The 968,577-nt window shown below is 38.6% G+C and overlaps 3 protein-coding genes, 2 long non-coding RNA genes, 1 other non-coding gene and 4 pseudogenes across 10 annotated transcripts; 6 read left to right on the top strand and 4 right to left on the bottom strand.

Annotated features, from left to right (window-relative positions):
* The first annotated feature begins 1,790 nt into the window (after positions 1 to 1,790).
* Positions 1,791 to 1,979, top strand: LOC114508290. The gene has a single exon (XR_003685531.1). It is a non-coding gene; the product is annotated as a U2 spliceosomal RNA (small nuclear RNA).
* A 24,675-nt stretch (positions 1,980 to 26,654) lies between these two features.
* On the bottom strand, positions 26,655 to 31,693 carry LOC114508008 (annotated as a pseudogene).
* Positions 31,694 to 110,359: 78,666 nt separating this feature from the next.
* LHFPL3 (LHFPL tetraspan subfamily member 3) lies at positions 110,360 to 717,293 on the bottom strand. Of its 2 annotated transcripts, XM_028525374.2 has the most exons (4): positions 716,515 to 717,293; positions 328,151 to 328,387; positions 182,278 to 182,324; positions 110,360 to 112,824 (listed from the first exon to the last, which is right to left on the bottom strand). In XM_028525374.2, exons 1-3 carry the CDS (start codon positions 716,936 to 716,938, stop codon positions 182,308 to 182,310), a joined length of 678 nt encoding a protein of 225 aa, XP_028381175.1. In that variant the 5' UTR covers positions 716,939 to 717,293; the 3' UTR covers positions 110,360 to 112,824; positions 182,278 to 182,307. The 2 variants fall into 2 exon arrangements, with proteins under 2 accessions (XP_028381175.1, XP_028381174.1); XM_028525373.2 differs by lacking the exon at positions 182,278 to 182,324 and having other exon boundaries at positions 716,515 to 717,291.
* Positions 155,260 to 176,190, top strand: LOC118497098. The gene is made up of 4 exons (XR_004899650.1): positions 155,260 to 155,698; positions 162,926 to 162,935; positions 169,062 to 169,065; positions 176,180 to 176,190. It is a non-coding gene; the product is annotated as an uncharacterized LOC118497098 (long non-coding RNA).
* LOC114507545 lies at positions 243,111 to 243,594 on the top strand (annotated as a pseudogene).
* On the bottom strand, positions 462,169 to 463,028 carry LOC114507543 (annotated as a pseudogene).
* Positions 566,328 to 567,893, bottom strand: LOC114507542 (F-actin-capping protein subunit beta-like). Its single transcript, XM_036010737.1, is given in 3 exon segments — positions 566,328 to 567,182; positions 567,184 to 567,292; positions 567,295 to 567,893. Coding segments are annotated over 3 exon segments (810 nt in total). The 5' UTR covers positions 567,839 to 567,893; the 3' UTR covers positions 566,328 to 567,025.
* On the top strand, positions 607,302 to 607,729 carry LOC114507897 (annotated as a pseudogene).
* Positions 717,294 to 858,981: 141,688 nt separating the features above from the next.
* Positions 858,982 to 955,304, top strand: ORC5 (origin recognition complex subunit 5). 4 transcript variants are annotated; one of them, XM_028525630.2, is made up of 14 exons: positions 858,982 to 859,160; positions 863,265 to 863,357; positions 866,272 to 866,472; positions 880,307 to 880,381; positions 883,667 to 883,778; positions 889,911 to 890,041; positions 899,193 to 899,241; positions 899,323 to 899,413; positions 910,062 to 910,114; positions 911,469 to 911,581; positions 912,529 to 912,576; positions 921,294 to 921,404; positions 946,103 to 946,215; positions 954,584 to 955,304. In XM_028525630.2, the coding sequence occupies exons 1-14, from the start codon at positions 859,089 to 859,091 to the stop codon at positions 954,627 to 954,629; spliced, it is 1,308 nt and encodes a 435-aa protein (XP_028381431.1). In that variant the 5' UTR covers positions 858,982 to 859,088; the 3' UTR covers positions 954,630 to 955,304. The 4 variants fall into 4 exon arrangements, with proteins under 4 accessions (XP_028381431.1, XP_035866628.1, XP_035866627.1 ...); XM_036010733.1 differs by lacking the exon at positions 858,982 to 859,160 and adding an exon at positions 861,501 to 861,533; XM_036010735.1 differs by lacking the exon at positions 921,294 to 921,404 and having other exon boundaries at positions 858,992 to 859,160.
* On the top strand, positions 904,310 to 904,961 carry LOC118497097. Its single transcript, XR_004899649.1, has 2 exons — positions 904,310 to 904,672; positions 904,710 to 904,961. It is a non-coding gene; the product is annotated as an uncharacterized LOC118497097 (long non-coding RNA).
* Positions 955,305 to 968,577: the final 13,273 nt, after the last annotated feature.

Genomic DNA, 968,577 nt, shown 5'->3' with positions numbered 1-968,577 from the left:
AAGTGACAAGAAACCGTGGAATTATATCATCGGTATTGGGAGGGCCCTTTTCAAACTTTCTGTACCTCCCATCCGTACTTTATTCGCGTATCTTTCCTATCTGTATATTCTGTAACAATGTGCAATCTTACCAATGTATTTGCTTTTCTGTTTAAGTTTAGGCATCATTAGTAATACACAATAAAAACTGCTAGTGTAATCTGAAGTTTTAAAGCTGTTTTCGATACTTTTATGTTGTTATTCTGTCGCCCTCTTAACTAGTTTTCTTGAAGTTAAAATCACTAAATTTTAAGATTCCTGCACCATTATGAACGTTAAAACCTACTACTTTAAATCACTTTTGTCGAAGTGTGAGCTTCAGTTTTAGTTTTTGAAACCTTGCTAAGTGAAGATCTCCAGCAGTTCACGATTTCCTAAGGGCTAACTTGGCATATGCACTAAGAGACACTCATTTTGATTATTCCCACTTGGCTAAGCTAGTATAGTAGCCATCAACTGAAAGAGTGAAGATTTAAAATAATTCTCCAGTGTCTGCGAGAATTGGGAATTTTTCAGCTAGGACGTTTGCATCTGAAGCCTGGCTTGTTTTTTTTGACAGTGCCTCTCCTATTTGATGCCAGGAGATGTTTACTGGACCTGAAAAGATAAGTTTAACTTAGGGTTAAGGTTGCGCTGGTTCCTTTAGTGTTAGTTGTGGGCTTGGTAGGTTAAAAACAAGATTGATATTTTTAATTAATTCATGTATACTTAAGTCTTTACTCATTTTTGTGGCTTTTTTTTTAGTGAAGTTAACAATGGGAATGAACTGAAAAGCCAGTGATTAATCTATTTTTGTTCATTCCGAATATAAATGGGTGTTTTGCCTATAAGGACTTGTGAATAGCTTCAGTGGTCTATTGTTTGTAAGTTGTCTGAACTACCATCGCAGCAACTTTTACTCTTGCTTAGAGAAGAGGGAGTAAATATGATGTCAGATTTTTTAATGTAATTTTTAGACAGTTCCTAGTTTTTGTGTGCCTTTATAAGGAAAAGAGGCAGCTTATGAAAATAACTGTTTGCAATTACTAACTTTCTTTGACTACCTTACTGCTTTTTATGTTTGGCGGCAATTTCATTGGTGCCTGTTCCTGGATAATTCCTACATTTTCATCTCAGAGCTTCAGATGGAATGTGCAGGGGCCACAGGTTTCCTAAACTGTAAAAAACATTAAGCTTAGTACTTGATTCCTAAGAACTTTCTTCACCTATTCTCTCAATAAATAACAATTTATTTCACTTCTCATATTTCATTATCTTAGGAAATCATGCCCCAACCTTCCTTTCCCTATTACTCTTCAAATCGAACCCTGATGGGCTAAACTGAATACCATCTCTAAATAGTGTGCTATTTCATATCTTCAGTGCCTGTGTTCACAACTGTCTGAAGTGCTTCTTCCTGCTTTTAGTTAATACAGCTTGAGCCTTTGTCTCTGAAACTCTTCTGAATCACTATTTCCAAGTAAAATAAGCCAGTCTTTATATTGGTGACCTAACCCAATGCTTGACACTTTGTTGACATTCAGGAGTACACACTTCTTTAGAGATTGATAACACTTTACTATTGTACCATACAGTCCAAACTGTAAAATAATTTCATTTAAAAAAAATGTTTGACCATCAGAGTTTAGAGAAGAAATGAAAGATTAGGGAGGCCAGGGGCAAGGTCTTCTCTTAAAAGATGGAAATTGGACCCAGCTGATGGGACAGATAATTCTGCCCCCAAAAAGATGGAAAGAAAAAAAACTGGCCTTTTTGCTTCTCAGCCTTTTGGCTAAGATCAAGTGTCATATCTGTTCTTATCAGTTTCATATCTGACCTTTTCTATCCAAGGAGAGTATATTAAATATATTTCTGGAGCAGGGAGATGGAATAGGGACTTGCTCTGTCCATTCTGCGTATCAACAGGGTATTGCAGTACTTATGGGAATGGAGTACCAAGGAAAAAAAAAACTGGCCTTACTTTTAGTTGACATCCATATTTCTCAAATTGAGAGGACATTTTAACCTACAGAATTCCAACAGTATGTAAAACCAGAGATTTTTGTAGGTTGTATAATTCCTCGATGCATTTAGGGTTTATCCAGGTGTGTAGCACTGCTTGCTCTGATGTTGGAGGACTCAAGTTGTTATGCCCTTGAGTTTAATTATTTTCATCACTTTTCTTGTCATTGATTAGTGCCAAGTTCAAAGTAAAAATAGTCTGAATCATCTGTGACTTAATTGGATTTTGTTTCTGCATGAAATTTTCCTCTGCTCCACCCCCAGCCGACTTCAGTGTCCTCTAAATGTAGAATGAAAAGATTTATATCTGAGAATAGTTTGAACTTAAGTCACTAAATACACCTTAAAATGTTAGGGTTAAACAATGTATACAGCCTGATAAGTTTAACTTCCTTAAAAGTGAGTGAAATGCTATCTTTTCCTCAGCAAGGGGTTACTTACATGAACACTAAACCTGAAATCCATATTTATAAATAGTATTGAAAACTTTCAAGGGTTGTGGATACCTTGAATCAACTCAAATTATTTTTCTTAAGAGAGAAGTAATACATTTATTCCTAAGTATTCAAAAAACATTTTCAAAGTTACCTGCCTTCTGCTATCCAAAAAGATTAGGCCCATAGTCTCCCTATTGACTGTTTATGTTTAGTTCAAGTTTAAAACATCTTCAAGTATGGAATTTCATCTGGAAACTGGAGACACTAATAGTATTGTTTCCACCTAAATGAAGCAAATAAGCTAGCAAAAAAAAAAAAAAGGCTTATAGAGCCCACCATTCTCTGGACTGATTTAACAGTAGATTTAGTAAAAAGGGTCTTTTACTGTGTAACGCAGTGTCAAATCTAAAAGCAAGAGCCAGTGTAGAAGAGCTGTAAAATCTACCAGTGGTCCTTCATTTGCTTGGAGAAGTGAGTGGTGGTTTAAACAGAACAAAATTTTGAAGGTAACTAGTTTATTCCTATTTTGAGCTCATGCGGTTTTTTTTTCTTGTTTTGTTAAAAAAAAGTATTTGGCTGATGTGGCTCAGTGGATTGAGCGCCGGCCTGTGAACCAAAGGGATCTCTGGTTCGATTCCCAGTCAGGGCACATGCCTGGGTTGTGGTCCAGGTCCCCAATAGGGGGCACGCAAGAGGCAACCACACATTGATGTTTCTCTCCCTCTTTCTCCTCCTCTTCCCTTCCTCTCTCAAAAAATAAATAAAATATTTTTTTTAAAAAAAGTATTTTATGGCCTTTTTCTTCAATGAATATATTTGCCATAAGCATTGAAGTATGCAGCATTTATCTTGCATTGGACCTTTTATTAAAAAAATTTGGTTTGGGTTTTTTGTTTGATCCTTTTTTGTAAGCACACTGCAAAACAGTGGCAGTCAGCATTGTCTGAGGTATGGGATATATCTTAAATAAACAAATTTTGATGTGGTACTGGTCCAAAATAATTGTATATCAACCTAGTTAATAAACAGTGATTCATATAACTGAAAAGTGCCCTTCAAAGTATACTGATACTTGTGTCTCAAATTTAAAACTATAATGTTTTTCTCCTCCAGTTGCTGGTTGAACCTCCAGCTCTAATTTCAGTCATAATTTGCGCCCCTACGATGTCTAAAACACACAAAACAATTCCTAGCCCCTTACATTTTCAGTTAGGTTTTGACAGGATAAACTCAGTAATTAGAACCTTTGAAGATTTTATATTTATTAAATATTTACTTGCTAATTTCTCCCAGCCTTTTATTTTACCTTTTAAACCTAGCTTAAATTTTAATGCCACTTCGATTTTTTGCTGACCGTTAACATCAAAGAAAGGAAAGATAACTAGGTAATAAGTGAGGGTTATAACAGCTGGAATTCCAAGGACTGAGGAATAACAAGTTTTGGGTTTGGGTGTGTGTGTGTTTTAATTAGCAGGGTATGCCACACTGGGTCAGTTCATACTAGTTTACTGAGAATGGAGGGGAATTATTGGGAAGTTTGATTTAAGGACAGACTAGAAATTGTTAACTGCTAGTGACTCTCCTCACCCCCCACAAAGAGTGCTTTCTGCCCAGAAACATGTTTGATACTATTACATATACTCTATCACAGTTAAATGATAATTTAACCCAAGGTTGCACAGCAGTGATTTTAACAGCTGACTCCCTGACTTCACCAAAGTTCGTATTTCTTGCCCTGCTTATAGTGTTTGAATGGAGACAACAGGACAGTGAAGTGTGTTAGAACTTGTTCTAAATCTTACCTACATTTCTCCTGAGGGAAATGTAGATAAAGTAAGAAGAGCCTGAATGAGAGAATAGGAATAATAGATTTTAAGGAGGTACACAAGACATTGCAGAAACATTCATGCTGCTTGCCTAGAGATGAGAAAAGACTGACTTTCAAGAAAAATAATTATTTCAGATTTGGTAGTTTTCAAAGATGAAAGTCAAAGCTGAGTAGATTTAATGGACAAATCCATCAAGAAAGCTGGCATGTCCACATTGTAGACCTAAGAAAAGGAAGGGACTCTTTCTTTTTGGTGTTGTTTTTTTTTTTTTTTTTTTTAAATAACTAAATTACATGCTGGTACATATTTAACTGTGTCTGGTTAGCCATAGTAAGAATAGTAGTATTTTATTCATGACTATTCTAAGAAATACCTTTCACTAGATGATTCTATAAAGCACAAAAAATGATAGGTAGCATGTTTAAGTCTTTTTTAAAATTAAAAAATTCTATAAGGAGTAGAAATTTTTTGAGACAAGTTTTCTGCTTTATTGTAGGATTCTCTACCTAAGGAAGTTTTCCTCCTCCATAGAAAGTAAAATAGTGTAAATCAATTTGAAAAATTGTGAAAACCGTATACTTGTTTAACCCTCAAACTAGGTTGCTTCTATCACCAGTGACTTGATTCCTAAGGGCAAAGTTACATAAATGCTTTGTGAGCACATGAGGTGGTTTAACTCTAAATTTGGGGAAATTGCTACTTTTTTGTTAAATGCTTAAATTATTATAGCAGGGTCAGAATTTGGCAGCTCCTAGCAGGAAATTCTAAACTTCTTTATCATATACTTTCAATACATTATGTCCAGTGCCTGGTTCCAAATGTCTTTCTGATAAACTTTAGTGTCTTTAGGAAAAGAGGGGATCTTTTCCTCCAGTTTAGTTTAATCCCTAGTATTTAAATGTTTAATGAAAGAAGGCTATCCTAAGGTGACAGCTCATTCCTGAAGAAACTTGTAGGTAAGAAAGAAATGCCAAATTACTATTTATCATTCTGTACAAGAGTGGAAACTGAAAACGCACAAAAATACTTTTTTCAGGTTCATATGATAACAATAATGTGGTAGTTTAGACATCTCAGTGTCCTAAACACACTTACCTAACCACATTGTGCAAGACATTCTGTGGCTACTTTCTGTCTTTATTCTCATGTTCTCACTTTATGGCCAGTTAAAGGGCAAATGGGAGTTAAAAAGATAAAGAGGATATGTAAAGTGAGGGATTGAAAAATACTTTAGAAAATTAAATGGCTGGGAGAAGAGATATTCTAACAATGACATTTGAAGTCAAGGGTTCACTTGTGCCACCTTTGGGTTTTTTAACTAAAAGTGAACTAGTTTCCCCCCCCCCTATTATCCCCCCTACAAATTCAGCCTTCTGTGTAAATTTTGGTATTCCTGGGAAATAATGAAAGATTATATGTAATAACCATATTTTGCTGAATAAAATGTGTACTTTTTTGCCTAAATGTTTGAGGGAAAATAAGGATGTGCATTTGCATGGGTATAATGATTACATACCATAGGTATAATAATCCCATGTATGATGTGCACAAAAATGTGGGTGTGCATATACATGGGAGCACATTATACACAGCAAAATACAGTATTTACCTTTTTAACATTTTGTGAAAGTTCTATATTTTAATGTGCTCCAGATGTGGGTGGCCTTATATAACCTATAACATTTAATTAGACTATACCTTATTAAAGCTTTTTGGTTTATATACTAATATCCTTTGCTACTTGCTACTTCTGTCCTTCCTGTTTTCATTACAGTGGTACCTTGGTACTCGTAGTTAATTCATTCCAGAACTCGTGACAAGTGCCAAAAACCAAAACTGATGAGTACTGAACAATGGAGCACTTTGTCTTGCCAGGCACTTTTCTCTTGTGGGGCAGCATCCTGACTCATACAAGTTCTAACAAGTGCAACAAGTCCCCAGCAAACGCCAAGTGCTGAAACATTTTTTTCTCATCAAAATGCAACTGAGTACAGGGTGTGCTGAGTTTTGAAGCTGATGGGTACCGAGGTGTGACTGTAGTTGCTTTCTTCTGCTTCTTAATTTTTGTAGTTCCTAGTGTTATGTCCCCAGCCACTTTTTCATCAATTATGTTAATCAGTTCCCACACCTTTACCTATTGATGACTTCAGAATTTATAATCTCTGTACTCAGATAGAACTACTAAATATAGATACTTAAAACTAAACAAATTCAAAACAACTTCTTTTCTCTCTCAACTTTTCTCCTTATGCAGTCATACCTCGGTACTAGTCGGCTTCAGAACTCGTCAAACCCTGTACTCGTTGCATTTTGACGAGAAAAAAAATGTTTCGGGACTCAGCACACTTGCTAAAACTTGTATGAGTTACAACACTGCCCTGCAAGAGAAAATGTTTCATCACTCATCGCTTGCTTGTCACTTGGCACCCCTCTCTGGATGAAACAGAAGTCGACCCATCAATCTCATGGTAGCTCACCAACAGTACAGAACCCCCACGTATTCGTCATTACTGTCTTGTACTTTTGTGCGCTTTAGTGCTAATCATGGGTTGCAAAAAGGTTAAGGGTGATACCACTAAGCCTAAAAGGCAGTTAATAAGAACCACAATCGAAAGGAAAAAAGAGATCATAGCTAAGTATGAGAGTGGTATAGGTGTGACTGACATTGCTCTAATGTTCAAGATGCCGAGAACGACGATCTCTACAATAGTGAGAAATAAGGAAGCAATTAAAGCAGCTAGTGTTGCCAAAGGTGTAAAGTCTGTGAGTAAGCAACGTTCACAGACATTGGAAGAAGTTGAAAAATTGCTTTATATCTGGATTAATGAAAAACAATCAGCAGGTGACAGCATTTCTGAAGCAATAATTTGTGAGAAAGCTAGGCAGTTGCATGCTGATCTATTAAAAGACAAGCCTGGAACAAGTGGTGCGAGCACTGAAGTGTTTAAAGCCAGTCGTGGATGGTTCGATAAATTTAAAAAGAGAATTGGCATTCATAATATGTCAAGGTGTGGAGAGGTCAATGGTGAAGATGTTAAAGTGTTAGCGCAGGAGCACAGAGCAGAGCTCAGCACTAAGGAGCTACAGGAACTTCAAAAGAAGCAGCAACAGATAGTGGCTGAGGAAATTTCTTCAGATGAGGAGGAGGGAAGGGAGGAAGCATCTACTGCATTGATAAAAGAAATGTGCAGTAAATGGATTGAAGTTCAAAACTTTGTGGAAAAGTATCACCCAGACAAAGCCCTAGCAAGCCGAAATGTGGACCTGTTTAATGAACAGACAATGTCACACTTTAGAAACATTTTGAAACATAGACAAAAACAAGTTTCTCTTGATAGGTTTTAAGTGAAACTCCCTAAATCCGAATCTCCAACAGTGTTCAGTGAAGCCAAGAGACAGAAAACAGAAGAAATCCCTGAGAGAGCATCTGAAATTATCTTGGAAGAGGACTCCTCTTCCAACAATTAACTCCTCACCTCCTCCTCCTCCTCCACCTCACCATCATCCCATTATTCCAGGAACTCTCAGTACAGGTAAAGTGAAGTTAAGTTTTATTTATATGTAATTCATTGCTTTGCTTTTTTTTTAAAATCCATGTCTATTTAGTTTTAGGGTTCTGTATTACAGAACAACCTCATTACTTAGTCCATTAAAAATGTGAATGTTCTGGGGAACTTTCATGAATTATTTTTAATTATTTCTGGGGGTGGGGGGGATTTGTTGTTTACTCAATTAGTTTCAGCACTTATCACAAGTTCTGGAACGAATTAACAAGTGCCAAGGTACCATTCACTATATTTCCTTTGTTGGTTAATAGTTCTACCCTTTTGGCTTAATTCATGTAATTAAACATCTTTTCAAAACAATTGTTTGTGCTTAAAACACTTAATTCGCCAACAATTTGAAGATCAAGTCCAAATACCCTATGACAAGCAAGATCCTTGCTCTTCCTTATGAGCCTCATGGACACCACTGAAGTTAAAATGGCCCAAGTTTGAATATTTGCTCTTCCTCTTTAAGAAGTTAGGTAGTTTGTTTTCTGGGCCTCAGTTTAATAATCCATAGAATAGGTAAAATTTTAATTGCTTCATCGCAATGCTTAGAGATTAAATAAGATATAAAAGATCCAGGACTAATCACTGATTTGTAGTAAACTCTTAATTATCTTTATCACCAGAAAATGAGACATCCCCTTTTTCTTTGTTATTTCTGCACCTATCACAGTCATGTTATTGTTGCTTCTTTCTGTTAGTCTGTGAGAGTTGGATAGGTGGTGTCATCTTTGTAGCGAATATGCAAAGTTCCTGGTGTACAATAGGCACTTAGTTTTTGTTCCTATTTTATCAAATATGTGTCTTTTTTTTAAAGATTTTTATTTATTTTTAGGCAGAGGGAAAGGGAGGGAGAGACAGAGAAACATCAATGTGTGGTTGCCTCTTATGCACCCCACACCAGGAAACCTGGCCTGCAACCAAAGCATGTGCCCTGACTGGGAATCAAACCAGTGACCCTGTGGTTTGCAGGCCAGTGCTCAATCCACTAAGCCACACCAGCCAGGGCATATATGTGTCTGTTTTATCAAAACATAATTTTATTTGATGCCAAGTGTCTGAAAATTTTGCTCTAGCATTAGTTTATGGTAATATTAGCAAGTCAGTTGGATGCATAAATTGATGGCAGAATATTTCAGTTGATTCTATCATAAAACTTTAGGGTTTTCTTTTTTTTTTTTTAACACATTTTGCCAGTATTGTTTTTCTTGTTTTGTTTTTAAGATTTTATTTATTTATTTTTAGAGAGAGGAAAGGAAGGAGAAAGAGAGGGAGAGAAGCATCAATGTGTGGCTGCCTCTCCCGTGTCCCCTGCAGGGGACCTGGCTTGCAACCCAGGCATGTGCCCTGATTGGAAATCAGACTGGTAACCCTTTGGTTCACAGGCCAGTAATCCACTGAGCCACACTAGCCAGGGTTTGCCAGTATTGTTAAGCCCTCAAATTTAGTTTCTGTCCATCATGTTCCTCTTCCCTCAAATATGTGTGCCTTTCATTGTGCAAGCTAAGACTAGTCCCTACTCTATTTATAACATGGTTTGGGGTTAAGCCATGTGAATATAATTATTTAGCCAGAGAGTTCCTGCCTGTCACAGAGCAATAGAATTTTTAGACTAGGAGGCAAGATATTTGTGGATTTCAGTAGCAAAGTGGGTAGGGGCAGTGAGGCACAAAGTATTTGCACTTAGCATGGCTTAATGTGCAAAGGTATAGAACAGTAATAGAACGTGTTTTAAATAAACCAGTTTGACTAGGCATGCGTGAGTATATTGATGAAGCTAGAAAAAGAGTGGATTGGACCCAAATGGTCTCATTATTTTTAAAAATTTCAGGTCCTTTTTCCAGTGAAGCTCAAGCCATTTCTTTTTATTCTGCTTCTGTGTGTGTGTGTGTGTGTGTGTGTAAATAGTCTCAGAGTAGCCTAGAATCCAGATACTGCTCGCTAATTACCAATTTAAAATTGGATAATTAAGTAAGAGTTTGTTGAGTACTGGGTTACTTGTCTCATTCCTAGCCTTTCTTGTTTCAACTTTAGGTGGGATTAGTGTTAGGAAGAAAAATACTTGATTTCTTCCCACATTTTTTTCTTGGCTGTACATAAAAAATGGAAATGAAAGCAAGCATCACCTTTAATGTCAGACTGTTCTTTTCCTGGTTATGCTCACTTGTTATGGTATGTATAATCTTGATTGCCTTCTGTTTGCTCATCTGTAAATAGTTGAATGATCTGCAAGTGTGTAGCTTTCTGCCTAACAGCATTAGATGATGAGTAATTGATAGCCATTGCTGTTAATAAACATGAATTTAAGGGAAGTCTGACATTTCAAGTTTTATGCTGAGAACCCATGTAGCACAGGCAACCTATGTTTATACCTATTTATAGCAAAAGCCAGAACTTGTATTTTGCTGCATCAGGAAGTGTATCCTGACACCTTATCAAAATTCTAGGCCCCAAAAAATCTATTAAAATACTTCACATTTCAGGTTATCATTTTTGTTCATCTTAAATTCATTATGCCTGTGTAAAATGTATTTTTATGGCTTTAAGGACAGCTTATGCACATTTTGGCAATCAGCAGAAATAACAATCAGACTGTGTAACGTGTGTGTTACTCTTTTATGACCAAGATGTTAGTGTTAAACAGAACACTATCTGACCACATAAAACTACTGCTATAAAAAAGTAGTAGTGATTGTGCCCTGGCTGGTGTGGCTCAGTGGATTGAGCAAGGGCCTGCAAAGAAAGGGTCACTGATTCAATTCCCAGTTGGGGCACATGCCTTGGTTGCCAGCCAGGTCCCCAGTGGGGGGGCACATGAGAGGCAATCACACATTGATGTTTCTCTCTCTCCTCCTCTTCCCCTCTCTGTAAAAATAAATCTTTAAAATGACAAAAAGAGAAAGTTATAGTAATTGACTTGAAAATAGTCATGCGTAGACAGTGCTGATTGGAATTCCCAGGTGACTTGATGTTCTCTGCATTTATAGTGTGTATTTTAAAAGAACTTGATATTCATATCTCATCCCTTTATAGATTTGGGAGTATACCTTATTAAAAGAAGTAACGTATATAGTAAGAGCCAATGAAATTACTGAATTTGAAGAGGAAAGATGATAGTATGGTATCATTTTTTTTTCTTTATATAAAGTTCTGTAAATGGCTAATTTATTTTGGAATTATTTCTTGCCTGGGAAATTTCCGTGTTATACATTTTGACCACTTAGTTTCCATCAACCTTGAGATACATTGAAAATAAATGTTTGATTTAGTGCTTTCAAGTTACAAAATATCTGTACCCTCCCATGTTGTTTTATCAACTTCATTGGTTCTTAACTTGGTAGTTTTTCTACTTTACAGAAGAAGCCCGTCTAAAATATAAGACCTGTTTGAAACTAAACACAGGTTTCACGTTGAATTTTTAAGGTTTTCTTCTAATAAATACCTAAGTCCTTGTTTCAGCATGTGTGGTATCATTAAATATGGTACAACAAGTGTCTGGTTTGTATATATTTGTATTATGTGCTTAAAACTGTTTTGGGTTTTTTTGGTTTTCTTTTTTAGGAATATAACACTTTAGACATCAAATTCATAATTTTCAAACATCTACAGATAGGTAAAGATCAGAACTAGCTAAAAATGAATGCCACTGATATTTAATGTATGTCTGCTAAACTTGCATTATCTTTGCCTTTTTAGTGATAGAAGAGACTTTTGATCTGGTCCTCTTTTTGTAAATGAGGAAATTGATAACCATTGAGATAATAAGATTTAAGTACTTGATTTTCCTAGGTGTGATCAAATTTTTTTTCCATTCTTATATGAATCCAGTCACTTAATAAATGCTTAATGTTAAATAAGTCATTCATTTTTGTTCTCAGTATACTGTCTTGCTCCCCTGAGGGATCATTAACATGGAATAGACCTCTAATTTTTGGTTCCCCTTCTTACTGCTCTCTCCTTCTTTTCTACCTCTATACTCTGTAGGCTTCCCTCTTTTTTTTTTCTCTCTCTTACAGTTGATAGTCAATATTTTACATTAGTTCAGGTATTCAGCAGAGTGGTTAGACCAGGGGTGTCAAACGCATTTTCACTGGGGGCCACATCGGTCTCGCAGTTGCCTTTAAAGGCCTGAATGTAATTTAAGGACTGTATAAGTGTAACTACTCCTTAACTGTTAAGGAGTTGAAATTACATTTGACCCTTTGAAGGCAACCATGAGGCCAGTGTGGCTCCCTGGTGAAAATGCATTTGACACCCCTGGGTTAGACAGTTAACATAATTTACAAAGCAGTCCTGCCCTCCAGCCCTCCCCACCTGGGTACAATTTATGCAGCTAATGCAACAATGTATATACCCTTCTACAAACAGATGTGTATCAAAGTGTTATGAAAGCCCTCAGTCTCCATAAAGTTGGCCAGCAGTTAGAATAAATTGAGAGGAAAATTAAGATCTAAACTTACCTCATATTGAGCTACAAAGTAAACTGGCCTTAAATGGCACTTGGGTAGATAACTTCCTAATTCATAGCTTTAGGTCCAAATAGTTTTTCTTAAATTAAAAACAAAACATTGGGAGTAATAGAGTGAGGTTTCTGTCACGAAAATCAAAATGATTGTAATACCTTAAGAGCTATGACATACAGCTATTTTTGTGTATCTCTGCTTTTTTCCTCTGTCAGCTATGTAGGAGTTACCACAGGACTAAATTATGAGAGTAGTTTCATTGAAGGCCTAGATCAAAGTGTAATAAGTTTTTTTAAAAGGTTAAATTTCTTTAAACACATGTTCAGGTTTTCTGCACAGGTGCTTGGTATAATCAGTTAATTGCAGAAAAGAAGCAACTGCTTGATTTTCTATGCATAAACTTAATTTTTTCCCCTGCCAGCCCTTGTCATCATATGTTCCCCCAAAATATCCATATTTAGGTTACGTCTTTCATTTTTAAAACAGTGAAAGAGGTCATATGTCCCCTGGAATAAATATCTTTAAAATAAAAATTAGCCAAATAAAATGAAGGAAACAGATTACAAAATCAAGTTATGGAGTAAGGCTTTAGAGAGATCAGAAGAGAACAGCTAAGCATTCATTTGTGTTTTTAATTCAGTTCTTTGAAAAGGAATTCTAGTTGTAAAGGGTTTCTTCATAACAGTCCTAAAACTTGGTATTTTACAACTCAATAATTACTGCCAGCCCAGAGAACTTGGTGCTCTGGGATGTTCAGATGAAGGTAAATGTATAAAGTATGGATTCCTTTTGACTGAGGGAGTAGAAAGAGTTTTGACATCACCAACTATTTGAATGTAGTTTCATCCTTTAGTTTGATTTTTCATGTCCTTTGGAATGAAAGGGCTTAACCACCACACGTAACCTCCATAATTACTATAACAGCAATGAGCAGAGATCATCCAGTAATCCCTCTCCATTTCGCTAGTAGAATTTACTTCCTTGCTTGCTCTTTCTGTTGTTACCACACATTAAGGAGACATTGTATACCAGAAGGCTTTGCGTGTTTGGAAGAAAGGTACTAATAAGAACAGGGTAATTATTAATTGTAATAAACAGTCTTTGTCAAAATGTATGGGTAACTACTCCCTTATATATTAGTAGCAGTCAGCAACTAGATAGCTTCACAACAAGAAGTTTAGATTTGTTGTTCCTAAATCAAGATTTGCTTCATAAATTAGGTCTGTTGTCTTAAAGGTGTCTTAAAGGAGTCTTTGTAAGAAAATGATTAAGGTGGAGGGTGAGGATGGGGAGCTCACATGCTATATCCCTGTCTAAACAAAGTTGCTTTCAACAAAGCAAAATAATTATGAAATTCTTATGGGTCTTTTGATAAGAACGTAGCAATCCAGTATATATGAGAAGCAAACTACAATGAAAGAGTTGGCAAGGCTTTAGAGAGAATCAAATCCATTGGTTTCCAGACTCTTGGAGTTCTTGAGTGAATCAAATGATAAGAAATTTGGAAACCAATGTAGTTGCCAGTTTTAGTTCTCTAAATAGCAACACCATACTAACAGTTGGTTTTGAAACTGTTATTAACAGCAAATAAAGACATAAGTCCATAAATAGTCATTAAAATTATTTTCAAATAACTATTTCAAAGCATTACATACTACAAAAAATGGTAAAAATATGAGAACAATTAAAATTTTGTGGGGCTTTTGTATATTGTGTTTCATAGAAATGGGTCAAGGAAATAAAGTAGAATGCTTTCAGTGGTTCTCATAGTTCGTATGTAGGCTTACAGGTGGATTTTTTACAATAAGCATGTGTTACCAGAAAACACTTTCTTCAAAGATGGTCTAGTTTGTAGTGGTATGAGAAAATGCTTGTAAATTAACTAAAAATGGAATACAAACTATCCTTTAACACCCCGTGCCCATTATGTCCCTAAGTAATGTGCATTCTAACTTTGTTTCTTGGTCAGCCTCCCTGTCTTCACAGATGCCTCTACATTAGTTGAGGCACTTGCCCAAATAATTGCCAAATAAATGAGGTGTTGCTGTGTGTGTGTGTATGTGTGTGTGGTGACCTGGCCTACTCCAGCATTAATCTTAGTCCTTCTAATCCATCTGTCATCCTTCAAGGTGATTTTATTAAAATGTGAATCTGGTCTCGAAATGCTGATTGGAGTCCTTGCTCCTTAGGATGGCATACCAGGCCTCCTGTAATCTGGTTCCTGCCTGTTTCCAATAAAATTTCCAGTGCTCCTTCTTTTTGCTTCCACCCATACTATTACTGCTTTCAGTTCCATCTTTCAGTTCCACAAACTTACCTCGTGGTCTCTGACCTCTTTTCTTTTATATACACTATCATCTCTCCATGGAATATCGCCCTCTGCCTTGTGAATGCATCCTTCAGTTCAAGTGTCTTCCTCTATGAAGTTTTCCCTGGTACTTTTTCAAGAAGTCCATTGTTCTTCATAATTCCCTGTACCTTTTCCCCAGCTCTATTAATAGCACTTATTGCAGTTTGTTTATAACTATATATAGAATTTCCTCACCCTAATAAAATGTGAGCCCCTAAAGTACAGTATTTAACTTAACAGTGTGTCTCCTCCCTCAGATGAATGCATAGTACTTACATTAACACCTAGGACATGGTAAATACTCAAGTAAATGTTTAAAATAATTAATTAGGTCTCTTCTCTCGGTGTAAGTTTAAGTCTGCAAAATAGGTACTAAACTTAAATTGTGAAGAGAAAGAAAGGGTTGGAGATGTATTTTTGTAGTTACAAGTTAGGAAACTTAAAATTGTTAATGATTTGTACATAAGAGCAAAGCCATCCTTATTCTAGGGGAAAAATCAGGAACATAATTGGACATCTGTTCTTAGGTTCCATCCCTCATAATTATATTGAGGGACTAACAATGCTCAGTGAAACATATACTGGTACTTCATCCATTGCAGATAAAAACCTCGTCTCAAAAAGTGTCAAATTATTTTGGGCAAATTGAAGATTCTTATCTGTCTTTTGATGTTTGGTTATAAGTTCTTATTTTTTCAAGTTTAACATGTTTTACCAATGTATAATAATAACATAACTGTAAAGGTACTTTAACATAGTTACATTAGAGGAGAGAACTTTCCTATGGCTAATTTAACAGGATAGATGGCTTATCTCTGCATGGAAAGTTATTTAGCTTCAATTCTGAATTGTTTATAATCAATAGATTATTTTGTTAATGCCCATTTTTATATAAAGTCGAGTATCCCCCCCCCCCCCACACACACACACAGACAAACACAAGCCAGTCTGTATTCTTTGGGAAGGTTTGGCACTAAGTTAAAAGTTACTTCTAAGATATGCAACATTAAATGAGTTGATATATTCTGTTACACAAATAACAAATTTCTTGGATTTCTAAGTGTTAGTTGAAGGTACTTACATAAAGAACTAGTAGAGCCTTCCCTGGTGTGGCTCAGCTGGTTGGAGTGTCATCCCATAAACCAAATGGGTGGCGAGTTTGATTCCTCATCAGGACACATGCCCAGATTGTGGGTTCATTTACTGGTCAGGGCATATATGAGAAGGCAAGCAATCAATGTTCCTCACTAACATCAATGTATTTTCCTTTCCTCTCTAAAGGCAATTTTTCAAAAAATATCCTCAGGTGAGGATGGAAAAATAGACTGGTTATATAATGTATTTATTTACTTCCAGAACTTGGCTGGGCATCCATATCTAACAAATTTTCACTGGAGGCAAATTCTTATACTTAGGGTTATAGGTCATGGCTACCGAGGGTTTTTTGTATTTTTTTAAAAATTAATTTTCCTGCTATGGGTATGTTAAAATACTTCATGCCAGTTGGTCACCATAATTATCTGGGAAGCTTATTAAACTATACATTCCTGGGCTCCACACCCAGTGTTCCCCAAAATAAAATGGTAGGTATCATCATTCATAATTTTAGAATGTAGCAATTCCTGAAGAGCCATATACTGAACTACTTAGTGTGATGCAGGAATCTGCATTTTTGACAAGCCTCTCATCCTCAGGTACTTTTCATGAAAACGCTACTTTGAAAAACATGGAATGAGGCTTTCCACTAAAATGCCTATATAGAGCTATAGTGCAAGGACAGTATTTTTTTTTTTTTTCATTTCTTTTGGAGGGAGTATTATTGTAATATTTACCTCTCCAACCTGAGAATCTTGAAGATAACAATCCTGAACCATTTCTTACATTTCTTCTTGGAAATTTCATCAGAACAGCAAAATCAATTGTTCTTTAAAAATTTGGAGCCCTGACTGGTGTGCCTCAATAGGTTGGTCATCATCCTGCAAACTGAAATGTTCCAGTTCGATTCCCAGTTGGGACACATGCTTGGGTTGCAGGTCAGGTCCCCTGTTGGGGGCATGCAAGAGGCAACCAACTGTTGTTTCCCTTCTCTTTCTCCCTCCCTTCCCATCTCTCTAAAAAAAAATAATAATTTTTTTAAGAATATTCTGATGGACTGACCATTTTTCTATAGAAAATATGGGTCAAGTCTTGTTAGCCTAGGAACCTCTGTCTGTTTGTAGGAATGTCTAAGTTTGTTGTGAAAAAGAAGCCTTATTTCTAAGTTCCTCCCCACTTTTAATATATATATGAACATCCTTAAAGGGGAGGAACTAGCTATCAGCATATTTTAAACATAGTGACATTTCATCCCACTACTTTTACAACTAATTATTGTAAGATGTTTAGCCAATGTGTTCTTTTTTAAGGTTACTGTTTTCCCTTAAAGGTAAAATCAGTGACTTTAATCTCCAGAAGTGTAACTCAGAGTAGAAAGCAGCATCACTTCAGTTAATACTAGTAGTGTAAGAGTAGTAGATCTTAAGAATTTAGGTGTCATGAGCTAGGACTTTTTAAAGAATCCACTTCAATATAAAACATTCCAGTCCAATGCTAATAAATATAGTATTGTCATAATTTCACATGTATATTTTGATATCATGTTCACCAGGTAATTCTATGAATGTAATAAAACTTATATGTGGTCAGCCTCTTTGAAGGTAATGAACTGGCCAAGGAGATATGTGTCGTGTCTTCATAATTGAATGACTTTTTTTTTTAAAAAACATACCGTGTTTCAACTTGGCTACTGTGCCTTTAGCCTGAGAGACATCTGCTTGCTTATTAACAAAGTTAGGTATCTTCTTGTTGGGGTATTACTTCATAAGTTATACAAATGTCTAACCACTCTGTTGGACACCTGAAACTAATATAATACTGAGTACCAGCTATAGTTGAAAGAAATTAAAAATGTTTCAAATAAAAATACGTAATTCAGCAAGACATTTTTTTTAAAATTGGGTGTCTTGATCCATATATTTGAAGTCCCCACCTTTGATTAGTAAATAATCATTTTGATTTTTAAATTACTTATATAAAAGCTAAATATAAACAACTAAAAATTAGTGCAGCAAGTCACTAATATAGACAAAGTATGTGGAGATACATATGAAAAAATATAGTAAACTCAGCACAAAAAACTCACTCTTTCATCAAGATGGTGACAAACTGATTTTGTGCATGTCTGTGATTGTTTCTGAGAATACTAACAGGTATCTTTTAGTCTTGAATAACTCCCACCATGGTCACTATATTATCCAGAAGATATTAACCAGTAGTAGAAAATGTACAATTTAATTTCCCCGAGATCAAAGTTAATGCTCAACCAAGTCTTCCCCTGCTGATACTGCTAAGGCCTAGTGCCTTGGCTGTGTTTCACTGGATACAAGATAGGAACTACAGAAATCTCATTCATAGAAAACCAAGGTATTGTGCTAGCTTTGCCTTTAGCTATGGGATTCTATAATCTGAAAGGCACAAAGACAACACAGTTGCATTTAAGAGGTGGGCAAAAGTAAGTATACAGCCCTGGCTGGTGTGGCTTCGTGGATTGAGCACAGGTCTGTGAACCAAAAGGTCGCCTGCTAGATTCCCAGTCAGGGCACATGCCTCGGTTATGGACCAGGTCCCCAGTTGGAGGTATGCAAGGCAACTGATGGATGTTTCTCTCCCTCTCTTTCACCCTAAAAAATAAATTAAAAAACAAGTACAGTTGTGAGTATGCAGAAGTTTATCCTTTTATTATTTTTTTGAAGACTATTTTAGAAGGGGGAGAGAGAGAGACATCTTCAATGTGCAAGCGATGCATAGATCAGTTGCCTCACGCACCCTCAGCTGGGGACCTAGCCCGCAACCTAGGCATGTGCCCTAAGTGGGAATTGAACCAATGACCTCTGGTTCACAGTCCAGCATTCACCCCACCGAACCACACCAGTCAGGACTATTGTATTAATTTTATTATTTGTCTTATTGTTATTTTGTATCCTTATGATTATCTTTTAGGTTATGATGGCTGGTAATTTAACCAACGAACAACGCAAGTGGATACTTAAACAATACTGGAAGACAGAGAACGCTGAAAAGGTTAGACAGAAGTGGGCTGAAGAATTTGATACACCTTCACCAAGTAGACAAACAATTTACAGAATACGTGATAAATTTGATAAAACTGGGTCCATCTGTAATGCTCCAAAAAGTGGTCGGCCAGTCAGTATCACCACCCAGGAAAATGAAATGTTAGTAAGTCAGGCATTTACGGAGAGTCCCAAAAAATCAAAACAAAGAGCTTCTATTGAGTTAGGCATTTCCTGTAGATCTTTGAGTCGTATTATGCAACGTTTAGGTTTGAAAATGTATCGACCAAGATTGCTTCATGGGTTACTAGAGGATGATACAGATCGCCGTTTACAATTCTGTGAAGTGGTTCTCAATGAAGAAAGACAAGGCAATAGCATCATTGATAAAATTACATGGTCCGATGAAGCTCATTTTAAACTTTCAGGTGCTGTATGTCGACACAACTGTGTCTACTATTCAAGAGAAAATCCCCACGTAATGATAGAAGGACAGGTAAATGAGCCAGGGATTACAGTTTGGGCTGGATTTTCATGTAAAGGGGTACTTGGACCTATTTTTTTTCATACAACTGTTACCCATGATCTCTACCTTAACATGCTAAGGGACACTGTTTTACCACAGTTACAGAGACAACATGATAATGATGACTACTTCTTTCAACAAGATGAAGCTCATCCACACTGTGCCATAACAGTGCATGAGTTTCTTGATGAACAATTACCCAACAGGTGGATAGGTCAACGAGGGCCAGTGGAATGGCCACCACGATCACCAGACCTCACCCCAATGGACTTCTTCTTTTGGGGTGTTGTCAAAGATAAAGTCTTTTCACGAAAACCACGTACTATAGATGATATGATTTGCTGCATAAGAGAAGCATGTCAAGAAATTGATGACAATAAAGAACTCTGTGCCAAAGTGTGCTCAAATATAGCAAGTAGACTACAAGAATGTGTAAATAATGAAGGCCGGCAATTAGAGCAGTCATGAGATTGTACCTAAGTGTGTTGTGACGTTTCTTTTGCGTTAATAAAGCTACTGTAATAATCATAACCTGCATGCCTTTTTTCCATTTGAACAATTGTAACTCTATTGCCTTCTATAAAGATAACAAAGAATTGTGAGGTGGGAAGAAATTTTATTCATGACTGTAGGGACAAAAGAGGTATGGCATTTAGTCCCAACATTCTACTGTGTTCATCATTCTTACTCTTCAAAGAGGCAGTGAGTGGTAATTTACAAGTGGCTACAGTGATAAATAAGATTATATATAAGCACCCAAAGGCAGAAATAAGGATGGAATAATAGCCTTTCTTTGTTATTTATCATTTGATTTTCTTTTGCCCTTAGAGACTCAATTTAAGTATAAGTATCACTGTTCCTAGAACCATAATTTACACAAGCGCAAAATAGCAGCATCCCGTTAAAATGCCTTCCAAACACTGTAAATCTTTAGAGTAGATATATCTGTATAAGCTATCAAAATCATCAGTCTTGCTCCATTCAACCTAAGTTTAACAAATATTAATGGAGATTAATAGAATTTAGAATTTGCCTAAAACCCAAGGTGTCCCTCTGTATGCACACATTAGTTTGCCCAACAAGTGATTTGACCTCTGTTTAAGTAGCCAGAGTCATACTGGGGCAGTTTATTTGTACTTTTGGACAGCTTTTTTTCTCCTGGATGCATAGAACTGATTATAACATCATCAATTAAGTCTGTCCCACAAAACAAGTAAACTGAGGAACTGGGTAGATAGGTGACCAACAGCATAGATTATTTGGAATTGTAGCTCATTCCATAAACAGATTAACCAAGTAAACAAACAAAGGCTGTTAAACTTATATGGTAACTAGTAAGTGAGAGAGCCTGTAGGTCATCAAGGGATCAGTCAGCCAGATCACAATACAAATATTAACATGCAAATAACTAAATATACCATATCACAGCTAGTAGGTGGAGCAGTGCCATCATTAAGATAAACTTACACCATTTAAAATATAAGAAGGACTTTTGATATATTTAAACTTTCAATATTAATATAGGGCTTTATACCCCACAACTTAGTGGCATGTATATAGGAAGAAAATGTCATTGAAGATACAGCACAGCAACTAGCAGATAAAAGCTTGATTTAGTACATATCTAGTAGTTGTTGTTTTTAATCCCTTACCTACTGAGTTCTAGGTACTTGTCCAACATTCTCTGAAGTATATTGGCAATACCCTTAAAACTAGTAGGTTAAATTGTGAGCCAAACCCTGTATCATGCTCAGTATTCAAAAAGTGTAATGGGATAAGTGACATTAATAAATGCAAAGAATTATTTGCTTCATTGGTGAACTTCAAAAATGGCAGTACTAAATTAAACATTTTAATGCAATGGTTTTTTCCATGTGTCCTTTTTAGTAGTCCCTGAAAACCCATGGACAAAACCAAGGGGTAGAGTGGAAGCAAGGGAGGGAGGTGGGTTTGGCTGGGGTGGGGTGGAGTGGTAGGGAGAAAATGCAGACAACTGTAATTCAACAACAATAAAGTAATTTTGTAAAGTTTTAATGCAGTGGAATGACAAGTTATAAATACTTTTTATTATTTGACAGACTAATAAGGTTGATCAGACATAATATACAAGATTTAAGATGATGGACTCTTCAGTGAGGTGTTAGCTTTACTTTATAAAGTAATTATCAAAGCTATATTAGATTTAAAAATTGGTCATCAGTGCATGTATATCCCATGGGCAAAACGCCAAATTTTAAAACAAGGCTATGTACTCCGTCATGTTTCCTAAAATGAGAATTCATGGGTCTTTAGTAAGTAGGTCTACATATTTTACTGGCAGTTTCACAGCAGAGACTGAATAGAGAGTTTACATAGCAAAATACCTATTTTCACAAAATCCCATGCGGTTAATCTTTTAAATTTTAAAGTGTACAGTACATACTGTTCCTCATAAGCTTTTGTATCTCATTTTCAACTGGCCAGTCTAAAAATTTTCTCCTTTAAGTCCCTTAGGCGGAACAATTCAGCAGTCGTGGGCAGAACACAAAATTAGCACATATATTTTATTGATTTTAGAGGAAGGGGGAGAACATCAATTTGTTCATTATTAAGCATTCATTGGTTGCTTCTTGTATGTGCCCTGACCTGAGATTGAACCACAACCCTGGTGTATAGGATGACACTCTTAACCAACTGAGGTACCTGGCCAGGGCAAGTACTGTATTTTGCCAGGTATAATGTGCAATTTTTGCCCAAATTTTTGAGGGAAAAATAAGGATGTGCATTATATGTGGATATAATGATTATGTACCATGAATCTAATCCTGTGTATAATGCACACAGAACATGGGTGTGCATTATACACAGCAGAATACTGTATATTTTTATACTTTTTAGGGAGTGGCAAATAGATCCTGTGTCCTACCATATGGCACTGATTGTTGGTGGAAGGTCCCACTTAGTATGATAGTAACAGGAACTCTGTAGCTCCCTGTCAACAGGGGCACAAAGCTATAGGCAGCTTCTAACATCTTTGGGGAGCATCTCGATTTAGTTAATAAATTTGACCACCAGGTATTTGGCAAGGTGTAACTGCAGTACTGGATTTTGTTTTTGTTTTTAACCATTCAATTTAGGTCCTGCACCTGCAAAGGCTCTATATGCCAACTTCAGTATTTTTCCCTCAGCCTAGGTTCTTAGTCAACATTAAACAAGGTAATAGAGAATTTAAGTTTTAATCATAAACATGGAGAGAACTTTAAACTTGTTTAATAAGTTCAGACTATTATCTGAGCCTGAACACCTTTACTAACATAAAGCATTTGTAAAACAGTTTTCTCCACTCTGCACATTTCATTTGGTTATGTTGCTTCTTTTTAATACAAGAGAACTTCAAGAATTCCAAAGCAAATTGTGCTTTGGCTCGAATTAGTTTGGTGGCTGTTAACGCCTCCATAGATATTTTCCATCTGATGCTACTAAGTCTACAAGTTGCCAGGATAACCTGGGACCAACCAGAGAAAGCTTGATGTATTTGTCTCAGGCAGTGGTTCTTAAAATACGGGTCCTGGGTCAAAGTGCATTAGAATTACTTATGGTGCCTGTTTAGAGTGCAGATTCTTGACAAACCTCCCAAGTCAAAATTCAGTCCTATATGAGTTTTTGAGAAAATTATCAAATTTTTGTTTTTTAAGATACTGAAACTGCAGTGAAGACACCGTCTCAGCATTTAAAATATTAGGAGACATGATACCATAATAGTAGACTCCTTATTTAAAGGATATTTTATGAAATCCAGATCAGTATTTTTAAATTGATTTTAGAGGGGGATGAGGAGAGAGAAATATCAATTTCTTGTTTCACCTACTTATGCATTCTTTGTTTGATCTTGTATGTACCCTGACCAGGGATGGAACCTGCAACCTTGAAGTATTGGGAGAGAATTTGAATCTGTTTTTTGTTTTTTTTTTTTAAGGGAGCTATGAATTTACAAGGCAATCCTACAAGGAAAGGAAGAGAAGAAAACTATTTTGGGTTGCATACAAAATTGCATCACACCTGAGATTTGATAGTCACTTTATTTCTTTTGAACAGGAAAATTACATGATTAAAGGCAACCATATAAGAAAAATATTTAATTGTAGGGGGTCAGAGAAGAATGCCATTTTCAAAGATTAGTTTTGTGGGGAGGGGACTCACCTGGGAATAACAAAGGGAATAACAAAATTTTTACCCAAGTTACCTATCTGTGTAATGGTAACAAAAACTAATAATGCTACCCAAATGACCATTTTTTGATAGGCTTTAAAAAAATTTTAAGTTACATTAGTATCCTGTGAACCCAGCCAGCCAACCCCCTTGATTAGGCGGTTCTTTTGTACAAAAGGAATACACCTTTAAAACACCAAAATGTGATCAAGATAGTGACTGATCAGAATCCTCCTTTTTCTGATGGTTAATGGAACCAAATTATTTGCAATAAAGAACCAATATCTGATTCCCAATAGAAGATGGAAAATGTGGATAGACAACATGACAGCCTAATTTCTGGAGTAGACCTTTGAAATAGGACTGCTTATGAAAATGAGTTCCTTTTCCCAAGACACATTTTATTGGCCAAGATAAACTGGTTGTTTAAAGCTCCCAGAAAATAAGTTTAAATTACCTTAATATGACTGACTTACAGAGATGTTTCTCTCACCCCTAAAAACACAGATGCTTTATTAGTAGTAGTGGTATTAGTATTACTATTGATTTTAGGGGAGAGAGAAACATTGATTTGTTGTTCCACTTATGTATGCATTCATTGGGTGCTTCTTGTATGTGCCCTAATAGGGATGGAACCGCTCAGCTCTAGCCAACTGAGCAACCTAGCCAGTGCTATGGCAGACATTCTTAACTACCTTTTGGCAGCCCCAGGGCATAAAGCTTGCAAATCTGTCAGGATATTTTAAATATGTATTTTATAGTATACACACAAGTGAATTCTATCAATGGACTGCTAGTTAGAAATCCCTTGCCAGGTGTTAAAAGTTTTAAGAGAAGGCTCAGTGATGAGGCCTGTAACTAATGACGCCCTGTGCAGCTTGGGGTTACGTCGTTCTAGCTTCAATTAGAATGACCCCTGTGTCAACTGACCTAGGAGAAACTTGATCCCTTAAAACTGACTGCGGTGGGAAGCCACACCGAGTAATCTTAACCTAGTAAGAAACATTAAGAGTTCAGTCCTCTTCAAGCAGTCCGATCAATTCAGAGGAGAGTTTTAACCTTTGGTGGAAATGGGCACTTTTATTGTCTATGATATGTCAAAACCATGGTCACAACCAAGAACCCATTAAGAGCCCACCAACCATTTCACACTTTAGAAGAAACCTGCTTGTTGCGATCTCTCCCACACTCTCATGGTGCAATGGTGCATGGTGCAGTATTTTGCCCTGGTGAACTCTACCAAACTGTCCAAACATTCGCTCCCGGTCTGGAAAGGTGCGCCGTGGAGGCTGCGCAGCAGATGCAAACTTACGGCTTGGCGAGTGAAGGTCTGGTGCTTCCCCATCAGAGCAGCCGGCTGGCTTGCGCCGGGAAGGGCGTAGCCCAGGCCGCTTCCGGCGTCACAAAGGGTGCCCGCACTCCCTGTTGGGTGGGGCAGGCGGACTCAGTCCGGCCGAAGCTGAAGCAAGAAAGCAGCACGGTACTCCAGAAGCTGGGAGACCCTAAGGCCGATCTTGCTGGGCTGTCTGCGGCTAGGAATACAGTGGGGTCAGAAGAGGGCAAAGACGGGCCGGAAAGACACGCCAGCTGCAGCATCTCTGGAGGAGCCCCAGAAACGCACTTCCGCGGCGGCGCGCCAGGATGGCGCAGGACATCCTCTGCCGGGCCCACTTCCTCCCAGCAGCACTTCCTCGGCCCCAAGGCCCAGGGCTTTAGCATTTTCGGTATTTGGGGTCTTACATAACTCCATTTCATCCCACCGCTCCTTGTTTCCTCGCAAAACAGTACGCCACTTCCAACTTCCTTCTGCCGAGAGGCACTGTGCGCAGACTCGGATCCTGACGCAACCGCCATCTTCACGAATTGCTGGAAGCGGCCGGTGTATCAATGTCCTGTGTGCACGGAGAAAATGATTGCATGATTGTTCGGTATTCATGACTGTCTGCTAGAAGAGGCAGGAACAATGATGGCCTGCCATGAGACTGACCTGTGTTTCAGTTCTGACTCCTCCACCCCTGTAAATTGAAAAAGTTCATCTCTGTTGAGCCTCTTAGTTTGTTAATGGATCGAATGACTGGTATGCATGCAAATCCCTTAGAAAAAAATACTTGGTGTAGAGTAGTGTCTGGCATAAAGGTTGAATAAAAGTGAAAGAAACGCTATGTGGATTTATCGAGCACCTGTGTGTTCAATGCCATGCTGTCTGTTGGGTATATAAAGTGTTTTTGATTCTGTCCCCATGGAAATGGCCTCTTTCCTTAAGTGAGCTGGTGTTTATTTGATGTGTCTTGAGCAAATTTACCATTTCCCAGGCTCTAGTTTCTAAGGAATTTTATGCTTTTATTGAACTTGACTCACCCGTTTTTTGCATAGCTTTGTACTGGATGAGTACTCTGGTGGGATGGTGGGAAACTCTTAACTTTCCTGCGATTTTATTTCACAGGGAGTGAAGAGGTAGACTAGCCTCTTCCCAGGTTCATTTTAGGTTGGTGTCTGACAAGAGACCATAATGCTTGCTAAATACTTGCCCCGTACAGTTTGGAATCAAGTAAAGGGGCAGAGACAGATCTTACAAGAGTGCATGGGAGTGGTGCTAGATTTTTAAAAAAAATTTATTTATTTATGGAGAGGGAGGAAGAGAGGGAGAAAGAGCTGGAGAGAAAAAGCATGCCTCAGAGAAACATCCGTGGGTTGCCTCTCCCACCTACAACAATTGGGAACGTACAACCCAGGTATGTGCCTTCACAGGACATCTAACCTGTGACCCCTCACTTTGGTGAACACTGCCCAACCAACTGAGCCACACCCATGAGGGCTGGGTTTTTTATTTTAGTTGTACCAGTGACTGTAGTTCTTGTCAGTGCTTCTTGTGATAATTTATAAGGGAATGATAAACATACCACAAAAGAGATTATCTTCTACCCCAAAATGGACAAATTCCCAACTCAGGACAAACTCATTCATGACCCACTGAGTTTTGTGATGTTGAAGAATAATTAGAACTTTTCCTTTCCAGACTGAGTTGTTATCCTAAATTAGTTGGTTTGTGCAATCTCTGCAGGACTTCTTGCTCCTTCAGACATTAACTGAAACTGAATGATACCATCAAACACAATTCCCACTGTGCAGTGAAATCTGATCCCAACATCTGTTGGAGATCTGGAGTTCCCTTATAAAATCTAAAGTTACCTATAAAAGTTGTTGCCTCTTGAATATAAGGTTGAGAATGGGGTCTTAATTCCTTTTCATTTTAAACTCTTTGATGTGGTTTTTTCTTTTTAAAATATATGTATATTTTATTTTGTAAATGAATTTTAAAAGATGAACTATATCTCCATGCAATTTTTTAAAATTTATTTTTATCCAGGTTATCCTACCCTTAACAGATTACGCTACCCTGTCCCTTTGCCACTCAGCAGGCAGAGCAAGAGAAATCAAACACCTACCTGAAAGTTTCTTTGAATAACACTCAGTATCAAGTAGAGACTAATTATGAATTGCTCAATATAAAGCATGAGGTTCTCTTTTTTTAATTGAGGGGGTAGAAATACAGCCTCTTAATTATAAACTGCATCATAGTATTTTTGGGAGGGCCCTTTGGCTTGAATCCATTACTGATTATATGTCATATCACTGTGGGAACTGCCTTATGAAAAGTTTTAAAGTCACAGGTTGTGTATTTGGCGTCCCCTAGTGTACTGTTTTTAAATGACAAGCATACTTGATCTTGGAACTATTAAGAGGATAAAATGTAAATTTCAGTCCACCTTCCCAGTGAGATTGATCTTGCTTCTTTTCCTGACACCCAAAGAGACTGTTCTCTGCACCTGCCCATGAGAGTGTCAACTTAAACTAGTTCCTAAATCTCTAAGCTTTGGTTTCCTCATGTGTAAAATGAGAATAAATATGTGAACTGTATAGGGCTCCTCTTAGGACTAAGCTAATTAATACATATAATGTGGATGCCCTGAACATAGTAGGAGCTCAATAATTGCTAACTCTTTTGTGCATATATATAGATACAGTAAATACTAACCATGGTTGAAGACAGTAACAATCTTGAGTGGCATACTCTGCTATTTGGGGAATGTGAAGAATGTTAAAAAGTAGCTGAAAAAAATAAATAAAAGCCTTGGTATGATTCTAGTCTGGTTCCATTTTACTGAGTCAACTCATGCCATTTCTGAAGTCTAGAAGCATGTTAAATTTCTTCGCATTCTTCATAGTGTCTAGAATTGCACGTCCTTAAGAACTACTTGTCTTATTTTTTCATGGATAATGTCTTTATTACATTGTCAGTTGGATTTTTGTTTGAAATCTGCTACCTGAGATCTTCCAAGACCGCTTTAACCACCTCTCAGTGTCTCAGCTAGGAATTCTTGCCTCAGCTCTGCCTTGAAGTTCACTACAGTTAGTTGCTGCTGCTGAGACCACCTAGGGTACAGCTGATACTTTGTTGCTCAGGAAGGCTGTCCTACATTTGACCTCAACTTTCACCTCTGGTACCTGCTGTTCTGTAATCCATCTCAAGTTTAAGGGGTCCCTGGACTGCTGTATTGCTCTGCTGGTCACTCCTCAAACCACCTCAGGTGTCCCCAGCAGCTGCACCACTCTGCTTAATTTTAATGTTCAAGGTAAATGGTTATATGGTAAGTTTCAGAAAATATAAAAGAAGCAAGATTCTAGAAAGGGAAAATAATCTAAAAATTTGAAGACTTGGGTTCAAACTTATGTGTTTTAAGCCTGAGGCTCCACATTCTTTTTTCTGAATTAGTATAGTTGCTCCACAAGTGTGGATAGTATTTGTCTTACCAGTGTACAGTGTGAAAGCAGTATGATTGGCCCTGTGGAGACCAAGTGAGTCAGAATTTACAGATCAATGAGATCAGTAAATTTCTTTTTTTTTTAATATATTTTATTGATTATGCTATTACATTTGTCCCATTTCCCCCCTTCTCTCCCCTCCACCCTGTACCCCCCTCCCACCCACATTTCCCCCTTTAGTTCATGTCCATGTGTCATACTTATGAGTTCTTTAGTTTCTACATTTCCCGTACTATTCTTGCCCTCCCCCTATCTATTTTCAACCTACATTCTATGCTACTTATTCTCTATACCTTTTCCCCCTCTCTCCTCCTCCCACCCCCCTGCTGCTAACCCTCCATGTGCCCTCCATTTCTGTGGTTCTGTTCCTGTTCTAATTGTTTACTTAGTTTCTTTTGGTTTTGCTTTAGGTGTGGTTGTTAATATTTGTGAGTTTGCTGTCCTTTTACTATACATGTCTTTTCTTTATCTTCTTTTCTTAGATAAGTCCCTTTAGCATTTCATAAAATAAGGGCTTGGTGATGATGAACTCCTTTAACTTGACCTTATCTGAGAAGCACTTTATCTGCCCTTCCATTCTAAATGAGAGCTTTGCTGGATAGAGCAATCTGGGATGTAGGTCCTTGTCTTTCATGACTTGGAATATTTCTTTCCAGCCCCTTCTTGCCTGTAAGGTCTCTTTTGAGAAATCAGCTGACAGTCTGATGGGAACTCCTTTGTAGGTTACTGTCCCCTTACCTCTTGCTGCTTCTAGGATTCTCTCCTTCGTTTTTACCTTGGCTAATGTAATTATGATGTGCCTTGGTGTGTTTCTTCTTGGGTCCAACTTCTTTGGGGCTCTCTGAGCTTCTTGGATTTCTTGGAAGACTGTTCCCTTTGCCAGATTGGGGAAGTTCTCCTTTATTATTTGTTCAAATACGTGCTCAATCTGTTGCTTTTCCCCTTCCGATTCTGGTACCCCTATAATTCAGATATTGGAACGTTTAAAGGTGTCTTGGATGCTCTTAATCTTTTCCTCAATTTTTTGAATTCTTATTTCATCATGCTTTCCTGCTTGGTTGATTCTATCTTCCTTCTGGTCCACTATATTGTTTTGAGACTCATATTCCTTCCTTTCACTATTGGCTCTCCTCCGCGTGTCTTCCTGCATCTGTTTTATGGTAATCTGCATTCTTTCATCTAAATTTCATCCAGAATCAACCAGTTCCGTGAGCTTTCTGATCACCAGTGTTTTGAACTGCGCATCTGATAGACTGGCTAATTCTTGGTCGCTCAAAAGGATGAGTCCTGGGGGACTGATCTGCTCTGTTGAAAACATGGGTTTTTTTCCCCCACTGTCTCTCCTTTTTTTTTTTTTCCGGTCTGGTTGCTCTTGTTATGGTGGGGGGCGGAGCCTTAGGTGTTCACCGGGGCTGGGCACCCCAGTCGCTAGATTGTGAGGTTATATGTGGGGGTGGGGCGGGAGCGGGAGCGGGGCGGGAGGGAACAATGGCGGTAGTTCCGTTCCCCTGGGCTCAGACCCTTGTCTGGGCTTCTGGGCCGCGAGTTCTGCCCTGGCCCACAATCGCTGCCCCTCTGGGTCTGCCAGCCACAGCTTGCGTACTCAGGGATCACTGCTGCCTTCTTGCGCGCCAATTTCGAGCCAAACCTTCCCCCAACCTCTGTGCGCCGCGGACCCGAACCAGCCCCGTGCCTGCCCGGCTTGTCTTTTCCTACCAGTCCGGATGAACGCGTCTACCTCAGCTTCTTGGCTGCCCGACTTCCATTCAGATAAATCGTCTGCCGGATCTGGGTGTTATTCTGATAGTAAATTATTGTTGTAAATTATTGGTTTTCTAATCTTGGTTGCACGAGGAGGTACGGTACGTCCACCTATTCCTCCATCTTGCCGGAAGAGAGATCAGTAAATTTCAGAGTTCTCAACCATTCTCACCTAACTCCAGCATTGTTTAGGCTATATAGGTAAAATTTATTTTATATCTTTTAAAGAGATATCTTCTCATCTAGATATTCTAAAAGAACATCCTGCATTGACAGACATGGACTTTGCTGTTTAACATCGCTAGGTCCTGGGCTCCCCAAGAACACAATTTCTTGAAGAAAGCATTGGGTACTTCTGACCCCTGAGTCTCTCTGGAGTCTTTGGTCGGTCCTGTAAATAAAAATCTCCCTGTGCTTATTTTTCCTGTGTGTCATATATTAAGGATCTCAATATATCTATTTCCCTTCCACTTCCTCAGTGCTAAACCAGATTAATTTTCTCATAAACAGCTACCATATAACCATTTATTGAGCTGCTATTATATGCTTAGACACTATGCTAAGTATTTTACAAACATTATTTCTGAAAGCATTATGCTAAGCGAAACAACCCAGGCAGTGAAAGACAAATACCATATGATCTCACCTTTAACAGGAACCTAAACAACAAAACAAAGAAACAAGCAAAATATAACCAAAGACACTGAAATAGAGGACAGGCTGACAGTGACCACAAGGGAGAGAAGAGGGAATTTCAGGGGACAATGGGAAGGGTTTACAGGAACAAATTTAAAGGACACATGGACAAAAACTAGGGGGAGAGTGGTAATGGGAGGGAAGTAGGGAGGGTTGGGAGGGTGGGCTGGATTGGGAGTAAAAGGGAGAAAACTGTACTTGAACAATGATTAAAATAAAATTTAAAAAAACATTATTTCTAACTCTCATAATCACAGCCCAGTAAGAGAGAGGATATCATCCCCTTTTTCCAGAGGAGAAAATTGCAGTAGGTAACCAGGCAAGTATCAGAGCTAGACTTCTAACCTGAGGCATCCTCTAGAGCCCATGGCCTCAAGAGCATCAGAAACACTTGCCAAAGAGAATTTTGAGCTATGTAGTTTCAGAAATGCAAGAAGAATCTTGCTACTCCCTTCAGGAGCTAAGCCAGCAGTTCTGAGGCTTTCTCCTTTGCAAGAAAGCCCACCTACCTAGCCCTCTCACATTATCTTGGCACCTTGCAGTTATCAAAGGCTGGCCTGTAGGACATCTCATTTTCTCTCCCCAAAATATTTCTGCACTCATCATCCACTGAACCTCCCAGCTGGGGCAGCAAGTTCTTTTCTGGCAGAAGATTGCAGCTGTTATTTACTCCTTAGGGGATACACTGCAAAGCCCAAGCCTTACTTCTGGGAACACTGAGATATGTCTCTGTAAGCATGTAAAAGAAATCTTGATGGGGGAGGGTGTTCACATGCTGGCCATCCTGGTCATAGTGCACTCACTGGTCAGTGAGCTCTCCCACTGGAAGCTGTGCCACAGAACCAAAGGCACAGTCTTGGCCACCAGAACTACATTCAGCAGTCCTTCCATCTGCTCGCCATTCCAAGCACGTGCTCATTCACTATGCCAACCATGGGATCTTTAAATGCTTTTCCCCTCTTTAAATGCCTCCCATCCCAAACTCAATTTTGTCCTTAAAAGCTTCTTTCAAGTTTATACCTTAACTTCATTGCAGGATCTCAGTGAATCCTACAATGTGTGGGTGGAAGATTATAAATCAGAGCTGAAGACATGGGCAATAGGGGAGGAGCCACCCAGAAGACAGAAGGGCCACAACTTGGAAACAAATGAAACTCTTTCATCCCAGTGGGATTTTTCTCATTTTTCTAAAGCTTGCTGTTTCAGCAGAGCACTTGACCAGGAGCTATGGTTCCTGAAACTTTTAGAAAGAATAAGCACTAACAACAGAGTTGCCCACATGTATGTCTTCTGTGTTTTAGCAAAATTTGGGGACCTGGAGAAGTTCTGTTATTTCAATGAACCTCAGTTTCTCCCCTTTGCAAAATAGGTTTCACATTTGAAAAGCACCGTAATGCATAGAATCAACCATCATTTTCTTCATAATTGAGAAGTTTCACAAAATGACAGAAGGGTTCAGTTTGAAAGATCTGACTATAAGAAAAATTAAACCTTATCAGTTCTCAATTGTCTGAATAAGCGGAGGTGATCAAGAGAGAGAATTCCAGTGGGACTTCAGTTTACTGGTCATTTACATTTGGTTTTATGAGGCATTTCTAGTAATTAACATTTTTATATGGGTGTGTCTGGAGTTCTGGGAATTTACAACTGCTTACAGCAAATAACAAAGCTACACAAAGATGAAGCTGACTGGGCTGGCATGCTGTCAAGTGACTTCAACCCCTGGACCAACTCTGCTCACTGACACAGGAAACATAAAGGGCTTGGGCCTCAGTGGAAGGTTTAAATCCTGATGCTGTTGTATGACTTCAGATTCCTCATTTGAAAAATGGGGAAATAAAGCAGTATAAAGTACCTTGACTGTGGTAATAGAAAATTGTGAGGGAATTCTCAGACAAAACCATGAAATATATCCAGCATTCAATCAGGTATTATTTTAATCTGGGAGGAGCATGTTTGTGTTACAAATTTCCATGAGCAGATCAGAGCTGCTAATTAACTTGGGTTAGGTGGGTTTCACCAACCTCTCTTTAAATGATGACATTCTGGTTATAGATTATAAAGGGGCTTAGCATGAACCAGCAAGGTCATAGACTAGAGTCTCTGGCAGGAATCTAGCCAATGAGCAACTTGGTTCAGAAGGTAAACATATTTTGTGTTCCTAAGAGTCATCCAAAAACTCCATAATTTCTATTAAGAAATGGCTACTCCTTGGTTTATTCCTAATCATCTTAAGATGTCCTTTATGTTAATACATGAATATTTACAATTCTCAATAATCTGTTTGAATTTGTACTAAGTGCCAGATATGACCTGCAATTAACCACATTGCCTGAGAGGTTAGATGGCCAAGAAGCCTCTTTTGAGCATCCCTCCTACACAAAACCCTTGGCACAAGATGCATACATTCTGAATTTGGTCTTAGGAAGGGGAGTATGGAGGGGTTGGTCAGTGTCAAACAGAAAGAGCTCGCATATAGCCCTGGCTGGTGTAGCTCAGTGGCTTGAGCATGGGCCTGTGAACCAAAAGGTCACCAGTTTGATTCCCAGTCAGGGCACATGCCTGGGTTGCAGGCCAGGTCCCCAGTAGGGGCATTGAAGAGGCAACTGCACATTGATCTTTCTCTCCCTCTTTTTCCCCTTCCCTTCCTCTCTCTCTAAAAATAAATAAAATATTTGTTTTTAAAAAGGAAAGAGCTCAAGTATAATCTGAAAAATACTACATTAATTTCTGCAGTTTCTTCACCATCCCTATTACATAACATGTCCTAATTAAAGACTCACTCTTGACCACTGAAATCGAATTGGGTCCTTGTGCCCATAAAGAAAAGAAAGCTTGACTAACTAAACTGTATGTTTTTTCCGAAGAGCACATTTGTTTTCAAGGTCAGGAAGTTGGACTGCTGTTCTACTAAATGTTTAGATTTGATATTACTTAGGATATGGCTTCAACAACTACAAAAAGATGCCAGAAATACAGTGGCAGTCTAGCAGTCTCAGGGGCCCAGTTTCTTATTCTTGTGCTGTTACCTTTAATATATTACTTCCATTTTATAGTCCAAGATAACTGCTCCAGCTCCAACCCTCACACCCACATTCCAGCAGGAAGGAAGAAAGTGAAGACATTTTCTTTTAGGGCAACAATCCAGATATTGTATACATCAATTCTACTCCCAAATAGGCTATATCTAGCTGCTAGGGAGGCTAGGAAACTGGATGAATGTGTGTCCAGCTAGAAATTCTATTATATAAGAAGACAGCCAACTGGAGGACAGCTAGAAGTTTCCACCACGATTCCCTTCCTATTGTTTTCCACTCCAAACCTACTTAATACTTCAAAGTGCTGACTTTGAAGCCCACTGAATTCCTCATGTACAGAAAATGTTTAAAACTAGAGGCATATTTACCCCCTCCATTATTTGGATAGCAGAAAATACAAATCAATAAGAACTTAAGAATTTGTATAGTGAGACTCTATTCCCCAGTGATAATGATGTTAGGATTTTGATATTTTTCCTTATAAACTTATCTAATAAAATTGCAGACATAACATGTAATTCTGAGATGGTAATTTATATTACATGATGGTGGTGATGATATATAGTGTGGGGTGAGGTGGAAAGAGGATTTTAAAGCTAACCTATCATGTAGTTGAAAGAAAATCAAAATCAATAGATTTGGATTTGGGTTCCACTTTTTTTTTTACAATGTTACAATTGAAAATAAAAAAATATTAATTTTGTTATTGTTGGCACTATTACAGATGTCCCACTCCACCCAGTACCACCTGCCTTCCCCACCTTAACTACATTGTTGTCTGTGTTCATGGACTATGCATGTATGCATATATATTCTTTGGCTAATCTCTTCCAGTCCCCCCACTGCTGTCCCCTCTGAGATCTGTCAGTCTGTTACATGTATCCATGTCTCTGGTTTTACTTTGTTTGTGAGTTTATTTTGTTCATTAAATTCCACATATGAGTGAGATCACATGGTTTTGTCAAAAGACTGGCTTATTTCACTTAGCATAATGTTCTCCAAGTTCTAGTTCCACATCTTAATTGACCCCTGTGTTACCCCAGCATGTAACAGATTCTTAGTGTATCCATTTGTCCACCCTAAAATGGCAATTAATTACATTCTATTTTCTCAATCCTCATGATAAGACAGTTATGAAAGTCAAGTATTCCTTCTTGTATTCCTTCAAGTACTCTTGGGTGTCCTCTATATGGTAGGCATTAAAAACAACACAGACCTATTTCCTGGTTCCATGGAGTGGAATCTAATGGGTAATACATATCAAAACGTTTTGAGGAATATCAGCTAGGATACACCTGTCAAGGGTTACTATCATAAAGTTCTTGGCCCTCTACACCTCTTTGCCAAGGCCAGAGTGGGAGAGGAGGTAGGAGATAACATGGTCAGATGGGAGGATGTGGTCTGGCCTGGTCAGGCTGCCATTTTACACTCCCCGCCTCCCCTCCAAACTGAATCAGCCCTAACTCTACTACTATACTAATCAGCATGTTCTGGTTTCATCTAGTCTCTTCTATTTGCCCCACCCTGTGACAGGGAAGTGGGAAAATAGAGATTTGTAGAAGCTGGTGAAGATGAATGTCAGAAGGTAGAGTTCCATTTCTAAATCCAAGAAAAACTTCCTGTTTTGTTAAGACTGTTCTTAGGAGTGGAAACTAGCTTACTCAAATGAAAACCACAGTGAATAATTTCACTAATTTGTACTGTACATTTAGCAAGCCTAAAATCCCAAGAGAAGGTTGGTGAATAAGGAAAGAAACCATCAGGAGGGAACTGTCATGTATCAAAACCCAACTGCCCAGTGCTCTTCATCACTACCTCAGTCACCACACCCTGAAGGAACAGTGGCAACTGGTAGAGCGAGTTGCATAATTTTGGTGGCACATGACACAGAGGCAACCAGGCAAAGCCTCAGTGGCTTGTGTATTCAAGGACTGTATAACTCAGATTGCTCATCTTTTTTCTAGATGGTGTTTCCTTTTTTATGAAAAGAAAAAAAAATCTGGAAAAGTAGTTGTATTAGCCTAGACTATGCTGTAGTAACAAATTAAAACTAGAATCTTGGCTTAACACAAAGTTTATTCTTGCTTCCATTATGTGACCACTGCAGGTTGGTGGTGGAGTAGGAGGTGGAGATAAGGGAATCCTGCTCAAGAACCCTGCTTATTAGAGGCTCTGACATCCTGACATCTTAGGCCTCCACCATCCTGGCAGTAAAGGAAGAGAATGCATGGAAAATTCACACCTGCTCATCTACACATCAGCTTGGAAGTGACCATGTTCTCTTCTTTCAGTGGTTGGACAGAAAAAGCTACAGAGAGCCTGGGAGTAATGGAGAAGTATATAAATATTTGGTGAGCAATAAATGCCTCAGCTATAGCAGCACTTTAATGCTAAGTGTATATTATGACAGGTAACAGCAGCTCAGAATCCCAGACCATGAAAAGATCATTTGAATTCAGATCTGAAATGTTCCATCTAAGCGTCTTTCTTACTGATTTCCTGAGTGTCTAATAGGCAGCAGCTCTCAGGTCAAAAATGGTCCACCCCATTTAAGGTGGATTCTACATAAGGGTTTTCCCAACCCCATAATTTACTTATTTACCTAATGAGGTAGTTCACAGAAACTGGCCTCTCAACATGGCCTCAAAATATGTTGCTGGGGAACTGACATATCTTAGTGTTCCTGGAAGCAAATCAGTCAGTCACTGGAATCAAAGCTCAGTTCTTAAAAATCATAGAATTTTAAGAACTGTTCACATTTAATTCTATATAAATGACAACATAAAACTGGAGGATTGTTCTCTGAAGGACTGTTGACCAAAAGTGTTCAAAATATGATTCATGTCTCCTCTTGCAAATGACTCATGTCCAGTGTGTTTCTGCCAAGGGAGGATGCTCTTTATTCACCATCATTAGTAAATATACATACAGCCCATGCAGGGAAGATGCAGTTGTAATAAACTTGTAAACCCTTGCCAGGAGGCAAGAAAGGGTCACTTTCAAAGTGACAGTTTTTCTGGACTTGATACTCTCTGCCTTCCCCCTTGTTCCAGGACATTGTACCATCAAAAAAGGCAAGAGAAGCAAGAGAAATACAGCTCAGTTCAGGCAGACTGACTTCACAGGGCGGCTTCTCAGTCATTTTGTTTTACTTGGCCTGCTTTGGAGCTGTTTGGGGACATATGAGGTTCTCTAACCATGAGGCCCTTTCCAGACCTGATTTCCCCTTGGAATGACACAGTATCCTCCCTCCAAATGTAGCAATTGTAAATTCCTGCCTGGGGAGCAGCAATTGCTTTGAATTACACACTATCTGAATAAACCAGTGTGAGATTAACAAAGCCTTATTGTTCTGCAATCCTTTACTGAAACTTACTATAGTAATTCCTACTGACATTATATTTCTCTGCCTAGCATTTGACTATGCAAAGGAACACTTTTTCTACACTTTAATTGGTCATTTTTAGCTGTATGTTATAAAAACAACTTTTTACCATTTTACCAACACTGAGCAGGAAGAAATGCTATCAGGTTTTTTCAATTCACTTTTTTTCAGTTTACTTTTTTCTCTTCCTTCCTGCTTTTTGATATGTCTCCAATAATTCCACATCTTAAAAATGTCTCCAATTGTAGTACCCAAAATATTACTTCATGACTGCTCAATACACATGCAAGTACACACAATTTAGGATTTTCTCCTTTATAATATTTTATATTCTATTTTAAAAAATGGACCTCAAGAGCACAGAATAAAATCAGTTATCATCCCTAGGTTGTGCCATAACTTTCATCATTGGTTTGGAAATGCTATTTTAAACATGTTTTTATGACAATGCAAGGAAATAATTTAAATTTATTCAGTTTTTTTAAAAAAATTCTTTCTCATTCATTTTTTAATCATTTGCAAGTAAAATTAAAATCCAAGAATAAATCTACCAATATTTATTTCCTAACCAAAATTATTTCTAATTGAATCAAGAGGGAATCTCTTTATAATGACAAAGTCTAAAGGTAACACTAATAAAAGCCTTGAGAGCAAGGCATTGTTTACCAATTGAATAGGCCTTTATAAAAGCTTCTGATTCAGTGCACCTGCACAGTGATTTTCTTTTCCTTTGTGCCATCTGCGGTGTGACTGCCAAGACGCTGATTTTCGTGAAAACCCTTACACGGGGAAGACCATCACTCTTGAGGCTGAACCCTAGGATACAATAGAAAATGTACAGGCTAAGGTCTAGGATAGGGGAGGAATTTCTTCTGATCAGCAAAGACTAATCTTTGCTAGTAAGCAACTGGAAGATGGATGTACTTTGTCTGATTATAACATTCAAAAGGAGTTTACTTGTTATCTTGTCTTAATCTTCATGGTGGTGGGAAGAAAAGGAGGAAACCTTATTGTAATGGAGAATGAACACACTATAACTACCCATACAAATCTTAGTAAATGTTAAATTCGAACCTGATTTTTTTCTCTCAAAACTAAAACTTCCATGTTAAAAGTTTTTCTTAGTATACTTTACTAGAATTAGCAGTTTCAGTTCCTGTGTGAACCTAAGGAACAGCCTGACCTCAAGGCCCCCAATCACAGGAATTCAACCAGATAGCCAACTCAAGGACGCTGATCATGAAAATCCATTTCGGGACCAGCAAAGACACTGCCAGTGTGTCCACAGCCCCTCTCCCGATCTCTTTGTTCTGCTTCCCCTCTCCCTCCTTATAAAAGCCTCTACCTACACTGAGATGTTAATATGGGCCTTGAGACAAGAGTCCTTCACCCCATCTTCTTAGGTGGCTGGCACTTGAGTAAACCTCTTTTCTTATCACTATCACCTGTCTCACAAGTTTGGCTTTTGTTGTGGCAGGAAACTGAACCTGGGTTCAGTTACTTTATACCACTCCCAAGAAGAATAAGCATAAGAGTGGCTGTCCTGAAATACTACAAAGTGGATAAGAATGGCAAAGTCAGTTGCCTTTGTTGGGAATGCCCTTCAGATGAACCTGGTGCTGGAGTTTTTATGGACAGCCACTTTGACAGAAATTATTGCATTACTGTGGCAAATGTTGTCTGACCTATGGCTTCATCAAACCAGAAGACCAGTAATCATAGGTGGGTTAATAAAAGATATGGACCAGCAGGGATTGAGTCTGAGAGAGAGGAAGGCCTCCTGGAATCCCAGGCAGGTCTGCTTAAAGGGCCCACCCACAGACTTATTCAAACTCCCTCTGAGCACCAGCACTGAGGAAGCAGATTGAAAGGTACATAGAGAGGAACTGGATTATCTGACATCAAGGTGAGTGCTGGGAGTGGGGGACAGCTTTCTCCCAGACAGAAGTCCTGACAGGCCATTGTTCCTTTAATAAGCCCTCCTCCAAAAACGACTGCAGGTGGGCGCCATATCTGAGACTCCATTGACTTGGCTCACACTGTCTGCCCTACCCTGGTGATTCACTGAGGCCCTACCCCAACCAATTTCAGGTCCAGCCAAACTGTTTCCAGTGGCTTTTCCATATGAATAGCATGTCTTGCCTCATGTTTCAGATATTCCTAGAATGTCTCAAACAAGCAGCATCTGGTCTCAGCATGCCCCATACCTCTTGCTAAGTTGCCTTAGGCCCAGCAATAGTAGCATCTGGCCTTGGTTCACAGCTTGGCCTTACCTGGGCACCTCAAAGCCTAGCAAAAGTAGCAGTCATCTGCAGATCACTCTGTAGCTCCTGCCTAGTGGCCCTGGGCAGAACACAAGTGGCAGCTGACCTTAGCATACATGTCCCAGGAGGCCCCAGAGCTAACACACCCAGTGGACATCTTCACATTGTGTTGAAGCATCACCACCCAACCATGTCCACAAGTGATACACTCAAGGGGTGAACTCAGTGGGTATCAGAGCCCCACTGATGTAAGCCCTGCCCTGTGGTGTGGGCCCCTGCATAGCTGATCCTCCACAATGGTTGCAGCCAGTCCTTGCAGCAGATTGGCCTAGGGGGTAAATCCCTCCCATTGATGTGTCAACAGCAATAAAAGTTCAACTACAAAAGGAGGGTGTACACAGTATATACATGGGTGGAAGGGGTGCATCATGAGTGCCTGGATTGGGTGATCGAAGATGCTGTTCCACTGAACCCTACAGAACACCTACTTCATTAGGCCACTCTACCAAGCCCATGAGATATGACAGCTCTATCTAATACATACAAACAAACACAGGGAGGCTATCAAAATGAGGAGTCCAAGAAACATGAAAGAACACATCAAAACTCCAGAAAAAGAACTAAACAAAATGGAGACATGTAATCTACTAGATTAAAAGTTCAAAATACTCATTATGGTCCTGGCTTGTGTAGCTCAGTGGACAGAGTGCCAGCCTGCAAACCAAAGGGTGACAGGTTCAATTCCTAGTCAGGGCATATGCCCGGGTTGTGGGCCAGGTCCTCAGTTGTGGGAGTATGAGAGGCAACTACACATTGATGTTTCTCTCCTTTCTCTAAAAATAAATAAATAAATATATTTGTAAAAATTCAAAAAAACCCCACTAGTTATAAAGATGCTCAATGAATTTAGTAAGTGTGCTCAGTAAATTTAGTGAGGACATAGCATACAATCTCAACAACATAAAAAAGAATCCATCAAAAATAAAAAAGCCCTGGCTGGCGTAGCTCAGTGGATTGAGCGTGGGCTGGGAACCAAAGTGTCCCAGGTTCAATTCCCAGCCAGGGTACATTCCTGGGTTGCAGGCCATAACCCCCAGCAACCGCACATTGATGTTTCTCTCTCTCTCTCTCTCCCTTCCCTCTCTAAAAATAAATAAATAAATAAAAAATAAGGAATACACTAACTGAAATGAAGAATAATTTATAGGGAATCAACAGTAGAGTAGATGAAGCCAAGAATCAAATCAGCAGCCCTGGCTGGTATGGCTCAGTGGATTGTGTGCCAGCCCATGAATCACCAAAGGGTTTCTGGTTCGATTCCCAGTCAGGGCCCATGCCTAGGTTGTGGGCCAGGTCCCCAGTAGGGCATGCTCCAGAGACAACCATACATTGAGGTTTCTCTCCCTCTTTCTCCTTCCCCTGTGTCTAAAGTAAATACAATATTTTTAAAAAATTAAATCAACAATTTGGAATATAAGAAAGCAGAAAACACCCAAAAGAACAGTAAAAAGAACATACAATCCCCCAAAATGAAGATACTGTAAGGAGAAAGGAACCTCTGTGACAATTTTAAGCATACCAACATTCACATCATGGGGATGCCAGAAGAGGGAAAGAGACAGCAAGAAATTAAAAACCTATTTCAAAAAATAATGGGAGAAACTTCCCTCACCTGGTGAAGTAAATAGACATACAAGTCCAGGAAATGTAGAAAAATCCAGACAAGATGAACCCAAAGAGGCCCACACCAAGACACATCGCAATTAAAATGCAAAAGGTTAAAGACAAAGAGAGAATCTTAAAAGCAGCAAGAAAAAAGCAGTTAGTTACCTACAAGAGAGCTCCCATAAGACTATAAGCTAATTTCTCAAAAGAAACTTTGAAGGCTAGAAGGGATTGGCAAGAAATATTCAGTCATGAAAAGCAAGGATGTCCAACCAAGATTGTTCTACCCAGCAAAGCTATCATTTAGAATTGAAGGACAGATAAAGAACTTCTCAGACAAGAAAAAGCTAAGGGAGTTCATCACCACCAAACCAGTATTATATGAAATGTTAAAGGGTCTTCTTTAAGAAAGGAAAAAAAAGATTAAAAATGAATAAAATGGCAATAAATACATATCTATCAACAATTGAATCTAAAAAAAAAAACAAATGAACAAGCAGAATCAGAAAAGACTCACATACAGAGAACATTTTGATAGTTGCCAGGTGAGAAAGGGGTTTGGGGAATGGGTGATAAAGATAAATGGATTAAGAAATACAAATTGGTTGCTTAGAATATTCATGGGGATGTAGAGTCCAGCATGGGGAATATAGTCATTAATATTCTAATAACTTTACATAGTGTTAGATGGGTGCAAGATTAACAGGATGATCACTTACTAAGTTATGTAATGTGTAATCACTGGTGTGTACACCTGAAACTAATATAAAGTATGTCAACTATAATTGAAAAATAAAAATGATTTTAAATTGGAAAAAATAACAATAAAAATAAAAAATATTGCTCTGGCTGGTATTGCTCAGTGGTTGAATGCAGCCCTGTGTATCAAAGGATAGCTGGTTCGATTCTCAGTCTAGGGCACATGCCTGGGTTGCAGCCCAGGTCCCCAATAGGAGGTGTGTGAGAGGCAACCACACATTGATGTTTCTTGTCCTCTCTTTCTCCTTCCCTTCCCCTCTCTAAAAAATAAATAAATAAAATCTTTAAAAAATCTTTAAAAACTGGAAAATATTTTAAAAATAAAGTAAATTAAAATCTTATAGGCAGGTAAAAATACTAAGACATTTAGAAAAATTACCATTTGTCCCAGATATTGATCCCCCCCACTCCATATGAGTAGTACATGACTACAAGCAAATGAGTAGAGGAAAAATGACAGGAAATTTGAAGTATAAACTTCCAGATTTCTGGTAATACAGCTCATAACTGGGTCCAAAATGTATTCAGTGTTACTTCTAAATTAAAAAGAAAAAAATTCCAACTTGAGCCTAAAATATTTCATATTTGGTAAACTATTTGGGGAAATTCCACTAAGTCTGCAGGCCAAATAATTTTATTTATTCTTACACTCCAACCTTTCCATTTTATTTTGCTTCAGCAGTTGTTTAAAAATTGGGTAGAGAGGTGGGATAGACCTAGAAACTCTCTTTTCCAAGCATAAACTACACATACATCCTAGGCAGATAAGAAATGTCTTTTTCTTCCAAGCTCAGGCCCTTCTCACTGTTAAGAAATGTCTTTCTTGCTCCTATCTTCCTCAGATTGCTGTATAGTGACCCCTCACCTTCCTGGACACCAAATGATTGCGTTGCTAAGAACTCTGCTCTGAGTCCTGGAGTCATTGGTGGCCACGATTAGTTAGTCCCACAAGGTCTTCCACATCACAGCTTTTCTTACCCTTCTTTCCTCTATTTGATATCCATCCTGCAGTGACCTAGATTCATTACCCTGCTCTTGTGCCTCAGTTTTCCTCATTAGGACTGAAAAGCTGCCTTGTAGTTAGCTGAGGTTCATTTACCCTGTCTTGCTCCTTGCCAGCTATATGCCTTCCTATCCACCCTTTCTCTGCACCCTCTGGCTGGGATTCTGCTGGAGATAAGTCAATTTAAGAGTAATGACTCCTTCAAGACTTTAGTCACCAGCTAGACACAGTCATTCCCTTGGCTTACTTCCCTCCCAGAAGATCTAATAGTTGCTTAAGCCAAATCCTAGCTTGCCTTATCTACTGAGCCCACCTGATTACCTTTTCCAGAGCCAGCCTGGCTGGCCAAGTTAGTCCCCCTGTTTCCCTCTTTCCACTAGCTGACACTGCTAAAATGTTGATGATGGTAACAGTAAGTTAAGAGCTTAGTCTATCTCAGACTCCAATGAAGTGTCCTACAATTCAACTCAATTTTGACACTATATACAAGAGATAGCATCATATTCCACAGGTTAAGGGCTCAGTCCTACAAGAATGCCCACCCCTGCCCCTCAGCTTCAGGTGCCATCTCAGATACAGGTTGTCACTTGTGATTCTGACCAACTGGCAATAGATTGGAGGTTTCAACAACCATTTTCCTTGGGTTTCATTGATTTGCTAGAGCAGCTCACAGAACTCAGAAAAACATTTTACCTACCAGATTATGTAACTCAGGAACAGCCAGCTGGAAGAGTTGCATAGGGCAAGGTATGGGTAAAGGCTGTGAAGCTTCTGTACTGTCTCTGAGGATGCCATGCTCCTCCCATCCCTACCTGTTCACCAATCTGGAAGCTCTCCAAACCCTATCCCTTTGATGGAGGCTTCAATAATTAAGCATGATTGATTAAATCATTGGCCATTGGTGATTGTACTCAATCTCCAGCACCTTTTCCCTCCCCTTATGTCAGGGGGTTGGGACTGAAATTCCAACCCTCTAAACCACTTGATTGGTTCCCCTGGCAACCAGCACCCATTATTAACATAACAAAAGACACCTTTATCAATCTCATCACTTAGGAAATTCCTAGGGTTTTTTTTAGCTCCATGTCAGGACTGGGGACAAAGACCAAATATATGTTTCTTATTATAGATCACAAATATCACACCAGGTAAATACTCTTAACCACAGGCTTGGGGTTCTCAAAATTCACTTAGCCTCTACATCATTCTGATTCAAGGTACAGTTGTTGCATGGAGCACTCTCTGGCTTTGCAGAATCTCAGGTGTGCTGTCACCCAATAGGCCTTGTACACCATCCTTTGAAAATTGCCTCTTCTATTTATGCTTCCACTAATTCAGCTGGTTTCACAGTCAGTAGACACGGGTTGTTGGCAATGATCAAACTTGTCACCAGAGTGCAGTCTTCCATCAGCCAAGGCCTGTGCAGGTTTTCCTGGGATCTAGGAAGTCCCACATCTTACGGTTCTGAGCCAAGTCTTTTTTTTTTTTAGCTGAAGTTCAAAGAATTTGTCACAGGTGGGCACAGGTAACCAGGTTCTTAGTGATCGGGACAAAGAATTGAACCGAACACCCAGAGTTCATAGAAGAGAACACGGGAGCAGGCCAACTCCAAGCAGAGATTGACCTCATGGGCTGGAGGGACTTTATGCTTATAGAGCAGATTCTTCCTGGCTAGTTGTGGTGGGCTTTTACTGAGTATATACAAGTAGTTGCATTAAAGCTACTGCGCATGTGGTTTCCCATGATTCTCCCCTATTAGCCACCAGGGAAGAGGGTCCCACAATGCTAGGGAATTAATCCCCGTTTCTCCTGGGGTCCCCCTGTACTAGGTTCACCTTTCTCTAAGCCAGAGAATTATAGCTCTCCGTGCTAGAGATTGGTGAAAAAGAAAAGAGTTATTTATTTAAGTTATACAAACTAAAAGTAATGACTTAATGTCTTTGTTAAAATCCCAAAGTCCCTTGAAACAGTCCTTCCTTCCCCCCTTTGCCCAGTCTGGGGTACCGTATCTCAGGAGAAGAAATAGAAGTCCGTGGCTTAGGCAGCTCCTGGTTTTTCCTAGTAATTTGTGCTCAGCTGGCAGTCCTTCCTTAGTTCCCAGTACCACTGGTTGTGTTGCCAGGATCGCCAACTAAAGCCGCGTGGTGATTCTTCCATGGCTGCGGGGGGTGGGGGGGGGTGATCCCCCTTTCTGGGAGAGTGACGGCAGCGGCGGTAGCAGCAGCACCGAGAGGGCTAGCGCGGAGCTCATTGTGTCTTGGCCAGAGCAGGTGGCTGCAAGGTTAGCTGAGCCTGAGAGCGGTGAGAGCGCGGGCGCAGCTTGCGGAGGCCTGGTGGTGGCTGCGGCGGCTGGGCAGTGATCCGGTGCTCCCGACTCACTTACTGGTGGCCCCTTCTCTCGGCCTCGGCTGCAGAGCCGGCTGGGGCTTGGAGCCGGGTGGTAGAGGAGCTGCAGGCGGCTGCATCCCCGACGGTGTCTGCCGGCTGCGGGAGTCCCACTCTGCTGAAGCCGCATGGTTCTCCCTCCTCAGTGGCTGCTGTCCTCCCTGCACTGCCACAGCCGCATGGTTCTCTCTTCAATGGCTGCCAAGTCTCGGTTTTTAAATCCCGCGCCAATCTTCTTCTGCAGCCCCATTTCTGACTCCTCCCACACTCGGCCTCACATGCCAGAACTCTCAAAGCCTTCCAGCTTTACTGGACTGCCATTGTGGGTCTGGGCAGGTGTGGCCCCATGTTATGGAACCAATGCAGGTACAGGCGCAGTAACCAGGGGGAGTTGCCTCCCAGGCTCCGTAACTAGGGAAAGTTACTTCCATTTCCCTGGCTTAGAGCTTGGCCAGAGCTATTTAACATATCCATGCAACCAGCCAAAGGCCATAGATATGTTAAAAGACCACGCCAGAGGGTAGCTGCAAGGTTTGTTGCTATGGGAAACAGCTCTCAATGGCCCTGCTCCATTTGTCCCTTCCCCTGGGGTGGAGGGTGAGGACATTCTATATATTTTTCTAATATTTCCTGGACACCTTGAGTTCTGAACCCCATTCCAAATCTCTATTTGGGGACCCTTTGGCTGCACCCTCCTACAAATTGAACTAACTTGTCCCATGTCACAAAGCTAGTTAATGGCAGGTTGAGGGCTTAGACTTCACAGCTTCCAGGCCACACTGAGTAGGCTAGAATTAAGAAAGTCCACATTTTTGCAGCAGGGCTTTTGATGACAAGCTACGTTGTTTGAAGCTGTGACTTTTGCCTCTGTATTTTAATCTCTGACAAGGAGCAACAGCAAAGAGGACTAATAAAGGATGACAAGTGTTGCTTACAAAGAGCATATTGTTTAAGAGGAACTGCTGCTACCACCTATCTTTGGCAAGGACCAGGATTTCTGAGCCCATTACCAGTCTAGAAAGATGTTATAGATGTAGTCTCATATCATAATCTAATTTACACCACAAGGCAAGAGCAAGTTCATGTTAAGAATAGTAACTTTAACTGAGCATTTACTATACACCAAAGCCTGCTCTAAGCAAGCACTTCATGTGTATTAACTTAATCCACACAATAACCGTATTAAATAGGTGCTTTACCATCTCATTTCATTCATAAGGAGGCTGAATCACAGAGAGGTCAAGTGCTGTGTCTAAGATACCACAGCTAAGAAGAGGCAGAACTAGGGTCTGGATAAGGCCATCTACTTCTAGCATCCAAACTCCTAACCCCTTGCACCAGCTTGGCTTTCATGGGAAATGGGGAATGAACATTTTTGAGGGACACTTAGAAAGACACAGGATCTGAAATATTTTGTTCAGTAAGAAGAGCATGGATTGTTTAGTAGAGATATGCATATTCCTGGATTCAAGGGTTACCTACACCTCCCCAACCCCCCCACCTGCAATTAACTTTTCAGAGCTTTTCACTTTGCTCTAAGAGACTGTTTATCCCACCCCACGTGGTTCCTGGCCTACTCTCAGAGTGCTTGATAGTCACTCAGTCCCTGAGTTTAAAGTCAAAGCAGATAATAAAAGTGCACAGAAATGTACAAAAGAACCAAATAAAAACTACCAGTAAAATCGAAGTTTGGCAACTTCCAAATCTTGTTGTATAACTCCTTGCTAGGGAAGAAATGCTCAAAAGTCAACAAAAGGGGAAAAAAACAAAATGTGAAAAAGTACTTTTATTATGTTTTTAGGTGTATACTGCCAAGATAAGACTATTTCTGCCAAAAACAACATGCCTCGTCCGTATAACCTGCAGGATTTTGGGTTTGCTGGAAATTTTGTGGGATTTTTTGGGGGGTGAAACTATATTCCCCCAACTATATTTACAAAAAGTATGTCCCAGAAATGAACACATACAGAGCAGGAGAGCCTCCTGGGTGGAAACGATGGCACTGCAGCCCCTACAGGGGTGATGTGCCCTGTGAAGCTTTGGCCCTAGAGACTGACACCTACCTTGTGTCTCTTCAGGTACCTGTGGTCTTGTGGGTTTTCCTTTTTGAAGGTCTCTGTCCTATGGGCTGGGGTGCAAAATGACAAAAGATCATTAAGATGTGGAAGGACTTACCCCCTTCTATACTCTTAAGATATATTTGGTAGGGGCAGATGGAAGATTCAAGGGGAAAAGGGAAAAATTATTTTGCACCATCTAACAGAAAGGTTTTTCAAGTACTTAAACACACCCTTTCAAACATTAAGAGCATTACAAAGGGGTTACATTATTATTACTGAGTGGTGAGATTTTTGATGTTTTGAAACATTTATGTTTTTTGTCTCCCAGATTTCTTTTTCCCCTTTGCTGCATCTTCCCATCTGAACAGATAAGCCATTATTTGCTCATACCTGAGGGATGGCACTTGAGAGTGGAAAGCACAGAATTTGGAAGTACTAAAAGCTTCACCAGTGGTTCTCAAAGTGCATCCCTCACATCAGCAGCATCAGCATCACCTGCACCCCAGACCTACTGCATCAGCAATTCTAAGTATAAGGCCCAGCAGTGTGCCTTATCAAGCCTTCAGGTGATTCAGATACAGGCAACATTTGAAAACCATTGGTCTAGTGGACTGGAAAAGACAGATAGGCAACATATTTCAGAGGAAACATCAGAAGTAAAAGCAAAGCTTACCAAGATTGAGAAAGTATTCCCCTGGCTGAGGGATGATGGAAGTAGAACAGAAGTGATGAGAGGGAGTTGGTGGGGCCAGGAGGAGAAAATGGGTTTTGAGTGCCAACCTGCATCTAAGTAGTCCGTATATTTTGCCTGTGCTGGAGGGCTATGCTAGTTGCCTTCTAGCAGGCATCTTGTGAGGACTTGACAGCAACCAGGCACTCTCTACTCCCTGACAGGCAAGAGAAATTGTTGGGTCTCTGTCTTCTCTGTTCTATAAGGACAGTCCCTCCTTCCAACATCCTGAAATGCTCATCAGCCTTTGAGAACGAAGGTGGGGCCCTGGGAGATGGCATGGTGGGTAGGAAAGGGAGAGTAAGCCTTGTACTTGATCTTGGGTGGAGTTAAACAGGCCCAGGACAAGATCACCCTAAGACAGGAAAAGGATAACACCTTAGTTATAAGCTTGTGTTGAAGTTGATTGGCACTGAGTATGAGGGAGACCCCCCCAAACCCATGGAATTATCTTCTGGAGCGGGGGGCCCTTCTAGTACAGGCTTCCTCTGCTGCATGAGTGTTCTAGAAACCCATCTGTATCAGTGTACCAACTGGCATTGTTGTGAGAGACTGCATTCAGCTTCAGTAAATTTTTTTTTTGAAGACTCTTGTAGTGAGTTTGCCCATTTCATGATGGGTGATTTGCAAGTGCACCTGCCCACACTGCACTGAGTATTCAGCAGTTTTTTGACCACAAACGACATGATCCACATCCCCCACCCTCCCTATTCACACAATCTTGCCCCAAGCAATGTTATTTTCCCCCCAGATGAAAAAAGTCCTCAAAGGGAAACGTTTGGCTGATGTGGAAGAGGTGAAACAAAAAAGGGCAGAAGCACTAAAAGGCATCAAAATCAACGAGTTCAAAAACTGTTTTGAGCAGTAGAAAAACCATCTCAGTAGGTGTATTGCATCAAATGGAGAGTACATTGAAGGTGACTGAAGTTTAAACATGGAAGAATAAACATAATTTTTACAAATAAATTCCGGGGTTTTTTGGGTCTCCCCTCGTATCCATTCCTACATGTTCCTGGGTGCCTTTCTGTGTTTCAGAGCCTGGAAGCTTCAGACTATGTCTCCCAGACTCCCTTGTAGTTGTGGATGTGCAACTCACTAACTGTGTGAGTTTCAGAAGGTTGAAGTAAGGTGGAAGCCATGGGTCATCTTTTCTTGGCTGCTTGGTCAAACTCCAAATTAGCAGTGGTTCCTGAGCCCAACTTCCACATTTCTTGAGTACAGCAACTGCAGTGTGTTCATGAGGCCCTGTGAACCCCACACCCTCCTAATTTGTGCAGAAGTAGTAGCTTCTCGGTTGGGGAAGGCAGGGGTCTGTGGTTTTTAGGTAGTCATTCCAGAAGGCCCCAGTCTAGATGCCTGTTTCTTCAGTACTTTCAATTATTTCATAAGCACTGACTCCAATGTATTAATTTCTTTGGGCTTAAAACCTAGTCTAGTTCATATTTCTTACACTAAGAAATGTCTAGTTCATATTTCTTACACTAAGGATATGTCATTAAAAAATGTCTGCCTTTAAATTTAACTGGAGAGTCCAGATAGTTGTACAGAAATGCTTGTGATTTCAGAAAACTGTGCCATGTGCCAAAGATACAGGGTGGACAATGCATATTGCAGAGGCTCGGAGATGAGACAACTCACCATCCAGCTTTGGTCAGGCTCTGGGGCAAGATGGAAATTGAAGGAAATGTCCTCAAAGACAGAGCAATATGCTTTCTGGCTTATTTTCCTATTTCAGTTGACCTTGGCCTTTGCCTTGCCCCCCCCGCTTCCTCATTTCCTTCTTCATACCTTCTCTTGTGTAACTCTTCACACAGGGAGCTCCTGTCCTTTTCTCCTAAATATCAAGCCCATTTTCTCCTTCATCTTTTTACCAATGTGACTACTGTTTCAGAGAATGCATGTGCCTGCATGTTTCACAGAATTTTATAGTTTGTAGTAAGTGTGACCATGAGGATATTATTTATTCATTTATTTCAGAATGTGAGAGTCTGTTGATTGCCAAGTATTATTCCATGTGTATGAAGGCTCTTAAGAATTACTTTTTGTTTTTGTTATGGGAACTGCAAGGATCAGCTTCCATGCTGCTCAAGAAGCTGAATGTGGAGTTGTGTGTTGCTGCCCTGCCTAAGGAGTATGTGATTAGCTTTGTCCACAAAGAACAGAAATTTGAAATAACCCCTCCCAAACCTGGAGAGCCCACCAGGGCCTGGCCTTCTCTACATGAAGCACTTTCTACATGAAGACTCTGACTTGGCTGGCATGAATTGCTTAAGTAATTTAGTGAACCCATGTTTCTCCAAGTTATACCAGCCCTAACACCTCCGAATCCCTCTTTGTAAGTCAAAGTCCTCATTTTCTCCCGTGACTCTCCACCAACTGTGCTTACTAAGTTGTTGCACCAAGGCCTCAGCTCCTGGCCCTGGTTTGCTGCCTTCTAGTCTCCTTTTGGTGAGACTGGAGCTGTACTTCCTTCCGTCTGCTCCAAGTGTCATCCTTGGAGAGGGAGAAGTGAAGTGTGGGCCTGTATTAGGCAGGGTACCCCAGAGAAACAGAAACTAATAAAATGTGTATATGTAGTAAAAGAGGTTTGTTTTAAGGAATTGGCTCATGCCATTTTGGAGACTTGGCAGATCCAAAATCTGATGGCGGGGGGCGGCTGGCAGACTGGAGAATCAGGAAACAGTTGCAGTCTGGGTCCACAGGTTCTGCTAGCAGCCAGGAGGAGCTGACGTTTGCAGATTGAAGTCCAAAGGTCATCTGTTGGCAGAATTCCCTCTTGCTTTGGGTAAGTCTTTTGTTTTATTCAGGCCTTCAGCTGATTGGGTAGGCTTACCCACATTACGGAGGACAATCTGCTTTATTCAAAATCCCTGATTTAATGTAAATCTTATCCCAAACACCCTACAGAAACATCCAGGATAATATTTGACTATATATCTGGATGCCATGGTCCAGCCAACTTGATACATAGAATTAAACCCTTACAGAACCTTGTTACTAAAGGACAATGGAGATTGTCTCATATTCTTATTCTTGTGCTGCATCCTGCATCCAATGCAGTCACTTCATCACAGGTTCCCCTAACTTTCCTGTCCCTCTGCCTGCCCCCTGACCTGGTATTGTTTCCCTTGGAGGGTTACTGATGGCAGAGGGTGAGGAAGAAGAGGGATTAGGGGTAGAAATTAATTAGGGAAATGTCGAACTCAAAATCTGTCTCATGAATTCCAAGACTGTCATGTCCAGGCCAACCCAGAGAACTCTATTTCCCTTCAGGGTTTCTTCCACCCCCAGTTCAGGTGAAGACATTTTCCTAGCCTTCATCAACATCTTGGCCCTAGAGCCCAAGTTTAGCCAACCACTGTCTCCCCAAGGAGCCAAATATCTAGCTGGTCAGCCCCAAGCACATGTCTAAAACTTCCTGAATCCGTGTGTGGTTGAGTTGAGCCATGGTGACATTAGTCATGTTTGTTGTTGATTGAAAACAAGGGTAAGCCTGTAACCAAGGCCTTGCTGTTGCTCATTAACTATAACAAGACTATCAAAAGGCTCTCCAAAGAAACTGTATATAGCAAGGGTAGACAGGGTAAGAGACCAGACACTCTCACTTCAGTGACAGAAGGTGGTTTGTTTTCCTTCACTGGAACAAATTCATGTACATACCCTCCTCAGATTGGCTGTGCATTTTCTGACTTTTTGAAAAATAATAGCTTCATTGAAATGTAATTCACATTCCATACAATTCACCCATTTAAAACGTACAACTCAATAGTTTTAGCATATTCACAGAGTGATGTAACCATCACCACAAACAATTTTAGAATATTTTCATCACCCCTGGAAGAAACCCCCATACCTGCAAAAAGCCACTCCAATTCCTACTCCCCCTGTGCAGTTAGGTTCCCCAAACTCCACAGACCCTAGGCAACCACCAATCTACTTTCTGTCTCTAGGGATTTACCAGTACCTATTCTTCACATTTCATGGAAATGTAATCATACAATTGATTACACAATTTGTAATCATACATGATTTTGTACATACATGATTTTGACCGATTTTTTAAGGTAAAATAAGTTTAAATCTTGTCAGGACAACAAGGATAACCAGACCAAGCATTCACTTCCCAAAGATACTGGTCACACCACTCATCTTAGTGAAACAGGAAAAAAAAACCCCCAAACATCTAAGCAGTAAGGAACTCAGAAACCCTGAATTTCTAGCAGAACTAAATAAATAGAACTCCTAGGTTCATAAAAATTTGACTTACAATCAAAAGAGGTCCCAAGAGACACTTAGTGGACAAGGCACATGTAATCACATGAAGAACGCATTGAACAGCTCTGTCTGGCAGGCTAGGTGGCAAATTTTCTGGAGTCCAGCTGTACCCTTTCAGATGTGTTTCTTGGGAAATTAATCTGCTTACTATTTGTAATTCTCTTCCCAAGAGGAAATTCAGTAAGTATGAAATAGTTATTTTACTTTATTTCTATGTCTTGATTGAATAAGAGAAGGGTACAGAGGGTATTAAAATGAAATGTATACTTTGGGGGAGTCATAGACTCAGAGCCAGACCACAGGACCAAGGATACAGAACTTGCTGTCCTATGAAGTTGTAACATTTAGCAGATTGTAAGAAAAAAATTGCTGAGCATTAAAGAAAGTGCTTTGAAGTGGTGGGACAAGCTAGCTATTTAAAACAAACAAAAACCTAATTAGCCAGCTGTCATATGGCCTCTCTCTGGGCCCTGGGGTATGGTTTGGCTTTCTTAGAGTCTGAAAAATTACAAAATATTGCTTTAAAGGCATGTACATAAGAATAAGGATCCTTTGGCCAGAACATGAGGTGAATCATGAACCTGCATTTGTGACAAAGCTCACCGTAGACTTTACAATGTAGAGGTAATAGAAGGCTGGCCCACTGGAAAGAGGTACTGCCCAGATAAGCAAACTTGAGCTTGAAGGGAAAAAGTGACTGAGCTTACATAACACCAATGACTGAAGTGAGAGAGAAGGGAGGAGGGTGGAGAATTTCCCTGACAGCAGCTTGTTCCAAGTACTGCTTGGCAGGCAAATCCTCTCTCAGTCAAGTGCTCCAGTGATGCCTAAGCTTTGAGCAGAAGATACAGTGATACAGACCATGGCTATTCCTTTATCTTTTCTGAAAATGTATACAAAGCTCAGGTTATTCATATGCCCCTGAGAAAATGCCAGATTGCCTTCTCTGATAGCCCACACTTGGCCAAAGAGGAATAAAGACGACAAATTACTCTGTTTAGTCAGTTAAGCTGGCAGACTAACATAGGTTTGAATAAAAGGGAAGCTTGGAACATGGTCATTGCTGTAGATACAAAAACTTGGAACATGCTCAAAACTTAAACTGTTTTATAACCTTGTAATTTATCTCCCCATCTGCATTTTAATCTTGAAGGTAGAGAATGTACATTTCCTTTTATGCTGTCATTCACTGTGCCTGGCACACAGGGGACAGGACACTTAGTCATTTCAGCTGGTGGTTGGAAGCAGGGAAGCCACACATGCTGCAGGCAACAGCAAGATAGGGGGAAGAGGCAAATGTCAACAACCTTAAAAAGTAGCTTACAGGTAATTGATAATTAATTGTAGAATCTTGAATGAAGCCCACTCCAAGACTCAGAAGTATTTTAAAAATTAATCACAGCCCTGGCTGGCGTAGCTCAGTGGATGGAGCGCGGGCTGGGAACCAAAGTGTCCCAGGTTCAATTCCCAGCCAGGGTACATGCCTGGGTTGCAGGCCATAACCCCCAGCAACCGCACATTGATGTTTCTCTCTCTCTCTCTATCTCTCTCCCTTCCCTCTCTAAAAATAAATAAATAAAATCTTTAAAAAAAAATTAATCACATAAAATGTGTTGCACATTTTAGTGAATTAAAGCAAAGCCACAATTTAATAGGAATTTATATTCTAATAAACCATGTAGGTAATTCCTTGAAACAGTCTAAAAAATTATGTTTTTCTTGGATTGGTGCAAAGGTGTTAAATGAAGTTATAAGACCAGGAAAGAAAATACAAAAGTCCGTGTTAAGGAGAGTTTTCCCATTCTGGAAAGAAACAAAATTAAAACACCAGAACTTCATGCTGCTTTCTAAAGTGCTTCAGCCAAAGAACATAATGCACGTCTAAGCTGGATTAAGTCAGGTGACTACAAAATAGTGAATATGTTCAGACATGGGAGATTACAATAAGTGGAAGAATTAGTATCTGGTCAAGGGCAGACGCTTGGTGTCATGACCCAGAGTGAAGTGTGTGTCTGTCAGTGATCAGTCTTTGAACTACAAAACAGAAGAAATGCAAATAAATTCAAAATCCAAAGTAGAAAGTAGAAACTAGAGGATGAAAATGTCTTGTGAAATTTAATGTTTAAGTTGACCCTTCCCCAAGTGTGGCCACCCTTAATGGACTGGACATTTCTCACTCAGTGGTTCTCACCTGTAATGCTCAAGAGAATGACCAGGGAGATATTTAAAAAGTCGGAAGCCAGGGCCCAGCTCAAACCTACTGAGTCTGGGGCAAGATTTCTGATATTGAATTATTTTTAAAAGTTCAACAATGGATTTTGATGCAGTTGGGTCTGTGTCCCATACCTTGAAGACTCACTGAAGTAAGACTATTGCTGTGGAATGATTGTGACAACCCAAAATCCATAGGTTAAAGCCCTAAGCCTCAATGTGAAGATATTTGGAGATAGAACTTTTAGGAGATAATTAGGGTTAGGTGAGATCACAAGGATGGGGCCCTCATGTGGGATTAGAGAAGAGACACCAAGGTACTCGCTCCATGTGAGGGACACAGCCAGAAGGCTGCTATCTAGGAGCAAGGAAGAGGGCTGTCTAGGAACTAAATCAGCTGACGCCTTGATCTTGGACTTTCCATCCTCCAGAGCTGTGAGAAACAAATACCTGTTTAAGGCACCCAGCCTATGGTATTTTTTTATGGCAGCCGGAGCTGACAAGACATAAAGTAGATTCATGAAGTCGACCCCCCCTCTGTAATGTTGAGAAGTTGCAGCCATCATAACACATAGAGTTTTTCAAATACTTGAGGTCATATTTTGTGCATAAGTTCAAACCTATATTATGCTAAGCCCTGTGAGGCTGAGGGTTACATATCCAGTAAAGCATGTAAGTCATTGTCAGGTGGCAATGGATTCTGCAAAGATAACTCTTGGTTGAAACTTTGTCCTAGACAGACAGCCTATTCCTTTTTTGTGTTACTTGACATTTGTTTCTTCTTCTACTTAATTTTTGTACATGCTTTCTTTGCCACTAGACCATGAACTTCAAGGACGCAGTACCATGACAGATCCATTTCTGTAGCCTTATGATTATTCTGGAAAAAAATCTATATAGTACAACATTTCATCTATATCCTTCAGCAGCTATATCTTTCACATATAACCACAATGACATTATCAAACTTAAAAGGATTAACCATAATTTTTTAAAAGATTTTGTTTATTTATTTTTAGAGAGTGGGGAAGGGAGGGAGAAAGAGAGGGAAAGAAACATCAATGTGTGAGAGATACATCGCTTGATTGCCTCTCACATGCCACCAACCGGGTACCCGGCCAGCAACCCAGGCATGTGTCCTGATGGGAATCGAACTGGCAACCTTCCTGTTTACAGGCTGCAACTCAATCTCCTGAGCCACACCAGCTGGGGCGGATTAACCATAATTTTAATACCATCAAATATGAAATTAGGATCCCAATTTGTCCAGTTGTACCATAAACAATATTTTTGTTTTGATTCATCTAAATCAGGATCCAAACAAAGCTCACATGTCAGGTTTGCATGGTTGATCTGTCTTACAAATCTTTTAACCTACAAATTCCACGGCCCCCCTTTTTTTCTTCTTGCAACCTTTTGTTTTTATTGTTGAAAAAGCCATTTGTCCTGCAGAGATTTCTACATTCTGGATTTTCCTGATTATATTTTGTGGCATTATGTTCCCATAACATGTTCTTTAATCCTGCAAACTGGTAGGTAGAATTATACATCTAGAGGTTTGATAAGATTTAGTCCCCACCCCCCTTTTTGGAAGGGGGACACAAAATGCTTCTCTGTCTCATTATTATTGTTGCATAACAAATTATCACCTAACTCAGCAGCTTAAAGAGCTTTTAATTTTGCTCATGATTTTATAGGTCAGGAATTTGGGAAGGGAAACAAGTATGGCTTATCTTTGCTTCATGGTGTCTGGGCCTTGGCTGCAGATAAACCTCACACACACACACACACACACACACACAAGTATGTGTGCCTCAATATCAATATTACTACTGCAGCATGGGAATAGTTTTAAATTTCTTTACACTTTGTTATGGGCTACCATGTCCCCCTCAAGTTAATATGTTGAAGTACCTCAGAATGTGACTGTATTTGGAGACAGTCTTCAAAGAGGTAATTAAGGCTAAGTGAGATCCTTAGGGTGGGTCCTAATCCTTTATGACCAGCGTCCTTATCAGAAGATACAATTGGGACTTGTGCTTGCACAGAGAAAAGACAGCCTGGAGACACAGGGAGAGAGGTCTTGACCAATCCTGCCAACTCTGTGATTTTAGGCTTCTAGCTTCCAGAGCTGTGAGGCAATGAATTTCTGTTGTGTAAGCCAGTCAGTCTGTGGTGCTTTGTTATAGCATCCCTGACACACTAATACACATTTCCTTTTTCTTTTTAGGTTATATCATAGTAGGAATATAGTCAGTGTTCTAGATTTTAAAATTATTAGAAATAATTCCTCTCTGTATAGTTGTCACTAATTCAATACACAATTAGATTCATTTGTTTTATTTGCTTTCAATTTTAGGGGTTTCTTTTTTAACCTACCTTTATTAAATTTTGTTTTATAACTATTTAAAACATATGAATGGTTCCAAAGTCAAATTTACAAAATGAAGAACACATGGAGAAAAGTCAAGTCTAGCTTCCATTTATCTCCCCTTCACTCTATCCTCCCATCTTATAACCATTTTTACTAATGCTTGGTTTATATTTCCATTTTTTCAAAAGGGCAATATGTATACTTAGTTGTGTTTCCTCTTCTTAGATAATAATAGCATACTCTACACACGTCTGCACTTTGCTTTTTTCACTTACAATACTCCATTGTGTATGTGCTCCCTATAGGTGAGCATTTGCGTTGTTTCCAGTCTTTTGCTATTACATAAAGTGTGCTTGTAGCTTCCTTGGGTGTCTGAGGCTTTAGGATGAAATGTGATTAAGTCTGCCAGGGTCCTACATCCATCCCTGTCTCAAAGTGGGCTATTTCTATAGTTTAACCTAATTGCTAAGACATTACATCTTTCACTCTCATCTCACTTTGCATAGGGAATCTGTATCATGAATATCTCAAGCTCCTATATTCAAAATGACACTCACTGGGCTTTTGAAGAAAAAAAAAGACAATCTATATTTCTGTGGGTTACTTTGTCATCCCTCCTGCCTTTCCTAAGCAAGAGCAAAGCCAGAGCTTATATAGATTCTCTGGTTCAGCATGATTTAGATCTAGAAAAGGAATCAGACCATGTCCATTTAGACCTCATCTCCCCATTGCTGGTATGGAGAGCAACCTGCTCCATTCACTTATTCAGCAACATTTAATAAACATGTGCTATGTGCCAGACACCATGGGTAGGTGCTAAAGACAAAGCAGTGAGGCAGGTAACCTGTTATCTATCTTCCTGGAGCTCAGACAATGACACTTAGGTTGTGTGACTGGCTCAAGCCATTTTGGTTCACACATTAAACAGCACTTAGTTATCTTTTCCCAAGGAACTTGCAGTCTCAAGAATGTCATCATCTTCCCATGGGGAACACCAAACGGGGACTTTCTCCTTATTTTATTTACAATAAGGGGGAAAGGCATCTAAATTGTGGATCCAATGGAAGCCATTGCTCTAATTTTAATGGCATGCAAAGCCTTTCTTTTACATGCCTCTTCTAAATCAATTATGTCTCCATTTTAATTTTTCATTTATTTTGCTCCGAGTCCAAACTTTTTTTTATAAGTGTCACAGGTGGGCACAGGTAACCAGGTTCTTAGTGATCGGGACAAAGAATTGAACCAAACATCCAGAGTTATAGCAGAGAACATGGAAGCAGGCCAACTTCAAGCAGAGATTGACCTCATGGGCTGGAGGGACTCTATTCTTATAGAGCGGATCCTTCCAGGCTAGTTTTGGTGGCTTTTACTGAGCATGTACAAGTAGTTGTATTACTTTAAAGCTACTGCACATGTGGTCTCCCATGACTTTCCCTGATTGGCCACCAGGGAAGAGGGTCCCACAATGCTACCAAATTGACCCCTGTATCTCCTGGGGTCTCCCTGTAGTAGGTTCACCTTTCCCTTCACCAGAGAATTATATCTCTCCATGTTAGAGATTGGTGAAAAGGAAAGGAATTATTTATTCAAGTTATACAGACTTAAGAGTAATGACTTAATGTCTTCATCAAAACCCCAAAGTCCCTTAAAAACACCCACAAACACACACAGTCCTTCCTTTCCCCCTTTGCCCAGTCTGGGGTATCATATCTCAGGAAAAGAAATAGAAATCTGTGGCTCAGGCAGCCCCTGGTTCTTCCCAGTAATCCGTGCTTGGCTGGTGGGCCTCCCTTGGTTCTCAGCACCATCGGCTGTGTTGCCCGGATCTCCAGCTAAAGCTGTGTGGTGATTCTTCTCATGGCTGCGGGGGATGGGGGGGGTCTTCCTGTGCCAAAAGTACGTGGTTCTCCTTACATGGCTGCAGGCACGTGGTCTTTTCTCCACTGCCACAGGCATGTGGCTCCCTCCTTACATGGCTGCAGAAGTCTCCACTCAGCCAAAACACATGGTTCCCTCCTCAATGGCCACCAAGTCTGGGTTTAAATATCCTTCAGCTTTACTGGGCTCCATCATGAGTCTGCACAGGGGTGGCCCCATGTCATGGAGCCAATCATCTCCAAGCACTCACGCAGGTGCTGTAACTAGGGGGAGTTGCCTCCCAGTTACATCTTGCGGGGAAGTTCCTTCTGTAGGAGGTGCAGCCAGAGGGTCCCCAAAAGAAGGATTTGTAATGGGGTTCAGAACTCAAGGTGTCCAGGAAATATTAGAAAGATACAGAGGATGTCCTCACCCTTCACCACAGGTGTGAGTTGGGGAAGGGATACATGGAGCAGGGCCATTCAGAACTGTTTTGCATAGCAACTAACCTTTGCAGCTAACCTCTGGCATGGTCATTTACACATCTATAACCTTTAAACTGGTTGCATAGGTATGTTAAATAGCTGTGGCCATGCTCTGAGCCAGGGGGATGGAAGAAATTTCCCCCCAAGATGTAACTGGGAGGCAACTCCCCCTAGTTACAGTGCCCTGCGTGATAGCTTGGAGACGATTGGCTTCACGACTTGGGGCCACCCCTTGCGCAGACTCATGATGGAGCCCAGTAAAGCTGGAAGGATATTTAAATCCAGACTCAGCAGCCATTGAAGAGAAGCACGCGGCTTCAGCCATGTAAGGAGAACCACGTACTTTTGGCACAGCCCCCACCACCCCCCCTGCAGCCATGAGAAGAACCACCACACAGCTTTAGCTGGAGATCCGGGCAACACAGCCGATGGTGCTGAGAACTGAGGAAGGCCTGCCAGCTGAGCACAGATTACTGAGAGAACCGGGAGCTGCCTGAGCCCTGGACTTCTATTTCTTTTCCTGAGATACAGTACCCCAGACTGGGCAAAGGGGGGAAGGAAGGACTGTGTGTGTTTGTGGGTGTTTTAAGGGACTTTGGGATTTTGATGAAGACATTAAGTCATTTCTCTTAAGTCTGTATAACTCGAATAAATAATTCCTTTCCTTTCACCATGTCTAACATGGAGAGCTACAATTCTCTGGGGGAAGAGAAAGATGAACCTAGTACAGGGAGAACCCCAGGAGAAAGGAGTTGTAGCTTTAAAGTAATACAACTACTTGTATATGCTCAGTAAAACCTACTAAACTAGCCTGGAAGGATCTGCCCTATAGAATAAAGTCCCTCAGCCCATGAGGTCATCTCTGCTTGGAGTTGGCCTGCTCCCATGTTCTCTGCTACAAACTCTGGGTGTTTGGTTCAATTCTTTGTCCCGATCACTAAGAACCTGGTTACCTGTGCCCACCTGTGACACTTCCATCTCCCTGGCTCAGAGCATGGCCACAGCTATTTGACATATCTATGCAACCAGTTAAAGGTTATAGATGTGTTAAATGACCATGCCAGAGGTTAGCTGCAAAGGTTAGTTGCTATGCAAAACAGCTCTGAATGGCCCTGCTCCATGTATCCTTTCCCCCAACTCACACCTGTGGTGGAGGACGAGGACATCCTCTGTATCTTTCTAATATTTCCTGGACACCTTGAGTTCTGAACCCCATTACAATCCTTCTTTTGGGGACCCTCTGGCTGTACCCTTCTACAATAGCAATAGTCATCATTCATTGAATATTTACTATGTACTAGGCATCATGCTAAGCTCTTTACACTTAAATCATGTAGTCCTTCCAGTTACAGGGTAGGTACTATTATTAGTACCGAGAGGACACCGAGGCTTAGTGAGCTTAAATAGCATGCTGAGATCACATATCTGATGAGGGCAAACACATTAGAGAGTCACACTGATGAAGGTGAAGAAGTCTCTAGTGTCATTAATAGACTATAGCTAGAATTGTATAGAACAGCTAATTTTCACTGAGCACTTATTATTGTACCACATGCTAAGTGCTTATAGATATTTATTAGGGTGAAACAAATTCTTCATCACCCCTGATGTTTTCTTCCATGTGGAAGATATCTAATATCTCTCCTTCCTTCATGACTTACTCCTCCCAGGAGAGGGGAATAAGGAGCATCTCAGTGGTGAGTATGGGGTAGAAACCCAAATGCTTTTGCTCAACCCCTCTTTTTTCTCTTCTTGGCAGCCAAGCATGCTATTGGCTTTGTTTCCCCACAATGCATGGCCCCAGGGACAGCTTCCAACTGGAAGTCCTGCCCTACCTGTGTAGCTGACCTTTCTAATTTTGGGGGTTCACTTACCCACAGATATAAACCACTGATTCTGTCACAGGTGGGCACAGGTAACCAGGTTCTTAGTGATTGGGACAAAGAATTGAACCGAACACCCAGAGTTCCTAGAAGAGAACATGGGAGCAGGCCAACTCCAAGCAGAGATTGACCTCATGGCTGGAGGGACTCTATTCTTATAGGGAGGATCCTGCACCCTCCTACAATTCCAATATAAAATTTATAAGTGATAAAATTGATATTCTGATCCCATTTGTTGCCCATCCTTAATTAATCAGAAACTCTGGCAGGGGTGTCCAACATGTGGCCTGGGGGTGGCTATGAATTCGCCCAACACAAAATTGTACATTTACTTAAGACCTTTGCCTTTGTTCATCAGTTTTCGTTAGTGCTTGTGTATTTAATGTGTAGCCCAAGACACATTTCTTCTTTTCCAGTGTGGCCCAGGGATGCCAAAAGGTTGGCCACCCCTACTTGAGGGATGCCCTTTATTATATCCACTTGAATCCACAAACTATTAACTCACTGACCGCTAATAAGAATTCCATTAGGAAAGTACCCTCTGTGGGAGGCTGCTCTGTGTGGCATGGGCCCAGCTCCCACTTGGAGATGCACAGGACCCACGCCCACAGATAGGTTTGCCAGTGGGGAATCAGGCCTGCAATGTACCTAGGCCTCTATGAGTCTTGCTTTTTGCTAAAACTTTCTCACCTGAATTGAGGACATTTACTGCAAAGCAACTTCCTAAAATCCATGCTAAACCTTCCAAGGATGAGTGTAACTGGTTCAACTACTTTCGTTTTTTCATTTGCAAATAACCCTCTTCTGTGATGTGATTATCAGCATGCTCTCCTTTGTTTTCTGTATAAGGTAACCACCTAAACCGAGCCTGTGCATAGTTAATGAGGACCTTCTTGTAATGTGCCCAGTAAGACAATAAAAGCTCACTGGAGTGAGGGCTGAGGCTTTTGTTCCCCTTGAGAGAAAAGCCACCCCACCCTGTCCCTTTTCCTCCACAGGACTCAGTAGTCCATGTGAATTTGTCTCATATTTCATCCATAATGACGCAGACCCCACAAGCCCGGGTCCACATCAATCCTCCTCCCAGATGAGAAAACTGGCAGTCCTTATTTGGCCACTCCGTTGAAGAAGGATAAATATTTGTTTTTGGTTCAGGGTCAGATGGAATTAAAGCCCATAAGAGTGTTTGCAAATGTAAAGCTGTACCAGCAAACATAAGGCCATAGGGTGGTGGATGAGGCTCTGACGCTCACTAGCAGCAGAACCTGATCAAGTACCTTCTGATCCTACCTTTCTCAGTAAAGTGAGGACTGGCAGCTCTCCACAACTCATTCCTATTCTAACGTTCTGTGACTGTGAACCAATGATGACTAGCCATTGACTGTTTCCCCCTGGCTTCCTCTACGTCAGTGAGGGGTTTTGGATGCTGACTTTTCCCTAATTGAGCTAGGCCCAGTCCCTGGGGGAACCCAGAGTGCTTGAAACTCCCTCTTGTTTAATGAGATCTGCTTTTCTGAGGTTTTGCAGCTCTTTTGCCTTTGGTTCCACAGCAACATAACACGCCCACGCTTCCTTTTCTGAGAGTGATAACAGCTGATCTACTTGTCAGACTGTTTGTCCACTGGGGTTCTCCCAGTCCCAGCCACTTGACAGCTTTTCCTGCTTCCTTACAAGGGCCGGCTGACAGGGAAGAACCCCGTAGTCATTCCTAGGAAGTTGTGGGGCTGAAGTAAAATCCAGAAGACACTTTCCCAGGAAAAAAATGCACAGGTCAGCATTAGGAAGAGAGATCTCAAGAGATTCAGGTTCAATAGCAAAGGCCTAATATAGAACAGTGAGTTTGGTCATTGCAAAGACTGTCTTTTGACTGATATCATGAAATCTAGTTTAGTCACCCAGTTATGGGATTGATGGAGACCTTATAGCAGGCCTTCATTATGAGAAGTTTCATCTGATTCTGAAACTCCGTGGTTTAACACCAGAACAAAGCAAAATAGAGAAGAACAGGAAGTGGAAAAAACAGTTTGCGTAGTGGGAAACTCCCTTGCGTTCACCTGCAATCTTCTAAAACAGCAGCTTATGAGCCTAGACACCTACCTTTCTGGAGTGGTGGGGGTATCCCAGATGGTGCACTCCCCCAAAAGGACACTGTCAATAAATTTGATATGCTGATTCTTCTGAAGAACGCCCTCAAGGCATCATTTGGAGAAGGAACTTGAAGTTGTGTCTCCCCACCCCCATGATATGATTCTCTCTCTTTTGTATTTTCTGAAAACAGAAACTACCATGGGGCCAGAAAATGACAGAACAGGGCCACAATATGAATTAGTGCTAGGGACAGCTCCTCTGTAAGAAGGAACTGAGATGGGTGTTGGCTTTGGAAAAGGACAAGAGGGGCAAAACAAGTACAGATGTTGAAAGAGAGAGGGTGGGCATGTCAGTGTGTACCAGAGGGAAAAGGGCCCATAGACAGGATGAGAAAGACTCCTGTCCTTCTGACCCTTGTCCTCACAAGTCCTGCCTCCACCCACAACCAGCAGATACTTCCTCTCTTAGGTGGGGGAGGGTAGCTGTGGTCCTGGTGGCATTGTTCCCAGAATGAAAAATGTGAGTGTTGGCAATCATATCAAAGGCCTTGGATTGTTCAGAAACTCTTATACCTCTGATCACCAGACCAGAGACCAAGGGCCTTTCAAGGCCTTTGAAAACTTTAGAACAATAGACTTGGCCTCTTGCCTACCTGTTTGCATAGCTTTCTGAAATAAGTAAAAGGGCCCGCAGCTAGCTGTTCTCCAGATCAATCACCATCTTACCAACCTCCTAAAGTTGATTCTCACAAATTAAAGTCAGTGCTGAAGCCAGCACCCGTTAGAGATTGATCTGAAATTAGAAACTCCTATTCTTGGGAAATTGAGATTACAATTGAGTGAGGTACTTTCTCAGCCTAACATTTAAAGTAGTGCCAAAAGAAAAACCCCTCAGTAAACAAGACAAATAATATCTTAATGCAACCTTTAAACTTTTTTGATATGTTGTTCATCTTAGATTATTTTGCACAAATTTTTAGTTTTAAAATTATTTCATCAAAATATTGTTTATGTTGACTACTGAGTTTTTGGTGCCTCCTTAAAGTGCACCAAAAGCACTTTGCACCTGAGCTGAATGCCCCACTGGCCGCACTCTAGTCCCAGTGTTACAGAACAAACAAGGGGGGGGGCCTGGGACGATAAACTATTACTGAAAGAAGCCCCCAGGTCCGTTATGTCCGCCGCCAGAGGAGAGACGTCTCTCAATGCCAGAGTTTTGTGAAAAGGAAAGGAAATATTTATTTAATGCTATACAAACTTAAAGTAGTGACCTAATGTCTTTACCAAAATCCCAAAGTCCCTTAAAACACCCACAAACAGACACAGTCCTTCCTTCTCCCTTTGCCCAGTCCAGAGTACTGTATCTCTTAAAGCTTCGGGGGTCCCCACTCTGGCAAAGACACGTGGTCCTCTCTCCCTGGGCCACGGGAGTCCCCACTCTGCCAGAGCCACATGGTTCTCCCTCTCAGGGCTGCGGGAGTCTCCACTCTGTCAGGGCTGTGTGGTTCTCTCCCTCAGGCCTCGGGAATCTTCACTCTGCTAAAGCTGTGTGGTTCTCTCCCTCCAATGGCTGCTGCAATCTCGGTTTGAATCCCCGAGCCCATCTTCCTCTGCAGCCCCATTTCCGACTCCTCCCACACTTGGCTTCACATGCCAGAACTCATATCCTTCCAGCTTTACTGGACTGCCACCATGAGTCTGGGCAGGTGTGGCCCCATGTCCTGGAGCCAATCTTCTCCAAGCTCCCACTCAGGCGCTGTAACTCGGGGGACCTGCCCCCAGTCACATCTTGGTGGGGAAGTTACTTCCATTCCCTTGGCTGGGCCACAGCTATTTAACATATCTAAGTGATCAGCCAAAGGCTATAGATATGTTAAATGACCACACCAGAGGTTAGCTGCAAGGCTGTTGCTATGCAAAACAGCTCTCAAAGGCCCTGTTCCATTTGTCCCTTGCCCCAACCCACACCTGGGGAGTGGGAGTGAGGACATCCAAAAATCTCCTGGATACCTTAAGTCTGGACCCCATTTTCAAATGCCTATTTGGGGTCCCCCCTCCTGGCTGCACTCTGTAACACCAGCCCTGCTGAGAAATGATGTTGTTCACAACATTCAGAAATAGGAGACATGGAAAAGGCCCATGAGGATTAATCAGGAGGTGAGGGTCCTCTGGTGGGGTGGGGAGGATAACCCAGGCCATGTTTCTTAAGGCCTAGATATTGAAATTTAGGGTGGAGATGTGAGGAAAGTCAGCCTTGTCATAGTCTCCAGATGTGTGACAATTCTGCCAGGGAATGCAACTGGAAAAATCCACCTCCAAGAGCCTTAGTCTGTCCACCTGAAATGTTGCACGCAGAGGCTGGAGTAAGTGTGAGCAGTAGGGCATTGTTTATGTGGCATTCTCTTACAAGAATTGAAAAGACTCTTTTTCCTAAGGTTTACAACTGGGTATGACATCAGTAGAATGATAAATCCTTTGGTTGAAGTCTTTTTTTAAAATAACATTTTATTTATTTACTTTTAGAGTTACGGGAAGGAAGGAAGAAAGAGAGGGAGAGAAACATCAGTGTATGAGAGACACATCGATTGGTTGCCTCCCACATGCCCTCAACTAGGGGCCTGACCTACAACCCAGGCATGTGCCCTGACAAGGAATCAAACCAGTGACCTTTCGTTTTGCAGGCCGGCGCTCAATCCACTGAGCCACAACCAGCCAGGGCTTGAAGTCATTTTTATTTTAAAGAAGCTTCCATTAAATACAACCATCTCTGTGGGAAACCATTTTCAGTAAAGATCTTAGCAGAGACCTACCTATTCATTCATTCATTCATTCATTCACTCATTCAGACATTTACTGATCACCACACACAAGTTAAGAATGACAGATAGAAACACCAACTTAGTGTACTAAGGTAAGGATAGAGGCCAGGGCAGAATGGTGGAAGGGATCCTCATTCAATTCAGATCTCCTTCCCAGTGGAACTGCAACTGAAGATTAGGATTCAGGGTAGGTTTCTGCCTGGAATTACTAGAAAGAGAGGAAGAAAGGGACAGAGGGAGCTCTCAAAACACTCCTCACCCATATCTCATGTTTGCCTGGGCCAATGTAGGACTGGAGGAGGAAGGGAGAAATCCGCTTTGACTCAAGGACACCCTGGGCACAACACCAGGCATACCATTCTCATGGAATATAATGCAGGGCTTAGTGGCACTGGACAGGGTTTGGTGGGTTCTGTTCTGGCACAGTGAAGGTCATCTCTGGGAGAGGAGTGAGTTTGTCCCTGAAGGTCTGTTTCTGTGCATCTTGGGGGCCTGTGCACATGAAATCCTGACCCTAGTGGGGTAGGGTGGGAAGAGGAGCCCAAATGGCCCTCACCTCTAGGATTTCTGCCCAGGCTGGCATAACACTGTGGGAATCTATTTGGTTTTGTGGCTCTGGCTTAGCTTTTCCTGGTGAGAAAGGGGCTGTGACCCCAGGGAGGCAGCCTCTCTGGGAGAGCAAAGCCACTTTTGCTGTCTTTGATGTTCTTCCCAGGGGAGGTGTCCCGTGGACTAATCATTGAAGTAGCAGCTGGGAAATGACAAGAAAGGGGAGGAGAGGCATATTTCTGGACCTTAAAACCTCTCATTCTCTTTTCAATGATTAACACACAAACATTTATTTAGCACTTTCAATACATCATCCTATTTCCTTCTCATGACAACTCTGTTATGAAAGGTTCTATTATTATCAATTTCCATTTGAGGAAATCGAGCCCTTTAATATTTTAAAAGTATTAATGAGATATTTTTTATTTCTTCTTTAATACTAAGTCTTTGAAGTCCACTGTGTAATTTACACTTAATACCTATCTCAGTTTGGAGTAGCACATTTCATGTGGCCAAGTGGCTGCAGTCCTGAGCTGTGTTAGGTTTACAGTGCTCTCACCAAGTGTTTACTATTATAGTGGTGGTTGTTCCATAGCCTTGGGTCCCAGATTCACTGCTCAGTCACACCCTCATGCTTTCCTCTTGCTTTTCCCTGCCTACTGCCTTCACCACAGGAGGTTTTGGTGCTGACTCCAGGGAGGCAGAAGTTCTGGCTTCTTTCCCACCAGCAGCCAGCCTTCATGTGAAGCTCCTCATGCCTTAGTTCTCCTGTCTGCTAATGGTGAGGCCTTACACTTAGCTAACCTAATTATATGGAATTAATCTTAATATAATTAGTATGTCTGTTGGGTCTCCCCAGAGGTGGGAGGACATACTTTGGGTAAGGAAGGTTTAGAAAACACCCCTTTGAGTCAGGAGGAGAAGTATTTCCACATCCCCGGCTCTCCTGCTGAGGAGGAGGGAGGCACCAGGAGCCACAGTGGAAGGTGGTAATTAGGGAGGTGTCTCCAGGACAGAGCAAGGCATCTCCAAAGAGCTTATGAGGTCCTTCCTTCCCTTTTTTTTTTAGTTTCAAGAGTTTTGCTAGGATTACCTAGAGCCTGAAGGATGGTCTGCCCTTTGGTGGGAGTTTCCTGTCCCCCCCCACCTCCTCACTCTCACCCTCAACCCTGCTGCCACCTTTCCCTGCCCAGATCCAGAATCAAAACACTCTCTTTAGACAGCTTTGTCAGGAGGGCCAAATGCTGGTCCTCACCCTGGGCAGGGGTGCTGGCAACAAGCCATTTCTGCTTAGCTTGCTGGCTTGGGCTAATTGCTGCTCTGTCCAGAGCACTTTAAGACTTGGCTTTGCCCTCCCCATGTTTTTCAGGGACCCAGCTGTATTGCTAGGGCTTCCCTAACAAAGCATCACAAACTGTATAGCTTAGAACAACAGAGATTTATTGTCTCATAGTCTATAGGCTGGAAGTCAGAAATCAAGATGTCAGTGGGTTGGTTTTTCCTAAGAGCTGTGAGGGAAAGATCTATTCCAGGCCTCTCTCCGAGCTTCTGGCAGCCTCTGCAGTTCCCTGGCTTGTAAATCATGTACTTCCTATGTCTTCACATTTGCACACTATGCATTTCTGTCTCTGGGTCCACATGTCCCTTTTTATAAGGATCACAATCAAATTGGATTAGGGTTCACCCTAATGACCACATTTAACTTGATTACCTTGCTAAAGACCTTATGTGCACATACGGTCACATGCAGAGGAACTGGGATTTAGGATTTAAACATGTGAATTTTGGAGGGACACTATTAACCCATCACACCAGCCTAAGCTCCCTTGGCAAGCTGTAGGCATTTGCTCTATGCCTGGTAATCCAGGAGCTGGGCAAGGCTCAGAGCCTTCCAGGGCCAGTGAGCATGTCTTCAAGTGTGTCCTATAAGCGATGGTGCTGCTGGCATGATTGCCGGTACTGACCAAGCCAGCTCACGTAAACTCAGAATTTCCTGGGGCTGTGGGAAACACAATGACCAGCAGAAGTCAGCTTCCACCCTTCAGGAAATGTAACCCAATAGGAGAGATAAAATATTGACCAGATAAAATACAGAGCAGTGAAATATATGAAGAATAAAGCCATAGAAAAAGAACTCTTTCTTATGACTGAGAGATAAGAGAAAGATTTGTGCAGATTCACTTTGAATGGTCATTCTGATTTGATTCCAGAGGTAAAGATGAGAAAGACTAGGCATTTCTGGGGGTGAGGGTCAGGGTTAGGGTTAGGGATAGGGAAAGGTGAGCATTCCAGGGAAGGCTGGATCGCTTGGCATATTTAGGAGGCAGATGGAAGCAGTCAGGTGAGAAAAGAGTGGGCGAATGGGACAGAGCCTAATTCTGGTGGGTTTTTCTTGGCAGGCCATGGGGTCATCCTGAGAATTTTCTAGCAGGAGGGCAACATAATGCAAATCATTAGGGACACTGATTTTGTCAGTAAGAATGGGCTGGGAGGAGTTAAGGAGCTGAGTGTGGAAGATGAGGACAAATAGGCTTTGGTAGTTCAAATGTGAGGAAAAGATCTGTGTTAGGGCGGCTGCTATTATAATGGAAAGGAAGGAATAGGTATGGGAAAGTGTTTGGGAAGAAAGAGCTTACAGAACTTGACAACAGCCTAGGTGTGAAAGGAGAGGAAAGAGGAGACAAACAAGGTTTCAGGTTTTCAAGTCTGGGCAATTTGGAGAGGGTGGATTCAATTAAGAGAAGGGAACCGGGAAGTCCAGGGTGTGGCTGTTCCGTACTAGCTCTCTCTGCACAAAGAAGAGACTGGCTCCTCCGCTTCCTCCCACCTCCCTTTAATTGCCTAGAGCAGGAGCGGCCTCCCTTGGTCCCTACCTTGCTTCTTTTTTCCTCAGAAGTTGTTTCTAAATCATATAAGGCACCTGGTTGTTTCAAGGGTGTTCTTGATGTCACAATGATGAATTGAGAATAGGGAAAGACCTTAAAGCAATATCATGGACACCAGAAAAAATGAAGACTGCAATGGTGTAAAATATGTTTCTGAAAACATAATCTCAGCCCAAAGCTGGCTTTATACACCCAGGACACCTCTGACAATAGTATCCCTCCTTTTGGGGTAAAATAGATGCCTGTATTTAGTCCTTGGTTCTCTCTGTCTGATATACATAAGATACAACTTTTGTCTCCTTGTGAAAGTTCCTCATGCCTAAGTGCAAAACTCTGGAGCATGTGTGTTTGTTCCCTACTTGGCATCTTTTCCTATCCTGTCTCAGGCCTCTCTCACTGCAGGAGCATTTTAACCCTCTGCCAGCCAGTTCCCGGGCCTCTTGTCTAAACAGGCAGAAACTCGAAGGTGGGTGGAGGGATTTCACCAGTACAACTGGGAAGTCACCACTAATAAAACACAATATGTTGGAAACAAGATTTAGCTGAAGCTACCTTCTTTGTGATCTGTTATGTCCGAAGGCTAGGTAGGCAGAGGAAGCCCTGGTAAAAGATGATGCTTTGACCCCCACAACACATGTTTCTGGACAGGGCTGACCCAGGAAAACCTCTGGAAATGCCCTGAGGGGAGTGTGAGGGAACACAAGGTAGAAATGCAAAGAGCCAGGCTGGAATGTGATGGTGGGTGATGGGGATGATGAGGTTGAAACTATATAAGGCTGCTACATCACCTTCTCTAGTCTCATCATCTTCCACTTCATAAAATAATTTAAATTTCATCAGAAATAATCCAAATTTGCAACACTGGGGAATTGGCTTAAATCATTATCTTTTATCCATATAATGAAACACACTGCAGCGATGAAAATGTAGTGGTAGAAATGGCTCTACTGATGTGGATAGGTACTCACAATCTGTTGTTGAGGATATATATAGTAGTATCTAGTTTTTTGTGTGTGAAAAGCACATATATATATACTAAATGTTGAAAGTGCTTCTGTCCTAGTTATATTATGGGCAACTTTCCTATATTCTTTTTATTTTTCTGTTTTTTCTTCAATAAAATATATTACTTGTGAAATTTTTTAATTAGTATTTTTTATTTTTAAAAACTGAGGTGACATTGGTTCATAACATTATGTGAGTTTCAGGTGTACTACCTTACAATTCGATATCTATATACACTTCAGCATGCTCACCACTGAATGTTCAGTTTCCAACCCCGGCCATAAATGATTTAGGGACATGCAAATCAAAACCACAATGAGCTATCACCTCAAACCTGTTGGAATGGCTATTTTCAAAAAGACATGAAGTATATATCTGCCACTAATATAATATTGAATATCAACTCTAATTGAACATGTTTTAAAAAGACAAAAATCGCAAGTGAATAAAATTGTTTAATAATAACACATGCCCTCAGAAATACTTCTTTGGTGTTTAACTGGAGAGTGGCATTAGGATGACAGCCAAAGCCACTGTGATCCTGCCCATCCCCTCTCTTGACTGCTTTCCATCTCAAAGCTCTGGCCAGTGGGATTGCACTTGGGAGCCCTGCTGGGGCTGTGATAAGCATCACTGCCTTCACTAGGACAGGGTGGGGATCTTCAGCAGGTTGAGTTGCTCTTGCTCTGAAATTTCCAGTCCTGTGGGGGATAGAAACTGGTCTTCCTTTCTCCTATTTTCCAGCTGCCTGCTGCTCCTTTCCTGAGTAGGTTTCCTCTGGTTTCAGTCGCATGACTTTGCTTTCCCAGTGCTATTGTGCCCAGGCCACCTGGTCAGCAGGACCAATTTTTAGGGTTATAAAGTCTTCAGGTCACACAGGAGTCAAACACCATGGGAAAGGTAAAAACAAAGTGAAAAGGTCACCAGGAAATCAGGGAGGATGGAGGTGGACCTCCGTGTACTGCAAGGTCAGTAACACCAGGCGCCAGTAAGTGGGCAGGATGCTATTTGGAATTTAAATGCAATATTCCTGCAGCAAGGCTCTCAGGGCCAAAAAAATTGTCCAGGTGTTCCTCAGACAGCTATGCAATCTTTTGCCACTACTTTAAATGGTTAAAATGGGTCACCCCTACCTGCTTAGCCCTGTATTGCCCTTCAAAGGGTACCATGGCTGTAGGTGAGGAGTCCTCTTAAGTTTCCGCACTGAGTGCCCAGAACCATCGTGCAGCCTTAAAAAGTTGTTTGTTTTCAGGACTGCTTGTACTTGTGAAGTGTTTTCATATGGGGAGATGTTACCAGAAAAAAAGAGAGCTCTGAGAACGCCCACGCTCCCCAGAACCTGGGGCTGCAACCTCCGAATTATTCTGGCTCCTCTGCTCTTTCCTCCTCTAAGGAGAAAAGAAGTCTGACATACCAATTCCAGGGGGTACAGACAGAAAATATGGAGCAGTGGTTATAAACTCTGCCCATGACCTTGAGCTAACTACTTAATTTCTCTGAGCCTCAGTTTCTTTCTATATAAAAGGAAGTACTCATTGTATATGCTGCAGGGTTATGAATATAACTCCAAATAATATAAGAGATTTAGAGGATGGTGCTGGGATCATAGTAAGCAGGGATGAACTTGACAAGCGTGCAACAACAAGTATGGGTGGGGACAGCATACTTCTTACAGGAATGGAGGGCAGCCTGTGCTGGAGCTGGTTCTGGAGGGCCTTGGATGCCAGGCATTAACTCATTAGCTGCTGGAAGATGGGGAGTTTTTAGAGAGGGGTGGAAGTGATGGAGAAGGGTACTGCTATTTATCAGCAAGGATGAAGTTACTTAAATGTTTAACAATCAATATGGTAGCATATTGTTAAATATTAATTCTTATTAGTATAAATGAAATGTTAGCTACAGGACTTTTATTGCTAGAGTCTTTCTTCCCCAACACACAAGTACATACATTCACATGTACACACACACACCCCTTCTTAATTTTTAAGAGAAAAACCAGAAAGCACTTAGGAAAGGTAAAGGGCCAGCATGGGTCAGACTTGGGTTGCAGCTGTTCGAATGCACAGTCTCTGGGACCCGGCAGAGTATGTGCCCACACCCTGTTCAGGGCATCGGCCTTCTGATGAGACAAAGGTCTTTGCTATGTTGACTGGGCCTTGTCATGCTCTGCCTGGTGTGGCTTCTGCAGTTCCCAGACTGCAGTGCCAAGGTACAGGGCTGGGGTGGGGATATGGGAAAAGACCCCTGGGCTTTGGTGGCAAATCAACAAGTTCTGTATTAGTTTTCTGAGGTTGCCTTATCAAAGAACAGCATACTGGGTTGTTTAAATAACAGAAATGTATTGTTCTCAGCTTCTTCTGGAGGTTAGAAGTTCAAGATCAAGCTGTCTGTCAACAAGTTTGGTTCCTTCTGAGGGCCTCTCTAGTTTGTAGATGGCTGCTGTCTTATCCCTGTGTCTTCATATCATCTACTTGGGTGTGTCTGTGTCCACATTTCCTCTTCTTATAAGGATGCCAGTCAGACTGGATTAGGGCCAGCCTAATGACCTCATTTTAGACCTTATCTCCAAATATGGTCTTATTATAAGGTACTGAGGGTTAAGACTTCCTTATATGAATTTTTGGGCAGACGTAATTCAGTCGATAACAAGTTCGTTCCTCTCAGCCTGGTGTGCTCAGTGTAGACTGCAGGCTTTTCTCCCTGGCACATGTAGGGTGCATGATCCTCTGAGATATTCCTTTTTGTCTTCCTTTCCTTACTTCTTATTTTAAAAATATTCAAACATGTAGTAGAATCTATACCAGCTCATGTATCCCTCATCTAACTTCAATACTGCTTAGCATTTTGTCAAATGTAATTCACATCTGTGTATATATATATATATACACCATTCAAAGTTACCTTTAAATACTTCAGGGTACTTCTTCAAAAATAAATTAAGAAATAAAAGAACTCTTTTTGTTTTTTACTCAGCCCAGTACCATTATCATATGTAACAATAATCACTCCATGTCCAAATTTCTTAGGCTATAACCAAAATGTCTTATAATGTTTTTCTTCACTAACCAAAAATATTCCTGCCTAACCATATTCCTGCATTGAATATGGTTATGTCTCTTAAGCATCTAGTATTTTTTATCTTAAATATTTTTCCCCTACCTTTAATTCTCATGGTAATGACTTTTTGAAGACACTAAGGAAACATGTATGCTATCTTAGCCAAGGAATGAGATAAGAGCGTGGGGACTCAGAAAGGAGGAAAGTAATTCACAGGACAATAAGAAGAGCAGATGTTTGGTAATTAGATATTTGCCCTGCCATACAGAGAAGTCATAAAACATTATTTCTGGTAATAACTCTCACTGAAATTCTTTAAAAGGAAGAAGTAAAAGTTTCTCTTGAGCTTGTAGGGTCTTTGTTGCCTTCAGTTCAAAACAATCCACATGCCAAAGTGGCACATCTTGGGGAGGCCTGTTCTGAACCCCTTCGCTGATCATCTCCCTTGAGGTGGTGTTTTATTTCAGGTTATTATAACACAGAGCTACCTGAAAACCATTTATTTACTATAAAACAGTACCTGGCATGTCTCCACTTCCTTTTGGTCATTCCATATGAGAAATTTTCACCAAAATTTAGTGTCAGGAAGGAGTTCTCACTTTCCTTACAATTGACATGTGTTTTTTGTTTTTGTTTTTGTTTTCTGATGACAGCTATGAAACCTACTGTCTTTCTATTCAAGAAGTGTAGATTGAAATTTACAACTGCAGCACATTTTAGTGTTATCATATCTGCTTCTCCTCAGTCCTAGGTTCTATTTTGTCATTGTAAATTTTCAAATTCTTTTCTGTGTGTTTGCTTTGAAGATGCAGGATGTATATAAATCCAGTGATTTCTCCAAGGCCTTTCCTCATCTCTAAGCCGAGAGATGAAGATATTACCCAAAGGTTCTTTAAAGCTGGCTTTTTTCAGAGAACCAAAGGATTACAGAACACCCAAAGACCAAGCCTGTCCCCTGCACAGAGTACTCTGTAAGGAAGTTATGATCTAACATTGTTTCTGTCTTAAGGATATCCTGGATTTCCCAGAATACCTCTGTCCCATGCATACCTGCCAACATTCAGTTGTTCACCAAGCTCTGTACCAGCAATGGTGAGAAATCTAAGGAAGCAGTAACGGCTTCTGACTAGAGGGTTTAGGATTAATGAATCTTTTATGTATCCCTGAGATCACAATGGGTCTTAATATTCAAGGACTTAAATGTACCACCGATCTATGGGAGTTACTAATCTCAGTGGAAATTTGATAGCCAGAAACACCATGAAGTCTGGTTTTAGTGACTGCTTCTTAAGTACTTATTATATTCCAGGAACTTAAGTGTATTGTCATATTTAATACTCACTATTCTGCAATATAAACATTAGTGTTCATACTTTATAGAATAGAAGTCAGAGGTTCAGAGATGCTAAGTAAGTTGCCTGAGTAAGTGGTGAAGCTAGGATTTGAACCTGTGTCTGTCTCCTAAACTCATGCTTTAATATTGTGCCATATTTTCTGTATTTTGTTCCTTTCATAGAAGAAAATTAGAGAGGAGAAAAACACTACTGCTAAAGCTAGAATGAGGGGAGAAAAACTATTTATTATGCTTTTGATCTGCCCAGTACACATGGGGCAGGACTGCTTGAGGGTGGGACCAGAGTTAGGTTAATTCTGTTTTCATCTTGACCCCTGCACTGGAAATGGGTTCTCACTACTCCAGGCCAGAGGCACCTGACAGTACGGAGGGTGGTAGCAGCACTTCCTGGTCACACAGTCTTCTTCCCAAAAAGCCCCACCCAGAGGCTGCTCCCTGCACATTGGCAGCAAGAAAGCATCAGCATTCCTAGACCAGGTGGTTCATTAAAAACTCAGATGTGTACACGGCTGAAGAGAAAGTTTGTGATTTGAATATATGTACAAGCAGAACAGCTCCCTGCCCCAGCACCCTGGATTGCCTGTGCTAATGGAGTGACATTGGGACCAGGCGAGATCCTCAGACCATTGCACTTGGAGGGGAGATTTATTTGGCTTGGAAAGTTGTGAGATAAAGGGGTGTCAGCTTAGGGCCCCTCCCTGGGCATCAGGGACTCCGTGAAATTCTATGTACATTTTATATTTGTGTGTATGGACATCATTCTGGAAGAGCGCACATAATTGTCTGAATTTCAGAGGAGTCTCTGACCCCTAAAGGTTAAGAATCATTACTTTGGGACTATTCCAGATATTTTTGTTGATTTAATATTAACTTCAGCTAATTTAAAATTAGTTTACCTTTCCTACAAGATTTCTGTTTGGTGTCTTGGGATTTGGCTAGGTGGTGGGAAAATGTTAAGTAGAGTGAGAAATGTATAGATGATGAACCAGAGGAAGTTTAATATAGAAGTTAAGAGCTCAGAGTCTGGAGCCAAACTGCTGGGGTCCAAGGTCCAGCTTTGCTGATCACTAGCTGCATAATCTTGTACAAGTTATTTAAGGTCTCTGAGATTCTGTTTCTTCTTTGTAGAATGGGTCAGTCACCATGGAACTATGTCATAGTGTTGTTAGGATTAATTGAACTAATAAATGTGAGGTCTTTAGTGTTACATAAGGTTTTTTTTTATTTTTAAAATTTGTTCATTTTTATTAGGTTATCCAAGAGAAAAATGTAATTCCTTAGTACTTGCTGTATAGTAAGTACTCCCTAAATGTTACCTACCATCATCATCATTTTGCTCTTTCCCCTTTCCCACTTAGTCCATTTTTTTTAATATATTTTATTGATGATGCTATTACAGTTGTCCCATTTCCCCCCTTCTCTCCCCTCCACCCTGTACCCCCCTCCCACCCACATTCCCCCCCTTTAGTTCATGTCCATGTGTCATACTTATGAGTTCTTTAGCTTCTACATTTCCCATACTATTCTTGCCCTCCCCCTATCTATTTTCAACCTACATTCTATGCTACTTATTCTCTATACCTTTTCCCCCTCTCTCCTCCTCCCACCCCCCTGCTGCTAACCCTCCATGTGCCTTCCATTTCTGTGGTTCTGTTCCTGTTCTAGTTGTTTACTTAGTTTCTTTTGGTTTTGCTTTAGGTGTGGTTGTTAATAATTGTGAGTTTGCTGTCCTTTTACTATACATGTCTTTTCTTTATCTTCTTTTCTTAGATAAGTCCCTTTAGCATTTCATAAAATAAGGGCTTGGTGATGATGAACTCCTTTAGCTTGACCTTATCTGGAAAGCACTTTATCTTCCCTTCCATTCTAAATGAGAGCTTTGCTGGATAGAGCAATCTGGGATGTAGGTCCTTGTCTTTCATGACTTGGAATATTTCTTTCCAACCCCTTCTTGCCTGTAAGGTCTCTTTTGAGAAATCAGCTGACAGTTTGATGGGAACTCCTTTGTAGGTGACTGTCCCCTTATCTCTTGCTGCTTCTAGGATTCTCTCCTTCGTTTTTACCTTGGCTAATGTAATTATGATGTGCCTTGGTGTGTTTCTTCTTGGGTCCAACTTCTTTGGGGCTCTCTGAGCTTCTTGGATTTCTTGGAAGACTGTTCCCTTTGCCAGATTGGGGAAGTTCTCCTTTATTATTTGTTCAAATACGTGCTCAATTTGTTGCTTTTCCCCTTCCCTTCTGGTACCCCTGTAATTCGGATGTTGGAATGTTTAAAGGTGTCCTGGATGCTCTTAAGCTTTTCCTCGTTTTTTTGAATTCTTATTTCATCATGCTTTTCTGCTTAGTTGATTCTATCTTCCTTCTGGTCCACTGTATTGTTTTGAGACTCAGATTCCTTCCTTTCACTATTGGCTCTCCTCCGTATATCTTCCTGCATCTCTTTTATGGTAACCTGCATCCTTTTATCTAATTTGCGCCCAAAATCAACCAGTTCCGTGAGCTTTCTGATCACCAGTGTTTTGAACTGTGCATCTGATAGATTGGCTATTTCTTGGTCGCTCAAAAGGATGAGTCCTAGGGGACTGATCTGTTCTGCTGGAAACATATCTTTCCCTGTCTCTCCTTTTTTTTTTCCCGGTCTGGTCACTCTTGTTACAGTGGGGGGCGGAGCCTTAGGTGTTCACCGGGGCTGGGCACCCCAGTCGCTAGATTGTGACATTATATGTGGGGGCGGGGGTGGGGGTGGGAGCGGGGACGGGAGGGAACAATGGTGGTAGTTCTGTTCTCCTGGGCTCAGACCCCTCTGTGGGATCCTGGGCTGTGAGCTCTGCCCTGGTCCACAATTGCTGCCTCACTGGGTCTGCCAGCCGCAGCTTGTGTACTCAGGGATCACTGCTGCGTTCTTGCGTGCCGGACGGCTGTTGCGCCGATTTCGCGCCAAATTTTCCCCAACCTCCACATGCTGCCGACCCGCCCCAGCCCTGTGCCCGCCCGGCTCGTCTTCTCCTACTAGTCTGGATGTACGGGTCTACTTCAACTTCTTGGCTGTCCGACTTCCATTCAGATAAATCCTCTATCAGTTCTGGGTGTTATTCTATCTGTAAATTATTGTTGTTTTAATCTTGGTTGTGTGAGGAGATACGGTGTGTCCACCTATTCCTCCATCTTGCCGGAAGTCCTAGTGTTACATAAGGTTTTACCATTATTAGGATTTGTTCTGGTATTTGAGATTTAGCAGAGTGAAATCATTATTGGTGACAGTGTCTTGGTGGCAGGAAGATGTCAAGGCTGTTCTAATTCCCCCATAGGGTCCTTCCATCTCATCCTGATTTTCTCCTTGCACATTTAAAGCTGGCCTGGTCTTCGGGCAAATTTAAGAACCATTTCTCAATATCTCCTAGAACATTCCATATTCCAGTCTGGTTTATCGCTTTCTTTTTAATAGCTTGTAACCTCCACATAAATACCTGCACATATTATACATATTAAAAATGGAGCGTTCCTTCTATATAAGGCTCACTCTCTTTCTCTCTCTGTCTGTCTCCTAATTTGGTGATTATAACAACCCTAAGAGTCATACAATTCACTTGTATCTGATTAGCACAATTTTATAGATGAAGAAAGAAATTGAGATTTTGCCTAACTCCACAAAGCTACTAAACAGTATATCTAAGATTAAGGTCCAGATATGTATATCTTCATTATCAATCTAGTTTGCTGTGTTATTTACTCATTTACCTCCTTGCAACTTCACTCACATATTTGGGTTTTTGTGTTATTTTATCTTAAAAAGTTTAAAAATTCCTCAAAGTCAGAGATGATTCCTTAGGCTATTTGTCATACCTCATGGTACCTAGGACAATATCTTGGCTAAAACTGATACCTGAAAAATGCTTGTCTGTGGATTATTCAATGATTATTTGAATAGGAAGCAGCTAAACTATGTTCAGTGTGCCTTGTTTAATAATTACTTTCTTGTACTATAAACAGACAGGGTTTTTAAAAAAGGATTTTATTTGTTTATTTTTAGAGAGAGTGGAAGGGAGAGAGAAGAAGAGGGACGGAAACATCGATGTGTGGAAGAACATTGATTGAGCGCCTCTCCCACACATCAGGACTGAGACTGAATCTGCAATCTAGGCATGTGCCCTTACCAGGAATGTAATTGGTGACCTTCTGCTTTGTGGAATGATACCCAACCAACTAAGCCACACTAGTGAGGACACAGAGGGGTTTTAAAATATGATGTCTGTAAAACAAAATTTGAACATATATATGTTACTCTTAATACTACAATCTTTCAAATGTATCTGTAGAAAGAGTAAAAACATAGCTGAAGTGATAGTATCTGAGATTTGTACCTGAAATTTAAGTTCTTGGAACCTTCATTGTCTGGCATGAAATAAGCGATTATTATTATTGTCATACAATGCTGGTTGTACAATTATCGCCTGTTACTATCACAGAGAAAGTTGCTCTGAGGAAATTCTTAACTTTGGCTTAAACTATTAAGAAGGAAGAAGCAGAATATTCCCTCTGTTAACTTCTTTTTTTTTTTTATTGCTACTCAGCCTTTGGAGTGTCATCCTCATTTCTGCTCAGGAGAAACCTGAGGCTCACAGAGATCCTGCTATTTACCCAGGGAGTGGTAGAACCAGAATTTAAAAGCAGGTGTTTGTCTCCAAAGCTCTCACTCTTCAACTGTAGTGATACTATTACTATGTAACAAATGAGCCCTAAAAGTAGCAGTTTAATGCTGTAAGCATTTGTTATCTTCAGTGGTTTCTGAGAGTCAGGAATCCAGAAGTGACTTGGTTGTTCCCTGGGGCTGCCATCATCTCAAGGTTTGACTATGGCTGGAGAAGCTGCTTCTAAATTCACTCAGATTGGTGGCAGTTTTCAATTCCTTGTTGGCATTTGACTAGAGGTCTCTGTTCCTTGCTGTGTTGACTTTCCATAGCCTATCTGAATGTCCTCACAAAATGGCAGCTGGCTTTTTTCTGTGAGTAATCAAAGAAAAGCCCAATAAAGAAGTCCCAGTATTTTATTTTTATCTTTTTAAAAATTTTACTTATTCATTTTTAGAGAGAGGGGAAGTGAGGGAGAAAGAAAGGAAGAGAAACATTGATCAGTTGCTTCTTGCTCGCCCCCTACTGGGGACTTGACCTGCAACCCAGGCATGTGCCCTGACTGGGAATCAGACAGGCAAACTTTTGGTTCACAGGCTGGCACTTAACCCACTGAGCCACACTAGCCAGGGCAAGAAGTCACAGTATTTTAAAATCAAATGTTGGATGTGACACATCATCACTTCTAACATATGCTCTTGGTCACACAGACTAACCCTGGTAGAGTGTGGGAGGAGATTACACAAGGTGTGAATACCAGGAGCTGGGAATCATTGGGGGCCATCTTGGAGGTTGGCTACCTCAGATACTTGGGCTTATTCTTTGGGGGCCCATGAAGCCCATTCATGTCTACTCTGCACTGCCTGTGTACTTTGTACTATCTAACCAGATATAATATTTCTCTACAGCCTGCTTCTGAAGCTCTATCCTGAGTATAGAAAGAGCAAAGGACCTAATCTTCCTATAGTAATAAATCATTTTTCCTCTAAGAACTTGTTCATATTCATAATTAGACCTGAAATATGAACTTCTAGTATATATATACTTGTCAATAAGGCAATATAACCTTAAGCAGGAAGGGCAGTTTGGGGTTAAGAGATTGGACACAGGGGTCAGTCCCTTGCTGCCACTTACTAGGTGTCTGACATTGGAAACCTACTTCTCTGAGACTTTTCTGAGCCTGTACTATTAAAAAATGGCTAATAATATCTACCTCATAGGTTTTAAAAAATGATAAACACAGATAAAGCGCAATGTGCAAAATTGTGCTTTCTGAAGATGTGACACCAACTTGTATGGACACATATCACTTCCTAAGTACTCTTCCACCGGGATAGGTGGGGTCTGTGTTCCTTTCTCTTGGATGAAATTTTGGCAGATATGCACCCATCAATGGAAGGTAGTCAAAGTGATGCTGCAGTGATTTATTCTAGGGCTAGATCATAAAGGCAGTAAGGTTTTCACTGGTTCTCTGTCTTGGGATGCTTGCCGTTCAATCCTAGCCCAGGTTACATAGCAAGACCACATACAAGTATTTGAGCTTGCCCTTAGTCAGCAGCCAGCATCTACCACCAGACATGAGAATGAAGAGTCTTGAAATGATTTCAGCCTCCAGCCTTCCAATGTTTCAGTTGAGGTCACAAGCAGCCTGGAACAGAGATAAGCCATTCCTACTGTGCCCTCTGAATTCCTGGTCCACAGAAAATGTGACAAATAATACACAATTATTGGTGTTCTAAGCCACAAAGTTTTGGGAGTAACTCGTTATGCAGCACAAGATAATATCCATAAAAATTGTCCCAGTACAGTATCTGAAAATAGGTGATCAATAAATTCTGGGTTAGACATTTTTTAAGATGTGCCTCATTGCAAGATATTTTCAAAAAGCTGGGCCAATGCAAAGGCATTTCAGACTAGAGTGTTAAACACTAAAGTGCAGCAGAAAGTAAAGAGAAAGAAAAATTTAAGATAACTATAGCTATTTCAATTTGGTAACAAATCTAAAGAGGAATAATTTCTGACAACTAATATGTAAAAGAGGAGAAGGAAAAGGATGGAACCTATACAGACAAATAAAGATAAGATGCTATCAGCAGAAAAAAAGGACTATTTTATCTATGAGACATTTTACATAAACTACATGGTAACCACAAAATAAAAATGTAGAGCAGAGATACAAAACATAAGAAGAGAGAAAACTGAGAAAAATGTCATAGAAAACCATCAAACTAAAATAACAAACACCAGGGAAACACCAGGGAAAAGAAATAATGAGATAGAGAACAAACAGAAAACAAAAGATAAAGTGGCAGTAGTAAGCCCTCACATATCAATAATTACCCTAAATGTAATAGGATGAACTCATCAATCAAAAAGCAATCCAATTCAGAATGGCTGAATGGATTAGAAAACAAGATCCAACTATATACTGCCTGCAAGAGACTCATGTCAGCTCTAGACAAACATATGCTCAAAGTAAAGGGGTGAAAGATGATACTCCAAGCAAATGGTAACCAAAACAAACACGGTATAGCTATACTTATTTCAGACCAAATAAATTGCAAGCCAAAGAAAAAGGGTCAGATGAGACAAATGTGAGCATTATATAATAATAAGGGGGACAATCCATCAAGAAGATGTAACATTTATTAATATATATGCACCCAACATAAGAAAACCAAACTGTGTAAAGCAACTATTAACAAACCTAAAGGGAGAAATTGACAGCAACATAACAATAGTGGGAGACTTTAATATCCTACTTATAGCAATGTATAGATCATCTATGCAGAAAGTCAACAAGGAAACAGCAGCCTTAAATGACATACTAGACCAGATGTAATTTATACACACACACACATGTATATAATACCCATTATATATATGACTTTTTATCCAAAACAACAGAATATACATTCTTCTCAAGTGCACATGAAACATTCTCAAGAGTAGACCATATATTGGGACACAAAACAAGTCTCAATAAATTAATGAAAACTGAAATCATATCAAGAATCTTTTCCCACCACAACAGCGAGAAACTAGAAAGCAACTATAAGAAGAAAACTGGAAAAAATCACAAATATGTGGAGATTAAACAGCATGCTCATGAACAACTATTGGGTCAACAAGGAAATCAAAGGAAAGATAAAAGAATACATGGAGACAAATGAAAATGAAAATACAACATACCAAAATCTGTGGGACAGCTAAAGCAGTTGTAAGAGGGAAGTTTGTAGCAATACAGGATTACCCAAGAAACAGAAGGAATATCAGATTAATAATCTAACCTATACCTAAAATGAACTAGAAAAAGAAGAACAAATGAAGCCCAAAGTCAGTAGAAGGAAAGAAATAATAAAAATCAGAGTGAAAGTAAATGAAATAAGGACTAAAAGGATAGTAGAAAAGATCAATAAAACTAAAAATTGGTTCTTCAAATGGAGAAACAAAATTGACAAATCTTTATCTAGACTTGCAAGAGAGGGCTCTTGCCCAAAAGAGAGGGTTCAAATAATTAAAATTAGAAATGAAAGAGAAGTTATAATGAATATCACAGAAATACAAAGGATAACAAAAGGCAATGATAAACAGCTATATGCTAACAAATTAGAAAAGCTAGTGAAAATGAGTAAATTTTTAGAATCATACCACTTTCCAAGATTGATCATGAAGAAATAGAAAATCTGAATAGACCAATAACTAATAGTAATCAAATGAAACAGTAATCAAAACCTCCCAAAGAAACAAAAGTCCAGGACCAAACAGCTTCACTGGTAAATTCTACCATATATTCAAAGAAGATTTAATGCCTCTCCTTCTCAAAGCCTTCCAAAAACCCAAAGAGTTGGGAACACTTCCTAATTAATTTTATGAGGCTACTATTATCTAATTATCAAAATCAGACAAGGACAACTCACACTAAAAAGAAAATTATAGGCCAATATAACCGATGAACATAGACTAAAAATTCTCAACAAAATACTAGCAAACCAGCCCTGGCTGGCATAGCTCAGTGGATTGAGCGTGGACTGGGAACCAAAGTGTCCCAGGTTTGATTCCCAGCCAGGGTACATGCCTGGGTTGCAGGTCATAACCCCCAGCAACTGCACATTGATGTTTCTCTCTCTCTGTCTATCTACCACCCTTCCCCTCTAAAAATAAACAAATAAAATCTTTAAAAAAATACTAGCAAACCTAATACAACCATACATTAAAGGATCATACACCATAAGGGATTTATTTCAAGGATGAAGGATGATTCAACACTCACAGATCAATCAGTGTGGTATATCACAGTAACAAATTGAAGAATAAAAATAATATAATCATCTCCATAGATGTAGGAAAAGTATTTGACAAGATTCAAATTCCTTTATGATAAAAATTGTAAATATAATGGGTATAGAAGGAGTGTACCTCAGCATAATAAAAACCATATAGGATAAACCCACAGCTAATACCATAGTCAATGGTGAAAAAATAAAAGCTTTTCCTCTAAGATCAGGAACTATACAAGGATGCCCACTGTAACCATTAATATTTAACAAAGTATTAGAAGTCCTAGCTAGAACAATAAGGCAAGAAAAAGAAGTAGAAGACATCCAAATTATAAAGGAAGAAGTAAAGCCATCACCAATTGTGGATGGCATGATTTTATATATAGAAAACCTAAAGACTCCATCAAAAAACTATTTGAAATAATAAACAAATATAATAAAAGTGTTGGGTACAAAATCAATACACAAAAATCTGTTGCATTTCTAGACACCAGCAATGAAAAATGAGAAAAAGAAATTAAGAAAACAATTCCATTTATAATTAAAACAAAAAATAAAATATACCTAGGAATAAATTTAAACAAGGAGATGCAAGGCCTGAACATTGAAAACTGTAAGACAGTGTTGAAAGAAATTGAAGAAGACTAAGAAATGGAAAGACATTCCATGTTCAGGTATTAGAAAAATTAACATTGTTAAAATTTCCATATCACCTAAAGCAAACTACAGGTTCGATGCAATTCCTGTCAAATCCTCATTATTTTTCACAGAAGTAAAACGAAAAATCCTAAACTGTGTATGGAACTTTAAAAGACTCCAAACAGCCAAAGCAATCCTGAGGAGGGGGGGGAACAAAGCCAGAGTTATCACACTCCCTGATATCAAACTATACTACAAAGCAGTATGGTACAGGCAGAAACGTAGATACACAGATCAAGGGAGCAAAACTGAGAGCTCAGAAATAAACCCACATCTATGTGGATAACAAGTTTATGACAAAGGAGTCAAAGCAAATGCCATATGATTTTACTCATATGTTGAATGTAAAAACAGAAACAAAACAAAACAAAAGCAAACTGAGAGAGCCATATAGCAGATTGGTGATTACCAGTGGGGAGTGGGAGGTAGAGGGAGGATGAAACAAGTAAAGGAGCTCAACTGTATGGTAACGAATGGAAACTAGACTTTTGGTGGCGAGCATGATGTAGCACATACAGATGTAATTTATAATGTTGTACACCTTAAACTTATACAGTATTATGAACCAATGTTACCTCAACAAAAAGTAAGATAAAAAAAAGCTGGGAGAAATTTCTGTTTTTTTCCAAGCCAACTGTTTCTTGGTAGAGTTTTGGGGAAGGGACTGTTTGATTTTGTTCTCTCTGCTTTCTTTTACAGGTAAGATTACTTATTCTTGTAACTGTGAAAAGACCCATACCGAGGTCCAGGCTACCTGTCATTGTGAAAGCCAAATTCATGACACAGGTGCTGAGGAGAAGGAAAGTGGTTTATTTGAGTTGCTGGCAATTCATGAAGATTGTGGGAATTTTTGTTCTCAAAAACCATCTTTCCAAACTCACTGGATGCAGAGGCTTTTATAAGGATGGAGAGAGAAAGCAGATCAAAGAGATCAGGGGGAGGGGAATGTGAAGAGCTGCTTTTCCTGAGAAGAGAGCACAGGAAAGGCAGGGGCCTGAGGGAGTATGACTCTGCTGCTTCTTGAGCTTCCTCCCCTTCTTTTGGTGCTCTCTCTCTCTTCAAACAGGAATTTGTGGATTTACTGCTGACATCTGTGGATCCTCCTGGCTGGCACCAAGCAGCCTTTTCTCCCTAGATAGACTTCTTTAAATTGTGAAAAAAAGGCTAGATTAGAAACGAAAACACAGGGCTTTATTTACATACTATAACATGATTTCACTTATATTTGGAATCTAATGAACAAACTGAACTAACAAGAAAAATAGAGGCAGTCTCATAGAGAACAGACTAACAGCTCTGGCAGGGAGATTATGGGGTGGAGGGATCAAGCACAAAGGAAAAAGGATGCATGGACATGGACAGCAGTATGGTGACTTTGGGGTGGTGGTGTGGGGGGGGGGTTGGGGAGTGGAGTATAAGAGGAATAAATGGTAATGGAAAAATACAATAAAAAATAAATTTAAAAGATAAAAAAAGAAAACAGAGGGTTGGCTGCAGCCTTAAGAAAAAGCAGAATACACACCCTTTATCACTTAATTGAAATGTTAAGTCCTGGGGGAGGGAAGATGGCAGCGTGGTAGGAGGGAGCAGATCCCACTTCTCACTACACATGGGAGAAAAACCTAGCCACAGAGGAAAAGAGCAAACAAGCCAACAGTACCACAGCATATATGAAAATAGGAGATAAAAAATTGCAGTGGACATTGAAAAACCAGATGGTAAGGAGAGTGCTTCAGGACAATAAGGGCCCCGGGGATCAGTACAGGGACCAGGGAGGCTGCAGCCCCAGGCCCAGCACTCCCTGCTCCCTGGGTCTGACACAGGACTCTTGCGAGAGAGCTGGATCAACCTCTCCCTCCCTGGCCAACAAGGTTTGAGCAGCACTGTGAAAGACCTGGTTGCATGAAGTCACAGAGAGGGGAGTAAGGACTAAGTGGCAAACACACAGGGGCTGTGAACACCCACACATAACCCTGGGGAGAGTGCATGCGTGAACCTGTGTGACCAAAGGCAGCCTGGCCGTGAGCCTGCGTGGCCATGGGTAAACTGGGGAGGGTGTGCTTTGTGGAAGACCCGGAGCCCACACCTGTAAACCGGGGGAGAGCACACCCACTGCAGGTGGCCCAGAGCCCAGGGCTGTTAACCCAGGGAGAGCACTCACTTAGGAAGGCCCAGATCACACACCCAAGGTCCTGACTAGCTCTAGGGAGAATGCATGGCCAGCCCTGGGGAGAGTGACTTGAGGCTGACTGAGTGCTGAATAGGAAGGGAGAAAAGCGAAATGAGGTGCCCTTCAGCCTGCTGCAGCCAGCAAGACTAGAAAAACCGGTTTGGCCAGTTTGAAACCAGCAAGAGGTTTTTTTATTTGTTTGTTTGATTTTTTTTAAGTAATTTTTTATTTTTTTCTTTTAATCATTGTTCAACTACAGTTTTCTCCCCTTTACTCCCAACTCAGCTCACCCACCCAACTTCCATCCCCATTTCCCTCCCATTACCACCCTCCCCCTAGTTTTTGTCCATGTGTCCTTTAAATTTGTTCTTGTAAACCCTTCCCATTCTCCCCTGAAATTCCCTCTTCTCTCACCTCTGGTCACTGTCAACCTGTTCTCCATCTCAGTGCCTTTGACTATATTTTGCTTGTTTCTTTGTTTTGTTGTTTAGGTTCCTGTTAAAGGTGAGATCATATGGTTTTTATCTTTCACTGCCTAGCTTATTTCACTTAGCATAATGCTTTCCAGCTCCATCCAAGCTGTTGCAAAGGGTAGGACTCCTTTCTTTCTGCTGCATAGAATTCCACTGTGTAAATGTACCATAGTTTTTTGATCCATTCACTTACTGATGGGCATCTAGGTTGCTTCCAGCACCTAGCTATTGTAAATTGTGCTGCTATTAATATTGGGGTGCATAGGTTCTTTTGGATTGGTGTTTTAGTGTTCTTAGGATATAGTCCCAGCAGTGGAATTGCTGGGTCAAAACGCAGATCCATTTTTAGTTTTCTGAGGAAGTTCCATACTGCTTTCCACAGTGGTCATACCAGTCTGCAGTCCCACCAACAGTGCACTAGGGTTCCCTTTTCTCCACAACCTCTCCAACACTTGTTTGTTGCTTTGTTTATGATGGCCATTCTGTCTGGTGTGAGGTGGTATCTCATTGTGGTTTTAATTTGCATCTCTCTGATAGCTAGCGATACTGAACATCGTTTCATGTGTCTTTGGATTTTCTGTATGTACTCCTTGGAGAAGTGTCTGTTCAAGTCCTTTGCCCATTTTTTAATTGGGTTGCTTGTCTTCTTAGAGTGTACTCATGTAAGTTCTTTATATATTTTGGAGATTAAACCCTTGTCTGAGGTATCATTGGGAAATATGTTTTCCCATACAATTGGTTCTCTTTTTATTTGATACTGTTTTCTTTAGCTGTGCAGAGCTCTTTATTTTGAGGACAGTATTAAAACAAAAAGAGAACAGATACTTCTCCAAGGAGTACATACAGAGGATCCAGAGACACATGAAAAGATGCTCAATATCACTAGCTATCAGACAGATGCAAATTAAAACCACAATAAGATACTACGTTACACCAATTAGAATAGCCATCATAAACAAAGCAACAAACAACAAGTGTTGGAGAGGTTGTGGAGAAAAGGGGACCCTAGTGCACTGTTGGTGGGATTGCAGACTGGTACAACCACTATGGAAAGCAGTATGGAATTTTTTCAGAAAACTGAAAATGGATCTGCCTTTTGACCCAGCAATTCCACTGCTGGATTATATCCTAAGAACCCTGAAACACCAATCCAAAAGAACCTATGCACCCCAATGTACATAGTAGCACAATTTACAATAGCCAAGTGCTGGAAGCAACCTAGATGCCCATCAATAAATGAATGGATCCAAAAACTACGGTACATTTACACAATGGAATTCTATGCAGCAGAAAGAAAGAAGGAGTCCTACCCTTTGTGACAGCATGGATGAAACTGGAGAGCTTTATGCTAAGCTAAATAAACCAGGTGGTGAAAGACAAATACCATATGATCTCACCTTTAACAGGAACCTAATCAACAAAACAAAGAAACAAGCAAAATATAACCAAAGACACTGAAATAGAGAACAGGCTGACAGCGATCAGAGGGAGAGGGGAGGGAATTTCAGGGGAAAAGGGGAAGGATTTACAGAAGCAAATATAAAGGACACATGGACAAAAAGTAGGGAGGTGGAAATGGGAGAGAGGTGGGGAGGGCTGGGTGGGTGGTCTGGGATGGGAGTAAAAGACAGAAAACTGTACTTGAACAACAATTAAAATAAAGTTAAAAAAAAGAAATGTTAAGTCCTGCTTACATTCTGAGTATAAAGCATAAAAGAGCAGTTTTTAGTTCTCAGTCTGCTGAGTGGTGTCATGGATTTCCAGTCCCCGGCAGAGGTTAGATCCACAGCTGTTTCTGGATCTGGCTTATTTTTTTGCTTCACTGGTTCATTTAAACTGTATCTCAGTGTTAATCAATAGACACTGAAGTTATTCACATTACTCCTTGGTCTATCCACAAATGAAAATTAGAATCATGTGCACTTTTTTGATATTTCCCTTCTTTTAAAAGTATAACCATGACTTCCCAGGCCCAGATAGGCCTAGAAGAAAAGAAGGGCCTAGGTTGGAGTTGAAGAGCCATTGTACACAAGCCCTGGTATCTCTTCCAGACTGTGTCTTTGTCTGCCCTCCAACTGTCAGAAGGTAACACAAAAAGGTGCCCTGCGTGTGTGTGTGGTGATGGGGGGGAGGGTGACACAGAGGCTCTGGGGCCTCCTTTAAGTCCTGTGCACCTGGATAGGGTCCCTGGCCCCTGGCGTTGCCCCATGGTTGCTCAGCCAGCATGTAATGAAGGTAGAGAGTGGGGAAGCGAAATGTGCAACCAGGGCTCTGGCCCTATCTGTTTTCTTTTATTGTGGTAAAACACATATAACTTAAAATTTACCATTGTAATAACTTTAAGTGAACAATTCAGTGGCATTAAGTACATTCACATTGTTGTGCAATTATCACCACTGTTTCATACATAGAACTTTTTTATCATGACAAACTGAAGCTCTGTGTCCATTAAACAATAACTCCTTATTCCCCCAGCCCTACCATTCCACTTTCTGTCTCTATGAACTTGACCACTCTAGATACATCATATAATTGGAGTCATACAGTATTTTTATTATTAGCTTATTTCACTTAGCATAATGTCTTCAACATTCATCTGTGTGTCAAAACTTCCTTTATTTTTAAAGCTGAATAATATTCCATTTTATGTACCTTTCTCATTTTGTTTATTCGTTTATCTGCAGATGGATATTTGGGTTGTTTGTATCTTTTAGCTATTGCGAATAATAGTTTGGTGAGTGTTGGTGTATAAACATTTGTTTGATTCTCTGTTTTCAGTTCTTTTAGGTAATTATCCAGAATTACTAAATCATTAGATAATTCTGGTGTCCAGAGACCTAACCTTGAGTCTTCATTGTGTCTAAGGACATATTTGCTAATGGAGTGGGACAGGGGTCTGTTCTTGTAGTTCAGCATCCTGAGGGGCTATGCAAATTGAACTCACTGTGATCTACCAGTATAAAGGTACTTTGTGTTTCCATTGAGAATTTACTTTGTGCCAGTTTCTGTACTGAGTGTAGTATCTCTTACATTACTCTGTCAGGTACATTTGATTATTAACCCTATTTTACAGATTAGGAAACTGAAGCATGGAGGTGTTTCATAAGTAGTTCAAGAGCACACATTGCTAGTTCTGAGCTAAAATTTGAACCCAGACAGCCAAACAGAGTGACCATTACATTGGTTGGCCGGGATTGTATTTATTTATCCAGGATAAATAAATAGCTTATGTGGAGTAATTATGGTAAGAATTCGAAGATGTAAGTTTAAAAGTTACTGTAAGAAGCCTCTGTGGTTTAAGAGGATTTCTGTTGAGATCCGCCTTCCACATTTAAGTTAAATTTTTTTTTCTTAGCCTGTAAGTAGTATGGGAGGTCCTTGTATGTTGCATTCTACAAAGCTTTTTGTTTTTGTTTTTTAAATTCTCACTCTAGGATATGTTCATTGATTTCAGAGAGAGGAAGAGAGAGAAAAACATCCCTGCCCAGGGATGGAACCTGCAACCTTTTGGTGTATGGGAGAATGCTCCTGCAAACTAAGCACTTGAGCCACCTGGTGTTTTTACAATGTTTTTAAGGGTAACCCTCTGGACCTAACAAATGTATTGTAGGACATTGAAATTTGCAACAAAATGTACCACAAGATGGCAGTAAAACTCAAATTTTGATTATCTAACTGCTTTCTAAATCTGTACACAGGTATCTCTTGCTTTTCCAAAGTTCATATTAAGCCACTTCACTTTTACAAAGCACCTATATTAGTACCTGCTTTTGCTAACTGAAAGATATCAAAGAGGATTTTTGCTTTAGTGAAAAAGGGCAAAAAGTGAAAACAGCATTCAGCATTTGTTTCACAGCAAACCCTCATGGAAGCAACATGCATCCAGAGCAGTGAGAGTGGTACCACCAAGCTCCTTCCCAGGGAGCCACACTCAGCATCTCAGTGCCAAGCCCCATATTTTTGACCTGTGTCTGTGAGCTTCTGTGCTTTACTTAACTCAATTTATTTTGTGCATCCATTAGCAAGATGTATCCCAAGGTAACTTCTTCTTTGTTTCATGCCAGGACTGTTCAGTCTTCCGGCATCTCTGGCCAAACACTGGAAGAACACAGGAAATACACAAACACTAACGAAAACTGATGAACAAAAAAAAGCTCTGTGCATAACTTTCATAATATCTGTCACAATAAACAAAAAAGTCCTCACATAATAACTCTAATTATGCAGTGGCCCTTTCGATAATCTTTTAAAATTATTGAGCATGTTCCAAGTTTGTGATCACTAATATGGAAAATGTACATATCTAAGTAATAAAATATCATGGATTTTTAAATATATTTTTATTATAAAAGTAAAATAAAGAGGGCAACATAAAACTAGTGGGATGTTTGACATTATATTTGAGGAGCTACTGCATGAATATCTGGTTTGATAGAAGTAGTTGTGATTCTCAGTGAGTTCTTAAGGTGCCCATTAGATATTTTGGTTCTAATTTTACTCTTAATGTGTTTCACTCTTGAAAACAGTTGCTTGCAAATGTAGGTGCTGGCAAATAATGATGACACGAATAAGGTGTGATTGTGAGGCAAGGGAAAGGTGTCTATGGGAAAATAGGGCCTATAAAAGTCCAGTAAGGAGACATGAAAAAATCTTTCCTTTTTTAAAGTATACATATATGATTGATTATGCTATCATGGTTGTCCCATTTTCTTTCTTCTTTTTATTCCTCTCCACTCTACACCAGCCTTCCCTCCAGCATTCCACTCCCCCTCCCTTAGTTCATGTCCATGGGTCATACATATAAGTTCTTTGGCTTCTCCATTTCCTATACTATTCTTAACCTCCTCCTGTTATTTTGTACCTACCATTTACACTTCTTATTATCTGTACCTTTTCCCCTATAACCCCTCCCCCTCCTCACTGATAACCTTCCATGTGATCTCCATTTCTGTGGTTCTGTTCCTGTTCTACTTGTTTGCTCAGTATGTTTTCCTTCCTGTTTATTTTTTTAGGTACAGTTGTTGATAGTTGTGACTTTTTGTCATTTTACTATTCATAGTTTTGATCAAATTCTTTTTTTAGATAAGTCCCTTTAACATTTCATATAATAAGGGCTTGGTGATGATGAATTCCTTTAACTTGACCTTATCTGGGAAGCACTTTAATGCCCTTCCATTCTAAATGATAGCTTTCTTGGATAGAGTCATCTTGGATGTAAGTCCTTGCCTTTCATGACTTTGAATACTTCTTTCCAGCCCCTTCTTACCTGCAAGGTCTCTTTGGAGAAATCAGTTGATAGTCTTATGGGCACTCCTTAGTAGGTAACTGTGTCCTTTTCTCTTGCTGCTTTTAAGATTCTCTCCTTACCTTTAAACTTGGGTAATGTAATTATGATGTGCCTTGGTGTGTGTTTCCTTGGGTCCAACTTCTTTGGCACTCTCTGAGCTTCCTGGACTTCCTGGAAGTCTATTTCCTTTGCCAGATTGGGGGAGCTCTCCTTCATTATGTTTTCAAATAAGTTTTCAGTTTCTTGCTCTTCCTCTTCTCTTTCTGGTACCCCTATTATTTGGATATTAGAGCACTTAAAGTTGTCCCAGAGGTTCCTAAGCTTTTACTCATATTTTTTGAATTCTTATTTCTTCATTCTGTTCCTGTTGAATGTTTATTTCTTTTTTCTGCTCCAAATCGCTGACTTGAGTCCTGGTTTCCTTCTCTTCGGTGTTGGCTCTGTGTATATTTTCTTTTATTTCACTTTGCATAGCTTTCACTTCTTCTACTTGCAACCATCCCCAGCTATTTCTGTGAGCCAGAAACCATTCCTGATTACCAGTGTTTTGAACTCTGCATCTGAAAGGTTAGCTGTCTCTTCATTGATTAGTTCTATTTTTGGAGCTTTGATCTGTTCTTTCATTTGAGCCAGATTTCTGTTATGTGGTAAGGGGTAGAACCTTAGGTATTCACCAGGGCAGGTCAACTCACATTGCTGCATTGTGGTGCTGTATGTGGGGGAATGGTCGGAGAGGGAACAATGCTGCTTGTCTGACTCTGGGCCAGCTTTCAGTCACTTCCCTTGATACCCACAAGCAAATTGGGCCCCTCTGGTATTGACTCCCAGGTGGGTGGGTTTGTGTATGTTCCAGTATCCGGTGGGTCTCTCCAATGAGCTCTCCTGTGAGGCTGGGAGTTACTCTTACCTCCACAAGCCCCACAGGTTTTTACAGCTGGAGGTTTTGAGGCTTTATTTTCCACATTGGAACCCTGGGTTGCACAGTCTGCCTGAACAACTGTGTGACGCTCCACAGTTGTTCCTCCTGGTTTATCCACATGTAAATGTGGGACCTCCAGCTGCTGTCTTGCCAGCCTAGTCCTCCATCCACCACCTTGCCACTCATCCTCTCTGCCCTGGCTACCTGTCTCCACCCCTCCTGCCAGCTTGGATGAATGTTTCTTCTCTAACACCTTGATTTTTGGACATCCATACAGTTTGATTTTCTGGCAGATCTGTGTTTTTTGTTTTTAAATTTGTTGTTGTCTGTCTTTTGGTTATGCAAGGAGGCAAAGTGTATCTACTTATGCCCCTATCTTCTGAAATTTTTCTTTAAGTTGAATGCAGATTGCAGCACCAAGCATTCCATTTGAAAATTGACAGGTAAGATATTTATATCAACTAAAAATGGAGTCACAAATATAGCAAAATATTGATTCTTTTCTCAGAAATATTGAAATCTGTTTTCAAATTCTTTATCAAATTGAAAAGCAAGGCTGCATATTTTTCACTGCTTTCTCTAACGTGTGGAAATGCATAAAATTGTTTGCCTAATTTGAGCTTGCTATAATTTCAGTTTCATTTGGATCACTGTTATGGTTTAAAATATGGTTGGTTTTAAAATATATGGTTTAAAATAAGTTGGTTTTCATCTTGAAGACACATGTTTAACTCATTTAAATGAGCAATTAAATCTACTAAAACGCTAAGTCTGTAAGCCAGTTTTCATTATCAAGTTTGGGCACAAATTTGTTTTTCTGATACCATAAATGACTCGATAAGATTGCAAATCATAAAGTCTTTTCAGCATTTGGCCTCAACTTAGCCACCTTCTTCTGAAAAGTAAATGATGTTGCCATAGTCAGCATCAATACTTTTAAGGAATTCCGGGAATTGGCAATGATTCAGTCCCTTAGCTGTTATGAAATTCACAGTCTCGATGATGATTTGCATGACGTTATCCATTTTTAAAGCTTTCATGCATAAATTTTCTTGATGTACTATGTAATGATACTTCATCAAACATGAGTTTTGGGTGGCAATTGCATTGTCTTCTATTAATTTTACAAGCCCCTCTCTTTCACCTGCCATCACTGGGGCACCATCAATAGCTATACCAGATGTGTTGACAACGGACGAAGAAAACTGCCTTAACATATTTTTTACTGCTTGTATAAATCTCTTGATTTAGTTGTGTCTTTTAATGGCACTAAAAAAGTCATTTCTTCAGTAATGTTATATTTGTTGTCAAAATAATAAAAATGGCAAGTTGAGTTATATCTGTAGCATCAGTGCTATTGCCAAAGCATAAATTTAAAATTAGCAGCTTTACTCTCCAAACTTCTTTCGATAGATTTTATAGTTTCTACAATTCACCTGGCAATAGTCTAGTGAAATGAACAGATTTTAGAAATATCCCCTTTTTTCAGGGCAAATTTTATCTGCCACTCTTTCTATACGTTGTTTAATAAACTTACCATCAATAAATGGTGTTGATATTTTTGCTATTAAATATGCTACCACATAAGTAGCTTTTACAATGGAATCCACCCAAGTTGTAACTTTTTTGAAAATACTTTTGTTGAGAAGACAGACTTTTTTAATTTCCACTATTTTGTCCTTACAACACAATCCTTCATACACATTGAGTTTGGCAGCATGTTTTTGCGTGTAATGCCCTTTCAAATTATAGTCTTTGAAAATTTGCACAAATTCTCTACAAATTAATTAAGCAGAGAGCCTTACTGTTTGCCTCAACAAAAAAGGAGTCATCTGTCTACTTTTCACTGAACAATCTTCTTTTATCCATAATTTTACTTTTGGGCGGTTCTTTTTTCTTTTGAGACATTGTAGAAGCCATGCTGGGATTAAAAAATAATAATAATATATAAGAGATTTTGTTTACTTTTATTATGAAAATTAATTGACAAGAAAATAGAAAGTAAGATTTGGATCCTTCCACAGCCCTCTTGGCTGCTGATGCAGGGTGAGGGTGAGGGCTGATTGTGAAGTATAGCAGACAGTGTGTGAGGCACCACTGAGGTGTGGAAACACCTTCAATAATTAAATAAGAATGCTTACCTGATTTCTAAATAACATTAAATGCCTAACATTGCAATGGTAGGTTGAAATATTATTGATAATTTCTGCCTTGCTAAGTCACCACAAGCACATGCAACATCTGGCCGTGTCAGTTCTACTGTCTGTACTTGGAAGATAACACATTGGGAGCGGCACATCACCTTAAAACTGAAGCCACATATGCCTACACATAGTGAGAGTGTATGTATGTTTATTTTATGTGGCACTGAGACACATAATCACAAAAAAATCTCACAATGTTTTTAAGTAAATTTATGATTTTGTGTTGAGCTCCATTCATAGCCATCCTGGGCCACATATGGCCACAGGTTGAACACTCCTGTTTTATGCCATTTTTGCTCATGAAAGTTTTCATAGGAAGGCTCTACTTTCTGATAGCAAGGGAAAATCTGTAGTAAATAAAACTCTAGAAAGCACTTTTATCATTTGTCATCACTTCATTACATGATCAGGGTAGCTGTTAATTTAACTCAAAATGAGTTTCAATCCCTTAGAATTCACAAGCTTTTCAAAATCAAAAGACCTGAAAAGTATAAAGATTTCTTATAAGTAAAGCTGCTTCCAAAATTTTAGAAATTCCTGTTTAGGAGGAAGCCAAAGGTTTAAGTAAATGTTTAGATTTGGTAAACTGCATCAGCAAGATAACATCATACCCACATACTTCGTGGATTCTTTTGGTTTACCATTTTGGTTTGGCTAAGAGTCAGCTTTTGTTTCATTAATTACAAATATAGCTGCCAGTTTAGTTCTTGGGGAAGTTTCTTTCAGTTAATGCTAGAGAAAAAGCCATATTTAAGTCATCTGGGAAAGTGGGATCACCCCACACATTGGTTCCACAACTGAGACCCTGGGCGTATCAACTTGGGGTTGAGATAATGAAAAAGATCTTATTGAGAGAATTAATGTTCTATTTTAGAGAGGCTGTACATGTGTACCTGGATGCTAAATGTTCTTCAAATAGAAAACTGAGTTAGAAATAGAGTCTTTTTTTAACTCTAGCTATCATATGCAAATTATTAGCCTCATAGAAGGATCACAGGGAACCAACCAGCATCAAAGAAATGGAATCCAGCTAATCCCTCTAAGAAACAGAAGTTTCAGAGCATGACTTTTGAAAGGCAAACACAGACTGACTTCTGCCCACAGACCATCAAGAACCCAAAAGTATCTGAAAGCCATTGCCAAACTTCAGAGTGAAGACATCTGTGGCAGAGATCATCCTCTGTCACCTTGTGGGCAAATCTTTCAGCCTCTCTGAGTCTCTGATTTCCCATTTCTTAAATGTGCATAATGCCTCATGGGGCAAATGAGATAATGAACATGAAAGCACTTGTAAGCTATTTGGTGCTATCCAAATTATTGGCTATCTTATCATGTTAGCCCACCTAACCTCCTTGTCACCTCCCCCTTTGACACCTGACCCCACCCCCCCCACAACCTTCAAATAATGTAGACTGGAAGCCTGACCATTATTGTTCTCTCTCTCATGTCCCACACCCAGTCAGTCTTTATCTCCTAGTGTCTAACTAGAAGTCTCTAAGTGGCTCTCCTGCTTCTAAAGTAGCCTGGCTTGACTCTGTCCAGTTCACAGTTGAAGAAATAATCTTGTTAAAATCTACTTGGATTATATCTTTCTCTTGTTCAAAGACTTTCACTGATTTCCCATTGCCTGCAGAATAAAATTCTAATTTCAAAGAAGCTAGAATAAAAGCCTTTAACAGCCTGGCACTTCTACCTAAATAACATCAATGAGCCCTGGCTGGTGTGGCTCAGTGGATTGAATGCTGGCCTGTGAACCAAAAGGTTGCTGGTTCAATTACCTGCCAGGGCACATGCCTGGGTGCAGGCCTGGTCATGTGAGAGGCAATAGGTTGATGTTTCTCTCCCTCTTTTTCTCTCTCCCTTCCCTTCTATCTGAAAATAAATAAATAAAATATTAAACAACAGAAATTTAAAAAAATAACATTCATGAGAGGGCCACACAGCAATCAAAAGGTGTTGGTGTTAGTGTTGATCAGTGCCAGATTGGAGGATAGGCTATATGGCCCCAGGGTTTGCAAAAAAAATTTGTTTCCCACTTCCCCAATCTTGACCTTGAGAAAGTCCTCTCTGTGGTCATTTTAAGTGGCTCTTCCTCAACTTTTTACCCATTCCAGCCTTCCCAAGTATCCCTGCACTCACTCTCCTGCCTTGTAGCATGTTCTTCCATGACACTTAGTTACTTTTTAGGAGCATGTCCTCTCAATGGCAGTGGGATACTTAAAACCCAATGGCTGAACTTGACTCCTAAATGTGTTTTTGACACTCTTAGTGTTGGTCTGCACTCTTTAACAATGTACCAACTCATCAGACAATTAATATTATAAAAAATTCTGTTGTCTTGAGAAACTAGAAAAGCTAGCAACCCTAGCTTCTCAGATTCAAATGGCTGCAATTGACTTCTGGCAAAAATTGTACTCCTTCCTGTACCTCCTCAGTTTCAACTCTTTTTCCCAATTCACTGCTTATATTTCTACTACTTCACAAATACTGTTCCTGTCAACATTACCAGTATCCTCCATAACTGCCTAATCCAGTGCTCTTCTTTGCTTTGTCTTACTTGAGATTTCAATAGCATCTGTCACTTGATCACTGTTTCTTTTTTAAGTATATTTATTGATTATGCTATTACAGTTTTTCCAGTTTTTTTCTCCCCTTTATCCCCTCTCTGCCCAGCAACCCCTAACCCTCTAATATTCCCCCCCACTCCGTTAGTCCATGGGTCATACATATAAGTTCTTTGTTTTTTCTGTTTCCTATAGTATTCTTAACCTCCTCTGTCTATTTTATGCCTACCATTTATGCTTCTTATTCCTTGTACTTTTCTCCCCCATTCTTCCCCTCCCCCTCCCCACTGAAAACCCTTGATATAATCTCCATTTCTCTAGTTCTGTTCCTGTTCTAGTTGTTTGCTTAGTTTTTTTTTTTTTTTAGGTTCAGTTGTTGGTAGTTATGCATTTGTTGTCATTTTACTGTTCGTATTTTTGATCTTCTTTTTCTTAGATGAGTTTCTTTAACGTTTCATATAATAAGGGCTTGATAATAATGAACTCCTTTAACTTGACCTTATCTGGGAAGCACTTTATATGCCCTTCCATTCTAAATGACAGCTTTGCTAGATAGAGCAATCTTGGATGTAGATCCTTGCCTTTCATGATTTGGAATACTTCTTTCGAGCCCCTTCTTACCTATAAGGTCTCTTTTGAGAAATCAGCTGACAGTCTTATGGGCAATCCTTAGTAGGTTACTGTCTCCTTTCTTCTTGCTGCTTCTAGGATTATCTCTTTAATTTTAATCTTGGGTAATATAATTACGATGTGCCTTGGTGTGTTCCTCCTTGGGTCCAACTTCTTTGGGACTCTCTGAGTTTCCTTGACTTCCTGGAAGTCTATTTCCTTTGCCAGATTGGGGAAGTTTTCCTTCATTATTTTTTCAAATAAGTTTCTAATTTCTTGCTCTTCTTCTTCTCCTTCTGGCACCCCTATGATTCAGATGTCGGAACACTTAAAGTTGTCCTGGAGGTTCCTAAGCCTCTCCTTATTTTTTTTTGAAGTCTTGTTTCTTCATTCTGTTCCAGTTGGATGTTTCTTTTTAAAAAATATATATTTTATTGATTATGCTATTATGGTTGTCCCATTACCCCCCCTTCATTCTCCTCCACCCTGCACACCCTCTCCTACCCACATTCCCCCACTTCAGTTCATGTCCATGTGTCATAAGTTCTTTAGCTTCTACATTTCCCATACTATTCTTGCCCTCTCCCTATTTTCTACCCACCATCTATGCTACTTATTTTCTGTACCTTTTCATCCTCTCTCCTCCTCCCACTCCCCTGTTGATAACCCTCCATGTGATCTCCATTTCTGTGGCTTTGTTCCTGTTCTAGTTGTTTGCTTAGTTTCTTTTGTTTTTGTTTTAGTTGTGGTTGCTAATAATTGTGAGTTTGCTATCATTTTACTCTACATGTTTTTTTTATCTTCTTTTTCTTAGATAAGTCCCTTTACCATTTCATATAATAAGGGCTTGGTGATGATGAACTCCTTTAACTTGACCTTATCTGAAAAGCACTATATCTGCCCTTCCATGCTAAATGAAAGCTTTGCTGGATAGAGCAATCTGGGATGTAGGTCCTTGCCTTTCATGACCTGGAATACTTCTCTCCAGCTTCTTCTTGCCTGTAAGGTCTCTTTTGAGAAATCAGCTGACAGTCTGATGGGAACTCCTTTGTAGGTTACTGTCTCCTTATCTCTTGCTGCTTCTAGGATTATCTCCTTCATTTTTATCTTGGCTAATGTAATTATGATGTGCCTTGGTGTGTTCCTCCTTCGGTCCAACTTCTTTGGGACTGTCTGAGCTTCCTGGATTTCTTGGAAGTCTATTTCCTTTGCCAGATTGGGGAAGTTCTCCTTTATTATTTGTTCAAATAAGTTTCCAATTTCTTGCTCATCCTCCTCTCCTTCTGCCTCCTCCTACCCCTATAATTTGGATGTTGGATCATTTAAAGATGTCCTGGAGGTTCCTAAGCCTCTCCTTATTTTTTTGAATTCTTGCTTCTTCATTCTTTTCTGATTGTATATTTCTTTCTTCCTTCTGGTCCACTCCATTGTTGTGAGACCCAGCTTTCATTCCATCACTATTGGTTCCCTGTGCATTTTTCTTCATTTCACTTATTGTAGCCTGCATTTTTTCATCTAGTTTGCGACCAAAATCAACCAATTCTGTGAGTATCCTGATCGGCAGTGCTTTGAACTGTGCATCTGATAGGTTGGCTATCTCTCGGTTGCTTAAAAGTATTGGCTCTGGGGCTTTTAATTCCATTTGAGCCATCTTCCCCCCCTCCCCCTTTGGTCTGGTCACCCCTGTTATGTATGAGGGGTGGAACCTTAGGTGTTCACCAGGGTGGGGCACCCCAGTCGCTGGGTTGTGATGTTGATGGGGGCGGGGTCCTAGAGGGGACAATAGCACTTGCTCTGCTCTCCCTCAGACCTCAGTCCCTTCCACTGCTTCCCCCAAGCAAACTGGGACCCTCTGGTGCCAATTCCCATGTGGATGGGCTTGTGCATCCTGTGGGAGTTTCCAATGACCTCTCCTGTGAGGCTGGGAATCTCTCCCTGTGCCTCAATCCCCACAGGTGTTTTTAATCAGTGTCCCAAGGCTCTATTTCCCAGTGCTGTGATCCTGGGTTACACCCAGTGCCTTGCTTCACAATCTCGGACTCGCTGGGTCTGCCGGTTGCCACCCCTTAGCCGAGGTCTGCCAGCTGCCGCTTGAGTGCTCAGGGTGCACTTGCTGTGGTCTTGTGTGCCCCAGATGCCTTACACGCCTGGTGCCAACACTCTCTGCTCTCTGCACTGTGACCCACACCTGGCTGCCTGACTCTGCCCCTCCAACTAGTCTGGGTGAACAGGTCTATTTTAACTTCTTGGTTGTCTGATTTCCATACAGTTCAATTTTCTGTCAGTTCTGGTTGTTATGTTGTTTCTAAATTATTGTTGTCCCTATCTTGGTTGTGCGAGGAGGCACACTGTGTCTACCTATGCCTCCATCTTGGCCAGAGGTTGGATGTTTATTTCTTCATTTTGTTCCAAATCATTGATTTGAGTCCTGGTTTCCTTCTTTTCACTGTTGGTTCCCTGTATATTTTGCTTTATTTCACTATGGGTAGACTTTATTTCTTCCTTCATTTTGTGACCAAGCTCAATCAATTCTGTGAACATACTGATTACCAGTGTTTTGAACTCCACATCTGATAGGTTGTCTAGCTCCTTGTCGCTTAGCTCTTTTTCTGGAGTTTCGATCTGTTCTTTCATTTGGGCCAGATTTCTTTGTCTTGGCCCACCTGTTATGTTGTAAGGGGTGGAGCCTTAGGTATTCGTCAGGGTGGGGCAACCCTCTTGACTGCGTTGTGGTGCTGTCTATGGCAGAGGGGTCTGAGAGGAAACAATGTCACTAGCTTGCTCCACTCTAGCCCCACTTTCCAACATACTTTCCTGTGAGACTAGGAGTTTCTCCTGCTGTTGCAGTCCCCAAAGTATTTTAGAGCTAGTTTTGAGTCTTTAGTTTCTCCTTCAGCTAGCCCTGCCTTGCCTGTGCCATCTGCCACCTTGCTGTGCATCCTATCTGTTTGGGTGCCCATCTCCCATCTCTGCACCTCCTACCAGTCTGGGTGAATGTTTCTTTAACTCTGGTTGTCGCAGTTCCATGGAGTTCAATTTTCTGGTATTTCTGGTTGTTTATTGTTTTAAAATTGGTTGTTATCCTTTTTGTTGTGCGAGGAAGCTAAGTGTTTCTACCTATGCCTCCCTCTTGGCTGGGCAGAAAATAAATTTCACTCCCTGTTTCTTGAAACACTTCCCCCCTGGCTTCCACAAAACCCCATTTCCGAGGTTCCTCTGAATCTACTTTGCTGGCTTTTGTCCTTTACTCTACTTCTAAAGTCAGAGTGGTCTAGGTTTGGCCTGTGGTCCTCTTTTATGTTTATACATTTCTCCTAAATGATCACATCCAGTCTCAGAACTTTAAAGAGCTATCTGTTTGCCATGTCTGTTAAATTTGGGTTTCTAGTCTGGACTTCTCCTTAGAACTCTGCAAATATACATCTGACTGCTTGTGTAACTTGATATCTCCACTTGAATTTCTAATAAACAACTTGAATCTACACTTCACAGAAAATATTTTTTGGATTTTTGTTTCCCAAACCTCCTCCTCCTCTTCTTTCTATCTCAGTCCCCATCCACTCTCATAGCAAAAATTAGTAGCTCTCTTTCCTCATCTTTCACATTCAATCCATGAAGAAGTGTCACATTGCAAAAATGGATATCTGTAGTTGATGCTGCAAGCTGTCCTTTAGAGCCCTCTTTAGGACAAGAGGAGTTCTTCCCCAGCTGCTGGATGTGCTGCCACATCTTAGCCCTCTGTTCTCTCTGGAAATTGCCCTCAGCTGAAGAGAGCCACTGCACCCACGGTCACACCCCATATACGAAGCCTGACACCCTTATGTAATGCAGGATGACTCTGAAAAGTTATCCCAGGTGCTGTGCTCCCTGGAGTTGGCCAAGGCCTTCACTGAGACTGCGTCACAGCCCACCTTCTCCTTCTGCCATGCTGTTTCCTTCCTTTCCCCTTACTTCCCTTTCATAGGTGTTGATTTTGTGAGCCCTGCATAATGAACTTACTTCAGCCTGACCTTTCTCAGAGTCAACTTCCCAGGAAAGTCATTTTGCCACTCTCTCCCAAATATATCTCCTTCTTTCCATCCCCACTCTGAGGGTTACAGTTTGATCCACCACCTTCTCTCACCTTGACTACTGCAGTACACTTTCCCCAGTCTCTGTGCTTCTTCTCTTGACCTCACATCCCTTTCCCTCATAATTGTCAGTTTTCTTTCTTTAAAAAAGATTTTATTTATTTATTTTTTAAAATTTTATTTTAATTATGGTTCAAGTACAATTTTCTATCTTTTACTCCCATCCCAGCCCACACACCCAGCCCTTCCCACCTTCCTCCCATTTGCACCCGCCTCTAGTTTTTGTCCATGTGTCCTTTATACTTGTTCCTGTAAACCCTTCCCCTTTTCCCCTGAAATTCCCCTGAAATTCTCTCCCCTCTCCTCTCTGGTCACTGTCAGCCTGTTCTCTATTTCAGTGTCTTTAGTTGTATTTTGCTTGTTTCTTTGTTTTGTTGATTAGGTTCCTATTAAAAGTGAGATCATATGGTATTTGTCTTTCACCACCTGGCTTATTTAGTTTAGCATAAAGCTCTCCAGTTTCATCCATGCTGTCACAAAGGGTAGGACTCCTTCTTTCTTTCTGCTGTATAGAATTTCATTGTGTAAATGTACATAGTTTCTTGATCCATTCATTTACTGATGGGCATCTAGGTTGCTTCCAGCACTTGGCTATTGTAAATTGTGCTGCTGTGAACATCGGGGTGCATAGGTTCTTTTGGATTGGTGTTTCAGCATTCTTAGGATATACTCCTACCAGTGGAATTGCTGGGTCAAAAGGCAGATCCATTTTTAGTTTTCTGAGGAAGTTCCATACTGCTTTCCATAGTGGTTGTACCAATCTGCAATCCCACCAACAGTGCACTAGGGTCCCCTTTTCTCCACAACCTCTCCAACACTTGTTGTTTGTTGCTTTGTTTATGATGGCCATTCTGTCTGGTGTGAAGTGGTATCTCATTGTGGTTTTAATTTGCATCTGTCTGATAGCTAGTGATATTGAGCATCTTTTCACGTGTCTCTGGATCTTCTGTATGTACTCCTTGGAGAAGTGTCTGTTCAAGTCCTTTTCCCAGTTTTTAATTGGGTTGCTTGTCTTCTTAGAGTGGAGTCATATAAGTTCTTTACATGTTTTAGAGATTAAATATGTCTGAGGTATCATTGGCAAATATGTTTTCCCATACAGTTGGTTCTCTTTCTATTTTAATATTGTTTTCTTTAGCTATTTATTTATTTTTAATAGAGAGGGGAAGGGATGGAGAAAGAGAGGAAGAGAAACATCAATGTGTGGTTACCTCTCTTGTGCTCCCTACTGGGGACCTAGCCCACAACCCGGGCATGTGTCTTAAACAGGAAATTGAACTGGCGACTGTTTGGTGTTCAGGGTGGTGCTCCATCCACTTTTTCTGGAATCACACCAGCAAGGGCGTCAGTTTTCTTTTTAACTACTCAGTTCATTGTATCTTATTTCATTGGACCATATTTGATATATGTATACAATTTAGGAAGCAATAATCAAATGAACCTATGAACCTTCCACTCAAGAAAGATCTGGAACTATTGAAGTTGCCTATATACTTTTTCTTTTTTAAAATTTTATCTTCAGCTGAGGATACGTTTATTGATTCTTAGAGAAAGAGGAATGGAGGGAGAGAGAAATAGAAACATCAGTTGGTTGCCTCCTGTACATGCTCTGAAAGGGGTTCAAGCCCACAAGCTAGGTATGTGCCCTGAATGGGAATCGAACCACAACATTTTCTGTACTGAATAATGCTCCAACCAAATTAGCCACCCAGTCAGCACTGTATACTTCCTGATTGCAATCCCTCCCTACTCCCTAGAAGTAGCCACAATCTTGAGATTTATTTTTATAACTCCTTTGCTTCTATCTTTATAGTATTACCATGTAAATATTTATCACTAAACAAATTATAGTTTAAAAAATGGAGCCATAGTGAATCTGCTGCAACTTGTTTATTTCCTACTCAACATTATATATCTAATATAATATAATCATTTATGTCAGTGTTTATAAATTATTCATGTTCATGCTTACAGTAGTAGTAAATTAATTAACTGAAAAATAAATTGTGCATAATCCATAATTTATTTATCTATTCTCTGTTGATGAATGTTAAAGTTTTCCATTTTTGTACATGTATTTTGGTCCTTATGTGCAAGAGTTTCTGCAGCATATATACCTAGGAATAGAATTGATGAATTTAGTGTATGAAATGTTCAGTTTTACTAGATAATGCCAAATTGTTTTTTAATGTGATTATACCAAATTTTACTCTTACCAATAGTAATAAGAATTTCCAGTACTGTACTAATGCTTAATATTTTAGACTTTTATTCATGTCAGTATAATGTATAATATCACTGTGCAATTAATTGATATTTTTTGATTGCTAATGAAATTGAATATCTTTTCATGTTTGTCATTTGTATTTTCTGATAAATTCTTGTACATATTTTTTGCTCATTTTTCCTTTTTTTTGGTTGTTAAGAAATTGATTTTTAGTCCTGGCTGGGGTGGCTCAGTGGATTGAGCACCAGGCCTGCAAACCAAAGGGTTGCTGGTTTGATTCCCATTGAGGGCACATGCCTGAGTTGCAGGCTAGGTCCTCAGTAGGGCATGTGTGAGAGGTAACCACACATTGATGTTTCTCTTCCTCTCTTCCCACTCCCTTCCCTGCTCTCTAAAAGTAAAATCTTAAAAAAAAAGCATGTGTCTATTGTTAAAAAAAAGAAATTGCTTTTTAAGACTTCTCTATGTACTCTGCATTGTTATCCTCTCCCAGTAATATATTTCATATATACCTTCTTCCAATTCGTGAGTTTTAGTAATTTTTAAAAAGATTTTATTTATTTATTTTTAGAGAGGGAAGAGAGGAAGAAAGAGAGAGAGAGAGAGAGAAACATCAATGTGTGGTTGCTAGGGGTCATGGCCTGCAACCCAGGCATGTGCCATTACTGGGAATCGAACCTGCTACACTTAGGTTCAAAGCCCGTGCTCAATTCACTGAGCTATGCCAGCCAGGGCAGTTTTAGTAATTTTTTTCATGGAATATTTTGGCAAACAAAAGTCTTTTATTTTAATATAGTCGAATTTATCAGTTATTTCCTTTATGATATTGTTTTGTTCAATAAATCCTTTTCTGAGATTATGTTTTCTTCTAAAAGTTAAAATTCTGCCATTCACAATTAACTTCTTAATTCACTTGGAGTAGGTTTTTGTGCACAATATGAGTTAGATATCTAATTTTCTTTTCTTCCAAGTAGATAACCATAAAGAGCTGTGAAGAGTCTGAGATTTTATCCTACTTGTAAACTAGGAAGCTAAGCTGCCAGTCTCATGGATGCTGGCGGAATACAAGACTCCTGGGTCAGCACAGCAAGCAGCGAGCTGGTGTTGGTTTCCCCTGCCACATTCCCAGAGCAGTAGGAGAAGAGGGCTGGGTGATGCCTGCATCACACTGGGTTGCTTTACAGAAGAGAAACGCTGAGCTTAGGGACCATGACTCTTTCATAATGAGCAATGAGCCAGCCTGACCTTTGCCCCAGAAGGACACATTATCTTTATTACAGAACAATGAACAAACCTATTCTTTTCTGTGGAGGGAGAGCTTCCCTCTGTCTTTCCAGGCTGCTGGCCATCCAGAGCCTTGAAAACATAGCCTGGAATAGAGGCAGTCAGTATCTCGGCTTGCAAGATGTTCAGCAACAGAAGAGGCTCATACTTTGTTGACCTTAATTGGTGAGATCCATGTTAGAGATGCTTTCTCTAACATGGATCTGGCCCAGCCAAGAGATGTGCTTGTATCTGTCAGCTACAGGGCTCTAGCAGGCTCTTTAATTTCTTGGTTTGTAATTTCTTTGACCATATGGAGTATGTAAGATTAAATTGCAGGCTTGAGGGGGCCAGATTCATGGGTTAAAAATTTCAGAGGTGGCTATTCCTCTTTTTCTTTGTTTTTGTTTTTTTGTTTTTTTCCCCTCCATCGAGAGCCAGTGTAGAGAGAGAGTTCTTGATAGGCTTCTTTTGTTGCCTAGCATGAATATTTCTCCTGGGCCACCCTTGTCTAAGGTTGTAGTCACCTTCAGGTGTCCTGTTTTAGAGTGGGATTCTCAAATTTAGCTCATTCAGTTCCATTGCCCAAGGCTTTGTCTCTCATTCCCTACTCTGATATATGGAGCTGCCTCAGGCAGTCCCAATTTTTGCATTTTCTTACACTTCACACTCAGTCTTCAGTTTACTATTCTATTTCTTCTGTTTTTACACCTTTGGGATTTCACTTACTTTCTCACAAACTAAGCTGTGTATTAAAAAATAAACTCACTGTAGGACTTCTGGCCAAGATGGAGGCATTGGTAGATATACTTTGCTTCCATGCACAAGCAAAAGAAGGACAACAACAAATTTAACCACAAAAATAACCAGAACTGCCAGAAAATTGAACTATATGGAAATCCAACAACCAAGGAGTTAAAGAAGAAACATTTATCCAGACTGACAGGAGGGGCAGAGATGGGTAGTCAGGGCAGAGAGGACAGGTGGCAAGGTGGTGATTGGAGGACTGGGTGGGCAAGATGGCAGCTGGTGATTCCACATTTGTGTTTGGATAAACTGGGAGGAACAACTGGGGAGTGAGGCAGACCATACAACCCAGGGTTCCAGCCTGAGGAAATAGAGCCTCAAAACCTCTGACTGTAAAAACCTGTGAGGGTTGACATCACAGGAGAAACTCCCAGCCTCACAGGAGAGTTTGTTGGAGAGAACCACAGGGTCCAAGAACATACACAAGCCCACCCACTCAGGAATCAGCACCAGAAAGGCCCAATTTGCTTGTGGGTATCGGAGGAAGTGACTGAAAGCTGGCCCAGAGCCAAGCAAGCAGCATTGTCCCCTCTCGGACCCCTAGCCCACACCACATACAGTGCCACAATGCAGCAATGTGGGTTGCCCCACACTGGTGAATACCTAAGGCTCTGCCCCTTACAACTTAACAGGTGTGCCAAGACAAAGAAATCTGGCCCAAATGAAATAACAGATCAAAGCTCCAAAAGTAGAACTAATCAATGAAGAGATAGCCAACCTTTCAGATACAGAATTCAAAACACTGGTAATCAGGATGCTCGCAGAAATGGTTGAGTATGGTTGCAAAATAGAGGAAAAAGTAAAGGCTATGAAAAGTAAAATAAAGAAAAAAACACAGAGAACCAACAGTGAAGAGAAGGAAACCAGGACTTAAATCAATGAATTGGAGCAGAAGACAGAAATAAACATTCAACCAGAACAGAATGAAGAAACAAGAATTCAAAAAAAAAAAAAGAGTAGAAACTTAGGAACATCCAGAACAACTTGAAACATTCCAACATCTGAGTCTTGGGGGTGCCAGAAGGAGAAGAGGGAGAGCAAGAAATTGAAAACTTATTTGAAAACATAATGAAGGAGAACTTCCCCAATCTGGCAAAGGAAATAGACTTCCAGGAAGTCCATTTAAAAAAATATGTTATTTATTTATTTTTAGAGAGAAGGTAAGGGAGGGAGAAAGAGAGGGAAAGAAATACCAGTGTGTGGTTGTCTCCCTCACACTCCCAACTGGGTACCTGGCCTGTAACCCATTCATGTGCCCTGGTTGGGAATTGAACCAGTGATGCTTTGGTTTGCAGGCCAGCACTTCATCCAGCCACACCAGCCAGGGCCTGGATCATTATCATTCTCATTTAAAGGTCACCTTTTCATAGCAGCCTTTCTTGATTAGCCTCCCCATTATCACAGGTTTTGTTTTTTACTTTTTATTGTTATTCTATACAGTTTTCCCAATTTTCCCCCCTTTGCCTTCTTTTGCCAAACCCACTCCCCACTCCCACAGTTAATCCTCATATTGTTGTCCCTGTCCATGGGTTATTCATGCATGTTCTTTGACTAGTCCCTTCCCCTTCTTTCCACTACTATTCTCCTTCCCCCTCTCTTCAGGCTGCTGTCAGTCTGTTCCATGTTTCCATGTCTTTGTCTCTGGTTCTATTTTGCTCATTAGTTCATTTTGTTCATTAGATTCCTCTTTTCAAAAAAGATTTTATTTATTTATTTTTAGTGAGAGGGGAAGGGAGAGAGAAAGAGGAGAGAAACATCAATGTGTGGTTGTCCCTCATGCGCCCCCTACTGGAGACCTGGCTGGTAACCCAGGCATGTGCCCTGACTGGGAATCGAACTGGCAACCTTTTGCTTCGCAGTCCGGCACTCAATCCACTGAGCCACACCAGCCAGGGCTAGATCCCTCTTATAAGTGAGATCATATGGTATTTGTCTCCTTGCCTTTTATGACAGTATGGATGGAAGTGGAGAATATTATAAGTGAAATAAGATAGTCAAAGAAAGACAAATATCACCATGTTTTAATTCTCTCTAAGGTAACTATTGTCAGCTGACATTTTCTTGTTTTTCATCTCTTTTTCTACTAGACCTTGAAGAGCAAGGGATCTTGCTAGTCTGGTTTACCACTATCTTCTCAGGGTTTAGAACAATACCTGGCACACAGTAGGAACTCCATACTTATTTGTTGAGTGACTAGATCTGAACATTGACTACTTATTCTCTTTAGACAGGACCTATGTTCTCCAGTGCCCACTACTTCCTGTTATGTCCCCAACCAAGACTACTTTGCTTTTTTATTTACCTACCTGGCCTCATGGCATTTGAACTTTTCAATCCCTGATCAAAAATGTTACTCTAATTGTCTTCAGCATTTTGAAAGCAGAGGCTGTGCTTTCTATTTTTTTCTTCCTTCAGTGACTTGCATATAGTAGAAAGGAAAGGAATTAACCGTCATTGATTATCTCCTACCTGTCGTGCATAGTAACACCATTGTAATTTATATTTTCATACACTACTATGGGGCCAAGGATTATTATTTATATCCACCTTATAGATGAGGACACTGAGATTTAGAGTTGTTCAGACTCATATAGTAAATGAAGAATCTGACACTGTAATCCACCTAGGCAACACATGTTGAGTATGAACTATTGTGTAAGCAAAAGTGTTGCTTATGTCTGAGGAACAGGTGGCTGTTTTCAATTTGCAAAGTAAATACTGAACAATTAATTCAATATTTAAGGTCAAGTTTTACTTGAATAGTCAGACTTTTCACTTATCAATTTTATTCTGATGAGTATATGAAGATTTAGTCTGAGGTATGTTTATTTTTGGCTAAAAGAGGCTTTGGAGATATTAATAATACCTTCTACATGAAGGTCCTTTTTATCTAATAAATGTCTGCTGGTGACACATATTATGGCATGTGATAGCAAGGAGATGTTTTGAGTATAGTTATTTCAGTCAAATCATCACCTGTGGGTGCTTACTTTGTTAAGTTATATAAATGTCTAATGATGGGGTTATACACTTGAAACTAATATAATATTGTACATCGACTGTAATTGAATGAGAAAAAGAAAAAAATAAATGACAAATTCAATGAAAAAAAAGAAAAATCATCACCTGTCCCTGCATCACTGGACAAAGACAGACACCGAATGCACTGAATGTGTACCACACAACCAAGCAATCTTTAAAATAACAAAATCTTATTTTTATTTTTTTACAGAAATTCAGGTATTCCAACAAATTTTTAAATATTTTTTGGACCTTAAAAAATTACGCACAACTTTTGGACACAATACAACATAACAGAATGAGAAAGGGAGTCACTTAATTTTTTTTAAAGATAAAAACATGTTTCTTATACTTCACATTTAGTGATTTATATGTGTATTACCTATGTACAAATGGTATATCATCAATGATTCATCTTCAGAGCACTGTGGTATGCTAAATTACACTTAGGTTTTATGGAAAAAACTTTTAAAAAACATTTGTATATGGTTAGAAAACACTTCTTCAATTTTGTAAACACCACTATTAGTGATGTAAAACTACCAATGGAATCTGTAATTTATATGGGTTAGAGAAACCCAATGCCTTCTATTTTTATTGCAGATAGAGAGTAACTCCCTTTAAATAAAAGATTAATTTTTGAAAAGTTGTGTGTAATTAAATTTAATAAGTAGGGTTATTTGAATGCAGTGGGAGAGCTAACATTTAATGCAAAAAAATAACTCCTAGAATGGCTACACTAGAGATAATTATTCCCTAATTTAGTTCTTTAGAAAATCCATGTCTTCGTGAATTGGATTTCACTGATTTGAGCATACTTGTAACATACTTTTAGCCATTTGAAAAATAATCTCATTTTTGGTGAAAAGATGGTTATTGTCAGAAATACTGGGGTCCGGCACAAATAATGCCCCCCTTTTATTACAAAATCATAAGTATGTAATTCTTTAACATAATAATATCACACTCAAAGCATACCATATGATATTTTCGGTGCAATGTTCAAATTGCTGTCCATCTCATGAAAGACATTCACATACTCTACTAACCATACTCAAGCAGGAGTTACTTCTGCCAGACCCTGTATTTGGCAAAAATAGGAGCATGGCCCTAACAGTGAGGAGTTAGGAGAGATCAGCTGTGATCTTTATTACATCTTGTACTATCTTATCTTAATTTTGAGTTGCAAAATGAAGGCATGTTTTCTGCTCAGGTATGGGACATGGTTTGGCTTACATTGATTATTCCTGTATGTACCTTTTAGCTTGTGATCATTCTCAAGCAATTGGTTACTTCAATACTAAATATTTTTTTCTGTTGTGGCATATTGGCAGAATTTGTGGTGAGGATGGTGGTGGATGGGGGGAAACCTGGGAGCAAGATCGTTGAAGACAACTAACCAGTTGTAGCTACCTTCAGATGTCAACCAACTAGAAATAATTGAACATTTTTGAAACCAATGTTAGTAAACAAAAGGCAATTTATTTCTACCAAGTTTCTTTGACCTGTATAAGTATATATTCATTTATTTCTAAGGCTAATAAATTATTATTTATTTATTTAGTACCACTTACTATCATTTAGAAATAGGTTTAATGAAATGATTTTTTTAAAAAACAAAAATGAGTGCCTGTCAGTAAAGGAAAGAAAGAATATGATTTCTCATGATATGTATGTCAAAGAAATGATATGGAAGGAAAAGAAGAGATATTTCATATGCCTATTTATAAAGTATATTAAATTCCTATGCATATACTAGGGAGAATTAGAAAAAGTATTTATTTGATAGCAGCCTATGTATTACATGTGAGCATCAGAGGTGAATATGAACTTTCTATATTTTCAAAATTCCTTGATGCTATTTCCTGAAAGATAGGGAAATCTATGCTGCTCGGGAACCTATGATATAAAGATGTACTTCCTGTAATATACAGCTTGATGGAGTAACAGTATACCTCAGAAACACTTTCTCAGTGATAACTTGTATAGACTTTAAACTGAATACACACTTGGTAAAAACTTTGAAGTGTTACATCTCTTAACTGAGTGATTGTAACTAATTACACATGAAAAAAAACAGAACAGCAGAGATGGGAGAACCAAAGATCATGGCTCCTATAAAGGTATTCAGAGGCATTTTCTAAGACACTTCCTCAATAAATGATGCTTGACTAGCTTTTTGGCTACTGAGATAAAAATGTTAGGATTGACTGCCTTTTTTAAAATAATGTTGAAAAATTAAAGCTTTTTGTTTTCAGTTTGATTAAAAAAAGGACAGTTTACAAACCTCAGTACATATATATTTTACATGTTAATGCTAGCACATTTACATTCCTCTTCCTTGAAATATTTCCTGAATGTGATTTCTTATGAATGCAATTTCTTGTGAATGTTATCTGATCTTGTACAATGATAGTTTCCAGTGAGCTGGTGTTTAATCCATAATCACATTTCTTTCTAGAAAATCACTCCCATCTCTGCCAATCTAGATTTGACAAGTGGATGTTTCACTCTTGTTCATATTCATCGCTGTACTCTTGTCTCTCCCAAGTGTCTTCCTTCTTGATGTTGATGTACGAAAGCTGTTAATTCGATTTGTTTAGCTTGTGCTCATTCTAGAGAATATTGGCTTAGCAGAACTGCAGAAAGGGGAAGGGGAGAGGTGGGGAAGAAAAAAGAGAAATGAAAGAGAAAATGCATCATATTTTAGCAAGGTTTTTGTGCATGTTTATCACAGAAAACCCATATCAACAAATGATTCAAATGCTCTTGTCATCAAAGAAGCTAGAAGGGTTTCTGTTCCCTTAAACAAACAGCACAGTCTTCTGTCAAGGCCCAACCCCCTGCCCCGGCCCACCAACCCAGACATACATATTCCCCATATCCGGGTAAAAGTTAGAGGCTGCTTTGAAGGAGCAAGGAAGAATGCAAAACTATCCTAAGCATCATCAATATTTTTTGGCCTGATACAGAAAATATCTCACTTAAGTGTTTTCCTTTCTCCTCTGTTTTATTTATTTATTATATAATAAACCTTATAACAGCTAGGAAAAAAAATGATTATAAAGATGAATCATTTACAGTCTAATCACCTTAAGAAAATAGCTCTTTTCTTTCCATTACTTATCTAAATATGCTCTTATTTTATGTAGTTGGAGTCATAGTATAGATGCCACTTTTAACATTATATTGGAAACAATTTTCTATATTTCCACTCTCAGCATCACCAGTATCAATTTTTAATGGCTGCATAATATTCCATTCCATTCTCATTCCATGCTCAATATTCCATTCTCCACTATTTTACCATGATCAGATATATAGGTAAGTTTCATTTTTATTATTGTCAATAATAAATATCTTTGCATATAAAGCTCTATTCTTTTACATTATTTAAGACAATTCTCAGGGGCTGGTTGCCCTTTCTTTTCTTCAACATATTAGGGACTATGCCTGTATTGATATAACTAGACTGACTCTATTCTCTGGATAATTTTCATAGACTTTGGCATTACTTACCAGGGCTTAAGGGTACCCTTAAATATTGTGAAGATGGGTGAATGCACCCAGCTGGCCAGATTTGGGCTGAAAGAAAATGGCTTATTGGGTTTTGCATCACAGAAAACTTAGAAGCACAAATTATACTAAAATAATTGGCCCATTATTCAGTTACAGTCCTCATTCCATATCACAAGACAAGATTATGGTGTCTGAATGAATGTTAGAGAATTCTCTGCAAGATTCTGTTGTTCCCAGTATTTATGCCCTTGTTTTTCAACACACTTTAAAAAATCTTATGCACATTATGATTATAATGAACTCTTAGTGAGAGAACTCAGTTACTTTAATGTATCCAGACCACACAGGGGATAATTGTAATATGATCATGTCATAATGATGATTATTCTGTAATGATTTTCTGAGGTTGAGTCATGCCAGCAGAAGCCCTAGGGAATGGAATGTTTCTTCAGATCTTGTTAAAAGCAATGTAAGCCATCCACAGATTTTACACAGTGCTATGGGAACTTCTTAACCTTGATTGGTTTCTGCTCTGGTGCCATCAAGGTGCTCTTGCTAGATGGAATTCAAAGTTGAGTTTGTGGGCCCAGAATTTCACTATTCTAGCATTCTTCACTCTGGATATCTTTAAATTTAAAATCCACAAAGCTGAATGTCTGTTTTTTCCACCTAGACCCATGAAAGATGCCAGCTGGGGTGGAGAGAGAAGGGAATGGGGTTGCAAATACATCAAGGAGAATAGGGAAATGGGTGTTGAAAAGTGGCTGTGCATATGGAAGAGAAGGTAGCATATGGAAGTTCCCAGGGCTATATGTGTGTGATACCAGGGAAGAGGGATGTGAGGAGGTAGTTCCCATTTTCTTGAGTTCTCAAATAAATATACTGATTTCATGATAGAAAAGCCTTCTTTGGTGTAAACCATTTGTTGGTATCTAGGACCAGACTCCCTCTTTCTCTTTCTCCAGCTCTAAGCCCCCTGATTTGGCTTTATGATATTCCATTGGGCTGGAAAGAGAGCAAATAGGGGTGGAAGGCTTTTAGAACAGCACCCAGAGCAATAACACCCAAGCTTAGGGGGAGGAGAAGGGAGTTTCCTGCAGTGTAGGCATCTCCCTTGTAAGAAAGGAACATCTGTGACCAGTCTCACAAAGGTTCCTGTTTACACACCACCATTTGGGTTCACAGCCCGGGCACTGACCAAGACAGGTCATTTATCACCAATCCTTCTTGGATCTTCTCTAGTCTTGGGTCACCTGTAGCCTCTATGTGGTTAAATCCCTTAGTGGATCCCCCACTGTAATCTCACCATTGATTACTCAATATTTTTTACCAAAAAATTTTAAATCATTTTTATCTTACAATTATAGTTCACATATTATACAGTTATTATATTAGTTTCAGGTGTACACCCAGTGATTAGACATTATATAACTTACTAAGTGATCATCTTGATAAATCTAGTACCCATCTGACACCATACATAGTTATCAGAATATTATTGACTATATTCCCTATGCTGTACTTTACATTCCCATGACTGTTCTGCAACAACCAAAGTGTACTTATTTTTTTAAAAGACTTTATTTATTTATTTATTTATTTATTTATTTTTTAGAGAGGGAAGGGAGAGAGAAAGAGAGAGAAACATCAATGTGCAGTTGCTGGGGGCCATGGCCTGCAACCTAGGCATGTGCCCTGACTGGGAATCCAACCTGCAATGCCTGGTTCGAAGCCCACGCTCAATCCACTGAGCTACGCCAGCCAGGGCCAAAGTGTGCTTCTTAATCCCCTCACCTTTTCACCCATCCCCTCAGTCTTCCTCCCATTTGGCAACTGTCAAAATGTTCTCTATAGCAATGGGTCTGTTTCTGCTCTGCGTGTTTGTTTACTTTGTTTTTTTTTTTTAAAGATTTGTTTGCTGATGGATTTGTATTTATTGACATTTTGTTGTTCATATTTATCTTTTTTCCTTCTTCATAAAGAAAATCCTTTAACATTTCATGTAATACTGGTTTGGTGGTGATGAACTCCTTTAGCTTTTTCTTGTCTGGGAAGCTATCTGTCCTTTGATTCTAAATGATAGCTTTGCTGGATAGAGTAATCTTGGTCCTTGCTTTTCATGACTTTGAATATTTCTTGCCAGTTCCTTCTGGCCTGAAAAGTTTCTTATGAGAAATTGGGTGACTGTCTTATGGGAGTTCCCTTGTAGGTAACTAACTGCTTTTCTCTTGCTGCTTTTAAAATTCTCTCTTTGTCTTTAACCTTTTACATTTTAATTGTGATGTACCTTGGTGTGAGTCTCTTTGGGTTCATCTTGTTTGAGTCTTTCTATGCTTCCTAGACCTGTATGTGAATTTATTTCACCAAATTAGGGAAGTTTTCTGTGATTATTTTTTTCAAGTAGGTTTTGAAATTTTTGCTTTCTATCCTCTCCTTCCAGCACCCCCATTATGTGAATGTTGGTATGTGTAAAGTTGATTCAGAGTCTCCTTAACACTACATTTCTTTTTGGATTCTTTTTTCTTTTTGCTGTGCTGATTGAGTGTTTTTTTTTGCTTCCTTATATTTTAAATCACTGATTTTATTCTTGGCTTTATCTACTCTGTTGATTCCCTGTAAATTATTCTTTATTTTAGTTAGTGTATCCTTCATTTCTGACTGGTTCTTCTTTATTGTTTCCATATCCTTTTTAAAAAATCCTCACCCAAGGGTATGTTTATTGATTCTAGAGAGAGAGGAAGGGATTGAGAGAGAGAGACATCGATGTCAGAAAGAAACATCAATCAGTTGCCTCCCATATGCACCCTGACTGGGAATCTAACCTGTAGCATAGGTATGTGTCTTGATTGGGGATTGAGCCCAAAGTCTTTTGGAGTATTAGATGATACTCCAACCAACTGGACCACCCAGACAGGGCTACATCTCCTTTTTTATGCAGTTGAAATTCTAAGTTCAACTACTCTTTCTCAAAGTTCATTGAGTATCTTTATAACAAGTGTTTTGACCTCTGCATCTAGTAGACTGCTTGTTTCTGTTTGTTTAGTTTTTTTTCTGGAATTTTGTTCTGTTCTTTCATTTGGGATATGCTTCTTTGTATCCTCATTTTGGAAGCCTCTCTGTGTTTGTTTCTAGGTATTAGGTAGGGCTGCTATGTGTCATGAGTGTGGTAGAGTGGCCTAATGTAGTAGATGTCCTGTATGGTCTAGTGGCACAGCCTCCCGAACCACCCAAGCTGGGCATTACAGTTGTGCCCTCCACCTCCCCCACCCTGAAGGCTGTGTACACCCTCCCCTTGTAGTTGAACCTTGATTGCTGTTGGTATCTCAATAGGTGGGATTTACCCCAGGCCAATCTACCACAAGGACGGGCTGTAACCATTGACCACCATAAAGTATTGCTTGTTCAGGGCCTGCTCCACAAAGCAGGACTTAACTTCAGTGGGGCCTGGTGCCTGCTTAGTTTGCTCCTTGAGTGTGCTCTTGTGGAGGTGGTTGGATGGTGTTTTGACACGGTCTGAAGCTGTCCACCTGGTCCACTGGCTCTGGAGCCTCCTGGGAGGTGCAGGTTAAAGTCAGCCATGGCTTGTGTTCTGTCCAGGGCCACCCAGCTTGAGCTACCAAGCTATCTATAGCTGGCTGCAACTTGTGCTGGACTTGGAGCTGCATAGTGAGGGATATGGGGCATGCTGAGGCCAACTGTTGCTTGTTTGAGAGATTTTAGGAAAGCCTGAAGCATGAACCAAGACACCATTCATATGGAAAAGGCACTAGAAACAGCTTGGGTGGACCTAAAATTTTCGTGGGGTAGGTTCTCAGGAACTCTCCAGGGCAGGCCAAACAATGTGAGCCAGGTTGATGGAGATTCAGATAGCTGCCTGCTGGCCCCCGAGAGAGGAAGATGGCTCATAAAAAGAACAATGGCCTCTGCCAGCACTTTTGTCTGGAACAAAGCTGCTCCCCCCCGCCCCCTAGCACTCCGCCTGATGCCAGACACTTTAGTCCCGCCCCCCCCACCCCCCATGTATGTCCTTGGTGCCTTTCAAGCTGCTGCCTCTGCTCAGAGGGAGTACATCTGAGTAAGTCTATGCATGGGCCCCTTAAGAATAACTGCCTGGGACTCTGGAAGCCCTCTCTCTCACTCAGCCTCAATTCCTGCTGGTTTTTATAGCCAGAAGATGTAGGGACCTCTCTTCACAGCTCTGAAATTTTGGGCTTGGGGGTTTGGTGTGGGTTCCAGACTCCTTGCTCCTCAGGGAGGACCTTGGCAGCTGACATATCCCTCCCAATTTTTATCTGCCACATGTGGGTGTGGGATCAGCTTGTCCCAAATCTCCTCCCCTCCTTCTAGTCTCAACGTGGCTTCTTCTTTAAATCTCTAATTGTAAGATTTTTATTCAGGTGATTCTGATGATGGTTGTTTTGGGGTTTAGTTGTAATTTTGATATGGTAGTGGGAGGATATGCATACCATGTTTATCTATACTGCCATCTTTACTGGAAGTCCTCAGTCCTTCTCTCTGAAAGCTCTTTTCTTTGTTCAATTGTTAAAATTGGGACTACACTGCTTATCCCTTATATCATTGTTGGGTAGGGAGTTTAGGAGTGAATTAAAAATAACAGAGTGGGCTTTCAGTCAAGGTGGTGATGTTGGTAAGACATGGGTTGCCTCTTCACATAATCACATCAAAATTACAACTAAAATATAGAACAACCATCACTCAGAAGTGTCAGAAATTGAGTAGATTGGAAGTTTGACAACTACAGAACTAAAGAAACCACACCCACCCAGACTGGTAGGAGGAGCACGGGTGTGAAATAGGCTGGCCCCACACCCATGTGGATAAAATTCAGGAGGGCTATCTTGGGAGCTAGGGGTTCCAGACTCACACTTGGCCACCCAAGCCCAGGATTCCAGTACCAGGAATATAAGTCCACCTAACTTCTGGCTGTGAAAACTAGCAAGGATTAAGTAGGTGGAGGAGGCTGCTGGAGCTCTAAGCAATTCCTCCTGGGGAACCCACACATGGAGTCAGCTATTCAGACTTGCTCCCTCTGAGCTCCAAAACTGGGATGGCAGCTTAAAGGGCACCAGTGGTACACAGGGAGAGACTTAAGTGTCTGGTATCAGGGTGAGCAGAAGCCACTGTCCCTTTGCTAAGCCCTCCCTCCACAAAGATGATAGGCTGGTGCCATATCTGAGACTCCATCAACCTGGCTAACACTGTGCAACCCACCATGGAGATGCACAAAGGCTCTGTCCTACCCAGTGTATGGACCCACGCAAGCTGCTTTTCTACAAGGTTGGCTGGTCTTGGCTCCTAAGTCCTATCAGTCAAGCTACAACTGGCTTCAGTGAGCCTTTGCAGATTATAGTCATATCTCTGCTTCATCTAGTAATCTCCAAGCCCAGCAGAAGTAGTAGCTATCTCAGACTGCTTTATAGCTTAGGCAGGGTGCCCCAGGTAAAACACAGGTGGGGACTGAACTTGGCCGTTCAAGTCCCTGGGAAAACACACCCAATCTGGGAAACCCCAGGGCCAACACACCCACCAGACAGCTACAAAACATGTCAGAGTGCCACCATCCTGCCCTTCCATAGCTGATCCTCCACAGAGGGCAGAGGTTGGTGGTAGGTGGTCAGTGGTCACAGCTAGTCCTTGCAGCTAATTGGCCTGGGTAAATCCCTTCCACTGATCTGCCAACAGCAACCAAGACTCAACTACAAGAGGAGGGTGTACTGAGCCCATACAAAGGACACACCTTGAGTACCCAGCTTGAGTGATAGGGGAGGCTGTGCCACTGAACCCTACAGGACACCTATGACATTAGGCCACACTACCAAGATAGGGAGTCAAAGTAGTTCTACCTAATACATAGAAACAAACACAGGGAGGCTGCCAAAATGAGGTAGATAAAGAAATATGGACCACATGAAAGAATAGATCAAAACTCCAGAAAAAGAGCTAAGTGAAATAGAGATAAGCAATCTATCAGATGCAGAATTCAAAACACTGTTTATAAGGATGCTCAAGGAACTTAGTGAGGACCTCAGCAGCATAAAAAAGATCCATTCAGAAAAGAAGAACTTCTGGCCAAGATGGAGGTGTAGGTAGACAAACTGTGCCTCCTCACACAACCAAAATAAGGACAACAAGCATTTAGAAATAAAATAACAACCAGAACTGACAGAAAATTGAACTGTATGGAAGTCTGACAGTCAAGGAGTTAAAGTAGACACATTCATCCAGACCTGTAGGAGGGGCAGAGTTGGGCACCAGGTGGAGAGGGGTTGCTGCAAAAAAAGTGGCAACTGGCAGACCCCAGGCATGCAGGTGGTGGCTGGCAGGCCCAGTGAAGTGGTGGATTGTGGAGGGGAGTGGTGCACAAGGTGGCTGTCAGACCAGGTGGTCCCACATTCGTGCACAGATAAATCAGGAAAAACTGGGGAGCAAGACAGACCCAGGGCTCCAGAGTGGGGAAGTAAAGCCTCAAAACACCAACTGAAAACACCTGTGGGGGGTTGAAGTACTGGGAGAGACTCCCAGCCTCACAGGAGAGTTTGTTGGAAAGACCCACAGGGCCCGAGAATGTACACAAGCCCACCCACACAGGAATCAGCACCAGAAGAGCCCAGTGCTTGGGGAAGTGGTGGAAGTGACTGAAATCCAGCAGAGAGTGGAGCAAGTGCTATTGTTCCCTCTTGGACCCCTCTCCCATATACAACATCATAACCCAGCGACTGGGTTGCCCTGCCCTGGTGAACACCTAAGGCTGTGCCCTTCACTATGTCACAGGCATGTCAGGACAAAGAAAAGTGGCCAAAATGAAAGAACAGATCAAAGCTCTAGAACAAATACAACTAAACAATGAAGAGATAGCCAGCATATCAGCTGCACAGTTTACAGCACTGGTAATCAGGATGCTCACAGAATTGGTTGAATTTGGTAGTAAATTAGATGAGAAAAATGAAGGCTACACTAAGCGAAATAGAGGAAAATGTAGAGGGAACCAATAGTGATGGGAAGGAAACTGGAACTCAAATCAATAGAGTGGACCAGAAGGAAGAAAGAAACAATCAAACAGAAAAGAATGAAGAAACAAGAATTCACAAAAAAATGAGAAAAGGCTCAGGAACCTTCATAACATCTTTAAACATTCCAATATCTGAATTATAGGGGTACCAGAAGGGGAAGAGGAAGAGCAACAAGTGGAAAAGTTATTTGAACAAAGAATAAAGGAGAACTTTTCCAATCTGGCAAAGGAAATAGACTTCCAGGAAGTCCAGGAAGCTCAGAGAGTCCCAAAGAAGTTGGACCCAAGGAGGAACACATCAAGGCACTTCGTAGGCACATTACCCAAGATAAAAATGAAGGAACAAATCCTAGAAGCAGCAAGAGATAAGGAGACAGTAACCTACAAAGAAGTTCCCATCAGACTGTCAGCTGATTTCTCAAAAGAGACCTTATAGGCAAGAAGGGGCTGGAAAGAAGTACTCCAAGTCATGAAAGGCAAGGACTACATCCAAGATTGCTTTATCCAGCAAAGCTTTCATTAAGAATGGAAGGGCAGATAAAGTGCTTCTCAGATAAGGTCAAGTTAAAGGAGCTCATCATCACCAAGCCCTTATTATATGAAATGTTAAAGGGACTTATCTATGAAAAAGAAGATAAAAAAAACATGTACAGTAAAATGACAGCAAACTAACAATTATTAACAACCACACCTAAAACAAAAACAAAAAGAAACTAAGCGAACAACTAGAACAGGAACAGAACCACAGAAATGGAGATCACATGGAGGATTAGCAACAGGGGAGTGGGAGGAGGAGAGATGGGGAAAAGATACAAAGAATAAGTAGCATAGATGGTAGGTAGAAAATAGGGGGAAGATAAGAATAGTATGGGAAATGTAGAAGCTAAAGAACTTATAAGTATGACCTATGGACATGAACTAAAGTGGAGGAATGTGGGTGGAAGAGGGTATGCAGGGTGAAGGGTAGTGAAGGGGGGAAATGGGACAACTGTAATAGCATAATCAATAAAATATATTAAAAAAGAAGGATACTCTAATTGAAATAAAGAACAATTTACAGGGAAACAACAGTAGAATACATGAAGCCAAGAATCAAATCAATGATTTGGAACATAAGGAACCAAAAAACAACCAAGCAGAACAACAAGAAGAAAAAAGAACTCAAGAAAATGAAGATTGTATAAACAGCCTTCGGATCAACTTTAAGAGGTCCATCACTTGCCTTGTAAGGGTACCAGAAGGAGAAGAGAAAGAGCAAGAAATTGGAAATCTATCTGAAAAAGAGTGAAAGAAAACTTTCCTAATTTGGTGAGGGAAATAGACATGTAAATCCAGGAAACACAGAAAGTCCCATTTATGATGGAGGCAGAGGTCCACTCCAAGACACATCATTACTGAAAGGCCAAACATTAAAGATAAAGAAAGACTCTTAAAAGCAAGAGAAAAGAAGTTATTTACTGGAAGGTTGCTAGATGGGAGGGGGAAGGAGAGAATGGGTGAAGAGGTGAGGAGATTAAGAAGTACAAAAAGGTAGTTCCACAATAGCCATGAGGATGTAAAGTACAGTATAGGAAATGGAATAGCCAAAGAGCTTATATGCATGACCCATGAACATGAATAATGGTAGAGAGATTGCCTGAGGGTGTGGGGGGTGCTGGGTAGAAGGGGACAAAGGGGAAAAATGAGGACAACTGTAGTAGCATAATCAATGAAATGTAATTTTAAAAAATTACAACAACAAAAAATAAAGAGAATAAAGTCAGTGAACCAGCCCTGCACTAGGGTGAGGCCAGTGAGGCTCCAGGGTACAATATTCAAAAAGGTGCTAACTCTCAGAGTTGTGCAAATGTAGAGTGATTTCCTCCTCAAATTTTGTACAATAGGTACCTCATTGACCTCATCTTAGTCCCAGTCCTACTGGTGAACACCAGCTGTCATCACAAAGCCTCTTAGGAATGTTAGGTTGAGCTTGCGTTACTTAGGCACTGCCACCATTGCTTATTTTTTCTTCCTAGTGTGTGACAGCACCATGCAATGTGAACCCTAGGGTTATGTGAGAATTCTGCAGACCATGCCAGGCTAAAAATAACCAACACACATTTGTTTCAGTAGGATCACAACACAAAACTCCCTACACAATATCAGAAAACACTTTATTGTGGGGAATAAAATTAGAATGCTATTGCAATGATTTAAATGGCATGCAAAACAAAGAATTTTCCACCTGAAGTCTTGGGAAGGGCTATCCCTCCAAACAAACCAGTAGGTAAAAAAGATAAAAGGCAGGATTTTCCTCTGCAGATGCCACCATCACTCCTTCAGTCTAATGACTGAGACATAAAGCAGTGTGCAGAATTTAGTGGAAACATTAGTGTGGTTACACTGTGATCTTTGCTTTGTAAAATATTCTACTTTTTTCAAAACTTTGCTTAAACATTTCCTACACATCATGGATGTTGAATAGCTCTGGGGGAGACAATTTAAAGATGTTATTCTCTCAGGTTTCTATAGAGCAGAACTGAATAAAAGTTGTTCAATAATGCTATGAATCTTTGTTCAGTCAGGTTTTTTGTCCTTGTGACATGTCATGGGATCTGACTTGCCTATGTTCCATTTCATGGGGATCTTTGCAAATCCTTTTTGAAGCTGTCATTTGAACCACTGCCCATGAGAACAGAATTTGTAATAGCCACATTGTTCTATCTAAATGGTTTGTTGGTGAACTTCCTATTTGTTTGTGGACTTTGAAGGTCTTCTGTGTCAACTTCTGCTGATTGTTTCTATCTGACCTATCCAGTTAGGGCCCAGAGCCCCACTGTCAGGATAGCTGGGAAGCAGGTACTGTTGAGTGAAAAAAATGTTTGATGGGAGCATCAGGCTGTTTAGGCAGAATGGCTTACAGAATCTTTGTTATGAAAGTGAAATAAGTCAGTCAAAGACAAATGCCATATGATTTCACTTATACGTGGAATCTAAAGAACAAAACAAACAAATGAACAAACAAACAAACAGAAATAGACTCATGGATATAGAGAACAGACTGAAGTTTGCCAATGGGCAGAGGGGTTTGAGAGACTGGATAAAAAAGGAGGAAAGATTGACAAGTACAGTTTGGTAGTTACAAAATGGTCATGGGATATAAATAGGACAGCATAGGGGAATACAGTCAATAATATTATAATAATCATATATGGTGTCAGGTGGGTACTGCAATTATTGGAGGGAACACTTTGTAAAGTATTTGATTGTCTAACCACTATGATGTACACCTGAAACTAATATAATATAATACTGAATGTAAACTGAAATTGGAAAAATATATTAAAAATAAACATGTACAGGAGGAATTCCAGGCCACTTTTTTCTCGTGGCTATATAGACTTAGTTATTTCATCCCATTCTATTGTTTCAGACTGCACCCACCTTTAACAGGGCCTTCTGGAACTGCATATCTCTGGGAAATTGAATACAGTGCCTTGGAAACAATACCCCCCACCTGTGTCCTCAGGTGCTTTAGACAAGATGTGCCCCACGGTGGGCATGGCAGGTTAAAGGTGGCTACAGATTCTTTTCCATTCTTCCCATTGAGAGGTGGGGTATTTGTTCCCCTCCCCTTGAATCTGAGTGGTGAGAAGAGTAAGAGTAAGAGTGGTGGTATAATAGAGAGGTCTGGTCAGACCACTTGATAGAGGAGAGAGATGCCCAAGAGGGGTCAGGAAGTGCCCAATGCGGGAGATGAATTCAGAACTGAAACTGCTTGACTGACTCCATAGCCCCAGGGAATGGTAAAGAACTAACATGGCTTATGACATAGCTTGCATAGAGCCTACACAGGCTGAAAAGATCACAACACACATGTAACAAGGTGACACCCCACTCCAGGCAGAGCCACTGTGCCCATGCAACTGGCTAACAAAATGTTTTGACAATGAAATGTGGGGGTAAATGGAAGCAGTCTGGCTTCCTCACCCAGATGTCTGGGTAACTAAGGGAAGCAGTTTCCCATAATCTTGAGAATGGCTTGATAAATAGTATTCTCAAAGCCTTGAGACTGGGTCTGATAAATTGTCCCCATAGCCTTAAGTGGGCTTGTATGCACAGTATGAAGTTCTGGTGCATATCTGCTGGCACCTTGCCAGTTTTGTTTGTATTCAGTATTTAAGGGGTAGGGGCTCCTGCTGGGTGCTACGCAGGGAGACAGGTGACATGCAATGTAACACACAGCTTGCAGTGTGCATGGATTGCTCACCCGTATAAAGGCATGTCAGGACATCCCAAGGGCTCCAGAATATTCTTCTGTCTGCCTGAATCTAGAGTGGACTTGCCAGGCCTTGCTAGGCTGCAACACAGGAAAAGACCCTCCTTGTTTCCACCGTATGTTGAGATTTTGGGCCAGGACTTTAAAAGTGGCAATTCAGCAGAAACTCTATCTCTTTCCTTCACCCTCACTACCCCTGGTTAGGGATAGGGGGCCTGGGTATTCCAATGCTGAGGGGGCCCTGGAGAATCCATCGCTAGGCTACAAGCCTCATGTCCCTTCCTGTGTAAAAAGCAGTGGCAGCAGCACTGGTGACTGGCACAAACAAAAGCAGACTGTGCTGAGAACCTGCCAGGCTGCCTGGATAATCCTGCTGCAGCCACTTGCATGTTGTATTTTTAAATGGGAGAAGGGAATTCCAAGTGTGTCCTTGAACTGAGCTGACAAGAGGTGAAGGGGTTATTTTCTTTTGGGTGTTTAAAGGAATAAACTTTGAGGCAGAAGCCCGTTATTCTTCTAAATTGTATAGCTTTTAATAAACAGCCCTTTTCTTTTTTACCAGATCTCTCTGCCTCTGGAATTTATGGGGTGGTGGGCTGTTTATTTGGATGTATAACACAGGAAGTTTATTTTTTTATTGTGGTAAAATCAAATAAAATAAGATTTACCATCTTAACCACTTTAAAGAAAACATTAGCAGCCCTGGCAGGTATAACTCACTGATTGAGTGTGGGCTGTGAACCAAAGGTGCGCTGGTTCAATTCCCATTCAGGGGACATGCCTGGGTTGCAGGCCAGGGCCCCAGTGGGGGGCACACAAGAGGTAACTACACATTGATATTTCTCTCCCTGTCTTTCTCCTTCCCTTCTCCTCTCTGTAAAAATAAATAAAATAAAAAAAAGAAAATATTAGCAAACTGAATACAGTAATACATCAAAAAGATCATACACCATGATCAAGTGGGATGTATTCTGAGAATGCAAGGTTGGTATAACATTCACAAATCATTAAATGCAATATATGACATAAGCAAAATGAAGGATAAAAACCACATGATCATATCAATAGATGAAGAAAAATCATTTGATAAAATCCAGCATCTACTTATGATAAAAACTTGCAGCAAAGTGGAAATAGTGGGAACATACCTAAGCATAATAAAGGCCATGTATGACAACACCACTGCCAGCATCATATTCAATGGGCTGAGTACCCCACAAGAATCTCCCTTAAGATCAGGAACAAGATAGGAATGTATGCTTTTACCTCTCTTATTCAACATGGTACTGGATATCCTAGCCAAGCAATCACATAAGAGAAATAAAAGGCAACCAAATTGGAAAGGAAGAAATAAAATGGTCTTTATTTACAGATGACATGATACCATGCGTAGAGAATCCTAAAGATTCCACCAAGATACTACTAGAACTGATACATAAATTCAGTAAAAGAGCAGATACAAAATTAATATCCAGAAATCAGTTTTGTATTTTTATATGCCAATAATGACCTATTAGAAAGGGAAATTTAGAAAACAACCTCATTAATGATTGTTTCAAAAAGATTAAAATACCTAGGCATAAATCTAACCAAGGATGTAAAAGATCTGTTCTTGGGAATTATAAGACACTGAGGAAAGGAAGTGAAGAAGATACAAATAAGTGGAAGTACATATTGTGTTCATGGATAGGAAATTTAACACTATTAAAATGTCCATACTACCCAAAGCAATCTATAAAATCAAGACAATTTCTAATCAAGATCCAATGACATATTTCACAGAACTAGAACAAATAGTTCAAAAATTTATATGGAACCAAAAAATGCCCTGCATAGCAAGAGTGATTCTGAGAAAGAAGAACAGAATTGGAGGACTCACACTACCTAATATCAAACTATACTAAAAGGTTGTTGTTAAAAACATTCCTGCTTTTTCTTTTAGATAAAGAGGCAGGAGAGGTTGTATAGGGATAAGGGACAATCGTGTTGTCTTAAGGCTACTTTCCTGCTGAGTAGAAAGCGTAGCAAGGGGACCACCTCTTCTTGTGCTGGATTATGGTGTAGAGCCTGTCAGACCAGTTAAAGAGAGGTGGTAAAGAGCTGGTTTAAGATTTCAAGGGGAGGGAATGGATTTGAAGCATGGAGAGGGTTTATGGGGTTGGAGGAATATACCATCAGTTGGCATAGAACTAGGGATGGCTACTGCTGCCAGAGCCTGCAGGCAAGCCAGCCATCTTAGGAGTGAAATAAGCTATGGACTTAGATTGGGCCTGTAGTGTTGTTAGGGTGTTGGGGAATTAGGGTGGCTTCCTAAGGTTAGTAGCAGAACTGTTGTGGGTTTAGAGCATGTGTTACTCTCTGTAATGATTAGAAGGGAGGCTTATAGCTTGGCTGAAACGTTCATCCCTATTAGTGGGACAGGCAGGTAGGTGTACCTAAGAAAGAGTGAGAGCAAAGGTGTGTCCCCCTATATGGCAGAAGAGCTGAGGAGTGGCCCATGGTTTTGTTAGTTTTTCATCTATTTTATAACAGAGACTGACGAGGGGTTAAAGGCCTGGATATTCTGGCAGAACTGAGAACATGGCTCCCATATCTAGGGTAAAAGGAGATAGACTTACCTGACACTCCTAGGGTTACCCTGGGTTCAGTGGGGTGATGGTAATGGTCAGGGTTTTTGAAGCTGGGCCTTCTCAGTCTTTTGTGGCTAGACGGAGTAGGTCAGGGACTGTGAACTCAGGGTTGCTTCTCCTGCAGAAGAAGGAAGTCTATTCCCTCCGCTGGGGCTGACAGCCAGTCAACCTTCCAATGCCCTGTCTTCTTGCAGAGTGGACAGGGTCCGGGAGGTGGCTGTGCGTTTGGTCAGAGCCTCACCCAATGTCCCTTTTTTCCACACCTGAAACAAGGGCCCCAGGGAGCCTCTGCCTGATTTCCTTTCCTGAGACCCCTAGGGATTTGTCCCTGGAGGGCAGCAGCAAGCATTAGGTATCTCTCCTTCTCTCTTTCCTGCCTTTCCTTACCCCTGGCTCCTTTTCTGTTCTAGTTTTTTTTCCCTCCTCCTCTCTGTTGCTGAATACCCAGAAAGCCATCTTAATGAGGTCCTCTAGTTTTTGGAGCTTTTCCCAAATATCGAGGAAACAACTGTCTGCAGAGCCTGGGTCCAGGCTTGTGTGTGTGAGAACTTCCTCACTGCGGCAGCTCATGAAGGCCGCAGGATTTTTATCTGGGCCCTGGGTAATTTGTACTCCCTAACATAGTTTGTGGGGTCCCCAGAAAAAGAGCCGAGCTTGTGCTCTATTTGTGCTAAGTCTGAGAGTGAAAAAGGAACATGAGCCGGTACTACTCCCTCTCCTCCTGCTGCTTGCCTAAGTGGAAACATCCCCGAGGAGGCCTCAGTGAGGGCCAACACTGAGGGATTTGAGACAGACCTTCAAGCAGGAGTGTGAGGTGGAGAGATAACAGGCAGGTGTATGAGGGCTTTGTCCCGGGTAGGAGAGTCGGAGTCGGGGCTGGGAGGCTGTGAGTCTCCTAAAGACCTAAAGAGATGAGTCGTCTAAGAGCGGGAGGGGCGGGAGTGGGCGGGGGGTGGGGGGGTGGGGGGGGGGGGGAGGCGCCTGCAGAGGGTAGTCAGCCAGATCAAAGGAGGTGGCTATGGAGGAGTCGGGAGGGAAGGAGGAGCGGGAAGGGTAGGGAGGTCAAACTGCTTGCCAGTGAACCACGGGGAACTGTCAAGATCCGTGAGGATTTTGGAATCGAAAAAGTGCGGTTCTCTGGCTGTCGCTACAGTGCTATTTCCTGGCTATGTTCTTAAGGCTGCGAACCAGGCAGCTAAGAGGAGTGTCCCGAGCGGGAGGAGACCCAGATGTCCCCATAATTATGCTGATAATGAGAGCGGTAATGAGTGAGATTGCTAGGAGGGTGAGTCCAAGTCCTACGACTTAAGTGCTGACTCCCGGAGTCAGAGATGGGGCCAGAGCGGCCCTGGATGGAACCCCCCAATTTGAAGTGCTAACTCCTAGAGTTAGAAGTGAGGCCAGTGCGGCCTAGATGGAACCCCCAGAGTCCTTGGAGTCAAAGGTCAAGGACTCACCCGAGAGAATGGTGACCAGTGTGGACTAGAAAGGTCCGGTGCCTTGGCAAGGGTCCTCCTGAATGAAGAGTGAAATAGGATGGAAGAGCCAAAGGGGAAGCTTGATCCGCTGTCCCCTAGGGTTTCTGAATGACTCCGTGGTCTGGGAATTGGGGCGAGCGTGGGCCTTCGGCTGGGTGCCCCATCCCGGGTTTTGGCACCAAATGTTAGGCTGGAGTCCCTCAAGAAGCCGGAGGGATGCAGGAGCTAAGGAGAGCAGGGTTTATTAGTGGAGAATAAGAGAGAAAGTGGAGCCAACCTAGGGAGGTTGGGGAGCCAACCAAGGGAGGTTAGGACTCAATGGTGGGGGGAAGTGGAGCCAACCAGCGGAAGCTGGGACTCACTCGGTTGTTCTTAGATCAGGGTTTTAAATGCACAAACCTGCAGTTGGGTATCAGAGTCTGATTGGCTAGAGCAGTTGCTGGGTGAAAGTTGCATCCTATTATGCCTGGTAGGCCGACCCCAGACCCTAATCTTCCTGGGTAGGGTTTGCAGGCAGCTTCCCACCGTGCCATTTTCTTGCCTGTTAATTTTCATTCCTCCTAGGCCAGCCTAGATCTAACAGTGATAATCAAAACAGCATGGAACTGGCATAAAAACAGACACATAGATCAATGGGACAGAATAAACAGCTCAGAATAAACACACACCTTTATAGTCAATCATATTTTTAAAAGATTTTATTTATTTATTTTTAGAGATGGGAAGGGAGGGAGAGAAACATCAGTGTGTGGTTGCCTCTTGTATACCCACAACCAGGGTCCCAGCCCACAACCCAGGTATGTGCCTTGACTGGCAATTGAACCAGTGACCCTTTGGTTCACAGGCCAGTGCCCAATCCATTGAGCCACACCAGCCAGAATCAATTATGCTTCTTAAACCCTGCACCTTTCCGCCTATTATCCCATTCCCCTTCCCTGCTGATCTCCAAATGATCTCCATATCTATGATTTTGTTCCTGTTCTAGTTTGCTAAGTTTTTTTTTTTTTAGGTTCAGCTGTTGATAGTTGTATTTGTTGTCATTTTACTGTTGATAGTTTTGATCTTCTTTTTCTTAAATAAGATCTTTTAACATTTCATATAATAATAGCTTGGTGATGATGAACTCCTTTAGCTTTACCTTTTCTGGGAAGCACTTTATCATTCTAAATGATAGCTTTGTTGGACAAAGAAATCTTGGATGTAGGTCCTTCCCTTTTATGACTTCAAACAGTTCTTTCCAGCCCTTTCTTGCCTGCAAGTTCTCTTTTTAGAAACCAGCTGATAATCTTATGAAAACTCCTTTTAAGGTAACTTTTCTTTTCTCTTGCTGCATTTAAGATCTCTGTTTATCTTTGGCATTGTAATTATGATGCATCTTGGTATGGCCCTCTTTGGGCCCAACTTGTTTGGGACTCTCTGTGCTTCTTGGACTTGTATGTTTATTTCCTTTACTAAATTAGGGAAGTTGCCTTTCATTGTTTTTTTTTCAAATAAGTTTTTGATTTCTTGTTCTTCCTCTTCTCCTTCTGGCATCCCTATGATTCTGATTTTGGTACTTTTGGAGATGTCCCAGAGTCTTATTCTCTTTTTTTTTTTTAATTCTTGTTTCTTCATTCTGTTCTGGTTGACTGTTTATTTTTTCCTTATGTTCCAAATCAATGACTTAAACCCTGGCTTCATTTTCTTCACTGTTGGATCCCTGTGGAATTTTCTTTATTTCTCTTAGTGTAGCCTTCATTTCTTCCCTTATGCTTTTGCTATACTTGCTGAGTTCCTGGGCATCTTATCAGCAGCGTTTTGAACTCTGCATCTGATAAATTGGCTATTTCCATTTTGTTTAGTTCTTTTTCTGGGGGTTTGTTCTGTACTTTCATTTGCATCTTATTTCTTTGTCTCCTTAATTTGGTAGCCTCCCTGTGTTTGTGTCTGTGTATTACATACAGCTGCTTTGACTCCCTGTGTTAGCACACCTGTTAAGTTGTATTGGGTGGAGCCTTAGGTATCTCCGGGGTGGGGCAACCTGCTTCACCTCTTTGTGTCTCTGCGTGTGTGGGGGTGGGGTTGGAGATGGAACAATGCGGCTGCTGGAGGCTTGCTCAGCACACACCCCACTTCTAGCCACTTCACTCACTCCCCATATGCAACTGGCAGCCCTCTAGCTGTTACTCTGGTGTTGGTTTCCAGATGGGTGGGTTTGCATATGTTCTAGGATTGTGTGGGACCTTTAAACAGACTCTCCTGAGAGACTAGCAATTTCTTCAGCTGCCCCAACCCAACTGGTTTCTACAGCCAGAAGTTATGAGGCTTTATTTTCCCAATGCTGGAACCCTGGGCTGTGTGGTCTGGCCTCTGGCTGGGATCTCTCACTCCCTAGGTATCCTTTACAATTTTTATCCACCACACATGAACGTGGGACCACCCATTCTGCTGGTCACTGCCACCTTGCTGTGGCCACACCACATCCTCTCCTCCCTGGCTCCCCATCTCTACCCCTCCTACCTGTCTGGATGAATATGGCTTTTTTAAATTCTTGGTTTTGGACTTCCTACAGTTCAATTTTCTAGGAGTTCTGGGTGTTTTTTGTTTTGAGGTTAGTTGTGATCCTTCTTATGGTTGTGCAAGGAGGTGAAGTGTGTCTACTTATGCCTCCATCTTGACCAGAAGTCCCTTGTCTGGAAAGCTCTTTATTTTTCTCCAATTTTAAATGATAACCTTGCTGTGTAAAGTAGCCTTGGTTCTTGCTTTTCATCACCTTGAATATTTCATGCCAGTTCCTTCTGGGAAGAAATGTTTCTGTTGAGAAACCAGATGACAGTCTAATTGGAGCTCCCTTGTAGGTAACTACCTGCTTTTCTCTTGCAGGTTTTAGGATTCTTTCCTTGTATTTAAGCTTTGCCATCTCAATAATGATGTGTCTTTTTGTAGGCTTCTCTGGGTTCCTGTTGTTTGGACTGCCTGTACTTCTTAGACTTGTGTGTCTTTTCACCAGATTAGGAAAATTTTTGGTCATTATTTCTTCAAATAGGTTTCTGATCCCTTGCTTACTCTCTTCTCTTTCTGGTATTGCCATGATGTGAATGTTGTTACATGCCAGGTAATCCCAAAGGTTTCTAAGCTTTCCTCATTTTTAAAAATTCTTTTTTTCCTTTTTGCTGTTCTGCTTAGGTGGTTTTTTTTTTCTGCCTTGTCTTCCAAATTACTGATTTGATCCTCTACTTTATCTAACCTGCTATTATTGCTTTCATTGTATTATTTATTTCAGATATTGTATTTTTTAATTTCTGACTTTTTATGGTTTCTATATCTTTTTTCATGCTGTTGAGTATCTTTATAATCATTACTTTGAACTCTATATCTGATAAATTGCTTGCCTCCATTTCATTTAGTTCTTCTTCTGGAGAATTATAGTGTTCTTTAATTTGGGGACTGTTTTCTGTCTTCCCATTTTGGCTGCTGGTTTGTATTTGTTTCTATGTATTAGGTAAATCTGCACAAACTGGCTTGGCCTTATGTCAAATGCTGCATGTGACCAGCCTCGGGCAACCTGTTTGGAGCTATCAGTGATCTACAGCTCATGGCTCCCTCTGCTGGGCCTGAGTATGTACAGAAAAAACCAGGCTAGGCACCAAGGCTGGCTTTTACCAGCACTGAGCTTGGGGATATGGTCAGTTGGTCTCAGCCCTACAGAGGTCTGCTTTTGCTGTTACATCTAATCACTGAAATAGCCTCTAGCCTGACTTAAGCTCCACAGGATATAACTAGATAGATTCCTGTGGGCAGAGCTCTTGATTCCCCCCAGGTTGATACCACTCGATAGGAATGCTGTGCTCAAGAAAGATGGCTTCTGCAGTGTGGGGAATGATTCAGCACAGGGATCCTGATGACTAACCCTTCAGCTCTCTCCCCAGAGCCACCAACCCCATTCTGTCCTCTCATATCTCCAGTCCACTCTCCCCTCCTTCTGTTGGAGCCCAGGGTAAATGGCTGCAAATGAAATTTTGTGCATTGGCCCTTTAAGAATCTCTCAGTGTCTCCAGTCATCTCTCCCTGACAGATAGAAACCCTGCTGCTCTTCATAGCTGGATGTTATTGGGTTCCTTTCCCGGTTCTGATACACTAGGCTGGGGAGCCCAGCTTGGGGTTTAGACCCCACACTTCTTAGGGGGGGAACCCTTTGGCCACTGAAATATTCCTCAGGAACTTCAGCTGCTGCCTGTGGCAGCCCTCTTGCACCTTTTCACTTTCTACCAGTCACATTGTAGTGAAGTGGTTTCTTCTATCTGTCCTTGGTTGTAAAGCTTCTTGCCAGCTAGTGTTCAGTTGGTTATTCATGATGATTTTTCTTTAGCGGTAATTCCATTTTGGTCCTGAGAGGAAGTTATTGTAGCTTCCACTTATTCTTTGCCGTCTTGGGTCTGTCCTCTTTTGTTTTTCAGGTTAAATAATATTCCATTGAATGAATGTAACACAGTTTATTTATCCAGTCATCCATCAATGGACATTTGGGTTGCTTCTGCCTCTTAGTTGTGAATAGTGCTACTATAAATATGGGTGTTCAAATATCTGTTCAAGACCCTGCTTTCAGTTCTTTTTGGATAGATACCCAGAAGTGGAATTGCTGGATCATATAGTAGTTCTATATTTATTTTTTTGAGGAATCTCTATAATATTTTCTGTTGCACCATTTTTATAATTATATTCACAGTGCATAAGGGTTCCAAGTTTTTCATATCTCTCTACCACTCATTATTTTCTGGGTTTTTTTTTAAATAGTAGTCATCCTAATTGGTATGAGATTTTTTAAATATAACTTTACAAAGTTATAAGTCATTAAGTTTTAGGATAGCAATAGATAACTGGAGCAGAGTGCAAATGCCCTTTCTCCTAGTGTGGTTTAGAATCATTGTATTAAATATGCTGTAATGACATGTGTGGCTGGACAATAGGCACACGGCTCACAGATCAGAAAGTGAGCCTCCATCTTTTCCTTCCTGACACACCTGAACCTCCAAACTTCACTTATTGGTCTAAACATATTCTCTCTTTGGGCAACTGTTGGTTTGTCCCTCATGTGGTTTAACTGCTGGAAGTTTGGATTTGTGCTGAAATAAATGCATGCTCAAATGTACTTTTGGGCTGAATTAAGGTCTGACACTGATTTTTGGCTGCAGGTTGATTAACATGAGCTTTATAGGTCATTCAAGGTTCTGAGTTGTTTGTTGTGTGACTGACCAGTGGGCTGAGTGAAAACTATTCCCATTGTTCATCTTTACTTGCATGGCACCCTCCCACTCATCACTCTTGCCAGCACACTCTTGGCTGGACCATGGTGCTGCAGGAAGACTACTCTGTATGAAGCTATGCCTGCTGTCTGTCCTTCTATATTCTCTAATACATTCTTACCTTGACCAGGAAAGCAACATTAGTACTTCTTTTTTTAAATTTTGTTTTTATTTATTATTTTTAGAGAGAGGGGGAGGGAAAGAGAAAGTGAGGGAGAGAACATCATTGTGCAAGAGAAAAATGTGTTAGTTGCCTCTTGCACACCCCTGAACTGGGGACATGAGACCCAAACCAGTCATGTTTCCTGACTGGGAATTGAACTAGTGACCTTTCAGTTTGTGGGACAATGTTCAACTCACTGAGTCACACCAGTTAGGACAACACCTGTATTTCTTTCTGAGTGTTATAAGTTAGTTTGAATCCATGTACTTAGTTGGACCTGAACTAATGCATGTGACTACCTGCTTGGTGGCATATATAGTTCAGTGTCAGCTGGTGAGGTAGAGGGATGGGGAGTTGGGAGAAAAGAAAGAAGGATCAAGTATTATAATCATAGGCTCTTTTCAGGTAAAATCAGTGTCTGGGTTTACATTTTTAGAACAGAAAGCAAGATACAAAATAGAAATAAATTACTCCCAAAGACTTCTACCACCCTACCTGTCACATTTAATTTTGGCCTCTTTCAATCACATAAAAGTTTATTTGCTTCATAACACTACTCACAATCTGCAACTATCTCATATATTTTCTTGTTTTCTGTTCCTATCCCCATTAAGAATGTGAGTTCCAGGCTATTAGGACCTCCTCTGCTTTGCTCACAGTGCACCCCCAGCTCCTAGCTCAGAGCCTGATCTATGACAGGTGATCAGGAAGTACTTGCTGAACAAATGGAAGAGTTGGTAAATAGAGGTGATCTCCCTTTTTCAGTACTCCACTAAGCCAGTGCTTCTTGAACTTCAATGTATTTAAGAATCACCTGGGGATCTTGTTTAAAATGAATATTTTGATTCAGTAGGTCTGGGGTGAAGCCTGAGAACTTGCATTTCTAACAACATCCCAGGTGCTACTGCTAGTCCTGCTGTTACCACACTCTGAGAAGCAAGGCACTGGACTGAACTTCCTGAGGCAGAGAGTTCTGCTTTGTATTCCCAACTTAATGAAGTGCTTGTATATAATAGGTGCTCAAAAGTTCCTTGTTGAATACATGAAACAAAACCAGGTACAAGAATCTATGAAAAACCTGGCAAAGCAAATCTCAAGAGTCTGGTAGAGGTACTTAATGACCTGCAAGCTCAGTGTGGACTTCTGGGGACTTTCAAGTCCTTCCATTACCATTAGGGAGCTAGGCAGAGGGAGCAGAGATGGGGCTTGTGTTGTCTCATCCTGGTTCCATAGATAGAGATTTTATCCCTTGGTTGTAACAATAATTTTGGGGGGAGTATAAATACATAGAGAGGGCCCTGGCTGGTGTGGCTCAGTAGATTGAGTTCCAGTCAGCAAACCAAAAAGTTGCCAGTTCAATTCTTGGTCAGGGCACATGATGGGTTGCAGGCCAGGTCCCCAGTGAGGGGCATGTGAGAGGCAACTGCACATTGATGTTTCTCTCTCTCTTTCTCTATCCCTTCCCCTCTCTAAAAATAAATAAAATCTTAAAAAATACATAGAGAGGTATCTGGGAAATAAAAAAATGTACAACCTGAGATAATCATAGTGTATTTCTTTTCTCCTTCCACTAGATTCTTTTTCTTTTTCAAAAGAAAACAACAACAACAAACCTTTGGACTTCCAGCCAAGAGGGAGGTGCAGTTAGATACACTTTGCCTCCCCACACAACCAAAAGAAGGACAATAACAAATTTAAAAACAAAAAATAACCAAAATTGCCAGAAAATCAAACTGTATGGAATGCTGACAACCAAGAAGTGAAAGAAGAAACATTCATTCAGACTGGTAGGAGGAGTGGAGACAAGCAGCCAGGGTGGAGAGGATGCATGGCAAGGCAACAGTTGGAGGACCAGGCGGTACCACATTTGTGTGCAAATAAACTGGGAGGGACAACTGGGGAGTGAGACAGACTAGGTAACCCAGGGTTCCAGCACAGGAAAATAAAGCCTCAAAATCTCTGGATGTAAAAACCTATGGGGGTTCCAGCCTCACAGAAGAGTTTGTTGGAGAGACCCACGGGGTTCTAGAATGTACACAAACCCACTCACTCAGGAATCAGCACCAGAAGGGCCCAATTTACTTGTGGGTAGTGGAGGAAGTGACTGAAAGCCAACTGAGAGCCAATCAGGCTGCATTGTTTCTTCTTTGACCCCTCTGCAACATACAGCACCACAATTCAGCAACGTGGGTCCCCCCCCCCCGATGAGTACCTAAGACTCTGCCCCTTAGAACATAACAGGTGGTCTGTGACAAAAAAAATCTGGCCCAAATGAAGGAACAGATCAAATTTCTAAAAATAGAACTAATCAATGAAGAGATAGGCAACCTATCAGAAGCAGAGTTCAAAACACTGGTAATCAGAATGCTCACAGAAATGGTTGAGTATGATCACAAAATAGATGAAAAAGTGAAGGCTATGAGGAGTGAAATAAAGGAAAATATATAGGGAACCAGCAGTGATGGGAAAGAAACCAGGACTCAAATCAACAAATTGGAGTAGAAGGAATAAACAAACATTCAACAGGAACAGAATGAAGGAACAAAAATTAAAAAAAAAAAAAGGAGGAGAGGCTTAGGAACATATGGGATAACTTTAAGTGTTCTAACACCTGAATCATAGAGGTGCCAGAAGGAGAAGAAGAGCAAGAAACTGAAAACTTATCTGAAAACATAATGAAGGAGAACTCCCCCAATCTGGCAAAGGAAATACACTTCCAGAAAGTCCAGGAAGCTCAGAGGACCCCAAAGACCCAAGGAAGCACACACCAAGGCACATCATAATTACATTATCCAAGTTTAAAGGTAAAGAGAGAATCTTAAAAGCAGCAAGAGAAAAGGACACAGTTACCTATTAAGGAGTTCCCATAAGACTATCAGCTGCTTTCTCAAAGAAACCTTGCAGGAAAGACGGGGCTGGAAAGAAGTATTCCAAGTCGTGAAAGGTAAGGACCTATACCCAAGATTGCTCTATCCAGCAAAGCTTTCATTTAGAATGGAAGGGCAGGTAAAGTGCTCCCCAGACAAGGTAAAATTAAAGAAATTCATCATCACAAAGCCCTTATTATATGAAATGTTAAAGGAACTTATCTAAGAAAAAATGATGATGAAAAATATGAAGAGTAAAATGAAAACAATGACCAACAACTGAACCTAGAAACAAAAACAAAAACAAACTAAAGAACTAAATAGGAACAAAATCACAGAAATGGAGATCATATGGAGTGTTATCAGTGGGGAGGAGAGAGAATGGGGGAAAAGGTCCATGGAATAGAAGCATGAATGGCAGGTATAAAATAGACAGGGGGAAGTTAAGAATAATATAGGAAATGTAGAAGCCAAAGAACAGATATGTATTACCCGTGGATATGAACTAAAGGGGGGAATGCTGGTGAGAGTGGGGTGCAGGGTGGAGGGGAATAAGAGTGAGGAAAAAATTGGGACAACTGTAATAGTATAATCAATAAAATACATTAAAAATAAAGTATATTACAACCATCACAAAAAATTTAAAAAAATGAAGAACCAAACCTTTGTATTCGCTTCCCTTCTCCCTCCCCCTCCCCCTGCCTCTCTCCTCCTACTGATGGGGGAACTCATGAATGGAAAATTTTAGTTTTAGGTAATAATCAATAATCTTAGTAATGAATGTATGTAAAAAACTACTGTTCCAGGAACTAAAGATATGGCCCACCCTGACTCTAGGAGACCACAAGCAATTCCACCTTTGTGTCCCAGGAGGACTGCAAGCAATCAAGATGGTATCTGAACCACTGAATTCCAGGGAGAGAAACCCTGCCCAGGACACAGATAAAGAATCACTGGTCAACAGATGAAAGGATGCTAGGGTTTTTGCCGGACTGCAGCTTTTATCTGACTAACTTGTTTCCTGAATTCCAAACCCTTTACTTACACTTTTTTTTCCTTTATAAAAAAGTGTGGCTTGAAATTAAATGTAAGAGTCTTTTAATGTACATAATGTACTGTCTTCTCAGATCACCGGCCATCTGGATAAAGAACCCATAAAGGTTTGATCCATGTCTCTACTTACTGGTTCTGGTGGTGATAGGCAGAATGAATGTTGTCTTTTCCTATTTCATATTCTGGTGACTCCAGTGGGACAGACTTTAGCACTTGTAGTAAGTCAGAGTATTTGGCGAGACATCCTGTTGGTTGTCTGGACATACCATTGTCTGCCCTGGGGTGCGAATGTGAAGACTGTCTAGCAGCTGTCAAGGGATTTTGCTTTGAGGCTCTCCTCTGACTCTTGGCACTCCGTCACCTTCATTTTTTAAATTTTTTATTTTTATTTTATTTTATTTTTTTATTTTAATCATTGTTCAAGTACAGTTTTCTCCCCCCTACTCCCATTCCAGCCCACCCACCCAACCCTCCCCCCTTCCCCCCATTACCCCCCACCCCTAGTTTTTGCCCATGTGTCCTCCAAATTTGTTCCTGTAAACCCTACCCATTCCCCCCTGAAATTCCCTCTTCTCTCCCCTCTGGCCACTGTCAGACTATCCCCTATTTCAGTGTCTTTGGTTATATTTTGCTATTTTTTTTTGTTTTGTTGTTTAGATTCCTGTTAAAGGTGATATCATGTGGTATTTGTCTTTCACTGCCTGGCTTGTTTCGCTTAGCATAATGCTTTCCAGCTCCTTTGACCCAGCAATTCCATTGCTTGGACTCTATCCTAAGAACACTAAAACACCAATACAAAAGAACCTTTGCACCCCGATGTTCATAGCAGCACAATTTACAATAGCTAGGTGCTGGAAGCAACCTAGATGCCCATCAGTAAATGAATGGATCAAAAAACTATGGTACATTTTTTTTATTGAATTGTTGAACTTTTTGGTTTAGGGTTACAGCCCTGGGTCATGACTTAGATAGGTTGTCAGGAATTAAGGTACTTTCTTGTTTGGTTTGTGTGATCTTACAGAGTTCTGTCTGGTAGAATGGGGAAAAAGCCTCCATACTGGGAAACAGCCCTTTGGGATGAGTTTTGTTTGATTGGTCAACCTATGCTTATAAACTTATGACTAGAAAAGAATTTTTTTTATTGCAGTACCCATTTGGCTTATGTATAATCTGGACTCAAGAGAGCGCTGTCCACTGAACAGGTCTTTAAATTACTATACTATACTGCAATTAGAATTGTTTTGCCAAAGATCAGAGAATAGGGTTGAAATTACATACATGCTCTTATGAGTTTACATAATAAAGATGAAGGATTAAAAGGAAATAGATTAATGGTCCAGAGAAAGGGGAATTTACCTGTGGTGGACAGCAGAAGCTCAGAGGAGAGGACCAGGAAGATCTAGATATTATGGATGCTAGATATTATGAGCATGGTCAAGGTTCCCACAGCCCCTCCAGCCCTGGGGGATCTTCATCCTTACTCTTCTGAGGGAGCTGGGGGAATGAGACTGAATTCATCTCTCCATCCCAAACTCATCAGGGAACCAAATTTGGTAGAGGACAAGCCCTTATCACGGTATTGCAATACACTTTGCCAAGACTTCCAGTGGGAGTAGGGCCAGAGGGCCAGACTGCTGGATATTATTGGGCACATATTTTATTTTCTATATCGCATGTGTTAAACTGAAAAAGCTCAAATCCTTCTTATAGGGATGGCCCTACTAAACTTACAGATTTAGTTGCATCAATTTTTGCCATCCACCATCCCAACTGGGCAGACATACAAAATTTACTAGATATTTTGCTTACAGGGGATAAGCAGAGGCTGGTATTAGATAAGGCAAATGAAGAGGCTCTGAGACTGCACCATCCCTGGGTCTTCCAAACCTATGAAAGCCCTTTCAATTATATGTTCATGAAAGGCAGGTGTTGCCCTAGGGGTCCTCACCCAAATGCATACTGACATTTCACAACCCATGGCATACTTGTCAAAGAAACTAGATCATACTTCCCATGGGTGGTCAGTCTACTTGAGAGCTGTGGTAGACACCTTCAAGCTTTTACAGGAAGCTGAAAAGTTTTCCTTGGGATAGCCTATCATCATTTATGTACCCCATCAAGTGCTAAGCCTGCTGGAGCAAAAACGAAATTTGTGGCACACTGCTGGAAGAATGGGCAGGTACAAAGATATTCTTCTCAACAATCCCAACACCAGAGATAGGCTGAACAAGAATTCTAGGGATTTTTAAAATGCAGAAGGGTATAGTTTGTTCTTTGGCTTAAAACTGTTTAGAAGTAACTCTCTGCCAAATAAGTCCAGTTGCACAGCAGCACCTACAAGGCCTTCTGTGGCCTTCTTGCTTCACCACTCCAGCTTCTCCTCAGGGGTGCCCTGCTCCAGACTGTGCTCTGGCCTCCTGAATGAGACCTGCTGGTCTTTCAGTGAACCTCCCAGGACTGTTCCCCTTCTGCAGGAAATGCCCTTCCTCCAGTTTTCTAGCTGCATATTTCAAATCTCATCCAAGTCACTTCCCTGGGAGGAATTTCCAGAATGTTTCCTTCTCTTTTGGGTCCCCATTTGCCCCAGTCATCCCTTATTGGAGCCTGCCTATTCCTTTTAGGTAATGAACTCCTGGAGAGAAAAGGCCACTTCTGATAAACCTCTGTGTCCCAAGCACCTGAAGCAGGGCCCAGTACATAGTAGATGCTTAACAAACCTCTGATGTTTCTTGAAACTTAGACATTGTTATGGATTGAATCATATCCCCCAAAATTTACATTCGACTGCATTTGGAGGTAGGGACTTTGAAAAGGTAATTAGGGTTAAATGAAGTCATAAGGGTAGGGCCCTAATCTAACAGGACTAGTGTCCTTATAAGAAGAGAAAGTGACCCCAGGGACATGCAGACATAGAAAAAAGGCCATGTAAGGACACAATAAGATGATGGCCATCTGTAAGCCGAGGAGATCTTGGACCTCAGTCTCTAGAACTGTGAGTAAATATATTTGTCTTATTTAAGTCACCTAGTCTGTGGTATTTTGTTATGGCAACCCTAGTAGATGAAGACAGGTATCAACAAAACCAACCTTTTTTTCCTTATGTTTTTCTGCAAGCCATGCAGCTGGTTAGCTGAAGACATAGAACACTTCAGACTTACACTGATGTCTCCATTGGTTTTTCAGTTTTATTTTCCAGTGAAAAACTTTCTTCAAGTGAATCTTTAAGGGATTTCATTTCTACATATGAAACAGAATTGAGGTAGAACCCCACCCTGCCCTAGCTTTCCTCCCTTCCCCCACCCTCCTCTATACTGCACCTCTGCAGCTCTCTAGGCCCCCATGGAACCTAGTTTGAAAACTACTGCCACATTGAGGCTGCCTTCTCTATGCAATATCAGAAATCTTCCATTTATCATGTCCCTCACCCTGAAGGAAAGCATTAGAAACTGATGTTAAGGTAGGAAAGGCAACAGGGTCCTAGAGGATAAGATAAGATGGTCTAGAAAGGATAGATTATGAGGGTTTCAGAGAAGGAAAGATCGCTGCAATGATTTGACTCTTTTCTGGGGAGATGCTAAAAAAGATTTCAATAGATAAAGAAAATTACCCCAAAACCAGCTGTATCCCAACTGTGGTCTGAGACCCCTGTTGTAAGTCAGCAAATATCCAAAATATAATATATACATGGCTCCACCCAAGGTGACTGAAGTTTTAGTAAAGCTATTTATTTATGACTAGGAGAAGAAACTCCTATGGCCCCAGAGAAGCCTGCCTCTGAAAATGCCATATGGTCAAGGACTGTGCTTCTCCAGTTGTGGACCCTGAATCTTCTTGCATCTCAACCACCAGGGTATGTGTGAATGTGTAGAACCCAAGATTCCAGCTTGGACTTAGTGAACCAGTATCAAGCTCCCCAGGTAATTCTTGTTTATATTCAAGTTTAAGATTGTTAGCACCCGGGCTTTGGAATCAGAGGAAAGCATCAATCCTAGGCCAGCTACTTTCTAGATGTGGCCAAGTCATTTTACTTACCATAGCCTTGGATTTCTTGCCTGCAAGATGGATATAAAACCTATTTTATAAGGTTGGGGGAGGAATCAAGGTTAGTGTATAACACTCTTCTTCCCCAGGGGGAGACACATAGGAGATGAAAGAGAGTAGAATCGAGAAAAGCAGTTTCTGAAATCTCCCTGTGAAGTTTCTCCCATTTTGACAAAGAAGATAAGAAATCCATATAGTTTCTTATTGCTTATTGGAATTAAGCATTTTAAATAACTCTCAAGGGTTTTGTAGGCACAAAGGATAACATCCGAGTGCTGGAAATACAGCTCCATTTGAGGAAAGTCTTTGGCTGGAAGGACGAGGGAAGGTGCTGACAGACTTAACCCTGGGGGAGGATTGTTGGTTGTTTTATGGATATGGTCATACCCTCAGTCAAATCAAGGATATTTCCCTAAAATGTTGAAATCACCTGGGATCTTGTTCCCCATAAGCCTATTGGCAGAGATTTAAGGTTTCTCTATGGTTATAACAGTAACCTTTTCTCAGCACTAACTGCATGGCAGTGATTATGCCAAGTACTACACATACCTTACATTGTTCAATCCCCACAAACACCCCTATGTGGCAGGTAATATCATTAATTCCATTTTACCAACAAGGAAATGAATTCAAGGATTATGAGAAGTAGTATTTGTAAGGACAACAAATTTTAAAGACAAACAAGATGTTGCTCTACTATTTCCTTGAACACGCTACTCCCCCAGACAAATCTGAGTCTTGAGGTATAGTTTTACTTATCACTCTATTCCCTTCTATACTCTATACCTGGATATGAGCTTGAGCTTGAAGTGCATTGAATGGCATTCAATCAATGTTTGTAAAGATGCTCTGAATATATTGATATCAATAGAAAAAAGTTATACAAATAAGATTTTTTATCATATCAAAAAGCTAAAAGTAAACTTAACACCTCTAGTACAAAATTGAATAAAGAAATTGTGGTACTTTCATAAAGCTACTTAAATAACTGTGGATCTATATTAAATGAGTGACATTCATGTCATATTAAATGAAGAAAGCAGGTCATTAAATAGCATGTAGGGTGTGATCCTATTTTTGAAAATGAAGTATAGAAAGGACATGGAAGGATCCACCCCATAATAAACTAACTAAACTTTGAATGATAGATTTAGGATGTTTGTCACTTTCTGCTTTACCTGGTTTTCCCTCCCTTCCTTTCCTTTCCTTTCCTTCCTTCCTTCCTTCCTTCCTTCCTTCCTTCCTTCCTTCCTTCCTTCCTTCCTTCCTCCCTCCCTCCCTCCCTCCCTCCCTTCCTTCCTTCCTTCCCTTTCTTCCTTCCTTCCTCCCTTCCCTTCTTCTTCCTCCCTTCCTTCCTTCCTTCCTTCCTTCCCTTCTTTCTTCCTTCCTTCCTCCCTTCCCTTCTTCCTTCCCCCCCTCCCTCCCTCCCTCCCTCTCTCTCTCTCTCTCTCTCTCTCTCTCTCTTTCTTTCTTTCTTTCTTTCTTTCTTTCTTTCTTTCTTTCTTTCTTTCTTTCTTTCTTTCTTTCTTTCTTCTTTCTTCTTTCACAGTGAAATGGGCATGCAGTAGTTTAATAATTAGAAGAAATGTGTTATCATCATTTTGAATATTAAATGCCTTGGGAAGAAAGTGAAATTAAACATTCTACCATCTTCAATGTCTTCATGGACTTATGTTTGTATCTCCAAGGTGGTGACTAGGAGATGGTCTGAAGACAGAGCACACCAAAGCAATAGCCCTGTGGGTATTTGTAAGCATCCCTTTTGCCACCTCCCCATATACTCAATGCACTCCTTAATATTTCACTCAATACATTCTAGTTGATTGAATAAACACTTAAAAGTGAGATGATATGCAAAATATTGCAAAAGATGAGCACTCTCATAAGGACTGGAAGAAATCACAACAATGGAAAAGAATAACTTCCAATTCTTTTTCCTTACATTCTTGGTAGCAGGGTTAACTTGTGTTCAAGGTGATGATTCAGTGGGTCCAGTTGGTCCTAGAATCAAGGCAGAGCAGGGCAGGAGCTAAGTTGCTGTGAGAACTGCCTCCAACAGATGCATCCAGTCAACCTGTCTATACCATGTCTTTTTTCTTCATCATTGTTGCCTTTGGTGGCTGTCTCAGGTAGGAGGTCTGAATGATGCTTCCCCAGAGCACATGCCATTTCTTCCTTTTCCATTGCTTGTTCACTGTAATAGGACATTCTTCCACAGATGGGGAACAGATTTCTGGTTTTTAGAAAGTCTCCCCAACCTCCCACCTGGTTTTGATGTGTGGTTTTTTTTTTTCATCATTCAGGGAAATGGCTCTTGGGCAATACAAGACAATGCCAATTCAGGGACCACTCAAAACAGACTGTTTTTGGCAACTGGATGTCTCTGATATGGGAGAAAGTTGGGGTGCAAGTAGACAAGGCACCCAGATTAGCAGGAACTCTGAATAGATTTGTCCTGGCAGCTGCATAGGTGCTTCAGTAGCCATGGTAGAAATAGAAATGATCTACTTGGACATTAAAAGAAAATTAAACAAACATTCAATGATCACTTACTCTGGTCCTCAGCAGATAGTGTGAGGCAAACTGGCACTGCTGGCAACCTTTCTGGCACCATATCCCCTCTGCTCTCATCTACCAAAAGGCAGGGAAGCACCAGCAGCACCCCAGAGGCCTTCCAGGGAGCTGCACTCAATCTTTGTTGCAGGTAAACAAAAAGACAAAAGACCACCAAGTGTGAAGGTGGTCCGCAACCTAGACCTGAGTGGCTGCTGAAGGTGGTTTTGGCAGAGACTAGCTTCCATTCTGTTCCTTCAGTGGCCTCTGGCTTGAAATTTTCTCCTTCCTGCTAACAGTTTATTTCGGCTCTGGGCATGGAGATTTTCTCCAGGCAAGTGTTCAGATCCCACTGAGGGGAAGGGACTGTCACTTCTAAGAGGACAAATATACTCAATTTATGGGCTTAATTTCAGCCCCTATGTGTGAACATCAAGCGAGGATCTCTGGGCAGAGCTGTTGGAACATTTTTTCTGAGCTCCATAGGGAACTGAAATGTGGGGAAGGGAGGGATGGAGCACAAATTTAAAAAGATGAACATGTCTAGTGACCTGGTGACTACTTAGCACTTTCCTTAGTGTCTTGGTCTGCTCCGCAGGGGTGGGTCAGAGGAAAGTTTTCAGCACTATTCTGCTGATCTGTAAAATATCTTCTTAGATGTTTCCTGATCCCAAGGACTGAATGAGAGAAGAGAGAATGAAGGAACACCTCTATGAAATATTATTAGAGTTGCTCCTTAGTAGGAAAAACTGATTGAACTTACAGTGTAGAATATAGTAGCTTGAATTTTAAATTTTTTATTTTATGAATGCAATATGTGCATATTGGTAAAAAAAAGTCAAACCATAGTCCTGGCCAGGTAGTTCAGTTGGTTAGAGTAGCATCCCAATATGCCAAGGTGGTGGGTTTGATTCCTGGCCAGAGGACATGCAAGAATCAATCAATGAATTCATGACTAGGTGGAACAACATATTGATCTCTTTCTCTCTCTTTCCCTCTTCCTCTTTCTTTCTAAAAATTAATAAGATTTTTGTTTCAAAATAAAAAAAACAGGTGATCTTGTGATGAAAAGCGCCACCTTACTTTATCGCTTCTCATACCCAGTTTTACTCCCTGGAAATAACCTCTATTAATAGTTTCCAGTTTTATTACAGTAGCTACTTTAATGGTCAAAATAATATGGAACTATTCCCCTATTTATTTATTAGGTTTAGATACTATCTATAGAGTTTCCTCTAGAAAAGTGAGGATTTGCCTTCATTACTCATCTTCTTTTCCTCCCAGTTTTGAGTTGGTTGCCTTTGTGACTTTAAATAATATGAATACATTTGCCTCTTTTTGTTGTTCCCTTTCTGACTTTATTCAGACTCAAGTCACTTCTATTTGAGGTGAAGCTGTCATGTAACTCTTCTTTTTCCTCCTTCCTTTTTATTTGACTTTCTGACATGAACTTGACTTTCAAAAGTCAACATGGTGATTTTCAGCAGATTAATTAGTGAAAACAATTTAGAGCAGAACCTACCCTCTTCCTTCTCCAAGAAAATATAGACTTATCCTAAATATCCAAATGTCCTTTGAAAGTACATTTTAAACATTATCCAGGGTAGTTTAAGGCTTCTGTGTTCTACATTCCTACACATGACTGTTCATGCTTTGTTCACACATATAGCTATGATGGCACTGGAGTATCATATATCTATTTACCAGGGCATCTTCCCTACTAATATTGTGTGAGCATCAATGATAAGAACCAGGTGTTTCATCTCTGGATCCCCATGACCCAGAAGAATGATGGGTCAAGGTAGGCCCTCAGTGTCTCTTGGCTGTGACATTTGGCCACTCTGGCTCTGTGAAGAAGGGCACACCACAGCAGGTGGCTGCTTTTCTGATGGCACCCCAGGGGGGCGCCAGCTTCCCAAGGGAAATCCAAGGCTGCTTTCTCCAGTTAGCTTAACCAGATCCTCTCTTCTTTGTAACTTGTTCTGACTCCCAGGCTGTTGAGAGTTGTCACAAACAAAACCCAAACCCACCCAGGAAGCCCCACCCATAGATCCAGTTCACTCCATCTGAGCCAAGATGACCTACCTGCTTTCAAACACCTCTCCAAGATTTCAGTCCTCATTGAAAACTCTCCAGAGTTGTCCTGCTAAGTTTTATTCATATCGAAGATGATATGGGAGAACACCCATTTTTTAGGAATGCTTTTTGGAAAAAGTCAATACTCATAGCAGAGGTTGTTGGTTCTCTGCCATTTTCCCTTGGGCTTTAGCAATTCAGCCCCTGCATTTTATTTTATTTTTTTTGTCAGAGGACTTTCTCTGGACACCAGAGCCCTCTCTACTTACCTGCAGGGCAGACTGGAAGTGGCAGGGAATTAATGGCCCTTATCCCCAGCAGTTCTCAGTCCATGACTGATGAAAATGGATGCATAAATATCACCTCCCTTATTCCTGGACTCCCAGGTTTCTCAGGCAGGACTGGGCTCCAGTTACCCAGGTAGTGATTGCTTGGTCACACATACTTTACGGCTGCCCTCCCTCTCCTGTCTCACTTTCTCATCCTCTACCAGTGTTTCCTAGGATCTCTTCCTAAACAAACTACTTACGCTTGATTCCTTGTTTCAGGATCTGCCTATGGGAGACCCTAAGCTAAGCTAATATCCTTATAGAATAAGTCAGATGATCACCTTCTTTTCACTTCAGCTATTTCCTACAAAAGAATAAATTTTGCTTTTTGCTGTGCTCTGTGGAGCTGATGCTGATGTGCCACTGGTGGAAGTTGATGCCCATCTTTGTGTGTGCCATTTATGGGGAAATGGCTGTCAGTATAACACACTGTGAAAAGAGAAAACCTTATGGATTTCTTTAAGACACAGGAAGAAAGTCACAAAGCAGATTCCCAGGTTCATAGTTAAATGCTGAGAGCCATAAGCTGCTCTGTGAAGCTGCATGTCAGGTTTTCCTTCCCCTGACCCCTGAGACCAGAGAGGCCTGAAAGGGTTTTAATGTGATTTCTGGAATGTGCTTAACTTTCAGAGAGAAATCAGCTTAGACCCTGGGAGAATTCCATTAGTATAATTTTGCAATAGAAAAGCTTCCCTATTGCCTAATCTCATTAGCTTTGTTTTATGTATAGTGAGTAAAAGTTGAGTTTGTGATTTGGTAATTATGAATATATAATTTTTGAGGGCTTAGAATGTAGAATAAAGAAGAGATTTTATATGTGTGCAAAGAGGAGGTCCAGAGCTACAGAAATGAACCTTTATTGAAATAGGGAATGAAATAAGAACATGCCGTATCTTTGAGTAGCCACCATAAAATAACACAAGGGAGGGGAAAAAGAGGAACCAGTTACTCCATTCTTTGCTCCAACTCTCCTAATAAATAAGACCTTTGATGTTATCTTGAAACCATCTGTCAGTAGTCATCCTTATTTACATTCCTACTTCTGCTTAGTTTTGCTTCAATTCAACAAATAACAATCGTGCATACCTGATGTAACAGGCCCTGTTCTAGGCACTAGGGATAAAAGTGGTGGACAAAAGACAGTAAGTCCAAGCTCCCACAGAGCTGACATTCAAATGAGGTGATAGACAATAAACAAATAGTTTTTTTTAAGTTTTAAGTGCTTTAAAAAATTGGGGTAAGAAGAGAGTTGCTAATTTGGGCCAGGGGGCCAGGGATGGTTTCTGTGCATAAAGTGAGGGAACATGGTATCTGGGATCTCCATCCTCCAGGTGGAGGCATCAGCAGAGGCAAAGACAGAAGAAACAGCAGGGAAACCAGGGTATCTGGAGGCAGGAGATAGGGCAGCAAGTCCTGTAAGGCCATTAGACCAAAAAAAGGCATTTTGATTTTATTTTTAATGCAGTAAGAAGTCATTGAAGGGGAGGGAGGTGATGAGAATCATGTAATAAAAGGTTTGGCTATGTTGTATATGTAGAATGAGATTGTAGGGGTAAGAGTAGAAGCAGGGGCTACTGTTAGGAGACAATGAAGGGGTCTGGCTGAAAGGTGATGCTGTCTCGTACAAGGCTGGTAGTGGTGGAGGTGGTGACAGGCAGTTAGATTCAAGATGCATTCTTAAGGTAGAGCCAGCAGGATTTGGTGATAGGTTGGATGAAGTGTGTGTGTGTGTGTGTGTGTGTGAGAGAGAGAGAGAGAGAGAGAGAGAGAGAGAGAGAGAGAGAGAGAGAGAGAGACTCATGGATGACTCTGCAGTTTTTGATCCATTTGGGTGAGTGGGGTGCTATTTACTTGGATGGGAAACACTGGCGGGGGGAGAGATTATTTTGGAGGAAAATCAGTTTAGTTTTGTACATGCTAAAATTTGAGCTGCCTGTTAGACATCTAGGAGGTGAGAGAGCATAGACATTAGACATAAGGGTCTTCAGTGCAAGGGAGAGGATGGAGCTGGATCCATCAGTTGTACAGCTGACATTTAAAATGGTGAGACTGAAAGAATTTACTTGGGGCTGTAAGAGGGAAGCCCAAGGGCTGGTCCTATGCCCTACTTACCTTTAGCAGAGGGAGAAGTGGTCTGGGAGCAGCAAAGAGAAACTACCTCCCCCTTGCAGCTTCATATGAAAGAATTAAACTGCATTGCAAATAAAATAGAAGTTCTCATTGTGTTGGTCTCTGGGATAGTGAAAAAAAAAATAGCAGCTGGGCCCTTTTTCCATCAGTTTATTCTGCACTTGGACAAGCTTGGAGCACTGAATGCTGTGGAGGTGGGGATATTTGAGAGGTTTCTCCTTCCTTCCCCACCCTTTCCCCCTGCCTCACTCCTCTGTTAACCTGTTCTCAATTTCCCATTTTTCTTCCCTTGCCTTCAACTTGTCTCCCTCCTCTTCCCTCCTCTCCACCAGTCAGCAGGCTTGGGCTGAATTTCAGGTGGCTGGGGAAGGAGGGACCAGCTGCTAAGTCACACACTCTTCCTTTGATGTGCATATAAAGGCTTCCCGGAGGCACTGGTCATAGGCAAGGTTAGTTTTTCTTTAAACATCCATCCCACACACTTCACTAATTGGAAATTCATTAAGGCTTGCAAAATGTCAGAATGCAAATTCTCCTAAAAGGGGAGTTTATTTGTTCTTCACAGTTCAGTGTGAATTACTTTAATCAGATAATCATGTAATTTCCCTCCTTAACAGCTGGTTGAGATCAATTTGTGTACATTTTTTCTCCATTAAAAAACCTCACTTAAATTTGGCAGATATTCTCAAGCTTTATCATGCATAAGTTTCACATAAGAAACTCATTAAGGTGCATATTTCCAGATTCCATTCCCAGAACTTCCAACTTCATAGGTCCAGATCATTCTGATACAGGTGCCTCATGAACCACACTGGGAGAATACTAGGGTACAGAGGACTGACCAGAACTTTGGGTTCACAGGGCATTTCTGTGGAGACTATGCTTGGCAAGCAGCCAGAATGAAGACCCTTGAACAGACAGTGAATGAAGGAGTTCTCACATGTCCCCAAGAAAGGAGAGAGGATGGGGAAGAGATTGTAGAATAGAAGGGAATGGAAGAAAGCTCATGCCTTCTCTGTGATGTTGTTAGCACCTGAACCCACACTACCACTTCCAGGGTGCACTGAGAAACTGAGCACTGGGGCATTATGTCATTGAATTCTTACCACCTGCCTCTGATGGAGGTAATTTATTATTGTATAATCCCTGTTTGTGGTTGAAAGTGGGAGAGTCAGATCTGGATCCCTTGTCTGGGATACTCCAAGTCTAACATGGCTTGGAGTTGAACTTGGTAGTGTATGACTGCAAGGCACAGTCTAGGAATAGCAGCTCAAAGGGAAGGCTGTGATGATCACCAAGATAGGTGCTTAGGAGTGTCAATAACTCAAGTGACCAGCACCACACATTCCTCTGGAACAGTCTGAGTTGATGCTTCCCAGTAGCCACTAACCTGCCATGCTTGAGAAACCACAGGGAGAACAAGCAATGAGCTGAGTCATAGCTTCTGAGGGCAGATACATTTTCAAATGATTCTTAAAACTAATCAAACACTTCTCTGATCAAACACCCAAATCTTTAACTCCCAGTATGGAAGCCTTTCCAGGGAACTCACTTTAGAGCTATGTCCCTGATCTTCTGCCTCAGTGATACATGACACACTAATTTCCAAATTACAAACCAGAGGCTTTTAACCTGATCATAGCTGCACCCACCTTCCCTCCAATCATTTAGGCTCAGAGAACCAGCTTCATTTTCAGTCACCAGTAAGGAAAAGCTCCCTGCTTCTGTACTCTACTAGGTCTGCTTCTATTTTTAACAGCCTGTCTGCCAAAGCACTAGTGGGCTAAAAATAGACTTATAATACAATTAATCATGCACTCAGCTGCTAGTAGGAAGCTTAATTTAAGATTCATCCAAGATGAAATAGTTTAAGAAAACACAATATTTCATGTAACCATTTGTGAAAATTATTTTTTGTTAGTTATTTATTTTTTTAAAATCTATTTTACTGATTATGCTATTACAGTTGTCCCATTTCACCCCCTTTATTCCCCTCTGTACTGCACACCTCCTTCCACCTGCATTCCCACCCACCTTAGTTCATGTCCATGGGTCGTACATATAAGTTCTTTTGCTTCTCCATTTCCTATACTATTATTAACCTTCCCCTGTCTATTTTGTACCTACAATTATGCTACTTATTCCCTGCATCTTTTCCCCCCTCCCCTCCAGACTGATAACCCTCCATGTGATCTCCATTTCTGTGGTTCTGTTCCTATCCTAGTTGTTTGCTTAGTATGTTTAAGTTTTTGTTTTTGTTTTTAGGTTCAGTTGTTGATAGTTGTGAGTTTGTTGTCATTTTGCTGTTCATAGTTTTGATCTTCTTTAAGTCCCTTTAACATTTTATATAATAAGGGCTTAGTGATGATGAACTCCTTTAACTTGACCTTATCTGGGAAGCACTTTAATGCCCTTCTATTCTAAATGATAACTTTGCTGCATAGCATAATCTTGGATGTAGGTTCTTGCCTTTCATGACTTGGAATACTTCTTTCCAGCCCCTTCTTGCCTGTAAGGTCCCTTTGGAGAAATCAGTTGATAGTCTTATGGGAGCTCTTTAGTAGGTAACTGTCTTCTTTTCTCTTCCAGCTTTTAAGATTCTCTCCTTATCCTCAATCTTGGGTAATGTAATTACAATGTGCTTTGGTGTGTGATTCCCTGGGTCCAACTTCTTTGGGACTCTGGTCTTCCTGGACTTCCTGGAAGTCTGTATCCTTTGCCAAATTGGGGAAGTTCCCCATAATTTGTTCAAATAAGTCTCCAATTTTTTGCTCTTCCTCTTTTCTTTCTGGCACCCCTATGATTTCAATGATGGAATGTTTAAAGTTGTCTTGGAGGTTCCTAAGCCTCTCCTCATTTTTTTGAATTCTTGTTTCTTCATTCTGTTCTGGTTGAATGTTTTTTTTTCTTCCTTTTGCTCCAAACCACTGATTTGAGTCCCGGTTTCCTTCCCATCACTGTCGGTTCCCTGTACATTTTCCTTTATTTCACTAAGCATAGCCTTCACTTCTTCCTATATTTTTCAACCATAGTCAGCCATTTCTGTGAGCATCCTGATTACCAGTGTTCGAACTGTGCATCTGACATGTTGGCTATCTCCTCATCGCTTAGTTATATTTTTTCTGGAGCTTTCATCTGTTCTTTTTTTTTTTTTTTTTGTCTCAGCACACCTATTACATAGTAAGGGGTGGAACCTTAGGTACTCATTGGGGCGGGGCAACCCATGTTGCTGCATTGTGGTGCTGTGTGTGGGGAAGGGGCTGAGAAGGAACAATGCCGCTTACGCAGCTCTCAGCCGGCTTTCAGTCACTTCCTCCACTACCCACAAGTAAATTGGACCCTTCTGGTGCTGATTCCCAAGTGGGTAGGTTTGTGTACATTCCAGGACCCTGAGGATCTCTCCAAGGGACTCTCCTGTGAGGCTGGGAGTTTCTCCCACCACCTCAACCCCTACAGGTTTTTTTAATCAGAGGCTTTGAGTCTTTATTTCCCCATGCTGGGACCCTGGGTTTTGAGGTCTGTCTCACTCCACAGTTGTTCCTCCCAGCTTATTTGCACACAAATGTGGGACCACCTGCTCCACCAGCCACCACCTCACCTGCTCCAGTCCTCGCCACCTTGCTGGGAATCCTCCCCACCTAGGCTGCTTGTCTCCATCCTTCCTACTGGTCTGGATGAATGTTTCTTCTTTAACTCCTTGGCTGCTGGACTTCTATACAGTTCAACTTCTGGAAGTTCTGGGTTTTTTTTTTTTTTTGCTTTTAAATTTGTTGTTGTTCTCCTTTTGGTTGTGTGAGGAGGCACAGTGTATCTATCTACACTTGCATTTTGGTCAGAAGTCTGTGAAAATCATTTTTAAGAGTGCTGGAAATGAACCTTTTGCTATAGATGTGGGGATTGAGAGAACTTCGATCAGAAGGTTGTGAAAAGAGGTTTCTACAAAACCATTTTGACATAGTCTTGGCCATGGTTTTAAAATGCTTTAGGAGCTGGTTTACTTAATTTAAAACTTCTTTGGTTCCTTTTTTTCTTTTTAATCTTAATTCTTTGCATCAACTTGATTTAGGTGAACTTGATCATCTTGTGAAACTACAATTGCCAGATTTAGCAAATAAAAATACAGCATGCCTAGTTAAATTATAGATAAACACTGAACAGTTTATTTGTAGTAAGTCCCCAATATTGTACTGATTGCCTAGGACTTTCCTGGTTTTACCACTGAGAGTTGTGTATTCAGGAATGTCCTCAGTCCCAGGCAAGTGAGGACAGTTAGTTACCCTAAATTACAACATAAACCATACTCCCATCTTGAAGATTTACCACTCACTATCGTATGGGAGAGGAACATTTAAAAAATATAATAGTTTTATTGAGATGTAATTCACATACTGTAAAATACCTCTTAAAATGTACAACTCATTGATTTTCATTGTATTAACAGAGTTGTGCTACTAGAATATTTTAATCGCCATGAAAATCTGTACCTCTCTATTTCCCCCTCCCTACATTCACTGGAAATACTAATTTATGTTCTGTTTCTCTGAATTGCCCATTCTTGACATTTCATATAAATGAAGTCATGCAAGATGAGGTCCTTTGTGACTGGCTTCTTTTAGCTGGCCTAATATCTTCAAGGTTCATCCATGCTATAACATGAATTAGTGCTTCACTCCTTTTTATTGACAAATAGTATTCTGTTGTATGACTATACCACATTTTGTTTATTCACTCTTTAGCTGCTAGTTATTTGAGCTGTTTCCACCTTTTGGTTATTTTGAATAATGTTGCTGTAAACATTCTTGTGCAAGATTTTTGTGGACATATATTTTAATTTTTTTTAGTGTATACCTAGGAATAGATTTGATGCATTATATGGTTACTATCTTTTTGAAGAATTTCCAAGCTGTTTTCCAAAGCACCTGCACCGTTTTACATTCCCATCAGGAATATGTGAGGGTTTCAATTTCTCTGTATCTTCACCAACATTTGCTATTTTCTATCTTTTTGATCATAGCCATCCTAATGGATGTGAAGCAGTATCCCATTGTGGTTTTGATTTGTATTACCCTAATGATTAAAGATGTTAAGAATCTCCCATATGTTTAATGACCATGTGAAGAAATAGCAATTTAAATTTTTGGTTTGAAACTGAGAGCTGCCCTTGCCATCCCCAATAAGGAGAATTTGTACCGAGTCCCATTCTTAGTGCTCAACTGCTCCAACTTAAAGCTGAAGAAGCGGCCCTCAGTGTCCATGCTCTTGGCCATGATGGTGTATGTTCTGGTGGTGGTGTCTTACTTCCTCACCCAGAGGAATAATTTAGATGTTATTGTTGAAACTCCAAGTGTTGACTGTATGACTGATGAACATGGGCATCAGAGACCAGTAGCCTTCTTGGCCTACAGAGTAAATGGACAATATATTACGGAAGGACTTGCATCTAGCTTCCTGTTTACAAAGGGAGGTTTAGGTTTCATAATCTGAGATGGATCCAATGCATCAAACATTCCAAAACTCAACAGATCTTCTCTTCTATTCATTGCATTCATATGTGTCCTATTGAGATTTTTCATGGCTAGAGTATTCACTACTCTAGAGAATGAAACTACTGGCTATCTGATGGGTTAGAGTGCTTTTTGAGAAGGAATCAATGGGTACTGACTGGATTTGTTCTTGTTAATGAAGTTTTAAAGGCTGTATCAATCCTCTGACATGAAATATGGAAAAGGATAAGAAGCAGTAGAAAAGAAGCATCTAGTAGAAAACATGGGAAGCATATTAAAGCTCGGACTAGAATATCTTCTTGATATCAAAAAGATAAGTTTATCACAGTATATTATCCTGCTGACCTATACTGACATACCAGTGATATTAAGTGGCATTTTCTTTTCAGATTTTGATTTCTTAAAGAAAATACACTCCATTTCTATAAGCATAATATTGAATAGAGTGATTACTTTTTATAATGCTCTTAACATTTTTTGGGGGGGAGGTGACATTTCCAACTTTTAGAAATTAATGTTAAATCAGGAAGCAAGATCCCATAAGCTGAGAACTCTGGACAACTGATCAGCCTTACTTATGGTGCTTTGTCTTTAAACAGAGTATGTGATAGTACATTATTTCAGATTTGTGTGTAAGACTGTTTCCTGAATAATAAAGTATATGAGCAGAAATAATTTTTCTAATTAAAAAAAATCCCAGTTTTTAATTGGGTCACTTGTCTCCCCCTCCCCCCAGAGATTTTATTTATTTATCTTAGAGAAGGGAAGGGAGGGACAAAGAAAGGGAGAGAAACATCTATGTGTGGTTGCCTCCTAAGAGTCCCCCATGGGGGATCTGGCCTGCAATCCAGGCACATCCCCCCACTGAGAACCAAACCAGTGACCCCCTGATTCATAGCCTGGCACCCATTCCACTGACCCACACCAGTCAGGGTAGGTCACTTGTCTTTTTATTGTTGAGTTTTAAGAGTACTTTATATGATTATATTTTTAAGATTTTATTTTTATTTATTTTAGAGAGAGGGGAGAGGAGGGAGAAAGAGAGAAATATTGATGTACAAGAGAAATATCGATCAGCTGCCTCTTGCACATCCCCAACTGGGGACCTAGCCCACAACCCTGCCATGTGCTCTGACTGGGAATCCAACTGACAACATTTTAGTTTGCAGGATGATGCCAGTCCACTCAGCCACACAAATGAGGGCCTTTATATATTTTGATATAAATCCCTTATTGGGTATATAACTTGCAAATATTTTTTCCCATTCTGTAGATTGTCTAACAAACCTCTTTTTAATCCTGTGTTCCCCAAAGTTAAAACAAATAATTCTAGAAAGAGTGGAAAGGGAAAAGTTTTGTAAATATAGAGGGTCTTCCTCTACCTCTAGCCTTTGCTGCAATGTGGGACACACAGTGGTGATTGATAAATATTTAAAATACAGGTTGAATCAGTAGTTGACTAAACTGGGGATCCTTCTGTCTCTATTGTGGGTGTAGAGTTGAGATGTTTTTGTTTGTTAATCTAAAGGGCTTTTTGAGATCTGAAAAATCTCCTTTTTCTACTACTAATAAGCAAGATTTCCATCACCATTAAACATGCCTAAGGCTTTGAAGTTTTTGGTTACAAAGGGCTATACTATATGTGATTATCTGAGAGCTATTATCAGTCAGGTGATATATTACTGTGAATCAATTCACTCCCACCCCTCCTTCCCCAGGGCTTGCCAGAACTCAGGCCAGAGAACTCAGAGCTGGCTTAGGTCTGGTGGGCTACAGGGAGGGAGGCCAAAGGTGTGGATCTGGGGGTGGGCTTACAGGGAGGCACTGACAAGGGAGTCAAAGAAAGGACCATGGGAGAGCATCAGAGACAAATTTTGATTTCACAATTGTGCCCAGGCCTGCCCTGTATATGAAGAATAAGTATTTCACCTTATAAAGGGAGACAATAATTTAAGAGCCGCCAAACTATAGAGTTTTAATGCAGGATTAGGGGTAACCAATGGGCCTGAATTAACCTGTGTGTATTGTTATTCTGAGAGCTCCTTGAAACCCAACTCATTTGAATTTAAGAAAGAATTACCTTAGTGTAAAAAGTCTTCCTTTTAGGCACTAAAACACTGTTAGCAGAAAGACACTCCTGAACAATTTCTCCCATCTCTTTTTATATAAGTCAAATATTAATTAAAGCAAATAAATTAGGTTGCAATTATGTGCAATTGTGTATTGTAGTATTAAGAGGAAATACTCATATAGTTAATTGGCAACAATTGTGATTTGTCCAAATTAATTTAATATCCAGAGTGAGGTTAATGTTTCCATTCTAATAACAAAGAGAATTAGAGAAATGAGATTAGAGCTGCTGGCAGCCACATGTGGACAGTACTTCTTGGGAGTCCTCTCACATTTCCTGGCTCACCTGCTCATCCAGCATCAGTGCTCATGGCAGTGAGGGATCCCCAAATGAGGGCTTAACTGCTCACCCATCCTCCTCCCTGGCATTGTCCCCACAAAACACTGTTAGATGTTACATACTGAGGACTGCCAGGAGTAGGTTTGTAAAATAGGTGCAACTGAACATCTTGCCAGGGTCCTTGCATCCCATTCTGAGAACTACTCAGTGAAGGCGAATGGTGATCAAAGGCAGTTTGCTGTCAGTACCCGAAATCCCTTTGGAAATATACAGAACAGTAAATAAAATGTGTGTGTGGGAGAGTATGAGCACATTCGTATATTGTTAATAATCAGAATTTTAAAAATTAACATACTGGTTTCAGTTCTTTTTTTCCTTAATAGGGTTGTCTGTCACTATTTTTCTTTTAAAATAATCTTAATAACAACACATTTTATACATTTCTTTCAGGAAGATTAGTTGATGAACAAGTAAACTGGACAAACATTTATATACACACACATACCTACTTTGTCTTCTTTTGAAAAGTTTAAGCAGCCCAATGCTTCAACCTACACTGTCTAATAAAGGGATTAAAACACACTTGTGAAGTGTTTGAGGCCAAGTAGGCTGACTCTCAGTCAAGTGCTCTTATTGGCTCCAGTACCACATTGAACTGTCTATTGGGTGCCTGCCCCTTTACTTAGCTGAGGAAAAGATGTCACATTTGAGATCTTTTCTTTCCCTTTAGAATGTATTTGAGGATGCTATACATCTTTCACACATGTACAGTTTGGGTTCTCTAGACACCCAGGTCCTACATGGCAGTTTGTTTGATCTGTCTCAAGTGAGCATCCTGGGGGATGGCTGAGTCCATGAGAAAACTGCCCAGAGTGTCTTTCCTCAATACATAAACTGAGCATTCAGTTTTCAGTGAAGTTCTTGCTATCACAAGCCTCCCCACTTTGGGAGTGGTAGAGTTTGCTTTTCTACCTGGCTGAAGCTCCATGGAGTCAGTTTCTTAGGCCTGCAACTGTGCCTGCCATCAGTTCCTAAAAGGCAGCAGGAACTAATGTAGCAGTTACATTAGCATTGTCGTGTATTCTGCCCCTCACCATGTGTAAGACAGGCTCAGGGCTAAGAGTCTCCTATTATTTTTCACCTGTAATCATTGTACTGTGAGACAGATATTACTATTCCCATTTTACATAAGTGCAAGTCGGCTTGGAGAGTATAAGTAGCTTGCTTGTGGTCACAAGGGTAGTCGTGGAATTTGTACTTGACACTAAACTCCATGCCATTAGCTGTTAGCCTATGGTGCTTCTTGGTATTCAGTGCTGTCTCCTGCATGGAACTTTTATATGGAAGGGGCTCCATAAATGTTTGTTACTGAGTGAAGAAGGATAACAGCTAACAGTTATATAGTGCTAACTTTGTGCCAGGCAATGCTCTAGGCACTTTATGAACAACCCAAGAGGTAGGCATTATTATTATTATCCCCATTTTACAGATAGAGAAGGAGTGGTGTGGAGAGGTCTTATAGCTTGCAGATGGTGGACATGGGTTTTTTATTGTAGGCAGTTTGGTAGCTTCAGAGTTTGAGATCTTGAACACTACACATGCTACTGCTGTTGAATGAATGTAAGAATATCCAAAGAGTAATGGTGAGACTTCTGTTCTGTTTGTAAAGGATTCTGTTGGTGTCAGGGTGGGTTATCCTGGATGAGGAAACTATTTTTGGAAGCTCTCCTGACCCCTGCAACGCTGCTCAACTACTTCTTCCTCTGTGTTCCAGGAGCAACCAGTCCTTTACGGTTGCTTTTCTTCTCTGTCTCTCATTGGCAGGTAGTATGTGATTCAATATATGTTAGGTGAATGATTAGCTGAACAAAGCCATTCCTTGACTTGGCAAGAAATCAGCAAAGAGGAAAAAAGGAAAATTGAGAAATGATTTGGGAGGTGAGAAAAAGAATGATAAAGGCTGGGAAGAAAGATGAAAATGGGACTGTAGGAGAAAGAATCAGACTAAAATTAAGAATAACACTAAGTTAAAAAAAGAAGATTTATTTTTCCCTCCAGAGAAATGCATCTGTTTGCATCAGGATGAGACCTGCTCAGCAAAATATGAGAGCTTTTCTCTCCAGGGCTGCTTGTCTATCATGAATGACTGATTTATGGAGTTCACTGCCCAATTCTCCCAGGGGTGAAATGGAGAGAGGAACATGGCTGAAGAGGAAAATGGGCTTTGTAATCAGAGAGAATATGGGTTCAAATCCTGACCCAGCCAGTGACTCACTGTGTAAGTCTGTATTGTCATCTCTCCATGAGGACAGTAAATCCTACCCCTTAGCATTGTGTTAGAACTAAATGATGACTGAAGGAAAGTGCCTGGCGTGCAGTAAGCATTCTGTAAATGTCAGTTGTTTTTCTGGCTGTGCCCTGCCATCTTGACCACAAGCTGCCTGAGGCAACTCAGGACTTCTGCCAAGCAGATCCCAACAGAAGAGGAGCTAATATAAGACCCTGAAAACATAGTGCTTGTATTTTGGGTAGCCCTTGATGTCACTGAAACAAATAGAAGTTTTAACTGTGCTGGCTTATTTGTAATAGGTCAGCAATCACAGGTGTTGGCAGAGGCTCTTTAAAAATGGAGGCAGTTGAGCCAATTATGGTTTGCCAGAATGAAATTCAGTATATCCATAAGAATAAATCAAAATGTTTCTAACCAGAAGATCAACCCTTACCCATCATTTCTGCATTGTTCACTTTATAGGATTTTGAGATGAAGAGAGTAAGTCAAATGAAGGTCAAGGAAAACAACACAAAATATAATATGGAATCAACAACACAGAGCCATTTCTATTGTTAATTTCTTTTGAGGGGCAAGGGTGTAGGGGTAGGGGTATGTGGGTTATGGGCTCTAATTAGGAAAAACCCACTAACCCAGATATGCAGGGCACTCAGCAGAGCATCACTCCAGCTCTGTGTCCTAGAGCTACGCTGTCTACATCTGAGAGAGCATATGGGATTTGACAGACACCCAGGTTCTCAGCTACACATCTTCCCACACATGTTCTTCTGGGACTGGGTACTGCAAGCAGCTGGGCTCTTCCCCCATCTCTGATCTGGGCAGCTGGGGGAGGTTGTGTGTGTATGCACATGTGTGTGTATGCACATGTGTGTGTGAGGCAGGTTTACCTTTTTGATTCTTCTGTAATGAGTTTCATCTATCTGGTTCTATCAATTTCCAGATTGATAGGCCAGATAGGCCAGATAGGCCAGATAGGCCATTGTGAAGGCCAATGAGATGTGGATAAATCTGGGAAAGCTGGCCCCAGGATGTGGCAGGTCAAGATCTGTCCAGTTTTGAGCTCTGCAGGGGCAAGGGCAGTTGTATCCAGTACCCAGCGAGGGACCTGAGACTCAGGCAAGACAAGCTGCTCATACATAGGCAGCCAGGGAGCCCAGAAACACCCTTCCCCAAATGACAGAAGCCAAAGCATCGAGCCTTCTGCTACTTTGAGGGAACTGGCAGTGTGAGCCCTGCATGAGTCAGAGAAAACTGGGATCAAATGCAGCTCTATCAACGTGTAACCCTGGCCAATAGCTTATCATCTCAGAACATCTTTTTCTAATCCAAGAAATGAAATGGAGGTAATACCACCTACCTGAATGGTAAGTAGGGAAGATTAGAGGTTATATTTTAATGTGCTTGGTGCCTGGAGGTGGCAATAGGTGGTAACTCCTATGTCAGTTCCTTTCCAGTCTACCCCTCAAGTTCATTTTCATTTCATTTCACCTGTGTTAAAGTTCAGAGATAAGAATTCCAACTAACCCTGTTCTGTAACTTCCCACAAGAGGTGAGGGGCAGATTCTTATTGCTGGCAGACTATATGGCATTTTGGGGAAGTTGTATTTGAGGCTTAAGCTTGAATGAGGTGAATCTGGGAGATTCTATTCTTTTTCTTTTTTATCCTTATGGAGTGTCCCTTTACTCCTTGATAGTTGAAAACACATTGCTGGAGGATGGTGGGAGAAGCAGTGTGTGCATCACTTGCCTCAGTGAGTTCTAACCTGCTGCCTTTCAGGAACTGACAGATCCATGAATGAGAAGTCACAATGCTGTCATTGTAGATCTTCAGCCCAGCCCTACTGCCTCCTGATCTGTTCCCCAAAGCCCAAGAATTCCCTCAGTCAGCAGGGTCCAACCCTAGCACTCACTGCTGACCCTGATGGAGAGAACAACCTCCAGATATCTGCCATTCAAAAGCCTGCCTGACAGAAGTGCTACTTGGGGAAATGGTCTCAAAGGGAAGGACACTCCTTTTTCCTCAGGGTCTCTGAGGACCACCAGCAACACTGTTAGAACACCAAGAAACTTTATGCCTGGACCATTACCTTAACTTCTCCCAGAATCACTTTCACTGAGATGCACTTTAATGTTATGCCCTCATTTCAAGAAACAGCCATGGAAAATGCTCATTTTTATTAGTTATGAAACTGTTGTCAAAGACACTGTCCATTATGTCACTCAGCTTCTTACATAAAAGGAAGGTTTCTCCACAAGAAATATACAGTTTTTTTTTCCCTAGGAACATTTCCCTTTTTCCTCTCTGAGAAAATAGTGTATTGCTTCTTTTCCAATAATGAGAATTGTATAACTTACTGATGTCAAGGATCTCAGAATCCAATCTGATGCTCACCCACAGCCACTAGAGTAACTTTTATAATTAGCATATTTGAATTAGGCTCCTTTAATTTGTTCTAATTTTCTCTTTTATTAATAATATATTTAGTTATATATATATTCTTTATTATAAATTATATATATTCTTTGTTATGAGTAGAGTCAAATCATTGTTTGGAGATGCAACTTTCTGTCTAATGAAAGTAGCTGGATGATGATAATGTTTAATATCATTTAGTTTACTCAAAGGTTTCCCCTTCAAATAATATTTTTAGCATTTGTATACCTGGGATATCTTACAAATCTAATGAATCTGGGTTATAGCCTTGAACCCTCTATGATCTTCAGAAGGTCATTTAATCTCTTAAGCCTCAGTATTATACCACTTACCCAATCTACCTAATAAAGTGCAAAGGGAATCAAATAAAACAATGAATGCTCTTTGAATTGAGACTCTTTGAAAATGTATAAGAGTGGCTAAAAAAAAATCTAACTTACTTGATGAGAAAAATGCAGCTGGGAAGATTGAGGAAAAAGACTAAAGTTTATGAAGCACCTTAGTTGGTATTTTCCTATTGCCCCTCCAGACCCATTCTCCACCCAGGTCTATGCCCCAAGGGGGCAGGCCTCTTAGACTGCACCAAGTAGGATCTTTTGCTCTCTGACCTTAGCTGATAAGAGACACAGGCAGAAGATTGGCAGATAGAAGGAGAGAAATATTGGGGTATTTTTTTTCGTTAAAGGCCACAAGTTGGATGGCAGTATTCTTCTACTGAAAGCCACAGGTCCTGAGAAACCACAGGTGGCTTCTCCCACAGGCAGTTACAGAGAGACAGCTCCCGCTCCATTTCTCTCCTGCTTTTGGTAATTGCTCCCTTAGGTAATAGCTCCCTCTGCTGCTGATCTGGGGAGGTTTCATCATCCCCCAGGTCTTCGTAGTCCTGCCCACAACTTTGTACATAGTTGCTTCACTAAACTCTCCTAAATTATTCTTATTGAGGCATATCTCTCACAAAAACTCCTTGAGGCACATAAGATTGCTCATTTTATAGATGCGAATAATATATGATTAAATAATTACCCAAGGTCATATAAATTGTAAGCTATAGAGCTGGGTATCAAACCCAGATCAGTATCACACCCTTTCTGCCTTATGTTCTCTTAGGTAGGTGAAACATTTTTGATACTTCATTAGGACCTCCAGCAAATTGCTTAATGGTACTGGTGGTGGAGGCATCTATCTTCTCCTGTTTCTGACCTTAAAGAGAGGACTTCCAGTGTTTCACAACCAAGAATGATACTAGTTAGCCCTTGTTTTTTCATGGATACCCTCTGATGGGTCAAGGAAGTTCTCCTGTATTACAAGTTTTCTGAATTAAAAATTTTCTTAAATTACTAAATGCTTTTTTCCCCTCCTATGGCTATAAGGATGAACATTGGCTTTTTAACTTTACTATCTTACATGGCAATTCAATTATAGGCAGGTACATATAATCAAGGATCCTGGTGGTGCTGAAAATTTGAAGACATGATGCTGGAATTTCCATCTGCATATTCACTGAATTTGAAAACGTTCCCTAGTTGCCTACTACTCCACAAAAGTTCTTTCCCTGATCTGCAGCTCAGAGTTGGAGAGTTCCTCATTGGCCTGGGTTGAATCAGTGTCCTGTAGTGCCTCCTAATGGTGCTGTACACTATGGAGCTACAAAGACCTTGTCTAATGTGTCTTCTTCTGGATGGACTTGAGGACATGGCCATATGACCCAGTTTAGATACTTTCATGGTCCCAGTTGCTCCAGTCTCAATGCCCATGAAGTTTCCTGTAGCCTTGCTTTGAATCAGCACTGTAGGCCTCAAACATTGGTAAAGAGGACACTTCTTCCTTGCTCTAGATATTTTATCTTTTACAGCCTCAGATTCCATTAGCTTTTTTCACAGTTGCTGCCCAGTACCCTTGCCACTTAATGAAATCCCTTGTGCTTTTCTTCTCAATAGCTTCTGATCTATGACCTCTCCAATTATGTGGTTGGGTGCTTAGAACTATGGTCAGGTCCTTACATTGACCTTTGTTAAATTTTCTCCTATTGTATTCTACATAAGTCTTTTGATTTCATATTGTTTTCCAGTTATACAATGCCCCACAATTTTATAGGTTTATACATTCCCATCTGAGTCATTGTTGAGAATGTCAAACTGGGCAGGATTGAGGATAAAGCCCTGAGGTTTGCTGACTTGAGGTGTTATTAGGACAGTCTAGTTATGTCTATCGTGCAAATAGAAATTTGGAAATGAAACATGTGCAACAAATATAGACTGAAGATTTTGATTAGGAAGTCATTGAGATTTGATAGTCAATGAGAGACGAAATAATTGAAATGGGTAACATAGAGAAGAGAGATTATAGGGAGAGGAGTAGATGACAAATGTCTGAACCTTGGAAGGGGAAGAGGACCTACAGAAAGCAGAGAAGAGCCCAGGCCAGGTGCCTCAGCTGGTTGGAGCATTTTCCTGTGCACCAAAGGGTTGTGGGTTTGATCCCCTATCAGGACACACACCTAGGTTGTGGTTTTGATCCCTGGTTGAGGCAACCAATTGATGTTTTTCTCTCACACTGATGTTCCTCTCTCCCCTCCACCCTCCCTAAAAAAAGGGTAGAGAAAGGGGATCAAAGACATAGGCTGGGAATCAGGACAGCCTGGCATCATGGTAGCCAAGAGGAGATAGTGTCAGGGAGAAAGATTGACTAAGTTTGCAGAGAAGGCATGAGAAAAAAGGTCATTTGGGGTGTGTGTGTGTGTGTCTGGGGGATGGTGGTAGAAGGATTAGGAGTAAGATTAAACCCCAATGTAGCTCTGAATGGGGATATCAGTAATTTTTTTCTTAGCCCATGTGTTGAGTAAACAGGTGTTTATCACATCATTATTTATACTTTTTTGAATGCAGGAAATATTTATACTATTTTTTTTTAAAGCGAATAGGTAGTGTTGAAGTAGAAATGTGGGGAATAGATTATTTTAAAAAGTGAAATTGTAGTAGTAAAAAGACAAGAGAAAGAGTAAAACCCAAGATGTAGAGGATGGATTTCACCATCCTGAACATCTGTATAGGATAACGGGAAGACATCAATGGAGAGAATTCACTTCAATGTGGGAAAAAAGAAGTAACTGATAGACTTGAGACTCTGGAGGAGCTAAAGGGGAGAGTATGAAAAATTCAGGAAGCATAGCTAAAATGTGGAAGGACCTTAAGTGCTGATTGATGGATAAATAGATAAACAAAATGTATATACAGACAATGGAATATTCAGCCTTAAAAAAGGAGGACATTCTGACACATACTCCAACATGGATAAACCTTGAGTACATTATGCTAAGTAAAATAAACTAGTTAAAAAAAGACAAATACTGTATAGATTCCACTTATATAAGGTATCTGGAGTAGTCAAACTCACAGAAACAGAACATAGAATGGTATTTCTAGGGACTGGGGTTGGGCAGGATGGGCATTTATTTTTAAAACATGACTCAAAAGTCTTGGCTGGTGTGGCTCAGTGGATTGAGCACAGGCTGCGGACCAAAGGGCTGCCAGTTTGATTCCCAGTCAGGGCACATACCTGGGTTGTGGGCCAGGTCTCCAGTGGGGGCCACATGAGAGGCAACCACACATTGATGTTTCTCTCCCTCTCTTTCTCCCTCCCTTCCCCTCTCTCTAAAAATAAATAAATAAAATCTTTAAAAAATGACTCAAGAGGAAAAGTAGGCTCTGGGACAGGAACAGAAATGAGGTGAGGGAATAAAAAAGTGAAAATAAAGGAAAGATTTGAGGTGGACAAAAAGGAACTTGAAGTGGTCATTGGATGAGCTTCATCTCAGCAGAGGGTCTTGTGGGGCCCATGGAGGGTGGAGGTGTGTTGCAGACTTGAGCAAAGAGAAGGAGGTTTGGAGCCACTTCTGGAAGGGGTGTGTGAAGAGCAACAGGAAATGAATGAAGCAGATGCCAGGTGTCAAGGTGTGCTCACTGGAGGTTAGTTGTATGAGGGTGTAGTAGATGCATCATCATGTTTGGGTCTTTATCCAGCTATCTAGAAATATAAGTGGAAAAAGCAGACTGGGTGTCGGTGGTGATCTGGTCTGAGGGTTCTCAAGGTGATGGTGGGGGGAACCAGCTTGGGAAGTTGACAAAGTCTGAGCAGGGTAGGGTGGGACACATTTTCTGTCTATATTTATGTTTGGAAGGGGTTCTCTGGTAGCTTTGCTTTGGGAGACCAAATTGTGAGGTGGCAGGGAGGCCTGTGGTTGTCATTTGCTGTAAGATCTGAGCCTGCCCCACATCCCAAGTCTGAAACTGAGCCTTAAGGGCTATCTTGCCCCTAGGAAGCCTCTGTCAGTACTGGAACACCTGTAATGTAAAAGCACGGAGGAAAATTCTTACCTATTGATTGGTTTGGGGTGAACGAAATCTGCAATGCTAGCTTTCAGGGCAAATCTAAAGGGTCTTCAAGACATTTTTACATAGTTTTCATATTTACAGTGAGATATTCTGGTTTGCATTCAGCCTTCATAGCAGGAAGTTGCCTGGGACACAGCTAAGATCTACTAACTTATTCTAACTAGACTAACTGCCGCAGAAACTTCTATGTAGTAATGATTGCAAACCACATGTCCTATTTCTCTCCTGCAGAACCTTTAGCTGTAAACCTCCTGGTTGTTCTTGTGCATAGCTTTGTTCTTTATTGTTAGGGATTATATCAAGGGGGCAAGTTTTGAGAGCCCAGGAAATTTTACCAGCATTTAGGAAGGAAGAAAAACACTGATGTTAATACACTGAAAGGTATTAAAATATTATAATTTCCCAGACTGTATGGCAAAAAGGATTTGGTTCCAAATTTATAGCCCCCAGGCGTGGTTGTGCTTTAATAAGAACAAATGAACTGGCAGTTATTTGGATATCTCAGTAATGCAAGGCAGTTGTAAACTACTCCTGAGGGAATCTTAGAAAGGCAGACCAGGCAGTACAATGGCCTTGAGATTGCCAAGGAAGTTGGGAGTTCTCAGTTTTAACTCTGGACTTTCTATATGACTGAATATCTTAGTAATGGGAAGCTTCTTCTTTTTTATTTATTGATTTTAGAGAGAGTGGGGGGAGGGAGAGAGAGATAGAGAGAGAGGGAGAGGGGGAGGGAGAGAGAGAGTGAGAGAGCAAGAGAGAAATATCAATTAGTTGTTCCACTCATTGGTTGCTTTTTATATGTGCCCTGACCAGAGATCAAATCCACAACCTTGGCCTATTGAGATGATGCTCTAACCAAATGAGCTACCTGCTTAGGGCAGTAATCAAGAGATTCTTGAGTCACACATTTATTCACTTTGTATCCCCACAGCCTGGTATATATGTGTGCTTCATGGATTTATATAAAATAAGTCACCATTGGAATAGGAATTAGGTGAGGATGAGAGAGTACAAAATATTCACATTTGATAGCCTCACCTCCCCAAAGGGAAAACTACTGTGATGGTTGGAATAGTTTTGATTAAGAGCCTGCATTCTGGGAGCACACTGCTGGGAGTGAGTCCTTGCTCCACTGCTTCCAAGTTGAATAGCCTCTCTGAGCTACAGTGTTCTCCTCTGTAAAATAGGGACAATATGAGTATACTCATTTCTACTTCATAGATTATTGTGTAGGTGGAATGAGATTACATGGGCAGAGCCCCAGCATATAGAAAAATTATAATAATACAAGGGAGTGGGGAGTCTTTTAGTTGTTATGATTACTTTTTGCCTTAATTCTTTGATTCACTTCTCAGCCTTCCCTGAAGTCTGTGTCTTTCTAAGTATACCAAATATGCAGGTGTTACTGTGCACAGAGAGGCTGTGAAGATTAGTTAACTTATAGAAGTGAGCACAGTGCCCAGGTCTTGTACGGCCTCTGTACATGCTTACTGAAAGAATGATTATTGAAAGAAACTTACAGAAACTTTGGGAATTACAAAACATACCACTAAGCAAGTGGCTTAAATATTCTCACATGTGTAATACAACATGTTGGATCCTTAAATTTTGAAAAAATAATGAGTCACTGAAATTAATGAAAATATCTGGAGGTCAGGGGTTTTCAAATTTTACTATGTTAAAAGCCTCCTAGTTACCTCAAAAATTCCCAAAGACTCAGAATTGATAGATCTGGAAAGTGTACAGACAACAGCATTAAATTTTTTTTTCTTTAGCTGATTCTAGAGAGAGGGAAAGGAAGGGAAAAAGAGAGGGAGAGAAACACATCAACGGGTTATTTGACTGGGAATCGAACCAGCAATCTTTCAGTTTCTGGGATGAAGCCCAACCAACTGAGCCACACTGGTCAGGGTCAGGTGACAGAATTTTAAGCCCATCTCCAGATGGTTCTAAGGCAACACTTTAGGGTAGCCTAAAGGCTTCTATTGAGAAACTAGGGGTTACTTAAAAATGTGATGGATACCCATCTAAATGCAAGAATACTGTCCCCCCACCAACTGTTTTTTACTTTTAGGTTTCCTTCTTTTCTCTCCAGTGGGTTAAAGAATGATAATAGGATTGAAATTACCTTCAGTCATAGACTGAGCTGGCTCTGTAAGTTCTGGTGTTGTATGATCATGCATATGCTTAAAGGATTTGCCATAAAGATCTAGAATTATTCAGACACACTACATGCCTGCAAATCATCCAGAAGGACCGTTCTTTTTGTTAGTTAAGCGAAGAGCCTGTTTCTCAGTCTGACAGTCCAGGAGGATTGTGTATTTACCTTTAGGACTAAAGGAAGAAATATTCTGCAGTGTCACTATAAAGAATTCAAAATCTAAGGTTTCATGTGAACCACAAGAATATGACTTGTAGTAACATTTCAAGTAGAAGAGGGATGTGTTTGGATCAGCACTAAAAGTATATTAATAGGAAATAAATGCTAGGTCCTTCAGTATGTGGGGCAGAAGTCTCTGTGTATTTCTACTTTTTTTTTAAAGAAATTAAACTCTCCTGGAATTTGGCCTCTGCATTTAACCTCCAGGTAAGGTAAGCAGTCTGTTCCATCAGGAACACAGTGCCACACAGTACCACTATCCCTTCTTCACTAATTTGTTGTTGTAAGTGTTGCCTTGAAAAGGTCTTATGATTCAATTATAAATCAGAACCAATTTAACAGGCTGTTGATGCCAGGAATGAAAAATTTTCAATTTGCAAAGCTGGGATAAGCCGATCAAGAGAATGGTACTATTTCACAAGAAATACATTAAGCTTCCCACTCATTCCTAAAGAGCTTACTGAGGTTGACAAAGGTGCAGAGAAGGGTGTGTTTGGGTGACTACATCAAGAGTCCATGAAGAGTAATTTTGAGGAAGTTATAAACCATAGCAGCCTCAATTTAGATAAAGTTTCTCTCACCTAGAAGGGCCGGGTTGCTATCCTCTCTTTTTAAAATCTCATTTATAATGTAGCCCTACAAATTTTACTTAGATAAACAGTGCTACAGAAACATTTTCTGCACTTAAATCTGCTATATTCCTTCTTTTCATTCAAAAGTTATGAAAAACTAGAAGCTTATTAAGTGTCAGACTTCACACAGGAGGGTGATAAATGACCTAAGTCATTTACAATATGCTGGAAATATAGACAATCTGTGCTGAGTGTGAGAAGCTGTGTTCTTTTTTAAAATTGAATTTACTGGGATGACATTGGTTAATAAAATTAAATGTTTCAGGTGTACAATTCTCTAAAATATCATCTGTATAATTGCATTGTGTGTTCATCAGACCCCTTCTATCATCATTTATCCCCCCTTTACCCTGTCCTACCTCCCCTGACCCCTTTCCCTTTGGTAATCACCATACTGTTGTCTGTGTCTATGAGTTTTTTTTCCTTTGCTTCATCCCTTCATCTTTTTCACCCAGCCCCACAACACCCCTCCCCACTGACAGCTGTCACTCTGTTCTCTGTATCTATGAGTCTGTTTCCATTTTGTTAGTTAATTTTGTTCATTAGATTCCACATATAAGTGAAATCATATGGTACTTGTCTTTCCCTGACTGGCTTATTTCAATTGACATAACACTCTCCAGATTCATCCATGCTGTTGCAAAGCGATTTTTTTATTTTTTATGGCCATTGTGTAAATGTACCACAGCTTTCTTATCCACTTATGTACTGGTGGGCACTTGGGCCACATCCAATCTTGGCTATTGGAACTAATGCTGCAATGAACACAGGGGTGCATATGTTCTTTCAAACTAGTATTTTGGGTTTCTTCAGATATATTCCCAGAAGTGGAATTGCTGGATCATAAGACAGTTTCATTTTTAATTTTTTGAGTTATCTCTGTAGTGCTTTCCACAGTGGCTGCACCAGTCTGCATTCCTACCAACAGTGCATGCGGATTCCCTTTTCTCCACATCCTCTTCAACATTTGTTGTTTGTTAGCCATTCTGACAGGCGTGAGGTGATATCTCGTTGTGGTTTTAATTTGCATTTCTCTGATGATTAGTGATGTTGAGCATTTTTTCATATGTCTATTTGCCATCTGTATATGCTCTTTGAAGAAATGTTTATTCAGGTCCTTTGCAGATTTTTAAATTGAATTGTTTGTATCTTTTTGGTATTGAGTTATATATGTTTATAAATTTTGGATATTAGCCCTTATCAGATGTATTAGCGAATGTGTCCTCCCATACAGGGGGTTGTCTTTTCATTTTGTTGATGATTTCCTTTGCAGTGCAAAGCATTTTAACTTGATGTCCCATGTGCTAATTTTTTCTTGCCTGAGGAGATATATCAGAAAAACTATTGCTATGAGAAATGTCTAAGATTTTACTGCCTTGTTTCTTCTAGGATTTTTATGGTTTGGTGTCTAACACTTAAGTCTTTAATCCATTTTGAGTTTATTCTTGTGTATGGTGTAAGAAGGTGGTATAGTTTCATTTTTAATGTATCTGTCCAATTTTCCAAATACTATGAACAGATGGTCTTTACCTAATTGTGTGTTTTCTCTTCCTTTATCAGACATTGACTTTAAAGGCATGGGTTTATTCTGGGCTCTCTATTCTGTTCCATTGATCTGTCTGTTTTTATGCCAGTACCAAGCTGTTGTGATTACTGTGGCCTGATAGTATAGTTTGATATTATGTAGCATGATTTCTCCAACTTTGTTCTTCTTTCTCAACATTGCTGTGGCTTGTCGAGGTCTTTTGTGGTTCCATATAGATTTTTGGAATATTTTTTCTACTTCTGTGAAATATGCCATTGGTACAATATTTTGATAGGCATTGCATTGAATGTATAGATTGCCTTGAGTGGTATAGACCTTCTAATGATGTGAATTATTCCCACCCAGGAACACGATATATGCTTACCCTTATTTGTGTCCTCTTTGGTTTCTTTCTTCAGTGTCTTATAATTTTCTGAGTATAGGTCTTTTATGTCCTTGGTTAAATTTATTTCTAGGTATTTTATTTTATTTTTGATACAGTTGTAAGTGGAACTGTTTTCTTAGTTTCCCTTTCTGATAGTTCATTACAAGTGTATAAAATGCAACTAATTTTTGGATATTTATTTTGTACTCTGCTACTTTGCTGAATTCATTTATCAGTTCTATTAGTTTTTTTTTTGTGTGTGGAATATTTAGGGTTTTCTACAGATAGTATTATATCATCTGGAAATAATGACAGATTTACTTCTTCCTTTCCAATTTGGGTGCTTTTTATTTCTTTTTTTCTGATTGCTGGGGCTAGGACTTGTAGTCCTGTGTTGAATATGAGTAGTGAAAAGTGGACATCTCTGTCTTGTTCCCAATCTTAAGGTAAACATTTTTAGTTTTTGCCCATTGAATATGATGTTGGCTGTGGGTTTGTCACTTACAGTTTTTACTATTTTGAGGTATGTTCTCTCTATTCTCACCTCATTATTATCACAAATGGGTGCTGGGTTTTATCAAATGCTTTTCTGCATCTATTGATACCATTATGTGATTTTTATCCTTCATTTTATTTATGGGGTGTATCACATTTATTGATGTGCAGATATTGTAACAAACCTCACATCCCTGGAACCAATCCAGCTTGATCATGGTGTGTGATCTGTTTAATGTGTTGCTGGATTTGGTTTGCTAACATTTTGTTGAGGATTTTAGCATCTATTTTTATCAGGGATATTGGCCCTTGTAGGTAACTAACTTTTTCCTTTGCTGCTTTCAAGATTCTCTCTTTGTCTTTAACTGTTGTCATTTTAACCATGATGTGTCTTAGTGTGGACCTCTTTGGGTTCATCTTGTTTAAGACTCTCTGGATTTCCTGGACTTTTGTGTCTTTTTCCTTCACCAGGCTGGGAAAGTTTTCAATCGTTATTTCTTCAAATAGTTTGTTGATTCCTTGTTCTCTCAATTCTTCCTGATACCTTTATGGTGTGGATGTCATTGTACTTTGTGTTGTCCCAGAGATCTCTTAAACTGTTCTCATTGATTTTTTTTTTTCTTTTTGCTGCTCTGGTTGGGTGTTATCTTACACCTTGTGTTCCAAATCACTGATTGGATCCTTTGCTTCATCCAACCAATCTGCTGTTTATTCCTTCTAGTATATTGTTCTTTTCAGATATTCTTCATTTTTAACTGGTTCTTTTTTATGGTTTCTATTACCTTTTTCATGCTGTTGTAGTTCTCATTAAGTTTCTTGAGCATCCTTATAACCATTTTTTGAACTTTATATCTATTTCATTTAGCTCTCTTTTTTGAGATTTCTCCTGTTTTATTTGGGGCATGTTTCCTTGCCTCCCCATTTGGCTGCCTTTTTGTGTTTGTTTCTATTTATTAGGTAGATCTGCTATGGCTCTCAGTCATGTCCTGTGTGACCCAGTGGCACAATTGCCCTGATCACCTGAGCTGGGGGCTCCAGGAATGTCCCTTGGGTGGATTATGTAAGCACTTTTTGTTGAGTCTTGGTTGTTGTTGGCCTGTTTGTGCAGGTGGTTGAGCCTTAGGCTGGTTGACTATGAGGATCAACCCTGTCCACAGTGTATAAGCTGTTGTGCAGGTGCTGACTACATGGAGCAGAATTTGCCTCAGCAGAATTTGGTGTCTGCTGAGGTCTCCCTTTGGATATGCTACTTGTGAAGCTAATTGGATCCTGCTGTGATGTTGTCTGAAGCCGGCCACTGGGTGTTGTGGGTCTGGGGCCTTTTGGGAGGGGCTTTGGTACATCCCAATGTCAGAAGCTGTCTGTGACTGGCCCTGGGCAACCTGTTTGGAGCAACGAAGTGACCCATAGTCTGTGGCTGCCTCTGCTGGGATTGGGTGTGCATGGGAAGGGTCAAGCTGCTCACCAAGCCTGGTTTTTTTTTTATCAGCACCAATCCAAGAGCAGGTCAGCAAAAATCTTAAGGCACCCTGAAATCTGCCTCAATCTGCTTCCATCTGTTGGCTGAATATTAGGCTGTCACTGAAAGAGCCTCTGGTGGTACTCAAGTTGCATGGTTTAGGTTCTCAGTGAGTCACCAGTTAGGGGCGAGTAATGTTCACCAGATTGATACACGTTCAAACTTGGTGACAGTGCTGGGTACTTAGCAAATGTCCTAGGGTATACCAAGACTAATTGCCATGCACTGGGTGCTTGCACACCTTTGTGATGGGGCAGGGTCTCATAAATCATTACAGTAAAGACAACAGTTTATCAGGCCCAAACAAACCAAGATTTGGCTGTGTGAAGGGAGGACTTTGCACCAGTTGTCCATGTTGAGGGAAAGATAGGCCCTGTCATAGAGCCACACAACTTGGCCTGTGCCAGATTCTTCCAGGAGCCTGATCTCAGTATGGTGGGGACACTGGAAGTCAGGAAGATAGGGCTAGGGGATCTCTGGTGAGGGGGAGGTGCTGGTTAGGCTTGGGGTAAGGTGAGTGGAATAGCCCTTGCCCCAGAGCCATACAACTTAGTATGTCCTGGAGTCTGCCCAGACCTCAGCAGGGCAGAGTCACCAGGAATTTAGGGTGGGTTGGTGGGTTGAGCAGAGTGCTAGGAGCCCTGAGAGTGGAGCTAGTAGATCTCCCATGAGGGGGAGGCACCAGTCAGGTTCACCAGGTTCACAGGAAAGTGGGGGAATGGCCTCTACCCCAAAGCCACACAACTTAGTCATCACACCTTTGAGTCAGTCCAGAACTCTACAGCCTGGGCCAGGCAGCTGACTCCTCATCTGGGTGTGAAGTCCACATGGTGGGGCTATGCAGAGTCCAGAGAGTGGGGCTATTGCTTTCCCGCCAGGCTGATGCCATTAAGAGGGGAGTCTTCACCCAAGAAAGATGGCATCTGTGGTGTGGGAGAATGACTTAGCATAGGTATCCTAATGGCTGTCTCCTCAGCTTTCTCTCCAGAGCTGAAAACACCAGTCTTGCCTCACACAACTTGAATTTCCTTCACTCTCTCTCTGCTGGAGCCCAGGATGAATGGCTATTAATGAGGTTTTGTGTATTGGTCCTTCAGGAGGGCTCCTGTGTCTCTAGCAGACTCCTGTTTCTTGCTGGCAGACAGAATCTCCCCTGATTATCACAGCCAGATGTTATATGGCTGCCTCTTCCTAGCTCTGGTGCTCTGGGCTGGGGAGCCCAGTTTGGGGTTGAGACTCCATGTTCCTCATTGGGAACCCCTGCAGCTGAGATATACCTCCAGAATCTCAGCAGCTGCCCATGGGAGTGGTGCCAGTCATTTTTGCATCTTTCCCCTTCCTACCATTCTGGATGTCATTTCTTCTGTAAATTCTTGGTTTAAGATTTCTGTTCAGCTAGTCTCCATTTGGTTATTCAGGTTGATTGTTCTATAATTTAGTTGTAATTCAAGTTTGGTCTTGGGAGGAGGTGAGCGTAGCTTTCTTTCACTCCATTTTGGATCTCTGAGCAGCTGTGCTCTTGGGGAAGTTCTTTTGACTAACAAACTAACCACATCATGGAACTCTCACTCTGCCCTGTGCCTGTTTGAGGGCTCCTAGAAATGTGATGGATGCTCATGTAAATGCAGGAATCTCTTTGTGTTTTTATGTTTAGGTATTTTTTTCTCCCTGTGGATGAATGGGTTCTAAGATTGAAAGTAGCTTCAGCCATAGATTGGGAATACCACCCCCTTACAAGATTAGAACCCCCCCCCCCCAGGACTGTGTAAGAATTAACGTAATCATCTCCATGGTAGAGGTGACTGTGTGGTGCCAGCAGAACCAGTGTATAATTTGCAGGCCCACTGCTAGGTGCAAAGTGTCCAAAAAGCAGGAAAAAGAGCCATTAAAGGTATTAAAATACAAAGCTTTCCCCTTTTAATGTAGTCTCTCCCGTGCCTTGTCATGGCATTTGTTTGTTTTTATTTATTTCTTTCCAAATCCTTATTGTGGTAAAATACATATAACAGAAAATTGCTATCTTAACCTTTTTACATGTTCACATTACAGGTACATCTTGTACATTTTTAAGTGTGTGGTTCAGCTATATTAAATGCATTCACATTGTTGTGCAACCACCACCAGTCATGGTGTCTTTTATTTGATATTTAATGCCATATTAAGTAAAAAAATTTAAATTATTAGCATGAATTTTGCTGTTCATTACACGTCAGTGTTAAATGCGAAGGTCAGAGCATTTAACTCATTTGTGCAGTCATCGAAATCAAACTTTATGTTTTGTCCCTGGAGGATGCTTCAAGCTGGCTAGAAAAGAAACATGGACATTCTCAGGAAAGTTGGAAGGACTAGAGGGTTCCACAGGCACAGAAGGAGGGAGTTGGCTGAGTGCTCCATCTGGCACAGGGTTATTCAGGGCCTTCACAGGTGCTAAGGAGCCCCACCTGTGTATCAGGCTTGCTGGCTGCTGGGATGCTGGGATCCCCCCACCCCCAGGTCCTAGATTGACATGTTTTTCCCTAGCTTGGGGCAGGCCCTGGGGAATCTCCCTTTCCCTTGTGGTTTCCCCAAACCCATGGAGAGCAGATGCCTCCCCCTACCACCCAGGGACGACTAATGCCAGGTTATTTCAGACTCTGTATCTAGATCAGGAGAGACGTTGAAGCCTTTTTGCCTGATGTTTGCCAGGCATGCTGCAGCGCTGCCAGTCCTGGGTGGGAGGGCAATGGCTATGCTGTGTCCCAAGAGGCTGCAGGATAGGTGCAGCCAGCTGTGACCTTCCCCACCTGCACCCAGGCCCTTGTTTGGGGCAGTGGTCACGATGGGTATAGGGAAGGGAGACCAGGCAGGACTCAGGTTCTAGAGGGGAGGAGAGTGAGGTGAGAATCCACCCCTCCAGGGAGCTGGGGACATGGGATGGGGTTGGGCCAGGGAGGAGGGAGAGGGATGCGGCAGGAAGCAGGGCACCCTGTGCTCCCCAACACTCCACTGTCCCATCAGACTTCAGTTACAACATACAGTGTCAAGTCTGGGGCTGCATAACATTAGGCCCCACACAGGGGCTCTACTGAGCACAGAACCCAGTGGGACTACACTGGCCCTGGGTGCAGGAGCCAAGAACAAGTAGGTGAAGGGAGAAGGGAGCCAATACTTCCTGGGAATGAGCCCAGACCTGCCCATCCCTGGCTCCCAAAGAGGGTCTCTCCTTCCCGGAAACATTTTGGTGTGAAGAGACAAGTGTCTTTTCAGTAGTGCCCCTAGTTCTTCCTCCCTCTCTTTCCTGCCCACTCAGGATTTTAAGTAGTATGGACCTTCCTTTGATGCTCTTCCCTTCCTTGCTTCCCTTCTCTCTCCCCCACCTGCATGTCTCTTAATTATGCTTTACAGTAAATTAAGTTGGCATTCCTTGCCTTGCAGGATGCGTGTGGCTTCAGCAGTGAATGCTTGTGACACCCTTGGAAGTCATGAGGTGGGGGTGCCTTTCAGGATTGCTTTTCAGGATTGTGGGGGGCCCAAAAAGAAGAAAGGAGAAGGAAGGAAAAGAGCTGGAGAAAATCACAGCTTAGGAAGTATGAGAAAGGGAGCATGGGAAAACGGTTAGGGGAATAAGAATGGAAGGCAGGGGGGTAAAGAAGAAAAAAGGGAAGGAAGAAAGGGAGACAGATTTTTGCCTCTTTTATTCCCATGAATTGAAAGAATAGAGGCTTCACCTGTTAGAGCTACTGCTCCAAGCAGACAATGTCTGTGCATGCTGGTCCTAAACAATGACTGAGGATCCTAGGTGGCAGCAAGAAGTATCAGTACCAAATCTTCTGCTCTGCTCCTGTCAGATCATTTAAAATGAGACTCATCATTTCTGTCTTCTCAGAGCAATACTAATGAACTGGGGCCCTACCAAGGGGTGATGCTCTGGAGAGAACTGGAGGGGTGGGGTGGAGTTGATGGGAAAGTTAAATGGGCCAGAAAAGCAATGGAAAATCCCTTCTGGAGCTCCCAGTAGGGTCCAGAGTTGCACCGAGGAGAGTTGGAATTTCTCATTCACAAAAACGGACTCTATTTTTCCAGGGTGATCAAAGCAGAGGCATTATGAACCAAATGCATTCATAACCTTAAGCTTCAAAAACCCTTTCCTCCTAGTAGTGCAATGTTATCATGAATTAGCCTCTTGGGCTCTATGGGGAAGCCTCCACTAAATCTCTGCTCGAGAAGGGAGAAGAAAGGGCAATGCTGTCTGATGGACTCACAGCCTAATGCTGTCTGATGGACTCACAGCCCATGGCTGTTGACCGAGCTTGGCATGGCACCCCACACATCTAGTTTCTCTGCAGCCCCAGGTTTTCTGTATTTTCTGCTCCCTCAGTAATTAACATCTCTTTCCAGAAGAAGATTTCCCTTTAGGATCATGATATAGACTTCACTGAGATTTTCCTCACAGTGGTAGCAAAAACTATGTCAGAGGAACAATATGACACTCCCTAAAGACCTGGCATGCCATGATATACTCCTGAGACCTCCTTCATGACCGGTGAGCTATGGGAACAATATTTACATCTAATTCAAGAGAATTTGTGGAGCAGAATTTCTCAAAATGGTGATCTGTGGCTCTCCCACATCATAATAACATGGAACGATGGCTTAAAATTCAGATTTCTTCATCCTGATGGCAGAACTACTAAATCTCTGTGGGTGAGGGGTCAGTACCTACATTTTAAAGAAGCTAAGAGTCTGTAGCCCTCTGTGCACTGACAGGTGCAAATCTGTGCTTGGAGACATGGTTCTCAAACTTGAACAGGCCTCAGAGGCATCTGGAGGATCTGGGAAACACAGATGGCTGGGCCCCACTTTTGGAGCTTATGAGTCAGTGGGTCTAGAGTGAGGCCTGAGGATCTGCATTTCCAACAGGCTCCTGGGTGATATTCATACTTATGGTCTGGGGAGCACACATTGAGAAGCACTGGGTTAAAGCAGTGATAATGCTTTAGTCTTGTGTCAGTCAGATGTAACCTGTTTACTGAGGGTCAGCGTGTAGGAGGCAGTGGTGGTGGAGGGCTTGCTTTCTCCTTGTCCAGGAGGTGAATGTCTAGGAGAGCAGTGCAGTCCACCAGCCCCAGGAACCAGGCCCCTACACAGGGACCTCAGGGAGCAAATAGTGCCAGAATTTGTCAGGCAACCCAGCTTCTGGTGGCTGGAGCTTCAGACTTTCAGGAGCTCAGTTTGGTTTCATATAAAAATGGGGTTATAGGTCTGTTCTAGGGCAAGACAAGAAGGACTGGCTAAATCTAGCACTTCCAGAAAGTCCCAGAATTAAGATGGAATAACTTGGAAAACAAAGGAAGGCAGAGTTCTCATTACCATGGCTAACCAGGCAGAACTCATCAGTAAAAAGCCAGGCTTTTAGGGCGTGGGGAGTTGAGGGGTTCAATATTCACATACAAGAAGTCACCAGGCCTCTGGGCCTCAGGGGTCTCAGGACACAGATGCTTCCTTTTTTCTATCTAGAAAGTACAATAGTTCAGGCTGAGGCCCCCACCGACTGCGGTGGTGTGCTGGTTGTGGTTCAGGGGCAGCTCACATTACCTTTGGCTCCTCTCCTTGGTCCTCAGACATCTGCAGTTACCGAAATGGCCACCAGAGGTCACAGCAGGACAATGATGATCCCAGCGAGGGGAAGGCAAGGACCTGGAAGAAGCTTTGAAGTCCCTCCCCTCTCAGACTTGTTTAAGTTTAAGGGGGCTCACCAAGAAAGGGAAAAATAAGGTGAGGAGCGCATGACCTCTGCCTCACTGGTATTGTGTGGCTGCCCTAGGATGTTATTTTTCCTCTTCAAACAGCACTACGGTTGTCACAGGAGAAAGAATCATAACACCAGGGCAAGCAATGACGGTTGCCAAGAAGGGGAATTGTGGGCCCTTACCATAATTTCCAGAAGCGGCTCCCTCCAAATGACATGTTCAATTGAAAATTTTTAATCTTATGTGAAGTGCCATTGAAATGCGTCTGTGAGTATCCTCTAGTACAACTTTTCTAGCCAGATTTGCTGCCTCAAAAGCCCCTTCTCCACCAAAATTCTGAAGCTGAAATTCTTCACCACTAGTACTTTCTGAGGTCACAGCTCTTTGCTGTGCTGTTTCATGCAGTAGCATTAACCTCAGATGTGCACAGGAAGTCAACAACCTCTGTAATTTTCCCCACCCCACCATACCCTGTCCTATTCTTTTCATCCAACTTTCAATCAGCATCAGATTCAGGGAATGTTACTATAGGCCAGTTGGAAAAAGTTGCATGTTAAGCCAAACTTGGAAACCAAAATGGGCCAAAATATTAAGACAAGTGATGGTAAAAGGTGTTATCATAGCCCTGGCCGGTGTGGTTCAGTTGGTGGGGGTGGTGTCCTGTAAACCAAAAGGTCACCAGTTCAATTGTGGTCAAAGCACATGCCTGGGCTGTGGGTTTGGTCCCCAGTTGGGGCATGTATGAAAGGAAGCCAACTTATGTTACTCTCTCACATTGATGTATTTCTCCCTCCCTTTCTCCTTCCCTTCTCTTTTTTCTCTAAAAAAAAGAAAAAGAAAAAAAAAGGAAAAAAAAGGTGCATTATAAAAGTACCATAATGCACCTTTAGTACCATAATACCATACCTTTAGTACATTTAGTACCATAATGGGCTTACCATAGAAGAAGAAAGCTCTGTTAAAATGACACTGCCTGTTTGGTTAATACCTGTATTTCTATAATTTTATGTAAGCAAGGTGTGTATCTCAAAACTATGCTGGGAGCTGGCATGTGTGGGTCTCTACTCTTGCCTTATTGTCTTTCAAATTATTCTCTTACTGTCTCAGAGACTTCCCTGGCCCTGTTAACTTGGTAAGCCATACACTGAAAGGAGGAAATATAATCTTGTTCACCTACTGGGTCTCCTTCAGTTCCAGAGCTCTAATCAATGGTGTCTTGGAAAGGAGAGAAGTAGATACCTGCCAGAAAACCCCAAAGTACAGAAACCAGCATAACTGAGATAGCCAAGTCAGATGTTTGCCATGTCTACCTCAGTTTCATAGGTCCATATAAGGGGGGCCAATATTCACTTCTTATCTGTACCCTCTTCATCCTGCTTCAGGTAAAAACAGAGACTCACAGGGCCCTTGTTTCTGTGGGTCATCCCCCTTTGTACAGCCTGACTATGACTTTTTCCTTAACCCTATAGTGGGAAATGAATGCTGCTGGGAAGAAACTGTATGAAAAAACAGCCTGAGGTTAGAAGCAAACTTAGCATGGTGTAAATTTTGAAAATACTGCTCTTAAACTCTTATGACAGATGAAGAGCCAGAGGTCCAGAAGGCATAATAATTTTCCAAGCTCTTCCAGATATTTGGTGATAGAGCCAGGACTGGGACTTGAATCCTTTTTTGGGATGTAAGCTCCTTCACTTTTATTCACTTAAAACAAACAAGCAAAGCTTTCCTGGCTGTGTAGGAGGGTTTTCAACCAGAGAGAAAGGAGCTGGGACAATACACTGATGATATGCTTTGATGGAAAGAGGACTGAGTTTCAATCCAGGCTCTGCCCCATCTTGGGCAAATTAATTTCTCTCTCAAGACCTCAGTCATTGTTTATGAGCTAAGGGGTTTGGAGTGAAGCATCTCTAAAGATGCTTCAGCTCCAGGATTCCAGGATTCCAGGGTTCCTGGTGCAGGGTGCAGGGCTCAACACTGCAGGGGACTGAGTAGTGCTCAGTCACATCTTGTGAGATCCCCTTCAGTTTTTAAATTCTTATCATTTCTGACAACTTGAGAAGTTTCCTCCTAATTCCCATTTAACACACACATGAAACTTTGAGATTGAAAGAAAATGAGGCAGTTACCACTCTGAAATCATAGTCATGTGGGGCCTTATTTTAAATGTTCCAGGTATACTCTTTATCAGGCACAAATTTCTCTTCCCAGTTTATCTATAAATCTAGTTTTGCACATATTGATCCACTTAAAGTGGAAATATAGTTTATATAGATTCAAGGAACACCAAAAGAGATTGTGATTGTGTGTGTCTGCATATGTGTATACAATGAAGGGCCAATATATCCCATACCTGCCTTAATAATCCTTTATAACCACAGGTTTGTTCAATGTATGTATGTCCATAATCTAGCAATATACAGTTACAGAGAAAATAATAAATGAGAAGATTACCATGTCTCTAATTTAGCCCCATTACTTGGCACAGTGGTATTTGTTTTCATGTAGCATCTACTCCTATAAAGACTCATAGAGCAATAGTCTGTGTAGGCTGGTGGCCCCCAAAGAGCACTGTCTAATTAAGGCTCACCAGGGGTGACCTTGGCCCATAGGGAGAGTCCTACATGCATTTCCACTCTGTGGATTAGGATTCTGCAGTGAGAATGTAGACACATGATTAGAATCCTAAAAGCTGACAATGTGAGGGCTCATTTTCAGAGAACAATATCCACACACATTCCCCCGGGGTGCTCCCAGCTGCTTCCCGGGGAGGTGCCAGGCTGACAGCTGCAAGTGCTATGGCTCCTACCCATGAGCACAATGATAAAATCAGGAACAAAGACATAAGATCTATGGCTTAAAAGTGAGGGTTCATGCGGCCCAAGCACCAAGCGGCAAAAGCAGGAATCGAACAGCGAAGAGAACATGCGGGAATGATAGGCAGAAGCGCACAAAACACAGCTGGACCCACAGGAGCCATGCTCACACTTACATGGTGTGGTCTCACACTACCTTATTTGCTTTAAGCATTTCCATCATCTGAGAGTTTGGGAGGGAAAAACAGAACAGTTATAGGTAAAATACAATAAGAGCTCACACTTTATTTTTAAAAGTTAAAAATAACGATGTTTTTCTTGGCCATGCCATTCATAGTGTGCAGAGATTCACACATGATGATTCACTGTGATGAATGGCACACTTCTGGGATTCAGACTGTGGTTTCATTTGTTGGCTCTGCCAATTGCTAGCTGTGTGACTCTGGACAAGTGTCTTCTCTTTCTGTGTCCCCATCTCCTCATCTGTTAAATGGGTCTAATAGTATCACTACATAAGATTGTGATGAGGATGAAATGAATTAATACTATATTTGAAATAGTTGGAACAGTCCAAGTATTATCTATTGTATACCAAGCAGTATTTAATGTCATTGTTACTTTATCTTCGGCTTCCTCAGGCAACACCCATTTAACACACATCCCAGAGAGCAGTCCACCAAGAACAAACGATCAAAAGTTTTCTACAAAGCCAAGCCTCAGAGAGAATTTTAGGTACTTAATAAGAAAAACAATAGAAGAAATGAAAATGTTTGGGAGAAAAGAAAAAAGTTAAAACTGCTGGGTGAGCAATAGTTCCATTTGTTGTTATAATTCTTGAGGACATCATTTCAAATACCAAAGCAATCTGGAGTAGCTTTTTAAGAAAGATGAATACAGTTGGCCTTCCATATCCACAGTTTTGCATCTGCAGATTCAGCCAATCATGGATCAAAAATATTTTTTAAAAAATCCCAGAAATTTCCAAAGAAATATCAATTACACAGATTAATTAGAACCTTGAGGACTGGCTTGTGTTGGACAATTCAAGGCTGTGTACAAATCATCAGGTATGACCCTTTGGATTGATGGCACCTTACATTTTCTAACTGGCTTCCATCCAGGGCCTCACACAGAGAATTGCTAAAAGGTGCTGGTGCAAGGATGGGTTGGGTCATAACTACCAAGTGGTTTACTAAGTCATGCAGGAGGACAAACTTCTCTCTCCCATTCCTTCCCTGAAGCATTTCATCAGCTCTGACATCACTTGGCAGGATATTACAATCAAGCTCAAAAGAATGGGACCTTAGCCTAAGAGGAACCTGTAAGTAAAGATGACCTGGGCTGAGTCTGCCTTTGCTAATGACTCTGTGCCCCTGGCTTGCCAGTACCAGTGCCCACATAGTTCTTCAGTTTCCCTCAGAGTAATTCTGCCCCTCACCTTGTCATAGTACATTCGCACATGTGGACAGGCCACCCTAGACAGGCCTTATTTAAACAAGTGAAGCTTTCCAGAAACCCCAGATTAGGGTCAGAGGAGAGGAGGGCTGTCCTCTCCTCTGACCCAGGGCCACTTAGTTCCTTCCCTCTAACAACGCAAATCTGATGTTATAGCCTCTTGATTCCTGCTTCCCATTTGGACCTCTTCTTACTTCTCTCCTTTGGTTGTTACCTGCCAGTGTCTCTTATTTGTCACTGGCCCTGAAAGTTCTAGGATAGAAGAAGCTCAAGGCCTCTCCTCTGTCACTCTGTCATCTCAAGCCCTTTTTCACTTTCTCAAAGGCTTGGGGGGCGCTGTTGGGCCTCTCTGGGATGTGAACATTTGGATGAAGCAATTTTCTTATTAAAGTTGGAAAGTCAGGTGCTAAAAGCATCATTTCACATGAAAAACATAAGGGAAGAATGGCAAGGAACATGTCAGCATCTGTTTAGTAGCCTAGCCTACTCCCACAATGGTGCTCAGCTTCCAGCTAGGTGCAGTCTCCCAGCAGGCAGGGCACGTGCTTGTGTGTCTGTACCTCTGTGGTGCCCAACCACAGGTGTTGTGCTTGGAGAAGGCCTCTGCCTAGAGCAGAGTTTAACCTGGATAATATTCTCATATGTGAGTGTACCCTAGAGTTGAACTCTTCAGCTGCCAGTTAGGCTAAAGGCTTCTAAAGGCTGGGTCTGGGATTTTCTTTCTTGGGTAGCTTCTCACTAAGTCAAGTACAGCAGGAGTGGGTCAGGGTTGCCAGAGATTGCAGCTTCATTTGTTTGGCTGGGAAGCAGGCTTTTTAAAAACACAGTCTTATGTCTTAGCTTCCAATCACAGGTACTATTTCAAGGATGTAGATTACAGTGGTTGGGCTCTGGAGCACAGAGGGACACCTTGATATGTTCAACACCTCTTTGAAGGGATGCTATTTATGGCATCAGAATGTTGCTCAGGCAAAAATGAAAATGGGAGAAAGGGTACAAGAGACTTAGAGAAGCAAAGGGATTTCCAACCAGAAAAAGTAGCCTAGTGAAATGATGTTTGTGGAAATAAAGACATTTAAACAGAATTATTAAGCAATTAGCCAAATTATAACTAGGATGGGAAATACAGGGTGATTTCAAATAAGTCATTCTCTTGCTTTGGAGGGCTTTCATTCTACACTGCCCAGAAGGTCATTAGTTGAACAGAAGTGATAGAGGCAGCCACATTTTTCTCATTGATGGGACAAGCAATGCCATTGTCTCCTGGAGGGTCAGTGAGTCCATCAGGCCATATGACCACATTTGGAGGGTTGCAGTCCTTGGTGCATGAAAACAGCTGTGGCATCATCATCCAGGACATTGTGAGTTTTACTAAAGAGTTTGGTGGCAGTAGCTTCTAAGTTCTGCTCTGGGTTCCAGGACCCAATTCTCTTCCAAGGCACAACAGATACTCCCAGGTGTAAGTGGTCAGGCCAAGTTCCAGTGGGTATCCCATGTAGGCAAAAGGGCAAAAGAATAAGTTCTATTACTAGACAAGGGGCTGATGCTTGAGCATCATTTGAATGTTTTGATGCTTTTAGCTGCATAGTCGGGTTTTAAAGCAAACCTCTTCTGGAACCCTCCGACCACAGGTATCATATTGCAATCAAGGCTGAGGCAACGGGACATACTATGTCCATCTTTCCATAGAGTGGGAGGGGATTTCTTAGAGAAAAGGAATAGCCTTATTCCCATGGAAAAGCAGTTGTGGCATGGTGGTTCCATGCACATGTGCGCAAACACTTCTGTCTTTGCTACAGACACAGATAGGTCTTGTTCTATGTCCCTTTGTACTGGCACCTTTGTTCAGAGGATTCACTAAATATAAGTCCCTCTTAGTGCCAAATCAAATAACAAGCTGAGATTCTACTCATTAAATAATTTTATCTATAAGAACAGACATAGCCTTTATGTTTCCATTTGATCTATTCACGATAGAGAGAACAGCTGTCTCATTCATTTAAAACTATAAAAAGCACACAAAATGTCTAGTAAGTATTTCTTCACTGTGTGATTTGCACTAAGCCCTGGGAGTCTGGGTTCTGTAGTGCAATTTCCCACTTCCTCAATGGTAGTAGACAACAGGTGGAATGCTGAATGTTGACTGATTTTTCCTTTAAATGCGTCATCACCTCCTGGACCTTCAGTGCTCAGTGGTGGAGGGTAGCAATGAAAAGGTCATAAATGAAATAAAATCCTAGTAAAAAAGATTTTTAGTTGAGAGGCCTTTCAAAGAAGATATATAAGATGGTACTATAATTTATTGTTAGAATCAGGTAAATCAAGGCTGGACGTGACCTTGGTAATTAATTATCTAGTCCACTGCTTCATTTTACAGGTAAGGACACGAAGGCTCTGAGAGGACAAGTGACACATGGTCTGTGGGAGATGGTCAGGGTTAGTGGTAGATCTCCTGACTCATGATCCAGCACTATCCCACCATGCTGCTTCCATTTTCAATACAAGAATTAAGTTTTCTAAGCAATGACACTCATTAAAAATATGAGGAATATGCCCAGCCTGCCTTCTGAGTTTAGAAAGGTTTAATCTCTTCATAAGTAAGCTAAAGGCAAGTTAGGAAACTGATTTAACCCCTCAATAAGATAAAAATCAAAGGATGTGTGTGGTCTGCCTCTAGGCTGCTGATTCCCAAATCTGAATAAACTATAGAAAACCTTAAAGGAAAATAATCCTCTAGATCCCACGATGAATTTTGTTAACCAGCATTTGAGAAACACTTATTTAAGAGAGCTAAAATGTCCTTCATTGCACATGATTTTTAATTGAGAATTCTCACTGAAAAAAGGCAAGTTTTATCTTTAGAACTGGCAAAAAGAAAGCACAGGTCTTGAATGTTCTTGTTAAACCCAAAGACCTCCATCTTCCCTCATGAATATACCCTTGAAATCCAGCTTGAGAAACACTGTCCTAGCTCAGAATGACTCTCCGCTTTCTTCTCTGGGCCCATCAAGGAACTTCTTCAGTTTATATCCCCTTCTACCTTTGCTCCTTTAGTAGTTATGTCATCTGTTTTGAATGGATTTTTTTAGTTCATTTACATTTTTATGACCAAAGCTGTGTGTCCTGTATTCCCGTTACCTCATCACCTTACTTCTCTCTGAATCCTGGCTCACTCTGTGATTTTCCTAATATTTGCTTTAGATGAAAATTCAGCATAATGCTAGTTCCCTAGAATAAAAGAGATAGAGGTTTCCAATCTGTCATCTAGGTGCATCAGCCACTGTCTAGATTTCAGGAATGAAGTTGTATCAGGTGAAATGCACTTTACACATCTCAGCTGGCCTGTGCGGCAGTTAAGTTCCCTGTTTCACAGTCTTATGAATTGAACGTTGCCATCTTGTCCTCTGGGGTGACAGGTGGCCAAAAACACATTAGATTTTCCTCTGAGGGGGAATTTCTCTCTCTTTGACAGTCTTTCACCATGCTGTGTCTCATAGCCCACGAGGAATTTGCCAGGGAGCCCCCCTTAGGAATGTCTTTTTCCTGTCTAACTTGCTTTCTTCTCCTCTTGGGTCAGAATTTTCTTTTTTGTTAAGAATTCTATCCCCAGTGGAAATGCAAGTATGTTAGAATTTCTGTTTGGCTCTCAGTGTTGTTGTTTATGTTTTGGATTTTATGAAAAGTGATTTTTTAAAAGACTGTAATGGATTCTATTTCTACATAATTTTGGTTAAAAAAATGAAAGGCTGCCCTGGCTGGTGTGGCTCAGTGGTTGAGTGCTGGCCTGAGAATCAAAAGGTTGTAGGTTCTGATTCCTAGTCAGGGCACATGCCTGGGTTGCAGGCGAGGTCCCCAGTAGAGAGTGCATGAGAGGCAACCACACGTGGTGTTTCTCTCTCTCTTTCTCCCTCCCTTCCCCTCTCTAAAAAATAAATATATGAAATCTTTTTTTTTTTTTAAACGAAAGGCTGTTTCTCTATACTTACACATTCCATTGTGGTAGGGCTAGCCACATATAGCTCTTTAAAATTATTTATTTTTCAATGCTACTGATAACAGTTCATTTTATTGCATTTTTCTTGATTTCTTTCTTTTTAAAAAATATACTTTATTGATTATGCTATTACAGTGGTCCCATTTCCCCCCCTTTATTCCCCTCTGCCCTGCACACCCCTCCATCAACATTCCCCCCCTCCCAACCCTTTAGTTCACGTCCATGGGTCGTACATATAAATTCTTTGGCTTCTACATTTCCTATATTATTTTTAACCTCCCCCTGTCTATTTTTTACCTACCATTTATGCTACCCATTCCTTGTACTTATTCCTCCTCTCTTCCCTTTCCCCTCCCCTGCTAATAACCCCCCCCTGTGATCTCCATTTCTGTGATTCTGTTCCTGTTCCAGTTGTTTGTTCTTGTTTTTTTTTTTTTTTTAGTTCAGTTGTTGGTAGTTGTGAGTTTGTTGTCATTTTACTATTTATAGTTTTGATCTTCTTTTTCTTAGATAAGTCCCTTTAACATTTAATATAATAAGGGCTTAGTGATGATGAACTCTTTTAACTTGACCTTATCTGGGAAGTCCTTTATCTGCCTTTCCATTCTAAATGACAGCTTCTCTGGATAGAGTAATCTTGAATGTAGGTCCTTGCCTTCCATGACTTGGGATACTTCTTTCCAGCCTCTTCTTGCCTGCAAGGTTGTTTTAGAGAAAGAAGCTGATAGTCTTATGGGAACTCCCTTGTAGGTAACTGTCTCCTTTTCTCTTGCTGCTTTTAAGATGCTCTCCTTATCTTTAACCTTGGGTAATGTAATTACGATGTACCTTGGTGTGTTCCTCCTTGGGTTCAACTTCTTTGGGACTCAGCTTCCTGGACTTCCTGGAAGTCTATTTCCTTTGCCAGATTGGGGAAGTTCTCCTTCATCATGTTTTCAAATAAGTTTTCAGTTTCTTGCTCTTCCTCTTCTCTTTCTGGCACCCGTATGATTCAGATGTTGGAATGTTTAAAATTGTCCAGAGGTTCCTAAGCTTTTCCTCATTTTTAAAAATTCTTGTTTCTTCATTCTGTTCTGGTTGAATGTTTATTTCTTCCTTCTGGTCCACTCTATTGATTTGAGCCCCAGTTTTCCTCCCATCACTATTGGTTCCCTCTACATTTTCCTTTATTTCACTTTTCATAGCCTTCACTTTTTCATCTATTTTGCAACCATAGTCAGCCATTTCTGTGAGCATCCTGATTACCAGCGTTTTGAACTTTGCATCTGATAGGTTGCTTATCTCTTCATCGTTTAGTTCTATTTTTTCTAGAGCTTTGATCTGTTCTTTCATTTGGGCCATTTCCGTTTTGTCTTGGTATGCCTGTTATATAGTAAGGGACAGAGCCTTAGGGATTCACCAGGGTAGGGCAACCCATGTTGCTGTATTGTGGCACTGTATGTGGGGGAGTGCTCGGAGAGGGAATAGTGCTGCTCATTCAACTCTTGGCTGGCTTTCAGCCACTTCCTCTGCTACCCACAAGAAAATTGGGCCCTTCTGGTGCTGATTCCTGTGTGGGTGGGTTTCTGTACATTCTAGGACCCTGTGGGTGTCTTCAACAAACTCTCCTGTGAAGCTGAGAGTTTCTCCTCCCACTTCAACCCCCATAGGTTTTTCCAGTCAGAGGTTTTGAAGTTTTATTTCCCAGCACTAGAACCCTGGGTTGCGTGGTTTGTATCACTCCCCAGTTGTTCCTCCACATTTGTCTACATGCAAATGTGGGACTTCTCACTCCACCAGGCTGCCTGTCTCCACCCCTCCTACTAGTCTGGATGAACGTTTCTTCTTTAACTCCTTGGTTAAAGGAACTGGTTAAATTGAACTGCAGACTTTACTGCAGTCCGATTTTCTGGCAGTTCTGGTTGTTTTTTGTTTAAACTTCTTGTTATCATTCTTTTGGTTGTGTGAGGAAGCACAGTGTGCCTACCCATGCCTCTGTCTTGGCCAGAAGTCTGACTTTATTGTATTTCTTTCTATTACCATGTCTCCCCTTTCTGCTCCCCTCCCCACCCCTAGAGCTCTTTAAATTTAAAATAGGTAAAATGAAGTAGAATAAACAATTTAGTTTCTCAGTCTCATTAGCCACATTTCAAGTCCTCAAAAGCTACATGTGTCTGGGACATTGTATTAAAATGAGCAGATAGCGAACATTTCCATCATTGTTCTGTGGGACAGTGCTGCTCTATAACATGTATTATGCCTTAATAAAATTCAAATACAAGCTGTGTACTATACTTTATAAGTCAAATTTAGATACACTGAAACATAAATATGTAAGTCATTGTCAGTCAAAACTCATCTGGAAAGTGCTGAGTGTAACTATTTAATAAACAACACAGTTGGAAGTCTGGGTGTCTTTATGTTCAAGATAGAGACACATAGCCTCATCATTTAATTTAGATTATAAGAAGATCAGCTTTATTTAAAAGACAAGATAGAATGGGCTTTCATTAAAGTGATGGTTCTTCTCCATGGAGCTGTGATTGTGGGGTTGGGAGAGGTAGAAGTGTATGGGCAACCATATTAGAAACACCTAGGAACATGTGTCAAACTAGACATTTGCTCCTGTACTCAGATAGGATTAGAATCCACTGGGGGAAGGGAAACACTTCAGATACTGTAACTTGAAAATCTCCTCTAGTGGTTCTCATCTATCTTCTTCATCTCCATCCCTATATGTGGAAACCATTGCTTCAAAAATGGCTAAATTGGTTGGAAGATGTGCTCAGCTGCAGAATGTCAGGGACCATTTATGTAGGCTAAGTATATAAGTGTTTACATAGGTTGTATTAGGAAGCTCTAGAGAGGCAGAATTAACAGGATGTATAGATATAAAAGTTAGTGACTATTACATATACATATGATTTATTATAAGAATTGGTTCACATAATTATGGAGGCTGAGAAGTCCTATGATATGCCATCTGTAAGCTAGAGAGGCAGGAAAGTAAGTGGTGTAATTCAGTCTAAGACCAGAAGCCTGAGAACCAGGGGAACTGATGGCATAAGTTCCAGCCTGAGTCCAAAGACCCTCAAATCTGGGGGCTGATGGTGTAAGTTACAGTCTGAGTCCTAAGGTTTAAGAACCAGAAGCTCCAATGGCCAAGGGCAAGAGGAGATGAATGTCCTAGCTCAAGCAAGACAGCAACTTCACCCTGACCAGTGTATCTTAGTTAGTTGGGTATCATCCTGCAAAGTTAAAGGTAGTTAGTTTGAATCCCAATTGGTATTTCTCACATCAATGGATGTTCCTCTTTCTCTTTCTCTGCCCCTTCCCCTGTTTCTTAAAAAAAAAAAGAACAAATTGACCCTTTCTTCAACTTTGTATACTATTCAGGCCCCCACTGATCGGACGATGCCCACCTGCATTAGTAAGTGTGATTTTCTTCACTCAGTCTACTGATTCAAATGCTAATCTCTTCCATAAATGCCCTCACATACACACTTACACCAGGAATAATGTTTTACCAGCTATCCTGGTATCCCTTAGCCCAGTCAAGTTGATTTATAAAATTAATCATCACATAGGTTAAGTTGGGCTTACTGGTGCTGGTCTCATGGACAATCCCCACAGTCTAAGTAGCATGAGTAAGCCTTCTGATTAGCAAGGCTATATTGCTTCTCCAAAGCAGTATGAGTAAGTATCGAAGGCAAGTTAGCAGAGCATTAAACATTTATTCATTCAAGAATCACTTATTGAGTACCTAATAATATCTGTCAAACACCTTGATATGTATTTGAAATATGGTGAAGTCAGTAAGTGATGGCACTGGAGTGTGGCATCTGACTTCCTGCATGGGCCCTGAAGTCAATGTGGGTTCAAACCTTGTATGCTCTAGCTGTGTCCTCAGATAAGTAACTTCTCTAAGGTTCAGCTTCCTGTATTAAATTGGAGAGAATGCTAGTATTTACTTTATGAAGTTATTATGAGGATTGAATGATGAAGACACATAGTAAACATTCAGTAAAATTTAATGACTATAGCATTATTAAAGGGCATATAGTTTAGTGAGGAAGATAGACTCACTTAAGCTGTACTTTTCCTCACTTAATCTGTACTTTTCCTCACTGCTAATTTAACTGATAATGAAATGATGTTAAAGATGTCACAGCTATAGGTTCAATCCCTGTATGGCTCAATCAACTGTGGGGTAGAATAGATGCCTCTGCCTTAGTCCTGCTAGCTGACAAATGGGGACCACTGAAAAAATCAGGATGGTGGTATAAGGGCAATCAAATATGAGAGCTGAGAATGATCCCAGGTGAAGTCAGTCCAATTTCCTTTCTTCAGAGATGAGCAGAGTAAACTTGAGTGAAAGTACTTTGCCAAACTTTAAACACAACAGATTGGTGGCAGAGATGTGGCCAGAACCTGGGTTCCTGATTTCCTGCCCAGTGTTTGTTATACACACACTGATAGTTTCCTAATGGAACAAAAATCTTCATCAATATAAAATACAAGGAAAGATGCTTATTTTACTGTCATTGGGACTATTTCCAAATATATTTGCATGACTTGTGGAACTCAGACACCACACTGTGTGCAATTTTCATTTTCCTCCGAGATAAATTGATATCCTATGAGACATAGCTCCCAGAAGGGACTCTATGCAGATTCATAATCTGTAACAGCCCAGAAAGTGTTCTTGGGATCTACTTTGTGGCATACCCCAAGAGTTAACCTGGCTCAAAGGAAAGGGTTAGGGGTATATGGAGGTGGGCAAAGCAGGGAAAATGGGGATGAAAAGAGACTTTGCTTGGAGTGATGGGTGCAGATGATGTTTTGTTGAGTTGTGCACTTGAAACTAGTATGATTTTGTGAACCAATATCACTCCAGCAGTGGTAAACTTTCAGTTATTTCTAGTATATCAGAGTGACTAGAAGAGCACAGTGAACTCATGAAGAACAGGTGCTGGAAGGTAGGACCCAATGTGCATGTTCACCACAGTCTTGATACTGTTTTTCTTAGTCTTTAATTCTTAGGGCAAATGGTCAACTTCTTGCTTCAACCACTGCTTTTCTCTTGTATCCTCCTAAAAGTGCAAATAGTGAATGAACCAGGGGCTTTTCAGATCAGAATGTAATGGCCTCTTGGTCTTCTGAGCACTTCTTCCTGTGTGGCTATGTGGGATAGCTTCTTCCAGATGATACATTCCTCAGCGTACAGGACCAGCTATGCCCACTGACAGCAAGGAAAGGGGCAAGACAGCTGGGAAGTACCTTTAAAAATTTCAGATTGTATTGCTCCCTGTCCACAGCCATACAATGGCTCCCATCACAGTTGGAATAAAATCCAAGCTCCTTTCTCTGGCTTGCAAAGCCTATAGGGTCCTGTCCTTGCTTACCTTCCAGATTCATTTCACACTCTCCCTCTTACTTACTACTGCACAATCACACTGGCTTTCTTTCTGATCTTCATTCCTATCTTCGATCTCTGCACTTGCCCTTTCCACTGACTGGAATTCTTTCTCAGTGGTTGTTCTCGTATTGTCTCTCCATATATCACTTAAATGCCACATCCTCAGAGACCTTCCCTGAACATCCAACCTGAGGGAGGTACTCGTTCACTGCCTATCATATTACCTGGTTTAAATTCTCTGCATGGCACTTTACAGTCTTGATATTTTCTTGCCTTATGAATTTGTTTATTGTTTGCATTTCCCATTAAAAAAAAACTAAGAGAAGTAGGATTTTGTCTACTTGGTTCACTACTTTGTCTCCTCCTCCTAGAACTAGGCTTAGTGCATAGTAGGTGTTCGATAAGTATTTACAGACAGAAATGAATTAATGAACTAGTGAGTGCCCAATGCTCAAGAATCATAGCTCATCTAAGACAATTATTTTCAGGTGCTATTTGTGCTTATAGCAAATCTCCTAGGCTCTGGATGTTGCCTGCCTAAATGCAAAGTGTGGAGCACCATGGAAAGCAAATTTAACAATCACTCTTACTAACAAAACACAAAGCCACTGTTGGTTGATTAAATAATATTTAATGAGTGCTTATTCTGTCTGATACTAAGGTCTTTATCAGAATTAACTCAATTAATCTCAGTCAGTCAATTGGGTAGGCACTATTGTCATTTGCATTAGAGAGTATCAGCAATTTGAAGTCCTAACAGTTAAATGTATCACCCATGACCATATAAATAGTAAATTAAAGGGCCGATATTTGAACCCAGGGCATCTGACTTCAGAGGCCACACTGTTAAGAGCTACAGAAAATTTGTAGTGAAACCCATACCAGTGTAAACAATGTAAGGATGGCATAAATGGCAAAAATAAAATGTCAGAAAACATGAATTTATATTTGTTTAATAAGTACAAATATGGCTGACAATTGTCCCCTACCTGCATCAAAATAAAAGGTATCTCTATCTCTTCAAGGCTACATTGGCCTTCAGTGATCTAAGAATGTCAATTGAGATGAACAAGATTCTCAGCACTATAGAGATCTAATAAAGGAATTCCATGAGCGTGTACCATAGCCGCCATAACGAAACTGAAGGTTCCTTCTTTGCCTCCTGGACCTGAGAAGACCACGCTGAATGGATTATGCACATGTGGTGTGTTGGTTAACCAGTCAGTGGAATGTTGGAAGCCCATCAGCTGACATTTGACCCTGAGTCTTCCTTCTATTCCACTATCATTTGTGCAAATGTTTGTCTCTACTGGACAATGGCAAGCTGCCCCTTATCTGGCATCTAGACTTGCCATCTTGGTCCCTTTCACTCAGTCCACTGAAGTCTAATAGGTCTAAACAGGTGATTTTAGGAAACAAAGGATACTATAAAATATTTAAGGTCAGGAGGCACAAGTACTGGTGACCTAGGTGCAAGAGCATCCAGGAAAGAGAGAGAGAGAGAGAGAGAGAGAGAGAGAGAGGTTTCAGAAGGAGCTTGTGGCTGGACTCTGATGGAATCCAGAGCAGGAGAGTCCTCCTGAAGATTTAGTTATTCTAACCATCTGGTCTGAGTATTGCATCAAACAGAAATACTGAGAGGAAAGATCCTAAGACAAGGTGATGAGCCATGACAGGGAAAGAGCTTTTGGAGGCAGATGAAAGAGTACTCTAAATGAGGAATAACAGAGTAAAAGAAATGTTTTAGGACTCAATTTGCTAAGTTAAATATGTTTTCCAGGACTATTATTCCATGACACATTTGGACAGAATGAACATTGGTTATGAAGAAAATTCTCTCAGATGTGTACATTCAAGCCCAATGAATGAGTCATTGAATGTCTAACTGGGAGAAAACTTGGGTCCTTCACAATTACCCATTTTCTTTGTGTTCAATGGGGGATGTAATGCTGTGGGTACCAATATTGCCAATAGAATGATGGATAATACAACCAATTTTAAATTTTCTACCATAAAGCACCAATGACAGCTGTCTGCATCCAAATCCCCAGACATTCTAGTCTATCTTCTGTGCCAAGCTCTTTTACTGGAGCAGAAAATAACAAAGGACAAGGTTTATTTCTGTAAGTTTCATTTCATTTCAAGGTTTTCTCACTGTTCCTGCTTGACTTTCACCAATATACATGGAAATGACAAAAGACAGGAAAATAAAAGAAGGGGGTTGAATAATTTTACATAGTGCACACATCCTTAATTCCCAAATAATTGAAGGGCTAATCAGGGAGAGGGACTGAGAGTGTCTACTGTACGACAGGTATTTCCTATGCCTCTGTTAATTTGCACGACATCCTTGAAGGCAGGTATTACTAATCTTCCTTTACAGAGCAGGACAGTGAGTCCAAGTGAGTCTCTTCCACAAAGTCACATAACTAGTCAGCAGTAGTGCAGATTCAGTGGGGACTCAAACACAGGTCTAGCTGCTCATTCTACCTAATATACTACATGAGTTGTACAGCATTCTGAAGCATCTGTTTCTGATGTAAGATGTTCTATGAGATGTTGCTTCATTAATCTTCACAATCTCTTTGTGCTGTGGGGAAATCCCTGCTATCTCTTTATTTTTCAAATGATAAAACTGCTGAGGAGAGGCTCTCAGAGAATTTGGAAATCTTATTGTGGTGTCTGGTGGTTTGATGTAAGTAGGGTACATGTGGGGACTGGGAGTGAGAATGGGGTGCGGGAGGGGAAGTTGCAGACCACCTTCCCGTTGTGGAAGTGCTTATGCATAGGTTGACATATAGCTCTAGGCTCTGAATGTTGCTACTTTCTTGGTCTTCTAAATTTTTGTTTCCTTCAAAAGTAACAAACCCAGTACAGGAAAGTTTTGAGAGCATGACTACTCTCTCACCAAAGCTCTCTTTCCATAAGTTGGAAATGCCTGCATTGAATTTTCTAGCAATCAGGGGAACAAAAAACTGCATCGACTTCACTTTCGTCAAAACTCTTTCTGGTTAATTTCAGTATCACCATTATTCATGGACAATATTTTTTAAAAATTATGAATAAGAGTGCAGCTTGATGACATACTAATTTGATTAAGATTATTTACTTTGGATAAGAGTATAATTATAGTTAATATGGTGAAATGGCCAATTTCTAGTTATAAATATAAGTTATGGGAAAAAAGTTACCAAAAGAATAATTTTTATACTTTCTAGTCCCTCTCCAATGTAAAGTCACCAAGTCATTTGTTATCCAATCAGGTCACTTCTGAAAGAGCAAGTGGGTGCTATTAATAATGACGTCAGGTCAGCAGGTGTAAACTGGGACTGTCCTAGGCAAACTAGGATGGATACCCATTGTATCCAAAGGGAAGCCACTTTTTCTGTGTAGATTTCATGAGCAGCCCACCAATCCATGACTTAAAAGGTACCCGTGACTTCTCCCTACTTCAGGAGTGCGAATTTTTAATTATTTTGGCTCTCTTCCTCTATTTTCCCCCAATTCTGCTTGCCTTTGATAGTGGGCAAGCCAGGTTGTGGACCCCTGGTCAGTGAAAATGGCACCTGTCAGGGAGCTCTCCATGGGGTTTACTTGTCTCCTCTGGAAGGGAGGGCTGGGACTAAGTCCTGGGTCATCAGCTTGGGCCAAACCACAGCCTGGGCCAAACCACAGCCTGGGCCTCCTAACTATGGGATTTGGATGTCAGTATGTTTATGGATGATTTTTTTCTTTTACCTTCCTACGTATGTCATCTGTTTAACCTATTCAGCTTCCCTGGCCTGGGGAGCCTTCACTCAACACCCCTGTGTTTGGAGAACAAGAGGACAGCTGGCTGCCTCACCCCCTGGAAAGTGCTGTTAGGCCTGTACCCTTGGGACACTGTTCCTTTGCTGGAAGGTACTTGGCAGCTAGGTCTCTTGGTTTTAGACAAGGGACAAGAGGAAGGGATTGGGTTTGAGTTACTGAGTTCTCTTTTTGCTGGGGCAGGGGCTCTTACCTGGCTATCCTCTAAGATTCTCCCCTTGACTTTTTGCCTGCTAATTCAGTGAGCAGACAGCACCATCTGCTTGTCTGGGAGTTTGAGGGTGGTGGGGACAGAGACTCAGGGGCCCTGCATCTCTGCTCTGAGGGCACCAGAGCTCAGGAGGGTTGACTGTGTTTCTTAGACTGTCCTATAGAAAGTGGCCTGGGGCTGTCTCAGAGCTGCTGCTGAGAGAGTCTTGTATGGCAGGAGTGAGATGTAAGGACCATGACTATGACTAGGGAACTGACAGGCCTTCTCTGTTTCCCCCTGGGTTGCCCATACATGATTATATTCTGCTGTGGGAGCCCCAGCTAAAAACAGATTAGTTCAGAGAAGAAGGTTCAGGACTTCTAACAATATTTTCTGACTGGAAGTACCTTGTGGACAGTCTCTGGGGCTAAAGTGATTCAATGAGCACAGGACAGCTACTTCCCAAAATATAAAGGTCTGTGGTCTGTAAGAGGGTCTGTCTCCTTTGTGAGGTCCCCAAAGGGTGGGAGGCCTAGGAGAGATAGACTTTGACCCAAAGATGGGAAAGGCCTTCTGAGGGAGTCAGCATGGTGAGATGGGCCAAGCATTTCCAAAATAGCTTTAAGACTATATTGAATAATAACAGTTATTATTCATTAAGTAACTTCCATTTGCCAAGTGCTTTATATACTATGAGAGAGATTACTAATTAAGGACTGCTGGGTGGGGCAGAGTGATTCCTGCGGGTGGAGCTATTGCTTCCCCACAGGCTGATGCCACTTGCAGAGGAGTGCTCTGAGAAAGACGACTCCTGCAGTATGGGCAATGACTCAGCACAAGGATCCTGGAGGCTGTCCTTCATTTCTCTCCCCAGAGCCACCAACCCCAGACTCTCCTCAAGTGTCTCTAGTCCACTCTGTCCTTTCTCTATAGGGTAAGTTGCTGCAAACAAAATTTTGTGCATTGGCCTTCTGTGTCTCTAGCCATCTCTCCCTGGCAGACAGAAACCCTGCTGTTTTGCACAGCTGGGTCCCTTTCCAGCCCTGGTGCTGTAGGCTGGGGAGCCCAGCTTGGGGTTTAGACCTCACACTTCTCAGGGGTAACCCAGACCCCTGGCTGCTGAAATATCCCACTGGAACTTCAACTGCTGCCTGTGGGAGCCCAGCTAGCATGCTCATGCCTCCTCTGCACTCCCTACCAGTCTCATTGTGGTGAAGTGGTCTCTTCTGTCTGTCCTTGGTTATAAATCTTCTCTCCAGCTAGTGTTCAGTTGATTATTCAGGATGATTTCTCTATAATTTAGTTGCAATTCCAAATTGGTACTGGGAGGAGGTTAGTATGGATTCTACTTACTCCTCCACCATTTTGGGTCTAATTATCCACTATCCACACTCCCCCTTTGCCTTAATCTTCTATATACTATTGGGTTAATGTATTCAACTAAAATCCTAACTTTTCCAGTCTCCCTTGAAGATAGGTACGATTATGGAATTATAAATAAAAGTTGTTTGGTGGGGCATCTAGAAAAATTCTTTAAAGACTCAGCTGGGAGGCAGGCTTCTTTTTGTCCTTATTCTTTCTTTCTGTCTGAAGGGCAAATGCGATGGTTGGAACTGCAACAAACATCTTATGATTGATTACAAGGTGATCTTGAAGATGGAAGCCACATGCTAAAGATACTACAGCAAAACAAAGAATGAAATTCTTGATGTGATGGAGTCCTCTTGCTAGCTCTAAACCACTGCCATTAGACTTCATATTATATGAAGGAAAATAACCCTCTACCATGTTTAAAGAACTATGATTTGGGTTTTCTGTTATATATTTTCTGACTTAGTCCTGAAGCACACATTATTTCATTTAATTCTTTCATGGGTAATAGGCCTTATCACATCCATTTTATAGATAGAAAAATTGAGCCTAACTTGTTCAAGGACACACAAGTGGAAAGTGGTAAGAGAGCTAAGATTTAATTCTGGGTCAATCTGACCCCAAGTCCATTATACCTCCATGTTGCCTCTCTTCTCACAAAGCGGTTAATGTGTGATAGCAAGTTCTGAACCAATTCATTGCACAGACGTCTCTTGCTGTCTAAATATATCCAGTCCATCAGGCTTACTGTTGCAATGCTTGATTTATGCTGACCCATTAGTGGGGAGGTGAAGCTGTCATTTGTATCCTTCTGACCTCACTTCCAGTTCCTTCTTAAAGCCCTCTAATGTTAACACATATTCCTTCTCTCTTTCTCCCACTCGCATGCCAGCTTGAAATGGATAATCTGAATGCTGTTATGTCTTGACTTATTGGATCCACTGCTTCCAAATGGCTGTTGGGTGTTTACACGACCTGAGCCACACGAGGAAGAGTAATTCAAAGAAGGCAGGTCACAAGCTGGGGCCCTGTGCCTCTCAAGCTCCTAAATCTTGTTTGAATAGTTTATTAGCCATATTTCTTTTTCTTTTTTCCAAGCTTAGTGGTCATATTAGTAAGTGTGGAGGTTGATTTACAGTTTGTACTTTGTGCACTCTCTGAAGCGGAGCAAAAAATTGAAAGGCTTATGTCAAGCTCATTCATTCACAGACACATTTAAGATCAAATTAATTTTAAAGCACTTATAGGCTATTTAATGTTTCCAAATCTTGCTCTACAAATCTATAGTGATCTTTATGGCATAGTATGTATTTCAAGCTAAAGCAATTGCAGACTTGGAAACACAATTTTTTTTTTAATATAAAACATTCTGGGATGAACTATATCACTAAATGAGAAATTAATCTTAAAAAACCCAGAACTGCTTAATAAGTACAATGACCTGGGGACAATCAACTAAAAGGGTTCACAGTCAAGGAATGTTGTAGCTGGAACAGCCTTAGAGATCATCTGGTCCAGTCTGCTCACTTTAGAGATGGGAAAACTGAGACCTAGTGCAGTTAAGTGGCTGTCATGTGTCATACAGCTGGTTAGGGCAGAACTAGGCCAAGAACCCAGGTCTTCCAAACTCTTAATTCAGATGCAAGATACTTATATTATTAATTTTTTTTTTGCAATAGAAAATTTTTAAAAAATTTTATTTATTTTATTATATTTTTCCATTACCATTTATCCCCAATATACCCGTTCTCTGTGCAATCACTACACTGTTGTCCCTGTCCATGAGTCCTTTTTCCTTGATCCCCCCTTCTTCTTCCCCCTCCCCACCTGCCACTGCAGATCTGTCAGACTGCTCTCTCTCTCTAAGTGTATCTCTGTTTTTGCTTGTTAGTTCAGTTTGTTCATTAGATTCCACATATGAGTGATATCGTATGGTGTTTGTCTTTCTCTCACTGGCTTATTTAACTGAGCATAATGTTCTCCAGGTCCATTCACATTGTTACAAAGGATAAACTTTTCTTCTCTTTTAGGGCCAAGTATTATTTCATTGGGTAAATGTCCCATAGTTCTTTTATCCTCTCATCTATTGATAGACAGTTGGGCTGCTTCCATATCTTGGCAATTGCAAATAAAACTACAATTTCCACGCTGCTTTCCACAGTGGCTACACCAATGTTCATTCTCACCAACAGTGCAAAAGAGTTCCCCTTTCTCCACATCCTCACTAGCACTTGTTGATTTATTCATGACAACCATTCTGACTGGTGTGAGGTGATATCTCATTGTGGTGTTAATGTGCATCTCTCTGACAATCAGTGAGGTTGAACATCTTTTCATATGTCTATTGGCCATCTGTATGTCTTCTTTGGAGAAGTGTTCTGTTCAGGTCCTTTGCCCATTTTTAAATTGAACGATATGATTTTTTGGTGTTGAGTTTTATATACAACATAATTATTTTTTTAATGTTGTTCAAGTACAGTTGTCTCCATTTTACCCCAGCCACTTGCTCCCACCTCAGCCATCCCCACCTCCCACCCTCAATCCTACCCACCTTTGTTTTTGGCCATGTGTTCTTTATACAAGTTCCTGACAACTTTCCCCCTTTCCACCCATTATCCTCTCCTTCCTCCCCTCTGGTTACTTTCAGTTTGCTCTTTATTTCAATGTCTCTGGTTATATTTTGCTTGCTTGTTTGTTTTGTTGATTAGGTTCCACTTAAAGGTGAGATCATGTGGTATTTGTCTTTCAGTGACTGGCTTATTTCACTTATCGTAACGCTCTCTAGATCCACCCACATTGGTGCAAAGGGTAGGAGCTCTTTCTTTCTTTCTGCTGCATAGTATTCCATCATGTAAGTGTACCATAATTTTTTGCTCCACTCATTCACTGATGGGCACTTAGGTTGCTTCCAGGACTTGGCTACTGTAAATTGTGCTGCTATGAACACTGGGGGTGCATAGGTTCTTTTGAACTGGTGTTTTAGGATTCTTACAGATTAGTCCCAGAAGTGGAATTTCTGGGTCATAAGCCAGTTCCATTTTTAGTTTTCTGAAGAAATTCCATACTGTTTTCCACAGTGGTTGCACCAGTCTGTATTCCCACCAACAGTGTACTAGGGTTTCTTTTCTCTATAACCTCGCCAATGCTTGTTGTTTGTTGATTTGTTTATGATGGCCATTCTATCTGGTGTCAGGTGGTATCTCATGGTGGTTTTAATTTGCATCTCTCTGATGGCTGGTGATACTGAGCATCCTTTCATGTGTCTCTGTATCCTCTGTATGTACTCCTTGGAGAAGTGTCTGTTCAGGTCCTTTGCCCATTTTTAATTGGGTTGTTTGTCTTCCTGGAGTGAAGTATCAGTTCTTTTTGTATTTTGGAGATCAAACCCCTGTCTGAGGTATCATTTACAAATATATTTTCCCATATTATTGGTTCTCTTTTCATTTTGCTGGAATTTTCTTTAGCCATGAAGAAACTTTTTATTTTGATGAAGTCCCATTTGTTTATTCTTTCCTTTATGTCCCTTGCTCTAGGGGACATATCAGTGAAAATATTGATGCCTGGAATATCTGGGATTTTCCTTTCTATGTTCCCTTCTAGGACTTTTATGGTGTTGCAACTTATAAGTCTTTTATCCATCTTGAGTTTATTTTTGTATCCATCTTGAGTTTATTTTTGATGGCCAAGTTTCTTTTTTTTAACATATTCAACTAGTTGTATCTTTTTCAAAACATATTTTTTGTTGATTATGCTATTACAGTTTTCCCAATTTTTTTCCCTCTATCCCCTTCTACCCTGCCCCCTCCAAACATCCAGCATTCCCCTCTTTAGTCCACATCCATGGGTCATACATATAATTGTTTTGAGTCCTCTGTTTCCCATACCATTTTTTATCTCTCCCTGTCTACCTTATACCTACTAACCATGCTTCTTCTTCCCTATACTTTCCCCCTTTATTCCTCCCTTCCCCCTCCCCACAGAAATCCCTTTGTGTGATGTCCATTCTTTTGATTCTGTTCCTGTTCTGGTTGTTTGCTTAGTTTTTGTTTCTGTTGTTTTTCTTTTCTTTTAGGTTCATTTGTTGATAGTTGTGAGTTTGTTGTCATTTTACTGTTCATATTTTGATCACCTTTTTCTTAGATAAGTCCCTGTAATATTTCAGATAATAAGGGCTTGGTAATGATGAACTCCTTTAACTTGACCTTATCTGGGAAGCACTTTATTTGCCCTTCCATTCCAAATGAAAGCTTTGCTGAATAGAGTAATCATGAATGTAGGTCCTTGCCTTTCATGACTTGGAATACTTCTTTCCAATCCCTTCTTGCCTACAGGGTTTCTTTTGAGAAATCAACTGATAGTCTAATGGGAACTCCTCTGTAGGTAACTCTTTTCTTTTCTCTTGCAGCTTTTAAGATTCTCTACTTATCTTTAACCTTGGGTAATGTAATTATAATGTGCCTTCGTGTGTTCCTCCTTGGGTCCAACTTCCTTGGGACTCTCTGAGCTTCCTGGACTTCCTGGAAGCCTATTTCCTTCACCAGGTTGGGGAAGTTTTCCTTCATTATTTGTCCAAATAAATTTTCAATTTCTTGCTGTTGTTCTTCTCCTTCTGGCACCCCTATAGTTCAGATATTGGAATGTGTTAGGTTGTCCCAGATGTTTGTAAGAGTCTTTTCACTTTTTTGAGTTCTTGTTTCTTCATTTTGCTCTGGATGGATGTTTATTTTTAACTTTTGTTCCAAACAGCTGCCTTGAGTTCAGGTTTCCTTCCCATCACTATTGGTTCCCTGAACATTCTGCTTTACTTCACTTTGGGTATCCTTCAATTTTTTTTTCCATTTTTTGACCAAGCTCAATTAGATCTGTGAGCATTTTGATGACCAGGGCTTTAAATTCTTCATCAGATAGGTTGGCATTCTCCTCCTCACTTAGGTCTCTTTCTGAGGCTCTACTCTGTTCTTTCATTTGGGCCATATTTCTTTGTCTTGGTGCAGCTGATAGGTTGTAAGGGGGTGGGGCCTTAGGTATTCACCAGGGAAGGGCAACCCTTTTAGCTGTGCAGAGGCACTGCCTGTGAGGGACGGGGCCAGAGAGGGAATGGTGTGGCTTCCCTACTTGTCTCCAGTGCACTTGTTGATGGACTCTTAGCCTCTCCTGTGAGACTGGGAGCTTCTCCTACCATGGCAACCCCAGTGTAGCCCACAGCCACCTCTGAGTCTGCTTAAGTCAGCCCCTCTCACACAGGCCCCTGAGCTGGGCAGCCAGCTCCACCCCCAATGTCCATGAGTCACCTCAGTTTTTCTGAGTCAGCTGGCCTGGTCCGCTACCTTACTGGTCTGGTTGTTCTGGTTGATTTTTTCTTTAATTCCTTGGTTGTTGGAGTTACATACAGTTTGATTTTCTGGTGCTTTTTTTTATTGATTTCAGATTGGTTTTTGTCCTCCTTTTGGTTGTGTGAGGAAGCAAAGGGTCTATATGTACACTTCCATCTTGGCTGGAACTTGAGTTTCAATTTTTTTGCATGTAGCTGTCCAGATCTCCAAATACCATTTGTCAAAGAGGCAATTTTTACTCCATTTCATGCTTTTACCCCTTTTGCAACAGATTTTTTAAAATAAACCCATCTTCTTTCTCTGAATTTGCTTATTAATCTGGGGAGCTGTTGATAATATTCTCCACATCCTTTGCTGCAGGACTCTCCCATGTCCTACAATATCTACTGTCTTACCTCACTATTTTTGTGCACCACATATTGTTTTGGACTGCAATTTTGCTGGCAGATATGTCTATGATTATTTCCCCATGCAGACTGTAAAGTTCTGGAAGCCTGGGTCTCTGTGTTACTTTGGTTTTGTATTCCTTGCAGGGTATATGCCCAAGCAAGTCATACAGTAGACAATCAACAAGCACTTGTTGGTAGAATGCACAATGAAATTCAACAGTGCAATCTATGGGTATCACCCCATAAGCCTTCAAAACTCTATTTTACTTTTAGTCTCCCATCAATGTCCTTTCTCTCTGAAAACACAGTTATTTTCAACCTCTGTTTCATCTGGAGTTCTTCCAAGCTGATATAGCTCACCTGGTTTTAGTGATGGACACATAGGAGTTTGCTAACAGGCAACTGCCAGCTCATAGAGTGCCTTTGTATGAATTAGAAAAAAGTCACTACTTCCTCTAGTTCGGTGCTTATCAACCAGGGGAAATTTTGGATCCTAGGGAATGTCTGACAATAACTAGAGAAATTTTTGTTTATTACAACTGAGGGGTGCTACTGGCTAGAGTGGGTAGAGGCCAGGGATGCAGCTAAATATCCCCCAATGCACAGAATAGCACCTAACCTCACATAGAATTAGCTGGTCCAAAATGTCAATAATGGCGAGACTGAGAAACCCTGCAGTAGAAAGGAAACTTTCAGAATTAGATTGGGATAAAATTTCAGGAACTTTCTTTTTACATGATAAATGAGTTTTATTTTTAAGAATTTAGAATTTCTTGCATCTAATGTGTACTTATAACAAGTCTAACTCCTCCTAGAAATTTGTATTTAGAAACATTGTGACTGCAGCAGAGCTGCATTTAGGCTTTAAGTTTTTCCACCTTTGAGAAAGATCCTTCAAAGTTCACTTCTGGAACACAGTACGAGCCTTGAGCCACTGCAGCCCCATCACAGTCTCACAAACACCTTCTTAAAGGGATAAAGCTCCCTTTATAGTCATTGTGTGTGAATCCTTGAATCCTTGTGTGATGCTCCCCCCTTACTCCTCCAGCTGATATTGTCAACAGGCTCTAAGTTACAGCCCCTCATTTTTCAACAAATAGGCCCTTTCTCTCCCTGATGTTGACCTGTCTTCATATATGCAGGCTTTTATCACCTCCACCCTACAATTCAAGGGAGCTAAGTAGCTCTCTAAAACATTTGGTAAATTTACTAGCCTTTGATTTCAGTACTTAACCTGTATTTGCCAAGTGCTTCACCTATATTCCTTTTGTGTCATTTACTATATCTAAATGAGGTTTCACTTGGACTTGGGTGAGTTGATAATTCTTTGTGAATGCTCCCTTTTGCAACTCCAGAAGCTCAGTTACTTTAGGCCTTGAAAGATGGCAAAAACAAGGTTATACAGCAGTGTAGTAGGTGGTTACACTGTAGGTTAAATCAGATTTTCCAAATTCCATGTCCCACCTCATTCACATCACATGGAATGCCTTTAAATGAGTCCAGTCTTTGTCTTTCAGAACCTTTAGGCTGGGTATTGCCCCAAACACAAAAATTAGGCTGTATTTGAGGAGCAGGGACAGGTAAATGTACTTAGGGGATAACTCAGGATTTCATTTCACAACCAAGAGAATATTTCCCACCTCAGTCCTCACTTCAGAGTGAATCTGCATCAAACTACCTCTTGTCCATAGCTGCAAGTGCTTCTGAGTCAGAACTCTTCATTGCTGTGACTCTTCTTATGCACTGGCAGCCCTACCACATGACAGGGCTGATGTTCTTAGCAGTGGCCTGTGCTGTTCAGGAGTGATCCACAGATGCTTCAAGAAGGAGGCAGGGAGAAGCTTGCCAAGCTTCACTTTCCTTGTGTTATCATCATTAAGGACACTGTTAAAACCCACAAAATGGATTTTCTCTGGCAAGTACATTTATTAAAAAGTTCAACACACATAACTGTATTTTTTCAGAGGTAGGAAACATGCTATAGGGACTATATATGTAGGAGGAGTGATGTCAGCAAGATAGCTGAAATGACATCCATCATTTGGACTTCCGGCCAAGATGGAGGCATAGGTAGAAACACTGTGCCTCCTCCCACAACTAAGATAGAGATGACAACAATTTATAAACAGAATAACAACCAAAACTGACAGAAAATTGATCTGAATGGAAGTTGGACAACCAAGAAAATAGACCCGTTCATCCAGACTGGTAGGAGGGGCGGAGTCGGGCAGCTGGGCACCAGTCACGGTACAGAAGGCAGAGAGCATTGGGACTGGCCTGTGAGGCATCTGGGGTGCGCAGGACCGCAGCAAGTGGACCCTGAGCACACAAGCAGCAGCTGGCAGGCCCTGGCTGAGGGGTGACAAACTGCAGAGCCAGCGAGGCAGTGATTGTGAAGCAAGGCACTGGGTGTAACCCAGGATTACAGCACTGGGAACTAGAGCCTTGGGGCACTGTGAGGATACTTCTGGGGACTGAGGTGCAGGGAGGGACTCCCAGCCTCACAGGAGAGGTCCTTGGAGAGTCCCACAGCATGCACAAGCCCACCCACATGGAAATTGGCACCAGAGGGGCCCAGTTTGCTTGGGGGAAGCAGCAGAAGGGACTGAGGTCCCATGGAGAGTGGAGCAAGCACAATTGTTCCCTCTCAGACCCCGCCCCCACAAACAACATCACTACCCCGCTACTGGGGTGCCCCGCTCTGGTGAACACCTAAAACTCCACCCCTCATATATAACAGGAGCAACCAGCCCCCCCCCCCCCCAAAAGATGGCTCAAACAGAATCGAAGGCCCCACAAACAGTTTTTTAAATGACCAAGAGATAACCAACCTATCAGATGCACAGTTCAAAGCACTGGTGATCAGGATGGTCACAGAATTGGTTGATTTTGGTCACAAATTAGATGAACAAATGCAGGCTACAATAAGTGAAATGAAGAAAAATGCACAGGGAACCAATAGTGATTGAATGAAAGCTGGGTTTCACATCAATGGAGTGGACCAGAAGGAAGGAAAAAACAAACAACCAGAAAACAATGAAGAAATGAAAATTCAAAAAAATAAGGAGAGGCTTAAGAACCTCCAGGACATCTTTAAACTATCCAACATCCAAGTTATAGGGGTACCAGAAGGGGAAGAGGAAGAGCAACAAGTGGAAAACTTATTGGAACAAATAATAAAGGACAAGTTTCCCAATCTGGCAAAGGAAATAGACTTCCAAAAAGTCCAGGAAGCTCAGACAGTCCCAAAGCAGTTGGACCCAAGGAGGAACACACCAAGGCACATCATAATTACATTAGCCAGGATAAAAATGAAGGAGAGAATCCTAGAAGCAGCAAGAGATAAGGAGACAGTAACCTACAAAGGAGTTTCCATCAGACTGTCAGCTGATTTCTCAAAAGAGACCTTACAGGCAAGAAGAAGCTGGAAAGAAGTATTTCAAGTCATGAAAGGCAAGGACCTACATCCCAGATTGCTCTATGCAGCAAAGCTTTCATTTAGCATGGAAGGGCAGATATAGTGCTCTTCAGATAAGGTCAAGTTAAAGGAGTTCATCATCACCAAGCCCTTATTATATGAAATGGTAAAGGGACTTATCTAAGAAAAAGAAGATAAAAAAACATGTAGAGTAAAATGATAGCAAACTCACAATTATTAGCAACCACAACTAAAACAAAAACAAAAAGAAACTAAGCAAACAACTAGAACAGGAACAAAGCCACAGAAATGGAGATCACATGGAGGGTTATCAACAGGGGAGTGGGAGGAGGAGAGAGGATGAAAAGGTACAGAAAATAAGTAGCATAGATGGTGGGTAGAAAATAGGGAGAGGGCAAGAATAGTATGGGAAATGTAGAAGCTAAAGAACTTATGACACATGGACATGAACTGAAGTGGGGGAATGTGGGTAGGAGAGGGTGTGCAGGGTGGAGGGGAATGAAGGGAAGAAATGAGACAACTGTAATAGCATAATCAATAAAATATATTTAAAAAATAAAAATAAATAAATAATAAATTAATAAATAAATAAAGGACCAAAAAAAAAAAAAAAGAATTGAGAGCCCAGAAATAAACCCTTCCATATATGACTGACGAATATTTGACAAGAGAGTCAAGAATACTGAATGGGGAAAATATACTTTCCTTAGTAAATGGTGGTGGAAAAGTTGGATAATCACAAGCAGAAGAATGAAATTGGACCCCTATTTTACACCACTCAAAAAAAGCTTGAAATGGATCAAAGGCTCAGATACAAGATGTGAAACCATGAAACTCCTAGAAGAAAACACAGGGAAAAATCTCCTTGACATTGATCTTGGCAATTTTTTTTTTGGATATGACACCAAAAGCACAAGCAACAAAAGCAAAAATAAATAAATAGAAATAAAATAAAACAAATGAAAACTGCACAGCAAAAGACACAATCAAGACAATGAAAATGTTGGGAAGAAGGCACCTGGGAGGTGTTTGAAGTTCCCAGGGGAAGAGAAAAATGCAGTCTGTGTTTAAGTGTGGAAACTCTGGGGAGTCTCTTTAGGCTTCTGTCTGGGATCAGGTCATGAAATATTTAAAATCAATGTCAGGACAAACTGATTGAGAATCTAATTGTGTTTGCTTTCCTTAGTAATGGGCTTATTGCAAAGGAATGACAGGCATTTCCCTTACAGCATAAAGGTGTCTACCTGGTGAGGAGGTGACATGTCTTCCCATGTTGGTACTCACTGAGGCAGTAAGGGTCAGAATGATGAGAATGAGGAGAGCTGCTGATTGAAGGGAGAAATGGGTTCTGTGTGATACTGGGAGGATGCTGGTGATACAGGTTCTACGTGTGTCCTGCTAGTGAACTGAAGAAAGCTGGGCATGAGGTGGACTGATTGGGAGCCTTGAGAAAGACTCCTGGAAACACCAATTGATCTGTCTCCTGATTTTGCTAAGGGCTTCAGCCTGGCATGCATCTCTTACTGGTTTGACATGAGGTTGACTTCTGAGAATGTATCATGGGCATGCAGCTCACATCTCTTTAAGTATCTTCCTTTCCTAATCAAAAACCAGAGAAGCATTTCAGCTGCTCAGATGCTGAGCAGAAGCACTGACACTTTAATCTGGATACATGGTACATTATTAGCACTTGGCTCACCCTTTCATTCATTTGCTTCTCTTGCAGGAGGAGCCACCTCTACAATTTTCCCCCCAAGAATGATAAATGAACTTGGCATTTCCCACTCTCATTTTTGCATGGTCTGTGAATGCACTTGCATTTTCCAATTTTCAGATATAACATGTCCAGATGTGTATGAGTGAGAAGGTGTAAATGTCCCAATGAGCCCAATTTTCCTGGAGAAAATCCTGCAATAATACAAATATGGAACTCAAGTTGTTAAAAACATGAGACAATAGAGCAGAGATAGAGCTTTCTTTCTCATTAAAAAAGTCACAGTCAGCTCCTGTGCATTGGTTTGATCCTAGTTCCCCTTCTATCAGAGGCCTGGTGACAGTGGGGGCTGCTGTGGCAACTGAAGCTTCCCTATAGCCATGTGTGTTTCTTTGTAATTTGAAAAACTTACTGTTCCTTGCCAAGTGGCCCATGTATCTTCAAAAATACAGTCTGCAGTGGTGGATTTGTTAAAGATGGTGTGGAATCCCCATTAATGTATGCAAATACCAATGAGCTCTGATATGAAACAACTGAAATACTGAATGGTCATGATTACTTTTGAGCAGAGGGCTTCCTTATGAACAGCATTTAAAGTAAATTCATTTGGCTGCAATGACATGGGGTATTAGTACTGAAGGACATATACTTCATGTTACAGGAGTAATACAACCACTGCTTTTTATGAGAGGAGAAAAAAGGCACAGGTTTCCTACTGCAAAACATTTTTCTGCTGGGATATTGAGAAATCATCCAGGAGTGAGGATTAGAGTTTTGTGTGTGTGTGTGTTTGTGTGTAATCTCATGGAGGCTCCATGCAAGGCTAAGTGTAAATATTTGAGAGAGCAGGGTCCCCCCACCCAAGATCCAAATGGACAAGAGGAATATATTCTTTACATACAGATGAAGGGCAGCAGAAGATGTTTGCATAAAACTGAATTATGGTGAGCCATGGTGGATTTCTAGTGGTATGTTAATTGTGATGGTTGCAAATAGGAGCCATTTGTTTTGGAATTATTATGAGAAATGCAAGCATATTTTGTATCATTCATATGATTTACTTCTTTCTTAGCAGGATCAAGATGAAAAATTCTCAGTTGCTTTTACAGGGATCAAATTAAGCTAATATTAAATTTCTTCAGTAATGCTTGGAATGGTTTGGGGCTTTGCCTCATGCTTGAAAGCATGTAAAAGAAACATTATGAACACCACCAGGGGGCCAGGAAATATATTCTCAAAAAGTTCTATGTAACTATGAATTATTCAGGCAGTTTCTTCTATGTAGCAGATGTATGATGAGAGAAGAAAATCTCAATGTCAGTGATGGCAGTACCAGAGATGAAAAAAAGAGTAAGAAGAGTTGGAGAGAGAGAGAGAGAGAGAGAGAGAGAGAGAGAGAGAGAGAGAGCACACTTAATAAAGCCAACAAATTCCCAAACCCAACCCGTATAAAGGTGGGAAAGGTGAAAGGGAAAGGTGAAAATGTCTTGTCTGTTTTTCTGGCTTTGCTCCATTTTTCCCTCTCCAAATACTTCTGAAGATCTGAAATTTAGGTTACTAATTATTTTACTTATAAACTTGGGTCTGTAATCATATGCTTACCCCAGGATCAAGTACTATAAAGACTCTCAGTGGAGAGTCTTTCAGTAGAGAGACTCTCTCAGTAGAGAGACTCTCAGTAGAGAGTCTGCATAAAACTGAAAATTCAGTGAATGGTGTTAACAAAATGAAGAAAATAGATATTTAAAGATGCACATATATTGGACTGCCCAGGTCAGATGCCTTAGGCAGGCAAGGGATTCCACAAACAAGGTTAGACTTCAGGGAGAACTTTCTGGCCATGTTGATTGTGACAGGTTTAATAGGCTACCCAGAAGGTTATGAAAAGACTCTCCTCAAAATTGATAGAAAATAAAACAGAATGGGAAAATGAACTACCATATTCCTCAGAGGAGTTTAGACACACAGGTCTCTAAGAACTCTGAAATGAACTAGATGACCCCTGTTGGCTTAATAAATCCTTCTTTCTCCTGTTGTCTCATTGCTTCTCTTGCTTGCTCTAAGTGCACTGTCCAATAGAACTGTCTGTGATGTTCAAAATATTCTATATCTGTACTGCTCAATATAGTAGCCACATGTGGCTATTGTGAAATGTAGCTAGTGTGACTGAGAAAATAAAATGTTTTGAATTCTCATTAATTTAAATTTAAATAGACATCATGGGTCTAGTGCTTGGTATTGGAATAATTTTTTTTAAAGTATATTTTATTGATTATTACAGTTGTCCCTATTTTCCCCCTTTGCTCCTCTCTACCCAGCACCCTCTTCCCTCCAATAATTTGCTCCTTAGTTTATGTTCATGGGTTGTGCATATAAATTCTTTGGCTCCTCCATTTCTTATACTATTCTAAACATTCCCCTGTCTGTTCTGTAGCTACCAATTTATGCTTCTTGATCCCCCAACTCCCCCTTCTCCCTCCCCACTGATAACCCTCCAAATGATCTCCATACTTATGATTCTATTCCTGTTCTAGTTGTTTGCTTAGTTGGTTTTTGTTTTGTTTTGTTTTTTAGATTCAGTTGTGAGTTGATAGTTGTGAGTTGGTTGTCATTTTAATGTTCATAATTTTGATCTTTTTCTTAGGATTCTTTAACATTTCATATAATAAGGGCTTGGTGATAATGAACTCCTTTAGCTTTACATTGTCTGGGAAGCACATATCTGTCCTTTAATTCTAAATGGTAGGTTTGTTAGATAGAGTAATCTTGGTTGTTGGCCCTTGCTTTTCATAATTTTGTACAGTTCTTGTTTCTTCTTGCCTGCAAAGCTTCTTTTGAGAAATCAGCTGATAGTCTCATGGGAACTCCGTTGTAGGGAACTCACTGCCTTTCTCTTGCTGCTTTTAAGATTCTCTCTTTTCTTTAACCTTTGGCATTTCAATTATGATGTGTCTTCATGTGGACCTCCTTGGGTCCAACTTGTTTATGACTCTCTGTGCTTCCTGGACTTCTATGTCTATTTCCTTCACCAAATTAGGGAAGTTCTCTTTCATTATTTTTTCAAATAAGTCTTCGATTTCTTGCTCTTTCTCTTCTCCTTCTGGCATTCCTGTGATTTGAATGTTGGCTCTTTTGGAGATGTCTCAGAGTCTGCCTAAACTTGCCTCATTTTTTTTTGAATTCTTGTTTCTCAATTTTGTTCTGCTTAATGGCTTATTTCTTCCTAATGTTTCAAATCATTGATTTGATGACCAGCTTCCTTCCCTTCACTGTTGGTTTCCTGTGGATTTTTCTTTTATTTCCTTTAGTATAGCCTTCATTTCTTTCCTTATGCTTTTGCCATATTCACTGAGATCTTTGAGGTGAAGTGTGTCTACCTACACCTCCATCTTTGAGCATTCTGACCACCAGTGTTTTGAACTCTGTGTCTGATAGGTTGGCTATATCCTTATCACCTAGTTGTTTTTCTGGGGTTCTGTTCTGTTCCTTCATTTGGGCCATATTTCTTTTCTTCTCATTCGGCAGCCTCCCTGTGTCTGTGTACTAGGTAAATCCACTTTGATTTCCTGCCTTAGCACACCTGTTAAGTTGTATGGGGTGGAGCCTTGGGTGTTGGCCAGGGCAGGGCAACCTGCTTCACTATTTGTGGTTCTGTGGGTGGGGGAGGGGCTAAAGAGGGGACAATGCCATTGATAGCTGACCTCTGGGGCTTTACCTGTCACTTGCCCCTTTTCCAATCATTTCATCCACTTCCTGTATGTGACTGGAACCCCTCCAGCTGCTGTCTTGGTTTTGATTCCCGGAGTGGGTGGGTTTGCACATGTTTTGGTTCTCCTGAGAAATGGGCAGTTTCTTCTGCTGCCCCAGGACCCACTGGGTTTACAGCCAGAAATATGAGGCTTTATTTTCCCAGGGCTGGAACCCTAGGCTGCAGAACCCTAGATCCCAGGGTGTGGGATCACTGGCTCACAAGGTATCTCCCTGATTTTTATCCACCACATGTGAATCTGGGACCACTTGTTCCTCTAGTCACCGCCTCACTGTCCCCCTGCTCACCCCCACCACACTGTGTCCTTTCCTCCTAGACTCCCTGTCTCCACCCCTCCTACCCATCTGGATGAATATACCTTCTTTAAATCCTTGGTTGTCCAACTTCCGTACAGTTCTGGGTGTTTTTGTTTTCAAGTTAGTTGTTTCCTTCTTATGGTTGTGCAGTGAGGTGAAGCTTGTTTACCTATGCCTCCATCTTGACTGGAAGCCTCCAATTAATGTGAAATAATGTTTTAACCAAAGACTATGGGATGAGTCAGCAACGGGAGGATTTCAAAGAACAGTTGATGATGTGGTGTGAGGGAGGGACTGTTTGGAGCAAGAGGGTATAGTGGTATGACTAAGGGGGTTCACTGGGATTAGGATGAGAAAAATGGTACTGTCTGAGGCAGAAGGCTCCTGTGAATCTATACCTAAAGCTGTCAACCAGCAAATCGGGAAAGGCCTCTGAGTTCCCATGGAAGTGCAGCCCTCAGGGCTAAGTAACAAAACATAGGCATAGTTTTTGTCCTCAGGATTCTCCTAGTCTAACAGAGAGAGATAGAAAAGTAAAAGCTATACTACTGAGCTAAACACAAGCAAATATTTATTGTAAAATGTTGGGAAAAGGATGAATTTTCAAAGATTGTGTTGTAAAGTTGTCAAAAGAAGGTGGCATGTACTAAGAAAACCTCCCAAAAACAAGAAAGCAAAGCTCTTTGATTTGGGCTTGGGCAGGTTAGGGCAGTGGTTAGAGGAGATGAATCAGGTGAAGAGAAAAGGGGGAGGCCCATGTAGGCTGAATGAAGATTAAGGGTGAATTTTAAAAAACCTGAGCCTTTACTCAATATACCAATGCTGAACACCCAGTATAGTGCAGGCATCGTTTGTGCATACAGAGTTTTGTACAGGGTTCCACTCTCAGGGACGTGATAACCAAGACTGGCAAACTAGTTCAATTTAAGAAGAGATAAACATCAATACAAAGCAACACTGGAATGAAGTGCTCAGAGAAGCAGAGACAGGGAACTCCCAGCTTCAGATCAGTGAGAAGCCCTTGTGGGTTGGGATGACCAGGGTGCAATGGAGCTTGGGCTGGGTCTTGAAGAGTTTGACTTGGGGGGCAGTGGAGGAGGAAGAAGGGGAATCCATTGGAGGACCACCGAATGATTGGAGGAGCTAGCTCTTCAGAAGTTAAGGTGGTCTTGGTCTGAATTGTGTGCTTGACTCAAGGGACTCTGGAAAGCCAGAAGATAGATGGTTAAAGAGGCAGGCTTGGAGAATACATTTTCTTCACAAATGCAGTGTTAAAACTCTCTGAGGCTGGGAGGCCAAGGGAAGGCAGTAACTGGAGAAAGAAGAGATGTTTCCAGACTGGGACAAAGGCTGTTTAGGTCTGAGCCCTCTGCCAACTTGATTGGCCTAAAATGGAAACTGCTTGGCTCTGACAGGCACTGTCTACCTTGGAAAGCAAGATCTGATATTAATTTTTTAAGTGAATTGCCACTCAGGCCAGTGCAGAAATTTCAGATGGGTCTTAAGAGATTAAACCCAATATCTCCTTTATGCAACTGCTCACAGTAATTGAAAGGAGGATTCTGAAACCATGGTTACCACAGAAAACTAAAATTAAGATCAAAGGTGATGATTTCAAATCCAAGGAAATAGAATAAATTCAAAGTAGAGCTCACATGTATGCTTTGTACAGACTATCTGATCATCTTTGGCAAATGCATTCTTTTGTGAAGTAATCTCAGGAGACAGTGTAGTGGTTCATGCAGCCCTGAAGCTTACTGAAGACCCCCAAATCCTGGGTAGCAGGGTGGAATCCTGTTACACTGAAAGGAAACTAGGTTTGTAACAGGTATGAGCTTTTTCGACATGATTCTTACCACACTGCTGCTTCTTGTAGACTCTTGTGGGCCTAGTTGGGGAAAAGCTTGAACTCTACTAGCAAAGGTGATTCTCAGGAGACTAAGAAAAAAGATTGTCTTATAGGGCTTGGTCCTTCACATTTTTCTTTGAGGCAGGGATCTTTGTCCCATACTCATAATGAGGGTTGAGACTGTTGTAGAATGTTCTAGAACAGGTGACAGGAAGTACATCATAGTGCTAATTCTCCTCATGTTAAACAGGGTGCTGGCCTGTATAGGATGCCAGCTATGAGGAGGAGCTTGGCCCCTTCATTCTGAAAGAGCAAAGCAGTCCTATAAATCCCTCATTTTTCAAAGAAGCTGCAGTGGGGTGTGGTGGGGGGCTGCTACATTGTCAATACTGTAAGTTGGGTGAGAGGCCATTCTCACTATGGAGCCTCTTCCCCAGTACTGCTGTGAGACAGTGTGATGGCTTTCCTATGTTCTCCAATAGCCATACCAAGAGGTGACCTCCCATTGTGTCAGAAACCAAGAGAGAGTCTGGGGTATGAGATTCTACTGTGGGTGGGGTTAGGGGCAGTGGAGAGTTGAGTGGAGTTAAAGAGCTATTTGAGAGGGAGTTGGCAGTGGCAAAGAGCTCTGGATGGAAGAAAGACAAGATAGAACTGGAAGAATTCATGTTGGCTTTGAATAAGTCATTGTAGTTAGAATTCTAAGAATGTACAGATTTAGGTCCCTTTATATTACTACTTTAGTAGTCTCTTTATCTTAATTTTTTTTATCGTGAAGTAGAGCACACATTCAGGCAAATGTGTAGAATACAAATGCACTGTTCAACAAATAATTGTAAAGTAAACACCCATGCAGCCAGCAACCAGATCAAGAAACAGGACACTTGCAGCATCCTGGATACCCCATGAGTCCCTCCCAGTCAATGACCTTCTCCTCCCTGGGGTAAACACTGTCCTGGTGTTTGTGACAATCACTTCCTTGCTTTTCTTTATGGGGTTATCAGCTATATACACATATTGGCATTTCTGGTCCGATTTTTGATTCTAGAATAATACTATATGTATTCTTTTCTGATTCCTTCTTTCACTCAATATTGTGCATTTTAAGGTTCATCCATATTGATGTGGTAGCTGTGGTTCTTTTATTTCCATTGCTTTATAGTATCCCATTATATGAACATACCCAATTTGTTCACCCATTCCACTTGGGATGGCCATTTGAGTCATTTCCCTTTGCTTTTTTGAGATCATCATTTCCTCAGCAGCTGTTAGCTCTCTGTCAGCAGCAGCCATGCCAAGGGAATAGTGAATTGGAGGGCTGATGGAGACTCTCTAGATTGCCACAGAGACCAGTCACTGAGAAAGTGTTATAAATTATTTTGCAGTTAAGACAGCATATGCAACAAACATAAGGGTCATGGTGGCATGGCCACTAAGAGAAGCCTGAGTCTCCACCTGGTAACTCTTGAATTTTCACTTGCTGCAATTTTGTCAGTATTAGAGAAGTAATTCTTTGTATTATTAAATAATTATAAAATAATAATTTAAACCTTTAATGTTCATGGGACACTAATTCTGCAGACATGCTGTATGAATCCTTCATTGTTGGAGCATTCTCTAAAACAGCTTTCTCTTATGATATATAACCAGTTAGTAGGTGACAGCAATAAATATTTTCATGTTATTTCAGATTTAGCCTTCAAAATGAAGGCTAAAGAATCAAAAGTGGAAAGAACTTTAATATATTAATTCTTTTATGCTAGTGTTGGCAAAGACTGATGCTTAGCATTAGTATGGCATCAGTCATAATAATTATGATAATTGCTAATGATTATAATAGCCAAAGCAACAACATGCTGTTATCCAGATATAAAATGATGCCTCTAATCCAGAGTCAGTAGATGAGGTTTTTTTCCCCCATCTAGGATTAGGGATATAATGTGTGTTCATACATCCTTGCTCTCTTAACTGACCCCCATCAAAAGTCTGACCTCAGGCAAGTTGCCTTTGATTATATTTCATCTTGACTCCAACTTCAATCTGGAGACAGTTTTCCTGGTCTCATCCAGGGGCTTTCTTGGATCACCTGACATGCCATATACTATAAGGAAAGGACAACAATCCTTAGCTGACAGTTTATTTTGGCATCTACCGTGACAACAGCCATAAAATGTGTCCTAACTAAACACCATAAAGTAATCAGAAAGAAACAACTTCCTTAATTATTTTATTGATAGAAAACTCTTTGGTCAAGAATTTTATCTCGAGTTCAGACACATATATATGCTGCCTACTCAACATCTTCACTTGAATAACTTCTTGGTACCTCCAATCTCAATATGTCCCCAGATTAGAATGACTATATATCCGGTTTGCCAGGTACAGGCTCAGTTTATGTTGTTGCAATAACACTAATAGTGCCTCCTTTATTTACAAATGTGTGTCAGTTTGGACAATAAAGGACATGCTCACTCTACCCAAAACAAACTCATGTCCCACCTTCTCCAACCTCCCTCCATGTCTCCAACTTGCTACTCCATTGCTGTCCCCTTCCTTAGCTACTGGCACCATCATTCTTCGTATGGCTCAAAGCAAAGCAGAAGAATGACCATCTCTCACAGAGGATTCTATCTCTGAAATCTCTCTCCAATGAAGCACTTCTATTTCCCTGTCCCTGTATTTCTGCATACAACACCATCCTTTACTTGGGATCTACCATGTAGCCTCACTGATCCCCTGTCCCTAGACTGGCTCCTTTACAAATTAATTTCCACCCTTTAAACCAGACCTTTTATCATGTAACCCCTGCTTAAATCCCTGCTGTGACTTCTCAATGCCCTTGATGAAGTCCATAGTTACAGGGCCTATCATGGCTAGCCTCTGGATGCTCCATCTGTCATTCCTCATGTTATCTTTTTGTCTTCTCGGCATTCAGGACTTCAGGTGTTAGGAAGCACTTTGCCTTCTTTCTCTTTGAGTTACTGCACATACAATTCTCTAGTCAGACATACTCCTCCATTTGGACTGGTTCACCTTTTCAGATTTCAGCTTAGTTGTTGCTTCTTCCAAGAAGCCTCTAACCCTTCTAGACTACATTAAGCATTCCTGCCAGGTACAGCCTGCATTTTCTCTATTGGAGCACTTACCACAATTTATTCTAATTGTTTTCTAATAGACTACATGCTCTGAGTGTCCAGAAGCTATGTTCATTTTGCTCATGATTACATCCATAGGAACTGGCTCAGTGCACAGCACATTAGTGGTGCTCAGAAAAGATTCCTTAATAAAATGACTATCTGAACTGAAGTAGAATGAGCTTCCTCTGCACTGTTTGGGTCAGACTCTCTCTCTCTCTCTCTCTCTCTCTCTTTTTTTTTTTGACTTCCACAATAATCTCTTTAAGTTATCATTTAGTACTACAGATATTATGAGAGTTATATATTATATATGATTTTATATATAAGAAATACTATTTATCAGCAATTCAAAAGTAAAAGTATTTTTTTTGAGAGCACTGGTAATTTATTTTAAAAAAGAAAAGGTGTCAAGAACAAGTAAACAGAGTTCACCTTGAATCAAGGGTTTGGGGATTTTTCCCAGTAAAAGCCTATCCTATGCTCAGGCCAAACCCCTGAAAGGCAGATGTGGATGGTCTGCACTACTCACTAATCTGTTATCTGAAGTGGAAATTGGAAAAACCTCATGTTTTGTTCACTTTTTCTGCACATGTACTAAGGAAAGAATATGAAGGCATATGTACCTCTTTTGCCTGTCCCTCGAATCTCACATTTAGGAAAAAGGTGTTAAATGATTTATAAACGTCTGGAAAGATACAGATGGAATGGCCTACACCTAATTTAAAAAATTTTCCCCAGCTTTATTGAGGTATAATTGACATGTAACATTGTATTAATTTAAGGGGTAGAACATGCAGGTTTGGCACTCATATATTGAAAAATGATTACTACCATAATATTAGTTCATGCTTCCATCACCTAATTGTTGGGAACCGCCCTGCCTGGTTTGAGAAGCTGTAACCCCTACCAAGGCTAAGGATGAGGGAGTGACCTTGGACCATAAGCCACGAAAAAGACAAAAGGTTCTCTCTCTGGCAGGAGCGTCACTTCTGCTCCTTTTACTTCATCCATAACTGGCCCCCAATGCTTGGTTGGTTAGCCAATGACAGGTAAGATTCCCCAAAGGGGGGAATGATCTAAGACAGGCACGATCATGTGGGAGGTGCCCAAGGAAGGACTTTGGGGGGCTACAGCAAAAAGGGGTGATGGACCCTCACCCCTTAGCTTTGACAAAGTCTGAGTCCTCATTGTCTTCGAGGAATCTCCTAATCTCTTGACTGCCTTACTTCCCTTGTTCCACCTAAGCCTGAAACAATGACAGAGGTTGATGCAGCCCTGTGCTGGAAAGGGCAGGTTCTCCGGGCAATCAAGCCTAAGAAAAAATATGTAAAATCCTGTGAAACCTGCTTTGTTTACAATGCTCTCAATTAAATGATAGGGGTCAAAACAAGAAGTAAGTTTGTTCCTCAAAGTTTTATAGCTCTTTAGCTATCTGACCCTGACTCAAAATATGCCCTCAGAGTTCCTTGTTATCTATTGTTTGATCCTCACTTCCTGGCAATGATTAATGAGCTTTACCTGAATTCTTGTGTAAACAAACCCAATAAAAGCCCATTGAGGAACAGGCTCCTGGCCCTTCTCCTTTGAGAGATCGGCCACCTTTCCTCCCCAAGCAGATCATGTCTTGGTAGACTTATTCTCATCCATGGTGGCTGGGGTGGGGGCTCTGTGGGTGTAGCCCCCCCCCCCACATAATTACCATTTATTTTGTGTATGACAACTTTTAAGTTCTACTCTTTTAGCAGCTTTCAAATATATTATACAGTATATTAACTTTAGTCACCCTGGTGTACATTAGATCCCCAGACTTACTTATTTTATAACGAGAAGTTTGTGCCCTTTGACCACCATTTCCCCATTTGCCTTACCCTCTGGAAAACACTGTTGTTCATTATTTCTGTAAGTGTGGTGCTTTTAAATCCCACACATAAGTGGTAGAGTACAACTTCTGTCTTTCTCTAAGAGCTGCACTTTAGACTTGCTCCTAAATCCTGGCAAGGTGATCCAAGAGATACGGAGTTTGTCTGAGAGGATAGCAAATGACCAAGTAATGATTAATGAAATAAGTGCTTTGTGAGGAATTATCCTAGAATCAAGAGATATTCTAAATGATAATAATCTTTTTTGTTGTTATTTACTTGTTTTTAAGAGTTGCTGGACTTAGAAACAAATTACTTGCCAGACAAGATGGCAGCATGGTAGGAGGAGCAGATTCCACTTCCCCTACACACAGGAGAAAAACCTAGCCGATCAGCAGAGGAACAGAGCAAACAGCCAACAACATCACAACATACATGAAAATTGGAGATAAAAAATTGTAGCAGAGATTGAAAAACCAGACGGTAAGGAAAGTGCTTCAGGAAAATAAGGGCCCAGGGATCAGTGTGGAGACCAGGTTGCAGCCCCAGGCCCGGAGCTCCTGGTTCTGGGTCAACCACTCCCTTCCCAGCCAAACAAGGATTGAGCAGCACTGAGGGAGGCCTGGATGCTTGAAGGCACAGAGAGGGGAGTGAGGACTGAGTGGCAAACACACAGGGGCTGTGAGCACTCATGCATAACCCTGGGAAGAGTGTGCTGGAGCCTGCGTGACAAAGGGTGGCTTAGCAGCACCCGCAACCCAGGGAGAGTGTGGTTTTGTGGAAGACCTAGAGCCCACAGCCATGAACAAGGAAAAGGTGCGGGCACTCCACAGGATCCCCAGTGCCCACAGCCATGAACTTGGGGGAACTGTACACCCCTCAGGATCACCAAGCCCACACATGTGAACCCAGAAAAGGCATGGGCACTCCACAGGATCCCGAGAGCACACAGCCATGAACACGGGGAAGGCGAGCCCACTCCATACTCCACACTCCACAGGATCCAGGGAGCCAACAGCTGTGAACTTCGGAGAGTGTCCTTAGGAGGAACCAGATCCCACACCCAGGGCCCTGTGGAGAGACACCAGACTGGTTCTGGGGAAACATGCGGCGAGCCCTGGGGACAGTATGCGAGAGGCTGACTGAGTGCCAAACAGGAAGGGAGAAAAGAAATACCAACCGCCCCTCAGCCTGTTGAAGCCCACAAGACCAGAAAAAAGGGTTTGGCCAGTGAAAACCAACAAGAGGTTTTTGTTGTTATTTTGTCTTTTTTTTAAGTAACTTTTTATTTTTTAATTCTTATTATTTTCATACCTCTAATTCCTTATGCTTCTCTTTCTTTCTTTCTAGTGTTATTCTTTCTTTCTTTCTTTCTTTCTTTCCAAATTTATCTCTTTTTCCTTTCATCTTCTGCTTTTTTTTCCTTTTTTTTGAACCAGCAAGCCATTGCATATTTGTATTATCATTTTTCATTATCCTTACATTTTTTATTTTAATAGCATTTTAGTATTCCCCTTCTTTCTGTATAGACTTCTTTGCTTGGCTGGTTATATTATATTGTTCGACAGTTTTTCCTTGTTATCTCATTCATAGTGTACTGCTAATTTACTGTCCTTCACTTGTGTTCCATTAATACACTACTCAAGGTTCTATACTCCCTGTTCTTGTTATCTAGATATCATAGATTCTGTCATATGATTGTTGCTCTAATACTACTGTAAATAATAGCTATTTCACACAATTGTAAATACTACACAACACCCCTCCCAGATCTTAGCCCACTTCACAGTTTCCCCAGCTCTATTACTGTAGTGGTTAACTCTATTCTCTCACACACTACACCTATTTACTATGCTTTACCCTCACCCTACCTCAGAATCTGACCTCCCACAACCTCACTACTTTCTAGATCCAACTTGAGACATCCTTCCTCCCCAATAAGAGTCTAATCTTCTTTCTATCCTTTCTAAAAAGTGCCTAGTGGGGTAGAAGATCACACTTAACACTATACGTAGACAAAGGATCTCCTATCTCTTCCCCACTGGTTGCTACTGTAAGTATCATAGAATACTCTCTTGCTGTCTTAAACCATTTTGCCTTACTCCTCCAACTGATCACAAAAAAGAGTAGGGGGAAGCTGTGAACACCAGGACACTCAAAGGACACTGCACCACTGAATCTCACAGGTATTCTATGACAGAAGTTCACACTATAAGCCCAGAGAACCAGAACAGATCAATTTAAGAAACAGAGGGTAACAAGAAGAGTCTCATGAACAATGAGAAGACAAAGAAACAATCTCCAAATGAAGGAAAAGGAGGAAGCCTCAGAAAGAAAGCTAAATGAAATAGAGGCAACTCAACTATCAGATATTGAGTTCAAAGCAATTGTTATTAGGAAGTTCAGCGAGCTCACAATGAGCTACCAGAAACTACAGGGAAGCTACAGTGAACTCACTGCAAACTATATCAACATAAAAAAGGAAGTAGAAACTATCAACAAGGGTCAAGAGGAAATGAAGAATACAATTTCTAAACTGAAGAACACAGTAGAAGGAATGAAAATCAGGATCAATAAAGCAGAAGATTAGATCAGTGAGCTAGAGTACAAAGTAGAAGAAAACACCCAGAAAGAGCAAGGAAAGGAAAAGAGGCTCAGAAAGAATGAAGAGGGATTAAAAGAAATGCAAGATAATATGAAACTTAATAATATCTGTATAAAAGGGATACCAGAAGAAGAAGAAGGGCAAGGGGCAGACAACCTATTTGAAAAAGTAATGATAGGCATTGTGGGTGCTCTGGAGCAGGGTGAAGGGTGGGGCATGAGCCTTGCCTGGACAGGGCAGGTGTCTGGGGCCCAAAACAGGTCCAGAGGAGTCTGCGATGTCTTCTAATGCACGTCCCGAAGAGAAAAGGATGCTCCGTTGGCTGCCCCCAATTGTTGCATCCTTCAATCCCCTTCTTTTCTGCCCTGCTGAAGCCCACAGTAGGCATTTCTTCTGGAGTACCAACCTCTAGTGGGACCTACCAGGGGAGAATCATTGCACTTGAGATCCTGGAGGAGTGCTCAGATAGAGAGGACAGTGAGGCCCCGGATGCTGAGGATGAAGGAACTAAGCTGCAAACAGTCTGCTGGGGAGACGAGCGGAGGGATGATGAGGGGCCCAGCTCATCTCCCTCTGAAGCGGCTCCCACCTGCCCTGGGCAAAGCACCCCTGCCCTCCCTTCATCACTCCAGAGAAGACGGGGTTTTGTGGAGGATAGTTTTGGGTGGGTATGCAGTTTAGGGCTCCCTGACCTGGCTCCTCTCTCCCTTCACGGTGTTCAGAAAGTGTGGGTGCTCTGTGTCTGTAGAGGGGCCCAGGCCTGGCAGGCTGGGGGTGGTGTCCCTGCCTGGCAGCTGTCCTCAGCCCCAGTGTTCTGGGGGTCTGAACTCACCCGTGAGAGAGTCCAGATGTCCAGCCACATCCCTGCTAATTAGTGCAATTAATTAACCAGTAGCTTTGTGGCTCTGGAAGCCCTGGGCTCCCTTGGCATGCTGGGGTGAGGACCAGCACTGCGAACAGGTATGGGGGCCCCATGAGAGGTGGTGGAGGAGACAGGACTCCAGGATGTCCCTGCCCTGGGCGAGAGCACCCCCTTCCTGAGTAATTGCAGTGGTATCTATTCCCCTCTCTCCCCATCTGTCCCCACATCTCCCCACATCTCTCCCTTCTGTCTCTCTCCCTCCTCCCGCCCTTACCCCCCCAAAAAAGAAGGAAAAGAAAAAGTAATGATGCAAAACTTTCCTAATTTGATGAGAAAAAAGTCACACAAATCCAGGAAACACACAGAGTCCCAATCAAGAGGAACCCAAAGAGGCCCACCTCAAGACACATCATAATTAAAATGGCAAAATTTCAAGACAAAGAGAGAAAGGAAGTAACATATAAGGGAGCCCCAATAAGGCTAACAGCTGACTTCTCAATGAAAACACTCCAAGCCAGAAGAGAATGGCAAGAAATTTTCCAAGTAATGAGAACCAGAGGTCTGCAGCCAAGGCTACTTTACCCAGCAATGCTCTCAATCAAGATAGAAGGCCAAATAAGGAGCTTCCCAGACAAAGGAAGTCTAAAAGAATACACCTCCACTAAACCAGCTCTGCAAGAGATGCTAAAGGGACTGGTTTAAGGAAAGAAAGGAAAAGAGAGAGTGAGAGACGAACACACATACATAAAAGGCAATGAATAAGTATCTATCAATAATAACCTTAAACATAAATGGATTAAATGCTCCAATCAAAAGACATAGAATAGCTGAATGGATAAGAAAACATGACCCACACATATGCTGCCTACAAGAGACCCACCTCAGGATAAAAGATCTGCACAGTCTGAAAGTGAAGGGCTGGAAACAAATTTTCCAAGCAAACAGACAGGGGAAAAAAAGCTGGGGTAGCAATACTCATATCTGACAAACTAGACTTCCAAAGAAGGACCATAAAGAGAGACCCAGAAGGTCATTTCATAATACTCAAGGGAAGAATCCACCAAGAAGACATAAACATTGTAAATATACATACACCCAACATAGGAGCACCCAAATACATAAAGAAAATCTTATAGGACTTCAAGAAAGATATGGACAGCAACACAATTACAGTGGGGGATTTTAACACCCCACTGTCAAAAATGGACAGCTCTTCCAAACAAAATATCAACAAAGATACCGTGGCATTGAACAATGCCCTAGATGAAATGGGCTTAACTGATATATATTGAGCCCTTCAACCCAAAGAAGCTAAATACACATTCTATTCAAATGCACATGGAGAATTTTCAAAGATAGACCACATGATAGGACACAAAATAAGCCTCAACAAGTTCAAGAACATTGAAATCATACCAAGCATTTTCTCAGATCACAAGGGACTGAAACTAGAAACCAACCCCAAGGAAAAAAAACCCAAAACACTAAAAATCATGGAGATTGAATAGCATGCTATTAAACAATGAATGGGTCAAGAATGAAATTAAGGAAGAAATGAAAAGGTTTCTGGAAACAAATGAAAATGAACTCACAACAACCCAAAACTTATGGGACACAGTGAAGGCAGTCCTGAGAGGGAAGTTCATAGTGATACAGGCCTACCTAAAAAAGATAGAAACATCTCAAATAAACAACCTAACCCTAAATCTATAAGAACTCCAGGAACAACAACAAAGACAACCCAGAGCAAGTGGAAGGAAGGAAATAACCAAGATCAGAGCAGAATGAAATGACATAGAGACTAAAAAGCACAATTCTAAGGATCAATGAATCCAAGAGCTGGTTCTTTGAAAAGATAAACAAAATTGACCAGCCTTTAAGCAGACTCATCAAGAAAAAAAGAGAGAAGATCCAAATAAACACAATAAGAAATAAAAGAGGAGAGATTATAACTGACACCACAGAAATACAAAGGATTGTAAGAATTACTACGAAGAACTGTATGCCAAGAAATTTGAAAACCTAGGTGAAATGGACAAATTTCTAGAAAAATATAACCTTCCAAAACTCAATAAAATGGAAGCAGAAAGCCTGAACAAACCAATAACAGCAAAAGAAATTGAAGCAGTAATCAAAAAACTCCCAACACACAAAAGCCCTGGACCAGATGGTTTCACAGGAGAAGTCTACAAAGCATTTAAGGAAGAGCTAACCCCTATCCTTCACAGACTATTCCAAAAAAACCAAAATGATGGAAGATTCCCAAATTTTTTTATGAATCTAGCATCATCCTCATCCCCAAACCAGACAAAGACACAACAAAAAAAGAAAACATCAGGCCAGTATCACTGATGAACATAGATGCTAAAATCCTCAACAAAATATTGACAAACTGCATCCAACAATACATTAAAAAGATCATACACCATGATCAAGTGGAATTCATCTCAAGGATGCAAGGATGGTACAATATTTGCAAATCAGTAAATGTAATGCATCATATAAACAAAATCAAAGACAAAAATCACATGATCATATCAATAGATGCAGAAAAAGCATTTGATAAAGTACAGCACCCATTCATGATAAAAACACTCAGCAAAGTGGGAATAGGGGAAGCATTCCTCAACATAATAAAGTCCATATATGAGAGACCTACAGCCAATATCATACTTAATGTGCAAAAATCAAAATTTTTTCCACTAACATCAGGAACAAGACAAGGCTGTCCACTCTCACCACTTCTATTCAATATAGTACTGGAAGTTTTAGCCACAGCGATCAGACAAGAAAAAGAAATAAAAGGCATCCAAATTGGAAAGGAGGAAACAAAACTGTCACTGTTTGCAGATGACATGATAGTGTACATAGAAAATTATATAGATTCCACCAAAAAACTGCTTGACCTCATAAATGAATTTGGAAAAAAAGCAGGATACAAAGTCAATATCCAGAAATCAAAGGCATTTTTGTACACCAACAATAAAACAACAGAAGCAGAAATCAAGAAAAAAATCCCATTCGATATAGCAAAAAAACAAAACAAAACAAAACAAAACAAAAAACCTAGGAATAAACCTAACTAAAGAGGTAAAAGACCTGTATTCAGAAAACTACATAACACTGAAGAAAGAAATCAAGGAAGACACAAACAAATGGAAACATATACCGTGTTCATGGATTGGAAGAATTAATATCATTAAAATGTCCATACTACCCAAAGCAATTTACACATTCAATGCAATACCTATTAAAGTACCAATGGCATATTTCACAGACATAGAACAAACACTTCAAAAATTTATAAAGAACCATAAATGACTCCAAATAGCTGCTGCAATTTTGAGAAAGAAGAGTAAAGTAGGAGGGATCACAATACCTGATACTAAACTGTATTACAAGGCCACTGTAATCAAAACAGCCTGCTACTGGCATAAAAACAGGCACATGGAGCAATGGAACAGAACAGAGAGCCCAAAAATAAACTCAAGTCACTAGAGTCAATTAATATTTGACAAAGGGGACAGCAACATAGAATGGAGTAAAAATAGCATCTTTAACAAATGGTTTTGGGAGAACTGGATAGCTACATGCAAAAAAGAAACTCGAGCACCAACTTACACCATATACAAAAATAAATTCAAGGTGGATAAAAGATTTAAATATAATCCGTGACACCATTAAAGTCCTAGAGGAGAACACAGGTGGGAAAATCTCAGATATTTCATGCAGCAACATTTTTACTGACATGTCTCCTAGAGCAAGGGATCTTAAAGAATAAAGAAATGGGATTTCATCAAAATAAAAAGCTTCTGCATGGCTAAAGAAAACAGTATTAAAATAAAAAGAGAACCAACTGTATGGGAAAACATATTTGCCAATGATACCTCAGACAAGGGTTTAATCTCCAAAATATATAATGAACTTACATGACTTCACTCTAAGAAGTGAAGGAACCCAATTAAAAAAATGGGCAAAGGACTTGAACAGACACTTCTCCAAGGAGGACATACAGAGGATCCAGAGACACATGAAAAGATTCTCAATATTGCTAGTTATCAGAGAGATGCAAATTAAAACCACAATGAGATACCACTTCACACCAGTCCGAATGGCCATCATAAACAAAGCAGCAAACAACAAGTGTTGGAGAGATTGTGGAGAAAAGGGGACCCTAGTGCACTGTTGGTGGGATTGCAGACTGGTACAACCACTATGGAAAACAGTATGGAACTTCCTCAGAAAACTAAAAATGGATCTGCCTTTCCACCCAGCAATTCCACTGTTGGGATTATAGCCTAAGAACCCTGAAGCACCAATCCAAAAGAACCTATGCACCCAATGTTCATAGCAGCTCAATTTAGAATAGCCAAGTGCTGGAAGCAAACTAGATGCTCATCAGTAAATGAATGGATCAAAAACTATGTTACATTTACACAATGGAATTCTATGCAGCAGAAAGAAAGAAGGAGCTTCTACCCTTTGCAACAGCATGAATGGAGCTGGAAAGCATTATGCTAAGCGAAATAAGCCAGGCAGTGAAACACAAATACCATATGATCTTACCTTTAACAGGAACCTAAACAACAAAATAAACAAACAAGCAAAATATAGCCACATTGAAATAGAGAATAGGCTGACAGAGACCAGAGGGGAGAGGGGACGGAATTTCAAGGAAATTTCAGGGGAGAATGGGAAGGGTTTACAGGAACAAATATAAAGGACACATGGACAAAAACTAGGGGGGGGGGGTGGAAATGGGAGGGAGGTGGAAAGGGAGGGGTGAGTGGGCTGGGATGGGAGTCAAGGACCAAAATCTGTACTTGAACAATGATTAAAATAAAATTAGAAAAAAAAGAGTTGCTGGACTTAAGGTATCTAATATGTGTTGCCTTGCAGTGTGTGTAATTACTACAAGCTGATGGAATCAGCCATTGGTAGAACAAGGAGAATGAATACTTGTCTTTAAATATCCAGAGCCCTGTCGCCCACAGCTTTGGTCTCAAGTTTCTATATTCATCACCTCTTATCTTTTTATTCTACAGAATTTCCACCATGTTGTGGAAAAAGTACAGGTTTTGGAGTCAGTCATGCCACAAAATATTTGAGCACCTACTATGCACCAGACACTATTCCAGAAATTGGGGCCTAAGCAGACCAGTCACACAGGCATAGGTTCAAATTGTAGCTCTACCACTTCCTAGCTGGCTGATCTTGGGCATTCTAGCCACCTGTGATAGGGAGATACTTTTTGAAATGGGTATAATAATTCTTCTACTCTGGAAGTTGCAGTTTGTGGGTTCAGCTGCAACACTGAACATGAAATGTCTGACAGTGTTTTGAATATCTAGCAGATGGTTGATAAATGGTACAATTTGAAATACTCTGGGCACTCTGGTTCCTGCGGGAGGTGGACATGGTTTTCTGCTTTATGTCTCCCCTTCTCTATCAGAGGAAGAGTCTAGTTGAAGGCAAGAAGAGTAGGTTGAGAATCAGACTGCTACTTAAATCACAGGCACAGCCCTTGTGTGAACATTTCATACCACCTTTTCCTCTTTTACCTGGATGAAGTATAGTGATGGTTAAGAAGGTGGTGCTCCAGACCACCTGACCACAAAGAAATACTTCTGTTGATTGCACACAGGAGCCAGGAACTATGATTTATTCTCAAGGGTGTCCACTTGTGATTAAATACCAGTGTCCTAGTGTATTCAGTAAGGACAAACATTCAGAAGATTCCATAATGAGCCTGTTTTATACTCTTTGGGTGAGAGGGGAGTAGGCTCAATTAATTCATTCTTTTTTTCCCTTTGTTTTTTTCTTTTGCTCCTTCTGCTTCTTCTCCTCTTCCTTCTTCTGTCACGTTATTAGCATCATCATGTAATCATCAGCAGCAGTAGCAGCACCATAAACTTTATTGGAAGTTTACTGGAAACTTATTATGGTCTAAGCATTGAGCTCAATAAGCCTTTTATATAACTTTGAGAAAACTGTGTATCTCTCATCAATCAATCTCTTCATCTCCGGGAGTCAATTAAGAAGAGGGGTTTAGTTGGAAATAATACAGAGATTTGTATTAGTTTTCTGGGGCTACCACACCAAAGTAGTATAGACTGAATGGCTTAAATAACAGAAATTTATTGTCTCATAGTTCTGGAAGGTAGATACCTAAAACCAAGGTGCTGGCAAGTTGATTCCTTCTGAAGGCTGTGAGGAAGAATCTGTCCCAGGCTTCTCCCTACCTTCTGGTGATTTGCTGCCAATCTTTGGCATTACTTGGCATCAGCAAGGCACCGTCACCCTAATCTCTGCCTTCATTTTCACATGGCATTCTCCATGTGTGTGTCTTTCCAAATTTCCCCTTTCATAATGATACCAGTCATATTGGATTAGGGCCTACTCTATGACTGCATTTTAAACTTATTGCTTTTGTAAATACCCTATTTTCAAATAAAGTTACATTCTAAGGTACTGGGTGTTAGGAACCAAACATCTTTTTCGGGGGTGGGGGACACCACTCAACCCACAACAGGGTCACAAGAACAAATGAAATAATTAGGAAGAACATGTGGAAGGAGGACAGGACTGAGAAAAGGAGAAGAGAATTTCCAAAAGTCGTTTTTAATGGTTGAGAGTCATTGGGAGTAAAATGAAGCCATTGACTCTGGTAGTTGAGAGTGAAGCCAGATGCCTGATAGCAGGCATGGCCCACAGCAGGACTTTGCTGGATGCTCTTTCCTCATTCCAGGGCCCAGCCCTACTTGTTTTTGAAAAATATTCTGTTCACAACTAAATGAAAGCAAAAGGACTTCCTTGCACTAATAGATAATCTCCATTCTGGAAGTGTCAATAGAATTTAATCACTTTGATTTTTTTATGTTGAAAATATTCTGATGATGTTCAGATAGAAGAATATCATGGACAAACATCCTAAAAAGACCCTAAGTGCTCTTTATTTCAGGTGACATCAAGAGAAAGTATTCATAATCACCAAGAGCACATGTGTCATTTCTGGAAAGAGAATTCTGATACTTTGCTTCCCAGAATCTATGACTTGTATTTGTACCAAAAACAACTTTGGGGCCAATGTAATCTCTTCATCAGTTTAGGAATCTGCAGAGATCAAGGACCATTTGAAGATTCTTGGAATAAACTATTGAAGAAAAATTTTCCCTAAAAGAATGTTTTATCTTGAATTAATAATTTAAAGATGTAATGCAACTCTAAACAGTGTATGGATAACTCCATCCAGAATTAATTGAAATTTAAGTATTAGTGCATATTTGCTTTATGCTTTGTAGCATATAGCATCAGGACTCTGAAAAAAAAACCCAAGGCAAAACAAATATTGAGAACCTCCAAGTGGTTATGACCTAAATGACCTAAATGTCAGAAAAAAAAATTAGTGAGTTTTTCCTCCTTAATCTGTTTGAAAGCTTGCATGTGGCAAGAGTCATTTCACAGGCAGAGATGTTTCTTCACCAAGAATTGCAGTAATTCCTGCACTATCTCATGTGCACAGCCTGTGGCAGGCTTTAATTACCCATAAATGCACCACCTGCCACCTTTTCAGTGCTTAATCATGAAACATATCATGATTTACTGTGCAATGTGATTGAAATGCTATGCTAAGTTGCAGAATCACAGAATCCACGGAAGAATAAAGCCCAGGTTTCAGATAAAGCAATGTGGCTAAGGTAAATCTGGTAAACACTATTTCCAGAGAGGTGAGGGATTCAGTCTAACAATTATGGACCAGGCTGGGAGAAGATTTGGTGTGAGCAAAAAAAGAGTGTGGGGTCAACATAGAAAATTCCATAGAAAAGAGGAAGTATGACTCTTCATGCAGAATTATGGTTCCCCTAAGAACTGGGAGGCCCTGGAACCTGACTGGAGGAAAGGCTTGTGTCTTGGTAGCTTTGAGCTTTTGTGCACCCCTGTGAGTCCTCTCTCAGTGCACTGCAGTCTGGGCTCTATGGTGCTGCAGCTGTGCACCCCTGGAAAGAGATAAAGAGGCAAGAGAAGAGGAAGGACCTGAAAACAGAAAGAAGGCTGGCATGGGACCTCACAGGTCAACTCTGGCTACTCATGGTGACTCCAGATAGGAGAGAAATCAAAACGGTAGCAGGTGACAGCCATCCACATCATCACAGGCAGTCACTATCTGCCATTAACAAGGATCACATATTCATTTGAATCACTTGTCTTTCAAGGAACAGTTATTTTGGGGTCCAAAGTGCTTCCATACCCTTGGGACAATGGATGAAAGAAGTGAAAGGATTAAGATGTACAAATAGGTAGTTACAAAATAGTCATGGTGGGGGGAGGTCAATAATATTGTAATAATTATGTATGGTGCCAGTTGGGGTATAGGAAATATTGAGGGGAACGCTGTATAAAGTACACGATTGTCTAACCATTAAGCTATACACCTGAAACGATACATAATAAAATTAGAAAAGAAAAGAAGTACAAATTGGCAGTTACAAAATAGTCACAAGGTTGTAAAGTACAGCTTAGGGAATATAGTTAGTAATATTGTAATAACTGTGTGGTGTCAAATGGGTATTGGAGTTATTGGGTGATCATAAGTTATATAAATGTCTAACCACTATACTGTAACCTGAAACTAATAAAATATTAACTTAACTGTAATTGAAAAATAAAAGCAAAACAAACAAAAACCCCAAAGTGCTTCCATGCCCTTCAAGAAAAGGAACTGCATTGGTTTCTATTGCCATATAACAATATTACCATAAACCTATTGGCTTAAAAAAATACATTTGTAGTCTAGTGTTTTTGTGTCTTCTATCTCAGTATCTCTCCCAAAATAGCAATCAAGGTGTTGGCTGGCCACAGCTTGAGTATCATCTGAAAGCTCAGCTGGGGAAGGATGCACTTCCAAGCTCAAGTGGTTGTCAGCAAAATTCAGTACTGTGAGGACTGTTGGACTAATGACCAGATGTTCCTATCCAAATGCTACCTTCAGTTCCTTGCCATGTGGGCTTCTTCAACGTGGCACTTTGTGCCATCAAAGCATGCAAGCCAAGAAGGTTATAGGAAGAATCTGCTAGCAAGATCGAAGTCACAATTTTATGTACCTTTATCATGGAAGTGATATTCTATCACCATTGTCATATTCTATTGGTTATAAACAAGTCACAAATCCCACTCGCACTCAAGAAGAGGTCATTACAAAAGTACAGAATACCAGGATATAGAGATCACTAGAGGCCACTTAGAGGCTGCCTACTACAGGGAAAAAAGAGGCATAGCAGACATCTATTGTGTTTATTCCATTCATCTTTCTATTCACCTTTATATCCATTCATATTTCTTCTAGTAATTATACCAAGAATTTCCTTTGTGGGACAATTTTCTCCATAATTCCTAAGTGATTCTGGCAGTCCCAGCTCAGAGGTGGATACGTGACTCAAGCCTGGCCAATCAGAATATCTCATTTTTAAAATATATTTTTATTAATTATGCTATTACAATTGTCCCATTTTCTCTCCCCTTTATTCATCTCCACCCTGAAAACCACCCCCCACCCCGACATCCCCCCTACTTAGTTCATGTTCATGGGTCATATATACAAGTTCTTTGGCTTCTTCATTTCCTATACTATTCTTAACCTCCCCCTTTCTATTTTGTACCTACCATTTGTGATTCTTATTCCCTGTATCTTTTTACCCATTCTCTCCCCTCCTCCTCCCCATTGATAACTCTCAATGTCATTTCCATTTCTTTGATTCTGTTCCTGTTCTAGTTGTTTGTTAGATTGTTTTTGTTTTTGTCTAGTTGTTTTTGTTTTTGTTTTTTTAGGTTCAGTTGTTGATAGTTGTGAGTTTGTTGTCATTTTACTGTTCATATTTTTGATCTTCTTTTTCTTACATAATTCCCTTAATTATTTCATACAATAAGGGCTTGGTGGTGATGACATCCTTTAACTTGACCTTATATGGGAAGCACTTTATCTGCCCTTCCATTCTAAATGATAGCTTTGCTGGATAGAGCAATCTTGGATGTAGGTCCTTGCCTTTTAGGACTTTGAATACTTCTTTCCAGTCCCTTCTGGCCTGCAAGGTTTCTTTTGAGAAAGCAGCTGATAGTCTTATGGGAACTCCCTTGTAGGTAACTGTCTCCTTTTCTCTTGCTGCTTGTAAGATTCTCTCCTTATCTTTAACCTTAGCTAATGTAATTATGATGTGCCTTGGTGTGTTCCTCCTTGGGTCCAACTTCTATGGAACTCTCTGAGCTTCCTGGATTTCCTGGACATCTATTTCCTTTGCCAGACTGGGGATGTTCTCCTTCATTATGTTTTCAAATAAGTTTTCCATTTCTTGCTCTTTCTCTTCTCCTTCTCGCACCCCTATGATTCAGATGTTGGAACATTTAAGGTTGTCATGGGGGTTTCTGAGCCTCTCCTTATTCTTTTGAATTCTTGTTTCTTCACTGCGTTCTGGTTGAATGTTTGTTTCTTCTTTGTGCTCCATATTGTTGATTTGAGTCCAGGTTTCCTTCCCTTCACTGTTGGTTCCCTGTGTATTTTCCTTTATTTCACTTTTCATAGCCTTCACTTTTTCCTCTATTTTGCAACCATATCCAACCATTTCTGTGAGCATCCTGATTACCAGTGTTTTGAACTATGCATCTGATAGGATGGCTATGTCTTCACTTAGTTGTATTTTTTCTGGAGCTTTGATATGTTCTTTCATTTGAGCCATATTTTTTTTTGTTTTGGCACAGCTGTTACATAGTAAAGGGTGGAACCTAGGTATTCAGAAGGGTGGGGCAACCCACATCCTTGTGTTGTGGTTTTTTATGTGGGGGAGTGGTCTGAGAGGGAACAATGCTGCTTGTTCAGCTCTAAGCTGGCTTTCAGTTACTTCCTCCACTACCCACAAGCAAATTCAGCCCTTCTGGTGTTGATCCCTGGGTGGGTGGTTTTGTGTACATTATAGGACGCTGAGGGTCTCTCCAAGGAACTCTTCTGTGAGGCTGGGAGTTTCTCATGCTGACTCAACCCCCACAGGTTTTTCCAGTCAGAGGTTTTGAGGCTTTATTACCCTTCACGGGAGCCCTAGGTTGTGTGGTCCATCTTGCTGCCCAGTTGTTCCTTCTGGTTTATCTACATGCAAATGTGGGGCCACCATCCCACCAGCCACCGCCTTGCCTATTCCCCCAGCTGTGGCTTTGCTGTGAGTCCTGTATACCCTGGCTGTCCATCTTTACCCATCCTACAGGTCTAGATAAATGTTTCTTCTTTAACTACTTGGTTGTCAGACTTCCACACAGTTCAGTTTTCTAGAAGTTATGGTTATTTTTTGTTTTAAAATTTGTTGTTGTCCTTCTTTTGGTTGTGTGAGAAGGTAAAGAGTATCTGCCCATGCTTCCACCTCTGCTGGAAGTCGAATATCATGTCTTGTGAAAATGAATGGCCCAGAGTTGTGCACATGATCCTACAAGAGCCAATGGAAAACAATGAAACTTTCTTGGGAATCCTGCAAAGATATTTCCCATTTTTCAGACTGACTTAAAACTAGAAAGGATGTAGGGCCCAAAACTGCTGTCTCCATCTACTGTGCTATAAATACCAAGACTGCAGGTGACAGAATAGAGGGAGAACAAAGAAGAGATAATGAGTCCTTTGCTATTGCGAACAAGATTTGAATCCTGCTGTGCTTGAAGTGATTATTCCTAATGTGCTCAATCCAGTTTGGGTCAAGTTTTCTGTGATCTGCAACTAAATGGGTCCTAACTGACACAGAGGAAGAAACTGAAGTTTATTTGACATATTTTAGGGTCATGAACATCCCATACCTCATCTGAAGGCAACTTTTGAACCTTCCACAATTTTATTTAGAATTGACAAATCATTTTACCTATAGTGATAAATATTTTACCTAAAATATTTAGCTCATAATGAATTGTCTTAAGATGAGGTAAACAAGGTTTGAGATAAAGGTCCCATAATTGTCACTTGCTTCCATTTTTGACTTTGTTGTGTTTTTAGAAGCCCAGGGAAACATAGGGTTCCAATATATATATATATATATATATATATATCAGGATATATATATATCCTGCATAGGAATTTATAGCTTGTTCTAAAGAAGATTTATGGCTAGTATACTTTATATAAAAATTCAAGGTATACTATAACACAATGCCTTTATTGAAATACATATATCCTTTGTAGATTCTAGAATTCTATTACTCCCTTCCACACACTCACTCTAGAAATGAAGGGACATATGTTAACATTTTAATTAACCTCAATTTACATTAGAGTCTTTTATTGGATTTTTCTGGGCTCTAATGTTCAGGTTGCTGTTATTTTTATGATATAGTCAATTGGTACCTAAAATCTAATTTTTAAATACAGTTCACTTATTTTGAGACAGAATGAGAATAATAGTTATATTGTAACCATTAAAGGAATTGCAATACAACTTTGAATATTAATGTCAGTTTTATTTAATAAGTATATATGGAGTACTTATGCTGAGTATTTTACAAAGTGCTGGTAAAGAACTAATTTTTCAATGATGTTTCAAATATAGGATAATCAGATTCTGTGGCTAAGCCTGACACTAATTTATCAATGGCACCCTGAGGCATAATTGTTAAGCTGTTATAATGTGATGCCAAAAGTATGTAAATAACAGGCACACAGTTCATATTCTGTAAGAGGGACAAAGGTAGGGGATGTTTTTAGGCAAGTTAATTCATCAACAAAGATTTATTTTGCTCTTATTACATGTTAGATCCCAGGATTGTGGCATATAACTGGGAACTTAGCCAAGGAGGTAGGTAAAAAATGAAACCAAGTGTTCTTTGTATTTGCCAGGCCAGTTGCCCTGCTTTGACGTTGGAAAACCTGGCCATGGGTCTTGGAACCCTAAGTTGAGAATTATGGTCCACAAACATTTTTCCTTCTGTGTGAATGGGACAGAATATTTGAAACTGGTACTTGTGGCTTTATGGTTCCATAGGCTTGTATACAGTATAAAAAAGCACAAAGGAATTGGTAATGGGTTTGACTCAGGGAATAAAGAAAGTTAGAGAAGATGTTAAAGGAGTGGTACATTTGATTTGGATCTTGAAGGATGGACTAGAAATTGGTAAGAGGAGAAGAGAGGCACCGTAAGGAGGGGAAATAGCAAGTGTGAAGGGTGGCAGTGAGTGAAAGCACTTAGTCTATTCTAAGAAGGGCAAATAGTTGCTTATGGCTTCAACTTGCAATGTGTGAGAGAGGGATGAGGCTAGAATGGGAATTCCTTAGAAAGAGGCTTATGGGCCAAGCTGTGGAGTTTGGACATCATTCTTTACTTGTGGGAAATCACCATATTTTAGGAAGATCCAGCAACGTGGATGAAGATAGGTCAGAGAGAGGGGAGATAGAGAACAGTATACCCCTTACATTCAGGTAAGAAATGACTAGGGTAAATATTGGCACTGGCATTAGGAATGGAAAAAATAGAACATACATGAGATGGTTCAGAGGTATAGTCTCTAGTCTACTGTTAGATGGTGGTAGATAGTGTGGTAGAGGAGGGAGGTTAGTGATGATTTTTGTGTAGCAGTGTCAAAAATTTACTACTACAACTAAAACTGTGAATACAAATCCCCTTTTTATTGTCTACTACCTAATCACCTTTGATAGCTCTCAATCCCAAGGTGAGGAAGGAAAAAAAAAACATAAACCGAAGAAACCCTCTATACCAACTAAAGAAATCTTACTCTTTCAAGTTAAAATGTTTCCTTTTAGGTTTACTCAACCTCTTGTGGTTACCCTCAGACATTCAGGATCTTCCCTCTTGTTCCTTCCCTCCAACCTCATCTTGTGTGAGTATGGAGGACAGCTTATCTGTCCTCATGGTGACAGGGAGGGGCATTTATGGGTCCTGGCTGGTCTTTGTTGTGAAAGCCTTTGCTGGGTCAGGCTGGTCTGAGGCCTGGGTGCTTTGTACTGGTGTTCCTACAGTGAGCCAAGTCATGTTTAGTCCTTGAAGTCACCTGCTGCTTATACTCCCAGTTCAGAGTACTCAAATTCTGTGGCCTCTTTGTCTAGATCCCATGGCTCTGCTGGATCACTGGTGTTCTCAACTTTTCTGGTCCTTTATGGGATAAGCAGGGACTTCTGAGATGCCTGTATACCTTGAAAAGCCTGTGGAAAACTGGAAACATATTCTTAAGGCAATTTACCTGGACGTCTATCTCAGCTATTTCTCATCTGTAACTCAGTTGAATATGGATTTCCTTACAAGGCTGGCAGACATGGGCCTTATAAGGGAAAGCCAGGCTAAGGTCCTATCTACTCTGAGGCCTTCTAAACTTATTTGGAGCTTCAATTGTAGATGCTATACCCTCCCTTGTTTGTGTCCTAGAGTTGGGAGGTTATGTAGAAACTATAGCATCTCAATTCCTACCCCCTTTGTCCAATTCCTCTTTCCCACACTGTCTCTTTAGTTAGAAAGGAAAGGAAGTAGATCACTGGGGAACATTCAGAAGTATTTGGGTAGGTGAGATGATGATGGTGGGAGACGGCAAATGTTGGGTGGGAAGATAAAAGTTTAGTTTAAACTACAGTTTAAATTTGAGGTGTTTAAAGTATTCCAGGACATCCTATATTTGGCTGTTGGAAATGGGGTTTGGAGACCAAGAGTGGTTGTGGCCAGAGTTGCTGGTTATGGATGGTTGAAAACCTAATGGTAATGGTTGAGTTTAGGGAGGGCAGAAGGAAGAGGAGAGAGAGAAAGAACTCCTGGGGAAGAGAAGCTGGGGGCACCCTTGGGAGGGTGATTAGAGAGGCAGGAGGAGACAGCTCTTGTTCTCTCTTAGAAATGAAGCCTGAGCCTGACACGCACAGATATCAGAGAGTGTGAGGCCTCCTGGAACACTCACAAAACCGCACTTCCACAGCAATACTTAAAGCTCATTTTGCTTTTCAAGTAAGAGAAAAGTACATCAGGCAAGTTGAAATGTAAACTCAGTTATTGATGAGGCAGATTATGTTTTTTTAAAATTATATTTTATTGATTATACTATTACAGTTGTCTCAATTTTCCCTCCTTTGTGCCCCTCCCCCCCCGCTAAGCAACCCCCACTCCATCAGGCAATATGACACAATTGCTTATGTCCATGGGTCATGCATATAAGTTCTTTGGCTTCTGCATTTCCTATACTGTATTTTACATCCCCATGGCTATTCTGTAACTACTTATTTGTGCTTCTTAATCCTCTCACCTCTTAACCCATTCCCCCACACTCCCATCCCATCTGGAAACCATCAAAATACTCTCTGTATCCCTGATCCTATCTCTGTTCTTCTTGTTTGCTTCGTTTGTTTTTTTTTAGATCCAATTGTTGAGATATGCATTATTGCCATTTTATTGTTCATAGTTTTGATCTTCTCCCTTTTCTTAAATAAGTTCCTTTAATATTTCATATAGTAATAGTTCACTAATGATGATTTAGTTTTTCTTGTCTGGGAAGCCATTTATCTGCTCTTTGATTCTAAGTGAAAGCTGTGCTGGGTAAAGCAATCTTGGCTGTAGGTCTCTGCTTCATGATTTTGAATATTTCTTGCCAGTCCCTTATTGCTGCAAGTTTCTTTTGAGAAATCAGTTGACAGTCTTATGAGAACACTCCTATAGGTAACTAACTGCTTTTTTCTTGCTGCATTTAAGATTCTCTCTTTATCATTAAGCTTTGACATTTTAATTATGATGTGTCTTGTGGGAGGCCGCTCTGCATGGCGTGGGCCCAGCTCCCACACAGAGATGCACAGGACCCACGCCCACAGATAGGTCCTCCCATGGGGAATCAGGCCTGCAATGTACCTAGGCTGCTATGAGTCTTGCTTTTTGCTAGAACTCCTTCACTCTGAATTGAGAACATTTACTGCAAAGCAACTTCCTAAAATCCATGCTAAACCTTCCAAGGATGAGTGTAACTGGTCCAACTACTTTTGCCTTTTCATTTGCAAATATCCCTCTTCTGTGATGTGATTAGCAGCATTGGCTCCTTTGTTTTCTGTAAAAGGTAACCACCTAAAGCAAGCCTGTGCATAGTTAATGAGGACTTTCTTGTAATGTGTCTAGTAAGACAATAAAAGCTCATTGGAGCAAGGGCGGAGGCTTTTGCTCCCCTTGAGAGAAAAGCCATGCTATCCCTTTTCCTCCACCAGATTCGGTAATCTGTGTGAATGTCTCATTTTCATCCATAATGACACCGACCCCACGAATTGGGGTCCACATCAGTGTCTTGCAATGGGCCTCTTTGTACCCATCTTGTTTGGGACCCTCTGTGCTTCCTGTTCTTTCATGTTTATTTCCTTCACCAAATTAAGGAAGTTTTCTTTCATTATTTTTCAAATACATTTCCAATTTCTTGCTTTTTCTCTTCTCCTTCTGGCATCCCTATGATGCATATGTTGGAACACTTGAAGTTGTCCCATAGGCTGCTTACACTATCCTCCTTTTTTGGCTTCTCTTTTTTTCTCATTGTTCTGATTGCTTGTTTTTGCTTCCTTATGCTCCAAAGCATTGATTTGATCTTTAGCTTTATCCACTCTACTGTTGTTTTCCTGTAAATTGTTCTTTATTTCAATTAGTGTATCCTGTATTTCTGACTGGATCCTTTTCATGCTGTTGAGGTCTTCACTAAGTTTCTTGAGCATCCTTATAAACAGTGTTTTTAACTCTGCATCTAGTAGATTGCTTATCTTCATTTTGTTTAGTTCATTTTTTGGGAGTTTTGAGCTATTCTTTCATTTGGGCCATGTTGCTTTGTCTCTACATTTGGGCATCCTCCCTGTGTTTGTTTCCATGTATTAGGTAGAGCTGCTATGTCTTCCTGTCTGGTAGCATGGCTTAATGTAGTAGGTGTCCTGTAGGGTCCTGTAGCCCAGCCTCCCCTATCCCCAAGCTGGTACTCAAATTGTGCCCTTCATATGGGCTGAGTACACCCTCCTCTTATAGTTGAGCCTTGATTGCTGCTGGCCAGTCAATGGGAGATATTTACCTAGGCTAGTCAGGTGCAAGGACTGGCGATGACCACTGGCCACCAACCTCTGCCCTCTGTGGAGGATCACTTGTGCAGAGGTAGGGTGGAGGTGCTCTGACGTGGTCTGCAGCTGTCACTGGGTATGCAGGCTGTGGAGTTTCCCAGGTGGTGCAGGCCCAGGTCAGCCCCTACCTATGTTCATGATGAGACATATTTTCAAACAAAGGCATCATCATCCTTAGGTTTAAGGACAACTCTGGCTTAGGGATAGCAGTCCCTGTATGACCAGCCTTTGTAAGTATTGAAAATTTCAGCCCACTTACATAATAGCAACATAGGGAAAAGCCTAGACCTGGCATCTTGTATTTGTACAAAGGAAGGTTACATGGAAGACCAAAACAAGAGACTCCAGGACCTACTGGCTATAGGTCAGGAGGAAGAAGTCTGCTGAGGCAGTGCCAAGAAAGAAGATAGAAAACAACTCCCAGAGATCAGGACAGCTGAGTTTATGCCTGGACAGAGGCTATAGGATGAAGTCATAGAAAGGCAAATTTATGAAGGGCATTAATCTTTTGTATTAAGGGCAAAAGGGAAATGAGGTGCTTCAGAACACAGTGTGTGGGAAGCTATACTGTAATGGAAATCATTAGAGGTGTCCATGACCTGTTGTCCAGCAGGCCCTTTTGTTAGCAGAGTCTGCTGCCACCTCCTAAGGAGGAGGAAGGGAGAGGTCAGAGGTCATGATGATAAATGCCCCAGGGTGATGTTCCCAACTGTTTCCCAACACAGAAGGAGATGGGCATCTGGGGCTTTGGGATGTTTTCCTCTTGGGACTGACTATTAGAAGAGAACTTGGCAAGGCATAGGCAATGCTGGTACTTCATCTTTCATGTTGACCAGACAGACCATGAGGATCATTTGTCAAAGGAAAGGGATCTCTTCTAGAGGTGAGGCTTGTATGGCTACCTGATTGTAAATGTGCCAGGTACTTTTCCATCAGCAAATGTCTGAGACTCTGCTCCTGTCTAGACTTGGGTGACCTGAGCACCAGCCAATGGGGACTAGAACACAGAGCCCAGGTCCTCTGGCTCCTGGGCCAGTTACCTTTCACAAACCAGCAGACAACTTAATAACAATGTCTGTGCTTTTGTATTTTCATCTCTGAAAGGAGGATGGTAAAAATAGCTTCCCAGTTGGGAATTATGGCTGCATTTTAGAACATGAAAAATGAGCATCTTGTCACTGTGCAATTATAGCATGTTTTCAAAATTATGACCTAATGAATCTCATCATTACCCAGGTATTCTGGTCTGAAAGCTTTCAATAATCAAGTAGGATGTTTTCAAATGCAGTAATAAAATTATCCATAGGAGAAAAAGCACATTGAATTTTTAATATTACTCTTGGGGGGAAGGAATCTTCTCCAAATTACTCAGGTTATACTAAGAAATTTCACACAAATTAATTTTTTTTAGGTGAATAGAAAAATTTTACAATATACACAGGTCAGAGTCAATCCCAAAGAAGCAGCAGCAAAGATAGGAGTTGGTTTTAAATTTTTTAAAGAAAGAAAATGTCTACAAATATATGGAAGAGGCATTTTAGCTATTAATCACTAACAAATGAGACTTTTTCTATTTTCCATTTTCATTTGAGAACTAGGCTTTCAAAAATCAGATATTAATTATCCAGAGCCTTTATAGCACTTATCTTTCTCTTAGAACTAGGATAATCTACATTATATATCGTTTTGCTTATAATATATATCTATTTGTTTAAAAATGCTGTCATTTTAGAAAAAGTCAATTAAAAGTAGAATGGTGGTTATCAGAGGGTGGGAGACTAGGAGAAATGGGAGAATTTTAAGGGTAAAACTTGTAACCAGCAAACAAATAAATCCTGGTGATTTAATGCATATCATGGTAATTACAGACCATATTACAAACTTCAAAATCTTAATTGTTCCCACCACAAAAAAAAGATCATTAGGTGACATGATAGAGGTGTTAGCTAATTCTATGGTAGCAATCATATTGCAATATATAAATGTATCAAATAAATGTGTATACCTTAAACTTATACAATGTATGCCAATTATATCTCAGTAAAAAGCCAATTATACAATAAAATAGTACCAAATTATAATTTTTGTAGACTATTCATCAGAGTAATAAACATTGCATATGTGTAGTTATATGTACATACCAATTAGTGATGACTTTCATATTTCAAATACATTTCAAAAACTAAAATTTATTTTAATAAATGTGAGACTTAAAATTTTTGTCTTTACTTTGTCAGTTATTTTTTCCATGAATACATTTCTGATCTTAAGTAATTACATGAATTCAGATTTTCTTGATCTGGGTAATTTTTTTCAAAATTCTTGAGTAATTTCTTTAATTAAAATGTCAATAGAAAGTAGATTCCTTTTTATTTCTTATATGCCAGGCATATGAGAAATCTACACCCTTAAGTAATCATTAGATTACTTAAAAGATGCAAATTCAGAATAATCCTTTTGTTTTCTTGAGGACGAGAGCTGCAGTGGCACTCCTTCCTGCTGTGGCACCCAGTGAGGAGCAGTAGCCATGGCTCTGCACTACCGCATGGCCATGGGTCTCAACAAGGGCCACAGGGTGACCAAGAATGTAGGCAAAATGAGGCACAGCTGCCATTGTGGGTGACTCAAGCACATTAGATTAGTGTGGGGCATGATCCCAGAAGCTTTGCCCCTTATGAGCGGTGCACCATGGAGTTGCTCACAGTCTTAAGCATAAGAGGGCCTGAAGTTCACCAAGGAAAGGGATGGGAACATACATCTGTGCCAAGAAGAAGAGAGAGGAGCTGAGTAATGTCCTTTCAGCCATAAGGAAGGCAGCAGTCAAGAAGGACTAAACCCCATCATCTCTGTGTGTAGTAACATCTGTTCAGAAAATAAAAAGCAAGCAAGCAAACAAACAAACAAACAAAACCTGTAGTGGCAGCTGTCAATAGAAGGGAACTCTCAGGAAATTTTGCTTTGTTTCTGGCTCTAGTACATACTTGCTCACCCTGGTCTGCTCATACCTCACTGGTGTGTGATACTAGTATCTACCTCACATGATCTCCCTACTTAGAACAAGACTCCAAGTGCTAACATCGGCTGTTGCCATGGATGTTGTTTGTAGTGGTTTGAAGGATAGACAAGAATAGATATGGTAGAATAAAAAAAGTCATAATGGGTTTTTACAACAAAGGTTTATTTCTTGTTTATCTCCATCATAGGTTGGCTAAGGGCTCTGCTCTTTGCTTTCTCATTTGATGATATATGACTGAAGCAGCAGCCACTATTTTGAGCATTCACTTGTCTCCCAAGCAGAAGTAAAGATAGGTCTGGAGGCCTCGTGTTGGCCCCAAAAGTTCTGGCCTGGCAGTGACATGTGTCACTTCTGCTCACTACTCATTGGCTACAACAAGTCTCATGGCTTTACCTAACCTCTAGGAGCCAGGAAGTACAATCTCATGTGCCAGGAAGATAGAAAGCCAGGACACACATCTCCTCCCAGGACCACATCAAAATTAAGACCGAATTATAGAGCAATCAATCCGGATAACCATTGGAAGACTAGCTGAACAGGTCTTTTTTTTTTTTTTAAGATTTATTTATTTCTTTTGGGGGGGGGGAGAAAGAGAGAGAGAGAGAAACACCAATGTGCGGTTGCTGGGGACCGTGGCCTGCAACCCAGGCATGTGCCCTGGCTGGGAATCAAACCTGCGATACTTTGGTTCTCAGCCCATGCTCAATCCACTGAGCTACGCCAGCCTGGGCCATGTCTTACAAGAATATATAGAAGAAGCCATGTCAATGGTGGTTGGAGGGGCAAAGACTTGAAATGCTAGCCACGCACCAGTGTGTAGGAATTGGAAATCTGGAGGGATATCTCAGTTGCAGAGTTTCCTCAAGAGGAGTGAGGGATCTCAACTCCATGCTGGGCTTGCTAGTCCAGAGCACCAGTACTGGAAAGAGGAGCCCATATAATATCTGGCTGTGATACTGCCAGAAACCCAGGTGAATTCTTGAAAGACCAGTGCACAAAATCTGACTTGAAGATACTCAAGTCATACCCTGCTCCTGTAGAAGGATGACAGTTCAAAGGGGGCTGGGAAGACAGTCACCAATGTCCCTGTGCTAAGTCCCTCTCCCACGCTGCCCACAGATGCCATCTTTTCTTGGTTGAGCACCCCCCTCCATACAACATTAGCCAGGGAAGATGCACTAGCCCCACCTGCTGAATTCCTGAGGCCCTGCCATGCCAAGCCCACTGTCAGTGGAGGGATCTGATGGTGGTGGCCAAACAGACTTGTGTTGCAGAAATTTCAGGCAAACTCAGGGAGTGCCAGAGACATACAGGGAGAGGCAGGGCTGTGTGACTTTACAGCAAGGCCACCTTTTCTCCATGTGCCCAACTGGCACCATTGCTCCTCCATGAGAACTACACCCCATCTCCATGACATCAACCTGGGAAATGCTCTAGCTCCACCCTGCTGACTCCATGAGGCCCCACCCTGAGAAGCTCACACCTGATGGAGGCACCTGCTGGTGGTGGTGAGCTTGGGTGGGTATTGTAACCTTCCTTAAAAAAAAAATCCTAGACAGGCCCCACTCTTCTTGTGCAGGGATCTCGCAACACATGGCTAAATCTTAATCTATTTTAGCCTGATGAACTCTACTGGATGCCCCCTGATGACTTCCAGAAACCTCACCTCAGTACAAAAATCTGTAGGCCTGAAGTGGGTGGCATCTGGCCTTGGCAGACCCTGAGATTTTTGCTGAGTGGCCTCAGACACAGCATGGGTGCCAAATTTGAATCTGTATTAATCTGGTGAACATCACTCACCCCTTCCTTGTGACTCACTGGGAACCTGCCTCAAGTGACTCCCATACCACCTTTGGCTCTCTTAGTGGCTGAGCCTAGTGGGCAGCCAGCAGGTGGTGGTAGATTTTGGGATGCCTTTGGCCATTTTCTGATCTTTCCCAGGCCTGGTACTGGTGGTGGCTGGCCTCGTACACAGTTTAGTCCTTCCCATAGTACTGAGGCTCAGAAAGGCAGCTACCAAACATGGAGCACCTTGTAGTTCCTAATGGGTAGCCCAGGGCCAGTCACAGGCAGAAACTGATATTTACTTGCACTGAAGTCCCTCTTAAGGGGTCTCAGAAACAAGACATCCAAAGGTGGGCTTAAGACCATGTCAGAGCATGATCTGATTAGTTCCACAATCAGCACACCCAAAGGAAGGTCTTGGCAGAAAATCAGACTCTGCTGGGGCAAATTCTGCTTCATGGGCTCCACAAAGCAGCTGGTAAGCTGTGGTCAGGGTCAGTCCTCAGAGTCAGCTAGTCTGAGGGTCAACCCACCCATCAATGTGCCAACAGCAATCAAGACAACTACAATAGGAGGGCTCAAATAACTGACACAAGGGACACTCCTGGAGCACCCAACTCAGGTGCTCAGGGAGACTGCACCACTGAGCCTCATAGAACACATACTAAATAAGACTACCTGACCATGACTGGGAGACATAGCAGATCTACCTAACACATAGAGACACATGCAAAGAGGCAACCAAAATAAATAGACAAAGAAACATGCCCCAAATAAAAAAACAGGAAAGTCCAGAAAAAAACCTAAATGAAACAGAGGCAAGCAATCTACCAGGTACAGAATTTAAAACATTGGTTATAAGAATGCCCAATAAATTTAGTGAGAACTTCAACAGCACACAAAGGACATTGAAAACATAAAAAAGGAACAATCAGAAATTAAAAATACAATATCTGAAATAAAGAATACACTAGAAGAGATTAATAATAGATTAAATGAAGCAAAGAATCAAATCAGAGATTTGGAAGACAAGGTAGCAGAAAACAGCCAGTCAGAGCTGCAAAAAGAAAATAGAATTTTAAAAAAGTGATAGTTTGATTTATGGAACAACCTTAGGTATAACAACATCCCCATCGTAGGAGGAGAGAGAGAAAACAAGGGATTGGAAACCTATTTGAAGAAATTAAGACTGAAAACTTCCTTAACCAGACAAAAAAATACATTCAAGGTGGGTTCCAATCAAGATGGCAGTGAAGGTAAATGTGTTACTCAAATTCTCCTACAACCACATCAAAATTACAACTAAACTACAGAACAGCTATCATTCAGTACCATCTGAAATCTTGTTGAACAGAAATCCTACAGCTAAGGATATAAAGCAGCAGCCACACTGAGACATGAAACATGTTGGTCCCACACCCATATGTGGTGGTTAAAAATTGGGAAAGATATCTCAGATGCAGAGGTTCCCCCTGAGGAGAAAGGGGTCTCAGCCACACACCAAAATCGTCAGGCCAGGAAGAGAAGTTCCATTACTTGTGGCTATAAAAACCAGCTTGGACTGTGGCTGAGTGAGATAGAAATCTTTTGGAGTACCAAGCATTCCTCTTAAAGATCCCAGTCATGGACTTAGTAGGACTTACTCATTCTGAGATCCATCATGGGGGCACCAGGGACATATGAGGAGGAACTGAATTGTCTGGAATTAGGGCTAAAGCTTGAGGGGCAGCTGTCTTCCAGAAACAAGTGTTGTAAGCAGACATTGTTCCTTTGCTGAGCCCTCCTTGTGACAGAGCTGGCAGGCAGGTCACAAGGAGTCTCCTTTAATGTAGCTAACATAGTTTTCCCTCCCCTGTTGATTTCCTGAGATCCTACTCCAACCACCTTGCAGCCCAACCCAAGCTCTTTCCAGTGGCTTTTCCATACAAACAGCTTGTCTTGGCTCATGCTTCAGACTTACTAGAATCTCTCAAACAAGCAGCATCTGGCCTCAGCATGCTGTGTATCTCTCATTAAGTGGCCACAGGCCTGACACTAGCTGCAACTGGCATTGGCCTCACCCGGACAGCTCCAAGTCCAGGACAAATAGCAGCCATCTGAAGATCACTTTGTAGCCCATGTCAGGTGGCCCCAGGAAGGGCATGGTGGTGGTTGACTTTGGCCTGCACCTCCAGGAAGGCTCCAGAGCCAGTGTACCTTGTGGACAGCTTCAGATCATGTAGAAGCACCACTAAACCACCTCCGTAAAGGACACATTCCAGGAGCAAACTCAGTAGGCATCAGAGTCCCACTGAAGTAAGTTCTGCTCTGTGGGGTCAGGCCCTTCACAGCTGATTCTCCATGGTGTTAGTGGTTAGTCCTCACAGCCAATTGGCTTGGGGGTAAATCCCTTCAACTGAGGTGCCAACAACAATCAAGACTTACAACAGAAGGATGTATATAGCCCATGTGAGTGGTGTGCACCTGGACTGCCCATCTTGGGGGATGGCACCCCAAAAGGCTGTGCCACTGAACCCTACAGGACACTTGTTATATAAGGCCATTCTACAAAGTACAGGGACATAGCACTTCTACCTAATATATAGAAACAAACCTAGAGAGGCACCCAAAATGAGGAGACAAAGAAATGTGTCCTAAATGAAAGAACAGAACTCCAGGAAAAGAACTAAACATAATGGAGATAAGGAACCCACTAGATGCAGAGTTCAGAAAACTGGTTATAATTTAGGAGAGGAGTAGATAAACTTAATGAGAACTTCAACAAAGAAATACAAAACTTGACAAAAACCCAGTCAAAAATGAGGAATATAATAACTGAAATACAGCTTCAGATCATGTTGAAGCACCACTAAACCACCTCCGTAAAGGACACCCTACGGAGTATCCCCTGTAAAGAATACATTACAGGGAATCAACAGTAGAGTAGGTGAAACAGGAACAAATCAGTGATTTGGAAGATAAAGAAATAGAAAACATCCAATCAGAACAGCAAAAAGAAAAAATAATCACAGATAATGCAGATAGTTTAAGGAGCCTCTGTAACAATTTCAGGCATACCAACATTTGCAATATGGGGGTGCCAGAAAAAGAAGAGAGAGAGGAAAGGAATTGAAAACTTATTTGAAAAAAGAATGATGGAAAACTTCCCTAATCTGGTAAAGGAAATAGATATACAAGTCCAGGAAGTGCAGAGAATCCTAAACAACATAAACCCATAGAGGCCCAAACCAAGACACATCATAATTAAAATACCAAACGTTAAGGTCAATAGAAAGTCTTAAAGAAAGGAAGAGAATCAGTTACCTACAAGGGAGCTTCCATAAGACCATCAATGGATTTCTCAACAGAAATATTCTAGGACAGAAGGGATTGGAATAAAATATTCAAAGTGATAAAAAGGTAAAGACCTACAATCAAGATTACTCTGTCCTGCAAGGCTTTCATTTAGAAATGAAGAAAAATAAAGAGTTTCTCAGGAAAGATAAAGATAAAGTTTACCACCAACAAACCAGTATTACAAGAAATGTTAAAGGGACATAATTAAAAAGAAAGAAAGAAAAACCTCATAAATATAAATAAAAATGACAATAAATACATACCCATCAATAATCAGTTTAAATGTAAATGAATTAATGCTCCAATCAAAAGATATAGGGTAGCCAAAAGAATTAAAAAAGAAGACCCATATATATGCTGTCTATAAGAAACTCACCTCAGAATGAAAGATACATACAGACTAAATGTAAAGGAATGAAAAAAGACATTTCATGCAGATGGAAACAAAAAAGAAGCCAAGTAGCAATACATATATCAGACAAAAAATACTTTAAAACAAAGGCTATAATAAGAGGCAAAGAAGGATATTACATAATGATAAAAGGATCAATCCAACAAGAGGACATAACATTTGTAAACATTAATGCATCCAACATAGGAGCACCTAAAGATATAAAGCAAATTTTGATGGACATAGAGTCATAACTGGGGACTTTAATACCTTATTAACAGTAATGCATAGATCTTCAAGAGATATCAACAAGAAAACAGTGCCTTTAAATGATACATTAGACCAAATGGATTAACTGATATTTTCAGGGCATTTCACCTCAAAGCAGAAGAATATGCCTTCTTTTTAAGTACAAATGGAACATTTTCTAAAATAGACCACATTAACTAACAAAAGAAGTCTTAATAAATTTAATAAGATTTAAATCATATCAAGTATCTTTTTTGACCACAATGATATAAAACCAGAAGTCAATTACAAGAATAAAACTGAAAAACACACAAACACTTGGAGGCTAAATAACATGTTACTAAACAAGGAATGGGTTAACAATAAGATCAAGGAAGAAATCAAAAGATACATTGAGACAAATAAAAATGAAAACAAAATACCACTGATACCATATTTTATTTAAGCAATAAGCTAGAATTGATTATATTCCTTTCATTTATTAAAAAATATAGATTGCAAAAATATAATATATATGTCTATTTAATGGTATGGAAAAATATTATTATATACTGTAAATAAAAAATTTAGATGATGAAAAGAAGGTGACAGATAAACCTTTTTGGTAATAAAAATCATATACTGCAAAATATTAACAGTAATTATCTATGTGGTGAAATTATAAGTAATTTTTATTATTTTCTTCACTTTTTTACTTTTCTGCAATGAATGTATATAAGTTTTATAATAAAATAATAAGCATATCTATTAAAAAATAATAAAAGATCACTGATACCAAGAGCTGGTTCTTTGAAATGATAAACAAGATTGATAAACTTTTAACTGGACCCATAATAAAAGAGAGAGCGAGAGAGAGTATCCAAATAAGTAAAATCAGAAAAGAAAAGGAGAAGTAACAACTGATATCACAGAAATATAAAGGATTATAAGAAAGTATTATGGGCAACTATATCCCAACAAATTGGACAATCTGGATGAAATGGGTAAACTCCTAGAAACATATCATTTTCCAAAACTGAATCAGAAAGAATCAGAAAATCTGAATAAATTGATTACAACTATAAAATTGAAGCAGTAACAAAAAAAAAAACCTCCCAGAAAACAAAAGTTCAGGACTGGATGAATTTTATCAAACATTCAAAGAAGATCTAACACCTCTCTTTCTCAAACAATTCTAAAAAACTAAAGAGGGGAGAAAACTCTCAAGCTCATTTTACTAGGTAAACATTATAGTGATTCCAAAGCCAGATAAAGACACTACAGAAAAAAATTATAGGCCAATATCTGTGATAAACATAGATGTAAATGTCCTAAATAAAATACTAGGAAACAAATCCAGCAATATAGTATAAAGATCATATGTCATGATCAAGTAGGATTTATCCAGGAATGCAAGTTTGGTACAACATTCACAAATCAATAGATGTGATATACTACATAAAAAAAAGAGAATAAAAACCACATGATTATAGTACTAGATGCAGAAAAAACGTTTGATAAAACCCAGCACTTAGTTATAAAAACTCTTAGCAAAGTGGGAATAGAGGTAACATACATAAATGTAATAAAAGTTTATAAGACAAACCCACAGCCAACATCAACTCAATGGGGAAAAATTAAAAGCTTTTCTCCTAAGATTGAGAACAAAGCCCTGGCTGGCGTAGCTCAGTGGATTGAGTGTGGGCTGCGAACCAAAGCATCACAGGTTCAATTCCCAGTCAGGGCACATACCTGGGTTGCAGGCCACAGGCCCCAGCAACTGCACATTGATGTTTCTCTCTCTCTCTCTCTTTCTCCCTCCCTTCCCTCTCTAAAAATAAATAAATAAAATCTTAAAAAATAAAGTTACAAAAGAGAACAAAACAGGATGTACATTTTCAATTACTCTTATTCAGCATAGTACTTGAAGTCCTAGCCACAGAAATCAGACAAGACAAAGAAATACAAGGCATCCCAATTTCAAAGAAAGAGTAAGACCACCATTATTTGCAGATAACATGGTACTGTATATTGGGAACCCTGAAGATTCCACCACAAAATAACTAGAACTGATAAAGGAACTTAGTAAAGTAGCAGGATACAAAATTAATATTCAGAAATACCTACACCAGTCTTTAAGTATCAGAAAGGTAAACTAAGAAAACAATACCACTAACAACGGTGTCAAAAAATGAAATACTTAGAAATAGAGTTAACCAAGGATATCAAAGACATATACTTGAAAAATTATAAGACATTGAAGAAAGAAATTGAAGAAGATACAAATAAATGGAAGCATATACTGTGTTCATGGATAGGAAGAGTTAATGTCATTAAAATGTTCATATGACCCAAGGTAATCTATAGCTGTAATGAAATTCTTAACAAAATACCAATGGCATATTTCAAAGAGCTAGAACAAATAATTCAAAAATTTATATGGAACCACAAAAGACCATGAATAGACTCAGTGACCTTGATAAAGAAAAACAAAGTTGGAGATATCATGCTACCTGATATCAAACTATACTACAAGGCCATAGTAGTGTAACCACCATGGTACTAGCATGAAAACAGACACATAGTTCAATGGAGCAGATTAGAGAACCCAGAAATAAACCCATGCCTATATGGTCAATTAATATATGGCAAAAGAGGCAAGAACATACAATGGGGTGAAGATAGTTATTCAATAAAAGTGTTGGGAAAAATAGACAGATACATAAAAAATGAAACTAGATCATCTTCATATACCATATACAAGAATATACTCAAAATGGTTTAAGAATTAAATGTAAGACTCCAAACCATGAAGCTTCTAGAAAACATAGGTGGTAAATCTCTGACATGTCTTGAGCAATAATTTTTCTGGCATATCCCTTTGGCCAAGGGAAACAAAAGAAAAAAATAACTAAATGGGACTGTATAAAACTTAAAGATTTGCACAACAAAGGACACAATCAACACAATGAAAAAACATCCTAGTGAATGGGAAACCATATTTGCTAATGATACATCTGATAAGAGGTTAATATCCAAAATTTATAAAGAACTCATAGAACTCAACACCAAAGTAACAACAACAATAACAACAATAAACAATCCAATTAAAAAAGTGAAGGGGAATAAACACTTCTTTAAAGAGGACATACAGATGGCCAATAGTCAGATGAAAAGAAGCTCAATGTCACTAATCATCAGAGAAATGTGAATTAAAACCACAATGAGATATCACCTCATACCTGTCAGAATGGCTATCATTAATAAATCAATATACAACAAGTGTTGGAGAGGATGTGGAGAAAAGGGAACCCTAGCGCACTGTTGGTGGGAATGCAGATTGGTGTAGCTGCTGTGGAAAGCAGTATGGAGGTTTCTCAGAAAATTAAAAATGGAACTGCCTTATGATCAGTGATTCCCACTTTTGGGAATATATCTCAAGAAACCCAAAACACTAATTTGAAAGAATATGCACCCTTGTGATCATTACAGTATTATTTACAATAACCAAGCTATAGTAGCAACCCAAGTGTCCATTAATAGATGAGTGGATAAAGAAGATGTGGTATACATATACAACAAAACATTACTCAGTCATTAAAAAAAATCTTACCATTTGTGATAGGATTGATGGACCTAGAGGGTATTATGCTAAGTGAAATAAGTCAGAGAAAGAAAGACAAATACCTTATAATTTCACTTACATGTGGAATTTAAAGTACACAATAAATGAACAGACAAAATAGAAACAGATCATAGATATAGTGAATAGACTGCTGGTTGCCAGGGGGAAGGGGGTGGGGGGCTTTATGAAAAAGATGAAGGGATTAGAAGTACTAATTGGTAGTTACAAACTACTCATGAGGATGTAAAGTTCAGCATAGAGAATATAGTTAATAATATTGTAACTACTATGTATGATGTCAGGTGGGTACTTGAAATATCAGGTGGATAACTTTGCAAAATAAATGTCTAACCACTATGCCACTGTGCTGTGCACATGAAACTAATACTAAATAACATTGACTGTAAACTGTAACTGAGAAGTAAAATAAACAATGGTGGAAATCTAGAAATACTTGAACATTCTAATGATTATTATGGTCACCCATGCAGTGTACATCTCTTTTGCCTTCCTAGGAGAATGTTGTCTCCCATGCTACACATTAAGCTAGGTAAATTTGACTTTATTTATTGTTCCAAGGATGGGTCTTGATGCATTTAGTCAAGCAAAATCACCTTAACTTGGTTTCAATTGGTTCAGGAAGAAAAAAATGAGACATAATTCAGGCCAATGAGATGTGAGGGGTTTGTGGGGGCTTTGGAGAAATTTTTTTCTCATTTTTGTAAAACAACTTCTAGGAGTAACTCCCTGGCTTTCTCTGGATATGAGGAGAAATCACGGATGCCCAAATGCTGCTTACATCCCATCTGTGACCAACAGGAGAACTGGTTTCAGGATTGAGCTGATACCATGGATGGTAGAGCAAAGAGATAGAAAAACCTGGGTTCCTAATAAAATGATTGGCTGTTGGATCAGCCATGCCTAATGTCTATCCTATCTTTTGATGTCCAATTCTCCTTGCCAAAAATGTCCTTGTTTTTTAAGCTGCTTTGAGTTGGATTTAGTGTCCAAATTAGTATGTTCATTTAAATAGGTTTCCTGTTATGGTGTTTTTGCTTTGTTTGTGGCCCCTGACTCATACCTTACTGGCTGCCTCTTCCTCATCACAGTTCACTTGCATATAAAATATAGGCTTGTCTCAAACTTTCAGTATCATATGAATTCCTCCTTTTACTTACTAACTTCATGACCTTCAAACACGGCCTCCTGATCTTTTTCTCTCTGCCTGTAACTCCATGGTCTGCTCCTGGTCTGTCTTGATTGGCAGTCCCCACACTAATGCTAAGAAGAAGAGCAGCTTCTCAAGGACATTTTTGGTTCCTGAAAACATGTCCTTCATAGCACTAAATTTTATCTTGCCTACACACTGGTTGAAACTGAGCAACCTTCGTGGTCAAATGCTATAAAATACAAAAGGTCAGTGGAACACACCCTCTACTCTGTCATCCACACATACTATCACAGAGCTGTGAGCTTTCAGATTTAATGACTTGTTTTCTTGAGTCCTAAATTGGGGCTGCACTATTGAAGATTTAGAAAGCTAATTTAAAGCTACCATTGAAACATTCCATCACATTTGTTACATGAACTGGAAGGTGACAACAGAGACCATTTTTTATGGTACTTGTCATAGCAAAAGACCAAAGCCCCAGCACTAATGTGGGCAGGGGTGTGCTATCCAGATCCATATTTTAATGGGCATATTTTAGGTGAATTTTAATAGGCATGAAGTTAACACATTTTGTATGTCTTCCAGCCTGGATCATTTACCACCATAAATATAAAAAGTTATGCCAAGTTAATTTATCTTAAATAGTTCAGGAGGAGTCAGGGAAAAGGCAAAGCTGTGAGTAATCTAAGAAACAGAAATATTCTAGGAGCTGTATGTGGGTGGAGGGCATTGTGTTACTGATATGACTGGACATGTGGAGTCTGAATTGGCCCTTTTCTGAATTATTTATATTTTCTAAAATTTTCCCATGGAAGACCTGGATCTTTTAGATTTACTGCCCTTGTATTTAATAAAGATGATTCCAGAGAGATTTCTGGCAGGCTCTAGAGAAATATTCTGAGACTGACAGTTGCTTTGGAAAATAAAGAGACAGCATGTGTCTGCTTCCTCCCACCCCCACCCTCCTATTCCTTTCCTTAGCTCATTTTATCAAGTCATGCAAAGCTTTCACTAACACAATTGAGGCTTACAAACTGTTAGAAGAATTTGTCTTAATGAACATCATTTAAGGAAGAGGGGGAAAAAGAGGCAAGGGATGGGGAGAGAGAACAGAAGGCTGTTATCTAGCCAGCTTGGCTTTCTCTCATCCAGAAGGCTGACTTTCCGGCAATGGGAAGGGGGAAGGGTCAAATTATGGTAATTAGAATCTTATGTGGCAGCTCATGATTTGCATTTCCTTCATTTCATTGTTTCCCTTCATGTTTGCTGGGAGACTAAACAATACACTTCTATGTCTGTACCAAAGAGTTATTCTTGGATTCAGAATAGGGAAGGCCATCAGAGAACATGTCTGGCCTGGTTTTCCAAAATGGTTTTCAGGGGAAGGAAGGCAGGTGGCTCAGTAGAATCAAGTGACCCATCTCTAGGTAACCTCAGAGACTTTAGAAAAGGATCATAAAATTTTAGAAATTTCCCTGTGGATCTATTATCCAGATGCTGACTACCTAGTTTGATTGTACAGTGGATTATCGAAATCATTTATCTTTCCCTTCTGTGTTCTGCTAAAAATATTTTGCCTTGGAAGAGGTTCAAGTTGTAGGAAAATCAACTGGAGATCGCAGGAATTTCTCTTATCTGTCCAGCAAGTCCTCTCTAGCCCAGGCACAGGACTTTTCCCATTCATTGTGAGGTGCAATTGACAAATTCTCACTGATGATAAAGATGATGATTCTCCCTAATTGTCTAGTCAGTCATTATACAGGTCACCTTTAAATTCACTGTATGTTAAACAAGAAAGGAAAGCAACCTCTTGAAACCTCCAATGGCAGAATTGGCTGGAAGTTTCTGTAGTGTATTTTAACAAAATCATAATTTTCAGCAGCTACTTTTGAGAAGAAACTATTAGCAAAACATCGGCTCTTGAATTTAATGTGATCACACACATCACCAGCAGTGTGATGAATATCTGCTTTTAAAGTAAGGGCTCACATTGACAACTGCCCTAATTCTATTTCTTTGCTATGGACATGCACCCTGACGTTACAATTATTCTACATCATTCCCCATGTGGCAAATTTACACAGCTTTTCATTCTTTGCTTCTTCTGGGAAGGCCTATGGCAACTTTGCCCATGTTCTGATTATTATTTGAGTCACTAATAGCAGAATATTGATAATAGCTATGCATTTATCATGCGCCAATAATGACAGCACCAGGAAGCTTTGGGACTGGGATCATCTGGTCTACCTTCTCATTTGGTAGAAGAAACTAGGGTTCAAGTGACCTCCCCTAAATCTGTTGGCTATTTAGAGTAGAGCTGGCAATAGAATGCAAAAGCTTTTTAATGCTGTATTGAAGTATGATATGTATTATACTTCTGTAGTAGATACAGAAAAATAAATGTTACATGTCTAAACTCAGTGAATTCAGAAGGTGCAGGAAATAATCAGTACCTTTATGCTCCCTTCCCAGCTATGCCATGTCCCTCTCAGGGTGACACCATCTTTATTTCTAATACCTTTGACTAATTTTGCATGCATCCAGACTTTATATTGGTGGATACAAAAGCCTTTATATCAGTGCTCTTTCCACCACAGTTTCTTTGGATGCCACATTATTCTAAAGGAGATAATATAAGAGAGCTCAGCAGTTTCAAAAATGAGGCTGGAAGGAGAATCAAATTCTGTTTTGAAGTTAAATTTCCATCACATACAAGTTGGCAGCTTTATAAGCTTTAACAGTTGGGGACAAGTTTCTAAAAAACAAAGCAAACCAAACCCAGCTCCTGTCTGTTCAGCTGTGAGTGCAGGCCACCTAATTTCTTATCGGCCACTCTGATGACAGTTATAATCTTATGAGTCCCAATCATTCTTTAGAAAAATTTATTACCTTTTTGTGTCTGCTATTTTCAGCTTGACATATTACTATCCTTGACAATATTGATTTTTCATCACTGACATCTTAATAGATCCAGAAACAAAAATATCACTGGAGTACTTCCTAAATTCCTTCACAATGAATAACCAACTTTGTATATGCCATTCCCTAGAATGCAACATTAGTTTTCTGTTTGTTTTCACTTTTATTTAAACACTTAGTTTTCTATGACTGACATTTCCTACATTTCCTCTGTTTTCTCTCTTTTCTCCAGGAAGAAATCTACATACTTCATTTATCATTCAATTGTGCAGCTGACTGCATCTTATAAATGTTAGCAAATAGCAGGATTTGATACAGACTAATGATCAGCTCACAGGATATCTGTGAAATTTGTATCTTTTGGTCACATATGCCTCTTTGCAGTCAGATACTTTCTAAAGCAGTTTTCTATGTACTGAAATGTGACTGCCAAGTAGGGTCTACCAGCTGTCCAAGCTTTTCAGCATACCTGTGGAACATATTATTTTTCTGCTTTATAAGTTATTGAATATGGGAAAAACAGAATAGATCCTCCTCGTCTAGTAAATGAACTTAAAGTAGTAAAAACAAGGCCCAGGAACAAAGCACTTGGGTCTGCTCTCCAGAGGGCATCTTATACAACCAAGTGGCTTCTTCCCAAAAGGCAGTAGAATTCTACTGACATTTGAGTCTTGAAGAATTATAAGTGTGAATAGTAAAGGGAGTATTTGGTAATGGATAGTACCATGTCAAAAGGAACTGAAATAAGTAGTCATGACAAAGGTGATTAATTCATCTGTAATGGTTTGGATTCACAGAGAATTCTAGCAGTTTTTGGACTCAAATGAGAGATAGAGACATACTGTAATTTTCAGGGAAGAAACTGGCCCATAAAGAGATAATCTCTCAGATTAGAAAAATTTATAGGCTTCCAGCATTCTGGATACTGAAGGGGCTGGAGGCATATATTTCTACCCATTCTCTTTCCCAAGATGTCTACCTAAGTGTCTCACTATCCATTGAATGGTTGTAGGCGGCAAGCCCTTGCCTTTCTGGGGTGAGAGCAAGAGGAGAAAGGAAGTGGGAAAGGAGGGATGAGACTGATGGAAAACTATCTTTGAATTTGAATGGGAATGTTATGTTTCCCTTCTATTGCCAATACTGAAACTTTTTTATTTTGAACTTCTTAAAGATCCAGTAGGCAAACTCTCTCAGCAAGCTCTTAGGCTCCTGAGAGCATACAGCCTCAAGAAAGAAAAACCTGAAATCATCCTGCAGCTACCACTAAAGGTCTCTTAAAAGCTGGCTGTCAGAAAAGGTTGTCCTAATTTGATAGGCCAGGAGTATTATTTATAATGAGGCAGGAAGTATATCCCATCAGATCCTCCAAAATCAGAATCTTTTTTCCATCTGCTCTGATTGGCAGAAGAGGCAATAGCCCAAGAAGTTGAGATTCCCACAAATGGCAAGGCAGTCAGCTGTTCCAGACATGCTTCCCAAGATGTTCCTGGTGGGGTGAGGGAAAGAAGACCCCTGAACTGTAGAGATCACATGATTGGAGGCTAATGGAAGCTAAAAATATCAAGGAACCTGTGATGTAAGCCTGCCAGAAACTGTTTCTTTATATTTAACTCTATTCATTGACCAAACCCTTTTTAATTATGCCAGAATTAGCCCTGTCAGTAGAAATGTTGCCCATGGGTTCAGTTCCCAGCCTTTTGAAATGTCCTTTGTACTTTTTGTTTTGTGAGTGATCAGGAAGTTTCCCTGGAGCCAATTACACCCTTCCCACTTAGATCAGCTCACAAAAGTGAGAGCTTGGTTACTAGAGAGAAATCAACTCAGAAAGACAGTTCCAATTATACCAATAAAAAGCAGGAAGAAAAAAGAGAGTAGGTTATGAAAATAATAATAGAATATTAATCACAGAAAAACAATAACAAAGTGTAAAATTTGTGGAAGATTTTCCATGAAGTTTAAGATGCTCTATCTATGCTTTTCAGTTATGTCAACAATGTTTAGAAAGACCAAATGACTTAATAATAAAACCACACATTTGAATAACATTTTATAGATACAAATTGCTTTTGCTTATTCTGTCTTATTTGATCCTTATTTGAATCTGGAAAGTAGAAAAGTATATGTATAATACATTAATTTTGTATACAAGGAAAATGAAGCACAAAAAGGTTATGTGACTTGTTTGAAATCATGAATGACTAGGAATCTGGTCTTCTGGCAACTGGTCACGTATGAATTGTAGTGTACTAGAATATCCTGTTTGACATATTTCAGGTTGATGAATTCCAAAAGATGGGTTTGGCATCTTGACTTAAGTCAAATAATCACTAAGATTACTATAGCCTATTTTAGGCACCATGAACCTCAAAAGGGAAATGACATGTGATGCTGCTCACAGGTAAAATTTTGTTGGGAAGAGTGCCCTGAAATAAGGGATAAATAAGTCATTGAAAAACTGATGAAAACAAACAAAGTGCAAGCCAATTCCAGAAAAGAGACATATAAGATCTGTCTGGAAAGTATCCAGCCACATAGTTTGAAAAATTTAGACATTCATTAAAGAAGATACAAGATACAAGAAACATTGTACACAGGAAAAAGATACCCCAAGTCTCTTCCAAAGTAGGCTCCTTGGTACCTCACACAGTTCTCCCAGTGTCTTTTCCACTGTTCAAATTCCACTGTTCAAAACATGGTCTCGATCTTACAGCAGCTTTGCTACACCTTCTTCAGGTGTGGAGAATTAGATGACCTCCACTGGGACTACTGGGCCTTCACTTATGGATTATAGCTGTAGACCCACAATTCATCTCTGGGTATGACCTTCTTGAGGAAATCTGGTTCATTGGTAAGGGTTTGAATCAAGTCATTAGCAACTGTGGCCTGATATCCCTTCTGCTCTGGTAGCAGAAACTGTGGAACAAATTATGCCATGACACATTTCATGCCAAGATCCTGTGTCACAATCTTGGACACAGCAGTGTTTGGAATCCCCAGATCAGCTTCTAGTTCTCACACTGTCAGTTGTTGATCTTTGTTGATTGCAACTCATATACTATCAACATTCTCAGGTGTTCTCCTTATTGTAGGCCTTCCAGAACATGGATCACTTTCAACAGATTCTAGACCTCAGGTGGCAAATATAAGGCCCAAGGGCAAAACCTGGCCTTCCACCTTGTTTTATCTGGCCTGACACCTTGTTTCTACCTGGCAACAGTGCTGAGCTCCTTACCCCTGCTTAAGGAGTAGTTACATTTATATAGTCCTAAAATTACATTTGGCCCTTTGAAGGCAACTGCAAGGCTGATGTGGCCCCCAGGGAAAATGAGTTTAAAATCCCTGGCCTAAAATCTAGACCATCTTTGAAATGCTTGTGCCACACATTTAATTGTGATGCACTCATTGCATTGACCCTGAAAGCCTTCTGAATTATCTGAATAGTTTCTATGGAGGAATGTTCAAGCTTAACTCAAGATTTGTTGCCCAACTCACTTAGTCATTTTGAAAGTGATGGCCGTACAGTACACATGCTCACTCAATGGTGCCTACCACCCCCACTCAGCTGTACAGTGAAGTCATCATTGTTGATGAATGCACATTCCAGTCCACTCTCCTTGGCTGCCAGGTTACATCGATGTTACACAAACCATTCTCATATTAACAATGGCTGGACTTTTTCTGGACACACCTGGTGTGCATGTGTGCACACATGTGTGTGGGGAAAGAGAGAATTTTATTGTAGGTTGATTACTGGTCTTCACTATAGGTAAGAGTTATGGAAGATAAGATGTCAGTGAGTATGTGACAGAGGCTGTGAATTCCATTCTTCACGCAGTCCTTCTCAGTTCCCCTGTGTTTTCCATACTGTGGGTCTTGGCCTTTGTGTCTTTTGTAGTTTAAAAATCTTATTTATTTATTTATTTATTTATATTTTATTGATTACACTATTACAGTTTTCCCAATTTTATCTCCCCTCTTTGACCCCTCCACCCTAAACCCCTGAACCCTCCAGGATTCCCTCCCCTCTTAGTTCATGTCCAGGGTTATATATATGTTCTTTGGCTTCTCCATTTCCTATACCATTCTTAACCTCCTCACATCTATTTTATGCCTACAAATTGTGCTTCTTATTCCCTGTACCTTCACCCCCCATTCTTCCTCTCCCTCTCCCCACTGAAAACCCTCCATGTGATTGCTATTTCTCTGATTCTGTTCCTGTTCTAGTTGTTTGCTTAGTTTTTGATTTTAGTTACATAGTTAATATATATATTGATAGTTATGTTAGGTATTACATATATAATGTTGATAGTAGATATTTAGTTGATATCATCATGAGTTTGCTGTCATTTATTGTTCATAGTTTTTTATCTTCTATTTCTTAGAAAAATCCCTTTAACATTTTATATAATAAGGGTTTGGTAATAATGAACTTTAACTTGACCGTATCTGGGAAGCACTTTATCTACCCTTTCATTATAAATGATAGCTTTGCTGGATAGAGCAATCTTGGATGTAGGTTCTTGTCTTTCAGGACTTTGAATACTTCTTTCAAGCCCTTTCTTGCCTGCAAGGTTTCTTTTGAGAAATCAGCTGATAGCCTTATGGGCACTCCTTTGCAGGTTACTGTCTCCTTTCTTTTAGCTGCTTTTAAGATTCTTTCCTTATCTTTAATCTTGGGTAACTTAAGATGATGTGTCTTGGTATGTTCCTCCTTGGGTCCAATTTTTTTGGGATTCTGTGGGCTTCCTGAACTTCCTGGAAGTCTATTTCCTTTGCCAGATTGGGGAAGTTCTACTTCATTATGTTTTCAAATAAGTTTTCCATTTCTTACTCTTGTTCTTCTCCTTCTGGCACCCCTATGATGTTGGAATGTTTCAAGTTGTCCCAGGGGTTCCTGAGTCTCTCCTCATTTTTTTGAGTTCTTGTTTCTTCATTCTATTCCAGTTGTATGTTTATTTCTTCCTTTTGTTCCAAACTGTTGCTTTGAGTTTAGGTTTCCTTCCCTTCACTGTATAGTTTGCTTTATTTCACTTTGTGTAGCCTTCATTTCTTCCTCCATTTTGTGACCAAGCTCAGTCAGTTCTGTGAGCATCTTGATTACCAGTGTTTTGAACTCTGCATCAGATAGGTTGTCTATCTCCTCGTCACTTGGCTGTTTTTCTGGAGTTTTGTTCTGTTCTTTCATTTGGGCCATATTTCTTTGTCTCAGCACACCTGTTATGTTGTAAGGGAGCAGAGCCTTAGGTATTCACCAGTGTGGGGCAACCCTCTTTGCTTCATTGTGGTGCTGTCTGTGGGGGAGGGGTCAGAGAGGGAACAATGGTGCTCATTTGTTCATCTTTAGCCCCAATTTCCAATGAACTTTCCTGTGAGACTGGGAGTTTCTCCTGCTGTCATAACCACCACAGTATTTTACAGCTAGTTTTGAGTGTTTAGTTTCCCATTCAGCTAGCCATACCCCACCTGCATGGTCTGCTGCTTGGCTGCTTGTCTCCCATCTCCATCCCTCCTACCATTCTGGGTGAATGTTTCTTTAACTCCTTGGTTGTCAGAGTTCCATGCAGTTTGATTTTCTGGTACTTCTGTTTATTTATTTGTTTTTAATTGGTTGTTATCCTTATTTTGTTTGTGTGAGGAAATGAAGTGTTTCTGCCTACACTTTCATCTTGGCTGAAACTAAAAGAATATTTATTTATTTTTAGAAAAGAAATAGTCCATGAATTCAAGACAGAAAGAAGTAGTCCATAAATGCAAGAATGGTACTCAATCAAGAAGCAGCAGTTGCTTCTCACAATAGTGGAGAGAAATATTTAATATGTTGAACTTAGAGAAATGGTGGTGCTTTCCTAAAGAGATTTTCAAGGGTAATTCTAGCTATATATAATTTTTGCCCTGCCAGATCCTTGAACCACAGCTCCTATGTGAATGCAGTCTTGTTGAAGATGGGAGAGAGAATGAATGAAGGTAAAGAGAAAAACTGTGGCAAGTATGATTTGGATGACTTCTTCAAAATCGCATCAGGAAAATGTGTTCTTGCCATAAATGATGACATACTTTAATTGTTGATGACAGTATTCTCTTAGACTTCGGCAGTTCTCACAACCCTCACATGAGGACTGCTGAGAGAAAATTGCCTTACCATTATTTAGAAAGTAAGAGTCATGGTACTAATTGGCGTCAGTGAGAAAGCATTGAACTCCAGACTCAGTTTATCTTCTCATTTGTGTAATTGAAGCACAAAAATAGAACACTACATGCTTTCTGAACAAAGTGAGAGCAAAAGTAACAACAACAACAACAAAAGTTTTTTATAGTTCCATTGGATGAAACTCTACAATAGATTGAAAAGATAAAGTGTGAAATGGTGTGTGAAGAGAATGAGGTAAGTTAATGGAGGAGTCCATATGAGAAGATGTACCTCCCAGCATTTGGGTGAAGCACAGTCCAGAGAACACAGTCTTCAATAGCCCATTTTATCTCTTGATAGACACATGATCAGTCCCAAATAGTTAGGCTATATGATATTCTATTCTAATTGTTAAACTATTAAGTAGGTGACCTACATCATATGTCAAAGATTACAAGAACAGAACCAGAAAATCTGCTGAAAACACTCTTCATAAAGGAATTACATTTTCTCCCATGTATGAACAGAAACAAATGGTTTCTACTCTTCTTATGGTACTACATACAACTTATGAAAAGATCATGGGGGATGGGTTGCATTGCACAGGCTTTAAAAATTCAATGAGAAAGAATGCAGAGAGGATAATCACCCCAAGTCTATTGTTCTCATGTCTTCTGTTGTTTTAGGACATGTGACTCTACTGGGAATGAACTAACATTAATTTTTGGCCTCACAGCTTCTGTGTTCCAATAAGTTACTCAAATTATACTAAAAGCAATTGCAAGGCTTTCTTATACTTAAAGGATAGAGTATAAGCTAAATAACATGAGGCTCCAGTGATATTAAAAGTGTTTCTGGGTGGTTCCTAATGCAACTGTGAGAATGAGCCCATTTAAGAAGTGGAAGACTGGGGGTGGGAAGATGGCAGCTTTACTCTAGGCAGTGTTTTTCTAGGCTTCTGTGAAGAGGAGGGAAACTTGCGGATTGATGGAGAAACAGAGCAAGTGGACTAAGTTACTGAATCACTTTTGAAAGCAGGACATCAAAAATTATTGTGATCATGGAAAAGCCAGATGGTAAGGAGACTTCTTCAGGACAAAAGGGGCCCAGGGATCAGTGCGGGGACTAGGGGTGTGCAGTCCCCAGGCCCGGTTCTTGGGGCTCCTGGGAGAAGTGAGTCACTGCTCCCTCCCCCGAATACGGGGGGCGGGGGGGTAAGCAACTCCAGGGGAGAGTGTGTTGCTAGAAGGAACAGATTGGCCAGTTGGACTGGGAAAAAATCGTCCGGGGACTATGAACACCTGCCCAGAGACCTGGGAGAAGTGAAGTGAGGGCCTCTAGCCGACAGACCAGGGGAAGCCTGGAAGTGCGCCCACACCCCTAGCCCGGAAGAAGTGCAGATCGGTGGAGAGCAAAGAGTCAGGACCAGCTCGGTTAGAGCCCCATAGGGAGGCCAGAATCGTGCGCCGGGATCCAGGGAGGGATGTGGAGCTTGGTGCATTCCTATAGTAGTGGCTCAGAAATTTCCAGCCAGCCTGACCCGGGGAGCCGGGAAAGGCGCCAACACCTGGTCAGAGTGCGGTTCGGCGGTGACCCAGGAGCTGGAAAGGGCTCGGCTTGTGCACCATCAGGAAGACTGTTTCGCGCTCACTGTGAACCCAGAATGGGCACGTCGAGGCGCTAAGGGCGATCCTAGACCCTGAATTTCAAAAGTTTGGGGGAGGGACGCGCCCTTTTACGATTCGCAGGGAGGGCGCAGTGAATCCCAAAACGTAGTGGGTGCCTCCTGAGATCGTAGAACTGGAACCCTGCAGGACCCCGGAGTCTGGAAGAACATGGAAGTGAGATCCAGAGAGCCAGTGTGCTCGGGAGCGCCCAGGGTACAGCAAGTCTGTATTCTGACAGACTTGCTGAGATTTCGGCTGGGAGAGAGAGAAGCATTTCAAAGGTCCCTCAGCCAGCTGAAGCCAGCAAGATCAGAAAAAGTGGTCTGGCCAGTTAGAAACCAACAAGAGGGTTTTTTTTTCTTTTCTTTTTTTTTTCTCTTTTTTGTTTTCTTTGGTTTTGTTTGGTTTGGTTTGGTTTTTGTGGCTGTTGTTAGTTGATTGATTTTATTTTGTGTTTTATGTGACATTTTATTTTTCAATTCTTATTATTTTTATCTCATAATCCCTTATGTTTCTCTTCCATTCATCCTAATATTATTCTTTCCACTCCAAATTTATCTCTCCTGCACTACATCTTCTGCTTTTCTTTCCTTTTTCTTTTTTTTTATCTTGCAAGTTACTGTAAATTTGTATTATCTTTTTCTCACTTTTCTGACATTTTTTATTTTAATAATATTTTGGTATTCTTTTTCTTTCTGTATAATCTTCTTTGCTTGGCTGGTTATACTGTCATTTGATAGGTTCCCCCTGGTATCTCAGTCACAAGGTGTTGATAAGTTACTATCCTTCATCTGTGTTCCATTAATACACCTCTCAAGGTCCTATACTCTTTATTCTTGTTATCTAGACCTCATCGATTCTGCCACAAGACTGTCACTTTACTATTACTGTTAGTAAGACCTAGTCTATACAATTGTAAATACTTCTCAATACCCCTACCTGATCTCAGCCCACTTTGCAATTTTCTGAACTATACTTTTGTGAGGGTTGTCTCTATTCTTTTACACACTACTCCTATATACTAATCTTTAATCCAACCCTACCTTAGAATCTGACCTCCCACAGCCTCACAGTTTTCTAGATCCAACTAAGAATCCTCTAGTCCCCAATAAGAGTCTTACCTTCTTTCCACCCTTTCTAAAACGTGGATAGTGGGGTGGAGGATGACGGTTAACACTATAAGGAGCCAAAGGATAACCCATTTCTTCTCTACTGGCTGCTAATGTAAATATCATAGTATACTGTCTTGCTGTCTTAAACCATTTTGCCTTACTCCTCCAACTCATCACAAAAAAAAAAAAAAAAAAAAGAGTAGGGGGAAGCTGTGAACACCAGGATACACAAAGAAGATTGCACCACTGAATCTCACAAATATTCTACCACAGAAGTTCACACCATAATTACAGGGAATCAGAACAGATCAAATTAACAAACAAGAAGAAACACATGAACAATGAGAAAACAAAGAAACAACCCCTAACTGAAGGGAAATGAGGAAGCCTCAGGAAAAATGCTAAATGAAATAGAGGCAACTCAACTATCAGACAGTGAGTTCAAAACAATGATTACCAGGAAGTTCAATGAACTCACATTGAGTTTTCAGAAATTAGAGGGAAACTACATCAATTTCACGGCAAACTATATAAACATGGAAAAGGAAATAGAAACTCTCAACAAGGGCCAAGAGGAAATGAAGAATACAATTTCTGAACTGAAGAACACAGTAGAAGGAATGAAAAGCAGGATCGATGAAGCAGAAGATTGGATTAGCAAGCTGGAGGACAAAGTAGAAAACAACATCCAGAAAGAGCAAGAAAAGGAAAAGAGGCTCAGAAAGAATGAAGAGGGATTAAGAGAAATGCAAGACAATATGAAACGTAATAATATCCATATAATAGGGATACCAGAAGGAGAAGAAGAAGAGCAAGGAATCGAAAACCTAGTTGAACAAGTAATGAAGGAGAACTTCCCTAATTTGATGAGAGAAAAAGTCACACAAATCCAGGAAACACACAGAGTCCCAATCAAGAGGAACCCAAAGAGGCCCACCTCAAGACACATCATAATTAAAATGGCAAAATTTCAACACAAAGAGAGAATCTTAAAGGCAGCAAGGGAGAAAAAGGAAGTAACATAAAAGGGAGCCCCAATAAGGCTAACAGCTGACTTCTCAATGGAAACACTCCAAGCCAGAAGAGAATGGCAAGAAATACTCTAGGTAATGAGAACCAGAGGTCTGCAACCAAGGCTGCTATATCCAGCAAGGCTCTTGATCAAGATAGAAGGCCAAATAAGAAGCTTCCCAGACAAAAGAAGTTTAAAAGAATACACCTCGATCAAACCAGCTCTGAAAGAGATCCTAAAGGGACTGCTTTAAGGAAGGGAGGGAAAAAGAGAGAGAGAGAGAGAGAGAGAGAGAGAGAGAGAGAGAGACGTACATAAAAGAAAATGAATAAGTACCTATGAATAATAACCTTAAATGTAAATGGATTAAATGCTCCAATCAAAAGACACAGAATAGCTGAATGGATAAGAAAAAATGACCCACATATCTGCTGTCTACAAGAGACCCACCTCAGGATAAAAGACCTACACAGGCTGAAAGTGAAGGGCTGGAAACAAATTTTCCAAGCAAATGGACAGGAAAAAAAAGCCGGGGTAGCAATACTCATATCAGACAAAATAGACTTCCAAAACAGGGCCATAAACAGAGACCCAGCAGGTCACTTCATAATACTCAAGGGAAGAATCCACCAAGAAGACATAAATATTGTAAATATATCTGCACCCAACATAGGAGCACCCGAATACATAAAGAAAATCTTAGAGGACTTCAAGAAAGATATGGACAGCAACACAATTACAGTGGGAGATTTTAACACCCCACTATCAAAAATGGACAGATCTTCTAAACAAAATATCAACAAAGATATTGTGGCATAGAACAATACCCTTGAGGAAATGGACTTTACTGATATATACAGAGCCCTCCATCCAAAATAAATTAATTATACATTCTTTCCAAATGTACACGGGATATTTTCAAAGATAGACCACATGATAGGACACAAAACAAGCCTCAACAATTTCAAGAAAACTGAAATCATACCAAGCATTTTCTCGGACCACAAGGGACTGAAGCTAGAAACCAACCCCAAGGGAAAAAACCAAAAACACTCAAAATCATGGAGATTAAATAGCATGCTATTAAACAATGAATGGATCAAGAATGATATTAGGGAAGAAATCAAAAGGTTTCTGGAAACAAATGAAAACGAACTCACAACAACCCGAAACTTATGGGACACAGCCAAGGCAGTCCTGAGAGGGAAGTTCATAGCAATACAGGCCCACCTAAAAAGGTTAGAAACATTCCAAACAAACAACCTAACCCTACGTCTACAAGAACTTGAGGAACAACAACAAAGGCAGCCCAGAGCAAGCAGAAGGAAGGAAATAACCAAGATCAGAGCAGAATTAAATGACATAGAGACTAAAAGCACAATTCTAAAGATCAATGAATCCAAGAGCTGGTTTTTCAAAAAGATAAACAAAATCAACAAGCCTTTAAGCAGACTCATCAAGAAAAAAAGAGAGAAGACCCAAATAAACACAATCAGAAATGAAAGAGGAGAGATTACAACAGATACCACAGAAATACAAAGGACTGTAAGAAATTACTACAAAGAACTGTATGCCAAGAAATTTGAAAACCTAGGTGAAATGGACAAATTTCTAGAACAATATAACCTTCCAAAACTCAATGAAAAAGAAGCAGAAAGCCTGAACAGATCAATAACAACAAAAGAAATTGAAGCAGTAATCAAAAAACTCCCAAAACACAAAGGCCCTGGACCAGATGGTTTCACAGGAGAATTCTACAAAGCATTTAAGAAAGAGCTAACCCCTATCCTTCACAGACTATTCCAAAAAATCCAAAAAGATGGGAGTCTCCCAAACTCTTTTTATGAGGCCAACATCATCCTAATTACAAAACCAGATAAAGACACAACAAAGAAAGAAAACTTCAGGCCAATATCACTGATGAACATTGACGCTAAAATCCTCAACAAAATACTGGCAAACCGCATCCAACAATACATTAAAAGATCATACACCATGACCAAGTTGGATTCATTCCAGGGATGCAAGGATGCTTCAATATTCGCAAGTCAGTAAATGCAATACATCACATAAACAAAAGCAAAGACAAAAACCACATGATTATATCAATTGATGCAGAAAAAGCATTTCACAAGGTACAGCACCCATTCATGATAAAAACACTCGGCAAAGTGGGAATAGAGGGAACATTTCTCAACATAATAAAGGCCATATATGAGAGACCTACAGCCAGCATCATACTCAATGGGCAAAAATTAAAATCTTTTCCACTAAGATCAGGAACAAGGCAAGGCTGTCCACTTTCACCACTTCTATTCAATATAGTACTGGAAGTTTTAGCCACAGCAATCAGACAAGAAAAAGAAATAAAAGGCATCCACATCGGAAAGGAGGAAACAAAACTGTCACTGTTTGCAGATGGCATGATAGTATACATGGAAAATCCTATAGACTCTACCAAAAAACTGCTTGACCTAATAAATGAATTTGGCAAAACAGCAGGATACAAAGTCAATATCCAGAAATCAAAGGCATTTCTGTACACCAACAATGAAACAGCAGAAGCAGAGATCAAGGAAAAAATTCCATTTGAAATAGCAAAAAGAAAAATAAAATATCTAGGAATAAACCTAACCAAAGAGGTAAAAGACCTGTATTCAGAAAACTATATAACACTCAGAAAAGAAATCACGGAAGACACAAACAAATGGAAACATATACCGTGTTCATGTATTGGAAGAATTAATATCATCAAAATGTGCATACTACCCAAAGCAATTTAACATTCAACTCAATTCCTATTAGAGTACCAATGGCATATTTCACAGACAAAGAACAAACACTTCAAAAATTTATAAAGAACCATAAATGACTCCAAATAGCTGCTGCAATTTTGAGAAAGAAGAGTAAAGTAGGAGGGATCACAATACCTGACACTAAACTGTACTACAAGGCCACTGTAATCAAAACAGCCTGGTACTGGCATAAAAACAGGCACATAGCCCAATGGAACAGAACAGAGAGCCCAGAAATAAGCCCAAGTCTCTATGGTCAATTAATATTTGACAAAGGAGGCAGCAACATAAAATGGAGTAAAAATAGCCTCTTCAACAAATAGTGTTGGGAGAACTGGACAGCCACGTGCAAAAAAATGAAACTTGAGCACCAACTTACACCATATACAAAAATAAATTCAAGGTGGATAAAAGACTTAAATATAAAATGTGACACCATTAAAGTCCTAGAGGAGAATGTAGGTAGGAAAATCTCAGATATTTCACGAAGAAACTTTTTTACTGACTTGTCTCCTAGAGCAAGGGACATAAAGGAAAGAATAAATAAGTGGGACCTCATCAAAATTAAAAGTTTCTGCACAGCCAAAGAAAACAGTATCAAAATTAAAAGAGAACCAACTGTATGGGAAAACATATTTGCCAATGATACCTCAGACAAGGGTTTAATCTCCAAAATATATAAAGAACTTACAAGACTGTACTCTAAGAAGACAAAGAATCCAATTAAAAAGTGGGCAAAGGACTTGAACAGACACTTCTCCAAGGAGGACATATAGAAAATCCAAAGACACATGAAACGATGTTCAATATCGCTAGCTATCAGAGAGATGCAAATTAAAACCACAATGAGATACCACTTCACACCAGTCAGAATGGCCATCATAAACAAAGCAACAAACAACAAGTGTTGGGGAGGTTGTGGAGAAAAGGGATCCCTAGTGCACTGCTGGTGGGATTGCAGACTGGTACAACCACTATGGAAAACAGTATGGAACTTCCTCAGAAAACTAAAAATGGATCTGCCTTTTGACCCTGCAATTCCACTGCTGGGACTCTATCCTAAGAACACTAAAACACCAATCCAAAAGAACCTATGCACCCCAATGTTCATAGCAGCACAATTTACAATAGCTAGATGCTAGACGCAACCAAGATGCCCATCAGTTAATGAATGGATCAAAAAACTATGGTACATTTACACAATGGAATTCTATGCAGCAGAAAGAAAGAAGGAGCTCCTACCCTTTGCAACAGAGTGGATGGAGCTGGAAAACATTATGCTAAGCAAAACAAGCCAGGCAGTGAAAGACAAGTACCATATGATCTCACCTTTAACAGGAACCTAAATAACAAAACAAAGAAACAAACAAAATGTAACCAAAGACACTGAAATAGAGGACAGGCTGACAGTGACCACAGGGGAGAGTAGAAGGAATTTAAGGGGACAGTGGGAAGGGTTCACAGGAACAAACTTAAAGGACACATGGTCAAAAACTAGGGGGAGGGTGGTAATGGGAGGGAAGTGGGGAGGGATGGTAGGGGGGACTGGATTGGGAGTAAAAAGGAGAAAACTGTATTTGAACAATGATTAAAAAATAAATTAAAAAAAAAGAAGTGGAAGACTATCTGCCACAATGTCTAATGATGAGAACATTTAAAACAAAACAAAACAAAACAAAACAAAATGAAGGATAAAAGTAAGTGGCTTGTAATAGTAAAAATCTACCTTAATAACTACAGATTGCAACTAGGCCTAGTCATACACAGAACACAGTAGGAAAATTTCCTAGAACTGTCTTATTGGTTCTGAACAGTGCTGAACCTTTAGTAAATACATCACAATGTTTCTTTAAACATTATTTTCTAATAATACAAAAGTATTCATGTGAGTGATCTGTATAATTAAACTTAATTGTGTAATTAGAACAAATGAACAGAATTAGATTGCACTAACCATATGTAACAAATTACTAGGTATATAAATCTTTTCTTCAAGTTTTATATGGAACACACACACACCCATACACACATGCATGCACATGCACACACAGACACAGTGTCGTCTTACCCAACAGGACCATGAACTTCCATCTTACCATGTTGGTCAAGATGGCACCTATAATTTTGATTGATCCCTTTTACTTTCTTGTCTACATGGAATTGTAGAGTGGTACTAGAGATATTAATGAAGTCTGTTAGTGAGGATGTGTGTCCAAGTAACAGATTGAGAAAGTTAATTCTATATAATAATAATAGCTACCATTTATTAAGCATTACATTTTGCCAGGTATTGGGTTAATTACTTTGTACTTCATCTCACCAAAATTTGACAACTCTGTGAGGTAGGTTTTATTCTTATCCTTATTTGACAAATGAGAATGCTGAGCAAATTACAACCGAGCTACACATAATTCCACAGCTTGGGTCCTAACCACTTTGTTACTCCTACTTTAATAAAACTGACTATTTTAATTCTAAATACTGTCAGTCAAAGACTACAATCCCTGCCCTTATATCTTCTCCGTAGGTAGCTGAATTTTGTATAAACATTTCAGTCCAACACTGGTAGCTAAGCTGCTTGAGCCAGTGTGCTGAGGTAAGAAATTTTTCAAGGTGAAATTATGTCCATTATAGCTATATTGCTCTTTGCTGAGTGTTCACTTAATACTCAGCACAAAGAATAAGTTGTTTCCAGGAGAAGATGCGGGTGGTGAAGAGTCTGTCTACACAGAAGGTCTGGTATGGAGTTATGGAAGTGCCTGGAAAAAGACACAGTGGACAAAAAGAATGTGTCTGCAATGTAGTAGATTTGGGGTCAGGGAACAAGGACTGGCAAAACAGGTGGGGTCAGAATACAGGGGCATTGTTGGTCAAACCAGTGCTAGTGAAATGAACTCCATGGAAGTGTTAGTAGGGTTAAAGCTTGTTAAGATTTGCCCTTTAGAAAGAAAAATCTTGCACTAATGTAGATAATAAACTTCTTAGAGGAGCAAATGGAGACAGAAAGAAACCTACTGCGGTAGTCCAGTTGAGAGAAGATGAAACCCTGGGAAGGAGAGAAGTGGCCAGATTCTCAACACATTTCTAATTGAATACCAATAGGGTTTGGATATTCAGTGAAAGCAGGTTGAAAGGATCAGGGACAATATTAACCAAGATCATGAGGAGGAGCTTTTTTATTTCCCCTAGGAAGGCTTAAATAAATTAAATTTTGGATAAATTGTATATGAGGGACCTATGGGACAGTCAACTGGGTATGTTCAGAGAGTAAATGGAAAATATGCTTCTGGACCTTTGAGTTGGGTAGGGATCTAGATATTCACTTACATAACATGTATTGAGTGCCTATTAAGTTACAGGCCCTATTTTAGCAACTTGGGATGAGCAGTAAATAGTCATCAATATGTAAGTGGCTGGTAAAGCAGGAGGTGTGGCTGAAATCCTTGGGAGAGGGAGAGCAAGAAGAGAACCAAAGATAGAGCCCTGAGGAGCCTTCACAACTGAAGGGCAGCTGGAAGAAGAGGGGAAGGGAGCAAAGGGGGTTTAGACTGAGTGGTGAGCAGAGCAGGAGCACAAGGTATTTGAACATACAAGGTGATGGAATTGGGTCTACTTTTTTAATTACAAAATTCTTCTAATGTGGTAAAAAAAAAACATGACCTAAAATTTACCATCTTAACCATTTGTAAGTGTGCAGTTCAATATTGTTAAGTATGTTTACATTGTTGTATAACAGATCTCCATAATTCTTTCATCTTATAAAACTGAAATGATACGCATTAAACAATAACTCTCCATTTCTCCCTCCCCCAAACCTGGTAACCAATATTCTACTTTTTGCTTCTATGAGTTTCCCTACTTTATATACCTCATGTAAACAAGATTATACAACATTTTTCTTTTTGTGACTGGCTTATGTTCATAGCATAATGTTCTCAAGGTGTATCCATGTGACAAGATTTCCTTCCTTTAAAAAAAGTTTTTAAAGGTTTTATTTACTTATTTTTAGAGAGGGGAAGGGAGGGAGAAAGACAGGGAAAGAAACATCAATGTGTGGTTGCCTCTTGTGTGCCCCTACTGGGGACCTGGCCCGCAACTCAGGCATGTGCCCTGACTGGGGAATACAACCAGCAGCCCTTTGATTTGCAGGCCAGTGCTCGACCCACTGAGTCACACTAGCCAGGGCTAGATTTCCTTCCTTTCTAAGGCTGGATAATATTCTATTGCATGAATATACTGTATTTTTTAATCCACCTCTTGGCTATTGTGAATAATGCTGTTATGACAAGGGTGTCCAAATAGCTTTTCAAGATCTTTTCAATTCTTTAGGATATATACCCAGAAGTAGGGTTTCTGATTCACATGGTAGTTATATTTTAATTTTTTTGAGGCACCACAATACTATTTTCTATACTCCATTTGTTTTTTAATATTACTGCCAATATCTGACTAGGAAGAATAGAGATAATAGTGATTTTGCATATTAGCTTTGTGTTCAGCAGAATATGTGTATTTATCTTATTTAATCCTTGAAACAACATTCTGAAGAGATATGTTATTACCACACTTTATAGGTGAGGTACAGAAGTGTTAAGTAGTTCACAGGGCTAGTTAATACTTGGGACTTGAATTCATGTCTCTCTTGATTTTCAGATGTAGACATTTTGCTGTTTTCTGATGAGGAGGGTTCATTTTCTTCCATTCCCTTGTGATTCATGAAATGATTTTCATAATTTGCAGAGTATTTTGCTACTCACAAGGTAACATTTAAAAGGATGGAGCCAGTTATTATACTGCCACTCTTTGATAATTCTGTCCTCAAATCTTAAATAGTCATATCTTTCCATGCAGAAAATAGAAGCAGTTAATTCTTGCATATCACCAACAACTCTGGTGAACACTACACTGAGCCTCTCATCTTCAGCTTGGTGTCTGCATTGTATCCAGTTGCTGTTATTGTACAGAATTAATGAATAGTTTGGAAACTAGCATCACTTCTGTGAAAGTTGATGGATGTGTTAATTATACCTTACTTAGATTTCACAGTTTCATGACCCAAATTCTTCTCTTGCCAAATTTCCAAAGATAGTGGTATTTAAAAAATTCCAGTAAACACAGTAAGACAGTGTATATTAAAATGCAAACAATAGAGTAAGTGGCCATATAGAAATGGGAAGATGGTGTATTTGGTTTACCTGACTTCAGGGCTAGAGTCAAGTGGTCCATTTTCAGGGTTTTAGGTTTATTCAAGTGTGCATATCTTTCCACTCTGGGGTTTTATTAAAATTTCATGTGGGCATTATGTCTACTCAGTGTCTCATTATTATTCAGGGATAAAAACATTTGCTTGAAGCTTGATCCCAGTTGATGATTACTCAATGCATTACATCTCTTGTTTTTGGAGTTTGTAGTCTACCTTTCTAGGAAATTGGGACATGCACTTGGGTTTGAATCTTGGCTTCATCACTTTGTATTGAGCTAATACTGTGTGAATGCTGGGAATATAGCAATTATGTAGATGCTGAGGATACAGCAATAAATAAGATAGACTCCTTGTTTATGGGGGCTCAGAAAGAGCCCACTGGAATAAAATAAGTAAGGCAATTACACTACCCTGTGATAGGGCTATGATCCTGGAAGGATGGGGGATTGTTGAAGTACACAGCAGAAATCCCAGTATTTCAGTATCTCAGTATTTGGGCAGAGGGTTAGAATAGGGAAATCTGCGTGAAGGAAGTGGTGACTAAATCAGTATTTTTCAGACTTTACTGTGCACCAGAATCACCTGGGGGGAGTTGTTAAAAGAAATTTCTGGGCCTCATCTCTGGAATTTCTGATTTAATAGGTCTGGGGTGGAGCCTGAGAATTTGCATTTCTAACAAGTTTCCAGTTGATGCTGATGATACTTTCTGCTCTGGGACCACATTTTGAGAATCATGTGGCTAAGCCAAGATCTGAAGGAAAGTAAAAGTGGAAAATGTGTGTATGTGTAAGTCTCACAGGAGGAGGGGCATGGAAAATTCTGTGTAGGGGAGCATTCCAAAGGGAACAGACATGTAAAGCCTTGGAGACAAAAGAAGGCATGGCATGCTTGGGGACATCAATATTGTGGAGTGAAGAACATAAGATATAGTAAGAGATAAAGGTGCTGATATCAGCAATGACAATTCACAAAGGATCTTGTTGGCCATGCTAAGGAGTTTAGTCATTGCAATGAGAAGCTATTTATTCAGGAGAGTGATGCGACATGATATGTGTTATTGAGGGGTTGCTCTGAATTCATTGTGGATAATGGTATGAAAGGGGAAACATGGGAGCAGGGAGACTAGTTAGGAAGGCCAACTGAGGAGAAGGATGATGGTGGCTGTGCAGACTGTTGATTGTTGTGGAGAAGGCTGTGGTGGATTGACAATGGCCATGAATTTTTGGATCCCTCTTCCTATGGAGAGATGGGGTCTATGTCTCCTTCCCTTGAAACTGGGTAGACTTATGACTAGCTGACCTAAAAAATGGGGCAAAAGTAATGTTGTGCCAGACTCCAGGCTTAGGCTCTAAGCTTTCTCTTTCTATATCTTGGAGCACTTATTCTTGGATTCCTGACCTGTCTGTGGGATTTACAACCCTGTGAAGAGTCCTGAGAATCCGTGGAGAGGTATAGGGTCCCAGCTGTCTGGTGCCAGGCATGTGAATGAAGACACTTTGGAACTTCCAGCTCAGCCCAGCCAAGCCCAGCCAAGCCCAGCCCAGCCCAGCCACTAGCTGAATATCATTGAGTGACCCCCATCAATGCAATGTGGAACAGAAAAATTACCTTGCAGGGTTCTGCCTGAACTTCTGACTTACAATATTATGAATGTAGTAGAATAGTTGTTGCTTTAAGCCACCAAGTTTTGGGATAATTTGTTCTGTGATAATAGATAATTGGAACAGCTTCAATAATTAAACCACAAAGAACATCAATATTTAAAGGACAGGCAGGGGAGGAGAGATCCTCAAAGCAAAATAAATTGTAAGGGAGGAGGAAAACAAGGAAGCCAAAGAAAAAGAGAGGACTTCAGGTAGAAAGAAGTAGTTATTAGTATTGAATGCTGCAAAGAAGTAGAAAAAGATAAGGACCAAACAGTGCTCTTTAGGTATAATGGCACAGAGGTCACTGGTGACATTAGTGAAATCTGGGAAGTCATGAAGACAATTAGTAGTGAGGAGGCAGAAGATGGAAGTAACTCTGTCAAGAAGCTTCATGATGAAGAAAGAGCACAGATCTGGGGATATGCAGGGCTAAAAAATATTTTTATTTTTAAGTTATTAGATTTGTGCATATTTCACTGCTGATGGGAAAAACAGAAAATGCAGGAGAGGCTGAAGGGAGGTCCTGAGGGTGAGTGGTTACTGTAAGCTTCTGTGCAAGCTGGAGGAGATGTGTTCCAGCATACAAGCAGAGGGGTTTGCTTGGGATGGACTTCTGTTCCACTGTGACAGGAGAGAGCAGGAATATGATGTTGGAGAAGATAAATGTATAGATGGTTAGTTGCTGTAAGATGAGGGTATACTTCATGTGATGCAACCTACTTCTCCTGTGAGGTAGGAGAAAACATTGTGTGCTCAGTCCGATGGGGGAGTTGGTAAGATAAGACTTTTAGAAAATGAAGAAGACTTGAAATAGCCACTATGGGTCATAGCAGGGGGACCAAACAGAGAAACAGAAGGACGGCATATTTGATAATAGTGCCTATAGTTGTGGTTCTGTGACTTTCTTTTCTGTTTGGTACCACTTAAAAGTCCAGATGTAGAATCAAAGAAGGCAGACAGGTGGATTAATCTAGGCTGGAGTCTTGTTGGACTTATATAAGGACACATGGCAAAGGATTTGAAGATGTTGGCAAAGAAAAGATTGAAGTGGGGGTGCACTCATCAGACAAGTGTTGACAGAGAGAGTCACGTTTGAGGGCTCAATATCTTGATAAGCTTGAAGGATGGAAAATGGATATCTGGTTTTGTTTTTTCAGGGGTTTTAGGTAACAGTATAGTCCAGTGTCTTAAGTGGGTAGTTGGAGTAGAGAGAAATTGAAGAGTTTTGAAGTAGAGGAAATCAAAGAAACGAGTTTACATGGATGTGGATGGTCACTGATGAGGTCTCTGGGAGAGTGGCAGGGCTTGAGAATGAAGGAAGAAGACTGGGGGCAGTTGCCAAAGTGTTCAGAAAGTGTGCAGGCCTAGGAAGTTGTAAATTACAGTGATGGAGAGAGAGTGGAGACAGGCAGCCTGGTGACATGGATCTCAAGGAGCCTTTTTGTTTTTAACCTGAGGGTACCAGGATGTGTCCTGGAAGCCACACTAGAAATCAAGGGGGTCACTGTCCCCTCCAGTTAAAAAAGCTGTGGGACAGTGAGTTACATCCTCTTGACAGGGCTGCAAAAGTGGGGTCACCAGGGCAGGGCTGAGTTTTAGATGAGGTAAGGAAGTGGAGGAAAAAATTCAAGGAGGAGGGTGAGGACTTATGAATTTTATTTATCTTAGAATGGGGTGGGTGTCAGGGACTTTTCAACAGCAGGAGTGGGACTCCTGCTTGAGTCTTTGCTTTGGCTCTCTCCTTTTCAGGGAGTCTTGGTTCCAATGAAGGAAAGTGAGGTTCTGCACCAGAATTCACTTAAGAGTTGGAAGTGGCCACTAGTGTGTGGGGTGGGTCCTGTTCTTGTGGATGCAAGATTTCTCTGCCCCCAACAGAAGCCACAACTGTATAGATTTACACAAAAGGAGTGGCCACGGGGAATCCAAGAGTTGGTTATATACTAAAAAAAATTCAACCTTCTTTCACTTAGGAGCACAACTATAAGTTGTGAAGTAAATTACAGATCACTTTCAACAAAAACAAATTTACACTATTTAGAGGAATTAGCTGCACTTAGGCGGCTTTGCCTCTTAGAGTTGGATTACAGCTAACATAAGAAGCCTAGGGACTGTTGTCTAGTGGGACCTGCTGCACATGTCTATCAGCTTTGTCAGTGGCCAGCATATGTCAGTGCTGAATCTATGCTCAAGAAGAAAGGAAGGAAATGAAAACAAGGGATCAGGAGTTCTGGACTATCACCTGTCAAATTATATTCTAAGTATGGAGATACAAACAATTAATAAAGCATCTACTTGTCCTCAAGGAGCTCAAAGTTTTATGAGGGAGACAAACAAGTGAATATGCACTGATAAAAGGATATGGTTATGTGGTGCTTACTGTGTGCTTGGCACTGTTGAAGCCCTTTACACATATGACTTGCTTAATCCCTACATCACCCTCTCAAGTGAGCCATATTATCCCCATTCTATAGAAGAAGAAACCAAGGCATGGAGATCACATAACTATGAAGTGGGTTAATAGCCAGGCCTTGACCCAGGTAGTCAGGCTGCAGAATTTATGCTCTATAGCATCTTGCCACTTGTAATTATAATATATGTAAAAAAAGCTACAGGCAGTCCACGTACAAGGAACAAAAGAAAGAAGGATGGGTTCCTAGAGGACACATGCAGTATTTGAATTGAGTGTTGAAGAATAATGATAGTTCACATTCATTTAGCCAGCCATTATGGCAAGTATTGTACATAAAATAGTTCCACTGAATGGAACCCTCCTGATATTCCCCTGCCAAAGGCTCTGTTAGCATCATCCTCATTTTAGAGAATAGGATGCTGAGACTCAGATGGGTTTAGTACTTGCTGTCTGTGACAGAGCATGCATAGGAGCCTGGGTTTTAACAGAGGCAGTCTGTATTGCAGGTGCCTCAACCCAGGGGCTCCAGGGGTCAGGAGGGAGGGAAGGAAATGACAGGTGATTATGGGAGAGGAAGGGGGCCTAGGGCAGAGGAAGTGTGCTGGCCAAGGAGGAAAGGTTTGTGTGGAAAGTGCAGTGGACGTGAGTGGGCTTAGTGAGTTCCTGCAGGGTGCACATAATTGTTGGAAAACTGGAGAAACACTGAGTGAAGGATTGTAATTCCATTTGGAAATCAGGATAATTGTTCCTTCCATGTGAGTATGTAGAGCTCAAAGTACTTGGGCATATTTGTGGAGTAGTCAAGTGTGTCACTGATGTACTCCTGCCTCCCCTCCCCTATACTAGACATATATTCTGAACTCCATGCAACTCAGCCATTCCAATAGTCAACCAGTTCAGGCTAGTGAGGCAACAGCTGATGAAGGCATCCAAGCTGAGGTGGTATCATTGGTACCACAAATTTGTGGGAGAATGAGAAGGAGGGTTGGACTTTAGATAAGTAAAGGAGGTAGGGACCCTTGAGGGTCCACAACAACAACAAACCTAAACCCCACTCAATATTCTGGTTCTGAAAGCACATGAAAGACAGTATGAGGATTATGGGGCTCAGGACCTCTTCAGCCATATGGTTACACTGCCCTGATAGGGCCTGGGTCTACTTCCTTCTCAGTTCTGCTCCTTCCTGGAAGGCAGGGCTCTAGTTCCAGCAAGTTGAGCCCAGGAGCTTGGGTTTGCTCTGCTTGGGGAAGGAGAACAGATTAAATATGTTCCAGATTTTTCCTACACATGAAATCTGCACATGCTGATAAACAGCTGGTGAAGTAAGGCTGCCAAAATAATCAACTTAAATTACAAGTGACCCTTACTCTCTTTCTTTTCACCACAGGAATTTCAAAAAAGAATGTGATTTCTGGTGTGTTCCCAGTCCAACTCAGTCAGGTGGTTCATCTACGGCAACTGGGCCAAATACTGGCCAGCTGAAGACTAGTTTTCTGCAGAATAATTTAATAAAACAAATAATGATCTCTGAAATGCTAGTGATCAGGCACTGGTGATCTCTGGGAAGGTTGCCTTTGGAAGTTTGAATCAGGCTAAGGGAGTAATTAGCTGCAAAGGGAAATGAGAAACTGCAGGCTTAGCAACCTGAAGGTATCCTCAGGAAAAACCTGGGACTCCTTATTCCCATCAGACTCTGGCCTGAAGCATTTTCTGATTTGGTACTATGGCAGCAACAGAACCAGGACTGGGACTGATGGGCTACACAAGGGTGTCTGTCAAGGGGCACAGGGCTTATTAAAGTACCATTCCTGCTAACTTCTTGAACCCTGTCTTCCCTGGGAGGGAAAATACCAAATACTTAATCCCGAGTGCTCATCTCCACACACATCAAATAATGTGCCATTAAAAACCACATGGGCAACAACAACAACAACAACAACAACAAAAACTATATGCAGAATACTTTGCTTTCAAGGCAGAAAATGAAGACAAGAGCCTTTCTTCAGAGGCCACACCATGATCTTTGGGGCTATAGTTAGCTCCCTGCCTTTCTTTCCTGTGGCCCAGACACCTTGAGACTCCTAGAGGTCATGACACTCAGAACCAGATAGCACTGTTCCTTCTGGATGATGCTGGAATGTAATGTTCTTTTCCAGGGAGAAGGTATCAGGACAGAAGTCACTGAATTGAGCATCATTTTATTTCTCAAGTGGGGCTTTTTGCAGAAGGGTGCAGGGTTTTCAGCCACAAGTAGTTCCCCTTGTCATCGAACCTGTCACAAGTTTTTCACAATTTGGGATTAGTTAGCCTTCAGTCTAGTAGCTCAGCCATCTAATCTGATCCTTACAGTTCTATATGCTATAAAATAGGAAACCAAACACAGGATTTATTTCTGGGCTCTCTGTTCTGTTCCATTGGTTTATGTGCCTGTTTTATTCCACTGCTAGGATTATATCCTAAGAACCCTGAAACACCAATCCAAAAGAACCTATGCACCCCAATGTTCATAGCAACACAATTTACAATAGCCAAGGGTTGGAAGCAACCTTGGTGCCCATCAGTCAATGAATGGATCAAAAAACTATGGTACATTTACACAATGGAATTCTACGCAGCAGAAAGAAAGAAGGAGCTCCTACCCTTTGTGACAGCATGGATGGAACTGGAGAGCATTATGTTAAGTGAAATAAGCCAGGTGGTGAAAGACAAATATCATATGATGTCACCTTTAACAGGAACCTAATCAACAAAACAAACAAAGAAGCAAAATATAACCAAAGACACTGAAGTAGAGAACAGGCTGACAGTGATCAGAGGGTAGGGAGGTGGGCATTTCAGGGGAAAAGGGGAAGGGTTTATAGGAACAAGTATAAAGGACACATCGACAAAAACAGGGGTGGGGGTGGAAATGGGAGGGAGGTGGGGAGGGCTGGGGGGTGAGCTGGGATGGGAGTAAAAGGCAGAAAACTGTACTTGAACAACAATTAAAATAAAAAAAACACAGGAGAAACATGGAATGAAAACAAAACATCTAAATGTCAATATAAATATTTGGGGCATTAAACTGACACTTTCTTGTTAGTTTAAGATAAGAGGGTCTCCAAGTGTGGTCCTACAATCGGCAGATTCATATTGCCTGGGAGCTTGTTAGAAATGCACTTTCTTGGGCCCCATCCCAGACCTTCGGAATTAGAAACACTGGGGTGGAGCCCACTGGGGATGCAGGCTTGAAAGGTGGTTCTGATGCACACTGCTAGGTGAGAAAACTGGCTTAGACTCTGAGTAACAGGGAGCAGTCAGGGGGCTCTTGTACCTGGACTAGAGCTTCAGGGTGTTTCAGATATAAGTCTTCCTCAGAGCATGGGAGGAAGAGCAGTGGGGGTGGAGAGACTCATAGTTACCTTGATGACATTTAGATTTTGGGTGTGATTTTTAAAAATTTGCTGGATTTGGCATAATAATAATGCAATTGGCTAAAGTGTCATATTTCTGAATACATTTTCTCATCAGTGTGGGCATATAATTTCAGATGCAGCCTGAGTGACTTTGGACTCCCAGAGGTGATTCATTTCCTAGTCCTTTGTATCTATAGTGCTCACACAAAGCTTCACTGTTGTTAGGAACACACTTATTTATTTTATTTTAATTGTTGTTCAAGTACAGTTTTCTGCCCTTTACTCCCATCCCAGCCCACCTTAGATTTAGATCCACTGGATCGATACTCTCTTTGGCTTTGGACTGGTACCATCCAGCTCATACTTTAAACCAAACCAGAAAATATGAACAGAGGTGATATTTGGAATTACATTATTTTTTCTTTTAAATAATGTGGTCCAAGATTCAGTTGCAAATCAAATTCATTTTAGAGCACATGTGAAAAATTAAGATGTAAGAAGAGGGTGAGCACAGGTTTCTAATATTCTGATCAGCTAAGAAAAAGAGATGGAAGAGAAAGAGTATCTACAAGAAGAAACCCTGAAGAATAAGCATTTTAGATAGATAGAAAGAAAGAAAGATTGTTAGTTATTGGCTATATTCAGAAGGTTTTCATTTTTGAAGTTAATGAGTAATGTAATAAAAGATTCCAGTTAAAGTAGTATGGTGGCTGTTTGCTTCAGGGCAAGCAAAAAATCTTTGAGGTGTTAAATCATATTCTTCAGTCTAGCAGGAGACGGTATTTTAAATCCTTACAAACTATTTCTTTAATCTTTTAACTTTTTCCCTAGCTTGCCCCTATTTCTCTCTCAAGAAAATGAAAAAAGAATATTTTTTTTGTACAAGAAAGGTTGGTTTGGGGTCATATTAAGAGAGTTGAGGCTTCCTTGGAAATACTGTTTGGTTAGCAACTTATAAAAATTAGTTTCTGTATTTAATTACCTGAAATGCATCATATTATGTGTACCCCATTTTTGAGCCTTGGTGTGATTCCACCTTTGACGTGTGTGTTGACAGTGGGGCAGGGCTGGTGAAATGAAACCTGGCCCAGAAAAGCCAATGATTTTGCTGTGACTGTAACACCAGAGCTGACAGCTCAGCACTTGCCCTGCACCCAAGAAGCAGGGCAAGTGGAAATTTTATAGTGTGGTTCTGCTTTAATGTATAAAGTTGCTAAGACTTACATATTTTGATGCCTGAGTGAGGACTTTAATGCAGCACACTCCTTGTACTGCAAACAGAGATCCTCAGAGCAAAGCTCTATAAAAGGAACATGATCAGAAAGAACTGAATATACCAAAGTACTTGAATAAAATGAACCGTATCTTGATGCTTAGAATATAAGTGATCAAAGTACTCTTTTTCTACAAAGCCCAAGTTCTAGAAAAACACTGGGACACGGTGATAAGCATTTGTTAGAAGCTTTACTGGGGGTTAAGCACGGGAAAAGGGAAAGGCTTTGTTTGACTTCAGGTTGCAAAGAACCATTCTCCCCATATTATCTGAGTAAATGTATGGAAATGTATAGCAAAGAGGTTAGAATTGAGTTCTGGATGCTGGCTGCCTGGAACAAAATTCTGGCTAGGTTGCTTATTAGCTGAGTGACATTAGACAAGATATCTACAAATCTTTTGTTTTAGTTTCTTCATCTGTATATTGGAGAAAAGAGCCACATCTAACTGATTGTGAGGAATAGGTTTTATTCCAACCATGCTGGCATTAGCAAGTGCTCAAGAAATTTAGTTATTACTACAAATATCATTTTAATTCTTATTAATGAGAGCCCTATAAGAAGAAGAAGCACCTCTTTCTTCCTGTATTTTCTCCTTTTTCTCTCCTTCTGTCACCTTTCTCTATTTCTGTTTCTATTTCTTTGCCTCATTACAAAAGGAACATGAAGCCAAGGAATAAATGTTGAGCATGTTTAGTGTTATGTGGTAGACAAAAGAGGACTGGATAAGGAGCCCACCCTACTGCAGTGTGACTTCCTCTTAATTAATCATACCTGTAATGACTATTTCCAGGTAAGGCCACATTCTGAGGTACTAGGGGTTAGGACTTCAACATACACATTTGGAGGTGGTCACAATTCAACCCATAACACTGGGAAACATTTTTCAGAGTCTTCTGGATGTTGCTGTGCTCTATGGTTTTCCAAGAGGGTCAGAAAGTATGCATGGTATTTCTCAAACTTATCTAACTTAAGAGCACTTTTGTTGTGCTGTGGAACATCATGATGGCTTTGTGCTATGCCTGTGGTACAGCTATGTCTGTTTGGACAACATGAATGGGGACAACAATCCGGGTTGATCAGAACAAAGCACAGGAGTCCTCCCTCCATCTCAGGGCAGAGCCCACCCTGGCTCTACCTCATTGGCACCCTGCCTGTTCTTAATTACCTTACTGGGATGGTGAGTGAAGCCAGTAGCCCCTCACTACCCCATCAGTACCGAAGTGGGCAACACACCTCCAGGGGACCTCTCTGGCAGCCAGTGTGGATGCCATGAAGGCTGAGGAACATTTACATTCAAACAGCTGTGATCCAATACAAAGTAGAAGAAAAAGCCCACAAGGGAGAAAATGACTTAAATTTTTAATAAATAAAATGGAGGGAGGTGGAGAGGGCTGGGAGAGTGTGCTGGGATGGGAGTAAAAGGCTGAAAACTATACTTGAACAACAATTAAAATAAAAATAATAATAAATAGGTTACAAGAAAAACCTGCCTCAGCCTCTCTTTGTGTTGCTATCGGAAAGCACCTCTCTTATAGCAAGCTTACATTCTTGTTGATAGTGGTGTTAACATCACTTTGAAAAAGTACCCAATAAAGTTAATGTTAGCCAAATTGCACAGAACTGGAATTTAAAATATATCTGATTGCAGGACTGAAGCCCGAGTCGTGTGTCTTACCCACTGAACGTGTGTTTTATCTGCCTTGAGAAAAGGAGACATCATGGGAAGGAGGTTGGTATTTATATTCTGAAGGTGAACCCACTCTTGAAGGAGAAGCCCCAAGGATGCTTTCTTCTCTACCTTCAGGCAGCAAGGGAATGAGATTTCTGCTTTCTACGTTATCTCTTTGATGTTGCCATTCACTTTGCAGGGCAGCAGGGCAGTTTAGCACAGCCCACACCTTCCTGGTGAAGATTGTGAGCTAGGTGACATTGAAACAGGAAAGGACACTGCTGTGTGAGTTCCAGTGTCCTTGTGGGGCTGGTGTGAAGAGGCAGCAAAGCTCTTTGTCTCAGTTCTCCCCTCTGCACCCTTGGGCCTGAGTGATGTGACACCTCACATAATGGCCATCAGTTTGAGCAGAAAGAGCATAGGAACTGGGTTCAAAAGAATTGGGTTTATTAGTCACTATGTCACTAACTGATTGAATGATTTTCAGCAAGTCAGTTCCCTCCTTTATGCATCATTTTTTTCATCTGTCAATTGGGGGTTAAAAAATTCACTCTATTCCTCTGGGGTGAGCAAATAAAAAGAATAATAGACATGGCAATACCATGAATATGAGTAGTTATTATTAACCTTAAGTGATTAACCAGCATGGAAGTTGTCATTTTAGAATATTAAAAAGACAAAATGAAACTAATAAAAATAAAAAATAGCCCTGAGTGGTGTAGCTCAGTGGGTTAGGTGTGCTTTTGCAAAGTGAAAGGTTGCCAGTTGATTCCTGTTCAGGGCACATGCCTGGGTTGCTGGTTCAGTCACTGGTGGTTGTGGCATGTGTGAGAGGCAGCTGATTGATGTTTTCCTCTTGTTTCTCTTGATGTTTTCCTCTTGTTCCTCTTGATATTTTCTTCATATTTCTGTTTCTCTCTCTCTCTCTTTCTCCCTTCCTTCCCCTCCCTCTAAAAATTAAATGCATAAATATTTAAAATATAGATAAAAAATAAAACTAAGGAGAAAAACCCAAAGTCTCTTACTTTCTTCAGAGAGGGTTGTAGGGTAAGCAAATCACTCAGGGATGAGGGTTCTGAGCAATATGAGCATTATTAACTAGTAACTACAAAATAGAGACAAAATAGCAATACTTTTTGGGCTTCAAAAACTAGTTTTCTTTTAAAAACATTTATTGAAATTCTCAAATATAACTACAATTATATAACAAGTTTATATCTCCAAAACCTGTAGAATTGGAGAATATAAAAATATTCTCAACTGAAGTAAATGGTATATCAAATTATCTATTAGAAAGAGCACTGAGCAGACAGATGCTACCTCTGACATAAACCATGGAAAACCCACTTCAGTGCCTTTGCTCTCCCACATATAAAATGGAGATCATTTCTGTTCTATTCAGCTCACAGGGTTGAATGAAATGAAATGAAATACATATCTGAAAAAGTACCACATACCTGTGAGGTACATTATTTTAATTATTTAGTTGGTGTCTTCTTATTCTAATTTCATTTAACAAATATTGATTGAGGCTCTACAGGAGGTGTAAGTTGGGTAGAGATATTCATACTGTGTGCCTACATGAAGTGAGAGGAGAAAGAGGGGTCTTCTGGCTGGAAGGGCTAGGGAGGGTTCAATATAGAGGTGATGTGTGAACTGAACAAGTAAAGAGTCATTCATCCATTATTCATTCCATTGATGTCTGTTGAGCTCTACTCCTGTGCCAAGCACTGTACTAGGGCCTTAAGAGTTTACTAATGAATAAAAGGAAGATACCTGCATTTAAGGAATTTACATTATAATGGGAAAGGGTATTGGATGAGGGGGTGGCAGGAAGGGCTGGGTGAGGCTGAAGAAGTTTCAAGGGGGAGGAAAGATCACATAGGAGGAGACAGTGGAGTCAACAAATACACAGGAGGGGAACTCACAGGGGCTATGGAAAATAGGCTTCATTTCTGGTTTTATTTCACAGGACATGGTAGAAGCTTCCTGGAATCTATTTTGAGGAGGATCCTGAGGCTTCCTTCTGACTCCTGTGGTAGAGTGCCAGGATTGACTGTAATAATGTCTGCAATGGGTATAGGGAGAAGAACTGGGCTATGTGTGCCAGACACTTGCTATTCCCAGTGAGGTCCCATGTGACTAGATTATACCTGTGTCATTATGGTCTGTGCTCTTCCAGTTTCCTGAGAATGTAATGAAGCTCAATAAGCAAGTATTATTAAGTCCAGCATTTATGTGTACATGAAAAATCATTTGGATATTCTCAGAGAAAGATTGTCTTACATAAATGTAATTATTACTGGTCTACTTCTCCAATCTTTCACCTCATCTGTACTGAGACCACAAGTAGTCATGTAACTCAACTATGTTCCACAGAACCTCTTTCTGTTTATGGCTCCACTTCTTTGCCCTTCTGGATCCCAACTCAAGGTTAGGATCAACCTCCTCTATTCTCAAAATTTTTGTTGCTTATTTGCTCTTCTTGTGTTCTGTTTGGAGTTATCTAATTCAACTCTTCCCAGCATTTTAGAAAGATAGTGATCTATCTCTTTCCTTTAAGTCTCTTGAGGAAACTTTATAGCCCTCCTGGTTAATTCACCTTCTTTCCCTTATATTTCTAACAGTATATTGAGGTTCCAGAATATCTCATACTAGGTTGATTCCAGCTTATGCCTGGGCCTTAAAGGTAGATGAAGATTTGAGAGAAAACCCTGTTATTTAGCTCTTGATATGTCAAATAAGTAAATTTACAAATCCCTTACTCTGTTGAGATTGTATTGCTTTTAAGCCATTGTCTTGTTGCAAAATTATATTTTGTATGTCAAAAGAAAGTTGTTAATTGACTTTCGGTCAAGATGGCAAAATAGGTAAGCACTGCTTGCCTCCTTGCACAACCACATCAAAATTACAACTGAAATATAGAACAACCATTACTTAGAAGAATCAGAAATGGACTTGAATGGAAGTCTGACAAGTACAGAATTAAAGAAACCACATCCACTGGTAGGAGGGGTGAAGAAGCAGAATGGGTTTATTCCACATCCATGTGTGGTGGATAAAAATTTGGGAGGGATATCTCAGGAGCAAGGAGTCCCAGCCTCACACCAAGCCCCACAGCCCAGATTTCCAGTGCCAGGAAGATAAGACCCCATAACTTCTGGTTACAAAAACCAGTGGGGACTGAGTTGGTGGAAGAAACTGCTGGAGCCTCAGCCAGTTTCCTTTAAAGAACTCGCACATGGACTTACTCAGATTCACTCTCTCTGAGCTTCAGAACCAGGGGAGCTGCTTGAAAGGCACTAGTGGCATATTGTGAGGAAGTGAAGTACATGGCATCAAGGCAAGAGCTGGAGGACAGTTTTCTTTCAGACAGAAAGGCAGATAGAGGCCATTTCCCCTTTCTGGGACCACCACCTACAGATCCTCAGTGCTAGGAGACCTGTGCCATATCTGAGACTCCATCAACCTGGCTAACACTGTTTGCCTTGCCCTGGAGATCCCCTGAAACTTCATCCCACCCAACTTATGTGCCCACCCAAACTGGTAACTGACTTTTCCATATGAATGGCTAGTCTTCACAACTAAGTATCAATGGTTCATACTTCACAGCTTCCTAAATCCTATAAAACAAGCAACAGCCAGCCTCAGTGAGCCCTCTACCCCTTTAACTCTTGCTAAGTGGCCCCAGGCCTGGCACTAGCAGCAGCCAGCCTAGATTCATAGTTTGGTTTCACCTGGGAATATCTAAGTCAAGCACAAGTAGCAGACATCTCAGCCTGCTTTATAACTCATGTAGGCTGGCCCTAGGCAGAACACAGGTCGGGGCTGACCTTGGCTTGCACCATCCAGGAAATCACAGAGTCTGCATACCCAGTGGACAACTACAGACCACATCAGAGCACCACCACAATGCCATTCCGTGGAGGACAGAGGTTGGGTGGTCAGTGGTCACAGCCAGTTCTTGCAGCTGATTGGCTTGGGTAAATCCTTTTCATTGACCTGCCAATGCCAATTAAATCTCAACTACTAGAGGAAGGTCTACTCAGACCCATGGAGGGCAAACTTGAGTACTCAGCTTAGGTGATTAGGGAAGTCTGTGCCACTGGACACTGAAGGACACTTACTACATGAAGCCAGGCTACCAAGACAGGGAGACATAGCAGTTCTACCTAATACATAGAAACAAACACACAAAGGCTGCCAAAATGAGGAGACAAAGAAACATGGCCCAAATGAAAGAGCAGATTAAAACTCCAGGAAAAGAACTAAACAAAATGGGGATAAGCAATCTACTAGATGCAGAGTTCAAATCACTGTTTATAAGGTTGCTCAAGGAACTTAGTGAGGACCTCAGCAGCATAAGAAAGATCTAGTCAGAAGTGAAGGATAAACTAATTGAAATAAAGAACAATTTACAGGGAAACAATAGTAGGGTGGATGAAGCTGAGAATCAAATCAATGATTTGGAACATAAGAAGGTAAAAATCAAGCAATCAGAAAACAAGAAAAAAAGAGAATCCAAAAACAATGAGGACAGTGTAAGCAGCCTATGGGACAACTTCAAGTTTTCCAACATTCACATCATAGGTGTGCCAGAAGGAGAAGAGAAAAAGCAAGAAATTGGAAATGTATTTGAAAAAATACATTAAGAAAACTTCTCTAATATGGTGAAGGAAATATACATGCGAGTCCAGGAAGCACAGAGAGTCCCAAACAAGATAGGTACCAAGAGGCTGATTCCAAGACACATCATAATTAAAATGCCAAATGTTAAAGATAAAGACAGAATCTTAAATCAGAAAAAGAACAGCAGTTAATTATTTACAGGGGCATCCCAAGATTATCAGCTGATTTTTTTTTTTAAAGAAACTTTGCAGGATAGAAGGGATTGGCAAGAAATATTCAAAATCAAGAAAAGCAGGGACCTACAGCCAAATTGTTTTACCCAGCAAAGATATCATTTAGAATGGAAGGGCACATAAAGAGCTTCCCAGACTAGAAAAAACTAAAGGAGTTAATCATCACCAGATCATTATTATATGAAATGATAAAGGGACTTATTTTAAAAAAAGAAGATAAAAACTATGAACAATAAAATGACAATAAATACATATTTATTAACAATTGAAATTAAAAAAATGAAGCAAACAAAAAGAGCAGAGACAGAATCATGGATACAGAGAGTTTTTAAACAAATATTTATTTATTTTTTTTGAGTATATTTGCCTGATTATGCAATTACAGTTGTTCCATTTTTTCTCCCCTTTATTCCCCTCTGCCCTGCACTGCCCCTCTCACCAGCGTCCCTCCTGCCCTCCACCCCTTGGTTCATGTCCAGGGGTCATACATATTAGTCTTTGGCTTCTCCATTTCCTATATTATTTTAACCTCCCCCTGTCTGTTTTGTACCTACCATTTATGCTTCTTACTCCTTGTGCCTTTCCCCCCATTCTCTCCCCTCCCACACCCCCCTGAAATCCTTCAATGTGATCTCCATTTTTGTGATCCTGTTCCTGTTCTAGTTGTTCACTTAGTTTGTTTTTGTTTATGTTTTAGGTTTTTTTAGGTTTGTTTTTATTTTTTCTTAGGTCTGTTTTTAGCCCCTTCTTGCCTGCAAGGTTTCTTCTGAAAAATCAGCTGATAATCTTATGGGAACTCCCTTGTAGGTAACTGTCTCCTTTTCTCTTGCTGCTTTTAAGATTCTCTCCTTCTCTTTAATCTTGGGTAATGTAATTATGATGTACCTTGGTGTGTGCTTCCTTGGGTCCAACTTCTTTGGGATTCTTTGAGCTTCCTGGACTTCCTGGAAGTCTATTTCCTTTGCCAGATTGGGGACATTCTCCTTCATTATTTTTTTCAAATAAGTTTTATGATTCTTGTTCTTCCCCTTCTCTCCCTGGCATCCCTATGATTTGGATATTGGAATGTTTAAAGTTGTCTCAGAGATTCCTGAGCCTCTCCTCATTTTTTTTAATTCTTGTTTCTTCACTATGTTCTGGTTAAATGTTTATTTCTTCCTTCTGCTCCAAATTGTTGATTGGAGTACTGGTTTCCTTCCCTTCACTGTTGGTTCTCTGTACATTATCCTTTATTTCACTTTTCATAGCCTTCACTTTTCCCCCCATTTTGTGACCATACTCAACCATCTCTGTAAGCATCCTGATTACCAGTGTTTTGAACTCTGCCTCTGAGGTTGGCTACCTCCTTGTCACTTAGTTTCATTTCTGGAGTTTTGATCTGTTCTTTTATCTGGGCTATATTTCTTTGTCTTGGACAGCTGTTACATTGTAAGGGGCAGAGCCTTAGGTATTCACCAGGGTGGGGCTACCTGCATCTCTGGGTGGTGGTGCTTATGTGGGTGAGGGGTCAGAGAGGGAACAATACAGCTTGCTCAGCTCTTACCCCATTTTTAGTCATTTTCCCCATGACCTACAAGTAAATTGGGCCCTTGTGGGGCTGATTCCCAGGTGGGTAAGTTTATGTATGTTCTAGAACACTGTAGGCCTATCAGTGAACTCTCCTGTGAGCCTGGGAGTTTCTACTGCTGCCTCAACCCCCATAGGTTTTTACAGCAGAGGTTTTGAGGCTTTATGTTCCCATGCTGGAACCCTGGGTTGTGTGGTCTGTCTTGCTCCCAGCTTTCCTCCCAGTTTATCATCAGGCAAATGTGGGACCACCAGCCACCACCTTGCCCTCCAGTTCCTCCAGCTGCCACCTTGTTGCATGTCCTCTGCACTGCAGCTGTCCATCTCCACTCCTCCTACCAGTCTGGATGAATATTTCTTCTTTTAACTCCTTGATTTTTGGACTTCCATACAATTCTATATTCTGGCAGTTCTGGTTATTTTTTGTTTTTAAATTTATTGTTGTCCTTCTTTTGGTTGTATGAGGAGGCAAAGTGTATCTACTTATGCCTCCATCTTGGCCAGAAGTTTTACAGAGACTGCTTTGATGATTGCCAGATGGGAAGGTATCTGGGGGAATGGATAAAGAGGTAAGGGGATTAAGGAGTACAAATAGGCTGAATAACCTCAGCAATTTTGAGAAAAAAGTGCAAAGTAGGGGGGATCACAACACCTGATATCAAACTGTATTACAAGGCCACTGTAATCAAAACATCCTAGTACTGGCATAAGAACAGACACATAGACCAATGCAACAGAATAGAGAGCCCAGAAACAAACCCAAGTATCTATGGTTAATTAATATTCAACAAAGGGGGCAGAACCATAAAATAGAATAAAAATAGCCTCTTCAGCAAATGGTGTTGGGATATCTGGACAGCTACATACACAAAAATGAAACTTGATCACCAAATTACACCATATACAAAAATAAATTCAAAGTGGTTAAAAGACTTTAATATAAGTCATGATACCATAAAAGTCCTAGGGGAAAACATAGGTAGGAAAATCTCAAATATTCCATGCAGCAATATTTTCACCAATATGTCCAAGGGACATAGAGCAAGGGACATTCTGGAAAGAATAAACAAATGGGATCTCACCAAAATAAAAAGCTTCTGCATGGCTAAAGAAAACAGCATTACAATGAAAATAGAACCAACTGTATGGGAAAACATATTTGCCAATGATACCTTGGACAAGGTTTTTATCCAAAATATATCAAGAACTCGCATGACTCCACATCAAGAAGACAAACAATCCAATTAAAAAATAGGCAAAGGACTTGAACAGACACTTCTCCAAGGAGAATATACAGAGGGCCCAGAGACATGAAAAGATGCTCAGCATTACTAGCCACCAGAGAGATGAAAATTGAAACCACAATGAGATACTGCATCACAGTGGTCAGAATGGATGTCATAAACAAAGCAACAAACAAAGGTGTTGGAGAGGATGTGGAGAAAAGGGAACCCAAGTGCACTGGTGGTGGGAATGAAGACTCGTGCAGCCACTGTGGGAAACAGTATGGAATTTCCTCAGAAAACTACAAGTGGACTTGCCTTTTGACCCAGCAATTCCACTGCTGGGATTATATTCTAAGAGTCGTGAAACACCAATCAAAAAGAACCTATGCACCCCAATATTCAAAGTAGCACAATTCACAATAGCCAAATGCTGGAAGCAAACTAAGTGCCCATCAGTAAATGAATTGATCAAAAAACTATGGTACATTTACATGATGGAATATTACACAGCAGAAAGAAGGACGGAGCTCCTACCTTTTGCGACAGCATGGATGGAACCGGAGAATATTATGCTAAGTGAAATAAGCCAGGCAGTGAAAAACAAATACCATATGTTCTCACCTATAAGTGGGACCTAATCAACAAAACAAACAGGCAAGCAAAATATAACCAGAGACACTGAAATTAAGAACAAACTGACAGTAACTAGAGGGGAGGTGAGAGGAGATAATGGAGGAAAAGGGGAAGATTTTCAGGAACAACTATAAAGAACACATGGACAAAACTAAGAGGGGTGGGATCAGGGGTGGGAGTTGGGGATGGTTGGGTTGTTGGGGTTTGGGGGGAAATGGAGACAACTGTACTTGAACAACAATAAAAAATAAAAACAATAAAAGAAGTACAAATAGGTAGTTACAGAACAGCCATGTACAGAAGAGCCATGGGGATGTAAAATAGAATATAAGAAATGGTATAGCCAAAGAACTTATATGAATGACTCATGGACTTGAACAATGGTGTGAGGATGGCCTGAGGGAGTGGGGCTGTGCTGGGTCAAGGGGGCCAAGGGGGAAAAATTGGGACAACTGTAATAGCATAATCAATGAAAAATAATTTAAAAAACAAGAAAACAAAAGTAAGTTGTAACCTTTTTTAGTAGAGCAACTATAGGAAATTGTCATGTTTTAGGTAAAAGGTTGACTATTGGCGATTTCCTATGGCTCAACCCAATATTTGTATACCTTCTTTAACAATCCCAATTTGAGGATCTGGGGTTTAGGCTGTTTAGGAAGAATGTTTTATACTTAGAAAGGCAAAAAAGAAATGAACATTAATATTTTGTTTAGACATGTCTCTCTTCTTTAAAGTCCATTCTTCTTATTTCCTTTTTAATGATAGTAAAAAAAAGCTGCTCAAAGGCCTGTCTTCTAATACTTGAAGAATTGTATGCCCTTCAGCTCAGCTTTTATAGATTACATAAAGCCAGAAGGCAGTTTGTCCCCTTTAGTGTTGACTGGTTGGATGGAAAAAGGAAGTATTTAATGAGAAACACCTAGGATGTTTGAAATGATATCTACACCCCTGTTTGTTTCTCAAATGACTGAGGGCAATCTGGTTCCTTCATTAACTACAGAATAGCATCAGTATTTAGTAGCTGATCAAAGCTTGCAGGAGGTCTAGGTTGGTGTTTATAGAAGTTTTGTCTAGGCATTCCATTTTATTTCACTCATACAATCTAATGGTTGTGTGTGCATGTGGTTATGGAGTACCTGAGTATTCTGATTAACATTTGTGCAGTGCAACAGAATAGGCACATTAGAGAGAGGGCTGTTTCAGTTTGATAGAATGTGGTAACAAACTAACACTTCTTTTAAAAGGGGGATGCTGGAAGTAGTGCTCTGTTCCTGGAAATGAAATTCAAACTAATCTCTTTGTGACAGGGGCCTTGACTGCTGGCCTTGTTTTTCATCAAATGAAAATTGTTAGTCATAGAAATAAAGTAAACGGATGGCTAATTAGCAAGGATTTGGCTGCCAAGAAGGGGAGCATCTATAGAGACAAAGGGATATTAAGAGGTCGTAGGAGTCCCCTGCATGGTCATTTCATCCTGCTTAGTCACGCAGTACCTGTAGCTGTGTGGGTGAAAGAGCAGGCTCAAGCTCAACTCTGCTGACTTTACAAATAAAAATTGCAACATGGAGAGTGGTTTTTCACTGCCCACAAACAGGAGTGTGAAGTCTGTTCACAGAAGGCCAGTGAGATGTTACCCTGTGGTGTTAACTTCTCCTCACTGAGCCAAGGAAAGTGTTCTCAGCAAGTTGTCAGACTCCCTCAACCAACTGACCAGGTCATTGTACTAAAAAATGATATAAAACTTGAAGGTCAAATCTAGATATCTGAACTATTTCCAGCAAGAAGAAGGAAGAGAAACTATCTCTGTCTTCTTTTTTTTTTAAATAGAAGAATCACAAGGGTGTTTGGGATGCCTGCTTCAGTCTTCCATGAGTGTTTTTCTTGGAGGCTGATGTGGAAGTCAGTAGCTTCTTTTTCTCTGTTGAAAGAGTCTTTAGCTCATAGGTCAGAGATTAAAAAATTGGAGATGCCAAGCAGTGGAGAGTCTGGGAGTATTTACTTTTAGGCAAAGATAAAATCACATGCCTTATTTCTCTCCTTTGTTCTATCACCTTCCAGGTCATGTCACATGAGGATAATATAAATAAAATTTTTCTTACAAGTAGGGGAAAACACCTACATCTGGTGGTGTGATTGTTAGGAGAGTCAGAAGTCTCTGAATTCTCTGGGTTTTATTCTCAAGCCAAACTGTGGATTTGATAATATGCTTTGGCCAATCCATTCAACTTTCATGATTTTTTTTTCAGCAATATCACTCCCCATGTCAACTCCCCATGTGGAAGTTGCAAGATTGGTTTAATCAGGGTTTGTAGTTTGAGAATCTCAGTGAAAAGGGGCTTAGAAATACAAAGTAGTATACAAAGAAAGCTGAGGACACCTTATAAAAATGAAAAGTATACACAGGATACCTAAAACTCATTTTGGAGGATCCTAAATGCAAACTTTACCCAGAAACTATATATGTACCAGTTGGAAAGAATCAAATCAGATTCATGGGCTTCATAATATCAGAGATGAGGTGATTATTAGGGTGATCCTGTCCCTTTGGGTGTTACCTGAATTTTAAAATGTTCTTTCTAGGTCTTCTCCAAGATGGAGGCAATTTGCCAGAGGTACCCCTGGATTTCCAGATCTGCCAGCATTCACACTTTATCTTCCAGAGCTCATGCCCTGATTGCAGGGCTAAAATGACCTCAGCTCGATCTGACATCCAGCTATTCTAGACCTGACAGTTTCTATGTGATCACTATTGGATCACTCACTGAGGGTACCAAACTAGGCTACAAAGCCTATACATGATGGTCACCCTAACAAATAGCATCTTCAGAAAGTCCAAGCTTGTCTCATTAAGTTACAACTTTAACCCCTTTACTTAGTGGTTTGGATTATAACTCCATCATTTTAGATTTAGAGATGTTCAGTTATTTTTGTTTTTAGCTTTTTAGAAAGAAAATCCAAGTTTCTTAAGATAAAGACAAGTAATTGCAGTGCTATCCATGGGTATAAACTTTGCCAAATGCAAATAATAACAGAAATAGAATGTATAAACTTGGTATGCAAACCAAGGCTAAGCTACTGTGGATTTGGTGCTGATCAGAGATCTTAACTAAAAATGCTTGAATATTTCCTTCCCAAAACATCATTTGTGTATGTGTGGGGGTGTTGAGTATGACTTTTCTAGGACATCTGTCATGATTCTCCAAACCCACAGTTTGGTATAGCTTGGTAAAAACATAGAGGAGGAATATTAAGGAGAGAAGGAAATAAGAAGAAGGAAAAAAGGGAGGGGGGATGTGGTAGATAGTGGTGGGAAAATAAAGAAAATTATTTTGCTCTTTTTCTCATCCTCTGATATCAGACTTCTGTTACTCATCTGAGGTGTTCGGGATCACAGAATCACGCACAAAACTAAAAGAATTGGCAGTGGTTTTCCAATTGTGTGCCAAGAAACCCCTGAAGTTCTTTTTAGGGACTTCCTCGTAGATGGGGAGGAAAAGAAAGTCTCCATCCTTCCCCCCAGATGTCTAATGGGCTTGGCCATAAAATGGAATCCTAAAAAGAGGGTCAGTTATGGTGTTCCAGGTAAAATGACCCCATCTAGTATTTTAGTTTTAAAATTAAGATAATCACAAAATGAACAAAGTGGAGAAAACCTGCAAAGATCAGAAAAAACCCAAAAAACAAGTGGAAGATCCTCTCTGTTACTGATTCTTGCCCCTCATGGCTGAACTTTCTAGGCTTAGGGCCTTAACAAAGAGGATGTTTCTCACATTGGCCTCTTCCAAAGCCTTGGTCCCTTGGCATTTGGACTCCCAAGAAAATACAGTTTAGCTTCAGACCATTCCATTCCTTGCTCTCCAGATTGTCTCCCATGTCTCCTAAATGTTTTTCTTTCTTCTCTCTCTCTCTCAAAAGCCAAGATAACAAAAACTCAGCTTTACCATTCACAGAAATTACAGTAGGGTCATTCCAGACAATCATTATAGATGTCTGTGTGAACTTAGGAACAAAGAATTTTGTTATACAATGATATTATAGCAGAAAAGATATTGAAACAAGCCATAGAGTGAGGTTTAGAGAATTAAGAGTAAACTATTAAACAGCAAAGAATATGTTGGGGTTTTAAAACAGTTCTTAAGTAGTTGTCAGAAATGCAATGGGTTGAACTGGGCCTGATGTTGACCAGGAAGGAGCTGCCAGAGTTTTTCCTGAAGGGCAAGATTTCTGCACAGAAGAGTGGAGTCTGGACTTCATCATTGTACCACAAGTAATCAGATATCTGCATGGCACACAAACAGTGGGGAGTGGAAATGCCTGATGAAACTCTACTGAGAGAGAATTACAATGATTGAGCCTTCTGTCATGGGGTTCTGCCCTGCTGCCACAAGGTCATCATGGGAGAAATAATGGAGTTGTTCGCTAAACCCTAGAAATAATTGGTTCATTGCCTGCCCTGTACTGTGCTTGGTACACGACAGCAGCTCAGTAACTATTAGTTCAAGATGGTGCAGAAAATGCCTTTGTAATTTCTCTTGGGGAATGCCTTTCTTTAGCAAAAGTTAGGTTGAAAGGAAAGTATAACTACTTCTGAAAGTGATGACAAGAAGCAGGGATATGTCTCTCATGCTAATGCTGTCCCTCCCCATTAGAAATAATTTCTAAGATGTATTAAAATTGGAAGATCACCTAAGCATCTCTTTAAAGTACAAATTAGTGCAAGACAATTTAGCAAGGTCTTTAGCCAATACTGAGCTCAACAACATTCTGCAGTTCCTGGTGATCTTTAAATTCTGAAAAAAATCATCTAATTCCTACTTCAGATGTGTTTTATTAGCTGCTTAGTAACCTGCCAATGTCATAACCTTTCCTATTGTGTTTAGAAGAAAGTGGGGACATTATTCCTTGTAGCTAGGCTGGAGTCCTTTCCTTAAAATTGACATTTATTAGATTTATCAGAATTTTAGTGTCCAACAGAATTTTCTCCAGCCACTTCATCAAAAACAAAACAAAACAAAAAACAAATTATCATCTTCCTGTTGCTTCTCTTAGAACTCATTATATGCAATGGTTTTGAGATATCAGATCTGACATCATGTTAGGTTTAGCTCCATAGACATTTTGTCTTCTCCCATCCCACACCAACATTAATTCCTGTAACAACCAGAAGATGGAGGTTTGAACCTTGGCACCTTAACTTTTATCAGCATCAACTTTCTCCTTTGTAAAATGGTAATAACAATAATAATGGGACTGTTGGAATGATTAAATGAGGTAGAGTATATAAAAACACATTGTAAATTGTAAAGAACTGCATAGATATAATTAGAAATGCTAAAGAGGCAGTGATAGCATAGTGAAATGAGCATTAAATTTGAGGTCAGGAGACATGCGTGTCAATCTTAAACCTTCTGCTTAACCATAGTGTAATTTGGGAGAAGTCATGTAAACTGCCTAAGACTCAGTCTCCTTAATTGTAAATGTGGATTATTAAATGACTAAAAACTTCACAGGGTTTTGTAACTGAAATAGTAACCATATAAACCAGGGGTAGACATCTAGCCTAAACTCTGTCAAACAGATTCTTTTCCTTAGGAATTTGGGATTAGGATTAAAGGACTGCTCTTCATTTCTGAACAAGTGTGTCAGGGAGAGGAGAACTCAAAGTGCTCGTTAGCAGAGAAAGAAGATTTACTGAGAAGGAAGAATGAAGTAGAAGAGAGAGAGATGTACACATACATGGAGAGTAAGGGGGAAAAGTATACTCTGACTTCTTTTTTCAAAAATATATTTTATTGATTATGCTATTACAGTTGTCCCATTTTCCCCCTTCATTCCCCTCCATCCTGCACACTCTCTCCCACCCACATTCCCCCCTTTAGTTCATGTCAATGTGTCACAAATTATTTAGTTTCTACATTCCCATACTATTCTTGCCCTCCCCCTGTCTATTTTCTACCTACCATCTATGCTACTTATTCTCTGCACTCTGACTTCTTTATTCCCCCAATTCTATGTGACATCCCAGTATCACTATTGTAAATTCCTTCTGGATTAGTCAAGGTTCAGTTGCAGGGAAGAGAATCCATTCTAACTAGTTTAAGAAGAAAGGGATTTAATACAAAAATTAGGTCCTTACAAAGTAGTTGGTAGAGAGAGGAGCAGGCTCCAGGCCAAGGTTTCAGGACTACTCCCCAAATAAGCCCACAGAAGTGGCCCACCAAAGGAGGTACTGTTCTTTCCAGAGAGCTGAGGAAGCAAGAAGCTGCTTCCACAGCTGCTGGTTTTAGAACCACACTGCTTTTATCAGGATCCATACCAGGAAGATTCTTGATATCTGTAAAACCAAGACAAACCACGGGGATATCTGCAACCATTTGCATCCGCCACCCCACAGACATCCCCTCCAACTGCGGTATGAGGTAATCTCTGCTCATTGGAAGTGCTGTGGTGGGCAGTTCTGCACTCTAAGGAGTCTTAGCAAGTAGTCTTTATGGTTCCAGCCTGCAGCATGCAGAAAACCATGCATGGGATACAGTGGGGTTAGTGAGGTAATCTGCATGTTCCCACCATGTCTACCTTGACTTCTTTCTCCTCAAACTAGGTCAGTCTGTTTATGTTCATTTCAGCTGAAGGGTACTCATCAACACACCCATGTGACTGACAGTCTCTTGAGTATACTGCAATGGAGTCATTATGTTTCTTTCACGAGATGTCCAGAGACAGTCACCACAGAGATGAATAGAGAAACAAGGGCAAGGTCAGGCTAAGGAGGGGACAGTGTGGCCTTCGTAATATCTTTCCTGTCTTTTTTCAACACTTTTCATGCTCAATCACTTGCTGACAAGCCCAGAGCTTAAGGTATGGGTTCTTCCTATATGACCTGAGATGACGTAGAAGAGTTAACAAAGAGACTGGATTACTTTTGGCACAATCACAATTCTGAATTGTAGCCTTAGGAAAGAGCAGTTCTTTGTTATGTCATGCAATGTCTGGCACCTACACCTTTTCATCTTTAGTTCAGGCCACTTACTCCACTGAAGGCCCCCCTCCTTCCTTAAATCTGAGGGTAGATTTCAGGAGCCCTGAGCTAGTATAGTTTACTTCATCAATATGTTGCTAGGGTCATGTGTGGGGTCATAGAAAGAGGACCATAGAATGTGAGGCCTTTGCTTTGCATTTATTAGTGAGGAACCCTAGGTAAGCATACAATCCCTGTGAATCTCAGATGCTTGTCCCAAGTGGAGTAATAAAGCCTGGTATAGATATTGGTGGGAACAACAGGACATAGTAAAGACAAAGCCCTTTGCAACAGTGCCTGCCACATGGACTGTGCTTTAAATTAAATATTAGTTTCTTTAAGGCTGAGTTTTCATAACTGTGGGCTCAACCATGTTTCTAAGCTCCACTTTGGGTAAATGGACCCTTGTTTTCTTGTCCTTGGTTTGAGTCTGTGTCTCAGTTCCCCACAATCTTCTTGTTCTTGCAAGGACCCATATCTCCCTTTTCCCCTCTCCCTCCTTCACCTCCAATTCTATATTTAGTTATATAGCTAGGTATCTGCTTCTCAGCTGCCTGCCTGTGCATGTATCTGATATTTTTGAGATTCCCCATTGCGCATATCACCCTTTCAATGATCATGGCACCCTAGTTTGCTACTGCTTGCTTGCCTGAGCTACCACCTGCTATTTGTTATATTATTCTCTGGATACCAAGTTCCACCTGCCTTTTTCTTGTCACTTGTAGTTGGGTCCCTATTTTTCTTCTGCTATCTGCCATCTCCCTTTCTTCCCCTCCTGCTCTAGTGAATAAATCTATTCACTAACCCTCTCATGTCAGGTAGTGTTTTCAGATATGAAACAGACTTCTAGGCCTTTGTTGCTCAAAGTGGGATGCACTGGCATTGCTGGAAGCTTATTCTGAATCAGAATCTGCATTTTAACAAGATTTCTAGGTGATTCATTGGCACATGAAAGTTTGAGAAGCAGAGTGCCAGGAAATGTGGCTAGGTTATAAATACTTAGGTGGTGTCTGGCAAAGTCTACTAACTTTGCTCCTTGTGATATATTCTAGACACAAACTGCTGTTTCCTGATATGGCTTGCTGGCACTTCTATCAGAAGGACTGTAATACAGCATTCTGTGTCTTTTCATCCAGGATGCAAGCTTTGTGTTTTAAGGATAAAGTCTAGGCTTATCTCAAGATGCAGTTAAATAGAAATTCTGGTAGGCTATGTGTTTGAAGAAATTCACTGCAAGACAGTTCTACTTGTTTCTGAACCCAATAAAATGAAGGGATTCTGCATTTAAGCACTGAATGAGAAAGAACTCTTAAAGCCTGTTTTTAAAAAAAATCTTATAGCTTTTCCCTCTTTCCAGTCTGGCCTTCACCACCCCTTTATTTCACCAGTCCCTCTGAAACCAGCACTCAGGTACAGAGCAGAGCACAGAGGTTATGGAGGAAATAAATGGTGGGGGAAAGCTGAGGAATGGTAGGTATTTTTGGTGACATGATGGAAATGGTAGACTTGTCTCCTAACATTTTTGTTTAAAACATTTCTTTGTGTTATTGGGGTAATAAAATTTTTATTCTTTTGTACTTATTTAGATATACCCAAATCCCACCCTTTTCCTTCTTAAAAACTTTAAGTGCTACAAATTTGAACTATTCTAAAATTAAAAAAACAACCAATTCAATAAATCCATATTCAGATAAGGAAACAGGCTTAATGCATCTGTTTGAAAGGTGGAGGCTGTGAGTGAAGTTCAAAGACCTAGAGGTCTCTCCAGCCTAATGGCCACACACCACCTTACTTTCACTTTTACTGATTGAGAGAAAAACACAGCCTGCCTCTTGTCTGTTTTGAACACACAGATGTTACCCATATTCCTGTTGAAGATGATGTCCATTCTTGGCACTGGTATTAGTTTGACCTGGTTCTATCTGATCAGCACACCTGGGTCTGCTGTCATCTTGTGAAAATGATGGGCTCAGGTAATCTGTTTTTTTTTTTCAGATGTGACACAGTCTGGGAGAAGAGAGGGCTTAAAAGTCATTAAAAGTAAATAAAAGGAATGAAAAGAACTATCTCCCCACCACAAGAATGAAAATGGCTAGAGGTCAATGGCTAGAAAGATTTAAAGTACCCTCACACCACTTCATAATTCAAGAGGTGGTAGAACTTACAGTTAGATGGAAAGGTAAATAATTTCTTGCTTCTTGAGCACAGAAATGATAGTTAAAGTATAATAAGTTAAAATTCAGCTCGGATCAGAGTTTTCTAAGCTGTGATAAATACACAGCAACTGTCAGTCACTTTTAAAAATGCCACGAAGAAAATATTTGATGATGTGGCTGTATTTTAAATAAAAGACATTACATAAAATTTTATTTTACCTATTTATTTTTATTTTTTTGTCTGCATAAAAATTTTAAAAGCAAGTAGTGATGACTTAGAAGTGCATGTGCTTTAGAAAAGACTACCCAGTGTTTACATGATACAAGACATTCACTTGCATCATTTCCTCTTCCCTGGAGGCACTGAGTGAAAAGATGAATGCTTCCCTTGCAAAAAAGTACTTAAGTTCAGTGATTGATTATAAATGAATAAAAAGGTTCATAATGAGTGGAATTATCCCAGTCCATACTATGTGGTAGCCAACTTTAGTGACTAAAAGAACAGCAATGGACACATTTATAAAATGAAGTTTGGTTTCTGACAGCACAGGGAAGCATCATTGTTAGCTTAAGACAGACAAATCCCTATTAACGGCATCAAATCTACTGTAAACAGCAGAGATTCTCAAAGTGTGGTCCCTGGAGAAGCAGCATCAGCTTGTCCTGGGAACTTGTTAAAATGTAAATTCTCAGGCCCCACCTTAATCTGCTGAATGAAAAACTCTGGAGGTAGGGCCCAGCAACCAGTGTTTTAACATAGCCTCCAAGTGACTTGGATGTTCCCCAGTTTGAGAACCACTGCTGCTCAGTGGTGTCTAAGCAGGGAACACAATACACTGGAAGGTACCCAGGCTCTGAAGCCAAGTCTGAGTTCCTTCCCCACTTTGCTAAGGCCAGCTGTGTGACCTTGGCAAGTCCCTGGTCTCCCTGAATCTTCATTTTTTTTTCCTGCAAAATAAGGACCATTTCCTCTTTTGCTGTAGGGCAAATGAGAAGGCCTAAGTCCTTGTTCATTGGTGGATTCACAGTAGCTCAGAACACATTGGTGATTTTCCTATTTCCTTCCCTGAAGTTGGGTTCTTGCTGGGAAATCCAGTATGTAAGATTAACCAACACTCACGTAAAATTAAGAGCACTTTCACCTATTCATGGACCTTACAGAGTGAAAACTGGACCTCTTGTATTAAGTGGGCTGTCAGCTGTGTAGGTCTGTGCTGTCCCATATAGGAACCACTGGCCATGTGTGGCCACTGAGCACTTGAAATGTGCATCTGAATTTGAGGTGAGCTTCAAGTATAAAATACACAGTGGATTTTTAAGACTTAGTATGAAAACTGTAAAATACTTTTTTTACATTGTTATATTAATTACATGTTGAATTGAAAGTTTGGATATATTGGGTTAAATAAATATATTCTTAAACTTAATTTCACCTTTTAAAAAACTTAAAAAGTGTGGCTATAAGGAAACGTAAAAGTATATATGTGGATCACATGACATTTCTGTTGGACAATGTTGGTCTAGGAACCCTGAGGGTCACAGTGTTGTCCTCACACCAGACCCAGGGGACAATGGGAGAGGCTTCTGCTAAAAATTGCTTATTAGCTTCTTTGCTACAAAATTTATGATTTCTGTGGAACTGTTCCTCATTGCCATCTCTGCAGCATTTTGTAGCTGCAAAAGATTCCACAATCTTTTCATTGGTTTTCCTCACAACATAGTCTATGAGGCAGGTCCCTGCTCAATTGAGACTCATTAATGTGATAATCTTTCAGGGCTGGTGGAGGCACACACTCTCACATAGTAGTGAAATGGGGTGCAAAGGAATGATGAGAACAACAAAGCAGAGGGTGGGAGTGGGAGCAAATGCAAATGTGGGGCTAACACAGAATAACTTGGGCTTGTTATTAATGTCCACTCCCAGGTAAAGTTCACCAAGAGGCCCCATCCCATCCAGCATCACCTCTCTCTCCCACCCCACCATGCTTTCTTTCTGGCAGAATCTAGACTTGATTAACCCTTAAGATATTTTTAAAAGTCAGTTTTCAGAAATGAGAACTCTTTAGGAATCAGCCCACTCTATCTTCTGCTTAACAGAAGACAGAAAAAGGCAATTTCCTTGGATGTGTATTTGTCCTCAGTTCCACTTAAAAATTGGCTCAGGAAATCATCTGTCAATCATGTGTATTACAGAGACACATTCATGGAATTACCTGAGTTAAGATGTTTTAAATGACACTTTCATATTTATACCTCTTAAATTATTCAAGAGAATACAAGCCTGCTCTAATTATTAAAAAGATTTTAGGATTAAGGAAACTTGGCACTCTGTGCTTTAAATATTGTCTTATTCTTAGAACCCAGCTCTTCTAGGACACACAGAGAGCATTCTAACAACAGAAAGAAGCCCTTGTGTGAGTATCTAGGAGGATTACGTGCATGCCTGATACCTCTTTTGGGTGACGGTTTCCCATTAAAAGCAACTAATGACCCAAGGAATGGGTAAGATGGTAAAGATGAATTGATGTCTGTAAAATTGCCTGTATAATATCTGATTACCCTTTCATTTCAGGTTTTTCTTTTGTTTCAGTAGGGTGCAGAAATTTCCCAGCTAGGTAAGTTCAAATAAATATTGAGCACCTGCTGATGCCAGGCACTATGCCAGGTCCTGAAGGTGCAGAACTGAGAGAGACACAGGTCTAGTTCTAACTTAGACTAAAACAGAAATAAATGACAGCTGACTTCTGGCCAAGATGGAGGTGCAGGTAGATATACTTTGCCTCCTCACACAACCAACGAAGGACAAAAATGAATTTAAAAACAAAAAATAACCAGAAATGTCAGAAAATCGAACTGTATGGAAGTCTGACAACCAAGGAACTAAACAAAAAAATATTCATTCAGACTGGTAGGAGGGGTGGAGATGGGCATCCAGGCTGGAGAGGACACATGGCAAGGTGGTGGCTCATGGACGAGGCGGTCCCACATTTGCATGTGGATAAACTGGGAGGAACAACAGGGGAGTGAGACAGACTGCAAAATCTAGGGTTCTAGTGTGGGGAAATAAAGTCTCTAAACCCCTGACTGTAAAAACCAGCGAGGGTTGTGGACAGTGGGAAGAACTCCCAGTCTCACAGGAGAGTCTGTTGGAGAGACCCACAGGGTCTTAGAACATATACAAACTCACCCACCTGGGAATCAGCATCAGAAAGGCCCAATTTGCTTGTGGGTAGTGGGGGAAGAGACTAAAAGCTGCCTGAGAGCTGAGCAAGTGGAATTGTTCCCTCTAAGACCCCTCCCCCACATACAGTGCCACAAGGCAGTGATATGGGTTGACTTTCCCTGGCAAATACCTAAGGCTCTATGCCTTACAATGTAACAGCTGTCCCAGAGAAAGACATATGGCCTGAATGGAAGAACAGATCTAAGCAAAAATAGAACTAAGCGATGAAGAGATAGTCAACCTATCAGGTACAGAGTTCAAAATACTGGTAATCAGGATGCTCACTGAATTGGTTGTATATGGTCACAAAATAGAGAAAAAAATGGAGACTATGCAAAGTGAAATAAAGAAAAATACACAAGGAACCAACAGCGAAGGGAAGGAAATCAGGAATCAAATCAATAATTTGGAGTAGACAGAAGAAATAAACATTTAACCAGAACAGAATGAAGAAACAAGAATTCAAAAAAAATGAGGAGAGGCTTAGGAATCTCTGGGACAACTTTAAACATTCAAGCATCTGAATCATAGGGTGGCCAGAAGGAGACAAGGAAGAGCAAGTAATTCAAAACTTATTTGAAAACATAATGAAGGAGAATGTCCTCAGTCTGGCAAAGGAAATCGACCTCCAGGAAGTCCAGGAAGCTCAGAGAGTCCCAAAGAAGTTGAACCCAAGGAAGCACACCAAGGCATATTATAATTACATTATCCAAGATTAAAGACAAGGAAAAAGTCTTAAAAACAGAAAGAGACAAGGAGACAGTTACCTACAAAGGAGTTCCCATAAGGCTATCAGTGGATTTCTCAGAAGGGGAGAAGGGGCTGGAAAGAAGTATTCAAAGTCACGAAAGACAAGGACTTACATCCAAGATTACTCTCTGCAGCAAAGCTATCATTTAGAATGGAAGGGCAGATAAAGTGCTTCCCAGATAAGGTCAAGTTAAAGGAGTTCATCATCACCAAACCCTTATTATATGAAATGGTAAAGGGATCTATCTAAGAAAAAGAAGATGATCAAAACTCTGAACAGTAAAATGATGACAAACTCACAACTATCAGTGACTGAACCTAAAACAAAAACAGAAACAAACTAAGCAAATAAGTAGAACAGGAACAGAATCACAGAAATGGACATCATCTGGAGGGATATCAGCAGGGAGGCAGAGGGGGGCAGAGGGAGGAAATGGGGGGAAAATGTATGTTTAACTTAAAGGCTAGGGACAAATTTTATAAAAACTTGTGATTTCATTTTAGTCTTTAGTTAACATCTCCACATTTGCTCTGGATTCAAGAAAGTTTTATATATATATATATATATATATATATATATATATATATATATATCCTGAAACAGCACTATCTATTCAGTTCTCTACTTCTTTAAGGATAGATGCCTAGATGCCCACCCAGAGGCCACATAAAAGACTACACTGTCTTTGGTTACCAACTGTATTAAAGCTAATATTCATCAAGGCTTCTGCCATACTGTGTGTGGGTATCTTTTTAGAGAGAGAGAGAGAGAGAGAGAGAGAGAGGGAGAGAGACAGAGGGAGAGAGCCCTGGGTAAGCCTGGCTGTTCACCCTCTGGCACTCAAACACTGTTCCTGCTTTTTCAGCTTGGCTGTGTTTCCTCTTTCCTGTCATTCATAAGAAGTATGTGGCTCCATGTTGACTCTATGAATGGTCCTAATTCTTCACCCTTCCCTATCCTTTGGCATGTAATTTTCAGTGCCTTCCTCCTGTAAGTGGGGTATAATTCCTCATGGCCACAGGGCTTACTTTGAACAATGGGATTTCAGTAGATGTAACACCACAGAGGCTTCAACCGTCCTTGTGTTATGAGGCTGATTTTTCTGTGCCCCTATCATCACCACAGGAAGGACATTCTAGCCTATTCATTCCAGGAGGAAGATGAGAGACACATGGACCAGAAACACTAACCAGACAAATCTAACCCAGATGCTCCAGATTTGTAAGGAATAATAAATGATTGTCTTCTGAAGCCACAGCAACTGTGGTTTGTACAGTTATAACAGACTGATACTCCCTGCTTCCTTGTCACCATAGATCCCACGTTCTCCCCTTTTCTACCCTTTAGGTTTCTTCCCTACCTAGTGTCACTCTGTCCTAGCACCTGCTGGCAGAAAGTGGGATCTTCTGTGGTACTGAGGAAGTGGGAGAAAAAAAGAGGAAATAAGGGTGAAGGAGAGAAGACTGATGCCAACTATGAGATTCTCATGGGAAAGATGGGAAACTTAATTGTCACCATGCTCAGCCTGCTCCTACATCAACTGTCCCATCTTCTTTCTCACCCCCAGTCCTTATTTCCTACCCTTAATGCTTTGTGTTCTCACAATCAATCTTCACAAAGAGGCTGCAGTTCTATTATAGTTATTGTTAACATTTATTAAATGCTAAATTATATATATTAGACACTGAGCTAACTACTTTACTTGCATTATCTCTTTTAAACCCTCACTATGATGCTAAAAGATACATAATCTGATCTACATTTTACACATGAAGAAGCTTAAGAGACATCAAATGATTTTTCCCAAATCCACAGCTAGGAAGTGGTGGAGGTGAGATTCTAATCCAAGTAGTTGCTGTCAAAGCTGTGCTCTTGTCCCTACACCACATCTCCTTTTCTTGTTGAATCCCCAGTATCTCCATTTCCCAGTATTATTCTCCTGTCCCATCCAGAGGCAACCATTAATATATATGTTTCTTAAAAAACCTCACCCAAGGATAACTTTTTATTGATTTTAGAGAGAGAGAAAGGGAGGGGGAGAGAGAGAGAGAGAGAGAAAAGCATTGATTAGTTGCCTCCTATTGTTGCCCCAACTGGGGATCAAAACTGTAACCTAGGTAGGTGCCCTGATCAAGGATGGAACTCCCAACCTTTTGGTGTATGGGATGATGTTGAACAAACTGAGCCACCCAGTAGGGCAATGTTAATGTTTTTGTTTGAATATATTTTTGCACAATGTGTATGGTTGTTAGGTATGCATCATATTTAATTTACATAAATATTTTATTACTTATTTTATTGTTTGCTTTTTTCACTAAGTATCGATTTTTTAAAGATTTTATTTATTTATTTTTAGAGAGAGGAAGGGAGGGAGAAAGAGAGAAAGCAAAACATCAATATGTGGTTGCCTCTTGCTCATCCCATTACTGGGGACCTGATCTGCAAACCAGGCATGTGCCCTGACTGGGAATTGAACCAGTGACCCTTTGGTTGCAGGCCAGTGTTCATTCCACTGAGCCACACCAGCCAGGGCCTGAGCTACACCAGTCAGGGTTGTATCCATTTTTAAGATCCATCCATGTTGGTAGTTGCTATGTGTTCACTTAATTTGTCATCTCTGACCTGCTACATAATAGTCTATGGCTTCCACTCATCCCACATTATTTAGCCACTCCTTAATGAACATCCAGATTTTCTCCAACTCCCCACTACAACTAATACTTCAGTGATCACTCTCATACACAGTCCCTTATGGCCCTAGTGAGAATTTCCTGGATATGAATCCAGAGGAAACCTGGTAGATCACAGGGTATGTTTAACAATTGTACTAAACTGCTCTCTAGAATGGTTGCTCCAGTCCACACCACACATCCATGAACTGAGTGTGGAGGCAAATCCCTGCCTTGCAAATCCCTTGCCAACCTAGAAGGTGTAAATTGATAACCCTTTGGTGCTTTACTTTATTTTTCTCTAATTAGCAATGATTTGGGGACATTTCTTCAAATGTTGTTTTAGTTTTTGAGTTTCCTCTGCTACACACTGCTTGTTCATAATCTTTGCTTATTTTGTAACTGCTTTTTTCTTATTAATTTGGAGGAAATTCCTTGTTTATTCTAGGTACCTGATCAGGGATCAGGTGATAGTTTAAAACATTCCAAATAATTTCTCCTAATCTGTCACTTGGTTTTTGTCCTAATTATTCTTTATGAAGAGAAGTTCTTCTTCTTCTTTTTTTTTTTACTTTGGACCACTTTATTTTGCTGCATTAATGTCATTCATCCACCTTTTGGGTAAAGGGTTGAGGAAATTAAGCAAAGAAAGCAATTACTGATGGAAATATGGGAAGATGGATAATAGCTACTTAAGCATATAGACTGCCTGAGGATCAGGGCACATCATCCCTAAGAAAAGCAACACTTAGTCCTACCATTAAGCAACTAATTATTGCTGCCCTTCCTTCCACCCACTGAACCTTCCTCCATTATCACTCCTCCCCAATGATACACTAGCTGAAATATAACCAAGTAAAAAGGTGGCTTTTCTAAAGCTTAAGGACCTCTCAGAGACATAAAGAGGCAATCCCAAGGCCTCTGAAATATCCCACAAGATTTATTAAAAGTGAGTCCCTCCCTCACTCACTTGTCGCAACATGGCACAGGAACCACTTCCTTTTGGCTCACCACCCCATGCCCTGTGCACCCAGCAAGCACTCCATAAATATTTGTTGGAGAAAATGTCTTTGTTAATAAAGATTTTTTTGTGATTCCTTGAATCAGTTAGGTGCCCAGAAAAAAAGCTCATAATATCAAAATAGAAACACTAAAATTCAAGGCCAGTCACCGGGACATTGCACAGAGCAAGCTATTGATAGGAACTCAGCAACCAAAACTCACATTGCAGTAGGAATGAGAAGAGGAGTGTCTCTATAAAGTATCTCTATTGCCTTAAAGTGCAAATATCTCCTTCCCCTAACTGTATTTCAAGATGCTTTCTTGAAAAAAAGTGCTCCTTTCCATTAATAAAACCTATTTAAAAAATAAAACTGAATTGGGTTGACTTCTGGCCAAGATGCAGGTGTAGGTAGACATGCCATGCCTCCTTACTCAACCAAAAGAAGGACAACAACAAATTTAAAAACAAAAAACAACCAGAACTGACAGAAAATCAAACTGTATGGAAGTCTGACAACCAAGGAGTTAAAGAAGAAACATTCATCCAGACTGGTAGGAGGGGTGGAGATGGGCAGCTGGGCAGAGCCGGGCAGCTGGGCGGAGAGGACTTGCAGCAAGGCGGTGGCTGGAGGAGCAGGGCAGGCAAGGCAGTAGGTGGTGGACCCAGCGAGGCAGGGCATTGTGGACTGGGTGGTCCCACATTTGCCTGCAGATAAACTGGGAGGAACAACGGGGGAGTGAGATAGACCAAGCAACCCAGGGTTCCAGTATTGGGAAATAAAGCCTCAAAACCTGTGAAAACACCTGTAGGGGTGGAGGTGGCAGTGGGAGAAACTCCCAGCCTCATAAGAGAGTTCATTGGAGAGACCCACAGACTTCTAGAACATACACAAACCCACCCACTTGGGAATCATTGCCAGAAGGGCTCAATTTGCTTGTGGGTAGCTGAGGAAGTGGCTGAAAGCCAGCTGAGAGCTGAACGAGCAGCATTGTTCCTTTTCTGAGCATTCCCCCACATATAGCATCACAATGCAGCTACCTGAGTTGCCCCGTTCTAGTGAACACCTAAGGCTCCACTCCTTACTACATAACAGGCATGCTGAGGGAAAAAAAAACGGCCCAAGTGAAAGTACAGATCAAAGTCTCAGAAAAAATACAATTAAGCAATGAAAAGATAGGCAATGTATCAGATGCACAGTTCAAAATGCTGGCAATCAGGATGCTCACTGAATTGGTTGAATATAGTTTCAAATTAGAGGAAAAAATGAAGGCTATGCTAAGCGAAATAAAGGAAAGTGTAAAGGAAACGAACAGTGATGGGAACAAAACCAAGACTCGAATCAATGGTTTGGAGCAGAAGGAAGAAAGAAATATTCAGCCAGAACAGAATGAAGAAATAAGAATTTGAAAAAATGAGGAGAGGCTTAGGAACCTTCAGGACATCTTTAAATGTTCCCACATCCAAATCATAGGGGTGCCAGAAGGAGAAGAGGAACAGCAAGTAATTCAAAACTTATTTGAAAACATAATGAAGGAGAACATCCTCAGTCTGGCAAAGGAAATAGACTTCCAGGAAGTCCAGGAAGCTCAGAGAGTCCCAAAGAAGTTGGACCCAAAGAGGAACACACCAAGGAACCTCATAATTACATTACCCAAGATTAAAGACAAGTAGAGACTCTTAAAAGAAGCAAGAGAAAAGGAGACAGTTACCTACAAAGGAGTTCCCATAAGGCTATCAGTGGATTTCTCAGAAGGGGAGAAGGGGCTGGAAAGAAGTATTCAAAGTCACGAAAGACAAGGACTTACATCCAAGATTACTCTCTGCAGCAAAGCTATCATTTAGAATGGAAGGGCAGATAAAGTGCTTCCCAGATAAGGTCAAGTTAAAGGAGTTCGTCATCACCAAACCCTTATTATATGAAATGGTAAAGGGATCTATCTAAGAAAAAGAAGATGATCAAAACTATGAACAGTAAAATGACAACAAACTCAGTTATTAATAACTGAACCTAAATCAAAAACAAAAATGAACTAAGCAAACTACTGGAACAAGAACAGAAACACAGAAATAGAGATCACATGAAGGGTTATCAGCATGGGAGTGGGAGGAGGAAGGAGGGGGATAAGGTATAGAGAATAGGTAGCATAGATGGTAGGTAGAAAATAGACAGGGGAGGTTAAGAATAGTATAGGAAATGTAGAAGCCAAAGAACTTATATGTATGACCCATGGACATGAAGTAAGCTGGGGAATGCAGGTGGGAGGGGGTGTGTAGGGAGAAGGGGAATAAAGGGGGGAAATGGGACAACTGTAATAGCATAATCAATAAAATATATTTAAAAATAAATAAAAACTAAAAGTGAATTGCACCTAAATCAGAAACAGAATTGAGAATAGATTGTCCCATTCAGTCTCATTGCAGGATCTCATTTATTTAGCAGGTGACTTAAGTAAAAGAATGATTATCTATGGTCTTTGTGCAAATAGATTTTCTTCTTAGAGGGTAAAGTTTTCAAGTTCTTGTTAAGGAAGTGCAGACCCACACACCATTACTAAACCCATGGCTCTCCTCTCTGTGGTCAGTAAGTTAGTACCTATTAAATAACCTTGACAAGCCCAAAGCTTTTTTTTTTTTTTTTAACAAAAAACTCTACAGTCAAAGGCCCATCAGGGTAAAATGAAGTAAAGGAGATTTGAGAGGGTTTTGTTCCCATTTACATGGTCTAAGACATCAGCTTTAAAGGAGTTGGCCAAGTTCCATGCATAGCACCCCATTCCTGGGCTTAACCCCAAGAGAAAGGCTCAGTGATGTGGCCACTGTGGCTCTCTGGCCCATAGTCCAAAACCTGTGAGGTGATGGTGGTGGTGACCATAGTGTCCAGAAAATAGAAATCCTATTTTGATACAAATATATGTATATGTATATGTATATGTATATCTATATCTATCTATATCTATCTCCTTCTGATTTATATCTTTAAGTTTTGTTTAAAAATCCTATCATACATTCCCAGCCAGGGTACATGCCTGGGTTGCAGGCCATAACCCCCAGCAACTGCACATTGATGTTTCTCTCTCTCTCTATCTCTCTCCCTTCCTTTTCTAAAAATAAATAAATAAAATCTTTAAAAAAATTCTATCATACCTTCACTTGTCAAAGTTTTTAAAAAGATACTTTTGTCTGTTGACTATGGGTTTACATTTTTATTGCTCCCTTTTTAAATGTGATTGCCAAAATAACCTTATTTCTATAACATTATGAGTGAAATGTGCATTGGTGGTCAGGTCCAAGAACTTTGTTGTGTATATCAATTGTTTTCATGAAAAATATGTGATGTGAGTTCCAAAACACAAACGTAGAAGTAAATTTTTGGATTAGAGCCTATTTATGCAATGAAGGTTGCCAGGATTTTTACCAAAAGGAACTCTATAGTACTGGTCTGGCTATGACCATTGGCTTCAGTAACATTACACTAGAATCATAGTATAAATCTGATTATAAATGACCTAGAGCAGTGTTCCTTCAAGTGTGATCCTCAAATCAACTGTAGCACATTTACTTGAATGTACTTAAAAAAATAAAGATTCCATTTGATAAAGCCCATAAAATGTACAATACCAAGAGTAAACCTTAATGTAAACTATGGACTGTAGTTGATCATAATGGGTCAATGTTGGTTCATTGATTGTAAAAAGTGGACCACACTGATGTGGCATGTTGATGGTGGGGGACATTGTGCTTATGGTGAAGGAGGCATGGGGAAGCGCTGTCCTTTCCACTTAATTTTTCTGTAAACCAAAAACTTCTCTAAAAAATACAGTTTACTAATGTAAAAAATAGCAGAGCTAATCCCTAGAACTTCATATCATTTGAAATAAGCATCCCAGGTAAACACCATGTTCATAGAACTTTGATAGCTACTACCTGACAATTATTACTTTAATAATAGTAATAACAACAATAATAATACACTGTAGGTGTTACCTAGTGGGTATGAATTAGCTAGTGAAAGAAGGTATCAGTTCAGAATGCATCAGGAGAGACAGCCAGAAAGAAAAGGGTTTTTCAACAATGGGGAAAGAGTTCTCTATGATTTATTTTTACTTCTAATAATTTTGTTATTAATGTTTGACACATGGATTTTATTTGCCACATTTATGGTGAGGAAAATAAATATGTATTCTAACCAAAACACAAGGACCTGCTAGCCTAGTGGCACTAAATTTTTATCACCCTGCAAAATTAAAGTGATCATATCCTCCTATATTCAGTAGATTCTTGTTTTTATTGCTTCTTCTGCCTAGGTGGAATCCCTTCCCTCGATCACTTTTGAAGTGTACCTCTCACAGACATTTTAAAAAAATGTTTGATTGTTTGCTTTATTGTTTTGTTTTTTTAAATATATTTGATTGATTGTGCTATTACAGTTGTCTCATTTTCCCCCCTTCACTCCCCTCTGTCCTGCACACCCCCTCCCACCCACATTCCCCCCTTCAGTTCATGTCCATGTGTCATACTTATAAGTTTTTTAGCTTCTACATTTCCCATGCTATTTTTACCCTCCCCTGTCTATTTTCTACCTACCATCTATGCTACTTATTCTCTGTACCTTTTCCCCCTCTCTCCTCCTCCCGCTCCCCTGTTGCTAATCCTTCATGTGATCTCCATTTCTCACAGACAATTTTGAGGCTCAGGCTTTTGTCCTTCATCAGTCCATCAATGCAGTGATGGATTCTTAGCTAGGTTGAAAATAGGAACTTTACTGTAAAGGAACTTTACTGTAAAGGATTGAGTCATATTTCCGTCAAGGGATCATAAGCTCTTCCTGGTGACTCTCATTGAATTTACACAGCCAGTTACACAGTTTGAGCTCTCTGGATGGCAAATGTGCAAGAATAGCAGCCCCCTACCCCATGCCCCTAATTCCCAGATATGGGTGTATGTGGGAAGATTGCAAATGAGAAAACCAAACCCCTAACCAAAAAACTAACCCTCACCAGTTTTATTAAAACAATTTGTAAAGATACCAGAAGAAAAAATAATATTTAAGCATGTAGAGAGAGCTGTCTTCTAGATCTTAATGAGGCCTCCATTATGATGCAGAGTTGCAGGAACAAGGGGAGACAACAGGGCAAAGTGGTTAGGGCATGGGCCCTGTTTGACATGAATCATGACATATAATAAACACTTTGTGTGTCTTCCAAGTAAAATCAAAGCTCTAAAAATAAGTTGATATGTGTCAGATATTGTGACAGTTTTCATGCATTATGTCGTTTTTACAAAATCTCTATGAGGCAGTTTCTATTAATGTTCTTACAGACAAGAAGGCTGAAGCTTAGGGTTGCTCAAGTTCATAGAGCCAGCAGGTGGCATAAATAAATTTCCTAGGGCTGGCACAGAGCTCTGTTTCCAAAAAAGGCAGCAATGGAACTCTGTCAGAGAGATGATTGCATAGCCTGTTATTGAATGAAACTTGACTGTATGTCATTGATTACCTACCATTTTGTAACTATGAAAATTCAAACTGAGGTGATGTTTTTTATTTCCTTTCTCAGTTCCTCAGCTTCCTCATCTGTAAAATGAGTGTGCTTGGTGAACCCTCTGGTCCTCACCCCTCGCTGTACATTAGAACCTCCTGGGGAGTTTTCATACCTGGATCCACCTCACACCAACTGCAGTAGATTATCTGGGGTGGGATCAAGCACTAGAATATTTTTTTAAAGACCCCTAGGTAATTGTGAGGAATCAAATGATTTCTGGCTCTAAATGTCCTCACTGTGTGATTATATTTCAATATTCTTTTAGTTTTATCCTTGGTGGAGATGAGAGGAGACAGTTAGTTATTATCACCTCAATGTCTGAAAAGTAATTAAGCCCACTACTAAGATTTTTCCCTGGGCCGAACACCACCCCACCTGGCCAAAAAGAGCAGTTACTTATGCCTTTAAAAGATTTTCCTGAAAAAGAAAGTTCAAGACAGTTTTATCTGCTACCATATACTGATCTATATAGCATCTTTGGTCCTCACTTACCAAGGTCAAGAAAGGCTTTTTCCTTTTTTTAAAAAGAGATTGTATTTACTTATTTTTTTAGAGAGAAGGGAAGGGAGAGAGAGAGGGAGAGAAACATCAATGTATGGCTAACCCTCACTCACTCCTCCATCTGGGGCCTGACCTGCAACCCAGGCACGTGCCCCACCTGGGACTTGAACCCGTGACCCTTTGGTTCGCAGGTCAGTACTCAATCCACTGAGCCACACCAGCCAGGGCAAGAAAAGGCTTTCTTTTTCTTTTTTTTGCTGTGTTTCTCTCACCTGGACAGTTACAGATGTCTGGCTTGGTTTGCACTTTGGCACCAAAGGCCGGCCTGTGGTGAAGAAGTATCAGGCGAGCAGATGGATTTGCTCATGTGACCACTGGACTTTCCACCTTCTCTGAGACAAGGGACAGTTGTTTTAGAGTTTCTTTGGAAGCTGCCCCTTAGAAGACACTGGGTCAGTCTGTCTTTCAGTGAGTGCTGCCACCTCATCTGCCACCTGATGGGCTGTGTCCACCTCCTGCCTGGGCTTCTCTCCGGTGACCAGTCTGTCTAGTGGTTTTTTCAGAACATATGTTGGGATGATGGATACTAACACCATAGCTGCTTTTCTCCCTGAGTAAATTGTGCCCTCCAGATCTCTTGACAACATCATTACTCTCTCTTTTCTGGGTTTTGACAGCACATCGACCTGCAGACAGTATCATGTGGTAGTTCCCAGAATTCACATTTCACTTCTTGATTATTCCAGGCACATCATCAAAGGCGACATGTTCAAGTTAAGTTAGGAAAATGATATCTACTCACGGCAAACTGATTTTTCTCCCACTAGACTCAAGGCCCAGATATTCTGGGCAGTAAAGCAGGAAGAAAAAAATCAGTGAAATGCATAAATATAGCATTTGCTAAGTATCAGCTGGCCAACTGACTGTAATGACATGGTTCAACCAGAGACATGTAGATAAAGAACAAACTTACAGTGACTAGAGGGGAGGGGGAAGGGAGATAAAGGGGGAAAGAAGGGTCAAGCCAAGGAACATGTATAAAGGACCCATGGACAAAGCCAATGGTGGGGGGAGACTGAATGTGGGAGGAGGTGGGTAGGTAGGGCAGGGGAGAGCAATGGGGAAAAATGGAGACAGCTGTAATTCCACAACAACAACAACAAAAAGACATGGTTCAAGAGTGATAATGTTGACAATTAAAGAGACTTTTCCTCAAAATAGTTCCTGGATTTTAGATTTTAAATAGGCTATTCTAAAGTGAATGCCTTAGTGATATGAGAACTCCTCTCTTATCATTCTTCCTTGTCCCTAAGCCACACATATCTATCTGCTGTATTTTTAATTTCTTCATAGTTTTGTTTTCCTTTGTTTAATATTATTTTTTTCCACAAGCTGCTTTTTTAAAGGCTGCCTAATAGATGAAACCTTGTATGTCAAATTGTCTTTGGGATGCAGTCTTTGCTTATTATACCATCATCTTTCATTGGTGCTGGAGTAAGTCACCTGTCAGAGGATGGCATTCACTCATTCTGTACAGAGATGACACTAACGAAGTACCCTCATGAAGCCACAGATGTCAAAACAGGACTGCATCTCAGAAATACAACCTGGTGCCTATAACACTACATGTCTTTCCCAAAGAAATTTGGGGCAAACCCTGTTCTACTCATTTTTAAGTCCCTGGTGCCTATTACTAAACTTGGCATGCTTGAGGCACACAAAAAAATATTTGGTGAGTTGAACGCCATAGTTTTACTCATTGTTTATTGAACAGTCAAGTGCACAGTACACTTTTGTGGCTGTTGATATAAGGCCTAAGGAGGTGCAGTGAGTTGCCTAAAGTGTCAGTTATAGTATATTGTTCTAACATACGACTCCTCGATTCTTTTAAAATATGTGTATCTATGTGTAATGTGCAGGTAAATTTATTTCCTTTGCAATCAGTGAAGCAAGGGACAAACTGCTTCATGTACAGAAGACACTAAGTGGAGACATGAATTAGATGTTACACAGTTTTTTTTTAATGAAACTGATTCAATGAAACAGTAACAAGTGCTCAAATATATTAAGTGCTTACTGTATCCTAGGAAATATCTCACTAGAGATAACAGGTAAGACATCATCATTAGAGAAAAAATAAAGTTTGTAAGATTTTGGGAGGATGTCATATTTTGTAAATCATTAATAGAGACAACATGTATTTCTGCAAACTTAACCTCAATACATTTATCTCAGCAGTAGTTTGCTTGGCACTGTGTTCTTACCCAGCCTACTGGAAGTTCAGAACAGCTATGTTTCTACTTTGTGAGGCAAGTGAAGTGACAGGTTACATTTTCATTGTGTTCTTTAACCTCACAATGAAATCACTGAACATGTAGCAAGAATGTAAAGATCCACTCTGCCAAAAAAAGTTCTATGTACATTAAAAAATATCTGAATAGGAAAGCTGAGACCCAAGGAGATTTAACTAGAATTGAAATCAAGAACACTAAGATTTTGCTTAGTACATGTTCTCTCAATAAGGCACATGGACAAGAGCCAGAGGCACTGGGATGAGTAAGAGAGAAGCCAAAGAGGTTCTTTGTTGGGAAACTAACCAGATGCATGAAGAAAATAAACTACTTTGGGTTAGTAATAGGGGAAAATATTTTTCATAGATATATTTTTGGTCTAGAAGCTTAAATGTATAGATGAAAAAAACTAGAAATGACAGATTTGCTATGAAATAAAAATCAATTTAATGACTAAGTTTGTATTACATATTAAAATAAAAACAGTAAATTTAAAAAGACATAATTGATGGCTAAATGACTTCAAATACTGAGGTGTGTACCAATGCTATCCAGAGTGTAGAGAACTGAAATTAGATTCAGTCTTATAAAAAATAAAAAAGAATTGGCCACAGATCAGTAATTTGGAAAGAAATATAATCCATAAACCTAGGCTGTTTCTTCTGAAGGTCATGGTAGCCCTTGTTTTCAGTTTTCATGATGATACTGTTAAAAGGGAGAAGGCAAGAGGTGGAACGGTGAGGGGGTGAAGCTGGCAGGATTTAACCTAACTGCAAGTCTTCATAAAGTTATGCTGAAATGCTGATTAAAAATTTACTCATAGAGCCAAATCTTGAATATCATAACTTTGTTAAAGTTTTTTATTTTTTATTCCTTCCTCCTTTCTTTCTTCTAGCTGGGTTGATATTTATCCAGAGATCCTTTGTCAGTGACTAAAAGATCAATGAAATGTCAAAATTATTTTAGCTATTGAACTAGAGTGAATAATAGAGCATATGACAGTCATTCAAAGTCAGCACTGCCTTTGCCCTCAGATTCTTGAACCACATTTGACTTTAAGTTCACTAATTGGAGAAGGCTGAGAGAAAAGGTATGACTTTGAGGGTATCACTTGAGGTTGGGTGTAGGTTAAAGAGAGAGCTCCCTATATGAGTGCACCATGGTACATTCATGATCTCAATGTATATTTTTTGAATAAGCCAGAATCAGTCTTAGAAATTCAGATGTTCTATGAATTATCTGTAGGCATAGAGGGTAAATTGAAGGAGACAATCTCCAACAAAACATCCACAAGTGACCCCTGTGAAGTTCTCTTTCTTCCACCACACCTTCATACACTCTCTCCCTCTGCCTCTTATTCACCAGGGGTGGTCCTCTTCCCTGGTTCCTTGGGTAGCTAGTAGAGAACACTGACAATATAGGTGTCTCCAGACACTCAGTAAGATGTGGAAACTATGCTGCTTGGGAAATGTATAACTTTAACCATTACCGACACAATAACTGTTTCTAAAGAAGTCAATAGCTTAAGATAGAACAGGGAGTAGCAGTGGGTGGACATTATAAGCAGTCACATTTCAACTTATAGGAAACACAAACATTCTAAGTTCTGTGCAACAATGGAGTCACTCATGAGACAGAGATTAGTATGCTCTTTCATTCATTCATTCATTCACTCAATCACTCAAAACAAAATTATTGAATACTTACATATGCTCGACATTATTCCAGCCCACTGATTTTCAACCAGTGTGCTACAAGAATTTTTAAAACATACAAAACCTGACTAGTTAGTCAGGGGCCCTAATGTCTTTCTCCTTAGATTGTCAAATAAAAAAAGACAACAGCCAACACAACAATAGTCATCTAGCATGTATGAATCAAGATCATACTTTGGTCAGATAGACAAAAAATATATTTTTTCATGTGCCACTGGATTTTAGTAATTAGTTTATATGTGCCACTAGATGAAAAGGTTGAAAATAGCTGCTCTATGCAGCAGTGAACAAAAGAGGCAAAAATTCCTGCCCCTGTGCAGCGTTTCTGGGGGAAGATAGACAATAACAAAAGAGAGGTAAAATAGGACTTCTGGCCAAGATGGAGGTGTAGGTAGACACACTTTGCCCCCTTGCACAACAAAAAGAAGGACCACAACAATTTAAAAGCAAAAAAATAATGGGAACTTCCAGAAAAATTAAACTGTATGGAAATCTGACAACCAAGGAGTTAAAGAGGAAACATTCATTCAGACCTGGAGGAGGGGCAGAGATGGGCAGGACATGCAGCAAGGCCTTGGCTGGCAGACCGGTGGTCCCACATTTGCATGTGGATAAACTAGGAGGAACAACTTGGGAGCAAGACAGACCACATAACCCAGGGTTACAGGGAAATAAAGCCTCAAAACCTCTGGCTGTAAAAATCTTTGGGGGTTGCAGTAGTGGGAGAAACTCCCAGACTCACAGGAGAGTTCATTGGAAAGGTCCACAGTGTTCTAGAACATACACAAACCCACCCACTTGAGAATCAGCACCAGAAGGGCCCAATTTGCTTGTGGGTAGTAGGGGTAGAGGCTGAAAACTGGCTGAGAGTCGAGCAAGTGTCATTGTTTCCACTCTCACCCCTCAGCCACATACAGTGCCACAGTGGGCGATATAGGTTGCCCTACCCTGGTGAATACTTAAGGCTCCACCCCTTACAACATAACAGATGTGCCAAGACAAAGAAATATGGCTCAAATGAAAGAGCAGATCAAAACTCCAAAAACAGAAGTAAGCAGTGAAGAGATAGCCAGTCTATCAGATACAGAGTTCAAAATACTGGTAATCAGGATGCTCAAAGAAATGGATGAGTATGGTTGTAAAATAGAGGAAGAAGTGAAGACTATGAAAAATGAAATAAAGGAAAATACACAGGGAACCAATAGTGAAGGGAAGGAAACTGGGACTCAAATCAACAATTTGGAGCAGAAGTAAGAAATAAACATTCAGCCAGAACAGAATGAAGAAACAAGAATTCAGAAAATGAGGAGAGGCTTAGGAACCTCCAGGACAACTTTAAATGCTCCAACATTGGAGTCATAGGGGTGCCAGAAGAAGAAGAGGAAGAGCAAGAAATGGAAAACTTATTTGAAAACATAATGAAGGAGAACATCCCCAGTCTGGCAAAGGAAATAGACTTCCAGGAAGTCCAGGAAGCTCAGAGAGTCCCAAAGAAGTTAGACCCAAGGAGGAACACACCAAGGCACCTCATAATTACATTATCCAAGATTAAAGATAAGGAGAGAATCTTAAAAGCAGCAAGAGAAAAGGAGATAGTTACTTCCAAAGGAGTTGCCATAAGATTATCAGCTGATTTCTCAGAAAAAACCTTGTAGGCAAGAAGGGGTTAAAAAAAAACCCCTAAACAAACAACTAGAACAGGAACAGAATCATAGAATTGGAGATTGTGTTGTCATTTGGGTATAAATGTTATTTAAAGCCATGACATCAAATGAGATAACCTAGGAAGTGATTGTAGATAGGAAGAGTTAGGAGAGAGGGAGGAATCAGCAAAGAAGACTGAGCACAAAGAGCTCCAGAGAGGCGAAAGGAAATCTTGAAAAGATCAGCTACTGGAAGTCAACTGAAAAAAGAATTTCAAGATGGGTCCTGTAGTCAACTGTAAAAAGATGCTGATACAATGTAATATTTGAAAATTGACAATAAAATTTAGCATTAGGTGACTGGGGGGTAAACTTCAGAAGACAGTGTCTGTGAAGTGCTGGGGTTAAAACCTAAATACAGGGACTTTATGAAGAAGTTGAAGGTGAGTAATTAGCAGCAGCAAGGACATAGAACAAATCTATGAGGACCTCTAGGATCTGTTCCACCTCTTAGATTAATTTGAGCCCTTCTGAAAAGCCATCAGGATATATTCAGTATTTTAGAGACACATTCTGAGATGCTTTGATGGCCCCAAGGATTCTGTTCCACAAAAACTCCATTGGGAAACAAACAGTTCACTATGGTATTAATAAAGTTTTAATTCAAAGCACTTGAAGATACTTTTGCCTGACCTTTCTGATCTTACCTCACTAGGTTTTTTTTTGTTATTTTTTCATTGAGATATAACTGACATATAACATTATATTAGTTTCAGGTATACAATATAATGATTTGATGTTTGTATATGTTGATATCCATCACTTTACATAGTTATATATTTTTAATCTTGTAAGAACTTGTAAGATCTAGTCTCTTAACAATTTTCAAATATATAATATAGCATTATTAACTACTTATTTTATAGCTGAAAGTTTGTTCTTTTTGGCTACCTTCACCGATTCCCTGGCCCCACCCTGCTCCCAGCCTTTGGCAACCACCAATCTGTTCTCTGTATTTCATTGGGTTTTTATACAATTACACAGTCAAATAAGAGGATCAATTTATACGCTATTCTCCATTCTTAAGTGTATTACACTTTTGATTAAATAACATTATCTATAAGCTACCAAATGAAAGTAAGACAAAACTCTTTACTTGCTAAAGAGCTGATTGTTCAAGTTGAAAGTAATAGAATCAGCATCTATTAAGAATTAATCATTACATCATCTTGTGTAATTGAAACAATTTCAAATTTCAAGTAAGGGGGTTTGTGTTTGAGCCCTGAGTCCATTCCTTCCTAGCAGTAAAAACTTAGACCAAATCTTAAACTTTTATGAATCTCAAAAATTAGAATGACAATAACTATCTCACAGGATGATTGCAAAAATTAAATAAATGTTATATGGGAGAATAATTCATAACAACTGAAGCCTATATACATATTGCTTATATATTGTTTCCACACACATGCTTTTGTTGGACTCTCCCAAGGCTAAGGAGGAGGCAGGTCTGGGTATTAGTATTCTCATTTTAAAGACAATGAAGCTGAGGCTCTATGATGTTAAGGGACTTGCTCAGTCACATGACTAATACATGCTGGAGTTGACACCAGAAACAAACTTTTTATCACTGATCCAGGGCTCTGTCCACTGTCAAGGTGTCCGCATGGGCCAGAGTTTCTAAATTTGACCCATTTTACTCCTGGTGATGTGAATGGATGGGCTGTGACAGCATGGTTCAGGGGGCAGGTACATGGCTGTGGGAGAAACCCTGGACATCCTTTCCTTGACTTTCATCTTTCCCTTCTCTAGTCAGCCATGCATTGCTAACAAGCCCCTAAAAAAGCCTTTAGTGTGTTCGCTGTGCAAGAGCTTTTACCGCCCTCGGAGAGTCTTCAAAGGACACCTTTGAGGGTATTCCCAGAATTGAATTTTGGAATGCTGGAAGAAACCTCAGACACCATTGAGACAAACCAGCATTTTACAGATGAGGAAGCTTAATTCTGGGACTACTAAGATGTGGGTGCAAGGCTCCTCAGGTCCTGTCAGAGATGGCACTGGCTCTGGGCAGTGTGCTCTTCCTGCTACACCACACAGCTGCTCACAATGTGGCTAGGGCAAGGCATGGCGTGGAGCCTTAAATCAAAATTCTAAAGCCTTTCTCAATTAGTTAAAGTAAAATAAATTTATTCTAACTCTGTTTATTACAGCATTAAAAAGAGCTTAAGCCACTTGATAAATAAATGGTAGCTGGAGTCATCTCTTGATGGATAATCATGTTTTCTCATTTGCAGTGTAAGTACTAGAAGACAAAGTGACTTTAAAACAGCTCATGAAAGGACCCAATTACCTGATAAGCAATTCCAAAGACCATATACATAAATGAAGAAACAGACCTCTTTGTGAATGGTGTCTGACAAGGTAAGAGCTTGTGTGCCACAGAAGCTATGGCAAGTGTAATTATTTATCCTTTTACAACTAATGAAAGAAATAAAAAAATGAAGCTTTCATTTCAAATCCTTTTTATCTGATGAAACTTTAATTTTACATAATTACATTGACTTCACAGTTCAGTGTGTTAAAATATGCAATTAAGAATATATATCAGGGTTAAATGCCTATTGTTGTTTGCTCATTTAGAAATCATGCTGCTGAACTCCCAAACAAGAATGAACACCTGCCTGTCTGCTGTTTTCCCCAGAGGCAGGGGCAGCATGCAGTCCGCAGGCCTGGCTCCTCAAATTCAGAGCAAGCGGTAGTTTTCTGGCATGTGCCAACTCCTGCATAAAGTTAGTTGATTATTTAGAAAGTTTTCACTTCCCTTCGAGGGGCTTTAAAAAAAATTCTCACCCAAGGATAGAGAGAGGAGGGAAGGGTGGAGAGAGATAGGGTGTGTGCAGGGGGCGGGGGTGGAGATTGATTGGTTGTCTCTGGTATGCACCCTGACCAGGAAACAAACCCACAATGTTTTTGGTGTAGGGGATGACGCTCCAACCAACTGAGCCATCTGGCCAGAGATTCTTGGTTTGTTTTTTTTTAAATGAGAAAGTATTCTGTCGGAACCGCCCTGACTGGTATCAGAAGCTGAAACCCCCGCCTAGGCTAAGGTTAAGGGAACTCCCTTGGAACCGTAAGCCAGCAAGGAGACAAGGGCTTGTCTCCCTGGCAGGAATGCTGCTTCTGCTGCTGAACCCCCAAAAGCTTGGTCGGTTAGCCAAAGACGGGTAAGATTCCCCACGGGGGGAACGACCTAAGGCAGGCACGATCACTTTGGGAGGCCCCCCAAAAGAAGGACTTTGGGGGCTACAGCAAAAGGGGGTGATGGACCCTCGCTCCTCGGCTTTGACATAGCCTGAGTTCTCATCTGGGCGAAAATCTCCTTATTGCCTTAGTTCCCGTGCTAAGCCTGAAACAATGACAGGGTGGTGCAGCTCTGTGCTGAAAGGGCAGATTCCCTAGGTGATCAGGCCTAAGAAAGAACATGTAAATTACTGTGAAACCTTCTTTGTTTGAAATGCTCTCAGTTGAATGAGAGGGGTCCAAGGAGGAAGTTTGTTCCTCAAAGTCTTACAGCTCTTTGACCCCCATTCAATAGACCAGCAGATTTCCTTGTTTTCTATAGTTCCTTACTTCCCCCTGATAAGTACTGTACTTTACCTGAATTATTATGCAAAATGAGCCCAATAAAAGCTTGTGTGGACGGTAAATCAGGGCCCTCCCCACTAGGGGGGTGGCCATTTCTGTCCCTACTTCCCCACAGAAACTAGTCTTGTCTCTGTGCATGTGTGTTTTGTTTCTCACGTGTTTTTCGGTGAGCCATCCACAGCGTTCCGTGGTCACTGCTGGCTGCTGGCCGGTGACCCACGCGCAACAGTATTCTGGGATTTTGAAGGCGCATCATAGATTATTAACTTTATGTCTCATGGAAATTCATTCTAAAACAGCAATTGCATCATCAAAGTTGTTGCCTTCTGTTTGTTGTATGTTAAAAGTCACTCCAATTTTGCCATTTTACAATTTATGAAACATTTCTGCTAAACACCTCTTTTAATTTATTTTTGCACTTCTGGAAAAGGAGGGGCTGAAGAAATGTTATGGGAGGTGTTGAAAGGAGACAATGAAGTGGGATTGAAGTGAATTCACTGGAAAATTATCTTAAAAGGCAGTGGTCTATACAGATGAAGTCATTCACTTGTCTGTTTCCCGCCCCGCTTGTCTTCCTTTTGAATAGCACCTTTGTGATTGTTAATTTATGTCTCAGCAGCATCCATTATTTCCTTTCATTTTAAGACTTTGTAGTTGGGATATAGTTTAACTAGAACTGAATTCTCTTTCCTTCTTTACTATATTCTAGAATTTATGTAAAAGTGATTCTTGTTTTGTCCATCAGGGTGGTGGTTAGGAAGGATTCATGGATCTAAGCAATATCCTTATAAAGATACATGGAAAATACAAACAAACTCCTGAAGTGTCATTTTCTTTAACTCATTCTTTAGAGAAAGGCAACTTATTCTAATATTGAGTTATCCTTATTATGAATTTTGAAGTGAAGTTACCAGACAGAGACCTGTATACATCCAGTAAGTTACAAAGACAACAGACAAGGGCACCAGTTAATGAATACATGTGAAAGCACTTTAAATCTGTAATGTGCTTTACAAAGTTAATAATTAACTTCATGTCATCCTTTTTACTTGGAAAGTAGTTGCATTTTTAGGAAGTATCAGTACTACTTTCCCATGAAAGTATTATTTCTGTGTTTAGAATGTTTTTGCTAGAACCAAGTAAATTAATATATGTTCTGTCTATAAATCAGGATGATAAAGGGTTTGTGGGTGAACCATGCTGCTTTCCCAGACTTCTCAATTTTCTCTCCTTATAGTTCATAGTTTATAAGCATAAACAGTGATGGTCTAAATTTAAAGCTTGCTACACTAACATTACATGAGACATTCATATAGATACTAACATATGCTTATATTTGAGGCTTGTTGAAGCAGTGAAAAGTTTCTGAAGTTAGCAAGTACCTGACATAAGCTAAATTTCATAATTCAAAGATGGATTTAGTTCCCAACTAGGAATAAAAGCTAGAAGAAGAAGCCACTCAGTTGAAGGTACTAATATAAGTTCAAAATATTAGAGGTGCTATAAAGATAAAACAGTTAAATGACGTTAAGTCTATACAGAGACAGTAAATTCTATCCCAAGAAATTGGTTTAGAAATATGGAAACAAAATTAAAAGATTTATCTTGAATAATGATTTGCTGCCTTATTGGCCTCTTACAATATTCTCTATCATTCACTAGTCAATTTCCTATTTTATATCCTAGTTTCTTTGTGTTTCAGAAGGTATTTTCTTTTTGAAGAGAAATCTGAGGACTTTTGGTTACCCAGATAACACATTTAAAATTCAGCTAATTAGGTAAGTACTGAAATATCTAACTGTAAACCATTTGGGGCCAGTATCACTATCTTTCTGTGAGAATGAGTCTGATTTCAAATAAAGTGATTGTGAACAGTTTAATAAAGACAGTTATAGATAATTTCCTGAGATTCCCCTGGCATTTACTTCAACCCAGACAATAGCTGAATACATGGAGAGGAAGCACTCTCCAGTTAGTCAAATAGACAAAAAGAAAGGAAAAACGTTGTATTCATAGCCATTAACTCAGGAAAGCAGCAAAGAAAAACTGGAAAAAGTGTATTTGAATAATAATAATGGAATCAGACTCAGAAAGTTGAGTATAAAAATATGATACTTTAATGGTATGAACTTTTGAGTTAAGTCTGAGGGAAACTAGATAGCATTAAAAGATGCAGCAAATTAGATGCACAGGGGAAGCACTGGTACTTGATAGGAAAGAACGTAGAGTATTATTTTTTTGTGCTTAGATGTCCAGGTAAATGTTCCCCAAAGCAATCTTACCTTTGTTTTCTGCCTTTAGTTCCTCTGCCATCAAGCTGTCTTGTCGATTACCAAGCACAAATGCCAGAAATGAGAGGATCAGAGCATCCAAAATCCCAATAATAGCCAGGATGTATGCCCAGCGGACTGAACAAGCCCCGAGAGTGTACTTGTCCGTCTTTTCTCCACACATTCGTTTTACTTCATCTGAATCCCAGCCATCAGGGAAAATCATACAGCCAAGCACAAGGCAGGCAGCTGAGAGAGAGGGGGGAAAAAGAAAAAAGAAGTGAAAATAAATTTTATTTTAGCAAATAGCAGTGATTTAACTGCTTAAAATTGTTGACTTAAAGAACAGCAAATCTTATGGCTGTCCTACCTGGAATGACTGCTTTCCCAACCCCCGCCCCCCAACCCTTTAACTTAAAAGCAGCCCAGTACTCTGCAGGAGCTCTAGGAATGCACTTCACGGTGAGCCCAAGCATTCTGAAAGAAGGGAAGGTATGTTGATCTATAAGAAAACACTAAAAATTAAAAAATGAATTTTGGCGTGCATTTGTTGGAAGGCTTTTAATGCAAATAGGAATCACATACATAAGAAATCATAACACTGTAGAACAACTATTCATTGCTGGCTCTGAAGAACCATGGCAGGAGCCAGATAAGGGATTAGGATAACATGGAAAATACCAGAGAGTATACTGACTTTGAGTCACATCAAAATATAATTTCATGGTGTGATCTACACACACACACACACACACACACTGAAAAGTTTCTTGAAACTGTACTTTCTGTATGCAATTTACTCTGATATTTTCTAATGTATTCTCTGTTCTGTTTCATTTTTAAAAGGTTGAAAAATGCTGCAACATGGTGTGGTACCACAGAGCTTTTGTGGAAATTCAGAAATTTAAGGAGAATACTTATATTCAATTTCCTAACTACCACTGTTGGAGTCATGTGAATGCTTTTAAAAATATGTTATTTTGAAGATTAAAGAAGGTAAGTGGCTATTGTTGCCACTCTCGTTATATTTAATTGAATTATTTAGGGGTAAATGATAATAGTTTAGGTTATAAAGAGCTTTCTGGACAGGTTGTTTCACTCATTAATTACTAATTCATTCAACTCATTAATTCAACAACTACTTATTCAGTATTTCCTATGGTGTCATCGACACTTCCCTACTTGAAGCCTTCATTAGCTTTCTTTTTTTAAAAATGATTTTTAAAATTTATTTTTAGAGAGGGGGAAAGAGAGGGACAGAAACATGATATGTGAGAGAAACACTGATTACGTTGTCTCTTACACATCCCCAACTGGGTACCTGGTGTGCAGGCCAGGCATGTGCCTGAGCTGGAATCAAACCGGTGACCTTTTGGTTTGCAGGCTAGCACTCAGTCCACTGAGCCACACCAGCCAGGGTCTTCATTATCTTTCAAAGGGAACCCTCCTTTCCCTCAGCCTTCAGTTTGCCCTCATTCTAATCCAGATTACACATTACCACTTAGACCATCATGCTCAGAGCCTTCTGTAGCCTCCACATTAGTACTGAAGGACACTCAGATATTTTAGTCAGGAATTCAAAGGCTCCAAAATCCAGTCCCTACTTAATTTTCCCATCCATCCACTTTATACTCTTCACTTCACTTGAGTTGAACTAAACATGACCCTGTTCACACACTAAGTTTTTGAATCTCTTTATTTTCTCCTCTGCCTGGAGTTATTTCCCACTATTGTCCTTAAATGTTCACTCTTAAAATCTTTTAACATTCAAGTCAAATGCAGCATCCTCCACAAGGCAAGCCATCTCAAATACTCAATCTAGAATATTGTTAAATTGATTCTGGTACCAATTCTGATGTGTGTGTGGGGTTTCCCAACCACCCCAACAAATAGTATTTGGACACCAAATGGATGTTCTATAATCCACCTCAATTCTGACTTTATTTACCTGGAGATAGCACTAGATTACACAAATTAAGGGTTCAGTCCTAACAACTTCCTTCATCCCCCTTCAGATGTCAGTTTCAAGGCCAGACTGTTACCTGTGCTTCTGACACTTGGCTACAAATTGGAAGTTCCAATGACTCCTCCAACTCAGGATGCCAATTAGAAAACTACATTATTACCTATATTTCTGATCCTCTGGCTATATGAGTCAGAGGTTCCCAACACTCCTTTCTCCAGTTCAGTTAATTTGCTAGGGCAGCTCACAGAACTCAAGGAAACATTTTGCTTACTAGATTACTGGTTTATTACAAAATAATCTATATAACTAAAAAAAGTCAGACTGAACAGAGCATAGGGTCAGGGTATGGGAAAAGGAGCAGAGCCTCCATGTCTTCTCCTACTCTTCCAGCACCTCCTCATATTTACCAGCCTGGAAGCTCTTCGAAATCCATCCTTTGAGGCTTTTACTGAGTCTTCATTGGCATGATTGATTAAATCATTGGCCATTGGCCAATGGCCATTCAACCTCCAGCCTCTCCTCACTCTGGAGAGGTCAAGGGGATGGGACTTAAAGTTCCAATCCTCTAGTCACGTGGTTGTGACTAGCAACCAAGCCCCATCCTTAGGTTCCAAAAGTTACCTTATTATTAACAAGAGACATCTTTATAGCTGTCACACTTAAGAAATTCCAAGGATTTTAGGAGCTCTGTGCTAGAAACAGTGGAAGAAGACAAAATACATATTTTTAATGATAAATCATAGTATCATAATTGTCTGCCTCTGAACTCCCACAGCGGCTGACTGTGCCTATCTTAGAGTGCCTGTTATGTTTTATATTTGTTATTTATTTCCAATTATTATTTTTTTTCTAAGATTTTATTTATTTATTTTTAGAGAGGGAAGAGAGGGAGGGGGAGAGAGAGAGAGACAGAGAGGGGGAGAGAGAGAGAGAGAGAGAGAGAGAGAGAGAGAGAGAGAGAGAGAGAGAGGGAAACATCAATGTGCGGTTGCTGGGGGTTATGGACTGCAACCCAGGAATGTACCCTGGCTGGGAATCGAACCCTGGACACTTTGGTTCTCAGCCTGCGCTCAATCCACTGAGCTACACCAGCCAGGGCTCCAATTATTATTTCAATTAATAGACTATAACCTTTCTGAGGAAAGAATCTTTGGTTAGTCATCATATTCGCAGTACATAAAACAGTGCCTTAAACATAGTAGGCACGAAAATACTTTTGAATGGGGGAGTGAATGAATGAATGAATATGTGAATTATAATAGTTAGAAAATAAAATATAGTTTATAGAAGTTAATATCACAACTACTCAAGGTCATGAAAACTATAAAAGGCCTAATTAAAGATGGATTTATATTCAGGTGACACATAGCAAAGATAATTTTGTTATGACTGAGAAAACAGGTTGGTAAGTACTTGGGAGAATAATTAGAAAAAAATGAAGTAAATCATTTGAAAACATTTTCAAGTTCCTCCTCCCTTTGTATCTCTCAGCACTTGGTACCAACATGCTCTTAAGGTACTATCTAACAATAACAATTTGTGTATTTTAAAACATGTGGCTTTCATGAGCAAAAATTTATTTTACTTGAGAAGACATAGAATATCTTTGAATCCAAACCATCGTTCAAAAAAGTCACCTCTAAGGATGCTATGTTACTTAAAGTACTGAACAAATATTCTAAAGGTTTTTTATATATTAAAATTACTTTCTCATAAAAAATAAATAAATTTCCTTTATGAATGGAAATCACTTAGAGAATAACTTACAACTTTAGTACACATAGAAATCACCACTGACAAATTTATACAGGTTATTGGATATCACAGGATAAATTCACTGGAAGAGGATGTTTGTGGAATGGTGACATAACAAAGACATCTTTTTCTCAAGGTCTTCTGTACTGAGGGTAGACTATCTTAAAAGTTTCCACTTCTGGAAACTCTGAGTTAGGAATCAAAATAAAAAGAACAGAGGTAAAATTAACACTCTGAAACTGAAACCATGAGAGGATAATGGCAACCCCTTGTTTCCTGTCTTCAAAGTCAAGGAAAATAGGTGATATAATATGCACTTATGCTTAATTTTATACAAGGAGTATTCTGCTCAAATTTATAAAAACAGAATTTTTTCTTTTTAAAAATATATTTTATTGATTATGCTATTACAGTTGTCCCACTTTTTCTTCCCTTTATTCTCCTCCATCCTGCACCTCCCTCCCACCAATGTTCCCCCACCTTAGTTAATGTCCATGGGTTGTACATATAAGTTCTTTGGGTTCTCCATTTCCCATACTATTCTTAACCTCCCCCATCTATTTTGTACCTACTATTTATACTTCTTATTCCCTGGACATTTTCCTCATCCTCCCCCTTCCCCTCCCCCACTGATAACCTTCCATGTGATCTCCATTTCTGTGATTCTGTTCCTGTTCTAGTCATTTGCTTAGTTTGTTTTTTTTTTTAGGTTCAGTTGCTTTTTAAAAAATTTTATTGTTGTTCAAGTACAGTTATCTGCATTTCCCACCCACCACTCCCCCCTCACCCCAGCCATCCCCACCTCCCTCCCCTGATTCCACCCCACCTTGATTTTGTCCATGTGTCCTTTGTAGTTGTTCCTGAAATCCCTTCTCCCCTTTCCCCCCATCACCCTTTCCCACCTCCCCTCTGGTTACTGTCAGATTGTTCTTAATTTTAATGTCTGGTTATATTTTGCTTGCTTGTTTGTAAATACAGAATTTTTAAAATGAAATTTTAAAATGGGAGTTAGTCAGAAAAACCTTAATATAAAAACTGGGCTAACAAGGTCAGGGTTTGTCCTCTTGGGGAAAAGTGTTTCAGTCACCCTTAACACTTGGATATTCCAAGTGTCCTGCTGGCCACAAGGCACTACAATATATATTGGACTCTTTACTCCCTTTTTATTTTATTTGCCTTCTCTTAAAGTGAAAGCTACAATCTTTTTCTAATTTATCTGTTTGGAAAATCTGAGTGGTTATATAGTAAGATACTGAAAAATAAAACAATTGCATTTGAAAGCTTTTAAAACGTTGTAAGTGAAATTTGTGATTAAATTTCATTTTTTAAATAAATAAGTTCTATCCTTTTGAAAGCTGTGTCTCTGGATGGCCATTGTGTAACAAATTTTATTTCCTGACAATGTATTATCAAAATGTACATTTTCCTCTTTCCCTATCCAAACTTCCTCTTCTTGGCTATCTTGTTTTATTTTTAAAAGGTTGAGGCCCCCCCAAATTACAGTGTATTTAAGATTAATTTAAACCATTAAAATAGTGTAGGCTCTGTTGGTTTCTTTGGAAAGATATTACTATTATGTTCTGCAATGATGCTTGAGTGCTACAGTAAATTCTGTTTGCCGGCATTCTTATTAACCAGAGACGTATTAACCTGTATGATTTGTGTAGCCGCAGAAAACTAACAGCTGTTCCTAATCCTGACTGAGGAATGCCAGCAAGATCCCAGGCTAATGTCTCAGTCAGTGAAAAATTAAATACTATTCCTCTTTGCTTTACAATTAATTATTTCTAATTCTTTACAAATTCTTCATCCTGTAAGATGTAAAACCATAACTACACTAAATAGGAGAATATATGAAGCACCAGAACATTTGATTAATTTGGACATGCTACTTCCTGACCACAGGGGATACTGGAGAATTAGTTCCAATTGGGCTGTTATCCTAAAATGGGTTTCTTATTAGAATGTCACCTAGGAAATGACTAACTTGCAGGTATATATTCCTTCATTTCAGCAGCAGGTTTTCTGCAAGTATATTAGAGAACGTTCTTGAATGTTAAAGAGAAATGACAGCTGACAAGCTGGAGGTGAATAGAGAAGAATGATGAAAAGAACTTGCTGCATGATGTCATGACTTCTAATTTAAAATGCACAATAAAGGCGCCCTTGTAAGGGCATGACTGTTGATTGCAATTTTAAGTGTATTCCAAATGATTAGGAAGCATTCACATTCTGAAAGGACCTCTGTGTAGAGACTGAGGTCCACAATGATTTCTTCTAAAACAGGACACAAACAACTAGTGGTTCCCCAGAGCCACTAATTGCTCTGGCATTTCCCCCGCCCCTGCAAAAAGCTGAATGTAACCTCTGTGAAGGAAACATCCTTAGAAAAATCCACAAATGTTTTTAATTGGGTCTTTCTCCAAAGGAAAATGAAGCAAGATGAAAAGAGCAATAGGGGATCTATGGTTTGGGTTACTTGGGCCCACTGATACTGCTGGTCCAACTGTCTAAATCAGAACTATTAATGTTGTGAACCCAAGAACTGCTTATTTTTTGGACAGGAGGAGAAAGTCTATGTTCATTCTTTAAAAAGTCTATGCATGTTGCACAAAAAGCATGATAAATTACCTCATGCTGCTGAAGCACTCAAAGGGAACTTGGTGAAAAAAATGGACCTGTATTTTTGTCATTTATTCAGGCATACAGTAATTGAAGAAACTGATGCCATCAGAGCTGCCGGAATGTGGAGGGGGATGTTCACATGTGGACTGTCACTCTAAACACCTGGTAAAGAAGAGTCAAGAATCATTCCTATAGCTTCTTCATTAACATGGTGCCAGCAAACTTGAGCTATGGTATTTATACATTTGGAAAAGGTATTATATTTATACCTACTTCTTCCTTTCCAATTTGTATTCCTTTTAGTTCTTCTCATCTGATTGCTATGGCTAGGACTTTCATTACAATGTTGGATAAGAGAGGTGAAAACAGACATCCCTGCATTGTTCCCAGTCTTAAGGGGAATGCTTGTAGTTTTTGCTCATTCAGTATGATGTTGGCAGTGGGTTTTTCATAACTGGCCTTTGTTATGTTTAGGTATGTTCCCTCTATTCCCACTTTGCTGAGAGCTTTTATCATAAATGTGTGATGGATTTTATCAAATGCTTTTTCTGCATCAATTGATCATGTTGTTTTTATCCTTCATTTTATTTATGTGGTGATCACATTTATTTATTTGTGAATGTTGTACCAACCTTGCATCCCAGGGATAAACCCCACTTGATCATAGTGTATGATCTTTTTGATGGATTGCTGCATTTGGTTTGCTAATATTTTGTTGGAGATTTTAGCAGCTATGTTTGTCAGAGATATTGGCCTTTAATTTTCTATTTTTTTTGTATTGTCTTCATCTGGTTTTGGAATTAGGATAATGCTGGCCTCATAAAATGAGCTTGGGAGTCTTAAGATTTTTGAAATAGTTTGAGAAGGAGAGGTGTTAGTACTTCTCGAAATGTTTGGTAAAATTCACCTGTAAAGTCATCTGGTCTAGGACATCTGTTCATTAGGAGTTTTTTTATTATTGCTTCAATTCCATCAGGTGTAATTAGTCTATTCAGATTCTCTAATTCTTCCTCATTTAGTTTTGGAAGATTGTACATTTCTAGGAATTTATCCATTTTATCCAGGTTATCCAATTTGTTGGCATATAGTTGTTCATAGTAATTTCTTACAATCCTTTGTATCTCTTTGGTGTCAGTTGTTATTTCTCCTTTTTCATTTCTGGTTTTATTTATTTGGATCCTCTCTCTTTTTTTCTTGATGAGTCTGGTTACAGGTTTGTCAATCTTGTTTATCTTTTCAAAGAATGAGCTCTTGGATTCATTGATCTTTCCTATTATTTTATTAGACTCTATTTTGTATATTTCTGCTCTGATATTTATTATTTCCTTCCTTCTATTCACTTTTGGCTTTGCTCGTTGTTCTATTTCAAGTTCCTTTAAGTGTAAAGTTACATTGTTTATTTGAGATTTTTCTTGTTTCTTGAGATAGGCCTGTGATGCTATGAATTTCCCTTTTTTTCCCTTGAATTTGTTAGCACTGCTTTTCCGGTGTCCCACAGATTTTAGGGCTTTGTGTTCTCATTTTCATTTGTTTCCATGTATGTTTTGAGTTCTTCCTTGATCTCATTGCTGACCCATTCATTGTTTAAAAACATGTTATTTAGCTTCCATGTTTTTATGTATTTTTCAGTTTTCTTCTTGTGATTGATTTCTAGTTTCATAGTATTGTGGGCAGAGAAGTTGTTTGATATGATTTCAGTCTTCTTAAATTTATTGAGATTTGAGATTATTGATAGATATGTATTTACTGCCATTTTATTTTTAACTATTTTCCTGTTTTTTCCCCTCTTTTTCTTTTTCTTTTTCTTCTCCTTCTCCTTAGCAAGCCACTTAACATTTGTTGCAGGAGTGGTTTGGAGTTCACCAACTCTTTTGGTTTTTTCTTGTCTAGGAAGTTCTTTATTTCTCTTTCAATTTTAAATGATAGCCTTACTGGGTAGAGTAGCCTTGATTGTAGATCCTTGCTTTTCATCATCTTGAATATTTTTGCCAGTCACTTCTGGCTTGAAATGTTTCTGTTGAAAAATCAGATGACAGTCTAATTGGAGCTCCCTAACTGCTTCTTTCTTTTGGGTTTTAGGATCATCTCCTTGTCTTTTGGCTTTGTCATTTTAATTATGATGTGTGTTGGTATAGGCTTCTTTGGGTCCATCTTTTTGGGACTCTCTACACGTCCTAGATTTGCATATCTTTTTTCCCCCCAGATTAGGGAAGTTTTTGGTCATTATTTCTTCAAATAGGTTTATGATCCCTTGCTCACTGTCTTTTCCTTCTGGTATTCCCATGATATGAATATTGTTATGTTTCATGTTGTCCCAAAGGTTTCTTAAGCTCTCTTCAGTTTTAAAATTCTGTTTTCTTCTCTGCTTGGGTGTTTTCCTATCTTGTCTTTCAAACTGCTGATTTGATACTTTGCTTCATCTTCCTTACAGTTTATTCCTTCCAGTGTATTATTTATTTCAGATATTCCATTTTTATTTCATACTGGTCCTTTTTTTATGGTTTGTATGTCTTTTTCCATGCTGTTGAGTATCCCTATAATCATTACTCTGAACTCTTTATCTAACAAATTGCTTGCCTCCATTGTATTTAGTTCTTCTTTTGAAGAATTATCTCATTCTTTCATTTGGGGCTTTTTTTTTGTCTTCCAATTTTGCCTGCTTCTTTGTATTTGTCAGGTAGATCTACAAAGACTCTGGTGCAGGTCGATGTCAGACACTCTGTGATTGGCCCTGAGCAACATGTTTGGAGCTATCATTGATCTACAGCTTGTGGCTCCCTCTGTTGGGCCTGTGTGTGTACAGAAAGAAGCAGGATGGGTACCAAAGCTGGCTGTTACCAGCTCCAGACTGCGGAAGGGTCAGCTAAAGTCTCAGAGCTCCCAGAGATCCACCTTTGCTGTTTGGTTTAATTACAATGTAGCCTCTAGCTATACTCAGCAGCCTGGCTTAAGCTCCACAGGATGAGGTGAGATGGATTTCTTGGGGGAGGCTATTGTTTCCCCTCAGGTTGATGCCACATGGAGGGGAGCCCTTTGCCTGAGAAAGATTGACTTTGCAGTATGGGGAATGACTCGGCACAGGGATCCTGGAGGTTGATCCTTCAGCTCTCTCCCCACAGTCACCAACCAGACTTTCCTTATGTGTCTCTAGTCCACTCTGCCCTCCCTCTGTTGGAAACCAGGGTAAGTGGCTGCAAACAAAATTTTGTGCATTGGCCCTTTAAGAGGCTCTCTGTGTCTCTAGCCATCTCTCCCTGGGAGGCAGGAATCTGCTGCTTTCCACAGCCAGATGTTATTTGGGTTCCTTTCCTGATTCTGGTACTTTAGGATGGGGAGTCCAGCTTAGGGTTTAGACTCCACACTTCTCAGGAGGAACCCTCGCCAACACGGCTGCTGAAGTATCCCTCCAGAACTTCAACTGCCACCCGTGGGAGTCAAGCCATCCCTCTTGTGCCTTTGTACTTCCTACTAGTCTCATTGTTGTGAAATGGTTCATTCTGTATGTCCTTGGTTATAAGACTTCTCTCCAGCTAGTGTTCAGTTCATTATTCAGGATGATTTTTCTTTAATTTATTTATAGCTCCAGTTTGGTCCTGGGGGGATGTTAGTATCACTTCTACTAACTCCTCTGCCATCCTGGGTCCCCAACCTAATATTTATTGAATGCTCACCATGAATGAGGTGTACTATGCATGCATCATTTAATTCTCAAACAAAGCTAATAGAAACAAGAGAACACTTCTTCCTGGCTTTTCTAGTTTTCCTCTCTTTACCTTAAGAGCTGTTTGTCTGCATGAACATATGTTCCACTGATCTGTGCTGCAAATTTTGCACAGTCTGGGCTTAACTTCCTCATGCTGCCTGGGAGTAGGAAGACAAATATGCTGACTTTTGGGGGGTGCACATGAGGATGTCCTTTTGGCTAAGAAACCCAGAGCCATGTTCTTCAACCTTTCTCACAATAAAGAGGATATTTTCGTCTATGTATGCCAGTTATTCTCTCTTTCATTCAGTTCAGAACTTGGAAGGGTTTCACAGTTTTGGAGGCTGGAAGTCTTAGTTTAGAGTACCAGCATTGTCCAGTTCTATTGAGTACCTTCTTCTGTGTTGTATGTAGAAAGTTGTCTTGTTGTCTTATCCTCATGGCAGAGAGAGCTACGTAGTCCTCTGACCTCTTTTTATAAGGTCACTAATCCTACTCATGAGGGCTCCATGCTCATTACCTAATCACCTCCCAATAGCTCCACAACGTATTACTGGAGAGTTTCAATTTACTAATATTGGAGGGACATAAGTATTCAGTCCATTGCACAGTGGGAACAAGGGCTGTTACTCGTTGCTTCTCCACCAATACCAACATTATTTTCTTTTTTAAAAAAGATTTTATTGATTTATTTTCAGAGAGAGGAGAAGGGAAGGAGAAAGAGAGGGAGAGAAACATCAATGTGTGGTTGCCTCTAGCATGCCCCCTACTGGGGACTGGCCCACAACTCAGTTATGTGTCCTAACTGGGAATTGAACTGGCAACCCTTTGGTTCACAGGCCTGCACTCAACCCATTCAGCCATACCAGCCAGGGCCTAACATTATTTTCTTTTATATAGATGATGAAGCTGAAGCACAAATATTTCAAATAGCTGGCTCAAAATCATACAAAGCCTCGAACCAGGATTTGAAATCAGGCAGTCTAGTTTTGGAATCTGTTCTTTCAACATCATCTATGATATTATCTTTTACTTATCAATACTAATTATGCTTGCTGTAATCATTTTAGAATATTGGTTTTCTAAAATATATTTTATTGATTATACTATTACAGTTGTCCCATTTTTCTCCCCTTAGTTCCCCTTCACCCTGTACCACCCTTCCTACATCATTCCCCTCCTTAGTTCATGTCCATGGGTCATATATATAAGTTCTTTGGCTTCTCCATTTCCCATACTATTCTTAACCTCCCTCTGTCTATTTTGTAGCTACCATTTATACTTCTTATTCCCAGTACCTTTTCCCCCATTCTCTACCACCTCCCCGCTGATAACCCTCCATGTGATCTCTACTTCTGTGAATCTGTTCCTGTTCTAGTTTTTGTTCATTTTTGTTTTTGTTTTTTATTAGGTTCGTTTGTTGATAGTTGTGAGTTTGTTGTCATTTTACTGCTCATATTTTTGATCTTCATCTTTTTCTTAGATAAGTCCCTTTAACATTTTATATAAGAAGGGCTTGGTGATGAAGAACTCCTTTAACTTGACTTTATCTGAGAAGCACTTTATCTGCCATTCCATTCTAAATGAAAGCTTTGCTGGATAGAGTAATCATGGATGTAGGTCCTTATTTTTCATGACTGAATACTTCTTTCCAGCCCCTTCTTACCTGCAAGGTTTCTTTGGAGAAATCAGTTGATAGTTTTATGGGAACTCCTTTGTAGGTAACTGTCTCTTGCTGCTTTTAAGATTCTCTCCTTATCTTTAATCTTGAGTAACTTAATGATGATGTGCCTTGGTGTGTTCCTCCTTGGGTCTAACTTCTTTGGGACTCTCTGAGCTTCCTGGACTTCCTGGAAGTCTATTTCCTTTCACAGATTGGGGAAGTTCTCATTCATTATGTTTTCAAATAAGTTTTCAGTTTCTTGCTGTTCCTCTTCTTTTTCTGGCATCCCTATGATGTGGATGTGGGAATGTTAAAAGTTGTTCTGGAGGTTCCTCAGCCTCTCCTCATTTTCTGAATTTTTTTTTTTATTCTGTTCTGGCTGAATGTTTATTTCTTCCTTCCCTTCTGGTCCAAATCATTGATTGAGTCCCAATTTCCTTCCCTTCACTGTTGATTTCCTGTACAGTTTCCTTTATTTCACTTTTCATAGCCTTCACTTCTTCCTCTATTTTAAGTGCATACTCAACCATTTCTATGAGAATTCTGATCACCAGTGTTTTGAACTCTGCATCTGATAGGTTGGCTATCTTTTCATTGCTTAGTTGTATTTTTTCTAGAGCTTTGATCTGTTCTTTCATTTGGGCCAGATTTTTTTTTTGTCTGGGTGTACCTGTTACATAGTAAGGAGCCAAGCCTTGTTTTTTGTCAGGGCGTGGCAGCCCATGTTGCTGTGTTGTGGCATTGTGTGTCAGGGAGGCATGCGAAAGGGCTTGCTGCTTGCTTGGCTCTCAGCTGGCTTTCAGTCACTTCCTCCACTACCCACAAACAAAGTGGGCCCTGCTGGTACTGATTCCCAGGTAGCTGGGTTTGTGTATGTTCTAGGACCCTGTGTGTCTCTGCAAGGAACTCTCCTGTGAGGCTCAGAGTTTCTTCTGCTGCCTCAACTGGCACAGTTTTTTTCAGTGAGAGGTGTTGAGGCTTTATTTCCCTGCCCTGGAACCCTGGGTTGTATGCTTTGTCTTGCTCCCCAGTTTTTCCTTCCAGTTTATCCAATACAGATGTGGGACCATCTGCTCCACCAGCCACTGCCTTGCTGCAAGTACTCTCCACCCCAGCTGCTCATCTCTGCCCCTCCTACCAGTCTGAATGAGTATTTTTTTCTTTAGTTTCTTGGTTGTCAAACATCCATACAGTTCAATTTTTTGACAGTTCTGGTTATTTTTTGTTTTTAAATTTGTTGTTGTCCTTATTTTGGCTGTGCAAGGAGGCAAAGTGTATCTATCTATGCCTCCCTCTTGGCTGGAAATCTAGAATATTGGTTTCATGCTAAGAAGACTCACAGAGTATTGGCAGTGCTTAACATGTTCATAATTAGACATTTATTCTTCAAGTACAAGAGCTAGTACTAAAATAATGCTTAGAAATGGTTAGCTTTTATATGTATAAATATTTGTTTTGTTTACATTTGTATTTCACCTAATCATAATTTAATCTTATTTGTGGTACCAAGAACATCAGGGTAATTATAAATTCTAAGTGTGTGAAATGGAAATTAAGAGATTTTACTGCATAAATATGAGTATGTTTGGTTTTTATACACATTTCAGAAGAAAATCATCCTTATCTTTTGGCTTGGTATTTTAAGTTAGCTATATGTTAGACAAAAATTTTACATATTCTTAAAAGGCATATATTCCTCTTAGGACTATGTATGTGTGTGTGTGTGTGTAACTATGAATATATATGTACCTTACTATTAATTTATATTTAGTTACTTATGCGTAGAATGATTTGTGCTTAAGGTTAAAATTCAGGTCATTCATGAATCAATTAGATACTGTTTAAGTTTTGTGAAGATTTTTTTCTTTAAATAACTTCTTTGGATTCAATAGACACAGTGTTTTAATGAACATTTCAATAAACACACAACTGAAAGTGCTGTAAGGTCACAAACAGTTCTGAAATTTGCCGGTGAGCCCTTGACTTAGGCAACATTTTTTTAAATGTATTTTTTATTGATTATACTATTATGGTTTTCCCAAATTTGCCCCCATTATCCCCCCTCTTCCCCGCCCCCCTCAACCCTCCAGCATTCCCTCCCCCCTTAGTTCATGTCCATTGGTTGTACATATAAGTTCTTTGAGTTCTCTGTTTCCTATACCATTTTTATTTCTCCCTGTCTATTTTATGCCTACTAATTATGCTGCTTCTTCCCTGTACTTCCCCGCCCCCCCATTCCTCCCTTCCCCCTCCCCACTGAAATCTCTCCATGTGATGTTTGGTTTCTTTGATTCTTTTCCTGTTCTAGTTGTTTGCTTAGTTTTTGTTTTCACTGTTTTTCTCTTCTTTTAGGTTTATTTGTTGATAGTTGTGAGTTTGTTGTCATTTTACTGCTCATATTTTTTATCTTCTTTTTCTTAGATAAGTCCCTTTAACATTTCATATGGTAATGGCTTGGTGATGATGAACTCCTTTAACTTGAAGCACTTTATCTGCCCTTCCATTCTAAATGAAAGCTTTGCTGGATAGAGTAATCTTGGATGTAGGTCCTTGCTTTTCATGACATATATAGTTCTTTCCAGCCTCTTCTTGTCTGCAAAAATTCTTTTGAGAAATCAGCTGAGAATCTTATGGGCACTCCTTTGTAGGTAACTCTGTCCTTTTTTCTTGTTGTTTTTAATATTCTCTATCTTTAATCTTAGGTAACTTAATGATGATGTGCCTTGGTGTGTTCCTCCTTGGGTCCAACTTCTTTCGGACTCTCTGAGCTTCCTGGACTTCCTGGAAGTCTATTTCCTTCACCAGATTGGGGAAGTTTGCCTTCATTATTTGTTCAAATAAGTTTTCAAATTTTTGCTGTTGTTCTTTCTGGCACCCCTATAATTCAGATATTGGAATGTTTACAGTTGTCCCAGAGGTTTCTAAGTCTCTTTTTATTTTTTTGAATTCTTGTTTGTTCATTCTGTTCCAGTTGGATATTTATTTCTTCCTTTTGTTCCAAATCGTTGCTTTGAGTTCTGGTTTTCATCCTGTCACTGTTGGTTCCCTGAATATTTTGCTTTATTTCATTTTTGGTATCTTTCATTTGTTCTTTCATTTTTCGACCAAGCTCAATCAGTTCTGTGAGCATTTTGATTAGCAGGGCTTTAAATTCTTCATCAGATAGGTTGGCTATCTTCTCATCACTTAGCTCTCTCTTTCTGAAGTTTTACTCTGTTCTTTCATTTGGGCCATATTCCTTTGTCCTGGCACAGCTGTTAAGTTGTAAGAGGGTAGAGCCTTAGGTATTCACCAGGGCAGGTCAACCCTCCTTGCTGCATTGTGGTACTGCCTATTGGGGAGTGGCCAGAGAAGGAACAGTGCTGCTCTAGCCCACTTTCCAACAACCTCGAGTGTGAGACTAGAAGTTTCTCCCACCGCAGTAACTGCTGTAGTCCACAGTTGACTCTGAGTCTCAGATTCACCTTCATTCAGTTCCACCTGTGCAGTCTGCTGCCTCACCTTGTTTTTTCTCAGCCCACCCCACCTACATGGTTTTCCGCCTTGCTAAGGTTTTTCTCTGGTAGTCCCGCTTGTGAGTTCCACTGCCTGGCTGTGATTTTTCTGATCCGGCCCCACCTGCATGGCCTTGCCAAGAGTTCTTACTGGTCTGGTTGTTCTGGTTGATTTTTTCTTTAATTCCTTGGTTGTTGGAGTTCCATGCAGTTTGATTTTCTGGTGCTTCTGGTTGTTTATTGATTTCAGATTGGTTGTCATCCTCCTTTTGGTTATGCAAGGAAGCGAAGGGTTTCTACTTACGCCTCCATCTTGGCTGGAACTTCGGTAACATTTTCACTTGCTGAAAGCTGTACTCCAGTTCAGACACAGGATCTTAAGGGAAGACAGGATGATCTTTCTCCATGGCCAGATGAACAGAGCCCTGTGCAGTGGTATACCTATCACTATTCTCCCAGCAAAATCTGCTTTATCCTAACATCCAAAGCAAGGCAACATAGAGTAATGGATATTCTGCCATGCTTTTGTGAGTGGCCCTTTGTGCCATGGTTACTTTATTTGTAAAACAGGGAGCCCCAGTCTAGATTATGAACTGGTCACCTACTATTTACATTGAATTATATATGTTCAGGGATAAATTTGTATTCACTTGATGTTCCATACATACACATGTTATTGGAAATAACTGTGCTCATAGAAATAATTCATGAACTGACTCAATGTCTTCCTGCTCAGCAGGCAGAGAGAATGTGGCACACTCACTCTCCATGTGACTCACCACAGGGCTCACTGAAAGTCTCCGTTGGTTAGAGTTAGACAAAGTTAGGGATCTCATGGCAATCTGGCTATCAGCAATTCATTTCTCAATTGAAGGAATGACCTTAGAAGCAACTGAAATCCTCCTTAGATGATGAATTCTCCCAATCCTGCCGGACCCCTGGAAATAGTGTCCATTTATAGATACTATCCTAAAACAGAAGTTTGTACCAATTGGCAGCAATCTTTTCTTTTACAAAGCTTGGTCACTTTATTTTTTATTGTATATTTTCATTACCATTTAGTCCCCTTATACCTCTTGCCCCACTCAATCGTCACAGTGTTGTCCATGTCCATGAGTCCTTTTTCCTTTTTGCTCAATTCTTTGACCTCCCCCTACTTAGCTGTCATCCTGCTTTCTATGTATGAGTCTGTCTCTATTTTGCTTGTTAGTTCAGTTTGTTCATTAGACAAAACATGTGAGTAAAATATGGTATTTGACTTTCTCCGACTGGCTTTTTCCACTTAGCCTAATATTCTCCAGGTCCATTCATACTGTTGTAAAGGGTAAAATTTTCTTCTTTTTTATGCCAAAGTAGTATTCTATTGTGTAAATGTCCCATAGTTATTTTATCCACTCATATACTGATAGACACTTGGGCTGCTTCTGTATCTTGGAGATTATAAGTAATGCTGCAATGAACACAGGGGTACTTATGGTAGTTTGAATTAGTGTTTTGGGTTTCTTCAGATAGATTCCCAGAAGAGGGATTGCTGGGTCAAAAGGTAGATCCATTTTTATTTTTTCAAGGTATCTTTATACTTCTTTCCACAGTGGATGCACCAATCTGTGTTCCCACCAACAGTTCTCACCAGCAAAACTGTTTCCCTTTCTCCACATCCTTGCCAGTACTTGTTATGTGTTGATTTATAGAGGAACCACCCTACCTAGTATTGAACTATACTATAAAGTCATAGTAATCAAAACAGCATGGTACTGGCATAAAAATAGACACATAGGTCAATGGAATAGAATGGAGAACCCAGAAATAAACTCACAACTTTATAGTCAATTAATATTCAACAGTGGAAGCAAGCACATTCAGTGGGCCAAAGTAGTTTATTCAATAAATGGTGTTGGGAAAATTGGATAGATATGTGCAGGAAAATGAAACTAGACAACCTTCTTATACCACATGTAAGAATACATTAAAAATGGACTAAAGACTTAAATGTTATAGCCAAAACCATAAAAATCCTAGAAGGAAACATAGGCAGCAAGATCTTAGACAATGCTCATGGCAATACTTTAATCAATATATCTCCCCAGGCAAGGGAATAAAAGAAAAATAATAAACAAATGGGACTACATTAAAGTAAAAAGGTTTTGCACAGAAAACAAATACATCAACAAAATAAAAAGACAACTCACGGAATGCGGAACATATTTGCTGATACATCTGATAAGGGGTTAATATCCAAAATTTGTAAAGGACTTACAGCACTCAACTCCAAAAAAACCAAACAACTCAGTTAAAACATAGGCAAAGGACATGAAGACACTTCTGTATAGAGGACATACATATGGCCAATAGGCATAAAAAAAGATGTTCAACATCACCAATCATCAGAGAAATGCAAATTAAAAACACATTGAGATATCATCTCACACCTGTCAGAATGGCTAACTTTAAAAAAAATATCCTCACTCAATGACATGCTTAAATGGAGAGAGAGAGAGAGAGAGAGAGGGAGAGAGAGAGAGAGAGAGCGAGAGAGAGAGAGATATGTGAGGGAGAAACATGCATGAGTTGCCTCCTGTATGCATACTGAGAGAATATAGAACCTGCAATTTAGGTATGTGCCCTTACTAGGAATTGAACCTGCAACCTTCTAGTGTACAGATGATGCTCCAACCAACCTAGCTACCCAGCTTTCTCACTTTTAATCTTATTCTTTTGAGGTAACATTTTAATGTATAGAAATTTCAAATGGCAAAAATTGTTCAAAGAAAACACGTGGAAAAAATATAGTACACTAAAAATGTTGGAGTGGAACCAAGTTTAGGAAAGATGAGTGCTTTTCCCACCATCCTTCATAAGGAAGGTCCTTACTTTCAAAGGGGCATCAGATGCACACATTTACACTTATTTAGTAGGCTTTCAGCCTATACTTTTTCACAGTTTAGCTGATTATCTATCATCTATCTATCTATCTTCTATCTATCTATCTATCTATCTATCTATCTATCTATCTATCATCTATCTATCCCTTTGCCCCAGTCCTGGTCCTTATATAGTTTAAGAAAAGCTGCATAAGCTGTGGAGTGCTGTGAGTCTCTTGCAGGGAGGGGCTTATAATATTATTCAGGATAGACATGATCTAAAGCACTTAATTATTTTTCCATTGCAGTGAAAAGAGCAGCACAGCACCACTGGGCTCTGGATAGCAAAATATTTGGGCTGATGTTCCTTATGCCTAGTCCCCTACTTTTCAGTGCCCCCTCTGATCCCCTTGCCCCTTGGATACTTAAGATGAAGATTATGTGGAATCAAAGGGACTGACTTATCACATTTAAGACAAAAAATGGCTAAAGAAAAAGACCATTGTGGCAAATTATTTGAGATCTTTAAAAAAAATTTCTTGTTCCCTTTCCCCATCAGATTTTCTTGAAAATGTTTTAGTTTTTAAGACTTCAATTCTCTTTGCTATTCCTTCAAAAATATTTATTCAGACTTTGGAAAATAATTTGAGATATGTTAGGTTATGACCTATGTGTGGTAGGATTTTCTAGTAATTTACATATTGATTGAGAATGCTGCTGCTTTAGAACAAGAAACTATCCCCAGAGAAACCAAATTGGAACTGTCAGTAAGTATCAAAAAAAGTTATAAGACAAAAACCAGGCCAAGAGAGGATGAGAGAAGTCAGCGTGTTAAATGTTCTGTCAAAAAATTTTGCACATCTTTCAACTTCAAATTCTAAGAGCAGTAGCCAAAACTTAATAGATAAAACCTTGACTAATATAACATTTGAAAAATAGTGCCTGAAGAACAATGCCTTCCCTTGACTAAAAGGAAGTTTAGCCTAGTTTTAACCTGCCAGTGAAATGCCCAGAAGGTGGTTTAACATGGAACATGGACACTAGAGAATCTGAGGGGAAAGTTCTAGAAAGTTCTGGGCATGAAGCTTGGGCATTTGCTTTTTTTGCCCTTGGGAAGTCTTCCCTCCCCTTGAGGCTCTGTATATTCACAATTTAACTATGGCTCTAGGTTACTTCTTGGCATTAAAAAAAACTTGTAATTCATTTACCACTCTCATAACTGAGGCTGGGGTACACTGATGGAATTATAGTTCTTGCTGACCTAAGGCACTTAAAATTCTGGGATCATGTTAACGTAAATTATTGATAAACTCTGCTACTTAGAAACATTTAATACAGTGACAGGATGGTACACTTGTTCATATGTTTCATGAAAGAATTCCTGTGTGCTTATTGCATGTGTTTTTACCCCACTACCTGAATACCAGTTACCCCTAGAGTAGGAAATATTAATTCTTGTGGGAGACCAGCCTATGACCATGAGAACTTAAAATTTCTGAATGGACATTAAGAGGAGTATAGAGCAGCCATGATCTGGGCCTTGGTCCTGGTCCCTATCTTTACCTGAGCTCAGCTCTAGGGACTAAAAAGAAGATAAACACACATTTTCCACCTTATGACACTGCCTGCTCCCCCTCTTTAAGGTGTTGTCTGTAGTCTTTGAAGAGAAATTGGTTTTTATATATAAAGGAAATATCATTTGGGACAAATTGTGGTTTTATGGATTTTAGAGTCATTTAAATTAGACATTGAATTAGACATTTCTTCATTTGTAATGTGCACTTATCATCTATTGCTGCTGTAATGAATCATTACAAACTTAGTAGCTTAAAACAACACAAACTTATTATCTTGTTGTTCTTTTAGATTACAATTCTCATATGGGCCTCACTGGGCTAAAACCAAGGTGTTGGTAGGGTTGCATTCCTTTCTGGAGGCTCTAGAAGTTTATCCATTTCTTTGCCTTCTCCAGCTTCCAGAGGCTGCTTGAAATCTTTGGATAATGGTCCCTTTCCATCTTCAAAGCCTGCAACGAGTCTAATCCTTTTCATATACCATATCTCTGACCCTCTCTTTTACCTCTTTTACTTTTAAGGATTCATGTAATTAGATTTAGCCAACTCAGGTAATGCAGGATCATGTCCCCATCATAAGGTCAACTGATTGGCAAACTTAATTGCAGCTTCAACCTTACCGGTAATTTCCCTTTGCCATGTAATTACATATCCACAGGTTCCAGGGATTAGGGTGTAGACATCTTTAGGGGTGGGGGAAGCAACATTTTGCATACCACATAATGTTACACATAAGTAGTATGTTGTATGATCTTGTTCCTGATTTCTGATATGTCATTAAAATGGTCCAGACCAAGAGGCATAAAGTCAGTTGTAGATCTCTTAGTCTGGTTATTCATGCATGGGTCTCTGCTGGGTTTTCTCAGCTTGTTACATAATTCTTTCTTGGTTTCCTGGTTATAGTCTTGTTGGGTCCAACAGTTGACCTTATTTTGAGCCTGATTTTCTGGAGCTCAGCATCTTTCCTGGCTCTGGCTATGTAATTTTTTTTTTACTTAAGGGCAAGCTTGAATCTAATTCTAAGGCTGGATCACCTTGACCAAAGCAAGTGATGTTCAAAAAGATCATGACTTGGGGGCTTTCTTGATGTAAGACACAATTCACTGCTTGCCCACCCTGAGACTTGAAATATTTCCTCCAGCTTGAATCAGCCTAACTTTGGAATCCTTCAGGACTGAATACTGGCTACTCCCATTAGTGATTCTGTGTAATGTCAGTTTGCTAGTCCCAACTTTCTCCCTTTCAGCATTGCTATTTCTCCCAAACAGCATGCTATTTGGCTGAACCCATCTAAACCACAGCAAACAAGGCCATCTCAACAACTCTAGTCCTGTTTTCAAAGACAATGTCGTCTTCATTTCCTCAAAATGTGAGTGATAATGTGCATACCTCTACTGTCTACAGGGTGATGGTGCTAAGTAAAGTTTCCTAAACTTTTGTCATTTGTCACATTTGGAAGTTTGAGTAAGAGTGTGTATGAGTCTTATCCTCTTACCTCTAGGTATTAATGCACTCAAGCTGTGGTCTCAACCTTCAAACCTATTGTCACAAAAATAGGCAACATACTTGGAGGTCCAGTGTAGTTGCATGGAATTATTTATGGATATAGTGTGTAGGATAAACTCAGTACCTCAACTGTTACTCGTTATTTCCATGTTATCGTGTTGATCCCTGGGCACTAATGGTATTACTTTATATAAAGACAGAGTCATTATTTAGGTATCTGAGAGTCCTGAATCCCTGATGAGACTAGCAGTTTGAACAAATGTTGAAGGAAATAAAAAGTTTGTTGGGGAAATTGGAACAAAAATTAATAGTGCCTCATTTTTCAAAAATATTTTGATAATATAAAAATAATAGCTAACATTATTGAGCACTCACTTATATGAATCAATTCATTTTAAACTCTTTACAACCTTTTGAATTGGGTACTAGAAGTACTGAAACAAGAGTAGAGACTTTAAGAAACTTGAAAAATGTAATGTCAAAGGATTGACACTTTGGGTTGTCTGACTGCTGTTATATCCCTTAACTGTTATATAATTATAGAGCTTTATTTTTATTATTCCAAGAAAACACAGAGCTTTCCTCTCACAGTAAAATTAAAATACCAATGAAGGCATATATTCACCTAACAATTGCTGAGGCTGATGCCGATAATCTGACAAAAGACCAATCTTGCTCTGAATGATGTGGTTCAGTGGGTTGGGTGTTGTCCTGCAAACTGAAAAGTTGCTGATTAGATTCCAGGTCAGGGCACATGACTGGGTTGCAAACCAGGTCCCTGGCTGGGGGTGTTTCAGAGGCAACTGATATTTCTGCACATCAATGTTTCTTTCCCTCTCTTTTCCCCTCCCTTCCCTTCTCTCTAAAAATAAATAAGTAAAATCCTTAAAAAGACAAATCTTGACTTAATTAAATGGAATGAATAATTAAGGTTAAAGTGGGTTGGAAAAATGTAAAAATTGAACTCACCAATAAATATTTTTATTGCAATGCATGACTAGAAGGTCATTATTGAGGAATGGTCTTGTGGTGGAACAATATAAGGGTTCCCATGAACTTTAAGAAATAGGCCAACTTATCTCAAACTATTGGCATTCTGAGTTGTCAAAATGTCATCCCTGGGTACAAAAAATCTCAGTAAACTAAAATGCAGAAACTTTATAGATTTTTGTTGTTGAACTTTAGAGTAATATATTCCCAGTTAAGGGAGATCTTGTCAGCATCTGATGAGTCTTAAATAACTGCTTTTTTTTTTGTATGGCCAGAAATAAAGCCATTTTACATATCCTTGACAAATAGCCTTTTCAGTCAAACATCCATTACTTATATTTCAGGTCTGGGGATAGTGGCGATTAAGACATATTTTATTCCTTCTCTTAATGGACTTGTAACCTAAAAAGTACCCAGTTTAAGTGCTGTAATGAGTAACCAAGTGAGAAAAAAAGGGAGACATAGGCTACTGAGTGTAATGCTTTGGAATTTTCAAAAATTTACTGAAAAGGAAAATTGAAGATTTTTAGTCCCAAACCATTATTCTTTCAACCAGATCCAAGAGTTAGAAGAGGACTTAGAATTGACAAAGGAAGGTAAAACAGTATGTGTGGGCATGATCTTTAAATTATAGTATTTGAATGTTAAAATATAAATATAACTTAAGAACAGGAAGATAACCAATATCAAAATGAAAATATGCTTACAATGATCAGGAAGAACAAGAGGGATTTTTAAAAAGGTAATAACTCTGGCAAAAGGAATGTGAAATTTGTTTATAGTCTCAAGCTGAGGGGGTTGGGGGATGTCTCATATTACAGTAAGATTCAAACTCAAGCTCCCTCTATCATCAATAGTGTGATATGTTATTCCTCTCTTCTACTGGAAGTATAATAAATATCAGCACTGGATGTTTCCAGAGTAAAAATTATGTTTCCTTGAAAGAGTTCAAATCACAAAAAAAAGATGATTTACCACTACCATATTTTGGGTGAGCATAGAATGCTGCTTCCTAGGGACCTGAAGTGATCTATGGACTGCAAAAGCTGACAAGAACCTCTCTCTTGGAAGGTGAGGGGAAGAGTTCTAGGCACACAGACTCCTGCTCACCTCTCACCTTTTTTATTTCTGACCTATTGGTCTTTGGCCTCTCTGATGTCCCTCTGGACTTTTCTCTTACTAGTTTTGGAATTAAGCACAATTTCATGGTTTTAGATTACCCTTGTTTGATTTGGTTGGTACTATCATGGATGAATATAACCTCCCAAACCTTACCTTTTCTTCCTTTATGCATCCTTTTACCTGCATTGGGTAGGGGATCACATTGGATCCTTAAATTCTGCAGGAAGTGTTTTCAGTCATACAGATGCAATCTGAGAACTCACCAGAATGGGACCAGCATACAGAAAAACAAAAAAATGTACTAGAGAAAATGGAAAAAGCATAGATCTGTACTCCAAATTCTTCATGGGTCAGAGGAGAAAAGGAACATCCTCCTTGTGGTGCCAGCAGGACCTCTATCAGGGATGGTTAAACCCTTAAGTTAACTGAGGTTCCCTGAGGTTCCCTGAGGTTCCAGCTGACATGTGACTATTGCAGTCTGGTTTCCCCATATCAATTGCTGCAATACTATAGATTATTCTTATCCAGTTTTGGTCAGTACATTCTCATGGTTCCTATAGGCTCCCGATTTTGCAAATCAGCTTGACCATGAAGTTTCCCCACTTGGGGCACAGAAGTTGGGGATGTTTACTTTATTCCTCTCAGGCCAATACAATCCTAAACTTGACAGAATTTATTTTTCAGTGAACTGGTTGGAAACTCTGGGGTGAATTAAGCCTAATGGAGTATGAACTTGGGTTTCTATCCACCTGTTGCCTGGCACATTCACATAATGGGTTTGACTTGAGGTGGTACTTCAGATGTGGCTGATTAATAATGCAAGTTCTCCCCTGGCACACCCATAATGTTGAGTGTTTGTTGTCAAATTTAGAATAAAGATATAAGGCTTACTTTTATTTTCTTCTTTTTTAAAAGATTTTGTTTATTTTTAGAGAAAGGGGAAGAGTGGGAGAAAGTGAGGGAGAGAAACACCAATGTGTGGTTGCTTCTTGAATGCCCTGACCAGGGATCTGGCCTGTAACCCAGGTATGTACCCTGCCTGGGAATTGAACTGGTGACTCTTTGGTTCTCAGACCGGTGCTCAGTCCACTGAACCACACCAGCCAGGGCTTCTTTCTGTTTTCTTATCACCATGCTGTGAGGGACCAGTATATTGGTCAGCATCATATACTAGTCTACCTGAGCCTCAAATTTATATACAATCACCCCCTTCCTCCTCTGGAGTCTCACAACTGAAACTACTCATGTTAGCTAGTTCTTGTTTTTTAGAAGATGTTGCCAAGAATAAGAATTCTGGCTGTGCTACATAATCTGTAACAGTGATGACCACTGGTATTTCATCACTGAGACAAACACCACCAATACAATTGAAGGTTAATAAATTAGAAGGCCATCATGGGGTATTTTGTAAGATATGCTCTGTCAAACTGAAAACTGACTTCCAGTGACTGGTTATCATCTACAACTTTTACTATCCTAGTGCACATAACTTAAGTTCATACACCTTCAAACAGTGTGGTTCTGGGGTGCACTCTTTATTGAATTTTGACTCTGCCTCAACCTAGAATAAGAGCTATATCATGGATACCAGCTATCTTGCATGTGAGACATTGATGGTCAGAAAATTGAGAATATTGGCTTTCTGGTCCAACTGGTGTAGCTCTGACAATGTATGGAGGTGCTTTTTCCCAGTGGTCTTTGGGATGCTGAGTCACTAGCCAGAGCTAGGTTTATGTAACAGTGTCCTTATTGAGGCCTGTCTCTGAGTGATATCCCTGTCTTACTCACCTGCCAGTGGTTATCACTGGCTGAGAGCAGTTGATATCCTAGAATTTTTCAGGTGATGACCAGTACTATACCTGTTGTTGCTTTGGTCTGATCATGTTGAGTAGCTACTAAAACCATGAAATAGAATCAGACTATAGGCCTATAGCAGAGTCAGTTTTTACTTTGCCATTAAAAATATGTACTGAAACATGGAAGACTGAGAACACATTCCTGACTCATTCATCTATGTTCCTCCTCTGAAAACACGATGAACAAATTGAGGTTGCAGGCAGAGCCAGGGGTGTGTGTGCCAACCTGAGAGTTAAGGTCACTGTTCCCTGTTGTGTTGAGGAAGGGTGGAGAGAATTGTGAGGTGAAAACTCCTTATTTCCTGCTCCTTGAGGGGGCCAGATGAGCAGAGACCTGTTGCATGAGCTGCATGTGGTCCTCAAAGGAGCTTCCAGGCCTTGGCTTAGAGGGGAGATACTTTGGTACTCTGGGCTGCTTCTAGTTCCTTAAGGGCAGAGGTCTGCCATCTTTTCCCAAAGAGGCCCCTTCCTAACTCAGTGTAGCTATTACCAGCTCAATTTTTTATGAAATAACAGCATATGTTTTCATGCTTGACATCATGGCCTGGGGAATCTCAAAGTCCTGGCTGAATGGGTGCTGAAGGTCAATAAATGGGTGGGCAAAGAAATGACAATTTATTTAAGGCACATCAGAGACTCAAGGGAGAAAGACAAAGCAGAACTAAACCTGGGGAAGTTCCCAGAGAATTGAAGAAAAAAGTGGGAGAAGACCCTAACAGAGTACTGAGGCTCTTGAGAAGATTCAGTTAGAATGCATAGGACTTCCTAGAGCTAAACATAAACCATAATTTAAAAAGAACAAACAATTGAAGAAGATTGTTGTTGCTGAGAACTGAAATAGTAGTTTGGAAGATATAGTAGGAAAAAATGGCACAAAAGGACAAAATCTCAAGGATCTGAGGGAAAAAGCAAGAGATCTATTGGTTAGAGACTTAAAATATAAATATTAAGAGCTCTGAGAAGAAGAAAGGAATATATGAAGAAATAATTTTTTAAAAAGGAAGAAAATTTTTCAGTAGAAAGACAAATTTTTATACTAATAATGGTTTCCAAGACTCAGATGAGTTTAATAGGAAAAATGTACATACCTATTATATCTTATTGACATATGTAAATTCCTTAGGTTAAAAAATGTTATAAATTCCCACATAGAAATTTATGACAACAATGACAACAACAAGACAGATCAGTTAAAGCAATAGTTACTATGTGGTACAGCATTTTGAAAGTAAATATATACTAAAAGGAGAAATAACATCCCTGAACTAAAGTTTTGAAGCAGTTCAGCAAAACCTACAAATTTTAGTGGAAACAGCAGTGCAGTGGTATACTTGTAAATAATAACAACCAACTCAATGAAAAAATGATAAACAAAAAACAAAGACTCACTTTCCAGAGTTTGCTTATTTTCATGGTTAATACTCCCCCATGGCTAGTTTCAAGCTATCAAGGTGATGTCACCAAATACAGAGTTGGGGGGAGATGAGTTGGTATGAACCAGTTCCAGGACACCACTGTTGAGAGGGGTAATGTAGACAGGAGAGGTTGTAACAGCCTAAATATATTATCTTTGTGGTATGCTGAATGAGTAGGTAAAGAAAATACCTTGGTAGGGGGACACTTTTCATTTTAATATGTTAATAGAAAAAATACAAGTGTGATTACAGCTATTAGGGTGAGAAGGTAGGCCTTGGAAGAATTGAAAATAAGTAATTAGCATTTCTAAGCTAACAGGGCAAAAACGGAATGAACAGAGTACTGACCAAACCAGAAAAGTAAGGAGAGGGTCTTATGGTTTCCTGTCTGTCATGTAAGGAGCTTCAAAGTCACTCTTTGAAGTTACTCTTTTCTATCTTATAAGTAAAAACTTGAACAAACTAAAAAATCAACAGTTCTTAAATCTGTGAGGGAAGTGTGGTCACAAGGCAAACTGCTGCCCCCAAAATTGGTGAGACAGGTGGATACAAAGTTTACAACTTAGCAGAACAGAAATGCACAAGCAGAAACCTGCTGGGGAACCAGAACTGGGATAGGAAAACTTGAACTGTAAAAGACAAGTTGCTGGAGGCTCAGTTTGAACAATGCTGAGAGTTAAAGACTCCAGGGGAAGCCAGTCATAGGGCAGCTCCCACACTTTTGTGTTTTACTTCCTGGAGCTCCAGTAAAAATGGGAGAGATTCTCACAGTAAAAATGGAAGAGAAATATGCTCGTGCTTCCAGCAGGGGGAGGGGAAAAGGAACCATTCTGAAATGTACCAGAGTATATGTTCTTTTTAACCAGATCTGTCAAGAGAAATTTTACCAGAGCCTAACCAACCGGGGTTTTATCAGAGCCTAATCAACTTGGGAGAAGAGAAATATCCAACTGTGGCTCTCTCTAGTCATCCTGTCCCATGTAAGGTGGGGGAAAAACTTGGAAGCACTTATGAAGAAAAGTAAGTTGAGGGAAAAAGAAAACATGAAATATATTAAATATTAAACATAAAATAAATGGAAGGAATAGCACAAAGAATATAAGTTATCACAGTAAATGTGAAAACTCTTCATCTCCCTATCAAATTATATTATATTCAGTTAGAAAAAAATCCAACTATATGCTAATAAAACTCACAGATAAAATAAAATGACAAATCAAGATTAAAAATAAAGATCTATGCAAAGATAAATATAGTTAACACAAACAAAGCAGGAATAGCAGAATTCAAAGTCAAAAGCATTTAATGAGACAAGGAAGATTATATATTGCCAAAAATGATATCCAGTGAAAAGTAAGCCTAGACCTTATGTACCAGGTTATGTACAAACATAGCAGACAAATATATAGGTCAAAAGTTACCAAAGATTTTGGAAGAAAAATGATAAAACCATAGTAGAAGATTTTAATAAACTGCTTTTGGAGCTTGATGAATAAAATAGTCTAAAAATAAAAACAAACTAAAGGGTTTGAATAACATTTTGCCTATGATATAAACTCCTGAATTATGGGCATTATGCACCTAGGAAGAGAATAGGGCTGGCTGTTTTGTACAGGCACCTTCAATTAAACCCTGTTTTCTACTTTGTATCCCATCCTCAATTCTGTTTTACCTAGAAAATAAACAGAAAAAAATGACATTGGTAAAGTTAATTGACATTTATAGAATTTTTATCCTATAAACAGAATAGATAATTTGAGCCTATAGAACACTTATAAACATCAATTTAGTGATGAAGGCCTAAATAAATTCATCAAAGTTGGGATTTAGAAGTTACATCTTGATTTGAAAAGACCAGATATTAACAATGAAAAGATAACCAGAAAAACTACTTGCTAATTTTCTAAATAATTAAATAAATATTTCAAGTTTAAAAAAAGGATATAGAAAAAATGGAAAGGAGGGGTTTTTATATCAAAATCTTTAGAACAAAGTTTCCTTTCAAGGTAGCAGACTAAAAACACATGATTATTTCATTGTTCTCAAACTCTAATTAAAATGACTACAAAGGAAAAGAGATATAATCCCACAATTAACAAGAGTAGAAGTGAGGGGAGGGTTCTAATCAGAAGCTGAGACCTACCAGAATTATGCTAAAGGATCAAGAATATGGAGGGACAGTAAATGACTGAACAAATTGAAAGAAGCCACAGCTTAGACTATGACATGAAGGGGCAGGAGCTGAGGAAAGACCCTACATCAGGTACTAGGTAAGACAGAATTGAGGATGGGATACAGAGTAGAAAACAGGGTTTAATTGAAGGTGCCCGTACAGAACAGCCGGCCCTATTCTCTTCCTAGGTGCATAATGCCCATAATTCAGGAGTTTATATCATAGGCAAAATAATTGGAGAATTTTCTCTAAAGAAAATTAACTGATTGGGAAAAATGAGTCAACCAGTATGCAAACTAGCTGTTAAAAGAAGTCTTCCTGTTTGGGTATTTTTGTTGCTTAGTTTGAATGCCAGCTTACTCTCTGCTCCACTAGTCAATAAGCCTTACTCAGATATGCAGAGTTCACTGTGGGCTTGTTTTACCTCATTCTGAATTGTGAATGGAAAATAATAGATTAGTAGGTCTTTCAGGAAATCTGTGACATGAGAATAAGAAAATAAACAGAAAAAAATGACATTGGAGAAATGAGAAAAAATGTAAAGAACAGAACAGAATCAGAAAACAAAACACAATCCTAACACTCCCTGTTGATACACACAGAAATTCCTGATTAGTACCATTTAAAGAGAAAAAACAAAATTCCATAAAAACATCATAATAAAGCAGAGTTCTCAGAAATACAGAATTTCCAAAAGCTGAAAAATGTAAATTTGTGAATTTAAAAACCTCACTAAATGCTGAGTAGGATGAATAAAACTAGACAACACATCATTGTAAAATTGTATTGTAGAATGCCAAAGATAAGAAAATAATGGTAACAGTTTCTAGAGAGAAAATAACTCATATGTTAAAGGTAAGCATAAGATTAACACCAGGTTTATCAGCAACACTGGATGCTTGAAAATAATATAGCAGTCCCTTAAAATTTTTAAGAAAAAGCATTTGCATCCCAGAATACTATACAATTTTTAATCAAATGGGAGAACAGAGTAAAGACACTTAGAGACCACATTACTCAATGTTTATTACCCTCACATATATTTTTAGAAGTCACTTGAGGACATACTCCAGGAAAATGAGAATGTAAACAAAGAAAGAGGAAAGCATGGGATACTGAAACAGGAGATTCAAACCAGGTGAGCAGCAGGCCTGGAGACAGAGTGGTACAGATTGGATAATGGGATGGAGGGTTCTAGGAAAAAAAGGGATTTGACAGAATACAAATTATGATGAAGGGAAAAGACGGAGGACATAAGAGAGTCAAATAATGCAAGGCAAAAAGTTAATTAAAGCTAGGAAACTCACAACTGTAAACTAAAATATTATGTGCATCTGAACAACTGATGGAATGTAAGAAAAGTGAATCCATTAATTTCAATGCTAAAAATACTTTCCTTTAAGTCACTCATAGAGGAAGGTAATACAATCAAACACACACACGTGACACAAGACAAACCATATTTGCAGGTCATATTAATGTAAAGGCTGTTCAGACATTTTCAATTTTTACAGCCAACCAGTGGACACAGTACAGATGACTTAATAGTGTTTGCAGGCTATGTCATCTAGAAAGTCATATACACTCCCCACCCCACTGAAGGAGTGCAGAACACTTCATGCTGGTGGAATCAGGAAAAGGAGAGATTTATGCCCAATGAGTTAAAAAGAGTGAAGACCCTGACTGGGTTGTGCTGCATCAACCTGGATGTTGGCCAAAAGGGGTTAGGTGAGTGGAGAAATCATGGAAACCTCAGGTAGACTAAGAGGAAAGCCAAAAACAGAGGGGACGAGTATCTCCTTGAGCCTATATCGGTAAGGGACAGGAGAAAGTGAAGTGGTTGTTTGGCATGTTGATGTCAAGAGAGGACACAAGGCAGCGTTCAGTGAACCTCCATAGCTTGCAGACCCTGCATGGTCCTCACATGTAGGGGATTTGGAAGAAGCCTAAAGATGCTGGCTGGTGGTCTTTCCAGGATGGGTCATTGAAGCAAGGGGTGAAATCAGCTTACAGTCAAGGACTGAAGTTTGGATTCTCAGGTGGGGAATAAATAGAGATCTCAGCTAACCTCAAGTGATCTGTAAGGCCCGATGGCTAAAGTGGGGGGTCTACTCATCAGAGGAAGACAGCAAACTCCCTGGAAGAACAGAGCAAAGATACAATGCTGGATCAATATGGTCAGAGCCTCCCCAGGTCAAGACACTCCAACTGATGTCAGCATGAAAACCAAGGGCCTGACACTGATTCTATGAGGATACCTAAGTTCTGGGAAGGAGGATGCAGACAAGAGAAATCTGGGAAGTGGGAAAAATTGTCCTTACAGTTTTATTCCAGTAAACTATCCACAACATAAAATCTACCCTTTACATCATTTTAAGTGTAAAGTTCTGTGGCATTAAATATATTCACATTGTTTATAGTCATTACCATCATCAGTCTGTAGAACTTTTTCATCTCCCAAACTGAAACTCTGTAGTCATTATGTGCTATTTCTTTATTCCCCAACTGCCCCAGCCCTGGCAAAAACCATTTCAGTTTCTGTTTCTATGAATGTGACTACTCTAGAAATTTCATATAAGATGAATTGTACAATATATGTTTTTTTGTGTGTGTGTGACTGGTTTATTTCACTAACATAATATCTTCATGCATGTCATAGCATGTGTCAAAATTTCCTTCTTTAAGGTTGAATAATAGTCCATTGTATGTATATCACATTTTGTTCATGTATTCATCCATCACTGGACACCTGGGATGCTTCTACCTTTTGGTTATTATGAATAGTGTTGCCCTGAACATTAGGGTACAGGTATCTATTTGAGCCTGTGCTTTCTTTCTTTTTGTCTTTTCTCTTTTGGAATATCTCAAATGTGGATCTGCTGGATCATATGGTAATTCTATGTATAATTTTTTGTGTGTGGAAAACAGTACCATTTTCCATAGTGACTATATCATTCACATTCCTACCAGCTATGTGCAATGATTCCAGTTTCTTTATATCCTCTCCAGTGCTTGATATTGATATTTTGGTTTTTTTAAATAGTAGCCATCTTAATGGGTATGAGGTGATATTGTGGTTTTCATTTACATTCCCCTAATAACTAGTGATGTTGAGTGTATTTTCATGTGCTTATTGACCATTTGTATATCTTATTTGGAGAAATGTCTATTTAAGTCCTTTGCCATTTTTAAAGACTTATTTATTTATTTTTAGAGAGAAGGCAAGGGAGAGAGAAAGAGGAAGAGAAAGAGAAACATCAAAGTGTGGTTGCCTCTTGTGTGCTCCCTACTGGGGACCTGGCTTGCAACCCAGGCATGTGCCCTGACTGGGAATCAAACTGGTGACCCTTTGGTTCTCAGTTTGGCACTCAATCCACTGAACCACACCAACCAGGGCTCCTTTGCCATTTTTAAATTGGTTTTCTTTCACTTTTCCTCCCTTCCTTCCTTCCTTCCTTCCTTCCTTCCTTCCTTCCTTCCTTCCTTCTTTCCTTCCTTCCTTCCTTCCCTCCTTCCTTCCTTCTTTCCTTCCTTCCTTCCTTCCCTCCTTCCTTCATCTTTTTTTTTTGAGTTGTAGGAGTTCTTTATATATTCTGCATATCAGTTCCTTCTTAGATACCTGAGATGTAAATATTTTCTCCCATTAATTGGATTTTTTATTCACTCTACTGCTAGTGTCCTTTGATGCACAACATTTTTAAATTTTGATGAAGTTCAACTTACCTATTTTTTCTTTGGTTGCTTGTACTTTTGGTCTTTATAAGTTTTTAAATTTTGAATTGCAGAGAACCAAGAGTCTAAGTCAACCCCTGAAGGGGTTGAGTGAAGGTGAAGAGATTAATAAGCAGAAAGAGACATTGTTAACTTTAATAGATAAATTTATGACTTTTTTGTTTTTTATTTTTTACTACTAAGTGGCAATGAGAACTCGAATGCAAGATATGATCAGTTATAGAACATAAAACTTACTTTTTTGTTTTCTTGCACATCTGAATTTTAGTGTATATGTTTTTGACCCTTGCTCAAAAGAATGGCAGAAAATTCATAAGCAAAATGTAACAAGAGCCCATAAAGGCTTTGATACAATCTTGTTCCTCACCAAGAACCTGCCTGAAATGAGACCTGGCTGGAGTGCACTTTGCTTGGCATTTGAAAGTTAGACACAAAGGCCCTGTGGTGTTGGATGAGGATTTGGAACTTATTCAGGTTAGTTTGTTCTTCCTTCTCAAGAGCGTGAAAACCATCAACCAGAGAATATGAAACCCATAATACAACCATGGTAAAGATGGGAAGTTAAATAGAAAGCCATAAAAAGCAAAACAGAATTTCAGAAGGAATCAATGTGCTATCATACCTGCTGCTTTCCCACCAGGTCCCTGGGACACAAATTCATTAACTTGATGTTCTCTCTGTGCTGATGTTCGAGAACAAGTTAAAGAACTGCCAACCTGGCTTTTGTCCCTTTATATATATTTTTTGACGATTTTATTTATTTCTTTTTAGAGAGGGGAAGAGAGGGAGAGAAACATCAATGTGTTTGCCCCTCAAGTGCCCCCTACTGGGGCCCTGCCCTGCAACCCAGGTGTGTGCCCTGACTGGGAATCAAACAGATGACCCCTTGGTTTGCAGGATGCCACTCAGTCCACTGAGTCACACCAGCCAGGGCTTTCTCTTTAAATTTAAGAAAATAAATATTGCATCAGCACTAGGGTAAAATTCAACTCTAAAGACAAGTTAAATGAAAGCTCAAAATAGAAGTGCTCTATAGTTTTGTTGTACTTCTGAAATCAGATGTGCAGAAACTATTCCAATCTTCAAAGCACACTATTTATTATTTTTGAAGAGGCAAATAAATTATTATACCTATATTCTTTAACCTAATATATTGTGAATCTTATTTCTGTTCCACTGGTGCTTCAAAGAAGGCTACAAACATGCTTTTGTCAGGAAACAACACTCTATATTTTATTGATTTTTTAATTCATGTGCTATTAATATTCTCATGGAGTATAGTTTCTCAGTTCTTGTTTATGGATTCTTGCAACATATAAATTATGTGACCCTCATATATCTTCCAATTTGAAATAAATTGCAGGTTCTCACATAAATTCTTCAAGAACTTAAACTGTTTGTTAAGTTCTTTCTCAGGGCTTATCTCTTATTAGCTGTTAATGTTTGCCTGTAACTTTGGACATAGTGTTTTCTTATTGTATCATTTTACATTTCATCCTGACTTTACAACTATTTCCTTATTATCAAAGGTCTCTTTGACATGGAAAAGAGAAATCCTACCCAGAGTGCTAATTCATTTTCTCCCATGACCTGCTGATGGAAATAATTTCTAACAAAGGGATAAAATGATGGGTGATTTTATTTTACCTTCACCAGCTGACACACCACATTTATCTTTTCCTGTGGTTCATATCCACCGTTTCCTAACTAGTGCCATATTTACAAATGCATTTCTGTGCTATGGACCCCCATTTCCAATGAGTCTGTTTGCTGCTATGCATTTATTTTTTTATAAAGCAGTTCAAATGCCAACTCCCAAACAAATTCCTGGTTTAGAACTCTGTAGAAGATTCTAAAAATCCTCAGAGCCATAAATTTCTTATCTTTTGTGGCATGACCTTGAATTCTTCATTTTTGCTGTGATTATTCCTCTTTTCTAGTGATGATAAAGCAAGGACCTATACCTGTTTATAGCTTCTTTTTTTTTTACAGTAGTTAATTGTTTTATTTAACTTTTTTATTGTCATTCAAGTACAGTTGTCTCCATTTTCCCACCACCACTCCCCCATCCTCAACCCCAGCCATCCCCACCTCCCACCGGTGATCCTACTCCCCTTTGGTTTTGTTCGTGTGTCCTTTATACATGTTCCTGAAAACCCTTTCCTTCTGTTTAAGACATTTCTTTCTCATCCCTTTAGCTAAGGTAACCCATATTCTCAGTAGCTTTTACAAGGTGAATTTTGAGAAATTTTACAATCTAAATATACACACACACACAGAGCTTAGTGGCATTTTATTTTTTTTTTGTTTCATCCTAAATTTTCACCCATTTCTTTATTTAAACTTCCATTTGCTGAGCATACTTTTTAGACACTGGTACTCTGTAGTTCACATATTCTCATTTAATCCTCAAAACAATCTTGCAAATAGGAATTAGTCTCAGTTTACAAATAAGAGGTCTGAAGCTCAGAAATGAAGTAATCTGGCAAAGGGCATACATATTTAGAAAGTAGGGAAGCAAGAATGAGAGCCCAAATCTGTTTTCTCTTTCTGTTATAGCCTACTGTTTTGACCCCAGGTTTCTGCAGAATTGTTGTCTATCAAGTTAGGTGTATTCTAGACTTAGTAAATGTATTGCTATTGCTTCTAGCTCCTTGGGTAGGTGGTAAGTTTCCTCTGGATACCTTCCATTACTTCTGTTACCTTATTTCATCCACATGGGCTTCACCCAGCAGAAACAATGTGTAAATCTTCCAGATCTGAAATACCCAGATGCAAAGCTCATTATTTTTCTAGTCTTAGTAGCTTCTTTGGCATCGTTTACAAATTAGTATATTTACTTTTGTTCATATGGCATTCTTTGCCAGCTAATTTTTCTTACCACAATACTGAGGGCTGAAAAAACTCAGAGACCCAACAGATAAAGTTGTATCCCATTGACAAGGGTTTCATCTCTCTTCTTGCTTCTTTGTTGCTTTGTATCTTTTATTATAACACTTTTAGTTCTGGTTAAATAGGGATGACTCATCTATGACCATTATATTGAATCCACGTAGTTAATTCATTCACATTCAATTGAAAACCTGAAAAACTACATTTTTTTCATTTTGGGGAGGGGTGGTGGTGATACGTATCCATAGAACTCTGAATTTTTCACTCTATATTGACATCATGTTCACAAATCTTTATATAGATTTCTATCACCATCACTTCCACTCATAAAAAAATTTAAACAGGGGGTTTTTAAGTTTGTAATTGAGTAGTGAATTAACTATGTTAAATCAATACGATTGCCATAGGGCTTTAATTAGTGTTGTTCTGTGGATGTATCTAGGTCAAGATTATTAAACTGGGTCCTAAGACTTCCATATTGCCATAGACCAGTGTTTCTCACCTTTGTTTCTTCATTATTATCTGGTAAGGAGCATTTTTAGAACTTTTTCCTAATTGGCCCCTCTAATAACTTTTTAAATTCTCACCTGAGGATAATTTCTTCACTGCTTTTATAGAGGGAGAGGAAGAGAGGAAGGGAAAGAAAGAGAAACATCAACATGATAGAGAAGCATCGATTGGCTGCCTCCATTGTGTGCCCAGACCAAACATTGAACCTGTGACCCGGGTATGTTCCCTGACTGGGAATCGAACTCACAACCTTTCAGTACAGGATGAGGCTCCAACCAACTGAACCACACTGGCCAGGCCTGCCGCTAAGATCTTTTAATATCAAAATGTATTGTATATATGATTATGTACCATAGACCTTTGGGAGGGGATCACAAACCATTGTAAATTGATATTGTTAGCATTGAAAATGAATGCATAAACCACCAAGGTAAATTCTATGAAACTAGTTAGATGTTGAAAAATTCTAGAACACTTTTTATGGTCCTTGGTGTTTTTGAATATGGGAGGAAAAACAACACTCCCTCCATTTCAGGACCCTATCAGTAGAGCTAGCTACATCCTAGTTTATGCAGACTATAAACTCATTACTAATTTTGTGTGTGGTTATTCAGAATCTCGGCTCACAAATTCAGGTGTGCAAGAACCCAACTTTTTGTATTTTACTTTAATGGAACTTAACTTCTATCTCCCTTCCCACTGGATGGTAGAAATTTAATATCAGGCAATTCAAGGTTCTCTTTTCTTTGGGGTGTTGTTTAAGCCCCAGGCAGGCTTACAGAACTCCTGAGTTTCCTGTTAATGTTGATGTCTGGTGAGATGCCCTGGCTTTTAGTTGCTGGTCCCATGTGGCATTGTTATATTGGACCTGTGTCCAACCATAAAGCCCTTCAAGTTGGCCAGTTCTTTGTCCTCAGCTGTTCCACTCTTGGTGCATGGGGATCACACCACTGTTCCCATACCATTATGTTGTAGTGAGTTCTACTTCTCTCCTATCAGGCACCAGGGCTCACCCACAGTCCCGTGGCTGGTGCAAGAAACCCTAGAGGCTGTCTGGGGCCTGTCTGCCTAGACAAAGCTGTTTCATATGCCGGTTGTGGATCTGGGCTCTTGGTGGCTTTGTGTACTTTAAGGGTTAGAGCACATCCCTGCCTGAGACATGACCCTGCAGTGGGGGTGGGGATGGGACTTCTCTTCAGGGGCCACCTTTACTCCCTCAACCCTCACACAGCCTGAGGGCACTTGGCTCTCATTACTCACAGTTCTTCCAGATCTTTTGCCTTAGGCCAAGACTTAGGCTTTTGAAACTCAAAAGCCAAGAATTTCACTCTGGCTGTCTTTGTCCTGCTGCAAATTCTGCTCAGCTTTCCCAGATATGGAAAGAGTAGGGGTAATATAAAATACTGGAAGTGAAAACATACATTAGCAGTGAAATAGGATCTCACTAATACTTGGGCACTTATTCTTCATGTGCTTCTCTCTGAAGGACTAGTTACTAACTTTTTGTCTATATTGTTTTCATGTGTAACACATCTTCATCAGTAAAACTCTATTTCAATAGGGCAAGACATGCTCTACCCATCTGAGAATGAAGTGCTCAGTGAATCTAATAGGTGTGCCCATTTATATTTTAAATGCATAAACCACCTCAGAATCAATCCTTCCCCTCTTCATCCTTCTCTTCCTCCCTCCCTCCATCCCTCCCTCCCAAGAATCTGCATCTGCTGTGCTATTTAAACTTTTAACTTATACTTAGAATCTAGGCTTTGGAAGAAGAAGCTTAACCTCAGACTGGGGCCTAAGATGGTGGTGAAGGAGTGACTTCTTTTTATTTGTACCTGGTCATTCTTAGAAATATTTGGAGAGGGCACCCCCAGAAGAAACAGACATTTTGTGAGTCAAAAAACTGAGGAGCTTGAAGTATGGAGACTGAGGCTAAGAGCATAATGATGTCTATTCACATTCAAAACCTGATTAATTCTGGCTATACCAGTTACATGGAGAAATTTATTCTGAACCTGGCCTTGAAGATTGAACTGAACTTCATGTATACTCTTCTCTGTGTTTGGAACTTTGCTTATATAGCTCTTTTCCAAAGAGGAGCAAAGCACTAAGAAGTATACAGTATAAAAATTTCAAGCGGAAATTTATTCTCTTAACCAGAAATTTCAGAAGGTATCCATCTAATTTTAAATAAAGACAGGATCAGCCTCTATCCTCTTCCTCTTTTCTTCCCCTCTGGCTAAAAGGCACAGTCAGGCCTCTGCTTTTCACTGCCATAGTTACTTAAATGGTATAGTTACCCTAAAACAGTCAGTTGGAGGATGGGAAGTCTCCCACATTGGGCAAGATGGCAGTAGAGGGAGGTTCTTACTCTGCGTGTGCAAAAAGCTAGAAAGGTATTTGGAAAGGAAAATAGCACTTCCCCTCCCTCTGGTACCAGATTGGGGGAGATCAGGGGAAGGCAGGCACATGTGCAATAGAAGTCAAAATGGTACAAGGGGAGGAGCTAGGCTAAAGAAGCCTGCCAGTCTGACTTGGGAAAATAAGGGATTGGTTGGGAGGTGGACCCATCCAAAGCATGTGAATATTTAGGAAGTTGATGGGTCACTTTGAGAAAGCACCTGGTCTGTCCCAAGCCCAAGCTAATATAATCCTATTGAGGCAGGAGACAGCACAGGAAGAACTCTGAGACTGCAATACTGTTACTGGCCAGTGTCTAGTATCCTGGTTGCCAGGAAATGCCTTTTACCAATTAGGTAGATTAAACAGTAAACTGAGGCAGGGAGGAGGAAGGAGACAAATCGCACAAGCTAACTCAGCAGTCCTGAGCCTGGTCTGGTAATATCACCAGGTGTTCCAACATCACAAGACACACTATGTTAGCAAGAAAGAAGGGAAGTCCTTGAAATTCTATGTAGCATTTCCACTATCTGGGAAAGAAAACCTTAAAACTGTGCTTTTGTCCCAAGGCCTGGAATGTGGGAGAGGGTCCAGGTGCCCTAAGAAGAAGCCCATAAAACAACTTTGGTTAATTGCCTACCCCTGGTCACTATCTGTTTTAAGAGGGAGTCCCTGATACTCACAGAAAGAGCTCATAAATAACTTTGGAAAGTGCCCCAATTTTAATTAACTGCCTCCTGTCACGTATTTGTTTTACAATAAGATGAATAAATGGAGTCTGGAGCAAGATAAGGAAGGATTCAGGCTAACAGACACCCACACATACCTAATTTTGGGTAGTCACATTCCCTCAGGAAAGCTGGTACCACATTTACCTGTTAATCAATATGTAACTTTTTTTTTCCTATCCCACCAACTATATAAGTCCTCAGAACAAAGGACTCACTCTCTCTCGGGGGCTCAGGGGGCTCTTGGCTCCTGGGCCATTGGGCCTCTGGCCACCTGGCCTCAGGCTGTCCAGGGGCTTGCCACCCTGGTCTTCAGCCACTCTTACTTTTGCTGCCCTGCTTTGCCCTGAAACTTTGCCTTTCACCCCCTACTGTACCCAGTCTCATTCTCTTCCATGGGAATGGGTCACTAATAAACTGATTACATGCTAATAGATTTGCTGATCTGTAATTCTTTATATGTGTCAGCAAGAAGAACCAGGTCTCTCCGGTCAACACTAGGGGAACAAAGAAGTGCTCTCACTCTTTCTCTCTCTCTCGCTTATGACTTGCACTAGCACAGTGTACTCCCCTGTTTTCTCCATTGCCATGTGGCCTTAGCAGCCACATGGCTGATAGGATCCAAGAGGAGCTTCTCTCTCTCTCTCTCTCTCTCTCTTACTTTTCCCCACCTGGTGATGCTCTTGCCTGTGCATTTTTTGCGCCCTTTCACATGGAGCATGCAACCGTGTGGTTCTTCTGGTAGCCTCATCACCCACGGCCATGTGGGCCCCACATGCAGGCTCCTGAAGGGAGCCTGAAGTAAACAGCATCCAGGAATGAGCTAAGGTACCTAAATGGAGACTAAGACCACTTCTCAGCCTCTGGTGGGCTCCAAAGGACTGTACTTTAAAATGGAGCAGGAATTTTGGACACTGGCATTTGTCTTAGCCTTGCTGAGACATTTAGACTTTTTTCATGGCAGAAAGAGGAGATTGTCTTTGAAATGGGAGTTCACCATTCTCCTTGGTCATGCAGCATCTGAATAAAACACCTCTTTCCTTTTGTGCCAGCATCTATGTCACAAGTTTGGCTTGTGTGGTGACAGGTAGCTGAATCTCCATTTTTGTTTGTTTACAGTTTGTTTGTTTGTTTCCTATTCATTAAGTTAAAATGGAACCACCTGAATGCCTTGTGTCCTCAAGTCTTGCTTGGATTTGCTATCCTTTTTCTCAAATTTTCTGCATCCAAGTCTTCAGAGACATTTAAACGACTAGTTTTAAGGAGCAACTGATCTTCATATGGGAAATACTTCTATACATTCACTGGCCGGTCTGAGAAGTGACCATGCAGAATGAGTGTATCATGGAATCTGTAAGACAATACTATGTAATGTTTCTTGTTGAAAAAATAGAATCTTAGAGGTTGGAGTCCTGCAGTTCTGATGCCTGGTTGGTCTCCTGTGGCTACAGCTACCTGGTTATACCTTCTGGAGGCTTTCTGTGATGAGAACCTATAGGACTATCTCCTAGGTGCTCTTATCCTCTGACTTTTAAAGATCTTGTTAGTTGAGTAAGGTAAGGAAAGTGCATGATGAAGGAGATGATGTGGAAGAGTGCAAAAGAGTACCTGGGTGTTTTTTATATGAGTTACAGAGTCTCCTTTATGAGTGTTTTTTTATGAGTTACTGAATCTTCCTGGGCTATCATCTGAAAAAGTGAACAGCTGAACTAGAGCTGCACGGTCCTAAAATCCTATATCTAATTCTTTAGTTAGTGGTCACAATAATAAATACATAAGTTTTTCTTGAAGAATGACACCTATTTTCTTCTCAAAGTACCTATGAAAGCAATATAATATGAGATGATTAATCCACATTTTGTTTTTACTGATGCCAAAGAAGCAAAATGAGTCTGATTTTCCTTTTTACCCTAAAGAGTACAAATAGGGCATTGAGAGGTAGACATCAGGAGTATCCTAAATTCTGACTTTTCAAAAGAGGATGAAATTGGCTAAGAAGTAGGAGCCAGAGGAGTCTAAGCTGGAGGTGCTTTGCCCAGCAGAGTAGAGTGTCCATTGCTGCTGGCAGTGGGGGTCTGCGCTCCAGCCTCTGCAATTGCTTTCCCCCTGGGCACCAAGTGGGTTTTGCCCTGAAGATATCAGTGGCATCCAGTGACAACAGAAGACCACAGTGGGAGTCAGAAAACCATGTGGCCTGCTGCCTAGTTTTATACAACTGGGTCAAAGAATGGATTTTACATTCTTAAATGATTTGAAAGAAATGAAAAGAAGAAAATGTTTTATGACTGTGAGATAACAAAATATATATGCTGGTCTCTGCCCCTGGTTCCTGGCACTGAGCTCCTAAACCTTTGTTATTTCCTAAGTGATAAAAGCACTGGGAGTACATTTTGTTTCAATACTTGTTTTTTGACCCTGGTTCCAGACACAGAGTTCCTAAATCCCTTGCAATTTCCTAGGCAATAAGCAGTCTCTTTTGTTCTAATGAGGTGATTCTTGGGTTCCCGGATGGGGGCTGGTCACTAGAAAAACAAGCCATGATTCAAAGCCTGAAATTCTCAGCCCTATCCCCTATTTTCTACAGAGGGCAAAGGAGCTGGGAAAGAAGCTCCAGTTAATGATTGAACATGCCTATATGATGAAAACCTTCATAAACCCCCCAAAATATGGGGCTCAGAGAGCTTTCAGGTTGGTGAACGTATGGAGGTGCTGGGAGAGTGGCATGGAAGGGTGGCATGGAAGTTGTTTGTCCCTTCTCACATACGTTGCCCTGCCCATCTTCATCACGATGTTCATCTTCATCCTTTCTCATGTTTTATAATAAGCTGGTAAATAGTAAATAAACATATCCTGAGTTCTGTGAGCCACTCTAGCAGATTAATCAAACCTGAGGTGGGGGTCATGGGAACCTCTGCTTTATAGCCACTTGTCTATAAGTCAGAAGCACTGGTGACAACAGGGTATTACAATTGGCATCTGAAGTGTGTATTGGGGGGCAGTTTTGTGGGACTGAGCCCCAACTCTGTGAAATCTCATGTTATCTCCAGGGAGACAGTGACAGAATTGAGCTGGAGGATATCCAACTGGTGTCACAAAATTGCTTGGTTTGGGAAAAGCCCCATACATCTGGTATCACAAGTATTGTGAGTGTGGTAATAGTGTGAGAGTAAAGGAGAGACACATAGGAGGGGGACTAATGTTTTCCCAACACAATGACACATGGGAGTTATATGAAGTTCAGATTTCAGTGTTCAGAAATTAAGTTTTATTGGAACACAACTACATTCAGTTGTTTATGTATGTATAGTCTATGGCTGGTTCCTACAATGTCAGAACTGAGCAGTTGCAATAGTGACCAGTTTGCCCTGTGAAGCTTAAGATATAGAATTTACTATCTGGCCCATTATAGAAAAAGCTGATCTCTTGACTAAATAGCCCTTGAAGAAAGTTCTGGACCTAGTAAGAACCTTTGGGACTTTCATTAGATAAATGAGAGAAGCCTCATAAAGACCAAAGTGAAATTTCTTACCAGCTGGAGTTCATGGTAGACCATTAGAGAGGTAAAATAAATGTGATTATTATATCAGTGTTGTGGAATAAGACTTCTACATAAGTTTTATTGAGTTGTCTTAAACTGCCTTCTTGTTTTCAAATGCCATCTCTGGGTAGGGTGGAGCATGATAGAATCTCAACCAACTAGTAAAGCTGCAAATTCTAAAAAAAAATCTACCCATGTTATACTATGTAGTTGTAAGTTGGAAGATGTTTTAGGACTTGGCTATAACATAGATTAAAAAGCTTCATTGAAAATATATCTAAATCAAACCTATTCCTCAAAAAATATTAAAGATGTTTCAAAAAGCAAGAATCTGATTCTTTTACCTGAATGAACAAATGGGATTATATTTTATTCCATCTGATGCCATCCCACTCCATCCCATTCTATTTATTTATTTTACACACTTTTTTTTTTTTGTTTCAAAAAACCTGAGGCAGAAGCATGGTATAAAAAACAGATAAAAAGCTGAGCTGAGCTGGTTGACGGGGAGATTGAAGGTTGGGTCAGGGGAAGGGGTGTCCAGAAACCTACCTCATCCTCATCTTCATCTGTGAATGTGCTTTAGGAGAGGGGGCTTTAGGGACTCAATTTTGAAAAACTCTGAACTAGTAGAACTCATTATTTATATGAGAATTGAATGCTTCAACTTAAATATCATTTAAGTAGGAAAGAATTCTTTAACATATTTTAACTTTAGTGCCACAATAAAATGGGAAATGAAAGTAAATTGATATAAACTTAAATCTCGAGTCATAAATTAACAAGCTTACCACTAATGTATGTTTTAGGAACTAAAGTTTTAAAAGTAATCCTGGTATTTTCTTCACTATAAGATTAAAAGGGTTAATTTCTACTCTAAAATGTAGATATGTTTTTGGGAATTGGTTCTTTATCAATAACAGCAGTGTATACTAATGTCAAAAAAATTGTGTGTTTAATTTGGATAAATGGAGGGGAATATCAAGTTCCTGGCTAATAGCACTAAAAATTGTACAAGCATCAATTCTTCTAAAATTGAACTACAGGAATGTGGAGTTTTGATTGTGCAATTCAGTGATACTATTGAAGTTTTACTAAGAAAAAAGAATGCAAATCAAAGTAATTATATTGCTATCACTATACTGCCCATCAATTATAGTAGAAACTTTAAAACATACACTAACTCCAGAGTTAGTTGGCTTTGTATTCAGATTAGTACTTAGACTGCTTTTGGACCATGAATTGGAATTTTTCTGGAAGGTGACATGTATCAAAGTAAAGGAATCAAATACTCTTTGACTCAGTTAATTTTGGAAGCAGCCAATATGAATAAATTAATTGTGGACAAAGATTATAAAAAAGAATGTTCAGCATAACATGATTTAAATAGTAAATAAAACCAGAAACTATATATCCTTTCAACTAGGGGTGGTTAAATTTTGATGTAGTCATAAAAGAGAATATAGATATCCATTTAATTATCTTCAAATTGCATAATGTGGCAAAGTATTCAGGACAAGTACAAAAATCAGGTCACAAAATTCACTAGTATAATCCTACATTTGCTTAAAATAAGACTGGTAAAAAACATACATGTTAGCAACAATGGTTTGTTTTTCTTATTTGTCTACAGTAAGAATATATTGCTTTTATAAACAGATATAAATAAGCACTAAAGAAAAGAATTCCATCCAATATAAGCTTGAATTCAAACTATTACATATTAAAATTAATGCCAATGCCCTGGCTGGTGTGGCTCAATGGATTGAGTGCCAGCCTGTGGACCAAATGGTCACTGGTTCAATTCCCAGTCAGGGTACATGCCTGGGTTGTGGGCCAGGTCTCTAGTTGCAGGCGTGTGAAAGGCAACCACATATCAATGTTTCTCCCCCTCTCTCCCCCCTTCCCCTCTCTCTAAAAATAAATAAATAAAATCTTAAAAAATAAAATTAATGCCAAAGTACATGATATAATCAAAACCTAATAATGGCTCAGCAGTTGAGAGGATAAAAACAAACTTTCAAATACATATTAGAGCAGAGAAAGGGGTCATATTTATCTAAAAATTATTTTCCAGTTGGCACAGTCCTGTTCCAGGACCCTCTAAAACCATATCCTCACCTTACTTTGAAATGCCAGAACACTTTGGTCTTCCCAGAGGTTTCAAAGTTACTGTTATTGTACTGAGTTGGAGCATATGAAACAAAATCTTGTTGGGCACTGTCAGGCACCATGTAGGGCATTTTAATTCTCACATTTTACCAGATGAGGTCATTGAGACTTAGAGCTGTGCTTCTCAGAATTCAAGATGTTTATGAGTCACCTGGGGATCTTAAAATGCAGATTCTAATTCAGTGGGTCTGGGGTGGGAGCTGAGATCCTGTATTTCTCACAAGCTCCCAGGTAGAGCCTGTCCTGTGGTCCTCACATGGATGACACTTGGAGGAGCAAAAACAGTTTACAGAGGGAGGTCTATGGTCCAAAGTCACGCAGCTAATAAAATATGGCCATGGGAGAACCTTTCTACTTTTCTGGCTATTTGTAAATAAAATGAAATGAGTTTGAAAATGGGACATGTAAAACATTACTTTTTTCAGGATGCTTCCATAATTTATTTTTTATAACCATTTAGGCTGCTAATTGCAATGCTTGGCAATTATGAAGTTCATTATATTTTCAAGGCTTTTTGGTAACTATTAATTTGTTAATCTACCAGCTTATCGTGAAGAGAGGTAACTATTATCACTTGTGCACTATGATCCATTAGTTGTACACAGTATCACAAAACTTTTACAGTAGTGTGGCGGCAGAATCTGGATTTAAATTGAGCTACTTAAGTATTATGCATGCAACACATAGACATGTATGAGAATCTAAATGAGGATCATGTGTATGGGATCTGGCCTATACGTACCTTAGTGTTGTCATTTAAAAGTTAGGAGAATGACATTCATTGAATGAATACATGTAACAATGATGTTCATTGTTAGCTGTGTGGTTTAGGCAAGGCACTTAACCTGTCTAAGCCTTGATATTTTTTTTTTTTTTGTAAAATAGGAATAACAAGGCCCTGTGGAGATTAAATGTGATAATGTTTCCTTCCTTCCTTTTTTCTGTTTGCTCCTTCCTTTCCTTTCTATCTCCCTCCATCCCTCCTTCCTTTTCTTTTTTTCTAGTTTATTAAGATAAAATGGACATATTATGTAAGTTTAAAGTGTACAACATGATGATTTGATGCCACAATAATCTTAGTTAACACATCCTTCACCTCACACACTATGTTTTTTGTTGTGATGGTGGTGGTGAGAATATTTAAGCTCTTAGCAACTTTCCAGTATACAATGCAGTGTTGCAAACTGTAGTCACTATGCTGTACATTAAATCCCCAAACCTTATTAATCTGAGAAGTGGAAGTTTGTATCCCTTGATCTTCTTCCTTCCTCTTTCAGTAAATAACTGTGAATATACATGTTGTGCCAAAACTGTTCTAGATGTTGGCTAGGGATATAGCAGTAAATCAGACAAACAAAAACTCCTGTCCTTATGCAATGGGCCTTCCATTTACTAGGGGAGATGGACAATAAACAGGGAACATACCAAAACATCCCTCTAAACCAAAGAAAAGAGATAATGTTAACAATGTAGAGGCAATGTAGAACAATGCCTTTAACTTAATAACTGCCTAATAAAACAAGATATTGTTATGAATACACTGGGAAAGAGACTAGATCTCATATAACACAATCTGTTCAAATATGTGTTTACTTTTTGATATGAAATAACAATATCTTAAAAGCTTAAGCTTGGTTCAAAATATAACCAGAAGCATTGAAATTAAGAACAATCTGACAGTAACCAGAGGGGAGGTGGAGGAGATGATGGGGAGAGGGGGGAAGAACTTTTAGGAACAGCTATAAAGGACACATGGACAAAAAAAAAAAAAAACAAGGGAGGGTGGAAGCAAGGAAGGGAGGTGGAGATGGCTGGGGTGCAGGGAGTGTAGAGGGTAAATGCAGACAACTGTAATTGAACAATGATAAAATAATTTTTTTAAAAAGCTTAAGCTTCATTTAAGTTTAATGGATATTGTAGTAATATTCATTCAAAGAGTAACTTACTCATTCAATAAACATTTAGAACCAAGCTAGTTTTTTCTCCTTTAGTTGTTTTCCTTGTTATGTTTTGGCCCTCAAGTAGAATTTCCCATCTAGGCAACACTCAAGATTCCTTTCTTTTATTTTTCTTTCACCAGCATCAAGTTCATCTTTTTTTTTATCCTGGTTTTCCAAAGCAATGATCTCTTGGAGATGACAGTAAACATCTCATATTAAATTATCTCTGCTAATGTGTAACTTTGTAATGTAAACATTCTTTCCTGTACAACCACAGAACAAAACCTACAGAAAGCTCCTGAGTGGATTTCCCTGAAAGGACCTGAGAAGTGTTTGGTCCTGTGAGGGAGTTACTTTTAAGGCCCCTGAGAAATGAATGATATGGTGAGAATCAGAAGATGGTAGGACTCAATAGGGAAATATTTGAGGTGGGTGGGGTATAGAAAGAGCTAGAAGTAGCCTGGAATCACACCATCAGAATACTCACTCATGTTGCCCACACAATCCTGGGCAGAAATGATCAATGAATAATTCCATTGCTGGCAAATGTTCCTGGCAGCCATGAGGGTGATGAACACTGTCACATAAGAAGTGCCATGACATCCAAACAGGGGAAACCTGTTTTTAGCTTGGAACCTGGCCAGGACATTAGTTTTGCTGCCAGAGGACTGGGACACAATTCCTCCCATCCTCAGCATAAGGAGTGGCACAGCCTATGGGGGAGGCAGGCCATCTAAGTAACCACATCATCATGTGGACAGAAATAGCCCATTTTCACTGAAAGCAACTAGTGCCCAGTGTTCTGCATGCTTATCTTACTGCTTTTTTCTTCCCTTTGACTCTGAAGGAATTTTCTGTTTTGGACATGGTAGGTTTGAGGACCCAATTAGTCATCCCAGCAGAGATATTGTGTAGGTAGGTAGATATACAAGTCTGAAAATCAGAAAGAGGTGTGGGCTACAGATAAAAATTTAAACCTGGTTGAATTGCATGAGGTCACCCAGGGAAAGAAAGCAGATAGGAACAAGAAAAGGGCAAGAAGTTATTTCAGATAGAATGCCTTCTATTTGTGACAGCAAAGCTGCAACCACTATTAAACTTTTCTGTCTTTTTCCCTCACAGTTGAGAGACTGCCTGACTAACATTTACCCTGTCCAGAATCCTAACTTTGCCAGAATACAGCTCTTCTGAGCTCTTCTTTCACAATGAGCTTAGTAGAAATCTTGGAAAATGTAGGGTAGCATTCATTTTTGACTCATGATCTCTCAAAGGTACATTCTTAGTGGGAAAAATGTATCAGGCATAACATTAGTATTACTGCAACAGAGCTCCAAGAAACATTGGGAGAAAAAGTGTACTGCAAATCTGACAGTTGTCTATGAACCTCAGCATGTAAGTTCTATTTGGGTTCTAAGTATGGCTTTGCCTTCTCCTATTTCACTATAGTAAAATAAAATAAACATACACCAATCAAATTAGTTAATAGCCTAAAGCATTTTATGCATGTTGTGGTTTACAGGCAGTACACACGTTCCTTGACACTGCTTTATAGCCTTCTAAAAGTGGAGTCTCATCCCCTACCTCTCAAATATGGGTTGGACTTAGTGACTCTTTTCTAATGAACAGGATAAAACAGAAGAGAGGCTTGTGACTTCAGGGGGGACCATGAAAGACACTGAGGCTTCAGACTTTCTTTTTTGGATTACTAATTCTGGGACACTCTGAAGACACTCAGGTAGCCCTGTGGAGAGATCCATGTGTTGAGGCCACAGTTTCTACCTACACACCCATTAAGGACAGAGGTTTCATTCCGACAGTCATGTTGGAGATGGACACTCCACTTGGGGGCTCAAGTTAAAGCTTCAGACACCTGCAGCCCTGGCCACTTGGCAGCAATCTCATGAGAGACCTGGTGCCAGAACCACCTGACTAAGCTGCTGTGGAATTCCTCACCTTCAAAAACTATGTGACTAACATGTTTTAAGCTGCAAGGTTTTCGTTTAATTTGTCACACAGAAATAGAGAATAAATACACTGTGCAATTATGAGTTACAACAACTTGAAGTATATTTTCTCTTACTTTTTGCTTACTTTTTAGAAAATTTATTTAGATTTTGATTAAATTTTCCTTGAGTCTTCTTGACTAATTAAAAAAAAAGAAAAAAATTTCATGTTAATTTTAAAAAGCAAGAAAGAAACAAAACTGATAGACACACTAATGTTAGTGTTCAAATGCAGAGTTAATTGCAATGTAATGCAAGCCTAATTGAATTTTTATTATGGCTATATAGTTATATTTATATGCTTATGCCATAATTTCATTATTTTTAAGACATTATTCCCTCAGCAGAGTATAGCAGTTACATTACCTTAAGTGTTAAAAATTTCGTAATCCTGGTTAAGAAGAATTAAAAATTGTGTCTTTTCTTTTGAGTTAAAAAACAGTTTTTAGAAGCTTTTAAACACAAAACAGAAGAAATTATCTCTTAAAACTTTAACCACAAAACACAGCATCAGAAAAGATATGATTTTGTGTAAATCTAACATGCAGCACATGCACACACAAATAAGCCTATTTAAAAAGGAATATTTGATAAAGGGCACTCTTTACCTCCTCTGGGCATCAGAATCTTGCCTGCAATATTAGGATAACATTTACCCTGTCCAGAATCCTAACTTTGCCAGGATAGAGAAGAGTTTAATTATAAATTTTATGATAATAATAAACTATATAAATTATGAAAAACCTACATTATGGAATAAGAATATGATTAATATATTAATTTATTTTTAAATTTTTATTTATTGAATTCAGAGAGAGAGGAAGGGAGAGAGAAAAAGAGAGAAACATCAATTTGTTGTTGCACTTATTTATGCATTCATTGGTTGATCCTTCCACATCTATTGCTATGATCATGTGACTTTTGTCTTTCATTTTGTTTGCGTGATGTATTACATTTATTGATTTGAGAGTATTCTATCATTCTTGCATTCCTTGGATGAATCTCACTTGGTCATGGTGGCTGGTCTTTTTAATGTATTGCTAGATGCGGTTTGCCAATATTTTGTTGAGGATTTTAGCATCTATCTTCATCAGCAATACTGGCCTGAAGTTGTCTTTCTTTGTTGTGTCTTTATCTGGTTTTGGGATTAGGATGATGCTGACTTCATAAAAAGAGTTTGGGAGTCTTCCCTTTTCTTGAATTTTTTGGAATAGTCTCTGAAGGATAGGGGTTAGGTCTTCCTTAAATGCTTTGTAGAGTTTTCCTGTGAAATCATCTGGTCCAGGGCTTTTGTGTGTCAGGATTTTTTTTTGACTACCGCCTCAGTTTGTTCCACTGTTATTGGTTTGTTCAGTCCTTTTGCTTCTTTTTCATTCAGTTTTGAAAGATTATATTTTTCTAGAAATTTGTCCATTTCACCCAGGTTTTCAGATTTCCTGGCATATAGTTCTTCATAGTAATTTCTTACAATCCTTTGTATTTCTGTGGTATCAGTTGCAATCACTCCTCTTTCATTTCTGATTGTGTTTATTTGGTTCCTCTCTCTTGTTTTCTTGATGAGCCTGCTTAAAGGCTTGTTGATTTTGTTTATCCTTTCAAAGAAACAGCTCCTGGATTCATTGATCCTTAGAATTGTGCTGTTAGTCTCTATCTCATTTAATTCTGCTCTGATCTTGGTTATTTCCTTCCTTCCTTCCACTTGCTCTGGGCTGTCTTTGTTGTAGTTCTTCAGGTTCTTGTAGGTGTAGGGTTAGGTTGTTTATTTGAAATGTTTCTTTTTTTTAGGTAGGCCTATATCAGGATGAACTTCCCTCTCAGGACTGCCTTTGCTGTATCCCATAAGTTTTGGATTGTTGTGAGTTTGTTTTCATTTGTTTCCAGAAACTGTTTGATTTCTTCCTTGAGCTCATTCTTGACCCATTCATTGTTTAATAGCATGCTATTCAATCTCTATGAGTTTGAGTGTTTTTTTGAGTTTTTTCCTTGGTGTTGGTTTCTAGTTCAGCCCCCTGTGGTCAGAGAAAATGCTTGATATGATGTCAATGGTCCTGAATTCGTAGAGGCTTGTTTTGTTTTGTGTCCTATCATGTGGTCTATCTTTGAAAATGCTCCATGTGCATTTGAAAAGAATGAGTATTTTCCTTCTTTGGGATGAAAGGTTATATATGTATAGCTGAAATATATATAATCAGTTAAGTCCATTTAATCTAGGGCATTGTTCAATGCCACAATATCTTTGTTGATATTTTATTTGGAAGATCTATCCATTTTTGACAGTGAGGTGTTAAAATCCACTACTATAATTGTGTTGCTGTCAATATCTTTCTTGAAGTCCTCTAAGATTTTCTTTATGTATTTGGGTGCTCCTATGTTGGGTGCATATATATTTACAGTGTTTATGTCTTCTTGATGGATTCTTCCCTTGAGTATTATGAAGTGACCTTCTAGGTCTCTCTTTATGGCCCTTTTTAAAATCTATTTTGTCTGATATGAGTGTTGTTACCCCGGCTTTTTTCTCCTGTCCATTTGCTTGGAAAATTTGTTCCCAGTCATTCACTTTCAGTCTGTGTAGGTCTTTTGTTCTTAGTTGGGTCTCTTGTAGGCAGCATATGTGTGGGTCATGTCTTCTCATCCACTCAACTACCCTATGTCTTTTGATTGGAGCATTTAATTCATTTACATTTAAGGTTATTATTGATAGGTACTTATCCATTGCCATTTTTTCCATACTTGTGTTCCTCTCTCTCTCACTCTTCTTTTTTCCCCCTTTTCTTAAGGCAGACGCATTAGCATCTCTTGCAGAGCTGGTTTGGCAGAGGTGTATTCTTTGAGGCTTCTTTTGTCTGGGAAACTCCCTATTTGGCCTTCTATCTTAATTGAGAGCCTTGCTGGATAGAGTAATCTCACTTGCAGGCCTTCGTTTTTCATTACTTGGAACGTTCTTTGCCAATCTCTTCTGGCTTGGGGCATTTCCATTGAGAAGTCAGCTGCTAGCCTTATTAGGGTTCTCTTGTATGTTACTTCCTGTTTCTCCTTTGCTGCCTTTAAGGCTCTCTCTTTGTCTTGGGATTTTTCCATTTTAATTATGATGTGTCTTGAAGTGGGCCTCTTTGGGTTCTTCTTGATTGAAACTCTCTGTGTTTCCTGGATTTGTGTGGCTTTTTCTCTCATCAAATTAGGGAAGGTTTTCATTATTACTTTTTCAAACAGGTTTCCTATCCCTTGCTCTTCTTCTCCTTCCGGCACCCCTATTATACAGATATTATTACCATTCATGTTGTCCTGCAGTCCCTTAACACATCTTCATTCTTTTTTAGTCTCTTCTCCTTTTCTTGCTGTTTCTGATTTTTTTCTACCTTGTCCTCCAGCTCACTGATTCAATCCTCTGCTTCATCGAGCCTGCTTTTGATTCCTTCTACTGTGTTCTTCAGTTCAGAAATTGTATTCTTCATTTCCTCTTGGCCCTTGTTGATGGTTTGTATTTCCTTTTCCTGTTGATATAGTTTGCAATGAGTTCATTGTAGTTTCCCTGTAGTTTCTGGTAATTTGCTGTGAGCTCATTGAGCTTCCCGATAACCATCGCTTTGAACTCAATATCTGATAGTTTACTTGCCTCTATTTCATTTAGCATTCTTTGAGGCTTCCTCCCTGGTTCTTGTATATGCTCTGACTAGGGATTAAATCCACAACCTAGGCATGTCAGGATGATGTTTTAACCAACTGAGATACCTAACCAGGATGAATATGGTTTACTTTACAGTTAATTTGGATCTAAATGCATGCATCTATGAATTCTATGTACTGGAGTTAGAAATGAAACTCCATTTTCTCCTAGGAAACTGATAGGAATCTTAATTCCAGTGAGACTGATAGTCTTGGATTTTGACTAATCCAGCGCTCTTCTTGAATTGAACAGGTCTACTGACCCTTTCCTCCATGTCCCATGCCAGTCTGCCATAGAACTTCACTGTCCAATACAGTAGCCATTATCTGCATGTGGTTCTTCAAATTTAATTAAAATGAGTTAATACTGAGTTGAACTAGCTACATTTTAAGTGTTCAATAGCCACATGTGTCTACTGCATTAGACAGACTGCACAGATAGAAAACATTTTCATCATTGTGGAAAGTTCTCACGGATGTGATGCTCTAGAATGTTGTTGCTGTGTTATTTTTGTAAAAAATTCCTAGCCTTTTTTTCTGTAATTGCTCCATGTGCCAATGTAACTAATAAATATATGGTCAAAAATTTGAAGATGGCAAATTTAATAAAATTAAAAACATGTATCTCACATTATTTAGAGATTAACATAATGTTTTGGTTTATTTTCTTCTAGTCTATTTTGTAGGCATATGTAAACAGAAATATGTCATGGTGTTTTACTATATTAGAAACATTCTTCCATGTTATTGTATGACATCATTTTAAATTGCTGCATGGTATTTTATCATATAGATATTTTGGTATTCTTTACATTGTTCCCAACTTTTCACCATCTCAAATATGGATATTGTGAATGTTCTTGTGCTTAAGTCCTTGCCCTTATTAATTACTGTTTCCTTTCCATATATTTCTAGAATCAGAATATCTGAGACTGGATTTGCTGAGTCAAAAAGAATGCCAAATTTTCAGGCTTTCATACAAATTGACACACTGTCCTCCAAAAAATGTATACCAATTTACAAAACCTTTCAGCATTGTTTCAGAAAGACCATTTCTATATCTCCTAGCTTACTCTGGATTTTTTTCTATTTGTGTTCTTTTATGTTTTGGTAGGGGAAAAATGTATTTCATTCATATGTATTTATTTTATTCATATGTATTTGTACTTATTGAGACTAAAAATCTCCAAGTGTTTACCAATGGTATTGTTAATATGGTTGATTTCTCCAATGTGGTTGCCAGACAATTAAAAAAATACCAGATATTCTTGATAGAATATTATCTACCAGAAAAGAATATGTGCATCATAAGAACATAATATGGTAAGTTTCTTGATGAAAATTTTTATTATATTTTTGCCTTTACATTAGATTATATATTCAAAGCATTACATTTTAACTGCTTTGGAAGTAAAAGGTGGTTCTGTTTTTAAAGTATAAAGAAAACAAACATAAATCTTATGACCTCCTGACATCACCTTTGTTCATATATGTAATTCTTTTCTCCATTGAAATGTTAGTGTTTCTCTGTTTTTGAGTTTTTTATACATCAGGAATATTAATTCTTTGTTCTACAGTTTTCCCTGTTCTTGGCTTTTGCCTTTAGATTTAATTTGTAATGTCCTTAGAAGTATAGAACACTTTATAAGCAAAAAATGACTATGTGAGCATAAAACCAATGAAGCAAATCATGAAGCAAAATTTGTCATACCTGACTACATTAGAATTTTACTCTCCTATACTTTTCAGTCTTCTTTGTTGGATCCTCCTAATCAGTTGTACTTTAAATGTTTAAGTGCCTCAGAGATCCAAGCTAGTGACAGAGTAGATGGAAACTACACTCACTTCCTCCAATGACCAAACTGTAATTACAACTAAATTATGGGATAATCATCCTGGAAAACCAACTGAAGGCTAACTGAAAAGAAGTCTTAAAACCAAGGAGTTACAGAAGGAGCCACATGGAGACTGCTACAAATAGGTTGTTGAAGACTAGCCATAGGCAGCATCTTACATTGGCCTGACCAGAATCCCTCCCAAGAGGCCCAGAACTAACACACCCAGTGGCCAGCTTCAGATAACACCAGAGCAGAATCCAATAAGTGTCACATGCAGCATATCCAAAGGGAGATCTTGGAAGGTACAAAAGGCTGCTGATGCCAATTTCCCTTCATGTAGTTAGCACTGGCAGAGCAGCTCATATGCTGTGGTTAGGACTGAGTTTCATAGTCAGACAGCTTAAGTGACAATACCACCCACAAATGGGTCAATAGCAATCAAGGCTCAATTACAACAGGGGGGCCCACATAACTTACACAAAAGACATTCCTGGAGCAACAAGATAAAGTGATTAAGGAGACTGCACCACTGGACTCCACAGAACACCTACTACATGGGACCATCTTATGAAAGCTGGGAGTCATAGCAGATCTCTCTAATACAGAAAAACAAACACAAGGAGGCATCAAAAATGGGGAGACAAAGAAAAAAATAAAATAACAGGAGAAATATCCAGAAAAAGAGCTCAGTGAAATACAGTCAAGCAATTTATAAGCTATAGAGTTCAAAGTAATGGTCGTAAGGATACTTAACAGCATGAAAAAGAACATAGAAACCACAAAAAAAGGCCAGTCAGAAATGAAAAATAAAATATCTGAAATGAAGAACAGACTGACAGTAACCAGAGAGGAATGGGGAGAGGGATAACGGGGGATAATAGCAGAAGGCCATCAAGGAACATGTATAATGGACACATCGGCAGGACTGGAGGGGGGTAGGTTCAAGGGTGGGAAGCCAAGATGGGTGGTGTGGGAGGCATGGTGAGGTGAAAATGGAGACAACTGTATTTGAACAATAACAAAAGAAAAAAAGAGAATACACTGGAAAGATGAAGCAGAGGATCAAATCAGTGATTTGGAGGACAAGGTAGGAAGAAAACACCCAATCAGAGCAATAATAATAATAATAATAAAGATAGTATAAGGGACCTTTTGGACAACATGAAGTGTAAAAACATTGGCATCATAGGGGTATCAGAAAAAAGAAGAGAAAGAGCAAGGGATTAAGAACATATTTGAAAAAATAATGACTGAAAACTTTCCTAACCTGGTGAAAAAGACACACAAGTCCAGGAAGCACAAGGATTCCCAAATAAGAAGAATCCAAAGAGGCCCATATCAAAATACATCATAGTTGAAATGTCAAAAGTTAAAGACAAAGAGAGAATCTTAAAAGCAGCAAGAGAAAAGAAGTTAGTTACTTACAAGGAATCTTCCATCAGACTGTCAGCTGTTTTCTCAACAGAAACATCAGACCAAAAGCAATTGGAATGAAATACTCAAAATGATGAAAAGCAAGGACCTACAACCAAGACTACTTTACCCAGCAAGGCTATCAATTAAAATTGAAGGAGAAATAAAGAGCTTCCCAGAAAGTGCAAAAAAAGTTATTATCACCAAGCCAGTATTACAAGAAATGTTAAGGGCCAGCTATATACATATGCATATATGGAATATTCTTGAGCCATAAAAAAGAATGAAATCTTGCAATTTGTGATGGCATGGATGAACCTAGAGGGTATTATGCTGAGTGAAATAAGTCAGACAGAGATAGACAAAGATCATATGATTTCCCTTGTATGTGGAAATCTAAAAATCAAGAATAAACACCTAAACAAAATAGAAACAAACTCATAGATACAGAGAACAAATTAATGGCTGCCAGATGGATGGGAATTGGGGAGATGGATGAAAAAGGGAAGGGATTAAGAGGTACAAATTATTGGTTATAAAGATACTCATGGGAATGTAAAGTACAACATAGGGGATATAGTCAATATTGTAACAATTAAGCATGGTGTCAGATGAGCACTAGACTTATCAGAATGATTACTTCATAAGTTATATAAATGTCTGGTCACTATGTTGTACACCTAAAAATAACATGACATCATATGTCAACTGTAATTGAAAAATAAAAAAAAATTAAATAATAAAACCAAGGGGGAGGGTGGAAGCAAGGCAGGGAGGTGGGTTTGGATGAGGTGGGAGGGAGGGTTGGGGAGAAAATGCAGACAATTGTAATTGAACAACAATAAAATAATTTTAAAAAAGAAGAAATTATTAAATAAACCCTAAAACATCCATATGCTAAGGACTCCCAATGTCTATCACTAGCCCTATTCTTTCCTCTGAACTCCAGACTCATACATCCAAGAGCTTAGGAGGTACATCTCAAATATAACATGTCTGGAAGGAAACTCCTGAGTTTTTCTCCTAAACCAGTTGCCTCCACAGCCCTCTCCATACTGTAAATCAGTGACCCATTCTTCTAGTGGCTCAGGTCAAAAAAAGCAGCTATCATTTGAGACACTTATACCTCACATTAGATCCATCATCAATACCTATTGACTCTACCTTCAAAATATATCCAAAATTTTGATCATTTCTCACAGCTCCTTTGTTATTTTACCCTAGTCCAAAACTTCTTCATGTCCTACTCAGATCATTGCAATTGCCTCTTAACTGTTTTCTCTGCTTTAGCCTTTGTTCTGTTGACTCTTTTTCCCCATAGTAATTTGAACAATGATCCTTTTAAACCTCAGCCACATCATGTCACTGTACTGCTCAAAACTTCCAAGGGCTTCATGTCTCACTCACAGCAAAGGCAAGGGGTAGCAGAGAAGATCCTGCATGACCTGCTCCTATCTGCTGATTTTCTCACCTCATTGTCTATTGTTCCCTTTCCAAGGGTGTCAAACTCATTTTAACTGGGGGCCACATCTGCCTTGCAGTTGCCTTCAAAGGGCTGAATGTAATTTTAGGACTGTAGAAATGTAACTGTTGTTCAACAGTTAAGAGCTCCAGCACTGCTGCTGGTTAGAAACAAGGTGCTGGGCTGGATAAAACAAAGTGGAGGGCTGGATTTAGCCCATAGGCCTTGTGTTTACCACCTGTGCATTATGCTCACTCTGTTCAGCCACACAGGTGGCTCTTATTTTGAATACCCTAAGTATTCTCTACCTCAGGGCATTTGCACCTGCTATTCCCTCTCCTAAAAAGCTCTTCTGTTAGATATCTAATTGGTGAGTGCCCTCATTTCCCTCTCTTCAAATGTCACCTTAGGTACACAGCTTCTCAACCCCTGAAATTTTTTATTGCTCTATCCTATTTTATTTTTCTCCAAAGTATTTATGCCCATCAGACAGTATGTATTTACTTACTTTTATAATTTGCTTATTGCCAGTCTTTCCACATCAAATTTTTTTCATGAAGGTGGAAACTCAGCATTTTTTAACCTGTATATTCTATCACCTAGAGTAGTATCTTGTGACAGAGTTGGTGTTTGTTTAATGCATACATTTGTATTTATTTCCCTGTGAATTGCTCAGATCTTTGATTCCTTTTTTCTTTAAGATTTTAGTGTATCTCTTATTGACTTATAGGACTGATTTATATTTGGGATAGGTTTACCTTTTGTTGAAAACATTTTCTCCTAATTTTGAATTGTATTACAATTTTACTTATGATAGCCTCTGAAATGTATAAATATTAAAATTTTATGTTGCTATGTGTATCAGTCTTTTTCCCCATGGTTTATTCCATTGCTTCCATGCCGTACGAAGTCCTTTTACTATTTCAAATTTAATAAAATAATCACACATACTTTCCTGTAGAATGTTTTTAAAATTAAAAAAAAAATTACCCACTAAATTGGCCACTGAATGAATGTTAGGAAGTTTGCATGAGTAACTATTGCTGCAGCAGCAGCAACAACAACAGAAGATACACTTTTAAGTGAAAGCAATTTTTCCAAGAAGAGAAAAGATATTAAAAAAAGGTAAATACTCTCCCTCTTGCTTGTATCAATAGCTCTTTGGTACTACCATAATAACCTGCAAAAGTAATGAAAGGAAAGGATAACTCTTTCAAAGGACATAGGGACATTGAAGTTAGTAGAGAAAAAGAAAGTAAAATACCAACTTTTCAACTAGATTATAAAATGGGAGCAATAATACCTTGCTGGGTTATAGGAATTAATTAAATAGCACAAGTCAAGGAACTATTTTTGTGCTTAGTACTTAGAGGGTCTGGAATAAATGGGGACTATTAATGTCTTTTTTACAATGAGGAAATTGAAGCTGAAAGAGGTTAAGTAATTTATTAGTTAATTACTTCTTTAAATAACTAGTTAGTGTTGAAGCTGGAAGTTGATATCACTAAATGACCACATAGTGGAAAAGCCTATAATTTTTCCTGGTATTTCTAGAATTACTCCTCTAAGTTATAAGTTGCAAATATAATGGCATGTTAACCTTAGTTATTATACACCTTTAGCTATTTTGACAAGTTCAATGTTGGACATTAAATGGATAACTAATATTAGTTATGCTGCTATGTGATCCAGTTGCAAGGCTTTACAGGAAGACTGGCTAAGCTGACTATAAGTTTATCATCCAGATGACACAAACACTGCTGGGACAGCTAATTTCAATTACAGGCAGAGAGACACCCAAGAGAATGAAAGTAGCTGCCGGGCTGTCAGCTTTGAAAAGTCAAATCTATAAAGTGACAGCAATGGCTTGAAGCATGTGATGTTTAATACAGGCAGGGGGCATGAAAGTGATTTGTGATTATAAGAATGTGGGCATAGTCACTGTAAAACATATTTACACCTTTATTTTTACCAGGTGCTATGCAAGCCGATTAATTATAGGAGGGGATGTTTGCATTGGAGATTTGCACTTTTTAAAGGTTTCACCAAAAATCATTTAAAAGCAGTAATAAAGTATCTTAAATAGTGCTTGGAAAGTAAAGCAAGGAACATGTATAAAGAGTTTGGAGTTTGTGGTTTTATGCCAGAGAGAGAACTCTGAGTAGGAGATGAAAGAGATGAACAGCAGAATTTACACTGTCTGAGTCAGACAGTCTTCTCTGATAGTTAGAGGTTATGAAAATACCTGTCAATCTAGGCACTGGAAAAAGTCAAAGACAAAACAGAAGATAAATTCTTCCCTCATCCACAAGTTCATTAGAGATAGGTCATTCATTCTTCATGCATCTATAATAACTGAGCAGAGATAAAACATATGTAAAGCATCACTGAAATAAATCACATTTTCTTTCAGATAAGTTATGAACAAGGAATACCTGTGAATTAGGTTGTCCATAATCGTAGTTCTTGTTGTCTTAAACACAAACTGGTCTTTGATATAATTGCTCTGTAGCTATGTAAAGCAGTTTATGAAAATAGGAGAGTCAAAGTTACTATAGAAACTACAGCTTAGAAATTCCTGTAATCTTTTTTACAATAAAAAAATTTCCATGTGGTTGTATTTTTAATTGAATGGATTATTATAATTAGAACCTGGCTTTTACATCTCTGAATCATGTTTTCCTCATTTTTTGAGGAAAGCACTTCAACTACAGAAACAATTCAATGTCTGATCTTCATGGATGGACCCACCTGCTGAGTGTTCTGATGAAAACTCTACAGAAAAGCCAACAAGTAATTATAGGTATATGACTACAACTTTTTATTAGATACTACACTTGTAGGTAACAACAATGTCCTGATGAAAACATGACATATCATTTTTAACATAGAATGAATTACTTCTTCTGAAAACTAGTTTTACAATAGCAGCCTGGGCTGAGAAATTTATAATGAGTAAATTAGTGATTAAGTGCAAAAATTCATTTCCATAAATAGTATTGCTTTTAAGAAATCAGAAATTCCACATACATTCCTTCTGTAGGACCAGCAGAACAGCTGCTATGTGTGCCATATGCCTATGGCTGAGAAGGCTAGGTTTCTATCAAGGACTCATGTTTCTCTTCCATGATGCAGATGTAGGTGTTGCTGGGAAGTCACTTCTGAGCCAGCAGCTGCATTTCCCAAGCACCTCTGCATCTAGGTAAAACCACAAATCTAACTCTCACCAATAGAAGTGATGTGTGACACTTTCAGTGCAAGGTGACCCACTAAGAAGAATGTATCATTTATCTCTTCCAAGAAGATTGTGAGGCCCAAGGTCAGAGGTCAGCAAAATGTAGCCTGTGGGCCAAATCTAGCCTGCCACCTGATTTTGTGAATAAATTTTATGGAAGACAGCCATATTTAGTCATCTATGGCTGCTTTCTGCACTACAGCTATAGAATGGAGGAATTGCCAGGGACTGTGTAGCCCAAAAAGCCTAAAATGTTGACTATCTGGCCTTTTAAAGAAAAAGTTTTGCAGCTCTTGTCAGAAGGGTTATTGGAGGCAGAGAATAGAAGGAGCCTGGGTTCTTGAATCATCATAATGAGGCAAAGTGCCTGATCAGAAATACCCATTTCCATTCTGAAGGAAAGAGAAAAAAAGAAATTTCTGCACTTAAGGCATCTTAAATTTTTTTATTTAAAAATTGTATACTTTAGTACATGTTCAAAGAGAACTAGAGGGCCAAAGTTTTATAGAAATACTTGAATAACATTGATAATTTGGTATAAAACTGGTTAATGTCCCAGGGCAATAAAAATGTAACCTTTAGTGTCGCAGGTTCGATTGCCAGCCAGGGTACATGCCTGGGTTGCAGGCCATGACCCCCAGCAACTGCACATTGATGTTGTTCTTTCTCTCTCTTTCTCCCTCCCTTCCCTCTCTAAAAAATAAGTAAATAAAATCTAAAAAAAAAGAAAATATCACCAGTAAATAGGATAGTTTTGTGCTATTCCGATATAAGATTACAGTTGTTTGATACTTTCCTATTTCAGAGAGACAGTCAATATAACATGATACATCTCTATATATTCATAAAAAATGTAACCTTTGAGTTATCTTTTCTATGAAAGAGAAATTATTTCTATCACCACTGGAAGAAGTTCACTGGATTGTTATCAGATAAGAATCATTTTCATTACTATCAGTTTTCTAGAAGTCATTATCTATCTACTAATCAACAATAAGTAGCAATTCAAATAAAGGAACACACATCTAGAGAATCAGATAATTCCCAGGCAGATACGCTAACTATTACGGCATTGAACACTAAAAAGTATATGCAGTAATATCTTTTGGCTATTGAGGTAAATAAATAGGGACTGAGTGACTGAATTTACATGATTTAATTGCAGAATCATGGGATTCTGTGATAGTAAACACAAGTTTATCTTTGTAATACACCACAAAGTCCAGGTTCTTTTGTTTTTTTGGTTTCTCCCTTTCAGCTTAAAATATGTAGTTTCCCAAACTTGCTGTCCCATATGGTAACCTGAAAAATTTTGCCATATACTCTAATGCTCCTTGGTTTATTCATGACAGTAAGGCTGCTAGTGGGGAATGGAGTCTTTACAGCTCTGCATGTTGTGTATGAATTCTCCAGCCAGATGGTGCATGTTTGCAATCAGAAGCCTGGATCTGTGCTAAGTGAAGGATGAGTAAGACTTGGCTCCTCCCCCAGACAGGGAGTACCAGCCAGAACCAGTGCATAGTTTTCTTTAGCTGATTAACCTTCAGATAACAGTTTAATACTTCCTAGATTGGAATACTCCATGGGCTGCCCAAAGATATTGAGGAAAATGGAGAAATCCATACATAATCTCTTTATGTGTTGGCTATGTGTTACTGCTGGTGTTTTTTCCCCCGCAGTGTATGAGTTGATCTTCCAGCACGTAAATAATTTCCAGTTAAAATAATTTGTTTTAAAAATCCATAAAATAGTGTATTGGCTTTCAGCCAAGATGGAGATGTGGGTAGATTTGCTTTGCTTCCTCACACAACCAAAAGAAGGATAATAACCAATTTAAAAACATAAAACAACCAGAACTGCCAGAAAATTGAACTATATGGAAGTCTGACAACCAAGGAGTTAAAGAAGAAACATTCATCCAGACTGGTAGGAGGGGTTGGAATGGGCAGCCTGAGTGGAGAGGATGCATGGTAACATGGTGGCTGATGGCTGGTGGACTGGGCATTCCCACATTTGCATGCAGATAAACTGGGAGGATTAACTGGGTGCAAGACAGACCATACAACCTAGGGTTCCAGCACCAGGAAATAAAGCACCAAAACCTCTAGCTGTAAAATCCTGTGGGGGTTGCAGTGGTGGGCTAAACTGCCAGTGTCACAAAAGAGTCTGCTGGAAGGGCCCAAGGGGTCCTAGAATGTAACAAGCCAACCCAACCAGGAATCATCACCAGGAAAGCACCTGAAAAGGCACAATTCACATATGGGAAGCAGGGGAAGTGACAGAAAATGGAACAAAACCTGAGAAAGTGGCATTGTTCCCTCTCTGACCCCTTCCCCACATACAGTGCCACAACAGAGCAAAGTGGGTTGACCCACTCTGGTGAATACCCAAGGCTCCTCCATTTACAATGTAACAGGTGTATTGAGACAAAGAAATATGGCCCAAATGAAACAGCAGATCAAAACTCCAGAAAAAGAACTAAGTGACAAGGAGATAGACAACCTATCAGATATAGAGTTCAAAACACTGGTTAGCAGGATGCTCAGAGAAGTGACTGAGAAGTGACAGGGAGAAGTGAAGGCTACATAAAGTGAAATAAAGGAAAATATTCAGGGAACCAGCAGTGAAGGGAAGAAAACTGTGACTCAAATGAACAATTTGGAGTAAATGGAAGAAATAAACATCAAACTGGAACAGAATGAAGAATCAAGAATTTTTAAAAAAGGAGAGGCTCAGGAACCTCTGGAACAACTTTAAATGTTCCAACAGCTGAATCATAGAGGTGCCAGAAAGAGAAGAGGAAGAGCAAGAAATTGTAAACTTCTTTGAAAAAATACTGAAGAACTTCCATGATCTGGCAAAGGAAATAGACATACAAATCTAGGAAGCTCAGAGAATCCCAAAGAAGTTGGACCCAAAAAGGAGCACACCAAGGCACATCATAATTACACTGCCAAAGATTAAAGGTGAGATAATTCTGAGAGCAGCAAGAGAAAAGAAGAGAGTTCCTACAAAGGAGTTTTGATAAGACTATCAGCTGATTTCTCAAAAGAAATTTTGCAGGTAAGAAGGGGCCGGAAAGAAGTAAAGTCATGAAAGTCATGATAGACTAATCTTAGATTCCTTTTAGAATAGAAGGGCAGATAAATCCTTCCCAGATAAGGTCAAATTAAAGGAGTTCATCATCACATGACCTTATATGAAATGTTAGACAGACTAATCTAAGAAAAAGAAGATCAAAACTATGAATAGTAAAATGACAACAAACTCACAACTATCAACAACTGAACCTAAACAAAAACAAAAACAAAAAAAATTAAGCAAACAACTAGAAAAGGAACAAAATCACAGAAATGGAGATCACATGGAGGGTTATCAGTAGGGAACTGGAGGGGGAGAATGAGGGAAAAGGTACAGGGAATAAGAAGCATAATTTGTAAGTACAAAACAGACAGGGAGAGGTTAAAAATAGCTTAGGAAATGGAGAAGCCAAAGAACTTATATGTAGGACCCATGGACATGAACTAAGAGGGTGGGATGCTGGAGGGAGTGAGGGTACTGGATGGAGGAGAATAAAGGGGAGAAAAAATGGGACAACTGTAATAGTATAATCAATAGATATAATTAAAAATCCATAAAGCACTTGCAATTCATATTAATATATACCATAAACATTTTCACTATAAACTCAAGAGGCTGAACTAGAAAACCTTCAAGTTCTTGAGTTTGTGATCAAAGTTATTTTATTTTATATACTGAAGTTAACACTGGCAGAAAGACATTCAAATAAACATTAAAAAATATTCCAAGTCTTGTTAGATTTGAGAAGAAAAGCTTAATGAGGAATTGGGACTTAAAGAAATTGTTGTAATGAGGAAAGTATTTTTAACACAGATAGAGATGACATGAGATAACTATGAGAGAATCAATTCAAAATGTCTAAGTAGTATTTCTGGAAAATCACACATTTTGATTAAAAACTTTAAAAATCAATGATCTAATATTAATCTATAGACCTTTTGCTTTTTAAAAATCATTTTGATAAAATATTTCAGAATATAGTTTCCATCAACATAACTACCAACATTATTTTTTTCTTTTTTGAAAGCTTGTTGAATATTCATTCATTTGTTTGTTCACTCATTCATCCGACAAACATTCATTAAGTGCCTATAAAGCATCCTCATTGCCCTGGGAGCTGGGTATTGCCTACCATACCCTGTAGGGCACAAGGTTATACAAGAGAGTTGGCTTCAAAGCCAAGCTGCCTGAGCTTGACTCTAAGCACCTCCACTTATTAGCTGTGTAACCTTGGACAAGTTATTAAAGGTCATTTTGTTCAGTGTCTTCATCTTCAAAATGGAAATTAATAACAGTTCCTATATCATTGGGTCTTTGGGAGGATTAAATGAAATACTCTGAAAAATTCCTGGGGCAGACAAGACAAATAGTGAGTAATATACTTCTGCTATAATAATTATCTGTAATATGGTTTAGTTCAAACATATAACAAGCTGTGTCCTGTTGCCAAAGTTATTCATGCCTATATATTATAAAGGAAAAACATTTTGTATTTACCAAATATTTTCCCTTGTAACCATCCCAAAATAACACAAAAATATTTTTTTATCCTCTCAACTGAGTAAACTAAAAGAAGAAATAGGACAAAGCCATTCTTGCTTCCTGGTTTAATCACCTGTTCAGAGAAGGGCAGTTCAAGGGGCTGGTTTTCTCAAATGGTGATCTACAATGAGTCAGCACAGTTAATGTTGCCATGGATGTTTTAACTATATGGGGAAATGACTCCAGGAAGAGTGTGTTTGGATAGCATAGGTAGGACAGTCACATTTCCACATGCCAACCAGCAGGGCAACACTTCCAGTGGTGAAGGAGATTCTGTACTAGGTTATATCTATATATCTAGCTGTCATTACCACCTCATGGGGACCTGTATTTCCTTTGATACCATTTTAATTAAGCTCATGGTGTTCTGAGACCAGCAATTTCATGGACCATTACTGCATTATCCCTGAGCCTACCTGTTATCAGTGCTCACATGACCTCAAATTAGAGGTATCCGTCTCATTAAGAGAATTAGTTGTACTACTAACAGAAATGTGATGTCTCTATGACCACATTGCCACCTAGCAGCACTCCAAGTTTTAAGATTTAAGCATATTTGAGTTTATATTCTTATGTATAATATGAGGATCTGTGGCATTGAATTTTAGGGGATATGCTCTATTGTAATGAGCAGGAGACCAGACACACTGGTGTACAATGCAGCATGTAACCTTGGGAAAACCATTTGACTTCTGTGTGTTATTCCAGATGATGAATATTGATGCCCAAAGGGCTGTTGTGAAGCCAAATGTGGAAATTTTTGAAAAAGGAAAGAGCTATGCAAATGTGGCTATTAATATAACTTTCAAAATAGAGATGAAAGTCTTCAAGGATGATTTAATTGACATTGACTAGAGAGTAATCTGTTTCCTTATTCCTCCACATACACCAGAAGGTGAGTTCACATTGAGTTGTTTATATAGCAACTTTCTAACACACACTGACATGCAAATCATGTAATTTCTGCTAAATTTGCATTCAGTTGATAGAAATAGACAACTCAGCAGAGTACAAATGGGTAGCATGGTACAACTAACATTCTTGCCCACACTGACTGAGGGAAAAAAATTGTTTTTTTTTTTTGTTTAAGTCACAGTTGACTGGAAAGAGATCTTGTCTGGAATTGGTGATGAGCAGATCTGGGCTGGTTGTACTGACAAAGCAAATGGTAAACTGATCACTTGCTGTATATCAGGTGCAGTTAAACAAAAAGGGTTGCTATGGGAAACTTGAGGGCTACAAAGGAATCAATTTGGAACACCTTATTAATAATTATGAAGGAAGTAACAATGAGGCCCTTCTCAGAGGTAGAAGGCCAGCAGGGCACACCAGAGGGGTCTTCAAATTAATGGTTACTAATATTAGTGCTACTTGGTTCAGAAATGGGGTCTGTGTATAAACCATACTCAAACAAGACAGCTTCCCAGGGAAGACAACCCAGCTTCTTTCCTGATTTCACCATCTGAAGTGTTGAGAAGCAGCAAATGATGTAAAAGCCTTCTGCCATTCAGTTCAGTTTCTTACTTAGAACATTGCACTATGATACCAAGTCAACAGTTTTAATTGTTATATTAAAAAGTAGTCTCTTTGGTCTGTTTCAGGGTCTAAAATCATTCCCTTAATCCTGCTAAAAATTCACCTTAAGAATTTGGGTTACCAGAGCATCCAGGAAAAGCATGTGGCTGTCCTGTGTATTACAGAGCACTCCTGGAAGGCATGTAAGAGCTCATGATTTGCTGGAGCCACTGGACTTTCCTGGTGAGGGGCAAAGAGCACTGAATGGCTGATAGAAGATGGTAGCTGGATCCTGGCTCCACAATCTGGGTGCCATACTTGAGAGGCATCCCCTAAGTTTCATGTGCCAGGAGAGGCACTGGATACCTGAGATGAAGCAAGCCATAGAGGAGGTGACAGCCTTCGGACAGGGGTACAATCAGTCATCTTCAATGTGGTAGCTATCAAACAATTCAAGCAAGCACAGGGTGCTGTGAGCAAAGGCAACATGATGTGGCGCCCTGCCTACCCAGAGCTGATTCCTGAAGGACCAGTGGGGTTTCATCAGGCAGAGAGTAAGTAAAGAGGTTTAAGAAATGGGAAGGTCATGTGCAAAGGCATGTGGTGTGCCTGGGGAACCAGATGGTGTGTGTAGTAGTAAGACCTCATTAAATCTCAGATTTTCCACTGGTAAATTTCCACTGCACAGGGCTATCCTGAGAATGCAATAAGGTGATGTTATGCTAACTTCTTTATCTCAAAGTAGGGTTTGGGGATCACCTGTGTCAGAGTCATCTGAGGTGCTTGTAAAAAATCCAGAATATGGCACCTCAAGTCAGAAATCCTGGATTTAAATCTGGGGTGCAGCCCAAGGAAGCAACTTTTTAAAAGGATCTAAGTACTAATGATGGAGAATCACTGATGTTGTCTATAGAGATCCTGAGCAATTCAGAGGTGAACTAAACTGATTTCAAAGACTCACTGTGTACCTAAAGGACTAGGTCAACATATTTCCAAAGCTGGACTGAAGTAAAAAAAATACAGAAAGATATAAGAGTACATATATTGAGAAGAGATATTTCCCATGAGTCTCCTGTCTTGATCTATATAGAAATGTACTTGATATTTAAAAGAAGTCAGAACTGAGGAACCTGCAAGAATATATATATATATATATATATATATATAGTGTGTGTGTATGTGTATTGCATTCAATGGTGCATAAAGTGCTATATGCATATTATTTGACAAAGTCAGTATTAAATACTAAGCAATTGTAACTGCAATGCAGCAACAAATTTGAAAACTCTCCATAATTTTACTTGAAATCACATACTATTTTCTTCCAATTAGCACTTTATGATTTAATATTATGACCTGATTTTTTTCTGTCAAAGTCTTCTTTTCAAAACTCAGCACTGAAAATAATTGTACTAGTATCTATGAAAAAAATACTTGATTAAGTGGGCCTACATATCATTGTAATTGCTTTCTACTGGCAAGTTAGTAGCCAAATAAAATGGGGTATTATTCAACTGTCAAGACTCAGGATTTACTATCATTAGTATAGTTCAAATTGAAGTGATTGTGGAATTTTCACTATAGTGTAGAAGAGAGAGTTTAAAGCCATGACTTCTGAGCTGGGAAGGGGAAGTCTGTAGTGGGTCAAGAAGGAAGCTCCAGGGAAGGCAGATGGCAGGAGAGAGGGTGTGTGGGCATGAAATTCACATAGAGAGAGCCAGTGGTAGTGAAAAGGGGTGGGATTTGGAAACAGACCTGTATTCACATCCAGGCATCTTCGTGTATTTGGCAGAGTAATGAGGAATATAATCCTCAATTTTTTCAGTAAAATGGGAATATTATCATCTATGTTACAGGGCTGCTATGAAGATTCAATCTCAGCAGATACTGGACATTAAGCAAGTGATAACTATTAAAAACTAAACACAGATATACCCAACAGCAACTTAAAAAACATATATTTTACTTTTAATCCTCAGAATGAATTTCAAGCAATGATTTGGTGGCTGAAGAATCAAACATAAACTCTCCCTTTCCAATGTCGTTAGCTGCACAGGCTTAGAACAGTTAAAACTATTGATGGGCAGGCTTGCCAGAGCATGCTCTTGGGAAGCAGGGTTCCTTTTGGCAACATTTCATTTAGGCTGAATTCTTCAAAAATGAAGTTTTAAAAACAGCTACTGGTTTTAAATACACAGAATTGGAAAACACTGGTGCTGGAATATTTTGATGCTTAGGAACTGGGGAGGGATTCATAACATCAGTTAGTATGACTGACATTCTTGTCCACACTGACTGAGGAGAAAAAATCCTCTTTTTTTTCCCCAAGCCGCAGTTGATTGGAAAGCGATCTCAGACCGTAATCAGAGATGAGCAGATCTGGGCTGGTTGTGCTTACAAAGCAAATGCATTTATTATCTTCTGTAGATTACACATAAAAAGGGGAATATGGAAAAATTGAGTCAAGTCAAGCTCTTAGTCATATCCTTTAAACAGAGAAAAATGGGATGCCAGGAATTTGTTTCCAGCCAGGCTTGTTTTTCTCAAGTGTGAACTGATGGACAACCACAAGTTCAGAAAATGTAAATAACGTTGGCTCCAAAGGGAAATGGTAGACACTCATGACCCTTCTTTAAAAGGACAGTAGAATGTGAAGATGCTCACACAGGGAATTAGAATTTCTATGTGAAATCTTAAAAGGAAAATAAAACATGATTGCTAATGGTCTTACAAACAGGAGGTATCTGGCCACACAGGTCCTCAACCCCTCAGCTTATGGAGTCCTAGAAAAGTGTGGGGAGAATGCTGTTAGGATGGTGATCAGAGTAATTTTGTCGTGCATGTGCTGTGGGTTTCCTCTGAGCACGTCCTTCTCAGGTTGAGCAATTTCTGAGGGCCTACCCTCTTCAGGAAGCCTGAAAGGGGATGTTGCTCATATATGTTTTCCCCAGAGTCAGGATTGTATATCACTAGGTTCCAGGAAGCATGGAGGGAAGCTGACAAGCAGGGCTGTGAGCAGGAAATCAGCAGTTTGAGAGCAGCCCTCAGGCAGCATAGACATTTATTTCCCAGCAAGATGCAATCCAGCTTATGTCTGCCTCCTCCGTGGCCTATACCAGGTCTCACCAGTTCAATAGATTCATTTGGGTTAAACTCATTTGAATTCACTATTACCTAGAATGGTACCTAGTAATCATGCAAAAACACTTTCATTTTTGTGGGGGACTGGCTTTTCACCTGCCCTCCCTAGTTCCCATCTTACCTACTTTCTCCCAGAATCATATAAAACACAGTTAGCCAATTCAGGGATATTGGAGAGAATCAAATGAAAAAAATTGGCAGCAGTAATCTTGTTTAATTTATTTAGGGGAGAAACTGAAATTATTTTTTGCACAACTAGATTGATTATATAGAGTTTTAAATCAAATGTCAAAATTCTGAAATCTGTGACAACAGAAATAAAACCTCTTCGGTAAAGAAAACCCCTATGAGTCATTTTTGGTTCTTTTGTTCCTGTAGTAATTTTATTGAAAAAAAATTACAATGCTTTTCTGGAGACAAAAGCACAATCTCTAGTTCTAAACCTTTGTCAATGCAGCAAAAAAGCACAGAGATATATTGTTTAACACCAGAAACCCACAAATGAAAAACTGAAAGTCATTGGTAACCAAGGAAACAAACAATAAATGGCCGGGTATCACTGGGACTCTTTCAAAGGAAGATAAGAAGGGGTAGGAGAAAGATAATGCGACATAGGTTAAATCCCACAGCAAGAAAAGATGTGCTGTGCCAAAGTATCCTGTAAATACCATCTTTATTTGCATTTTGCTGATTTTTTTAAATAACAAAATTCCCTGATACAAACAATTCAGCACAAGGAATACTGATTTTGGGCCTTAGTCTGAATTGTGATTTGTAATAAAATACAGTAATGTTTCATCTGCTTGTGATCCTTTGGGTTTCTCCAGTTTTCCCCTTAAGGGCTGTTACCACAAAGTGCACACCAGACACTATTTTCTGCCAAAATATTTGCTGTTGTGATGGCTAAATTATCATTTCTGGAATATAACATTGCTAACTGTACCTCATCATAATGTGCACCCGGATATCTGCCTACACAATCATCTCTCTCCATTTTAAGTCACCAGACACATAGGATGCCAGCCATGCACCCAGAACAAACAAGATGTAGAACCCTGGGCCAAGAAACAGACAACCAAAGAGACAGAACAAACATACTGAGTAAAAAGATGAAAGATACCCAACTGGAAAAATATCAAGAGCAAACATAGAAACTACTTTGTCAAAGCTAACTACATAGCAGTATATGTGGGAAAGAGGGAATGAGTGGAACAAGAGTTGCTATTAGAAAGCCTTGGGCTGGCCTTCTGGACCAGCTGGAGGAGGAAACAGAGTGGGAAGGAGACACAGCAAGCTTCTGAGGTAGGGAATGTGGCAGGTGTGACTGCTCCAAAATGTGAGAGAACAATTCATACTTGGTGTAATCAAGTGAGTGTGGGTGTAACGGGGCTTGCTTGGCTTGAACATGGAGTCTAACCTGCAGTCTAAGAAGAGGTTGGTGGGGTAAAGAAGCATGAGATTAGGAATCTGGAGTTTATAGAATTAGAACTAAAAGAGAGTTTGAAAACAAAAGGTACACTGCTCAGCCATTCATCTTCAGGCAGATGAATATCCACACCATTGGGCAAATAATGTGGCACCTTGTTGATTTTTATATTTTCTGAAATGAGACTCTGTGACATTAGAAGTATAATTACAACCATTTACCGGGTGTTTTCTGGGTGCCAGGTGCATCAGTCAAAATTTATGAGTATTATGTCTAATTCTCATGCTAATCTTGTAAGATATGCACAACTATTCTCATTTCACAGATGAGAAGTCTATGGTTCAGAGAAGTTAGGTAACTTGCTCAAGATCACACAGCTGTTTGCCTCTGGGATTCAGTTCCAGGTCTGTTTCCCAAATTTGAACAATCCCATTACAGCATGCTCAGAGGTGCATTTCAGAGGGCATGAGGTTCAGGAAGTCATTTCCGCATGGTAGCCCACCTAAATCCTCTGTTGCTGGAAACATGGTAGAATATTTGAAACAAATAAAATTGTCAGACATTATCCTGAGCTGAGAAGAGACAATTATTTGGTCACCCCTTCAATTTTCTGCCAGGTACTTCTGGTACAGAAGTACCAGCATGATGCCATGGACAGATATCACACCTGCTTACCTGTTTCTGTTCTTAGATAATGCAACCAACTAAGAAACCTAGAAATTAAACTGTATGTGGGATTGTAGTCCAAGGGGACCAGAGACTGCCTTCTTGTGGTTTCTCTTGGGAAGCAAGCCAGGAATTTCTAGGCAAGGAGTGAATGGGAAGATCTTAGGTGCCATCCTAAGATATTTTTAATGTGAGCACTGTCATGTCATGTGGGAAGTTGCTCCCAATTAGGCTTAAGTAGTGGACAAACAAGTGCTGTCTCCAGGGAGGCAATATCGCCTGGTTCTGAATGGAGGTTGCTGGCATGCAGCTTGATGGAATGAATCAGGCTTGAGGATTTGGGGGGATGCCAAGCAACAAATTAGTTTTGCATCTAGAAGATGAGGTTGTAATTTCTCTTTTCTTGGCCAGGAGGAGGGGATAAAATTTTTCAGGTGAATGTTCTGAGGAAGTCGCCATAGGCAGGAGGAATGCCAAAGTGCTCTACATAAATCTGATCCCACATACATGGGATCAAACCAGAGCTGGTATGTTTTGGTATGAACATAATGAATTTTGCATTTTTAAAGGTTAAAAAAGAAAGAAGAATATTAGACAGAGAACATACATATCCTGCAAACCTAAAATATTTACTATCTGGCCTTTTTGTGCTGACCCTTGGCTTGAACATTGCCATGATAGGACTCTAGGACCTCATGGTTCTACTCTGGGTATTTGATCACTTGTGCCTTTAGCCCATCCTCAATTTTTGGTTTAATCTTTCTTCTCTCTTGGATCCTTCCATTCAGCTTAAAAACATCTTTGTGTTTCCATGGCCCTACCACCTCTGATAAGGACTTTCTGCTTGACCAAATGCAGGCTCCTCTGAGTCCTCTTCTAGATTAGGCCTCAGTCTTGGCATATAAGGGATACAGACATTCAGCACAAACAATTTCATCCACTCCCCACCTCCACTCCACAGTGGAGACTTGAACAAACTCTAGAACAGCTTCTAACAGCATAAGGCTATGTCCCTAGGTTGACCACTCCCCACTACCCCCTTAAGTTCCTACATGGGAAAGCTCAAGGCTGCTATCAGCATTTACTATTTGTTCTAGCTAACACCTCATGATAGGACCCCTACTTCTCAGTCTCTGTGGGAAGGTAGGAGCCTAACTTGGATGAGGATTAGTTAGCAAACCCAGAGAACCCAATCACATTGACCAACTCCCTTGGATTTGTAATTACCTGAATTTTGTAATTTTCCAATTCTCTGATGCTGTCTGAAGCCCTGCCCCACTATTCCCCGCTGCATCATTCTCTCCTTAAAACACCCAATCATCTCTGCATGGATCAAAATTGAGCTCTGTTTGTATGGATTCTCTTCCCTATTGTAAAGATTATTGAATAAAATCAGCCTTTAACTAGTGCACCTTCTCTCTCTGACATCTCCCACATTTGGTCCCTTGTTAGAGTGGCCTTCATTTACTACCTCTGAGCTCTATCTTCCCTCCCAACCACTCCTCAATTCCCAGAAATCAAGGTGCTATCTCCCCCTAGTCCTCACTGACCTCCTAGGGGCCTCCTTATACCTTCATCATCTGGGGCCTATGCAGCCCCTTACCCCATACTTAGTCCTTTCTGAATCTTGGAAGAGTCCAGGGCACTGCTGTCAGCTGGCTATGCTCCTTCTCTAATCTGGCTCTTTTCCTCAGTCCAACCTTCAATGTTGGTGCTCCCTGGGGCCTTTCCTTGGCCCTTTGTTCACACTCTATGCACCCTTGTTAACAGCTTCAACCAGCACCATCTACTGTCTCAAGTTAACTTTTCAGATGTCTCTGGACATCTCCTTCTCTTAAATTCAGCATGTGCCAAACAAACATCTCGTCCCTTTACTCCTTCCTCCTCTTATACAGGGTCTAGCACAAATAACACCCCTCTTTTATTACATAAATCTTTATTACAAAATCATAAGCACGTAATTCTGTAACAGAACAATACCACACTCAAGCACTCTATTGGAAATTTTAGGTGAAATGTTCAAATTGCTGTCCTCATGTGAAACATTCATGTACCCTTCTGGCCAAAATGCAGGCATGGGTAGACATACCTATGCCTCCTCGCACAACCAAAAGAAGGACAACAATAAATTTAAAAGCAAAAAGCAACCAGAACTGACAGAAAATCAAACCATATGGAAGTTTGACAACAAAGGAGTTAAAGAAGAAACATTCATCCAGACCAGTAGGAGGGGCAGAGATGGGCAGCCAGGCAGAGAAGACTTGTGGCAAGGCAGTGGCTGGAAGACCGAGGTGGACAAGTCTGTGGCTGGTGGGCAAAGTGGCAGCTGGAAGACCCAGAAAGATGGCAGATTGAGGACTGGGCCATCCCACATTCTTGTACAGATAAACTGGGAGGAACAACTGGGGATTGAGATAGACTGAGCAACTCTGGGTTCCAGTATGGGGAAATAAAACCTCAAACCTCTGATTGAAAACACCTGTAGGGGTTGAGGTGGCAGTGGGAGAAACTCCCAGCCTCACAGGAGAGTTAGTTGGAGGGACCCATAGGGTCCTAGAATGTACACAAGCCCACCCACCTGGGAATCATCACCAGAAGGGCCCAATTTGCTTGTGGATAGCAGGGAAAGTGACTGAAACTGGCAGAGAGTGGAGCAAGTGGCATTGTTCCCTCTCTAGCCACTTCCCCACATACAGCATCACAAAGCAGTGGTGTGGGTTGCCCCGCCCTGGTGAACATCTAAGGCTCTGCCCCTTACTACATAACAGGCACACCAAGACAAAAAAAAATGACCCAAACAAAAGAACATATCAAAGCTCCAGAAAAAATACAACTAAGCAATGAAGAAATAGCCAACCTATAAGATGCATAGTTCAAAACACTGGCAATCAGGATGCTCACAGAATTGATTGAATATGGTCACAAATTAGATGAAAAAATGAAGGCAATGCTAAGTGAAATAAAGGAAAGCATATAGGAAATCAATAGTGACAGGAAGGAAACCGGGACTCAAATCAACAGTGTGGACCAGAAGGAAGAAAGAAACATTTGACCAGAACAGAATGAAGAAAAAAGAATTCAAAAAATGAGGAGAGGCTCAGAAACCTTCAGGACATCTTTAAAGGTTCCAACATCTGAATCATATGGGGTACCAGAAGGAGAAGAGGAACAGCAAGAAATGGAAAACTTATTTGAAAACATAATGAATGAGAACTTACCCAATCTGGCAAGGAAATAGACTCTCAGGAAGTCCAGGAAGCTCAGAGAGTCCCAAGGAAGTTGGACCCAAGGAGGAACACACCAAGGCACATCATCATTAAGTTACTCAAGATTAAAGATAAGGAGAGAATCTTAAAAGAAGCAAGAGAAAAGGAGACAGTTACCTATAAAGGAGTGCCTATGAGACTGTCAGCTAATCTCTCAAAAGAAACCTTGCAGGCAAGAATGGGCTGGTAAAAAGTATTGCAAGTCATGAAAGGCAAGGACCTATATCCAAGATTACTCTATCCAGCAAAGCTTTAATTTAGAATGGAAGGGCAGATAAAGTGCTTCCCGGATAAGGTCAAGTTAAAGGAGTTCATCATCACGAAGCCCTTATTATATGAAATGTTAAGGGGACTTATCCAAGAAAAGGAAGATAAAAACTATGAACAGTAAAGTGACAACAAACTCACAGTTATTAACAACCACACCTAAAACAAAAACAAACAACTAGAACAGGAATTAGAAATACAGAAATGGAGATCATGTGGAGGGTTATCAGGGGAGTGGGACGGGAGAATGGGGGAAAAGGTACAGAGAATAAGTAGCATAAACGGTAGGTAGAAAAAAGACAGGAGGAGGTTAAGAATAGTATGGGAAATGTAGAAGCCAAAGAACTTATATATATGACTAATGGACATGAACTGAAGGGCAGGAATGTGGGTGGGAGGTGGTGCACAGGACAGAGGGGAATGAAGAGGGGAAAATGGGACAACTGTAGTAGCATAATCAATAAAATATATTTTTAAAAAAGAAACATTCATGTACCCTACCAACCATGCTCTGTGGCATTACTTCTGCCAGACCCTCTATTTCTTTTCTTGGTCAAAAGCAACTCCACTTACCTAGCAAGCTTAAAAATGTAGATACTTCTTTTCTCCTTTCCTACATCTTATCTCAAAACCCACTACATCCTATGGAGGGCATAGATAAGGTAACCAACATTTACTGAGCATCTATTGTGGATCAGAAAACCATACTATACACCCCACATGTGTGATATCACTAAATTGTCACAACCCCCTGTGAGTCTGGAATTATTATCACCATTTACAAATTAGGAAATTGAAAGTCAGAGAGGTTGCTACCTTTCCCAAAGTCCCACCATTAGTGAGAGACAGAGTGATTCCAGAGTGCATGCTCTGATGTGCTACTTGGGCAAGATTAAAGTGGGGATACATGATGGAGGCAAAGAGGGCGAAACCGGAAATGTATCACTGTACCTGGAATTGGAGACAGAAGGAAGACGGCATGGCTCAGGTTGCCTTATTTATTGTCCACTTCTATGAAAGAATCATGATGCTAGATCTCCTGTATCCAAATGAGCCCTGACTGCATGACAAACAAAGACTGGCATCCCAAGTCCCTTCTCTTCACAAACTGCACTGCTGGGGATATGTGCCAGGGCGAGCATTTGATCCATTGCCAGGTGCAGAGGTGCCTCAGAGCAGGTGCTAAGGCTCCAGGGCTCAGAGCTGCTCACAGGTATATTTCGCCAGAGATCCTTAATCCTTCCCGCACCTTGGGCTCACACAGCTCACTACATTCTGCCCACTTAGCCTATGATTTAAAATCTTTATTTCAGAATAATGGCAATAAGAAGCCCACATAATTAAGCCTTTGTTCAAATTTCTGCCAATTTTTTTAGGAGGTTTGGGTTTTCAGCTTTATGGAAGAGAAACTGCATTCCCAAGGAAAGTGCTTCTCAGTGTGGCCCATTAAACTGCAGCCTGTTTCCCACTTATTCACAGACTTGACAAACTTGCTTCCATGGCTTGGTTCCAACTCGCCCTTGTTCTGTTCCCCATGTAGTGCTATGTAGTCTGACTTATTCTCATGTGGCTGCATCTTCTATGACACCTCAGATGAAGAAAGCTGGTGAGACCCTTAAAAAGTCCTTTCAGGTGAAGATAGTCTCTTATTAAAGTAAGTTACTGTTGAGTCTGATTTTTTTTTAACAGACACTCTTTGACAACATGAATCATTCACTTTAGAAGCTTCACTATGATGCCCTATAGAAATTTTGATTCACTTTAGGGATTGTCCACTTTGCTGTTGTAATCTGTGCCTTTTTCCTGCCATCTTTTTTCCTGTCCCTTGCCTTCTTTTGCAGCTCTCCACAATGTCAAGGATAGCCTTCCCTTCACACTGTGGATTTCCTACCTTGCCCCAAAGTTTGTTTGTGTTGAAATGATAAAGGGTAATCAATCAGTAGCTTGTAACCTTAAAGTGTTCATTTACTTCAGGCTGTAAACCCTTTCTGAAGGTTACAAACTCTAGGAGCATTCAGGTGTAATGAAAGCAATGCTTTCAGCAAGGAATTCACCAATCTGAATGGAATAATTTATTGTTGATTATGTGTAGCTATGCATTGTCATTATTTAGCCTTGTGTGAAATATGTGTCTAATATTCCAGATTCATTAAGTCTTGATGATATTTAACTAGCTAACTCTTGCTAGAAGGGACTGTTTGCTAAGGAGGAAGAATCAACTGAGGACGATTTCTACCCGGATTATCTGGGAGTTGTCTGCTGAAGTGCCTCTCCTTGCTTCACTTAATGGGTTCTCCATCATCTTCCTAGGCTGCTGGGTATGTGTGCCCCCACCAAGGACGGTGCAGTCAGTCCTTGGAGAAGCCAGAACTTCACATAACTGCAGCCTGTAACTGCCATAGAGACAACTTCTCCAGCTCATTGTGCTGCAGTATGTGGCATCTGATTTCAGCAGTTTGGGCTCCGCATTTGCTCCCACTTGGACAACAGAACATGTCTACTCTTGGTTGCTATGTTCCCTCATGTAAAGACCTTTTATTGGGAGTCATTGTTGGATGAAACATGCCCATTGATAAAGATCTCTTTCTCCCTTTGCACTAGAGCCTAGATCTGTGCTGCTCACACTTCATTGGGCATGAATCACCTGAGAATCCTACTCAAAATGCAGATCAAGTCAGCAGATCTCAGGTGGGGCCTGAGGTTCTGCACTTCTAACAAGATCCCAGGTACTGTCAAAGTGAACCACAGACCACAATTTTGAGTATAAGTTACTACATTCTGTGATGCTGTGATAGCATCTATCTCTATTTTTATGGACAATCTTCCTTTTATGCAAAGTCAATCATCTATCTATATGTACAGAGATAGGAAAACCACCCACCTGCTTCCATCTGAATACACAGTATTGAGAGCAATGGCAGATCTGTTCTTGTACAAAGAGAAAAACTCAGTTGGGGGTGGAGCATACTATCCTTTCTGCTTTTGCTCCCAAACTGCCCCATATTCCCAGGGGGAAAGGCACCCTGAACTGGGGCAGCACACAGCCTCTCTGTCCCCAAAGAGGTGGAATCTCCTGTTTTGTTCATTCTCCTTGTGAGGTGAGTGTGGGGGCTCAGTCTTCAGGGGAGGCAGGTTGCCGCCATCTCCTGTGGCAGTGCTCACCCCTTCACTGCTTCACTCTCAGAACTTTCCTTGATATGTTGGGGAATTTAATATTTTAAAAAAAGGAAGAAAAGAGACCAGGAGCAAAAGGACATCCTATTCTTGAGTGAGGCATGGCTTCTGATGGCAAGACAAAAAAAAAAAACCTAGTCACAAGGACAGCTGTCAGAGCATGTGCTCTTGGACACAACCATCACACAAGAGCATGTGCTAGCATCTTAAGGGATCCCTCCAAAAAGCCCATGTTCCAATTTGGGAAGTACAGGTACTTTCCTTCCTGCTGTTCCCCATCAAGTCACATGTCTGTACTAATTGCATACAAATCCATCCTTCTGCCTGGACTTCAGTGCATTTGGCAGTTTTGTGCCCTCTGAGCCAGAGCTTGTATTCAGTTTGTCAAAATCCCACATCTAGCAAACATCATGTATATGTTTCTGGTCTGGTCTCTTGTCCCTTCTCTCACCCTACCCACCTTCTAAATAACGAATACTGGCTGAGAGGTTACTATGGGCCAGACCCTGCTCCTCAGACCTTACAAACTCTCCATGCTCTTTCATTCCCCAGGACTCTTGCACACACTGCCCTATTACCAGAAGTCCTCTCTCCTTTCCTCTGCCATTGAGTAGTAAGGGGTCTTTGTCACCTCCTCTGGGATTCTCCCAGGCAGAGTTGTTTGCACCCTTCTCTGTGCTCCCAAGTCTTCCAGAACAGATTTTACTTTGTGCATTTGCCTGTCTCTATTCCCCAAATGCATCCTCTAGACCATGAGTTCTTTAGGGCCTGCAAAGTGCCGTGTCATTCCTACTATTGATCCCAGTGCCTTTCCCTACCCTTAAAATTATTGCAATAAAGCAAATTCTGGTAGCTAACATACCTGCTCTTTGGAAGAGTCAAACTGTCTTTCAACTCCCAGATCAAAGTGATGCTGTTCATGGATCACTCTACTGGAACATGTGGAGTGAAGAAAAGGGAGGAAGAAAGCACCTACAAGGACTGAAGGCCAGAACATGTCCACAAAGCTCCCTGTGGTTTGGGTTGGAGAATGAACAAATCACATCAAATACAACTAAATTAAACATCCCCATATGTTACTCTGAGAGGCAGTATTGCCTTGTGGTGAAGAGCATGGCCTCTGGTAACAGACCACATGGGTTTAATCTGAGCAAGCAACTTGGCTTTTAGAGCTTGTTTTCTTGATAGGACTGGTAGTCACTGCTACCAGTAGTCAAGGGCAGCTATTGTGAGGATAAAATGAGTTGATCCATGACGAGCACTTATCTCACTTTGTACATGGTAGTTACTGTGTCACATAGACCACATTAGTCTGGAAGAGAGAATAATACAGTGGTGCAGGGCTAGAGCCAGGTAATCTAGGTCTCCAGCTGGGTGACATTGGTGTATTACCAGAACTTACCTTAGCTTTGTAAGCTTTTGTGTTGGAATAATATCATAGTTCCTTGGTTCTGTCATATCACCAATGAAAGATTCTTCATTGATTTAATGACAACTTTCTTTTTGATAGAGTCTGGAGAAAGAAACTATTAGATAGACATCACCTGAGGGCTTTGGCTTAGAATTGAGGAAATATGGCTGATTGGAGGGTTCAATGAGACCATCCTGGGAAGCTCACTCCTGAGCACAGTGTTTTGCAGTGGGTAAGCACTCAATACACAGAGCTGTGGAATTGGAACAGCACATGCTTCAGGACTTGTGTTTCTGCAACTGGCTTCCTATGTAGGAGATGTACTTTGGAGATAATAATTATATTAATGTTTTGATTTGTCAGATGGAAATGGCTTTCTTTCAACTAAGAAAGTGGAGAACACACATCTAAATATCTAATAGAAATAGCAGGTATTTCTCTCTCCAATCTGTTCATTAAAAGTCTTCCTCAGAAATCAAATGTCACTGCTGACAAGTCAATTTGTTTTAATCAGTAAACATGTAAGGCTAATTCTCTATTTATTTTAACATCATCCATTAGATCCATGAGAGGAATGATCAGCAGACTTTGGTGACTGACAGATTCAGCCCCTTCCCAACTCCCTTCACCTTTCTGATTCACTGACTTGACAGCAGAGGTCTGCTATAGACTTCCTGAGAAAATTTTGCTTTCCTAATACAGATGTTATTTCCACTTACTCCTTCCTAAAGGAATATAACAAAGATGGCAGGAACTGCAGCAGCCATCCAATGATTATGAGGGAAAGGACAAGAGAATCAAGGGGAATTCTACACTGGCCTTGTAGATTTGTTGCAACCAATTTCAGCAATTTCACATGAGAAAAATAACTATTTAAGCCATTCTAGTTGAATGTGCTACTACTTGCAGCTGAAAGCATTTCTAATGAATACAGTATTGCACTTTTAAAATGAGTATTTGATGTGGCAAAACCCTGCAAATATGTGCTAAGAATGAGTGCAACAATAGGAAGACAAACTGACAAGTTATTTGAGGCTCTTCCAAAATGTCTGTTCAACTCAAATTCATAATTCCAGTCCAAACTCATTTTCTTGGAGCCTGAATGAGTATTGTTCTTGGTCAAGAATCACTTGCTCAACCAAGGTAAGCTACCAGAAGTCCAGAGCTACCCTGTGTTAAAATATGTCCACCTGGGTTAGTTCAGAGCATTTTTGGCTCTGGGGACATGAGAATTTACAAACCTAAGAAGGAAGGTTTCTAGAGTTGGTCCAAAGAGAGGAATTCCCTCTTTCTGAAAAACTCATACCCTTCATCAAATAGTAAAAAACCGGGAGACTTGTGCTTTCATTAGACTAAATGGGAAAAAGTAAATAATTAAGACTTCCAGACTGTTCTGAGATATCTGAAAGGTATTTCTGATACCTCTTGCTCTACACAGAAGAGGATCTGTGACTTTGAGATAATCAGTGCCTGTTTCCAATGGGCACCATAGCACCAAGCAGACCAGAAGGAGATGCTCATGATCTTAGTTCCACGGGGTCTCCTAGGGGTGGCATGGGGCAGGTGCTCTGCTTATTCATCTTTGTATTTCAGCACTTAACACAAAATCTGCTACTCAATAGAAGTTTGGTAAATACTGAATAAATAAAACAATTTTTATTAACAGTGAGTTGGTATTTCAAATATCATTGCTCTACTCTAAGTGTATTGTACTTGCAGGAAATCAACTTAGTGACTAGTTATTTAGGTTATGTAAACATTCAATAGCAGTCTCCTATAATTATGTTTATGTTTGATTATGGCAACTATAGTTTGTGCCTGACCATTTAATTTGTTTTAGTACAATACATATTATAAGTAAACCTGAAGAGGCTTCCCAGTTAAAACAATTTTCTTATTGAGTTTTAGAATCTATTTTCCCAATGGAAACCAGATAATGCAGCCAAAAAGTTTCCAGATATCTTTTCTCTATGCTTGCCAATTTTTATATTGTCACAGAAATAAAATTCTGAATCATGATTCAGTACACACACACATATAACACTGTTTTTCTTTGGTTACAATGATGGGGATGATCACTTAATGAATGTAATGACACACAACATGTGCTACAGAAAATAAAACTTAGAGTTCTTAATGAACAACCAGCAATCCAAATGGAAGTGAGCCAATTCTTTAAAATACGCATTTACAAGGATAGGAAGATGGTAGTAAGATAGGTGGGAATGGAGCCCACTCCCCCCTGCACAAGGGTGAAACACCTAGCTGATCTTCTGAGGAACAGAGCGAACAGCCAGCGGTATCCCAGAATATATGAATACTGGAGACCAAAACTTGTAGAGGACATTGAAAAATCAGATGGTAAGGAGAGTGCTTCAGGATAATAACGTCCCTGGGACCAGTGCAGGGACCAGGGCAGCTGCAGCCCCAGACCTGGCACAGGATTCTTGGGAGAGAGCCAGGTCAACGGCTTCCCCACCACCAAACAAAGTTTGATCAGCACCAGGAAGGACCTGGATCTTGAAGTTGCAGGCAGGTAATAAGGATGAAGTGACAAACACACAGGGGAGGTGTGAACCTGCTGAGACTGTGGATACCGGCTGGGAAGAGTTGGTCAGTGACGGACCCTGACCCAGTCAATTTCTGGTCTGGCTGGAGAGTTGGGCTGTGTGAAAGGCCAGGTGCTCATTTGGAGTGACAGGCTTGAATAGGAGGAATTTTTCAAAAAGGAAAAGAGAAAATGAGAGGTACTCGGTGGCTGTTTGGGGAATTCCCTGCAGCAGCTACCCTTGTCTCCTGCGCCCCTACTCCCATCTGGCTGTGAGCTCACACCTGAAGCACTGGGGATGGTGTGCATCTGATCTCGTGGCCCGGTGGCTGCCATCCCGCCCCAGCAATGAGACTGAGTGCTCAGACTCAACCTGCAGCCCCTGGATGGAGCACATTTGACCCTGCCACACTTCCCACCCAGTGCCCAGGGCCCTGCACAGCCGACTGGCTCCCTAAGAGGAAGGTGGAGAGGTGTCCTGCAGAGGAAAGCTGCAGGGCTCAGGGAGCCAGCAATCCCCAGAAAGACTTATATCGGTGTTGGGGGTGCTTAAGGGGTGCTGAGAGTCCAAAGCATTTAGGACAGCAAAGAAGGAGAAAGTGTTGTGTGAGTTGCCCCTAACTGGTGCACCTCAAATACGGTGCAACTGGTGGACTGAAGGCATAGGCTGGGCACAGAAGGGCACTGGGGGCCTGGAAGTGAACTGAGCAACTGGGCTGGAGGCTGGGCAACTGCCAAGAGAACATCTCAGGAAGGTAGAAAAGCAAAACCAATCCATCTTCAGCCTACTGCAGCCAGGAAGACCAGCAGAACTGGCTTGACCAGTTTAAAGCCAGCAGAAGGCTTTAAAATTTTTTTTTAAATTCCTTCTTCCTTCCTTTCCTTCTTTCTATTTTTATTCCTTCTTCCTTCCTTCATTTCTTTCCTTTTTAAATCCTTCTTCCTTCCTTCTTTTTTTTTTTAAATACCGACGAGTGAGACAATAAAACCTGGAGCTGTGAAAAGACCAGAGTTAGACCCTAAGATGGGTCATCCCAACAACTGAGACAGTGAGACAAATTTCACTTTGCTACTCCAGAGAATTTGCAAGTTATTGTATATATGTATTATTACTTTTCATTATTGGTACATCTCTCATTTTATTACTATTTTTTGTATTTCTCTTCTTTCTGTTTAGTCATCTTCACTTGGTTTGTTAAATTGCATTGTTTGACTGGTTTCCATTGTTCTCTTTTTCAGAGTAAAATGGAAACCAGGATCTTGAAGTTGCAGGTCTTTTTAATTTTCCATCTTTCCCTTCACTTGTGTTCCAATAGCCCACTACTCTAGGTCCTATACTTCCTATTCTTGTTATTCAGATCACATAGATTCTGTCATATGATTGTTGCTACATTACTATTTTAAATAATTTGCTGTTCTATACAATTGTAAATACTACACAGCACCACTCCTGACTCTTAGCTCACTTCACTGTTTCCTGAACTTCATTACTGTGGTGCTGAACTCTATTCTCTCACACACCACACCTATTTTTTATCCTTTACTTTTACTTTACCTCATAATCTGACCTCCCACAAGCTCACTGCTTTCTAGATCCAATTCAAAATCCTTCCCAGCCCCTAACAAGAGTCTTACCTTTTCCCCACTCTTTCTAAAAAGTGTCTGCTTGGGTGAAATATCATTGCTAACACTATACATATCCAAAGGATCTCCTATCTCTTCTCTATGGGCTGGTACTGTAAATACCATAGAACATGGTATTTTAAATACCCACTTGCTGATGTCTTAAACCATTTTGCCTTCCCCCTCCAACTGATGACAAAAAAGAGTGGTGGGAGCTGTGAGCACCAGGATACATGCTGGAAGAAGAAACCCACCAACAAAGGAACCATCAATAGATAACAGAAGAAGGTGAAGGAGGTAGTGGAAGCCACACTAACCTCCACCCAGGACCAATCTGGAAATACAAGGAAATGGTGGAGAAATTACCCAGAACAAACAACTGAACAAGAGTGAGAGAGAAGCCTCAAAACCTTGTACACACAGAAGAACCAGCTTCAACACAACCTGTCCATGCCTGAACAATAGAATACAAGATGTGGTGGACAGAGTGATGCTCAATTAACCAGCTGGAGGGCAGGACCCACCAAACAAAGACCCAACAACAATCAAAACCCAAAAACATACACAGAGCCAACATAAACAACAGCCCAAGACCAGCGAACTCAGGAGACCAAGGAGACTGCACCACTGAATCTCACAAATCTTCTACCATAGAACTTCACACCGTAAACCCAGGGAGTCAGAACAGATAAATTTAAGAAACATGCTAACAAGAAGAGTCTCACAAACAATGGGAATACAAAGAAATAACCCCAAAATATAGGGAAGAAGGAAACCTTAGAAAAATGCTAAATAAAATAGAGGCAAGTAAACTATCAGATATTGAGTTCAAAGTGATGGTTATCGGGAAGCTCAATGAGCTCACAGCAAATTACCAGAAACACAGGGAAACTACAATGAACTCATTGCAAACTATATCAACAGGAAAAGGAAATACAAACCATCAACAAGGGCCAAGAGGAAATGAAGAATACAATTTCTGAACTGAAGAACACAGTAGAAGGAATCAAAAGCAGGCTCGATGAAGCAGAGGATTGAATCAGTGAGCTGGAGGACAAGGTAGAAAAAAATCAGAAACAGCAAGAAAAGGAGAAGAGACTAAAAAAGAATGAAGATGTGTTAAGGGACTGCAGGACAACATGAATGGTAATAATATCTGTATAATAGGGGTGCCGGAAGGAGAAGAAGAGCAAGGGATAGGAAACCTGTTTGAAAAAGTAATAATGAAAACCTTCCCTAATTTGATGAGAGAAAAGCCACACAAATCCAGGAAACACAGAGAGTTTCAATCAAGAAGAACCCAAAGAGGCCCACTTCAAGACACATCATAATTAAAATGGAAAAATCCCAAGACAAAGAGAGAGCCTTAAAGGCAGCAAAGGAGAAACAGGAAGTAACATACAAGAGAACCCTAATAAGGCTAGCAGCTGACTTCTCAATGGAAATGCCCCAAGCCAGAAGAGATTGGCAAAGAACGTTCCAAGTAATGAAAAACGAAGGCCTGCAAGTGAGATTACTCTATCCAGCAAGGCTCTCAATTAAGATAGAAGGCCAAATAGGGAGTTTCCCAGACAAAAGAAGCCTCAAAGAATACACCTCTGCCAAACCAGCTCTGCAAGAGATGCTAATGCGTCTGCCTTAAGAAAAGGGGGAAAAAAGAAGAGTGAGAGAGAGAGGAACACAAGTATGGAAAAAATGGCAATGGATAAGTACCTATCAATAATAACCTTAAATGTAAATGAATTAAATGCTCCAATCAAAAGACATAGGGTAGTTGAGTGGATGAGAAGACATGACCCACACATATGCTGCCTACAAGAGACCCAACTAAGAACAAAAGACCTACACAGACTGAAAGTGAATGACTGGGAACAAATTTTCCAAGCAAATGGACAGGAGAAAAAAGCCGGGGTAACAACACTCATATCAGACAAAATAGATTTTAAAAAAGGGCCATAAAGAGAGACCTAGAAGGTCACTTCATAATACTCAAGGGAAGAATCCATCAAGAAGACATAAACACTGTAAATATATATGCACCCAACATAGGAGCACCCAAATACATAAAGAAAATCTTAGAGGACTTCAAGAAAGATATTGACAGCAACACAATTATAGTAGTGGATTTTAACACCTCACTGTCAAAAATGGATAGATCTTCCAAATAAAATATCAACAAAGATATTGTGGCATTGAACAATGCCCTAGATTAAATGGACTTAACTGATTATATATATTTCAGCTATACATATATAACCTTTCATCCCAAAGAAGGAAAATACTCATTCTTTTCAAATGCACATGGAGCATTTTCAAAGATAGACCACATGATAGGACACAAAACAAAACAAGCCTCTACGAATTCAGGACCATTGACATCATATCAAGCATTTTCTCTGACCACAGGGGGCTGAACTAGAAACCAACACCAAGGAAAAAACTCAAAAAAACACTCAAACTCATAGAGATTGAATAGCATGCTATTAAACAATGAATGGGTCAAGAATGAGCTCAAGGAAGAAATCAAACAGTTTCTGGAAACAAATGAAAACAAACTCACAACAATCCAAAACTTATGGGATACAGCAAAGGCAGTCCTGAGAGGGAAGTTCATCCTGATATAGGCCTACCTAAAAAAAAGAAACATTTCAAATAAACAACCTAACCCTACACCTACAAGAACCTGAAGAACTACAACAAAGACAGCCCAGAGCAAGTGGAAGGAAGGAAGGAAATAACCAAGATCAGAGCAGAATTAAATGAGATAGAGACTAACAGCACAATTCTAAGGATCAATGAATCCAGGAGCTGTTTCTTTGAAAGGATAAACAAAATCAACAAGCCTTTAAGCAGGCTCATCAAGAAAACAAGAGAGAGGAACCAAATAAACACAATCAGAAATGAAAGAGGAGTGATTGCAACTGATACCACAGAAATACAAAGGATTGTAAGAAATTACTATGAAGAACTATATGCCAGGAAATCTGAAAACCTGGGTGAAATGGACAAATTTCTAGAAAAATATAATCTTTCAAAACTGAATGAAAAAGAAGCAAAAGGACTGAACAAACCAATAACAGTGGAACAAACTGAGGCGGTAGTCAAAAAAATCCTGACACACAAAAGCCCTGGACCAGATGATTTCACAGGAAAACTCTACAAAGCATTTAAGGAAGACCTAACCCCTATCCTTCAGAGACTATTCCAAAAAATTCAAGAAAAGGGAAGACTCCCAAACTCTTTTTATGAAGTCAGCATCATCCTAATCCCAAAACCAGATAAAGACACAACAAAGAAAGACAACTTCAGGCCAGTATTGCTGATGAAGATAGATGCTAAAATCCTCAACAAAATATTGGCAAACCGCATCTAGCAATATGTTAAAAAGATCAGCCACCATGACCAAATGGGATTCATCTCAGGGATGCAAGGATGGTATAATATTTGCAAATCAATAAATGTAATACATTACATAAATAAAAACAAAGACAAAAGCCACAGGGTCATATTAATAGATGTGGGAAAAAACATTAGATAAGTTACAGCACCCATTTAGGATAAAAACAGTCAGTAAAGTGGGAATAGATGAGAGACTTGCAGCCAACATCTTAGCCATATATGAGAGACTTGCAGCCAACATCATAGTCAACAGGATGAAACTAAAGTCTTTTCCACTAAGATCAGGAACAAGACAAAGTTGTCCACTTTCACCACTTCTATTCAACATAGTATTGGAAGTCCTAGCCACAGAAATCAGACAAGAAAAGGAAATAAATAAAAGGTATCCAAATTGGAAAAGAGGAAATAACTGTCATTGTTTGCAGGTGATATGATAGTGTACATAGAAAATTCTAGAGGATCCGCCAAAAAACTGCTCAACATAATAAGTGAATTTGGCAAAATAGTGGGATAGAAAGTCAATATTCAGAAATCAAAGGCATGTTTGTATACCAACAATGAAACACCAGAAGCAGAAATCAGAAAAAAAAATCCCATTTCCTCTAGCAGCAAGAAAAATAAAATACCTAGGAATAAACCTAACCAAGGAGATAAAAGACCTGTACTCAGAAAACTACACAACACTGAAGAAAGAAATTAAGGAAGACACAAACAAATGGAAACATATATTGTGTTCATGGATCTGAAGAATTAATATCATCAAAATTTTGCCCTGGCTGGTGTAGCTCAGTGGATTGAGCGCGGGCTGCGAACCAAAGCATCGTAGGTTCAATTCCCAGCCAGGGCACATGCCTGGGTTGCAAGCCACAGCCCCCAGCAACTGCACATTGATGTTTCTCTCTCTCTTTCTCCCTCCCTTCCCTCTCTAAAAATAAATAAATAAATCTTAAAAAATATTAAAAAAATTTCCTCACTACCCAAAGCAATTTATAGATTCAACACAATACCTATTAAAGTGCCAATGGCATATTTCACCGATATAGAACAAACACTTTAGAAATTTGTGTGGAACTATAAACAGCCCTCAATAGCTGCTGCAATTTTGAGAAAGAAGAGCAAAAAAGGAGGGATCACAATACCTGGTACCAAACTGTATTACAAAGTCACTGTAATCAAAACAGTCTGGGACTGGCATAAGAAGAGACAAATAGACCAATGGAGTAGAATAGAGAGCCCAGAAATAAATCCAAGTCTCTATGGTTAATAAATATTTGACAAAGGGGACAGCAGCATAAAATGGAATGAAAATAGCCTTTTCAACAAATGGTGTTGGGAGAGTTGGGCAGCTACATGCAAAAAAATGAAACTTGAGCACCAACTTACACCATACACAAAAATAAATTCAAGGTGGATATGAGATTTAAATATAAGTCAAGACACCATTAAAGTCCTAGAGGAGAACATAGGCAGGAAAATCTCAGATATTTCACACAGCAGCATTTTCACCGATATGCCCTCCAGAGCAAGGGACATAAGGGAAAGAATAAACAAATGGGATCTCATCAAAATAAAAAGCTTCTGCACAGCTAAAGAAAACAGTATTAAAATAAAAAGAGAACCAACTGTATGGGAAAACATATTTGCCAATGATACCTCAGACAAGGGTTTAATCTCCAAAATATATAAAGAACTTACAAGACTGTACTCTAAGAAGACAAGCAACCCAATTTAAAAATGAGCAAAGGACTTGAACAGACACTTCTCCAAGGAGGACATACAGAGGATCCAGAAACACATGAAAAGATGTTCAATATCGCTAGCTATCAGGGAGATGCAAATTAAAAGCACAGGGAGATATCACTTCACACTGGTCAGAATGGCCATCATAAACAAAGCAACAAACAACAAGTGTTGGAGAGGTTGTGGAGAAAAGGGAACCCTAGTGCATTGTTGGTGGGATTGCAGATTGGTGCAACCACTATGGAAAACAGTATGGAATTTTCTCAAAAAACTAAAAATGGATCTACCTTTCCCCCCAGCAATTCCACTGCTAGTATTATATTGTAAGAACCTGGAAACACCAACCCAAAAGAGCCTATGCACCCCAATGTTCATAGCAGCACAATTTACAATAGGCAAGTGCTGGGAGCAACCTAAGAGCCCATCAGTAAAGGAATGGACCAAAAAACTATGGTATATTTACACAGTGGAATTCAATGCAGCAGAAAGAAAGAAGGAGCTCCTACCCTTTGCAACAGCATGGATGGATGGATGGAGCTTTATGCTAAGTGAAATAAGCCAGGTGGTGAAAGATGAATACCATATGATGTCACCTTTAACAGGAACCTAATCAACAAAATGAACAAAGGAGCAAAATATAATCAAACACTGAAATTGAGAACAGGCTGACAGTGAACAGAGGGGAAAGTGGAGGGGATTATAGGGGAAAAGGGTGAAAGATTTACAGGAACAATTATAAAGGACACATGATCAACAATAAAGGGGGGTGGAAACAGGGGAGGCAGGTGGGAAGGGCTGGGGTGGTGGGGATGGGTTGGGGGAAAAGGCAGAAAACTGTACTTGAACAACAATAACAATATATAAAAAATAAAAACTAACTCAATAAATAAAATATACATTTACAAACTGAACAATAAATGTACTGACCACTTACAATAAACCTAGCATTGGAGTTGTTGCTGTACATAATTTACTTAAGCCTCCTATCATCATTGAAGGAGATCAGAATATCCCATCCCAAAATATGCCCTTTGACACAAGGATAATTTTGAACTGAAGGCAATTAAGAATCAGCAGATACAGGAAGAGCTCTCTGCCCTTCCCATTCTCTGCCTAAAAGCAGGGCATAAATTCCCCTCTCTTCTGCACTAGGATGAGGAGAGTGAGCCTTACTACTGGAAATGGAGAGCCAGCACTGAGATGAGTATGCATAAACAAATCTTACCAAAATATCCCTATCTTCCATTAATTTCTCCATATACAGAGGTAGGCAAAAGTAGGTTTACAGTTGTGAGCACACAAAGCAGTTTATTTTTGTATTATTATTTATTAACTATTGTATTTATTATTATTAAGCTACTTTTTCCTATGCCTTATTTTGTTGTCATTTCTTGACAACTTATGTCCTCTTAAAGCTCAAATCTTCTTTCCTTTGTTAAGAAGGATATATAGGCAACTGAGTCTAACAGTTTCTTTGAGTTTCACTTCTTTTCTGTAAACCTCCACATATGTAAAAATATCTACACATTTATATTCTTTTCCTCCTGTTAATATGTTTTTGATGTTTACCATGATGTTTAATAAGAACAATTTATTTCATTGTTAAACACTTACTGTTTTTTTGAAGTATAATTGAGTTACAACATTGTATTAATTTCAGGTGTACAACACAGTGATTTGATATTTATATAAATTATGAAACAATCACTACAATAATTCTAGTTACCTTCTGGCATCATACAATGTTATCAGAGTATAATTGACTCTTTTCTCTATGCTGTTTGTTGTTTTCCTGTGGTTTATTTATTTTATAACTCAAAGTTTCTACATCTTGATCCCCTTTGCCTTTTATGCTCATCCTTTCACCCCCCGTCCCTCTGGAAACCACCAACTTGTTCTCTGTATCTATGAATCTATTTCTGCCTTTTTCTTGTTTGTTTGTTTTGTTTTTTAGATTCTACATATGAATGAAATCATACAGTATTTGCCTTTCTCTGTCTATTTCACTTAGCATAATACCCTCCTGATGTATTCATGTTGTCACAAATGGCAAAATTTCATTCCTTTTTATGGGTAATATGACATTGTTATATTTACCAAATCTCTTTACGTTTTTTAGAAACAATAAATTATTTTTTTGTTTGGAGATTATAATGATGATGCATGTTTTATATATAAAAATTAGAAGTGCAAAAAATATAAGGAAGAGAATTAAAAAATAATCATACTATCCAAAGGAATTGAGACATTTTTGGCATCTATACCTACACCTATATATCTTTTTAAATCATATGTATATTAAACAAAATTGAGATGTCTATGTATTTTCCTTTAATATATTGGCTTTTTACTTACATTATCTTATAAACATTTCTTTGAAATAGGAGAAAGCATCAGTATTTTGTAAAAACTCCAGGTGATTTAAATGTGCAGCTAGAGTTGAGGCCTATTTATTTATAAGTTGTGAGCATCTTCCTACAGGGAGGATGTGAGTAGATTGGAGATTTCAACATGTGCATGAAAGGGAGGTGAATGGGTGAGAGCAGCTTCCAAAGGGTTTTCCTCTGTTATTGGGAACTACAAATTTAAAATAATTTAAAACTTAAGTATTTAAAAAGATTTAAAGATCTAAGATCTGCAATCAAAGGCAGTCTTCTATGTCAAGAGGGAGGTGTGAGGCCTACCCTCCATTGAAGATATGTAGGAGACTGGGGAGGTAACCTAGATCCCCAAACTGCTAACTCCACATGTAGGTTTTTCTTTTTTCACAATTTTTATTGTTGTTCAAGTAAAGTTGTCTCCATTTTCCCCTATCACTCCCCATCACTCCAACCATCCCTACCTCCCACCCTTAATCCTATCCCCCTTTGGTTAATACATCTTCTGTAGGTTAAATTCATGGCCTCCTATTCACTGAACCTAGGAGGGTAGAGGAAAAGTTTTTACTCCCCAACAGTATTATTACTCCTCTACTATATAAACAGGGAAAATGGCTCATAGAAATCAAGTACCTAATTTTTAGTGGTAAAACTCAGGCCTGTCTGAGGGTAAAGCCTCGTCTGAGGCCATGGTGCACAGTGCCTGGGTTGAGTATGGGAGCCTGTCCGAGAGAACACCACTGCTTTCTGAACATGAGAGTCCATCCTGAAGAGTAGCAGCATGGAAAATCCAGCCCCACAGGGCAGGAATGTCAGGAGTGTGACTAAGGAGTTAGACATGGTTCCTTTACAAACACTGTGCTGTATTTATAAATGATTTATTTTACAGAATTACTTCACACTCTCTTTCTGTCAGGAACAAATTGTTGTGAGATATTCTGAAGGAACACATCATGCGCCACTAAAGTTTTAAAAAATTCTTTTCCCTTGGTGATTATGTTTCATCTGATAAAGCCCAATGTTATTCAGTCTAATTTCTTCTTTTGAATATGATTGAGTGAAGGATGAACCTATTTGGAAAGATTCCAAGACTGAAGGCTGAGGTTGGGAGGTTTAGACTGTACACAGTGGTTGAGGCAACTACTAAATTAAAAAAAAGACTCCTGTTTTATTTTTAAAGCATAGGCAAATATATTTTAGGCCAACATGTTTGTTTGTTTGTTTACTTATTTATTTTTAAAGATTTTATTTATCAATTTTAAAGAGAGAGGGGAAGGGAGGAAGAAAGAGAGGGAGAGAAACATTGTGTGAGAGAAACATTGATTGGCCACCTCTTGTTCACCCCCAGGTGATCTGGCCCTCTACCCAGGCATGTACCTTGACTGGGAATAGAAATGGCAACTTTTTGGTTCTCAGGTGGGTGCTGAGCCACACCAGCCAGGTCTACTTATTTTTTTGACTATGTATTGAAAGTTTTGACTAGATTATAATTATAATACACTCACATGGATCAGAAATAAAAAGTCTAAACAGGTTTACATGAAATCTCTATGCTTCATCACTCTCCTCATCTTTACATTCCTATCCTCCTGCTAAATAGGTCACAGCAAGCTTTAGTCACTTGTCTATCCTTTTAATAATGTTTGGAGCAAAACCAAGTAAATGCAGTGCATGCACACAGACACATTCTTTAACTCCCTTCTTCAAATGTATTTATATTTTATTCTGCATCTTGTTGTTTTATCCCACAGTTGCTTTGTATTCTGTTGCATCTATACTCCATAATTTAACTGGTCCTCATTTGATGGACATTTATTTGCTGATTTTTTTGTTGGAATGAGTAATATTATACATATATTTGTACACTTCCAAGCATCTCATAAGAGAAATTCCCAGAACTTCAATTGCTAGGTCATAAGGTGTATGTATGCACTTACAATCTGATAGATATTGCCATATTTCATTTATTGGAATTGAGCCAGTTTACAGTACTCCTCATAAGCTACATATGAAAGTCTTTTCCTCCATGGCCTACCAACACAATGGGTTATCAAATGGTATTTAAGTGCAATTTGAATTCTCATTTCACTTACTGTGAGTGAGGTTGAACATCTTTTCATTTAAGCCATTTGTAATTTTTTTTTGTGACCTATATTTATATCCTTTGCCCATTTTCTTCCTCCTTCAATTTTTCTTTTATTGATTTCTAGGAGCTTTTTTGTATAATTGATGAGTTTAGCTCTTTGTGTATGAGGGAGAAATATTTTCTCCAGTTTGATTTTTCACTTTGTTCAATGTGGGGTTTTTTGCCACTTAGAAGTTTTTTGAGCTCTGTATTTGAAGATATCAATGTTTAATTATATTGCTCTTTGATTTTAAGTCACCTTTGGAAATGCTTTTTTTCACCCTGACATTATATAAAAATTCTTTCAGTATTTTCTTGTATTTTCATAGTTTCATTCTTCAATTTATAATTTATTGTCATGTCTGGTGTGACATACAAGCCAAATTTTGTTTTTATTTCCCAACTGCCCTTAATGGTCCCATTATCATTTATTGACTAGTCTATCTCCAATAATTTGAATTATTACCTTGGTCATAAACAAAAATCCAGTCTGTATGGAGGTCTATTTCTGAACTTTTAGTCAGTTCCAGTGGTCTCCAGTGGTCTAGCCTCACATCATTCTACTTAAGGGTTTCCAATGTTATAATATCTAGTGGGGGCTAGTTCTAGATCATTGTTCACTCTCAGTTTCCCAGACTACTCTTGCTTGTCTAGTTTCCTATTTCAACCAAATTACCTTGCCTAATCTAAAAGATGAAGAGAGGGAAAGAGAGTAAACAGTAGTCTAAATATCTTTCTTGTTATGATTGCTCTAAATTTACAAATAGAGTTGACATCTTTATGATGCTTCAGTGTTTCCATCTACATGCAACATGGCATGCCTGGTCATTTGTAGAAGTAACTACTTAATATTGCATAAAATTCTTCCCCACCTCCAATCATGTAGCAAAATTGTGCTTCCAGAGAGAAACAATGCCAAGTCACATTTCTGAATCATCCCTGAGGGTATGCAAACCTTCATCAGACAAGTTTGAGTTCTAAGTGGTTGTATTTGTTAAGATGGAAAGTATTTTGTCCTTACAGTATAGTTGGTTCATAATGCAAACCATAATCATTTAAACTACAGATTAGCTGTGTCTTCGAAGTTCCTTAATGAACCTCCCAACTCTTCCTCTGTGGCCCTTCACTTCCCCTCACCCCATATACAGTATTAGGCTCTCAGTGACCATTCTATAAAACATTGCTTTGCCCTGGCCTCAATGACTGGACTTGTATCTAGAAATTTAGAGTTGGGGTTGAGGCAGAACTATTTTGTTTCTTTTGGTGGCTAAACTGGCTAGCAGCTGAGCTCTGCTATATGACTGAGGAGGAGACAAAGCTGGTTTAGAAAGAGAAGAAGCAGATGCAGAGAATGAGAGGAGAGTAAAGACAGGAAACACAGAGTGGTCCCTGGCTTTAGCCCTTTCCAGGCTGCCTTCCATCTGTGGATTCTATTATACATCTTTGTATCCTTGTAATGATTCAAGCTGCTTAATTTACTTTCAAATAAAAGTAAATTAACACAGCCAGTCAATGCTTCCATGTGAAGTGATCTATCTTTATGCTTAGCTTGATACTTTTAAAACATTTTTATTGTATTTTTCCCCATTACCATTTAGTCCTCTTATACCACCCCCCCTGCAATCACCACACTGTTGTCCATGAGTCCTTCTCCCTTTTTGCTCAACTTCTCTCCACTCAATCTCCCCCCTGCACCACTTAGCTGTTATCCTTCTCTCTATCTATGAGTCTGTCTCTGTTTTGCTTGTTAGTTCAGTTTGTTCATTAGATTCCACATATGAGTGAAATCATAGAGTATTTATCTTTCTCTGACTGGCTTATTTTGCTTAGCATAATGTTGTCTAGGTTCATCCATACTGTTGCAAGGAGTAAAATTTTCTGTTTTTACAGCCAAGTAGTATTCCATTGTGTAAATGTCCCATAGTTATTTTATCCACTCATCTACTGATGGACACTTGGGCTGCTTCCATATCTTGGTGATTGTAAATAACACTGCAATGAACATAGGGGTGCTTATGTTCTATCAAATTATCCTTTTGGGTTCCTTCAGATACATTCCCAGAAGGAATTGGGAGTGGTGGGTCAAAAGGCAGATCCATTTTTAATTTTCTGAGTTACCTCCATACTACTTTCCACAGTGGCTGCACCAATCTGCATTCCCACAAACAGTGCAAAAGGGTTCCCCTTTCTTGATATCCTCACCAGCAATGAAATTATCTATCATAATCCCATAATAATATGAAAAAACTTTTAAAACCTTCCAAATTTAAAAATGCTCTTAAATACCTAACAATAGCAATAATGAATTGCATGCTTACCAAGTATTGAGTTTAAGCACTTAACATACTCTCTCAGTCAATCCCCACAAGTCAATTCTATTTTTTAATGTGAACACTGAGCATAGGTATGCCAAATAAATTGTCTGCTCACAGTTTTAAGAAAGTCAAGATTTAAACCTATAGCCTGAGATATCACCTGTGAGGTACATGACCCCAATCTCTGACTTTGTCTCACAAGATGCAGGGGGAAGGTTTAAGTTACTCACTCTTGAAGCTGGCCTGAGCTTTCTTCAACTGGGGCTGCCAAGAGGTGTGCACTTTGGCAGTTCAATGATGGAAGAGTTGAGGGCAGAAGTGCTGACCTGAATACAAGAACTAACACGTACTTCTGAGAGAGGTATGCCTATTTCTTCCTCTTGGCTGAATCACAAGACCCCAGATTAGAAATGAGCTCTGAACCTGAATACCAGGTATACTGTGTTCTGCTGGAGAACTGCTTATTAGGAATTGACTTAAGTCTTAAGAAATAAAGCCACATGAAAAAGAAAATGATATCAAAGTACTGAGCTTTACAATCAGAAATTATGCCATGGGTATAACTGTTTAATATTAGTAGAAGAGTTTTTTGGAGGTCTATTTTTTCTTTCAAACAAATATGTGATTCTACTTTCCAGGTGTGCACACATTTACCTTGAAATATAATAATTAATTTATAAAATATGTTAAAACATGAATTTTGAAAAGCAAGCATTTGGGAACAGAAGGCTTTAGTGTACTTTTGGGACTTCTCACACTCTGACCCTTCACCTCTGCTGAGCACTGGTAGGCTGAGGGAGGTTTTTGTGCCACAGCAGTGAACACTTAGGTCACTAAGTGCTGCTGCTTAGTGTGAACACTAAGTGACTTAAGTGTTCACTGAATTCACTAAGGTCTGGATTATATGCATACTATGCACCTTTGTCCCAGTCTAGCTCATAATTCATTTTTTGGCCCTGCTTTCCTTCCATGAAAAGAAGAGTAACTGCGGTCGCTCTGCAAGTATGTAAGCAGCAAAGCAAAGTCTGTGCCCACATGGGCAAGGAGATAGGGAGAGTCTAGATAATCTAGATCTCATTGAAAAACTGCCCTGGCTGGTGTAGCTCAGTGGATTGAGCGCGGGCTGCGAACCAAAAGTGTCGCACGTTCGATTCCCAGTCAGAGCACATGCCTGGGTTGCAGGCCATGGCCCCCAGCAACTGCACATTGATGTTTCTCTCTCCCTCTCTATCTCCCTCCCTTCCCTCTCTAAAAATAAATAAATAAAATCTTAAAAAAAAGAGAAAAACCTGGGTGGCTGCCTCTTTGTTATGGTGCGGACAGTTTTACAGAGAGATCAGAGCTTAGACAAAGTATTGTAGAGGAATGGTGAGGTAGGCAGCAGCTGGCGAGGTTACAGTGATGGACAAGAGACCCAGGTCAGAGGTTGCAACACTCACAATAGATCAAAACCATGTGGGAGTTTTTAAAAAACACCAATACTCAGATTTTTTGGTTTTGTTTTATTGATCTGCTGTGAAGCTTGGGTGGCTATAATTTAAAAGTTCCTCCAGATGATTCTTATGCAGCCAGGGCTAAGAAACTACTGTGACAGATGATAGACATGTGGAAGGTTGGGAAGGGGTAGAGGGTATGTCCCAGAGGGAGCAGTAAGCATTGACAGGGGAGGGGAGGCTGCCCAAGATTCTCTCACAACTCTGAGCAGCGCACCAATGGCCAAAGATAAAGCCATTATTCCTGCTTGATGTCACACTCTGTCAGATATCAAGAACGCTTTCTACCAAAAAAAAAAAAAAACCGCAGTAAAAAATGACTCAGTCTTGCCCATCATAAAGTGAGTGCTCAGCTCAACGAAAGAAGAAAGTACCATTAACCCAGCTTTATTCTGACTGATTCTAGATATTACCTTGGACAGTCACTAATGGATGCAGGCTTTTTCTTGTGTGTGTCAGCATTCTTATAGTCACCCAATATTATTTTATGTCATTGTTACAGGCAGTGTGTGAGCAAGAGGTTTCTTGGAAATTAGTGTGTTAAAGAAAGTAAAGAACTCTCACAGTGCTGGCAAGTTGAGCTTGGGTTAGTGTTTTAAGAAGAGTTCTGGGTAAGAAGTTGTGGAAGGTGCATGAATTTTGCACTGACAGCTACATAACTGATCATTCTACAGACATAGGTCCCTGATCTATTAGAAAGACTCAGAAACTGCAATTGTAATTTATGGCTGCACCAATGAAATATTTCTCTGGTCATAAAGGAGAAACTTGATAATTAGTGTTTTTACTACTCTGTGATATCAATAAGTTATTTTGACTCCTGTCATTTCAAGAATGGGAAATATTTTATCAGTGGCTACAGTGTTTTAGTTCAGGTAACACTCAGCAGAGAACTGATAGCTGACATCCATTAATGACACTTGGATTTGAACTACCTTCATTTACAAGGGCTCATTAATAGAATTCTCAGAATTTCTCATGGATAAGATCATAGTTCAATAGATACCTAAGAAAATCTTGTAGTTCTTTGCACAGGGAGTGGGGAGTTCCTTTGTGAATGGACTGTGTGCTGGCATTTTAGGAAGCTGTACATTGAAGATAGAGCCCTCACCCCTGCCCCAGCCTGGCTCGGTTTTGCTTATGTGGCTTAAATTTAAATGAAAACAGTAGTTTTCAGCCTTGGTTGCTCATGAGAATCATCTGGGGAGCTTTAAAATAGCCCAGGCTGTGTCCCAGACCAGATAATTTAATAGCTCTGGGATGGGGTCTAGGAATCAATAGTTTGTAAAGCTCTCCAGGTGACTCCAATGTGCAAGTAGATTAAGCCCTACTGACCTACAGTTCTCCATAGGGCACTTCTACTGATCTAGCTTTACCCTGGAGATTGCAAGATAAATGTAGAAATTTCTAGGAACTTTTCAAGAAAGTTTATATAAAAGAATCATAATGTATATGATAATGTATACAGAATGTATGTGATTCTATATATAACAGACCCTGTAGTATAGATAGAAGTAAGAGTATAAAAACAATAACTAATGTTATAGATTATCTCAATCAATCATAGGAGAAACCATGTTAGGTAGGTATTATTATTACCTTCATTTAAAAAATACAATAAGAAAACTGAGGCTTATGGAGACTGCAGAAACCTACAGAAAGGTTAAGAGAAATTTGTATTTACAATGTCCCTTTCTCATTTCCTGCATGGGTACTTGGCTGAGAAGGAGTCAGAAAGAAATGAGGCCAGGGAGGTTGCCCTCCTGCCGACAGAGCCAGATGAAGAAGTCAAGACTCCACCGACAGAAGAGATTTGTGGGTAAATGCCACTCTGATGAGCCAATTTTAACTGAAGTTTAGGCTTCAGATTCTTGTGGCACTTGTGCCCCCTCTGCAGAATAATGACCAAACTGAGTTTTTTGAAGATATCTAAAACAAAAGAGCTAATAAGTAAATTAACGCAAAAACCCCTTGGCTAAATATCACTGAAATTAGACTAAACAGGGGGTAAGCTTTTAACTTCAAAGAAGTGGAGAAAACTAAGGAGAAAAATCACTGCATATTACAAGATACTAAAAACAACAAGAGCTTAAGAGGCAGGTGTTGAGTTATAGTTCAGTAATCCTTTAGCATTCAGAATGCCAGCTGGTAAAGGAATTCCCACCAGGTGTCTTATAATCAGTTCTGGCAGCAGATGGGAGCACCATCCTCTCCAATCTTCTCCTATCACTCTCTGCATGGGAGAGTGGGAGCCAGGGTTATGGGAAAGAATGTGGGAGAGGGGTAAAAAATGACTTTTCTTCCTACATAAAGGGGAAAAAACCTTTCTACGTATAACTAACAAGGAGAGAGGAGAAAAACTTCACAAGTGAGAGGCTTCCTTTTGTGAACATAAAATGTTCTAGGCTTTGAAAATTAGAAGAGGGAGTAAAACAAAACTTTGCATTTGGAAACATTCTTACTAATGTTTGTTCTACACCACATTTTGTCTACCATATGCTCTCTACTTTATTTTATATTCTGTGTTCTACTCTAATTATTCTACAGAAGGAATAGAAAATAAACCAATTTGTGAAACTAAAGTTATGCACCAGTAGAAAATCTGTGTGTAGCAATTTAAATATTGCTTCCAAGGAATCTCTAATGGCAATAGCCAAAAGATTTATAAGTCTTGGTGTCTGTCTATTTTGCTATGTCTAGTTATAATATTTGAGTTGTTTTTCACCATTTATATGTTACTTCAAAAACATTGGCTAATAGAATCCAAGATGGCTGCAGAGTGGGTGGAAGCTACACTCATCTGCTTCCTGTCCCAAACCAGATTTATAGCTGAATTATAGAGCAATCAACCTAAAATACCAACTGAAGCCTCACTGAACTGAAATATTATAACCAAAGATTTACAAAAGAAGCCATAAAGAGACTGGTAAGAAAGGCAGAGATATGGAAAGGGCTGACAAAGAAGCAAAAGGGTTTGCTACAACACTCCCTCGCCCAGGAGCAGAGGTTCTCAATGCCACACGAGAATTCCCCAGCCGAGAACAACAGAGACAGGCAGAGGAGCCCACATAGCATCTGGTGGTGAAAATCAGTGGGGATTCAGTCTGCCTGGGAGAAAAGGGAGTCTGCTAGAAACCCAGATGCCAACTAACCACAAAGGTGGCACATGCAAGAGTGGATCCCAGCAGGCACCAGACCCTTCTGTGAACAACTCTGCCTCAGGGACAGCCCCTGCACATCAATTCATACATAGTGATTGAGGTTTACCTGTATAGTCAGCCAACCTGAAAGATCAACTCCACCCACCAGATTGGGAAGTGCATTGCACAGTCCTCCAACTACTGGTGATGCTGCTCTGATGTTCTCGGGTTCTGCAGAGGGGTATGCTGGCTGCACCCAGTAGGGAGCTCTTTTCTCTGGAGAAGCTCTTGGCAGAGACTCAGACAGTGACTGAACTGTATAGTTTTGGAAATAGAACCATTCTTCCCCACCTTGAGTGCACAGCCAGTGTACCTAACCCCCTCCTACTGAATCACTTGGCTTGCCCTACCACTCTGTGGTCTCACCCTGCTGAGCTCAGTCATGCAGTATAAGGGGTGTGTCTCCTGGGGAGGCTTCTGTCCAGGAATCAGAGAGGCAGGTGCTGGGATGTGTGGCTACACTGTGGGTATCCTCCCTGCTCTGACAGGTTTGCTGGCACTACCCTCAACAGGAGACTGGATCTGTCCCAAGTCCTGGTAGCCCTTCTCTGCTGAGCTCAGTTCCATCAGGGGAAGGATGTGCTGCTCAAAGTTAGGAAAATCAAAGTGTGTCTCCTTTGGAGGCTACTGCCTGGGACAGGAATGAAATGTTTGGCTCCCTCCTACAGGCTTGGCTGGCACCACCCCCATCTGGAGACTATTTTGATTTGTCCTCCCAAGACTGGGTGGCTCCTCCCTGTTGAGCCTGCTTCTGCAAAGGGGGTGGCTAGCTACATCAAACCTGAACCTGTGGTGTGCTCGTTTTGGGGGAGCTACAGTTAGAGACTCTGGCAGAGACTGAGTGGTTTGGCTCTAGCGTAGGGGCCACTTTCCCCTCATTGAGTGCCTGATAGCATGGCCACCAAGTAGGGTATCTAATAGCCTTGTCCTCTTGAGTTAGCAACCTGTGAAGTATTTTGTGGGTCAAGGCCAGACTGGGCCTGCTCTAAAGTCTTTCTTCAGAAGGCTCTGGAGGAAGACCAGGCAACCTCAGAGTAGCTGACAAGTGGAAGCAACCTCAGGGAGCCTCAGACTTTTAATAGATCTGCCCCCAGCTCTAATGTGGAAGAAGCCAATTCTTGTAAACATATTGGTTCCTCTCATGGTAGAGGCCTGGTAGATGCAGGCACAAATAGTGAATAGAGTGGTAGCTCCAGATAGGTAGCCCAATGATGGTTACACATGTCTAACATCAACTTGTACCTGGTCCCCACCCAAGTGGACCCCAAACCAGCATAACCAGTGGTGGGCTTCAGACCATATCAAAGTTCAGCTGAACTAGCCACAAAAGTGACACACACAAAAGGGGGTCCCAGCAGGCACCAGGCCCTGATGGGAGGAGCTCTGCCTCAGGGAGCAGCCCTTCCACAGTAATTCATACACGGAGATCAAGGTTTACCTTTATAGTCAGTCAGACTGAAAGATCAACTCCATCCACTAAAGGGCCAACAGCATTAAAGACTCAACTACAACAAGAGGGTGCATATAACTCACACAAGAGACATTTCTGGAGCACCTGTTGTGTTACTGAGCCCAACAAGACACCATAACAAGTTTGGAAGTCAGAGCAGATCTACCTAATACACAGAGTCAAAATGTGGAGACCCAAATAAATGAACAAGGTAAGGTCCCAGAAAAAGAATGCAGACAAGTATACTTGAACAACAATAAAATGTAAAAAAAAACAAACCCAAAACTACAATGGAAATAAAAAAAAAGGAATAAATGAAATGGAAGCAACCAAGATACCAGATGCAGAGTTTAAAACAATGGTTATAAGGATGCTCAAGGACCTCAGGGGAAGAATGGATGATCTCAGTGAAAACTTAAACAGATAGTAATCATTAAAAACATAGAAACCATAAAAATAACCTAGTCAGAAATGAAGAATACAATACGTGAAATGAACAATACACTAGACAAAATCAACAACAGGTTAGATAAAGTAGATGATCAAATTAATGACTGAAAGGATAAAAAAGTTAACAGTAAGCACCCAAGTAGTGTGTATCAAAAAGAAAAGAAATTTAAAAAATGAAAAAAGTCCATGGGACTCTGAAACAACATCAAACATAACAACACCTGCATCATAGGGGTACCAGAAGGAGCAGAGAGTGAGAAATGGATAGAACACTTGAAGAAATAATGGATGAAAACTTCCCTATCCTGGTGAGGGAAAAAGTCACATAAGTTCGGGAAGTATAGAGTCTCAATTCAGAACCCAAAGAGGCCCACACCAAGACACATCATAGTTAAAATTGCAAAGGATAAAGAAAAAGAGAGAATCTTAACAGCAGCAAGAAGGACACAGTTAGTTACCTACAAAGGAGTTCCCACAAAACTGTCCCTTATTTTTCAACAGAAACATTTCAGGGCAGAAGGGATTGGCATAAAATATTAAAAGTTATGAAAAGCAAGGACATACAACCAAGACTGCTCTATCCAGCAAGACTATCATTTAGAACTGAAGGCACTATAAAGGCAATTTTGGTAGTGTCAACAACCCTAGCTATTCACATACATAGTTCAGGGAATCTAATACATATATAAGATTCCCTTGTTTAAGAATATATAACAAATATCTTTGTTTCCTCACTGATGTCTTCTTAAACTTTCTGCAGCAAATATGTAAATTCCAAAGGTTAATAAACATTTTTTAAATAAAATATATTATCATTATTTGTACTAGAAAGTTCAAGCTGCCATAACAAATACCATAGACTGGGTGTCTTAAACAATAGAAATTTATCTTCTCAGTTCTGGAGGCTAGCAGTCCAAGATCAAGGCACCAGCATAGTCTTCCTCTTATAGCCTTTGTTTTATTTAAAGTTTATTTTGTCTGGGATAAGTATTGCTACCTCAAGTTTTTTTGGTTTCCATTTTTATGAAGTATGTTTTTCCATCCCTTTACTCTTAGTCTGTGTGTCTTCCAATCTGAAGTGAATCTCTTATAGACAGCATATGTATGGATCTTTTTTTGTTTAAAACTGAAGGCACTAAAGCTTTTTTTGTTATCATTCAGCCACCCTATGCCTTTTGATTGGAGCATTTAATCAATTTTCATTTAAAATAATTGTTGACAGATTTGTATTTCTTGCCATTTTACTTCTTGTGTTTTTCATTTTTCCTTCTTGTTCTGAAAAAAGACCTTTTAACATTTCTTGTAATACTGGTTTGCTGGTGATGAACTCTTTTAGCTTTTTCTTTTACCTTTGCCATTTTAATTATACTGTGTCTTGGTGTAGGCCTCTTTGGGTTCCTCTTATTTGGGACTCTCTGCACTTCCTGGACTTATGTGTCTTTTTCCTTGAACTATACTCATTTTTTGAATTATGTTTTCTTTTTTCTGTTTTCATTGGATATTTCCCACTTCCTTTCTTCCAAATCCCTGATTTGATCTTCTGCTTTATCTACTTTAATATTGATTCCCTATAATGTATTTTTCATTTTGTTATTGTATTCTTCATTTCCAACTGGTTCTTTGTTATGTTTCTATCCCCACTTTTATGTTTCTTATCTCTTTATAGAGGTTCTCACTGAGATAACTGAGCATCCTTATAACCAGTATTTTGAGCTCTGCATCTGGTAGAGTGCTTGTATCCATTTTACTTAGTTATTTTTATGAAGTTTGTCCTGTTCTTTCATTTGGGATGTTTCTTGTCTCCTCATTTTGGCTGTCTCCCTGTGTTTGTTTCTGTGTATTAGGTAAAGCTGCTATGTCTTCCAGTCTTGGTAGAGTAGACTTATGTAGTAAGTATCTTATCCCGAGGGGCCTAGTGGTGCAGCCTCTCCGGCCACCAGAGTTGGATGCCCCAGGTGCTCCCTGCCCCTCTCTGTGGGCTGTGTGCACTTTCCTATTGTAGTTAAGCCTTAATTGCTGTTGGCATGCCAGTGGGAGGGATTTTTCCTCAGGCTGATCAGCTGTGAGGACTGCCTGTGACCACTCTGGAGGATCTGCTGTGCAGGGGCCAACTCCAAGTAGAAGGACTCTCTTCAGCAGGGTCCTGGTGCCTGCTGAGTCCACCCCTTGAACGTGTTGCTCATTAGAGGTGGTTGGGTGGTGCTTCAGCATGGTCTGGAGCTATTTACCAGGGATGTTGGCTCTGGGGCCTCCTGAAAATCACAGGCCAAGATCAGCCTTCCCATGACTTCTGCCCAAGGTCACCTGTCATGAGCTACAAAGAGATATGCAGATGGATGATACAGTGCTGGGCTTAGAGGTGCCAGGAATAGGCTAAGCTGTGAACCAAGGCTGGATGCTGCTAGTGCTGAGCTTGGGGCCACATAGCAAGAGGTACAGGGTATGCAAAGGCCAGATGTTACTTGTCTGAGAGATTTTATGAAAGTCTGCAGCATGAGCCAAAACAGGTTGTTTGTATGGAAAAACCACTGGAAATGGCCTGGGTGGGCCTAAAAGTTGGGTGGAGTGTGGTCTCAGGGAATCATCAGGGTAGATGAACAGTGTTAGCCAGGTTGATGAAGACTCAGATATGGCACCAGCGGGCAGGCTCTGTTGGTGGGGGAGGGGGCTCAACAAGGAAACAATGGCCTCTGCCAGCACTATTGTCTGTAAGAAAGCTACCCTCCCTGCCCCAGCTCTCATCCTGATACAGGACAATTCAGTCCCTTCCCATGTGTCTCTGGTACCTTTTGAGCTGCTGCCCCAGCACTGGAACTCAGAGTGACTGAGTCTGAATAAGTCAGTATGAGAGTACTTTAAAAGAAACGTTTGAAGGGACTTATCTAAGAAAAAGAAGAAGATCCAAAATATGAACAGTAAAATGACAACAAACTCACAACTATCAACAATTGAACCTAAACAAAAACAAAAACAAAAATAAACTAAGCAAACAATGAGAACAGGAACAGAATCACAGAAATGGACATCACATGGATGGTTATCAGTGTGGAAGGGGAAGGGAGGAATGGGGGAAAAGGTACAGGGAATAAGTAGCATAAATGGTAGGTAGAAAATATACAGGGGGAGGTTAAGAATAGTATAGTAAATGGAGAAGCCAAAGAACTTATATGCATGATCCACGGACATGAACTAAGTGGTGGGGAATGTGGGTGGAAGGGGGTGTATAGGGTGAAGGGGAATAAAGGGGGAAAAGTGGGACAACTGTAATAGCATAGTCAATAAAATATATTTAAAAATAAGAAATGTTTGGGATTCCAGCAGCCCTCCATCTCACTCAGCCACAATCCCCACTGGTTTTACAAGTAGAGTTATGGGGACTTTTTTTCCTGGCACTGGAAACCTGGGCTGGGGACCTGGCATGGTACTGGGACCACTCCCTCCTCAGGGATGACCTTCAAAGCTAGAGATATCCTTTCCAGTTTTTAGCCGGTATATGTGTGTATGGTATCAATCTATTTTGTTTCCCTACCTTTCCTACTAGTCTTGATGTGGCCTCTTCTTTATATCCTCATTTATTGGACTTCTGTTCAGCTAGATTGCAGGTGGTTATGAATAACAGTTGTTCTGTAGTTTAGTTATAATTTTGATGTTGCCATCAGAGGAATCAATTACAGCCTTCACCCACGATGCTATCTTGACCAGACACCACTGTGGACTCCTTTTAAGTTATGGTTGCTTGTAGTTTATCAGTGGGTTTTCCAGCCACTTGAGTAGAAACACACAAAATGCCTGTCACCAGGTGGGTGGTCATTTATCATTTGTGTACTGTAATGAATATTTTTTCCTGAGAAAGTTATTATATGTTGAATATAATCTAAGAACTTGAAATAAGTGACAAATCACTAAACTATGTGTCTAAATGTTTAGCACTCAAGATTGACTGATGTTTTCCAGAGAGTATGTAACATTGAGAAACTGAATCACTTTCAGACAACCAAAATAGAAGCCTTAACTTGGATTGGGAAGCTTTCAAAAGCCTCTCATACTATTAAAAATGGTCTCTAGACTACATTATTATCATTGTCATTAATACCATCATCATCCTTTGCACTGAGAACACACTTATCAGAGGCACTCAAAGCATTATTGAGACTATCCAATTAGTTGTATGATATTCAGAGTTTCCATATCCATACCCTTATCATTTAATGTCTCACTTGGTGTCCTGAATTGTATATAATAACCCTGACTTAATTTTAAAGTTTTACCTGTATAGAAAACTAGAGGGACTGAATCAAGTTTCTGAGAAAACACTGATAAAATAGTCATTGTTCACCTGTTAATAAGTTATTTTAGAATAGTTTTATTTTAGAAATTATTTAATATTATAAGACTGTAATAACCTTTATGCTAAGAATTCACATAACAGTTTAAAATGAACCATCAAGTCCTTCTTTTTATTATGATAATAATATCTATACCCTGAAAAGCACATTCAAATTGTGGTATTAGTAATGGTACAATATAACTTAATTATGTTCAGGAATTTAATTATTTGGGTCTTTAGGACTGGGATGTTATTCATTGTTTTCTTCCTCAAAGTGATGTTACCTCATCAGATGCCAATATCTTAAAGAACTGGTTAAATTTGAGGTTTGAGCCTGTCCCTTTGAAGAAATATTAGGATAAGCAGGACTACCTTGGCCTGTTTGTAGAATCTTATAAAGGACCAGAGAAAGAAGAAAATCCTTTTTAGATTGAATCTCAGGTTCTGTCCCATAACCTGTTCCAATGGTTCCTCTTCAGCCCTCTGGTATGATAATGAATAATTTAAAATTATCTTCTGATATGAAAGCACTTATAAAGTTTATAACTAGGTCTTGCCTCTGCATCTTTTTCTTAGGCTAATATCCTCAAGTCCTTCACCATTTTCAGTCTCTTCATCATACTGTTTTGGAACTGTTGTAGTTCTTCACTGTCTTTTCTAAAAGAAGGTGCCTGGAATTAAAAGCAATATTTAACCATATCAAAAGCTGAGCAGATAAAATCTGGGTCAATATATGTCTTGTTCTGAACCCCATTAATGTATCCTAAGATTGCATTTGTGATTTTTTTAGGGATCACATCAAATTGTGGCCATAGTGTATTTACAGCAAACCAACCTGCATCCCTAGGGCATCTTCACACAAACAAACAAACAAACAAACAAACAAAAACAATGATTAAACCATTCTTTCTCCATCCTTTGTATGTAGAGGTGGTTGATAGTCTTATGGAATATAAGCATGTTAGTTTATTTAGACCACTGATTTTACAATCATGGGTCATGTTCCCTCTAAGGATAAATTATCATCTCTGAAAAGGTGGAGTTGGGTGGGTGGGTGGGACACTGGTGACTAGTTTAAAAAGCATATTTAATACGGCTTATTATTTGAAAAAGTGAAAGAGGACATTGGCAAAGTCTTAAGAAATGAGAAGTCAAGATGTTCCTGTTATTAATTTATTACCTAAGCTGCAAATCAAACTTCATCACCTACTCTGCAAAGATTGAGATGGGCCTTTTAAATAGTTTTCTTTTGTCAACTAGTATGATATTGAGCTTTGTCAGTTAAGGGTATTGCAGAGATATTGTAGGAGATGAGGTGTTCTTTGTTTTTTTTTTTTTTGTAAACAGCTTTTTCTGGTACTCAAGGGCAGATTTCCAGCAGGTTCCATCACTGCAGCACCACAATGACTTTTCTGCCATTAAGTGGGTCCCAGCTTGTTACTCTCCATCAAGGTATGGATCTCTCAACCTTGAGGAGGCTATAGAGGAATCTCTTCCGTGCACACTCTAAGCTCTAAGGGTAGTGGCTGCTCCTTATGTCTGATTTTCTTATCTTCCTTAGAGATCTTTACTTTTTCTTTAGCCAATTTCTTGTTGTTCTAATCCCCTATTATAAATAATAATTCTTTATATTTAACTTTCCTTGTTCAAGTTACTATGTGGTTTTCCCCTCCTAATTGGACCTTGACTATCTACATAGATCATGAGAAAGAACTGGCTTCAACTGGGAAAGGTCAAGTAAGTAACTAACACCACAATGCCTGGCAAATGTAAAACAAAACAGTAGAGCTCTCCCTTGCTTTGAATCATCCAGTGCCGAGTTACCAGAATCAACTCCGGGCCTCTCATTGATGCTCTCCATCTTGTTCTACCATCTCAGTTTATACCTTTTTCCTGCCAGCATTCTTACTCCAGACAAATTTGGATGCTGCCTTCCACAAGGCAACCTATATTCTCACCACCACCCTTGCCTTTTCTGCATGTGATTATCTCTCTCCTGAATGCTGGTTTTCTCCTCTGGACAATTCCTACCACATTATAAATGTAGCTTAACAGTTCAGTTCTTCTAAAAATTGTTTCTAGATGAACCTTATCATATACCACTTGCTCATTTGTCCTGTATCTGCCTTTGGCACTTCTGTGGCCTTGGTATACACATGCAATATAAAATATGCATTTTAAATGTTTGAAATCTCTTTTATAAATCTGTTGCAACTTTGAGAGTAAATCACCAATGTCTCAAAATTAGGGACCTTGTCTTTCATTTCTCCCATGTGTCTTTCTTGAGGGACCTGATGCTATGCTCACTGTAGGCCTCTTACTTAGTTGGAGCTAACTGAATCACTAGGGACAGCTGGAAATTTCAGTGCTTTGTCAGCTATTTGACAAATGATGTGCTGACAATTGCTGCAGGAGAATAAAACTGCACAAAGATATGTCCATACCCTGAGGCATAAGTGACATTAAAAATGCACATGGTCCAGTTTATACATTTTCTACTTAAGGGTAATAGTCAGAGTGAACCCCATCCAAGGTGGCATCAACACTGTGTCAAGCCGAAGAGTCAGCTAAAGGTTACAGACTACGGATCATATTGAAGTGCCAATATGGCTGAGATACAGACTGGCTATAGCTACTGCAAGTATCTTCTTAAATAGTTTTCTCAACACTTCTTATGCATCAGTTGGCAAGTCTGAGTCATGAGTGGTGAGCTGGAACATAGCCACTGCATCAGCCCTGAAGCCAGGCTTTGAGTAACATTAGCTCTGCAGTGTTGGAAATATACAGTGACAGATCCCAGAAGACCTGCTAATCAGCTTCCATGTGGAGATGGGAAGGCAGGCAAAGAAATGTGGTGAAGACTTCTTAAGGAAGACCTAAGGTGCTGCTACCTACACTATAAGTACTGCAGAAGCAGTAAGCTAATCAACCTGGCTTGTGGTTCTCAGAGACAGAGTAAATCATTTTGACCTGTGATACCATGAAATCCTCAAGAGTAAAGAAGCAGAACTGTGAACAGCGAGCAAGCCAGCAGCTAACTTTCCGGGAGATGTGCAATGAGCAGGGAGCTTCTGATCTCTCATCAGAGCACATGTGGAAGCACATGAGCATCAGTGATGTCAACAGCATCTTTCTATGACTACAAAGGGCAGCAAGGAAGACAGGATCTAATATTTCAGAAGAAATAAGGGAGAATAATGAGAACTGTAAAGGAGAGAAGGACTTTTCTGATCATCAGCTGCTAACACATATAAGATATATTTGGTGGTAGTATTACAACAACACAAAAAGAATAAAAGCCAAACAAATTTATTTGACAGAAGAAAAGATGGTATTTTATTTAGAAGTATCCTCATAAACTTAGGCAAAGAACATTTGCAAGATAGCTTAAGTTAATGTTGATGTGCCTTGTGCTGCAGACAGTCATTGATCCCCTGGATTTGAGACACTGGCTTCATATCTGATACCAAGAAGCATTCCCACTTAAGGTGTAGCCTCCCAAAATTATTACCTAAATTTTCAAAGGTATCATTATTAATCAACAAGATAGAATTGGGGTCAGTTCTTAACTTCTTTAAAAAGAACTAACATTTAGTAAAAAATACATAGAAAAATATTATAAAAGTGGTGCACTTAATTTTAACTGGGAAAGCCTAAATTTAGCTCTAGGTAATCTTAGTAATATGAATCAATAAATCTCTCTCTTTCTCTCCACATACAAACACACAAACACAGCTACTTATTTCTGATGGTCAGAAAACTCTGCTACCAGTTGTAGTAATTTGGCAATTCTGCTCAGGCAGTGAGATCCTTGACAATTTTCACCTTATAGGACCACAAAGGAAGGTTTATAGCCAAATTAAGTATTCCAACAACACAAGCAGGTACAAAGCAAATGTTAATGTCACATTGATGTCTCCACAAGAGACATTTTGTAAATATGGAAAGATCGCTGGTAAATCATCAGATTTAAAAAATCATTGATTTTTGTTGCTTGCCAAATTTTACAGCTTGATTTGCCAGTATTTGAGGATTATTATGCTAGAGAAGTGTTGTGTTTTGATTTATGGCACTTTATCTTAGCTCAATATGGCAGTAATTCAGGGAAGGCTTAATCTAGGGAAGTAGTGCAGCAATAAAGTACTGTTCTATTTAAGACTTTCTTGATAAGGTATCTAATACATTACCTCCATTGAAATTCGATACCCATGCACAATTACCAGCACTGATGTTAAACAGTAGTGGGCCATGTGTATCTCATTGTCAATGGACAAAGAACAGCTATTACTGTCATATACCTTTGACTTGTGTTTCCCTCTGTCTGCTCTTAAAGCATATCCATTCAAGGCATTCAAGAGTTACCTGTGGGCACAGCTCCCCTGACTCCAGAGGAATGTTAGAAATCCTATCTACCTTGATGATTCAGGGTGAAAAGGGTCATACATTTATAACATTTAATGGGTTATAGATATCTGGTTTGGATAAGTCATGATTATGGTAATTTCCTAATATCCTTTATTGTGAGAGCATCAGTCAACTGATGCTCTCAGAGGCAGAGGACAATGTTAGATTTTTCAATAACTCTCCTGTAATACCAAATAATGAGTCAGAAGTATTTTCTTTGGATTCTGCCTTAAGGGCCAGTATAGTTTGCCAGTTTGATCATGGTTCAAACTTTAGAAATTCAGAGTTCTAATCTCAGATTGTCAACACAAAGCAGGTACACTATGCAAGAAACTATCTTAGGTGTTGAACTCTTCTTCCTTTGTTATTCAGAAGTCATTCAGTACAAATAATGAAAGGGATCATATCTTCAAGGGCACCTATAAAAGTAGGAGGGTCTTTGAATTGGAAGAATAACCCAGGAGGAGCCCTAATTTTGTGGATAAGCCTAATCACTCCAAATCTGTTTGAGATTGCAGTATCTTCTTCTAGTTCCTCCTAAAGATGCTCCTTACATCACCAGACCAATCTACACTGCATAATTTGGTTACAAAAGCTGTGGGAAGTGTGTTCCATCAATTAAATAATTTAGTTTTTAGATGTTCTCAACCAAGGCATCCAAATACTTCATAATGTCTAAAATTCTTTTGTAACTTCACAATGTCCAGCATCCAAATGTCAAAAATGCTAAATTACATAGATTTGTTTACTAATTTGGGGATCCAAGGTCACTATAAAGGGGGTCATAAATGTACTTAGTATTAAGGTAAACATTAAAGTGCTCAAATGAGGGAAGGAAGAAAGGATATTATGAAAATCAGAGCAATTCAGCCTATTGTATATTCCTATTTTGGGAATTAAAAAAAAAAGAATACAAGTTTGACACCTTCTGCCTCTGTTATTAACATTTGTAGCTGTGAAGAGTTGGACTCTTGAGGCAGGAAGTATGATATTAAGAGCCTAAGTGTCTTTGGGGTTGATAATTAGTCACACACACCAACCTCTCTGGAAAGCAATCTTGGAAAGAACAGGCACTCCTGTCTAAAATGTCAGGTGCTAGAGGTGTGCATATTTTGATTAAAGTGAAAAGATCACATGGGCTTAGAGGCCCTCCCCCACAATGTTACTTTTATTTATATAAAAGGGATGACTATAGTGCCTTTTGTTGTTTATTCTTACTGAGTGTATGCCAAGTGTGAGAATGGAGATTAAGGCCTGTCAAGCAAATTGGCTCTGGCACAGCTATTAGAGGGAAGATGACAGCTGGCTAGCTGGGGTATTACTTTGGAAACTTTGATGAAGTTCCATAATATGAGTACTGTGTACATGTTTTAAACATTGCTATCTTTGTGGGGGTAACTGTGATTGTATTTGGTTGATAGAGTCATGTACAGTGCATGAAAGCTCCCAGGGTAGAGTTCACAAATTGGGAAAAATTTCCTCTTGAAGTTCAAGTTTAGGTGGGCCATTGACCACTTAGTGACTAAAAGTTGTTTGTAATTTGGAGGTGGAGGACAGCCAATAAGCAAGGGAAGCTGGTGTTCCTATCACAAATTATTGGCAATATTAGTCTCAACAGAAAGACCAACAATAAAAAGGATAATATGGTCTTATCATTCTTTTATGGATAAGATATAGAAGTAAGGAATGAAGGGAGGTATGGTAGACACTTTGAAGGTTGACAGTGCCAAGTGTTACTTTTCTCTCTCTGCTGGAATGCCATGCTTGTTACTGCTGCCTGCCTTCTGCTCGTGAATGGGAGGATTTGGGTTTCATGTACTGTGGAAATGAGACAAGCCACACTTTGCTTGTAGAACAAAAAGACAAATTTATAAATTTGTTATTTCAGCTGGCTATGCTCTGTGATAGGCTCCAAAAACGCAAATGCAATTACAATAATTGTTTTAAAATAAGTGTCATAATTAATACAGAATGGTCACCTTTTCAAACATTTTGCTTGGTGAAGGAAAATAACATATTCAATTTAACTGGTGTCTTTTAAATAACTGAAAGATACTTAAACCTATCCAGGTGGGACTTATTGCAAGAGCCATCTTAGTGAAAAGTTCAATGGACTATATATGATTTTCAGAGATATTTTTAAAAATTAGAAGGAGAAAGGGCTCTCTACATATAACCTGTATGTAAGTGTTACCTAAACAACTGTGAGAAGAATGCAGATGAATATTTAATTCTTCATAGTATTTTTAAAATTTATTTATTTGTTTATTTTTAGAAAGAGAGGAAGGGAGAGAGAAAAAAGGAGAGAAACATCAATGTGTGGTTGCCTCTCACCCACAATCCCCTCCTTCCCTGGGGACCTGGCCTGCAACCCAAGCATGTGCCCTGACTGGGAATCGAACCAGCAACCCTCTGCTTTTCAGTCCGGTGCTCAATCCACTGAGCCACACCAGCTAGGGCTAATTCTTCATAGTCTATATGGAGGTGAAAATACAATGCTTATTATCTATAAACCATCTCAAGGCTTAACATCCCACATGATCAGAAAGTCCTTTTTATACCTGAATCCAGATTTATTCTTCTTTGCTCTTTAATGAATTCTCTGGAGATAAATATCTCTTCTATATGAAAAACTAAAAACACATTCAACTTTTTCCTCTAAGGAAAGATACAAGAAAAGCATACCCTTTATAAATCTCAACCACCATTTTTTTGTAACATTGCAAATTTTTTGAGTTGAAGAGACACCACTAAATAGTCTTTCAAAAAATATTGTTCTTTCTTTTTCCTCCCATTCATCCATCCACCCATCCAATCATCCACCCATCCAATCATCCATCCATCCAATCATCCATCCATCCACCCATCCATCCATCCACCCACCCATCCATCCATCCCTTTTTGTTGCTTCAAAATAATAATAATAATTCAAAATAATGACTCCTTACTTTAATCTGATATTTATTTATTTATTTTTATCCTCACCTGAAGACACACTTATTGACTTTAGAGAGAAAGAGAAAGAGAAAGAGAAAGAGAAAGAGAGAAACATTAATGTGAGAGAGAAACATCAATCAGTTGCCTCTTGCACATGCCCTGACCTGGGATTGAACCTGCAACCTAGGCATGTGCCCTGACCAGAAATTGAACTTGAACCTGAGGCTCTTCAGTTTATGGGATGATGCTGCAACCAACTGAGCCACACCATCCAAGGCTGATCTAATATTTAAGTAATAAAAAAAAAGAAGCAAAGCTGCTTTGGCTGAAGGAATGGCAATGATATGGCCTAGCCACTTGCCTTATCCTCCTTTCTCACACTTCTTCCTCATTGGGAGTGTGTGGAAGCACCTCCACACACTCTATGGGACTCTGTGGATTTGAGGAGGAAGATGACTTGTCCCCGAGTGACTGTTAGAAGAGTTGAAATTCCACAGGAGTTCCTGATTTTCAGCAGATCCTCCTTTATTTATAAACTAGAGAGATCTCTGATTCTCAATACTGGCCAATGAGTATAGCTGAAGCTTCACAAACTGCACCCTGAGATTTTTTTTGGAGGTAGATGTTCCACTTCTAGATGTGTGTAAAAGTCTCAGGATGTCTAGTTTAAATTTAAAGTGATACCAGAGTTGAGAGGTCACTACTACTTAAATGGCTGAAAAATCTCCCAAACACCCACAATATTCAAGACTGGGTTGTGAGAGGCATGTGTGAGAGGCAGCTGATCAATATTTATAAGCATTTCTCCAAAGAAGATATATAAATGGCCAATAAATGCATGAAAAGAAGCTCAGTATTATTATCCATAAAGAAAATGCAAATAAAAGTCACAGTGAGAGAATACCTCACACCCACTAAGATGGGTATAATAAAAAAGAGAGATAATAACAAATGTTGGTGAGGATGTGGAAAAACTAGAACCCTCATTCACTGCTGGTGGAAAAGTAAAATGATGCAGCCATGGTGGAAAACAGTCTGGTCATTTCTCCAATGAGAACTCTTACACATAAGAGTTACTATAGAATCCAGCAATTCCACCCCTAAGTATGTACCAAAGAGAAACAAAAAAAAAAAACATGCCTACATAAAAGCTTGTTAATGAAAGTTCAGAGTAGCATTATTTGTAACAGCAAAAATGGAAACAATCCAAATGTCCATTAACTGATGAATGGGTAAATAAAATGTGGTGTATCCATGCAATGAAATATTATTTGGCATTAAGAAGTAATAAAGTATGGATGCATGCAATAACATGGATGAACCATTGTTCAATGTTTAAATGTGTTCATTTTCCCTTTTGAGGAACTGAGGAACCATGGAAATGGGATGATGTGGCTGGGGCTAGAGCTTGGGAGGCCGTGGGGTAGGGGTGGGGGTCAGAGTTTCTCAGGACTGAAGCTGGGGTGAAGTGGAAGGCTTTGTTGGGACTGCCACACTAGGCTGACTCCTGTCAGACTGTGTACTTAAGGAGTCCCTTCTGAGGGCAGTGGGGCAGGGGACCCCTTTCACCTGCACCCCTGTCCAGCTGACCCTCTGCTGCCAAGCTCAGGCTGCCTGCCTGTGGTCTCAGGCCCCTGTTGCCAAGCTCCCGTGCAGCCTAGTCAGGCTCAGCTCTGTGACACTGGCCTGGTTCTGGTCCTGATCCTGCCCAGGGAGGTTCCTTGGGCCCAAGGTACACACTGCTGACATCAGCAGCCTGGCCCTCAGACTGGTTCCACCAGCCAGTTCATGACCTGCCAGCTCTACCAGATCCTCTGACCCCACCCATGTGCCCCTTCTCTTCCTCCAGCTGCTCCACAGCCCCTGGCAGAGGTGAGCAGTCCCCAGCTTCCTGTGTCCCTCCAAGTTTGGGATTGCGGGGCGTGGTCAGAGTAGGGGCAACCTCTGCCCAAGGGAGTTTAGGGGAAGCTGAGGCCTTACTCTGAGGCTTGGGTTGGAACTGAGGCTCCTCCCTAGGCTGCAGAGTGCACCCCCCTACCCCGTCACTGAGAGGAGTGTCTGGTCAGCAGGAGTCCTGGGATCTCCAACCCTGAATTCTCCCTGGGAATCCTAACTAACAGGCTCCAGGCACCTGCTCTGTGTGCATCCCAACTCCACCTTGGCACAGGGAAAACACCCATTGTTGCCCTGGAGAGAGCAGCAAGGTAAAGAGGAAGCCAGTTATCTTTACTGAGACTTTCTTGGGAGGTCTAGAGGAAGGCTGGGCCCCCTCTTGGGGCCTCTCTCCTCCATCCCAATGGTGTCCCACTGGCCATCAAACAGAAAACAGTGAAAACAGGGCTGGCAAGAAGACATAGGGAAGCTGACTGAGGAGAGGTGGAATCTGATGATGCATTGGGCAGGGAGGTGCCTCGGGGGGTGTGGCAGAGGCAGGGAGTGCTCCACACTCACACTGACCTTTTCCAGCCCTGTTTAAATGAACACATTTAAACATTGTGTTAAATGAAAGTCAGTCACCAAAAAACATATGTTGTATGATTCCATTCATATCAAATGTCCATAAGAGGGAAATTTCTTGAGACAGAAGGGAGGTCAGTGGTTGCATCGGGCTCTGGAGCAGAGAGGATGCATGGGATAGGGAGAGTAGAGCTTTAAGGTTTTTTGGAGAAGGTAATGAGAATGTTCTAAAATCCACTGTGGTTGATGGTTATACAACTTATGAATATACTGAAAACCATTGGATTGTGCAGTTTAAATAGGTAAATTTTATGTTATATGAATTATATCTCAATAAGCTGTTGGTGGGAGTGGGATACTGGTGCAGCCATCTTTGGAAACACAATCTACCACACTTAGAGGGATTCATTGTTTATGCCACAATAAATAGAAATCAAGGAAATTTAATTTATTATAAACATATATGTTTTATCTTCTGGGGTGAGAGGAGTATTTTTTGGTGGGTGGAAGATGATTTTTTTTGAGTCAATATGGATTACTAAAAGACCAGAAGACTAGTTGTTAAAGGCCTATTTTTTTGTTGTTGGTGTTGAATTCTTTAGAGACTTAGAGAATTTATGGCTCAAAGTTGCCATAAAGTTAAAGTTTTGTAACTTCTACTTATCAGTGGTGGCATCCTCTCTTCCTGCCCTCCTTCCTTTCAACAATTCTATGGTAAAATGAGAGGACCAAAGTCCAAGCATACATGCTGCCATCTCTTTTCCTAGTTACAGATACAATTAAAAGCCAATTGCAATCCCCTGGTGAGAGACATAGCAATTCCCTAGCTTGTCACTATTTTCACAGACAGCAATAAGATGAAGTAATCTGTCAGCATCAAGGATGGAAAGGGGTTGATGTCAGCAGCTCTGGAAGTTCTGGTCCCTCCTCTTGCCCAGCTCCTTTTTTGGTTGTTTTTGTCATTCATTCTAGTTGAAGCTACTTTTTTTTTTCCAGTATGAGTCTGCTGAAGTGGGTAGTAATTCAGTTTGTGAATGTGTTAACTCTGGAAAATCACATATTAGCATGTTGGGAACCACTCTGCCTGGTATCAGAAGCTGTAACCCCTGCCAAGGCTAAGGCTGAGGGAGTGACCTTGGACCATAAGCCACCAAGGAGACAAAAGCTTATCTCCCTGGCAGGGGTGACACTTCTGTTCCTTTTACTTCATCATAACTGGCCCCCAATGCTTGGTCAGTTAGTCAATGATGGGTAAGATTCCCCAAGGGGGGAATGAACTAAGACAGGCACAATCACATGGGAGTCCCCCAAGGACGGACTTTGGGGTCTACAGCAAAAGGGGATGATGGACCCTTGTCCCTCAGCTTTGACATAGTCTGAGTCCTCATTGTCTGGGAGAAAATCTCCTAATCTCTTGGCTGCCTTACTTCCCTTGCTCCACCTAAGCCTGAAACAATGACGGAGGGTGGTGCAGCCTTGTGCTGGAAAGGGCAGGTTTCTCAGGTGATCAGGTCTAAGAAAGAATATGTAAAATCCTGTGACACCTGCTTTGTTTAGAATGCTCTCAATTAACTGATAAGGGTCCAAGGAAGAAGTAAGTTTGTTCCTCAAAGTTTTACAGCTCTTTAGCTATCTGACCCTGACTCAAAATAGGGCCTCAGAGTTCTTTGTTATCTATTGTTTGATCCTTACTTCCTGGCAATGATTAATGAGCTTTACCTGAACTCTTGTGCAAACGAACCCAATAAAAGCCATTCAGGAAAAGGCTCTTGGCCCTTCTCCTTTGAGAGATTGGCCACCTTTCCTCCCCAAGCAGATCATGTCTTGGTAGACTTATTCTCATCCATGGTGGCCGGGGGGGGGGGGGGGCCCTGCAGGTGGAGCAACCCACCCCCCCGCCCACATTAGCATTGTACTTTCAGGAAAAGCCATACATGAAAATATGAGCATGCTTGGTTCTAGAGTGGAGAACTATTTCAGCAAAACCTCTCTAATAGAATATTGGAATTTTCTACTAATCTATCAACAAGGGAAAACCCCAATTGAAGTAAACCTCAAGAGCCGCAAAATTAATTTTCAGGACTAGATCTCATTCAAGTTTTGGATGGACAGCAGAAGGGATGGACAACCCCACCCATGGCATTATAGGTGTGGTTGAAGACTGAAAACTGGTAGATCTGGGGATGGGTCCACAGATTTGAGAGGTAAAGAAATTTGAAAATTTGAGTCTTGATTTTACTCCATGGATTGCTTGTGTAAAAGGAGATGCATAGGACAAATGCCTGAATGGAGCCATCTCCTGGGAACAGGGGATGGAGGTTTTCCTAAAGTGGGTAGAGATTTATATTATAAAATGTTGAGGGAAAAGCCTTCTCTGTGAAGAAGAAAATTAGACAGTTCCCCAACCTCATGACATTAAAGGCCACCCTTAGTCATGACTGCAGGACATCTTTATCCTGCAGTTGTACTGTGACTACCAAAAATGTAGCTGGGTACTTCATTTAGCTTTCTTGTTCATCATAAACCCCAAACTGGGATCCTATACACAGGAATTATTGCCATTTTAAGATCTTCAATGATGAATCAGAGAGCTCTGGTTATTTACCTTGAGTGAGAAATCACTGGAGGAAAAAAGTGCTACACTAAAGATATAAAGTATTTCTATTTGGCTAGAATTGCTGTGTGGAACAAAGGACCACCCTAGAAGCTTAGACAAAGAGTTTACACTGATAAAGAGTACCCGTAGAAATGGAAATGTACAAAAATCAAGAGGAAAGCAGAGACTGTCATACAATGATAAATGCTCAAAATGGAAGCAAAAGTTGTACAATTTGGCAATGAAGCAAAGATGAGGTAAAAGCAAAAAAAAAGTAACACAATTGCTATAGACATAAGGATTTGTTCATCATTGTTCCACCTAAAACTCTTGACAAACACCTTTATAAATCCTCAGTAGAGTGACAACTGTGTCCAATAACAAACCTAAAGCACTATTAGGCCCCAAAGTGTCCTCTGGATTGTCCAAGATCAAATTATAGTAAATAAGATTTGCTTGCTTCTCTAATCTCCCAAGGCTGGGTCACAGGCTTGTGTAAAGGTCCACTAAGTGCGGTGTTTTTACCCTGATCACCTGATACTTGCTAATTGAATGATACTTGTCTAACTGCCTAAGCGCACTGTAAACTCCTTGGGTAGCAAAGTTATGATATTGTTATTTTCATAGTACCTCGAACATTGCTTGATCCAGATAATAAGTGTTTTCTGATTTAAAGAATAAATTAATAAGCATTAAGTGTTTACATATGTTTGAGTTATTTGAAAATTGGCATATCAGATATTGATTTAATAAATGTGCAATATTCTGCTAACTATAAAAGTATGTATCATTCTATTAATCAGAATGTATCTCACTCAAATAATTCAGAATAAAAAGTTTAATTGAACTATATAAAAATATGATGAATAATTCTGAAACAAGAAAAAGGGACTATGACTTCAAGCTGGTATCTAGCATAAAAATACCAGTGACATCCTATTAGACATTTTAAAATGAGTCATGGTAAAAGTAATACGTGAAAAATAACAGAAGTATAGAGGAGGGGTAAAGAAAAGCAATGGAATTAATGATAGGATATTTTCCACATCAGGGTCTAAAAATAGTATCAGAAATAAACATATAAGAAAATAGATGAGAAGCTGTGTATTATTCTTATTACAGTGATTTATATCTAAAGAAATTAATTCCTATCATTTTAAAAAGCTTTCCCAGTTTCCCATTATTCACAGTGAACACAGTATGCTGTCTCATTTCCGACAGAGTCTAAAGGGACCATGTTAAGTTTCAGCAATGCTACTGATACAATAACTAATGGTTTTATTTGATCACTGAGTGAAGAATGTCTAGGTGGGAGATGAACTGAAAAGCTACTAAGGGTTCTGTACTGCATTCTAGTGATCTACTCTGTTAGGACAAAGGGCATTTCATATCATTTTGAACTTAAGATATCCTCTCCAAACTCAGGTAAGTAGCTGGCAAGATATATGTATGTTAGTTACAGCTCTACCATTAAGGGGCTGTGGGACTTTGGCTAAGTCATGTGAACTTTCTTGAGTTCATATAGCTTCCCATTTCAACCAAATAATCTTATTACTGGTGGAGAAGCTGGCACCCTTGGCCTGCCCCTTCCCAGTGAGCCCAGAGACTTCACACTCCTGCAGGGAGGAGAGGGTTCCCCTCTGTGGGGGGAGGGAGGAGCCCAAGGCTCAGCTGATGGCAGCATCAGCCACGATTGCCAGCCTAGAGGCTGCGGGAACCCTGGTGAGCACTGCCAGCAGCAGGGCACCACCTCCCCCAAGTGGAGTGGTGGTTGGGCCCAACTGCAATGGAGCTTTCACCTGCAATGGCTGAATTGCTGCAGCCATCATAAGGTAGGCCCTGAGGACAGGGAAACCAGGCAGCCTACAGAGATGGCAGTGGGGAGTTTCTTACACTGAGCCTGTTGAAAGCTGGAAATATGAATGGACAGGCCTTAAATGTTGCCAAAAGCTTAGAAACATAACTGGATAAGGGGGAAGCCCTTGCCTGGGCCCTTCTGGTAGCAGATTGTGGGTGGGACCAGGGGAAGGCATGACCCATAGAAATCAGAATGGTGACAAGGGAGGTGCTGGACCAAAGAAGCCTGTCAGTCTAGCCTGGGAAAAGAGGGATTGGTTGAAAGGTGGACCCACCCAAAAAATGTAAAGTTCAGGAAGTTAATTGGTCTTTATGAGAAAGTATCTGGCCTAGGGTACACAAAACAGATTAGCCTTGGGGAAAAAAGAAACCACTCTTTCCTGCTCACCGCTGCTCCTCTGGATTGGCTCTGTTCTTCCTCATCTCTTGATGCTTGGGACCTGCACTAGGATGTACACTGTGCTGTTTTTTCCATGGGTCATGTGACCTTAGCAGTCACATGGCCCATGGACTCCAGGAGGAAGTCCCTCTATCTCTTGCTAACCTGAATAAACATTCACCAGTGTGTTCCCATGCTCTCCCACCCAGGAGCATGTGACTTCATGGGCCTAGCCACTGCATGGCTATGCTATCCCCACATACAGCTTCCAAGAGGAATCCTGAAGCTGGATAGCAGCTGGGAACAAGATAAGCTACCTGAATGACTGCTTAACAGCTGCCTAGGACTCTAAACGACAGTATTTTAAAATGGAACAGGAACTCTGGGCACTGCCTTTTGTTCTGGTCTTGCTGAGGATGGCTGAGTTTTGTCTGGGTTTTGTGGAGGAGATGAGCTTTGAGACAAGGAGTCCTCCATTCTCCAAGATGGTGTAGCATTCAAATAAAAGTTTTTTCCTTTTGCATCAATACCCGCCTTACGAGTTTGGCTTTTGTGGCACAGGCAGCTGAACCTCTCTGTTTTTGTTGTTGTTGTTATTGTTGTTGTTTGGTAACAATCTAGTGATTTTTACAGTATTTTTATCTTTCAAAATCCTAGTACAGAGTTTCTCTCTCCAGAAACAAGAACCATTTTATTGTGTCTCTTTAGGTTGTTTAGGTCTCTAACATAGACACTATAAGGTTTTCATTGAGAAATGGGAAGACATGTAAAGCTAAGATGATCAAAAAATGTATAACAGTTCCTTTTATTCACAGTGGGTATGATTCAAGATTCAAGTGGATGTCTGAACAACTGCAGATAGTACTGAACACTGTATATACTATGCATTTTTTCATATACATACACACCTGTTCACTTTTTAAAGGAGGCACTTTACAGCTTCTTTGGCATGTCCAAATTCTCTACCCTTGCATTTTGGGGCCAATATTAAGTAAAATAAGGGTTACTGGAACACAAGTACTATGATACCATGACACATGATCTGATGAATGAGACATCTTGTAAGTGACTAATGTGCATGGAGTGAATACAGCATGGATACACTGGACGTCTTGGCAGGACAGAGCAAGATGGCATGAGATTTCATCTTGCTCTTCAGAGTGACACAACATTTAAAATTCATGCATTGTTTATTTCTGGAATTTTCTATTTAATATTTTCAGAGTGTTGTTGGCCATGGTTAAGTGAAACTGCACAAAGCAAAATCATGGATAATGGGTAACTACTATATAATATATCGGAAGTGGTAGGGCCTTTAAAATTGGGTAAATAGAGGCAGTAGAGATGGCCTTCAAGAACATGAATTCCAGAGCCAGACTACCTGGGTATAAATCCTTGTTTTGGTGTTTAACAACATGAAATTTGAGGAAAGACACTTAAGCTTTTATGCCTTAATTTTATCTGTAAAACAGGGGCAAAAATAATAGTACCTTCTAACAGAGCTGTGATAAGAATTATAGGAGTAGGTATTGTGAGGTCTGTAGTAGACACTGTGTAAGTTGGTGGTTGTTAATCAAGCATCTGTTCACTGAAGCCCTGTTGATATGATACTTTCTTCATTATAGAATTTCTTTGGTTTTACTTTTTTCATGGTTGTGAAACACACTGTCAAAGTGATAAGTATTATATATTGCAATAAGCAGCCAGGGTGAAAAAGTCTCTGGCTATATTTAAAAAACAGCTGTTTTATGGGGCTAGTATGGAAAGAGATTATGGGAAAACATTAATGACCAAGGACTAAACATAATCCTTTTTATAGTCATAATCCAGGGAGTCCTGTTGGAGATACACATGTATTCAATAAACACATATGTACTGAAATCTTATTTTGTGCTAGACACTCTTCTAGATGCTGGGATACAATGATGAATAAAATGGGTTGTGTATAAGAAAATAATGACTTTGGAATTGTTCATGATGTTGGGGAAAATGTGTTGGAAAAATTAAACACCTGATAAAACAATAACTCCCAACAATACCAAACTAGCAATACCAATACCATGTCCATCATTCGCCCAACAAAGACTGTTCTCTTTGTGAAGGTCACCAGTGATTTCTATGTCGCTAAATCCAATGGTCAGTGCCAAACTGCCTCTATTTATGAGGTGGATCCCTGGTCCACCCTCCTCATCCCAGGTAATGATGAATCTGTTTTCCTGGTTGCAAAGCCTCTGGAGTTATCCTGAACTTTATTTTTCACACACTACCCAATCCCCCATCTGGAAATCCTGTTTGCTCTATCTCAGAAACATATCCAGAATGCTACCACTTCTCACCTCCTGCACTAATATTTGGGCCAGGTCTTCATCATCTCACACCTAGAGTAAGACAATGGTATTTCTTTGTACCTATGGCAGCCCTTGTCCACGTAGAGTCTATTTTCTAAAAATGAAAGTTAGATCACATCACTCCTCTGTTCAAACTTGTCAGTATCTTCTCATTTGACTGAGAATTACATTCTAAGTCTTTGTTCATATAACAGCTTATGTGCAGTCTTTCCAAAATGCCCCATATACTATTGCAACATCCCCCACTGCCTGCCCCCGACACAGACATATACACACACTGCCTTCAGAACCAGAGCTCCCTAGTCTCTTTACTTCCCCTTTTCCTCCTCCATGCCATTTATATCCTTGTCTGTTTGCTTTTTGTTTGTTTTTATTTTTAAATATTTTCTGCCTCTAGACCATAGCTTAATGTGGGCAGGGCTTAATTTGTTTTGCTCACTGCTCTATCCCTAGGGTCTAAAGTGAAAACTCAGAAAATAGTTGCATGTGAGTAAATGACTCAATGTGCTCTAGGAATTTCAGAATACCCTAAGGGTTACCTACCTCAAGCCATTCCTTCCTTCCTTAGCTGGTAGAACCTGGCTTCATCTGGGCAAATGATTAGGGAAAATTCTGATTATTTTGTCTTTCATTATGGTCTCATTCTTCTTGCAAATGACTGGTTTAGGCCATATGATTAAGTAGTGTGACACAGCAGAAAGATTGCTGGGAAATGTTCCTTGGCTGATAAAAACAAACTTGTAGTAAAGGGTGTCCCTTCTCTTCACCACATAATATCTGGAACTGGAGCAGCTATGTGTTGGTTCTGAGGATAAGGAAGACACTGGGAAGACTGCAGAACAGAAACAATGGACAGTGATGGTATTGTTAAGCTACAGATTCAACTAGTGTGGAACTTCCCCACCAGTGAAGTTCCACAATTTCACAGTAAGATAATTCAATTCCTTATTGTTGAAGCTAAAAGCTTAAAATGTTTTGAGTTTGTTTTCTGTTACTTGTCAGCTGCAAGCATTGTAACTGATACAGCATGCACAGATTACAAATTTCTTCTAGCTATCCAGACATTGGCTCAGATTTTGTCTTCAACAAACTATGGAATTACTATTGTCATGAATGTGTTAAAGAAAATCCTATACATCTGAAGTCTCAGCTAGAAGTCATTACTGAAGCCACTGAGCAGTGAGCTTTGGGGCTACTTGAAATTGGAACATTTGGATGAAGTAAGAACACTTATCTAAAATTATTTGTTTTCAACTATGTGTCCCTGTGATCAAGGCATCTGGAAATATCTGGAATCAGATATCATCTAGAAAGAAACAACAGATAGATTAGGATTATATAAACATGAGTTATATCTAGGAAAAACAAAAGAAATGTAAGATGTCATTATTAAAACTCTTTTAACTCTGAAACTTTGGAAGGGACCAATTAAATATGGAAAGAAACAGTAGCTATTGCCTTTGTCCTTATGGTACAAACACAGGATGGTCCTGGCAGAAATGAAAGCCTTTAATTTCTGTTATGAATTAAAAATGCTCTTGTTCAATGTCATGCATGAGAAACCCTGGGTGATTCTTGGTAACTAGAAAAAGTTTTTAAGTTAATAAAGTCTGTTTCATGGGGCTTTACATTCAGTTAACAATCATCTTTATTTTATTTAAAAGGCAGCCAAATACTGAGTTTAGGGAAACTATCCTTATGGAGGAACTTATGTTCCAGGTTCTGTAAACTCTTTAATTCTTCTCCTAGAACTCATTCTTCTAGTCCAAGGATAAATGTGAGTGGTGATTTAAAATGTTTATAAAACTAAAATGACTATTTATTTAAAAAATTAAATTTAATATTTTTAATATATTTTATTGATTATGCTACTAGAGTTGTCCCAATTTTCCCCTCTTTGTCCCCTCTCCACCAAGTACCCCTCATTTCCTATGGAAATCCCCTCACCTTAGTTCATGTTCATGGGTCATACAAAGAAGTTTTTTGGCTACTCCATTTCCTATACTATTCTTAATATACCCCTGTCTATTTTGTACCTGCCAATTTGTACTTCTTAATCCCTGTAGCTTTTCTTCCATTCTCTCCCTTCTTCCTTCCAACTGATAACCCTCCAAATGATCTCCATATTTATGGTTCTGTTTCTGTTCTGCTTGTTTGCTTAGTTTGTTTTTTTTAGGTTCAGTTGCTGATAGTTGTGAATTTGTTGCCATTTTAATGTTCATCGTTTTGATCTTCTTTTTCTTAAATATGTACCTTTAGCATTTCATATAACAATGGCTTGGGGATGATGAACTTCCTTGTCTGGGAAGCACTTTATCTGCCCTTCAATTCTAAATTATAGCTTTGCTGGATAGAGTAATCTAGGTTGTAGATTTTTGCTTTTCATTATTTTGAATACTTCTCACCAGTCCCCTCTAGCCTACAAAGTTTCTTGTGAGAGATCAGTGACAGTCTTATGGGGTTTCCTTTGTAGGTAAATATCTGCTTTTGTCTTGCTGCTTTTAAGATTCTGTCTTTATCTTTAAACTTTGGCATTTTAATTATGAAGTGTCTTGAGGTGGCCCTCTTTGTTTCCAACTTGTTTGGGACTCTCTGTGCTTCCTGGACATGTATGTCTATTTCCTTCATGAAATTTGGAAAGTTTTCTTTCATTATTTTTTTCAAACAAGTTTTCAATTTCTCGCTCTTTCTCTTCTCTTTCTGGCACCACTGTGATTAGAATGTTGGTATGTTTGACATTGTCAGAGGCTCCTTTACCCTATGCTCAAATTTTTTGATTCTTTTTTCTTCTTGTTCTGATTGAATGTATTTTCTTTGTTATGTTGCAATTCATTGATTTGGTTCTTGGCTTCATCCATTCCACTGTTGATGCCCTGTAAATTTTTCTTTAGTTCACTTAGTGTAAATTTTATTCCTGCTTGGGTCATTTTTATGCTCTAGAAGTACCCAATGAATTCCTTAAGCATCCTAATAACCAGTGTTTTGAACTTCGCATCTGATAGATTGCTTATATCCATTTTGTTTAGTTCTTTTTCTGGAGTTTTGTTCTGCTCTTTCGTTTGAGCCGTATTTGTCTTCTCATTTTGGCAGACTCTCTGTTTTTGTTTCTGTATATTAGGTAGAACTGCTTTGATTTTGTGTCTTTGTATCATGGCCTATAGTAGAATAGAATACCTGTCAGTCGGGTGGGGCAGAGCTTTATGTAATCATCAGGGTGGAGCAACCTGTTTGAATTAGGTTGATGTAATCTCAGATATGGTGTTGCTGCTCTGTGGTTCTGTGTGGCAGAGTACTCAGAAAAGGGGCAATGGCCACTGCCTGTGCCCTGGAGTTTTGTACTGAAAGAAGCTGACCCCAACACTTGCCCTGATGACAGATATTTCAGTTTCTCTCTGTATGCCACTGGTGTCCTTCCAGCTGCTGTCCTGGTGCTGGAGCCCAGGACTAGTGATTGTGTGTATGTCCTAAGTCCATTGCAGGCCCTTTAAGAGGAGATGCCTGAGGATCCTGCAGTTTCTTTCTCCACCCAAATTCACACTGGTTTGTACAGCCAGAAGTTATGGGGACTTATCTTCCTGGCACTGGAATCCTGGGTTAGGCGGTCTGGTGTGGGGCTGGGACCCCTCACTTTTGAGGTATCTCTCCTGATTGTTATTCACTATACATGGGTGTGGGACTGCCTGTCCACATCTCTGTGTCTCTGCATCTCTTTCCCTCTTACCCATCTGGATGAGTGTGACTTCTTTAATTCCTTGGTTCGTGGACTTCCCTACAGCTTGATTTTCTGAAGATTCTGGGGAATAGTTGTTTTGTAATTTAGTTGTAATTTCTGCTGTGGTTGTGTGAGGAGGTGAGCCATGTTTACCTATGCCTTCATCAAGGTACAAAGCCCTACAATTACTATTTCTAAAAAAGAATGATCAATGCAAATGTTTTTACTTGTTATGAGGAAGTATTTTTGAGAGAAGAAAAATGACACTAGTACAAATTTTCCAAATACCTTTTTAAAGAGACATTTGCTAAATTATCTTCTTTAAAGCATCTTTGCAGAGTCAAAAAGAGTATGCAGATTTTTCACATTTATTAGAACTAATCTGTTAGTTTGAATCAGCTCATGAGTGAAAAAATATTTTGTGTATCCTGTGTGTAGACTTTTGGTGTATTGTGTTTACTTGACTTAAAAATGGAAAATCAGGAAAAAGACATGCTGTATGGTCAGTACTGTGCTGTGGTTGTGGTAATAAATATCTTTAAATTAATGGATAAATTCCTTCTCCATTTTGCCCAATATACAAAGGAATCTTTAACCTTATGATTAAAAAGAACAAGTAAGGGGGAATTCTGAAGAATCTTGGTTCTTTTCAAAACTTTTTTTTCACAGTGGTTAAAAAAATAAATAAAAACAAACAAACAAACAAAAAAAACCCCAGAGACATTGTCCCTTTCCTGATGAACAGTTATTAAACAAATCAGTTACACTAAAAGCAAATACCTCTGGAGCTCTCATCAAGAGGTCTTCTTAAGCTTGTACATTTACAAACTTTTAGAAACCCAAACAAATAATTATATCGGAACAACTACTAGGAAAGTGCCATAGACATATTATAGACAGGAGGACCTGACCAAGATGTCCTTAATGTTTCCCTCAGCTTGATTTGACTTTAGACAGGTTGCTTTCTGATTATAGGCCCCTGCCCTCCTTTTGCTTAGAGCATATACATTAGAAAACTGGGAACTGGAAATTATTTCTCTGTACCTCTGAGATGTAGATCTCTTACCAGCCTCTTGCCAGTTTTATAATTCAGAAATATCTTTCTCAAGGACCTGGGAGCCATCCTTTCAAATATAATTATTAAGGAAGATAGCATTCCTGTCTCCAAAGCTGAGGAGAGGATTGTAGAAGCTTAATTTGAGTGTCAATTAGCAAACACAGATGGCCAATTATCAATGACCAACTTCTCCTCTAATGTCTTCTAGTACTTTTCATTAGCTCACCTCAGTGCGTAAAAACTCTCTGCCCTTTTCTTTCAACATAGTACAATCTGTCTCCCCTATTGCAATAGTCTTGAGTAAAGTCTTCCTTGCATGTTTAACTTGTCTAGTGCAAATTTTCTTTGACAAACCTAGTCTAGTTTGAGTGGCAGAGTGTTGGGGACACTTCTTAGAGGAAGTGATGATTAAGCCAAGGTCTGAAAGTTGGAGTTGTCTAGGCAAAGGAGGATCTGCGGATGAGTGAAGGGTGGGTGGGTTGGTGCTAGGGTTGGGGTAAGTATGTAAGGCAAGAAGGGATAAACTTGTTTTCACCATCTTCCATAATCCTACAGGTTCTGAAGAAGTAATTTCAAAAGTGTGATTATTTTCCAAGCCGTTGATTTTTTTCTCTTACAGTAGCAATTAAAAGGCAGAGAAGACTATTTGTAATTAATTATACAGGAAATGAATTTTAGGACCGAAGGTAACAGAATTCTTGTTCTTAAAATTCTCCTTAAATGGTCCAAGTTGCTTTTAAACAGATCTGACCTAAGCTCATCGGTAGAGTTTACATCTGGACACTGAGCTTTAAAAATGTTCTGGGGATCTGGCATCATTTAATACTGACTCCCTCCCCACCCACCCCATACTTCATTGAGGTATGATTGACAAATGAAAACTGTAAACACTATTTAATGTGTAAAACATGAGATTTTGATATACATATATGCATTGTGAAATGATCAACACAACCAAGATAATTAACATATTGACCAACTCACATAGTTACTTTTTTGTTGTGTGTGGTAAGAAACTTGAGATCTACTTCCTTAACAATCTTTTAAAATCCTCACTTGAGGATGTTTCCTTTGATTTTTAGAAAGAAGAAGAAGGAAAAGGAGAAAAAGGAGGAAGAGAAGGAGGGGGAGGAGGAGGAAAAGGAAGAAACAGAGATTGGTTGCCTTCCATATTTGCCCCAAATGGGGATCGAATCCACAACTGAGGCAAGTACCCCCTGAATGAAAATTGAACTGGCAAACTTTCAGTGCAGGGTCCAATGCTCCAAGCAACTGAGCCAGGCAGCCAAGGCTATTTCCTTAACAATTTTAAGTATACAATACATTATTATTAACTACAGTTGCTATGTTGTACATTAAGCCTCAAGAATTTAGTCATCTAATAACTAGAAGTTTGTACTCTTTGACCAACATGTCCCCATTCCCAAGCCCCTCACAACCACCATTCCAATTTGTTACAACTTTGACTTTAAGATTCCGCATATAAGTGAAAAATTTCACTGTAAGTGCTGTGATTATTAAACACATTTCTTTGCATATTTGTTTCCAAGTGAATTACTCCAATTCCACCTCTCAGTCGTAAATGTGAGAGCTGAGTATAGCATGGGGAAACACTGATATGAAAAATTCTGGAACAAGGAAGCTATGATTAATGCCATAGGTTAATTCATAGCATTTGGATTCTCAGATAGTCTGTGGAGGAGGAGGAAGAGAATCATTTGGAAAAGCAGTTAGGAAAATGAAATGTCAATCTCTCCAAGCAAAGCAGTGCCATCATTCTTCAGAGCATTACACCTCCCTGTATCAGCCCACAATTACAGTTAATCAATTGAGAGGTGTGAAGGTTTAGAGCTTAGCATAGGTCCCTGTGAATCTTTCCTGAGGAGTTCTTTTTGTGATTTTTAATTCACAGTCAAGTTTTAGAAGTGCAAACAAATCATGTGGGCATTTAAATACTACTAAAACTACTAGCAGCTATTACTGAGGTGGTGGTACCCTCTTAAAATTCCTGGGGCTTCTCTGTTCCAAACTTTGGGTGTCCATAAGTCCTCTCATTTCTTTTGAGGCATTCACCATTTTTTGTTTGTTTGTTTCTTTCTTTCTTTCTTGGTGGGCCACCCATCCATCCATCATCACATTTAAAAAATTGTATTGATGATGCTATTACAGTTGTCCCAAATTTTCCCCCTTTGTCCCCCTCTGCCCAGTACCCTCATTCTCTCAACTAATCCCCCCCAGTTCAGGTCCATAGGTCATATATACAAATTCTTCGGCTACTCCATTTCCTGTATTGTTCTTAACATACCACTGTCTATTTTGTACCTACCAATTTGTACTTCTTAATCCCTGTAGCTTTCCATCCATTTCCTTCCTTCCCCCACCAGTCTGATAACCCTCCAAATGATCTCCATATTTATGGTTCTGTTTCTGTTCTGCTTGTTTGCTTAGCTTGTTTTTTATGTTCAGTTGCTGATAGTTGTGAATTTGTTGTCATTTTAATGTTCATCATTTTGATCTTCCTTTTCTTAAATAAGCACCTTTAGCATTTCATATAACATTGGCTTGGGGATGATGAACTCCTTTAGTTTTACCTTGTCTGGGAAGCACTTTATCTGCCCTTCAATTCTAAATTATAGCTTTGCTGGATAGAGTAATCTAGGTTGTAGATTTTTGCTTTTCATTATTTTGAATACTTCTCACCAGTCCCTCTAGCCTACAAAGTTTCTTGTGAGAGATCAGTGACAGTCTTATGGGGTTTCCTTTGTAGGTAAATATCTGCTTTTGTCTTGCTGCTTTTAAGATTCTGTCTTTATCTTTAACCTTTGGCATTTTAATTATGAAGTGTCTTGAGGTGGCCCTCTTTGTTTCCAACTTGTTTGGGACTCTCTGTGCATTATCACTATTTATTGAGGCATTAGGATAATGATGGGCACATTTTATTCAGCTCTCAACAAACTTGGAGGTGGCTTTAATCAGCATGACTTTAAAATATGGAAATTGAGGCTCAGATGGATTAAATAACCTGTTTATAGATTTAATAGGTGGAGGATCTGGTGTTGAAAGTCAGGTTTGACTACAAAGTTTAGATTCCTAGACTTTGGCCTTGAAATTACACACATACTTAATGTTTCACATACCACATGAGTCCATAAAAGAAAAACAGGTAGACTGTTTCCTAATAATGTAAAAGTAGTTATTATGATAATCATCCAATTCAATGTTGGAGAACTTACTGTGTCAGAAGCCGGATGTCAGAAGTGGATGAAGTTCCCTAACAGCCTACACACCAGCCTGAAGTGGACAAGGCAAGCTAGGACTGCATTATCTATTATACAAAGCACAGCACCTCTGCATTATCTTCTTTCTCTCAAACAACCTAAATTTGGATTTAATTGATATACTGGTACTTGGAACTACTCATATTCTATTGTTATTTCTACATAAAAACCCATCTGGCTTTCTTTTATGTTAATATTTTCTGCCTTTTAATCAACTGCCTTATTTTTGTCCCCATGTTTCTTCTTTTCCTCTATAATTAATTTCAACCTTGGAAATGGGAATATTGAGCAAAGATGATTCTATTTCTTTTTTGTCTTTCCCTTTTCTTCATTTGCTGCATCAACTATCCTTACTGTCAACTTCTCTGAATTGAGCTAAACATCAGAGACTAGTCTTCCTTGTTTGTCTTTTGACTGACACTTTAAAATGTTCTAACAAACACATCCTTCCTCTAATTAGCTAAGGCAAAACTATGCAGTGCATGATGTGTGCCATGGTATATTCCCTGCCTGGATCTCTCCCCATACAGTCTGTATTGCTTTTATTAATATCCTTTCAAGTGGTTTCACATAGGTTAGAAATCCAGCTGTAACTGAACAATACCCTGTAACTTTGACCTAACCTCCACAGAAGTCTCAGTTTTCTTGTTTGTGAACTGGAGACAATAATAGTACATGCATTTTACAGTTGCTTTATTTTACTTTTTAAAAATTTTTATTGAATTTTGGGGTGACATTGGTTAAAAAGTTATACAGTTTCCAATTTACAGCTCTATAACATATCATCTGTATATTGTATTGTGTGTTTACCACCCAAAGTCAAGTCTCCTTCCATCACTATTTATCTATTTATGTCACCTTTACTCTCTTCTACCTCCTCCCACTTACCTTTCCCCCTGGTAATCACCATACTGTTGTCTGTATCTGTTTTTACTTTTTTGCTTAATCCTTTTCATGTTTTTCACCCAACCTCTGAGAGCTTCCCAACCACCCTCACCTCTGAGAGCTGTCAGTCTATTGTCTGTGTCTATGAGTCTGTTTTTCATTTGTTCACTTATTTTGTTCATTAGATTCCACATATAAGCGAAATCATATAGTACTTGCCTTTTTCTGACTGGCTTATTTCATTTAGCATAATACACTCCACGTCCATCCATGCTCTTGCAAGGATATAACTCCTTTTTCTTTTCTCTTCTTTTTTATGGCCAAATAGTATTCCATAATGTAGGTGTATGACAGCTTTTTTATCCACTTATCTACTGATGAGCACTTGGGCTGGTTCCAAATCATGGCTGGTGGAAATATGCTGCAATGAACATAGAGGTGCCATTGTTCTTCTGAATCTGTGTTTCTAAAGATATATTCCAGATGCAGAATTGCTGGCTCATGAGGACATTGCTGGCTTAATTTTTTTGAGGACATTCCATACTGTTTTCCACAGTGGCTGCAACAATCCGCATCCCCACAAATGGTGCAGGAGGATTTTTTTCCCTCACATCCCTACCAACCCTTGTTTATTGATTTATTGATGATAGCCATTCTAACAGGTGTGAAATTGTTATCTCATTGTGGTTTTAATTTGCATCTCTCTGATGGCAAGTGCTATGAGCATCCTTTCATATGTCTATTGGCCATATGTATGTCCTCCTTGGAGAAGTGTCTATTCAAATCCTTTGCCCATTTTTAAATTGGATTGTTGTTTTTTTGGTGTTGAGTTGCACAGGTTCTTTATAAACTTTGGATATTAGTCTCTTATCAGATTAATCACTTGCAAATATGTTCTCCCTTTCAGTGGGTTGTCTTTTCATTTTGTTGATGGTTTCTTTTGCTGTTCAAAAACTTTTTAATTTGATGTAATCCCATTTGTTTATTTTTAAGTATTTTTTATTGATTATGCTATTACAGTTTTTCCAAATTTTCCCCTTTTATCCCCTCTCCACCATGCCCCCCAACCCTCCAGGATTCCCCACCCCCCAGCATTCCCCACCCCCCTTAGTTCATGCCCTTGGGTTGTATGTACAAGTTCTTTGAGTCCTCTGTTTCCTATACCATTTTTTATCTCTCTCTGTCTATTTTATACCACTAATTATGCTTCTTCTTCCCTGTACCTTTCCTCACCACTCCTCTGTTCCTCCTCCCCATTGAACTCCCTCTGTGTGATGTCCACTTCTCTGATTTTATTCCTTTTCTAGTTATTTGTTTAGTTTTTGTTGTTGGTCTTTTAGGTTCATTTTTAAAAATCACAAATAGGCCTTTTTATTTGCCACCATTAAGTGTCTGAATTTAAACGGATTCTTGGACTGGGGGCTCATATCCATCAGCTTGTTCAACTTTAGTGCCTGTCTCGTCCCCAGTAGCTTTTCCAGAACTGCTACCTTCACCATGAAGCTCCACAAGTTTCCCCAATTCAAACTTGGGCTTCTTCAGCATTTTGACTTTTCTAACAAAGACATCATGAAATGGATAAATAGACTGGCAAGCCTTTTCTATGTCTTTCCCAATGCTATCTGGGATCAATTTATTGACCACTTCTTTCAAGTCATTTGTCTGTACTTCTTGGGTCATGATTTTCATCATTTTCTTCCGGATCTGGTGGACCTGTTGATGCTGAGCATAAGAGGTCTTCTGAATCTGATTGTTGCATTTTTTTAGTAAAACCAACACAGAATAAATGAAGCAAATACCCATCAGTAGTCTTGACATCAACATGAGCTTCAATCATGGTCTGTCATTTTTTGACCATGGAGCACATTTTGTCATGGGTAAGATCCATGCCATGGAAATTAGTCAGGCAGTTTTTGCCCTGAACATCCTCAGTAATTAGCTTGAATTTTCTAAATGCAACTTCATCATTCTGCAGATCAGCTAGGCTCACTTCAAATACATGGCCCTTCAGACCATCCGATGCAATTTTGGTTCCTTGAGTTCTTGTGACTAGCATTTTCCCAATGTTTCTTATGTTGAACATAGCTGGTGCTTTCACATCATACCAATCTTTCTTAGAAAATGGATCAACCACTTTCTTCTTTGCTCCCTTTTTGCCACCTATCATCAGGCACTTGTTCTTGCTCACCACCATGGTGGTGCTCAGAGAGCTAAAAGGGCAGGTTCATTTGTTGATAGTTTTGAGTTTGTTGTCATTTTACTGTTCATATTTTTTTATCTTCTTTTTCTTAAATAAGTCCCTTTAACATTTCAGATAATAATAGCTTGGTGATGATGAACTCCTTTAACTTTAACTTATCTGGGAAGCACTTTATCTGCCCTTCTATTCTAAATGATACCTTTGCTGGATAGAGTAATCTTGGATGTAGGTCCCTGCCTTTTAGGACTTCAAATACTTCTTTCCAGCCCCTTCTTGTCTGCAAGGTTTCTTTTGAGAAATCAGCTGATAGTCTAACATGCACCCCTTTGTGGGTAACTCTCTCCTTCCCCCTTGCTTCCTTTAGGATTTTCTCTTTGTCTTTAATCTTGGGTAACTTAATGATGATGTGTCTTGGTGTGTTCCTCTTTGGGTCCAACTTCTTTGGGACTTTCTGGGCTTCCTGGACTTCCTGGAAGTCTATTTCCCTTGCCAGATTGGGGAAGTTTGCCTTCATTAATTTGTTCAAATAAGTTTTCAGTTTCTTGCTCTTGTTCTTCTCCTTCTGGTACTCCTATAATTTGGATATTGGAACATTTCAAGTTGTCCCAGAAGTTCCAAAACTCTATTTTTTTGGATTCTTTTTTCTTCCTTTTCTTCTGGGTAGATGTTTCTTTTCTTTTCTTTTCTTTCTTTTTTTTTTTTTGTTCCAAATTGTTGCTTCGAGTCCTGGTTTCCTTCCTGTCACTGTTGGTTCCCTGAATATTTTGCTTTATTTCATTTTGGGTATCCTTCATTTGTTTTTTCACTTTTCAACCAAGCTCAGTCAAATCTGTGAACATTTTGATTACGAGGGCTTTAAATTCTCCATCGAATAGGTAGTCTCTCTCTTCCTTGCTTAGTTCTCTTTCTGAGGCTTCACTCTGTTCTTTCATTTGGGCCATATTTCTTTGTCTTGGTGCAGCTGATAGGTTGTAAGGGGGTGGAGCCTTAGGTATTCACCAGGGCAGGGCAACCCTCCTTGCTGGGCAGCAGCTCTGCCTGTGGTGGAGGAACAAGAGAGAGAAGTATGTGGTGGCCTGCTCATCTCTAGCACACTTTTCAACAAACTCTTGTGTGAGGCTGGGAATATCTCCCACTGTAGCAACCACAGCCATAGCCCACAGTCAGCTCTGAGTCTCAGTTTTCCCCTTAAGTCAGTCCCCTCACGTGCAGCCCGCTGAGGTCGGCATACTGCCCCTTCCCCCACAGTCTCCCACATCGCAGCAGTTTTTCTGAGTCAGCCCCAGAGGTCTGCTACTTTACTGGTCTGGTTGTTCTGGTTGATTTTTTCTTTAATTACTTGGTTGTCAGAGTTTCATGCAGTTTGATTTTCTGGCGCTTTTAGTTGTTTATTTAATTTTGGTTGTTATCCTTCTTTTGGTTTTGTGAGGAATGAAGGGTTTCTACCTACACCTCTATCTTGGGGGGAACTCCCCATTTGTTTATTTTTTTTCTTTTGTTTTCCTTTCATGAGATATAGCAGAAAAAATATTGCTACAATAAATTTTTGATATTTTACTGCCTATGTTTTCCTGTAGATTTTTTATGGTTTGGAGTCTAACATTTAAGGGTTTAATCCAGTTAAAGTTTATTCCTGTGTATAGTGTAAGAAGGTGGTCTAGTTTCATTTTTTTTTGCTCATATCTGTCCAATTTTACCAACATCATTTATTAAATAGGCTATTTGTATCCTATTGTATATTCTTGCCTCCTTTGTTAAATATTAATTGACTATAAAGGCATGGGTTTACTTATGGACTTTCTACTCTATCCTATTGATTTATATGTCTGTTTTTATGCCAGTACCATGCTGTTTTGATTACTATGGCCTTGAAGTATAGTCTGATATCATGTAGAGTGAATCCTTCAACTTTGTTCATCTTTCTCAAGATTGCTGTGGCTATTTGGGGCCATTTGTGGTTCCATATAAATTTTTTTGAATATTTGTTCTAGTTCTGTAAAATATGCCATTGGTATCTTGACAGGAATTGCATTGGATCTATAGATTGCTTTGGGTAGTATGGATACTTTAATGATGTTAATTTTTCCTATCCATGAACATAGCATATGCTTTCACTTATTTGGATCTTCTTCAATATTTTTTCAGTGTGTTATAATTTTCTGAGTACAGATCTTTTACAACCTTGTTTAAAAATATTCCTAGGGCCCTGGCTGGTGTAGCCCAGTGGACTGAGTGCCAGCTATGAACCAAAGGGTCACTAGTTCGATTCCCAGTCAGGACACATGCCTGGGTTGCAGGCCAGGTCCCCAGTATGGGGCACGTGAGAGGCAACCACAGATTGACATTTCTCTCCCTCTCTTTTTCCTTCTTTTCCCCTCTCTCTAAAAATGAGTAAATAAAATTAAAAAGAATACATTCCTAGGCGTTTTACTCTTTTGATGCAATTGTAGTGTCTTTATCTGGTTTTAGAGTTAGGATGATGCTGGCCTCATAAAATGAGGTTGGGTGTCTTCCCTCCTCTTGAATTGTTCAGGATAGTTTGATAAGGAGAGGTGTTAGTTCTTTGAATGTTTTATAAAATTCACCCGTGAAGCCATCTGGTGCAGAACTTTGTTGGAAATTTTTTTTTTTTTAATTACTGGTTCAATTTCATTAGTTGTAATCTGTCTATTCAGGTTTTCTGATTCTTCCTGATTGAGTCTGGAAGGCTGCATGTTTCTAAGGGCTTATCCATTTCATCCAGATTTTTCAATTTGTTGTCATATAGTTAGTTGCTCACAATATTTTCTTACAATCATTTGTATTTCTGTTGTGTCAGGTGTTACTTCTCTTTCATTTCTGATTTTATTTACTTGGGTTCTATCACTTTTTTCCTTGGTAAGCCTGGTTAAAGGTTTGTCAATCTTGTTTATCTTTTCAAAGAACCAGCTCTGGGCTTCAATGATGCTTTATACTGTTTTTTTTTTTTAGACTCTATTTAGTTTATTTCCACTCTGATCTTTATTGTTTCCTTTCTTCTACACACTTTGTACATTGTAGAACAATGTTCTTTTTTAGTTCCTTTACATGTAAAGTTTGATCATTTATTTGAGATTTGTATATCTTATTGAGGTAGGCCTGTAATGCTATGACTTTCTTTCTTAAGACTGCTTTTGCTGTGTCCCATAGATTTTGGGTTGTTGTGTTCTCATTTTCACTTGTTTCAAAATGTCTTTTGACTTCTTCCTTGATTTTATTGTTAACTCATTCATTGTTTAGTAACACGTTATTTAGCCTCCATGTACTTGTGCATTTTTCAGTTTTATTCTTGTGATTCATTTCTAGTTTCATACTATTGTGGTCAGAGAAGATGGTTGATAAGATTTCAATATTTTTAAATTTATTAAGACTTGTGTCCTAACATGTGACTTATTCTAGAAAATGTTTTATGTGCATTTGAAAAGAATGTATATTCTGCTGCTTTGGGGTAAAATGCTCTGAAGATATCAATTAAATCCAGGTGATCTAGTGTACCATTTAAAGCTGCCATTTCTTTGTTGATTTTTGCCTGGCAGATCTATCCATTGAAGTCAATGGGGTATTAAAATGTCTTTCTATGACTGTATTACTGTCAATCTCTCCCTTTATGTCCATCAAGATTTGCTTTACATCTCTAGGTGCTCATATATTTGGTGCATAAATGTTTATAAGGGTTATATCCTCTTGTTGGATTGCTCCCTTTATCATTATGTAGTATCCTTCTTTGTATCTTACTATAGCCTTGGTTTTAAAGTCTGTTTTGTCAGACACATGTATTGCTACCCCAGTTTTTTTCACGTGCATAAAATAACTTTTTCTAGCTCTTTACTTTTAGTTTGTGTGTATCTTTCATTCTGAGGTGGGCCTCTTGTAGATAGCATATATATATATATATATATATATATGGGTTTTCCTATCCATTTAGCTATCCTATGTCTTTTGATTGGAACATTTAAGCTATTTATATTTAAAGTGACTATTGATATGTATGTATTTGTTGTAATTTTATTCTTTATAACTATGTCCCTCTGCTTTCTTCTTCTTTTTCTTCTTAACAAAGACCCTTTAACATTTCTTGTAATACTGGTTTGGTGGTATTGAACTCCTTTAGCTTTTCTTTGTGTGGCAAGCTCTTTATTTCTCCTTTCTCTGGAGAAGCCAAACTAATATAGATTCCATAGGATTGAGAAGAATCCAATGACCAATAGGGGAATTGGTAAGTTGATGAGGAAAATATTAAATAGAATCTCTAGGGTGCTTTAATTTTTTTTAAAAGATTTTATTTTTAGAAAAAGGGGAAGGGAGGGAGAAAGAGAGCGAGAGAAACATCACTGTACGGTTGCCTCTCACACACCCCCTACTGGGAACCTGGCCTGCAACCCAGACATATGCCCTGACTGGGAATCAAACTGTTGACTGTTTGGTTCACAGGCCAGCACTCAATCCACTGAGCCACACCAGCAAGGGCTCTAAGATACTTTAAATTATACAATCTAATGTAGAGGATTGACCTTGTTTAATCAGTTAAAAAAACCTGACTGATTTGATCAAAGATGCCCAGACATTTAGTGAGTATCTCAGAAGATTGAGGGTAGAGGGAGGTGTTTTTATTTAGAACTCAGAATCTAAAGTTTACCATCAAGTTTTAATTTACTGTATTGTATCTCTAGGCACAGAAAATAGTAATATAGCCAACTGGAAACAATACTAGAATAAGGACCAGCTAACACAGTAATATATTTTGGTTTTAATAATAACCATATGAAGGAACTAAGGCATTATATTGATACGTATCTGAAGTTAGTGGTAAAGAAAAGGTGCCTTCTATTATTTTTGGTACTTGTGTTAGTTTGAATAGTTTCATAATGAAAAACTGAAGAAGAAATAATTACACATCCTCACAAGCTCCAAGTGTTTCTCCACTGGCAATGTCTGAGAATGCAACACTGTGCCTTCCCAGAATAGTCACTTCCTTTTATCCCCTCAGAATCACATTATTTAATTACTGTACTTTAACTAAAATATTTAAAAGCTAATTAGACAGTGTTTTGTTTTAAATATTTTTTCCAGATGTCTTCCTTGTTCACCAGCCAAATTTAAGAAGTGATGTCAAACAAGTTTGGCAAGAACTGCATATTTAGCTGTTTTATAGGCACTGTGTAATACCAATATTGTCATTTTAAATGTACTTTACTGTTCTCCTGGGTTGTTATCATCTGTGCCATTTTCATTACTGGTGATTCTGTGCCTCTCCCTGCTACCTTAAGCTGAGATACCTTATTGTGCCCAACTTCTTAAATCAAAAAGAATTTTTTAACATTATTTACACAAAATGAAAATTTCTATGTGTCTATCTCAAGACTTATCCCAACCACTGAAAACATTTCTACTTCTATAAGATAGGTTGTTGCTTATATTATAAATGAACAAATAAGTAGCACAATTTACAGTAGCCAAGTGCTGGAAGCAACCTAAGTAAATGAGTGGATAAAAACTATGGTACATTTACACAATGGAATACTATCAACCGAAAGAAAGAGGGACCTCCTACCCTTCACAACAGCATGGATGGATCTAGAGAGCATTATGCTAAGTGAAATAAGCCAGGCAGTGAAAAACAAATATCATATGGTCTCACCTATAAGTGGAACCTAATCAACAAAACAAACAAGAAAGCAAAATAGAACCAGAGACATTGAAATGAGGAACAAACTGACAGTAACCTGAGGGGTGAAGGGGATAACAGGGGAAAGAAGAGCAAACATCATCAAGGAACATGTATAAAGGACCCATGGACAAACCAAAGAAGGATAGGATTGAGGGTGGGAAGTAGGGTAGAGGAGGGCAGTGGCAGGGAATGGAAACAACTGTACTTGAACAACAATAAGGAAAATAATAGTCAAAAATATCCCAATTAGGCCAATAAAAATAAAACTAGTTGCAGCTGATTCCTATTGACAGATTGCTATGTTGCAGGCACTGTTCTAAGTGTTTTATTACTTCATTTAATTCTTTAAACAACCCCACTAGGAGTGCATTATTACTGTCTCCATTTTATAGGAGATAACACTGAAGCACAGAGAGGGTATGTAACTTGCCCACACAGGTGAATCCAGCAGAACTCACTTTTTAAACTCTGTGCTGGACTGGCTTAATCACAATGTCTAGATTTGAACACACTTGCTTAAAGGTTAGATTACTTCCAGAATTGTCCTGATTATGTCTAGAGTACTGACATAATGTCTAGAAGAGCATCAGTCTCTCTTCTCATTCACACTTCAAGAAAAGGAAGACATGTTACTAAATGCCAGGCATGGTGCCTTTGGTATTATGTATGGCACCTTATAGGTGCTGACTCTCTGCAATGAGCCCTGAATCTTCAGTCTTGCTGGATGTAGCCATAGTGATGGTTGATATAAGAAACTTCACACAGGGAGTTTTGTGAAGCCTTTGGTCGACATACCAGTGACTCTGACCTGAACATACAGTTCTGCACACAAGTTAAGCTTTCAAGATTGCTTGATGCACTTCAGGCAGACAACTCTTCTGAGATAATCAGAATGACACTGTACATTTGTGTAGCACTGTGTGGTTTTCAAAGCCCCATGTCATATGGGTCTCCCTGACCTTTCTCCCAATCCTTTTTACATTTTTACAGAAACCTGAGATTCAAAGAGGATAAGTGATTTGCCAAACTTGCTCTTCAAATAAAGAGTCAAAGCAAATCAGCCCTGGACACCTGTCAGGCTGTTCAAAATGACAAAGCTAGTTGTCTGTAGACATGGCCAAATGATGAATTTGCAAAAAAGAAAAAAAATGGTAAAAGCAATACTGATTCCAATACCTCTGTTTTTCTGCTCTCAAATCTCACTCATTACTATCTGGCCAAGAGCCAAACATGCTAAAGTGATATAATCAATAAAGGCGGATAATGATAATAGGGATGTGGTTGATATTGCAAATTTCCAGTCCTGTCAGCTTTCAAGTTCTGTCATCTAAATGTGTCTTCTCTTGCCCTGGCTGGCATAGCTCAGTGGATTGAGCGCGGGCTGGGAACCAAAGTGTCCCAGGTTCGATTCCCAGCCAGGGCACATGCCTGGGTTGCAGGCCATAACCCCCAGCAACCACACATTGATGTTTCTCTCTCTCTCTCTGTCTCCCTCCCTTCCCTCTCTAAAAATAAGTAAATAAAATCTTAAAAAAATAAATAAATGTGTCTTCTCGGTTGGCTGTAACCAACACCTCTGTATTTAAAAATAAGAGCCTGTCAAAATCTGCAGTAACTTTTCAATATTTTTTAAGGTGTTTCTTTTAGAAACTATCATTTTTTAAGGTCTTTTTTTAGAAACTATTATTTTGGTTCTGACCAGCTTCAAAAAGGACTTGAATTTTCTGCTCTCTTAATATGGGAGTAAATCTGGTGTTTTTTCCCATAGTTGTGTGAAGTGGTAAACATTGCTTTATGGAACAGGGATTTTCTTGAGAGTTATCTATAAAATGAATCACCAAAAACATGATTTGATACTCTTAAACTAAAGATTGCTTTTACAGGAAATATCACTTACTGATGTTTGTGAGTTTATAATATCACAGGTGGCTTGTACAAATGAGATTATACCGCGGATTTTTTTGTGTGTGTATGTGTATGTTTGTGTGCGTAATTTGTAATTACATATTGATTAAGTATTTTCATTCATTACTCTGTGGCCAGCATTTTTAAGTTCTAAGTTTGTACTACTGCAGCAGTTATAAGAGCATAATTTTTAAAGCTTAATCAAAGACAGCTAAGACGGTTGATAAGAAAATTAATATATTGAGATACATGCCTATCAATGTCACTAGAAATCAGAGGAATTGACCATTTTCTTCAAATATTTTAATAGGAGAAAACTTCATTTCTTTTATTCCATTAGTAAGAAGGTAATTCTTGAGAAAGTCAGATTATTAGAAAGGAGAGGGAGGTTAAGAGATTGCTTTTATGAAAAAGCATAAACCATTATTTTGGTTGAGAACTATCAGTCAAAGTTTTAATAATCTTATTTTAAAGTACAGAAGTTTTCTTATGGATTAAAAAAGATAGCTGTTGTGTTTACACTACCAAAACCTAGATTACTTGAATATATAGTTACAGATATCTTGACAGCTGAAAATAACAGAATTGTGTATATTGAGAGTCATTTCACAATCTTGAAAGATAAAAGAGATAGCTGGTAAATTCTAGTAGGGAAATATTTTCCCCCAATAAAGTACATTTAATTCTGATGGTCCTTTGTGGCCATTTTGAAACAATTCCTAGTCTCCCTGGAGACTGACAATCCTGATAGCTTCATCTGGCAGTGGAGCAGTTCTGAAGCCAGTTCTGCATGGACCAGCAGCTTTGACAGATGAATAATTGAGTGGAAAAATCCATTATTGCAGGAAATTGATCTCCCTGCTATTTGCTTTCCCGAAAGTTAAAAAAATAAAACTATGTCATAGTGACAGACATGGTTTATTCTGTTATCCAGAAAAAGCTTATTTCAGAGTTTCTGCCAACTCAGGTAGATTCTTTTTTTAAATCATTTTTTAATTGATATTGTATTACAGTTGTCCCAGTTTTTCCCCCTTTGCCTTCCTCTGCCCATCCCAACCCACACTCTTACAGCCAATCCCAGCACTTTTGTCCATGTCCATGCATCATTCATACATGTTCTTTGACTAGTCCCCTTCTTTCCACCATTATCCCCTCCCCGCTTCCCCTCTGGTTGTTTTCAGTCTGTTCCATATTTCCATGCCTGTGGTTCTATTTTGTTTGTTAGCTTACTTTGTTCATTAGATTTCCCTTATAGGTGAGATCATATGGTGTTTGTCTTTCACTGCCTAGCTTATTTCATTGAGAATAATGTTCTCAAGTTCCATCCATGCTGTCACAAAAGGTAGAAGTTCCTTCTTTCTTTCTGCTGTATAGTATTCCATTGTGCAGATGCACTACAATTTTTTATGCACTCATCTATTGATAGGCACTTAGACTGCTTCCAGGACTTGGCTATTGTAAATAGCACTGCTATAAACATAAGAGTTTATCAGATCTTTTGAATTGGTGACTCAGGATTCTTAGGATATATTCCTAGCAGTGGGTTCACTGGGTTAAAAGGTGGGCTCAAATTAGATATTTAAGCACTTTAAGTTACAGGGATATAAAAATTAAATCATTAGGACATATGCAGATTTCAAAGTGGTACCTGTTATTTTTAAGTATGTATTTTAAAATCTTTGAGAGGAAGCTGATCAACATAGTATATGTGAATGAATACTTGCTGAATAAATAAACTGATTTATAGTCCAACTCCTACCTGAGAAGCTTAGCTTAGTAATTCAGAATTATGACCAAATGCATAATGCAAAAAATTAGTAAATGTCTAAAGGTCTGAATACAATTTTATTCAACAAATTTTCAGCATCATTATACACTGTGAGGCTATAAAGGTGAAAGACATTGGTCTGTCTTCCCACTGAGGTGGGAGAGACAGCACAAATTACAGGTAAGTGCAGTATAATACAGGATGCCATGATCAATATACCAAGTATTGTGGAAGGATGGGAGTGTGTTAGTTCCAAGTCGGTGCCATCAGTGAAAGCTGTGCAAATCCTGGCCCCAAACTGATAGCTTCTACAAGTTATAATTTGTTTAAGTTTGGCTTTGTAAAAAACTCTCTTCCAGTAGGTTCTAGAATCTTCTTTCTTCCAACACAGACCATAGAAGATCTGAGTATAATGACTACTGTCAAAGGAGTCATATCTCCAGGGTTTGTATCACAGTTTTTACAAGGGGAGAAAGAAATGTTTTAATTTAAAAAATCTCCAGGGGTCACATGCCTCCTTTATCCCCATCATGATATTTTAGGTTGGGTTTCAGTTTATTATTCACTTTTGTACAAACATAAACTTGGCTCCAATTCAGTGTAAGTCCTAGACTGATCTCTTTCAGTGAGTAGTTTGTATGAAACACTTCTACTAACATAATACCATTGATTCTGTGTCCTTGAGGTTTAATTATGGGGAACTTAATTACTCAGTCTCCCTCTGTAATCAGTACTGAATAGAAACCTAATTGCCAGTCACTATATATAAAAGTTACGGGACATGGGGTATGGTCATGTCAAGGAAGAAACTGAGAGCCAAATTGCTCTCTAGAATCTTCAAGTACCCATCTACTATACTAGTTGTCTTGCCTCCTGCTTGTATGTTAAACTCCCCACCGAGGGAGGAGAAAGAAAAGAATCTGGATCTTTAACAAAGACAATTGCTTATATAAAAATAAACTATTTACATAAATGTTTTCCAGTTTTGAAAGAACTGACATTTTGAAAGCCCACTGTTATGTGAGTTGGGGGCTCTCTTTATATAAGTGCCCACCCTTGCTGGAGATGGAATAGGTACTCCTATGACTTGGAGGGCTAGGTGACAAAGTGCAGGGCAGTCTGTGATGCCAGGTCATGTGGACCCAAACCAGTTCCAGGCTTTGGCATAGAGAAAGGCTGGTGAGGACCAGGCCTGGCTGGTGCTTTTGGCATTCTGACTCCAGTTGAGAGTCAAGTAGGCTGAATTCACACTTAGTGCCTTTGTGGAATAAGAGAGAGCAGTGCCAGTGCCCACTATGGGCAAGAAAAAGACCTGACTCCAACTCTTTACACTGCTGGCTGCTTTTTGCCTTTCAGATATTGGCCTAAATGCCACTTCTCAAAGAAGTCTTCCCTGACCATGCTATCTAGCAGCCACTCTCTCCTATGTCTATCTCACCATCCTGTTTAATTTCATTCAGAGAACTTGTTACTTTCTGGAATATATACTTCATGAGGAACTGCACTGATTTTGTTCACTGCTGTATCTTCAGCAACTAGAATACACTTGGCACATATAGGTACTAAACACATTTTTGTTAAAATGATACAACGGAGATAAAGTTGGATTTTAAAAGAATACTTCTAGCCCTGGCTGGCGTAGCTTAGTGGATTGAGCATGGGCTGCGAACCAAAGCATTGCAGGTTTGATTCCCAGTCAGGGCACATGCCTGGGTTGCAGGCCACAGCCCCCAGAAACTGCACATCGATGTTTCTCTCTCTCTTTCTCCCTCCCTTCCCTCTCTAGAAATAAATAAATAAAATCTTTAAAAAATAATACTTCTATAAGAGATATAGTTTAGTCACTAATAGGGGAGAAGAAGAGTACTCATGTAAATTACCCTGTCACCTGAATGGCCATCTTCTCACCCTCTTCCTCTTCTCACCCCCTTCTTCTCTTAGCAGATTCTGATATATCTCCTGGTGGAACAAATCCCTTATAAAAAATATCTATTGTGTAAGAAGACATTATCAGTGAGCACATAGCTCAGTTTATAAGTGGATTAGAGATGGGAAAAAGGCTGAGCACCTCTCGCTTAATGGAAGGAACATTAGAAAGGAGTTTAAGAACTGATTCCACTAACAGTAAGTGGAGACATGGGTGATTAATTGGTTTGCTGTTCCATCAAATATGGATAATGGTACCTACCTCACAGATTGCTAGGAGATGAAATATGATAGTATATATGAATATACTCAGCACAGTGCTTGGTCCAAAGTAGTTGCTAATACCTCTGAGCTGGATATGAATATGCATGTCATTAAGTAGATACATCACCCTGATGTACCTCAGTTTCCTTATCTGTAAAAGAATGGTGATTCCAACTCACAGCAACACTGAAGAACAAATATAATAACACAGTACAGACACTTATGAGCTAATGAGTGTCATTCAAGATGCAGCTCTCTATCACTGGCTTCACCACCCGCTGAGTGACTAACTCAGTCTCAGGTGCCTCAGATTCTTTATTGGTAAAGAGGATTTTATAAGCATTATCTACTTTTTCACTGAGAAGAGAAAATTAGAGAATAGTTTAGCAAATGTTTTGTAAAAGTGAAAAGCATTATGAATAATAAGCTTTTTGTCATCACCATCATCAACATCAAAATGATGGCTCTGATGGCTAAAGTGACAACACAATTGAATAATAAAGGTCCTATTAAGACCCAAATAACAATAATTGTTTAGCCATAGATCAGGCTGGTGATATGAAAGGTATACAAAATTAATGCCATTTCTTTATGTCCCTGATGGTTTGTATTCTCCACAAAACAGGGATCATTATCTCAATAAATATTTGTTGAATGAAAAAAATGAAGGGCTAATTCTCAAAAAATAAACAGTTCAGAAAGTATTTACTTGTGAAGTAATGTTATGATGATAAAGTCTACTTAACAATTCTATTCTGAGTTCAGATACTTTCCTGGTTCCTCACTCCTCAATGTCACCTGTGAGTCAGTGGACTAGGAGTGTCTCAGGTTACAGTTCTAATGGTTAAATACAAAATAAGAGTGGTGAGGAAGGCCTACCATGTGCAGACATCTGGCCAGGGGCAATAGGCCTAAGTCCTTATCCAAGGTTCCTGGACTAAGACTGGAGTCAAAAAGCCTGGTTGGGGTGGAGCCAAAGCACCAATGCCACAGTGCTACCTCAGTCTGCAGTTGTAGGGCCAGGGATGCTTTGGGTGGTGTCTGGGTTTAAGAGCTGTAGGGCTTTTACAAAATTTTAAGCTACTGCAGCTCAGAACTACCTGCCCTGGTTATCAGATGGACTCATGTTGCTGATGTGTGGTTAGTAGAGGCACTTTGGTTGTTTGGATGGGAAAACTAGAGAGACCAGGCTTCTGGGCCCCTCCTCACCACTGCTGCCATGAAGAGAAGGCTGATTTAGGTCCCTCTGTGAAGTTTCCCTAACACTGGTGCATATCTACATCACTGACATTCCCCATTGTATCTAAGTGCTCAATTTCTAATGTCTCCCCCATTAGATAGTGACATGTGCTTGGCTCATCTTCACATCCCCAATGCTATGCACACTCCCTGGCATAGATAAGGTACTATGTGAGTTGGATGAATGAGGACAGAATGCATTAAATCTATGATGGGTTCCTTCACTGCCAAACCCTAATGCAGCCCTACCTATAAAGAGAACACAGGATTCATTGACCAATAAAGGACCATCTAACACCATTGCTTCTATCTCTATTATGGATAGTCCAAGAAACTCAATATGCTTACAAGAAAAATTTAGTTCCAAGATGGAACTTGAAAGTTTAATTCCAATGAAAATGTAAAGAAAGTAAATGTAAAACACTTCTGGAATAGAGATAATCAATGTTGATATTAGTTATTCTACATGTATGGGTTTATAAATCACATAAACTAGTGGAAATCTACAGGAATAACTGATTTATTGGGTCACTAATTCTCAACTTGTGATCACTCAGAAGGGAGCCACAGTAAGATTTTCTCCTCTATTATCCATAAAAATAGTAAGTGGACACAGTTGGGAAAATGTTTACTTATTTAAGAGAAGAAGCCAGTATTGTCAATATACAAAGCAATTTTTTATGTTGGTTGAAAGAGAATAATTCTAGCCAAAATTTTGGCAAAGGTAATTTTTTATAGTCTAGTTCAGACTTTAATTAAGATTACATTTCCTCTGAACTGATGCAAGTAAATAACCACAGTTTTTTTAGCCACATCTGAATAGAGTCAGGCTCTACTTGTGTATTTATATAGTAGAATAAAGTAGACTTAAATAATCTAATGAGAGTGATAAGCATTTAATTCTTTCTGGTATGACTGTATTATCAGAAGCCTGCAAACTAGCTTTAATCAAGGCAGATCAATTTAAAGATGCATCTGCAAGTTTTAACTAAAGTGTTTAATGATTCAGTTGTATAGAAGCTTGAAATGTAAGGAGTGGAAGCAGAAACTTTATTTTGTAGTTAGTTCTAAAGGCAACTTTAATGGCTATTTACAGAAAGAATGACTGAATTGAATTAAGTAGTATGCAAAAGAAAAAAGAAAGAACAGTTATCCAAAAATAAGTTTAAATAGAAAGAAATGACTTAATCTGCTATATATGCAAATTAATAAAAGAATGTCACTCCCATTAGGCAAAGTTTTATTCTTGTGATATCTTATACATCCATTTATCATCCTATAGCTATGTGGCTTAGGCAGAGAGACAGAGTCAATTTATCTGGAAGGAAGATGACTACAGCTGCTTTCAGTGGGGAAGAACAAAAAGGAGTAATGTTTGTGAGTCCCTGTTGTTAAATATTTATTCAGCTCCTACATAGGGGTCAGACACTGGGATTAATGCTTGGGTATAAAGTGGATGAATAAGATAGGGTCACTAATTCCCTCAATGAGCCATGGTCACTTGGGGATAATGGGCATGTAAAAATATGATTTAGAGCTCATTAGTGACTCCAATAAAAAGTTCAAAGGTCTTGTCCTGGCCAAGTGGCTTGCTTGGTTGGAGCATTGTGCTGAACACTGAAAGGCTGAGGGTTTGATCTCTGGTCAGGGCACATACCTACATTGCAGTTTCAATCCCCAATCAGGACACATATGGAAGACAACTGATTGATGTTTCTCTCTCACATCCATGTTTTCCTTTCTCTCTCTTGCTCTCCCTGTCTCTTTTCCTCTCTCTCTAAAATCAATAAAAATATATCGTCAGGTGAGGATTAAAAAAAGTTTAAAAGATAGAGTTCAAAGGTCTAGCCACTCATCCTCTGGCAATGAACATGGGGTGCTAATAAGAAGAAAGCTTGTCAAGCCTAGGAGTGTAAACCTTCAGTTGCATTATCAGGTATTTTAATACAACCTCTACTCTACAACAGTAGTAGATTTATGATTACCGAGACGGGTATAATGCACACTGAAGAGTTTTCTGTCACTAGCTATATTTTGTTATTCATGTGCCATTAATTTATCTTGAAACAAACAGATCTGAATACGATTTAATTTCATAAGATTTGATAAGATCCAAAAAAGATGCATAATTACTATTTTTATCTCTATTTCTGTTGGACAAAGAGAGCTGTAAAGTGCTCACTTAGACTTAAAGCCATCCACCAAACATATTGAGATTTATCACATATGGAGGAAATTACTTCATGAAGATGCTGCTGCTCCTGAGGAAAATTTGTGTGATTTGTCTCAACAAATCAGTTCTACATATCTAAATGTGTTGTGGGCTCACTTGGAAGTGGAGTTCACAGTGAAGCTCTTCTTTGGCAACTCTTGACTAAACACACCTTTAAGAGCATCGAGAAGGTCTAAGAAGAGAGACTGTATCCCATGTGATAAAAACTAAGGGAATTATTTGAAGTATGGGCACTGCCACAGCAGTTGGCTAGAGAGCTTGCTGGCAGTAGCCAGGGAGCCTAGAAAAGGCTTGCTCCAGACCTTCTACAGCACCATCACATAAACAACCATCCCCATGGTGTGAAGTTATCTTCATGTCTGCAAAGGATGTTTGAAGCAGATTTTGCAAGAGGAAGGGGCATCTAAAAGGAGTATTCCATTAAAAAACTCTTAGAAAATCTCATCTGGCATTCAGCAGTCTTGATTCTTTACATGATAGAGAATCATATGACATGCCTCAGGACTCTCTACTACCTATTATAATATTACTAGTTGGAATATTATAATTGCAATATGATAAATATAATTTAAGTACAAAATAAAGTTTCATTTCACTCTTCACACTTCAATTCACACTTCATTATTCCTACTTATGTTCCAACCAGTTCCTATACTAGTAACTGTAAAAAAAAAAAAGAAACAATTCTAACCAATCCAAAACATAGTCTAGTGGGGAAGATGGGCTCTACCCAACAAATTAAAGAAATAAATACAAAGTTTTAATAATGTTCAATGTTTTTAAGGAGAGTTGTGGAGGGTTATGAAAACATTTATCAGGAATCCTATGGTATTGTGATTTACAAGAAATATAAATATTTGATCATTCAGATGACCAAAATATATTTCTCAGATATATTTGGTCTTCATCCACAATTCCTGGCTCACGGCTCCCAAATCCTTTGGAATTTCTCTTGTGATAGTAAAGTGACTACTGGACCCTACCTGAGGGTGGGGGCTGGTTGTCTGTGGGAGCCAACTATGAGGTTACAAACACTGGAACTTTCACTCTACCTTGTGATTTCCAAGGAGGGAAGTAAGGCTTGGGGTTGAATCAACTGCCAACGGCCAATGACTCAGTCAGTCATGACTATGTAATGAAAACTCCATAAAACCCCCAAAGAACAGCTCCTCTGTCCTTTTATTGGAGACCTTCCACATTAAGGAACCAGAACACTTATATGTTCCAATTTTCTGGGCCTCAAGCTCAAGGACACAAGCTCCTTTATTTGGAATTTCACCCTTTGTATCTTTTCACCTGGTTGTTGATTCATATCCTTTAATATCCTTAACCCAGTGAGTAAACAGGTTTTCTTGAGTTCCTCAAGCCATTCTAGAAAACTAATCAAACCTCAGGAGTGGGTTGTGGGGACCTCTAATTTATAGCCAGTCTGATGTACAGGTAACAACTTGGGCTTTTGACTGGTGTCTGAAGTGGAGGGTGGCCTTGTGAGACTAAGACCTTAACCTGTGGAATATGATTCTATCTATGGCTAGATAGTGCCAGAACTGAGTTGACTTCTCAGCATCTTGTTAGCATCTGAAAATTGCTTGTCAGTGTGGGGAAAGTTCCATACATATGCTGGAATCGGGTCAGATCCCTGGAATTTTCAGATCCTAACCTGGTCAAGGGGATTGAGGGAAGTCTTTCTTGATGTTCAGCAGGAGACCTGCAGAAAAACTACATGGAAATGGAGTTGGGATGTGTGTGGGAGGGGGTTTAGTTGTGTCCAGGCATGGAAAATAGCACTTGAAGTAGTGCTTGTCACACAGTAGGCTCTCAAATAAACATTTGTTTAATTAATGATGGAACAGTATGTGCCCTTTACCAAAAGTGACAAGGTCACCATGAAGCCTTCAAGGCTATGATTATAAGTTTTCATTATTGAAACCTATCCTGTGAGGTCTACAGCCTCATCAAAGAGAAGTTTCAATTTATAATGAGGGGCAGCATAGAAATTATTCAGGAATTGTTCACAATACTAAGAATCAATTTCCAAGAAATTCATGTCACTAGAAACACTTGACCCCAGGAAGTTGGCAAGAAATGTCTGAAGGTGTTATTTCCAAACTAAGATCATACAAGAAAAACATGTACCACTAAGGATAAATTTCATCATATGTAGTACAGGTCCAATAAAATCCATGCTCTGAATCCACTCAATGGGAAAATTTTCTAGCTATTAAAAATTTCATTATTCCAGAGAAGAATAAGCTAAAGAAATTCATAACCACCAAACTAGTATTGCCAAAAAAATGTTAAAGGGATTTCTTAAAGAAGAAGGAGGAGAAGGAAGAGGGAGAGGAGGCAGAGAAGGAAGAGGGTGAGGAGAGGGAGGAGGAGGAGGAAGAGGAGAAGGAGAAGAAGAAGAAGAAGAAATAAAATGGCAATAAATACATACCTATCAATAATTAATTTAAATGTAAATGGATTAAATGCTCCAATCAAAGGACATAATGTGGTTCAATGGATAAGAAAACAATTCCCATAACATATGCTACCTACAAGAAACCCACTTCAGATTGAAAGATACACACAGACTGAAAGTAAAGTGATAGAAAAATATAGTTTATGCATATGGGGTAGCAATACTTATATCAGACAAAATATACTGCAAAACAAAGGCTATAATAACAGACAAAGAAGAACCCAGCAATTTCACTTCTGAGTATCAGAAGAATCCCAAGACACTAATTCAAAAAGACATATGTATCCCTATGTCCATTGCAGCATTATTTACAATAGCCAAGAAATGAAAGCAACCTAAGTGGCCCTCAATAGATGAATGGATAAAGAAGTAATGTTACATTATGCAATAGAATGTTACTCACCTATAGAAAAGAATGAAATCTTGCTGTTTGCAACAATGTGGATGGAACTAGAGGATATTATACTAAATGCAATAAGTCAAATAGAGGAAGACAAGTACCATGTGATTTTACTTATATGTGGAATATAAAAAAACCAAACCAAACAAAAAAAATAAACAAACAAAACAGAAACAAACTCATTAATACAGAGAACATTTTGATAGTTGCTAGATGGGAGGGGGTGGAGGGATGGGTCAAAGAGAGAAGGGATTAAGATGTGCAAATTACCAGCTATAAAAACATTCATGGGAATGTAAAGTGCAGCATAAGGAATATAGTTGATAATATTGTATTGTGTGTACTAGACTTATTAGGGTGATCACTTTGTAAGTTATAAAAATATCAAATCACTTGTGTACATCTGAGACTAATATAACATTGAATATCAACTATAACTGAAAGCCAAAAAATTATTTAAAAAAATATGTTAACCTAAAAGTTCATCATGGGCATCTGAAGTTTTTGATTCCTTGAGTAATAATAATACACAGAACTTTTTGCCAGTTCATATACAGTAACTTGTGCAAATCAGGGTCACCTTGTTAAATGTTTAAACTGGTGTATGAGGCTCTGGTTCAACAGTAGCCTTTTAGGAACCTTCGTACTAAACCCTCACACCCTTCCCTTCATGACAATTCTAAAAATGAAACTTTTGCTATTCCTAGTGAATCTTCTCACTCTGTAGTTGACACCTGAAGATGGTGAATGCAACAAATGACTTTGACTTTGGAAAGGGGTAGGAAAAGGTCACATGTGGCTACACAAGACGGAATTAGATTACAATTCTTCAAGGGTCATGTCCAGCTCCAGAGAGACAATTGGGAAAGGCCCAGTGAACAGCTTGAAGGCAGAGACAATGAGTTATTTTTGTCTTACAAGCTCTAGAGCCCATCATAGGACTTAGTACATGAGCACTCACTGAATAAATGAATATATTTGTTGAGCAAGGTGGTGGAGAAGCAACAGAAGTGGAGGCAGCCTTTGAGCTCATAGGTAGAGACAAGGAAACCAGCTGGAAGAAGGGCTTCTGCCATCTGTGGTGTTGTTATGACCTGCTTTCTGTATCACCAAGGTGACTTCCATGCTACAGTTGCTGAATGTTTAATTTCTGATAAAAATAACATATTTTAAAACATTTTTCCTTATATTCAAGTCCTGCTTCCAACCACAAGAGTGATCTTCATAACTATCAGATCTGATTTTATTACTCCTGCTTAAGACCTTCAGGACTCCCAAATGCCTTGTAGATAATGTCCACATCCTTGGTAGAGATTAAGAAGGCTCTTGTAATTTGGAACCTACCTACTCCTCTAACATTTCATCCCCGAAAGTGACATGACTCTTTGGCCAAACTTAATTATAAGTTCCACAACTGGGCCATTTCATGGTGGCCCAGGCTGCTTTTGTACCTGTCTCCTTTGCCTTCTTTCCTTTGCCTCCTTCCCTTTGCCAAGCAGTTGGACATACATTCAGTTGTAAGACTTAACTGTAAAAACATCTCTTACCTCATCTCTCTGTATGCCCTTCTGCATTCTTCTATCATGGCACTCAAAATATGTTGTTGCATTTGTTGGTTTACATAGATATCTCTGCATTCCAGACAGGGGCCTCTGTGATGGCAGGGACCACACCTTCATATTCATTTCTGTATCTCAAGTGCATATCACAAGTGTCTGTAACATGGGAAATGTTCACTAAAAACACACTGAATGAATGAACAACTCAATGAGCACTTTCCCTCATTAGTTTTGGCCTCACAGTAGGGAAAATGTCTATCTTTCTCTTTTTTTCAATTATACTTACCAATCTCCTACTTTATGTCTCAGAACTGGAGGAGAGCATGGATATAATCTTTCAACAGAGTACACCTAAAAGAAGGGACTTTTCAACATTTCACATACTCCCAGAAATGCCTACTGTAAGGGGCTTACAGACTGGGCTCGTGTTCTCTGCAACAGAGAGTTTTATAAACATTTGTCTGACATGTACCATAGGAGACCCACGTTTGTTTATTGAACCAATCACTTTTTAAAAAGTTACTATACCATCTGTTGTGACTGCCTTTTATAAAAATGCAGTGAGTAGATAATGCTAATTTCAAACTATTTAAGATGTTTTCACCCATTAGAAATCTTAAAATAACATTTAAAGTAAATTCCATTAATAAAACAATACCTTTCCAACTTTTAAGAAAAAGGATCCGAGTAAGGTAAGATGAACTAGATGAAAATGTATTTTACTTTAACTCATCTCTACTTACTACTTTGTAATGTTTGTACAGTCAATTATTTTTTGAACAGGAAGGATAATTTATATACTGTGCTACCTTTTCTCTTTATAGTACAGAGGAGAAATAAAAGGTGTTCGTACAGATAACATCAGGGAGAAAAAAACTTGTGGGTGAAAGTCGTAAGGGAATTATAGTAGCTGTTTTCAGCATCCTAAAAAATGAAAGAAGCAGGTGTAAGAAAGAATAATATTTGATCTTCTCTAACTTACTTTCCTAACCATCATAACTCCTCTTTCTCTTTCCCCATTAGAACTATCCAATCCTTAAAGATGTCCCTAGGTTCAAATTCCAAAGGAAAGTCCAAATTCCTTTTTTATTATTTTATTCCCTTTATTGTTGTTCTATTAGGTTGTCCCAATTTTCCTCCACTGCGCTCCCCTTCCCTACTCACCCCCAGCTCCCACAGTCTATCCCCACCTTGTTGCCCATATCTATGGGTCCTTTATACATGTTCCTTGACTAGACCCTTACCCTTTTCTTATTTCTTCCTTCCAAAGGAACATAAATGAATTTTATTTTCATGGTTCACCTTCTCCACAATGTATGCATGTCCTGATATCCTAATTTGGATTTCATTCTATTCACTTTTCCTGTTAATTCTCAACTGACTGGCCTTCTTCATCTGTAATTATTACCATGAAGGTTTCAGAATATCATTACATTCTTCTCACCAACTGAATTAACGTTAAGGTAATTTGATTAATTCTGCAAGTCACTGGTAGATGCAGATTTAACACCTCGCAGAATTTGTGCATTATCAGTATTTTGCAGCAACTAGATCAAAAAGATAAATGAAATCCTTGGGGACTAGATTTTTAAAAGGCTGGTTATTTCCCAGCCAGATTTTAAGTAATTTTGTTAAGCTTTAAAAAGTACACTCTAAATTGTTTCCCCAGGATTATAAATAGAGCATTTCTCTGCATTTCCCTGCAGTCTTGGTTTAATAACTTTTCATTTCTGTGGAGCATGTATATTTCTAGCACTCAGCCAAAAGTTCTTCACTTGGGAAAACACAATGACTTAGAGGCAGCAAAAGTTATCCACTGATAAATTGTAGAACAATGAAGCCTGCCAAAATCCTCTGCATGCAAAGGCTTCTGCTCTCTTCAACACTTATCAGGGACAAAGCTTTGTTAATGTATGTGTGCTGTTTTCCCCTCAGTGTCTTATTCCACTGGCACCATTATTGCATTATAATCAAATGAAGCATCTGTGGATTAAAATGATAAGGGGAATGATGGAGAATGTTGAAAATCCTCATGCAGATCTTGACAAAAGCAAAACTTGTTAATGGTCTATGTCAATATCTTCCTTTAGAGGAAAAAAGAGTTAGTTACAATGTTTTCTTGAGGAGAATCCTGGTAATCTTAGGCATCACCCCAGGCAAAGAAGCCCCTGTGGGAATCAACAGGTATCACAAGGAGTTGTGGCATGCTAATGGCATAGGAGAGACAGAGGGCAGATAGTAAAAGGGGAAAAAGGAGGACAGATAGATTACACAAAAGTGTCAGGGGTAGGAAGAAAGGATCAAAGAGATGAAAAAGTGCCAATCACAGCAGAGACCTGTGTGGCTCACGTGCCACTGAGGGACTGCAGTGTGATAGGATGGCTACCCTTCATGTATGTGCATTAAGCTTTAGTGTAATTATAAGAGATATAAAAACATAAAACCAAAAATAATTCTACAGATGCCTCCTATGTTAGTAAACTTGTTCAACACTTCCAAGTTGATTTAGGTTAGTTGAGTTAACTGAACTACTATGCCAACTTCTATTTATTCTGTGGATCGTTATGACCAGTGAGTTTTTTTCTCTTAAGGACCACTATCTAGTGATTCTTTTTTATTTTGATTACTTGTGGGTTTTACTACTTCTTTCAAAGTGGTAATAAGCATATTTCCCGAAGAAAATACATTCTTTCAAAATATGCAAGATTCCATACTAAGATCTCAGAGAGACTTCCTTATCTTCATTACTTAGTCTTCTAACTTGATATATAACAACTAAATTCAACTACTGAATAATGGCTTACCAGTTCTTTTACATTTAGGAGATATTTTAGTTAACTGCTAGAGAAGAAAATGAAATCATGCCAAAACTTTGTTAATAAAGATGAAGCATGTGATCTCTATTTTCTATTTAGATGCTTGACTACAGGGGTAGAAGGAAGATGTTTGCAATGTGTTGGAGAAGCCTATTTTGGAAGTACTTTAAACGTCACCATGTAGATACTCTCTGTAATATCCCCAGAAGTGCCTGATCAGCTACTCAATGCATTTTTTAAATCTAGTTTTATTATAAAAATAAAATACATTAAATAAAAAAATCCTTAGCAAAATAATAAATCATTGTAATTCACCATATCAGAAGATTAGAAAAGAAATATACAATGTAACAGGTGCACCAAGACTAAGAAACATGGTCCAAATGAAAGAACATATCAAAACTCCACAAAAAGAACTAAATGACAAAGAGATAGTCACCGAAGGAACAAGAACTCAAGAGAATGAGGAGAGGTTTAGGAACCTCTGGGACAACTTTAAACATTCCAACATTTGAATCATAGGCATGCCAGAAGGAGAAGGGGAAGAGTAAAAAATGAAAATTTATTTGAAAATATAATGAAAAAAAAAAACTTCCCCAATCTAGCAAGAGAAATAGACCTGCAAGTCCAGGAAGCTCTGAGAGTCTCAAGGAAATTGGACCCAAGGAGGAACATACCAAGACACATCATAATTAAACTACCCAAGATTAAAGACAAGTAGAGACTCTTAAAAGAAGCAAGAGAAAAGGAGACAGTTACCTACAAAGGAGTTCCCATAAGACTATCAGCTGATTTCTCGAAAGAACACTTGCATGCAAGAAGGAGCTAGAAAGAAGTATTCAAAGTCACGAAAGGCAAGGACTTACATCCAAGATTACTCTATCCAGCAAAGCTATCATTTAAAATGGGAGGGGAGATAAAGTGCTTCCCAGATAAGGTCAAGTTAAAGGAGTTCATGATCACTAAGCCCTTATTATATGAAATGTTAAAGGGACTTATCTAAGAAAAAGAAGAAGATCAAAACTTTTTACTATGAACAGTAAAAAGACAACAAACTCACAACTATCAACAACTGAACCTAAAAAAAAAACAAACTAAGCAAACAACTAGAACAGGAAAATAATCACAGAAATGGAGATCACATGGAGGGTTATTAGTGGGGAGGGGGAGAGGTAGAATGGGGGAAAAAGTACAGAGAATAAGTAGCATAGGGGGTAGGTAGAAAATAGACAGGGGGAGGTTAAGAATAGTATAGGAAATGTAGAAGCCAAAGAACTTATATGTATGACCCATGGACATGAACTGAAAGGGGAGGGAGTGCAGGAAGGAGGGAGAGAGCAGGGTGGTGGGAGATAAAGGGGAGAACAAATTCAGAGAACTGTAATAGCATAATCAATAAAATATACTTAAAAAGAAATATACAATAATCTCAATCAATAAAGAAAAAGCACTGAAAAAATTTAACACCCATTCATCATAAATACTAGCAAAATAGGAATAGAAAGGAACTTTTCAAATCTGTATAGAGCACCTATTGAAAAGCTACAGGTAACATTATATTTAATGTAAAATGTTGTATATTTTTCTTAAGATCAGGAAAAAAGCAAGGATGTACATTATCACCACTTATATTTAATAGTGTTCTGGAGATGCTAGTGAGTGCAATAAAGTAAGAAAAATAAATAAAAGGCATACAAATAAAAGAAAAAAGAACTGCCTGTATATACCAATGATATAATTAAGTAAAAAATATAAAATAATGAAAAGATAATTATTAGAATTAATAATTAGAACTTAGTAAGCTGGCAGGATACAAGTCAACATAAAAATCCAATAACATTTCTATACATTAGCAATAAAAATAAATAACATTTTCATTAATAATGCTGTCAAAACACAAAATAAAATTTAAAAAGAGATTTAAAAAGATTAATATATTTTAAAAAGACATACAGACCTCTCAACTGAAAACTTTGAGGAACTAATAAGCGACACTAAAGAAGACTAAATAAGTTCATATATATACCCTGTTTGGATTCGAGGACCAGCGTAATTAAGATATTTTCCTGAAATTGGTCATAGATTTAATGCAATTCTGCTAGTGATTCCACCAAGTTAAAGGAGTTCATGATCACTTTGTTAAAAGTGATCTTCGCTTCTTTGTTAAAAACTAACAAGAGCATTTAAAATTGTATATGGAAATAAAAAGTATCTAGAACATCTCAACAATCTAAAAAAAAGGAACAATGTTAAAGACTTTAGGCTTTTGCTTAAAAACCTACTAATAAGCTGCATTAATTGAGATAGTGTACTGGCATAAAAATAGATGAATAGATTAATGCAAGAGAATTGAGCGCCCAAATATAGATCCATACTTATATAGTTATTTGCTTTTTGACAGATGTGCTGAGATAATTCAATAGAAAAAAATAAGGCCTTTTCAACAAACGATGCTGGAGTAATTAGTTATCTATATGGAAAAAGTGAACATCATCATACATAAAAATTAATTTGAGATAGATCATATGCACAAATGTAAAAGCTAAAATTATAAAACTTCTAGAAGGGGACAGAAGGGAATATCTTCACAAACTGAGGGTAGGAAGGGTTTTTTTATAGATAGGACACAGCAAATAGGCATAACACAAAAATTATAAATTATTCTTTTTTAGAAGAATAAAATTTAGAAGTTCTATTCATCAAAATACACTGTGAAGAAAATGGAGAGGCCAACCACACATTGGTAAAAGATATTTACAAAACATATATCTGACAAAGCTTTTATATCCAGAACATTAAAAAATCTACTACTTAAGAAGGGCAAACAAATAAATAAAAATGGAAAACATTTGAACAAAAACTTCACAAAAGAATATACATGACTTGATTGGGGTGGTGAGCAATACAACATATAGATGATGTATTATAGAATTGTACCCCTGAAACCTATATAATCTTATTAAACAATGTTACACCAATAAATTCAATTTCAAAAAATGAAAAGAAAAACAAAAGTGATATATGAAAGGCCAATAAGCAGCCTGAGAAAGTGCTCAACATGATTAGTGTTTGGGGATTTGAGTAAGATATACATTTGTCAGAATGGCTAAAACTAGAAAGACTGGCAACATAAAATGTTGGTGAAGACGTAGAGCAACTGGAGTTCTCATACCTTGCTGATGGGACTGGCAATAGTTCAACTACTGAGGAGGATATTCTGGTACTTTCTTATAAAACTAAATATACTCAGTTCACTGAGCTACACCAGCCAGGGTAAACACTGATGTGTGGTTGCCTCTTAATGTGTGTGGCAAGCCCCCTACTGGAGGGGTTCAGGATGAAGGGGATATAGAGGAGAAAAAAATTGGGACAACTGTAATAGCATAATCAATAAAACATACTTAAAAAGAAAGTAAATATATACCTACTGTGTGACTCAGTAATTCCCTTCTTAACTTCCTACCCAAGGGAAATAAAACACATCCACAAAAAGACTTGTATAAGAATGTTCATCACAGCTTTATTTATAATATTTATTAATGGAAGATAATCTCAATAATAACAGGAGAGTAGGTAAACAAACTGGGTACACTCACACATTGGAGTACTACTGAACAATAAAAGAACTAAGCTACATACAACAATATGAATAGATCTTAAAAATATCCTGAATGAAAGAAGCCTTACACAGAAGAGCTCATTTGATTTATATGAAGTTTTAGAACAGAGAAAACTAATCTGTTGTGGAAAAAAATCAAAACAGTGGTTGCCTTTGAGGACAGATTTTAAGGATTGACTAGGAAGAGTATGGGTGAATTTACTGGGGTGATGGTAATGTTCTATTATCTTTATAGATGTTTGAGTTATAGGGGTGTATGCATTTGCTAAAATTCATGGTACACTTAAGATTTGTACTTTACACTATAATGAAATATTGAACTCTAGTCAATGGTATGTACACTCAAGTGCTTACTTCTTAAGATCACTGATGCCTGAAACTCACTTTAAAATATATAAAAAGTAAGGTGGAAGCACAAAACAAACTTGTTAACAATTCTAAAATCGAGGTGGACAGTAAGGTGGATGGTACATGGGTGATCATTGCACAGTCCTTTCAACTTTTCTTATGTTTGAAAATGTTCATAATAAAATGTTTGGGAAAAGGAGAAGATAACATGTACTGCAGTTGTCGTCTTTGACAGGCTGTACTCCTGGGCCTTCACAAATAGTCACCAATAATTTGCATATATCAGCAGTTCAGAGGGAACCTCACTAGTCAGCTGAAAAGAGTTTATTAAGCATGAAAACATTCTCAGAACTTATTTTGGCTAAAGATCAGTATTTCAATTTTATGTAAGTCTTCTGAGAGTTTTTGCAAGCACATCTCTGGGTATCTCACCTTTTCAATTTAGGACAGAACATTGGAAGGTCTTATATTTACAGCACAAAAATCTATAATCAATAGTTAACAATTTAAATACATACTTCATTACAAAAAGCTGAGTTTTGAGTTGTATCAACTCAATTTTGCTACCAACTAGTAAAGAGACTTAACTCTCAACTCCCAAGAGCTATAACACGAACTGTAAGCAAGCTACCTAGGGAGGTCCAGGAGGCTGTCTTAACTGTGTCCCTCAGTGCTAGCACAGTTCAGTGAACATGGTAAATACTCTGTAAATATTTATCATATTGGATGGCAGGCAAATATTGTGAGTTGGGCTCAGTTTTCTCGCTAGAGTTCTAAATTGGTTTCTGTAGGTTACCTCTGAGTGGAGTAAATTATATAACTACAAAATACAAAGTAAGTGCTTTTTTTAACAACAGCCAATGTTGACTCACTGGCTGATTTGGAAATGGGGAAGAGATAATCATAAGCTAGGATTACACAATGTAGTTTAGCCCAATAGACCTCTTGAATGCTTCCAAAATGCATAATTAAGCATCCTCTGTTGGCAAAATAATGAGGATGCTCCAGGAAACTGTAGGGCAGTGTTCTATCTAATTAAGGCAAGGTGTCAAGTGGTCCCTGCTGGAGGTGAGCACTGTCAAGTAGCATCCATCATGCCTAGGGTAGGGGCACAGTGTTAAGGATAGGATATCTGAAAAAATGAAGTAATGCAAAATAGGAAATTATAATAGAATATGATTTGATATGATATAATGTGATTTAATACAATATAATACCAAAACTTTTAAGGATTTAAAATATTCACAGCTCTGTTTGATCTTCAGAACATTCTTGCCTGGCTGCCTTGAGGCCTAGAATCCACAGGTGATGCCAGGGGTACCCCTGGCTGGAGACAAGGACTGTGGATGTGGCAGCCAAAGGCAGAATTTGTCCATCATGGATGGGCAATCCTGTGTTCAAACATCTCATGAAGAGGGATGGAAAGTGACAAGAATTATAACTGAAGCAAGCTCATCACAAAGCAGCTCCATGGAGCCTCCTCAGCAGAAGGGCTCACTAGGAGTTTCTCATGCCTAGGGGAGGCCTTTTCAGAATTAGTCTATAATACTGTGAATCATAAAACATAAATCACAGTTACTCTTTCTGAAATCTCCTTCCTGGAAAAGCTAACTGCTTATAACCTGTTTTTGACACTTGGGATACAAGCAAGCAATATTTAGTGACTTAGAAAAATACCTTAAATAATTGTCCTCTACTGCATTTTTAAAAGGTTTTATTTATTTATTTTTAGAAAAGGGAAGGGAGGGAGAAAGAGAGGGAAAGAAACATCAATGTGTGGTTGCCTCTCACATGCCCCCCACTGGGGCCCTGGCCTGCAACCCAGGCATGTGCCCTGACTGGGAATCAAGATGGCAAATCAAACTAGTGACCCTTTGGTTTGTAGTCTGGTGCTCAATCCCCTGAGCCACAGCAGCCAGGGCCTCTACTGCATTTTTTGACCTGAGGTACCATTCTCCCTGACATCCTGTATATGCCACAATAAAAGATGATAAACTGACAAAAATTCTTTCCAGAATTTCTTTTTGTTTTCCCACAGAGAAGCAGACCCAAATGTATTTTTCTCACTTCCCCATGATTGAGGGGAAAAAAGAGTTTGTATTATAGCAGAAATGCTTTAAGCACTATGAAAGATGTCAGAATGCATTAAGAGCTCTGGGGCAGAATGGGCACAGTGGCGGTTTTCTAGAAAATACAAGGTGATAATGAGAGTTACCACTCACAGAAACCACAGCACAATATGCCTCGCATTATGGAGAATCAACTCCATCTCCTGTTTCACCATTAACATTTATAGAATGTGTAATTTATGAAACCAGAACTTCAGGAAAAGCAGTGAATATCAGAGGGACACTAGGGAAAACCATCTACAAGTTTAAGAACCTTTATAAGAAATAAAAATTTATTTTGTTTAAAGGGAATGCACACACATGAACATATACATGTTTATAAATATATAACATATGTACTCATATACTTATAATTATATATTACTGGAATTTAATCCACTTAGCCTATCTTCCCAAGTATGGAACAGTTGGCTGTATTAGAGGGAGGGTTCAGTACCAGAAAACTCATGGCTGCCTGTCCACTGTGTAGGGGGAGGGCTCAACACAGGGACAATGGCAATTGTCCCTCCAGCCCTTGGCCTGAAGCCATACTATTCTCCCTGTATGTTTCTGGCATTCCCCTCCCCCACCCCCAACAAGCCACTGTCCCCCAAATAGAGCCCAGTGTGAGTGCCTGTGAGCCAGTGAGTCTGTGTGGGCCCTTTAAAGGGACGCCTGGGTCTCCAGCAGCTTTCTGGGTTGACAGAACAAATTCCTGCTGATTTTTCACAGCCAGGTGTTATAGGGGCTCCTCTCCCAAAAGCTCAGCATGGGGGGAACATCTGCAGCTGAGATATCCCTGTGCATTCTCAACCACCACACACACATGGGTAGCAGCCAGACTGTTTTATGTTTCTGCCTTTCCTACCAGTCTTCACACACCTTCTGTATATCTTAACAGGAGTTCTGTTTAGCTAGTCTTCAGATGATTCTCCAGGATGATTGTTCTATAATTTATTTGCAATTTTGGTGTGGTCCTATGCAACCTTTTACTGGCTACTTTTTAATAAGATGCCAAGCTAAACCCTCCATTAAATTTAAGGTATGTTTTGTTATTATTTAATAAGAGTAAATAAGGTACTAAACACAATGCCTGTTCCAGAGTATGTCTTCAGTGAACATTAACTGAAAAAGTAAATAAAATTAACCAAATCTGTCTAAAGTTATTACGAAATAGAAATTTGAAATATCAATGGTATGCTTGAAATAGACAAAACACCTCACTTAGTTCAGTATGATTCTATGGTCTTTGATCCCTGTACCTGTGTCCCGTACCTGTAGTACCTCAATGCTACATGGGTGGTTTTTTGTAAGACTAATTAATACAGTATGGAACTCAAGACTAGGTTGTGGTCTAGACAATCTTGTGACCTGGGCAGAGAGCTACAGCTCAGGCTCCTTATCTGTAAAAGGAAGGAGTTGAACTAAGTGAGCTCCTAGGCCCTTTCTAACTCCTATGGTTGATTCTTTAAAATAAGATCATTTAAATAAATTCTTTTAAATGAAATCATGAAGACATACATTACTGAGTTCCCATGCAATCCTGTCCCCTCTTCCCTTGGATAAAACTCCAAGGACAGGTTTTCATATTCTCTAAGGATGCTTTATTCATTAACATTCATGGGAAAGACTCTTATTAAATACTCTTCCTTTGATAATAATCATAGTTTCCTTGAAAATGGGTCTATGAAATAAAGAAAAACTAATATTTTTAGGAGCATGAATGCTATTTAGCTAATGACAAAGACTAGGTTTAAACTAGAGAAACATAATTTAGTCGGTGGAGTTTCATAACCATACCTCTGACACTATATCTCTGCCTAATGGAGCCCTCCATTGTTTCTCTGATATGACAACCTATTTTTCTACTCTTTTAAGTACTTCATAAGGATACATTCATGTGGAAAAATAACCTAATTGCCTATTGCTACCCACAATCTATTAAGAGAGGAAAGTAGATTTTCCCTAACAAAATAATACAGTTTAGGAATGCTGAGATAATCCAAAAAAGTCTAGCCTGTATCTGCAGTTCTGTCACTAAACTGTGAGGAAGATCTTGGAATCTTGAATTTTTCCTTGTTCCTTTGTTTCTGGACTAGAGATCATGCTAATTGTTCCTGGATGATATTAGCCAAATGTTTATGAGTCTTAATTCTGAACCATTTAAATTTCCAAGCAAAAATGAGCTTTTTAAAACAAATCTGATGGTGGCACTGCCATCTCCTTTCCTTACTGGGACAGTCTGATTTAGATGCCCCAAATCATCCTGTTGTCTCCACACAATGACAATGATGGGGCATCTCTGTCTCCATGGAGGCACTGTTAGTTTCTTGCTTATCTTTGTATCACCTGCCCCAGCACACAGTCTGGCACATGCTAGGTGTTAATAAATATTTGTTGAATGTCAAAAACCAATAGATTTTTCAAAGAGGATATTCAAAGAGGACTTTAGAAATTAATTAAAGGATATACAGTCTAAATGGGTGGAAAGTTTCAAGATCATGAGTTCCAAAGGTGAAATGCCTCCCCAAGGGATTTGGTGGGGCTCTTACTCTTCTCTTAGTTCCAGAAGCTTTTAAATATGAGCCAAGATGGCTGGCAAAACATTTTAACTCTGACTTGAAGAAAACTTCTTTATAATGATGGTTATCTTTGATTTTGACTGATGTGTAAACTACAAAAATCAACAGAACTGGTGATTCTAGATTTTTCAAATGTTCTCTCTCAGAAGGGAGAACTGTTCAAGCTAAACAGTCTCATTCATTCCTTCTATGATGGAATCCTACCCATTAAGTAAGAAGTGTCTCTGACATACCAGACACTATTCCAAGTCAGCAGCCATCAGAAGACTGATGCCTAAATTTTAACAGTTAGCATTTAAACACTTTCTTTGACATCAAATATTTTTCTTTTAAATCAGTTATAATACAGTTGACATTAGAACAAACTAAGATCCAGGAGAAGGGGACTCACGTCAGGGAAAGAAGAAGGCATAAGAATAAAGAGAGGAGAACAGGAAGTCTAGATTTTTTAACTCAGCTGTTGGCTCTTTGTTAATGCAGACATACCCATATAAACACACCACTGACTACTGGCCCCTGACCACTGAGAGCAGGTCTTTGAAAACATCATCGTAAAAATAAGTCTGATCTGCCCACAGTCAGCTTCAATTAAGTTACCCTCTTCTGGGGCATTAGCACTTCCAGAAAAGAGGGAGAGTACTTTTTTTTCTTTATTCCAGCACCTGTTCCCAACAACCCATGGCAGCTTTTCTGCTACCATCACCTACTGGGATGGGTTTGAAACTGGGACAACTACCCAGGCCCTTTATTTGCTAATTGGTCCCAGCTTCAATAGTCTTGCCTCCCAAGTGCCCAGAAATGCCCAGAGAAGTATCTCCCATCAACCTCTTCACTTGTCTTCAGTTGGTTCCTACCACCTTTTCCCTCCTTTGGAATTTCAAACTCACCCCACAAATGGCCACTTGGCATGATTTCATACAATTCCTGTTTCAGGCTCTCCTAAACTCCTCCCAAATATACCTACATCTAACCCATCTCTGTATGCATACTCAAGCTGCAGAGGAAGAAGTTGATCAAGTCCAATACTCTACCTGTGCTCTTCACCACACCTTGTCTAGTAAACTCTAGAACCATATTTTATCTGTCATTCCTTATGCTGTCCCCATATCTTCAATCATTACCAATCCTCTGATGCTTTTCTTCCATTGGTTGTTTCCCTCTAGTTATGATTCATTTTTCTCATCCCTTTTCATCTAAACTCTCAAATGCGCTCTTACTTCTTTCCACCCATTTGTGTACATACATATTGCAGTTTGCCATTTATCACCTCTCTCCCCACCCTACTAATAATCCTCATGCATTAGCTGGAAAAACCATTTAGTCATTAAAATATTAAATCTCCATGTTAAGTTTCAAACCAATGTTAACATTTTTCCTTCTGAAATTATCCACTTCTTTGGCCTTCATGACACTATGGGCTCCTTTCTAACCATTAATTTTCCTTATCTTCTTTTCTGCTTGCTTTTCTGCTTGCTCTTCATATGTGGATTTCCCCCAGAATTTCATTCTCCTCTTACTGTTCTAATTTCCCTGGGTGAATTTATCCACCAAAATGATTTTTAGTACATAACTTTCTTATATTCCTGCACTTCCATATTTGAATATCTGATTGTCTCCTCAAACTCATACAGTCAAAACCACTTTGTATCCCTCCTTTAAGCCGGCTCTCACTTCTTTATTGTCTTCCTCAGTTAGAGGCATCCACATCCATCCATTCCTTATGCTAGAAGCTGAGTCTTAATTTCCTTCCTTCTTCTTTCTCATATAGTCCAAGATCAAGTAATCACAAAGTCTTGTTTTTTTTTAATTCTTATATAGTTTTGAAATTTGTCTTATACTTGGTCTAGTTCAGGCCCTTATAATTTTTTAATAGATTACAGACACAGCCTCACTCATCTCCCTACCTACAGCTTTGCAAATCTCAATTCATTCTCTATGCTTTAGTGAAAGTGATCTTTCTAGACTATAAGTTTGACATGACTCCCAGGCTTAAAACTCTCCAGTGACTGCCTAGCCACTTACTTTCTCTTAACATGCACACTACCAAATGCTGAACTATTTAAAATTCTCCATATACTCAGTACTGATTCTTACATCCAGGCCTTTGTTTATGCTCTCTTTATGCCTGGATATCCCTCTTTCTCTAGGCATTATTTCATGCCTATTCATTCTTTAAGATTCAAGTTAGGAGTGAGTTCTTCCAGAAAGCTCTCCATGACCTCTGCACTCCCACCTGCTTCTCTACATATTCCCATGGCTTTTTCTAGAACACCTTGTCTTTGCTTATCTATTTAATATGTGTAGTCTTCCCATTTATACAATATGTCCCTCTCCTGAGGGCAAAAATTGAGTGCTTATATCCTTAGAATTGCAGTTCCTGATTCTTGTTTGATGTTTAGTAAATTGTTGAATGAATAAATCAGTGAAATGCTGGATCCTTTTCATGAAAGACAGGAAAGCTGAAGCTATATAAATTCATTTGATTTTGAAGTACTTCATAAGGGTAAGTGTCATCAGAAGGCAACTGATTAAACAGAGCATTCAGCTAGAGCCCAGGGCCCAAGAAAGGTAAGAAGAGAACTTTTGGAGATAGATTCACTGTGGACATGGACCCAGTGAGAGCCTGTCAGAGAAATTAAAACATATTTAGAATAAGGATCCTGAGGAAGTGATAACAGATAAGACTGATGGTTTTTGGAAATTTGGCACCAATCACTTTCTTGTTTAAGCCTTAGCCATGATGTGGTTATAACTATAACTCGTTTATTTCTCAAAGGACTTGGAGGTGAAGATATATGCTTTCTAATTGAAGGGCACTGGAAAATGAATGGTCCATGAAACAGTGTAACTCATGGCAAAAGAGACAGCAACTTTCTCCAGTAACACAGAAGATCAGTAGGTCTTCCCTGGGAGGAAGACCTATGTTTACCATGGTTGTGGAGTTAGGCAAATCTCTCCTCTGTTTAGACAGGAAGGCACTCTGAAAGGTTAAGAACTAATACCAATGCATTGGATGGATTTGGGCAGTACTTGAGCCTAACTATAATCTCTGTTAGTTTCCTTCCCCAAACTACTGAAAATGAACAGTCTAAATATAAACTGCATGTTTGCAATCTTGGCTACAAGGTAAATTCCTTAACCACCCTTTTCAAAAAGATTGCCTCCCTGAAGCTCCCTTTCTATGTGGTGGTTTTGGAGACACTGCTTTCAAAATAGCAGTTGAGGGTAGAGAAAGCAGGTTCCTTTCTCATTTCTGAAGGGTAAAGTGAAAGAACTTACCCTGGGGATTTTCTGGGACGGTTGCATGCTTCTGTATTTTAAAGCTCTGAAGGCACTGTCTGCTATTTTATCATCCAATTCCCACATGTTAAAAATACCTATTTGTTAATAACATATTAAAATGCACATTAACACTTTCAATGAAATTTATGGTTACAATCATCTAGTTAGTCATACTCAATTTCTATTATTATATTCTTTAAATAAACTAATCTCCAAATTTCTTTTCAAGGTTGATTCTTTTCAATGTAACTAGGGACATATCATCAACTTCATGCAAATCCTTACAGTGAATTCTTAAATCCAAGGAAGAAGAATAATGGTACAGTGGAAAGAAGACTAGTGTGAGGCAAAGGTCTTGATATCTAGTTTTGATATGGTGGTTAATTGAATTAAGCACAATTTCTCTGGGTTTCAGGTTTCTGATTTCCAACCTGGATAAACTGGGTTCCCTCTAAAGCTACTTCCAAGTCTCAAATTTAAAGAATTGGTAATATGTGACTTCCAGCCAAGAAGGAGGCGTAGGTAGATACACTGTGCCTCCTTGCACAACCAAAATAAGGACAACAACAATTTAGAAACAAAATAACCAGAACTTATAGAAAATTGAACTGTATGGAAGTCAGACAACCAAGGAGTTAAAATAGACACATTCATCCAGACCAGTAGGAAGGGTGGAGTCAGGCAGCTGGGTGGAGAGGCGTCCCCGCACAAAAAGCAGTGGCACCAGGTGTGCAAGACCATAGCAGGTGGACCCTGGGTGTGCAGGCGGTAGCTGGCAGACCCCTCGCACAGGGTAGTGACAGGCAGACCCAGTGAGGTGGTGATTGTGAAATGAGACACTGCATGCAAGGTGGCTGGCTGACCCTGCAGTTCCACACTCGCTCCCACAGCTAAACCAGGTGAAACTGGGGACATAGACAGACCGTGCAACCCGGGGTCCCAGCACCAGGAAAAAGAGCCTCGGGGCACTGACTGAAATCACCTGTGGGGGTTGAGGTGCAGGGACAGACTCCCAGCCTCACAGGAGAGTTCTCTGGAGAGACTCACAGGGTCCTAGAATGTACACAAGCCCATACACATGGAAATCAGCACCAGAAAGGCCCAGTTTGCTTGGGGGAAGTGGCTAAAGGGACTGGAATCTGAGAGCTGAGCAAGTGCCATTGTTCCATCTTGGACCCTGCCCCCACATACAGCATTACAACCCAGCTAACCCCACCTGAAAAACACCTAAGGATCCACCCCTCATGTGTAACAGGCACGACAAGACAAAAAAAAAAAAAGGCCCAAATTGAAGAACAGTTCAAAGCTTCACAGCAAATACAACTAAGTGACCAAGAGATAGCCAACCTATCAGATGCACAGTTCAAAGCACTGGTGATCAAAATGCTCACAGAATTGGTTGAATTTGGTGGCAAATTAGATAAAAAAAATGAAGGCTACACTAAGTGAAATGAAGGAAAATACACAGGGAACCAATAGTGGTGGGAAGAAAACTGGGACTCAAATCAATAGAGTGGACCAGAAGGAAGAAAGAAACAACCAAACAGAACAGAATGAAGAAACAAGAATTCAGAAACATGAGGAGAGGCTTAGGAATCCCAAGGACATCTTTAAACATTACAACATCTGAATTATAGGGGTGCCAGAAGGGGAAGAGGAAGAGCAACAAGTGGAAAAGTTATTTGAACAAGTAATAAAGGAGAACTTTCCCAATCTGGCAAAGGAAATAGACTTCCAAAAAGTCCATGAAGTTCAGAGAGTCCCAAAGAAGTTGGACCCAAAGAGGAATGCACCAAGGCACATCATAATTACATTAGCCAAGATAAAAATGAAGGAGAGAATCCTAGAAGCAGCAAGAGATAAGGGGACAGTCACCTACAAAGGAGTTCCCATCAGACTGTCAGCTGATTTCTCAAAAGAGACCTTACAGGCAAGAAGAAGCTGGAAAGAAGTATTCCAAGTCATGAAAGGCAAGGACCTACATCCCAGATTGCTCTATCCAGGAAAGCTTTCATTTAGCATGGAAGGGCAGATGAAGTGCTTCTCAGATAAGGTCAAGTTAAAGGAGTTCATCATCAACAAGCCCTTATTTTATGAAATGTTAAAGGGACTTATCTAAGAAAAAGAAGATAAAAAACATATATAGTAAAAGGACAGCAAACTCACAATTATTAACAACCATACCTAAAACAAAAACAAAAACAAACTAAGCAATCAACTAGAACAGGAACAGAGCCACAGAAATGGAGATCACATGGAGGGTTATCAACAGGGGAGTGAGAGGAGGAGAGAGGGGGAAAAGGTACAGAGAATAAGTAGCATAGATGGTAGGTAGAAAATAGACAGGGGGAGGGCAAGAATAGTATGGGAAATCTAGAAGCTAAAGAACTATGACACATGGACATGAACTAAAGGGGGGAATGTGGGTGGGAGAGGGTGTGCAGGGTGGAGCGGAAGGAAGGGGGAAAATGGGATTACTGTAATAGCATAATCAATAAAATATATTTATAAAAAATGTCACACACCCACACAAATAATTGGTAATATGCAAAATATTCTTAGCCACTTTTTTTTTGTTGTTCAAGTACAGTTGTCTGCATTTTCTTCCCAACACTCTCCCAACCCCAGCCATCCCCACCTCCCTCCCCTGATTCCATCCCACTTGGTTTTGTCCATGTGTCCTTTATAGTTGTTCCTGAAAACCTTTCCACCCTTTCCCCCCATTATTCCTTCCGTTTTTTTTTTTAATTCTCACCTGAGGACATTTTCTCATTGCCTAGAGAGAGAGGAAGGAAGAGAGAGAAACGTTGATGTGAGAGAGAAACATCGATACATTGCCTCCTGAAAGTTCCCAGACTGGAGATTGTATTTGCCTGGACTGAGGATTGTACCAGCCTGGACCGGGGATTGAGAATGGAACCCACAACCCAAGTAGGTGACCTGACCAGGGCTCAAATCTTCAAACTTTTGGTTACAGAAGGATGTTCCAACCAACTGAGCCATACCAGCCAGAGCCTTAGCCATTTTTTAAAGAAAGTCTTTTGCATCTATCCAGGTACTGGGCACTTTAATTGACAAATGAGGTTCTTAGGAGATTTTAAAAGTTAAGATTTATAAAGAATTTATATGAGCCCTGGCTGGCGTAGCTCAGTGGATTGAGCGCGGGCTGGGAAACAAAGTGTTCCAGGTTTGATTCCCAGCCAGAGTACATGCCTGGGTTACAGGCCATGACCCCCAGCAACCGCACATTGATGTTTCTCTCTCTCTCTCTCTCTTCCCCTTCCCTCTCTAACAATAAATAAATAAAATCTTAAAAAAAATAAATATTAGGGAATTGAGGCACAAGGAGGTTAAATAACTTACCCACATATAGCTAGAAAGGAGTGAAACTGGATTCAATCCCAGCCGGGCTGGTAGCAGAGACCACACCCTTAACCTCCATATGCAACCACCTCCCTGAATAAGGGTTTTCAAGCTTAGGTAGGTAGTACTCCACAGGCATAGGCAGAAGGAACCAGGTCATAAAGCTGAACATTCTGGGTAGGAAAAGGTGGCTGATAAGTGGAGAAAACCATGAAATAAGCAAATGGCCAGCTGGTCAAGTTGCTGTAACCAATCTCCTCATGGAGACTGATGTGCTTCCAAAGGACTCTCTCTTCTTGTCCTCAGACACTATAACTGAGATAACTGAGAGAATGCCCTTTATTTCCCCAATTATTGTTTTCCTTTATTTTTATTTCTGATAATCAACTTTATTTTTAATAGGATTGCCAAATTTAGATTAATTTTTGAGTAGTTGTGTTATCAAGGGCCAAGAGGACATGCTTGGTGTCCAGCTTTACCGTGAACACTAAAACTAGTATTACTATTAATACTACAGCAATAAATAATATAGTGGGGTGTTTATAAAGAAAATTGGTTCAACATCAAAAGTACCTTGACAACTTGACAGAGGTCTCCCTGGGCAAAATCAATCCACAGGTGCTGGGACAGCCAAGTGGGGGTTAAGGGGAGAGACGCAGGTGCAGGGACAGAAAGAAAGAGAGGATTCATGTTCCTAGAAAGAACACTATACTCTTATAGGTCAATCATACAGATCCTGCCTGCAAACCAAAACATACCCAAGAAATAAAACCCAAGGGAGAGCTATTCAAAATAAGATTTATAGCAACTAGAAACATACCAAAAATATTCAAACAGAATATTTTTAAGGAAAGAAGGGATGCAAATCTGTTTTTCTTAAGCTCAGAGAAATAAAGCCTACTTAAAACCTGTATTTTTTGCAAAACTACAAAACATATGTCTTCCTCTGAACCAACTAATAGCTGTTTTCCAAAAGATTCCAAAACATGAATGACATGTGTGTGTGCACGTACAAGGCTGGGATTGGAACAACTAACCTCATTCAAATGTAGTAAGAAATGTTTCGATTAGTACATCATGTTGTGCATCTACTGAAAAGGTCAAGGTCTATAGCTGAGCTAAATATAACCTGGCAAGAGATAGCTCAGAGAGCTCTGGAAATTTTTGAGAGGCTTTCATGCTGTTTGGAAGACAAAAACATTTTGTGAAGGGATTTCATTCCTTTTTATGAAGTGTGTTATTAAAAAATAGATATCAACGACTATAACTTCTTATACAAATAACTTTAAAGAGAAATTTAGAATAATTTCTCACTTTTAAACATCATAAAAATGCTATATATTCCTCTATCATTTTTTCTAAGAAAATTAAATAATTTTCATAGGTTTAAACAGAGCTGATAATCTTGCTGCTTTTGTGAAAGAATAGGTCATTGTAACCTTCCTAAGACACACAGGTGACAAAAAATACTTTGCTATTTAAAACCCTAATTACTCCTCATGACCTAAAGGAGAAAGTCCAAAAATGCCACTGTCATGCAATCAAGGTGTTTGGTTTTCTGGCAAATAATTATGTTTCCAGCTAACTATTATGGTTTTCCTCCCACTCCTTCTGTGGTCCTTCAAATGACCTGTGATATAACTGTGTGACTTTGGAGAGAATGTCTTTTCCTCCATTGTCTGCAGACTCTTCCTCATCCTTGAGCTGATAGTTCTCCAGTCACAGCACCTGATAGCCTGACATCCCTGCTCCACCTCTATTCCTTTACTCCAGAGCAAAAATAATTGCTCTTCCTTTGGCCTCCATTGTACCTTTTACAGGCCTATGATATAACACTCAGCACGTGTATCATACTTATTGGTTAACATCTCTACCCTCCTCTGGGCTATAAGTTCAGGAGGGCAGTCCCCACCCAGTATACTGCCTAGTATATAAGTTGAATTACAAATAATCAATGTTTCCAGACAGATAGAGAAATACAGAAGTTAGGCAAAAGTTTCCTCATTGTGTAAAGATATTCTCAGATTTTTCAAAGCTGTTACACTTTTTCTTTTCTAACTTCATCTTTCCTTCCTCATTATCTGTCAATTATAAAAGTAAAATCCTGAAAGCAATATCCCTTGTGTTTTCCCACCATTTCAACCATATTTAAGTAGAGAAAGTGCATACTGTATGTGTGTTGTATTTGTATATGTACACGTGGGTGTAGGAAGTGCTGAAAATAGTGCACTCTGAAAAGAGACTAGGCTAGTGACTCCTCTAGCTCTATTTTAATTAATTTTTATTAACTGTGCCAAGAAATAATAGTTACTATGTGCATAGCATTGAAGAATGTTAAAAAAAAAGGTCCACCTTCATTTTATACCATTCTTACATGGCAGGAGACAGATCTCACTTGCACAAGATTACTTTTATCAAGACTCCTGCCCTGGGTGGTGTGGCTCAGTGGATTGAGTGCCAGCCTGTGAACCAAAGGGTTGCTGGTTCAATTCCCAGTCAGGGCACAGGCCTGGGTTGTGGGCAAAGTCCACAATAGAGGGTGCTCAAGACACAACCATACATTGATGTTTCTCTCCCTCTCTTTCTCCCTCCCTTCCCCTCTCTAAAAATAAATAACATATTTTTAAAAATTAAAAAAAAAGACTCCTCAGGTGTCCTGGACCAATTTCCTACTCATTCCCTTGCATTATATCGAGCTCAATGACAGGCGAATTACACGATGTTCCTTTCAGCACTTCCTTTCTAAAGAACTATAATGTAGTGGTTGAAGGTACTCTTTGGAACTAACTGATTATGTTCAAATCCTAATTCCATCATAGGTTAGCTATGCAATCTAGGGCAGTTTACTTAACCTCCTTGTGCTTGAATGTCTTTATCAGAAAAATGGGGATTAACAATATCCGCTTTGTAAGACTGTTGTGAGGGTTAAATGAGTGTGTATATATGTATGTATATATATATACACACATATACATATATACTTATGCATATATATTATATATATACTCCTTTTCCTGATATATAATATATGTATATATTATGTATATTTATATTATATATGGTATAGATATATATACACACACACAATGTGTGTGTGTGTATGCATGCATGGGTATAGAACAGTGTCTGCTACATGGTAAGGGCCAAAAAGTATCCTTCCTTATCCACAGTTTTCATCCAGAATACCTTATTGCATCAAATGTGGACTTACACAGTACTTTTTAAATCCTCTTCACTATTTACTTCTTTATCTGCTGATGCACCAGGTTACCCCATTATTCCCTGTGTAGATCTTATGAACTTTCATCTCAACCTATACAAGTTTCTTTTCCACAAGTCCAGTGAAAGAATTTTTCAAATTTGAAGTAAAGTCTAGTTCTCCAAAAATATTTCCTGACTCTAACATCCGACTCTCAAAATCCCTTAAGGATTGTGTCTAGTGGTTTTGTGCAGGCAGCCAGATGGCAGGGCCCTAGAAGGCAAGCACAGTGGTGGCTGCCTCATTACCTCTTGAGCTCCTTTACGGCTGGGGGCTGCTAGCCCTTGTGTCCCAATTGACAGAAAACTGCTGCTTTATGTCTCTCTCACAGGAAGACACAGAAAAGAGGTGTGAGCACCCCTTTCTTCCTACCATTCACCTGGGCTGGCTAACCACTACAGCCTGGCCAAATTCTCTCTCCACCAAATTCTTACCACCTCTCCCTGGTGGTGATACTTACTGGAGCACTTACAGAAAGGATTTTTTCTCCAGCATCAGCTGCAAACAGAATGCTTAATTTAAAAAAACTCATGTTTTTTCTTTTTAAAAGGCAGTTTGGGGATGTATATAAGTGATACATATTTATATTTACTTAAACTCTCCTTTTGCTCCTTTTTTCCCCTTTAATTTTATTTTGGACTGGTTTCAGGTGTACAGTGCTTAGGCAATCATGTACTTTAGATAGTGTTCCCCTCAATATTTCCAGTGCCCGCAATAGCACCATACATAGTTATTACAATATTATTGATTGTATTTCCTCAGCTTTACTTGCTTCCTTGTGACTATTTTGTAACTACCGATTTATGTTTCTTAGTCCCTTTACCTTTTTTACCCAGTGCCTTGAACCAAGTGGTACTGAGAAAATTGGAAAGATACTTGCACAAAAATGAAACTAAGCTACCTCCTTATACAATATACAAGAACAAAGTGAAAATGGATTAAAGACTAAAATGTAATACTTGAAACCATAAAAAATCCTAGAAGAAAACAGTCAGTAAAATCTCTGATATTTTTCTTAGCAATATTTTTTTCTGATATATCTCCTTGGACAAGGGAAACAAAAGAAAAAGACAAATAGGACTACATCAAACTAAAAAGGTTTTACACAGAAAAGGGAGCTATCTAAAAAAAAGCAAACAAACCAACCAAACCAAGCCAAACAAAACCAAAGAGAAAATCTACTAAATGGGAGAACATATTCACTAATGATACATTTGATAAAGGGTTAATATCCAAAATTTATAGAGAAGTCACACTACTCAACACAAAAATCTCATGAACACTGAAAAAAAAAGTGTGATTTGTCGTAAAAAAAAAAATGGGCAGAAGACCCGAATGTACACTTCTCCAAAGAGGACATAGAGATAGCCAATAGATATATGAGGAGATACTAATCATCACTCATTGTCAGAGAAATGCAAATTAAAACCACAATGAGATGTCATCTCACACCTGTCAGAATGGCAATCATCCATTTGTTTCTCTTCATTGCTTACTTTCATTTTATTTAACATAGCACTATTTATGTGTTCATATACACACATGTAACTAGAGAACAAATGCTTAAAATAAAAAGAGACCAAAACTGAATGACAGGAAAACTGAATAACTTTATGGTTAAAAGATTACTGGTTTCAGATATTTTAGTTCTTATTTAGTTTAAACCTAGGATGAAAATATTAATACTACTCAGTATAAAATAACACTCTAAAACATGTTAGTGAGCATTTCACTCTTTCAGTATTAATTAATTATATATGTTGCTATAGTTGCCTAGATGCATTTTATATTTCTGAAAGACAAGGTTACAGTATATCATTTTTTTCCAGACTTGGAATAATTGGGATTTAGCTTGTATTTACTGATATTTACCAAGAGAGCAAATGATAATTTTTTTTCTAAAATTTTGAAACTTTAGCTGGTTGTCATATTACTTTTCATTAGATGCATTTGATATAAATGAAAACTGAAGAATGACCTCTCAAATATTTCTTTTACAAGCCTTCTGGTCCCTGGAATTTGGAAGGGTATCAATCTATTTCATTTTCCAACTTTTCCTCATGTTCTATGCTATGAGAAAGGCCAATAAACTGGCAGGTTAATGTGCTGCCTGGAAGTTTTCTAAACCTGGGATAGAATGCAGAAACATGGCCTATTGGACAGCTAGAGATTCCTGTTTACTCTCACCATCATGGCTTATTTATACACTATACACATGTGTGTAAATGGTTTTCACATTAAAGAGGCAGTCTTGAAGGATCACCCCAACACCATGTCATTATTGATTATTCAGACCTGTAATAATTCTCATGCTCTCAATCCCAGATTCCAACCCCTGAAATATACTATCAAAAAAGAAGTACTTTGTAATAATCAATGCAAGCATCTTCACTGACAAGTGAATAAATTAGTTCCACCTCAAAGCAGGTGAATTAACTGACATACATTATACTTATTTCAAAGTTGAGTTCTTGTTAACGTACATGCCAGAAACCTTACATTTTCTCATTAATCCTCTCCATAACCCTGTGAGATACATTTGAGTTATTATCCTCATTTTTACAGAAGAGAAAACTGAGACTCAAGTAATGACCAAAGTCACACATTTTTTTTTTAATCCTCACCCAAGGACACACTTACTGATTTTAGAGAGAGGGGAAGGGAAGGAGAGAACGATGGAGAGAAACTTGGATGTGAGAGAGAAATATAGATCTGTTGCCTTTTTACACTCCCTGACTGGGAACCAAACCTGCAACCCAGAAATGTACTCTGACTGGGAATTAAACTTGTGACTGTTTGGTTTATGGAATGATGTTCCAACCACACTGTCTAGAGCAAGGTCACACAGTTTTTCTGAGAGGTCATGAGGCCAAGATCTGAATGCAGGCCTCCAAATCCAAAGCAAGAATGTTCATAACTCAGTTGTGCAGCCTCTGGGGGACCCAAGAATTTATTGCAGGTGATGAGCTCTCTATATGATCCTCTATAGCTACAGTGGATCTTTAATTCAATATGTTATTAATAACATTAGCAATAGTAACAATTTGGATTACAATGAAAGAAATCTACATTATATTGACAATCACATTATAGTGAAAACCCCATTCATTAAGAGAGCATTCAACAGTTTCATTATTTGACTTTATTTTGAATGTCTTTTGTCTTTCTCTTCCACAAAGTTACATTTGTTATATAGTGCTTTATGAACCTTCATTACACAATGTGTGGTTGATAAGTAATTGGCAATGAATCTTGACTACATATGAAGATAATTTCAAAGATAAATTAGTTTATTGATCCAAAGGAGCTATATTAAATATTTTGCAATGGATTCATGTATTTCTACTAAAAATATACAACTAAGTACAAACTACAAAAGATGTATTAAGTCAAATTCCATGGTTATTTCCTGGGACATTTCTTTCAAAGTCAGACTGCAAACAGGGTGTATCCACTAAAGACCCATTAAATACATTCTGGCTCAAAAAGTTGTTAAAACATGTATGACATAACAAAGCATGCCTCCATAGCTCAGAAGTAGCCTCTGAAACAAATTTTTTTTTTTTTGCTAATAGCAAGCCAAAAATATTCTTTTGTAATTTTTGGATTTATGTCAACTATTCTTTGAAAAACTTTTAGCTCCCAGTGGGTTCATAGCCAACAATCTTTTACATTTTAGTGTATGAAGATTTTCACAGAGGCTGAGAAAGAAAGGAAAATGCCTGTTTGTTCCATGTAGAAGAGAGATTCTTGGCTGTTGTGCATTTTTCAGTTTGCAATGCCCCAGGTGGAAGCAGGTCTGGTGGAGGCAGGAGGCTGACCCAGGAAAACTGTAACAGAGTCATTTCCTTGCTCTTATATTGTCAAATAGATTTGTTGAAGCAGCAAGCTCCAATTATGGAACCCTTTAGATTGTGGTAGGAAGGATCTGCTGGCTGGAATTCTGCAAATGTCTAAACTAAGTCCCTTGGGCTCAGAGGTATCTCTGGGGGCTATCCAAACAATTGGAGGGAAGGGGAGACCTTACTCAGTATTCTACCAGAGCCACCAGATCAGGAAAGCCCTCAGAAGACTAGAACCCCTGTTCATACTCTACTCAAGCAAGCAGGCAAAGATGCAGATGAGTTCATTGGTAACAAGGTCTGGATACTCCCAGGAGGCCAGTACCAGACAAGAGGAAGAGTCTACGAAGTGATTCTGTGAAATGGGAACTGGCAGAGGCGAACATTGGAGAGAAGGCCCAGAGCAGGCCACTCAGACAGAGGTTAAAAGCTCATGGCTGAGCAGGGCTGATACCATTTGCTGAGACTTATTTGGTACTCAATCTTTCTTTCTTCAGTGACTAATAATAAAGCCAGAGAAAGATAAAGATAAGAAGGTAGTGACTGCAGAGAAGCATGTGTTTTCATACAAATGTTTGAAATAGGGATGATTTTTTGTATTATTCAGTTGGCACTAATCAAACCAAAGAAGGAACTGGATAACTTTCAAGGGTAAAAATGATTTGAGAGCTTACTGGGGGAGGGGGAGGGACAGCGGCTTGAATTCAAGATAAGATGATGCAGGATCCATTTTGTTATAGATCCCAATGGACAAACTGTCAGGTTTTCTCTAATGCCTAATCCAGAAATCCTAACTTTCAGGCTTAAGTGAGATTGCCCATTTCAAAAGGCTAAAAAGGCATGTCTTCATTTCTCTAGAGCCTGCTTTATAACAACTCCACTTTTGGTGAGGGGCAGGAAGAGGACCTATCATTTCAAAGACTCGCACAATTGCATACTCCTTTACCCTGTAGCATTTTCCATTTACCATATAAAAACACATCTGTTTTATTCAGAGATCATCTTTGTAGACAGAGGTGCAATATGAAGGATAGAGGGAAGGAGAACTGACCTACTGGGTGGGCTATTTTTATCTTTGTCAAGAGCCCCCATCACTGACACTGAAGAGCTCTCTGCAAATGTTTTCCAGCTAAAACTCCTGGTTGTCCTAGAGAGAACTGAGAGATAAATGACTTCAGGGCTTGGGGTTAATGGGAAAAGAAAACATTATATTTCTGAGGGAGAGAACAACAGATGTCCCATCAAAACGCATCTGACCCTATAATGTTCCAAATTTCTGTCTTTATGAAGGCAAATTATAACCTTGGGGTTGCTAGTCTAATCACCACTCATTACACAAAGTGACTTGTTTACATTGTTAGTTTATATTCTGAGATGAGCTTGGAGCCATACAAATTTTCCCCTGAACCTATACATGTGAATTCACTATTTGAGTTACTTTCATTCTCTAAAAACAGGATCTTAAAATGCACTGGAAAGAGACTGATATTCCAGTTATTAGTGGTTTTATAGCCATCAGCATTTGTATTGTAGTACATCGATTTATTTCCATTTGCACTAAATGTCACCTAGGTTAGCTAGAAGAATTAAAATCAGATAATTCTGTTTTTCTTCATCCACTCTTGTGTGTTTAATGAATGGAAAACTCCTAATAGCAGGTATATTTTAAATACCAGGTATATTTTCATTCTCAGAATTTCAATTCTCTTACAGAGAGAAAAGTAGATGAAAAGGAAGCAATATCAATTGTCCCCTTACTCCACCACACACAGGGTCATTCCAGTAGCTTCCCATCTGGGGTGGGTGTGTCTCATGAGTAGGCAAGGGTCATGCTTTATTGAGGACCATGCTTGCCTGGGAAGGTTCTCTTAGCCAAAATTCCATTTGGGGGATGATGGTGCAATAGAATTGTGTATCAGACAGAGCATATTCTGTACAGGACTAATTTGGGAAGTCTCAAAGAGCAGCTTGAGTCTGCAGTCAGGTCTCCTGTTTTTTAATGGCAGTTCCCACACATACTGGTGTTCACAGTCGTCTTTATTCATGATCTGAAACTTGCTCAAGATCACAAAAATAATAAATGATAGAATCAGGATTTGAACCCAAGTCTATGTGGATATGCAGCTTCTTCTAATACCTTTCTGATGAAGAAGGCAAAAGCCAAGCATGTGACCTGTGCAGTGGGCAGCCACCATGTGAAATGGATGATGAGGCAGTAAAAATGTATTCTGAGACACATTTTAGCTGGCATTTGAGAATGTAGAGATGCTTTCCCCTAGCCCACAGGTTATTTATGACTCTACATTCAAAAACAAATGTCCAAGACCACACAAGACATCTGAAAGACAATCTTCTAAATTGGGCTCCAGTTTTTGTAACTGAATTGAGTGTAGTCAGGGGACACTTATCCCTAGTGTCAGGGTATTTTTTTTAATATCTTGGAACCTTACAGTTAAGCTTCCTGAGCTTTGATCTAAGAACACATTTCTCACAAGCTACCCATTAGCTGTCACAGTGGTCAGATTGCAACGCTTGTGTGGAGTAGAAAGAGCTGTTTTTGTTTAAACATTTAGCATTGACTATCCGGTGCTGATGCAAGGCTTGGGCACTTCAAGGCTTAATTAATATAATAGTGTGTGGTAAGTAAGGTCTTTGCGGCAGAATTTACTACATGAACCAAAACCTGGAGTTCAGAGTTTTATTTTCTCTAGCAGGGCTCAGGAGAGACTGTTTCTTGCAGAAAAAAACTCTGCCTTGACTTCTGTTTACTATGAGGTATAGTATGTTGAGGTGGTTAGACATCACCTAAAATTGTCTCTGGCTTCAGAATAGCCTTTACCTACCAAAGAAGGACATTGGTGGTAAAAAAATGATCTGTTTATAGGCAGGATTGCACATAAATTATTCTAGACAAATATCTTTAACTTCCCTCATCCATTTGCATTAGAAACCACTAGGGAGAGGGTGCCCTCTCACTTTTCTCCCCACCCCCATGCTTTATTAAGGTATACTTGACAAATGGAAATTATATATATATTTAAGGTATGCAACTTTTATGTCTGCATACATTGCAAAATGATCAGGGCAATAAACTAATTAACATATCCATCACCTCACATAGCTGCCATTTTCTTTTCTTCTCATTTTTTTTTATGGTGAGAACACTTAAGATCTACCTTCTTAGAAAATTTTAGGTATATAACACAGCGTCATTAACTATAGTCACCATGTTGTATATTAGATCTCTAGAACTTGTTAATCTTGAATAAATTGAACTTTATACTCTTTCACTAATACTTCTCATTTCCTCCACCCCTCAGCTCCTAGTAACCACTATTCTATTCTGCTTTTATGAGTCTATTTTAGATACTACATGTAAGTGAGATAATGCAGTATTTGTCTTTCTCTGTCTGGCTTGTTTCACTTAGTATAATGTACTTCAGCTTCATCCATGTTTTTGTAAATGGTAGAATACCCATTTTTAAGGCCTAATAATATTCAATTGAAAACATAGAGCACATTGTGAGTGAGCTGTCTTGATTTAGGTTAGCAAGAGGAGTGTCACTGATGATAATTCTTCATCTACGTATGATTATTTTAGTTTCAAATGTTCACGTCCATGAAGTAGTGAATTCAACAATTTTATCCATGTTAATCAAAGCTTACAGATTCATAAATTTACATGTACAACTTTTATCAATCATGAAGACAGATAAAACAGCTAGAGAGGTTGGATGATGGTTAAGATGTAGGCTTAGTGAGATCACCATTTACATGTGCCTCAGATATGGGCAATGTAACTAGGAAAATCAAACAGTCTGTAACCATAATTGAGTAGGAGGAGTAACAAACAACCAACAAGAGAAACCAAGGTAGCTTAATCGAGGAAATTTAGCATGAGAATATCTTTATTATAAATAATCCAAAGAGTCTACTGATAACCTCACTTTCTAAAACTCCTCCATGGGAAACAGAAGTGTCAGGAGGAGGAAAAAACATGAGAAGAAGCTGAGAGCTTTTATATGCAATTACTGTTAACTGGAAATGTCACTCTTCCCCATGTCCCCAAGTCTCTTTTTAGATTAGCAAGCAGCAGTTACCAGATGGAGGCTGTGTGTTGAAATGCCTTCTGTGAAGTGAGCCAAACTGTTGTAGGAGTCAAGTTCCTCTTGAACAGATGGGCCACCAATTTCTTGGGTTAAAGATCAGCCAGGCTCATTAAAGAAACTGAAAGGGTTCGACAGTTAAAATTTCTTTTTATCCTCACATCCTGAGTGACAGAAGCATGTTCTGCAACCTAAAAAGAGGTTAACCAAAGTTGGGAGATTAATGTTGGGAGTTCCCAACATTGCTATCAAGGACTACAGAAAAAAATATAGGAGAAGGGTGAAATTAACGGTCATTTAAGCCTAATGCTATTGCCCTTTATTGACACTCCTTGGTACTTTTTGGTGCATTCTATTACAAATATATGACTTGAAAAGAATTAGTGAAAGAATTTTTGTGTAAATGCAAGCTTAATTTGTCACCATTCTGAAATAAATAGTATAGGCTGTAGAGGGGAAGTAAACAATAGAGGCATCTTATCATCAGTGTAAAAGGATTAAATAAAAAAACTTGAGGCTGGCACTTGAGGGGAAAGATGTGAGGAGCCAGAAGTCAAAACTTATGTTTTATGAGCAAGATCAGATTACAGAAGATTGGATTAATATCTTCCTCTGACAGAACTTTAATTAATATCAATAAGGAGCCAATTATTTATTTCCACTTTAGGGAAGACGATGTAATGCGCTGGGACACCGTAGTTGGAGAAAAACATTCAAATTGGCTTAGAGATGAAACCACAAATATTCCTAGGCACATGGCCTGGGTCAACCATTAAAAGATACATGAATTAGTCAAAATTTGACTATTGTCCTATAACATACGCCTGTTTTCCATTTTCATTTATTGCAGTTTGGGATTACAGGTGTTTGCACTTTCATTAGAGACTTGCTGTATTTGTTTTATTTTCCTTGTTCGAGAATTTATACTAAATCAGGGGTGTCAAACTCATTTCCATTGGGGGCCATCAGCCTCATGGTTGCCTTCAAAGGGCCGAATGTAATTTCAACTCCTTAACAGTTAAGGAGTAGTTACATTTATACAGTCCTAAAATTATTTTGGCCCTTTGAAGGCAACCACAAAGCTGATGTGGCCCCCAGTGAAAATGAGTTTGACACCCTTGTATTAAATATTTTTAAAATTAGAAAATCTTTAAAAATGTACTACATATATCAGTACATTCCTACAGAGAGAAAGCTAAATACTACATTTTCTTGATTTGAGTTTGGATCCTCTTCATGATTTTGTATGCTCACCATGCAGCTATACCTGCAGATGAATACATAGATGGTGTAGGCCACAGGAAGATGGTGTAGCTTATTAAGGGGGTCCTGTAGGAACAGTGATGGCCCCTCCAGATGGTGGAGCTACATTAATGTACTAATGAACATGCACAACTGGCTCTGGGGGTTGCTAAGGTGTGTGTGGATGCAACTTTTTCCCACTTTCCAATGACATAACTATTCTCTTCTCTGTCTTCCCATGGCTTCCATCCCAACATCTATAACAAGATCATGAATTCCACAGGTTGACAACCCTGCTGCTTTAAACACTCACCACTCTCATGTCTATGCATTCCTTCTTTCTTGTTTCTTTGGATATCTGTGCTTTTCCCATGTTCCTTAGCTCTCAAAGCCTATGGCCCTGATGTATTTCTCCCCTGGCACAGGGCTTTTTTCTTTCTAATGCATCAAGCAACAAATCGTGGTGTTTTCTGCCTGAAATTTATGTGTTCTGTAGCTTTCACTGTTGTAGGACTCTGCTAGTAAAAACCCTTTTCCACTTACATCTGTGTTTAGAACAGAACTGGATGCTTCGGCTGTTGGTGCAGAAGGTGTCTATGAATTATCAAGGATTTATTGAAGAAGTCCTGAATTATTTCACTCAGTAATAGAAATTTAACAAACATTCTCCAGTAATAAACATACTACATGGGCATGCACAGAATCAAATGAAACGTATAGTTCTGAATGCCTTGGAAATTGCATTCTTGAACATTTCATTGGGTTGTAGCTAAATACAACTTTTTGTAATATAGACCCAGAATAATGATTTATACTGCTTAATAGAGGCATAGTTTGGAGTTTTGTAAAGTTCTCAAGTTACATGACGTGATCAATCCTTTTCTGGGGATGTACAATAATACAAAGTATTCCATTTTCTCCTAGGTTTTCTTTCTTACCAAAGAATAAGGCATCCTGAATAATCTTATTTGCAGTTCAATCAGAAATAATGACACCTAAAACATCAGATGGTAGGAGTAATGAGTATTTATACATGGGTTAACAGGACAAAAAAATGACAGAAGTGGGGGTCTTGATGAGTTTACTTTTCCTTCTCCTTCCCTGTATTTTATACCCAGGTTTAGGCCAAGCAGGGGAGAGGTAACAATGAAGCTGAAGTCATAATTGTAAGTCATAGTTGCTATTCTCAATAGGCTTACAATCTAGCTATTCAAAGCAGAAAAAGCACAATTTAAAAACTACATAAAAGAATGGAATACTTAAAGAAATGTTATTACCTTATGGGGAAATAGATTTCTAAATTAATAGTGTGGAAGCAAAATGCATAGCCACTTAGTTAAGTGATGACAGAGTGAGGACATAAAAGTAGTCTACAAATACTTTAAAGATGTAAATGTAAAGTAGAGTGAGGAATTATTTTGTCTAGTACTCTATAGAAACAGCACTGAACATGGAATTAAGAAAATGAATATATTGACTTATGGTGCAAACAATTACAAAGGAATTCTTTAAGCGATAACTCTAGGACACTTGCCTCAAAAAGAGCTCTGACTCTTTGATAATACTGCTGCCATCCTGCAGTTATCCAGTTATGTCAGTGAACACCAAAGCTGTAATAGACCCCAGGATAGAGAAAGGTAAGAGATACCCTCCAGCTCTCCTGGAGCAGGAGGTGAGATGAAAATGTGTGTAGAAGTAGGCCATTGTGGACTTGGGAGGCCATGCTGAGGAGGCTGCATGCACATCACAGTTTCTCAAAGGCCTCTTTCAGCACACTGATGCAATAGCCCTCCCTCAGATCCACTGAATTGCTATCTCTGGAGTTGAAGCCCAAATCAGTATATTTGAAATATTTCATGACTTCTTTTTTTTTTAATAATTTTTTAAAGATTTTATTTATTTATTTTTAGAGAGGGAAGGGAGGGAGAGAGAGAGAGAGAGAGAGAAACATCAATGTGCGGTTGCTGGGGGCCGTGGCCTGCAACCCAGGAATGTACCCTGGCTGGGAATCGAACCTGGGACACTTTGGTTCCCAGCCTGCACTCAATCCACTGAGCTACGCCAGCCAGGGTTCATGACTTCTTTTTTGATGAGCTATCAGGGCTGCAAATATTTGCTGAAGAGTTTTAAGCAAAGGAATGAATAGCACTCTTTTAGAATAATCATTGGGACTACTTGGAGAACAGAATAGGACCTGGAGTCCACGTGGAAATTGAATCATCCAGGGAAGAGAGTATGAGGGCTTAAGTTCAGGCAGTGTCAGCAGGGATATAAAGGAGAGTCCAGAGCAGGTTCAATAATGACTTAGTGGTTAACTCCATGTGAGGAGGTGAAGGAAAGTGAGGAGTCAAGCAGAGTCCAGAATTAGGAAGCTGGCTTATTCTTCACCAGTGGAGGGCAGACTAGGAAGTTAGCTTGACAAATTGAGGAAGTTTTCTTCCAAAATTATAGGGGACAATGAAATCAGACAGACACAGTCAAGTATTAAAAGGGAAATTGGAGTCCAAGAAGCAAACAGAAAGACCAAAGATTATCAGACTGTCTGGGTCAGAAGCAAAAAGCCCAGTCAAACCTGGACTCCAGAGCCAGTTGGATAGTAGTAACAAGCAGACAGCAAGTAAATCTGGAGCTGCTGCAGCAACTACTTAGCATTGGTATTGATTTTGTGTGCCTGGTGGGACTGGTCAAGACTAAGAAGCAGGAATGCTTCAATGCTAAAAAGAACCATAGTGAGGGATGCAAGTCAGTGGGATGGAAGTTGAGGCATTTTGCTTTGGAAATGTTGAGTGTAAGGAGCTACAAAACATTCAAATGGGGGGGTTTAGCATGCATTTGGATGTGAGGTATGAAGGTCAGTGGGCTGGACAGGAGTGAATCATTGGCAGATGGTTTGTGGTCAAAATACCAAGAACAAGTGAGATCATCTTGTGAGAGGAACAGAGGACCAAGAATGGAAGCCTGGAACTGTACACTGATAAGTATTCAGATGTGTATGAAGGAAAAATCTTCATGAAAACTTTCAAAGAGGAGAGGTGAGAAGGGTAGGAGGAGAACCATGAAAGAGTACTTCTATGGAATCCAAAAAAAAAATAATTTCAAAGAATAGTCGTCACTTTAGTCCACTGCAGATAGAGGTCAAGAGACAGCCCATAGTCCTGCCACTTAATGTTTGTAAATATGGATTGTCATAAAAAACATTTTAATGTATAGGATTTGGCTAATGCTAATATGTAAAAGATGACTACAAAAATCACTGAATTAGATAGGAGGGGGAAACCTCCAAAAAATGGAGTTATCTTGTGGGGGACGAGCCCCTTGTAGTACAGCCTCCTCCCACTTGATGAGTGTTCTAGGAGCCCATCTGTATCAGTATACCAGCTAGCATTGTTGTGAAAGGCTGTATTCAGCTTCAGTGAATTTTTTAAGACTCTTTCAATGCCTTTTCCCATTTCATAATGGATGAGTGTTCAGCAGTTCTTGACCAAAAATGGCATGACCCCCATGCCCCACCATCCCTATTCACCCAATTTCACCCTGAGTGACTTTTTGTTTGTTTGTTTCCTTGGATGAAAACAGTCCTTAAAGGGAAATGTTTTGCCGATATGGAAAAGGTGAAACCAAAAAATGGTAGAAGCACTTAAAAGGCATTAAAATAGATGAGTTCAAAAGCTGTTTGAGCAGTGGAAAAAAAACATCTTGATAGGTGTATTGCATCCAATGGAGAATATCCTGAAGTGACTGAAGTTTAAACATTTAAGAATAAATACACAATTATTTATAAATAAGTTCTGGGGGTCTTGGGATCCCTCTTCATATAACCATATGGATAAAACAGTATAATTTGGAAGTGCAAGCCTGACAAGCATGTGGTCCTTGGAAGAATTCTGGGAAGCTGATCTTCCTATCCTCTCCTTATTGACACATTGAACCCAGTTTCTCTTTTACCTTGAACACAGTGACAAATTCATAAATTACTCAATGTATAATATTTGCAGGTCCTTTTGTCTAGTTTTTTTTTTCCCAGTGCAAAAGGAATCAATCAGGCAACTGCCTTGGAGAATGTATGTATATGTCTATTCTAGTATAATTTTCTGGGATAGTCATTTATCATTCTCACTGTATATTTTGTTTTCTCTTCCCCTTCCAAAGGAAAGAAACAAAGACTTCCTAAAGAAATTTTTCTTCTTGGCTTTTGTTTCCAGAAGCCAAAGCCCATTGAGATTAATGGAGTGTAAGGAGATGAGGGTAAGTATGAGAGGAAAACAAAAAGAGAGGATTTCCCCAAGACAAAAATAGATTCCCCAGGGTTAGAGGAAGAAGAAAGGGACATCTATGTGCAGGCTTCTGATAGAACTAGGGAAAAGGGGGAACTTTCTCCAAGGTTAAAAGCAGATGATCTAAGCTAGAAGAAGGAAAGAGATGTGTTTCCTTAGGCATTAGAGTCTATGAGGCAAGAGTCTATGAGGCAGTAGCAAGAAGTGGCAGAACCCAGGAAAAATCAAGGCCCAGGACTCCCAGCATTGACAGTTTCTTGTGTTCTCAGTGTTAAACTAAAGCCATCAACTGATTTACTGATGACATGGGCTAGGATAATGTAGGGACAGATGCTAGATGACTACAGGGGCCATCCTGACTGCTAGAACTTGAGCAAAACCATGGTGGGGAGAGCCCCACAGATAGCTAAGGTTATAGCTCATCAAATATGGTGTATCAAAAAGTCAGAATTAAGTAATTAACTAAAGAAAAAGAAATATAGTATTTCCTATACTCTTGAGTTTGTGGTCCTCTATTCATACCCACAACATAAATGATTTCTCATATAGGTCACTTTGTTATACATCTTCATGGGATCCTTGGGAAAACCCTAAAAGACATGTTTGTAGATAAAAGGTGAATCAGGCTTTCTCCGTACAGGTCCCAGTTTCAGAAGAAAGTGGAACAAATGCCTTTGAAGCATTTCTGAAAGTAAGATTCTCATTTCAAGCCCAATGACATAATTATGTAAACACTGTGCCACAAAGTTAATTGGGGTCCTGAGTGTGTGAATCAGCAGAAGTTTAACCCTCCCACTGGGAAAGTACTGAGTTCAGACCCAATGGCCCTTGCCCACTCTTATTTTATCTAGTGGTTAACAGGTGTTTTGGTTGTTAGTTTGTGATAGCTGCTTATATCTTTACTGGAGACATACTGCTCCGTGAAGTTCTCTGCTGACAAAGTAAGCTGATCAGTCTGGACATCTCTGGGGAGGGGAAAGGGTTGTAGAGAGAAAAAAGAGAATACTCAATACCAACAAAAATAAAATTAGACAGGTGCAGTAATTGTGCATAAATATGTCCACTGGGGTATTTAGCTCAAGAAGCAAATGTTAAATGGGTCCCTTCAGTGCTGACTTTGTAACTCAGACCCATTCCAGGCCCTGCTCCAACTTTCAGAACTGTTATTTATTTTTTTTAAATACAAGCAACATTTTTGTTTTGGATATCAGATAATTGTAAAGCACCTTCCACTGGAACAATGAGAGAGCATTATGACAGTACCATGGAGAGAAAGTATAAATGTAAATCAATACCACGTATCATAAATTACTTTTTGTTATAATACAAGTAAAGGACTGCCTCTGAAAGTGGACTTGCTTGCACAGTGAAGGATTACAGGAATGATTATTGTTGTAATCAAAACCTTTAAAACAAACTTCTTTGAAGTAGAAAGACAGATTTTAGTGCTTTGATTACTATTCTACAAAACACCGTTAAATCAGCTCTATTTCTTAAAGCATCTAGTAATTCATTGCCCAAAATATGTTGCAGTTGTCATCTGTGAATTTGGAGTCATACAACTGTTCAGTTAAATGAACTATAGTTAAGAAATGAATGAATAGTTATGGACTTCGCAAATCAAATTCTCAAATCTATACTTTGCTTTTCTTGAATTTTAAATGTGTTTACAACAGGCACATCACCACCCCTCACTGGCTTGTCATGCTCAATTTTACAAGGACAAGCAAACAACCAGCCGTGTCAGTTATATGCTAATTACAGCTGTGGCTGTTCCCGGCCCTGGGTGTGCTGGAAATGAAACTGCTGGGATGGAAAGCACTCTCTAGGCCATATGTTCGCTGTTTGTGGCCATAAAGACACACGTGGCCACTAGTGCAAAGTGATTTGGGCTATATTGGAATCATCAGAAAATACAACCAATATCTGCAATTCTACAGGAGTTAACTTGTGTTCATTTTTGTGGGGTGTTAAATGACTCAGATGTAGAACTAAGAGCCCATGTCTCAAACTCTGAGTTACAGTCATAATGAGGATTATTCAATTATAACATCTTTTCTTTCCAAATATCTCAGAGCCTCACCTTCAGATGTTACACTACTTTTAACATTCCAAGGAAAGCATTACTAGAATCATCTTACAGAAAAAAAAAAAAAAAAAAAAAAGAACTTTTGGGCCAACCCAGTAGCTTGGCTGCCATACATCTTAGACTTAATTCTCTAGAAAATAAGAAGATGGGATGTAAGGGTATGGAACCTACATAATTTTGACTCTCTTAATTAATGTGGAAGTTGCAGCTAATCTTTCATTATCCTGAGAAAGGCCTTGTGTTCTCAGGGAACAATAAATATTCCCACGAGACACTGGAACATTCTTTAACATATTCTGCTGCACATGTTTTGGCCCTTCATTATATATTCCCTTAGGTCAGTGATTTTCAACTGGTGTGCCACAAGAATTTTTAAAACATCAAATACCTGACTACTTAGTCAAGGGTGCTGACCTCTTTTCTCTTAGATTGACAAATAAAAAAATGAAAACAGCCAAAACAATAGCTGTCCAGTGTGTATGAATCAAAATTGTACCTATTTTGGGGGGGATCAGATTAGCAAAAACTATAACATATTTTTGGTGTGCTGTAGATTTTTAGTAATTAGTTTATGTGTGCTATGTGATTAAAAAAAGTTCGAAAATTGCTGCCTTAGATTGTTTGTCATTGCTTCTTATGTGCTCATCTTGTTAACCCTATCAGCCTTTTTTTATTGATACCAGAAGCAGCGATTCTGCCTGCACCACACAGTCCTGAGTATCCAGTAGGGTTTTTTTTTTTTTTTTTCATTGCTTATCTGCCTGGGATAGAAAGCATGAAAAAGGAAGCCAGAATCATTTTAATGATGTCTGTGAATCCTGCCTATCACATCTGGTTTTAATCCTTTGCTTTTCTCTAAAATGAACGTTCGTGACTCTACATAACTGCAAAGTCCTCCTGCTCCTGTATATGTTTCTATCAATCATAGCAACACACATAATTGCTTTGAAATATGTTGATAAATCCCCTGTTGACTGCTGAACCCCAAAGGAAAACACCAATACATTTGAAATGATCAAACCAACAGAATTCCTAATGTAAAAGCAATTTATTTTAGTTTCCTTTGTGAATAATGTATCAAAAGGTCTAAGGAGCTATTCATATAATTATCAGCCTTCTACAAGAATCCTCTGCTCTCTTGAGAGTCTAATGAATTTGAAACAGCCATGTCCAAAAGATGGAAAAAAATAGAGATCAATGTCCCCAAAGATAACCAAGCAGAAACTTTGATTCATGATTTATATTTAAATATATATGGTCACCCTGTTTGAATATTAAAAGTATAATTTCTGCCCTTGTTATAGTTTGAGTCCCAGGCTATACTGTATTGGGTTGGGAAGCAGAAGTAAATAGATATTCCTTAAAAAGTTTAGAAGATGACAAGTTATTTTCCCTCTGTATTCAGACCTACAGTTGAGGAAAAAGTGAGCTGCATGGTCTTACTGAGGTCAAGACTTTCAAAGGAGCTATCTTGGGTCTGTTGCCTGACCTTCTCCTCACCCATCCATCCCTCCCTCACTGCTCTGCTGTCCAGCTCCTTCCCCAACACTCTACATACACCTCTCTCAAAGATCACTACTGATATTCTTATTTCTATTTAAATATAGTAACTGACCCACTGTCAAATGTAAGGCCCTTTCCCTGTCTTTACTTCCCCTATTTTTGGGATTCTTAACATTAGATCCTACCCTCTTATTGAAACTTTCTTCCCCTTGGTCTGCAATCTAGTTCATTACCCTTCAAAATATATCCCTAATGTGTCCATGTTTCATACCACCTCCACTGCTACCAACTGAGGACAAGCTACTATGAATTCCTACCCAATCATTCAGTTTCTACTTTGGTCATTCAGTCTACACCAGAAACAGAAATCAGGGAGACCTTATAAAAGTTTGAAACTAGATCTCACCACTGCCACCCCAAAAATGCTCCAACAGCTTCCCACCACATTTAGAATAGAATCCCAACTCCCTGCCATGGACCACAAGGCCCTACAGTATCTACCACTTCCCACCTCTCCAACCTCATTGCCCACCACTTGCTGCTGTAGACACGCTGGTGTGAATGTACCAAGTTTTCCCTCATGCCAGGGCTCTGCCTTTGTGCTCTACTGCCAGGTCTGTGCATGGCTGGTGTTCTCATTTCATCCCAGTGTCATCTGCTTGGAGAGGTCTTCCCTGACCCTGTGGCTAAAGTTGCACCTCCTGTTACTCTTTTTACCCAGCTTTATTTTTCCTCATTGCACTTACCATTATTTGGCATTTTAGTATGTGAGTGTGTGTTCAGTTACTGTCTGTTTCTCCACTAAAGTGTTAGCCCCATGAGGGTAGGACTTTTGAATCTTCCTTATCACTGGAGTAATGCCTCTCATTTAATGGATACTCAGTACAACCATTGGATGAGTGATTCTCTGTCTTTGCCAATAAGAATTCCATGTTATCAATACTGGATCCACAGAATCAGAACTAATTTCTGGGATCTTAAAACTGCTTCCTGGCCTCTGCTATTCGTGCACCAAAAAAGTCTTAATTACAATGTCAACAAAAGTTTGAATAACAAGTGAGTAAGTAGCATTGTTCACAAGTATTTCAGGGGTAGCTTATAAATGACAGAAATTTAATTCTCACATTTCTGGAGGCTGGGGAGTCCAGACTGATGCACTAGCATGGGTGAGTGAGAGCTAGTGCCTTTGGCCATCTCCTTACATGTTGGAAAGGGCAAAGGAGTTCTGCTGTAAGGTCTCTTTTTTATAAAAGCACAAATTCCATTCATGAGAGCTCCACCTCACGACCTAAGCACCCTTCAGAGGTACCACCTGATAATACCATCAAGTCAGACATTAGGATTTCAACCTATAATTTTTTGTGGGGGAGGGACACAAACATTCAGAACACAGCAATCAGTATTTTAAATAAATGCTTAATTAGAGGACTTCTGGCCAAGATGGAGGCATAGGTAGACATACTGTGCCTCCTTGCACAACCAAAATAACGTCAGTAACAATTTAGAAACAAGAAAACAACCAGATCTGATAGAAAATTGAACTGTATGAAAGTCAGACAACCAAGGAGTTAAAATATGCACATCCATTCAGACTGGTAGGAGGGGCGGAGTCAGGCAGCTGGGTGGAGAGGGGTTGAGCTGCAGCACTGGACACAAAACACACCTTGGGCATGTAAGGCATCCCAAGTGCAAGACTGCAGTGGGCGGACCCAGCAAGGTGGCGACTGTGAAGCGAGGCGCTGAGTGCAAGGTGCCTGGCTGTCCAGTCCATATTTGAGTGCAGATAAACCAGGCAAAACCAGACAGTGAGACAGACCCCACAACCCAGGGTCCCAGTGCTAGGAAACAGAACCTTGGGACACTGATTGAAAACACCTGTGTGGGTTGAGGTGCAGGGAGAGATTCCCAGCCTCACAGGAGAGTGCGTTGGAGAGACTCACAGGGTTCTAGAATGTACACAAGCCCACCCACACAGGAATTAGCACCAGAAAGTCCCAGTTAGCTTGGGGGAAGCGGCAGAAGGGACTGAAATCCCATGGAGAAAGGGTCAAGCGCCATTGTTCCCTCTCAGACCCCACCCCCACATACAGCATCACAACCCAGCTACTGGGTTGCCCCACCCTGGTGAACACCTAAGGCTCCGACCATCACTACGCAACAGGTGCTACCAGACCAAAAAAAAAAAGTTCTAATGGAAGTACAAATCAAAGCCTCAGAGCCAATACTTTTAAGTGACTAAGAGATAGCCAACCTATCAGATGCACAGTTCAAAGCACTGGTGATCAGGATGCTCACAGAATTGGTTGAATTTGGTGGCAAATTAGATGAAAAAATGAAGGCTACAATAAGAGAAATGAGGGAAAATGCACAGGGAACCAATGGTCATGGGAAGGAAACTGGGACTCAAATCAATAGAGTGGACCAGAAGGAAGAAAGAAACAACCAAACAGAAAAGAATAAAGAACCAAGAATTGAAAAAAATGAGGAGAGGCTTAGGCACCTCCAAGACATCTTTAAGCATTCCAACATCCAAATTATAGGGGTATCAGAAGGGGAAGAGGAAGAACAACAAGTGGAAAAGTTATTTGAGCAAATAAAGAACTTCCCCAATCTGGCAAAGGAAATAGACTTCCAAGAATTCCAGGAAGCTCAGAGAGTCCCAAAGAAGATGGACCCAAGAAGGAACACACCAAGGCACATCATAATTACATTAGCCAAGATAAAAATGAATCCTAGAAGCAGCAAGAGATAAGGGGACAGTCACCTACAAAGTAGTTCCCATCAGATTGTCAGCTGATTTCTCAAAAGAGACCTTGCAGGCAAGAAGAGGCTGGAAAGAAGTATTCCAAGTCATGAAAGGCAAGGACCTACATCCCAGATTGCTCTACCCAGCAAAGCTTTCATTGATAATGGAAGGGCAGATAAAGTGCTTCTCAGATAAGGTCAAGCTGAAGGAGTTCATCATCAACAAGCCCTTATTTTATGAAATGTTAAAGGGACTTATCTAAGAAAAAGAAGATAAAAAAATGTACAGTAAAATGACAGCAAACTCACAATTATGAACAACCACACCTAAAACAAAAACAAAAACAAAATAAGCAATCAACTAGAACAGGAACAGAACCACAGAAATGGAGATCACATGGAGGGTTAGCAACAGGAGAGTGGGAGGAGGAGAGCGGAGGAAAAGGTACAGAGAATAAGTAGCATAGATGGTAGGTAGAAAATAGACAGGGGGAGGGCAAGAATAGTATGGGAAATCTAGAAGCTAAAGAACTTATGACACATGGACATGAACTAAAGGGGGGAATGTGGGTGGGAGAGGGTGTGCAGGGTTGAGGGGAGTGAAGGGTGAAATGGGACAACTGTAATAGCATAGTCAATAAAATATATTTAAAAAAGAAATGCTTAATTAATTAATATGACTAAGGGATTTGTCACATTTTCAAGATGACACTGGTCATTATTTACTTATATGGACAAGATATAATGCCCTTAACTAGCTAATAAAGTTGTCATTTGTAACTAGAGAACTGGGTACTGCTGGGACATTTTCAACCAGAAGCCTCCTTTTTTTTGGTCCACCTCTATATTTGTAAGGCATTGCTGCATCTGCCTGTGGACATTTTAATGGAATCACAAATCCTAAATGAAACTCTTCCATGGGTATATCTATTTGTTTGGCTAGTGGACCTTAGTTTGGAAAACCACCTCTTCCCCACTTCATATGGTTTTCCTAACCACTGAGATGGAATTTCTGCTGGTGATACCTGGTAGTCTAAATTTTCAAAGCACCTGAGATAATTGTTATGCACAATGTAAGTTAAAAAAAAAAACTCTAATCGAAGGGGTAAGAATAGGACTCAAATGACATCAATACAAATCTTTTCTTGGATTGATATGTAGGCTCTGAGAGAAAGATTCTTTCTTTTTACTAGGGTTGTAAAGGACAGAAGTATTAATCTGGGTCTTCCAGAAGCCCTTTTCTCCACACACTGGACAGCCTCCATACCTGCAGGATAAAGCCAAGGAGAAACAAGCACAGTCAAGAGAAGTTAAAGACAGAGATCTGGGAGCAATTACTCTGAAATAGTCTCTGTAGTCTGATTCCTTAAGCTGTACTTTAGGTCTTGTGAATTACCTCAGTAGTCTTCTCTGTTACATGAGCCAACACTTTCTCCTTTTGCTTAAATTCATTGACTTGGGTTTTTCCTACTTCCCAAAGTATCCTCAATACCCTAGCGTAAAATAAAGTCCATGAAAATTATAAATTCAGGAGGCTTTGGAAGACTCTGAATATTTATCATATATGTTTATACTAGGGCTGTTTGTCCTTAGACTTCCAATGCCTGGTTGATATCAGTATGTTGCACTGCAAGTGGAATAAGTGCATATAAAATTGGTGACATGAGCAGTTTGGAAAGGGGAAGAATTGCTGCTTGTGGGACAATTTGAATGTAGTGAGTTTTGGAGCTAAAACAGTGAGCAGCATATTGAGATTTAAAATGTGTGATACACATTAAGGAACTCAACTCTTGAGTGGGAAACAAACACACCCACCACTACTTCAAGGGGAACTGTTACTCCAACACAAACTGAAGGAGATGTTAAATCAGCACCACCTTCTCATATTTCTGCAATAATGCATATGGCCACAACATGTCCTGCTTCTGCAGGAAGCCAACATTACAACAGAAATGCAAGGTGTATATAATTTGCAGTGGCTTGAAGTACTGCAAGCCAAACCAGGAAAAATGAATAAAAACCTTTTCTTTTTTTAGAGCAAACTGCTGAGAATGTAAAAGAACAATTAAGGTTAAGATAAATAGGACTGCAAGAGTATTTAATAAGGGGGTTTAAACCCTACAAATTTTGGAAGAAATCTGAAGCATTTCAGATCTGTAGGCCAAATACAACTCAGCATTAAAACAGCCTTATTATCCTTGGTCTTTATGCAAAGTAGTGTTGTAAATAGTTTTCCAAAATTAAAACATTTGTTTTTCTTGTGGATAAGATTTTTAAGACTATTTTGGAAAAAATTCTCACCCAACAATATGTTCATTGATTTGAGAGAGAGAGAAAGGAAGAGAGAGAGAGAGAGAGAGAGAGAGAGAGAGGGAGAGAGAGAGAGAGACATTGATTGGTTTTCTCCTATCAGGAGATTTCACCCCAGCAGGAAATCAACCTGCAACCTAGGTATATACCCCGGCTGGAAATCAAATTTGCAGACTTTTAGTGTACAGGATGAATATTCCAACCAACTGAGCTACCTGGCCAGGGAAGATTTTTAAGACTCTTGACCAATACCATAAGTTCTATCAGGGGTGGTTGATTTAGTTTAATTCATTCAACACATACTAACAAGTACTGGGTTAGGCCTGAGGATATAGGATGGACACCCAGTTTGCTCTGTAGATGCACCAGGCTGGGTAGAAGACATAGATCTATAAACAGATCATTTCACTGACATCAGGAGAAGAAGGGCTACTTGCTGGCCTCCCATAAAATCAGTAAGTAAACTGATTTCCTATGAGGTACAGGCTATAAGCTTTAGCTTCTGGAGATCAAGGTCTCCTTTACACTGGGTCTTTTGCTTGGCCTTCCTTAGTGGTCTTCCTGTGAACTTGACTCTGTGTGTCAGTGTGGGCCATGCCTCAGTCTAATTTCTACCTGTGTTTGGTATATATAATATTCTTCACTTTCTTTGGCACAATTTCTTCTTCTTCTTCTATGATCTTATTTGCTTATTTAACTCCTGTCCTCATATTATTTACCTGTGCTATATTCTGTGACTAGATTTCTACATATGTATCTATCACTGTTATTTAATGCAACAGAAATATAATACTGCTACAAAAGCAGTCCTGTTAAATTCATCAAGGTTTTAACATGTCAATTGGTAGAAAAAGTTCCTAAATATCTGATCCTAGATTGACTGACTACATCAGAACTATTTAAAGGAAATTTAAAGTCATTGATTTCTGAGTTGGGTTTTGGGGAATCCACCTTAATAAGTTTGGTATGAGTACCATGAATCTGAATGTTTTAAACTCTCCACAGCAGTATAGCCAGATTGGAGGATTACCACTTCACAGGCTCCGTTACTCTATTACCAAACCAGAATAAAGACAGCAAGTCCCCCCTTGGACTTGTGTTGTAAGTATTCACTGATGGGTGATAATCTATTTCCATGTTGGAGGGCATACCAATGTGGCTGGTGAAGCATGAGCATCACACAGCTAAGAGGCTACATGTATATTAAACATTCATTATAATGGATTTTTAATGGGGAAAATAGAAAATATACCTGGACTATAGACTAGAGCATAGAAAGGGGAAAAATGAGAGGCAGCATCAGCTTTGGTTAATGGGTCATGAGGTAAGTTATACTATATACATTTGACATTGTTAACACATACAATACAGATGTAAAGAAAATGAATTTTTATTATAACTAACTTTTTATCCCTAGTTTTAAAAATGTCTTATTGCATTATAAAAGGATTGGAAAACACTATTTATTTTCCAGTTTTATTGAAAAATAATTAACATATATTACTGCATAAGTTTAAGTGTACAACATGATGGTTTGATTTACATATATTGTGAAATGTTTACCACAACAGGTTTAGTTAATGTCCATCATCACATATAGATACAATAAAACAAACAAAAAGTTCTCCCTGTGAGAACTCTTAGGATCTACTCTCTTAATAACTTTCCTATATATCATATGTCAGTGTTAGCTGTAATCATCATGTTATACATTACATCCCTAGTACTTATTTTCTGATAAATTAAAGTTTGTCCCTTTTGACCACCTTCCTCCAATTCCCTCTCCCTCCACCTCCTGCCTCTGGTAGCCACAATTCTGATTTCTTTTTCTATGTATTTGGTGAGTGTGTATATATTTTTAGATTACGTTCCACATATAAGTGAGATCACACAGTATTTGTATTTCTCTGGCTGACGTCACGTAGCATAATGTCTTCAAGTTCTACCCATGTTGTTACAAATGGTAAGATTTCCTTGTTTTTTTTTTAAATGATTGAATAATATTTTGTTGTATATGTGTACCACAACTTCTTTAACCATTCAGCCATCACTAGATACTTAGGTTGGAAAAACACTATTTTTTTTTTTAGATTCTCCAGTATATGTGCCTTTTATATAGTCTAGAGACAAATTTTCTACATAAGGTCATTAGATTTACAAATAATGTATTTACTTAAAGGGTCTACAGCAGTGCCTGGCACATGGTAGGGGCTCAGGAATAGTAGGTTATTATTGCTCAGGAAGGTGCTGTTAAACAGGATTAATTTGGGAAGCATACTTTGTATAAAGTTGTGAATTAACAATTAGAAAAACTAAGCTTATATGTGTGTGTATAGATATATATATATGTATATATGTATGTATATATACATATATGTATAAATATATACTTTGCGGATGACCCTGTCCTGCCCCTTTCCCTTCAAACTCACTACTTTGAGGAGCTGGTTTAATGCTTATTTCCCAAAGACTCAGTGAGCATTTTCCTGTTGCTTGGAACCATTTTCTCTCCATTTTTGTCAGTCTTACCCTGGTTTCAAGGCCCCATTAAGTCTTGCATCATGCCATGAACCTCCTCCTATGGGTCTAGCTCCAAATGAAATCCCCTTCCGCTTCACATGAACTGTACAACAGGGCAAATGATAATAAAGACTTATCTGTACTGCCTTTCATTTTTTAAAGACCAAATCCCTTTATTCAGCTCAATTTTAGGTTTCTTGAGGCTGGGACCTATCTTATGTTACATAAAATTCTTTATACTTGGCACTCACTAATTTATTTTTTCAGTGAGCTGATATTTAACATTCAGCAAGACCTTGACAATTGCAGAAGTCTAGATAAACTAGCAGGATGAATTCCACTACTGCCAAGAACAGACACATTTAAAATTTATAATTTTTTATTTGTAAAAATAATGCTCCTGATAATCCCTCAATACGACGTCTACAGTTGTTTTCCTAGAAGCACATGGAGGCCTCTGTACACGGCTGGCTTGTCTCATCTGTACTAATTATTATCCTTGGCTCTGAGGTAACAAAATTAAAAGTCAACAGTCATTAAAGCCATGACTTTGGCCTGCTTTTTGTAACAGAAAACAAACAAATAAACAAAGGTATTTTCTTGACACACAGCTCTGTTGGGTGAGGACTGATTCGGTGCAATGTGAAAAAACCTCAAGAATGCAAATGATTGGCTTCTTTTTAAAGGTGTTTGTTTCCCTCCTCTACTCCCGTACTAGTTTCAATCATATTTTGGATATATATATACACACATATATCATAACACTGTAGCAGGCAATGCCAGAAATTTCATGAAAACATAAAAAGCAACACATATCTAGTGAGTTTAATTTCTCAATCATGAGTTTAACCTAAATTCTATTTGGCCCCCAAAGTTGGCAATGCTTTCTGCCTCCCTCCAGTTGTGCTTTCCTGATGGCCCTGTATTACCTGTAATCTGAAGCCTAGCCAATCTCAAAACACCCATGTGACTTCTAAGAATTTTCTTTCTCTCTTGCCTTAAATGTCTTTGTTCATGGCTGAAAATTCTCTCTAACATCATTCTTATAGGTAACATTATTATTTCCAGGAATCCTTGTATAACACAAATGTCTTTGGGGAAGAGTATGTGATTAGCAGTCACCCATACCAAAATGAGCTAAATTAAGACATTTTTACTCATATATTCTAGCCCCTCAATTGTTAAAAAACTATGTACCTCTTTGCAAAATTTTCAAGTTAATACTTGAAATTCTTTATTGTGAAATTCAACAGTTATAAAGAATGCCAATATTCTAAAACAAAACTTTTACCACTCTTTTAAACATATCTAGTGAAATTTAAATACCATAGAGAATATTATCATTCATTAAAAAACAGTCCCAAGCTCTTCTTAGTTGAAATAATTATACCATTCATTTGCTCCTCTAACTTGTATTTGCCATCTACTTCCTCTATTAATTATCATTCGAACATGACCTATTTTCACCCTAAAACCTTTTACTGATTACTCTATCAAAATTCTCTGGAACACACAAACAAAATATATATAAATTAGAATGTTTTAAAAATCTCCTTTTAATATAAGGCTGTAAAATTTTTAAAATTTTTCTTCTGAATAAAAAACTTAATTATTAGTAACATAAATATTATTAGTTTTTACTTATTATAACAAATCAAAACAACATATGTAGATGATAATTTTGATAAACTATCAAAGTAAATGTTACTGGAAATTCATCTCTGGATGGTTTTTTGTTACTCTCATTGCTAATCCAATTCATATATTCCTAGATTGGTACTTATTATTAGGATGAAACAGAGCTCATCATCAACATGATTGCTATTTCTCATTTACGTAGACTATGTTGTGAAATGCTGCTCTCATAAATGAGTAGATGGGATTGTATTGTAATAATGCCAACCAAGTATTTGAACAGATTTTGAGTTATATTCCCAAATCACAGAGGGATCACTAATGAAAAACTACTTAGTAATTTAATTAATAAAAAATTTTAATTTAAAATTACTTTGTCAAAGAAATTCAGTTAATTAAATCTAATGTCAATAATTATTAAAATTAATCTTAATGTTTAGATCTTTAATTAATTTTAAAAACTGAAGTATAATTGACATATGACATTAATTTCAGGTATAAAACATAATAATTTGATATTCATATATACTGCAAAATAATCACTACAAAAATAAGTCTAGTTAATATCCATTAGCACATATAATTACCAATTTGTTTTCTTGTGATGAGAACTTTCAAGATCTACTCTCTTACCAACTTTCAAACATGCAATGCAGTATAATTAACTGTATTCACTATTCATTCTGTACATTACATCCCCAGGCCTTATTTGATAACTGAAGTGGATACATTTGAGTCCCTTCATTGATTTGCCCACCCCCTAACCCCCAGCACTAACAACTTTGGAAAACAGAAATCTGTCTTGCAAAAACAGTTGATACTCATTCATTAGCAGCATTAACTTTATCATGTTCTGGGAATCATACCAAAAAAAATTTTACCAAGATTTTTTCAAATGACTATTCATTAGACTTGTTTCTATTTCACTTAAAGGCATCTTTTTTAACTGAATATGCTCATAAATGGTTGGAGAATTAAAAACATTGTTAATTTAAATACCAACTTTCCAATACAAATTTTTTTATAACAACTTCAATTTTTATCAAAACTTTGAAGCTGAAGATCTAGCTTATTCAATTTATGGACAATGTCTTTGATATCTTTGATAACTGGCAAAGCCATCCTTGTTGTCAGTTGGCTCGACAACCTTACATTTTGTTAGAAAGTTTGGCCTCAGGTTAAAGTTCTAACAAATGTGTTAATTCTCATCTTATGACAGCCATCTCATTTCAGAGTTTTAATTTTCAGATAGACAGGTAGATAGGGTGTAGAGCCCTATCAAGAGTTTGTTGCAAGGATGTAATAAAGTGCTGCCATCTTCAGTATTTCTTTTTATGCTTTGTTTGGCTTTGTTCTTAAATAACTTTCCCTCAGGATCAATGCATTTTTTAAAATAGTTGAGAATAAGAAAATGAGGTCATTAAAGAAAAACTGCCATCACTATGGGAACTCAGAACATCTCAACAAGGACCAGCATACTTGCTTCCTAACACCATGCTTGGCCTATATCAGAAATGTGCCTAAGACAGGAAAGACACATGCCTATGTGCTCTGAATAAAGGAGTCTTACCCAATTTTAATATTGCCAGTGGTCCCTTTGTTTGACATTTTGGAGGCTGCCATAGTGAGATGTTAGAAGGGTGAAAGAGTCTTTTTTTCATAAAGTAGGAAAAAAGTGACTATGAAAGGAGAAGCGGGAAAGAACATTCACATGTTGATTGCAAGTCTCCTCTCGAGTAGATCAATTTTAGGAAAGACCCTGAGTATCTGGAAGTGGATTCCATTATGCTTTCTGTGTGCCTATTGCTTATATTCTGTGAGTCCTGGGAGTACAGGAACCCAAGTGTGGAGCTCTCTGTCTTCAGAACCAAGGGGGAGAATGAAGACAGTGCTACAATCTGTTTGGGTCTCCAGACAGATTGTGAGGGCAGTTGGCTACACTCTGACCAACTTCCCCCATTTTCCTAAAGAAGTCATAGTTCCCAATTTTTTGTTTAAGAGATCAAAATCTCTTATTTGCCAATAGAAATATATACACCTAGAGTAGCTGGAAGTATATTTTTCATGGCCCTATAGTTCAATAGCTAAATTTAGGCAAATGTACAAAGTAGACAAACCTTATTTCAAATGGCCCCTGGTCTGCCCTGCCTAAACAACCCCCTACTTGTGAACTTTACTGCCATACTCAGGCATCAGAAGTTCTCAGATAGCTTCTAACTATTTGAAATCCCCTACCCTGGGACCTCTCATGCCTTCTTTCCTTATGCTCTGAAATTAACCTCACTCCTCATCTACCTCCAAATTGACTCTCAGTCTCTCTTTATGGATGACTTCCCTGAGGGGGAAAGTGACCTGATTTACTAATTCACACTAAAGTGTGAATGATCAAATTGTGTAATTCTCCCAGAGGTTGCCTTCATTTTAGAAGAGGAGTTATTGGTGGATTATGGACAGAGCTATTTTTTGAAGCGTAGAAGGAAGTGGAATTTCTCTCTTTTACTATTCCTTCACCAATAGGGAAGAATAGAAATCCAGTTATTTGCCTGCCCTAGCCCAGTGAAAAGGTTTCTCTATGCCTAACCTACTGCAAGCATATTCAGGCCTCTATCTTTTAGTAGTTCAGTTAAGTGCTCTGGGAGGCATAGTAAGTAACTCAAAGAGTGGTCTCAAAGAGTCCTCTCTTCTGGCTGCAAGAAGTGAACATGCTTCAGGGGTACACACCTGAGTATCCGAGTGACTCCAGCAAAGGAGATGTATTTGTCTACATTGCTCAAGAACAAGAAGGGCAACTCTTCTTGCCCAGGACTGAAATTATCCTGGTGTTTTCCATACACAACTCTCATACATCCTGTGAACAGACCACCACAGAGATGTACTTCATCTCCAGGGCTGCAAAGAAGTATAAAAAATTCTTCAGCTCCATACTGCTTTCGTTTCTTATGCCAACAAACTTTTTTAAAAAATATTTTTATTTATTTATTTTTAAAGAGAGGAGAAGGGAGGGAGAAGGAGAGAAACATCAATGTATGGCTGCCTCTCTTGCACCCTCCACCGGGGACCACTGGCAACCCAGGCACCTGCCCTGACTGGGAATCAAACCAGAGATGCTTTGCAACAAACTTTTCTAATAGAATGAAATCATATTACTTTGAAGCACAATTTCTTTTTAATTCCAGTTATTCTACTAGTTGGCTGAGGTTTATGTTATAACCACAGAAAACAACAGCAAAAACTAACACAATGTGGAGGAAGCTGGAAGATGCAACCCTGGGCTTTTCTTTCTGGAGCAGCCTCTCATATGATAGGGTAACAAGCTTCCCCCTTATTTGCATTTTGTGATTCTACTGCTCTGTTATGGATAACAGTCACAGGACCCAATGAATTCTTTCAAATCTTAGAGTCAAGTACAGTTAAAAAAGGGCAACAAAGGAAATTTGGCATCAGACTTCATTTTTAGGGCCAAATATTAAAAATCAAACCAGGAGACTTAAAGAGTGAAACATCTCAGGGAATTAATCTTCAGTGAAGATTAATCTCTCTGGGCCTTTGGATGGAAAGATGTGTTTTTAAACTATTATTATGAAATTTTTCATTTACTCTGTTTTTAAGTCTGTAATTAATTTCCAATTTCTTTGTGCCTCACATAGCACCATCCCACAGTCTCACTTCATAGGGTGCCAACAGGCAAAGTCTGTAGAGAGATGGCAGTGCAAGCACCACCACTATTGAAAGTAAAAGGGGCAGGGAGCAATTGAGGTGGTAGGTTACAAACAGCCTTCACTTTGTGACTATCCACAAGTTATTTTGAGCCTAGTGTGCTCTGAGTGCAGATTAGCTGAATAGAAAAGGAGGGTCATTACCAAAGGAGGTGGGTTGCTTTATGTGATCCTAAAATTCTATTATTGTGCTAGATTTTAGACTTCATTAAGCCCAGTCCAGCAATTCTCAACTTTGTGCATTCGATCACATTTAACAATGTCTAATACCTGGGTTTCACCTCAAACCAGTTAAATAAGGACATCTGTGCTGGGTCCCAGACTTTGGTATTTTAAAAGTTTTCCCCATCCATCTAATGTACAGTCAAGTTTGAGGACCATCTTTATTTCACAAATTTATACACTGAGCCACAGGGAGACTTAGTGATTTGCCCAAAGTCAGATTAACTAGCTTTCAGCTGCACTATTCCTAGTCAACTGATTTTATGATATCCTCTATCTCTGTGAACATTCCCCGAGTTTTTAAATAGAGACTGGCTGGTTCATTTAGGGAACAAATTATTTATAGAGCACCTACCCTATGTTGGAAACTAGGCTGGTGGATGAAGATAAAATAGTAGCAAAAACAGGTGGGATTTCTTCCATCACAGAGTTTACATTCTAGGGGGAGAGACAAACATTAATTAAATAATGATGAAGTAATTATAAAATTATAACTGTGTTAAGTGCTGGGAAAGAGAGGTTTCTGGTATCATAAAAGGCTGACTTCTCTGAGGAGGTGCAGACTGAATGAGATCTGAAGGAGAAGGATGAGGCAAAGAAGGGAAAGAATGGGGTTGTATATGAGACAGAAGAGACAGAGGAGGAGACAAAGTGAGGGGAGAGGGAGAGGCTTCTGGATCTGTGTAGGAGAATGGCATATGTTAGAAAGCTCTATGGAAAAAACAAAACAAAACAAAAACAAGCATGGAATGTTCAGGGGCTGAAAGAAGGACAGTGAGGCAAGCAGGCAAGTCTGGGGACATCCCAGTTTGGAGGGCTAACAACCATGTTAACTGATTTCATTTATAAATTTAACCTCTACCTTAAAACATGTACTTAATCTCATCACTATAGGCACAGTGAAATGATGTATACACATCACAACCTTGTCTCACTTTCAATTTGAAACTAACACATAATGTGTACCCACATATAAGATTCAAACAAGCTGTGGACTTCCACTTGATCACCGGTTCTCAACCTTGGCAACACTTTCCAATCACTTCTAGGCCTTTAAAAATGCTAAGACTCAAGAGACACCTTAGATCAATTTAATCAGAATCTTCAGGCATGGGATGGATTCAAGCAATGGCATTTTTTTCAAAGCTTCCTTCCAAGTTGCAGACAAGATTGAGAACAGCTGTTCTAGGGTGGGGCTCTGATCAGGGAGAATACAAGGAGGGAAGAGATAAATCGTGTTTGTATTTGTCACTCTCCATCCTTAGTTCTTGCCCCCACTTGATGTATTAGGATTCACCATGTAATGGAGATCTCTTATGTTATAACTTCTTAATAAATAGCTGGATTGGAATTGAAACTGCAGGAACACTGGGGAGAGCTCCTAAATGAAAAAAACTCCCAGTTTCTTCCTCACAGTCTCTCTTCTTATCTTCAATCTCTCCCTTTCTACTGGTTCTGTGCATTTTGCTCCAGAAGAGCACTGTAGATTTATATGCAGTTGTAAGAAATGATGCAGAAACCCTTTACGCCCTTCATTCAATTTCCCCCAAAGGTAACATCTTGCCAAACTATAATACAATACTACAACCAGGATACTGACATTGATACATTCAAGACGAAGACCATTTCCATCACCACAAGAATCCCTCACACTGTCCTTTACTAGCCACAGCCCCTGCCCGCCACCCTTACCTGTGGCAACCACTACTCTGGTCTCTGTTTTTACATTTTTGTCATTTAAAGAATGTAATATAAATAAAATCATATAGCATATAACCTTTTGGGATATGCATTTTTCACTCAGACTAATTCTTTGGAAATAAACCCAGGTTGCTGCATGTATCAACAGTTTCTTTTAACTGCTGAGCAGTATTCTTTGGTATAAATGTACTACTGAGTGTTTTAACTGTTTTCCTACTAAAAGACATCTGGGATGTTTCTGATTATTGGCTATTATGAATAAAAGTTGCTAGGAATCCTCATGTACAGGCTTTTGTGTGAATATGTCTTCATTTCTTTGGGATAAATATGCAGAAGTATAAGTGCTGAATCTTAATAGTAGTTAAATGTTTAGTTTTTAAAGATATTGCCAAACTGTTTTCCAGGGTGGTTGTATTAGTTTATACTCCCACCAAAAATGCATGAGTGATTCAGTTCTCCACACCCGTGCCAGAATTTGGTGGTGGCAGTATTTTATTTTTTATTTTAGTCATTCTGATTTGTGTCTAGTGATGTTTCATTGTGATTTTAATTTGCATATTAATAATGGTTAATGATGTGCAGTATCTTCTCATGTGTTTGTTTGAAGAATATTTTTACAGGGTTTAGGATTTTGGGTGGACAGTTCTTTTATTTCAGTACTTGGAAAACAGTGTTCCAATCCTGCTTTCCTCAATGGTTTGTAATGAGAAATCCACTGTCACTTGATTTTTTTTCTCCAAGAGGTAAGGTACTGTTTTATACTCTGGATGCTTTAAATTTTTTTCTTTGTCTGTTTTAAGAAGCTTAATTATAAAGAGTCTTAGTGTGGATGTCTTTGGGTTTATCCCGTTTATCCTGCTCAGCTTCCTGGATCAGTAGGTTTATATTTCTTGCCAAGTTTGAGAATTTTCAGCCAAGGTTTCCTCAAGTACTTTTTCAGCCCCATTCTCTTTCTCCTTTTCTTCTCTGTTGTCAATGACATGAATGTTAGACCTTCTGTTATCTCCCATGTGTCCCTGAGGGTTTTTCTCTGTCTCTTTTTCCTTTATTTCTTAGGTTCAGCAATTTCTATTATTCTAGCTTTCAGACAACAAACTCCCTTGATCCCTATATTCTACTGCTGATCCGATTTGCTAAGCTTTTAATTTCAGTTGTTGTGTTTTTTAATTCTAAAATTTTCACTTGGCTTTTTCTTATGTCCTCTATTATTTGCTGGTACTTTCCATGTCTTTCCTGAAGCTTTCTTTTTTTTTTTTTTGTTTGAGGCTTATTTGTACTTACTCAATGAAGTATTTTATCATTGTTGCTATAAAAAATCTTTGCCAGATAATTCTAACATTTCTGTCATCTTAGTATTGATGTCTATTGATTAAATTTTCCTTTGGTTTGAGATCTTCCTGGTTCTTGATGTAAGTGATTTTTTAAAAATTGAAATCTGGGCCTTTTCTTGTTATGTCATGAGACCCAGGATCTTTCTTAAACTTTTTGTTTTAGCTAGTTTTCTCTGACATCACTCTGGCAGTGGAAGGGGATGTTCACTGTGTTGTTACTTCTAAGTATAGATAAAACTCCATGTTTTCCACTTGGGATCTACTGATACCCAAGGTACAAGCTTTTTGTTACTCCTGGGTGGGGGATGGAAGTCCCGGTCCCTATGTGGCCTCCACTGACACTGCAGTGCTTGTGGCCATATTACTGTAGGGTGGAAGTGGAAGTCCAAGCTTCTTATGTAGTCTCCACTGACACCAACACAGGTTGAGGGTGAGAGGAAGAGACTTATGACAGCATGGAGAAAATGAAAGAGAGTGGAAGTCTAAGCTCCCTGCTTGGCTGTTGCTGGCATGGGTGGGGTGGGGACACAATTTCATCTGTAATGTTTTGCTGGATGAGACTGGTTATAATCTAAAGGTTTTCTGTCTTGGTAGGATGCCTGTTCCTTGGTACTCTGGGTAGAGAGAGCAGGCTGTTGTTCAGACTATTTTTTTCTCTCTGCCTATTGGCATTTTTGTGTTTCTGGTTCCTTCAGCTCTAAGTCTGGGAAAACCCAAGGAACTCACTTCCATGTTCTTATTTGAGGCCTGAAGGTCTCCAGACCATCTGACTTGCCTCCACCATTCAGAGTGTCTTAGCATTTGTTTTGTATATAATGTCCAAAGGTTTTAGTTGTACTTAGCAGGATAAATAGAGGAAAACATATCTACTCTATCTTCCTGAAGGTAAAATTTAGCTCTGTGCTTTAAATGTACAACAGGTCTTTCCTTCTGAAAAAGACTTTTTAAAAATATACCTTCTTAATGACCTCCACATTTTTGTGGCCTCCAAAGGAAAACTTTGTGAATCAGTCAGCTGTTTCTATTACTTTCCTTTCATTGCAGTTTGTTTTCTCTAAATTTCTTGGATTTGCACTTCTATTCCTCAGTCTTCTGCTGAGACTGCTCTCAAAGATTATCATTTATCTCTGTACCCTTCCCTTTTTTAAATTAAATCCAGATGGTTGGTTATTCGCATTAAAATTCTATCTTCCTTGGTTTCTATGACAAATATTTGAATCACAGTTCCTTCACTGTCTGTATGTCCTTGTGCAAATCACAGAAACACAAATCTGAGTCCTAGAACCTCATTTTTAAAATTATAAGATAGGGATTATAACCCAAACATATACTTTTTAGGATTGAATTGAGGCTCAAGTGATATTATATGTACTTGATGAATACCAATTAGCGTTAGACACTATGGTAGGGTCTGGATATACACCAGTGAGTATAATATAGCCTCAAGGACTAAACATAGTCTAATGTCAGAGACAGGTAGGTGAACAGGCCATGGGCTCAGTGCAAGAACATGATATACACATCAATTTCCATGGGAACACACAGGAACCTTGAGGGCTCATGCAAAGCTTCCCAGAGGAGGTATATTAAACCAAGTCCTGAAGTATGAGTAAATGTTAAGTATGGAATATTCTCTGCATACTTTGAGGTACTGGGAGAAAACTTACTTTCCTTATAAGGTCCCTTTTCATGCCATTCCAGGGAATTAAAAGTGTAGTTTATGTTTAAGAAATGTATACAAATTATGTGTAATTAAGTCCATTATCAGTTTTGGAGGAAAAGATATGTATAATAAGTCTTTGCACTATGTAAGTTCTGGTCTATAACTCTGATCTTTGAAAATAGAAAAGAGTAGCTTTTTAAAGACCTTTTATTAATCTACTTGAGAGAGATTAACTTTTATATTACAATGACATGCTCCGGCAATTATAATAGCCATTAACTCTGCTAATTGCATTTATTCATATCTGAATACTTGATTGAGTTCTTCTACTGTAGTAGCCACTCATTATCACCTCTTTTTTGATATATAAATATATTTCATATGTAAGACAATTAACCAATTATAATATTCCAATATAATTTTATTTTCTCCTCTCTAACAAACAATAGTCTTCCATGCTCAATTTTCCCATGATACCCAACACCATTGATAGTGTTACCCTTTTTCATCGGGAACTTACCATTTTCCTGAAAGCTCACTATCTCCATTTTTACCAGCTCTAACTTTTTACCCTGTACTTTCTCATTACCTTTAGGCAGATAGAGGAGAACACAAAATTGTGCTTTATCACTATCATCATTTGCTTCTAATTTGCACTTCATCTCAGTAGTGTGAGAGTTTTCATTTCCATATCTCATTTCAATGTGATGGCTTAAAAAAAATACAGCCCAGGTAAAATATTTTTTCCTGTCCATGACTGAATGTAATCATGGAGTTAGAAGATCAAAATTCTGCTGTTTGTATGATGTATGTACCAGAGGACAGAAAAGGAATATATATTTTCTTTAATGTTCATCTTTCTGAATATTGATTTCAGAGGCTAGTACCATCTTACACAACTATAAATGTTGAAGGGTTTTGCTTTGATGCACTACCTACTACATATAAGCTGTGTGACTTTGCAATCCTTGAGGACTAGGGAACTTTCATCAGGCCAATTGTTCTACTGCTCATGATCAGCCAACAAACAACTGTCACAGTAAATGTATGTAGAACAAAGCATGCTAAAGCAACTGTATTTCTTTTTATGATACTGCCACCCAGCAAAAACAAATGGATAGTGACTCAAGGAATTTATCTTGAAATATGGCTAAGGTTTTAATGCCTTACATATCATGTCTCATCAACAAGGTAGGAAGTAAGTTGTTTATTGCCTTATTGTAATGTGGGAAGATAGCTGAATTAAGGCTGCCACATGGAGGAAATTGTGATGTGGTGTGTACTGCAATCAGCCCTAAGACCAATGTGTTTGTATTCAACATTCATGACCCAGAATCAGGAATGTACTTACCAGATCTGTGGAGAATTCTCAATCTGAAGGGTTGTTATTGCTCTTAATACCTCATGACCTTGACATTCTTGGGCTATTTTTCTACCAAAAGATTGCAATTTAATGCCATAAGGGTAAGCATACAAAAGAGAAAACACCAAAGCCAAAAACCTAACTGCAGACATTAAAAATTGAAATAAAGTGTAACAAGAAAAATGTAGCAACAAAGAAGAAAATCCTAGCAAATATTAACTGTTTATAAATGTGAAGTGAATAAAGAATTATTTATGACTAGTAAAAAACCCCTACATGCTCTGGAATAGCTATCACTAAGAGTTAAAGAAAACTCCTTCCATTACAGTCTATCTTAGCTATATTTTCCCATGATTGTTTCCAGTTAGGTAACTGCATTTTAAGTCCTATGTGAAGAAAGTAGAGAAGGTTCAGAGATAAACAACAAATAAAGATTAAGGGAATAGAAAATTGGTTCATGAAGAAAGATGAAAAGAATGGGGTCTTTTTAGGCCTGAAGAGAAAAATGAGTAACAGATTACTTGATTGTTATCTTCAAGCACAGGACAGTCTATGTAAGTGTGTTGAACAGTTTTTTTCTATTATTAACCAAATAAAAACAAAACATACACATAAAACAAGGGCCTAAAGAAAAGAAATGGGCTTACATAAAGCTAAGGAAATGTTGACTGAATTTAAAAATTTTTCTTAAATATGGAACTTATCAAAACATGAAATAGAATACTTGATAGCATTTTGAAAATTATTGCCTGAGTACATAAAAATATTTTGTTTCTTATAAAATAAGCAACTTGATTATAGAAAATCTAGAGAAAACAGTTAAGAAAAAAGATGAACATAAAAAGCACCTATAATTCCAGAAGCCAGAGAAAACTAAATCTTCTCCAGGCTTTTATTCGTATGCATGTGTGAATATGTGTATTTGTTTCAAAACAAGATAGCTTAATTCATTCTAGATCTTAACCTGCTCTCACCACTTAAAGTATATGTGAACAACTTTTCATAGCTTAATAGTATCTTACTTTACTATAAAACAGCAGTCTCCAACCTTTTTTGTAACAGAAACTGGTTCCGTGGAAGACAAATTTTCCATGGGCCAGGGTTGGGGGGAGAGGAGGAGCTCAGGTGGCAAAGCCAGAGAAGCTTCGCTTGCTCACCCACCACTCACTTACTGCTGTGTGGCCTGGTTCCTAACAGGTCATAGACAAGTACTGGTCCACAGCCCAGGGGCTAGGGACCCCTGCTCCAAGATTTAATTTATTTAACCAATCCCTTATATGAGGCTTTAAAAATTGTCCTAGTTTTTCTTTTTACAAACTTGTGTTGAGCATTTAGAGAATTAAACATTTGCAAGCATATGTAATTAAATTTTAACATTAGTTTCTAGGAAAATTGCTGGATCAAAGATTTGCAGAATTCTAATGTTGTTAATAACTAATTTTTAATTCTCATCCACACAATTTGAAATGATTTATATTATCATTGACAATGTGATAGCATGTCCTTTTCTAAGGACTCAAATATAACTAAATATTATTATTTTAAAACATAATGCTCTGGGGCTTCTGTTCAAAATAGCAGAGATAGCAGTGAAGTAAATGCTGTACTTTGACCTCCCACAACTACATCAAAATCACAACAAAAGTACAGAACAACCATCACTCAGAACTGCCTGGAATCTAGCTGAAAAGATGTCCTATAATGAAGGATATGAAGAAGCTGCCATGTTGAGACTGGTAGAAGGGGCAGAGACATGACTGGGCTGGTCCCACACACATGCATGGCAGGTTAAATATTGAGAGGGATTATCTTGGCTGTGAAGGTCACTTCTGAGGAGAGAGATGTTCCAGCTCCATACCTTATCACTTAGTCCAGGGTTTCAGTGCCAAGAAGACAAGCTCCATAACTTCTGGCTGTGAGAACCAGTGGGGATTGTGGCTGACATGGAGCACTTCTGGAGTCTCAGACATTTTTCTTGAAGGGCTTGCACAAGGACTTTCTCAAACTCACTTGCTCTGAGCTCCAGCAGTGGGGCAGCAGCTTAAAAAGTACAAGGGACATGTGGGGAGTAACTAAATTGTCTGATATCAGGGCAAGGGCCAGAGGGACAGTTTTATCCCAGATAGATGTGCTGGGAGAAGCACTGTACCTTTGCTGAACTCTACCCACACTGAGCTGGCAGCCTGGCACCATATCTGAGCCTCCATCAACCTGGCTAACACTGGTGATTCCCTGAGACCCAGCTCCACCCAACCGGTGGGCCCACCCAAGCTATTTCCAGTTGGTTTTCTATACAAATGGCCTGTCTTGGAACATGCTGTTGACCTTCCTAAAAGCTCTCAAACAAGTAGTATCTCACCTTGGTGTGCCCTGTACCTCCTGACAAGTGGCCCTAGGCTTGGCACTAGAGGCAGCCAGTTTTGGTTCCAATTTGGCCTCACCTAGGTACCTCTAAGCCTACCACAGGTAGCAGCCATCTGCTGATCACTTTGTAGCTAATGCCAGATAACCCTGGGCAGGGCACAAGTGGCAGCTGACCTTGGCCTGCACCTCTCAAGATGTCCCAGAGCCAGCACACCTTGTGGACAGCTTCAGACCATGCTGAAGCACTACTCAACAACCTCCATGAGGGACACACTTGAGGGGTGGACTGAGCAGGCACCAGAATCTTGCTGAAGCAAATATGAACTCAACAAAATGGAGGGAAGCAATCAGGTGCAGAGTTCAAAACACTGGTTATAAGGATGGTCAATGAACTTAGAAGAGTAGATGAACTTAGTGACAACTTCGATGAATAGTTAGAAAATATAAAAATGGAGATAAAAAACATAAAGAAGAACCACTCAGAACTGAAGAGTACAATAACTGAAATGAAGACTACATTACAGGGAATCAACAGTAGATTAGATAAAGCAGAGGATCAAATCATCAATTTGGAAGATAAGGAAGCAGAATGCAAAAAGAAAAAGAATTCAAGATAAAAAGGATAGTTTAAGGAGCCTCTTGAACAACTTCAAGGATATGAACATTTGCATAATGGGAGTGCTAGAAACAGAAAAGAGAAAAAATAAATTGAAATCTATTTTAAAAATATAATAATAGAAAACTTCCCTAACCTGGAGAAAATAATAGACATACAAATCTAGGAAGCACAGAGAGTCTAAAACAAGATGAATCCAAAGAGGACCTCTGAGCTATCACTGATGCTCAGTGCATCCTACTCTATTCTCTCCCAGGGTGAGGGGAAGTCTAAGAATTGGTGAAGAAAGTACCTGTCACTACTTTTATAGCTGACTGCTTGGTGTCTCAGCCTTCTAGAGTAGAACCAAATGAGATAGAAACTGAGGGGGCTTTAGAAGAATTTCAACCTCAAGGGAAGAGGTCAGTCCAAGTTGGTGGTAGAGTAGATGGAGGCTAAACTCACTTCTTCCCAGGACCAAAGTGGAGTTACTACTAAAATACAGAACAATCAACCTGAATAACTAACTGAAGACTGGCTGAAGAGCAGTCTCATAACCAAGGATTTACAGAAGCCACATCGAGACTGGTAGGAAAGGCAGAAATGAGAAAAGTGCTGGCTCCACTCCGACAGGTGGCAGCTGAGATTCCATAAAAATATTGCAGCTGCAAAGGTTCTTCCTGAGGAGTGTGGGGTCTCAACTCCAAGCCAGGCTCCCCAGAGCACCAGAGCTAGGAAGAGGCATCAACATAATATCTGGCTGTGATAATCAAGGGAGGTTCTTTCAGCCAGGGAGAGATAAGAGTCTGTTAGAGACATAGGCACCCTATTAAAAGGCCAACACACAAAATCTCATTAACACCTACTCAACCTGAGCTCCAGTGGAGAGAGAGTGAAGTAGATTGAAGTCGTGTGAGGTGAGACTGGTGTGTGAGGCTCTGGGGAGAAAGCTGAGGAGACAGCTACCAGGACCCCTGTGCTAAGTCACTTTCCTACACCATAGACACAGTCTTTCTTGGGTGAAGCATACCACTACATATGGCATCAGCCTGGAGGAAAGCAAGAGTGCCACCCTCTGACATTCTCACACTCCAACTTGTCAGGCCCTGGTAGGGAGTCAGCTGACTGGGTTAGGGTCTAAAAATCTGGGCAGCCTTGAGGTGACAGTGACTAAGTGGTGTGGCTTCCACATTCCCTCAAGTCTAACTAGCATTTTCCATCAGGAGATATCCACCAGTTCCAACCTACTGATTACCAACAGCCCCACACTGTTGAGCATAGGCTCCTGGCAGAATCATGGAAAGACTGAGTTGTATGGCTCTAGGATGGGGTCATTTTTCCTTACACAGCCAACTGGTGAAAAGCCCTTACCTCCCATGGCCAAATCTTGGTCTGTTTCAGCATGATAAACTCTGCTGGCCTTACCCTCATGACTCCCTTAGTTCCTGCCCCATCACAAAAGTCTATGGGCACCTGGCAAGTGGCAGCTAGACTTAGTATACCCTGGGACATTTGCTGATTGGCCTCAGACCTAGCACTGGTGCTGCATTTGAACCTGTATCAATCTGGTGAACACCACTAGTCACTACCTGGTGACACACTAAGAATATACCTCATGCTCTTCAAGTACTGCCAGAGATTCTCTCAGTGACTGCACCTAACAGTCAGTCAGCAGGTAGACACAAGTGAAGGTAAATATCAGGGTATGCTGGGACTTTTGCTGGCTTGCCCCTAGGGCTGGTGTTGGTCACAGCTGGCATTGGTGTCCAGTTTGGTCCTTCCTGTGCACACCAAGGCCCAAGAGAGACATTCATGAACTGTGGATTGCTTCGTAGTTTTAAAAAGATCGCCCTAGGCTAATCACAGGAAGCATCTGACAGTGGCTTGTACTAGAGTCCCTCTGAGAGGCCCAGAACCAACATACCTAGTGCCCACCTTCAGACAACATCAAAATATGATTCAATAAGCTTCACAAGTGGCATATCCAAAGGGAGATCTCAGCAGGCATGAGACTCTGCTCATGCAAATTCTGTGTCCTGCCATCAGCACCTACATAGCAGCTTGCATGCCATGGTTGGGGTGAGCCTCATAGTTAGCCAGCTTGAAGGTCAATCCCATGCATGAATGGACCAATAGCAATCAAGACTCAATTATAGCCCTGGCAAGATGGTTCAATTAGTTGGAGCATTGGCCCATATACCAAAAGATTATGGGTTCATTTCCTGGCCAGGGCACACACCTAGGTTGCAGGTTTGATCCTTGGTTGGGGCACATATGGAAGGCAATAAATTGATGCTCCTCTTTCAGATCAATGTATCTCTCTCATTCTCTCTCCCTTTTCCTCTTTCTCTAAAATCAGTCAACATATCCTCAAGTGAGGATTAAAAATAATAATAAGAAGAAAAAATTAAAAAATAATTTAAAAAGGGGGGAAAATACTCAATTACAATAGGACAGCCAATATAACCCACACAAGGGACATTCCTGAAGTGCCCAGCTCAAGTGATCAAGGACACTGTACCAATGGATCCCACAGGATACCTACTATATAAGACCAAACAACCAAGACTGGAAGTCATGGCAGATCTACCTAATACATAGAAACAAACACAAAGGGGCAGCCAAAATACAGAGACATAGAAACATAACCCAAATTAAAGAACAGGAAAAATTTTCTGAAAAAGAGCTAAATAAAATGGAGGCAATATGGATTTCAGAAAAATGGTTATAAGGGTCCTCAGGAACTTAGCGAGAACTTAGAAGGAGCTTAGTGAAAACTACAACAGCATGAAAAACCAGGAGCTATAAAAAAGAATGAGTTAGAAATGAATAATGAAATATCAGGAATGAAAAAAATACTGGAAGGAACAAATAGTAGGTTGTATAAAGCAGAAGATCAAAACAGAAATTTGGAAGACAAAATAAAAAAAGAACACCTGTTCAGAGCAACACGTAGAAAAAAATTTTTTAAATAAGGATGGTTTAAGAAATGTTTAGAACAACATGGAGTGTGACATTGGCATCATAAGGGTACCAGAAGGAAAGAGAGAAAGCAAAGGATCAAGAACTTATTTGGAAAAAAAATGACCAAGCCCTGGCCAGGTGGCTAAGTTGGGTGGAACATTATCCTGTACATAAAAGGTTGTGGGATAAATTATTGGTCAGGGCACATACATAGGCTATGATTTCAAAGCCTGGTTGAGAGGCAACTGATTGATGTTTCTCTCTCTCCTTCTCCCTCTGTCTTCTTCCCTGCCACTCCCTCCCTCTCTCTCTGAAATCAAAACCAATAACTTCCTCAAGTGAGAATAAAAAAAAATGACCAAAAACTTTTTAACTTGGTGGGGAAAAAAAGACACACAAGTCCAGGAAGCATAGAGGTTCTCAAAAAGATGAACCCAAAAGTCCCACACCAAGAAACATCATAATTAAAACAGAAATGGTAAAAGACAAAGAGAGAATCTTAGAGGCAGCAAGAGAAAGGCAGTTAGTTACCTACAAGAAAGTCCCATAAGACTGTCATCTGATTTCTCAACAGAAACATTTCAGTTTAGAAAGAATTGGCATGAAATGTTCAAAATGATGAAAAGCAAGGACCTACAAGACTACTTTACCCAGCAAGGCTATCATTTAAAAATTGAAGGGTAAATGAACTTTCCAGATCAGAAAAATCAAAAGGAGTCTGTTTCCATGAGAACAGTACTACAAAAATGTTAAAGAGCTTTATTTAAAAAGAAGAAAAAGATTTTTTAAAAAAGAAAAACATAATTAAAAGAATAAAAGGGTAATAAATAAATACTTGAAGAATCACTTTAAATGTAAATGGCTTAAATTCTCCAATCGAAAGATGCAGGGTAGCTGAATGGATAAGGAAGTAAGACCCATCTACATGCTGTGTCCAAGAGATTCACCTCAGACTGAAAGATACACACAGAATAAAAGTAAAGGGATGGGAAAATATATTTCATGCAAATGGAAAAGAAAAATAAGCTGGGGTATCCATACTTATATCTGACAATGTAGACTTTAAACAAAGGCTATAGAAATAAAGGAAGAATGATGAAGAGAGCAATTTGACAAGAGGATATAACCCTTGTAAAGATTTATGGACAGAACATAAAAGCACCTAAATATAGACAGCAAATCTTGATGGACATAAAAAGAGAGATTGACAGTAATACAGTCATAGTAGGAAATGTTAATACCCCATTGACATCAGTGGATAATGCTTCCAGATGGAAAATTAACAGGAAAACAGCAACCTTGTATGATATACCAAGTCAGATGGATTTTGATACCTTCAGAGGATTTCATCCCAAAGCAGCAGAATATATACTCTTTTCAAGTGCACATGGAACATTTTCCGGGATAGACTACATGTTAAAACTCAAGACAAGTATCAATAAATTTAAGAAGACTGAAATTATGTGAAGAATCTTCTCTGACCAAAATGGTATGAAAATACGTATCAATCACAAGAAAAAAATCACAAACACTTGGAGGCTAAATAACATGTTACTAAACAATAAATGAGATAACAATGAGGACAAGGAAGAAATCAGAAGATATCTTGAAACAAATGAAAATGAGAACACAATGATCCCAAATCTATTGGACACAGTGAAAGCAATCCTAAGAAGGCAATTTACAGTATTGCAAGCCTACTTCAGGAAACACACAAAAACCCCCAAATAAACAGTCTAACTTTACATTTAAAGGAACTACAAAAAAAAAACAACAAACAAATAATAAAGATGTAATAAAGATCAGAGCAAAAATAAACAAGAGTCTAAAAAAACTAAAAAAAAAGATCAATGAAATCAAGAGATGGTTTTTGAAAAGATAAACAAGATTGACAAGCATTTAGGAAGACACATCAAAAATAAAAAAAGAGCCCTGGCTGGTGTAGCTCAGTGGATTGAGTGCAGGTTGCAAACCAAAGGGTTGCTGGTTTCATTCCCAGTCAGGGCACATGCTTGGGTTGCAGGCCAGGTCCCCAGTGGGGGCCACGTTGATATTTCTCTCCTCCTCTTTCTCCCTCCCTTCCCCTCACTCTAAAAATAAATAAAATCTTCAAAAAAATAAAAAAGAGAGGACCCAAATAAAATCAGAAATGAAAGAAGAGAAATAACAACTTTCACCAAAAAAATACAAAGGATTACAAGAAAATATTACAATTATATGCCAACAAATTGAACGATTTGGGAGAAATGGATACATTCCTAGAAACATACAATCTTCAAAAACTGAATCAGAAAGAATCAGAAAACCTGAATAGACAGGTTACAACTACTGAAATTGAAGCAATAAAACAAATACAAAAACAAAAACTCTTAACAAACAATGGTCCTGGACTAGATGCCTTCACAAGTGAATTTTACCAAACATTCAAAGAAGAACTAATACCTATCCTCCACAAACTATTCTAAAAAATTCAAGAGGAAAGAAGCCCCTAAGGTTGTTTTACAAGGTCAACATTATCCTAATTCTAAACCAGATAAAAACACTAAAAAGAAAGAAAATTGGGCCCTCACAAACATTAGATGCTAAAATCCTCAATAACATAGCAACAAACCAAATCTATCCAGTGATAGATTAAAATAATCATATAACATCATTAAGAGGAACCTATTCTGGGGATGGAAAGTTGGCACAATAACCACAAATCAATAAATATGATCCACCACACAAACAATGAAGGATAAAAACCATGTGATCATATCAATAGATATGGAAAAAGCATTTAATGAAATTCAGCACCCATCTGTGATAAAAACTTTCATCAAAATGGGACTAGAAGGAACATAGTTCAACATAATAAAGGCCATATATGACAAACCCACAGCCAACATCACAATCAATGGGCAAAAACTAAAAGTGTTTTCCTTAAGATCAGGAACATAACAGGGATGTTCACTTTCACCACTTTTACTAAACATAGTACTGGAAGTCCTAGCCACAGCAATCAGACAAGAAGAAGCAATAAAATACATCCAATTTGGAGAGAAAGAAGTACAACTGTCATTATTTGTAGATGATATGATACTGAATATAGACAGCCCTAAATATCCCACCAAAAACTACTAGAACTGATAAATGAACTCAGTAAAATAGTAGTATACAAAATAAATATCAGAAATCAGTTGTATTTTTATACACAAATAATGAACTATCAGAAATGGAAATTGAGGAAACAGTTTTAGAACTGCATAAAAAAATACCAGAAATATATGTAAAAAACCTGTACTCAGAAAATTATGAGACACAGAAGAAAGAAACTGAAGAAGATATTGTACATATAAATGGAAGTATATACCGTGTTCATGGAGAGGAAGAACTAACATCATTAAAGTTTCCATACTACCCAAAGCAATCTGTAGATCCAAAAAAATTTTATCAACATACCAATAGTATATTTCACAGAATCGGAACAAATTTTCAAAAATTTATACAAAGCAACAAGAGACCCTGAATAGCAACAGTAATCATGAGAAAAAAGAACAAAGTTGGAGGAATCACCTGATAATATCTACCTGACATTAGATTATATTACAGGATCACAGTAATCAAAACAGAATGGTACTGGCATAAAAACAGGAATACAGATGAATGGAACAGGGTAGAGAGACCAAAAATAAACCTCCATCTTTATAGTCAATTAATATTTGAAAAGGGAGGCAAGAACATACAATGAGGTAAATATAGTCTATTCAATAAATGGTATTGAGAAAATTGGACAAATATATGAAAAATATGAAAATAGACCACCTTCTTATATCATACACAAGAATAAACTCAAAATGGATTAAAGACTTAAATGTTATACTTGAATCCATAAAAGTCCTAGAAGAAAACATAGGCAGTAAAATCTTGGATATTTCTGGTAGCAATATATTTTCTGATATATCTCCTTGGGCAAGGGAAACAAAGAAATAAAATATAAACAAATGGGACTACATCAAACTAAAAAGATTTTGCACAGAAAATGAAACCATCAACAAAATGAAAAGACAACCCACTGAATGAAAGAACATATTCACTGATAATGCCTCTGATATAGGGGTTAATATCCAAAATTCATAAAGAACTGATAAAAATCAACACATGAAAAAAACAATCCCAGTTTGGGATGGTAGTAAAAGACAGAAAACTATACTTGAACAACAATTAAAATTAAAAAAATAAGAGAAAAAGAAAGAACAATCCAATTAAAAACTAGGCAAAGGACTAGGACTCAAATACACATTTCCCCAAATTAAACATACAGATGGCCAACAGACATACAAAAAGCCAAAAGCGTGAAGGATCAAGGGTGGGAAGTGGGGATGGCTGGGGTGAGGGGGAGTAGTAGGGGGAAAATGGAGACAACTGTACTTCAACAACAATAAAAAATGTGAAAAAAAAGGTAGCTGATGATCCAAAAAATAAGGAAACTGAAGTAGTCAGCTCCTTGGGGACTTACAAGTTTTATGTGTCACCAAGTAATAACAACATTTCTCATCTGTTTTTCAATTTCAAATGTCAGTTCAAATATCTAAGTTTTATAAATTATTAATAACATAACATTTGGATTTTAGGCATGGAAAGAAGAGGAAAATATTCAGTAAATGGAATGGATGCCTCTCCACACCATATTCACTAAAATACACATGTATTACTTAAATTCAGAAATGCTGCCTGGAATTGAATGTTGTGATCCAATATAATTATTGATAAATTCTAGAATAAAGTAAAATCAAATAGGCTTATATAAAAAAAGCAGTGATACATTTACAGAGTAGAATAGTACTCAGCCATAAAAAGAAGGAAATCCTACCTTTTGTGACAACATGGATGGAATTATAGAGTATTATGCTAAGTGAAATAAGCCAGTTAGAGAAAGACACTTACTATGTAATATCACTCATATGTGGTATCTAATGAACAAAATGAACTAACAAGCAAAATAGAGACAGACTCACAGATAGAGCAGGTTTACACCTTTTGTGGGAGACTGTGGGGGAGGAAAGATATAACAAAAAAAGAGAGAGAGAAAGATAAAACTAATGGACATGGACAACAATGTAGTGATTGCTGGAGGAGGGAGGGTGGGAGATGATGGAGGAGGGTAAAGGGGGCATTAGTACTGTTGAGTGTAGACTGGACTTGGAGTGGGGAACACACAATGCACAGTACAGATAATCTGTTGTAGAATTATATACCTGAAACCTGTATAATTTTGTTAAGTTCAATAAAAAAGGAAAAAAGCTGTGGCACCTTTACACATACTACTTGGCTATAAAAAATAAATAGAAAGAAAATCTTACCTTTAGCAACAACATGGATGGACCTGGAGGATATTATACTACATGATATAAGCCAGTCAGAGAAAGACGAATACTATATGATTTCACTTATATGTAGAATCTAATGAATAAAATAAACTAACAAACAAAATAGAAACAGACACAGATAGATATGGAGAATGGACTGACAGCTATCAGAGAGGAGGTTGGTTGTGGGACTGGGAGAAAAAGGTGAAGGGATTAAGCAAAGAAAAAAATCTCCTAGACCCAGACAACAGCATGGTGATTACCAGAGGGAAAGGGGAGTAGGGGAAGTAGAAGAGGGTAAAGGGGGATAAATGGTGATGGAAGAAGACTTGACTTTGGATGGTGAACCCACAACACAATATACAGATAATGTATCATAGAATTGTACACCTGAAGCCTATATAATTTTATTAACTGACATCACTCCAAAAAATTCAATTAAAAAAGATTAACTCAAAGAGGATCACACTAAGACATATCATAATTAAAATGCCATAGGTTAAAGACAAAAAGAAAGTACAAAAAGTAGTAAGAGAAGAGCACTCAAATACCTACAAGGGAGTTCCCATAAGACTGTCGGCTGATTTCTCCATGGAAACTTTGCAGGCTAGAAGGGATTGCCACAATATATCACAAGCAATAAAAAGCAAGAACCTACAGTCAATATTACTCCACCCAGCAAAGCTATAATTTAGAATCGAAGGACAGATAAAATGCTTCCCAGACAAAAAAAAGCTAAAGGAGTTCATCACCACCATACCAGTGTTACAAGAAATGTTAAAGGGGCTTCTTTAAAAAGAAGAAAATAAAAATATAACAATAGAATGGCAATAAGTACATATTTATCAACAATTACTGTATGCAATTACTGTATTGCAATTTAATACATTTGCAACAAATGCAAATGTATTAAATGTTCCACTCAAAAGACATAGCGTGGCTGATACTTACACATGCTGTTTAGAAGAGATTCACTTCTGGTTTAAAGACACACACAAACTGGAAGTAATGAAATGGACAAGGATGTGGGGTCTGGCAGAAGTAACACCTGCTTGAGTGTGGTTGGTAGGGCTATAATATGGGTGTAATAATTTATAGTTTTAATTTGAACATTTCACCTAAAATGTCAGATGGTATGCTTGAGTGTGATATTGTTATGTTACAGAATTACATGCTTATGATTTTTTAATAAAAGGTTTTATAATAAAAGGGTATTATTTGTGCCAGACCCTGTATTAATGAAAATGTAAACAAACAAAGAAGCTGGGGACAAAATGGACTTTAAAACAAAAACTATAAGAGACAAAGAATGACACAGCAATTCCACTTCTGGGTATTTAACTGAAGAAACACAAAACACTAAATCAAAAAGACATATATATCCACATGTTCATTGCAGCATTATTTACAACAGCCAACATATGGAAGCAACCTAAGGGCCCATCAATAGATGAACAGATAAAGAAGTGTTGTATATATACAATGGAATAGGACTCAGCCATAAAAAAAAGAATGAAATGTTGCCATCCGCAACAACATGGATGGAGCTAGAGGGTATTATACTAAGTGAAATAAGTCAGACAGAGAATGACAAATGCCAGATAATTTCACTTATATGTGAAATCTGAAAAACAAAATAAATGAACAGGCAGAACAGAAACAGATATAATTATAGAGAATATTTATACTGTTGCCAGATGGGAGGGTATTTTTTGGGGGATGGATTAAGAAGTAAAAATTGAATTAAAGTACAGCATAGGGAATATAATATGGTCAATAATATTGTAACAAGTATGTATAGCATCAGATAGGTACAAGGTAGTCACTTCATAAGTTATATAAGTCAGAAGGTTGTACACCTGAAACTAATATAATATTGCATATCAACTATAGTTAAAATTTTTAAAAAAATTTAAAAAACTTAAACCACAATGCTCTAAAAACTAGACCTACCAGAACCATCCTATTACCCAATTGGTATACAATAGAGTTGAAGAAACAATAAGAAATATTATTTATACCCTAACAACACTAATATGAAAAAAATGTCACTAGAAATCCTGTGGTTTGTAAGGATTGGAAAAGCACTTTAGACAAGTTACACTACATAAGTGTACTTCACCTTCCCTGAAAGGAGCATACCCAAATACTTCCAGAGGTAATGTGTATGATGGGAACAGATGAAGCACAACATCTTAGATCTACCCTGGACAGCACATATGATCTTCTGCTATCTTAATGTGGAGCAGTAATAGTCCATGCCATCAGAGTCAGGACCTCTGCAAGAGCCTACTAGTCAGGTGGCTTAGCCAACACATGGACACTGTCTCTCTACACATCTTTTCCTACACATCTTTTTGACATCAAATAAGAATATAAAACCATTTTTTCCTAATTTGATGGTAAGCATTATATATTTTGAGAACTGAAGCATTTAACACTGATTTCTTCCCTATTCTTTAAGTAAAGGTGGAACTTAGTTGTAAATTCCAAAGTATGGGACAAAGAGAACAAATTTTAACTAGTTCAGGTGTTAGCAAATAAATTGTGTTTTGTACTCCTATGTTTTATACAGAACATAGAAAGTAATGTGCTACATGTAGGATACCATTTTTTATGGACACTAACAATTCTGAATTGTTTTAATACCCATAAAATCTCAATAATGACATGTGAAGTTTTGATAATTCATCTCTATTTTCACTGAATTTTTTCCTTGTAGTTATCTTTAGGAATCTAATTTCCACCCCCTAACCAAATGTATTTACAATAAACAGACCATGATATAATTATTTTGAAATTCCTTTCAGTTAATTTGCTTTCCAGTACAATACAATAGATCTAATTTATTGCTAAGAAACCCAGTTATTATAGCCAGAAGAAGAAAAGAAAAGGGACAACCATCAACTCAATGATGCCATAGCTAATTCAATATCAGAATCTAGACATAACTGTAGAATGTGTTGTTTTGGCTTTTCTTTGAGATTTTTCTTGAGCTACAAACTTTCCTTTTCTCCTTATTTTAAGTGGGAAGCTATTATTTCTAGAACTCTCTTTCATTTTTCATAACATACCTGGGCCACTGGCTAAATACATATATCAAGGCAAATGGCCCACAATCTCTGAATTAGGGTATTTTATGGTGGATGTCAGGGTAGAGCAGGGGCCTGGGAAATACAACCCCTAGACCATTGGAAGTGACTGGCTTGTCAGTATGACTCACCATTATGTTTAGGGGATAAACTGAGTCTCTTAAGTTCTACATTCTCAACATAAAACCACATGGAAAAATATAGATGGAGCTCCAAATTTTATTAACATCTTATTTGCTCTTAACTCCAAATCTGAAAACATTTTTCTTCAGGTTAAATCATACTACCAATTGTACAGAGCACTAACTGTTCTCCAGCGACTGGAACAGTTTACTTGACTGGATTTGAAGACTTCAAGTCTCCAAATGTTGGGACATTTGTTGAAAGAAAAGCAGCATAAAAAGTGGTGTATGACATTATCTGTATTTTGTAGAGTTTGTGAAAAGATACTTATGATTAAGGAATAATATTTCAAACTCAAAAGGATACACAAAACCAATTAGTTTGTTCTTTTATTCTTTCTTTCCTTTACTCAGTAAACATTTATGAAGAACTTTGCCAGACACTGTGGTAAATAAACTCTGGGGATATATTAATGATAAAGATGAGGAGGCAAGATGTAAGTACAAACTTACAATATAAAATGACAAGGTAAGGTAGCAGGTGAAGTTGCCTGGAAGTATAGAGGGGATGCCACAGGTTTGAGAAGGCATCCCAGGGACATATGACACTTGAAGGATAACAAGGAATTTGAAAGGGCAATAGGGATACTCCTGGGCAAGGAGCCTGGGAGACAGGAAGGACCATGGAGCACTCAGAGAAGAGCACACAGAAGAGTGGGCTTATTTTATGGGCAGGGATTTGCTCAAGGATTTCAGGCTGGTGGGTGATATTGATGCATTTAGAAAATTCACTGAGTCTTCTGTGGGCAGGGAGAGGTGAGGAAGAAAGGTGTGAGGCGTAGGGACCTAAGAAGGGCTAATTACAGTGGTCCAGGTGAGAAAGAATAAAAACCTGAATTGGCCCAGAAATAATGACTATAGAGAGATGGGAAGTGGATTTCAGAGAGAGCACAGAAACCATTGGGGTCTCATCCATTATCAACACACGAAATGCTCAGTAATGAAATTGTGGAGATATATATATAATTCAAATATAATAATATTATCATATTATATTATATTTAACAATATAATTTATATATAAATATATATAATTTCAGTAGTTATCTTTTTGTTACCTTCATAAAGGTGAAATGTTAAAATATTTTCAGTTTTATAATGCAAAATTTAGTAAGCAATACTTGGTAAAATCACAAACTAGGTTATAGCAAATTCCCTTTTCTTTTTAAGATATCTGGTATTGATCTCCACTTGATTAGAAGAGATTACAAAGATATTAATAAAATCAGCAGGTTGCTGAAATAGATTTTCAGAAGCTGACTAGTCCCCTCAACTGTCTCTGAGAACTATGTCACCATTTAAACAAGTCTCTTTACCTTGTGAAACCTCTAAGGCAGCAATACTTACCCACATTACCATTTCTTCTGGGGCTGAATCAGTCATGGAAACAGCCATCCAGTCAGGGATGGTGCAGAGCCAATGCAAACCTTCACCTATCCACATGTATTGTCCTCGTCTTTATGATTCAATCCTCTGCTAAAAGGACTATATTAACAATCCCTTAATAATTCTTTAATAGAATAATACATTTATTGCATTTAGAAAAATTAAAGTTGCAAAACATCTTTCTACTAGATCTTTCATCTAGAATACACTACTGAAATATAATGGAATCTTTTAAAGCAATTTACCGAGTTCTGTGTAGTTTTGGGGTTAAATGTGATTATAACTGCATTTGTTTTATTATCTTGCTTCAAAATATAGATGAGATCATTAGTTTAATGATTTAAACCTCCCAATAAAAGAAATTAACGTAACAGATTGAGCTAATTCATCTTATTACTAGTCACCAGGTCTCTTTGGGGAGGGAAAACACTTTGTAATTAATGAAGCAATATTGGTACACTGAAAGCTAACACAAACACAAAGAATTCCCTCGTTCCCATGACAGCCTTTCTCCAAGGGCCTGGGAGCCACTGAGAATGGCTGACTGGCAGTAGAACTTTCCAAACAGAGCCCACACAAGGTGATATACTAAGGTACAACTTAAAGGAGAAGAGTTGGGTCATGCTTCTTTATGACCTTAATGTGTTTCTCCCCTTAAAAGTAAACACTAAAAAAAATGTAAACAATGCAGGCTTAGGATAGCAATAAAAATATTTCATTTGAAAGCACATGGACATCAATCACTTTATAGCCAGAACTCTGCTAAGCTGAGGAGGGAAGGTGTGATTCATGTTGCAAATGAGGGAACAGGTAAACCAGAGTTAAGTGGTTTTCCTAAGATCACCCATCCAGGTGATGACAAAGAGGGGCCCAGACTCCCTGTCTCCTGACTCATATCCCTATAGTTTTCCTCCTAAAGTATTTAAAATTATTCTCCTCAGGAATAAGATTAAGGCAGTAAAAGTCCTTACTAGCTATGTTCCATTCCATCACTTTTGGAGTAAGAAATGACTTTCAATCATGCTTCACTTAATTTGAGCGTTTATCAGTCACTGTACCTGGAAATGTCCATGCCCAAACATTACACCTATTGTCATCATGGAAGAACATTCACTGAACATTTTTGGAAATGGTTTTCAAAGGAAAAATAGATGAATACAGCTTTCCATTTAAAAATTTACTTAAATGTTCCAATTTTAGCTTAGAACATTTAGCTTAGCTTAGAATTGATTGTGGACCCATTTTCACCCCAACAGCTGGCATTTATAAGCATGTGTATTGCCAAAAAAGAAAATGCTATTAAAAATTGTTTCCATGTGCAGTGAGTGAAGCATAAGTGAATGTAATAAATGAGGATTAAAATCCATTTCAGATGAAAAGTTCTTGGACCAATTATCTCTTAGGGCAAAGATAAAATGTCTAAAACAAAGGGCAGAAGAAAGGTGTGATGAGGGAAGCCTCAGGGTCCCATGTTTTGAGAGAATGCATGAAGATTTTTTAACAGTCATGGTATTAGTGATTGATTTTGTTTTCATAGTAATAACCATAACCACAGTGATTAAAAACTGCATTTTTTTGGTTCTCAAGCTCACAAAATACATCCCACATGATTATCTTATTTAATCCTCACAATAACTCCATGTGGCAAATATTATTATATTTTTGTCATCATATTAGAGATTAAGAAACAGGATCAAAGATAAATCTGCCTTAAAAAAAGAAACTAGGCAAAAATCATTCAGGCCAAGGGCACCTGTGTCTACCCCACCCACATGCCTAGGTTTTCTGGCTTCCCTAAGACCCAGGCCATTGATAAATCCTGGCTTCCCATGTTTCATCTGTGCCAGGCTACAGCATGATAGGACACTGTGACTTAGGTATCCAGACTCTGATGTCAAAATGAACCAGGCTCTGGCTCTTCCTCTTCACCCCTCCAGGTGCCTGCTGCCTTCCATGGTGGCACTGCAGATGAGATTAATGGGCAGCACTGGGACATTAGTGCCACAGATGTGTGACTGGGCTCCAGGCAGGTGTCCAGCAGTGGGACTCTGCAGGGAAGAATGGCCGGCACTGTCCTCATCCCAGCAGATCTTGTATTCAGTTTCGCATTCTTAAGAAAGGATTGAAATTTCTGTTTATGCTCTCCTTTCCTCCTTTTTTTATTGTAGGATGGTAACCATAGTAACAACAGAATAAGAGAAATGAAATTTCACCCCAAAAATGCATATCATAGGCTGTTTACTATAAGTGGCAGATCTGTGAGCTCTCACAGATGAAGACAAAGGCTTCTGGTGTGGTTTTCAGCTGACTTTATTGTTCTACCTTTAATATATACATATATTATGCATTATATATCTTCACATTATGTATGTGTATATATTTTTATTAATAACATTCAAAAGGAAATTGTACTTTTAAGATTGAAATCTAAGAATTTTCTTTATCAGACAAATTAACAATGCTTTTAAAATATGTGTGTACCTTCATATTATGTGTATATTTTTTAAATTAATGATGTTCAGCCCTGGCTGGTATGGCTCAATGGATTGATTGCTGGCCTGCAAACCAAAGGGTCACTGGTTCAATTCCCAATCAGGGCACATGTCTGGGTTGCAGGCCAGGTCCCCAGTAGGGGGTGCACAAGAGGCAAACCACTGACATTTCTCTCCCTCTGCCTCCTTCTCTTCCCCTCTGTTTAAAAATAAATAAATGAAATCTTTTAAAAAATAATAATGTTCAAAAGAAATTTTACCTTTTGGGATTGACACGTAAGTATCTTCTTTACCACATGAATTAGCAGTGCTTTGTTCTTACAGGTAAGTAAAGCTTATAAATGCATAAAACATGCTCTGAGAAGAATGCTTTTGTTTTTTGTCAATCACACTTGATGGCCATTATAATGGTAATAAGATAATCTCCTCTATTCTCACACCCTTTGCTTCTCAGCTACCCAGAAAATCACCTATAAAACCTGGGTCTCTCACCATGAAAGAAGCTGTGGAATGATTTATCTTATTTCTAGGGAAATTAGGGGCTGGTTAGGGTAGGATTGACAGAGTGAGCAAAAGGGACCTTACTCTCCATTTATGCTTTTCATTTTATATTACAAAGAAGTGACATCTAGAAAATTATTTGCAGAAAGTTCATAAGAACTGGAAAGTTTATAAAAACTTAGATTAAAAAAAATTTAGGTTTTCTCTCCCTCCCTTTCCAGAAAAGCTTTGTATTCACATCCTGTATGTACTGCTCCATACTATACACAAAAAACAAGCCCAGCTCCTGCCCTCAGTGGGTTTAACATCTAGTAGTGATGACAAGATACGTATTCAAGGGCATATGTTCAATTAGACTTAAGCTGAAGTAATACAGGTTAATAGCTAAACACAGACTTTAGAACCAGCAACACTTTGTTTAAAATCCTGGTTCTTCTATTTAGTAGCTGTGCAATGTCAGACCATTGGCTCATCTTCTCAAAGTGAAGTTATAAGTGAGGATTAAATGAGAGAATGTACACAGAGTGTCTGGCATGCACTGAGAAAAAATGAAGTGAAGCACTGCTCACATAAAGGTTCCATAAAGTCCAAAGTGGGTGTTGACTCTGTCTGGTCAGGTGTGGAGGGAAGGAGTTGAGCTTTTCTCTGATTAGGAGATATTTGAACCATAGAAATGCTTTAGGAGGGGTGGAAGTAGAGAGGGCAACATATTGAATAACCAGCTATAATCTTGGCTTCTGCCTCTTGCTTATCGCTGTTTACAGACTCAGGAAGAAGATCTGGTGGAAAAGAAGGGATGGAAGTAGGAGTGATAATGGGTAGATGAAGGTCCTCAGAAAGACAGGAGGAAATGGAATCAAAGATGCAAAGAGAGGGAACAAGGTGAACAACTACCTCCTCCTCAAAGACAGAAAGGAAAGGAGAGAGGGTGGTTAAAATGGAAACATTTTAAATTGAAAAAGCAAGGAATTTGAGGGTTTTAATAAGTCAAGTATCTTTCAAATTATCAGACAGGGTAGTTATAAATAAATGTAAAAGCAGAATAGATTTTCATAGAATTTCTATAACAACCAGAACCATATATCTTGAATATTTATTATTACACAATATTTATTAAGCTGGTCTGTGCTAACTATACAAGGTTCCAAATGGAAAATACAGCCAACAAAACAGCTGTATGTGCCAGGCAAAGCACGAAGGCAGAGCTATTGCCCAGTATACCTTGCAAGGCACCATTTTTGGGATGATTTCACTATAGTCTAGGGTCTCACTCTGGGTTCAGTCATGTTTTGAATGGATCCATTTCAGAGATTACTGGTTTGAAACTTAAACATTCTCCCTAAAATGAGTCAATACTAAGCAATTTGGGGCAAGGCAATGTCCTCTTTGCCCTCAAGGCCCAGTGCTTCAAATGTTACTATTCTATTTCTATTATAGAAATTTTAATGTTGTTTCCTGTTAACTACTTGTAAATAAGAGAAACAATTATTTAATGAGGTATCAAATGCAAAACCAACACTTAAAAATAAAATCCAATTAATAATAGTATTGTTATTCAAACAATCCTGTACTTCTTATCTATTGGTTGATCATTTATGTTAGGACAGGAAAACATCTTTAAAGCTTTCAAAATTAACTCTTGGTGAATCAGCACATACTAAAGGAAACATTCAAACCAAGTTAACTTTTTCCACATTGACATTCGGCACTGGTACACATATATACACACACATTTCCTTAGAACACATCTTAATTTCTGTGTAACTGCTGAATGAGAATGTTTACTCTTAAATATTAAGAATGTGTTAAAATATGATGGGAATGAAATTGAGGATGTAAATTAGCAAGTTTGAATTTTTTTTTCTAATTTGGTACTTGGTGTCCTATGTTAGTCATTTGAATTTGGATGGGAAAACTTTTTATAGATTGTTTTGGATATGTTACAATGTTTAATGTGGATCATATAAACATAGACTACAACAGGAATCATTTTTATATGTAAAATGATTATAACTCTATACTTGTTTGTTGATTTTATGCCTCCATTCTCCCAACCCCACTTACTCAGCACTCACTGAGAAAGGGCATGGTGGGAGAAGGCTGGGCAGCTGGCAATCAGCCCTCCCCTACTGGGATCTAACTTACCCACTACAGCTATTTGGTAGTGCTCCATTATTTCCCTGCCCACCCTGAGGCAATGTGTGGGCTAGTATTTTTATATTTGGGTCCCTTCTACCATCTGTACTTTGTTTTTTTTTTTACAGGGAAAAGTTCTTGCAATTTTGCCAAGCTTGATAGGGTCATCGCTTATAATGCTAAATGAAAATACCTAAAAGAAATATGAACATGGAACTTCAGCTGAAATATGTTATGGTCTACAAGGGGATAGATACACCTATGCACACATTAAAAATCCCCTAAAGCTTGACAGAAAGTGATCATTTTCCAAGCCATTCCTCAATCTATATATTCTGTGGGAAAGCAGAGTACTGACAGAACTCCTAGTTAGCTGAGTGCTGATGCAAAAGGTAAATCTATGGTGTCAGGATAGAAATGAAATCTCAGCATTGCATATCTGAGTCTCTGGTCCAATGTAAACTACCAAAGCCACAGTTGGAGTGAGACCTATAGTTCCTGCTCTCTGGGCTCTGCTTTTTGAATTGCCCATCCCTAAATCCTGGGGCCCTGGGATCTAGATGTCAATCATTCCAGGAACTTTCCAAATGAATTCCATATGTAAATAAACTCCTATGCAAATTCTTGAGGGAGCCTGGAGGGGTCACCAGCATTTAGTTTGAGGACAAGAGAGGAAGAGGACTGAGCATGGATGGCTGTCTATTTTAACAGCAGCTCCTTAAGAAGGCCTTAAAACAGGGGGTGGCACCTCAAAAAGAAACATGTGAGAGGGGGAAAAAGTGAATTCCAGAGAGTAGTATTTAGATAGAAAAGGCTCTATCTAAAAAAAGAATTAGGGCAAGATTTTTGGCAAAATATTACATCAGCTTTTTCCTGCTTATCTTTCTGGTCATTATTACAGTTTTAAACATGGGGTGGTTTAATTTTTTATTTTAATAGCCTTAGGTCTTAACATTCTTTTGTGGTTTTCTGTGTACCCAATGGAGTGTGAAGAGTTTGATTCCTTTTTTTTTTTTTTTTAAAAGCTGCCTATTATGAGCAGGGGGAATTCTTGAATCTGAGTACTCAGGGGTTGATTTTCAGATATTCTGCCAGGTCAAGAAGAATCAATGCCCCCATGCGTTGGCTTCAGCCTCTGGTTTCTCTGGAGAGGGATCATTATTTATTTATAAACCTCATGAATTAGAGAGAGATCTCACTCTACTGGGGGTGATTTGAGCTGCTTCCATGGAAAGGTCACCTGGTAGTATTGGAGCAAAGGGAAGTACCTGGAAGGATGAGAGAATGTTGGCCACTCATTTGGTGATTATTTTTATCTTAATTAACAAATTAATTAGGAAAAAATGGTTAGGCAATAGTGTCTAGTTGCTAAAGAAAAAGAAAGTGGACAGCTAGGAAGGTTAAATGTGGGGCTAATGATAAAACTATAGAAACTATCTGAAAAGCTACAAAATTGCCTAACAAGGGTTGATGATGAGGCAGACTCAGTGGTTGGTGCAAATCTCTCTCCAGCCCCTACAGTATCCTGAGGGATAGGTAGAACATAGAGACTCTCCTGAGAAGCACTTATTAAGCCTGCAGTGAGCCACTGCAGGAATTTAAAGGTCAGGTGTCAGCAGTAAAAGGGCTGTAAAACACACAGCTGTTTGTACCCAGCCACATGGCAAATAAGAAGGAACTGACCCTCCACAAAAATCTCTGTTTCCAAGTTATTCCAGTGACCTAGACAGTCACATCCACCTGGACTTGGGCGAGGTATTAGTAAGAGCCGGGTCCCTGTCCTCACATTTCTCAGTGCCTAGAGTTGAGTAACCTGTGGTTTCATTCTTACCTGGGGTTTTGAGTTGCAACATATCCCTGGCAAGGGGGAACTGAAAGAGCCCAAGGTCAGTTATTTGGTTCTTGTGCTGCCCCTCTGGTGACCATTACACTAATTTATTAAATAAGTATTTATTGAGACACACTAGATAATGAGGACACAAAAGTAAGAGACGACATGTTTGCAGATTTGAACTGAAATGTAAAGAATAAACAGGAATTCCCTGGGTTCTATTCTGAATTACACATAGAATTTGCAAGGCTCACTGCAAATGAAAATTCAGGGCCCCTTGTTTAGAAAATATTAAGAATTTGAAAACAGTGACAGTAAAGCCATAAATTATGGGGGGGAGTGGCTTCTGAGCACAGGACATTGTGACTGCATAGGTCACACGTCCATGAAGCCAGCCCTAGTCATACAACCTTGTTCTCTTTGCCTAAACCCCCAGTCTCTCAGTTACTTGGGACCTGCCTTTTACCACTTTCTACTCATTCTCAGTGGCTGAGTCTGGTTCCTACTAAGTGCTGAGACCTTGATGCCTGCCTGGAACTTTGCTGCATGCTCTGGACTTTCTACATGCAGTGAGGCTCCCTGACACTGCATTCCTACCCAATCTATACCTGCCGTCTGCTGCCCTACATTTAGATGCCCAATGCTGCCTGGTCAGCTGGAATTTCTCACGCTCTTCACCAGTTGACACTCCACTAAGGAATGAAAATGTAGGTATAATTCAGGTTCTGGATCTTCCAAATCCTCAGGCTCTGGAGGTGAGAGTAGTTGTACAGTCATTACCCTATAGTGAAAAGAAATGTCCCAGGATCCCAAACTCAAGTAGACCAGATGAAAAGCAGTGTGACTGCCATCTTGGCCTTTTTATACCAAAGATCTTACCCCTTTCATGGAAAAGTAAACTAATAAAAAGAGCATTTGTCCCTAAAGAATTAAAAATTCAAAAAGGAATGTTGGTAAGTACATGGTTGTATAACTCAGCATTTTCCTTTCTCCTCTAGAAAATCATCCAAAAGCATACTCAATTGTTGGCAAAACTAAAAGAAGAAACTAAAATATCTGTAGAGGTTGCCAAAAGTAATCCAGTTCACTCAGGAGCTGCATGGGGGAACTGGAGAGGAGCCAAGCAGAGATTTCTATGGCAAGAACTCCACTGTGGGAGATTTCAGAAAAGAATGACAAAAATACACTTTCTGAAGTTAAGAAGCCTATTTCAAGGGGACTTTGCCTGCAACAAGGGTAGTGGAAAGGGAAGTGAGCTAACTAGGTTTAGTTCAGAGAAGCAAAGGAGAATGGACTACATGACAAATTCTGAAGACAAGCCATATTTGCAGGAAGCACCTTGCCTTGGTAGCAGTCAAGAGGAAGAAAGCCTCAGGTTTGTGAATCCCAAATACAATGCAGTATTACCCTTGTGCCTCCCTACCTTCAATTAAAAGTAAAAAAGTGATATAAAACCCAGTGTCTAGTTTCCATAGACGAAGCAGAGGAAACTATGAAAGGGATCTTTTCCATGCCTAAAACATGCAGAAAAATTCTATTCCATACAAAAACTTTAAAAGGAACATAAGTACAATGCTATTTAAACAATGCTATTGTTGTTCCAAGGAAAAACAATAAAAGGAATATTTATAAACTCTTTTTATGTGGTATGCATAATATTAATGTCAAAAAATAGAGAGTGCACAGAAAAATGTCCCAAACCACAGGTCAATGTTACTTATGGACATTAATGTAACAATCTTTTTAATAAAGATTTTATTTATTTATTTTTTAGAGAGAGGGGAAGGGAGGGAGAGAAACATCAATGTGTGGTTGCCTCTCACGCACCCCCTACTGGAAACCTGGCTGGTCTGCATCCCAGGCATGTGCCCTGAGTGGGAATCCACCTGGCAACCCTTTGGTTCGCAGGCCAGCATTCAATTCACTCAGCCACACCAGCCAGGGCTCAGTGTAAAAATCTTAAATAAAATACTAGTAAATGAAACTCAACAGTACCTTAAGGCTTAAGTAATAATAACCAAATGGATGGTTCAATATTTAGAATTATATTAATATAATTCACTATACCAGTAGTTCCAAGAAAATAAAAACATAAGATCATCACAATTTTAATTCTTTAAAAAATGAAGACTCTATAAAATGAGAATTAAGGGGTACTATCTTTGCTTAATAAAATATCGTTCTCTTAGTGCAAAAGTCAGCATTGTGCCTAGCAACTGAGAGGATAGGAATAAGATATGGAAGACAGAGTTTTCACTGTATATATTTAAATACAACATAATGTTAAATCACATGGATGAATTACCTATGAAAAACTGTTTAAATAATATGTTAAAAAAGAAAAGACCTTTTCATCAGGTCTTCATTCACCTGCCTGCCACTCCATTTTCATCTTTGGGAAATTGTTTCTATTCTGTTTGAGTTACCTTAAGCCTTTTGCGTCACCCACCTAGGGGGAGAAGAGAGACTTCAAGAGGGTAAGTTCAAAAGGAATTGATAACCCAATGACATCAACAGGAGCACACTCCTTGTGCACCCCAGAGTGTTTAACCTTCTCTCTTCCCTTCCCCATCATGCCCTCCAGTACTTTGACAAAGAGATGTCCATGAGAGATGGCATGAAGGAGGAAAGGAGATCAAAGGTGTCTATATGTGAGGATGGAGTGAGTGAGGTAGGGAGCAGGCCTTGAGACCCAGTATGAGTTGGGGAGTGTCACTCGTACCTGTCTGTTCTGTCTTGCTTTCTTTCATCTTTCATGGCCAGTGACACCAATCAAAGTCAGATGGAGGAAGAAGTGGGATGCTGTCACAGTGTAGCAAGACAAGATTTGTTTTTTTTTTTTTTAAAGGACATAAGGACCTAAATAACATCAAATCATTGAAGGAGAAGAAGGGAAAGAAATAAAAATTCTAATCTCCAGGTCTAATAAGACTTGAAAATCTCAAGGATACTATTTAAAAGCATTTGATTAAAGTTGATATATAAGCCAACTCTTTTCATTTACTCAATGTCTTACATGAAATGACTACATGTCTAAAATACAAGTTTAAGAATTATTACTAAGTTACTTGGAAAACTATATTACAAAATGTCAAGATTATCTTACCTACATATTTATTTTTAAAACACTTTATTGATTATGCTATTACAGTTGTGTCATTCCTCCCCCCTTTACTCCCCTCTGCCCTGCACACTCCCTCCCACCCACATTTCCCCCATTTAGTTCATGTCCATGGGTCATATATATATAAGTATATAAGTTCTTTGGCTTCTACATTTCCTATACTATTCTTAACCTCCCCCTGTTTATTTTCTTTCTTTTTTTAAATTGTGTCCCAGTTTCTTTTTATTTATTTTTTGTTTTATTTTTCTTTTTTTTAAGTATGGAAGCTCAAGTATAAGATGTAGATTTTTTTAAGCTTTACAAAAAAAACAAAATAAAACAAAAACTCCTTTTGCATTCCATAAAAATTGACAGAAAAGCACCTGATCAGAAGAGCAGAACGGCCAACGGCCTGCCCCGGCGCCCCCACATGGTGGCCTCCGCGGGGCGGGTCTGGGCTGTGTGGGACAGTGCCCAGGGCCACCTCTTCTTTCTCCCAGAGCCGCCCCTGCCCCCACCCCCAAGCAACTCTGAAACACACGTGGAATTAGATTTCCAGTTTTTCTTCTATCTTTCATACACCACAGTTATTTCATAAAATTTTTTTGTTTTCCATTTTTTACACCAATGTAACAAAAAGGTGGGAGGAAGGGGAGGCAGGCAGACAGTGTATCTGATGCCTGTAAACAGGGGCGGGGTGAACAAACGCACACAGTCTCTAGGAAACATCGAGTCTGACAGCAGGCCTTGGAGACGAGGAGGTGTTAGCGGCTTTATTTTCAGGGTGTGACAGCGCTGTGCAGGTCCGGACGCAGGTTGTGGTGTGACCTGTCGGGGTGGGGAGGGACGGGGCAGGGAGCAGAAAGTGAGTTTCCTAAGAAAGGAACCTATCGAGTGCATGGCAGGTAGTGCAGCGTGAAGCAGAGGTTTAACATTTCTGCTTTCTCTTCAACGCCTCCACCAGGTCGTTCTTAAGAGCTTCTTGTTTGCATTTGCCTGCAAACGTCTGCACAGACCTCAGCCCACTGACAATGTCCTTTGTTTTCCCAAAGTATATCTCATTTAGTGTACTTCTGATTTTGTTCCATGTCCTCTACCAGGCGGCCGATGTTGGCTATGTGCAGCGAGCTGTCGCTCCCAGTTTCGTCCTTCTCCATCTGTCTGGTCAGGCTGCCTCCGAGGTTCCTGGTGCCAAGCCGGATTTGTTGGTTTGCAGCCACAGCATCACCATGGAGGTTGGCTTGTCATGGGCAGTACGACCACTGGACTTCTGCACTTCCACCACGTGGATGGAGTCCCAGCAGCCTTTGATCTTCTTTGATCCGTCTCCAGCCTTCTTTATGAGGATCACTCCCGCGAAGCAGTGATCCAGATCCCAGAGGTAGACAGACCAGACGCTGCCTTCAAAATACAGGTCTTGGTACTGGTCAAAGGCATTGTTGGCTTCCACCTCCAGCTTTCTCAGCCAAGTAGAAGGCGTGGCCCCGTCTTCCAAGGGAGGGTCATACTTGTTACTCCATGGTGACCTATAGGAGTCCCTGTCTCTGTTGTAATCGCACAAAAGGTAATCCTTTCCCACCACCTTGTCTCTGGCGATTTTCAGTGGCTGGTCAACAGAAGACAGGAGATCATTGCATAGACTGGGGACCAGGTCGATCAGGTCGCTGAGGTTTTTCTCGATCTGCTGTGGAGGCAGGTGCCTCATTAAGTCCAAGGCACAGTCCAGCTGCTGATCACTCATGGTGGCGGCGTCGGAGGCGGTCGCGGTCCCGGTCCCGGCCCTGGTGTCTATGGCTCCCTCCTATTTATTTTCCACCTACCATTTATGCTACTTATTCTCTGTACCTTTTCCCCCTCCCCCACTGATAACCCTCCATGTGACCTTCATTTCTGTGGTTCTCTCCTGTTCTAGTTGTTTGTTTAGTTTTTTATTTTTGTTTTAGGTGTGGTTGTTAATAACCGAGTTTTTTGTCATTTTACTGTTGATAGTTTTGATCTTTTTCTTAGATAAGTCCCTTTAACATTTCATATAAGAAGGGCTGGGTGATGATGAACTCCTCTAACTTGACTTTATCTGAGAAGCACTTCATCTGCCCTTCCATTCTAAATGACAGTTTTCCTGGACAGAGTAATCTTGGATGTAGGTCCTTGCCTTTCGTGACTTGCAATACCTCTTTCCAGCCCCTTCTTGCCTGCAAGGTTTCTTTGAAGAAATCAGCTGACAGTCTTATGGGCACTACTTTGTAGGTAACTGTCTCCTTTTCTCTTGCTGGTTTTAAGATTCTTCCCTTATCTTTAATCTTGGCTAATGTAATTATGATGTTTCTTGGAGTATTCCTCCTTGGGTCCAACTTCTTTGGCACTCTCTGAGCTTCCTGGACTTCCTGGAAGTCTATTTCCTTTGTCAGATTGGGGAAGTTCTCCTTCATTATTTGCTCAAATAAATTTCAATTTCTTGCCCTTCCTCTTCTCCTTCTGGCACCCTTATGATTCAGATGTTGGAAACTTTAAAGATGTCCTGGAGGTTCCTAAGCCTCTCCTCATTTTTTTTGAATTTTCTTTTCTTTATTCTGTTCTGTCTGAATGTTTCTTTCTTCCTTCTGGTCCACACTGTTGATTTGAGCCCTGGTTTCCTTCCTGTCATTGTTGGTTCCCTGTACACTTTCCTTTATTTCACTTAGCATAGTCTTCAGTTTTTCATCTAGTTTTCGACCATATTCAATGAATTCTGTGAGCATTCTGATTACCAGTGTTTCAAACTGTGCGTCTGATAGTTTGGCTATCTCTTCATTGCTTAGTTGTATTTTTTCTGGATCTTTGACCTGTTCTTTCATTTGGGCCTTTTTTTTTTTTTTGGTCTTGGTGTGCCTGTTATGCAGTAAGGGGCAGAGCCTTATGCATTCACTGGGTGGGACAACCCACATCACTGTGTTGTGATGCTGTATGTGGGGGAGGGGTCCGAGAAGGAACAATGGCACTTGCTCCACTCTCTACTGGTTTCCAGTCACTTCCGCTGCTACCCACAAGCAACTAGGGCACTTCTGGAGCTGATTCCTGTGTGGGTGGCTTTGTGTATGTGCTAGGACCCTGTGGGTCTCTCCAGAAAACACTCCTATGAGGCTGGGAGTTTCTCCCCCTGCTGCCCTAACCCCCACAGGTGTTTTCAGTCAGAAGTTTGAGGCTTACTTCCCCATACTGGAACCCCGGGTTGTGTGGTCTGGCACACTCCCCAGTTGTTCGTGCTGGTTTATCTGCACAAGAATGTGGGACCGCCCAGTCCACAATCTGCCACCTTACTGGGTCCACCAGCCACTGCCTTGCCTGACAGCTGCTGCCTTGCCCACCCCAGTCCTCCAGCCACCCCCTTGCTGTGAGTCCCCTCTACTGGGCTGCCCATCTCCACTCCTCCTACTGGTCTGGATGAATATTTATTCTTTAACTCCTTGGTTGTTGGACTACATAGAATTCGGTTTTCTGGTTGTTTTTTGTTTTTAAATTTGTTGTTGTCCTTCTTTTGGTTGTGTGAAGAGGCACAGTGTGTCTACCTACCTACATATTTATTTTTAAATTTCATTTATGTGATATACTATTTTTCATTGAGACAAACATTAAAAATAACTGTTCAAAAGTCTGTATGTCATTAAAAAACCTTGCTCTTTTGTTAAGAAAGAAAATAATTATAAAAAACTAATATAACATTTTTTTACTTGTGATTAATTATATTATTTATTTATTCATTTTTAAGTACTTTTAAATTTTATTGTTGTTCAAGTACAGTTTTCTGCCTTTTTCCCCCCTCCTCTCCTCGCTACACCAGCCATCCCCATCTCCCTCCCCTGATTCCACCCACCCTTGGTTTTGTCCATGTGTCCTTTATACTTGTTCCTTAAAACCTTTCACAACCAATATAACATTTATAAGATGGTGAATTTGAGTGGCAGTCATAATGATTTATACCTTACTTGTTTAATCTCAGGGCTCAAAAACAATTTATCAACAATTAATTAAGCATTACCACTTGCTGAAGATTGTTTTCCATCCTACTTTAGGACAAAATAGGCATCTAAGGGAACATAATCAATCTTGCAAAACAAGTCTGGACTAAGAGAGAGAACCAATGAGTGGGTCCTGCTCTGTGATTGGTTGGTAAAATGGTCCCCAAACTTGTTTTTATTGCACTGAGTACATTTTCACAGAATTTAATGACTTCTGTCTACTTGGAGTCAATACCTAAATTCTGTGATTACTTCAAACTCTGAAAAACCAAAGTTGAGAGTATATCTACGTGTTTCCACATGTGTCCACCTCATCAGGGCACAAAGTATATACAACATAGTTCCTGTAATCCTGTGTACATTTACATATGGGTAGTTAGTAAACACTGTCCAAAAAACTAAAACCCAGATGGAGCCTTGGTTTTATAACAAGATATGCTGAACATTTTTTCCAAGATCTTCTCCATTCCTCTGACTGGACCACAGCCAGCTTGTGAGTCAAGAAGGAGAACATCTGGCATAAGAAAAGGTGGCATATGGCACACTGGGCAACTTGCCAGATGCCTTTTGGATTCTAAATCTGTTCAATGTTCAGAAGATGTAAGCAATTGCTGTTTTAGGGTTCAAGGAAGTGGCAGGGAGAAGGAGAAACAAGAAAAGCAAACCTCAGAAAGGCAGTATCTTCTTTTAGCCCCATTTGTGACAAATGACTCACTCTTCCTGATACACTCATTGGAGCAGGGAGAGAGAGTCATGGGGGTGTAAATACACAAGAGTCTAAAAGGACAGACTCGAAAAAGAGCTTTTCTAACTACCCCTCTGATGGGACATCCACTCAGGGTGAGAAGAGTGGCTTGAAAGAGGTTCCATCTGAGCAAATACATGATTGACTACAACCTTTAGAACTCCTTAACCAGGAAGATCTGGCTCCATGAGAGGGCTTCCAGTCCATTAGTGGGGCTTAGATTGGGTCCTAGAAGCAGAGCCCCAGCCAAGTCATTTTGCAAGTGATTTACCAAGGGAGTGTTGTCAAGAAGCAAACTTGTAAGGGAATTAAGGAAGAGGGTGATGACAGGAGAAGAAGATAAACAAGGATTTGATTCAACTGAAATCTAACCTCAGTATGATCTCCTAGGGAACTCTACAGTGTGAGTAGCCAGCACAACAGAATTCTTTCACCTTGAGAAAAAGGAGCTGTGCTTTTTTACTCCTTTATTAATCAGTCCTCAGTTGCAGACTAACCCTGAGGGGAAGGAAGCCTGAACTACACAGGCAGGGCAATTACCCTCCAATAAAAAAAAGGTATGAATGTGAGCCTATAGCAGCCGACAGTCAAGAGGTGGGAGGAATAGGTGGGTGCACTGTTACAGATATGAGCAGAGCACCAATAGCTGCTACCACACAGTGACATATCCTAGATTGAAAGGTCAACTGCTCAGTCCTTGAACCTATCTCCTTTTAAAAGAGTTATTTTCAGAAGCAATGGCTCTTATTAACACTAAAAAATTCTTGGGTGGGTGGCCATATATATTGTATATAGAAGACATTTAAAAATTTCAACTGCTCTTTATGCACAACAGTACTCTGTTAGAGTACAGGATGTGGCAGTGTTTACAGTTGTGAGTGTGTGCAAAACAGTGTTTATTCTTGTATTATTATTTGTTAATTACTGTATGATTTTCCATACAAATAACTGTAAATCTACTTTCATACCACCCCATATTTTCATGAACATACTGGATTCCTCACCAGCTCCCATGCCCCCACCCTCTTTTCTGATTCCCAAATTCCAACCACATTTCCTCTTTCTTCTCCTTCTATACCCATAAGACTTCCCATGCTCTATTCTCACTGCTCCTTAATGATGGCATCTATGCTTTACAGAAGGAAACACACATAACCAGAGCTCAGAACTCTTTTCTCAAAAAGCAAGAACTCTATACAGGGAGCCTCTTTTCTGTACCAGCTATCTCCAAACTAGCTGAGTTTGGTCTGTAGCTTCTGAATTGCCATTTTTACTACAGGCAAAATGAGCTTTTTTGTGTAAGCAGCTTATAACTATAATTTAAGGAGCACTGAAAATAAAATACCCTTTTGACTGTCTAGTCTGAAATCTGAGCCATCAATATTTATTCATACATTCTTTCAGTAAATATCCAGTCTTGCTACATGTCAGGCACAGCACAGAGCATGCAATGAATCAGGCAGAGTCCCTATGTTCCAGGGATTTAGTGTATTAGAGGGAGGCTACACAATAGGGAAAGCACTCCAGGCAGAGAGAGCAGCATAAGCAAAGTTAGAGAGGTAAGAAGTGTCCAGAACTGTTGGAGACATACAAGTAATTTTGTGTGGCTAGAGCCTAGAAAGAGAAAAAATGAGAGATGAGGTCAGAATGAGAAGTGGAGAGCCTGATTATGGAGGGCTTTGTACCCCATATAAACACTTTATCCTGAGACTAATGAGAAGACACTGAAGGCCAGAAAAGTGGGATGTGACTTGGGTTTGGTAATTCAGAAAGATAATTCTTTCTAAAGCAATATGATCGAGATATTCGAGGAAGTGAGTGTGGAGACAGGGAACTTGATCAGGACTACTGTGGTCATCTGTATGAGCAATGATAGGACCATGAACTAAGGAGGAGTAGTGGAACAGACAGTAAAACACAGATGGCTTTTTTTATTGTTAAGGCGTGTCCTTATTCAAGGGTCTTATTCATAGATGTGTAGAATGTCAGTGTTAGAATAGCCCAGCATTTAACAGATGAGAATCATATTGCCCAGCAAGGCTAAGTGACATGATTGACTAATAGCAGAAATGAGACTAGAAAGTCTGTCTCCTCATTTCATCCCAGCAATTCCCAACATGTGGTTCCTTAAAAGGCCAGAACTAGTGCTTTATTTCATAAACAAATGCATATCACACTTCTCTAAATACATCAGAATTCCTACCACTCCATCCTCAACTACTCTAGTTTGTGAATATCTACTGATATAAATTCCTGATTTTGTCCATGGGTTATTCAAGATTTCATTGAGGTTAGCTTATTTGCATGCCAAATTCCTGTTTTATGCATGACCCTGTTCTGGTCATACCTTCCTCTTTGAGTAGAACAATAGTAGAAAATGTTCCATAGTTTATTTTTTTCAGGTACTTAACTTTCTAATGAAGTGGTTCAAAACAACTTACAACAGAGAGCTGTGCAAGTAGGCAACTCTCAACTTGGCAACTGGGCATAAATAATTGATATTCAACCCCACAGTTACATAGCTTTGAAACATTCTGAGAATAAGCTACTCCAATTGTCCAAGTAAAGTTGTGCATTCTCATTTCTATTCCAAATACTGTTTCAATATTATGGAAGGGAATTTTCTCTGTAATTTTTCATCTGCAGTTGGCTAGAGTGTCTGTGACTGGCTAGTCAAAATTAAGTGTTAGTATGAATATCTATGCCTTTTTAAAATGGTGGGGGGGTTGTCATTTGTTGAGCATTGGCTATGTGTCAGGTACTGAAGTAAAGGATTTGCATATGTAATCTCATTTGATCTCCACAACAGTTCTGTAAGTAGAATCATTATTTCCATTTTACAGTTAAGAAGAGAGGCTCAGAGAGGTTGAATGATTCATCATAGGTCCCACAGTACCAGGTTTCATATTAGGATCTATCTTTCTCCAAGGCCCTAATTACCTACTATGCAACATTTCTTCTCTCCGTACTTATATCCATGACAAAATGCTTCAAAATTTTTACTATAAAAGTGTGATGTGTAAATATCACTTAACCTTCATATGAAAGTTTCCATTTTCTGTTCTGCATATGAAGATAATGAAATCTATTTTGCCAACCTTACAGACTAGTCATGAGGAACAAATGAGCTAACCAACAAGAAAGTTCTAGAAAATAAACTGCTACACAAACAGGAAGTATTACTCTATGCGTAGTATGTAGTATGCCCAACTGTGGACATTGGGAAGAGAAAACAGATGCTGAGGCAGTTAGAGCTTGAGTCTTGCAGATGTGGCAAACTTGGGAAGTCTGAAAATCGAATGTATTTCCCCCTAGGAGCTGTTTAATGTTAGCAGAAGTGGAAGACGTGCCCTGTTTGTCCCCTCAACATCTTCTGTTAGTTCAGGGGTGATATATAAGTAACATACCTAAGAGCCTGTAAGGGATCCCTCCCGATGGCCATTAGAGAATTAAGTGCCTGCCAAAAATAATAACTTTTTATTTTAAAAACTGTCGGTACTTACATGTTAGCACTGTGAAGGACACACCTTGACAAGATTCAGGTAAACTAACCCATTGTTTTTTCTCCTTTCAGATAAGAGTCCTCAGAGCTTTTGAAGATTTCTCTCGGCAGGGTCTTTCCCGCCTTTCAATCAAGAGCTAACAGCTGAGGCCAGTCTCAGCCAATCCCAGCCTCAGCCAATCCCAGCACACTGCAGACTCCAGCCAAGGCAGGTTTTCTTGGGAGTGGTTCTCCTCAACAGTGGAGGGAAACCTCCCACTCACTATAGTATTAGTGTGTGGTTTCACCAGTCACTTTGCACAGCTCTCAAAAACAAAACAAAACAAAACAAAAAACAAAAAACTATCTTAACCAGATTACTGTCTCCTAATTTGGTTCTAGAGCAATATTGTCCTGTTATCACCCTACCTTCAGTCAATGCTGTCTCCATAGGACATTCTTGCTATAACCAGGGAGGGTTTTATTTGAACATTGGAATTAAGATTAATTGTTGAGAGCTAACTGTGCAGCAGCATACTGAGGAGTGCCTGAAACTTGGTAAGACTCCTTAATAGTAGCCTTTAAATATTTATCTGAGTTTTTCTAAGAGATTGAAGATGCAGGGAAAGAATGCATGGAGCACACTTGGAAGTAGCACTCCGAGGACACCAAATTCCTTCTTCTTGGAATCTTTATACCAGGGGCATAGGCAATATAAGAACAACTACTATAAAAGGGTAGACCACTGGCTAGTGGTGGATCAAGATGAGCTGAAGTACCTTGGTGGTTTCTCCACCCTCTCCCTATTGCCGTTTCCCCTCTGGAGGACCCCATGCCTCACTAAGACCCTCTGTGTCCAGGTGGAGGAGTAGAGAGAAAAGAAAGAACTAAAGAAGCAAACCCCCAAACTGTCCTGAGTCCCCAAGAGCCATGACCTTTGTTTGTACTCATTCAGAAACTATCACTTCCAGGAATCCCTGGTGACTGAAGCCCCCCAAACTAGCATACCACACCTCTTCCTACTCCAGGTAATTCTGTGAAAATTGAAATAATTTCTCAACTAATCAGGAGTTTCATTAAGATAACAGAGCCTCATAAAAAGCTTCCTATAAAACTATCAATCTAAAAAAATCATCTTTGATTTGTGAATATTTTTATAACTCTTAACTTTAAAAATAGTATATTTTCATGATTGAAAAGTAAATAAAATAGAAAGGTAATACATGCATACAAAAAAGCACTCACATTTAACATTTTAATGCTTATTTTCCAATCTTTCCTTCATTCAAAAAATAGAGACAGCTTTGAAGATTTTAGTAATTATTTGCCACCAAATGAGGTTCAAAACAGACCAGTCAGTCCCTAGTCCTTTCCATAAGTTCTTCATATGTCTGGGAAGCTTTCTCTTTCCCTCAGCTGGCTAATTCCTGGTCCTGCTTCAGATCTCAGTTAAGTGTTGCTTCCTCATTGAAGCCCTCTTGGACATATTAGGTTCTTTTTCTTTTTTTTAATGCTCATGTTACAGCAGCATTTCTTTCTTTCTTTCTTTTTAAATAATTACTTTATTGTTGTTCAACTACAGTTGCCTGCATTTTCTCCCCACCACTCCCACCCACCCCAGCCAAACCCACCTCCTTCCCTTGCTTCCACTTGGTTTTGTCCATGTGTCCTTTATAATAGTTCCTAAAAACCCTTCTCCTCACTGTCCCCTCCCTTCGCCCCTCTGGCTATTGTTAGATTGTTCTTAACTTCAGTGTCTCTGGTTATATTTTGTTTGCTTTTTTCTTTTGTTGATTATGTTCCAGTTAAAGGTGAGATCATATTTGTTTAAAATATATCACCGTGTTTATAATCATGCACTCATTTGTGTGGCTGTTTGATTAATGTTAATCTTCTCTTCATAGCAAGACCTATGACAGCAGAGACCACACTGGATTTGTTTACCACTTTATGCCAATTGCCTAGCACAGTGCTTGGGATATAGCTAACATTTGATAAATATATATAGAATGACTGAATAAATGATAAAACTACCCATATATCACAATGAAATGCTCAACACAAATCAATAATAATTTATCAAACATTTCTTTTCCTACCTTAAAGTAGTTAATGTCACTCTAGATGTGTTCTCCTAAATTGTTTCCAACTTATCTAATATGAAGATTTTAGCGAAAAGAATTCCTTTAAAACATGTTCTTTTTCTTTTTTTCATTTAGCAATAAAAGAGAGGAAGCTTTCTATAGATGCCATTTATATACTCCCATTTCCTTCAACATTTGGGTCCTGTAATACTTAAGGTGTGACAAAAGTCAGGAAAAAAATCAACATCATCTGAAATCTAGTTTCTCAGTCATTTTACCAGGACACTTCTGTTACATTATTTCTGTTTTTCACCTTTTGTGTGGTATTTCCAAGTCAGAAAATCTCTGATAGTATTTTGTGTTTGTTTTAATTTTTTACGATAAACATTGACAATGAGGCTCCTTTGGGCTTGCGCATTTTAGATGGAAGTAGGCATCTGCCAATGAAAAATGCTTGGGAGAACATCTCATCAGTGTTTTCAATAATAAGCAAATGTCACCACTCTAATTTCTCTAAGCTTAATAAGCACAACCTCTAGACACACTACACTCAAGCAAGATGAAAAAACTACTTCTGAAATAGGCTAGAGTCAGTGATAATATCTGCTAAATTTTTTTTCTCAAAATTAAGAGACTGAAAACTAATAGTAAAAACCAATGTTTGATGAATTTCCTGTTATTCCAGTCAAGAAAGAATAGAAAACAAATCATTCACTATTTGTAGTCATAACATCTAACAAAGTTTCCAAAATTGTTTTGAGAAAAAACTAGTGTGGAAATTTCGCTCTAAACAAAGTTCAGTGGGATTTTTTAAAGGCAGGACTTCTTAGAGGCTTGTGAACTCTCATACCACCAAAATGGAATTATAAGCATGGGTGTTTCATAAATATACTTGACCACAGAACACTTTCTGTAAGATATAAATTTTTATTAAACATTTTTAATTGTGGTAAAAATATATAACATGAAATTTACTATTTTAAATATTTATAATTCAGTAGTTTTTAATATATTCATATCATTATGCATAAGATCTCTAGAATGTTCACGTTTTGCACAACTGAAACTATACCCACTGAACAACTTCCCATTTGCCTCTCTTCCTGGTAACCACCATTTCTACATTTTGTAAGACATGATTTTTAATATATCAAAGAACTAGAGTTTTCATGTAATATGCCAAAGAATTCTGGTTTTGTTTAAATATTGAAACCATCATTATAGAGGTAGGGGATGGTTAACAAAAGATATTTAGTAATTTCCTTTGATGATAATGGGTCACATCTTTTTGAATCTCCATTTGCACCATTATTTCCATAAGTTTCTATTAATTATTATTTTACTCTCATGATAGAGAATAAAAACTAAGAAATAATGTTTAGATATTATTAGAAACAATGGTTTATTATCTGTACTAAGAATACTAAGAACTTAATGAGAGTGAGTTTATAACTAATAAGCAGTATTTTATATATAAGGAAAAATTCCCAGAAGAGTACTATTAAAATGATCACATTATATCTCTTCTCATCCTAACAACCTTCATAGCTCTTATGGCCTAAAGCATGAAGTTCACACATTTTTGCAAGAATTCTATGCCCTCTGTGAGTTTGTTCCGTTTGTATTTCTAGCCTTTTTTCTCAGTACCCAGTGCTTCAGACATCCCACTATTCCCTAGCACACCATATGCTATTTACAGACCCATATTTTTATCTGTTTTATGATTTTATCTTGTCATGTACTTCTTCTATGTTCTCCATTAAGAAGAACACATCTCCTTTCTCAGCAACAGAAAATAAACTGTCTCCATGATCCCTTATGTCTTTTCAGCATATTTCTCATTCTGCTATTAATACATCCCCCATTCTGGACTCACAGGTTCTTTGAGGTTTGGAGATAATTTCTTGATCTTGTTATTCTCCTTAGCCCTAAAATAGTTCCTTTTCATAATAAACATTTAAGTATTTGTCTAATTGAGTTGAACTGAATTCCAAAATAGATCTTCAAGGGCCTTTAGAAGCAGATCAAAATTTTTTTTTCAGGGATGACTTACATCTGCACCTTCCAGAATGATTTTCTTGTACCATGGTGAATAGGAGTAGAAGCAAGTGGTCTTAGGATTTATTCTACAAGACTACTTTGCTGAGGAGATCATGTGTGCCTTTTGGCTTAGAATGTTTTCCTGCTCCTTGGAAAGGTCTGGGGGCAGAGTGGTGAGCTTGTGGGCAAATAATGCACAGTGAGTACATGCACACATGTGTGCATATGTGTGAAGGTAGAAGAAGAAGGGTATGTGTGTCATGCAGTTATAAATTCTTTTCCCAAAATAAATGTATTAAGTTTCATTTTTCTTGTTTCTCTTAGTGAAGGATGAATACCAAGGAACATTTTCAGAGCAGTGCTTTCAGATGCTATTTGTCAAATTCAGTTTTTAAAAAATTTATTGTGAGATTTACTTAGTGCTTACTGTGTACAGGCACTATTCTAAATGGGTATCTCATCTAACCCCCACAACAACCCTATGAGATAGAGACTGTTTTATCCTAATTTTACAACCAAGGAAAATGAGGCACAGGGTAGTTATGTAATTTGCTTATGGTCACACAATAGAGAAAAGATTAAAAAGTAAAACAGGCTATTCTGACTCCAGAGTCCAAGTTTTTCACAGCAATGGCACAAAGTTAGCAATGAATAAATACCTGTTTTCTTGGCAAATAGTAGAAGTGAATGATGAGACAGTAAGAAGATTATAATTACATTTTTTGGTGTTAAAACATTTATGATGTTAGTTGACTTGCCTGCCATTTGCTATTCATTCTGTAGTAGATACAATGAAAAATTGTAGAATAAAAGTATTCCACTGAGAAGTCCAACTGGGAAGAATCTGCATAAAGAAAATCTCTATTGTCATTAAGAAAAAACTTTAGAAAATGCCAACCATAAGTTGTACAGAAAAACATTTTAACAGGTTGTAAACTTATATGTGCAAGAAAGACGCATTTATTCTCAACAGGGTTCTGGGGTTCTGGTAGTTGTTCTCACCATTGATTATATGCTGATATGATTTATATTTCACAAAATATGTCAGTATAATTCTCAGCCATTGGTTTGAAAATGTCTCCATTTCACTGCCTACATTTCCACAAAACCCCTAATTTCATTAAAATGACAGCTATTTGAAATTAGAAATCTCTTTTATTAGTATCATTAATATTTATTATCAGTCGCTGAGAGGGTCTAATGAAGGAGTTCCTCTAATGCCTCATCAGATTTTATTCTGATCAGGTTTGAAATTCTCAATCAAGAATTAGATTGTGACATTTAACAGTGAAATTTCATTTTTAAAGTGCCATAAAAAAAGAATTATGTTAAATTAAAGGAGACTTAAGAGATAATAACCAAATATAATGGCACTGGTTTGAACAAACCAAATATACAGAAAAATACTGGGCCTATTGAGGAAACATGAATTTGAATTTGATTTAGATAATATGAAATTTCATCTAAATGAAAAGAAAATCACTAGTAAAAAACAGATTGAGATTGCTAACAAACAAAATAGAGACAGACTCATAGAGAACAAGGTGACAGCTAAGGGTGGGATAGGGGAGGGGGTGGAGAGATTGAGCAAAAAGGAAAATGGACTCATGGACATGGACAACAGTGTGGTGATTGCAGGGTGGTGAGAGGGGTATAAGTGGACTAAATTGTAATGGAAAAATACAATAAAAATGAAAAAAACTTATGAGGCTAAAAAAACCAGATTGCATAATAGTGGGTATAATTGGAAAAACATTTTGATTAATTAAAAATGAATATTTGCAAATACTGTTACACATATGTGCATACAAAGGGATCTGGAAAGATATGCCAGAGAATGCTACAGTGACAATCTCTGAGTGGTAGAAATATGTTTTATTTTATTTTTAGTTTTACTTGCCTATATTTTCCAATATTCTACAAAGCAAATGTACCTAAAGGTAATTAAAAATAGACTGAAACAGCTTTTGAGGACAGTACTTCACATCACCTATTTGATGAAAAATGAGGCTGGATTCCTAAAACAATGTAGCTTCTATCTACCTCTCACCTTTCCTTCTAAAAAGCATATAAAATTCATCAGTGGCAAGAAATTAATCTATTTTGTTTAGCTCAATCATAGTGACTAAAACACACTAACCTTAAGTAATGAAAATTTTACATTAAATAAAATATTTGATCAAAGCATTAATGATCCAACTTCAGTGTAAGATTTCTCACAGTATCTATACACATTTGTTAATATAATTCAATTTCAAGGTATGACTCCAAATGGAAAGTACTAAATGTGAAATTATATCATGGAGACTTCTGATTCTATTAATTATAATAAAATATAGCCAGTAAAATTAGAGTGGTTATGTAACTTGTCCAAGGTCACACAGTAGAGAACCTTTTATCTAAGGATTCATCAAGGTTTCTATAAGCCATAAACAGGACCACAGATTTAAAGTAATTGTCTTGGTTTTAAAAGCTTGGCATTCCCATGTATGAACTAGGGCAAGTTACCTACACATGTTTCCTCATGTGTAACATAAGAGTATTGATACCCAACTTGTATTGGTAATGAGGATTAAATGAAGCAACACTGATCAGAACTGTAGCTGGTGTGCCATAAGCACACAGCCACAATGATAGAGGAGGAGGAGGAAGGCAACAATAATAAGGAAGCCACCTGACCTCCTCTCAATGACAACAGCAAAATACCATGTTCTCATCCTGTAACTGAGTATTATCACTGTCAATAACTATTATCACTGCCATCAAATATATTTATTAAGAATATTCCATGGGGTACTTTGAAGTGAATTACAAGTACTATTCCTGACTTCCAGGGAGGGAATATTAACCCAAACATGGAAAAAGTACCAAAAGAACATACCTTAGGGAAAAAATATTTATCTTATTGCATATAGTATAATGATTGTGCATCAGGAATATGATGAATGAGAAAATCATGGGAATTATCTTTAATGTATTTAAAGAGAAATTGTCTTCTTATTGGTCAGGAACATCTTTGTAGAAAAGCTGAGATTTCTTGGACTCAATTGAGACAGAAAATTTCAACAAGGCAAAAGGTGGAAAGGTGTAAGCTGTCCTGAGAACTGGTAGGAGGGCAGTGTCCTGAGTGTGGCATGTAGGCTGCACAGAAAAGGTCCTACTAGAATCCAGATTATGGATTGACAGTTGGAATGAAAGGGAAGAGATGGAGAAGCCAGAGGAATTGCTATGAAGAGAAAGCATCAATGAAAAGACTACCTCAAGCATTTGTGCTTGTGGTTGTGTTGGAGAGGCAGGGTTGTTAAGGACATGAACTCCAGGGTCAATGTTTCTGGATTCAGATTTCAATCTGAAACTCACTAGTTAATGGACCCTGGTCAGGTTCCCTATCCTCCTTGTTCCTCAGTTTCCTTATCTGAACATCAGGGAACAATAGAGTTGTTATCAGATTTCAGTGAGTTAATGTATATAGAGCTGTTTGTGGTTGCAGAGTATGCACGAGTGTTGGATAAATGTAACATGCTGGCACTTGTTCCTGGGCCAGACAAGGAGATAGCCATAAAGATGATGTGCTTTGTCTTAGCCAAGTTTAATATGAGTTGAGATACTACAAATGCTTTAAAACCCTGTCTTATACATAGTATTGTACATGACTGTAACTTCATGGTAAATGGTCTCACAAAGAAAGAATAGTAATTAAAAATAAGAGGATGAATATGGACTGACCCATTTGTGAACAGAAGTAGAATGGAATTATCAATAAAAGCCATTTTTGGTTAAGGCCACTGATTATTTTTTCATTTTATTGCTTTTGAAAATATGAGGCTATGAGGCCAGATACTAAGAAACAGGGGTGGGAGGTGTGCAACAGAAGCCATTTTCTTTCTCTCTCATTATCTCACAACTGGTCTGTTCTTTGATCTCATGATTAATTTTGTTCTTTCCTTTCACACTGAAGCACAAGGCAATGCATGTTCTAATCTAACACCTAAACCACATATAGCAAGTGTCCTTATCTGGGATTTGGGCATTCTCAGAGCCTGGCATTTAAATGCAGTCACTTATTTTCTTTCACTTTTCTATAATTGTGCTATAATTCTGCTCAGGGGAAATGTTAAATTAGGGATATATATTAATACATAATTTGTCTCACATCTAGGATGGCAACTGCATTTCGTGCATGTTCTAGAAGTTTAAGAATATCACCTTTGTCTAACCAACAGAAAAATGCTATATTAATCTGGATTGATTTACGTTTCTCAGACAACCATTTTTCATGGACTTCTAGAAAACAAAATGTAATAATGTTTACTATTAGGGAACAGAGTTCTACCACTGTTACAGGTAATGAAGAAGGGGGAACCATCATGAATCTTAGAGATCTCCAAAAGCTAAATTCAAGTGGGGGTAAACAGGAAGACTAATAGGAAATGGAAATTTAAAGTTAGTTACCTCAGGTAAATATCCACACTTTGGAGAAATTTTATACCCAGTCCTATGAGTTAGCTAAACCTGTTAAATAATAGTGAGAGTAAAAATGGTTAAGAACCATTAAGAGTCTGCTTATTTTGGGAGGAAACTTTCCCTAAGAGAAAAAAACAGACAAAACAAAACCCAGTTTGGCACCACTTTCAATTTATGCTTATCAGGAAGATTCACAAAATGAATACCACTGCATAGTACTTTAAAACTACATCATCAGGACTTCCCGCAAGATGGAGGAATAGGTGGACGCACCGTACCTCCTCGCACAACCAAGATTAGAACAACAATAATTTACAACAATAATTTACAGATAGAATAACACCCAGAACTGATAGAGGATTTATCTGAATAGAAGTCGGACAGCCAAGAAGTTGAAGTAGACCCATACATCCAGACTGGTAGGAGAAGACGAGCCGGGCGGGCGCGGGGCTGGCGCGGGTCAGAGGCGCGTGGAGGTCGGGGAAAATTTGGCGACAAATTGGCGTGACAGCCATCCGGGGCGCAAGAATGCAGCAGTGATCCCTGAGTATGCAAGCTATGGCTGGCGGATCCAGTGAGGCAGCAATTGTGGACCAGGGCAGAGCTTGCAGCCCAGGATCCCAGAGAAGGGTCTGAGCCCAGGAGAACAGAACTACCGCCATTGTTCCCTCCCGCTCCTGCCACCGCCCCCACATATAATGTCACAATCTAGCGACTGGGGTGCCCAGCCCCGGTGAACACCTAAGGCTCCGCCCCCCACTGTAATAAGAGCGACCAGACCGGAAAAAAAAAGGAGAGACAGGGAAAGATATGTTTCCAACAGAACAGATCAGTCCCCCAGGACTCATCCTTTTGAGCAACTAAGAAATAGCCAATCTATCAGATGCACAGTTCAAAACACTGGTGATCAGAAAGCTCACAGAATTGGTTGATTTTGGATGCAAATTAGATGAAAGGATGCAGGTTACCATAAAAGAGATGCAGGAAGCTATACGGAGGAGAGCCAATAGTGAAAGGAAAGAATCTGAGTCTCAAAACAATACAGTGGACCAGAAGGAAGATAGAATCAACCAAGCAGGAAAGCATGATGAAATAAGAATTCAAAAAAAATGAGGAAAAGCTTAAGAGCATCTAGGACACCTTTAAATGTTCCAACATCTGAATTATAGGGGTACCAGAATGGGAAGGGGAAAAGCAACAAACTAAGCACATATTTGAACAAATAATAAAGGAGAACTTCCCCAATCTGGCAAAGGGAACAGTCTTCCAAGAAATCCAAGAAGCTCAGAGAGCCCCAAAGAAGTTGGACCCAAGAAGAAACACACCAAGGCACATCATAATTACATTAGCCAAGGCAAAAATGAAGGAGAGAATCCTAGAAGCAGCAAGAGATAAGGGGGCAGTCACCTACAAAGGAGTTCCCATCAGACTATCAGCTGATTTCTCAAAAGAGACCTTACAGGCAAGAAGGGGTTGGAAAGAAATATTCCAAGTCATGAAAGACAAGGACCTACATCCCAGATTGCTCTATCCAGCAAAGCTCTCATTTAGAATGGAAGGGAAGATAAAGTGCTTTTCAGATAAGGTCAAGTTAAAGGAGTTCATCATCACCAAGCCCTTATTTTATGAAATGCTAAAGGGACTTATCTAAGAAAAGAAGATAAAGAAAAGACATGTATAGTAAAAGGACAGCAGACTCACAATTATTAACAACCACACCTAAAGCAAAACCAAAAGAAACTAAGTAAACAACTAGAACAGGAACAGAACCACAGAAATGGAGGGCACATGGAGGGTTAGCAGCAGAGGGGTGGGAGGAGGAGAGAGGGGGAAAAGGTATAGAGAATAAGTAGCATAGAATGTAGGTTGAAAATAGATAGGGGGAGGGCAAGAATAGTACGGGAAATGTAGAAGCTAAAGAACTCATAAGTATGACACATGGACATGAACTAAAGGGGGAGAACATGGGGGGGAAGAGGGGGTACAGGGTGGAGGGGAGAGAAGGGGGGAAATGGGACAACTGTAATAGCACAATCAATAAAATATATTAAAAAAAAACTACATCATCAGATGAGGTGATTTCATGGGCCATGCCACAAAAGGTGGCTGATGATTTAAAAGACCCTGTCCTTACATGGACAAAACCAAGGTGGTGTGGAATCAGAGGAGGGGAGTAGGGATGGCTGGAGTTGGGGGAGAGAGTGGTAGGGGGAAAATGCAGACAACTGTACTTGAACAACAATAAAATAATTTAAAAAGAAAAAAAACCTGTATTTTTCCTACTACACAAAACACATTGCTGATGAACTGGGAATAGAACAAAAGTCTGCTTTTAGCCCCCGCTGAGTGACATTACTTCTCTGTTTCCAGATAGCACTTGTAATAACCTGGAGCAGCCATTTCATAAATAAATCCATCAGCTCTGAAGCTGTCAGTGCTCACTTTACTCAAATGACCAGAGAGGCTGGATCAAACCATCCATGTGTCCACAGGGCAAAGGTTTGATGTGAGCTTGTTAAATTGGAGTCTCCTATTTAAATGCATGACACAAGCTAAGTGGACCACAGTTATCTTCCCTGGGAAGCCCCAATAGGTGAAGGTAGAAAATGTTTCCACAAGTCCTTCTTTCTTTGGAGAACTTGTTATTCTACATAGAAACTGCTCCATGCTGAAACATGCCTGTATAACTCTCAGTCAGAGTAGATCTTCTCATCTGTGCTCTCTCTTACAAGGGTGCAAATGATACATCTATTTTATTGGTTTTATATAACCCAAAATCATTGTTTTCTCCCTTTGTTTTCAAAAACTTCCAGAGGATGAGCCAGCCAGCTCCCAAGCAAAACCTATTGGCACTAACTTCTATTCTCACCCCAGTCTTGTAGAGGATGGGAAGTTAAGAATTGCATTTCTAGACTCTTTAGCAGCTAGGGTTTTACAGGCAATATACATTGTGCCAATAAAATGTTCCCATGTAAGTTTTGGCTGGAAGATAGGTAGTTATGACCTCAGTAACTGGATTCCATATTCCAGTGGTAGTCACCAGCTTCAAGGGTGCAAGCTGATCGAGGCAGGGAGGGAGTGAGGGAGAGCAGTAGCAGCTTCCTGACCTCTGGGTTGCAGCTGTGGTAGTTTAACCTTGAAATCAATAGTTTAAATGATTTCTGTTCCTCCAGAATTTTCAATAATTTTATAAATACCTAATTCAGTATATTAAATCTTTCTGTTTAAAATATCTTAAGTGCACTGAATACTGTCAGATCTCTTATGGATGTGAGTTGGATAAAGACTTACCCCTTACTGTTAATGTTGTGGAAAGGCAAAAACACTGAATAGTAAGGAGATCAATGGATTAGCCTTTAAGTGAAAGACATGGAAAAATGACATGGAGGGAAGAGAGAGAAAGAGAAAGAGAAGGAAGAACAGGAAGAGGGAGAGAAGGAAAGGAAGGAGTAAAGAAAGAAACCAAATGATATGATGTCCAAGTTCATAATTTGCTGAATGCACTTTCTCAATTACTTTCAATCCATGTTTTCAGTTTGTTTATTACCAAATACTGTCTTATCAAAATGTATCTAATTTCTCGATTGGGTGAGGAGAAACTAAACCAAGAAATGTCTATTAAATTGGATATGCCTCCAAATGCAGTTTGCCAAACAACAGAAGATAACCTGTTTGCACTACCATCTAATACAGGAATAATGAAATGAATTAATGTCAGCTAAATTAGTCTCAAAGTCAGTTTGTCACTTTTTCCTGATCAGAGATAAACCTGTATAACCTACCTTTATAGTACTTCACAATGTAAAAGGTACATTCACATACCATATCTCATTTGCTCCTAATGCACTTTTGTGAAATAGGTAGAAATTATTATTACTCCTATTTCACAGTGGAAGAAAATGACACTCAAGGAGGCCCCATGTTGTTGAGTTGCAGAGATATGAGTTAAACTGAAGTTTTCTGTCCCTCCCACAATCTGACGTTCTTTACATTACCCCTTACTGCCTACCATCTACTCTTGTTTCACTGTCACATAACCATGTGAGTCAGGTAGTACAAGGAATGCCTCCCATCCTATTTTTTTAAATGAATCTTATTGACACCACCAAAGAACAATAATCTCAAAGTCACTAACCTTGCCCTGCTTTACAACTAACTTTGGAAAACACTGAACTTTGCAAAAAACATTTTTTCTAAAAAATTTTTTTTCATAAAAAAAAACATTTTGTTTTACAGAATTCTGGGAAAGAGATATACCAGCAAGAAACTAAAGAGGAAATTGATGTTAATACTGGAATTGACCAATGGAAAATCAGTTCATGAGTTAATTACTAGAAGTAATGAGCCTTGGAGGGAGGTAGACAGAATTAAATGCAAGGGCCAGATATACAGTTCTTGAGAAAGAAGAAAAATGGATACGGGAACTACAACTCAGGTGGTAATTCTGGCCAAATACTATGTTGTTGGAATATATGGAGTCCTACAAATGGTTTAATTTGATTCTCTTCACAAGATTTCAATTCCAGCTAAAATCCCTTTTAATCCACACAAAGGAATTATAGCTAGGTCAAATACTCATTTCTATCTATCCATAAAGTCTTGGGCCAACTAAAACCAACAACATAAAAGCCAGTTTGTTTCAATCATGCAGGACTGATGGAAATACTGTCAGAGCTGTGGCTGAACAGGGACTAACAATGACATGGGGATTTAACTATATAATGTAAATTTTGAAAAAAAAAACAACAACCAATGATCTCTTTTTTAGTAGTGGAAAAATAGCTCGTTCCCAAATTACCCAGATATTTTTAGTAATAGCATTATAATGCTATAGAATCAAATTCATATTTTGAAATTCTAACCACCAATGTGATGGTATTAGGAGGTGGTGCCTTTGGAAAATGATTAAGTCATGAGGGCAGAGCCCTCTGAATGGGTTTAGTGTCTTTTGTAAGAGATCCCAGAGAGTTCCCTTGCCCCTCTGTCATGTGAGGACACATGAGAAAATGCCATCTATGAATCAGGAAGCCAGCTTTCATCAGAGATGGAATCTGCCAGTGTATAGATCTTGGACTTCCCAGTCACCAGAACTGTGAGAAATATATTTCTGTTATTTATAAGCCGCCTAGTCTATGGTATTTTGTTATAGTAGCCTGAATGGACTAAGACATACACACAATTGTCTGAGAATGGTGACACAGTCTACTTATTTTATCTGTTTCTAAAGTTGACATTTCCCTCTCTCTTGGGGAAGGGCAACGATGTACCTATTGTTTGAAACCACATTTATATGTTGAACTTCTGCAGTTCAATTCAAATTCAATTCCTTTCCATTCAAATGTATCCCTGGTCTCTAGGAGGTCTTCCAAAACTACAGTTTTAGAAAACTGAAATCAGAAGCATACCCATAATTCTAATAATATTGAGGTTTTTGTTTGTTTTTTGCACACTCTTGATAGCAATAGTTTAAGAGATGTAACTTTCCAGATATGTAAATTGTTGCTGGGCAAAACTGCTATTCATGCAATTTTTATAAATCTGTTTAAAAAAGAAAGATGCATTCTTTTTTAAAATTAAGGTTAATATTTCCATAGGAAATCATACACAAAAAGAAGGATACCATGTCAAATATTAGATCCCATTATTAATCCTGGAACAAAAAGACAAGTACATAAGCCTCTAATTACTTATTTCTTCTCCCATACAAGTCATTAATGGGACACTTCTGTCAGTTTTCAAGACTATAGCTTAGGGGCTGTATGACAGAGCTAGGAACAAGATGGGTAGAGCTAGCTAACTGTAAAAGTAGTGGGGCCCCTATCATTCCTGCCTTCCATGTCCTCTATAGCAAAGCAATAAAAAAGTATTCTTTGGTGGTCAGTGGTAGCAATTTATGGCATGGATTTTGATCTCCTCAGACCAGTATTTCTGCCCACTCTGTTTGTTATATTGGTTTCTTTTAAAGAAAATTTGGAATGATACTTAATGCCCATGGCTAAAATTTCATTTAGGGTTTAAAAATGTTGGGGGTGGTCTGGTGGGGGGAAAATGGAGGCAACTGTACTTGAACAACAAAACAAACAAGCAAGCAAAATACAACCAGAGACTTTGAAATAAAGGACAATTTGACTATAATCAGAGAGGAGGAAGGAGAGGGATAATAGGGGAGAATGGGGGAGGCCCAACAAGGAACATGTATGAAGGACACATGGACAAAGCCAAGGGAGGTGGGGTCGAAGGTGGGAGGTGGGATGGCTGGAGAGGAGGGGCATTCTGGGGTCAAAATGGAGACAATTGTACTTGAACAACAATAGAAAAATAAAAGAAAATATTTAGAGATAAAAACTGTTTACTTAGGACTTAATTTGGCATATTAATATACATTATTCTAGTGAAAATATGATTACTATCCTAATTTGAAAAATGAAAATATTTTAAAAAATATAATATAAATGTTACTTCAAGTAAAATTCACAGAGTATGTTAACATACCAGGATTGAGACACATTAGCAAATAACAAGTAGTACTTAAATGTGGGGTAGAACACAGTGCATTAGGAACTACCAGAAAACAGAAAGCCCTCCACATATTTCAAAAAGAAGAAATTTAATAGAGGATTGGTTATAAAGGTGTTGGCAACACTTAAGAAGCCAAAGTGGACAAGGTGAAATTATTAAAAAATTAGCCACTATAGAAAACCACTGCTGCCCTGGGCTGGAGGAGCAGAAACACTCTCAGGCCCTGGCTCTGTGCTGCAAGGTTCCAGCTGAATGTTTCACCCTAGTATGGGCACAGGAGCCCAGGAGCCTGCTGCTGAAAGTTCTGCTGCCCAGATGCCCTCCTGCCCTTCATCCCACTCCATGGCCAAGGTAAAAAATGCTGTTGTACCTTCTAGTGCACTGTTGTAAATCCTCCAGAAACAAGACACTTGCCATCTTCATACTTCCTAATCCCTGAACAGTGCCTTTTAATAGCAGACCCTGATGGGAAGCCCACAGACAATAGGATATGTAGTCTGAGAGTGCTGGGACTTAGGCAGAAGCCATCCTTGGCTGACAACAAATAAGCTGATAATAGTACATGAGTTTTAAAAAATAGAAGAAATAGATACCCTTTAAAAAGGAATTGGGGATAAAACTGAAAATGATCTTAAAGCATTTAAAGCTAAAATGTGGAGCCACTGTACAGTTATTACTGTATTCTTGGCATTATCTCCTAACTTAATTAGTTTTACATAGTGGGATTTTCTTTAAACTACAGTCTGAACACTTATGTAATATATCTATTATTTCAATTTCTTAAGTGTCATTTTTTTAAAAAAAAGATGTACACCATTAGTTCTCATTTATGCAATTCCCCCTCCCACCCTTCAGTATTACCAGGAAACTTAAAGTTCTTCTGAGAGCTTCTCATTATCTCTATCTTGAGTTAACTATTTCATCATAATTTTTGAGCTTATGAATCATAAGGTATAAATATAACTTTATAAATTAAATGTATGTTCAAATTTAGGCTTTATTTATTCATAGAGTACATAAAATTGCAAAAGATAATTTTTTATATATGCAAAGCTATAATAGTCAATTCACTGAAAATTAACTCTGTAGTTACACTGACAAACACAGATAACAAAAGTATTCCTGGCACTTAGGTGCTCCATGCTCTTTTGGAAAACAGGGGGAAAAAGAAGCCATAATGAACTAACTAAATTCCCATTGTGAATACTTAAAATATACAATTATTACCACTGAATAATTGCATGCAATCATTTACAAAAATAAAGATTGCTTTACTTTTTCCAGTATTTTTTCTTACAAATAATCCAAATATTTGTACAGTCTTATAAAAATATACTTTGTCATTGTCTTGAGCTGCTGATTCTTAGCAGTTTGAGAGAAATTAGTACTAATATAAAATTCAAAGTCCAAGTCCTTCTTTTTTTAAAGAAAATCCTCACCTGAAGATATGCTTATTGATTTTAGACAGAGGGGAAGGAAAGGAGAGAGAGACGGAGAGAAACATCAGTGTGAGAGATAAATATCAATTGGTTGCCTCTCGTATGTTCCCAGACCAGGACCAAACCTGCATCCTATACAGGTACCCTGACTAGGAATTGAACACATGACCTTTCAGTTTATGGGACGGTACTCTAACCAACTGAGCCATACTGGCCAAGGCTCCCTCTTTTTTTATTTTTTGACTCAGGTTTTAGATTCTGTTTTTTTAAAGTCATACATTGTCCAAATTTTAAGATCAGAAACTTTTCAATTAGTTGTGAATAAACTAATTTGCACATTATAGACCTGAGATCAGCATTTTGTGACAATCAATTTTCCTCATCACCAAACGCATTAAATGTAAAATGCTAATTAATGTGCATTTTTACATCATAAGATTAACTTTTGATGAACAGGGCTGCCAGAAATCAATGTTGATACTGGTGATGAAGTAAAAAGTTGCAATCCATACCTAGTTTGTGCACCAAGATGAAATGAAACTATAAAGAAAAAAATATTGAGGAGGCTCTGAGGCAAAATCAGGGATGCACAATGAAGAGGCCAGCTAATTGATCACAGCTAATAAAACAAGATGGAAGAAGGAAGTTTCACACCTTGTTTCCTTCTCATTCAGCATTCATAGACTAGACTAGAGCAACAGACAGGATTTGCAAGTATTTTATACCTTTATGTATGGGCTATATAGGAATTAAAGAGTTGAAGTTAGGCAATTACACCCCTCATGCTTTTTAGTGAAAGCAGAGGAGCAGTACTTGGGTTAGGGAGGCAACGTGGTAGGGAAGGAAACAAAAACTGATTGAGCTCATTCTATGTGGGGTACTTGGGCCAGGTTTTGTATACATGACCTCATTGAGTTATCCCAATAATCTTGAATAAACTTGTTATCCCCCATTTTACAGCTAAGGACATTGAGCCTCACTGAGGTTAAGTTACTTGTCTACAATGTACTAACAGATAATACAGCTGTGATTAGAACTCAGGTCTGCATGTGGACTCTTGCTTTTTCTTATGTTATGGATACTACCTCTCGATACCCTTGATAGCTGCAATTTATGGCAGGTGAGGATGCAGTAAGTCAAGTAGAAACCAGCAGAGTCCTAGTTCTGAGCGTCCAATGACAATAATTCTTATTTCTCATAGGTGAGGACCCGTCTTAGAACACATTGTGATTGCCTGCTTTATTTACCACAACTTGACTTCGGTGAAGGGTTTCAGAAGGATAAGCAGTGAGTCTGTTTAGGGTCTGTTTCTATCTAGAAGGGTAACTTCATTTCTGGCAACTACTTTTTAAAAGGCACTGTTTAAAAATCAGAAGTCACAAAGGGCTTTTCATGCTAAGGATGACACTTTTGTTGCCAATCTCTATAAGTAAAGCAACTTTTTTCTTTCATTTATTTTCTCTGCCTCTCCCCAGTCTCTAGATTTCTCTGATAGGTGTGGGGAATTCTTTTTTTCCTGAGAGTACTCAGGAAAACTCAGAAGACAGCAGATGTTTCTGGGAGGGGGGGAGAGAAATTAAAAAAAAAAACACAGAAAACAAACTGCCATACAGTATCCTTCATAAGGTTTTTGTTTGGTCCCTCTTCTTGAATATTTCTATTCAAATGAGAGATGAAAACAAAGAAAACAAAGCCAGAGAATTGTATGAGCTGAGGAAAGCAGCTGAGGTGTTAAAGAACTGTCTTCCTCTTGTGTCACCAACCAAGAGAATCCAGGCAGACACCTCTGATTATCAAACAAGTGGTCATCTAAGATAGAAAATATTACTAACATTTAGCATTCTTAGGGAAGACAGCCTAGAGTCACTAGGTGAAGAGAGAAGGTAAAGTGTGAGGTCATTGTCATCCCAAGTGGTGATGGGAAAGAATCATGGAGAAAAGCCCTTTGTCCTTAAACTCAGTTCTGCCCTGATTAAGTTACACATGGAATAGCAAGGTGGACTGAAGAAATTTTCCCAAGAATTGTAAATGAATTAAGGCAAATCCTCACATTGATGCCTAAAAAGATACATTGAAATATGAACCATCGTTAATTCATATGTGAGGAGTAATCAAGATTTTCTCCTGTTCTCCTAGAGTTATTGAATGTGGCAAGGCCTGATGTGGTTTGTGGGATTCCATTTTGAAGTCTTTATGTGTGTGATTCCATTCTAAATTCCTACTTCTTTGCCCTGCAGAGATTTGTTAAATACATTTAGAATGTCATACCTGAGTTCAACATATGTATCATGCTACGAAAGGAAGAAGCATGAGACAGTATGACACTTTCCACCAAGGCCCAGCATCAGTGGGCCAACGCAGCTAATTCTGACTCTCAGGAAAAAAAAATTCAGTACAGCAGGTAGGAGCACTGTCTACATCCTAATGCATTGCTTTGTTAGAAGTCCTTGCATGATGCATCACCACAAAAACAAATAAGTAAAGATTCCCTGTCACTGTCTCTATGCAATTCTCTTTGACTTCTGAGTTCAATTCCAAGTCTTTGTCCCTCAGGAAAAAATATCCAAACCCCATTGTAATTTTATCTTGAAGAAAAAGTATCCTTTTATCCTTTAGAAAAGTAAGTATAGACAATATCTTAATTTTAATTAGAAAAGCATCTTTGTGAAACTAACTGTATTTGTATTGAAGCTCAGATTCACTAGTGTACACCTGGTTCCAGACAGCAGCAGTAGACAGATGATGCTTCAGTGTATCTTCTTAAATGGGTTCCATAATTCTGTCATTAAATCATTCCAGATTTAAATGATTAAGAAAAATATTGAAAGGGCTTAAATTCTATATGGATTTTCATAATGGAAATAATTTCTTTTCATTCTTTAAAGGCAATCAAATCATTTTCTTCTCATTAAACCAATTCACATTAATAGTCAGGGCATTGTGTCAGTTTTTCTAACCTTGAGATACTGTTCATAATGGAAATATCTATAAAAACAATCACCCTAAGTGACTTTTACTTTGAAATAAGCATTGTACAGTTTTCATACAGTATAGTAATGCTTGTCAAAAAGAGGTTCTAAAATACTCATAAAAAGCGATAGAGAATTAGCTGAACACTGTGGATTGACAGGCTATCAATGAAATAACACATATTTTTTATGAAAATGGCTAAATCACTATTTACTTGATGAACTGCAGTATGATGGTTTTGAAGGAGCCATTTTGCTATATTGGCTAAATAATGAGTGTTTACCAAAACTGAGTAATTATAGAGTCATCATATAAAGTACTGTCTGTGTCTGCCAAGGAAGGAGATGAACCTGCTACAGGGTGAGTCCTTAAAATTTGGCTACAATTATTTCTAACCCTGGCACCACAGACAGAAATGAATAAACTACATACTGAAATAAAAGTAAAAGAATTTCCCTTTTTCATTATTCAATGCACCTCAAAACACAAAATGGTCTACCAGTTAAATTTATGATTCCAATGAATTATTTTGTTAAAAAAAACCCTCAAGGATACCATCTTCCTTTGTGATATTTGTATCACATTAATTATAATGGAAGTTACCCAATTGACTTGAGGAGGAAAATATAACACCAAAGTAAATCAATTCAGTTGAAAATAAGTTTTTTTCATTAAAATGTATTAGAAAGCTTAAGGATAAATCATATCTCAATTCATGCAGCTGAAGATGGATTTCCTATACAGTGGTAGAGAAAAAATAAAAATACAAGAGAAAAAGAAAAAATTGCCAATATTTGACCACTTTTGGCTTACAAACAAACAGTAATTTCATATAGTCGAACATCATGTCATACATGTCCTGAATACCTACTTTAAAATAAGTGAATTTTTTATTTACTTAAATTGACTGATAGAAAGATGTAAGTTTAAATTTTTTTCAAATTTTTCTCATTCTATTATTGTTGACATACAATATATTAGTTTCAGGGGTACAACATAGTGGTTAAACATTTATATAAGTTATGAGGTAATCACCCTGATAACTCTAATACCCTTCTGACACCATAGTTATTACAGTATTATCAAATATATTCTATCAAGGATATGCTGTACTTTACATCCCCACAACTATTTTGCAACTACTGATTTGTACTTCTTAGTCCCTTCACCTTTTTCACTCATTCCCTCTAAATTCCTAAACTCCCCCCATATTGCCACCACCAAAATGTTCTCTATATCTGTGAATCTCTTCTCTGTTTGACTTACTTCACTTAGCATAATAGCTTTTAGATCCATCCATTTTGTTGCAGATGGTAAGATTTCATTCTTTTTAAAGGATGAGTCATACTCCATTGTATATATGCACCAATTCTTCTTTATCCATTCATCTATTAATGGATGCTTGGTAGCTTCCATTTCTTAGCTACTGTAAATAATATTGTAATGAACAAATGAGTGGATATGTCTTCTCCAAATTAGTGTTTTGGGTCTCTTTGGATAAATACTCAGAAGTGAAATTTCTGGATGCTTCCTTGTCTCTTGGTATAGTCACTTTAAGGTCTATTTTGTCTGGTATAAGCATGGCTACCACGGCTTTTTTTCTTTCATTTCCACTTTCATGAATTTTTTTCTATCCCATTACTTTCCGTCAGTGTGTGTCTTTCAACCTGAAGTGAGTCCCTTGTAGACAGCATGTGTAAGGTTCTTATTTTAGTATCCATTTAGCTACCCTATGCCTTTTGTTTGGAGTGCTTAATACATTTACATTTAAAGTAATTATTGATATACATGTAATTACTGCTGTTCAATTATTCATATTTTTATATTATTATTATTTTTAAAGAAGTCCCTTTAACATTTCTTGTAATACTGGTTCCATGGTGATAAACTCCTTTACCTTTTTCTTGTCTGGGAAGCTCTTTTTCTGTCCTTTGATTTTAAGTGATAGCTTTTCAGGGTAAAGTAATCTTGGTTGTAGGTTCTTGCTTTTCACCATTTTGAATATTTTTTGCCAATCTCTTCTGGCTAAAAATGTTTCTGTTGAGAAATCAGCCGACAGTCTTCTGGGAACTCCCTTGTATATAACTAACTGCTTTTCTCTTGTTGTTTTTATTGTTTTTTTCTTTGTCTTTAACCTTTGGTATTTTAATTATGATGTGTCTCGTTGTGGGCCTCTTTGGGCTCATCTTGTTTGAGACTCTGCACTTCTTTGTATGTCTCTTTTCTTCTCCAGGTTAAGGAACTTTTCTTCACTATTTCTTCAAATAGATTTTCAATCCCTTGTTCTCTCTCTTCTTCTTCTGATCCCCCTGTGATGCAAATGTTGGTACACTTGATGTTGTTCCAGAGGCTCCTTAAACTATCTTCATTTTTTTGGATTATTTTTTCTTTTCTGATTGGGTATTTTTTGCTACCTTACCTTCCAAATCACTGATTTGATCCTCTGCTTAACCTAATCTGTTGATCCCTCTGATGTAGTCTTTATTTCAGTTATTATATTCTTTATTTTGACTGGTTCTTATGTATGTTTTCTATCTCCATTTTTATTTCCCTATCTCTTTTTTGAAGTTCTCACCAAGATCATTTAGCATCCTTATAACCATTGCTTTGAACTCTGCATCTGGTAGTTTGTCTCCATTTTTAGTTCTTTTTCTGGAGTCTTGTCCTGTTCTTTCAATTGAGACATGTTTCTTTGTTTCCTCATTTTGCTTGCTTCCTTGTGTTTGTTTCTACAATTTATATAATGTAGAGCTGCTATATCTCCTAGTCTTGGTAGAGTGGTCTTATGTAGTAGGTGTCCTATGGTGCTCAGTGGCTCAGTTTCCCTGGTAACCTGAGCCAGGTACAGCAGATGCATTCTTTCTGTGGGTTGTGTGTGTGCTCTTTTTGAACTGAGCCTTGATAGCTGTTGACACTCAAAGAAACTGATTTCTCATCCAACCAAATGGTTGTGAGGATTAGTTGTGACCACAGTGAAGGAGCTGTTGTGTAGGGGAGAACCTACAGAGCAGGATTCACTTCAGCGGTGCTCTAGTGCCTGCCAAATTCCCCTTTTGGGTGTGTCATTTGTGGAGGTGCTCCAGTGTGGTCTAAAGTTGGCCACCAGGTGTGTTGGTTCTGAGGCTTCCTGAGAGAAGTACTGGTGCAGGCCAAGGTCAGCCACTGCCTGTGCCTTGCCTGGGTCCACCTGGTATGAGCTACAAAGTGATCTGCAGATGGTTGCCACTTGTTCTAGGCTTATAGATGCCTGGGAGGGACCAAGCTGGGAACTGAGGTCAGCTTCCAGTAGTGCTAGAATTGGGGCTTCTTAGTGAGAAGTATGGGGCATGCCAAGGCAAGTTTCTGCTTGCTTTGGGTTTGTGAACCTTTGGGAGATTTTAGGAAGGTCCATAGCACAAGCCAAGACAGGCCATTTATATAAAAAAAGCATTGGCAATGGCCTGGATGGGCCTGCAATTTGGCAAGATCTGAAGCAATCACCAATGTGAGGCAAATGATGTTAGCTAGGCTAATGAAAACTCACATGTGGTGCTAGCAGGCTGGGTTAGGGGAAGCCTTAACAAAGAAACAATGGCTTCTGCCAACAATGACTTCTGTTTGGGAAACATGTCCCACCATCCCTTACCCTAAGGCCAGACAATTCAGTTCCTTTCTCTTGTCTCTGGTGCCCTTCTACCTGTTGCCCCAGTGGTGGAGCTCAGAGTCAGTGAGTTTGTTAGTGAGTCCCTGCATGAGCTCTTTAAAAGGAATGCCTGGGACTCCAGAAGCTCCTGTCTCACTAAATCACAATCCGCTGCTTTTCACAACCAAAAGATGGAGACTTCTCTTCCCAGCACTGGAACTCTGGACTGGGAGCTTGGTATGATGCAGGGACTGCTCACTCCTCAGAGAGGACCTACACAGCTGAGATATCTTCCCTTCCCCCTAATTTTTATATGAATATGGGACCTGCCTATTCTGCATCTCCTGACTCTGACCAGTCTCAATGTAGCTTCTTCTTTATATCCTTAGTTGTAGGACTTCTGTTCAGCTAAACTGCAGGTTGTCCTCAATTATGGTTGTTCTGTAGTTTAGCTGTAATTCTGATGTGGTCATGGGAGGAGGGGAGCACAGCATTTACCCACTCTGCCATCTTAACTGGAAGCCAAAGTAATATTTTTAAAGCATTAAAAAAACACAAATGTTTCAGAGAGAATAGAAAATACCTAAGATATGAACCTTAAAGTCTCTATTAGGGAATAAAGAAGTAAAAAATGCAACAGGAGTAACAGTCTAGGGTTTCCAGAACAAGGGACAGTCACTGATGCTAAACACTACTGACAGCTACAGAAAATAATACTAACAGAATGTCATTGTACCTTGGGATGTAATGTACAGACCATAGTTAATGATACTGTCTTATATATTTGAAAGTTGCTAAAAAAGTAGATCTCATCACAAGATGTCTCAAAAGTTCTCATCACAAGAAAATAAGAAAAAAATTGAAAATGATATATGGTGATGAATATTAACTAGATTTATTGTGGCTATTATTTTTCAATATACATGTATAATAAGTCATTCTCTTGTATGTCTGAAACTATACTAATGTTATATATCAATTACATCTCAATTTAAAAAAGAAAAGTAAATACCATTGGATTTGAAGATTTAGAGACCATTGGTGAGCTTGCTTTATAAAGAATCTGACTGTAAGACCAATTCTATAAATTCTATAAAGAATTTGACTTGTAAGACCAATTAGATGAAAAAATTATTATTTTTAAAGATTTTATTTATTTATTTTTAGAGAGGGAAGGGAGGGAGAGAGAGGGAGAGAGAGAGAAACATCAATGTGTAGTTGCTGGGGGCCATGGCCAGCAACCAAGGCATGTGCCCCAACTGGGAATGGAATCAGTGACCCTTTCTTTGTTTGCAGGCCCTTACTCAATCCACTGAGCTACACCAGCCAGGGTTAGATGAAAAAATTATTGAAGGTAAGAAACTTGTAATTCTGTAATTCACTAAGGTTGTTCAACAGTTTGCATTTAAGGACTTCTGGCCAAGATGGAGGCATAGGTAGATACACTTTGCCTCCTCACACAACCCAAAGAAGAATAACAAAAAATTTAAAAACAAGAAATATCCAGAACTTCCAGAAAATCAAACTGTATAGAAGTCTAACAGCCAAGGAGTTAAAAAAGAAACATTCATCCAGAGTGGTAGGAGGGGAGAAGATCAGCAGCCAGGGCAGAGAGGACTCCTGGCAAGGTGGTAACTGGAGGACAGGGGTAGGTGGAATGGCATCTGGCAGACCAGGTGAGGCAGTGGTCCCACTTTGCATGCAGATAAATTGGGAGGAACAACTGGGGAACAAGACAGATGGCATAACCCAAGGTTCTAGGGCAAGGAGACAAAGCCTCAAAACTTCTGAGTGAAAACACCTGTGGAGTTTGGGGCAGCAGAAGAAACTCCCAGTCTCACAGGAGAGTTTGTTGGAGAGATCCACAGGGTCCTAGAATGTACATAAAACCACCCAGCTGAGAATCAGTACCAGAAGGGCTCAATTTACTTGTGGGAAAATGAGGAAGTGACTGAAAGCTGATCAAGAGCCGAGCAAATAGCATTGTTCCCTCTTGGACCCCTCCCCCACATACAGCACCACAATGCAGAAAAGTGGGTTGCACTACGCCAATGAATACTTAAGGCTCTGCCTCTTACTACACAACAGAAATGCAGAGACAAAAAAATATGGCCCAAATGAAAGAACAAATCAAAGCTCCAGAAAACATATAACTAAGGAATGAAGAGATCACCAGCTATCAGATACACAGTTCAAAACACTAGTAACCAGGATGCTCGCAGAAATGGCTGAGTATGGTCATAAAATAGAGGAAAAAGTGAAGGCTATAAAAAGTGAATTAAAGGAAAATTCATAGGGAACCACCATTGAAGTGCAGAAAACTGGGACTCAAATCAACGATTTGGAGCAGAAGGAAAAAATAAACATTAAACTAGAACAGAATGAAGAAACAAGATTCAAAAACATGAGGAGGGGCTTAGGAACCTCCGGGAAAATTATAAACATTCCAACATCTGAATCATAGCAGTGACAGAAGGAGAAAAGGAAGACCAAGAAATTGAATATTTATTTGAAAATATAATTAAGGACAACTTCCCCAATCTGGCAAAGGAAATAGACTTCTAGGAAGTCTGGGAAGCCCAGAGAGTCCCCAAAAAGATGGACCCAAGGAAGCACACACCAAGGCACATCATAATTACATTATCTAGTATTAAAGATAAGGAGAGAATCCTAAAAGCAGCAAGAGAAAAGGAGACAGTTACCTACAAAGGAGTGCCCATCAGACTGTCAGCTGATTTCTCAAAAGAAAACTTGCAGGCAAGAAGGAACTGGAAAGAAGTATTGCAAGTTATGAAAGGCAAGGGCCTATATCCAAGATTACTCTGTCCAGCAAAGCTTTAATTTAGAATGGAAGGGCACATAAAGTGCTTCTCAGATAAGGTCAAGTTAAAGGAGTTCATCATCACCCAGCCCTTCTTATATGAAATGTTAAAGGGCCTTATATAAGAAAAAGAGGAAGATCAAAAATATGAACAGTAAAATGACAACAAACAACCATCAACAACCAAACCTAAAAAAAACAAAAACTAAAAGAATGAAGCAAAGAGCTAGAATAGATTAACAGAAATGGAGATCACATGGAAGATTATCAGTGGTAGGGGGAGGAGGGCAAATGGGGGAAAAGGTACAGGGAATAAAAGGCGTAAATAGTAGACACAAAACAGACAGGAAGAGGTTAAGAATAATGTAAATGTAGATGCCAAAGAACTTATATGTATGACCCATGGACATGAACTAAGGTGGGAGACTGATATGGGAGGCAGGTACAGGGCAGAGGAGGATAAAGAGGAGAAAAAATGGGTCAACTTTAATAGTATAATCATTAAAATGTATTTAAAATAGTTTTCATTCATTAGTGTTTTGGTTGACCAATTTTTGGAAGCATTGTCTTTTTAAGTTCAGTATTTAGAAAACCAATCCCAGAGATCACTGGGGAGGAAAATTTATAACTTTTCTTTTGCCCAGATTAAAGTAAGTTATCACTGGTGTTTTTAGAGAAAGAACCTAGCTTCTTCCTAGCGTCCACCCCCAAAATACCAGCAAGGTCCCATACTCTGCAGTTTGAGACCCAATGTAATTTTACATTTAATCATATAATACACTAGAAATATAGCTGTAGGAAAAGGATAAAATATATTAGTGAGTTGCAGTCAAAACCCAAAAGCAAAATAACAACTTCAGATTTCAATACTGCTCTTAATACGACAGTTGTTCTGTGTTTCTGAAAACTAAATATATCCTGAAGTTAAGAATTTACTTATCTATTAGTATGAGGTAATCAGAGCATGTTATTTTATAATTGATAGTTTTTAAAAAGGTGATAAATTAGAAAAAATGTTAATAGCTATAACAGTGCCAAGACCTAGATGTGATGTGAATGCCAAATATAACTATGATCCACAAATGGTTCTGTTGAAGACTCTTCCTGCCCAACAAATTTATAGATAGGAAAAGAATATATACAGCTCTGGATGATCTTTTGATGGACAGATCTTCAGTGATTATGTTTTTATCTTTGTTTTTCCACCTGGCCCTGTCCTCTAGTAATACAAGAGGCCATTCTGATCAGAGAGCAGAAAACACAAAGAGAACTGATTTCCCTTAAGACAACTTCTACTGAAATTTACTTCTCAAGTCCAAAGAATTTTTTGTTTCATTTTTGGGATAATTCAGTTTCTACTGAAACTTATTTTTCAAATCTCCAAAGAATTTTTTTTTATTTTTGAAATAATTCCCAGTCCTCTTGAGGAAAATTCATAGAAACTGACCTACAAGGCATTTTATCAAATAAATATCCAGCTTCATCCAATTACCCTTTATTCCTCTGCAAACACACTAATAAACCTTCCTGGTGATAAAAACAATGTCTTATAACACTTGACTTTCATTAGCACTTCTTGCAGAAGATGAAATATCCTGTTTTATGGATCAGGGTCAAGAGGTTCATATTAAACCAAAGGACAGGCAAATGGTTTTTGTTCTCTTCCTACTTTGCTGCTATTAAACTGCAGGAAAGATATTAAGAGGGGTGATTTCCAAAAGCATTGGTGGAATATTACAATGTGCAAAACACCTTTTCAAAAGACTTATAAAACAATGAAATTGACTGTATCTAGGTTTCATGTCTTCAACTTTGCCTAGATATGAATTTGAGTATTTTTAAAATTTTTTATTTTATTCATTGTTCAAGTACAGTTTTCTCCCTTTTACTCCCAATCCAGCCCACCCATCCAACCCTCCCTCTTCCCTCCCATTATCTCCCTCCCCCTAGTTTTTGTCCATGTGTCCTTTAAGTTTGTTCCTGTAAAGCATTCCCATTCTCCCCTGAAATTCCCTCTTCTCTCCCCTGTGGTCACTGTCAGCCTGTCCTCTATTTCAGTGTCTTTGGTTGTATTTTGCTTGTTTCTTTGTTTTGTTGTATAGGTTCCTATTAAAGGTGAGATCATACGGTATTTGTCTCTCACCGCCTGGCTTACTTCACTTAGCATAATGCTTTCCAGCTCCATCCAAGCTGTTGCAAAGGGTAGGAGCTCCTTTCTTTCTGCTGCATAGAATTCCACTGTGTAAATGTACTATAGTGTTTTGATCCATTCATTTACTGATGGGCATCTAGGTTGCTTCCAGCACTTAGCTATTGTAAATTGTGCTTCTGTGAATATCGGTGTGCAAAGGTTCTTTTGTATTGGTGTTTTAGTGTTCTTAGGATATAGTCCCAGCAGTGGAATTGCTGGGTCAAAAGGCAGATCCATTTTTAGCTTTCTGAGGAAGTTCCATACTGCTTTCCGTAGTGGTTCTACCAGTCTGCAGTCCCACCAACAGTGCACTAGGGTCCCCTTTTCTCCACAACCTCTCCAACACTTGTTTGTTGCTTTGTTTATGATGGCCATTCTGACTGGTGTGAAGTGGTATCTCATTGTGGTTTTAATTTGCATCTCTCTGATAGCTAGCAATATTGAACATCGTTTCATGTGTCTTTGGATCTTCTGTATGTCCTTGGAGAAGTGTCTGTTCAAGTCCTTTGCCCATTTTTTAATTAGGTTGCGTGTCTTCTTAGAGTGCAGTCTTGTAAGTTCTTTATATATTTTGGAGATCAAAACCTTGTCTGAGGTATCATTGGCAAATATGTTTCCCCATACAGTTGGTTCTCTTTTTATTTTGAAACTGTTTTCTTTAGCTGTGCAGAAGCTTTTTATTTTGATGAGGTCCCATTTGCTTATTCTTTCCTTTATGTCCCTTGCTCTAGGGTACATGTCAGTAAAAAATGTTTCTGTGTGAAATATCTGAGATTTTTCTACCTACGTTCTCCTCTAGGACTTCAATGGTGTCATGGTTTATATTTAAGTCTTTTATCCATCTTGAATTTATTTTTGTATAAGGTATAAGTTGGTGCTCAAGTTTCATTTTTCTGCACATAGCTGTCCAGTTCTCCCAACACCATTTGTTGAAGAGGCTATCTTTACTCCATTTTATGTTGCTGCCTGCTTTGTCAAATATTACTTGACTGTAGAGACTTGGGTTTATTTCTGGGCTCTCTGTTCTTTTCCATTGGTCCATGTTGAATTTGAGTATTATAAAAAAAAGATATCTATATAAAAAGGAAGCACTAGGCTACAAGTCTGGACATTTTATGTCACATCCTTAAAATAAATAAAGTAACCAAACAAGAGAGAATTAACTTTAGGGATGGGCATCATTTCTCAAGCCTATGAGAATATTAATAGATAAAATGACAAAAGTTTATGGAAAACTTAGTGTGTGCCAAGACCTACATTAAATGGATTATTCATTTATTCTTTACAACAAACCTATATGGTAAATTCTCCTATTATACTCATTTAACAAAGACAAAACCAAATATTAGAAAGATTAAGTGGCTTGCTCAAGGATACACCTACTAAGAAGGAAAGCTGCAGTTAGTCTCAAGAACTCTGATTCACAAACTGATGCTCTTGTTCATTATGTTATACTATTTCCCTATCCATGAAGCTTGGGAAACTGATTTTTCAATTCCATAAAACACCAACCTGTGCTTTAATAACAGAAATGTTATTAAGTGTTTCCAAGAACAAACAGATACACAGTACCACCACATCTTGGTCAGATGACCAATAGTATTAAAAACAAAAACAACTCATGAATAAACAAACCAAAAACTGCCTAGGCAACAGAAAATTTAGATCAACTATAGAATACATTCAAATTAACAAATATCAGAAAAGCTCCCATATCTATGATATTCTTTTAAAAAATTATCAAGTTACCCAAATCAGGTTCCTTGCAGTTACATCCTACTGAGTCATATTTATGATTCAATAAACATGATGACCACCACTTAGACACAATGGTTTGAAATTACTGAAAAAGAACAATGCTGGGTTGATAGAAAGTATTATATAACCAAACAGTGGGGGGTTCCCAGATAAAATTAAAATTTAAAATTCCTTTGAACACAATCCATATACAACAATTGTCTACAAATACTGAGGAGTGGCTTCTACCACATGCAAAAAGTAATTGTCAGTTAAGTTAACACTAGTTCAAGGAATTTCAGAGTAAGCACAGCCTAGCACTTGCTTGGATGATACCTATCATCCTGACAACTCAAAAAATCCAATGCCACTGTTTGCTTTCTACAAGGATGTGCACCTGGCCAGACTCACCATGCATGGATTTCCTTAATAAATGATGAAGTCACTCTGCAGGCATGTTACAGCTACTCTGCTGGTTAGGAATGGCTCCTGGCTGGTATGTCTCTCCACTGTAGTGAACCACATTTTAGAAGGGAAACTCACCAAAGAAATCTATTTTCAGAATATGTATTTAACTGCATGTAAAATGATAGTCTTCTACCCCTCTATAAAAGGTCCAAAGATTGTGTTAATTTGCAAACAACACATATTATGTGGTAATGATCAACCTCTGGGGGGATAAATACTGCATTAATCTACATTTTAGTTCAATAAGTTCATCCAGATGCTTAATCATCTTTTGATTATCTTTTTATCACTATAATTTCTGTTGTACTCTCTGTATGCTCCTTTATTACTCTTTCAATTCTGAAAAGAAATACACTCATTCTATTTTTTTCTGATAAATGACAAATATCTCTGATCACTTTCACAAACAACTTACAGAAGTATAGACCAGGAGGACCACCTACAGTAGGACAGCTTTAGTGTGAAATGGACGTGGGATTCCAGACACCTCATTTAGACCACGTACCAAGGGGCCAAGAGTTAGAGCTGCTCTGGAGTTAACTACATGTCCTTGTTGATTAAAGGAAAGCACCTGGTGTCAGCCCCCATCCCTTTTGTCTTAAGTGCTTCTGAAATTTCTCCTGGCATTTCTGAGCAATTTGCTTGACCTATGAATGATAGATCTAGTGGGTAGAAGTGGTCATGCCAAGACATCTAATGGTGCTTATATCCTCCAGTGCTGATAATCAGTCAAAATATGAGTAGGGCTCATAGAAGAAAACAGACCCTGAAGGCCAAACATCTATACATTGAAAATAATGGTCATGGACCCCTCCTTTCTCCTCTGACAATTCATTTACCTTCACCTGTGCCATCCATTGTGAGTGCAATCCTGTATGTTGGGTGGGGTTGGGGGATGCTAGTATTGTGTGATGCTATTCACCTTGAGGACAGGGTTAGAGATACATCTTACCTGTTTTCTGCCTGCTTCAGTGGCTACACAGGACCACAAAATCACCTTCTGCCAGCTACCCTGCTCTTTGACCTCTTAAGTTACTCTAATCACATTATCTGAAAATTGGGTCTTGACATGGTCATCAGCTGCCAGGTATAAACTATTGGCACTTTCCAAGATAAACCCAAATTAATGAGGGGGTTCGGAGTTCAATCAGCAGCCACTAGATCACCTATGACAATCACTCCAAAGGGTAATTCCAAATATTACAAAAATAAAGAATTAGGCTTAAAAATCAAAAGCAGCTATGGTAGAAGTGCAGTGAGGTCCCAACGTAAGGAAGCCCTATTCTTGGGGTGCTAGAGTATATGAGAGTAAGTAATAATCTCTGGAAGCCCCACTGATATACTTTAAAAATAATCAGCACCCCAAACTCAGCAGTTTGCTAAGGAGACATTTTAAAAAGGTACAATACATTACCAGAGAAAGCAAGTTTAATAAACACACAACTAAATAATCTAGCTAACATTACCTGGTCAGGTGGCACCCAGACTACAGAATCATCTGGCTGAAGACATATTCAGAAAATTACCAACCTAAAAACCCAGATTCTACCCAGTAAGCTACAAATCTAGGTGCCTAGATATAAATTGCTTCATAGGATGATAATGGTTCACAAAACCTTAGCAATCTACTCTTTCAGATATTTTTTCTAGATGTTGTATACTATTTCCCTTGGGCCCCCAAATTTCTCATTCAATTAAATCCAACATATAATGCTATTCTTCTTATATTTTAAAAAGTAAGAATCCATGTACCAAAGCTTCATGTCAACACATATATAAGCTGACATGAAGAAGAATGACAATAAGCTAAAATTTTCTGAAAATAATTGAAACAGATAAGGCATTAATACCTAAGATATAAAATATATAAGGAAATCCTACAACTCAAAGCAAAAATGCAAATAATCCCACTTGAATAGACATTTCTACAAAGATGACAATGCAAGTGGCCAAAAGATATATGAAAGTATGTTCAACATCACTAATCATCAGGAAAATGCAAATAAAAACCATAATAACATATTCTCTCACACCTGTTAGGATGGCTATTATCCAAAAAACAAAAGATAACAAGTGTCGATGAGGATGTAAAGAAACTGGAACTATTTACACCAAGGGTGTCCAACCTGAAGTCAGTGGACCACATGCAGCCCAGGATGGCTGCACAACACAACACAAAATCATAAATTTGCTTAAAACATTATGAGACTTTTTTGTAATTACATGTCACAATGTATTTAATGTGCAGCCCAAGACAACTCTTCTTCTTTCAGTGTAGTTCAGAGATGCTACATGTTTGGACACCCCTGCACACTGTTAGTTGGAATGGTGCAAAATGGTGCATTCATCATAGAAAACAATATGGAACTTCCTCAAAAAACTGAAAATAGAACTACTGTATGATCCATCAATCTTACTTTTGGATAGATTTCCAAAAGAATTGAGATTGGGATCTCAAAGACATATCTGCACTCCCATGTTCATTGCAACATTATTCATATTAGCCAAGATATGGAAACAATTTAAATATCCATCAACAGATGAATGAGTAAAGAAAATGTGGTATATACATACAAAGTACCATAATATTATTCAGCCTTTAAAAAAAGGAAATCCTGGCTCTTTCCGTGCCACCACAATGGTACACATGACTGTCTTGGCTGATGCTCTCAAGAGCATCAACAATGCCAAAAATAGAGGCAAATGCCAGGTTCTTATTAGGCTCCAAAGTCATCATCTGGTTTCTAACTGTGGTAATGAAACATGATCACATTGGTGAACTTGAAACCATTGAGATTCACAGAGATGGGAAAATTGTTGTGATCCTCATGGGCAGGTTAAACAAGTGTGGAGTGATCAGCCCCAGATTTGATGAGCAACTCAGACATCTAGAGAAATGGCAGAACAACCTGTTCTCTTCCTGTCATTTTGGTTTCATTGCACTGACAACCTCAACAAGTATCTTGGACCATAATGAAGCAAGTAAAAAACACACAGGGTGGGGGTTGGAAACCAGGGATTATTTTTCTAAAGATGTAGTACATATGTGCAAGTAAAGTACCTCAGTGGGAAAAAAAGAAAGGAAACCCTGATGTATGTGGCAATATGGATTAACCTGGAGGACATTATGACAACTGGAATAAACCAGTCACAGAAAGACAAATATTGCATGATTTCACTTATATGAAGTATCTAAAAGAGTCAAATGCATAGAATTAAAGAGTGGAAGGATGGTTCCTAGGGTATGAGGAGAAGAGGAAATGGAGACTTCTGTTCAATGGGTATAAAGTTTCAGTTATGCAGCTTGAATAGCTTGTACAGATATGTTGCACAACACAGAACAACACAATAACAGTACTATATTATGTACACAAAAAATTTAAGAGGATAGATCTCATGTTAAGTGTCTTACCACATCCTCAAAAAAAGGAGGCACAGGGAAACTTTTGGAGGCAATGAATATTTCTGTAATGTTGATTACAGAAATATGTTGAAGTCCAGATGTTTTACTGATGTATACATATATCTAAAATCATTGTTATACACATTAAACACATGAAGTTATTTTGTATACCAATCATACCTCCATAAAGCTGCTTAAAACCTAAAAAGAACTGGAAAAACCACTCATATGACTTAAATCACTAATCAGATACCAGTGTATGTAAATATCCTACAAGTAGATGCTCAGATACTTAGAATTGATGGTTAATCTATGTAATCACACAATTCCTTAGAAATAGAATCTCATAGTCCATGTCTTCAACCATCCAGAAAGTCTCTGTGGTGTTGAACTCTCCTGTCATCTGTACCAAGCATTCTAATGCAATTAAGTTTATGAGATTCATAAGGCTATCCATCTCTTCCTCTTTCCTCACCCTTTATCTCTTCCAGCCATTTCTGTGCTAATTAGTAATACTCTAAAAGAAGCTAGGACAGAGAAAATATAATCCAATGAATTGTTCTCATTAATTTGTAACTGAAGAGTGACTGAAGAGAGGATGCATAAACTGTAGGTTGATTATCATTTGCTTTTGTGTGCACATATGTATGTATTAGCTATATGGGAATATAAATTTACTCAGTTTTCTTCCCCTTATTATTAGGCTGTTCCATATAATTGCTGTTTGAGTACATCAAAATTTCATATGGCCAAACTAAGTATTTGATTCCGAGGTAGTCCAACACGCAGCCCATGAGTCGCATGTGGCCCAAGATGGCTAATAATGTGGCCCAACACAAACTTGTAAGGGTACTCAAAACTTTTGTTTTGCTCATTAATTTTTGTTAGTGTTTGTATATTTAATGTGTGGCCCAAGACACCTCTTCTTCCAGTGTGGCCCAGAGATGACAAAGGTTGGACATCCCAGGTTATGGCTTTGAATCATTCATATATTGACCTTGTACATTATATTCTGAAACACACTTAATAGTTCTGGTGTGTTTTGTTGTAGGGGTTGAGGCTGTGGTTGCTTCCTTAGAATTTTCTGTGCAATCATGTTATTTATAAATAGGGACAGTTTACTTCTTACCAATTTTTGTTTTACTTCTTTTTCTTGCCTTATCCATTAACTAGAATCTCTACTACTCTGTTGAATAAAAATAATGAAAAACAGGAAGGGATTCAGATGTAAAAACTGCCAGTTATAAATACAGTCACAGGGATGTAAGTAGAGCATTAGGAAAGTAAAAAAATAACAATAAAAATGATGACAGTAGATAATCTTGCTTTGCTCCTGATCTCAGGGGGAAAGTATTCAATCTTTCATCAGTATTGCTTTAGTTAGTCACCCTTTGCCCTCATCAGTTCCCTTTGAGATCAGTTCCCTCATTGCTTTTCATCAGTTCTCTTTATCAATTGAGAAAGTTTCTATTCCTAGTTTAGTGCTAGTTTTCCTAAAAAATCATAAATGGACATTGAATTTTGTCAAATACTCTTTCTACACCATTAAAGCAATAGTATGATATTTAATTTTAAGTCTGTTACTATGGTAAGTTACACTGTTCGATTTTTTAACGTTAAACCAACTTTTCATTCTTGGGATAAATCCTAGATAATCATGATATATATTAAGTTTATATGGATTGCTGGATCTGATTTGTTCATTTTAAACAGATTTTATGACTACATTTATGACACTCATTCGTGGTTTTCTATAATGTCATTGCCTGGCTTTGTTATCAAAAGCTTTTTTGGCCTTATAAAATTAGTAAGAAAGCATTTTTTCTCTTTCTGTTTTCTAAAGAAGAGTTTGTATAAGATTGTTATTTCTTACTTAATTATTTGACAGAATTCACCATTGGAATGACCTAGACTTGAAGTTTTCTTTGTGAGAAAAGTTTTGTTAAAAAGCTTAATATTATTTATAGATATAAGCACATTCATATTTTCTAATTCATTTTTATGTGAATTTTGATAAATTATGTTTTAAGAAATTGCCCATTTCATTAAAGTTGTTGAGTTTATTGGCATAGATTTTTTCATACTGTTTATTCTTTTGGTTTGTAGACTCTGTAGTGATTTCCTTTTCCTTCCTGATGGTGTAATTTGCATTTGCTCTCTTTTTTCTTGAACAGCCTTGCAAGAGATTAATAATTTTGTTGATTTTTTAAAAATCCTACTTTTGGCTTTGTTAATTTTCCTGTTGTTTGCATCTCAATTCACCAATTTCTGCTCTTAATTTATTATTTTTTTCTTCTACTTACTTTGGGGTTAATTTGCTCATTTTTCCTATCTTATTAACAAGAAACTTAAATCATTGATCTGTAAGCCTTTCCTCCATTCTAATATATGTTTTTTCCTTTGTTATTCTTGTTTATTCTATTACATTTGTCCCAATTTTCCCCCTTTGCCCTTCTCCATTCAGCCCACCCCCCCCCCCCCAATTCCCACAGTTCATCTCCCCATCATTGTCCATTTCCATGGGGCATTCATACATGTTCTTTGACCAATCTCTTCTAATATAAGTTTTAGAAGCTATACATTTCTTAAGCACTGCTTTAAAGACATTCCCAAATTTTGATATATTTTCATTATTTGGTTTTAAATACTTTCTAACTGTCATCATACATGAATTACACCTTAATAACAAAATCATGAAGAATCTTCTGGAGAGCATTATGCTAAGTGAAATAAGCCAGGCGCTGAAAGACAAATACCATATGATCTCACCTATAAGTGGAACCTAATCAACAAAACAAACAAGCAAGCAAAATATGACCAGAGACACTGAAATTAAGACAGTAACCGGAGTGGGGGTAGAAGAGGATAATTGGGGGCAAAGAGGGAAGGGTTGTCAAGGAACATGTATAAAGGACACATGGACAAAGCCAAAGGGGGGTAAGATTGAGGGTGGGAGATGGGAATGGCTGGGGTGGGGTTGGGATGATGGGGAAAAATGGAGACAACTGTACTTGAACAACAATAAAAACGATTTTAAAAAGAATCATTTTTTTATACTTATGAAGGCAAGACACATCCATCTGTATGCTTACAATACTTGAATTATTTGATGAAAACAATGTTTCATGGGAAACCTGTACAAGTTCAATATATGGTGGAGTAAATTTTAAAATTAGGACTTAAAAAGAAAAGTATATCCAAGGTAAGATTTCAGAGAAAGCATCACATGTGAAATTTATTCACTGGGCAGTGAAGTTGATGCCACAAACAAGGGAGGTCAAAAGCTCATAGTGTCACACTGTGGCATCAATGTAGTTCATTTTGTACCCAATTTTTTTTAAAAAGTAGAAACTGACAGAATCTTCACAATACTTTTAAATAAGATTGATGCTAACTATAAGAACTTTTATCTCTGGTATCTCTTGGCAAAGAACTTAAGAAAATTGTCAAACTTAAGGATGGTACATGCTTTTAAACAAAGAACAACTGTTATAAATTTTCTGAACTTCTTTGTGATGACAAGTGGTGATTAACAGTAGTATGCTACCTAGTGGATATTTTTGGAAAGAATATAATCACAATCTGTCCCTTTAAAGTAAAGGTGTCATTTTTAGCAATGAAATCACAGAGATTTAAAAGATAAACATATGGAAATGTTTAAATGCATGGAATTTTAAGGATAAATATTATGAAAATGTTTCCATTTTTTCTTCATAAAAATTGTGTGTTACCTCTAAAAAAGTCTCCTGTCATTTTAAGCCTGTTTAAAAACCCTTTCAAACAAAGAATTTTACTAGAAACTACTTGATAAAAATGTAACATCATTCAATTAGTTTGCAAGAACAATTTAATGACATGAGCAGAGATAAAAATGCAGAAGCTGAGCATAACTAATGAGTGAATAAACAAAAAACCCAAGCATTATGATTTAGTAAGTGCAGTCAATGATACCCTGTTTTGTACATATTGCTGTGAGGTATGTATTTCAGCCATCAGATCAATTAAATGCATGCATTTAAAAACAAATAAAAAATGAGACTTTCAAATTGCTATATCACAAAGTAAGAAAAAGGATTTTAAAAAATAAAGAAACATATTTAATCGTATTGCTGTCACTGGTGGCAAAACAAAACCTGATGAGGTATACTATCAGAAAGGTTAGAAGTACCTAGTACCTACTGGTTAGGAGTACCAATTGGGTTTGAGTACTGAATGAGCACTAGGATAGATATTTAATCTCTCTGATTATCAATTCCTTTCTTGGAAAAATGTAAATATTAAAAATACATGCCACATAAAATTAATGTAAGAATCAAATGAGATTAAAATGCATATAAAGTAACTAGCTCAGTAGGTAGCCACTTAAGTAACTGTATATCATAACATTATACAATAAATTATGTTACTATTATATTAACAATCATAATAACTATTGTATATTGATATTTATTATAACAATATCATAAAACTTTTATAATAATCATATAGTACAACTCATTTTTGAATCTTTAAAATATTCCAGTAGACTCATTAAAAAAGTAAAAGAAAAACAGGTAAAACTAATTTTAATAATATATTTTGTTGAAGGCATTTAACCTTATGTCTCCAAAATATTATTCTTTTAGTATGTGACACTGGTCACATTTCAAGTGATCACTAGCTACATGTAGCTAATGGCTACCATATTGGGAGATGAAGGTCTAGAATATAATGAACATGTATAATAGCTATTATTTGAAAATTTTTTATTACTACTATAATTCTCAAAACACCGGACATCCTCACATTCAAATGCAAATCTAAAACATATTACTAAGTCAAATATAATAGTGTTATTGCCATGTCTTTTCTAGAATCTTGAAAATGGTCTTATTTTTGTTGTTCAAAAATCATAAGGAATCCTATTGACCTTATGAAACTGAATCACAGGACATGGGGTCGGTGTATAAATAATCACTTATCCTACAGTTACCCAAAATATGAAATGAATGCTGGAAGAAATGTACATTTAGGCTTAGAAATTCAATAGAAAACAGACTTCATTTAGATGAACTTTCAAAATAGAGAAAAAGAAAGAAAGATATTCAACAATCCAAGCAAGAAGCCATTGATTGACAACACTTTTATGCTGTAATAAATCCAGAATATGTCCTACCATAAAGAATACCAGTGTGTATATCTTGGGTAGAGAGGAGTGATAAAAATAAGAAAATAAATCTAACTTGCAAGTAAAATTATCCAAGTCTAATGTTTTTTAAATGAGCATTAAAAAGAATATTATGGCAAATCTGGCAACAATGTTAACAAATGGAAAATACGAAAAAAAAAAAGAATATTATGGAAAAAATTTAATCCCATTTTTTCCCATTCATTTTCATTTTAAAATGTTTAGTTTCCCTTTAATGTTGTTGTACCACCAAACAAGGCAGTCACACTTTTAATGAAAAAGACATTTCCCTGATGTGAACAAAACACTTACTAAGCACTTAACATACTTAACAAATAATTGATAATATATTCATAAATTAATTAATAATTCACTAGTTAACTGAGTAAACACCTAATAAGTCATGTTATTAGTAAGTATGTGAAAGCTATTGATGGATTTTAAAAGTTATTTGTCTACATAATTGATCAGCAACTGAAATCTGATCTTACAAAATAGCTTTCTGAGCTTATGGCTGTCACAATGTGGTTTGTTAGCATTAGTCTTATATTACCTTCCAAGTCTATTTGCATAGAAGTCTGACTTACAAAGATTCACATCCTCAATTTACATTACATACAGTACAGAACTCTACAAATTCAATCAAGAATTCTCACACAGTCATAGTAAGTATAAACATTCTATCATAAAATGGAACCTGGGATACCAACTGATCTTATATCTAAGTTCACTCCTTTTCATAAAAAATAAAATAACTCACTGCACACTGAACCCAATTCATTAATGGTAAAATGGTTCTGATGCTTTTTTGAATCTTCAACCCCTTTCAAAGGTAAAAGCTATACACTCCTCCCCAGAAAAACTCACATATGCAAAAACTTTTGCATGTAATTTCCCTAATGTCTCCTCTGATCCTCTGATCCTAAATTAATCTGTCACTGGCATACAAAGATAGGCCACAGGCAAATATTTCACAGTCCTTGGTGTCACAAAAGAAAAGGATAAATGCTAAAATAAGGCTAAGTTTAAGAAAACCAGAGGATAGACCTAGTTTTCAGGGAAGCTTTTAAGCATAGTTGAAGATAAAGCTGCATCCAGGATAAGGACAGGCATGCCAGGCCCAGGGAAAAGCAAGAGCAATGACCTGGAGAAGGAAGAAAAAAAGGTAAGTGCTGAGGCCTGCCAGTCTTTCAGTATGGCTGAAGCAGAGTTCAGACTGGGGACATCACATGAGGTAAGTCTGGAAAGATGAGCAGAGGCCAGATCATGAAGGGTCTTACATACCTTGCTAGAGTTTTTAGACTTCATCCTGAGAGTCCATTGCTAGGCATTAAAGTGATTTAAACTGGGAAGCAAAGAATGAATTAAGCAGTGGTTCCCAAAGTGTGGTCTACAAAGCTCTGGGGGCTTCCCAAGACCTTGATGGAGGTCAACATTATTTTCATAATAAGAGTAAGGCATTGTTTATCTTTTTCACTCTCATTTTCTTAGGAGTGTAAGGTGGAATTTTCCACAGGCTACATGAGCAATGTCATCACAGGGGTGATGGCTTGTAGAACATGTGCCTTTGTTATTCTCGTGTTTTTAATTTCTCTCAACAAATTGGAGCCCTCAACAAATTTTAAGAATGCAAAAGTTGGCTGAGACTAAAAAGTCTGAGAACTTCTGAAGTAAAAGTTTCACTCCAACTACACTGAATGAAACCGACCTATACTGAATGAAACAGGGAGGAAGAGAGAGATGTTGAAACAGGAAGGTCATTTTCATCACAGGTGAGTGATTACAGTGTCATGGAATAAGGCTTAAAGTAAGAATAGAGAAAAGGGGATGAGTCTTAGATATGTTGAAGAGGCAGAATCAACAGAAGTTGGTAATTAATTACATGTCAGGTGTGATGGAGAGGTCAAGAACACTCAGATTCTGGCTTTGTGGAAGCCTCACAGAGGCAACTCAGAGGAGTTGTCAGGAGTAGAATGAGTTTAGCTCTGGGTGTGTTTTGCATTTATTTCACCACGTCCAATGCCGAGTTAGCTATGTGAGTCTAGAAGGCAGCAGGCTCTGGAGCTGGAAATAAATAGTTAAGTGCCTTCAGCATGGAGGTGGTAACTGAGGTCTTTAAAGGAGATGGGATCATCAACCAGAGAAAGTGGAGTGTGAGAAGACAGCAGGACCTGGCAGAGAACAGAAGTGAGCAGAAGAGGACTCTTCAAAGGAGAAAAACAAGCAGCTCCTTATAAATGTGTTATCAGGAATGTAAGTCAAGAGACTTACATTTTAGGAAGAAGGCATGAGTACATGTAAAATATTGCTGAGGGAGTCTTTCAGATCTTGACGAGATGGCAGACCTACCCTAATGTTGACTTCCTTCCTCAAAGTCAACATTGGAGAAACTACAGAAGCTAGAGGATGAACAGACAGAAAGTATCAGTAACATAAAAACTGAGGAACACCTGGGAAGATAAAAGTCTATCATGAATCAGTAAGGTTAAGTGCAGACTGGTGCAATGGGAGAACAGGCTGAGAGAGAGCTTTTAAATTCTGCTCTAGTGTCCAGCCAGCACAGCTACAGAAGATCACAAAACCAGCAGCAGTAACCTGTTTTCATAGTACTAAGAAAGCCCAAAGCCCAATGGGGCAGGGACCTGGACTATAGCAGGGAAGCTGACTGACTCCTAGGACATTTATTCCTTTATCTCTTCTCCCATCCAAATCTCCAGGACCAGAAGACCATCAACCAAGAAGACTGATGTGATAGTGAAATGCAAGACATGAAAAAATCTAAAGCCTTGTAGAAAGAAAGATCTTATCATCTCCAAAGGGATAATAATCTGAATGGAATCATATCTTTCAATAGAAAAATTAGATGCAAAAAATAAGACTAATTTTAAAATATCAAAGGGAAAAAGTTTAAACCTACAATTTTATGCCCTCCAAATTATTATATACTTGTGATCGTGAAATAAATATACTCTCTTAGGCTTATAAGGTCTCAGAAACTTTTCCACATGGCCTACTTTGGAAACATTATTAGAGGAAGTGCTTAAAAGGGACAAGCATAAATCCAGGAGAATCCTGCACAAGATACAGGAAATATGAATGATCAAGTAAATTAGAAAATATGCTTCCTCTACAAAAGGAGGGACCAAAGAAACAGGAAAAATATGTCTCAAAACAATTTAGTTCTAAACACCAGGATGAGAAAGTCTCATTGGGGAAACATGTAGATGATGCTAAATTAGGAATTCAATAACAATTAATAAAATAAGAATGGTATAATTATAGCAGAAAGGCCAAGAGAAAGTCTGAGAAGTGTCTACTGAAGGAGGTTGTTCTTGATTGTTAGAATAATCAGTTTAAGAAATAAGGACTAAAACCAGAAGTAGTAGATTTATGAGTGAGAGATAAAGAAACAGAGATAGCCAGTATAGCAAACTCTTTAAAAATCTAAAGGAAAGAAGAGAAAATCACACACATGTTATTGGGGTTGTGAAAGGGCTTCTCAGATGAAAAGGAATTGTGTGTTTTTATTTATTTTATCATTACAAAGTAAATTTGAGGTAGTTTTGAAATACATACAATACAAATGAACAAATTAAGAAAAAAGGGAAGTGAAGGTGAGAAAAATAGTCATTGTATGTACAAAAATGCATACCTTATACATTTGCAAAGATGGGGTGGAGAAGGGTGCTTAAAATAAACTTACATAAGCATGAATTTTATTTAGAACATCAACTTGCATTCACATAGGATGCTGCAACAGGATCTAGGTGAGCTGGCTAAGTCTTTGTCTTGGTCCATTATTTTTTATTCTAATGTCCTCATTACCTTCTACAGAGGACAGATGTGTCGTGGATGAGAGATCAGTTACTCCAACTTAAAGGCAAACAGAACAAAGACTAAAAGGATGCTTTCTAAAACACAGATTTTTTTAAATGGCTTAAATTTAGTTTTTTTCTGTTTTGTTTCCATTGTCTCTTTTATTCTTGCATGTCTTCTAAATGACTGTCACCAGCATATTCAGTTGATATTGAAGCCCTGCCAGAAGTCATGGCAAGAGCCATACTATGAGGAGTCGCTTAGCCAGTTCTCCTTGATTCTGTCCTCCCATATCTCCAGTAGAACACAAGACTTGTCTTAAAGAATGGTTTAAATATCAACAGGCACATTGCTTTTCATAAACCACGTGCCCACCCCAGTTGTTCTTGTTCTTTCTTTCCTGGATTAGATGTCAAAAGTCTTTCTGTAGTATTCTTTGTTGATTTGCTCAGTCGTGCCATATATTCATATATAGACATGTGTCACTTAATGAGAAATATACCATTAGGTGATTTTGTTGTTCTGTGAACATCATAGAGTATGCTTACACAAACCTGGATGGCACAACCTGCTATGGCTATATGGTATAGACTATTGTTCCTAGGCTACAAATCTGTACAGCATATTACTGCACTGAATACTATATATAGGCAATTATAAAACAATGGTAAGTATTCATGTTTATAAACATAGAACATGTACAGTAAAAATACAATATAAAAATAAAAAATGGCACACGTGTATAGGACACTTACCATGAGTGGAGCTTGCAGAACTACCTCTGGTGAATCAGTGAGTGTGTGGTGAGTAAGTAAATGTGAAGCCTTAGGCCATTACTGTCCACTACTGTAGACTTTATAAACACTGTACACTTAAGCTACACTAAATTTATTTTAAAATATTTTTCTTTCTTCAATAACAAATTAACCTTAGCTTGCTATAACATTGTTACTTTATAAATTTTTACTTTTTTTAAACTTTTCAACTCTTTCCTAAGAACAGTTAGCTTAAAACACAAACACATAGTACACCTGTACAAAATATTTCACTTCTTTATATCATTATTTTATAAGCTTTTTCTACTCTTTATCATTTTTATTAATGTTCAAATACAGTTGTCTCCATTTTCCCACCACTATTTTCCCTTACCCCACCTACCCACACCTCCCACTCTCAATCCTAGGGTCATCAAAGAACATGTATAAAGGACCCATGGACAAAACCAAAGTGGGGTAGCATTGTGGGTGGGAGCATTTTTATATTTTTAAAATTAATTTTTTTAACTGTTAAACATTACAACATTTTTGTTGAAAGCTAAAACACAAACACACATATTAGCCTAGCCATACACAAGGCCAGGATCATCATTATCACTGTCTTCTACCTCCATTCTTGTCCCACTTCCAGGTCTTCAGGGGCACATAATATGCATGGACCTGTCATCTAGGATAAAAACTCCTTTTTCTGAAATTACATCCTGAAGGATCCATCCACCTTAAGCTCTTCTTGAGGAGGTGTCACTCTTTTCAGAAATACGTCAGGGTAGTTTGCTTGCTTTGTTTCCTTTTCTTCATCATAAATTTGTTTGTAAGCAGATAATGCATTATGGACAATCCTCTCTGTTAATGAAAATTATTTGGTTTTGAGGTCCACGTTTTCAATTTTTTTATTTTATAAGGAGTAATTTATCTTCAAGTACTTAATACATAAATTATAAATATTTTTAAAGTTTTTAAAAAAATTATTATTCTATTACAGTGGTCCCAATTTCCCTCTTTTCCTTCCTCTGCCCATCCCATGCCCCATTCCCATAGTTAATTCCTACACTGTTGTCCATGTCTGTGGGTCATTCATACATGTTCTTTTTTGTTTTATTTTATTTTAATTGTTGTTCAAGTACAGTTTTCTGTCTTTTATTCCCATCCCAGCCCATCCCCCCAACCCTCCTACCCATTTCCACCACCCCTAGTTTTTGTCCATGTGTCCTTTATACTTGTTCCTGTAAACCCCTCCCCTTTCCCCTGAAATAGTTAGGGGAATAGTTAGGGGAATAGTTAGTTTAGTTAGTTTGCTGAGGTTTATAAAGGCTTCAGCTTCTTCTTTTTCTTCTCCTGCAGTTTCCTTTTCTCTTGCTTCTTCTTTAGTTCTTATTCCAGTTCCAACAACCTCTTATTAGTTGATTCCTCAGTTTCCACCTGTAGAAAGTCCTGAATGTTATCCTGTTTCACACCCAAGTTAAAGTTGTTTGCTATCTTAACCACAATCTTATTGGTGTTTGCAGCCTTGGCACTATGACATTACAATAGCTACAATGGAGCTGATAGGTATTTTTCAGTTCCATTATAGCCTTATAGGACCACCATTGTACATCATTGGCCAAAACGTCATTACATAAAACAACCCTGTTCAGTATTATACCCTACCTTTATAGAGTAGGAAAAGTAAAATCAAAGTAACTTGCCTAAGTTGTAGTGCTAATAGTCCAAGCATCAGTGCTGAGATTCCTTCCAACCTTTTTTGTAAGAAAAAAATAGATTATGAGAGATTGTTCCCTAACTGTGCATCTTTGGACTTTTCCCTGGATCTTTAAATGGCTATTGTTCTGCTCTGGTATTTTCTTTGCTATTTTGTTTGTTACTGTTTTTTTTTTTTTGTTGTTGTTGTTGTTGTTGTTGTTGTTGTTGTTGTTGTTTAAGTAGCATCAGAGATAGTAAGCTTCTAGCTGGAAGAGCAAATAGATTTCAGAGGGCCTTGTAGAAATATGAAGAGAAAATTTCAGAGAAAACTTAGCTGTTTTAGAGGAAACTTCTTGTTTGCTCCAGAAAGCTGAGGAAAGAAGACTCTGGGAGGACATTAATAAGGGCTGACAACTATTTCTATAGGAAAAGGTGAAATCTTGTCTCACTCTTGTGTAAGATGGCACATGAAATATTTTAATATGTACTCCTTATAAAAATTATCTAGGTTGTTATTTTTAAATAGGGCAGATTATGTTTTGGGGGGTTAATTTTTAAGTTCTTATCCACTAGCAATTTCATCAACAAGAGCATATATCTCTGAATAAAATGAGAAATACTTATGACCAAGAAGAACAACAGATAACATCACTGGTAGTTACTGATTTTATTATGTTTCTCTGTTTCTCAGAAGATTTTTCTTTTTGTGCAGGCATTTGGAAGTTGAGATGGTTATTTTTTATTTATTTTTGGTCAAATTCTGAACCTAGCCCTGATGCCAGTATTCCCAGAGGCTCGCATGTATACACAGGGAAAATTTCCAAAGATATCTTTCTATCAATTGAGGTATTTACTAAGATAATCTATTAGTCTGACAGAGAAATCCATATTGAGAAAAACATCAATCAGTTGTCTCTCTCACATGCCCCTACTACAGACCAAACCTACAACCCAGGCACATACTCTGACTGGGAATCAAACTGGCAACCTTTCAGTTTGTAGAAAAACACCCAACCAACTAAGCCATACCGGTCAGGGCTTTAATAGTTAATTTTAATAGTTCCACAAAGGCAGGTCATAACTGACAAGCCAGAAGCCATGACTTGAGCTTCGGGTAGATATTTTAGTACTATATGAAGCTCTGTGAAGATTCGATTGAATATAAATTCCAGATTCAATATTAATCAGACAATATAATCAGGTCAGCAATTGTAACTATGTCAACTGTGTATAGGTGGATACTGGATAGTGAATGTACTAAACTATCAAACCTGAAAGGCAAGTGCCAACTTTTGTTACCTGCTAAGTCATCAAGAAGATTAAATTGTTCTTATCTCTGAAAAACAAGATATTAATTACCAGATGATAGAACACATTCTTGGATATGGTGAGACCAGTTAATTAATGATTATTTTATGATCATGTTTTCATACATAAATTGCTTTATAGTTTCTCCTAAATGAGGAAAATGTGGCAGTATGGGACCACACTATCAGGTTATGTATACAGATTTTAAGATAATTGTGGACAGATATCTACCAAATCACCATCATTTAGGATGCTATTAGGTAAAAGTGGTATAATATGACTGCAGTTCTAAGTGGCTAAGTGACCATTTAACAACTAAGTGAGAAAGATGGAATGCTACCATTTCCTACCCAATGCATTGTGACACTGAGGTATTTCCTACTTCATTGGGATAGCACTCTCCACCCATTTTAATTAGACAAGTTCTATCCTGGCATATTAATAGAATCTCAGCTTTCATAATTTCAAGAAGCAATATGGACTGCTGGTGAAAGTTCTCATTCCTGATGCTCATCACAGGAAAAAGTGATACATGAGGTGTTTCAAGTTGCAATTACTTGAACGGAACAATCTAAGCTACTTTGTTCATGACCTGAGTATAAAAATGTCAAGTACCTGAAGAACGAGACAATTTGAATTTAAAATAAGGTTTAGAACTTCAGATTCCATGTAAGCCACTGATCTGCTTATAATTTCAGATGAAGACAGCAAAGAGATTTTAATATCCAGCAAAGAAAAGCACTAAGTGGATCAAATCAGCCAGAGAACAAGCCAGGCTGCGTCAGTACAAAGCCTGATCACATAATGTTTCTTTAGATTTGTGGTTTGCTTCTTTCAAATTTAAACTACATGTTGACAAAATATTTTCAAGCAAAGATTCTGCTGGGTGTGCTTTAAAGAATGATCTGACACTAGCAGCATCCATTTTTATATAAGTAGTCAACAGATTAAAAGAATGATTTGCTTCCTTAGGGAGCAGAAGGAAGGCTCTATAATGGCTTTGCCAGTTAATTTCTTTGCAGACCCTTTTTACTTAGATCATTTAGTGTATGCTGAAATACATTTTGGAATAATAATATTTCATTCATTTATAAAGCCAGCTTTTCAAGTTCTCAGAAGTTTCATTTGAGAACTGTATTGGTTTCCTTGGAGATATTAAAGAACATTGCATGCATTTATGCCCCTCTCCTTTCTTCCCTTCTTCCATCTTGCCTTCCATCCCTCCATAAACATCACTGGGTGTTGATAATGAACAAGTCTCTGCTGCACTTGACTAGACTCTAAACACCTTGAGATACAATGTCTTTGAATGCTTACAACTTTGCACCAAATGCAAAATTCATTAGGTACTCTATAAATGTTTACTAATTATTCACTAATCCAATTTTATCCAGTGAAGACTTTTGAATGTCTATTATGTGTCACACATTGGGCTTGGAGTAGCTAGGGCTGGATTGATGAATAATATACAATTCCTCTTCTCTCAAAGAAACACACCTAGCAAAACAGAAAGACCATAGCAGGTTATTATCAAGCAGTATGGAAGTTCAATGCTAAGATATCCATCAAAAAGTACTTTTTTTGACCCAATAATGTAAGTGAAAATGGGAGGTTGGTCCAAAGAATAAAGTGTGCCTTAATGAAAGAAAATTCTATTTTTTTTTTCATTGCTTTCAGAGAAAGCAGAAAGTGTGGGGTGGGGGGAGATAGAAGGAGGGGAGGGAGAGAGAGAGATGGAGGGAGAGGGAAAGGGAGACAGGTGGAGAGAGAAGGAGAGGGAGAGAGAAACACTGATGTGAGAGGGAAATGTTGACTGGCCACCTTCTTGAATGAGCCCCAACTGGGGATTAAACCTGCAACCTAGGCATGTGCACTGACCAGGAATTGAATCCACAACACTTTGGTCTACAGGATGACACTCAAACCAACTAAGCCACACCAGTCAGGGCAAGAAAATCCTTAATAAAATGTATATAAGGGAGAGAACTATCAGGACAGTTACAACTGGCACACACATTTTTAAATCTTCTGATCTGCTCTTAATTTGGTCGTTTTCATAGACATTGACTTCATTTTTTTAAGGGCTTCATTATGTCTTAGAAGATAGTATAGAACACTGGAATACAAATTCCACATATAAATAAAGATATTTCAATCCTTAACTAGTGATAAATATTAAAATTAAAATCCCACCATTCACTAAAAGAAAATGTTTAAAAGGATACTGTGGAAAACACCATGTCAGTAAACCAGGAACTACCCTAATGCCACACTGCATTAGCAGGGAAATGATAACATTTTACACTGCTCTATGGATGTTAAGCTACAATTTTACCATTGTGAACAGAAGTAATAGGTAGTGTTGATGAAACAATGGTTCTAATTACTTCCCTAAAATTTATCTGCTATGTATAACAGTTTATTTTAAGAGTATGCAGTACAAGGGAGAGCTGGGAAAGGATAAGAACCTGTCTATTTTATAAGCAAAAGGTTAAAAATAGGAGGATGAAATAAGTAACTTCATTAAGTCTTCTACCAAAAAGCTTCAGAAAAACTTTCTAGGAAATTATTTCACCAAATCATCTCCCAGAGTTAAGAGAATCCCTCAGGAATCCTACCTATAAAAATATAAATATAATTTCATTACTAAAAATAAAAATTAGCAATATAATTAATCACTAACAAATGCGATGTTAGAACTAAGAGAAAACTGGATCTTCAAGAAAAGTATTTCAGCTGAACAGTTTTTTCCTTTTTCTTTCACTTCTTGTCCCTCCTTTCCTCTTAGGTGACAATAGCAAATAAACATAGTTGTCTACCCATCACCATAACAGTGAGAAGCTCTAACACTTACTGAGCACCTAGTAATTGCCAGGCCGTACTATATTAAGAACTTGCTCAGAAAAAGTAAAGATCACAAAGCTACTACATGTTAGTAGTAGCTTTTCAAATACTTTAAAAATACTTTTTAAAGTATTTTTTATTGAATATGCTATTACAGTTTGCCCCCTTTTCCTCCTTTTATTCCCCCTCTGCCCTGCCCCCTCCAACCCTCTAGCATTCCCTTCCCCCTTAGTTCATATCCAGGAATGGTACATATAAGTTCTTTAAGTCCTCTGTTTCCTATACCATTTTTATCTCTCCCCATCTATTTTATGCCTACTAATTATGCTTCTTCTTCCTGTACCTTCTCCCCCCATTCCTCCCTTCCCCCTCCCCACTGAACTCCCTCTGTGTGATGTCCATTCCTCTGACTCTGTGCCTGTCTTGGCTGTTTGCTTAGGTTTTGTTTTCATTTCTTTTAGATTCATTTGTTGATAGTTGTGAGTTTGTTGTCATTTTACTGTTTGTATTTTTTATCTTCTTTTTTTCTTAGATAAGTCCCTCTAACATTTCATATAGTAAGGGCTTAGTGGTGATGAACTCCTTTAACTTGACCTTATCTGGGAAGCACTTTATCTGCCCTTCCATTCTAAATGAAAGCTTTGCTGGATAGAATAATCTTGGATGTAGCCCCTTGCCTTTCATGACTTCAAATACTTCTTTCCAGCCGCTACTTGCCTGTAAGGTTTCTTTTGAGAAATCAGCTGATAGACTTATGGGAACTCCTTTGTAGGTAACTGTCTCCTTCTCTCTTGCTGCTCTTAGCATTTGCTCTTTGTCTTTAATCTTGGGTAACTTAATGATGATGTGCCTTGGTGTGTTCCTCTTTGGGTCCAACTTCTTTGGGACTCTCTGGGCTCCCTGGACTTCCTAGAAGTCTATTTCCTTCATCAGATTGGGGAAGTTTTCCTTCATTATTTGCTCAAATAAGTTTTCAATTTCTTGCTGTTGCTCTTCTCTTTCTGGCACCCCTATAATTCATGTATTGGAATGTTTCAGGCTGTCCCAGAGGTTCATAAATCTCTCTTCACTTTTTTGAATTCTTGTTTCTTCATTCTGTTTTGGTTAGATGTTTAGTTTTACCTTTTGTTCCAAATTGTTGCTTTGAATCCTGGTTCCCTTCTTGTCACTGTCGGTTCCCTGAATATTTTGCTTTATTTCACTTTGGGTATCTTTCATTTGTTTTTATCTTTTCATTTTTTGACCAAGCTCAATCAGTTATGTGAGCATTTTGATTACCAGGGCTTTAAGTTCTCCATCAGATAGGTCAGTTATCTCTTCATCACTTAGCTCTCTTTCTGAAGTTTTTCTCTGGTCTTTCATTTGGGCCATATTTCTTTGTCTAGGTACACCTGTTAAGCTGTAAGGGGGTGGGACCTTAGGTATTCACCCTGGCAGGGCAACCCTTTTTTGCTGGGTTGGGGCACTGCCTGCAGGGGAGTAGCCAGAGACGGAACAATGCGGGTCACCTGCTTGTCTCCAGCCCACTTTCCAATGAACCCTCATGTGAGACTGGGAGTTTCTCCCACCGCGGCAACCACCATAGTCCACAGTCAGCTCTGAGTCTCAGTTTTGTCTCCAGCCAGCCCCACCTTCAAGGTCTGGCACCTCCACAGGGATTTTCTCAGTTGGCCCCACTTTACCTCGGTTTCTTACCAGTCTGGTTGTTCTGGTTGACTTTTTCTTTAATTCCTTGTTTGTTGGAGTTCCATGCAGTTTGATTTTCTGCCACATCTGGTTGTTTGTTTATTTTAGATTGGTTATTATCCTCCTTTTGGTTGTGTGAGGAAGCAAATGGTTTCTACCTACACCTCCATCTTGGCTGGAACTTAGAATAAATACTTAAGTTCATGTCTGTGTGTATGTGACACACAAATGTCCTTTGTCAATATGGTAGTTCCCCCTTATCCTCAGTTTCGCTTTCCATGGTTTCAGTTATCAGTGGCTAACCATTCTAAAACTATTAAATGGCATTTTCCAGAAATAAATAATTCATAACTTTTAAATTGTATACTGTTCTCAGTAACATGATAAAGTCTCACACTGCCCTGCTCCTTCCTGCTGGGATGTGAATCATCCCTTTGTCCACTGTCTCCACACTGTCAATACTTCCCACTGGTTAGTCGCTTAGGAGCTGGCTCAGTTATTAGGTTGACTGTGAATGTATCACAGTTCTTGTGTTCCAGAAACCCTTGTTTTACTTAAAAAGCCATGCACATAACTTTTATTAGTTTTTTGATATAATTGTTTTATTTGTTATCAGTTATTGTTAATCTCTTACTGTGCCTAATCTATAAATTAAACTTTATCATAGGTATGTATGTATAGGAAAAACCATATGCACATATAGCGCTCAGTATTATCCATGGTTTCAAGCATCCACTGGGGGTCTTGGAACATATTCCTGTGGATGAATAAGGGGTAACTACTACATCAATAACTGGATACTACTTTCCAAAATCCCAGTTCTGAACATCCCAATCCCACATCTGCTTTCTATCCCATCCCCTCCACTATCTGACCCAAACATGTTTTTCCTCTTATTGAACCTTAAGATCTATTGATTGTGCTACTTCTCACCACCCCTTGTCTACTTCATGACTTTGTTCCCACTTTCCCAGATTAAATTCTATGCTCTATCACAGGGCTCAAGCTCAGCAATATTCACATTTTGGGCTGGATAATTCTTTGTGGTACAAGCTGTCCTGTGCATTGCAGGCTACCCAGTAATATCCCCAACCTGTACTCACTTGGGTAGCTTCTACCCACCAGTTGTCAGTAGCTTCTCCTCCAACTAGCTATGACAACCAAAAACGTCTCCAGACCTGGCTGACCTTTTAGATTAAGCAATATTTGAATTCATCTTTAGGGAAGGGTGGGGGCTACAATATATTTATTCAGTTAGTTTATACTTTTATTTTCTATCTTTCTTTGGTCTTACATAGCCTCTTCTGTAATGGAAAGCAGTGAGCATTTTGAAAGGAATTGAAAGGCTGTTTCTTTCTGTGTGCATACTATAAGAGCTCCTCTGTGCCTCAGTGTAAAGCCTTTCTTCTCTCTGCACCATCATTCAGCAGCACTTCTGTGAAATACAAAAGACAGTTCTCTCATTCCCCAGCAAAAGTACCTTGAGCCAAGCGGGGCTCTGCTGTCTCCTGCACAGCAAGTGCCTATCAAGAGACTGCTAAATCAGAAAACCAATTTCACTGGAATAATAGCAATAAATCACACATTTGGTAAAGTAGTTACAGTTTTAAGAAACTTAATATGAAAAACACTATAAACCACAGTCTGCCCTCCCTTTTTAAGGAATAAAATTATAAGATAATTTCTTGTCTAAAGCACTAGTTGAGTGATTTTTTTTTACTATGATCTGTTTTTGGAGAGGACATTAGGGTGCATCATATTGCCTCTTTTAAAAACAAAGCTAAAGCCCTGCCCAGGCCATTCCCTTTCCACAGGCCACTTCTCTGCAGGCTTTTTCCCTTTCTCTCTCATCCAGCTTTATTGAGATATTATTGATATATACCAGTGTGAAAGTTTAAGATAAGCAATGTAGTAATTATATGCATATACTTCAAAATGTCACATTAAGGTTAGTTAACATATCCATCACTTCACAGAGTTCAATTTCAGTGTGTGGTCAGAACTTTTGAGATCTACTCCCTTAGCAACTTTCAAACATGCAATACAGTATTGTTAACTATAGTCCCCAGAAATCATTTATCTTATAACTGGGAATTTGCGTCCCTTGACCAGCCTCTCCCAATCTACCACCCACCTCCAGTTCTGTCTAGCAACACCAGTTTGTTCTGTTTCTATGAATTTGTTTTTTTCAGATTCTACATATAAGTAAGATCATAATGGTATTTTTCTCTCTCTGTCTGATTTATATCACTTGGCATAATGCCCTCAAGGTTTATCCATGATGTTGCAAATGATACAGGATTTTCCTCTTTTTATGGATGAATATTATTCCATTGCATACATATGAATTCACTTCTACCTTTTCTCTACCCCCACCAAAATCTGGCCTACATCTTATCTTTAATATATATGCAAAAGAATATGTATTAAAGCTAAATATCATTCTCTCTATCCATTCATCCATCAGTAGACACTTAAGTTGTTTCCATGTTTTGGCTATTGTAAATAATGCTTCAATGAATATGGGGTTGCAGATATTGCTTTGAGCTAGTGATTTTACTTCCTTTAGTATATACTCAGAAGTAGAATTTTGAGAAACTTCTATACTATTTTCTACAGGTCTGCCAGCCTTTCTGATTGCTTCTGGCACTTTTCTAGTTCAAACATCCCCTAGACTAAGAAGCCTTTCCTCTCTCCCATGGCCAGGTCAAGTTTGATGGCTCACCTCTGTACTTCCATAAGCAGCAGCCCATTTGAGGACTTCATTTTAAAATGTCCATTACAAATCCCAAGCATCTTGCTCAATAAGACCTAACTTAACCACTACGTTTTTACTGGCATACCATTAGTTCTCCCTACTCTGATCCCTATTACCATTAGCTTATTGTCCTTTCCTCTCATAACATACTACTTCCTTACTCACTATACTTATTTACTCTGTCATTTGTTTTTTTTCTCTCTCACCTCACTGGAATGCAAGTATCATGAGCGCAGGAAATCTTGGTATGTTTCATTTACCAATGTATCCTCAGCACCTGGAGCAGGGTAAGAGGCTCAGTAAGTACTTGTTCAATGAATCAATTAATTTTACTATAATCATTGATTACCTGGAAGGTATTAACATATTTCCCAATAGTCTCTGAGTCCTTGAGGACAGGTGCTGTATCTTATTCATCTCCAAATTCCCAAGGTATTCTACATTGCCATTATCACCCTCATCATGGTAACAGAAAATACTACTGAATGTAGACTGGCTGCCAGTTCTGTGAACTTTTATTGGCGTTATACCTTATATGTATAATCTTCACCATGAGGTAAGTATTATATTATTATCACATTTGCATAGGTGAGGAAACTGAGTGAAGCTTAGAGAGATAAGGTAACTTGCCCAAGTCATATAGATAGTACACAATGGAGTTGGGGGTTCAAGCCCAGGTAGTTTAACTCTAGAATGTTTAACTCTAGAATGTTTAACCATTCTTCAATAAAAGTTAGTTGAAAAAAGTGAATCTCTGTAATCCATATAACCCAACCTAATTTATTTGGAAGGAGGAGGAAATTACAGGGACCATCATTAGGAGGAAGATGCCAATTTTTGCTTTCCATCGCTGAACAATTTCCAAATCCATTTCCTCCTTATCTATGTCTTAGCAACTTACCTTATTCTTCCCCCTTTATTTTTCTCTTTCAGAGCTTTAAGTCATGTCCACTGCTGACAGCCATTATCTTCTCTATAGCTTCCTTGGTTGAGCCTCTCCAAGACTCAGTGAAGAATTCCTGTCCTCTAGCTTAAGCCACCACAGAAAAAAAAATCACCTCCATAGCCTCTTCATGGTCATTTCTTTCTAACCTCTAACTTTATGATGTCACTCCATAAAAATCAGCTGTTAATCGGTGGCCATCTGCAGCAGATTGAGTTTTCTCATCATGATGCTTTTTATTTGGTGAGGACTCACTTCCACCCTTTCTCTTCTCTACCCTCACCCATTTTATCTACATCTTATCTTTCTTCCTTAAATCTATAGGAGCAAGGCTACCCTTGCTCGCCAGTCCTTTCAGACTCACTTATATTTAAAACTCAGAGCACTTTCCTTTTATGAAAACTTTCAGTGAAAAGTCCTTTTCTAATTCTATCCTTTCTCATGTCCTCCAGGATTTTATTTCATTAATTGTGTATTTCTCTTTTGCAAAACTTACTATGTTTAATATTTCCTCTTTCTGCCAGTCTCCTTTATATTTCAAACAATATACAATAACAACCTCAAGTGTCTCAGTCTGCCTATGCCCTTGAGTTGTTGGCCCATCTCTCATTCCTTTCAACTCAAATTACTCCAATGTATAGTCAACATGAATTCTTGCCCATGCTTCCACCTGCTGATTCTTCAATCCTGTCAATTTTGTTTAAATCTTCTACTAAATTCACCCTTTAGAAGGCTACCAGTAACTATTTAAAATTTCAATGGAGTCTTTCTTTAATTTTTAACCTTCTCCATCCTTATATGGAACTTTAACACTTACTGCCACCTCTTGATCTCTCACCTCCTCTCCTTCTTTGGCAAGCCTCTTTGTTGTCTACCTGTTTACTTGTCTTGTCTTTCATGAAATACAAGGCAAAGGATAGTCATAACTATTGTATGTCCCTGTTCCTCCACTCCATCTACTAGGGAGGGAAGGCTGCCAGAGACATTTTATTGACCACTATGCTGGTAGGTTGGGCCCTGCTACTAGCATGGCTCTTGGGTTCTCTCTCCCTTCTATGTAGCAAAAGCAGTAAGATGGCCTGGCTATAACTTCTGGAATATGGCCCAGAAAAGTGATTTCCATTTTGTTTTGCTTCTGGGCTCCTAAGGTTTATCTAGCTTAGGCAGATGGTGTCTTCCATATGGCTGAGTATGGACCCCTGGAATTCTTCCTGAGGTTGGAGCCCAAACTCTCCTCTAGTAAGTATGTTCTGCCTTGCTTTGCTTTCTCTGAACTTTGTTTATCACTTGGAGTCTGAGGATGAGCATAAACTTGTCAAGGGCATGACCAGGGTATTTCTGGGTGCCCATGTCCAGTCCAATCATATTTGCACCCCATCATAACACAGGTAAGACTATTACTTCTCACTTCTTTTTGTCCCTCTCTCCCCTTTTTCCTCCTCCCTCTCTTTCAGTGTGATATTCCTGAGCTTCCAGTCTCCATCTCTTCCTCTAGTGCCTTTCCTTCAGTCAATGCATGTGGTCACTGCCCTCACCTAATATCTCCCAAATCTATAGTTTTAGCTTTGTTCTTCAGCCAAGTTCTAGTTCTGAATTCTTGAACATTTTTGATGAAGTCAAGTTTATGATCTCCCCCCTAAAGTCCACTCTCTGGCTAATGTCTATATATATGTTTTTAGTGTAATCAAATCCTCCAGTCATGCAGATCTAAAACATGATCTATCTTTGACTTATTTCTTTCCCCCACATTTCATGGACTACTAAATTCTCTTCACTCATTTTAGTAATGTCTTTCAAATTCACAGTTGTTCTAAATCAATCTCTCAACTATACTTCAAGCTTTGTTACCTTGCCAATGATAATTTATCTTTTTAACTGACTCCTAAGCTCCATTATCTCTTTGCAATAAATCCTATACAATGCCACAAGACTGCTCTCCCAAAGCAACACTGAACCTATCACTCAGCAGCTCAGAATGCCAGTGGGACTCTCGTTCCTACTAAGTGAAGTTCAAACCAATTCGCCTGACATTTAAGCAGCCTCCATAGTTTTTAATCAATATACCTTTTCAGGTTTATCTTTCATTAATATCCAACTTGAATTCTAAATTGCAACCAGATTGAATCTGCTAGTTTTACTGTGTGAGACAATTTCCTCACTCATGATAAAGAGCTTGGGCTCTAGAGTTAGACAAACAAGGATTCAAGCTGTGAACTCTACTGCTTGTAGCTGTGTAACCTTGGGTAAATTACACAATCTCTCTGAGTTATAGTATTCTCATCAATAAAATGAAAAAAGTAATGGATTTAAACAGAAATTGCATGTGAAGTGTGGAGTTAACACATTCATTTTTGCTATGCAGTAATGCAAAGTGCAAACTACATGTGGAAAATATTTATTCTTTCTAAAGGTCAACTAATACAAGTCAAATACATGTTAAGGTACCATTTCATATCTATTTTACCAATTAAATAAATACAAAGAAACTAATAAATCACTTCATACTGAGTTATGATGAAATAGCTACATGTATATACTATCTATGAAGTTGTAAATTGAGAAAATGCTTTTGAAACAAAGTCTGTGAATATGTAGTTGAAGTCATAAAGACTGTCATAGTCCACTTGAGACATGGCTCAGCAGAAATAAAACTTAGAGGCACACCTATGTCACCGTACACAGTAATGGCAATATGGAAATCTTAATAACTGTCCAATAAAAATAGGAAAAAAATTAGTAATGGTGTCAAAATAACAGAATACTATGCACCCCTTAAAATGAATAATTATAATAGTCAGTTACATTGGACATTTGACATTCTTTTTGGTTGCCTGGCCTCTGAGTCCCTTCCTGTACAGGGGAATCCCATACCTTATGAGTTTCAATGAGAGGCTGCAGAAGCAAAAAATTTCAGATCTTCATCTCCCCAGCCTTCCCTGACACTAGGCCATGGGCGTGTGCCCTAGGAAGCATTGCTCAGATGCTCCTGCCATGATTCAAAGGGAAGCTGGTGATCCAGAAAGAGGGGCCAAGGAAGGTTTTCCTTTAGAGATAGCCATAGATGGAGGGGAGGGGGGCAGCAAGTAGATGATATGTTAAGATGGTGGTGCATCATGTGTTAGATTGCTAGGGCTATTATAACAAAGTACCATAAACTGGGTGGTTAGAAATAAGGTAAATTTATTATCTTGTGGTTCTGGAGGCTTAAAGTCCAAAATCAAAGTGTCAGTAGGATCATCTTCCCTCTGAAACCTGCAGGGAAAAATCATTCCTTGCCTTTCGTAGCTTCTGATGTTTGCTGTCAATCTTTGGTATTCCTTCAGTTGTAGCTGTGATTCTCTACTGCCTTTGTCATCACAAGGCCATCTCTTCCTTGTGTGTCTCTTTTCTCTGATAAGGAGACTAGTCCCATTGGATTAAGGACACACCCCACTCCAGTAAGACTTCATTTGAACTAGTTATATCTGCAACTATTTCCAAATGAGATCACCTTCTGAGTGAGGTACAACAGGTGGTATTTACTGACCCATGACTATGTGTCTGCAGAGCAAGCTGAAATGAATAGTGCTTGGTGGCAGTGGTGGAACGTCCTTACTCCTCATGCTTGTGACTGACCAGGATCTTGTTTGGGGGTGCCTAGCCAAATATAGCCCTCCTATAAATTCTAAAAGCTATCTAGTGTCCTTTGATAATTCTTTCTATACTTAAATTGGCTATATTTCTGTTGCTGTTCACCAATAATACTATATAACTATTTAAAAGTATAAAATATTTATGTATCTATGGGTTTTGATAAATATATAATGACATATCCATCCTTTATTGTATCATACACCTTAAAAATCCTGTGCTCCACCTGTTCAAGTCTCCCTTTTCCCTAATTCCTGGCAACCACTAATCCTTTTTACTGTCTCCATAGTTTTGCCTTTTCCATGTCATATAGTTGGAATCATATAGCATGTTGCCTTTTCGGGTTAACTTTTTTCCCTTAGAAATATGCATTTAAGTTTCTTCCATGTACTTTCTTGACTTGAGAGCTTATTTCCTTTTATTATTGAATAATATTCTATTGTCTGGAGGTACCACAATTTAGCTATTCATCTATTGAAGGACAAAGGTATAGCATGGACTTTAGTTAGTAACAATGCATCAGTATTAGATCATCAATTGTAACAAGTGCATGATGTTAATAGAGGAAGCTGTGTGGGGGGCAGGTGGAGGGGGTAATGTGGGAATTCACTGTACTTTCTGCCCAATTCTTCTGTAAACCTAAAACTGTTCCCAAAACAATCTATTAATTTAAAATAATTTATGTGAAAAATAACATTTAAAAATATGTTTATGCACAGGTCAGTGTGATTCAGTTGGTTGAAGCATTGTCTCATAACTGAAGGGTTGCAGGTTCTATTCCTAATCAGGGCACATAGCTACATTGTGTGTATAAACCCAGGCCAGGGAACATATAGGAGGTAACCAATGGATGTTTCTCTCTCTCATCCATGTTTCTTTCCCTCTGTCTCTTTCTCTCTCTCTCTTTTTATTTCTCACCTTCTTCCTCTTTCTCTAAAATCAATGAACATATCCTCAGATGAGGATTTATAAAAAAAACTTATCTTCCCACTTTTCTGTTTCTAGTTCCAATTTCTTGGCTCTGCTCAAATTGACACCAGTTGATGATCAAAAAAAAGTTATGCTCTTAAACAAATTTCTGTACTCATTGTTTTGCAACATGATCTCAATTACATGCTAATCAGAGTTAACATTTACTGGTAGCATAACTATATGGGGCAATTTGTTTTCTTCTTCAGCTGACCTGTGAATGAAGGTTAGCTACCATTAAATACAAACACATCTTAAGCAATGCCATTATTAAATATTGAAAACACACTCATTTGGAATGGTAGACAAAATTTTAGATGGCAACATTATCTGAATTTGTCAACGTTCTTTTTAAATCAGTAAGAGAATTCAACCCTCAAAACTGAAATGTTAAGGCTGCTGGTTGGCAGCATGAAATTGAATACAATGAGCCTGTTTTGGATCACTGCTTAGCTGCTAAGGTCAATAAGACCTTGTTTGTGCCATCTACAGTTTATGCATAAATCTAACAGCATAAACAGTCACTCTAGCCAATTTACATTTTCAACAGCAACTCTGCATTTACAAATTGTTTCTGTCTTCTGAAAGGGGGGAAAGAACAATTTAATTGATTGCACATAGTGTTTCCCTTACAATTTTCTTAAAAATATCGGGACAGCTGTGTTTTGTTTCAGAGTTCCCTTTCCTTGGATCTGGGCACAATCACGTGCTGCTCTGAGTATAGAGGCTCCTAAGAAACTCTGTGAAATGCCTAACAATGTTGTCCTTCTGCAGGATCCTTTTAAAAATCCATGCATAAATCCCTCTGCTAGAGATTCTAAAAAACTCATCAGCTGTAATTTCCTCTTCTTATTGCAGAAGCTCTGTATGTTTCTTAAAAAGCAAAAGGGAAATTCTAATTAAGAGTATATTTTTTACATGGATAAAATATGAAAGCTGATTTGACTGATGGTTAATCATTTTATGTATGATTTTGGTTCTCCATACTAAATGCCAACACACAAGTTTCAAAGAAAAAATAAGCTTTTGTGTGATACAGTTCTCTTTCACCAAATTAATAAAGAAATATAGTGCTACATCTAGAAGAGATGAAGGCATTCATTTAAATATTCCATCTTGATATTATACTTTTTAAAAGTATGCCTTTTCTAATGAACATAATATTTTACATTTTTTTGAAAAATATCCTCAACCTTATCAGATGGCTACGCTTTTTTTTAAAGATTTTATTTATTTATTTTTAAAGAGGGAAGGGAGGGAGAAAGAGAGAGAGAGAAACATCAATGTGCGGTTGCTGGGGGTCATGTCCTGCAACCCAGGCATGTACCCTGACTGGGAATCGAACCTGTGACACTTTGGTTCGCAGCCTGCGCTCAATCCACTGAGCTATGCCAGCTGGGGCCATATTTTACATTTTAATCACTTTTTCTATACCAAAGAAATTATTCTGCCCAGTGGGTCAAATGGAAAATAAAAACAGGGTTCCTGGCAAAGCAAAACAACAACAACAAAAAAACAGGTGATCCCATATATCAAAAGCTTTGCCTGGCGTTTGACTGTAATGGGAACAGAGAGGAGTCATAAACAATGACCATAAACAAAAAACAATGTTAGATGGTATTTCTATTACACCACACTATGCAGGAAAGTTTCACTGGATGTGAGGGATACCAAGATGAGTTCTCTTAGAGAAGGCAGGAGCACAGTGGTCAAGAGCATGGATTCTGTAACCAAACCACCTGGGTTTCAATTCCCACTCTACTTCTAACAGACTGTGTCAGTTTGAGTAAGTCATCCTGCTCTTCTGTGCCTCAGTTTCTTCACCCAAAAGGTAGGTATAAGGGTTCTTGTTAAGATTAAATAGACTAATACAAAAAGACTTTAGAAGATCACCTGACAAATCAGTGCTTTCTGCGCCTTAGCCAGTATAATGTTTGAAGACGGCAAGACTTCAGAGAAGCAGAACCAAAGGGTGGGGGTCCCACTGGAATAATGGACAAAGACAAACAAGATGGGGATGTGATACCTATATCACAGCCTTTCTGCAATGTTGGTTTAACTATATCTAATTCATCTGAGGAAAGTAGCAGGTCAGTACCACCTGGAATCTCATTCTTTTGGTTGACCCTGGCCACTAACCTGTCTGGTCTGATGGGGAAAGAATTTACAGGTGGCAATAACCAGAGCCTATCTTTTTCCTCCCTTTTCCTGACATATTTTTGAGCCAGTAATTGATTTTGAAAAGAGACCAGTGGCTACCATTTCTTGCTCTAAGTTTGTAGAAAGTAAAATAAGTCAAGAACAGGTTTGCAATACATTCTCTTTCTTTACTGTGTATGAATAATGAGGTGAACTGGGAGGGGATGAAGAACTTTGGAAAAAAAGAAAGCAAGTGGCCCACTCAAATATCTTTGTATAAAATGCTAATAACATAGTTCTAACAGACAATTAATGGCATTTACAAGTGGATTGGTCCTCATCTATAGAATGCTTTTAGTAGGATATATTTGGTCTAGCTGGGATTACTTATAATAAATATACCTGGAATCTATAAACTTATGAGACATAAAATAGAAAATGTCACATAAGCTATGGAACTCTCTAATATAAAATGGAGATTCTCCTTCTGTGCAAGCAATGTCAGCTTCACACATCACTTACACACCTCCTGTCTTAATTGGCCCAGAGCAGCAAGAAAGGAAACAGAGCACCATGGTGGAAATCCTAGACCACTCTCTGGTTTGCCTGTGCCTTGAGGTTCCTTCAATCCTTGAAATTGTAAATGTTCTTTGTAAAAATTAGGAGATATCACCTCACACCAGATAGAATGGCTATTAGCAAAGAAGACAAGATATAACAAGCAATGGTGAAGATATGGAGAAAAGGGAACCTTGGTACACTGTTGGTAGAAATGTAAACTGGTACGGCCAATATGGAATATGTAGATTCCTGAAAAAATTAAAAATAGAAGTATTATATAACCCAGCACTTGCATGTCTGTTTTTTTGGTCAAAAAATAAAAAAAAAATCACCATCTTGCAGAGATATCTGCATCCCCCACGTTTGTTGCAGCATTTATTCACAATAGCCAAGACATGGAAACAACCTAAGGGTCCATCAGGTGTTAATGGATAAAGAAGTTGTGGTATACACATACAACGGAATACTATTCAGGCAGAAAAGAAGGAAACCCTGCCTTTTGTGACAATATGAATGGGCTTGAGAGCATAGTGCTAAGTAAAATAAGTCAGACAAAGGGGAGGGGGTTAGATGGAGGTGGAAGAGGAAGTAAGAAGAAAGAAAGAAAGAAAGAAAGAAAGAAAGAAAGAAAGAAAGAAAGAAAGAAAGAAAGAAAGAAAAGAAGGAAGGAAAGGAAGGAAGGAAGGAATACAGATTCGCCCCGTCAGACCCCTCCCTCCTCCCTCCCACCCTCCCTCCCCCTCCCTCCCTCCCTCCCGCCCTCCTCCCTCCTTCCTTTCCTTCCGTCTTCCTTCCTTCCTCCTTCCTTCCCTCCTTCCTTCCCTCCCCCCCCCTCCCTCCCTCCCTCCCTCCCTCCCTCCCTCCCTCCCTCCCTCCTCCCTCCCTCCCCTCCTTCATTCCTTCCTTCCTTCCTTCCTTCACTCTCTCCTTCGGGACCCCTCCCTCCTCACCTCCTCCCTCCTCACCTCCTCCCTCCTCCCTAACCTCCTCCCTCCCTCCCTCCCTCCCTACCCTCCCTCCTTTCCTTCCTTCCTTCCTTCCTTCCTCCTTCCTTCCTTCCTTCCTTCCTTCCTTCCTTCCTTTCCTTTTTCTTTCTTTCTTTCTTCCTTCCTTCCTATCTTTCCTTCCTGTCCTTTCTTTCTCCCTTCCCCTCTCCCTCTCTCTTTCTTTCTTTCTTCTTCCTTTACTCTAACGCCCAGACAAAAAATGATGAATGCTGCATAATCTCATTTACATGTGAAATTTCAAAAAGTGAACTCAGAAACAAAGAGTAGAATGGTGGTTGCCAGAGGCTGGGGGGGTGGGAGAAATGGAGAAAGCTTGGTCAAAGGGTACAAACTTCCAGTTATAGGATGAATAATTTCTGGTATCTAACATATAGTATGGTGACTACAGTTAACAATATTTTCTTATATATTTGGAATTTGCTAAGAGAATTGATCTTAAATGCCCCCCCCCCACACACACATACACACAAAGTTAATTATATGATGTGATGGTTGAGTTAACTAAACTTATTGTGGTAATCAGTTCTCAATATTAAGACCAAGGTCTTTCTAACTTGTGACCAAAGAAATATCAATTATCAAGCACAGGTTTCTGGAAAGATTAAACTATGCAGGAACCCTGAAATGTCCCCTAAATTATAAATTCCCTGAAAGCAGTATGTGTTCCATCTGTCTTTTTGAATCCCACTGGTTTGATCACAGGAAGAGCTTCTCTCTATTGCATTTGCCAATCAGTCACTAGGGACATGAGGTGACCACTGTGCAGCAGCAATGACATCTACATTTTCTCCCTGAACACCTATCTATGTTTTTCTCTTAGTTCAGTAGAAAGATCATGGGCTCTGGAGTCAGACAACCTGGGTTTGAATTCTATTACCCAACTATGAGCATGTTATTCCCTTTTGACTTTAATTCATGTATCAGTTAAAATGGAGATAGTTATAACAACATCCTAGGGTGATTTTGAGGAATCAATCACAGAAAATATGTTAATTTCCTGGTACATAGTAGGTAGGCAATTGTCTTAGTCTGTTCAGGCTGCTATAACAGAATACCATAAACTGAGTGACTTATAAATGGCAGAAATGTATTTCTCACAGTTTTGGAGGCCAGGAAGTCCAAGATCAAAGCACTAGCATATTCAGTATCTGGTAAGGTTCTGATTGCTGGTTCATAGATGTGTTCTCATGATGGAAGGGGTGAGAGAACAATCTGGGGACTCTTTGGAAAAGTGCTTATTCCATTCAGCCCTCATGACCTAATCACTCCCCAAAGGCCTCACCTTCTAACCAGCACATTGGAGATTAGGTTTCTTTTTTTTTTTAATTCTTATTTATTCTATTACAGGTGTCCCAATTTTTCCTCCTTTGCCCTCCATCCAGCCTCATCCCCCTGTCCCACAGCCCATCCCCACCTTATTGTCCATGTCCATAGGTCATTCATACATAATTAGACTTCGACATGTGAATTTGATGGGAGACACAAGACACAAATATTCAGTCTATATATAGTGGCCATGCATACTGGTTACCTCTTTGATCCTTTCTTAGACAACCACTGCTAGTGATGATGCTGAAAATGTTCTCTTAACATGTCCAACTTGACCTGTATCCCATAGGTAAAATCCTCCTTTTATCTTCTGCCTGCAAGAATGTTTTGCTGGTCAAAGTCTATGATCTTTAGACTCATGGTCTTCTCCAGACAAATAGGGATATATCTGCCATGTAATTATACCCCTATTCATTTGGGGCCCAGTTCACTAGGAAGCTCTCAATTGGCAAGGATCTAGGTGGAGATTGGCTGAATAATAAACAGAAAGCTTTAAATTTGTAAGTGACTACGACTTGACAGCATATTTGTGAAAATCTATGAATCCTCATCTAAAGGACAATAAAAGAAACACTCCCAGCCAGACACATGCAGAAATGAGCTACTCTTAGGATTCTAGCCATCACTTTACTTATTTAACTCAGAGAAACTTGCTAACCTCTTTAAGTTTCCATTTCCTATTTTATAAAACAGGAACAATGAGTCCTACATCTCAACACTCTGAGGATTAAAGAGAATTATAGGAAGTAAATGCCAGTGGTCTAGGGTCTAACATATAACAAGCACTCAATTAATACATGCTGAATCCAGACCTTCTCAAACATAACCATGCTTTAAAAGTTCTGTTTTTGACTACAGTACATTGAGCTCCATAGAGATAGCACCAGGGCAAGTGCAAGCCAGACAGGCATTGGGCGACTCTGTGTTGGCTTAGGAAAAGTAATTAAACATGGGCAAAGAGATCCTAAGAAGCCTAGAGGCAAAATGTCATCATATGCTTTCTTTGTGCAAATTTGCTGGGAGGAGCACAAGGAGCTTTGGTGAACTCCTCAGAGTTTCCTGAGGAGTACTCAGAGAAGTGGAAGACCATGTCTGCTCAAGAGAAAGGAAAATTTGAAGATATGGCAAAGGTGTACAAGGCCTGTTATGAAAGAGAAATGAAAACTTATATTCCTCCTAAAGGGGAAACAAGAAAAGAAGTTCAAGGATCCCAATGTACCCTAGTGGCCTCCTTCAACTTTTTTCTTGTTTTGTTCTGAGTATTGCCCAAAAATCAAAGGAGAGCATCCCAGCCTATCCACTGGTGATGTTGCAAAGAAGCTGGGGGAGATGTGGAATAACACTGCTGCAGATGACAAGCAGCCTTATGAAAAGAAGGCTGCTAAGCTGAAGGAGAAATACAAAAAGGATATTGCTGCATACCAAGCTAAAGGAAAGCCTGATGCTGCAAAAAAGGGAGTTGTCAAGGCTGAAAAAAGCAAGAAAAAGAGGAAGAGGAGGAAGATGAAGAAGATGAGTAAGAAAAACAAGATGATGATAAGTTGGTTCTAGCACAGTATTTTTCTTGTCTACAAAGCATTTAATCCCCCTGTACACAACTCTCTCCTTTTAAAGAAGAAAATTGAAATGTAAGACTGTGGAAGATTTGTTTTTAAACTGTACAGTGTCTCTTTTTGTATAGTTAACACACTACTGAATGTGTCTTTAAATTATCATGTCCTGATAGTATTTTCAATAGCCACTAACCTTGCCTGGTACAGTATGGGGGCTGTAAGTTGGCAGGGAAGTTTAAAGCAGGTTCTTGTTGGTGCACAGCACAAATTAGTTATATATGGGGATGGTAGTTTTTTCATCTTCAGTTGTCTCTGATGCAGCTTATACAAAATAATTGTTGTTCTGTTAACTGAATACCAGTCTGTAACTGCAAAAAAAAAAAAAGAGTTGCAGCTGTTTTGTTGACATTCTGAATGTTTCTAAATAAACACAATTTTTATTAGTAAATAAATGAACAAATAAAAGTTCTGCATTTTTCCAGAGTTGTAAAAACAAAATTTATAATTAAAAAGTTGCGAGAAAAATAATGATTGGGAGGGAATATAGTGTAGTGGTTAAAATCATAGTCTTTTGATTTATAGCATTAGTTTGAATCCTGAATCCACTGTTACTATGTGACTTCAGACAACTTATCTTCTCTTTGCTGAGTTTACAAAATGAGGATAATCATAAAAAAGAATTTTATTTAAAGCATTTAGGAGAATGTCAGGCACTTAATAATTTCCTAGTAAATGTCAGCTATCATTATTTGAGAACATCTGGATTTTATTTTCACTTTGCTGGTCATCTGATAAATTAAGAATTAATGTACTAATAAAGTCAGCAATGAAAAACATTTTATTTTCAGTCAGTTCTACATTATTAATAGGTAAAACTACAGGGAGGAGAAATAATAGTTTATATACCATAAAATATTAATTAGAAGAAAATAATATAAAAATGTCATTTTTTACTTCCTTCTATAATTCTGCGGTGCTGAAATTGTTTTGTTAAGCTCAAAATCTAATCATTGGAAAAACACATTAGTAAATCTCATGATTTAACCTTAAGTAAAAAAAAATAAGTCTGAAATAGAATCAATGCTATTGAAAAACTACCTATCTGAATTTGTTAAAAACAAGTAAATCACACACACTTCTTAAAAATCCAAGAAACTAAAGTGGATGTGACAACATGTTTAGTAGGTTTTATGGACCTGATTAGTTCATTGCCAGATATCAACAATAGACCAGGGTGAAACAATACATTTGGGAACAACCTAATTTTCACCTCCTTTACATAGGTAACTCCACAGAAGTTTATTTGTTTATTTTTGTTTAAACTACCTTAATAATAAGCTATGAATTCAAGTCATCTACACTTCCTATTAGGCAGCATAGGATGAAGATACAAAATAGGTAATTGGTTACTGGCAAGAAAAGTACCACCTACTTACTGGAGTTTTTTAGGTCAGAAACATGAAGCTCAGCTACCCTGTTGCCTAAGAAGGCTCTTCTTTGACATAGGCAGAGGCAAGAAACCAAGGAGAGAGAAGTATTAGTCTGAACTAGTGCAGTTTATCTTACATTTTTATGACTCAATTCTGATTCATTTTATGACTGGAGAGGTGACTACTGTGATTTACTTTAACTAGTGAGAGTCAAAAATCAGTAACCTTGATTCACAAGTCGAACTTTACCTTTCAAAATACGCTCTCTAAATATAGCAAGCATTCCTCAATCAATTTTACTTCAGTAAAAACGGATCTATATTCAAACTGTTGGTCTCTAATGAACCCTAAGCATTTTTTTTAAAAAAACCTCTCATTTGGCTAAGAGTCTAACTCTAAAGATGTTTAATTAAATGTAATTATATTTTGAAAAATTAAAAAAGTGTTTAGTTTCAAATATTTAAACAATAGCTATTTCACCAATACCTAATACAGAAAGCAGGCAAACCAGAAAACAATTAACTATCTAAATGATCTCATTAAAATAACTGTTTAAAGATTTAGCTTATTCACCAAGATGCAAGATACCATTCTTTCAACAATATGGTAGAACTCTATTATTTCTCTGAGGTAAGTTCAGCAAACTTTTTCTTTAAAGGACTAGATAAACACTTTAGGTTTATAAGCCATGTGATTCTCAACTCCTCAAATTATGCTGTTGTAGCACAAAAAAGGCCACAGGCAACATGTAAACAAATGAACATGACTATGTCCCAATAAAACTTTACTTATAGACTCTCAAAATAGAATTTCATGTAATTTTCACATATCATAAAATACTTTTTATTTTTTCAACCATTTAAGTATATAAAAATCATTCTTAGATCATGAGCTATACAAAATGAGGTGGTGGACCAGATTTGACCTGGTAGCTATAGGTTTCTCACCTGTGCTCTAGCCAAAGGTCAGGAATGCCACTTCCATTATAGGTTTTCTGTCCCATAAAGAGAGAGTAAGAGCACCTGTGCTCATTGAGGACATGCTCTGGTCTCAGGTGCCACCAAAACCATGACTCATTCTAGCAGGATCCTGAAGTTTCACTTTTCAATCTTCTCTCTCCACTTTCTTTCCCCCAAAGAAAACTTTAAACATGCTTTAAAAATGGTATTAATACTCGGAGAATTCGAATTCAGGCCAAGATGGAGGTGTAGGTAGAAACCCTTCACATCCTCTCATGACCAAAAGGAGTAAAACAACCAGTCTAAAATCAATAAACAACCAGAAACACCAGAAAATAAAATTGCATGCAACTCCGACAACCAAGGAATTAAAGAAAAAAATCAACCAGAACAACCAGACTGGTGCACCAAGACAAAGCAATATGGCCCAAAAGAAAGAACACAGCAAAACCTCAGAACTAAGCAATGAGGACTTTGCCAACCTAACTGATGGAGAATGTAAAGTCCTGGTCATCAAAATGCTCACATAACTGATTGAGCTTGGTCAAAAAATGAAAAGATAAAAACAAATGAAAGACACCCAAAATGAAATAAAGCAAAATATTCAGGGAACTGACAGTGACAAGAAGGAAACCAGGATTCAAAGCAACAATTTGGAACAAAAGGAAGAAATAAACATCTAACCAAAACAGAATGAAGAAACAAGAATTCAAAAAAGTGAAGAGAGATTTACGAACCTCTGGGACAGCCTGAAACATTCCAATACATGAATTATAGGGGTGCCAGAAAGAGAAGAGCAACAGCAAGAAATTGAAAACTTATTTGAGCAAATAATGAAGGAAAACTTCCCCAATCTGATGAAGGAAATAGACTTCTAGGAAGTCCAGGGAGCCTGGAGAGTCCCAAAGAAGTTGGACCCAAAGAGGAACACACCAAGGCACATCATCATTAAGTTACCCAAGATTAAAGACAAAGAGCAAATGCTAAGAGCAGCAAGAGAGAAGGAGACAGTTACCTACAAAGGAGTTCCCATAAGTCTATCAGCTGATTTCTCAAAAGAAACCTTACAGGCAAGTAGCGGCTGGAAAGAAGTATTTGAAGTCATGAAAGGCAAGGGGCTACATCCAAGATTATTCTATCCAGCAAAGCTTTCATTTAGAATGGAAGGGCAGATAAAGTGCTTCCCAGATAAGGTCAAGTTAAAGGAGTTCATCATCACTAAGCCCTTACTATATGAAACGTTAGAGGGACTTATCTAAGAAAAAAAGAAGATAAAAAATACAAACAGTAAAATGACAACAAACTCACAACTATCAACAAATGAATCTAAAAGAAATGAAAACAAAACCTAAGCAAACAGCCAAGACAGGCACAGAGTCAGAGGAATGGACATCACACAGAGGGAGTTCAGTGGGGAGGGGGAAGGGAGGAATGGGGGGAGAAGGTACAGGGGAAAAAAGCATAATTAGTAGGCATAAAATAGATGGGGAGAGATAAAAATGGTATAGGAAACAGAGGACTCAAAAACTTGTATGTACCATTCATGGACATGAACTAAGGGGGTATGCTGGAGGGTTGAGGGGGCAGGGTGGAGGGGGGATAAAAGGGGGAAAATTGGGAAAACTGTAATAGCATAATCAATAAAAATACTTTAAAAATAAAAATAAATAAAACTTGGAGAATTAAAACCTATCCAAAGATCAAAATAATGCATTCAAAAGGAAGAAGTGAGTAGTTCCATCAACAATTATATCTTTTTCTCAGTCAGTCATGAAACACAAGGGTCCCTGATCCCCAGTTTGTAGCCTGTTATGAAAGGAGCTACACAGGAGGAAGTGAGCAGCAGGCAAAGAAGCAAAGCTTCATCTGTATTTACAGCTGCTCCCTTCACTCTCATTACAGCCTGAGCTCCGCCTCCTGTCAAATCTCCTTTGGCATTAGATTCTCATAGGAGCATGAACCCTACTGTGAACTATGCATGTGGGGAATATAGGTTGTGCCCTCCTTATGAGAATCTAATTCCTGATGATCTGAAGTGGAGCTGGAGTGGTGATGCTGGCACTGGGGAGCAGCTGCAAATACAGATTATCATTAGCAGAGAGGTTTGACTGCCTAAGACCATAATAAATCAGTTGCTTGTAGACTCATATCAAACCCTATCACTAAGTAGCAGGTGACAATTAAGCTGCATCTGGTGGCAGGCTATAAAGCCATCCCCTCTACCCCAGTAGAGGAAAAATTGTCCTCTCTGGAAAATTGTCTGTGGAAAAATTGTCTTCCATAAAGCTGATCCCGGGTGTCAAAAAGGTTGGGAACTGCTGATGTAACAAAATTTTACAAAGTGCCTACTCTGCACAGTGCCTTAAGAGTGCTGGGGATGCAGGGATGAATAAGACATGATCTTTGCCCTGAAGGATCCCACGATCTACCTTGGGAGACAGAGAAGTAAACTTGGGATACCATCACACTGCTGTGCTAGGATGGGTACAGGCATCCTCATCCTGTTTCAGGAGTACCTAGGTGAAACACCCAATGCTCACTTGTGTGGCAAAGGTTTCTGCAGGATGAGATATTCAAGTCTCCAAGAAAAAGCCCTGGCTGGTGTAGCTCAGTGGATTGAGCATGGGATGTGAATCAAAGCATTGCCAGTTTGATTCCCAGTTAGAGCCCATGCCTGGGTTGCAGGCCAGGTCCCCAGTAGCGGCCACCAGAGAGGCAACCACACATTGATGTTTCTTACCCTCTCTTTCTCCCTCCCATCCCCTCTGACTAAAAATAAATAAATAAAACCTGTAAGTCTCCAAGAAAGAGTAGAATGTGCCAGATAAGGTGAACTGAAAAGCATAAGCAAAATCTACTGGCAAAAGCCCTTGGCTAAGTAAGCCAGATACAATTTCCTAATTAAAACTTTTATATACATTTACTTTAATTAGGTTGTGGTGTCTCCCCACCTCACTGGAATTTGGATCTGTTAGTGGATTAACTATGGAGACTATTAAGTAATAACAAAGATGACCTTTTATGTTTATTTGTTCAGAAAGATCAATGGGATTAAATATTCAGCTAACCAAAGTATTCACTGTTGGAAGCCTTTTTTGTAATCTTTTTGAGTTTATCCTGTTATCTCTGATTACACACACATGGCATCATGCTAAATAATTCCTCTTTCTTCTTGGTGTTTTACACCTTTTAAATATTTGTAGACCATTATTATCACTCCCTTGAGTAACTTCAAAGCAGAGGCAGGCATTCTTTGCTACTTTTATCTTTTCTGGTTTATTAATTCCATTGTTCCCTTAATAATTTGTATTATTTGTTTTCTCTTCACTGGATTTTTTCTTTAATCTTCTGAATCTTTCTCTTAATGAAAAATCCACAGTGGGCCACTCAAATAAGAATAGGAAAAAACAGAATGTGTAAGTTTATTTATGGCTATTTTTAGTATAAATCTAGTTTGTTTTGACTTGTGATTTCTAAATATTCTGTTCCCCAAATTTAATTTTTGAAAAGTCTCTTACACCAGATATCTTCTTGTTCTTTCAATAAAATGTATTCAAGTTTGAAATTTCTGCTATTGTTTTTCAAATTCTAACTCATCCAAAAGGATACACTCATTTGTTTTTCTTCTCCATTGGTCTCTGCCCTTTTCTATTTGATAAATACAAATTATTTCCTGGTCTTCTGAACACTGCTGAAATTGACTTGGCTTTTTTTATTTAATGAAGTGTTAGCTTAAAGACTATGCCAAATATGTTTTTTAAAATTCCATTCTACAACTTTTGAAAAATGCTCAAAAATACTTTCTCTCAGACTTTCTTTTCCTCTAACAATCTGAAGGGTCCTCATAACTAATTTGGGATAAATGCTAGCTAGAAGTGGACCTAAAATAGCCATGTCCTATTGTGGCTAGAGTTTTCAGCTGAATATCTTGAATTTTTCCACAGCTAATTCATTAAGTTGTCCTACATCACAGCACTAGATAGGGAGTGAGAGTTCTTGCCACTGACAGGGAAGAGATGGAGTGACCTCTAAAGTGGCCCCAGCAGGGCCAGCCCCAGACTAGAATTGGCCCTAAGCATCCTCTCCAACAACCAAGGAAATTATATGCATGTTGTTACCGCTAGAGGATTCCAGTATAGTTGTAAATATAAAATTAATAGCTCTAAATTACTTACGACAATGTAGTAAGGCACAGTGAGAATTCAGTAAACCTTTATAGATGGTGGCTGTCCTCACCAATGGAGAGAAATTATGAAAACAATTCTAAATGATTATAATGCAAGAATCGGCAGTTCTTAGGAAAGTTTTAGAGAAAAATGAGATTGAATATTTTCAAAAAATTTTTGAAATGTCCATGGTTTTTACAGAAATTATGGATACTAGGCCAGTTTAGATAGTAATAAAAGATATTTGAGTTTGTTAGTATAGCTGAGTAAAAAGAATATTGTTTTGGTGGTCAAATTTCTAGATTTCTTCATTTACCACTTATGAAATCTAATAAAAGTCAGATGACAGGTAATAGAAAACTAGAATTTCTAGGCAAGCATTATGCATAAACTAAAGAACCTCAGTATGGTCTATGTAGAATATTTTATTTTCTTTAACAAAATGGCAACCAGATAGATTATCATTATGAATAACCTTAAAAATATGACCCCGGGTAGCTGAAAGAATTGACCTACCAGATAGAAGTTAATTATATTCTACCATTAATCAAAATCTGCCAGATTCAACTTACATTGCAATATAATTTATGTCAAACTGTTGTTAACAATAATTAATTGGCAGATTCAGGCATTTCTCGTGTCCATGATCACAGCTGACAATCCATGTTGTCTTCAAACTTCAGTAAGTAACTCGACCCTGGATGACTGGTCAAAGATATTAATCCATTAAAGTACATGGCAGGTCTAGTTAAAATTCTCTCATAGAGTCTTTATATAGCCTTCACTACCCTTGGGAATCTCTGGTAGCTACTCCAAGGTAACATAATTGCCTTAAGAAGAGAAAGAACATAATGGAATTCTTAATTTGCTCTGATATCACCCAGTTATAAAGTAGATGTGATCATCAGAGCAATAATAAGGGATAAATAAAAATCTTAAATCTTAAATAAAAATCTTAAATCTCAAATTTAAAATTGCACAAAATACCAACACTGTCTGTTTTCAAACAGTTCAGTACCTAGATGTTTACTCCAGCACCCTGAAGATGCACCAGAGCTTTGACCACCTGAGAACCCCAATGTCCTCACTTTCTGAGATATCAGGGCCTGCACACAGAAACTCTCTTCCCTCAGAAAACTCCACAGCAAATGACATCTCCCCCTAGTTTTTTGCCTCCTTTGAGCAGCATACAGAAGCTTCAGAAAACCAGGGTTTTCTTCCCAGCTGAGACTATACCCCCAGGCATTAGAAAGGGACTTGACTATTTTTAAGCAAGTACTATATGTCAGACCCTGGGGATATCAAACACTGGGGATATCAAACAAATGAAACTTATTTCAGGCTCTCAAGATGCAAAAGCCAGCAAGGGAGAAAATCAGACAAACAAATAGGTGTGACAGGAGCTGTGATACAGGAATATGTAGCTTTTATGAAGAGTAGATTCTCTATTCTTGGTGTTACAGCTATGAGTATTTCTTAATGTAAGAATGCCATGTGGTATAAAATTACAGCCTATAATTTTTACTTTAAGAGAATTTATATATATTTTTTGGAAAGTTCACTTGGTACTAGTTACTTTATTTTTTAAATTATTTTATTGTTGTTCAAGTACAGTTGTATTTTCTACCCACTCCTCCCCCTAACCCCTCCAAACCCACCTCCCTCCCTTGCTTCCACACTCCCCTTTGGTTTTGTCTACATGTCCTTTATAGTAGTTCCTGAAAACCCTTCTCCCCTCTGTCCCCTCCCCCATCCCCTCTGGTATTGTTAGATTGTTCTTATTTTCTTTAAATTAAATGTGTCCCAAGGTCTATTAGAATGTTCTTTATGCTCTAATATATATTTTCACATTTGATTTTATTTAGAGTCTTCTTTGATTTCCAGGTTTAATTGGGACTCCTTGGGTATATTAATCTGTTGTTTTTAACCCAACCAAGCAAAACACAACAATGAAAAAGAGAAGAAAATCTCCTTTTTCAACTTTTTCCCCCTTAACTCTTCATTATTGTGCTTTTGTACAATACTTCATGGTATAAAAACAGGGCTCTAATGAAGAGTATGTGTTGGAGCAAAGAGGATGCCTCTGATTTCCCTAAATTGAGCTTTGATGAACCTTTAATATTATAGCACTGTTATTCCTTCCTTTAATGAACTGGGAGTTACAGAATCAGGACTCTATCCTTGCCAGCTGTGCCCTTTTTGCTTTCACTCAGTTGGTCAGCCTCTTATACCAACTTTCTCCAGTATCTACCCTAACCACTACTCTGGAGACTTTCATTTCTATTATTTCTCTTGTGTCAATGTTATTTTGTGTCTTTTTGTTCCATCTTCATTTCCATGCATTTGATTTAATTCATGTCCTTCTGTACCAGTGGGTCTTTGGAAGCCATTCTGTACAATGTGACCCTAACTTAAGGTGGGCAACTGAAAAAAAACTGGGCCAGTTCTTTTTCCTGGAATCTGGAATAGGTCTAGGTGAGAATTGGTCCCTCTTAGTGTGAATGAACCTACAGGTTTATGAGCACATAAATTCAAAGGCAATGGAGTGGCCATGTTTTCCACCATGTGGACCCAAGGGCAGGGAAGGTGCTCCACAGAGAGAAGAATGAAGAACAGGAGCATAGGTGGTTTTTCAATACATCCTTCCTTCAGGTCCACCTGCCTTCTGTTCATGAGGCCAGCAGGACAACCCTGAAGTTCTCTTTTGGTATTTAGGTTTACTTGCCTATTTTTATCACTTTTAGTCAGTACAAACCTTTATTAATAAGTACAAATGTATTAAAAAGCTGTCTCATTTTGTAGGGTGCTGTAAAATCGAAAACTATCTGAACTCCATAAACATTAGGAAACAAAGAATGTCATTATGAGTTAATCCAGTATATGAAATCACCTTCTGCCCTAGGAAAGTTCTCATAAAGTATGTTTGGGACTGAGCAGAAATTGAGACAAAAATTACAGAAGACAATATCTCAGTGGCAGGCAATTTATTTCTTCCACCGGTTGCACAATTACTCCCACTTCCTGTGACTACTGCTTTTCCTATCAGTCAGTGGGTCCTTCTAATAACTAAGTAGATAAAACCACGGATAGTGTCTCTGGGATAAGAATGGAAGAGAAAATCTGAGAGTAGGAGGCAAAGAAACTAGCTGCCAGCTTCAGAAAAAAAAATCATTGCCTGTAATGATACAAGTGACAGTAAATGGCAGGCTGGCTGGAGGACAGGTAAGTCACTGCATGTCCTCAACAGAATGTGGAAAGCATGTGAGCAGACAGAAGAATCCAGCTATCACAATGACAGCTAAGCTGCTCTGAAATGACCAACCACAGGTTCACTTTTTTAACTATGGACACACAATTTAGAAAAAAATGGATTTAATCACAAAATAACCATTTGTTAATCATATTAAAATGAACCTTATTATTTAGCAAGCTACTCAGTACTTAATAAAATAACTAAGCTTCTTGTACATCAAATCTTTAGAATCCCTTCTTCCTCCATGTCTTCCAGGCAGTGAGGTATACAGGGGATGTTGGGTAACTGTGATATTAAAATTAGCTCTCCGAGCGAGAACTAATCACAGTGTGTGGCAGGGTTGAATCCCAGAAAATGATGACTAGTAATTATAACTAATTAATCTCAATTGCCTTATTAATGCTAACTAGAACACTTAAAAAGGAAATATAAAATCAATGAGTATATATATTTAGATTTTCATCCATAATTTTGTTACAAAATTAATTCTCTTTCTAAAAATATAGGATAGTAAACTAAAACTAGCCTAAAACAAACATAACATGCTACCAGAAGATTCATTTTTCTTTTTTTTAGAAGTTACTATTAACTTATTTCTGATAATTAAGAAAAAAGAAACAGTTTTCAAAGAATCAGAAAACTTAGAAGGGTATAAAAAATTAAAATTACCTAAATTATCATTTCATGTGTTCAGGCCCACTAGTTGATAATATTTTTGAAGTTATCTTTCCACACTTTTTTTTTGCAAGTCTATCAATTTGAGGACCAGATGCATCAACATTACATGAGAGCTCTTGAGAAATGTATCTCAGGCCCCATCCCAGACCTACTGAATCAGACTTGCTATTTAATAAGGTTGTCCAGGTGATTTGGTGTAAAGTTGATAACTACTAAATTAGATAGACTTTTAGCTTTCTTTGCCAAATCATTAAATCAGAATTTTTAAATAATATCTTTATTGAGAGAAAATTCACATATCACACATTTTATCCCTTTAAAGTATATAAATCAGTTTTTAGTATTTCAGAGAGTTATATAGCCATTCCCAATATCTGATTAATTTAGAATATTATTATCTCCCTTCCTAAAACCCACACCCATTAGCAGTCACCTCATTCCTCCTACTCTAAGCCTCCCCAGATTTGTCTGTTTTGGAAATTGAATCTTATGATATGTGGTCTTTTGTGGCTGCCTTCTTTCACTCAGTGTAATGTTTTCAATATTCATCATGTTGTAACATTTCTTGTCATTGCTGAATAATATTCCATTGTACAAACATATGACATTGTGTTTTATCTATTATCAGTTGATGAACATTGTGTGGTATTTTTCCACACTTTTTGGCTACTGTAAATGTGTACAAGTTTTTGTGTGGACATATATTTTCATTTCTCTTATGTACATACCTAGGAGAGGAATTGATAGGTTATATGGTAAATCTATGTTTAACTGTTTGAAGAAGTCCTGATAAACTATTTTCCATCTTAGATCCTCGCCAGCAGTGTATAAGCATTTTGATTTCTCCACATTGTTGACAATATTTGTTATTATCTGACTTTTTTATTCTTGCCATCCCAGTAGGTGTGAAGTGGTATCTAATTGAGGTTTTGATTTGCATTTCACTGATGACTAATGATGCTGAGTATCATTTCATGTGTTCATTTATTATTTGTATATCTTTCTTGGAGAAATGTCCAGATCTTTTTCCCATTTTTAAATTGGTTGGTCATTTATTGATGATTTACGAATTTTTTTATATATCCTGGATACTAGATGTATGATATTTTAACAGACATATTTTTCCCTCATTCTGTGAGCTGTATTTTCACCATATATATATTTTCCCCTAAGAGTTTTATAGTTTAGTTCTAACATTTCAGTCTTTGATCTACAATGAGTTAATTTTTGTATATGGTGTGATACAGGAGGCCAAATTTCATTCTTCTGCAGGAGGCTCAATTAGCTTAAAGGTCAGCGACTGATTGAATAAAGATTTTCTTAATTGCCTTGAATTCACAGTTACCCTGCCTTTGCCATGGGGCTCTGTGTGTGTTGTGGGCCACACTGGCAATGCTCTGAAAGTCTGTAAGTCTGCCTTAGTGCCTTCACTTCCTGTTTGTACAGAGCCTCTACATAAACCGTCATTAAGTAATTTGGACATTCACTGGTCTTTACTGACATGATAATAGCCTCGCATATGTGTGTGGCCTTCTAGAGTCCAAGGACTATGTATGGCAGAGCTCTCCCATGGACATCTTTTTCCTCACAATTATCTTTTAACTTTTCATGCAGGGTCTTCTTTGCCCCAATTGGCATTGCAGCCTCAGGCGTGTGTGGTATTAAATAATTGCCAATAATTGTTTTGTACACATTCCTCAGGGATAGTTTTCTGCAGAGTGAGCCCTGAATCGGATCAAATAATAACAGTGCCCTGTGAAGAGAGCTTTTCCATGAAACTGTAAGACAGGTCAAAGAATGGCAATGCTCTGGAGATGGGACTTTTTGAAGCTTTCCTCACCTGCTATGCCAACTCCAGTGGCTACTAGGCTGCTGGTTTGCACCATGGCTGTCAGGTTGCCACTATTCAAGGCTACTATAGAGCTGGGGTGGGGTGAGTATAAGACAAATAAAAATGTCATAAAGCTCTCTGCTCTTATTTAGATTCAGCTGTTTTTCTTAAAGAACTGCTTCTCAGATTTTTGCAAGCTTTTGGTTGATTTTCAGAGCTCAAAATGTTGGTTTTGATAACTTTTGCCAGTGTTCTTATTGCTTTTATGGAGGTTCAGTTTTTGGAGGTCCATTCCAGAAATGCTCCCTCTTTAAAATTTTTTAAAGTACACATTTTAAAACTTCTATACTAGAAAAAACAAAAGAACAGAATGTGACAGTTGATGCATTTGTCTTCAGTTTAGAACCACTTATATAGTTCACAGCATTAGACATAGTTTAAATGCAGTTAGCTTAGCTCACTCTAGCATTAAAGTAAAACTCTATTTCTTGAGAGAATGAATGAGAGAATTGGTTCATGAGTGGGTGAATGAATGAGTGAGTGAATGCATGCATAAATGATGAAATCCGTCCTCCTAGGGAGCTCAAGTGTCACCAGGGGAGGCAGGCTGGCTGCCTACCAAGATGCCTTCTAAAGAGATAATCATTATCTTGGTGATTTTACCCTGGTGCCAAATCTAGCCTTCAGCTTTGCAGACTTGGCTTAAAGATAGCCTGTCAGCATATAAGTGGGGCCATATCTCTTGGACAGCTTCTCATTAACCCAGCTCATAGAGACCAGCATGCCAACTTATTAATTTATAATAAGAACTATATTGTGGTCCATGAGGATCACAAATTAAATCAGCAGGTCTAGTGCATTCTCTACCTACTACTCTGTAGGTAGATCCACCTGGGCACACAAATCCTTTTGAGAAATTCATCAGGTGAGCACAAAAAAAGGACAATGAGAACTGTTATAAAATTCATATGTTTAATGACTGGGCTACTGAAGCTTGAGAATCTATTAAATGGTTAATTCCTGCTTTATTCTTGTTGCTTTAGGAATAATGTGAAAATAATAATAAAATATATAAAGAATTCACATGACTCCACTCAAAAAAGACAAACAACCCAATTAAAAAATTGGCAAAAGACTTTAATAGACACTTCTCCAAGGAGGTCAAACAAAGGGCTCAGAGACACACAAAAGGATGCTCAGCACCACTAACCATCAGACAGATGCAAATTAAAACCATAAAGAGAGATCACTTCACACCAGTCAGAATGGCCATGATAAACAAATCAATAAACAAGTGTTTGAGAGGATGTGGAGAAAAGGGAATCCCAGAGATCTGTTGGCGGGAATGCAGACTGGTGCAGACGCTGTGGAAAACAGTATGGCATTTCCTCAGAAAACTAAAAATGGAACTGCCTTTTAACCAGGCAAATCCACTGCTGGGAGTATACCCTAAGAATCATGAAACACCACTTCAAAAGAACCTATGGACCCCAATGTTCATAGAAGCACAATTTACAATAGCCAAGTGTTGGAAGCAACCTAAATGGCCATCAGTAAATGAGTGGAGCAAAAAACTATGGTACATTTACATAATGGAATACTATGCAGCAGAAAGAAAGAAGGAGATCCTACCCTTTGCACCAATGTGTATGGATCTGGAGAGCATTACACTAAGTGAGATAAGCCAGGTGCTGAAAGACAAATACCATATGATCTCACCTATAAGTGGAACTTAATCAACAGAACAAATAAGCAAGCAAAATATAACTAGAGACAGTGAAAACAAGAGGAGTTGGGAGGGGATAATGGGGGGAAAAGGGGAAAGGGTTTTCAGGAACATTGATAAAGGACACATGGACAAACCAAAGGGGGTAGGATCAAGGGGGGAAGCAGGGACAGCTGAGGTGCAGGAGAGTGGTGGGGGGAAATGGAGACAACTGTACTTGAACAACAATAAAAAATGTGAAAAAAAGAAAAATAATAATAATATGAAGGTAATCTTCCCATGTAAGATCTAAGGTTTTCCTCACCCGAAGGAGCAGGTTGGGGGGTGGGAGGTTAGAGGACAGGGAGGGAATAAGAACCTTCCTTGTGCTTCTTGGGGGGCTATTTCAGCCTTTTTTGAAATGTTGAGCCCAGTCAGGAGTTACAGTCACAATGCCCAGCTGGGGCTGATGCCTAAACAAGAGGAAGTGGCTTGACCTATAGAGCACAGGTTTTCCCTGAGCTTGACAATTCATTGAGAAGGGAGAGGATTTGGGAAAGTGGTTCTGCATTGGCAGAGCTCAGGAAGCTAGACATTCAGTACCCATGCGCTCAGAAGCTGTGGATTTTCAACTAGACCATTTCAACTACACTAAGGTACTTGTAGAATTCCTCACTGCAAAACACAACTAAGACTTCATTTTCTTACTGCTGTTGACCTTCTGGTGAGAAATATTTCCCTCTCCTGAGAAAGTTCAAATAGTTGTCACCAAGATCCTCTCTGCTGATTCCTCTTTTACTTTTCTTAAAGATTTCATTTATTCGTTTTTAGTAAGAGAGAAAGGGATAGAGAAAAACACTGGTATCTGAGAGAAACATCAATCAGTTGCCTCTTGCATGTGCCTCAGCTGGGGACCTGGCCCATAATCCAGGCATATGCCCTGACCAGGAATCGAACCGATGACCTTTCACTTTTCAGGGTGATGCCCAACCAACTGAGCCACACCACTTAGGGCTGCTGATTCTTCTTTTAGTCTGTGCCATTTCTGAACAAACCCTCTTTCGATATATTTATTCTTTAGTCTTTGGTTTTATTCAAGTCCCTCAAATTGACTTCACACATAACTGCTCTGACCAAAGTTTGGGACATCTTGGTTTTGCCACTACCTCTTGACTCTGCCACCCAATTTTGTATTTATTGTGTCAGCATCAAACAGGTTACTGTGGAATTTGGCATCCAAATAACTGTCTAAAAAGATTCCTAATCCTTCCTGATCCCCTTTATTCTCTGTCTAGTCTTCTATCTCCACTTTATTCTTAATTTTTTATCTATTCTCCCTCAATTTCTGCAGTTAAAACCATTTTCAAACATGCTTATTAACTAGGTCTCTGCTTCTTCCATTCTCAGCACCCTCATTGCTGGTTTCAGTTAGTTTCCTTGGTCATCATTATTGTCTGCTACTTAACTTATTCTCCCCACATTCTCTGCTCTAATTATTCAAAATTTCTCTCTTTTCCATTTCTTTCACTGGTATAGGTTGCAGGTGGGAAAGGAACAGACAGATGAGCAATATTCATGTCAGCTGAACTTCCAGAATTCATAAGAAGCCCTCCTGATTGCTGAAAGAAGTCCATTGCTGAGGTCAGATAACCAATGGCATGCTTGAAAAGGATTCCACAAGGCACACAGAAATGAGCTCTATGTATATTCAAGATTCAGTACTAACTTTAATGAGGGTCCATAAGATCTTCTCCATTCCCCCTTTGACAAGACAAAGAAAGAAAAACTAACCACTGCTTTCTTGCCTTAAGACTTTAAATACCATCACTGTCAGCCTGTACTCAATTTCAGTGTCTTTGGTTATATTTTGCTTGTTTGTTTGATTTGTTGATAACAGTGACCAGAGGGGAGGGAATTTCAGGGGAAGAAGGTGAACAATTTGCAGGAACAAGTATAAAGGACACATGGACAATAACAAAGTGGGGGGTGGAAATGGGGAGGGAGCTGGGGGTGGAATGGGGGTAAAAGGCAGAAAACTGTACTTGAACAACAATTTTTAAAAAAATACTTTAAATACCATCAAAAAGAGAATCAAACTAGCAACAAGGTCCAGGCTTACAGAGCAATATTTTTCCATCCAGAAATCAAATAAATTTAAAATGTTGAGCCTTGGGAGACAAGATCATTTCCTTTGTAGCAAAACTTTGAAAGAGAAGCCAGGTACTGTGTATTTAATCTGCAGATGCTAATGAAATCCTGAGATCTCAGGGCAAAAACTGTTAAATGGAAGTTCTTGAAATGCTGGTTCATCTGAATATCTGGGTAAAAGTATACTCACAGGGACAGATTAGCAGGTACCTTCTTAAAAATTAACTTCAATGATGATTGACAAGGCCAGCCTATGTCTAAACAGATTAGGAAGCCACTAATTTGTAAGAGGAACTGACAGTCCTATGGCCCAAGACACCACCCATAGTTTCTCTTGGCCCCTGAAACCTCTGCATCAGAGTTACTGTGTTAAACAGAAGCTTCTAGAGGAATTGATAGTAAAATATCACAATTCCCAGGAGGAAAGGCACAGATATTAAAGCACTCCTATGGGGTTTTATGTTCATTACTACAACTGATCCTCACAAAAATCTCATGAAGTCCAACTGATACTATCATTATGATGAGGCATTATGGCATGCTGGTCAGGATCGTGGACTATAGAAGTAGACAGCCTGGACTTGAAGCCTGGTCCTGTGAGATAGTAGTGCCTCATTGTTCCTCAGTTTTTTCATCTGTGAAATGAGGCAAATAGTGTACATACATACTTCATAGAATGACTGTGAACAGTACACTAATTATTGCATTTAAAATGTCTTTAAGAGTGGCTGACACATGATAAGTATGTAACAAGCATTTTGATTAATACTTTCAGATGAGAAAACTGAGCCATAAGGAAGTGAGATAACCTGCTGACAATCACACAGCAGGTAAGTGCTGGAGTCCTGAACAGTAATCAGGGCCATCTGTCTGGAAGCCCAGGCAAGCACTTTGCCTACCATCTCACCACAGTATGATAGTTAATGAAGCTGGTAGTTTTGTTTTTCAGATTTCTTTGTGGAAATAGGACATAAGATATGTAGAATGGGGTATCGGAAATGGGGTATACAGAGAATGACAGTTCGTAAAGATCTAGGCGGTGGTACTTTGCTGCACAGGTTCAGATCTCTTGATGCTCAGTACACATCCAAGAACAATTAAAGGCAGCATCATGGGAGGTGGGACCCTGGCATCAGTAGTTAGCAAAGGTCCCCAGGTGGCTGACTCAGTATGCAGCAAGATTGAGAACCATTAGATCAGAATCAGCTGAAGAACCTGTTAAACATAAACTGTTGGGCCCCAGAGTCTCTGTCTGATTCAGTTGATATGGACCACAGCCCAAGAATTTGCATTTCTAACAAAATTCCCTGGTGATGCTGATGCTACTGGTCCAGGGAAAACACTGAGAACTGTTCCCTAGACAATCAAGAATTTTCTCTGCATCCATGTGCCTGAATGAGTCTGAGGAGCCAAAATCGAGTAGAAGAGTGAATGTATGGTGGGGTAAGGGAGGTCTAAGTATCCCAGAATGGGGTCTAGGGACCCACAGCAGGCATAGGGAACAAAATATACTTTTGTCTGCCCCACGATTTCTTTCCTAAGGCTAATTTAAATAATGAATGAGGGTGTACTCTTTTATGCTAATCTTTGGCAGTTTTAATCAAATTAGTATCTCATCATTCCAAAGCATCTGTTCCAATAGAAGCAATAATATTTACCCAACACCAAGCCTTCCATGAATGAGATTGGATTTTTTTCAAGTCAAAATCAACTTACCATTATTCATTTGTAAAACGTTTTATAGTAAATGGATGAGCAGGTATTTATCAGGAAAACAATGAAAACAGGAATTACAATTTTAATTTGCCATTAGATTTTAAGTTCCACAAGAGCAGGGACCATGTTTGTTTACTTACAACTTTATATCCAAAACAAGTGAAGTGCCTGCTACAGACTAAATACTCAATAACTGCATGTTGATCAAAGGAAAGGAAGGACAGAAGGAGAGAGGGAGCACTCAGAATGGATGCAAGGAAGGTAAAAAAACAGTAAATGGAGAAAAGGGGATCATTTACATTGATAAGAGGTATAGTCCACAATAAAAGACAATAGTCATGGATCTTTATGTATTGGGTAGCATAATATGGGAATATAAAAAAAACTTTTAAGCATATATGAGGGAAATGCTAGAAGCTCAAAAGTAGTAGACCTTTTGGAGTCACTGTATTTTTTCTTTTTTAAAAAATTATTGTTCTATTTAACATCAGCTCTGACATACAGCATTCTGCTGAACTCCCTTGTTATTTAATTGACTTGATCTGTAAATTTTGGTCAGTACATAGATGAATAACACTTGTTTTACTTATAATCATAACCTGAATACAGTCATAGTGAATGCTGGCTTTTAATCTCATCATCATGCTTTAAGATTTTTATCTGGTATAATACCTTGCTCTTTCCTTTGTAGTTTGTCTTTTGTAACATGGATTATATTTTATTCCTGTGACTTTTAAAAACAGCTTTATTGATGTATAACTTATATGCCTTAAAGTTCACCCATCGTGCATGCCAATTTGCAGTTCCTATGCTTTTTGAAAGTTATAGTTGTACTTCTAGTTCTACTGATAAGTACCTTTCAGCTTTAAATACACATTGAGCCTGTATGTAATTATCAGCAGGAGAGTGAAACAGTACTCATTAATTCCCTCTCCTCTGGTTAAAAAATTAAGTTGTTTACTATTTTTCTCCTTACTACTCCTCACACGGGCTATTTTTAAAAATAATTTAGGATTTTCTACCAACTTTATAATACTAAATTAGTGTTTATCTTCTCTCTTAAGATTTATTTATTGCAACTACATTATACTCAGTACATTCTACTAAACTGATTTTCAACAATTAAGAATTAAATGTATACAACTGATTTCAGTATTCACAATGATTCATTTTGAGCTTTCTTTCTTTCTTTTTTCTTTCTTTCTTTCTTGACTACAGAATAATAGTGAGTAAATTTTTCAGGATTGTTTATAAATGACATATTTTCTAAGCTTTTCCAAATTTGAGAATGACTTTCTGATTTTTTTAGGCATATATGGCTTACAATTTCTCAGTCACAAACATTTCTCCTGAAAATTTGTTGATGTATGGTCTTCATCTTATGGAGATATCATTGGCTAGCTTGACTTTGTATTTCTTCATAGAAATATTTTTCCCTTGCTAAATACTTGCCATAATTTTTAGTTTTTCTTGAAATTCAAAAATAGCACACTGATATGTTTAGATTACAGTTATTTTCATGATTTTTTTTCCTGAAACACAGTAAACCCTCTCAATCTGCAGATTCAGGTCTTCCTTGAGCCCTGGAATGTTTTCTTATACTTATATTTACAAATATTAGCCCTGGCTGGCATAGCTCAGTGTATTGAGCGTGGGCTGTGAACCAAAGTGTCGCAGGTTTGATTCCCGGCCAGGGTACATGCCTGGGTTGCAGGCCATAAACCCCAGCAACTGCACAATGATGTTTCTTTCTCTCTCTCTATCTCCCTCCCTTCCCTCTCTAAGAATAAATAAATAAAATCTTAAAAAAAAAAACAAAAAAAATATTGTTTATGTTCCATTTGTTCTTAAACCTTCTACAGAAATTTCAGTTATCATGTGCTGGATTATTATTCCCCATTTCCATATCTGACATTTCTTAATTTTCCTCTCTTAATATAGCTATATATATATTATTTTAATTAAAGTAATAGTTAATGTTTATTAAGGACTCACTACTACATGCCAGGCACATGGTTTATTTGAACGAATCTTCATAAAAAACACTTTGATATGAGTTTTGTTATATCCCCATTTTGCAGTTGAGAAACTTGAGGCTCAAAGAATATATAGTTACATGTTCAAGGTCATATAGCTGGTAAGTGATGGAGTTATGATGGGAAAAAAATCAGTCTGATCTTAGATCCAGTGCTCTTAACCACTGTGCTTACTAAGAAGAATATGATATATGAAGTCTATCTGGAAAGAGTCCAACCATTGTTAATATAACAAGAATGGTTTGAATGGCATCAGTGTAGCCTGGTAGCCAAGGAGAGTGGACTGGAATGAGCATGTATGAACAATGACAACTTCACTGTACTAGCTGTTGAGAATGTGTAATATGTGGCTGTTGCCTTCAAAATGACTCAGTAAGTAGAACAACAAATCTGCATCAAATTTTGCATTAAGCTTGAGCATTCTTCCACAGAAGAAATTCAGGTGATTTAGAAGGCTACAGCAATTGGCAACTGGTGATTGGCAGCTTCATCACAACAACGTGCCTACTCATGCACCACATCTCACACAGAGTTTTTTGGCAAATCATCAAATTGCCAGGTGACTCAGCCCCACTACAGCCCAGATTTGGTGCCCTGAGACTTCTGGCTTTTCCAAAAACTAAAATCGCCTTTGAAAGGGAAGAGATTTCAGACCATCAGTGAGATTCAGGAAAATACAACAGGGCAGCTGATGGCGATTGGGAGAACTATGAGGTCCCAAGGTGTCTACATTGAAGGGGACTAAAGTGTCATTGTCCTATGTACAACATTTCTTGTATCTTCTATCTTTTTCAATAAATGTCTCTATATCTTTTGTATTACATGGCTGGATACCTTCTAGACAGATTTTGTATATCACAATGAAATAGATAAGACTATGATATCAACAAACATAAAGTAATATTTTTCCCATTCAATCTATACCAGCAGTAGAATTCAATGCTTCTGCTCTAATCAGAGGATTTTCATATAAATAGTCCAATAAATACTCAACTATTGTGTTTCCAATCATGATAAGCAAGAGATTTGGTAAAAGCTGGGATATTATTGTGATTGAGGGCCCATGACTGTGGCCCCAACCACATCACTGTTTCTTCAACATAGCAGAGCAGTGGCTGTGCTGAGAAGCCCTTTCCTGCTATCTATTTTCCCTCAAGTTCAAATTGTATCTACATATTTATATGAGGGCATTAACTAGTTCACCAACAGGAAAGTTCATTAGCCAATATGTCCGTTATACCACTTTCCTCCTTGGGTGTCCTGCTTCCTTGCTACCAGCTTGGACAATTAAAATAGTTGACTTACCTAAGATTTAAAAGAAAAGAAGCATTTTATTATTTCAAAGACAGTACTAGCCTCTTGGAATAAGAGAGTAACATCATTTTTGTGTTAAAGAAAACATCAGAATAGACAGGCACACTTACAACTTGCAAGGGACACTCTCTTACGTCAACAGTGTGCTCTGGTTCAGAGGCATCTGCATTGAGGAGGGCTCAGGAAGTGTACACTATTCCCCCAAAATACATTGAGTTCCCTGAGAGACCAATTTGGAGACCTGGCTCTATCCTGGAATAGCAGCAGGGATCTGCCAATCAATTTAGATTTTCAAGCTTGCCCTAGAAGTGGACCTGGTTGGACTGAAGTTGGAAGGAAATAGCAAGGTCTGTATCTCCAGGCCATCTGGCACTATTTCTTTCAAAACTTCTGTGCTAAGTTTATAAAATTAAAGTCAGCAGTCTCACATGATCTGATTGGTTCCTGGTTTCAGAATTTGGAAGCAATTCACTTAAATATGTGTTGGAAGGCTTGAGAATAAGTTGAACCTAAAGCATAAAAGAAAAACAGTAACTCAACTCTGAAAGATTCCATTAAAGAGAAAATTAAAAGGCAAATCACAGACTGGGAGAAAATATCCAAGGTCTACATATACATCAATGGAGTGATATAAAGGATATATGAAGACTCTCACACAAAACTCTTACAAAGAGTTCAAAATATTTGCAGAAGATATATTAGTGGCCAATTAGTACATTAAAAGATGCAAATTAATGGCACTTCAAAATAATCCTAGGGATGTAAAATACAGCATAAGGAATATAGTCAATACTATTGCAATAACTAGGTATGGTGCTAGGTGAGTACTAGAAATATCAGGGGAATATGCTGTACACCTAAAACTAATACAAAATAATATTGAAAGCAAACTGTAATTGGAAAATTTTAAATGCTTATAGCAGCTCTATTCATAATGGCTAAAACCTAGAAACAACATACATGCTCACCAAGAGGCAGCTAATGTAGTATAACCATACAATGGAATATTATTCAGTGATGAGAAGAAATGGGCTACTGATAAACACAATAATTTTGATAAATCTGAAAAGCATGTTCTGCAAAGAGGCATAAGATAACATACTATATATTCCAATGCTCTGAAATTCAAGAACATGCCAACTGATCTATAATGACTGAAAGCAGAGCAGTGGTTGCCTGGGTCAAGAATAAGAGGGACAACTGCAAAGGGGCAGGAGAAAAGTTTTGGGGGTGGTGAAAGTAGTCTATCTCTTGATTTTGATAGTGTTGCTTAGGTGTATAGCTTGTCAAAACTCAACTGTACACTTGAAATAAGTACATTTTCTTATATGAAAATTATACTCCCAAAGAGTTGATATTTAAAAAGACTAGACTGAAAGGAAATTTCATTTGGGTAAGGCCAGAATTCTAGGGCAGTGCTGTATACATTTTATTTTCACAACATGGAATTTTTTTTAAGAATTGAAGAAGCCACCAGCACATAAACTCTGGGTTTCTAAGTTAAAAGTAAATAAAAGCTTAGCTATTTTTGTTGAGAAAACAAAAGGAAATTTAGGAAGCATTATTAGTTTCTTTTAATATTTAGATTTGTCCTTCCCAGGGGTTATGTGATGGGAAGGAGACACTACTGACAATTTAGGGTGGGAGTGAAATGTGGAATGGTCACTGTTTTGCCAACTGTCACAGAAAATGGTGAGAGTCAACTTAGGTTAATTGACCCAGTTCTTCACAGGTGCAAGTTGATTCTTTAGAAAATCCAGTAGATAGTGTTAAGTATTCAAAACAATGAGGTTTCTGTCATTACTTTAAAAATTGATTCCAAAGAATAAAAAGAGTATGAAAAAAGATGCTTTTCCAAGCATTCAATTTGAAATTCCTTAAACTATTCCTTTCCTTAAACTATTCCTTTTCCTCCTAACTATGTGACTCTTTGTGAGACATCAAAACCTGACTTCCCTCTTTTTCCTATAAAGAATGGAGCTATGTCTCCCCCTTCCTCTTTCTCTAAAAAATCCATTTTAAAAAGACCCATATCCTTGGGTGAAGATTTTTGAAAAAGAAGAAGAATGGAGCTATGTCTCCCTTCAAATGACAAATAAGTGGAGAAATAAAGACATTTTAACAATTAAGTGTATGTTGCAAGAGGTATTGAGCATCTAACAGGACCCCATGATCCCGCTCAGTCACCTTTCTAGGGATGGTTTAAATCAGGCACCTAAAATGGCTGGTGAGTCAGCAAATTCATGCTTTCTATCCTGTGATTAAACAAGGCATGGCAATTTAAAAGATGTCACAATGCATTCAGTCCCCTGCAATCCACAACAGTTTGGTATATTTTTTACTTTCCTGCAGTCCTGATGGAGTTAGTTGTGAGCTAAAAACTATCCAGATATTTGGGAAAATATAGCCAATTTGTGATGTTTGTGTGTGTGTGTCCTCATCAACAAAATATCCAATAAGAAACTTAAGCTTTATGCTAAATCATATATCAAAATTTTAAAGTCATAACAAAGGTATACTACATACCAACAACAATGCTAGCTTGCTTTGCAGGACACCTAGAACGTTCGAGGAAAAAACTACACATTCTGAATTATAGATATAAATATTTATAGTTATAAATATTATTGGCAAAATGACTAAAACAATATAATTCACCATATATTGTAGCAATAAGGAGGAGGAGTGTAGCCACAGCTCCCCTCCACACCTAGAATAACAGAGATTGGCTATGTGTCTTAATTTCCATTAATTTCCATTAATTTCCAGGAATGGAAATTAAGACACCCCTCACCCTTAGTCTGCAAAGAAACTTTAATATCTATTCATAGATAACAGAGTTACCCTGCAAATCAATAAGTATTCAAGGCATGTTTCTTCCCAGCTTGGGAATTGAAAGGATGGTAGAATGTAACATAGCATCAATAAATAGAAAGCAAAAATAATTTCAGAAGTATTAAAATATATATAATACTTTTGAATTGAGTGTTTCCTACTTTCATCCAACTAAAAATTTACTTCATTTATTGCATAATTTTTCCTGAAATCATGACTGCTACTGTGCAAATAAGTAAAGAAAACCTTTTTTCTCTGTTATTTCAGATATACAATTACCTGGTATCTTGAAAACTTTGCTTAAAGCATAATATACCAAATGGATACACTATTCCATTAGATATTTGGAAGAAAAGGGCTAATAGTCAAATAAGTAGGACATGCTGGATTAACAAAGTTCACCAGCACTATTTATCATGGGACTTCTCAGTATCTTCACTATGTTAATGTTCTTCGTGATTATTTAGTAGAGAACTAGAACATGCCGCATTTCAAGAACTTACTTGCCAATGGAACTGTTTGTTTGTTTGTTTTTTTAAGTATCTCTTGGGAAAGCTTTGGGAAATGCATGTTAAGCCGTTGAAATTTTCCTTTACTTAGAAGTATAGTCAATGACAGTCACAGAGTGTTTTATTTGGATTAATTCATTATTCTGCCATTCACTGGATAATGTATAATGAAATCACAACCAGCTGATCCTAAATATAATAGAATGTGAGCAGCATCCTGGGAACAGTGAAGTCACAGATGAATAAGAACTATGCTAATATTTAGATGCAAGATTTACTGCTCCTGTTGATCCCACATCAACATCATACATTCATAACTGCAACCCTGAATTTCCATTTCATAGGCTCCCTGATCAGAAAAGAGAAGAGCCTAAAAGATAAAATACATATGAGAGAGTAGCCTCCTCACCAGCACACAGGCTGTTAGAGGCTGATTATGTTGTGTGTGGACATGTACCTCCAGCTACAAGACTGAAGTCATGTTTAAGTCCTGACCACTCTGGCTGAATTCTTGATGTTTTTAATAGCTGCTTGGAACAGTAACAAATTATCACCAAAGAGGCAATAGTTCTGAAAGAGCTAGGTTATTCTTAAGTGGACTGTAACTTTCACTGAAAAACAAAAAGAATGAACTGGCTATTAACAAACCACCCACCAAAAAATTTTATCCTCTTTGAGGTTCTGAATATGAAGCAAGGTAATTCTAGTCCAGACTTTTGGGATGGATAAATCTGTTATGGAAAATATATATCTCCTACACATATATTCATACAATGGGGAATGCTCATAAGCTATGTATATATCCCAGACATCCATGTCTTTTTTCTAGTTGTTGCAACACTGTTTGTCTATGTAAAATTATGTATTTATATACTCTTATAGGTATCCAAAATTTTTACTTTCAAATTCTAAGCACAAGAGTACCGCACAGCCTACTATTGATTATGCATCTATATTATGTAACATCCATATTGGGACTTATCTGGAAAAAAAAAGAAAATTTACATAGTTCCTCAGTTGGAAAAAGTCATGGTAATGTTACTATTCCAGAATTTTCAAGTTAAGCAATGAAAGCATCAAGTTCAAAATGAAAACACTAAGCTGTATTCTGAAACTCAGAGAACTAGAAGGCAACTAAAAATTAGGAGAGAAAGACATAATCATATAGAAAACAGAATCAAATCAATTAGACCCTTGCCCTGAGAGAACCATTTCCAAATGATTCTCCTCTAATGCCAAATGCCCTTATTCCCCATGGATAACACCAAGAGAAAAAAAAAAACATGTATCCTTACTAGTAAGCCATTCTAATGTTGTGGGAACTTTAGAGTTGAAAGTGGGAAACAGTTATGAAAAAGAAATGGAATAAACAAGGTGGATTGGCTTCTTCTGAAGACTGGAGCCAGAGTTCACTGTTTGAGGTTTCTCTAAGTAGGATCCAGAATTTTACAATTCTTTCATGCTTTCAAGAATTCAGCAGAAATATGGTAGCTCCCTACTCCCCGCCCCCAAACTAGGCCATAGGACCACAGATGATCCAAGAGTTTACAAAAGGAAGGAGTATTGTTTGCAGACCATGTTTTATTACAACATGTGGTGGGTACAGAGAGGCCGACCAATGTAGCAGTTATGAAAATGGGCTCTGGACCCAGACATGTGAGTTCAGATTCCAGCTTTGTTATTTATCAGCTTGAATATCCTAGGGAATGACTTCATTATCCTTCAGTTTCCTCATCTGTAAAATGGGAATTAATAGGACAAAAGACCCTTTTTCAAGCCCTCTTTGCCAGAGCCAGCTGGACCCCATAAGGCATGACTAACCTAACTATTTATGAGCCTTTATCCTCAGGACTAGAAAATTACTGGAAGTGCCCTGAAGTCACAGAGGCTTGGGTCAGGGGGACTTAGGACATACCAGACCACAACAACCTAACAACCAGACCTTGCATTCTAAGACAACATCAAAACAAGTTGCAGCTTAACTGAAATATCATTCTCTACAACCACCCCGTTACTGGAAAAGTCCAAAGCCCTAACCCCTCAGGGCTGGTGCATACCTCTGCACCTAGCCCTTTCCCTCTCTAGGGAAAAGTAAAATAAAAACTTTACTCTGAACTTTCTTCTCTTGTGGATTCTTTTTTCAACATTATTTTATTGTTGTCCAAGTACAGTTGTCTGCATTTTCCCCCCACCATTCCCCCCCAACCCCAGCCATTCCCACCTCCCTTCCCCTGATTCCACCCCCACATTGGTTTTGTCCATGTGTCCTTTATAGATGTTCCTAAAAACCCTTCCCTCTTGTCCCCTCATACCCCTCCCACCTCCCTTCTGGTTATCTTGTGAATTCTTTCAAAGGCCTCATCACCGACCACCCTAACAGAAATGATGCCATCTACCCATGTTAGTTATTAAGCTATTGTCTATCACCTTCAAACCCATACTTCTGTACTCCCTTCTTTGTGTTGGGGCTGAGACTCTGTAAACCACATTTCTGCTTTGTCATCTTGCTCCTTGTTAGGCTCTGCTAATGGGGCAAAGTGGGGGCAGGGGTTGGGGTAAAGGGAGGCCAGAGAGAGACTGGAAGGGTGGGGGAGGAAAAAGAGACTTCTTGATCTTTCTGTCAGTTGCCCTAACCTCTCTTCTTCCCAACAGTTGCGCTTCATTCCAGTAGTAGCAGTTGATTACAGTTTGCAGTTTTTCCAACATACTAAGAACCAGCTTTATTGTATCCCTCTCTTATGCACCAGCACACTGCACTGCATAGTCTCCTTGGAAGCCTAACTTTTAGCCCCTTCTCCAAGCTTCTAAGTCTTATAATTTTAACCTTGCCCCTTTGTTCTTTCATCCTCTGCTGCTTCTTGCAGTGGTTGCCTCTGTAAAGCTTTTTTGTTCTTTATTGCCTTTTCAGTTTTTCAGTACAGAGTTAACATGTATATTTACATGGTTAATAATTCCTCATATTAAATACTCTCTATTAAAATAACTGATATGTGAAAAGACCAGACATAGCTTGGGAGAAAATGTTTGCAGATTATATATCTAACAAAAACTTTATCCAGAAAATATAAAGAAGGCTTACAACTCAAAAATAAGAAAGCAAATTATAAGGAAAAGACTTGATAGACAACTTACCAAATGATACATGTGAGTTGTTAACAAGCACACAAAACAATGCCCAAAATCATTATTCATTTAAGAAATGCACATTAAAACCACAATGAGATGCTACAACATACCTACTAATATGGCCATAATCAAAGGACAGACAATACCAAGTATAGGCAAGAATACAGAAAAGTTGGAACTCTCATACACTTCTTATGGAAATGTGAAATTGTACATCAACTCTGGAAAAGAGTTTCCTCCTGGCTGGTGTGGCTCAGTGGATTGAGTGCTGGCATGCAAGCCAAAGGGTCGCTGGTTCGATTCCCAGTCAGTGCACATTCCTGGGTTGTGGGCCAGGCCCCCAGCTGGGGGTTACTCAAGAGGTAACCACACATTGATCTTTCTCTCCCTCTCTTTCTCCCTCCCTTCCCCTCTCTAAAAATAAATAGATACATTCTTTAAAAAGAGAGTTTGGTAGTTTCTTAAAAAGTTATACAAAAAATTTATACAAAAATATATTATACCAGGAAGTAATTCCAGTCGTATCCAAAAGAAATGAAAACATATGCCCACACATTATTCACTTTAATAGTCAAAACTGGAAAAATGTATATGTCCATCAATTGAGGAAATCATAAAAAAATGTATTATATTCACAGACTAAAATCTTATTCAGCAATGAAAAAGAGCAAACTTCGGATACATGCAACAATATAGATGATGTTCAAAAGCATTATGCCAGTGAAAGGCACCAGATGCAAAAACCACATGTTATATGATTCATTTTATATGGAATGTCCAGAAAAGGTAAGTCTATAAAGATATAAAGCAGACTGGTGGCTGTATGAGGCTGGGAATAGGAACAGGTATTGACTGCACAGAGGCTTGGGGAAATCTGGGGGGCTGGTGATAAAAGTCCTCTAAAACTTACCCTCTACATCCTGTAAATCCTATATACACTTACTAGAAATCATTGAATTTTTATATTTACAATGGATAAATTTCATGGTCTGTAAAACATACTCAATAATGCTATTTTTTAAATGGTGTGGTTTCTATCTACTGGATGGGCCCTGACTGATATAATCCTCATAGAATTGCTGAGATTATAAAGGAAGTTAATATTATACAAAAAGTGTATAGAACAGTACCTGCCACATAGCAAATGCTTCATAACTGTTAACAGCTACAATATTATATTGTCCTACTACAAATTAAATATATATGTGTAGTGCTTGGCACACAGCAGGCACTTTATAAATATTAGCACCAGTACAGAATGAACTGGCCATGTCCTTCTAGGAAGCCAGTACAGAGGTATCCAAAATAAGGTATTCTTATGGGAACCATAGGTCTGCTGATCTGTGGGATGCTGTGCAAACAAAAACAAAACACACGCACTCACACATACACATGTGCACACTCAATCATGTCTGGAAACAACAAAGATGCTGGGGCTGGGAGTTGGGGAAGGGGTGAGGAAGGGGCTTAGACAGAGGCAGGGACAAAGAAATAAATTAGAGTCAGGAAGTGCTGGTGAGCTTAAAGGAACAGAGTGCAAGCCAGAGAAGTGGGTCCCAGCTTCTCCTACCCCTTTCAGACAGCTGGGTGTGTACAAGCCTCTTGTCTTGGGTAACGTTTTGTAGCTTCTTGCTAAGCTAAAATCAGAGTCTTGAAAATCCCAAACTGAACCATTCAGGTACCCTCCTTCCTTTCTCCCTCACACCTTCCAAAAGAAGCTGGACAGAAATGTAACCAGAGGGAAAAAGTTATTCAAACTGAAATTGCCCTGCTGGGAAAAACAAAATGCAAGACCAATGGCAAAGGCTGCCTGTTGTGGCCTCCTAATTCAGCCCTCCTGAATTCCATGGTGCACCTAAATCACAGCTTCACTCCATACTGCTGTATGGATAAACAACCTAGCAAGAGCACTAAATGCTCAATGAGAGGAAAGCTGGGTTCACAGAACAACAATGACAGACTTCTCAGTGCTTCTGGGTTAAAGGCTTAAGGTTGAAAAGTAAGAGAGGAAAGTAAGCCTGGGAGATGTAGTTACTTTAGTAAAAAAGACAATTGCATCTGTGCATTTTTTTGCCCTCTGTCTTTAGATAAAATATTTTTAAATTTCTACTATGAGATACTCCCCCCTCCTTCAGTCCCAGCAATGCCTTAGCAACAACCACTTTTATTTTCAAGACACACATACTTTTATTTGTCTGGGAATCCAAAACCAAACAAATAAACCAAATACACACACATTTTTTTTTCTAATACTATGCAAGCTCTAGAATGTCCAAGTTGGAAAACACACATCATTACATGGATGCTTCCAAATCTACTAGTTTTAGCTGTGGTCATCAAAAAGACAGTAGTCTCCATTTTTTGCTTGCTTAAATTCCAATCATCGATGTCCCAAAAACATGAACAGCCCCTTTTATCTGACCCAGCATTAGTATCAGATAGAAATTAAAACTGAATCTCATCTTAAGACACAGAAGCTAGAGTGTAACAATATACCAATTCTCTAACTTAAAAATAGGAGAATAAACAGGCAAAATCTTAAAGCTTTCTTACTAAGATCAGGAACAAGATAAGGATGTCTACTTTCACCACTTCTATTCAACATATGTTGGAAGTCCTAGCCACAGTGATCAGACAAGAAAAAGAGATAAAAGGAATCCAAACTGGAAAGGAGGAAGTAAAACTGTCACTGTTCGCAGATGACACAATAGTGTACAAAGAAAACCCTATAGACCCTGGCTGGTGTGGCTCAGTGGATTGAGGGCCAGCCTGCAAACCAAAGAGTCACTGGCTCAATTCCCAGTCAGGGCACATACCTGGGATGCTGGCCACATTCCCAGTATGGGGGTGCAGGAGAAACAATCACACACTGATGCTTCCCTATCTCTCTTTCTCCCTCCCTTCCTCTCTCTCTAAAAATAAATGAATAAAATAATTTTTTAAAAAAGAGAAAACCCTGTAGACTCTACCAAAAAACTACCCCACCAAATAAGTGAATCTGGCAAAACAGCAAGATACAAACTCAATATTCAGAAATTGAAGGCATTTTTGTATACTAACAATGAAATATCAGAAATAGAAATCAAGGAGAAATCCAATTTACCATAGCAGAAAGAAAAATAAAGTACTAGGAATAAACCTAACCAAGGAAGTAAAAGACCTTTAATCAGAAAACTATGCAACACTGAAGAAAGAAATTAAGGAAGATACAAATAAATGGAAGCATATACTGTGTCCATGGATTGGAGGAATTAACACCATCAAAATGTCCATAATACCCAAAGCAATTTAGAGATTCAATACAATCCCTATTAAAATACCAATGACATATTTCACAGATATAGAACAAATATTTCAAAAATTTATATAGAACCATAAACAACCCTGAAGAGCCCAAGCAATTTTGAAAAAGAAGAACAAAGTAGGAGAGATTACAATACCTGACATCAAACTATATTACAAGTCCATAGTAAAAAAAAACAGTCTAGTATTGGCATGAGAACAGACACATAGGTCAATGGAACAGAATAGAGAGCCCAGAAATAAACCCAAGTCTCTAGTATCAATTAATATTTAACAAAGGGAGAGCATAAAATGTAGTAAAAATAGCCTCATCAACAACTGGTTTCGGAAGATCTGGACAGCTATGGGCAAAAAAATGAAACTCAACCACCAACTTACACAAAAATAAACTCGAGGTGGATAAAGGACTTAAATATAAGTTGCAACACCATAGAAGTCCTAGAGGAGAATATAGGCAGGAAAATCTCAGATATTCTATGCAACAATATTTTCACTGACATTTCCCCTAGGGCAAGGGACATAAAGGAAAGAGTAAACAAATGGGATCTCATCAAAATAAAAAGCTTCTGAATGGCTAAAGAAAACATTAGCAAAATGGAAAAGGAATCGACTGCATGAGAAGATATATTTTCAAATGATACCTTGGACAAGGTTTTGATCTCCAAAACATAGAAAGAACTCACACAACTCCACTCTAGGAAGACAAATAATCCAATTAAAACATGGGCAAAGGACCTGAACAGATACTTCTCTGAGGGAGATATACAGAGGGCCCAGAGACATATGAAAGGATGCTGAGTATCACTAGCCATCAAAAAATGCAAACTAAAACCACAATGAGATACCACTTCAGTCAGAAGTGGCCATCATACTAGTCAGAATGGCCATCATAAACAAATCAACAGACAATAAGTGCTGGCAAGATTATGGAGAAACGGAACCCTAGTACGCTGTTGATGAAAACACAGACTGGTGCAGCCACTGTGGAACACAGTGTGGAATTTTCTCAGAAAACTAAAAATGGATCTGCCTTTTGATCCAGTGATTCCATTGCTCAAATAGTACCCTAAGAATCCCAAAACACCAATTCAAAAGGACCTATGGACCCCAATGTTCAGAGCAGCACAATTTACAACAGCCAAGTGTTGGAAGCAACCTAAGTGCCCACCAGTAAATAAGTGGATCAAAAAACTGTGGTACCTTTATACAATAGAATACTATGCAGCAGAAAGAAAGAAGGAACTCCTACCCCTCATGACAACATGGATAGATCTGGAGAGCATTATGCTAAGTGAAATAAACCATGAGGTGAAAGACAAATACCATATGATCTCACCTATAAGCAGAACATAATCAACAAAACAAATAAGCAAACACAATATAACCAGAAACACTGAAGTAAAGAAAAAAACTGACAGTATCCAGAGGGTAAGGTGAAGGGATAATGGGGGAAGTAGGGGAAGGGTCATCAAGGAACATGTATAAAGGACCCATGGACAAAGCCAAAGGGGGTAGAATTGAGGGTAGGAGGTGGAGATGGGTGGGTAGGTGGGGACTGGAGGGGGGAAAATGTAGACAACTGTACTTGAACAACAATAATTTTTTTTAATAGGAGAATAAGAAACATGTACATTCAGGGTATGAGTTAAATACAATGCACCTAATTCCTAAACTAGAAATTAAAGGGTTGCCCTGACATAGCCCATTAGATAAGCCCCTCAGAAGTCAACACCAAAATAGTTCTCTATGAAAATCAAATGCATTATTTCTATGAAGTAAAAGTAAAAACTTCACAGAATCTCTCAAAAATAAGAATGTCTTTCTGGTATTTTAGTTTGACCATGACAACCCAGGTAAATCATCCCAATATAATTAATCCACAAACTCCACAGCAGACTTAAACCACTTCTCAGATAAAGTTTAATAGCAAAATAATGCAGCAAGAGGGCCCCACGCAGTCCAGACTTCATTACGTTTAGAAAACATGCTTCAGGACATTCATAATTAAGCTATAAATATGTAATTAACAACCATCCACACTTAGCAAAACAAGCTGAAAAAATCTATGTTCAGCAGTGCTGGCTATTTGATTGATTTATTTACTCTTTGCTGGATATTTTTCAAAATTCAGTAATCCACAATGAACGCATCCATGTCTAATATAAACTAGCTGGGTTCTCATTTCTGTTTCATTTCTCTGTATTATATTTACTGGATCTCTAGAAATGACTATCAAGAATATAGTCAAGGCCATGACCATAAAATGTATTCATACATGCAAGCAGGATAAAATTTTATATTAAGATGATTACAGAAACCCTTCCTATGGAAGTGGGAGGCACAGCTGGTATAATTAGGGAAATTACCCCTATTTGTGGAGGCATTTGTGAAGAGAGGAAAGGAAAGCCCTCAATAGGGTATGTGGCAAAAATAAATAAATAAATAAATAAATAAATAAATAAAAACTGGGTTACCTCCTCTGAGAGACACTTCCTCTGAATGAGACGAAGCCTGCACATACCAACCTGGTTTATAGCCTAGTCATTGTAGAATTTTTTCCTGACTCCACCTTTTGCCATCATCCTGGATATTATTCAGCTCAATTTACTTCTGTACTGATTGACTGAGCATCCTCTATGTGCCTGACAACATCCTAAGGGCTAGGATATAAAAATATAGGCCTTTGGCCCTTTCCTCATTGGGCTCAGTCTAGCACTCTGTCCACCTCTTTCTCAACCTTCTCAAAAAGAGAATGTAATTCCCACTCCATTTCAACCACTCATAGGTCTTAGTACATGTTTGATGGGTATTGTTTTACCTCCAATGTTCCTGCATGTCCAAAACTTCCTTTCCTTCCATCTTTGCTATACTCTTATGCCCAGTAACCCTTCTCTACTCCCTCACAGAGATCACAGGAAACCTCAACTCTGTTTTCCTCTCAAGCCAAGTTGCAAGGGCAATCATTCCAGAGTTGCCCTCTTTCACCTTTAGAGCCCTTCACCTTTTGCCCAGGTGTGACGAATAATGAAAAACATGGTGACTGGCTCCAACACAATTCCTGTTGTTTAACTTCATTTGAGTCCTTCATTATGTTCCAAAATGTTTCCATTCTCCTCTTGCTAACTCTCTTAATCACTCCCCACACAGTTGTTCCAAACTTTTTCTCTACTTCTTAGTATGCCCCTCTCCCATCCCCGCCCACACCCTATGCAGATATATGAGCTGGTACAAGGCTTTTCATCTTCTTGATGCTCCCATATCCTCACCCCACTGTGTCCTCCCTCCAGCTTAGAGACAGGAGCACCTCCACCTTTCTGAACTAAATCTTCCACACTGGCCTCCTGAAGTCACTCTCTCCCACCTCAACATCCTGGCTACAACAGAACTCTTCTTTCTCCTGCACCTTCAGTAACTCAACTGGTTCCTTCTCTCAGCCCAAGTACAAGTATTCTAAATCCTCTTTTAACCTAAAAATAAAATTTCTCAGTTCTGTTATCCCTCTGAACTAACACTCTCTTCCTTTATTGTTATCACCATATTTAGAGCTACAATCTTCTTCTTCAGTTTCATCTTTTTTTTAATTTTCTTTTTTTAGATTGTATTTATTTATTTTTAGAGAAGGGAAAGGGAGGGAAAAAGAGAGGGAGAGGAACATCAATGTGTGGATGTCTCTCGCATGCCCCCACTGGGGACCTGCCCCTCAACCAAGGAGTATGCCCTGAGTGGGAATCAAACTGGTGATCCTTTGGTTTGCAGGTTGGTGCTCAGTCCACTGAGCCACACTAGCCAGGGCTCCTCCAGTTTCATCTCAAAAATGAAGAAAGCAAAGTGAAATGCCTTGCTTATGGTTGCACAATTTATACATGCTATAGTGCACAAACATGCAATGATACAACAGTTTTTCACCCCAATATGATTTCCTACCCTACCCTTTTCCCCAAAACCTAAATTCTGATTCTGACTAAACCACACCATTTTTGACCCCTAGAACTTGTCCCCAAGAAAACAGAATTTTGGTAGAAGATCTGGGTTCTTTGGACTTCTGAACAGGGCTAAGTAGATACTTGGTTTTTATGTGTGTTATCAGTCAGCTTTGCTGCTATTTGTTCAAAGACATTTTTGTTCTTAAAATATGTCTTTGAAATGGTGTGGGTGATTTTGGGGGGGATGGTTAATGTTCCTTTTTATTTACTGTTTCATTTCTTTCCAGTTCACAGAAAATGCAGCCTACAACAAAAAGAGTTGCTGGACCATACGCTGAAAAGCTCAACTATTGGTAAACAAGTTCCCCGCCACCAACATGCTGTATTATCAAACTGTGCCTATTGCCAAAGGCTCTTATTGCATGTTCCAGATGAAATTTTGGGGTAATAATTGTTTCCTCTGTCTCCCATGACATCTAGGAAATGACAGAATCTCAAGATTGGCTTTGGATTGCTGACCAGGCTTAGGAACTTTTACAGAGCATCCTCCTTATTACTCTACTGCTAATACTCAAATATAGAAACTTTCAGCTGCAGCACTTAGTTACTATGAATTTTCATGAGACCTCACAGGAAAATCAACATCTGAATTAAAATGTACTCCAAGTCATGATGATCTGCTTAATAGCTTAAGCTTGTTAACCTATTAATAAGAAAAGGAGGAGGCTTATAACAGTTAATTAAGTCAAAACTATTCTGGAAGACATTATTATTGTTTACCAATATCTGGTGTCCTTACCCACTTTTTTTTCAATAAACTGTGAACAGAAATAGCATATCACCCTTGATGAAAGCTTTAAGAGGCTACATGTGCTTCACCAGGCCCCCATCTCTCTGCCATTTGGACTGGACTAGGGTAAAAAAAACAAGATAGATGCCTGTTGTGAGCCTGTGGTTAATGGTCGTTGTTGCCAATTCAGTGCCAACAGGAATCCCCAATTTAGGGTGCAGTGAAGAAAAAAACTTTATTCAGTGAAACATCTTAATTGTGATATAACACAGCTCTGAAAATAGCATGGCTGTGAGGTGGCCCTGGGGACAGGTACCTCTTTGGCTAGACAGCTCTGCTCTGCTCCTCCATGATCTGCTCTGCTCAGCCTCATGCTAATCTGCTTTGCTCTGCTTTAGTTTGCTCTGCATTGGTCTTCCCTGCTTCTGGGAAATGCAGCGTTTGGTGGAAAGAGAACGTGCACTCTCAAAGCTAGAGGGGAGCTAACTTACACAGACATAAGTTACTACCCCTGGTTCTGATTGGTTCATCCTCATGCAAATGAGGACTCCAAATCCTCACAGTTTGATTGGTCTAAAAGGCACTGTCCTGATTGGTCAGAATGGAGCTTCCATGATTGGTTGGTGAAGAAGCTGACGGGGATATAGCTGTGTGGCTCCAATTAGATGAAGGAAACCTCATTCCTATTTCAGGACTGAGACAGGATTCCAGGAACTTCTTTATAAAGGCTGGTTCAGATGGCAGAAACACAGTGCAGGAAAGTAGTTCAGTGGAGAAGCAGAAATTTCAGTCCGGACTTCTCCCTGAAGTGCAAATTGCATGAGAGTTCCCTGTGTAGAAATGGCTGCTGGGCTTTGGGTTTTTTGTTGTAGTTGTTTGTTTTTTAATTTGAGGCCTGTTAGCCACTAGGACCCCTTTTTAGTAGGTATCTTTTTTCTCAGGGTCCAAGCTATGGTACCCAGTTAAGGAGGTACTTAAGTCCCCGGGTAGATGAAGGGTTGGCACTTCCATGACCCTGACAGGAGTGCCAGAGGTACCTCACTTATCTCAATCTAGAGCTAGCTCTGCCAGATAGCATTGTCTTATCAGTTTGAATTCCCAAGTGAGGACCTTATCAACATGAAGCCACCCTACCATCCTCATGAACATGTTGTGAATGAAATAAGTTGTGGTTAAATCACTGAGATTCTGGGGGTTATTTGTTACTGCAGTATAGTTTCCTGACATACACCCATCCTCCCAAAATTGCAAATTAGAAACAAGTTAAATTTTAGTAGGAGGCAATTGCATTCTTATATAGCACAGAGGAAAGGACATGAGCTTTCCTTCTGTTAGACAGACCTGGATCTGTATTCTGGTCCTAACACTTACTAAGTGACTTTACATAATTTATACTAACTCCTCAGTTTCTCAATTTTAAATATTACTAAATATACCCTTTCAGATTTTTTCCCCCAGAATTATGCAAAACTACCTAGACAAAGCTCCTGGCATAATGGATGACTGCAAAACCTGGTAAGGTCATTTTTATCATATAATGGATTCACTAATTCCAACCTCATTTGGGAGGACAATATGAGGGTTAATTCTATACAGTGCCTCAGGGTGTCCCCAGCAAATGGATCCCAGTTGTTCACAGGTTAACCATACCAGAAATACACCCACCATTGGCATTTCTTCTTCATTTCCCTACTCTCCATGCTTCCTCACTTTTATTGCTCAGAAGCATCTGCCTGAAGTCATTTTTTAAAAATCAAGACAGATTTATATATCTTGAAATCACAATTGTCTCTCTCATTGCTCCAAGATTTTCTTAGTACTTTGGCCCCATTACGAACATGTATTCAATCATCAGATCTAAATTGTTTTAGTAGTTATCTATTATTTTGTAAGTCAGAGATGAAGATCATTATCTCAAGGCCCTCTGTGTGTTATTAATAATGCCTTATACTTTTGTAACATCTTTCCTTGAGAAGCACAAAGCACTGCCTATACAGCTTGTGGCATCCTATGAGGTAGCATGAGGCCAAGGGCAGCTATTGCCCATCTCAGCATTTCTTTCCCCTTAGTGTTCACTCTCAGATGAAAAAGTTCAAAAGCAATTTAACAATTAAAGCTTCTTTACCAAAATCAGCCATGAGAAATTTTCCAGATACTATTTAGAATGAAACTTCACAATGTACCATAATTATTCCAGGGCTTTCATGACAACACAGATTAAAGTAACAACAAAAATCAATAGAAATCTATAAATAAAATCAATATGCCCTGTAAGAGGGCTCCTGAAACAATGGAAAAAATACTATTCTATCTTCCCACCAGACTTAGAATCAAACTATTATAGCTTAGAGCAGAATTGACAAACTTTTTCTGCAAAAAAACCAGATAGTAAATATTTGAGGATTTTGTGAGCCATGTGGTCCCTGTTGCAACTACACATCAAAAGCAGCCACCACAAATCACATATACATGAATCAGTGTGTATGGGTTCCAATGAAACTTTACTTATGCTCACTGACATATGAATTTCATATAATTTTCAGATGTCATTAAATATTCTTTTGTTTTTTTCCAACCACTAAAAAAAATGTAAAAATCATTCTTAGCTCACTTTTTGTGCAAGTGTACAAAAATGAATGGGAAGAGGTATTTGGCCTGCTGACTATAGTTACCCAATCCTTAGCATAGAGGGCAAAGTGAGGATTTTTGAATCTTCAGAAAACATGATCTCTGCATTTTCACTCTCTCTGAAGTCTTTCTGCAAGTTCTTTCTTTGTTTTCATCTTGGGCAAAAACACATGTAAAGTGTACAAACATACACGAAAGCATTTACTTCAAAAAAATCCATTGTGGAAATCAACCTCCTCTCCAGCTAAAAATACAATCAATAGAAAGCCTGGATTTTATCATCAAGCCTGTCACTACATTTATATTTCAGGTACCAGCTGATCCACCTTCAGAAAGCACAGAAATAGTTGGCTTGTCTTCAAGTCCAGTTAGCTCACCCCTGGTTGCTTATTTCACCTGCCCAGTCTTCCACTAGTCCTCCCACTCTCCAAGATGTTCCTAGGTACCTGTACCTGATTAATTCAATAAATGCTCATTAAGGTCTTACTCTGTGTCAGGCTCTATGCCAGGTAAAATAAAGTATGACAAGCATGACTACACACATATGAACACAGAGGAAGGTAGCATGGTCAACTGTGGAACATAATATGTGGGGGGCAAGGCTCCAAAGCAGAGGTTATGCTGAAACTGTGTTTTCTAAAAATACAGAAATACTTTAAGTGAATCAATTGCCTTTATCCAGGTTTCCTTACCAGAAAACTTCCCTGTGTTCTCTAAAACTGAGGTACCCTATCCTTCATTTTCTGGTGACCAGCTGCTATGGTGTGAATGTTTTGGTCCCTCAAAATTCATATGTTGAAATCCTAACCCTCAAGGGGATGGTATTTGGAAGAGAGGCTGCCTCTGAAGGTACCAAAATCACCAGGGTGGAGTTCTCAAGAAAGAGATTAGTGCACCAGAAAAGACCCCAGAGAGCTTTCTAGTCCCTTCTGCCATGTAAGGATGTAAGGAGAAGTCTTGAACCCTGAAGAGAGCCCTCATCCTCCTGAAGGGAGCTCTCATGCTGGCTCCCTGATCTGACTTCCAGCCTCTAGAACTTTGAGCAATAAATTTCTGTTGTTTACAAGCCACCTAGTTTGTGGTAGTTTGTTATGGCAACTCAGAAAGACTCAGACATTAGCTTTGTGGCTAAACATCCTGAAACTCCTTGTTAGGCTGGTGCAATCAAACATGACAAGGTTTGAGGATCAAACTGTCCTGGGTTAGAAGTCAGTCCTGTCACTTACCATCTGTGTGACCTTGAGCAAGTTACTCACCTTGCCGAGTGTCAGTTTATGGTATGACACATACCTCAAACTGTTAGAAAAAAACGAAATTACATGTATGGAGTGCTAACTCATCTTAGACTTCTAACATAACACATCACACTCATAAATAACTGCATTTCAATACATGTCTCTAGAGATTGGCCAGCCTGAAATGTGGATCCTAACAGTGGACATTTGGACATTGTGTTAGACCACTGGTATGTTTGGGCAGAAAATTTCTTCCCAGAAATGTAAAGCTGCTCATACATTCCCATATGCAGGACTCAGCAGCCTGAGTAAGTCAAAGAATGCCTTAGATGTATAAGTTTAATGATTTAATTTTTTCGAAAGGACCACATAAAATTATACTTAGTTTTTTAATATGTCCATTGAGCCATTAAGAATGAGAACATTCACACCCCCCGAAATTTATTTTATCTAAAATATGTTCTTAAAGGCTAAAATCATCTATATATGAAACCAACATACATGATGGTTAATAGTAACTTTTAAATTTTCTTGTTAATTTATAAAAGTGGCATAAATGAAGCCCAACAAAGGACCTCCCAAAGCTTTTCTCAGTTACCTGAAGTCCCACTTATGCCAATAAACAGGTCCTCCCTAGTGACTTCAGATATTTAATGTTGCTTCTAAACTAGTTGAAAATATTTCCAAGGGGAAATCTCTGTATGGAAGGCATTAGCCATGCCATGTGTGATTTCCAGTTCAGGATGAAGAAGCCTGGCCCTCCCTGTGTGGCTCTGCACATCAGCTCTGAACATAAGCCCCATGTAGCCTCTCCCAGGGAAGGTCCATCTCACTGCCTGGCTCCAGAGCATTGTCAGAGCCTATTTTCTTGGTGATCCATAACTCTAGTTGGGAATTCATATATGTCTGTCAGTAGGCACAAATTTGAAAAACATTTTCTCTGAACTGTCACTGCTGTGAAAGGATCATTATACTGACATCCACTGTAAGCCAAGTAAGAGCTCATGTTATACACAGAGAAAAGGCCCCACAAATCACAGTTCCCAATAAAGAGCAAGTCTGAACAGCATTTATGGAGAAGAAAAGAGCCATGGCAATAAAATATTCCCAGGAACCCACATACAGTAGCCAAGCTAAATCTTAGTTTTCTTTCTGACAGGCCAGAGATTCATGACCATCTTCCCAATAATCACATTCAAAATAAATCTTTCTGCATTTGAAGATCTCCATTGCAGGCTCTGTGAAAGCCACCAATCCTGTATTATCTTTATTACTCAATACATTTCCAATTGTCTAAGGAAACCTGCCTGTGCCCTTATACTATAAGCTGAACAATAAGTTTGAACAATGTCCATCTCAAGTGTATTGAAGAGCAGAGGCTGCCACTTTTCAAGGATCTGAATCCCCAAAGATAAACACAGTAAACTGGAACTTTTAAATTACACCCTGCCAACCCATAATGAGAGGTATGTTCCAATGTTGAGTCCATAGTAGCCAGCTTTGCAGAGTACTGTTTAATGACAATTACATTTGATTATTTTTTATTATGGTAAAAATATGCATAACATAAAATTTACCATTTTATAGTGTACAATGCAATGGCATTAATACATTCACAATGTTGTGCAGCCATCACTACTATTCAGTGCCAGAACATTTACATCATCCCCAAGCAAAAACCCCATACTCATTAAGCAGTCACTCCTTATTCCTTTCTGTTCCCAGCTCATGGAAACCACAAATCTGCTTTCTGTTCCTGTGGATTTGTCTGTTCCAGATATTCATATATGTAAATAAATGTATTTAATATATGGTGTTTTGTATCTTTGATTGAGTCCCCTGTGCCATTGCTATAAGTTACCTGATCCCATCGTTAATATTTCCTGCCCCCATCCTAACATCAGGTCTGGTCTATGAGAGGTGTGATAGTTCATTTTACATGTCAACTTGTCTAGGCTATAGGCCCATTATTCAGTCAAACACTAATCTAGGTGTTGCCATGCAGGTATTTTATGAATGTGATTAAAGTCCATAATTATTTCAAAGATGTTAAAAGGAGAACTGAGGCTTTCTTGAAGATGAAGAAGTGTCACCTGTGATTAGCTGCTTCAGCTCATACCCAGGAGTTCCAACCTGCCCTTCCTGACAGCCTAACCCACAGATTTCAGACTTGCCCAAGCAGTCCCCATATTGTATAAGGCAATTTTTTGGAGTAAATCTCTTAATATATATCTCCTACTGGTTTTATTTCTCTGGATGAATGCCGATAGATATAGGAAGAGGAAAAAAGTCTTAAGTTCATAGTATTCTGCTTTTTTCTAGTCCACTGAAATTGGCTACCTAGAAGTTAGTGGTTACAGAGCTTTAAAGATGTTCTATCTTAAATGGTAGTTTTTGATAGTCATTTGCCCAGATGCCCTAGCCAATAACTATTAGTTACTTGCCATTAAGAGAAAGAAAAAGGCCTGACTTCATCTGTATCCTGGGTTCAGAGTCATACTTGTTGATCAGGTATCTGGCCAATACTGCACATGACTTGTCAAGGAAGCACTTGTCTCACAGTTCTGACACTACTCTGGGTTATGTTCACAACACTGTGAGAACTGGAGAGCCTAGGCATAGAAGTCTTTACTACTTAGCTCTTTAAGTATAGTAGGCAAGGAATTCTGCCTGCATAATACCACCTGGGGCTTTCTTATGAAGAAACAGCCTAACATGCTTCTCCAGCTTATCTTTGTCTGTGGGAATCCTACTCATTCTTTAATGTTCACCTCAAAGACTATCTACTTGATAGTTCATCCCAAGTCCCCAAACTAAATTAAATGTGAAGACTTGCCTTTGAACTCCTAGAACACCTTTTGTCTCTTTTAGACTACTTAGCACACTCCACACTTGATTTTTGTTGTCTGTGTGCTTTTGCCATCCCTTCCCCAACAGATTGTGCAAGTGATGTATTACTCATCTTTGGTACCCTACAAAGACGAGCACAGTGTCTATTAGGTGGCTGTTTGCTAAAGTGAATTAAGTTATAAGGGTCTTGGGAGAAATGGGAGCCAGAGAGTCCATCTTTAATCCTTTTCAGTCAGAACTGGGGTTATCTTTTCTTCATTCTTTGTCTGCTCCCTTATGCCCCACCACCCACTCTCCCTGTTGCCCTGTTCTATGAAAATTTAAGAAAAACATTTGAAATCCATAGTGCCATGTTCCAAATGAAACACTTCCTGGAACTGATGGAATCTGGGAGGGTCCCGAAGGGTCAGGTAAGGATGATTCCAGACTCACATATCCCTTCCAATTCCCTTCCTTATTTCTTTCCATCATTTGTTTCTCAAATTGGTCCTCACCTAATTTAAGGGATAAAGGTGTTACCATTTTCTCTGGATATATCATCAGAGGAAGTCTGTGGTCAACACTAGGGAGTAGATAAAATAAGGAAGATTCTTTCATCAGCTATACTCTTCCCTTTCTGGGCTGAGCAGTGACTAAGTCTGAATATGGAACTGTACACTGCAAGCAACCATATTCATGTTTTCCTTCTATTATAAAAACTATATCCTGGGGGACTAAAATGGCGTCAGAGTAGGAAGGAGCAGATTTGGTTTCCCTCTGCTCAGGGAAGAAAATCCTGGCCGATCTATGGAGTAGAGAAGCAAGCAACCAACATACTTCAGCATTTTTGAAAGTAGGGGACCAAGGATTGTGGCAAAACCAAAGGACTGGACCCTAAGAAGAGTGCTGCAACAAGGTAGGGTCCCAGGGACCAGCATGTGGTCCAGGGGCTGCAGCCCCAGGCCCAGGGCCCGCTGCTGGGTTTGCCACCGAGTCCATGGGAGAGAGCCAGGACAACTGCTCCCTCCCCAGCCAAACAAGGTCTGAGCGGTGCTGGGAGGAATCCGGGTGCTGGAAAACACATGGGAGCTGTGAGCACCTTTAGGGGCTGTGAACACCAGAGGGGCTGAGTCGCACAGCAGACCCGGACCCCCACGGTCACCAGTCTGGCTGGAGGGTTTGGCGGTGGGAGAAGCCAGGCCACTGTGGGGAGTGGCAGGCTTGAGCAGGAGGAATTTCTCAAGAGGAAGGAGTGAATAGACACAGACACTGTTTGGGGAATTCTCCTAAAGTGATCAGTGGCTACAGCCTGTCTGCTACCCAGCGGTGGGTGTGCTGCGGTGCAGGGAGAGCATCCCCGCACCCCGGTCCACAGCAATAACCCTGTGGGGTTACTGGGGAAAGAAAGACCTGATTCCCACACCCAGGGTGCAAGGCTGAAGAGCCAGTGCGAGCTCCAGCTAGAGCTCCGCTGGCCAACGAAGAAAAGCCAAACCAATCACTCTTCAGCCTGCCTCAGCCAGCAAGAGCAGAAAAACCGGTTTGGCCACTTTGAAACCAAGAGACTTTTTAATTTGATTCTATTTTTTTAACAACTTTTAATTTTTTAATTTTTATTGTTTTTATTCTCTTTTGATTTCTTTTTCCTCTCTTGCCTGATTTCTTGTTTTATTCCTTCCTCATTCCTGTCCTCCAATTGTATCTCTTCTTCCTTCCTTCACCTGCCTTTTCTATTTTTACTTTTTAAAATTTTTTCTAAACACCTACAAGTGAGACAACATCCTGGATCTGTGAAAAGACCAAAGTGGAACCCAAAGAAGGGGCACCACAACAGCTGGGACAGTGAGATAAATTTCACTCTGCTATTACAGAGAAACTGCAAGTTATTGCATATTTGTATTATTACTATTTTTCCAGTATTCCTACATCTTTTTAATAGTATTTTTATATACCTCTTCTTTTTGTATAGTCTGCTTTGCTAGGCTGGATATATTGTATAACCTGACAGCTTTCCCCTGATATCTCTTTCCATACTGTATTGCTAATCTACTGTCCCTTAACTCACCTGTGTCCCATTAGCACACTACTCGAGGTTCTGTACTTCCTATTCTTGTTACCTAGATCTCATAGATTCTGTCATATGATTGTTGCCATAATATTATTGTAAATAACTGCTGTTCCATGCAATTGTAATTACTTCACAACACCCCCCCCCCAGATCTTAGCCAATTTCAAAGTTTCCTGAATTTTATTACTGTAGTGGTTAACTCTATTCTCTCACACACTACACCTATTTACTATCCTTTACTCTCACTTTACCTCAGAATCTGACCTCCCATAATCTCCCTGCTTTATAGATCCAACTCACAATCCTTCCTTCCCCCAAAAGAGTCTTATCTTCTTTCCATCCTTTCTAAAAATCAGCAAGCTGAGTGGAAGATCATGGTTAACACTATACATAGTCAAAGGATCTCCTATATCTTCCCTACTTGCTACTACTGTAAAAAGCATAGAATTCTCTGTTGCTGTCTTAAACCATTTTGCCACCCCCTCCAACTGATGACAAAAAAGAATAGGTGGAGGTGGTGAACACCAGGATACCCACTGGAAGAGGAAACCCAACAACAAAGGAACCACTAACAGATAACAACAGAAGAAGGTGAAGGAGGGAGTAGTAACCACACAAACCTCAATCCAGGACCTACCTGGAAATACAACTAAACAGTAGAGACAGTACCCAATAAAAACAAGTGAACAAGAATTCTTTAAACCTTATACACACAGAAGAACCAGCTTCAACACAACCTGCCCTCAACAGCACAACAAAATACAGGAGGTGGTGGACAGAGTGACCCTCATTTAACCAGCTGGTGGGAAGGAACCACCAAAGAAAGACTCAACAACAATCTAAACCCAAAGGCAAACACAAAGCTAACTTAAATGACAGCCCAAGACCAGTGAGCTTGGGAGATCAAGGAAACTGCACCACTGAATCTCACTGCTATTCTACTAAAGAAGTTCACAGCATAAACCTAGGGAGCCAGAACAGATCAATATAAGAAGCTGAGACGAACAAGTAGAGTCTCACAAACAATGGGAAGACAAAGAAACAATCCCCAAATGAAAGGAAAGGAGGAAGCCTCAGAAAGAATGCTAAATGAAATACAGGCAATTCAACTATCAGATATTGAGTTGAAAGCAATGATCATCAGGAAGCTCAATGAGCTCACAATGAGCTACCAGAAACTACAGGGAAGCTACAATGAACTCACTGAAAACTACATCAGCATGAAAAAGGAAATAGAAACTTTCAACAAGGGGCAAGAGAAAATGAAGAGTGCAATTTCTGAACTGAAAAACACAGTACAAGGAATGAAAAGCAGGATCAATGAAGCAGAAGATTGGATCGGTGAAATGGAGGACAAAGCAAGAAAAAACACCCAGAAAGAGCAAGAAAAAAGAAAAGAGGCTCAGAAAGAATGAAGACGGATTAAGAGAAATGCAAGACAATATGAAACATAATATTATCCGTATAATAGGGATACCAGAAGGAGAAGAAGAAGATCAAGGGATGGAAAACCTAGTTGAAAAAGTAATGAAGGAAAACTTCCCTAATTTGATGAGAGAAAAAGTCACACAATTCCAGGAAACACAGAGAGTCCCAGTCAAGAGGAACCCAAAGAGACCCACCTCAAGACACATCATAATTAAAATGGCAAAATTTCAAGACAGAGAGAATATTAAAGGCAGCAAGAGAGAAACAGGAAGTAACATACAAGGGAGCCCCGATAAGGCTAACAGCTGACTTTTCAATGGAAACACTCCAAGCCAGAAGAGAATGGCAAGAAATTTTCCAAGTAATGAGAACCAGAGGCCTGCAACCAAGGCTACTTTACCCAGCAAGGCTTTCAATCAAGATAGAAGGCCAAATAAGAAGCTTCTCAGACAAAAGAAGTCTAAAAGAATACACCTCCACTAAACCAGCTCTGCAAGAGATGCTAAAGGGACTGCTTTAAGGAAAGAAAGGAAAAGAGAGAGTGAGAGAGGAACACACATACATAAAAGGCAATGAATAAGTACCTATGAATAATAACCTTAAACGTAAATGGATTAAATGCTCCAATCAAAAGACATAGAATAGCTGATTGGCTAAGAAAACATGACCCACACATATGCTGCCTACAAGAGACCCACCTCAGGATAAAAGATCTGCACAGGCTGAAAGTGAAGGGCTGGAAACTAATTTTCCAAGCAAATGGACAGGAAAAAAAAGCCGGGGTAGCAATACTCATATGCGACAAAATAGACTTCCAGAAAAGGACCTTAAAGAGAGACCCAGAAGGTCATTTCATAATACTCAAGGGAAGAATCCACCAAGAAGACATAAATATTGTAAACATATATGCACCTAACATAGGAGCACCCAAATACATAAAGAAAATCTTAGAGGACTTCAAGAAGGATATGGACAGCAACACAATTTTTGTGGGGGATTTTAACACCCCACTATCAAAAATGGACAGATCTTCCAAACAAAGTATCAACACAGATATTGTGGCATTGAACAATACCCTAGATGAAATGGACTTTACTGATATATACAGAGCCCTCCATCCAAAAGAAGCTAAATACACATTCTTTTCAAATGTACATGGAACATTTTCAAAGATAGACCACATGATAGGACACAAAACAAGCCTCAAGAATTTCAAAAAAATTGAAATCATACCAAACATTTTCTCAGATCACAAGGGAGTGAAGCTAGAAACCAACCCCAAGGGAAAAAACCCAAAACACTCAAATTCATGGAGATTAAATATCATGCTATTAAACAATGAATGGGTCAAGAGTGATATTAGGGAAGAAATCAAAAGGTTTCTGGAAAAAAATGAAAACGAACTCACAACCACCCAAAACTTATGGGACACAGCCAAGGCAGTCCTGAGAGGGAAGTTCATAGCAATACAGGCCCACCTAAAAAAGTTAGAAACATTCCAAACAAACAACCTAACCCTACATCTACAAGAACTCGAGGAACAACAACAAAGACAGCCCAGAGCAAGCAGAAGGAAGGAAATAACCAAGATCAGAGCAGAATTAAATGACATAGAGACTAAAAGCACAATTCTAGGGGTCAATGAATCCAAGAGCTGGTTCTTTGAAAAGATAAACAAAATCGACAAACCTTTAAGCAGACTCATCAAGAAAAAAGAGAGAAGACCCAAATAAACACAATCAGAAATGAAAGAGGAGAGATTACAACAGATACCACAGAAATACAAAGGATTGTAAGAAATTACTACAAAGAGCTGTATGCCAAGAAATTTGAAAACCTAGATGAAATGGACAAATTTCTAGAAAAATATAAGCTTCCAAAACTCAACGGAAAAGAAGTAGAAAGCCTGAACAAACCAATAACAGCAAATGAAATTGAAGCAATAATCAAAAAACTCCCAACACACAAAACCCCTGGACCAGATGGTTTCACAGGAGAATTCTACAAAGTATTTAAGGAAGAGCTAACCCCTATCTTTCACAGACTATTTCAAAAAATCCAAAAAGATGGAAGTCTCCCAAAGTCTTTTTATGAGGCCAACATCATCCTAATTCCAAAACCAGATAAAGACACAACAAAGAAAGACAACTTCAGGCTAATATTGCTAATGAACACGGATGCTAAAACCCTCAACAAAATACTGGCAAACCGCATCCAACAGTACATTAAAAAGATCATACACCATGACCAAGTGGGATTCATTCCAGGGATGCAAGGATGGTACAATATTATCGCAAATCAGTAAATGTAATACATCATATAAACAAAAGCAAAGACAAAAACCACATGATCATATCAATAGATGCAGAAAAAGCATTTGATAAGGTACAGCACCCATTTATGATAAAAACACTCAGCAAAGTGGGAATAGAGGGAGCATTCCTCAACATAATAAAGGCCATATATGAGAGACTTACAGCGAACATCATACTCAATGGGCAAAAATTAAAATCTTTTCCACTAATATCAGGAACAAGACAAGGATGTCCACTTTCACCACTTCTATTCAATATAGTACTGGAAGTTTTAGCCACAGTGATCAGACAAGAAAAAGAAATAAAAGGCATCCACATCGGAAAGGAGGAAACAAAACTGTCACTGTTTGCAGATGACATGATAGTGTACATAGAAAATCCTATAGACTCCACCAAAAAACTGCTTGACCTAATAAATGAATTCGGCAAAACAGCGGGATACAAAGTCAATATCCAGAAATCAAAGGCATTTCTGTACACCAACAATGAAACAGCAGAAGCAGAAATCAAGGAAAATATACCATTTGAAATAGCAAAAAGAAAAATAAAATATCTAGGAATAAACCTAACCAAAGAGGTAAAAGACCTGTATTCAGAAAACTACATAACACTGAGGAGAGAAATCAAGGAAAACACAAAGAAATGGAAACATATACCGTGTTCATGGATTGGAAGAATTAATATCATCAAAATGTCCATACTACCAAAAGCAATTTACACATTCAATGCAATACTTATTCAAGTACCAATGGCTTATTTCACAGACATAGAACAAATACTTACAACAATTTATATGGAATCATAAATGACCCCAAATAGCTGCTAAATTTTGAGAAAGAAGAGTAAAGTAGGAGGGATCACAATACCTGACACTAAACTATACTACAAGGCCACTGTAATCAAAACAGCCTGGTAGTGGCATAAAAACAGGCACATGGACCAATGGAACAGAACAGAGAGCCCAGAAATAAACCCAAGTCTCTACGGTCTATTAATATTTGACAAAGGAAGCAGCAACATAAAATGGAATAAAAATAGCGTCTTCAACAAATGGTGTTGGGAGAACTGGACAGCTACGTGCAAAAAATTGAAACTCAAGCACCAACTTACACCATATACAAAAATAAATTCAAGGTGGATAAAAGATTTAAATATAAACCGTGACACCATTAAAGTCCTAGAAGGGAATGTAGGTAGGAAAATCTCAGATATTTCACGCAGAAACTTCTTTACTGACATGTCTCCTAGAGCAAAGGACATAAAGGAAAGAATAAACAAATGGGACCTCATCAAAGTAAAAAGCTTTGCACAGCTAAAGAAAACAGTATCAAAATAAAAAGAAAACCAACTGTATGGGAAAACATATTTGCCAATGATACCTTTGGATTTAATCTCCAAAATATATAAAGAATTTACATGACTTCACTCTAAGAAGACAAGTAACCCAGTTAAAAAATTGGCAAAGGACTTGAACAGACAATTCTCCAAGGAGGACATACAGAAAATCCAAAGACACATGAAATGATGTTCAATATCTCTAGCTGTCAGAGAGATGCAGATTAAAACCACAATGAGATACCACTTCACACCAGTCAGAATGGCCATCATAAACAAAGCAACAAAGAACAAGTGTTGGAGAGGTTGTGGAGAAAAGGGGACCCTAGTGCACTGTTGGTGGGACTGAAGACTGGTACAACCACTATGGAAGGCAGTATGGAACTTCCTCAGAAAACTAAAAATAGATCTGCCTTTTGACCCTGCAATTCCACTGCTGGGACTCTATCCTAAGAACACTAAAACACCAATACAAAAGAACCTTTGTACCCCGATGCACGTAGTAGCACAATTTACAATAGCTAAGTGCTGGAAGCAACCTAGATGCCCATCAGTAAATGAATGGATCAAAAACTATGGTACATTTACACAATGGAATTCTATGCAGCAGACAGAAAGAAGGAGCTCATACCCTTTGCAACAGCATGGATGGAGCTGGAAAGCATTATACTAAGTGAAACAAGCCAGGCAGTGAAAGACAAATACCATGTGATCTCACCTTTAACAGGAACCTAAACAACAAAACAAAGAAACACGCAAAATATAGCCAAAGACACTGAAACAGAGAATGGGCTGACAGTGACCAGAGGGGAGAGGGGAGGGAATTTAAAGGGAAAAGGGGAAGGGTTTACAGGAACAGGTATAAAGGACACACGGACAAAAACTAGGGGCAGATGGAAATGGGAGGGAGGTGGACAGGGCTGGGTGGGTGGACCAGGATGGGAGTAAAAGGTAGAAAATTGTACTTGAACAACAATTAAGATAAAATTTTTAAAAAGTACTAGAAAAAAAAGAAGGTTTAAGTTCAATATAAGAAGAGCTTTCTAATAACTGGAATTAATTTTCTGTGTTTTGTCAAACTATTAACAACTAAGCATTAAATTCATAAGACTTTTTTGAGTCTAGAAATAAAATTTTAGATCATGATTTAGTTTGTTTTCATCTTAATTTTCATCTAAGAATAATTTTATCAGCCTGGCTTCAGTTGTAGTAACTTCTGATCTGGTCAATTAGTTTCTGTTTACTGGGGGAAGGAGGCCATGAAAAGAAGAAAAAACTTTTCAAATAAATATGATCTTATAATCTTATTAAGATAATCCTGGAAGGGTGTTAAGATTTCTTTATTTTCAAAAGTCTGAAAACTACAAAATTAAGAATATTTGTAACAGAAAATGCAATCAGCTCTAATGACTTAAATGAAGACATATAGGAACTGGGAAAGAAAGGGGACATCACACCACTGTTAAGAAAAGCTAAATGGATGAGATATGATGATTGGAAAGGGAAGGAATTTCTGTGGATTCTTTAACATGTGAACTGAACTCAGGGCCTCAGGGCCTCTGCACTGCTGTTCCCACTGCCTGACTTCTCCACTCACTTCTCTATGTGGCCTCCTTCTAGTAAGTCCCTTTTTAAATGACTTACCGGAGAGACTTTTCATCAGCACTCCCAGTCATCATCCGTATACTGCTGTGTGTTCTCCACAACACTTATCACCACCTGATTTGTTTGTGTTTTCCTGACTCAGCAGAATCTAAGTTCTGTGAGGTGAGAGAATCCATGTGATTCACTGCTGTATCAACAGCATCTAGAACAGTACCTCTCGCTCTGCAAGTGCTCAATTAAGATTTGTGGAATGAATGAATGAATGAATCAATACCAGTCCCTTTATAGTTAATAGGGGAAAATAAGATAGTTCAGTGTGGTAGTTATGACTATGAACCCAGGAACCACACCACCTCTGTTGAAGCCTGGCTTTAGTGTTCCCTCAACAGCATTGTCCAATAGAACTTTTCACAGCAATAGAGATATTCTGTTCTGCACTGCCCAATGCAGTTGCCACCAACCCTGTGGACCTATTGAGCACTTGAAGTGTGGCTAGTGTAACTGAGCAACTACATTTTTAACATCATTTAACTTAAATTTAAGTCATCACATGTGACTAGAAGTTATTGTATTGGACAGTACAGTTCTAGCTGTATGATCCTGGAAACATTCCTTAATCAATCTGTATTTCTATTTACTCATCAGTTAAATGGTAACAGCACCAACAATAAAAATAAATAGTGCCCCATAGATTTTTATGAGTATTACATTAGGTATATGTAGTGCACTGGAAGAGTATCTGGCACATAATGAACTCTCAGTAAATGGTACTATTGAGGGCAAAAGAAGCTGGCTTTGCAGTAACACTGAATGACTATCATCAGACATAACAATATTAATTTAATATGTAAATAAACATAAGGAAGTATAGGCATTTCCAAATATAAGATTATATCAAATATGTGATAAGTCAGAAAATAGAGTAAATATAAAGGAGATCTAAAATAGCATGCCAACAAGTTGACAATTTTAGTTGACTATGTTACTCTTTAATAAAATAGCAGTTACCATAGCATCCATACATCACAAAGTTATTTCAAAATTAAAGACAAGGAACACCTTCTTAAGAAGCCTTGTGAACAGTGTAACTGAACAATATCATGAAAGGTTTACTGGTATGTCTTGGATTTTACCATAGAGAATAATTCATTTCCCCACACTTTTCTCCAGCTTTCAATATCTACTTTACAACCACACCTGATATTCTACATATTTTCTATATCTGAGGGTTTATTTTTATTTAAAAAAACTCACAACAGTGAAAAAGGGAAAACAATTATTTTATCAGAAAAAATGATTATGAAATATGTCTTATGATAACACTTCACTATTGTCCTCAAAAGCAGCAAACTGATGTTACTGTATTTTGAAAGAGCCTTAAATTAATTTTTTTGTATTGTCTTTTTGTTAGCCTCCAAATACAAGTAAAATGTTCTTTTTCTACCTATATAGGTTTTTTTCATTTATAAACTCTAGTCTTTTTCTCCTTCCCAAAGAATTTGAATGTTAAGACAAATTTGCAAAGAAAAAGAAGGGCTGGGGTAGAGGGGTGGATAAAAAGGGTTTCCAGCTCCCTGCTTAGACATTATCTGATCAGTTCTCCTCTTGCAACCATTATATAAATGTCCATAAATGGAGCAGGGGTAGTGGAAATTGCACAAGATTACTGCTGCTCTGTCACATGCCAGTCTCATCTGCTTAGCTTCCTGAATTATACTGCTCTGTCTTTTTGTCTTTTCCTTTGTCCTCTAAATCTTCTCACCTTGCTCTACTCTTAGATTTTATGGTTGCTACTTTAAAGGCTGAAAACTAAAAGAACTTCTTTTGGAAAATAGTCTGTTTGAAAACAAGGTTTATACTCAAATTTGTTAGTGTTAACTTGGCTCTATAAAATTTTTATTCTTTGTGTTAAGGTAAAAAATTACAAACCATAGAAACAAGACCTGCTTTCTTAAGTGTTACCTAAATCATACAGAAATGATAAGATATTCAGCTGACTCTGTGAGAAAATCACTATGTTGACCTCTTCTCTAAAAAGAGCAGAAAAATTGTATTTATACCAGTTCCTAGAATAGAGCTTTGAGTTGTGGTATCGTCTCAGTGCACTAGAAGATAAGGGAAACTTACAGCAAGGACCTTCAGTACTACATGTGCAATGGTGACTAAAATAGCCAAGATCCTTGTCCTCAAGAAGCTTCTAGTAAGAAGGTAACAAAGAGCTGCAATTGCTAATGACTACACTTCCTGTGTGAGCCCTAATGATAACATTCTACAGATCCCAATCTCCAATCCAGAAAGAGAGCTCAAGGGGCACCCATTCCAGGAAGTTCAACAACTTCTTCTGTTCTCCTCTCTCTATCATCAATCCCCACCCAAACCTAGAATGGAAAGAGCTTCACCCAACAAAAAATGGAGTAGCAATGAGTTTACAGCTCCAATATGCAAATGATTTCTTTTCTAGGTTAAAAGAGAAATAAAATAATGAGGTCATGTGGGGTTTATATAGGACAACAACCTACTAGGTCCTTTACTTCTTTTTCTTCCTTCTGGGATGGCCTTCCTACAGTGATGATGATGGTGATTCCAATGATGAGCATATTGATGTCAATACCTAACTTTTATGAGTGTTTTCTGTGTACCAGACATGAGATGGATACTACTTTTACCCTTATTTTACAGATGAGGAAACTAAGATACAGATAGGCTAAATAACGATCCCAAGGTCATTCAATGACCTTATAAATGATGCAACCACCACCCAAATTCAGATGTTTCAGAGCTTACACACTTATCTAGTATAGTAAAACTGCCTTCACACTCTTTTTTAAGTAATACAAAATTCTTTCTAAACCTAAGAAGAACACCAATCACAAAAAGATTCTAAATATCAGAAAGCATTTTAATCTTCCCATCTTCTCTAATACACATTAACAGGGACACTAATAAGGAAAGATAAATTAATGAACAACAGAATAAAAGAAGGACTAAGAACCTAATAACAATATTTCTGTGATTTCATTTGGTATTTTTATATTAAAACTAAGATAAATCTACTGCATTACATACATTTGCCATTGTAAGTGGAGACATTCTCTCCTTTGCTTTTAATATATAGTTCATCCTAGAAAAATGATGCTAACTCACCATGGGAGACACATGAATTTTGAGTAGTAGATTCAGAAATTATAATTACTTTGCATACATCAATCCACATTTCCCTGATCCTGTCCCTATTTTAGCAATGACATAAATTGGTGATTCAGCACTTTGAAGTTTGGAGTGGCAGTAGAATTAAGCAAATTCTATGTGGCCGTAGAATTAAGCAAAGTCAACTGAATATTACCTGTGGGATTTACATTTTAGGCAGTAAGGCAGATCAGATGACCCAAAAGACCCTCTCAATAGAACACTTCAAAATGCTGCATAAAAATCCAGAATGTTTTTTACCATGCATAACTAGCTGAGCTGATAGCAAGAGAAATCAGAGGTAAGAAAAAAGACAAAACAAGAATCCAAAGAAGCAATTGCTCAGTGAAGCTGACACTGACCTTGGTAGCACCAACTGCTTGTTAGTGGTTTAGAGTTTATCTTTTCCATATGATACTCATTTAAAAATTATATTATTACAATAGTAATGGCTAGAATAAATGGAAGGGTATTTGGGAACATCTATATGTAAACTTTGCAAAAATATTTATTGTATGTATTTCATAAAAGAAAACTAGCATATGAAATATACTGAATTTGTATAAACTATGCAACCAGAATTTGTAAATATTCTAACAAGTAATGAGCCTTCTTTCACGAATATCTATTTTGTTTTTTTTAGGTTATGCTTGAGATAATTACATGCAATTCTTGATCAAAACTTTTAATGATTATGTCTTTAAAAGTCTCACTCTAAATAAAAAGTTTTTCATAAGTTTGTAGCAGTTAAAAATTAGTGAGTTTGGTAACCAAATTAAGAAGTTAAAATATTAAATAAAATAGTAAAGACTGAGACAGTGCGTATCAAAGTGGTGTTTTTAAAATGTATGATTATTTTGACATTAGAAAATCTAGGATTATAATTCATCTCATCAATACCTTCTAATTCAAAAAAGTCATTTGATCATCTCATCAGATGCAGAAAATGTATTCCATAAAATTCAACATATATTCACAATCTGAAAATTTCTTATCAATATAGGAATATAAGGAGAACTTCCTTGACCTAATAAATAGTACTTGAAAAAAAACTCCTCCACATGTAATGCTAAATAGTGAAATATTAAAAACATTTCCTTTAAAAACAGAAAGATAAAAAATAAAGAATTTGTTACTCAAGAATATGTACACTAGTGTACATTACATTAATGTACATATTACATGTATATGTACATTAGTATTATAAGGAATATAGATTGATAACACAAACTCAGAAAAGTGGTTACCTCTGGATGGATATAATCAGGAAAGTGGTTGGCAGACACACAGTCATTTTATTATTATTCTTTAATAATAATAAACATACAGGCATATATACACAAATGTAAAATATGCTATTCATAAAATATAAAAGATGTTATTCATAATATGTTTGCAGATGAACTGAAACAATGATTCATTTTGCAAATATTGAATAAAACCAGAGAGCTGGTTAGGCTAAATATACTATAACTACATAGAAATTTAAATGACCTCTTTTATTGTACAAGTTCAAGCTTGCCTTGATATAAGTCATATTTCTATACTAAACAGATAATGCTTTGACACATTTGGGGATAAATTCTAATGTCACCATGAAACCTGGATAAGGAGAATCATCTGTGAGACTCATTTCATTAACTGAATAAATTTATCACAATGAAAACTTCAGTGTTCAGGGACCACCTCTCAGTGATTAGATTGGTTTAAATTAATTCTCTAACAGTACACAAAGAAAGGCAAAAGCCCTTGTCAAATGAACTCATATTGATTGTAGAATGTTTTCCCTGTGTTCCATGCTCATTAAGGCAGCTCCCAAATTCTAAGAGGTCCCACAGCAATGCCAGGGTGCCATATTGAACTGCAGGATCAGGACAGTCTCAGAGTTTCTGCTTGGCCTGTTCAGGTACAGACACTTCAGCATGTGCTGGGGCCAGAGTGGGGCACTGGGGCTAATGAGGGGGAATTCTGATAAGAATTAAAAATAATGTTCTTGAGTGTGAGATGGAAAAAGTGGCTTCGTGTTGAACAGTAAACTGTGCTTTCTTGAAAATTTTCCTCTAACAAACTTTATGCACTTCAGGTTCCCAAGGAGATAACATAGAAACCAGATTGAGCTCAGGTCCCATTTTTATAAAAAGAAAGCAAAAAAAAATGGAATTTGTGTGTTTTTTGAGTGGCCTCTAGTGATGAAAGCTATGTGGCAGTGTCCAATTGTGTCCAATTGCAATAGTGAGGGAGAAAGCAGGCACTCGTTCCTTCTTTTTGTTGGTTTCATGGAACTAGAAACTGGAATACAGTAGGTAGGAGCTAGTAATGAACTTTTTGTGAAGCATTGTTTGCCTATGGCTGGGATCCATGTTTTGAGTTATTCTAAATATTATTTTTAAATTCTGAAGAGTCCCTAAAGTTTCCCAAGAAATGGAATTTTCAGCTCTACTTTTTTCACTTGCAAAATGCTTGGGCTGCTAACCATATGCATAGTTTCTGAATATCAAGATCAAATGGTTGTTTAGAATCCTGTAGTTCTGAATATCTCAACTTCTTTTGAATTCTCCTGTGACCTGCTAATTCTGTAGTTATGTTCAAGTTATTCCAAAGTGTCCATTGCCAAACTAAGAAACAACTGTCAAAATGTTCCAATGAAAGACCATGCCAGTGAGCCCTCTAAAAATGTAGGCCACTTGAGAGTTACAAAAGCTTCTTAGAAGGTCAAATAAATTATATAAACTAATTCAAAAGAATTTATATAAGGCTATGACTGGTGTGGTTCAGTTGGTTGGGTATCATTCCATGAAGCAAAAGGTCACCGGTTTGATTCCCAGTTAGAGCACATGCTTGGATTGCAGGTTTGATCCCTAGTTGGGGCATGGACAAGAGGCAACCAATCAATGTTTCTATAACACCTATATTTCTCTGTCTCTCTCCTTCTCCCTCCTTTCCCCTCTCTATAAAAATAAGTAAATAAAATCTTTTTAAAAAATGTATATCAAGGCAATGCACTGCAGGAAAGTCTAGGTGGAGTTGGCTTTTTCCTTCCAGGTAAAAGGAGCTTTCCTCTTACTGCATGGATTCTGGATGAATCCCTTTCCTCATTCTTTTTCAACTTTCATATTTTATTTTCTACCCTCCATCCTCTAAAATGTTATCTTACAAGCAGTGTCATCGCGAAAGTGACTCTCGACCTGACCCTATATAAGGCAAAGTTCTGAAAAGCACAAGATGACAGGGCTAGAGCTCCCTCTAGAGCCCATCCGGCAATCAATGGAAGGGCCCTCAGTAAAGTGACCTCGTTCTGGCACTGGTCCTGGGCAGATCCTGGCCCACTTCTGCATCCTAGTTCATCTTGCTCTAGAGCCCTTTCCAGGAGACCAAAGGGTCTGGAAGAGCAGAACTGTTCACTTTGAAGATGCATGTGAGAGACTGTCCAGCAGTGCTCACTAGCATTTCTTCACCTGCGCTTCTCATGATGCTTATATAAGCACTTTCTTCAGCATCAACTCTGGATATCCACCATAAAAGGGATATTGATAATATGTACAGCAAAGAATATTCATTTGTTCATTTGTTCAATCCAGTGGTTTAGGTCATAGTTGTAGTTGTAGTAATAACAAACTGATACTTTTATTTTATACGCTGATGTTTTTAAACCTGAAATGAAAATATTAATAACAAGCAATGTTGGGGTTTGTTTTCAAAGTTTCTTCCAAAAATCTGAAGTACAACATGTTAATGAAAAACAGCAATATAATTGTCATTTGAACATAAATTGGAGAAACTTAAATAATTACTTTTTTTGCTTAGAAAGAAAAATAAAGGTTCACAGATATAATATTGAGAAACAATTTTCAAAACATTACAGCTACATTTAAAACAGTCAGAAAAAAATGCTGCTTCAGATTTGTTCCTGTTGTTACATGATGTTATTACATATTGAGAATATTCCATTTTGCTTTTGATAACTGTGAATAAGAGATAATTTGGGCATTTCTCTATCACTTGGAGGAACTTAAGAATACCTAAGTGCTTAGGTCTTAACATAATCAAAAGATTGGCTCACAATGCCTTTAAAATATGGCCTTTTTTCAAGTCTGTTCAGTTGAAATTATTAAGAGTTTAAAATATCTATAAAATATACTTAAAATATAAAACTAAATTAAATTATCTCCAAAATACATTCTTGTTACTTTGAGTCATTACTCTAGACACAAATAAAATCAAAGAGCTAGACCTTGTTAACAAAAAATTAAACCCTTAACTGAATATGGTATTTGTTAGTGATGTACAATGCCTACTATAAGAATCACAATGACATTTATATTACATGGCACAGTTTCTAAAAGGATTTCACAGTAATTATCCTTCTTGATCCTCAGAACAAGGTAGGTATGGCATATACAAGTTGTGAAACAAAATTGTCCTTTAAATTGTGCATTGCGAGTTTAATCTAAATTCTGTCTACTAAATTTTCTGAATACTAACCATGCTTCCAGCCCTGCTCTTTTTAATCATAGCACCAGTAATAATAAGAGTAATCACAGCTAAAATGTATTGAGTGCTATGTGTTAGGTCCACTTTTAAGCATTTTGCAAGGATTGATTCAATAATCCTAAAAACACAGGGATAGGTATTTTAATTTAAGGTCATTATATAAAGGAAATCTAATTCTGGATACCTATCGGTTTGTCTAGAATCATACCCTATTTTCCTTCTGCTTTAATTTAACCCTATTTTTAATGATTTTCTTAATATTTGCTTTGTTGGTAAATGCTCAGCAACACTTGGTTAGAATGCCAACTAGTCAGTACTACAGTTGACACAGTTGATACAGAAGATATATTTTTACTGTCCATAACTTACAATCTCTTTGTATGTATCTGGAATATAATTATATAAAACTTAGAAAAATAACATTAAAAAAGTGAAAACTCAAGAGTAGTTAGATAACTGGACCAAAGCCATCCACACAGTAAGTGGCAAAGTCAGGATGCAAATCTTACAGCCACTTTCCAATGCTGATGCCTCCAGAAGCTGCCAAATCCATTAGTACTGAGACTGTGTCTGTGCCTTGGCAATCCTATCCACTAGCACCACTTTCACCACCACAATCAATAAGCAAATCTATTAGAATGTTTCTATATTTGATTCAGGGCAGGAACACATAACACAGAACCAGTAATGCTGACACATGCCCTTGTCCTGTAGGAATCACAGTTAAAGAGTGGTAGCAATGAGATCAGAGGTAAATCAAGGGGACAGCATGAGCAAAGAATGACCCAGGCTCTAGGTTTGGGAAATGAAAAGGATGAAGTGAGGAGTACTTTGTCACACCTAAACATGCTTGAAGAGGGAAATCTGGTAAACACGTAGACAATTAATTACTTTCCCTGTAAAAAGCAGTTCCTTTCCTTCATGTTGTTATAGAATTGTGATATAAAAGTGTATATAGAAGACTTATACTAAACAAATGGACATTAAGTTGGGAGGCAAAAGAAAGGGTAGAAATAGCACCACACTCAGAATCAGAGTATTAGTTTCAATTTTTCCAAGTTGTAATTTTGGCAAGACTCCAAGCTACTATGCTACGTACGGGGCATTGGGAGAGTCTGATTTTAGCTCAGATCACTTACTGGCTCTGTGACTGTGAACAATTTTTAAGCCTCAGTTCCTCATCTTCAAAAATGGGTATTAAAATATTAAACCTATAGGATTCTTCTGAAGGTTAAATATACTAAATGTTTTTGCAAATAGTAGTTGCTCAATAGTTAGTATTTACCATTACTATTTATAAATAAGTTTCAATATCCATCCAACTCCTAAAAGTGTATGAGTCTATATCCATTTGGCACTGGTTAAGCACACTTGTTTAAATGTTTGCTTAGCTAGATTGTTGCTCAGAGGTGGACCAAGACATTTTTATAGCATGAATGGACAATGAAATCACATCTGGAAAAATATTTTTTTATTTTCAATCAACCTGTAATCCAATTGGGGTATATTAGCAGTAAAAGTCATTAATGGAGGTAAGAAAAGATAAGCAAAAAAATGAGTCTCAAATTGCTTAGGTTGACTACATTTTACCGATCCCCTACCCTCTAATATAAAATTACCTATGAGTTGGTGCAAAACTTTCACAATTTTCCAGAAAATAGGAAATTATTTTTTCAAATTCATACTTTATCATCATTTCCCTGGAAGAGTGCCTTTCAAATGTTTTGACTTCAGCCCACAGTAAGTACTACATTGTACATTGAAATCTAGTCCAATATACACATATGGATGTATTATAGAAAATAAAGTTTTCATAAAACTGTTTGTATCTGCAGCTTTCATATTTTCTCTTCTGTTTTAATCCAAGTTTTGATGCTGATCATTACATATTAAATTGATATCCTGACCCATTGAAGTGTCATCAACCATATTTGTAAAACACTACACAGTGCAGCATTCTTTTCCCTATGAAGGTTTTAAAAGAATGCCAAGTAGTCATACTACAGTTTGTCCACTTAACTGGTTAAAATGTTAACCAGTTAACTAATATTTGGTGTTACACAGATCTACAATATTGCTGGTTATTAATCTTCTGAATCAATTCAATTAATCAAGCTCATAATATACATGTTCTTAAAATGCTCTGTAAATATATTTACCTTAGATGCTCACTATAAGTTCCCTTTCCCCATTGGCACTATAGAAATCAATTTAGCTTCACAATTTGTAACTGGATTTTTCTGTTTTAAAAATTTATTTTATTGTACTTTTTCCTTTTATCATTTATCCCCCTTACAACCTCTTCCACCTCCACCCCACCATCCACCACAGTCACCACACTGCTGACCATGTCCATGAGTCCTTTCACCTTTTTGCTTAACCCTCCACCCCCTAGCCACCCCACCCCCTTAGCTGTCACCATGCTCTCTATCTAGGAGTCTTCCTCTATTTGTGCTTGTTAGTTCAATTTGTTCATTAGATTCCACATATGAGTGGAATCATATGGTATTTGTCTTTCTCTGACTGACTTATTTCACTTAGCATAATGTTCTGCAAGTCCATCCATACTGTCACAAAGGATAAAATGTTCTTCTGTTTTTATGGCCAAGTAGTATTCCATTGTATTAATGTCCCATAGTTGTTTTATCCATTCATCTACTGATGGACACGTGGGCTGCTTCCATATCTTGGTGATTGGAAATAACGCTGCAATGAACATAGGGGTATTTATATTCTTTCAAACTAGTGTTTCAGATTTCTTCAGATAAATTCTCAGAATTGGATTCACTGGATCAAAAGGTGGATTCAGTTTTAATATTTTGAGGTATCTCCATACTGTTTTCCACATTGGTGCACTAGTCTGCATTCCCTCCAACAGTACAAAAGGGTTGCCCTTTCTCCACATCCTCATTAGCACTTGCTGTTTGTTGATTTATTGATAAAAGCCATTCTGATAGGTGTGAGGCAATATCTCAATGTGGTTTTAATTTGGATTTCTCTGATGATTAGTGACATTGAACATATTTTCATATGTTTATTCACCATCTGTAGGTCCTCTTTGGAGAAGTGTCTATTCAGGTTCTTTGTCTATTTTTTAACTGGTTTGTTTGGTTTTTTGGTGTTCAGTCTTGTAAATTCTTTATAGATTTTGTATATTAACCTTTATCAGACTTATTGATGAATATGTTCCCCCATTCTGTGGGTTGTCTTTTTATTTTGTTGATGATTTCCTTTGTGGTACAAAAACATTTTAGTCTGATATAGTCCCACTTGTTTATTTTTTCTTTTGTTTCCCCTGGGAAGATATACCTAATAAAAACTGCTACGAGCAATGTCCGAGATTTTGCTGCCTATGTTTTCTTCTAGGACTTTTATGGTTTTGAGTCTAACATTTAAGTCTTTGATCCATTTGAATTTATTCTTGTGTGTGGTATAAGAAGGTGGTTTGCACATATCTGTCCAATTTTCCTGACATCAGTTATTGAATAAACTGCTTTTACCCATTGTATGTGCTTGCTTCTTCTATCAAATATTAATGGACTATAAAAGTGTGGGTTTTTTCTGGGCTCCCTATTCCATTTCATTGATCTATGTGTCTGTTTTTATGCCAGTACTATGCTGTTTTGATTATTACAGACTTACATTATAGTTTGATATTAGGTAGTGTGATTCCTCCAACTCTGTTCTTTCTCAGGATTGCTGTTGCTATGTGGGGCTTTGTGTGGTTCCATACAAACTTTTGAAATATTTGTTCTCATTCTATGAAATACATTATTGGTATCTTGGGAGGAATTGTATTGAATCTATACATTGCTTTGGGTAGTATGGCCATTTTAATTATATTAATTCTTCCTATCCATGAATTTGGTATATGCTTTCACTTATTTGTGTCTTCTTCAGTTTCTTTCTTCAGTGTCTAATAATTTTCCAAGTACAGGTTTTTTTTACATCCTTGGTTAGATTTATTGCTAAGTACTTTATTCTTTTGGAAGAAATTGTGAGTGGGAGTTGTTGTAGATTCGTGAATTCTAAGAAATTGTGAATTGTGTTTTAGATTTCCAAAGGAAAAAAATAGCATGCTTTTTATTGAATTTTACAAGGATCTTTTCTGTCTTAGTTTGGTTTATTTTAATCCTTCTCTGTATTCTTATAGGCAATTTAAGAAGTTCAAACATCTTTCCCTCTGAATACCTTGATCTTAGAATCCATTGTAACTCTCTATATGGGGGAAGGGGTGGAATTATAATTTTTCTTTCTCGATAATTGGGATCTGCACACAGCTTTGCACTGTAATGCATATTCCAGCTCTCTGCTTGTCCTGTGTAAATATATTTTTAAGTCATTGATTATATCAAATTCAATAGGCTTTTGGTGTTATCAAATTCCATAGGCTTGAATTTCTGTTTTTTTATTCATACTTCATTTATGTTGGTGTCACTCTTCTAATCCCTGTCATTCTTCACAGCTGGATATGTTTGCCTGTTTTTCAAATACTGAGCCTTTACACAATGATGATATACAGTTCCCATTTTGACTTTGCAGCCTCACTCCTGATCTTCATTGAAACAAAAAAAGGGATGTTCACAGAGCACTCCCCTCATACACTATATCCACAAATAGTCTCCAGATACTTAAATAAATAGGCTTATGATGTATTCTGTACTAAAGTTAAAGTTGAATTCCCTTCAAACTCCTGTCTGCCACTGTTTTTAATAAGGCAAAGAATATGGAGAACACTCTTGATTGGTTAAGTTCTGCATGTCTGATTCTCAGCTAAGGCCTCTTTTCTGATGGACAATTATTTATCATTCATTTTACTACCTTTCACCATTCTTCCACTAGCTCTCTGATAAGCCATAATCTCAAATTTTCATGCAATTAGATTCACTTCATTCAGCTTATCATTTAGGATCTCTCCTCCTATGAAACATACATACAGTCCTTACCCTGCCACAGTGTAGACCTGCTTTCATTAGGTTGGAGGTGTCAGAATCCAGGTATGCAAGACACATTTGGCAATTCCAGGCCAGCAACTATATTTCAGAAAAGTTTGCTTTCTTCGTTCATATTGTCCAATAGATGTTCAATAAAGTTCATGTCTAGATTGTTGGAAAAAATATTTATCTTCCTCTTGCAAGCCACTCATTTTTTTCTGTTTTACTTGAGGAAAAGACATAAGAAATGTGCTCAAGATTATAGTTAGGACAGTTTAACTATGAATGGTACAATGGCCCTGTGTGCATGAGTGCCAGAGAATCATGGCTATAATTTGACACTTGTATGATATTAGTTAGAAGAACATTTAGGATTCTGGAAGTGGTTGTTTTTCTTTATTTTTTAAATGCCTCAATAACTTTTCTTTTCTTTATTTTTTTTAATGGAAACTTAACTCTTAATGAGCTCTTGCAATGTATCTGACTTTCCAAGTTTCCACTCAGTTGTGCTTTCATGCTGATAGATGCTCAGTGAGTTATTGAAGGAATTAATGGGTTTTTTAGAAAATGATAGGCCTCCCTTCCCACCAGCCTGGAGACTCAGCTTTCCTCAAAATCCTGGAAGTCACCTCCCACCTCCATTCAGAACCTGGGTCCCTAACCTGTTGGCATGGTGTCAGAGGTCCTTCCTTGGCAGCCCTGGCTCTGGCTTAGTGTCTGCCTTCCAGGTTCAGGCCCCAAGCAACTCACTGAGTGCTCTGCAAGGGGTGCCCCAGCTCACTGCAGGAAGTGGCATCATGGATTTCTGGATTCAGGCATCTCTCAGGTGAGAGTGGCCCATATTGTAGCTTAGCTTCAGCCTTGCCTTTGGGCTACAGAGTTTGGAAGACTTGTTGCACCCCCACAATCTCAGAGAGAGGTGCACATGGTTCTGGGAGATGCTTCCTCACCAGCTCCTGCCTGGCTCATAGGGACAGAGTAAGTACTCCCTCAGGGTACAGTGGGAGAGTGTCAACTAACCTGTGCCACACAGAGTTTTAAGTGCCCCAGTCATTCATCATGCTGTTTCTTTTCCTCTCCTCCTGTCTTCTCCCCTAGACTCAGCTCAAACATCACTTACTCCACTGGCTCTGCCCACATGGCAAGTGTCAGGTTGAGGACCAGTGGGGTCCAGGGACTTCCTTGTGTTACTCAAGGCTCTGTCCTGGGAAGCAACTCGGAGCCTAGCATCTGGAAGATACAGGGCATGTGTTTGTTGGCCATCCGCACGCAGCAAGTACATTGTATATCTTGTGTGGCTCTGTGGCCTTCAGCCAATTTTATGGACCTCTGGAGAGATGTAAGGTAGAGCCAGAGGCTGGTCAAAATGAGGACTGGTTCCCTTCCCATCTGCCTTTCCTCTGTGGCCCTAGATACTCTATCACTCTCTTGCCTTCCCTTGCATCATCCAAATCTGCCTGTGGTGAAATAACTGATGCTAATTTAGACTAAAGTGTCAATGACTGCTAAGACTTAAGGCACCCCCTTTTTCTTTATACCTTATAACAAGAGATTTTTTTCTTAATGAAAAACTTGACTGTGAAATGGTGGCCAGCTGGCAGGGAAGGCATGTCAGGGTCTGAGAATCCAGAGCTCAGAAATGGTATTTGCTCTACAGGTGATGCACCATCTGTGCCTCCAGCAGCGGGTGAAGCCCCAACTATTTCCACCACCCTCCCACCTCTACCCTGCAAAGGGGAGTTGTCTTCATTCTGAAGCTGGAGAACACAACATCATGCCACAACTGGGGCATTCACTGAGAAATAAACTGTGTCTCTGCTATTGTCCTTGATAAATAGAGGGAGGCAGCTGCCACAATTATCAGCTGCATCGGGAGTAAGGCTCATTTGAGTCAAGAGCTTGGAGAGAGCATCACCCTCATGAAGAGCTATTTATTTATATGTATTTTTAATTTAATTATATCTTACTGATTATGCTCTTACAGTTGTCCCAATTTTTCTCCCTTTGCCCGCCTCCACCCAGAACCACCTGTTCCCTCAGGCAATCCCCACATCATCATTCATGTCCATGGGTCATGTGAATAAGTTCTTGGCTTCTCCATTTCCTATTCTGTTCTTTACATCCTAATAGAGATTCTGTAACCACCAGTTTATGCTTCTTAATCCCCTCACCTTTTCACATATTCCTCCACACCCTCTACCTATCCAGCGACCATCAAAACTGCTCTCCATATCCATGATTCTGTCTCTGTTCTTGTTTGCTTTTTAGATTCAATTGCTGATAGGTATATATTTATTGTCACTTTATTGTTCATAGCTTTGATGTCCTTCTTCTTAAATAATTCCCTTTAACATTTCATATAATAATGATTTGGTGATGATGAACTCTTTTGTTTTTTTCTTGTCTGAGAAGTTCTTTATCTGCCCTTTGACTTTAAATGATAGCTTTGCTGGGTAGAACAATCTTGGCTGTAGGTCCCTGCTTTTCATGACTTTGAAATTTCTTGCCAATCCCTTCTAGCCTACAAAGTCTCTTTTAAGAAATTAGGTGACAGAATTGTGGGAACTCCCCTATAGGTAACTAACTTCTCTCTTGCTGCTTTTAAGATTCTCCCTTTATCTTTAACCTTTGGCATGTTAATTGTGTCTTAGAGTGGGCCTGTATGCATCTATCTTGTTAGGGACTCTGTGCTTCCTGGCCTTGCATGTCTAGTTCCTTCTCCAAATTAGGGAGGTTTCCTTTCATTATTTTTTCAAATACATTTCCAATTTCTTGCTGTTTCTCTTCTCCTTCTGTCACTCCTATGATGGCAATTTTGGTACATTTGAAGTTGTCCCAGAGGCTCCTTACATTACCATTGTTTTTTGGATCCTTTTTTTCTTTTTGTTCTGATTGGTTGTTTTTTTGCTTCCTTGTGTTCCAATACATTGATTTGATTGTTGGCTTCATTCACTCTATTCTTGATTCTCTGTAAGTTGTTCTTTATTTCAATTAGTGTATATTTCATTTCTGACTGGATCTTTTTTATGCTGTTTAGGTACTCTCTACATTACTTCAGCATCCTTATAATCAGTGTTTTGAACTCTGCATCTGATGGATGGCCTATTTCCATTTCCTTCAGTTCTTTTTATGGAATTTGATCTGTTCTTTCCTTTGGGCCATGTTTCTTTGTCTCCTCATTTTGGCAACCTACTTATTTTTGTTTCTATGTATTAGGTAGAGCTGCTATGACACCCTGTCTTGGTAGCATGGCCTAATATAGTAGGTGTCCTATAGAATCCAGTGGCACAGCCTTCCCCATTACCCAAGCTGGTACTTGACATGTGCCCTCCATGTGGGCTGAGTACACCCTTCTCTTATAGTTGAGACTTGATTGCTTCTGGCAGGTCAATGAGAGGGATTTACCCAGAATAGTTAGCTTCAGGGACAGGGTGGGACCACTAACCACCAACCTTTGCCCTCTGTGGAGAATCAGCTGTGCAGGGGCAGGGTGGTGGTGCTCCAAAATGGTCTGTAGTTGTCCATTGGGTGAGCAGGGTCTGGGATTTCCTGGGTGGTTCAGGACAATGTCAGCCACTACCTGTGTTCTGCTTGGGGTCACCCAGACTGAGCTACAAACCAACCTGTAGGTGGCTGCTACTTGTGCTGGGCTTGGAGGTTCCCGGTAAAGCCAAGCTATGACCCAAGGCTGGCTGCTGCTAGTTCCAGGCCTGGGGCAACTTAGCAAGAGGTACAGTGGCTGGGGACCCACTGAAGCTGGCTGTTGCTTGTTTGCAGGAACTAGGAAGTTGTGAAACATGAGCTAAAAGAAACCATTCATATGGAAAATTCATTATTATCAACTTGGGTGAACCAGAGCCTCAAGAATCACCAGGGTGGGGCAAACCATGTGAGCCAAGTTGATTGATGGAGGCTTAGATATGGCACCCACCTGCTAGGTCTGTGGCTCTGTTGGATAAGAAAGCTCAGAAAAGGAACAATGGACTGTGCCCATCTTTTTATCTGGGAGATAGCTGTCTCCCAGCTCTTATCTAGATGCCAGACACTTCAGTTCCTCCTCATAAGCTATTGGTGCCTTTCAAGCTGCTTCCCCAGTGCTGGGTCTCAGAAGGAGTGAGTCTGAGTAAGTCTGTGTGTGGGCCCATTAAAAGGATATGCCTGAGAATCCAGTAGTTTGTTACACCAAGTCAATGCCCACCAGTTTTTATTTCCAGAAGTTACATGGCATTTATGTTTCTGGCACTGGAATCCTGGGCTGGGGGGCCCAGTGTGGAGCTAGGACCCCTTGCTCCTGAGGGGAGATATCCTTCCTGCATTTTTATCCACCACATGTGAATGTGGGACCAGCATGTTCTATGTCTTTCCACCCCTCTGCTCCTCCTACCAATCTGGCTGGATGTGATAAGATTTTATTTATTGTATTTTTATAGAGGGGAAGGGGGAAGAAGAGAGAAACATCAATATGCTTCCTGAGCAGCCCCACTGGTGACCTGGCCCACAACCCAGGCATGTGCCCCAATTAGGAATTGAACCAGTGACCCCCTGGTTCACAGGCCAGCAGTCAATCTACTGAGCCATATCAGCCAGGGCTGGATGTGGTTTCTTTAGTTTCATACTTGTACTTCCATTCAACTTGATTTCTTATGGATCTGAGTGATGATTGTTCTATAGTTTAGTTATAATTTTAATATGGTTGTGCAAGGAGGTAAACCATGTTTACATACACCTGCATCTTGCCCAGAAGCCTTAAATTACTTTTCATAACAGATTTATGTTTAAGTCATCAAATAATTTACCCACTACTATTTGCTAAAGAAGCCAGGCTCTTATTTTTCATCATGATTATGTTCTTGTTACTGTAAAGAATGAAGGTTAGTTCCTTGGTCTTTCTTCATATCCAATAAAAATTCCAGTTGACTCATAATAGGGAAAAACCACAATAATTAAAGCTAATACTGACTCCCAAAGTTCAAATATGTTATGGGAATTACACTTTAATACTCTCCTAGTCTTGCTATTAAGCCCGCAAATTAGAATTTTTCTGAAATAGTCTTTGCTTCTCACCAATGTGTTTTGAAGTTCTTTCTACTCCTCCCCACATAGTTTATCTCTTCACATCACACCCAGTTGTGCACTAAATCACATGTTGCAAATATATCTATATGCTCTGCCATTTCTTTTTCTAAAATGCATCCAAATTGGAAATGAAGTAGTAAAACTGTCTTTTCACAGATGGCATGATTCTGTATATACAGCACCCCAAAGATTTCACCAAGAACTTACTACAATTGATAAGTGAATTCAGCAAAGCAGCAGGATACAAAATTAATATCCAGAAATCAGCTTCATTTTTACATGTCAATAAAGAACCAACAGAAAGAGAAATCAATAAAACAATCCCATTCACAGATGTTTCAAAAGAATAAAATACCTAGGAATAAATCTAACCAAGGATGTAAAAGACCTGTACTCAAAAAATTATAAAGCGGTGAAGAAAGAAATTGAAGAAGATACAAATAAGTGGAAGCACATACAGTGTTCATGGATAGGGAGAATTAACATCTTTAAAGTGTCCATACTACCCAAAGCAATCTATAGGTTCAACACAATTCCTATCAAGATTATAATTTCACAGAACCAGCACAAACATTTCAAAAATTTATATAGAATCACTAAAGGCCTCCCCTAGCAATAGCAATCCTGAGAAGGAAGAGTAAAGTCAGAGGAATCACGCTACCTAATATCAAACTCTACTAGAAGGCTGTAGTAATCAAAACAGTATGGCACAAGCATAAAAACAGGCACATAGATCAATACAACAGGATAGGGAGCTCAGAAATAATCCCACATCTTTATAATCAATTAATATTCAACAGAGGAAACAAGCACATACAATGTGCTAAACATTTTATTCAATAAACGGTGTTTAGAAAATTGGACAAATACATGCAGAAAAATGAATTAGACCACTTTCTTATACCACATACATGAATAAATTCAAAATGGACCAAAGACTTAAATGTTAGACCCAAAATCATAAAAATCCTAGAAGAAAACATAGGCAGCAAAATCTCAGACATTGCTTATAGCAGTTTTTATCAGAATCTCCCCAAGCAAGGGATTCAAAGTAAATAAATGGAACTACATCAAACTAAAATGTTTTTGCATAGCAAAGGAAGCCATCAACAAAATAAAAAAGACAACCCACAGAATGGAGGAACATAGTTGTCAATACATCTGATAAGGGGTTAATATCCAAAAATGCATAAAGAACTTATAAAACTCAACATCAAAAAAACAACCCAATTAAAAAATGGCCAAAGGACCTGAATAGACACTTCTCCAAAGAGGACATACAAATGGGAAATAGACATATGAAAAGATACTTAACATCACTAATTATCAGAGAGATGCAAATTTAAACCACAATGAGACACCATCTCACACGTGTTAAAATGGCTATCATCAATAAATCAACAAATAACTAGTGCTGGTGAGGATGTGGAGAAAGGGGAACCTTTGTGCACTCTTGGTGAGCATGCAGATGGGTGCAGCCACTGTAGAAAGCAGTATGAAACCTCAAAAAATTAAAAATGGATCTGGGTTTTGACCCAGAGATCCCACTTCTGGAAATATATCTGAAAGAACCCAAAATACTAATTTGAAAGAACATCTTATGTTCATTGCAACATTATTTACAATTGCCAAGATATGAAAGCAACACAAGTGCCCATCAGTAGATGAATGAATAAAACAGCTGTAGGACATTTACACAATGAAACACTACCTGGCCATAAAAAAGAAGAAACTTTTACCCTTTGCAACAGTATGGATGGACCTGGAGAACATTATGCTAAATGAAATAAGCCAGCCAGAGAAAGACAAACACCATATGATTATACTCATATGTGGAATCTCATGAATAAACTAAATTAACAAGGAACATGGGGACAGGATCATAGATTGAGGGCAGGATGACAGCTATTCGACTGTGAGGGTTAGAGGGTGGAAGTATTAAGCAAAAAGGATAAAGGACTCATGGACATGGACAAGAGAGTGGTGATTGCTGGTTGGAGGGGGATATAAGGGGACTAAAATGTAATGTAAAATAGTACAATAAAGATTAAATTAAACAATAAATAAAGAATAAATTAAATTTTTTAAAAGAAAATGAAAATGAAAACCATCCTCACTGGACTACACATTCTTTGCTCTGAATCTAGGGGAATGTTTAAAATGCTCTGGCAGTGGAGAATCCCCTCCATGGTCCTTTCATAACTGAACTTAGGGTGGATTGGAAACTCTCTGAAGCAAGATCTTGCCTCTTCATACTGCTCAGCACCAGCCATTGGTAAGAACCGGTGTTGGTCCTGAATGCCAAGTCTGCACTTGAGCAAATCCCAATCTTGTCCCCTTTATGGAGCACCTGCATCATAGCTTTGCACACAGCAGGGACACCCATCTGATCAGGCCTGGCAGGCTCCTTGGCAGGACAAAGAAAAGCACATCTGTACAATGCCCAGAAAGAAAAAATGAGAAATTTGTAAAACACATCCTCCTCTGTCTGGATTGCTCCTGAAGGCATATAAGGAAAACCAACCTGGAACAAGGTGCCTGCTCTTATTTTAAAAAAAAAAAAGCCTGATCTTTTGGTTCTTACATAAAAGTTCAATTTTGAATAATGTGATTTTTTTCATGTGAAACTAAATGATAAGGGAAAATTTGCATCATTAAAAGCCTCCACTTGAGAATAAGCTCATCATGAATTAGGCTTTCAAGTCACAGCCATTGCCACCAAAGCATTTTAGAAATATTCATTTAGTGTGTTTACTGCTGATGCCACAAGCCACTGAGAACGATGAGCACCATGGCTTTCAATTATATGGCATTCACTTTTTACCATGGAGTGTGGGAAATTTTTATTTCATTCCTTTCATTCTTTGTCCCATTAATTGTTCAGTTTTAAAAAATTCATTAACTCAACATACCTACTATGTGCCAGCCATACACATACTACTGTGTGCCAGGATACAGCAATAATAATAATACAAGAACAGTAACTAAACCTAAATCTCAAGTTCAAATAGTCCTTGCTTACTATATGCTGAGCAGTGTTCTCAGTATATACTTTACCTTGTTTAATTCTTTCTTTTATTGTTATTCTATTACAGTTGTCCCAATTTTTCCCCCTTTACCCTCCTCCACCCATCCCCACCCTCACTCCCACAGTCAATTCCCACACTGTTGTCCACATCCGTGGGTCATTCATATATGTTCTTTGACTACTCCCTTCCTCTTCTTTCCACCATTATCTCCCTCCACCCTTCCCTCTGGTCACTGTCAGTCTGTTCCATGTTTCCATGCCTGTCTTGTACCAATCTCCTGAGGTAAGGACAACAATTAGCAACTGAAGTAGAAGATATTAATTTTTCAGGTCACTGAGTCTGTAAATGTCAGAATCAACATCCTAACTTAACATCTTTTTACTCCATTGTCCATGATCTTGACTGTTTCTATATGAAGAAAATCAAACATGGCTTTATGGAACTTTCAATGTACTGGAGAAGACAGACATTAAACAAACAGACAAACACACAAGCATATCTTATGTCAAACACTGATAGGATATATTAAAATATGCAAAATGCTATGAAGTAGAATTATTTAACATTATAAAGACTAGTTTTGCAAGCTAAAAAAATGGAATGATTATTATCTCTGGTAATTATCTCACCTAAATGACAGTTATAAAGTTTAAGACAACAAACTGGCTAAAATGAGCTGAGAAAACTAAGGCTGGGAGGCCAGGGAACATGACTAGCAATTCAGCCTTTAACCCCTGCCATAGAGCCTTGCCATTTTTGGTGGCACTTCTTGTTGGTACACTCGGAATGACAAAATATAAGGGATCTGGCAAATGTAACCCCTTCTCCTAACCTTACCCCTTCTGAATAAGGAAATTCAACCTGGTTCAGGTGCCCCTTCTTCACACATGAAAGTGAGTAATCCTTAGCCTTCAACCAAGAAGTACATGGTGAATGGCTTAAAAGACAAACAAACAAACAAACAACCAAACAAAAACCCCTTAATTTCTGCTTTAATGCTTTAGTTTAGTTTAAAAAAAAAAGATTTCTTTGGCTTATAATGGCTAACACTTGGGCTTCTAGAAATGGCTTATAGTCAGTAAAACAAACAAAACATCCTTATGTGACTTGGAAACAGACCAAAAACACTGTTTAAAGACCAAACCAGGGAAACAGAAAATCAAGTTCCCAGAGTGACAAAATTTCTTTTCATCCTGAGTTTTTTTTTTTTTAAATCTGGGTTTTATCACCCTATACAATGAATTAGAGATCTACCTTTTTGCTCTTAGTGTTAGGGAAATCATACAGAAAGAAGAAAAGTCTCTCTTCTCAAAAAGTTGTCTCTGTAGATTTGAAAACCTTGCATCTTTGATTTTTGTTATTTATTTTATGTATTATTTTTATGTCCTCAGTCTTTATATCAGGCATGACCCATAAGTATAGGATTATATCCAACAACAGTGTGACTATTAGCTCCTAATTCTATAGTTTCACTCCACTGAGGTCAATTATGATTTAGAGGGGAGAGTGCAAGGAAAGGGCAGGCGTGCATAATAGTGCTGTTAATTACATGTACTTTATACATCTAGATAGAAGAGCAACATCATTTCCAGGTCCAATAAACTACATATTTTTTCCCAATTTATTGTTCAGAATCATAAAAAGAATAATCCTTGATGTGGTATTGCCACAAAAATTCTCCTGCCTTATCACCTTATTGTATCATTTCATATGGGGTTTTATATTCTACCTGGCTTTAATTGATGATGTTACTATATTAAAATGCCTAGATAACTAAATACACAAGTTAATCATTTGACTTTCAATGAGGGTTAAATAGTTTCTAATAAACAAATGGTACATTAAGTCTCATCTGTCATAGTTAGCACATTACACTTGAGATTGGCCTTGGTGCAGTTAAAAGAATGAAAAATCTTCTTAACATTAAAAAGAAATAGTCTAAATGTTAGAAACTAAACTTTGAAAGTAACTTACAATACAATATGTTAAATATCTTGTTGTGTCATGATACTTAAAAACAAAACCCCCCAAACCATGTTAAATGTAAACATTCTTCAGACCTATCTTCTATATCTCATTCCTTAAAAAATCTGTGAATATAATTGACTCTGATTCTCAATTGCTCCATCGTCATTACCCATTTTAATTCATATACTTCATTAATAAAGTTATGTCTTTCTGTGGTTTATCTAGAAATAAAATACCAAATAAATTGCAAATAAAGGCTTTAAAAAGTATGTCTAGAACTTAAGGATCTGTACCACTCCAAAAATGAAGTAAATGCCCCTGTATCTTTTTTCATACAAAGGTTATCATCACATTTTACACTGACATATAGGAAACATTGTAGTATATTTATGCAAAATTTGTGCATATTTTACTACCCCAGAATAAGTTATTTTTGTGTACTCTATTCCAGGATGAGGAAGGAAAATATATTTTAATAGTTTCAGACAGTGTTATCTTCAAAGCTGGTAATTCTTTTATAAAGATAGTTTTCTTTCCTTTTAAAAGAAAAAAAAACTTTGGTTTAGAGTACAAAAATCTCATTAAAATAAAATATTTATAACTATGTTTAGAAATAGTTAGACCCTGCAAATTACTGTCAGACCTTTGAGAAACAATTGAATTTGAATCAACAGTCTAAATAGGTCATTAAACTTAGAAAAATTAAAATGAGCTGTGCAGGGTCAACTCTTTTTCTAAAGCATCTGCATCCTCAATATCCTATTGTCTTCAAAGTCAAACAATTAAGTGTCAAGAACAAACATAATACATTAATTTATTCCAAATTTTATAGTTAGCCTGCAGTTGAAATGACCATAAGTGTTTACATTATATATAAAAAGTGTGTGTGTGTGTGTGTGTGCAGGAGAGTGCCTCAAAAAATTGGGAGTGGAAGGACAGAAGGAAAAGCAAAGAACTCTTACATTTCAGTAGATAATTATATGTGCAATGAGGGGTCCTCTACTGGTGCTCTTTTCTTGCCTTTCATATGGGGCATGTTCACAGTTCATGGCAAATCAAAATCAGCTCAGACACACTCAATACAAAGCAAATACTTCAATTCTTGTTGAGTCTCCCACCAGCTTCTCATATCAAACTATCTCATATCAAAGGTTCAGTATATGATCATGAACCTTATCTCTCCCACCCAGAGCCTTTAAGGTCTTACTCATCCTAGAACTCTCTGGTAAACTTGGGGATCAAATCCCTACCCTGGAAAACCTTCCAGAGCATAGGCATAACTACAAAATCTTGAAGATAATATCTTTAAAATATGAAAACAATCAAATAAAACAAAACACAAATGAGAAAAATTGACTGCCTGAGACATCTGTTCCTCCACACCAGAGCATCCATAAAATCCAAAAGACTCTGATAATGCTGGAAAAAAGGGGGTGTCAAGTGCTGGAGAATGGAGTCGGTAATAGCAGGCAGGGCACCCAAGGTGTCTGGCAGAGAGGGAATCAGCTTCAGGGCAGGTGGAGCAAGCAGTCAGTTTGGGTTTGTGACTCCCCAAAGCCACCAGGAAATGCACCCCATCCTTTCTGGGTTAAGAGTAACTCTGATGCTTAGAAAAAAATACTTTCATATTCTCCAGTCAGCAAAAATCTATCACCAACAGGCAAAGATCAAGCAGAGATACTAATGAAACAGGTTTTGCTCTCAGCCCATCTCCCTAAAGCCACTTCCCCCAAATGAGACCTTGATTCCCTCAAGACCTCTCTCTGTTTAAAGATGGAATGGAAGCACCTCTGCTCTGTCAAGGAAGCAAACTGAAGACCTGACATCGGGAAATTGTTAAGGAACATTCTAAGCTGCATTTTTCTTAAAAGGGTCAAACCCCAAACAATTAGGATGTATTCATTTCCAGATGCATGATAAAATTTTTATAACTGCCTGGTACAGAGGGAAACAATTCTTCTCCAGCCACTACCACCTCCTACAAGGACCAATGACAGAAACCGTCCCAGACAGGGACCGAGCAGGCTGACTCTCCTTCCACTACAACCTCTCCAAATCCGCTTTTCGCCTCTCTGTGTCAGTCCCTCCTTAGTCCTTCAGCACGCGCCCTGAAGCGGCAGCTTCTCCCTGTCTTTAGTTCTGAGTGGACTCGGCGCAGCAACTGCCTGCCTCCAGCGGGTCTCTCTGAGTGGCGTCCCCGAGCTTGGGAGGTTCTCAAAGCCCTGGGACAAGAGGCTCGTGACGGGTCTGGGAAGTCCGGGTTTCCGGCTTCCCAGGGCTCCCGTCACCCACACCTCTAAGCTCAAGTGTGTTAAGTTGCTCGGCATCCCAAGGCGCGCTCAGCCCGGGTCCCTCCCACTCCCGCCCCTTCAGCTCGGACGCCCAGGGGACCCTAGCCTCCGCGGAGGTGAGCGCGCACTCACCGGAGGTGAGCTGCATCCAGGCACAGATCTTGTACACGGTCGCCGTGTTGCAGAAAAAGAAGAGGGTAAAGCAAATGATGCAGGCGATGATGAGCATCATGGAGAGGCCGATGAAGAAGGAGGCGGCTTTGAAGGCGCCCGAGGGCAGCGTGGAGAAGTCCGTGAAGCTGCCCCTGCAGGTCAGCTCCCGGGAGAAGCCGTTGCCGATGCAGTAGTGGAAGAGCCCGAAATAGCCGGCTTGCGGGGTGTCCACGCCGTCGCCAATCCAGTAGGGCTGGATGAAGCACACCACGTTGACGATGGCAAAGCAAACGGTGAAGATGGCCCACAGCACGCCGATGGCCCTCGAGTTCCGCACATAGTTGGTGTGGTACAGCTTCGCAGCCTCCTGGGCTGGCAGCATCGCGGCGGCGGCTCCGGGCATTCTCCCCCTCCTTTTCCTTCTCCTCCTCCTCCTCCTGGTCCTCCGCCTCCCCCGCCTCTCCTCGCTCAGGAGACACACTCACGGAGCCTCGCGCTGCAACTCCCCTGCCTCCACCTCAGTCCAGCAGCGCCGGTTTCAGAGTCTGCATCCTCGCTCCGGAAGGAGGGCGGGGAAGCTCAGAGCACCCCTCTGGCTCTCCCGCACAGCCTCAGGGCCCCCTCCGTCCCTCCCTCCTGGCCGGGGCTCCAGCCCTTCTCACCACCCCACCCCTCTTCCCGCCACTGCAGCTGCTGCAGCTGAAGGCGACAAATCCCGCGCGGGGCAGTGTGGCGCTGGAGCTCCGGCACCCCTCCACCCCGCTTCACGCCTTCTGCCCCTCCCCCTTCGGTTGGCACCCAAGGCTGCCCCAGGGTGTGGAGGGCCTCCGGGACCCTAGGACGCCCCGCAAGTGGCGGGCAGGCCTGAACTGGTGAAGGGGAAATCTAAGGAGGGCACGCGAACACCCACAGGGATCCTGGAGGTGATCCCGGGGATCCCGGTTTGTGTTAGGGGGCAGGAGCGCAAGGCGGAATCTGGGAGCAGTTCAGCTCCGCACAGCAACGTGCTTCGACCTCTGCATCTTTGCAGAGGCACGTGGGTCAGAGTGGCAGGTGCTGGCCAGAGATGCCAGGTAGAGCAGAAGTACTGCCCCCAAGACACTTTCTTGTTACAACCACAGAACTTCCCCTGGCTAACTCCTCGGTTACCTCAGGTCGACAAGGTGGGGATGGGAGAAGTTGGGCAGGAGCTGGCAGACAATAATGTAAAAGACAAAACTCAAGGGTGGCCTCATATCTGCTCAACTGAACTGGTTGCATCTTTGCGGTTTTCCTTTCTCTGCAGCCAGATGAACTATAACAGATTCCCTATACATTCCTTTCAGTCAAGTCACTTTCCTCACAAATACTGCCCAAAACAGGACTTCTGGGACATGTAAAGTGACTGGGTCAGTAAAATAGTTAGAAAACATTGGGTAGTTTGGCCAGTGTTACATTTCTTACACAAACATTCACTGTGCTGGGTGCTAAGGATACAATAAGCAAGATAGGTGATATCTTGCTTTCCAGCAAGATGATGATTGACTTTCCAGGTATTTCTCCCTGACTCACAACCCAAAGCTCCAGGAACCAGAGTGGTTTTCAGAATAATTTCCCCTGAATTATCCATACATAATACTTTACACTTGCATGTGGCATTGTTGTTTTATACCTGTACTTTGTGCTGTTTCCTTACCTTAATGTTTTCTCTTTCCAGTCTTTCTATTGCTCTGTTAATAGTCCCTGCCTGAAAATTCTATTTCTTTATTTCCATTAGCTACTTTCTTAGTTCTCTCTAATTCTGCTAAAAATAAATAAATAAATAAATAAATAAATAAGAGACACCAGAGACAAAAACAGGTAATTCCCACTCAAAACAATGGAACCAAAATGCTTCATAGTAATGGCAGATTTTTGGTAACAAACTCATTTTGAACCATATGACCACTGAATTCTCTGAGCAGAAAGGAGAGAATTCTGTTAGAATTTGACCCCTAAGTCCATACATAAGTTATAGTTTATTATAATGCATAAAATATATGTAAACTCCTTAACAACATCTTGCCATGATGCCCAATCTGCCCACACTCTTACTAGAGCAGTGAGAGACATGAGATACCAGGTGAAATATGAAATTATCAGGAATGAATAAGAAAACTTAGAATGGTTTTGTTTGGGGGTTGGGGGGGTGTATTCAGCTACATAAATGTCTATTATATGGACGAGGGGTCATACTCTAAGTGATAAGACCATCCAAGCCCCTCATCTGATAACCTGAAGATTTGAGATTGTATGGAGAGAGTAGAAAGAGGAATATTGGGCAGACACAATTATGAAGGTGCTAAAACTTAGAAAGAATTTAAAGGGTGAGTGTTGGAATCTTGCATTCAGCTTTTCCCATAGGTATGAAATGTAGGTATTATAGTTCAAGGTCCACTAGGCAGGACTTTATAAAGAATTAAACAGTGGCATAAGGTATGTAAGTTCAGGCAACTAAAAATTTCTTGCAAGTTGGTTGTAGAGACTCAGAAGGTCTTTAAAAAATGAAGGCATTTGGGGGAGGTGGGGAGGATGACCTAAATATGAGCTGTCCCAATATAGCTCTCACAAGTCTTTAAAAATATAATTCGTGATGATGCATTATTAGTGCATTGGTGGAAGTGAAAGGTCAGAACTTCTTTAGGTTTCATTTGACTTAACTCCTCTGAAGTTGCTGGTAAATCAGAAAATCAGAAGAGTTTTAACATAGAAGGAGGAAGAGAAAAGGTGAGGATCTATGGGGCCATCTGGCAGGCCGTGTGTCCCAGGCACAGAGATAGCTTTACAGCACAAATGACAGTAATTTCTAGGGGATCTCAAATCTCCAAATCGACTTATATGAAGTGATATTTCTTTAAAATCAATGCTTTAAAGAGATCTTACTGTTCCCATGGGGTGGCCAAGATGGAAGTGTGCTATAGAGGGGAAAGGCTGAGAATCAAAAAGCCTACTTTAGACCTCAGTGCTTTAATTGCCTTTATAGGACAAAGAAAAGACTGGCAGTGACTCAGATTCAAGTGTTGTGATTCAAAGAGCTTTTCTATTTGAGTCATGCCCAAGGAAACCCTTATTTTTAATCTAGGATTGAAATTGCCTCTGGGTTTGTGCTCAGAATCACTATGCCAAGGGGCATACTCAAAGTATCCCCTTTTCAAGAGCAACTGTCTAAAGTGATCCCATGGATTTCCCCTTGAGGTGAGGAATCAGTCAGGGATAAACTGAACCCTGACAATGGCCCTTCTTCCTACCTTTATCTTGCCCTGAACCACAACAGATTTCCAGAATGAAGCAGGGTTCCCCAAAACTTGGAATTAGGGATGAGCTAGAACACCTGTAAACTTTTCAGTTGTCATCAACGAAGGCAGATGTCCTACATCTTTCCAAATCTCGCCGCTGCCCATTTCTAACTTTGTCCTCGGCAACCAGAAACCCCAGAGGTAAAACTGTCCCTACCCTTAATCTAAAGCTTAGTCTGGTGCCAGGAGTTCAGACAGCTAAGCATGTGGACAACTAATTACATTAATCAAATAGGATGTGACCAGGAAAGCATATTTGGGGAGGAGAAAATAATAAAACTAGCCTGATTCACGCTAAAAAGTTACTATTGATAGAAAACTATTTTGAAACAATAACATGATTCATATGTGCTAAATAACTGGTAGAAGTTTCTTTCATTGACAGCATCGAATTACAATGAATACTCAAATCTCAAACTTCACCATTAAAAATGTTTTTCTCTTACTGCCACAAAGAGTCAGTAGTGAGACCCATTCTTTTCCCTCACTGTGTCTTAATAAATATCACGATTGTAAAAGAGAACAACAGAAAGTTGGACTGTGTGACACTACTAATAAATTCTGAATGAGTTAAAGGACTAAATGTTTTAATCTCAAACTAATCTGTGATGGCTTGGGAGAGTGTGAAAGCCAGGGAGGGCAAGAAACAAGATGTAGACCCAGCACCATCTCTGCCTAACTGTGAGAGTCTAAAAATCTTGGAGCATGATTTTCTCATCTCTAGAATTATGGTGAGGGAAAGAGCACATTGGATGAATTCTAAGGTCCCTTTCTTCAGTAAAATTCTATTCTCTTCTACAAAGATTATTCCAGAGTGACTTTGCAAAAAAAATGACAAAACCTAGTACTTGAAAAAAAATGATGCAAGACCTAACGAAAGATATTAGACTCTGGTGATACAGACATCTTATTTGAAATTGAAAATCCCTACTAAAATCAAATTGTTATAGTATTTCAGGCAATGGGTACTTAGTGGTCCCAGGTGAGTCATTGCTATGACCTTGGGAAATGGAGAAAGATGATTTCTAAAATCTGTTACTTAATTGATTTCTGGGGCTGTCACCAAGGTCAATATCAGATCCCACTTCAGAATATAAAACTTCTAATAATGAAGCTCTTTTTATTTGCCAAGGGTTTTCTTCTGCCTTTCCCCCACCTTAGTTTTCTTTTAGGGCTCTTCAGAAACACCTCTTAGTTAATCAGTTACTAGGTTAGCAGGGGCAATCAGATCGAGCGTTTCAAGGCCCCCTGCAAATCAAGATCAAATAGATCACAGGGCTCTGATTTCTTTGCACCTTAGTCTGTACCCATTTGCAGACATGAGAGCTCCACTGGTGAAAAGAAAAGGGAAATAGGAATATCAGTCATTTCCCCTTCTTTCCCCTTTTGCTCTGTTTTGAATTGGATTCTGTGTAAGTCACTGCTTTTATAGTCCTTTTCCCTTTTCCAGAACCTAACTAAAAGCATAAGATGTTTTCTCATAAAGCTAATCACCTCCATAGCATATGCTAGAAGACGATCTCTCTGTTAACCTTGTAAGTCCTTGATGATTTCAAAACAATTCTCTTTGAAGGTAAATAGTGACCTCTATTGAATAAATTACTATGGTAACATGATCATCACTTGAGTCTATATGGGGTGATATTATATTAAAGTTATAAATTTGGTATGTAGATTCTGTTTTCATTAAATCTAGTACTTGATGACCTTTCTGACCTTAAAACAATTCTATTTGCTATTCATCTGAACCTGCTTCATGAAGTTTCCCATTCAAGGTTCACCTTTACTAAAAGTTAAAGCCTTCATTTGGAGCATCTACTCTATTACCTTCATTTGGAGCTCTTATTTGAAACCACTGCCTGGACTGTCTGCTAAAGGCATCTTTATCCACAAAGCTTATCTTTCCTACAACCACTTGAGTGTGCCATACTTCAGCTTCAGCTTTTCTGATAATCTCCTCAAGCTGCAGAACATGTATTTTAAGTCTTATAACCCCAAACACCCCTCTACACATGAAGGAAACCCATCCAAATGCTTTCCTTTACTGGTATAGTCACACAAAAAATATTAATCTTGATAGTTCAGTGCTTTTCTTGAGGAGGCACATTTTTATGCCTAAATTTATCAACATTTACTGAAGAAGTAACACACACTTTCACTGGTTTATAACCAAACCACTTACTTCTAAACCACACCACATTATGGTGCTGGTTGGCTGAGGTCCAACTCCAGGCAGCAGACCTGCAGTCAGGTCTGCTGGCATTCTCATTCTGAGGTCCACATTGAAGGAGTAGCCCTTATCTGGGAGATGCTGTTGCCATAAGGACAGGAATATAAGAGGCTGAGACAAATTATAAAACTTTATCTAAACTTGCTCAAATGTAGCATGCAGCATACCATCTCATATTCCATGGGCCAAAACATATCATATGAAGAAGCCAAAAGTCAATGTACCAGGGATATAAAACCTCTTTACAGGAAACAAACAAGTGGAAAATCAAGAACTTCAATCAATCTGTTACATGCATTCTCTGACAAAACTTTAACACCAACTTACTTTTCAATTGTTTTCTGGAAAGAACATTGTTTCCTGGAAAGAACATTTGATTTTTGCTTAAAGACAATTCATCCTCACTCTTTTATTAAAGATTCCACCACTACTTGGTATTTTTTATTTTATTTTAATAGTTGTTCAAGTACAGTTTTCTGTCTTTTACTCCCATCCCAGCTCACCCACCCATTCCTCCCCACCTCTCTCCCATTTCCACTCCCCTAGTCTTTGTCCATGTGTCCTTTATATTTGTTCCTGTAAACCCTTCCCATTCTGCCCTGAAATTCCCTCCCCTCTCTCCTCTGGTCACTGTCAGCCTGTTCTTTATTTCAGTGTCTTTGGCTATATTTTGCATGTTTGTTTGTTTTGTTGTTTAGGTTCCTGTTAAAGGTGAGATCATATGGTATTTGTCTTTGACTGCTTGGCTTATTTCACTTAGCATGATGCTTTCCAACTCCATCTATGCTGTTGCAATGGATAGGAACTCCTTCTTTCTTTCTGCTGCATAGAATTCCATTGTGTAAATGTACCATAGTTTTTTGATCCATTCATCTGCTGATGGGTACCTAGGTTGCTTCCAGCACTTGGCTATTGTAAATTGTGCTGCTATGAACATTGGGGTGCATAGGTTCTTTTGGATTGGTGTTTCAGGGTTCTTAGGATATATTCTACTTGGCATTTTTATTCATGGGAAAATTAATAAACTGAAAAAATGTTCCATAAGCAGCTAAATTCATGATGAATTTATTTACTTAATACTATTCAAACATGAGATATGATTCTGTCTAGCAAGGTGTGTTTGATCAGAAATGACATTTTGTTTTTTTAGATTTTATTTATTTATTTTTAGACAGGGAAGGGAGGGAGAAAGAGAGAGAGAGCGAGAGAGATCAATATGCAGTTGCTGGGGGTCATGGCCTGCAACCCAGGCATGTACCCTGACTGGGAATCGAACCTGCGACACTTTGGCTCGCAGCCCACACTCAATCCACTGAGCTACGCCAGCCAGGGCAGAAATGACATTTTGTTTCAAAACGGAGAAAACTTATGTTATCTTATGAATTCTCACAAGGCTACAACATTTTCCAAACTTGAGTATACATCTTTTTGAAAACAAAAACACCTTATTGTACTTGCAGTAATGACTTATGAAATTATTATTGTAATGTTACCTAAAAGTACAGAGTAAATATTAAAAGCATAAAACTTAATTTTATTGACTTTCATTCATGGTAGCATGTGAAAGTAAGTGAATCTGCTCCCCCAAAACAAATATAAAACTGAATGAAATTTTCAAAACAGCCATTTTAAGGCCCTGAAGGATCACTAAAAGCAAACAACAAATTGGGAGTATTTATTCATGAAGAGCTTCTGGAATCTGGCTAAGAAAAATGGGAATCTGTAGTTTTCTTGCTTGGGGTAGTTCCCTTCCTACTTACCCCCAGCTCAGTCAGCATATTGTTTTAAAGGCCAGGTGGACTAGCAGTAACCTTCACCAGATTCTGCCAGAAGGGGAAGACTTTATTTGGAGTAGAGGACAAAGTCCATTCCAAACAACACTATTGCTGAAACTAGCAAGCACAATAGGAAATGAGGGTGGAAAACCTCTGACTCTTCTAGCCTGAGGTCCCACTTGGGACAAACAGTGGGGAAGTCAGAAATTTAATGAAAATGAGAGAGCTGTAGAAAGCTAGAGAGCTCATTACATATCTCTGGCAAACTGAGAAATGATATGCATGCTAAGGGGAGAGAAAAAAGAATTTCATGGAACATGAAACCTGAGGAAGACTTGAGAAACACCTGTATCCACTGTCAGAGGAAGGAAACATTATAGGTTTCATGCATTTCAACATAATCTCTGCCCAAATCATTGCCTGACTGCTAAGCTATGCAGACTCAGAGGAAACTTTCAGGAAACCAGGCTAAAATATTCATATAAGAATTAGTTAAAAAGCAAATTTTAAAAAGAAAATAACCCACTTAAGTACAGATGTCAGCAGCCACACACCATGAGGGGGACAGATTCTGTAAGTACAGGCAAGTTACTGAAAAAAATCCCTTGAGGGTGGTGGGAAATCAGGATCTATAATTGCTATAATTTATTGTCTTAAAATCTTCACTTGACAAAAAAATTACAAATTCAAGTAGGTCAATCACTTTCAAGTAGAATAAACACAAAGAGATCCACATCTAAGATATATCATAGTTAAACTACAAAAATACTAATAACAGCCAGAAAAAAATCATAGAACACTGGAATGACAGCACAGTTTATGGCTAATTTCCCATTAGAAACAGCGGGGCCAGTGGCATTGAAATGACACATTCAAAACGTCAAAGGGAAAAATAACTGTAAACCAAGTGTTCTATATTCAGGAAAACTGTCCTTCAAAACTAAATATCAGCAGTTTTTTTAAAAAGAACAAACTATTGATACATTCAATAACCTGGATGAATCTGCAGTGAACTATGCTGAGTGAAAAAAAAAAGAGACAATCCCAGATTATATACAGTATGATTCAATTTATATAACATTGTTAAAATAACAATTATAGCACTGGAGAACAGATTAACAGATTAACCCTTAGCTAAGGGTTAAGGAAGCAGTGAGTATAGCCATAAAAAGGCAACTGTGGGTGGGGAGGATCCTTCTATTGATGGAAATAACCTGGATCTTGACTGCATCAATGTCAATATAATAATTGTGCTATTGTACTACAGTTTTGCAAAATTTTACCAATTGGGAGAAACTGGCTAAAGAGTACACAAGAATCTCTCTGTATTATCTAATTATTGCATGTGAATCTACAATTATACCAAAATACAAAAGTTTAATTTTAAAAGCTACATGTAAAAATAAACATATATATACTTTAAACTTAAAGAAATAGCGCATGGGCCAAACACTCCAATGCGCGTGATCCATGGGATCCATTGAAAACAATCCATGAACTAGGAATGAATAAACAAATGCATTTTATCTATTCAACAAAATGTATTCAGCCACAGAAATGAAAACCTGATACATGCTACAAGATGGATCAATCTTAAAAACATTTTGCTGAGTAAAAGAAGCCAGGCACAAAAGATTGCATTTATAAGAAATGTCCAACAAAGAAAAATCTCAAGAGACAGATTAGTGATTGCCTGAAGCTGGAGGTAAAGGCAGGGAGTGACTTTAAATAGGCACGAGAGAACTTTTGGGGGAAATTGAACTGTTATAAAATTGGGTTATGATGATTGTTGTACAACTGTAGAAATTTACTAAAAATTAATTGAACTACATACTTACAATGGTTGAATGTTACAGCATATATAAATTATGCTTCAATAAAACTGTTCCCAAAATGAAATTTAAATTCCTAATACTTATCCTTCTTTAAAACCTTCCCATGCAATTATCAACCCCCCCCAAAATTTGCAAATTAAATATGACGAATCACCAAACTAATAAAATTCAAATTAACATTTTAGAATATAACTAAGAAAGTTAAAGCCATCACCTAACAAAAGTCTCTTTCTTAAATATTATTTATTCACTTACACTAATTAACTTTATGCAATTTTATGTCCATAGAAACAAGATAAACTCAAATAAGTTCTTCCTCACTGTGCATTGTGCCATGGTTGATATGGTACGGGTGTTTTAGAGGCTGCAATGTCTAGACTACAATGTGCTCTGTGGCAACTCAGTTCTCAACACATTTTTCCCTACAAATTACTTTATGAGTTTCCTGTGTACAGTTGGACCATAATGTGCTTTGTCTTTACTTGGTTCCTAGATGTCATTCACTGGAACATAAGCTCTACATGGCCAGAAACTTCTTTTGAATCACTTCTGTGACCCAAAGCCTAGAACAGTACATGATATTTTGCAGATATCAAAAGAATGAATGAATTTACACCGCATAAAGACCACTTCTATTATGTTATTTCTTTATAATATTATTCTGATGCACTCTATATTTTATTTTATTTTATTTTATTTTTAAAGGTTTATTTTATTCCCCTTTAAGAGAGAGGGGAAGGGAGACACAGAGAGAAACATCAATTGGTTGCCTCCTGCATGCAACTAGAGATCAAACCCACCACCTATACATGAACTTTGACCAGGAATCCAACAGGTGACCTTTTAATTACCAGACAATGCTCTAGCCAACTGAACCAGACCAGTCAGGGCCACTATGTCATTTTAAAATGATGATATCATAGTCACTAAATCTTATTCTATGAAATTGATTTTCAATTGCGATTGTCACTGCCAAAAAAGAAGAGGTTTGTGTAATATTATAGTAGCTGTGGGATGAGTATTATCATCTTGACATTAGGATGTGCAGTGGAGCTGGACATGCTTACCGACACATTTAAAACTATTGTTTGACCCTGGCTGGTGTGGCTCAGTGGATCAAGTGCCAGCCTGTGAACCAAAAGGTCTCTGGTTCATTTTCCAGTCAGTGCACATGCCTGGGTTATAGGCCGGGTCCCCAGTTGGGGAGCTGCAAGAGGCAACTGATCAATGTATCTCTCTCACATTGATGTTTCTCTCCCTCTTCTTCCCTCCCTTCCCCTCTATGTAAAAGTATATAAATAAAAAGTAAAAAACTACTGTTTAATAGATTAGTCAGCATGAGTGTAGTCAAATACAGAGCACACCCTGCTCTAAAACTGCTTATCAGTACCATTTTCCAGGGTCTTTCCCCACCAGACAGTAAGTGTACAGATGGTTTGAAATATGTTTACATTAAATTTTAAATTAGCACCTAATTAAAAACTAAAATTGAAGTTCCCCCGCAGAACTCAAAAAAGACTATGTCATGTGGATTTCACTGGCTTAAATCATCATGCATTTTACCTGATAGTATTTCCCAGTTTCATGAATATTTATATTTCATTAGTGCCCACACTAAAGGCATGAAATAATGCTTCAACTAATTATTCTATTGGAATGGGTATTCTGCCTTTTAAATTTTTAATTGAAAACACCTGCTTTTAAATATTTTCCAGGCACAATTCATTCCTATTGTATTTTATGGTAGAGAATTCTGAAATCTCAGTTGAGTATTTCATCAAAAGCTAAGGCAGATATCTTGGCTGCACTCTGGGGATATAGGAAGAAAAATGAAGACAGCTCACCAGCAACCTTCTGACCTACTCCCAGGCAGAGGCAATGGAAACCCTTTGGAAAAGAAGACTAGTTGAACTCCTAATTTCCCACACAGAATGTCAGCTCTGACACCTTTGCATTTGAGGGTCTTACACTCAAAGAATCTGTTTCCATCATTCATTGATATAAACAAATACCAGCCTACTAGGTTGTACACTGTGCTAGTTGCTAGGGTTACATACATGAACAAGACACAGTCCTTGCTTGAGAGAGCTCTTACTTAAGAGAGATACAGATTGAATATTGCTCTGCAGTGTTGTCATTCTAACATTTGATAGAGATGCCCTCCAAAGGCCCAGAGGGGAACCATCTAACTAGACTGAGAGTCAAGAAAGCTCCCTGGGTGAGGGTTGGATTGACAAGAGGATGAAGAGAAGTAAGGACAAGCAGAGAGGATATTATAAGAAGAGAAAACAAAAGGAATAATGGCACTGAGGTATAAGAACTTGGAATTGAAGTGGAGAGGTGTTTCTATTTTCTTATTCATTCTTCTGTCCATTCATTCATCCATCTATCCCTCTATCCATGGAAACAAACATTCATTCATTATCTCTTAAATTCCAGATACTGGGCTAAGTGGTGTGGATTCAAAGGTTATTAGAATTTGACCCCTATTACTACTTTAGAGGAACTGGAGTTCAGTAGTTCAGGAGAGACCTGAGTAAATGTAGGACCTCTTATCTGCTTCTTGTATCTGTTCCATTCTCTGCATTTCTACCACCAGGCTACTGTAATGTATTAATTACCTTTTGCCTGAACTACTACAATAGCCACATCATTTTCCTCCTTTCTTTCACCCTCTCCTATTTATCCTTCATACTGAGGACAGCATACTTTTTGAAATGCAAATCTGATTATGCCATTGCCTCTGCTTAAAACTCTTCAGTGGCTTCTCACTGTTCTGAGACTAAAGGCAAAATGCCTTAACATGTTGCTGCCTGGACACTCCTATCAGATTTCTAGCCTCAATTTACTCTCTTCTCTCTCTCTGTCACTTGCTTCTACAGTCACATGAGCCTTCTTTGTGCCCTTGTTCTCACCATGTTCTGTTCTGTCATAGGACCTTTTCACATGCTTTTCCGTGTGCATGAAATGTTCTCTGAGAAATTTACCTTTCCTCATCTTTAAGATCTAAATTAAACTCATTTATTTTTCTGGAGAGAAGCCTTTGCTAACCTCTTAGACCTCCTCACCCTTCCTTATGATCTCTTATTTGCACCATTTATCACCATCATAATTATCTATCTACGTAACTATTTACACATAATGTGTATTTCCCTCACCAGACAGTAAGCATATGTCTTTCATCACAATTGAAAACACAACTTCCAATTTAGTGTTTATTAAATATTTATTGACTGACTGAATGAACACATATGGTGTGGCAGGATACATTTTCCAAAAATGGTCATGACAATATCTTCTGTTTCACCTGCTCTTCTTAATGTGTAGTTTGAATCCTTCTTTTGAGAGGAGAGGTGGGAACTAGCCTGGCTTATGGTTACAGCATAAGTGATGCTATGTGGCTTATGAGGCTAGGCCATAAAGGCAGCAGTTTGTATCTGGCCCTTTTGAAGCTTTGTTCTTGGAAATCAGGCACCAAACCATGAGGAAGTCCAAACAGCCTGTGGAGAAGAACTGAGACCCTCTATTCCACAGTCTTGGCTGAACCATCTTATAGCATTGTGTGAGAGCCATCTTGAAATGAATCCTTCAGCCTTTAGTTGACCTATCCCAGCTAGCACTGTGTGGAAGCAGTGAAAAGCCAGCTCTGTAAAGCATTGCACCCAAATAAATTATTGCTATTATTTTGAGCCATGAAGTTTGGGGAATGTTATTACACAGCAAGAGATAACTGGACTATGTAGTAAGTGAGATTTGTATTTAACTGAAAAAAAATATCCAGATTAGTTTGTCAAGATCACTAAGGAAGATTGAATATTGGGTCACTCATAGAGTGCTTTTCAATCAACCATTTTAGTAATTGAACAGAGTAGAACAAACCACCAAAACAGCACATCAAAAAGTAACAAAGAAATTATATAAAGTATTTATGTCTTTTTACATAGTCTACTTTCCTATATCCAAACTCTAACTTTATTTCTAGCCACTCTCTTATTCTTATTTAGTCTCTCCTTTCCTATCTTTATTTCCTATTCTTATGATTTTGAAATCTAATACAGAGCCTTATTCTAATCATTGAATGTGTGTGTATAGGGAAGGTATTTTATTCTATTACTGTTGTCCCAATTTTTCCCCCTTTGTCTTCCCTCCGCCCAGCCCACCACCTCCTCCCACAGTCAATCCCCACACCGTTGTCCATGCCCATGGACCATTCATACATGTTCTTTGACCAAACCTTTTCCTTTCTCATTCTAATCATTTTGATAGAGTTCAAGCTGATGAAAATTATGTGATTATTATAGAAGCAGCTTAAAACACCATTGCAAGGACAATAGAAATACATAATCAAGGAAATTTTCAGTGACATCTCTTCTGGATAAAAGTATCTTGGGTGGTATAAGTTCTTGATTTTACTTGTTCATGACTTGTGGCATGTGTCTTAGTGGATATGTGGAAATTGAGGGACTTAGTGGATTCACCATGACAAAGCTGATGCTTAAACTGGTAAGATTATCATAGTGGTGTCAAGGGATACATACCTAACTATAATCTCTCTCTGGAGTACACTTTGAGAAGCGCTATTCAGGCCCCCACCCCCCTGAAAAATGAAGTGTCTACTGACAAAATACAAATAGAACATAGTATATTTTGAATAAAGATTGGAAGATATTGAGTCTGGCTAGCTGGGCTTGAATTCTGGCTAATTATTTACTAATTTGTATGACTGTAGCCAAATTATTTATTCTTTCCAAGGTTCAGTTTCTTTAGTAGCACAATGGGTAGAAGATGGTACCTCTTCTGGAGGGTTGTTGGGAAGGTTAAAAGAGATAATCCACATGAAGCATTGAAAAGTGTTTACTATAGATGTGCTCATTAAACACCAAGCCTTACATTGTATCCATCACTACTCATTGCTTCCAGTTTCATTCTAGATAGCCAATCTCTGCATGACCTTGAAAGATGGTGAGTGTGAAGCAATATTGAAGGAAATGAGTTAGTTTACAATTTCTAAAACTGCCTTCATGATATTAAATCATTCCCCCTCCCACTTCGGTTGTCTTCATGTTTGTTTCCATTTACTACAAATTTATGTGAACAATCCTAATTCTCAGTTTGCTCTAGGATCTTGGGGAACCAGAGTATCATTTAAAAAATTAAGACAACAGTACATGGACTGATACCATAGTGTTTTCAACAAATTCCCAGAAATGGCTACATTACATCCAGGGAATTGTTTAATAAACTTCCAGGCAAATCTATATAAGTGTTTGACTGTGATCAAAAGAATGTTTTCTCAGTGATGTTAAAGGGAGAATAATAAAGTATGTTTTCTTTTTCAAACAAATGTCTACATATACAGTGGAATTTCATTATATTAAGGTATGACTGACACAGTTAAATATAAAATTGGATTAAGACAACTGAGGACTGAAAATCATCTGTGCTGGCAAATCAAATACTTTCTAGTCATATATTCTAGAAAATGAGGTAATTCTTCTCCACTGCTGATCCAGGCCTGTAATACAACAACCAGTGCCAGAAAATTATATTCCTATATTAAAGTTATTATGAACAAATTGATTGTGTTTACCCCATGATGTGAACTTTAAAATTGTGGTTTCATTACATGGATATTTTAACATAGAAGTAAAATAATGACCATTACATTGATAATGATGTGAAGCATAATAATAACAATTTGCACACCTACCAGTATTCTAGGAGCTTCATACAAATGGTCCTATTTAATCTTCACAGTAGTACCATGAGGGAGATGAAATTACTATTCCTATTTTATAGATGAGAAAATTCAATTAGAGAAGTAAAACAATTTGCCTAATCTCACAGGGTTGATAAGAGTCAGAATTGTGATTTTAACATATCAGTCCAACTTTAGAGCTTATATTACCATTTTTATTTTTAAATTATATTTTATTGAGTTTGCTATTACGGTTGTCCCAATTTTCGCCCATTGCACCCCTCTGCCCAGCACCCCCAGTCTTTCAGGAAACCCCACATCTTTGTTCCCATCCATGAGTCATGCATATAAGTTCCATGGTTTCTTCATTTCTTATACTGTGTTTTACATCCCCATAACTATTCTGTAACTACAAATTTGTGCTTCTTAATCCCTTCACCTTTTCACCTATCCTCCCAAACCACCTCTCATCTGGATGTCATCAAACTGTTTTCCATATCTATGATTTTGTTTCTGTTCTTTATTTGCTTAGTTTTTTTTTTAGCTTCAGTTGTCGATAGATATATGTGTTTATTGCCATTTTATTGTGCATAGTTTTGATCTTCTTTTCATAAATAAGTCCCTTTAAAACTTCATTTAATAATGGTTTGGTGATGATGAACTCCTTTAGCTTTTTCTTGTCTGGAAAGCTCTTTATCTGCCCTTTGATTCTAAATGATAGCTTTACTGGATAGCGTACTCTTGGTTGAAAGTCTTTGCTTTTCATCACTTTGAATATTCCTTGACAATCTCTTCTAGCCTCCAAAGTTTCTTTTGAGAAATCAGCTGATGGTGTTTTGGGAACTACCGTGTAGGTAACTACCTGATTTTCTCTTGTTGCTTTTAAGATTCTCTCTTTATCTTTAACCTTTGGCATTTTGATTATGATGGGTCTTGACATGGACGTTTCTGCATCATCTTATTTGAGACTATCTGTTTTTCTTGGACTTGCAAGTTTTTTTCCTTTACCAAATTAGGGAAGTTCCTCTTTCATTATTATTTCAAATAGATTTCCAATTTCTTGCTCTCTCTCTTCTCTGTCTGGCACCCCTATGAAGCAACTGTTAGAATAATTGAACATGTCCCAGAGGCTCCTTACACTATCCTTGTTTTCTTTGGGTGTTTTTCACCCCTGCTGTTCTGGTTGGTTGTTTTTTGCTTCCTTGATTTCATTGATTTTATTCTCATCTTCATCCACTTTACTATAGATTCCTTATAAGTTGTTCCTAATTTCAATTAATGCATCCTTCATTTATGACTGGATCTTTTTCATGCTGTTGAGATACTCACTATATTTGCTGAGCATCCTTATAACCAGTGTTTTGAACTCTGCATCTGAAAGATTGCTTCTTTTTGGGGAGTTTTGTTCTTTTCTTTCATTTGGGTCATGTTTCTTTGTATCCTCATTTTGGCAGTCTCCTGTGTTTGTTTCTATGTATTAGGTAGAGCTACTATGACTCCCTGTCATGGTAGCATGGCCTAATGTAGTTGGTGTCCTGTGGGATGCAGTGACACAGCCTGCCCTATCACTCAGGCTGGGTACTCAGTGTGCATCCTCCATGTGGAATGAGCACACTGTCTTCTTGTAGTTGGCAGATCAATCAGCTGCAAGAACTGGCTGTGATGTTGACCACCAACCCCTGTTATCTGTGGAAGATAAGCTGTGCAGGGGTCACTCCACAGAGCAGGGCTTACTTCAGCAGGCCTGCAGCACCCCCTTGTGTTCTACCTGGGGCCACTTGGCATAAGATATAAAGTGATCAGCAGCTGGCTGCTTCCTGTGCTGGCTTTAAAGGTGCCCTATTGAGGCCAGGCTGTGAACCAAAGCCAGATGCTGCTAGTGCCAAGCCTGGGGCATTTAGTTAGGTGTAGGGGCTTGCTAAGCCCAGCTGCTATTGGGAGGACTTAGGAAGATCAGAAGTATGTGCAAAGACAAGTCATTTGTATGGAAAAGCCACTGTTAACCACTTGGGTGTGCCAGTAAGTTGAGTGGGGCAGAGTCTCAATTACCTCAGTGGGGCAAACTGTGAGCCAGTTTGATGGAGTCACAGGTATGGTGACCACTGTGCTTTATAGGGAAAGGGCTCAGAAGAGGAGCAATGGCCTCTGCCAGCAGTTCTGTCTTGGAGAAAGCTATCCCCCACCTCTTGTCCTGATGCCAGACACTTCAGTTCCTCCCCTTAATGCCACTGGTGCCTTTCAAACTGATCTTCTGGTGCTAAAGTTCAGTAGAAGTGAGTCTGAGTAAGTCTCTGTGTGGGCTATTTAAGAGGAACAGCAGGGGGTCCAAGATGGCAGAGGAGTAAGTGGAGGCTATACAAATATCCTCCCAGAACCAATCTGGAATAACAATTAAATTGTATAGAAATCACCCCAAATAACCAACTGAATATTTGCTGGAGAGAAGCTTTATAACAAAGGACAAGCAGAAGAAACCATTTCACTACAATATGACTGGTAGGGAATGCAGAGGTGTAAGAGGCTGGCTGGGCTCCCAGATGTGGCAGCTTAAAATCTGGAGGGATATTTCATTGGCTTGGGGTTCCCCTGAGAAGTGTGGGTTCTAAACTCCAAGCTGGGCTTCCTAGCCTATAGTACCAAAGCCAGAAAGGAACCTAGATACAAGCTATGCCAGATAGCATCCAGCTGTGAAAAGCTTCTTTCTGCCAGGGAGAGATAGCTGGAGATGTAGAGAGCCTCTTAAAGGGTCAAAACACAAAAGTTTTATTGCAGCTACTTACTCTAGGCTCCAGCAGAGTAAGGGCAGAGTGGAGTAGAGGTGCCAGTAGAAAGTCTGGGGTTGGTGGCTCTGTGGAGAGAACTGAAGGAACAGCTACTAGGATCCCAGTGCTCAGTCATTCCCCATGCTACAGAAGCTATCTTTCTCAGTCAGAGCACTCCTCTCCAAGTGGCATCAACCTGAGGGGAAGCCCACAGGAATTACTCTGCCCCACCCTGTGGAACACTGTGGAACCCTGTGGAAGATGATTACAGATTGATTAGTTTAACAGCTGATTAGTTTTGTAGCTAAGGTGGAAAATACAAAGAAGCAGCCTAAATGGGAAGACAAAGAAATAGACCTTTAATGAAAGAACAAGAGAATTCTCCAGAAGAACTAGATAAAATGGAGGCAAGCAATTTATCAGATAGAGTTTGAGTTTAGAGTAATGATTTTAAGAATATTCAAAAGCATGAAAAAAGACATAGAAACTATAAAAAAGATATAATTAATGCAATATCTGAAATAAATAATGCACTAGCAAGAATAAAGAGTAAGTTAGATGAAGCAGAGGACTGCATCAGTGATTTGGAAGACAAGGTAGAAAAAAACACCCCAGCAGAGCAGCAAAAAGGAAAAAAAATAATTTTTAAAAATGGGGAGAGCTTAAAAAACATTTTGTACATGAAGTGTAACAACATTCACATTATGGGAATACCAGAAGGAGAAGAGAGCAAGCATTGGTATCAAGAACCCATTTAAAGAAATAATGACCAAAATCTTCCTTAATTTAGTGAAGGAAAAAGACACACAAGTCCCAGAAGCTCAGTCCCTAACAAGTTGGACCCAAAGAGGCCTACACTAAGACATATCATAATTAAAATGACAAGGTTAAACACAAAGAGAGAATCCTGAAAGCTGCAAGAGAAAAGCAGGTAGTTACCTACATGGCAGCACCAATTAGACTACCATCTGATTTCTCAATAGAAACATTTCTGGCCAGAAGGGAGTAGCATGAAATATTGAATGTGGCATGAAAAGCCAGGACCTAACCAAGGCTATTTTACCCAGCAAGGCTATCATTTAAAATCAAAGGAGAAATAAGGAGCTCTCCGACAAGAAAAAGCTGAAGGAATTTGTTAATAACAAACCAGTACTGCAACAAATGTTAAAGGACTTGCTTGAAGAAGAAGGAGAACAAGGAGGAGAAAGAGGATGAGGAGGAAGAAGAGGAAAAAATTAAAGAAAAAACCCCAGGATAACAGTCTAACAATAAAATGGCACTACATATGTATCTATCAATAGTCACCTTAAATGTAAGTGGCTTAAATGCTCCAACCAAAAGACAGAAGGTAGCTGAATGGATAAAAAAAACAAGGCCCGTTTATATACTGCCTCCAAGAGATCCATCTCAGTTTGGAAGATACACACAGACTAAAAGTAAAGGAATGGAAAAACATATTTCATGCAAATGGGATAGAAAAAAAAGCTGGGGTAGCAGTACTTATATCTGACAAAATAGAATTTAAAACCAAGGCAAGAGTACGAGACAAAAAGGATACCACATAATGATAATGGGAACAATCCAACAAGAGGCTATAACAGTAATAAACATTTACTCACCTGACATAAGAGCACCTAAATATGTGAAGCAAATCTTGATGGACATAAAGGAAGAGACTGACAGAAATGCAGTCATAGCTGAGAATTTTATCACACCATTGACTTAAATGAACATATCTTCTGGGCAAAAAATCAACAAGGAGACAGTAACCAAAACCAACACACTAGATCAAATGGATTTAATTGATATCTTCAGAGTATCTCACCCCAAAGTTGCAGAATGTACATACTTTCAAGTGCCCATGGAACATTCTCTAGGATAGATCACATGTTAAGACACAAAACCAGCCTCAATAAATTGAAGAAGATTGAAACCTTATCAAACATCTTCTCTGACCACAATGCTACGAAACTAGAAAACAATTACAAGAAGAACAGGGGAAAACACACAAAGACATGGAAACTGAATAACATTTTATTAAACAATTAATGGATTAACAAGATCAAGACTCATCAAGAAAAAAAAGGATTCAAATAAGTAAAATCAAAATTGAAAAAGGAGAAATAACAACTGACACCAAAAAAAATACAAAGGATTGTAAGAAAATATTATGAACAATTATATGCTAACAAACTGGACAAAATAGATAAATTCCCAGAAACATACAGTCTTCCAAAAATAAATTGGGAAGAGTCTGAATAGACAGATGACACATAATGAAATTGAAGCAGTAATTAAAAACCTCTCAACAAACAAAAGCTCTGGACCGGATAGCTTCACAGGTGAATTTTACCAAACATGCTGGGAAGAACTAAAACCTCTCCTTCTCAAACTGTTTCATAAAATTCAAGAGGAGGAAAGACTCCCAAATTCATTTTATGAGGTCAGTAATATCCTAATTCCAAAACAAGATAAAGACACTTCAAAGAAAGAAAATTTAGGCCAATATCCTTGATGAATATAGATGCTAAAATCCTCAACAAAATATTAGTAAACTAATTACATCAAAAAGATCATACAACATGATCAAATGGAATTTACTCTAAGAATGAAAGTTTGGTACAACATTCACAAATTAATAAATGTGATTCACCACATAAAGAAAATGAAGGATAAAAACTATATGATCCTAACAAGAGAATTAGATATAATTCATCATTGATTTATGATAAAAACTCTGAGCAATTTGGGAATACAGGAAACATACCTAAACATAGTAAAGGTCATATACAACAAACCAACTGCCAGTATTTTACACAATGGGCAAAAACTACAAGTGGTCCCCTTAAGTTCAGGAATAAGACAGGGACATTGACTTTTACTTTTCTTGTTCAACATAGTACTGGAAGTCCTAACCACAACAATCAGAGGAAAAGAAATAAAAGACATCCAATTTAGAAAGGGACTGCTAAAACTGCCTTTATTCTCAGATGACATAATGCCGTACATAGAGAACTCCAAAGATTCCACAAAGAAACTACTAGAACTGATGAATGGATTTAGCAAAGTAGCATGACAAATACCTGTACAAAGACTTGTACTTGGAAAATGATAAGGCACTGAAGAAAGAAACTCAAGAAGATACAAATAAATGGAAGCACATACAATGTTCATGGATAAGAAGAATTAATATATTCAAAATCTCCATACTACCCGAAGCAATCTATAGGTTCAACACAATTCCTATCAAGATTACAATGACATATTTCACAGAACTAGAACATATATTCCCAACATTTACATGGAATTACAAAAGGCCTCATGTAGCAATAACAATCCTTAGAAAGAAGAACAAAGTTGGATTAATCATGCTATCTAATATCAAACTCTACTATAAGGCCATAGTAATCAAAATAGTATAGTACTGGTATAAAAACAGACACATAGATCAGTGGAGTAGAACAGAGATCCCAGAAACAAACCCATGTCTTTATTGTCAATTAATATTTGACAAAGGAAGCAAAAACATACAATGGAAAAAAGATAATTTATTCAATAAATGGTGTTGGGAAAGTTGGACAGGTACATACAAAAAATAAAAGTAGACCACCTTCATACGCCATGCACAAGAATAAATTCAAAATGAATCAAAGACTTAAATGTTAGACCCACAACCATAAAAATCTTAGAAGAAAACATAGGCAGTAAAATCTCAGACATTGCTGGTAGAAATTTTTATCAGATATATTTGCCCAGGCAAGGGAAACAAAAGAAAAAATAAACAAATGGGATTACATCAAACTAAAAAGATTTTGCACAGCAAAGGAAATCATCAACAAAATAAAAAGACAACCCAGAGAGTGGGATAACATATTTGTTGATACATCTGATAAAGGGTTAATAACCAAAATCTATAACGGATTTACAGAACTCAACACCAAACTAAACCAAACAACCCAGTTAAAAAATGAGCAAAGAATCTGAATAGACACTTCTCCAGGAAGGACATACAGATGGCTGGCATGAAAAGATGCTTAACATCACTAATTATTAGAGAAATGTAAATTAAAACCACTTATAATATCTCATACCTATCAGAATGGCTATCATCAATTAACAAACAAGAAGTGCTGGTGAGGATGTGGAGAAAGGGGAACCCTTTTGCATTGTTGGTGGGAGTGCAGACTTCTGGAGCCACTGTGGAAAACAGTATGGAGATTCCTCAAAAAATTAAAAATGGATCTGCCTTTGACCCAGCAATCCCACTTTTGGGAGTATATCCAAAGGAAACCAAAACACTTAATTTGAAAGAACATAAGCACCCCTGTGTTCATTGCAGTATTATTGACAATCACCAAGATATGCAAGCAGCCCAAGTATCTGTCAGTAGATTAGTGGATAAAACAACTATTTGACATTTACACAATGGAATACTACTCAGCTATAAAAAAAGAAAAAGAAAAATTTACACTTTGCAACAGTATGGATGGACCTGGAGAACACTATGCTAAGTGAAATAAGCCAGTTAGAGAAAGACAAATATCATATGGTTTCACTTATATGTGAAATCTAATGAACAAACTGAACTAACAAGCTGAACAGAGACAGACTCATAGATGGAGAGCAGATGACAGATAATTGTTGCAGGGGAAGGTTAAGTAGTGGAGGTATTAAGCAAAAAAGAAAAAGGACTCATAGAGATGGACAACTGTGTGGTGAATGCTAGAGAGGGTAAGAGTACTAAATGGTAATGGAAAAAATACAACAAAGATTAAATGGAAAAAGAAAAGGAAAGGAAAGAAACTTAGAAAACAATCCTATTCACAATATATTCAAAATGAATAAAATACCTAAGAATAAAATTAACCAAGGATGTAAAAGAACTGTTCTCTGAAAATTATAAGACATTAATTAAAGAAACTGAAGGAGATACAAATAACTGGAAGCACACACTGTGATTAGGAATAGGAAGAATTAACATCATTTAAATGTCTGAACTACCCAAAGATATCTATAGATTCAATGCAATCCCCATTGAAATACCAAAGAAATATTTAACAGAATTAGAACAAATATTCCAAAAATTTATATGGAACCAGAAAAGACCCTGAGTATCCACAACAATTTTGAAAGAGAAGAACAGAGTTGGAGAAATCATGCAACCTTCTATAAAACTATACTACTAGACCATAGTAATCAAAACAGTGTGGTACTGGCATAAAAACAGACATATAGATCAATGGAGCAGAATGGAGAGCCCAGAAATAAACCCATGTTTTTAGAGTCAATTAATATTTGACAAAGGAGGCAAAAACATACGATGAGGTAAGATAGTGTATTCAGTAAACGGTGTTGGGGAAATTGGACAAATAAATGCAAAAAAATGAAACTAGACAGTGTTATTATGCCATACACAAGAAAAAATTCAAAATGGATTAAAAACTTAAACATTAGATGCAAAAACCATAAAATTCCTAGAAGAAGACATAGGCAATAAAATTTCAGACATTGCTCATAGCAATTTTATATGATATATCTCCTTGGTCAAGGGAAACAAAAGAAAAATAAACAAATGGGACTACATCAAACTAAAAAGTTTTTGCACAGCAAAGGGAACCGTCAACAAAATGAAAAGTCACCCACTTAATGGGAGAACACATTCACCAATACATCTAATAAGAGTTTAATATCCCAAATTTGTAAGAAACTTATAACACTCAACACCAAGAAAAGAAACAATTCCATTAAGAAATGGGCAAAGGACCTGAACAGACACTTCTCCAAAGAGGGCATACAGATGGCCAATGGACATATGAAAAAATGCTCAACATCGCTAATTACCAGAGAGATGAAAATTAAAACCACATTGAAATATTGCCTCATGCTTGTCAAAATGGTGGTCAACAATAGCAAGTGTTGATGAGGATATGAATGGAGAAGTCAACCCTCTTGCACTGTTGGTGGAAATGTTGATTGGTGCAGCCACTGTGGAAAGTAGTATGAAGTTACCTCAAAAAATTAAATCTAAAACTGCCTTATTACTCAGCAATTCCACTTCTGGGAATATACCTAAAGACACCTGAAACACTAATTTGAAAGAATACCTGCACCTCTATGTTCATCACAGTGTAATTTCCAATAGCCAAGATTTGGAAGCAGCCTACGTGCCCATCAGTAGATGAGTGGATAAAAAAGCTGTGGTACATTTACACAATGGAATACTACTCAGCCACAAAAAAGGAAGGAAATCTTATCTTTTGTACCAGTATGAATGGGCCTGAAGAGCATTATGCACACAACTCTCACAGCACCTCCACATGTTTACCAACCCTAAACTCTTTGAAACTAGTCATTTGGGGGTTTTATGAAAGCTTTTTATATAGTCATGATTGATTAAATCATTGGCCATTGGCAATTGATTCAACCTCCAACATTTCTCTTTTCCTTCTACTCCATCAAGTTGGGAGTTTGAGACTGAAAGTTCCAACTGTCTAATCAGTAAAGTTGGTGCCCCTGGTAATGAGCCTCGTCCTTAGTTACCTCAGGGTTTTCCAAAAAGCACTTCATTAACAAAAGGCACCTTTATCATTTTCATCAGTAAGAAAATCCCAAGGGTTTTAGGAGCTCTGTAACAGAAGCAAGGTCAAAGACCAAATATATATATTTCTTATTATAGAGTACAGTCACACAAAAATACTGTTGATGAAAATAAACCAAACACAGAAGTACATACAAGGTCTCTCCAGAAAGAATACAGCCATGTGATATGAAAAATAGAGACATTTATTGAAGAAGATACAAGATACAAGAAACATTGCACATAGGACAATGACACCTCAGTCCCCTTCAATGTAAGTACATTGGGACCTCACGCAGTTCCCCCAATCAACATCAGCTGCCCATTGTATTTTCCTGCATCTCATAGACAATCTGAAATCTGTTCCCTTTCGAAGGTGATTTTAGTTTGGGAAAAGCCGGAATTCACAGGGTGCCAAATCTGGGTTGTAGGGGATGCTGAGTCACCTGGTGATTTGATGTTTCAGAAAAAAAAAACTCCTCTGCATAAGATGTGATGCATGAGCAGGTGTGTTGTTGTGGTGAAGCTGCCAATCACCAGTTGCCCATAGCTGAGGTCTTCTGAATCATCCAAATAGTTTCTATGGAGGGATGTTCAAGCTTAATGCAAAATTTGATGAAGATTTGTTGCTCTACTTACTAAGTCATTTTGAATGCAATAGCCGCATAGTACATATACTCACTCAATGGCATCTACCACTCATACTGACTAGTACAGTGAAGTCATCATTTTTCACCTATGTGCATTCCAGCTCACTCTCTTTGGCTTCCAGTTTACATCAATGTTATGCAAACTGTTCTTGTTATGTTAACAATTGTTAGACTTTTTCTGGACAGACTTTGTACTATATCTTTGTTTAAAGATATTTAAAATATTTACAAAGTTCAAAGATAGGCCAAACTAATTGACAATAATAGGAGAGTGGTTACATTTGAAAGCAGTAACGACTGGGAAGGGGCCCGAGGAAGGCTTCTGTTGTGCTGCTAATGTTCTTTTTTTTTTTTTAATCTTTCTGGGTAGTAGGTACATTAGACTGTACACAAACTGTCTATGCTTCAATATGTATATCATATTTCAATTTTTTAAAAAAGGCAAGCAGACTGGCTCAATTCTATACTCCTAACCCATAGCTCTTAAATGATGGTGAAGGTTTTATTTTTGGGTCAAGACACTCACTCTTTGTTCTCCAAATCTGTCTCTGTTGTACTACCAGAAGTACTTGGACCAAAATGAATGGGTACTCAATTGGCTGTTTGTGAGCTTTCTTTGCCTTTGGAATGAGTGGACACAATAAGCTTTATCATAATCCTCTTCTAGCCCTGGCTGGTGTAGCTCAGTTGATTGAGTGCCATCCTGCAAACCAAAGGGTCACCAGTTTGATTCCCAGTCGGGGCACATTGTGGGCCAGGTCCCCAGCAGGGGGCATGTGGGAGGCAACCACACATTGATGTTTCTCTCCTTCTCTTTTAACTGTCCTTTTCCCTCTCTCTAAAAATCAATAAATAAAAAATCTTTAAAAAATAATAATCTTCTTCAATTTATTAGAATTTACAAGGTCTTTTCTGCACATTTTTGACTAATTCTTTTTTAAATTTATTTTTCAATTACAGATGACATACAATTAGTTTCAAATGTACAACATAGTGATTAGACATTTAAATACCTTACAAAGTGATCACCTAGATAAGTCTAAAACCCACATGGTACCGCACACAGTTATTACAACATTATTAACTATATTCCCTATGCTATACTTTATATTTTTGTGACTATTTTTATAACTGAGAATTTATACTTCTTAATCCATTTCACCTTCTTCACCCATACACCCACACCCCTCATAGCTGGCAACCATCAATTTGCTCTCTGTATCCAGAAGTTTGTTTCTGTTTTGTTTGTTCGTTTATTTTGTTTTATATATTCCATGCATAAAAATATATGATATTGGTCTTTTTATGTCTGACATTTCACTTAGCATAATACCCTCTAGGTCTTCCCATGCTTTCACAAATGGCAAGATTTCATTCCTTTTATTGGCTGAGGAGTATTCCATTGTATGTACGTACCACTTCTTCTTTATCCATTTGGACCCTTAGGTTGCTTCCATATCTTGGCTATTGTGAATAAAGCTGCAGTAAACATAGGCATGCATATATCTCTTTGAGTAAGTATTTTAATTCTTGCCATGGGATTGTCATCTCACATTATTCTTATGGATTTGAGCTTTTTGCTGGCTGTTGTCCAATCTCCTATTGTTTTTTATATTCACAGACATGACATATTTATATCCTTTATTTATCTCACTTACTAAACTATAAATGAAAAGGAACTAAACTGAGCCTTGTCTCTCAGGACTTGCCAGTCTTAATTGTGATTAAGGTTGGGACCCAAGCAGAAGCAAAATAAAGCAGCAAGAACTACAGAAGAAAGTTGGCCAAGTCATCTTTGAATAGTGCTTTGAATAGGATTAAATGAGAAATAAAGCACAACAAATCAGAAATAGAAACAGAAGTAGAATAAAGTGACTGAGAATTACAATTCTAAAAACTCTACCTTTTCTGTGATTATAAAAATTGCTTAAAATATCAATGACTATAATCCTTGAACTGTATTTTATGTATAATAATAAATAATACTCAGAGTGTTCAATATGTGCTAAGTTCTGAGTTAAGTGCTTTTATGCACATTTTCTCATTTAGCCCTCACAACTACTTTGTGAGGAGTTATACTTATAATTACAGTTATCTCCATTTGACAGATGAGGAAATTGAAATTTAGAGATATTATGTGAGTTACCAAAGGTTGTCCAGCAAATGAGCGGCAGTGTTGGAATCTGAACTTAAGTCTATCTAGTCCCAAACATCAGTATGTTAACCACCCTGTTCTACTAGCTAAGTGTATGTGATTGGAGACAAGGGATATGAAGGCTGATATGAGCTATATTAAAGTAAAATGTCATAGAAATGGACCAAAATTCAGAACTTGAAATGATACATAATCCTAATCAGGACTGATATGAAGAGACTGTTAGTAAACCCAAACATATGGGAACTGGATGCATTGTACATTCATCAGAGATGTCTCTACTCTGTTAATGTTTATCAGCATATTATTTGCTTAGAAATTCAAGGTTATTGTACAAGTTAACTGAGACTAATTTACAAACATTATGGGTTTTAAACATTATCTGGGACTATTCTTTACTATTTAGTGCCAGCACTAGGAGAAAGAAAAAGGACACTTAGAGACTAGAGACTCACTTTCCTGTATCACTGTTGCCATGGCAACTTCTAGGCTCTTCTCTGATGAGTTGTTGCTATCATTCAAAAAAAATACTAAGTTTTTGCATTATTGTTTTCTGCCTTTCACTTTTCCAGTATGTGTTATTTCTTATTTGTTATAACCCATGACCAGATAAACTATAAGGCATGAATAACTATCTTAGTTGCTTTCAGACCACATTCATCAGTTTGTATGGTTCAAATCTTTTAAAAGACATGAAAATAATTATTGAGCCTCAATTTAAATTGTGTCATGGTTGAAGTAATCATAATGCTAGTTTGGTTAGTTATGGAAGAATATGGCAAAAACAATAGGCAATACTATAAATGAATAGGACCAGGCTTTCCAGTCTGGTGAGGTAGATTGTGGAGGGAGAGGTTGCTATGTGAGTAGCAGGGTAAGCAGTTGGGTATATAATATGGCCAAGAAGACTATGGTCTTATCTACCTTACCCAAAAATATCTTTCCTGCTACTTGTTAGACACAGTGCTTAAAATGCAACCATGAGAGCTCCATTTCAATATGTCTTGCAAAGTTTTCTTTTTTTTACTGTTTTCCCCCATCCATTCCCACCACCTCAACCCTCCCCACCTCCCTCCCCCATTGCCACCCCCCTTGTTGTTGTCCATGTGTCCTTTATAATTGCTCCTGTAAACCTTTCACCCTTTTCCCTCTTTATCCCCTTCCCTCTCCCTTCTGATCACTGTCAACCTTGTCTCCATTTTAGTGTCTTTGGCTCTACTTTACTTGCTTGTTTGTTTTGTTGATTAGGTTATTGTTAATGGTGAGATCATATGGTATTTGTCTTTTACCACCTGGCTTATTTCATTTAGCATAATGCTCTCCAGTTCCATCCATGCTGTCACAAATGGCAGGAGCTCCTTCTTTCTTTCTGCTGTGTAGGATTCCATTGTGTAAATGTAGCATAGTTTTTTGATCCACTCATTTACCAGTGGGCACTTGGGTTGCTTCCAGCACTTGGCTATTGTAAATTGTGCTGCTATGAACATTGGGGTGCATAGATTCTTTTGAATTGGTGTTTCAGGGTTCTTAGGATACAATCCTAGCAGTGGAATTGCTGGGTCAAAAGGCAGATCTATTTTCATTTTTCTTAGGAATTTCCATACTATTTTCCATAGTGGTTGCACCAGTCTGCAGTTCCACCAACAGTGCACTGAGGTTCCCTTTTCTGCACAACCTCTCCAACATTTGTTGTTTGTTGCTTTGTTTATGATGACCATTCTCAACTGTGAGTTGGTATCTCATTGTGGTTTTAATTTGCATGTCTCTGATGACAAGTGATACTGAGCATCCTTTCATATGTCTCTGGACCCTCTATATATCCTCCCTGGAGAAGTGCCTGTTCAAGTCCTTTGCCCATTTTTTAATTGTGTTGCTTGTCTTCTTAGAGTGGAGTCATGTGAGTTCTTTATATATTTTAGAGATCAAACCCTTGTCTGAGGTATCATTGGTATATATGTTTTCCCATATGGTTGGTTCTCTTTTCACTTTAATGCTGTTTTCTTTAGCTGTGCAGAAGCTTTTTATTTTGATGAGATCCCATTTGTTTATTCTTTCCTTTATGTCGCTTGCTCTAGGGGACAGACATAACAGTGAAAACATGGCTGCATGAAATATCTGAGATTTTCCTGCCTATGTTCTCCTCTAGGACTTTAATGATGTCAAGACTTATTTTTAAATCTTTTATCCACCTTGAATTTACTTTTGTGTATGGTGTAAATTGGTGGTCAAGTCTCATTTTTTTTTTTTTTTTTGCATGCAGCTGTCCAGTTCTCCCAACACCATTCGTTGAAGAGGATATCTTTGGTCCATTTTATGCTGCTGCCCTCTTTGCCAAATATTAATTGACCATAGAGACTTCGGTTTATTTCTGGGCTCTCTATTCTGTTTCTTTGGTTCATGTGTCTGTTCTTATGCCAGTACCAGGCTGTTTTCATTAGTGCAGCCTGGCAATACATTTCAAATCATGTATTGTGATTCCTTCTACTTTGCTCTTCTTTCTCATAATTGCTGCAGCTATTCAGCGTGATTTATGGTTCCATATAAATTTTTGAAGTGTTTGTTGTACATCTGTGAAGTATGTCATTGTACTTTAATAGGGATTGGATTGAATCTATAAATTGCTTTGGATATTATGGACATTTCTTATTTTAAAAAGTTTTATTTTAATCATTGTTCAAGTACAGTTTTCTATCTTTTACTCCCATTACAGCCCACCCACCCATCCATCGCCACTTTCCTCCCATTACCAATCCCCCCCCCGCTTTTTGTCTATGTGTCCTTTAAATTTGTTCCTGTAAATCCTTCTTTTCTACCCTGAAATTCCCTCTTTTCTCCCCTCTGGTCACTTCAGCCTGTCCTCCATCTCAGTGCCCTTGACTATATTTTGCTTGTTTGTTTGTTTTGTTGTTTAAGTTCCTGTTAAAGGTGAGATCATATGGTATTTGTCTTTCACTGCCTGCCTTATTTTGCTTAGCATAATTCTTTCCAGTTCCATCTATGCTGTCACAAAGGGTAGGAGCTCCTATTTTCTTTCTGCTGCATAAAATTCCATTGTGTAAATGTACCATAGTTTTTTGATCCATCAATTTACTGATGGGCATCTAGGTTGCTTCCAGCACTCAGCCATTGTTAATTGTGCTTCTATGAACATTGGTGTGCAAAGATTCTTTTGTATTGGTGTTTCAGGGTTCTTAGGATATAGTCAAACAGTGGAATTGCAGGGTCAAAAGGCAGATCCATTTTTAGCTTTCTGAGGAAGTTCCATACTGCTTTCCATAGTGGTTGTACCAGTCTGTAGTCCCACCAACAGTGCACTAGGGTCCCCTTTTCTCCACAACCTCTCCAACACTTGTTCTTTGTTGCTTTGTTTATGATGGCCATTCTGACTGGTGTGAAGTGGTATTTCATTGTGGTTTTAATTTACAACTCTCTGATAGCTAGCAATATTGAACATCATTTCATGTGTCTTTGGATCCTCTGTATGTCCTCCTTGGAGAAGTGTCTGTTCAAGTCCTTACCCATTTTTTAATTGGATTCCTTGTCTTCTTAGAGTGGAGTCGTGTAAGTTCTTTATATATTTTGGAAATTAAACCCTTGTCAGAGGTATCATTGGCAAATATATTTTCCCATACACTTGTTTTCTTTTCATTTTGATACTGTTTTCTTTAGCTGTGCAGAAGCTTTTAATTTTGATGGGATCCCATTTGTTTACTCTTTCCTTTATGTCCCTTGCTCTAGGGGACATGTCAGTAAAAAAGTTTCTGCATGAAATATCTGAGATTTTCCTACCTACGTTTTCCTCTAGGACTTTAATGGTGTCAAAACTTATATTTAAATCTTTTATCCACCTTGAATTTATTTTTGTATAAGGTATAAGCTGGTGCTCGAGTTTCATTTTTTTGCACGTGGCTGTCCAGTTATCCCAACACCATTTGTTGAAGAGGCTATTTTTACTCCATTTTATGTTGCTGCCTCCTTTGTCAAATATTAATTGATCATAGAGATGTGGGTTTATTTCTAGGCTCTCTGTTCTGTTCCATTCGTCCATGTGCCTGTTTTTATGCTAGTACCAGGCTGTTTTGATTATAGTGGCCTTGTAGTATAGTTTAGTGTCAGGTATTGTGATCCCTCCTACTTTACTCTTCTTTCTCAAAATTGCAGCAGCTATTTGGGGTCATTTATGATTCCATATAAATTGTGGAAGTGTTTGTTCTATGTCTGTGAAATAAGCCATTGGTACTTGAATAAGTATTGCATTGAATGTGTCAATTGCTTTTGGTAGTATGGACATTTTGATGATATTAGTTCTTCCAATCCATGAACACGGTATATGTTTCCATTTGTTTGTGTCTTCCTTGATTTCTTTCCTGAGTGTTACGCAGTTTTCTAAATACAGGTCTTTTACCTCTTTGGTTAGATTTATTCCTAGATATTTTATTTTTCTTTTTGCTATTTCAAATGGTATATTTTCCTTGATTTCTGCTTCTGCTGTTTCATTGTTGGTGTACAGAAATGCCTTTGATTTCTGGATATTGACTTTGTATCCCGCTGTTTTGCCAGATTCATTTATTTGGTCAAGCAGTTTTTTGGTGGAGTCTATAGGATTTTCTATGTACACTATCATGTCATCTGCAAACAGTGACAGTTTTGTTTCCTCCTTTCCAATTTGGATGCCTTTTATTTCTTTTTCTTGTCTGATTGCTGTGGCTAAAACTTCCAGTACTATACTGAATAGAAGTGGTGAAAGTGGACAGCCTTTTCTTGTTCCTGATATTAGTGGAAAAGATTTTAATTTTTGCCCATTGAGTATGATGCTGGCTGTAGGTCTCTCATATATGGCCTTAATTATGGTGAGGAATGCTCCCTCTATTCCCACTTTGCCGAGTGTTTTTATCATAAATGGGTGCTGTACCTTATCAAATGCTTTTTCTGCCTCTATCGATGTGATCATGTGGTTTTTGTCTTTGCTTTTGTTTATGTGATGTATTACATTTACTGATTTGCGATAATATTGTACCATCCTTGCATCCCTGGAATGAATCCCACTTGGTCATGGTGTATGATCTTTTTAATGTATTGTTGGATGCAGTTTGCCAGTATTTTGTTGAGGATTTTAGCATCAATGTTCATCAGTAATATTGGCCTGAAGTTTTCTCTCTTTGTTGTGTCTTTATCTGGTTTTGGAATTAAGATGATGTTGGCCTCATAAAAAGAGTTTGGGAGACTCCCATCTTTTTGGATTTTTTGGAATAGTCTGTGAAGGATAGGGGTCAGCTCTTCCTTAAATGCTTTGTAGAATTCTCCTGTGAAAGCATCTGCTCCAGGGCTTTTGTGTGTCAGGACTTTTTTTGATTACTGCTTCAATTTCTTTTGCTGTTATTGGTTTGTTCAGGCTTTCTGCTTCTTTTTCATTAAGTTTTGGAAGATTATATTTTTCTAGAAATTGGTCCATTTCACCTAGGTTTTCAAATTTCTTGGCATACAGTTCTTTGTAGTAATTTCTTACAATCCTTTGTGTTTCTGTGGTATCTGTTGTAATCTCTCCTCTTTCATTTCTGATTGTGTTTATGTGGGTCTTCTCTCTTTTTTCTTGATGAGTCTGCTTAAAGGTTTGTCAATTTTGTTTATCTTTTCAAAGAACCAGCTCTTGGATTCATTGGTCCTTAGAATTGTGTTTTTAGTCTCTATGTCATTTAATTCTTCTCTGACCTTGGCTATTTCCTTCCTTTTACTTGCTCTAGGTTGTCTTTGTTGTTGTTCTTCTAGTTCTTGTAGATGTAGGGTTGTTTGTTTGGAATGTTTCTAACATTTTTAGGTGGGTCTGTATCGCTATGAATTTCCCTCTCAGGGCTGCCTTGGCTGTGTCCCATAAGTTTTGGGTTGTTGTGAGTTCGTTTTCATTTTTTTCCAGAAACCTTTTGATTTCTTCCCTAATATCATTCTTGACCCCTTCATTGTTTAATAGCATGCTATTTAATCTCCATGATTTTGAGTGTTTTGGGGTTTTTTCCTTGTGGTTGGTTTCTAGTTTCAGTCTCTTGTGATCTGAGAAAATGCTTGGTATAATTTCAATTTTCTTGAAATTGTTGAGGCTTGTTTTGTGTCCTGTCATGTGGTCAATCTTTGAAAATGTTCCGTGTACATTTGAAAAGAATGTGTATTTAGCTTCTTTTGGATGTTAGGCTCTATATATCTGTAAAGTCCATTTCATCCAGGGTATTGTTCAATGCCACAATATCTGTGTTGATATTTTGTTTGGAAGATCTGTCCATTTTTGACAGTGGGGTGTTAAAATCCCCCACTATAATTGTGTTACTGTCCATATCTTCCTTGAAGTCCTCTAAGATTTCCTTTATGTATTTGCGTGCTTCTATGTTGGGTGCATATATATTTACAATATTTATGTCTTCTTGGTGGATTCTTCCCTTGAGTATTATGAAGTGACCTTCTGGGTCTCCTTATGGACCTTTTCTGGAAGTCTATTTTGTCTGATATGAATATTGCTACCCCAGCTTTTTTTTTTCCTGTTCATTTGCTTGGAAGATTTGTTTCCAGCCCTTCACTTTCAGCCTGTGCAGGTCTTTTATCCTGAGGTGGGTCTCTTGTAGGCAGCACATCTGTGGGTCATTATTTTTTATCCATTCGTCTATTCTATGTCTTTCAATGGGAGCATTTAATCCATTTACGTTTAAGGTTATTATCGATAGGTGTGTATTCATTGTCTTATATGTATGTGTGTTTCTCTCTCTCTCTCCCTCTCTCTCTTTTCCTTCCCTTCCTTAAAGCAGTCCCTTTAAAATTTCTTGCAGAGCTGGTTTGGTGGAGGTGTATTCTTTTAGACTTATTTTGTCTGGGAAGCTCCTTATTTGGCCTTCTATCTTGATTGAGAGCCTTGCTGGTAAAGTAGCCTTGGTTGCAGACCTCTGGTTTTCTGGTTCTTACTTGGAATATTTCTTGCCATTCCCTTCTGGCTTGGAGTGTTTTCATTGAGAAGTCACCCGTTAGCCTTATTGGGGCTCCCTTGTATGTTACTTCCTGTTTCTCCCTTGCTGCCTTTAAGATTCTCTCTTTGTCTTGAAACTTTGCCATTTTAATTATGATGTATTTTGAGGTGGGTCTCTTTGGGTTCCTCCTGATTCAGACTCTCTGTGTTTCCTGGATTTGTGTGACTTTTTCTCTCATCAAATTAGGGAACTTTTCCATCAGTACTTTTTCAAATAGGTCTTCTATCCCGTGCCCTTCTTCTCCTTTTGGTATCCCTATTATACGGATAATATTATGTTTCATATTGTCTTGCATTTCTCTTAATCCCTCTTCATTCTTTCTGAGCCTCTTTTCCTTTTCTTGCTCTTTCTGGGTGTTGTTTTCTACTTTGTCCTCTAGCTCGCTAATCCAATCTTCTGCTTCTTCAGTCCTGCTTTTTATTCCTTCTACTCTGTTCCTCAGTTCAGAAATGGCATTCTTCATTTCCTCTTGGCCCTTGTTGAGAGTTTCTATTTCCTTTTTCATGTTTATATAGTTTGCAGTGAGATCATTGTAGCTTCCCTGTAGTTTCTGGTAGCTCTTTGTGAGTTCATTGAGCTTCCTGATAATCATTATTTTGAACTCAGTATCTGATAGTTTTGTTGCCTCTATTTCATTTAGCATTTTTTTCTTAGGCTTCCTCCTTCCCCTTCAATTGGGGATTGTTTCTTTGTTTTCTCATTGTTTGTGGGATTCCTCTTGTTAGCCTCTGTTTCTTAAATTGATTTGTTCTGGTTCCTTGTGATTATGATGTGGACTTCTGTGGTAGAATACCTGTGAGATTCAGTGGTGCAGTCTCCTTCATGTATCCTGGTGTTCAGTACTTCCCTCTACTCTTTTTTGTGACCAGTTGGAGGAGTAAGGCGAAATGGTTTAAGACAGCAAGACAGTATACTATGATATTTACATCAGCAGTCAGTAGAAAAGAGATGGGATATCCTTTGGCTACTTATAGTGTTAATCGTGATCTTCCACCCCGCTATCCACGTTTTAGAAAGGATGGAAAGAAGGTAAGACTCTTATTGGGGATGAAAAGATTGTTAGTTGGATTTAGAAAGCCATGAGGCTGTGGGAGGTCAGATTCTGAGGTAGGGTTAGAATAAAGATTAGTAAATAGTAGTGTGTAAAAGAATAGCGACAACCCCTATAATAATATAGTTCAGGAAATTGCGAAGTGGGCTGAGATCAAGTAGGGGTGTTGAGTAGTATTTACAATTGTATGAACTAGGTCTTATTTACAGTAATATTAAAGCAACAATCTTGTGGCAGAATCTATGAGATCTAGATACCAAGAATAAGGAGTGTAGAACCTTTAGAGGTGTACTAATGGAACACAGATGAAGGATAGTAAATTATCAACACACTGTAACTGAGATAACAGGGGGAACCTATCAAATGACAGTATAACTAGCCAAGCAAAGAAGATTATACAGTAAGAAAAAGAATACCAAAATACTATGAAAATAAAAAATGTTGGAAAAGTGAGAAAAAGATAATACAAATTTGCAGTAACTTGCATGCTCAAAAAAAGGGAAATAAAAGCAGAAGATGGAGTGCAGGAGAGATAAATTTGGAATGGAGAGAATAATACTAAGATGAATGGAAGAGAAACATAAGGGATTGGGAGATATAAAAATAGTAAGCATTGAAAAATAAAAAGTCACTTAAAACACAAGATAAAACCAATCAACCAACAACAGCCCAAAATCAAAACAAAACAAAACAAAACAAAACAAAACAAAAAAACCTCTTTTTGGTTTCTAACTGACCAGACTGGTTTTTCTGGTCTTGCTGGCTTCAGCAGGCTGAGGGGCATTTGAAATGCTTATCACTCTTCCCAGTCAAATCTCAGTAAGTCTCTCAGGTACTATCCCCAGGGCCAGCAGGGCATTCTCCCCAGAGCCAATCTGGCTTTCCCCTACAGGACCCTGGGCGCTCCTGAGCACCTCTCTGTAACTCACTGCCATGGTCTCCCGGGCTCCAGGGCCCCACAGGGCTCCTGTGTCTTTTCGGTTTCATAATGCAAGCTCCGGGGATTTCAAAGAGATGTGACCTTCCCCCAAATTCCACCGAGGTGGGGGCTATGTTCTCAGGAAGCACCTGAGATTTTTCTGGATTCACAGTGCCATCTCTGGGGATCATAAAAGGGTGCACCCATCCACCAAAGTTTTGAGTTTCGGGCTCTAGGAATGCACTAAGCACTGTGTCCCTTCCGGGTTCACAGCCCGAGAGTCAGGATTCCCGATGGGACCCACGCTTCCACAGTTCAGCACCGCAGGCTCCAGAAACCTGAGAATGCCTGTGCCCTTTCCTTGATGGGGGCTATGAGGTCTGGATTTTCCACCAATCCAAACTCCCACGGGGCTGGGGGTGCAGGCGCACTTCCAGGCTGCCCCTAGTTGTGCTGGCTGGAGGCACTCACTTCTCCCAGGGCTATGGGTAGGTGCTCACAGCCTCTTGGTGATTGTCTCCCAGTCCAACTGCCCTCTCTGTGCCTTCAAGCCACAAGGTCTTCCCTGGTGTTGCTCAACCCCCATAGTATGGGGAGGGAGCGGTGACTCTGCTCTCCCAGGTACCCTGAGGCAGACCTGGGAGCACTGGGCCTGGGGACTGCAACCCCCCTGGTCCCCACGATGATTCCTGGGTCCCTTTTGTCCTGGAGCAGTCTCCTTAGCATCTGGTTTTTCAATGATTGCTATAATTTTTGATGTCCTGTTTTCAGAAATGTTTTGGTAACCCAGGCCACTTGCTCTGTTCCTCCACCGATCCATGAGTTTTCCTCCTCTTCACAGAAGCTGAGAATCACGTTGCTTAGAGCAAAGCTGCCATCTTTCCACAAAATCTCAAGAAATACTTTTTTTGGTGTGAACCATAACAGAAATATTTTTGGTGTGAACCATAAGAGCAATATTTTTGGCGTGAATCATAAGATAAATATTTGGAAGTGGATAAACCATAAAGTGTAACTGTTACAGTAATTATTAAGTGAACACCTGAGCAACCACCACTTAAATCAAGAAATAAAACATTGACAGTACATAGCATGCATCCCATCCAATTTAGCCCCCTTCTTCTTTCCCCCAAAACAGCATTCTTGTATTTACAATAAAAGTTTCTTTTCTTTATAGTTTTACCAGCTATGTATGCATTTCTAAACAATGTAATTACATTTTACCTGTTTTTAAAAACAATACCAAAGGAGTTGCAGTATAGGTGTTCTTTAATTTCTCACTTCTTTTGCTAATATTATATGTAAGTTTCATTTATATTGCAGCACTTAGCTAAAGTTACCTCACTGACATTTGTGTATAGTATTTCATTGAGCTCTAATTGTGTATGTAAGCTATATTTTCTTTTGAGTTGTGCCTATGATTTTTCTACTTCAATCTTTTGTTGTGATGAATTGCATTGATTGAGTTTAATGTAAACCAATCTCACATGCCTGGGTTTCACAACTATTTCCATATGTTGAGATTAGCCTTTATTTTTCCTTTGGCATACTAGTCTTATTGAGTTTTGGAATCAAGGATACACTAACTATATAAAACAAGTTGGGAAATATTTCCTCTTTCTAGTCTCTGGAGGAGTTTTTTTTTTTTTTTCATAAAGATTTTATCACTGAACTATTTCATCATTGAATGTTTGGTAGAATTTTCTGGTACAGAATTTAATTTCTGTCACCCTATCCCTGAGGCTGCTGAATCAAAGCTCCAGTTTCCTGGTATCTCTTCTAACAGTGGCCAATGGCTTCGGCAGTATTGCTGCTCAGTGACTTTCCTTACCTCTCTGGGATCTGGCTTTCTCTCAGAATTTGTCTGGCATTTCCCCACTATTTTAAGTGTTCAGTGTTTAAAGGTACATTGTTTGATATTGTTAGTCTTGGTTTGCTTTCAAATCTGCATTTTTATTTGTTTTTAAGTCTAAGAAAGATAGTTCTGCATACATGTTTTAATTCCATATAAATGGAGTTATAAGATGCAAATGTGCTCTGAATACCTCATTCATTTGAGTTCATTGTTGTCCTGATATATTCCAGAACTGAGCTAGGTAGGTCCTGGTGGAACAAAGGTGATGCATATAAGTCTCTGGCTCTAGTAAGGAGGATAGATGATGGCAGCTACTCTTACCTCCCATGCCATGCCAGCTCCAGCTTCCACTGGAAAAGGTAGATATTACTGCTCACTTGTGACCCACTTGCATCACTGTTTCAGTTCTGACTCCAACATAACTAGTCTCTGATGACATCTGCTGAGCCCACTTCTGGCTCCATATCTGGTATAGTTTCATTACTACCAACAAACTCTGTCCTTATCCCTTCCACACTTTCCATATTTAGTGCATCGCAGTTCATTAGTCTCTGGAAACCATGAGGCCATCTTGCCTTTGAACCTAAGAGATTTCACTTCAGAAGAAGTAGGTCCTTAGAAAGATTCAGGTAACACCATCAGTTGGTGCAGACTCCTCAGGAAAATCCCAACTCTGGGGTTTCCCATGGAATGATCTGAGACCTCTCTTGCAGCTACATCATGGATCAATTTCTCCTTAGTCTAATCCTGCTTCTCTTACTACCTAACAAGTGTTTTCCATAATGCACTCCCTAATAAAACTCCTGCATGCAAATATCCCAGACTCTGCTTCATGGGAAACTTGAACCCAAGATAAAGCCTAAAGTAAAGTCTTCAAATAATTAGGGGGAGTAGGTGGGTGATATCAACAGAGAGGTAGTGAGTGGCAAATTCTGATGACTCCAAGTTTTAAGTGGTGTTTGGAGAAAAGAGAAAAGAGGAAGGATGGTCTTCAGGAGACAATAAAAAGCAAGGAAGAACCATCTCCACTCCCAGTTGTATAGAATGCAGGCGAAAAAACAGCCTTCATTTAAGAAGGCCAAAGTAGATGCAGAGTCCTGAGGGGACTGCTACCTTTCAGTGAGGGCAAGAAAGAGACAGAAACATTCCATGAAGATTGAGGAGATTTTCTAATGGTAGAACATGAGTTTCAAAGGACTGGTGGAAAGAGAAGACTAAGATAAAATCTAAAAGGAGGATATGTACAATTGCTTGGGGACTAGTGTTGTTACAGAACAAACAAGGGGGGCCTGGGATGATATACTATTATTGAAAGAAGGCCCCGGGTCCGTTATGTCCGCCGCCAGAGGAAAGACGTCCCTCAATGCCAGAGATTCATGAAAAGGAAAGAAAATGTTTATTTAATGCTACACAAACTTAAAGTAGTGACCTAATGTCTTTACCAAAATCCCAAAGTCCCTTAAAACACCCACAAACAGACACAGTCCTTCCTTCCTTCCCCCTTTGCCCAGTCCAGAGTACCGTATCTCAGGAAAGGAAATAAAAGTCCATGGCTTAGGCAGTCCTCTGGTTCTTCCCAGTTAGTCCTCCATCTCGACTGGGAGACCTCCCTGGGTTCCTGGCACCCTCAGCTGAGTCGGCAGGATCTCTGCCAAAACCAGGTGGTGGTTCCCCCTTCTAAAGCAGTGGGGGTCCCCACTCTGCCAGGCACATGGTCCTCTCCCTCAGGGCTGTAGGAAGGGAGTCCCCACTCTGCCAGGCCACGTGGTTCTCTTCTCAGGGCTGCACAGGGCTCTCCTCCTCAGGGCTGCATGTGGTTCTCTCCCTCAGGGCTGCCGCATGGTTCTCCCTCTCTCAGGGCTGCAGGAGTCTTCACTCTGCTAAAGCTGTGTGGCTCTCTCTCTCAGGGCTGTGCATGGTTCTCTCCTCAGGGCTGCACATGGTTCTCCTCCTCCCAATGGCCGCCAAGTCTGGGTTTTTAAATCCCCGTGGCCAATCTTCCTCTGCAGCCCCATTTCCGACTCCTCCCACACTCGACTTCACATGCCGGAACTCGTATCCTTCCAGCTTTACTGGACTGCCATCATGAGTCTGGGCAGGCATGGCTCCATGTCCTGGAGCCAATCCTCTCTGAGCTCCCACGCAGGTGCTGTAACTCAGGGGACCCTCCCCCACCCAGTTACATCTGGGTGGGGAAGTTACTTCCATCCCCCCCCCCCCCCCCCCCCCCCCCCCCCCGCCCCGGCTTAGAGCTGATCACAGCTACTTAACATATCTATGCAACCAGTCAAAGGTTATAGATATGCCAGACGACCACACCAGAGCTTAGCTGCAAGGCTGTTGCTATGCTAAACACCTCTCAATGGCCCTGCTCCATTTGTCCCTTCCCCCAACCCACACCCCGGGCCGGGGGGGGGGGGGGGGGGGGGGGGGATGGAGACATCCCAAAATCTCCTGGACACCTTAAGTTCTGGACCCCATTTCAAATGCCTATTTGGGGTCCCCCCTCTTGGCTGCACCCTGTAACAGTGTGAATGGGAGGAGAGATGACCTGGCATCATGAATTCACATGAGATAAAGGAAATACAAAATTAGTGCTGGGGCTGTCAAAACAGAGCAGGCAGGAGAGGATTGTCCTATAAATAAAGAGGACTGGTGAGAGCTGTTTTGAGGAATGCAGAATATTGGAGTATCATTTCCTTCCACCAGAGCTGATGTGAAGGCTGGGATGGAGGGGCTTATATTGAGCATCAATACTCTGAGCCTCTCTCTTCAATTCTGCACAGAAGAGAGATAGTCTTTGCTTGATTTAAAACTTCTAGCACATTTATGAGATCAGGTGAATGAATTTATTCTCTTTCTCACAATTACAACAGTGAGAAACTATGAGACATACACTTCCCACCATAAAAATGTTTCCTTCCTAATTGCTGATATAGCATCAAATTAAAGACATTTGCTTTTAATAAGAAGTTTCAGAAATTAAAGTAGTGAAGCAAAAATATCCATGTTAATCTCAGCTCCATTTAACATACATACACAAAGAAAACAAATGATCTGTCGAATGAAAACAATAAAATCATCAAGAAGACTTCCAGTCAAGAGGGTGGTATAGGCAGACATGGCTTTCTTCTTTGCACAACCACATCAAAATCACAACTAAAATATAGAACAACCATCACTCAGGATGATCAGAAATCAAGTTGAATGGAAGTCTGACAACTACTGAATTAAAGAAACCACCGCAGTCTGGATTGGTAAGATGGGCACAAACACAGATGGGCTGGCCCCTCACCCATATGTGGTGGATAAAAAAAGGGGAGGGCTATTTTGGAAATGAGGAGTCCCAGCCTCCCACATTAGGCTCCACAGACCAGGTATCCAGTGCCAGGAAGACAAGTCCCCACAACTTCTGGCTGCAAAAGCCAGTAGGGATTGGGTTGGTAAGAGAAACTACTGGAGCTGCAAGCAGTTCCTCTTAAAGAACCCATACATGGGCTCCCTCCCTCCAAGCTCCAGCACCGGAGTAGCAACTTGAAAGGCACCAGTGGCATAAAGGGAGGAACTAAAGTATCTGGCATCAAGGCAAACACAAACCATTGTCCCTTCTCTAAACCTTCCCCCCAAAGAGCCAGCAAGCTGGTGCTATATCTGTGACTCTATCAACCTGGCTTACACTGTTTGACCCACCTGGGAGATCCCCAGAGACTCAGCCCCACCCAATTTATGGGCCCACTCAAGCTGCTTTTCTATATGAAAGGCTAGACTTGGTTCGTGTTTGCAACTTCCTAAATCCTCTCAAGTGAGCAACAGTCAGCCTCAGTGAGCCACAGGCCTGGAACTAGCAGCAGCCATCCTAGATTTAGTTATGCTGTGCCTAGGAATTTCCAAGCCTAACACAAGTAGCAGCCATCTCAGATTGCTTTAAAGGCTGAGGAGGGTGGTCCCAGGGAAAACACAGGCAGGGGCTGACCTTGGCCAGCACCACTGGTAAATACCAGGGGCCAACATAACCAGTGGATGGCTACAGACCATGTCAGAGCACCACTACCCTGCCCCTGCACAGCTGATCCTCCATAGAGGGTGGAGGTTGGTGACAAGTGGTCACAGACAATCCTTGAAAGTAACTAACCTGGGTAGAGCCTTCCCATTGATCTTCAAATAGCTTAACTACAAGAGGAAGGTGTATTAAGCAAGGCTTAAGTATAAGAGGAAGATGTATTCAGCCCACACAAAGGGCACACCTTGAGTGCCCAGCTTGGCTGATAGGGAAGGCTGTGCCACTTGACACCTACTGCATTAGGCTATGCCATCAAGACAGGGAGTCATAGCAGCTCTATCTAATACATAGAAACAAATACAGGGAGGATGCCAAAATGAGGAGACAAAGAAACATCACCTGAAGAAAAGATCAAAACTCCAGAAAAAGAACTAAAGAAATGGAGATAAGAAATCTGTCAGATGCTAAATTCAAAACACTGGTTATAAAGATGATCAAGGAACTTAGTGAAGACCTCAACAGCATAAAAAAGATCCAGTCAGAAATGAAGGATACACTAATTAAAACAAAGAACAATTTACAGGTTAACAACAGGAAACTGAGAATCAAATCCATGTTTTGGAACATAAAGAAGCAGAAGGCAATCAATAAGAATAACAGGAATAAAAAAGAATCCAAAAATGAGGACAGTGTAAGCAGCCTCTGAAAAAACTTTAAGTATTCCAACATAGGCATCATAGGGGTGACAGAAGGAGAAGAGAAAGAGCAAGAAATTGGAAATCTATTTGAAAAAATAATGAAAGAAAACTTCCTTAACTTGGTGAAGAAAATAGATATGCAAATACAGGAAGCACAAAGAGTCTTAAACAAGATAGATGCAAAGAGGCTCACCCCAAGGCACATCATTATTAAAATGTGATAAGTTAAAGATAAAGACAGAATCTTAAAAGAAGAAAGGGAAAAGCAGATATTCATCTACAGGGAGTTCTCATAAAACTGTCAGCTGATTTCTCAAAAGAAACTTTGCAGGCTAGAAGGGATTGGCAAGAAATATTCAAAGTCATGAAAACAGGAACATACAGCCAAGATTGTTCTACCCAACAAAAATATCATTTAGAATTGAAGGACAGATAAAGGTCTCCCCTGATAAGAAAAAATCTAAAGGAGTTCATCTTCATCAAACCATTATTATATGAAATGTTAAAATGACTTATTTAAGAAAAAGAAGATCAAAACTATGAAAAATAAAATGTCAATAAATATATACCTACCAATAACTGAATTTAAAAAGCCAACAAGCAAATGAGAAGAACTGAGAATCATGGATATGAAGAGCATTTTGATGGTTGCCAGATGGGAGAAGGGTTTGGGGGTTGGATGAAGATGTGAGGGAATTAAGAAGCACAAATAGGTAGTTACAGAATAGCCATAAGGATGTAAAGTACAGTATAGAAAATGAAATAGCTAAAGAACTTACATGTATGACCTATGAACAGGAACAATGGTAGGGGGGTTACCTGAGGGAGTGGGGGTGCTGAATAGAGGGGGGAAAGGGGAAAATTGGGACAACTGTAATAACATAATCAATAAAATATAATTTAAAAAAAGAAAACAGTTGTGTCTACTAATGTGTGTCATAAAGTATGGTAGGCCATGAGAATACAAAAATAAATAAGACTACACTTGCCCCCAAAGATTTTTTGGTCCAGTGAAAGGAATGTGATAGTGCTATAGTGACAGTGGTTCTTGGACGCAAATGGAGAAGAAAAGGAGCAGAGGTAGGATTCCACCTTTCTGTCCTGTCTTAGGACAGTGCTGTAACAAATTACCACAAATTTAGAGGCTTAAACAACATACATGTATTTTCTAAAGTTCTGAAGGTCAGAAATCCAAAATAAGTCTCACTGGACTATGATCAATTTGCAAGCCTGGGTTGCATGGTTTGTCTTGCTCCCCAGTTGTTCCTCCCAGCTTATCCACAGGCAAGGATACTACTGCCAGGTCCACCAGCCACCACCTTGCTCACCCAGGTCCACTCACTGCAGCCTTGTAACATGTCCTCTCTGCCCCCTCCTACCAATCTAGATGAATGTTTCTTCTTTAAGTCCTTGGTTGTTGGACTTCCACACAGTTTTATTTTCTGGCAGTTCTGGTTGATTTTTGTTTTTAAATTGGTTGTTATCCTTCTTTTGGTTGTGTGAGGAAGCAAAGCATAGCTACATATGCCTCCATCTTTGCCAGAATCTGATCTTTTTAGGTAGTGATTCATCTGAGGGTAAGTGTGTGACCTAGTTCTGGCTGATTAAATTGTCACTAATATAATGGCAAGATATATAAAGTGTACACAGGTGTTATTCTAAGATCTTTACATAAGTCAAATAATTTAATCCACACAATAATCTTGTGAAGTAAGTTGGTATAACCATTTCACAGATGAGAAAAGTGAGATACAGATTGGTTAGGTAACATGAACAAAGTCAAATAACTAATGAATGGCTGGGATTGGATTTGAGCCCCTGAGTCTGGCTTTAAAATCCATACTTTTCATTGTGACACTTCCTTGCCTCCAAGGGAAAATCTCCTGAGGAGAGCTTTCCTTCCGTAACACAAAAGAAAGCTATGGGAGGAGAAAGTCTCATGCTTCCATCCCTTTCTTCTTACCTTAAACATGACATGATATCTGAAGGTGCAGTAACCATCATGGATTCACAAGGCAGGAAAAGCATGAATTAAAGACTGAGAAAATTGCAATGATTCTGAACCTCCTGTTGTGGATCACTAAACCAATGGTAATGATAATCTGCCTCTAGATTTCATATTATGTGAGAAAACTAAACTTCTATATGTGTAATCCACTGTGGTCAGATTGCTGTAACTTGTAGCTAAGCATCTTTCTAGTCAAAGCACTTGTGTACTACCCCATTACATCACTTTTCAAATTGCTGCAACTATTTCTAAACATATCTCCCACCCTTCCTAGACTGGGTGTTCCTTACTGGCAGTAGTTAGTACTGGTAATAGATGGTACCATGACCCCCACTTCTGGATTCATGCCCTTATGTTATCCCCTCCTGTTGGGAACTGCCCTGCCTGGTATCAGAAGCTGTAACCCCCACCTAGGCTAAGGCTGAGGGAGTGGCCTTGGATGGTGAGCCAGCTTGGAGACAAAAGCTTATCTCCCTGGCAGGAGTGCTGCTTCTGCTGCTTCATTAATAACTGAACCCCAAAGCTTGGTCGGTTAGCCAATGACAGGTAAGATTCCCCAAGGGGGGAATGATCTAAGACAGGCACGATCACGTGGGAGGCCCCCAAGAAAGGATTTTGGGAGCTACAGCAAAAGGGGGTGATGGACTCTCGCTCCTCGGCTATGATGTAGCCTGAGTCCTCATCTTCTGGGAGAAAATCTCCTTATCCCTTGGCTGCCTTACTTCCCTTACTCCACCTAAGCCTGAAACAATGACAGGGTGGTGTAGCTCTGTGCTAAAAAGGGCGGGTTCCCCGGGTGATCAGGCCTATAAAAGAATATGTAAGATAGTGTGAAACCTGCTTTGTTTAGAATGCTCTCAGTTGAATGATAAAGGTCCAAGGAAGAAGTAAGTTTGTTCTTTAAAGTTTTACAGCTCTTTGATCCTGACTCAAAATAGGCCCTCAGACTTCCTTACTATCTATTGTTTGCTCCTTACTTCCCGGCAATGTTTAATGAGCTTTTACCTGAATCCCTATGCAAATGAAACCAATAAAAAGCCTCTCCAGAGGGGGAACAGGGTGCTGCCCTCACCAGAGAGAGTGGCCATTATGTTCCTACTTCCCCACAGGACTTGGTTGTCTCTGTGTATGTTTTTCTCGCATGTTGATGAGCCATCCACAGCGTTCTGTGGTCACTGCTGGCAGGTGATTGCGTCACCCTCCCTTTATATGTGGGCTAGAAATAGTGGCTTGCTTCTAATGAATACTTTATGGTACATTAGATGGGAGTGTCGTTTCTGAGATCAGGTTATAAAAGACTTCTAACTTTCATCTCGCCGGTTGCCCTGCCCCAATCCCTCATTGTTTTCCCTGATGAAGTAGGCTGCCATGTTATGACATGACTTGTGGAGAGGCAAGGAACTAAGGGTTACCTTAGACCCACAGCCAGCAAGTAATTGAGGTCCTCAGTACAACAGCTGTCCAGGAACTCAATCCTGCTATCATGACTAAGCTTGAAAGTTAATCCTTCACCAGTCAAAACTTAAGATGACTGCAGCACTAGATGCTGCCCTGTTGAAGCCTGTGACAGAGCTAGACTGAGCCAGAGAATGATCAAAACTGTGCCCAAATTCCTGACCCACAGCAACTATTGTTTAACAAATGTTGCTTAGGCTGATAAATTTGGGGGTAACATTTTATGGAGTGATAGATAATTAATTAAGTGTCCAATAAGTGTTTGTTGAATAAAAAAGTATTTGTTAAATTGGAAAATGCATAAAGCTTAGAAAAATGGAAAATATTAGGTAAAACACAATAGAGGAGGTGATAACTAATCTGAGGTTTGAAGGATGAACAAGAAGGGATAGAGGAATCAGCAAGGAAAAGACAGAAAGAATGTAAGGACTTGTGAGTTAGGAAATTCATTAGTAGATTGGTAAGAATGGAGGACAAAATATCTGTGGGTAGGAGCTGGAGATAAAGGTAGAAAGTTATAATAAAAGGAAAACTCTAAAAGGCTTTGTCTGCCATTCAAAGGGTGTGGGTTTTCTTCTTTAGACAATGGGGAGCCAGTGAAGGTTCTCTAGTAGAGAAGATGTATTAGATTGTAGCTATGAAGTGGGAATGGAGTGGGGATGGTAGTGGGAGTGACTGGAAGGAGAACAACAGGAAGACTACTGCAATAGTCCAGATAAAAGAGGAGATGGGAGTTTTAGTCAGAAAATGAGAGAGTAATTGATTCAAGAGCTTTAAGAACAATGGGACTGTACGTGGGAATGAGTTAGAAGATAGACTCTAAGGTGACTTGTAGGCCCTGATAGGGTGCTTACCTTCACCGAGAGAAGGTCTGAGCTAGAGAAATAAAGTAAGGCATTATCAACAGAGTTAGCAGGTGAAGAAGAATGAACTTTAACTGAGCATATACCATGAAGCAGATCTGAGGTGGTGTCTTTACTTATGATTTCACATTTATTTCTCACAAGGACTTGCTGAATTATGCATGATGAGCCCCATATTACTGAGGACAAGGAACTGAAGTTCAGAGAAGTAGAATAACTTACTCAAGATCATATAGCTAGTAAGTATCACAGAAGCTTATATTACTTCCACTTTCCATGGTTCTCTGGGACATTGACAAAGCAGAAGGACCAAGAATGGAATCCTGGGAAAGAATAATACTGAAATGGTGGATGAAAGAAGAGGTGTCTGTGAAGTAGGCCACATATGAGTGATCTGAGAGGAAGGAAATTAGAAAATGTGTTATCACAGAGGCCATGGTAAGGAGAGAGATTCAAGATGATAGAGGATCACTGCAGCCCTGACAACAAGGACAGGAAAGTGGCTGTCAGTGATCTTAGGGAAGCAATCTCAATAGTATGGTGCTAAATTGCTGGTGCCCAAGGAGAATAGATAAATAAGCAAAAGCAGTTAGTGCAGACAACTCCATCTCTGAGTCTGGCTGTGAAGGGAAGAAGACAGATTGAGATATGTAGAAGGTACTCAGGGTTCAAATAAGATTTTGCTTATTTATATGATTAGTTTAGACATGAGGAAATTGAACAAATTCTGTGCTGAGAAGGACTTAGTGGTCAAGGAGAGGCTTGGTAGATATAGAAGAGGAAGATTATTGATTGAATAAAGTTTGCCAGGTGATAGGAGAAATCTCAGTCTGGAGATAGAGGGCAGCCTTCACTTTAATCTCCAATTTTAGTCTACCATCTGTGACCAGGAACAATTCTGCCTCTGCTGTTTTGAAAGTCACCTACTTGGTTCCATCACTTTTCATGTATACTTTTGAAAACAATTTCAAATTTCTAAGGCCTACTCCAAAAGTCTTCTGAGGAAAAGCATGAGACTAAAAAAGAAGTTCTAATCTGATTCCTGGGTCTACCAGAAATGCTTTGTATGGCTTTGTTTCTTAGTTTTTGCTCCTTCTCATCTCCTTAGATTTCTGAGATATTGTAAGGATTCAGGAGATCATTGCATTCATTTTTATGTCTGCTTAGTGCTCAGCACAGTTGTGTGCTCAAAGTGTGCATGAAATAAACATATTGATCTGCTTCTGCTTGATCTTGACAAAATCAGGTCCATATAAACCTCCTAAGGAAGACTTCTATTTTTCTTACACAGGAGGAAAATATCTATCACAGTATTTAATCTCTACAATCCATAGGCAAGAAGTGAGGTCATATTTCTTTGGGGTAAAATTGTTATAACAACATCTAAAAGATCATGATTTAGAGGTAAACAGTGCCTCAACCAAAAGCTGCTGGCTCCCCTCTCCTTCAGACAGTAGAGATGTCTGGCCCTCAACATGCAGAGACAGCATAATTGTTCATTCCATATGTATCAGCAGTTTGTTTGCAGGTGTCCGTTACCAAAATGAATGAATTATATAACGTTGCAATGGCTATTTGATGTAGAAATTTGACCCAGAGACAAATCAATTAATATGTTTCTGTTTGTTTCTAATTTTAGAATTCTATCTGAGGCAAAACTGAGTCAAATTATCATTAGGTTCAACCTAACGTGAATTCAAAAGGCTGTTCTTTTTCATTTCTATCTGGAAACCTATTCTATCAAGCATTTAAATTAAATGAAATACAACAGGCATTTGGTTAGTACATACAGGATAATTAAGCTGGCTTATGGCTGCAGAACAAGTTTACATCTGGAAGAAAGGGAGACATATTCAAATCTCTATGCAGACATTTTTCACTATAGTGGTTGACTTTTAAAAAATTGTTTAAAAATATTTACCCAAGCACATGTTCATTGATTTTAGAGAGAGAGAGGAAAGACAGAGAGAGGGAGACCAATTGGTTGCCTCCTGAACCCCACAACTGGGGATGGAACCCACACACGTTGGTGTATGGGATGATGCTCTGACCAACTAAGCCATTTGGCCAGGACTAGTGGTTGGCTCTTTTACTCTTTGTAAGGCTGTTTTGATATTGTGTAGTCACCCTCTTCAAATTACATCTCTATGTATAGATAAAACCTCAATCCACCTCTGTATCCCTTGGTCTTCAGCAGCAGTGAAAGTGAAAATCACAGAATAAAGTGGTCAGAATAGTTTCCACTCCCTCCAGACTTAGGAGTGAGTCAAACATGAACAATATCCAAAAAAGACACTGCAGTTGCATTTTTTTACATTGTATTCTGCTTGTTCAGTAGACAGTCTGGTGGTCAAGCCCTTTTCTGAGCTCTGTGGTAGGAGAATAAGGAGTCAAGGGGTACCTTTTTTAAGTCCTAAAGAGCATTCCCAGCTTTGTAATGAATTTTCATCACTCGGGTATTTGGAGGCCATGTGCCTGGTGGGCTGTCCATCAGCAGAAATATAAAGCAGTGTTCTTGGCTGCATGTGATCAGTAAATATCCTTTGGTCCTTCTGTAAATAATGTAAATGGTGACCTCAGTGTCACAGAAAATATCTAATTTGGATAATTACATTCTGTTTTTCTCTGTTGCTCCTGTAGCTTAAATAGAAAATGTAATTCTTCATTTTCATTTGTCAACTATTGCTTAAGTTACACTGCTGTGAGGTGTCGCTGTGAGCTGTTAAACATCTGCTGTGCCCTACTTCAGAGGTGGCTGCATTTTAATTGAATTTTACTTAAATTGACTGGAACACACTGTATAGGTAATAAATCTGTTTGCAAAATGCTTTTGAGTCTATTTAGATAGAAGGATTCACATAAATATTAAAACACAATAATTAGCTTTATAAAAGATATTTTGTGGTTACATTTTTCTTAAAAGATATTTTGTGAAACAGTCTATTACTGAGTATTTTTTATGAATGTACAGTAATAGGCACATGATTTTTATTTCATAAAGCTAGGAGTTTTCAATTAGCAACTCAGTCTATCAGTGGGTACACTTGTTTAGGAAAGGGCTAGCTAGACTTGGGCTCTTGTTAAGAGGTGGTAACAGATCTTAGAGTAAGTTGTTTGTGCTAGGGGTCAGGTCTGTCCAACTAAGTCAATCCTTGGTAGGGAATAACAAAATATAAGGAGAGGGTGAGGTACCAATGTTCTACCTGACCCAAACCACCTCTCTTTCCAGTCTCCTGCAAATACCAAAAATCCCAATATTAAAATTCTGTGGAAAAAAATTTTTGAAATGTGAGTTTAGGTCTTGAAAGGGTGAACAAACTATCAAATATACTTACCAGTTTTTCTTCCAACATTTACAGAGAACCTTCCATGTACTAGAAATCTTGCCTACAATTACCACTATTAGGCAGGTGAAGAAATTCTGTGAGGTGTAGTAAATTGGCCATAATATAAATGGAATTAAACTTTTGGCAAGTTGTTGCTGTTTCAGCCTCCCCGGCTGGCCTTCTTACTGATGAATTAGATGTGGCCCTTGTCCCATAGGCTGAGGAGAAGGCAAACATGTACATAATAGTGTGATGAGAAACACAGGGAGGTGTACACTGTGGTACCAGAGCTTATAACTCTGCCTTGAGCACCAGAAAAAGGTTTATAGGGGAAGTGGCATTTTAGACTGGATCTTGAAGGACAAAGAAAGGATGAGTTTCAGAGCACATTTAGTGAAAAGTGTGTTTGGGCTTTAGAAACAAGAATACTAGAATTTGGATTTTGGTTCTAGCTCTTAATCATTCTATTAATTTGAATAAGGTTTCTAAAATTTTTCTGTGCACAAGTTTTATCATTTACAAAATAGAAAACACAATTTCTAGGAGTATTGGAGGAAGACATGAATAGCACAATTCTTGGCACATAGTGGACATGTAGTGATGATTGGTTACCTTTTTTCCCCCCAGACAACAAGACTTATATGTGCAAAACTTGATTGATGGGACTGCCAGGCATTTGGTTTGGCTCCAGTAGAAGGATCTTGGTGGGAAATAAAGTTAACACAGATTCTGTACGGCCTCAGGTGTTCTATAAGGACCGTGGATTTTATCTTCTAAGAAGTTAGCCATTTTACTTGGCTGGCATAGCTCAGTGGATTGAGTGTGGGCTGCGAACCAAAGTGTCACAGGTTCGATTCCCAGTCAGGGCACATGCCTGGGTTGCAGGCTACGGCCCCCAACAACCGCACATTGATGTTTCTCTCTCTCTCTCTCTTTCTCCCTCCTTTCCCTCTCTAAAAAAATAAATAAATAAAATCTTTAAAAAAAAGAAGTTAGCCATTTTTAAGCAGAAGAATGCCATGATCAGATTTCTATCCCAGAATACTCTGGTGACAGTGTGAAAAATGGATATTAGAGTGACAAAGAGGCCAGTTAGGAGACTGTTTCAATGGGACAGTTGATAAGTTTTGAGACCCACAACCTAGGAATTGAAAGTAGAAATGGGCCCTGGCTGGCGTAGCCCAGTGGATTGAGCACGGGCTGCAAACCAAAGCATTGCAGGTTCGATTCCCAGTCAGGGCACATGTCTGGGTTGCAGGCCACAGACCCCAGCAACCACACATTGATACTTCTCTCTCTCTCTCTTTCTCCCTCCCTTACCTCTCTAAAAGTAAATAAATAAAATCTTTAAAAACATATAAATAAATAAATAAATTCAGTGCAAAAAAAAAAGAAAGTAGAAATGGAAAAGGGACATTAGTGGGATTTATGGAAATATTTGGCTGATATAAATTAATGATGACTTCAAATTTTTAATCCATGGGTGCTGCTACAAACCAGTTTAGGAGAGTGAAAATGTTTTGAGAGGAAAGATTATTAATCTTAATTTATATAATAAATATTATTTGAGGAGCTGTAGGACATTCCAGTAAATAGTCAGAAGTTTGACTTGATACTCAGGATAAAGATCTTAACATAAATGTTAATGTATGTAGGTGGAAGTTGAAGTCATCAGATGGAGCAAAATTACCCTGAAAGAGCAGATAGAGAATTCAAAGAGGAGGTCCATGGGAGGAACAGTGGGAGAGCATAAACATGTCAACAAGAAGCAGAGAATGTGAAGCTGAAGAAAAGCCTGAAGAACTATCAGAGAACTTGGAGGAGACTTCCACAAGCGAGGAAACTAAGAAAACAAAAATCTCCTTCACTGCTGAGAAGTAGATCCATAAGGGCAGGAATTTTTGTTATTGCTGTGTTTCATTGTTTTTTATCCCAGCTTCTGGCACAGTGCCTGACACATTGTAAGTGGTCAATAAATCTATTGATCAATAAATGGTAATTAACATGATAGGAAAAAGGAGTTGGAAGAAAAAGTGAAAAACAGCATCAAATGCTCTGAAAAGATCAGGTAGAATGTGAAGTGAAAAGATCAGTAATTGAAAAGTCATCTGTGACCTTTCAGAATAGAGTTCATATTTCAGAAGGCTATATTATAAAGGAAAACAGCATGAAAATTCCTCAAAAAACTTAAAATAGAACTATCATATGATTGAGCAACTCCCCTTCTAGGTATATATTCAAAAGAAATTAAATCAATACCTCAAAGAGATATCTGCACTCCCATGTTCACTGAAGCATCATTCACAGTAACCAAGATATGGAAACAGCCTAAGTGTCTGGTGACAGGAGAATGGATAAAGAAATTGTGGTCTGTATATACAGTCTGTATATTATTCAGCCATTCTTCCCTTTGCAACAACATGGGTGAACCTGGAGGAAGAGCAAAACAACAAAAGGGCCCTTGGCCCTTGGGAAGGTAGAAAGGGTGATAGGTGGGGAGGTCAAAGAGGAAATAGTACAGATGTTCTTGGAATAGTAGAGCCTTGAATTGAACAGGAATTTAGAGGCTGTCAAACCTAAACTCTCATTTAGAGAAGCATGATAACACTACAAGTTTGGTACTACATGAAACATTTATATGTGTAACCTAATAGTTCTTAAATGAGTGGTTTTCTCTTTTGCCTTCTCAGGTACTTAACCTTTATTCCGTTGATCTGGAATATCCACATGTGGGTGAAAGATAATATGTCTGAGAGATTAGGAAATTTAAAGAAGAAATACAGAGTAAAAACATGGTAATGTTGTGAAACTTAGCTTCTGACACATAAAATAGAATTAGGCAACCAGGTTTGATCTTGAAAGAGGATTTACTAAATTCCCTCATCCTCCACATTGGCAAATTTACTATACTAAACTTGGAAGACAAAGCTCCAGACTGTTATGCCACCTTTAAATTGACATGTTGCATCCTCCAATAGGCCAGAAGGCAAGGTGGAGGATGTGGCAGACATGCTGTTCTCAAAGAGTGGAAGAGGAGAGGAGATCATGTCATACAGCTCAACTGAGTCCTGACCTAGTCCAAAGAGACCAGACTATGAATTACACATTGCAGAGACAAAGCTTTTGTTTTAAAACAATTTATATTATGAGTAAGGTAATTTTCTATTCAGTTCTACTCTAGTCTATGTTATTTTACTTCTTAAAAACACTGGATGCAACCTCTCCATTGATTTCACAACCTATAAGTGGATTTTGATCCATACTTGGAAGAACACTGCTTTAGGATTCGTTGTGAGGATTTACACATTTTTTATTTTCAATGCAATAGAAAAATTTTACTATGTTCTAATATCACTGAAAAACATATTGGAATGTCAAAGAGACTACTGAGAAAGAAAAAGGAGAAAAAGCAAACTTACAAATGAATGAAAAACAGTGTCTTTGGATTAAGAACCTCATACCAGCCCTCTGTACACCAAGCCAGAGTCTAGGTGTTAAGGAAAGTGAATACGAAATAGAGCTGGAAGACTTTGAAGAACAAGAAAGTATAGGAGAAAATATGGGTAGAGAGAAAGTTTTGAGGAAGCACATTTGGCTCTTACCAAGGTAGCTTCCAGGATATCGCTGAAGGGAAATCTCCCAACCGAGCCTGCCTGGTACACAATTTGCTGGAGAGAAAAAAACCACTCCTGAGAACAGTAGGATGTGCAGACTTTTCTGGCAGTCTGCCAGGTGCTTTATTTGAATTGCTGATTGTGTGTGATAAACATCTTTATTTGAATTGCTGATGAAGTAGAATCCAAATTCAGTATATCAGGGGTTCAGATGTGTAAGGAAGTACTTCCAATCTTAAGAAAAAAAGGATTTGACATCAAAATACCAAATATTTGTTACTAAAATCCTTGTCTCTTTTCCTCTTCTTACACTTTTCTCCTGAAGAATCTCCACTTAGTAGTCCTCAGATCACTCACTGTCAGTTAGAGATTGTGAAGTGAGTAGAATAAATGGAAAGATGGACCTTGGGGATAGGTATTCCAGAAAGATTTTACGGGTTAAGAAGCATAGCTCAGCTGTTAGGTTTCTCATCTGTAAGCAAGAGGAAAAAATAACTAATTTAAGCAAAAGGGAGAGGGAGAGAGAATGTTGTCAGGGTGACTTGAAAATTCAAATTAGCAGATATACTGTAAGGACAGGGCCCAGGGCAGTCTGGGGAGTTCAGTACCAATGGACAGTCTCTTCTTAACACTATCAATGGAATGGACTAGCTTCTTGTATCCGCCTCGGTTCAAGAGTCAGCTTCCTAGAAGAAAGTCTCTAATGGCCTCGCTTGGGTCATAGTCCTACCCCTTAACCAGAGAATGGCAGGATGTCTCGATTATTATGCCCATCAACTTTGCATCTAGTGAAGGAGGGAAGGATAATTTTTCAGAGCAAAACTGGGATGAAAATGACAGAAGAGAGACTGGATGGTAGACAGGGGAACATCCCAGTGACCACCACCACTGACTCCAGGGTACAATGCTGATAAAGAAGGCAGGCTCAGGAGACCTTATGGGACCCAGAGAGGACGGAGCAACTATGACCTGGGTTCTGGGAGGCCTGGGATCTGCACATGGCTCACGTCCACTGCAAATGTGCTTGACTGCCTGCAGTCCCTTCTAGGATTGAATTTGGAGTTCAGATCAAATGTTATTGGTATGAAAAAAATATTACTTCACTGGGCTGTTTCAAACAGCACATCAAAGGGGCTGTTTGTAAATAAATTGTTGTGTCATGTAAATCATGAAGAACTGCAACTGTTCTTCAATGTGCAATAGGCTGAGTTACAAATAATGGCAAATGTCAGTCCATTGCTAAATATATTTTTTTTCCTTTTCCTTATATCTTTTCAAGAGGTAAAAATGTTGATTTCCATGCCTTTGGGAATTATGTATCAAACCAATCTATTCTCCTCATCACCTGCCATATTTTAAGACTCTTCAAATGCAAATTTGGGTTTTTTTCATGCAAAAATGGGTCTTTACTGAGAGCATTAGATTATTTTTACATTAATGGAGAACACAGATTACTGAAAGATAAAGTACTTCTCAAATGCCACTTCCTTAAATGAATAAGCTTCACCCACAACTTGAGATATATCTCATCCGTAAATATAAGTAACACACCACACAGGCACCAACATGCAAATCCACATTCATGTTACTGCTGCTGCTACAGCTTCTGCTATTGTAACCTCCTGAGTACATGAGCCCATCTGAAGCCAAAAATGTCCATTTGTGATCAGCTCTTCTTTCCCCACAGGACAGAGGTACTCCTTGAGAAAGACTGCTATTTATAGAGCTTGAATCAAATAAAACACACATTCTTTGCCTCATGGTCTGCCTTCACTGAAATCTTTCAGCAATCTTCTCATTGCCACTCAATTTGTGGTCCCTGCTGCCACTCTTTTCCAAAGTCAGAGCTTTGATGTAAAGACAATGCAAATTCTAAGCAAGATCAGCAGAATCTGATTTTAATGCAATGTTGTAGAAGATGCTAAACATGAAACTATATGCCCAGAAGTTCCCATGAAGTTGATGGACCAAAGAACTAGATTCCAATTCCTGGGCCACTTGCTTTTCCTGGTGCAGAGTTCTCTAATGTTGCATAAGATACTTGTGACTCTCTGTTTGGTTAAATGTATTTACTCTTATAGGAATAGATAACCTGAAGACTGATTTCTGACTAGCTTCTATAAGTCACATTAAAAAAAAGACAGAAGTACAAAAACTAATATCATAGCAACAGAAACAGATTAAGAAGGCCACCATCTTTTTCAGTCTATCGATATTAACCCTAGTTGGAGAGAAGAAACATGACCAAGAGATAGTGGGAAATCTGAGAAGGCCATCTGTTTTATATAAGTGAAATTAGATATGTCAACAGGTCATTCATTCATTCACATTTGGTAACTAGACAATTTCCTACCTTCTGACAGAATACCAATTTCACTGAAAACTGTACTGCATATGTTTATAATGGATTTCATACCTTTCCCTGGTTTCAATTTCCTTGAAAACATACCAATATAAATGAATGAAGATAAATATATCTATGTATGCAGCTCCTCCCTTTTATTCTAGGGAGGGCTATTTGGAAGATATTTGCTCAAAATGTCTAAGCAAAGAATTTTTGTGAGATTCACAGAAGTGGCTGCATTATCTGAGGAACCAACTAATCTGCCTCCACTAATGTCAGCCTTGCTAAAATATCACCTTTTCAACATGTTAAATGTTAAAAGTTCAAATTTAATTTTTTCAGATTAGGTGCTACATTTTTTATGATGAATTAATTTTAGAAATAGATGAGTTTTTATGAAAAAGGTTACTTTTATACTTCTGCTTTCTCTTTCCTGAGTAAGACTAGTCTTGCATGGGGAATCACCAGTAGCTTGTCATTATATAAAGTGCTACAGGAGAACCCCAAATTTAGTTGAAAGTATCATCCTTTTTATCTCCAACATGGCTACTTGTCAGAGGGACCAATATTTTTCTGTCTCAGTTAATCTTGTTAACAGCCATGAATGAATAATTTTCACTAAAAAATTACAATTGACCTCAAGTGGGACTTGTTCTTCTATCAGGCATATTTAAGGAAGGGCAAAAGTAGGTTTACAGTTGTTCATATGAAAAATAACACAGTGATTGGAGAGTTGGCCAAGATGGAGGCATAGGTAAAAACCCTTCCCTTCCTCGCACAACCAAAAGGAGGACAACAACCAATCTAAAACCAATAAACAACCAAAAGTGTCAGAAAATCAAACTGCATGGAACTCCAACAACCAAGGAATTAAAGAAAAAATCAACCAGACTGGTAACGCAGACTGTGCTGCTGACTCAGAAAAACCACAGCTGAGGGGTGGAGCTGACTTAAGAGGAAAACTGAGACTCAGAGCTGATTCTGGGTTAATGCTGAGGTTGCCACAGTGGGAGATACTTCCAGGCTGACACGAGAGTCTGTTGGAAAGTCCTCTAGAGACCAGCAGGCAAGTTGCATTGTTCCTTCTTGGGCCGCTCCCTCACAGTCAGGGCAATAAAGAGGGTTGCCCTGCTTGGGTGAATACCTAAGCCCCCACCCCCTACAACTTATCAGGTGTTCCAAGACAAAGAAATAGGGCCCCCCAAAAAGAACACAGCAAAACCTTAGAACTAAGCAATGAGGACATTGCCAACCTATCTGATAGAAAATTTAAAGCCTTGGTAATCAAAATGCTCACATAACTGATTGAGCTTGGTCGAAAAATGAAGAACAAGTGAAAGATACCAAAAATGAAATAAAGCAAAATATTCAGGGAACCAACAGTGACAAGAAAGAAACCAGGATTCAAAGCAATGATTTGAAACAAAAGGAAGAAATAAACATCCAACTGGATCAGAATGAAGAAACAAGAATTCAAAAAAATGAAGACAGGCTGAGGATTCTCTGGGACAACCTGAAATGTTCCAATATACAAATTATAGGGATTCCAGAAGGAGAAGAACAACAACAAGAAATTGAAAACTTATTTGAGCAAATAATGAAGGAAAACTTCCCCAATCTGGTGAAGGAAATAGACTTCCAGGAAGCCCAGGGAGCCCAGAGAGTCCCACAGGAGTTGGACCCAAAGAGGAACACACCAAGGCACATCATCATTAAGTTACTCAAGATCAAAGACAAAGAGAAGATCCTAAAAACAACAAGAGAGAAGGAGACAGTTATCTACAAAGGAGTCCCCATAAGGCTATCAGCTGATTTCTCAAAAGAAATCCTATAGGCAAGAAGAGGCTGGAAAGAGGTATTTGAAGTCATGAAAGGCAAGGACCTACATCCAAGATGACTCTATCCAGCAAAGCTATCATTTAGAATGGAAGGGCAGATAAAGTGCTTCCCAGATAAGGTCAAGTTAAAGGAATTAATCATCACCAAGCCCTTATTATATGAAACATTAAAGGGACTTATCTAAGAAAAAAGAAGATAAAAAATATGAACAATAAAATGACAACAAACTCACAACTATTAACAAATGAACCTAAAAGAAAACAAAAACAATGAAAATAAAAACTAAGCCAACAACCAGAACAGGAACAGAATCAGAGAAATGGACATCACACAGAGGGACTTAAGTGGGGAGGGAGAAGGGAGGAATAGGGGGGAAAAGGTGCAGGGAAAAAGAAGCATGATTAGTAGGCATAAAATAGGTGGGGAGAGATAAAATGGTATAGGAAACAGAGGACTCAAAAGAATTTGTATGTACAACCAATGGACATGAACTAAGGAGGGGGTTTTGCTGGAGGGTTGAGGGGGCAGGGTAGAGAGGGGATAAAGGGGAAAAAATTGGGAAAACTGTAATGCATAATCAATTAAAATGTTTAAAAGAGAAAAATAACACATTAATAAATATAGTACCAGAATAAACTGTTTTACACACCTCACAGCTGTAAACCTACTGTAGAATCAACTTTAGTCATGAGCTGCTCACCATGTTATTCAATAACTCATTATAACCTATGAGACTTGTGAAACAAAAATACAATGTCAATGCAGCTATTGAGTTCTTATAGAATTAAATTACAGCCCAGAAAATTATGAAAGAGGTATCTGTTGTTTCATTTTCTTTTGGCTATCCCAGAGGTTAAGTGGTAATTTCAGTTTTCAGTCTACCCTAGGGATATTTTACGCTTTGTTATGTTGGAATTTTCTGCAGATTAAGATAACTATCAGTCTAAGAATTATGTATAATTCATCAATTTATCGCTACATATCACCAAAGTCGGGGGGGTGGAAGAAACTGTTTATTATTTTTCCCAAATTTCTTTCCCTGTAGTTTTCCTGAAATAGTTGACTTAATGGACAGGCCCAGACTCTCCACTGCTCATTCTAACCAAGGTGCCCTTTATGATAGGAACACTAAATAGATGGCAAAAATAAACAAACAAACAAACAACAACAACAACAACAAAACCTTTACTGTCATGGCCAGCCTTAGACATAATCTGATTCAGGAACAAGAAGGAAATAACTTTTCCCACCAGGAGAAAAACTTTCGTTTACCTGCCGACTGGCCTGAAATTGTTTTCACTGGAATCAGAGTGTCTCCTTTCACAGCTAGAAATCAAGGGCAAACACCTGGAAAATTTAAACTTAATTGTAGATGAGATTTAATAGAATTGCAAATGCTGTTCATGGGGGTCAGTTATGTAAGCTTGGGAAGAGAAAAGTTAGAACAGCAGCAATGAAGGTGTGAGGTTGTCAGTGATGAGCAAGAGACAGTAGAAGTTCAGGGGAAATGCAGCCTGATAGTACAGGTGGTCAAGACTAAGAGAGCAGCTAGAGTATTTTGCTCTGCCAGAGAGAGCCCTAATGACAACCAGATCAGGGGAAGTTAAGAAGAGGCAAAACTGAATAAATGAGGTATAAATGGTGATACCATTTATACATATATATGTGCTTGATCAAGATGTTTCTGGAAAGCTGTGAAAACATGAGAAACAGACTCTCAACCAAAAATTTTGAAGCAATATTTTCAAATGTGGAAGAATTTTGAGACTGAGCATTTACACTGTAATTAAAGTGTTTGGAAGGTTTGTAACTGTGTGTGAAACAAACCCATGATATAGCTAATCAGAATTTCCTGAAACATGTTTATGTTCATGTGCCTGGGATTAAAATATTGAATGAAAATCTCATTCTGAATTTTCCTAAGATACTTGGGAGATACTGATATGCCAGGGACAATAAAAGTATCATTTTTATTTTGGGGGAGGGGAATCTTGTGCGATACAATGGTAAAACACCTCAGAGGAGTTATCCATATTTCCCAGGTTATGGAGAGTTTCTCATCACTGTGGCAAAACATGCTGCAGAAATGTGCCAACAAAATACTAAAGAACAATGAAGGAATTCCTAACAAAAGAATTCTCTCTGGCCAGAGACCTGGCCTAACTATTCAAGGCAAGTATAAAAATGAGAAAGGAATGGGAAAGGCAAATTAAAATTTGCCTGAAGATTGAAATAAAATTCAAGACATATGATAAAACAGAGCATTTAATGAAAAATGTAGTGCTCATTAGCTACAAAAACAAGTTCAGCAAGAAATATCATATTAAATGAACCTTTTTCTTTTTTGATAAGACATAGTTTGGTGGAACACAGATACATCATAGACATTTAATATATGTTGATTTTTAATAAATGTTCAATGGAGATTTCCACAACAGCCTTATGGGTGGGTTGTTGACATGAGAGCATCATTGGTGAGTTATGGAAGCTTGCACAAAACACAGCTGGTGCTTAAAAATGACACTGGGTGAGTCAACCCACTTCCAGAGCAAACCCTGAGTAAAGCACACAGCACTGCCAGTGAGGCAGCATCTTTAATAAAGAGTTAGAGGTTCTTCCTGACTTCCTCCTGTTCAATGATATTAGTGACTTTGAGAAAGTTCCAGAAAGCAAGATTATTAAAATTTCAAAATGTAAAATTAGAAATGATGATTTATTCAATAAAAATAAACTACACAATAGATTATATAATTACAATTTATTGTTTCTATGAGCTAGAACACTAGTTAAAAATCCATAGAGTGAAATTCAATAGAAATAAATGAAAACTTGTGTATTTTTCATTACAAAAAGAATACCCAAGTGTGCTTTGGAAGTGTGGTTTAGAAGCAAGTTGTTTTTCATGAAAACATCTTGTAAAAGATCATGCTATCTTAAAATGAATAGTGTCCTGATCATGAGACAAATAGTTCCTTTACTTCTGGGGCATTGTGTTTGATTTTTTGTAGTGGCACATTTTAAGAAAGAAATTGACAAATAATAAAGTATCCAGAGGTCATTGAAACAGCCTGGAAATCATACCTACTGAGGACATAGAAGATAATAGGCTACTTAGTATTGATAAGAGAAAATTAAGAAAATCCATTATAGATATTAAAATATATATTGTGTTTTCCTAAAGATATGAGAGGATGAATTTGTTGTATATTGGCATGCACACACACAGCATAAATTTGTTTTATAGTCACACACACACACACACACACAAACATCAGATCAGTAAGGAGGGAGATTTTTATTCCATCTGAAACAATACTTGTTTCAGTAACTAGGACAGTGATACAGGTTGCCTGGCCAGGCAGGAGTTCCCTTTGCATTATGGACAGAGAATCCCAGACTGAGTTATAACAGCACAGATGCAGTGATTAAGATGTAAAGCAAGGTATCTCCATACTGCTTTTCACAGTGGCTGCACCAGTCTGCATTCCTACCAACAGTGCAAAAGAGTTCCCTTTTCTCCGCATCCTCATCAGCACTTGTCGTTTGTTGATTTATTGATGATATCCATTCTGACAGGTGTGAGATGATATCTCATTGTGGTTTTAATTTCCATTTCTCTGATGATTATTGATGTTGAGCATCTTTTGATATGTCTATTGGCCATCTGTATGTCCTCTCTGGAGAAGTGTCTATTCATTTTCTTTGCCCATTTTTTTAATTGGATTGTTTGCTTTTTTGGTGTTGAGTTGTATAATTTCTTATAAATTTTGGATATTAACCCTTTATCAGATGTATTGGCAAATAAGTTCTCCCATTCCATGGGTTGTCTTTTAATTTTGTTGATAGGTTCCTGTGCTGTAAAAAAACTTTTTAATTTGATGTTGTCCATTTGTTTATTTTTTCTTTTGTTTCCCTTGCCTGTGGAGATTGAGCAGATAAAATACTGCTACAAGCAATGTCTAAGATTTTACTGCCTGTTTTTTCTGTAGGATTTTTATGGTTTGGGGTCTAATATTTAACTCTTTAATCCATTTTGAATTTATTCTTATGTGCGGTGTAAGTAGGTGGCCTAGTTTCATTTTTCTGTACATATCTGTCTAATTTTCCCAATACCGTTCATTGAATAAACTGTCTTTAGCCCATTGTATGTTCTTGTTTCCTCTGTTGAATATTAATTGAGTATAAAGGGATGGGTTTATTTCTGAGCTCTCTATTCTCTTCCATTGGTCTATGTGTCTGTTTTTATGCCAGTGCCATGCTGTTTTGATTACTATGGCCTTATAGTATAGTTTGATATTAGGTAATGTGATGCCTGATACCTAAAAAATTAAAAATGGGTCTGCCTTTTGACCCAGCAATCCCACTTCTGGGAATATATTCAAAGAAACCCAAAGCACTAATTTGAAAGAATATAAGCACCCCTATGATCATTGCAGTGTATTTACAATCACCAAAATATGGAAACAGCTTAAGTTCCCATCAGTAGATGACTGGATAAAACAACAAGGGACATTTACATGATGGAATACTACTAAGCCATAAAAGAGAAGAGGATTTTACCCTTTGTGATAGCATGGATGGACCTGAAGAACATTATGCTAAGTGAAACAAGCCAGTCAGAGAAACACAAATACCATATAATTTTACTTATATGTGGTATCTAGTGAACAAACTGAACAAAATAGAGACAGACTCATAGATAGAGAGCAGATGACAGCTATTGGGAGTGGTGAGGTTAGGGTGTGGAGGGATTGAGCAAAAAGGAAAAAGGACTCATGGACATGGACAACAGTGTGGTGACTGAATGGGGGGGGGGGATGTATGGAGATTAAATTGTAATGGAAAAATACAATAGAAAAATTAAAAATAAAATAAAATATGCAACTCAGCAAAAAAAACACACACACAACAACAACAACCCTGAAGTGAGTAGAAGGAGAGGATATAGATTACAAAGAAAAGAGCATCAGAGATATCAGAGATAGAACCCTAACATTGGGGTACCTGAGGAAGACAATACAAAGGAGAAATTCTTGAACTAGGAAGAGTCAGAAAACGGCATCATGTCTTGGAAGCCAGGGGAAGAAGCCAAGAAGAAATAGAATGATCAGCAGCACTGAACACTCAAGAAACATAAAATAAGAACTGAATAGCAGTATTTGAACTTAAATATTAAGGTCGCTGGTAATCTTAGTGATTTCAGTCATATTATGAGGATAGAAGACAAACTTTGGAGAGTTGTGAGAAAATGAGAAGTGAGGAAGAGAAGTTGCAAGTGAAAGTTATTTTTTCTAAAATGTTATCAGCAAATTTCCAGAGGAGGGTTGGTGGGACAATGTCATAAACTGAATGTTTGTGCCTCTCACCCCAATTCATATGTTGTGATGTAGGGTGCCATCACAAATACACCAATGCAATATTTGGAGATAGGACTTTGGGGAGATAATTAAGGTTAAATTAGGTTGTGAGAATAGGAATTTCATGATGGGATTAGTGGCTTTAAAAGAAGAGGAAGAAGGAGAGGAAGAGAGAGATCCCTTTTTCTCAGGATACAGTGAGAAGGTGGTTCTCTGCAAGCCCGGAAGGAAGCCTTCATAAGAACCCCATCATGCTGGCACCTTAATCTTGAACTTTCAACCTCCAGAACTGTGAAAAAATTAATTTCTGTTATTAAACTCCTCCTTCTATGGCATTTTATTTTGACAACCTGTGTTAATACCACAGGCAGTAACCAAAATAAGGTCTTGGGGGAAAGGCTTTTAATTTTAACTTTTTTTTAGGGTGGAAAGATTGAGTATGTTTTCAGGCTAAGAGGAGGAAGCCAATGAAAAGGAAACATTGAGATGGAAGACAGAATAGATAATTCGCAGAGCAAATCTCCCATGCAAGCAGTGGGAAGTGGGACCAAGGGCATGACAGGATTAATCTAAAATAGGAAAACCATTTACTGAGTGTGTGTGAAGCAGAGTTTCCAGATCATTACTCAGCATTGGCTGTTGAAGTGTTTAATATTCTGCATTCAGGAAGTGTTGGAGGAAAATAAAGTGCCAAGTTGGAGAAGAGTGAATTCCACAAATGCTTAATCAGGAGCTATGTTGGTTTTCTACAGGCCTTCCTCCAATTATAGGAACCTCCACCTATTTTCAGGGATAATTATTTTCAGTGTAGCTCTATGGTGAAAGGCGCAGTAACAAAAAAACAAAAAAGCAACACTTAAATAATTGCTTCTAGGTAAAGCTGATAAAAGACAGGGACATATATTCTAAAATAGTCAATGAAAATAAATAATACATTAGTGGAGCTAAATAATACTCAGCAAAAGCATTTTCTAAAGATTTGCAATGAAAATCTGAGAGCCAGAAATATTGTTCAATGGAGAGTAATTCCCCCTCTCCTGGGATTACTATATGCCTATTATATAAGATGTAGGCCCCTGTTTAAGCATCGGGTTCTTTTAAAAAGACATTTAATGTTATCTGGGCTCTCTTTGTATTTGTAGATAACCATTATTAGTACAATTTAATGTAACTTTTCCTGCACCCATGGCTCAGGGAATTTCATGTACTCTCCAAGTAACACCTGGCGCCTCTCAAGTACACAAGTAATGTTTGTTAATTTAAGTTTCATTGCTTTTCAGCATTTTCCCAGGAAGCAACAAATGTGAAAATCAAAGCATGACTGTTTTGTACAGACTCATCTATATATAATGTAAATAGGCTGATTAAAGATAATCATCCAGTTGTCCTGAATTACAAATGGAGGAAGTTTTAAAACACTGCCATCTACTGCAACAGCCACAAATTGCACTGGCATTTTATGAACTGAAAGTAGACATGAGAGATATTTTACCATACCATACACAGTTATATCATTAAACTGTTGAAGGTGATTTAAAATAACTAAATAATATACTGTAAAAGGTAAATTTATATATGTACTTCTATGACACTTTCCAGAATAGTCAGGCTTATGCAAATGCAGGATTGGGGAGCTCTTGTGGGTTCTGACATGGGAAACCTCAGGTGAAACTAGTGCATTTAGTGTACTACTTCTATTAATGGCCAAGAACATCCTGATGTGAATCACTAAGTAATAATTACCTTAAGCCTTGAATACAGGTTGGCTAAAGAGGAGATTTATAAACCCTTCAGTGAAACTAAACAGCTTTTTGTCTGGCTCTCAGAGTCTTTGCAATTCTCAGCTCAAAAGAGGTCAAATAATTATATCATAATGCATAACATGAATTCATATTTTTCTGCAGATTTTTCTTATAAAATGTTGATTTCAATAGAATACTTCTTTTAAATATCTCGTCTGAGTGTATACATTTGGCAGAGAAATTTTATGAGAATATTATCTTATAATATTCTTAGGGCCTCTATCACCCTAACATCATGAGAAATAACCTTGGCTGAATTAAATACAGAAGGATATACTTTTATTGTTAAGTCTCCATTTGTCTAAGGGAAAATGTTCTCTAAACCTCAATCATTTTTATCTGTTTTCCTTTCACTGAAGTGTATGACCTATTCTGTGATTTTGCAGTTATTTTCTAGTAATAACACATTAAGGCAACATACCTTAGGATTTACACTCGTAAAACAAATATAAACAAGCAAGATCAATAGCCTGATGACCCCATGGATCAGGACTTTGGAATCTTAATGTTTATCCATTATCTTTCAGAGGCTTTGATTTAGGCATGTACCATGAATACTAGGTTTTCCTGCTTGGAATCTCTAAATAAAGCATATTGACCCAGAAAAAAGAATTGAGAGTGAACATGATAGACTGGTGCCCTCTTACTCTAACCATTAGTCATTAGAACAAGCAATTGTAAAAGGTGTATAGTAGAAAATTCTGTAGCATTTACGTTCAACTGGAATTTTAAACTGGACTCAAGTTACATTGTCTTAGGCATTCATTTTTTGGGTTACTTATAAAAAGATCAAAGACAGACATCTATAGAAATAATTCTTAATTTATAATGCAGATTCTCAATATTTTGACAAAAATCTTTATTTATCTTCTGTGATGGTTAATTGTATGTGTCAATTTGACTGAACTGTAGTTCCCAGGTATGTGGCTAAACATTACTCTGGATATTTCTGTGAGAATGTTTTAGATGAGATACACAATTTTTTATTTTATTAAATTTATTAGGGTGGCATTTGTTGATAGGGTCATATAGGTTTCAAGTGTACATTTCTATGATATGTGATCTGTATATTGCATTATGTGCCCACCACCCAAAATCAAATCATCTTCCATCACCATGTATTTGGTCCACTTTATTACCTGCCTTTTCTTCCAGTAACCACCATACTGTTAATCTATGGGTTTCAGTTTTACATCCTACAAATGAGTAAAGTTATATGGTTCTTAGCTTTTTCTTACTGACTTATTTTGTTTAGCATAATATTCTTAAGGTCTTTCCATGTCAAAAAGTGGCAGTATATCATTTTTTCTTATGGCTCAGTAGTGTGTCATAGTATATACGTGCCACATATTTATCAAATCCTCAATCGCAGGAATCATAGGAAACTGGTTGTCTCCATGGCCCAGCTACCATAAAAAATGCCACAATGAACATAGGGGTGCATATATCTTTGCAAATAAATGTTTTTGAGTTTTTCAGGTAGATATCCTGAAGAGAGGTTGCTAGGTCATATAGTAACTCTATTTTTAGTTTTTGAGGAACCACCATACTATCTTCCATAGTGGTTGTACCAGTCTCCATGTGGACCAACAGTGAATAAGGGATCCTTTTTCTCCATGACCTCTCCAACATTTGTCATTACCTATCTTATTGATAAAAATCAGATATGAGGTGGTTTCTTTTTTTCTTTATTTGAAATATATTTTATTGATTATGTTATTACTGTTGTCCCATTTTCCCCCCTTCATTCCCCTCCACCCTATCCCCCCAACCAAATTCTCCCCGTTAGTTCATGTCCATGTGTCATACTTATCAGTTCTTTAGCTTCTACGTGTCCCATACTATTCTTATCCTCCTTCTGTCTATTTTCTACCTACCATCTATGATATTTATTCTCTGTATGTTTTCCCCCTCTCTCCTCCTCCCACTTCCCTGTTGCTAGCCTTCCATATGATCTCCATTTCTGTGGTTCTGTTCCTGTTCTAGTTGTTTGCTTAGTTTATTTTTGTTTTTATTTTGGGTGTGGTTGTTAATAATTTTGAGTTTGCTGTCATATTACTGTGTATGTTTTTATCTTCTTTTTTTCAGATTTTATTTATTTATTTTTTTAGAGAGGGAAGGGAGGGAGAAAGAGAGAGAGAGAGAAACATCAATGTGTGGTTGCTGGGGGCCATGGCCTGCAACCCAGGCATGTGCCCTGACTGGGAATCAAACCTGCGACACTTTGGTTTGCAGCCCACACTCAATCCACTGAGCTACACCAGCCAGGGCTATCTTCTTTTTCTTAGTCCCTTTAACACTTTATATAATAAGGGCTTGGTGATGATGAACTCCTTTAACTTGACCTTATCTGGGAAGCACTTTATCTGCCTTTCCATTCTAAATGAAAGCTCTGCCGCATAGAGCAATCTGGGATGTAGGTCCTTGCCTTTCATGACTTTGAACACTTCTTTCCAGCCCCTTCTTTCCTGTAAGGTTTCTTTTGAGAAATCAGCTGACAGTCTGGATGGGCACTCCTTAGTAGGTAAGGCTCTCCTTTTCTCTTGCTGGTTTTAAGATTCTTTCCTTATCTTCAATCTTAGCTAACGTAATTATGATGTGCCTTGGTGTGTTCCTCCTTGGGTCCAATTTCTTTGGGACTCTCTGAGCTTCTCGGACTTCCTGGAAGTCTATTTCCTTTGTCAGATTGGGGAAGTTCTCCTTCATTATTTGCTCAAATAAATTTTCAATTTCTTGCCCTTCCTCTTCTTCTGGCACCCCTATGATTCAGATGTTGGAATGTTTAAAGATGTCCTGAAGGTTCCTAAGCCTCTCCTCATTTTTTTGAATTCTTATTTCTTCATTCTTTTCTGATTGGATGTTTCTTTCTTCCTTCTGGTCCACTCCATTGATTTGAGTTCCAGTTTCATTTCCATCACTATTGGTTCCCTGTACATGTTCTTTTATTTCACTTAGCATAGCCTTCATTTTTTCATCTAATTTGCAACCAAATTCAACCAAATCTGTGAGCATCCTGATTACCAATGTTTTGAACTGTTCATCTGATAGGTTGGCTATCTCTCTTCATCACTTAGTTGTATTTTTTCTGGAGCTTTGATCTGTTCTTTCATTTGGGCCACTCCTTTTTGTCTCAGTGTGCCTGTTATGTAGTGAGGGGCGGAGCCTTAGGTATTTGCCAGGGTGGGATAACCCACGTCACTGTGTTGTGATGCTGTATGTGGGGGAGGGGTCTGAGAGGGAACAATGGTCCTTGCTCTGCTCTCTGCCAGATTTCAGTCACTTCCCCCATTTCCCACAAGCAAATTGGGCCCTTCTGGTGCTGATTCCTGGGAGTATGGGCTTGTGTGCATTCTAGAACCCTGTGGGTCTCTCCAACAGACTCTCCTGTGAGGCTGGGAGTTTTTCTTGGCACCTCAACCCCCACAGGTGTTTTCAATCAGTGTTTAGAGGCTTTATTTCCCCATGCTGGGACCCTGGGTTGTGAGGTCTGTCTCACTTCCCAATTTTGCCTGGTTTATCTGTGTGCAAATATAGGACCTTCTGGTCTGCCAGCCGCCTTGTGCACCATGCCCCTCCACAATACACTGCTTCACTGAGTCCACCAGCTGCTGCCTTGCACACCCAGTGTCCACCAGCCACCACTTTGCTGCAACCCCTCTCTGCCCAGCTGCCCACCTCCACCCCTCCTACAAGTCTGGATGAATGTGTCTACTTTAACTCCTTGGTTGTCAGACTTCCATACAGTTCAATTTTCTGTCAGTACTGGTTGTTTTTTGTTTCTAAATTGTTGTTGTCATCCTTATTTTGGTTGTACAAGGAGACACAATGTGTCTACCTATGCCTCCATTTTGGCCGGAAGTCCTCGAGGTGGTTTCTCATTGTTGTTTTGATTTGTATTTCTCTAATAGCTAGTTAAAATTGCACATCTTTTCAGATATCTGATTAGTGTATGTCTTCTTGGGAAAGGTGTCTTTTCAGGTCCACTGCCCATTTTTTAATTGGATTGTTTGTTTGGTGTTGAATTGTATGGGTTCTTTATATTTGTTAATATTAACCCCTTTTCTGAGCTGCTACTTGCAAATATCACCTTCTGTGAGATAAACATTTAAATAGGTGGACTTTTGGTAAAATAGAGTGGCTTCCATTGGATGGGACTCATCCAATCAGTTGAAGACCAGAATAAAACAAAAGATTAGCCTCCCCTGAGCAAGAGAGAATTCTTCAGCAGATAGGTTTCAGACTTAAACGGTGACCATTGGCTTTTTTGGGATCTCCAGCCTCTTGGTCCACTCTGCAGATTTTAGACTTCTCATCATTCATAATAACATGAGTCAATTCCTTAAAATAAAAAATTTCAAATTAAATAACATATATATTAATCTATATTTGTATCATTTGAGTGTATATATTTGGAAAACCCTGACTAATACACCTTGTATTTGATTTTTAAAATTAAAGATATATGTTGTATCAGAGTCTTTAGTTTAAGCAAGATTCTGACTCTGGCTAAGTGAGTTATGTTTTACATTAGTCCACTGAATAAGCAAGCCTTGGATGTTCAGAGGACTTGTCTGACAGGCTTTACCTAAATCCTGGGAATCACTAAGAGGGGCATTTGATAAGCATTCACAGATGCTACTGAGTCTAGGTTTCAGTCAACCAACCTAGCAAACAAAGCAAACAATATCTACATAATATTAATCCATTAACCCTACTAAGGACACTCATATTTTTAACCCAATATAAAATTACTTATCCCCCTCTTCATGTCCTATCTCTTTTTAAAACATATTACTATACATATTCTCTTTCTTCTTTCCCCTCTACCTTCTTTATTTCCTTCTTTCCTTCCATTCATCAACACAAACTAACAAAATCTTGCAATTCTTTCGGAGTGTTAATCTTTGACTCTTGGGTAACCTCATATTTGTTGACTTTGGGCTTACTGGGAACTAATTCCAGATAAAGATCTGGAGACAATGGGAGATGGTACTAGTGGCACAAGGGGAACTGCCTTCCCCTTGCAGGGAAACTGAGGTGAGATAATCACAGAATCTTTGAATAAGTCAGGAGGAATCTCCTTGGACAGAGGAGTAGTTGGAGTTTCTCCCAAAGAGAGGGCACAGGAGGATTTGTGAAGTTGAAATACCCTGAGTCACTCAAATCTTTCCATAAGTCCCCATTCCAATTCTTGGGGTCCCATTCTTTCCCTTAATTTCTTATAGAGAACAAGCACAGATGACTGTGAATTCAACTAATATAATAAAGCAATCCAGAGAATCAAATTTTGAGTTTTGTTTTCTAAAATATCATCCTACAAATGCTTTTGATAAGAAATTCTATATCATAATCATAGGTATTTCATGGTTTTCTGTGTGCTGAGAATTTAATAAATTGAGGATTTCATTTTCTTTTTTAAGCTGGTCAGCACAATTAGAAGCAACCAGCTTATCCTGCAGACTTTAAATTAAATTCCTCACCACTTTCATATTTTTTCTGTGGTAGCAGGAAGTTGATCATAAAAGTATTCCCTTTAATGGGCACTTTACTCCATGTAGTTATAGGTGTTAATTGTATTACTTAAGCTTTTTTTGCTGCTGCATGTGTGCCATGTAATACCAGAATCACACATTAGAACTGATCTGATAAAGTAACATCCACCATAGCCCTCACTTTGCTACACTACTTCAGTGCCAGGGGCTCAACCTTACAACCACTGCCTTCCCTCACAGTTGAAAAACCTCTCGAATTCTCCCAGAATCAGACACCAAGGCAGAGTTACACATGCAAGGATTTTATTAGGGGAAATGCCCATGTGAGAGAAAATAGAGAGTACCATAGTAGGATAGAAGAGGCATCAGACCTCCAACCAAGTGTGACCCTCAATGAAGGGGAAAGAGAAAGAAGGTCATTACAGGCGAGCTAGACTGCTGCTGTCTAAGGAAGTTTCTGGAAGGTCCTTCAGGGAGTTCTTCAGCTGAAGTTGGTCATCACAGAAAAGGAATGGGTCTTCCTGAGTATTCCTGCATCATTCATTGACCAGCTGTGTAGAAACTGTGGCCTCAGTACAAATTCTATAATGGCTCTCAGGGGGCAACAGCTGGGGTCTGTGGTCAATTATGCTCACCACAGTTGGATGTCTGGCATGCATCCTCACAGTTGCCACACTTTGGCCACCTTGCTTTGCCAGCATGCAGACTCTTCTGCTCCAAGTTACCTTCTTCCAGATCTTAAGTGCCATGTGGGTAAATACTGTTGGTGGAATCTAATGAAGTCATATGCTTGTGCTTTGGCTGCAAAGAAGGCTGGGGAGGAGGCCTTGAATTCATAAGCTGCAAACTACTCAAATGTAGCAAAGATATTAAAAAATAAATTGGGCAGCAAGAAAACATGACAGTTGAAAATCATAATAATGAAAATAAAATGACATTAATGAAAGATCTGTATAGCTATTTTATTAACATTTGGTAGATGGTTTAAAAAACAAGTTTTGTGAATATATTTCAGAAATAGAAGTAGAAAGATTGAAAACAATAGTGACTAGGGGAAATAAAATGAGAAAAAACAGAGGGCAGAGATGAAAGATAGAAGTAGGAGGAAGAGGGAAGAAGCTAAAGGACATGTTGATGGGGAAAAAAAACTAGAGGATGGCAGGAGATCTTAAGGGAAGGAAAAAGCACTGGGGAAGAAACAAATGGAGAAAATTAAAGTCCAGAAGCTGGCTTCTGGAGGCCACACTTTTAAGAGTCACAGTCCAAAATTATACAATTAGTAACTGGCAGTTGGACTTGAATCCAAATCTCTTAACTCCAGTTTTGAGAGTTCTTATTTCATCAAAATGTCCTCTGGACAATTCAAACATAGTGAAATAACTTTTTGCAAATGATACTTTTATTTGATTTAGTGCACAGAAAAATATAAAACCACATACAAATGAGGATGGTAGCTCATTATTTAAACCATGCATTTACTCCTTCCACTCAACTAAAAAATGTTGATTAACTAGCTCCTTTGATTCTGTAGTTTGCTTTGCTTTTTGAGACCTTGCTCTTACATATCTTGGATCCCAGATAGTAGCCAAAAGCTTGTTTCTTATTAACCAGATATCCCCACAGTAACTAACATTTCCTTTTTCTTTTTTTTTCCAGAATTCTTCCATCTTTAATTGGGGTAGGGGGTGGAAGGCACGTGCCTTCCATTTTCTCCCATTTTTACAATTCTGATAGGATTATGTGATGTACAATATAGACAGGAAACATTTCAGTTAAGTCAAATACAAAATGTGAGTAAATGAATTAATTTTTTTCTGGTACAAATTCTCATTTTATTTAGGCCAGTATAATTACAGTTTTATAACATGATTTCAGATAATGATGGCATTTCTGTGCTAATCCTGAGGAAGTCAACTGGATTTTATATACTAGCTATAACAATCAGTGCTATTTTATAGGTACATGATGCTGTTATGAATATTAATTGCTACTATCAACTATTCCTGCACTGCCACAGTTTATTTTCCATTCCTTCAGTCTCATAATAAAAACTCTATAGCAAAATCTATTTATTGTTATCTGTGCAAAGCAATGTTTAAAAATGCCTTTTTACAAATCTTAAATTTCTCTAATTCTATCTTCCTATTTTTAATAAATGAATATTGAAGAAGCAGAATATTTTGGAAGGAGGTCTCATTTTACCTTCCTATTACTCATACAATTTCAGCCAATCTCTATCTATACACGTAGGACATATTATTTTCTAGCTGTTCTAAATGAAGAAAAATTTTAAAAAATTAGTGGATATAAAAATTTAAACATGAAATAAATTTCAGGGGAAAAGGGGAAGGGTTTACAGGAACAAGTTAAAGGGCCCATGGATGAAAACTGGCGGGGAGGGAGTGGAAATGGGATAGAGGTGGAGAAGTCTGGGGGGGTGGGCTGGGATGGGAGTAAGAGACAGAAAACTGTACTTGAACAACAATTAAAATTAAAAAAAGAAATAAATCAGAAAAGTCTGTATAATTATGTAAATTTCAGAATAAAATAATTGTGTTTAAAATCAATAACTATATATGATCTACTTCAATATGACCTAGTCAACAATATTCAGTGAGAATTCTTTACTGTATATCCCAAGTATAACTATACTTTTTTTGTTAAAAACTTTTGTCAAAAAATATACTAAGAATTCTTTTTTTAAAAGATTTTATTTATTTTTAGAGAGGGGAAAGGAGGGAGAGAAAGAGGGAGAGAGATATCAATGTGTGTCTGTGCCCTGTATGTGACCCACTGAGGATCTGGCCCACAACCCAGGCATGCACCACGACTGGGAATTAAACCAGTGACCCCTTAGTTCACAGTCCAGTGCTCAGTCCACTGAGCTACACCAGCCAAGGCAAAAGTATACTAAGAATTCTTAATACTCAACAATAAAGAAAAGCAATAACTCAATTAAAAAATTAGCAAAACATACAGACACTTCACCTAAGAATACATACAGACTACACAGAAACATATAAAAAGATGCTAAACATCATTTTTTATTAGGAAAATGCAAAATAAAAGAACAACTAAGTGCCCATCAGTAAATGAGTGGGTCAAAAACTATGGTACATTTACACAATGGAATACTATGCAGCAGAAAGAAAGAAGGAGTTCCTAGCCTTTGCAACAGCATGGATGAAACTGGAGAACATTATACTAAGTGATATAAGCCAGGCAGTGAAAGACAAGTACCATATGATCTCACCTATTAGTGGAATCTAATCAGCAAAATAAACCAAAAAAAGCAAAATATAACCAGATACATAGAAATAAAAAATAAACTGACAGCAACCAGATGGGAGTGGGGAGGGAGATAATGGGGGAAAATAGGGGAAGGGCCATCAAGGAACATGTATAAAGGGCGCATGGACAAGGCCAAAGGGAATAGGATCGAGGGTGGGAGGTGGGGAGGGGTGAGATGGAGTGTGTGTGGAGGGGAGTAAATGGAAACAACTGTACTTGAACAATAATAAAAAATTATAAAAATTAAAAAACAACAGTGAGATACCACTACACATCGATTAGGATAGTTAAAGTCAAAATAAATAAATAACAATAGTGAACAGTACTAAACTGGCAAAGATGTGAAACAAAAACACTCATTTATTGTTCATAGGAGTGCAAAATGGTATAACAATTTTGGAAGATAATTTGGCAGTTTCTTATAAAGCTAAACATAATCTTAACATGAAATTAAGCATTTGTACTCTACTTATTTACCCAATTGAGTTAAAAGCCTATGTTCACACAACAACCTGTGCACTAATGTTTATAGCAGTTTTATTCATAATTACCAAAACCTAAAAGCAATCAAGATGTCCTTCAATAGGCAATAATTAAACAAATGTTGATACATCCATACAATGGAATATTATTCAGCAATAAAAAGAAGTTAGCTATCAAGCCACAGAAAAATATGGAGAAAACTTAAATGTATATTGCTAAGTGAAAAAATAAAAGGCCAGCCTGAAAAGACTGTATGATTCCAATTATATAATATTTTTGAAATGGCAGTAGAGAGACAACAACAAAAATCAGCAGTTATCAGAGGTTCAGGAAAGAGCAGAAGGAATAATAGGTGAAGGATAGGGGATATTTAAGGTGGTGAAACTATTCTCAAAATTATACACAGTGTTTCATGGGATCAGGAACACAAGCTCCCCTAACCTCCAGAGCCAGGTGCAGTTGCAAAAATCAGGACTTCAGATATATGTAAAAGCTCCCTTCTGGGAGAAACTTGCACTGCAAAGGGAGAGTGTAAAGATGACATTTGCTAGTCTTTGTTCTCTGAGACTATATGATCAAGCTTCTAGATAAACAGATATTAAATAGATGCCTGCCCCTCAGTCTTATCCTTTAATATAAGCAGGTGAGCTTCCTTCACTTTAAATCTGAGTGTGGTCAGCTACCCCTGAGCTGAGCCCTGGGGTAGGTGAGTCCAATTGCAGGAGGACTTTAAGAGCAGTTTCTCCATTTTATTTTTTATTTTATTTTTATTTTTAAAAAGATTTTATTTATTTATTTTTTAGAGAGGGAAGGGAGGGAGAAAGAGAGAGAGAGAGAGAAACATCAATGTGCAGTTGTTGGGGGTTGTGGCCTGCAACCCAGGCATGTACCCTGACTGGGAATCAAACCTGCGACATTTTGGTTCACAGCCTGTGCTCAATCCACTGAGCTACGCCAGGGGTAGTTTCTCCATTTTATTGACCATACCAATAAAATGGAGAAAATGTTCAGCATCACTAGCCATCAGAGAGATGCAAATTAAAACCACAATGAGATACCACTTCACACCAGTCAGAATGGCCATTGTAAACAAATCAACAAGCAAATGTTGGAGAGGATATGGAGAAAAGGGAGCCCTAGTGCACTGTTGGTGGGGATGCAGACTGGTGCAGCCACTGTGGAAAACAGTATGAAATTATCTCAGAAAACTAAAAATGGAACTGCCTTTTGACCCAGCAATTCCACTGCTGGGATTATATCCTAAGAACCCTGAAACACCAATCCAAAATAACCTATGCACCCCAATGTTCATAGCAGCACAATTTACAATAGCTAAGTACTACAAGCAACCTAAGCGCCCATCAGTAAATGAGTGGATCAAAAAACTATGGTACATTTACACATTTGCTGGAATTCTATGCAGCAGAAAGAAAGAAGGAGCTCCTACCCTTTGTATCAGCTTGGATGGAACTGGAGAGCATTATGTTAAGTGAAATAAGCCAGAAGGTAAGGGACAAATACTATATGATTTCACCTTTAACTGAAACATAATCAGCAAAAAACAAAAAAGCAAACAAAATATAACCATAGACATTTAAATTAAGAACAATCTAACAAAAACCAGAGGGGTGAGGGGAGGGTACAATGTTGGGGAAGAATTTCCAGGAACTACTATAAAGGACAAATGAACAAAACCAAGGGGCAGGGTGGAAGCAAGGGAGGGAGGTGGGTTTGGCTGGGGTGGGAGGGAGTGGTGAGTGAAAAATGCAGACAACTGTGATTGATCAACGATAAAATAATTTTTAAAAAAAGAGCAGTTTCTCAGGTCACTTCAGTTTTATGGGCTCATGCATGTGCACCCCACTGGTTTTCAAAGCTACATGATTTGGAAGCTCCTCTCTCACGTGTATGTCTTAAAAGTTGGGGTGCCCTATGTGAGCCTCAAACCCTTTGCTCCCTGTCATGGGTCTCCACACAAGGGTTGGGGTTTATGGCAAGATTGTGTCTCAGCCTCTCTTGCTTGGATGTGGTTTTCTTAGAGTTTGCCGATGTATAGTTGTTACTCGGCCAGCCTTTAGGTTTTCCTAAGAAGCAAGTGTTTCGGATGTAGTTGTAGATGGAGTGTTTATGTAGGAGGAGCTGAGTTGAGGATCTTCCTAAGTCACCATCTTGAAAATGCTTATTTTTTAGATTATCTCCCTGCACATATGTTGGCATTCTCCAAACAAACATAAGCCTGGGTGTTATTGTGGAGCTATGAACATTATGAAATTCAAGTTTACATATGTTTCCAAACAACATATTTTAAATAAAGTTATTTCCAACATGAAGAGGAAGCTTGTTTGTTCCTCATTCATTGGACTAATATCTGTCTAGCATCTCTATACCAAGCACTGCAGAGGACATGGCTGCCACATGAAGGAGACAGTCCCCTTCCTCAGACACTATGTCTCCTAAAAACAATTTCAACAAAGTTTGAGATATTTTTATTATGGTGCCCCTGTGGAGTAAAACTTTTTTTTAAAAAAGTCAATGTTTCGAGAAGGCATGGATATAGCCTTTCTACTACATAAAATATAAATCATCTCTAGATTTTCCTGCTTATCTGATACACTTAAAAATGTTTCATGGATGAATTTCAATCAGAAATTTAACTTTTTCATTGTATGGAGTATATCACAAGTCTTAGCGGGAGAAATATGGGCATGTTCTTAAGTAGGCTGTAGTCTAATAGAGGAGATGAAACAGGCTTAAATAATTAAGAAAACTCAGGTGCTGGAAATCATTATGTAAAGGGCTAGATACTGATATTTAATATTAAGTTTTGTGGCCTATCTGGTCTCTGTAGCAACTACTCAACTCAGCCATTATAGCATGAAAGCAACCACAAACAATGTGTAAAGGAATGAATATGACTGTGTTCAAATAAAGCCTCATTTACAAAAACAGGTGGCAGGCTAGATTTGACCAATAGGCCCTAGTTTGCTGACCCCTGCTTCAAGTGAAGGCAATTTTGCTATATCTACCCTCCTATGGATGGTCAGTATGATGGTATATGTAGGACTCCCCTTCCTTCCTCACCATAGGTGTGTGTCCTTTCCAAATTGACAAGGTCATCTGCTCAGATAGATATGTCATTCTTGGGGCAATGACTTTTTGAGTCCATGTATTCCTATGCCAGAACTTCCAAAAATCATAAATAAGTCTACATTTCAAAATTAAAATATTAAATTAAAATTACCAATAGTTGGTGAAGGAAAGTGGGGATACCACTGAAAATGGAAAATATAATAGGTCCAGACTTAGGAGAGGGAGAGTGTGAGGGTATGAGAAAAACCTAATGGAAGAAAGAGCATGCACATTCATGAATGAATAGAGCAGGAAGTTTCCATGGAAGATAAGAAGTTGGAATTTTAATTTAATTTGGAAAGCAAGTGGGGACCATGAAGGAGAGCAACACACCCAATGTTGTAAGAGTTGAGGCAGGAAGAAGTTGCAGTCCAGAAGCCAAAAAGTATCTAGACCAATATCTAGGCTGTGGCATGGAGGGCTTAAAGTCTACTGTCCAGTGCAGTCTATGGCTTATACTAAAGGAGATCAAAGGCTTTTGTGACCAACAGATGTGAAGTTGAAGAGAGAAGAAAGATCTCTGCCTTTTAGAGTAGCATGTGAGTATAGTATACAATGCTGAATGTGAACTCACTTGTCTAAAGCCAAGATTCTGAGCACTGACCCTCTTAATTACTGTGCTTAAATATAGGTCAGTGGAAATAGCATTTTAGGGCCATCATCCTTAAAGAATTATTTGGCATAACAGGAGGACATCATATAATGATAAAGGGATCAATCCAACAAGTAGATATAACCCATGTAAATCTTTATGTACCAACACAGAAGCACCTATATACATAAAGCAAATATAGATGGATATAAAGGGAGAGATCAACAGTAATACAGTCAAAGTAGGGCACTTTAACACCCCATTGACAGCACTGATAGATCTTCCAGACAGAAAATCAACAAGGAGATAGTGGCCTTAAGTGACACACTAGACCAGATGGATTTCATTGATATTTTTAGGGCATTTCATCACAAAGCAGCAGAATATACACTCTTTTCAAGTGTACATGGAACACAGATAGACCATATGCTAGGCCACATAAAAAATATCAATAAACTTAAGAAGATTGAAATCATATCAAGCACCCTCTCTAATCAAAATAGTATGAAACTAGAAATGAATTATAAGAAAAAAACTGAAAAAAAGACATGGAAGCTAGATAACATTTACTAAACAATGAATGGGTTAACAATAAGATCAATAAAGAAATCAAGAGACTTGTGGTCAAGATGGTGGCATAGGCAGACACGGCCCACCTCTTTGCACAACCACAACATAATTCCAACTAAAATAGAGAACAACCATTGCTCAGAACTGACAGAAATCAAGTTAAATGGAAGTCTGACAACTACAGAATTAAAGAAACCACCACAATCTGGACTGGTAAGATGGACACAGACACAGATGGGCTGGTCCCTCACCCACATGTGATGGATAAATATTTGGGAGGGATATCTCAGGAGCGAGGAGTCCCAGCAATACACCAGGCCCCCCAGCCAAGGTTCCACTGTCATGGTGATAAGCCCCCACAATGTCCAACTGCAAAAACAAGCAAGTATTGAGTTAGTGGAAGAAAATTCTGGAGCCGCAAGAACTTCTTCTTAAAGAGCCCACATGTGGACTCACCTACTCAGACTCACTCCCTCTGAGTGTCAACCCTGGGGTGGCAGCTTGTGGAGCACCAGTGGCATGTGGGGGGAGGCTGAGGTGTTTGCCACCAAGGTGAGCAAAGGCCATTGTCCCTTTTCTAGACCCACCCCCCAGAGATCTGGCCAAGTGGTGCCATATCTTAGATTCCATCAACTAGTGCCTTGGAGATCCCCAGAGACTCCTCCACACCCAACTTAGAGACCCACCCAAGCTGCTTTTCCATATGAATGGCAGGTTTGGGCTCATTCTTCACAACTTCCTAAATCCTCAAAAACAAGTAGCAGCTGGCCTCAGTGATCCCCAGGCCCAGAACTAGCAGCCTAGATTCACAATTTGGCTTTGTCTCGAAATCTCTAAGCCCAGCACAAGTAGCAGCCATCTCAGGCTGCCTTATAACTCAGGCAGGGTGGCCCCAGGCAAGATGCAGGTGGGGGCCGATCTTGGTCTGTACCACTGAGGAAACCCCAGGGCCAGCACATCCAGTGGACAGCTACAGACCACATTGGAGGACCACCACCCTGCCCCTGCACAGCTGATCCTTTACAGAGGGTGGGGGTTGGTGGTAAATGGTCACAGCCTATCCTTGCAGCTGAATGGCCTGGGTAAATCCCTCCCACTGATTGACCAAGAGCAACAAAGGCTCAACTACAACAGGAGGGTGTACTCAGCTCACAAGAAGTGTGCACCTTGAGTATGCAGCTTGGGTGATATGGGAGGCTTTGCCCTACAGTACTGGGCCCTACAGTATACCTACTACAATTGGCCACACTGCCAATACAGAGTCATAGCAGGTCTACCTAATACATATAAACAAATACAAAGAGGCTGGCAAAATGAGGAGACAAACATGGCCCAAAGGAAAGAACAGACCAAAACTCCAGAAAAAGATCTAAACAAAAGGGAGACAAGCAATCTATCAGATGCATATTTCAAAACACTGGTTATAAGGATGCTCAAAGAACTTAGTGAGGACCTCAACAACTTAAAAAAGACCCAGTCAGAAATTAAGGATACACAAATTCAAATACAGAACAACTCACAGGGAAACAAAACTAGAGTGGATGAAGCTGAGAATCAAATCAATGATTTGGAACATAAGGAAGCAAAGATCTCTAATCAGAACAAGAAGAAAAAAGAATCCAAAGAAATGAGGATAGTGTAAGTAGCCTGTGGGACAACTTTAAGCAATCCAACATTCAGTTCATACTAGTGCCAGAAGGAGAAGGGAAAAGCAAGAAATTGGAAATGTATTTGAAGAAGTAATGAAAGAAAACTTCCCTAATTTGGTAAAGGAAATAGACATGCAAGCCCAGAAAGCACAGAGTCCAAAACAACATAAATGCAAGGAGGCCCACCCCAAGATACATCAAAATTAAAATGCCAAAGGTTAAAGATAAAGAGATGGAAGGAGGGTTGTAGGAGAATGGGTAAGAGGTGAAGGGGTTAATAAATACAAACAGATACTTACAGAATAGCCATGGGAATGTAAAGTACAGCATAGGAAAGGGGATAGCCAAAGAACTTCCTTGCATGACTCATACCATGAAGAAGGGTGGGGAGATTGCCTGAGGGAGTATAGGGTGCTGAGTGGAGTGGGCAAAGGAGGAAAATCAGGACAACTATAATAGCATAACCCATAAAATATACTTAAAAAAGAAAAAAAAAACCTTGAAACACATGGAAATGAAAACACAACCACAAATTTATGGGACATGGTGACAGACGTCCTAAAAAGAAAACTCATGGCAATATTTACTTCAAGGCCTACCACAAGAAACAAGAAATATCTCAAAGAATCTAACCTTACAGCTAAAGGAATTAAAAAACAAAACAAAACACAAAAACACAAAATGAGTAGAAGAGAGGAAATAATAAAGATCAAATCATAGATCATAGATCATAAAGATCAAAGATCATAGTGGAAATAAATGAAATAGAAAATTTAAAAAAAACAATACAAAAGAATGGAGTAGGTAAAAGCTGGGGTCACATTCTCCCAGGACCAAGTTGGAGTATAACTAAATTAGAGAATAATTATCCTGAATAACCAACTAAAACTAGCTGAAAAGGAGTCTTATAACCAAGGGTTTGCAGAGTAAGCCACCTCAAGGCTGCACCTGTACAAAAGCTCACATGTAGTGGTCAGGGTTGAGCCTCACAGTCAGTCAGCCTTAGGGTTGATCCCAGGCATGGACAGGCCAGCAGGAGTCAAGGCTCAATTACAACAGAGGGCTTGTATAACCCACACAAGAAATATTCCTAGAGCACCCAGCTCAGGAGATCAGGAGACTGCACCACTGGATCCCACAAGACATCTACTACCTAAGGCCACCCCCTCTCCCCAAACTGGGAGTCATAGAAGATCTATCTAATACATAGAAACAAACACAAAGAGGCAGCCAAAATGCAGAGACAAAAAAATAGGCCCTACATAAAAGAACAGAAGATCTCTCAAAAAAAAAAAAGCTAAATGAAATGGAAGCAAGCAATTTGTCAGATATAGAGTTCAAAGTAATGATTATAAAGATGCTCAAGAAACTTAGTGCAAACTACAACAGAATGAAAATGGACATAAAAAAAACATAAAAAATAACCAGTGGGAAATGAAGAATGCCATATTTCACGTCAAGAATACACTGGGAGGACTTCCAGTCAAGATGGAGGTGGAGATAGACATGCTTTGTCTCCTTGCACAACCATAGAAAGAATTACAACTGGATCTCAAAACAAATAACACCCAGAACCATCAGAAAATCAAGCTGTATGGAAGTCTGACAACCAAGGATTTAAAGAAGATACATTTATCCAGACAGGTAGGAGGTCAGGATCTCAGAGATGGGTAGAGAGGTGGTGAGACATGGAAGGGTGGCAGCAATGGCTGTGGTTGAATGGATGGGAGATACACCTTGGGAGTAAGTGATCCCAGGCCCAGGCCAGACCACACAGCCTGGGGTTTCAGTACTGGGAAGATAGATCCCCATTACCTCTGGCTATAAAAACCAGTGGAGGTAGGGACAGCAGAAGAAACTACCAGATTTTCACCATTTAAAAGGCCAGAACAGTCTTAGAACATATGCAAACCCTCCCACTCTGGGATTCATCAATGGGGCAGCAGCTGGAAGGGTGTCATCACACACAGGAAGGGGGTGAAGTGATTAGAAATGGGGCAAGTGCTGGGAAAACTACCAGAAGCCAGGTGGCAACATTGTCGTCCCTCTCAGAACCCTCCCCGTTTGGACACAAAGTGTTGAAGCTGGTGGCCCCAACCTGACAAATATCTAAGGCTTTACCCCACACAATTTACAGGTGCCTTTTCTACATAAACCACACTGCTTAGACAGGGAGTAAAGCAGCTCTACCTAATACACAGAAACAAACATAGAGAGGCTGCTGAATTGAGGAGACAAAGGAAAATGGCCCAAATGAAAGAACAGAACAAAACTTCCCAAAATAACTAAGCAAAATGGAGATAGCCAACCTATCGGATGCAGAGTTCAAAACACTGGTTATCAGGATGCTCAGAGAACTCCTTGAATATGGCAAGAAGATAAAGGAAGAAATGAAGGTCACACTAAGTGAAATAAAGAATAATCCAATGGAAACCAAGAGAGAGGGGAATAAAACTGAGATTCAAACCAATAATTTGGAACATAAGGAAGGATAAACATTCAACCAGAACAAAAAGAAGAAGCAAGAATTCAAAAAAATGAGAAGAGGTTAAGGAACCGCTGGGACACCTCCAAACATACTACCACCAGAATCATAGAGATGTCAGAAAAAGAAGAGCAAGAAATTGGAAACATTTGAAAAAATAATGAAAGGAAACTTCCTTAATTTGGTGGAGGAAATAGACATACAAGTCCAGGAACCACAGAGTCCCAAATAAGTTGGACCCAAAGAGGACTACACCAAGATACATCATAATTAAAATGCCAAAGGTTACAGATAAAGAGAGAATTTTAAAAGCAACAAGAGAAAAGGAGACAGTTACCTACAAAGGAATTCCCATAAGACTAACAGCAGATTTCTCAAAAGAAACTTTGCAGGCAAGAAGGGACTGACAAGAAGTATTCAAAGCAATGGAAAGCAAGAATCTACAACCAAAATTACTCTATCCAGCAAAGCTATCATTTAGAATGGAAGGGCAGATAAAGTGCTTCCCAAGCAAGGTAAAATTAAAGGAGTTCATCACCACTAAGCCATTATTACAGAAAATGTTAAAGGTACTTATTTAAGAAAAAGAAGATCAAAACTTTGAACATTAAAAAGGCAACAAACTCACAACTATCAACAACCAAATCTAAAAGAAAATAAAAACTAAGCAAACAACTAGAACAAGAATAGAATCATAGATATGGAGATCATTTGGAGGGTTACCAGAAGGGAAGAGGGAGAATGGGGAAATGATGCAGGGATTAAGAGCAAGGGTAGTGAAGAATAGCATAAGAAATGGAGAAGCCAAAGAACTTACACACATGGCCTATGGACCTGAAACAAGGTGGAGGGAATTGCTAGAGGGAAGTGGGGTACCAGGTAGAGGGAAGCAAAGGGGAAAATTGAGACAACTGTGATGGCATAGTCAATAAAACATACTTAAAAAAAGAGTGCACTGGAAGGAATAAAAAGTACATTGAGTGAAGCAAAGGGTTGAATCAGTGATTTGGAAAACAAGGTAGAAAAAACATCCAATAAGAGTAGAAAAAGAAAAAAGAATTTTAACAAATGAGGATAGTTTAAGGGACCTTTAAGACAATGTGTTGTTCAGAATAATAAATTCTGTTCAATTTTTCGTAGTCCAAAAATAGAATATAAAAGAAAAAAAAAACCAAACCATAACAACATCCACATTATAGCAGTGCCAGAAAGAGAAGAGGGAGAGCAAGGGATTGAGAACCTATTTGAAGAAACAATGGCTCAAAACTTTCCTAACCTGGCAAAGGAAAAAGATACATAAGTCCAGGAAGCACAGAGAGTTCCTGACAAGATGAATCCTGAAAGCTCCTCACCAAGACACATTATAATTAAAATGGGAAAGGATAAAGACAAACAAAGAACTGTAAAACCAGCAAGAAAAAAGTAGTTAATCATCTACAAGGGAACTCACATAAGACTGTCAGCGAGTTCCTCAACAGAAACATTTCAGGCCAGAAGGAATTGGAATGAAATATTCAAAGTGATAAAAATCAAGGACCTACAGAACTACTCTACCTAGCAAGGCTATCATTTAAAATTGAAGGAGAAATAAAGAATTTCCCAGACCAGCTACCTCCTCAAGGCTTCCACAGTCCCCATTTATAACATCTTTGTACCCACAATCATGCTGATTTTAAAAGTTCATTGTGTTTTTTACTATTTTATTTCTGGCGTTAATAAAAGTTTTGTAAGATGGAAAAAAAAGAATTTACCAGACCAGAAAAAGCTAAAAAGGTTTGTTATCACCAAACCAGTATTAAAACAAATATTAAGGGGCATGCTTTAAGAACTAGAAGAAGAAAGAGAAGAAAAAAAAACACAGAAGGTAATAAAAAGAATAAAATGGCAATAAATACATACCTATTGATAATCATATTAAATGTAAATGGCTTAAATGCTCTAATCAAAAAACATAGGATAGCTGAATGGATAAGAAAACAAGATCCATATATATGCTGTCTTCAAAAGACCCTCCTCAAGGAAAAAAAATACACACAGACAAAAAGTAAAGGGGTTGAAAAAAAGTTTTAAGCAAAGAGAAATGAAAAAAAAGCTGTGGTAGCAATAGCTATATCAAACAAAAATAGACTTTAAAACTGAGGCTGTATAGTAAGAGACAAAGAATACTACTTAATAAAGGAAGCAATCCAATAACAGAATATAATCCTTGTAAACATTTATGCACTCAACATATGAGAAACTAAATGTATAAAGCATATTATGATAGACATAAAGGGAAAGACAGAAAAACTGACAGTAAAAAAAGTCATACTAGGGAATTTTAATACCTTATTGACACCAATGGATAGATCTTCCAGGCAGAAAAATCAGTAAGGAAACAGTGGCATTAAATAACACACAGGAATAGATAGATTTAATTAACATCTTCAGAGCATTTCACCCAAAGCAGCAGAATATAGATTCATTTCAAGTGCACATAAAACATTTTCTAGTGTAGAATCACATATAGGACACAAAACAAGTCTCAAAAATTTATGAAGTTTGAAATTATATCAAGCCTTTTCTCTGACCATAATGAAAGGAAACTGGAAATCAACCACAAGAAAAAAAAAAAAACTAAAAACCACACAAATTCATAGAGGCTAACTATGTCACTAAATGTTACTAAATAATGAATGGGTTAACAATGAGACCAAGGAAGAAATAAAAGCATACATTGGAACAAATAAAAATGAAAATCAAAACACAAAAGCCAAGATCCATGGGACACAGCAGAAGCAATCCTAAAAGAAGAATTCATAGCATTACAGGCCTACCTCAGGAAACAAGAAAAATCTCAAGTCAATAATCTAATTTTACACTTAAAGGAATTTAAAAAAACAACAAATAAAACCCAAAGTAAGACCAAGGACAGAAATAATAAAGATCAGAGCAGAAGTAAATGAAATAGAGTCTAAAAAAATACAAAACATTAATGAGACCAAGAGCTGGTTCTTTGAAAAGATAAACAAGATTGACAAACATTTAACCAGACTCATCATTAAAAAAGAGAGAGGACCCAAATAAATAGTATCAGAAATCAAAGAAGAAAAGCAACAGCTGACACCATAGAAATACAATGGAATGTAAGAAAATATTGTGAACAACAACATGCCAACAAATTGGATAACCTAGATGAAATGGATAAATTCATAGAAACATGCAATCTTCCAAAACTGAATCAAAAAGAATTAAAATAATGTAAACAAACTGATTGCATACAACAAAATTAAAGCAGTAATTTAAAAATTTTCAACAAAAAAAGTCCTGGATGGAATGGCTTTACCAGTGAATTTTACCAAACATTCAAGGAAGAATTAACACCTACATCTTTCTCAAAGTATTCCAAAAAATACAAGAGGAGGAAAGAATCCCAAGCACATTTTATGAGGCCAGCATGATTTTAATTTCAAAACCAGGTCAGGACACTACAAAGAAAGAAAATTATAGGCCATAACCCCTGATTAACATAGATGCTACAACCCTCAATAAAATATTAGCAAGCCAAATCCAGCTATACATTGAAAAGATACACCATGATCAAGTAGGGTTTATTCCAGGGATGCAATGTTGGTACAATATTTGCAACTTGATGAACATAATACACTACATAAAGAAAATGAAGGATAAAAATGATATGATCATGTCAATAGATTAAGAAAATGCATTATACAAAATCCAACACTCATTTATGATAAAAAAAATTCTCAGCAAAGTGGGAATAGAGGTAACATACCTCAGCCTAATAAAGGTATATGACAAAACCCACAGTTAACATCATACTCAATGGGGAAAAACTGAAAGTTTTTCCTTTAGATCAGAAACAAGACAGGAATGCAGACTTTCACAACTCTTATTCAACATAGTAATGAAGTCTTAGCCACAGCAATCAGACTAGAAGAAGAAATAAAATGTATTAAAATTGGAAAGAAAGAAGTAAAACCATCATTACTAAAAAATGACATGATATTATATGTAGAGAACACTAAAGATTTCACCAAAAAGCTAGAATTCATAAATAAATTCAGTAAAGTAGCAAGATACAAAATAAATATTTAGAAATTGATTGCAGTTTATGCAACCAATTAGTTGCACCAATTAGGGAAACTAAGAAAATAATTCAATATACAATTGCATCAAAATGAATAAAATACCTAGAAATAAATTTAACCTAGGATGTAAAAGTCCTGTACTCAGAAAATTATGACATTAAAGAAATAAATTTAAAAAGCTACAAATAATGGAAGCATATACAGTGCTCATAGCTAGGAAGAATTAACATTGTTAAATTGCACATATTACCCAAAACAGTTTATAGATTCAGTGCAATTCCTATCAAAATACCAAAGGCATATTTCAAAAAACTTGAACAAATAATCTAAAATTTATATAGAAATATAGAAATATAGATATATAGAAGTATATCGCTGCAAATAGTTGCAGCGATCTTGGAAAAAAGAACAAAGTGGAAGAAATCTACTACCTGTTACAAAACTATACTACAACACTATACTAATGAAAACAGCATGGCACTGGCATAAAATCAAACACGTAGATCAGTGGAACAGAATAGATAGCCCAGAAATAAATCCATGTCTATATTGGCAATTAATATGTGGCAAAGGAGGCAAGAACATACAATGAGGTAAAGACAGTCCATTCAACAAATGCTGTTGGGGAAGTTGGACAGATACATGCAAAAAAAAAATGAAACTGGGTGAACTTCTTACATCATATAAAAGAAAAAAAAACTTAAAATGGATAAAAGACCTAAACGTAAGACTTGAAACCATAAAATTCCTAGAAAAAAACATAGGCAATAAACTCTCTGACATTTCTCTTAGCAACATTTTTTCTGCTATATATTTTGGGACTAGGGACACAAAATAAACAAGTAAACACTTGCAACTACATTAAACTAAACTGTTTTTGCACAGCAAAGAAAACCATAAACAGAACAGAAAGAAAACCTATTGAATGGGAGAAGATATTAACCTATAAGGGGTTAATATCCAAAATTTATAAAGAACTCATGCAACTCAATGTAAAAAAAAATCAATTTAAAAATGGGCAGAGGATCTTCTCTGGTGTGACTCAGTTGATTGGACATCATCCCCCAAACCAAAAGGTTGCTGGTTTGATTCACAGTCAGTGTACATGTCTGGGTTGCAGGTTTGGTCCTCAGTCAGGGCACCTATAGAAGGCAGCTGATATATGTTTTTCTCTCATATTGATGTTTCTCTTTCTCTCTCCTTTTTGACCCCTCTTTTTAAAGTAAAAAAAATTAATAATAAATGAATGAATGAATGAATAAATAAAATTTTTCTAAATTAGCAGAAAACCTAAATAGACACATCTCCAAGGAGGACATACAAAAGGCCAATAGACATATGAAAAGGTACTCAATGTCACTAGTCATCAGAGAAATGCAAATAAAACAACAACGAGATACCGCCTCACACCTGACAGACAGGCCATCATCAACAAATCAACAAATGACAAGTGCTGGAAAGAATGTGAAGAAAAAGAAATCCTTGTGTACTATTGATAGGAATGCAAATTGGTGCAACCACTATGGAAAACAGTATGGAGTTTTCTCAAAAAATTAAACATGAAACTGCCTTATGACATAGCAGTATCACTTTTGGGTATATATCCAAGGAAACCCAAAACACTACTTCAAAAGGATATATGCACCCCTATGTTTATTGCAGCATTTTCTGCAATAGCCAAAATATGGAAGCAACCCAAGTACCCATAATAGATATGTGGAGAAAGAAGATGTGGTACATATATGTGATGGAATGTTACTTGCTCATAAAAAGGATGAAATCGTAACACTTGAGACAGCAAATATGGCCCTAGAAAATATTATATTAAGTGAAATAAGTCAGACAGAGAAAGACAAATGCCATATGATATTACTTTATGTGGAATCTAAGAAAGAAAATAAATGAACAAACAAAATAGAAACAGACTCATAGACGCAAAGAACATACTGACAATCGTCAAAAGGGTGGAGGGTTAGGGGGATGGGTGAAAAAGAAAGGCTCACAAACCCAGACAACTTCATGGTGATTGCAAGAGGGAAAAGGGGGATGCAGGAGGTAGAAGAGGGTAAAGGGGGAGAAATGGTGATGGAAGGAGACTGGACTTGGGATGGTAAACACACAATACAATATACAGATGATGTGTTATAGAATTATATGCCTGAAACCTATATAATTTTATCAACCCATGTCACCCCAATAAATTCAATAAAAATAAAATTTTAAAAAGTACAAATTGGTAGTTGCAAAGTAGTCATGGGTTTGTGTACTACAGCATTAAGGGACATAGCCAATGATACTGTAATAACTATGTGTGTTGCCAGGTGGGTACTTGAAATATCAAGGAGATCACTTTGCCAAATATGTAATTGTTTAACCATTATGCTGTACATTTGAAACTAACACAAAATAATATTGAATGTAAGATGTAATTAAAAATAACATTATTAAAATAAACTTAAAAGGAAGAATTTCTTGTCATGCAGAATGGGGCTCAGTGATTAGTCCACGAGCATCTTGGTTGGTACAATCATTCTTATCCACCACCCACTAAGAATAAGTCAATAGACCATCAGGTCTCAATGTGGTATTTTGCCTGTTCACAGACTAAGGTATGAAGCACATATGTGAAAGAAACTGCTGGATGCCGAACCCTGTGGTTGGAACAGCCTTGGCTGACCACAAGGAGAACCCTAGAGTTACAAAGGACCTTCAAAATTATCCTGAATTGGGTCAAGATGGTCAGATTTTTATACTCCTACATTAATCAGTCATCAGATAGGAGATGCCCTGGGAAGGGGCATGACCTTGGCAAAGGCACTCTCTGCAGTTAGGACAATTATTTATAGGGCTGACAGCTGAAGGCTGTCTGTAGAGCAAGCGTATATGCTGGGATGTGTTCATTCAGTGCTTGTGAATGTTGTTTTTGACACGCATAGAAATAGTTGGCTTTCAAAGAAAGGAAACATATAGTGTGTGAAAAACTAAAGGCTCCCATTGTTCCTGGGTTAGTCTCCAAAGGAAGAAATTGCTAGTCCAGTACATTTTTGTAAATTCTTTTTGGAAAAGACTTAACTCATCTACCTTCCCAGAAGATAGTTTGGTGTTTCTGTTGCAGTAGGTGTTCAATAAATATTAGTTGGATTGTATTTTTTTTCTGTGTGATCTGCTAAAAAAAAGTATAATACCTGGCCAGAATAGGAGGGTGTTATTCCAAGGCTCCATGTTTTAACAGCAATCATTCCAGGGAAATGTGAATGATTGAAGCTGGCTGAGAGAAGATGCCAGGCCAGATGGACTTGTACATGGAAGAGGACCCCATAAACTGAAACCAAGGGCTTGAGATTCCTAAGGAGGACTGATTACAGGTCTGAAGTATTGATAAACATTGGTGTTAAGAGAACTCTCATCCAGGCATAATGACATGGTTAGTCAATAGGGAACTATCACATGTCAGGCATGATTGGAAGGAAGATGAAGTGGAGATGCAATACAGCCCAATGACAGCCTTGGCTGACCTTAAAATGAACCCTTGAGGTGGAGAGGACCATCAAAGTTAGCCCTCTCAGCAACTGGGGTAACAAGTCCTCCTTGGAAGCGGGACCTGGACAGTGCTTTTCAGTGTCTACCACAGTAAAAGAGTTGTGCGACTTGGAACTTCATTTATATTCTGGAAGCAGCTCTGCCAGGATTCTAGTTAACTGTTCTTCCTCAAGGAACTTAGCAGAGAAGATTACTGGGTTGAATTATGCCCCTGCCACTCCAGCTAGTCTTAAGATTGCAACTGATACTTAGCATTTCTCCCCCACACTGTCCATTCTAGATTCCCCTCACCCTCAACTAGCACAGCCCTGAGGGGTCAGACCCTGATTTTCCCAGGACAAGTTTGCTGCACTTTTTCATCCACCATAAAAATTGGGTATGTAAGTACCAAGTGATGCCCCAGTGAGTCACCTAAGTGTCAAGCAAATTCTTCTTTGCTTCCATTGGGAAACTCTGCCTCTGCTCAATGATCGGGGTCAGTTATCACTGCCAAACGGTGACTCCCTTCTTAACCACACTCCCTTCTCACAAGGAACCTAATGTCTCAGTAGTCACAGTTTATAATCCCATGGGATTTTGGCCTTGTCCCCTGGTGGATATACTATACTTTTGTCATCAGGACCCCTAACCCTGCACAGGTCAGAGTTTCAGGGATGGGAAGAACCAATTCCTCATATGGGAAGCAATAGGAGTCACTTGGGAGTGATGGCAAGCAGAGCTACTTTTGCTTTCACCTTCCAGTTTAGGGACCCATCTATTCTTCCTACTAGAGATACAGAACCGTATTACATTTTTTGATTTAGAGTATATATTGTGTCCTTACATTCTTGTAAATTAATGGATCCAAGTTTATACATCATTTATGCCTTTAACAGGATATCCCAATGTCCTGTCAGACTGAATTATGTTCCACTGTATGAATGGACCACATTTTGCTTATCCCTTCATCACTATCTGATAGACAGTTGAGTCATTTTCATCTTTTCAGCTATTATGAATGATGCCATTATGAACATTCACATAAATGTTTTTTGTGTGGGCATGTTTTCAGTGCTTCTGGGTAATGCAGAATAATAGGAATAATGGATTGCATAGGCAAAGACCTACTCCTAATCCTCCTGTTTTATAAAATGAGTCCCCTAGTGTGAGATGATATTATGTAGGATCTTATGTCTGTGGATCAAACTTTCTTTAAGTCCTTGAATAGTGGTGCTGGCTGAAGTCTTGAAAGGAGGACAGGCAAACCTATGCAAAAATATGTATCAATTTCTGTCAGAATGAATTTGTGGCTCTTCCAGAGTGGAAGAGATCCAATGTAGTCAACTTGCCATTAAGTACCCGGAGCAGTCTTCAAGATATAGTAACCCAATAGGAGATCAGTGTTGGTTTCTGTTAATAAGAGATTGGATAATAGCAGCAGCAGTAGCAGCAATTAGATCTGTCTTGGTAAATGGGAGCCATGCTGCTGGGCCCATTCCTCTACCCTGCCACTATGGCCACTTTATCTATCCATGGGCCTTCCTGTCAAAACATTTTTTTGGTTCAACTTCTAAGATACAAAGTTATTCTGTTTTTTTGTCAATCCATGTTTACCCCTTCTCAGTAATTTTTCCTGATTCACTTTCTTCAGCATAATTTATAAATGCTATTGATACCCAAAATTCTGCCCTCTATTGTCTTTTCTCTAGTCACATACTCTCCCTGAGTGAACTCTTCTGTTGCCTGGCCTTCTTTAATTGATTCTAAGCTGTTTCTTGGCTCCAGAGTGATCATAATCCTGAACTCCAGACTCATGTTTATATTTTAGAGACTCTTGAGACATTATGGAAGATGATTTTACCCAGCCACACACCATTTATTCAGTGAATATTTATCCAACTGGATAGGGGAGAAACTAGGAGCACAGAGACCAGAAATCAGGCAGGTGATGATTCAAGCCACGAGACTGGCTAAGATCATGCAAAGTCTGTTTGTAAGGGTAAGACAAGGCAAGTAAGAATCACACCCTAGGGTTCATCAACATTTAATAGATGGCCAGAATATGCTCTACTGAACCTAGATGAATTTAAGAGGGCTCAAAATCAGCAGGCATGTCCCCAAAACCCCCTCATCTCTCTTTTATTTACCTTGATTTTTCTCTTCCTCTTATATCTTTCTGTCAGGCATATCAGTCTCTCAAGATGAAAACCTGAAAGTCATCAATGAGTCACCCTTATCCTCATCCTGTGCATTCAATTGGGAACTAAGTCTCATTATTTTTCATGTTACTCATCCTTATTCCCAAGACCCCCATCTTTATTTAGTCTTGTATCACCTCTCACCTAGAGGTGACATTAGCCTCCTACTGCCTAGGGCCAGCTAGAGAAAATCTGGTATGTGCAGCCTGTGAGAAACATGCAGGAGGTCTTGAAGATGTGCCAAAAGAGTGTTTGTAACCAATTATTACTCTGTGAGATTTCCTGCAAAATGAGATATCTTAATCATAATCCAAACAGTAGATCAAAAGGTCATGAAGAAAGGATCAGGAAGAAAGTCATTTGGTGTGACAGGTTAGAGAAGCTAGACTGAACGAGAGATACACACATACTACTTGTTTCCTGACATCTCCGTCTCAAGTGTTTTTATTTCCTATGGGAGTGAGAGCCAGATTTTAAAGAAACTCTGTTGAGTGAGATGCTAATGGCTCTCTTGGCTGTAGTCTGTCTCTCTTCAAACCTGATACATAAGAGTTGATCGAGTAAGGTCCTCCACACTGTTGTAAGTATAGTCTTTCTCAACAATGTAGTCTGTTTCTGACTTAAAATACTTCAATGGTCTTTATTGCCTTTAGCAGGGATTTTTAACCTGAGGTAGTAGGCAGGAAATGGGGAAAGGGAATTTACAAATCATGTTGAATTTTCTTGAAGAATGGTATGTGTGTATTTTCTAAGGCTAAGAATCACTGGCCAGTTGGATAAAATGTAAATTCCATCTGACTTCCATCTGTCTTTCTTGTCTTCTTATTTTTAGTTAATTTTTCTAATCTTACCTAATTTTCAATCACTATTCTAAATAAATTAAACTAATTGTTCCTCTCAAATATTCACACATAACTCCTGACGTTTCAAAGGTGATTCACTTTTCTAGAACAGTCTTACCTGCCTGTGAAAATTCTCATCATCCCTCATGACTCAACTCAAACATCAAATATTCTCCGAAGCTTTCTCTTGTCCCTCCTGGCAGATTACACTCTTTTAGCATTTGAAATATTTCCATGTCTGAACTTAACACACAGGTATTTGTAAATTTCTTCTTGCTTAAATTTGGGGCTTCTTGATGGTAGAGACCATGTCTCCTTCATCTTCATATCCCCAGCACCTCTATCCTAATATCTTAATAAATACTTGAGGAATGAAAGAATACATGGACAAACATCTTCACTTTAGTCTAGTCAATTGAAATCTTAATACTTTGGTTTTCTTTTTTAAACCTGACTTTTAAATCATTCTTACATCCAGATTAAAATATGATGTATTTAAAGACTGGATTTATTGTGGCTGATGATAAAGCTTTCCTAAACGAAAGTTCATTTTAGCCTAATTTTCACACATTCCTCACATTTAGCTTAGAGAAAGTTCATATCCTAAACATAAAACACAAAGTAAAGGGGAGAGAGGAGAAAAGGAGGAGGAGGAGGAAGGGAGACTTTCGTTACCTGGCTTTATGGGAAATTTAAACTTCTTTGGATTTTTCTTATATTCTGAAAATCATTTTAAATATGTGACTACCAGTACATAAAAAGGTAAAGATATTTTTTTCTTAAGTTTCTTTTATTGGTGTGGTGAGAACAAGAGAGATATTTCTGAATTTAAAAGCAAAACAAAACCACACATAACAAGTTATCTATGCAATTGGTTATTATGGTTACATGCTTTTATTACAATTTGAATGTCTATTTGGGCCCATAAATCTGAACCAGATCCCTGAAGGCAGCTTCAGTCAATTGCTTTTTCTGTTTATGAAATAAATGGTGAAGATTATATCTCTCTAAGGAGCACCTCAATTCATACACATTTGTTTCCTACATACTTTCTTGGGTAGAGTGTTCTTGTTTTTCCAAATTGCGAGGTAATTAAAATTTTGGCTCAATGCTTATTAAAACATTCACTACTTAGACAGTGAGCTGCCTCACTTAAACCATTTTGTTGGATTTCCACCTGAGCAAAAATGAATTCCAACTGTATTATAAATCTAAAAAAAAGAATCTTACCTCCTCCCCAACAAAGCATTTTTATTTCATTAACATAAGGAAAAAATGAGTATAAAAATCTGACTAGGTGATGGAAAAGAATTTAGTAGGCTTTTCTTTTGTGTCCTCCCCTCAGTTTTACTGCAGATTCCATAGCCTATTTCTCATTACAGACTGCTCTGTCCAGATTTCTTTAAAACAAGTCTGTGCTTAAAGGATGACAGAATGTCCTCTCCTGTCATGGACGTTGTTATACTCTTCAGCTTCAGCACCATCATCTGACTGTTCTGACTTTATTAACCTTTTCTATGTGATGGCTGCTCTCATGGCTTTATTTGAGTTACCTCTAAAAGAGACATATTTTGTGTTTCTCTAATTACAGAACTATCTTGACAATGACAGTTACTGCCTATAATTACTCATACCAGTTTCCTCTGAATCTGAAAAAAAAATTGTCAAGCCTGACAGGCTACTTTAACATTTCAAAAATAGTTATTTCCTTAGGTGGAAAATTGTCTCCCATTTGCCTCCCCCATTCTGCCCACTTGCTTGTCCTTATGCATCCTCTTCCTCCCTCCCAAAGGTCATCATCAATCATTCAAGAACAGACTTACACATATTTCTTCCCTCTGTGGCCACTGCCCCAGAGACCCCAAAACACTGAATTGAATATGTGTGTTTCAAGGCATTGTATACATCTCTGCAGCTATCCCATAATTCACTGCATTTTTTTACCAAAGGGTGAGAATGAGAGGTGCATAATGAAAATTTACTAAGGCATCACTCTCCTAGACAAAGGATTTCAAGTCTGTTAGTCTTGTTAGTGTTCCTGTGAAAAACATGGAACACTGATGAATTATTTTAAAGCATTCTAAAAAGGAAAACAGACACAAATCTGTAAGGGTAATAAGACTTACCTTTTTGAGTGTTTTTAATTGATGAGAAAGTATGCCTTTGCTATACAGAATGAAATCATTAGGCAGGAAAAAAATTACTTAAAGAAGATCACTGAAGCTATTGTATTGTCATTTGTATTAAATCTCTAATTTACATTTGTGCTCTGACACAGGAAAGAACCAAAATGTGACACTTCTGGATACTAGAAATATTTGTAATGACACATAGCAAACTTAATAATTTGACTTTCTTGCAGTTACTATTATTATTTTTTTCTTACTTTGATATTCCTCACCTCCAGCCTTAACTTCTCAGAAAAAAAAGAGGATTCATTATGATAGCAAACCATTCTGGAAGTGTATGCACTGAGAAAAAGTGATTGATGCATGAGTGTTTCTTCTCTGTAAGGCTAATTAATGATAGTGGTAGCACATCTTAATTAGTAATTATTATGATTTACATTGCATTATTCATCTCAAGCCAGTCAACAAAAGTAGTATGAATCCAGATTCTGCATTTGTCACTATGTCAACTGCTGAAAATTCGATCAGACCGTGTGATCTGTGAGGAATCACAGAGCCATAGGATAGAAAACACATTAGAGATGGCCTAGTCCAGCACTTATTCCTTGGTGACTTTGCATCAGAATTACCTAAGGTTGTTTAAAAATTACAAATGCTTGGACCACATTCTTACAAATTTTGATTCAGGAAATCTAGTAGGCAGCTCTGGCACCTGTATGTTTTAAAGGCCCACAGTAAACTCTGATGACCAATAAGGATCATGAGTTACTATCTGATCCACTTCTCTTATTTCTGAGGAAGAAAAAACCGACACCTATATAGCTTCTCATGTAGCTTTTTTGGCTTAACTACCTTATGCCAAAAAGAAAGTCTATTGGCTCATTCACTGAAAAAACTGAGGTGTAACATTCGGATAAGGGCAATGCTTTTCTCCAAGTCTCTCCAATATTTCCACTGGTAGCCTTAAAATTATATTCTATCGACCTCCAGCCAAGATGGAGGTATAAGTGGACCCACTGTGCCTCCTTGCACAACCAAAAGAAGGACAACAACAAATTTTAAAGACAAAAATCAGCCAGAACTGACAAAAAATTGAACAGTATGGAAGTTTGACAACCAAGGACTTACAGGAGTAAGTCCTGTAAGGATAAAGGAGAAACATTCATCCAGACTAGTAGGAGGGACAGATGTGGGCAGCTGGGTGAAGAAGACTCACAACAAGGTGGTGGGTGTCTGGAGAACTGGGGTGTGCAAGGTGGTGGCTGGCAGAGCAGGTGGTCCCACATTTGCATGCAGATAAACCAGGGGGAACAACTGGGGAGTGAGACAGACTGTACAACTGAGCATTTCCGAGTGAGAAAATAAAGCCTTAAAACTTCTCACTGAAAAAAACCTGTGGGGGGTGAGGTGGTGGAAGAAAGTCCCAGCCTCACAGGAGAGTTTGTTGGAGAGACCCACAGGGTCCTAGAATGTGCAAAAACCACCACAAATGAATCAGCACTGGAAGGTTCCTATTTGCTTATGGGTAGCAGAGGAAGTGACTGGAGGCTAGTTGAGAGCTCAACAAGCTGCATTGTTCCCTCTCTAAACCCTCCCCCACATACAGCACCACAAATCAGCAACATGGGTTGCCCCACCCTGGTGAATATCTAAGGTTCTGCCCCTTACTACATAACAGGCATGCTGAAACAAAAAATAAATGGCCCAAATGTCGGAACAGATCAAAGCTCCAGAAAAAACACAACTAAGCAATGAAGAGATACCAACCTATCAGAGGCACAGTTCAAAACACTGGTAATCAGGATGCTAACAGAATTAGTTGAGTATAGTCACAAAATAGAGGGAAAAGTGAAGGCTATGAAAAGTGAATTAAAGGAAAATGTACAGGGATCCAACAGTGAAAGGAAGGTAACTGGGATTTAAATCAACAGCTTGGACCAGAGGAAGAAGTAAACATTCAACTGGAACAGAATGAAGAAACAGGAATTCAAAAAAATGAGGAGAGGCTTAGGAACCTCTGGGACAACTTTCAACATTCTAACATCTGAATCATAGCAATTCCAGAAGGAGAAGAGGAAGAGCAAGAAATTGAAAACTTATTTGAAAACATAATGAAGGAGAACATACCCAATCTGGCAAAAGAAATACACTTCCAAGAAGGGCAGGAAGCTCAGAGTCCCCAAGAACTTGGACCCAAAGAAGCACACACCAAGACACATAATAATTAAGTTGCCCAAGATTAAAGAGAAAGAGAGAATCTTAAAAGCAGCAAGAGAAAAGGAGACAATTACCTACAGAAGAGTTCCCATAAGATTCTCAGCTGATTTCTCAAAAGAAATCTTGAAGGCATGAAGGGACTGGAAGTACAAAATACTTCTGTATTTGAAGTCATGAAAGGCAAGGAGCTACCTCCAAGATTACTCTATCCAGCAAAGCTCTCATTTAGAATGGAGGGGCAGATAAAGTGCTTACCACATAAGGTCAAGTTAAAGGAGTTCATCACCAAGCCCTTCTTATATGAGATGTTAAAAGAGATTTATCTAAGAAAAAGAAGATAAAAAATATGAACAGTAAAATGACAACAAACTCACAACTGTCAACAACTGAACCTAAAAGAAAACCCCAAAAGCAAACTAAGCAAACAATTAGAACAGGGACAGAATCACAGAAATGGAGATTACATGGAGGGTTATAAGTGTGGGAGGGGGAGAAAAGGAGAAAAGGTACAGGAAATAAGTAGCATAAATGGTAGGTACAACATAGACAGGGGGAGGGTAAGAATAGTATGGGAAATGTAGAAGCCAAAGAACTTATTGTATGACCCATGGACATGAACTAAAGGGGGTGGAATGCAGGTGGGAGGGGATGTACAGGACAGAGGGGAATAAAGGGGGTGCATGGGACAACTATAATAGCATAATCAATAAAACATGTTTTTAAAAATTATATTCTACCAATTTGGTAACTCCAGTGGACAGAATGAGTTCTTCCTGATAGCTCAAACAACAGCAACAACAACAACAACCCAGGAAGCACTTGATTAGACTAGCTTGTGCCATTTGCTCCTTTTTTTGACTATTTATTTGTGTATATATTCTTTATTTTTTGTTTTTAATTTTTTAATTGTTATTGAAGTACAATTGTCTCCATTTTCACCCCACCATGCCCCCCATCCCACCCATCCCCACCTCCCACCCTTGAACCCACCCTTTTTGTCTTTGTTCATGTGTCTTTCATACATGTTCCTTGACACCCTCCCATTATCCCCTATTATCCCTTTGTCTCCTCTTCTCTGATTACTTTATTTCAATGTCTCTGGTTGTAATTTGCTTGCATTTTCTTCTTCCTCATTAGCAAAACGCATGACCTGGGGATGGAGTTCTCTAAAGATAGGGCTGGGTGGGTGAGTCTGTCCAAGAAGCATGGAACTGAAGTGGTTCTGTTGTTAGAAATTCAACTGGAGAAGTTGTCACACAAGAATAATGTCTAGTTCATCTATGTAACATGCTCTGAAATCTAATTCATGACTTTTAAACATTTTTAACTGTGACCTACAGTGATGAAAAAAAAAAATAACTTGATCCTAATGCCCCAACTTTTATAAAACACAAGTTTCACAAAACAATACTCTGTTTTGCAATGCAATTCTATTTTTTATTTCTTCACATTCTACTCCATTTTTTAAAAACCCTTGTCCTGATTTACTAAAGTCTTTTTGTGACTACAGTTAATTGTAAAAACTAGTTTGATTGATATTTAATTTGACAAATATTCAATGAGCAATTAATATTGTCCAACTAAAAAGATGGGCATTATGCAGAATTTAAACGACATACATGGCACACTCTGGTCTCTAAATGTGTGAATAATCAAAAAGAGGATGGATAACAGTGTGGCATAGAAGAAGGAGGCTGATTAGAGGTAAAATAATATAGCTCTCTCAGGAAGAGGCCTGAGGGAATAAAGATACTGAATCTAGCCAGACATGATGCTGGGTGAGAACCACACAAACAAGTAAAATGGATGACATTCCAAAGCTAGGAAGTAAAACACAAACCAAGGGTGAACAGAAGGTAATCCCAGGAGGCAGCCAAGAAAATGTGAGAAAACAGTCAAAAGCTGGGAGTGAAGACAATTGGCAAGATGCTGGAGGTAATGTCAGATGAGAACAAGCAGCTTGTGAAAGTAGGTCAGAGGCTCTTTCTACAGCTTATGCTGGAAACCTGCCAGTGGACCTCCCCCCTCATGAGACAGAGGGATCCAGGACCACCCTGCCACATCTACTGAGTAAATCAGCCTGTGAGGGTTGTACCCCTCTGCCCCAACCTCTTCATGAGAAGGTGCATTATGGAGCAAACATTACTCTAATACATGTAGTTAACAAGGATCTCTATAGGACAGACAGGTTGCCAAGTCTCAAATGATGATGAAAGATTATAAATCAGTCAAACATATCCTATGGTGAGCTCTTTGAAGCTCACTGTAATAGTATTATGTAAAAAATACACTGAACATCTCCAAGATATTTTATATTTGTTTTGGTGGATAACTATATTATACTTGTTTATTTACTTAAGTAAGCCTCTTTTTTTTCAGTAAAGCATTTGAACTAGTTCATATGAATTTTTTCTTTTATAATAAAGTCTTCACATTAGGTTGCTTTCTCTAATTATGAAAATAACACCCAGATGTGTTTTTACACTATACAACAGCTGCAAGGAGGCCCTCGTGTCACTACCTTATCTCTTGATTTTCTTTGACTCTTGTCTGCATCTTTACCTCTTAGAGAATTTCCCCTTTGTGTATTAGCTCTGATCTTCTCATGTAAAGAAATAAACCATTTCCTATTGAAGTGACTTCTTCCTATTTCCTTTCATTTACTGCTTTCTTTTCCCAACCACATCTTCCTTTTCATATAAAACTAAGATCTAATAAGCATGTGGTTGCTACTTGGCAAAATATCCCAGTAAGCTGCAAGACCTGGACTTATGTTCCCCAAAATATCCTTTTCTGCTAATAAGCTTCTGGCTGGGTAAGGGCGATTGCCCATTCATCTCTCCTCTTACTCTGCACCTCCAACTCAAGGACATAGAACAGCTTCTGCTTTAGTTCCCAATGTGCAAATAAAGCTCCAGACACAATAGGGAGAAATTACTGCTATGCCAAATTTATTGCTTCCTTGACCAACAGACTTACACACCACATAGAGAGCCAGGGAACCCCAGTCATATGCTACTTCTCCTTATATTTCATTGTTCTCTGTCCACCCTTAGAGGAAAACAGGTCTTCAGTGAGTCAACTTTGGGAGTGATCTACTGGGATGTTGTAGTTCCCTATAGTTGGAAATAAGTGATTTGAGGAGTCTATCCCTGTACACTTGTTCTATCTGGAACCAGTAAGATTAAAGTACACAGATTCCACAATCATTAGCCTTTTGGAATTCAGAATTTTTCAAATTTTATAAAGAAGATATGGTGCATGGGCCACATAAATTATTTACTATCCCCAAAAAGGCTGAGACAAACCCCTATTATCAAACATTAATCCCTCCCTAGCAAAAGATGGTTATTCACACAAAATAAGGCAAGTAATAACTATGAATAGCTTCAAGTCAGATCAATCCAGATATTACTTTGAAATAATTACCAAAAAACTTTCATTTTTCAGAAATTTCTACAGTTTTGTACTGTGGACCTGTATTGTAGACAGTAGCTAACAATGGGTTGGGTGCCAATTGTAGTGCTTGATTATTTATTCAGGAGTATCCAATCACCTTTGGAGGATGTTGCATTATAAGCACTGTGAATCAAGGTTCTTGGATCAGCCACTCATAACTTCCCTATCCTTGAGTCTGAGAAATGCAAGGATCCATTCCTATGTGAGCTGTTTGTTTCCTAAACAAATACTGAGTCTGGCTGAAAAAAATACAAGGTTGTTTTTTGTTTTTGTTTTTGTTTTTTACTTTAATGTGAAAGGATAATTTTTGAGATATTACTTTGTATTTTTTTCTTATTGTTTTCCCTAATCCCTTGATTCCAAGAAGGTAGCCTGCTTCTTTATGTTCCTTTGCCTCTGCATTGGCAACCTCCCTCCTTGGCATTTGTTCCCCAAAAGCCTGAAATCCCTGAGGAAATTGTACTAGGAAGAAAGGAAAAGTGAATGATTTTGAAAAGTGAGAGAAAAGGACAGAAAATAGATTTTTCAAAGACTTGGAAGAGTTTGGAGGTCAACAGTCTCCACAGAGAATGGGGACCTGAGGCTAGGTTGGGAAAGTTGGCAGAACTTGGATGGGAAGTTGGCTTCTTGGTTACTGTTATGGATTAAATGTTTGTTTCCTTTTCCCAAATTTATATGTTGAAGCCCTAACCCCTAATAAATGGTATTTGGAGGTAGAGCTTTTGGGAGTTATTTAGATTTAGAAGAGTTCATGAAAGGGAAGCCCCATGATGAGATTAGTGTCCTTAGAAGAAGAGAGACCAGAGCTCGTGCTCCCGTGCACGCTCTCTCTCTCTCTCTGCCATATGAGGACAAGCAAGAAATGCAGACATCTGCAAGCCAGGAGGAAGGACCTCATTGGGAATCAAGTCTTCTATGCTTGATCTTGGACTTTCCTGTCTCTAAACTGTGAGAAATGTCTATTGTTCAAGACACCCACCCTGTGGTATGTACTTTGTTATAACAGCTCAAACAGACTAAGACAGTCACCTAGCATTGGCAAAAATTCACATGCCCAAAGAAGAAGATCCTTTGAAGGTCTAGCAAAACACAGTGGAAATATTAATGGTAAGTAGGTTGGACTGGAGATGGGAAATATAACCCATAATATTTCTTAAGTTCCCTGGAATCCTAGGATTGGGGTGAGGGGGCAGGAGGTTCTAATATGACTGAGATTATACTTTCTGCCAACCTGGTTATGGGAATTGGGACCAAAGTCATATTAAATTACACTTTAAGTGAGGTAATAATTGTGTGCACCTAAGTGTGTGGATTCATATTCATCATCATTAATTTTCCAACATCTTTATCTCACCTTTCTTATCTCTTGGCTGCTTTTTTAGATTTATTGCTATCCACTCTTAGTTACCACAGCTTGATTTATATTTTCTTTCTCTCTCTTACATTTTAAGCCTCTTCACATTTTTTCCTTACCACTCTCTTTTCTTTTCTCTCTGCTTTTCTTTTTTCTTTTTTTGATGAGAAAGAATTTCTTCTCAGAAGATTCTGTGATGACCCAGTAAGACAAGAATAGAGAATTTGGAAGCTTGAGTGTGACCTTCTATAACACAAACACCAAAACAAGTAAATAGTTAAAATCACATTTGTTTCTACCTAAGACCCTTGACACAGTGGTGTCCTCTCTTAGGTAAAGCTCTGGCTTAGTCTGGCAAATGGGAGCAGAGACTGACAGTAGGAATGCTTTGAACACTTAATAGGTCTATCCTCTTTGCTGCTAGGCTGACAGAGAGTATCAGTAGGCAAGTATAAGTATGTCTGAAGTGTCTTGAACAAAGTCCTCCATAACCACAACAATACTCCATGACTGACTTCACTCAGTCTGTGTTATGTTTATGAGAACAAAAAAAAAGGTGAAGGATAGATGAACCTTAGGAATTATATGTCAAAGATATTTAGGGACTAGGAAGGCCTTCCCAAGATGTGGTAGAATATTGCTTATGAACAATAACTAATGGGCTCTTCAGATATCATTCCATATCTTGAAGGGCCATAGTTGTCTGGTTGGGGGGTATTGTGAAAAAGGAGCAATATATGGTTGAGAGCAACTAGAGAAACATCCATCTTCTTATTAGGCCTTCTCAGCATCCTCCTTTCCCATCTCCCAGGGTCTTCCTGAAAGTGGTCCTGAAGATTTTGCCAGTGTTGCTGCCAAGTGACTAGAGGTGGGACGAAATAGCTCAAAGTTTTCACACCTGTGTATATTTTTAGAGTGATAAACTCATGGTTTCTTTAAAGCCTTGCTTATTTTTTTAGCTTTATTGCTAGGAACTTCTTTTATTATTATTATTATTGCTTTGATAAATAATTTTAAATAAATTTTCATACTGTCCACTATCATCATCACATTTTTGCCAGTGATTTTATAGATTTTTCTATGTTTTACACTTTTCACTATTGCTTCTTGCATTTTAGAGCTTTCTTCTGATATAATTTTCCTTCTTTTTCAAGCACAATTTCTAAATGTATCTTAAGTATTGATCTGCTGGTGGCAAACTCTCTAAGTTTTAGTTATCAAAATTAATTAATTTTATTTTCAGTCTTTAAAGAAGATTCTTTTGAAATAGATATTATCTTGATAATACCTATCAAGATAATATCTATATTTGATAATTTGAGATAGATATTTTCTCTCAGCCCTTGGTAGATATTTTTCCTCTCCTGGTCTTCCTTGTTGAGTAGGAGGTCTACTGCCAGTCTGCTTGTGTTTTTTTGTTATGTTTATGACTTTCTTGGGCTGTTTTTATGATCTCATGTTTGTTTTCACCTTTTTACAGTATTGTAAGGCCGATAAAGGTAGATTCTGCAATATCACATGACATAAATAAAAAATAGATTTTGTTGGGGGACATTCACAAGCCAAGGGCACCAAGCAAAGATCTAAGTGTCTCAATTCTTCCTCCACCTCATAGAGATCTATGCCACTATGAGCCACACAACCAAGTTGCTGTTGCCGTGGAGAGTCATCCCCCTCACCCCTCTCTTTTACTAAGCAAGCATGAGTATGATCTTGGTTGGGCAACCACCGAGATTCCCTAGTTTCCCAGAAATGATTACTCAGATATCAGCTGTTTACAAGGAGTTTTCTGGGAAACCCAACTGCCCAGCACTTTGGAGGTCCTGAAGATGATAAGAAGTTTCAGCCTATCCTATTAGGGTTAGGAGGTAACTTGGGTCCAAACTAGTTTATTGTCTGGGCAACAGAGATTCCCAGTCTCTTTCAGGCAGTTCATTTACTGTACCATTTTTCCAGCCTCTAACCTCCAGTCCCCTCATATATTTGACATAAGAGGAAAGAGAGCAGTTATTTGCTCCCAACTTCCACCCTCACAGTCCTTCAGTTTTGGTGTTGTATGTATCTAAGTTCAACCAGTTGGGTTTGTCATTCCCCCTCAGGACAAGGTAGAATCCAAACCCTTTTCTTGGGGTGCGGCGGTGTTCTAGTAGATCCAGTTGTTATTCTGACTCTAATAGCGACATCTAGGGGCAGAGAAGAGTAGCTGTGGAGCTGCCTGAAGCAATCTGTATACAGTACTTTCAACCACCTGCTGAGGTCCTCTTTTCCCCATTGATCAGGGTTCCTGCCAGGGTGCAGTAGCCATTACTGCACTTGTGAGGTCTGACTCCCTCCAGCCCATTTTGAACTGCATTCTGGTTAGACTTGGCTTGTCCTCCATACTAAAAATCATCAACATGAAGATGTGATTAGCATTCATGACCAAAAGACCCAAAATTAAATCTGGTAAGTGGAGTTCTCCTGGCTGTGAGCATCAGCAACTTCAAGCCCTAGCTTCATTCCCAGACCCAACCTGACCTGGGCCAGACTAGCTAGGTTTGCAGGGCAGTACTAGAGCTGGGTGGCAGGTGAGACAGGATAATAAGAAGCTAAGAAAATTCTCCCTGAGTGGCACAGTTGGTTGGAGCGTCATCCTATACACCAAAAAAGGTTGCTTGTAGGTTTGCTCCCTGGTCAGGGCACATGTCTAGGTTGCCCTGGGCAGGGCAATCCACTATCCGAGTGTCTAGGCATGTACAGGAAGCAAATGATCAATGGTTCTGTCTCACATTAATGTCTCTCTCTCTCTCCCTTTCCCTCTCTCTCTCTCTCTCTCTCTCTCTCTCTCTCTCATCACTAAACATATCCTAAGGTGAGGATTTTAAAAAAAGAAGCTAGTAAAAGTTCTTGGCATTAAGTGGAATGAGGAAACTGAGACAGCTGAACAAACTGGCTCAGCAATTTACAGCCAGATAGGGGTCACCAGGGTGGAAAGCCCTGGGTGCAAAGCAACTAGCAAAACTGGTGCTGAATTCTGCCCCCAGGTATATCTTCTTCCCCTGATATATCCCTGGTTATACAGTTTAGATTCCCCAACCTTTGCTACCTGGAGTTAATATCTAGACCTCAGCTGTATTTCAGCTCCAGGCCTAGAAAAGCAGCAAAAGCAGGTGGGTGATTCTAGGATCAACTGGATGATTAATGACTTCCTGCCCTGATGCTGACCAATCAGTGGAGACCATGACACTGAAAGGACACACTTGGAAAAGCTGATGAATATTCTACTGAGATCCATCCTTCTTTAAGCTCCCAGCCTGTAAAACTCTCAAGAGGAAAGACCCAGCATGTGCTCTCTCTCCTCCTTTCCCTTCCTCCTCATCTTCCTTCATAGACATGCATCTCCTAAACTCCAAGGTATCCCACAAGACTTGCAACCAAAAAGCAACAAGTATTGGCAGCTCATCCTGGGCTAACCCCTTGAACCTATCCCCAGGGACCTCTTTTCCTGAGTTTCCAGTGAGCTGACAGTAGCTCCACCTTAGCTTACTTTTTCCCCATAACTTTTCCAGAGCCAAAAGACCCAAAATTTCCCAGAGCCAAAGCAACTCTGCCTAGACTCTCTCTTGTTGCTTCTTCTGTCCTAAGTCCTTCCTTATTTCATTGCACCCAGCTTTAATAAACATACACTCAAAATCATCTGGACTCATGTTGTGAAGTTTTTCCTGCACTAAGTCAAGAACCCACACATTATAGGCCAGCCTGAAGCAGACCCACTTCTGCCTGGTCCAGGGGCATGAGAAAGGGGCAACATACTAAACCTGACAAGCTCAGGTGAGGCCTGCATGATGGCCTCACAAATTCAGAGAAAATACAAACTACATAGGATGGCTTGAAATTAAAACTTTCTAACTAAAAGTATAACAGGGAATAGTGGAGGTCCCCCAAAATGAGGAAGTTCCCCCATTAATCTGGCTGAGGCAAGGGGAAGCAGAGAAGAGCCATTGAATTACTTTGCATATCTAAAGAAACTGGCCAGTATTTTAGTAATGGTATGTAGCTGTGCCTGCTGCACTCAGTGCCAGAGAGATGGGTGAGACTTTAACCTGTGATGTGATGTAGCCAGAGGGGTTTGCTGTGCATTCAAGAAAGGCTTGGAGGTGGCTCAGGCATCACATGGCCCTGCCTGCCCTGACTAACAAGGGCAGTGAGAAAGGCAGAAGAGAGCAGACTATGGGCAGGTGTAAACCAGTGTGGGAGGAGTTGGAAATGGGGATATGGAGGGAGATCTGTGCTGGGGTTTAAAACCCCAGTGTGGGTCAGCCATTGAGCTCTGGACCATTTGGGTAGAGAAGGAGAAGCATCTTGACTATGTAGCAGCCATGTGTGGGTCTTGGCCACATGGTTTGAAAGGATGCAAAAGGACTTCCACTGGAATACCATGAGGATGTGGTTTTAGATTAACAGCAGGAGCCTAGCCAAGAAAAGATAACTGGAAGAAGCTGGAATACAGATGGGAATCTGCCCAGCTAAGCTACAGACTCTGTTTCTTTTTCTGAGAGATGGTACCCCTGACTACTCTGGTTTGGCAAGGGGAGGCAGGATTGTGTGTCTGTGGGTATTTTTTGTTTCTAAAGAGCGTGGGATTTAACAGCAGAATTCCGTCATTATTCTAAACCTGTATAACTTTTGAATAAATAGTTCCTTTCCTTTTCATAAAACTCTGGCATTGAGAATCCCATTTCTTATTGGTGGCAGACAATAGAACCCAGAACAATAGAACCCAGTGGTTCTGTTACAAAAGCAGGTCGTGGGAGGCAGTCATGTTCTAGGATAAAATTTTCCCTAACAAAAGTCAGTCTTTATCTTAGCTGAGAATATTTAATGTCTTTGCATCTACAATAACATACCTTTGAAATAGCAAAGCAAATCCTTTTCCAGGCCCCTCAAAATGTAGCCACCATACCAGAGCAGAGACCACAGATCTCCTCATTGTTATTATTACCATGTTGTTGACTGTTAACTATCCTCTAGCCACCTATGTAAAACAAGTGTGTATTTATCATTTTACTTTTTATCTAATTCCAGAGGTTTCCCTGCTTTGCTTTCTCTCACCTCCCTAATCTATCACCAATGAATTTTATGTGACCTCTAAGTGTTCCCCTTTGATTTTAATGCATAAAATAAGGGATAAAACTGCAATTTTCTGGATGATATTCTCAATACATTGAGATTGCCAGCATTTGTCATCAGTTTGGCTCAAATAAACTCATATAAATTCTTACAAATTTGGACATTTCTGTAACAATGGGAGAGGCATGGGTGTGTGGATGAAAAGGGGTCACATACAAAACCTGACAAGTTCAAGGGAAGCCTGCCTGACAACCTTACAAACTCAGAGACCTGAAGTAACCACGAAGGAGGGTCTGAAATTAAAATTTATTAACAGCAAGCAGGTCATGGCTGACAGTCATTGCCCTAGGCTAGAATCTTCTCTGCCTAGGTTAGAATATTCAGTGACAAAAAGTCAGTCTTTACCTTATTTGAGCCTGTCTGTTGTCTTTTTGCATCTATGATAGCATACCTTTGGAGTATCAGGTAACCTCTTTTTTCCAGCCCCCTGGGGCACAATCACCAGAGCATAGACCACAAATCCCCTCAATTGTCGACTTAACTATCCGATATCCCCTTATGTAAAAGAAGTATTTGCTTATCATTTTGCCTTTTTATCCAATCTCAAAGGTTTCCCCACTTTGCTTTCTTCTACTTCCCTAATCTATCATCGTTGGATTTCATGTAACCCCCATTCCTCATTTTTTGTTGTTGTAATGTATAAAACAAGGTACAAAATTGCTATTTTCCAGGACATATTCTCAACCCATTGAGGCTTTACTTCCTAGCAATAGTCATCAGTTTGGCTCAAAAAAGCTCATAAAATCTCTTACATATTTGGATGTTTCTTATGTTAACAGGCAGTCACCATCACATTCTGGAACTGAGAGGCTAGGGTTTGGAGGGCAAAGACAAAATCCCTGATCTCTAAAAGAAATTTAATTTCACCATCTCCAGGGCTGTTTTTGCCTTTTACAAATGACCTTCCAGAAGGGTTTTCCCCCCTAAAAACTGCTCTAGCTTTTTTCTTTCCCATGTACCCATCCACTGGGCATCTTGTGTGGATCCAATCAGGGTTTTTCTATCAATATGCTGGCTTTCTCTTTCTTCACCCTACAGCTGCCACTGCCCACAAACACCCAAAGAATTCTGCTCGTGAGCATAAATACACCACTTTCCTTGACAAACCTACTGCTCAGTTGAGGGATTCTTCTAACTTGTCATGCTGTGTCCAGGTGGCACACCCTCAGGCTCAGAGAATGCCTTTAGGCTTCTCCCATTCTGTTTAACTGTCCCTCCTCTTTGGTCAGTACAGCAATTCACCCTGCAAAGCAGGACCTTGGATTGGTAGATCTTAATCAGTGGAGATCCTGTCCATAAATACTTTCCTCTATAGAAGATGTTCATTTTTTTCTGTCTATAATCAGGTGATATTATTGATGAGGGAACTCAAGAGTTGGAAAATTTTTAGTTTTAAGTTATAGTTAATAAGCATAGTAATTAAAGCATGTAAAAAGCTATTACTCCAGGGACTAAAGGTATGACACAGTCTGACTACAGGAGAGCACAAGCAATCTGACTTTTGTGCCCCAGGAGGGCTGCAAGCAATCAAGATGGTGGCTGAGTCATTGTGCTCCAAAAAGAAATGTTCATCACCCAGGGCACAAATAAATAATCATCAGTCAACAGATGAAAGGATGCCAGGAAAACTGGTGAACTGCAACCTTTTTCTGATTAAACTTTTCCCTGAATTCCAAACCCCTTACCTATTTAATTTCCTGAACTCCAAACCCCTTACCTAAATTTTTCTTGTACAAGTTGAAATGTAAGACATTTCATTTGAGATGAAATCTAAGATGTCTTTCTTTTTTAAAAAATCTTTTTCTTAAATATAATTTTATTGATTATGCTATTATAGTTGTCACATTTTTTTTTCTGCTTTATTCCCCTCTGCCCTGTGCTCCCCCTCCCACCATCATCCCCCTACCTTAATTCATGTCCATGAGTCATACATATAAGTTCTTTGACTTCTCCATTTCTCATACTATTCTTAACCTCCCCCTATCTATTTTGTACCTGCCATTTATGCTTCTTATTCCCTGTACCTTTTCCCCTATTCTCTCCCCTCCCCCTCCCTGCTGATCTTTATTTCTGTGAAATTATTCCTCATCTCGTTGTCTGCTTAGTTCGTTTTTGTTTCTGTGTTTGTTTTTTTTAGATTTGGTTGTTGATAGTTGTGAGTTTGTTGTTGTTTTACTGTTCATAGTTTTGATCTTCTTTTCCTTAGATAAAGTTCCTTTAACATTTCATATAATAAGGACTTGGTGATGATGAACTTCTTTAACTTGACCTTATTTGGGAAGCACTTTATCTGCCCTTCCATTCTAAATGAGAGCTTTGCTGGATAGAGCAATCTAGGATGTAGATCCTTGCCTTCCATGACTTAGACTACTTCTTTCCAGTCTCTTCTTGCCTTGAAGGTTTCTTTTGGGAAATCAGCTGAGTCTTATGGGAACCCTTTTGTAGGTAACTGTCTCCTTTTCTCTTGCTGCTTTTAAGATTCTCTCTCCTTGTCTTCATGGCGATATCTTTAATTATGATGTCCTTGGTGTGTGCTTCCTTGGGTCCAAGTTCTTGGGGACTCTCTGAGCTTCCTGGACTTCCTGGAAGTCTATTTACTTTGCCAGATTAAGGGAAGTTCTCCTTCATTATGTTTTCAAATAAGTTTTCAATTTCTTGCTCTTCCTCTTCTCCTTCTGGCACTGCTATGATTCGGATGTTGGAATGTTGAAAGTTGTCCCAGAGGTTCCTAAGCCTCTCCTCATTTTTTTGAAAAAAAAATTTCAAAATTTTTCCTGTTTCTTCATTCTGTTCTGGTTGAATGTTTATTTCTTCCTTCTGCTCCAAATCATTGATTTGAGTCCCAGTTTCCTTCCTTTCACTGTTGGTTCCCTGTACATTTTCCTTTAATTCACTTTTCATAGTCTTCACTCTTTCCTCTATTTTCTGACCATACTCAGCCAATTCTGTGAGCACCTGATTACCAGTTTTTGAACTCTGCATCTGAAGTTGGTATCTCTTCATCACTTAGTTGTATTTTTATTCCAGAGCTTTGATCTGTTCTTTCATTTGAGCCATACTTTTTGGTCTCTGTGCTCTTGTTTTGTAGTAAGGGGTGGAGCCTTAGGTATTCACCAGGGTGGGGCAACCCACTTTGCCAGTTGTGGTGCTGTATGTGGGGGAGGGTTCAGAAAGAAAATAGTGCCATTTGCTCAGCTCTTGGAGACTTCCAGTCACTTCATCTGCTACCCACAAGCAAATTGGGCTCTTCTGGTGCTGATTCTCAGGTGGGTGGTTTTTGTACATTCTAGGACCCTGTGGGTCTCTCCAACAAACTCTCCTATGAGGCTGGGAGTTTGTGAGACAGTCTTTCAAGGTACACAACCCCCCATCTTCTCAGAGGGCTATCTGAATAAAGTGCCCATAAAGATGCAATCCTTGTCTCCACTTATTGGTTTTGGTAGTGATAGGCAGCATGAACACTGACTTTTCCAGTTTTTTATTACTTGTGACTACCTACTCTTCTCAGTTTCTGGGGTTTAATGCAGAGGTCCCAAGTTTAGTTAATTAAAACACATTACTAGAAGGCAGTTTGGTAGGTATATCAAAAGTCTTCAAAATCTATAGACATCTTGACCTAACAATTCTGATTCTAGGATTTTAAACTAAGGACATCTTTGAACACATGTCAAGATCTGAAAGGATAAAGTCAGTGTCATTTGCTATCATGGCACCATCCACAATAACACATCCACAGGCAGGCATGGAGTTGAGTTCCCTGTCTCCATGGAGTAAATCCATTTCCAGGTCATCTGACTGGTACCCTGGTCATTGGTAAGGCCACACTAAGGGAATGGGGTAAACACTTACAGGTCAAATGGGCTTTCTCTCTCAAACATGCCTTCTCTTTCTGCCAGTGTGGCTGTCTCAAAAGGGCTTTCTATTGAATCTCCTCTCTGAGTGGGCTAAATCCTTTCCCAAGACATCTGACTGACACTCTTGTAATTGGTAAGGTCACCCTCAGGCACAGGGTAAACACATCTATCTCTTTGTATGTCTCTGCTGATATGGATTATAACTCCAGTCCCCATCTGCAGCATATATATTCTGCCACCAGGTTCCTGACATTTCAGGGAGTCAGAGAAACCCTGTCCAGGCTCTTCCCTGCTACTAAACTCGTTGGAACTGAGACTTTATTTCCACCACTAACTAACAGTTCCTCAAGCTGTTATTGAGAGTCTGAACAGGCCTTCTTGCTTGGTATTTAGGACCTTCCATCTTTTTTCCAATCTTCTTAAAAGTTGTCAAAAGCAAATAAGAGAAATCTTATACTTTCTCTACAAAAATTAGTAATTCAAATTCTGTGTACAGTCTTTATGTGTTCAGGCTTCATATGTGCGGTCTTTGCATGATATATATTTATCTGTATGTTACATGTGGTGCACTTTCTGCTTCCAGATGGCATAATTACAGTATAATATTTTATCAGACTAAATATATTAAGCATTGATATAAATTAAGATGGATTCTATGTTCTGGAAAAATATTTGATATTAAAACCAGTTTTAGGTTTAATTAATATTTTTTTAGGTTTACAAAAGTTTATATTTTTTTTGGTTAAGTATATTTGACAACCTTCCCAAAGTTTAAATTTTTTAAAAATGAGAACTGACTTTGAGTTATTCCAATGGGCCCCTGGAATACCTCAAGGATTTATTCTCTCTCCTTATAAAATAAAATTTTTGAACTAATTAGTTCTATTTAATGCACTCAGTTACATGGAAAACTTTGCTAAGCAGAAAGGTTTTGTGTTAAATATAAAAATATAGGCTTTATAATGTTTTTATGTCATTTCATAATGACATAATTACATTTCAAGCAATTACTTGCCAAGAAATTCTTATCTTGAAATATTATATTTTATAAAGAAGCAAAGTTTTTTATTGATTGCATTGTAATAGAATCTACAAATATGTCGTCTTAAATTTGGTCATTTATAAACAGTCACTGTTTTACTCTAGTGCCTTTACAATATACTGCATCTTTGCAAAGGTTCATGGAAAGGACTCTGACTTACTCTTAACTACAGATATCTAAGCAGGGTGTATCTTTGAAGTAAATGAAGATTCATGGAACCCTATGGAACAACTGTATTCATGGAAATACTGGCAAATAATCAAGATAAACAAAATTGGTTATATGGGACTAAATGAACTAAAAAATTGTTGTTCTTATCACTTTGTTTAAAATATGGCTAATTTAAACCTTTTTGTTCTCAGGATAAAAGGAAACTTGTTTTTCCCTAGAATAATTTATAAATTATACCCTCATAAGCAATATTGAAACATTTATATTTTTCTGCCTATTTAATCCTTCAAAATTGGGCCACTCTTCACAAATGAGTATTATTTCCATGGCAAAATGTTTATTTGCATAAACCCAAAAAGAATCTATTCTCTTTATAATAGCACCTGTTTCTAAAGGGGGACTTATTAACGAAGTCTTTGTCTGTAATGTCATGATTGAAAGAGTCATACCTGGACTTTGGATGTCACCAAAAAGTTTTAAGGAATTAAGATTAACTTTTGAAGCCAATAAGAGCCCCTTTCCTTTCTTTAATTTTATTTTAATAGTTGTTCAAGTACAGTGTTCTGTTCTTTGTCCCATACCAGACCACCCACCCATTCCTCCCCACCTCCCTCCCATTTCCACCCTAGTCTTTGTCCATGTGTCCTTTATATTTGTTCCTGTAAACCCTTCCCATTCTCCCCTGAAGTTCTCTCTTCTCTCCACTCTGGTCACTGTCAGCCTGTTTTCTATTTCAGTGTCCTTGGCTATATTTTGCTTGTTTCTTTGTTTTGTTGTTTAGGTTCCTTTTAAAGGTGAGATCATATGGTATTTGTCTTTCACTGCCTGGCTTATTTTGCTTGGCATAATGTTTTCCAGTTCCATCCAAGCTGTTGCAAAGGATAGGAGCTCCTTCTTTCTTTCTGCTGCATAGGATTCAATTGTGTAAATACAGCATAGATTTTTGATTCATTCATTTGCTGACGGGCACCTAGGTTGCTTCCAGCACTTGGCTATTATAAATTGAGCTGCTATGAACATTGGGGTGCATAGGTGCCTTTGGATTGGTGTTTCAGGGTTCTTAGGGTATAATCCTAGCACTGGAATTGCTGGGTCAAAAGGCAGATCCATTTTTAGTTTTCTGAGAAAATTTCATATTGTTTTCCATAGTGATTGTGCCAATCTGCAGTCTCACCAACAGTGCACTAGGGCCCCCTTCTCTCCACAACCTCCAACACTTGTTGCTTGTTGCTTTTTGATTATGATGGCCATTCTGACTGGTGTGAAGTAGTATCTCATTGTGGTTTCAATTTGCACCTCTATGATAGGTAGCGATATTGAATATCTTTTCATGTGTCTCTGGATCCTCTGTATGTCCTCCTTGGAGAAGTGTCTGTTCAAGTCCTTTGCCCGTTTTTTCACTGGATTGCTTGTCTTCTTAGAGTGGAGTTGTGTATGTTCTTTATATACTTCGGAGATTAAACCCTTGTCTGAGGTATCATTGGAAAATATGTTTTCCCATACAGTTGGGAACATTTTATTTTAATACTGTTTTCTTTAGCCATGCAGAAGATTTTTATTTTGATGAGATCCCATTTGTTTATTCTTTCCATATATCCCTTGCTCTAGGGGACATATCCGTAAAGACGTTGCCGCATGAAATATCTCAGATTCTCCTGCCTATGTTGTCCTCTAGGATTCTAATGGTGTCAAAACTTATATTTAAATCTTTTATCCACCTTCAATTTATTTTTGTGTTTGGTGTAAGTTGGTGTTCAAATATCATTTTTTTTACATGTAGGTGTACAGATCTCACAACAGCATTTGTTGAAGAGGCTATTTTTACTCCATTTTATGTTGCTGCCCCCTTTGTCAAATATTAATTGACCATAGGGACTTAGGTTGACTCCTGGGCTCTCTGTTCTGTTCCATTGGTCCATGTGCCTCTTCTTATGCCAGTACCAGGCTGTTTTGATTACAGTGGCCTTATAATACAGTTTGATATCAGGTGTTGTGATCCCTCCTGCTTTGTTCTCCTTTCTCAAAATTGCTGCAGCTATTCAGGGTCATTTATGGTTCCATATAAATTTCTGAAATGTTTGTTCTGTGTCTGTGAAATATGTCATGGGTACTTTAATAAGGATTGCATTGAATCTATAAATCACTTTATGTAGTATGGTCATTTTTATGATGTTAATTCTTCCAATCCATGAGCATGGTACATGCTTCCATTTGTTTGTGTCTTCCTTGATTCCTTTCCTGAGCGTTATGTAGTTTTGTGGATACAGGTCTTTTACCTCTTTGGTTAGGTTTATTCTTAGGTACTTTACTTTTCTTGTTGCTATATCAAATGGATTTTTCCCCCTGATTTCTGTTTCTGATGTTTCATTGTTGGTGTACAGAAATGCCTTTGATTTCTGAGTATTGACTTTGTATCTGGCTGTTTTGCCAAATTCATTTATTAGATTGAGTAGTTTTTTGGTGGGGTCTATAGGATTTTCTATGTATACTATCATGTCAGCTGCAAACAATGACAGTTTTGTTTCCTCTTTTCCAATTTGGATACCTTTTATTTCTTTCTCTTGTCTGATTGCAGTGGCTAGAACTTCCAGTACTATGTTGAATAGGAGTGGTGAAAGTGAACAACCTTGTCTTGTTCTTGATCTTAGTGGAAAAGCTCAAAGATTTTGTCCATCGAGTATGATGTTGGCTGTAGATTTCTTATATGTGGCCCTTATTATGTTGAGGAATGCTCCCTCTATTCCCACTTTGCTGAGTGTTTTTATCATAAATGGGTGCTGTACCTTATCAAATGCTTTTTCTGCATCTATTGATATGGTCCTGCGATTGTTGTCTTTCATTTTGTTTATGTGGCATATTATGTTTATTGATTTGTAAATATTGTACCATCCTTGCATCCCTGGGATGAATCCCACTTGGTCACGGTGTATGATCTTTCTAATGTACTGTTGGATGCACTTTGCCAATATATTGTTGAGAATTTTAGCGTCTGTGTTCATCAGCATTATTGGCCTGAAGATTTCTTTCTTTGTTGTGTCTTTATCTGGTTTTCAGATTAGGATGATGCTGGCTTCAAAGAAAGAGTTTGAGAGTCTTCCATCTCCTCGAACGTTTTGAAATAATCTGTGGAGGATGGGGGTTAGCTCTTCCTTAAATGCTTTGTAGGATTCTCCTGTGAGACCATCCAGTCCAGGGATTTTGTGTGTCAGGAGTTTTTTGATTACTGCTTCAATTTCATTTGCTGTTATTGGTCTGTTCAGGCTTTCTCCTTCTTCTTCATTGAGTTTTGGAAGATTATATTTGTCCAGAAATATATCCATTTCACCTAGGTTTTCAAATTTCTTGGCACACAGTTCTTCGTAGTAATTTCTTACAATCCTTTGTATTTCTGTGGTAGCTGTCATAATCTCTCCTCTTTCATTTCTGATTGTGTTTATTTGGGTCTTCTCTCTTTTTTTCTTGATGAGCCTGCTTAAAAGCTTGTCAATTTTGTTTATCTTTTCAAACAACAGCTCCTGGATTCGTTGATCCTTAGAATTGTGCTTTTAGTCTCTATGTCATTTAATTCTGCTCTGATCTTGGTTATTTCCTTCCTTCTACTTGCTCTGGGTTGTCTTTGTTGTTGTTCCTCAAGTTCTTGTAGGTATAGGGTTAGGTTGTTTATTTGAAATGCTTCTATCTTTTTTTAGGTAGGCCTGTAGCACTATGAACTTCTCTCTCAGGACTGCCTTCATTGTGTCCCATAAGTTTTGGGTTGTTGTGAGTTCATTTTCATTTGTTTCCAGGAACTTTTTGATTCCTTCCCTAATCTCATTCTTGACCCATTCATTGTTTAGTAGCATGCTATTCAATCTTTATGATTTTCAGTGTTTTGGGTTTTTTCACTTGGGGTTGGCTTCTAGTTTCAGTCCCTTGTGGTCGGAGGAAATGCTTAGTGTGATTTCAATTTTCTTGAAATTGTTGAGGCTTATTTTGTGTCCTGTCATGTGGTCTATCTTTGAAAATGTTCCATGTTCATCTGAAAAGAATGTGTATTTAGCTTCTTTGGGTCTATATATATCAGTTAAGTCCATTTCATCCAGGGCATTGTTCAATGCCACAATATCTTTGTTGATATTTTGTTTGGAAGATCTGTAGATTTTAGAAGTGGGGTGTTAAAATCTCCTCCTGTAGTTGTGTTGCTGTCAATACCTTTCTTGAAGTCCTCTAAGATATTTTTATGTATTTGTGTGCTCCCATGTTGGGTGAATATATATTTACAATGTTTATGTCTTCTTGGTGGATTCTTCCCTTGAGTATCATGAAGTGACCTTCTGGGTCTCTCTTTATGGTTCTATTTTTGAAGTCTATTTTGTCTGATATTAGTATTGCTACCCTAGCTTTTTTTTCCTCCCTGTCCATTTGCTTGGGTCAGTGAGCTGGAGGATAAAGTAGGAAAAAACACCCAGAATGAGGAAGACAAGGAAAAGAGGCTCAGAAAGAATAGAGAAGGACTGAGAGAAAAGCAGCACAACATGAAACATAATAATATCCATATAATAGGGATACCAGAAGAAGAAGAAGAAGAGCAAGGGCTAGAAAACCTATTTGAAAAAGTACTGATGGAAAAGTTTCCTAATTTGATGAGAGGAAAAGTCACACAAATCCAGGAAACACAGAGAGTCCCAATCAAGAGGAACCCAAAGAGGCCCACCTCAAGATGCATCATAATTAAAATGCCAAAATTTCAAGACAAAGAGAGAATCTTAAAGGCAGCAAGGGGGAAACAGGAAGTAACATAGAAGGGAGCCCCAGTAAGGCTAGCAGCTGATTTCTTGATGGAAGTGCTCCAAACCAGAAGAGAATTGCAAGAAATATTTGAAGTAGTGAGAACCAGATGGCTGCAACCAAGGCTACTTTACCCAGCAAGGCTCTCAATCAAGATAGAAGGTCAAATAAGAAACTTCCCAGACAAAAGAAGTCTAAAAGAATACACCTCCACCAAACCAGCTCTGGAGGAGATGCTAAAGGGACTGCTCTAAGGAAAGGAAGGAAGAGAGAGAAATGGAGAGAGAGAGACAGAGGGAGAGAGAGAGAGAGAGGGAGAGAGGGAGGAGAGAGAGGGGAACACAGGTGCATAAATGGCAATGAATAAGTACCTATCAATAATAACCTTAAATGTAAATGGATTAAATGCTTCGATCAAAAGACATAGAATAGCTGAATGGATAAGAAAGCATGACCCACATATATGCTGCTTACAAGTGACCCACCTCAGGACAAAAGACCTACACAAGCAGAAAGTGAAGGGCTAGAAACAAATTTTCCAAGCAAATGGGCAGGGAGGAAAAAAAAGCTAGGGTAGCAATACTAATATCAGACAAAATAGACTTCAAAAATAGAACCATAAAGAGAGACCCAGAAGGTCACTTCATGATACTCAAGGGAAGAATCCACCAAGAAGACATAAACATTGTAAATATATATTCACCCAACATGGGAGCACACAAATACATAAAAATATCTTAGAGGACTTCAAGAAAGGTATTGACAGCAACACAACTACAGGAGGAGATTTTAACACCCCACTTCTAAAATCTACAGATCTTCCAAACAAAATATCAACAAAGATATTGTGGCATTGAACAATGCCCTGGATGAAATGGACTTAACTGATATATATAGACCCAAAGAAGCTAAATACACATTCTTTTCAGATGAACATGGAACATTTTCAAAGATAGACCACATGACAGGACACAAAATAAGCCTCAACAATTTCAAGAAAATTGAAATCACACTAAGCATTTCCTCCGACCACAAGGGACTGAAACTAGAAGCCAACCCCAAGTGAAAAAACCCAAAACACTGAAAATCATAAAGATTGAATAGCATGCTACTAAACAATGAATGGGTCAAGAATGAGATTAGGGAAGGAATCAAAAAGTTCCTGGAAACAAATGAAAATGAACTCACAACAACCCAAAACTTATGGGACACAATGAAGGCAGTCCTGAGAGAGAAGTTCATAGTGCTACAGGCCTACCTAAAAAAAGATAGAAGCATTTCAAATAAACAACCTAACCCTATACCTACAAGAACTTGAGGAACAACAACAAAGACAACCCAGAGCAAGTAGAAGGAAGGAAATAACCAAGATCAGAGCAGAATTAAATGACATAGAGACTAAAAGCACAATTCTAAGGATCAACGAATCCAGGAGCTGTTGTTTGAAAAGATAAACAAAATTGACAAGCTTTTAAGCAGGCTCATCAAGAAAAAAAGAGAGAAGACCCAAATAAACACAATCAGAAATGAAAGAGGAGAGATTATGACAGCTACCACAGAAATACAAAGGATTGTAAGAAATTACTACGAAGAACTGTGTGCCAAGAAATTTGAAAACCTAGGTGAAATGGATATATTTCTGGACAAATATAATCTTCCAAAACTCAATGAAGAAGAAGGAGAAAGCCTGAACAGACCAATAACAGCAAATGAAATTGAAGCAGTAATCAAAAAACTCCTGACACACAAAATCCCTGGACTGGATGGTCTCACAGGAGAATCCTACAAAGCATTTAAGGAAGAGCTAACCCCCATCCTCCACAGATTATTTCAAAACGTTCGAGGAGATGGAAGACTCTCAAACTCTTTCTTTGAAGCCAGCATCATCCTAATCTGAAAACCAGATAAAGACACAACAAAGAAAGAAATCTTCAGGCCAATAATGCTGATGAACACAGACGCTAAAATTCTCAACAATATATTGGCAAAGTGCATCCAACAGTACATTAGAAAGATCATACACCGTGACCAAGTGGGATTCATCCCAGGGATGCAAGGATGGTACAATATTTACAAATCAATAAACATAATATGCCACATAAACAAAATGAAAGACAACAATCGCAGGACCATATCAATAGATGCAGAAAAAGCATTTGATAAGGTACAGCACCCATTTATGATAAAAACACTCAGCAAAGTGGGAATAGAGGGAGCATTCCTCAACATAATAAGGGCCACATATAAGAAATCTACAGCCAACATCATACTCGATGGACAAAATCTTTGAGCTTTTCCACTAAGATCAAGAACAAGACAAGGTTGTTCACTTTCACCACTCCTATTCAACATAGTACTGGAAGTTCTAGCCACTGCAATCAGACAAGAGAAAGAAATAAAAGGTATCCAAATTGGAAAAGAGGAAACAAAACTGTCATTGTTTGCAGCTGACATGATAGTATACATAGAAAATCCTATAGACCCCACCAAAAAACTACTCAATCTAATAAATGAATTTGGCAAAACAGCCAGATACAAAGTCAATACTCAGAAATCAAAGGCATTTCTGTACACCAACAATGAAACATCAGAAACAGAAATCAGGGGAAAAATCCATTTGATATAGCAACAAGAAAAGTAAAGTACCTAAGAATAAACCTAACCAAAGAGGTAAAAGACCTGTATCCACAAAACTACATAACGCTCAGGAAAGGAATCAAGGAAGACACAAACAAATGGAAGCATGTACCATGCTCATGGATTGGAAGAATTAACATCATAAAAATGACCATACTACATAAAGTGATTTATAGATTCAATGCAATCCTTATTAAAGTACCCATGACATATTTCACAGACACAGAACAAACATTTCAGAAATTTATATGGAACCATAAATGACCCTGAATAGCTGCAGCAATTTTGAGAAAGGAGAACAAAGCAGGAGGGATCACAACACCTGATATCAAACTGTATTATAAGGCCACTGTAATCAAAACAGCCTGGTACTGGCATAAGAAGAGGCACATGGACCAATGGAACAGAACAGAGAGCCCAGGAGTCAACCTAAGTCCCTATGGTCAATTAATATTTGACAAAGGGGGCAGCAACATAAAATGGAGTAAAAATAGCCTCTTCAACAAATGCTGTTGTGAGATCTGTACACCTACATGTAAAAAAAAATGATATTTGAGCACCAACTTACACCAAACACAAAAATAAATTCAAGGTGGATAAAAGACTTAAATATAAGTCATAATACCATAAAAGTCCTAGAGGAAAACATTGGCAGGAAAATCTCAGACATTCCACACAGCAACATCTTCACGGATATGTCCCCTAAAGTAAGAGACATAAAGGAAAGAATAAACAAATGGTACCTCTTCGAAATAAAATCTTCTGCATGGCTAAAGAAAACAACATTAAAATGAAAAGAGATCCAACTGTATGGGAAAACATAATTGCCAATGACACCTTGGACAAGGGCTTGATCTCCAAATGTATAAAGAATTCACACAACTCCACTCCAGGAAGACAAAAAACCCAATTAAAAAATGAGCAAAAGACTTAAACAGACACTTATCCAAGGAGGGAGTACAGAGGGCCCAGAGACACATGAAAAGATGCTCAGCATCACTAGCCATCAGAGAGATGCAAATTAAAATCACAATGAGATACTACTTCATACCAGTCAGAATGGCCATTGTAAACAAATCAATAAAGAAATTTGGAGAGGATATGGAGAAAAGGGAACCCTAGTGCACTGTTGGTGGGGATGCAGACTGGTGCAGTCACTATGGAAAACAGTGTGGAATTATCCTAGAAAACTAAAAATGGAACTTCCTTCTAACCCAGCATTTTGTTGCTGGGATTATATCCTAAGAGCCCAAAACACCAATCTAAAAGAACCTATGCACCCTGATGTTCATAGCAGCACAATTTACAATAGCCAAGTACTGTAAGCAACCTAAGAACTATGGTACATTTACACAATGGAATTCTATGCAGCAGAGAGAACGAAGGAGCTTATACCTTTTGCAACAACATGGATGGAACTGGAAAGCATTAAGCTAAATGAAATAAGACAGGTGGTGAGGGAGAAATACCATATGATCTCATCTTTAACTGGAACATAATCAACAAAAGAAAAAAGCAAACAAAATATAACCAAAGACATTGAAATTAAGAACAATCTAACAATAGCCAGAAGGGAGGCAGGAGGGGACAGTGAGAAGTGTTTTCAGGAACAGTAGTTCCTGAAGTAGTTCCAAAGGACAAATGGACAAAACCAAGGGGGAGGGTGGAAGCAAGGGAGGGAAGCGGGTTTAGAGGGAGTGGGACGGAGGGCTGGAGAGAAAATACAGATAACTGTAATTGAACAACAATAAAATAATTTAAATTTGAAAAATAAATAAAATATTAAAAAGAAAGAGGTGAGTATAGTTCTTGGACCATTGTTTTATAACTACCTATTGATAACCACCATAGTTCTCGCAAAGCTTGACTTGATGGAGCAAATTTTAGGGACATTTATTCTACCTATTTCAAAGTCTCCTTCCATTGCCACTTATTTCTACTTTACCCTCTTAAATGTCCTCCCATTTCCTGTTCCCTCTGGTAATATTATTTTACAAATTTAACAACCATATAAATGTTAATGACTCTCAAATCTGAGTGTTTAGCTCAAATGGCTTTCCTAAACTCCAAAACCATTTAGCCAGCTGGGTATCACCATTTGGATGTCTTCCAGGCTCTTCAAATTCTGCCTGCCCCAAACAGAACTCATCTTCCTCCTCCTCCTAAAACCTCTCTGTCCTATATTCCTCACCTGAGTGGTAGCCACTGTCTCTCTCTGCTTCTTGAATTCCAAGAGTTTGGTTCCACATTGCTTTTGAGGTCAGTTTAAGATTATTTAGGTCTAAACTGTTGCTGCTCAAGTTTCTGGGACCAATCTGATCCAACTTGATCTGGTAGTCTGAGCACTGTGAGTCCTGTTGTTAGCACCAGAAAGACACTTAAGAGTAGGAAAAATAACTATTAGGGTCTGGTTTCAGTGTTATGATCCAGTTTTATTACTTTGTATTATTTTTAATAAACAATAAAAGAAGCCCACCTTGAATTGTCCTAAATAAGAAAAGAAAACTTATACTGAGACATTCCAGCTATCAATCATCTCAATCACAAGACAGAGGTGCTTAATTTGCACCACTCATCACCCAGAGAAGAAGTGACCAGGTCGTTTCCACAGAGTTTATATAAAATTGTAAATAGGCATTATTTTATCAGCTACTCTTGTTACAAGGGAGGCATTCACTATTAGAATTATGGGACAGTTCCAAGAAAAAAATTTTCCCAGTAGAGAACTGAGAAACCAGTGTATAGATGCAATTGCATAGAAACTTCATTTCTTTAATATGACTTTTCCCTCAATTCAAACTAGCCTTGTCCTGTCTAATAACACCATGCCACACTTTATTCTTTTCAACCAGATTCTTCTAAAATAGAAAAGGGTCATGAGAACTAAACAAATAAAGCAAAATGAAGCCATGTTAGACTCATAGCCTGCTATATGCCACCAAATACAAAGCATGGCTAATCAGTCATGAAATAAGATTGATTACTCATACCATAAAAGAAAAACAGACCACAAAATATACCTAGTAAAGGTGAAAATTAAACCTAATGGTTTTTTTCCTCTCTCTATTTCCCAACACCAGTAATATTCTATAGAAACTACAAACAGATATAAGCCCAACTTCTAGGGGCAGTTGAGGTCTTAAATTAAGCTGAGGGCTTAAATTAAGCACCTCTCTTTCTTCTCCTGTGAGGGAAGCGCACTAGTCTATTTGTGGAGTGGCATTGTTTGTTTGTCCTCTCTGTTCAATAAAACCTACTTTTCCACTTTATACCAACACTCATTATTGACTTTTTCTTTCACAAAGCAAAGAACCCCCTTGGCTTAGGGCTTGAGTCCCCACTAAAGACATGCCCCTCTGACACACTTCCACCTTTGTACATACTGCACATCCCCTCTCTTCCAGAATCATTAAGTCCTTAGAGCATCTGGTTTTCGTCAGCATCAAACTGTCTTAAGAAAGCAGCCTCAGGCCTGTTGACCAGAGAAACAGAGTTTGGATCAAATTAAATATAACATTTTGACCTCAGTTGTGTTTCAGTCCCAGGCCTGTGAAAGTGGAGTGACTCTACCTACCACACCCTCATGTATGTAGACAGAATGACAGCCATGGCTGACATCAGGACCTGATACAGTGATTAGCTACTCCCTGGCCCCAACCAATCAGTGGAACTCGGGACCTCAACTCCAGTAGTCACAACAATTAATAATTTTTTCTACATATAACCTATCTCCTTGCAACCATCGAGGAATCTGGTCTTGGACACTAGCTTACCCATCTCACCTGTTTCTCTGGGATTTGTGCTATTTTCTTAAATAAACCTTTTCTTTCTTTGCTGCAAATTCCTCTTCAAGTTTTATTGGGCTTTGATGCATGCAGGCAAATAACCACTTTAATTTGGTAACATAGATAATCTCTGATTATTACTTAAAAAGTGTTAAAGAAAGTTTTTAAAAAAGACTTTGTTTAAAAACCATTTGAATTTTGTCACTTAATGTTCTGTAACTTTCAAACCATGTAATTAATTTACTCCCTCACAAGCAGGAGGAAGTTTTTCCTGATGTTTCACCAATAATTTTTCTAAAACATTAGGAATTAAAAATTTTTTAACTAAAAATTAGAAAAAGAATGTTTCAGGTATCAAAATAGATTATATTCAATATAAGAAAACAAGAACATAACTGAATTGACTTACAAATATTTTTATGGTTTACTAAGTTTTTATTTGAAATCCACATGGGGAGAAACTTGAAAATATCATAATCTTGCAAGACATAAATCCTTAATCTGACCCAGCTTCTGTAGGAGACTGTTCTATGTGGCGTGGGCCCAGCTCCCACTCAGAGATGTACAGGGCTCATGCCCACGGATAGGTTCTCTGGTGGGGAATCAGGCCTGCAATGTACCCAGGCCTCTTTGAGTCTTGCTCTTGCTAAAAAACTCCCTCACCCTGAATTGAGGACATTTACTGCAAAGTAACTTCCTAAAATCCATGCTAAACCTTCCAAGGATGAGTGTAAGGGGTTCAAACACTTTTGCCTTTTCATTTGCAAATATCCCTCTTCTGTGATGTGATTAGTGGCATTGGCTCCTTTGTTTTCTGTAAAAGGTAACCACCTAAAGCGAATCTGTGCATAGTAAATGAGGACCATCATGCAATGGGCAGAGAAATCCAATAAAGGTCTGTCATGGCTGAGGCCTCAGTTTTTGCTCCCCTTGAGAGAAAAGCTATGCTGTCCCTTTTCCTCCACAGGTCTCGGTAGTCAGTGTGAATGTCTCATTTCATCCACAATGACTCGGACACTGTGGGCTGGTGTCTGCATCAAGTTTCTGCCATTCACTATTTGAATTCCTTAAAAATTCTAAACCAGTTTATTAAATCGGAGACTTAAAAGGTCTCTTGGTTTTCAATCTTCCTATTTCAATGCTCTCAATACTTCTGCCACTGTGACCTTTCCCAAACACAAATATCCAGGTTTAAAATTCTTCAGTGGCTCCCTATAATCTTCAAGATCATATCTAAATTCCACATCCTGGAATTCATGACCTTTAATGCCCAGCACTCCCTTACCTCTCCAAAAGTTTCAGACATTCTCTCCTAATCTTTTATTTTCTTCTTTCTACCTTGTACCCAACACTTACTCTACCGAAATATCTGTAACTTTTCTAATGTGTTCACACTTTTTCTAGCATTGGATCCTTACACATCTGACAAACTCTTACTTATATTTCAGCATTTATATCAGACATTTCCTCTAGGAAGGCTATGATGCGCACTTTTGTTCCTGTGTCTCAGTGTCAGCATTTTTGTGTGAGTTGCCCAAGCCCTAATTTCCACAGGGCAACACAACAAAAGCCATGCAGTGCGTTTTGTTATAGGAGGAAACCCTGAACTTGAGGAATTTCAATCTTTTTAGAATTAGATATAGACATACCTGATTTCTGATCCTGAAAGAGATGTTATATTTATTATGCTGGACAGAAAATTTGTCTGCCCCTTTGCCCCAGGGAAAGATACTATCTCTACCTTCCAAAGCTGTGTGCTGAATAAACATACTGGAGAAGATACAGTAACTAAATAGAAACTTCATTTCTTTAATATGATCTTTTCTTCTTTCTTTCCTTTGATTTAAACTGGCCACAGATACCAACCTGATTCATTTGCCTCCTTCTCCCTGGCATGTCCACTCCCTTAATCATTAAGCCCTCAGGATAATGAAGTTCTGGTAAGTGCCAAATAACCCTAAGAATAAAGCCTTGGTCCTTGTTACAGGAAGCTTGGTTCTCACTGACACAGTGAATAATTACAGATCATTGAGATGAAAGTGGATGAGTAAGGGCTTTATTAGTATATTTTCAAGGGACAGATCAGCCCTTCCAAGCATGGCTAGAAAAGACTTAGCATAGAAGAAGCAACAGGAGAGCCTAGGCTAGGCTGCCTTAGATCACTGGGAAGTGGAGAAAAGGGATGTTAAGGATGGGTTCAGGGAATAAATCTGGGACAAGCTACCAGCTGTCTATTGCCTTTGAGTTTAGGAAACTTGTGCCTGTGAAGAAAGGAATTGGGAGGAATTGGGGGTGGTGGAAGAAAGGAAAGGGAATGGCTCTAGCTCCTCCACAGAGGGAGGGCACACACATGCCGGGGCCTTTGTCTTGAGGCTCTTATCTCTTTTTTGCAGGTAGGAATCTTATGGGAGATCTCAGAGGAGGATTTCAGTAGAATATTCATCAGTTCTTCAGGTGTGCTCTTTCAGAGTTATAGTCTCCTCTGATTGGTTAGAGGCAGGGCAGTCATTGCAGTTAGTTCTGCTGTCACCTACCTGTTTTTGCTGCTTTTCTGGGCCTGCAGCTTAAACACAGTTGAGGTCTAGATGTCATCTCTAGGGATGTGACCTTTTGTATCTGGCTGTAAATTTCTTGGACATTGTGTTCAGCTATCTCAGTTTCCCTATTCCATTTGCTAAGAAATTTTCCAGTTTCTTACTACCCTGTCTCAATCCTATTGACCACAGAGAGTTTCAGTCAATCTAAACATAACATCTAGGCTTGAGTTGTAGTTCACCTCCAGAATGACCCCATTGATTACATTCTTGTGAAACTAGATAATGCAACGCCATCATTTTTATCAGGACCAGATGCACTGATCAACTACCCCCTACACTAGCACTGACCAATTAGCAGAGAACACAATGCTGACCATGGCCCTAACTTCCCTAGTCACCATGATTAATGATTTTTCTCCTATATAACTCACTCCTAGAAGCCACCAGGGAGCCAGTTCTTTGAGCATTAGCTCAGCTGTGGCTCTGGGTGTGGGCCACTGTTTCAGATAATAAACCCTTACTTTGTTTGCTGCAAGCTCCTGTTCATGTTTTACTGGGCTTTAATGCATCCAGGCAAATGGATCCTTTAGCCTGGTAACAAATGGTCAGTCAGTACCTTGCTCACAAAATGTGGAGAAATGTGAGAGATCCATGGGATATGTCTTACAACACCACCTTGAAGATAGAGCCAAGATTTATATGGATTTGTGAGATATGAAGATAAAGAAAATGTATATGACCTAAAATTGTTGCCCTAAGCAATTAAGCAAAAAGCAGTGCCAATTTACTGAGATGGAATGACTATGGTAGCAGCAGGGCAAGAATTAGAAGTTTTGTTTAGGCATTATATATTAAATATAATCTTTTTGATATATAAAATGTTCTTTTTTTCTAATTTTTTTCAAAAAGTTTTTTTGATTTCTGGTGTTTTAGAAAAATTATTGGTCAAACATTAGGAAATACTTTAACAGAATAATTATAATCATAATGATATTTAGTGGGCATTTGCCTAGTACTGGACATTGTGTTAAACACATCACATACATTTATTTGAAAATATTAATTGAGCAATCTTATACCTGCTAGTCTCTATTGTAGGAGCTGGAGATACAGTATAAAAAACACTGACAGCAAAATCTCTGCCTTCCACTGTGGTGCTTGCATGCTACAGTCAGGATGCTGAGCAAGTTCACTATGGGTGGAGATAATCTCTCCTTGGAGATACTGAAATGTTACCATTGTGAGGTAGTTATTATTTTTATTCACCCTCACTTTACAGTTGAGGAAACCAAGGCTTAGAAAAAGATAATACGCCTAAGGTTACAGTTAACAGGTGTTGAAGCCAAGATTCTAATGAAGTCTGTTTGGCTCTAGAGACTATGCTTTATTATTTATCTTTTGAGTAAGAATGTATTCATGAATACTCACTAGTAAAAGTAACTATAATATCTTTTAAGTAGTGACAGATTAGCCTATCCAATAAATTTTCCTTAGAAATGCAATATTGAAAGTTTTAAAAGAATGTAAAAATAACGGATTTGGCTATTGCTAGTTTGAAAGTTAACTGAATTGCTTTTACAACTTAATATTGATATTTTTAATTTTTAAAAAAATTTTATTTATTATTTTTAGAGAGAGGGAAAGAGAAGGAGAAAGGGAGGCAGAGAAATATCAATGTGTGGTTGCCTCTTGCATGCCCCATACTGAGGACCTGGCCCACAGCCCAGGCATGTGCCCTGACTGGAAATTGAACTGGCAACCCTTTGGTTCACAGCCTGCACTCAATCCACTGAGCTACACCAGCCAGGACTCAACTTAATATTGATTTAATTTCACTCTGACATTGGATTTTCTTATATTTTACTATATAAATTACTTTTGAATATAGTTTCATCACATGTCCTTATTACTTTATTTGTCTTTTGTGGTATAATTTTAGAAATTATAAATTTGAGTTAAATTTCAAAATATTTGTCCTACTTAATGTAATATTTAAAAAGACTTTTAATGTAAGCTAGTAGCTCTCAGGGAGAATGAAACACTGAAACTATGGTCCTATAATAAAAATCCAACACTTAAGAAAGAGCTACTTTTTCATCCTGGCTGATGTGGCTCAGCAGATTGAGCTCCGGCCTGCATATAGAAGGGTTGCTAGTTTGATTCCTAATCAGGGCACATGCCTTGGTTGCAGGCCAGGCCCCTGGTTGTAGGCATGTGCAAGACAACCAATGGATGTTCCTCACACATTGATGTTTCTCTCCATTTCTTTCTCCCTCCCTTTCCCCTCTCTCTAAAAAATAAATAAAATTTTTTTTCAAAACAAAGAGTTACTTTTTGATTATTTATGAAAGAAAATGTTTTGTGGAAAATATTTCCTGGAGGTATACACACTGAAATTCTCAAATAATGTGACAGAGACCCTAAGAAACATATTTTAAGCTAAAAGTGATATAAAGAAGAGAGGGGGAAATTGTGGAGAAGTGATTATTATTCACACATTTATTCAATCACACATCTATTTATTATGTGTGTTTATATTAATTATTATTATTTACTGAGACTTGGCATTTGTAGCACTTCATAGGCTTCTAATCACATCTTTACTTTCTTTCTTCTCCAATAGATTGTAAGTTTTACGAGCATGAGTACAATGTCCCTCTTGGTCACACTGTAACCCTGGCAATCAAGCATGATAGATCCTCAATAAAGTCTAGATTAATAAATGAAGTTAATGTCTCTGGGTATTTTAATCCAGTTGGTGTTCAATAAACAACAATAAAAACATTCATAATACAAGGTCAAGAATTTTAGGTGTTATAACAGGTGTAAATAATAAATCTTATGAAACTATAGAGACTGGAAAATTTGTTGAGGAAATTGGGGTAGTTTCATAACATTGGAGCTTGGACTTAAGATAGGCAGATATCTTAGGTTTGGTTTCCTGAGCCAATAATGAAAGTGCTTTCAGATAGAAGGTTCACATGAAGAACAGAAAGGATGAGTACAAAGGGAAATAAGATAAGAGAACATATATGAACTTGGTTCTAAAAAATAATTAGTTGAGTTCTACTATCTAGATTATAACAATCTAGAAAGAGCATTACTCCCACCCTGACAACAAGAAAAACTGGAGAAAAGGGGTTTCTGGACCCAATTTTAATGTGTGTGTAGAGGCTTCCTCATACCACCAAGCACTGGATGCCAGCAGGGTGTCTGAGATTTCACAGGTAAGGAGCTGAGTTTCACAAATTCCCCTCCACTTCTGACTGGCTGGCTATATATCAGACCTCCTCTAGTTTGATTCATTTACTAGGATGGCTCCCAGAACTCAAAACCCATTTATTTACTCATTATATTACTGATTTATTAAAAATGATATTAAATGATATGAATCAAGAACCAGATGAAGAGACATATAGGGGAAGGTCCCAAATGAAGGGCACCCAGGGAGGCCAAAGGAGGCCTCAACCCAGGATTCAGATTCTTGTCATGGTCCAAGAAAAGATTCAAGAGTGTGACAAAGTGATTTAGCGAAGCACAGTAAGTTTACTAAAGTGCACACTTGAGAAGTGAGGGCAGGTGACCTCAGAAAACAAGACACACTGTTGAAGGGTGTCTGGGTAGAGATTCTTACTAAACATGGACAAGGAGAGGTTAGGGTGGTCCTTGGCTTCTGATGCTGGTGGGACAACTGCCGACATGGCTCATCTTTATCTCTCCTCTCCAGATAGTGACTTTTGGGGGGTCTTCTCGTTACAGTGAAATAGATGGTAAGTTAAGGTCATGTCTGAAGTTTTCCATTGAAGATGGAAAAAGGGAAGGGTAGAGTTGAAGCCTTTGTTCTAGGAGTGTTCTAGTTCCCCAAACTATTCAAAAAAGGAATCTATGAGTTGTCCTTTTGGGTTTTTATGGAGGCTGCATGACATAGTCCTAACTATCTCAGTCACTGGCCATCGACAATTGGTTCAACTTCTAGCCTCCTCACCACTCCTTGGAAATCAAGTGGATGGGACTGAATGTTCCAATCATCTAATCACTAGATTGGTTATCCTGGCAACCAACCCCCATCTCCTTCCCTCACTCGCCAAGTTGGGGGCCAGCTTGTACCAAGGCTGGGCCCCATGTGCTGGACCATGCCTTAGGTATGTATGCCTCTGCAGCGGCCCTTAAGATACTGTGGCATCTTTAGCTATATGGATGGTCCTTGACTGCCTTCTTCTTTTCCTCTGAGATCATCATACAGATGCATGGGCCAGAGAGCTCACTGGCCCTGTGGGCTGGGGCAGCCTTGGGTGCTGGGCCTCATGGACAGAACCCCTTCATGACAGGCTGCAGTGGTTGGCAGTGGTCCCAGGTCCCCAGAGTGGGAATCAACTGTGGTGCTGTGGTGACAGCATGCATTCCAGAGAGGAAACATGAAACTGGGTCTGAGTAGCAGCCTCATGCTCCAAAGGACAAATAGGAATGGAATGGAATCTGTGGGCTTGACTTTGGGTTTCAGCCTTTTAGAGAACAAATGAGTATTTTCTGTATTTTGCAGAAGAGAGCCGCCTAGAGCCATGGAGTCCTCCACTCCCCCAAATCATGCAACATTTTAATAAAGATCCTTTTCCTTCCCCACCAGTCTTTATTTTATGCTTGTGTTCAATGGTGGGCAGCCAAATTCCTCTTTTGTTTGGTAACAATATCACAGTTGGATAACTTAAAAATAATTTTTCTTTAACTCATCAGATAGCTAAGACAACAGGGAAACCAAGTAGCCTAAAATGGAAGAAAAGACAGGCTCCTTCTAGACGAGATGGAATTCAAGACCTGACTCACCTGTGGCAAAATAGGTGGTGGGGGAGAAGACCGGTGCCACACAATCAGGTGAAAATATTAAAAGTTAACATTTTAAATCATCTGTTAAATGCTAATTTAGAGTCAGAGACACAAAGGGAGTTCACTATCATTCACAGTCTCATCTCCATGGACTTCCGCTGGATGCTCAAAAGCAAGATCGAGGGCAGAGCAAGAGAAAGCCTCCCTAAAAAGTGAAACACTGGAGGAAGAGGAGTGGCCGCTTCTTTGGGGAATAGGAATGTTGGAAATTGGGAAGTGAACAAAGCTGGGCCTGGACCTTTACTATGTAAAAAAAAATATATAATCACAGAACCAGCTCAAAATGTTCTACCCGGTTTCTAACAAGATACTGAGTTGCTTTTCAGAGACAACAGACCAAAATCACAAGGCCTGTGGCTGAAGCATGTGCAGAGGGAGAGAACTTTGACATCTAGGTGCACTTGGAACCAAAGTCTCACTACCTCCTCCCACATAAGATCAAAGGATCGGGACATGACTGGAATGACTAGAACTTGAACACAGGAACCCTTTCTAAAGCAAAGGGTCTGTTGTCCAGGTAGATCCAGTGCTAAAGCCCCTTACTGATACCTTACTACAAATGGCCAACTTCTAAAGCTCTCAAATCAAAATATGCATTGCCAGCACTTCCACATCCCTACTTGTTACCCTTAACTCCCCTGAATTCTGGGTATGGGAGACAGACTTGAACCTTGCCCTCTGTCTCTTTGCCAGTTGACTTCATAATAAAACCTTTTTCCTTTTTCAAAAAGCAATGTTATAGTATTGGCTGCTATACATGGCAGGCAGTAAGCTCTTGCACAGTAACAATTTTGGTCACTAAAAGCAACCAGGATCTTGTAACTGCCTCACCAAGGCCCTGTATCCCCACCCCAACCCTGGAGGAAATGATGTGGGTCCCCACAACCAACTCTGAGTGGCCACTTAAGACTGGTTTGTCTAGAAACTCTGCTGCTAGGTTCTTGTATCTCTGCTGGAACTCCAGGATCCTTGGTACCACTTTCGCTTTTAAGAAACAGCTCCTGGATCAGATACTTTTTGGGAGAATGACCTTGCTAATATTTGCTTGTGCCTAAATTGTCTAAGAATCACTTGAAAATTGTTGGTTCAAGTCCCACCCTCAGAGACTTGGGTTAGAGTCCCAGTGCTAGGATTGTGGGTTGAAACCCTACCCTCAAGAGACAACTGGAAAAAAAGTTATAATTGCTGAGGTCTTCAAAGGTCGGGTTTGAGTCCTCAACCTTGAGTTCAAGTCCCAGGGTCTTAGACTTCTTTTTCTGTACTCAGTTTACTGTATTGTATGTGTGTGTTGGTCTTGTGAGGTGTATGCTTTGTTTTAAATGAACGGTTCTATAATTTGCCACTCTTTATCAAGTCCTGAGAGAGTTGCCAACAGTAGCCAGGCAGGCCTAATTCAGGGCTGTTCTACCAGGTGAATACTTGCTTGATTAGTGACAAGATGTCAGCCCCCTCCACTTTGAGTGAATAAAAGGTGTCTGGTTCTTGCAAAGAACCACATATCACATTGTCTACATTGAGGGGAACAAAATTCAGCATCCAAAGCATTATGGTAAGTTTGGATATTGGAATCCCACACTAATTGGCTTGAAGTTGGGAAGTCATTGACCTAGTCACCTTAAAAAATCTTTCTAAAATCAAAAGAAATACAAGCAGTATCTTTAGCTTCAATCCCTTGGAAAGTGTTCTTTAAAATTGGTCCTCCTGTAACATTGGGGAATTACAACCCACTCCATCATTCTTTTGACATTGTCTCTGTAAATGTTGACTCTGACTAATATGGGAATTATTGATAAACAGCATGTTTGTATAAGAATCCTAGGAACTAACTTCAAAAGATAAAGAATCAACCTTCAGGCATTTCACCTCTAGAAGATTTGCTGACCTCCAAATGCATATGATCTTTATGAAACCAATCCTTTAAAATCTGGCTAGTTTTGCTTTACTCCCTGGTAGCTGTTAGTCAACTTAACTTAGAAAGGTGAGTTCTTTATGTTATTTGTTGTATGACTTTGTCTGGTATATCAAGCTTGTTAATTGTTTTTCAAAACTAACAATAATTTAGAGAGATTCTGTTGAAACCACCTGCTGTAGTAGTGCTCTTGTCAATTTTTAAGGAGGCTCAGGGAAAGGGGGTTAGGCATGGGAGTGTTGCTGAACACAGGGCCAGTTGCCTGCTACAACAAAGGCCACACTCATTCCACAGATGCTGGCGAGAAGAAAAAAGATTTATTCAAGTGCTGGCCGCCTGAGAGAATGGGGGACTCTCATCCCAAAGCCCTTCTCTCCACTTCAGTAAAGGCAGGGGTTTTTATAAGGAGGGAGAGGAAAATCAGAACAAATCAAAGGAAGGAGGTTGAGAGTGCACTGAGAGGACTACAGGCAGACCAGCACAGTCTATTCTAATCATCAGGAAGCAGCTGTCAAACCTCAAATTTTCTTTCTCCCTAATGATCATCACAGTGGTCATGGTTCAGGTGCTGTGGGACATAATGACAAAAGTTACTTTTTATTCTTTATCTCAAACTAAGGTACAGGTGTCCTGGCCTGCTGCTACCTCTACTGTTGCTGTGGTCTTCCCTTGCAGATTGAACACCCAGAATGCCTGCTGTAAGTCTCAGGGACCATCATGGAAGTAAGACATAGGCATGTGAGATTGTAAGTGCCAGATGAAAAAAATACAATGGATGAACAAATGTGACTCCATCTTGAAGCTATCCACTCTTTAACTGAGCCTAGGCTTTTTTTCCCTATTCTCTCTACATAAAGGACTAAATAGCAAAAAATAGGAGATTTATAACTGCACAACCTGCTCAAACTGGTCCTAACAAGATATTGAGTTGCTTTTAAGAGACAACCAACCAAAACTTTAGGTCATGCAGCCAAACCATGTGCAGACAAAAGCAATTTGACCCCCAGTTGCAAGTGGAGCCAAAGTCTTGCCCCCACCACCCCAATGGAACCAAAGGACCAGGACATGACTAGAACTTGAACAGAGAAACCCTTTTTGAAGCAAAAAGTCCATTGTCCAGGAAGGTCAGTGCTAAAGCCACTTACTGTATCTAATCATAAATGGTCAAGTTTCAAAGCCCTCCAAATCAAAACCTGCCCTGCCAGCACTTGTGAATACCAGCCTGTTCCTCCTAAACCCTTAAAACTCACCCTGAATCATGGAGACACATTTGAGCCTTGCCTCCTGTCTTTTTGCCATTAGACTTCACAATAAAAGCTTTTTCTTTTCTCAAAAGCCAGTGCCATAGTATTAGCTTCTATGCACATTGGGCAGTGAGCCCAAAAGGTCTTAAGATTTATGACAAGTCTTTGGCAGAAAGGCAACAAACATTGTCACTTTCAAGCTATATGTGAAAAGCTGTAGAGCTGAAAGAAGGGTAAAAGGAAAAAGAATTTCCTCTACTCCTAGGAGCAGAGCAGGAAATACTCTCCCAGGCAAGATCTCTTGAAACTGGTCAGGCAATGATCTGGTATGTATCCTCCTGGTTTTTGTTTCCACCATTTTTTGTATTTTATATTTTGATGTAATTCTAATAGAGTTGTTCTATATGTTGATGCAATAAAAAAGTTATAATACTTCAGGGTACATTGTATAATAACCCTCACTCTTAAAGTCTATGAGAGAAATATCCTTTTTAATCACTTCAATATCTCTGAGTTTTTTCAAAACTAGATTCTTATGAAAATTAATCAATATGAGTGTTAATCAGTGGAGTATGTATAACTTTTTGTCCTAGCATAAAAATCAGAATGAACTCTAATATAACAGGTGGTGTATTAGTTTTCTATTGCTGCTATTACAAATCACCACACAGTGGCTTAAAGAAACATAATTTTTTTCTTATATTAATAGCTCTGGAGGTTAGAAGTCTAAAATAATTCTCACTAGGCTAAAATCAAGGTTTGACAAGGCTGCATCCCTTTCTGGAAGCTCTAAGGGACAATCCAGTCCCTTCCTCTTTCCAGCTTCTAGAGGTTGCCTGCATTCCGTGGCACATGTCCCCATTCCTCCCAGTTCCAAGGCAAGAATGTCAGGACAAACCATTCTCACACTGTCTCTCTCTGGTTCTCCTCCTTCTGCCTCCCTGCTCCACTAATAATGACCTATGTGATTATTCTGGGCCCACATAGATAATACAGTTTCCTCTCCCTATCTCAAGGTCAGCTGATAACTTTCATTCCATTTGCAGTCTGAATTCCCCTTTGCCATGTTATCTAATATATTCACAGGTCCTAGAATCAGGTCATGGCTATCTTTGGAAAGCAATCATTCTACTTACTACAGGGGGTAAATAGAGGGAGGGAGAAAGTTGAACATCATGCTTAGACTGAATTAAAGAGAGATTTATAATAATGTTAGAGAAGGTGCATGTAATGATATAGCAACCTGCCTAAGTATGACATGCTTTTAAATCTACTTCATGTTTTCTCCTAATATGTGAATATAGATAATTGTTATTTACTCACTATTTATATGTTATGAAATATATTTATTTTGGAAAAAATATTTGGTTTATTTTCAGATAATACCCTAAACAATGTCCTCATCTATCTAGGGGGACTTTCACAAATGTCTAAAATGGTACTAAGGATGTATTACCCACTTTCTAAAGACCATGATGGTCCTTAACATTCAAATTTCCTTGTCAGTAGGTGGCCAAAGGACCTAAAGTTAATTTAATTTCAGAGCAAACTATTTGAACTTTACCCCAATTGTATTTATTTATATGTTTATTTTTTGCACAACAACCATTTTTTACTTTATTTTAGGTTCAGGGTAGTCCTTAAAGTGGCTATAACTACAATAATCAGACTGCTGAGTAAGGATGGGATGCCATATTTAAAAGACACAGAAAGCAATCATCTTTGCAATTAAAACTAGGACTTCTTTTGTATTTTACTTTATCAGTAATTTTCCCTTAGTAGTCTATTTCAGTAAACAAATGTAGTTAAGCATGTAGTCTGTGCCAGAACTCATGTCAGTCATTTGGAGTAAGTCATTAATTCAATGAATATTTACTGAGTGCCTGCTTTGTAACAGGAAACTTTCTAGATTATTTAAGCCCCTAAGACATTTTAGTGTGGGAGAGTGATAATAAATAAGGAAAATATAGAGATGATGATAAATACTGTGGACCAAAACAAAGGAAAAATGGAATGGGGCGTAGCAGACTTGGTGGTCAAACAAGGCTTCTTTAATTAGATGACATTGAAGTAGACACCTGAAGGAGTTGAGAAGTGAGCCATAGGAGTAAGTTTGAGGAAAAGACTACAGGAGGAAGAGCAAATGCAGATTCACAAAAAGCTGGAGCATACTCAGCATTTTCTAGATAAAGCAATGAGGCCAGTGAAGCTAAAGGGTCCTGAGATGAAGGGAGAGGAGCGGATGAGGTAAGGAAATAAGGGGTGAGGTGAGGAACGGGTTCTATACTGTTTTTTGTTTGTTTTTGTTTTGCATTGTTTTGTTTTAGAGAGAGAGGAAGGAAGGGAAGAAGAAAGAAAGTAAAACATCGATGTGAGAGAGAGACATCGATTGGTTGGGTGCCTTCTGTATGTGCACCCACCGACCAGAGGCCAAACCAGCAACCCAGGCATGTGCCCTGACCAGGAAACAAACTGGTGACCTTTCAGTTTGTGGGATAACACCCAAGCAACAGAGCCATGCTGGCCTGGGGCAACACCGTCTTATATATTGTGAGGACCTGGTGGGGAGGGGAGAAAAGAGGATTTGAGCAGAGGGGAACAATGGATTTACTTTCATAGACTGTTAATTTATTAACTTGCTAAAATAAAATCTTCTTGAAGCTTTCCATCTACTTTTGGGCTTATCTTTAGTTTCTATGACACCATTACTAAGATCCACAATTTTTTAGATTTTCTTTCAGCTTGATTTTTTTTCTTATCCAACCCTCACATTTTTTAATTAAATTTATTGAGATAACATTGGCTAATTGTAGGCGACCGGTTTGTTTTAGTCTGGCGAATTTGACTCAGCTCTGTATGGAAAACCTACAGAAGCAAAGTGGTGGGCAGAAGCCAGCCCTTCAAACCAAGTTTTCCCATGGGAATCAGGCTAGAAAATGCATACTGACTGTTATGGCTTTCTCTTGCTAAAACTCCATCACCCTGGTCTAAAACAACAAATGTGTACTGTCTATCAAGGTAATTTCCAAAGCCTGTGTGAATTCTCCCAAGGACAGAGCTAATCAGCTCGCTGCCATTCCCCTCTGCATGTAATTTTCATTTCCTTGGTTGTGCCTAAAATGTAGACAATAATATTCTATGTAATAGATAACAAATCTTTCTCTGGTGTAAGACCCGAGAAAAACAATAAAAACTTGTCTAGGCAAGGGTCGAGGCGCTCTCCTTTTGAGAGAGTGGCTGAGGCATTCACACACACTCTCCCCTTGAGAGAGTACCTGTGCTGTCCCCTTTTTCTCTACAGGATTGCTGTCTCCTGTGCATTTATTCTCATCTCCAGTCACAACAGGCAGACTCTGCTGGCTGGAGTCCCCCACAGCTAATTAATAAATTTCAGGTGTACAACTTTATGACATTTATATACCTGATTACTTTTTAAACAATTAATTTGTACTTTATTGGTCCTAGGATAACAGAACATCATAATGTATATCAGACTTTCAAAATGGCATTAAAAAATTTAACCTGAAAGCACATTTTGTCACCCGATATTTTAGGAGTAAAGCTTTCATGTTTGTTTTGCAAACACCTCAGTAAGTTAAAAACTAGAGAATAAGTAACCAAATATTAAAAGAGTACAAAGATATTATTGATAGCATTAAAAGTATAGTGAAACTCAGTTTCATTTATTTCCTTTTCACTACTATAAATCATTTGAGCCATGTTTTGAAAATAAAATTTCCTGGCATTTCATACTTATTTAATGTTTTAGATTTAAGAGATCAAAATTGGGGTTAAAGATCTTTTTAATTCATAAATACTATACTTATTTGCTCCATGTTTACAGATTGAAAGACTTGGCAATATTCAAGACCCTTTAAAACACCCTTACTGTATAACTATTGGTGATCCATGGCTTGTGATGTGTTCACTTTTTCTTTTCTATAAGAAACCATTCCTACATTATTGTTCTTATATTCTTTAAACTAGGGTCATATGTATTGTCAGAATTTGGGGTATACAAAATTAAGTCTGATAAGTAGAAAGCCTAGTGAAATAATCATTAGGTCAGAGTCACTTAAGAAATCAGACACAGTGAGCTAAGGAGCAGGGTTCATTAGCAGGGAATAAGAGGGAAAAGTGGAGCCAACCAAGGGAGGTTAGGATTCGCTTGGTTGTTCTTAGGGCAGGGTTTTTAAGCGCAAAAACCCGCCAAGGGTAACTGGTTGGGGTGTCAGAGTCTGATTGGCTAGAGCTGGTTGCTGGGTTTCATTTCTGCTGATCATTGTTCTTGATACATGTTGTCATGCTCAAGTTAAAGCTGCATCCTGTTATGCCAGGTAGGCCGACCCCAGACCCTAATCTTAGCTGGGCATCTGTTTGTCCTGGGCAGGGTCAGCAGGCAGTTTTCCAGGAAGGCATTTTCCCAGGCTACAGTTTCCCACAGTACAGTTTTCTTGCCTGGTGATTTTCCATTCCTCCTAGGCCTACCTAGGTCTGTCAACAATCTATTTATGACTGTAGGTGTTCATGACTTTTCCTTTAACTAAAACTTGAATTTTAGTACAGTAAGGCAAAACAATATCTATTATACATGCAGAAGATTTCAGTGAGCTTTTAACTAGTATTTCTTAAAAACACATTCTTTCTATGGAAAATAATTTATAGTACTGGAACACCAAACACTATTTCATCTACTACTACATTTGTTAAAGGATTATTTGAATAACAAACACATTCTCTGTGGGTTATCTAAACCAGCACTGGCTCAACTCCCATGTGGTGATGACTTCTGTTAATTCCTTTTCTAGGATACTGTTTGTAGCTCCAGATCTTATTTTTACTCAACTTCTCTACTTGGTTATCCTGAAGAAACTTCAAATTTAATATAACAAACTCACTTTGGTCATAAAGATAAAACTAAGTCAATAAATGTTCTCATTCTTTATTTTTTATTTAATTACTGACAAATGTAAAATCACCTAAGTCAGACCTAAACACTATTCTCAGTGACTCACCCCTCAATCTCATATATGCAGCTACTAAGTCTATGAAATGTATTTCTAAATTTCTTGAGATTGAGCCTTTTCTCAGTATCATATAGTGAAAAGGTTAAGGGCTTTGGCATCCACCAGACCTAAGTTCAAGTATACAGCAACTGTGAGACTTTGGATAAATTATTTAACCTTGGCTAGTTTGTCCACTTGGTGAACAACAACAATATCTCTATTATAACATTGTTAAAGCTTAAATGGGATAATATACATATCACAGTGCTTGCCACATTATGTTTAATAAACCTTCATTGTCATTCCCTCTCACCCCTGTCCTTATTGCTTTAGTTTAAGCCATTATGATTTATAAATTAAACATCACAATAGTCTTTTTAACAAGTCAAACTGATTCCACTTTCCAAGCTGTAGCCAAAGGGATCTTTCTACAAGTCAAGTCTCATCATTTGCCTCTCTGCCTAAAATTCATTGGCTCCCTGTGACTTCCTTAAGATACCATCTTTTAGCATGACATAAATTGTCCCCAACCTGACACCCTGCCATGCAGTTTTTTTTAGTCTCTGGTATGAAATTGCCAATTTGCCACTTTTTGTCTTTTTCTTTCCTTTTTGTTCTTTTCCTTAGAATGCCTTTGGTGGTCTCACAGGTGAACAGTTTTTCTTTCTTTATTTTATATATTTTATTTTTTTCTTTCTATTGTATTTATTGGGATGAATAAATTAACAAAATTACATGGGTTTCAGGTGCAAAATTCTACAACACATTATCTGACTGAATTGTGTGCTCACCAGCGCAAGTCAAGTCTCTGTCAATTATCATTTATCCCCTCCATACCCCTCACAATCACCATACTGGTGTCTACATGAACCCTTCTTTTGATTTAGTTTCCGGGTTCCCTCCTTTGGGAAACTTTGCTAAATCTATCCTGACAATGCTCTCACCTATAAGTGGAATCTAATCAACAAAACAAACAAGCAAGCAAAATATAACCAGAGACACTGAAATAAAGAACAAACTGATAGTAACCAGAGGGGAGAGGGACAGGTATAATAGGGGAAAGAAGGGGGTCAGCAAGGAATGAGTATAAAGGACCCCATGGACAAAGAAAACTCAGGGGTGGGGTGGGTAGGATTGAGTGTGGAAGGTACGGCTGGGTGCAGCAGAGGAGAGTGGTGGGGGGAAGATGGGCACAACTGTAGTTGAACAACAATGAAAAAAAAAGCATTTCCTCTTAGGTCAACAATCATTTACTGACTTGTATGCACTAGGCACTACAGTATATGCTGAAATGGAGCTGTGAAGAATACATGGTTGCCTGCTCTAATAAAGCATCTGGAGAGGGAGACCAACACTTAGATAATTATTTAGTTATACTTTTGTTGAATACTATATAGTTTATAAAAACATGTAACAGTCTTAAGATGGTGGGGCTAGTTTCCCTTAGGAAGAGCTATTGAAAGAATGACAGTCCCATTTTATCCTTTGTAATTCTCTCTTAAAGTACTTAGGCAACTGCATTTAAGTTATTGCTTTAAAAAATATGATTTTGATTAGCTAATAAGTCCTAGGAGCTTATGATTATCAAAAGATCCTTTGGACCATCACAATTGCAAAAATCTTATCATGATGTCCACAATTTAAATCTAGGTGTACCAGACACTAAGTATATAATCTTTTACTTCTGGAAATAACAGCTATTAGTATTATTATCATATTTTTTTAAATCCTCACCTGAGGATATATTAATTGATTTTAGAGAAAGAAGGTGGAGGGAGGGTAGAAGAGAGAAAGATATTTATGTGTGGGAGAAAAAACATTTATTGGATGCTTTCGGCGCCCCAAAGGGACCAACCCACAACCCAGGTATGTCTTCACCAGAATCCAACCCACGACCTTTTATTATGGGAGGACCCTCCAACCAACCAAGCCACATTGGCCAGGGTATCCTGTTTTATAGATAATGAAGTTGAGATTCAAGATGAATAGTTCAGTGATTCTTCTAAGGCCTCTGTTCAGAAGTCATTGAGTGGCCCCAATCCAGGGGTTTCAGGGCCCCAAGTCCTCTTTCACCACACATTTCTGTCTTGTTCTTTATCTTTTTATTTCCAGAATCTTCCAGTGTGTGGCTTCTAGCAGGTGTCCCATGAATAAATAAATACACAAAGAGGCCTTAAGCTGAAGGTAGCATTATTTCCACTTCTGCCACGCCTTAACCGATGTACATTAGATCTCCCTCCCTTTGGGTATAGGAACTTCAAGGCTTGCATGAAGGCTAGAAATTCCAAGTTGTTTGTTCAACCAATCAAACATTTTTGTATTTTCTTGGCCCTCAATGACACTAATTTCCCACCCCCTCCTCAGGTTAAAAATAATAATAATAAAACAAAATCCTGAGTCTGGCTTCCCTACTTCTTTAAGGAGGCGAAGTCCCTGAACGGCAGCGGGCCTCCGCTCCACGACCACCTTCCATTCCTCAGTGGAGCTCCATGTCTAAAGCTCCTAGGTACTCAAAGCTTCTAAATTTGAGGCCTCAAGCAGGGAAAATCGAAGCCACGGTTTTGCGGACCTCCTTACACAACCTCCTTAGCTCTTTCTAGCCCCAACTCCGTTCGCGGATCCCTGCGTCCTTTCGGCCTTTGTGGCAAAGGACAAGAAGGGAGATGTCCATCCGGAGTCAGCAACCTCAGCAAATGTGTCCCTCAGCGCAGAACACACAGATACTTCGTTCCCTTGGAAACTAAGGCGGGGCAAAGGTACTCGTGCGCGCTGACGTGAAGCTGACGCACGGCCACGCTAGTCCCACCCATAACCCCTCCGGTCTGGTTTCCGGCGGGAGCAGTTAACGTGAAGTGGAGGTAGAGGTACTGCTAATTTCGGGAGATTAGCTGTCCGCGGGCGCTCCCTGGGAGCCTCCAGAATGCCTCACTTCGAAAACGTGGTGCTTTGTCGCGAGTCGCAAGTGTCCACGTTGCGGTCCCTATTTGGAGAGGTATTATGGTCAAACTATTTTTTCTCTTCCAAATCCTGGGGGCAAACGTTTCTGTGGTCTTGCGTTGTTTACTTGTTTATTTATTTACTTTTGGTGTGTGGATTGAGGGGCAGTAAATCATCTTTTGCGTTGAGATAGAGAGTGTTGTACACCCACCTCACTCTTCCATCCAAAGTAACTTGTGTTAGTCCCTTTAAAAGAAAACTGCACCGGAAGGACCGGCCTGCTCTACGTTGGCTTAGTATGTTGGCTCAGGGCATGTTCCTTTACACACACCGCACTTTTGAGATGGTGTTAGCTCACAGTAGCCAATAGTAGTTGTTTCTTATCTTTCCCCAACTGAATAGGATTTTATACAACAGGAGTGTTTGAAGAATGTTACTTATTCAAATATAAGTTCGCACATTTCAGTATGAACCATACAGTTGGTGTAAGTCAAATATGGATAGAAAGGTGGTGGTTTTCACAAGTCAGGGCTAAAGCAGTGCTTCATGTTTAAAACTTCATCGGCTTTTCCAGAATTGTAAGATCCCTGAATAGATCTAGTCCATACTTCTAGACTAGCACCTCAGGTGCTATCCGAGAGAAGAGGTTAAGTATCTTCTCTGGATGGACACAGTAGGGGAGTCTTATTCGTAGGCAGGACGTAGCATTCACGAATTCAAAACTTAATCTGTTTTTTATTATAATCTCACCTGGGGAGGGGGCTTTTGATTATATGCATTATTTATTTATTTTAAAATATTTTTAGTTGTTATAGCTGTCCCAGTTTTTCCTCCTTTGCCCTCCTCTCCCCAGCACCACCCCCTAGTCAATCCCCATAACTGTCCATGTCCATGGGTCATTCCTACATGTTCTTTGACTAGTCCCTTCCCCTTCTTTCACCATTATCCCCCTCCCCTCTCTTCTCTGGCCACTATCAGTCTGTTCCATGTTTCCATGCCTCTAGTTCTATTTTGCTGGTTAGTTTATTTTGTTCATTAGATTCCTTTTATAAGTGAGATCACACGGTATTTGTCTGTCACCGACTAGCTTATTCCACTTAGCATAACAGTCTCCAGTTCCATCCATGCTGTTGCAAAAGGTAGGAGTTCTTTCTTTTTGCTGCATAGTATTCCATTGTGTAAATGTACCATAAATTTTTTTAATCCATTTATCTACTAATGGGCACTTAGGCTGTTTGCATCATTTGGATATTGTAAATAGTGCTGCTATGAACAGTGGGGTGCTTTGAGTTCTTTTGACTTGGTGATTCAAAATTCTTAGGATATAATCCCAGCAGTGGAATTGCTGGGTCAAAATGGAGTTCCGTTTTTAAGTTTTTCAGGAAATTCCATACGGTTTTCCAAAATGGCTGCAACAGTCTGTATTCCCACCAGCAGTTCACTAGGGTTCCCTTTTCTCCACATCCTTGCCGGCACTTGTTTGTTGATTTATTAATGATGGCCATTCTGACAGGTGTGAGGTGTTATCTCATTGTGGTTTTAATTTGCATCTCTCTGATGGCTAGTAATACTGAGCATGTTTTCATATGTCTGTGGGCCATCTGTATGTCCTGTTTGGAGAAGTGTCTGTTCAGGTCCTTTGCCCATTTTTGAATTGGATTTGTTTTCCTGTTGTTGAGTTGTATGAGTTCTTTATATATTTTGGAGATTAAACCTTTGTCTGATGTATCATTGACAAATATGTTCTCCCATATGGTCGGTTCCCTTTTCATTTTGAAGATGGTTTCTTTCACTGTGTTTTTTAATTTGATATAGACCCATTTGTTAATTTTCCTCTTTATTTCTCTTACCCTAGCCTTGTCAATAAATGGAGTTTGGAGAACTGGACTGGTACATGGAAAAAAAACGAAACTAGACCACCAACTTATACCATACACATTATTATTTTTTTCCTTTGTATTTCTTTTTTTTTTAAATTCACACCATCTTTATATGCACATTATTTAGACATGGAATTACTCAGACTTGGATCTTATCTGTAAGGAGAGAAGTTGGCAATTTAGAGTTACTCTTATCTGCGTCCCCCTCCCATCCCCCATTTTCTGTTTTGCAGTCTTAAATCCTTTAAATACTTTCATCACACTGGTAATGTTGGATAGCAGTCTGAGGTGGCCTATGAAGTATTAGGGGAAAAGTACCACTCCTCTTAAGGGGCACATTAGTTAGGGAAGTAAGAGGACAATGACTGCATCCTCAGTATTTTAGTCATAACACTTTCAGTTACAGTTAGCTATATTATCACTGAAATGTTTTCTTAGTTATTCTCTATGCATTCCTTCTCTGGAATTGTTAAACCTAGATCACCCCAACCAGAAATGCTCCTCCTGAAAGAGAATATTGACAAATAGAGATGAGCCGTATCACCATGGTATGGACCACAGAAAGTGTTTTAACCTGTACTCTTACTGCAGATCATGTTTAACAATGTTAATACCACTTTTCTGCAAGGTGCTTTGCATGTGGGACATACAAAAAACTAGTTCACACTTTTAAGCAAATTTATTTATTTGTTCAACAACTAATACTCACTGAGCACCTTCTCTGTGTCAGGCACTGGGTCAGATCCTGGCTTATTACAGTTTATATTAGGGGGGTCTATGAAGGTAAAAGGTTAAATAACAATGCAAGAGTTCAGTTTAATTTGAGGGAACAATAGGAAAGATGTTATGAGGTGGGATATTATTAAGCACCAAATAATGGATGCAGACAAGTGTGGCAGAATTCCAGAAAAGGAGAGTTTTAGTGTAGCTTGAAAAAATTGGCTAAAGGATGTCTTGAATTTTTCTTTAAAGGTAAAATACAGTATTTGTATAGCAGAGATGCTCAGCAAGCATGTGGTTAACTCTTGGGGCAGAATTTTTGAGCCAGTTAATTTACAAGGTTGTTATATACATTTTCAAAAGGGATCAGTGTGTTAAAACACACATTTTTAGTTTATTTAGAAAAGTTTTTCCCATATAAATTTCATTTTCAATTTGTCTTACAAAAGGAAATGTATAACTTAGTGGCTAGAATATAATAAATGTTTATAACTTATTGTAGTGGTAGATGATGATCATAGATCTCTACTTTCTCATGAAAATTGAATCCTCCAATTTTCTTGTAATTATTTTTAAAATGTGTGTCTTCTCACTAGACTATGAACTTCTCCAAAGTAGTTTTGGCTTTAATTGATATTTATATTGCTCAGTGCATCATTGTTTTCAGTATTTAATAAGTGTCTAATAAATGTTTGTTGTATGACTAAAACATTTGTAATAACTACTTTTTGCTAGTCAGCTAACAATGTTCTGCAGGAAAATCTTGGAAGTAGGTCTTTTGAAATATATGCTTTGTAGATTTTACTGTGTTTTATTTGGTGAAATGACATTTAGGCTGAAGTAAATTTAATGTGCATACCTCAAAAGTATCCTGTAAGTTTTCCTAAGAACAGAGGACTTTTTTTTTAAAGGATTTATTTATTTGTTTGTTTGTTTTTTAGAGAGGGAAGGGAGGGAGAAAGAGAGAGAGAGAAACATCAATGTGCGGTTGCTGGGGGCTGTGGCCTGCAACCCAGGCATGTGCCCTGGCTGGGAATTGAACCTGCGATACTTTGGTTTGCAGCCTGCGCTCAGTCCACTGAGCTGTGCCAGCCAGGGCTAGAACAGAGGACTTTTGAAATCCTACTAGCTATGAGAGCTTTAAAATGTATAATGAAGTTGCAGTTTTTTGTGAGATTATATTCTTTACAAAAGAGTTAAGATAAAAGTGGAGTATGGTCAAAATTATTCTGGAAAAATTTTTTAAATCTTCTTTGAAAATATAAGTTTGTTCATATAAACTTGTACAATAATATAAAAGTATAAACATATAGTATATAATAAATAAACCAAATAAAATTTTTAAGAAATTTTATTGTCTTAGAGAAAGTGCTTAGGCTTGAGTCAAGTAAATTTAAGGTGTGATGACTCCATTATGCTCACTGTTGAAATAATTTGGATTGAATATTTTACTTTATCACATAAAACTTTCTTGTAAGCTAATAAATGTTAATTTTCTGTTTTGTTCAATTTTCAATTAGTTCAATTTTCCAGACTGATAATCTTCTTTTCTCCTCTAGAGACATCATTTCAGCTTTCCCTCAATTTTTATTTATGGACATACTGCCAGTGGAAAGACCTATGTCACACAAACCTTGTTGAAAACTTTAGAGGTAAGAATAACCCCATACTCAGTGTTAATTGATTTTTACTCAGAGTCTTAGAAATGGAAGGGATCTGGGAGAGTATTTAATCCAATTTACTTTTCTATGAAGAAATATTGTATACATAAAACATTTCTGACCAGCTTTTGTTTGAATACCTTCAAAGACAGTAAGCTTCAGAAAGGATTGTTAGATAACTTTAGCCTTGATATTAGAAAGTTATTTTTTATTTCTAATTTTAATTGGCTGATACACTATTTGGAAAAAAACACATGATAAATTCTTCAAAAATATTAAAATCTGTTTTTTTGTTGTTGTTGTATCTAGAATATTGATACTGATGATTCTGAATCTCCATGTACACTAAACTGAATATACCACCTTCACTCTGCCTTTCTTTCCATATTGTCTATCACAGTGTATGGTCTCAATATTCACATAGTTGTTAAAACTTACTATTAACTCCTGCTTCATCCTCTCTCATTAAGTAAGTTGACCCAGTAAATATGTTCTACTCATTCCACATTGTTAATGTCTTAACCTCATGTACCTTCAATCATAGCTATAACTAACTCAGCTTCAGTTACCATTGTTTCTTCCATGTATTTCCGTAATAATCTCTGCAGTGCAATCCATGCTTTGTCTGATATGTAAGACCCTTCATGAGCTGGATTCAGTTTATCTTTCATAATCACTAAGAATTTGGGCTATAGAGTCTGGCAGACTCTTCTTCTGGATTTACTACTTAGTACTTTCCCCATCTGAAAACTAGCACTAATACTGACAACATTTGGAATTGTGAGGATTAAGTGAGTTAATACATGAAAAGTGCTTAGTACAGTACTTAGTATATAGTAAGCACTCAGTAAAGGTTAACTGCTATTATTAATGATTATTGCCATACCCTCTATCATGTTCTAAGCCAAGGGAAGCAAACTTTTTCTTAAGGACCAGATGATAAGTATTTTAGGCTTATGGGCCATATAGTTTATATCATAACTATTCAGCTCTGCCTTAGCATGAAAGCAGTTGTGGACATTATCTATCTGAACAGATGTGGCTGTGTTCTCACACAATTTTATCAAAATAATTGCCCCACAGACCGTGTAGTTTGCTAGCTGCAGTGCTAAGCTCTAGCTCTGAAGGTGCATGTTTATATGGCATACTGCAAGATTGTTAGTTCCTGCTCTCTCTTACTTTCCGACTTTAGCACCTAGTGCTCCCTTTGCTTGGAGTAGCTTCCATGTATTCACTCACTTGGCCTCTATTACCCTGTTGCTTCGCAAATGCATATGTACTTTACTAGGTGTTCTTCTGCTTATGCTCTGGGAAGCTGTTCTTGACTCCCTAAGGTGTGTTAGATTCTCCTCTGTTGTTCAACTTAAGTATTCGGTGCTTAATTCTGTCATAATATATAGCACTTTTAGCTTTTATATTGTATTTGTGTTTTGCTGGCTCAAGACTGTGAGTTTCTTGAGGTTATTCTCAACACCAAGCACAGTGCTTGGCACTTACCAACTTTGAATTTTAGCCTTCGATACCTAAAAACACCTGTGCATTTTAACAAATACCTGGCATTCATTCCAGACTCAGAATCTGAGTGTACAAGGTCCTGGGTCAGGTATTTGCATTTGAGAACCCCTTGTATGAAGTGTCCAAATATATATATACTGAAAAAAGCATGAAAACTGAATAAGGAAGTTACATATTTAAGACATATTTCACTTTTTAACACACAATTTTCACTGCTGTTTAATCATTTAATTAATTACTGCTGTTTCTGGTACAGGTACACAAAGAGACACTTAGAATATGCTGCCATTAAAGGTCATGTACAAGGGCGTAGTCGTACGTAAGACACATTCATAATGGAGTGCTTGCAGCTTCTAGTTTATAAAGGAATGAGGATAAAGGAGTAAATGTTGGTAAAACTGTACCTAAGTAAATGTAATGTAACCTTAGTTATATCATTACTCAAAGAAAGAAAAGCCCCTTTATTGGGTGAGATTTATAGACTATTACTAAAAATAGTTTTAGGTTCCATTATTCATGCCATATGTCATAAGTTATGTTCCTCTGAATTATCAGTACTGCTTTTGTGACTTCATCCTTATAACAGACTGTATTTGTGAGCAAGGCTTTTATTTCCTTGTTACTTCAGAAATTACCTCCATTTGATGGTTTTCTAAACGAAGAGCTAGTTCTCAATCCTCAGAGTTTTTAACTCTTAAAATTATTTTTTTGGTCGAGGTTCATTGATCACTAAGGTTATTATCTTAAAATTATAAATATGAGATTTCTGCTAAGGATTTTAACCTTCAAGTATACATGGGTTTCCTTATATAATTCTTTAGAAGAAGTACAAGTTTGCTTTGAATCCCTGTAGGAAACAAATGGCAAACTTACATAATTGAAATGAATTTAATGAAGGGACTATTTTACAAAGGTTGAATTAATTAATGTTAAGGGAACCAATAAGGGGTAGTAAAGCAGAGATAGTCTTTATCTCCCAGACCTGAGTGAGTCACAGGAAGGAGTTGTTACTGGCCCCCTTTAAGAACAGTAGCCTTCCATTAAGGGCTACCCAGCTGGAGGTGTGGCCTTTAGTAGAAGGGCAAAGCCACTGTCAAACTGTAGGCCCCTGAGGAGTGGGGCTGGGAATCAGGAGAATAAATATTTAACTTTTTTCTCTTACTACTCTCCTTCAGTCCTCTGCTGGTTCTTTCCATTGGCTGAATCCAGTCAGTGTGGGAAAGTAAGACAGTCTGGGTGATACAGTGTATAATGTTCAGACTCCTGGGACACAGCCGGTTGGGAGAGTATGGGGCGTAGGTCTAGAAGAGCCAGTGGGAACTATACAGCAGAGCCAAATTGTATGTGTGTGTTTACTGTTTACATTATTTTTTTTCTATTTTATTTTCAGCTCCCACATGTCTTTGTGAATTGTGTTGAATGCTTTACCTTGAGGCTGCTTTTGGAACAAATTTTAAACAAGCTGAATCATCTTAGTTCTTCAGAGGATGGATGTTTTACTCAAATAACCTGTGACACATTTAATGACTTTGTTCGCTTGTTTAAACAAGTAACCAAAGCTAAAAATCTCAAGGACCAGACTATATATATTGTAAGTATTTAATTTCATTATATCATCTCTTATTTGAAAATTGGTTTGTTTATTAGTTCAATTGCCATATATTTGTTTTGAGTCTTACTATGTACAGTGTACCCTGTAAGGTGCTTTTGGGATACAAAAATGTTTTAGGTGTATTTCTAACCTAAAGTGAGCTTTAGTTTAATAGAAGAGTTATGACACATTAATTGGCATATGACTATATGCAGAATGTGATAAGTGATAACCATAAAATGCAAAATACTGACTTAGGCACATCTAGTACAGTTTCAAGAGGTGATATTTGAGAGAGACCTAAAAGAATGATCAGGGTGTTAATAGGACAAAACTGAAGAATAGGAATTTCAGATGGAGGAATTATATAAGCAAATACATACAGATGGGAGTGGAGGCCAGGGGATATCAAATAGGCTAGTTTTATTGGGTTATAAATATGATGGGATAAAAAGAAGACTAGAATAGTAGGTTGTGGCAGATCATGGAGTGTCTTGAGACTATACTAAAACACTTTATTTTGTTTTCTAGATAGTGAGAGGAGGCAGTGAGAATTTTGGAGCTATAAATATGCTTTAGGAGGAGTACCCTGAAAGCCCATTGGATAAGTGGGTTGGAGGGGATGAAAGACTGAAAGCTAGAAAAGTTATTTTTGAGGCTTTTGTAGCTGTTTACATTAGAGGAGATTTGGGCCTGGACTAGAGTTGGGACAGGAGACAAAGAAAGGAATACATGGAAGAGATAGTAAAGGTCAAACTTATCAGTTCTCTGTGGGGTAGGTTTGTGGGGAAAGATGCATCAACTAATTTTAGGTTGGCTACGTTTGAATTGTAGTTGTTATACCAATGTGAAAATGACCAGCAGATAACTAAAAATATATAATGTGTTTTACATCAGTGAATTTTTTTATAACACTTGAATGTTTTTTAAAAAATGATTCTCTCCGAATTAGAATTGAATTGTATTATGGAATCTATTAAAACACTAAGTTATTAACTAACTGAAGGGACCAAATCTTATTCACTCTTGTATAAAACAGTTTCTTCCAGATTTTAATTTCACTTATTTATTAAACAAATATTTATTGAGCACTTCCTGTGTGTTAAGCACTATTATAGATACTGGAGATAGAACAGGGAACAAAATTTCTGCCCACTTATAGCTTATAGTCTGGTTGAAGAAAATAGGCAATAAGCAAGTTAACAATTAGTATGTCTGTCTGATATATATTAGTAGAGGAAGGGCAAATCCAGTGGATGGGGGAGAGTAGTTATTTTTTTCTAAATAGGGAAGACAGAAAAGATCTGAAAAGAATATTCCAAGCAGAGATTTATATGAGAGTACAAGGGTTGGAGCATGCCTTTTATATTCAAAGAATATCAGGGATTGAGGCTGAAATAGTTTAAATAAGGTGGAGGTTGAGAATCAACAGAAAGCTGCAAGGATATAAGCTTGTAGACTAGTGTTATGTATTGACTTGTTTCCTCCAGAAATTCATACGTTGAAGTTCTAACCCCTGATACCTCAGAATATGTTTTTGGAAATAGGATTATTGCAGTTGTAATTAATTAAGGTGAGATCATAATAAAATAGATTGGGCCTCTAGTTTAGTATAACTGGTGTCTTTATAAAAAGGAAACATAGAGAAAGATATGCCCATGAGAGAGTGCCATGTAAAGATTGAATGTACGCTGCTACAGGCCAAGGGATTAGCAGAAACTAGGAGATGGGCCTGGAACAAATTTTTCTCTGGCACATCGAGGGAAGCATGGCCATGTCAACACCTAGATCTTGGGCTTCTAACTTCCAGGATTGTGAGACAATATAATTTCTATTGTTTGAGCCATACTGTTTGTGGTGCTTTGTTATGGCAGCCTCAGGAAACTAATATGATTAGTTATGAGGTGTTTTAATCTAGGCAAAAATCATATTGGCTTAGAACAGGGTAGTAGCAATGGAGGTTGGTAAGAAATGGTCTGGATATATTTGAAGAAGAGGCTGACAGAATTTTATGGTAGGTTGAGTGTGGAGGAAGAGAGAAAGAAAGAAAAAAGTTTGTGTGTACCTGAAAGGATGCAGTGTCAGTATTTGGCGAAAACTACAGCAGGTAGGGTCTTTTTGTGGGGAAAGGAGTGATCAGAAGTTTAGTTTTGAGCTTGTTAAATCTAAACAGAGATGTTGAATCGGCACTTGGACACTTGAGTTTGAAGTCACGAGAGAGGTCCATTGTGGAGGTGCTATTTTGGAGTTGTGAGCCTATAGGGAGTAGTACTTTAAGCTGTGAACTGGGTTAAGTCACTAAAAGAGTGAATGAGTTAGAAAAGAGATATGTCCAGTGACTGAGCACTGTAGCACTCCAGTGCTAAGGGATAAGGAAATGATAAAGAACAAACGAGGAGGCAGAAGAAATCAGTGATGTACAAAGAACGCTGGGAGAATGCAGTGTCCCAGACGTCTTGCTGAGTGGCCCTTTCTTTGTCCTTTGGCCAGAGAGCAGACTTTTGTTGGGACTTTTTAGGCTATGCTTGTTGGCCTTTCTGTGTGTTGGCTTTTTCAGCTGCACATCTGAGATATGTGAGACAGAAGGATACTCAGGAAGTTTACTCCCTGACATGAGTTGCCATTCCTCTGATCTGAAGTTCCTAGCTGGTCTGCCTTCTTCTCTTCACCTTTCAGAGCTCCGTTTGATTTATACATAATATTCAAGATTCTTAATTTCCCTTAGGAAGAATAGGAAAAAGTACATTTGCTCCATCTTTCCAGAAGCATAAGTCTGTTTCTTTTATGCAAGTGCGTAGTGAAGAATACAGCAACTACTAGTAAAGTCTGGCATCATTACCTGATTCGGACTCTGGCCTGCAAAGTCCATGCGTTGTGGCTGCGAGATACAAATTTGCATGGACTACAGAAGTCCTGTGGAGAAAAAGGGACAGCATGGCCACTCTCTGAGGGAGAGAGAGGGCCCTGGCTCCTGCCTAGACAGGCTTTTATTGCTTTTCTGGGTACATTACATTGAGGATGATCCTCATTTACTATGCACAGGTTTGCTGTAGATGATTACTTTTTACAGATAACAAAGAAAAGAATGTTGCTAATTACTTCAAAGAGAAGGATGTTTCAGATCAAAGGGAAAAGTGGTTGAACTGGTTACACTCCATACCTGGAAGGTTTAACACAGATTTTAGGAAGTTACTTTAGAGATATGCAGTAAACATTTGCTGCCTCAATCCAGGGTGAGGGAGTTTTAGCAAAAGCAAGTCTTGTAGCAGTCCAGGTACAATGCAGGCCTGATTCCCCATGGGAAAACCTATCCATGGGTGTGGGTCTTGTGTGCTGGACCTTGCTCCCCACTGCTCTTTCCAAGTGGGGGCTGGGCTACATTTCCCATGCCTTGAGGAACAGTTCCCTATAATTACCACCTTGATTTACACTAAAAAGGCTCTCATTTAACTTACTCTTGCTTTTGCACCACCAGTGCAAATGTCAACATAATGAAAAAGGAAAGTCATATTTTAATATTATTATGAATATAGTTTTGACCTTGCCAACCTCCTGAAAAGGTTTCAGGGACATGCGTCTCCCCTTCCCTCCCTGCTGCCGGGGGCCAAGATCACACTTCAAAACCAGTTGGTCTTTCACTGAAGTGTAAGGTAGGGGACAATATCATTGGAGTTGTATTAGAGAAGTGATAGTCAGAAACTGTAATATTTAAGAATAAAGAGAGCCCTGGCTGGAGTAGCTCAGTGGATTGAGTGCGGGCCGTGAACCAAAGTGTTGCAGGTTCGATTCCCAGTCAGGGCACATGCCTGGGTTGTAGGCTATGACCCCCAGCAACTGCACATTGATGTTTCTCTATCTATCTATCTATCTATCTCCCCTCCTTCCCTCTCTAAAAATAAATAAAATTAAAAAAAAAAGAATAAAGAGGAATAACCCAATATGTGATGGCTTCAACAAGCAGAATTTCAAAGCTGTGTGTCTTTAGGGAGGAGGGAAAATAAACCAATTTCTAGAAATAACCAAAAGGAGTAATTCAGACCCTATTCATTTTTCAAACCAAGTGGATCAAAGTAGGCATTCATTATGTGTTAGTTGATTAAATGTTATAGGTGGAAAAGTTTGCATATATTTAGTGTAGCACATTTGTTAGAGTAAATCTATAGACTGTCTAGCTATCTTTTTTTTAAAGATTTTATTTACTTATTTTAGAGGGGTAGGGAGGGAGAGAGGGAGAGCAACACCAGTGCATGGTTGCTTCTTGCAATGTGTGGTGACCCCCACTGGAGACCTGGCTTGACCTGTAACCTAGGCATGTGCTCTGACTGGGAATCGAACCAGCAACCTTTTGGTTTGCAGGCCAGTGCTCAATCCACTGAGCCACACCAGCCAGGGCCTTTAGCTATCTAATATATGAATTGGTAAACTTCAATACTTAGGAAATAACACATAAAGGTGGTTGAAAATGTTTTCTAGTCAGTAAACCACTTTACTAATCAAGAGTTGATTAGAATGCCTTCATCTAAATTATTAAGAAAAATAATTTGGATCCAAATTAAAATTTTTACTTCTCTCTTCGTTATGTAGTAATAACCTTATTTTTAAAATTTATTTTTCCATTTCTAGACAGAGAAGGGAGGGAGAAAGAGGCAGAGAAACATCAATGTATAGTTGCCTCTCGAGTGCCCCTCCACTGGGTACCTGGCCTGCAACCCAGGCATGTGCCCTGACTGGAAATCGAACCGGCAACCCTTCAGTTCGCAGCCTGGCACTCAATCTGCTGAGCCATGCCAGCCAGGGCTAATAATTGCTTTTGAAGAAGGATCATTTATTAAAATACCATAAAATTATAGTGGGTTAATTATATCAAATCAGAATGAACTATTAATTTGTGGTTCCAGCTTTGTGTTTTGTATTAAAATAGGGATAAAAATTGACCAATTTATTTGAATTAAACTGTGTCCTGCATTAGAGAGTTATTTAAATGGAGATTGATGGGAAAATTGAATAATGTGAAAGCATAGTGGAGAAACTAATTGGTATTTTTTAGCAATAAATAATTTTAGCTTTATTTCATCTAAACTAATTAGAAATGAAATAAGTTGATTACTCATATACTGTTTCAAACCTGTCTATTAATAAAACAAATATAAAAAAAAGTGGACCATTTTGGGAAACAATATTATATTCCCTACATTTCAGTTTATTTCTTACTTAAATAATTATAATTTGCAGTAAGATTTATTAATAAAGTATAAATGATTAAACAACTGTCTTTAGAAAAAGAGTGATTTCAGTTCTGGGAAGAAAATGTACAAGAGAAACCTAGAACATCTTGCCATAATAGAAAACTGGGAAACTATTAACTGCTTCTAGGGTTACTTTAAGAAGATAAAGAATCTTGCCCTGGCTGGTGCAGTTCAGTGGATTATTGAGTGAAGACCTGTGAACCAAAGGGTTGACGGTTTGATTTTCAGTAAGGGCATGTGCCTGGGTTGTGGGCCAGGTCCCCAGTGAGGGGCATGTGATAGGCAACCACACACTGATGTTTCTTTTCCTCTCATTCACCCTCTCTTCCCCTCTCTCTAAAAATAAATAAATAAATATAAATATAAAATATATATATACACACATATTTTTATTTACACACACACACACACACACACACAAAGAATTTCATGGATCAAAAGAATTAATATTGTTAAGAAGTCCTTACTACCCAAAGTGACCTGTAGATTCAGTGCAATCCCTATGAAAATTCTAGTGGAGTTTTTCACAGAAATAGAAAAAATACTTTTAAAATTTGTATAGACTCACAAAAGATCCTGAGTAGCCTAAGCAGTCCTAAGAAAGAACAAATCCTCAGAAAGATGGAAGCATCATACTTTGTGGTTTTAATTTGTAGTATAAAGCTAAAATAGTATGGTATTGGCATAAAAATAGGCATAGGCCATTGAAACAGTATAGAGAGCCCAGAAATAAAGCCAAATATATATACATGGTCAGTGAATTTCCAACAAAGGAACCAAGAATATACAGTGGGGAAAGCAGAGTCTCTTCAATAGTTGGTGCTGGCAAAACTGGCTAACTACATGCAAAAGAATGAACTAGATCAGTATCTTATACCATGCACAAAATCAACTTAAAATTGATTCATACTTGAACGTAAGACCTGTAAAACTCCTTGGAGAAAACAGGAAAAAATGTCTTTTACATCACTCTTGGCATTGATATTTTGAGTTTAACACCAAAAGGAAAGGCAACAAAAGCAAAAATAATCAAGTGGGACCACATCAAACTAAAAAGCTTCTGCCCAGCCCTGACCAGTGTGGCTCACTTGGTTGGACATCGTCTAGCAAAGCAAAAGGTCATCTCTTAGATTCCTGATCAGGGCACATGCCTGGGTTGTAGGTTTGGTTCGCAGTGAGGGCATGTAATTATGAGAGACAACCAATTGGTATTTCTCACATCGATGTTTCTTTCCCTCTCTCTCTCTCTCTCCCCCTCCCCCTCTAAAAGTAAATAAAAATATATTTTTTTAAAAAAAAAAAGCTTTTAAAAAGAAAAGCTTCTGTCCAGCAAAGGAAACCATGAACAAAATGAAAAAACAACCTATAGAATGGGAGAAAATAATTTGCAAATCATATATTTGATAAGGGATTAATATATAAGGAGCTCATACAACTCAGTAGCAAAATAACCAGTTTGATTAAGAAATGTCAGAGGAACTTAAGATATTTTTTCCAAAGACAATATATCCAGTGGCTAATGGATCCATGAAAAGGCCTTTGACAACATTCATCATGAGGGAAAGGCAAATCAAAACCACAATGAGACAGCACCTCACTCCTATTAGAACAGCAAGCATCAAAAAGACAACATCTGAGTGTTGGCAAGGATATGATAAAAGGGAACTATTGGTGGGAATGTAAATTGGTACAGCTACTATGGAAAACAGTATGGAAGTATCTCAAAAGTTAAAAACAGAATTACTGTTTAGCAATCTCATTTTTGAGTATGCAAGGTCTGTGTGGAAAAAGTTTAGCCATTGTTAATATAGCAAGAACTGTTTTGGTACATTGATGTAGCTTGGCAGGCAAGGAGAGTGGACTGGAATGCACATGCATGAACAATGATGACCTCACTATACTAGTCAGTAGGGGTGGTAGATGCTGTTGAGTGAGCATGCGTACTGTGTGACTGTCACATTCAAAATGACTGAGCGAGTAGAGTAGTGAATCTGCATCAAATTTTGCATTAGGCTTGAATGTTCCTCTGTAGAAACTATTCAGATGATTCAGAAGGCTGCCACTATGGGCAACTGGTGATTGGCAGCTTAATCATGACAACACACCTGCTCATGTATCACATCTCTTGCAGGCTATTTTGGGGAAACTCAAATCACCAGGTGACTCAGCCCCACTACAACCCAGATTTGGCACCCTGAGACTTCTGGCTTTTACCAAAACTAAAATCACCTTTGAAAGGGAAGAGATTTTAGATTGTGGGTGAGATTGAAGAAAATACGAGATAGCTGAGGGCAGTTGGTAGAACTGTGTGAGTTCCCAAGGTGCCTACTTTGAAGGAGACTGAGGCATCATTGTCTTATGTACAATGTTTCTTGTATCTTGTATCTTCTTCAAAAAATGTCTCTTTTTCCTATTACATGGCTGGATACCTTCTGGACAGACCTTGTATATTCAAAGGAAGTAACTCAGAATCTTGAAGAGCTATGCACTCCTGTGTTCATTACAGCATTATTCACAGTAGCCAAGATATGGAAACAACCTAAATATTTGTCAGTGGATGAAGATGTGGTATATGGTGTTAACCTAAAATTAAAAAGCTGAAATGAGAGGCAAGAAGTGTTTATTTGGGATCAAAGAACTAGTTTGGGTAGTACAGATTTAGGCAGAAACCCAATACTGTCCCAGTTACAGGGTGAAAACAAGGGTTTTTTATGAGAAAAGGAAAAAAATAATGACATGAAAAGAAGAAGGAATTCCTGTTGATGCTAACAGGCTGAGCAACTCTTGGCTGTATATGATTGGTTACTGATTCTGTCTTTAGATAGAGAATCCACAGTCATCAGTCTTTGTGGTCAGGATGTCTGTTTTCCTGCTGGCTTTACAAACAATTGTTTGTAAAAGAATGTTGTTTTAACCCAGTGCAAAGGTCTGACCGAGCACAAAGATTCAAAGAAAAGACATGCTCTAGAATTGCCTCCATTTTGAAAAGGCTTAGTGTATTTTTTACAATGAAGTTCTGTTCATCCATGAGAAAGAAGGAAATCCTTCCATTTGCAACAATATGAATGAATCTTGAGGGCATTATGCTAAGTGAAACAAGTCAGAGAAAGACAAATGCTATAGTTCTCACTTATATGAGGAATCTATAAAAAAGCTAAATTCATAGGAACAAAGTAGAATGGTGGTTACCAGGAGTTAGGTGGTAAAGGGAAATGGGGAGATGTTGGTCAAAGGGTACAGGCTTTAAGTTCTGAGGATTCTAATGTAAAACATAGTGATTATAGTTAATAATGCTGTATTATATACTTGAAAGTTACTGAGTAGAGTACAGTTTACACATTCTGACCACAGAAAAGAAATGGTAACTATGTGGGAGGTACAGGTGTTAGCAAATGTCATGGTGGTAATCATTCTGCAATACTTAAGTGTATTAAATCAACTCGTACATTTTAAACTTACACAGTGTCATGTCAGTTATATTTTAGTAAAGATGGAAGTAAAAAAAGACAAAGTCAGTTTGAAGGGGCATCAGCTGGCTAAAGATAGGGCAATTTGACCATCAAAAAGAATAATGAATTCAGTAGACGCTAGCACATTAGTTATGTTAAAACCCATGAATTCATGATAATAAATGTATAAAAAGCATAAAACCCCAGCTCCTTGGTTACCATGGGAGTTTACTAGAGCACTGCAGTAGGCTGAATAAGTGCCCCCTGACGACATCAGGTCCTAATCCCTGGAATTTGTAAATGTCACCTCATTTGGCAAATGAGTTTTTGCAGATTTGATTAAGTTAAATCTTGAGATAGGGAGATTTACCTGGATTTTTTGGGTAGACCCAAAGTATAATCACAAATGTCCATGTAGGAGAGAGGTGAGGGAAATTTGATTACACCACATATACAAAGGAGATGGCCAGATAACAGAAACAGGCAAGGAAGGGTGAGAAACTTGAAGATGCTGGTCCTGAAGATTTGAACTGTGCAATCACCAAAGAGTGCTGGCAGCCATCAGAAGTTGGGAGAGGCAAGAAGTAGATTATGTTCTAGAGTTACTGGAGGGAGTATGGCCCTTCCAACACCTTGATTTTGGCCCAGTAAAACTGATTTCAGACGTTAAGACTTCCAGAACTGTGAAAGAATAATTTTTTTGTCTGTTTTAAGGCACCAAATTTGTAGTAATGTGTTACAGCAACCACAGAGAGCTAACACAGTTACACACGCATTATTCTGAAAATTGGTACATAAAGGGAAAGATTCAAGCATTAATCCCTTTTGTCCTGTTTAAACTTTATTTCTGGGTAGGCAAATAGGGAATGAGGGAAAGTTCTTTATAGAAAAATGCCTTCTAATATATGCAGAAAGAACCATAAAGATTATAGTTTTGGAATCCCTAATTAAGTAATGTACATAGGCAATGATTGTCAATTGATGCTGAAATCATTAGGTGAAACACTGCTGTGGGAACTTAATGGATGGATCAGGCTGACACCACCTGAACCTGTCAGTATAAATTGACCAAAAGGAGAGACAGCAGGTATTGTATGCTTGCAGTAAGAAATAGCATTAATTGTGAAGTATTCTTGCCCAAAACTCAAACCTGGATCAAAAATCTGGATCTACCTATGATTTTATAGTAAATGTAGGGTACATAGGAACACATTAAATGACACTGGAGAAATGCAATCAGCAAATCTAGAATGTGGAAAATTCTGCATGACAGATGACCAGGTTTCTCTAACAAATAGCAAGGAAAAAAGAACGGTCAGTGGAACTGTTATTTGAAACAGACTTAGATGACAAATAAACCAAGTATAATAAATGCAATGTTTGGACCTTTTCGGGTCCTGATTAAATAAGCTTACTCTAAGAAGACATTCATGGGCCCTGGCTGGTGTGGATCAGTTGGTTGGAGCATTATTGTTCTGTAACAGAAGGGTTGAGGATTCCATCCCTGGTCAGGACACGTACTTAGAGGTTGCGAGTTACATTTCTGGTCCAGGCATGAATGGGAGAAAACCAATTGATGTTTCTCTCTCACACTGATGTTTTTCTCTCCCTTCCTCTTTCTCTTAAAAAAACAAAATGAAACAAAACAAAAAAACAATAAAAAAATAATGTCCTCAGGTGTGGATAGAAAAAAAAAGACATTCATGGAATAAGTGGGAAAATTTGAATACTGGTTATTAGATGATACTAAGGAATATTGTTCAAGTTTTTAGGCATAATGATACTGTAGTTATATTTTTAAAAAAACCTCACCATTTGTAGCTGTGTACTGGCATATTTGTAGAAAATGGTATGTCTGGGATTTGCTTTAAACTGTCAGCAAGATGGTAGAGGGAAAAGTGGGAAGTGGATAGAAGAAGCAAGATTGGTTATTGGTTGATGTTTGTTGGATGAAATTTATGGGAATTCCCGGTACTAATCTCCCTAACTTGTGTATATTTTAAAATTCCCATAACGAAGTAAAAAATGTTGGAGTAAAATTTTTTTATTCTCACTCAACAATATATGTATTTTTTATTTCAGAGAGAGAGGGAGGGAGGAGGGATAGGAAGAGAGAAACATCCTGTGAGAGAAACATCAATCACTTGCCTCTTGTCCATGTTCAGTTGCCTCTTGCATGCACCCTGACTAGGGCTAGAGCCTGCAACCTGGGTATGTGCCTTGACTAGGGATTGAACCCACAACCTTGTGGTCTATGGGACGACGCTCCAACCAACTGAGCCACCCAATCAGGGCTAGAATAAATGTTTTAATAATGTTTTTAAGACCTTGATTTTTTAATGGAATAATGGATAACATCTTCAACAGATTTTTAAAAAAATTTTAAAGAGTTTTTAAAGAAAATTTAAAAAATATAAAAACAATAGTATAGTACACCAAAATGAACTCATTATCCAGCTTCAATAATTACTAACATGTGGTCAGACTTTTAGGTCACCTGTACCTCATTCATTGTTTCCTGAATCATATCAGTACATACAAATAGATGTGTATAATATATCTATGCTATATTTCTACTATATATGTATATCATATATATTTGATTCATAAATCTGTGTACATGTACTGTACTATATGTCTCTAATAGTTAAGTACCTTTTTTTGAAAAAACACAGTGCCAATAGCATTGTGTTAACACTGAAAATTTTATTATTTTTTTAACATGATTCATTATCTAGTTAAACAGGGTTTAGCATGATATTAAAGTTCAGGCAAGAAAAATTTCACGTGATGAAATTCAGAATTTTCTGTGTGTGTCTCTTGGGTCAGAAAGAACTGTAATTTAAAAATATATATATTTTATTGAATATGCTATTACAGTTGTCCCATTTTTTCTCCCCTTAATTCTCCTCCACCCTGTACCCCCCCACCAGCATTCCCTCCCCTTATTTCATGTCCATGAGTCATACACATAAGTTCTTTGGCTTCTTCATTTCCCATACTAGTCTTAACCTCCCCCTGTCTATTTTCTACCTACCATTTATGCTTCTTATTCCCTGTACTTTTTCCCCCATTCTCTTCTCTTTCCTTCCCTGCTGTTAACCCACTATGTGATCTCTATTCCTGTAAATCTATTCCTGTTCTAGTTATTTGCATACTTCATTTTTATTTTTTTAGGTCTGGTTGTTGACAGTTGTGAGTTTGTTGTCATTTTACTGTTTGTACTTTTGATCTTCTTTTTCTTAGATAAGTCCCTTTAACATTTCATATAAGAAGGGTTTGGTGGTGATGAACTCCTTTAACTTGACCTTATCTGGAAAGCACTTTATCTGCCTTTCCACTCTAAATGAGAGCTTTGCTGGATAGACTAATCTTGGATGTAGGTCCTTGCCTTTCTTTGACTTCGAATACTTCTTTACAGACCCTTCTTGCCTGCAAGGTTTCTTTTGTAAAGTCAGCTGACAGTCTGATGGGAACTCCTTTGTAGGTAACTGTCTTTTTTCCTCTTGCAGCTTTTAAGATTCTCTCCTCATCTTTAACCTTGGGCGATGTAATTATGATGTGCATTGCTGTGTACTTCCTTGTGTCCAACTTTTTGGGAGACTCTGAGCTTCCTGGACTTCCTGGAAATCTATTTCCTTTGCCAGATTGGGGAAGTTCTCCTTCATTATGTTTTCAATTTCTTGCTCTTCCTCTTCTCTTTCTGGCACTCCTATGATCTGGATGTTGGCACATTTAAAATTGTCCAGAGGTTCCTAAACATCTCTTTTTTTGTATTCCTGTTTCTTTATTCTGTTCTAGTTGAATATTCATTTTTTCCCCTTACTGTATACCATGTATTTGAGTCCTGGTTTCCTTCCCTTCACTGTTGGTTCCCTGTACATTTTCCTTTATTTCACATTTCATAGCCATCTCTTTTTCCTCTCTTTTGCAACCATACTCAAATATTTCTGTGAGCATCCTGATTACCAGTTTTGAACTGTGAACCTGGTAGGTTGGCTGTCTCTTCATTGCTTAGTTGTATTTTTTCTAGAGTTTCGATCTGTTCTTTCATTTGGGCCATATTTTTTTGTCTCTGTGTGCCTGTTATGTAGTAAGGGTGGAGCCTTAGGTATTCAAAGGCACAGGGCAACCCACATCCCTGTGTTGTGGCACTGTATGTTGGGGGGGGTGGTCAGAGAGGAAACAATGCCACTTGCTCAGCTCTTGGATACTTTCAGTCACTTCCTCTGCTACCCCACAAGCAAATTGGGCCCTCTGGTACTGATTACTGTGTGGGTGGGTTTGTGTACATTCTAGGACCCTGTGGGTCTCTCCAATGAACTCTCCTGTGAGGCTGAGAGCTTCTCCTGCTGCCTCAGCTGGCACAGGTTTTTTTCAGTAAGAGGGTTTGAGGCTTTATTTCCCCACTCTAGAACCCTGGGTTGTGTGGTCTGTCTTGCCTCCCAGTTGTTCCTCCTGGTTTATCCACACACAAATATGGGACAGCTGTGGGTCCATCAGTTGCCGCCTTACCCTGTCCGCCAGCGCCACCTTGCCAGTGTCCTCTCTTTCCCTGACTGCTCATCTCCACCCCTCTTACCAGTCTGGATGAATGTTTTTTCTTTAACTTCTTTGATGTCTGACTTCCATACAGTTTGATTTTCTGGCAGTTCTGGTTATTTTTCGTTTTTAAATTTGTTATTGTCCTTTCGGTTGTCCGAGGGGCAAAGTATATCTACCCACACCTCCATCTTTGCGAGAAGTCAGAACTGTAATTTTTGGTTCATGGTGGACATTTATCTTTTATCAAGTGGAATAAAAAATGCACATGATTATATTTCTTGGAAACCTAAGAAAATGCCCTTAGAGCATCTTAATATCTTTCTCATAGTATACCTTAAAGTAAACCTTTTTAATGTAGCTCAAAATGACTCATTTTCTATTTAGAAGTTTGAGTTAAAAGATGTTATAGTCCATTTTTTAAACTTATTTAAAATGTCTTAAAATATAAATAGCAATTGAAAATTACAATTTTTCAATATGGAAACTTTAATTCTTGAATTGTACATTAATATTTATAATATTTGTAACATAATAGTAAATGTTTTGTAAAGAGCTTTGTAAATTGATTTTGATGATGCATTTTTTTCTTATAAGGTTCTCGATAAAGCAGAGTATCTCAGAGATATGGAAGTGAATGTTTTGCCTGGGTTTCTTAGGTTACAAGAATTGGTAAGTAATGTATGAGATGGCCTTTCCGTATGGCTTAATCAATAGATTGTGTTGTCAACATTTTTCCTTTTTCCAGTCTGATAAGTGAGAGATGATATCATGATATATTAATTTGCATTCATCTGGTATGAGTGATATTAGCATTCTTTTCAAAGTCATAGCAATTTGTGACTTGGTAACACTTATTCTTCAACTTTAGCTTTTATTTCTAATTGTGACTAACACTGCTTTCTAGTAAAAGATTTTAGGTGTTTGCTAAACGGCAGTGGCTAGACTTGAATTAAACTTGCAAGAATTTTAAAATTTTCTTTTCATTGTAGTAATTTAAAATAAGAACGGTGTGTCTGTTCTGGGTTATCTTGAGTTCTGTGTCATGTTTACTCAGCAACAGGACCAGCTTTATATTTCAATTTTCAATTGTGTTGGCACTGAATAATATTAATACTACTCTAATTGTGGCCTGGGAAAAGAGCAGGCATCTTTTTTCATGTGAGTATGTGTCAGGTGAAAGCCAAGTATTATTAGGGCAAACAATGGAGTTTTACAGTAGTTTAAGTAAAGAAAATTGGTGAGAGAATTCATTGTTCACTAATACCAGTTGGTATAGTAATGCTAAATTCAAAAGAACAGTGGCTGTTTTTGTGTTAGAACCATGTTCACAAAGCCAGCAAAGATTTAGTTTGAGCCAACAGTATTGTTTGTCTTAGTTAATGCCAGTTTAAATTTTACTGGTGTTCTAGTTTTGCGTTAATTTACAAATTGATGTTGACTTTATAATTTTGTAAGTTGCTTTGAGCACAAATAATTTATATCTACCTAGTTTTATGTCTATATTATTTAAGTATTAAGTAACATTACAATAAAAATTAAGTAAATATTTGGGGAGATAATACTTTCCACCTTTGAAAAGTTAAACACACTCAAATTTGAGAAACTGCTAGAAGTTCAGAGAGGCTTTCCAAGTACCACTGAAATTATTGTATGCCTAAGGCCAACTCCTAAAATTCACCTTTAGTGATAGTTTTCTGGGGCCAATATGGAAAGGACAGGAAGAGATTAAGTGTACTATGTGTTGCTCCTGGTGGCCTATCCTGGAAGTTTCCTCAGACAGTTTAGCCTGCTTTCCTTCCCTCCCTCCGTCCCTTCCTCCCTCCCTCCCTCCCTCCCTTCTTTCCTTCCTTCCTTCCTTCCTTCCTTCCTCCCTCCCTCCCTCCCTCCCTTCCTTCCTTTTTATTCATTTATTTTTAGAGAGGGAAGGGAGGGAGAAAGAGAGAGAAACATCAATGTGCAGTTGCTGGGGGCCATGGCCTGCAACCCAGGCATGTGCCCTGACTGGGAATCGAACATCCGACACTTTGGTTTGCAGCCCGCGCTCAATCCACTGAGCTATGCCAGCCAGGAGTTTAGCCTTTTTCAGTTTGATTAACTCTAAGCATTTTACTATTGAGATCAGGGACTACTCTCTTCTTTTATTTTTTTGTGTTTGCATCCCCATCCAGTATTTCCCATTGCTTTGGTCTCAGACTCCCTATCTGTTATCCCTAGTGCATTCCTGATGTCTTCTTGCCGTTCCAGTATAGCTTTACCGCATTTTTTCCCCTTCTGTCCAGTAATGGTGATGTTGCGTTCCTTCACAGTAGTTAGTTAGGCCTTTCACTTTGTTTTAATTTTAATTATGGAAACTGAAGAAAATGGAAAGATGTAATCTTCACTGAACCAGAAAAGAGAATTGTTTTTGACATTTTTGAAAACATGCTTGATTTTTTAAAAAAATGTATTTCATTTACGAGTAATATAGCAAAAGTACTTCCCATTTTTTATATTAAATATTTATCTTAGTGAAATGAAATACTTTCAGATGAACAAATGAGAATATTACCAACTTAAAATCCTTTCAGACTGAAAAATACATTTTTTAAAATCTTTTAATATTTTTAACTGATTTTATAAAATGCTTTTGGATAATCATTTTAATGTATTCTCTTTATTATTATATTTTTTCTATTACTATTGATCTCCCTTGGAAATTATTTTAAAGCCAAAACAACAACTTAATGCTTTGAATTAAGATTGTGTTCAGAGTATACTTTTTTTATCCCTATAGAAGTAAATTCAAGAATTCTTACAAATTAATGTTGTAAGAAAGAGCATTTGCAAGTAAAATCTTTATTTCATAAGATGCTAGATTTTGTAGAATTATTAATTTATTGAACTCAGCTGCCTTTGTTAGCCAAAGTAATATCTTCTAAATAATGAAAATTAGAATGTAAGATTACCCATAAGTTAGGAATCAATTAATAGTACATCACCATCAAAGTATAGTATAATTTGTTTATAAAATAGGGTCCTAAGAATAGTTACAGAACAAAACAGCTTTCATTTTTGTTTTAGTTTTAATTATGGAAATTGAAGAAAATTAAAAGATGCACAGTAATTTCCACTCTACCAGGAAAGAAAATTGTTGGTGAAGCTGCTTGTCAACTTGGGAGATGTAAAAGAATGTGGAAAAAGCTAAAATTTATGTTGAGAATGCAGAGGTGTCTCCCAATAGATTCTTCCCGATAGATTCTAACTAGCATGTATAGGGCATTCGTGGCCACTCTGAAGAAGGATAACATACACGGGGTCTCTTCTCTTAGTGTTCTTTTTTAAAACTAATTATAATTTGTAAATATACTTCAAAAGATGTCTAGTTACTTAATGCTAGTGTTTTAGATCATACTTGTTTATATTTTTAATGTATATGTAAAGTCAGTTTTACTTACTAATTTGTGTGAAAATAATCTTTAAAAAACTTTAAATTTTTCTAACAATAATGGGTATATGGTTATATAGTATGGCTTATCTGTGTTTTCTTCAAATCATATTTCTTTTTTTTTTCTGGGTTGCTGTTAGCCATTTTAATGATGAGAGAAGTTAAGTTTTGCCTTTTTTGTTTACTGATTAAAAGACAATAATTTCTTTGAAAATTCCCATAAAAAGGTTTTGCCTTAATTATTTAAGCAAATGTGTTGCTTAATTTTTATAAAATAAGTCCTAGCATTCATGGTAACTGAAATGTTGATTAACCTAAACGTTTTATGGAAATTCCAAGTAATTATGTATGAAAATTTGCAAGTGGATGAGCTGCTTGATTAGGTTTTCTAAATATGGCATATTAATATGCAAATAATTTGTTATATGTTGAAACTTTGCTAGATTTATTTGAAAGAAAAATTCAAATGGAATTACTGCTCTGATTAAGAGTTTTAAATGTTTCAAAGTTACTTCTTTTTTCTTTTCCAGTGTGACAGAAATGTGACTGTGATCTTTCTCAGTGAAATTATTTGGGAAAAGTTTCGTCCAAATACTGGATGCTTTGAGCCATTTGTCTTGTATTTCCCTGATTATAGCATAGGTAAATTTTAAAACATTGTTTTGACAAGCGGTAATTCAGTAAAATAATCTTTGGAAGATTAAGCTAGCATGTTCAGATGGGAATACTCTAAGTCTTTTTTTTTTAATACTCTAATGTCTTAAATTGTTAAAGTTTGTGTTCAATCTCAAATGAAATGTTGCTTATGTTTCTGCATTTATATAGGTTTTATTTTGGAACTCTGAGGGGTAATTCTTGTGTAATAACTAAAATTTTTTGAATAAGCAGTTTCTAACATATCGTGCTAATGGTGTGTTTTTACATTTTTTAGCTAGTAATTTAGATTTATATATTGCAATTGTAACACCCACACAAGTAAGATCAGATCAGGTTGGCAAAGCACATTAAAATTGTACTGAAATCTTTATTTACCATGAACTTGGTTTAAGAACTATGTGAGATGTATTTTTCTTTCTGTAAATTTTATTTTTTATTACTGTGACTCTTAGAGTGCCAATTGCTAGCCTTTGTGTTTCTTATTTCTTTTTGGTTTGTCTTTAATCTTGCATTTCATAGATCCTGATAATTTTATCTTGGAGAAAACAATAGTTTTTTGTGTTCCTGAATAGTTTTGTAGATTAATACTGTGATATCACTATATAAATATGATTCTTCTGCTTCAAAGATTATAACTGTGAAGCACAAGGTGGTTAGCAGGCTCTGAAAAAAATAGTATCCCCTGACCTTGGACTCACTAACACCGGCCTTTTGAACTAATCAACTGTGAACATTCATTATTTAGATCAACACATTTTTGCCTATTTTCACAAGAACAGCAATCAAAAATACCTCCTGCCTTAACTAATTAACTTGAGATTTAAAAAAACAAACCCTAAAATAGATGATAGGAGCCCTTATTTTTAATAGCTTCTATTTCATGAAAATCACAAACTAAGGAGAAGAGAAATGGGTAGGAAGATCAGAATAAATCAAAGGATTTCATTAAAAAGTTTTCTTGCCCTGACTGGTGTGATTCGGTGAATTGAGTGCCAGCCTGCAAACGAAAGGGTCACCGGCCTGATTCCCAGTCAGGGCATGTGCCTGGGTTGTGGGTCAGGTCCCCAGTTAGGGGTGTGTGAGAGGCAACCACATATGTATGTTTCTTTCCCTTTGTTTCTTTCTCCCTTCCCCTCTCTCTAAAAGTAAATAAAATCTTTAAAAAAATTTTTATACCTATGTCATCACTGAAGTTAAATTTTTTCATTACCCATTTTGGGCGTTAGTATTAAAAATTATTTAGAATACTTAAGATTATAGAAATGCTGATTTTCCTCCCTGGCTGGCATAGCTCAGTGGATTGAGTGCAGGCTGCGAACCAAAGTGTCGCAGGTTCGATTCCCAGTCAGGGCACATGCCTGGGTTGCAGGCCACGGCCCCCAGCAACTGCACATTGATGTTTCTCTCTCTCTTTCTCCCTCCCTTCCCTCTCTGGAAATAAATAAATAAAATCTTTTTTAAAAATGCTGGTTTTCTACATCTTAGTAAAGTTGAGTTAAAGTATGGTATAATGGATTGTAGAATTTGATTAAAATTTTGAACAGTGAAAAGATACAAAGCACCATAGATGGAGAAAATTTAAGGGCATAATTAAATTACTAAAGTGATCTTGCCAGTTTTAGAAAAATGTGAGCTAATAGATTTTTGAAACGTATATAATAATGAGGCTAATTTAGTCTAATTATTAAATTCTAGTGCTTTTTACATTTTAAGTGTTTTTTTAAAGCAAAAATACCAAATCACACAAAAAGGTATTCAGAAAGGAAGCATTAATTGGATAAGCCAAATTGAAGTCAGAAAAATTAAGCATGGAACCAGAGCAAGAGGATAATTTTAGCAGCTAAGTCACCTAATTATGTAATACTTTGATACATATGCCATCTTTAGGAATATGGTGTCTGATATTAAGGATACTCTCGTCACTCAGAGGCCAGGGGCAAAATTTGGAATTCTTGTTTTTTGGTCTCTGTCACATGAAGATTGCTCATCTTTTGGAAGTACATTTTTCTTTTCTTCAAGTGAATTATAATGCCCTTGATCAGGTTTTTGGTTTAGTTATTGTAACAGTTAGGATAAGTTATGCCCTAATAATAATATGAAAATCTCAGTGACTTGTAATTATCTACCTTACCACCTTTGTGCAGTTGTTGCCCTACATTTTACTTCTACATTTATTATAAATCCTATGATACTTTATTATTTGGGCTTTAAAGAAATAAAATGGTAAGAAAAATCTTGTTTATTCTATTTGGGATTTGTTGAGCTTCTTAGATACACAAATGTAAAGTTTCGTAAATTTTGGAAAATTTTCAGCTATTATTTCTTCAAAAATTTAAGTACCACTTCCCTTTTTTCTGAGACTGTATTATATGTATGTTAGACCACTTGATATTGTCCCACTAAATCTCTATTTTTTTAAATTTTAAATACTTTTTTTCCTGTGTTTTATTTGGGATAGTTTTTGTTTCTATATCTTTAAAAGTTCACTGTTTTTTGTATATGATCTGCAGTTAATCCCATCCAGTGGAGTTTTTCATTTCAGATCTCATTATACTTTTGTTTTCCTTTATATCCTTGAGCGTATTTGTAATAGTTGTTTTAATGCTCTTGTCTACTAATTCTATTACCTCTTTCATTTTGCATATTTCTTTTTTGACTATTTTTTCTCCATTATGGGTGTCCAGTATGCTTTTTCATGTGGTTAGCAATTTTTGATTGTATGACATTGTGGTTTTTGTTTTTGCATGTTGGACTTTTTCCTGGTAAGCGTTTAAATTAGTTGAAGCTATATATTTGACCCTTTCAGGACTATTTTTTAAGCTTTTTTTGGAGATAGAATCTAGCCTTTATTCCATGGCTAATTGTAGCTCCACTTCTAAGATGTAGCCCTTCTGGGACCTCAGCTCCATGTATTCAGCAGTTTCTCAATTTTGACTGGCGACGACATGAATGGTTTACATGTGTGAACTCTGGGAACTGTTTGAGTTACAACTCTCCAATAATTGTTTTTCCCCTTAGGGGGGTTTACTCTGTTCATATACACATTGGTATTCAACCAAGACTCAAGGGGAACCTCTGCAGATCTTTGGAGCTCTTTCTTACATAGCTCTGTTATGTTCTGTGCTCCACAAATTCTAGCTACCTTAGCTCCCTATACTCTCAGCTCTGTCTCTTTAACTCAGTGAGATTAATGTACTTCTTTTGGAACTCTAAAATTATCTGTAGTTAGAAAGCCTGCCTGATGGTGGGACTCATCTCATTTGTTTCCCTTTTCTCACATATCCCAGCCCTTTACTGCCTATTGTTTGGAGTCTGAAAGTAGTAGTTTTCTGTATTTTGTCCAGTTTTTAGTTGTTTATTATAGGATAGAATTTCTGGATCCTCTTCCATCCTCATGACTGGAAACAGAAGTTCCTCTCCAAGTTAGAAATGGTAATTTGATAGCGAAATTTTAAGACACCATCACCTTTAACAGGAACCTAAATAACAAAACAAAGAAACAAAATATAACCAAAGACACTGAAATAGAGGCCAGGCTGACAGTGCCCACAGAAGAGAGTAGAGGGAATTTAAGGGGACAGTGGGAAGGGTTCACAGGAACAAATTTAAAGGACACATGGTCATAAACTAAGGGGAGGGTGGTAATAGGAGGGAAGTGGGAGGGGGAACTGGATTGGGAGTAAAAAGGAGAAAACTGTATTTGAATGATTAAAATTTAAAAAAAATTAAATTTTAAGACACCAGAAGACCAATCAAATGTTTTTTTTCTTCCTGTTATTTACTACCAGTTAGTGCACTGTTTTTAGTTTCCTGTTAGAGATGGGGTATTTTTTAAATAAGTGTGAATAGTCCTAGACTATTAGAGCTGACATGGCTTATGCTAAGTTGTAGTCTCAGACTTTGTCTGTAGCCTATAACTGAGCAGCTCATTACTTCTGTAGCAACACAGTAAGATTTCTGATTCTTACAAGACTTGCATCAGGATTGAAATGGGCCAGTGGTAACATCTAATCAACTTTCACACGTGGCACTGAAGGTCACCAGTAAGGGATAGCTAGATAGAGATGTTCAGGAGGAACTCAGGAGTGTAGTCTGTGCTGGAGACTTAACTCTTCTCCAAATTTCCTCATCCATGCATCCATACACCATCTTTTTTGCCTGTGTATGTTCATCTGTTTGACCACTTAGCCTATCCCTCCTTTCATCTATCCAGTTATTTGGTGACTTGTATTAGAAAATACACTTACCTCCAAGTTTTAAGGCATCTTTGGAAATTATCTGTGTATCATATTTTCCCATGCATAGCTGAAAAATCTTATTGACATTAGATTTACATTTTGTTACTAGAATATAAAAACACATAGACTTCAAAGTCAAGCTTTGTCCTCTGTGTATTTTTTATAGTAGCTGTGACATAGAAATGTAAATCAAGTTATAGTCTTTTTTTTAAATCACTACCTTGTTTAAAAGATTCCCTGAATATAGCTTTTTCTAAATTTCTGTTCATGAATAGCTATTGTTAGCCCACATATATTGTTTGATCTTGCACCTATATCCAACTTATTTTAAGGAACAAGAGAATAAGACAGTGGTTAAAGTGAGGAGCTATTGGTAGATGGCATACTAACCATGGTAAAAATGCTCACTTATTTGGAACATTAAACAAAAGGGAATTGACATGATCAGAACATTCTATAAGAGTTTTTACTTGGAAGTATGCAAAAGTCTTGAACCCTGTGGAACTATGTTTAAAGTATCAGTCAAATTCAAAGAGCTCTTAATTGAGAAATGTAAAGAAACCATTGCGTGGGGTGGTAAACACACAGTGCAGTATACAGATAATGTATTGAAGGATTGTACACCTGAAACCTATATAATTTTATTAACCAATGTCACCCCAATAAATTTAAGTTAAAAATGACCATTGCACCAAGAAGTCAGAGGGGATTGCAATAAGGAATTGATTCATTACTGTATCTGGGAAATTTTGAATAATAGGTGGTTGTTTCTTTTTAATTTTAACTGCACTTCTATAATATTTCTAGCAGGATTAAATACAAGTTTGGTTCAGTTCATTGGAACATCATCTCACCACCGAACGGTTGCAGATTCTATCCCCAGTCGGGGCACATGGCTACATTGTAGATTTAGTCCCTGGTCCGGGTGCTCTCTTACATTGATGTTTCTCTCCCCCACTCTCTCTAAAAGCAATAAATATTAAAAATTAATAAATACAAGTTTAGGACTCTAAATGTATGATACTATATAAAGACTTTAAGATAGAAGAGATATAGAGTTAAGATACCAAAGTTGTAGGAAGAAAATGGCTTATTAAAAGGGGAATGACAAAGTAAGTATGGTGATTGTCATTAAAATATTTATGAATTCTTTTACAAAAAACATTTTTACAAAATTCTTTTATAAATAGTTTTACAAAAAAATGAGCATTTTTTAGTTTAGTAGTAGTACTCCTAGTTTTAGTGCCCCTTCTGTTTTCACAAGTTGCTATCCTTAATAGGCAGAAAAATAAAATAGGATGTATTACTTTTTTGTCTCTGATATTGATTTTGCCAGTAATAAGATTCTTGAAATTTTCTTTAGATATCATTGTTTAATATTTGTCTCAAGCAACATTTAACAATTTTTTAAACATTAGATTTAGAATTGTTTTATCTCAGTTTCAAGATTTGCATTACTTTTTTTATTTTTTATTTTTTTAAAGATTTTATTTATTTATTTTTAGAGAGGGAAGGGAGGGAGGGAGAGGGGGAGAGAGAGAGGGGGGGAGAGGGAGAGAGAGAGAGAGAGAGGGAGAGGGAGGGAGGGGGAGAGGGAGAGGGAGAGGGAGAAAGAAAGAAAAAGAAACATCAATGTGCGGTTGCTGGGGTTTATGGCCTGCAACCCAGGAATGTACCCTGGCTGAGAATCGAACCTGGGACACTTCGGTTCCCAGCCCGCGCTCAATCCACTGAGCTACGCTAGCCAGGGCGCATTACTTTTTTATCGTAATAGTTTTATTACTCTTTAATTATTGCTATTTTAAACCTTTGTTGTAAATGCTGGAAGATTTAAGTAGGGTGCTGTAATAATCATTCTATGTTTGTGTCCTGGGAACAGGGAACCTTCAGAAGATCCTATCCCATGATCATCCTCCAGAATATTCGGCTGATTTCTATGCTGCTTACATTAATATTCTTCTTGGAGTTTTCTACACTGTCTGTCGGGATTTGAAAGAGCTCAGTCATCTGGTGAGTGAGCATTTTGTTGTAAAGAAAAGTATGCCTTTTAAAATTTTTCCATGAAGAAATGGTGTGTGTGATAGGTTGGAAATTGAAAATTTATTCTGTGAAATTTTGATTTGGCCCTTTGAGGCTAATACACCATAAAAAGAAATCTGTAGGTTAGTACAAATTTTGACCTGATTAGAAAACTTCCATTATCTTTAGTTAGGTCTTTTCAATTGTCCTTTGGAGTGTTCCCTCCCACCTTTCTCCTTTTTTCCCTATTTGCAGAAAAGGTAGAACTCTGTGAAAATCAAAATAAAGAGTAATACAAAGGTGTAAAAACTTCAGCAATTTTACATCTCTTGATAATTCTTTGTAAGAAATATCTTTCAGGTTGTATGTATATAGTGATAGCAGTCTGGAATCTAGATGAACTTGAAAGTGGTCAGAAGCTTTAATTATAGGTCTTTCATTAGCCATTAGCCTTAAGTTACTAGTCTATAAAATATATTACTTTTATAATTTATAGAAAATTTACTTAAGTATTTTTAAACATTAGAAAAGCTGTTTATATTTCATAGGCAGTTTGGAAAATATAGAGGGTCCAGCAGAAGTAAGGCCTGCTTGAGTGTGGTTGGTAGGGTAATAATGTAGGTGTAATAATTTTTAGTTTTAATTTGAACATTTCACTTAAAATGTCATATGGTGTGCTTGAGTGTGATATTATTATGTTATAGAATTACATGCTTATGATATTGTAATAAAAGATTTTGTAGTAAAAAGGGGCATTATTTGTGCCAGATCCTATGTTTACTTTAATTTTTTTTAACTTTTTAATTTTAATTGTGGCAATAAGAAAGAAAGGAGGCAAGAAAGTCTGGCTTTCCTTTTAGAAACCTTCAATTAATACTTAAGATTTCTCCATATAACAGCAAGTAGTAACATATCTAAGGCTGGAAAACAGTTACTTTTGTCTATTTATTTATTCATTCAAGTACAGTTGTCTGCTTTTCCCCCCACCACTGCCCCCCACCCCAGCTGTCCCCAATTCCCTCCCCTGATTCTCACCCTCTTGGAAAACAGTTACTTTTAAAGTAACAGATTCTAATTGGCACATTTGCTTTGCTCTTTTTCTTTTTTCTCTGAAGTATTACTGAGAATGATTCAGTGTGTGTTTGAGACAGTATTAGGAGAAGATAACCATCTAAAACTTATGTTCACATTTAGTACCTTTCAGAAGTTTCAGATTTTAGGCCTCTTCTGATTTAGATGTAGATTCAAGCATCTCATGGGTAAGGAACAAAGAAATGACAAGGTGTTGTAATTCAAGCCAATCACTAACATCTCTCCAGATTTGAATGTATTGGATCCCTGGTGCCCAAGGGAAATGACAGAAGAGGGGCTTATGGAGAGGAGAGAGCTGTCCTTGGGTGAGATGGAATTGGGAGCAAGTGGTCATCCACTGTCTGTCCTAGGAAATAACTTGCAATTTCCGCTCTGTAGCACTGATGTCCTTGAAATCGGTGGGAATCTGTGATGGCAGCCATTTAAAACTAGATTATACAAGAAGGAAGAATTATTTATGGAAACTATTTCTAGAAAAAAAATGTAAAAGGAAAAAATATATGTTTAAATAATTATATTTTATAAAGTCCTTTGGATTTCACTGAGGAATGATTTCTTTTTAGGGATAAGATTACAGCTTTTCTTGTTACTACATCATATTCATAAACTTGAAGCTTGAAGTATGGTCTAAGGCTTTATTACTATTAGTAATACTAGTAAATTTAAAAAATGATCTTTAACCATTGGAGCAAAAATAAGTGTTCTTATTTCCTCCATATGTAGAACACAGGAGAATAAAAATATAGTTTATTTTTTTCCTTCAAATGGATAGTGTTACTTATTTCAAAGTTTGCAAGTGGCATATTTTTTGAAAATTTAATAAATCACCTGCCAAAGATTCTTTTTCAGTCATCTTTTCTATGTGCTTTTAAATTTGCTTTTGGAATTGGTATTTCTTTAAGGCTTATTTTTTGGATGCTAGTTCTGAAGGTAGCACAAGATAGGAAGAATTAAAGTAATACTCTGAGAATTCATTTAGGTTTGTCTTTTCTGACATTACATATATTATTCCTAAGAAATAGTAATTATAATTTTTAAAAAGTTTAATTAAAGAAGTTATTCTTTATACTCATAAATGCCATCCATAGAATAATTTATTTTCTAAATTATAGTTTGCATATTTTTAAACATCTGTCACACATTATATTTATTGTATTTCAAACTTTTACTCCCAATATCATAATTTTCTTAGGAATTACTCAGTAAAATGAATTGCTTAGTTAAAGCTTAGCAGTCTTTTAGAGTACAATTCCAAGTTTCTGATGCCTGTTTGTTGTTGTTGATTTGTTTGACTGTGTGGCTAGTGGTAGTGGCTAGTGACATAGTGACTAATAACAAAATGCCAAATAACTGAAGTGTTTATATGGTAGAATGAGCGGAGGACTTATATTGAAATACCTTAGCTCTACTGCTTACCAGTGGTGTCATGTAGGGTATGATATTTAATTTTCTGTACTTTTGTTTCCTCATTTCTGAAGTGGGACTAAGAATATATACCTCACATGATTTTTATGAGTGTAAAAGAAATGCTCTACATTAAAGTGCTTATAAAGAATATCTGTAAAGATATTAGGTGATATTACTGATAACACTGTCATTTGAATAAATATTCTCCTTTTAAAATACAAATAGTTCCTATGAGGATCACTGCTATTTGGTGAGTTAATTAAATAATTCAGCTGCTTTTTATAGCCAGGACCCAGCATTTCCTGGGGAATAGAAGTTTTGCACTCATTTTTTGAGCATGGGGCTAGGTAGATGGGCTCTTGGATGTTAGAAGAGTAGGTGAGGGCACTAGGCAGCAGGGCAGCAAAGGAGCTGGCACAGAGAAGCTCCATAAAGTGCAGATAGACTTCTGATGCCTCACGCATAACTTAGCTTTCTCATGTACATCTGACTAACCCAAGGTAATCTCTGGCTAGTTCAGATGGTATCATGACATTCTCAGATCTCAAATTCTTTCATGTATTTTTTTAAAACAATATTTTTAATGAGGGAAAGAAAGATTGTTCTGAAATACTTGCAGATTTGTCCTTCAGCTATCAGTGGATTCATAAAGACAGTATACACTAAAGTGTTTCTGTACATACTAGTTATTTTTGCATGTTTACCCTGGGACTGATTGTATGATAGGAAAAAATGCTTTCTGAGAACTGAAATGAAAAAGATTATAGAAGCTTGTGGATAAAGAATCTTGGTGTCTGCCTCCATAGCATATGTTCATAAGCATTATACTATGCTACCTCTTAAATAAAAGCCAGCCCTTACTGAGTACTTACTGTATGCTGGACACTGTTGTAAACTTTTTTACTTTTATTAGTTCAATTAATTCTTACAACAGCCCCATGAAGGAAAGTACCATCATGAATCCTGATTTTACAGATGAAGAAACTTCTTCCTTTACCAGCTCTGTGAGCTGGCCAAATTACCTAACCTTTTTGAATGTGATTTTTCTCTTCTGTTAAGTAGATATATTGTGAAGTAAAAAGAAAGGAACACAGGTAAAATGCCTGATAACCTGTGGGGGATCAGTTACTTTTAGTTTGCTTCCTTCTGCTGAGCAAAAAGGTCATGGGCTTAAAAATAGGTTGAGATTTTACTAACTGCAAGAACATGAACCAGAGCCTAAGTATGGAGACTGATAATACCTGTTGTAAGTTTGTATCAGATATTAAAGTCATATGAAGTTTGAGGGTGATCTGGCAGAAGAGATATCACCCCATCGATTGTCAGAGTTGGCCTGACAACTCTGACAATCCAGATGGCTGGATAAATGGGTGTTCTTTAGCACCCTTTTATATACTGTACTGATTTCTTTATGCATGAGAATGACTTTTTCACAGAGAAGAGTTACTCTTTGGTTAAGGGTACTTCAGGGAGAGGTGGGGTCTTTACTTACTGTAGAGTAAAGGAGAAATAATCTAGTGAGCTTTGTTTTCCTTTTCTTTTTTCTTAACTATTTGATTAAAGTATACCACACACATAAAGAAGAGCACAGAAACCATAAATATGTATCACAAAGCAAAACCATTTGTGTAAATATAATCCAGGTCAAGCAGTAGTAAATTACCAGCGTCTCAGGAGCCTACTCCATGCTTCCAATTTCTGCCTCTTCTTTCCTCCCTAGAAGTAATCATAATTCTTACTTAAAAAATAAAAGATTAGTTGCTTGTGTTTGAAGCTCCTCAGAAGTCATTACTATTCTTATAATATAAAAGATTAGTTTTGCTTGTTTTTGAACTATCTGTAAATGTAAACATACAGTGTGCATTTTTTTAATCTATCTACTTTTGCTCAACATTTTATTTGTGATATTCATCCATGTTAAATGTACCTCTGGCATATCTGACAGGTCACACAGTCTTTAAATATGACATAAGCAGAAAGTGGTATTTAAGACAGCTTTCCTAGTTAGGCCTGCAGAGGATGCCTTTATTAATGACGTTGATAATTAAGAATTCTTTTACATCACAACCACATTCAGTGGTACTGACATATTAATAATTTCCTCTAGTTATTAGGTATGGTATTTTCAAAATAGTGAAAATGTTGGATGCTTTTAAAATTTATTTTAAAATTTTAGAAGCAATTTTAATATTCAAAAAAAATTGCAAATATAGTAAAAAGAACTTTTCCTCTTTTTTCCCAAAATATTTGAGAGTAAGTTTGTGACCAATGCCCCATCACCCCTGAATCTTTAGCGTGCAATTTTCTACAAAGACATTGCCTACATAACTACAGTACACCCTTTGAAATTAGAAAATTTAAGCCCTGGCTGGCGTATCTCAGTGGATTGAGCACGGGTTGCGAACCAAAGTGTCGCAGGTTCAATTCCCAGTCAGGGTACATACCTGGATTGCAGGCCATGACCCCAGCAACCGCTCATTGATGTTTCTCTCTCTCTCTCTCTTTCTCCCTCCCTTCCCTCTCTAAAAATGAATAAATAAAATCTTTAAAAAAAAAGAATACTAGCTTTAAAAAAAATAAATTAGAAAATTGGTTTATTGCTACAATCTGATACTCACACCCTACTCAAGATTGTCCAGTTGTTCCAATAATATAAGGTCTTCCCAGAAAAAGTCCAGCCATTTTTAATATAATGAGAGTGGTTTGCATGATGCAGATGTAACCTGGCAGCTGAGGAGAGCAGACTGTAATATTCATGTGTGAACAATGAGAGCTTCACTGTACTAGTCAGTGGGCCCCCCCTGTAGATGCTGCTGAGTGAGCATGTATACTGTGTAGTCATTGCATTCAAAATGACTTAAGTGACTAGAGGAACAAATTTGCATCAATTTTGCATTTAGCTTGAACATTTCTCCATGGAAATGGTACTATTCAGATAATTCAGAAGGCTGTAGCTATGGGCAACTGGTGATTGGCTGCTTCATCATGACAATACACCCACTCATGCATCACATCTCATGCAGAATTTTTTGGTGAAACATCCAGGTGACTCAGCCCCCACTACAGCCCAGATTTGACAACCTGCAACTTCTGACTTTTCCCAAAACTAAAATCACCTTTGAAAGGGAAGAGATTTCAAATTGTCGATGAGATTCAGGGAAAAATGACGGGACAGCTGGGAGATTCAGGAAGAAATGACGGGGCGATTGGGAGAACTGTGTGAGGTCCCAAGGTGCCTATTTGAAGAGGCATCATTTCCTATGTATAGTGTTTCTTGTATCAAGTACCTGCTTCAATAAATGTCTCTTTTTGCTATTACATGGCTGGATACCTTCTGGACAGACCTGTATACATCAGATTTAGCAAAAGAATCCAGTTCAGAATCATATTTTGCAATTAGTTGTCATGTCTCTTGAACTTTAATCTGGAACAGTTCCTCAGTCTTTGATTTTCATGATCTTAAAACCTTTGAAGGTTATAGGCTAGTTGTTTCGTATGTAGATTCTCCCTAAAGTTTGATTCATCTGTGTTTCTTCCTGATTAGATTTGGGTTATGTATCTGACAGGAATATCACAGAAATGATGCAGTGTTCTCTTTGTCTCCTGGCAGGTATTACAAGATTTAATTTTATCTCATTTTTGATAATGTTCATTTTGATTATTTGATTAAGGTGGTATTTTGTGGGGAGGTACTTTGAAACCTTGTAAATATTTTATTCATCTTAACTTCAATTTATTAATATTTTATATCATTCTGGCTTCAGGATATCCTATTTTAATACAGTGATATCAAGGTGGCTCTCACCTAATCACATGAGTCCTTTCTTTAAAGGGGGCTAGTTTTCTCTGGCTGATCAAAGAAGTGGAAGGCAGAGATTTGAAGCATAATTTAATTTCTCTGTAAAATGGTGATTATGATAATGTCTATTTTATAGCATCATTTGGAGGATTAAATAAGTTAATGCATATAGAGCACTTAAAATAATAAGATCTGGCATATGGTAAGGTCTCATTTCTTGATGAAAATTTCTAAAAATTACTGTTAATGTAAATGTTCTCACTTCTGATTTTTGTCCCTCTCATGTTTTTGAAATAAAATGTAGGTATTCTTAAAGAAGGCAAAGCAGTTGAAAAAGTACTTGTGCTTAGCCATGGAGTATGTTTTTATATTTGTACTTAAGTATGTATTAGTTTCCTATTTCGGCAAAATAAATTACTACAGATTTAGTGGCTTAAAACAACACTCATTTATTAGCTCACAACTTTGCAGGTCAGAAATCCAGGCACTGTGTTGCTGGCTTCTCTGTTCAGGACATCACAAGGTTAAAAATAAAGTTTTAGCTGAATTAAATTCTCATTTTGAGAAAAACTTCTTCAAGCTCATTCAGAATTCTGACAGAATCCAGTTCCTCTTGGTTGTAAGAATGAGGTCCCAAATTCCCTTGCTTGCTGTCAGCCAAGAGTCTGTCTCAGACCTAGAGCCCATACACATTCTTGGCCACTTGGCCTTCTCCATCTACCAGCCAGCAACAGCACATTAAATCCTCATACACCGAATCTCTAACTTCTTCTGGGACCAGCCAGAGGAAACTGCTTTTCAAGGGCTTGTGTGATTAGGTCTGACTTATCTGATCACTTCCTTGTTTTAACTCTTCCATAAATAGTATTGTATAATCTCTGGGACCTTTATTGTATTACAGTGTCCCTTCACAGCCGTGCCTAAATAAGTGTTTGATTGAATAACAGAAGGTGTGTGTACACTAGGGGCCAGGAGTCTTGGCATCTGTCTTACGATTTTGCTTATTACAATGTACATGTATCAGATTATTTTCTAACAAACAATTTCAAATATAATAGTGAGGGCTTTCTGAAAATATCACTGAGAAAGAGTGGAAAAGCTTCTCAAATTGCCTGTCCTATCTTGTGGCAACCTACTCAGGACTCATCACAGATTGTTTTGCTTCTTAAAGTAATGCAGGTTTTTCTTTGCAATGTAATGGAAATACAGGTATATCTTGGAGAGACTTCAGGTTGCATTTCAGATCACCATAATTAAGTTTTTCAGTTTTGCAATAAATTTTTAACTTTTTGTCCAGTGGATGACAGTCTTGCCTTTAATTTGTAAAAAACAGAACATTTGTGAAGCACAATAAAACTAAGGATGTCTGTATTCTCTGTTTCACCTGAATCAGGCCTGATAACACAACATCTTACTGGTTTTGAGGTAAATTCCCAGAACATCTTACAGATTCACAATCATAAATTCAGGCAGTGGAATCTCTGTGTGCCTATAGGCAAATTTTTGCTTCTGTCTCCTCAGCCGACAAATGGGCATAATGAAAGTTCAGTTGTCAGTAATGAGAACTAGTGGCCATAGTTAACTTTTGATAATTATGCTCCTGTTACTGTTATGAGTACTAAAATGCCCTGAGCACTTGGTTATTTCTTAATAAAGTTTTACTTCTCCTACTCCCCCTTTACATTAATGAGACTAGTTAAGAGTAAATTGTATACTTAAATGGTAAGGAATAATGGGAAGTTTTATGGGAGAATGTACAGTGGTTTTAAAATTTCATAATATAAAAATTCATATAAAAATGATTTCTGCTTAGTCTTTGGATATTTTTGTGATTTGTTAGTATCCTATATATTTTCATTCTCTGGGTATTTGAGAGGGAAGTTTAAAATACCAGTGGTCTGGTACTTCAGTTCCATTGTAAATAACCTTAATGCAAAGAAGTGGGGACTTGCCTATATGTAAGGATTAGTATAGGAGAAGTGGGCATAATGTTGGAGAGCACATTTAAATGTCAGTAACCAAAGTTGTGGAAAATATTTTGTATTTAACAAATATTTTGTTTTTAAAATTCTACTTGTTAGTAAGAGCTAGGTTTTATAAGTGTACTTAAATATAGAGACTGTGCCTGGACAACTCATGTACTCAATTTGCTTAAACTACCTTTCAATAGAATTCAATGTAGATTTATGGAAAACTACTAAGTAATTATGATTAACTAGTGCTTCTCAGACTTTAGAATCCATAGAATTCCTAGTGAGATTGTTAAAACGTAGATTCCTGGGCCTAATCCCCAGGATTCTGATGGTGTTAAGAATTTGATTTTATAACAGTCTTCGGCAGTGCTGCCAGTCAAAATAGTTTGAGTTGTACAGAACTAGATGACGTTTAATTTGAGAGAATAAAGACCTTGGCAAATAACTGGTTAATTTTTTGGTCTAGGGGTACTTCATTGTGTTTTATGGTCCTTTGTAACATAATTGTTCTAAAATGGCAAATTAGCTTTGTTGCATTGTCTTATATCTAGACACCAATAGATTAGTCAGAATTTAGCCAATTAAGAAATATTTTACATAATGTTTTACTACCATTATTGGTATTTGCTGTTTTATTATTGCAGTAATAAGCTATAATAACATTCTACTTCAACAATTATATCAAAGTAAAATAGCCTGAATTGTAATAAAATTTTTACTTAAAAATAATTCTTAATTGTGGTAGATAACTACTTTTTTTTGTTTAGTAAACATGGATATTTTTATTTTTATTTTTTTAATTTTATTTTATCATTGTTCAAGTACAGTTTTCTCCCTTTGATAACTACTTTTTTGTTGTTGTTATTTACAGGCAGTACTTAATTTCCCTAAATATTGTGAACCTGTGGTTAAAGGAGAAGGTAACTATGTAATTTTATTTACTTTTTTGAAAAAAAATTTGTAAGCTCTAAATTACTGAAATTTTCTTCCCTTTGGTGTAGCAAGTGAACGTGATACTCGCAAACTCTGGAGAAATATTGAACCTCATTTGAAGAAGGCCATGCAGACTGTTTATCTCAGGGAAATATCAAGGTAATTTTCTGTTTAGTAGGTATATTATTTCTATATATTTATTTGGGATATTTACTATAGTATACAAGTTTTCTTTTGTAGTGAGCAAGGTAAAAAACTCTAGAGGTTTATATTATTTCTTGTTGTTTAGGGAAGGACATAATTTGACACGAGTTATATAAGGTCTGTCCAGCAGGTATCCAGCCATGTAATAGGAAAACTAGAGACATTTATTGAAGAAGATACAAGATACAAGAAACACTGTACATAGGACAATGATGCCTCTTCAAAGTAGGCACCTTGGAACCTCACACAGTTCTCCCAGTCACCATCAGCTGCCCCATGGTATTTTCCTGAATTTCATCAGCAGTCTGAAATCTCTTCCCTTTCAAAGGTGATTTTAGTTTTGAGAAAAGCCAGAAGTCCCAGTTTGCCAAATTTGGGCTGTGAGGCTGCTGAATTACCTGGATGATTTGATATTTCCCCAAAAAACTGCATGAGATAATGATGCATGAGAGGGCACATTGTCATGATGAAGCAGCCTATCACCAGTTGCCCATAGCTGCAGCCTTCTGAATCATCCATATAGTTTCTACAAAGAAATGTTCAAGCTTTATACAAAATATGATGCAGAGCCATTGCTGTACTCATGTAGTCATTTTGGATGTGACGACCGCCCAGTACACACTCTCACTTAGCAGCGTCTACTGTCCCTGCTGCCTAGTATAGTGAAATCAAAATTGTTCTCAAATGCGTATTCCAGTCCAGGCTGCCAGGTTACATTGATGTCACTCATAACATTCTTGTTTATATTAACAGTAGTTGGACTTTTTCTTGACAGATCTAATATATCTAACTATTGTAAAATTTTAAAAATCTGGATAGCTACAGAAAAGTCAGTTTTAGCTTTGTTCTATGTATTTGTGTGAGATATTTGAGTGATATGAAACTCTGATCATTAAAGAAATGTGTAAATCAAGTTATAAATCTGTATTTGTCTTTTATTAGAATTTCACTGTAATAAAACTGCTCAAGAGACACAGTGGCACATAGTACAGTAGGAAGAACATGGTTTTGATTTCCTGCTCAGCCATTTTTTGCCTTATGGGGTCTGAGCTAGTCACCTAAAAATGCCACTTCTCAGCTTCCTCCTATAATAATCCTTAGAAGATTTAAATAATATATATAAAAATGATTTTTGAAATATAAAGTACCTTATAGGTGTTAAATGTGAAGCCTAGGTTACAAAGCAACATTAGAAATTTAAAAACAGTGCTATCTGTTCTTCTTACTTTCTAGTCTGTTTTATTACTTTTCTCTCTTAAATACCTTATTTTCAAAGCTGGTTTACTAATTTTGTCTTTAGTTTAATTAGCTAATGAAATTTTAATAGTTAATATTTAAGGTTAAAATTTAATAGTTTCTCAATAAATATGAACATTACAAAGATAATGTTCTTTTTTTAATACATTTTATTGATTTTGCTATTACAATTGTCCCAATTTTTCCCACTTTGCCCCTCTCTGCCCTGTACATCATTCCTTCCAGCAGTCTCTTCCCTTAGTTCATGTCCGTGGGTCATGCATATGAGTTCTTTGGCTACTCCATTTCCTATACTGTTCTTAACCTCCCCCTGTATATTATTGTACCTACCAATTTGTACTCCTTAATCTCTGTAACTTTTCTCCTATTCCCCTTTTCCCCCTCCTAGCTGATAACCCTCCAAATGATCTCCATATATATGATTCTGCTCCTGCTCTGGTTGTTTGCTTAGTTTGTTCTTTTAGATTCAGCTATTGGTAGTTCTGTGTTTGTTGCCATTTTAATATTCATAGTTTTGATCTTTTCCTTGTATAGTTCTCTTTAACATTTCATATAATAATGGCTTGGTGATGATGAACTGCATTAATTTTACCTTGTCTGGGAAACATTTTATCTGCCCTTCAATTCTAAATGATAACTTTGCTGGATAGAGTAATCTAGATTGTGGGTCCATTCTTTTCATTACTTTGAATACTACTTCCCAGTTCCTTCTAGCCTGCAAAGTATCTTTTGAGAAATCAGCTGACAGTCTTAGGGGAACCCCTTTGTAGGTAACTCTCTGCTTTTCTCTTGCTGCTTTTAAAATTGTCTCTTTATCTTTAACCTTTGATATTTTTTTAAACTATTTTTTAAAGTTTTTATTTATTTATTTATTTATTTTTAGAGAGAGAAGGGAGTGAGATAGAGAGAGAGAGAGAAACATCAATGTGTGGTTGCTGGGGGTTATGGCCTGCAACCCAGGAATGTATCCTGCCTGGGAATCGAACCTGTGACACTTCGGTTCGCAGTCCGAGCTCAATCCACTGAGCTACGCCAGCCAGGGCAACCTTTGATATTTTAATTATGATATGTCTTGTTGTGGTGCTCTTTGGGTCCAACTTGTTTGGGACTCTCTGTACTTCCTGGATTTGTATGTCTGTTTCCTTCATTTAATTAGGGAAATTTTCTTGCATTATTTTCTCAAATAAGTTTTTGGTTTCTTTTTCATTTTTTAAAGTATTTTTATTGATTATACTATTACAGTTTTCCCAATTTTCCCCATTTTATCCTCCCTGCCATACCCCCCAACCTCTCCAGCATTCCCTCCCCCTCTTAGTTCATATACATGGATTGCACATATAAGTTCTTTGAGTAGTCTGTTTCCTATACCATTTTTATCTCTCCCAATCTATTTTATGCCTGCCAATTATGCTTCTTCTCTGTACCTTTTCTCCTCTATTCCTCCCTTTTCCCTCCCCACTGAAAACCCTCCACGTGATGTCCATTTCTCTGATTCTGTTCCTGTTGTACTTGTTTGCTTAGGTTTTGTTTTCATTGTTCTTTCTTGTACATTTTTAGGTTCATTTTTTGATAGTTGTGAGTTTGCTGTCATTTTACTGTTCATATTTTTTATCTTTCTTTTCTTAGATAAGTCCCTTTAACATTTCAGATAATAAGGGCTTGGTGATGATGAACTCCTTTAACTTGACCTTATCTGGGAAGCACTTTATCTGCCCTTGTAATCTAAATGAAAGCTTTGCTGGATAGAGTATTCTTGAATGTAGGTCCTTGCCTTTCATGACTTCAACTACTTCTTTCCAGCCCCTTCCTGCCTGCAAGGTTTCTTTGGAGAAATCAGCTGATAGCCTTATGGACACTCCTTTGTAGGTAACTCTTTCCTTTTCTCTTGCTGCTTTTAAGATTCTCTCTTTATCTTTAATCTTGGGTAACTTAATGATGATGTCTTGGTGTGTTCCTCTTTGGGTCCAACTTCTTTGGGACTCTCTGAGCTTCCTGGACTTCCTGAAAGTCTATTTCCTTTACCAGATTGGGGAAGTTCTCCTTATTTGTTCAAATAAGTTTTCAGTTTCTTGCTGTTGCTCTTCTTCTTCTGACACCCCTAAAATTCAGATATTGGAGCGTTTCAGGTTGTCCCAGAGGTTTGTAAGACTCTCTCCCCTTTTTTGAATTCTTGTTGCTTCATTCTGTTTTGATTGGATGTTTACTGCTTCCTTTTGTTCTAAATTGTTGCTTTGAGTCCTGGTTTCCTACCTGTCACTGTTGGTTCCCTGAATATTTTGCTTTATTTCACTTTGGGTATTCTTCATTTGTTCTTTCATTTTTTGACCAATCTCAATCAGATCTGTGAGCATTTTGATTGACAGGGCTTTAAATTCTCCATCGGATAGGTTGGCAACCTCCTCATCGCTTTAGTTCTGAGGTTTTTCTCTGTTCTTTCATTTGGGCCATATTTTTTTGTCTTGGCACAGCGGATTAAGTTGTAAGGGGGCAGGGCCTTAGGTATTCACCTGAGCAGGGTTACCCTCTTTGCTGAATGTGGCGCTGCCTGTGGGGGAGGGGCCAGAGAGGCAACAGTGCAGATGACCTGTCTACTCGTCTCCACTTCACTTTCTAAGGGACTCTAGTTTGAGACTGGGAGTTTCTCCCATAGCTGCAACCCCAGCCATAGCCTGCAGCCACCTCTGAGTCTCAGTTTTCTGCTTAAGTCAGCCCCTCCCGTGCAGCCCACCCAGCTGGGCAGCCAGCCCTGCCCCCATGGTCCACTGCCTCACTGCAGTCTTTCTGAGTTAACTCATACAGTCTGCCACCTTACTGGTCTGGTTGTTCTGGTTGATTTTTTTTTTTTTTTTTTTTTGCTTTAATTCCTTGGTTGTCAGAGTTCCATGTAGTTTGATTTCCTGGCACTTTTGGTGGCTTATTGATTTTAGATTGGTTGTTATCTTCCTTTTGGTTGTGTGAGGAAGCGAAAGGTTCCTACCTATACCTCTATCTTGGCTGGAACTCAGTTTTCAGTTTCTTGCTCTTTCTCTTCTCCTTCTGACACCCCTATGATTCGGGTATTGCTACATTTGGAAATGTCCTAGAGGCTCCTTATTCTATTCTCTCTTTTTTTTTAAATGCCTTTTCTTATTGCTGTTTTGATTGAATGCTTTTTTCCTCCCATGTGTTCCAAATCGTTGATTTGATTCTTGGCTTCATCCCCTCCACCATCAGTTCCCTGTGGATTTTTCTTTATTTCACTTAATGCAGCCTTCATTTCTGCCTGGGTCTTTTTTATATTGTTGCAGTACACACTGGTTCTTTGACCACCTTAATAGCTAGTGTTTTGAACTCTGCATCTGACAGGTTGCTTATCTCTATTTCATTTAGTTCTTTTCTCGGAGTTTTGTTCTATTCTTTGATTTGCCATATTTCTTTCTTTGTCTCCTCAATTTGGCAACCTCTCTGTGTTTGTTTCTGTGTGTTAGGTAGGGCTGCTTTGACTCCCTTAGTAGCATGGCCTATGTAGAAAAGGCACCCCTCTGGATGAATGTGGCTTCTTCAAATCCTTGGTTGTTGGACTTACATAGCACTAAATTTTCTGATGAATCTGGGTGATACTTGTTTTATAATTTAGTTGTAATTTTTGTTGTAGTTGTGCATGGAGGTAAAAAGTGTTTACCTACACCTCCATCTTGGCTGGAAGTCTCTTAATATGCCCATGGCCAACTGGCTGGTCCAGGGCCTGTTAGTCTTCTTTTCAGTTATAAAAAGTTATTCATGAGAGGTTTTGGAAGTCATGGAGTAGAAAACCCTGTGGTCTTTTAAATGTGGGAAAAATTGTCTATTTGTTATAATAATTCTTACAAAACAATGAAAGAAAAGACTGTAGTTTTCCATAGGATAATGATGGCCACCTAATCCAGTTCTCTCCACAAGATCGATAAGAAGAGCAAAGAACACCACTTTCCTGTAGGGGTATCCCTTTCCTGCAGCATACTAGGAGTCTGTAGAGTAGACTGAAAACTTCAATTTATATGCAGATAGTGAAGTAACTAAAGTCTGCAGAGCCAGCTCTGGAGCGCATGCTAAGGTGAAAAGCTAAAGACTGCATGGAAAAGACGAGAGGATAGTGGGGGCCAAGGATAGGGTTGATTAGTAGTGGTGAAATACAGATGAAATCTCCAGAAAGAGAGTCTAACCCTGATTGGGAAATACTGAAAACAGATGTGGACCCTATGCATAGAGTGTTGTCTATTAAAGAATCCAAAAAAAGGAAGTGTCTTATGACTATTTAGGATAATAATTAGTATGGCAGTCTTGGGAAAGTATTGTTTCTGAAGGGAGACTGAGAGATGATTTGGAAGGACGTGCCATCTCCTTGGAGGCTTGGCAGTGAAGAAAGAAGAAAGGGGTAGAAATTAAGGCTGCACCCTCTCCAGTCCTTATACCTACCTCTGTCAAACAAGAAGATAAGCCAGTCTATCCCAGTTAAAATGGCAGTATACCTGTATTAAAGAAACTACTTCATTATTCTTAAAGAAAAAAAGTACTTTAGAATTGAGAAGTCTACTAAGTAATCCAAAACCCTCACACCTGCATTTATAGAATCATCTGTTCGCTGATCCAAGCAAACTTGGGGCATTTCAAAGTGAAGAGAAAATGAAATAGAAAAGGCATGAAAAGGTCATTATAGGAAGAAACAGAATATGTAAATAAAAACATTTTAGCTGATGAAATTGCCCCTTCGGACCCAAAATAGAGTAGAGGAAGATGTAACACAATATTCCAACTTGATGTAAAGATTTTAAACCTGCATTTTCAGATATGGAAAAATACTTTAAATTTAGAAATTTAACAGCTCAGCAAAATGGCTGCAGAAGAAGAGGTTGGGAAACAAAAACTAACCAAACTCACAAATGGAATTCAAGCAAAATTAATCATCTCAGAAATGAAAATGAAATTTTAAGGTTTCCTGCAGAGAGTGGATTTAACTGAGAATATAATCAAACCTTGGTTCTTGACATCTCCCATCTTGAACCAAGTTGTTCACAGAAAAACTGTCTTGGTTGTTGAACAAAATTTTGGTTCTTGACCCAACAGCCCTTTTGTGCTGATACCTGTGTGATTAGTTACACATCTCTCAGGTGACTGACAAAGGAGAGGATGCATGAATATGAATGATTCAATTTCCAAACAAATCACTTCTTGAACAGTCTTCCAGAATAAATTAAGCTCAAGAACAGAGGTTCCACTATGTAATAAAGGATATTGAGGAGGGAAGTGAAAACCAAGAGGACAAACCTAAAGACATAAAAATAATCAAGTAGAATGTAATAAATATTACAGGCAAAGAAGATTCAATATATGTATCATTGGGAATCTTGAAGAAATAAAATAAAACAATGGATATGAATTAAGATCTAAAACTATACTCCAAGAAAACTTTTCCAGAGTTAAAAGGCAACTCTGTATATTAAGGGGTTCATCTCTCCATTTCACTCACAACAGTCAATTCTGAGACTGTCCTAGTCCATTATTCTGTAACAAATTACCACAAATTAGTAGTTTAAAGCAAGGAACATTTATTATCTTATATTTCTGCATGTCAGAAGTCTAAAATGGGTGCATAGGATTGCATCCATTCTGAAGTGTTTAGGGAGAATCTGGTTCTTTGCCTTTTCTGGCATCTGGAGGCTATCTGCATTCCTTGGCTTGTGCTCCTTCCTTTGTTTTCCAAGCTAGCAATGTATCATTTTCTCTTTTCTCTGAACTGCTATCTTTTTTTTTTTTTATAAGAATTCGGTCATTGAATAGACCGGATCCATTCAAGATCCTCAGAAGTCCTTTTTACCATGTAAAGTAACATTCCCAGGGTTCAGGGTTTATAGCATGGACATCTTTAGGGACTATTATTCAGCCTACTGCAGAGATCTTTTTATGCTTTTCACTTTAAAAATAAATATTAAAGAAAAAAAGTCTCTGAGCTCCCAGGCAGAAAGGTAAGTTTACTTACCAGGGAAAGTGAATCTCTGATAAAGACAAGTAGAATGACATTTTCAAAAAACTCAAGGAGAGAGGAGTTTCTTCAGGTAAGGAATATTATATCCAGCCAATCTGTTGTTCAAGTTATCAGGGCTGTAGAAAAACACTTTTAAATATGTAAGAACTCAAAGAACACTATGTTCACAAACCCCTTCAGAAGAGTCTTTTACTGACAATGTTGGTACAACAGAGATGACTGGGGAAAACTACCAAAAGGATTTATGGTGAGCACCAATTTAATTAATTTTAGCTCAAAACTAAAAGATGGGAAAAAGGTTGAAAGAATACAATATATACATTACATGTTCTAACAGGGTAGGAATAACATAGTTTCAAAGTTAAAAATGCGAAGAGGGAGAGAGAAAGGACAAAGGAGAGCAAACTCATTGATTATTGAAAAAGGAAGAGAAGGGTACCAGAAAAATTCAGAAGTTAAAACTATGAAGAAGCCACATATCCATCTGTATCCCTTTCACTGTTTTCCTAACCTCATAGATTTTCTGGCCTATTCTTGTATCTTTTTTCAAAGGTGTTCATATATGTACATAATTATCTTTATATGTGCAAAACCATCTTCCCTTTGTAATTTGCAATGATATGTAATCTGCAATGTGCTTTTTTCACAAAAAGGTATAGAGCACAGAAATAACTATTGCTGATCTGACCTGCTGTCTCACTAAAGCATTCTGAAAACCTTTTACTTTAATGGGTGAATTATACTCATTTGTATTTATTGATATGAAGTATATATGTTTTGTAGTTTTGTCATGTTAATTTGCTGAATTTCTTTATGTGGTTATTTTCTGTCTTTTTTTTAAAAAAAAGTTTTGGTAGTTAGGATAGTTTCCATTTTGATTCCAAATGGTTACCATTCTACTCATACTACACATAATGCCCATAGTCCCATTATTTTCTCTCAAAGTGGCATAAAGGACCAGTGAGACTTTCCATCTAAGACTGGTGATATCTACTGATCCATTTGAAAGTGTTTAAATTGCTTAAGTTAAATGACTTGCCCCCCCCCACAATATCCCTGACCTCGTTTATTCATGTAAAATAAATTTTATTAAATTAAAAATAATAACCACGTATTTCATATTTTCTAATTGAGATTAGATACTTGGAATAAGCAGAAGAAAAAGAATAGTCATAGAAGGCTAGATTCTGACTCAACAAGCTATTGTTGGAATATATGTTGATTTTATATAGCTTTTATAAGCAGTTTGGACAGTTATGATTTCTAGCCTACTGTTTCTTTTTAATTTAATTTTTATTTATTGATTTTTTGAAAGAGTGAGAGGTAGATTGATTTTTGTTGTTCCACTTATTTATGCATTTTCTTGTTGCCTCCTGTATGTGTCCCCACCGAGGATTGAACCCTCAACCTTGGCATATTGTGATGATGCTCTAACCAACTGAGCTACCTGGTCGGGGCTATGATTTCTAGCCTATTCTGTCAATTAATACAGTTGTACTCTGTGACTCTGATTCACCTCTGGGAATTAATAGTTCATATTTATTTACAACATTGGTGGACTTTTTAGTCAAATCTTAATTGACAGCTGGTCCCAACACTTAGTAGCTTTGTAACCTTTGTCAAATTAGTTAACCCCTTTGACTCTCAGTTTTGCCATTTGTAAAAAAAAAAAAAAGCAAACTAAAGAATAAATGAAAGTCTACCTTACAAGGTTATGAGGATTAAATAGGGTATGTTAAAACCTGGGTTAATAGTAGACAATTAATAAATGTTATAGTCTCCTCTCTTCCTATTGTCCTTTGAGAGATTAAATGACAACCTTAAATGGGTAATCACTATATAAGAAAATCATATCAATTTAAACCGTCTCAAAGCCTGGGTTATAATATTATAACTGGCAAAAATTTATTTTTATTTCCATTTATAAGAAGTAAGAAAGGTGAAAATGCCTTCTAATCTGTGATGTGCTATCAAGTAACTGTGAGATGGAAAAAATGATCTATTTTTTAAAAGATTTTATTTATTTATTTTTAGAGAGAAAAGAGAGAAAGAATGGGAGCGAAAACTTTGATTGGTTGCCTCTTGAATGTGCCCTTACTGGGGACCAAATCCGCAACCCAGTTGTGTGCCCCAACCAGAAATCAGACAGCCTGGATGCAACTTGCAACTCCTTGCCTTGCAGGACAATGCCCAACCAACTGAGCTACCCTGGTCAGGGCTAGAAATTATCTGTTTTGAAAGTCAGCTTGTTAGACTAGGTTTACTCTTCACATAGGTTACTAGTAGCCTCTCAAAATTTTCCTTTTTCTATATTCCTAGAATTTTCAGCTGTGCTTACAGATTTGAAAAACTGTTTAGTTTTATTTAGTATATTTAATTGTTCTGGCATTTTCTTTTCAATTAGCATTTTAAGAGCTTTACTAGAGAGGTTAAAAGTCAGAGGAAGTCCTTACAGATCAACGCATCTAATTGCCTTACTTTTTGATGTGAAGGTTATTGATTTATTCAAGGTCATACAACTAAATCTTTGGTCTCCCAGGGTAGTCTTTTCACTACACTATGGTATGTTTTCTTATGAACTGGATTTGACATATGTTAATCACTTCATAGTCCTAATAATATTTGGGGCTGTTTACTAGTTTTAATTGTGCCCTGGCTGTTGGATTGAGTGCCACTGGCCTGTGAACCAAAGAGTCACCAGCTCAATTCCCAGTCAGGATACATGCCTGGGTTGCAGGCCAGGTCCCTAGTAGGGGGTGTGTGAGGGGCAACCACACATTAATGTTTTTCTTCCTCTCCTCTTCCCTTCCACTCTCTCTAAAAGTAAATAAATGAAATCTTTAAAAAAATAGTTTTAATTGCAAGTAAGATCAGAATGGGGCAATGGAAATTGCATGAACTAACTCTGCAGACACCTATAAGGATTCAGTTCTAGCAACTTAACTTGCGGACCTCAGTGTCCTGATACAATGATGCTTATTTTAAGGATTGTTACTGAATTAGACATAGTGTATAACAATTGTTATTTAATATGGTAACTGGAACATTGGGTGTTTTACTGAATGACAAGTAGTATTATTTGTTGATACCTTTTGATAGCTTTACAATTATGATCAAAGTTTTAAAAATAATTAGTATATGGGTATGTTATATAAGTTTATGTCTAATATACTCTATATGATTTTGTAGAGGTACAAACATACACATTGCATGTATGTATTTTGTTTTTAGGGAAATTGAGTCTATTTTGTACATAAATTTTAGTTTTTCTAGAACTCTGTTTTAAGTATGGTATATTGATTTTATATATTTTCAATTCATTATTGCTTTTCTGTTTTCTTTAAGTTCACAGTGGGAAAAGCTACAGAAAGATGATGCAGATCCAGGACAACTGGAAGGTATTAAGAAAATATTAAGACTGTTTTATTACTAATAAACAAGATACTGAGGTTAATACTACAGATAATGTCAGTCAGAAGTGTTATAAAAGTAAATTTACTTTGTAAGCTATACCGATATTTTAAGTGAACCTCTACCTTAATAGGAGGAGGTAAAGTTAGTATACCAGTTTTCTGTTTTCTGAATGTTGGAATTTTGTCATGCAAGAATCAGGCAGTTTCTATTTTGTTAAATACTTTTGTTAAAACAATTATATGACAGTTTCATCTCGATATATATATATTTCATGAGTTTTACGGAATAAAATTCAATTTTATGTTAATCTAGTTTGCGGGATACATTTCAGTTGGTTATGTTTTAAAAGCTTTGTGTTTTTGTTTTCTTTAAAGAAACTGTTACTTTGGTTTTATCCCAGTAGAACAGCTTTTACTTTTAAAAAAAATAAGAGAATATCTAAAATATTCTTATTTAAAAAATAGGTCAGTAGCTAGTGGTTGAGGAAACTGGTATGGAATGAAGTAGTACTGAGATTGCATTTTGCCTATTTTGGTTTCTCAGTGCTCTACATGTTATACAAGTGACTGTTAAGTGTGTGTTTTAATGGAAAGAAATAGATGCTGGAGTTAGAAAACCTGCAATAATTGGTCTGCACTACTCCTAATTGTGTGCTCTTGACCCCAACTCAGTCAGTGTCTTCATCTAAAATGGGAAAAATATCTAGCTTTAAATTACTGCAAAGATTCAAATATACTTAGCACAATTTGTGACACCTACTATATTTTCAGTAAATATCAGATTCCTTCTCCTGTAAAAATCAGTGCTGCTTCAGTGACTCAGTTGTTTTATTTATTCGTTCATTCATTATTTCCTTTGTGAAAGGCACTGTAGTGATACAAAAAAAATTAGACATGGCTCCTTCAGTGAACGGTATAGTTTGGTAAGAAATATAATTTTAGTATAGTTAACTTTTAATAATATAGGTATAAAGTTACGTGGTCCGTAAGTGAAAAACACAAAGTAGGGATTCACAATAGTAGAGACAGATTTTTCCATTTTCGTATGTTAGGGGAGCATCAGAGAAGGTTAAAGGGAGAGTATGGCTTCGAAGGGTAGGCTGGGTAGGATTTAGACTTTAGAATAGGAGGAGCCAAATAAAAATAATAAAATGAGCAAAGCATATCAGTAATAATCACTACCACCACCATCATTATCGTGGTACTTTAAGCTCAAGGAGAAGGCCATTTTGATGAGGTAATGCCATATGGAAGTCAAAAGATAAGTGAGAAAAGATGAGATACTTAAAATCTAATGGTAGCCTGTTAAATACCTTCATAAAAGTTTTTTGTTATATAGGTCTCTCAACATACACTCATGTGGAACTTCCGTATTACTCTAAGTTTATTCTAATTGCTGCATACCTTGCTTCATATAATCCAGCAAGAACTGACAAGAGGTTCTTCCTAAAGGTAATAATTCTTTTTTATTTTGTTAGATCCCATGAATAGTTTGAAATTTTTCAATACCTGTACATTTCTAAGGGGCAGAGATTATAATGAGAAACTACTAAATATGTAGTTAGGACTCATCCTCTAAAGGCTTTAAATTACAATCACAACCTAAGTGGGAAAAATAGATAATTTTGCAGAAGAGTTCAAGTATACCTTAGGTAATAATTCTGGATCTTAAACACACATAAGATTTTGTTTGAAATATGAGAGATGGGAATAAATTTAAGGCTGGTAACTTCTTTATTGTAGCACAACTGCCACAACATTGTACACTCCATACATCATTATCTAGAACATTTAGGAGCCTTTTCTGCATATATATTAGCTGAAGAAATCCCATTTTAGAATTCTTTTCTTTTTGAAAAATTAATATGCAATTTTATATATTATTAAATATATTTGTAATAGACTTATTTATTTGTTTTTTTTCCCATCTCTGTCATGTCTTTCATTTCATGAGGGCAAGGACCACATCTATTTTTTTTCCTATTATTGAATCCCAAGTGCTTAATTAAATGTTCTCAACTAAGTTGTTTTTTTTTTTAATGAATTAACAGCCTACCTTAAGGGATGAGTAAAAACCCATTTATCTTTAGAATTTTTGTTTTTATAAAAATAAATATGCTACAATAAATCAATATAGTAAGTTCTTTTAGGAAGTATCACTATTTTAAGAGCTTTTTCTTTATATATAGAAGTAATCTTTACAATCAAAATCTCAGTCAAATCCGGCTAAAATATGTTGATATTTTAAGGTGATATCTGAGGTGATAAGCAGAATAAAATAAAAAAGTTTAAGATACATAAATTAGTGTCATCCATGCCACATTTTAAACAAATTATGTTTTCTGGTTTTATGGAATACTACCTTTTTTTAATCTTAAAATTATTTTCCTTAATTTCAGCATCATGGGAAAATCAAGAAAACCAGTTTTCTAAAGAAACATGAGAAGGTATTTACATTTTAATTTCTGTAAGAAAAAATCATGAATTTAGGATACTATGGGGATAATGCATGCTTTTATCTGTTAGTTGGACATAAGAAGTTATTTGTATCACTACAGTACCATTATAATACAGTACTAGTATTTTGCTATGTTGAAACAGTGATTGCAGGTACATTCAAGGGAGCTGGTACTAGAGATAAAAATTGACAACTTTTTCTAGTGAATTAATAGATGAAAAAGATCACCCTGTAGTTTGTGATTAAACACAGAAGATTTTCCTCTTTTCTTCTTTGAAACATCCACAAAAATGGCATTGAAGAAATAAAAATGTAAATATACAAGGAATAAGTAGATGAGAGACCCACAAAATTTGGACTTCCATAGTACACAGTTATGCAGGTGACTAAGCAGACCAGAGAGGCTGAATGAAACCTAAACCCCAGTGTAAGCTGGTTTGACCTGAGGAATCTGGAAATGCATAGAAATTAAAGGCACTGAGTACCTTTGAGGGTGGAAGTGTGGGACAAGAACTTCAAAGGAGCATTTTTGTTCCACGTTGTTGCATATCTAAACCACTTCTGTGTCTGTTGGCAGAAGATGAAGAAGTTTGAAATATAAACTTGGCACTATAGAAGCTGTGACTTTTGTTTCTCACTCTTACTCTTACAAACTCAGGATATACTTCTAAACTGATAGTGTTTTCTTAGGACTTTGAAGACATTGTTTTACTGTCTCCTGGCTTTAGTGTTCCTGCTTTAAAAACTCTGTTTATTTCAATTTCTTTATCTGTGTTTTCCCTAGCTGCTTCTAAGTTCTTTTCTCCTTTTCCTTTAGCGTTATTATAGCTTCACTGTGGTGTGTCTGGATTGAAGTTTTCTTTATTTGGAATTACTTTTGCTTCCTGAATTTGAATAATAATGCCTTTATTTAGTTCTCATAAATTCTTTGTCATTAACTTTTCAAATATTGCTTCTCCATTCTAACATGTCTTTATGATATACTGATTAGATATATGGGTAAGTCTTCTCACTGTGCCCAACTTTTTGAAGTCCTTCTCATTCTTCATTCCCTTTGGTCTCTGTATACTATATTCTGAGTAATTTTTTCAGTTCTGTGTTGAGATGTTTCTCTTCAGTTTTGTCTGTTCTTTTTCTATTTGTGTTAACTTTGTAGTTTCAGTAATCTTATTTCTAATTTTTAGAAGTTTTGTTGGTTCAAGTTTTTTCACTTCTACACTTTTTCTAGTAATATTTTAACCTAAAAACACCTATTTTATATTCTATATTTTACACCATATTAGAAGTCCTTGGTGGTCTAATTCTACAATTTCCATTTTTGCTGACTCATGCATTTATGCCTTGTTTATTGAACATTTTGTTATTTTTAGATGTTTGCTCAACTTAATCTTTAGAATTTTTGAGACCTGAGGTGTGCTCATTTAAAAAGGTTTTACACTTACTTCTGTGCAGTCACTTTGGGAACACCAATAACCTGGGATCATTTGGAATTCAACTCTCACCTGGTGATTTTCGGACCACAAGGAGTGTGAATTCTGCCCCCAATCATTGTTAGCCCTGGTTTCTAATTAAAATTCTCAGGGAAGACTTTTTTCCTCCCTTCACACTGTGCCAGAGTCTGGAAGGGAATTTTTATTAATAAATCACATCTGCTTAGGATGGAAAGATTTTCCTAGTATGCCCTTTAACTGAGACATCTTTAATTAGGCTTTCCACCATAGGCAGACTATTGATTTTGTACTCTCTTTTATCGTTTGTGACTGCTTTGGATCATAAAGGATTGGTAAGAGAGTACTTAATAGCTAAAATGGTCAGGGAATGATTTGTGGTAGGGCTTGCATTTGGGTGCTCAGGAATGATGAGGATTGGATATGCAGTGATGGGAGAGGAAGACTTTTCAGTTGACGAAGTGAGTTTAGCCAAGAAGCAGATGTGAAGAAGTGTAGGTTATATAAAATAAATAATGAAATATAATTGGCTGTCATGTATGGTGAGTTTCAGAGAAAAGTCAATTGAAGTAAAATTATGGAGGAATATCCTCAACTGACCAATTTCTAAAGGGAAGGAAGCCCATTTATTCACCTCTGTGTCTCAGCACTTAGTGATCCTTGATGGTTGTTTATTGAAAAAAAAAGGAATAAATGTAATTAATGAGTGAAGAAAATTAAAGAATGAATATAAAACTAAGAATTTTATCTTTCAGACAGAGAATCGTTTAAGAAATTTCAGGAGGGAGACACAGAGTGATGATGAATGACGACTGTGAAAGAGCTGGCACTTTAGACCATCCATGTAGAATGGGTGGATTTGTACAAAACTAGGAAAAAGACAGTGTTGACTGAGGGAGCTGTCTGAGCAAAGACATGAAGAAAGATGTATCTAGTTCTAGATGAATTCTAGTTCTTCTGATGTTATTCTGAAATATGACCTTTAAAGTCCTCTTTTGTCTTTGGTTCATGTTTTAAAGTCTGAACTTAACTGAAAGCTCCCTGTGTTCACTTACTATTTTCTTTATATTTTTGTTCTCTTTGTTCTTGAAATTTTGATTGAATGCTAACTTTATGCCAAGCACTCTGCTAGATGCCACAGATAATGTGGAGAACAAAATAGTCATTGTCTCTGCCCTCAAGAAGCTCTCAATTTAATCAGGCATCAAGCATTAAAAAGCAAACCACATGTTTGCTTTTTAAATCTGCTATCTATCTTCAATTATATAATTCTTTTTCACTGTGTATCCTCAGTGGACATTGATTTTTTAAGATATTTTACTTTTTAATTCAATAAGTGCATGTATATTATACCAGATTATTTGCCAGTTAATTCATGTGGAAAAGGAATGGTCTTTTTCCTCTCCTACTCTTAGTCCCTTTCCACACAGTTTCTTTTAACTATTTGTAGTTTTAGTTTTTCTGACATAAATATTCATAACTAAGTTTATATTGTTGTCACTATTTTTCCTTTTCTTTTTTAAGTATTTTTATTGATTATGCTATTAGCTTTCCCATTTTTTCCCCCTTTATGCCCTCTCCCCCCTGCATCCCCCAACTCGCTAGCATTCTCCCCTCACCTTAGTTCATGTCCATGGGTTATACATGTAAGTTCTTTCACTTCTGTTTCCTGTACCATTTTTTACCTCTCTTCATCTATTTAATGCCTACCAATTATGCTTCTTCTTCCCTATACATTTTGACCCCATTCCTCCCCTTCCTCTCCCCATTGAAAACCCTCCATGTGATGTCCATTTCTCTGATTCTGTTCCTGTTCCTGTTGTACTTGTTTGCTTAGGTTTCATTGTTCTTTCTTGTACATTTTTAGGTTCATTTTTTGATAGTTGTGAGTTTGCTGTCATTTTACTGTTCATATTTTTTATCTTTCTTTTCTTAGATAAGTCCCTTTAACATTTCAGATAATAAGGGCTTGGTGATGATGAACTCCTTTAACTTGACCTTATCTGGGAAGCACTTTATCTGCCCTTGTAATCTAAATGAAAGCTTTGCTGGATAGAGTATTCTTGAATGTAGGTCCTTGCCTTTCATGACTTCAACTACTTCTTTCCAGCCCCTTCCTGCCTGCAAGGTTTCTTTGGAGAAATCAGCTGATAGCCTTATGGACACTCCTTTGTAGGTAACTCTTTCCTTTTCTCTTGCTGCTTTTAAGATTCTCTCTTTATCTTTAATCTTGGGTAACTTAATGATGATGTCTTGGTGTGTTCCTCTTTGGGTCCAACTTCTTTGGGACTCTCTGAGCTTCCTGGACTTCCTGAAAGTCTATTTCCTTTACCAGATTGGGGAAGTTCTCCTTATTTGTTCAAATAAGTTTTCAGTTTCTTGCTGTTGCTCTTCTTCTTCTGACACCCCTAAAATTCAGATATTGGAGCGTTTCAGGTTGTCCCAGAGGTTTGTAAGACTCTCTCCCCTTTTTTGAATTCTTGTTGCTTCATTCTGTTTTGATTGGATGTTTACTGCTTCCTTTTGTTCTAAATTGTTGCTTTGAGTCCTGGTTTCCTACCTGTCACTGTTGGTTCCCTGAATATTTTGCTTTATTTCACTTTGGGTATTCTTCATTTGTTCTTTCATTTTTTGACCAATCTCAATCAGATCTGTGAGCATTTTGATTGACAGGGCTTTAAATTCTCCATTGGATAGGTTGGCAATCTCCTCATTGCTTAGTTCTGAGGTTTTGCTTTGTTTTTTCATTTGGCCCTATTTGTTTGTTTGTTTGGGGCCCATCTTGAGTTGTAAGGGGGCAGGGCCTTAGGTATTTACCCAGGCAGGGCAAACCTTCTTGCTGTGCTGTAGCACTACCTGTGAGGGAGGGGCCAGAGAGGGAACAATGGAGCTAGCCTGCTCATCTCTAGGGCACTTTCCAAGGGACTCTAGTTTGAGACTGGGAGTTCCTCCCACCAGCAACTGCCATAGTCCAAAGCCATCTTTGATTCTCAGTTTCCCCTTAAGTCAGCCCCTCCTGCTCAGCCTACCACCTTGCCAGCAGAGCCAGTTCTGCCCCCATGGTCCACCACCTCACTGCAGTTTCTCTCTGTCTGCTGCCTTACTGGCCTGGTTGTTCTGTTTGACCATTTCTTTTTAATTCTGTGGTGGTTGGAGTTCCATGTAGTTTGATTTCCTGGCACTTTGGGTGGCTTATTGATTTTAGATTGGGTATTATCTTCGTTTTGGTTGTGCGAGGAAGCACACCTATGCCTCCATCATGACCAGAACTTACTTTTTTTTAAGATTTTTTTTATTATTTATTTTTAGAGAGAAGGGAAGGGAGAGAGAAAGAGAGAGAGAGACATAGCAGTGTGTGGTTGCCTTTTGTGTGGCCCCCACCAGGGACCTAGTCTGCATCCTAGGCATGTGCCCTGACTGGGGATCTAACCAATGACTCTTTGGTCGGAAGCCCACACTCATTCCACTGAGCTACACTAGCCAGGGCTATTTTTCATGTTACATCACTTTTCATTCCATATTCAACCTCAAAAATTATTTTACTTGGCTTCCTTTTTTGATTCTTTCTTCCATTGTTATAAGCATACAGTCTCTAATAACCTGTAGTGGAACTAGAGAAGTATTTCTCAGACTGCCTTCCTCTCTAAGTGGGAGGTCAGTTTGCATTTATAGCACATACAGTTCAGTGATGAAAATAAGTATATGGCCTGATGCCACTAAAACACTTTATTTTTAACTTTGAAATGTGTTTTCTAACCATAAAATAAAAACAAAAGTGAAAATTAAAAAACTGTCAACATCTTTCACAATGTCTTTTTACTTTTTATTTAACCTTTATTGTATTTTTTCCATTACTATTTAGCCCCCTTTTACCCTCTCCACCCAGAATTCACCACACTGTTGTCCATGCCCATGAGTCCTTTTTCCCCTTTTACTCAATCCCTCCACTCTCTAACCTCCCTCACCCCCTAGATGTCAGCTGCTCTCCATCTGGCAACTGTCAAAATGTTCTCTGTATCTGTAAGATTGTTTCTGTTCTCTTTGTTCACTTATTTTGTTTTTAGGTTCAGTTGTTGATAGAAGTGTATGTACTAAAGCATTCTATCATTCAAATTTCTGATTTTTTTCCTCCTTCTTCTTAGAGAAGACCCTTTAACATTTCATGTAATACTGGTTTGGTGGTGATGAACTCCTTCAGCTTGTTCTTGTCTGGGCAGTTCTTTATATGTCTAATTCTAAGTGCTAGCTTTGGTGGGTAGAGGAATCTTGGTTGTAGGTCCCCACTTTTCATGACTTTGAATATTTTTTGCTAATCCCTTCTGATCCACAAAGTCTCTGTTGAGAAATCAGCTGACAGTCCTAAGGGAGCTCCCTTAAGGAATGTTGTTATGCTTGAGGTTGTTCCAGAGGCTACTTACACTATTTTAATTTTTTTGGATTCTGTTTACTTTCTGCTGTTCTGATTGTGTGGTTTTTGTTTCCTTATATTCCAAATCACTGCTTTGAGTCTCAGCTCCATCTATTCTACTGTTGATTGCTTGTAAATTATTCTTTATTTCAGTTAGTGTATCCTTCATTTCTGACTAGTCCTTTTTATGCTTTTGATGTTCTCACCAAATTCATTGAGCATAATTTTAACCAGTGTTTTAAAGTCTGCATCTAGTCGGTCACTTGCTTTCATTTTGTTTAGTTCCTTTTGTATTGTTCTGTTCTTTCATTCAAGACATGTTTCTTTGTCTCCTCATTTTGGCAGCCTCCCTGTGTTTGTTTCTATGTATTAGGCAGAGCTGCTGTGTCTTCCAGGCTTGGTAGAGTAGTAGGTATTGTGTAGGGTCCAGTGGCACAGCCTACTTGATTACCCAAGTGGGGCACTCAAGGTGCATCCTTGGGTGGGTTATGTATACCCTTTTCTTGTAGTTGATTGCTGTTGGCATCTCAATGGGAGGGACTCACCCACCTGCCCCTGCACCCCAACCAGTCAGCTGCAAGTACTGGCAGTGACTGCTGACCACCATGGAGCATCAGCTGTACAGGGGCCCACCCTATAGAGAAGGACTTAATATAGTGGGGCTCTGGTGCCACTGAGTTTGCTTCTTGTGTATGTTGCCTGTAGAGGTGGTTGGATGGTGGTGCTTCATTGTGGTCAGAGCTGTCCAATTGGTGCTCTGGCTGTGGAGCCTCCCAGGAGGTGCAGGCCAAGGTTAGCCTTTGCCTGTGTTCTGCCTGGGGCCACCTGGCATGAGCTACAAAGTGAAGTGCATATGGCTGCTACTTGTGCTGGGCTTGGAGGTGTCCAGGCTGTGAACCAAGGCTAGCTGCTGCTAGTGTTGAGCCTGGGACACTTAGCTAAGGGTATAAGGCACACTGAGGCCATATCCTGCTTGTTTGAGAGATGTTAGAAAAATCTGAAGAAAGAGAAAGACTGGTCATTCCTGTGGAAAAGCCACCAGAAACAGCTTGGGTGGGGCTGGGCTTCAGGGAATCACTGTTGCAGCAAACAGTCTGAGCCAGGTTGATGGAATCTCAGATATATGGCGCCCACCTGCTGGCTCTGTGGGGGAGGGTTCATCAAAGGAACGATGGCCTCTGCCACCACTTCTTTCTGGGAAAGCTGTTCCCCTAGCTCTCACCCTGGTGCCCGACAATTCAGTTCCTTCCTGTATGTCTCTGGTGTCTTTCATGCTGTTGCCCCAGCACTGGAGCTCAGAGAGGGTGAGCCTGAGTAAGTCCATGCACTGGCCACAAAAGGAACTGCCTGGGACTCCAGAAGCCCTCTGCCTTCCTCAGCCTCAGTCCCCTCTGGTTTTTACAGCCAGTAGTTATGGGGAATTCTCTTCCTGGCACTGGAACCCTGGGCTTGAGGGCCTGGTGTGGGACTGGGACCCCTTGCTCGATAGGGGGGACTCTGCAGCCAAGATAGTCCTCTCAGTTTTTATTCACCACACATGGTTGAGGAACCAGCTCGTTTGGGTCTCTGCTCCTTTTACAAGTCTTGATGTGGCCTCTTCTTTAATTCCCTGTTGTGGGACTTCCATTCAGCCAGATTTCAGGCAGTTCTGAATGATGGTTGTTCTGCAGTTCTATTGTAATTTTGATGTGATTGTGGGAGGAGGTGCATATCCCATTTGTTTACCTACCCCACCATCTTGATGGGAAGTTCAATGCTGTATATTGTTTATGAACATGTCTATAGTATAAAAACTGTCATAATAGTGATAAAAACACCAAATCTGGATAGTGGTTTCTTTCATGGAGGGAGAGAGAATGGGATGTGAGAGGAATGAAAGGGAGCGTCAGCTTATCTGTAATGTGACTTAATGTTTTATTTCTTTGTACTTTTATTCTTTTGTATTGCATGTTAGGGTTTGATAAAATTTGAGGTTTCGTTGGTACTAATTGTATTATCATTACTTTCTAAATGTTTGAAGTAGTTAATGATGAAAGCATATAAAATTTAAGACTTGCAAAATATTTTCTGAACTATGTTTTAGATGTAAATAGCTGAGGTAAATATATCTTCATTTTGTAATTCTAAGTAGCTCTTTTCCTCTACAGTCATTCTTTAAAGAAATAGTTATTTTCATGCATGTAAATGTAGCTTCTCATTTTATTTGCTGTTGCTAATATAAAGTACTTAAGCACTTACATTGCAGTTTTCTAATGACAAGTAATTGTATCACATGATTGTGTATACCAGTATGAACATTTTACAGTCTTTAAACTTTTTATGACTTTTACATTGTTTTAAGCCAATGGCTTATTCACAAATTATGAAATGTTTTATTAGTTTTCTAATGTAGTATTTACTATAACTGATGTTTTTTGAATATTAATTTTGAATAAGTGCATTTTCCAGTCTGTTGCACAAAGCCAAATGGTGAGAAGAAAGTAGTAAGTTCTAGGCTAGGAGTTAGGACCTCAACCCTGCTTTTTGTTATGTACTGTCTTTACTAATGATGTGTCTGAGTCACTTAACATCTGGTTACAACAGCAAAATAGAGGTGATGTTTAGGTCTAGTCTGGATGACTTGTGAGTTCTTTAATAATATTTGTTGATGCTAAGTCAGAAAATCTTGAAGAAAGTGCTCAGGGGTTAGTCATGATTATATCAGGTAAAATTTTCACGTAGGGACTGCAAGTTAGATTTGGTAACATCTTTGGAAAACCATAGGACATAAATATTTTATTACTGGGAATTTATAGTACACAAAGTGAGTCTTCTGCTATAAGAAGAAAATCCATGTTCTTTTTCTTACAGACAAGCAATCATCTCCTCGGACCAAAAATGTTTCCACTAGATAGATTATTAGCAATATTATATAGTATTGTGGACAGCAAAGTTGCTCCAACAGCAAATATCTTTTCCCAGGTAAGCTTTGTGATAGGTTATTATCTATCATCTTTATTTTTATGGAATTTTTCAGGTAGTATAGTTGGTATGGTATAGTTCCAGGATGTAGAATTTTGCTTAGTAGGTGTTACTGTTTTAACTATGTAATGAAAATTTGTTCTTGGTAAGTAATTAAAAATTCCAAATCTTTAGGGTATTACTGAATTTCCTTATAAGTATAACTGGACGATTAAAGACAGCTCAGTATTACTGGATTTTTTTTCCTGTTTTTAATAAAGGAAGTTTAAAATTATTATAATGATCTTGATTAAACAAATAAGTGGCTTCGTGATATTGATATGATTATCGATGATAGAAATATAATTTAATGAAAACAAAATTTTAAAACTTTTTTGGTAAGGAGGTAATATTCTTATTCCTCGCATATATTCCTTTCAGGTTGATAGTGTGCATGATTTTTTTAAAGTGCTCCTGTTTCTAGAATGATTAAGTTCTCAAATTTTTCACTAGATGGCAGCAGTAGTATTAAAAATAGGAACCATGACATATTTAATAAAGTTGATTTTTTGGTTGCTAGTTTTAGAAAAACCTCTTTATTAGAAATATAGTTGTAGTATTTCGTAAATGATCTAGAAAAACAGAAGAAAAAGCAAATGACGTGACTAGTATTTATTGAAGAGCAAAGTCACATGAGATGTTGCAGTGGGGATTTTGTTTTATGTATAAGTGTTTAGGTTAAGTAATATGTAAATAATAGAATTTGCATTTTAATTCACTGCAAATAAATTTGATTCTTGAATGGATGTTAGCCATTGTAATCCAGTGTGTGGTAGTAACTTTTCATTCTTCATTTAACTCAGCATTTAAGTTACATAATTTTTATGTCAGCATTTATAGAAAATTTCATCTACCTTTACTGTGTCCTTGAAAGAAGGTAATGTAGTCATTTATTAGGTTATGCATATAACTAACTAATAGGAAGATAGATTGGTAGCCTTAATGCCAATAATTAAAAAACTCCAATTCCAAAACATAATTCCAAAATGGGAATTATGATTTTTACTATAAGGAATTGAGCCTTGGAGAGGCTAAATGATACTGCCAATCAATGTGACACATGTAAATCTTTGAGAACTAAAGCCTAAGGAAGTGAGGTGCTCCTAAAGTACATGCAATTGTACTTATCAGGTACTCCAAAATTACCTTTGTGGGAGATACAAAGAAGGATAATAAATGGTTTTCTTCTTAGAGAGCTTTTAATTTATTCTTGAGGGATAAAACAGGTACATGAAAATAATGTTTTATGTCTGGAAATGAATCCTAGTTAGTGCTTCTGAGAGATTTAGAACAGAGGGATCACTTCTGGATTGGGCAGGATGCAAGAAAGATGAAAAATGGAGCTGAGTTGTGGAGAATAAGTAGGATTTTTTTCTCTAACACTTCTGATTTACATAATGATTCATTCTTATTACACAGAAATGAAAAAAATAGGTAAATAAGGAAAAATAATACATAAAATTAGCTAACACCTTATTTCCAATAGATAGACTTTGGTAGACTAAAGATTTGTGAAGGGTAGATAATATGACCAAAGGGATAGGATTAGGAAGAAACAAGACATATTTGTCAACTCTCAAGCTGGTTTAATTGAAAAATAGGTATATTATATTGTGGTAGTGGTAGCAGTCATTATTGCAATCTAGTAAGTGGTAATAGTGTTACCACCACCCATCATACCTTGCTTCTTGGTACCTTACAATTGGTAGGGCATTTTACATTTTATAGTCTTGTCACATAATAAGTTAATCTTTAAAGAAAAGAGACTGAATCTCATAATGTCTAAGAGATTTGTCCAAGGCTATGTAGTAAATTACCATACTGGTAGGTAGCATCCAGAGTTGAAGATTTTCCAAAAAGCAGGCTTTGATTATAATTGAACAGTGTCATCTGTCTTTGTTTTCTTTATCTCCTTTTTACTTTTATTATTTCCCATACTTAAATTATTTTTTTCAATTACAGTTGACCTGCATTATATTAGTTACAGGTGTATACCCCAGTGATTAGACATTACATAACTTGCTACGTGACCAATAAATTTTGTACCCATTTGACACTGTACATAGTAATTAAAATATTTATTGACTATATTCCCTATGCTGTACTTTACATTCCATAAGTATTCTGTAACTGCCAATTTGTACTTCTTAATCCCTTTACCTTTTTCATCCTTCCCTTCTAACAGCTTCCCATCTGGCAACTGTCAAAATGTTCTCTGTATCTATGAATCTGTTTTTGTTCTCTTTGTTCACTTATTTTGTTTTTAGGTTCAGTTGTTGATAGAAATGTATGTACTAAAGGTATTGTGTAGGGTCTAGTGGCACAGCCTACCTGATCACCCAAGCGGGGCACTCAAGGTGTATCCTTGGGTGGGTTATGTACACCCTCTTCTTGTAGTTGATTGCTGTTGGCATCTCAATGGGAGGGATTCGCCCACCTGCCCCTGTACCCCAACCAATCAGCTGCAAGTACTGGCAGTGACTGCTGACCACCATGAAGCATCAGCTGTACAGGGGCCTACCCTATAGAGCAGGACTTACTTTAGTGGGATCTGGTTCCCACTGAATTCACCCCTTGAGTGTGATATTTATAGAGGTGGTTGGATTTACTTTTTTTGTTTTCAACAGTGCTTTTAATGCTATAATTAAGAAACAGTTTGGCCCAAAATGTCTTTCTATGTTTTAACCAAATTAAATTGTTTTCCACCTTAACAATAATGATACTCTTTTTGACCCTAACAGCCCAAAATAAATTTTTGCTTTCTAATCTCTTTTTGATTAGCAGTAATCAAAATGATAAACTTTGTGTAGAATTTGGCTCTAAGAATTGATATTTATTTGTTGAGAAATCACTTAGGACTTGATCTTACTTGATTGCCATTTGCAATACAAAGGGTGAGAGGGCTACAAAAGGATGATGCCACCAACAGTACGGTGTTGTCCCTTGCTTTTGCTTGGTTAATAAAATATACAAGACAGTCAAGTCACATATATACCGTGTTTAGGAACAAAATGTGGACTTTGGCCAGGTATATCAGTTGGTTAGTTAGTGTGTGATCCTGATACGCCAAGGTTGCAGGTTTTATCCTTTGTCAGGGAATATACAAGAATCAACTAGTAAATGCATAAGTAGAAAAACATGTCTTTCTCTCCTTCCCCCCTCTCTCTCTCTAAAATCAATAAATAAAAATTAATAAAAGAACAAAGTGTGGCAAAAACCACATATATATAGGAAGGATATTTCTCCCATATGTCTTATTTTCTTTTTCTTTCCATTGATTCCCAGTGACCTTTTCTGTTTTTCTCCTTTTATTCATCTATCAAAACCATACTCTTGTCAATAGAAATGGAAGTTTGTATTTAACCTAGGCACACTTAATTTTTGAAGTGAAAAATAGAAGTGTGACATTTGTATCGGAAGTGCTCATTTAATAGGAACACTAGATGGCAATGTTGTTACATTGTAGCTTTAAGTAAGATGAAGTCGGAAACAACTTGTTAATATTGTTTTTGATATTTAGAAAAGCTGTTTGTTAATTTAATACATTGGTTTATTTGAATAAAACAAAATGAACTGGAGATATTTAATGATAATATAGGTGGGTGCTGTACACACTTTCATGAAAATGTAAATAAAATTGGTAAGGTATTGTGTTTGCATAAGCATTTTCCACTTGGAAGTAATTTCTTTTTATTGGCTGTAATGGGTTTATATGTGATAATTGCTACTTTTTCTGTTTGTTTATTTTATGGCAACTGTTTTAAGGATCTGTTGTGTAGCAATATGCTATTGAATAGCTTGATTTACCAGTTACATAATTATTTATAATTTTTAAAATATCAATTTATCAAATGTGGTATATATATTCAGTATCTCTTGAAGCATAAGTTTATTTCCAGTGCATTTCATCTAAATCTATTCTGTAATAAGCTTGTAAAAATAGTAGTATAAGGAATCTTTAGTTATTAAAATTGCAATTAATAATATTCAAATTCATAGCAGTAGTAATAATAGTAGTATTATATTATGGTTGGTATTCTTCTGAATTTCTTTATTCTTAGTTAAATTTTGAATACAATTATTAACTTTTTAATCTCAAAAGTGAATAAGAGGATGTTAGTACATTTAAATTTTACATTACAATAATTCTCATTTACTGAAATAGAAATGTGGTTCTTAAATTTTCTTAGCCTTATGAGATAATTTTTGCTTTATGCAGTTTACTACAGTTTTACAGTCATGACCATGGATCATTTTAAAGCTTTTTAATCAAATAAAATAAATGTAGTCCCATATATATTTGAACTTGTAAATAACAAAGCTTTACTTCTGGTGTTTTCATTTTTTTCCTTCTCAGCATGGATAGAATGTATAAACTATGCTATTTACATGCAGGAAATGGTAAAGATTATTACTTTCAAAACACTTTATCAGATATATTATTGAAGAGCTTTTATCATCTTTAAAAGAAATATTATTGACTTGTCTTTTTCCCCCAGAGGTATATTAAAACCAGGTTATGCCATTTTTCTTGAAGAAAAATGACGATTTTTTCCAGAGGTATATTAAAACAGGTTATGCCTTTTTACTTTTATCTTGAAGAAAACTTATAATTTATTTGCAAATTTTTAATATATTTTATTTGTGTGATTTCTGTATTCTCTCTTAATTATCATTGCCCACCCTCACCACAGTCTGGTAGTTAGCTGAAGGCAATGGAGTACACACAGTTCTTTATGACTGTCATCAGGTATCTTACTTATTTAAAATATTAAGCCATAATGCTTTATTTTCTTTCAGATGATAGAATTATTGGTGTTTATTTCTAATATTATTGCTACAGCTTTCTAAAGTGACTTTTAAAAGGAGAGTTATCAGCCCTGGCTGGCGTAGCTCAGTGGATTGAGCATGGGCTGGGAACCAAAGTATCCCAGGTTCGATTCCCAGCTAGGGTACATTCCTGGGTTGCAGGTCATAACCCCCAGCAACCGCACATTGATGTTTCTCTCTCTCTCTCTCCCTCTCTCTCTCTCTCTCTCTCTCTGCCCCCCCCTAAAAATAAATAAATAAAATGTTTAAAAAAAATTTTTTTAAGAAAAAGAGTTATCTTTTAAAAAATTAGGGGCATGTATTATATCACACTATTAAACTTATTTAATCAGTTAATGTTTTGAAAAATTAATTTTGATGGCAAATCACTGTAATTCTATAATTATAAGAAACTATTCTGAATTAATATTAAAAAATAGCTAAAAGGAGCATAGTGCCTTAAAAATAGTTCTTTGTATGTTATTGACAGGTTACATTGTTTTTTTAATAATTAAGGTCTAATTTTGAAATGGCTTCATATTTAGTTGTATATAATTTAATTAAGAAAAACTTAAATTTAAATGTCCTTAAAGATATTTTCTTTTTTTAAAGTATAAAATGCATTTTGGAGCAAAGTATAATGTACAAATATATTGGTTCAAAAATATACATTTTCATTTATAATCTCTTTGCTCTTGAACTTAAATCATGATATTGGAATATTTTTGGACTAATTTTGTTACATCATTGTAATTATTAGTCATGAATCAATTTGATCTTTTCTTAAAAAGGTTACATTAACTCTAGTAGCATTTATAAAACCTTATGCTTTCTACTTATTTGGGTATTGGTTTATGAACCATGCAGGATATATTTAAACTAATTATTTTTATATTTTCCAAATGAATTTGTCATTAATCAGAAAGCAAAATGATTAGTTATTTCATCTAGGAAAGTTTTTCTTTTCTTTTTAAATTTAATTTAATTTAATTTTAATTGTTGTTCAAGTACACTTTTCTGTCTTTTACTCCCATCCCAGCCCACCCCCTACCCCTCCCCATCTCATCTAGGAGAGTTTTTCAAAGCAGATGCTTTACCTCTACCATAGCCATAGGAAGATGTTTATGCTATGCTTATTAGGGCAGCCAACATTTTATTCACTCATAAACAGATTTTTGGATTTTCCCTTCAAATATAGGTTGATGTATAGTAAATTTATACAGTTTTCAACTTAGAAGATTTTGTGAATATTATTTAATTCAAAAATATTTTAATATAAAATATTTTAATCTAATTCAAGCTTCAAATTCAAAGTCAGTTTTTACTTTTTTTTCCTAGATGAAATTAAATTTTTCTTTCTGTACTTAAACATTCCATTTAAGAGATATTTATTGAAGGCCTACTGTGTGCCAGGTATTGTGTTGAGTGAAGAGAATATGTAAGTTAGAAAAATGGAATTCCTGCCCTCCAGGATCTTAGTCAGGCTGTGGCTTCTACTGCCCTTCTTTTGTAGTTGGTGTGGTTGCCAGATTCTAGCTTATACTAGAGTTAGTGGTGTGTATATGTATTTAGTGAGAGGACATACATGCTGAAGTAGCTGCTTTGAATACTTAAGTGAAAGCTAACTTAAATACCTAAAATAACTAAGTAAAAGTAGGATTTTTCACATTGGTAGTCCCTGTTATTTGATAATATATGTATTTAAGGGTCTTCTGAGTAAAATAATAACTCTCTTGTTGAATGTCTCCTTCTGACATGCCTTGAACTTAGTGTTGTGGAGCATGATTGTTTGATACCTATGTCATAACTAAATTTTGCTACTTATCAATTACATTTATTTATAACTAGTTAGTTTTGTTTATTGGTATATTAAAACTTGAAACTTAAGGTATGGACAAATAAGTAGTGTACTGTATGTGACCTATTACAAACTAAGTGGCTCTTAAAAAGTTACATGGCTATACTTTCAAATACTTTACCATTAAATATTATACTCATGTGACTCTTTTATATATATTTCAAATTACTACTATAGATTTTTAACCAAAAGCACTTCAGCCAAATAACTGTCTTTATAAACTTGATTTATAATTTCCTTTGCCCTAAAAAATATTTTTATATGTTATATAATGTGGCTGATTTCTACTTTATAAAAAAATAACATTTATTAAGTGCTAGTTATATAACATCGGAGATCATAGTTAATGAAATACTATCAAATGCATATGAGGTCTGTCCAGAAAGTATCCACCATGTAATATAAAAAATAGAGGCAGTTATTGAAGAAGATACAAGAAACATTGTACATAGGACCATGATGCCTTTTCAAAGTAGGCATTTTGGGACCTCAAACAGTTCTCCCAATTGCCATCAGTAGCCTCATCATATTTTCCTGAATCTCATCAACAGTCAGAAATCTCTTCCCTTTCAAAGGTGATTTTAGTTTTGGGAAAGGCCAGAAGTCACGGGGTACCAATTCTGGGCTGTAGGGGTGCTGAGATTTGATGTGTCACCAAAAAACTCTGCACAAGACATAATGCATGAGTGCGTACATTGTTGTGATGAAGCTGTCAATCACCAGTTGCCCATAGCTCAGCCTTCTGAATCACCTGAATAGTTTCTACAGAGGAATGTTCAAGCTTCATACAAAATTTGATGCAGATTCATTGCTCTACTTTCTCAGTCATTTTGAATGCTATAGCTACACAGTAGACATGCTCACTCAGCAGCATCTACTGCTCCTACTGACTAGTACAGTGAAGTTGTCATTGTTCACCTATGTGCGTTCCAGTCCACTCTCCTTGGCTGCCAGGTTACATCAATGTCATGCAAACTGTTCTTGTTATATTAACAATGGCTGGACTTTTTCCAGATAGACCTTGTATATTGATCAGGTAAGAATTTGAATCTGTTAAACACAAAGTGTAACATCCTAAAATCTAGCTATAATATATTCACATAAAGTGATTCAAGTATGAGAATTATTTTTATAGGTATTAAAGTTGGTGAACAAATGGGACAGTTTTCCTGAAAACAAATTCCTTGGACACTAGTATATTTGCAAAAGTGAAACACTATTTATTCTTTTTCAATGCATCATTTGCATTGTGCTAGTATTCCACTGTCTCTATAATATCTAACTTAAATACTTTATGCTATTAAGGTAAATTATGTAAATCACAGGAAGTATCTTGAATGCTAACATTTTCTAATAATCTTATTATGGGTTTTTTTTCTCTTTACCACTAGTGAGATTGTGAGGCATTCCATTCCAAAGATGGTGAAGAAACCTTCCTTAATACCTAATCAGCAGATGAATAGGTCAGCAAGGGTGTTGTTTGACAGAGACAGGCCCTTCTCTAGCAGCGAAGAGCTCTGCTCACTCTCCACCAGGGCAGTAGATTCATAACCTCCTCTCCCTGGTATGGATGTATCACTGTTCTGCCATCACATCACTATGCAATAGGTGCCTGTTTCAGGAGAATTTTTAAAACTGTTTTGGGATGCTTCATATTGGAAAAGGGTAAAGTTGATATATGATTTTTCCGTAGCAGCACTTCTGTTGTAAGAGATACTAATACTAATTGTTACCAAAAAAATGAAAAGGAGGGTATATTTTACTCTCTTGTCTAGTAGTAAAAAGTTGTTTTTCTTGTTTTCCTTTGTAAAAGAACATCATTTTTTCCTACTCTCATCTTCCCTAAATCTGGTGTTAAATTTCTTCAGTGTGTCCATTTTGCCTTTGTGAATCTATCAGCCCAGCAGTAGGCATTTTTATTGAACTGTAGAAAAATAGAACCTTTGCTTAAGAATGACATCTAAATACTGTTTACAGGATTAAAAAATGCATAAGTTAGGCTTTCAACTTTTGAATAAATAATACATCGATAATTTTGTAGACAATATTTTATAACTGTCTTTCTCAAAGCTTATTTCTAATAACTATACCAAATGTATTCCTTTTATTCACATTTTTGAGGAAATGTTTTTAACACCAATAAGTTTCATTTGACTTGGCAGATTTTTTGCTGAAAACACACAAAAAAGTTTGTGTGAATGTGTGCTTGCACATGCCTATTTAGGAAAATATGTACTGTCAATATAGTGACTGTATAGGCAAACACAAACCTCAGAGCTCTATGTCTAGAAAAGGAGTTTTAAGAAAATGAGTTAGGAGATAAACGATTTGGAAAAATCTACATTATGGAAGGTTGCTACATTTTAAAATATTCCTATAAAAAGATAATTAAAAGAGCCCTGAGCCTAGTGTGGCTCAGTGGATTGAGCGCTGGCCTGCAAACCAAAGGGTCGCTGGTTCGATTCCCAGTCAAGGCACATGCCTGGGTTGCAGGCCAGGTCCCCAGTAGGGGGCATGCTAGAGACAACCACATATTGATGTTTCTGTCCTCTTCCTCCCTTCTTCCTCTCTAAAAATAAATAAATAAAATCTTTTTTAAAAAAGGATAATGAAAAGAAATGTTGGTGCTTAAGGAAATGTTTTCCAATGAAAATTTGTCTTCATTCCTTGTCAGGTCACAATTGGAGTTCTTTGGGGAAGACCAGCCTCACCTGCCTATACATAGACATCTTTAAGTACTTGGTATTGCAGAAAAGTCCTTGTCATTTTCCCTAGATGAGACATTAGGGTCCTCAGTCCTAAGTCACTATAGAATCTAGTTGCTCCCTCACTTTGGGTACTGTGAATGGTGATGGGAGAGTTGAATTCTTAGAATAGGAAGTAATTGTGTCCCTGTAGTTAAGAATAAGAAAAGTAACTAGGCTTATGTGGATATGCCTTACCTACTCCCCTGGCTTCACATGATATGTGTACACTGGTATCTTTTGTATTTTGTACTTCTAGCCCTTATCCTCTAGCTCTGGACCCAAATTGCCACCTGAACAATAATACCTAAATGTGTCAAACCAAATTATTCCCTAAACATTTTCCTGTTCTTTTTTTTTTCAGATTTCAAATCTAGTCATTATTACTCATTTTTACTAAGTGCATACTTTGTGGCATGTACAGTTAGGTGCTAGAAAATCAGATACATGTTTTTTAGTTTTTAGTTTAGTTAAATGAAGAAATTATCTCTGAACCCTCTTTTATTTTCACTCCATTTAGTTGGTCAACAAGTCCAATCTGTTTTACCTCCTAAATACAATGGTCTCTTAAATTTATTCCTTTCTTCCCAACCCTACTGCCACTTCTTAAATCCATAGCATCATTATTTCTTAGACTCACACTGCATCCTAGCTGGTCTGCCTATCAACAGACTTTCCAGTTCAACTTCCATGCATTCATCAGTAATTTTTTTTTTTAATTTGGTCTCATTTTTTTACTATACTTTTTAAATGAATTACATTATCTGTAAAATCAAGTCTACATTCCATAGCATTTCTTGCATTGTACTTCACAGACTGGCCCCATTTTCTGCCACTCCTTTATTCAGCCTATACACCATTCACAATAAGCTGTTTCTTCCCTAAAACCCACCAGTTTTTCTTTTGTGATGTTTCATGTGTTGTTTCTGTACCACTGTTGAGCTCTCTTTTAGGCTTCATGGTTCATCCCCCAAATGTCATTTCTCAATGAATTTACCTTTTGCCTCCCTCCCTCTTAGTCATTCACTTCTCTATAATCACATAATTGCATTTATACATATTTCTAGCATAGCTCTCATATTGTTACTGCCATTTATTGTATTTTTTTCCCAGTACCTTGACCTCTTTCAGGGCAAAGACCTTGTCTTTTAATTTTTGTGACTCTGGCACAGTACCTTGAACATGAGATTCATTCACTCAATGACTTTCTATTCCATTAAGCCTGTCATTAAGGTCTTTCTGGGTACTAGAGGTTTACAGTCATTTGTATGCTAACAGGTTCAAGAGATGAGAGTTGTCATTTTTAATTTACCTCTGTGTAATATATATTTCACTTTTTGTCTTCTATCTGAGCATATTTGTAGACTAACAGTCTACTTCCTGCCTTTTTGGGGGGTTGACTAGAAATTGAAAAGATGATTTTTCAGAGGTGATGATTTTAAGTTGAATAGCTTTAAAAATATTTGCGTATCTCTTCCATTGCTATACTCCTCACCTCTACCTTATAAGTGTAAAAATGTCATTTGAACTTGCTTGTTATATGCCACATACTCATGAACTATTGCATCGCCTGAAATCAGATCAAATGTAGTGCTTGTTGGGTTGACCCTTAGTGTGTGACATATCACACACTAAGGTTTTTTTAAATTTAAATAATTTAATACGTTTCAGATTGGAAAGTTCCTTCAGGACAGGCAGAATAGACTGTTTCACAAATCAATTGACATGTATACCAACCTATGCAAGTATAAAAATAATGAGCATGTTCAAAATTAATTACAGTTGTAAATTGATTTTCTTTTTTGGCAGAATGAACATAGTTTATTAGCCTGGGAACAGGTTCACACTGTTTTAATATCAAGCACTTACTTCCAGCTGAAGCTTGTTAGTGAATGCCTCTCAGATTAAGAAAAAAAATTCCTCAGTGTGGTACATGAACTCCTATTGTTAAGACTAATCAGCTCATCCCCTACACGGATGAGAACAAAGAACATAATAGTACACAGAATAAAGATTAACTAAGCAAATATTGCACAACACCATTTAAGGTGTAAATTAAAATATATCCTATGTATAAGGAAGTTTTCATTTTTTTCTTTTTCTTTGTGAATGCATCAGTCATACCATAGGAGCTGGTCAGAGGGAAATACTTTGGCTTTGAATTAGATTGATTTTTAAAGCTAAAGTAAAATAAAATCTTTTATAATTAGTGTCAATATGCTGCTAATAATCAACAGTGTGGTGATTGCTGGGGGAAAGAGGGTATAAGGAGACTAAATGGTAATGGAAAAAATACAATTATGATTGTTTTTTAATTTAGGGAGATACCATTCTCTCTGATAGGAAGATGTTTAAGATTTTAGGGAGTGTTTATTTTTAAACCAAGAACTCTAAACCAGAATTTATATTTTGAGGAAAACTGACAATGGAAACATATCACTAAAACTTAGAGGTAAAGTCACTGACTTTCAGTACAGCTTAAAAAAAAAAAACTTCGGTATTTCCTAGCATACATTCTAAAATCCTCACTTTGATAAAGAAAATCTGTTCCCTAGGCTATTCTTATTTACTTGAATTTCATTTATTTGAATTTGAACTTGATACAATAGACAAGAAAGCAGCTGTGGAAAATAGTATATAAACCCTAAAATCTGAATATTATTGGCAAAAGATTATATCTTCATAGGTAACAGCAACCAAGAAAGGCAGTAATAATTTCCCCATAAGTTTTTAAATTTATTTAATTAAAACAATTAAAATTATTCCAGTATTTCAGGAAAGATCTTTTTATTGCCTTTGCTTTTTAAAATGTTAATATTTATACTAACCTAGTTTATTTAATTATTAGTATATTCTGTGTGATTTATAGTCACAAATTTTCTTGTTAATGATCTTTAATCCAGAATGTATAAGAAATTTTGCATTGGGAGAACATTTTCAGTGTTGTCTAATAATTCCACATTTTAAGAAATTGTGCTTTCATTCTCCTCCTTGACTTACTTATCTTTTAAAAGTTAAACCTTAGAAACAGTAATTTTGTGTCTAATATAATATGCAGTCGGATTTATGAAAAGTTAAATCTTTAGGTGAATACATTTCACATTAGTATTTTATTTTGTATGTGTGTACAACTTGTTTTTTTTCTTTTATTTTCTTTTTACTTTTTAAAATTGTTAGTCAAATACAGTGGTCTCCATTATCCCCCCACCACTCCACTGCACCCCAGCCATCCCCACTTCCTGCCCTTAATCCTACCCCTCTTAGGTTTTGTCCATGTGTCCTTTCCTGAAAACTCTTTCCCCTTTCCCCTTTTATCCCCTCCCATCTCCCCTGTGGTTACTGTCAGTTTGTTCTTAATTTCAGTGTCTCTGGTTATATTTTGCTCGCTTGTTTGTTTTGTTGATTAGGTTCCACTTATAGGTGAGATCATATGGTATTTGTCTTTTACCACCTGGCTAATTTCACTTAGCATAATGCTCTCCAGCTCCATCCATGCTGTCACAAAGGGTAGGAGCTCCTTCTTTCTCCCTGCTGCATCGTATTCCATTGTGTAAATGTACCATACTTTTTGATCCACTTCTTTACTGATGGGCACTGAGGTTGCTTCCAGCACTTGGCTGTTGTAAGTTGTGCTGCTATGAACATTGGGATGCATGGGTTCTTTTGGACTTGTGTTTCAGGGTTCTTAGCATATAATCTCAACAGTGGAATTGTCGGGTCAAAAGGCAGTTCCATTTTTAGTGTTCTGAGGAAATTCCATATTGTTTTCCATAGTGGCTGCACCAGTCTGCATTCCCACCAACAATGCACTAGGGTTCCCTTTTCTCCGCATCCTCTCCAACACTTGTTTGTTGCTTTGTTTATGATGGCCATTCTGACCAGTGTGAAGTGGTATCTCATTGTTGTTTTAACTTGTGTATATCTGATGGCTAGTGATGCTGAGCATCTTTTCATTTGTCTCTGGACCCTCTGTATGTCCTCCTTGAACAGTCACATTAGTATTTTACTTTGGTGACATCAAATCCCTCATATCTGATCATTTTGTTCACAGGATTGTCTCTGGGCACGATATTTGCCTATATTGAGATATTTTCTTACCCTTTTTCTTACACTTTCATTCAAGTTTTTTTTTTCTACACTGTCTGTTGCTGCCATTTCTAACTTCCCGCATATTCATAGTAACCCCTTTCAGCGTGGAATGCTTTCAGAGCTGTCATTTTACTCACTTATTCTGTAAAACTTTCCTTAGTCTCTCCCAACAAAGTTACCTCTTGCCTGGGTTCTGCAGCTCCCTATTTGGGGTGGTATGAGGAATATGGGCTTTGAATTCATATGGTATTCAATAACCAGAGCTGCTGGTACCTCAGTGACCCTGAACATTTACTAACCTTTCTGAAGTTGTTTCCCCATCTGGAAAAATTGTTTTTTTACCTAACTCATGGTAGGGTTGTCACAAGGATTGAAGAAATTATAGGTGACACTTGAACAATGCAGGGGTTAGGGACATGGATTCTCACTCCTTCCCACCATCAAAACACATGTAACTTGACTCCCCAAAACTTAGTTACTGCTTGCCATTGACTGGATATCTTACTGATACCATGAACAGTTGATTAGTGCATATTTCGTGTGTTATATGTATTAGTACAATAAAGTAAGCTAGAGAAAAGAAAATTATGAAAAAAATACATTTATGGTACTGTACATACTTTCTGAAAACAATTTGCATATAAAGGTACCTGCTCAGTTTAAACCCATGATCTAGGGTCAACTGTAACGTCCCTAGTACAATGTCTGTCTATAATCTATAGGTAGAGATCTATCAATGTCTATAGTGACTTGCTCTGAGTGCTTGGATGAATTCTAATCCCTATACTCCTAATTACCCATGGTCCTGATATTAACTAGTTCTCATTGCTTTTTTTTACCCCCCCTCTCAAATTTTGTCCATATCCTCTGCTAGATCCTGAGGAAAGGAGTGGATACAAGACTATATATGTGTTTGAAGGGCAATAGAAGAAAACAGCACTGACTGCAGTCTTTAGTCCAATAGTTAGTAGTCTTGGCAGACCACCTTTAATATTCATCAACACCCAAAATGAGGCATTACATTTTTTAATATGTTAAACATTCCTAAGATTCAGTGCTTAATTTAAAATTTGTTGTTATTTTCTAGCATGGTAAATGTGCTATATTTTTTTTCACTGGGGCTTTTGGATTAAATAATTTTGAAGCATCGGCTTAAGTGCCTCAACCTATTTATTTGGGGTGACTGAATAGGGACTGATAATGTCATTTACCCTTTTATGATGTGTTTTTTCATCCGTAAAACGAGTCATTGATTTTCAGCTAGTCCTGATAGGCTAGCTCTGAATTTTATTTGGTAATAATTTTTACATTGGAACATTTCAGTTTTTAATAAATTTGAAGTGAAGTTGATTTTTATAGCCCACAAAAAAATCTTCTGCTATTTTAAAAGAAAAAAGGAAAAGAAACAGTGGAGTTTTGGAAAATGTAGTAACACTCAGGTTTGAATTTATATAATAGTTTTATGATAATCCTATTCTATAAAGATAAGTTGTGCAAGCCACATGTTTGTAGCAGCCTTGTGGGCTCACAACATGAAACCAGCAGTTACAAACCCCTCTTGCAGCTGAACCACAAGTCATAAGTAATCATTTGATTTTTCAATAAGAAAATCTGTAAAAATAAGAAAATCTATAAACTTTTAAAACCCATATTGCCTCACCCAAGTAACATATCAATATGAAATAATGAACATTCTCTAATTTGCCCATGTTGAGCAATATTTTATCAAGTAGTTTCTTTAAAATTCTGCAAATTAGGGTCAAAAAATATTTTATTTCTACAAGTAGAATATTATGACTTCATAGGTACTTAAACATTTTGAGTAAAATTTATTCTGGAAGACATTATAAGGTCTTTCTAAAAGCCCTCTCTGTTTTGTGTATTTTATCAGTTTGTTTATGTTTTTATTGAGGTAATAATTGACATAACATTGTTAGTTTCAAATGTATAAATAATGATTCCATATTTGTATATATTGTGAAATGATCATTACAATAAGTCTAGTTAACATGCATCACTGTATAAGTTAAAAATTTTTTTCTTGTGTATTTTTTAATTAAACAATTTTGGAAGTAATTGTAAATTCACTTGCAGTTGTAAGACATAATATGGGCTCTCTCTTCCCATGTTCCCTTTTCTCAGTTTCCCCCAATGGTAACATCTTACAAAACTAAATATGACAACCAGAAAATTGGCATTGATGCAGTCCACTGATCTTATTCAAAATTTACACTTTTACATATATTTACTTTTGCATATGTGTGTGCATATTTGGTTATGTGAAACTTTACTCCATGTGTAAGATTGTATATCTGCCACCCTGGTCAAGGTCCAGGCCAGGGCTGTCCTGGTCAAGGACCCTCCTCTGACAACCACACCCCCCTTCCTACTGCCTCTGCCCTCAATCCCTGGTGGCTATTAAGCACCACCTCTAAAATTTTTTCATTTCAAGAATTTATATAAACAGAATTATATAGTGAGTAAATTGTGAGGTTTTTTTTTCCTCAGTATAATTAAACCCTTTTATATTCATCTAGATTATTGTATATATTAATAGTTTATTTCTTTTTTATTGCTGAGTAAATATTCCATGATATGAATGTATCACAGTTTGCTTAACCATTCACCCATCAAAGGACATCTGGATATTTTCCAGTTTTTTGGCTATTACAAATAAAGTTACTATGAACATAGTTACTTTAAAGTAAATAAAATTACTATAAACCATAGTACAGGTTTTTGTGTGAACATGCACTTCTTTGGAATAAATGTCCAAGGGTGCAATTGCTGGGCAATATGGTAATTGCATATTTAGTTTTATAAGTGGTGTCAATGTTTTTCCTCTCTCAGTGAAATATGGTACCCTCACTTCCATTTAGATTTCTTTACATCTCTACTTTTTAACAGTAGCAGGTAGTGGTTTACTTTTTAATCAAATGTCATGTAGAAAACTTAGGAGGAGATAGCAAAATCTATTTGATTTATTCATATTTCTACTCTTCTACCAAACTGTCTGTCTTCTTAAGGTTCTTTCTTTTATCATTTCCTTTTTATTTTAAGAACTTTCTTTATGTAGGTCTGCTAATAACAGATTCTTTAGCTTTTTCTCATGTGAGAACTTTTTTTTCTCTACTTTATTCAAGATGGATAGTTTTTTGAGATATAGAATTCACAACTTCCATTTTTTTTGGCAGGGTTCCTGTTAAGTCCAGGGGAAGAATGAACTTACCTGCATAGCATTCTCTTCTAAATTGGGGATTGAAGGATACTGGGCTTGGGTCCCCTTGTGCTGTTGGGTGGGGAGTCACAAGATTCCTTGCCTCTACATTTTTCTTCCCATCTTAGGTCCCTGTGCAGTCTACCTTCCTCTTTTACCTTGCAGAACCCTCCTTTGGTTGTCTCTTAACGTCAGTTCCAGGGTTTATAGTTGTGCTTAGCAGGGAAGAATTTGTGCCATCTTGTCTCAAGAAAAAGTCTTCCTGTATTTTTCTTGTCTCAAGAAAAAGTCTTCCTAAACCTTCAGTTTAGGTTCTTTAGTTTAGTTATTAGTTTGGTTTAGTTTAGTATTTAGGGTTAGTATTTGTGAAATATGTTCCAGGGTAATTCAAAGCTTAATTGCATGAGAAGCCTTTTATAACTAGGTGCTAAAAAACATTTCAGCATATTTAAGTATGTTTTACTGTGATTTTTTTAAAGATTTTATTTATTTTAGAAAAAGGAGAAGGGAAGGAGAAAGAGAGGGAGAGAAGCATCAGTGTGTGGTAGCCTCCTGTGTCCCCCACACTGGGGACCTGGCCTGCAACCCAGGCACATTCCCTGAGTGGGAATAGAACCAGTGACCCTTTGGTTCACAGACCAGTGCTCAACCCACTGAGCCACACCAGCCAGGGCTGTTTTACCATTAGAGAGCTTTTCTCCAACAAAGATTGTCATTCTAAAGCATTGATTTTATTGGCTATAAAATATTCCAAACTTCTTTACTGGGACTAGACCCTTACTCTGTGTCACTCTCTGCATTTGGGGCCCTAACAACAAGAATGGTTACTGCAGCAGATGGGAAAGACTGTGGTCCCACCTCCATATTCTGCATTCGCATGCATACATACAAAATCGAGACACCACTAAGAATCTGGTCCCAAATACCTTCACTAACTAAAGCCTTCTACTATGTGCCTACAGACCATATCAAGCTGTTTAGGTATTAATGCCAGTGTGAAGATATGACACCATCACATTGTCATGAACATTTAAATTTGGGCAAGGAAATAAGTTAATATTTTTTGTGATCTATTTATCTTTGAATGTGTAGTACCTAGAGCAAGTCCTCAAGAGTTTCATGAATATGCAATTGCAAAACAAAATAATTTTAGGAATTGGATAATGGAGAGGAAGGTGAATATTCTTGTACTTACGCATGTATAGAAATAATTTTCCCAAAGTTGTGTATATTTTTTCCAGAACTTTTTATATAGGTATAAATTGATATGTTTGAGTTCCAGAATGTTGGCCACATAAGTTAATCTTTGTACTTTTTTTTCCATTTTACTCTAGCAATATTTTAATAAACTGGCAAAGTCCTTTTATATTGTTGATACATTTGTACAGTGCTTCATGTAATGTTCTCCTCAACTCTGTATTTGCATGTTGTTTTTGTTCATATGAGAAGACCAGGGAATAACAAATCTCTGAAACTGATGTTTTTTAATGTGAAAAATCACATTCTAATTTAATTGCTTCATTTTGGTTTAAATTTTTTGTGTATTAGCTTTTCCTAAATCAGACCCTTCCCCCACAAAACTTGAGCCAATTATCTTAGTATTTTGGAAATGCCTTTTGACCTCTACATCTTGAAGTAATATTCTTTGCACAATTTACATGATTAATTTATCCATGGAATTCTGGTAGAATTGAGTGACTTCAAGGGATTGTCTAGTTCAACTTACTATCATTGGAAATGTAACTAATATGGTGAAAGTAATAAAACTATATGATATCTGAAAATATTCTTGAAATTTTAACTTAATTAAGGGCAGATTTTGTGTTTTTGAAAAAACATGGAAGAGTAATTCAGCACATTATTTGAGTTAAATAATTGATTAAATAAATATATGAGGATATTTGAATACAGGAAAGTAGAAATCATAATAATATATGGAAATGCCACTGGCAGAATAAAAGGTAATCAATGGTTTCTTTTATATTAATAGAGAAAGAACTACTAAAGAAATCTGCCTTTAGTAGTAAAGGGAGATTAATGTGTGAGTTTCAAATGACTATTAACCTGCTTTAGCACATGAATCCCTTATAGAAGAATAAGAAGGATTGAAGTTAATGAATATATTTTGCCATAGGAAAGATTGTATTAATGATTTTCTCTGTCTTCCATTTGTTAAAATTTGAGGCCTGTTTTCATCATGGATCCTACCTGTTTCTAAACTGGGAATGATACAAGTTTGTCTTGACTTTTCAGCAGTACTTACTGTCCCCCAAAGACTCCCTTACTCCTTGACTTCCCATCCTTTTCTGTCTCATTCCTTCATAGTAAAGATCTCAGACAACTCATATTGTAAGACATATGAGCTCAAAGCTTGCATTTTATCATTGTTAAGTGAACCTTTCTTTAAATCTCTTTTATAATCAATTTTGTCTGTTAATATACCTTCATTTTTCTTTTTGTTAGTAGTTGACGGATCTGTCCTTTGATTTTTAATCTTCCCATAGTCTGTTCTAGATGTATCTCTCTAAGCATTATATAGTTGGATTTATTTTTTCAGTCAGTTGATCTTTGTCTTTTACTTACAGCATTTAGTTAGTTTACGTACAATTACTGTTGCAATTTTGTTTATATCTGTTACCTTGTTTTATATTTCATATTTAGAAAATTTCAGTTTATTGCCCTGGCTGGCATAGCTCAGTGGATTGAGCGTGACCTGTGAACCAAAGTGTTGCAGGTTCGATTCCCAGTCAGGGCACATGCCTGTGTTGCAGGCCATGGCCCCCAGCAACCGCACATTGATGTTCCTCGCTCTCTCTTTCTCTCTCCGTTCCCTCTCTAAAAATAAATAAATAAAATCTTTTTTTTTAATTTATTTATTTTTTATTTTTATTTCAATCATTGTTCAAGTACAGTTTTCTCCCCCCTACTCCCATTCCAGCCCATCCACCCAACCCTCCCCCCTTCCCCCCATTACCTCCCACCCCTAGTTTTTGTCCATGTGTCCTCCAAATTTGTTCCTGTAATCCCTACCCATTCCCCCCTGAAATTCCCTCTTCTCTCCCCTCTGGCCACTGTCAGACTATCCCCTATTTCAGTGTCTTTGGTTATATTTTGCTAGTTTTTTGTTTTGTTTTGTTTTGTTTTGTTGTTTAGATTCCTGTTAAAGGTGATATCATGTGGTATTTGTCTTTCACTGCCTGGCTTGTTTCACTTAGCATAATGCTTTCCAGCTCCATCCATGCTGTTGCAAAGGGTATGAGCTCCTTCTTTCTTTCTGCTGCATAGAATTCCATTGTGTAAATGTACCATAGTTTTTTGATCCATTCATTTACTGATGGGCACCTAGGTTGCTTCCAGCACCTAGCTATTGTAAATTGTGCTGCTATGAACATCGGGGTGCAAAGGTTCTTTTGTATTGGTGTTTTAGTGTTCTTAGGATAGAGTCCCAGCAATGGAATTGCTGGGTCAAAAGGCAAATCCATTTTTAGTTTTCTGAGGAAGTTCCAAACTGCTTTCCATAATAGTTGTACCAGTCTACAGTCCCACCAACAGTGCACTAGGGACCCCCTTTCTCCACATCCTCTCCAACACTTGTTGTTTGTTGCTTTGTTTATGATGGCCATTCTGACTGGTGTGAAGTGGTATCTCATTGTGGTTTTAATCTTTAAAAAATTTTAGTTTACTGATTATGGCTATTATAATTGTCCTAATTTTTTGCCAAGTGCCCCCCACTACCCAGCATTCCCTACTCCCTCAGGCAGTCCCCACACACCTATTCATGACCATGGGTCATGCATATAATTTCTTTGGCTACTCCATTTTCTACACTGTACTTTATATCCCCATGGCTATTTTATAACTACCCATTTGTACTTATTAATCCTCTCTCGTCTTCACCCATTCCCCCATACACCCTTACCATTTGTCAGGCATCAAATGCTGTCTGTATCCATAATTCTGTCTCTGTTGTTGTTCTTTGCTTAGTTTGTTTTTTTAGATTTAATTGTTACATATATATTTATTGCCACTTTATTGTTCATAGTTTTGATCTTTTTCTTAAATAAGTCCCTTTAACATTTCATATAATAATGCGTTGTGGTGATGAACTCCCTTAGTTTTTTCTTGTCTGGGAAACTATCTACCCTTCAATTCTAAATGATATCTTCACTGGATGGAGCAGTCATGGCTGTAGATTTTTGCTTTTCATGACTTTGAATGTTTCTTGCCAATCCCTTCTAGCCTGCAAAGTTTCTTTTAATAAATCAGCTGACAGTCTTTTTTTTAAGTATATTTTATTGACTATGCTATTGCAGTTATCTTAATTTTTCTCCCTTTGCCCCCCTCCACTCTGTACCCCCATTCCCTCCAGCATTCCCACCACCTTAGTTCATGTCCATAGGTCATACATATAAGTTCTTTGGGTTCTCCATTTCCTATACTATTCTTAATATCCCTCTGTCTATTTTGTAGCTACTAATTATGCTTGTTATTCCCTGTACCTTTTCCCGCATTTTCCTCCTGCCCCCTCTCCACTGATAACCCTCCATGTGATCTCCATTTATGTGATTCTGTTCCTGGTCTAATTATTTGCTTAGTTCCTTTTTTTTTTTTAGGTTCAGTTGTTGATATGTGAATTTGTTGTTATTTAACTCTTCATATTTATGAACTTTTTTATAGATAAGTCCCTTTAACATTTCATATAGTAAGGGCTTTGTGATGATGAACTCCTTTAACTTTACCCAGTCTGCCAGCTGCTGCCTCACCTACCCAGTCTACCACCCACTGCCTCGCCCTACTACCTCTCTGCCCCAGCTGCCCATCTCTGCCCCTCTTACTAGTCTAGATGAATGGTTCTTCTTTAACTCCTTGGTTTTCAGACAGTTTGATTTTCTGGCAGGTCTGGGTTTTTTTGTTTTTTTTTTTTTGTTTTTTGTTTTTTGCTTTTAAATTGGTTGTTATCCTTCTTTTGGTTGTGTGAGGAAGTGGAGCATATCTACCCACACCCCCATCTTGTCAGGAAGCTCCTCAGCTGACAGTCTTAGGGGAATTCTCCTATAGATAAATATCTGCTTTTCTCTTGCTGCTTTTAAGACTCTCTCTTTACCTTTAATCTTTGGCATTTTAATTATGATGTGTCTTGAAGTGAGCCTCTTTGTATCCATCTTGTTTGGTACTTTGTACTTCCTGGATTTGTGTTTCTCTTCCTTCACCACTTTAGGGAAGTTTTCTTTCTTATTTTTTTCAAATAGATTTCCAATTCTTGTTCTTTTTCTTCTCTCTGGAACCACTGTGAAGCGAATGTTGGATTGCTTAAAGTTGTCCCACAGGCTGCTTACACTATCCTTGTTTCTTTGAGTTCTCTTTTCTTCTTGTTCTGCTTGGTTGCTTTTTGCTTATGTTCCAAATCATTGACTTGATTCTCAGCTTCATCCACTCTACTGTTGTTTCCCTATAAATTGTTCTTTATTTCAATTAGTGTATCCTTCATTTCTGACTGGATCTTTTTTATGCTGTTGAGGTCCTCACTAAGTTTCTTGAGCATCCTTATAATCAGTGTTTTGAACTCTTCATCTGATAGATTGCTTATCTCCATTTCATTTAGCTCTTTTCCTAGAGTCTCAATCTGTTCTTTCCTTTGGGCCATGTTTCTTTGTCTCCTCATTTTGGCAGCCTCCCTGTGTTTGTTTCTATATATTAGGTAGAGCTGCCATGACTGCCTGTTTTGGTAGTGTGGCCTAACGTAGTAGGTGTCCTGTAGGGTCCAGTGGCACAGACTCCCCTATTACCCAAGCTGGGTACTCAAGGTGTGCCCTTTGTGAGAGCCGAGTACATCCTCCTCTTGTAGTTGAGCCTTGATTGCTATTGGCAGGTCAATGGGAGGGATTTACCCAGGCCAGTCAGCTGCAAGGACATGCCGTGACCAGTGACCACCAAACTCTGCCCTCTGTGAAATATTAGCCGTGCAGCAATAAGGTGGTGGTGCTCCGATGTGGTGTGTAGCTGTCCACTGGATCCACAGGCTCTGGAGTTTCCCAGGTTGTGCAGGCCAAAGTCAACCTCTATCTGTTTTTCGCCCCAGGCCACCCTGCCTGAGGTACACAGCAATCTGAGATGGCTGCTTGTGCTGGGCCTGAGACCACTTAACTAGAGGTAGGGGGTTTGGGAGCTCACTGAGTCCAGTTCTTACTTGTTTGAGAGGATTTAGGAAGTTGTGAATCATGAGCCAAGACCAGCCATTCATATGGGAAAGCCACTGTTAACAGCTTGGGTAGGCCCATAAGTTGGGTGAGCTGGTACCCCTGGGGATCTCCTGGGTGGAGCTAACAGTGTTAGTGTGGTTAATGGCGAGTGTCTCAGATAGGGCACCCACCTGCTGACTCGGTGGTTCTTTGTGGGGAGGGTTCAGAAAAGGGAAAATCACCTCTACTCACCTTTCTGTCTCTGGAGGAAGCTGTCCTTCAGCTCTCACCTGGATGCCAGATACTTCATTTCCTCTGTGTATGCCAGTGGTGCCTTTCAAGCTGCTACCCCTGTGCCAGAGCTCTGAGGGAGTGACTAAGCCCTTGTATGGGTTCTTTAAGAGGAACTGCCTAGGACTCCAGAAATCCCTCCACAGACTCAATCCCTGCTGGTTTTTGCAGTCAGAAATTATGGGGACTTATATTCCTGGCACTGGAACCCTGGGCTTGGGGGGCCTGGTGTGGGGCTGGGACATACTACTTCCAAGATATCCCTCCCAAATTTTGTCCACCACATGTGGATGTGGTTCCAGCCCATTCCACATCTCCACCCCCCCTTACCAGTCTGATGGATGTGGTTTCTTTAATTCAGTAGTTGTCAGACTTCCACTCAGCTCAATTTCTGATAATTCCGAGTGATGGTTGTTCCACAGTTTTATTGCAATTTTGATGTGGTTATACAAGAAGGCAAGCCTTATTTACTGACCTATGCCACCATCTTGATTGGAAGTCTTATATTTCATATTTGTCCAACTTGTTTTTGTTTCTTTTTTGGGGGGATTATTTTTATAATTCAGTTTTTCCCCCTCTACTAATTTAGAAGCACACACTCTTGTTTTACTCCCTTAGTTGTTACTTTAAAAATTATAATGTACGTACATATTCATACTTAAATTAGTAAAGTTGAAATTTAATGAGTACTTTTAATTTTCTCTTCGATGCCATAGGACCTTAGAACATTTAAAATTTATTTTCTCCAGTTGTAATTTATATATTACTAATATTGCGTATTTATTTTATCTTTAAACTTATAACACGTTATTGTTATAATTTATACAGGCAAATTCATTCAGCTATACCATCATATTTACCAGTTTCTTCATTCTTCATTCCATACATTTCAGACCTACTAACTAGGGCCACGTTCACCTGGAGTGCGATAGCAAACCTTTGGTTGTTTTTAGTTTGGATTAGTCTTCTGGTGTTTCCTGACTACCTAATTAGTGAACAGTTTTGAAAGCAAGAGTAAACCCATGTCTGAAGAATGTATTGTTTTTTGTTTGTGTAACCAGCTGCCACCCAACTTTGAAAAAGCCCCACATTTACATTTTAACTGCTTGATTCTCAAGGGAGCGTAGATTTAATATTCTGAGGTATTTAGATAGAAACTCCATAAAATCCTTATGTAAAGAGAAGGAATGTGCTTTATTTGTAGTTTTTAAAGGGTAGCAGTCATGTATGAGTCATTAATGAAACAAAGCTGTTTCTTGTGAATCCTCAAAGACTGTTAGTTTGATTAACTAAGACTTGAAGCATATCTACGAAGTTGTGTATACATTTTTCAAAGTAGTGACATTCTTTGCAGATATTCTTGTGAATTTAGTTATATGTCTTTATCAAAGGAACTATAAAATGTTTTAGAAAAAGGACCTCGTGTAATCTCATTGCAACATTTTCTCATAAAAATGCTTTCTTATGTTTAGATTACCTCTCTAGTGACCCTGCAGCTGTTGACCCTGGTTGGCCATGATGACCAGCTTGATGGACCAAAGTACAAATGCACAGTGTCTCTGGACTTCATCAGAGCTATTGCTAGGTAAGCGTAGAATGGTGATGACCACAAAATGTCTTGAATTGTGTAAATTATATACTAAATATAAAAATTAATGGTCTTCCAAATGCAATTAGTCATTTAAGCAAGAAAAGATCATTGAAGTGCCAAGAATGAGTAAGTTTCACTGTAGAATGAATCTTCTCATCAAATTTACAAATGACATAAAATTGGGAGAATTAGCTAATATGTTAGATGGCAAAAATCTAGATTCTAAAGGACCTTAACAGAATGGAATAATGGTCCCATAGTAGCAAGGTAGGATTTAACAGACAATTTACTACAAAAAACTCATATATACTCAAATAAGGTTGGGGAGGTTTGGCTGAAGTTCTGAGTATTTAAGCTGACTATAAGGTTTTAAAAATTCTGGTGTCTCATGTAAGGGATGTAATAGGTCTGTCTACTATGTGTTGCCCTAGGCAGGTCAAATCTGGTGTGCTGTGATGTACTTGGAGTTTTAAGAGGGGCATTGACAAACAGGTACATGCTGAGGAGGAATGAGGACATTCTAAAATGAGGGACAATGTCACATCCCTGACTGAGGGGTGGGGTGTGAGAAAAAAGCCTTAGGAAGGACATGGTAACTGTCTCAAGTATTTCAGGGTTGTCATGTGCAAAATGGATGAAATTAATTCTGAGTAATTTTAGAGTGTTAGAAGTTCTAGGAAAAAACTGTGGCAACATGAGAACTGTCTAAAAATGTAATGAGTTTCCTCACAAAGAAGTATATTTACTGTTATGGAAAATGTTCTAGCCATTTATATGAATAAATAACTTCATCTCATGGTTGTAGCTGGATAACGACCTGTTAGGATTTGTGGTAGAAGAGGTGATATGTGTGTAGACTGGTGTGTGGAATAAGATAATCCATAAGACAGTGCTTCCCAGCCTTTTTGAATATGAAGATTTTATTTTAATACCCTTTTAAAATTAATCATGAAAATATTTACATTTATTTAAAAATTAAAAATTAATAACATATAGGCATGACACATTATTTATTCAGACTGAAAACAGAGTTTGACATTATGGATTTGCAGACTTTTAATTTGAAGTTCTGAAGTGTACAGGTTGGCAGCTGTACCCTGAAAGCCTCTTGTGAATCAAAAATGATAATGTGCTGCAGGTATTTGAAATATTTTGATGGCATGTAAACTCTAAAAACATAAAATGAAGATTTTGAAATGTGTTGTTATAAAACTGAGCAAATTTTTGCACAGAAGAAATTGAGCAAAACGTTGTTTTGAATGTATTCAATGTAACATAAGGCAATAACTTTCTTTTTCCAAACAACGTTAATAACTCTATACCTAAGAGACTATCAAATGTATAACTTTTGAATGAAATATCTTCATTTCAGGGATTTTGTCATTGCTCTGAATATGTTGGGCCATGCCCCAACATAATCATGAATAGGACAGAGGTTTTGTCAATGCCCAATATGGTGAATATACAGTGAACCAACTGAACTGGGCATTACTTAATCCACAGCATCAATGATATTAGACACATCCAGAGGAGTGCACTTCTTTATTTTGAATACACTTCAAAAGGGAGCAGGAATTGTAGACTTGGAATTTTGCCATAGAACTTGGCAACTCTGTAACCTGCTTTTGTTACCATTGTTTTTTGACTCTTCTCAGTTTCCATGGACAGTGTCCAAAGGCTAAACCTCTGTTGTTCTACATTGCCCCCTTCCACTTCTTTTTTGCTGATTTAACTTTCCATTCTTTCTTTTTTTTCCCATATTCTTCTGTCTTTTCCTAATATTCTGCCTTAATGAAAACCTGATTCTTATCTGGGGATATTAGCTCTCCCTGGAGTTCTCTGTAGTGGTAGCTACTTATTTCTCAAACCCCATTTGGGGTTGCAGCACTTTGAGTGCAATCTTGTTTTCTCATTGCCACTCACAGATTGTTACCCCAAATTTTTGTAAAAATTAATGTTTTTTTGAGACTCATGCAATTGGCTCTATTTCCCTATTCTCCTGTGATTATCTTCCATCGACCTCACAACCATTCTCCTTCATGTATTGAAGACTGGAGCATGTGGTTCACAGACTTCAACCTAGATTCTTGACTCTTCAAACTACAAATCCTAACATCTATACTCACTCTGTTCAGCATTCTCTCTGTTTCACAGAACAAATTAAAAGCAGCAGTTGAGTATTTCTTCGATTGCCTGAATTGGTATCCATCTCTTCTTTCCTGTTTCACTAGGGACAGTGCCTCTTTCTATCTAGAGTGGATTCTTCCACCTCTGCTTTGAGTTCCATTTTCTCCATTTCCCTAGAACAATTTTTATTCCTCAGGCTATTTGTTCACTCGGTGGCACCTAAGGCTGTTGACCACTCTCTCTTTCTTAAAACTCTCTTCTGTTAAAGCACATGGTTCCAATCTCTTGTTTTCCTCTTTATTCTTTGGCTGCTTTTTCTAAGGCACATTTGCTAGCTTATCTTCTCTACCTAACCTTTAAAGTGTAGCTGGTCCTTGAGGCTTGGCTGTTTTTTCCTAGTCAGTTTTAGCTATACCCATGACTTCCACAACTCCTATATTATTAATAACCCCCTCATTATAAAGTCAAGATTTTTCTTCTGTATTCTTTGTCTTTATTGGATGTTTCTCAGCTACATCAATATATTTTCAAAACCGAACTCAGGAATTCTAACTTCTACTTCCGCTTGCCAACAAAAATGGAATGATCTAACTTTCCTCCAGTGTTTATTAAGCAGTTAGCACTGTATTCTGCACAGACCTAAAACTCGGGATTCTTGACATTGAGAGAGCTCACGCTCCTACCATGTAAGCATTAGTCCTGTTGAGCCTACAGTTCCCACCTATAGATCACAAAATCATTCACTTTTGTCATTTTACTGTTACCCTGCTAGACCAAGCCACCATCATATCTTCTCTAGTAGCCTCCTCATTGGTCTTTTATCTGCTTTTATTATTCCTTGTAATTTGTTATCCACATTATAGCCAAAATGATCATGTAAAAATTTAATGTCACCCTCTTACTTAATTCTCAAATAGTTTTTCCTAATTTTAAGTTGGGATAACAACAGAATCTTTGAAATAGCTGACAAGGCTCCAGGAACCTGGCCCCTGCCTTTGTGCCCTGCCATATCTGGCACACCCTTCTCTCCTAGGTCTTTGTACTTCAGCCTGTCCAGCTTTTTCAGTTCTTGATATTTACTGTTGTGATTTCCATCTTTGCATATATGTAGCACTTTCAACTCCTTCTCTCCTTTATCTAGCTTACTGCTTAACAAGCCTCAAATATACCCTGACACCTGACAACCATCATATTATCCTCCCTACACACACGCACATACAATCATCCAGGTCCCATTGATGTGTTCTGATACTTATCATAGTTTTGATTAATTAATTTAACAATTAGAATTCATCTTTCTGTCTTCATAAGTCCATAAAAGTCAAAACAGAGACTGTATTTGTGTCAGTCTCCACTTTACTTCAAACCTAGCATAGTGCTTTAAACTTACTATAAACATATGAACTTAGCCAAATATATAAATATCACATATTTTCCTATAGTGAGAAAGAGTAAAACCTTAGATGAAAGGACTTGTCTTTTGGGGCAGCAAGAAGGAGGAAGCTAAAGAGACAAAGTTTTCTTCCAAATCAAGGTCTTGTGGGGACAGGAGATTCCAAGGATGGTTATCCCAAGGATAGTTACCAAAGGAGAGGTAGGTAGGCCTAGTTTCAGATGCCTGTGGCAGAGAACCAACAATTAAATGACAGAACACAACCTAAATGTCCAAAATAAGGGAATGGGTTAGTAATTTATTGTAAATTCTTATTTAAAAACCACTGTCTAGTTATTAAAAATCATACTATTGAAGGATAAACACGTGAGGTTAAATGGATAATTATGAGCTTAAACAGATAAAGGAGTTATTTATAAAGTTGTATATACAAGAAAAACCTAAGAGAAGGGATTAATGGTCAAAACTGTCAATTGCTACAAAGAAATAAAGCAGAGTCCACCCAATTTAATGATAAAGCAGTCACTGTATCTCTATCAGGAATACTTTCGGGAATACAGTGGAGTGGAAGGCAGATAATAGTGTGTTTAAATAGTATTTCTAAGAAAGCTGAAGCTGCAGATAGAATGGCTTCATTCATTTAACATTTAATGTGTTGCCCATTATAATCACTATGCTAGGCTTTGGTGACATCATAACAAGTATAATAGATGTATATACCATGTCTATGACCCTGTATTTTAGATTGTTTTACCATAAAGAGAGAGGATTATTACCTATGAAAGGTGTTACGAGAGGGTCATTATTTTTAAAGATTTGAGCATATTTAAATGCTGACAAAGCTGCTAGAGAAGGGAGTTAATGATACAAAAGAGAGATTAACTTAAAGCATGAAGACCTTAAAATGGTATATAGCATGGGATTTAGAAAGAAATAGCCTTGGATGAGGAGGGGAATCCTTTTGTATTAAAACAAGAGGAAAAGGTGCAGATAGTAGCAGGAAGTTGGAGGAATTCTGATCTGATGACTACTGGTTTACCTGTAAAGGAGGGGGCAAAATTGAGACTAAGGACAGAAGTGGTAGCAGTTGGAGGGGGGAATACAGAGATTTGAAATAGCTGTTATGGGGAATGGAAGAAAGTACTGACAACAGAAAGCAACTTGCTGGGAGTGTTGATGGTCCAGTTGAAGTTCCTGACCTTGAATTTACAGTGACATGAATCTGTGAAATTTGTGATCTTCTCCAACAGCATTCTGGAGATATGCTAGGTTCTGGGACAGGAAAAGGATATAATTGAAATCATATAAGATTGGAGTTTTGCCAGGTGAATTCAGTGAATGCTAGCAAATGAAAGCTTAAAGGAACAAACTGAAGTTTAAGCTAGGAAGGGAAGGAAAAACATAAAGCCAGTAGATGGCTAATAGTTCAGTGCCTGGCACATAGATAGTAAGAATTTGATCAGGAGAAAATGAAGGGGTTTATGAACTGGTTATTTCAAGTTGTTCCAGGTACCTTAAAGGAAGAGATGGGGGTGAGAGGGTAAAATGTACACATTTATGGTTTTAGAGGTAGGACATTTCTGAGTTTGATCATGGATCATGAGAGAGTTGGAAAGGCCATTGAAGGTAAAAAAGATGTGTGCAGAGAAGTCCCTAAGGCTCATGTAAATCTTGGGATGGTAAGGTAGTCTAAACTGGGTGCTACATTATTCAGTGATAAAGGGAACTGGGATGGTGAATGGAATGGTCCGAGTCTCAGAGGAGAGCTTTTTTGTGTGAGGACACTAACCCCACCTGACAGGACCATCTGGGTACAGGAGCAGATATAACTGCCTTGGTCAGAGCTAAAGAGGAGGGTTGGTCCTTATGAGGAGCCATTGTTCAGTTAGCCCAGAAGAGAAAAACAAGTTCGTGGAAGAGATAGAGGTCATAGGGAACAGTGGAAAGATTTGTTCAGAGAAGCAGTAGGAGACTTGTTGTAGAAAGGGAGCACAGAATACACAGGTAGAGTATGAGAAAAGACAGATGACTGAGAAGCTTACTAAATATTGTCCTTGGGCTGTTTTTGTGTGAAAGGTAGTTCTGAGTTTCCAATTTGTTTTTCCTCCATAGTCAGCAGGAAGACACAACAAGATAACTTAGGGTTACAGCTTGAAGTTGTACAGTTGCAAGTTGTCAGAACAAACAAAATTCAAAGTCAAATCATCCACTAAAGTAAAAGGAAATAAACATATCCCATAGGAAAGAAGTATTTTGGTGTCATAAAAGAATCAACAAAGTGAAATAAAAGAATAAAGACTAATTATCTCCTTAGCTATATATGTAATTAACTTGTATTAAAATATTCTGAATTCTGATTTAAAAATTACTAGACAAATTGCCACCAGCACTGTTTGTGCTGATCCTATTTTTTTCTAGATGCTTACTTTAGAAAATAACTCATTTGGGTTCTGTGAGAGAATATCTCCTTGTAGTTTATGAAAACTATCCAAAATCTCAAAAATGTATTCGTATGGATCTAGTATGCATCCGAAGCTATGAAAAACTAGAGAAAGTACTTGCAAAGTACATGAGTCCCTTTGTTAAGTTAAGACTTTCTTTAAAGTGAATTGTTTGTTTCCAGGTCCTTAAAGCAAAAAAGTTCTCTTTGGACTATATTACATAATTTTTGATGTTGTCCTTGTGGTTATTCTGCCATGTCTTAGAATAATATATATGGGGGCTCCGTTGGCAGGTCACCTGTTTTTGTTGGGGGATGGAGGGATGATAGAAAAAAGTAGTCATACTTGTTGAGGAGCAAATATGTTTTAAAGGAATGATCTTACATATTCAGTTCCTGAATAATTTAATTTTTAATTAAAAAGTCCAAAAATTTTAACTGTATGGTTCAGGATTCTTGAGTATTTCCCAGTGGCAAAGCAGAAAAATAGAATGTAATGAAGCTTTTAAAAACGAATACACTTAAATTGCTTAGTGTTTTTAAGTCAGTTCGTTCATTCCATTAAAGGAAATTTTATTGCACAAACTATGCTGTAGTTACACAAATAGATTATGGAATAAAGTAAAGGAGTTCTGCCACTAACATCATAGTATTTTCATTTGTTTATGTTCTCTTCTAGTTTTAGTTCATTATACAAACGTTTCTTCTTAGTTGTCACAACATAGGTGCAATTCTCTGTTCTAATGTCCCCTCTTAATATTGTAGGTATCTCTCATTTGATCATTTTGTATGGCTATGTAATATTCTATCAAAGAATGTCTTCTAATACCATAGTATTGGAATTTTAATTATTTTAATCTTAGCTTGTTCTAAACTATTTTTTCACCTAATGCCAAGAAATAACATTAAAAGTTAACAGTAAGTTCACTTTACCTTGTCACGTTAGGTTTATAACCTTAAAATCCAAAGTCATTATAGGGAAATGTGCCTGGAGAGATGTACAAATTTCACTTCCTTTTTTGTTTGTGGTTAAAAATAGCCTACTATGTGTGTTTTCTTCTAAGATCTTCTAAAAAGATTTTTTTCCAACCAATACCATGATTTTTTTTAAAGTGATTTGTTAGCGGTACCTTGTTGATGGTACATTTGGCAGGGGTGTGGGAGTGTCCCAGAGTTCAATGAAAGAAAAATACATAAAAATAAAATAGCTTTTATGATATATAACTATACTTTTTATGTTTTTATGCCTGAAATAAGATTTTTTTTATTTTAGTGCCTATTTTTAGTTGTTTTATTACTTCTGGTGATAATAGGTTTGTTTTGGCAGTGCTGTATGCATCTGGAAAGGTTGAGTATTCTTCAGAGAGTCACAACCGTAATGAAACAATTAAGGTATTTTTCAATCCGCTGTTAGGTACCACAATAGCCATAGCATCGAATTTCAGCTATTTTTAAATGTGTTTTCATAAGAGACATCTATAATTCCACATTCCAAATTTTTAAAATATTTCAGATGTCAGTCATTTGCTTAGAAATGTTTTTAGAAAGTATATTACAAAATGCTAGACAAAAACATTAATTGATGATGGTTTAATAAATAAGAGCATGCAATTAGTGAATCTTTAAAAGGCTGTTCTCACATGGATGATTATTTTTGCAGAATTGAATACTTTAAGGCTTTAATTTTATACTTATTGCTAGATCATTATATCTAATTATTTTGACCATTTATTCAAATAATAAACCTCCAAGTCTGAATATTTATAGTGAAAAATGAGTTTGGAGAAAAGAAAATAATTATATGTCTTTTTCTCCCTGCTATTTTATTCTGCCTGCTATCAGAGTACAAAAATATACATTCACATCAGTCTGTTGTATCGTATTCTTGGATCACACAGATTTAGTTACAATACATACACAGGTCAGCCAGTATTAAAAGACTGAAAAGAATGAAAACTTCAAATGAGGACAGATGAGCTATGCATTCTGTAATGATAAAACAGGTGTTTTGGAAGATAAACAGTGTTCAAAAGCAAAGATTTAAATACTTTTGCATCTCTAATTACTTTATTCTGGTTACTAGACAAAAAGCAAATAGCTTTCAGATGAAATCTAAACTTTCTGTAGTGTAATTGAAAGACACAATGTTGAATAGTTCTAACTCTGTTCTTTTTTGGAAAAACAAAGTTTATGAGTGGGAAAATAAACTTTTTAAAGAAACTCTTTTCTTAGTTATATTTTGAAAAATTAATGTCAGTCTTATCATGGTGCTTTTGACAGCACTATAGAATTATTTACCACCAGTTGTGAATTATTTTGCATATGCTTCCCAGAGTCATACATACAAAGCTGAGCAGTCTGGGGGGTGAGGATGCTAACCTATTATCTGTTTTTGTTTATAGGACGGTGAACTTTGACATAATAAAATACTTGTATGATTTCTTGTGAAAACAAGCTTCAAAGCCATATGGACACTGTGACAATGACTAAGCCAAGCTGTGTTCATCCAACTACTTAGCTGGCCAGGGAGAGGAGTTCTTTGGCTCTATTGGATTTGTCCAGACAGGTGCTGGCCCAGCATGGAATCTGATGAAAATACTCTGATTGGCCTGGGTGGATGTGAGCAGAAGACTATTTACCAGAGACCCTGGAGTATTTGGAAGCAACGTGTTAATTATAAACAGCAGGGTTTGAGCACAATCTGTTCTACTCTTAATGATGTTATCTTAACACTGAAATTGCCTGAAACCCATTTACTTAGGACTATATTTTGCTGTGAACTATCCCCTGTGCTTTGAAGGTGCCAGCAGCCCTTGTATATAAGCCCAGTCTTTTCACTTCCTCTCCACAGGAGCCTTTGCAGTTGCTTGCCAAAGCAGATTTTCCTAAGGCCCCTGTTTTAAAAGATCATAGTTGCAAAAAATAATAAATAGAAGTCTTTTTTTTTAATCCAAGCTTGTATATGCTTATTTTTCACTCTGCTTTTCTCAAAAGGCAAGGTAATTTAATTAAAAACAGGCCAACTTTCCACCCCCAGCCTACTTGATAACTGGTGTGGGAGGTTCATCTGGTCATTCCTGCAATTAAACTACCCAGCTTAGCTTTGTAATGCACATGATGGTTTTCTTTATTTAACCATTGACCTTTATAGTTCCACAATAAAAATTTTTTTCTGTTATATCAGTGTAACCTTGAGTATGATTTTCTTGTCTGTTCATATTTTTAAGGAAGATTTCTGTTAGCCTTCGAATAATCGAAAATTGTTTTGAGCAGATTTGAAGTACTCAATTACAGAAACTAGTTTAAATTTCAGTGGCATCTTGAAGAAAAATTCTCACACTGGGCACTCCCAGAGAGGAAGCCTTTTTAAAATATGATTATATAACACTTTCTGGGTCAAAGAAAACAAGTTGTCTACTTGCATTTACTTGGCAGTAATGAGTAGGAGGAGACAACTGGAATTCCTTTTGTCTTCCTGCACATGGCAGCAAGGGAAGACTTTCTTGCCCAAAGGATGGCATCCACAAAGGGTGATAGAGCTGTCTCACCCTGAGTCTCTTGTCCCACAGAAGATGGTAAAATTTTGTGTTTACAGAAGCCAGCATCCAGGGAAAGCCATGTGCATTGCAAATTCAAGCTTAGGTTTCCTGCACATAGAAATTCATGTATCATTACAGTAGTGAGAAAAGAGTAAAGAAAAAAAATGGAATCGGTATAGTGAAGCTGATAAATTACTAAAATGAAGTAGGTTGAGGCTGAGGAAATAATCATATCCTTGCTTTAATTGGCCTGGAAACATAAACTTTTGAACTTTTATTATACATCAGTGCCTGTGTATATATCCTATGGATAATCCTCTGAGGAACTTTGGAAAGAATGTTCATGTGTCCAGACCACCTGACATGCATTATCCAGATAACCATGCAAAGTAATCCAGAAGCTAAGAATGCAGTACTGATTTTTTTCTTAAGAATGTACTTTTTCTATTAAGAACTCTAAATTTTTCTCTTTTCTTTGGAACACTCTGGGCATTACTTAGATCATTGAATAAAACTTCCATTTTCGGCAAAGTCAGATTCATTCACACTTGATTGACAGTTTGGGTAGCTGATTTCAGGAACAACAATGCCACTTAGGGAAGTTTCAGCTTTCATAGTTTGTTTTAAAGTGATAGGTCTGCTGTACAGCCTTTTGGATAGGCTGGGACCAGTCTACATTTTAAGGGGAGAACTCTGGAGTATCAGAGAGGGAAGATAATGTCAAATAGGGAACAAGGGAGAAGGACAGCGAGGAGGCAGTTTGTTGTGACTCTCCATGGCTTCACCTTACTGTTGGCCAACTGTCTACTGCCTAGCACGATGCCTATCCTGTATGCCCCACACTGAGCTGCACTGCAGAATACCTTGTAACCAGATTTTCTCTGCCCCTGACTGGGCCATCAATCAGAAATTTCTTGTTTTGTAATTTACTTTCTAATGACTTGCTAAATGACTCACTAATTTGATTAATTTATTAAATGAAGACTAACCAAGCTTAATATGGATATTAGCATTTTATAAGGGTCATCTGCAAATGAATCCTCTAATTGAAAGGTATAAATCTCCAATTACAGGAGGGAGTAGAATGAAGAGATTTATGATGGTTGGTGGGCCAGATATTTTCATTAAAAAAAGGAAGTCCTTACCTTATACTCAGCATCTATTCTACTTAGCTAAAAGTGCTTTAGGTGGTAGAAGAAGGTTACCACACTGTGGGTTTTTAGATTTTTTTTTCTATGTGGCTAATTCTCCATTTTTAAAATGTCTTTTTTCAATTACCATGACCTAGGTATACGTAGTCAGGTAGAGATAATACCTCCTCTTCCTTCTTTCATGTTAATTTCCGTCCCTGAATTCATTGCTGAAGCAATTCCTTTAAAATAACTCCTGAAAGGATTGTGAGCCAGCTAGCCTCTTCTCATTAAGCCCTAAAGTCAGAAAGGGGTCAAGTCCCTAGGGCAGCAGTTAAAAGTTAGGGCTCTCGAGCAAGACTATCTTGGATCCAATGTTGGCTATATCTCTACAAGCTGTGTGACTTTAGGCAAGTTATTGAATCTCTGTGCCTGTTTTCTCACCTGTACAGTGGAGAACAGAACTACTTTAAGGAGTTTAGATCACAGGTGGCAAACACAAGGCCTGTGGGCTGAATCCAGCCCTCCACCTATTTTATCCAGCCTGGCACCTTGTTTCTACCCAACAGCAGCGCCAAGCTCCTTGCCCCTAGTTAAGGAGTAGTTACATTTATACAGTCTGAAAACTATACTTGGCCCTTTGAAGGCAACCACAAGGCTGACGTGGCCCCTGGTGAAAATGAGTTTCCCACCCCTGGTTTAAAGGATTAATTATACATTTAAGGCAATAATTCTCAGGGGCATTTTTGCCCTTGAGGGAATGATTACAATTTCTGGAGATGTTTTTGTCACAACTAGTGGGAGGGTAGAGGTCTGGGATGCTGCTAACCATACTAGATGAATATCCCATAACAATTGTCACTTCTGAAGTGTCAATACTGTCGAGGTTGAGAAACTGAATTAAGTAAGGTACCTATCACATGTAAGTGCTTAATGTTAGCTACTGTTATCTATATTATGAAATATTTATCAATATTTGTGGCCTAAGTGAGAGAATGTGGTAGCTTTAAAACTAAAAAAGATGAGGTACTCTGACCAAACTCTACCTATGAATATAATTTCTTGTTTAAAATTTTAGAATTATTCAAATGGATACAATATCTTGTGTTTGCATTTTTATTAAAGATTTTTTAAATTTATGTATCTTAGAAGGGCAGAGAGGGAGAAAGGGAGAGAAACATCAGTTGTCTCTAGCACACCTGCAATCCAGGCTTGTGCCCTGACCAGGAATTGAACCTGTGACCTCTTGTTTGTGGGACAATGCTAGCTTACTGAGCCACCTGTCAGGACTGTATTTTTATTTTTAGAATGAAAGGATTATCTACTGGGTTCTAATCCACATGCAAACTTCATTACTTATTGTTCAGATTCGTGTTGAATAGTCAAAAGCACAGCTGAGAATGATTGACTTAGAACAGGTGACTGAGAAATTACATTGTTTGCCCTCAAGGTATGATGGCTAGACAGTGGTGCACCTGCAGTAGATTTATTATAGTTAACCAACAACTGTTTAATGTAATTAAGGTGGTCTGGGATGTGCTTAGTAAGAAGCTTCTCAGTAAGAAGCTTCTTTAATCCCTCCAAAGTCTGCACCACTCTGCTTGTACTACACAAATAAATGTAGTTGAGCCACAATGGAGGCATAGGTAGATAAGCTTTGATTCCTTGCACAACCAAAAGAACAACCAATTTAAAAACAAAAAACAAGATTGGCCAGAAAATTGAACTATATGGAAGTCCGGCAATTGAGGAGTTAAAAAAACATTCATCCAGGTAGGTAGGAGGGGTGGAAACAGGAACCTGGGGCAGCAAGGACATGTGACAAGACAGCAGCTGGTGGACCAGGATATCCCACATTTGTGTGCAGATGAACGGGGAGGAACAAGTAGGGGAAGAGACCATGCAACCCAGGGTTCCAGCACAGGAAACTAAAGCCTCAAAACCTCTGGCTATGGAAACTTGTGGGGGTTATGGTGGCAGGAGAAACTCCCAGTCTCACAGGAGAGTCTGTTGGAGGGGTCCACGGGATCCTAGAATGTGCACAGGCCCACTCACTTGGGTATCAGCACCAGAAAGGGCATAATCTGCTTGTGGGAAGCAAGGGAAGTTCCCTCCCCCATATATAGTGCCACAACATAGCAAAGTGAGTTGCCCCTCCCCACCCCTGAGAACATCTAAGGCTCCACCCCTTACAACATAACAGGTGCAACCCAGACAAAGGAATGTGGCCCAAATGAAAGAACAGATCAAAGCTCCAGAAAAAGAACTAAGCGATGAAGAGATAGCCAACCAATCAGGTGCACAGTTCAAAACACTGGTAATCAAGATGCTCACAGAAATGGCTGAGTATGATCGCAAAATAGAAGAAAAAATGAAAGCCATGAAAAATGAAATAAAGAAAAATATACAGGGAACCAACAGTGAAAGGAAGGAAACTGGGACTCAGGTCAGTGATTTGGAACAAAAGGAAGAAAAAAATTATTCAATCGGAACAAAATGAAAAAACAAGAATTCAAAAAAATGAGAGGCTTAGGAATCTCTGAGACAACTTTAAATGTTCCAACATCTGAATCATAGAGGTACCCGAAGGAGAAGAGGAAGAACAAGAAATTGAAAACTCACTTGAAAAAATAATGGAGACCTTCTCCAGTCTGGCAAAGGAAATAGACTTCCAGGAAGTCCAGGAAGCTCAGAGAGTATCAGAGAAGTTGGACCCAAGGAAGCACACACCCAGGCACATCATTATTATATTACCCAAGATGAAAGATAAGGAGAGAATCTTAGAAGCAGCAGGAGATAAGGAGACAGTTACCTACAAAGGAGTGCCCATAAGACTGTGAGCTGATTTCTCAAAAGACCCCTCACAGGCAAGAAGTGTCTAGAAAGAGGTATTCAAAAGTCATGAAAAGCAAGGACCTACAGCTTAGACTACTCTATCCACAAAAGCTATCATTTAGAGTGTAAGGGCAAGTTAAAGGAATTCATCATCACCAAGTCCTTATTATATGAAATGTTAAAGGGACTTATCTAAGAAAAAGAAGATCAAAACTATGAACAGTAAAATGACAACAAACTCACAACTGTCAATAACAACATAAAACAAAAACTAAGCCAATAACTAGAAGAGGAACAGAATAATAGAAATGGAGATCACATGGAGGGTTATCAGCCAGAATGAGGAGGGGCAAGAATGGTGGAAAAGGTACAGGGAATAAGAAGCCTTAATTGATGGGTAAAAAATAGACAGAAGGAGGTTAGGAATAGTATAGGAAATGGAGAAGCCAAAGAACTTATATGTATGACACATGGACATGAACTAAGTGGAGGGGCGGAAAATGCTGGAGAGAGGTGGGGTGGCAGGCATAGGGGCTTAAAGGGGAGAAAAAAAGTGGGGCAACAGTAATAGCATAATCAATAAAATATACTTTAAAAAATAATTCTAGAAGGCAATAATGACATCCATATGCAAAATAACACCCTAGAATACAGTAATTGGTTTTGTTTCTAAATATAAATAAAGAATTGGATTTAAAAAAGGTAAAATAATGTACTAAATCTAGAAATAATGCACCCTTTATTACATACTTAGCAGGTCTCTAAAATAGTAGATAAAATGCAACAACTGCCCTGTATGCTCAGTCAGGGCTATGATGGTGTCCTCTCTTGCTACCCAATGCCTCACACTGTTGTGTACTTTGATTGTTTGTATTTCATGCCTTTAGCCATGAACAGAGACTTGGAGGTAATTAGACCAGAGGTTGATATTATTCAGCTTCGTTTCCTACATTTTGAAAGCTTCATCTGCTACAAAGTATGACTGCCTATTATATATGAATAGTTTAGATAATTTTGCATGGAATCTTAGTCTGCTGAAAAAATTTGCTTTCAAAAATGCTTAGTAGAGCTCAGAGAAATCTTTCCTATCAAGATATCAACAATTCACTCAAATTTGCCATTAAATGCCCTGAATACACAGTGTTCATTTTCCAACAGTGACACATTCATGAGGCACAGTATGAGAACTAGAAATTTGGTAGAGCAGAGAAAATTATAATCAATCCATTCATTTAACTGCATGTTGATGCACAATAATGATGGGAATTTTAGAAGGCATTCAGTTGTTGGAGTAAATACTGGTAGCTTTGGCATGATGGAAAGAGCCTGGAATTTTTGTCAGTGAAGATCTGCCTGGGCATTAGATAAACCATCATTCATTTCTTGGTCTATAAAGGAGTTGAGAGTCTGATTTAACAGCAGTTTCCATAAAAGTATTCAGTAATCATTCAGCAAATCCTAAGTACCAGCTATGAGGCAGGCATTGTGTTGGATATAGGAGATACAGAGTCCTGACTTGGACAACAGATATTGTCAACATTGACAAAGCCATTCCTAGAGGTAGGAAATCCTGGGGGAGGAGTTAGGTCTGTAGCGTGAGGAAGGCCATGAGTTCAATTTTAGACCTGTTGCCCTTGATGTGCTTATAAGAAATTCAAGGAGTGATACAAAGTAAGTGGTTGGATTTAGGTTAGGGATCAGAATTACTGCCAAGAATAAATGTAGGAGTCATCAGAATACAGGTGACTAATGACTTAGAGGTCTTAGTTTTTAAAGTAGTTACATGGCATGGTGAAGGAGAAGCCATCTTGAAATGAGAAATGAATTAAGAAAATATATAGAAGGTGGTTATAACTATTGTTCTTCCAATGTTCATACCAACATTATTTACAATAGCTAAGTGCTGGAAACAGCCTAAGTGCCCATCAGTAAATGAGTGGATAAAAAAAACTGTGGTACATTTACACAATGGAATACTATGCAGAAGAAAGAAAGAAGAAGCTTATACCCTTTGGAAAGCATGGATGGAACTGGAGAGCATTATGCTAAGTGAAATAAGTCAGGTGGTGAAAGACAAATACCATATGATCTCACCTATAAATGGAACCTAATCAACAAAACAAATGAGCAAAATAGAACCAGAGACTTGGAAATAAACAACAAACTGACAGTAACCAGAGGGGATGAGGGAAAGGGATAATGGGGAAAGAAAGGAAAGGGGTAAGCCAAGGAACACAAATAAAGGACTCTTGGGAACAGACAACAGAGGGGGGATTGACTGTGGGAGTCAGTGTGGGAGGGACAGGGGAGAGCAATGGGGAAAAAGGCAGGACAGCTGTAACTGAACAATAAAAAAAAGATATAGAAGGTGGTTATAACTATTGCTCTTCAACTGAAAGTTAATTTTTTTTAAGTAACAGTTTTCCACTATTCATGTAAACCTCATTTGCTTCAGTATGTAAAGCCACAATAAGAGACCTGGGCTAAGTTCCATGTAGTATAGGGCCCCAAAAGGAAAAACCAAGCCCACTTAGACTTTTAGCTCTGTGGAGAGTGTTAGATCCAAACACAACTTCAACATTGGGTACTTTCACAATACAGTTGACCCTTGAACAAAATGGGCTTGAATTGTGCAAGTCCACTTATATGTTGTTTTTTTTTTTTTTTTTTTTTTTTTGTTTTTTTTTGAGGGGTTTTTTTGTTTTTTAAAATATATTTTATTGATTATGCTATTACAGTTGTCCCATTTTCCCCCTTCACTCCCCTCCACCCTGTACACCCTCTTCCCACCCATATCCCCCCCTTTAGTTATGTCCATGTGTCATACTTATAAGTTCTTTAGCTTCTACTTTTCCCATACTATTCTTACCCTCCCCCTATCTATTTTCAACCTACAATCTATGCTACTTATTCTCTGTACCTATTCCCCCTCTCTCCTCCTCCCACTCCCCTGTTGATAACCCTCCATGTGATCTCCATTTCTATGGTTCTCTTCCTATTCTAGTTGTTTGCTTAGTTTCTTTTGGTTTTGCTTTAGGTGTGGTTGTTAATAATTGTGAGTTTGCTGTCCTTTTACTATACATGTTTTTTTCTTTATCTTCTTTTCTTAGATAAGTCCCTTTAACATTTCATAAAATAAGGGCTTAGTGATGATGAACTCCTTTAACTTGACCTTATCTGAGAAACACTTTATCTGCCCTTCTATTCTAAATGAAAGCTTAGCTGGATAGAGCAATCTGAGATGTAGGTCCTTGCCTTTCATGACTTGGAATACTTCTTTCCAGCCCCTTCTTGCCTGTAAGGTCTCTTTGGAGAAATCAGCTGACAGTCTGATGGGAACTCCTTCGTAGGTGACTGTCCCCTTATCTCTTGCTGCTTCTAGTATTCTCTCCTTCATTTTTACCTTGGCTACTGTAATTATGATGTACCTTGTTGTGTTTCTTTTTGGGTCCAACTTCTTTGGGGCTCTCTGAGCTTCCTGGATTTCCTGGAAGTCTATTTCCTTTGCCAGATTGGGGAAGTTCTCCTTTATTATTTGTTCAAATATGTGTTCAATCTGTTGCTTTTCCTCTTCCCCTTCTGGTACCCCTATAATTTGGATGTTGGAACATTTAAAGATGTCCTGGAGGTTCCTAAGCTTCTCCTCGTTTGTTCTGAATTCTTATTTCTCCATTCTTTCCTGTTTGGTTGTTTTTTTCTTCCTTCTGGTCCACTCTATTGTTTTGAGTCCCAGTTTCCTTCCCATCACTATTGGTTCTCTCTGTGTGTCTTCCTTCATCTCTTTTATGGCAACCTGCATTTTTTCATCTAATTTGCGCCCAAAATCAATCAATTCTGTGAGCTTCCTAATCACCAGTGCTTTGAACTGTGCATCTGATAGATTGGCTATCTCTTAGTCGCTCCTAGATGAGTCCTGGGACATTGATCTGTTCTTCTGTTTGAGACACGTCTCCCTCTCTCTCTCTCTCTCTCTTTTTTTTTTTTTTTTGGTCTGATCGGTCTTGTTATGGTGAGGGGCGGAGCCTTAAGTGTTCACTGGGGCTGGCACCCCAGTCTCTAGATTGTGAAATTGTATGTGGGGGTGGGGGTGGGAGGAGGAGGGAACAATGTTGGTAGCTCCATTTTCCTGGGACCTCAGTCCCTTTTCTGGGATCCTGGGTTGCGCACTCTGCCCTGGTCCACAATCGCCGCCTCACTGGGTCTGCCAGCTGCCGCTTGCATACTCAGGGTCTACCCACTGCGATCTTGTGCACCTCAGATGCCTTACGTGCTCCCGGATGCCTTATGTGCCCAGTTCTCCCTGTTCTGCACGCACCGAGATCCGTGCCCAGCTGCTCCTCTCCACCCCTCCTACCAGTCTGGATGAATGGGTCTACTTCAACTTCTTGGCTGTCCAACTTCCAGTCAGATAAATTCTCTTGCAGTTCTGGGTGTTATTCTGCCTCTAAATTGTTGTTGTTCTAATCTTGGTTGTGCGTGGAGGTACGGTGTGTCCACCTATGCCTCCATCTTGGTTCTGTGTTTTTTTAAATATATGAGAAATTTTTTGGAGATTTGCAACAACTTGAAAAAACTAGCAAACTGAGTAACCTACAAATACTGAGAAAATTAAGAAAAAGGTATGTCATAAATGCATAAAATATGTTTGCATTTTTCCTTATGATTTTCTTAACATTTTCTTTTCTGTAGCTTACTTTATTCTACAAATACAGTATATAGTACATATGGACAAAATATATGTTAATCTACTGTTTATATTACTAGCAAAGCTTCCAGTCAACAGTAATTAAGTTTTTGAGGAGTCAAAAGTTATATGTGGATTTTCGATGGCATGGGGTGGAGTTAGGGGTTGCTGGCCCCTAACCCCTGCTTTATTCAGGGGTCAACTGTAATAGAGGCATTTCTCCAGCTCAGGTGTTTGTAAACTTTCTTAACCCTTTTTAGACTCACATCGTAACACTCATTCATTTGGAAATGAAGAGAGCCTAAGAGGAACTGGGATGCACTAACCCATAAATATCCGCAAGGAAAGATGCTGAAACAGAAACTCCCGATGTTTTATGTATCAGTTTCACTTTGTTTAATTGAAAAATGTTGACTGTTAGTACAAGGTTTGGTATATTTACTTCTAATTACTATATTGTTCTTGTAATTTAACAGAAAGTATAGTTGTATTTTATATTGAGAAAGAAAAGACAGGTTAGGTGGACCAATGGCAAACAACAGTCTGTGAAATATGATTGGTAGGAGAATTAAGATTGAAGTTTCACCAAAAATGCTTACAGTGACAAGTTTTTTAAAAATTTAATCTGTATTGTATTTTTTCCCTTACCATTTAGTCCCCTTATAGCCACCTTCCCACACAGTGACAACAGTTTTTTTAGTCATTTATATACAAGTAGAAGTGTGAATCTACATCAACATAATAAAAATATCAAAAACTAATTATCAAATATGTGTGGCCAATATGTCTTTTAGTAGAATTGCTTATTGAAAATGCTTATCATGATAATAAAATGGGAGAAAGAACAAAACAGAAAAGTAAGGAAAGAGCCAAAACATGAAGTATGGAAGGAGGAAGGCAGTAAAACAGATGACAACTTACAGAAATTTTAATCAAAATGGCACAGGAACAGGATGTTCCAGTTCTCTATTGATGGAAACAAACCACCCCATATTTAATGGCCTAAAGACAATTTTGGATAGAGAGAAAGATGACGTTGGAGTAGGAGGGAGCAGATTCCACTTCCTCCTACACATGGGAGAAAATCCTAGCTGATCTATGGAGTAAAAGAGCAAACAACCAACAGTACCTCAGCATATATGAAAACAAGAGACTAAAAATTATAGTGGAACCAAAAAACCAGATGGTAAGGAGAGTGCTTCAGGACAATAAGGTCCCAGGGACCAGTGCAGGGTCCAGGGCAGCTGCAGCCCCAAGCCTGGCACCCACCAGGTCTGCCACAGGGTTCTTTGGAGAGAGGCAGATCAACTGCTCCCTTCCCTGCCAAACAAGGTTTGAGCAGCACCAGGATAAACCTGGTTTCTTGAAGTTGCAGAGAGGGGAATAATAACGAGGTAGCAAACACACACAGAGCGGGTGCTCTGTGAGCACCTGCAGAGTCTGTGGACACCAGCAGAGTTGAGAGTCACACAATGATAGGCCCTGACCCTGATAGTCACTGGTCTGGCTACAGAATTGGGCTGTGGGAGAGGCCAGGCCACTGTATGGAGCGGCAGTCTTGAGTAGGAGGAATTTCTCTAAAAGAAAAAGTGAAAAGACAGACACTGTTTGGGGAATTCTCCTGCAGCCTCCCCGCCACCCAGCCCACCCAGCCAGTCAACAATCCCAAGGTTGCGCAGAAGGTTGTGTGGAAGACCCTGCACACCCCATAGCACTGGGAAGGGTGAGGCAGCCTGCACGCGCACACCCGCACCTCAGCCCACAGCAGTAACCCCTGGGGAAAGGTGCGAGGATAGTGTGCCCGGCTGAGTGCAGACAGGAAAGGAAGAAAAGCCATGCCAATTGTCCCTCAGCATGCTGCAGCCAGCAAGACCAGAAAAACCAGTTTGGCCACTTTGAAACCGAGAGGCTTTCTTATTTTACTCTATTTTTTGAAGAATTTTTTACTTTTTAATTTTTATTATTTTTTTATCTTTGAATTCCTTTTCCTCTCTTTCCTTCTTTCTTGTTTTATTCCTTCTTCCTTTCTTTCCAATTTTGTCTCATCTTCCTTCTTTCTTCTGCTCTCTTTTTTAAAATACCTACATGTGAGACACACACACACACACACACACACACACACACACAAAAACCCTGAAAAGACCAGAGTTGGACTGAAAGAAGGGGCATCACAACAGCTGTGACAGTGAGACAAATTTCACTTTGCAATTACAGAGAATCTGCAAGTTATCGCATATTTGTATTATTATTTTTTTGCATTATTCTTACATCTTTTATTTTAATGGGGTTTTTGTATTCCTCTTCTTTCTGTACAGTCTGCTTTGCTAGGCTGGTTATATTGTATCATTTGACAGGTTTCCCCTGATATCTCTTTCATAGTATATTGCTAATTTACTGTCCTTCACTTCACTTGTGTCCCATTAGCACACTACTCAAGGTCCTATACTCCCTATTCTTTTTATCTAGATGAAATAGATTCTGTCATATGACTGTTGCTCTAATATTATTGTAAATAATAGCTATTCCATACAATTGTAAATACTTCACGACATCCCTCCCAGATCTTAGCCCACTTCACGGTTTCCTGAACTCTATTACTGTAGTGGTTCACTCTATTCTCTCACACATTACACCTATTTACTATCCTTTACTCTCACCTTAACTCAGAATCTGACCTCCCACAACCTCACTGCTTTCTAGATCCAACTCACAATTGTTCCTTCCCCAATAAGAAACTTCTTTCCATCCTTTCTAAAACTCGGCTAGTTGGGTGGAAGATCACAGTGAACACTATACATAGCCAAAGGATTTCCTATCTCTTCTCTACTGGCTGCTACTGTAAATATTATAGAATATTCTCTTGCTGTCTTAAACCATTTTGCCTTCTCCCTCCAACTGATCACAAAAAAGAGTAGGTGGAAGCTGTGAACACCAGGATAACCACTGGAAGAGGAAACCCAACAACAAAGGAACCACTAACAGATAACAAGAGAAGAAGGTGAAGGAGGGAGTGGAAAGCACACAAACCTCAATCCAGTACCTACCTGGAAATACAACTAAGTAGTGGAGACACTGCCCGGTACAAACAACTGAACAAGAGCAAGAGAGATTCCTCAAAACCTTCTACACCCAGAAGAACCAGCTTCAATACAACCTACTCTCACCAGCACATCAAAATACAAGAGGTGGGGCACAGAGTGACCCTCAGTTAACCAGGTGGTGGGAAGGACCCAACAAAGAAAGGCCCAACAACAATCAAAACCTAAAGACAAACACAAAGCCAACTTAAACAACAGCCCAAGACAAGTGAGCTAGGAAGATCAAGGAAAGTGCACCACTGAATCTCACAGGTATTCTACCACAGAAGTTCACGCCATAAACCCAGGGAGCCAGAATAGATCAATTTAAGAAGCTGACGCTAACAAGAAGAGTCTCACAAACAATGGGAAGAAAAAGAAACAACCCCCAAAGGAAAAGAAAGGAGGAAGCCTCAGAAAGAATGATAAATGAAATAGAGGTAACTCAACTATCAGATATTGAGTTCAAATCAATGATTATCAGGAAGCTCAACAAGCTCACAATGAACTACCAGAAACTACAGGGAAACTACAACAAAGTCACTGCAAACTATATCAACATGAAAAAGAAAATAGAAACTATCCACAAGAGGCAAGAGGAAATGAAGAATGCAATTTCTGAACTGAAGAACACAGTACAAGGAATGAAAAGCAGGATTGGTGAAGCAGAAGATTGGATCGCTGAATTGGAGGACAAAGAAGGAAAAAACACCCAGAAAGAGCAAGAAAAAAAAGAGGTTCAGAAAGAATGAAGAGGGATTAAGAGAAATGCAAGACAATATTAAACATAATAATATCCATATAATAGGGATGCCAGAAGGAGAAGAAGAAGACCAAGGGATAGAAAACCTATTTGAAAAAGTAATGATGGAAAACTTCCCCAATTTGATGAGAGAAAAAGTCACACAAATCCAGGAAACACAGAACCCCAATCAAGAAGAACCCAAAGAGGCCCACCTCAAGACACATCATAATTAAAATGGCAAAATTTCAAGACAAAGAGAGAATCTTAAATGCAGCAAGAAAGAAACAGGAAGTAACATAGAAGGGAGCCCCATAAGGCTAGCAGCTGATTTCTTGATGGAAATGCTCCAAACCAGAAGAGAATGGCAAGAAATATTCCAAGTAATG

This window comes from Phyllostomus discolor, chromosome 10, assembly GCF_004126475.2.
Source record: "Phyllostomus discolor isolate MPI-MPIP mPhyDis1 chromosome 10, mPhyDis1.pri.v3, whole genome shotgun sequence".
NCBI lineage: Eukaryota > Metazoa > Chordata > Mammalia > Chiroptera > Phyllostomidae > Phyllostomus > Phyllostomus discolor.
This window is presented reverse-complemented; position numbering and strand designations above follow the sequence as displayed.

Excerpts from the sequence above, each read along its gene's own strand:
- LHFPL3 (XM_028525373.2), bottom strand. The coding sequence starts at position 716,938 with ATGCCCGGAGCCGCCGCCGCGATGCTGCCAGCCCAGGAGGCTGCGAAG. Across the intron at positions 328,388-716,514 it reads CTGGATGCAGCTCACCTCCG|CTGCCTGCCTTGTGCTTGGC; the intron begins GTGAGTGCGCGC and ends CCTCTCTCTCAG. Across the intron at positions 112,825-328,150 it reads ACTAAAGGCAGAAAACAAAG|TTCTGCTAAGCCAATATTCT; the intron begins GTAAGATTGCTT and ends CCCTTTCTGCAG.
- ORC5 (XM_028525630.2), top strand. The coding sequence starts at position 859,089 with ATGCCTCACTTCGAAAACGTGGTGCTTTGTCGCGAGTCGCAAGTGTCC. Across the intron at positions 866,473-880,306 it reads AGGACCAGACTATATATATT|GTTCTCGATAAAGCAGAGTA; the intron begins GTAAGTATTTAA and ends TTTTCTTATAAG. Across the intron at positions 912,577-921,293 it reads TTCTAAAGAAACATGAGAAG|ACAAGCAATCATCTCCTCGG; the intron begins GTATTTACATTT and ends TTTTTCTTACAG.